This window comes from Trachypithecus francoisi, unplaced genomic scaffold (genome assembly GCF_009764315.1).
Source record: "Trachypithecus francoisi isolate TF-2019V2 unplaced genomic scaffold, Tfra_2.0 Lachesis_group7, whole genome shotgun sequence".
Lineage (NCBI taxonomy): Eukaryota > Metazoa > Chordata > Mammalia > Primates > Cercopithecidae > Trachypithecus > Trachypithecus francoisi.
Window position 1 is genome coordinate 42,167,860 of NW_022681472.1, and position 1,153,433 is coordinate 43,321,292.

General features: G+C 36.3%; 3 protein-coding genes, 1 long non-coding RNA gene and 2 pseudogenes across 5 annotated transcripts; 3 read left to right on the plus strand and 3 right to left on the minus strand.

The window, feature by feature from the left end:
- Positions 1-1,584: 1,584 nt before the first annotated feature.
- On the minus strand, positions 1,585-166,709 carry CNGB3 (cyclic nucleotide gated channel subunit beta 3). Of its 2 annotated transcripts, XM_033202770.1 has the most exons (18): positions 166,533-166,709; positions 162,684-162,765; positions 149,207-149,333; positions 100,528-100,682; positions 97,690-97,842; positions 96,599-96,807; positions 83,371-83,421; positions 76,804-76,890; positions 75,013-75,077; positions 74,150-74,272; positions 54,723-54,864; positions 50,542-50,701; positions 47,593-47,690; positions 32,139-32,222; positions 25,045-25,163; positions 6,530-6,676; positions 6,113-6,287; positions 1,585-3,773 (listed from the first exon to the last, which is right to left on the minus strand). In XM_033202770.1, the coding sequence occupies exons 1-18, from the start codon at positions 166,659-166,661 to the stop codon at positions 3,450-3,452; spliced, it is 2,430 nt and encodes an 809-aa protein (XP_033058661.1). In that variant the 5' UTR covers positions 166,662-166,709; the 3' UTR covers positions 1,585-3,449. The 2 variants fall into 2 exon arrangements, with proteins under 2 accessions (XP_033058661.1, XP_033058662.1); XM_033202771.1 differs by lacking the exons at positions 149,207-149,333; positions 162,684-162,765; positions 166,533-166,709 and having other exon boundaries at positions 2,022-3,773; positions 25,060-25,163; positions 100,528-100,675.
- On the minus strand, positions 86,731-89,651 carry LOC117079145 (annotated as a pseudogene).
- LOC117079147 lies at positions 152,827-163,039 on the plus strand. The gene is made up of 3 exons (XR_004435278.1): positions 152,827-152,927; positions 162,391-162,477; positions 162,671-163,039. It is a non-coding gene; the product is annotated as an uncharacterized LOC117079147 (long non-coding RNA).
- An 18,420-nt stretch (positions 166,710-185,129) lies between the features above and the next one.
- LOC117079176 (cleavage and polyadenylation specificity factor subunit 5-like) lies at positions 185,130-186,967 on the plus strand. The gene has a single exon (XM_033202850.1). It carries the CDS (start codon positions 185,243-185,245, stop codon positions 185,924-185,926), a length of 684 nt encoding a protein of 227 aa, XP_033058741.1. The 5' UTR covers positions 185,130-185,242; the 3' UTR covers positions 185,927-186,967.
- A 117,078-nt stretch (positions 186,968-304,045) lies between these two features.
- On the plus strand, positions 304,046-868,289 carry CNBD1 (cyclic nucleotide binding domain containing 1). The gene is made up of 11 exons (XM_033202693.1): positions 304,046-304,211; positions 326,024-326,093; positions 341,231-341,344; positions 372,335-372,493; positions 658,453-658,598; positions 683,674-683,867; positions 738,425-738,562; positions 740,268-740,400; positions 809,419-809,528; positions 811,393-811,543; positions 868,198-868,289. Exons 1-11 carry the CDS (start codon positions 304,124-304,126, stop codon positions 868,287-868,289), a joined length of 1,395 nt encoding a protein of 464 aa, XP_033058584.1. The 5' UTR covers positions 304,046-304,123.
- A 148,252-nt stretch (positions 868,290-1,016,541) lies between these two features.
- LOC117079055 lies at positions 1,016,542-1,017,260 on the minus strand (annotated as a pseudogene).
- Between the last annotated feature and the right edge of the window lie 136,173 nt (positions 1,017,261-1,153,433).

Consider the following 1,153,433-nt stretch of genomic DNA (forward strand, 5'->3'; position numbering starts at 1 on the left):
CTCTTATGGAAATCCTTAAGAATTTTCTGGCATATATACTCTGAAATGGTACTGCTGAGTTCTAAGGTGTGCTGCCAAAATTTTGCTAAGATTGCTAGAATAGTAGATCCAGTGTACATACTTGCCAGCACTTGGTACTATTATCTGCTTTCAAGTATTTTCCAGTTAGAGGGGTATAAGGTGGTATTCCATTTTTGTTCTGATTTGTATTTCTTTGAGCACAAGTGAAGTCAAGCACCTTTTCTCTGTCAATTACTTATTTGTTTTTCATCCATGAATTACTTACTCATATTCTCTCCCCCTTTAAAAAACTGGGCTTTTTGTCACTATGCAAAGAAAGCACAAGAGCTAGTCTTTGCTGTGTTATAATTTATAATTAAGCAGAAATAATTTACAATTAAGAGGAAATTAGAGGACATGTTGTACTATGTGGCACTTCCTGAAAGTACAAAAGATAATCCCTTGAGATAGAACCATCATAGGTTGATGTTTTTAGAGGCAGCTGGGAGAGAGAAAATGTGAGCAGAGTTGGAAGTATAGGACAGAGGTAAGTGATGGAGGAGAGACAAACTTCCAAAGTATGGCAGGCAGCAGGAACAAAGGCCAGAGGAAGAAGGGCAGGTTTGTTCCAGAAAAAGCAAGGAGACCCACTTAAGTGGAGGATATGGTTAGGGTAGTGGAAATTAAATTTGTATACATAGGATTTAACTGGTATGAGGACTAATAGGTTCCTGTAATGATAGGTTTTATGTGTCAACTTGACAGGGCCACAGGATGCCCAGATAGCTGGTAAAACATTATTTCTGGGTATGTTTGTGGATGAGATCAGCATTTGAATTGGTGGACAGAGTAAAGCAGGTTGCCCTCCCCAATGTAGGTGGGCATAGTCCAGTTTGTTGAGGCCCTGAATAGAACAAAAAGATGGAGGAAGGGGCAATTTGCTCTCTTGACCTGGTTGCTCCTGCTGGGACATTAGTCTTCTCCTGCCTCAAGCTGCAACTTTCGCCATTAGCTCTCCTAATTCTCAGTCCTTTGGATTCAGACTAGAGCTACACCACCAGCTCTCTTGGGTCTCCAGCTCACAGACTGCAGATGATGGAACATCTTCACAATTGTGTGAGCCAATTTCTAATAATAAATCATATATATGTAAAATATATAAATAAAAACATGATAATATCTCTATATGATATATATTAAAGTATATAATACATCACTCTATATATTTATAATATATAATATATATTTAAATGTATTTATTATAAAGAATTGGCTCATGAAATTATGAAGGAAAAGAAGTATCACGATCTACTGTCTACAAACTGGAGTCCCTGGAAAGCCAGTTGCATAATTTTAGTCTGAGTCTGAAGGCCTCAGAACCAGAAGAACCAGTGGTCTATGTTCCTGTCTGAATCGAATGGCCTGAGAGAGATATATATCCCCTATTTTTTTTCCCCCCCTCTGGAGAACTCTAATACAGCCACTGAGCAGGGAAGTAACATGGTCAAAAGTAGGGTTTTAGAAAGATTTTATTTTCCAATAGCAAAGGGACTGAGAGGGCAGACCAGTGACCAGAGAAGACTATAGGTAAAAAGTGAATGTTTATTTGCATTGAACAGAAAATATGTACTGGGTGTTAGCAATGGGATTGAAAAAGAAGGGATAATTAGAAAGATTTAAAAAGAAAAAGAATTTGATGGCACTATATCAACAATAAAAGAGTTATTGAATTTTCTAAGATTTTAGTCTGATGGATTGGAAATATATTGATATTATCTGAAACAGGATAGCTTGTGGGGGGAATCACTGCCAGGGGAAGAGCATAAATTGCAATGGTGTTATATTTTAATATCATTTGAATAAATTACAGGGTTTAAGGGGAAAGCATATTGCTCACAAGTTGAGGACTTTTGTCCTTTTCTTTTCCTATTATCAGACTCTTCAGCCCTATTCTACCTTTTCTTTCTGGGTTTTGAAAACATCCTTTTTGTACACAATCATTCTGCATACAAACTCCCATTTATCAAATAAATGCTATTTAACAATTTGTCCGTATTCCCTTAAATCCTGAAAAAAATCAACCATTCTTTAGTAAAACTTGTTATATTTTGTGATATTCAAACACTACATTCAAAAATGGTGACTCTATCAAATGATACAGTTTATTATAGTGATTGGTTTGTACATGATTTGTTAAATACATCTATGTTGTAGGCTTTTTGGCTAATATGATTTGTTAAAACCCTCTCAGCAAAGTGCTGTTACAATGACCATCTTTGGGGACTTGGAAATAGCCTCATTACACAGAACTTGATGTTATACACTAATGGCATTTATTAGAATGGAATTCTATATGTATTATTACTTCTGACATCAGCCTGGCCTTGTAGCCTCCTCACAGCATGCAACTTTGGTAATTATGCTAATGCTAGCTAATTCATGAGGACGACTTCCTAAAGTGCACTCAATTAACTTGGAGATTTTGTAAATAGCTGTACATGTAGGTTCCAGAAATTGTGGGGATATGTCAATCTGACATGTGTAGAGTCTGCCTTCCTAACTGCATCACTTTGTTTTACTAAAGCTTAATTTTAAACAGCAAGAAGTTCCAATCTGATATCTTTTCCAGCAAGTGCTTGAGGAAGATTCTGATAAGTGTCACTTTAGCCCGTATCCTCCAGTCCAAATCCCTTGAGCCAGATGAGTTAGGTAGATTGGTGTCTTTTAAGTTGGTTAGAAGAGAAAATATTGAAGTTTATTTCTTTAGCAAAGGGTACAATTTTTCCAATATGTTCCTGCAATGTGATTTTTGCCAGTTTGCTAATTCTGCCGACCAACGTTGCTCTTCAGGGGACTGTTCCAAAAATTAGACTTCTCATTCAGAAGGCTTCATGATCTCTGCTTCCCTTCAGTCCCAGCTGCTGGGGATTTTTTGATATTACAGTGACTCATCAACATCATTTGAATGAAAATAATCTGATTTTTGACCTATTACATTAAAGGCTTATACCCCTTACATATAAGAGGTGAAATTCATAAACCTAGAACAATTAGCCAGGCTTAAGAGTGCCATACAAGAAATTAAACACAATAAAAATTAAGAGAAAAGGTTAGTGAATCACATCACAGCCAAGAGCAAGCTAATAAAACTGGGAGGAAGAAACATTATCGGGAAAGAACCAAAGGAAAAGGAAACTTACTACATACAATTAGAAGATACAGCAGTTGCATAAAGTTAATGAAAACAGAGAATAGGGATGGCTTTTAATAATCTTCTTATTACCACTGCATGAAATCACACTCTCAGATAAGTTCTAGAAACTAAGCTAGGGATTTGCCTTTCATTTCTCAAGGGTCCCAACAGGTCATTTCCCCTCATTAATTTAAGTTACAATCCTAGGTACCATCTCTGGGAACTAGCTATATCACATCTAAAGATAATCAAACATTTATTGCTTAGCCTTTTCTTTAACTTCAATAGTAAGAACCTCTTCTCCACCCTCAGCAGAAGGAGCCATGCTGATGATGAGTGATTGGCGGGAAGTTCCTCTGGGTAAAACTGTCCTAACTGACTGGGGCTCTTCCTCCACTGCAATAGAACTTGCTATACATTCAGGTCTGTCCAGTGACTTCTCTTCTGGCTCTCTTCCTTTATCTTTATCTTCATTTTCTTTTTGTTTATCTTCACTTTCTTTTCCTTTATCTTCATTTTCTTTTTGCTTATCTTCATTTTCTTTTCCTTCTTCCTTTCCTCCTTCAGAATTTTCTTTTTTCTGGAAAGAGCAATTACAAGTAACTGGTGTTGAAATCATAATTAAAAACATTAGATTGGATTTTGATTAGCATGCAATGGCTAAGATCACCACCAAGACAGACTGTCTGAATTAAGTGAATCCAGGAATCATGTCTGCTTTGCTTCTGACTATCATTTGACTAAGTTTCTGGTGTGTTAGAGAATGGACCTGTTGCCTTTGACTCATGACGTTAGTCTGAATTGCATTTTTTTTTTTGTCTCTGCTAAGGAATTCTCTTCCTATTGGTCCTTATACTCTCTGAATTGTTAGACTCAGTGCTCAGGACTCTGTTTTTGCTTTTTAAATATTTACTTATTCTGTAGAGATAAAAGTTTAAATATTTATTTTTAATAAAATGTATTAACCACTACCATATAAAAGTACTGTAGAAAGTAGGGTTTCCTCTTGCCTAAGCTCATGGGAGAAACTCAGGGAGAAACTTATCCCTTTCCTAGTACAATCTTTTCCATTTGTCCCACAGGTCCTTGACCTGTCATGTTGGAACCTATTGTGTTAAGCACTAGCTATAGAAATTTCATAGCAAAAGGCACACTATGCTCTTTATTGGTAATGGTTGGTTGGGATCAATTTGAGAAAGGCTTGCCCAAGATATGAATGTGCACAGATAAAGTTGAGATTCTTAACACATTTACTTAATATATTTCTTTACTCCCATACATTTTTTAAGCAAATTACTATTTCTATGCCGATACAAATGAAGCATTTGATTTATACTGGATCCCTAATTTTCACCATAGTGTTTTATGTGTGGAAAAGGAAAAGGCAAGTTTTCATCTTTTGTATGTGACTGAGTTTATAATATGTGCTTTACTCATTTTCTGAAAGGTCCACAGCTACCCATTTTCTACAGTTTTAGAGATAACATAATGACTAGGTTCAGAAAACCTGAATCCCTGTTCTGTTTCTCAGTATCTGCTCTCATAGACTAATTATGAGAATCAAAGAAATACGGAAACCAAAAAAAAAAAAAAAGAACATTGAATATTTGTGAAAATGTTGATAAAATAGGTTATTTATTTATATATCCATATGTATGTCTGTATATATACAGTTGATTCTTATTATTCATGTAGTTTTGTTCTATAAAGTTTCAACAAACAGCAAGTTAGAAAGTACTGAACCATTGCTCCTGAGGGAAATAGAGCATTAGGTTCCTATGAGATATTATGATTCAAACCATAATATTTTTGTCAACTGATCAATATATAACTTTGTTTCATGTGTGTTTTTGTTTAGAGATACCCTGTTTAATTTGATCAATTGATTAATTTGAGGTATTATTGATTCATTATATTGAACTCATGGAAGCAACACTGTAATGCCTGAATGAAGTTTATCTAACACACATATTTTCTCTGGAAGGCACATCACAGCACTTTGGCACTTAGAAGCACTAGACAGTATTTCAGGACTATGCTTGGGGGCTATTTTAAACAGCAAATCACACACATGCAAAAAGCACAAAAATGTGGAAACCATGGCCCCAAAAGTGTCACTCTTTGTTGTTGTTTGTTTGTTTGTTTTTTTGTTTGTGTGTTGAGACAGATTCCTGCTCTGTCACCAAGACTGGAGTGCAGTGGTGTGATCTCGGCTCACTGCAACCTCTGCCTCCCAGGTTCAAGCGATTCTCTTGCCTCAGCCTCCCAAGTAGCTGGGACTACAGGTGCATGCCACCATGCCCGGCTAATTTTTTGTGTTTTCAGTAGAGACGGGGTTTCACCGTGTTAGCCAGAATGGTCTCGATCTCCTGATCTCGTGATTTGCCTGCCTTGGCCTCCCAAAGTGCTGGGATTACAGGCGTGAGCCACCACGCCCAGCCAAGGGTCACTCATTTATAGTATGAGAGCTGAAACAAGAAAGTAGAGTGCCTCTTTGTTGAACCTCAGCTGAAAATGTATGCATCAAGCAACTTAATTATTTTGCCACCCTGCACGTGTTCTTGTCCACAAATAACCACAAAAGCACCATAAGTATTGATTTTAAGTTACTAATAAATTATAGTAGGTAGATTCGCCAACATAGAATCTGCAAATAATCTATGAATAATGAGGGTATACTCTTTATAAATACATGTATATTAAGGCTGTTTATAAACATCCTGTGAGGGTTCAATGTGATGATATGTGGGAATTCAGCAGTTTAAATAATAATGTGCTATATATAAAGCAGGAATTATTAGTATTATATTAGTCCAAATCATTCCATTGCCTGAAATGGAATTAGAGTAGGCGTTTGTGTGGATATACTTAGACTGGAGCCTTCTCCATGACAGCCCTCCATTCACTCCACCTTATTACCTGAGCTGCTTGTTCTCGCTTCAATTTGAGTAGTGTTGCAAGACTTGCTTTTCCTGTGCCTCCTAGGAGAGTTTTAAACAGTTTGGGTGTCTCTTCTTTTGGTGGGAAGAGGAAGGCAAGATCTTTTCTTGGAGGGGTTGCTTCTGCCGTCTTAGCCTTCTGCTTTAAAAGCACTCTGGGGGTAGGAGAGAAAAGCTGTTTTAGGTAACTCTGTGAGAGTTCTGGCAAAATTTACCAGAAAAACTGCAATTTATCCTAACCTGTGTAGTTTCAATGGGTACCTACATTAATAGTTGTTTATTAAACCTATCTCACTGTGATCAAGTTTATCACAATCATAATACGGTTCTCCCTATCTCAGAGTTTACAAAGTAAAACCAACTTCATTCATCTCTAATGGGGTTTTAAAGGATGTACCTGGCTTTCTTCATGAGGATCCTTTCAGAATCTGGATAATGCACTAGAATTTCTTGGAGGGTCTTTTTGTCTAGCGTTAAAAGATTGGCAAACCCATGGGCCACCACATTGGCAGTTCGACGGTTTCCTCCTCCTGCTGCTAGAAGGCTGTAAGAGAGAAAAGCGAGTCTTTGCCACCAGTTTCACTTTTCCCCCACTGAAATCTCTTTTAAAAAATAGCAACTATTATAAGTATTTATACTGCTTCAGAAATCATTCCCTAGAAGTGAGGGTCCAGGTGACTCTGCGGAGAGTCTCAGGATGTGGGAATATAAATGGCTCAGTTTTGAACATATTTTTTCTCTAACTCTCACCTCTAAGTCCCACAAATCAAGGACTTGTGGCTGTCAGTATCCTCTCAGATCCTTCATCCCAGATTCCAGAAATGCAGAATCCTTTTTGACTGGGTATCCCTCATTTGCTCCTTCAGATACACTTTTCACCTCTCCCCAGGCTCATTTGTTTCCCAGGAAGCTGACCTCTGTAGGCTTGCCCTCTGACTTCATTTGAGCTCAGCCATTGGAAAAGACTAATAGGAACTCAGAAAGCAGGAAGAGAGTGGGTTCAGAGCATTTATCTCCCCTGTTATTTTCCTGTCGAACCTTAGGTTAGCAGTGGCTGCAGTTCTCTACCAAAATCTACAGCTCCTGACACATGGATGTTTTCTAGAAGTGCCATTCCCATCACTCTTGATGAGTTCTGGTAACTATACTCTCTTCTTTTCCTTTTCAGGCCTCACTGTAGTAACAGTTCCTTTACTGCTGCTAAATTTGAGATGCACTGCCACCTTTTGTTGGTGTAGTAGTCCATTTTCACTCTGCTGTAAAGACACTACCTGAGACTGGGTAATTTATAAACAAAAGATGTTTAATTAAGTCAATTCTGCATCACTGGGGAGGCCTCCGGAAACTTATGGTAATGGTGGAAGGCCAAGGGGAAGTAAGGCACATCTTACATGGCAGTAGGAGAGAGAGAGAGCAAGGAAGTGCCACACTTTAAAACCATCAACTCTCCTGGGAACTCATTCATTATCACGAGAATAGCATAGGGGAAACTGCCTTCATGATCCAGTCACCTCCCATCAGGTCCTTCCCTCAACACGTGGGGATTACAATTTGAGATGAGATTTGGGTGGGGACACAGAGCCAAATCATGTCAGTTGGGTGCGCTTAGACTTTTCCTCACTTCTGTCAGTAATCCCTTTATCAAAGTTTACTCAATTGCCTCACTTGAGTGTGTCTGTTTCCTACCTGGGCTCTGGCTAATATAGCTCTCAACATCAGATGTGAAAGCCAGCCCTTCATGATGCCCTGGTCACCTGAGGTGAATCCAATCTCATCTCCTACTGTACTCCAAAATCATCCTGTTTCTCAATGTCAGAAGCTGCTCTGTAATAGAGTCATTCACATACATCTCCCCACCTGGAATGCCAGGGAATTGTGGACTTTATGTCTTGGAAGGATAGAGAAGAGCATTTTGCACTTGAGAAATAAGCAACAAAGAGTGGGGGAATAAATGAACACAGAAATGAATAAGATAAGTGGATAAAAAGTCTATCATTACCAATGATCTGAGAAAGAAGGGTTGGTCTGTAAAAACAAACAAGAAAAACCACATTTCAAATGTGTAAAAAAGAAACCATATGTTCTGCATTAAGAGCATAACACAATAGACTGAACCCCTTGGAGTTAATCTGTTAGAAATTGAGAAAGAAGGATCACATTAACAAAAAGAGTCTCTACAGGTGGAGAAGACAGAGAAAACACTCTGACCTTTGGAAGCAATGAGATATGAGAAGCTGCATGTGCCCTGTGCCTGAAGATTTATGTTATACAGTATGAACAACTTCTGTTGTTGCAGAAAAGGGGGCATTCCAGTTGGCTGCTAATTGTTAAAAAACTAATGTAGGGTTTTAGCTCTGACAGGTTAAGAGCCTGGAAGTCATTACTCCTGTCCTTACAACAAGAAAAAGCTGCAAAATTGAAAAATTAAGGAGTTTTCTTAGATCCGTCAGAGAACTAAAGTCACGGGGCAAACTACCACTCCCAAACCGGGAGAGAGAGGTGAATCCATAAAACTACAGCCATATCTGCTTACTGCAACAGAAACCCCTGGAGTAGGAACTGGTAAGAATGCTTAAACATTACTTTTAATAAATTGTTGGAGGCTGAATGTGGACTAGCATGAGAGTGAGAAACTCTTGGGGGCCAGGGTTATAAAGTCACTCACACTTTGGTGGGATTTACCACCAGGAACCTCATCAGGTTCTTAGGATGAAGAGCCAACGAAGATCCCCTCTTGGCTCTGGCAGGCGTAGGGGAAGATGAATCATCGTGAAATATGCCCAGAGCATATTTGTTCTCCATACCGCAGGCCTACTATTTAGAGAAAAATACTTTACCAGAGCTTTGTGCCACGTGAGGGAAGAACAATTTTCCCAATGCAGCCCCTTTAAGCCTTCCTGTCTTATCTAAGGGAGATGGAAAGCTAAGAAACTTAGCTTTGCTGTGAATGTCACAGCATTGGGACATACAAAAAACTGAAAATCACAGAATTATAAATTGTTTCTCCTTCTCCATGCCTTACCCCCACACCAAGTATCCTATATAATACTAATGAATTACAGCTGAAACAGCGGCAAGATGCAAAACCTCTCTGAGAAGCCTCTCTTAGGCTGCCCTAAGCCCAGTCAACAGTGGAGACAAAGACAGGGAACTAGAAGGAATTTGAAGCCTCTGGCACCAACAGCTATAGCAAATGTTAAACACAGCCCGATTCCTAGCCAAATTCATATAAAATGTCACACTAGAGACCTGTTTACCTCAGTCCGTATTATTTGTTACATAATTTTTAGCTTTGAACCACAAAAAACAAAAAAATTATAAGGAATGCTAAAAGGGAAGAAAAAACAGTCCCAAGAAACAAGCATCAGAAATAGATTGAAATATGACACAGATACTGAAGTTATTAGACAGGAAATGTTTTAAGACTATGATTAATATGTAATCCCAGCACTTTGGGAGGCTGAGATGGGTGGATCACTTGAGCTCGGAGTTCAAGACCAGCCTGGGTTACATGCTCAAACCCCATCTCCACTAAAAATATAAAAACTTAGCCGGGCATAGTGGCATGCCTTGTGGTCCCAGCTACTTGTGAGGCTGAAGAGGGAGCATTGCTTGAGCTCAGGTGGTGAAGGTTGCATTGAGCCAAGATCGCACTGCTGCACTCCAGCCTGGGCAACAGAGTGAGACCCTATCTCAAAAAAAAAAAAAAAAATGGCCTAGAACTTTTCAAAATTAATGTCAGATACAAAACCATAGATCCAGGAAGTTAGGAGAACATTAAGCAAGATAAATACCAAAAGAAACAAAACAAATGAAAAACCCCCCAACTTCTGGGCATATCATATTCCAACTGCAAAAAACCAAAGACAAAACCTCGAAAGAATCCAGAGGGGGGAAGTACCTAAGATAGAGAGAAACAAGGATAAGAGTTGTAGCAGATTTTTAAATTAGAAGCCACACAAGAAAGACAGTGGAGTACGGTATTTAACGTGTTGCAAGAAAAACTACCAACTAGAATTCTACATTTAGGAAAATGACCCTTCAGAAGTAAAGGAGAAACAAAATCATTGTCAGAAAAACAAAAACAGAGGGAATCAATTGCCAGCGGCCTCGCCCTGTAAAAAATTTTTAGAGTTCTTCAGGGAGAAGGAAAATGACATAGATCAGAAACTCAGGTCTACACAAAGAAAGGAAGGACATTTAAAAAGGCATAAATGAAAGTAAAATATTTTGTCATTCTTTTTCCTTTTTTTTTTTGAGACGGAGTTTCGCTGTTGTCACCCAGGCTGGAGTGCAATGGTACAATCTCGACTCACTGCAACCTCTGCCTCCTGGGTTCAAGTGATTCTCCTGCTTCAGTCTCTTGAGTAGCTGGGATTACAGGTGTCCACCACCACGCCTGGCTAATTTTTGTATTTTTAGTAGAGATGGGGTTTCACCATGTTGGCCAGGCTGGTCTCAAACTCTTGACCTCAGGTGATCTGCCCGCCTCAGCTTTCCAAAGTTCTGGGACTACAGGCATGAGCCACCATGCTCAGCAATTTTTCTCATTCTTAATTGTTCTAAAAGACAACTGTTTAATAAAGTGGTAATGTGTTTGGTAATTATAACCTATGGATAAGTGAAATGAATGACAGCGAAGTCATAAGGGCTGAGAGGGAAGAACTGGAAACATTCTGTTGTAAGGCACCACATGTAAAGTGGCATAGTGTTATACGAAGGTAGGTTCAGATACGTTTAAAATGCATATTGAAAACTGTAGAGTAACCATTAAACTTTAAAAAACAAGTATAATTATTATGATAAGAAAGAAAAAAGAAATGGAATCATATAAAATGCCCAAAGCGAGAAAAGGAAGGAAAAAAGTGGGAGGAAACTGGTGTAAGGCCATTCATGGCTTCAAACTTGGCCACTTACCTGCACCTAGCATTAATGACAGGGTCCAGGGCTCTCCAGGCCACTTAAGAATGGACCTAGCCCTGGAAAGGTGACTCACGCATGTAATCTCAGCACTTTGGGAGGTTGAGGCGGGCAGATTGCTGGAGCCCAGGAGTTCAAGACTAGGCTGAGCAACATAGCAAAATCCCATCTCTACAAAAAATACAAAAATTAGCTGGGTGTTGTGGCACACGCCTGTAGTCTCAGCTACTTGGGAGACTGAGGTAGAAGGATCACTTGAGCCTGGGAGGTCGAGGCTGCAGCAAGCGCCATGGTCACACCAATACACTCCAGAATGGGTGACAGAGTGAGACCTTGTCTAAAAAAAAAAAAAAGGAATTCCTCCTCTAAGGCAGAAAGAATATATTTGGAATCTTTAAACATGTGCTCAATGATTTCACATTTCAAAGTTTTCCCTTTGTGGAAAACCACTAACTTTAGTCTTTTCCTAAGGTATTCTTAAGCTCTGCCTTTGTCAGAGAAGACAAGGGAAATAAATTTTACCCCATCTGTCTATGTATGTACATATCATTCTGTCTGTCATCTGCTGTCACAACCATATCTTCACTCATTCATCTAGTCAACTTTCTTCTGTCTACCTTCTTCCCTTTCTGTGAAATTGATGTTAATATTTGAAGGACAATGATTGGATGAGTCTATTTCATTCACATTCCCGTTGTCATGGACACAGGGTAATCCAGTAGTTATGCAAGGCTGGATGGGATTGGGGAGGTTAATTTGAACCTGAGAATATCTGTATATGCATGTTAGACTATGAGAACAGAACGGAAATAACATATTTAAATGTCAGGTTATTTTGAGATTTCTCAAGTTTTAATTAAACTTGCCTACAGGTTACACGTTTGGAGTGCTTGATGAGTTTTTAAACGGAAGAAATAGTCTGTCTGCCAGATGGATTTTGCCCAAACTCTTTCAGCAACGTTTAAAATAGCATCATTTTTTTTTTTTCATCTTGTCCACAAAATGCTTCTCCAGCATTCCAGCCATGGAAAGTTTCACTCATTAAATAACCTAAATATTCCCAGCCCCACATAGAGTTTCCGAAAGAGCCCATGCTGGAGGACAAAGAGTTGAGTTTGCTATTGTGTCCCTAGGTAAAAATAGAGTGAACAGAGCAATGGACCAGGAAACAAAGAAATGGTTCTAATCCTAGAGCCACCTCTATTTGCTGTGACCTTAGACAATAACTCAAAGACTTTTTTGATTTTCACTCTAATCATGTAAGTATTTATTAATACTTACAGTGAAGTAGAGAAAAAGGAGAATTATTAAAGCATGGTATGGTATTGTGGAAAGAATACATGCTTTGGAACTAGATAATCCTACCATCTATTGTGTTTCTGAATAAATTACTAATCTCTCCTGTAGGAAGCAAGGCCATATTTAGTACCTACTATAGATATCTGATTATCTTTAAGAAGAAATAGTACTAGTGTGCCAAAGTTGGGTACTAGTGTGCCAAAGTTGAGTGAATGAACAAAAGCAGATGTGAGAATGTCATGGAGAAATGTACTCAGGGACTATGTAGGATAACTTGTATATGCAAAACTCAGTAATGTGAGGAACAAGTATACACACACATACACACATACATTTTCCTTTTTTTTTTGAGACGGAGTTTCGCTGTTGTCACCCAGGCTGGAGTGCAATGGTACAATCTCGACTCACTGCAACCTCTGCCTTATGTGGCCATTTTCACATACATACAGCATATATAACAGGCATACATTTGTGTGTATGTGTGTATATATATTTATATATTTTTTCAGACAGAGCTAGAATATTAAGATAGTCCCTGGTCAGTCATCCATTCCAAGCTTTGTCCAGGGCTGCCACATGTAGGATTACAAATTGTGTGTTACATACAAAATGTAATGTGATTGGTGCCCTCTGGAGTTGTGCAGTGTACAACCTGCACAGCTCTTTTTAGTAGAGCTACTGTATCCAGAAAGTAGATTTCCTTGTGGATACACTCACAAGGAAAAGTAGAATACAAAAGAGCATAAATTGAATGTAGGAGCAAAAGAAAAACAAGAATGGGGACATAAAATGGAATTCATAAAAAAATGAACACTTTGGGCTTCAAATTTAGGTGTAATCCTTCTGTACCATAAAAATGGATCCAGTGTTGGTTTAAAGACAGGCAGAAATATCTCCTGAAGGGCTTAGTAAAGGGGCCATTCTGCAAAGTGGTAGAAAACTTCATATTCTTGCAATAGACACAACAATAAGCTTGCTAGGAGCATTTGTAATAGAGCCCCCAGTAAAGGCTATGAATCACTTTCAAGTAAAGTTCAGTAAGAGTAAGTTTATGGATGGAAGGAGATAGGTCAGTACAATGCATTCCAGATACCCAGCTCTTTCTTTGTTGCTCAGACGTGATCAATGGCATACATTTAGAATATTCAGAGAAACAATCTGTTTTAAACATCGTCTTTCTCAGCAAGGCTTTGATAAGTACTTTTTTGGATATATCCAAGATTGTATGGATGATTGTGCTTTGAAGGTCAATCATGCAAGGGAAGATAAAGAATTCACTGTATAAATTGAAAAGAAAATGAAAAAGATAAATTAGGAGTACATAGAAATAGCATACTCTATAATAGACTAGATACTCTGCCAACTTCTGGGGCTATAAAGATGACTAACACCTGCCCTCAAGCTGTTTGTAATCTAGGCTTGGGGTAAGTGTGTGTGTAGATAGTCAATTAGCAAATATTATTACTACTAAGAATATTGTAACAGTAACATTAATAGATAATATTATTGAGTGCTTACTATGAGTGAGATATTTTCCCAAGTTCCTTTTATGTTTTAATACATATAATACTTTTCAATCTTATAAGGTGGTCATGTATTAGTGTTTCTCCATTCTGAGTGATGAAGAAATGAAGTCTCAGTTGAGTAACTTGCCTGGAGATACATAGCTCATAAGTTGTGGCATATGGATGCAGACCTAGTCAGGCAGCCTTCTTAAGTAGATGCAATTTAGAATGATTAATGCTTTAATAATTGTAAGAAATGAAAATGTTTCCTAAAATAAAGAAGGTTCTGGTCTAAATACATTTTCTCATGCAGAATTATTTCCACCTATATATATAAAACTAACTCTACATGCTATCAATGGAAAGAACATCACATTCAATGCTGAGTAAGGGATTAAAACTCCAAATATTTGTTCTCATTAAGCAAATTTCCAACTGGGTTTTATTTGGGAAACATGAGGTTAGATAACCTGTGTAGCCTTTTTCTGAGCTATCCTTTTATCTTTGTCAACATTATTAGGAAACACTTTATTCCTTGACAACTTCAAAACTTGACTAAAAATAAATTCTAGCAAAACTTGTGACTGAGCAAATATCAGAGGATGTTCTAAGGCCACTTCTGCCTGGGCTTTTTGCTCTTTGCAGATACTTTGATATTCATAAAACTACTGAATGGCAAACACATGTTAGCCTAGATTTTTTTCTGTAAAACATTTTGAGGAATGTCTGCATACATAGATTTTTAACAAAATTAAGGGTTTAGATATTATAGATATAAAATGTTTAGCCCCTTCTCCCCCTAGCAGGTCTTGATTTCAGAATTGAATTGGCCTTACAGAAGTGGATGAGCGATGAAGAATCTGGGTACAACTTCTAAGGAAGGAAAGAGGAGAAAAAGGATAATGTGGATCCTTTATTCCATGCTCTGTTTATCTTCCTTCAAGTGCGGGGAAGAATACTTAGCTATGGTACTTTGGCTGGAAAATACTGCATCAAATAAGCATATCCTAATACAGTAGCCTAACTAAATATTTCTTTGGAGTAAAAACCGGGTAACTATGTCAAATATTTGTACAAAGTGTATAGTTTTAAAGTTTTTTTTTTTTTTTAAGTAAATCCCTTTATTTTCTTATGTAATGACCATATCACTTTGGTGAGGTAGGTTTTTTTGTTTGATTGTTTTGTTTTGTTTTCTCTCTCTCCTTCGAGGTCTTTGTTGCCACTAGGCACAAGTGGCCATGAGAGGTGGTGGCTATAAGGGATGAGTGGGGTTCCCCACTGTGGTAGACCCTGAAGGTGGCTGTGTATGCCCATGGCCAGACCTTGCTAGGCATGCTGAGGGCCAGGCCTGTGGTCCAGCAGTGGTGGGGGTGGCAGGAGGGTCACCAGCACAGGATGCCAGGGCAGTACTTATCAATGAGCCCCTGGTAGTAGGGCCACAGCTTGTCCATGTCTGGCAGGTCAGGGCAGTTGGTCAAATTGAACTCCTGCACTCAGGGCAGCATGGCCAGGTCCTGCTTGCTGCACCACTGTCAGTAGTCACCGCCTGTGTGCGAGGGGCAGAAGGAGTGGAATCGGATCTTGTAGGAAGCCTCCACTGGGAGCGAGAACTTGTTGAACATCATCAACCGGTATGTCATGCGCGTCCGTGTGGAGAGACCACCAAACAGGCTTTGTGTGAGCAACATGGCTGTTTATTTCACCTGGGTGCAGGCGGGCTGAGTCCGAAAAGAGAGTCAGCGAAGGGAGATAAGGGTGGGGCCGTTTTATAGGATTTGGGTAGGTAAAGGAAAATTACAGTGAAAGGTGGGTTGTTCTCTGGCGGGCAGTATTGAGAGTCACAAGGTGCTCAGTGGGGGAGCTTTTTGAGCCAGGATGAGCCAGGAAAAGGAATTTCACAAGATAATATCATTGCTTAAGGCAAGGACCGGCCATTTTCACTTCTTTTGTGGTGGAATGTCATCGGTTAAGGCGAGGCAGGGCATTTGCACTTCTTTTGTGATTCTTCAGTTACTTCAGGCCATCTGGGCATATACGTGCAAGTCACAGGGGATGCAATGGCTTGGCTTGGGCTCAGAGGCCTGACACGGTACAAATTCTCATTATGGCCCCAGGACATGAGGACCCTGCCGAGCCCACAGTGGGGCTAATACACGCCCAGTTTTGTGCTATATCGAGGATCCTGGAGGTCGGGATTGTCCTGGAAAGCGGAGTTACAAAACCACGGAGGCCTGGGGACGGAGGTCCCCCAGACACAGCCAGGACCTTCCCTAGGTCATAGAAGCCCAACAAGCTGGAATCAGTCCTTGCCTGGGTGAGCTTCTGGATGCCCTCCGCCATCTGGAAGGCTTGGAACGAGTTGGGGAAGTCTACACCTGGGTCCGATTCATCCACCAGCTCATGCAGCAGGTCCACAGCCTCCATAACCTTAATTTTCTTGTAGGAAAAGCCCCCAAACCAGGCGTGCTTGCTCCTGACGAAATCCACTATCTGGTACATGTACATGAGCTTGTAGGTGGTAAAGATGTGGTCCAGGAGGGGACCCAACACGTAGTTCTGGAAGCTGGCCTTGTCTTTGGCAGCCTCTGGGTCCACTTCAGGTAGGTAGACCAGGGAAGGGTCTGGGTCCACTGTCACCTTCACCCTGAGAGGGATACAAAGCGCAGGGGGGCAAGTGTGCACCTGCTGAGAGATGTCTGCGGGCCCAGCCTCCCACTTGCCCCTGGTTTTAAACAGCTTTTTTGTTTGTTTGTTTGTTTGTTTGTTTTGAGATGGAATCTCGCTCTGTTGCCAGTCTGGAGTGCAGTGGCACCATCTCAGCTCACTGCAACCTCGGACTCCCTGGTTTAAGGGATTCTCCTGCCTCAGCCTCCAGAGTAGCTGGGATTACCGGCACATGCCACCATACCCAGCTAATTTTTGTACTTTTTTTTTTTTTTTTTTTTTTTTTTTAGTAGAGACAGGCTTTCACCATGTTGGCCAGGATGGTCTCAGTTTCCTGACCTCATGATTCGCCCACTTCAGCCTCCCAAAGTGCTGGGATTACAAGCATGAGCCACCGCACCCGGCCAGTGAGGTGGGTTCTTAACCTATACTTACAGACATGGGAACTGAGTTCCAGAATCAGTTAAGTGAATTGTTCAAGAACAAATACTTAAGAATTTCATCACTGAAATTAAAATCTAAGACAAGACCTGACTTCAAGTCAAGAGGTCTTTTCTTTAACCATAACTAGTGATGCCAACAAAGTTATTGCTGTTGTTTTAATGATACAGATTTGCCCACAGACATTAGGAAAAATAAGGGAGGAACCCACGCAGGCTGGTGTGATAAGACATGTCAAGGTATGATTCTCAGAATCTTTACTTCCTCTCTGCTGTTCCAAATGGTGGCAAAAAACCTTGATTTAGCACTGGATAAAGTTACTTTAGGAGGAATCCTGAAGATATTTCAATGAATATTTAAGCAATGACACTGATTGTATATTTGTTCAGCGGGATATTGTGGGACTTAGATGAGGTATGCTTTTTATGCTAAGCAAAAAGATGCAATACAAAGAGACTATATTCAAAAGGATGTAGTGAAAATGTAAATGTGTATTCTTAACACAGGTAGTGCTCACAGGTTTGAGATAGGAAAAAAATGAAAATGAAGTTTTCTCTTTCAGTATTAATCAAGTCTTATCTCTGCTCATACTTTTAATCTCGTATTGCATCGACCATTTCTGCCTTTTAGGAAAGGGAAAAAAAGGAATAACTGAGTTATTCTGATGAAGAGTAAGAATATGGAATTAAAATAGTCCAAAGACCTAAACGTCTCCTCTGGTACCTCCGTTTTAATGAGTATTCAGCAGAAATAGACAATAATGGTTTAAAGGTTAAAAGGATTTTTAGATGATTTGTTGAAATTTTGGCCATTTCACATTGATGTAAAGTAAATATCAAAAAGAAATTCTCAGATAGGTGATTTGACTAATGTAATAGGTGAAAAGACAGAATTTAAATGTTTTGAATGAAAACCAGATATCTAAAACATACAAGAATATATCAGTGCCTGAATTCTACTCAATAACTTGTTATATATGATGAAAAAAGGATGGTGAACAATGAAAGAAATGCAGAAGGTAAATAATCATATTTATGAAAATAAATAGGCCCATAGGAAATTAATTCATTCAGCAAATATATATGGAGGAACTATTTATTTCCAGGCACTATTTAAAGAACTTTGAATTAAAATAACCTATTAAAATGCAACAGCAATGGGGATAATAAAGTCACATCAGTAATACTGAAGAACAATAGCTATACATTGTGCTTTGTAATGCAAATTGGTTCAATTTTTCTGGAAAATAATCTGCCCATATATTATAAGAGTTATAGAAATGCTTCTACATTTTGGCCTACTTATTCCTATTTTTGGGAATTAAACCTCAAATAAATAAAAGAAAACAAAGTAATTTTACAAAGATAAATATAGCAGTGTTATTCTTATAATGAAAACTGACAAAAAGAGCCCAAGGCTGAATACGCATATTCATGACAAAAATGAATGTGCATTTGTACATTCACAAAGATAGAAAGATAATTACACTCACTTATGTATTCAATAACTGTTTATTAGGCACTTATGTGGACCAGCCGCTGCCCTAAGGGCTAGGGATAGAGTATAGAACAAACCACACATGGTGTCTACCAGGATCCCTGGGGGCCTGTGTAAAGTGTCTTCATGCAAACTATAAAAATGTGGCTTTTCATGCACATGTATGTTTATTGTGGCTCTATTCACAATAGCAAAGACTTGGAACCAACCCAAATGTCCATCAATAATAGGCTGGATAAAGAAAATGTGGCACATATACACCATGGAATACTATGCAGCCATAAAAAAGATGAGTTCATGTCCTTTGCAGGGACATGGATGAAGCTGGAAATCATCATTCTCAGCAAATTATCACAAGGAGAGAAAACCAAACACTGCATGTTCTCACTCATAAGTGGGAGTTGAACAATGAGAACACATGGACACGGGGAGGGGAACATCACATACTGGGGCCTGTCAGGGGATGGGAATCTGGGGGAGGGATAGCATTAGGAGAAATACCTAATGTAAATGAGTTGATGGGTGCAACAAACCAAAATGGCACATGTATACCTATGTAACAAACCTGCACGTTGTGCACATGTACCCCAGAACATAAAGTATAATAAAAAACAATGTGGGTTTTCTGAGCATGTGCAGTCCTGTGCTTGGCTAGAAGAATGCCTCCTTTCACAAAGTGAGAGGTAACTGTGCATGAGAGGGAGCACAACAGCCAGGGCTCATGGCTCAGAAGTGGAGTGCGAACCAGGTTCCTGCCCTCCCAGTCCCTCAGTGGACATTCTGGTGCAGAGAACATTTTGCACAGCCATAGGTGGTAGTTCTGGTGCTTGCAATTTAGGAAAGAAGAAAAACATTGAAGAAATAAATGCACGAATGCATGTATAGTTACAAAGATAAGTGCTCCAAAAGAAAGGAACATCATTGGATGAAAGTGTATGGCAAGGAGACCTGGGAGGCCCCTATAGTGGGGAACTCAGGAAGGCCTGAAAGAAGCTGAGATCTTGGTAAAAGGGTGGGGAAAGCATCCAGGTAGATGTAATAGAATGTGCAAAAAACTCCTTGTGACTGGATAGAGTGTGGTGCATTCAAGGAATGGGAAGACAATGGGTGTTTGGATTAAAGAGAGTAAGGACAGCTAGGCGCAGTGGCTTGTACCTGAAATCCCAGCACTTTGGGAGGTTGAGGCAGGTGGATCACCTGAGGTCAGGAGTTCAAGACTAGCCTGGCCAACATGATGAAACCCTGTCTCTACAAAAATACAAAAATTAGCCACGCATGATGGCAAGACCTGTAATCGCAGTTACTTGGGAGACTGAGGTTGGAGAATTGCTTGAATACGGGAAGTAGAGGTTGCAGTGAGTTGAGATGTGCCACTGCCCCAGCCTGGGTGACAGAGTGAGACTCCATCTCAAATAAATAAAATAAAATGAAATAAAATAAAGAGAGCAAGGCAAGTCAGGTGCAACCTGAAGTAGAGAGGTAGGCAGGGGCTAGACTCTACAGGATCTCATAGATAAGGAAAATCACTTTGTTCTTATTCCTAAAGATGGCATGAAAACATTGAATGGTTTTAAGTGGGAGGGCAGTGACATGATCAGATCTGTGTTTCCAAAAGATCCCTCTGGCTGCAGAGTGGAGACTGATTATGGAGGATATGGTTATTGGATTTGAGTGACTTGAAGTAAGCCACTGCAGTTGTCCAGTGAGAGATGGATGAACTGAAGTAGTGGCAGTGGAGAATGTAAGACACAAATGATTTGAGACTTTCTTATATGGTATTGACAGGTGTTGGAGGTGGAGTGGCCATGTAGGGTGAAGTGGAGTGTCAAGCATGTTTTTGTTTATCTCCAGTAAAATTTTGAAAGTTAACAATTTAAATAATTTGGTATTGTATTCATTTCCTAGGGCTGCTATAACAAATTATCACAAAACAAGTGACCTACAACCACAAAAATTTATTATCTCACAGTTCTGGAGGCCAGAAGTCCAAAATCAAAATATCAGCAGGGCTGTATTTCCTCTAAAGACCCCAGTGAAAATCTTTTCTTGCCTCTTCCAGCTTGTAGTGTTGCCAGGCATTTCTTGGCTGTGGCTGCATTGCTCCAGTTTCTGCCCTCAGTCTTCACATGGCCTTCTCCTCTTATGTCTTTTATAAAGACACTTATAAAAAGTGTCCTTAGGAAAAAGAACCCTCTTTGTCATTAAACTCGGGGCCCTTCAAGATAATTCAGGATGAACTCATCTTGAGATCCTTAACTTAATTATATCTGCAAAGACCCTGACCCTTTTTTTCAAGTTGGGTCACATACACAAGTTCCTAGGATTAGGATGTCGACTTATCTTTGTGGGAGACGACATTCAACCCACTACAGGCATCATGTCAATTATCCTTTACATACCCCTCAGTAGGGGTTTCTAGGACTGACCTGTGTGCACACATCATTTAAGGACCACTGAAGTTTCAGCTTTTGGTTCCCAAATAACCTCTAGTAATTGCCAGATCCAAAAGATGCACTGGTCCTTGTGAAAACTTTGTCTCCCACAGCATCCTGTACACACTCTCTTCCTGGGACACAATCCATACATTTAATCACCGGGTATTGAAGTCTCCTCTAAAGCCCTTGAGGACAGCGATTGTTTCTTGTTCTCCTTTGCACCCTCATGACTGACACTGTGCCTGGCAAAGAAGGAATACATGGCCTTCTTTGAGTCACTTTCACACTATGCCATAAGGGGACCCAAATATAATTTTTTTTTGTTTCTATCAAATCACAGTTAAATAATTAATTAAAAATTGCTGAAGAGCTGCTGCAAATTATTTTTGAATGGAGGTAGGATATAAGTAAAAATCACCACTTAGTATATAGTGTTTATGTAGCTGCTGGTGATCTGAAGATAAATTCTAGTTTTTTGGGGTTTTTTTGCGACAGAGTCTCGCCCTGTTGCCCAGGCTGGAGTGCAGTGGTGCGATCTTGGCTCACTGCAAGCTCTGCCTCCTGGGTTCATGCTATTCTCCTGCCTCAGCCTCCCGAGTAGCTGGGACTACAGGCACCCGCCACCACGACTGGCTAATTTTTTTTTTTTTTTTTGTATTTTTAGTAGAGATGGGGTTTCACAGTGTTAGCCAGGACGGTCTCGATCTCCTGGCCTCATGATCCGACCACCTCGGCATCCCAAAGGGCTGGGATTACAGGTATGAGCCACTGTACCCGGCCTCTAGTTCTTATATTTCAGTAGCTCAGTCTGTTGGAGAGACCTGTCTGAACAAATTAATTATAAATCAGTAGTAATTACTGTAATAAAGGCATGAATGAAATGCTATGGAAGCATAGAATAAAGAGCAACTAGTTGTTTTAGGGGTTAAAGATAGCTTCAAAAAGGTGGCATTTTTTTTTTTTATACTTTAAGTTCTAGCGTACATGTGCATAACGTGCAGGTTTGTTACATATATATACTTGTGCCATGTTGGTGTGCTGCACCCATCAACTCGTCAGCACCCATCAAGTCATCATTTATATCATGTATAACTCCCCAATGCAATCCCTCCCCCCTCCCCCCTCCCCAAAGGTGGCATTTGAAGGACGAATGAAAAATTTCCTGGGGGAGGATATTCTGAAGAGAGATGAAACCAATAGAAAATCCTATTGAAATAATAATGGCAACACAAGAAATAAAAACTCAGATGTGTTTTAAGAAAAATGTCATTTTAACAGAAACAGAATGCAGACAGGAAGTGGTTAAATACATTCAGGGAATAAGACTTGGGACTAAATGCACGTATAAGGAAAATGATGGAGTCGGAATCACCACAAGGCCATCCCTCAGGAGACCCTGGGTCTCTCTTTTAGAAATGGGGTATCTGCACTCTTCAGATGCTAATTGGAAATGTGGTCTGGGTTTTCTCTGTGATAGGCTGTAAATCTATATTTTAGTCAGGATTTTGCTCTTTTGGATTAATATATAATGTCCTTGAAAGCCCTTAATTTTTTTCTTTATTTTTTTTCCTGAGGAAAAAGAACTCTTTTAAAGGCTACATGATAGTGCTGGATTTAGCTAATTTTAACAAAGGTCACAGCATTTTTGAGTAGTAAACACTATTACTAGATCTTTCCAGTATCTGGATGTTTGGCAGGCATGCCTCCAGCTCTGGAATAAATGACTAGAGCTTCAGGGGTGTATGACAGCTGTGGGCCTGTGAAGCCTGTGGGTATCTGGAAAGAGGCAGATGCATCCTGTTTTCCCATAACCACAGCCAAAAAGATAATCAAGGCAAAAAGCTCCCTTTTACTTGAATCAACCAAACTACTGAGCAGGTTGAAAGCTTGTCTATTCTACTGGCTTCAATTTGGCCTTAGAAACCAAATGGGTAATAGGAGATTTATTTGAGAAGCCGCTGTTAGAAATCTAGGATTACTTTCAGTTGCAACTCAGCTACACCTGGAATCAATTCCTAGGGTAGTTCTTCCTGTGATGATAATATCAGCAATTAACATACTTGTATTTATAAGGCTTATTCTTCAGGGAGTACTCAACCCTTGGGAAAGGTCAGCTAATTAATTTCTGCAGTGTTGCAGATTAAACTGTTGCATGTTTTATGACCTTGAAGATTACAGTGATTATTAAGTCACAAAATATTAAATCACTTTTGCAAGGACTCCCAGGAAGGAAATGATAGAAAACAGGCAAAGAACTCAGGTCTTGTACATTCTGAGAAGTGTTTCCACCACTGCCCAGGAGCAAGATCCTCAGAGGATCACCTTAACAATAATCAGTCATTAAACAAGGAGAAAAAATTAAAGAGAGAAGCCACATTTCCAACAGAGAAATGACATGCTTCAACATTCCAAAGAAACCCTAACAATGCTCCTATGAAGTCATCTAAAATTGTCCATATTTCTGGAACATGAAGATAACTTCTTAGCAGCTATGAAATTAGAGATTGGAAATTTCTTCTGTGATGTGGTATAAAGATCACTGGACCCCGATCCATGGAGACCCAGGTTTGAATGTTGTCCCTATAATTCATTGGCTATGGTGTCCTGGGCAAGGTATAGTACTTGGCATCTTGGGATAGATGAAATAAATATATTATGAAAATATGAAATATTTATTATGAAATAAATATATTAATAACTGCCTGACAGGGTACTCTTCTTTTCATCGTATAAGCCAGTATCCCAGTTCCAGACACCACCATCTTGCACTTGCGCCACCGCAGTTGACTTCTAATTGGTCTCTATTCATTCTCGCTCCTCTACTGTATCTTTTCCACATAGCTGTTGAAGTCGTCTTTTAAAATAAGAATTCAGAGTGTGTCATTCTTTTGCCTAAAACCCTCTACTGGCATTCATTCATATTTAGAAAAAGACATAAATTCCTATCGTGGCCTAAAAGACCATGTGTTATCTGGGCCTTGCTCACCTATTTGGCCTCATCTCCCCAGTGTTCTTATTCACTGTACTCCAGCCATATTCACCTTTCTGCCCGTTGACCAGACAAACTTGCTTTACCTCTAGGCCTTCAGTAATCAGAGAGGCTCTTCCCCCAATTCTGAATGGCTGATCCTTTACTCTTTCAAATCTCAGCTCAAATATTATCTCCCTAGAGAGGTCATTCCTGACCACTGCATCTAAGTAGTGTCCTGTTATGTTCTAACCATGTTTTCCTTCATAGCAGTTATTACAATGTGAATTCATCTTGTCTAGCTAATTATTTATTATCAGTTTTCCCCGACTGTACTGTAAGCTCTCTCAGGGGCCATATCTTTTCTAATAGTTTTTATATAGTTTATTCCTAGAGTTAAGAGCAATACCTGACAATCTAACATGTACTAGGCACTCAATGAATATTTTTTGGTTGAATAAATGTGATAATGCATATAGAAGTGTTTAGCCCACAAAATGCTTAAATTTGCTGTCTATATTTTTCCTCTTGGGGACTTTCTTTTTCTAGGATAAACTTTTCTGGGCCAATAAGAAACAATGGTAAAAATAGGTAATATTTATTGAGCTCTTAATAGATGCCAGGCAATGTTCTAAGTGCTTTTAATGAATTAACTCATTTACCAACACTTTAAGGTACGTTCTATTATTATCCTAATTATTAAGGTGAGGAAACTGAGGAACAGCGGGGACAAGTAACAGAGGAAAAAAGCCAGTAGTGGTGAAACTGGCGTTTAAAGTCAGGAAATTTGGTCCCACAGCTATGATCACATCACTAGCCTACTCAAGATCCCCTTGTTAGCAAGGCATTCAAGTCTTCCAACAATCTGGTAACAATGAACCCTCCAAACCTCTTCTCTCATTAACTAATTCATTTGCACATCCATTCAACATATACTGGGACCTGCTTTATGCCAGGCACTGCTCTAGGTCCTGGACTAAAGAGCTGAATGACCCAGTTCTTTTCCTCAGGTCTTTTTGGTGAAGGGATGAATAGAAATATGAAAATCCTTATTTTACCAATGCTATCAGCACAATCAAACCTTTTATAAATCTGAGCAGGAACTTTACTTATTTTACTACCTAAGACTTTTCTTTCATGACAAATGATGGGCTTCAATGTTTATGAAGTATCTTTCAGATACCTGATTTCTCCAAACACTGACCCAGCTTTCAGAGTAACCAGAACTTTAGTACCATCAGGGCCTCCGAGAACTTGGACTTCTCCATGTTTGATGATATACATTTCCTTGCCAATTTCTCCCTACATTTTAAATACAAAGAGGAAATGGGAGTTATTTTATCCTTGACAATTATGCTGTAAATTAAGAAATATAAACTCTTTTAGAGGAGTAAATATAAATGAAGGAAGCAAAGAATATTAGTGTGAAAGTAATTATCTTAAGACCTAAAGTATTTACAGACATTGGTTAGACATATGTGAAAGGAAATGATTAGGAAGATGATACTTCTCAACATGTGAGTACTGTGTGCCTCCCTTGGATACATGAAGGTATTTCAGTTAGCACATTGCTTTAGGAAGGACCCTGGGTAGAAGAAGTAATTGATTTTAAGCATGGTCAAGCCTTGCTTTGATGACCACCACTATGCTTGGAAGAAGTTGCTTGGTCTAGCCAAAGAGCATAGACTGCAGTCTTTCAAGGGTCAATTCTATTCTTCTACCCATGTCACTGAGGTCTGATTTGGGGAATTGGGGCATAGGAGATCTTTGAGTTATTATTGGTATTCCATGCTGAGATAAAGTATTAATGCAGCAGGTTGTTTTACTCAGTTCTTACCTATCTTTGGGGACCCTTGGGACCAGGGCAATGATATTTGTTCAAGCCCTAAGAATTAAACTCCTGGAATGTTCACATAGCCACTGGTTAATGGTGTTATTCTATATTCCTGAGCCAGTGTAGCAGGATGTACCAGGCTGTCAACACTATTTAATATAATCACAAAGATTTATGATGTGTACATCCCACATATTTTGAAGTCTGAATCATGTCTGGTCATGCAGCTATATGCCCCATTTAAGAACATTGAACCCAAGACTAACATGAGCTTCCCTGGGTGGAGATATTTTGCTCATGTTTCTGTGGTCCACTGGAGAGAAAAATGCATCCATGTGCCCCTCATAGAAATAGGACCTAGTAAACCTGTGTCTGATTTCTCTCATGTTTGCCCGTGTGTATCTTTTTCTTGCTATTCCTGCATTTTATTCTTTGCTATAATAAATCTCAAGCCATAAATATAACTTTATGTTGAATTGTATGAGTTCTTACAAGTAAATCACCAAACTAGTGGGTGGTTATGAGGCCCTTGGAACACATCTTCTCGCTCTAACTTCCAAAAAGAATAAACATCTTACAAGAGATCTAATGGCACTTAGGTCAAGAAAGGCTATTAAACTTTAAATAGACCAGATTGCATAACACTAGGCAAACTATTTGGATAGCCTACATGTCTGAATGAGTAGTGCCTTGACCACCTTTAGCTATATAAAAAAAAAATCATTAATAGATAAATTCACTTACTTGGCTTAGGAGGGGACTGGGTTATTTGAGTTAATCAAATATTTTCGTTAACCATACTTTGAAAGAATTAGAATACACTAAAATCAACTCGAGATTAAAAGATTTTTTAAATTTTTATTTAAAAAAGTATTTAGCCTACATCGTGCTTTGGAAGAAAAAAAATATTAACTGTAGTTTACTCCCCGAGATGGCTGAGAAAATGTCAACTTTGTTCCAGTGCTGAATGCAGGCTTGACATGTAGAAGGCACTCATTTATGAATAAGGAAAATATAACTTAGCTATTCTCTGGGAGCTTTTAAAGTCCTTCCATACCTAGGTTTATTTTCCTGAACATCAACTATTGTTGCTTTATAATTGCCGGGTTGTGTTTAAAGTTATCAGAATCCACCTTTTAGTTAACATCCAGGAAGCTGAAATTCTTATTTTATCTCCCCATTACTCTTATAAGGAAGGTAAAGTAAGTACTATTATTTCCTTTTTACAGAAATTAAAACAAAGGCACACATTGGCTTAGCCAATTAGCTAAAGTTGTATGACCCAGTAATTAGAAGCAAAGGAAGCCCAGAACCCACATCTCCTAACTGAGCAATGCAAGAAATATGTTTAAGTTTTGCATTGTGCAAAATATATTTTTAATTAAAATTTTTTGGTTGTTTCTGCTCTGAGACAGGGTCTTGCTCTGTTGCCCAGGCTAGAGTGCAGTGGCACAATATCAGTTCACTGCAACCTCTGCCTCCCACATTCAAGTGATCCTCCCACCTCAGCCTCCTGAGTAGCTGGGACCATGGGCATAAGCCACCATGCCTGGCTAATTTTTGTATTTTTTGTAGAGACAGGGTTTTGCCATGTTGTCCAGGCTTGTCTCAAACTCTTGGACTCATGTGATCCTGCTGCCTTGGCCTCCCAAAGTGTTGGAATTACAGGCGTGAGCCACCGCACCTCGCCTGTGCCAAATATTAAGCATATATTTATACTCAAAAACATATAAAAGTAGAAAGTCCAACATAAATGGATCTTATTTATTTACATATTATTAATGCTAATAACAATATCATGTCTTTGCACATTACTTTTTTTTTTTTTTTTTGAGACGGAGTCTCGCTCTGTCGCCCAGGCTGGAGTACAGTGGCCCGATCTCAGCTCACTGCAAGCTCCGCCTCCTGGGTTTATGCCATTCTCCTGCCTCAGCCTCCCGAGTAGCTGGGACTACAGGCGCCCGCCACCTCGCCCGGCTAGTTTTTTTTGTATGTTTTAGTAGAGACGGGGTTTCACCGTGTTATCCAGGATGGTCTCGATCTCCTGACTTTGTGATCCACCCATCTCGGCCTCCCAAAGTGCTGGGATTACAGGCTTGAGCCACCGCGCCCGGCCTGCACATTACTTTAAAAAATCATTACATTACCTGATATTTACATAGCTCCTTATTTTAATTCCTATATTTGTTCTAACAGAACATGCTACTTAATAATTGCAAAGCATTTCATGGATATTCATTCATCTAATTCTTGCAAAAATCCCAGTGAAGTCAAGTAGGAAAGGTATCATTACTCTTGTTTAAAAATTTGTAGTCGAGGTTTAAAAAATTAAGTGTCTTGAGCAAATGTATAAGGCTCACAGGTGACAGCACCAGAACTAGTGGCACCTATGTCATCTGACTCCATATAATACATGAAGACAGACCATATCTAATGGTGACTCCAGTATCGGGACTGATCTCTTAAAAACCAATGAAATAGCCATGAATAATTTAAAAAATAAGGCAAGATGTCTGAAAATTAGTTTTCCAAGAGGTACTTTAGGAAGTAATGATGAGGACGGGGTCATATTCCTTATTCTTTGCATGAAGTAATTCTCAAGGAACTGGAATGATTTTTCAAAGGCAGTTATTACAACTGACTGGAGGTAGAAGTACATAGTGAGTACTTAAACACAGTTCAGCTCTTTTAATTATTTTTTAATGCTCATTTCAATAATTTTCCAAGGAGATCTGGCATAATCAACGAACCAAACCTTCCACTATTTCTTGCATATTTCTAGGCTAATTTAAGCCCTTTCTGCAAGTTTAATTAGCATTCCAATTAAGTAGACATTCCTCAGAGAATAAGGGCTGACAGCATGTGCAAAATAAGATTGAACCAAGCTCTGGTTGTTAGTGTGTGGACTAATTTGGAGAAAGTATGAAAAAAACAGGAGCTTCATGTAGACTGAGGTAACCCCCGGAGAGAGTGCACTTCAAAATATCAGGGTTTCTGTGTAGGAAGCTATTTCTAAGGCTCATGAGGGCTTTGTGACACTCAAGGGCACCCCATCAGAAAAGAGTAGTGCTACTTAAAGTGTGGTTCCTGGGTCAGCAGCATCGGCATCACTATGAGCTTGTTTAGAGGTGCCAATTCTCAGTTTACTGAGAGCTCTCACTGCAGAAATATGAATCAGAATTTTTGGGAATGAGGTCCTAGAAATTGATGCTTTAACAAGAGCTCTAGGTGATTTCTGCCCTGCCCTAGAGCATCTGGAGAAAACTCCCACTCTTTCAAGCCGCCCAAGCTACCACTCAGTCAATTCCTGGGGATTAGGTAGGTCAGCAAACTTGGCCCCAAATGCTGTCATCTCTTAAATTATATAGATAACCTCAAATTGAACATATATTTTTCCTTCTCCTTGCCTTCAATATTTTGTGACAACGTTAAGCAAAACAAAGCTGAATTCAGCCGCCTGAAGTCCTGTCAGGTAACAGCCTTTCTTCTCTGTCAATATCTACTATCATGCAAATCCCTTCTTAAAGAAATGTGACTTGTCATTCTAATGTCTCCTCATTTCTACTTTCCACCTCCTTATTCCTTTTCCTGCCTCATTTGTCTCCACTGATGTTTTTGTTATTGAGTGATGAATGCGATGTGAAGAAGAAATTAGAAATGAGAAGGTTGCATCTACTCTGCATTTCATACTGTGTTAAACAAATTTGCACTGCTTAGGGGCACAGGTGCTAAAGTTTATGTGAGTTATCACAATTTTCTTTTTTTTTTTTTTTTTTTTTTTTTTGAGGCGGAGTCTTGCTCTGTCGCCCAGGCTGGAGTGCAGTGGCCAGATCTCAGCTCACTGCAAGCTCCGCCTCCCGGGTTCCCGCCATTCTCCTGCCTCAGCCTCCCAAGTAACTGGGACTACAGGCGCCCGCCACTCGCCCGGCTAGTTTTTTGTATTTTTAGTAGAGATGGGGTTTCACTGTGTTCGCCAGGATGGTCTTGATCTCCTGACCTTGTGATCCGCCCGTCTTGGCCTCCCAAAGTGCTGGGATTACAGGCTTGAGCCACCGCGCCCGGCCAACACAATTTTCAATCTCTGTTGCTACTGGCCCCAAATGAAAGGACATTTTTTGGTGCATTAAAGTCATGTCATTCCAGTACACCACTGTCCCCAAGGGGTTCTTGGACTGCACTGTGACTTGTATTTCCCATAATAATAATAATGATTTCATATCACCAATCTGCCTTCTTTTAACTTGGACTAATTTGTGTGGGATTGTATATTCTTGGTTCCCATTTTATCATAATCTCTCTTCCATTCCCCCCTTCTTCTCTGAAAGCTCCTTCTCAGTTGCCCTCTCTGACTCTTCTTCATTGATTTTTTCCACGAACACTGGAGCTCTTCAAAGTTAGAGCCAAGGCTCTCTTCTCTGACCTTTCCTTGAGCTTTTCTTGAAGTCTGTTTCCTTTATATTCCAGTTTCCAGTAACCCCCAGTTCCATCTTCTCTCATTAGACTGATTTTCACTGTGTACTTGGCATCTCCAAGTGATGCCTTGAAGTACCTCATACTCCATTTGACTTTGTCTGTTTCACCACAGCCCATCACTCACTTGCTTCTGTTCCTAGGATATGCCAAGCTCCATCTTGCCTCTTGGCTCATGGTTCCAAGTGTTCATTAAAAAAATGCCATCCTGTGCACTTCTTTTTTTGAAACTAAAGAACTATTTATCTTTAGATTTTTCAAGGGTCACTCCTGACAGCCTAATAACCTCCCCATCTCCCAACTCTGGATCTAAATTAAGTGTCGTTGCCACTACATACTCTTTTGGCAACTTCTATTTTCCCTTTATACAACTTAGCACATTTTGGAATTACGCATTGACTTAATTTCACTTGTTCATTGCTTGTCTCTCCCATGAAGCCAGTGGTTCTTAGTTTTGGCTGCATTTTAGAATCATATGGGAGCTTTTAAATAATACTGGTATATGGGCTCCATCTAGACCAAATCAATCACTGAGGGGTGGAGCCCAGACATCTTCATTCAGGTGATTCTGATGTGCACTGTGAATTGAATACCATGGCACTAGAAAGGTAGGACCCTAAAGGACAAGAACCATCTTTTTTTTTTTTTTTGCTCAGTGCCCAGCACTGTTTCTGGCTCATCGTATTGAGAAACATTTACTGAGTTTTATGGAATAAATCATTCTAAAATTGTTCTAACATTTGCCTTATTATAGTTCTCTGTACTCCCTTTGTAGACACAGTTCCTTCCTTTTTGCCTTAGCTCACACTTCTTTCCTCTACCCCGAACACCTATTTCCTCTTTCACTTGGTTTACTCCAATTTATTTTTCAAGACTTAGCTCAGACCTTTTCTTCTCTAGGAAATCTTACCAGTAACCAGGAAGGACAGGTGCCCCTTCTTTATGTCCTACAACAGCTTGTGCTTTCTTTGACCATAGCATTTAACACATTATTTTGAAATGATAAAAGTGCTTCTCATCTTTATTCACTTGTGAAATCACCGAGGTCTTGGATCATCTTGCATTTTTTTAAACTACTCATTTTTCTTTTTAAATTTTGATTATTGTGTTTATCTTTGATTTAGTTTCTCACTATATAAATCCCAGGGTCATAATTCCTTTTCTCTCCTTTCAAGTTAGTGATCAGAAATATGCAAAAACATTTATCTGAGGGGATGTTCATTTTATTTATGATAGCAGACATTTGAAAATTGATCCTGATACATCCCTAGACTGAAATATCATGCAGCTTTAAAAAATCATATTGTAGATTACTTAATACATAAAATGTTCATATGATATATTGTTACATGACAAAACATGTTTCAAAATGTATGTACAGTATGATGCCACTTTTATAGCACAAGCCCTATCCATTAGTCAATATAAAAAGATAGGCCAAAATATACAAAGAGTGGTTATTACTGGAGGGTAGAATTTATGTCCTTATGTTTTTATGTGTTTTCTATTTTAAAATAATGAACATGTATTATTTTGTAATCATAAAAAGCACAGTACAGGTTTTTAAAATGTGGCATTGATTATTCACTACTTGGGAGAGCAAAATGAAGGTAACTGATATTTTGCCGAAGACATAAAAAAGGCTGACCCACCTATCACTTCTAGAACTTTTTCCTCCACTTTAAATATTTGAGATTAATGAGCTGTGACAATTGATAATTAACATTTATACAAAACAGTTTTTCAGGCTACCCACACTTCTATCCTATAATATGAGTAATGAAATCCATATTGTCTTGTTCCTTTGTGAACTCTGAGGGCGCATTATTGCTGTACAGAGCTATACATCATAATTATTTCTATACTATGGAATTCACCCTGAACAAATTTTGTTTAAACAATGCTCTTGACTTATGTCTGAAATCCTCAAATTCATTTATTAGTTGTGCATTTGAAAAATAGCATGCACTCACCTTTTTGCAGACAAAGTCACCAGGCAAATAGAGAATGGATTTCAATCTTAGCAACATGTCATAAATCATCTGTGTATCACAACCCTATATAAAAAGAAAAATAATTCTTATGGAAACAACTAAAAGGCCAATATTCCAAATGAATTCAAAACTCAATGAAAATAGACAGTAATATATATTGTTTGCATTAACATAAAAATATTAACTGCCAATGTCATGACCCAAAATTTAGAAAAAAAATACCTATAGTATAATGGCAAGGATTTAGATCTTGCTCAGATAGACTTGGGTGTGAATCCTGTCTCTCCTACATATTGCTACATAACCTCTCATGCCTCAGTTTACTAACGTGTAAAATGGGGATAAAAATGGTACTTATAACAAAAACTTAATGTACTTAATGACAGCTATTAATGGTAATATACTAATAATAGATTGTTAGTATATTAGGACCAACATAGATCAAAATCTTTGCTAGATATTTTTCCTTCTTAAAACATACCATTGTTAGATATTATTATTATTATTTAACATTGCAGGCTTGTCTATCTTTCTTCTTCAACTCAATTATCTTCTTAAGGCAGGGAAAATGTACACAATAGATACAAAAGCAGTATCTGCTGAGTGAATGTTCGTTTTCACTTTAAAAGTGTAAGAAACACTATTTGTTTGGCTATAGGTCTATATTTGTCTTCTGTTTAAATAATTATATCTATAAGAGCTAAAGAAAAATCTTTAGGTGCTACAAAAACTCACATAGCAGTTTTGAATCTTTTGCTTTCAATAAATACATATTTTTTCATTTTCTTGCAGAGCTGCTAATATGTAACAGCTTTCCTCTTGTGGGTGGTCCTGTCCACCCCTTGAGGGAATCATGACTTTGCTGTGAACTAATTATAGAGTCAGTGGCAGAGAAAGGACAAGCTAAGGGTCTGCTCCCCATTTGTGGATCAGACAATCATTCCTTTAGCAATCACCAGTTTTCTGTAATAGCTTCGGTAACAGACACTTGACCTAGATCCATATGAAATTTAGACTTCAGGGTTGCTTGACTGATAAGGCAAGCTAATAATTTATGATTGAAGTATCTCCAAGTAGCCATTGGTGAGAGGCATTCAGATGAATGTGGTGTTAGAATTTTTAAAAATCACTTCAGAAAATAAAGCTTTTGGTTCTTTAGGACAGAAAAAAAGGCCAAGACCAGAAGATATATCTTCTTAATACAGTCTAATAAATACTGATGAGAAGCTGTTTTGAGCAAGGCTTTGTATGACAGCCTTAGAGGAATTAAAGATGGAAGAAAGTAACTCTAGTTGGGGTGATCTTGTAAGTAAGCAGAAAAGCTGTAATTGATGGTAGAAGATAATCACGTCATAAAACATTCCACAAATATACATAAAACTTGTAAGATAAACAGAGTTAATTTTGCTTGGGAGTAGGATGGGAGAGAGGGGAGGCACCAGAAAAGTGCTCATTTGGGTAATAAAATTTGAATCATTTGAGGATGAGGATGATTTGTATTTGTAAAGATGCACAATGGTCCTTTTAGGCAGAGGGAAATTTACCTTTTCTTTGCTTGTTATGTATTTGCTTTGCACAAAGTATATACATTTTATTTATATTTGTTTTAGTCCTAGTATGTCTGATAGGTTAGCATATTTGCTAAAGCAAATTATAAACATAACTTTTTTTTTTTTTCTAAAAGGCATGGTTCTTTTGTTTTCAGTAAAAATTAAATAAATGGCCCAAGTGCTTAATTTCTTTAAATGCTGTCATCATTTCGGAATAATTTCACTTCAGATATTGGTATGCTGATCCATTTAAAACTCACTTAGAAAAAAGACAAACAAACTTTGGATTGATTTTTGAATCTTCTCCACTAAAGAAAGTTTGTGTCTTTGATATGGTAAAGAAAATTCACTTGAAATATGCTTGGAAGTTCTTGAATATGTACGTGTCTGGAATACTTCTGCAATGAAGGTAACTCTCAGTCACTCATATCCGTGGAGAAGATTTATATTGTAAATAATCAGAAATAGAAGATCTCAAAAGATCCACTTATATTTGTTTTCATATAAATAATCTGAATTTTTGGCACTAATTTTTAAGGTTTTAATTATAATTTGTAAATCAAAAATGACATTTGTATTCCTTGAACAATTCCTATCAGAATGTATTTGATGAAAATTCCCAACTATATTAAGTTGTATTCATGGGAAATATTAATGATTTTAAATGCTGTTTTCCTGTGGCAGTAATTCTGATTTTATATATCTATAATATATATAAATTATGTATGTATATATTATGTACATATATAATGTAAAATATACATTATAAAAATATATAATTTAAATATAATCATATATAATACATATATTTAGATGTATAAAATTATATATAAATCAGAATTACTGCCACAGTAATCAGAATATAAGTATATATACACACACACACACAAATATGTGTGTGTATAGTAAATTCTTATAATTTTATGTTGCCTTGGTACCGATTTTGAATATAAGTTTAACTTTCTCATACTGGAAGCGGGATCAGTCACCCTTGATACGGTTTCCAGTTCTCTGCCTCTTTCCAGTTCCTCAATATGGTTGATCCAGACACCTGCTTTATACCACTGCCTCCTGGTGACCATCGTTCTATGGTACAGCTGGATGCAACTGACTAGAATTGCCCCACTGACCCTCAGAGCCCACATGGATGAGCAGATATTCCACAGTGACTACCTGTCAGTCACAGCAAGACCTCATGGAACTCATGTCTGCTGTAAACCAACCTATCAGAACTTCCCCTGGGAAACCTCCCTGGGTAACACCCTGGATCCCAAAAAGGCTTTGGCCCATTCTCTGTCTCTCCACTGGTTGAGCACGAGTGTTCCCCCTTCCCATTGGCCCTGTGAGGCATGCTGCCCTCTTCTCTCTGAGATCTGTAATTAATAAAAATGCTTCTATTATTTCGTGGGTTTTGTTGTGCTGCTTCCCCTGTGTCTCGCCTGACTGACATATCCAAACCTAACTTTTTTTCCAGTACAGGGTTTTCCTAGGGAGTGGCTATCTTATAGGAATAAACTGGACATGGATCAGACAAAAGCCACAAGAGCATCAGCCAATATAAATAAATTCCCTGTGAGAGAAATGTCTGTTCATGGTCAACCACCTAGGCATGAGGTCGTCGACTGGGATCAAGAAGTATCCCATGAAAGACACACTGTGAATAGCCACCACCCATCCTCTGGAGCCCCGTGAGGGCAAGGCTGGAGTGTATGGCCACTCTCCCGAGACAGACCCCAACCCCAAGACCAAATGAAAGGAAATATAACAGTGTGGCAGCACAGTCGGCCTCCGTATCCATGGACTCCACCTCCACGGATTCAAACAACTGTGGATGGAGACTATTCAGAAAACAAACAAACAAACAAACAAACAAAAAAAAACAAAATAGCAGTACCACAATAAAAAAATACAAACAAGAAATATGGTTTAACTATTATTTACATAGCATTTACATTGTATTTGGTACTATAAGTAATCTACAGATGAGTTAAAGTATACAGGAGGATGTGGGTAGGTTATTTGCAAATACTATGCCACAGATTTTGGTTTCCTTGGGGGTCCTGGAACCAATCCTCTGTGGATACCACGGGATAGACTGTATTGTTTTCAATACTGAAAAAATTGGAAACAACATACTGTCAACCTATGGGCAGATAAAATATTGAATATTTGTAGATTGGAATATCGTAAAATGGTTAAAATAAATTACAGATCGGCTGGGTGTGGTGGCTTACACCTGTAATCCCAGATTTTGGAGGCTGAGGAGGGCGGATTGCTTGAGCTCAGGAGTTTGAGACCAGCTTGGCCAACATGGTGAAACTCCATCTCTACTAAAAATACAAAAATCAGCTGGGCGTGGTGACAGGTGCCTGTAATCCCAGCTGCTTGAGAGGCTCAGGTGGGAAGATTGCTAGAACCTGGGAGGCGGAGTTGCAGTGAGCCGAGATTGTACCACTGCTCTCCAGCCTGGGTGACAGAGTAAGACCTTGTCTTAAAAAAATAAATTAATTAATTGGAAAAATAAAGATAAAAATAAAATAAACTATATCTATTTAAATATATGATTAAATTCAACCGATAGTGTAGTCTGAATATAGAATATATTCCGTATGATTCCAACTACAAAAATCTAAACACACTACTACCAGTTTATGTTTATATAGCTATAAAGTAAAATGATAAAGATGAGGAGTGGAGGGACATCCTCAGATGAGGGTCTTCATGGCCACCTCTAGGGAGGGAGGAAGGAGAATGGGTCTGGGGAGAAGAACTGATGAAACTTCAACTTTCATTTTTATTAATTTTAAATTTTAATAAAATGTCTCCCTTTGCGGAGAAATGTGTTCAGTCTTTTTTCCCCTTTTATTCTTTAGGTGGGCTCAGGGTCAGATAGCACTAGTGAAGGAAATCAGATCAATGGGAAGTGTGAGACCAACCTAGGAGATAAGCCCGAACCTAGATAAGCAAACAGTGAGCACTTTTCTCAGCAGGAATACACACAAGCACCTACATCCATAGCTTTCAGCTGACGGCTTGGATTTCCTCCGAGAAAAACATTTGAACCAATCTAAATATGACTTTTTATTAACATATTCGGATAGCACATGGATCAAGTCATGCAAACTGAATCTAGCAGCTGTATATAGTAAAAACTTAGAATTTAAGTTTCACCAATTAAGTGATTCTGTCCCTTAATGATTACTTTATGAAAAGACGCCACTAACTTTGGAGCAGCTTTTGTTTAGGACTAAATCCTTCTTATTTGGATTTAGGCCTAGTGAAATAAAGTTTGCATTATGATGTCATTATATTTTATAATGTGTTTGAGAACTATTATTATTCTCTTTTTTTCTCCAGAAAATGATTATTTTCTTGAGATATACATTGCTTCATTATTGTGTGATTAAATAGAATTACATCCTGAGGCAACTTTTTCTCTCAGTAACCCAGCTCCATTTTGTTTAGTTAGGAATTTTTCTGATGTATGAAAAGACAGGATTGCTTTGTAAATGTCTCTTTTTTCTATAAAGTGAGAGTACCTGAGAAAGTATCAACATTAGCATTATACTAGTATATAACATTTGTATTATGTTTTACTGTCGTATCTTTACTTGTTTAATTCTTCCAGACTCCCACTGATGCCTGGCATTAATGAATATATGGTCATCACTCCTGGTTTTCAGATAGGAACTGGAATCCCAGGAAGCCTGTTGACTTTCTCTAAGGTCACACATACGATAGGCATTGGAGGAAGAGTATCACCAGAGTGTGTTTTTATCTACACTTGGAGCAACTTGAGATCAAAGTATTTGTATTATTCACTCTTGTATTCTCAGTGTCTCACCAGGGTTTAGGGCATGTTGGATGCTAAATAAAAATGGGCTGACATATAGAATGAAGCTGTTAGAAATTATTCCATTTTGGACAATGAGAAATTCAGTGCTGCGTAGCTGTGTTACAGATTTGAATGAGGATATTGGAGATTTGAATGGAGTTGGGAGAAATGTTACTTTGATTCACAACAGAGCCATAGGTTAGATGGTGTTTCTCGTACCCAGGAAATTCCACTTTTTTTTTTTTTTTTTTTTTTTTTTTGAGACGGAGTCTCGCTCTGTCGCCCGGGCTGGAGTGCAGTGGCCGGATCTCAGCTCACTGCAAGCTCCGCCTCCCGGGTTTACGCCATTCTCCTGCCTCAGCCTTCCGAGTAGCTGGGACTACAGGCGCCCGCCACCTCGCCCGGCTAGCTTTTTGTGTTTTTTAGTAGAGACGGGGTTTCACTGTGTTAGCCAGGAGGGTCTCGAACTCCTGACCTCGTGATCCGCCCGTCTCGGCCTCCCAAAGTGCTGGGATTACAGGCTTGAGCCACCGCGCCCGGCTGAAATTCCACTTTTAATAATGGCAAACTCTGAATACAATTGTAAGGTTGGTAAAATTTTTCCTTGGAATGTGTACTCTCTTAGTCCTATAGAATTTCTCAATTTCTAGGCTCATTTCTGCTTTCTTTGAAACAGAACTTAAGATGTCATCACTATTTTATAACTCACTGTGAATTTAAGTCACTCTCAAGTATAAGTAATGGTCTTCAGGGCTTTTTCCATCTCAGCTTGTTTATTACAAAGGGACATGCTTTGTTCTATCTTAAACCCTTTTCTCATTAAACAAGTAAGTTATAGGTGATATGACTAGGGCAGGGAATTCTGAATTCAGTTCTTCATGCTATTGACTATGTGAGGCATGATACTGATTGGTAGCTGCTGGGACCAGCAAAGTCAAATGTGATAAAAAATTTGCAAAGTGCTGTGATGTCATAATTTATTAATATTTCTTAGACCTAAACTTACAGTCAATATTTGCAACACTAGTAAAAATCATCTCTGTCAAACTTTCCCTGAAAATTGGCAATAGTTCTAATTTTCTAGGAGTTTGGGTCAAAGTGGGTAGTCATGAGTTAGACAGAATCCTGAAGATGAATCTAATCCAGCAGTCCCCAGTCTTTTTGGCGCCAGGGACCAGTTTTGTGGAAGACAATTTTTTTCACTGATGGGCAGTTGGGGGGATGGTTTCAGGATGATTCAAGCACATTATATTTATTGTGCATTTTCTTTCTATTATTATTACTTTGTAATATGTAACAAAATAATTATATAACTCACCATAATGTAGAATCAGTGGGAGCCCTGAGCTTGTTTACTTGCAACTAGACAGTCCCATCTGGGGGTGATGGGAGACAGTGACAAATCATCAGGCATAAGATTCTCATAAGGCATATGCAACCTAGATCCCTCGCATACATAGTTCACAATAGGGTTCCCCTCCTATGAGAATCTACCGCCACTGCTGATCTGACAGGAGGCAGAGCTTGGGTGGTAATGCCAGCAATGAGCAGTGGTTGTAAATACAGATGAAGCTGCTCTCACTCACCCACCACTCACCTCCTTCTTTGCTGCCTGGTTCCCAACAGGCCACCAATTGGCACTTGTCTGTGACCCTGGGGTGGGCACGCCTGATCTAGTCCATTTTTCTATGATCAGGCAGGGCCACAGGAAGAATCTGATTTTACCTGTGTAGAAACTCCCACATGGTTGCATCAGTATTATTTCTCCATTCAATAATAACTATGGAATTTACTATGTGCCAGGTCCTGATATAAGTGCCTCATATATTTTGAGTCCCTTACAGCCAAGTATATTATCTCATTTATTTAATGTCTTCCCTCCCTATCGAAGGGCTCCAGAGGGCAGAAACAACATGGCTGCAGTAGCTGGGCAGTAGCCCTCCATGTCTGGCTCAGTGCTTTAGACAGAGCAACTGCTGAGGATGTATAGTTGAATGGAGTTCATTTAGATTATAAACTCACTATTCAAAACATTTTTTAAAAATCTCGCAACAATACTTTATTGCTGATACCATTGGGATAAAAATAAAGTTGGCAGAAAAGAAACAAATCTCACTGTAGTCTCACTCTCACGTTCTGATTTCAGGCCCTGTGGAGTATATATGTGATGACATATCAGATAAGTAGGATGCCACTGCTCAGGATCTGCATGTGAGTGTTAGGGAAAGCATGCTGCCATTCCGGTTCTATTCCTGGCTCAGTCTGTCACTCACACACAAAACACTTCCTTCTCATCCTTTCTTCCTTAGAAGTCACAGCCTTTGCAGGTTCTCTTTGTCGCATAATCGCAAACAATGAGTCAAAGATCCCAGTGAGGTGTCCTGTTGGGATGGGTTCTGCATAATTACCAGCGCAGCAAATAGACACATTGTGCCTTCCTTGTCAGACTGAAGGTACCTACATTCCAATTTTGGTATCTCTGGGTCCCCGCTTTCCTACTGACTGCGGGCTGTTTCTAAAGTATGCGATTCTAATGCCAGCCACTAGGTGGCGCAACAGAACTTACATTAAAGTTTCTCCCATTTCTGGTAACACAGTGGTAGAGGCAAAATGTGATTTTCCTAGCATTTAATTTGATAAAATATATTTAAAAATCGAGATCGAAATAATAAATCATCAGAAATGAGGGGAAATTGCCCAATCTCATAGAAATGAATCACTCCTTATTAGCTTAATACTTGTGCTTGGGCCTGGAATAACGTGAAATCTGCAAGGAAGAGGAACCATTTTTGTGAAAAATTAAAAAATATATATAATTTGACTATTCATCTCTAAGCTATTTCAAATCTCCGATCACCCATGTTGAAGCAGCAAATCTTACTAATTAACCACAATTTATTGAAGCAAAGTTTTAGTGAAAATCTGTGACTCTAATTCCACCTGCTTTGATTAAGAGGAGAAAAATCCTGCATGAGATTCAGAGGCTTTTCTTAGCAGGAAAGTAGAAAAGTGTGTGTGACTGTAGATATCTGATGTGCCAAGTCTTAGTCTGTGAATATTGCCAAAGGATTGCCTTGGTCTTGATCTTTTTTTTTTTTTTTTTTGAGACAGGGTCTTGCTCTGTTGCCCAGGCTGGAGTATAGCGGCACAATCATGGCTTACTGCAGCCTCAACCTCCTGGGCTCAGGTGATCCTCTTGCCTTGGCCTCCTGAGTAGTAGGGACTACAGGCACCTGGCTAAATTTTCTTTTTTTTTTTTTTTTTTTTTTTGAGACGGAGTCTCGCTCTGTCGCCCAGGCTGGAGTGCAGTGGCCGGATCTCAGCTCACTGCAAGCTCCGCCTCCCGGGTTTACGCCATTCTCCTGCCTCAGCCTCCCGAGTAGCTGGGACCACAGGCGCCCGCCACCTCGTCCGGCTAGTTTTTTGTATTTTTTTAGTAGAGACGGGGTTTCACCGTGTTAGCCAGGCTGGTCTTGATCTCCTGACCTCGTGATCTGCCTGTTTCGGCCTCCCAAAGTGCTGGGATTACAGGCTTGAGCCACCGCGCCCGGCCTAAATTTTCTATTATTTGTAAAGATGAGTTCTCACTATGTTGCCAGGCTGGTCTTGAACTCCTGGGCTCAGGCAATCCTCTTGCCTTGACCTCCCAAAGTGCTGGGATAACAGCCATGAGCTAGTGCACTGGAGCAGCTTGACTTTGGACTCTAGTGAAACTTTTCCAGTTCCTCCCCACCTTATCAGTTATCCAGATAGGGTTGGTAGAGAACTGAAGGTAAGAATGATAGAGTGGTGTAAAGAAAGCCGTGCTCAGACTGTCCCAATGCTTAGAGCTCAATGACCTCAGTCAGGTAAGTTGTTTGCTCTCTGTAAAATGGGATGTAACAAAGCTTTCATTGGAAGTGTATTCGTTTGTTAGGGCTGCCATAACACAGTTATACAGGGTGTGTGCTTTAAACAACACAAATTATTTTCTCACAGTTCTGGAGGCTAAACGCTTAAGATCAAGGCATCAGCAGGTCTGGTTTCTTCTGTGGCCTCTCTGCTTGGCTTGCAGATTGGCCACCTTCTCACTGTGTCCTTACATGGTTTTTCCTCTGTGCACTTGCACCTGTGGTGTCTATGTGTCCAAATTTCCTCTTCTTACAAGGACACAAAATTGAATTAGGACCCATCCTCCTAGCCTCATTTTAACTTCGGTGAACAGGTTAGTATTTTCCATGCCTAGGAGCTTTCGCCCAGGTGCTTCTAGTTTCTCACTCCACAGGCTCCTACACGTCCCACACCTGGGTCATTCCCTCCTTTGTGCACTCAGCTCCCTGGGTGCGTAGTGGCTTTCAGTGAAGATAGGAGACTGGTTCAGAAGCAGTGAAAGGATCAGTCAGGTATAAATTATGAGATGTAGGGTGGAGGATCACTATTCATCCTATTTCCTTGGTAAGAAAATAAATTTGTGTAAACTGCTAAGACTATCTCTATGAAAATAAATTTAGAAAGATTCCATACCTACGTATTTTCTACTTCACTTGGCTTTACAAAAAAAAAAAACCTTTTCATGTAACAGAAATATAAATGTAAATGGGTTCTTTCTGGAAAGAACTGTATCTTTAACAGAAATGTCAGGAAAGAATGAATCTAAGTTGTATACAACATTAGCAAGATGTGAAGATTTAACCTTTTTTCTCAATCAGATGTTGCTGATTTGGTGGAGTACCAAAAAGTACATATAGAAAGAAAAAAACTATGAGGCAAAAAACTGTTATCTTCCCAAACAGGAGATAATCCCATAAAAGTCATTGGTGTCTAATTTAAAGCATTTGTTTTCCTTTAGGAAAGACTTACTTACTGTCACTTATTCTCAATTAAGTTCGTCATTCAGGTATAAAGAGTTTTATAATATTTTAAAACACTGTTAAGATAATTTAGCTTAGTGGCTTTCATACATTTCTGACCATACCTATAATAAGACATATATTTTCATTGTGCCTAGTACACACATAAATATGTATATGTGATTTTAAAAATAAAACATACAAACTTTTATAATATCTACTCTTGTGTATGAGGCACTCTGCTATTTTCTTTTTAAAATTTTTTATTTAATTTCAATAGTTTTGGGGGGAACAGGTGGTTTTTGATTACATAGATAAGTTCTTTAGTGGTGATTTCTGAGATTTTGGTGCACCAATCACCCAAGCAGTGTACACTATACCCATTGTGTAGCCTTTTATCCTTCACCCCCCTTCCCACAGTTACCCTTGAGTCTCCAAAATCCATTATATTATTCTTATGCCCCTGCATCCTCATAGGTTAGCTCCCACTTATAAATAAGTATATACAATATTTGATTTTCTATTCCTGAGTTACTTCACTTAGAATAATGGTCTCCTTCCAGGCATGGTGGCTCATACCTGTAATCCTAGCACTTTGGGAGGCTGAGATGGGCAGATCATGAGGTCAAGAGATTAAGACCATCCTGGCCAACATGGTGAAATCCTATCTCTACTAAAAATACAAAAATTAGCTGGGCGTGGTGGCACACACCTGTAGTCCCAGCTACTCAAGAGGCTGAGGCAGGAGAATGACTTGAACCTGGGAGGCGGAGGTTGCAGTGAGCCAAGATTGTGCCACTGCACTACAGCCTGGGTGACAGAGCGAGACATTGTTTAAAAAACAAAAAACAATAAAAAAAGGAATAATGGCCTCCAACTCCATCCAAGTTGCTGCAAATGCCATTATTTTGTTCCTTTTTATGGCTGACTGGTGTTCCGTGGTATACGTGTGTGTATATACAAATACATCAATATGCAGTAGAGGTGTTTGCAACTTAGAAATGGAGTTTACAGTTGAGTGTTATTTTGCAGAACAATGTAGAGTAAGTCTCATTCCTTGTTCATATAACAGACTTTAGTATATGAAACTTCCGCTGTCCTTGAATTTATTTATTTTTCTCACAACTAAACATCCTCAGCATCTACTCATTTTCTTTTGGGGTCGTTCTTCTTTTTTTTTTTGAAAATGGAGTAATAATTTACGTAAAATGAAATGTACAGATCTTAAGGGACAGTTGGATCAATTTTGATAAATGTATACACTTATGTAACTTCCCTAGCAAGACAAAAAACATTTCCATCACCATACAAAGTTCCCTCATGCTTCTTCCTAATCAATCTCCTCATCTCCATTCACCACCAGAAGCATTCATTAATCTGACATCCACCATTACAGAATAATTTTATAAGATTACCCTTTTACTATCTTTGGTCCACAACTCAACCCCTCCTCTTAACCCCTTAGCTGGAACCTTCTTAAAACTGGTTATTTGCAATTTGATATGCTAATCCAAATGTAGTTTAAATGATTAAGAAACCGATATTACGTGAAAATGTACGGGAATCCCACATATGGTTCTACTGACTCATGTGGAGTTGGAGATCAAGTAAAACTTCTATCTAAAAAGAAGTGTTATAAACTATTACACTTTTGCATTTGTTATATATAGATCTCTCGTTCTCTCTACACATACACACACACACACATACACACACACCGACATACATACACACACACACACATATATATATATTTGAGTCAGAGTCTTGCTCTGTCACCCAGGCTGGGTATAGTGGTGCAATCCTGGCCTACTGTGGCCTCAAACTCCTGGGCTTAAGCAATCTTCCTGCCTCAGCCTCCCAAGTAGCTGGGACAAAAGGTGTGTACCAACATGCTCAGCTAAGTTTTTTTCTTTTTTAGAAATGGGGTCTTGCTATGTTGCCCAGGCTGATCTTGAGCTCTTGGGCTCGAGCTATCATCCTGCCTCTACCTCCCAAAGTCCTGGGATTACTGGCATAAGCCATGGTAGCTGGCCTGTAATATTTTCCTTTTGGACCTAAGTTTAGAATTTTACTTTTATGCTTGTTGATGTTAATCTTGTTTGCTTTGCTTGTTGTTTCAAAGTATTTAGTAATTTTAAATTTTGTAATTAATATATTTTATTCTATTCCTTCTTCCTTTGTGTTATCTGCCAATTTGAAAATCACATCTTTTATATGATCATCAAAATATTGATGGAAATCTAGCACAGGACATAGCTAAGAAAAGAGTCCTAGAATACTGACCTAACTCTAATAACTTACAAAGTCGTGGGTTAACCTTATGCTGGGGGTGACTATGCCTAACCATTCTACTCTACAGCTTCTGCTTCTTCATCTTGTTTCTAATATTATTGATTATATAATTTTAAGACATATCCTTCTGTTTGGATTATGTTTTTTCTTCTGTCCATACTTACATCTTAAGTGATCACATTGAGTCCCTTGGCTTGAAATACACCAATATGCTGACAGGTCCAAATGTATTGCTCCAGCTTGGGCCTCTCCCCCGAACTCAGATTTATAAACCAAACTGCCTACATGACATTTTCAACTGGAATCTAACAGTCACCTCATCCAACAAACACATCTGTTTTTGTGCTGATATTAAAAGTACACCACAGACTGGGTAATTTATAAATGACAGAAATGTATTTCTCACAGTTCTGAAGACCAAGAAGTCCAAGATTAAGGCATAAGCAGGTGTGGTCTCTGGTGAGCGCTGCTCTTTTTTCCAAGAGGATGCCTTGTTGCTGCATCCTCCAGATGGGAGGAACACTATGTCCTTACATAGTGGAAGACCAGGAGGGCAAGAGAGTTCTTCCTTCCCCTTGAGACTTTTTATAATGGTGCTAAACCCATTCATGAGGGTCGAACCCTCAAGACTCAATCACTTCCCAAAAGGCCACACGTCTTCATGTTGTTGCATTAGGGATTGAGTTTCCACATGATTTTTGGAGAGGATGCCGTTATCCAAACCATAGAAACATCCAAAAACAAAGAGTTGATTTCCAGCCCATCCAACCTACACTTACTTTAAAGTTTCCTATTTTGCAAATGATATCTTTGTTCTTCTTGTTCCTCAGATCTAAATCCTTGGAATCATTTTTGGTCCTTTTCTGTTTCTTACCCTCTTCATGTAATCAAACAGGAAAAACTATGGGATTTTTGGGTTTGAATACACCCAATATTTGGCCACTTCTCAAAAACTCTGCTTCAATAACCCTGGGTCTGGTCACCATCATCTCTTCCACAGATGGTTATAACTTCCATTTGGCCTCCCTGCCTTCCACATTTGCTTCCTAAGGCCTTTTCTCCACACAGCAGGAAAGATCGTGTTCAAACTGGTCTTGAATAGGTCATTTTCCGCTCAAGAGCCTCAGTGTCTTTGCAACTCAGAGTACAATTTAAAGGCTATAGATGGCTGGGCACAGTGGCTTATGCCTGTAATTCCAGCACTTTGGGAGGCTGAGTGGGGGCAGATCACTTGAAGTCAGAAGTTCAAGACCAGCCTGGCCAACATTGTGAAACCCCATCTCTACTAAAAGTAGAAAAATTAGTTGGGTGTGGTGGTCATGCCTGTAATCCCAGCTACTTGGGAGGCTGAAGCAGGAGAATCATTTGAACTCGGGAGGCAGAGGTTGCAGTGGGCTGGGATTGTGTCACTGTACTCCAGCCTGGACAACAGAGCAAGGATCTTTCTCTAAATAAATAAATAAATAAATAAAGTCTATAGATCCTCCAAGGCCCTCCATTAACTGCCACCTGCCTCAGCCTCCCTTTTTTTTTTCCATTCTTCCCTGACTGCTCTTGCTTCCACCACTGCCTTTGCTCCAGCCACTCTGGCTTCCTTGCAGTGTGTTTCCAGCTCAGGGCATCATGTCATTCACCTCCTATAATATTCCCTCCTGTCCTCATTCCTTTCTGTCCTCTTCCAATATCTGCATAGCTCACTCCCTTGCTTCTTGCAGTCCTCTGCTTGGGTGCTCAAATGCATTTAATCAGAGAGGCCTTTCCTGGCCAGTGCCACGCTCATCATCCTTTACCTGTGACATGGCTGGGATCTGTGTCTCCACCAAATCTTTTGTCGAATTGCAATCCCCAATGTTGGACGTGGAGCCTGGTGGGAGGTGATTAAATCACAGGGCAGATTTCCTATGAATGGTTTAGCACCATCCGCTTTGATACTGTCCTCATGATAGTGAGTGAGTTCTTATAATATCTGGTTGTTTCAGTGTGTGACACTGACTCCGCCTGCCTTGGTCCTGCTCCTGCTGTATAAGATGCCTGCCCCTGCTTTGCCTTTTGCCATGAGTAAAAGCTCTGTGAAGCCTCCCCAGAGGCAGATGCCACCATGCTTCCTGTACAGCCCGCAGAACCATGACCAAATAAACATCTTTTCTTTATAAATTACCCAGTCTCAGGTATTTTTTTTTAACAGCAATGCGAGAACAACCTATAAAACCTGCTTAACTTCGTTCAAGGCGTTATCACCTCCACACATGTTATATATTTATTTTTCATTCCCTTCTTCTGGAATTTAAGCTCTACTTGAGTAAGTATTTGTTTTCAACTGTTATATTCCCAGGGGCTAAAGTGGTGCCTGAAACATGGTGGGAACTTCATAAATACTTTTTGAATGAATTAATTGAATGGATAAGTTGGTGAATGCTATACCCAGAAGGAAATATTAGGTGAGAAAAATTTCCTGAAAGCTTCTAAATTAAAATTTGGCCATTTTAAGAGTCTAAATCCAAAGTATTTGTAATAGAAGACATGATTAGGTATGATTCTCCGATTTCAGGCCATTCCAGAGCTAATCTGGAGCCTGATTTGTTGTGCATTGCCAAGGCACATGTATAGATGGGAGGTGATACATGTACTAGCAAAGACATAGAGCCATAGAATTTAAATTATATTTAAATTAATGCAAGAAGAGTCTGAAGAGCTCTTCTTTTTTGACACCAATTAGAAGAGAAAGAGGCTTTTAAAGAATAAGCCGTCTGCTGAAGAGAGACCTGTAATTTATTTGACTCTTTAATTCCACATACATTCTCTAGGTTATTTTGACTTTGTTAAAACATAAGGCAAAAAAACCCATAAATGCTGTATAAATCAAGAGCTTAGATTCCACAGAAAAATAGATACAGTGTCTTTCTATTAATTGTAAAAGCACTTGCCTTGAACAAGTCGACTTTGCTGATGATGCTGAAGTTCACATCAATGGCGAGGGCTAACTGGACTGTAGTTGGCAGGGTCTTAAGCAAATCGGACTCATCTTTGTAAAGATAAACGCATCAAACCCCGATGCAGAATAATTAATGAAATAAGTTGCCAAGGTACAAGTAGAAAAATTTTAAAAATGAAACAAAATGCAAACACTTTTTATACATAATTACATGCATCAGATTCTATATTTTCATTACTTCTATTGGATCTCCATACCTATTACAATAACACTATTATGCTTATGCAAGAAAAGAAGTATTTTTAAGTCTGGATGACGTAGTGAATAATTCCTGAACATTATGCTTGCTGAAACTTTACATATGAAACATAATCATCATAGCACAAAGGCTAGTGAACAAGCTAGCATGGGCAAAGGATCTAGTTCTTGTTTTCTGATTCTATTGATTCCAGCCTTAGCATTCAAGGGATGGCAAATAATAATAAGCATCATGTGGCATTGGAGAGCTTACAGAGCTCTGTCACACCCATTATCTTATTTGACCCTTGTGACAACCCCAAGGGTAAGTGTTCTCATTCCTACTTTGCAGAAAGAAGAAAAACAAAAGAACTGAAGCCCCGAGAAGCTGTAAGTGACTTGCTCCATTGTGCATAATTAATAGGTGGCTCAGCTGGGATGAAATCTAAAGAAAAAATGTGCTAAGAGAGTAAATTCAAATTATTGTTATTTACTTGCTTATTATCGATGAAGAATGTGAATATATTACAGATTTTTCTACATGTGAATTAAATGATGGGCTTTCAGGCTGATAAAATATTCCATAAACAAAATTGCCTATTCTTTTTTTTCCCTTTTTTTAAAATCTTGTATTTGAAGTTCAGGGGTTCATGTGCAAGTTTGTTATATAGTTAAACTCGTGTCATGGAGATTTGTTGTACAGATTATTTCGTCACCCAGGTATTAAGCTTAGTACCTATTCATTGTTTTTCCTGATCCTTTCCCTCCACCCACCCTCCACCCTCCAGTAGGCCCAGGGTCTTTTTGTTCCCCTCCAGAAAATTCCCTATTCTTTACATTTAGAATGCCGAGAGTTTCTGAGAGTTGATTATTTTTTGATGTTTTCTTATATTACTTAGAAAAGAGAAGAATTGTTATAGTACATCCTTATTTTGATTCAAATATAGATTCTAAACATAAAAATCCTTCACATATAAACACAGTTTATTGTTTCCGAGGGCTGCCTCTAGTTACCTCCTAAGCCAAGGAGTTGAGTCATTATCTACCCTTGCTAAGGGGTGTGAGGGAAGAAGCCTGGCACCACTCCTTTTGTTGCTCTTTCTGCCCACTTCAGATGCCCTCAAGTAGCTGCAGATGTTCTGGAGAGAGGCATGTTGTTTTGGTCATTCAGGAAGAGATTCTAAACACGAGGCTGGAGTCTCCTAAGAGTGTTAGAAAGGTGAAGAAAAGATCCTACCATAATAACCAGCGGTTTCTGTCTACTCTTAGGAGCCTTTGTGATTTGAGAATTTCATTGTAATTTGCACTCTGGAGCATTTTTGGCTTCTTAGTGGCACTAATTCCTATTTTCATATGGTGAGAACAAACTAAAAGTTGAGTTTCATTATTGTCAACTAGCAGTGCATTATCCTAAACTTATTTTATATCCCTCAGTAACTATTATTTTTAGCTGCAGTAGTATAGTGGTGTAGTGGTAGACACCATTAATTATTTAGCATCTGGTGGAAGCAACTGTGTGCCCTGAGGCGGGATGGGAATGGCCTGAAAGGTTGCTGCTTTCCATTAGTACAGATGACCCTTGAACAACACGTGTTTGAACTACACAGGTCCACTAATACAAGGGTTTTCTTCCACCTCTGCTACACCTGAGAGCAAAGTCAACTCCTTTTTCTCCTTCTCCTCAGCCTACTCAACAGTGAAGATGAGGAGGATGAAGACCTTTATGATGATCTACTGCCACTAAATGACTAGTAAGTAGAGTTCTTTTCCTTATAATTTTCTTAATAACATTTTGTTTTCTCTAGTTTATTGTAGGAATATAGTATATAATACAGATAACATACAAAATGTGTGTTAATCGACTGTGTACATTATCAGTAAGTCTTCTAGTTAACAGTAGGCTATTAGTAGTTCAGTTTTGGGGGAGTCAAAAGTTATATGTGGATTTCTTTCTTTTATTTTGAGGCAGAGTCTGGCTCTGTTGCCTAGGCTGGAGGGTAGTGGTGCATCACCACACTCTGCTGATTTTTGTATTCTTAGTAGAGACAGAGTTTTGCCATGCCAGTCTGGTCTTGAACTCCTGATCTCAAGTGATCTCCCTGCCTTGGCCTCCCAAAACGCTGAGATTATAGGAGTGAGCCACCACACCTGACCTCAAAAGTTATATGTGGATTTCTGACTGTGGAGTGAGGGTTGGCATTGTTAACCCCCACTTGCACTGTGTTCTGGGTAAGAGAGTGATATTGCAGTAAGAGCAAGAGTTTGGAAGAGAAGAGATGCAGGTCTGAGTTCTAATTAGACCATGTGCTGGCTCTGTGTCTTTGGCTAAATTTCTCAGTTAGGAGCCTCCATTTTCTTCCCTTAAAAGGGATAGACAATGCCTAATTTTCCCACTTCCTTTTTTGTATTTGTGACTATATGAGACAATGTGTGTAATACCCAGCATCCAGAAGATGCTGATTAAAATTTAGCCTTTTCTCTTCCAAGGTTTCCAAAACCAGTAAGATATGGTTTTATATTTAAGGAAAAACAAAACAAAACAAAAAAACCAAAACAAAACCCTGTAGTATTAAACGAATGCTTTAAGGATCATTTAGTTGTTTTTCAACCTTTTGTTCAAATCCAGTTAGTCTCTGCTACCTTATAGAATTTTCATCATATGACAAGGTTAACAGGAATTTAATCAGTAATCTGCCATGCTTACCCAGCATTCGCTGAGAGTCCCATGTATATTCATACCAAGTCCGCACTCGCTTTTGCACAAGTTTAGGAATGGAGTAATTGTTCATGTAGGCAATGGTATCATCCATGCAGGCGCGGAAGTAGTTCTGATTGGCTGTAGCTGCCCCAATCACATCTCTCATCTAAAACCACAAATATGGTTACTCCACACCCAGCAGAGGAAATTAGTGCATAAAAGTCAGATTACATGTTTTCCACATGATATACTCCCTTCTAATGCCCTGATTACTTGATTTTATTCATTCATTCATTCATTCATTTTTATTTATTCTTGCCCAGACTTAACTTTTCAGCAGTGGATTACTTGACTTTAAATACACTGATATTGGGTCCTAATATCACCCACTTCCATAAAATATTGGGCAAATTATATTCTCTCTCTGATCCAATAAGGACAACAATAAGACCTGTAGAACAAACCAAGTGAGAATTCAGCCGTGTAATGCATAGGACTGCATATAATCTTCTCTGTAAACTTGTATTTCACTGCAGAAATGTTAGTGTACATTGAAAAAATTATATAGCTGTGCTTATGCAAGGAATGTGCAATAAAAGTTGAGCAATTGTCTGGCAGAATGGCTAGTCCATTTTGGTGAGTCTTACTTTGAATGCATCCTCCATAGATTATCCAGTGTGGCTGGCTATATAGACTCAATTCATCATGAAATTGCAACCTCTGTACTTCCCTTTGTGTTGTTTAGACAGATAAAATCAAATCTCATCATGCTTAAGGCATAGTATTCAGCAGAAGTTGAAATGTGCTGAAATTACTGTAGCATCATCTACTGCTGTGACAATTCTTAAGAAACTGTCAGGTTTTAGTTCTTGGATGTTTATAACTCACCCATAAAAACCCACTCTAGGTTAAAAGCTGATCTTTAAGGTCTCAGCACAAAAAAGATATATAGCTCGACTCTTCCTCTCACATAGAGGGAGGTGAGTGGCTGTAAATATGCTTTGACTGTGGGTTTATAATAGGGAGGAAAACCAGGGCCTCACTTTCACACTCCTAAGACTTTGCTCGTTCATTTTAGTAGCTGTTGAGCTTTTTCTGCTTATGGAAAAACGACTCATTCTTTGAAGTCTAGCTCAAATGATTCTTTTTAATTGTGATGCCCTCCTCAGTTTCCATTTTTAGAGTCAATAAACTTCTACAAATTAAAACTATCTGTTGAGGAGCTATGCAGCTAGTCCAACTGTATGTATCTTTTTCAGTCTCTTACTCCTCAGGGGCTCTTCCAAATATCCCTCAACAATCTCAATTCCTAGATCTCACTTTTCCATGCTGTTCTTGACTGATAACTTACGTTACCTAGTCACCTAAGGCTGGGGGACTTGGTATGTTAGGAGAGGGCTTGGAGATTTAATAGAGTGTTAAGTTGGGAAGCAAGGACTGTTAAAAGCATTATTGATTGCTGTTGAGGCTCCAAGAATTTGTAGTGACAGTAATTTGAATGGGTTGTGTGATATCCTTCAGCAATGTTGGGTTTTGTTGTTGTAGGAGTTGAGGAGGATGTATATTCTATGATGGATTCCAGGCTAGGGAAGTATGTGAGAGGATGAGAGGAAGAAAAATGTCCGTTTTTGTGAGTTGTGTCAGAAAATAGAATATTGTAGTTAAAATGTGATGATTAGCTGGGTGCAGTGGCTCATGTCTGTAATGTCAGCATTTTGAGAGATGAGGTGGGAGAATCACTTGAGGCCAGGAGATCAAGACCAGCCTGGGCAACATAGTGAGACTCTGTTTCTACAAAAAATAAATGAAGAAAAGAATTAGCCAGGCGTGATGCCATGCACCTGTAGTGCCAGATACCTGGGAGGCTGAGGTGAGAGGATTGCTTGAGCCCAGGATTTTGAGGCTACAGTGAGCTATGATTAAGCCACTACACCTTAGCCTGAGCAACAGAGCCAGACCCTCTCTCTTAAAGAAAAAAAAGTGACGATTAGCTCCAGGGTATAGTCTCTATGTGGGAATTTTGAGTGAGTGGAGGGTTTTGTTTTTGTTTTTTTGTCCCAGGCTTTTAAACTTTTATTTCTATCTGTTCCCTTGCTTAGCATCTTTTATTTACCATGAGAGTTCGAGGCACACATCTGTATCTCTAGCCTCAATCTTTCTCTTGTGCTCTACTACCATATTTTTAGTGACTTGGTATTCCTTCTCGTTCCTATTGGAACCTCAAATCCAATTTAAAAGCAGATGTGGTGTGGTGTATAAAACAGCGCTTCTCAAACATTCGTGTGTATATGAATCACTTGACGATTTTGTTAAAATGCAAGTTCTGACTCATTAGTCTCAGGTGGGGCCTGAACTCTGAATTTCTCAAGTGCTGCTGCTGCTGCTTGTCCAAAGATTACACTTTGAGTGGCAAGATAATTGAACTGGTGCTAGAAATAGTATTTTAGTCTTGATGTGAAAATCGCCTTGCACACAGTAAGTGCTCAATACATGTTAAATTTTACTGTTTTTATCAGTGTTGTTATATATAGTTCTACCATATGACCGTATGAACTACATGTATGAATCAGGGATGCCACTTAATCTCTCTTTTTTTTTTTTGAGACTGAGTCTTGCTCTGTTGCTCGGGCTGGAGTGCAGTGGCCGGATCTCAGCTCACTGCAAGCTCCGCCTCCCGGGTTTACGCCATTCTCCTGCCTCAGCTTCCCAAGTAGCTGGGACTACAGGCGCCCGCCACCTCGCCGGGCTAGTTTTCTGTATTTTGTAGTAGAGACGGGGTTTCACCGTGTTAGCCAGGATGGTCTCGATCTCCTGACCTCGTGATCCGCCCATCTCGGCCTCCCAAAGTGCTGGGATTACAGGCTTGAGCCACCGCGCCCGGCCACTTAATCTCTTTAAACTGTAGTTTTCTCATCTGTAAAACAGAGAAAACATTGACTGTGATATGACACCTTAACATTGATTTTATGAGAAATTTAAAAATAATGTGTTTTTTGCGATTTATATTCAAATGGATTTGAATTTAGAATCTCTCAAACCAGCTTCCTGTTTTAAACATTGTTAATATAATCTCCCCAGCCATGAAGATAATGATATTTTATACTTACAATTTTTAGCTCTTAGTGTTCATCTTCCTAAACCTAAATATTTTCTACATAGAGTTTCCTTTACTACCCCTCTCTGTATTCCATTAACATGTTAAGGCTGGAGCTGCCATATCCCTGTGTATCTGTATTAACCTGTTTTATTTTCTATGTTTTGATATGTTAATATCAGGGAACTTGCTGACCGAGGCCTTGCTTGTTTCTCCCAGGGTTAGGTAATTACTAGAGATGGTGGCCAAATCTCCTGAGAGTGTGTCTTCCATATGTAAACTAACTAATCTGGAACTCATATCCCAACTGCCTTCTGCATCAGATTCTTACATGGGCTCTTACATTCAGGCCACTATCCACCTGTCCTACAAAAAAATTAGCTGGGTGTAGTGGGGTGCAACTGTAGTTGCAGCTACTTGGGAGGCTCGGGTGGGTAGACCCCTTGAGCCCAGGAGGCTGAGGCTGTAGTGAGCCATGTTTGTGCCACTACTCCCCAGCTTGGGTGCAGAGCAAGACCCTGTCTCCAAAAAAAAAAGAAAAGAAAAAGAAAAAAAAAATGTGGGCTCTAGCCTTTGTCAGTGCCAACTATCTTCAATATAATTTATGTATTTAATTTCTTACTAGACTGACTTTTTTGAGAATAAGTACAAGGAGATGCTATAGTAAACATTTGTGAAAGAATAACTTATTAATTATTTTATATGGTATTTTGTAGCCTCTGGTTTAAATAACCTCTGAAGTCGATTATAACCCAGTGATTTTATAAAAATAGTTGAAATTTAAGTAAATAAAAGAGATTTTAATGGTTTTCATTGGGGTCCAAGTAAAAAGTTAACTTAGAAACAACTTTCTCTGAGAGTTCAAACTAATGCTCTTTGCTGACAGTCTTTTGATAGATTTAATGGCTTAAAAACGGAAAAGCACTGTTGATTTAATCACATCCTCCTTCAACTCATTAAAATAGAAGAAAGTTAGTTCAAAAAAAAAGAAGAACCAGACAGATTTTAATTTTTCCTCCATAAAGTTTATAAAGACTTCTTAGTCTTTCAAAAATGACAGCACTGTGTATTCAGTGATTCATACTCAACTTACCTGACCAATTAAACTGCTGAACACAAAAACCCCAGAAAAAAAATTCAAGAGTTGAAAAACAATTTCAAATAAAGTTTGTGGTTCTGGAAGGCCACCAATGGTAATTAAAGTTCGAACTGCCCAATAATAACATCTCAGATACCTGTGAAAACAGAAGATACACATTTTGCTTTTTTTCTGTATCACTGAAAGACCACTATTCTTGGGAGAATATAGTACTATTAAATTATAACAAATTTCCTACTAATCAAGATTTTCTTTCTATAGACAGCACTGGCAAACGCCATGTGTGCTAATCTAAACTTCTTAATAAACACTGTGAAATGATGAAACAATCCCAAGGAGGGTGTTTACTAGCTGTTACCAAAATTTGGTGGTTTAAATAACCACCATTTTTATTAGGCTTACAGTTTTATGGGTCAGAATTTTGTGCAAAGCCCAACAGAGATGACTCATTTACATTCCATGATGACTGGGCCCTCAGCTGGTATGACTTGAATGGCTGGAGATATCTGGAAAGATTCAATTGAGGTCAAATATCTGAAATTTTGATTCTGACAGTTGGCCAGGTTCCTCTGTTCCTTTCCACATTATGTCCTTTTGGAATGCCCAAGGTAGCTCCTTACCTCACATGTCTGAGCCTGAGCTGGGAAGACTGGAACAGTTGGGGGTGACTGGGTATCTTTTATCATTCAGCCTCTCAATGTGACTAGCTTGGGCTTCCTCACAGCATGGACGTCTGAAGGTAGACGGATTTTTACATGAGAGCCAGTTTCCCCCAGAGCAACGGCAGCCCAAGTGGTAGCTGCCAGGTTTCCTATAACTCAGAAGCCCTATATAGTCTTATAGTTGCCACATTATATTTGTCAGGCAAGTCACTAAGGCCAAACCAGGTTCAAGGGAAGAGACATTTGAATCCACCTCTCAATGAGAGAAGCAGCAAAAAATTTGAGGCTGTTTTTAAACTACCACGCTATTGATTTGTGGGAACATTTTAGAGATCAAATGTATTTATGCAGATGGGAGAACCTTCTATAGTTTAGATCCAATTGTTTTTATGAATGGAAAACAGAAGAGATGAATATCTCTTCTATTTTTCACCCACATATTATTATATTATTGAATATGTAAACCATGGCAGAGACAGAGGAGAGCTGAGATCCATCTTAATAGGGAAATTACTGTTGATTGTAATGGGCAACTGAACTAGAAATTTGGTATTGAAGAAAATCAAGTATGCTCAGAAATGTACTTGATAAAAATTCTGTACTTGAACAATTGCAAATGAAGAGGCTGGGGTCATTACAGACCAGATAGGAAGAGGACGAGAAAAGAATATGATAAAGATTAGTAAAGAATGTATAACGTTCACTTAGCTAGCCAGGGAGTCCTTAACCTACTATGGTTTGATTTTATGATGGCATAAAAGCAATATCCATTCAGTAGAAACCATACTTTGAATACTCATACAACCATTCTGTTTTTCACTTTTAGTATGGTGTTCAATAAATTATGAGATATTCAATAATTTATTAGAAACTAGGCTTTGTATTAGATGATTTTGCCAAACTGTAGACTAACGTAAGTGTTCTGAGCACATTTAAGTTAGGCTAGGCTAAGCTATGATGTTTGGTAGGTTAGGTGTATTAATTGCATTTTTGGCTTACAATATTTTCCCGATAGGCTTATTGTGATATAACCCCATCAGAAGTTGAAGACATCTGTATATATATTTCAGAATTCTTGGCAGCTAGACATACTATTTGGTAATTCTACATATCTCCTATGTGGTCTGTATCAGGCATTTCCAGTGAATCCGTTTAGGTCATTTATATAAAGAATGTCTCCAGGTTTTGTTATAGAGGGACATTTAGGTTTCGTGTGTTCCAACTAGCTATTTCAGCATCTTGTACAGACACAGAAAAGGTGTACTTTTCACAGAATCCTGCCCTAGTCAAGCTTTTATTTCTTATCTAGGTATGCCACATTAGCACTTTGGGTAACTGGGCATTAATCTTGGAACAACGGTGGTCTTTTCTTGTAAAAATACTTTGAGATTTTAAGATCTTCAAATAGTAAGAAGTTGAGGTTTACAAAGGAAGAAACAAATTGCAGTTGAAGTTAATATTCAAACAAAAACAGATCTAGAAAGAAATCACTCATTTTGAAATTCAATACCTTTTGAAGGACATAGGACTCTTTTTTTTTTTTTTTAACCTAGTTCCTTATTACAGGAACAGAAAAAATAATTAACTCTTTGGTAGTGCTTGAAAATCGCTATGCCAAGAGAATAAAAATGTTACCACTGTATAATTTTTTTCTAGCAGGCTTCCTTGGACTTACTAATATTATAGTGAACTTGATGTCAAAGAGAACCACCTTGAAGAAGTATGGAATTAATTTTATGGATTGCATTTTAACTTTTCAAATTCCAATTTATAATTTCCTATTACCTGATTTATTTTGGTCACAGGTTTTGGACCTGTGGGTCTCTTTAAATTAAGGAAATTTATTAAACCTGACATTACCCAAGAGTGAAGAGAAACAAGATTCTCTCCCAACATGGTCAATTCCATGATAAGTGTTGGGATTACTGTCCCTTCCAAAGTCACTCAAAAGTTTGTCCTACTTTAACAGGAACAAACATAAGAATTACTTTCTCCCATTTTCTTTTTTATGATGTTAAAAAATAACAATCAAGTGTGAAATTTTGGCATGGATTTTCCAAATCTCAAGGGTTTGGCTTGAACTAATTTTTTTGTATATTAAATAGTCTGCTATGTTAATTGGAAGTTTTCTGCCCTGATGCTTTGAGATTTATTTTAGGATTCTTTTCTCAGTTACATCTTACACCTAGACATGCATAACCAAAGGTAAGATTTGTAATTTAATTAGATGGCATCTTATTGATTTCCTAAGATTAGCTTAATTAGTCAAGTGCGTCAGTCTCTAATATGTACATCCCAGTCAGATAGATCTTTTCAAAGAGATTCTATCTGGCTGGATTAATACATGAACTATCTAACTATTAACTACATAATGCATCAACTATATAACACTGATATATATATATATATACATATACTTAGGCATATTTCAAGTTAAAGCAGTAAGGCAGAATTTGACATACAGCCATAAAAAATATTTAGTATGAAAATAGAAAGTCTTCCTATGTGAAACAAACATGACATGTAATTTCCCCCAATATTTTATTATGAAACACTTTAAACAAACAGAAAAATTAAAAGATTTTTACAGTGAACACTCATTTTACAGTCAACACTCATATGCCCACTACCTAGATTCTACCATTAACGTTTTACTATGCCTGCTTCGTCACATATTCTTCCACTTATTTATCAATAAAATCTTCTTATTTTTTGGATGTATTTCAAAATAATTTCTAGGCAGCCAGAAACTTTCTCCTAAAAACAGTACTTTAGAATAAATATGTTAACTTGAGTTCAGTATTTGTTTAGAGTTATGTTTTGTTTTGAATATACAGTTAAAGCACTAATGAGGCCGGGCATGGCGGCTCACGCCTTAATCCCAGCACTTTGGTAGGCTGAGGTGGGTGGATCACCTGAGCTTGGGAGTTCAAGACCAGTCTGGCCAACATGGTGAAACCCCGTATCTACTAAAAATACAAAAATTAGCTGGGTATGGTGGTGGGTGCCTGTAATCCCAGCTACTCAAGAGACTGAAGCAGGAGAATCACTTGAACCCAGGAGGCAGAGGTTGCAGTGAGTCGAGATTGTACCATTGCACTCCAGCCTGGGTGACAACAGCGAAACTCCATCTCAAAAAAAAAAAAAGGAAAAAGAATGACAAAATATTTTACTTTCATTTATGCCTTTTTAAATGTCCTTCCTTACTTTGTGTAGACCTGAGTTTCTGATCTATGTCATTTTCCTTCTCCCTGAAGAACTCTAAACATTTTCAAGGAAAAGATACATTAGGGATTGGGACCATGGATTTGTTCAAAAAATTTGTGCGCATTGGAAAATTTATGTCAGAAAATAAATAAAATTGGGATATATGTGGACAAAAGTACACTGGGAACATTTTTAAGTATCACATAACCATAGGTACTCACTTGTGTTCTCCTTTTGAACTAAACATTTGCATTCTTTGTCAGATCTTACAGTTTAAAGAAGGATGTCATTCGCTCAATATAAATAAAAATAAAAACTTCTATTGAAATGAATAGAAATTGCTGTTCTGATGAGAATTAATGGAATAATACTAAACTTGACTTATTTTAAATGTTCACAGTGTTCCATTTATGCCCCACAGTCTGCTGCGTAATTCTAACTAGGGCAAAATTTGCAAATCCAAAGGCCTAATAAGCAACCTTCAATTTATAGGTCACCAGGACCATCACAAGGGTTAAGTTAAAAAAATACTTTAGGTAATTATTGCAAAAACTTGGCTTACAAGATCAAAGGGTAATATGAAGCAATAGAAGGAAAAGTTCATGTTAAAAAAACTGTTAGGATAAGTATATGAATAACTGACATATGCAAATTATCTAAAAAGATAAGTAAAGAAACTACTTTTAAGAGCATTTTCATTGCAAAGGTGGCAACCTGTGTCCCTGACGGTTGGTAGTAGGATTGCTGGAGCTTTGGTTTTGAGTGAGAATGCTTCAGTCTAAATGAGCAGAGCAGACTTGATGGATTAATATTTACAGTCAGAGAATGTGAGTTGTGTGATAACAAGGCTGTGGAATTTATTGAAACTAGTTTTGGGCCTAGAAAATGATCACTTTTAGTAGTTTTTCTATGAGTGATTAAGAAAAATGGGCAGTTTCTAATCCTTGGGTGCAAGATTCTATTTGTACCCATGAAATCAAGCTTGTTATTTGAGTTATCAAATCTTTTATATGTTTATTGTTTTTGGTTACTTGACCTGTCAATAGTTATGTTTGGTGTCTCACACTTTGATGATATATTGGCCAATTTCTCCTCCTTCTATCAATTTTTGCTTTATGATTTTCTTTGAAGATTGTAAGTATTTTATTGGATGCATACACATTTAGAATTGGAACATCTTGATGGTAGTAAATAAAATTTATAGGAGGCCACTGGTTTGGACTAAACTCCTGCACTAGGCCAAACAGACCAAACCCAAATGGAATGACTCATGCTGAAGTTCTATGTCACCAAAGTGAAACTAAGTTGTTTATCTGCCATTCTAAGAAATCAGGAGAGAGAGAAAGAGAGATAGCTAAATCCCCAAACAAGCCAGTTTTATCCAGCTTGGTAAGGAAGTCCCCTCTACTTTAACCTTTACAAGGAAAGTAACTTTGAAATGACCAATCCATTTTTGTTCTGTTTCTGCTTTCTTCAGCCCCTTTCTGCCTATGAAGCCAACCTCTTTTGCTCAGCTCATCAGAACATTCATTCTATTTTATAGAATTGAGGTGTTGCCTGATTCTAGAATCGCAAATAAAAGCCAATTAATATAGTTAAAATAAATTTGTTGTAATTTTGTCTTTTGACAATCGTGAATCAAAATTTTATCATTAAATGGTGACCTTTTTCTCTAAAATGTCTTTTGCTTTAAAGCTTATTCTGACTAGTTTTAATTGACGATCTCTATTAGCATGTGAGTTTAGTTCACATTAATTTACTGCACATATTTGTCAGAGGTATTTGAACCAGAGTGACTCCATCTTGAAAAGGGGCTGGGTAAAATAAGGCTGTGACCTATTGGGCTCCCTTCCCAGGAGGTTAAGCATTCTAAGTCACAGGACGAAATAGGAGGTTGGCACAAGATACAGGTAACAGAGACCTTGCTGATAAATTAGGTTTCAATAAAGAAGCTGGCCCAAATCCACCACAACCAAGATGGCGATGAAAGTGAACTCTTGTCACCCTCATTGCTCATTATATGCTAATTATAATTCATTAGCATGCTAAAAGACACTCCCACCAGTACCATGACAGTTTGCAAATGCCATGGCAAAGTCCAGAAGTTTCCCTATATAGTCTGAAAAGGAGAAGAACCTTCAATTCTGGGAATTGCCTAGCCCTTTCCCTGAAAACTCATGAATAATCCACTTCTTGTTTAGCATATAATCAAGAAATAATTATGGGTGTTCTTAGTCAAGCAGTCCATGCCACTCCTCTGCCTATGCAGTAGTTATTTTTTTATTTCTTTACTTTCTTAATAAATTTGCTTTCACTTTATTCCATGGACTTGCCCCAAATTCTTTCTTGCACAAGGTCCAAGAACCCTCTCTTGGGGTCTGGATCAGGACCCCTTTCTGGTAATATACTGATCTATTTTAAATTGTCCTTATTATCTTATGTTGTGTCTTTTATTGTCCTGCCTTTCCTATACTTCTCCCCAAAACTGCCACTCCTCATCTTTATGTCTTTTTTTGGATTGGTTTGTTTAAATTTCCTTATTCTTTTTTTCCCCTTACTGATTTAGAAGTTATTCTCTCTATTTCTGTTCTTTAGTGGTTACTCACACTCATTTCCTACTGTACTCCAGGTTTGGTACATATATTTGTGTTTTGGCCTTTGGAGATACTTCTTACTTTCTAGGGAACACAGCAATCATTGAAAACTGTTGTAATTGTATTCATCTAGAAAATTATAATAAATAATTATAATAAGTAACAAAAAAATTACAACAAGTAATTTATCTTGTATTTTAGAGAGAGCATTTTGGCTATCTGGTTTATAATGTAGCTGGAATTAGAAATCTAAAACACTAGCACAGTTGAAGTTTCTTATGGGCTGAAGCTGAGATTTCTTTCTTCTTGTCACAATGCAGATTTGCCCATTCCTTTCTTTTTTCCTTACTCTCCCTCTCTCTGTCTGCCTTCATATACCTAATATATTTTCTTTTTTTTTTTTAACTCCAATTTACTTTTTTTATTTTTTTATTTTTTATTATTTATTTTTTTTTTATTATACTTTAAGTTCTAGAGTACGTGTGCATAATGTGCAGGTTTGTTACATATGTATACTTGTGCCATGTTGGTGTGCTGCACCCATCAACTCGTCAGCACCCATCAATTCGTCATTTATATCAGGTATAACTCCCAATACAATCCCTCCCCTCTCCCTCCTCCCCATGATAGGCCCCAGTGTGTGATGTTCCCCTTCCTGAGTCCAAGTGATGTCATTGTTCAGTTCCCACCTATGAGTGAGAACATGCGGTGTTTGGTTTTCTGTTCTTGTGATAGTTTGCTAAGAATGATGGTTTCCAGCTGCATCCATGTCCCTACAAAGGACGCAAACTCATCCTTTTTTATGGCTGCATAATATTCCATGGTATATATGTGCCACATTTTCTTAATCCAGTCTGTCACAGATGGACATTTGGGTTGATTTCAAGTCTTTGCTATTGTGAATAGTGCCGCAATAAACATACGTGTGCATGTGTCTTTATAGCAGCATGATTTCTAATCCTTTGGGTATATACCCAGTAATGGGATGGCTGGGTCATATGGTACATCTAGTTCTAGATCCTTGAGGAATTGCCATACTGTTTACCATAATGGTTGAACTAGTTTACAATCCCACCAACAGTGTAAAAGTGTTCCTATTTCTCCACATCCTCTCCAACACCTGTGGTTTCCTGACTTTTTAATGATTGCCATTCTAACTGGTGTGAGATGGTATCTCATTGTGGTTTTGATTTGCATTTCTCTGATGGCGAGTGATGATGAGCATTTTTTCATGTGTCTGTTGGCTGTATGAATGTCTTCTTTTGAGAAATGTCTGTTCATATCCTTTCCCCACTTTTTGATGGGGTTGTTTGTTTTTTTCTTGTAAATTTGTGTGAGTTCTTTGTAGGTTCTGGATATTAGCCCTTTGTCAGATGGGTAGATTGCAAAAATTTTCTCCCATTCTGTAGGTTGCCTGTTCACTCTGATGGTAGTTTCTTTTGCTGTGCAGAAGCTCTTTAGTTTAATTAGATCCCATTTGTCAATTTTGGCTTTTGCTGCTGTTGCTTTTGGTGTTTTAGACATGAAGTCCTTGCCCATGCCTATGTCCTGAATGGTACTACCTCGGTTTTCTTCTAGGGTTTTTATGGTATTAGGTCTGACATTTAAGTCTCTAATCCATCTTGAATTAATTGTCGTATAAGGAGTAAGGAAAGGATCCAGTTTCAGCTTTCTAGTTATGGCTAGCCAATTTTCCCAGCACCATTTATTAAATAGGGAATTCTTTCCCATTTCTTGTTTCTCTCAGGTTTGTCAAAGATCAGATGGCTGTAGATGTGTGGTATTATTTCTGAGGACTCTGTTCTGTTCCATTGGTCTATATCTGTTTTGTTAACAGTACCATGCTGTTTTGGTTACTGTAGCCTTGTAGTATAGTTTGAAGTCAGGTAACATGATGCCTCCAGCTTTGTCCTTTTGACTTAGGATTATCTTGGCAATGCGGGCTCTTTTTTGGTTCCATAAGAACTTTAAAGCAGTTTTTTCCAATCCTGTGAAGGAACTCATTGGTAGCTTGATGGGGATGGCATTGAATCTATAAATGACCTTGGGCAGTATGGCCATTTTCACGAATATTGATTCTTCCTATCCATGAGCATGGTATGTTCTTCCATTTGTTTGTGTCCTCTTTGATTTCACTGAGCAGTGGTTTGTAGTTCTCCTTGAAGAGGTCCTTTAAATCCCTTGTAAGTTGGATTCCTAGGTATTTTATTCTCTTTGAAGCAATTGTGAATGGAAGTTCATTCATGATTTGCCTCTCTGTGTGTCTGTTACTGGTGTATAAGAATGCTTGTGATTTTTGCACATTAATTTTGTATCCTGAGACTTTGCTGAAGTTGCTTATCAGCTTAAGGAGATTTTGGGCTGAGACAATGGGGTTTTCTAAATATACAATCATGTTATCTGCAAACAGGGACAATTTGACTTCTTCTTTTCCTAACTGGATACCCTTGATTTCTTTCTCTTGCCTGATTGCCCTAGCCAGAACGTCCAACGCTATGTTGAATAGGAGTGGTGAGAGAGGGCATCCCTGTCTTGTGCCAGTTTTCAAAGGGAATTTTTCCAGTTTTTGCCCATTCAGTATGATATTAGCTGTGGGTTTGTCATAAATAGCTCTTATTATTTTTAGGTACATTCCATCAATACCGAATTTATTGAGCGTTTTTAGCATGAAGGGCTGTTGAATTTTGTCAAAAGCTTTTTCTGCATCTATTGAGATAATCATGTGGTTCTTGTCTTTGGTTCTGTTTATATGCTGGATTACGTTTATTGATTTGCGAATGTTGAACCAGCCTTGCATCCCAGGGATGAAGCCCACTTGATCATGGTGGATAAGCTTTTTGATGTGCTGCTGAATCCGATTTGCCAGTATTTTATTGAGGATTTTTGCATCGATGTTCATCAGGGATATTGGTCTAAAATTTTGTTTTTTTGTTGTGTCTCTGCCAGGCTTTGGTATCAGGATGATGTTGGCCTCATAAAATGAGTTAGGGAGGATTCCCTCTTTTTCTGTTGATTGGAATAGTTTCAGAAGGAATGGTACCAGCTCCTCCTTGTACCTCTGGTAGAATTCAGTTGTGAATCCATCTGGTCCTGGACTTTTTTTGGTTGGTAGGTTATTAATTATTGCCTCAATTTCAGAGCCTGCTATTGGTCTATTCAGGGATTCAACTTCTTCCTGGTTTAGTCTTGGAAGAGTGTAAGTGTTCAGGAAATTATCCATTTCTTCTAGATTTTCTAGTTGATTTGCGTAGAGGTGTTTATAGTATTCTCTGATGGTAGTTTGTATTTCTGTGGGGTCAGTGGTGATATCCCCTTTATCATTTTTTATTGCATCTATTTGATTCTTCTCTATTTTCTTCTTTATTAGTCTTGCTAGTGGTCTGTCAATTTTGTTGATTTTTTCAAAAAACCAACTCCTGGATTCATTGATTTTTTGGAGGGTGTTCTGTGTCTCTATCTCCTTCAGTTCTTCTCTGATCTTAGGTATTTCTTGCCTTCTGCTAGCTTTTGAATGTGTTTGCTCTTGCTTCTCCAGTTCTTTTAATTGTGATGTTAGAGTGTCCATTTTAGATCTTTCCAGCTTTCTCTTGTGGGCATTTAGTGCTATAAATTTCCCTCTATACACTGCTTTAAATGTGTCCCAGAGATTCTGGTATGTTGTATCTTTGTTCTCACTGGTTTCAAAGAACATCTTTATTTCTGCCTTCATTTCGTTATGTACCCAGTATTCATTCAGGAGCAGGTTGTTCAGTTTCCATGGACTTGAGCGGTTTTGATTGAGTTTCTTAGTCCTGAGTTCTAGTTTGATTGCACTGTGGTCTGAGAGACAGTTTGTTATAATTTCTGTTCTTGTACATTTGCTGAGGAGTGCTTTACTTCCAATTTGTGGTCAATTTGGAATGAGTGCAATGTGGTGCTGAGAAGAATGTATATTCTGTTGATTTGGGGTGGAGAGTTCTATAGATGTCTATTAGGTCCGCTTGGTGCAGAGATGCGTTCAGTTCCTGAATATCCTTGTGAACTTTCTGTCTCGTTGATCTGTCTAATGTTGACAGTGGAGTGTTGAAGTCTCCCATCATTATTGTATGGGAATCTAAGTCTCTTTGTAAGTCTCTAAGGACTTGCTTTATGAATCTGGGTGCTCCTGTATTGGGTGCATATATATTTAGGATTGTTAGCTCTTCCTGTTGAATTGATCCCTTTACCATTATGTAATGGCCTTCTTTGTCTCTTTTGATCTTTGACGGTTTAAAGTCTATTTTATCAGAGACTAGGATTGCAACCTCTGCTTTTTTTTGTTCTCCATTTGCTTGGTAGATCTTCCTCCATCCCTTTATTTTGAGCCTATGTATGTCTCTGCATGTGAGATGGGTCTCCTGAATACAGCAGACTGATGGTTCTTGACTCTTTCTCCAGTTTGCCAGTCTGCGTCTTTTAATTGGAGCATTTAGTCTATTAACATTTAAGGTTAATATTGTTATGTGTGAACTTGATCCTGCCATTATGATATTAACTGGTTATTTTGCTCGTTAGTTGATGCAGTTTCTTCCTAGCCTCGATGGTCTTTACATTTTGGCATGTTTTTGCAATGGCTGGTACCGGTTGTTCCTTTCCATGTTTAGGGCTTCCTTCAGGGTCTCTTGTAAGGCACGCCTGGTGGTGACAAAATCTCTAAGCATTTGCTGATCTGTAAAGGATTTTATTTCTCCTTCACTGATGAAACTTAGTTTGGCTGGATATGAAATTCTGGGTTGAAAATTCTTTTCTTTAAGAATGTTGAATATTGACCCCCACTCTCTTCTGGCTTGTAGAGTTTCTTTTTTTTTTTTTCTGTTATTCAAAATATATTTACTCATTTTCTTTTTCTTTTTTTTTTTTATTATACTTTAAGTTCTAGGGTACATGTGCATAACGTTTATATCATGTATAACTCCCCAATGCAATCCCTCCCTCCTCCCCCCTCCCCCTGATAGGCCCCAGTGTGTGATGTTCCCCTTCCCGAGTCCAAGTGATGTCATTGTTCAGTTCCCACCTATGAGTGAGAACATGCGGTGTTTGGTTTTCTGTTCTTGTGATAGTTTGCTAAGAATGATGGTTTCCAGCTGCATCCATGTCCCTACAAAGGACGCAAACTCATCCTTTTTGATGGCTGCATAGTATTCCATGGTGTATATGTGCCACATTTTCTTAATCCAGTCTGTCACAGATGGACATTTGGGTTGATTCCAAGTCTTTGCTATTGTGAATAGTGCCGCAATAAACATACGTGTGCATGTGTCTTTATAGCAGCATGATTTCTAATCCTTTGGGTATATACCCCGTAGTGGGATGGCTGGGTCATATGGTACATCTAGTTCTAGATCCTTGAGGAATCGCCATACTGTTTTCCATAATGGTTGAACTAGTTTACAATCCCACCAACAGTGTAAAAGTGTTCCTATTTCTCCACATCCTCTCCAACATCTATTGTTTCCTGACTTCTTTTTTTTTTTTTTTTTTTTTTTGAGATGGAGTCTCGCTCTGTCACCCAGGCTGGAGTGCAGTGGCCAGATCTCAGCTCACTGCAAGCTCCGCCTCCCGGGTTCACGCCATTCTCCTGCCTCAGCCTCCTGAGTAGCTGGGATTACAGGCGCCGCCACCTCGCCCGGCTAGGTTTTTGTATTTTTAGTAGAGACGGGGTTTCACCGTGTTAGCCAGGATGGTCTCGATCTCCTGACCTCGTGATCCGCCCGTTTCGGCCTCCCAAAGTGCTGGGATTACAGGCTTGAGCCACCGCGCCCGGCCTGTTTCCTGACTTCTTAATGATTGCCATTCTAACTGGTGTGAGATGGTATCTCATTGTGGTTTTGATTTGCATTTCTCTTATGGCGAGTGATGACGAGCATTTTTTCATGTGTCTGTTGGCTGTATGGATGTCTTCTTTTGAGAAATGTCTGTTCATATCCTTTCCCCAATTTTTGATGGGGTTGTTTGTGTTTTTCTTGTATATTTGTTTGAGTTCTTTGTAGATTCTGGATATTAGCCCTTTGTCAGATGAGTAGGTTGCAAAAATTTTCTCCCATTCTGTAGGTTGCCTGTTCACTCTGATGGTAGTTTCTTTTGCTGTGCAAAAGCTCTTTAGTTTAATTAGATCCCATTTGTCAATTTTGGCTTTTGCTGCCATTGCTTTTGGTGTTTTAGACATGAAGTCCTTGCCCATGCCTATGTCCTGAATGGTACTACCTAGATTTTCTTCTAGGGTTTTTATGGTATTAGGTCTAACATTTAAGTCTCTAATCCATCTTGAATTAATTTTCGTATAAGGGGTAAGGAAAGGATCCAGTTTCAGCTTTCTACTTATGGCTAGCCAATTTTCCCAGCACCATTTATTAAATAGGGAATCCTTACCCCATTTCTTGTTTCTCTCAGGTTTGTCAAAGATCAGATGGCTGTAGATATGTGGTATTATTTCTGAGGACTCTGTTCTGTTCCATTGGTCTATATCTCTGTTGTGGTACCAGTACCATGCTGTTTTGGTTACTGTAGCCTTGTAGTATAGTTTGAAGTCAGGTAGCGTGACGCCTCCAGCTTTGTCCTTTTGACCTAGGATTGTCTTGGCAATGCGGGCTCTTTTTTGGTTCCATATGAACTTTAAAGCAGTTTTTTCCAATTCTGTGAAGAAAGTCATTGGTAGCTTGATGGGGATGGCATTGAATCTATAAATCACCTTGGGCAGTATGGCCATTTTCACGATATTGATTCTTCCTATCCATGAGCATGGTATGTTCTTCCATTTGTTTGTGTCCTCTTTGATTTCACTAAGCGGTGGTTTGTAGTTCTCCTTGAAGAGGTCCTTTACATCCCTTGTAAGCTGGATTCCTAGGTATTTTATTCTCTTTGAAGCAATTGTGAATGGAAGTTATTCCTGATTTGGCTCTCTGCTTGTCTGTTACTGGTGTATAAGAATGCTTGTGATTTTTGCACATTAATTTTGTATCCTGAGACTTTGCTGAAGTTGCTTATCAGCTTAAGCAGATTTTGGGCTGAGACAATGGGGTTTTCTAAATATACAATCATGTCATCTGCAAACAGGGACAATTTGACTTCTTCTTTTCCTAACTGGATACCCTTGATTTCTTTCTCTTGCCTGATTGCCCTAGCCAGAACTTCCAACACTATGTTGAATAGGAGTGGTGAGAGAGGGCATCCCTGTCTTGTGCCAGTTTTCAAAGGGAATTTTTCCAGTTTTTGCCCATTCAGTATGATATTAGCTGTGGGTTTGTCATAAATAGCTCTTATTATTTTGAGGTACGTTCCATCAATACCAAATTTATTGAGCGTTTTTAGCATAAAGGGCTCTTGAATTTTGTCAAAAGCCTTTTCTGCATCTATTGAGATAATCATGTGGTTCTTGTCTTTGGTTCTGTTTATATGCTGGATTACGTTTATTGATTTGCGAATGTTGAACCAGCCTTGCATCCCAGGGATGAAGCCCACTTGATCATGGTGGATAAGCCTTTTGATGTGCTGCTGAATCCGGTTTGCCAGTATTTTATTGAGAATTTTTGCATCGATATTCATCAGGGATATTGGTCTAAAATTTTGTTTTTTTGTTGTGTCTCTGCCAGGCTTTGGTATCAGGATGATGTTGGCCTCATAAAATGAGTTAGGGAGGATTCCCTCTTTTTCTATTGATTGGAATAGTTTCAGAAGGAATGGTACCAGCTCCTCCTTATACCTCTGGTAGAATTCAGCTGTGAATCCATCTGGTCCTGGACTTTTTTTCGTGGGTAGGCTATTAATTGTTGCCTCAATTTCAGAGCCTGTTATTGGTCTATTCAGGGATTCAACTTCTTCCTGGTTCAGTCTTGGGAGAGTGTAAGTGTCCAGGAAATTATCCATTTCTTCTAGATTTTCTAGTTGATTTGCGTAGAGGTGTTTATAGTATTCTCTGATGGTAGTTTGTATTTCTGTGGGGTCGGTGGTGATATCCCCTTTATCATTTTTTATTGCGTCTATTTGATTCCTCTCTCTTTTCTTCTTTATTAGTCTTGCTAGCGGTCTGTCAATTTTGTTGATCTTTTCAAAAAACCAACTCCTGGATTCATTGATTTTTTGGAGGGTTTTTTGTGATTCTATCTCCTTCAGTTCTGCTCTGATCTTAGTTATTTCTTGCCTTCTGCTAGCTTTTGAATGTGTTTGCTCTTGCCTCTCTAGTTCTTTTAATTGTGATGTTAAGTGTTAATTTTAGATCTTTCCTGCTTTCTCTTGTGGGCATTTAGTGCTATAAATTTCCCTCTACACACTGCTTTAAATGTGTCCCAGAGATTCTGGTATGTTGTATCTTTGTTCTCATTGGTTTCAAAGAACATCTTTATTTCTGCTTTCATTTCGTTATGTACCCAGTAGTCATTCAGGAGCAGGTTGTTCAGTTTCCATGTAGTTGAGCGGTTTTGATTGAGTTTCTTAGTCCTGAGTTCTAGTTTGATTGCACTGTGGTCTGAGAGACAGTTTGTTATAATTTCTGTTCTTGTACATTTGCTGAGGAGTGCTTTACTTCCAATTATGTGGTCAATTTTGGAATAAGTGCGATGTGGTGCTGAGAAGAATGTATATTCTGTTGATTTGGGGTGGAGAGTTCTATAGATGTCTATTAGGTCCGCTTGGTGCAGAGATGAGTTCAATTCCTGGATATCCTTGTGAACTTTCTGTCTCGTTGATCTGTCTAATGATGACAGTGGAGTGTTGAAATCTCCCATTATTATTGTATGGGAGTCTAAGTCTCTTTGTAGGTCTCTAAGGACTTGCTTTATGAATCTGGGTGCTCCTGTATTGGGTGCATAGATATTTAGGAGAGTTAGCTCTTCCTGTTGAATTGATCCCTTTACCATTATGTAATGGCCTTCTTTGTCTCTTTTGATCTTTGATGGTTTAAAGTCTGTTTTATCAGAGACTAGGATTGCAACCCCTGCTTTTTTTTGTTCTCCATTTGCTTGGTAGATCTTCCTCCATCCCTTTATTTTGAGCCTATGTATGTCTCTGCATGTGAGATGGGTCTCCTGAATACAGCAGACTGATGGGTCTTGACTCTTGATCCAGTTTGCCAGTCTGTGTCTTTTAATTGGAGCATTTAGTCCATTTACATTTAAGGTTAATATTGTTATGTGTGAACTTGATCCTGTCATTATGATATTAACTGGTTATTTTGCTCATTAGTTGATGCAGTTTCTTCCTAGCCTCGATGGTCTTTACATTTTGGCATGTTTTTGCAATGGCTGGTACCGGTTGTTCCTTTCCATGTTTAGGGCTTCCTTCAGGGTCTCTTGTAAGGCAGGCCTGGTGGTGACAAAATCTCTAAGCATTTGCTTATCTGTAAAGGATTTTATTTCTCCTTCACTGATGAAACTTAGTTTGGCTGGATATGAAATTCTGGGTTGAAAATTCTTTTCTTTAAGAACGTTGAATATTGGCCCCCACTCTCTTCTGGCTTGTAGAGTTTCTGCCGAGAGATCTGCTGTTAGTCTGATGGGCTTCCCTTTGTGGGTAACCCGACCTTTCTCTCTGGCTGCCCTTAAGATTTTTTCCTTCATTTCAACTTTGGTGAATCTGGCAATTATGTGTCTTGGAGTTGCTCTTCTGGAGGAGTATCTTTGTGGCGTTCTCTGTATTTCCTGAATTTGAATGTTGGCCTGCCCTACTAGGTTGGGGAAGTTCTCCTGGATGATATCCTGAAGAGTGTTTTCCAACTTGGTTCCATTTTCCCCCTCACTTTCAGGCACCCCAATCAGACGTAGATTTGGTCTTTTTACATAATCCCATACTTCTTGCAGGCTTTGTTCATTTCTTTTTCTTCTTTTTTCTTTTGGTTTCTCTTCTCGCTTCATTTCATTCATTTGATCCTCAATCGCTGATACTCTTTCTTCCAGTTGATTGAGTCGGTTACTGAAGCTTGTGCATTTGTCACGTATTTCTCGTGTCATGGTTTTCATCTCTGTCATTTCGTTTATGATCTTCTCTGCATTAATTAGTCTAGCTGTCGTTCTTCTACTCTTTTTTCAAGATTTTTAGTTTCTTTGCGCTGGCTACGTAATTCCTCCTTTAGCTCTGAGAAGTTTGATGGGCTGAAGCCTTCTTCTCTCATCTCGTCAAAGTCATTCTCTGACCAGCTTTGATCCGTTGCTGGCGATGGGCTGCGCTCCTTTGCAGGGGGAGATGCGCTCTTATTTTTTGAATTTCCAGCTTTTCTGCCCTGCTTCTTCCCCATCTTTGTGGTTTTATCTGTCTCTGGTCTTTGATGACGGTGATGTACTGATGGGGTTTTGGTGTAGATGTCCTTCCTGTTTGATAGTTTTCCGTCTGACAGTCAGAAGGACTGTCTGTTGGTCTGTTGGAGATTGCTTGAGGTCCACTCCAGACCCTGTTTGCCTGGGTATCAGCAGCAGAGGTTGCCGAAGATAGAATATTGCTGAACAGCGAGTGTACCTGTCTGATTCTTCCTTTGGAAGTTTCCTCTCAGGGATGACTCCACCCTGTGAGGTGTGGGGTGTCAGACTGCCCCTAGTGGGGGATGTCTCCCAGCTAGGCTACTCAGGGGTCAGGGACCCACCTGAGCAGGCAGTCTGTCCGTTCTCGGATCTCAACCTCCGCGTTGGGAGATCCACGGCTCTCCCCAACGCTGTGAGACAGAGTCGTTCGCCTCTGCACCGGCCCCCGCTGCTTTCCCTATTGGACCTCAGCTGTGGGCTGTCCCCAGAGGTGGAGTCTACAGAGACAGGCAGGTTTCCTTGAGCTGCTGTGAGCTCCACCCAGTTCGAGCTTCCCAGCGGCTTTGTTTACCTACTTAAGCCTCAGCAATGGCGGGCGCCCCTCCCCCAGCCTCGCTGCTGCCTTGCGGTTACATCGCAGACTGCTGTGCAAGCAATGAGGGAGGCTCCGTGGCCGTGGGACCCTCCTGGCCAGGTGTGGGTATAATCTCCTGGTGTGCCCGTTTGCTTAAAGCGCAGTATTGGGGTGGGAGTTACCCGATTTTCCAGGTGTTGTGTGTCTCAGTTCCCCTGGCTAGGAAAAAGGATTCCCTTCCCCCTTGTGCTTCCCAGGTGAGGCGATGCCTCGCCCTGCTTCAGCTCTCACTGGTCGGGCTGCAGCAGCTGACTAGCACCGATTGTCCGGCACTCCCTAGTGAGATGACCCCAGTACCTCAGTTGAAAATGCAGAAATCACCGGTCTTCTGTGTCACTCGTGCTGGGAGTTGGAGACTGGAGCTGTTCCTACTCGGCCATCTTGCTCCGCCCCCTATATTTTCTACTATTATATACTTAACACTGAGCTTAACACTGGGAACAAGATATAGTCCCTAGAAACTCCACAGAGAGGCATCTAGGTATAAAAAGAGAAACAGCTTCACTTTCTTGAAGGCATTCTTATGCAATCCTATATTATTTTGCTAATTTGAAAAAAACAGTTATCAGTCACAGTCATCTAATGATGTTGGATTATATACTCACTTTGAAGCAGTTTTAATATAGTTGGCATTTTAGTCAATTTTTATACAAATTAGTTGTTTATATCAAAGTAAATAATTCACATTCTAAAGGGAATTATTTATTTAGTACATTTTCTGGAAATAGAGTATCTGTAAATGTGTGTTTCCCAATCAGTGGTCCTTCTGACTTTAAATTCTTTAAAATTGGTTCTGGTTGTTATAATCCCTTATGCACATCCAACTCACTCTAGGTAGTGTGTAATTTTGTAAGTTATTTTCCCTCGCTTTGCTCTATCCTATAATTGCTCTCCATCCCAAGGCTGCAGTGAGTTGCCCTTCAAAGTAATGCTGGGATCTGCTTTTTTTCCAGTTTGGACATTGCCTTATTATATGTTCAATGTCATTTCACTGGAGCAGAAAGTTAGTGAAGTCAACTTTATGCCAGATCTTTGTATCTTACCAAAAGGAAATTTCACTATTAAATAACCCAGTTGCCATTCCCGAGTCCTGATTCTATTGCTCTAAATTTTTTCAGATGATCTTTTTTTTTATTTCTGAGACACTTGCATACCTAATTATCAAGTTTAATTTATGATCCTCGTTAGTCTGTAAGTGTTTAATTGAGTTAGTGGTTATAGCTGACTCATAAACCCATAAAACCCTTCACTGGTAAACTAATTAGCCACTGCACCTGCCCTCTAAATAATTAACATTGTTCATTACTAACAATCAGCATTGGAGTTATTAAAAGTTATCTTACTGCTCAGTTGTCTGATGTAGAGGCTTTCAAACTTTTTTGATCATGATCCAGAGTAAAAAATGCATTTCACAGGCCAACTCAGGATATAAACACACACACACACACACACACACACACACACACACTCCCTTACTATCAGACAGACTTTGATATTTTCTATTCTATTCTCTTTCACTTAAAAACGAACGGACTTACTAAAGAGGTTTTTCAGCTTAAAAATTTTTTTATTTGGACAAATTCATGGGGTACTGGTCCAATTTTGTTATGTGTATATAATGCATAGTGATCAAGTCAGGGTGTTTAGGTTGTTTATTAGCCAAATACAATACAGGGTCTGAAACTATAGTCACCCTACTCTGTTGCAAACATTGAATATATTCTTATTGTATATAAATCCACTTTTTATGTGCTCCTCTCCCCACCACCCACCCTTCCCAGTCTCTGTTATCTTTCCACTCTCTGTCTCTATGTGATCAAAATTTTTAGCTTCCACATATATGTGAGAACATTTGATATTTATCATTTCGGATCTGGCTTATTTCACTAAGATAATGACCTTCAGTCCCATCCATTTTGGTGCAAATGACTTGGTTTTATCCTTTTTCATGGCCAAATAATATTTACCAGTCATTGAATGAGTTATGACAGCTTCAAAAACACTGGCTCTCATAAATTCATACAATGAAACAGAATGTTAAAAATAATCAATAAAGGTTTCTTTCAACATTAGAACTTACTTGTTTCCTTCCCCATCATACACCCATCTAGTAGTGCCAATTCCTTCATAGTTTGAAGCCCAGTAATAAACACAGGCATTAATGTGCAGAATAAACAGCAAGTATCCGGTTGTTCGAATAACTCTGTCAGAGAGAATAGATAGAAAGTAAGAATTCATGTTGTTTCTGGAATACAGTCTATTTTAACATTTCCATTTCCTTAAAGTCTCCAGTGAACCCCTTGCTTTGGATTTGTGAACTGTTAACTCTCATTAGTACAGTATAAAGTGATGGTACCCTTGCATGTTTTCCAATGGTAATGTCTTGACTGGGATTGACAGAGTGTAGGGAAAAAACAAACAACAACAACAACAAACTTCCTCTTTTTTTACAGATGTTGTGAGTCAACTCGGGTCACCTCTTCAGTTTAAGTCCCATAAAATACACTATGCTGATTTACTAGGTATCTCTGAAAAGCTCATGAGATTTTACGCTAGGATGAATGGCGACTAGAGGTTTCAGTGCAAGTGAAATTTAGAACAACAAACGAATGAAATTCAGATTAGGAATGAATGATCACGAGAAAGGTTTAAAGTCAACTTGCAAAAGAGTATGTTTTTCTGTACTTGTTTTGACAGAAGCAGATAATAAGTCCTATTTTCTTAGTCTAGTACTATTCTAAAATCTGATGATTTTCATACTTTTATTTCACTTAAAATACCCATATCTGTTCTAGAACATAGTCCTATATTTTATGTAACCAAAGCTGAAATTATACCCTTTTTTTTTTTTGAAGAGGGAGGTCATATCCCTGCCAAATTCTGTCTAAAATGCTGCACCATTGCTTTTTCCCCTTCCCCCAAGTATACTGAGTTATACTTTACCTGTAAATATATGCTTTGTCCATTATAGACTCTAGGTGATGATTAAATTCAAAAAATGAAGTATACTGTATAGAAAAGCAAAAGAAATCCAAAAGCATGTTAGTCTTAAATATATATATTTAAATAAAACTATATGAAATAGATTTTATTCATTATTGAAAATAATTTTATTCATATGTCTTTAAAAAAAAAACAAAACAAGACTCTATTCAGTGGTATTTTCCTCTGGGCAGTACATTTTATAGCATGATATCATACTTCCAGAGCTTCTTGATTTATTTTATTGCTGCCCTCTAGTTATAGTCTTACTTTTAATGTTTGTTGAAAATGAAACTTAAAAAACATTTTTTTCCTTTTTCTTTTGTAAGCATGTAGTAGAACTCTATTTCCCAACAATTAAAGTCACACTCTCCAAAAACATACATAAAAGAGGAAAAGTGTAATGCGTTACAGTTATAAATAGATGTTAAGTCTTATTGCTCAACACTAGCATTATTTTTCAGTGAATTGCATTAAATGTGTATTTGTTTAAAGAAAATTTAAACTTCAGTAAGTATTAGCACTGGCTTTTCTTGACAGTATTCAAAGATACAATGAGTTTATGTGCATCTAATACAAGCAGAGTTACTATTTCCCTCAAGGCTTTTTCCTGCTTACTTCTACTTTTATCTCAACCTTTTCTGCCTGCATGCACTCCTACCCCCTACTTCCTGTTTTATTTCTATAGGCAGTAAAGTATGGAATCCAGAGCCAAATGCCAGTCCTATCTCTGCCACTTACTACTGTGTAACCATGGAAAAGTCTCTTGCTGTTTCTCTGCCTTGGTTTTCTCATCTGTAAAACAAGGTCAATAAGAAAAGATGCCCCCCAAAAGGGTTGTGTGCATATGTAAGTTAATACATTTAATATGCTTCAAATCATAGACTCTTACAGATAGGAGGGCCACAGAGATTACTTAGTTCAAAATTTTGCCCAACGTAGATATGACTGCAATAGAACATTTAGAATTAAAAATAGTGTAGGTAATAGTAATGACTATTTAACTAGAACTATACACAAAGGATTTGTTTTTCCAGAGTTCATAAGTAGGAAAAAACGTCTTCAAACACTCAGATTATGATAATTTATATGTGTGGTAATTTGTTTATTGTGCTCTTAATACAATTTTGCACAAAGGCATGATTTTAAATTTAGCTTAAGTGTTCACTAAAAAGAAAATGTATATTCATTTGTTTTCTCATTTATAATTTGGAGACATATAGATAATAAATATTTATCCTAGAGAATTGTGCATTAAGATGACACCCTTATAAATAAGTGAAATGAGTGGACTATGGGGCTTTGAAAAGAAGATTAATGTTAACTGTCAGGATCTCCTATATTTAAACATCTAATGGATAGAGAAGGCTTTTGGACATTTTAGGGTTACAGAGATGGGGAATGAAGAGTTGGCACTTTATAAGCTTTTATCATAATGTCAGATAAACTCCTAAATCTATAGAAACATGATTATTTCTGAAAATTGGTTATCTCCAAGCAGGTACCTTCTGAAATTTCCATGTGAGATATAAAATAAAAACCAGGAGCAACTTTCACCAGTAGACATTTTTTTCTTCCTTCACTAAAAAAAATTCATAGCATTGATGAGGGCAGAAAGATGGAGAAGAATTTGGGAAAAATCAAGAATATTGGTAATTTTAAGACACTTTAAATTGTTTCAAGATTTCCATTATAAGGAAATGGAAATATTTCCATTATAAGGGAAAAGACAATTAAATATAGTTATCTTACCTTTAACATCCTGTTTGCTCTAAATATTGGATTAAACCCAAAGAAGAGGTAGCAAACATCAAATGGTATTATTGATGCAACATCCAACTGTTGAAAGAACACATTCAAAAATATGTTGTGTTTACATGCCTTTCTGGGAATGGATGGATTTACATTGATGTCTATAAAAGTTGACCAGTCACAGTGCATTATTTGTTATTTAATCCAAAACTGCTTTCAATTAACTATGCATGGGGCTTTTTAAGGCATATTAGCACCATGAAAACTATTCTGTAGTCTCCTTCCACCGTATTTCATTTCCACCACCGTGCATCTGATCTCTCCTTAGGCACTGCATTTGCTGGGATTTTTATTGAGCTGTCACATATACAATGGGCATAGTTGCTAATGTTAAAATATGTTTGAATAGTGTTTTTAACATGGGGCTCTTGGACTAGAAATCAAGTCCATTCTTGATTTTATTTGAAAGCATTGAACTTTCATTGTAGTGATTTATTTTTATGTTTCAGCCAATTCTCCAGTGTTCAGAGTCAATTATATTGTGGTTCATTTAGGCTCTTCAATGCTTTCTACTCTTGTCTACTTTGAACCACTTTGCTACCAATAAACTGCTTTAAAGGTATCTATCAGAGCCTGTGCAGGCTGAGAGAGGAGAGAAAAGAAATCAATAATGATTGCAATTAATCAGCAGCTCTGATGGGAGGAGGTATTAAAAGTACTATTATAGCTAAGAAATTTTTTAAAATAGTCATGTGTTAAGATTATTTTGATTTTCTGTTAAACTGGTCATTATAATTATTTTATGTAAAATAATTATTCATTTTTAGTAAATTTTACATGGTCTTAATAGGGTATATTTAAAAACTTTAAGACATCTTAAGATAATTAAGAGCAGTTAAGAATGTACTGTAAGGCCACATGTATAAAATAGAGAGTTGAGGAAGTCCTAGACAGAGGGATCAAGCAAGAAAAAGAAATAAAGGGCATTCACATCAAAAAAGAGGAAATCAAACTATCACTATTTACTGATGATATGATCATATACCTAGAAAACCCTAAAGACATCTCCAAAAACTCCTAGATCTCATAAACAAGTTCAATAAAGTTTCAGATTATGAAATCAATGTACACAAACCAGTAACACTGCAATACAGATACAAAAATGACCAAGCTGAGAAGCAAATCAGGAACTCAATCCCTTTACAACTGTAAAACAACAACAACAACAGCAACAACAACAACAATAAATCCTAGGAATATACTTAACCAAGGAGGTGAAAGATCCCTGCGAAGAGAACTACAAGACACTGCTGAGAGAAATCATAGATGACACAAACAAACAGAAACACATCTGATGCTTATGGATTGGGAGAATCAATATTGTAAAAATGTCCAGGCCGGGCGTGGTGGCTCAAGCCTGTAATCCCAGCACTTTGGGAGGCCGAGACGGGCGGATCACGAGGTCAGGAGATCGAGGCCATCCTGGCTAACACGGTGAAACCCCGTCTCTACTAAAAATACAAAAAAAAAAAAAAAAGTCCATACTGCCAAAAGCAATCTACAGATTCAATGCAATTCCCATCAAAATACTAACATTATTTTTCACAGTATTAGAGAAAACAATTCTAAAATTCACATGAAACTAAAAAAGAGCCCTTACTGCCTAGGCAACCCTAAGCAAAAAGAACAAATCTGAAGGCATTACACTACCAAACTTCAAGTCTATAGTTAGCAAAACAGCATGGTACTGGTATAAAAGTAGGTACATAGACCAATGGAACAGAATACAGAACCCAGAAATAAAGCCAAATACTTATAGCCAACTGGTATTAAAGCACACAAAAACATAAATTGGGGAAAGGACATCTTTTTTTTTAAGTGGTGCTAGCAAAACTGGCAAGCCACATGTAGAAGAGTGAAACTAGATCCCTATCTCTCACTTTATACAGAAATCAACTCAAGATAAATCAAAGACTTAAATCTAAGATCTGAAACCATAAAAATTGTAGAAGATAACCTTGGAAAAATTCTTCTGGACATTGGCCTGGGCAAAGAATTTATGACTAAAGCCCCAAAAGCAAATGCAATGAAAATAAATAAATGGGACCTGATTAAAAACTTTTCTTCACATAAAAAGAAATAATCATCAGAATAAACAGACAACTCACAGAATGGGAGGAAATATTTGCAAACTATGCATCAGACAAAGGACTAGTATCCAGAATCTACAAGGAATTCAAATCAGCAAGAAAAAACAAATAATCTCATCAAAAAGCAGACAAATGCCATGAATAGACATTTTTCAAAAGAAGTTATACAAATAGCCAAAAAACATGAAAAAAATGCCACCCCCAATTGCATCATATCATCAAACCTCATTGATTTTATTTTACAGGTACTGATCTTTGTAACAAGTTAAGTGGTGTACAGAACAGTACTTAAAATAATGTGTTTAAAATTAAAAAGCAGGCACACTGTAGACCTGTCTAGTGCTACTATAAAACCTATAGTTTTTGGCTCGAATCATAGTGATTTTTTTACTTGCTTTCTATTCAGTTGCTCAACTCCCCTCTCAACTCCTCTGTGATGACGGTCATTAGTCATTAGCCATTTTAATATTAACACATTGGCACAGATTTGTGTAGATCTACCATTCGATCCAGCAATCCCACTACTGGGTATCTACCCAAAGGAAAAGGAGTCAGTACATGAAAAAGACACATGCATATATGGGTTTATTTCAGCCCAATTCATAACTGCAGAAAATATGGAACTAACTGATCTTTGTAACAAGATGTGTACAGAACAGTAATTAAAATAATGTATTAAAAATAAAAAAGCAGACACACTGTTGACCTGTCTAGTGACCTGTCTAGTCAATAAGGAAATAGAAATTAAAACCACAATGAGATACCACCTTATTCCTGAAAGAATGGCCATTATTAAAAAGTCAAAAAACAATAGATTTTGGCATGGATGTGGTAAAAGGGGAGTGCATATACACTGCTGGTGGGAATTTAAATTAGTAAAACTTCTATGGAAAACAGTATGGACATTCCTTAAACAACTAAAAGTAGATCTACCATTCGATCCAGCAATCCCACTACTGGGTATCTACCCAAAGGAAAAGGAGTCAGTATATGAATAAGATACATGCACATATAGGTTTATTTCAGCCCAATTCGTAATTGCAGAAATATGAAACTAACCTAAGTAGCCATTGAACAATGAGTGGATAAAGAAAATGTGGTATATGTACACCACGGAATAATATTTAGACATAGAAAGGAATCGATGTCTTTTGCAGCAACTTGGATGGAGCTGGAGGCCATTATTCTAAGTGAAGTAATTCAGGAATGGAAAACCCAACACTAAATGTTCTCACTTATAAGTGGGAGCTAAGCTCTGAGTATGCAAAGGCATACAGAGTGATATAATGGACTTTGAAGACCAGAAGTGGGGATGGACTTGGGGTGGGACAAAAAACCCTGCGTATTAGATACAATGTACACTACTCTGGTGATGGGTGCACTGAAATCTCATAATTTACCACTGTATAATTAATCCATGTAACCAAAAACCACTTGTACCCCAAAAGCATAGAGTTGAGATAATTAATTGCCTAACAATTTCAAAGCCTGCTGCTATTGAACAAGAATAGAACTTCTGGTTTGAATTAACCAGATTACCTATTATAAACAGATTACTTACTAAAAGTATTAGTTTAGAAATTACATCATATCCTCAAACCTCATTGATTTTACTGTATAAGTATCGATCTTTGTAACAAGTTAGGTGTACAGAACAGTAATTAAAATAATGTATTTAAAATAAAAAAGCAGGCACACGATTGACCTATGTATTGCTACCCTAAAACCTATAGTTTTTGGCTCAAATCATAACGATCTTTTTGCTTGCTTTCTATTCAATTGCTCAGCTCCCCTCTCAACTTCTCTCTGCAGACAGTCATTAATCATTAGCCATTTTAATATTAACACATTGGCACAGATTTGTGTAGCCAGAGATAATTTATTTCTCATTGAACTGTAGAAAATTGATTGAAGTATTGACTAACACTAAACACTGTGCAAGACAATTTGCAAAGCATGTTGGGGTTGAAATAGGAGTAATATATTGTTGCTATTCACAACAAGTTGACAAGCTAATAGTGGAATGACCAAGTTCAAAAATACAGTCATGTGTCACTTAACAACAGGGATATATTCTGAGAAATGCATTGTTAGGTGATTTCATCATGTGAATATCATAGTATGTACTTACAGAAACCTAGATGTATTATCTACTACACACGTAGGCGGTATGGTATAGACATATAAGCCTAGGCTTCTAGGCTACAAGCCTAGGAGCATGTTACTGTACAGCATGCTCTGTATATTACAGTATATTATTGTATGTTATTGTACAGCATGTTACTGTACTTAGTACTGTAGGGAATTATAACACAATGGTAAATATCTTTGTATCTAAACACATCTAAACATTGAAAAGGTACAGTTAAAAATGTGATATGAAAGATAAAAAATGGTACACCTGTATAGGATACTTACCATGAATGGAGCTTGCAGGACTGGAACTTGCTCTGACTGAGTCAATAAGTGAGTAGTGAGTGACTGAAGGCCTAGGACATTACTGTACACTACTGTAGACTTTATGAACACTGTAGACTTAGGCTACACTAAATTTGTTTAACAATTTTTTTCTTTAATAATAAAGTAACCCTAGCTCACTGAAACTGTTTTACTTTATAAGCTTTTGAATTTTTGAAAACTTTTTACTCTTTTGTAATAACACTTAACTTAAAACACTCATTGTACAGCTGTGTACAAAAGAATTTTCATTATATGTTTATTATATGTTTTTTTCTATTTTTAAATGTTTTTACTTTTACTTTTAAGCTTTTTTGTTAAAAACTAAGACCCAAGCACACAAATTAGCCTAGGCCTACGTAGAGTCAGGATCATCAGTATCACTGTCTTTCACATTCATATCTGGCCCCATTGGAAGGTCTTCAGGCTCCATAACATGGGTGGAGCTGTCATCTCCTATAATAACAATGCCTTCTTCTGGAATACCTCCTGAAAGACTTGCCTGAGTCTCTTTTACAATTAACTTTAAAAAAATTCATAGGAGTACAATCTAAAATAACAATAAAGAGTATAGTATAGTAAATACATAAGCTAGTAACTTAGTTGTTTATTACCATTATCCCCAATATTATGTACCATACATATTTGTATGTACTATATACCATACATATTTGTACCATACATATTTGTATGTACTTTATATGACTGGCAGCCAGTAGGTTTGTTTACACCAGCATCACTGCAAACAGGTGAATAACACATTGCACTGTAATGTTATGATGGCTATGATGTCACTAGGCAATAGGAATTTTTCACCTCCCTTATAATCTTATGGGACCATCACCATACACATGGTATGTCATTGACCAAAATGTCATTATGCTAACACAAATTAAATATGTAAATTAATTTAGCCCTTATTCAAACTCAGGAAAGTAAGAGTTTGGAATAAGCTTTATGGGATTACAAAAGTATTAATCCTCTTTGTAGAATTTATCAAAGCAGCATAGACATCTTTTATAAATATGCCTAAGTATGTGGCAATTTTTAATAAAGAAAATTAGTTGGAGATTTTTTAAAAAGCCAGTTGATCTCTACTAAAAAATACAAAAAACTAGCCGGGCGAGGTGGCGGGCGCCTGTAGTCCCAGCTACTCGGGAGGCTGAGGCAGGAGAATGGCGTAAACCTGGGAGGAGGAGCTTGCAGTGAGCTGAGATCAGGCCACTGCACTCCAGCCCGGGCGACAGAGCAAGACTCCGTCTCAAAAAAAAAAAAGCCAGTTGAAAGGGATGTTAATCATTGTAGATTTCCAACAGGGATAGTTTGAGACCTAAACCCAGATTTGTATTTTTAAACAAACTTTGAGGCCACCAAAGAATTGTCTTTGAAGTGGGGGGCTAGAGTTCACTCCGATTGGGTAAACCAAAATAACCCCTGACCTCTGCCTATTTCTCAGAGTTAGAGAGAACAAAGTACTTAGAAAACAATTATGAGCAATAAAACGTATGTTTTAGGAAAAGAAGGTTCCATGTTATCTAAACAATTGCCTCTCTTCTATTAATAATTTTTATTTTGAATATATGAGAACAAGAAAGAAGCAGGAGTAGAAACAATTTTGCAAACCTTTACAACATCATGCTACATGAATTGGGGGCTAGAATTTTGTAGACAGGGCAAAGTATACAACCCATATTCCTTTATTGATGTGTAAATTAGAAGTCAAATGTGGCCACTAACTTATTTTGGCCTGCTTAATAAGGACTTATATGTGGAATTACCCATTTGCACCTACAAGGAAATATATCAGGTAATTATTGAGAGGCAGAAACTTCAGGCTTATCTTTGTCTAATAAAACTTCCTATGTATAAACTTTGTTTATAGAAATCTATAGATGGGATTTAAAGTCAAAATGGTAAGAGATTACTTGAGCAATTTTGAAATTGTTTGTGAGTCACCTACCTGAAATTTTGTAGACGTCCTGTAGTTTTTCCTTAGCTCAATTGGGTCCACCTGAAACATATTTGTATTTTCATTAATTTTCACCAATTTCATCAATTATTTTTTTCTCACTTCTAAATTTATATTTACAACTATTTCTCTTGGCTGGTTCCTTCCAATCTCAGCCAATCAATATGGTCCATATTCTCAGGTTTTAAAACAAATCATGTTTGGTTTTAGTTTTCTTCTTCTTGCTCTATTGTTTGCCACAGTCAAGCTTCTCAAGAGAGTTGCCTACCTGCTTTACTCTATATCCTTCCCTCATGTTTATTCTTAACTCATGGCAATTTGGTGGTAATTTGGCTTCTTCCCACTTCTCTCACTTCTTCAAGGCTAACAGTACAAAACCACCAATGACCTAATGATGACACCCAGGGTATCCTTTATGGCACTTAGCATCCTGTTATGGCACTCATCATAATTTGAAATGACACATATATTGCTTGGCTCATTTATTTAAAATTAGTCTACTCCATTAAATGGTAATCTATCTGAGGACGGGTTTGATTTTGCTTAGCAACTATATTTAACTAGTGCCTAGAATATACTAAAAGCCCAGTGAATATTTATTAAATGAATGAATGAAGAAATGGAAAGATGAATAAAAACCTTTGAAGCATTAAAAAATTTTTTTGGACAATTTTTTTCCTTGAAACTTTTTCTTTTCAAAGAATCTGTAATGCCACTCTTAGTTTACTTTATTTCTTCACTTCCTACTTTTCAATGTTCTTCTTGGATTCTTGGGCTAGTCATTTAAAAGTCAACATTCCCCAGGATTTAGCTCTCTTCTCTTTTCTCTTCATACTTGCTTCCTGGGAAATCTCACCCACGTTTATAGTTTCAGAGATTACCGTGTGAGTTGATGCTACCAAATCTCTACTTCCACCTAATATCACTTTCTTGAGCTGTTGGGTAAACAACTGCCCATCGTCTTCTTCACTTAGCAGATCCACTGCACCAAACCTGAATTCATCATCATTCTACATTGCCCTTGAGCCAAACTGTGCTCTTCCTCCTGCTTCTGAGTATCCTATGAGCACCCTCATCTACACTGCTTAGTGGTCCTACACTGTGCGGTCTCCCCCAGTCCTCATACAACCAATAGCCAAGTTCTACTCATTCTTCTTCCGAAAGTTTTCTCATGTGCATTCTCTCCTTTCTGGCGCTATCTCTGACTTTAGTCTTGTTCCCCTGGAACAATTCTACAGTGGCAGCCAGATGATCTCTAAATCAGATCACTTAAAATCCTCGTTCATGTCAAATCCTGCAACTCCACACGATTAAAAAAAAAAAAAAATGAAAGCACCTTTTCAGGGTATACAAAGCTCTACTTTCTGTTTCCCACTCACTTCCTGGAGCATCCCAGAAACAGAACTAACCCACTCTGTTCAGCAGTTCCTCAAATGTATCATAGTAATGCCTTCGCCCATGCTGTCCCACAGCTCAGAACATGTTTTTCCTTTTTTCTTGTGGAGGACAAAGGTGCAGGTAACACCAACTCATCCATCAAGATTTGAACTAAGGGTCTTCTCTGTCAGACGGTTTTCTCTGAGCCTTATAGCACCCTGGCCAGGCCTTTTCATGACTCACAACATAAAATCCCACCATTTTTCTTTTGCTGGTCTGTCCTAGACATTCTGAGCTATGTAAGAGAGTAGGGTCCAATCTTTTTCCTCTATTTCCTCAGTTCCTAACACAGTGTCTAACATATAGTAGGTGTTCAATAAATGTGTGACAAGTGATAGATGACTGAATGGCATTTGTTAATATTCAGACCTAAAAGAATTAATGTGAATATTGGACTTATATGTTTCACTTATATGTAGTAATGGATTTTCTAAGGGCTCTTAATTAGTTGACCAAAGCATTATAACTTGGACACATGGAAGTAGCATCTTCTAACAATTATCATTCAGGCTGTCTGGAAGTTTTAAACTGCTGCTTGAGCAATGTTAAAGATTGGTTAGTCAACTCCCAAGTTACTCCCCACACTACTGACTTTTTTGGCTTTAATTTTTACTCAAATACACATACTAAATTTTACATAAATATATTAGAAAATATATGACATGCTCATTTAATGATTTTTACTGTGAAACAAAATGGTTTACATAGGTAGACATAGATACAGGTTCAAATAAATAGCCTTATAAATCATGTACCACAAGAGTAAAATCAGTCACTTCCTTCAAAGCTTATATGGGACAGCCAGATAGATATCAAGTGCCAGACAGTTAAGTTAAAATACTACTTCCACCCTGCATCCAGGAAGAATGTTCTTAGCACATTTGTCTGTTTACTTTCAAGGTTGTCAATGATTCTATGATTGAGTAAATGTAAATGCAACTAAAACTTGCTAGATTAAATTAAATGCCACGTAGTGATTTTAAATTCTATCTTCTTTAGAGCAGTAAATCAACTTGGCATCATTAGCCTTACGAGGATCAGCATGCTTACCGGTAACAATTAGGTACTTATTTTTAAAATGTCACCCCACTTAATTCTCTCTCCCTCTTTTAAGCCTCATCATTATGCCACAGACATTTCTTCAGGGGAGGCTTACTTTAGGAAGGATATGCTAATTGCACCTAAATCCTTTTCCAACGGGTACTTTTTGAAGATCTACTCAGGTGTTAGTATATTTACTCAATATTCACCTCTTCTTCCCCCACACCATGGCTAAATCCATTTATTCCAAAATAAAAAGCAAAATAAACAGAAGTTGCATCACCAGGGCACCATGACCCCATCCCTGCCTCCTTTCTCTGTCCCATGCTATCAATAAAGAAGTTTCTGAGCCCCAAATAATTATTAGAACCTCCTCCCCATGTGTCAGCTTCAACCTCCTCTATGTATGATACAGGGGGTGGCCCTACCCCTGGAATTACAAAATGTTGCACAGATACAATATGTCCACTGGGGAAGGGGAGTCACCCCCATCAGCCTGTTCTCTCACCTTTTCTACATTTAGCCCCATTGTCCTGCCTCAGCTGCCTCTCTAAATAAGAAGATGGGAGCCCCTGTGAGGGAAAAGCTGCTTTAGTGAGAGTAAGGCCATCAGGGAGGCCACCAGGCCTCCTCCAAATAAATCAACTCTATGAGCCTCTGGCTCTTAAATAACCACAATAATCATCCAGAAATTAAGGACTCAGCCCAGGCCAAGGTGGCAAAGGGTCTGCACTTGTTTGTCTCCCCATATCACACAGGGGTCTTACCTTGCTACTCTAATGATAATGGGGTGACTGGGAAGGGGTGGTAAGGACCTGATGGGGATGAACTTCTGGCCCCACTTCTCCAAGCTTTGCTGACAGTGGCCGGCTTTTAGATGACGGTGATCTTCACCTCATTTCTCATCAGCACAATAGAAAAATGGAATGCAGGGGTTACTGCCCAAGCCTGGGTGCTCCTGGGGGTTCTGCATCTCAGGAAGCAGCTGCATAACCTGCTGTGCAGTGGGATTATCATGGTGAGAACCCTCCCGGCCTTTCCTTGTGCAGGTTCCACACTGTGGACGAGGCTCATCTTGCAAAGACCACCCTGCTTGTTGGTAGTCCCAAGCTCCTGGGGGAGCTGGGGTGCCTGGAGCAGGCTCATCAGCAGGGTTCTGGGCAGCTGCCTGGAATTTGCCACGCCACTTGTTGTGGTTGCCCACAAGCCGCAACACCAGCTCCTGCAGCTCCAGCAGCTCCAGCAGCTCCAGCAGCTTCACTTTCATCTTCTTCTTGTCCTGGGCCAGCCTGCTCATGTATTCCTTCTGTCGCCACATCTTCAACACTGCCCTCTGGCTCTGGTACAGTGTGATGTACTTTCCTGCGGGAGGATAGTGTTCAGACACTGGGATCCCTCCGACCACAGTGTAGCTCTCCCTGCCATGTCCTGGCCTCCCGGTCACTGATGATGTCTGTCTCTCCAGACAGTTGGATGCAGTGACGTTCCAGCTTTCCCATCTGGTCCTTCAGGTCCACCTTCTCCTGCCTGAGCTCCATAAAGTGACTCTGAGGCTTTTCCATGGCCCCCTGGAGGGCCTGGTGGGCCTTCCCACATACAGAATTATCTCTAGTCCCTGGGGCTAGGGCTCCTGCCTCTGGCTCCTTCTGGACCAAGGCCACCAGATGAGCCAGACACTTACAGCTCACCCTTTGCTCCTTCAGCTGCCCACGTGGCTGTGCCTGCTCCTCTTCGGCTCTGGCTACAGCTGAGTGTAAAAATGCCACCATGGCCTCCCGACTCTCCAGGTCCTCCAGGATGCTCAGCATGAGTGGAGGCGTCTCCTCCTTACTGTCCAGTCCATCTCCTTCACCATGGAGAGCCATGAAGGTCAGCTGGGCCTGTAGCTGCTGCTTCTGCTGGCTGGTGGCTTCCAGGTGCTCCTGGGTCTCCTGCAACTCTTGGCAGGCCATCTCAGCCACCACTTTGCCCTGAGCTTCCTCCTGCTGCAGCTGGTCTATGAGCTGGGTCTGCAGCAGTAACTGCTTGTGGAGCTCCTTCTCAGAGGGCACCTGCTGAAAGGTGGCCACCTGCTGCTGATAGGCCGCCATGTACTGCTGCAGGTGACCCAGGTATTGATCTCACTACTGCTGCAGACTCTGAGCCTTTTGGCTCTTCAGCTCTACCATCTCCTTCAACTCACCCAGCTTCTCGCCCAGCTCCTTCTTGATATACTGCTCTGACTACAGTTTGCTGGTGATCTCCATGTTCTCATTTTTCAGCTTCATGAAGCTGCTCTGCAGCTCGGCCATCTGCTCCTTGAGCTCACCATTCTGGGAGGCTGCATGATTGATGGTGGTGAGGTCATTCTGCATGGTCTCCAAGGTTTGCCTGCCCACCTCTGCCTGCTCCTCCCAGAGCTCAGCCTTCTGCTCCAGCAGTCTCTCCTCCTGCTCTTGGTTCGGGCAACTCAAACCCTCATTATCTGGCACCTGGGCTTGGAGCTGTCCTGCCAGACCCTCCAGCTCCTCCTGCAGGTGCTCGGCCTCCACTTGTAGCTGCTGCTCCACCTCAGAGGGCCCTGCCGGGGGCTCCAGGAGCAGGGGTTCAGCCATCTGGTTCCTCAGTTCGGCCAAGCTTGTCTCTAGCTCCTGCACCCGAGTCATGCTGTGCCCCTTCTCCTCCCTCAACCTGTGCACCTGCTCTGACATCAGCTGCATCCTCTGCTACCACATGGTGCTCTCTCCTTTTAGATTTTCAGTATATTGATCTTTCTCTATCTGTAGCTGTTTCAACAACTCTGTAACCTGCCCCAGGTGTGCTTCCAGCTGTGCCTGATCCTCCATGGCCTGCTGTAACTGCTGGTTAGCATTAGAGGGTTCACACTGGCTTGAGGACTGTTGAAGCAGGAGCTTGGCCCTCTCCAGCTTCTTTTGCAGCTCCTCCAAGTTGAGCTGGATCCCTGACTTCTCTAATACTAGGACTCGAGTTTCTCTTCTAGTTCTGAGTTCTGCTGCTTCAGATCTTCATAAAACTTCAGCCTGAGGGCATCTCTCTTTTTGGTTAACTCTTTGTTGTACTTGTCCGTCGTCTTCTGCTGTGTAGAGACAGCAGAGAGAGCCCATGCCAACTCTCCCACATGCTGCCAGGAATACTGCAGGCCGCTGGCCAGATCCTTTGACTCTCCTTCAAACTACCTGGCAGCACGCTGAGTGTAATACAGGGCTGTCCATAACTCTCCTTTCTTGGACATGAGTATCCCTGTGGTCTGAATTTGAACCTGTAACTACTCCCTTTGGGCTCCCTGCTTTCAATTCCTTGCTTTCTTTTCTTCTTTCAGTTGATCCAGAATTTCTTGGTTCTGTTGTTTCTCCAGATCCTTCAGGTTAGCAGATGATGCAGGGCCCCCCCCATTGACAAAGGATGTAGACTCAGAGGTAAGACCATTGAGCTGTTGAGAGAGTTGCCCTGGGCTCCCAGTCAATGAGAAAGCCTTGGTTTCATCCATGAGATTGGGACCAATGTCAGCATCATGATTCTGAGGTGCCGCCATGCTAGTGCGACTGGCACCAGGGGAAGAGACACCACTAGCTAACATGGTGTCATGAGCAGACAGTTGTAGGGGAGAAACATGGTCTTTGGATGTATCATCAGGTGAATGGCAACCAACAGAAGTGGTTGTCTTAGGGTTGCTGCCATTTTTAATTTTCTCCTTTTTTTGCTCTTGTACCTACACCAGGGTATTTTCTATGCTGATATTCTCTCAATGTTTTCTTGGCCACAGCCAATTTGCTCTGTAGGGTTTCTTCCGACATCACAGGGCGGGGTGGGAGGTGGGGTTGGGGCCACATCAGCACGATCCTGGCAACCACTGCTAAACACATCCAGTCATCTACCAGGCAGATGTGCAACTGAGCCAGAGGAGAAGTAACCAGGGCCACACTAGAACGCAGAATGGGGCATGGCCTCAATACTCCAAGCCCATTGGTCGATGATAAAGATGAAAGGGAAAGGAAGCATGGCCAGGCGGCAGTGTGTCCAGAGGGACCATTTTTCTCATGCATCTGTACAATGGAATTATAGGATTGTTGGGCTCTTGCTAGATTATATTGATTCTTATTTGCTCCAAACTGCACTCTGGCTTTGCCTCTGACTAAGATGGCATTTATTTGCCTGATGACCAATTCTATTGTGTAGGCACAGCTACAGCCCTGTTTTGTGAGAAGTTCCATATACAGTGCTCCCCCACCCAATACATACCCTCCTGAGAGAACAGGTAATACCACTCGAACAAATGGAGGATCAAATGGAAAATTATCCTGCTACCCTCCAAAGTCTGTGAATTCCAATACTAAAAACTTGGCAATTCAGTTTAAGGTCCTCTTCACAAGGCCAGTTAGCTCAAGGCAAAAACATTCTTCCCAGGCCTCTTAAGAAATACTCCTACCCCAGAAAAGGCCCTTCTTTCTGGTATCAGGAGGCATGGTCCAGAAACACAAATCCAATAGAATTTCAGCCATTTACCTTTCAGATCGTCCCCTCCCTGAAGTCCTACTTTCTTGTTTTGTGTGTGTGTGTGTGTGTGTGTGTGTGTGTGTTGTGTTTTGTTTTCGGCTTTGGTGCTTCATTCGTTCCCCCATATGAACCAGTAGAAATGCAGCCATTAGCAACTTCGGTCAATATATAAGAGATTCATACTTTAGGAAGACAACCCAGTTGACAACCACAACAGTTTCTTAAAAGATATGTTAAACAAAATATATTCTATCTTCCTTTTTTCTTTTACGATCTGAAGATCATTGTGCAAAAGACTATCAGGGTCGACCTTCTGCAGTTTAACATGCCAGTCGTGTACTGTCATTTATGAGTTCCACTGAATAAATCCTTCCCAAGCAATATTGCTCATGCTTTTGTCAGAAGATAAAAATCATGTAAGAGTTAATTCTCTTTCAGGAAGAACACAAAAAGTTCCAGCAGACCTGTTTTATAACTCCGTGATCTGTATACATCCCTGAGCTCTTTCAAAAGTCTATCTGAAGCTTGCACTGACCCAAACACCACACCACATTTAAATGGTCTTGCCTTTGAGTCTTCCTAATTTTCTCTAATGTTGCCAAGTTTTCTTTTTCAGTTCCTTCATCCTCCGACTTTTTCCCACTAGTAAGTTCTTCTGCCTTCATCTTATAGTGATTTAGGTATTTTATATCTCCAACCATCTCTTCTTCTTCTGAAGTCACTTCTGTTTTCCCATTCTGACCCATGGGTAGTGGTTGATCTAGCATCTCAAACATCCAGGTGCTTAGGAAGGTTATATAATCTGCAGAGTTCACATATCAACTACTTCAATTACTGACAAAGGTAATTGTTGTTCTTAGTATCTTCTAGACATTCCAGAACTGATGTCAGATTTGGGTCATCAGAGTCCACAAACCGTATTGGTGAAAAAGATGGATAGGATTCTCAGAATCTCTAGGCACAAGAAGAGGCTCAACCCATCATGGTCTTGGCCTCGTGGTGGCTTGTCCACAGGAGATTCGGCAATGTGTAAATATTCAGGAGACTGGCCCAGGTGCAGGGCTGCGCGGGTGCGCTGCTGTCCCTGTCCCGCCGCCGCCAACTCAGTCCGCGAGGCTGAGCATAGGGTGCCACTGCAGCAATTTGTGAGTCTGCGCCAAGCCGCACACCGCGACCAGTATTCACTTCTTCTGAAAACAATTCATAGAAACTTCATAATTTTACACAGGACAGATGGAAGAAGTATTTTAAAATAATATTACCTGAAAGAGTTATAATGCAGATTAATTATTCAAGGAAATAAAATCCTTGAACTGAGATTACCATTCATTCACTCCTTCAAACATTTCTTGAGTGTACTCTAAGTTCCTAGGTTAGATAAAGAAGTGAATCGAATACTGTCCCTACTCTCAAGAAACTTATCCTCAGGTAAGAAAGAGAGATACATAGACAAATAGGAGACAAGAAGGAAAAGTAAAGTGTGTGGACATCAATTCATTTAATTCATTTAACAATCAACTGTGTATTTTCTACATGCCAGACCCCCAGTTAGGTGTCTTATTCAATCTTCGTAATAGATTTATGAGGTGGGTACTGAGATAGCCGGGTGGGAGGGGGTTGCTGCAGAAACTCCAACCAGCCTGCCCACTGACGTGGAGCCTTGGAAAGTTTGCTACATTTGCAGTAGGGAGGAGCCTAGCCCCTCCTCTTCCTGTGTGGAACCTGAAATTCCAACAGTGGGCAGGAAGCACTCTAGCAGGGGACTCTGGCCTTGTGGAGGATCCCTGTTCCCCCACTTTTTAAACCTTTTCACCTAATAAAACCCTGCTTCGCTCACCTTTCAAACCATCTCCGAGCCTACATTTTCATGGCCATGGGACAGACAAGGACCCTGTCTTTAACTGAACTAAGGAAAAGTCCTGCAACAGTACGGCTATTCCTATTTTGGGGGATGAAAAAGATTGTATTCAATGAAAGGGTAAGTTTACTTTCTTCAAGTTAATGCTATTAGCAAATTTTAGAAGTGAAATTTAACCCCGGACTGTTTCTTTCTACTACTTCATAATTAGTCTAATCAATATTTGATACAATTAAATAATAGAATTATGAGTAAAGTGTAGGAAACACAGAGAAGGGAGTGGTTTTCTTCAGATTGGTTTATAAAGAGCATTTGAGAGGTTTAAGTACCAAAAGCAGTTGATTATAAAGGAAGGCCTAATTGACATTGTAACTAGATGACAGCGAGGATTTCTGTGAATTTTGCAAAGGGTTGCGGATGTGTCTCTTATCTAAATAATCTTCACTGTCATTTCCAACTCAATTTCTGCTATCTCTAAAGGAAATTACATACAACAGACTTTTTGTTCGACTGCACTTCAAAATTCTGTTATCTTTGTAGCATCACTTTTAGGAGAAAGATTTTATAAATAAATGCTGTGAAAAACTTATAAGTCCTCCTGGTTTCTATTGTAGCTGTTAGCACCTCAATCTGTTGTCTGTTACTTGTTTGTTTTCCTTCAAGGCCTTGGGGAATTAATATTTCCATCCTCCAGTTATGGTGCATTTATTTAATAAATAAATTAAGTAGATGTATCTACCTAGCAACTGTAAGTATTTAATAAATGTTTCTTCAATGAATGAATGAATGAATGATTCAGTGGTGTATACTAATGGTAGCATAGATAGCTAAATATAGTGAGACCTTCAGGTTGGGTACTCAATGTGCATAGTCTTCTTACCAAAATGTAATCAAGTTTCAAATGCTGCAGCTACTTACTCTAAATTAAAGAAACCATTAATTTGGTTTCTTTAATTGAACAAACAAAGCAATTACTTCCTGCTCGGTATTTGTAGCTTATGATAATGCATTTTAAATAGAGCTCGTTGCGTGTGTTTTTTACTGGTTATTTTTCTTGGTTTTAACACTTCATTGTGTGCAAAGGCCTCTTAGAAAATTGAAAATAAAAGTCTCCCTTTACTGATTTTGTCATTTTCCATTGGTCAAATATTGATTTTCTCCCCCCTTGTGAGTCTAATGGAGGTTGAAATTAGTGTTCCGTTTTTTGTTGTTGTTTACTTCTTATTTGTACACTGTCATCACCATTCATCAAGCTGCCAGGTTGCTCTGGGGATGGTGCTGGTGAGTTAACTAATGTTCTAGAGTCCGCACAAGGAATATTTTGAATAGACTTTTGGTATAGCTTTGGCTTTTACCTTTACTATTTCTTTCTAGGAAAGATTTCAAATATAGAAAACACTTCTTAGAAAATGACAATTTTTTAAGGAAGAAAAAACATTCAAAACTATTCCTTTCAGCGCTTTGATAATTTAAGACCTTCTGAAGATCCAACAGAAAATATTAAGAAGATTAAGCAACCTAACTGTCTTCTTGAAAATTCTACATGAACCTAAGGTGCCATATAGGCAGTCAGTCTGCTCTCCCTATCGTGACATTGGAGGACATGTTCTGTGCAGTCCTTGCTGAGCCTTGGGAGGAGGATGGCACATTGCACAGTTGGAAAGGAAGCATCCTTCTTGTTAGCTGGGGAAGGGGCTTGGGCTAGTGGCTATAAGACTTGGATTTGTGCTTGTGAAAACACATTTGTCTGTTTCTCAGATTGATTGGATTGACAATAAACTTCCCTTAACACTGAGAGTAAATCCAGGAGAAGATAATTTATCCTAAGGGTAAGAATGCTAATTTCTTAGGAAGGGCACTGCATTTGATCATGAGAAATAGGATGTGATGAATTTGGCAGGTAAATAATAAAAAGATAGACCCATAGATGCCATATTCATTAAAAAACAAAACTCCGGTGGAGGTGTTCTATGTACTTGTGATATGCCCATATCTGTGAGGGGTGTGGCTACCTGTCTGTGGTTTGGCCATATTGATGGAGATGTGGATGGCTCATTTCTCTTTCATTCTCTTACCACACTGAATAATAGTATACTTTGCAATGGTAGAAATCTTCTGTGCTGTCCACTAGACATGTGGTTGTTGAGTTCTGGAAATATGAACAATGTGGCTGAGGAACCTGAATTTTTAATGTTATTTAATTGCAATTAATTCAAATTTAAATTTGAATGGACATATTTGTCTAGTGGTCATCATATTGGACAGTGCGGTGAATCCACATTAATTAAAATGGTCATGACCATACAATGGCCAAAAAACAAGTGAAAAAATGCTCCACATCACTAATCATCAGAGAAATGCAAATCAAAACCACAATGAGATACCATTTCATACAAGTTAGAATGGCTATTACTAAAAATTCAAAAAACAGCTGATGCTGGCAAAGGCTGCAGGGAGAAGGGAGCACTTATAAACTGTTGGTGGGAGGGTAAATTAGTTCAGCCACTGTGGAAATCAACTTGGAGATTTTTCAAAAAACTTAAAACAGAACTACCATTTGACCCAGCAATCTCATTACTGGGTATATATCCAAAAGAAGACAAATCTTTCTAACAAAAAGACACATGCACCTGCATGTTCATTGCAGCATTATTCGCAATAGCAAAGACATGAAATCATTCTAGGTACCCACTAACGGTGGACTGAATAAAGAGAATGTGGCACATATACACCATGGAACAAGATCATGTCCTTTACAAGAACGTGGATGCAGCTGGAGGCCCTTATCCTAAGCAAATTGATGCGGGAACAGAAAACCAAATACAGCATGTTTTCACTTATAAGTGAAACATTGGGGCCGGGCTCAGTGGCTCACGCCTGTAATCCCAGCGCTTTGGGAGGCTGAGGCGGGTGGATCACAAGGTCGGGAGATTGAGACCATGGTGAAACCCCGTCTCTACTAAAAATAGAAAAAATTAGCCTGGCGCGGTGGCGGGCGCCTGTAGTCCCAGCTATTCGGGAGGCTGAGGCAGGAGAATGGCGTGAACCTGGGAGGCGGAGCTTGCAGTGAGCTAAGATCGGGCCACAGCACTCCAGCCTGGGCGACAGAGCGAGACTCCGTCTCAAAAAAAAAAAAAAAAAAAGTGAAACATTGGGTACTTATGGACATAAAAATCCGAACAATAAAAACTGGGGATGACTAGTGGGAGCAGGACTGCAGGGAGGAAGCGGGGAAGGGTAGTAAACCTCATTATTGGGTACTATGTCCTGTACCTGGGTCAATCATACCCCAAACTTCAGCATCACCCAAGATACCCAGGTAACAAACCTGTATGTGTATCCGCTGAATCTAAAATAAAAATTGGAAAAAAAAAAAAGGGTCATAAAGCTTTGCTTTCTAAGTTAGGTTTTCCCGAAGTGTCCAGGCCTAAAACCCTGTGCTTGATTTATCTACTACATGCAGACGCTGCACTCAGTTCCAACTACACAATGATAGACAAGGCACAGTCTGTGTCCTAAAATCTTACAGCCTAGTACTTTCTCACAACACCAGACTGTCTCCTAAGAAGGCTGAGTAGGTTCTAATGAGTGAAATCATACCTATCTTATTTATTAAAATATTGAGGTGAATGGTAGACTGTAACGTGATAGAAAATAACTGCTTCACAGACTGTTTGAGGCTTGATTACCAGAGGAATATATATTAAATGGTTTCTTCTTTTGGCACTGATAATTGATCCATTTAAAAAACATTATTGAGGTAAAATATGTGTATAGTTTCAACATTTCAGACTTGGCACTCTCTTTATATGCTCAAGTATTGTCAAATTCTGAAAAACTTGCTGACCTGAACCTGCGTGATTGTAGAGGCAAGGCCTGGATTAGAATCCTGGCCCCTCTACTCTCTCGCTTTGGGCTTTAAGCAAATAACCTCTCTCCCTGAACCTCAGTTTCCTCATTTGTAAATAGGGCTGATTACATCTTTTTCATAGTGTCATTGAAAGGATTAAGTGAGGTATTATAAGTAAATTAACTAGAACAATAATGCTAGCTGACATTTAATACTCATTCACTATGCACCAGACACAGTCTAGGCACTTCACAGGCCTCAATTTATTTAATCTTTCAATCAATATTATGATGGTATTTTTGTTATTTTTACTTTAAATATGAGGAAATTAAGGTACAGGGAGACGCATGTTTTCCAGCACATTGTGAACACTCAATGGCTGTTTTGTAATTGTTTTCTTATTATTATTGCTCATGATTTCTTGCAGTTGTCCATGCAGATAGCCAGTCAAACATTACATAAAACAATGCTGTTATTTTTTGTAGCCCAATTAGATGTTATTCACGTTTCAGTTTCTGCCTTTTCCGAACTCCACTTACTATTATGTCTCCTCCTCTTATAAACTGGAGTCTGGGCTGGATAAATAGCATATCATAAAGGTAGATGATATCACATATGATGTCCACAATAAGCCAGTAGTGTATGTTGTCTGGGGTTTGATATGGGAAGACGAGGCGCAGTGGTATAAACCAGCAGTTCCAGTTATAGGCAAGGGTGACAATCAAGAGCCACAGGAGATAGAGTCGATCTGGAAAAACAGCAAGTGGAGCAATCCAAATGACATAGAACAAACACAGAAAGAATTCTCTTGCTTAGTCTGGGGAGGTTGGGACACTAACCTCTAGAGAGCGGTTTGCCATAGGAGGCTCTATTAAACATTCAACACAATTTTGCCTCTGCACTGTGAGGCACCAGGCTTTACAAGAGATGTTAAACGATCTTATCGCCTCTTCTGAAAGTGGACAGTTTCCTTCCAGTCTCCTGAAGAAGTGGCTACTCTGAGTCTGTCCACACAGGTAACTGTACTATTTGGATCAGGAAAGAATTTCACAAAAAGTCGGAAGGACTTTGCACCGACATCACTGCAGCCGCAGATCTTTAGTTCCTCAGTAGTTAAGTTGCAGGATTGATTGCCCAGGGCAGGTGGCAGAAAGGCCACATCCTGCCTGAAGGAGGATGGTACTGAATGGGAGGGCAGAGGGTCAGCCCATGAACGTAGTCCATGTCCCTTCACACATAGCCCTTCTCTGCCTATGGGAGGCCGCAGGAAAGGATTTGTTCAATTAGAATAATCAACAATGTGAAGCCATGGAAGAAGACTGATACTTCATAATGAATTGCAAGTGTGTCAGTGCACATATTGTGGAGTGCTTTGGGCCTTCTTTTCCGAGGTAATTAGGGGCAGGAGAGGATCTGGACTGCCTTTTAAATATAGGCAGGAATATTGTATTTCTTATCTTCACCAAAGATGGGCAAATGATCCTTTACAGGTTATATAACTTAAATTCTGCTTGCTAGTTAGATTGAGAATATGAGGTAAGGAAAATAGAAGCTATCTGTGACTTCGAGTCACAGGGTTTCTTGGTGATAGCCAGCCCTCCCACTACAATAGTTCACCCTTTGTTAATACCTGTGTATGAATCTATGCTGCTTGGAAGTTTAAGTTGCTTTAAGTACTCTGTTAAAAGCATCTTCTTGACTTTGAAACACAACAGCCTATAGTAATGTTCTTCTGTTGGCTTATCATCGCTTTCTTTTACTGGTGGTACAGCCGTGGGCTTTGCTTCATAGGAAAAAAAAAAAAAAGATGAAACATTTAAAGAGGTTAAGTTAGCTTAGTTAAAAACTTGAATTTCTTAACCAAACACCGCATGTTCTCACTCATAAGTGGGAGTTGAACAATAAGAACATATGGGCACAGGGAGAGGAACATCACACACTGGGGCCTATCGGGGATGGGGGACAAGGGGAGGGATAGCATTAGGAGAAATACCTAATGTAGACGATGGGTTGATGGGTGCAGCAAACCACCACAGCGCATGTGTACCTATGTAACATATATCCCAGAACTGAAAGTATAAAAAAACCCAAAAAACTTGAATGTCTTAAAGTCAGAACATTTAAGAATCTTCCTCTTTTGATACAGACAGATGAAACAAAACCTTCATGACATTTAAAATAGTGACATTTATTTCACTGTGTGTGGGTATAAAGAAAAAATATGTCAATGTAAAAAATTAAAGGAAACACAATTTTTAAAATAAATACATGTTTATAAATTTTTCCAAAATAAAAAAAGAACAGGAAAAACTACTAAATGATGACAAAATTCAGGATAATGATTACCTTGGCAAGGGGGCTTTGTCACCTGGGGAGACTGTAAGTTTTCTCTAGTGAGGGAAATGTCCTTTATCTTGGAGGGTGGTGATAGTGATGCAACAGGACTATTCATGTGTAAAAACTATCCAAGCATGGTGGCACAGGCCTGTAGTCCCAGCTCCTCTGAAGGCTGAGGCAAGAGGATCATTTGAGCCCAAGAGTTAGAGGTGGCAGTGAGTTGTGACTGTGCCACTACACTCCAGCCTGGGTGACAGAGCAAGACCCTGCCACTAAAAGAATAAAATAAGATTAAGTAAGTACATACAAATATTTTTTAAAAGTTTGTCTACACTGAAATATTTATGGATGAAATATAGTGTCTGGAATTTGCTTTAAAAATTCATTGTAACTCCAATGTTACAGGAAATAAATTTTTAAAAAATGAAAAAAGAATATGTTAAAATAATTGAGCTGTACACTTAATTGTGGATTTTACAGTTTGTAAACTATGTCTCAAATAAAAATGTAGAGTATAAAATAAAGGCATTCTGTAAAAAAGAAAACAAATCATGTTGTATATCCTAAAGTATACAATAAAAACAAAATAAAATAGTAACATTTATGAAAATATACAGGTAATGAAAACACTAGAATTTGGAAATATGTAGCAGGTTTAAAGCTCACAAATAAGGTGTCACAAAGGTGTTACAAATAGAATATTTTAAATACAAGCTTGATTTTCACATACTTTGGAGCATCAATAAAGTCAGAGATCAGAAACACTGCAAATGTACATCATTCTGCAGGTTTTAGTTTGGTGCTTCTTTACCCTCACACATATCACACACAATATTCTTTTCAATATATCTTTATAAAAGTATAATGACTATGATTTCTTTCAGCCTCTTCTGTTTAAAAAGAAACTGTTATACAATACACAGTTTATTTTGAAAACCCACATTCTCTTATACAGAACTATGAGGAAGCTCAACTCCATCCCATGTAATTATCAACTTGATTTGCATTTATATGTTAAACAACCAAGCTTTGTTCTATTCTTTTTCTGTATATATATATAAAAATATTTTACATAGATGTAATCATAGTATATATTATTTTTGTGTTCTACATATTGATTTTTTTTTTTTTTGGAGTCTTCCTCTGTCACCAGGCTGGAGTGCAGTGGTGCGATCTTGGCTCACTGCAACCTCTGCCTCCTGGGTTCAAGCAATTCCCCTGCCTCAGCCTCCCGAGTACCTCGGACTACAGGCACGCAACACTAAAATACAAAAATAATTTTTTGTATTTTAGTAGAGACGGGGTTCCACCATGTTGGCCAGGATGGTCTTGATCTCCTGACCTAGTAATCCACCCACCTCGGCATCCCAAAGTGCCAGGATTACAGGCGTGAGCCACTGTGCCTGCCTGATTAATTTTCATAAACACATTTTTGTAATTATTAGGGTGGTTGATAATAGTCCCTCCCTTTACATGATTGGTTTGTTGATGTCCTTTGCTCTGTTGGATACCCAGGTAATATTCCTGTATTTTTATAATATGTACTTTGCATAATATGAGTATTTTTAATATTACAATAAAATTTGCTATAGAAGATACTGTTTGTGTCCTACACATATACCCTGAGCCTGGAGATCACCTGTAGGAGGGTTCCCTATGTCTGTCGGAGGATTTCCTTGAGCAGGTTTACTTAAAGTGCTGGGGAGGTAACAGTATGAAGCTCCAGCACCAGATTCCTCCTCTTCCATTCAGATAATTTTCAAGTATGATCCACACAGCTTTTCAGCTGGATAAAGCCCCAATGGCACAGAAGGCCCTCACTATGTTGCCCAGGCTGGTTTCAAACTCCTAGGCTCAAGCAATCCTCCTGTCTTGGTCTCCCAAAGTGCTTGGATTATAGGTGTGAGCGCCACTGCATCTGGCCAGTGATCCTCTTACTAACCCATCTGTACATCTTAACTTTCTTCTCTGTCTCACCACTCGTACCTTCCTGGATCACTCTCAAAATATAAACTGTATGTAAATCATTTTCTCAGGATCTGCTTTTAGGAGATCCAAACTGAAACATCTGCAAAACACAGGTCCCCTCATCACTTCCTTCTTCCCAGTACTTGGAGGGAGCAATGCTTACCAGTTTGTGGGCTGGCTTCGGGTGAGGAGAGATCTCCCTCTACCAACTTTCTCTTGTAGAGGGCTGTTCTTTGACGCATTCTTTTCACCAGGTTGTGTAGCTGGGCATCAGCATACTCATTTATAACAGGAGCTGCAGGCGGTTTGTTTTGTGGGCTAAATGAGAAAAAAATGGCAATAGAGATGGGCCCACGAAGAGATAGATACAAGGGAAGGATTAAACCTTTTCACCTTCCTTATATATTCAAGATTATTAACTTCCCCTTCTTTTGCAATTGAATAGTACAATTCAAACATTAGGTTTAATGGAAATAGTGCTGGTGGAATACAGATGTTATTAAAAAAATTAGAATCCTCAAATAGCAAGTGATAACTCTTGACCATACTGGATCTTGATGACGGTGATTCTGTCATTACATTGTGTCGCTAGGACAAGTAAAGCTACAGATGGTGGGGCAGGCAGGTGCCTAAGATGGCCCCAAGATCCCCCCCTGCCCCTTGGTATATGTGCCTGCATAATCCCGGGGACAATAAATATGGTGGTTTTATTCCCATCAATAGTCCATGTTATATGGCACAGTTGATAAGGAGATTATGTAGGTAGGCCTGATCTAATCATACCAGGCCTTTTAAAGTAGACTTCCTCCCACTGCTGACACAGCAAGAAGGCAGATATGTGAAGCACAAGGGAGATTTTACTTGAGAGAAATCCTCCATGGCTGATGGTGTAGAAGAGGGTCACCTGGTTAGAATTTCATGAGGCCTCTAGGAGGTTGAGAGTGATTCCTGGCTAGCTGTTCATAAGAAAACAGGGACTTCAGAGGTACAACTGCAGGGAACTGATTTTGCTAATAACCTGAGTGAGCTTGGTTATTAGCTTGAGTAGATTCTTCACCAAAACCTCCCAATGAGAGCCTGGTCTGGCCTGGCCAACACTTTGATTTCAGCCTTGTGAGACCTGAAGCCAAGAACCCAGCTGAGCCCACCCAGACTTCTGATTCGGACCCATTTGCTAATGTGGGCTTTAATTTAATTTTATTTATTTGTTTTATCTTCAACTTTTATTTTTGGGTGTTGTTTTAAATCACTTAAGTATGTAGTAATTTGTTTTGTGGCAATAGAAAAATAATGTAGCTGCTGTGCTTCAATGAACTTCCTTTCGTTTTTTTTTTTTTTTTTTTTTTTTTTTGTTTGACTGAGTCTCACACTGTCACCCAGGCTAGAGTGCAGTGGTATGATCTTGGCTCACTGCAATCACTGCCTCCCAGGTTCAAGCAATTCTCATGCCTCAGCCTCCCAAGTAGCTAGGACTGCAGGTGTGTGCCACCATGCCCAGCTAATTTTTGTATTTTTAGTAGAGACTGGGTCTTACCATGTTGGCCAGGCTGGTCTCGAACTCCTGACCTCAGGTGATCCGCCCACCCTGGCCTCCCACAGTGCTGGGATTACAGGCGTGAGCCACTGTCCCCAACCAATGAACTTGCATTCTGAGGAAATGTACAAACAGTCCAGCATGGAGCGTAGAGTAGACATTAGGATACTTCATCAAGACCTGAGTTTCCTCACAGACTTTCCTCAGAGCTCTCACTATCTTCCTTCCAATGTCTGACATTGGGTCTACTTGAGCCCATGTAGGCTCCATCCATTCTTATCTCCTCATATCTGCCCCTCCTATCTCACCTCCAAGTGGCAGCCCATGGGGTTCACAGTGGATCTGGGTAACTTGTAGATTCCACTTAAGAAAATCTCAGTATGAGATTTTCCCCTCTCCATGTACTCCTTCCTCATGTGGCCCACAAATATATCACATCTATAACTGTTTATAGATTCCCAGACTATCAGTGTTTTTCTCTCTTCCCTTATTATCATAGTACAATTTATACTTCTTTCAAAGGTAAATGGTCCTGTCTCAGAATCAAGATCTCCACGTATGTCACATTAAGACATATAGAAGCCTATGTAAGGATAGTGGAGACCAAGAGGCAATGAAAATAGTTCAGATTCATCTTAAACGGTTCAGAAATAGGTGGACACTAGGTCTGTAAAGCCAGAATAACTTTTTTTCTGATTAAGACTTGTTGTCATAGATATAATTTCACTGATTCCTTCTTAAAATCTTGGTGTGCTTAGAAGTTTATTCATCCATCAACCAGTTATTGAGTTTCTACTTTATGTACTGCAAATAGAAATGCAAGTTAGACAGCGGCAGGTTCGATAGTTGTTCATAGTTTAATGGAGGAAACAAGGATGTCAATCCATAGCTAATGATAAAAAAGAAAAACATGTACAAAGTACTTTGTTCCACACTGAACTTAGCCTGGGGTGTCAAGGAGGGGCTTTGTAGAGGAAGTGCACTGTCTTAAGGGACTAGCATATCTTTGACAGATAAATGATAGACTAGTCTTTTAGGCATGGAGAGTGATATGTTCAAAGGCATAAAAGAACATGGCATGTTCAGCAAATTTTGGTGTGATTGGAACAGAGTATAAGTGTGTATAGTGGGCCAGGTGGCAGAGGGTGGCAGGAGTGATGGTGGTTGGGTCTGGAAAGGAAAGGTGAGTGAAGCCAGGTTATGATAGTCCCATGTGATCTTGTGAGGAGTTTAGACATTAAGCAGTGGGCAAAGAGACCCAATGCAGGGTATTAAGCAGACAAAAGGCCTGGGCAGACAGCACTGAACTTTGAAAAATTAGCAATAGTGAGAGGATAGGTTAATGAGCCACACATGGAGCTTTCGGATAATTCAAAGAAATCAAGAATGACTCGAGTTTCTATTACAAGAGACTAGACTCATGAAGATGACATCAATATAAATAGGAATTCAGGAAGCAGATGTTTGTATGTAGTAGCAGCATGAAAAAATTAGTTATTTTTTTGTGTATCTTCAGTTCGAGGTGTTTGTAGGACCTTGTATGATAAAACCTTGTTTGTAATATCCAGGAGACATTCAGAAATACAGTTCTGGCAATAAGAACTTGGTATTCATCAGTGAATATGGAATATTTGAAGTGATTTATGTGTATGACATCATCATAGACTGTAAGATTCTCAAAGCAAGGAACTATGTCTTTTCTTCATACTCCATAAGACCAGCACAAAGTAGGTTTTAAATAAATGCTTATTGAGTAAATATACCCACTACTTCTAACTGTTTGACCTTAGTTGATGTTCCTGAGTGCTTTAAAATATATGTAAAAAGCTAAGTTGAAGATTGGTGATTTATTAACTATAAAGTCAGATATTCAAACTGCCAAACTCCCTAATGTCCCAAGATCTGAGGAGAATATTTTTTCTTTCCCTGAATTATCTATAAGCCCTAATTGACCATATAATTGCCATTTAGTTATACTACTTTGTAGTGTGCAAACCCACCTCATGGTTAAATTGCTGAAATTCATGTGAAAAGAATGCAAGCATATCAAATACATATCTATATTTTAACTACTATGCGTTTTTGTCTTTATGTTAGCTGGAGCATTATGATGTCATTTTATTGCATCTTCTTGTCTTTCTCTAGCTTCTTTTCTAGGATGCTTGCCTTTCTCCTCTGCATATATACATATAGAAGCTATGAATGTATTTTTCTTTGGGTAATTTTATGATGGGACAGGAAAGGCAAATAGAAAGGAAGAAACATACATCATGAGATAAAATCCAAAAGAGATAAAAGAAAGAACCAGTGAATTTGCCTTATATAACTATGCTTCATGTGAGCTCTGTTTGCTATTTCTTATTTATATTACTAATTTTTATGTTTTGTAAAGCATTGTTTCTCATAATTCCATGATGAAAGTTTTGGTAAACAGTAAAAATATCCTACAATTTAACTGTGTGTGTGTGTGTGTGTGTGTGTGTGTGTGAGAGAGAGAGAGAGAGAGAGAGAGAGAGAGAGAGAGATAGGATCTTGCTCTGCCGCCCAGGCCTGAGTGCAGTGGTACAATCATAGATCACTGCAGCCTTGACTTCCCTGGACTCAAGCCATCCTCCCACCTCAGCCTCCTGGGTTGCTGGGACTACAGGTGCGCAACACTACACCTGGTTATTTATTTATTTATTTTTTTGAGACAGGGTCTTCCTCTGTCACCCAGACTGGAAAGCAGTGACACGATCTCGGCTCACTGAAACCTCCGCCTTCCAGGTTCAAGCAATTCTGCTGCCTCAGCCTCCCGAGTAGCTGGGGTTACAAGTGCATACCTGGCTAATTTTTGAATTTTTTGAAGTAGAGACAGGATTTCATCATGTTGGCTAGGCTGGTCTAGAACTCCTGACCTCACGTGATTCACCTACCTTGGCCTCCCAGAGTGCTGGCATTTCTTTTGTGTGTAAGTGTGTGTATTTTTTGTAGAAATGAGGTTTCACCAGGTTGCTCAAGCTGGTCTCAAACTCCTGGGTTCAAGCAATCTGCCTGCCTCAGCCTCCCAAAGTACTGGGATTACTGGTGTGAGCCACTGTCCCCGACCGATTCTACAAATTTTGATAAACATAGAAGGAAACTCATATTGGATAGTTGTTATTCTATTCTATTCTATTCTATAGATAGTGTCTCACTCTGTCACCATCATAGCTCACTGAGGCCATAAACTCCTGAGCTCAAGCAATCTTCCCACCTCAGCATCCTGAGTAGCTGGCAACAGATGTGTGCCATCATGCCTTACTCATTTATTTATTTTTTGTAGAGTTAGGGTCTTGCTTTGTTGTCCAGGCTGGTCTTTAAGCAGGAGCTCCTGGCTTGAAGTAGGTGCCTCAGCCTCCCACAGTACTGGGATTGCAGACGTGAGTCACCAAAGATGGTCAGTAACCATCTTTTATTGAGAAGAAAGAGACTAAAAATTTATTTATATCTCTCTATGAAAGAATAAAGGATTGGTTATTGTTTGAATAAAATTTGTGACATTTTTTGGTATAGGTACAAGGGAAGCTCATTTTTTAAAAAGCTGATGAAAAAGAAAAGAACTATAGCAGTTTCCTTATTTCTTTAAATTCAGTCAGAGGCACAGGCCAAAAAATTGTATAATTAACAATTAGGGTTACAGAAGTTTTTACCCTCCAGGGCAATGCTAGTAAGATTGGAATGGGTGAGGTGAGTTGAGTTTTTTATTTTTTGGGGTAAAGTGGTGGGGTCAGGGGGAAGTCCATTGTAAAAGGGAAGATACGAAAGGAAAACATGTAGTCTGCAGCTGTACTCAATATTATTAGTTTTAAGAAAGAGAACATTTATAAGATGTGGATCTTGAAATTGGTTCTTTTAAAACTGTCTGTGTTAGGACTCTAAGAAAGTTTTCACATGCATGCAGGGATAACATATTCTCTAGTTTAAGATTGCTGCTTTAGTATAACATGCAGAGATGACTAATTTTGATGGGCATGGTAACATGAGTGGGTGGTGATCAGCGGTGAGTTCACAGCAGAGGTGGTATCCTAGTTGAATCATGAAGGATGGACAGCACTTTGATAACATATAGGGAAGGTATTCAAGGCAAAGGAAACAGCTTTAGAAAAATGGTGTTCATTGCTGCCTAATAGAATACAATAAAGGTTCAAACATTTTAACATACTATCCCAAGTGACTTAAAATTTGGCTTGAATGGTCAGTTGAGATTGATGGGGAACCAAGGCAGAATTCTAAGCAGAAGAGGGACGTGTTAGCTATGCTTTGGAAAAATAATTGAAAAAAGAAAGAAGATAATTAGGTGCAGTAAGAAGAAAGTGTGACTTGAAGAACGGAGAGAGTCAACTTAAAATATGTGGGTTAATGTCAGAGTAGGGAATTCCATGTTTAGTCATTGTACTACATTGAATAATATTCTGCCAACATTCATGTTCACCTGGAACCTCAGAATGTGACCTTATTTTAAAATGGAGTCTTTATAGATATAACTATTTAAGTTAAGATGAAGCCATACTGGAATAGGGTGGGCCCTCAATCCAGTGACTGGAGTCTTTATAAGAAGCCTAAGTGCTGGAGTGGCCTATCAACTACAATCCAGTACCCTTACACTAATGGTGCCTTTCCTATTTTTGCATCTGCTCATGAATATAGTAATTTACATATAGTTAATTTATGTTTGCCAAGTCTCTTAGGTACACAGATGATGAATAAATCAAAACAGTATGAATTTTTTTAAAAAGCCTAGTTGAAGACAGAGAAGAGACACAAGGAGAATGCCATGTGACAACAGTGGCAGAAATTGGAGCACTATATCCCTAAGTCAGAAAACACAAAGGATTGCTGGTGATCACCGAAAGTTAGGAGAGAGAGCATGGAACGAATTCTCCCTCAGCTCTTTCAGAAGGACCAACCTTGAATTCAGGCTTCTGGCCTCCCTAACTGTGAGAAAATAAGTATCTGTTGTTTTAAGCCACGCAGTTTGTGGTAATTTGTTATGGCAGTCCTAGGAAACTAACAGAGTTAGCAAAGCAGATAATTATGATACCACACGGACAACTCATATGGAAGCATAAGTTGGAAGAGAAATAGCAATACATTCAGTTTAGCAGATATTAAACTTGAGTCGTAAGAATCAAGGTCTCTTTCAATACGTTTGGTACAGCAAGCAGTTGAGAATTTGGGTCTGGAAATTGAAAGGGAGGACTGAGTGGTAGATATTGAACTAGGCTGAAATCACCTGTCTAGAGGATATGGTGGGAATGATATAGTGGATGAGATTACCAGTAAAAGCCTGCATAGGACAAGAAAAAATTGGGAAGTCGCAACCTTGGAATTTACTGACATTTACAGCAAAGCGTAAGAAAAGGAACTGAGAAGTAGCAATTAGAGAGAGAGATCTAAAAGAGACAAATGTCACAAAAAATCAGGGAAGGTAAGAGTTTGAAAAAGGAGGTCAGTGGCATCTTATGCTGCACACAAAGTGAGTAGGATGGGGGCTAGAGGAGGGGGCAAGTAGGAGTTCACTGGTCATCTTTAAGAACATTGGTTAGGGAGATGTGTAATACCGTCACATTTTGTCATTTTATCCCCATTTGTCTTAACAAGTATTTTGTAAAAACAGGTATGTAGAATCTTGTGTTTGTTCTCTAAATAGTATTTTGAATTTCTATTCATTATTTTCTTTTGCAAACTTTGCTAGATTCCTTCCAATTCTTAATTAAGAATTAATTCAATTTTCAGTGACTTAACTCATTTCTCAAAAATCCTAGTTGGTTCAATTTTTTAAAACCTACTGTTTCTATCTTGTTGAATAACAGGCAGGAATTAGGCAAAGAGTATTGTATTCTAATTTGGGAAGTTTTTAGGGGAGAAATAAGCAGGTCCTTTTTCTTTTGCCATGTTTAGGTAATAATTAATGATAAATTCAGACAGCTGCCCTCAAAAGTTATATCTGAAAAAAATCCCACTTTAAATACATGAGTATTTTTGGTGGGAATACATTTCTGAGTGAAAGTAGCACAAAATTATGATTTTTGCTAAAGTATGTGGCAGTCTACCATAAAGCCTATACATTTTAGGCAAATTTGGGAAAGTATGGATATAACGCAACCGAGTCTTACTTCACTCCCTTTTCACATTCACCCCTAAATGCTGTGAAGATTTTGAGTTGTTTACCACTTTTCACTTGTGCATTATGGTATTGTTTGTACACATCAGTTTGTACATATGGTAATGTACATATGGATGTTGTGATGCACAGTTTCCTAACCTGACTTATTCATGATCTATGTAGAATATGCTGCAATGCATTTATGGTTCCAACACTTGTTTCCACACCCCCTGTTAGCAGTCTACTCTCTAGAGCATTTATTTTGTTAATCTGGAAGTGCTGGAGGTGTGTCTCTGTTGTTTATTTTTGTTACCAGTGAATCATATTCTTTTGGCCCAAAAATGTAATGGTACCTAACCCTGTTTGAAGTTAGACAACTATTTTAAGGCTAAAGTAACAACAACAACAAAAATTTCATACATTGTGAATTTATCTTATACACCCATATGTACACATACCTGCCTATATACACAAAAATCAACACACATAACAATGACAATCCTTCCAAAATCTAAATGCAATTGGAAAAAGAATGAATAAACATATCATCATAAACATAGTCATAATACTAATATATTTAATTTCAGTAAGGATTTAAAATTCTCCAATGGCTTCAGGTATTTTTTTGAGAGTAGGAAAGTAACAAGTAGGGTGACTATGTTTTTACCATTTTTTCTCATCGAGTAGCAGCCTGAAAGAGTCAAAGAATGTTTGACACAATGTTCCTGAAAATTGATGTCTTGGTGTCTTATGAGGTGCATTTTGAACATCTCATTAATTTATTTGACTAATATTTATTGTGCACTTACTTTGCACCAAGAAAGGTCATCATATTCTGTATTCACTTTGAAGATTTTTAGTTAACTTTCCTCTCTTTCATTTTACACACACTGTTACATTTATTGGTTTATTTATTAGTGTATACTCTTCCTTATTAGTTTGTTTATTGATGTTTTCCTTATTTAAAACCTGTTTCATTAGAATGTGTTGTGGGCTAAATTTTGTTCCCCCAAAATTCATATGTTGTAGTCCTAACCCCTAATGTGACTGAATTTGGAGATACAACCTGTGGGGAGGAATTAAGGTTACATGAAGTCATAAGGATAAGGCCCTAATCTGATAGGATTGATAGGATTGGTGTCATCTTTTTTCTTTTCTTTTCTTTTTTCTTTTCCTTTTTTTTTTTTTTTTTTTTTTTTTAGGTGGAGTCTTGCTCTGTCGCCCAGGCTGGAGTGCAGTGGCACAATCTAGGCCCACTGCAACCTTCGCCTCCTGGGTTCGAGCAATTCTCCTGTCTCAGCCTCTCAAGTAGCTGGGATTGGAGGTGCCTGCCACCACGCCTGGCTAATTTTTGTTTTTAGTACAGATGGAGTTTTGCCATGTTGGTCAGTCTGGTCTTGAACACCTGACCTCAGGTGATCCACCCACCTTGGCCTCCCAAATTGCTGGGATTACAGGCATGAGCCGTTGCCCCGGGCCAGGATTGGTGTCCTTATAAGAAAAGGAAAAGACACCAAAGAGCACTTTCTTTCATCTCATGCACAGTGGAAAGTCCATGTGAAAATACAGCAAGACGGCAGCCATCTACTAACCATCTACAAGGAAGAGAGGCGGCTTCACCAGAACTGAACCTGACAGCACCTTGATCTTGGACTCCTACTCTCCAAAACTGTGAGAAAATACATTTCTGTTTGTTAAGCCTTTGATATTTCAGTCTGTGGTATTTTATTACGGAAGCTCAAGTGGACTAACCTGGAATACATACATATCAAGAAAAAAGGGGTAAATCTATTTTAAGAAGCAGGTGAAAAATTAGATCAAGATATTAGGCCAAATGCCATAAATCCCAAGATGACAGAAAAAAATGTTGTGAAAACTCTACGGTGCTAGAAAGCAAGACATTGCCACCAGTAAGCCAGAAAATTTGAGACATTTCTGAAAGATAGAAAGCATATGGGTTCATATGTTAGCTCATTTAATGCTCACAGTTGTAAAGTGCTCAAAACAGCATTGATGTTAATGAAGAAAACCATCATTCAAAACAGTCACAGTAGATGTTCGTTGCAAAGTGAGAGGGTTCTGGGAGAGTTTTACCCTTTGAGGAAGTGAATACAAGGGGCCAGAAGGGGCCATAGTCAACCACTGGGGTGATTCCACAGCAATTGCATTCAGAGTAATGAAGTAGGTTGTTCTCCTTTTGACCAAACCTGCATTCAGTTAATAAGTGCAGAAGCATTTTCCTCTAAGCAGTGAGAGGGAATTTGGACTAGAGAAGCAGAGCTGTATCTTAGGAGGATGGCAACAATCAAAAGGAATGGGGGACTCTATGCCCAGACAGTGAGTTGGTCTTATACTACTCTTGACAGTGGTCTTCCCTCACAGTGTAGAAAGAATACGGTCAACTGAACATCATCTACAGCAATGGCATACCAAGTTGTGGGGTGACGAGGGGAGGTGGAGTGAGAGGAGGTTGTGGGACTCATCTTTCCCAGGTGTAGGCAATAAATGGGGGACATTGTCTGTAGGAAGTTTAAAAGAACTCCTAAAACACCTAAAAGTTGGTTTGATTTTTATTATTGCCATGTGCTAATAATTCTTAAAAACACTGATAAATGCTTCTACCCCCAAGGTAAACTGCTCCCACTGTTTGCTCTGTGTCCACTACAAATCTACACAAGTTATAGGGACAATTTTGAGTACAAAGATGATCACACAAACCCCAAATTACCAAGCGATTGCATGAAATCACTACTATGAGAAGCACTGAAGAAAACAAATAAAAAAACGCCCAGTATCTAAAGAAACAGAATAACAAAGCTGATGACATGTTTTAAAAGCTTGATATCTTCATAAAGGTAAGAAAAGATATCTATTATATGTTGATTGGGATAGTTTATTGCAAAAGGGAATAGATAAGAGACTTGAAGATAAAAAATTGGTTATCCAAAAAACAAACAACAACAACAACAACAACAAGAAAAAGATACGAGATTAGCTAAACTACAGAATGAACACAACAGAAGAGAGAATAAGTGAGTTGAAGAATATTCCCAGAGTGTAGAACAGGTGAGTTGAAGAATTTTCCCAGAGTGTAGAACAGGACAATGGGTGTAAAAGTATGCAAAGAAAATAAGACAGGACTGAAGTTACATCAGGTAAGAAAGGCATATGGAGAATAGATCTAGAAGTTACAACACCTGTATAAATTCCCAAAGGAGAGAATAGAGGAAAAAGAAGATAAATCAAAGAAATTGTAGAGAACATTATGCAGAGCTGAAGAAATGTACAAGTCTTCAGATGCCAAGAGGTCATGAGCAGTGAGTGAGATGAAAAAGAGAAAACTCAAACTTGGCACACTGTCAGAAATCTCAGAACACTAAAATTAAAAAGAAAAATTCTGAAAGCTTCCAGAGATGGAAAAAAAACAACAACCTTATAAAAACATTAAATTGGCTTCAGATTTCTCATTGACAACACTGAACACTAGAAGCGAATGGAGCAATATCTCAAAATTTCCCAGGGAGAATAAATTTTCTTTGAACTCCATGTTGCCAAACCCTAGATAAGATTATCTCTTTGCTTTGCTCAGGAAGACTTCACCTTCTCCCAAGCACAACTCTTCCTTGCTAAGAAAGCAGAAAATTCTATTTTTGTGTGAGTGGCTTATTCCTTTTGCACTAGGAATATCATGTAAAAGGTAAAAATGTTTAGAAAGAGAAAGCAAATGAAGAAGTTGAAATTTTTCTTAGTGTAGTATGTAGAGCTCTGTGAAAGTTTTATTGAGAAATTTAGTATAGGTCTTCAGGCTAAAGTAGATCTGCTGACCTTTTCCTGAATCTAAATTTTGGAACCACATAATGAAGAGAAATATGCTATTTCCACAGGTCAGACTGTGGGAGTACTTACCCACCTACCTATCTTGAGTGAGGACTTCCTCTAAGAAGTAATTCATGCCCAGATGGACTTACTGAATGGCAGAAGGAAACACCTAGAGAAAAATAAGTCCTGATTTCTTGCCTTTGAGGCGAAGCAATCCCAACCACTACTAAACAGTGGTGGATGAATATCTTGGCTTCTGACCAATTAGGTCAGCAACTTCTCCAGCTATGAGTAAATTGGGAATGAAATAGGGGATAGCAAGAGGCCAGTTTGACAGGGGGATTGTAGAGGTACTTCAACTCCCCAAAACAAATATCAGTGCTTCTGAGGTTGATTTGTCATTGCCTCGATAGCAGGATGTGTGGCTGGAGTCTGGAGATAAAAGCAGAAGTACATGATGCAGAGATTGTCTTCTTTCATTGCAATGCCAGGAGAGATGTGTGAAGAGCTCCTGGAAGGGAGGGATTCCATTCAAAACAATTCAATCATCTAAATGCAAACGGAGGACATTTGTAGAAACAGGGAAACCAAGAATGTCCGAGTCAATAACACAAAATCGCATGTGAGCCTTAGAGAAACCAGAATGAGCACAGACAGAAGGAAATCAGAGTAGGGAAGGGGGAAGAAGTCAGGGTGTCAATAAACAGAAATGAGGAGTAAGGTTCTGCTTCTGCACATTGGGATTCAGGACTGTAAGACAGAGGTCTAAACTCTGGTGACCTGTGTGTAGTTGAGGTCAGCTGTCAGAGCCCTGGAGCACCACGCTCCCAGTTTTTGACCATCTAGAAATTAGGAGGTTCAGTGCCCGACTGGGAAAATTCTTGGGTCGATTCTTCTTTAAGAGTGAGTGGGTAGTAAATGGTTTTCAGAATTATACTACCTTGACTGGAAAATATTTACACAGCTTCTTTCTCTGAAAGCGTAGAGAGAGACATCATTTTTATTTCAGGTAAAGAATTAACAGCACCTAATAAAGAAAGAATGGAGAATGAATATTCAGTTTGATGTTAAAATAAAGGAGAGTACACTGCATATATTTAAGAGATACTCTGAGTGCCAAATTAATGTCTGGTTCTTTTTTTTCTTCTTCTTCTTCTAAACAAAAAACCAGGAAGATACATTGAGTTGGTCTGAATGCACTAAAGAGCCAAACTAAGCATATCCAACCAGGTCCTGGATATGTGGGTGAAATTTAAATGTTTTTTGACCTTCAAACCACTAAATGAAAGATGATGGAAATGTCTATTAGAAGTAGATTAACAAAAAATAGTAAGGCAAAATTAAACGAATTGCTGATAACTGCTGAAACTCAGCAAGAGAACTGTACTGATAGTCTGACTCTATATTGAAACTTTCCTTGAGATGCAAACAAATGGTAATAACTTTTCTTCATTTTTTAGGAATTATATTTTCATGAAGACATTTATACTGACTAGGTCACTGTCATTTTCATGAAGACATTTATACTGACTAGGTCACTGTCATAAGTCTTGATTGGTGTCAGTTATCTGCTGCTGGGAATAGACCTGCAGGATATTCATGTACCATTAAAAAGCTACCAAGTGGGCCGGGCGCGGTGGCTCAAGCCTGTAATCTCAGCACTTTGGGAGGCCGAGACGGGCGGATCACGAGGTCAGGAGATCGAGACCATCCTGGCTAATACGGTGAAACCCCGTCTCTACTAAAAAAATACAAAAAACTAGCCGGGCGCGGTGGCGGGCGCCTGTAGTCCCAGCTACTCTGGAGGCTGAGGCAGGAGAATGGCGGGAACCCGGGAGGCGGAGCTTGCAGTGAGCTGAGATCTGGCCACTGCACTCCAGCCTGGGCGACAGAGCGAGACTCCGTCTCAAAAAAAAAAAAAAAAAAAAAAAAACAAAAAGCTACCAAGTGATTTTTGACAAAGATACAAAAGCAATTCAAAGGAGAAAAGATAGCCTTTTCAACAAATAGTGCTGAAGCAACTGGACCGCCAGAGGCAAGAAAAGTAAGCTGCAACCTAAGCCTACACCTTATACAAAAAATTAACTCAAAATGGATCGTGGACTTAAGTGGAGCACATAAAATTATATTTACGTTTTAGAAAACAATAGGGATAAGTTCTGGATCTATGACTGGCAAAGAGTTCTTAAATTGGACACTAAAAATACAGTCCATAAAAGCAAAAATCAATGAGATTGCACTTGGTCAAAATGGGAAACTTTTGCTTTGTGAAAGATATTGTTATGTTAAAAGCATGAAAAGGCAAGCTACAAGCTGCAGAGTGGGAGAAAATATTCACAGACTACCTATCTGACAAGGTCTAGTATCTAGAGTATAAAGAATTCTCAAAATTCAACAGTAAAATACCAAAACAATCTAGTTATGAAGTTGGTAAAAGACATGAACAGACATTTCACAGAAAATGATATTCAGATGGAAAAGAAGTACATGAAAAGGTGTCTTGCATCATTAGCTACTGGGGAATGCAAATTATAATCACAATGAGCTATAACTACACATCTACCAGAATGGCTAAAATGGCTAAAATAAAAAATAGTGACAACACCAAATGCTGGCAAGCCTGGGAAGAAACTGGATCAATCAAACACTGCTGCTTGGAATGTAAAATGGTACAGTCACTCTGGAAAACAGTTTGACAGTCTTATAAAGCTAAACATGCAATTATCATATGACCCCTATAATTATACTCCTGGGCATTTATCCTGGAGAAATACAAACTTTGTGTTTGCACAAAAGCTTGTGCACACATATTCGTAGATTTATTTGAAATAACCCCAAACTGGAAGTAACCTGGATGTCTTTCAATAAGTGAATGGTTAAAGTCTGGTACATTCATTTTTTTTTAGCCAAAAAAAAGGAATAAATTCTTGATACACACACAATTTGGAAAGATCTCTGGAGAATTATATTGATTAAAAGCCAGTCTCAAAATATTATATACTGTATGATTCAATATATAACATTCTTGAAATAACAAAATTGTAGAGATGGAGAATAGCAATTGTCAGGGATCAGGTTTGGGTGTGGTTATAACAGTGCAACATGAGGGATCTTTGTAGCATGGAATTTTGTGTTTTGACTGTGGTGGGGGGATACATGAGCTTGTACAAGTAATAAAATTGCACAAAACTAAATATGCCATACACAAACACACACGCATGGATGAGTGCAAGTAAAACTGGAGAAATATGAATAAGATCAGTGGATTATGATTGTCAATATCCTAGTTGTGAGATTATTGTACTATATCTTTGCAAGATGTTACCATTGGGGAAACTGGGTAAAGGGTATATGGGATATTTCTGTATTATTTCTTACAACTGCATGCAAATCTATCCCCAAATTAAATTTGTAATTTGTAGAAAAGGCCTCATTAACCCGAGGGCAGGCTGTTTGCTTAGTTATGCTGAGCATACTTAGGCAGAACCTGGAGTTCTATAACCTTGCCACTCAGAGTGGTCCACAGACCTGTCACACTAGCATCCCCTGAGAACTTGTCTGGGCCCCATCCTAGGCCTATTGAATCAGAATCTGCATTTTCACAAGCTCCTCAGTTAATTTATATGCACATCAAAGTTTGAGAAACATTGTTTCATAAGAGTAGTCTTGCCATTTTATATTGTAAAATGTTGGCAAGAGCCATACTTCCTCCCCCGAAAGCTTAAACATCCTTTCTCTTTTCTTGAGAGAAGGGTAAAAAGTCCTGAGTTTTCTGGAATGCTAGCTGTGTCCAGATCACTAATGATTCTCACAAAACTCAATGGCTTTGTTAGGTCCCTTTCAGATGAATGAACCAAAGCCCGGTCTATCTTACTGAAAAGTTATATGAGCAGATAGGTGATAGAAGGTATAAACAAATTATGACTGAGTTAACAGAAGAGAGAAGTGAAAATAATTAGAACTCAATGTTTATTGAGCTTTAAATAGTGAGTATTTTGATTTTAAGAGGCAGAACTAGTCTCATAATGAATATCTTCTCTTTAAAAAATGGAGAACATTTAGAATACATGGAATACAACTAAATAAGAATATAGTTATTAGGGTTTTATGTTAGCAGTATGTGCCAGACAATGAATTTGTTAGTATTTAAACCGAATGACACAAACTTAGTTTGCTTATATGTAAAGTAAAGCTAACATTTTACAGAGAAGAATAATGTATTAATAATAAACTATGGGAAAACACTTTGAATCTTCAAGAGGAAAATGTAGAAATGAAGAACACCATATGGTACTATAACATAAATTTCGAAGGCTATTCAGAGAGGCAGGCTACTCTCCTGATGAACATTGTCATCAAATTTTACAGTCCAAATTACTTACCCTGTCTTGTGCAAATAATTTGTATAGTCTGTCACACACTGTATTACACTGAATATTCAATTCAAATAGCCTAGTTTCTGAAGGGCATAACAGCACATAGCTGTAAAACTTACTCATAAATCATATGGGCATGGTTAATGGAGCTCACCGTTTGATCTATTTGTAGTCAGTACAGATCTTGGATGTGCATCATAGATTTTTATATAAATTGAGGACATCAACAGTCATATAAATTTGCATTTGCAACTTGATTTCTCTTAGTGAATGTGACAGAATCATCCCATTGGCTACAAGCAAACTGCAAAAGCAGTGTAAAAGATATTACATCCTTAAAATATTGCAGACACCCTACAGATCTGTTCTTTTTAATTTGATATTTGAGAAGAAGAGATAATTGTAAGCAAAAGTGTGTAAGAATCCTTTTGGAAACTGAAATCTGTACTTGGCTTTCTAGCAGTAACCTGAATACAGGGTGTTCTGCAATTGATAAGAGGCTGGGATTACTATGCTTCCTGCCGTGCTATCTGTGGTACTAGGTTCTTAAACTTTTTAATCAGGGGATAAGGTATTTGTTGTAAAGGCTTTAAGTGTGACTATGGTGACATTGGAAGTAAGAGATCACAGTACCACAGCTGGAGAAAGGTATATTGCTTTTATACTCATGAGCTAGATATTTGTATTTGCTTGTATGCAGGGAAAATTCAAGTTTTGTAGTGCCAGGAACTTACATAACTTTTATGTCTCTTTTAAAGAAAAAGAATAGAAAATTATAAATTCTAATTTCAATGTAGAATCTTCATTGAAAGAATCTGAAGCTTAAGCTTTATTAGCTTCATAGTAAAGTCATCTCTGAAGATGTTAAAGATTGTTCAAAACACCAGTGTTTTAAAACCTGCCATCCAGAGGTACCACTTCACACTCACTAGGATGGGCATAATAAGAAAAATAGACAAAAAGTGTTGGTGAGTTTGTGGAGTAACTGGAACCCTCATACCTTGTTGGGAATATGAGATGGTTCAGTCACTAAAGTATAAAAACCAGTTTGGCAGTTTCTCAAAAAATTAACCATAGAACATTCATAATAGCACTATTCACAGTAGCTGAAAGGTGGGTACCAGCCAAATGTCCATCATTAGATGTACATACAATATATACACAATGAAGCATTATTCAGCCAAAAGAGTGAAGTACTGATACATGCTATAACATGGATGAACCTCAAAAACGTTATGCTCAGTGAAAGAAGCTGGACACAAAAGGCCATATATGGTATGATTTCATTCATATGAATAACCAGACAAGTTCATAGAGACAAAACACAGATTGTTGAATACCAGGAACTGAGAAGAGCAGAGAATGGGAAAAAACTGTTTAATGGGTAAAAGATCTTACTTTAGAGTGATGGAAACTTTTTGGAACTAGACAGAGGTGGCGGTTGCACAACACTGTGAATGTACTAAATGCTGTTGTGAATGTATCAGTGCACTTTGGTTAATTGTGTGTTATATGAATTTCCCCTCAATCAATTACTTTGTAAAAGTCCACCACTGTTCATTCACTCAATAAACATTTATTGATGTATTAGGCCTTTGACTGGGAGCTAGAGATATAAAGACCTTGCCCCCAAGAATCATAGCACAGTATAGGATAACCTTGTAGTGTGCTGAGTTCCAAGTAAAGTGTTTATAGAGTGCCTATTATGAAATAGATATTCAAATATGTTAAGAAGATAAATCACATTACTTATTCTTAAATAATTTAATCTCAAAATGAAAAATACAATTACAGAATTGTGTGACATTCACAATGAGTAACAAAAAAGGAATTATCAGGCAACCTTCAAAAACCAAACAGGGCTTCAGATTATTGCAAAAGGTGGATGGGTTTAAGAAATGGAGGGAACTATGGGATGAAAATGAATAGAAGCATGAGGGTATGAAGGAGTTTGGATCTTATGGGAGCTAAGAGAGGACCAGGAGAGATATGTTTTGGGTGGTATTTGATTTCTTATTCTGTCAACTGGGAAGGTTTTTATTGTGAACCTGAACTAAGATGATACTCAATAAATTTTGTACGTTGATCCTTAATTTGTTCTCTAAAACTACATAGCACAAATCTAACCCCTCTTCCATAAAATGGACAAATATTACCTGAAGATCATCATCATTTCCTTCCCATCATGAGCCTTAATTTTTTTAGGATGCCATGTTACTGAGGATATTTGTATGTGTCATGATATTAAAACCCCTTCATTATCACTGTGGGTGCCTTTCCTGGAAGCACTTCTTTTGTCAGAGTCCCTTTCAAGATGCCAAGTAGCAAACAGAATACCACAGGCCTGCTTTATTTTATTTTATTTTTTTGAGACAGTTTCTTTCTGGAATTTATCAATTTCGTCTAGATTTTCCAATTTATTGGCATGTAGTTCCTCATAGTAGCCTTTAATGATCCTTTGAATTTCTGCAGTATCAGTCGTAATGCCTCCTTTTTCATGTCTCATTTTATTTATTTGGGTATTTCTTTTTTTCTTAGTCTTGCTAAAGGTTTGTTGATTTTGTTTATCTTTTTAAAAAAACCAACTTTTCATTTCATTGATCTTTTTTAAAGAAAAATTCGATCTCATTTATTTCTGCTCTGACTCATTATTTGTTTTCCTGTACTGATTTTGGGTTTTACTTTCTATTGCTTTTCTAGTTCTTTAATATAGTTGTTTACTTGAAGTTTTTCTACTTTTTTATGTAGATGCTTATTGCTATACACTTTCCTCTCAGTACTGATGATTTCACTATATGCCATGGGCCTTGGTATGTTGTGTTTCCATTATCATTTGCTTCAAGCAATATTTAAATTCTTTTCTTCTGTTTTTCATTAACCCATGGGTCATTCAGGAGCATTTTGTATAATTTCGATGTGTGTGTATAGTTTCCAAATTTCCTCTTGTTACTGATTGTCAGTTTTATTCCATTGTGGTCAGAGAAGATAACTGATAAAATTTCATTTTTTTTTTCAGTTTTTAAGGGCTTGTTTTGTGGCCTAACATATGGTCTACCCTTGAGAATGATCCATTTGCTGAGGAGAAGAATGTGTACTCTATAGCCATTGGATGAACTGTTCCATAAAAATTCATTAGTTCCATTTGGTCTGTGGTGCAGATTAAGTCCAATGTTTGTTGATTTTCTGTCTGGAAGATATATCCAAAGCTGAAAGTAGGGTGTTAAAGTCTCCAGGTATTACTGTATTGGGGCCTATCTTTCTCTTTAACTCTAATAATATTTGCTGTATATATCTGGGTGCTCCAGTGTTGTATGCATATATATATATATACACACACAAACCAATTTATATATATATATACACTTTTTTTTACTTTTTATTTTTATTATTTGTTTTCTAAATTTCTTTTTATTTTTTCTTTTTATTTTTTAATTATACTTTAAGTTCTAGGGTACATGTACACGATGTGCAGGATTGTTACATATGTATACACGTGCCATGTTGGTGTGCTGTACCCGTTAACTCGTCATTTACATTAGGTATATCTCCTGATGCTATCCCTCCCCACTACCCCCACCCCATGACAGGGCCCGGTGTGTGATGTTCCCCACCCTGTGTCCAAGTGTTCTCATTGTTCAATTCCCACCTATGAGTGAGAGCATGTGGTATTTGGTTTTCTGTCCTTGTGACAGTTTGCTCAGAATGATAATTTCCGGCTTCATCCATGTCCCTACAAAGGACACGAACTCATCCTTTTTTATGGCTGCATAGTATTCCATGGTGTATATGTGCTACATTTTCTTAATCCAGTCTATCATTGATGGACATTTGGGAACCTTTTATTTTCTAAGTGCTCAAAAATCACATTTAGTCATTGATTCTGATGTTCTGCCAAAGATTTGATAAAGCTGTGTGACCTATAGTTTCCGGATTCTATATCATAACTCTCTTTGAAAATGAATTCGTTTATTTGTATACAGCAGATTCAAGTTATTTGTAAATGAAGATTCTTCTAAATGTCATTTGTTATTTAGATATTCTTTGAAAACCGAATATAAGTATAATTTTCATCAGGGCCAAATAACAGATTTGAATCTACCTTTGTATGAACGTTATTATGACTTTATAGTCTAGGGTAATTAATTCTCTTTAATGAGTGGAATAAAGAGCACATTTCAAGCTTGTACTTGGTGGAGGCTTTAATTGGGGCAAGGACATTTTTATACAAAGAAAGAGAAAACAATCGCCTATGGAATTTGATTCCTTGCTCCATTCCCTTGCTAGCACCTCTCCACATGCTTGATGATATTTAAATTTCTTCATAGGGAAAAAGCTTTCATCCCACAATTAGAATCAGGCTTAACTTGCTTTTTGAAGAGGTAGTATGTAATTTGTGTTAAGATATAAATTACCAAGATTTTTATATTTTGAAACAGATTTAGATGATAGAGTGAGGTAGATGGTGGTGGTTAGTGGGAAGGGGTAGTTTGTTAGAGAGGGTATTAAGAGTTCGGATTTTCTTTTTTTTTTTTTTTGAGACGGAGTCTTGCTCTGTCGCCCGGGCTGGAGTGCAGTGGCCGGATCTCAGCTCACTGCAAGCTCCGCCTCCCGGGTTTACGCCGTTCTCCTGCCTCAGCCTCCGGAGTAGCTGGGACTACAGGCGCCCGCCACTTTGCCCGGCTAGTTTTTTGTATTTTTAGTAGAGACGGGGTTTCACCGTGTTAGCCAGGATGGTCTCGATCTCCTGACCTCGTGATCCGCCCGTCTCAGCCTCCCAAAGTGCTGGGATTACAGGCTTGAGCCACCGCGCCCGGCTGGGATTTTCAATGTGAGAGAGGTGAAGGTTTGAAAATAAGTAAGAAAAGCACTTAAAGGATGAAGTCAAGGGCCTCTGAGAGTAAGGATGATAGATTCTATTTCACGTTTAAGACAGGATCACCATAGACCAAAGCAAGTTTATAACTAAGGCAATGAAGATCATCTGTCTCCTCCCTTCCCCATTAATTGTGAACTTTAGTTTTATAAGCTCCTAAGAGGCAGAAAACAAGTCAGAGACCTGTCGTCTATTTGGGAGTATATGGCAAGTATTTATTGTCCTAGGTGCTGGGTTTATTTTTTTTTTCAGCTAATGACAGTTTTTTTACAATTATTAATCAATGATGGAGGAGGTGATCATTGGAATACACCTTTATATTTTGAAGGTTAGTAAAGTTATTCTCACAACTTGATTTTTCTTCTGAAAGCATATTTTCAAGATCCTTACAATTTTTTAAACCTCTTTTTTAAACTCCATCTATTGCATCTTAGTATCATATTGGAAATTATAACAGAATTTTAAAATCTTCATTATAATCTTATGTAATAATTAATAATTTAGATATAAATTAATTGGCCATAATTTTATAAGTAAACAATAAAATCAAGACTATTGAATGTTGGCCAGGTGCAGTGGCTCATTCCTGTAATCCCAGCACTTTGGGAGGCCAAGATGGAGGATTGCTTGAGGTGAAGAGTTTGAGACCAGCCTGGGCAACATAGCGAGACCCCATCTGTCTCTCTCTCAAAAATAATAAATAAATAAGACTATTGAATGTTAATATATTGCATATAAGTACCATTTCCAATGAGCCATGTATTGGTACTTATGGATTCTTGTTGAATATGATATATGATGATGGCTCATGACAATGTCCTGACATCCACAACAATCAATACAAGGAAAAACTGCTGAAAGCTTTCAAGTTTTTCATTGTCTGAAAACTGCAGTTAGTTTGGATAGAAATTTAATTGCCCACACTTTCAATCTCATTGTATTATATCCCTTTTGCTAAATGTATAGGGTTGTCCAAGTGTTTTATTTGAACAATGCTTATAATTTCCAATCTTTGCAGGTGGTGAATTCTTTAATCTTTCTTCTTAGCCTCCCTAAGAGGAGAGACAATTGCAACCTAAAATACAGTTTATTTCCTTTCCTACTTCTTTTCTCCTTCCCATCCTCCCCTCTTCTCCTCCCTGTGATCCAATCTTTCTTTCTTTCTTCTTTTGCTTTCAATTCAAATCAAGCCAAATAAAATGGCAAGACCCCCACAAAATTTTGTTTAACATGTTCAATTTCTTTTTGAGTAATACAAAGATACTAACTTGCTATAATTTTTTATTGCAACTTCAAAGAAATGAGACCTAAGCATTTCCAAAACTAATTACTGCAGATTAAGAGCAACATTGTATGAGATGCAATGTTTATTTTTAATTGATTTAATTCAGTTAACTAATACATACATCTGAAGCTCTTTATGCCTTTTTTCCTATTTGTCAGTGATAAACTTACTTCTCTCTGAGGCATTTGTGTGACATCTTAGGAATTACTAAAATATGTTGCCTGCCATTTTCAATTTTTTTAATACTAATAATCATTCAATTAAACGTATGAAAATTTACCACTAGGAAATTTCCATGAATGAATACTTTCAACTAGTTGTATTTAAGTGATAGTCATGGTAAAAATTCTGGAAATTTTTCTTAGAGTAAGACTTCTTTTTCTAATGTTATTTTCTATTTACAAAATGTCTCTTGGTTACAATTAACAAGATTAAATTGTTTAAATTCTACTTCCTTTCCTCTTCACATCTCCAATACCCTCAGGTTATGGTATGAATCAAAACCAGTGGACTGAACTCAAAGTAGATGGACTGGTAGACCAAGGGGAAGAAATTTTTTTTTTGAGACAGAGTCTTGCTCTGTCACACAGGCTGGAGTGCAGTGGCATGATCTTGGCTCACTGCAACCTCTATCTCCCGGATTCAAGTGATTCTCATGCCTCAGCCTTGTGAGTAGCTGGGATTATAGACTGTGCCACCACGCTTGACTAATTTTTGTGTTTTTAGTAGAGATGGAGTTTTGCCATGTTGGCCAGGCGGGTCTTGAGCTCCTGGCCTCAAATGATCTGCCAGCCTCAGCTTCCCTAAGTGCTGGGATAACAGGCGTGAGCCACTGTGCCCGGTGGGAAGGAATGTTTTTGAATCATTCTCAATCGTAATAGTTTCTGGATAATTATCATGGTCAATTTAGTTTAAAATATAAACAATATTGCAAATATTGAATCCCAGCTCCACTAAAATCCCTGCCTCCACAGCCTAGAATAAATGCTTTAAGTTTTTATACTTTGGGAAGGTATGCAAATGAACCTGTTATTTTCTATTTTAATAGCTATGATCTCATAATTCCTTCAATTAAAATTTATGCACACAGTACCTATCCCTCTCATCTTTTAGATTCAGCTGTTCCTTGGCTACAGAAAAATCTCTGGCAAGCCGAAGGGTAGAGAGTATGAACTGGAACTTCAAGTTTTTAAGTTTAAATTGGCAAAATATGTCAACATTGGTAATATTACAGAATGTATGGAATTTAATTTCTTTCTGTGTTGAAGTATTTCCTGAAATAAATATGGGGCTCTAACCCCAATAATAAGCCCTAAGTTTTGTGAAGTGGGGCACAGAAGACAAGCTTTGGAGGGCATCTCAGAAATCTTCTAATTCAATTGCACTTAAGAATCCTCTCTACATCATATCTAGATAAATAATTACTCAGTTTTTGAAGATAGGCTGTCTGTGGACTGCTTGAAGTAATTTAAAAGATTAGAAAAACAGATAACCGTGCAATAATGCATTGTTTATTATTTTTAAAATTCTTTCCCACTGAAAGCCCGAACAGTGCAATAATATATTTAAAACATAGCTCTCTTACCGGACAATCACTATAATACTATCTCATGGTAGATTATACTTTGTAAATAATTCAGTAGGTAACTACTGCGAAACGGTCACTTCCCCTGCAGTATTTTTATACTCATTTGTTATGAATTTTGCCATTTAGGACCTTAAAAATTAGTTTTTAATGGTCAAAAAATGAGTAGTTATTATTGGGGACTTAGAAAATACCAAAAAGGTGAAGGAAAAGAAAAATATGAGTTTTAAGTCTACTATTCAGGGGAAATTATTATTAAAATTTTGGTGCATATTCTTTAAGTCTTTGTTTTATGTATCAGTTTGAAAATATATATTTGAGATTAGTTGATATGGACAGCCCTGTATTCTTCTTTTTGTTACTAACAATCAAACATGTTTTTGTTAATATATTTTTTGTAAATATTTTAATGCTTGTGTAATAAACACCTTTAATATATGCTATAAAAAGTTCTTTGTCTTTTCCTCACATTATAGCACATTGGAAAGTAACTATTTTTAAGGCATTAAGAGGTAAACAGATGAAGCTGTTTGAGGCTAGATGCAACTGTCTTGTGGCACTGGCTGCACAGATAAATCTTGTTACCATTTTTGAGGGCTTGGAAGATCAATGAATCAGTAATCTGTTCTGCACCGTGGCAGAATCCACTAGGAGGACAATTCTTCTTAAAGCTATTCTGTATTGTTCTATCATTGGACATTTAAGCTGAATACACATTTTATATTATTATAGGTAATGAACATATTTTGTATTAATACAGATACTGCAACAAAGATGTTTTAATTATCATCTTTGACCATGAAGATTTTATACATTTGAGATTATTTCCCTGTAATAAATTACCCCAAAGAGTAGCATTGAATATTTTTGGATATAGATATTTATAAGAATCCTGATACCTGCTCATTGGTTTTCTGAAGAAGTATCATTAACATTTGAGAATGTTTATTTTATCTCCCCTTCTCTAGCATTGAGTAGTATTTTAAAAACATTTCTGCTAATTTGGTAGCCAAAAATTGGCATGTAATTTTAATGAGCATTTTCTAGGTTACTCTCAAGGTGAATGCTTTCACATTTACTTGTAAGTCACTTTTTTCTAACTTGTAAATTGTTGGTTTTGGAGTCATATTCTTTTTAAAAAATCTAATTGTGTAAGCTTTTAATGTATTATATATGTTAAATATTTTCTCTGTTTTTCATGTCTTGCTCTATTTTTTTAAAACAGGAGAGTTTTTATTTTGATGAAGTCTAATTTTTCATATTTGCCTTTGTCACTTCTTCCACCTTAGAAAGTTCTCCATATATTTGATGAAGATTAATTTTTATATAATTTTAAAAAATTGATTTTACTTTTAACTTCATCCATATGAAATCTGTTAGGCTTTTTGGCATGCCATAAGGAGCTAAATACAATTTTCTTTCTTTCACATACAGTTGTTTATCATCTAACACAATTTTAAAAATAATGTTTTATTTTCTTGTGATTTATAATGTCATCTTCATTTTTCTTTAGTACGTTGTGCTTTTTCTATTAATTAGATTCCTACTTAAAACAAGACTAATTAGTCTTTCACATATATCTAAATATTTATAACATGGAATTTGGAATTCTTTATTTATAGCTTTATTATAGGGACTCTTTTCCTTCCACTTACAGGCATGGTTAAAATGAAAAAAAGAGTTTGTGTATTGTGTTGGTAAAGAAAAATATAAGTGGAAGGAGGAGAGGAAAATAAGTGCTCTTTGATAATTTATTTTTCCCAGAATAGGAATTCACTGAGTGCACACGATTTAATTGTTTTTCTCATCATTTCCATCTACCCCTTAGCCATCATTATCCTTTGATCTTTTTTCAGCTTTGCAATTGTTCTGTGTGGCTGCATGATGTGTAGTGGACTGGCACTAGAGGGCAGTGTGAGTGCATGTTTATGGGTGGAAAACTCGGCACTGCTCAAATGCCGTTCTAAGCCGAGTTCAAGCTTTGTTGTAACTGATTGCTACTGTGCCTCTTCTTCTTAACTTAATCCATGCTTTGGTTCAGCAGCCTGTACAGTAGGAGCCAGTGCTGGGGAGACTATTGCTTGTTGCCAGAGAGCTTGTACAACCAAATAAAGCCTCATTCAGGTCTTATACTGTGAATTTATTCATTCAGTGATTTGTATTTTTCAACAAAGAATCAGTAGCTATGGTGTTATATCTGAGTGATTATAAGTCATTTTTACCTTTGTTTTGTGGTATTTTTCAAATTTCCTATTGTGGACGTGTAAATTACACTATGAGAAAGAATAAATATTATAAAAACTAATATTTCTTATTATTTCTAGCAGTCAAAATTTATTGCAAATTACAGTTGGTCCATAAATGATGTAGAGGTTAGGGGCACCTGACCTCCTGTGTAACTGAAAATTGCATATGACTTTTGACTCCCCCCAAACTTAACTACTGATAGCCTACTGTTGGTCAGAAGCCTTACTTGTTCCTATTGATGGGCACATATTTCATGTTATATGTATTACATACCGCATTCTTAAATAAAGCAAGCCAGAGAAGAGAAAATGTTATTAAAATCATAAAGAAGAGAACATATATTTACTATTCCCTAAGTGGAAGTGGATCATCAGAAAGGTCTACATCCTATTGTCCTCATGTTGAGTAGGCTGAGGAGGAGCAAGAAGAGGAGAGATCATGTTACTGTCTCACGGATGGCAGAGAAGGAAGAAAATCCAGGGATAAGTGTTACCACAGTTCAAATTCTTGTTGTTCTAGGGTCAATTGAATTAAAGATTGTGTTTATGATGGGAATAGAAGGAGAAGAAAAATTCATTAGGCTGTATTTTCCTATCCTGTTAACCAGGGATGATAAAAATATGGCTGTAATGGAAATGGAAAACCTTGTCGTTTTCCCCACTTCTCTTAAGGCAATGCTCTGAAGGACTTCTGCCCAGGCTTTGGGAGCTACATCAGGGACTTGGAGGTTTCTCTCTAACTGATTGGCACTTGGTCCACCAAGGGACGCTGAGACAATGTCAGGGAAACTATAGCAGTCATGTGTTTCAAGCTGGAACTCAAGAGTACAATTTCTCACTGATTAGTTTCATAGTTCTTTTCATACAGCACTGGTCTTAAATAAATTATAATCTAAATTGAATTCTTTAGGCTATTTTGTCATCTGACTGTCGATTTTAACATTGTTACAATGGAAAAATGCATTAGGAGTTTCAAACAACTAGTGACTTTTAAAATATCGTTTTTTTTTTTCTTTTTTTCGAAGTAACATCTGTATCATCAAATGACAGAATGGTAGAAGGTCTCTTTCATTCAGAGGTCACCAGCAACCCACAAACTAGAAATGTAGTATTAGAAGCTGTAGTTAAGGACTGATTGGCACTAAAAATTAGATTTAGAATTAATGTAAATTAGCATGTCTAAGCATTTAAAACTGACAGTCAATAAACTCCTCCCTACACCTCTCAAAATACATCTTGGGAGAAGCAAATTGCCTAGGAATTCTAATGAACTGCTGAAGTCCTTTGCCAATATTTCACTTTAAGTTGAATTCTCATATGTATTTCTGTTAGTGAGTAGGCAGCTTTCTTCTTTGGCCAATTAAACCTAAGGTCTTGGAAGTTTTCATTTTCATCATTTAAGTTTTGTTTGGTCCTTCACTGTGTTTACCAGTCCAAATTATGGACCAGTAAACTATTTAAATTCTCCAGAGCAAATAAACTTCAGGTGTGAGTAAAAACAAAAGGTGCTGGCAGACGACCCACCCACCCCCTCACCCACAAATGTCCATGCTCCCATTCCTAGAACCTGTGAATATGTTACATTACATGGCAAAAGGAATGTTGCAGGTTACAGAGTTTAAAATGGGAAGATTATCCTGGATTATCTGGGTGTAAGCCCCTAAAAACAGAAAATATTCTCTGGCTGCAAGCAGAAGAGATGCTGCAGACAAAACATTGTCACACCAAATACCAAAGACAGGCTGGATGTCAGAGACACGGCCGACATGAGCGCCGGGCGTTCAGAGAGGAGTTATAGCCTGAGTTACATCCTTCTGGGGTGGAGCTGCAGGTGGTTTACATATAGCAGCACAGGCTTTGGCCTTAGGTGGATAGTGAGACAGTAAGTTGCTGGGCTTTCTAAAGTTGTATTTGCACGAATGCATGGAGTTAGTTTAAATGATGTGGATTATAGTATGACACAGACTAGGAATAGTGGGTGATGCAGAACCAGATGCTCATTTGAAGAAATCAAGACAGAAATTTTTTCTGCTTCTGTTACACCTGGCTAACTTTTCACCTAGTCATTGATGAGGAAGACTTGTTAACTTCAGAACCTTCTTTACTGAGGCCCTACACTGACAGTGAGCTAAGCATGGTAATTTAATTGTCTTTTCTTATATAAATTACCTGTTAATAAACAAAACACAATTCATCTCATATTGTAGTTTATATCCTTTAGTGAATCTTTTAGAAATTGTATTTATAAAGTAGGGAGTGAAGTACTTTTCCAGGTCTCGTTAAAACCCAACGTGCTGATGTAAGAAGAATAGATTGATGACTGAGTAAAGACTGCTATACCTAAGGAGGCGAACTAGGCAAACAGCCCCTCTCTTCCCCTCAGATTAATGTCTGAACAAGACCTATTTAAGTCTACATGAACCATATGTTACATTTTCAGTTCCTTTCAAAACACATGTTGGTACAGTTTAAGCAAAACATTCATTACTTTAAAAAATACCCTCTGCTTCTAATTTTAAAAGCATGTGAGTAAATGCATTGCTCATTAGTGTGAGAAAAACACTGTATTGAGCTCCAAGTAGGTAAAAGTGCAACAGCCTTGAGAGCTCTTTCATGTGGCCACCAGTTGTATCTTAATCCTGGGGGAAGTAAAACCTTTCTCCAATTAGCTTTGCCCTGAATAGAAGGCTTGCTGTGTCCCTCAGCCTGGTACTTTTGTTACGTGGGCTGATGCCTACTGAAGTCCAGACTTAAACCATTGTTTTCCTTTCATTTGAGTCTTAAATCATGTCCTAGACTCTGGAGGTGAACACTTAGGGCAATCAATCCCTGATTACAGTGCTTTCTCCAAATCTGGTTATCATATGAGTCATTAGAATAATTGCAGTTGAAACCAACAATTGTAGACAGGAAGTCAAATGCATAACTTCTACTTCTTGTACTTGTGGAATCAGTTAAAGCTTGAGGGTTCAATTTTGTTCTTGACCTCAAATAGCTTAAAAGTACATTAAATTATGAATTTTCTACGAACCATTCAAAAAGACTTGGTGGTATTTTGTGATAAAATATTATAAAATCAGACATGAAGTTTGATCAAATAAATGTATTCATGGAAGAGGCTCAGAGTTACTTAAGAGATATTAACTTGATAATATTTTACATTTAATAATTTAAGAATAAAGTCACACATTTATGGGAAGAAACATTATCTTCCCTCCAAAGTTACAAGGCTCTCATCCATCCATCCGTTCATTCATACATTCATTCAGAATTTATTAATCATAGGCCTATTATATGCCAGAAAGTCTTTTAGGAATTGAGAATATAGAAATAAGCTTAACAAAGTCCTATCTTTATATTTGAAGATACCTTACTTTTTAGTAAAGAGAGACAGATAATATAAACTTTAAAAATATAGAATATGTCAGGTGATGATAAATGCTATGAAGAAAAACAAAGTAAGGAAGACAAAGAGTGAAAGATACTGGTGTATTCTACAGAGTGGTCAGAAAAGGCCTCTCCAGTAAAGTAACATTTGAGCAAAGACTTTGAAAGGAGTGAGGGTAGAATTATGCAGATATCTGGGGTGAGATTGTTCCAGAGTGGTTGGGTCAGAGTGAGAGAATGAGAGTGGTAGGAACTGAGGTTAAGGAGGCAGTAGGAGGTTACCAGGTTGAAGGCAGATAATATGGGGCTCTGTGGGCCATCATGAGGACTTCAGCTTTCACCTCGGCATGAGATAGGAAACCACTGAAGAATCTAGAGGAGAAAGGGATGATCTGCCCTTCAACAGGATCATCCAGGCTACTCTGGTGAATATAGAACATACGAGGACAAAGAGGGGAAGCTAGGTGACCAGTTAGAAGGCTACTGCAATAGCTATGTGAGAGAGAGTAGCAGTGGAGATCTGAGATATGGCAAAGTCTAGATATAACACAAAGGAATAGCCGACAGAATTTGCTTTTGGATTGGCTGTATTGTAGGAGAGAGAAAATAGGGTGGATTTTTGGGTTGAGAAAAGAGAAGAATGCAGATGCCCTGCATTGAGATGGGGAAAACTGCAGGAGGAGTGGGTTTGAAAGAGGTAAGGGAAATTAAGAGTTGGTTTTGGACACATGCATTTTGCCATGTCTGATTCCACCAAGAGGAAATTTTAACTTGGCAGTTGGTAATTTAACCCAGGGTTCTGGGCAGAAATACCAACTGAAGATATAAATTTGGGAACCATCAGGGTATCAATGTTGCTTACAGCCATGGGACTGAATAAAATCACTTACTAACAGAATCTAGGTAAAGAAGGGGTCTGAGGCTTATGCTTGTGCCCTTTCAAGTTTAGAGGTTGGGGAGGTGAGGAGGAGCCATTAACGAATGTTGAGGAAGTGTGGCCAGTGAGGGAGGGCAGCAGTCAAAGGAGTGGGCTCTGGGAAGCCGGATAAAGATAGAAAGGAGAGTGAGATCAACTTCGAATAGTTGCTGGTAGGTGGAATAAAGCAGAACTGAGCAATGGCCATCAGTATACACTTGATCTTAGCCAAAAGGCTGAGAAGCAGTAGTCATCAGAGTAGAGGGCATTATTGACCTTGGGAAAAGTGAACAGAAGCCAATAAAAGCTTTTTTCTTTACTTTCTTTCTTTCTTTTTTGTTTTTTTTTTTTTTTTTTTTTTTGAGACAGGGTCTCACTCCGTCACTCAGGCTGGAGTTCAGTGGCATGATCATGGCTCACTGCAGCCTCGACCTCCTGGGCTCAAGTGATCCTCTTGCCTCAGACCTCCTAGTAGTTGGGACTGCAGGCATGTGCTACCATGCCTGAATAATTTATTTATTTATTTTTGTAAAGATGGGATCTTGCCCTGATGCCCAGGCTAGTCTCAAATTCCTGGGCTTAAGTGATCCTCTTGCGTTGGCCAATAAATGCTTTTATAACAGTAGAAGCTGTGGAATGAAGGAATAAAATCCTGGCTGAAACAGATTCAGAAGAACATGGGCGTAGAGGAAGCAGAAAAAGTGAATATAGGTAACTGTTTCGAATAAATTTGCTGTAGTCGAGAATAGAGAAATAGGGTATGGCTGGTCACTCATGTGCAGCCCAGGGAGGCATTTTGTTGCTATTGTTTAAATGTGGAAAATGCTACAAGTTTACATGCTTATGGAAATGATCCAACAAAGAGAACAAGCTAGGTGTTGTGGGAGAGAAAGGATGCAATTGCCACAGTGGTGTCTATGACTAGGCTAGAGAGGATTAGCACACTAATAAAGGAGGTGGCTTAGATGCAAGTGTGTTAGGTTCATTCATTGTTACAGAAGTAGAAGTTGATAAAATGGGTACTGACACAGACACATGTTACATTTGCTGGTGGAAGCACATGGATTTTTTTCTTCTAATTGTACCTATTTTGTCAACTTGTCCCCTGGCTACAGTTTCCTCTAGCATAGAGTAACACAGTTGTTTCTCTATTGTCTGTCAATGTCTTACAATCCCCAGTGCTTGGCTGAGCTCAAACAGCCCTGTTTCTGTGAGCCTGCTGCCCACATAAAGGGCATTGATGAACAGTTGCAATATGAACAGCTGCAATGAAATGAATCATTAGGCTAGGTAGAAGCAATTTACCTAGCTGATTGCTGGCAGGAAAACGAGTTGCTGGACTGTTACTTGTCTCAGCAGAGTTAGGGTGAATATTTATTGGTATGGAATTATTAGACATTTAAGCTCTCAGTTTTATGTTTTACTGCATTGTACCACAAACTGTCCCGATACTGCGGGATGCTGGAAAAGTAACAACAGAAAGAATGAAAACATTACCTTTCATATAAAGGAAGAATGATCAAGCATTTTATGGCTAATGAAAACAGCCATATTTGAAAAAAAAATTCCTATATTTAAAACAAGAACAATATTTAAAGCTAAAACTATACTCATAAAATTTCCATCAGAAATTCAAAAAATTTGTATATGTTTTCACTTTGTGATTCCTCTTCTAGGAATCTAGTAGAATAAAGCACATAATGTTTTATTCACAATGTGATTACCTTCAACTGTATGTATTAAGTTCCAGACCCTGTGCTAAACAGTTGAGATAAAATGGTCAGTCCCTCTGGGAATTGCCTCACTCTGGCAAATGAGTTAACTCACATACCTTGGTTTGCTAACTCACAAGTCTCTTCCTTCCTTGTAAAGGAAGGAGACAGTATGGGGGTTTCTTGTAAACTGCCATTCTCTACCCTGGCCGCCACAGATTAGCTTACTTTTAGGTGGCTAGTACGTGGTTTTCTCAACTTATCTACATAGTATTTACGCTGCTTCTTGAAAATCTGTGCACTGTAAATCAATGTACTACTCTTGCTATTTCCCATGCCTGAAGTTATCTCCCACTAGGTGGAAATCTGTTTTCTTTTTCAAATGACTCAACTTTTTTGTCTGCTATTGCCACCAGGTAGGGAGATATCCCCCACTCTCCACCCCCATCGCTATTCTTTTCCTCTCACCTTGTTCTTGTCTCCTGCTAATTGCCAGTCCTAGGCAGAGCAATCACTTTCCTCCTCCCAAGAGGATGAAGATCTTAAGAAACACAGTAGTCATCTATTTATTCTCTCACCATGGGGAGCTTCCATTTTACCTGTTAACCAGCTCTTCCAGCCATCATCAACCAATTAACTTTCAAATAGAATCAACCAGACTTTTCTAATTGATTCATATTTGGACTACTATGAATGAATTAAAGAGGTTGGCTACAAAAACATTCTATTACCATGGAAGACTGCTTGTTAAATACTGTCAGACAGAAAAATACCTAAGATATAAACATCTACAAAAATTGCAGTATAAAACAAAACCCTAATAAAAGCAACACTTATAAAAATAAGCTGGAAGGAAATGCAATAAAGTTAATTAAAATATAAAAAGATTCTTCATCTAGTTTTGATTCTTTCTTCCATAACTGCTTTATATTGGAAACAACATTAATGAATGTTTTTCCTGTTGACCACATGCCAGATTTTATAATGAAATTACATGGTTTGACAGTGAACTTGTTTAGAACTTATCTATTCTTTCAAGGCAGAAATGGTAAACTGGTGACCTATAGCTGTGTTTTGTTGGATCTATCATTTGAAAGAATTTTAACTTATTTTGGTAGTATTGCAAAATATGTATTTCTAGATATTGGAGGTTTTTTGAATAAAGAAGATGATATGGTATCACTAGGCCCCATTTTCCATATGGCAACCCTCAGCTACATGGGTTCTTTGCAAAAGGAAGGACTTCTTGGTGCACTTAAGTTCACCTCTGCTTCTCTTTTCTACCTCCTGTCTCTTTTGTTATCAGGTTAACTCTGTTGTTTTAACATCCCCAATGTGCTTTATTCATGGATTTTTGCCTGCCTGCATCATAGAAATCTGAGATTGTTCACTCTTGTAATTTTCAAAAACTTTCAATCAACCAACCAATAAATCAGCACATGGGTCTCCTCACTTTGCTAAGAACACAAGAAGACCCATTTTTTTGAAAGTCTTAATTTAAGTGCCATAAAACAATACAGGAATTGTCAAATTTCCTTCTTTCTATGCCAAAAGAAAGGAAGGAGACTCAGGAGTTCTGTCAGCTCTGGTTTTCTATAGCAATAGGCAACCGAGCTGTCATCTCTCCATGATAAATAGTGAAGCAATTTTTTGATAGGACCACAAACTGCTTGTAGGCTGGTTCCTCTCTCAGGGCCACTATACACACTCATAAAATTTTTGTCTTTTGTCTGCTGACTCATGTCTAACCACCTACCTGTAAAACACGCTTGCTGTTTCTGATCCTGGCCTGCTTCATCTTGGTACATCTAGTTTTTGGCAGCATTATTAACGACTTTTAAGAATAGAAAGCACAGATGAAAGCTTTAGCAGGTAGTTCACCACTCTATAGATATATAAGACATGTAATACATAGTATATAAATATTATATATAATATACACTTATATATGTACTATGACTAATTACTTTTTTTGAGGTAAGGCCAGACTTTCAGATTGTACTTGTTTTGAGTACCAGGATCACTGTTTTACTTCTGGGATTACCTGATATATTGGTTACTTTAGGCTATTGGTTAAAGTATACTATGTTTCTGGTATTGAAGTTTGAAAAAAGAAAAATGAAATTGTGGTAGTAACATATGAAAGATATCAAGTTACTTAAATCGTTAACAATTTTAAAGTGCCTTAATAGCAAAACAAAATTTAAATATCTGTTATCAATCCCAAAATCAACTTATCAGTCATCGGAGAAAGTGGCAATGAGCATTTTCATATCTGGGTATTTTGCTGATTCTTTCTTTTTTATTTTGGTTGTGATTTGTTTTGTAGTGCAAAGTCTTTTTTATTTTTTAGGTAGTAAAGTTTATTAAGCTTTCTTTTAATTGCTTCTGAATTTTGAACTTTAGGACGTAATGTACATTTCCAGGCTGTATAAGAATTAGCATTTCCCCCCTAGTATTTGTATAGTTGTATTATTTTACATTTAAATCTCTGGTTCATTGAGAATATATTCTGGTGTGTGGCACAAGGGACAAACTCAAATTTAGATTTTTCCATATGACTACTTAGTTACTCCAGCACTACTTACTTAAATCCACCTTTTTCCTACAGATTTTAGACGTTAACCTTAATATACTATATTTTTTTATGTGCACTTAGATCTATTTCTGTATTTTCTATTCTGTTCTATGGTTTGAGTCATGTGCCAATATCACACTTTTTAAATTATAGAAGTTTAAATAGGTTGTAATATCTGGTAGGAGTAATACTACATCTATTAGTTTTATTTTTCAGGGTTTTCCTGGCTAACTTTTTTTTAGATGAGGTCTTGCTGTGTTGCGCAGGCTGGCCTTGAACTCCTCTGCTCAGGCAATTCTCCCTCTACAGACTCCCAAGTAGCTAGGATTACAGGCATGTGATACTGCACCTGTCTTTCTGGCTATTTTTGCTCATGTGTTTTTTTTTTTTTTCAAATGAACTTTATAACCAGCTTAACTAGTTTAAAAAAAGAAAAAAGAAAAAAGAAAAAAAAAAAAAGGAGAGAGGAAAACCCTCCTGAAACAGAAAGGCAAAAACAAACACCTGACAGTATATTTATTATTCCTCAAGTTTGATGTTCATTATTTTCGTTGTTGTATTTCCAGTTTCCCTTTGATTTATGCTTTGATCTCGGAGTTACTTAAAGGTGTTTTAAATTTTAACTAATGGAGATGTTTTCTAAATTTTAGTTTTAAAAAATTAACCTCTAACTTTATTGCATAGTGGTTAGAGAATATATTCAATATGATGGACAATCTTTAAAATTTGCTGAGACCTACTTTATGTTCTAGAAAAATAGTTCTCCAGCCTCGATTTACATTAGAATCACCTGTGAAGCTTTATGATCTGCTCATGCCTAGAACCCATTCCAGACCAATTAAATCAGTATTGCTGGGGATAGAACTCAAGCATTTGCACTTTTAAAGAGTTCCTAGGAGATTTTACAGTGCACTTTGGACATGGTATATAGTCAACTTTTATATATACTCCATGTAAACTTGAAACAACTGTTTTCTTTAGGAACTAGCTACTGTGATATTCAAATATACTGTATCCTAAATGAATTTTTAAATCCTTGATCCATTCATAAATGAAGATAAATATTTTAAAATCATCCACCCTAAGAGTGTGGAATTACCAATTTCATTTTGTAATTGACAGAATTGCATGCTCTCTCTGTCATCTCTGATCTTATAATATTAAAACCATAAAAGTTTAGTATTTGGAGGTTAAAAATTCTGTTTTAATCTCGTATTTTTCAAAGATATTTAACATGCATGTTTACTTAAGAAATTCTAAAATTAATCAATCTTAATTTTTTTGAATGTCAGTCACTCCTCTTTAGAAGAGATATTTTAATTCTTTCACACTTAAAAAAATATACTTCATTGTTTAGAGCAGCTTTAGGCTTACAGCAAAATTAAGTTGAAGGTATACAGATTTCTCACATACCTCTGACTCCACACTTGCATAAACTTCCCCATTGTCAACATCCCCCCAAGAGAGTGGTACATTTGTGACAATTGATAAACCTGTATTGACATATCATTATCACTCAAATTCCATAGTTTACATTACGGTCCACTCTTGGTGTTGAACATTCTATGAGTTAGGACAAATTTATAATGACATGTATCCATCATCACAGTGTCACACTGAGTTGTTTCACTGTGCTAAAATCCTCTATTTTTTGCCTGTCTTCCTAACCCCCCAGTCCCAGGCAACCACTGTTTTTTCTTCTTTTTTGTCTTCACAGTTTTGCCTTCTCCAGAATAGCTGTAATCATAGAGTATGTACAGTGTGTAGCCTTTTCAGATTGGCTTATTTTTCTTTTGAGATGGAGTCTCACTCTGTCACCCAGGCTGGAGTGCGGTGGTGCAATCTCAGCTCATTGCAACCTCTGCCTCCTGGGTTCAAGTGATTCTAGGATTTTAAATTATATTCACCCCAAATAATATTCTACATATAGTTTGCCATATTGCTAGAAATATGTTAGCAATAATGATTAAAAACGAATTGACAGGGATTGTGGGGAAGGTGGGAGATAGGAGGCAGGACAAGTTTGCAGCTCCTGCTAGGACGGACAGAACAACATGTGGAGACTCACATCGTGATCTTTTGCACCAAGAACTGCCACAGGAACATATCAGAAAAGCTGAGAGAATCCACAGACCTTTGAAGGACATCTCAGGGAGATGCCAAAAAACTGAGTCTGTTGCTTTCTCAACGAGGAGACTAGTGATCTGGGCAAGTTCTCAGTCCTGGTCACCGGCTGCCTGAAAATAGACTCAGTGCTATTGGTGGGGCACTGTGGGAGTGAGAACGGCCTTTAGGACTGCGGGCTGCGTGGGAGCAGGGTGAGGCCTGTGACTGCTTTCCCCCTCTTCCCTGGCAACATGTATGACTTAGCAGAGGCAGCCATAATCCCCCTGGGAATATAACTTCTTTGGCCTGGGAACTACACTCACATTCCCTACAACAGCCACAGCAAACCCCACCCGAGGTGAGTCTGAGCTCAGACACGCCTACCCCTACCCCACCTGGTGGTCTTTCTTTACCCACTCCGTTTACTGAAGACAAAAGACGTAATCTCTTGGGAGCTCTATGGCCCTGCCCACCACCTAAAAAACCTGAATACTTAACCAGGCAACCCTAGGGCAAGTTTACATCCTCCCCATACCCTATCGTACTGCAGCTGATGCGCTCTTGAAAGCACCATCTCCTGACTGGAGGCCAACCAACACAAAATTGGCACAACTGAAAAAAATACAACCAAGGACCCGCACAGAGTCCACTTCACTCCCCTGCTACCTCCACTGGAGCAGGTGCTGGTATCCATGGCTGAGAGACCTGAAGACGGATCACATCACAGGACTCTTTTCAGACACTCAGACACTCCCTAGTACCAGCCTGAAGCCCTGTAACTCCACTGGGTGGCCAGACCCAGAAGGGCAAAAACAATCATGGCAGTTCAGCTCTCAAGAAGCCCCATCCCTAGGGAAAGGGAGCAATCACCATGTCATGTGCGTACCCCATGGTACAAAATAATCTGGCAGCCCTTGGGTCCCAGATCTTCCATCTGAAATAGTCTACTCAAATGAGATGCAACCAGAAAAGATCACACCAGCTCACCAGGAATGGATCTAAACCAAGATGAAATCTGAATTGCCAGAAAAGAAATTAAGAAGGTTGATTATTAAGCTAATCAAGGAGGCACCAGAGAAAGGTGAAATCCAACTTAAAGAAATAACATGATATAGGATATAAAAGGAAAAATAATAGGTGAAATAGATAACATAAAGATAACATATATTTTAAAAAATCACAACTTCTGAAAATCCAGGACACACTTAGAGAAAAGCAAAATGCACTAGAAAGTCTCAGCAATAGAATCGAATAAGCAGGAGAAAGAGCTTCAGAGCTCAAAGACAAGGTTTTCAGATTAACCCTTCTGACAAAGGAAAAAATAATACAAAAATGGACACTGCCTCCAAGAAGTCTGAGACTATGTTAAGCATCCATACCAAAGAATAATTGGTGTTCCTGGGGAAGAAGAGAAATCTAAAAGCTTGGAGAACATATTTGAGGGAATAATTCAGGAAAACTTCCCTGGCCTTGCTAGAGATCTAGATGTCCAAATACAAGAAGGTCAAAGAACACCTGGGAAATTCATCGCAAAAAGATCATCCCCTAGCATATAGTCATCAGTTAATCTAAAGTCGAGATGAAGGAAAAAGTCTTAAGAGCTCTGAGGCAAAAACATCAAGTTACTTATAAAGGAAAACCTATTAGAGTAACAGTAGATTTCTCAGCAGGAACGCTTCAAGTTAGAAGGGATTGGAATCCAATTTTTAGCCTCCTTAAACAAAACAATTAGCAGCCAAAAATTTGTATTCAGTGAAACTAGGCATCGTGAAAGAAGGAAACAGGCAGTCTTTCCCAGACAAACAAATGCTGAGGGAATTTGCCACTACCAAGCCAGTACTAAAAGAACTGCTAAAAGGGGCTCTAAATCTTGAAATAAAACCTCAAAATACACCAAAATAGAACCTCCTGAAAGCATAAATCTCATAGGGTCTATATAACAATAACAATAAAAAAGCCAATGTATTCAGGCAACAAATAGCATGATGAATGGAATAGTACCTCACATCTCAATACTAACATTGAATGTAAATGGCCCAAATGCTCCACTTAAAATATACAGAATGGCAGAATGGATAAAAACTCACCAACAAAGTGTCTGGTATCTTGAGGAGGCTCACTTAACACATAGTGACTCACGTAAAGTTAAGGTAAAGGAATGAAAAAAGATATTCCAGCAAATGGACACCAAAAGTGAGCAGTAATAGCTATTCTTATATCAGACAAAACAAACGAAAGCAACAGCAGTTAAAAAAGACAAAGAGGGGCATTATATAATGGTAAAAGGACTAGTCCAAGAGGAGAATATCACAATCATAAATATATATGCACCTAACACTGGAGCTCCTACATTTATAAAAAAATTACTACTAGACCTAAGAAATGAGATAGACAGCAACACAATAATAGTGGGGGACTTTAGACTGGGCATGGTGGCTCATGCCTGTAATCCCAGCACTTTGAGAGGCCAAGGCAGGTGGATCACTTGAGGTCAGGAGTTTGAGACCAGCCTGGCCAATATAGTGAAACTTCATATCTACTAAAAAAACAAAAAATTAGCCAGGTATGGTGGCAGGTGCCTGTAATCCCAGCTGCTGTGGAGATTGAGGCTGGAGAATTTTTTGAACCCGGGAGGTGGAGGTTGCCATGAACCAAGATTGTGCAACTGTACTCCAGTTGCTCTGTCTCAAAAAAAAAAAAAAAAAAAAAAATGGTGGGGGACTTTAATACTCCACTGACAGAACTAGACAGGTCATCAAGACAGAAAACCAACAAAGAAGCAATGCAGTTAAACTATACCCTACAAGTGGACTTAATAGGTATTTATAGAACATTCTACTCAATAACTGCAGAATATACATTCTATTTATCAGCACCTGGAACATCCTTCAAGATAGACCATATGATAGACCACATAACAAGTCTCAGTAAGTTTAAGAAAATTGAAATTATATTAAGTACTTTCTCAAACCACAGTGGAATAAAATTGGAAATCAACTCCAAAAGGAATCCTTGAAACCATGCAAACACATGAAAGTTAAATAACCTGTTCCTGAATGATCATTGGGTCAACAATGAAATCATGATGAAAATTTAAAAAATTCTTTGAACGGAATGATAATAGTGACACAACCTATCAAAATCCCTGGGATAGGGCAAAAGTGTTGCAAAGAGGAACATTCATAGCATTAAAGGCATATATCAAAAAGTCAGAAAGAGAACAAAATGACAATCTAAGGCCACACCTCATGGACCTGGAGAAACAAGAAAAAACCAACCCCAAACCCAGCAAAAGAAAATAAATAGCCAAGATCAGAGCAGAACTAAATGAACTTGAAACAAACAAACAAACAAACAAACAAAATACAAAAGAGATGACACAAAAAGCTGGTTCTTTGAAAAGATAAATAAAATTGATAGAACATTAGTGAGATGAACCAAGAAAAGAAAAGAGAAGATTCAAATAAACTCAATTAGAAATAAAACAGGAGATATTACTACTGATACCACAGAAATACAAAAGGTTGTTCAAAGCTGCTATGAACACCTTTACACACATAAACTAGAAAACTTAGAGAAGATGGATAAATTCCTGGAAATATACAACCTGCCTAGATTAAACCAGGAAGAAATAGAAACTCCGAACAGACCAATAACAAGCAGTGAGATTGAAATGGTAATAAAAAAAATTGCCAACAAAAAAAGTCCAGGATCTGATGGATTTACAGCTGAACCCTATCAGACATTCAAAAAAGAGTTGGTACCAATCCTACTGATACTATTCTACAGGACAGAGAAAAAGGGAATTGTCCTTAAATCATTCTATGAAGCCAATAACACTCTAACACCCAAACCAGGGAAGGACATAACAACAACAACAAAAACTACAGATCAATATCCCTGATGAACACATATGCAAAAATCCTTAACAAAATACTAGCTAACAAAACCTAACAGCATATCAAAAAGATAATCCACCATGATCAAATGGGATTTATACCAGGGATGCAGGGATGATTTTTCATTCATAAGTCAATAAATGTGATACATCACACAACAGGATTGAAAACAAAATTACGTGATCATCTCAGTAGATGCAGAAAAACCATTTGACAAAATTCAGAATCGCTTTATGATTAAAACCCTCAGCAAAACTGGCATAGAAGGTATATACCTTAAGGTAATAAAAGCCATCTATGATAAACCCACAGCCAACATTATAATAAATGGGGAAAAGTTGAAAGCATTCCCCTTGAGAAGTGGAGCAAGATAAAAATGTCCACTTTCACCACTTCTATTTAACATAGTACTGAAAGTCCTAGCCAGAGCAATCAGACAAGAAAAAGAAATCAAGGGCTTCCAAATCAGTAACGAGGAAGTCAGACGGTCACTATTTGCTGATCATATAATCTTAGATGAAGAAAACCCTAAAGACTCACCCATAAAGCTCCTAGAACTGGAAAATGAATTAAGCAAAGTTTCAGGATACAAAATTAATGTGCACAAATCAGTAGCTATGCTATACACCAAGAGTGACCAGGCTGAGAATCAAATCAAGAACTCAATCCCCTTTACAGTAGCTGCAAAAAGTAAAATAAAATACTTAGGAATACACTTAATAAGGAGGTAAAATACCTCTACAGGGAAAACTATAAAACACTGCTGAAAGAAATCACAAACAACACAAACATGGAAACACATCCCATTGTGGAAATGACCACACTGCCAAAGGCAATCTACAAATTCAATGTGATTCCTGTCAAAAGTACCACCATCATTCTTCACAGAACTAGAAAAAACAATTCTGAAATTCATATGGAACCAAAAAAGAACCCGCATAGCAAAAGCAAGACTAAACAAAATAAACAAATCTGGAGGCATCACATTACCCAACTTCAAGCTATGCTATAAGGTCATAGTCACCAAAACAGCATGGTACTGGTATAAAAATAGGCGTATAGCGTATAGACCAATTGGACTGAATAAAGAACCCAGAAATGAAGTCAAATACTTACAGCCAACTGATCTTTGACAAACCAAACAAAAACGTAAAGTGGGGAAAGGACATCCTTTTCAACAAATGGTGCTGCGATAATTGGCAAGCCACATGTAGAAGAATGAAACTGGATCCTAGTCTCTCACCTTATACAAAGATCAACTCAAGATGGATCAAAGACTTAAATCTAAGACCTGAAACCATAAAAATTCTAGACGACAACATCAGAAAAACCCTTCTAGACACTGGCCTAGGAAAAGACTTCATGACCAAGAACCCAAAAGCAAATGCAACAAAACCAAAGATAAATAGGCGGGACTTATTAAACTAAAAAGCTTTTGCACAGCAAAATAAATAATCAGCATAGGTAACAGATAACCCACAGAGTAGGTGAAAATCTTCACAATCTATATATCTGACAAAGGACTAATATCCAGAATCTACAAGGAACTCAAGCAAATCAGCAAGAAAATCAAACAAACAAACAAAAAAAACCCTGAAACAATCCAATTAAAAAGTGGGCTAAGGACATGAATAGACAATTCTCAAAAGAAGATATACAAATGGCCAACAAGCATACGGAAAAATTCTCAACATCAGTAATTATCGGGGAAATGTAAATCAAAACCACAATGCAATACCACGTCACTCCTTCCATAATGGCCATCATCAAAAAATGAAAAAAAAAATAGATGTTGGCATGGGTGTGGTGAAAAAGGAACACTTACACTGTTGGTGGGAATGTAAACTAGTACAACCACTGTGGAAAACAGTTTGGAGATTCCTTAAAGAACTAAAAGTAGATCTACCATTTGATCCAACAATCCCATTACTAGGTATCTAACCAGAGGAAAATAAGTCATTATAGGAAAAAGTTACTTGCACATACATGTTTATAGTAGCACAGTTTGCTATTGCAAAAATATGGAACCAACCCAAATGCTCATCAATCAAGTGAATAAAGTGTGATATATATCACACTTTACATATATATATTCCATGGTATATATGTGTGTGTGTGTGTGTGTGTATATATACACACACACAAATTCAATGTGATCCCTGTCAAAATATATATATATATATATATATATATACACACACACACACACACACACACACTTACACTGTTGGTGGGAATGTAAACTAGTACAACCACTGTGGAAAACAGTTTGGAGATTCCTTGAAGAACTAAAAGTAGATCTATCATTTGATCCAGCAATCCCACTACTAGGTATCTACCCAGAGGTAGATAACTAGTGTGTATATATATATATATATATATATATATACACACACACACACATACCTACACACACACACACACACACACACACACATCGTGGAATACTACTCAGCCATGAAAAGGAACAAAATAATGGCATTTGCAGCAACGTGGATGGAATTGTAGAGTAAAATAATAATAATAATAATAATTTTTTGAGACAGAGTCTTGCTCTGTTGCCCAGGCTGAAGTGCAGTGGCATGATCTCGGCTCACTGCAACCTCCATCTCCTGAGTTCAAGTGATTCTCATGCCTCAGCCTCCTGAGTAGCTGGGATTAGAGATGCAAGCCACCAGCCCAGCTAATTTTTGTATTTTTAGTAGAGGTGGGGTTTCACCATGTTGGCCAGGTTGGTCTCAAACTACTGACTTCAAGTGACCCACCTGCCTTGGCCTCCCAAAGGCCAATCTCCACTGGGATTACAGGCGTGAGCCACCACACCTGGTCAGAATTGGAGACTATTATTCAAAGTGAAGTGACTCAGGAATGAAAAACCAAACATCGTACATTCTCACTTATAAGTGGGAGCTAAGTATTCTCATGCAGAAGCATAAGAATGATACAATGGACTTTGGGGAGTGTGGAAAAAGAGTGGGAAGGGGGTGAAGGATAAAAGTTTACACATTGGGTACAGTGTACACTGTTCAGAATGATCTCAGAAATCATCACTAAAGGACTTACTCATGTAACCAAACACCACCTGTTTTCCAAAAACCTATTGAAATAAAAAATAAATAAAAAATGACTTGATGATCTGTTGTTTAAAGTGTTTGCAATGTTTAATTATAAAAGTATTGCTTACTATAGAGGAAAATTTCAATATGGGGCTAAAAGTAATAGTGCATTATTTTTATTATGCATCCCACAAAACTGGCAAGTGTGTAGCTGGTTTCCTTTTTTTAAAAAACGCTTATAAATTATTGAAGTGTAGATTGCTTTTTATTTTTGTAAACTTGATAACTGACATTCCTTTTCTATTTCAACTATAAAGTCACATATGGATTTTTAAGCATCTTTACTGCAGTGATTCTTGCTTTTTCTAGCTACAAGACAATAAACGTCAGTGTTTATGAGTGGTGATAAGATTCTGAATTCTATTCTGCTCTCATTGTTCCTGCTGTGAAATGATTGCCTATTTTAAAACCACCCAAATAGAGACTGATTGCTATTATGAACAAAGAAGACTATTCATAGAAATAACCTTCCTTCTCAGTATTATGAGTAACACGGTGATAAAAAGTCATATACTATAGTGTAAAATCAGTCTTGCAGTACACCCTAGTCACAGGCACTGAACATTTCACTCACTTGCTTGTTCATCATTTAACCACTTAACCTATGAGCCATTCAACTCTGTCTCCTTTTTCAGACGTAGCGATTTGACATTTCCAGGCAAAACACATCTTCTTTTGCTTGCTATTCATTAGTGTCCATCAAAATATATTTTTAATATTAAAAAATAAGACTGGACTGAGATAAAGTGCCAGAAATAAGCTGTTTTTCTTGGTAATGGACAAATGGCATCAGTGGAACTTCACAGGGGTGAACCCTGTGTCTTTCAGAAGCTAAGTGTTTCATTTGACAAGATAATGAATTGTTTGCTTTTGGGGGTGAAGAGTGGGACCAATACAGTTTCAATTCCTTTGTGTACATAATGGAGATGGTGTGATGATTAATATTATGTGTCAACTTGACTGATCCACAATGTGCCCAGATATTTTGTCGAACATTATTCTGGGTGTGTCTTTGAGGATATTTTGGATGATATTAATATTTGAATCAGTAGACTGAGCAAAGCAGATTGGTTTCCCTCATTTGGGTAAACCTCATTCAGTTAGTTGGAAGCCTACATAGAGCAAAGAAGCTGACTCTCGTGAGAGAAAGAGGGCACTCCTGCCTGATTGTTTAAGCTTGGACATTGGTCTTTTTCTGACTTCAGACTCAAACTGAAACATTGTTTCTGTTTGGGTCTTATGTTTGCTGGCTTTTTGAACTGGAACTTATACCATTGGCTCTTCTGGTTCTCAGGCTTTCAGACTTGTACTAGAACTGTATCATTGGCTCTCCTGGGTCTCTAGCTTACTGACTGCATATCTTAGGGCTCTCAGCCTCCATAATCGTATGAGTCAGTTCCTTATAATAAATTTATTTCCCTATATATGCATACATCCTGTTGGTTCTATTTTTCTGGAGAAGCCTAACCGATACAGATGGTAATCTCTGTGTCTGCTCCTCTAGATGTTCACTTCTGCCCATCTTCCCAACAAGGCAGAAACTAAGGATGTAATCAATAATATCACACTGTACTTCTCACACACTGACACCAAAATCCACACTATGCCTTCTCCCCAGTACCTATTGATCAGTCCAGACATAATAATCCCTATTCAGCTCAAAGCTTATGTGAGAAGATAAAGTAATTGCACTTACAATAAGAAAACTTCTTTTAAAATTTCCAAATTTAAAAAATCGAGGTGAGAACTGGTCACTCACCCAGCATCTATATTGAGTTCCTGCAATCAATCAAATACTTAATTTTTTTCTAGGAGAAAGAGCTTTTCAAACCTGACCTTGCCCAAGGTTAAAGATGCTGATATTTAACAACTGAAAATATAAAGGTGATCTTTTACTCATCAAAAGCATTGTGAAGTAATAATTTCAATAATTATTTTATCATTGATATTTTATTATAATGTATAAAAACTCTGACTCTAAAAGTCTAGATATGGTAACTGTTGTTGCTCATGAGATCGGAACAGAAAACTTTGATCAGTTCTACATGGTATTGAACTTTAAGATTACCATTAATTTTTGTCAAAGGTGATACTGGAGCTTCTAATGCCCCTTTCAAGTTGTGCCTTCAGTGCAGCTGAAGGATTTCACCCAATCCTGAGAAAACATGTGAACAACCATCTAATGACAAAGCAGAACTTTAAGCTAACTTGGGTCTACTCAGTTTGTTAATACTTCTCAAACCACTTTGCTATCTATCTTGTAGCCAGGAAGACATTAAAAAGTGTTCTGACAAGATCATGTCCTTTGCAGCAACATGGATGGAGCTTGAGGCCATTATCCTAAGTGAACTAACACAGGTACAGAAAACCAGACACCACATGTTCTCACTTACAAATGCGAGCTAAACATTGAGCACACAAGGACACATTGAAGGAAACAATAGACACCAGAGCCTACTTGAGGATGGAGGGAGAGAGGAGGCTGAGGGTCAAAAACTACCTATTGCGTACTGTGCTTATTACCTGGCTGATGAAATAATATGTACATCAAACCCTTGCAACATGCAATTTATCTATAGAATCAACCTGCATGTGTACCCATGAAACTAAAGTAACACTTAAAAAAAAATCTTCTGGACTTAACAGTTTTGCTATCTCAGGATAGTGATACTGATGAAAAGCCATGTTAGATGAGAAGTAAGGAATTGAGAGCTTTACAGCCACATGTTTTTTCCTCATTATCTTTGCAATCTGCTACTGATTATTCTTGCTTTTATCGAGTATTCTGAGCAGAAAGGAATGGGAAGACTTTGAAAGCCATTTGTATCTTGCTATCTCCTCCTGAAGATGCTGTACAGTTTTGAAAATCTAGAAGTTCAAGCAAATCCAGTATGTTTGGATCAATCATTTCATTTGTTAAATATTTACTGAATATTTACCATATGCCAGACATCGATGTGGGTACTGGGGATACTAATCATCAACAAAAACAGACATGGCCCCTGCCATCATGAAGCACACAATTTAGAGAATGAGACTGATGGATTTTTCTGGCAGATAATCATATAAAATGCATCAGCAATAAATGCTGTGAAAGAGATCTTTTAGTAGGGGCACATGGCCTAGTTAGGAAGGCCAGGGAAAGCCTTACAAAGGAAGTAATGGTCATGCTGTTATCTGATGAATGAATAGAAGTTAATTAGGTGATCAGGGGAGGAAAGAATAGAACAAGCAGAGGAAGTAGTATGTGCAAAAGCCTGCGACAGGAGGGAACATGACAAATACAAGAGACTGAAATAGAACAGGTGCGACTGGAGCAGAGAGTTGGGGAGGTTGTGTGTTGGAAGAGGAGAAAGTAAAAATAGGTGAGAGACAGACCAGGCAGGGCCTTAGAGGTCATGTCAAGAAGTTTTGTGTTTTTGAGCTATGCTGATTGACCCCTGGGTAACTGAAAGGTTTCCACTTCTGCATTTCAGGAGAGTATAAAAAATACTAGGAAGGAATGAGGATTAAGAAGAATTTATCCCCCAAATTGTTAGTTATGGCTTCAACTTCAGTCCTTTGAAAATCTATCAATTGCCATGGGTTATTATAAAAAATAAACATATTGAAATTAATGCTAGAAAGGGAGATTCGTTTGGAAGGCTAGGAGTGTATTGGTATGAGGAAGGTAAAAGTTCTCCTTGGGAATTCAAATCTTTTGTGGTCTAATATTAGGAGAGCTGACTCTATTACTATAGGCAAATGAATTAACCTTTCAGTATCTTGGTTGCTTATCTGTTGAGTGAAGATAACGATGATCCACTAATAGGACTGAAAATCATCCTGTAAACAACAACAGTTATAGATAAAATATAAATAATTAGTTGTTCTGTTGTTAGATTCCAGTTCTTCCTTCAGAGTTTAAACATCTCTCTGCCAAAATACTATGTCAACTTTTATTTTTGTCAAATAACATTGTGTTTATGTGCACACGTGTGTATGCATGTTCGTGTGTGTGGTAGAGTGAGCTTGTGTTTATTTTCATATAGCCAAATCTGTGTTTATCGGAAAGGCATTCTCTCTTTCTGATGCCACGTGTTCATTCAGCAATTCCCTGGGGCCCAGATAATCAGGATGACTCCTACTGACAGCAGATGGTTTAACACCTTAGAGGCACTGCTGAGAGAGAAGGTGGGGTGGGGCGGAGTGGAATGGACGAATAGGTACTTTTAACTTCTTTGTAAGTGACGACTCTTTTTGTCTATTAAATAAGAAGAATATGCTTTTATTGTTTCATAAATAAATTGCAATTATATCAACTATAGTTAAGCCATTTAAACTGGATCAGCAGGTACATAATACCATGCCAAGGAGTGGCAAAATGAAGGACCTCCTTGTTGGGATTTATTGCAGATTTACTGATTCACATTTCAATTGTCATCTCTTTTGTAGTATTTCCAATAATCTTATGGGAAGTACTTGTAAAGCTATGTTCCTTCAGTGGCATAAAGATGTTCCAGTTCTGGCCGGGCGCGGTGGCTCAAGCCTGTAATCCCAGCACTTTGGGAGGCCGAGACGGGCGGATCACGAGGTCAGGAGATCGAGACCATCCTGGCTAATACGGTGAAACCCCGTCTCTACTAAAGAATACAAAAAACTAGCCGGGCGACGAGGCGGGCGCCTGTAGTCCCAGCTACTCGGGAGGCTGAGGCAGGAGAGTGGCGTAAACCTGGGAGGCGGAGCTTGCAGTGAGCTGAGAACCGGCCACTGCACTCCAGCCTGGGCGACAGAGCAAGACTCCGTCTCAGAAAAAAAAAAAAAAAAGATGTTTCAGTTCTGTAATTATTCCTAGTTAGCGTGTCACACTTTCTTTAGTGGATGAAAGGAAATAATAATTAATCTTTTGAAACTATAAAATATTCACAGAATTGGAACAGCTATTTGTTTGTGAGCTTGGAAAATTTTCATCATTTCTTTTTAAAATTCATGCCTAGTAAATATATAGGCTGTTTCCATAATGATACAATGACTCATATACGTAACAGCAATATTTTTGTTCTGATTTGGCCTATAGCCAAATGGCTGCCTAGAGATATTGGTTAGTGGCCATGCCTGGCCAGTGAGGTACGATGAACTGCACAGAACCAGTGTTTTAGTTCTGACACAGTTTTCTTGTGTTATGTGACTATTGAATTTTTTCTGCCCTTATATTCAACTAAAGGGGAGAGTGGATATTTGAGCTCTTTAGGGCAGGCTGAACAATGTCTCTAACATGTGTTGTGAGCTTTATTAAATGCTCACCTGTTTGGACCTTCTTTCTTGGGGTCCATTTTCTTCTGCTCTGGCACTATTCCGGTTGGTTCTGCTGCAGTCTGAGCGTCAGGGTTTGTGGTCAGATCTCCAGAGGAATTTTTCTTGGAGAGTTTGTCTATGAAAAAAACATTCACATAGATAGAAGAATGTACACCACTCTTGACCCAGTTATATTTGACAACATGAACTACAAAGATGTTGCTTGTGTTTTAGAATAGTCTTCTCAAGAACACCTCCCCTGGGATTTCTGCTAAACAAAGTAGGACTTTATGCAGGAAGAATTAACCCATAGACACCTTCAGGCCAATGAAAAAATATAGTTATGTGCTATTTAATGACAGAGATATATTCTGAAAAATGCATTGTTAGGTGACTTAGTCATTGTGCAAACATCGTAGAGTGTACTTATACAAATCCTGATGTTATAGCCTACCACACACCAAGGCTATACAGTATACCCTATTGATCCTAGGCTACAAACCTGTGTAGCATGTTAGTTTAATAAATACTGTAAACCATTCTAACGCAATGGTCAGTCTGTGTATGTAAACATAGAAAAGGTGTAGTTTGAAATATGTTATTATAATCTTATGAGACTATCCTCTTTTATGCAGTCCGCTATTGACTAAAGCATCTTTAGGTAGCACATGATTGTAATTGAAGTTGGTGTATTGTGTAATAAAGAGTTCATAAAATATATTTCTTTTTGATATTGGCAAAGCTGAGGATAATAATTCATTATTCAGAAGGCATTTCCAGTTTTGCTAAAGTATTCATAATTTTGGGGTGAAATTGATGCATCATAAAATTCAGAAAAGTAAAATAGGAAAAAATGTGATTGGCATTATTTAGCACTTGCATTCTACATTTTTATGAAATCAAATTTTTGTTTTTAGCTTGACCATCTTTAAGTTGTGAAATATTTTCTGAAGAAATGATACAAACTAATATGTACTAGCTTTATTTTCAGTACAGAAATTAATTTTTTCCCTTCAAGCCTACAAATACAATTTCTAATTAATATAGTTTAAATTGTAATTTACCCAGAGAATAATCAACTTACTGGTAAATATTTGGATTATAGAGAAGATTTTAATGAAAGCAAATTACTTAATATTAAAAGAAAATATAGAAGCAGAAAAGAAAAATAAGAACGAATACAATTTAATGGTAATTCATTATCCAGTTTCTAACTTATTTTTAATTGGATGTCTTGTGCTTAGGATATTAAAATGGAGGCCCAAATCATCATTCTTATTTTCTTGTAATATATGTAGTTTAAAGATTTAAGCAAACACAGTATTGAAAATTTGGATTTACAAAAGTGAGAAATCAGGGGATGATTGGTTTACACAATTTTTCACCATACCAATCCTTTAATATGAACATTTCTAAGATCCATCTAAAAATCTTTCAATGTACTGAACTTTCCAGGAACAAGTGTCAGGAATAAAAGAAATCATAAAATTGAATCACTCCTTAAAGTTTTTAAAAGTTTAAGACTAAGAAAGCTTAAATTCTCGATTTCCCAAGACACTTTTATTCATTATGCATCTATCTACTTTTATTTTGGAATTACAGTATTTTTGGCTAGAAGATAGAAAACACAGTACTAGCTATGTTTTTGTTATGTTTAAATGGAAAAAAACCCAATTCCCAATTTACTTGGGATACAAAGTTCTCAGTATAATCACATCCTTGAAGTCTGTGTGTAAAGATTATGTTTAGGTGAAATATTGAAACTTGTAGGATAGGGACCCTTCTGTACAGGCACATGTGGTACGCTAATGAGTTTATCAGTATCCAACAGATTTCAGAGTAAAAAAATAGCACTTTCAATATGTCATTTTGTACTAACAAGCTTTTGATAAAAATAAGAGAAGGATCTGTTTTCCTTATGTGTTTGGGTCAAGTCATGTTTTTCCATTTCTCTGTAGCCAATCAAAACAAAAATCATATAGATCAGATCTCTGACAAATTGCCATTTTGCATTGCTGTCTGTGAAAGTGGCAGCCTAATCCTTTTTTGTATCTACAAACACCTGGACAATTACTATATAATATTTAGAAGCAAAATTCTTAATTGCTGGCCATGGATGTCTAGTGCATTTTTGGTTTGAAGTCCTTGAAGCCATATGTTGTATATATCTTTTATTACATGGAGGGGATCTAGAGTTATCATGAGCTTCTCAAAGGAGTCTGGACCAAGAAAAATGTTATGGATCATTATGTTCACATATGTTTCTAGGAGCACTTACCCTAAAAGAAAATTAGGATTGATAAAGAACATGAACTATGAGTAAAAATCAGGAAAAAAATCCTAAATGTAAAACAAATAGAATCTGTACTGTAAAACATTTCTTAAAGGCTTTTATTGGCTATGGGTTTTTGTTTTTGTTTTTGTTTTGAGGCATGGTCTCACTCTGTCACCCAGGCTGGAGTGCAGTGGCATGATCACAGCTCATTGCAGCCTTGACCTCCTGGGCTCAAGTGATTCTCCCACCTCAGCCTCACAGATCGCTGAAACTACAGGCATGAACCATCACACACAGTTAATTTTTGTATTTTTTGTGGAAACGGGGTTTGGCCATGTTGTGCAGGCTGGTTTCAAACTCCTGGGCTCAAGAAATGTGCCTGTCTCAGCCTCTCAGAGTGCTGGGATTATTGAGCCACTGCACCTGGTGGGCTATTTCTTATAAAGCCACATGGATATAAGCTGCATCATTTATCTCCTCCATCTCTCACTCAAGCTACAGCGTATGTATTGCATTTTCAGTATTAACTTTTCTGCTACTACTAGTTAAATGACCAACTGTTCTGCAGTAGTTCTTTTTTGTCCATTCCTAATAATAATTTTTGTTTATCACCATAACATTCGGATAAAATTAATTCCAGGTAGATCTTAGCAACTTACCAGATCTTCTCTAGCTATTACCAAGCCTTTCTAAAATAACACTGCCCCTGTTTTGACAAGCCTGGGATATTTATAAATTAATTTCAGCCTAATTTGATTTGTGGATAAGCATTTAATTACAAAATAAATCCTCATTAATAGCTTATTGAAGAACATGAGAAACCAGTTATTTCCTATTCTTGGCTTCAAAGCACAACAACAACTTAAAAAACCCATGAGGACTTAAAACAAAAGAATGCCTGTCAACTATAGTTCAGTGTGGGTGTCTTTTTATCCATGCAACATGTTATTTGTTTGTGGAAACAGATGGTCAGAGTGTTTGCATCATCCTCATCATGAAAGAGAAATCTGAAATACAAGGCAAGTGTTGCTCTGGCATCTGGGTGAAGTGTTGTCAACTGCACATTGTGCTTCTTCCCAGCTTCACACATGGACAGCAGGAGTCCCGATTTCAATAGCTGCCCAAACGAATAGTGTAAGCCTTTCTGCCAGTGGTGCTCTTTGCACATTGTATAGCAATCGCCAGATCTCATCAGTACACTTGGTTAAATTCTGCCCTGGAATGTGTGCCTGTGGCAGATAGTGAAATCTGGAATCAAAGTGTTGTGATATGGTTGCCTTTATTGAATATGCAAAAATAAGTAGAGTTTGCTCTCCACACACCGGGCTGATTCCATCCTGAGCCTGGCAGCGTCTCACACTGAGCCTGTGTAATATACTTCCAGTATCCTTGGCCCCTTGTAGCAGCAAAACATGGAGACACGAGCAGGTGTGAAACATCTGCTTCTCTCTTCAGGTGAGGAAATAAGTGATATGGAAATCCATTAACCTTCCACATTTTATCAGTGACATTACATAAATGCTGGAAAGGAGGGATTCAAAGGAAGAACCTAATATGGGAATAAGATTGTAAATTAAAAAGACACTCAATTGGCTTGTTTTGGATGGATATAAAAAGCACAAGACTTGAAAATGCCTTCACTGGTTAGAATCTTTGGTGTGGGGGATGGTACTACTTTGGTCAAATTTCTAGTTCTTAAGACATCAAAGACATGTGGATTCTGTCTCAAAAATAAATCTTCTTTTATTAGGAGCCACCAGTACCTGAGTAACTGGATGTTAGATGCATTAATAAAGACTAAGTCTGGGTACTTCGATTAGATGCCTAAATGATACTATTATTTTCATCTAAATGAACATTTGGAGTTAAGGACTAACAGTTTTAAGAAGTGTATGATTAATGATTATTTTCCGGCACCCGAGGTTGTATTTTTGACTCAGCTTGTGGTTAATTTCAGAGTTGCTGGATTATCTAGTATACTTACAATAATTTTAACTATAATACTTTAATCACACTTGAAATTTTATTACATCTTTGTAGATTGTCAAACAACATGGAGGAAGTTGACAACATTACAGCAGTGCACATAAAATGGAATCTGAAAGAGTATTTTAAAACAGCATTCACAAGAACAGAAAAATGACACACTTTATATTAAAAACATGTAATCTGTAAAAAATCCAGAGAAGGACTCAGAAGGGATGAGAATTCTGGAAACCATCTCATATGAGAAATGGTTTGAGGAACTTAGGCTCTTTTAGTAAAGTATTTAAGATTAACTAGTGACATAATAGTTACTTCAAATTCATAGAAATGCTGTTACATAGAAAAGAAAATAGATTTATTTCATGTGGTCTAGAAGGCAGAAGAAGGACTTACCAATGAATTAACAAAACAAACATGCAAAACCCTCAAACATTCTAGCAACTTGTTTAACCACAAAATGCACTGCTTTGTGAGGCAGTGAATGCTCTGTTGGCTGGCGGTACTCAGGAGCCTCCAGCCAATCTAAGCCTGTGCTGAGGGAGGACAGGATCTTTGCATAGGGTCAAAGCTTAGGTGTCCTCTAGGCAGCCTTAAAGTCCTATAATGTCCTGAAGAGATCTTTGTATTGAGGAAGATTTTTGACTTTAGATACATCATCACAAGTAAAGAAATGTGCAAATCACCAAACGAAAAAGAACATGGATCCATCTAAGGTAGTTTTGTTACTGTGTCAGGATGTAGGAATCCAGTTCTCTCTCAATGTCATGCTAGGTTTCAGGGACTTTTCTAAAACTTAGATTAATTCATTTAGAAAATACATTTTATATATAGCTATTAAGGAATATGATGAGTTACCAGTGCTGGATACTGAACAGAGACCTGTAATCCCTACATAACTAATTCTCTATGTGACTCTGGATAAGTCTCTTTTTTATAACAGTTTCCTCATCCATAAAATGAAAAAGTACTTTTTGTACTGGGGATTTCTGTGAGGATTAGATAGAGACTCCACTTGAGAAAAATGCAATATAAACACAAAGTGTTCCATGAGCCAGACTGGAATAAATTGCTAAAAACAAAAACAAAAATGAAAAAGGTATATTAACTCTTTCATGTCTTCATAGCACTGACGCATGTGGGGCATGATGCAAGACCTTCCATTTACTTAACAGAGCCCGGGAACCAGAAAACCGTAATGCAATTTTCCATAAGTCAGCTATATTCTTTGGCAGAAAGAAGCCTAAAAGCACAGAGTTTAATTGAATTATGCAAATATATTTAAATCCTGCAAACTACAACATAAAAGGCATTTTAAAGGAAAAAAATCCATCCTATCCACATTGGTTAGGGTCTCTTAAGTTTTTAGCCTATAGAACATGTAATGACAGTAATTTTATCAGTCAGAACCTGTTCTCTATTCAATATTTAAAATGGTATGTTTTCTATGCCAAACTTCGCTCTTTTCAGCGAGGGAACTTTCTGCTGTATTACATGCAGGAATGGTTCCCCATCACACACATGCTGGGCACCTAATCTCAAGAGGGTGGCCTGTCCACAGCTGGCTGGCAACCTCGATGGTGGTCTGAAGGGCTCTGCTGAATGGGAAAATGGTTGTTATCTAAGTCAGTCAGACTACTCCCTTTGGAATTTGGACTGGAAAATGAGTAAATGGAAATGAGAGCAGTCCAGAGTAGATATGCAGAGAAAACAGCGGTCACAAGAAATGAAGCCATATTCACTGAGGGAAAAGGAGAAAATGTAATTAGCTCCTAGGCTGCCTCAGTCTGAAAGCCTCCCCTGAATGGTTTTTCAGCTCTAGTTATCCATAAGTTTTCTTACAATGAGCCCCTGCCACTGAAGGTGTCCTGATTATGTCTCTGTCTCTTGCCAAACCAGCAGTTAGGAATTTTCTTCATCATCTCAGACTAGAAAGCATGTAACATTTATCTTTTCTCTAGACTAAATTTTCAGAAATGTCATACCAACTTTATTCATTTCTCAATTCTTTTGTTTATCATCCTATCAGGTATCATTTTAAAAGAATATTTCTGATTGTTTGCTACACAAGACTATTTCTATTTGGATGAAGGAAACACATATGCTGGAGTCTTGTTTTTTAATTTCAGTTTTTATTTTAGATTCAGGGGATGCATGTGTGGGTTTGTTACATGGGTATACTGCATGATGCTGAGGTTTGGGATGTGAATGGTCCTGTCACACAGATAGTGAGCAGAGTACCCAACAGTTAACTTTAATTTTTTGGTTATTATTTTATTTTTTATATCTCCTCTAAGGTGAAATAGTTTTTCAACTCTTTCCCCCTCTCTCCCTCCTCCCTCCAGTAACCTGCAGAGTCGATTGTGCCCATCTTTATGTCCATGAGTATTCAGTGTTTAGCTCCCACTTATAAGTGAGAACATGTGGTGTTTGGCTTTCTGTTTTTGCGTCAATTTGCTTAGGATAATGGCCTCCATCTTCATCCATATTGCTGCAAAGGACATGATTTCATTCTTTTTTATGGCTGTGTGGTATTCCATGGTATATATGTGCCACTTTTTCTTTATCCAATTCACTGTTGATGGGCACTTAGGTTGATCTCATGTCTTTGCTATTGTGAATAGCACAGTGATAAACATACAAGAGTGCATGTGTCTTTTGAGTAGAACAATTTATTTTCTTTTGGATATATACCCAGTAATGGGATTGCTGGTGCAGAATGGTAGTTCTGTTTTAAGTTCTTTGAGAAATCTGCTTGAGTAGTTTTGATAAACAGTTGTATACATTTTTTAGGAGGGTGTCTGTATTCCCACCTTATCCTTTGGCTGGTGAATAGGACTGAAAGTTACAGGGAGTGGACTATAGAACTAAAATTAACCATAGTAGTACTTCTTATGCATGTCAATCAAACTCGTTGGTCTTATACGGCAAAGTCTTTACAGCTTTTTGTAAACTAAATTTCAGTAGATGGCCTAGTTATTTTTCTATTCCACATAGGACACATTAAATTGTATATGATAATTGTTAATACCAAGGACTGAAGGGTGGTTTCCTATTTCAACATCCACTACCTTTTCTGAAAAACTGGACTTTATTTTATATTTTTATTTATTTATGGTTTAAGAGACAGGGTTTCTTTCAGTCACTCAGGCTGGAGTGCAGTGGCGTGACTACAGCTCACTGTAACCGCAAACTCCTGGGCTCAAGTAATCCTCCCACCTCATTCTCCTGAGTAGCTGGGACTACAGGCATGTGCTACTATGCCCAGCTAATTAACACAATTTTAGGGGGTAGAGGTCAGGTCTCTCTATGTTGCCCAGGCTGGTCTCAAGAAATCCTCCTGTCTTGGGCTTCCAAAGCACTGGGATTATAGGCATGAGCCACCATGCCTGGCCAGCTTTATTTTTTTTTTTAGAGCAGTTTTAGCTCCAGAGCAGTTTTTAGCTTTAGATTGCTGCCCAAAGTGAGAGTTGGCTGCGATGCAGTCTAGGTCAGTTTGGAGAGATGATAGGGACCTGGGCAAGGCTGGGGACACCTCTGTAGATCCAGAATTGTGCTAGACTTAGAACCCAGGGGTCTTAGCTGTGGAAAGTTATTTGGCAAGCAGTTCCAGGGAGGCCACCCTACTTGTAATCTGTTTACAAAACAAAGACTGAGATGGAGATTATGAGTGAAGAGGAATGGAAAAGTAAGAGGATCACTAAAAGCATTGCCAGATTCAGAATTTTGTCTAGGGATTTCACTGTTCAAAAATGCAGACAACATTACATATCTACCACGTGGTTGGTTAGAGGTCACAGAATGGTCTTGTGGACTAAATTTCATAAGAATTCAGTTATATGTTCCCAGTGATTTAAGAAAGGGAATATTTAAACATCAAAAAATCAACATTTAAAAATTGAGATCTTTCGAATTAACATTTGTGTTTGTAGTTTGTCTTGACAAGGTGTAACACCTGGCAGAGCTTGACCTGCATCCCCGTGTGACAGTGACTAGCAGAGGTGAGTAGCCTCTGACCTCTTCAGACAGGGCATGAATGCTCCTCATTTATGCTATCTGGTTTCTATCAGGGTTGGGATTTACCAACCTCCGTGCTAAATGCTTTACATATATTAACTAATATAATTCTCACTCACAACCCAACACTGATAACAGTGTTGTCCTTATTTTATACATGAGCAAAATGACACTCAAAGATGTTAAATGCCTCAACTAAGGAGCTAGAAAGTAGCAGAGTTATGATTTGAATTCGAGGGTGTCAAATTCTCAAATGCTGTTTTTTAATTTTTTGTATAGTATACTGCCTTTACTATTAATTCACATGATTGTAGAAAAACTCAATTTCATTTTAAAAATGGTTGCTTTTTTTTTTTGTTTTTTTGTTTTTTGAGACCGAGTCTCACTCTGTCACTCAGGCTGAAATGCAGTGGCACAATCTCGGCTCACTGCAAGTTCTGCCTCCTGGGTTCACGCCATTCTCCTGCCTCAGCCTCCTGAGTAGCTGGGACTACAGGTCCCCACCACCACGCCCGGCTAATTTTTGTATTTTTAATAGAGATGGGATTTCACTGTGTTAGCCAGGAGAAAAATGGTTGCATTTTATATTTCAAGTTGGAATTATCTTAAAACAGTATGTATTATAGTTTTCCATTGCTGCTGTAATCAATCACCATAAAGTTAATGGTTTAAAACAACACAGTCAGTTGTCTTATAGTTCTGAAAGTCAGAAGTCTAAAACATGTCTGAAAGGCTGTGTTCCTCCTGGAAGCTTCAGGAGACAATCCTTTCCTTGTCTTTTCCAGCTTCTAAAGGTCATAGCATTCCTTGGGTCCTGGTCCCTTCCTCCACCTCCAGAGAGCATCAATCCACCTCTGCTTTCATTGTCCCATCTCCTGCCTTTGACTCTCCTGCTTCAACTCTTATAAGGAGCCCTTGATTACATTGGGGTTAGCTGAAAAATCTGGGATAATCTTCCTATTGCAAGATCCTTAGTAACATTAGCAATTTTCTTCAATGTAAGCTAACAAATTCATAGATTTTAGAGATTATGGTGTAGACGACTTTGGATAGCCTTCGATCGGCTTACCATACCATGCTAACAATGGGATCTCAACTTTGACCCATTTCTACACAAATAATATATCACCTAAAAGTACCATAAACCACTAGGTAAATTACTTACATATCCTCTACTGGTACCGAGACATTTATTTAAAGAAGCATTTAATGTAATATAAGTGAAGTAGATGCCTAAGGAAGATGATTATAATCAAAAGATGACCTTAGCAAGTTATCTTTATTTGAATCCAAAATATGTTGCATTCTTCATTTCCATGGCAGATATAAATTAAACCATGCTCTGCAGAAGATAAGAGTTCTATAATCAGAAATCAACATCTGCAGATTTTATGACATTGCACCTGCATGTTTTGAAGTGAACACAAAAATACCAAGCACATATCAGAGGCTATCTTTAAACACTAATAATTTTGCTTTTTCAAGACAAAATATCTTAAATATAACTGTTATTCCTATTAAAGTCTTTGGAGACGTGCTAAGTCTGCAGATTTAAATGAAACTACTTTTTCCTTCTACTCAAATAGCTCCTCTGTTAAATGAAACTTCCACAAAAGAGTTTTTATTACCAGCTATGAAAAATTTAAGCTTACAAATACACTTTGAAAAAAGTACAACAAAGATAAGAATAAACTTGTCTTTTCAAAGGTGTAATCCTTGATTTTATGCCAATTAAGGTTGTATTTTTCTGTGCAAAGAACTGTAGATTTAAACCATTATTATTACAAAGTAACTCAGAAAAAAAGAATCGTAGTTTGGATTATCAGAATGTTTCTCTCTTCCTTGGTACTTCCATTTGTTAATCACATTTTGGAGTATGCCTTCAAGATTGTTGTATAATCTACAAAAGGGTCTTCTTCTTTTAAACAAATTTGAAGATTCAATAATGGTCTTCAATTACCGATAAAAAAAAGGCAAGACCACATTTTTTACAATATCCTCTTGGTTTATGATTCTTACTATTTGTGGAAGTTTCATATATGTGAGTTTGGGTCAGACAGAGTTTTAGACTTATTAAGTGATTTCCTCTTTCAGTGACACATTATCCTAAATATTTTAAATCAGATAATCTAGCAGTTGAACAGTCTAGCTTTAGTCATCAGCTAGGAAGTATGATTATATTGCTTTCATGTTGAAAAATGTATTGTAGAACATTTGTTTGTTTCCCCCTTTCTCCTCGGATAAGTCAGTGCTGATTTTCTATTTGGAAGATACTGTTTTCTTATCTTTGTGGCAGAGATAAAAGTACAGAAGAAAGATAGTGGCAAAAACACCTGGTCTGTGCAAGAACATGTATTCCCTGCATTCTAATCTGCATAGTGAAAACACAGAGGTGTTTTTCAAAATAAGTAAATCAAGTCAAGAAAACTAAAGTGAATTTTCTTTCCCTTTTTAAAAAAAATTATCACTGTAAGGTAGAGAGTAGGCTGTAACAAGTATAAATATAAATTAATTTAAGAAAAAATCAATATCTTTATAATATCCTCCCAAGTGGACACATATTTCTTTCCAGTTATGTAAGTTTATTCTACATATCTCTGTAAAACTCAGTTATTTTCTTCATATAGGTTCTTTCCTTTTCTCCTAAATAGAAAAGTAAGTATGGGAGTGGGGCCATTTGTTTAGAGCAGTCCTTTTTTTTTTTTTTTTTTTTTTTCTTTATTACACAACAGGTTTAATGTAGCATTTCCAAATTAAAGTAAGATGGTACTGGAATTTCGTATTATTTAAAAATTGAAAATGTAACAAATCCTTTTAGTTTCAGGAGTACATGTGCAGGTTTATTTTTTTTTTATTTATTTAATTAATTTATTTTTTTGAGATGGAGTCTTGCTCTGTCACCCAGGCTGGAGAGCAGTGGCACCATCTCGGCTCACTGCAAGCTACACCTCACGGGTTCACACCATTCTTCTGCCTCAGCCTCCTGAGTAGCTGGGACTACAGGTGCCCGCCATCACGCCCAGCTAATTTTTTGTATTTTTAGTGGAGACAGGGTTTTACTACGTTAGCCAGGATGGTCTCGATCTCCTGACCTCGTGATCTGCCCACCCCGGCCTCCCAAAGTGCTGGGATTACAGGCGTGAGCCACGGCGCCCGGCCCATGTGAAGGTTTATTACATGGGTAAATTTTGTGTCACGGGGGTTTGGTATACAGATTATTTCATCATCCAGAGAATAAGCATGATACCCTATAGGTAGTTTTTCCATCCTTACCCTCCTCCAATCCTCCACCTTCAAGTAGATCCTGGTGTCTGCTCTTTCCATCTTTACATGTGTACTCAATGTTTAGCTCCCAAAAGCGAAAACATGAGGTATTTGGTTTTCTATTCCTGTGTTAGTTTGCTTAGAATAGTGGCCTCAGTACTTTGATTGTGGGGATATTCCTTGATAGCGATTTGTGTATTTGAAACATTTCTTGTGATTTGTTTTTTTTTTTATCATCTTGCTTGTAATTTTTGTGCATTTCTTATTTTTGTTCCTTAAAGATGAGACATTTGGGCTAGTAAAAGCTCAATTGTGCCTCAGTTCAGATATTTGTTTTAGTACAAATAGGAAGTCATTAACAATCATCATACACAGACTTTGTTGAACAGATGAAAAGCAAAACATTTATGCTAGCTTTACGGCAAAAATTTTATTTTTATTACTTAACAAAACATATTCTGTTCTAGTGATTTTCCTTCCATTTTGTATTTTTTTGTATTTTTCGGTTAGGGGGTAGTGTTCCTACTGGAAGTAGGAGAGAAGTAGGAGAGGTCTAGAAAGGGGGACTGGGAATATATCACATTAAGTTCTACAAAGTCAGGTGGAGGAATTTAGATTTTGTCTTGCAGGCAATATGCAAACACTTAAGCTTCTTGAGCAAAAGTTGAGATCAAAGTGGTGGTTAATGGAAAATAATATGCTAACAGTGTTTGGGCTGGGTAACAAGGGGAGAGATGGGTGAAATAGAGTTCTAAACAAAAGCAACCACTTAGCCTGGGGATAGTGCATACATGAGCTACTAATAAGGGCCCCAGCCAAGATGGTATTGCTGAGATTGGAAAGAAAGGAAGTGGGCCAGGCGCGGTGGCTCATGCCTGTAATCCTAGCACTTTGGGAGGCCAAGGCGGGAGGATCACGAGGTCAGGAGATCGAGACCATCCTGGCTAATGTGGTGAAACCCATCTCTACTAAAAATACAAAAAAAAAAAAAAAAAAAAAAAGCTGGATGTGGTGGCATGCATCTGTAGTCCCAGCTACTCGGGAGGCCCAGGCAGGAGAATGGCCTGAACCTGGAAGGCGGAGCTTGCAGTGAGCCAAGATTGCACCACTGCCCTCCAGCTTGGGCAACAGAGCGAGACCCCATCTCAAAAAAAAAAAAAAAAAGGAAGTGGGTTTCAGGGTCCTTATGAAAGGAGATTTGGTGACTAATTTTCTTTATAGGACATCCTAGATAAAGGAATAAAACCTGAGTGAGGTTTTGAGCTTAGGAGGCTGAAAGAATGATAGTACCAGGGGTAGAAGTAAATCAGGAGAGGGAGCGTATTTGTAAGAGAACATAAGGAATTTAGTTTTAGACATGTTTTCTTTGTGATGCAGCAGAAAATACTGTCGTGTACATCTAGTGGTGAGATGAAAAATATTGACAGTCTTAAAAAAGAAATTGACCTGATATGGATTTAGAAACAAGTGTGGTAGCCTTAGAAGTAAATGAGCCTTCTATTGGAGAGAGTTTAGCAGGAGGGAGCAGAGGTGTGAATGCTAAACCTTTAAATGTATTCAATCCACATTCATTTTAATGTCTTTATATTGCTTATCAGTGTCTGAAATTGCATCGTTCACAATGTGCTTACTTATCTGTGATGTGTTTCTTTAGACTACAAGCTCTATGTAACCTCAGACTCTGCCCGTGTTGCTCATCACTGCACCTCCAGCCCAGGGAACAGTGGCTGGCACATGTCAGGTAATGAAAATGCATCTGTTGCATGGACAAATGAGTTACTGAGTGAGAATATAAAGTTTTTGTAAATATTCAGATCTTCAAATAACCGCAGATAACCCTAGATAATTCACCTAGTCAAGGACAAATATTTCAACAGACAACACATTTCAGATAAATACGTATTTCACTTTTTTTTTTTTTTTTTTTTTTGCAGACTGCATTCTGACCTTGTATGTTGGTCTGTGGCTCTTCAGACGTGACTAGAGTCAAGTTGGTTTTGAGAGATTTCTCTTCACCTTTGTTTTGTTCCTTTGAGAAAAAACATAGAGATTGTATGTGAATTTACATGAAAATGAAGTTGAATGTAAAATGTAACACCATTTTCCACTCAATTGTTAATTGGATCATTAAAATCGACTGTTTATGATGCACTAATAATGATTCTTGCATTTAAAATGGGCATTCGTGGCCTACTATTGAATAATCAACCTCAGCCTCCACAGCTTGTTAGTCACAGGAGCCCTCTGGTTTTTTCAGGGTGGATTATGTGTTTCTCTTGCTCACGGTTCTTCAATTCTGGTCTTTACTTGCCACAGGCCTAGCATTGGTCTAGGTCTTTCATGGCAGAACTTAAAATAGTGGAGAGAAGGCAGTTTGGTCCCATTCACACAAAGCTCCCTTTCTTCTCTCCATGATTTCATGTGCTTCTACCTCATTATTTGTCTGATCATCTAAGCTTTCCTTTGAAATGCCATCATGTCACAATAGACATGGCTAGTGTGTGCCTCAGGATGTTCCTACGGGGGCAGAGTGAAACAAGATATGAGGTTAGAACATAAAGATTGACTCCTAAGCTATGTACAGTCTAGAAGCGGAAACAAACACACAAAAATGTTAAGTGCAAGAAAATGCAGGTGACGAATCAATGTCTGTAGAGGATAAGGATGGGGCATAAACAGGAAGTGGTCAATTCTACTGGAGTAGTAGGGAAAGAAAGGAAGCTATTCCAAAGATAGTGACTCTTGACTTTATAAAGATAAGATTTTTGTTTTCCACATGGAGAGGTCTTAGAAAACACTCCAGGCAGATGATGCAGGTTTAGCAAAAGCCAAAGCCATGACTGTACATAGGTGGGGGGAGAGACTACAGTGGGAGCAGTTGGATGGGACAAAGGGTGAGTAGATGAGGCTTGAGAGTAGGCAGGGAGCAGAAGGACACTGAGAGTCCTGTGTGCCTGCTATGGAGTTTTGACATTATTTATAAGCCCTGTATGTCATAGAAGCATTTTAAACTAAAAAAATGAATTAATTGGCAGATTTTCACTTAAGCCTCACAATAACGGTATACGTTAATATGGTATAATAATAGCGAGGCAGCTATTATTAATATTATTATGTTATTGAATATGAAATTGATTGAGTGGCCAGTTTATATGAACCTAGCTAGAAAAGTGTAAGTCCAGAACAATTTATAAAAGTGAAAAAGCCTTCTGACTTCAATCAAGTCTTTTTGCATCATTATGATGTTATTCATAAACATTTCCATCATAGTCTTTATGTGTGTACAGATGTAGATTTATGTGAACAGTGTCTTCTTCTGGGGTAAGAGAGAGTTTGGGTTAGACTGATTTGCAGTCCTTGAATTACTGTTTATTGATAGGTGGGAATTACCCATGACATTTTGGTTTGTAAATTCACTCTTTAAATGACTCCTTAAAAAAATATACATTGATATATTTATTCTTAGATATTTTCTTATAAGACTCTAATCATTTATTCATAGTTCAGAGGTTTATTGTTTAAATGCCATTTTGAAAGGTCAAATTCTGTGAAAGAAAACAGGATTTTAACTTTCTGTCATTTTTAACATTTAGCATATTTGAAATTGGAGATAAACTATTTTTTCCCATACCCACATGTTCTTGGAAAGAACAGATGCAAATAATTCCCCAGATATGACTTTTAAGATAAAAGGTGGCCAAGTGCCATGGCTCACACGTGTAATCTCAACACTTTGTGAGGCCAAGGTGGGCAGAATTCCTGATGTCGAGAGTTTGAGACCAACTTGGCCAACACGGTGAAACCCCATCTCTACTAAAAATACAAAAAATGAGCTGGGTGTGGTGGTATGCACCTGTAATCCCAGCCTCCGTAGGCTGAGGCAGGAGAATCATTTGAACCCAGGACACAGAGGTTGCAGTGAGTCAAGATCACACCACTGCACTCCAGCCTGGGCAACAGAATGAGACTCTGTCTCAAAAAAAAACCTAATATGATGCCAGTAGACTTCATGACTAATATCCACAAATTATGGCTGTTGGAATGGTGTGGGATATACCTAAGGGGTGCTCTACCTGTGCCTAATCTAAGTATTTCTCCAGTATTCCTGTTTTGAAAGGAAGGACAACTCTTTTAGAAGTTTCTGTGCTTTTTTCCCCTTCTCTCTAACATCCCTTTATCATGCAAGCAAAGTATCTTAAAAGTTGACTCAACTAATATCCCTCCTGGTTTGAAGCAGTATAGTCTAGTGATTTAGCTCTCAGGTGCTCAAGTTAGATAGGACTTGGTTCCAATCCAGGCTCTGCCATTTGCTAGCTATGTGTAAGGACCAAATTGTAATAGGACCTGTGACTGTCCTGAGGATTAAATACAGTAGCGCTAGAAAAGGGCTTAGCACCTTGCTTGGCACATAGTAATTGCTGTTAGCTACAATGTTCTCCAAGAGAATAATATATTAGCTATAGCTGCTTTTATGTGTTCCTTTGGAAAATAATCACAGTAGGCAAGGGTTAAAGATGAATGTAGTGACTTTCCCAGAGCAAAACACAGCAAGACTAGCTGAAGGGAAGTACCAGCTCAATATTTGTGACATAAAACGAGTTCTTCAACATATAAATAACTTTAGTATGACACAAGAATTTATTTTGACATAAGAATTAGAAAGAAGTCAAGGGCACTCTCACTAAGCAATCCTAACACAATCCTCCTCATCTCCTCTCTACTGCAAAGCAGTCAACATTAATCAGAAAAGGAAGGCGGGTTTTCCACTGCCAATGTGAAATAATCTCAGTGTTGTCTATCCTCTGGGCTCATTTAAACCCGAACCATTGGACCATGCTCCCCTAGTCCCTGAGGAGCACTCCTGCTTGTACTTGATGTCTCTCATCCAGCTCTTTCAGACAGGAAAATACTGCTCTAAAAATCTTCTGTAGCTCTTTTAGATAATTCTAGTGAGTAATTCATGAAAATTATTCTCTAGATAGTTCTAAGCAAATATTGCTCTTGTAATGATCACTTTGAACTTAAACCTGTCACAGAAACACAAATTCTTATTAATAATGACCACTTGCAAAGTACCTACCGTGTGCTTTATATATTACTGTCTCTAATTCTCATAACAAAGCAGAAATTATCATATATATTTTGCAGATAAATATATTTAGAACTTGTGAAAAGACTTGTTTAAAGTAAAGTTCCTCCACCTTGGCAGTATTAAAACTGTGTAGTGTATAATTCTAAGTTGTGGAGGGCTGTCCTGTACATGAAAGGATGTTTAGCAGCATCTGCAGACTTTACCCACTAGATGCCAGTAACATCCCCATCCCAGAGCTATGACAACTGAAAGTGTCCCCAGATTTGCCAAATGTCCTTTGAGTGGTAAAATCGTTTTCAAATGAGAGCCAACAGATTTCCTGTTGCTCTAGAGAATTTATTGTTAACGTGTGGTTTATGAAGACCAGGATACTTGATGTTCTTTGTTGAAACTCAATCAAGTAACCAATTTAATATTTGAGAAGTGATTTCATTTTGGATGATGGTAGAAGTGAAAATCAGCAATGAGAAGCCTTACTTGGCTTTTCCAAATTCTAGTATAGTCTCCTAAACATTTATTATTCTTTTTATGAACAAATACATACAGAATATATAAATTAATGAAGATAAGCCTGACACAGTACATCTACCAGATGGTGCCAGGTAAAACTACTAAGCAATCATGTATCGTAGCAGTGATTAAATGCTATTACCAGATAAGAAATGATGAAAATCAAGGCTCACATAGGAATGTAGAGAACATACCTGTGCTGTGGTTTGCTGAGACTGATTACTTGGATGAGAGTCTTGTTCATTCTGATGAGAACTTTGTTCATTCTCATTGTTCTCTCCTATAGGCTTTACCTTGTTGACTTTTGTCAGCGATTTAAACATCTTCTCTGAGGTGGTTCTGAAAACCCTCTGTATTTATGACTGTGCCTTAAGGTAGAGAAATGTACTTTGTTTTCCTTTTCTTTTTCTTTAGTAGACAAGCCAATTAGTTGTTTAATCAGGATTTTGTTCTGGTTAATTCCTACAGGCAACTCCTTAGCTAGTCAGGGCTTTGGCTTAAAAGCAGCAAATTACTTCTGCTTGGGTGATTTGCACTCTGTTTATGAACTTTAGAGAGTCAAAATGATCTTGTGAATAATTTAGAAGTAGTGGATTAAACACAGCTTCATAGCTGATTTGAATGATTTAACTGTGATCACACAACACATTGGTTTTTCTTTTTTTTTCCTTCTAATTACCCACTTACCTATCTTTATCTATCTAACTTTATGCAAAGTAATATGGAAATGATTTAAAAAAACACCCATGAGGGCTTATGATATGAAGCAAATCATTCACTCCTCAAAATCTCCTTCTCTGGTCCTTCAATGTTAGGTCACTATTTTTAAGTTCTCTTTCTCTGTTCTTCTGGTGGTTGATTTCCACATGGCTAAACAACAAAAAAAAATCTGCTTTTTCTACTCTCCCTCTGTGTGTGTGTGTGTATAAATTTGACCCCAAACCCGTGTGAGGTATAGGTACAAGACTAAGAATTGTTAAAGAGAACTTTTCTTCCCCTCTACCCAGAGCCCAAACTTTGTTGATGTTCTATGCTGTTGGATGATATTTTTAGTGCACCGAAGATGCACATTTTTCCAAAAGGGGTTCTGTTTTTGTTTTTGTTTTTAATGAGAGCACTTATCTTCTGCAGTTTCAAATTAAAACCAAAGCCTTTATGCAACAAGGCACATACCTACACCCAGGGCAGCCTAAGTCAACCCATCAAATACTTCTTGCCCTCTGTATTTTTGCAATCTGGAAATTTCCTTGAGAGGCTAGTTATGTATTTTAAGATACGTTTATTACAATTAATACAGAAAAAAACCTTTATGTATTTATGAAGAAAACATTTTAATTTAGATTTCATGTTACCAAAATTGCAGTTCCCTTATGGATTTTTAAAATAAATTAGAAGTTTTAATTTTAGATTCAACCATTTTATCAAAAATAAACTTACCTAATAAATAATGTAATTGAATACATGATTTGACTTATATGACCTGGAAACACAAAGCTATTTTTGTTAAAAAATGGTGGGGGGTGTTTTGGTTCCATTATTGCTTCAGAAATAATTCTGAATAGATTAGCAAATATGTGTAGGGCCATTTCAGGAACTTTTCAGATAATCTTGTAATCCTATAATTGATTACATTTTGAACCTCGGATATAAGCATAGAAGCTGAGCCAAAAGAAGGGAAGGTATTAACAGCCAGCCTGTGACTAATTTTTTCCCTTCCTAAGACCCACAGAGGAAAAAATGACCTCACCAAACTTTCTTATAAATCTCATAGTATTTATCAGTGGAAATATACCAGGGAGTCCCTATTTATGAAATTTTTTTTAGCAGGACATTTCTGGTCTGTCTAGATTGCTTGTTGTAAATAAGCCTGGAATTTAGCAGGCTGGCTGGAGAATGGAGAGAGAGGTGCCATGTAAGCTCTGTAAGAGAAGGTGGAACGAAGATGTCCCCAAACCAAACTGCCTTCCTTTTGTGAGAAATGTTTTTGCAGACAATTCTCAAAAATTACTTGTAAAATGCAAAACCAAAATGTGCCGACTGCAGGAGAAAATGGTCTGTTTTGGATGCTGTGTCTGATGATTTGGGGTTTTTCCCAAAATGAATGTTTTGTTTATTCCTGATGGTGGCTTGTATTAACAAAGTTTGGTACTAGGTAAGATCTGTGATTCTGGGTAGTCTCTTTTGACAATTTAACCCTTTATGTTTATCACAGGTCAGAATAAATGGAATAGAGAGATTTTTAAATAATTCAAGCACCTTTAAAATGATTTAAAATGCCTCCAACAACCTGATTTTTGACAATAGAGTGGCATTAACATGGCCATTAAAATTGTAAATGACTACTTTCATTTTGTCTAGATCAGAGGTCTCAAAGTTTGGAAAATGGACAACTAGAAAGAATTCTGGACTGAAGGACATGAATTTTGAATCATTCTTTTTCACTTTAGTAACTCTGTGGACTAAGGTAAATCTCTTGCCTTAATCTGGAAATAACTAGGTTGGGAAAAAATAATGTTTGTTTTCTTCTGATTTTAAAATCTGTGATTTGTGGTCTTCCACAGAAGAGCACTTCTAATCAGCAAGAAGACAAGGGAAGAAGGAGAGTTACTTATTCTGGGTGAAATGGCTTACTAGAATTTCACCAATAACAATTTAATTTTTTTTGTACCAAGTTGCCATATTGCTGAGGTAGTGTATGTCCAGCCATGTCCAGGTCTGTTTTCTCTATTGGAGCATAAGCTCCTGCAGGCAGACACTAAGCTTTGGCCACCTTCAGATTCCTATGCCCAGTTCAGTGCTTGACATAGTCTAGGTACTCTGTGAAAGTTTGTTGAAAAAATAACAAGAAGAAGATAGCATAGACTATCTCTTAGTTCTGGATTAATGGTAAAGAGATTCTTTGTGGTAGATGCAGTAGGTAAGAAAGAAGTGGAAAAAATCTTTCTGGAAGAATGCAAATGTTATAGCCTCGTTGTTTTTTATTAGTAGTCATTGCAGGCTGAGGTTGGGATAGGCTAAGAGAAGCATGCATAAAATAATGGTATGTTTTACAACAAATGGTGTCTTAGAGACCATAGATGGTATACAAATGGCACATAGGAATATAACATATAAAATATAAATCAGATGGTAATAAAGTTATGCTAAAACAAGAAGATTATCATCATTAGCAAACAGTTCCATGTTCTTGTTGTGACTAGTAATTTTATTTTCAGCAGAGCATTAGCCATCATATAGACATTGTTTTAATGTTATTGATTTTTAAGTTTTATGTTAAAATTTCAAATAAGTTTTAGCTTTATGGCTCTATAAAAATTATAAGCAAATGAAGATTATATCTAGTTTCAGGTTTGAACATATTTAAGAATTATTCTTATGAATTATTCACATAGGATCTGTAATAAAGTTTTCACTTACTAGGAGTCAGTTTTGGGAAATGCTATCTTTCTTTGAGGGAATCTTTAATGATGGAATTTCAGACATTCCCACTGTGGGTAATTTTGAAGGAGGAGGACTTTTTTCTGGTAATTCTCAAATGACAGTCTCCTCTGCTTCTGGACGGGTTCATGGGTTGAAGACTTGTTTTTATCTGGCAAATTACTGGAAACAAATTAAGGTTATAAAACCAACTAAGGTTATATTTTCCCCTATGCCTACTAGAAAGAAACATTGAGGCAATTTTCCAAGATCTTTCCGAATTAAGTTCAAATAGTCTGAATATTATTTCAATAAGGGAAGAGTAACCACTGAATATAAGGGGAATAGCTGGTTTACAGTAGATAACCTAAAACAGTAATTGAAGGGAAGCTCCCAGAAGTCTTCTCCCATCTCAGGTTCGGGGCTGTGTATTTTTAGGAGAAGATCATAACCTGGTAACAAACCTGAACACTGACCAAGTCCTGAAAAATTAACTACACTGAATATACTTAATAAGGAAGGAAACTGGTGAGTAAATTATGAGCTTTTTTAAAAAAAAATTATAAGACTTTAGAGAAAAAAGTTACTAGCAATGTTTGGTTACCTGCAAACAAGGTTTAGGTGCTCATCGGCAAAATGGAAGCTAGAATAACAAGCTAGATTACACAAGCCAATGAATAAGATGACAGATAAAAATTACCTACTATAAGTTAAATTCTCAACAAATCTTTGCCAATTAATTGAATAAAACAAATTGTGTTTTTGGAAGCACTAAAACTTAAAATACTTTGTATATTAAAGCATGTAATTTTATTGAGTGGTGAACATTTGGGTTCTTAGTGTGTGTTAGGTGCTTGGCTAGCTGCTGTGGGTTATACAGAGATGACCAAAATATGGCATCTGCCTGCACACACTCACCTTTTGAGACGGAAAGATGGGAGGTTTATAGACAATGGCAAGACAACTTCCATAATGGCAGTGTATGAGCCATGCTACCTAAGCAGAGAAGAGCAGGTGATCAAGTCTGCCTTTGTGTGAATGGACTGTGAAATGGAGAGTAGCTCCGCAGAGGACCTAATGCTCATGACAGGTTTCGAAAGATGAGAGCTATTCCAGGCAGATGTTGAAAGGTCCAGACATTAGAAACAACATCCAGTGAATTAAGGTATTATAATAGTTAGCAGTTTATGTGGCCAGCACAGTGCGCTTAATATAATAGATACATAACAAAGTGTTGTTAAACTACTGTTGAATATTAACAATAAACATGAAACATATACAATTTTCTTTATATATAGGATGTAGACCACATCAGTTTTGAAAAAGACTGATGGCACTGATTTTATGTTCTTTTAATTATTGTAGGATTAGCAAAACATTAACTTTGCATTCAAAAAATAAATATTCAAAGAACATTTCTGAATATATTTATTTTTCTTGAGTTGATGACATTGACTAATGCTCTTACGAAGTGGAATTATAGCAACTGATACTTAGAGGAAGTTTTCCCTCATAAAATATGTATGACATTATTTAGAAATATTTACCAGTGTGATTTTATGTGATGACAAATTTAGAGTATTTAGGATTTTTTTCAGTCATCTGCAGGTGTAATATGACTAGATGATGCAACTTAAAAATTTCTGAAACCAAAGTGGTTTTAAATATGGTATTGCAATAGGTAGAAATGTTGTTTCTTTGATTATAGTATTTGCATTGCTTTTAACTTATAATTAAAATTCACGAGCAGTGGTGAATGTAACAGATATTAAGGGTAAAAATGCCTTCAGGAAATTGTTAATAACTAGTAGCATCTGTGACTAATGAATGCTGTATTGGTTTAGTCTGTGACTAATAGAATAAATGTTTTGAAAAAAATCCTTATGTTAGTATTTTATAAACAGTAATCAGGCCATGACGAATTTGTTCTGTGAATATGGATGGGGTAACTATGAAGTTTCCTTATTCTTTTACATTTTTTTTTAACATAGTTGATTAGCCTGTTTCAGTACTTGGTTCCAATTATGGACTATCATTGCTTATTTATTTATTTTTTATTATTTAGTGAACTAACTGAAAGCACTTCAGCTAATTGAACATCATGATCTACTGTTATGTAAGGAGATTAATCGTGCCATTTGGAAAGAAGATTGTCTATATACAATTAGCTTTCTAGCTAAGCTGCTTTTAACTGCATTTTTTTTTCTGTATTCTAAATTTATCAATGATCTGAATCTAATGTTGTGGGAATTTTTGAGCTATACCAGAATATTCTTAGTTCTTCTAACAAAAAATACATCCATCTGTTATTGAAAGTGGTTGTTGGTTTATGAATAATAGCTGTTGGTTACTTCAGTAATAAAAGCCAATATATGTTTTAAATATGTTAATCCTTGACCCAACACAAAGATGTTATTCCTTTTTGACAATTTGAAATTTCAAATTTACCAATGGTAAAACTTTATTGGTGCCTTAAATTTGAGAGATGAATATAATATTTAGCAATTTAAAGATTTTGAGGGTGATTATTAGTTTTTTATTTAGAAGTCAGAATCTATTTTATCCTTGGGTTTCAGCCTTATGGTTCCTACTGGAAATTTAATTCAGAATGTCTTATAATCACTTTACAATCAACCTGTTTAAAAATAAATTTATCTTCCTTACTACCAATCTAGCAGCTTCTTCTGACTTTCTTTTTTGTTCATGACATGATCATTTGTTTAATTCTCTCCCTTACCTTTATTATATGAATTTGGTACTTGTTTCTTTGAGTCTTCCTTTACAAAACTTCAGCTCCTTATCCCTTCTTCTTTATACCCATTTTCACCACCATATTTAAACACCTAGAGAATGCTGCACTATTGTAATAACTTCTAGGTTGACCAGAGGAAGCCTGAGAAATGCATATGGAATCCAGATGGCTAGCCCATATGTGTGGGAAGAGGTAAAAGCCCATCCCTGAGAGGCATTGAGGAATCCAGCAGAGCACTTGTTTGAGCAATGTTGTCCATATTTTTCTGTAATGGGAGGAAGTCACTGGTTCCATTGAGTACAAGTTCTGAAATTGATGTATAAATGTCAGGTTGAACCTACTGATGCACTCGTTAGAAATTAAAAAAAAAAAAAAATGCAAGCATACCTCGGAGATACTTCAAGTTCAGTTCCAGACCACCACAATAAAGAAAACATGGCAAAAAAGTGAGTCACATGAATTTTTTAGTTCCAGTACATATCAAAGTTATGTTTACACTATACTATAGTCTAGTAAGTGTGCAATGGCATTATGTCTAAAGAAACCAATGTACCTATCTTAGTTAAAAAATACTTGGTTGACCCCGTCTCTACTAAAAATACAAAAAATTAGCTGGGTATGGTGGCATGCGCCTGCAGTCCCAGCTACTCGGGAGGCTGCGGCAGGAGAATCACTTGAACCTGGGAGGTGGAGGTTGTAGTGAGCAGAGATCGCGCCACCGCACTCCACCCTGGGGGACAGAACGAGACTCCGTCACAAAACAAAACAAAACAAAAAACAAAAACTGTTGATAAAAAATGATACCATTCACTGAGCCTTCTGCAAGTCATAATCTTTTTGCTGGTAGAGAGCAGCCTTAGTGTTCATGGCTGGGGACTGACTAGGGCAGCTGTTGCTGAAGGTTGGGGGACTGTGGCCATTTCTTAAAATAAGATAACAATGGAGTTCTCCTCATCAACTGACTCTTCCTTCCACAAAAGATTTTTCTGTAGCATGCAATGCTGTTTGATGGCATTTTACTTCATATTAGAACTTTTTTCAAAATTGGAGACAATCCTTTCACACCCTGCTGCTGCTTTATCAACTAAATTTGTATCATATTCTTAACCTTTTGTTGTCATTTCAACAATATCCACAGCATCTTCACGAGGAGTAGTTTCCATCTCAATTAACCATTATTATTATTATTATTATTTTCTCATCTAGAAGAAGCAACTCCTTATCTGTTCAAATGTTATCATGAGATTGCAGCAATTCAGTCACATCTTCAGGATCCACTTCTAAGTCTAGTTCTCTTATTAATTCCACCCCATCTGCTGTTATTTCCTCCACTGAGTCTTGAATTTCTTAGTCATCTGTGAGGGCTGTGATCAACTTCTTTCAAATTCCTATTATGTTGATATTTTGACCTCTCATGTTCTGATTAGCATTCAGAATGGTGAATCCTTTCCAGAAGATTTCCAATTTAGTTTGCTTAGATCCATCAGAGGAATCACTATCTATGGCAGCTATAGTCTTATAAATGTATTTCTTAAATAATGAGACTTGAATGTTGAAATTACGCCTTGATCTACGCATGGACTGCAGAATGACTGCTGTGTTAGCAGACGTGAAAACAATATTCATCTCCTTGTATAGCTCTATCAGAGCTCTTAAGCAACCAGGTGCATTGTCAATGAGCAGTAATATTTTGAAAGAGATCTTTTTTTTTTTTTTTTTTTTTTCTGATCAGTAGGTCTCAACGTAAGCTTCAAATATTCAGGTAACCATGCTGTAAACAGATGTGCTGTCATCCAGGCTTTGTTGTTCCATTTGTAGATCACAGGCATAGTAGATTTAACATCATTCTTAAGGGCCCTAGGAATTTTGGAGTGGTGAATGAGCACTGGTCTCAACATAGAGTTACCAGCAGCATTAGCCCTTAACAAGAGAGTCAGCCTGTTCTTTGAAACTTTGAAGCCAGGAGTTGATTTCTGCTCTTTATCTATGAAAGTCCTAGATGACATCTTCTTCCAGTAGAAGACTCTTTTGTCGTCACTGAAAATCTGTTGTTTAGTGTGGCCAATTTAATCAGTGATCTCAGCTAGATCTTCTGGATAACATGACGCAGCTTCTACATCAGCAGTTGCAGCTACACCTTGCATTTTTTGTGGTATGGAGATGGCTTTTTTCCCTTAAACCACATGAACCAAATTCTGTTAGCTTCAAACTTTTCTTCTGCAGCTTCCTCACCTCTTTCAGCCTTCATAGCATTGTGGAGAGTTAGGGCTTTAATCTGTATTAGACTTTGGTTTAAAGGAATACTGTGACTGGTTTGATATATTCAGACCACTGAAACTTTTTTCATATCAGGAGTAAGTCTGTTTTGCTTTCTTATCATTGTGTGTTCATTAGAGTGACACTTTTAATTTCCTTCCATAATTTTTCTTTTGCATTCAGAACTTGGCAAACTGATGCAAGACGCCTAGCTTTCCTCCTTTCTTGGCTTTTGATATGCTTTCCTTACAGAGCTTAATCATTTCTAGCTTTTGATTTTAAGTGAGAGACATGTGACTTTGCATTCATTTGAATATGTAGAGGCCATCACAGGGTTATTAATTCACCAATATTGTTGCATCTCAGGGAATAGGGAGGCGCAAGGAAAGGGAGAGAGATGGGAAATGGCAGTTTGGTGGAACAGTCAGAACACACACATTTAGCAATTAAGTTCGCCATCTTATATGGGCATAGTTTGTGGCAGCCTAAAATAATTAAATTAGTTACATCAAAGATTGCTTATCATGATTACCATCACAAATATAACAATGAAAGTTTGAAATATTGAGAGAATTACCAAAATGTGACACAGAGACACAAAGTTAGCACATACTGTTGGAAAAACAGTGCCCATAGACTTGCTCAACACATCTTCAATTTATACACGATGTCTGCGAAGCACAATAAAATGAAGTATGCCTATCCTTTGAAGTAGTTTAATATTTATGAGAAAGTTGCAAGAACACTACAATCAGTATCTGCTTCATCAGGATTTTCTAGTTTGATAACATTTTACATTTTACTGTATTTGTGCACTCCCTCTCACTCTCTTTTTATATACCAATTATCATCAATCTTTTCCTGAACCATCTGAGAGCAGGTTGCAAACATGATGTCCCATCACTCTTAAGTATTCCAGTGTGATATAATCATCATTCAACCCCGAAATCAGGAAATCAACATTGATATAACACTACCATGCAATCCACAGACTTTGTTTAGATTTTGCCAACTGTCTCAAAAATGTTCCCTTTTCCTTTCTGATCTAGGATCCAATCTAAGATCAGTTCTTCTGTTCCTTGGTATCCACAGGGGACTGGTTCCAGGACCCCTGCAGATACTAAAATCATGAATGCTCAAGCTTCTTACAAAACATGCTGTATTACTTGCGTATAACCTGTGTGCATTCTTCCACATACTTTAAATCATCTTTAGATTACTTATAATACCCGCTACAATGTAAATGCTATGTAAGTAGTTGTTATACTGCATTTAAAAATGTATTATTTTTATTGTTGTATTGTTATTTTTTATTTTTATTTTTTAGAATATTTTCAATCCGTGGTTGGTTGAATCTGCAGATACAGAACGCATGGATATAGAAGTATTGTATCGCAAATGAAATGGAGTACTGACTCTATTTTATTTGACTGCTATGCCTCTTTAGTGTCTTTCAATCTGGAATGGATCCTCTGTCTTTTCCTGTCTTTCATGACAGTTTTAAAAAGTACCAGCCTCTCTTTCTACAGGATGACATCATCTATTTTATATATTGTGTCAAAGTAATATTTCTAAAAAGGTGAATTACATTTTTGAAATAGTCTCAGGTAGGTCTCACACTGGCTCTCTAATACCTACAGTTTAATTTGGAGGCCAATAAGTTTCCAAACATTGCTTCTGTTACTCCTATGACATTTATTATGTATTGCTACATATTATTCTTGTGTTTATTTGTTGATTTATGGATGCATTTATTTAGTATTAAATGATTCAGTAAACATAATAATCAATTATGTTGAAGACCAGACACATTACATATGTTATTTCACTTAATACCTTCTCAGATTTTATTATTACCCTCAATATGCAGATATAAAAATTAAAACTTAAGGGAATTAAGTAATTTGCCCAAAGTTACACAACGAATAAACAGCAAAGCTGAAACTCTAATATCAAAGCTCTATTGCTTTTGAAAACCTATCTATTGAGCATCAGAGATATAAAAATTGAGACAACCTGATTTTCTTATTTTTAACTTTTAAAATATAATGGAATGTATAATAACTTTTCTCATGGGTTTTCTGTAAATACAGGGAGAAATCAGAATTATATAAAGAAATTTACAAATTTACTTTTTCTTTACTTCTCCAAATTGATTATGTTGGGTAATACTTTTCTTTTCTTTTTCTTTTTTCTTTTTTTTATTTTACTTTAAGTTCCAGGATACATGTGCAGAACACGTGCAGGTTTGTTACATACGTATACATGTGCCATGGTGGTTTGCTGCACCCATCGACCCTTCATCTAGGTTTTAAGCCTTGCATGCATTAGATATTTGTCCCGATACTCTCCCTCCCCTATTCCCCCACCCGCACAACAGGCCCTAGTGTGTGATGCTCCACTCCCTGTGTCCATGTGTTCTCATTGTTCATCTCCCACTTACGAAAGAGAATATGTGGTGTTTGGTTTTCTGTTCCTATGTTAGTTTGCTTAGGATGATGGTTTCCAGCTTCATCCATGTCCTTACAAAGGACATGAACTCATCTTTTTTTTATGGCTGCATAGTATTCCATGGAGACACCCTGTTTTTCAAGAGGTCACAGTTTAGCGGAGGATATAGGCATGCTGAACAACAATATAAGCATCAAGATGGAGGGAATATCATCCATCCATTTTCAGCCCTTGCAGTCAGTGCCTTTTAATATGTAGGCAAATGATATGTACTGTTAAATAAGTGTATTAATGAAAAGGAGTTTAAAAGCATTCTAATTAGTTACTTAATTATACCTAACATTTGTAAATGTGTTTTAATCTGAAGCATACTTTAATCTGAATATTCAGTGAAAATAGCCCCCCCTTGAAACTATGTATAATTCTAAAATAATTGACATTTTTCCTATTAGTTGTAGACTGAACCTACCTAAGGAGATAAATGCAGAGAATTTTGATGGTTATAGTAAATCTTTATAATAAATTTTTAAGTTAATCTTCTTGTGGGGCCTATAATACCTGAGCTCAATTACTGCAATTAATTTATAATATATTTTTTAAATTTATTCACCTCATACTTTTCATAGGGTATAACCAATTATGTAATTCAATTTATGCAACGTTTCTGTTGTGTCTATTTGTGATTTTACAGGATACTGGTAACTAAAGGGTTTATGACTATCAACTCGTTCATCCCTTGGTCTCTAGGTAATGTCCCAGGAAGAAACTTGTGTATGTTATTATGGAAATCTATAACAATGAGCTCACTTTCTCTTCTTAGCATTTTAATACTTAATATATTTTTTATTTGGATTAAAGTTGAAACATAATATGAGTCACTAGAAGGAGAAACTTGACCTAGCAGTGAAAATAGAGGACTTCATATTAGAGAATGTTTCATAAAGAGCCAGTTTAAGCATTAATTAACTGTAAATTTTGGCAACTCACAACTTATATAAACTGTAGTCTTTTCCCCTACATAAAAGAGATAGGCATGTCTCCTTTATAGTATACTCCCTCTGTAATTAAATCTCTTGACACTTAATAAAATGCTATGTTTGTGATACTGATCTACAACTTTGAAAATGCTTGATAATAGAATTTTAATCATAATTATGAATAATAGGTTAAAAACAAAAATTAGCACATATTGAACACCTTATAGCAGGAACACTAAAAATAAATTATTCTGGTCCATTTGCATGTATATAACTAACTGATTAACAAGAAGGTTGTCTTGTTAAACTTTGCTATGATACATCAGGATATTATTTTAACATCATTTTCATCAAGCATTTGCTTAGTATTTATTATAGAGGAGCTCAAGCTTATTCTACAAGCACATATTGAAACCACGAGATATCACTAACTACCCACCAGAATTGCTATACAAATGGGAATGTAAATCTTACAGCCACTTTCAGAGACTGGCAGTTTCTAATACAGTAAAACACACGGCTATTCTGTTGCTTAGCAATTCCACTCCTAGAAACCACCCAAGATAAATGAATGCTTAGGTCCACATAAAGATGTATGTTCAGAGTAGATTTTATAAATGATTAGTTCCAAAATGGAAATAATACAAATGTTCATCGTCATGAAAATAGTTAAAATTGTGGTCTATTTATACAAAGAAGTATCTTGAAACAATCAAAAGGAACAGACAACAGATACATGCAACAACAGGAATACATCTTTAAGACATTTTATTGTGAGAAAGAAGCCAGACACAAAATAATATACTCTTAATGATTTCATTTATGTGAAGTAAAATAATAGATAAAGCTCATCTTTGCTGATAAAAATGAGAACACAAGTTGCCTTTACATGATGGGATGAAGTTGAGGCTATGGGGGGAAAACTGAGCAGAAGGAAGCAGGAATGAACTTTCTGGGGTGGTGGAAATGTTCTATATCTTGATCTGAGTGATGATAAAATGGGTGTATTATGTTTGTCAAAATTCAGTGAAGTCTACACTTAAGATTTATGCATTTTGTTGCATATTAATTTTAATTCAATAAAGTACTGTGAGCACTAAAGTATTTATTTTAATTGCTTTCTACTGCTAGACATTATTCTGTGTCTGGATTAATCAGATAGAGTCCTGGACTTGAGAAGTTCACATCCCAGTGGAGGTGGGGAGTGAAAGAGTAAGTATAGATACATAATTATATTAAAACTATAAGAGAGATATGTATACTGCACATGGCTAGCACAAAATATGGCACAATTTATTTATTTGTTACATGGTGTTTCAGAAGGCTTCCAGAAGCTGATTCTTGAGTGCTGAGTAGAAACTTGGGTGGAAGTCTCATATTGACAAGGGAAGTAGAGAGAAACTCACTTGTATGGGTCTGTTGAGGGGAGCAGTGTAGGCAAGAAAAAGATGACTATAAATTGTAAGAGATTGAGTTGAATTTGCATAAATCTTAGTTTATCCTCCAGAATTTGTTTTTTTGTGGAGTAAATTTCGTTTGTTTTCTGTTTGGTCAAATTAAGGGAAACAGCTTAAATCTCTGAGTTGCTTATTTATTTCTTTATTTTAAAAATCACCTTAACACTTAGTACCTCAAAAGCACAATCATTTAATTTATCTAACAATTCTGTGGACCAGCTTGGCTAATCTCTGGGTTCTCTTGTGCATTCGTGGCCAGCAGGCAGGTCAGCTGGGACTGGCAGCTGGTTAGTTTAGGGCAACACTACTCACAGACGAGTAGTTGTCAGGCTTTGGACCTGGCTTCCTGATTCTCTTTCATGTGGCCTGGCACTCTCCAACTGGCTTGGGTTCTTTTACATGGTGGGCTCAGGGTATCACATACAGCAAGAAATCAAGCCTCTATATCCAAGTTCTTTTCATGTCTTTTACAGCACGTTTGTTAATATTCCATTTTGCCAAAGCAAGTCATATGCTCAAACCATGTTCAAAATTAGAAAGGTAGACTCTGTCTTTGGAGGGAAGGGAAACATTTAATAGAATTTTTTTGGTGACCTATATAAAAATTTCCATTGAAGGATTTACTTTATGTATTTACTTTCCTAAAAGTGTTATTTTTTTTCTGAAAACACTTTTTAATAGGAACTTCTAGGCAAGGTAATTTGTAAAGAGGTAGCTAAGTAATAGCATCAAACTGTGCTATAGAATTTGTAACGGTTTCAGCTTAAAAAAAGAGAAGACTAGCTGGATTGAGTAAGTTTTCAGAAAAATTTTGCAAACTGGAGATAAACCTATTTTGAGCATATTGGAAACTTTTTCCATTCTTATGTTAATTAAGGTTCTTTTTATTTCAGATAAGATAATCCCAGTTCAAACTAGATTAACCAAAAGGGGGAATGTATTAAAGGGATATAAGAGTGACTCATGGATCCCAGGGAGAGTGCTATCTTGCCGCTGGGTGACTTGAAGGCTTCTATCTTCTCTAATTCTCATCTGGTAAATTTTTCTTTCTTTTGCTTCTCAATCTACATGACAGAAATGGCTGCCAACAATACCTAGCAGATAGCATGCGTATAATTCAGATTCCTAGAGAGAGAAAAAATGTAACATGAAAACTATAAAATGATGTTACAAGATTATACCTGTAGCCCGTCAATTGGAGCTTTATTTTATTATAATTGAATCAATATTTGAAAAATTCTTTATACATAGTAAATAATACTGCATTTAATTTTAGCTATAAACCAAGAGCCAGAAATTTCTTTCTTTTTTTATCAGCATTTTATTATCATTACTATTATTATACTGTAAGTTCTAGGGTACGTGTGCACAACGTGCAGGTTTGTTACATATGTATACATGTGCCATGTTGATGTGCTGCACCCATTAACTTGTCATTTACATTAGGTGTATCTCCTAATGCTATCCCTCCCCCCCACAATAGAAATTTCAAACAATATGGAAATATAGATTGTAGATACTGAAAAGTCTCCAGGTTCTATCCTCTTCCCATTTCAATCATTTGGCACATATTTTCTCAATTCACATATATAATATGTTATATATGTTATACATGTTATATATATGTTATATATATGTAGTAGGAAGAGAGGGAAGAATAATGACAGCAATATTAAAAAGAAACATAAGAGCTATCATTGGACAAGGTTTGACAAATGTCTAGGAAATTTTTCTACATTAGCACTGATTTTTACAAAACAACAGTGAAGGCAGTTATTATTGTCTTTATTTTGCCTTTGAGGAAACAGACTAGGAGTGAGCGAATAACTTATTTAAAATCACAACAAAGGAAGAGAGCCAGGAACTGAAGTTAGGTCTGTCTGATTCAAAACTTGTGCCCTTTCCACAATGATAAGAGTAATAGTCATCACTAATGAACCCTTACTATGTATCCAAACTTTAAAAGATTTTTTTTTTTTTTTTACAAAAACTCAGTGAGGTAACAATAATCCTTCCTCTTTTAAAGAGGAGGTGAGGTTTGCTAATGACAGAGCCATGATTCATATCCAGGACTTTAAGTTTCCAAAGCTTCTGCTTTATTCTCTACATTCTTATACTGTAGTATTTTAGTAAAGTAGCATTCTGTATCTCAACACATTATTATGCATTGCATATTCTTTAAGAAATGGTTTGAATAGTCCTTTAGTGGGTTTCCACTCCCGTGCTCACTCTGATAGATGGATGGTGGTTAAGAAGGATTCTTGGGACAGCTCTGGTTCAGAGCAATGAGATGTGATAGACCAGTGACATCTGTCCTGTGTATGGAAGGAGAGGAGTTGTGGCCTCAGTCTCCAGATTTGCCATCCCTGCATGATTACCTTAAGGAGACATAAGATTACTAATTATTAATTAATTATACTTCTACAATGATTGTTTTTTATTCAAATGACCTAATAAAAGAACATTTAAAACTCTAGTTATAATAAAAGAAAGAATCATCTACAAAGACAAAGGAAGAGAGCCAGGATTTGAATTTAACCATATGATAATTCTCAGACAGAATTCCATATATAGCCATTTTTAATATTATATATACTAAAGACAAAAATTATTCAGTATAATTAGACCAACAGTTTTATTCACACAGCCTGCTTCATTTCATTGTAGTGTTATGCTTTATAGAAAGATAGAAAATTGTCACCTTCTGCTCTATTAATTTTCTGCCCCTCAGTCTGATTTTTGTGCTGCCAGATTATCTTAACTGTTTGTATGTCTTTAAGTTAGGAATTAATTTGTAGTTAAAAAACTAACTTTAGTCAGTATTTCAATTGGGTAGAATATTTGATCTTGTTTTAATTTGGTTTGATCTTGTTTTATTTTGGTACTTTGGCCTTGTGAGTGTAGATAGGTCTGGGAAATAGAAGGAAGTTGGCATGAATACATGAGAGGGATGACAGTCCAGTATTAAAGACCAGGTAATTGCCTTCACACGGTCCTCTCCTTGGTGTCTAGAGGGAATTGCTTTAGTTGTACTAGGAATTTCAATAATTGCTTCAAGCAAAACAAGGGGAAGTTAACCATGTTTTCCACTTGACTACTTTGTGCGAAATAACTGACACGGATTGCTAGAAAAAGTTTGATTTTAGGGGGAATAATTTAACGATTTAACTTTAGGGAAAAGCACAGGAAAGAGTTTGGGAATTAGAATGCGTAGGTTATGGTCCTAGTTCAATAAGTTAATGCCATTGATCTTTGTAAGTCATTTATATTTTCTTAGCCTCAATCTTTCCTTGTCTTCTTTAATGTAAACTGTAATATATATGTGTGTAATGTATTTAAATGAATAAAACAAATTTTCAACCTGACAAAAAGTTTAAAGATCTGAAACCACTAACAAGGTCAACAAATAAATGTCAACAGCACCCCAGAAGAACTTGCTCTTATTTGTCCCTTCCAGACAACCATTTACTCCCCCACCATTTCACCAGGAGTGACCACTGTCCTAACTTTTATCATAATCCCTGTCTGACTTTTCTTGGTAGTTTTACCACTCATACATGCATTTATAAATAAGAATTTTGCTGTGTTCGAACATTATGTAAATGGAATCATATGCACTATGATATTTATTTGTTGAATACAATTATATATATGTATATATGAGATCAATTTTGTTAATCATGTTGTTCAAGTCCCCAATATTCTTAGATTCGGTTATCCTGAGATTTGTTGGGTTTTGTAAATCTGTAACTTGGTGTCTGTGACAGACAGCCTCCAAATGGTTCCCAGTGATCCCTGCCTCTTGGAGTTCACACCTTTAGGCACTTGCCTCTGACATTTGCAAGGGCTGGTTGGGCAATCAATAGAATATGGCAGAATCACTTCTGAGATTAGGTCTTGGCTCCTCTGTTTATCTTACTCCTGCTCTCTTGGATCATTTTCTCTGGATAAGTTGGTTGCCATGTTGTGAGCAGCCCCCTTGAAAGGCCATGTGATGATGAATTGAAACCCCCTGTCAACAGCCATGCGAGTGACCTAGGAAGCAGATCCCGCAGCCCAGTCATGCTTCAGATGACTGCAGCCCCAGCCACTATCTTGCCTGAAACCTCATAACGGGCTCTGAGCTAAAACCACCGAGCTAAGTCACTTCTGGCTTCCTGATCTTATCTTTGTAAAATAGTAAATGTTCACTGTTTTAGTCACTATGTTTTGTTATGCAATAATGGATAACTCATACAGTATTTTTATAATTTCTGGAAAATTTCCAACCATATCAATTCTAGTATTGCCCCTGCTCTGTTCTGTTTTATTTTTGGTTCTTCTCATTTAAAAAAAAAAAAAAAAAAAAAAAATCTCGGCTGGGCGCAGTGGCTCATGCCTGTAATCCCAGCACTTTGGGCGACTGAGGCGGAGGAATAGCGAGGTCAGGAGATTGAGACCATCCTGGCTAACACAGTGAAACACTGTCTCTACTAAAAATACAAAAAAATTAGCCAGGCGTGGTGGCACATGCCTGTAGTCTCAGCTACTTGGGAGGCAGAGGCAGGAGAATCGCTTGAACCCAGGAGACAGAGGTTGCCATGAGCCGAGATCAAGCCACTGCACTCCAGCCTGGGTGACAGAGCGAGACTCCATTTAAAAAAAATAAATAAATAAAATAAAATAAAATTATAGGTTAGTTACTTTCCTTCTTTATTTTTCATTTTGTTTTGTCCCTTTGTGCTCTATTCTATTAGTTTGGTGCAAAACTAATTGCGATTTTTGCCATTATGTTTAATAGATAATTTCTTCTGACTTGCTGAACTTCATCAAATCTAAGACATCATTGAGTTTAAGAAAAATAAACTAAGGCAAAATGTTTTCTTATCACATTGATGTAAAATAAAATGTATACAATTTTAAAGATATTGAGATAAAAATAGTTTTAAAATCAATTAGTCTGTCATTCAGTTCATAAATTTCATCTCAGCTGTGTCTTCTCTGTTTTTAAACCAAGTGCAATTTTAGTTTTTAATTTTGTTTATTAAAAATTAATTTTAAAATACTAACTTTTAAAATTTAATATTATTAAAAGTTAATATTATTCTTTTTTTCAACTATCATTGGTCGCTTTTTACATTTCCCTTTTTCCTGGAGATTTCTTCAGTTTTATATTTTTTAAATGTTATAAGTGTAGTTGTTTTATAGTCTGTGTTGGAGTGTCCCCAAGACCACCTCCAGGTTCAGTGATTTGCTAGGAGTCACAGCATTCATTATACAGTCATACTCATGATTAAGACTTATTACAGTAAAAGAATACACCACAAAATCAGCAAAGGGGAAAAGGTACTTGAGTAGTCTGGAGGAAAACGAGAACAAGGTTCCAAGGGTTTTCTCCCAGTGGAGAAACATGGGACACATTTCTCATAGCAATGAGTCATGACCACACATATGAAGGTTGAATGTTACTAACGAAGGAAGTTCTTTAGAAACTCAGTGCTCTGTTAATGGCGGGCAGTAGCCGCTGAGGGGGTTGCAGATAACCGCTTCCCGCACTGGGAAAGTCTCCCCTGCCTCCCACTTTCTGCTCGCTGCCAGCGCCGGAGCTAGCCAGCATGTCTGTGGTACCGCCCAATCGCTGGCAGACCGGCTGGCCACGGGGGGTCACTCAGTTCGGCAACAAGTACATCCAGCAGACCAAGCCCCTCACCCTGGAGCGCACCATCAATCTATACCCTCTTACCAATTATGCTTTTGGTACAAAAGAGCCCCTCTATGAGAAGGACAGCTCTGTGGCAGCCAGATTTCAGCGCATGAGGGAAGAATTTGATAAAATTGGAATGAGGAGGACTGTAGAAGGGGTTCTGATTGTACATGAGCACCGGCTACCCCATGTGTTACCGCTACAGCTGGGAACAACTTTCTTCAAACTACCTGGTGGTGAACTTAACCCAGGAGAAGATGAAGTTGAAGGACTAAAACGCTTAATGACAGAGATACTGGGTCGTCAGGATGTAGTTTTGCAAGACTGGGTCATTGACGACTGCATTGGTAACTGGTGGAGACCAAATTTTGAACCTCCTCAGTATCCATATATTCCTGCACATATTACAAAACCTAAGGAACATAAGAAGTTGTTTCTGGTTCAGCTTCAAGAAAAAGCCTTGTTTGCAGTCCCTAAAAATTACAAGCTGGTAGCTGCACCATTGTTTGAATTGTATGACAATGCACCAGGATATGGACCCATCATTTCTAGTCTCCCTCAGCTGTTGAGCAGGTTCAATTTTATGTACAACTGAATTCCTGCGCAGTGGAGAAGTAAAAGAAGCCGCTTGTCTCTGTGAGCACAGCTATATACAGTGTAGAATAAATGTGGTAGAAAAGTTTTTTTGGTTTTATCTCTTTTGCGATCCCTAAATTGCCACCTACTTTCTTTTGTTTGAATAGTAAAATTAATATGAAGAACTAGATAGTGGTGTAAACAAATGTGATAATGTTTATTTACTTTTGGTTCTACTCATACTTTTTGTACAACATTAAAGAAAATTGACTTCTTTTTTTATTTTAATTTCTCATTAAACTTCTAAAATTCTTGTAGGTGAGGATCATTTTTCCCTCCACTTTAGGATGGTGAATGTTACAACACAGTGACAGGTTTAGGTCAGTCAAGTTTATTGAACCCTTGCTTTGATACCATTCTTGGGCACATACTCCAAGACTGTATTAGATTTTTATGAAGAGCTTCCATTACTTTTGAAAACTGTGTTTGTCTGATTGAGTCCAAGGTGCAACTCCTAAATGAATTGTGTTGCAGAGAACTCCCGATATAATCCACTGACCAGTACATTTTATAACCATCCAGGCCTTGGTTTGCAAGCAACAGACCTTAAACGTATAGGAAACTATTAAAATTGGCTTGATCAGCAATCATAGGGATTGGTATAAGAAGAGACTCATTTAGAGCTCAGAGTTTTCTTCACATAATGGGGGTATTAATTATTTGTGCTGTTGCAAAATTATGTGTCTTATTCTTAAAGCCGTGGTAAAAATAGTGATCTGTGAAGGAAATTTCTAAAATTGGACGTATTAGGTTTTGAACTCTGAGATTGCACAAATACTCAATTAACTTGAAGTTATATACATATAGAAGAAAATTTGGTTTTAGCAAATGACGGAGCCTTCGAAAATATTTTTGGAATAATGTGAATCAACCAAAAACTGGAGGCAAGGCAGAGGACAGGTTTTGTCAGGTTAAGAGAAAAATATGAAATTTTTAAAACTTTAAAAAGTACTGACAAATTCAGATCAAATTTGAGGGAATAAAAAATATTAGAGCAAAGGAAAAAAAAAAGAAACTCAGTGCTTAAGAGTTTAACTGGGTGTTATCATATGGGCAACCTCTGGCTGGCACATATATGACTCTCAGAAGGAGGACAGGAGTTCAGCATAAACCATACTGTTTGCACAAACAGTTTAGGTACAATGAGTTACTCTTACCAATGAGGGATGGTGGGAACCCTCCCAAAGTACAAGTTCCCATACACCAGCTAAGAGCTAGCCTTGTAAGTAGGCCTTTCAGAGAACAGCTGTAACTGTAATAGGTTTATCACTCCATGCACACAGCAAGTCAATATGCTGAGATTCCAGGTTGGAGCAGAGAAGCAGGTTTAATTGTAGGGTCACCAAATGAGGAGATGGGAGGAAACCATAAATCCATCTCCCCAAGGAATTTGAGGTTAGAGTTTTTAAGGACTTTGGAGTGAGTGGAAGTACAGAAACCACTGACTGATTAAAGAACGCAGGATGAAGACATGTGACAGGTGGGTGAAGAAGCTGTACTCTCATGCTGATCCTTCTGTGTAAGTTTTCTATCCTCCTGTGTAAGTTTTCAAACAGGATGCTGAAATTCAGGGTCTGAAAAACATCTTAAGCAATCCTTAAACAAAGGCCTTAATGATTCTAATATCAGAGGTCCTGTCTATAGGAACAATGGGAATGTAAACCAATTTTTAAACGTTCTTGTGACCCTAATGTCAGAAATTCTATATATAGGCACACACTGGGGATGCAATTGGTCAGAATCTAGTGTTAAGTGACTTTTAGCAGCAAAGAAGTCAGCCAAAGTGCAGCCTGATTAATGCTTAATCGTATCTATATTTCTGTCCAGAACCTGGCATACAATTCTTGTCAGTCTTGTGGGGATGGCTTCATAGCAGTCAGCCCTGTTATGTTAATTATTTTTGCATGTAGTCCATGTCTGAAGTCTGTGTAAGTCTGATTTTGTATGTTGTTTCTTAAATTTTATGCTAATCTTGTCCATACAATCTAGTTTTCTGGTTATCTGTGTGTTGCTCCTGGTTATCTGTATGCTGTTAATTGTATTTGAACAATAGTTTGAAGGAATAATTTTGAAGCTCAGAATAAAGTTATTTTCACTTAGAAGGAATTTGTTTTCACGTTACTTCTGTTTTGGATCATCTTAAACTAAGTTGAGAGCTTGAAAGTCTTTGGATAATTCTGGTGATTAGAAACTAAGCTGAAATCCTGGACAAGAGCAGCCTCACTTCTGGTTCATGCTTACACCCAGGGCAAATTCTTATTGTATCCCAGTTTATTGTGGCTCCTGCTTAACTAACGATCCTCTGTGGTCCCTGGGTTCATACCTTGAATCCCTACAGAAGTCATCCAAATGGAACTGCAAGTTTTCTTGGCTAGGTAAATGCCTCCAAGGCAAAAGGATCTTCTGAGCTTGTTTACTTCTCTGGATTCCCATTTTCTCTTCAGCTTTGGCCTGGCAATTTCCCACAGTTTGTCAGTTATTTTTCAACACTTCTAAGAAAGTACTTTTAATACTTTAATCAGCCGGATTTGGTAGGGTTTGCTTGCTTACCCTCATTGTTCTCTCCTACGAAATGGAAACAAGAATTTTTTTTTTTTTTTGAGACGGAGTCTCGCTCTGCTGCCTAGGCTGGAGTGCAGTGGCACACAGTCTCTGCTCACTGCAAGCTCCGCCTCCTGGGTTCACACCATTCTCCTGCCTCAGCCTCCCAAGTAGCTGGGACTGCAGGTGCCTGCCACCACACCCAGCTAATTTTTTGTATTTTTTTTAGTAGAGATGGGGTTTCACCATGTTAGCCAGGATGGTCTCGATCTCCTGACCTCGTGATCCACCCGCCTCAGCCTCCCAAAGTGCTGGGATTACAGGCGTGAGCCACCGTGCCTAGCCGGAAACAATAATATTAATGGCACTTTTGCAATGATGTAATGATAATGAGTTAACGTGATAACAAAAGAAAATATTTTACAGGCTCTTAAGCTAACTCTTACTAGTGTAGACAGCCTGTCAACTCCTCCCCTAACTGCATCACAGGGTATTTATTAACTTGGCTTCTGTTCAGATGCATAAAAAGATGTATAAGAAGTTTCTTTTTTCAAATGCATAAGGAGAGACTAGAATTGTGTTTAAGAGAGAGCTCTTCTGACTCCTCTCCTCCATGATAATAGAAGGACAAGAAAAAAGTGGGAATATGGGGGCAGATGTAGGAAAGTCTCCTGGTCTCGCCCTATGGAGTGAAAGTGATCATCTGTGGTTGACCAGGAGAAACAGAATCTGCTCTGTGCAAGAGGCTCTGTCTGACACTAGCATAAGAGCTATGCTGAAGCCCAGGGAACAGCATGCCTAACTCCATATGTGAATTTTCTTTCTTGAGAATCCAGAGTCCATTTGTATTGGAGGCATGGGCAGTGTAGTGGTTACCAATTGTAATGGTGGAAATTAGGTTTCTATAAGCACTTTTTGTAGGCAATATTTTTTATATGGACAAGGGAGACTCAGAGCATGGAGGGACTTACAAGAAGGAAGAAGGCAAATTACTTCTGCAGACAGTCTTGTGTATGATTTGGGGACAGTCAGAGATCAATGAAAGACACCTCAAGAGGGGCCGAGATCCTACTATAATACTAGAGGGGCCTTTTGAGTTTCCAAAGTTGAGATGATGATAATAATACCAAGTGTTTCCTTGGCACTGGCCAGATACTGCTGGCTGTTTCACCCCATTGTATGAGACAGGTGCTATTATTATTTTCGTTTTACAGATGAGGCATATCTGAGGCACAGAAAGGTTGAGTTGGGGACTGAAATGTGGCTCCAGGGTCTAAGCTTCTAACTGCCATGCTATGGTAAGTGAGATTAGTAAGTGCATATGAGGAACTCATGAGCCTCAAAGTCATTTTCAATGCAGCATTCCATGATGGCTTACATGCAGGTGTTGAGGTAGGCTCATCACTTTTACCCAAACTCAAAAATACTGAGTTTTTATTAAGAAAGAAGAAAGCATGAAAGATGGGCACCACCCTTCATAAATGGTCATTTAATTGGTTTGGGGTGCATCCCAGGAAATCTAATTTCAAAAGCTCCCTAGGTGATTCCAATGTGTAGTTAGTGTTAACAAACACTGTCGTAAGACTTTTTCTTTTTATATTAATTTAAATATCCCTTGAAAGATAAGAACAGTTGAAACCGCCTTTTAAAAATGATTACAGTAAGAAATCTGATATAGTTGGCTCCATCTTGCTTCTGACCTCCTTTGGTCATTCCTGGATGTAGTCCAAGCTAACTTTGGGAGGAATTTAGTTTATAGTTTAACTTTGAAGCAAGGATGATAATCGTCTCTCCCTAAAACTACTCCCCTCCTTATTCAGGGGCTGAAAATGCCTTTATAAAACTAATAAAAGGCCACAAGATTAGGATTATGGGAGGGGCCTGAGTTCTGCTAAAATGTGGGCATAGTTTTCATAATCCCTTTCTGCTCAGGAGTCATGCGGTCAGAGGTCACAATGTTTCTGACTTCCCCAATTGCTTCTGTAGATAACATCACATTGTGGAACCTAAGATTGTTCTTTTGAGATGTTTTTCAGACTGACCCCACTGGACTCATGACTCATGACTCAGCTGGTTCTGTGGCCCTACCCAGAGGTGGACTCAGCACACGAGGACCATTTTCCACACTCCTGTGATTTTATCCCCAACCATTCAGCAGTACCCTTTCCATAGCCCCTTGCCCAACAAGTTGTCCATAAAAACCCTAACCTCTGAGCCTTCAGGGAGATGGATTTGAGTAATAATTCCATCTCCTGCATGGCTGGCCTAGTATCAATTAAACTTTTTTCTTTACTGCAATAACATGGTCTCAGTGAACTGATTTTGTTCGTGCAGGAGGCAGGAAGAACCCCTTGGGTGATTACACAGTGGTTCTCAAAGTATGGACCTCTGACCAGCAGCATCAGCAGCATCTGGATACTTGCTAGAAATGCAAATTCTCTGGTCCTATCCCAGGCCTTCCAAGTTGGAAACTTTGAGACGGGGCCCCGCACTCTGTGTTTTAACAAGCCCTCTAGATAATTCTGATGCATGTTAAGGTTTGAGAACCACTGATTTTAGACAATTACCACAACTCACTTGTATATAAGAAAGTTTTATTTTGATGTCATTTTGTTTAATATCAGATTGCTAGCACAATTTACAGTTGCAAAGACATGGACCCACCCAAGTGCCCATCAACTGGAGAGTGGATAAAGAAAATGTGTTATATATGCAGCATGGAATACCACTCAGCTGTAAAAAATAGTTAAGTAATGTCTTTCGCAACAACTTGGATGGAGCTGGAGGCTATTATTCTAAGTGAGGTAACTCAGGAATGAAAAACCAAATACCATATGTTCTCACTTACAAGTGGGAGCTAAGCTACGAGTGCACAAAGGCATACAGAATGATAAAATGAACTTTGGAGACTCAGAAGTGGGGATGGTGGGAGACAGGTGAGGGATAAAAAACTACATATTGGGTACAACGTGCACTACTTGGTTGATGGGTGCACTAAAACCTCAGAATTCACCACTATATAATTCATTCATGTCATCGAAACTACTTGTACTCCAAAAACAATTGAAATAAAAATTAGCAGGGAAAACACACTCTGGGGCCTACTGGAGGGTGGAGAGTGGGAGGAGGGAGAGCATCGGGAAAAATAACTAATGGATACTAGGTGTAATACCTGGGTGATGAAATAATCTGTACAACAACCCCCCATGATACAAGTTTATCTACATAACAAACCTTCACATGTACCTTTGAACTTAAATAAAAGTTAAAAAAAAGAAAAAAAGATTTAAATATATATATATTAAAAAATAAAAAATGAAACAAAACAAAACCATATTAGATTGTCTAAATGGTTATTTTCCACCTTTGAAAACCAGTATTGGTGTGTTTATCTTTGGTATTTATTTCTTTATTTTACCCATCTAATTTGCCTCATTTTTAGTTAATTTCTCACTTTATCCCTGGTAAGTCCATACTGATGGATTTAGTCTAAATGAGATTGTGTAGTAAACTTTATGCTGCATTTTTGCTCTATGAGACTCAAATAGAAATTATGAATAATTTATCATCTACCAATGGACTGATAATATTTTGGTTAATAAGCCAGAAATGCAGGAAAACAGAGTAGCTTTTAATTAAGAAACTACATATGCCTCTGAGGAATAAATCAAGAGTTGGAAAGTGGTATATAAAACCTAGTCTGTAACTTTTCTGAATTTTTTTTGTTATGTGAATTGTAGTAATTGTTGCAGTTAGGGAGGTACACACTTGGGAAGCCAGCTGGTGACTTAGACAAGGTCAGAATTATTATTTGATAAGGTCATCACATTCCTGGATCTGGTTCTCAGCTCTCTAGGCCCAGAAATTAATTTTTCAAGCTTGCCTTGGGGTGACATCCTCTGGGCATTCTTACCAAACCAAATCCCTAAGAGGCTGATGTATTGTCCAGAGTTCTAATGTATTAACTTATCATTTTAAATATTTAACTTTCAGGGAGAGTAGAATGTGTGTATTGTGATACATGAATTCTCTTCCTTCTCAGTAAAATTACATAAAAAGACAAATTATAATCAGACGTTTTCTTGGTCAGCATGGAGTCAATCCAGGGAGAATGAATTGGATGATCAAATGTCTATTACATCCATCTTCACTTGGGGCACATTTGTAAGAGGGATTGGATACTTATTTCTGGGGTCGGGACATGTCCTTTCCTGGGCTGTCCTGGGTTCTTTCTTCTCAGAGACTCTTTACTCTCTTTCCTCTAGATCATTCCCTTTTCGTTAATATATTCTTTCTTTATAATGAAGACAATGCAATTTATCTGATTATATGTTCTAATAGTCCTTGTCTGTTGAGGCTGTGTCTTAATAAATACAATCCAAATATTACCAAACTCCCCAGTCAACAATTTATAGAATTTTTTTAGGGTAGATGATTTTGGTGGGATTTCTTTATTTTTTATAGAAAACCATTCTAAGTTGCTTCCTATTGATTTCCTATACTTTTATTTACTTTCAAAGTATAATTTGAATGCTGTGTGTGTGTATGTGTGTGTGTGTGTGTGTGTGTGTGTGTGTTGCCTGTAGGAGTGGAGGTAAGATGTTTGGCTGTCATTCTGATGTATTCTTTCAAATCTAGGACACCATTACTCATGAGAAAAAGTGTATTTTAGAACTAAGAAAAAAACCTCTTCTGGTTATGATACAATGCTTTAGTACTTGGACTCTTTATTTTACACTTATAGGAAGAGCACTTTTAGACTCTCTTGCACATAGATTTTTAAAAAATCGCATATCACTCCTCTTCATACTTAAAAAGGAAATAATAAGAAACATAAATTTATTGAAGTATTTCTTAAATGTCATTACGTACAGAATCCTATTCTTCTGAATCATTTCTCGACTTAGAGTTATTGACAGGCATGTTTTCAATACAATGTCACTATTAGTGCCATTAAAAGCATTTATGAAGCTGTGTTTATTTAGAAGTGCTCTATCACTGATAACCATTTTACAAATTTTGATGACAGTCCATTTCGATTTGACTACTCATTTTTTTTCCTCCATTGAAGCAAAGGTAGCTGAGCAGTAAGAACTTACCTTTAAAGTCATCAGGAAGTTTCTGACTAATGGTAGTCCTGTGTAAAATCTGAATTGATCACACCAGACAATCAGAGCTTTGAAATTTTTTTCCCATTTATTTTGAAAAAAATTGACAATTTATCTCACCCTTAGCTGCATTGCTTGATGTAGAGAAGTAATTCTTCAGTGCCTTAAAACATTGGCATGACCTGGGAGCCCATTAGAAATACAGAGTCTTTGGTTCCTCCTCAAATTTACTGAATCAGAATCTGCAAATTTAGCATGATCCCCAGGTGATTCAAGTTACAAAAGCATTACTGTGCATCACAGTTTTATCCACTTGTGGGATTTTTCCTTTACTAATTGCTATAATGTTCTTGGTTGCTCCTTTGCAGGAAAATTTGGATTTGTTGTTATTTCTCCAATAATTACTATTTAATCATTTCCAGCACCCTTCTATTTCTGTGTCTTTCTGCATACATAATTACTTGATTTTGATGAATCACCGTCTATTTTTTAAGACATTGTAAAAGATCGTTACATTCCTTATGCCAACAAGTGCACATAATTCAATTGAAGTGATATAATATAAACAGTATGAACAATAGCAGTTAGGATCCCTGTTAATAGTGACTGTAAAATGATGTGACTCAATTTTAAAGCTATTAAAATATAAACAAAATATGTATGCTTTAGAATTGATGAAATATATGCCAATCGTTTTGTTAAGTACTGGGCTGTTTCCTACTCTTTGCTTCAGCCCTTTTGTCCTGCAAGGAAGGAAATATCAGTAGGGTTGGGATTTTATTTCTAGCCCTAAGTTTAAGGAATGAGAGCTTTCAGGCTGCAGAGATGGAAATAGTGAACAGAGCTGGGAGAATCATGCAGGAGGGCAGACCAAGGCTGTGTCTGCAGAGTCAGTCATCCCCTTTTGTGAAAATATTTATTTCTTTGAGTGTTCATCCTCAACACAGCAATAACAGCTTTCCTGACTGTGTACAACAAATAGGTCTCCCTTCTCCAGAATCTACATGGCTCACTGAGTGGCCTTCTTAAATTGGATATGTGCATTACTACAAATTTAATCAGGTATAGCCAGTTGCACATCCCACAGAGTGGCTCAGGTGTAAGGACAGGGATAAAAATCTGGTCAAATTAACTTGGCTCGTGTAAAATAGAGATATATATTCACTTTAATCCAGAATTGCTGGATTGCTCACTCCATAATTCTTCCTTGGCATATTCTCAGATGGTTCAGGCCTGTTGTGTACTCAAAGCATTAAAAAGTTGGAATATTGAGCATAGAACAATCCAAGTTTATCCACAACAAAGCTTTCAGATCTTAAATGACTCCATATTTGATTTTCATAGAGTCATTTTTTTTTCTCTTTCCGTTACCAAACATCCTCTTTGGTGACTTACACTATTCAGAGCTTACACTATTTACTAGATTTAATTTTCCTAAATAGAATGTATGATCTTTATCAGAAGTACAAGTATATTCTTGGCTTTATGCCAGCATCATAGAATGGTCATTCAAATGAAAGAATAATGATTTGGAAAATTATGAGGACTCTATTTTGATATTATTTGCTTACTTTAATGAGTGTCTTCTTCTACTGTATTCACCTGGTTCTATTGAAAGATGTGTGTAAACTCTTTCTGTTGTACAATTACAAGGTTATAGGACACCAGACCATTCTACGATGCTGGCATAAAGCCAAGAATACACTTGTACTTCTGTTTCATCACTGTATTTTGAAACTAAATTAACATGTAAAAAACTTGATAGCTATTTACAAAATATAAAGTGGGTAGCTTTGCAATATGGCTTTTAAAATAAATATTTAAAGTGCATTCAAAAGCATGTTTAGTGCAGAAATATGTGAGAAGTATTAGAAATACAGGCAAGTAGAAAGGACTATAACTGATTCAAACTTCTACTGTTCAGAGAGAAGCATTGTGAAAACCAGTTTTCTTATCTTCTCGCTCTCTCTTCATATGGGTAGATATGAACATAAATATCTACTGATAAATACATATAATATTTAGAATTAACTGCACACACCGTACTGCTTTTTTATTTAATAATAACATATCATAAACCTGGTTTCATGTCAGTAAATATTATAACATTACTTCTAAGGTGGTATTCATGGGGTGGATTTAACATCGTTAATTAAGCAAATTCCTTAATGTTGGACAATGGAACATGAAGTGGACACTTACTAAAAGAGGTTCTGGTCACCTTGAACTTTGAGTATGAGGTTGTGCTTACATACACAAGTGATTAGAAAGTGCGAAGGAAAATAGGGTTCAGGAGTGAATTATATGTTGCATATATGCAAGATATGCAAGAAAATAAATTGTTCTCAACTTTAAAGTTAAGGAGTGGGGACAATATGCATATAAAATATAATAGGATAGAATTTTCTTTGTCATTCTTATGGATTTAAGGAAAACTCTGAGGACTCTTGTCACAGACTTGAAATTCTCATCTGTGCTTGGACAAGACTCTGAAACGTACCAACTGTGTATTTTCCTGCCTTTGGTAAATCTGGAGTTATTAACCAATTCTAAAGAACATTAGACTTAAAAAGACTATGTAAAGCCCAAAGAATAAAGGTAAAATTTTAAAAGTTGTTCAGCCTTGAAGCAGTATAATAATAGGTGATTGTCAACAAACAGTTCATACCATAGCAATTATGATGTGGCATAAGTAGATACTAAAATGCTTTTTGCTTCCTGGTGTCATAATGAAGTTTCATATTTACTAAAGGATAATATTTTTCTCTGAATAATTTCAACTTTTATTCAATATCCTACATATGCTATTTTAATAACACATTTTAAAATGATTGGATTTAAATATACTCTATAGTATTTCCTCACCTGAAGATGTACAGATGCTTCTTGAAAGCTCTTCATGATGCTTTCACACACACACATACACATACACACATATACATGCATGCTGTCTTATTTAATGTCATATATGACTACGCTTTTAGAAAGCTGTACTATTCCATTCAATTATTTCTCTTCCCCCCCCAACTTATGTACACATTCTTCAACTTGTTGCACTACTATAATTATAAACAAGACATAATTGTTTTCTTTCACGGCCTTATAATTTATGTCCTAGGGTTATACTCATGTAAACATAGAAAATACTAATAAAAAGGCAGTTTATATAAGGAAAAATTATTTAAAAGTACTCTGGGAATATTGGGGTGATAAGATAAATTTAGTTTCAATTAGCCAAAGTTTCTTGAAGAAATCAAGATTCAAACTATGTCTTAAAGGAAGAGCAGAACTTCAATAGGAAGAGAAGTATCAGGAGGAGAGGTCTTGTAAGTGCCCATGGCCACCCTCCTGTGACACTATCTTCTGTCTCCCTGATGCACTTATGGCCTCACTGGCAGTTCCATATAATCAGTTGACAAGGAAGAGGAGATGACTTGTTTACAGATGATTCTCTGTACGATATGCAGGCACCACCTGAAAGTGGACAGCTGCAGTACTATAGCCCTTCTCAGGGACAGCCCTGCAGGACAATGGTGAAGGGAAATCCTGTTACCTAGAGATTTTAGTTCCAGAAGAAGGAATACTTTCCCCCAGGAGTCACAATGATTCAGTTGAACTGGAAGTTAAGACTGGCACCCTGAGCTTTGGGCTTCTCATACCTCTGAATCAATAGACAAGGAAGGGAATTATGGTGTTTGCTGGGGTGCTAGATCCTGACCACCACAGTGGAGGTAAGGAAGAGTATGCCTGGCATACAGGATATCCTTTAGTGCATCTCTTAGTATTGCCTTAGTAACTAAAATTAAAGGAAAATTACAACAATCCAATCCAGGCAGGAGTGTGAATGGCCTTGAGGAATAACGTTTTGTGTCACCCCACCAGGTAAAAAACCATGATCATCTGAGGTGCTTGCTAAAGGCCAAGGGAAATCAGAATTAGTAGTAGAACAAGGTAGTGATAAATACCAGCTATGATCAGTTACAGAAAGGAGTACTGTAATCATTATGTGTATTTCCACTTTATTAAGTTATGAATTCATTTCTGAGTATATAGACCTAGATCAAGCATATGTCTTTGTATTCTTTCCTCTCTTATCCCCCATCATGTAATGTAAGATGTGTTGACTTTATAACAGTATTTAAATATTGCTAATTTTACATCATAGTGTCAAATTATGGGCTATCAGGAGGAGAGTAAATACCACTCAAAGCTTTTATCTCCTCTTCTGGGGAAGGGGTTAGTGTGTTTTTCATTATATGCAGGATATTTGTATTATGGTAGGTAGATTGTTACTGTCTTCATCTGAACATCAAGTATGGCTTAAAGAGCTGCGTATGGGCGCCAAGTTGACAGGCATGGATTTGTAATGGTTAATTTTATGTGTCAATTTGACTGGATTTAGGGATGTGCAGACAGCTGGTAAAACATTATTCCTGAGTGTGTTTGTGAGTATGTTTCTGGAGGAGATTGGCATTTGAATTAATAGACTGAGTAAAGAAGATACACTTTCACAATTTGATTGAGCATTATTTAATTGGTTGAGGGCCTGAATAAAACAAAAAGACAGAGGAACAGCAAATTTGCTCTCTCTGCTTGAGCTGGGTCATCCATCTTCCCCTTTTCTCAGACCTTAACATTACTGGTTCTCAGGCCTTTGAGCTGAGACCACGACACTACCTGCCCTCTTGGGTCTCAGGACTATGAGTTTGGACTAGAATGACATAACTGGCTTTCCTGGGCTTCCAGTTTGCAGACAGCAGATTGTGGGACTTCTCAGCCTATATAGCTGCATGAACCAATTCCTCATAAAAAACTCTTCTATGGGCCGTGGTGGCTCAAGCCTGTAATCCCAGCACTTTGGGAGGCCGAGACGGGCGGATCACGAGGTCAGGAGATCGAGACCATCCTGGCTAACACAGTGAAACCCTGTCTCTACTAAAAAATACAAAAAACTAGCCGGGCGAGGTGGCGGGCGCCTGTAGTCCCAGCTACTTGGAAGGCTGAGGCAGGAGAATGGCGTAAACCCGGGAGGCAGAGCTTGCAGTGAGCTGAGATCTGGCCACTGCACTCCAGCCTGGGCGACAGAGCAAGACTCGTCTCAAAAAAAAAAAAAAAAAAAAAAATCTCTTCTAGGTCTATAACCTATGGGATATATAATACCTATATCACATTGGTTCTGTTTCTCTGAAAAACTCTGACTAATACAATAGGATTAAGCATGAGGATTTTGGATTCAGACAAAACAGGCTCAAATTTACCTTTTCTCTGTTCTGACAATGGCCTAAAATCATACGCTCTTTAAATCTGTTTCTTCACATAAAGAACAGAAAAATACAGTGGATACTATCTAACTCATAGCCTTTTTGAGAAGATTAGTGGGACAACATTTGTACCAAAATAAACATTCAATCAATTTCAATGGTGACTTATCGAATCCAAGCTCTAGCACCTGAGACACAGGGCTGACACATAATAGTGGCTCAACAAGTATTTCTTAAATGAATGAGTTATGCTAGAAAGATGAGCTGGAGCAAAAAAATAGAGTTATACATAGGGTAAGCTAGGGGAATGGTGACAAAATTTGTATGACTGACCATAGGGAGAGCAGTGATGATGTGGATCAGGTGAGTTTTGTTTGTATGAATAGGTGGCCTTGAGGGAGGTAATGAGGGAATGGGCCAGGTCAATGTCAGTGGAGTCAGAAGGAATCAGATATGAGACTATGAAAACTATTTAAAGAAATTTATGATTGTTTGGATATGGTGTGAGAGAGAGGTATAAAATGACTCTGATATTCATATGAGAAAATTTCCAAAGGGTAGAGTTGATCCATTCTGTTTAGATATCACACATTTGACATCTTTTGGGGCAGCTTATTTACCGTAGAATAAAGGCACAAATGCTGAGATTGGAGGCAGAAACCTTAATGCTTCTTATTTCGCTCTTCCACTTAATGTATGTGCTACTTTAGGGAAGTTAATACACCTCTTTAAGCCTCATTTTCTCAATTTCTAAAATAGGAATGATTATTGTTATGAACTGAATATTTTCCTGTCTTAAAGTTTATATGTTGGAATCTAGCTCCCAATGTGATGGTATTTGAGGTGGGCCTTTGGGAGGTAACTAGGTAATGAGGATGGAGCCATACCACAAAAGGCATTAGTGCCCCTATAAGAAGGGGCCAAAGAGGTAGTAGCTCACTCTTTTTCTGACATGTGAGATCATAACAAAAAGTCATTCGTCTGCAACTCAGAAGAGGACCTTCTCCATAACTTGACCATGCTGGCACCCTGATCTCAGACTTCTGTCCTCCAGAATTGTGAGAAATATATTTCTGTTGTTTATAAGCCACCCAGCCTATGGTACTTTGTTGTAGAAGCCGAAACTGACGGAAACAATAGTATTCATAGTTTTTCTTTGTAAAGAATGAAATGTTATACAGAATTAATTGCTCTTGGTTGATTTTGGTCCAGATATTTTGAAACAAGGTAAAATAAGCGGCAGACTTTAGAATATTAGAGATAATTGATTTGGCCATAGGAATTGTTAGGAAAAAAATTTAGGTAGTTACAGCTACATTTAAGTGAAGTTGTAAACCAAATGATTAGGAGAATGTAAGCTCTGCTAGTGCAGGGCCTTTATTTTCTTTGCTGCGTGTTTCTAGTACCCAAAAGAGTGTTAAACACATACAGGTTGAGTATACCTATTCAAAATCCAAAACATTTTTTCAACCAAATTTTTTGAATTTATTATAATCTTGCTTCTCTACAACTAATGATTCTCATGGTTTGCAAACCATGTCTGCCTTTATTTACCTACACAAACACAGAATAGCATTTCCAATAGGGGAAGCTCACACAGAAAACAAAGTATAGAGTGTGTGACCTCAATAAGGCATTCGGGAAAGGTTTAAGCCTTCTTTCCCTCTGACTGGATTCCCTTAGGATGCTATCTGATGTTGATGTTGCATTCTTCTAAAAGCAGAATCAAATCTCCAATCAGGCTGTGTTCTCTGCCATGTGTCACTCTCATAATATCAGAAGAGAGTCTTCGATTCTTTATTGCTTGGGGAAACATTCTTTGAGGTAACTGCAGTTTGCCAACTTGCCATCTAGAAGTGTTTTGGATTATTTTCAGATTTTGGAATACATGCATTACATTTACCAGTTGAGTATCCCTACTTCAAAAATCTCCAATGAGTGTTTTCTTTGAATGTCATGTCAGTGTTGAAAAATCTTAAGATTTTGGAGCATTTCAGATTCTAGACATTTAGATTGGGGTGCTCAACCTTTAGGAGGCTCTCAATAAAGATTCATTGTAAGAATAAACAAACAATAGCCATGGAGCTGCAGTTCTGAGGAAGCCAGGAAAGAATACTTAGTTTGGATACTAAATAGAAGCTGGAGAGTGTAGTCAATAGAATTGGAGATAAAAACATTGGTGATGCTTAGATATATAAATTTTTTCAGACTAAGGTGGAGGAGAGCACAAGAAAGAAAAACAGCATAAATAAGAACTGACTACTCATGATTCAGGTTTGTAGGAAAATAAAGGTTAGAACTAGAAATATAAAGGGGGGATGCAGTTAATGTTGGCCCCGTGCCCTTCTCATCTGTACACATTGGATAATATCATCTATTCCAGACCTTTAAAGCACATCTATTGGAGCATGACTCTTGAATCTCATTCTAAATCTGAAATCTCTTTTAAGGTCTCAACCTATATAACCAATGACCTGTTACTAAATACCACCATTTGGATTCCACAAAAAAAAAACCCAGGCTCAAGTGTAAAAACCTGTACTTGTTTTCCTTCCCCAAATCACTCCTTATATATTTTCTATCCTTGTGACTGGCACCTTCATCTATCTACTATTCATGTCAGAAAATTAGCATTTCCTGCCACATTAAAAAATCCAACCATTCACTCAGGTTATAAAGGACAGAATCCCACTCAATGAATGTAGCTCTAAAATATATGGGGCTTAAGGATATAAAGAGAGATTTTTTACCCAAGCACAGAAAAATTAATGACAATTCCAATGTTTTCTTACAAATAAGATGTTTAGGAAAGGCCAGGTAGTACGCTAGATGAGATATTATAGATTTAACACTTTGAGATAAAAAAAACTCTGCTTATATTTGACATTATTATTTTCCCAGTGCTTAGCACAGTGCCTGGCATATAGGAAGGGCTCAATGAACTTAACTGGGACTCAGAAGATGCCTGGTGATCACAGAATGGGAGGAAAAGAAAATAGATAAGCTAATGAAACATGTACTAACAAGAGGAATTATCTTTAAAGAGCAAGGGGGCCCTATTGACCAAAATCTTAATATCCTGAAGACAGAGTTGGTATCTATATTAGTCTGTTCTCACACTGCTATAAAGAAGTATCTGAGACTGGGTAATCCATAAAGAAAAGAGGCTTAATTGGTTCACGATTATGCAGGTTGTACAGGAAGCATGGCTTCTGAGGCCTCAGGAAACTTAAAATCATGGCAAAAGGTAAAGGAGAAGCAGGCACGTCTTATATGGCTGGAGCAGGAAGAAGAGAGAGATATTAATATTACATTAATATTTGACTGTTCATGATAAGGTATGGGAGATATCTTGCATATTTTCAGACTCTGACTGGCGTATTCTCTGCCCAGAGGCAAGATCCACAGGAAGATACATTATACCATTTTTTTTTTGCCTTGTAAGAGGTAGTCACAGCAGTAGTACAAAGGAAGGTAGGTGATAGTGATTTATAGCTTTAAAAAATCTTATCAGAAAATGAGAAAGATTAAAAACAAACTGGCCACACATTCAATTTACAAAGTTAGGAATAGAGAATTGAACAGACCCAAATAAGCAGGCAAGAAATAAATAATAAAGGGCACAGATCTGTGAAATACAATACAAAATAATAGGGACATGTAACTAAACTCCAGACATATTCTTGAGATGATTAATGATATAATGAGATCTCTGACAAGACTGACAAACAGAAAAAAAGAAAAATGACATGCAAATAGGCAAAATAGAATGTAAAAAGAAAAATTATCATTCACAACAGATTAATAAATAATAGATTATTAAGATAATTATACTTTAATTAATTTAAAGTTTAGTATGAAACATATGTCTACTTGAAAAAACATAAAAGACCATAAAATTAAAGGAAATAAAAAATTAAAGACTAATAAATGTGTAAATAATTTGAAATCATGTTCAAAGGCTCCCTTTCTGGAACTTCTGGGCCAAAATTCTAGCAAAGTTTGAAGCTGTTATTCCAAACATAAAAATTCTTCTAGAAAATGAAAACTTAGCAAAATGTGCCAACGTATTTTATGTTGTTAGATTAAGCCTGATTTCAAACTAGATGGAGAGAGCACAAGAGAAAATGTCTACTTACAAACACAGATGTGAATCTCCTTAATAAAATATTAATCAACAGAATTCAAAAGTGTATCAAAAATAATACATCATGAGAAATAGTTTATCTATTACAGTAAATTGATACCAGTAGAATGGGGTGCGGCTGAAAAGATACCCGAAACTGTGGAAGTGACTTTGGAACTGGGTAACAGGCAGAGGTTGAAACAGTTTGGAGGGCTCAGAAAAAGACAGGAAAATGTGGAAAAGTTTGGAACTCCCTAGAGGCTTGTTGAATGGCTTTGACCAAAATGCTGATAATTATACCGACAATGAAATCCAGGCTGAGGTGGTCTCAGATGGAGATGAGGAACTTGTTGGGAACTGGAGCAAAGGTGACTCTTATTATGTTTTAGCAAAGAGACTGGCGACATTTTGCTCCTGCCCTAGAAATTTGTGGAACTTTGAACTTGAACGAGATGATGTAGGGTATCTAGTGGATAAAATTTCTAAGTAGCAAAGCATTCAAGAAGTGACTTGGGTGCTGTTAAAGTCATTCAGTTTCAAAAGGGAAATAGCACAAAAGCTTGGAAAATTTGCAGCCTGACAATGCAATAGAAAAGAAAATCCCATTTTCTGAGGAGAAATTCAAGATGGCTGCAGAAATTTGCATTAAGTAATGAGCTGAATGTTAATCACAAGACAATGAGGAAAATATCACCAGGGCATGTCAGAGACCTTTGCTGCAGCCCCTCCCATCACAGTCCCAGAGGCCTAGGAGGAAAAAGTGGTTTTGTGGGCTGGGCCCAGGGTCCCTGTGCTGTGTGCAGCCTAGGAACTTGGTGCCCTGAGTCCCAGTCGCTCCAGCCATGGCTGAAAGGGGCCAATGTAGAACTCGGGCCGTGGCTTAAGAGGATGCAACTCCCAAGCCTTGGCAACTTCCACTTGGTATTGAGCCCGCAAGTGCGCAAACGTCAATAATTGAGGTTTGGGAACCACTGCCTAGATTTCAGAGGATGGATGGAAATGCCTGGATGCCCAGGCAGAAGTTTGCTGTAGGAGCAGGGCCCTCATGGAGAACCTCTGCTAGGACAGTGCGGAAAGGGAAATGTGGGGTCAGAGCCCCCACACTGGGCCACTGCTTCTTTAGTGGAGCCATGATAAGAGGGCTACCATCCTCCAGACCCCAGAATGGTAGATCTACTGACAGCTTGTACTGTGCGCCTGGAAAAGCCACAGACACTCTGTGCCAACTGTGAAAGTAGCCAGGAGAGGGGCTATACCCTGCAAAGCCACAGGGGTGGAGCTTCCCAAGACTATGGGAACCTACCTCTTGCATCAGCATAACCTGGATGTGAGACATGGAGCCAAAGGAGATCATTTTGGAGCTTTAAGATTTGACTGGTCTACTGGGTTTCAGACTTGCATGGGGCCTGTAGCCCCTTTGTTTTGGCCAATTTCTCCCATTTGGAAGGGCTGTATTTATTCAACGCCTATACCCGCATTGCATCTAGGAAGTAACTAATTTGCTTTTGATTTTTAGGCTCATAGGTGGAAGGGACTTGCCTTGTCTCAGATGAAACTTTGGACTGTGGACTTTTGAGTTTATGCTGAAATGAGTTGAGAGTTTGGGGGACTGTTGGGAAGGTATGATTCATTTTGAAATGTGAAGATATGAGATTTGGGAGGGGCCAGGGGTGGAATGATATGGTTTGGCTCTGTGTCCCCACCAAAACCTTGTCTTGTAGCTCCCATAATTCCCACATGTTGTGGTAGAGACTTGGTGGCAGATGACTGAATTATGGGGGTGGGCCTTTCTCATGCTGATCTCATGATAGTGAATGGGTCTCATGAGATCTGATGGTTTTAAAACTAGGAGTTGCCTTGCACAAGCTCTCTCTTTGCCTGCTGCCATCCGCGTAAAACATGACTTGCTACTTCTTGCCTTCCACCATGATTGTGAGGCCTCCCAGCCATGTGGAACTGTAAGTCCGATACACCTCTTTCTTTTTTAATTTGCCCAATCTCAGGTGTGTCTTTATCAGCAGTGTGAAAATGGACTAATACAACAGGTATACTTAATGTAAAAGTGACATATTTTCTTCAAGATCAGAAATAAGACAAGAGTTTCCACTGTCAGTGTCCATGTTTTGCACAATACTGGCTGTTTTGGCAAATACCGTAAGTAAAGCAAAGAATAAAAGAGGTATAAGAATTAGTAGGAGAGAGAAGTATCTGTTATTTGCAGATATTGTGAATATCTACTACAGGCTGAGTACCTCTCATCCAAAGTGGTTGAGACTAGAAGTGTTTCAGATTTTTCTTTTTTTTGGAATATTTGCATATACCTAATAAGGTATCTTGGGGATGGGACCCCAAATCAAGACAAGACATTTATTTCATGTACACTTCATACACATAGCCTGAAGTTGATTTTATATAATATTTTAAATAACTTTGTGCACAGAAAGTTTTGACTGTGACCTCTCACATGAGGTCAGGTGTGGAATTTTCCACTTGTTATGTCATATTTGTGCTCAAAAGATTTTGGATTTGGGAGCATTTCAGATTTTGGATTTTTGGATTAGGGATTCTTAACCTGTATGTCAGTTTCCTAGGAATGACATAACAAATTCCACAAATTGAGTGACTTGAAACAATAGAAATTAATTCTGTCATATTTCATGAGACTGGAAGTCCAATGTCAAGGTGTCAGCGGGGTTCCTTCAGGAGGTTCTGAGGGGGAATCTATTCTGTGCCTCTTTCCTAGTATTGGTGGTTTCTGGGAATTCTTGACATTCTTGGCTTGTTGACACAACACTCCAGTCACCGTCTTCATTACCACGTGGCTGAATTCTTCATCCGTGTGTCTTTACATGGCCTTCTTATAAGGACACCAGTCACTGGATTTAAGGCCAGTCTTAATCCACTATGACCTCATTTTCACTAATTACATTGGCAAAGACCCCATTTCAAAAAACAATGACTGTCTTAAGGACAGGGTGATTATAAATTTTAGGGGGACACTATTCAACCCAGTACACCTATGTAGGAAAAAATATCCAACGGAATCAAGAGAAAAATTCATAATACATATGCAAAATTGCCAGACACAACATCAACGTTTAACAATCAATAACATTTCTACATACTATAACCATCTAGAAAATACAACCAGAAATAAAGTATTTACAATAACAAAATTCATAGAGTTTATAGGAATAAACATATTAAAAATATATAAAATATCTATAAAGAAAATTGAAAGCTATATTGAAGTCTATTTTAAAATTTGAATAAAATGAAAGAATAATAAATAAATAATAAATAAATTTGGATAAAAAGAAAGAATAAACCTCAATGGGATGGCTTAATATGATAAAGATTTATATGTACATTATCTTATTAATTATAAATTCTATGCAATTCCAATCAAAACTTATCTTTTATAAGGAGCATGATCAACTTATTCTAAAATTGATATGAAAGAATAGAGAGCAATAAATAGGAAAGATAATTTTGAAAGAGAGTAGTAGGAGAGAAAAAGCTGAATTTTTAGAAGGACACATGTAAATAAAAAGATAAGCATCAAACATATTAGAACAGATGCCTGTAGGAGGTGAGGGAAATGGGAATAGAGACCAAAGGTAATAAATCCACACAAAAAGGAAGGCCTTTGCTCTGACCAATGGTAGAGAGTATGAATGAACTGAAGCTTAAAATAAGTTGCTCAGCGAGCACAGAATCAGAAAAATGCCATTTCTTAAATGATTTCCATCTCAATAGATGGGATAGAACACTTAACAGCATTTCCAAATACTAGAGATCTGTGTGCCAGATCTCCATATCTCTACAATGTTATCTAACTATTGTCTATGTAGTTCAGCTTTTTAGTGCTGCCATTAACAAATGACCACAAACTTGGTGGCTTAAAACCACAATTTTTTTTTTCTCCCAGTCTGGAGGCCAAAAGCCTGAAATGAAAGTGAGGTCAGGGTTGGTTCTTTCTTAAGGCTCTGAGGGCAAAACCATTTTACACCTCTCCTAGCTTCTGGTGGGTGCCAGGAATCCTTTGTGTTTCTTGAGTAATAGACACATCACTCCAATCTCTGTCTCTATCTTCAAATTACCTTCTTACCCATGTTTCATCTATTCTAAGGACACTTGTCACTGGACTGAAGGTATATTCTAATTTAGGACAATGTCTTGAGATCTTTATAACTTAATTACATTTGCAAAGACCCAATTTCCAAGTAACTGGACCATCCCTAAATTGCAGTTAAACGTGACTTTTGTGGGAAGCAACCATTCAATTCATGGAACCATCTTTATACCTTATTTAAGCACTACATCATCCTTACATGTGGGATATTGTCTGCATTTTTTTTTTTTTTTTTTTTTTAATTGAGACGGAGTCTGGCTGTGTCGCACAGGCTGGAGTGCAGTGGCCGGATCTCAGCTCACTGCAAGCTCCGCCTCCCGGGTTTATGCCATTCTCCTGCCTCAGCCTACCAAGTAGCTGGGACTACAGGCGCCTGCCACCTCGCCTGACTAGTTTTTTGTATTTTTTAGTAGAGACGGGGTTTCACCGTGTTAGCCAGGATGGTCTCGATCTCCTGACCTCGTGATCCGTCCGTCTCGGCCTCCCAAAGTGCTAGGATTACAGGCTTGAACCACCGCGCCCGCCCCCCTCTGCATTTAATAGATAATTAATTCATGCCCAAGGAAATCTGTATCAGCTTGTTTGCGTTTCTTCCTCACTCCTCACTTAAATCTGATATGATTTCTGCTTCCTTTTTTTTACTGCAACTGTTAGTTATCTTGTCCAAGTAGACAAGATTAAAAGATTTTTTAAAGAATCTTAAAAAAGATTTAAATCTTAAGAAAAAATCTCAAAAGATTCTTAAAGTATCTTTACATTTAAAATCGAACAAGCATTAATAAATGCCAAAAGGAAAACATATATCACTGTCACTGATTATAATTTAATATAATTAGAAATTAATTTTAAGAAATTTAAACAAAAAATGCCGAACCATTTTGAAATTTGTAAAAGGTATACTCCTAAAGTAATCTTAAATGGAAGAGCTATGTAACAGCTATTGAATACAACTCCAAAAAAAGTTGACTCCAATAATATACACTCAAAGCTATATTCTTAGTAACATTCCTAGTAGAAAATAATTATAATTTTGAATGGAACAACAAGGAATGGAAGCATATGGAGAATTCAGCATCAGAAGATAGACAAATAAGACAAATCTCAATGAAGCAGAAACAAAATATAACAGATAAAAGTAATGAATTATATTTGTAAGTACTTTATTATTATCATGCTACTGATTTGTGTACATTGATTTTGTATCCTGAAACTTTATTGAATTTATTTATCAGATCTAGGTGCTTTTTAGGATCTTTATGGTTTTCTAGGTATATGATCATATCATTAGCAAACAGCAACAGTTTGACTTCCTCTCTTCCAATTTGGATGCGCTTTATTTCTTTCTCTTGCCTGATTGCTCTGGAAAGAGGAAAAAGATCTCTGTAAGAAAAACTACAAAACATTGCTGATTATAGATGACACAAACAAAGAGAAACAGCTACCATGCTCTGGATGGGTAGAATCAATATTGTGTAAATGACCATACTGCCAAAAGCAATCTACAGATTCAGTGCAATTCCAATCAAAATACTATCATCATTCTTCACAGAACTAAAAAAAAAAATCCTGAAATTCATATGGAACCAAAAAAGAGCCTGCATAGCCAAAGCAAGACTAAGCAAAAAGAACAAATCTGGAAGCATCACATTACCTGGCTTTGAACTATAAACTACAAGGCTATAGTTATCAAAATAGCATGGTACTGGTATAAAAATAGGCATGTAGACCAATGGAATTGAATAGAGAACCTAGAAATAAAGCCAAATACTTACAGCCAAGTGATCTTTGATGAAGCAAACAAAAACATAAAATGGGTAAAGGACACTCTATTCAACAAATGTTGCTGGGATAATTGCCAAGCTAGATGTAGAAGAATGAAACTGGAGCCCCATCTCTCACCTTATGTACGAATCAACTCAAGATGGATCAAAGATTTAAATCTAAGACCTGAAACCTAGAAGATAACGTCAGAAAAACTCTTCTAGACATAGGCTTAGGTAAAGATTTCATGACCAAGAACCCAAAAGAAATGCAACAAAACCAAAACTAAATAAATGGGACCTAATTAAACTAAAATGCTTCTGCTCAGCAAAAGAAATAATCAGCAGAATAAATAGGCAACCCACAGAGAAGGAGAAAATATGTGCAAACTATACATTAGACAAAGGACTAATATCCAGAATCTACAGGGAACACAAATCAGCAAGAAAAAAACAATCCCATCAAAAAGTGGGCAAAGGACATGAATAAACAATTCTAAAAAGAAGATAGACAAACAGGCAACAAACATATGAAAAAATGCTTAGCATAACTAATTATCAGGGAAATGCAAATTAAAACCACAATGTGGTACCACCTTACTCATGCAAGAATGGCCATTACTAAAAAGTCAAAAAACAACAGATGTTGGTGTGAATGTGGTGAAAAGGGAACACTTTTACACTGCTGGTGGGAATGTAAACCAGTGTAACCACTATGGAAAACAGTATGGAAGTTCCTTAAATAACTAAAAGTAGAACTACTATTTGAGCTAGCAATCCCACTACTGGGTATCTACCCAAAGGAAAATAATTCATTATATGGGCCAGACATGGTGGCTCACGCCTGTAATCCCAGCACTTTGGGAGGCTGAGGTGCGTAGATCATGAGGTCAGGAGTTCAAGACCAGCCTGGCCAACATTGTGAAACCCTGTCTCTACTGAAAAAAATACAAAAATTAGCTGGGCGTGATGGCAGGCACCTGTAATCTCCACTACTTGGGAGGCTGAGGCAGGAGAATCATTTGAACCTAGGTGGTAGAGGTTGCAGTGAGCCAAGATTGCTCCACTGCTCTCCAGCCTGGGTGACAGAGTGAGAATCCATATCAAAAAAAAAAAAAAAAAAGAATTCATTGTATGAAAAATACACATGTGCATGCATGTTTATAGCAGCACAACTGTCAACTGCAAAAATATGGAACCCACCTAAATGCCCATCAACCAATGAGTAGATAAAGAAAATATGCTATATACACATCATGGAATACTACTCAGCAACAAAATGGAACAAAATAATGGCATTTGCAGCAACTTGGATGGAGTTGGAGATTATTTTTTTGAGTGAAGTAACTCGGGAATGGAAAACCAAGTATCATACATTCTCACTTATAAGTGGGAGCTAAGCTGTGAGGATGCAAAGGCATAAGTGTGATATAATGGACTTTGGGGACTTGCAGGGAAGGATGGGAGTGGGTGAAGGATAAAAGACTACATATTGGGTATATTGTACACTGATCATATGACAAGTGCACCAAAATCTCAGAAATCACCACTAAAGAACTTATATATGTAACCAAAAGCCACCTGTTCCCCAAAAACTATTGAAATAAAAATTTAAAAAAATGAATTTAAAAATATCTGGCCAGGTGCAGAGGCTTATGCCTATAATCCCAGCACTTTGTGAGGCTGAGGCAGGCTCCCTTGAGCCCAGGCAACATAGTAAGACTCTGTCTCTATAAAATTTTTTTAAATGTTAAAAAGTCAATAACAATAGTAGTCTTTATAGACAAACCCAAGTGATTTCTGTCTTTATTTAAATTTTTTTTTTTTTTTTGAAATAGGGTCTCACTCTGTCACACAGGCTAGAGTGCTGTGGCATGATCATTACTCACTGCAGCCTCAACCTCCTGGGTTCAACCTATCCTCCCACTTCAGTTTCCAAAGTAGCTGGGACTATAGGCATGGGCCACCATGCTTGGCTAATTTAATTTAATTTAATTAATTTTTATTTTATTTTATTTTTGGTAGAGACACAGCCTCACTATGTTACACAGGCTGGTCTCTAACTCCCAGCTTCCTGTCGTGGACTCTCAAAGTGCTGAGATTACAGGTGTGAGCCACTGTGCCCAACCTGTTTATAAAAATTTATTCATGTCTTCTAACTTACCCTATTTGTTGGTGTACAACTGTTTATAGTAGTATCTTGTGATCCTTTTTTTATTGCTGTGGCATCAGTCTAATCTCTCTTCTTTCATTTCAGATTTTTGTTATTTGAATCTTTTCTCTCTTTTTCTTGGTTAATCTAGTAGGTGGTTTGTTAATTTGTTGATCTTTTAAAAATACCAACACTCAGTTTCACTGACTTTTTCTATTCTCTATTTTATTTATTTCTGCTTTGATCATTGCTATTTCCTTCCTTCCTTTAACCTTTGATTTAGCTTGTTCTATTTTTTTCTAGTTTCTTGAGGTGTAAATTAGGTTGTTTATTTGATATCATTTTTCTTTTTTAGTATAGGTATAATACTGCTATAAATTGTCTTTTTGTATTGCTTTTGCTGCATCCTACAAGTTTTAGTATGTTGTGTTTTCATTTTCATTTGTTTGAAATTATTTTCTAATTTTTCTTGTGACTTCTTTTTTGATTCATTGGTTGTTTAAAAGTGTGCTGACTTTCACATATTTTTGAATTTTCCAGTTTTCCTTTTGCTGTTGATTTATAATTTTATTCCATCGTACTTAGACAAGACACTTCATATGACTTTTAAAATTTGTTAAGACTTGTTTTGTGGCCCAACACATGAGCTATTCTGAAGAATTTTCCCTGTGTGCTTGAGAAGAATGTGTATTCTGCTGTTGTTGGGTGGAGTGTTCTGTATATTTTTGTTAGGTACATTTGGTGTATAATATTGTTCAAATCCTATGCTTCCTTATTGATCTCCTGTGTGGTTTATCTATCTATTGTTGAAAGTGAGGTTTTGAAACCTCTTACTATTATTGTGTTATTGCCTATTCCTTCCTTCACTTCTGTCAATGATACTTTATATCTTAGTGTGCTCTGTTATCACATGGATATATATTTATAATTATTGTATCTTCTGAGTGAATTGATTCTTTTGTCATTATATAATGTCCCTTTTTATGACAGTTTTGGACAGAAAGTCTATTTTGACTAATACAAATATGGCTGTTCTTGCTCTCTTTTGTTTACCATTTGCATGGAATATATATATTCATTCTTTTACTTTCGGCCTATGCATGTCCTTATAGCTGCAGTAAGTCTCTTGTAGACAACATATAGTTGGATCTTGTTTTTTTTAAATACATTTAGCCACTGTTTTGATTGGGGAGTTTAATCTATTACCACTTAAAGTAATTACTTTAGGAAAGACTTACTGATGTCATTTTATATTTTATTTATTTCTTGGTGTTATTTCACCCATTTTCCTTTCTTACTGTCTTTCTTTGTGTTTTACTGATTGTAGTAAATTGCATTGATTGCTTTCTCATTTTCTTTGGTGCATCTTGTATAGGTTTTTTTTTTGTGGTTAACACAAAGATTACATTAAAAAACTTAGTTATAACACTATAGTTTAAACTGATAAGTGAATTTCAACCTTATACAAAACTCTACTCCTTTACATCTTCCCTTCCCATTTTATGTTATTGCTGTCACAATTACATTTTAAACTATTTCATATCCATTAAAAACTTTATTCTTATACTTATTTTCATGCTTTGTCTTTTAAATTCTATACTAGAATTGAAAATGATTTATGCATCTATATTACAGTATTACAAGTTTCAGTATTTTTTTATGTTTACCTTTACCAAAGTACATTTTTGTATTTTTATATTTATCTTGTTTTGAAATGGAGTCTTGCTCTGTCACCCAGGCTGGAATGCAGTGGCACAATCTCAGCTCACTGCAAGCTCTGCCTCCCAGGTTCATGCCATTCTCCTGCCTCAGTCACCTGAGGAGATGGGACTGCAGGCGCCTACCATCACGCCTGGCTAATTTTTTGTATTTCTAGTAGAGATGGGGTTTTACCGTGTTAGCCAGGATGGTTTCGATCTCCTGACCTCATAATCTGCCCGCTTCGGCCTCCCAAAGTGCTTGGATTACAGGCATGAGCCACCGCACCCAGCCCAAAGTGTAGTATATTTTTAAATGTTTTTGTGTTGCTGTCTAGCATACTTTCACTTCAACTTGAAGGATTCCCTTTAGTAATTCCTTTAAGGCAGGTCTAGTGGTGATGAACTTCCTCAGCTTTTATTTATCTAGGAATGTCTTTATTTCTTTTTCATTTTTAGAAGATAGTTTTGCCAAATATTTTGCTCTTGATAGGCCTTTTTTTTTTTTTTTTTTTTTTTTTTTTTTAGCACTTGAGTATATAACCTCACTGCCTTCTGGCACATAATGTTTCTGCTGAGAAGTCTCATAAGATTATGGGCATCCTTTGGTACAGAATAAACCTCTTTTTATTATTTCTGCTCTCAATATTCTTTTTCTTTGACTTGTGAGACTTGTGACAGTTTGATTATAATGTGCCCTGGTGTGGGTCCCTTTCAGTTCATCTTACGTGGAATTTTTTAAGCATCTTGCATTTGAGTATCCATTTCCTTCTTCAGATTTGGGGACCTTTTGGCTATTACTTTTTCAAATATGCTTTCTGTTCTTTATTCTTCTTCCAGAACCCTCATAATGTGTATACCAGTCTGCTTGAGAGTGTCTCATAAGTTTCTTAGACTTTGTTCACTTTTTTCTTTCCTTTTTTCATGTTCTTCTGACTTGGTAATTTAAAATAAACTGTCTTCAGTTTTCTTGATTCTTTCTTCTGCTTGATCAAGTCTTCTATTAATCCCCTCTAGTGAATTTTTTAAATCAATTGTTGTTTTATTCATATCCAGAATTTTTATTTGGTTCTTTTTCTTCTTTTCTTTGTAGTTTCTATCTCTTTGTTGATGCTCTTTGTTATTTATGCATTGCTCTAGTGATTTTTGTTTAGTTGCTTATCTGTATTTTCTTATAGTGCACTGATCTTTGAGACAATTATTTTAAATTTTTTGGTGGTTCATAGATCTTTGTTTCTCTGGTGCTGGTTTCTTGAGATTTATTTTGTTTCTCTGATTGGGCAATGATTTCCTGTTTCTTTCTGAGCCTTGTTAATTTTTCATTGTGATATTTACATTTAAAAAATAGCCATGTCCTCCAGTCTTTATGAACTGGCTTTATACAGGGGAAGACCTTGGCCATTCAGCATGGCTAGAGATTCTGGGGGCCTCTCGATACTTTCATGAAGATGCTTCCTCTCTGGACTTGGGAAATAGGTAATTTCCCTATTAGAGAAGTTTTCTCAGTTCTTTTTCCAGAACTTGAGTCTCTTGCTTCCTCTGTTGTCTGTCTATGGTACTGTAACAAGCTGATGAGCTCTCTTTTGTTTTCTGAGGTTCTAGGCATCTAAAATATGCCAGTTCTGTAAGTAATCTGAATCAGTCAAGATAGAAACCAGTTTGTTGAACAGCCCTTCAGAAAGCTGGAACATTGAATACTTGTTCCACTCTTCTCTTTTGTTCGCAAGGGAGAAGCTACTAGCTGGCTAATTTCTCCTGATCTCAGTGAGCTGTTCCATCTTCTATCTGTGGCATTACAATTTCTCTGGTAGTGCCATAAGCTGCTGATTTCTGTATTGTTTTCAGCAGCCCCAGGCATCCCAAGTTATAACAATTCCTTGTAATTGCTGAGTCAGGCAAGACAGAAACCCCGCACCTCAAGCACCCCCTTGAAAATTAATTTCTGCTCTTCCTTCCTCTCTCAAGGAGAAGTTTCAAATTGGGATTTGATTCCCATTGCCCTGTGCTACCTTGGGGAAGGGGCTGGCATGGCTGAAATAAAATGACTCTTCTTACCCATGTTAATGCAGCTATTCTTGGCTTTGGGCTTGTCTGGGGTACTGTGACTTCCTAACTCGTTTCTGCAGTTCTCATAGAGGATTTTTGGAGCATACATTGTTGTTAATTTAGTGTCTGTACGAAGGAATGAGGGCTTGGGTTTCTTATTCTTTCACGTTACTCACTTTGTTCTTATATTTTTTTCAACTCAAATCTTAGTAGATATATTTGATTCTCTTTATGTTTCTTTTCTGAGATTCTCATTTCCTTTCTTGCTTGACACTACAAACTCCTAGGTGTCATACTTCTCTAAGAAATACTTGTTTCCCTTGTAGAATTCCCTTGATCTTTTAAAATCTTAACTGTTGGTATTGTCTAACTCTTTATACTCTCCTTCTTTTGGATTTGGACATTTATGCTTGAAATCTTAGTAGTTCAGCTAGATACAGAGATTTGATGGTTATAATTCTTCTCATAGGCTTTGTTCTTTCTTGCCATCATGACACAGTTTATTCTATCTCAGCCTGAAATGCGATTTCCCTTCAAGTCTCTCTACTTAGTGTTCCCTCTCTTCCCCACCATATGCACTTTTCCTTTTGCCACTAGCCAAATTCTTGGCTCAAAGTAGCATTTTACAAATATGAGTCAAACGAAGAAAGGAAAGAAAAACAAGGAAAAGAAAAGAGAGAAGAAAGAAAAGCAGAGAGCACAGATAGAAAATGGCAGAGTTCAAGTTTAAATCTAGCTCTTCCAAATACAAATATTGCTCTTTCCAATATGCTATTCGTTTCCTAGCCCAAATATGCCTCCCTGGGAAGTGGGTGTTACTTTTTATATTTCTAATATCTTTCAATGTATATAGTTCATTATTGACTTTAGTTTTGCAGGGAGACATTTTCTAACCTCATCCTGAAAGTCTGAGATTATATCTTACCTGAATTTTTAAAATCTTCTATCAACTAAATAAATTGAATGCCTCAAAAAATTTTGTTGACTATACCCCTTAATTATAGTAAACATTTCTTAGTAATCCTAGGCAGATCAGTTACCATATTGTGCATCAGTATAGTCAGTTAGTTCTTCTTTCTTTCATTAATTAATTCGTTCAGCTGATACTGTGTACTTTCTAAGTGATAGGGAGATAATGAACACTGAGTGTCACAGGAAATGAAACAGATCCAATGTCAACATTTAAGGACTTAAGATTGGAGTTTGGTGGAAAGTCAGGCAAGCCATTTTTAAAAATATGATATATTACCAGAGGGTAGTATCTGCTATGGAGCAAAAAGACTAGAACTTGGAAATAGAGTGTGAGGTTGGAAACAGGAGGCTGCTAACTGAGATGGGAAGGGCCGAAGACCTATCTGAAGCTAACATTTGAACGAGGGTTTGCGTGAAGAAAGGGAGGGAACTCTGTGGATTTCATCATGCAGGAGAAATAGTGAATGAAGTTCATTAGTATGCTTGGTATGCCTGAAGATCTGGAAGAGACCAGGGTGTCTTGAATGCAGTAAATAAAGGACAGTGGAAGTTGAGGGATAACCAAGAGCTGGAGCAAGCAGTAAATGGTAAGCCTCTTAAGGGCTTTGGATATTTCCAGCATATCAATTTTCCCTCCCTATTGGATGATTTTTATTGGCATACAAATATCTTCCTCTTGAACAAAGAAGCGAAACAAACAAATGACTTTCCATTGACCTCACAGTTTTCTTTCTACTTTTTTCTCATATTTTAGTTACCATTTAGTACAACATTTGTTTAATATACTTGCCACCATCTCCATTAATACGCCACAGGTCAAGCCACCATATGTCTTACCTAGTTGGACTACTACAATAGTTTCAGTCTGGTCTTCCTGACTCCATTCTTCCCAAAACATTGGCCTGAACCATCACCTTCTCCTATTCTCTACAAAGCAGCCAGATTAATCGTATGCATTTTCTAGTCCTGCTGTAACAAATCAACACAAACTTAGTAGCTTGAGACAATACAAGCTTATTGTCTTATAGTTCAATGTTTTAGAAGTCTAAGGTGGGTCTCACCAAGATGGTAAAAAGACTTTGTTCAATTTCTCTGCATTTTCCAGCTTCTAGAGCCCACCTGCATTCCTTGGGTCCTGGCCCCCTTTCTCCATCTTCAAGGCTACCAACGGTGAATGAAATCCTTCTCATGTCAAATTACTTTGACCTCCTTTTCTGCCTCCTTGCAGTTTCAGAGATCCTGTAATAACACTGGACATCCCTGGATAATCCAGGATAATCTCCCTATTTTGAAGTCATCTGATTAGCAGCTTTAATTCCTTTATACCATGTAAGATAATATATTCATAGGTTGTAGGAGTTAATGTGTGGACATCTTCAGAAGCAATATTCAGCCTACCACATTAATCATATTTATTTATTTTTTTGAGACAGGGTCTTGCTCTGTTGCCCAGGCTGGCATGCAGTGACATGATCTCAGTTTACTGCGGCCTCTATTTCCTGAGTTTAGGTTATCCTCCCACCTTTACCTCTCAAGTAGCTGGGACTACAGGTGCTACACCAGCATGCCCAGATAATTTTTGGGTTTTTTTGTTGAGACAGGTTTCACCATGTTGCTCAGTCTGGTGTCCAACTCCTGGATTTAAGTGATCCACCTGCCTTGTCCTCCTAACGTGTTAGGATTACAGGCATGAGCCACTGCACCTGGCCCACATTTAATTCTTTGAAATGTAAGATAGATCATAACACTTCCCTGCTCAAACCCCTGAGAACTTCGTATAAACTCATAAGTCTTACAATGGTTTCGAAGGTTCAACATGACCTGGCCTCCCTGGCTGCAGGGTGGGGACCAGGGTGAGGTGAAGGAGGTATGTAGGGCACAAATTTGCAGCCAGTTCCACAGATCACCTTATGTCAGACTGGACTTCTCACCTCATCTGCTGTGTCTTCCCTCGAGCTAACTCTACTCTATCCATAATGGCCAGTATGTTGCTCCTTGAGCAACTAAGCACACTCTTGCTTCAGTGCCTTTACATTGCTATTTCTTCAGAGCTCTGGGACATTCTGCTCCTAGGCATTGGGCATAGCTTAATTTCTCACTTCATTTAAATCTCTTGTCAAATGTCACCTTCTCCGAAAGGCCTTTTTTGACAATTCCATTTGAAGTACAGCCACATCACTTTCTAACCCCTTTCATTTTTTTTCCTTCTTAGTGCTTATCACCCTGGGTATCATATTATTCTTTATTTGTTTTTCATTTTTTCTACTAGAACAGAAGTGCCAGGAAGACAGTCTCTGCCCTACTTACTGTTTTAAAATTACCAGAGTCTGGGACAGTGTCTGGCATATAGAAGATGCTTACTAAATATTTGTTAAATGAAAACAAAGATATGGCAAATTTATTTCTGTGAATGACAATGGAAACATTCAAGTGCTTTCTTTGAGCCAGGCACTGTTCTAAAAACTCTAAGTATATTAACTGATTTTATCCTCTTGATATTTTCAGATGAGAAAACGGGTGTGGAAAGACCAAGTAACTTGACAAACTCACACAACTAGTAGTTACGGCCTTATCTGAATCTAGATAATGTGGCTCTAGCAGCCAATGCTTGTACATGTATATGTTCTGATTGTATTTTTACTCTTTATAATTACTGTAGGATGTTAAAAATGAATACGTACTGCAGTATACTATTACATTTTACAATTTGATGACTGCTCTAAACATGTTAACAACTTAATTACTTGAATAATCTTAAACATTATCGAAAGTTTTATTAGAAATTTCTGGGTAAAAGTATGGGAGAGGGAAAATTTACTAAGCATTTATTAATTTGTCTAGCTCAGGTTGTTAACACAGATTAAATATTGCTTTCATTCGGGTGCATTAATTGGAAACGTACTTTTAAACTGTCTATTCTTTTTTTCCTATAAGTTTAGAATTAGGGAATAGTAGGAACCACTCATGTAGATAAGCTGTGTAAGGTGGCACAGGTGGCAAACCAGGCAAGGGCTAATTTTATAAATCCTTAAAAATATGAAATAAAATTATTCTCAATAAGTAAGAGTGTTGAATTTAAAGAGATGTGTGCCAGATGGCCTGATGGAAATTCAGCACCATTTTCCCTCTCCTGTATTTTCTTGTGAATTTTTGGTAATAACATTTTCCCAAATCTGTGCCAGTAGGGTTCTGGATTAGATTCCACCTAGGGGAGGCTCTTGAGCAAGATTTGGAAGGCAGAAGAACACCAGAAGCCATGAATTCTCCTGCAGGCAGGTTCGTGGGTCTCAGCAAATGGGATATGTGACGTTCTGCCAGCAGCTTCCCAACATCCTCTGGTGCATCTCAAACTTGGAGGCTGCAGGCAGCTGAGCTCACTGGTGGTGGTGGTCTGTGAGCCTGTACCTCCTCATTTCCGGAAAATCAGTGGAGGCTTTTTCTGACTTTTGCTATCCTAAACCTGTAATGGATTTTGTAAACCTCTAACTTACTTTATTAAATTTAATTCTGCATGAACTACCTACAGTGGCTTCCGTTTTCATGACCTGAATGCTGATTGCAACACACACATTTTCTTAGGAAAAATATTTTATTTGACATGTGTTTTATAATTTTTCTTCCATCAAATATTAATTTTTTTTCAGAAAATGAGTGGAACCATTAGTGTCGATTATAGACTTAAAATATTCCACTGGGGCTGTCAAAACAGGTAAATCAAATCAGTTATTCAATAATTAATATTTATTATTAATATTTAAACTTGTTTAGTACTCTTAGCTTGTGAAATAAAGATGAGGGAGATTTCCTTAGCAGGTAAGCATTGGCAGATTTGCAACCCAAAGAAGTGGAAGGGCCTTTCAAGTACTCTTCAGAATTATTTGGATACAAATAATCTCTTCTTCAAACACAGATATCTGCTCTGTCTCCCAATTCTTCGGGCCACTCCTATTTTCTACCATGTTCTATGCTAGTCAACTAAGGATAGAACCATACAGACTCATCTTTGTATAGGGCTTCAGTTTACAAGGCGTGCTCACATTGCATCATTGGATCCCCACAAATTTAAGCTCAATTCCTGTGGGTTTCCACAATTTCCTGTGCTTTCCCTTATTATAGCACTTATGCATTACATTTAACAATTTCATGTCTCTTCTACTACCCCTAGATTTCACACTCTTTGAGACCAGGAATTGTGTCCTTTAAATCAATTTTCAGTTTTTTGTTGTTGGTATAGATCATGTCCTAATGATCATTGTTAGCCCTATCTTAGGGCCAAGCTCCTAGCAGATGGTCAGAAAGGATATATTTAATGGATGAATGTAAGTGGCTGAGACTGAGTTGTTGTGAAACATTTTGGATTCTGAAACCTATGACTTTTTAATGATGCCACTTTACTTCTCATTCAAAATACATTTATGATACCCAAAAGAATGGGTAAAATAATCGAAGAAAAAATAAACTCCATAACATATTTTATGTAAACTACTTGGCATAACCAATAAAAGCAGAGGGAGAAATCTGGTTTTATTATTGTTTTTAACATGTAGTAACCCTAGTATACCTTTTCTGCCACATGTTCCTTACCTCCCCAAGTATTCCATGCTATCCAATCACTTAATTATAGGCAAATGAGTAACAAAAATAATTCATGTTCTGTGCCTGGAAAACTTGACACAAGCTTTGTTTTAAATGGTTTGTCTGAAAAATTCAAGGAAGCATAGAAAAAGCGGTGGCAGATGGAGTGGTTTATTTTGAGTCGAATTTTAGGCAATCTTTGTGTTGATGAATAAGAGTTATTTATTCTGGAACACTACTATGTGAAAAGAGCCATACTAGTATTGAGGAGAGGAATATGCATTAGATATGGTTTTTATCCTCAAGGAGTGCACCCCCTTGTGGAATAGTCTGTTATTCAACAGGTACGAGAAGTTGTGAAAAGTGTTGAAGAGCGAACAAAGTAAATGATGGATTTTGATATTTAAAAATGCTCTTTATAATAAGATTGTTCTGGGAGAAATATCCCCTGGATGTCAGGCCAGCAGAGACAGAATCAAGGAATAGAAGGGAATGATGATCCTTTTACCAATCACCTGCTTCTAGGTATAAAGTGCAGTTTACTGTGAAGGTCATTGCCTTCAGAGTTAGGCATCAATTCTGAAAATTGAAGACTCAGAGGTGAAACGGTGAAGTGATAAACAAAAAGTCAGATATAAGTAGCAGAAAAAAGATTAAAATCCCAGTTTCCAGAGTCTCAGTTTAATGTCATTTCTGATACTTTGCACTCTTTGGACTTTTTTAGACTTCAGCCGTTAAGAATTTCAATTCCCACATCTATGTTTCCTCCAAGCAAGATTAGCAAGATTATTCCATGTACAGAGAAATTCATTACTAAGTCATCTGCCCAACTTCTTTTTAAGGTGAAGATAAATTAATGTACATCTTCCTGTCCTTCTTATTGCAGATAAGAATGAATGTATGTGAAAAGTATGTTTATTCATTTAAATGTTTAGTTTGTAGGGAGAGTGTCCAAGAATGGGTATTGGAGTGGGTGGGAAATGTGTTAAAATAAAGGTGACTTGGATTCAGGACTAAGATTCCTTCATGAATGCAAGGCAATTTGATATTTTTCTCTTATACTGAACTGAATTCATGCAGGTGTGTATGCTAATATTACATATTTTTGTTTATATATCTAAAGTATAGAAATTTTAAAAATTAGACATCTTAATTATACCAGTCAAATTTTTTTGCCTAATTTAAGCCAGTATATTTTTTTTCCAAAGCAGAGTGACTTTTTATTTTAGTAGACGTTTCTTACCAGATAAATCACACATTCATCAAGAATTGTTGTGATTGCCTCACAGAGATGAAAAAAAAAAAAAAAACTTGTCCTAAATTAAAATAAAATCCATCTACTTTAATTATAAAATGGGAATGATTACTACTATTTACTGATTACTTAAATATTCATGAGAAAGAGTCTCCAAATTTAGATGGCTGTATATTTAAAGATAAGGGTGTGCTCATATTTCTTATAAGGAGATAGAGTTAATTCTTATCCCCATGGTGGAGCTCCCAGAGAGCATGGCAGATGCCTTTGTTGATTTCTGTACATTTAAAAGGTAGTGAGTAGCAGTGAGGGAGTTTCTCTCTGAGTCAAATGAGTGAATCAGGATGATTTGCCTTGGATGCACAGAAATAATTTATTCTGTTACTCCTTTTCATCAGACATGACACCTCAAATATTGAATGTATGAATTCTGAAAATTGATATATCTACTTGGACTTTAAAAAATCTCCACATAGAGAAGAATTGAACACTGCCAGGCACCTGGGGGAAATTCTGGTATTACTTGGAAAATATTGGAAGGAAGGGCAGAAAGATCTCCTTCTACCTGACACACTATGGATGGCTTGTTCTTTTGATGCCTGAGTGTCAGAGCTGGAGTGAACTCTAAGGATAATCAAATCCAAGCCATAATTTTACTGATAATGAATTGAAGACTCAGAGAGGTGAAGTGGTGAAGTGATAAGCAAAAAGTCAGGCATAATTAGCAGAAATAAGATCAAAATCCAGGTGTCCAGAGTCCCAGTTTAATGTCATTTCTAATACTTTGCACTCTTTGGACCGTTTTCGACTTTAGGCATAATAATTTCAGCTTCCACATCTAGCTTTCCCCCAAGCAAGACGAGAAGATGTGTCTCTGCTCACAGAATCCCCTCCTATGACCTTTACCCTAGTCTACTTTCTGATCCTGTTGGCTTATTCCTCTTTCCCTTGGAAAAACAAAACAAAACAAAACAAAAATGCCCTGCCACCTCACTATCAATTTGCCTTAGAGATTGCCACTTAGTTTATTTACAAATAAGATGGGATGGGATGAGAGGGATGGAAAGCTGAAAAGGAGAGAAGGCCACTCATCCTCTTACTGACATGGATATTTTGTCATTTTTTAGTCAGTATTTTTTTTTTCTGCATATTGCTCTCACTTCTCCTAGGTTTTGTGCATTTGGAGGGCAATAGTGATGGCATTTTGTCTGTTTTCTGTTTATTTGGCAGAGCACCATGAATATACTAAGTTTCAATACATTTTGGGGTAGTTCCTTCAATTGAGGCAGCAGGCAGAAGATATAACACTGCTAAGACAAGCTCAGTATGATTCTGTGGTCTAACCAAGTCATAAAGCAAAGGACACATTTTCATTAGTCTACCTTCCAGCTGATAAAATCTGCTAACAAGACATGTGCCATCTCAGAAAATTATAGCATGTATGGTCCAAAATTTGATCAGGAACACAAAAAGATCACTCAACATATATTAAACAGAAAAGGACTCAATACAGGTAACTAGATGCTTTCAAAACCATTGGCAGGGTTAGAGGCATGAAAGAGAATGTGACCACTTACTCTCAAGTGTTCTAGTTTCCAGAAAGTCTCTGGAATCATAAGAAGCTATTGATTATGTTCTGAGCTGCCTCCACAATTGAGCTAGGTGATTCTTGAAAAACCACCCAGAGACCGATGCAAAATATCCCATTTGCTGAAGCCCACAAGTTTGTGGTTGTCTTTTCTAACAGAGAAACAACAATACAGTTTCTGTTTCTTTTGGCTCTCAAACTTCATGCAAGCGCTTCTGGCTGGCACATACTAACCTGGAACACTGATGATTAGAATTTTGAAAATGCTGCTTCCAGGCTTCTAGCGTCTAGAAATAGAGATGAGCATTGGGAAAGGTGGGTAGAAATGGTGTCATTTCTAAAGACAGTCCAATACATAAACATTTCTTCAGCTTTTAATTCTTTTGCTTTCACCAATTTTTTTATCTACTAATTAAAAAAAAACCTTCCATGTGTGTTACTTATTTATTCATCTGATGATTTCAGTATGTAACTGACATACACATGACATAGTTCTGTTTTTTTTTCAAGAAGAGTAGTTTGAGAAATTATTTATCAGAATACTGTATAAGAGTGAACATGGTATTTGAGTGATAGAACAAATTCTTCAAATAAAAAAATGTTATGACTATACTCTGACAAAAACTTACCTCAGGGATATATTTTGACTTGAGATAATTTTATTTTTAAAAGGAAAGTGTGAAGAATGCAAATCATTTTTTAAGCTATTGAATTTGCTTTGGGGAGAGACTGACTTTGGGGCCAGAGTTTTGGAATAACTTAGTAGTATGCTTATGGGTGTATGATCTTTCTTTGCCTATACCAATGATAATTATCTAAACATGATCCATACCTGAAACACTTAGTAATAAATAACTGCTGATACTTGAGGAAAAGTAAAGGTTCTTTTTTGTAGAAATAATACTATTTTTCACTCACTGATCATTACCTTCCTTTGCAAATATTTAGAAATTTACATATTTCAGTATTATCAACATATGAAAGTTAAACATGTTTTATTTCCTAGAGAATATATCATTTTGGACAGAGATAGTGGCTCATGTTTGTAGTCCCAGAACTTTCGGGAGGCTGAAGCAGAAGGATTGCTTGAGCCCAAGAGTTTGAGACTGGCCTGGGCAATGTAGTGAGATCTTGTCTCTACAAAAAATAAAAAATTATCCAGATATGGTGGCACATGCCTGTGGTTTCAGCTACTCAGGAGGCTGAGGTGGGTGGATCACATGAGCCTACGAGGTCTAAGATGCAGTGAGCCGTGATCGCACCATGCACTCCAGCCTGGGTAACAAAGCAAGACTATGTCTCAAAAAAATAAAAATAAAAATAAAAAGAAGACAGAATATACCATTTCATAATGGATTTAGGAAGAGAGTCACCAAGAAAGGTGAGACTACCTTTATGAATAACAATTATCTATAAATAGGGAGGGAAATAAAAAAATGATATCCTTCTATCATTTGTTATTCTCAGAAAAATTTTACATTTATAGGTGTGATAGGATAAAATTTATTGATATTTTACTGATCACAGTACGTCACATTGTCTGACCTCTAATTGTCAGTAACAGGTTAGGAAGATTGTATCTGTAAATACTGCATAGAAGGTCTAGATACAAGTTCAATAAATGGTGCTGGGATAACAGGCTAGCTGTATGTAGAAGATTGAAGCTGGACCCCTTCTTTATACCACATATAAAAATAATCTCAAGATGAATTAAAGACTTAAATGTAAAGCCCAAAACTATAAAAACCCCAGAAGACGACCTAGACAACACCATCCTAGACTTAGGAACAGGCAAAGATTTCATGACAAAGACGCCAACAGCAATCACAACAAATGCAAAAATTGACAAGTGGGATCTAATTAAACTTAAAAGCTTCTGCGCAGCAAGGGAAACTATCAACAGAGTAAACAGGCAACCTATAGAAAGGGAGAGAAAATTTTTGCAAACTATGCATCTGATAAGGAACTTACTAGAGAAAAACAAGGAACCTCATTAAAAAGTCGGAAAAGGACATGAACAGAGGCTTCTCAAAAGAAGACATTACATGGCCGGGTGCAGTGGCTCGCGCCTGTAATCTCAGCACTTTGGGAGGCCAAGCTGGAAGGATCACAAGGTCAAGAGATGGAGACAATCCTGGCCAACATGGTGAAACCCCATCTCTGCTAAAAATACAAAAATTAGCTGGGCGTGGTGGTGTGCTCCTGTAGTCCCAGCCACTCAGGAGGCTGAGGCAAGAGAATCACTTGAACCCGGGAGGCGAAAGTTGCAGTGAGCTGAGATTGCAGCACTGCACTGCAGCCTGGAAACAGAACCAAACTCCGTCTTAATAATAATAATAATAAAACATACATGTGACCAACAAGCATATGACAAAAAGCTCAATATCACTATCATCTTCAGAGAGAAGCAAATCAAAACGACAATGAGATGTCATCTCATATCAGCCAGGTTTGCAATTATTAAAAAGTAAAAAAAAAAAACAAAAAGTGATGCTAGCAAGGCTGCAGAGAAAAGGGAACACTTATGCACTGTGGTGGGAATGTAAATGAGTTCAGACATCGTGGAAAGCAGTATGGCGATTCCTCAAAGAGCTAAAAGCAAAACTATCATTGGACTCAGCAATCCCATTAGTGAGTACATACCCAGAGGAATACACATCATTCTACCATAAAGACACTTGCATGAAAATGTTCATTGCAGCACTGTTCACAATAGCAAAGACGTGGAATCAGCCTAAATGCTCATCAATGACAGATTGGATAAAGAAATATACACCATGTAATACCATGCAGCCATAGAAAAGAACAAGATTATATCTTTTGTGGGAGCATGGATGGAGCGGGAGGCTATTACCCTTAGCAAACTAACACAGGAACAGAAAACTAAATAATGCATGTTCTCACTTATAAGTGCGAGATAAATGATAAGAACTTATGAACCCAAAGAAGGAAACAACAGACACTGGAGTCTACTTGAGGGAGGAGTGTGGGAAGAGAGAGAGGATCAAAAAAGATAACTATTTGGTACTGGGCTTGATAGCTGAGTGATGAGACAATCTGTACAACAAACCCCCATGACACGAGTTTGCCTATATAAGAAACCTGCACATGTACCCCGAACCTAAAATAAAAGTTAAAAATTAAAAAAAAGTAAAAAGATAGCCTGTGATTATTTTAAAGATAGCAATAGTAAGTGGTACTATATAGAGGAAATATATTTAAAAGAGAATTTTCCTGGAAAGAGGCAAGAATTACCAAATGGTTATTGGAATTGGTAGTTGCAATTAGCATCGATTTCTTCATCAGATCAAAGTTTCAGTCAGTTTTCTTTTGTAAAAGGCAAAATCCCCAGTTTCATTATCTATACATTTGTAATAATAATAGCTCCACCTAACCTGTGGAGCTACTGTGAGGATTAAATGCATGTGAAGGAATGACACATAGTGAATAAAAGCCATCATGACAGACACAGAGAGAAACAAGAAGAAAGGAAAAAGTCTTATGTTTTAGTACTTTTGCTGACACTTTTTTTCCTGCTCTTTGAACAAGCAGCCCCAGATTTCCATTTTGCACTGAGACCCACCAGTCCCGCTTATACCCACTCTTTCTCTTCCATTGCCATTGCCACTCTCCCTACATCCAGGTCTTTGTAGCAGGTTTCCACCTGGCCTCTCTGCTACCATATTCTTCCCTATCTCCATGGTGTACGTCACTTGTCATTTGCCATTAATATAAGTGGATATTATTAATATAACTACTAATAGGACTTTCAATAATATAACAAAATAAGTAACATTAATAGTGTGAGTTGCCACAAATAAGTATGACTTATGTGAATGACCACTATAGCAAAAATAAGTTAAATATCATGATGCTGATATGTTAATGAAGGGTTTAGAATGAATTTCTGTGCGAATTTGTAAGTATATGTAATAATATATGAGTGAGGAGTATTCTGAATAAAAGTACTGATATTAAAAACATGACATGTGCCCTCAAAGTGCTTTGGATGTTGCTTGGTTGTTAGGCCTCTTAAATCAACATACAAACCAAGAAGATAACTTGAGGTCCAAGGAGAGCCAGTGCAATATGGTAAGAAACAGAGTTCAGGATAGGAAAGGTTAGTGCTTAAATCTTCTGCTCCACCAGTACCACATGATAACTTTGGAGGAATTGCTTAATCTCTGAATGTCAATTCTTTCTTAAATTTTTTTTCCAAAAAAAAAAACTTCCTAAAAATTCCTACCATCTCCCTCATAGAGCTATTTTAAGTGCTGTGTTAGATAACACATGCAAATTTACAAATATGTTGCCTGGGAAAGAGAAAATGCAATAAACTGTAGTTATTGCCACAGCAACAATGATGTAAAAAATAACTGGTAAAATTTTGACATTTTCCTGGACTTTGGGATATTAAACCATCCATATAAAATCATATTTTTAAAACAGCTAAGCAAAGAAAAGGTTTTTGCAAGACGATAGATCATCTTTACATGCAAGAAGGAATGTATGTCACATCTCTGGATTATGAACAAAGATCCTGGAAATGGAATTTGTTGAGAGCATGCTATTGAAACCATAAGTGGAATTTTCTTTCCTTTCCCTTTCTAAAATACCTAGTCATTTCAGTGAATCCACCAATCTGGACAACTTATGAATTGAATGTAGCAATGGGTATATATAAATGAGAAAGGGGTATATATAAGTTTACATGCGTGTTTGTGAGCAATAGTAGTTCTCCAATTGGCCCTTCCACCTTCCCCTGATGATTCTCCACTCTTCTCTGTCCCATCGGGGATGCCTGAATTCAGCTCCAAGTACCATATGCCTGAGCTTCTTTCCCTCTAGTTTTCATTTGGTTCAGTCAATGGTCTCCTGTGGCAGGAGGTGGAAGAGTGGGACAAGAGTGAGGTTGAAGTACTGATTTTCTCCCACCCTTCTCTTCCTACAGACACTCTCTTTGGTCCGTTTGGCTGTGGCTACTTTCCTTTACTTATGGACACAACTCCCATTAGCCCCATTCCTACTCTAACAGATATCACCAAGTTCAAATAGCACAGATTCTCATTTTGCCCCTTCAGGACTAAGGTGGTTAATGACTTTCTTCTGTTGCTGGTCCCTGGGTTCCCTATAATCTGCACTGGTAATTTGTCCCTTTGAAGACTATTTATACCCTAAATCTGTCATCTGTTTTCTACTAGGTCCCTAGCTGTTAAAGTGTTTGTGTGTGTTTATTTGCATGTATTTCAGAAGGAAAGAGAGGGGAAAAGGATGATGATTAACTTATCTGTAACCAGTTGAAGCCTGTGGCCTTTTGAGACTTTCATTAATCACTTCTTACCAATATGTCACATTGCAAAGGCTATCAGTAAAGAACAGAGAAGAAAGAAACAGAAATATAGAAAAGAGAAATCAAACAGAAAAAGGAAGAGAGAATGTCTTAAATTTTAATTAAATAAAAAAATAACACTCACTATTTGACTTTTTTTCTTGAGTTGCAGAAATTCTTTATATATGTTTCAGATATGTGCTGGATACAAAGTCTTGGTAAAATACATGTTATGTGAAGATTTTCTCCAAGTGTATAGTTTGTCTAGTCATTTACTATTTTGTTTTATTTTATTCTATTCAAGGGGTACATGTGCAGGTTTGTGACATGGGTATATTTTGTGATGCTGAGGTTTGGTCTTCTGATGATCCTATTATCCATGTAGTGAACATAGTACCTGATAGGTAGTTTTTCAATCCTTACCCCTGCCTTCTTCCCCACTTTTGGAATCCCCAGTGTTTATTATTCCCATCTTTGTGACCATGTGTTCCCAAAGTTTAGCTCCTACTTATAAATGAGAACATCTGATATTTAGTTGTCTGTTCCTGTGTTCACTTAGGATAATGGCCTCCAGCTGTATTTATGTTGTGCAAAGGACATTATTTCATATTTTTATGGCTGCGTAGCATTCCATGGCATATACGCACTACATTTCTTTTATCCAGTCCATTGTTGATGGTCACTTAGGTCCATATCTTTGCTATTGTGAATAGTGCTGTAATGAACATGGAGTACCTGTGTCTTTTTGAGAGAACAATTTATTTTCCTTTGGGTATATATCCAGTAATCGGATTGCTGGATCAAATGGTAATTCTATTTTTAGTTTTATGAGAACTCTCCGACGAACTGCTTTTCATAGGAGCTGAACTAATTTTTATTCCCACCAACAATGCGTAAGTGTTCCTTTTTCTCCATAACCTTGCTAACATCTGTTATTTTTTTGACAGATGTTAAAAAATAATAGCCATTCTGACTGATGTGAGATGATATCTCACTGCGGTTTTGATTTGCATCTCTCTGATGATTAATGATGCTGAGCATTTTTTCATGTTTGTTGACTGCTTGTATGCCTTCTTTTGAGAAGTGACATTTCATATTCTTTCCACAATTTTGATGGAGTTATTTGAAAAAAAATTACAATTCTAATAGTGAGATCATTAATAGTTAAAGCAACAATATAAAGATGTTAGATTGGAAAAACGCTAGGTCTGTTCATTGTTAGAGAAGTCTCAAGAAGAAGTTGTGAATTGTTATCTTTTTCAAGAGATTTTTCAGGAGCATACAGCATCTTTAAAAAAAAAGTTAATCTTTCCCATGCTTTCCAATCTTTCCATGATTGAAGAGTCATGAATGAGAACAGTAGTAATCTTTAGTCATTTAACTTCTGGAAACAGCAGGAAAAATCTGGATATAACTCTTCAGGTCGAGGTGGTCTCTATTTGTTTTGAAATACATTAACTGACATAACTGAGCTCAGATTAATAAGTGATTTCTAAATAGTAGAGGCTCCATTTGTTAGAGAATCATGGAAACAAAAATATCTTTAATACATTTCGCCTCTACCCTGCTGCCAGAGGCTGATTAGAAAAACCTAAATGATAATATAAATACAAATGAAGAAGTAAGCATACCTTGCCTATCCATATCACATCTCATGAGGGAAAATGTATATTCTGTGTAGGAATACTTTCTGAGAAGAACAGACTAAGAAAATTTATGTAAACAGAATCAGATTTTCCTTTCAGGACACTATAAAAGATGGTTGATTTACATAAAATATTTTTGGTCCAAAATAAAAAAGATATTTTAGAATACAGACTTAGAATATAGCAACAAATGCTATGCAGAGATTATTTTTCCTTAAGTCTAGATGTTTTGTATGGGTAAATGGGACTGTGGGTATGTAAGATCTTTCATTACCAAACTTCAAGTCTTTCTCTGCGCCAAGGAAATGATCCCTAGCCTTAAAATATTTCTGCTTGAAATGTTCATTTTAAGCGATATTTTCTAAGATGTGAACCCTACTTAGTCCTGAATAAGGCTATACAGTGACTACTGATTTGTTTTTGTTTCGTCTTTGATAAAGACTGTTTTAGAAAAGTGGAAAATATACCATTAAAAGGAGAGATAAATTTGTTACAAAAGATGCTTTGTTGCATACAATCAATCTCTCTCTCTCTCTCTCAAAATGAGTAGGAAGGTAAAATTTGGTTTCAAACACCTCTTTCTCTCCTTAATGGTCCACGACGATTTAGCCTCTAAATTTCTGTTGATCAAATTTTAGCTGTACCAAATTTTTTTGGAAATGGAGTCTTCAATATGGCACTTGATTAACTATTTTTCCCAATACTTTGTCTTTCAGTCTTGGTAGAGTTTGGAGGAGGACAGTTTACCAGTGTTGGAGTACCTTAGAATTTGGAAAGTCAACAGTCACCCTACCTACCTCCTTTATGATTTTATAGATTTCTACTGCAATGCTTTTGACTTTGATTTGTCTAAATTGAAAGCACTCATTTTAAAAAAAATATAAATTTTGCAGAGTAATTTTTATCATTCACTTGAATATTTTATTTGATCTTCTCTTTATTCAATTTATTAATACCTTACTTATACAGTATTATAGGGTGTTTTATGTTTCTTTCTGATTATTACAGTTTTTGAAGGCTTAGATTTCTGCTTGGTTATCTTTTGCTGATTAGAAGAATATTTACATATGAGATATTTTCATCATGTATTAATTGAACATTATGCGTTATGTATATTTTTAATATATTGAAAATTTCCATAATATAATAATATATACTTTGTATTATAATCCACTGAAAGTCAGAAAGAATTCTTATTTACCTCTAAATATACAATTTGTGCAAGTATATAGTTTTACCTACATGTTTAACAGATTTTTTTGGATGGTAATATTGTATCGTAATGTGGATATGAAAGTATATTTCTACAACTGAAAGGAACAAATTTGAAGACATTTTCTACAATGATTCAGTTAAAATTTACCTCTAGTTAGATTGTTTTAAAAAGTCTCTTGCATATTTCTTCAGTTTTGTCTGTGTAAACATAGCTTCAGTTTAAGAATTTGATTTTACTTTTCCTACACTTTTCATAATGTGTATAAAAGCAGCACTGCAAAGAAGTTACAAAAATATTTTCTTCTTACGAGCCTAATAAAAAAGTAGAAATAATCCCAAGAGTCTGATTTTCAGAGCCTGTGTTACAAGGTGTTTTTTCTTATTTGAACATAAATTAGATTGTATGTGTAAAATATTTTCTACACCTCTATTTCATTCCCCCCCTTTTTTTACCTTGAAAATGTTTGTTTTTACAGTTTCAGGTACTTTTAGCCTAGTTACCAAACGATATGAGATTTTCCTAAAATTTATTATATTTACAAAGTGCATATCTTGAAGACGTAGAAAACAGACCTTACAGGCACTTTAAAAAAGAGTTGCTTTATCACATCCTTTAAAGAAGAAACTTCTCATTTTTAAAAGATTGAGAACATAGCAAACTCTTGAAATATTTCAGTTTAATTATCTTATTTTTCATTTAATTCACATAAAATTATAATTCTAAAATATTTTAATATGATGTTCAGTTATATTTAACCATCTGTAGTATGTTTTAATTCATATTGGATAAATCATGTAACCTTAATTTTATTTATCTTATAACATTTTCATTAAAAATAACACTCATTAATTGTAGAAAACTTGAAAATAAAGGATACTGGGAAAAATCGATAAAAGGTTGATAACATTTAAAAGTGATTAATAAAGTGAACATTTATTTTAAAGAAAAATCTTTATGCAATGGATGATAGATGGATGCAGATCTAGGCTTTTTAAGATAAATGGACATGACCGAGTTAAGAACACAGGTGACCTTTTTGATTTTGCATTTTTCTAATGTGTCTTATAATGGCAGTTACACAAACTAAAATGTTTTAGCCTTGGTTTGATGCAACTATAATTAAGTAAACTTGATTTAAGAAAGCTTATATAATTAAAGAAAAGATCTTTTAAAAACCTTTATTGTGTTGGCAAAGAAATCATGGGCTTTACTGGTTCAACACCTTTGATATTCTAACTCAAGGAAAACTCTAAATTATATCATTTATAGACCATTATGCAAATGAAAGTAAATATTTTGTAGTAGGTTCTTAGAAAGCAGATGAGGACAAGTATTAAACAGAAAAATTAAAAAAAAACAAATCCATTCACTTATTTAATAAAGGAAAAAATAAGGCTTCTCTTATGTTGTAGATTTCGGTGGGTTTGTGCTCAAGTTTAAAGCTTCATTCAAAAACCAAAAAATGTCGAAGTCAATTCTGACATGATACATAAAAATAAGAATGGAACAATGGAAGACTGCTAGGAAGACTCCCATCTATTAACATTATAAGTTCTAATTTCTGTATATAAAAATGTGCACATAGCTAACAAGATGACTAATAACTAATTATTTTTAATTTGCTTATGAGGATTTGCTAGAAAAAAATTAAAGTTAAACTCCAACATAAGTTCAACAAATTTTCTCCATAACAAAGACAATGAACCAAAGAATAAAGCTGTGGTCAGTAACGTATTAATTAATGGAGTGATTGTTCAGTATGGTTGTAAATGTTCAATATGATACTAAAGACAAAATATGAAGGTACTATATTCTCTTAAAAACTCAAGAAAAGCTATATACACAGAAAGTAGTTACATCATTACTGGTGTTAATTTCCTCTTCAGTTGTCTTCACTAGAGAAGAAAGAAATAATATCTTGAGGAACAAAAAATAACAAGTTAAAAGAATGTCTTTGGTGATTCATAATTATGGTTATCTATAAGGAATGAATATTAAATTCTTAAAAAAATTAAAAATGAATCTTTAATAATTTCCAAATATATTTTGTTGGAACATTGGATGTTCCAACAATACTTTATGAATTTTCTGTACCAGTCTCATGACTACACTATGAAATGTAAAGCCAAAGAATTACACCATAATTGTGAACATTTTCAGTAACAGCCCATCTAAGATAAGAAATCCTAATGATTTTCTTCTTTTACCCTCTTTGATTAGTTTGGAGTTGGGGGAGAAAGTGGCTCTTTCTCATTGCCAATTTTAAAAAGTAAAATTCCCTATTTTGCCAATGGAGAACATTAATAATAATTGTGTGTTTTCTTATTTTTTTCTTTCACATAGTGGCTGTGATTTTTTTGTTTGCTTGTTTTGATCTGTTGGTGTACTTTCAAAAGATTGATTTTGGTCATTTGTTCTCCAGAGATTCAGGAGAGGCAAAATAATTCTTTAAAAATCTTCATAGGAAATCATATATGCATAAACTTTTGAAGTTGGATACAAACATATTACAAAGCTCGTCACCAAGTATTTAAGTCCTCTCCAAAAGTTTCCATTAACTCATATAGTTATTGAAAAATACTGATTAAGTATTTCAGATGACATAGGTGCTGATGAGTCAGTTAAGATACCATCCCTATTCTAAATGAGGAGTTTCCAGTCCAGTGGAAGGACAGATAGTTACTGCAAACGTAAAAATGTGCAAAAATGATTAGAATTAATTCCAGGGTATTATGATGGCATTAAGAAAATTACCTAATCCTGTTTGTCTGGTGATGGGAGGGCTTCTGCATTCAGTTTTCAATAGAAATATTTAAGGCTGTGAATCTTCCTCTCAGCATTGCTTTAGCTTTATTACATAATTTCTAAAGCAAGTTATTTTCCTTTTTATTTTCTAGATGGCTTGCAGTTTATTTTTTATGTACATTTTGACTCAACAGTTTTCAAGTGGTATGTTTTTCTTTTCTAGTTTTTTTTATTAATTTCTAGTTTTATTGTTTTGTGATAAAGCGTATATTGCCTTTACTATTTCTACTCTTCAGAATTTGAGCTTTTGCCTAATAAATGAACACATTTTAAAGCTATGTCATAGCTATGTAATAAGTAGGCATTGTCTCTCTTCATTATATAAAGGTTGAACACACAGGGATTCCATACTACATTTTTAACCATGTTTTTTAATATTCCTATTTTTTTTTATTATTATACTTTAAGTTCTAGGGTGCATGTGCATAACGGGCAGGTTTGTTACATATGTATACTTGTGCCACGTTGGTGTGCTGCACCCATCAACTCGTCAGCACCCACCAATTCGTCATTTATATCAGGTATAACTCCCAGTGCAATCCCTCCCCCTCCCCCGTCCCCATGATAGGCCCCAGTGTGTGATATTCCCCTTCCCAAGTCCAAGTGATCTCATTGTTCAGTTCCCACCTATGAGTGAGAACATGCGGTGTTTGGTTTTCTGTTCTTGTGATAGTTTGCTAAGAATGATGGTTTCCAGCTGCATCCATGTCCCTACAAAGGACGCAAACTTGTCCTTTTTTATGGCTGCATAGTATTCCATGGTGTATATGTGCCACATTTTCTTAATCCAGACTGTCACAGATGGACATTTGGGTTGATTCCAAGTCTTTGCTATTGTGAATAGTGCCGCAATAAACATACGTGTGCATGTGTCCTTATAGCAGCATGATTTATAATCCTTTGGGTATATACCCAGTAATGGGATGGCTGGGTCATATGGTACATCTAGTTCTAGATCCTTGAGGATTGCCATACTGTTTTCCATAATGGTTGAACTAGTTTACAATCCCACCAACAGTGTAAAAGTGTTCCTATTTCTCCACATCCTCTCCAGCACCTGTTGTTTCCTGACTTTTTAATGATTGCCATTCTAACTGGTGTGAGATGGTATCTCATTGTGGTTTTGATTTGCATTTCTCTGATGGCGAGTGATGATGAGCATTTTTTCATGTGTCTGTTGGCTGTATGAATGTCTTCTTTTGAGAAATGTCTGTTCATATCCTTTGCCCACTTTTTGATGGGGTTGTTTGTTTTTTTCTTGTAAATTTGTGTGAGTTCTTTGTAGGTTCTGGATATTAGCCCTTTGTCAGATGGTAGATTGCAAAAATTTTCTCCCATTCTGTAGGTTGCCTGTTCACTCTGATGGTAGTTTCTTTTGCTGTGCAGAAGCTCTTTAGTTTAATTAGATCCCATTTGTCAATTTTGGCTTTTGCTGCCGTTGCTTTAGGTGTTTTAGACATGAAGTCCTTGCCTATGCCTATGTCCTGAATGGTACTACCTAGGTTTTCTTCTAGGGTTTTTATGGTTTTAGGTCTAACATTTAAGTCTCTAATCCATCTTGAATAATTTCGTATAAGGAGTAAGGAAAGGATCCAGTTTCAGCTTTCTACTTATGGCTAGCCAATTTTCCCAGCACCATTTATTAAATAGGGAATCCTTTCCCATTTCTTGTTCCTCTCAGGTTTGTCAAAGATCAGATGGCTGTAGATGTGTGGTATTATTTCTGAGGACTCTGTTCTATTCCATTGGTCTATATCTCTGTTGTGGTACCAGTACCATGCTGTTTTGGTTACTGTAGCCTTCTAGTATAGTTTGAAGTCAGGTAGCGTGATGCCTCCAGCTTTGTTCTTTTGACTTAGGATTGTCTTGGCAATGCGGGCTCTTTTTTGCTTCCACATGAACTTTAAAGCTGTTTTTTCCAATTCTTTGAAGAAAGTCATTGGTAGCTTGATGGGGATGGCATTGAATCTATAAATTACCTTGGACAGTATGGCCATTTTCACGATATTGATTCTTCCTATCCATGAGCATGGTATGTTCTTCCATTTGTTTGTGTCCTCTTTGATTTCACTGAGCAGTGGTTTGTAGTTCTCCTTGAAGAGGTCCTTTACATCCCTTGTAAGCTGGATTCCTAGGTATTTTATTCTCTTTGAAGCAATTGTGAATGGAAGTTCATTCCTGATTTGGCTCTCTGCTGTCTGTTACTGGTGTATAAGAATGCTTGTGATTTTTGCACATTAATTTTGTATCCTGAGACTTTGCTGAAGTTGCTTATCAGCTTAAGGAGATTTTGGGCTGAGACAATGGGGTTTTCTAAATATACAATCATGTCATCTGCAAACAGGACAATTGGACTTCTTCTTTTCCTAACTGGATACCCTTGATTTCTTTCTCTTGCCTGGTTGCCCTAGCCAGAACTTCCAACACTATGTTGAATAGGAGTGGTGAGAGAGGGCATCCCTGTCTTGTGCCAGTTTTCAAAGGGAATTTTTCCAGTTTTTGCCCATTCAGTATGATATTAGCTGTGGGTTTGTCATAAATAGCTCTTATTATTTTGAGGTACATTCCATCAATACCGAATTTATTGAGCGTTTTTAGCATAAAGGGCTGTTGAATTTTGTCAAAAGCCTTTTCTGCATCTATTGAGATAATCATGTGGTTCTTGTCCTTGGTTCTGTTTATATGCTGGATTACGTTTATTGATTTGCGAATGTTGAACGAGCCTTGCATCCCAGGGACGAAGCCCACTTGATGGTGGATAGCTTTTTGATGTGCTGCTGAATCCGGTTTGCCAGTATTTTACTGAGGATTTTTGCATCGATGTTCATCAGGGATATTGGTCTAAAATTCTCTTTTTTGTGTTGTGTCTCTGCCAGGCTTTGGTATCAGGATGATGTTGGCCTCATAAAATGAGTTAGGGAGGATTCCCTCTTTTTCTATTGATTGGAATAGTTTCAGAAGGAATGGTACCAGCTCCTCCTTGTACCTCTGGTAGAATTCAGCTGTGAATCCATCTGGTCCTGGACTTTTTTTGGTGGGTAGGCTATTAATTATTGCCTCAATTTCAGAGCCTGCTATTGGTCTATTCAGGGATTCAACTTCTTCCTGGTTTAGTCTGGGAGAGTGTAAGTGTCCAGGAATTATCCATTTCTTCTAGATTTTCTAGTTGATTTGCGTAGAGGTGTTATAGTATTCTCTGATGGTAGTTTGTATTTCTGTGGGGTCGGTGGTGATATCCCCTTTATCATTTTTTATTGCGTCTATTGATTCTTCTCTCTTTTCTTCTTTATTAGTCTTGCTAGCGGTCTGTCGATTTTGTTGATCTTTTCAAAAAACCAACTCCTGGATTCATTGATTTTTTTGAGGGTTTTTTGTGTCTCTATCTCCTTCAGTTCTTCTCTGATCTTAGTTATTTCTTGCCTTCTGCTAGCTTTTGAATGTGTTTGCTCTTGCTTCTCCAGTTTCTTTTAATTGCGATGTTAGAGTGTCAATTTTGATCTTTCCTGCTTTCTCTTGTGGGCATTTAGTGCTATAAATTTCCCTCTACACACTGCTTTAAATGTGTCCCAGAGATTCTGGTATGTTGTATCTTTGTTCTCATTGGTTTCAAAGAACATCTTTATTTCTGCCTTCATTTCGTTATGTACCCAGTAGTCATTCAGGAGCAGGTTGTTCAGTTTCCATGTAGTTGAGCGGTTTTGATTGAGTTCTTAGTCCTGAGTTCTAGTTTGATTGCACTGTGGTCTGAGAGACACTTTGTTATAATTTCTGTTCTTGTACATTTGCTGAGGAGTGCTTTACTTCCAATTATGTGGTCAATTTTGGAATAAGTGCGATGTGGTGCTGAGAAGAATGTATATTCTGTTGATTTGGGGTGGAGAGTTCTATAGATGTCTGTGAGGTCCGCTTAGTGCAGAGATGAGTTCAATTCCTGGATATCCTTGTTAACTTTCTGTCTCGTTGATCTGTCTAATGTTGACAGTGGAGTGTTGAAGTCTCCCATTATTATTGTATGGGAGTCTAAGTCTCTTTGTAAGTCTCTAAGGACTTGCTTTATGATCTGGGTGCTCCTGTATTGGGTGCATATATATTTAGGATAGTTAGCTCTTCCTGTTGAATTGATCCCTTTGCCATTATGTAATGGCCTTCTTTGTCTCTTTTGATCTTTGATGGTTTAAAATCTCTTTTATCAGAGACTAGGTTTGCAACCCCTGCTTTTTTTTGTTCTCCATTTGCTTGGTAGATCTTCCTCCATCCCTTTATTTTGAGCCTATGTACGTCTCTGTATGTGAGATGGGTCTCCTGAATACAGCAGACTGATGGGTCTTGACTCTTTATCCAGTTTGCCAGTCTGTGTCTTTTAATTGGAGCATTTAGTCCATTTACATTTAAGGTTAATATTGTTATGTGTGCACTTGATCCTGCCTTTATGATGTTAACTGGTTATTTTGCTCATTAGTTGATGCAGTTAATTCCTAGCCTTGATGGTCTTTACATTTTGGCATGTTTTTGCAATGGCTGGTACCGGTTGTTCCTTTCCATGTTTAGGGCTTCCTTCAGGGTCTCTTGTAAGGCAGGCCTCGTGGTGACAAAATCTCTAAGCATTTGCTTATCTGTAAAGGATTTTATTTCTCCTTCACTGATGAAACTTAGTTTGGCTGGATATGAAATTCTGGGTTGAAAATTCTTTTCTTTAAGAATGTTGAATATTGGCCCCCACTCTCTTCTGGCTTGTAGAGTTTCTGCCGAGAGATCTGCTGTTAGTCTGATGGGCTTCCCTTTGTGGGTAACCCGACCTTTCTCTCTGGCTGCCCTTAAGATTCTTTCCTTCATTTCAACTTTGGTGAATCTGGCAATGATGTGTCTTGGAGTTGCTCTTCTCGAGGAGTATCTTTGTGGCATTCTCTGTATTTCCTGAATTTGAATGTTGGCCTGCCCTACTAGGTTGGGGAAGTTCTCCTGGATGATATCCTGAAGAGTGTTTTCCAACTTGGTTCCATTTTCCCCCTCACTTTCAGGCACCCCAATCAGACATAGATTATTTACATAATCCCATACTTCTTGCAGGCTTTGTTCATTTCTTTTTCTTCTTTTTTCTTTTGGTTTCTCTTCTCGCTTCATTTCATTCATTTGATCCTCAATCGCTGATACTCTTTCTTCCAGTTGATGGAGTCGGTTACTGAAGCTTGTGCATTTGTCACATATTTCTTGTGTCATGGTTTTCATCTCTGTCATTTCGTTTATGACCTTCTCTGCATTAATTATTCTAGCTGTCACTTCTTCCACTTTTTTTTCAAGATTTTTAGTTTCTTTGCGCTGGGTACGTAATTCCTCCTTTAGCTCTGAGAAGTTTGATGGACTGAAACCTTCTTCTCTCATCTCGTCAAAGTCATTCTCTGACCAGCTTTGATCCATTGCTGGCGATGAGCTGCGCTCTTTTGCAGGGGGAGATGCGCTCTTATTTTTTGAATTTCCAGCTTTTCTGCCCTGCTTTTTCCCCATCTTTGGGTTTTATCTGCCTCTGGTCTTTGATAATGGTGACGTACTGATGGGGTTTTGATATAGGTGTCCTTCCTGTTTGATAGTTTTCCTTCTAACAGTCAGGACCCTCAGCTGTAGGTCTGTTGGAGATTGCTTGAGGTCCACTCCAGACCCTGTTTGCCTGGGTATCAGCAGCAGAGGTTGCAGAAGATAGAATATTGCTGAACAGCGAGTGTACCTGTCTGATTCTTACTTTGGAAGCTTCCTCTCAGGGGTGCATTCCACCCTGTGAGGTGTGGGGTGTCAGACTGCCCCTAGTGGGGGATGTCTCCCAGTTCGGCTACTCAGGGATCAGGGACCCACTTGAGCAGGCAGTCTGTCCCTTCTCTGAGCTCATCCTCCGTGTTTGGAGATCCACTGCTCTCTTCAAAGCTGTCAGACAGACTTGTTTGCGTCTGCAGGTTTCTGCTGCTTTTGTTGTTGTTGTTGTTTAGCTGTGCCCTTTCCCCAGAGGTGGAGTCTACAGAGACAGGCAGGTTTCCTTGAGCTGCTGTGAGCTCCACCCAGTGGGAGCTTCCCAGGGGCTTTGTTTACCTACTTAAGCCTCAGCAATGGCAGGCGCCCCTCCCCCAGCCTCCCTGCTGCTGCCTTGTGGTTAGATCGCAGACTGCTGTGCTAGCTATGAGGGAGGCTCCGTGGGCGTGGGACCCTCCCGGCCAGGTGTGGGGTACAATCTCCTGGTGTGCCCGTTTGCTTAAAGCGCAGTATTGGGGTGGGAGTTACCTGATTTTCCAGGTGTTGTGTGTCTCAGTTCCCCTGGCTAGGAAAAGGGATTCCCTTCCCCCTTGTGCTTCCCAGGTGAGGCGATGCCTCGCCCTGCTTCAGCTCTCGCTGGTCGGGCTGCAGCAGCTGACCAGCACTGATTGTCCGGCACTTCCCAGTGAGATGACCCCAGTACCTCAGTTGAAAATGCAGAAATCACTGGTCTTCTGTGTCGCTCGTGCTGGGAGTTGGAGACTGGAGCTGTTGCCTATTCGGCCATCTTGCTCTGCCCTCTGAGGATTCCTATATTTTTACTTATTTTTGTCCACTTGATATATCAAGAATGAGAGAGGTAAATTCATATTCCTTACTAATGAGGCATTTGGCTATTTCTCTTTATGTATTTTATACTTATTGTGTGTATATTGTTGCTATGTTATTTAATAATAAATGTAATTCTGAGTTGTGGATTGTACACATTTTGTTATTGAACATACTTCTTTGGATAGTTTATGCTTTTTATGTTTGTGTTTCAAAGAAAAATGATCATGATAACTTTTCTTTTTGTTTTCATTTGCCTTGTATGTATTTGTTCATCTTTTTAATTTTTACCTCTCTGATTCATCTTAGGAGTCTTTGTGAACCAAACTAATAAGTCGTCTTAGCCACTGGTGTAAAAGATATATTTGGTGCTATGTATTTCATCATATTATTGTAATTAAAAAATATTTTTGTCTTTTTATTTTTGTAACTATTTTTATAATTCTTGCAGTATGGCTTGAATTTATTCTTTGCTGCTTTCTTGTTTTGTGTAATTTATAACTAATTTATAATAATTTATTTGTAATTATTGTAATTTTTCTCCTAATAATTACATTTCTAACTGTACACTTATATATGCAATTAGTTTGCTATTTCTTAGTAGTGTCTATTGACTCCTTTCTGTGATCAACAATAACATAATAATAAAACAATAAAATTATATTTCAACATTTTCCCACCTTAGCTCTTTCCTTTCTACATTGATTTTCAGTAATAATATTACTTTTCTTTGTTTTTATATTAGTATTCTTAATTATTTTCAAACTTCAGGTATAAGTACTGGGTTTATCTGTTTTAAATGACTCTGTCTTTCCCCACCCTAGCTACAAAAGACATGATAATCATCTTGATATTAGCTTGATTAGTTTAAGAAATGCCTAGGTGTTGGATGTATTATCTTTATTTTATTTCCCCTGGGACACCTTGTGTTGTGTGACTTCGTAGATTTAAACCTTTTTAAATTTTGGGATAATTTTCTTTTTTTTTTTTTTTTTTTTTTGAGGCGGAGTCTTGCTCTGTCGCCTGGACTGGATGGAGTGCAGTGGCCGGATCTCAGCTCACTGCAAGCTCCGCCTCCCGGGTTTACGCCATTCTCCTGCCTCAGCCTCCCGAGTAGCTGGGACTACAGGCGCCGCCACCTCGCCCGGCTAGTTTTTGTATTTTTTTTAGTAGAGACGGGGTTTCACCGTGTTAGCCAGGATGGTCTTGATCTCCTGACCTCGTGATCCGCCCATCTCGGCCTCCCAAAGTGCTGGGATTACAGGCTTGAGCCACCGCACCCGGCCTAAATTTTGGGATAATTTTCTTAAATACATTTAATTTTTGTTGTTGTTATGTTGAATTTCTTCTTCAATATACATTTCTTTTCCACATCAATTTTGTGTATATTGGGATAGCATTTCTCTTTCATGTGTTATGATTTTTCTGTCTAATCACTTAACTGTACTTACTTTCTCATTTCGCTTCCTTTTCCTGATCCTGTTTTCCACGTCCTTTAGTGTGTTTGTCGCAGCATTTAGTGCTTTTGTCTGCTTCGCACGTGGACCTCATTTCTATGATAGAATTGCCTTTTTCCCTTGCTAAGTTTTACCTTTTAGTGTTTTTTTCACAATTTGTCCCCAGAGTTTATTTCTCTGTTTTGAGTTTTTGTTTATTTTTATTTATTTATTTATTTTTGAGACAAAATCTTGCTCTGTCACCAGGCTAGAGTGCGGTGGCACGATTTTGGCTCACTGCAGCCTCCGCCTCCTGGGTTTGAGCGATTCTCCTGCCTCAGCCTCCTGTGTAGCTGGGATTACAGGCACCTGCCACCACACCTGGCTAATTTTTGTATTTTTAGTAGAGACAGAGTTTCACCATGTTGGCCAGGATGGTCTCAATCTCTTGACCTTGTGATCCACCCGCCTTGGCCTCCCAAAGTGCTGGGATTAAAAAGCGTGAGTCACCACATCTGGCCATGTTTTGATTTTTTTGGAGCTATTTATTTATTGCATTAAGAAATTCATAGTGAAACTTAGAATTTTCATTTTGTTCTCATCCATATTTTCTGGTACATTACTCATTTTTCTTGTTCTTTCAGTTTTTAAATTTTCTTTTGGTATGTTAGTAAAGATCTTGTACAAAGTCCTTGCATATGACTACTCATTTATTTATAGAGGTAGGTTCTACTTGGGCCACATATTTTCCAAGGGTTCATATGAGAGAGACCAAGGTAATCTTGTAGGCTGGTAGAGCTTCTCATTATAACATCACATGTGTGTGAGCAAGGTATTTTATGGTCGACTTCTTCCCAGTTATCTAAGATTGGCAGCTTCAGAGTGACTTATAATACAGTCTCTTTTCTTTCAACCTTTCTCAGCAGGTTTTTCAACCTTTCTTTTTCAGGCAGACTCTGCCTCCTGAAAATACAGTCTGCCTGTGCAGTTCCTCACTCATCTCTGCTTCCAGCCTCTCTTCAATGACAAACCATTTTGGAGACACTCCCACAGTATTCTATGTGCTCTGTTTTTGTAGCCCCCAGATTTCTCTTGCTTTCAGACAGAAGGAGTTGTCTTTCAAGATTATTTTTCCTCTTTGTTTTTGAGTAATTTCTGAGAAGAGAGGGGGTCAGCATCATTTTAAAATCAGAAGTCCCATGTTCACTGTGGACGTTCCTTATCTAAACCTCCTGCCTTACTTTTCGCAAATCTGATGCCATGATTACTTGTCCACACTTATTGATCCATCAATGTATGCAGAGTGTTGTATTGTGAAGCAGTTATTAGGTTGATGCATAAGTAAACGCTGTTTTTGCCATCACTTTTAATGGCAAAGCATAAACCTTTAGAGTGTTTACAATTGTGCCTGGAACATAGTAGATATTTGACAAATGTAGCTAGCATCATGATCATCGTCATCATCATTAACATCATCATTTCACTCTTGCTATGTGTGTTTGCTTCATTAATAATGAGTATAAATACTAATAGGAACCTCTGTGCACTGGGAAAGCTTTTGAAGAGAGTTAAATCGGGGGTGATCAAATTATAAATTCATCAAATTCTAAAAGGTTAACATTTATGAATCTTTTTAACACTATTTAAAGGCCCTCACAACTCCCGAAATAACAAGATCTATGCAGTGGTCTTTGTGCTTCAGTCTTAGTCTAGTTCTACCTGGGGCTTATATCTAACTGTCAATGCTTCCTTATTGTTTTCTGTTTTTCATTTTCATTTTGAGAAATCATAGGTACATGTGGAAATCTGAGGCCAATTGTGAGAGGTTACTGATTACTTTGATTACTTAATCAAAAGAGGAAAACAAATATGAAAGTGTGTTGCTTGGAAGAACTATTTTATAATTGCTACAGAAGTGAAGTCTAAAATTGTCATATTGCATTTTAAAATCTAATTCTTCCTCCTAATAACTTTAGTTTCTTTAAAATAGCTAACTCATAGGAATGGTGCAAGATATAATTGAGAGGTAATTAAAATCAAGTTTTAATGTAAGGTTTTGAAGAAATGATATTTAATACTGATTTGTTATAGAATATTCTGAGCATTTAAAAGATGCTTAAGAAAGCCAAATGTTTCAAATTTACCCTTGATTTTATAATGTTGAAATGGAATATATCAACAAAGAGGATTTTTAAGTAAGGAGTGACAGGGAAATTTCAAAAATAAAATGATTACTATAAAGACAATCATAGTAGATGAATATCCAAGCATTTTAGAGTAGAGGTTATATTATGTATTATTTTTGAAATGATTTTATTACACTTCTCCTTGTACAGGGATCATCAATATTTATTGTGAGTTCGGTAATCACATTACTTATTGAAGAAAGTCATGGATTAACTGACTCTTAAAGTTATAAAGATCCTTAAAATCATCCAGTACAATAATTCTCCTTACAATACTCCTAGCAGGCAGTAATTTAGCCTTTGTTTAAATTTTCATCTGCAAAGCAGACCAGTCTAATTTAAGGCATTTGTAATTGTTACAGAAATTCATTGGATTAAAGTTTGTGTCCCTATTACTTAAACCTTTGCAATCAATCTTTTCCTCTTCTGCCACATTAAGTACAGTCACTTTCCCACTGACACAAGAGACATTACTACGTAATGAACATGAATTCTGGGTCACTCAGTCCTGAATTAATACGTTCTATGTTCTGTTCGCTAGTGGCATAACGGTTCATTAATTTTTCTGTGTCATATGACTCTGTGGCTATCTTTGATTGGAGTATGTTGTTCTTATTATGCCACAGTGGAAACATGGCTATTTTTGCTCAGAGCTATGTGCAAAGTGGTGAGCATAGTACTTGGCAAAATGTAGGGTACTAATGTAATGTCTGTCCACAGTAGATGATCAATTGATTCATTATTAGTTCATGAGAATCATTTGAAGTTATTTGATGTACAACTTGACTTCAACCTGAAATCTTTATCTAGAAATATTTGCCATGATATGCAATACAGATGCATTATGAGACAACCTTATTTTTGCCACTTTCCTAACTTGTAATAACCATCTCCTTCTCTCTACCTTCTCAGATACTGTCTTTCTTCAAGGCCCAATTCAAATTCCATTATTTTCTCAGGCCTGTCTTTAGTGCTGTCATTCTTAGAGCTCTCCAAACTTTGATAGCACTTTTCTGGATTTGTTCTCTAATTCTTAATAAACTAGCTTTTTAAATTTAATATTCTAAGTGTATTTGTTTTCTTTCATCTTTCAAGTGAGAGATTTTGTGTGATATAGCATCTTAATCTTCAACACTGGAAGGTCCTGAAGTATCATCTTATTTATTAAAGAATATTTCAAGAATATTCAATTTAGTTTTCATTTAACTATGAGTAAAGATAGCAACACTAACCACATCTCACCTTAGCAGGCTCAAGCTTGGGCAGCTGAGCCCCTTCTGATGCCTGTGTAGACTTGTCTAGGTTTACAGAACAGTTGCACCTTTGGGCTTAACAGTTTTTTAGGGCATTGTGGAGGCTGCTCATATGGCGTGATTAGACCAGGATCAAATGAAGTCTTGTCATATACAGTGCCATGCTGATGGGCAGCCAGTAACTGAGGTGCTGCCTGGAGATGGAGTGAAGTCTTCTCCAGCACTGATGGTTGGATCACCTGGTTTTGATCCTGAGGGTGCAGGTGGCAGGACGTTTTGGGTGAGTGAATTCCCAACAGGCAATATGTAAGAACTGAGCAACTGAAATAGGGACTGTTTCTTGGCCCACAAACCAGACTCTTTCCTAGTAGTAGGTACTTTTCCTTTTTAGGCATCTTCTCTGGAGTGAATTCTGTGGTTTACATGGCTCCTTGTGGTGAATCCCAATACTTGCACTCTCCCTCCATTCCCATTCCCTGTCATCTCAATTTTTCTCTTCTTTTAGTATTTCCCCAGTAGATAATGAAGTCCCCAGTAATTATTAGCAAATGACAACTAGATATCAAGAAGGGCAAAATCTTCAACCTTATCAGGAGGTGAGGGGAAATAATTATGCTCTATTATTATAATGCAGTAGACAGAAGAACAACTAAAGCAATTAAGTTTTCATCTTACTGCAAACTGAATAAGATACCACCATATTTTTTATATGTTTATAAATTAAAAAAATAAATTCATGAGTGTTATATACTTGTTATCTAACTCCATGTATCTATGTATCTCTCTATCATCTACCTATGTATCTAAACTACTGTCTTTTAGTATCTATCCTCTGATCATGCATCATAAAAGTGTACCCTATGTATTTTTGGAATATAATTTTTAGATTATTTTCACTAGCATTATTAGCTTCTGCCTGTCAAGGAAACTGGGAATTTTGGCATAGAAAAATATCTTAGAAAGCACTTTATAACTGTTTTACATACATAATGCATATTAGTAACAACTGTTCCCAATGGCCATCCAGAATAATTTGGGTCGGTAATTTATAATTTTAATGAAACAGACATTATTTTTAAAGAATACAGTCTGTTTAGATATCCTTGAATCATCTTGATTTCCTAAGATTGTATATATGGGATTCAAACAATTTTTTGTTTGAGTTACTTATCTGGAGCATATCTTCAACTTGTAACTATCAGTTACTGAAGACAACACAAACCTTTGTGTTTTGACCTGGTTAATGGTGGTGGCCCCAGACTCACATCTTAAGAACCTGAGAAGATAAACTTTCTGTGATCAGGCCACAGCTTTCACACTTTCTCTGGCTTCAATAAACTATTTCTCTATGAACTTCTGGACATAAAAGAAGATACTATATATGATATGCATATATAATATTATATATTACTTGTATATATTATATATTACTTATATGATAATACTATTTATATGGTACTATTGTCTATATAATAGTACTAATATAGTATATAGTATACTAACTATATGCTAATGCTATTTATTATACAATTACATATTACATGATATATAATATTTTACATATTATATATTTACTTTGGAATTCAGTCATGGTTGATTAAAATTGTGTTATTTTATCTGAGATTTAGATTTCTATTTCTTTTTATATTTTCTTAAGGCTTTCATCAGTGAACATTTTAAAATAAAATTTGTATTCAAGCTTAAGCAAAGACTGATACATACTTTAAAAATTTAAATATTGGATTTGAATGATCTAACCTAATTTTTCCTTTTCCAGAAAGAGTTTATGTAAAAATATACCACATAGAATAACTTAAAAAAAAAAAGTGATACCTTATCTGAGCTCAAAGAATCTGTTTCTTTGCAAATGGATAAAGGATTTATTATGTAAGTTTGGTGGGTTTGGGGGCACAGAACTCAAAAAGTTTTTTTTTTTTTTTAAATATCAGAAGGCAATACTGTTTCTGAAAACTGTAGGAAAAGGATTTATAATGCCTTGCCAGAAAGCCTTTTCCCTGAATGTGCACTTATGTGCTTTGTTGTACAGCAAATCTCCAAGAGTGTCTCTTAATGCTCATTGACCAGTTCTCAACAGCTCAGGCATATTTATCATGTTTTTTGAGTAAAACCTTGATTTTATATCTAAAACCAAATATATGTCCTCATGATGACTTGCAGTGGCTTATCTGTAGTGATTGCAATTTTTCTTGTAAAAAATATCATTTTGGGCTGGGCGTGGTGCCTCATGTCTGTAATCCCAGCACTTCGGGAGGCCAAGGTGGGCTGATCACCTGAGATCAGGAGTTCGAGACCAGCCTGGCCAACACAGCAATACCCTATCTCTACTAAAAATACAAAAATTAGCTGGGTGTGGTGGTGGGTGCCTGTAATTTCAGCTACTCAGGAGGCTGAGGTAGGAGAATCGCCTGAAACCCGGGCAGCAGAGGTTGCAGTGAGCTGAGATAGCGCCAGTGCACTCCAGCCTGGGTGACAAAGCGAGACTCCATCTCAAACAAACAAACAAACAAACAAAAAACTTGTGAATCTTTAATATATTTATGCTACATGTTAGTTCTTGTTTTTGAAGTATAATGCACATTTGTGAGCAAATATATTTTAAAATGCCCTTAGAATGAATGGTAAGCTCATTCCCAAAATGCCTATTTGTAAGGTTTGATATAGTCTTTAAAATTTGTATCTATAGAAATGTGAGGATAAAAATATATTTTAATACTCTTTTCTTTATTTTTGACCTTTAAAAATTCTCAATGAATAAGCTGATGAGACATAAATTAAAGGTTTTGTTGGCATATAGCAATGAATGAGCAGATGTGTAACCTAAAATAGGGAGTGACATTGTTGGGTCCATTTAGTCACCATGGAAAAACAGATTTACATATTTAACTTCCCCAAATAGAACAAATTCCTTCTTCTCTTACTGTAACTTTTAATTATTAGATTCCAGCTCCATTTTCACTGACATTGGGCTCCGCTTAGGGCACTGTTCCTACAAATGCCTGAGAGGATTGGAAGCTTGGGAGTTATTATAGTCATTGATCAATGTAGTCAAGAGTTTTTCCATAAAAGAGCAGCTTTTGACCGGTTTCATTATTAAACTTCGTTTCTATGTAGGGGGCAATGCCTTAATCCTTTTCTTTCATTGTCACTTTGAAACACTCACACTGACTGAAAAAAATTTTTTGGAGTCCCTCCATGTTATAGAATTTATCTATATGGATAAGGATCAAGGAAGGGAATGATGGTATGGGGAAACCCCAAGTTGAAAAGGGTGATTTTCCTCCTTTTTATGGATTTCACAGGATGCAGGGGAGACAAGGCTAAATGAATAGTTGCCATGCACTGCAACTGATAAGTGCTATAATAATAACTGGCTACAAGTGACCTCTGCCTGAGGGAGAGAAGAGAGGATCCATAGGGGGAGTTTTTCCTGGAAAAGTTTTGTATTAATAGTAATTTAAAAGTGAGTCAAAAGCAAATTGAGTCCACGAGAGAAGACACAGAATCTTCTACATAATTTAACAAGAAATGTATTGGCAACAGTTACTAATAATAGGTGAAAAATAATAGATTGGGATATGATCTATTTCTCTTTTTTAAACTTTACAGTGTTTTACCCATTTAATATGGTGCTTGCCTATCCCTGTGTCTTGATTTCTGTTTGTTTTCTTTCTCTTATAGATCATAGCGCCTTGAAGACAGAGACTTTATGTTTCTAACTACCCATTCCAGCATCATCTAGTTCATTCCTATGCTGAACAGCCCCTAACACATTGTCGCAATAAATACTAACATTGTATGTGTGCAATGAAGTATTCTGTTGCTTAAAGCAAAACTTTAATATGGTCTTACAATAAGCCACTTGTAAGACCAGTTTTAAGTAATCACTGATACAAATGCTGCCACTGCCCCCAAAGAAACCTGAATAAAATTATGTTAGGCTGCACTAATTTCAGTGTCAAACCATTTAACTCTGCTGATAATCATTTTTTAAAAAGTCTTTTGATCTTTAAATTGAGAGAGTTGAATTAAATAATCTTTTAGATATCTTCTAGTTTAATATTCTATGATTCTAGTAAATATATTGTATTTCGCCGGGGGTGGTGGCTCATGCCTGTAATTCCAACATTTTTGGAGGCCGAGGTGGGCGGATCACTTGAGGTCAGGAGTTCAAGGCCAGCCTGGCCACCATGGTGAAACTCCGTCTCTACTAAAAATACAAAATTAGCTGGGCATGATTGTGGACGCCTGTAATCACAGCTACTAGGGAAAGTAAGGCAGGAGAATCACTTGAACTCTGGTGGCAGAGGTTGCAGTGAGCCGAGATTATGCCATTGCACTCCAGCCTGGGTGAGAGAGTGAAACTCCGTCTCAAAAAGCAAAAAAAAAGCCAAAACAAACAAACAAAAACAAAAAAACCTTCTATATCTATCTATCTATCTATCTATCTATCTATCTATCTATCTATTTATCTATCTATTTATCTATCTATCTCCATATATATATATATGGATCCATATGGGGAGATTTTCCTGGAAAAGTTTTGTATTAATAGTAACTTAAAAGTGAGACAAAAGCAAATTGCAAAAATTGAGTCAAAAGCAAAATAATATATATTATATATCGTATTTGCTTTGTGAAATTTAAATTATAGCTTAAAATATAATGTGAAAATAACATACAGATTTGTATTTTCTGGTGTTTATAAGAGAAGTGTGATTGAATCATCTTAGAAACTAATATCCAAGTCTTTGCTATTGTGAACAGTGCCGCGATAAACATACGTGTGCATGTGTCTTTATAGTAGAGTAATTTATAATCCTTTGGGTATATACCCAGTAGTGGGATGGCTGGGTCATATGGTACATCTAGTTCTAGATCCTTGAGGAATCGCCATACTGTTTTCCATAATGGTTGAACTAGTTTACAATCCCACTAACAGTGTAAAAGTGTTCCTATTTCTCCACATCCTCTCCAACACCTGTTGTTTCCTGACTTCTTAATGATTGCCATTCTAACTGGTGTGAGATGGTATCTCATTGTGGTTTTGATTTGCATTTCTCTGATGGCCAGTGATGATGAGCATTTTTTCATGTGTCTGTTGGCGGTATGGATGTCTTCTTTTGAGAAATGTCTGTTCATATCCTTTCCCCACTTTTTGATGGGGTTGTTTTTTTCTTGTATATTTGTTTGAGTTCTTTGTAGATTCTGGATATTAGCCCTTTGTCAGATGAGTAGGTTGCAAAAATTTTCTCCCATTCTGTAGGTTGCCTGTTCACTCTGATGGTAGTTTCTTTAGCTGTGCAAAAGCTCTTTAGTTTAATTAGATCCCATGTGTCAATTTTTGCTTTTGCTGCCGTTGCTTTTGGTGTTTTAGACATGAAGTCCTTGCCCATGCCTATGTCCTGAATGGTACTACCTAGATTTTCTTCTAGGTTTTTATGGTATTAGGTCTAACATTTAAGTCTCTAATCCATCTTGAATTAATTTTCGTATAAGGGGTAAGGAAAGGATCCAGTTTCAGCTTTCTACTTATGGCTAGCCAATTTTCCCAGCACCATTTATTAAATAGGGAATCCTTTCCCCATTTCTTGTTTTTCTCAGGTTTGTCAAAGATCAGATGGCTGTAGATGTGTGGTATTATTTCTGAGGACTCTGTTCTGTTCCATTGGTCTATATCTCTGTTGTGGTACCAGTACCATGCTGTTTTGGTTACTGTAGCCTTGTAGTATAGTTTGAAGTCAGGTAGCGTGACGCCTCCAGCTTTGTCCTTTTGACTTAGGATTGTCTTGGCAATGTGGGCTCTTTTTTGGTTCCATATGAACTTTAAAGCAGTTTTTTCCAATTCTGTGAAGAAAGTCATTGGTAGCTTGATGGGGATGGCATTGAATCTATAAATCACCTTGGGCAGTATGGCCATTTTCACGATATTGATTCTTCCTATCCATGAGCATGGTATGTTCTTCCATTTGTTTGTGTCCTCTTTGATTTCACTGAGCAGTGGTTTGTAGTTCTCCTTGAAGAGGTCCTTTACATCCCTTGTAAGCTGGATTCCTAGGTATTTTATTCTCTTTGAAGCAATTGTGAATGGAAGTTCATTCCTGATTTGGCTCTCTGCTTGTCTGTTACTGGTGTATAAGAATGCTTGTGATTTTTGCACATTAATTTTGTATCCTGAGACTTTGCTGAAGTTGCTTATCAGCTTAAGGAGATTTTGGGCTGAGACAATGGGGTTTTCTAAATATACAAACATGTCATCTGCAAACAGGGACAATTGGACTTCTTCTTTTCCTAACTGGATACCCTTGATTTCTTTCTCTTGCCTGATTGCCCTAGCCAGAACTTCTAACACTATGTTGAATAGGAGTGGTGAGAGAGGGCATCCCTGTCATGTCCATCTGTGACAGACTGGATTAAGAAAATGTGGCACATATACACCATGGAATACTATGCAGCCATCAAAAAGGATGAGTTTGCGTCCTTTGTAGGGACATGGATGCAGCTGGAAACCATCATTCTTAGCAAACTATCACAAGAACAGAAAACCAAACACCGCATGTTCTCATTCATAGGTGGGAACTGAACAATGAGATCACTTGGACTCGGGAAGGGGAACATCACACACTGGGGCCTATCATGGGGAGGGGGGAGGAGGGAGGGATTGCATTGGGGAGTTATACATGATATAAACGTCATGCACATGTACCCTAGAACTTAAAGTATAATAATAAAAAAAAAGAAACTAATATCTATAGTATTTTTATGAATTACTTTCACAAAAGTGACTTTATTTCTCATTGATGTAGACATTGTTATTAAGTGTGGCTTTATATGTTAAGTAACTCATACAAGCTTTCTCTGAGAAAGCAGACAGGTTTTTTTTGTCAAACCAATGCTGGTGCCTCAGATGACTAAACCCTAAAGATACTGTAAGTCTGCCCTTACTGTCACTGAAAGCTTTTGTTTTCCCTTCGACTTCTTTTTTCTCTTATCCAAAGTGAATATTCTGTTGTGAAGAATGTTGTAGCTCCCATGGTGATTTCTAAATGCAGTGTCTGCTGCACTGATGTGGCTGGATGCACACAGGATAGAGGATGCCATCAAGAGCTGATAAAACCCTTTCTAGAAATAGAGAAGAAATATTTATAAGCTTCTGGGGATATCATCAGGATATTCTTCTAGGGCAGGGAATTAGGTCATTGGTGAAGAACAGATTTTGCCAAGAAACAGTTTACTGCGGGGTGGGGCACTGATAACAATATTCTGAAAAATTATAAATTCTTTTCCCTAGAAAAGAACTGTATAGTTTAGCAGATTGCTGGAGCAGATGGAGATATGACATTCACTACTATAATTTACATTAACATGCTACAAGACAGATTTGCCTTAATCAAAAAAAGTCTAAACCACTTCAAAGATTCAGAAACAGCTTTTCATCAGTTCATTTCATCTCATTGAAACTTGATTTAATTTAGTCAATTTTGAAAAAAAAAAAAACACACTATAAATTTACACCAGGTACAATGATATACTGTAGCAAAATCCTTTGAAATGTTTCATCTTCTAAAAATTTAATTCATAAAAATGATGATGTCTTGTTGCCAAATGTGTCTGTTTATTTCATGATGATGTTGCCTGCTTACTGAAATAGAACAGTGAATGATGTATTGCATCTGCTTCAGGAAACAGTAACATTTAAACATCTGTCTAGTATTGTAACGTATGTTTATACTTGTACTAATTTTTAAATTTAATCCTGTGTCCTCATTTTAATGGAGTTAAAATGTTTGTTTTGTATATACTCCATCAATTAAACACAGAACTTTCTATGCTTGACTTTGATTATGTATGTCTCACCTCGAAAACCCAATCTAATTCAAGCAAATTATTTGGCCAGCATTAGTAGCCTGTTTAGACCCTAATTAGCTGTTCTATATAATTGTGTTTCTTATAATACATTCTCAATACATATTAGTTGATTTTAGTTTACTTCTTATTGATTAGGCATATCACCTAAAGTTTAGCTAAATGAAGTTTCTTGGGCTTTAGAGTTCATGATGGGCTAAGAATACATTTCTCAGTTTAAACTTAGAATATAGTACACACAATATTTGGGGGGTCTCAGAAATATGTAGCTGTTTCATAGTGTAGTTTTAATTGCTGTTTCACAATGACCTTAAATTAATTTGCACAATAATGAACTCTGGAATTTATTAAGTTGAAATATGAAAATCCATTTGCAGTAGTTTATTACTATCAAAAGAAAATGTATATCCAAAAATTACATGCACTTTTATTCTCTATTGCATACAAACTTATTTTTATTCAATCAGTTGAATCTTGTATATGCATTATCTTTTCTAAAACAAAGCAAGATTTGTGAACTTTACTGCAAACAATGACATGTGGTGAGTCAGAATAAGACTAAGTAAATTAGTGTGGCCAAGTCAATTTCACATATGGTCTGAGCTTTTATGAAGCTGTGTATAGCTCCAGGATAATATGTAAAAACTTCTAGCACTTTATGTAAGGAAGCTATTAATTATCACCAACCACAGGAAAATGTTTTCATGAAACAAAGAATTAACAAGATGACAAAACTCACAATTCTTTCAAGGAGTTGGATAGAAAATGAGGTATATTCTGGACAATCTTTAGGAGATAAAGAAACATGGTTTTTCTGCCTAGAGTCATGGAATATTTCTGCTTAAGAAGTCATATTTTAAATGAGTGAAAGAGAAAAATCCCTGAAATATCAATTAGGGTAGCAACATTACTTTTTATGGCATATGCTAATAAACTATTTTTAAGTGCATTTTTAAAGTATAACCAGGACATCAAGGATTGGAGTCAAACAAAAATCTGTTTTCTAAGCAGTGGAACCTAGAATATGATCAAAGAAAATATGGAAGGGGATTATTTGGGGCTTTATAAGGAAATATGGACCAGTGTAAGGATGATTAAAGAAAGCTGGAAGGCAGAATCCCCAATTAAATCCTTTAATTTAAAGCAGAAAGGTCTGAGTTAATGTTATAATGTGATTGTGGTGAGACCCCGCCACACAGACAGTGAATTAAGAAAGTCTAGAGAAAGGAGCAAAAACAATTTAGTGAATTTAGTGGTACAACCTGGTGCTTCCATTGGCTAATCCTCTCCCATTGCATTTATTAAGCACAACACAAATTGTAGCCATTATTATTGTTAAATAAAAATAAATAAAAATAACACTTCATATAGGGATTGTATGATGATTACAGATAAATGGGTTAAATTTTTGCACCATATGTAATGTGCGTCCATATGGGTGCATGGGGTGTATGTGGGAAACAGGTGGGTTGGAAAGAAAAAGGGGTGGAGGTTTGATATGGTTTGGCTGTGTCCCCACCCACATCTCATTAACAATTGTAATTGGACCTACGTGTGGAGGGAGGGGATTGGATTATGGGGCAGTTTCCTACATGCCGTTCTCGTAATATTAAGTTCTCACGAGATTTGATGGTTTCATAAGACGCCCTTTCTGTTTCGCTTCCTCCTCTCTCTCTTGCAACCTTCTGAAGAAGACGCTTGCTTCCCCTTCATCTCACACCATGATTGTAAGTTTCCTCAGGTCTCCCTAGCCATGTGAAACTGTGAGTCAATTAAACCTCTTAAACCTGATTTTATAAACTACCCAGTCTCTGGTATTTCTTTGTAGCAGTGTGAGAAAGGACTAATACAAGTTAAAGGGTGAGTACCCTGGGGCTCTATCTGCTATAATATTTGGGGTAAATGAGAGCTATGCTGGATGTTATATGATAATCATTCTCTTCCCAATGCACAATTCCTCTTTCTGTACAGAGCCAGAGACTGAAGATGCATTTATGCTGTTACCTCCTTATTGGCATCTCTGCAACTTCTCCATTTTTTCATTAACTCTGATGTCGGACATGATAAAAATTTTTTGTAAAATGCTTACCATTTCTTCTTCTATAGTCACTGTAATGTTTGGCTAAAGGTAGTTATTTTGTTATTCCCGGAAGAGTAATACATAACTCTAAACTGGGCATATGTCACTTAGCCAAGAATTGTTTCCAACTCACAACAAAATACAGACTGATTTAGGTATACTGTTTCTTTAAAGTGTTTGTCACAGCACATAGAATATCTAAATTGTTACTTATTTTATTGCATAAATATTCTGAATTTTTAGTTTTTGGTCTGAAATATTTGGTTTAGTCCTTCATTGTCGATTTCTCCTCCAAAGCCACTAATGCTAACATTACAATAGTAGGCTATCCAAATGGTGATGGTGATGTATTTATCTATCTACCTATCACCTACCTATCTAATACTTAATGTGAAGGAATCCACACAAATGTCACTATAAATTAATGCATGAGCTGTCCATGATAAAGAATAGTAATATTGATTAATAAGAAAGCAACAGTCAAACATCCTGCATTTAACTAGTTTGTAGCTTTGTGTTCTTGGGAAAATTGCTAACCCTTTGTGGGCTTTGGTTTTAAGAATCTAAGAAGGTACAAGATAGTAGAATTATGATGTTGTGGAAATGGGAAAAAGATGACTTAAGGAAGATTTGGTAAATTAGATTGACTATGATTTAAAGATGTTAGATAGGGAATAGTTCACGGGAGGTGTGTGTTTGTGTGTGTGTCTGTGTATTTCCATGTGAACATGGATAGGGTTGGGATGGAGAGAGGGCCCATGGGAGTGGACATAACTCTCTTCAAATATTTGAAAAACTGGTACCTGGATGAGGGATTAGATTGTTCTGTGTAGTAGGAAAAAACAACAGCAACTTTTCCCAGTAGGTAGAATTTACAGAGATAACTCTTTTGTTTTGTTGTTGTTCAATATAAACACTGACAGACTTATTGTTATCCTAGGATGGAATGTTCAAATATAAGCTGGCCAACCACTTGAGTCATTGATAGTGGGGCACTTGTGAGTGTGGACTTTCATTTAGACAGACATCAATTTGAATACTAGCTCTAATACTCACTAGTTTTGTGACTTTTGGCAAATTCTTTAGTAAGCTCTCAGGTTTATTTTCCAATTTTATTACATGGGGGATAACATATATTAACCACTGGACTTTTGTGAGATTTAAAAGAGGTAATTACTCAGCAAAGCAAGTACTCAATACGTTTTTATATTTAGGAATGAGCGACTTAAGGATGGCATGGGAGGGTGTTTGGATATCATGTAAATAAATAAGAATAAAACCCAAATATGGCCAATTTCATTACCCTAAGGACTCCTATCAATATGAAAAAAGTAATTTAATGCATATTGTTAGATAACTCAAACAATATGAAAAGATATAAAATAAAAAATAAGTTTCCCACCTCTTCGATTCTTTTGCCTATGGTACCCACTAACATGAATCCTCCCAGAAGACTTTTAGGTTTTGCATAGGAAGTTTAAGATGCTTTTAGATGCCTTTGGTTACAAGCAACAGAAAGCTCAGCTGAAACTGGCTTAAATAATAAAGAAACCTTACCAATGTTTAAACTAAAATATTTAGAAGAAGGAGACGTTGAAGGCAAGGGTTTAAAATTAGGGCCCTGGGTCTGAGCTTTTGGGGTTCTCAACTCTCTTCTTCACATGTTGGCCCTGTTTTGGCTTTGACTTCCCTTGTGGTTAAAAATTCAAACAACTGCAGCAGCTCAGAATTGTTCAGACAGAGAAAACACCTTTCACAGAGAACTCTGAGCAAAGTTGTAATATTCACCCTGATTGCTAGAGTCTGTTTTAGTTCAGATATCCCTACATGAACTAGTCTCTGTGACCAGGGAATTGGCATTGCTCATTGGATGACACTAAATTATCTATTGTACCCATGAAGTTGGCAGACAACGCAGCTTTTCCAGAACAACATGAGCCCCACATGAACTGGGGACATTTGGAAGGTGGAAAGTAGGATATTGAAGATGGTAAGGTGTTCTAGTTGTATATTACTGCATACAAAACCGCCCCAAATTTATGTGGTTGTAAACAACCACCACTTAATCAGCCTCACTGATTCTGTGTGTCAGGAATCTGGAAAAGTCACAGTGAGAATAGCTTTTCTTTCTAATGTCTGTGGTGTCATCTGGGAATATATAAAAGGCTGGGGGATGAAATCTTTCAAAGGTTTCTTCACTTAATGTTTCTGGAACCTGGGCTGGAGAGAAAGAATTACGAGGAACCAAGTAGAAGCTTTATGACCTTTTCTGACTGAGTCACACAAGTCACAGTCACTTCCATTGCATCATTGCAGTGACTTCTGTTGGTCACTAGCAAATCACTAAGGAGCTCAGATTTAAGGGGAAGGGGATTAGACTCCACTTCTTGATGAGAGATGGCAAGGTCACATGTCAGAAGAATAAGTAGGATGGAAGGTATCATGAAAACTTTAGAAAATAAATCTGCCACCAGAAACAACCAACTAATGAACATTACATGCATATGCTATTCTTTAAAAAGCTTACCAAAGCAACAATGCTGCACATTGTGCTTTTTTCCCTCTTAATGTTTAATCTTAGAAATTTCTCCCATATTTACTCTAGATCAACCTTATTCATTCTAATGACTTCGGGGCATTCTATTATATAAATCTATCTTTTTTTTTTTTTTTTTGAGACAGAGTCTCATTCTTTCACCCAGGCTGGAGTGCAATGGTGCAATCTCGGCTCACTTCAACCTCTGCCTCCCTGGTTCAAGCAATTCTTCAGCCCCAACCTCCCTAGTAGCTGGGATTACAGGCACATGTCACCCCTCCTGGCTAATTTTTGTACTTTTAATAGAGACAGGGTTTTGCTATGTTGGCCAGGCTTGTTTTGAACTCCTGACCTCAGGTCATCCACCTGCCTTGGCCTCCCAAAATGCTGGGATTACAGACATGAACCAAATCTATCTTTTTTTTTAAACTACTTTCACACTGATGAACGTTTAGATTATTGTAATATTTTGCTACTGGAAACAGTGCTGCGATGAAGATCCTTTCAGATATTTTTATACACTTCTGCAAAATTAACCTTAGGATAAATTCTTAGAAATGTAATTGTTGAGTCAAAGCATATGTGCTTTTAAATTTGTGATAGATATTGCCAAATTGCCTTTCCAAAGGCTGTGTTAATTTACATTTTCATCAACAGTGAATGAAAGTGCCTTGTCCACTTTGATCTGTGTTTGGTATCATTCAACTTTAACATTTTTACCAATCTTATAGATGGAAAATAGTATCTTATTGTTCTTTTGATTTAAATTTCTCTGTAGTCGAGTGAGGCTGAGAATTGTTCCCTGAGTTTATTGGCCTTTAAAGTTTTCTTTTTGTTGGGCAGTGGGGAGATGATTATCTGTTCATATTATATTTTCTTCTTATTAATGTAAGAACCTTTTTCAAAATAAAAAGAATTTAATCTTTGGTCTGTTGTATATTTCACAGTTTCATCCATTTTGTCGTCTGCTTAAGGTATTTATTTGCCATAAAATTCTTTTAATATCCTATAATTTAAGGGATTAATTTTATACATTTTAATATATGGGTTATGTTTTAGATGTTTGTCTTATTAAAATATATATATATATATATATATATATATATATACACACTCCCATTTCTTCTCTAGAACATTAATGACTTCATTTCTATGTTTAAATTTTGATATATCTACAATTTGTTTCTACTACTAATTCATTGATGAGGAAAACATAGCCCAGTGAAGATAATTGACTACCTTCAGTTACACAGTTAGTGAGTGGCAGAGCCAGAAGAGGAACCACACATATCTAGAGTCTAACAGAAAAGACAGAGTCCATTTTGGACAGTTTAAGTGGCAAAGGAATATATTAATGAAGCTTTCATAGCTCACAGAATCTCTAGAAGAGACATTGAGGTGCCATGGAAATCTGGTGGTCATGATTGCCCAACCGTACCTTGGGGCTTCTGTAATGATGACAACATTGCTATTGCTGCTCTTTGCAGGTGACAACCTGGGGCTGGACACCACAGGCTCTTTTACTAGTGCTCCTAGGAACCAAATGCTTTTGCTACATCACCATCCAGAAGATCTGTTCCCTAGAGTGCAGCCTCTGTCTTACCTTGCTTAATTGCAAATCTAACTCCATATGGTGCATTTGATTGGCAAAACCTAGGCCACATGGTAATACATTAGGTGCAAGAGAGCCTGAAAATGCAGAAAGTTGGACTTAAAATATGGGAAAATACCAACATGCAACAAGGGTGTTAAAAGATTTTTGGCTGTTGCCTCTAGGATGCAGATGAGACAAATAGTCCTCATGATAGACTTTTTGAGCTGAATAACTTGTCTGAGGTTATGATTTTAGAATTCAACATAAGGAGAGTTAATTCACATATGATTTAGTTGTTTTTACCCAAAGCTAAATATTTGAAACTTGGATCCAATTTAATACACCCTTGGTAAACATCTATTATGAAGCAAGTCCTGTGATGCTCTCCACATTCACTGGAGTTGAAAGAATTCTTTTAATCCTGTAACAAAATTTTCAAGTTATATAGTTTAGTATTCAGGGAGAAGATGAGAAAACACAATTATTCTTATTAGAAGCATCTAATTTTGTCAATTTCCTAATGGTCCTTTGAACCAAAGTATATTTACTTGCTGCCATAAAATGATTGAAAACAGCCATAAAGAGAGAAATTACACATATAAAATGAAATAGAAATGATGACTCTCTAAAAGCACGCTACCTGTATATTGAATTATTGAATGAAAAAATTACTGACAGTATATATAACACCTTTAAACTATACTTTGTAGAGCTTTGTAGAACTACTGAACATGAAATATTTTTGAGAATTTTTAGCTCACAGGTCTTGCTTCAGCCATTCAGTTGGCATATGAGGTTTTTAATCTTATATTTATTACTTTGATTACTTTCATTTGTTACTTTGAGTACTTTTCTGTAAACATGAACAGTTCTTAAAGGGCATCACATCCAGGTATATGGAAATAGAAATAGTCTTAATGCAACAAGAAGCTCTAGTCACCTTTGGCTTTCTTTAATCTTCATGAAAAGCTATTTCAGAATTGAATATCTTTTGATTAAAACGATTCTAATCAACTCTATTACCAACTCTAACATAGGAGTATTTCAAAGTAGGTGAAATAAAACAAAGTAAATCTTATCTCCTTAATTTCCAGTTGTATATATTTTTATGGGGAAAGTATGCAGATGTGGGTCTGTAATGATCAGATACACAGCTGGATATAGAGGAAGGGGAGGAGGAGAGGAAACAGAATTAAGTTACAACATGTGACTATAAAAATCACATTCTACTTTTAACATTAAATCATTATCTTAATAAGGATTCTGGCAGGGTTCAGCGACTCATGCCTACAATTCCAGGTCTTTGGGAGGCCAAAGTGGAAGGATTGCTTGAGGTCAGGAGTTTGAGACCAGCCTGGGCTACAAAGCGAGACCTTGTCTCTAAAAAATAATTTGAAAAATATTTTAAAGCTGTTAGAGTGTCCCAGGTAGGAAGTGGATGCCACACAAGCCAAGCAGGACTGTGTATTCATCCAGCCTTGTGAGTTACATTCCGGAGAGATGTGTCAGACAAAATGGTAACTAAGGGTCCAGAATTACTAGTAAGACTGCTGAAATGGTTTTGGACCTTGTCCATAGCACAATCATTGTGGTGGTATTCCCACATAATGGCCTGTGATGAAAGTATTCCAGACACTGAGAGCACCTATTTGAAATGACTAAGGTTGGGGAAAAGGGAAGAGTGAGTCTACATGCTCCAAATACATTAATCATTCAGAAGGATAGGCTAGAACTGGATAGTTCCAATTGCATTCCACTGCATAGCTCTCAGAAGAGTGATAACACATAGTTGTAGATAAAATGGACTGGTGCTTTTTGCATTCTAGATTCTGTGGCCCATTTTTAGGTCCATCTACTCATTCAGTCTTCATAGTGACCTTATGAGAATGGTGCTTTTATTATTCTTGTTAAAGAGATGGGGAAACACATTATTCAAGAGTTTAAAAACACATGATCTTAGTTCATTCCTTCTGCTGTGACAAAACACCACAGACTGGGTAATTTAGAAATACTAAATTTATTTCTCACAGTTCTGGATGCTGGGAAGTCCAAAATCAAGGTGCTGGCAGGTTGGGTGTCTGTTAAGGTCTAAGATGCTTATTATCTCTGCTTCCAAGATGGCACCTTAAATGCTGTGTCTTCATATGGCAGAAGGTCGAAAAGACCTTAGGGTGGCCGAGTGTGGTGGCTTACACCTGTAATCCCAGGACTCTGGGAGTCCGAGGCGGGCGGACCACAAGGTCAAGAGATCGAGACCATCCTTGCCAACATGGTGAAACCCTGTCTCTACTAAAAATACAAAAATTAGCTGGGTGTGGTGGCATGCACCTTTAGTCCCAGCTACTTGGGAGGCTGGGGCAGGAGAATTGCTTGAACCCGGGAGGTGGAGGTTGCAGTGAGCTGAGGTCGCACCACTGTACTCCAGCCTGGCAACAGAGGAGTGAGACTCTGTCTCAAAAAAAAAAAAAAACAAAAAAAAAAGGCTCCTTCAACCTATTTTACAAGGTTGCTATCCCTTTCATTAGGGCTCTGCTGGGATTTAAATCCAGCTTTATAAAACTGCAGAACCCTAGCTTCAAGATACTGAACTTCACTGCTCTTTCAAAAGCATCCTTTTATGTAATAAATATATCATTACTCTAAATCCCAAAAAGTAGGACAGAAAAAATAAATAAATAAATAAAGTACTTCCACTTGGAAAGCTAAAAACTCAGTCCCTGGAAAGAATAGACTACTCTAAATAAACTATCTTCGGTACTGAGTATTTATTCATTCATTCATTCATTTAATTAATATTTGCTAAACATATGCTATATGCCAGACCCTCTGCATAAATTTGATCATATTTTTTATGGCTTAAAAATCACTAGTGGCTCTTTTTATTATAAATATTAAGATCTAAAAGTCTTGGTTTTCATTGCAGGTTTATCTTTCTGTAACACTTTTCTCTTTTTTACCTTTTAAAACAACCAGTTCCTGGATATTACAGTTCCCATAACATTTAGTGCTCTTCCATTCCTCCACACATTTTCAGATTCAACTTCCTCTGCCCAGTCCCTTTTCTCAAAGAGATTATAGTCTAATAGACATAAAAACAAATAACTATGATTGAATGTCATAGATAACATAATGCAGGTCTAATCAGAGAAAAATGAAACCAAAAGTAAAAAGTAGTCATAAGTATCAGAATACGAGTAATAAGGGCTGGGGATGAGGTTGGCATTTCCTGAAAAGAAAATCTTCATGAGATAGAAGCTTGAAATGAGTCTTCAAAGGCAAATAGATCCTTCTCAGGAAGACTGACAGTAGAGAATGTGCGGAGACACTAAGTAGTGCTTCTGTGGGATATGGACAGGGCGAGGGACAAGGTCCTGGGCAGAGGAAGCTGGATCTGAAAATGTACAGAGGCATGGAAGATCACTCAATGTTATGGGAACTGTGAAATCAAGGAACTGGTCATTTTAAAAGGTTAAAACAACAACAACAACAACAACAACAACAAAAAAAAAAAAACAAGGAAAGACTGAAAGATAAACCTATAAAGGAAACCAAGAGTTTGGAGCTTAATCTGTATGATAAAAAGAGCCACTGCTGAGTTTTAAGCCATGAAAAAATATGATTAAATTTATCTTCCAGGAATATCACTGATATATGAAGGATGAATTTGGATTGTTGGAGAAGTAGTATGGAAATTTAGCCTAGAAAGGAGAGGACAGATGGGAGAAATATTCACTAAGCATAAAAATAAATGGACAAACTCACTCTCCCCATGCTCTTCCCTGCGAAACCAAACCAAACCAAACCAAAGCATGTGACTATTCCTTACCTAACTATAATTAATTAATGCAGCACGATGCCTGGCAAATAATATATGCTCAGTTTGGCTCAGAATTATGACCTTGGGGGTAATTTGAAGGAAAAAAATAATTGTTTGGTGGAATGAATTTTAAAATAATTTTGAGGCACAGTGAAAACCTTAACATATTATTCTGTACAATCTTTATTACTTATTCCTGAGAAGTATAGCATCAAGATGAAAGAGCACAAAATAACAAACAAATATATTATATTGTTTTTCCAAATGTCACTACAGGTGTCCAATAGGAAGAAATAGAAAGGAACTTAAAGTAATCAATTTGTGACTTTGCAAAAAAAATCCCTTTGAAAATAGCTTTTGAGTAAATAACCTTTTATAGCTAACCACTTTGGGAAATATTGTTTTCTATTACAAAATCACTTTTGGACCAGAGAGAAATAAAAGATTTAACCTATCTTAGAATCATAGTTGTAAGTCTTCACATGGTACTAGTTGTGTTCTCGAAATGTATCCCCCAGCTATATCGAAAATTGTATTTGTTTTAGAAGTGAAAAATGCTTCTGAATTACAATGGAAAATCTAATTCCAATTCTCACTTGTAAATGCCTGCATATCTGTTATTGTACTGTTGTTTATCAGTGAGAATGATATTGCATTGTGGGAAAATAGGTCAGGGTTTTTAGTGAGTACGTAACAACTACAAAAGAATAAAGTTTACTAATTGTTATCTACATTTAAGTTATGCTAGCAAATAATCATTGCTTGGAGTGAATACATGACTCCCTCTGGACTCAAAGGGTATAGCCTTTCAACAAGTAGGAACTTGAGCTCTTAGGTCTGCTTTCATATAATGCATAATGGAACCAAGAAGCAGCAGTAGTCCTGCCTCAGTCCTTCCTGAAATCACCTCAAAATTCTAACAATTCATGATTTGAAAATAATGGTCGGTTCAGGGTGTGACCTTTTCCCTATGTTGCAAGCAGATAAAAAAGTTCATTGTAAGAAATTAGACATATTTCCATAACAAAAAAAAAAAACATATTTATATAGTCACCTGACCAGGCTAAAGACATTTTCTTAGGGCTTATCAAGGTCGGGATTTTCTCTTGCTTTTCCTTTAGGACTTTATGTTAACAGATTGCATTTTGAATTTTCATTTTTAATCATTCTTTCTTACGTGACCTACAGATATACTCATGTTTTACCTATCTCAAATTTCCTTCCCCAAAGATTTTTCTTCTATTACCTCAGTTAATATTGCCCCCTCTCTCTTTTTTCCTTTATTGCCACAATTTTTCCCTCTGACTCCTTATTTCTGGGAGAAATAAGAGTTACCTGTCTTTGAAACATCAAAACAGAGTCATTTCAACTTCTTCACTTTCAAGATTTACTTCCAATGAGTCACATAGTTTATACATTTTTACGTATCAATTTTTTCATGCCTGTCCCCTTATTTTTAATCTTGCCGTCCAAGAGGCAACTTTCATAATGTCAGATCTGGATTATTGTAATTGTCTTCTAACTGGTTTCTTTTCAGAAACCTTTCCCTTTAATCCTTTCTAAACAGAGCTGCAGTAATAATCCTCCTAAAGGTCAGCTTTGAGAATGTAATCTCTATGTTAATAATGCTGCTACTCAACAACAAAATCTAATCAATTCTTATTTACTAAGCATTCACAACCCTTCAAATTCTGACCCAAACTACATGCACTGCTGTTTCTCCGACTTTTCTCCTTTCTACTCCTATGTGCTAGTTTTCTCATGTTATTCACTCCGTCCCACACCACAGGCTTTTCCATCTCTATGCTTTTCTGTATGTTCTTTTCTTTATCAGAAATCCCATCAACTCCAATCTTTGCCAGTAGAAATCTCATCTATTATTTAAGGCTCAAACTAAATCCCATCTTCTCTAAAATTCTTTCTTTAATTCCTTGATAAGTCACCTCTCCCTATGAAGTGAGTTTTTAAAGTGTTTTTTTTGTTTGCTTTTTGTAAAGACAAGGGTATCTGAACAAAAAATATCTTCTGGTTCAGTTATTTTCTTATGTATAAGTTCATTAACTCTTAATGTTAATGCTCATTAAAGTTCATTGATATTTATTTGTAGAGACAGGCTGATTGCATTTGGTTGGACTAAAAAATTTAGTTGCAAATGAAATTTTTTGGATATATTATAATCATTGATCTACTGATCTATTAATAAGGTCCTGACTTGTTTTCTTTATTACTCTTCATCCCCATTTCCTTTTGCCATTTTCCTCTTCTCCTGTAATGAGTGCAAAGTATATCTTTACTAATGTCTTCTTAGAAGATATGTACTGCTGCTCATGTGCAAATATATTTAATTTTAATAGATTTCTGCTCTACTTCTTTTCTTATGTTTTCATCTATATTGCTCTGTGAACATATAGTTCATTTGTTCTAACTAATTATTAGTACCCCATGCAGGGTTGCTTTTCAGTTGTTATGCATGTGTATGGTCATACAAGTTGCTCAACTGTATAACTGATTTCATATGGATTGGCAAATATCTCTGCTTAGGGTCTCCTAAAGCCTCCTCCAGGAGATCTCTGGATCTCTCCACAATCTAGCATCTACAGGGTTAACACTAAACCCTCCCCCACTTTTCTTTTTGGATGGGAAGGTGAAAGGTGTCCAGGCCCTTGCTTCAGTGCAAAGGCTGGTATTCATTTCGATTGCTTTGAGCATCATCCCTGACTGCTGTGAATCCACCACATTTTGATGATTTGTTCTTCTCGTGGCAGACAGCTAGATTGCCTCCAGCTGTATGCCACCTCAACCTTCTGCCACCACCAACTTTCTGCCTGATGAACATCTTTGTGCATATCCCTCTGGACATGTGTGAGAATTTGGGATATATCATTAGATACAGAATTTCTGGGTCATATATTATACTTATCCTTAATTTGATCAAATAATGTCAAGTACTTTGGAGGTATAAGGATGTAGGAACCCTATGTACTACTGATGGGGATGGAGATTAAAAGTTTATTTCTCTCTCAGCTAGCAATCTTGTAGCTCGGCTCCCCAAGGCTCTTCAGGAATACATTTTTATTTCATTTCAGTGCTCAGTCACCAACTAGGGACAGCGTAGTTGAAACAGGGTTGCTGACCCATCTGCATTCTCATGAGAATAAGGAAACGAAGGCAGCCCAGGAAAAGCAGCGCTCTTTTCAGCAGTGCAGTGGAGTTTTTACATACATTCATGCATTGCTTAATGACAGGAATAGGTTCTGAGAAATGTGTTGTTAGGCAATTTTGTCATTGTGCAAACATCATAGAGAGGACTTTCCTAAACCTATATGGTATAGCCTACCACACATCTAGCCCATGGCTCCTAGGCTACAAACCTGCACAGCATGCTACTGTACCTAATAATGTGGGCAATTGTAACACAATGGTAAGTATTTGTGTATCTAAGGACATCGAAACATAGAAAAGATATGGTTATAATAAAAATACAGGATAAATCATAAGAAAAAGGTACACCTGTAGATGGCACTTACCATGAAGGGAGCTTGCAGGACTGAAAGTTGCTCTGGTGAGTCAGTGAGTGAATGGTGAGTGAATGTGAAGCCCTAGGACATTACAGTATGCTACTGTAGACTATATAAATGCTGTACACTTAAGTTACACTTACTTATTAATTTTTTTCAATAATAAATTAACCTTCTCTTACTGTAACTTTACAAACTTTTGAATTTTTTTAACTTTTTCACTCTTTTGTAATAACCCCTAGCTTAAAAAACAAACACATCGTGTAGCTGTACAAAAGTATTTTTTCTTTCTATCCTTATTCTGTAAGCTTTTTTTCCTACTTAAACACTTTAAAATTTACCATTTGCTTTTTAAACTATTCATGAGAAACTAAGACACAAACACAGACATTAACCTAGGTCTCTGCAGGGCCAGGATCATCAGTGTCACTGTCTTCCAGCTCCATGTCTTATCCCACTGGAAGGTCTTCAGGGGCAATACCCATGGAACTGTCATCTCCTATTATAACAATGCCTTCTTCTAGAATGCCTCTTGAAGGAACTGCTTGAGGCTGTTTTACGGTTAACTCTTCTTTTAATAAGCAGTTTTACAGTTAATTCTTCTTTTAATAAGTAGAAGGAGTACACTCTGAAATAATAATATAGTACAGTAAATACACAAACCAGTAACATAGTCACTTATTATCATTACTCCATTTATTATATACTATACATGATTGTATGTGCTATATTTTTATATGACTGGCAGCACTGTAGGTTTGTTAACACAAACATTACCACAAACATGACAGTAATCCATTGCACTACAATATTATGATGGCTACAACACCACCAGGTGATAAAAATTCTTCACCTCCATTATAATCTTATGGGACCACCGTCGTATGTGTGGTCCCTCATTGCTCCAATTGTTTTGCAGCTCATGACTGTGTATTCTAATGGAAAGAACTTAGTCACATTGTCACAATTAACTGCAAAAGAGGATAAGAAATGTAGTCTCTAATTGTCTTGCCATGTGCCCAGCTAAAACTATACTATATTTAAAAAGGAAGTAGACTTTATATATTAATTAGAAATCTGCATGCCAATTTAAAAATTGAAGTTTCTCTTTCTTGCTGATTTTCAGAAGTTATTTATATATTAAGTGGGTGGATACTTTATAAGATAATGCTGAATGAGCTTTAGTTGTAGAAAGTTGGTAAGTCTCTTATGAAGAAATATAGTGCAGGAAAGAGCTAACTCAGCAGGCCAGAGTGGCTCACACCTTGCACATTCCCAAGAAAAGCTGGTTTCTAGGAAAAACCTTTGGTTAGCTCTAAGGAGATGAGTTCAGAGCCCTTGGAATAAACTGCTGGATATGAGTGTTTTTGTATTCCTGAGGCCTTGGGCCATGAGATACTAGTTTGATCAGATAATTTATGCAAAAATATGATTTATGGTGAACATTTGTGGTCACTCTGTTGGGTACTACAGTCTGAATAGCTGAGGTCAGTTATACAAGATTGCATGCCTGTGTTACTGACTCCCTCTAAAAATCCTGTACGCTGGCTGGGTGTAGTGGCTCACGTCTGTAATCCCAGCACTTTGGGAGGCTGAGGCGGGTGGATCACCTGAGGTCGGGAGTTCGAGACCAGCCTGACCAACATGGAGAAACCCCATCTTTACTAAAAATACAAAATCAGCTGGGAGTGATGGTGCATGCCTGTAATCCCAGCTACTCGGGAGGCTGAGGCAGTAGAATTGCTTGAACCCGGGAGGCAGAGGTTGTAGTGAGCCAAGATTGCGCCATTGCACTCCAGCTTGGGTAACAAGAGTGAAACTCTGTCTCAAAAAAAAAAAAAAAAAAATTACTGTACACGAAGACTTGAGTGAGCTTCCCTGATTGGAAGCAGTGAATACATGTTGTCACACATTGCTGCCAGGAGAATTAAATGCATCTGTCAACTTTACTGAGAGAAGACACTTGTAAGCTTGTGTTTTATTTCTCCTAGAGTTTGCTTCATAAGCCATTTTCTTTTGTTGATTTCAACTGATGTCCTTTTGCTGTAATAAAGAATAACTGAGTATGACATCCTTTCTGAATCTAGTGATCTTCCTACTGAATCATCAAGCCTGAGGGCCATATTGGGAACACCTGACACAGACCCAGATTTCATCCCCGAAATAAAAGAAGTTCAGTACTTTAAAATACTTACAACCAAATGCATAAATGTATATGTTTTCAGAAAAAAACTCCGCCCCCATCCTTTCAAAAAAGTTTCTGAGAATAAATTGGGTATCTGAGAAAGTTGCATTAAGTCTTTCAAGACACAAGAATACTCTGTAACTCAGTAAATCTGTCATTGAGTCACATTTAAAATATTTACAGCATTAAATATATCAATTGATCTTGTTTAGAGTCAAATTGGTCAAGATTCAGCAACTGAGGTTGTGGGAGTTGGGGGTGTACACTGTCAAGCACCACTTTGCCATACTTGATAAGGCCCACTGTTCCCTGCTTGAGAGAGCTGCCTCAAGGAAAGAATTGGAAAAATAACACCCTTTTACTATGACAAGTAGAGTTGGCATGGAAACATTGTTAAAATATGTTGGCATGGTAGCCATCCTCTTCATGGTCCTGAAGGACCAGAGGAGTAGGGTTTGACATTTTGGCACATTGCTTAGGAGGTTGTCAATCCCTGATTCAACTCAATACTTTTATTTTGGATTCTTATTTATTTTTCTATTTATATTATCCTGAAAAAATTCTGCTTATGGATATTACTCTAACTTGATCATCTAGTATAATCATTTTTCCATGAAAATTGCCTTAGAAGCCATTGAATTTATTTATATAGTGGTCATAAAAAGTTTTTCTCTTGAAATAATTCCCATTGGCCAAATAGTCTACTTTCTATTATCCATGTTTATGTTTACTCCATTAAAATGTACTCATTTTAATGATATCAGATATAAAGCACACTGCACAATTATTTTGTTTTTAACTTCCAGGTACCATTGACATTTTATTATTTAGGTAGCAGAAATAAAGCTGAATGCTTGGGTAAATAGAGGCCAGTACTAACAAACACTGTACACTCAGTTTATCATAACTATTATACATTTGGGAGGAATGGAGGGAAATAAAAACAGAATATAAGCTGCCTATTAACCTTCAAGATGATAATTTAATGATTTGTTAGCTGTTTAGTCTATTTTGGATTGAGCCACATAAAATTGCCATTTTTATAAGTAAAAAATGAGTGATTATTAGCAATTACAAACAGTTCAACCCAATATTTTTCTGATCCTTTTTAAAGTATAGTGGTACAGTGTGATTCTTAAGCAATTAATTCATCTGAATGACAGAAATTATATCTGAGTAATCTTTGATACCTATACTATGTCTTGAATATGGTGTTGTATATAATACATATTTGTAGAAAATATTTGTGATTTATCTGGCTGTCAAACATGAGTTTCCTTTTCTAATGGCACCCTGTCTTGTTTTGCAAAATCATCTCTCTCTCATCATGGTCAATCTTGATGGGAGATAATACTGGTGATGACTGCACACAATGAAGCTGAAGTATTGAGAATCTCCTTCTCCTTGTTAGTTAATGGGCCCATGACATAAGCCAGGTCAAATGAATGCCTGGAAAACTAAAAATCTTGATAATAATGTAGCAGTTGGAAGAGTGGTCAGGTTAGCAACAAAGTAATCACCAGACTGTTTTTATGCTCTGACTGAACCTTTGGTTTCTGCCTCTTGTTCCTCTGTAGCTCCTTGGTACCTGCACACTTCTCGGCATTCCTCTTGTTCCTCTGTAGCTCCTTGGTACCTGCACATGTCTAGCAATTCTGTGAGCTTTCTAATATACTTCCTATGAGTTACTTTTACTTTAAATTCGAATTTGTTTCAGTTGCATGTAGTAAACCATACTGATGGGACATTTATTGTTTTACTCATTGACTCATATGCATAAGTCGGAAATAAAAAATGCATAAATAAATAAATCACTATGAAATGCAAAGAAAATGCTGATTATCCAATAGCCCTCCCCAAATGCCAACTTTCCCTCTAAAGCAATCCTTACAGAAAAATCTCAGAGGAATAAGCTACTACTCAGTTATTTTGAAGAATATTTTTTCTTTAGAATGTTTGTGGTTCTTTTTTGCTATTTACTTCAGTAAGCTAAAAATCGACAAGAGATAGATTACAAATAATTCAAAACAGCTGAATGATTAATTTTATTCCTACTTCTTAACATTCAGTTAATCATTTATTAGACATTTATTGAGTACTTAATATGTACCCAGCATTATACTTTACCCTGTAGAAACAAGGTTAAATAAATAATAAATGATTATTACAGTGTACCTACACTAAGGAGAAATCAGTCTAGTCATAGAGAGAGAAATACATAGGAGGAAATAGAGTAAGTTCTGTCTTTGAATTTTGGCCAATGCAATGAGAGCCTAATGGAGGAAAACCTACATGTCTGTGAAAGAGGAAGTTACATATATCAAAGCAGAGAAAATGATACTTGGGTTCACTATTGAAAGAGAGGAAATTTTTACAAATGGGAGGAACAAAGGGCAAGAGGATAGAGTTGTTTAGTCATAAGGGTATGATAAAGTTGATTAGTCATAAGGTTTTGATAAAGTTGATTAGTCATTGCATATAATAGGTATATTATTGACACAAAATTTAGTGACAATACAGAAACTTTTAAATGGATAAGAAGATTGATAAGTTGTTCAGCTTACACGGACATTTTAAATTAACTATGATTTTTAAAGATTCTTACTCTCCCTTTTATTAATCCACTAATCAAATTGTGAATTTAAGTCAATACATTTCTTTGGCTATGTTATACAAGAACAATGCAAACATTCCTGTAATGAAAAGAAACCCTGCAAAGTAAATAAAACTCAGAAGCTTACTGAATCTGAAAATGGAATTATCTATTATGAACAGTACCAAATTTGAATATGACACATTACATTCCTTTTCTGTTTTTATCTGAGAAGACACCGTTCTTCCCATACTTCTATCCTTTAGGCTGGCTAAAATATCAATTTTACATGGTTTGTACATCTATTCCCAGCAAACTTGAGTCAAAGAGGAGTCTTAAAATGAAGTGTGGTTCATTTGCCTGAACTCAGACTTGAGTATATGCAATTCTCGAGCAAGAGGGAGGGCACTAGGAAACAATGATTGACAGATGTTGCTATGCTGTCATCATGATGCTTCTAATGATCCAATGCAGTATTTACTGAGCAATCAGAAATGTCTGTCTTTCCCCTTATTTAACGTACCTGGATCAAACATATATAAGGACTCTAATGTTATTTATTATTAACAGGTACAGTCTACACTCATTTACTTTACCCTGTTCCTTTCTGCCTTCTGTGATGTAAGAGTTTTGTCTAGCCAGAATCACTTATTAACTTCAGCCTTATTTAAACAGTTGCATAAAACACAAATTATATGAAGAGACTGTAAGACTTTTGTCAGTAAGAATGGAAAGCTTTAGTTACAATAACTATATTAAGTACAGCTGTTCACCTTGGAAAAGAGGAAATTAGATGAGGCAGTTGTGAGGACAGCTCATGCGAAAATGTCTCAGATAATTTTTATTTATACTCTAGTAATACCGGAGAGCTTGCCTCTTAATTATGGGATACATTGGAATAAATCCTCAGGCTTGAGCATTATGGTTACTGTTGGGATGCCAGTTGTCACCCCTACTCTTAAGAGTGTTGCAGATCCTGTGCAGAACATAGTTACTGAACTACAAACATCTAGCCATGAAGGAAGAGTGGGATGATTTAGTCCAACGGTCACGAGTTAAGGGAGAGAAAATCACATCAATGAATGGCCACCCTGTGATGCGTTTATTGTCCAAGAAAGAACTGAAGCTTTTTATTATACCAGTTGTATTCAGTTGAGTTTAGCACTAATTGTATTAGGCTGTCCCCTTGTTCAAATTATAGAAAAGGACTAGTGATTCTAGGAAAAGAGAGTTCTTAGTTTCTTAATGGGGGCAGAGGAGGAAAAAAGCACTGTGAGAAAGAAGTAGTCACAGTACGGTCTTTTTGGAACAAACCATCTAAAGGTATATTTCTTAGCTTCCACATTCACCTTCATGGGGGAGCTTCATGTCTGCAATATTTACCCAAGGTTGGTGTTTGGTGAGCATGCCCTAGTGAAAGGCAGTTAGAGTTTCAGTTACCCAGAGAACCAAATCTTGAGCAGAGACAATCTGGATCTATGTTTAGATAGATGCTGATAACCCAGCCAATAACAAGGACATTGGGGATTTCCAGAGAGAGTGGTATAGTCTAGACTTGATCACTTATTTGGGGAATAGGAGAGATATTGCAACCTTGCCATCTTCTAATAGGGATATCTCTTCCATTTCTTTTTCTTCTGGAGCCATGGAATATATTTTCACTGATCATCTTACAGGGTTAGGTAGAAAATCTCTAAAATAGATTTTCCAAACACTTCTCTGTGAAAACTTTCAATTTGTTCTGAAACTTAGACAACCTGTCTCAATTTGTTCTAAAGTTGTTAGTATCTTCCTTTTGAATGTAAAATCAAGACAAAACAAATCTAACATTTAGTTTTTTAAAATTTCTGGTTAACGCTAGCAAGACTAATAAAGAAGAAAAGAGAGAAGAATCAAATAGACGCAATAAAAAATGATAAAGGGGATATCACCACTGACCCCACAGAAATACAAACTACCATAAGAGAATATTATGAACACCTCTATGCAAATCAACTAGAAAATCTAGAAGAAATGGATAATTTCCTGGACACTTACACTCTCCCAAGACTAAACTAGGAAGAAGTTGAATCCCTGAATAGACCAATAGCAGGCTCTGAAATTGAGGCAATAATTAATAGCCTACCAACCAAAAAAAGTCCAGGACCAGATGGATTCACAGCTGAATTCTACCAGAGGTATAAGGAGGAGCTGGTACCATTCCTTCTGAAACTATTCCAATCAATAGAAAAAGAGGGAATCCTCCCTAACTCATTTTATGAGGCCAACATCATCCTGATACCAAAGTGTTTATAGTATTCTCTGATGGTAGTTTGTATTTCTGTGGGGTCGGTGGTGATATCCCCTTTATCATTTTTTATTGCGTCTATTTGACTCCTCTCTCTTTTCTTCTTTATTAGTCTTGCTAGCGGTCTGTCGATTTTGTTGATCTTTTCAAAAAACCAACTCCTGGATTCATTGATTTTTTGGAGGGTTTTTTTGTGTCTCTATCTCCTTCAGTTCTGCTCTGATCTTAGTTATTTCTTGCCTTCTGCTAGCTTTTGAATGTGTTTGCTCTTGCCTCTCTAGTTCTTTTAATTGTGATGTTAGAGTGTCAATTTTAGATCTTTCCAGCTTTCTCTTGTGGGCATTTAGTGCTATAAATTTCCCTCTACACACTGCTTTAAATGTGTCCCAGAGATTCTCCTATGTTGTATCTTTGTTCTCATTGGTTTCAAAGAACATCTTTATTTCTGCCTTCATTTCGTTATGTACCCAGTAGTCATTCAGGAGCAGGTTGTTCAGTTTCCATGTAGTTGAGCGGTTTTGGTTGAGTTTCTGAGTCCTGAGTTCTAGTTTGATTGCACTGTGGTCTGAGAAACAGTTTGTTATAATTTCTGTTGTTTGACATTTGCTGAGGAGTGCTTTACTTCCAATTATGTGGTCAATTTTGGAATAAGTGCGATGTGGTGTTGAGAAGAATGTATATTCTGTTGATTTGGGGTGGAGAGTTCTATAGATGTCTATTAGGTCTGCTTGATGCAGAGATGAGTTCAATTCCTGGATATCCTTGTTAACTTTCTGTCTCGTTGATCTGTCTAATGTTGACAGTGGAGTGTTGAAGTCTCCCATTATTATTGTATGGGAGTCTAAGTCTCTTTGTAAGTCTCTAAGGACTTGCTTTATGATCTGGGTGCTCCTGTATTGGGTGCATATATATTTAGGATAGTTAGCTCTTCCTGTTGAATTGATCCCTTTGCCATTATGTAATGGCCTTCTTTATCTCTTTTGATCTTTGATGGTTTAAAATCTCTTTTATCAGAGACTAGGTTTGCAACCCCTGCTTTTTTTTGTTCTCCATTTGCTTGGTAGATCTTCCTCCATCCCTTTATTTTGAGCCTATGTATGGCTCTGCATGTGAGATGGGTCTCCTGAATACAGCAGACTGATGGGTCTTGATTCTTTATCCAGTTTGCCAGTCTGTGTCTTTTAATTGGAGGATTTAGTGCATTTACATTTAAGGTTAATATTGTTATGTGTGCACTTGATCCTGCCTTTATGATGTTAACTGGTTATTTTGCTCGTTAGTTGATGCAGTTAATTCCTAGCCTTGATGGTCTTTACATTTTGGCATGTTTTTGCAATGGCTGGTACCGGTTGTTCCTTTCCATGTTTAGGGCTTCCTTCAGGGTCTCTTGTAAGGCAGGCCTGGTGGTGACAAAATCTCTAAGCATTTGCTTATCTGTAAAGGATTTTATTTCTCCTTCACTGATGAAACTTAGTTTGGCTGGATATGAAATTCTGGGTTGAAAATTCTTTTCTTTAAGAATGTTGAATATTGGCCCCCACTCTCTTCTGGCTTGTAGAGTTTCTGCCGAGAGATCTGCTGTTAGTCTGATGGGCTTCCCTTTGTGGGTAACCCGACCTTTCTCTCTGGCTGCCCTTAAGATTCTTTCCTTCATTTCAACTTTGGTGAATCTGGCAATGATGTGTCTTGGAGTTGCTCTTCTCGAGGAGTATCTTTGTGGCATTCTCTGTATTTCCTGAATTTGAATGTTGGCCTGCCCTACTAGGTTGGGGAAGTTCTCCTGGATGATATCCTGAAGAGTGTTTTCCAACTTGGTTCCATTTTCCCCCTCACTTTCAGGCACCCCAATCAGACATAGATTATTTACATAATCCCATACTTCTTGCAGGCTTTGTTCATTTCTTTTTCTTCTTTTTTCTTTTGGTTTCTCTTCTCGCTTCATTTCATTCATTTGATCCTCAATAGCTGATATTCTTTCTTCCAGTTGATCGAGTCGGTTACTGAAGCTTGTGCATTTGTCACGTATTTCTCGTGTGATGGTTTTCATCTCTGTCATTTCGTTTATGACCTTCTCTGCATTAATTATTCTAGCTCTCAATTCTTCCACTTTTTTTTCAAGATTTTTAGTTTCTTTGCACTGGGTACGTAATTCCTCCTTTAGCTCTGAGAAGTTTGATGGACTGAAGCCTTCTTCTCTCATCTCGTCAAAGTCATTCTCTGACCAGCTTTGATCCATTGCTGGCGATGAGCTGCGCTCCTTTGCAGGGGGAGATGCGCTCTTATTTTTTGAATTTCCAGCTTTTCTGCCCTGCTTTTTCCCCATCTTTGGGTTTTATCTGCCTCTGGTCTTTGATGATGGTGACGTACTGATGGGGTTTTGGTATAGGTGTTCTTCCTGTTTGATAGTTTTCCTTCTAACAGTCAGGACCCTCAGCTGTAGGTCTGTTGGAGATTGCTTGAGGTCCACTCCAGACCCTGTTTGCCTGGGTATCAGCAGCAGAGGTTGCAGAAGATAGAATATTGCTGAACAGCGAATGTACCTGTCTGATTCTTACTTTGGAAGCTTCCTCTCGGGGTGTACTCCACCCTGTGAGGTGTGGGGTGTCAGACTGCCCCTAGTGGGGGATGTCTCCCAGTTAGGCTACTCAGGGATCAGGGACCCACTTGAGCAGGCAGTCTGTCCGTTCTCAGATCTCAACCTCTGTGTTGGGAGATCCACTGCTCTCTTCAAAGCTGTCAGACAGAGTCGTTTGCGTCTGCAGAGGTTTCTGCTGCTTTTGTTGTTGTTGTTGTTAACTGTGCCCTGTCCCCAGAGGTGGAGTCTACAGAGACAGGCAGGTTTCCTTGAGCTGCTGTGAGCTCCACCCAGTTGGAGCTTCCCAGGGGCTTTGTTTACCTACTTAAGCCTCAGCAATGGCGGGCACCCCTCCCCCAGCCTGGCTGCTGCCTTGCGGTTAGATCACAGACTGCTGTGTTAGCAATGAGGGAGGCTCCGTGGGAGTGGGACCCTCCTGGCCAGGTGTGGGATATATTCTCCTGGTGTGCCCGTTTGCTTAAAGTGCAGTATCGGGGTGGGAGTCTCCCATTTTTCCAGGTGTTGTGTGTCTCAGTTCCCCCAGCTAGGAAAAGGGATTCCCTTCCCCCTTGCGCTTCCCAGGTGAGGCGATGCCTTGCCCTGCTTCAGCTCTCGCTGGTCGGGCTGCAGCAGCTGACCAGCACCGATTGTCCGGCACTTCCTAGTGAGATGACCCCAGTACCTCAGTTGAAAATGCAGAAGTCACCGGTCTTCTGTGTCGCTCGCGCTGGGAGTTGGAAACTGGAGCTGTTCCTATTCGGCCATCTTGCTCCGCCCCCTCTGATCCTCTTTAAAACACCTTTTCTCTTTGAATCTTTCAGCAAATGCTTATATTCATTTAACTTTCCGCTTTCTTTTGCTAGGCCATTCTTGTTTGTGCTTTGCATTATACTACATGTTGGTTGGAAGACATGGTCTCTGTTTGAGAAGAAGTTGCATCAGTTGAATGATGATTATAATTAACATTTACTTCAGAATGACTATGAAGATAGAATAGGTTAATGTTGGTGGAAGCACTATGTAAATTGTCAGGTGTTATATACAGATGGTTCCCAGTTTATGATGGCTTGACTTTACATGGGTTTGTTTGATCATAACCCCATTATAAGTAAAGGAACATCTGTGCATGTAAAACAGTACTGCTATATTATTGAATAAAGTCCTGTTGATGTGAACAATGATTTTTTGGATATAATTTCAAAAGTATAGGCAAAAAAAGTAAAAATAGACAAGTGGGATTACATTAAACTAAAAAGCTTCTGAGTAACATAGGAAACAATCAACAGGGCAAAAAGACAACCTATGAAGTGGGAGAGTATGTTTACAAACCATACATCTGATGAGGAGTTTATAGTCAAAATAAATAAGGAGCTCAGACATTTCAATAGTAAGAAACAAACAAACAAACAAACAAAAAACAATTAAAATATGGGCGGGATGGGCAGAGCAGGATAGCCAAATGGAAGACTCCACTGATCATCCCCCTTGAAGAAACACCAAATTTAACAACTATTTACATGTAAAAAATTACCATCATAAGAACCAAAACTCAGGTGAGCTCTCACAGTATCTGGTTTTAACTTCAGATTGTTGAAAAAGGCACTGAAGAATGTAGGAAAGACAGTCTTGAATCACAAATGTCATCTCTCTCCCATTCCTTGGCAGTGGATGTGTGGCATGGAGAGAGAATCGTGTTTCAGAGAAGGAGAGTGTGGCAATTGTGGGATGTTGCATTGAACTCAGTGCTGCCCAATCACAACAGAAAGTGAAACTGAGCTGAACTCAGTTGATGCATGTCCACAGAGGGCATATTTAAAACAGCCCTACCCAGAAGAGAATCCTCCATCCCAGTGGTCAGAATGTGAGTTCCAGCAAGCCTTGCCACTTCAAACTAAAGTACTCTGGCGCCATAAATAAACTTGAAAGGTAGTCTAGGACACAAGGCCTGCAACTCCTAGGTTAGTCCTAGTACTGAACTGGGCTCAGAGCCAGTGGACCTGGGAGTGTCACATGACCTACTGAGACACCAGCTAGGCTGGCTAAGGGAGTGCTTGCAACCCCCCCTTCCAGCCTCAGGCTGCACAGCTTGTGGTTCCAAAAGAGATCCCTTCTTCCGCTGAGCAGAGGAGAGGGAGAGTAAAGAGAACTTTGTCTTGCATCTTGGATACTGGCTCCACTAGAGTAGGATACGGCACCAGTCAGAGTTGTGAGGTCCCCTTCCCAGGTTCTAGTTCCAAGATGACATTTCTAGATACTCCCTGAGCCAGAAGAGAACCTGCTGCCTTAAAGGGAAGGACCTGCTCCTAGCAGGACTCAGCATCTGCTGACTAAAGAGCCCTTGGGCCCTCAATAACCAGCAGTGATACTGAAGTAGTACTCAGTGGACATTGTATGAGTCTCTGAGACTCACTGGCTTCAGGTGAGACTCAACTGTTGTGGCTATGAGGAGAGACTTCTTCTGCTTGAGTAAAGTAGAAGGAAAAGTAAAAGGGGATTTTTGTCTTGTACCTTATGCACCAGCTTGGTCACAGAGGTGTACAGTATTAAGCAGGCTCCTGGGGTCCCTAATTCTAGGCCTTGGCTTGTAGATGGCATTTCTGGACCTGCCCTGGGCCAGAGGGGAGCCTACTTCCCTGAAGAGTGAGTCCCAGTCAAGGCACCATTCATGATAATCAGACTGAAAAGCCATTAGGCCTTAAGTAAACTTTGACAGTAGCCTGGCAGTATGCCCTGTGGGCTTGTGGTGGCCATAGATGAGGCTCCTCTGCCTGTGGAAAGGGAAGGGAAAGACTGCATGCATCTTGTGGTTTGAATGCCAGCTCAGCTGCAGTTCAATATAGAACATGAGGTAGACTTTTAAGATTTCGACTCCAGTCTCTGGCTTCTTGAGGGCACATCTGGACCTACCCAGGGTGTGGGGGAACTTGGCTCCCTGAAAGGAAGGACACAAGCATGGCTGGCTTCACCATCTACTGATTGTAGAGACATAGTACCCTGAGCAAACATAGGCAGTAGCCCAAGTGGTGTTCACAACAGGCCTTGGGTGAGACTTAGTGCCATGCTGGCTCAGGTCTCACACAGTAAAGTCCCAGTGTTGATGACCACAAAGATACTTCTGTATCTCTCCCCAAGCTCCAGGCAGCTCAGCACAGAAAGAGAGACTCCATACATTTTGGAGAAAGTAAAACAAGAGAACAAGAGACTCCGACTGGTAATCCAGAGAATTCTTCCAGATATTATCCAAGACCACAAAGGTGGTACCTCTATGAATCTGCAAGAACCACAGCACTACTGGGCTTGGGGTGCCCCCATAAGGCATATATGGCTTAGATCACAATATTCAAGTCCTTTTTGAATACATGGAAATCCTTTTCAAGAAGGACAGGTATAAAGAAGCCCAGACTATGAAGACTACAATAAATACCTAATTCTTCAATGCCCAGACACAGATGAACATCCACAAGCATCAGGACCATCCGGGACTATATAACCTCACTCAATGAAGTAAATAAGCCACCAGAGGCCAATTCTAGAGAAAGAAATATGTGATACTTCCTATAAAGAATTCAAATAGCTCTGTTGAGGAAACTCAAAGAAATTGAAGATAACACAGAGAAGGATTTCAGAATTCTATCAAATAAATGTAGCAAAGAGATTGAAATAAGTAGAAATTCTTGAGTTGAAAAATGCAGTTGACATAATAAAGAATGCATCAAGAACTTTTTAATAGCAGAATGAATACGCAGAAGAAAGAATTTAGTGAGTTTGATGACAGACTATTTGAAAATATAGAGGAGACAAAAAGAAAAAAAAAACAATGAAGCACGCCTATAGAATCTAGAAATATTCTCAAAGGGTAAATCATTTTTTATTATTATACTTTAAGTTCTAGGGTACATGTGCACAATGTGCAGGTTTGATACATAGGTATACATGTGCCATGTTGGTTTGCTGCACCCATCAACTCATCATTTACATTAGGTATTTCTCCTAATGCTGTCCCTCTCCCAGCCCCCCACCCCATGACAGGCCCCTGTGTGTGATGTTCCCTGCCCTGTGTCCAAGTGTTCTCATTGTTCAATTCCCACCTATGAGTTGAGAACATGTGGTGTTTGGTTTTCTGTCCTTATGACAGTTTGCTGAGAATGATGGTTTCCAGCTTCATCCATGTCCCTGCAAAGGACATGAACTCATCCTCTTAAAGGATGAATCTAAGAGCTATTGGCCTTAAAGAGGAGATAGAGAAAGAGATAGGGGTAGGAACTTTATTCAAAGGTATAATAACAGATAGCTTCCTAAACTTAGGGAGGTATATCAATATCCAAGTTCAAGAGGTTATAGAACACCAGCAGATTTAACCCAAGGAAGACTACCTCAAGGCATTAAATAATCAAACTCCCAAAGGTCAAGGTTAAGGAAAGGATCTTAAAAGTAGCAGAGAAAAATAGATAACACACAGTGCAACCCCAATATGTCTGGCAGCAGAATTTTCAGTGGAAACCTTACAGGCTGGAAGAGTGTGGCATGACATATTGAAAGTGCTGAAGGGGAAAAAAAAAAAAAAAAAAAAAAACCCTTCACCCTAGAATAGTGTATCCAGTGAAAATATCCTTCAAATGTGAGAGAGAAATCAGACTTTCCCAGACAACGAAAAGCTGAGGGATTTCATCAATACCAGACCTATCCTACAAGGAATGCTAAAGGGAGCCATTCAATCTGAAAGAAAAGGATGTTAATGAGTGATAAATCATCTGAAGGCACAAAACTCACTGGTGATAGTGAGCACACAGAAAAACACAGGATATTGTATAATTGTAACTGTAGTGTGTAAACTCCTCTTAAGTAGAAAGACAAAAAGGTGAAGCAATCAAAACTAACTGCAGCAACTCTTCAATATATGTACAGTACAGTAAGATATAAATAGAAACAACAAAATGTTGAAAAGCTGGGGGACAAAGTTCAGATGTAGAGTTTTAATTAGTTTTCTTTTTGTTTGTTTATGCAAACAGTATTAAGCTGTTATCAGCCTAAAATAATGGGTTATAAGATAATAGCAAGTCTCATGAGAACCTTAAATCAAAAAGTATATAATGGATACACGAAAAATAAAAAGCAAGAAATTAAATTATACCACCAGGAATAAAGCACCTTCACTAAAAGGAAGACAGGAAGAAACAAAGGAAGAAAGAGAAGACCAGAAAACAAATAAGAAAATGGCAGGAGTAAGCTCTTACTTATCAATAATAACAATGTAGATTGACAAACTTCCCAATAAAAAGACATTGAGTAGCTGAACGAATTAGAAAACAAGGCCTGACAATCTGTTGCCTACAAGAAACACACTTCATCTCTAAAGTCACACACAGACTGAGAATAAAGGAATGGAAAAAGATATTCTAAGCAAATGAAAACCAAAAGGAGTAGCTATACTTATATCAGACGGAATAGATTTCAAAACAAAGAATTAGAAGAGATAAAGGCTGTTATATAATGATAAGCAGGTCAATTCAGCAAGAGAATATAATTGTCAATATACATGTACCCAACACTAGATGACCCAGATATATAAAGTAAATATTATTAGAGCTAAAGAGAAAGATAGGCTGTAATACAGTAACAGCTGGAGATTTCAACATCCCACTTTCAGCATTGGAAAGATCTTCCAGACAGAAAAATCAACAAAGAAACATCAGATTTAATTTACACTATAGATCAAATGGACCTAATAGATATTTACAGGACATTTCATCCAATGGCTGCAGAATACACAATCTTATCCTCAGCACATGGATTATTCTCAAGGACAGACTATATGTTACATTACAAACAAGCCTTAAAACATTCAAAACATTGAAATATTATCAAGTACCTTCTCTGTCCATAATGAAATACAACTGGAAATCAACAAGAGGAATTTCAATGAGAGGAATTTGGAAACAATAAAAACACATGGAAATTAAACAATATGCTCCAAGAATAACCAGTCAGTCAACGCAGAAATTAAGAAGGAAATTGAACAATTTCTTGAAATGAAAGATAATAGAAGCACAGCATACCAAATCCTGTGGGATACAGTGAAGGCAGTACTAAGAGGGAAGCTTATAGCTATAAGTGTCTACATCAAAAAAGAGGGAAAACTTCAAATAAACAACCTAATGATGCATCTTAAAGAACTAGAAAAGCAAGAGCAAACCAAACTCAAAATTAGAATAAAGATCAGAACAAAAATAAATGAATTTTAAATGAAGAAAACTATACCAAAGATCAATGAAACAAAAAGCTGGTTTTTTAGAAAGGTAAACAAAATTGATAAACCTTTAGCCAGACTAAGAAAGATAGAAGACCCAAATAAATAAAATCAGGGATGAAAAAGGAGACATTACAACTGATACTGCAGGCATTCAAAGGATCATTAGTAGCTACTGCGAGCAACTCTATGCCAATAAATTGAAAAATCTAAAAGAAATGGACAAATTCCTAGACACATGCAACCTAAGATTGTTTCATGAAGAAACCAAAAACCTGAATAGAACAGTAACAAGTAAAGAGATGGAAGCTGTAATAAAAAGTCTCCCAGCAAAGAAAAGCCTGGGAACCGATGGCTTCACTGCTGAATTTTACCAAACATTTAAAGAAGAACTAATACAAATCCTACTCAAAGTATTATGAAAAATAGAGGAGGAGGAAATACCTTCGAACTCATTCTTGAGGCCAGTATTCTCCTGATACCAAAATGAGGCAAAGACACATAAGAAGGAAGGAAGGAAGGAAGGAAGGAAGGAAGGAAGGAAGGCAGGCAGGCAGGCAGGCAGGCAGGCAGGAAGGAAGGAAAAGTGAAAGCAAGCAAGCTTAGGCTAATAATATCTGGGAGAGAGAGAGAGAGAGAAGAAAGAAAGAAGGAAGGAAGGAAGGAAAGGAAAGAAGGAAGGGAAGAAGGAAGGAAAAAGGAAAGAAAAGGAAGAAAAAGGAAGAGGAATAAGGGGAGGGAGGGAGGGCTAACATCTCTGATGAATATTTATTCAAAGATCTGGCTGAGTGCGTTGGCTCACGCCTGTAATCCCAGCACTTTGGGAGGCTGAGGTGGGAGGATCACCTGAGGTCAAGAGTTCAAGATTAGTCTGGCCAACATAGCAAAACCCCATCTCTACTAAAAATACAAAAATTAGCTGGGCTTGATGGTGGGCGCCTGTAATTCCAGCTACTCAGGAGGCTGAGGCAGGAAAATCGCTTGGCCCCAGGAAGTGGAGATTGCAGTGAGTTGAGATCACTGCCACTGTGCTCCAGCCTTGGTGACAAGAGCGAAACTCTGTCTCAAAAAAAAAATTGATGCACAGATCCCCAACAAAATACTATCAAATCACAATCAACTACAAGATAAAATCATGACCAAGTGAGATTTATCCCAAGGATACAAGAATGATTCCACATATGCAAATCAATCAATGTGATACATTATATCAAGAGAATAAAGGACAAAAACCACATGATCATTTCAATTGATGCTGTAAAAGCATTTGATAAAATTCAACATCCCTTCATAATAAAAACCCTGAAAAAACTAGGTCTACAAGGAATACACCTCAACATAATAAAAGGCATAAATGATAGAACTGCAGCTAATATACTGAATGGGGAAAAAAATGAAAGCCTTTCCTCTAAGATCTGGAACATGACAAGGATGCCCACTGTCAACGATGCTGTCATTCAAGGTAGTACTGGAGGTCCTAGCTAGAGCAATCAGACAAGAGAAAAGTATAAAGGGCATCCAAATTGGAAAGGAAGAAGTCAGATTATCCATGTTTGCAGATTATATGATCTTGTATTTGGAAAAAACCTAAAGACTCCACCAAAAAACGACTAGAACTGATAAATAAATTCATTAAAGTTATAGGATAGAAAATCAAGATACAAAAATCAGTATCATTTCTATTTGCCGATGGGGAACGATCTGAGTAGGTGGATTGGGGAGAGGCTGATAAAAGGATTCAAAATTTTAGTTAGAAGAAATACATTCAAGAAATCTATTATATAGCATAACTAGAGTTAATAATTATCTGTATATTTGAAAATTCCTAAGAGAGTAGATTTTGTCTTCTCACCGCAAATAAATGTAAGGTAGTACATAGGTTAACTAGTTTGATTCAGCCATTCTACGATGTATGCATATTTCAAAACATTTTGTACATCATAAATATAGATAATTTTTATTTTTCAATTAAATGAATACATAATAACAAAAAGCCAATTTTGAATAAAATTTTACAATTTTGAACCCTTGGGAGCAAAGTTATCTCTGGTCTGTAGATGCATTCTAGATGGGTTGATTTTTTTTTTTTTTTTTTTCATTTTAGAGACAGGGTCTCACTCTGTTACCCAGGCTGCAGTGAAGTGGTGCAATCATGGCTTACTGAAACCTCAAACTCCTGGGTTCAAGTGATGCTCCTGCCTCAGCCTCCTAAAGTGCTGGGATTAAAGGCATGAGCCACCATGCCTGGCCAAGGGAAAATATTTTTAAAGTGTCCATTATGTGTCATGCTTTGTTTTATGGACTAGAGACATAATAAGAAATAAGAAATACCTTCAAATAGTTTTAGGCAAGATGGTGTGGCCCTAACTGTCTATAACGTATTGGAAGTGATTCTCTTGTCCCATAGGAGTCCTCCACAGAGAGGGATCAGTTCAATTAGGGCCTCTGAAAATAGCGATCATAGTCTATTCTCATCATTTCAGAACAGATATTCTCCCAGAGACAAGCTAACATCCTACATTTTCCTGTGACCTTGTTTTGTACCTAACTTGGTTTTTGGGTAGCATTGAAATTGTTCTCCTGACTACAATACTAGCCCTTTCTCTATGCCTTGTCTGCTTTTGATTCTCTCTCATGTCAGTTGCATACTTTTGTCTGCTAATTATTTGGCTGTAATTAACAACTAAGTTATTTTTTCTGATTTATGCCACAACTGACTTTCACCACATGCCCCATCCCCATCATCCCAGAGACCTAACCTTGTTCCCAATCTTACAATAATGAGTGGATTGCAAATTCACTATCATTTTTTCCTTGGTAGTGCTTAGGTCAGCAGTTCAGTTCTTGACCCAAAGCATCAGATCACCCAAAGAACAATTGTAACTGTGGGGATAACACATACTCATGTATTTAGGTAGTGATGGTTCCTGGAATACTTAAGCACAATTTTATTTTCTTATTTCTTATTTTATTTCTTAAGAAATAAAATTGTGCTTTTATTTCTTAAGCACAATTTTATTTACTGTGTCATAAGGTTATAATTTAAATAGGTACAAATATTAACAGGTAGCCAGATTATATACAGAAAAGAGTGATATTACATCTTTTCTTTAATTACGTTATTCTGAAAGTTCAGATGCCTATTTGTGTTTTGTTATGTTTATATTCACTTATGAAAATAATCATATAGTAATTGGCATAAGAAATATATTTTTTAAGAAATACATTCTTTATCAAATTCTTTGAGGACATGCGTAACCAGCTCTGAATAATAGCATTTTTACCTGAAATTTATTCCAGCCTTCTACTCCTACAAGAAGAATGTTGCTTAGAATTGGAGGAAGGCTGATCTGTCTTCCAGGATCAGAATCATACATTGAAAACATAAAAGAAGAAAGAGACATATTTAAAGTGATGGGCATTGTTGATACACTTAGTTAATTAGAGCTATCATTCTTTTGGATACTTTCAGTCACTCCAACAGTAGTCATAGATACATCATAAAATCAAATATTTTCAATAGTCCATTACACAAATGATAGGGAGTATGTCAGTGTGTGAGTCGGCCTCATTTGGGCTGGCGTGTAACTACTACACAGAGAGCAGTGTGAACTTGGTTATAAGAAGTTCCTTCAGAAGTCTTGGGTTCCATTGGTGGAAACTAGTGCTAGTAAATAAATCTATTTGACTTGTTTTGAGTCCTTGTGGTGCAAACTCTTGTCTGGATACCCATTCCCTTATAGCCTGCTCATCCTGCAAGTTTCCATATCTTTCTACCTCAACCTGTGGAAAGAACTTGTGATGACTATTCTCCTCATTTAACAACTTGCCTGCTATAATGCTCCCTGGATTGTACTGAGAAAAATGAGACTTACTTATCGTATTTAATTTTTTTTCCATCTGTATAATTTCAATTCAAAATTAAGTACTTCTTAGGTACATCTTTGTTATGAAGATATTCCAGGGCTGAAGAGCGCTGCAATGCCCGTTAAATCAGTTTGTCCATAAGCAGTAATTCTAAAACCATTAAGTCTTATAATATAATCTCTTTTAATCTAAAATTATACATTGGTTGGATTCTCATTTGCCTCAAATATTTGTTCTCATGCTTTCAACCCATTCTGAACCTTGCTGTTACTGTAGTGAGTGTAATACTGACAATTCACTGAAAGTGTAAATGCTCTTGGGAAAGAAAAAATATACAATGGCTTCTTTTTGATAAGAGCTCAAATTCAATGGTCTAAGTTTATCGATAGTTTTTTGTTTTTTAACTCTCCATGAATAGACAGATATGGCTGGAACCTAACAGCAATTCCAGACAGTTTTGACAATTTACCAGAAGACTGTAGAATGACTTTGATGCTTTTGAAAATATAGCTAAGAACAGGTATCTCAACTGGGGTCATCATCAGTCAACTATTCAGTTTGACAGTCTTTTTCAATGTTTAGTCAAGACAGTATTGAACTAGTTTTTTTCTTTGAAAAATTTTTATGATATTTTCCCCAGAGCACCTGCTTTTAAAACTTAAAAATATATGTGGTATTCTAAATTTGGGGCTCAAAACATGTCTTAGATTTGATTTCAGTTCAATAAGTTTAATTTAATATGAAGTAAGTGAGTATAAAATTGAGAATCTGTTTAAGATTTTAAATGATTCATATAGTAATACATTCTTAGCAATGACTGGTGCTAATACAGGCTCACTTATTTTTTCTTTGCTATGTAGCTCTCTCAGAACACTTATAGCCATCCTCATCATGATCATCATCATCATCATCATCACACCCAAGAAACTTTAAGATCTAATTACATGCAGCTGTATGTAAAACTTTTAGAAGCAAGTGAGGTTAGACACAGTGGCTCATGCATGTAGTCCCAGCACTTTGGGAGGCTGGGACAGACGGATCACTTGAGGCAATTTCGAGACCAGCCTGGGCAACATGGTAAAACCCTATCTCTCCTAAAAACACAAAAATTAGCTGGGCATGGTGGTGTGTCCCTGTAGTCCCAGATACTCAGGAGGTTGAAGCACGAGAATCACTTGAACTCAGGAGGTGGAGGTTGCTGTGAGCCAAGATCACACCACTGCACTCCAGCCTGGGTGACAAGAGTGAGACTCTATATCCAAAAAAAAAAAAAAAAAAGCAAGTGATTTCTCGTTTTTTGAGCAGTTAACAATCTAAGGAAAACATTGGTGTAGGTTATTTTAATGCATCTGCATTGCAATAGGACAACAGTGATGGGTGCCAAGTGCCTTCCTCCATTTCATTATGAAGCCACAGCATGGCTAAGTGGAAGACAGCAAGTTTCAGTACACAATTCATTTTCATTGTTCAAGAAAGACGTGCATTCAAGTTTAAAGATAAATCTCATAACCTTAGTTACTCATTAAAATGGCATAACAGAATATTACTTACATCCTTTGAATTTGCTAAGAAGCACATCACGCAAAAGCAAATTGTGATGAAAATACATACAAAAATCATAGTTACTATCTTTGAAAAGATAGATTTCATCAAGTATGATAAAATACAGCAAGAGTTCTGGTGAGATTTTGGGATCCTTAGGAAAGCTTTCTTCTTAAACAACTAACCAACCATTTGGAATGATGATATGTCGTATCTCACACACATATATATGATATACATACATACATATATCCATATATAGTAGTCCCCCCTAATTCATGGAGTGTCGGGGGGGACTACTGTGTATGGATTCCAAGATCCCCAGTGGATCAAACCACTGGTAGTAACCAGTATATACTAAGTTTTTTCCTATACATACTTACTTATGATAAAGTTAAATTTATAAACTAGGTATAGTAAGAGATTAACAACAATAAGTAATACTTAAAACAATTATGCTATAATGCAAAGTTATGTCAATGTGGTCTCTCTCTCAAAGTATCTTATTATATAGTACTTTACCCTTCTTCTTTTTGTGACTGTCTATCTGATAACCAAGATGGCTACTAAATGACCATTGGGTAGGTAGTTTATACAGCAGAGATATGTTGGGCAAAGGGATGCTTCATGTCCCAGATGGAACGGAGTGGGACGATGTGAGATTTCATCACTCTATGCAGAAATACATACAATTTAAAATATATAAATTGTTTATTTTAGAATTCTGGAATTTTTCATTTAATATTTTCATACCACAGTTGCCCATGGATAAATGAAACCATGAAAAACGAAAGTACAGATAAGGGTGGACCACTCTGTGTGTGTATGTGTGTGTGTGTTTGTGTGTGTGTGTGTGTGTGTGTCACTGGACATAAGCTTCAGGAGGACAGTATGCCCTTGGCAAAGGCAGCATTTTTTGTCACTAGACTAAATCTGTTGCTGGAGCAACAGGTCTTCCCTTGAAGGAGGATTGCGTTTGTGCATCTTCATGTTCACAAATGTAATGCTAGTGAGACAATTTAGCTGATTATCTTTGGACAGTGCTGATTAGAAGAAACAAATGAGAAGGGAAGAGTTGCCACATTAACAATGCCATATCATCACTGACCAAAATTTTTTTTAAATACTAAAATCAGACAGAATTATCTCAAATTAAAGAATTAGTCCATTTGATAAATTCTGACAGCTGTATACACCTTAAGAGCTTCCTAAGGTACTATTGTAGCCCTGTAGTATAATGTTCTTAATAATCTTGAATCAACAAGTCAAAAACATCTATTCAGCAGTAACTCCCCTCAACTAATTGATTAATTAGGTAATATTTTAGAAAGAATTCCATTTAGAATTGTGAAATATTTAAAAATGTTTTGGGGATTTTAAATGTAAGTTAAATTATCTAGATAAGTTTCATATTGGGGTCTTTCTGTCTCCTTATGATACTATTTTCTGGACTAGGTGTCCCAGATTTGTGGTACACGGAATCAGTGGACAAACACAAAGTAGCCTGTCCTTAAGAAGGGAGCAAGAACCCATGGCTAGGGTAAGATTCCAGAGCTGAGCTACTTGTGAAAGTATCAAATTCAGACTGAGAGTCTAGTAAGGGGAAAAAATAGAGAAGGAGAGAGACAGCGATCACACAGAACTGATGAAGAAAGGGATGGGTGCTCCTAGGGGCCTTTGGTGCAGTTTGCATACCAAGCTTGCATAGAGTGTAGAATACATTAACAAGAGCTGGATTAAGAACATATTATAAATTATGCTATGAAATGAAGCAAAAGTAGTATATTAATGTTTTAGGGCTGCTATAACCAAGTACCAAAAGTCAGAGGGCTTAAAACAACAGATGTTGGCTGTTTTATAGTACTGGAGATTAGAAGTGTGAAATCAAGGTGTAGGCAGTGCCATGCTCTCTCTGAGAGAGTCTCTTTTTGCTTCTTCTGGCTTCTGGTGTTTGCTAGCAATCCTTGATGTATCTAGGCATATAGTTACATCACTCTAGCTGCATGGTTAATTTTCCCCATCTATCTTTTTTTTTTTTTTTTGAGACAGGGTCTCACTCTGTCATTCAGGCTGGAGTGCAGTGGTGTGATCATAACTTACTGCAGCCTCACACTCCTGGGCTGAAGTGAGGACTGCAGGTGTGCATTACCTTGCCTGGCTAATTTTTAAAAAACTGTAGAGATGAGGTCTTGCCCAGACTGATCTCAAACTCCTGGCCTCAGGCGATCCTGCCACGTTGGTCTCCCAAAGTGCTGGGATTATAGGCATGAGCCACCACACCTGGCCATACCTGTGTGTCTTCACATCATCTTTCTTCTGTGACTGTCTCTATATCTAAATTTCCCCTTTTTATAATGACACCAGTCATATTAGATTAGGGACCACATGACAGACCTCATTTTAACTTGAATATCTCGTTAAATGCCTTATTTACAAACAAGGAGGTCATATTCTGAAGTACCAGGGGTTAGGACTCAATAGGATTATCATCAGTCCTATGCCATATGCTTTAAATTTTGCACAGAATACTCTCAGATTTTGCCATTATGTTGTCTATCACTCTCAATTTTTGATACTAAACAAATATTTTAAAAAATATTTTAAATATTTTAAAATATTTTTATGACTCTTTTACTGAGAATTTGGAAGAAATATACAGGAGTTGGTATTCAGATACTATTTTGAATGGTGTTATTTTTCTATTTTCCTGAATGTGTCTTGGAGGGTGATTTGGTAGTTTCCCCTAATATGTTTAGGGAGTCTATTTAGAAAAAAAGTGGAAATTGGATAAGTTAAGAGATCAGCAATGGGATGATGAGATGGATTTGTATTGTGTTACCGTATAAGCTCAAATCCCTATAATAAATCTCTTATTCCATGTATCTCCTAGTGGTTTTGCTTCTCTGATCAAACCCTGACTAACGTGGATAGAGGAAGCAGCAGTTCAAGCTCTGAAAAACAGATAGATTTCTTTTTCAGAATCATGCACAATTTTGAAGGCCAATTTGATATATCACAGACAATAGATAAAGCATCGGAGCTGATGTGTTCCTAAGCTATGTTTCAGCCAGATTTCTCTGAGTAGCTCTTCCTCTATTTGACCTAATAAAGTCAGAGATTTGCTTCAACTAAGCCATTTGCCATTGCCTATAAATCTGTCCTATGTTTGTTGCAGATACCATCTAACAAAATGATTAACAAAAATATTCAGGCCGGGCGCGGTGGCTCACGCCTGTAATTCCAGCACTTTGGGAGTCCAAAGTGGGCGGATCACGAGGTCAGGAGATCGAGACCATCCTGGCTAACAAGGTGAAACCCCTGTCTCTTAAAGAATACCAAAAATTAGCCAGGTGTGGTGGCAGGTGCCTTTAGTCCCAGCTACTTGGGAGGCTGAGGCAGGAGAATGGCATGAACCCGGGAGGTGGAGGTTGCAGTGAGACGAGATCGCGCTACTGCACTCCAGCCTGGGTGATAGAGCAAGACTCTGTCTCAAAAAAAAAAAAAAAATTCAAATGATCATTAGTGATCTTTTACCACTGGTATGTGACCTATGGTTTACTAATACATAAACACACAGGCATTTTTTTTGTTCAAAGATGTTGCATCTAACAAGTACTAAAATAGAGTTTCAAATAACAGCAGTAAACAACAACAAAAAACCTGGAAAAGTATAACGTAACAGGCTTTTCTTCTGAACCATAAAAATGTAACTAGTAGTTCTCTGGTGAAAAAATACACTACAATAGATATTTACCTAAGTAACATTTTATGCCAAAACAGCACAACGATTTATAACATTATAGGCCATCTCTGAAGTTGTCACAGGACATCTCGTGCAGATAGTGTACCGTGTGGTACAAATTATAGTGATTTGTGGAAGTGTAGAGAAGAAGACTAGAGCAATAAAGAAAGAAGAATAGTGTTCTTCCTTGAATCATGGGGAAAAAGCACAGCTCAGCACTTGTCCCCAGGCAACTTTGAGTAACAGTACAGTGCACTGAAGTTCAGGTCTCTGAAATGTCGCATCTAAATGACAATGGATTACATTAGAAAAAAAAATCAAGATGACAAATGACTCATTTAATGTTGTGAATGGTATCTTCATAAAAGTCACTTATGGTGTAAACTGGGAAGCACTGCAAGTGGTTGGGTGAAGAGGGAAATAATATTCACTCATGAAATAAGTGAGGAAAAGGATACTAATCAAGAGGCAGAAAAAGGATTTGTGATCAGGGCTTCAATCATGACTCATACTAATTTACTATTTGACTTTCAGAAAATTGAACCTTGGTCGGATGAAGTAGTGAGTCCAATTCTGTTTGTTGCACAGGAGAAAATGAGAATTATATTCAGAAAACAGAAGGCACACAGTAGTTTCACCCAAAGAAGGAGAAAATGCCTTATGCCATTTCCAAGCTCTGCAAATGCTGCCACGTCTGTATCTTACTTCTCTGGCTACATGCTCCCACAAACTACAAAGTGAGGATCCACAAAGTGAGGATATGTAAGGAATGGGTAGGATTGTACAAAAAGATTACGTGTCATGCACACCTGTGTGATACTTTTAAGACACATCTTTAGGCAGTTGTGAATATAGTTAAGTGCATCTTTGAGAATGTCTATGTCATACTAAAGAAAATGCAAGAAAGGGAGAAATGAAAAGAAAGGGACATTAATTTTTGTCCTTGTATGGTTCACATCTTCCCAGTTATAAAGCAGATATTGTGCTTTTAAGTTTAAATGAATTTTAAGCACTTGCAGAGCAAAATGTTGTGAATTCAAAGTAACGTATCTGTGGAAATGTTGAAGGAGAAAATAGATTGTGAATCTAAAGAATGCATGCTAGTCAGTATTCACAGCATACAAGGGCAATCAGCTAATGTACTTCTTTGTAAGAACACATACTCACTTAAATAGGGGCTTCCTTCTAACAAGAGACAGTGACATTTAAAGTAGGTCTGAGAAAATAATTGTTGAACATGTTTTCCATTGCTTGAACTAACACTGAACCAACAAGCTGTGGAGTCAGCCCAAGTTTGAATGCTGAAACTGCATTTCAATGCAGCTGGAAGATCTGAGAAATTATTTTAACATCACCAAGACTTTATTTCCAAATTTATAAAATGGGAATAGTATCAATTTCTGCCTCATAGACTTTGTGAAGATTAAATTAAAAGATAATGCATGGAAATCACTTGGCTTGGCAATTAGGTTATAGTCTACAGATGTTATTGATCATTTGGTTATTACTCTTGTGAGAAGGAAAATTTGAAGAGAAATGCTATGAATGAGCTTTCTCTCAGCATATTCTTAAGGTTAATTTTGATCAAATATGCTCAAGGAACTTGGTTATAAGTAGAGCCCAAACGGGTTCGTGACTTTCTGAGTGAATTTTGAACACACATTAAAATACTAGGACACTTCAGAATCTAGTAAAATGCATGGCCTAATGTACCATCATGGTTAAAATTCTTGATAATATAAACATTTTGTACTCTTTATTTTGTTTAGGAAAAAGCCGATTTCAATAAGGAGACTCCATCTGTTTGTGAGTGTCTATAGAGGGAAAGAATTTTAAAAGTTGGGAAGAGAAGATATTTTAAAAGTTTTGTGATATATTGAATGGTTTCAAATAATTTTATCCAGAAACCAGCATGGGAACTGCTAATGCCATCAAATCTGACAAGAGTTTTTAATCTCAGTAGTTACCCCAGCTACATAATTGTTATAATGTTTGATTATTTCCTTGAACAGTAGATTTCATTTGGATGTTGTTTTCGTTTACAAACATCTACAGTTGATAACATCCTGAACATTTTGAACAGCCATCCTCTGGTATTAATATACTCTTCCTTTCCTGCTGAATACATTTCTCATAGAAAGAGCTTATCAAAAGTATTATTTTGATTCCGTTGGTTAAGACTACTTAGAGTCACTTGAGAAAGATAGTTTATTTGCATGTTGTAAGAAAGCATTTGGTATTATCACATCTTTTGGGAACTACCCTCAGTTTTAAAAAATCACATTGCATCTGGCTACATCTTCATGGCACTTTTTATATTAAAATGACACTCTTACTTATAAATGAGACTTCAAAATTCTGGGTACTTCCTAAAGGATATACACAGGGAAACCAATTGTTGGGATTCATAGGTAAAACACAGCTTAATTATTTTGAGGAAGGAGAGATGAGCAGATATCCTATTTCTTGTCCTTTCCTAATCTATTTTCGTGAACTCCCAAGAATCCCTTTTCACATCCTCTTTTGGTCCATTTGTTGCAGGTTAAAAGTAAGACCTTCTCTGCCCTTTATGATATTTTCAAGTTAATTACCTCCTTGTACCCCAATTTTCTTATCTATAAAATAGGAGTAATAAATTGTACCTGCTTTATAGGATTGTGAAGGCTAAATACGTGTGGAGTATCTGAATCAGAGCCTTGCAAAAATCTACCCAGTAAATATTGGCTGAATTCTTATCATCATTATCATTGTCATCTTTAGGGTCTCTGTTTTGGTTAGTGTACCTGCAGCTATTCCAACACAGAAGGCAGCACCTAAGGAATCTTGTAACTTGTTCTTCTCCCAGCCTCCACTGTTCATCAACTATTCCCTCTTGTTCTTTCCTATTACCCAGCCCTAGTTGAGACCATCATCATAACACCCTTGAACTATTCTAACAGCCCCTGGAAGGGTCCACTTTCTTTCTTCAATTTATGCTTCACCTTGTCCCAGAGTTCCAGCTCTGAAACACACTATATGATCCTTTCATAAGATCTGGGCAGGCACCACCTCACTGGTCATCTTCCTTTACATACGTATATAAATCTTTGCATAGTTTAGATAATTATTTCCCAATGGCTTAACCTTTAAAATACAGACAAATGAATGAATGCAGCTCTGATCCTCCACATGTATTCATTACTGGGGAGACCAGATCTCACCATCTTCTGAATGTTATTTTCATTCAGAGAATTTCTTTACTATAATGCAGGGCACACAGTGTCATTTTCAGCAACATGAGTGGAACATGAGGAACATCATCTCAGTGAAACAACTCAGAAAGACAAATACTGCATATTTTCACTTATAAATGGTAGCTAAATAATGTGTATACATGGACATAGAGTGCAAACTAATAGACACTGGATACTTGGAAGGGTGGAAGGGAAGTGGATGATGAGAAATTACTTAGTGAGTACGATGTTTATAATTCAGGTGATGGAAAATATATAATTAAGGTGACGGATATGCTAAAAGACCTGACTTCATACTATGCAAAACAATACATGTAACAATATTACACTAGTATTCCTTAAATTTGTACAAATAAAAATGAAGATGATTGCACATCTTTAAATCAAGGAACCAGTGTGACCAGGACAAACTTTGGTTCAAATTCTAGTTTTACTGCATTCCAACTCTATAGTTTTCATTTTCAGAGTCTCATTTTCCTCATCTGTAAAGTGGGATCATATTAGCTATCTTCTAAATTATTGTGAAAAGTATCTGAAAATTTGAAATTGCATAAGCCATTAGCAAATGCAAAAATGGATTGTTAAGCAGACAGTGTCTCAGAAAATATTGACAAAACTGCTAAACAAATTAGGAGAATTTGTAATGAGGATTTCTGTAATTTTGTAATAAGAACGAGGATTTTTCTAAGTATGCATTAGAAATCAGAAGGTATGAAAGGAAAAAGTTGATACATGTAACTACAAAATAATTTTTTAAATAACCACAAATAAAAAAGCCTAGATCCAGAGGTCAAATGCAGAACTTGGAAAAACTGTTAGCAACCTACAAAGGGTTCATTTCTTTACTGTGTCGAGGCTTGACAATCGGTAAGAAAAAACTAACAATTCAAGAAAAAGTGGGCAAAAGTTATGCATGATAGTAAACAGACAAAATAGAAATGGCTCTTAAACATTTAAGACATTCATTCTTACTCCTAACAAGATAAAATACAAATTAAAGTCACAAGTTGCTTGGTTGCAGTGGCTCATGCCTATAATCCCAACACTTTGGGAGGCTGAGGCTGGAGGATCACTTGAGCCTAGTTCGATACAAGCCTGGCCGACATGGAAAAACCCTATTTTTATAAAAAATAGAAAAATTAGCCAGGTGTGGTGGCATGCACCTGTAGTCTCAGCTACTCAGGAGGCTGAGGTAGGAGGATTGCTTAAGTCCAGGAGGTCGAGGCAGCCGTGATCGAGATCATGCCCCTGCACTCCAGCCTGGGCAACAGTTGGATCCTGCCTCCAAAAAAAAAAAAAAAAGGAATGTAAGTCACAAGTTGGATACCAAGGATTAATAAGGTGGCTATCGGTCTAGTGTTGAAGATGTAGATAAAAAGGCACTCTCACACAATTTAACCTTTGGGATAAATTGATACACCTTATAGAGAGAAATGTGGTAATATTGATCAAAATTTACAATGCACATTTACTTTGATCCAGCAATCTCACTGCTAGAAATATGACCTATAGATATATCTATACACATACAAAGTAAAATAAATACACAGATAAATATTAACTGTCACACTATTAACAATTTGTAAACAACTTGAATATCCATCACAATGGGATTGATACCTCATGATACAGATAAATGTAACTATTTTATAATAACACTTAACTAAGAAGAGCACAACGATGAGCATAATAGCACTTAACTAAGATGAGCACAAATAAGTATAATAGGACTTAACTAAGATGAGGCAGGCCTATACATACTGCTGTGAAACAACTGTTCAAGATATATTAACTGTGTGTGTGTGTGTGTGTGTGTGTGTGTGTGTGTGTGTGTATCAATGTGTGGAATTTGTAAAAAGAGAAGTATGCAGGTTTATGGTTCAATATGCATAGATTATATCTGAGGAATGAATTTATATAGCAGAATAATAAGAATATAAAGACTTTTTACTAGGTATAAATATCATTTTTAAACTCAGATTTGTATTATATGCATGTATTGCCTACTCAAAACATAAATAACAATAATTTAAAAGCAACTTAAATGTTACAAAAACTTGTCAACAGTCCATCTGAGGGCCGGGCGCGGTGGCTCAAGCCTGTAATCCCAGCACTTTGGGAGGCCGAGACGGGCGGATCACGAGGTCAGGAGATCGAGACCATCCTGGCTAACACGGTGAAACCCTGTCTCTACTAAAAAAAATACAAAAAATTAGCCGGGCGAGGTGGCGGGCGCCTGTATTCCCAGCAACTTGGGAGGCTGAGGCAGGAGAATGGCGTAAACCTGGGAGGCGGAGCTTGCAGTGAGCTGAGATCCAGCCACAGCACTCCAGCCTGGGCAGCAGAGCGAGACTCTGTCTCAACAAAACAAAACAAAACAAAACAAACAAAAAAACAGTCCATCTGAGGAAATGTGTATCCTGCTAGTACTTTTTGGTAAAGTTTGCTGATGTAATATGTCTGCTTGTGTCTTCTGGATACTTCACAGGATAATAACATACATGTCAAAATACTGTGGAGTCTGCTATGCTCAATTAATTGTATCACATCAGTTGTTGCTGAAACCCTTAGTCAAGAATATCTGATATATTTTCTATGTCCTGGTTATTATTTTTTTGTTCCTTTTTTCTAGTTTCTGAGTCATATGCTGAGCCACTTCAGTGTTCCAAGTGAATACTCATCTCGTTTTGGTGTACGCCAGTCCTCGTTGGACTGACTGCTTTCTTGTACCTTAGCTTGACATGCCATTGCAGAAAGAAAGGAAAGGAACTGTAATTCTTTATGGAATGTATATTATATGTCAAGCATTATATTAAATGTTTTGCATGTTTAATATAATGTAACGTTTATAATCATCATAATTAAGTAGTCACTTTGCTTATTTACAATTCTCTCAATTATCCTATGAAGTTACTCTCAGTCTTATAATTTTACAAACAAACAAACAAAAAAAAAAACAGGGCTTATTTAAATTAAATGACTTAACCAAGGGGTCACACCAAAGAGGTTTGGCTCAATATGGCTTCAAAGCCTGTCAGCTCTGTCCTGTACTGTGCTGTCTTAAGTACTGACATACTTGAAATTCCATTTTAAAAATACAGTGACTTTCTAGTATAATATTTCAGGCTTTTATCAAATATATTTTATATAGCTAATTCTATGTAAAATGTCATGGCTTTATAAAAAGCAAGGATATCAAAATATGTAATTTTCCTTGGATGTGAATATACTCTGAAATTATTCTTTCAAAATGCCTTCTGTGTGTGAATATCTTCTCCATTAACCTCAAAGTGACCAAAACCCTCTTGCTTTTGCTAGGACTTTTTGAAGCCAGTCTTAAAATGTTCTTGTACTCTCCCCAAAACTTAAATTTAACTAACACATAATTTTTACTGAAAAAAGTCTGTATTTTTAGAGTGATGGAGAGTGATTTTTTATATTGCAAAAATTGCTAAAAATCCTCTCTAAATAATTTCTATTTCTTCCCCTAAAAGCCTGTCTGTGATTACTGCCCACTTTTCCTCTCACTGTCTTCTCCTACTCCTCTTATTCTCTAGGCTGACCTGTCTTTTATATTATTTCTAAAAAGTATCTCAATTTGTCTACCCTACTTCACAAACTAAAACAGTAGTGTGTACAACTTCAGCAAACTAAAAGCCTCCATTTTATACATTTTTTTCTCCTGCAGACCCCAGAATGATCTAAATTTACCTTACTCCATATGTATTGATTATATTGTGAGATTGTTTTCTATTAATAGATTTCCACAGTTTTAGGATTCTAAAATATCTTTTGGGCTATGTGTCTTGAGAGCCTATCTGCCAGCGCTCAGGAGCAGTTTTGGACTTTTGCTTGTTGCCTCTTTGGACTTTGCCATTTAATTGTTACATGCATCAGCTACAGGGTTATAAAAGCACTGGAAATATGCTTAGTTAAAATTTATCCAATGAAATGACTTGGGTATAACATATGTTATACTTGCGTATCTTCAGTCCAACAGACATCGTTTTGGAAAATCTTTTGAGATCTCTTAATAAAATTATGCCAGTTATCTTAATTTGACTTATCTTTTCTAGTAAATAGAGTTAAAATATAATAACAGAATTAAACACTCAAAATCAAAATAGAGCATATTTGACATATTAAATATGTTAATAGTGTCTAGAAATGTTAATAGACACTAGAATAGTATCTAGAAATAGTGTCATGGTAAATTTGATTATTATTATTGGTTTTTGCAACACAGAATGAATACTTAAGGTACATCCTGAAAAATGAACCTGTAATATACTACTGCTGACTGTGTAGCAGGAATAAATGGAACCCATATTAAATAATGTACTTTTATTTATTTATTTATTTTTTTGAGATGGAGTCTCGCTCTGTCACCCAGGCTGGAGTGCAGTGGCCGGATCTCAGCTCACTGCAAGCTCCGCCTCCCGGGTTTACGCCATTCTCCTGCCTCAGCCTCCCGAGTAGCTGGGACTACAGGCGCCCGCCACCTCGCCCGGCTAGTTTTTGGTACTTTTTAGTAGAGACGGGGTGTCACCGTGTTAGCCAGGATGGTCTCTATCTCCTGACCTCGTGATCCGCCCGTCTCGGCCTCCCAAAGTGCTGGGATTACAGCCTTGAGCCACCGCACCCGGCCTTACTTTTAAAAAAGTATTTAAAATATTAAAAATATTTATGTTCTGGTTTCTCTTCAGAATGACTATATCTTTTTGCCTTTTACTAAAGTATTAAAAATATTTAATCCTTATGAATTTTTCAAAGTTTACTTCAGCAATAGTAATATTATTACTAATAAAAATGGAGTTATTACTGTAGGTACTGTGCTAGGACCTTTTTTCATTATTTTATTTAATATTCATAATATTTGTATGAGGTATTATCATATCATTATCCCTGCATAGATCAGGATATTGAGGCCAAGGCAGATTAAGTGACTTGTCCAAGATAATTTTGTAAGTAAGTGGTTGGGAAACAATTAGACTTTACTGTCCAGGCATTGGTAAACAATGTAATACAGCTATCTCTCAAAGACAAATTGTGTGATTATGTTATTATTCTTTGAATGAATTTCAAAAGAATTCAGAATACATTGAAAAGACTAACAAGAAACATTTAGGGGAGCTGAATTTGTGATTTGATGGATTTTCTCTGGACATATATCAGCAGATACTAGCAGATGCTCACCCACAATTATGAATATTACAGAGACTTAGATAAAATTCAGTAAGCTATTTTAGTTGTTTATTTTGCTATTTACTCCATAATGTTCTTGTTTACTTGCATTGTCACTTCTCATATTTTCTTTCTTTAAAATTGTTTTCAAGCAACGTCCAGGTTGATGTGAACTATGATATTATATGACTTTCAGTGTGTAAGGTTTATTACATATGAAATACAGAAAAGAGAAAGGGGAAATTATGGGAAGGAAGGAAAATAACTAGAAAATGAACAAAATCTGTGACAGACTGGATTAAGAAAATGTGGCACATATACACCATGGAATACTATGCAGCCATCAAAAAGGATGAGTTTGCGTCCTTTGTAGGGACATGGATGCAGCTGGAAACCATCATTCTTAGCAAAATATCACAAGAAGAGAAAACCAAACACCGCATGTTCTCACTCATAGGTGGGAACTGAACAATGAGATCACTTGGACTCGGGAAGGGGAACATCACACACTGGGGCCTATCATGGGGAGGGGGGAGGAGGGAGGGATTGCATTGGGGAGTTATACATGATATAACGTTATGCACATGTACCGTAGAACTTAAAGTATAATAAAAAAAAAAAAAAAAAAGAACTGCTCACTTGGAGTCAGAGAGGAAATTCGTCATCACAAATTTAGGACCTTAGAAAACTTCCTCTCCTAGGCCGGGCGCGGTGGCTCAAGCCTGTAATCCTAGCACTTTGGGAGGCCGAGACGGGCGGATCACGATGTCAGGAGATCGAGACCATCCTGACTAACACGGTGAAACCCCGTCTCTACTAAAAACTACAAAAAACTAGCCGGGCGAGGTGGCGGCGCCTGTAGTCCCAGCTACTCGGGAGGCTGAGGCAGGAGAATGGCGTGAACCCGGGAGGCGGAGCTTGCAGTGAGCTGAGATCCGGCCACAGCACTCCAGCCTGGGTGACAGCGCGAGACTCCGTCTCAAAAAAAAAAAAAAAAAAAAAAAAAAAAAAAAAAACTTCCTCTCCTACATTTGTTTGATTAGAACTGTGTGTCAGAGAAAAACAGCATTTTATATAGCCCCATCTGCTTAACATCCATGAAAAATTCACATCCTCAGTTCTTTGGGTTTTAAATGTGAGACTGGGAAGAGAATGGATCTAGAAAACCTGTGGAATGATGGCAGTAGGGATTACCAATGAGGGGACAGTTGGAATGGCAAGGAACCATTCTGAAGTGGGAGCTAGGCAGGTGGCTAGCGTGGAAAGAATACAAGATAAAGAAGAGTGACGAGGCTGGGTGCGGTGGCTCATGCCTTTAATCCCAGCATTTTGGGATGCCGAGGCAGGCAGATCACCAGAGGTTGGGAGTTCGAGATCAGCCTGGCTAACATGGTGAAACCCCATCTCCACTAAATATACAAAATTCGCTGGGCGTGGCGGCACCTGCCTGTAATCCCAGCTAACTTGGGAGGCTGAGGCAGGAAAATTGCTTGAACCTGGGAGATGGAGGTTGGAGTGAGCTGGGATTGAGCCACTGCACTCCAGCCTGGGTGACAGAGTGAGACCTGATCTCCAAAAAAAAAAAAAAAAAAGAATAGTGATGAGACTCAATGACAAAATTGAGTCTATGGTGAGTTTGGAGTTTGTAAAACTGGAAGTAGGAAAATATACTCAATTGAAAAGTTATACCAAAATAAATTTGTTGTGCAGATATAATTTAATAGAAACTATTGCAGAATGAATTTGTTACTTTTGTAACATAATTAATGTTTTCTATTCTAGTTATTAATGTTATCTAGATGAAGTTGCTCAAGAAATGGTTGGTTAACACTCTACTAGTCCAGCTTAGGTGTCAGAGAGCCACAGTCCTTTTGTATATATTTTTTTATTTTTTTTATTTTTTTTTGAGACGGAGTCTCGCTCTGTCGCCCAGGCTGGAGTGCAGTGGCCGGATCTCGGCTCACTGCAAGCTCCGCCTCCCAGGTTCACACCATTCTCCTACCTCAGCCTCCCGAGCAGCTGGGACTACAGGCGCCCACCACCACGCCTGGCTAGTTTTTTTTTTTGTATTTTTTAGTAGAGACGGGGTTTCACCATGTTAGCCAGGATGGTCTCGATCTCCTGACCTCGTGATCCACCCGTCTTGGCCTCCCAAAGTGCTGGGATTATAGGCTTGAGCCACCGCGCCCGGCCAGTCCTTTTGTATATTACCTGATGAAATGGGAGAGTTCCCTGATTCCCCTCACAGGATGTGTGACAGGATTGTGGTTTGCCTGCTTGACTGATAGTCGCTGCTGCTCAAACCCTGTGGGGAAGGGGAGCACACAGACGGACAGGTGCAGGAGTCCAAGTGGGCATGTGTTACAGTGTGCCCTTGTAGCCCTGCTCTCCACGGATGGCTTGATGTTAACAAGCTCAATGGACCCTCTGCCTTTTCACAAGGGTAGAGGGCCAATGTGACAGCTTTCTGTATCCTGAATTCTTGCCCAGCATCCCAGAAGTACTGGGTCACACATGGGCTTGAAGGAAGAACTCAGGGTTTTATTGAGTGGTGGAGGTGGCTCTCAGCAGGAGGGATGGGGAGCTGGAAAGGGGTTGGAGTGGGAAAATGATCTTCCCCTGGAGTTTGATCGTCCAGCAACTGAACTCCTCTCAGTGTTTGGATGTTCCTCCTCTTCTCACTTTCTCTGCCATGTCATTCTGCCGTTCACCTATTTGTCTCATCTCTTCGTCTGCTTCTGGAGCCTGGGATTCAGGCTTTATACGGGTACAGGATAGGGTGTATGGCGGGCAAAAGGCAACTTTTTAGGTGCAAAAACAGGAATGCCTGTCCCCATCTAAGGCTGCAGGTCTCCAGGCTTGAGGGTGGGGCCTTTACCAGGGAACTGCCCTCTTCTACCCAGTGTTTCCCTGTCTCCTGTCCATATCACTATAACAGTTATGAAACCAGGAACATATTTTTAAAGGCCTTGGAAGACAATACATAGCATCAAAAGATACATTAGTTAGGATTCTAAATCCTAGCCATTGTAATTATTCTTAATTATTGTGAAGTAGCAGAAAATAACAAAAAAAATACCACACTCTAGCAGAATATAGTTAAATGTAAGCAGGGGTGGGTTTATTGGTGTATGATAATTAGAAGGGATGGTTTACCCTATGTATGTAGCCATGAAGAACAGTATAAATATGCTATCCCTGTTACTGCTTGTACAAAAAGGGCCTGTGATACCCAGTGTAAACATTTGGTAGGTAGGAAAAGGGCTCTGGACTATGGAAGACCAAGGAAGTGAACACTTTCATTTCACTTAGACTCATGAGTGCTGTTGATTCTGCTGTATCGGCCTTGTCTGCTACAATTTCCTTCTTCATTAGTGCTACTCTCTATAGCTCATAAAGTCCTACTCATGATTTCCACTGGACTAAAATATAGCATAGTTCTTCCTGGTCTAGATTCTACTCTTGGAAATGCACAAACAATGGATAAGAACTGTGAACAAGAAGATTCCATAGGATTCAGCCTATCAGAGAGGACCTTGAAGTTCTGCTTTATGAGCCTGCAGGCAGAGTAATCATTTACCTCTCAAGCAGCCTCTGGTCCTCTGCCTTTGAGCCATCAAGATGCCTATGTCTTCTCTTCCAGCAGCTATTTTGTCTCATATGACAGCTATTAACAATGTGCCTCCTCCTCCACTTCACGGTATACCAAGTGAGTGGGAAATACTTTCGTGTTCTCATTCATCTACCATTGTTTTCAGTGGTTCTTACCCCAGATATGACAACTGGGGTTATTTCAGGGTTGATAGCGATATTGGCAATCTTATTGACAGTGCTGAGGAATGGAAAGAGCGTAGATGTGTAAATCCTGCTTGGTCTACTTGAAGTCATTTCAGTACTCTAGGTCTTAAGTACTTTTTCTTTGTAAAATGAGGGTCTTTATGAACTCTTAGAGCTTCAGATACATTGAAAGGTTTCTAAAGATGAAAGAAAACAAAGGCTCAGAGAGGCCACATGTTCCGCCAGCTATCATGTTCCTTTTTCTAGCAGATCTTCTACTCCCTACGAAGAGTTGGTCCTACTACCCTTAATGGGATAATTAATACTTAATATTCTCTAGGAGAATTCTCATTTCAATTTGGCAAGGAAAAAAGATAATTCCTACTATTCTGACTGTGAAATTTATTCCTATTTAACTTTTTAGTTTTCTAGTCTTTTACTTATAAGAATTAAGTATAGAACTAGATATTTCAAAGTTTATACAATTGACAGTATTTTCTCATTTTATGTAATTGGTCTAAACCTATAACATTTTCTTAAGATTGTAAACACTTCTTATGGCCATAGAATTTATAGATCTATTATTTGAACACCATCATTCTGACTTATGTATGAGTCCCCAGTGTTAGTTAAGATTTTTAAAAAATATCTGGATAACAGAGGTAATGCTTGTGACCCTTTTCAACTTCAATAAAGCATTAACTCTTATTTTGTTATTCATCAGGCAGATTTATAGTATTGATTTGAAGAAGCTAAGCCATGCATCCTTTTCCCTTCCTGTGAGAGTTAATTTCTCCAAATACATTTTTAAAAATTAATGTTCATAGTCTCCAGGTTAAAAGGTATCACAGGTGGCAGTTGATACTCCTTGAACAGGTACACTGATGTCTTGAATCATGTTAGATAAAATCCTTATGGTAAACAAAATTAATTCCATTTGTACATTTGTATTATCATGAAAACATTCTTGCATCTGGTCAAAGTTTTCTAGTTCTACTTGAGTGGAAATAAGAATTAAGTGCAATTTTGCTGAAGAAACACAGCTTCTACTATTCAGGTTTTATTTGTGAAAAAGAAAATAAAAGTCACCATAAAATAATATTTTTAAAAAGCCCAGGAAACTCAGTAGCTGGGAGTTAAAAGATCAAATTAATTTAGAATCAATGAGATGAGATTTGTGCTACCCTCTGTAGTGCCTCCCAAGGACACTTAACTTCTGTGAAGTGATTAAAAGATGAAAAATCAGCAGCAATTTAGATCTCAGAACTGAATAGAGCATAATGGAAAGCGGTGGAGCTCCCAGTGTTCTCTTTAGAGGCTCCCACTTGATGTTTCTATGTCTGAGACTTCTCTTTGAGGATGTGCCCTGCTTGCCTTAATAACTGTGTCTTTTTGCTAACTGTAGCAAGGCAACAATTTCCCTTAGCAAACACTGATTGTCTTGCTGCTGAAACAATGATCTCATGGAAGCCAATGTGTGGTGAATGCTTTCAATTTATGAAATTTATGAAATGACTGAACCTGCATTACAAAGGATATATAAATGAGTTTAAAAGGCAATGGGCATAAATAGGAATGCACATTTACATACCTAAAGAGAAAATTCAGCCATTATATACATCCTCGATACTTCGTATTTGTTGAGTTAGGTTGGATTTAGTGACTCATTCACCTTCTCTGTAAGTATTTATTTATTTATTTGTTTATTTTTATTTATTTATTTTTTGAGACAAAGTCTTGCGCTGTTGCCCAGGCTGGAGTGCACTGGTGCGATCTCCGTTTACCACAACGGAGGTTCAAGCAATTCTCCTGCCTCAACCTCCTGAGTAGTTGGGATTACAGGCATGCCTGGCTAATTTTTATATTTTTAGTAGAGATCGGGTTTCACTATGTTGGCCAGGCTGGTCTCGATCTCCTGACTTCGCGATCTGCCTGCCTCAGCCTCCCAAAATGCTGGGATTTACAGGCGTGAGCTACCGTGCCCCAGCTCCCTGTATTTATATGTGAATATTGTTAATTGACTGCTTTCTATAGTTAGTATGTAAACATTTAGCATGTTACGTTATTTCATGTATTTCTTACAATAATTCTGTGTCTTCGGTGGATAGAATAATGGTCCCAGTGATATCCATGCCTTAATTCACAAAACTTATGAATAGGTTATACTACATGTCAGGGGGAATTGAGGCTGCACATGCAATTAAAGCAGCTAATCGGCTCACCTTGAGATGGGAGAATATTCCGGATTGTCTAGGTGCCTGCCACAGTTGTGAGAGCCCTTATAAGCAAAAGAGGAAGGCAAGAGAGTCCCTCAGAATGATATGTGAGAAAGATGAGAAAGACTGGACTGGCCATTGCTGGCTTTGAAGATGGAGGGGGGACAAAAGCCAACGAATTCAGGCAGCCTCTAGAAGCGGGAAAAGCAAAGAAATGGATTCTTCCCTAGCGCCTCCAGAAGAATTGCAGTCCTGCTGATGTGATTTTAGCCCAGTGAAATCAGTTTCAGAGTTCTCACTTCCAGAACTGTTAGATAATACATTTTTATTGTTTTAAGCCACTAAGTCAGTGGCAATCTTTTGCAGCAGCAATAGAAAATTAATACGTGTTCCAGTTTACACTTAAGGATAATCAGGCTTAGGTTTCATACTAAGGTTCACACAGATATTAAGTAGCAGAGGCTCCTCATAGCGTCCTCCGTGTAAATGAACTCTCTCTACTCACAACAGCAAAGCTAGCAGCATTCTGGATTGCCCCTTACCTCCTGCCCTGAATTTCTTGCCCATTTGGCTTCTTAGATGCTATTAATGTATGGGAGGCAACACGTCACACATCTTCAAACACTCCTTCACTGCTATCTTGTTGACTCTGAAATTCAGACTTAGACACTTCAAGTCGTTAAGCTTCTTGAGCTAGTTTACTGCTTATGGTTCTTTCTTCTTTGAAACTTTCAAGTCTTCTCCTTTTCTGGTCTCTTTGACTTCTGTCTCAGGATTCTTCACAGTTTGCTAACCTCAGGGGAAGAATGAATGCTCTCAAAAGCAAAAGAGTTGTTCCACTTTTCATTCTGGATGAGATTTATTTTAAAAACATTATAGCTAGCAAACTGTACAATTTTACCACATAAGTGAAATGGCATCTGGTTTAAGTATACACATGACCCATTATTATTATAAGTTGTTTTCCTGAAGAGTCAGAAAAAAAGGAAAAAATAAGTCTTATAAGTCTTATATTAAAAAATTTTTTAATGGAAGGCAAGAAGCTGTTCTTCACTATTTGGTTTATGGTCCAGTTAATTTCCTTTGTTTGGGTAAATTTGCTGCTACTCTATTTTCTTCACACTAATTAGGCTTATTCTTCTGAGGAAGAATGGGTTTAAAAATATGCTTTCCATTTTGACTACTGGTTGACTTGAAAAAAAATGTTTGTGCTTTTCCAGTTCCAAAAGTGTTTTAAGTTCACCAGACATTTCTAGATACCTTTAATTTGTTCCAACATATGAGTTGGAGGAAAAAAAAAAAAAAAAAAAAAGCATTCAAGATAAGACCAGAGACACATCAAGAAATTTGGAAACAAGATAGTACTCTTAAGCGAATGTTTTTCTTTGCTCTTTTTCATTTTATGGCTTTACATTTACTGCAAATCTGAAAAGATTGTGTCATCATTCCTAAGAGTTCAAAGGCATTTTCTATAATTTGAGAGTTTTTCAGTTCTTTGGTAGCCAAGGATTAAAGGTATATATTTGGAAAAGTGAATATTGTACCATTTAAAAGTTTTAAACCATTCAAATCTTAGGAATGCAGGTAAGAAAAAAAGGAGGCTTGTCAGTGAAGAAGAAAAACAGGGAAGTGGATTGTGTAATGTATAAAGAAACCAAGTTTAAGAAAAAGAAAGAACTAAAATAAATAAGAATGAAAATTCCAAGAAGGAATAAAAGGTGGGAAAAAGGTTGAATGTGTCCATTTCTGTATCTGTATAATCAATGACAGTCGCAATGGGATGTGCCATCACAAAATTCAGAAGTATTGAAAAATTTTTTCCTTGCCTCAATTTTTTAGGATAAAAGCCAAATGTTTAATCCCAAGGAGAAAAGATGGATATTTTATTGTAAAGCAAACATTTAGTCTTTTTTTTCCTACTACTGTTATAACTATTTTGATGTACTTTGTGTCAAAACATTTCAAGTGGTCTTTAGAAATTAAGCTGTGAGAACTTAAATGTTAGCTTGATGGTACCTGGGAGTTCAGGCAGGAAACAGGAAATAGGGAAGTCAATTGCAATGCCTTGCAAATCACATCTCTCCACTAGATGTCAGGCTAGGTCTCCCCTGCGTCTCAGGCTACTACTCTATCAGTCTATTTCAGAAATTAGTCCTATTATTAGTTCCATGTTACCAATCCTTCAGCCAGCTGAAGATGCTGGTTCTGCAGCATCTTTCACGGAACTGATCTCTGGTCTTCCTTCCAACATATATTGTGAACTAGATTTACTTGTTTGATAGAATGATTAAACTTTTTGATCACTTTAACTCTCCATCCAAAAGCTGTCAGGGTCCTACTCTCCTATAAAACTTAGATTCCAATCTATTTTCCACAATCTGGCATTTATCTTTCATGATTAGGCTAAAATCTGTCTCTTGTGTTCTAGATCTTATTCTTCCATTGATGTAACTCTTCTCTACAGCTAAAACACTTTAATTGTTATTCCTTAAGCTTATCTGCCAATACTGATTAGAGGTATAGGATGATTTCAAAGGTTAAATTAAACATTCAGATGGACACACTTGGCACATATGTGGAGTAAAGTTACAGCCTTCCATAAGGACACTGTTAGGGTTTCCCCTTCTGTGGAAGAAGTCCCCAGATGCCTAGGCTGCAGCCCACACAGCCAGCCCTCTTTGGCTACTTACATAGAAGCTCAGGTTCAAGGCAGTGAGAGTCACATAGGGCAGATGCTGAATTGCCCTGGCTTAAAACCCTCATAAACCATCGTTTTTAATAAAAATTCCGAAGGCACTGCTTCCAACTTTCCTGTAAGAAAACTCTCAATTACAAGAGTTAAGGTACTCAAGGGTAGCTCATTTCAGTGACTGCTCATCAGGTATTCATACATCATCTGTAGTGCTTCCCAGTCCAAATGCAAGTCATCAATCCAAGATCATTGTTATCATAAGCAATGTTGCCTAGCAACACTGTTAACTGTACCTTAATCTGGCCTATAAGGAACAGAGCTGGAGAGTTCCCATGCTGATAGGAAAACCATTCCTTTAACTACACCATCATAATCTTCACCATACTGTCATGCCTTAGCTCATGTTTCCTGTGTTTGGGGTTCCCTTTGCTCTTCCTCTGTTTGTTCTTATTTCAGTTCTTCAGAGTTTTTGTAAATTACTTTAGTCTCCACAAAGACTCTCCTGACTTTTCCAGTATGAAGAAACTATATATACTATTTTAATATAATTGTATTTATTAATCACATTTTATATAATCACATTTGTATAATTTTTATGAGTCACTATAGAGCCAGAAGTAGGATTATTGGATCATGTGGTAATTCTATTTTTAATATTTTTGAGGAACTTTCATACTGCTTTCCAAAATGACTGTATTAATTTACATTCTCATCAACAGTATATCAGGGTTCCCTTTCCTCCACTTTCTAACACTTATCTTTCGTTTTTTTGATAGTAGCCATGTTAACAGGTGTGAGGTAGTATCTTGATGTGGATTTAATTTGTATTTCCCTGATGATTAGAGATATTGACCATTTTTTTGTTGGCCAGTCATAGGTCTTATTTTGAAACATGTCTGTTCAGGCCCTTTGCCCATTTTTCAAGTTGGACTATGTATTTTCTTGTTATTGAATTGTTTGAGTTGGATATTACCCCTTTATCATAGGTTAGTTTGCAAATATGTTCTCCATTCTGTGGGTTGTCTCTTCACTCTGTTAATTGGTTCCTTTTCTGTGCAGAAGCTTTGTAGAGTGACGTAGTCTCATTTATCTACATTGACTTTTGTTGCCTGTGCGTTTGAGAAAGCTGAGGCAGGAGGAACGCTTGCGCCCAGGAATTTGAGGTTTCAGTGGGCCATGATCATGCCACTGTACTCCAGCCTGAGCAACAGCACAAGACTCTGCTTTTTTTTTTTTGAGATGGAGTTTCGCTCTTGTTGCCAAGACTGGAGTGCAGTGGCGCGATCGCGATTCACTGTAACCTCTGCCTCCTAGGTTCAAGTGATTCACCTGCCTCAGCCTCCCAGGTAACTGGGATTACAGGTATGTACCACCATGCCTGGCTAATTTTGTATTTTTAGTAGAGATGGAGTTTCTCCATGTTGATCAGGCTGGTCTCAAACTCCAGTCTCAGGTGATCTGCCCACCTTGGCCTCCCAAATTGCTGGGATTACAGGTGTGAGCCACCACACCTGGCCAAGACCCTGTTTTTTTTCTTTTTAAAAAAGGATTAATTTGTGGAGAATTGACATATTTATAATATTCAGTCTTCCTACTCAATAACTGGTATCTTTACAATGCTCAGTCTGTCTCCTTCTCAGGCTCAATGGCTCACACCTGTAATTCCAGCACTTTGGGAGGCTGAGATGAGAGGATCCCTGGAGGCCAGGAGTTTGAGACTAGCCTTGGCAACATAGTGAGATCCTGTGTCTACCAAACAATAAATCCATAAATAAATACATCTTCCTGCTTCAAACTTATGTAAGTGTTCTTGTATGTCACTAAATAAAATTTATTCCTGGGTATTTTATCTTTTTTCTATTATGAATGATATCTTTTTCTAATTGTAAAGTCAGTATGTGAGAAATATTAAATTTAAATTTTTAAAATCTTTAGAAATAATCTTACAGATGTTGGAAGTTCAGATTGAAGGAACTTATTTTTCTAGAGCAATTTGACATTCCATCATCCCCATATTTTAGTGTGTATTGTTAACAAACATTGTTACATAATTACAATACAACTCTCAAGATCAGGAAAATTAACATTGATACATTACTGTAATCTAATCCTTGGACCCCATTCAAATTTGGTCAGTTGTTCTGATAATGGCCTTTCTAGTAAAACAATCCAATTCAAAATCTCATGTCTTTCTGGTCAATGTGTCTGTTTTATGCCAGTACCATACTATTTTGATAGCTTTATATTTTGAAATCAGACAGTATGATACTTTTAGCTTTGTTCTTTTTGCTTGAGATTGCTTTGACTCTTCAGGATCTTGCTGTCTTATCTCTTCAATTTCTTTCAGTCTGGAATAGTTTCTCAGTTTTCCTTGACTTTCATGACCTTAATAGTAGGAGACTACAAAGTAGTTATTTTATAGGATATCTTTCAATTTGGTTTGTTTGATATTTCCTCATGATTAGATTTGAGGTAGATATCTTTGTCAGAAATATCACGGGAGCGATTTCATGTTCTCCTTCCATCTTATCAGGGACCATATGATCTCAGTTTGTCCCACTCTTGATGATACTCACTTTAGTAATGATTAAGGTGATATATGGAGAACTTTCCAGCTGTAAATGTACTCTTTTCTCTTTTTAAATTAATATGTTTTGTGAAGATGTATTTTAAGGTGTATAAATATTCCATTTCTCATGAAATATTAAATTAACATTAAATAGATACATTGACCATTTTTTATTTGGGTTAAAAAATAAAAATTAGATATATGAACTCTGGGGTTTCTGTTTTATTCAAAGAGTTTTAAGGAGTTACTTTAATTATATATTTGGATCACATTGTTCACAGTTTAGACAGTGGGAGCCACTTTAAGTTGGTTTGAGCATTTCTTTGCTTCTGACACAGTGAGATTTTTCAAGCTCTTTTCATACTTTCTTCATCTGATCCCTGGAATCAGCCATTTTCCCTAAGATCCCTGTCTTATTTTAATGAAAATTTAAGATGTGGGTGCTCTGTGTGTCTTGATCTTAGGATACCGTTGCTCCCAGGCCCTCTCAGTGGACAGATCTAGGGAATACAAAGTCACATTTATATTTGTTTGTATATCAGTATATATATATATATATTTTAAAAATTATGAGTTTACACTGATTTCTTTAATCCTAATGCAGCACCACAGGCTCATTCTTATCTTCTCCCTTTCTGTATTTCTAACTCCCATCTCTGAAGTGATAAAGCTTTCTCCTATTAGCTTTATCATAATACCTTTGAGCAGTTTCCTTGTTTGTAATCTGTCTTCCATATTCACTGCCATCCATTCTGACATTTAGCTCTGGGACACTCCCTCTGCCTCACACCTCACAACTGCCGTCCTCACCTGGTTGTTCTGAGATTCTGCACAGGCCCACCTTAAAGTGGATGCCCTCCACACCCTGGTTTTGGATGCTGTGATACCTTACCTTTCACCTCACCTACTCCTGGCATAGATGTCTACCATCTGCTGCTGTCCCATTGGTCGTGGGACTCACTGTTCAAGGAAAAGGGCCAGCTGTTGAATTAGTTACTTCTGAAATAAGCCACTTCAGCAAGTACTCTAATGTGTTTCTGGTTTATGTATTTGTTTTTTATCTATATAATTATAATAATAGCAAAAAACATTTGTATCTTTCTTTCTAATTTCTGTATCTTATGCATTTCTTTTATTAAATTATGTCCTTTGGTACTTTCAGAAATTTGTAGCACTAGGGTATATCTTTATCTCGTTCCTGAATTTAATGCTATTGCTTCTGGTGTTTCAACATTAAACATGATTCTATCTTTTGGTTTGATCTACTTACCAACTTTAAAAAAATAAACTTTTTTCAACTTCAGCTGCTAAGAACTATGTTGAATTTTACTGAATACTTTTTCTGTATTTGGGGAGATTATAATTTTAAAAATTTCAACTTGTGGAAAATTATATTGCTATATTCACTAATTGAATTTTCTTTGATTACTTGCATAAATCTTACTTTGTTGTATGATCTTGGTTAATATGTTGCTGGGCACTATATCCTTATATATATATTTGGAAAATATTCATGTGTATTTGTGAGATTAATCTCTGGTTTCCTTTTTCATGTTTTGTCATATTTGCATCTAATTGTTTTGCTTGCTTCATCAAATAAATTTGAAAACTTTTCTATGTTCTGAAATAGTTAACAAGCAAAAGTATTGTCTCTTCCATGAAGATCTGATGGAATCCACTGTGATAATGCCTTGTTTGATGCCTCTGTATGTGTGTATGTGTGTGTGTGTCTGTTTGTGGTGGAGGAAAATTGCTTTGAGATTATTCCCAGCTTTTCAAGGCAATTAATTTACTTAGGCTTTTCTCTCTCTTCTAATGTCAAATATAAGATACATGTTCCTTAAAAAATCATTTTTGTTTAGTTTCAGTTTTTTTGACCTTACATCTTTGTGTAAAACATTATTTTTAAATTTCTTTTTAATGATATATATACTGTTAGTTAGTTCCCAATTTTCTTATGTTGGGTACTTATGCCATTCTTTTTTAGATATGCCTGTGATTTACTTTTTTCTTTCCAAAGAACCAGCTCTTGATTTTTACTTTTCTGTATTTTTTGTTTTATAAATTTATTAATTGCTTTTGTTTTCTCCTTTCCATTTTTCTTATGTATTTTAATTTTCTTGTATTAACTACTTGAGTTAAAAGCTAATTTTTTACTTTATTCTATCTTTCTTCTTATAATATCATTTTTTTCTTCAGAGAAATACTTTAACTATACTCTGTAGGTTCATGAAAGGATTCACTATTTTTACTTTATGTTTCATAGTTTTAGTTTTAATATCCTCTTTTGATTTAAGAATAAAATTTGGTACATGATTAATATATGTAAAATCTCCTACATCCTTAGCGATTCATTTTCTATTTGATTTTTGTTGGATGACTAACGGAAGTTATTGGGGTTTATTTTGCCTCCATTTATACCTTCAATTTTTGCTTTATGAATTTTGATGGTATGTAATTTGGAACAAAAATGTTTAGTAGTTTGATTCTCTACCTAAATCAAATCTCTGTTTCTTAATTTATCAACTTTAGACAATGCATATGTATAACCTAGTATGAAATGAGAAAAATTTCCCTCTTCACATATTGATTTTGTTACAACAAATATTTATGTCTTTGGTCGGTTATATTCATATCTTTAAATATTAAGCCTTTATTATTTTTAATATTTCTTAAACTGTAACTATTAATTATCTACTTTGTAAGGGAATATGTACAGATATATATTACATGTTCTCCTCTGCTGAAACTTCACATTTGTTACTCATTATTTATACTAGCTCCATTATAACCTATGAATAATTTATTTATGTTAATGTTTACAAAATTTGCCTACACTTTATTAGTATAGTTTGCATCCTATTTAAGTCTTAGTTGAATGGGTATGTGATTTCTTCACCCAGTGCTTACTAGGCTAAATTTGATATCCAAATAATATCTCTGAGGTTTCATATTTATTAGTTGGGGAACAATATTCATGGGTCATATTTTTTTCTTCCCTGAGGTTGCCCTACTCTTTGCCAGGACACTGCTGTGGAGAAGTCTGTGACCAAAGTTTTTCACACTTGTAGAAGGCTTCCTCTTTTGGCTTGCTGCTAAAATAATTATTTCTTTATCTTTGAAATATAGTAACAATTAGTTGCTAATCGAGTAACACCTAGAACATCTAGTCTTTTTTGTAAATCATGTATCATGATTTCTCTTTGCCTTTCTGGGTCATGGTATTATATTTAATTCCCCAGATTCAAGTGTTTATATAAGTATTCTTGCATTATATCTTTGAGCATTTTTTGTCTACTCTTACTTCTGTTTTCTTATTCAGAAATCATTTTTACATATAGTATCTGCTCCCTATTTTCATTTGTTATTTTCTCCTTTGTTTATACTTTTCCTATTTATTTGAGTGTATTAGCCTCTGTGTCTATGACTATATTTTCTTAAATCTTTGACATTTTTGCAGTTTCCAACGTGGATTTTATTTCTGCCGTAATTTTATGTTATCTTCCTCTTATTTCCTGAATATTGCCTGCCTGTAATTTCTTTCTGTTTTCTTATTTATGGTTAATGCCTTATAATTTTGTTTTTCTTTCATCAAAGCTGTGTGTGTGTGTGTGTGTGTGTGTGTGTGAGAGAGAGAGAGAGAGATGGAAAAGCACAGATTTTTACTTACTTCCTGGCATAATTATTATTCTGGTGCGTACTATTTGATTTTTATTTGCTATTATAAATTAATCATTTTTACCTTATCCCTTAGAGCATATTGTGCTTAGGTTCCAGGATTATTAAATAGTGGTTATTTTTTGAAGGTAGATTACTTGTTGGAAAATAAACGGTGGTGGAGAGTGCACTGGTTCAGCAGACAGATTGAATTTTCTTGTATGTTAATGTTGAACACTTTTCATCAACTCTGTTCTGTTCTCTTCACTAAACAACATGCCCCTAATTCGTGCTGTCATCATTTATATTCCAAAGGTTCTGTGTAGTTATTTGGCCATAATCTGTTTCTTTTCAGTGACTGAGATCAGCTGCTTCTATGTGGATTGCCAATTACATTGTCCTCTGTATTATCACAACAACTTTATTCTAAAAAATATGACTGTTATGTGGGACCTTTGTTTAACCCCGCCTTTCATGAATGTCATTGGTTCAAGGGTATCCCTTTAGTCTGTCCATGTCGGAACATCTTCCCATTTCCAGTAAGGTTTAATGACTGCATCCTTCAGAGCTGTATCAGCTTCCCCTGGAAAACTTCCCTTTTTCCTCAAACAAGAGAAGTATGCATTTTCTCTTGTACCTCTTTTACAGTTTATTGATGTTTCACTATTTGGTTGATATTCTTCAGAATTCATAGTTAGAAAATATGGTTAATCTTCAGTTTTACTGAAGACCAGGCTCCTTCCCCCTACTTCTATTTTTTACTCTTTATGTTATTTAGTGGGCTGTCTGTCATGATGAATAGATTTTTAATGCCAAAAAAGTGAGATTGACTTGATGTTCAATCTCATGTAGATTGTAGATGAAATAATGAAATATGATCTTCTGCAAGAAACAGGGTGGTTCTAGAGTTTTGAAAGTATTCTTTTAATAACATTTTTATTTCCACTTACCTGCCTTTGTTATTTTTCCTTGGTTTGATTTTCATTGCACGGAACTGACTCTCACCTGACAAATTAGAGTCACATTATTATTATTTATTCATTATAATTTACTAAATAGTATTTAAATCCAATCATTATGATAAGTTCTAGTGTTTTAGTTCAAGATGAATAGAAAATGGACCCTGTCTTCAGGGGATCGTCACAAATCTGAAGAAATATAGATATAAATTAAAAAGTCATAAAGAAAGATTTTCTTTTCATAAACTGCAACTATTCTTGTGGTGCTACAAGAGCACAATGGAAAATACATTTACCTTTTTCTATGGAAGATGGGTTTCAAAAATTGTCACTGGTTAACTTCTGAGGTGGATCTGAAAGTATGGATGAGTTTTTTAAGTTGAGTAATGATCCAAAGAGAATATAATATCAAAAGGACAAGATATGTTCATGGAGCACTCAGAACATGCGTTGTTGAAAGATGGCGAGAATGAGGCCGGACGCGGTGACTCACGCCTGTAATCCCAGCACTTTGGAAGGCCAAGGTGGGCGGATCACGAGGTCAGGAGATCGAGACCATCCTGGCTAACACGGAGAAACCCCATCTCTACTAAAAATACAAAAAATTAGCCAGGCATGGTGGCGGGTACCTGTACTCCCAGCTACTCGGGAGGCTGAGGCAGGAGAATGGCTTTAACCCAGGAGGCGGAGGTTGCAGTGAGCTGAGATTGTGCCACTGCACTCCAGCCTGGGTGACAGAGTGAGACTCCGAAAAAAAAAAAACAAAAAACAAACAAACAAAAAAAACGGAGAATTGGGGAGGAACTTAAAGGGTAGTCTTCAATGAGGTCACAGAAGTTAATTTAGGTACAATTATAAAAAACATGATTACATACAAAGGGATTTAAAGTAAGAAAGTTTAACAATCACATTAGAATTTTAGAAAGTACTGTGAGAGTAGCCTGGAGGATGTGTTGGGGAGGAAGAAGCTGAAGTCAGGGACATTAGTTAGGAGATTATTGCAGTATTACAGGTGAGATTCAAAGAGAACCTGAAATAAGATATTGAACTGTGGCAAGCATGTGAATAGTACTACTTCACAACGTACACATCACATGGCCCTACTTTGTGACTTCTGTTTAATGACAATCCTTATTGTCATTGGGATAAGACGAGATACACAGTCAGTCCTTTGTATCTGAGGTTTCCCTGTGCAGACTCAACTTGGGATCCAACATATTAGAAAAAAATAAAAAATAATACTACTACAATGAAAATAATATAAAATACAAAACAATGCAGTATAACACTATTTAAATAGGATTTATACTGTATTAGGTATTAAAAGTAATCTAGAGAAGATTTAAACTATATGGGAAGATGTGCATAGGTTATCTGAAAATATACCATTTTACATGAAAGACTTGAGCATTTATGGATTTTTGTGTTGGAGGGGTGAAAGAGGTGTCCTAGAACCAACACCCTATGGATATTGATGGACAACTGTATTTTGAAAATATTTAGGATATATTTAAAAAGAGGTAGAATTGACAGTCTTTGTAACACTTTGGTCCTGAAGAGGAAAGGGCAGAATAAGATCTCAAGATTGGTTATAGATACAACAACAACAAAAGAAAACCTCAGGTCAATAACCTTCATGAACGTCAATGAAAAAGTCCTCAACAAAATATCAGGAAACCAAATCCAGCAGCACATCAAAAGCTTATCCACCATGATCAAGTAGGCTTCATCTCTGGGATGCAAGGTTGGTTCAACATATGCAAATCAAGAAATATGATTCATCACATAAACAGAACTAAAGACAAAAATCACATGATTATCTCAATAGATGCAGAAAAGGCTTTTGATAAAATTCAACATTCCCTCATGTTAAAAACTCTCAATAAACTAGATATCGAAGGAACGTACCTCAAAATAATAAGAACTATATATGAAAAACCCACAGCCAACATCATACTGAATGGGCAAAAGCTGGCAGCATTCTTCCTGAATGTCAGCACAAGACAAGGATGCCATCTCTCACCACTCCTATTCAACACAGTTTTGGAAGTTCTGGCCAGGGCAATCAGGCAAGAGAAGGAAATAAAGGGTATTCAAATAGTAACAGAGGAAGTAAAACTATCCCCGTTTGCAGATGACATGATTCTATATCTAGAAAATCCCATTTTCTCAGTTTCAAAGCTTCTCAAGATGATAAGCAACTTCAGCAAAGTCTCAGGATACAGAATCAATGTGCAAAAATTGCTAGCATTCCTATAGGCCAACAACAGACAAGCAGAGAACCAAATCATGAGTGAATTCCCATTCATAATTGCCACAGAAAGAATAAAATAACTAGGAATACAGCTAACAAGGGAGGTGAAAAATCTCTACAATGAGAACTATAAATGACTGCTCAAATAAATCAGATATGACACAGACAAATGGAAAACCATTCCATGCTCATGGATAGGAAGGATCAATATCATTAAAATGGCCATCTGCCCAAAGCAATTTATAAATTCAATGCTATTGCCATTAAGCTGTCATTCACATTCTTCACAGTATTAGAAAAAACTATTTTAAAATTCATATGGAATCAAAAAGAGCCTCAATAGCCAGGCAATTTTAAGCAAAAAGAAAAAAGCTGGAGCCATCATGGTACATGACTTTAAACTACACCGCAGGGCTACAGTAACCAAAACAGCATGGTACCAGCATACGAACAGACACATAGACCAATGCAACAGAGTAGTGAACCCCAAAATCGGTCCACATATCTACAATTATCTGATCTTCAACAAACCTGGCAAAAATAGGTAATGGAGAAAAGATTCCCTATTCAATAAATGGTACTGGGAAAACTGGCTAACCATAAGCAGAAAATTGAAACTGGACCCCTTTTTTACACCATATTCAAAACTTAAGATGGGTTAAAGATTTAAATGTAAAACTCCAAACTATAAAAACCCTGGAAGACAACCTAGGCAATACCATTCAGAGGCGTGGACAAAGATTTCATGATGAAGATGCCAAAAGCAATTGCAACAAAAGCAAAATTGACAAATGAGATCCAATTAAACTAGAGTTTCTTCTCAGCAAAAGAAACTATCAGCAGGATAACCACACAACCTACAGAATGGAAAAAATTTTTGCAAATTATGCATCTGACATAGGTCTAAGATCTAGCATCTATAAAGAACTTAAAACAAATTTACAAGAAAACCCCATTAAAAGTGGGCAAAGGACATGAACAGGCATTTCTCAACAGAAGACATAAACGTGGTCAACAATCATATGGAAAAAAGCTCAACATCCCTGATCATTAGAGAAATGCAAATCAAACCACTAAGACACCATCTCACACCAGTCAGAATAGCTGTTATCAAAAAGTCAAAAAATTACAGATGCTAGTGAGATTGTGGAGAAAAAAGAACACTTACACCCTGTTGTTGGGACTGTAAATCAGTTCAACCACTGTGGAAGACAGTGTGGCAATTCTTCAAAGACCTAAACACAGAAATACCACTGAACCCAGCAATCCCATTACTGGGTATATACCCAAATGAATATAAATCGTTCTATTATAAAGACACATGCACACTTATGTTCACTGCAGCACTATTCGCAATAGCAAAGACATGGACTCAACCTAAACACCCACCAATGATAGACTGGATAAAGAAAATGTGGTACATAAACACCATACAATACTATGCAGCCATAAAAAAGAATAAGATATGTCCTTCGGAAGGACATGGATGGTGCTGGAGGCCATCTTCCTTAGCAAACAAACTCAAGAACAGAACACCAAATATCATGTGTTCTCACTTGTAAGTGGGAGCTAAGAGATGAGAACACATGGACACATAGAGGGGAACAACATACACTGAGGCCTACTAGAGGGTGGAAGGTGGGAGGAAGGAGAGAATCAGAAAAAAATAACTAATGGATACTAGGCTTAATACCTGGGTGATGAAATAATGCATACAACAAACCACCATGACACCCGTTTACCTATATAACAAACCTGCACACCCTGCACATTCCCTGGAACTTAAAAGTTAACAAAAAATAGATTGGTGACAAAGTTATTATAAGTGGTAGGGATTTTCTTAATCCAGACAAAATTCAGGCGAGGATCATGTTTTATGTGGCAAAATAAACATGGGAGAAATTTTGAGTGAAGTTTTGGTTATCTTGAGTTTGATTTTCCTGGGCAACATTCACGTGAATATTAGTGGAGCACTGGTTAGAGATCTGGTCTAGAGAGTTTGATTTGAGTGTCTTAAAATCAATGTGATCATTGAAGATATGAATGCAGATAAGATTATGCAAAAAGAGGATCTAAGCTGAGAAGAGAAGACAAGGGTAATGAGAATGGATTCTTGGCCAACATCAATGCTTGAGGGAAGAAGATAGCATTCAATGGAGCAGTCTAATAAGGGAAAAGCAAGAAAGGAGAGAATGGTGTTGTGTCTGGAATTTGTGGGTTCTTGGTCTCACTGACTTCAAGAATGAAGCCGCGGACTCTCGCGGTGAGCGTTACAGTTCTTAAAGATGGTGTGTCCGGAGTTTGTTTCTTCAGACGTTCAGATGTGTCTGGAGCATCTTCCTTCTGGTGGGTTCGTGGTCTCACTGTCAGGAGTGAAGCTGCAGACCTTCATGGTGAGTGTTACAGTTCTTAAAGGCAGCGTGTCTGGAGTTGTTCGTTCTTCCCAGTGGATTCGTGGTCTCATTGGCTTCAGGAATGAAGCCGCAGGCCTTAATGGTGAGTGTTACAGCTCATAAAGCCAGCGTGGACCCAAAGAGTGAGCAGCAGCAAGATTTATTGCAAAGAGCAAAAGAACAAAGCTTCCACAGTGTGGAAGGGGACCAGAGCCGGTTGCTGCTGGCTGACTTGGGCAACCTGCTTTCATTTTCTTATCTCACCCCATCCACATCCTGCTGATTGGTTCATTTTACAGAGAACTGATTGGTCCATTTTACAGAGAGCTGATTGATCCGTTTTGACAGAGTGCTGATTGGTGCATTTTCAATCCTTGAGCCGGACACAGAGTGCTAGACAGAAAAGTTCTCCAAGTCCCCACTAGGTTAGCTAGATACAGAGTACCAATTGGTGTATTTACAAACCTTGAGCTGGACACAGAGTACTGATTGGTGTATTTACAAACCTTGAGCTAGACAGAGAGTGCTGATTGGTCCGTTTACAATCCTTGCGCTAGACACAGAGTGCTAGATAGAAAAGTTCTCCAAGTCCCCACTAGGTTAGCTAGACACAGAGTACTGACTGGTGTATTTACAAACCCTGAGCTGGACACAGAGTACTGATTGGTGTATTTAAGATGCTCTAGCTAGACATAAAACTTCTCCTAGTCCCCACCAGATTAGCTAGATACAGAGTGCTGATTGGTGCACATACAATCTCGGGCTAGATATAAAAGTTCTCCAAGTTCCCATCCCGCTCAGGAGCCCAGCTGGCTTCACCTAGTGGATCCTGCACTGGGGCTGCAGGCGGAACTGCCGTCGCCAGTCAGAGTCGCGCCTGCACTCCTCAGCCCTTGGATGGTTGATGGGACCGGGTGCCACGGAGCAAGGGCGCCCCTGGGGGAGGCTGCCCCCTGCGGGGGCCCACCACAGTGGGGGAGCTCAGATATGGTGGGCTGCAGGTCCAGAGCCCTGTCCCGCGGGGAGGCAGCTAAGACCCGGCCAGAATTTGAGTGCAGCACCAGTCGGCCGGCACTGCTGGGGGACCCGGCACAACCTCCGCAGCTGCTGGCATGGGTGCTAAGCTCCCCACTACCCTGGGCCTGCTGGGCCGGCCGGCCGCCCCGTGTGTAGGGCCCGCGGAGGCCGCCCTCGCCTGCACTCGGACTGGCCTGTGAGCGCCGTGCAGGCGCAGCCCGGGTTCCCGCCGGCACCTCTCCCTCCACACCTCCCGGCAAGCAGAGTGGGCTGCTTGCCCTCCACACCTCCCGGCAAGCCCTAGTGGGCTGAAGGGCTCCTCAAGCGTCACCAGAGTGGACACCCAGGCCGAGGAGGCGCTGAGAATGAAGGCTGCTAGCACATTGTCACCTCTCAGTGTCACAAAAACCTAGTAAGAACCTTTAGTGTCAAACATCACACAGGGTAAGATGTAGACTGAAAAGAGGTTATTTGACTAGAATCTACAAGGTCTCTGATGATCTTAATGAAAGCAATTTCGAAAAATAATGAAGGCAGACGATTAATTATAGTAGATGGAGGAGTGAATTTGGGTTGGGGAAATAGAAAAGATAAATGTAGATTATTTTTTCCAAAAATGCTGCGTATAAAGAGAAGTTATTTTGATAATTTGTTGTAAAACATTGCCCCTTTCCCTTTTGTGTGTTCCCCACCACTCCCCTGCTGCCCCCATTTTCTCTTCTCGGGTAATGCAGTTCTATTTTAACATCTTAACCCACCCAATGAACAGGGATGATCTAGGCACACTTGGGAATTGTCCCTGTCAGTGTACCAGCGTTTATTAATAGAAGACTTTGATTCGGCATTATTCTTTGGCCGCTGAAGGTTTATTTATTAACCCTTTTTTGGGTGCCTCATTCGTATCTAATATTATGTTATTTTTAAAAAAGTTAGCTTTGAGATTTTTGAAAACAAAAACTAGTTGAAAAATGAGTAGATACACTATGAACCGTTAACATACGTATGTTTAGTGACCTCACTAGATAGGTTTAGACTTATTTTAAACATACTCCTTCCCGTAATTAAGTCACTAATCCAAGTATATATGAAGACTTAGGTATGCTTATTGTCTCTGAAGGATCCTTTTCTTTATTTTCTGCCATCCAGCTTCGTGTTCAGTACTTTGGTCCTATGCTAGAATTCACCTTCTGCTTATTATTGTGTAAGGGCTGCTATTCTTACTACAAAAAGTTTGTTGCCAGTATTTCTGTTGCTATGGCTGCTGAACTGCTGCTTGTGCTCTAAAAATCATATTAAGCAAGGTTCCATTTATCGTTGGATTAAGTATTAGAGTATGTATTCTAACTACTTTGAAGGCATTTTACGCTGTTTTCCCACTAACTCTGTTCTGACATTTCCACAGGATCAATGTGATATTTTTTTCTATGGCTATACTGTCCATCTCTTTCTTGCCTCCTAGCCACTCAGATAAGCCTGGTCTCTGAGTAAATTGTGGCTATGTATTTACAGAATTTCTAAGGCTTCACTTATTCTATTGCTTCCTCTCAGCTTTTTGTAAAGGGTAGTTATATACCTCTTAAAGGAAAACTTGTTGGGGAAAAATAGTTTAGTTACATTTAAAACAAAAACCATTTCTAACTTCCATCACATGCATACTTAATTTACTACATGCACACATATGAAGATATAGCTACCTTAAATAATCATTAACACATATAAATGATCACCAATATAACACTCACATAAGACATTACAATTTAGCTTTTCTATTCCAATAATATACAGTGGGCCTTATATCAATAAAGATAATTGGTTTTTTAATTGCACAGTGGGTTTCTAGTTAAAGATTAATATTCTAACCCTCTTTCAAATATACTCTAGTCTAAACCCTTGATTTTAACCCTATTATAGGGTTAAGTCTTCTCTGCTTCTGTCAAAAGCCAGGCTAAGGCAAATTCATCAGGGAAAAACAAGACTGGAAAACAAATGTAAACTTTGTACTCTTTGAACCTCTTTAAACTTTATCCCTGTATTAAATTTGATCGCAAGAAAAGCTCAACATCTGCTCTTTACAAAGTTACAATTTCATGGTGAAGCCTTTGGCTTTTTTTCTTTTTAATGAAACTGCTTTCAAAGGCAACATCCATTATGTTGCTCAACACCCTCCGCAGAAAAAGCCTTGCGACAAATACCTCTCAGAACTGAGGATCAGCAAAGAGATGTTTTGATGAATTAAAGTGTTCTTCTACTAGGCTGTGAGTGCTATCCAGCCCATTCTATTTTTGAGTTTACTTGGCTGTTCCAAGCCTACTATGAAGCCTTGACCTGTACTGCTATAGCTTTTCTCAGGCAATGTTACTGTTAGATAAAAAGCAAAGTAGTAGTTTAATCTTTCTATTCTTTGCTAGCAGTTCTTAATCTTATTTTTTCCATTCTATAATTCTTATTTTTTTGGTCACCTGCTTTAAATGAAGAATAAAGAATATTTACCTTTTTAAAGCCTCCCATTTGTAGTTAGAATTTCTCAAACCCTGACTTTTTTCCGAATGTCTGTGGCATCATCTCCCTTTCCTGTCCTGACACTATTCTTGAACACCATTAGAAAAATAGGCTAAAAGAATATTTCATAAAAGTTCCTTCCTAATGTGTATATATAAAAATCTATGATTAAGATTTTATGTATCAGAAATATTAGTAGACTAAAAGGTAGTTTAGATATATTTAAGCTGATAGCTTCGTTCATTTAAAATAAATTATTCCATATGATGCTAATACACAATTTGGTATTTTGTTTGTTTGTTTGTTTTTAAAGGCTTTACCTGAGTAATGTGGGTAAGAAAATGCCTAAATCATGTAATCAGTATTTCCAAGTTTATTAAATGATATGATTTATATGGATAGCAATCATTTGTCTGCTTAAATTTCCCTTATTTCAATTTCTAATTTAGAAAAGCAGTGTTTGTTATTGGTGATTAATAACCAATTTGTTATTGGTGATTAATTTAAAGGATCACAACATTTTTAAGCGAAGTCAAATTTTATGAGTCAGAAAACTAAAAGTTTTTAAAACAGATAAATGTGGATGTCAAATTCCAATTCTTCATAATTAGAATGCGGTCAATGAATGCATTTTTTAACGTTTGAGAAATGCATTAAACCACTGATTTTCTCAATAACTTTTCACTAAAGAAAGAAGTAATATGGCCTAAGTGAGTATTTATTATTGCTTTTTTTTTTTAATAACAGTTCTAACAGCACTCATTCTTCTGCAGTAACCAGAAGGCCTGTAATGTGACTGCCCATCATTGTAAAGATGCTATAATACTCAATACTCTATCTTCCTTTCCATCTAATTTGAAGGATGTCAGCCCGTCCTGGCACTGAAGAAGAATGACAATTAGTTTGCTTTTTGACTATGATTACTATCTTTCTGCTTTTAAAGACTCCTTTATGATTTACTTACGTTTGATCTTTAGAAGGAATTGCAAACAATCCAGACACTGGAAGGTGCTCTGAAGAGGGGGAACCAAAGATGGGGACCTGCATAGGACTGAATAGGCCGGCATATGTAGGACTGAATCAAAGGGCAAGAGTGAAAGTGAGAGACAAATTAAGAAAACTCTTACTCAAATTGTCATGTCTGAACTTCTGGAACCAGCTCACCTTCTAACAGTATTGGATAGGGCTTCTGCATGGCTTGCTTTAAGAGAAGTGGCATTATATGAACACAGACAAACTTCAGCATTTACTGGAAATAAAAAAAATGCCAGAACAGATTTGACATCAATAAAAAACATTAAATTCTTTCCTCACTTGAATCACCCTATTCAGTTCGACTTGTGTATCAAACAAAGACTGTTAATACCTCACTTCCATAGTCACTGAATTCTTTCACTATGATGAATGTTTGCAGTTAAACTCTATTTATATACTTGCTTAATAAGATTATGGAAAATTACTCAATTTTTTAATTGATTTTTTTTTCAGACTTGAAGAAGTCTAAGCACATTAATTATGGCCAGTTGAATGCATTGTGCCACATTAGAGGACAACACAGGTAAGCTATTCATGCATTTCTTTTTCTGTCATTCAAATGAATATGAGTATTTTTGTTTTAGGGATAAAGTATAGTAATAAACCATTGCTGGTTCTCACAGGTACCTGATTTATCACACAGATAAAAACAGTTGAAAACCTGGAGGCTATTTCTTCAGATTGAAGGGGCAGAATATATATGTCACACCTTAAGGAAACAATTTAGTGTGAAACAAACATAAGTCATCCCTAGCTGGCCCTTTCTAGTACTTAAAAAGCAGTCATAAGGGGAAAAGCCTTAAGTGGTTGAAAACACACATACTGAGTGAAATAAGTACCTGAGCAGTGAATAGGGAATGCCTCGTTGAAATATACTGGAACCAGAGAACTAGGAAATATCACTGTTCAAAGCTCAGGATTCCTAAGATGTGTGATACTTGAAGATTTAAAAGATCTATTTCCTTGACAACTCCTTTCTCCAAGTGGGGTTTTCGGAATTATACAACTGATTGTTTCCTTCCATATCCATCAGTGTCCACCCACCCTCTTATCTTACTTCACTCATCCTTCATGGGACTGCTGAGGAATGCCTTAGGTTTGCAGAGTTTTCTCTCTCTACTTTAAAACATCTCCAAGTCACATCCTTGTACTTTGCAATCCATTTCAAATTATTTTTATATTGTTGTATGTCTTCTCATTTCTTCTTTCTCAGAGAGAGAGAGAAGAAGGCATTCAACTTTGATATTGCTTGGATTTCTGTCAAGAGGGATCATTTTCCCCTGTGCATTGCTGCCTCCTCCTCACTCCCAGTGCCTTTTGACATGGAGTAAAGAATGAAGTCCACTCACTCCCGAGACCTATTGCCTGGTGTGAATCCTGTCTCAGCCTCTTACCCTCTGTGTGACTTTATACTGCTTACTACATTTCTCCGCCTTGGTTTTTTCATTTGTAAAATGGAGATAACAATAGTACTCACTTTAAAGGGTTACTAGGATGATTAATGAGCCTAATATATGTAAATAGTGTCTGGTACGTAGGGTTCCAAAAGTGTTAGTTTTTTTTTTATTATTGTTATTCAGAAAAGCTCATCCAATATTTTAAGTGTCCTGAAAAATGTTAACATCCAAGCTTTGAATCTATCTTATGTGTTGATCCCTTTTCTAATGCATGAGAAGCTAGTCAAGGCTTTTGGAACTAAATGGCCTTTTTGCTTTCATTTTCCTTTTGCTTTCTGGCCCAGACTCATTTCACTTTCAAAATACTTCTAGATTTTTTTCTCTTGGGGGATCATAATAAGAGAGATTGAATCATCTAGATCTAGTTCTGTCAAAGTATCCCCTCTACATAAATGTGATCAGCCTTCCTCTTCCTGGATTGAATCATTCCTCTTGGGCAGTGTCCTCTCATGAGACAGTTATCTCATTCAGGTCCAGTCTGGCTGTACTGCCTGACTCCCTCCAGTAAGTCTTATGTTTACTGTGTCTTCTGTTAGAAACCCAAATCCTGAAATTGTTGGATGTGTTCTTTTGGAGCACTGGTACACACTAGGGGCCTGGGGGAACAGGTTTTAAGGTATGTGCATATAGGTTTTGCATCATTCTGTTAGAAATACAATATATAGTTACAAATACAAAATCAGATATGAAGATGAATATTTACTTGGAATGAGAATAAAATTACAACAAATTAATAAAAGCTTGGAAGTCCGATCCTTTTCCTCCCTTGACATTTCTTTAGACAGTTTACCAGAAATACATTCACAGGATTTATTTAAAAACTTCAGAATTCAAGTGATTTCAACAAATTGAGAGGAAATTTAGGAAAAATGTATTTATCAATATTATTAGTTCTTCATGTATTATAGATGAAAAGTGACCAATAAATTACACTTTTACCCTATAATAAAAATAGGAAGGCTGAGAATTAAATGATTCAAGGTTTTACATTTTTGTACATGAAACTCACAAAAGGCATTAATTTTGATTCTAAAAAAGTTTCTTTTATTAGAATAAGGGCAGTAGGTTGGTATATTATCCTAGGATTTTTTTAATTGAAGATAAAATAAAAAATTAATAACAAAGGGAGGATGATGTCACTTCGGATTTTTTAATTTTTGAGTGCAAGATTTTTCATCCTAGTAGACTACAAGCTCCATGAAGGCAGATTTGTTTATTTATTTTAGTGCTTCCTACACCTTGACATATGGCATAGAGTTCAATGTTTTGTACTGGATTTTATTTTGATGTTCAGTAGAAATAAATATCTTCTGATGATTCAAAAAAATGTACAAGACTTTTCTGTGTTGATTATAAATAAGTTAGGATAGATTTGGACTTACAGTTTTTCTTTTTAGTATTGTCTAGAGAGCAGATTATTTTTAAATATTACTTTCAATCAAGAAATCTTAATTATATGCATATATGTGGTAAAATGTTTTCGTATATGTACACAATATGAAATAATTAAATCAAGATGATTAACATATCCATCACTTCTCTTACTTTTTTTGTGATGAGACATTTGAAATTTGCTCTCCTGGCTATTATATAAACAATATATTATTATTAACTGTAGTCACCCTGTTGTGCAATACATCTTAAAAACCTTTTACTCCTGTCTAATTGAATCTTTCATCAACATCTCCACATTCCTCCCCAGCAACCTAGCTCCTAGTAACCATCATTCTACTCTCTGCTTCCATGACTTTCATGTTTTCAGATTCCACCTCTATGTGAGATCATATGGTATATGTCTTTTGGTGCCTGCTTTATCTTACTTAGCATAATCTCCTTGATGTTATTCATGCTGTTGGAGAAGAATTTCCTTCTTTTTAAGACTGAACAGTATTCCACTGTGCATAAGTACTACATTTTTTTAAAGCCATTTGTTCATTGATGGACATTTAGGTTGATTTCACATTTTGGCTCTTGTGAAAAGTGCTGCAATAAACATGGGAATGTAGATATCTCTTCAACATATTGATTTCAGTTTCTTTGGATAGATACCCAGAAGTGAGGTTTCTGCATCATATGTTAATTCTATTTTTAGTCTTTCTGACGAAACTCCATACTGTTTTCCATAATGGCTGTACTAATTTACATTCCCACTAACAGTGTACCTGTATGAGGGTTCCTTTTTGTTCAGGTCCTCATCAGCACTTACCTTTCTTTTTGATAGCAGTAATTCTAACAGATATTAGGTAATATCTCACTGTGGCTTTAGTTTTCATTTCCCCATTGATTACTGCTATTGAGCATTTGTTATTTTTTTTCATGAACACATTTGCTATACATATGTCTTCTTTGGCAAAGTAGGTGTTCAAAAAAACTGTCCATTTTTAATCATTTCTTTTTCCTTGCCACTGAGTGGTTTGAGTTCCTTGTATATTTGGATATTAATTCCTTATTAGATATATAGTTTGCAAATATTTTTCCCATTCTGTAGGTTGTTTCTTCACTTCATTGATTGTTTCCTTGGTTGTGCAGAAGCTTTTAGTTTGATGTAATCTCATTTGATTGTTTTTGCTTTTGTTGCCTATGCTTTCAGATCATACTCAAGAAATCTTTGCTCAGACCAATGTCATGGAGATTTTCCCCTATGTTTTATCCTAGCAGTTCTATGTTTAAGTTTTAGATCTTTTGTATTTAATCCATTTTGAGTTTATTTTTGTATATGGTGAGAGGTAATTGTCTAATTTCATTCTCTGCTGTGGACATCCAGTGTTTTAAAGCACCACTTCTTAGAGAGACTGTCCTTTTTCCATTGTGTGTTCTTGGCAATTTTGTCAATAATCAATTTATTATAACTGTGTGTGTTTATTTCTGGGTTTTCTATCCTGTTCAATTGATCAATATGTCTGTTTTTATGCCAGCACCATACTCTTTTGATTATACTAGCTTTATAATATATTTTGAATTCAGGGAGTGAGATGCCTTTGGCTTTGCTCTTTTTGCTCGAGACTCTTTTTGCTCGAGACTCTTTGGTTGTTTGGGGTCTTTAGTGTTTCCATACAAATTTTAGAATTGTTTTTTCTATTTTTGTGAAGATGGCATTGGAACTGTGATACAGTTTGCCTTGAATCTGTACATCACTTTTGGTAGGATGGACATTTTAACCATATTAATTGTTCTAATCAGTGAACATGGATATCCTTCTATTTGTGTTTTCAATTTCTTTCATTAGTGTTTCAGTATACAGATCTTTAAACTTTTTTGGTTAAATTCACACTAAGTAGTCTACTTTGTTGTTGCTATCGTAAATAGAATTATTTTTCTAGGATTTTTTTGGGTGGTTTGTGTATAGAAGCATGACTAACTTTTGTACATTCATTTTGTATATCCTATAACTTTACTATATTTATTTATTCTAATAGCTTTTGGTGGAGTCTCTAGGCTTTCATACTTATAAGATCCATTTTGTCTGCAACTGGAGACAGTTTCCCTGCTTCCTTCCCCATTGGGCTGTATTTTTTTTTTTTCTTTCTTTTGCCTAATTGCTCTGGCTACGACTTTCAATATTATGTTGAAAAGAAGTAGTGAAAGTGGGCATACTTGTCTTGTTCTTGATCTTAGATGAAAAAATGTCAACTTTTCACCTTTGAGTAAAGTGTTAGCTGTTGGTTTATCATATATGGCCTTTATTGTGTTTATGTACATTCCTTCTATTGAGAGTTCTTATTATAAAAAAGGTCAAATACTTATAAAAGCTGTAACCCATGAATACTTGAATACTTATAAAAACTATCACCCATGAACAGCTTTTAGTCCAAAGTTCATTTATAAATTAACTGTCAAGCATTCAGAATTTTCCAAAGACACAATATTATAGAATCACAGAATTGTAGAACAGGAAGTCAACTCAATCCTCTAGTGGAAGCTCTTTAATCTAAATATGATTGTTAATCATTGTTCTTCAAAACAAAAAAGCTAACTGACAAAGTCATAGAGTACCCAATTTTCCCTAATTTGCTCAAAATATATCGAAATGTTATGCTTTTATAATAAAGAAGAAAATAACACTTTAAAATTTATAGTAATTAATGAAAAATTTAAAAATTAAGTAATTGTTTCTTTCTCACTATTTCAGTACCTTTAATTAGAAAAGTATTAAGAGTTTGATACAGATAATTATGATAATTTTAAGGAGGTTCCTGGAAAACCATAAGGCCTTTAGAGTATATTCATTATTAATTTTTGTTTCAAAATATCTTACTTTCCTCTTCTCTTTTTTCACTCACAGCATGTTGGTGAGAACCTTTCTTTTTCTTAATGAGAATGTTTTGATAATTCTGTTGGCTTTCCAGACATAATTAGACATGTATTTTTGTCTTCAAAAATAAAGAAATGAAGAAATAGGGGACTTTTATTTTTATGGATATGAAGTTTGAAAGAGAAAGGAAAGGGAGGAGAGCTTTAAAAAGATGGTTGACGTACACATAAAAGAAATGATCTGAGCTTTGAGCCATTAAACATTGCTTTGTCTGGAATGAAGCCATTTTTTATTTTGAGGTTTCCTCTGATGACCACTAGCTGGCACTGTCAATCCAGAACAGCCCTGTCTTTTGGGATGGCTGAAAATGTGGGCAGATATTGGTGGGATCTTACGTTTATTCAATAGGTTGTTAACATTTATTCAATAGGTTGTTAATTCAAGGCATGCCTATTAATAATATTTTACCTAACGTGTACACTCTTATAGCCAATTGTTTAGGCAAGGTTTTCTACCTAGGGCGGTACCTTCACTAGGGGGCATTTGAAATGTACACATATTTATAGTTATTACCGTGACTCAAAGGAAGTAGGGATTTTAAACCTTTAGTAATGTGCAGTAAAATCTTGCACATTGTCCCAACCAAAATGTCGATAGTTCTCCTTCTCCCATCTTCCCTTCCTCTTAAGGAACACTGGTCTAGATGATATTATCTTAAACTTTCTCAAATTAGAGGAGTTGCTATAGATAATTGCTAAGATTTCATTAACCTTCAGATTTCCCTAGATCTTGATTTCAGAAACAAACTCATTCTTTCCTGAAAACTCGCTTTCTTTCTCTATTTCTATACATATCACTACAGTTAGACTATAAATTCCTGGGGAAAAAAAGCAACACTATTTGTTTGGTGCACCTGAGAATTTTTACTGCTTATTTCAGTGCATGATACATAGTTGACATTCAAGAAATACTTGTGGAAGGCCTGCATTTACCCAGTAATTAAAGCATGAAAATCTTGCAGGCATGTTTTGTTACCTTTTCTCTTTATTTCTCCATGTGTTATAATTAGATTCTACTGTTCCATTGTATCTCTACTGTTTATCACTCATTTTTTAATGTACTACTCCACTCTAGCTTTTATTACCTGAATCCAGGACTACCAAACTTCTAAGTGGAATTACATTCTCAAATCTCTTCTCATCTTAATTCCACATTATGTACTACAACAAGTTAAATCTATTTTGTTCATATGTTTTAATAGATTAATTTTTGAATACTTTTGGCTTTACAGAAAATTTGAGTAGAAAGTATGACTTCCACATATACCTTGACCCCTCCTTCCTAGTTTCCCATATTATCAATATCTTGCAGAAGCATGGTATGTGTGTTGCAATTTTTAGCCAGTGTTGATATATTACTATTAACTAAAACCCATTTACATTAGGGATTACTGCTGGTGTTGAACATTGTAGGGCTTTTGGCAAGTATATAATGACGTGGGTCAACCATTCCATGTAATGATGTGTGTTCAACATCACGGAATAGTTTTACTACTCAAAATCTTCTGCTCCATCTCCTCTCCCTCCCTTCTCCCTACCCTCAACCCCTGACAACCACTGATTTTTTCCTCTGTCTCCACAATTTTGCCTTTTTTAGAATGTCATATAGTTGGAATAATACTGTATATATTATTTTCAGATTGCTTTCTGTCTTAGTCTGTTTTCTGTTGCTGTAAAAGAATATCAGAGATTGGATAATTTATAAAGAAAATAAATGTATTTCTCACACCTCTGGGGGCTGGGAAGTCAAAGGGCATGAGACTGGCATCTGGCAAGAGTCATCTTATGGTATAAGGGTGGAAGGCAAAAGCAAGCTTTTGAAAGTTAGAGAAGATAGAGAAAGACACCAAGGACTAGACTTGCTTTGTATCAACTCTCATGATAATTAACCTGCTAATGTGATAATGGCATTAATTCATGAGTCGTACCCTCATGATTCAGTCACCTTTATTAAGCCCCACCTTACAACACTGTGGCACTGGGGATTAAGTTTCAAAAGCGTGAATTTTGGGTGGCACATTTAAACCACAGCAGCTTCCTTCACTAAACAATATGTATTTAAGTTTTTTTCTCTGTGTGTGTGTGTGTGTGTGTGTGTATTTGGCTTGATAGCTCATTCCTTTTAATGCTGAATAATATTTATTGTATGGCTATACTAATCTACATATATTTGTGTTTCATGCTTAATTTTTATTTCATGAATTTATTCTATGGATCTACATATATATAGTGTGTGTGTGTGTGTGTATGTGTGTGTATTTGGCTTGATAGCTTATTCCTTTTATTGCTGAATAGTATTTATTGTATGGATATACCACTGAGTATACCACATATTGTATTCAAATACAATATGATATATCTTTTATATACAAAGACCACACACTTAAACATAAATCTATAAATTAAATATCTACTGTTTCACTGAAATGTATATAAAGACACGAAAAAGGCTAAAATGATATTCACTGATTTAATATGGGTTTTCTCTGGGGGTGGTGAAAAAGTTCAGTGTCAAGTGATGGTCACAATAGTGGTTAAAATAAAATTCAAAGTAACTTATGTTGTTTTCAATTTTACAAGAGATTTTTCTGTTCCATGTCTACTCTTTGAATTACTAATTTCAAAAGAAATGAATACACAGATTCAAGACTTACTATAAAGCTACAGCAATCAAGACAATGTGGTATTAGCAAAATAGACAAATGGATCAATGAAACAGAATACAGAGGTCATGAGTAGACCCACACAAATATGTCAACTGATCTTTAACAAAAGAGCAAGTCAATTCAATGGAGAAAGTATGGATTTTCAATAAATGATACTAAAACAACTGGATATCCATATCCAAAAAAAAAATTTATGTGTCTAGACAGAGACCTTACATTATTCACAAAATTAACTCAAAATGGATCATAGACGTAAATTTAAAATGTAAATGTATAAAACCATATAAGATAACAGAGGAAAAAATCTAGGTAACGTTGGGTTTGGTGATGACTTCTTAGGTAATACACCAAAAGCATGACTGATGAAAAATGAAATAATTAAGCTAAACTTCCTTAAAATTCAAATCTTCTCCGCTGCTGAAGACAGTTAGAATAAAAAAAAGGCAATGCAATTTACTTATGTAACAAACCTGCATGTGTACCCCTGAAACTGAAATAAAAGTGAAAAATAAAAAATAAAAAATCTGGTTTATATACCCAATGGACTACTATTCAGCCCTAAGGAAGAATGAGATCTTGCCATTTGCCACAACATAGATGAACCCAGAGGCCATTACGTTAAGTTAAATAAGCCAGACACAGAAAGTAAAATACTTCTTGATCTCACTTATATGTGAAATTAAAAAAAATTGCAAATACAGAGATAGATAACAGTGGTTACTAGGGGCAAGGGTGAAGGGAGGAAATGGGGAGATGTAGATCAGAGGACACAAAGTAGAATATATGTAGGATGAACAAGTGAAGAGATCTAATACACAATATGAGAACTATAGGCAATAACATTGCACTGTATTTGGGATTCATGCTAAATGAGTAGATTTGAGCTGTTCTTGCCACACACAAAAAAATGGGTAACTATATGAAATGATGGATATGTTAATTTGCTTCCCTATAGAAATCTTTTTATTATCTGTGTGTATTCTATAACATCATATTGTACACTTAAATTATACAGTAAAAATAAAATTTAAAGATACTAAAAATATATGTAATTTTCAATTTGAGATTTTCCACTTTGTTCTTCAAGTTTGATTGGCTATTCCTGATAGTCTCTTGTTATTAATCATCATTGTGATTCCCTCCTTTATTTTCATAAAAATCTTGTATATACCTCTTTTATATTTTATGTCTAACATAGGGTAATTTATAGACTTAGGGATATAAATCTGATATCGTTGCTGCTGGCTTGCACTTATGGCAGCTTGTCTTTCCAGGTGATCTTTCTGTGAAAGATTTGCTTATTAACATGTAGTAGTAACATGTGGCCTAAATTATGAAAAATTCTTCAACAGAAAATGTATATCTATCTCTTCCTAGACTCAGTGTGCACCATCAAGCTAAGCTACTCCATTCTCCTTCAAGAGTCCTTCCACAAAGATGGCTGGCCTCCCCTCCTTGTTCCTCAGTCATGGCTCAGTTCCTCCCACCCATGCTCCTTCGTATCAGTGACTGCCTTTAGAACATCGTACCCCTCCTCTCTGCCCATTGCTCACATCTCAAGTATCCACTCACTTTCCCCCTTCTTTTCTTGCAATGTGGTGGGTCTTGGAGACCTAGGTCACCTTTCATAAGACTAGCAATGCACCAGAAATTTGTTATGCAGGGTATGTGCAACAACAGGGCTCTTTAGAGAATCAAGACTGCCATGCTGCAAAAACCTTGAAGATTTTTTTTCTTCTTTTGCATTTTGGCATGTGTGCGTATAAGGTATGTTCTCAGGTGTGTTAGAAGGTGTGTTCTTCTAAGGTATAAGATAGGTTCTACCCTACCAGTATATGAGTGCCAGATATTTCCTTTTTAATAGTTCTGTTCTAATGATCAATGTTTTTCCTGAGTCTGTGTCTAGGTACTTTTTAATAAAGAAATCTTTCTCATAACTAGACTTTTCTAGTCTTAATAGCATTTAACATGACAAGCACTGCATTTATATGTATTGCTACAGGAAGATTTGATGGTGACTCACATTCTTGTCCTTTTTTCCATTAAAAGTGAGGTTTCTAGCCCTGTGATTTTAATAAAAATTTAAAAACTGTCTGATATCTAAATGCTGTACATTGTGTACCTGGATTTATATTAACAATTAACATTTTTATGTGCCTAATATACTATAAACAGTGGATTTGAAGTTTTACTTTTATCATTTCTAGCTACTATAAAAATCCTAAAGATAGGAAGTCCCTTTCTAAAGATAAAAAAATAAATGAAAGGTTTAAATACTTCACATAAGCTTACAGGACTTCAATTTTATGTGCAAATCATATATTGATTCTCAAAATAGGGAGAACTTTAGTTAGTTATTTCAGGGGAAGTAAACTTTCATGACTGATCAATATCTCTCTAAGAGGTTTACATTCAATCTTACAGTTAATTTTGTCAAGCAGATCTTTAAATTTTCTTTCAGTACTTTATGAAAATGAAAAGTTTGAGATTAATCTTAATGTTTAATTGCAATAGCATGTGGAACTTCTTTGAAGAAATATAATTTTGAAGGCATAAAGTTATTGGCTAATGAGCTTTGTCCATAAATAAGGCTAGAAACTCACATTTCCAAAAAAAATTTAAATAAGAACAGAAGACATTGAATAGCGTGAAACTTTGTAGTGGCCTAATGTTAAATACCCTGACATTTTTATGGAATGTTTATTTTTCAACTCATATGGTAATAAAAGAATGACATGCATTATGAAAATGTGTTTATATATGCAATATAGAATCAGCTTAATTCTTATCAAATGTACCTGCCTCCTTTATCAGGATATCACTTATATTGCTTTTAATTTTCATCAAGTACGTGTGTAGATGCTATGATATTTGTAAGACAAATTCAGGAGGAAACAATCTGTAAGTGATTGAATATATTCAACTTTTATGACTTGCCTTAGTTAACTTAAAATGAAAAATGTGAATTGCCTTAGGGCAAACACATAAATATAATTAATCAATAAGCATCTTATTAAAAGCTTATTATGTTTTCAGACCTGTGAGCAAAACTGAATGAGATGCAGAAGAAATATTGCATTAGGGCATTTCTGGCTGCTATAGATAAACACTAAATCTCAGTAGCTTTATATAATATAATTTTATTTATTTCCCACATAATGCTATAAAGGGGTGCTTTTCATTGACAGTTTGTTCTTTTAGTTTAGAAACTCAGGCCTCTACCAAACATTTGCTCTTCAGTCTTTATTGTGTGGCTTCCAAGGCCACCTTGTTCCTCTGCATCAAGCTGGAAGGGAAAAGGACCTTGAGAATCTTCTGTGGAAGCATCTTTTTTGGCGCATCCTTCTGCCTTCTCTTTTCTATTCCACTGGGTAGAACTCAGCCATGAGAACACCGAGTAGATTAGCCTAGAACAGGGGAAGGGTGATCACTTAAAGCCCTCGATAGTATTCCCTGACAGTACGACGTGTTCCTTCCTTCCTTCTCTACTAGATTGTGCCCATGATGAGAAATGGAAGACCCTTAATCTTAGAGCAAGATGATTGGAATGTGTTCACTCATTTTGCTACTTTATATAAGCATAGGCAGGTAATTTAAACTTTATGTGCATCATTTCCTTATCTGTAAAATGACAAACACATTTCTAAATAATAATACATCCAAATCTAATATAGTCAGTGATTTTATATCTACTTTAAAGGCTTCCGTATGCTCCTCCAAACTTTATCTTCTTTTTGGGCACAGGGCTAGACTACATTTACCAACCTCCCTTGTAGTTAGGGAGACTGCGTTTATCTTCAAATATAGTCACACTGGGTGTTAGAGCTTTAATATATGCCTTTTTGGGAGAGGGGGAACCATACAATCCATAGCAGTTATTAACATTTAAAAATAAGACATTTTTACATGAGAGTACAGATTTCTGACTTCTGTAGAAAACTACAAGATCTGAACACATTGAACTTCTATTAATACATGATAAAAATGGTCTTAAGGGCGAGGTCACAGGTCCCTCCATGAGGACATGGTCTTTTCAGGTTACCGCAGTTCCCACCTTATGATACTTGCTTGGATACGATAAGCATTTAATTTTGTAATCCCTGTATATAGAGAATCCTGAGAGTGCTCTAGAATTCTGCTGTGTAAACCTATATATTTTGAATGTATTTCCCTTTAATCTGCTTGAGGAAGTTGGAGTTATTTTCTTTTCTTTTTTTTTTTTTTGAGACGGAGTCTCGCTCTGCCGCCCAGGCTGGAGTGCAGTGGCCGGATCTCAGCTCACTGCAAGCTCCGCCTCCCGGGTTTATGCCATTCTCCTGCCTCAGCCTCCCGAGTAGCTGGGACTACAGGCGCCCGCCGCGTCGCCCGGCTAGTTTTTTGTATTTTTTTAGTAGAGACGGGGTTTCACCGTGTTAGCCAGGATGGTCTCGATCTCCTGACCTGGTGATCCGACCGTCTCGGCCTCCCAAAGTGCTGGGATTACAGGCTTGAGGTTATTTTCTTATTGATGAGTTCATTGCAGGTAAGCTTCAATGAAGTGGCAACTTCTTTGTCCATGGGTAGTATTTACTCATAGCCTGGTAAATCACGAAAAACATCTTCAGGACAGAATTGAAGGGTCAGATAGGTATTTAGGTCCATGATCTACTCTCCAACTCTACCATAATTCTAAACATTTCTTTGTCTCTGGCATGCTAATTATTTTATGTTTCCCCTCAGCTACTTCTATATTCCATATTTAGATACATTTATTTACAGATTTCACATGGTTTTAGACAATAATACTTTTCTACTGAACACACAGACATATGTTGTTGTTTCAACAAGAGATTCAGAAGTAGGAATATGTTCTACATTACATTTTTGGGACATAGAATATACATTATAGCATTACAGGTCATTTAGGGGCTCAGTCTGAAAATCATGTCATCTCCAGCTCTAGCATTTGACTCTTCCGTTTCAACCTTCCACGTATTTCACTTTTTGGACATACTACTTTTGGAGACCCAGATCCTAGACACTGAATCCATGTACGTTACCAACCACATCTTGGAAATTCTCAAGAATTAGGTGAAGGAGGCAGCTAACTAAGGTTATATACATAAAGTATGTAAGTGTAACTAAGGTTATACACATAAAAAATGACTTGGGTAAAAGTCTTAGTATTTGGGAATAAATTTTTTAGCCACTCCAAAGATGATATAACCAGATCACAGATTGGAATAGGATTCCAAGTTTTGTAGCATAGGCTGCATATGTCTACACTTTTTTTTTTTTGAGGCGGAGTCTCGCTTTGTCGCCCGAGCTGGAGTGCAGTAGCCAGATCTCAGCTCACTGCAAGCTCCGCCTCCTGGGTTTACGCCATTCTCCTGCCTCAGCCTCCTGAGTAGCTGGGACTACAGGCGCCCGCCAGCTCGCCCAGCTAGTTTTTTGTATTTTTTAGTAGAGACGGGGTTTCACCGTTTTAGCCAGGATGGTCTCGATCTCCTGACCTGGTGATCCGCCCGTCTCGGCCTCCCAAAGTGCTGGGATTACAGGCTTGAGCCACCGCGCCCGGCCCATATGTCTACACTTTTGTACTCTTTGAACCTCAGCATCTTTTTGGGAACAAAATGGATAGGAGTATCTAGTTAATATAGTCAAGTAAGATACATATACATTTCTTAGAAGAGTGCCTGGCACATAGCAAGAACTAACGTGTTTTATTAATTGGGGGGTAGAATATCCCAGAAGTTAAAATAATTGGTTTTGGAGTAAATTTAGTTTTCATTTGTATCCTGTATCCTCCACTTCTTAGTTATAGGAATTAGGCAAACTATTAAGGCTGCAGTTTGTTTTTGTGCAGAAGGGTCAATAAAGTAATTCAAATAAAACATATTGTCAGGTTATATAAATGTGCAATAATACAAAGCAATGTAAAAGATCTTAGTACAATGATTGAAATATAACAAGTATCCAGTGAAAAACAGGTAGATGTGTAAAATAGATGATTGTAGAATGTGAGTTCCAAACAAAAAAAAATTTTTTCTGGGAAGCCTCCAGTAAATCAGTGGTCAGATTTTAAAAAGGTTTAATGCTTGGTGAATGTATCTATACCCTGTGAGAAAATGAATAAAAATGCCTAATATAGAAAATCACATCATATTGTGTTGTTTGAATCAATTAAGTTACATTAAATAAGATTTTTAAAGTGTGTAGAATTTGTCTTGTGTAAAGCATCAATATGGTGTTTTAGGAACATATCCAGAGAAGAAAAAGCTGTTATAAATATTTTAGAATGTGTCGTTATTATTTACAATAAAAATGAAAAAGACTTTTAAAAAAAGCCTTCTCTTGAGGATTTTTATGTTCATTGTCATGCGGTAACTATTGCTAAGATGTCTGTCAATGTTAAATTTGAAGTATGAGAAGTTTTTATACTTATTGAAATAAGCTCTCAAGATGAATGTTTAGCATTTTTTAAAAAATTGACAAACTTTTCATGGTGTTGTCAATTTAAAATGGAATGTGGTGGATTTTCCAGAAACAAATATCATTACCTAACATTTAATGACAATTTGCTATTCTCTGGATCTTGCTTATTGGCATTTTTGGTATTTGCCATGGATCAAGCTGTAGCCGCATATAACAGTCATCCTGAGAAATATATTTAAAAAAGAGAAGCCCACCCAGGGCTCTACTGTTGGAGTTTATGATTATCAATAAATGGATCAGAAATTTTTACTTACAAAAAGCATCTTAGGTAATTTCAGTGATCTGAATTTGGAAAATGCTGATCTTTTGTTGTAACACATCTTTACTCTAGACCTAAAAAATACTGCGCGAGATTTTAATACAAGATGGCAAAGATTCAGATAAATATTCTCTCTAGTAATGTAGATGTAAACTATTTTAAATAATTTTAGGGGGATTTTAATTCTGTAGTACATTATATAAAACTTTAATCAATTATAGAAATATGAGTTTTAAAAAGACAACTTCAAAAATTAAATTTTTGACGTTGACATTATCATATATTATCATACATTTTGTATTTCTTAAAATGTTTCTCACTGAGATTTGGATATTTTTAAAGCACAAAATATTGATATTTTATATTTTTGTTTGTTGCTTCTTGGACTAAATATTCAGTATAGAATTGATATGTATATATTGAGTTAAAAATCTTTCTCTTGGAAGCTGTTATCCTATGACACTTACAATTTAATTTCTCTCTTCTTTTTAAGCCGGAGTATAAGCAATACCTTATCACCTCACAATACATTTATGAAGCAATATCCTAAAATATTCCTGCACCAAAAAACCAGACTTCCTAAACTTTTCAAACAGGAGGAACAAAGGTAATGATACCTTCTTTTGAAAGCAAGGTTGATGAGTGTGTATGAGTGTGCTTGTGCTCACATAAGTGGAACTCAAAACTGAAAATATTTGACCAGTTTCCAGCCCTCTACACTAGGGAGCAGCCAAGGAAACAGAAATTAGTTTGTAAGGGTAAAATCATTTTTTGTTCAGCAAAAATATGTGTCCACTGCTAAGGATCATATTTATTTAAACTTTTTGTCAAAGAATTGTTGCCTTTTACTAATGAATAGCAGTTTTTACGAAAGGGATTAAAATATTCTACAAGGTTTCATGAGAAACTTCCCAATGGAAAGGATTAGAGTGTTCGTGGGTGGAGGATATTCGGAGATGTGTCGTGTATCAAGGTATAAATGACAAAGTCGTGGGGCACTAAAAGGCATTTGTGAAGCCTTTTCTACTTGGCTCCTGCTTCTAGGTGGACCTGTATTTAGATGTGCTTTATGTATTTTTAAAGTCAAAGAATGAGATTACTTAAGGGTGTTGCAGAAGGTGTAACTGCCCTCTCAGTAAAGGATGAAGATAGATTTCCAGATCACATTGTGATGCAGCTCCTCTCAAATTGTCCCTGGGCCCAGTGGAACTGTAAGGTTCTTGTATCAGTGCAGTACCAGATCTAGAAAGGCATTCTCACTTCTCTTTGTTGTTCCTTAAGTATCTTACAGCAGATATGGAAACCTCCTACCCTATACTATCCAAGTAGAGTTGACCTCTTCACATCCTTGGCTACTCCGCTGCCATACTCCCTAATAACTTGTATTGCCATATCTGTAAGACTGTATTTTGCTTGTGTGTTTACTAGTCAATATTTTTATTTCTAATATTTAACAGAGGGACTGACCCATAATTGTGAGTAGTAGATATGTGTTGGCCCATGGGCAAACTGCTTACTGGCTGTGTAAGGGAGTTGATCAAGAATATGTTTTCATTTATTTATATCAACAATACAAATGTAAAAATTCAAACAAAATTATTGTAACAAATATGTTTCCAGGGGTTGGAAGATATCATCATGAGAGACATAGATCTATTTCATTATCCCATACCTTTCTTTTCTTTATAGCCATAGGGCAGTATTATGTAAAACATATCATATTAGTTGACTGGGAAAAATCTCTGGGAGATGGAGTTACTCTGCCTTTTCAAGAACAATTCTGTTAAATTAATAAAATCTTATAAAAACAGAAATTCAAATGTAACTTTTTCCAACACTGTATCTGTCACATAGATTAAACTACATCCCTAGATAGTAAGCCTGCCTGGAATGATCACACAATGCTTATACTGTGATTTATCAAATTAACATCACTCTAGAAATAGCTGATAAAAATATTTTGTACTTTTTGATTCCTAGTATACTCAATTTCTATTCTAATCTTGTTGATTAGAAAGAGACCTGTAAATGTAGCTCTGTCTATAGAATAAGGGACCAAGAGCTTTTATAGATAGCTGATATGTTCATCTTGCCCCCATATTTATTCATTAATCTACCAGCAGTGGTCTGCTTCTTTAGTTAAAACATTAAACTTTGAGAGGACTACAGGGAGGCACCCAGTGGCTGTCAACATACTTGGTAATGAAATACCATCTTCATATTTTTAAGAAAAGAGACAGACCCCAAATGTGTTTTAACAGTAAAAGTGTGGTTTAAATGTGAAAATAAAGAGTGGACTGCCAAATACACAAGAACTAGGAAGATACAGTATACTAATTAAGATTTGTTTAAGTGTCTGAAAAGCCAATAAAATTAGCTTAAGAATCAAGGGGAATTTTAAGAATCACACTTTAGAAATGTTTTGCTGTAGAGCTAACTTCACCATTAAATGATGACATCGGGACTCAGTTTTCTCTGTATCTCTGCGTCCTCTTTGCTGGGTTGGTTTCATCTTCACATATCATGTAATAGGTCTGGGAAGACCACATTCATTTATCTTATTATTCAGGTGAGAATGGAGGTGTTCTGAAACAGGCCCAGCAGGAGATTCATTGAAATCTCTAATTAAATTATATCATATCCCTGGATTGTCACTGTGCTGAATTTGCCAATCTTGAATTTCATGTCCACCTGAAGAGTGGGAAATATTGTTAACACTATATGAAGCACATGGGATAAGATTAGAAGAGAAAAAGTGGAAGCTCAGAAGAAAATTAGGGGCTGGGTGTGGTGGCTCACACTTGTAATCCCAGCACTTTGGTAGGCCAAGGCAGGCAGATCACCTGAGGTTGGGCGTTTGAGACCATCCTGGCCAACATGGTCAAACCCTGCCTCTGTTAAAATACAAAAAATTAGCCAGGCATAGTGGCGCACACCTGTAATCCCAGTTACTTGGGAGGCTGACGCAGGGGAATCGCTTGAACCTGGGGGGAGGAGGTTGCAGTGAGCCAAGATTGTACCACTGCACTCCAGCCTGGAGACAGAGCATGACTCTATAAAAAAACCAAATAAAAAACCCCCCAAAAACAAAACAAAACGAAACAAAAACACAACTTAAATTGAATTAAATAGAATATCCTAAAATATATTAAGAAAATTGTGAATTTTCTTCTAAGCTTAGTATACATGGGTCCCTCATTCAGTGTGATATATCTATAGATGCCCTGATGATGGAAACTGAGCTTAGGTAAATCCAAGAATCTTTTAAAGGAATAAAACTGATGAGGAAACTTGCAAGTTAGCAGACACTAAATACCTACACTGTCAACATTTACACTATTACAATTATTCATCAATAATATTTACCTATTATCATTGTCATATTTAACACTATAATTCATTTAACACAAATATTATGTGATAGCTACAACAGCAAATAAGGCACCTGCCTGGCTGTGGGTAGCTGGTGATGCCAGGTCATTTAGTAAATATTGAAGGAAGACAGCCATGTTCAAGGAGATTAGGAGAAATGCTACATAGAAACATTAAGTCCATGTGGAGCAAGGCACACAAATGAAAATAAGCAGAAGACCTGGCTGAGACATTGAGAAACAATTCTATTTGAACAAAACTTGAAGAATAGGATAAGAAGAGGAAGTACTGCTATTTTATTCATGGATTTATAAGAAGGTACATTTTTGGCATATTCACATATGTAGGAAATCAAATAGAGAGGAAGCTGTGTTATTTTAAAAAGAACACTCAGTTTTGACCCAAAAGACTTGGTTTTGTGTCTTTGTTTCACTCAACAGCAGAAACATGACTTTGAAGAAAGAAGTCTGTTAACTCACACTCAGTTTTTACTCAGAAAAGGAGAACAGACAATATTGATCCCCTACTTCAGAGTTATGCATTGAAAACACTTTTAAATTGTACTCGTTTTCATTATTATCATGCACTATTGATGGCAATGATGTTTTATTTACATTATACCATCTGTCAAGAAATCTACCGTTTTTCAAATAGATTAAACAACAGCAACAAAAAGATGGAAACTTCACTTTATGTAAAGTACCAGTATGTTTAAAGGGGGCTGTGAAATAAAATGATTTCCATATTCCAATGGCTAGATGAAATGAACAATGTTGCGATTATCATCCTAAGAATTCTTTTTTTTTTGAGAGGGAGTCTTGCCCTGTTGCCCAGGCAGGAGTGCAGTGGCCGGATCTCAGCTCACTGCAACTTCTGCCTCCCAGGTTCAAGTAATTCTCCAGCCTCAGTCTCCCAGGACTACAGGCTCCCACCACCACGCCCAGCTAATTTTTGTATTTTTAGTAGAGACGAGATTTCACCATGCTGGCCAGGACCGTCTGGATCTCTTGACCTCGTGATCCGCCCACCTTGGCCTCTCAAAGTGCTGGGATTACAGGCGTGAGCCACAGTGCAGGACCAATAATTCTTTTTGATGATACTGTACAATAATTGACTTACCTGTTCCCAATAAACATAATGGCCGTCTTTTTTAAACAATAACAACAACAAAATGTGAATTGCCATTTTGAGCCATCTTAACTCATTACAGAAAGATGGAGCATAATCTCAGATTTACATCTATATCTTATATTTAGAATACATAATTATAAATGTACTAATTTAAAAAAAATGCTAGGGAGTCCTTTTGCTTTCAACCTATTCTATGCTTATTTTAGAACTGTCTTTTTCACAAAAATTATAACTTTACTGTTTTGATATTTTCATTTACTTTTTAATGACAGTTTTGGAAGTATTGTAGAACTAGATGGTTTCCTGAGAACAGTGCCGTTAAAGTGAATTTAGTAAATAGTTTACATTTTTTAAATGTAATTGTAACTTTCTACACTTGAAAAATTCCTAAATAAATATTGCAGTGATTTTTACCCAGAATATGTAAACTACAGCTCAATCTGTTTGCCTTTGAACATTTACTCAAATTTATACTCTCCAAACTGTATTCTCAGTACTATGATGAGAAATATTTTTAAAATCTGAGAACCCTGGCTTAAGATAGAAAGTCATGATGTTTGTGATTTAAATACATAGAAGAGAAACATTCTGGCGTCAAGAAATCTTCCGATTTTGTGTTAAATTGGACAGTATAACCACCCTTTTCTATATTGACATTCAACTCTTTTATTAATTTATCCAATTATTTAGCAAGTAGCTATTATATAGCAGGCACTGTGCTAGTGTAGAGTAAGATGAATATGGTCCTTGCTCCTCTAGAGTTTATGAGTCAGATCTTCTCAAGGGAGATAGCCTTAAGCAATAATCCTACTAATAATTATTTAAGCACAATTTATCTTCATGAATTCATCTTTCAGTTTTTAGATTAGATCATGAATTAGTCCAGACTTTTAATTGTAATAGAAATTTTAAAAAGTTGCCTATTGATTCACCTAACCTACTGAAGGATGGGAAAAGCCAGCCTTAGAGAAAAGGGTTATAAGATCTGGAGTGCTTGTCAGACTCTCTACTTCTCATCCCTGCTCATATTTGTAGATTATCCCAATTCTCTCTTGGTGATTGTGACCTTTCTCTGTGTGGCGGGGAACATGGTTACCAGGAGCTTTGAACTTGTAACACCTCTAACACTGGAGAGAAAAAGGAATTTTTTTCAGCCAGAATAATCCTGAAAAAGAATTGAGATTGGCTGCCCAGTGGCATAGAACCTGTTAGCAAAAGAAATGGGGGAGGGGGAGCATCCTGCACAAAGAAGACAGCCACTGTAAACAGTGACTGCTTTCCTAGGTGTAAGATACATTAATACATAGAGTCACAGTGATTTAAAAAATTGCTACATTGTTTACTTCAATAAATTTAATATCTACCCTTTAAGCAATAAGAAAAGACATAGATTTTTAATCAATGTGTGTTTAGGTCAGTTTATGTCAGGAGTGAAAAAGAAATGAAGTGGTCTCATTGTCTGGGATAATACCCAAGGTTTGTTGTTCCACGGCCACAGAAAACTAGGACGTGGACACGAGAGAGTGAGGTTAAGAGCAGAGGTTTAATAGACAAAAGAAAGGGAAAAGTTCTCTCCTGCAGAGAGAAGGGGTCTCAAGTGGGTCTTCTGGTCCCCAGTAATGTGCAGGAGGTTTTATAGATGAGCTTGAGGAGGTGGTGGTTGATTTACATAGGCCACAAAAAATGGGTCAGACCAGGTATGCCATTTGCATAGCTCAAAGAACTGGTTAGGATTAGGTGTGTTGTTTGCATAGCCCAGGAAGAATCTGGCTACCTCACCCTAATCTTTTATTATGCAGAAGGGTTCTCTACCTCACCATGTTGCCTGCTTTTCTACTGTACATGTGGTGACAAAGAAAAGGGAAGATGGAGCCTCCATGTTGAACATACTTGGTTTCCAGGTAGCCCTTTTCTGTTGGCACAGCTGTTGGCATTCACCCTGCAAGCTTTTAGCTTGCTTATCTATGTTTGCAGCTGGATTTTTCAGGCTGCTCTTTGTTAGAAAAGAAATTATTTGGGGACTGCTTTTTGTTAAAAGGCGAGCCTTGCCGAGGACTCCTTCACCCTCACTATCTGCCTTAATAATTTATTTTTAGCTCCTATATCAAAAATTTAAGGAAATGTTTGTAATTGAGGAAACAAATAATAAGCATCCAAAGAATTATGGAAACCTTTGTTAAAAATATATTTATTCAAAATGTGACTTTTTATTGATACATAATAGATGTATGTATTTTTGGACATGTGATATTTTGATAAATTTATATTATGTATAATCATCAAATCATGGTAGTTGAAATATTTATTATCTTAAACATTTATCTATGCTGGGAACGTTTGAATTATTCTCTTCTAGCTATTTTGAAATATACAATAGATTATTGTTTACTGTAGTTGCAAAGAAAGAAGTGACATTATCCTTGTTCATAAATGACATGAGCTTGTATTTAGAAAACAAAGATTCCACCAAAAACTTTTAGAAATGATAAAATAATTCAGTAAATTGCAGGATACAACAGCAACATAAAAAATCAGTAGCATTTCTATATGCCAACAGCAAACAATCTGGAAAAGAAATCAAGAAAGCAATCCCATTTACAATATACACAAAAATTGTAAAATACTTACGAAAAAAATTTAACCAAAGAACTTAAAGGTCTCTACAAGGAAAACTGTAAATTTTAATGCTGATGAAAAAATTAAAGAGGACACAAAAAAAGTAAGAAGATATTCCATGCCCCGGACTGGAAGAATAATATTATTAAAATGTCAATATTATGCAAAATGTGACATTTTTACGGGGGTGGAAATTGAAGTATTTACAAAGAAGGCTGCTCACTTGTTATAATTTTATTTGACTTTTATAAAAATGTTACCAGATTTTGACCATTTTAGTTCTAGAAGGGGTTAGTCAGCACTAAAATATAAAAAAAATTTTAAAAATTCTGATTCACTTTAACAATGTATAGTATTTGTATTAGATTGATAGATATTAGGCAAAATGTTTATGAATGAGGGGTACATTTTTCTAGAAGGTGTAGAACAAAAATAATGTGGCAGAAGCTAAGGGGAAACCAATGATGCATTTGAATTATTAGCTATAATACTTCTTCCAATATGCAGTCATGCACTGCATGCATTTCAGTCAACAATGGATCACATATACCATGGTGGTCCCATAAAATTAAAATGAGACTGAAAAATTACCTATCACTCAGGGACTTCATAGCTGCCTGTAATGTCATACTTTAACATATTACTTATGCTTTTATGATGATGTTGATGTAAACAAATCTATTGTGCTACCAGTTATATAAAAACATAGCACATACAATTATGTATAGTACATAATACTTGATAATGATGATAAATGACTGTTATTGATTATGTATTTACTATAACTTTTATTGTGATTTTAGAGTGTATTTATTCTATTTATATATTAAAAAAAGGTTAATTGTAAAACAACCTCAGGCAGTCCCTTCAGGAGGGATTCCAGAAGAAGGCATTGTTATCATAGGAAATGACAGCTCCGTGTGTGTTATTGTCCCTGAAGACCTTCCAGGGGGACAAAGACATGGGTGTGGAAGACAGTGATATCGATGATCCTGACCCTATATAGGCCTAGGCTAATGTTTGTAATTGTGTATTTGTAACCAAAAAAAAAGTTTAAAAAGTAAAAATAAAATTAAAAATTGTAAAAATAGAAAAATGCTATAGGATAAAGATAGAAACAAAGAGTGTATTTTTGTACAGCTGTACAATGTGTTTGTGTTTTAAGCTAACTGTTGCTGCAAGAGTAAAGACATTAAAAACAATGAAAAATCTTATAAAGTCAAAATGTTACCATAATCAAAGGGTAATTTATTATTGAAGAAAGAAAAATATTTTACAAGTAAATTCAGTGTAGCCTAAGTATACAGTGTGTATAAAGTCTATATGTATGTACAATAATGTCCTACTCACTCACTGACTCACCCAAAGCAACTTCCAGTCCTGGAGGCTCCATTCAAGGGAAGTGCCCTCTACAGGTATACCATTTTACATCTTTAATCCTGTATTTTAATTTAACTCTACCTTTTTTGTGTTTGGATATGCTTACATACATAAATACTTACCATTGTATTACAATTTGCTTATAATATTTGGTACAGTAACGTGTTGTACAGGTTTGTAGCCTGGAAGTCATAGGCTATACCATATTAGCTTTGGTGTGTAGCAGGATATACCATTTATGTTTGGTTAAGCACACTCTATGATGTTTACCCAATGACAGAATTTCCAAATGATACATTTCTCAGAAAGTATCTCTATCATTAATCAACATATGACTGTATTCAGATTACTCAATTAATCAAAGTGAAAGTTAGCTAATTTTGAAGAAAATGTTAAACTAAAAGTCAGATATATAATATTAAGTGAAGAAGTTTCTTCTTGTAAAGAGTTCAAATGAATAAAAATGAAAAAAACTTGGATGATATCTAACTAATCTACACTTTCCTTAAGCTATATACTTCACAAAATCAATATTATTTTATCTAAAGTACACTCTCAGAAAAAAGAGCAGAATAGTTGATTCATATGAATTGAATGCTTGAGCAAATGTATCAAATGGAATAGTAAAGAAGAAAGATGCTTAACTCAAAATGGCACATGTCTAGTATAGAAAAAAGATTATAATTATAGCCATCCAATGGGTTCTTCTTGCCTGTTGCCCAGATAGAGCTGATTTATCAAGGCAGGGAAATTGCAGTAGAGAGTTTAATTCATGCAGAGCCACCCGAACAGGGAACTAGAGTTTTATTATTACTCAAATCAGTTTCTCAGAGAATTTGGGGGCTAGGGTTTCTCAAAGGTAGTTTGGGGGAAGGGTTATGGGTGGTTAGGAAATTAGTGCTTGCTACTTATTAATTGTGGGTGCAACCATAGGAATGTGGGAAATGGTCCTCCTGTGTGCTGAATGGCTTCTGGGTAGGGCCATAGGAGCAGTTGGTGGGTCCTGGTAGAGCCATAGTGTCATTAGACATGCAAAAAGCCTGAAAAGACATATCAAAAAGCCAATTTTAGATTCTACAATAGTGATGTTAACCTTCAGGTATAATTGGAGAAGCTGCATGTCTTGTGACCTCCAGCATAATGGCTGGCAATTGTTTATGTCTACACCTTAGCTGAATTCAGGCTCCTCTATCCTCCTAGGCTTGTGGTCTTCCATTAGCTTTACAAATGCAGTTGAGTTTTGGGGGAGGGCTATTATCATTTAAACTATAAGCTAAATATCTCCCAAAGGTAGCTTGTCCCATGCCCAGGGACAATTAAGGGCAGCTTGAAAGTCAAAGGCAAAATGAGGGTTGGCCAGATCAAACCTCCTTCATTGCCATAATTTTCTCATTGTTATAATTTTTGCAGTGGTGGTTTCATAATGATATATTCATATACAATTAACTTTCCAGACAAGATGTATAAGAACTCTTTGGAAATTCAGATGAGTACTAGAATCCAGCTAATAATTAAGAGTACATTAGAGTGAATGTGCATTGCCTTGACATATAGTGTCTATTTTGCCACTCACTAACTATATGACTTTGGAGAAGTCAGTCTATCTGGACATTAGTTACCTTGTATCTAAAATAAAATGCTCAGGTAGATGACAGTCAGTTCTCCTTTTAGCTCTATTAATCTAAGGTTCCATTTTCTAGTTGATGTTACAGATGTTATCTCCTGTAGGGAGATAAATATATGTAATGAAGATAATATTTTTGTATTAACTTTTGATATATATTCCCTTATGACTGTTTCCTTCCTTGTATCCCATGTGCCATCATGGTCTCAGAGAATAGAGCAGGAAAAATATTACTTTAAGTAAGAGGAAGATATAAAATGGAGGTGTTACTGGTGGCAAATTTGTCCAGGTCTGCAGCAACCTCAATGCTTGTCTCCTTAGGAGAGAGAATTTAACTAAGGGGCATAAGGCAGAAGGAGAGACTGAGGCAAGTTTTAGAGCGGGAGTGAAAGTTTATTAAAAAGTTTCAGAGCAGGAATGAAAAGACATAAAGTACACCTAGAAGAGGTCCAAGTGGGCAACAGGAGAGATCAAGTGTGCTGTTTGACCTTTGACTTGAGGTTTTATACGCTGGCATACTTCTGGGGTCTTGTATTCCTTCTCCCCTGGTTCTTCCCTTGGGGTGGGCTGTCTGCATCCACAGTGGCCTGCTGACACTTGAGAGGTGAGCATGAACAGTGTGTTTACTAGAGTTGTATGCATGCTCACTTGAGGTTTCCCTTACCAGTTGAATGTCCCTAGAAGGTCCTGTTAAACTCTGCCATTTTACCTCATAATGTGTATGTGTAAGTCCACATCACCTAATGACTGGAATCTTATTAGAAAACTGCTGATTACTAGTTTCAGGTGTTTTCTGTCATTTGGGAGCCTGCCTTTCTCTGGTGCTGGGCTGCGACCATTATTATGTTATTTTTTTTTTTTATATGGAGTCTCACTCTGTCACCCAAGCTGGAGTGCCGTGGTGCAAACTTGGCTCACTGCAACCTCTGCCTCCTGGGTTCAAGCCATTGTCCTGCCTCATCCTCCTGAGTAGCTGAGATTACAGGCACCCACCACCATGCCCAGCTAACTTTATTTATTTGTTTAGAGACAAGGTCTCACTCTGTCACCCAGGCTGGAGTGCAGTGGCACAATCTTGGCTCACTGCACCCTCCACCTCCTGGTTTGTAGCGATTCTCATGCCCCTACCTCTCAAGTAGCTGGGACTACAGGCAGGCACCACCATGCCCAGATGATTGTTTTTGTATTTTTAGTAGAGACAGGGTTTCACCATGTTGGCAAGACTGGTCTTGAACTCCTGACCTTAAGTGGTCCACCTGTCTCGGCCTCCAAAAATGCTGGGATTACAGGTGTGAGCTACCATGCCCAGCCCCAATTACAATTTTAGAGAGATAGTTAACAACTGCCTATCACCTGATAGTTACCTGACATTCTTGGGTTGGGGAGGGTCTCCTGCCCTGTTCATGCCTTACTAGCTACCTACTGCAACAGAGGCATATGGGAAAGAAGAGAGCTATAGAGATAAAGTGAGATAAACTAAAGAATTGCTTATCTTTATCCACTCCCGTCCTTGGTATGAATCTTTACAGTCAGGAGTGTAGAATATCTAGATAGTTGGGCCAGAGGTGGTGGCTCATGCCTGTAATCCTAGCACTTTGGGAGGCCAAGGGAGGCAGATCATGAGGTCAAGAGACCACGACCAGCCTGGCCAACATGGTGAAACCCCGTCTCTACTAAAAAAATATAAAAATTAGCTGGGCATGGTGGCACGCACCTGTAGTCCCAGCTACTCAGGAAGTTGATGCAGGAGGATCTCTTGAACCTGGGAGGTGGAGGTTGCAGTGAGCCAAGATCGTGCCACCGTACTTCAGCCTGGTGACAGAGCGAGACTCTGTTTCAAAAAAGAAAAGAAAAAAAGAAAGATTATCTAGATAGTTATTGAGGAAGCTGTATCTTCTAGGACAATGATAATCAGCTCGAACTATACATTAGTATCACCTTAAGAGTTTTGAAAAATACTAATGCCAGATATGTCCACTGACATTATATAAATTGGAGTCCCTGGCTTCAGGCTAGGACCTTAGTAATTAAAACATAACTTGTAGTTGATTTTTGAAAATTACTGCTGTACAGGAAGACCTAAATTGGGCTCAACAGAACATTCATCAGGAAGAGAGAATAGTACAGAACTGGTGGAGACAGATGTCTTGTGATCTACCTCAAGTTAGTGCCATTAGATCCCCATGGTCTGTGTCTAGCATGCAGGGAGGGGGTCCAGAATTTCCCATGAACACTGGTAAGAGTAGAATGACTTGCCAGTAGGACTGATGGGTGGTAGGACTCTGGGGAGGGGAAAACCAAGCTGCTGAGTCAGGAATCTGATGACACGAGGGGAAGATAGTTAAGAGTGGATGCAGAAGCAGAAAAAGCCAGTCATTCCTAAGTGGATACCAATCCAGAGCCAACCTGCCGGCCACTCTGCAACAGGAACATGATGATGATCAGCTGATAGCTTCCTCTCCCCAACCACAATCGTGTAAACAATCCAACCCACCCCCAACACACACCTAGCCCCAACGTTCTGAGTCTCCAGTGACTATTATTTCACTCTATGTTCATGTGAACGCATTATTTAGCTTCCACTTGCAGGAAATGTGGTATTTGATTTTCTGTTTCTGAAAATATCATTTTTTAAAAAAAAAAAAGAGAGAAAGGCAATTGGAATTTTAATTATGCCCCTATAAAATGAAATGTCATGAATCAACAAGACTGAAAAATAAACAATCCTCTCAGGCCCTCAGCAGTTAACCCTAACTGTAGAAGACAAAACGATGTAAACAAAGAAATACACACAGGATTCATTCACATTGGGATCCAGAAATATATATTGTGGATGATAGTGGCATACACACTCCTTATGGTGTTAAAAGGAAATCTTTAGACAAATTAAATATGTAACAGTTTATTTGAGCAAAGAATGATTCATGAATCAGGCAGTACTCAAAACTAGAAGAGGTTTGGAGAATTCCAACCAGCCATGTGAGCAGTGAGTTCATATAGGCCAAACAAGGGAGCAAAGTATAGAAATTACCCGACTGACCAGTAAGATATCTGCCTTATTTGCAAATGGTGTGATAAAACATCTGCTCTATTTGAGCAGGATTCAATCAGTTGACTACCTGTGATTGGCTGAAGCTTAGCTGTTTGTGATTGGCTAAAATCCAGCTATTTGTTACAAAACATATACTCCTGAGTTGGGTTTCTGTTTGTTTACATACTAAGTTAAGTTGTGGTTTGTTGATTAGGAACTCAAAGTACTGAGACAGCCTCAGGCTAGTGGCCTTCTGCTTGTTTAATTTAACAATGGGAATTTATTATTAAAAGGTAATTATTAACTGTTTACAGAGGTAGAATTACTAGGCAGTCAATGACAGAAAGCTGACTTTGCTGTCAAAGTGACTTTCAATAAACTTCAGATTAGTGTTTTTCAAACTTTAATATGTGCACAGATCTCTTGGGGAGGTTATTAAAATGCAGATTCCAATTCAGAGGGTCTTGAGTGTGGCCTGAGATTCTGTATTTCTAACAAGCTACCAGTTGATGCTAATGCTGCTAGTTCATGGACCACAATTTGAACAGCAAGCTTACTATTTCATGTGTTTCTTCTTCTTTGAGAAAGTGAAAAAAAGAATCCCTAAACTGTAACTTTTCTATTGGGAAAAGTTTCTACTGGGAGAATTTAGCCCACATTTTAAAGTATGAATTCATTCATCTAGGGGCTTATTTCAATTAGATAAACTACAATGCTGTGTATGGTCTTTGGTCATAATATACTTGATTTATTAAATTTAGCAACCAATCGCATGTTGCACTTAATGTGCACAGCATGCCTGTTTGGAATTTTTTGGGTGTATTTTAATTTAGGATCTTTTAATGAAGTCCAACCAGTATCTATTATCTTAAAAAGTTCCATTTTAATTAGGTACTAAATCAGATAAGAAAAAGAGAGAAAGAGGTAGCTTGCTAAGTTTAGGAGTTGCCAGGCTTATAACTTATCCAGGTAATGGTAGTATTTTGTAAAATCATTTTCTCTTAGTTTGTGTTATGTAACTTACAGTAATTTGGAAGGCAGCTATGGTCACCACTATACCACCAACACACAACTTAATAATTTGAACAGGGGAGAGCACAATAATTTTGGTTGGCACTAGCCCCAGGACTCCACTGGCTACTCTCTAATATGCCAAAGGCAGCCTGGCCCAAGGAGGTCTGTTGGGAATGTTTCTCATGGACTCAGAATGTTTCTCATGGTTGGTATACTCAGTCAGCCAAATTGCCAGTCACACCAAAAGCTGTCAAAGTATGTTTTATGCAAAGAATTGATACATAAGTTTGAATTTTAGATTCTAAAGAGGCTAGGATATCCCAGCTGCTTGAATTAAAGCATTTTACTGAGAATTTTACTTCTAAATCTAAAAGCAGTAAACATGTAGCTTTAATCTGGGTTAAAATGATGAAGGGCTTCTCTGTAATACTCATTTTTTTTTCCCAAACACATTTTAAGACAGTCATTGGTATAGTGTATGCATAGTCTAGATGGATTATAAATTCTCTCTAAATGTGTGAGAGCAGAAAATGTTCAAAAGTAAAGATGAATATTTGGAGATGAAGCAACTGAAAACCTAGAGCAAATGGATTCTGATAGACTTAAAAAAAGGTCTCTGCAAAATTGCATTTTGAACTTGTGAATTCCTTTTGAGTTTTTGAGTTTTTGGACTTAATTTCTTTCTCTAGCATAGCTGAAATTATCCATATGATACAGCTACGTCTAAGTGTACTTATTTCATGCTAGTGCAGATCTGGCCTCGGGTTAAATAATAAATGTTTGAACCATAGGCTATTTGAAAGTACATATTTAACATTAGAATAAATGAAATTATTCTTGTTACGACTATAAAACCCATATTTTCTCTGAGTTCCAAAATCTGTTGAATGAGGTACTCTTGTTTTTTTTTAAGTCAGTCCTATAGTTATTCTAGTGTACCAATTTATTATAAAAATAAAAATAAAACTTATACTATCTGAAAATAAACCTCACAATAATACTGTATTAGCCTGTTCTCACATTGCTAATAAAGACACAACTGAGACTAGGTAATTTTTAAAGCAAAGAGTTTCCATTGACTCACGGTTCCACATGGCTGAGGAGCCCTCATGATCATGGCAGATCAAGGGATGTCTTACATGGCAGGAGGCAAGAGAGAATGAGAGCAAAGTAAAAGGGGAAATGCCTTATAAAACCATCAGATCTCCTGACACTTATTCACTACCACAAGAACAGTATGGGGGAAACTACCCCCGTGATTCAATTATCTCCCACCAGGTCGCTCCTACAACACATGGGAATTATGGGAGCTACAATTCAAGATGAGATTTGAGTGAGGATTCAGCCAAACTATGTCAAATAACTTGTCATTTGTTTATTCAGTTAGACAATATATACTGAGCACCAACTGTGTGCTAAGTGCAAGTCAGAGAGGACTTCTGTGCTCAGAGCTTCGTGGTGCTGACAGGGTCTGAGTAAGAGGTGGTAAGTGCAGTGCAGGGGGTGTCAGAGGAAGGCTTCAGGGCAGGGGCGGTTGCATTGAGAGTGCTTACATTGAGGACAGATGGTGTACTGGAAGATCAGAGAAGCAGAGGAGGCTTTCTTGAGGAAGAAATGTTTAAGTTGAAGGATAAGAGTTGTCCAGAAGAAGAGAAAGATTATCTGAGGCAAAGAGAACCACATCTGATAATTCTTCACATTATTGATTATCTAAATGCTGTCGAAGCCATCTTAGCTGATACTCTAATTGCCCAAGTTGGTAGTTGTCACCAGAAACTTGTTGAGAAAATTTTTTTCAAAACCTTAAATGATCTCCCCCATGGGTGTCAAGATGGGAGTGATGGCTTGAGGTGGGAAAGGAGACAGAAAGGAAGAAAGGAAGAGAAAGAGAAGAAAGAGAAATAAAAAAGGCAAGGCAAGGGAGAAGTGGACATGCCAGGTCATAGGAGCAATAGTTGGAACTTTTGGAAGTTTTATGAAGGAAGGAAGAAGAAAGTTTATATTAATAGAAATCTAACATTGTCTCTGCCATGCTTTGGTCTTGTCCTTTGTACCCCAAATCAACCCCTCTACCATGACATAAAAGGAAAGCCTGGAAGGCTTGGGGAATTATTGTAGCCAAGTGATGACAATTTGTACAAATTGGCTACACGCATAAGATTTGCTTGCAGTAAAGTAAAAAGTTACAAGAAAGTTTCAAGTCTGCGTTAAAAAAAAAAATCCACTTATGATGATAACTGCCACTGAGTAATGGCAGATTATGCTAAAAGGAAGTTCCTTTTGTTTTATGCTTCCTTCCTGATTGCTTTGGTTTGAAGCATCTGGGTATAGGTGCTGAGAAGGGGTGAATTGCTCTGCCTGGTAGAGATGTTCTAATTTAGAGTTATAGAGCAACCAGGAGTGAAGAAATTCAGAGACAAAGGGGACAGGAAAGAAGCAAGAGGAGCCAGGAAATGATTGAAGGAAGGTGTGCACTAAATAAGGAGAAACTACAATGCTGGGGATGGGGGTGAGGACATTTAAGAAAAGAAATAACTATTAATGTATTTCAAGTAGATTGTCATATGTGATACTGTTACCAGAAGGAGGGCCTTGAGAGTGAGTTGTCCAGGTCCTTGGCGTTTTTAACAAAGAATTGGACAAAACACACAAATAAGATAACAAAGGAACAAAACACAGGAACAAATCAGGGATTTAATTGAGGAAAGAAAACACTCCACAGGGTGGGAGTGGGCCCGAGCAAGCGGCTTAAAGGCCCAGTTACAAAGTTTTCTAAGTTTTAAGTACTCCTTTTGAAGTCCCTATCAGTTACGCTTGTCTCAATGAAGGTCTTGGTCTGTGGCTAATTAAAGGCTGAGGTGAATTGGAGTCCTATGCAGATGAAGGGATGGTCCCCGCTTGGCCCACAGCCATTCCAGGGCACCTTCCCTTTCTATCTGAGACGTGGTGGAAGGGAGGGTTGTAGGGAAAGTAGCCTTTGATCCTTACTACTCGGGGAGATACCGTTTTTCCCTTTGGTTTAGCTTTTGGAAATTGGTGTTAATTGGTCTTAGGGGCCCCGCCCCTAGACCCAGGTGTTTTCCTTTTGACCCAGCTTTGGGAAATCAGCACAAATTGGATTCAGATTCCCTACCCCCAGCCTTTGGTGTTTTCTCTTTTAAGAAGTCAGCACAAATAGGCTGTAGATTCCCTGCCTCCAGACCCTGTTCTCCTGCCTCAATGCAACATCTCTTTAGGATATCCTCAGTATTTGGTAAGTTCTAATTTCAAGTGCTCTGCATGGTTGCTTTCATTTAGTTCAGTTTTGTTGAGAAAATGTTAGGAAAAATTGGATTCATTTCTGGGTAAATAAGCCATAGAATAAAGAGAGCATTTAAAGAAGAATTATAGAAGGAGAGGTGACATCCAAACAGAATCTTCTGGGGAACTGCTGAAATCTTAGGGAAAGCTTTACACTTTCATGGATTTCCATGGGACCGTATGAAGACCCTAAGGGACCAATGGGTCCCAGCTGGCATGACCATATGCAACGTAGGGAGAAAAGCCCAACTTTGATTTAAAAGGGGTATGTTCCATTCAATTCAATTCAAAAGGATATAGTTGAAAGTTTGGGGCATTTTTCAGGTTGTGTTACTATTGGTAGCAGGAAATGTACCTCCCTATGTCCTTAAATTGGAGTTTCTATTTTCCCAATTAGATGCCCCATTCATTACTTAGCACTATGGGACTAAAATCTGCTTGAGAAGATTCCAATGAAAGGAAAAAGAAATTCTGAAAATTCACAGGCCACATTTTCTGTTAAGTCTTGCTTGAGTGACCGTATACCTGAATGGCTAGAGTGAAATTTTCTCATTATTTCTCAGTGATTAGTAATAATTGTAGGTAGAGAGCATTTGAACCAAGACAAGTTGTCTACAGAATGTGAAAATGGGGTTGAAAAAGGAGCTAGATGAGAGTCATCAAGATGAGGGTGTAGGAACTCCACAAACAGCTAATTTAGGAATGCTAAACAAAATCAAAGATCCAGTAAAATTAGATAATGTAGATTTGTAATTATCCAGGTGTGTGACTAGTTCAGCAATGTTCTGTGGGTGGAAAAAGTAGAGTGGTTAAAGCGGAAAATGGAAATGATTCATACATGGGAGCTGAGACAGTGAAGACAATGTTGTTTTTGCCTGACTTAGGAGTTCAACAAATGTTTCTTGAATTGAATTATAAATAGAAGGAATTTAGGCTATGAGTGAAGATGGAACATGATATTTGATGATTATTTTATAAATGCATATTAATATATTGCTATATATTAAAGCTTATCTTAAGGTATCCCAACTTTTTAATTTGCTTCTTTAATTTGAGTTTGTACTTAGGAAGTAAATCTGTATAATAATCTCTGAATAAATTGATTTTCTTATATGTTTCTGTAGCTTCTATGTATTCTGGAAAATGTATTGCTACTTTAGCCTAAAGAATACATGTAAGTCCAAGTGTTGATTTTTAGCTGCATATTTTTCTATTGCATTTTTGGAAATGGAAAGAGAAGACCTTGAGTTTGGCACAGACATTACTTTAGTAGAAACCAGGGAAATATTGCTTACCTCTCGCTAACCTTAAAATATTCTTTCTTATATTATAAGAGATGACAGGATTCCAATATTGACTGTCAAGAGTTTATGATGGAACTTGCCTTGGACTCCTCAATTTTAACTTTGGATATGTTTGGCAACATGTGGAATGAAGTCAGCACTCTTGGTTAGCACAAGATAAAGCCTGGAATTTGCCAACTTATATCCTGGAGTGAGAATTTACCCATAGTTATTTCCCTCATTTGGTACTAGTGATAATTAAGCTAAGCTTAACAGATGGAGTTAACTTAGTGTACTTGGTGTACTGAATTTAATTAGTATTTTTATGAGTGAGGCTGACTTCAGTTTTTATTTTAAAAAATGATGGAAGAATCTTATAGCAAACATCTTAAGGAAGAGTCTGTATATTATTCTGGCTCTAATTACTACCTAGTAAAATATATATGGGCTCACCAAAAAGTGTGTGTGTGTGTGTCTGTGTGTGATGATAGGACTGGGGGTAAAGGCAGTAAAGAAAGATTTTGGGAACTGATAAAGGAAAAAAGTTTGTAAGCGCTATAATACAAGAATATATGCACTTTGGGAGGCCAAGGTGGGTGGATCACTTGAGGTCATGAGTTTGTGACCAGCCTTGCTAACATGGTGAAACACCATCTCTACTGAAAATATTAAAAAAAAAAAAAAAAAAAAAAAAAAAAAGAATTAGCCAGGTGTGGTAGAGGGTGCCTGTAATCCTGTGTCTAGAGTTGGTTCCTGCTGATAGGGTCGTAGTCTCGCTGACTTCAAGAATGGAGCTGCGGACCTTCAGGGTGAGTGTTACGGCTCTTAAAGATGGCATGGTAGTAAGGTTTATTGTGAAGAGTGAAAGGACAAAGCTTCCACAGGGTGGAAGGGAACCCGAGTGGGTTGCCACTGCTGGCTGGGGTGGCCAACTTTTATTCCCTTATTGTCCCCTCCCATGTTCCATTTCTGTCTTATTAGAGTGCACTTTTTTCATTCTTCCCCATGATTGGCTACTTTTAGAATCCTGCTGATTGGTGCGTTTCACAGTGCGCTCATTGGTGCATTTTACAATCCTTTTGTAAGACAGGAAAGTTAACCAAGTCGCCACTTGACCCAGGAAGTCCAGCTGGCCTCACCTCTCAATCTCCCCTCTAAACAGGATGCCAACTACTGTTGGGAACTGGGTGATGACTATTCTAGCTACTTCCTGCTGGATAGAGGTTAAGAAGGGACCCTGCAGTTGTAGTGTCCTCCAAAGGAGAACTCTCTAGGCCAAAGGGCCAGTGGGTTGGTCCAAGTATCCTCAGTGGAAGTTGTGAGTTGAGCTCATTTGGGGATCCACTTGTAAGACCATCTGTAGCTTGATGGCCTTGACCTGGAGGAAACAAATTTGACAAGGAGGTTAAAAATACAGGGCCTAAAGGTGAGTAATAGCAAGATGGCTGTCACGGGAGCTAGAAAGGGGAGAAGCCATGTCGCCCAACTCCAGAGGTTGCTATAAGAGTCTGAAAGGCATTGTCTGATTTCAGAAGCCTTTTCCTGTAAACATCAAGTGGTGTCTCATACTATCCCTGACTGGTTGGTGTAAAAACAACACTCTTTCCCTAAGAAGGTGCAGAGTACTCCCCTCTCAGCAGTGAGGAAGTCCAGGCCCCAGCAGTCTTGGAGAGTCACCGCTGGCAAACAGTCCACCTGGGATTGCAGAGTAAGGACAGACCCTGTCATTTCCCACAAACTGTCCGAGAAATCCTTTGAGAGTGTGTGGGTAGTAGGATAATGAAGTAGATAAACTGGCTATTCTGGCTCCTGTAGCAGTGGTCATTCATAACCCTATAAGAAGGGGTATTAGTTGTATGGCCCTTTGCTGATAGACTTGAGCTTTGAGCAGCACTGATAAGGTCTGATTTCCTAGGGCAATGTCAGTGTTGGGACTTAGGAAGACTAAGGTTCAGGTGCCTGTCCAGTTGGTGGGGAGGAAGATATAGACTGGCGTTCTACATAAGAAGAATATGCCTTGGCTGGGTAGACAGAACTGGTTGTGTATGTTAAAAAGTTGTGTGAGTTTGTTGTTTTCATTTTCCCATACTCCTAGAGTACTTGCCAAGGTAGCTTTAGTGAGCGATTGGAAAGGGGTGTTGGGAGCAAACTGAGTGGCTCCCTGTGTTCTATTTTCCCATTGGAGAAAAAACTATTTTGTATCTACTAGGAACCATTCAAGAGAGTAACTGAAAGAGGGGATAAGAAGGCATTCATTAGTGTTGGGGGCACTGCTGCAGGGGGTCCAGAGTTGAATGGTCATGCAGGGAGTATATTTGCCATTACAAAACCCAGACTGTTAAGCAGGGAGAAGGTGATGATTTTGGGGGGCCCTGAGAAGCAGACAAGTGGTTTGAATGGACCTGTTTAGGTGACTCAGAAGTTACTATGATCAGTTGGGGCTTGAAGTTGTAGGGTGTAATTACACTGATGGAATAGTAGGTGCCCCAGGGGCAGGCCTGATAACGGGTTGTGTTGGTTGCATAAAGGGGCTTGGAAAGTTAAGACAGTAAAAAAGGTTGATGTGATTAGGATTTTCATCCTGACAGGAGCTACATTATATATTCCCACTGCAAAGAGTATGGTTAGTATACTGCTTAATAATGTGATGAAACAGTAAAATGATTCCATTAAAGGGGCAAGGAGAGGTGTTAAAGATTAAATAAGTTTTCACTTATCTTTTTTAAGTAGGAAGGGGTTTTTCCTCAGGATCAGCCTTTTTAGTCTGGGATATTTCCTTCTGAAATAGGAGATGCAAGTCCTCCAATAATTCAAAGCTGGTATGGCTGATCTTGGGACTCCTGAGCTGACGGTCTCACAGGTTCCTCACGGGGTGTCCAAAGTTTAACTCTGGTATGGTGAATCCAAGATTCCACTCTTGCCACCTTAACTGCAGTGGGAGTAGAGAGGATTACTGAGTATGGTCCTTCCCACAAGTAATCCATAGATGGGGAAGTAGAGGGAAGGGACTTGACCAACACTAGATCTCCTTGTTGGAACAACTCTGTCCCCTTGTCTCTGACATTCTTCAGGTAGGTTTTTAAGGTTTTGTTAATATCTTGCCAAAGAAGTTATATCCTTGACCAAGTTGGCCTTTTCCTGATCAAGTAGGAAGTATTTGTGAGAAAAGATCGTCCATACAGCATTTCATTTGGACTGAGCCCCATTTTGTGAGGAGAATTTCGGATTCTCAACGAGGCCATGGGCAAGAGAGTAGGACATGGGAGATGAGTTTCTTGTCTTTTCGACCTTCCCTGAGGATTGTGGCCTCCAGGCACAGTGAAGGTTATATTGTATCCCTAGCACCCTGGAAATTCCCTGAGTTACCGTCTCAGACCATTGTCGCTTTGTAAGCTTTGAGGAAGCCTAAATCTAGGAATTATTTCATGAATTAGGACTTTAACCACTTCCTGAGCCTTCTCTGTTTGCAGGCTTCTATCCAATCTGTGAAGGTATCAACACAGACCAACAAGTATTGAAATTCCCTTGACTTAGGCATATGGGTGAAGTCTAACTGCCAGTCATCTCTAGGATAGTGCCTTATTTTTTGTTCCCCTAGAGGGGCTTTATGATGAACCAAGCAGTTATTCTCTCGGCACACATCACAGGCTTTGACTAATTGTCAGATGGTCTGTAGGAGATTTGGTCCTATAAATAGGGATTTGGCCATTTGATGAGTGTTCTCAATACCCATATGAAAGGTTTGGTGGAGGGTCTTAAGTATTTTCCACTGGCTGGCTTTGGGTATGAGTACCTTTTCCTCTTCTGTCGTTCACCACCCCGAGGGGAGAAAACTATGCTCCTGCGAAAGTCCCCATTCTGTTTCAGTCAGGGAATACTGGGGCTTAATCTCTTGGAGAGGGTTGTTCCATACCAAGGGTCCTTTCATAGGCATTTCTAATGGGAGGTTCTGCCTGGCAGCAATTGTGGTCTCAGTGTCTGCCCAATAGTTTTCTTCTGCCTTTCTCCTTCACCTTTTTGATGGCTCCGGCAGTGTAAGACTGCCACCTCTTTGGGTTTTTGCATTGCATGCCAATAACTCCATGATTTCTTTGTGGTATTTCATGGGGGTTCCCCCAGAGGTTAGGAACTCCCTTTCCACATTGCAGCATGGACATGTAGGATTATATTAGCATACTTGCTATCTGTATACACATTTATTCTTTTTTCCCTTCCCAGTTCTAAGGCTCAGGTAAGCACCACTAGTTCTGCTAACTGGGCACTGGTCCCTGGGGGAAGAGGCTTACTTTCAAGTACTGTTACATCACTAACTATGGCATAACCTGCCATTCATATCCCATTCTCCACAAATGAACTTCCATTGGTATATAGGTTAAGGTCAGGATTAGCTAAGGGGACTTCTAAGAGATTCTCTCAAGCAGCATAGGTCTTGGCAACAATTTGTTGGCAGTCATGCTCAGTTGGTTCCCCATCCTCTGGGAGAAAAATAGCAGGGTTGAGGGCTGCACACATGTGAATTTGAAGCACCGGTCCCTCAAGGAGTAGTGCCTGGTATCTAAGCAGGCAGTTGTCTGATAGCCATAAGTTTCCTTTGGCAACTAGTATGCCATTTACATCATGAGTAGTCTAAACGGTGAGATCCTTTCCTTGAATTCTTTTGATAGCCTTTGATACTAAGATGGCCACCACAGCAACTATCAGTAAACAGTGAGGCCAGCGGTTTGCTACTTTATCAGTTTCCTTACTTGGGTATGCAACTGGTTGTGGGGTTGTCACATGAGTCTGAGTAAGGACTCCAAGAGCTATTCCTGCTCTCTCTGTGACATATAAAGGGAAATTTTGTCCTCTGGGAAGGCTTAAGGCTGGAGCTTATACTAAGGCCTGCTTTAAGGTTTTGAAGGCTGTTTCTACCTCTGGTTCCCATTCTGCTAGATGAGTATTTGCCCCCTGGGTCTCCTTGATTAGAGTATAGAGTGGCCTGGCCATCTTGCTGTATCCAGGGATCCATAGTCGGCAAAAACCGGTGATCCCAAGGAACCCCCGCAACTGTTTTAATGTCTTAGGGCAAGGACAAGCCAGTATAGGCTGTATTTGTTCTTTGCTGAGGGCCCTGCTTCCTCTGGCTAAGATTAGGCCTAGATATTTGACTTGTTGTAGGCAGAGCTGGGCCTTCGATTTAGATGCCTTGTACCTTTTGATTAGCTAGAAAGGTTAAGAGATCTAGAGTAGCCTGCAGGGAGGAGGCTTCTGAACTGGTAGCCAAAAGTAATTCATCCACATACTGAAGGACCAGAATGCCTGGACTTGAGAAATGGCCTAGATCTTGAGCCAGTGCATGACCAAACAGATGAGGGCTATCCCTGAACCCCTGGGACAAGACCGTCCACGTAAGTTGGAACATGTGGTCTGTGGGATCCTCAAAGGCAAAGGGAAACTGGGGATCAGAGTGTATTCGCAGAAGAAAGCATCCTTGAGGTCCAGAACAGTGGACCGTTCTGCTTCCTCTGGTATTTGAGAGAGCAGGGTATAGGGGTTGGTTACATCTGGATATAGAGGAATTACTCCTCGTTGATGAGTCTAAGATTTTGCACTAGTCTCCACTGACCGTACAGTTTTTGTACTCCTAGAATTGGGGTGTTGCAGGGACTGCTGCATTTTCTTATTAACCTTAAACTTTTAAATGTCTAACAATATCCTGTAATCCTTTATGAGCTTCAGGCCTTAAGGGATATTGCCTTTGATAAGGAAAAGTGGTGGGGTCTTCTAGTCTGATTTGGACTGGGTGGGCATTTTTTGCCCTTCTGAATTGTCCTTCCAAGGCCTAGACTTCAGGATTGTTTCCTTCCTCAAGTAGGGGACAACAGATGGGTAACTTGTTCCCTACATTCATGTAGATAATAGCTCCAGGTTTGGCTAGTATGTCCCTCCCTAATAAGGGTGTGGGACTTTCAGGCATAACAAGAAAGGCATGTGAAAAGAGCAAAGTCTCCTTACAACTGAGGAGGTGGGAGAAATACCTGGTTACAGGCTGTCCCAGGATTCCTCGGATGGTAACTGACCTTGAGGACAGCTGTGCAGGGCAGGAGATTAATGTTGAGAAGGCTATGCCAGTGTCCTGGAAGAAGTCAATTTCCTGGCCCTCAATGGTTAAACTTACCCGGAGCTCAGTGAGGGTGATGACGTGAGTTGGCGCTTGCCCTGGGGACCCTCAGTCCTGTTGTTGGATCATCTGGTTGGGGGCTTCTGGCCCAGAGAACTTTTGTCCTTTTGGGCTGTGCACCTTCCAGTGATTGCCTCAGCAAGGTGGACATGGGCGAGGGGGTGGCTTGTTTCTCACTGCACAATTTTTTTTTAAAGTGTCCTTGCAAACCACACTGACAACAAGCTCTACTGGGTGATTGGCCTACTCTGTTTTCTGTCCTTTCTGAACCACCAAGGTTCGTTTGTCTGAGGGCCATGACCGAGGCTGTGGCCTTTCTCTTATCTCGTGTTTCCTTTTCAGCTTATTTCTTCCTCTTGGTCCCTATCATAGAACACCAAGGCTGCCAGGTTTAATAATGCCTCCAAATTTTGTTCAGGGCCCAGGGCTAGCTTTTGGAGCTTTCTCCTGATAGCTGCAGCTGATTGGGTAATAGACTTATCTTTTAGGATCAATTGACCCTCAAGGGAGTCGGGTGACATGGGAGTATATTTTCTGAAGGCCTCCCATAACTGCTTGAGGAAGGCAGTAGGATTTTCTTCCTTTCTCTGAGTTATGGTGGACATCATTGAATAATTCATGGGCTTTTTCCTAATTCTCCTTAGTCCTTCTAGAACACAGGTCAACAGATGTTTGAGACTCCAGTCCCCATGATCTGAGTCGAGGTCCCGGTGGGGATCCATACTGGGGACGGCTTGCTGACTGCTAGGGAATTTGTCCCTTTCTTCGGCTGTCATTCTATCATTTACTTGAGTAAGATACCAGGTATCTCCAAACTCTCGGGTTGTGGCTAAAGCCGCATTCTTTTCATTAAAGGCCAGGGTTTGATCTGATAATAGCATGACACTTCTCCAAGTGAGGTCGAAGGTTTGCCCTAGACCTTGTAGGACATCTATATACCTATCAGGATCATCTGAAAACTTCCCCAGGTCTACCTTGATCTGCTTTAAGTCAGAGAGGGAGAAAGGGACATGTACCCGGGTTGGGCCAAATTCCCCTTCCCCTGCAGCTTGAAGGGGACATAACTGATAGCCCGGGAGGGTTTGTGGTCCCTTGTAGATTTCTTTGCTTGTTTCCTTCTGGGTGGGGAAATTAGAGGAGGCTTATCACTAATAGGAAGGGGAGCTGTAGGGAGGCTAGGATATGATGGTAAGCTGACAGGTTCTCCTGTGGGACATAGATTGCAAGTTGTGCATAGTTGTGGATTACCCTTCAATGAAAGGAAAGCTTGGACATAAGGTATTTCACTCCATTTGCCTTCCCTCTTACAGAAAAGGTCAAGCTGCAGGATAGTATTGTAATTTATACTTCCCTCATGTGGCCATTTTGTCCCATCAGAGAGAGAATATTGGGGCCAGGCCATAGTGCAGAAAAAAATAAGCAGCTTCTTTTTCAGGGTTTGAGGGTCAAATTGGTTCCAATGGCTTCATTTCAAGGGAGAGCTTGTTGAGGCCTGAGTGTTTCCCATCTGAAAGAAAAAAACCACCCACGGTTTTAGTCTGTTTTATTTTTCCCCCACCCAATAACCTGCAATGGTCCCTGGACTCTGCTGTTTGGAATAGTTGCGCTCACCGAAGCAGCAGCGGAAACACTTGTTTTCCTCTTAGACCACAAAGAGGATGGAGGAAGGTCATATTGAGTGGCCCTTACTGACACATTCTTGAAAACCTGCACCCTTGCCTTTCCTCTTAGACTACAAAGAGAACGGAGAGAGGTCAGAGTGGAGGGCCATACCCTGAGGGAAGGATGGGATCTCCAGCGTTGGAAGAGTGATGCCTTTTGTCCTCACTTCTCATCATATGAATAGGAAGAACATCCCCCCCAATTTTGGAGTCTATAATTTCTGAGGCTCCTCATATCCTAGCTTCAGAAATAGCCTTTTACTCTTGGGCATATCTGTTGGAGAAGTCTTACTTATATAAGACTGGTAATAGTAGCCACGCTTGTATACAAAAAAAAAACCAAACAAACAACAAAAATCCGATTTCCTACAGACTAGAAAAACGAAAAAACAAAACACAGAAACTCCCCCCAAAGCCTTTGTGGTACATACCTATAATGAAATCTCATAAAGCAGTAAAATGAATGAATTAGTCATTGAATCTCATGTACACAATGTTGAATGCAACAAGAAAAGCAAGTTACAGAATCCATAAGAATAATTTCTTTTTATAAAGTTTAAAATATAAAAAATTAAAATGATTTTTTTAAATGAATACATATATCTTTGATAAATCTATAATGAAAACCAACAGAATACTAGAAACAAAATTCAGGATGGTGGTTACTTATCTCCTTTTCCATTTCTGACATAATTTATGTCTGCCTTTTCTGTTTTTGTTCTCGAAAATTTTTTTGCCAAGTTTATTAGACGTTATTTTTGCAAGTTTATTAGATTTCTAAATAAGTTTTGGTTGTATTGCTCTAACAGTTTTTCTCCTTTATTATATATTTCCTTATACTTATTTTGAGTATAACTTGCTCTTTCTTTTTCTCATTTTTTGAGGTCAAACCTTAGCTCGTGAATTATCAGTTTTTCTTTTTTAAAAAACATGCATTCGGGGTCTGAGCATAGTGACTCATGCCTGTAATCATAGCACTTTGGGAGGTTGAGGCAGGAGTGCATCACTTTGAGCTCAGGAGTTTGAGACCAGCCTGGCCAACATGGCAAAAACCATCTCTTAAAAAAAAGTAGCTGGGCACTGGTGGTTTGCACCTGTAGTACCAGCTACTTGGGAGGCTGAGGTGGGAGGATTGCATGAGCTGGGAGGCAGAGGTTGCAGTAAGCCGAGATCATGCCATTGCACTGCAGCCTGGGTGACAAAGATCCCTTCTCAAAAAAAAAAAAAAAAAAAAATTCATTTAAAGCAATGTATTTCTTTCTAATTTATTTTATGTGTGCCTCTTTTTTTTTTTTTTTTTTTTTTTTTTTTTTTTTTTTTTTTTTTTTTTTTTTGAGGCTGAGTCTTGCTCTGTCGCCCAGGCTGGAGTGCAGTGGCCAGATCTCAGCTCACGGCAAGCTCCGCCTCCGGGTTCCGCCATTCTCCTGCCTCAGCCTCCCGAGTAGCTGGACTACAGGCGCCCGCCACCTCGCCCGGCTAGTTTTTTGTATTTTTAGTAGAGACGGGGTTTCACTGTGTTCGCCAGAATGGTCTCGATCTCCTGACCTTGTGATCCGCCCGTCTCGGCCTCCCAAAGTGCTGGGATTACAGGCTTGAGCCACCGCGCCCGGCCATGCCTCTTTATTACTACCTGAAAAATCCTTAAGATAACCAACTGAAAAGGGAGAGTTCAGTAATGTAGCTGATTACTAAAGAAAAAGGGAAAAACAGTTTTACTCTACAACCACAGTGATCATTCAAATTATAAAATTTAAAACTCCTAATTACATTAGATACGGAAATATCACACATATACAAGTAATATGATAATACAAATGTTATGTATTTTGTAAAAATCTTATGGAACATGTAGAATTTGTTTGGAAAAAAAATATGTAGGGATTGAGGCCAGGCGTGGTGGCTCACACCTATAATCCCAGGACTTCGGGAGGCAGAGGCAGATGGATCATGAGGTCAGGAGAACGAAACTATCCTGGCTAACACCATGAGTCCTTGTCTCTACATAAAAATACAAAAAAGTTAGCCAGGTGTGGTGGTGGGCTCCTGTAGTCCCAGCTACTCAGGAGGATGAGGCAGGAGAATTATGTGAACCCAGGAAGTGGAGCTTGCAGTGAGCTGAGATTGCACCACCGCACTCCAGCCTGGGCAACAGGGCAAGACTCTGTCTCAGAAAAAAAAAAAAAAGACTATAGGGATTGAGAATAATATAAAGAAGTAGGTTACCAAATTAGACTTCTAAGAATCAGATTTTACCCAGTATCAAGCTTTATTAAAAATTCAAAGGTACAGGTAATTGTGAAAAGCAGAAGGATGAAAAAAGTCTTTCCAACTCTACTAGCTGTGAGAGTTTAGAAAATTTATATAAACTCTTTTAGTTACTGTTTCCTTATTTTATAAACTGAGGATAATATTGCCTACTCACATGGTGTATTGTGTATTCATCTGTTCTCACACTGCTAATAAAGACATACCTGAGACTGAATAATTTATAAAGGAAAGAGGTTTAGTTGACTAACAGTTCCACATGGCTGGGGTAGGCCTCACAATCATGGTAGAAGGTGGAGGAGGGGCAAAGTCACATCTTACATGGCAGCAGGCAAAGAGAGAGCTTGTGTAGGGAAACTTTCCTTTATAAAACCATCAGATCTCATGAGACTTACTATTGTGAGAACAGCATGGGAAAGACCTACCCCCATGATTCAATTAACTCCACTGGGTCCCTCCCACAGCATATGGGAATTAAGCAGCTACAATTCAAGATGGGATTTGGGTGGGGGACACAGCTAAACCATATCATTCTGACCCTGGCCCCTCCAAAATCTCATGTCCTCACATTTCAAAACTAATTGTGTCTTCCCAACAGTCCCCTAAAGTCTTAACTCATTTCAGCATTAACTCAAAAGTCCACAGTCCAAAGTGTTATCTGAGCCAAGGCAGGTCTCATCTGCCTATGAGACTCTGAAATCTAGGCAGAGGTTCCCAAACCTCAATTTTTGACTTCTGTGCACCTGCAGGCTCAACACCATGTGTAGACTTGTACCCTCTGAAGCAATGGCCTGACCTCTACGTTGGCCCCTTTTTAGCCATGGCTGGGACATGGGGCACCGAGTCCTGAGACTGTACAAAGCAGCAAGGCTCTGGGTGAGACCCATGAAACCATTTTTTCCTCCTAGGCCGTGTGGCTTGTGATGGTAGGGGCTGCCATGAAGGTCTCTGACATGGCCTGGAGACATTTTCCCCATTGTTTTGGAGATTACCATTTGGCTCCTTGTTACTTATGCAAATTTCTGCAACCAGCTTGAATTTCTCCTCAGAAAATAGATTTTTCTTTTCTACTCCATTGTCAGGCTGCAAATTTTCTGAACTTTTATGCTCTGCTTCCCTTTTAAACATAAGTTCCAATTCCAAACCATCTCTTTCTGAATACATAAAGCTGAATGCATTTTATAGCACCCAAGTCACCTCTTGAACACTTTGCAGCTTGGAAATTTCTTCTGCTAGATACACTAAATCATCTCCCTCAAGTTCAAAGTGCCACAGATCACTAGGGCAGGTGCAAAATGCTGCCAGTCTCTGCTAAAACATAGTAAGAGTCACCTTTATTTAAGTTTCCAACAAGTTCCTCATCTCCATCTGAGACCAACTCAGCCTGGACTTTTTTGCCGATATCTCTATAAGCATTTTGGTCAAAGCCATTCATCAAGTCTCTCGGAAGTTACAAAATTTCCCACATCTTCCTGTCTTCTTCTGAGCCTTCCAAACTGTTGCAATCTCTGCCTGTTGCCCAGTTCCAAAGTCACTTCCACACTTTACTGGTACCAATTTTCTGTATTCATCTGTTCTCACACGGCTAATAAAGACATACCCAACACTAGGTAATTTATCAAGGAAAGAGGTTTAATAGACTCACAGTGCGACTTGACTGGGGAGACCTCACAATCATGTCGGAAAGCAAATGAGGAGCAAAGTCATGTCTTACGTGGGAGCAGGCAAATAGAGAGCTTGTGTAGGAGAACTCTCCTTTATAAAACCATCAGATCTTGTGAGACATTCTTGCTATCATAAGAACAGCCCAGGAAAGATCTTCCCCCATGATTCCATTATCTCCCACTGGGTCCCTCCAGTGAGACATGGGAATTATGGGAGCTACAATTCAAGATGAGATTTGGGTGGGGACACAGCCAAATGGTATCACATGGTTAGTGTTAATGAGATGATGTGCACATAATGGTTAGCAGAGTAGCCAGCACATTTAAGAATGCAACAAGTTATATGTTAATGTGATAATTTACTATTGCTGTTATGATTCCACATAATATCTATTTAATTTTTAATCTTCCTATGTATATAATTAAAGGTCTGTTATCAAGATGTAATCCAGATTCATTTCTGCAACCTGCCTTACTATTTTTTTCTTAAAGATAGACAGCAGTGGTTGGATTTCTCACCCATAAGTTTTCAATGGCCTTTTAATAGAAATGCTTGATCCTAGAAATATGAATGGGAAACGGTCATTTATTTGTACATCTCTGAGGGACTTAGGTATTGAACATACCATAGCACAAGAGTAAGATATGGTGGCTATCTTCCAAGATGTTTATAGATTACCAGGGGTAAATAAAAGTTTAAATAATAAAATTATATCCTTGGTGCTAAAACAACACTGAAAAACAAGTGTGTGAGTATAAAGGATGTTAGCCATTGGCTTGAAATATTTTCCTAAATTACGTAAGCCTAATATATTATTAAAGGTGTTTCATTTGCTCAGAACAGTTATAATACATGTAATCAAATTCTATACATTGAAAATATTTCATATATTCTAAGTTCTACATTTAACAGAATGACATACATAACTGTGCTATCATGATTGAAACATTCTAATGCATTTGAAAAGAATATGTTCTTAAATTGACAAATTTTCTCAAAACAGTGCATTTATACTCCTGGTAATATAGTAAAAGTCCCTGTAAATAATTTTTGTGCAGTATACAACAGCATAAAATACTCTATTTTCTTGTTCAGGGAACTCAGTGAAGGCAAAGAGGAAAGTCAACATCAACAACCTGATGATTCTCACAATGTAGCTGTCTATGTTGAGAGAGCACATGGTGGCCATAATTTATATAGACCAAAAAGAGCCATAGAGAACTTTGAAGAATTCCTAGCTATCTTAAAGAAATTGTAAGTATTTAAATTATACTCCTTCTTTTAGTTGAGTAATTCTTTGGAATGTCTTTATTTTTTAAAATTTATTATTGTTGGATAAGTGTACTTTAGTTATGATATAGCACTTGTGGTTGATTCAGAAGAGATGGACACACTGGAGATTTTGTTTCTATATAAATACAATCTTCATGAATTCAGTCTTCATGGTGTGTCATGGATATAATGCTAAACCTGTGACCCATTATTTTAAAATTAAGCTGCAAGCATAATACATATTATTTACTGATATTTCAAAATTATGTTAAAGATGTCCTTAGCTTATGGTTATCTGAAGGTTTTTCACAGAATTTAAGCTGTCTTCCTTATCCAGGAGTCTTTAAATAAACTTACCACACATTCCTTTTTTTTTTTTTTTTTTTTGAGACTTAAGTCTTGCTCTTGTGCCCCAGGCTGGAGTGCAATGGCATGATCTCGGCTCACTGCAACCTCCGTCTCAATGGCATGATCTGGGCTTATTGCATCCTCCTGGGTTCAAGTGATTCTCCTGCCTCAGCTGGGATTACAGGCACTTGCCACCACACCTGGCTAATTTTTGTGTTTTTAGTAGAGATGGGGTTTCACCATGTTGGCCAGGCTGGTCTCGAACTCCTGACCTCAGGTGATCCTTGGCCTCCCGCGGCCTGGGATTATAGGTGTTAGCCACTGCACCTGTCCCCATTGCCTTTAATTTCCTAGAATACTTTGTGCTCTAATAGGGACACAACTGCCTAGAGAAGGAACGGTGGTTAGGAGAAGATTAAATCTGAGTGGAGGCTGATTACCAAAGATGGTATTGGATTTGTGAATAAAATTAAAGTTAAACGAGGACCATGAAAATTATAGAAGAAAATCTTTACCACCTGTCATAGGGGAGTAAAATTAAACTTGTAAGCTGAAAAAAAGAAATTCAACTAGAATATGTGATATTGGAGTTGAGATTGATAATAGGAACAAAATCAAAAGTGTCAAGACTAGAATTGTTTTCATAAAAAATTCAATAGCAGGGAATGAGTAATTAAAAATTTGACATTTATGTTCTGAAGAATGAACTTTTTCTTTGTTTAGATACACAAATACCATTATGGTATAACTGCCTACAGTATAGAGTGCAGTAACATGCTGTACAGGTTTGCAGCCTAGGAGCAACAGGCTAGACCAGCTGGCCTAGGTGTGTAGTTGACTACACTCTCTAGGTTTGTTTAAGTGTACTCTGTGATATTTACAGAATGACAAAGTCGCATGACAAATTTCTCAGAATGTGTCCCCGTTGTTAAGTGACACATGACTATGATTGCAAATTTGAGGAAATATGATCAGAGCTTCCAGGAAAGTTGAGAATGGTCAGATTTTTGATGCTCTTAACTTATAATAACAAAAAGGAAACAATGAATACTAGTCACGTTTCAGTAAAGCAGGTGCGAGGGAATTACGGAAGAAAATCTTAACCACCTGTCATAGAAGAATAAAATTAAACTTGTAAGCTGAAAAAATTAGAAAATTCAACTAGAATATGCACAGGAAATTTGTTAAAAATATTCTTTAACTGGTAGAAAATCACTAAAACACTGAAAGTGATTGAAGATATACTGTGCTACAATCACTTTAATTCCATTAAACTCTAATGTTGATTAATATTGCATTAGATTCCAAAATTTTAGTTTCCAGAAACCCATGAATCACTCTGATGATTTCAGATTGTGCTGGGCTATAAGAGTTTTAATGGCAGCTGTAATTCCTATCTTTTTTACTATAATGAGATAGCAGTTTCCAGATAACAAAGTTTCTGATCTGAGATGCAGGAGGTCAGTAACAGGGACTTCCAAGCAGCTATGATTCTGCACTGCAATGTCAAAATACCGGGAGGTAAATCCAGGTCAATGTCAGAATGGAAACTGCAAATGGGTAAGAAGCCTAGTACCTTCTTAACAGTGGACTACCGTGAAAAGCAGGAACCATGGTAGAAGGCTATCCGAGTACAGTGAAGAATAGACAAGTTACTTTGCTGCATTCTTTTGTGGACCTCCATGGATGCTATTTAATGGCCTGTTTCCAAATATCTAGGACAATAGATGTTGTATCAGTGTCAGTTTCCAGAACCCACTTCCTCACTCATGTGTGAGAAAATGGATAAGTAGAGAAGATCGTGAAGTATATACATCCCCATTTTCAGTGTCTCAGAATTGGGCAGCCAGGACTTTGACATGGCAAAACTCACTGCTGTGACAGCCACCAAATTACAGTGGGAGAGTAAATGAGAAGGAAACTCACTTTTATGAGATGTTTAATATTAACACAAAGCCTTAAGCTCTATATATAACATTTCTGATTTAATCCTCACATTGATGCTTTGAAGTAGCTATGACAAGCTATTAATAGTAAGTAAAAGGGCAATGTATGCACTAAATCCACAATTTATGTTCTATAGTACATGCCTTTTCTCTCCTCTTCTTGGGACACTATGTATTAGCTTCGTATTGTTCTGTAATTAATTAACATAAACTTAGTGGCTTACAAAAACATACATTTATTATCTTTCAGGGTGAGGTTTAGCTGGTCCTCTGCTCAGTGTCTCACAAATCTTCATCAGAGTGTCCACTGGGCTGTGACCATTTCTGGAGCATGGGATCCTCTTCCAAGCTCAAATGGTTGTTGGCAGGATTCAGCTCCTTGTGGTTGTAGGACTGACATTCCCACTTTCATGATGACATTCAGCAGGAGCCCCTCTTTGTACTAGATACTCCCTAGATCCTTGCCATGTGGCGCTGTCTCAAGCTCTCTCACAACACAAAATTTTCAAAGCTAGCAAGGGAGGGTCTCTGTTTTTCTCTCTGTTATTCTGCCTAGGTGAAGTATGATATAACCTAATCAAGGGCCTATATATCCCATCGCTTTTGCAGTATTCCCAAACCACAGATTCTGCCCCCACCCCCAACATTTAAGGAAAGGGGATTGGGTGTTCCCTTAGTCACATTTAGTAACATCATCAATCTATTTGTGACTCTGTTAATCACATTCACAATGGGGTTGTATGCTTTATAAACACAACACTAAAGTAATTCAATTAAAATCTATTTATTGATGGATAAGTTGTCAGGTCTGTAGCCTTTTATTTATCTCTGACTAATTCAACCATGATCAGATTGATGGGCTGCTTAAGTGATGTTATCTAATGAAATATTGAAAATGTTACCTTCTATACTTTAAAACTTTTCACTTTGTCATCCTGACTAAAATTAAAAAAAAAAAAAATTTGAGTCACAGTAGCTTTTTAAATAAATGCAGGCTGGGTGCGGTGGCTCACACCTGTAATCCCAGCACTTTGGGAGGCCAAGGTGGGTGAATCATGAGGTTAAGAGATGGAGACTATCCTGGCCAACCTGGTGAAACTCCATCTCTATTAAAAATACAAAAATTACCTGGGTGTGGTGGCATGTGCCTGTAGTCCCAGCTGCTTGGGAGGCTGAGGCAAGAGAATTGCTTGAACCTGGAAGGTGAGCCAAGATCGGGCCACTGCACTCCAGCCTGGTGACAGAGCAAGACTCCATCTCAAAAAAAAAAAAAAAAAAAAAAAAAAAAAAAGAAATGCAAATATGTCTGATAAGATTAAGATACTATTAATTATTAATAACTCAGTGTGGTATAGCTTAATCATGTTAATTACATCTTAACTTCCACTTCATGTCAGCAGCTCTGAGTAAATACTGATAGACGGGAAAAATAATAATTTTGAAACATTAAAGTCATGGTGGTGGTGCCACCATAAAGGAGAGATTTGAGCAACCAGATTGTTGAACAGTGAGAGGGAGAGAGGAGACAGAGTGAGAAAAAGAGAGTTGGGAGGCCCCTTTTTAAAATTTTGTATTTTAAGGCATATCAGATTGAATATAAGTTTATCATGTGTATTCATTAGGATTTTGGATCATAAGCAACAGAAACTGACTCTGATTCATTAAAACAATCACAACAAACAAAAAGGGAAGGGAGGATTGATGGAAGAATATCAGGTAGCTCTCAGAATGGAAGAACAACAATAAGATGCTGGAGATGATACAAACTCTAAGGCAACTCTGGAAGTCTCTTCAAGGTACAACACTGGAATCAATCAGCTGTAACTACTTGCATTTGGGAATCACTAGGCTCACAGCTTAATTTCAGGGATAGGGAGTCAGATTGTTGTAGTTTATGTTTGTACCCACCCTTAAATAAATACTGAGGGAGAAGTACACTTTGACAAGCAGTTTTACTGAGTTTACATGCAGTTGGCAAAGGGGCAGCATTTCAAAAGAGAAAGTATTTCAGAAGAAGAGGGAAATGATAATAAGTAAATAATATTAAAATCTAGGAGCTGAAACACAACTTAGAATTTTAGTTTCTAAATAATTTTGACTCATTTTAGTTTTCATCCATTAATTAATGAATCCAACATACACTTTTGAACTCTTCTATGTTTCTGTCAGTATTCCTGGTATTGGGACAATACCTTTGCCCTCATGGAGCTTACATTCTAATGTAAGAGATACTAAACACATATGTATTCTGTCAGTTAGTGATAAGTGCTAGCAAGAAAAGCTAATGCGGAATAAGGGGTTAGAGAATGATGGAAATGATCAGAGAAGTCAGATTTTATGAAACAGGAGAAAGAGAAGAGAGAGAGAGAGAGACAATTAAATACCTTGAAGAAGTGCGTTCTAGGGAAAGAAAACACAAGTGCAAGAGCCCAGGTATTGCAACATGGTCTGCAAATAGAAAAACAAATTAACAAAAACCACAATAATTAGCAAGAAGGTCATTGTTGTGAAAGTGCATGAGTCAGATGGGAGACCTGGTGGAAATAGGGCTTCAGAAGTAGCCAGGGACCAGATTATCATTTAGGGTCTCATGGGCCATGAAGGGATTTTAACCTTGGTATGATTGGCACATTATGATTTACATGGCAAAAGGTCATGTGTGGATGGTTGACTGTGGATGCCAAAAGGAGATTCAGGGTGACCTGTTAGAATGCTGTAAAATTTGTCTAGGTGCAAGATGAAAGTGGCCCATATTCTGTGTTAGGGATTTAGATTTGACATGATTTGATTTTCTCTCTCTAAGACATGAGCAGGGTTGAATAGATAATCCTTGAAGCAAATCAGGTTCATTGCTCAATTTAAGCACTAACATGATGGAGAATGCTGGGCAGATCATCTGATGCTCTCACATGTTGGTATTTGATTGCAGTGCCTATAACAACACTGGCTTTTAAAATGCAATTATAAAATACTATGGTAAAAATAATTAGTTTCTTTATAAATGACTAATTTCTGGGGAAAAAAGTTATGTTTGTGTGTATTTGTGGGAGTTGTGGAAAGGGTAGGAGAAGAGAGGGACTTATAAATGAGCTGTGAAATGCAGATTAAGATCCTCTGAGAAAACTTGGCCCGATTGTTTTTTCTTCTACTGTCTCCAGTTAATGATGTTTCCTTTGAGTGAGGGAATGAGGCAGCTGAAGATCATTATGTTTCAGTAGAGCAGTGATGCAAAGCCACTTCTCAGGAATGACTCAGAGGAATTACTCCCTGGAAGAACATCAGGATTTTTGCCTTTTAGATTCAGGCTGTTTAAAATCCAAATGCAATATGGTTCTTATGCTGTTGTCCTCTGGTGAAATGGCACATAAGATGAGGAATTGCAGTCTCAAACTATATTTAAGGGTTGCATGCTGATCAAAGAAAAACACTTTGTGGGGCTATTAATTTGTGAAAAATACAGTATTTTGGAGGAAAACTGCACTGCAATGGAGTGGAAGGGGGGTTCACATCTAGAAAAGAAAATTTCTCTTTGAAGTTAAAAGGTAACATAGGTTTATAAAGAATAGTGTGGATACTGAAAGTAATTTAGATTTCTGACACAAATGGTGATCATTTATGACAGAAGAATGGGAAATAATGGAAGAGAATTATTTGTGTTAAAATGAGTTAGCAAAGGACAGAAATTAAAAACTTATTGGCAGTAGATTGGTATTCTAAAAGCGTGTCACACTGAATCTTGTTTTGTCTGTGGCAGCTGGATTGAAAGTTACATTTGGGATGTACATGTTGCAAAATGCCTGGCCTGCAGGGTCAGAAAGAACTGTGTTCTCAACTGGACTCCTCTAATCATTAGTTGTATGATCTTGAGCAAATTTCTCCCTCCAAAAATTTAATGCACTAATCTATAAAATGGGCACTATTATTAATCTCATAGAGTCATCATTGTTGTGAAGCCTAAACACAGTTAGAATGTAAAGCCCCAAACATTACTTGGTCCGTTTTAGGCCCTGTGTGAATGTCAGTCTCCCCCCTCCCAAAGAATGTTACATATTGTGATTGCTTTTTAACAAAAGACTTGGCTATGTTCTTGCCATAGTTGAATTTTAAAGGGGTTCCTTGTGTCTCTGAATAATAATGTATTTCATTTTTAATTTCTTCAAGAAAGAATATTCAAATTTCTCCTACAACTTATGAATAAATAACAGATATTACTTATTTATCATATATTTGCATTCGTTTACAAAGTTGCTGGGAAAATTTTCATACAGGAGTTTAAGAAACTACTGTTTGATCATATATTAACTAGTATTCAAAAACAATTGTATCTTGATACCTTTGTTCTATTGTTTGGACATAAGCAAACATCTATTATAATATTTCTTATACAAAGTTATTTTTTCACTGTATAGATGTATTATTTCAGCATAGATATGACTATTAAAGCTGAGGCTTCTTGTTTTGGGTGACATAGTTTTGCATTTTATTTTTCCATAGAAATGTCTTAGTAAGTATTTAGTGTAAGTTCTTTCTTATTAATATTAGGTTTTTAAGTGTAACAGAAAGTGTTTGTCATGCACTGAGACATGAGAACCTTATGACTTTATTGGGAATTTTTATCATGTGTTGTATTATAGATTTAATAACACAATGGAACACAAAGTCTTTTAAGAATATTTCTGGTAACAATTATCTGTTGAACTATCACAAAAATCCATGATTTCACTAAAAGATTTAATGTCTGACTATACAAAAATATTACTTGCCTTCCTCATGCAGTTATTCTTATAGACTATTAAAATCATCTTCAATGTTAGTCCTACATTTATCAAAATGACTTAGTTTCACATACATGCCATTGTGCTTTATATGTATGAGTAGAATGCTTTTGTACTCGAGGAGTTACTTCATGGTATGAAGAACCATTTTAGAGAAACATAGATAATTAAGTTCAGGCTCAACTCATACAATATCTAGAAAATTATGGGAAGATTTGGTTGTTTCTAGCAGAGTGTGGGTCTGCATGGTCGCTGTTGTCAGTCAAAACCTGGGTCTATCTGTGGAGAAGTAATAAACTACTTGGCAGTCTTTAAAAACCTGGAACATAATTCTTATTTGTCTCTCCTCTTTCATCCATTGAACATTTAGTCTAAGAAAATGGTGGTTTAGTTGGTTTAATATTCAAAGGTGATATTATAATAGGCTTGGTTTGGCTAAAGAGATGAAAAATGTGGTCAGATGTCCTTAGTACGTTTGCAGTATCCATTTGTGGTTTTAAGGAGATGTGTGTGTGACTCTACCTATTTGATGGCTTATATAAAATTTGGTTTCCAAATGAGCCACTACATTGGGCTTGTTGTACAGCAAGGTCAATCAGTGTATGGTTAAATGTTCTTTCTTCTTCATTAGATATTTGTCAACTAGACTGATGTGAAATCTACATTGGACAAAAATTCTTCCCTGGAGCATTTCATGCTCAGTTTCATTTTTTTTTGTAATCTGATAATTATAACCATATTCTTGTTAAAAATTTCCAAACACTACTTTTCACTTTTTATTTTTTTATTTTTGTGGGTACATAGTAGATGTATATATTTATGGGGCACACAAGATGTTTTGATCCAGGCATGCTATGAATAATAATGACATCGTGGAGAATGGGGTGTTCGTGCCCTCAGGCATTTATCCTTTGTGTTACAAACATTCCAATTATACTATTTTATGTATTTTAAATGCACAATTAAATTATTGACTATAGTCCTCCTGTTGTGCTATCAAATAGTGGGTCTTATTTATTCTATTTTTTTGTTATCCTTTAGCCATCCCTACCTCCTCCCAACCACCCTACTACCCTTCCCAGCCTCTGGCAACCATACTTCTACACTCTATGTTCATGAGTTCAATTGTTTTGATTTTTATATCCCACACATAAGTGAGACCATGTGATGTTTGTCTTTCTCTGCCTGATTTCATTTAATATAATGACCTCCAGTTCCATATATGTTGTTGTAAATGACAGGAGCTCATTATTACGTATGGCTGACTGGTACTCCATTGTGTATATGTACCACGTTTTCTTTATCCATTCTTCTGTTGATGGACACTTAGGCTGCTTCCAAATCTTGGCTACTGTGAACATTGCTACAATAAATATGGGAGTAGAGATATCTCTTCAATACACTGATTTCTTTTCTTTTGGGTATATACACAGCAGTGTGATTGCTGGATAATATACCTCTAATTTTAGTTTTTTGAGGAACCTTAATATTGTTATTCACAGTTCTTGTATTAATTTATATTCCCACCAACAGTGTACAAGTGTTCCCTTTTCTCTGCATCCTCACCAGCATTTGTTATTGCCTGTCTTTTGGATATAAACCACTTAAACTAGGGTGAGATGATACCTTATTGTAGTTTTGATTTGCATTTCTCTGATGATCAGTGATGTTGAGCATCTTTTCATATGCCTATTTGCCATTTGTATGTCATTTTTTTGAGAAACATCTATTCAGATCTTTCGCCTGATTTTAAATCAGATTATTAAATTCTTTCTTACAGTTTTTTGAGCTTCTTATCTATTCTGGTTATTAATCCTTTGTCGGAGGGGTAGTTTGCAAATATTTTATCCCATTCTGTTGATTGTCTCTTCATTTTGTTGATTGTTTCCTTCACTGTGCATAAACTTTACAACTTGATGTGATCTCATTTCTCCATTTTTGCTTTGGTTGCCTGTGCTTGCGGGTTATTACTCAATAATTTTTTGTCCAAACCAATGTCCTAGAGATGTTTTCCAATGTTTCATAGTAATTTCATAGTTTGTGTTCTTAGATTTAAGACTTTAATCTATTTTTATTTGTTTTTTTATATGGGGAGAAATAGGGGTCTAGTCGTTCTGCATGTGAATATCCAGTTTTCCCAGCACATTTTGTTGCAGAGATTGTCCTTTCAGCAATGTATTTCTTGGTTCCTTTGTCAAAAATGAGCTCACTGTATATATATGGATTTATATGTGGGTTCTCTATTCTGTTCCATTGGTCTATGTTTCTGTTTTTATGCCAGTAACGTGCCATTTTGGTTACTATAGCTCTGTAGTATAATTTAAAGTCAAGTAATGTGATTCCTCTGGTTTTGTTCTTTTTGCTTAGGATAACTTTGGCTATGCTGGGTCTTTTGTGGTTCCATATACATTTTAGTATTATGTTTTCTATTTCTGTGAAGAATGCCATTGGAATTTTGATTGGGATTGCATTGAATCTGTAGATTGCTTTGGGTATTAAGGACATCTTAACAATGTTGATTCTGCTAATACATGAACATGGAATATCTTTCCATTTTTGGTGTCCTCTTCAATTTCTTTCATCAGTGTTATATAGTTTTCTTTTTAGATATATTTCACATATTAGTTAATTCCTAGGCATTTAATTGTACTTATGGCTATTGTAAATGGTATTAGTTTTTTGATTTCTCTTTCAAATTGTGGATTTTTGTATTTGGCTTTGTATCCTGCAATTTTGCTGAACTTGTTTATCAGTTCTAATCATTTTAGGGGGGAGTCTTCAGGTTTTTCCAAATATAAGATCATATTGTCTACAAATAAAAATAATTTGACTTTTTCATCTCCGAGTTTGATGCCCTTTATTTTTTTTCTTTTGTGTGATTGCTCTTGCTAGGACTTCCAGTACTATGTTGAGTAACAGTGGTGAAAGTGGAGATCTTTGTCATGTTTCAGATCTTAGAGAAAAAGCTTCAGTTTTTATCCCATTCAGTATGATTCCAGTGTGGGTCTTATATTATGTTGAGATATGTTTCTTTTACACCCAGTTTTTTGAAGGTTTTTATTACAAAGAGATGTTATATTTTATCAAATGCTTTTTTTTTTTTTTTTGCGATGGAGTCTCACTCTGTCACCCAGGCTGGAGTGCAGTGGTGTGATCTCAGCTCACTGAAACCTCTGTCTCCTGGGTTTAAGCAGTTCTGTGCCTCAGCCTCCTGAGTAGCTGAGATGTCATTGTTTCCTTGCGTGCCACCACGTCCTGCTAATTTTTGTATTTTTAGTAGAGACGTGTTTCACCATCTTGGCCAAACTGGTCTTGATCTCCTGACCTCATGATTCACCTTCCTCAGCCTCCCAAAGTGCTGAGATTACAGGCATGAGTCACCGCACCCAGCCTATCAACTGCTTTTTAGGTATCAATTAAAACAATTATGTGGTTTTTGCCCTTCATTCTGTTGATATGGTGTATCACATTGATTGATTTGCAAATGTTGAACTATCCTTGCATCCCTGAGATAAGTCTCACTTGGTCATGATGAATGATATTTTTAATGCATTGTTGTGTTTAGTTTGCTAGTGTTTTGTTGAGGATTTTTACAGCAATATTAATCAGTGACATTGGCTTGTAGTTTTCTTTCTTTTTCTTTTTTTTTTTTTTGAGATGGAGTCTCGCTTTGTCTCCCAGGCTAGAGTACAGTGGCTCGATCTCAGCTCACTGCAAGCTCCGCCCCCCAGGTTCATGCCATTCTCCTGCCTCAGCCTCCCTAGTAGCTGGGACTACAGGCACCTGCCACCTCGCCCGGCTAATTTTTTTTGTATTTTTTCAATAGAGACGGGATTTCACTGTGTTAGCCAGGAGAGTCTCGATCTCCTGACCTCGTGATCCACCTGCTTCGGCCTCCCAAAGTGCTGGGATTACAGGCATGAGCCACCACACCCGGCCAGTTTTCTTTTTTTTAATGTGTCTTTGGTTTTGGTGTCAGAGTACTACTGGCTTTGAGAATGAGTTTGAAAGTATGCCAGTGTCCCCTGTTTTTCAGAATAGTTTGAGTAGGATTGGTACTAGTGCTTCTTTAAATGTTTGATATAATTCAGCAGTGAAGTCTGTCCTGGGCTTTTCTTTCCTGGGTGACTTTTTATTACAGGTTCTATCTTTTTACTTATTATCGATCTGTTCAGTTTTTGGATTTCTTCCTGTTTCAATCTTGGTAAGTTTTATGTGTCTAGGAATGTGTTCATTTCTCCCAGATTTTCCGATGTATTTTATGTGTTAATTTATTCTGTGTTCATTTATTCTATATATTCCAAAGGATCATAGTAGCTACTAATAATCCTTTGAATTTCTGCATTATCAGATGCAATGTCCCCTATTTCATCTCTGATTAAACATTACTTTTCTACTGTTTGCTTTTGGATATCAGAAAGTTAATAACTTTACAGTAAATTCTTGCTTTTCAGTTTTCAGCACTTAGGATTCTTATTTGAAAGCAATAGAAGCTGATTCTTAAGCTAAAAGAAAAAATATTAAATTTCTTGTTATTTAGAATGATTTTCTTAAAACAGATTCACTATCAGGTAAAAGTACAGATAATGTAACTATTCCTGATCTTTTTAGCTTCATTCACTTTTGTCAAGAATATAATAGATAGGCAGGGCATGGTGGCTCACGCCTGTAATCCCAGCACTTTGGGAGGCTGAGGCAGGAAGATCACCTGAGGTTAGGAGTTTAAGACCAGCCTGGCCGACATAGTGAAACCCCATCTCTACTAAAATTAGCTGGGTGTGGTTGTGGGCACCTGCAATCCCAGCTATTCGGGAGGCTGAGGCAGGAGAATCACTTGAACCTGGGAGGAGGAGGTTGCAGTGAGCCAAGATCGTGCCACTGCACTCCAGCCTGGGTGACTGAGCGAGACTTTGTCACAAAAACAAAAAACAAAAAAACAGAAAACAAAAAACAAAACAAAAAAAATTGCCCCTAGCAGTAAATATTAGCTTTTAAATTATTTTTAATTTTATAGAATAACAAAAGACATTTTGTTAAACGTACAGTTATTTTAATTCGCCTTTCTTTGTTTCCTTGTTAAGCTAAATTTTCTTTAATCATTTACTAGCCATTTGTATTTATTCATGTTGGTGTTGTGAAAAAAAATAAATCTTGGAATTCCCAAATCACTACGACAAAGGAAAAATCAAGCTAGGAACTGCATAGGGCAAACCTGCCCCATTGTATTCCTAAAAAGATAGCTACTAAGATTAAAAAGCTGCATACCTCCCTCACAGTTGGTCCACAAAGAAATTCCTTGCAGACAAAGGACAAACAGAACTCAGGGAGAACCCTTTGCTCACTGAGATAAATGCGTATCTAATTGCTTCCTTTGGAAAGGAATCAGAAACTCAAAATATAACCGTTTGTCTTCTATCTACCTATGACCTAGAAGCCCCCCCCCACTTTGAGTTGTTCCACTTTTCTGCACCAAACCAATGTACATTTTTACACATATTGATGTCTCATATCTCCCTTTAGCATATAAAACCAAGCTGTTCCCTGACCACCTTGGGCACATGTTGTCAAGACTTCCTGAGACTGTGCCACAGGTGCATCCTTAACCTTGGCAAAATAAACTTTCTAAATTGACTGAGACCTGTCTCAGATATTTCAGGTTCACAGTGTGAATTATCTGATAATGGATTTTGCCCATATTTTCTACTGTGCTTTAATTATGTACTGCTGATATGAAGAGCTATCTATATTTTATATGGATATGACAGTATAGACATAATGCCATTTATGGAATGGAGAATAAAATTTTTTAGAAAAATATTGTACATAATATATTTATCCTATATATTTGCTGGTCATGTGAAAATTTAACAAACAACAAATGAAAAAGAAAGAATATATGTATGTGTGTACATATATGTCATATATAGCATATGCTATTAAATATATAAACATTTTTATTAAAGTATAATTTACATATAATAAAAATGTATATTTTAAACTATGCAATGTGATAACTTTTGACAAATGTATAAAGCTGTGATATAAACCATCACAATTTAGATAATGAACATATTCATTGCTCCCAAGAGTTTCCTTGCAACTTTTGTTGTTCTTTCCTCTTGTGTGTCCTTGTGCCCACCCTCTGTTCCAAGCAACCACTTATCTGCTTTCTGTCAGTAAGTTTATTTTACATTTTCGGGGGGGAGTTAAATAGCACTAACTAATACATGGAATTAAATAGTATTATTATTTTTTAGTCTAGCATTTTTCACTCAGCATAATTATTTGGAACTTGATGCATGTTGTTTTTCATAACAATAGTTATTCCTTTTTCTTTCTGAATAGCAATCCACTGTATGAATATATCATAGTTTATCTAAGTATATGTTGATGAACATTTGTGGCTACTATGAATGAGGCTGTCATGAACATTTATTTATAAGTCTTAGTGTGAGCATGTGCCTTCATTTCTCTTGAGTAAATACTTAGAAAAGAAACAACTTAATCATAGGGTAGGAACAATTTAATCATATGTTGAACTTCTTAAGTAACTGCCAAACTATTTTTCAAAATGGTCGTATCATTTGGTATAGATAATAATTGTCTATGAATGTCAAAATGTCCTATGGTAGTCACAGTGAAAAACACAATTGACAAATTTGGTCACCTCTGTGATTTACAATAACCGAACACAATAACCCTAATTATGATTGCTAACACAGTCTCAGACATCAGAACTCTGGAAATCCCACACAATTCTGGAACACATGTTAACATTTTTCGTTAAAAAATGGCCTGAAGATCAAACACTACCTTATTCCAACAATCCTATGCAGGCCGGGCACAGTGACTCACGCCTGTAATCCCAGCACTTTGGGAGGCCGAGGTGGGCAGATCGCCTCAGGTCTGGAGTTCAAGACTAGCCTGGCCAACATAGTGAGACCCCTGTCTCTACAAAAATATAAAAATTATCCAGGCATCATGTCGGGTGCCTGTATTCCCAGCTACTTGGGAGGTTGAGGCGGAAGAATCACTTCAACCCAGGAGGTGGAGGTTACAGTGAACCGACATCCTGCTACTACACTCCATCCTAGGCAACAGAGTGATACTCTGTCTCAGAAAAAAAAAGTCCTATGTAACTAAACATGGTAAATAATTCTGTTTATCACTCCTTTGGACACTCCAGGGGTTCTCTTTAGCATCAAAATGCTAGGGGTTAGGAAAGACAATTTTGAAGCTGTAAAGGCTCAAACACTTAATAGAATTTCAGGTTATTTTAAGTCATCCATTTAAATCATGACTCAAAGCGAAAAACATTGTTCACTAAGAGGGAGGACCTAGTCTTCCAAACAATCTGTCTCTTGTCCTTCCCTTCTTTGGTCAGTATTTTATTCACAAAGCAAACAAAAATCTTTCATTGCATGAAAATCTTGTTAAAGAGAAAGCAAAATTTCACCCTTGCATTAGTCTATTAATGTCAACCCCAATTCTTTAAAAAATAAAACCTTACAGATAAATCTATTTAATCTTAATCAGTTTGGCCATGAACTGAGAGTCTTATAAATCTTTTACAACACTTCATAAATTTTTGTTAAAGAGCATATTAGTGCCTCAGGAAAACCTTGTTGTGTTTTTATTTTAATGTTCAATTTACAGAAAAACCAAATAATACTCTTTTGAATTTAGTCAATATGTTCACAGATTTTCTCTTTAAAAGATTAATTTTTACAAACCTTCCATAACTTGTTTTAGCCATTAGCTTTATCTTATTTAATTTAAAATAATCCTTTAATCCTCTGAACTAGATGAAAATTTACATTCCCATGCGTTCTTATATTCTTTTACTAAAGATATATTTTACTCTCCTTACACACTTTGTATTTAAATCTATTTTCAGTCGACTCCACTACATGTTATAATGGTAGCTCTTAGCAATTTTTAATTTTGAAATACCTGGTAAGTTATTTTAGTTACATACCTAGGTGCAGATAAGGCCTAACTATTTCCAGTATAGCTAGGAGCATGGTATCTGTCCCCAGGCCTTACCAAAGTATAAAGCAGGAAAGTTGAACAATTTGCTTTTTTTCTTTTTTTTTTCTTTAATTATACGTTAAGTTCTATGGTACATGTGCCCAACGTGCAGGTTTGTTACATATGTATACATGTGCCACGTTGGTGTGCTGCACCCATTAACTCATCATTTACAGTAGGTATATCTCCTAATACTATCCCTCCCCACTTCCCCCAACCCACGACAGGTCCTGGTGTGTGATATTCCACACTGTGTCCAAGTGTTCTCATTGTCCAGTTTCCACCTATGAGTGAGAACATGCGATGTTTGGTTTTCTGTCCTTGCAATAGTTTGCTGAGAATGATGGTTTCCAGCTTCATCCATGTCACTACAAAGGACATGAACTCATCCTTTTTTATGGCTGCATAGTATTCCCTGGTGAATATGTGCCACATTTTCTTAATCCAGTCTATCATTGATGGACGTTTGGGTTGGTTCCAAGTCTTTGCTATTGTGAATATGGCTGCAATAAACATGTGTATGCGTGTCTTTATAGCAGCATGATTTATAATCCTTCAGGTATATACCCAGTAAAGTAATGGGATGACTGGGTCAAATGGTATTTCTAGTTCTAGATCTTTGAGGAATCACCACACTGTGTTCCACAATGGTAGAACTAGTTTACAGTCCCACCAACGGTGTAAAAGTTTTCCTATTTCTTCTCCACATCCTCTCCAGCACCTGTTGTTTCCTGACTTTTTAATGATTGTCATTCTAACTGGTGTGAGATGGTGTCTCATTGTGGTTTTGATTTGCATTTCTCTGATGGCCAGTGATGATGAGCATTCTTTCATGTGTCTGTTGGCTGCATAAATGTCTTCTTTTGAGAAGTGTCTGTTCATATCTTTGCCCACTTTTTGATAGGGTTGTTTGATTTTTTTCTTGTACATTTGTTTAAATTCCATGTAGATTCTGGATATTAGCCCTTTGTCAGATGGGTAGATTGTAAAAATATTCTCCCATTCTGTAGGTTGCCTGTTCACACTGATGGTAGTTTCTTTTGCTGTGCAGAAGCTCTTTAGTTTAATTAGATTTCATTTGTCAATTTTGGCTTTTGTTGGCATTGCTGTTGGCATTTTAGTCATGAAGTCCTTTCTTGTGCCTATGTCCTGAATGATATTGCCTAGGTTTTCTTCTAGGGTTTTTATGGTTTTAGGTCTAACATTTAAGTCTTTAATCCATCTTGAGTTAATATTCATATAAGGTGTAAGGAAAGGATCCAGTTTCAGCTTTCTACATATGGCTAGCCAGTTTTCCCAGCACCATTTATTAAAAAGGGAATCCTTTCCCTATTTCTTGTTTTTGTCAGGTTTGTCAAAGATCAGATGGTTGTAGATGTGTGCTATTATTTCTGAGGGCTCTATTCTGTTCCATTGGTCTATATCTCTGTTTTGGTACCAGTACCGTGCTGTTTTGGTTATGGTAGCCTTGTAGTACAGTTTGAAGTCAGGTAGCATGATGCCTCCAGATTTGTTCTTTTGGCTTAGGATTGTCTTGGCAATGCAGGCTCTTTTTTTGGTTTTATATGAACTTTAAAGTAGTTTTTTTCCAATTCTGTGAAGAAAGTCATTGGTAGCTTGATGGGGATGGCACTGAATCTATAAATTACCTTGGGCAGTATGGCCATTTTCATGATATTGATTCTTCCTATCCATGAGAATGGAATGTTCTTCCATTTGTTTGTATCCTCTTTTATTTCATTGAGCAGTGGTTTATAGTTCTCCTTGAAGAAGTCCTTCACATCCCTTGTAAGTTGTATTCCTAGGTATTTTATTCTCTTGGAAGCAATTGTGAATGCGAGTTCATTCATGATTTGGCTCTCTGTTTGTCTGTTATTAGTGTATAGGAATGCTTGTGATTTTTGCACATTGATTTTGTATCCTGAGACTTTGCTGAAGTTGCTTATCAGCTTAAGGAGATTTTGGGCTGAGATGATGGGGTTTTCTAAATATACAATCATGTCATCTGCAAACAGGGACAATTTGACTTCCTCTTTTCCTAATTGAATATCCTTTATTTCTTTCTCTTGCATGATTGCCCTAGCCAGAACTTCCAACACTTTGTTGAATAGGAGTGGTGAGAGAGGGCATCCCTGCCTTGTGCCAGTTTTCAAAGGGAATGCTTCCAGTTTTTGCCCATTCAGTATGATGTTGGCTGTAAGTTTGTCATAAATAACTCATTATTTTGAGATACATCCCATCAATACCTAGTTTATTGAGAGTTTTAGGATGAAGGGCTGTTGAATTTTGTCAAAGGCTTTTTCCGCATCTATTGAGATAATCATGTGGTTTTTGTCTTTGATTCTATTTATATGATGGATTATGTTTATTGATTTGTGTATGTTGAACTAGCCTTGCATCCCAGCGATGAAGCCCACTTGATCATGGTGGATCATGGTGGATCATGGTAGATAAGCTTGATCATGGTGGATAAGTTTTTTGATATTTTTGATATTTTGCTGGATTCTGTTTGCCACTATTTTATTGAAGATTTTTGCATCAATGTTCATCAGGGATATTGGTCTAAAATTCTCTTTTTTTGTTGTGTCTCTGCCAGACTTTGGTATCAGGATAATACTGTCCTCATAAAATGAGTTAGGGAGGGTTCCCTCTTTTTCTATTCATTGGGATAGTTTCAGAAGGAATGGGACCAGCTCCTCTTTGTACTTCTGGTAGAATTCGGCTGTGAATCTGTCTGGCCCTGGACTTTTTTTTGGTTGGTAGGCTATTAATTATTGCCTCAATTTCAGAGCCTGTTATTGGTCTATTCAGGGATTCAACTTCTTGCTGTTTTAGTCTTGGGATAGTCTATGTGTCCAGGAATTTATCCATTTCTTCTAGATTTTCTAGTTTATTTGCATAGAGGTGTCTATAGCATTCTCTGATGGTAGTTGTGTTTCTGTGGGGTCAGTGGTGACATCCCCTTTATCATTTTTTATTGCATCTATTTGATTCTTCTCTCTTTTCTTCTTTATTAGTCTTGTTAGCGGTCTATCAATTTTGTTGATCTTTTCAAAAAAACCAGCTCCTGGATTCACTGATTTTTTGAAGGGTTTTTTGTGTCTCTATCTCCTTCAGTTCTGCTCTGATCTTAGTTATTTCTTGCCTTCTGCTAGGTTTTGAATGTTTTTGCTGTTGCTTCTCTAGTTCATTTAATTGTGATGTTAGGGTGTCACTTTTAGATCTTTCCTGCTTTCTCTTGTGGGCATTTAGTGCTATAAATTTCCCTGTACACACTGCTTTAAATGTGTCCTAGAGATTCTGGTATGTTGCATCTTTGTTCTCATTAGTTTCAAAGAACGTCTTTATTTCTGCCTTCCTTTTGTTATGTACCCAGTCGTCATTCAGGAGCAGGTTGTTCAGTTTCCATGTAGTTGAACAATTTTGAGTGGGTTCCTTAATCCTGAGTTCTAATTTGATTGCACTGTGGTCTGAGAGACAGTTTGTTATAATTTCTGTTCTTGTACATTTGCTGAGGAGTGCTTTACTTCCAACTATGTGGCCAGTTCTGGAATAAGTCTGATGTGGTGCTGAGAAAAATGTATATTCTGTTGATTTGGCATGGAGAATTCCATAGATGTCTATTAGGTCCTCTTGGTGCAGAGCTGAGTTCAATTCCTGGATATCGTTGTTAACTTTCTGTCTGTTGCTCTGTCTAATGTTGACAGTGGGGTGTTAAAGTCTCCCATTATTATTGTGTGGGAGTCTAAGTCTCTTTGTAGGTCTCTAAGGACTTGTTTTATGAATTTGGGTTCTCCTGTATTGGGTGCATATATATTTAGGATAGTTAGCTCTTCTTGTTGAAGTGATACCTTTACCATTATGTAATGGCCTTCTTTGTCTCTTTTGATATTTGTTGGTTTAAAGTCTGTTTTATCAGAGACTAGGATTGCAATCCCTGCTTTTTTTTGTTCTCCATTTCCTTGGTAAATCTTCCTCCATCCATTTATTTTGAGCCTATGTGTGTCTCTGTACATGAGATGGGTCTTGACTCTTTATCCAATTTGCCAGTCTGTGTCTTTTAACTGGAGCATTTAGTCCATTTACATTTAAGATTAATATTGTTATGTATGAATTTGATCCTGTCATTATGATGTTAGCTGGTTATTTTGCTCGTTAGTTCATGCAGTTTCTTCCTAGCATCAATGAAATTTACAGTTCGGCATGTTTTTGCAGTGGCTGGTACTGGTTTTTCCTTTCCAAGTTTAGTTCTTCCTTCAGAAGCTCTTGTAAGGCAGGCCTGCTGGGACAAAATCTCTCAGCATTTGCTCATGTGTAAAAGATTTTATTTCTCCTTCACTTCTGAAGCATAGTTTGGCTGGATATGGAATTCTGGGCTGAAAATGCTTTTCTTTAAGAATGTTGAATATTGGTCTCCACTCTTTTCTGGTTTGTGCAGTTTCTGCCGAGAGATCCATTGTTAGTCTGACGGGCTCCCCTTTGTTGGTAACTCGACCTTTCTCTCTGGCTGCCCTTAACATTTTTTTCTTCATTTCAGCTTTGGTGAATCTGACAATAATGTGTCTTGGAGCTGCTCTTCTTGAGGAGTATCTTTGTGGTGTTCTCTGTATTTCCTGATTTTGAATGTTGGCCTGCCTTGCTAGGTTTGGGAAGTTCTCCTGGATAATATCCTTCAGAGTGTTTTCCAACTTGGCTCCATTCTCCTCGTTACTTTCACATACACCAATCAGATGTAGATTTGGTCTTTTCGCATAGTCCCATATTTCTTGGAGGCTTTATTCATTTCTTTTTACTCGTTTTTCTCTAAACTTCTCTTCTTGCTTCATTTCGTTCATTTGATCTTCAATCACTGATACCCTTTCTTCCACTTGATTGAATCAGCTGCTAAAGCTTGTACATGTGTCATGTAGTTCTCATGCCGTGGTTTTCAGCTCCATCAAGTCATTTAAGGTCTTCTCTATGCTGTTTATTCTCGTTAGCCATTCGTGTACTCTTTTTTCAAGGTTTTTACCTTCTTTGCGATGGGTTCGAACATCCTCCTTTAGCTCAGAGAAGTTTGTTACTGCCGATCCTCTGAAGCCGCCTTCTCTCAACTCGTCAAAGTCATTCTCCATCCAGCTTTATTCCGTTGTTGGCAAGGAAATGTGTTCCTTTGGAGGAGAAGATGCGCTCTGATTTTTAGAATTTTCAACTTTTCTGCTCTGGTTTCTCCCCATCTTTGTGGTTTCATCTACCTTTGGTGTTTGATGATGGTGACCTACGATGTGGCCAAATAGGAACAGCACCAGTCTACAGCTCCCAGCGTAACCGATGCACAAGACAGGTGATTTCTGCATTTCCAACTGAGGTACAGGGTTCATCTCACTGGGGCTTCCTGGACAGTGGGTGCAGCCCAGACAGTGTGAACCAAAGCAGGGCGCGGCATTGCCTCACCCGGGAAGCCCAAGGGGTTGGAGAATTCTCTTTCCTAGCCAAGGGAAGCCATGACAGAGGGTACCTGGAAAATTGGGACACTCACACCCTAATACTGAGCTTTTCCAATGGTCTTAGCAATCAGCACACCAGGAGGCTATATCCTGCACCTGGCTTAGAGGATCCCACGTCCACGGAGCCTTGCTCACTGCTAGCACAGCAGTCTGAGATGGAACTGTAAGGTGGCAGCAAGGCTCGGGGAGGGGCGTCCGCCATTGCTGAGGCTTGAGTAGCTAAACAAAGTGGCCGGGAAGCTGGAACTGGGTGGAGCCCACCACAGCTCAAGGAGGCCTGCCTGTGTCTGTAGACTCCACCACTCAGGGCAGGGCATGGCTGAACAAAAGGCAGCAGAAACTTCTGCAGACTTAAATGTCCCTGTCTGACAGCTTTGAACAGAGTAGTGGTTCTCCTAGCACAGAGTTGGAGATCTGAGAATGGACAGACTGCCTCCTCCAGTGGGCCGCTGACCCCTGATAGCCTAACTGGGAGACAACTCACAGTAGGGCCAACTGACACCTCATACAGTTGGGTGCCCCTCTGAGATGAAGCTTCCAGAGGAAGTATCAGGCAGCACCATTTTCCGTTCTGCAATATTTGCTGTTCTGCAGCCTCTGCTAGTGATAACTGGGCAAACAGGATCTGGAGTGGGCCTCCAGCAAACTCCAACAGACCTGCAGCTGAGGGTCCTGACTGTTAGAAGGAAAACTAACAGACAGAACAATTTTCAAAAGCCAAAGCAGTTTATGACCTTAAAGCCTTTAGTCAAGCTAGTTTCTGACTTGCATAATTTAGACCATGTCTATATTTTGAAGACATTTCTAGTTTTATTTTACCAATAATTTTTAAGCTAGCCTGTCTACATATAGCAATATATGTTGTTATAACATGACAGTAAGTGTACAAATAAACACATCTAGACATGTATACGTACACAAATGAAGATCCAATAGCTTGGGACCGTAGTCATAAGATAGCACTATAAGCTTACCAGTTTTACTTTGTTTGCCCCAATAGATAATCCAATGAAGACTGTCAAAGAAAATTTCAGGTAAAGCGGTTTCTATGACAGTTTGATTTTTAAAGGCCAAACTTCCCCAGACTCCAAAGAACACTGGGACCAAACAGCACCAAAGGAGAACATCACAAGTTAAAACAGGCCCCCTGCTTAGAACAGCAGCACAAAACCCTGGATACATGCAATGCAATCTTACTTTCCTATTCAACAGTAAAACTCCAGATTCCATACAATATTGGGGCCAAACAGTATTGTAACTGTGAGAGAAAATTCTAAGGAGGGTTTAGTACTAGACCCCAGAACCTCTGCCAAGGGCATCCCGTTTGGAGAGGTGGAGGTCCAGAGGATCCCCTGGGGTGTCCCCCTGTGGAATTCAACCTTAGAGTGTCAGATGTCTCTGACCTCAGGTAGGCACTGGTGCTGCTTTGTGTTTTCCCTCCAGAGGCAATGGCCTACTACGAGCTTTGTAAGGCCATACTTTCTCTTGCTTCCCATTCCACCAGAGTGATAGCCATAAACTAAAAGGCATTGCAGCTTTATTTTTGTTTCAAAATAGTTGATGTAAGCACTTGATTTTCTTTAAGCCAATCAGAGCTCTTTTATATAAACATCATACACATAACACATGTATAACTACACAGACAGAATGGAGATTCAGTAGTTGTAAGATTTTTCATGTGCCAATCTCCTATTTGCATTGCTGGCCCTGGGGTGGAGTACTTCAAGAACAAGGGCTAGGAAAACATGCAGTTTCTATGGCCTAATAAGTAGGAATAGCTGGAAGACAAAAACAGATTTTGAGAGGGATACATCCACCTCTAATCCCTGGTGCTCCATGAGGAAAACAGAGATTTTTTCAAAAATGAGTCAGTAGTGCCTCCTTTGTTTTCCCAAGAAGTCGCAGGACTTCAGGGGTTATTTTGGGGCCCTTCATGTGTGCAATAGGATTGGTAAGACAAAAATGGAGACCAGTTCAGTCGACTGATAAAACCTTTTTCCAGAAAAACAAGATCCATGATAAGAAAAGACGTAAAGGCCTTTTAAATATACCTATAGCTTGGATAACCATGGACATCTACTTTTAAATAAGCTAACTTTTAACTGTAGCACACCTTTTTAAAGTCATTTTAAATCTCTTATTTCTTAACTTTAGCCATGCCAAATAGCCATTTGAATTCTTGAAGGGGCAGAGAATACAGTGCTTTTTTATCCTTCCTGCTACCAGTTTGCACAAAAAAAGAGAAGCCAGAGGCTTGGCGCAGTGGCTCACACCTGTAATCCCCGCACTTTGGGAGGCTGAGGCGGGCAGATCACGAAGTCACGAGATGGAGACCATCCTGGCTAACACGGTGTAACCCCGTCTCTACTAAAAATACAAAAAAAAAAAAAAAAAAAAAAAAAAACTGGGCGTGGTGGCAGGCGCCTGCAGTCCCAGCTACTCAGGAGGTTGAGGCAGGAGAATGACATTAACCCAGGAGGCAGAGCTTGCAGTGAACTGAGATTGCACCACCGCACTCCAGCCTGGGCAACAGAGCAAGATTCTATCTCAAAAAAACAAAAAACAAACAAACAAAAAACAGAGAAGCCAGAAATCTGAGTGGCAAGAACCTTTGCCCTTTTGCCAGCATGTCAGGCTTCTGGGTTCCCTTCCCCTGAGACATGGACCCCTTTGACCCTGGAGTCTGTGAAGGGGAAAAAGCTATTTTCTTTCTTCAGAGCCTGAGGGTCAAACGAGTCCAGCGATTTAGGATTCACTTGAGGAGTGCAGGCTGGGAATGATTTGTTGGTTACCCATCTGGAAAGAGGGATAAAAGGCTTCCCTTTGTTCCTCTGTCTTCCTAGCAAATACTTGGAGTACATGACAGAGAGAAGAAAAGGCATCCCTGTTAATTCTTTTGACCTTATATCCCTGAGTTCAGGTGATCTGCACAGGTGCTGACCATGGGTGCAAGTGCAACCTTCACCCATGAAGTTGGAGGCATAGCTGACAGGCACTCACCTGAGCAGAGCCTAAGCCTCCCACTTTCAGTCACATTTGAGTTCCCTAAACCCTATCCATGCCATGAAGGTGAGCATGATCTTCCCATCCATGAAGCAGGAGGGCCTAATTGGCAGGAATTAGTCATGCTCACCTGCACTGTGCCCTTTGACTCCCACTGTCATCTGCCTCAGGTCTATTATTCCATTTCAGGGCTTCAAACTGAAGCTTTGGACAAAAAGGTGCCTCGGGGGTATATGAACCCATTAAATTAGTTCCAGATAGCCCTCACCAAATCGCAGCTAGTAAGTGGCCAGGGCTGCTCCACCATTGCCTCCCTATCACAAGCAGATGAAGCTGTGGGGCCAAGTACAAGGGAGAGAGAAAGGGAGTCCCAGTAAGTGGGGACCTGACCTAAGAAGGTGACAACTAAGAGGTTGGGTTTTTCCTGAGATGCCCTTCACGGTCATGCTAAGAGACAAGGCAGAGGTTGGAGAGGAAAACTTAAAGGTCCACTCAAGCCCAGGAGGAGATCCAACCTCCTTCCCTTGATCCCTAGAATCACCCGGGCTCCTGGATGGCAATGACAGTCTGAACCACCAGAGTCAGTGAAAGGAACCCTGGGACCAGTCAGTCTGGCTGCACCATTTGGGACATAGCAAGCTAGACCTTGCAACCCATGTCTCAGGGACAGTCTGCCTTCCAATGATGCACATTTGCAGCAGTCAACAGGTATATCATGAGGACTCTGGGGCTTGTGAGCCTGCAAGGTGGGTATTAGAGGTTCCGCCTTTTTCTTGTGTCTCCTTCCCTCTCTTGGGCCTCCTGATCCCTATTTTAAAAGGCCAAGGTGGCCATTTCAGGAGGTCCTCTAAAGTACTATCTGGTCCTATGGTCTGTTTCTGCAGTTTCCTCCTGCTATCAGGGGCAGCCTGAGTAATAAACTCATCCCCTAAAACCAGCTGTTCCTCTATTGAATCTGGAGATTCAGTGGTGTGTTTCACCAAGTCCCCTCTTAGATTTCCCAGGAAGTCAGTGGGACTCTCATCCAATCCCTGGTCTACCACTGCAATCAAGAGGTCTAGTCCCAGTCCCTTGCAAGCCATCCAATATGTAAGGCTTGCATCCAATATGTACATCCAATATGTAATAACCTGTAAGGGCTTCCTTTTCCATTCTCCCATTTCATCATTGGACTCTCATTTAGGGTCCTCCAATGGTACTGCTATTCTTCCAACTGGAAAAGGTTCCTCCCTTTCCCAGGTCCTATATAAGATGTAAAGCTCATTCTAAAAATTCTCTGCCACTTGCAGAGTGGCCTGCTTTTCAGCAGTGGTTTGGGTTTGATCCAAAAGTAACACGACATCCTTCCACGAGAGTTCATATACTTAGGTTAAGTTCTGGAAGGCCCATATATGCCTGTCAGGGCCATCTGAAAACCTGCTAGGATCCCTGTTAATTTGCTGTAAGCCCTGAAGATAAAGGGGCACCTGAATCTAAATGGGACCATATTTACTACATGTCTGTTGTAGGAGCAGGAGGGAGACTGGGACCTTCCTAAAATGACTTCTAGGATGAGGCAAGCTTGGAGGAGAACCTGGATAGGGAGGAGTGGAGGGAGTTGATTCCCCTGCTGGAGGTATCACTGGGGTTTGTTTCCCCAGTTCCCTGGGATTGACCCTTGCAGCCTCTCCTGAGATGGCCACTAGGAAGGCTGAATTGCAATCCTACAATGTTGGCAAAGGTCTGGGTTACCCTAGAAGGCAAAGAAGGCCTTCACATAAGGGACCTTGGACTATTTGCCCTCATGTTTATGAGAAAGCTTTCTTCTTGAGGCAATGCTTCTTTTCTGTGCCTCATGGTGCTTGGCCCTAAGTTGGCAACCAAATAAATTACAAGAACATTTTTATCACAAATTTACATATAGATATCAAGACATACTTTTCTTTGTGCTACTCTTAACCTTATATCTTATACTTTCAATGACTACGCCAAATGCTCATTCTACACAGTAGTATCTCTGTTTGGCAACATTCTTGACATTTTAATATTGTTTATAAAAGAAGAACCATGACGGCATGAAAGAAACAATGATAGGAAAGACTAAGGTCCTAGCATGGACACCCTAATGGGTAGTCAGGGACTGGAATTAGTCCAGGAAACTTTGGGTAACACAGAGGTGTAGCCTTAGTCAGATACCCTCAGTTGCTCCAGGACCTCTGTCCAGTCCCATGTGACTGCAAGATCTTCATGAAGTGAAACTGGGTTGGAACAAAACCAACATTCCCAACACCAGAGAATGATGGGGGATTGACAGTGTCCTCCCCAGCAAGCCTGTCCTCTTTGTCTTCAGTCTGGTAGCCATGTTAGTCATTTTTAACTGACTGAGAGTGTTTTTTCTTCATTTTGACTATTACGGAGTTTAGAGACTCCAAAAGAAAAGGACAGAAAGCAGATTCACTTTTACTCACCCTTCCTACAGATCCCAGATGAGCCCCCAAAATGTTATGAGATCTTTGGGGGGTTGATTTTCTGGCCAGAAACCTCTGTGGCTGTGGGTGGTTTTACCCAAGTTCTTGTCCTGTATGCAGGAAAAATGAGGTATGCAGACAAGTGAAGAGTGAACAAGATGAAGATGAGCTTTATTGAGTGTTATAACAACTCAGAGGAGACCCACAGTCGGTAGCTCCTCTCATAGGCAGGTCATCCATGGAGCCTTCAATTCTCAGCAGAGAGGAGGCCCTGGAGAGGGTGGCTCCTCTCTGCATCTGGTCATCCCATCATCTCCAGCTATCAGCAGAGAGGATACCCCCTCTACCTCCTCTCTGCTGCTGGTCCTCCTGTCCCCTCTCTGCCTTCCTTGTCCTCTGATTGTCTTCTGCCCTGCTCTAACTGAGCCCAGGGCTTTTATGGACCTCAGAGGGGAGGAAGTGCCTGTCAATTGGTCCATGGGTGGGTATGAGTGGGCCCAGAAGAGATATAATGAGTCCCCTCTCTGGTCAGCGGGATTGGCAACCTGGCCCCCAGCCTTTAGGACCTCCCTGGCTTGAAGGTGGGGATTCACTGGGAACCTGCCCCACTCTACCCAGGAATCAATCTGCCTCCTGGGGCCAGGCCATGAATTAATCAGCCTCCTGCTGTCAATCATGGCCTGGGGGCTCTTCCGCAACTCCCGTTCCAAGATTGGAGCAGGTGCCAGGAGTGGAGAGAGGCCAGGCAGCCAGAGCAGACACCCTTGAGTCTGTAGAAAAAGTGTGTGTGTGAGGTCCTTCCTGGGTCTCTCAAGGTTATAGGCTGCAGAGACACCCTGGTCCTGTGCATGGGAGGGTGGCTGAAGCAGCACCCAGGAAGGCAGATCCTGCCTGCTCCTGGCCCTACCCAAAGAGCACAGGAAGGCTCAGATACACAGCTGCAGTTTGGATGGCTGTAGCCCTGCCTGGGAGGGCCAGGCTCCTGCCTGCTTCACAGAGCAGGAGACTTGGGTCTGCAGCTGTGGTTTGGGTGCAACCGGGGAACTCCTGTCCCAACCCAGAAGGGGTAGGGCTCCCACTGGCTTCATGGAGTGTGCAGCCCCAGGTGAGCCTCCCTCTTGCAGCCAGTATGATGGCCTCTGCCATCAATATCTTCTATCTCAGAGATTCTTTCCTCAGTCGTCTACTAATGAGCCCATCAAAAGCATTCTTTATTTCTGTTAGTGTTTATTTCTAAAATTTTAAAATTCTTTCTCAGAATTTTTATCTCTTCTTGTATTTTCCATCTGTTCTTGCATGTTGTCTACTCTTTTTATTGAAGCTATTAGCATGTTAATCATAGTTTAAAAAAATTCCTGGTCTGATAATTCCAACATTCCTGTCATATCTGACTCTGATTCTGTTGCTTGTTCAGTTTTTTTAACCTGCAGTTTTGTTGTTATTATTTTTGCCTGCTAGTAGCTCTGTAATTTTTTGTTGAAAGGTAGGTATTGATATACTGAGTAAAAGAAACTGCAGTAAATAGGCCTTTGGTAATAGTGGTTAGGTGTAGGGAGAAAGAAAGTGGTTTACAGCCCTATGATTAAGTCTCAGTCTTTGGTGAGCTTGTGGGCCTGGACTGTGAATGTTACATGTGCTTCTGAATATTTTTTCCCCTCCCCTTAGGTGGGACAGAATGACTGGAGTGGGTTGAAGTTGAGCATTTGCCTTCCTCCTGGCAGGTTTGGCTCTGACAAAACCCTAGTCTGTTAGGCTTTTGTAAAATAGTTTATTTTGAGGACACACCTTGTTAAGAAAATCATATTGCTCTATCTTATTTCTTATTTCAAATCTTTTGTTTTGTTTTGTTTTGTTTTTTTACTGCTAACCCTGTTGGAAGCTTGAGACGATTTTTCTCCTGTCTTCATCATGAGGACCTCGTAAGTTGCTGCGGACAAATTCACAAAAGTGTGAATTGCCCCCACCCTTCCTCAAGCATGAGTGGGTCCTCTGGAGTTTCTAACATCTAAAGAAAGAGTAAACACAGAATAAAAATGTATTTTCTCTTTTAGAGACAAGACAATCAAAATCTGAATTTTACTTTGTAAATCAAAGAAAATGACTAAGGCAAGTCTCAATCATCGTAGGAGGTTTATTTGCCAAAGTTAAGGACATGCACCAGGGAGGCACGTCTATGCCTTTCTCCAAAGATGATTTTGACGGCTTCAATGTTTAAAGGAGAAGGGCAGATATTTGGGGAAGAGAAATATTTTTTACAAGATTCAGTAGATGAAAGGACAAAATGGTTGCATCGTTTTGAGTCTTTGATCAGCCTTTCACTTAATATACAGTTTTCCTGTGAGCGGGTGGTAGAGGAAATAGTCACTCATAATTTAATGTGGCTCAGCGAATCTGCATTTTTTGTAGGACAACATAGACAATAGGGCAGAGGAAGCAATCAGATATGCATTTATCTCAGGTAAGTGAAGGAATGACTTTGAGTTCTATCTTTTGTCCTGCACCTGTGAAGATAAGCTATCAATTTACATTGCTAAGGTGAAATTCAGCAGAACTCTTTGAGGGTGCAGATCTTGGCGCCCACAAGGAATTTTCTTGTGGGCAAATTGTGAGGGAAGTATGTAACTTTTCATTTTTTTAGCTATCTTATTTAGGAACAAAATGGGAGACAGGTTTGTGTGATCCAGTTCCCAGCTTGAATTTTCCCTTTGGTTTAAGTGAGTTTGGGGAAAATAAGATTTATTTTCCTTTCACAACTTACTGTTTTTTTTTTCTCTGCATTTTCTCATTTGCTTTTAAATGTTATGTTTGCTTTATGTTAACTGAATTTATTGAGTCTTACTGTGTTTTTAAAAAATCTAATTATAAAGCTCATTTAAAAACAACTTTTCCACAGGTAAATAATACGTTAAACAAATAAGAGCACAGATATTTTAATTGAAGAGATGGAATCTGTAAACTTTTCTATTCTGTTTTTTCCCCATTATTTGCAGTGTCTTTATAAACACTCCTTCAGAACCTTCTTTGAAAACCACTGCCACTGGCAAATCCATCAATACTTTTCTTTGGAATTTTGTCCCATGTTTTAATGTTTAGGAACTTTTACATAACAGTGAACTAATTGGTACTACTGATAAGCTTTTCCTTATACCTCTGAATGCTTGATACTTTGAGCCTATGAAATAAACTGAGAGTGGACAGATTACCAGTAGAAAAGGCATACATATTAATTATGAGCATACACATGGAGTCTCACAAACTATAAGGCTCAATATTATAGTATAATATTACATATTACAATATGTATTTTTGAGTTATTGTCTAATACAAATTAATAATGTGGAGTACAGTCATCTAACATTTTTCTCCTATTCAACTAAGGACTAGTGTTTTATATATATATAGAGTTTTATATATACACACACACATATATAGTGTTATATATGTATATGTAGTTATATATAGTTATATATGTATATATAGTTATATATAGTGTTTTATATATATACTGTGTGTGCACGTACATGTGTATAAATCCTGCAATCAATAGCACTAGTACTTTAAACAATCATTTTTAACTTAGATTTACTCCCATTTTAAACTTGCATTTCTTTTCATTTTTTTCTGCCTGAAATATATTAATGTTTTCATTATTGTGGTCTACTGATGGCAAATTCTTTCAGGTTTTATTCAGAAAATGCCTATTTCCTTTTCATTCTTGAAGAATGTTTTTGCTGAATATAGAATTCTAGATTGGCAGTCATTTTTATTTACAACTATATGGCTTTGTTTCAACTACAAACTCAGTTATCAGTCTTACTGTTATTCCATTGAAAATAATAAGACACTTTAACCTAGCTCATTTTTAACCCAGGTGTTTTGGAAAATTCTTAACCATTTACTTACTAAATATCCCTCTAATAAGCTATCTTAGCACTTCTAATTATGTTCTATGTGTCTTACTATTTTTTCTGTTCTTATGATTTTGTCTCATCATTCTTCAGTTTGTGTTTTCTTTTGTTCTAATTTCTTGTTCACCAATTCTTCATTTAGCTGAGACTTATCTGAGGTGTTAATCTCCTTCACAGAGTTCTTTTTTTCAATTTTTATTTTAGATTCAGGGGTACATGTGTAGGTTTGTTACATGGGTATATTGTGTAGTGCTGAGGTGTGAGGTATGAATGATCTGTCACCCAGTTTTACTAAGCATAATAATCAACAGGTTTTCAACCCTTCCCTTCTTCTCTCCCTCCCACCTCTAGTAGTCCACAGTGTCTATTGTTGCCATCTTTAAATTCCTACGTATGCAGTGTTTAGCGTCCACTTACAATTGAGAACATGCAGCATTTCATTTTCTGTTCCTGCCTTAATTCACTTAGAATTTATGACCTCCATCTGCATCCATGTTGCTGCAAAGGACATGATTTCATTCTTTTTTATGGCTGTGTGGCATTTCATTGTTTACACATACCACCTTTTCTTTATCCAATCCACCACTGAAGGGCACCTAGGTTGATTCTATGTCTTGGCTATTGTTGTGCACAGAATTATTAATTTCAGTTATACATTTATCATTTCTCAAGGCTTTCGATGGATTCTTTTTTACAGATTATAGTTCTTTGCCAAAAATCTTCATGTTATCTTTTACGTCCTTGGACATTTCAATTATAGTTATCAATTTGTGATGCAATTTTATCACATTTTAAACATATATTTTATTCTGTGTATTAATTTGTTTTCACACTGCTATAAAGAACTATCTGAGACTGGGCAATTTATAAAGAAAATAGGTTTAATTGTCTCACACTTCCACATGGCCGGGAGGCCTCGAGAAACTTATACTCATGGCAGAAGGCGAAGGGGAAGTAAGGCACATGTTACATGGCGGTGGGTAAGGGGCCAGGGAGTGGACTGCCAAACGTTTTTATGCCATCAGATCTTGTGAGAATTCACTCACTATTATGAGAAGAGTGTGGGGAAACCGTGCTCATTATTCAATTGCCTCCCACCAGGTACCTCAACACGTGGGGATTACAATTTGAGATGAGATTTGGGTGGAGATGCAAAGCCAAATCATATCATTCTGTTTCATTGAACTTTGTTTAGTCTTTTTTTTTTTTTTTTTTTTTTTTTTTTTTTTTTTTGAGACGGAGTCTCGCTCTGTCACCCAGGCTGGAGTGCAGTGGCCGATCTCAGCTCACTGAAAGCTCCGCCTCCCAGGTTTACGCCATTCTCCTGCCTCAGCCTCCCGAGCAGCTGGGACTACAGGCGCCCGCCACCTCGCCCGGCTAGTTTTTTGTATTTTTTAGTAGAGACGGGGTTTCACCGTGTTAGCCAGGATGGTCTCGATCTCCTGACCTCGTGATCCGCCCGTCTCGGCCTCCCAAAGTGCTGGGATTACAGGCTTGAGCCACCGCGCCCGGCCTAGTCTTATGCTGATTTAATATTGATCTAAAAATAGCTTTAGTTTTATGGTATGCTTTTTTTTGAGACAGGGTCTCTCGTTCTGTTGCCCAGGATGGAATGCAGTGGTGCAATCTCAGTTCACTGCAACCTCTGCCTCCTGGCTTCAAGCAATTCTTTGCCTCAGCCTTTCAAGTAACTGGGATTACAGGTGCCCAACACCATGCCTGGATAATTTTTGTATTTTTAGTAGAGATGGAGTTTCACCATCTTGGCCAGGCTGGTCTCGAACTCCTGACCTTGTGATCCACCCGCCTCGGCCTCCCAAAGTGCTGGGATTACAGGCTTGAACCACCGCGCCTGGCCCAAATAGAACATTTTTAAACATAATATTAAATATGACAAAAGTGAGCAGTTTTTAAATGTGTTTTGTTTTAATAGTATGCTTCTAGTGATTTACCATATTGTGTGATGTAGGCTCTTGGTTTAAGGGAAGAAAAATGTAAGAGTAGAAGCATACTTGTCAAAAAGTCTTCAGTTGAAAATCTAACTTGCAACTTTGTAGATATAGCATCATGAATAATTTATCTAACCTAGATTTATTCATTTTTGAAAAGGTGAAACATTTAGCTAGTTCTTAGGATGCTTATGAAACTTCAGGAGATAGTGCATATGAAGTACATAAATGCACAAAATTATGCACGTAATAGGTAAGATACACACACACATACACACACACACACACACACACACACACACACACACCCCTTCACCATTTTTCACTCTGCTTTATGCCTCAACCAGGTGACTTTTATAAACAGCATTAGCTGTACTTTCTGACCATCTAGTTTCTGGTTGGATTTATTAATACAATGGAAGACACCAGAACATATTAAAGGGTGAAAGGAGGGTGAGGTCTGAGTTATTATTCCCCGGTTCCTTTCTTGCCAGTTATACAAGGTTGGCTGTTACCCTATTGCAAATGCCATAGTAATCCCTCTTCTATAACTGTAGCTCTCTCAGGACATCAAGGACCCATCTTTTTCCTTGTACCTTCAGGCTTGCAGACAACTTCTTGCTGTCTCCTTATCGCCTGGTTGACTTCCCTCACCCCTGCCTATTTACTTTTTAAAATAAGTTCTTCATTAAAAATCCACTTAATTGTCCCTTCTGAGGGTGTAATCATCTTGTTTGATGAATCTATGAAAGCATATATAACATTTCCAAACAACCTAGAGTGCTAAACCAGATCCCTACTATTTGGCTCCTACCTACTCTAGAATTATATTCTAAACACCGGCTTTGACAAATCATCTGTAGTTTTCTGATTGGGCTGCTGTTTCGTGTGCCTGTGCTGATGCTCTTTCCTTTGCTTTGAATGTCTCTTCTATCCACTTTTCAATTTCTTCTCTGAAGCCTTTTCTGATACACTAGGTAAAAGTCTACAGTTATCTTTTAAACATCTATCTATACATGGAATTTTATATAGACTTCTATCATAGTAGTGCAGGAATTTATTTTGTTTGCATGATCAAAAGTTGTAATTTTGTTACTAAACTGGAATCTTTGTAAAGGATGGGGCCTTGTCTTTTTATCATTGTTTATACCATGGCTTACATATAATTCCTGGCACAATAGATACTGAAGAAATATTTACATAATAAATGAATCTAGCTATTATTATTAGGAGTTAGCTCATACAATTTATGTTAGAATTGAAATATTGTAAGAAAGGTTGTAAGGTTCATGATGCAGAAGTTGTGTTTAGTGTGAAAGTAGGCCTTATGTATTTTCAATGCTTTGACATGTTTTTGTAGGAATTTGACACATTGCTTTTGAACTACCAGGTGGAATTCCATAGAGCTTAAACCAGACAGGGATTAACAACAGTTTGAGCAGTCTGAGAGAGCTATTGACTGCTTTTCCAGTAGCACTGAAACGAGAAAAGGAGGGGGTAGAAGAAAATTCAATTATTGCACTATTTTAAAAGCTGTCTTCTCCTGATTTCTGAGAGTGACTTGATACCATTAAATTTTTATTTTCTCCAGTGCTCACCTAGAAAAGAGTAAGGCATTAATAAATATTTATTGACTATTGTACAAATAAAAACTTAATTCTCTAGGAGGACTTTTTTACAACGTACAATGAAAATGTACCCCAAACAGTTACTAAGAGGATGGGGAATGTTTTATCCTGTAATTATGATAAATGTTCAAAGACATAATTACAGTTTTATTTTATGGAAGAGGAAATAATTATGACAAATGTACATATGAATAAATATTCAACTTCATAAGTAGTCAAGGAAATACAAATTAAAACTATCATGAAATATGATTATATGCCCACCAAGTTGAAAAAATTCAAAAGTTGGAAAATACCAATTTTTGTTAAGGATATGGTGCTATGTGTGTTCTTACATGCTAATTTTGGGAGTATAAATCCATACAATTACTTTGAAAAACAACATTACCTAATATAGACAAACATTCCCATAGTTATAGTTCACTCCTAGGCATGTAGTACTACAGAGCAACTATGTATGTAGTTGCATATATGTGCTATACAATACTTGTGCATATATGTACCAAGAGAGACAAGATTATTCACAATAGCATTGTTTATGATAAATGGCTACTCACAATAGAATGGTTATAAATTGTAGCCTATCCACACAATAGAATGCTCTTATTATGGTGAATGTACTAAGACAACAATCCATGCCTATCATCATGGTTGAACCTCAGAATATTACATCTTAAATGTTAAAGGTGAGAAGCAAATTATGGTTAATAATATGCAACATTCCATTTGTATCAAATTTGAAAATAAGTAATACCAAATATGATATTATTTAGGAATATAAATACACATGATGAAATATAAAGAAAATCAAATTTCTTGGAAATGTTCTATTCTTAAGCTGGATAATGAATGTTTATGTTCAGTTTCTTTTTAGTTTATTATTTAAAATTTACATGTGCATTATGTTTTGTCCATATATTTTACATGTCATATAGGATTTTTAAAAATTATGTAAACCACCTTAAACTAAGTCTATTCCCATTTACAAATGCAAACACTAAAAATCCGTTAAAGGCAGGGCTAATATGTTTGGAAAAAAATCTATTGGGAAAACTCCTGTAGGCATAGATAAAATGAAAATATTCTCTGTGTTCAACAAAATTACTTTAGTGTATACAGCAGATTTTCTTGTTTACATTTTTAAAAGTATTTTATTTTTAATTGGCAAATAATAGTTGTATTTTGTATGGCTTATGGCATGATGTTTTGAAGCATGTATACATTGTGGAATGATTGAATTAGGCAAATTAATATATCTGTCATCTCACATACTTATCATTTCTTTGTGATGAAACATTTAAAACCACTCTTTTTAGCAATTTTAAAATGTAAAATACATTATTATTAACTATAGTCAACATGCTATGCAATAGCCCACCAGAACTTACTCTTCCTGTCTAATAAAATTTTGTACGCTTTGATCAATATCTCTTCTTTTCCTGTCTACCACTGTTTTCATCCCCTCCTTCAGCTTCCAGTGACCATCATTCTACTGTCTACTTATATGTTTGACTTTTTTAGATTTTGCATGTAAGTGAGATCATTGAGTATTTAACTTTTTGTGCCTGGTTTATTTCACTTAGAACAATGCACTCCAGATTCATCTATGTTGTTACAAACGATAGAATTTTCTTCCTTTTTAAAGCATAATAGTATTCCATTTTGTATATATACCACTTTAAAAATATTTGTTTATCCATTGATGAGCACTTTAGTTGTTTCTATATTTTGACTATCGTGAATAATGCTGCAACGAACATGGGAGTGCAGTTATCTCTTTGACGTGCTGTTTTCAATTCCTTTGGAGATACACTCAAAAGTGGGATTGCTGGATCAAATAATAATTCTATTTTTAGTTTTTTTGGAAAACCCTCATCTGTTTTTTTTTTTTTTCTTTCTTTTTTTGAGGCGGAGTCTCACTCTGCCGCCCAGGCTGGAGTGCTGTGGGCGGATCTCAGCTCACTGCAAGCTCTGCCTCCCGGGTTCACGCCATTCTCCTGCCTCAGCCTCCCGAGTAGCTGGGACTACAGGCGCCCGCCACCTCGCCCGGCTAATTTTTTTTGTATTTTTTAGTAGAGGCGGGGTTTCACCGTGTTAGCCAGGATGGTCTCGATCTCCTGACCTCGTGATCCGCCCGTCTCGGCCTCCCAAAGTGCTGGGATTACAGGCTTGAGCCACCGCGCCCGGCCTCATCTGTTTTATAAAATGACTGTCATAATATTACCACCAGCAGTGTAGAAGGAATTCTCTTTTTTCCCCGTTCTTACCGACACTTGGCTATCATTTTTCTTTTTGATAATAACCATTCTAACAGGTGTGAGGTGATACTTCATTGTGGTTTTAATTTGCATTTTTCTGATGATTAGGGATGCTGAACATTTTTTTCATACCTGTTGACCATGCATATTTTTTTGAAAAATGTCTAGTCCACTCCTTTGTCTGTTGTTTAAATGGGGATACTTGTTTTCTTATTGAGTAGTTTAAGTTTCTTATATATTTGAATATTAGCTCCTTATCTGATTTATGATTTGCAAATATTTTCTCTCAGTTTGTGGGTTGTCTATTGAGTTTTTTTTTTTTTTTTTTTTTTTCCTGTGGAGAAGCTTTTTAGTTTGACACAAGCTCATTTGTCTATTTTTGCTTTTGTTGTCTAGACTTTTTGGGTCACATTAAGGAAATCACTATCCAGACCAATGTTATGGAGCTTTTCCCCTATATTTTTTTCTTATAATTTTATATCTTAGTTCTTACTTTTCAGTCTTTAATCCACTATGAGTTCATTTTTGTATAAGGGACGAGATAAGGGTTCAATTTTATTATTCTACTATGAGGATATCCAGTTTTCTAAAGACCATTTATTAAAGAGACCTATGCTTCTCCAAGATTGCTTTGGCTGTTGGAGATCTTTTGTAATTCCATATAAATATTAGAATAGTTTTTTCTATCTCTGTGAAGAATGGCATTGGAATTTTGATAGGAATTGAATTTAATCACTAGATTGCTTTGGGTAGTAAGGATACTCTCACAATATTCTTTGCATTCATGAACATAGAATGTCTTTCCATTTATTTGTGTTTTCTTCATTTTCTTTCACCAATGTTCTATAGTTTTCAGTATATAGATCTTTCATATGCTTGGTTAAATTTACTTCCAAATATTTTGTTTTATTTTCTGATGCTTTTATAAATGCTATTGATTTCTTAAGTTCTTTTATAAAGAGTTTGTTGTTAGCAAATAGAAATGATACTGATTGCTTTATGTTGGTTTTGTGACCTACTAATTTACTAAATTTGCTTATGAGTTTTAACAACTTTTTTGTTGGAATCCTTAGGATTATCGATAAGATCATTCCATCAGCAAACAGAAACAATTTTACTTTTTCCTTTCCTATTTCGATGCCTTTCATTTCTTTCTCTTGCAAAATTGTGCTGGCTAGAATTTCCATTACTACGTTAAACAGAAGTGGTGAGAGTGGATATCCTTGTTTTATTCCTAATCTTAGGGGAAAAGTCTTCAACTGTTCACCCTTGAGAATAGTATTAGCTGTTGACTTGTCACCTATGGCCTTTATTTTGTTGGGGAACATTTCTTTAAAAATCCAACAAGTTCTTTGGGCTTCCTGGATCTGAATTTCTATTTCCTTCCCCAGGCTAGTGAAGTTTTCTGCCATTATTTCTTTCAATATAATTTTTGTGTCATCCAATCTTTCTTCTCATTCTGATACACTAATTATGCATATGTCATTCCACTTGGTGGTTTCCCATAAGTTTCTTTCCCGTTTTCACTCTTTTTATTCTTTTTCTCTTCTTTGCTCCGCATATTGGAAGATTTCCAGTGCCCTATCTTTGAATTGACTGATTATTTCTTCTGCAACTGACAAACTTTTAACTAGGTTAGCTAAGAAGCAAAATCAGAATCAAATAAGTAAAATCAGAAATCAAAGAGGAGACATTACAACTGATAACACAGAAGCCAAGAGAATTATGAGACTAGTATAAAATTATACAACAAAAAATTGGATAACCTAGAACAAAATTCACAAGATAAATTCCTGGAAAATATATAACCTATATAGACGGAATCATGAATAAATCAGAAAACTGAACAGACCAGTAATGAGTAAGCAGATTGAACCATGAATAAAAGGTCTCCTGTCAAAGAAAAACTTAGGACCAGATGGCTTCATGGCTGAATTCTATCAAACATTTGAAGACCTAATACCAATCATTCTCATACTCTTTCAAAAACTAAAAAGAAGTTAATACTTCCAAACCATTTTAAGAGATGAGTATTATCATGATACCAAATCCAGACAAAAACACAATAATAAAAGAAAGCTACAGGCAAATATCCCTGATGAATATAGATGCAAAAATACTCAACAATATACTAGTAAACTAAACTCAGCAGTACATTAAAGAGATAATTCACCATGGCCTCTTTATATTAAAGTAATCTGTACTGCTTATCAACAACATTTTAATGTCTATTTTCAAAAGATTGGAATGTACTGTATCGTTCTCCTTATTTTCTTGCCATTTGACCTATGCTTATCACTTATGTGCTTTTTCTTATAATTCAGTAAATAATTTATAGGAAAAAATTTACTTTTCACTTAAATCTACTTCAAACCATTAATCTTGTTTACAGAAAGCCAATTTCTATGTTGACTTTTACATGTCAATGTGGGTGAGCTTTCCATTGAGAAAACAACAACAATATTATTCAGAATAAGGAGCACTCTTTAATCTTACCCTCTAAAAACAAAGATAAAATGAGATAGATAATTTAGGCAGTCTGTTTGAAAAAAAATTTTTCTCTAATTTAAAGTTAAGATTGACCACAGCTTTTATGTGAAATTTGATTTATAAAATATTATGGATTTGATACTCCTAGTTTTTTTTACATTTGTAAAAGACATGCTATACATAAATATATATATTATATATTTATATATCTATATTTTGTTTGTTTGTTTGTTTGTTTTGAGGCGGAGTTTCACTCTTGTTATCCAGGCTGGAGTGTAGTGGCATGATCTCAGCTCACTGCAACCTTCGCCTCCCGGGTTCAAGCAATTCTCCTGCCTCAGCCTCCTGAGTAGCTGGGATAACGGGCATGGGCCACCGCGCCCAGCTAATTTTTGTATTTTTAGTAGAGATGGGGTTTCTCAATGTTGGTCAGGCTGGTCTCGATCTCCTGACCTCAGGTGACCCACCTGCCTCAGCCTCCCAGAGTGCTGGGATTACAGGCATGAACCACTGTCTCTGGCCGTACATGCTTTATATTTTAATAACTGATTATAATACACAATGTAGCAAATTAATGATTTTTTTCCTGGAAAATAGTATATGCCACAGTCTAGGCATATTTTGAAGTTGACTGTATACAGCTGAACATTCTAAGTAATGAGTTATGCAATGTAACTTTTCATTGTAGTAATGTTAAGATTATGTTGTAATGTTAAGATTATGACTTGTTAAGACTAGTAATGTTAAGATTATGGCTTCAAAAAATTTACATTTTGAGTCAATCAGGGAGTTAGTCACAAAATCAAATTTTTAAAAAAGGCTGTATTTTCCCTTTGTAGTCTCCATTTTCCTTATTAGTCACTGAAGAACAAGAGTATTTGTCTTCTTGTGTAGATTTATTATGGGCAATATATTTTTCCTTCTTTTAAATTAGAAAAGTCAGAATAAAGACTATAATAAATAACACTGAGGGCTGGGTGTGGTGGCTCGTGCTTGTTATCCTAGCTGTTTGGGAGGCCCAAGTGGGCAGATCACTTGAGCCCAAGTGTTTGAGACCAGCCTGGCAACATGGAGAGAAATCATCTCTACAAAAAAAATTTAGCCCGCCATGTTGGCACTCACCAGTAGTGCCAGCTAATTGAGAGGCTGAGGTGGGAGGATCACCTTAGCCTGGCAAAGTTGAGATTGTAGTGAGTTGTGATCTACTTCAGCCTAGGTGGCAGAGTAAGACCCCATCTCCGAAAAATAAAAAAATTAAAACTCACACTGAGTATGTAATTCCAAATGATTACTCCCCAAGAAATATTTCTGGACAAATAAATATTACAGACAAATTAGCTGTTCAGTATAAAAAACAGATTTTTATTTAGACATAATTTGTCCCCATATAAGAAGTCCCATAAAATATGTTCTTCTGCAAACATTATGTCAAACGCTACCTGTGATCTCAAAACATCAGCTTGACCACTTGCCTTTTGTTTCTCAGGTTAAATGCTGTTTTATGGAGAAATGGTGATATAAGAGCAATATGATAACATCGGAGATCCTTTCAATGTTGTTGAAAAATGTGACAATTTATGGTGCTTGACAGAAAAAAAATTTTAGATTGAATTACTTTACTTATAATAAATAATTGAACTTCTACAAATGCATATTAATCAGTTTTTGCTAATCTAAGTGATTTTGTTACTTTTAAGTTTTAAAAGGCAGATTTATCAACAGCTCTCAAATACTTGCTTTTTTCTGTTATGACTACTTTCTTTTGGTCATCTTCATGCATGCTTGAAGTTTTAGGATTCATAACATTTGGAAATGTATCACTTTAAAGAATGAGAGAAGTCACACCATGTACCATAATTCTTTTTGGTGCTTCAGTGACTAATATGGTGAGTGTTTCCCGGGCCTCCAAGGTGCTCATTTCCTTGACTGGGAGAAGTATTGCTTGCTGCTGGCTTTCAGCTACCAGCTGTGAGCAAGAGTACTATCCAGCGAAGCTTATTCCCTCTCTGGCATCTAATGACTGGGTCACAAGGTGAGTGGTATTTTATGCCATATTTACCGTATACATTTCTCCACTTCCTTAGTGAATATCTGGCTCACTGCTCTATATTTACACCTCAATGTGGCTTTATTTCTAGATGTTAAACATATTTCGAGAAAGCATACAAATACACAGTTTGGTAGAGTGTATTTTAGAGATAAAGTTTATTTTGATAGCTTTGAAAATGAGTTCACTAATATACTGTAGAATCATTAAGAGTCAAAGAGATTGCTTACATTTTTTTGGTTACACTTTGCTGTGTTTTAGGAAGCAAATTATTTGCTGTAGTGGTATTAAGGGATTTGCAAAAATCTCAGGATGTAGACTAATCATAAAAGCTGACATTTATTGAGCTTTACATTTATTGCATTTAATATTCATAATCATGTAATTAGGTAGACATTATTATTTTTCCCATTTTAACAGATGAGTAAACCAGAGTTTGCTAATATTTACTTGGGACTTAGATCTGGAGCACAAACTTAGGATATTCTGGTAGCAAACACTCTTCTCTCAACCACTGCTTCTTAAATAATAGTGATCTGCAGAACTTTAATACACATATGCCCATAACCTCCCACATACCCACACAAGGAGACAGACTTTCAGAGTGTGTGTACAAGAGGGGTGTGGTTATAGCAATTTGGTTGGAAAATGGGGCAAGCTTTGGAAGCTTTACAGAAAGTTAAGAAACATCAACATTCTATTTAAAAGTAGAGAATATTATTTGGATATGACACAGACTCTGGAAAGACTCTGGCATTATTCTGTGTGTGTGTGTGTGTGTGTGTGTGTGCATTGTGTACTCACACACATTCAAGAATGCCCAAATGATATGGCAGAGATTCCTAGTTACATGGGTTTTAGATACCACTGAACCTGTAACACCGTTATATTTTTCTCAGGAAGTCCTCTATGGCCTTCATTTGCTATATTTTCCCCAAATTTCTGGTTTTTCCCTCTTTCTAATTTCTAGAGTTTTAAGTTTCCTGTTTACCCTGTTCTCTTGGTAACATCACAATTCTCTTATTACCCAGATTCTGTTTTTTAACCTAAGATTTACTCAGCTATAATTTCTATAAAGTGAAATCCCCCTTTAAAGTGTCCAGTTTGATGGATTTGGGCAATGTATACAATTATATAACCATCATCACACTCAAGAGACAGAGTTTTATGCCCCTTTGCAGTACATCTTCTTGAAACCTTGGCCCTTTTTGTCATCAGAGTTTGACCTTCACTAGAATTTTATTTAAACAGAATCATATAGTCTGAAGTTTTATGTGCTTAACTTCATTTTAATTATAATATTTAAATTTATTCCTGTTGCATGCCTCAATATTTCATTCCTTTTTTTTTTTTTTTTTTTTTTTTGAGACGGACTCTGGCTCTGTCGCCCAGGCTGGAGTGCAGGGGCTGGATCTCAGCTCACTGAAAGCTCCGCCTCCCGGGTTTAGGCCATTCTCCTGCCTCAGCCTCCCGAGTAGCTGGGACTACAGGCACCCACCACTTCACCCGGCTAGTTTTTTGTATTTTTTTTTTTTAGTAGAGACAGGGTTTCACCGTGTTAGCCAGGATGGTCTCGATCTCCTGACCTCGTGATCCGCCCGTCTCGGCCTCCCAAAGTGCTGGGATTACAGGCTTGAGCCACCGCGCCCAGCCTATTTCATTCCTTTTTATTGCTTAGTAGCATTCCATAGTATGGATATGCTGTAATTTGTTCATCCATTAGACAAGTTATGGTCATTTGAATTGTTTCTAGTTTCTGACTATTGTGAATAATGATTTTATGAACATTCTTGTTTAATTTTATGTGGATGTCTGTTGTCTGTTCACAGTTCAACTCTGGGTTAACACACAGAAGTGGGATTGCTGGGTAATACTATGTTATGTTTTACTTAATAAGGAACTGACTTACCATTTTCTAAAGGAGGTGTACCAAGTTTCACTACTATTGGCAATGTATGAAAACTGCAGTTACTTCACATCCTCACCGAAACAGATTACCAGTCCATTAAATTTTACCCATTCCTGTGAATGGATATGTTATTTTACTACAGATTTAGTTTTCATTTCTTTAATAATTAATGATGTTCAACATGTTTTATGGGCTTATTTGCCACATATTTCTTTCGTGTGCATTAAAAACTTTTTTGTATATCTTCTTATTATTGACCTTTATGAATTGTTTTACGTACTCTGGAAACAAGCAATCATGCATTTTCTGCAAATATTTTCTATCAGTTTGTGGCTTGTCTTTTTATTTTCTTGTGTCTTTCGAAAAGCAAAAGGTTTTAATATGTCACAAAATTTTCTCTTATATTTTATTCTAGAGATTTTAGGGTTTTAGCTCTTCATGTAAGCCTGTGATCCATTTTAATTTGCTATTTAATTTTTGTGCATGGTGTGGATAAGTGTTGAGGTTCCTTTATTTCCATGCAAATAGGCAGTATGATTTGTTGCAAAGTCTATTTTTCCCATTGAATTATCTTTGTAAGTTTGTCAAAAATCGATTCATAAAAGAACTATGAGTCTATTTCTGAATTTTATTTTATGTAGATCCAAATGTTGATTCCTATGCCAATGTAACATTTTGTTATGATTACAGAGGCTTTTATTAAGCCTTAAAATTAGGGAGTGTGAGTTCTGCCACCTAACCTTCTTTTCAAAATTGTCTTGCCTTTTCTAAGTCCCTTCTGTCTATGTAAGTACTAGAATCATCTTGATGATTAGTACACAACAAGCCTGCTGAGGTTTTGATTGAGATTATGTAAAATTGGGATTAATTTTTGGAGAATTGACATTCTAACAAAACTAATCCATTGGCATATTATATTTCTCCATTTATTTAGATATTATTTAATTTTATGTTTTACAACTTTAAAAGTATGAGTTTCTTTAAAAAGTAATTTTGACATTTATTTTAGATTCAGGGAGCACATGTTCAGGTTTGTTACATGGGCATATTATATTGTGTGATGCTGAGTGATATGGTTTGGCTGTGTCTACACCCAAATCTCATCTTGAATTCCCACATGTTATGAGAGGGACTCCGTAGGGAGGTAATTGTATCATGGGAGCAGGCTTTTCCTATACTGTTCTCATGATAGTGCATAAGTCTCGCAAGATCTGATGGTTTTAAAAAGGGGAGTTTTCCTGCACAAGCTCTCTTCTCTTGTCTGCTGCCATGTCAGATGTACCTTTCACCTTCTGCCATGATTGAGGCCATGTGGAAATTTAAGTCCATTAAACCTCTTTGTTTTGTAAATTGCCCAGTCTTAGTTATGTCTTTATCAGCAGCATGATGCAGTAAATTGGTACCAGTAGAGTGGGGCACTACTGAAAAGATACCCAAAAAAGGGAAAGCAACTTTGAAACTGGGTAACAGGCAGAGTTGAAACAGTTTGGAGGACTCAGAATAAGACAGAAAAATGTGAGAAAGTTTGGAACTTCCTAAAGACTTGTAGAATGGCTTTTCCCAAAATGCTGATAGTGATATGGACAATAAAGTCCAGGCTAAGGTGGTCTTAGACAGAAATGAGGAACTTTTTGGAAACTAGAGCAAAGACAACTCTTGTTATGTTTTAACAAAGAGACTGGTGACATTTTGCCCCTGCCCTAGAGATCTGTGGAACTTTGAACTTGAGAGAGATGATTTTGGGTATCTGGCAGAAGAAATTTCTAAGCAGCAAAGCATTCAAGAGGTGAATTGGGTGCTGTTAAAAGCATTCAGTTTTATAAGGGAAGAAGAGCATAAAAGCTTGAAAAATTTGCAGCCTGACAATTTGATAGAAAAGAAAATCCCATTTTCTGAGGAGAAAATCAAGCCAGTTGCAGAAATGTGCATAGTAATGAGAGGCTTAACATTTGTTAATCACCAAAACAATGGGGAGAATGTTTCCAGGGCATGTCAGAGACTTGTGTGTCAGCCCCTCCCATCACAGGCCCAGAGGACTGAGAGAAAAACATGGTTTCATGGGCTGGGCCCAGGGTCCCTCTGCTGTGTTCAGTCTAGGGTCTTGGCTTCCTGCATCCCATCCTCTCCAGTCATGACTAAAAGTGGCAAACATAGAGCTTGGGCTGTAGCTTCAGAGGGTAAAAGCCCCAAGCCTTGGCAGCTTCCACGTGATGTTGAGCCTGTGAGTGCACAGAAGTCAAGAATCGAGGTTTGGAAACCTCTGCCTAGATTTCAGAGGATGTGTAGAAACATCTAGATGCCTAGACAGAAGTTTGCCACAGGGATGGGGCCCTTATGGAGAATCTGTGCTAGGAAAGTGGAAGGGAAATGTGGGGTTGTAGCTCCAACACAGAGTCCCTACTGGGGCACAACCTAGTGGAGCTGTGAGAAGAGGGCCACCATCCTGCAGGCCCCAGAATGGTAGATCCACCAACATCTTGCACTGTGTGTCTGGAAAAGCTGCAGACACTCAATGCCAGCCTGTGAAAGCATCTAGGAGGGGGATTATACCCTGCAAAGCCACAGAGATGGAGCTGCCCAAGGCTGTGGGAGCCCATCTCTTGCATCAGTGTGGCCTGTATGTGAGACATGGAGTCAAGGAAGATCATTTTAAAGCTTTAGGATTTGACTGCCCCACTGGACTTTGGACTTGCATGGGGCCTGCAGCAGCTTTATTTTGGCCAATTTCTCCTATTTGGAATGGGTGTATTTACCCAAGGCCCATACCCCCGTTGTATCTAGGAAGTAACTAACTAGATTTTGATTTTACAGGCTCACAGGCAGAAGGGACTTTCCTTGTCTCAGGTGAGACTTTGGACTGTGAACTTTTGAGTTAAAGGTGAAAGTAGTTAAGACTTTGGGGGACTGTTGGGAAGGCATGATTGATTTTGAAATCATTGGTGAGGACATGAGATTTGTTAGGGGTCAGGGGTGCAATGACATGGTTTGCCTGTGTCCCCATCCAAATCTCATATTGAATTCCCATATGTTTTGGGAGGGACCCACTGGGAAGTAATTGAATCATGGGGGCAGGTCTTTCCTGTGCTGTTCTTATGATAGTGAATAAGTCTCACAAGATCTGATAGTTTTACAAAGCGGATTTTCCCTTCCCAAGTTCTCTTGTCTGCTGCCAAGTGAGACATGGCTTTCACCTTCTGCCATGATTATGAGGCCTCCTCAGCCATGTGGAACTTTAAGTCCATTAAACCTTTCTTTTGTAAACTGCCCAGTCTTGGGTATGTCTTTGTTAGCAGTCTGAAAGCAGGCTAATACACTAAGGTTTGGGTTATTGATCTCATCACACAGGTAGTGAGCATATTACCCAATAGCCAGTTTTTCAACCTATGGTCCCTTCCCTTCCTCCTGCCTAGTAGTTGATAGTTGTTTTCATCTTTATGTCCATGTATACTCAGTGTGTAGTTTCCATTTATAAGTGAGAACATGCAGTATTTTATTTTCTGTTCTTGCATCAATTCACTTAGGATTATGGGCTCCAGCTACATCCACGTTGCTACAAATGACACGGTTTTATTGTTCCTTTATAGATGCATAGTATTCCATGGTGTGTGTGTGTACTACATTTCCTTTATCCAGTACACCATTGAATAACACTGCAATGAACGTGTAAGTGCATGTGTCCTTTTGGTAGAATAATTTGTTTTCTTTTGGGTATATACTCAGAAATGGGTTTGCTAGATTGAATGGTAGCTGTCTTTTAAGTTCTTTGAGATATCTCCAAACTGCATTCAACAGTGAGTGAACTGATTTGCATTCCCACCAACAATGGTTAAGCCTTCCCCTTTTTCCACAGCATCACCAGTATCTGTTATTTTGGTACTTTTATAATAGCCATTATGACTGGTGTAAGATATCACCTCATTGTTTTTTGTTTGTTTGTTTGTTTTTTCCTGAGATGGGAGTCTTGCTCTGTCGCCCAGGCTGGAGTGCTGTGGTGCAATATTGGCTCACTGCAACCTCTGCCTCCTGAGTTCAAGCAATTCTCCTGCCTCAGCCTCCCAAGTAGCTGGGATTACAGGTACACACCAACATGCCCAGCTAATTTTCCTATTTTTAGTAGAGACAGGGTTTCACCATGTTGGCCAGTCTGATCTCAAAGTCCTGACTTAGTGATCTGCCTGCCTCGACCTTCCAAAGTGCTGGGATTACAGGCATGATCCACCACACCCAGCCCTCACTGTGGTTTTGATTTGTATTTCTCTGATAATTTGTGATGACGAGCAGTTTTATATGTTTATTGGCCATTTGTATGTCTTCTTTTGAGAAGTATCTGTTCATGTCCTCTGCCCATTTTCTAATGGGGTTGTTTTTTTGCTTGTTGAATTGTTTTAAGTTCCTTATAGATTCTGAATATTAGAACTTTGATGGATGCATAGTTTGCAAATATTTTTTCCCATTCTCTAGGTTCTGTTTACTCTTTTAGTAGTTTCTTATACTGTGCAGAAGCTCTTTAATTAGGTCCCAGTTGAGAATTTTTGTTTTTGTCATAATTGCTTTTGGGGGGCTTATTCAAAAACTCTTTGCCAAAGCTAGTATCAAAAAGGGTATTTCCTAAATTTTCTGCTAGGATTTTTATAGTTTGAGGTATTACATTTAAATCTTTAATCCATCTTGAGTTTATTTTTGTATATGGTGATTGGTAAGGGTCCAACTTTGTTCTTCTTATGGATAGCGAGTTATTCCAGCACCATGTGTTGAATAGGATGTCCTTACCCATTGCTTGTTTTTGTCCACTCTGTTGAAGATCACATGGTTGTAGATGTACAACTATTTCTGAGTTCTCTATTCTGTTCCATTGGTTGATGTTTCTGTTTTTGTGTAGTACCATGCTGTTTTGATTATTTTAGCCTTATAGTATAGTTTGAAGTTGGGTAGTATGATACCTCCAGCTTTGTTCTTTTTGCTTAGGATTGCTTTGGTTATTCCACTTTATTTTTGATTGCATATAAATTCTAGAATAGTGTTTTTCTATTTCTATGAAAAATGACGTAGGTAGTTTGATAGGAATAGCATTGAATCTGTAAATTACTCTGGGTAGTGTGGCCATTTTAATAACATTGATTCTTCTAATGCATGAACATGGAATGTTTTTCCATTTATTTGCTTCACCTCTGATTTCTTTCATCAGTGTTTAGTTTTCCTTGTAGAGATCTTTTACATCCTTGGTTAGCTGCATTCCCACATATTTCATTTTCTTTGTGGTAACTGTAAATGAGATTGTGTTTTTTATTTTGACTCTCAGCTTGAACCTTATTGGACATAGAAATGCTACTAATTTTTGCAGATTGATTTTGTATACTGAGACTATTGAAGTTGTTTATCAGTTCTAGGGGCCTTTTGGTAGTCTTTAGCATTTTCTAGGTATAGAATCATAATGTCAATAAAGAGAGACAGTTAGGCTTCTTTTCCTATTTAGCTGCATATTATTTCTTTCTCTTGTCCAATTGCTTTGACTAGGACTTCCAGTACTATGTTGAATAGGAGTGGTGAGAGTGGGCTTCCTTGTCTTGTTCCAGTTCTCAAGAGAAATGGTTTCAGTTTTTGCCAGTTCTGTATGATGTTGGCTGTGGGTTTGTCATAGATGCCTCTTATATTTTGAAGTATGTGCCTTCAATTTCTCATCTGTTGAGAGTTTGTATCATAATCGAGAATTGAATTTTATCCAAAGATTTTCTGTGTCTATTGAGAATAATTCTTGCTTTTAATTCTGTTTATATTGTGAATCACATTTATTGATTTGTGTATGTTAAACCAGCACTGTATCCCAGAAATAAAGCCTTCTTACTTGATCATGGTGTATTAACTTTCTCATTTACTGCTGGATTTGGTTTGCTAATATTTTGTTCAGAATTTTTGTGTCCATGTTCATCAGAGATATTGACCTGAAGTTTCCATTTGTGTTGTCAGTCTTCCCAGTTTTGGTATCAGGCTGATGCTGGCTTCATATAATGAGCTAGGAAGGAACCTCTCTTCCATTTTTTGTAATAGTCTCAAGAGGATTGGTACCAGTTCTTCTTTGTACATCTGGTAGAATTTGGCTGTGAATCAATCTAGCCCATGGCATTTTTGGTTGAATTTTTTTTTTTTTATTATTACTGATTCAATTTTGAAATTCACTATTGGTCTACTTAGGTTTTCACTTTCTTCCTGATTCAATCTCCAGAGGTTGTATGTTTCCAGGAACTTATCTATTTCCACTAGGTTTTCTAATTCGTGTGTATTAAATTGATCATAATAGTCTCTGAGGATCTTTTGTGTTTTTTGGGATCAGTTATAATGTCACTTTTGTCATTTCTATTAAAAATTATTTTTATTTTTTGTGCGTACAGGGTGTATATATTTATGGGGTACATGAGATATTTTGATATAGGCACAAAATGCATAATAATCATATCAGAGGTATCCATCATGTGGGGAATGCATCACCTCAAGCATTTATTCTTTCTCTGTGTTACAGACAATCCATTCCAATTACACTGTTTTAATTATTTTAAAATGTACAATAACATTTTGTTGACTGTGGCCACCCTGTTGCACTATGAAATACTAAATCTTATTCATTCCATCTAACTATATTTTCGTATCCTTTAATCATCCCACATCCCCTCCCTTCCCAGCCTCTGATATTCATCATTCTGCTCTCTAACTCTGTGGATGCAATTGTCTTAATTTTTAGCTTCCACAAATAAGTGAGAACATGTGACATTTGTTTTTCTGTGCCTGGCTTATTTCACTGAATATAATGACTTCCAGTTCCATCCAAGTTGCAAATGACAGGATCTCATCCTTTTTTATGGTTGAATAGTACTCCATTGTGTCCAGGTATCACATTTTCTTTATTCATTTTTCTGTTGATGTATAATTAGGTTGCTTCAAAATCTTGACTATTGTGAACAGTGCTGCAATAAACATGAGATCACAGGGAATGATGGCTCATACCTGTAATCCCAGCACTTTGGGAGGCTGAGGTGGGTAGGATTGCTTGAACTAAGAATTTGAGACAAGCCCAGGCAACATAGTGAGATCGTGACTCTACTAAACATTAAAAAAATTAGCTAGGCATGGCGATGTGTGCCTGTAGTGCCAACTACTCAGGAAGCTGAAGTGAGATGATCACTTGAGACTGGGAGATCAAAGCTGCAGTGATCTCAGATCAAGGCTGCAGTGAACTGTGATCATGCCACTGCACTCCAGCCTGGGAGACAGAGCAAGACAGCATCTCAAAATAAATAAATGCATACATACATACATACATAGGTATGCAGATATCTCTTTGATAGACTGACTTCCTTTATTTTGGGTATATACCTAGGTGTGGGACTGCTAGAAATAGAATGGTGGTTTCTAGTTTTAGTTTTTATTTTATTTTATTTTTTAATTTTTTTCAGATGGAGTCTTGCTCTGTTACCCAGGCTGGAGTGCAGTGGCATGATATCAGCTCACTGCAACCTCTGCCTCCCAGGTTCAAGTGATTCTCCTGTCTCAGCTTCCCAAGTAGCTGGGATTACAGGCACATGCCACCATGGCCGGCTAATTTTTGTATTTTAGTACAGATGGAGTTTCACTGTGTTGTCCAGGCTGATCTCTAACTCCTGAGCTCAGGCAATCCACCCACCTCGGCCTCCCAAAGTGTTGGGAATATAGGCATGAGCCACCATACCTGGCTAGTTTTCGTTTTTATACTGTTCTTTATAGTGCTTGTACTAATTTACAATTCCCATCAACGGTGTATGAGGGTTCCTTTTCTCCACATCCTTGCCAGCATTCAGCATTTCTTATTGCCTGTCCTTTAGATAAAAGCCATTTTAGCTGGGATGATAGGATAGCTCATTGTAATTTTGATTTGCATTTCTCTGATGACCAATGATGTTGAGCATTTTTTCATACACCTGTTTGCCGTTTGTATGTCTTCTTATGATAAATATCTAATCCGATCTTTTGCTAGTCTTAAAATCAGATTATTAGGTTCTTTCCTATAGAATTGTTTGAGCTTCTTATATATTTTGGTTATTAATCCCATGTCAGATGGATAGTTTGCAAATATTTTATTCCATTCTGTGGGTTGTCTTTTCACTTTGCTGATTGTTTCCTTTGCTGTGCAGAAGCTTTATAACTTGACATTATTTCATTTGTCCATTTTGCTTCAGTTGCCTGTGTTTGTGGAATATTACTTAAGAAATCTTTGCCTAGACCAGTGTCCTAGATAGTTTTTCCAATGCTTTCCTGTAGTAGTTCCATGGTTTATGTTCTTAGATTTAAGTCTTTAATTCATTTTGATTTGGTTTTTGTTTATAGTGAGAAGAGTCAGTTTCATTCTTTTGCATATGGACACCCAATTTTCCCAGTACCTTTTATTGAAGAGAGTGTCCTTTCCCCAATGTATGTTTTTGGCATCTGTATCAAAAATGAGTTCAGTGTAGGTGTGTGGATTTGCTTCTCAGTTGTCTATTCTGTTCCATTGGTCTATGTGTCTGCTTTTATGCCAGTACCAGGCTGTTTTGGTTACTGTAGCTCTGTAGTATAATCTGAAGTCAGGTAATGTGATTCCTTCAGTTTTGTTCTTTTCACTCAGGATGTCTTTCACTATTCTGGGTCTCTTGTTGTTTCATATAAATTTTCTGATTGCTTCTTCTATTTTTGTGAATAATTCAATATGTGTTTTGATAGAAATCACATTGAATCTATAGATTGCTTTAGGTAGTATGACATTTTAACAATAATGGTTCTTCCAATCCATGAACATGGAATATCTTTTTCATTTTTGGTGTCCTCTTCAATTTCTTTTAACACTGTTTTATAGTTTTCATTTTAGAGCTCTTTCACTTCTTTGGTTAATTTCTAAGTATTTAGTTTTATGTGTGGCTCTTGTACTTCGGATTACTTTTTTGATTTCTTTTTCGGATTGTTTACTGTTGTTATGTAGAAATGCTACAAAATTTTGTTCATTTTGCATCCTGCAACTTTAACGAATTTATTAGTTCTAATAATTTGGGTGGGGGTAGTCTTTAGGTTTTTCCAAATATAAGATTATATCATCTGCAAACAATGATAATTTGACTTCTTCCTTTGCAAATTGGATGCCCTTTATTTCTTTCTCTTGTGTAATTGCTCTATTTAGGATTCCTTGTATTATGTTGAATGACAGTGGTGAAAGTGGGCATCCTTGCATATTCCAGATCTTAGAGGAAAGGATTTCAGTTTTTCCTGATTCAATATGATACCAGCTGTGTGTCTGTCATATATGGTTTTTATTTTTGTTATTTATGATTGTACTTATTCTGATATACTCTCTCTGACACACACTCTCTCTGTTTCTTTCTCTCTCTCTCTCTCTCTGTCTCTCTCTGTCTTTCTCTGTCTCTCTCTCTGTCTCTCTCGGTAATCTAGTTAGTGCTCTGCCAATCTTATTTATTCTGTTGAAGAACCACCCTTGGTTTCATTGATATTTGTGTGGAATTTTGTGTCTCAATATTGTTCAGTTCTTTTCCAATTTTAGTTATTTCTTTTCTTCTGCTAGCTTTGGAATTGTTCTGCTATTTTCCCACTCCAGTTCTTCTAGGTGCATAAAGTTAGATTGTTACTTTGAAATCTTTCTAACTTCTTGATGAAGGTGTTTAGTTCTGTAAACTTCTCTTAACACTGCTTGAGCTGCATCCCAAAGATTTGGTAAGTTGTGTCTCTACTTTCATTAGATTCAATGAATTTTTTTATTTCTGCCTTGGTTTTGTTGTTCAGCCAGAAGTTATTCAGGAGCAATTGTTCAAGTTCCATACATTTGTGTAGTTTTGAGAGATCTTCTTCATATTGATTCTATTTTTATTGCACTGTTGTTCAAGAGTGTGCTTAGTATGATTTCAATTTTCTTGAATTTATTGAGGCTTGCTTTATGACTGAGCATGGAGTTGATCTTAGAATATGTTCTGTGTGCAGATGAGAAGAATGTATATTATGTGATTGTTGGTGAATTATTCTGTAGATATCTATTTGGTCCAATTGATTGAGTGTAAATTTTAAGTTTAGATGTTCTTTGTTAGTTTTCTGCCTCTGTGTTCTGTGCAACAGTCAGTGGAGTGTTGAAGTCTCCCACTATTATTGTGTGGCTGCCTAAGTCTTTTCATAGGTCAAGTTATCCTTGTTTCATAAGCTTCATAAGCTCAAGCTATCCTTGACCTATGAAATTTATTTTATTACTCTGGGTGTTCCAATGTTGAGTGCATATATGTTTAGTACGGTTAAGTCTTTTTTCTTTTTTTAATTATACCCCTTATCGTTATGTAATGTCCTTTTTTGTCCTTTTAATTTTTGTTGGTTTAAGATCTGTTTTATCTGACATAATAATACCAACTCCTGCTATTTTTTTGTTTTTGCCTGTGGGTATCATTAAATATAACATGGGCCTTTTGAAGATAGCAAAAACAGTTGGGTCTTGTCTTTTTATCCAGGTTGCCACTCTGTCTTAAACGAAGCATTTAGACCATTTTCATTCATAGTATTGATATATGAAATGTTGAGCCTATCATCATGTTGTTGGTTGTTTTGTAAATTTGATTGTGTAGATTTTTTAAAGTGTCTGTGGCCTGTGCTTAAGTGTGTCCTTGTGGTAGCAAGTGTCATTCTTCTGAATCCATGCTTAACATTCCCTTAAGAGCTTCTCATGAGGCTAATCTAGTTGTTAGGAATTCTCTTAGACTTTGCTTGTTTGAGAAGGATTATCTCACCTTCACTTATGAAACTTACTTTGGCAGGATATGAAATTCCCATTTGGAATTTCTTTTCTTTAAGGATGCTGAAAATAGGGTCACAATTTCTGGCCTGTAAGGTCTGCTACTAGTCTGATTGGGTCCCCTTTGTATATGCCTTGACCCTTCTTTCTAGATGTGTTTAAGATTTTTATTTTCACATTTACTTTGGTGAATCTGAAAGGCACTATATGCCTTGGTGATAGTCATCTTATATAGTACCTACCAGAGGTTCTTTGTGTTTCTTGAATTTGCATGCCAACCTCTTTAGTGAGATTATGGAAATTTTCATGGACCATGTCTTCAAATATATTTTCCAAGTAGCTTATTCTCTCTCCTTCTCTCTTTGGAATGCCAATGAGTTGTATGTTTCGTTTCTTTATATAATCCAATATTTCTTGGATATTTTATTCATTTTTTAAAGTTCTTTTTTCTTTATTTTTGTCTGAGTGCACTGATTTGAAGAACCAGTCTTCAAGCTCTCAGATTTTTTTTTCAGCTTAGTCTATTTTTCTGTTAATGCTTTTGAATATATTATGAACATTTTTATTGAATTTTTTCAGTTCCAGAAGAGCAATTTGGTTCTTCCTTAAAATGGCTTTCTTTCATCTCTTTCATCTCATGGATTGTTTTACTAGAGTCCTTGGATTGGGTTTCAGCTTTCTCTTGAATCTCAGTGGGCTTCCTTATCTTCCTGATTCTGAATTCTATTTTTGTCATTTCAGTCATTTCAGTCTGGTTAAGAACAATTGCTGGGGAGCTAGTGAGCTGATTGGGAGATAAGGGGGCATTATAACTGTTTAAATTGCCAGAGTTCTTGTGCTGCTTATTTCTCATCTGAGAAGGCTGATGTTCTTTATTGTGGTGTAATTTGAGTAGGGTCAATTGGCTTCATTTCTGGATGCTTTCAGAGAGTCAAGGCTCCGTATAGAATCTTTATTTGTGGCTGGCTTCTAGCCTTTGGTATCACAGGGGTGTGTATTAAAAGAATATTTTTGGTGTTGCAGCTTGGGCTATGATCCAGTGGATGCTGTTTTGAGTAGTGACCAGCAGATAGGCTGTTACTCAGCCACACGGCTCTTGTGTATTTCCTTGCATTAACAGCCATGCTTTTTGGTGGAGGAAGAGAGAGAAGCCCTCATCACTATGTCTGCTCCTAGACCTTGAGGGATCCCTCTCTGATCACTGGTGCTGTACCTGTGCACTTCCTTTGTTAGGTGTCCTGGGCTACAGGACTCTATTGGGTAGAGGCCATGGAAGGGAGGTAGGCCACACCTTTTCCAGCCCAGCCCTGTAGAGGGAGGTCCATCCTGCTCCTGCACCAGTCCATGATCCTGCATGTTTCATCTCTCTCAGTACTCTGACAGTGGAGGCTCCTCCCCAACTCTGGTGCCAGCCACAGATCTTTGCTCAGCATTCCCAAGATGCCTGTCACAGCCCTGGGGCAATGGGATCAGGCCATAGCTCCATCCTTCAGACCCTTGGAGTTGAGCTGCAACTGTGCTGAGGAATCTGAAGTGCTCCTAGGTCGCTGGACAACTACTTATAGAAAGCAAATCACCCAGGCTAGGCAGCAAAGTCTGTAATGTGCACAAAAGACCCTAGTAGGGACTGGTGGGCAGGAGGGCCTACAGAACAGACGTGCCACGGTCCTTGGGTAAGCCAGTCCCACTGTCTCCTGGCTAGGTGGATAGCTGGGGCTAGAGCTAATTGGAGAGAGATGTGGAATCCTGGAGGACAGGGTGTCTATGGGCACAAAGGCCCCTGGCTCCGTCTGTCTCTGCCTATTCTCTGGGCAGATTAGCCTGCTATTTCAAATGTCCGTGAGGGACATTGGTTGCCTTGTAGCTAGCATCCCAGCCGTCCACAGCAAGAGTGGATTCTTTCTCTGTCCCTTGACCCACTCTTTTCCCAGGATCCATTCAGGCTGGAAACTAGCTCTAACATTTGAGTACCCCAGCAGGGTCCCCAACTTCCTTTCTTTTCAGCCTCAATGTGTGTGTCGCTTCTCCATCAACTCTCAGTGTTTTCTGTCTGAAGATCTGCTCAAAATAGGTTGGTTTTGTTGATATTTTGGTCACTCTCAGTGGGCGTGGCACTTCCTGGCTTTTGTTAAGTGCCATGAATAAAATAAGCCATATGCTTTGATAGAGAATAATAATAGGAGTAGAAGATATGGGTTGTGTGCTACGTATGGGTCAAGGAAGAGGCCTTTTTGGGGCTGTGATAATTAAGCTGAAATCTGAAGGGGGACAAAGAGCCCTCCTCATGAATAGATAAATGAAGGAACAGCTTGTATGAGGATCTTAAGATGAGGATGCTTTTAGAGGCATCAAATAACTGAGAAGAGGCTTATAAAGCTTGGTGGGGATGCAGGTGGAACAAAATAAGTTTGAAGAACTAGGCAGGATTTAGGTCAAGTAGGGATTTGTGGACAATTGTAGGAAACACAATTTCTGGCTTAATGGATCAGATAAGAATACATAAATAAATATTTATGAAACAAATGGGAAGTTCTACAATGGAGGCAGAAACCATGAACCAGGGGCAGGCATGCTTTTAATTTAAATGTTGAGATAGTAAATGTCTGTTGCAACTACTCAACTCTGCATGATACTGCAGAAACAGCCATAGTAAATAAACAAATGAGAGTGACTATGTTCCCAACAAACTAGTTACAAAAACAGTCAGCAGCTGGATTTGGCCTGTAGGCCATAGATTCCCAACCCCTGACATAAACCAAGAGTTCTTGCCTCTAATTCTGACTCAGCATAAAAATCACAGAGTTGGAAGTTCGGGTAGAGTTTTGAAGGGTAAGAAAGATTAAGGGGATTATATACCAGATAGAGCAAAGCACAAGGACATTAAAGGGAATATACTATTGCTGGGGTAGTAAAACGAGCATATTTGCACAGCATTGTGTGTATGGGTGGTGTGTGTGTGTGAGACAGAGACATACAGAGTCAAAAACACAATGGAATGATAAAAAATGAGACTGGCGAGGCTGGCGTTCTGAGAAACATGCAAAGGCATTGGACTTAACTGAAAAGCAGGTTCCTAAAGTATTTTATTACCATGCTTACATTTGCTTACATTTAAATGTTGAGTGATATTCATGTGAAAGATGAATTGAAATTGGACAAAAGTAGAAGTATTTTTCTTGTCAAAAATCCCCAATGGCTTTCTATTTCTTGCCATATTACTCTAAATCCCTATCAGTATTAACATCTGCTATAATTTCCACTTATACTCCCAGTCTAATTTTGTTTGCTCTCATTTTCCCAAGAGAGTAAGCCCCTTCCTGGCTGATTTCCACCTGGTAATTTGGCTTCTGTTATCTAAAGGGTCACCTTCCCTGTTTTTTATCTTATTTTTTTAAATAAATTCAGAAAGCATTTCTGGATGTTTCCTATGGCTATTTTTTCCCACTCTGGAAAAATTTTTGTTTTGTTGACCCACTTTTGTTGACTGTGACTCATGTTTTGGGCACCTTGCTATGCAAGGTCTTATTTATGCTTCTGTTGTATGTTTCATATGTCTCACCAGGATTGTAAACTTCTTGAGAAAAGAAATCATTGCTTCCTATAAAAAGGGCTTGTTTTAATGCTGAGAATGCTGAGAATTCTCAAAAACACATTTATTGATGTAAACATCAATAATGTTGAAAATTCTATCTGAGCACAAACTAATGCAAAACTAGTTTATAAACCTGATCAATGTTTTCATTAGGATTTCTAAAACATTCCTCACATTGCTATTTAATATTTATATATAAATTATTTGTACCTTACAACATTATAGCAGCAGACTGAATATTAAGTTTTACACTTTCTGTTCCAGTTTTTGAAATTAACATTTTTTTACCTTTGGGCAGAAAATGTTCTGTCTTAATAGTGATGAAGTTATAGTGGGAGAGGATATTAAACAATAGCAAGTGTCACAAAGTTGATACAATGAAAGCACAATGAGTTCAGAGTTTAAACAATTATGTATTTACTACTTTAGCCCATTTGGGCTGCTATAACAAAGTACTATAGATTGGGTTGCAGATAAACAATGAAAATGTATTTATTACTATAGTTCTGGAAGCTGGGAAGTCCAAGACTAAAGCACTCGCAGATTTGGTATCTGGTGAGGACCAGCTTTATAATTCATAGATGGTACCTTTTTGGTTGTGTCCTTACATGATAGAAAGGGCAAGACAGTTCTTCTATAAGGACATTAATCCCATTTATAAATACTCTGCCCTCTGACCTAATCATCTCTAGAAAGCCCTACCTTCTAATCCCGTCACCTTGAAGATTAGGTTTCAGATTATTAATCTGGAGTGAGTCACAAACATTCAGACCATAGCAAAATTTACAGCTGAGATATTTGTTCTAGGACCCTAAATTACTTGCTACCTTTAGAATGGAGTACATATTGTGTAATTAAGAGACATGAACAGTGTTGTTTCTTTTTACCTTTGTGGGGATTGCAATGCCATATTTAGAGAAGACAGATTTAAGCAGAAAATTATGAAGACTCCTTTCAGAACACTTAAAAAATTGCAGAAATACAAGTTGAACCTCTTGAGCATCATTGCTGTTTTCATCTTGCTCTTCAGTCCTCTAGGGTGTACACTAGGAGGAAGTTGTCTTCTATCATTGCCTTGGAAAGGTAATTAGATCACGATCAATTTGTCAGTATTCACAATCCTTTGGTTTGATATTTCAGACTTTTAGTCCTCCTTGAAAAGGATTAAGCCATTAGTCACCAATGGGTCCTCATTTATCTGAGAAATAGTGTTCACAGAAATATCACCTCTGAGACTGTTTACCTACTCAATATGAAATAGAGCCTGTAAAAGCGGGGAACATTCACTGACTCGATTACCTTTCCCAAGGCCCAATGTGGCAAGGCTTGCAAAAGCCACAGGAGACAGCAGATGTCTTCTGATACGGACTTTGTTGCAGTAGCCTTGAGGCTCCTAAGGAGTTACCACTAGGAGGATTAACAGTATTTTCCCAGCTTATTTGACTTCCTGAGTCACAAATTTCCTTCAGATCCAGGGGGGTGGCTGTTCTCTTAGTAGGGCCTAATATTTCTTGGTAGAAAGGTTATGCTTTCCTTACAGTATGAATTCTCCACTATAAGAAGCTCCCACTATGTGCAGCTCAGAGTAAACTGGGACAATATAGTTTAATGTTCCTTGTTAAACACATTTCTGTCCTTTAAGTGCTGAGAGCGAGCCCATAGTGTACTCGGGATTCCTTTCTTACATGCCCATGTTATAGCACAAAGGCAAATATATTTCATAAAATACTGGTCTGTTGCAGTTGATTCTTGTTACTTGCAACCATTCTGTTCTATAAAGTCATTGGTGATACTAACCATTGCCCCTAAGGAAAATACAGGGTTAGGTCCCTTGCAAACCTTTACTCACAATGTTCTCATAACTATATAACCAGTTTTGTGTGTATTTCTGTTCTATTTTATTTAACATATATATATATATGCTGATGTATTAACATTGAACTCACAGCTGGCAGCACCATAATTCATGCCTGAATTAAGTTTATGTAATGCACGTACTTTCTCCATAAGGCACATCACTGTCTTCTTGTGCTAGGGAACACTAGGTAGGACTTCAGCACTATGCTAGGGCCATTTTAACACAGTGAAATCACCAGCAAAAAGCACAAAAATGCAAAAAACATGGCAGCAAATAGACTATGAAAAAGACACTTGTTTATGAGAAATGAAGAAGTAGTCACAATGTTTTATTTTCAGCCTCAGTTGGGGTCCTGTGCATTGGGCAATTCAAAGTTTTTCCCTTCTACCTATGTCCACAAATCACTGTGAAAATACATTGTGTATTGATTATGAGGCTACAAATAAATTTTAGAAAATAGGTGAATTCATGAATACAGAATCTGAAAATAATGAGGATCAACTGTATATCACTGGCCCCATGTTTGATTTTAAATTTATAGCACTCTAAACCTTTTGAATGATTTGTAAATATGTGTTTTTAGAATTGCTCAACCCTGAAACGGATCAACCAGATCAACCAGTGGGTCTGTCCCATCTAGTTTTTATGCCCTTCCATCCACATTTTACAGCCACGCAGATTTACATCTACAAATGAGTCTTGCCTTATGCTGGACCCTCAAAGCATCCCACAATCCACCTCTGTGTAACTGTGTTTTATTGGAATCCGATTCAATGAATTCAATATAAAATGGGAAACAAATTCCTCATCCCAGTTTTGACCTTTATGCCCACTATCTATGTGGACTTTGGTCAATTTTAATCACAAGAGCCATCTGCTATCAATATTTAAATGTCCATGCCATTGATATCATCAACTTTCTGAACATTCTGAGTTAAAGTCAGCTTTTGGAAGAGTGACTGAAGGGCAGGGAAGGTTGACATTGACATTCAGGACTTATTTTTGCTTTGATTTTCCAGCCCTTTTGCCTCTTCTCTCTCACCCAATAGCTAAGGTTCTTCCCCTCTTGGGGTCCAGGAGGAGAGTAGATTAAGAGAAAAGGCAGCCTTGGGCAGGTAGGATCTAGTGACCTGGACTTGTCCTCTGGTTATGGCAGCTTCCTATGTTATTTGTTTTCTTCTAGGGCCTCTGTGGGTTTCTCAGATATTTCCCTACTGGGAACCTCCATGCACAGTTACAATAATGTGAGCAATGCATCTACTAGCTGCTGTTGTTGCTTTTAAACTTCAGTCAAATTTTCCTACCTTGCCCATCCATTCCAGACAGTTCTCTTGGCTCCTGGCTGATTTTGTCCTGAAAGAACACCCACTCTGTTGGGGCGGGGGGGGGTGTTATTTCAAAGGGCAGCTTACTTCCCAAAGCAGTTCAATCTCTTTCCTTCTGTCCTTCCCCTGGTTGAGAGCCCACCATTTTGCCTTTAGATTTCCTAAGGTTATAGCAGACACTAATCCCTTATTTCCTCAAACTTCAGAGGATACATACAAAACTCTAAAGTTTATCTTTTGAATTCCTTTTCACTTGGCTTGAGATAAAATTGGATATTTCTTTCCTTTTTCTGCAGGGAGGAGAAAGCTGAAAATACTTCAGTGATGCCTTCAAAGCATCAGTGTTATGCCTTTATTGATTACAGAGGGACATTGGCCCATGGGGCAAAACCAGGGGCCCAGTTGCTTAGCATGTTGTACCTGCATATTCTGCAACCTTGTTTTGCAATGTGGCAACCATTATTTTGCTGGCCTTAGACTGAATTTTATCAATATTCTTTTTTATTTTTGTTTCCTGGGAAAAGGACATGGGTTCTGTATTTATCGGATATTCTTTAAGTTCTTAATTTTTGATTTTCCATAAGTAAAGTAGTAAGGCATTGATATGGTTTGGCTCTGTGTCCCCACCCAAATCTTGTCTTGAATTGTAATCTAATAACCACCATGTGCTGAAATCACCTCCCACCAATCGCCAGGTGGATCATGGGGGCATTTTTTCCCCATGATGTTCTCATGATACTGAGTTTTTATGAGATCTGATGGTTTTATAAGGCAATTTTCCCTGTTCTTGTACACTGTTTGTAGCCTGCCACTGTGTAAGTTGTGCCTTTTCCCCTTCTGCTATGATTATGTTACTTGAGGCCTCCCAGCCATGTGGGACTGTGAATCAATTAAACCTATTTTCTTTATAAATTACCCAGTCTTGGGTATTACTTTATAGCAGTATGAGAACAGACTAATACAAGTATCGTCTCTGGAACCAGATAGCCTAGATGCAAATGAGACTTAGAGCAAATTATATAATCTCATTATACCTTAGTTTTCTCATATGTAAAGTTAAGTGAATAACAGAATCTCGCTTATATTATTGTTGTGAAGATAACACTTAAAAAATCACTTAGAATAGGTTTGGCCAATGATAGCATTAAATGTTAGATATTATGCCTGGGAATATATTCTGGTTGTTTGCATAATTGAATAGCATCTTAACTAGATCTGAGTTAATTCTTGGATCTCACTTTCATTCTTTTAGAACTTTTTAATATTGTTCCATCATCTTATGGCATTTATTGTTACATTATAGATTTGATGGCACCCTGACTATTTCTCTCCTTTGGGGGTAATTTGCTTTTGCTACCTATATACTTGAAGAATTTTTATCTTAGAAGTTTATCCATAAAATAGGTCTTAATATTGAGCATTTTAAAATCAAATTTTCCTGTTATCTGGTGTTTTTTTAATCTATTGTTTTCAGTCTTCATAATTAACTCTTCACTTTAGAAACATTTTTCTACATCTTATCTTTGAATATTTTTCCTCTTCCATTTATTGAATTATCCCATTGTGAACAAATAATTTTCATTATACTGAACAATCCTTGCTTTCTATTATTCTCTATCTTATGTCTTCATTCTTTTTCTTTTTCTCAAGGCTTTCATGTGTCATTATTCAATTTTTACTTATGTCTGTTCTGTTATTGCTTTTATTTTATTTATAGAGATGCTGATTTGGTGATTAATTTGTTTTCTTAGGTCTGCAGTGTCTCCATCTCATTCTCTTTTTTATGGAATCTGGTGTCTTAGGTTGTATTAAAGTGTAAGTTAATAAGTAGGACTCTTCTCCAGTTCTTGGTGTTATATGTTCTTCCTGGTTGAATTATTCATATTTATTTAAGTTTTACTTATGCTTTATTTTTTGGAAGAGGATATGTGCCTCTCCACTCTCTAGAAAAGATAACTAGATAACTTACTGTTTCTTTTCCTTTTGACCATATATGTGCATATCAGATAAGGTAGTGTATTTGTGTTCTAATGGAGCCTCTGTGACTTTTTTTGGTCTTTTTACACTGTATTTGAGGCCAGTTGTTCTTTCTAATGAGCTAAAGTTGAGTACATGGTTATTTAATTAATTCAATCATTCATTTATGTACTAATTCATTTTTTTTACTTTTACAATAGCCCTGGGATCATGAATAATTAAGGATGAACTCAACTGAGGGAATGCTCAGTTTTTTTCTTTGAATATTTCAATGTGTTTTACCTTCTGAGATTCTTTATTAATATCTTTAACTGGGGTGCATTTCAATTCAGTTGGGAGGGTATTTCCCATTGTGACATATCACAGGATTTTTCCCTCTCTGTATGTTTCAATCTAATGAGTATCAATGAAGTGTTCACTACTTTAGGAAGTCAGCTTGGTCTTTCATTTCTCTGTTTAAACTTACTGTTCTCAGTAGTGATTTCAAAATGTTCTTTCTTTAATTTTTTCATTTGTTGATACCACTCTTGGAGGCTGAAGTCAGAGGTAGGAACCTCCTATATGTGCCATTGTACTTTGCTATAGAAATGTTATTTACTTTAATGGAAATTCACATACAAATTGTTTAGGCCCCAAGTCCTTGACTCTTTTCTCTCATACCTTATATCTAACCTAATAGGAATCCAAGCTGGGAAGACCTTCAAAACAGTGTGCCCAGAATCTAATCCAGTCACTTCTATTTACCTCCACTGACAAAAATTTGGGCAGGGTCACCAGCGTCTCTCTCATAGTTCATTTTCATAGGCTCCTAATTGGTCCTGGCTTTTATTTTTTATCCTCTATAGATTGTTCTTAGCATAGTGGCCAAGGTGGTTTTTTACAACAATTAATCAGATTATATCTGTCTTCTGTTCCAAAGCCTAGGAGAATAAAAGCCAGAGTCCTTTTGATATCCCACAATGTGGTACATGTTTTTCCCTCCTACATGACTTCACACCTAATACTCTAGCAAATACCCAGCCCTTCATTCTGTTCCAGGTATGTGGTCTTCTTGCTGTTTCTCAAAAATGCAAAAGGTACCATCTCCTTTGCACTTATTCTTACTCATGCTGAAACCTTTTTTTTTTTTTTTATTCAGATATCCCATGCTAAGTCCTCAATAAAGGTTTTAATCAAACATCATCTTTTCAGTAAGGCCAATTAAACTTTCAACCTGTTCTTTCAACTCTGCCTTCTTCATCCCTCTTACCTTTATCATTTTTTTCTTTTTCCTTATCACTTATTAATAACATACTTATGTAATTTATTTGATTATGTTTCTTGTTTATCTGTCTCCTTTATCTAAAATGTAAATTCTGTGAGCTCAAGTCTCTATGTCTTTCTTGTTGACTGTTATATTTCTGGTGACTAGAAAAGTTTCTGGCATGTATTATTTGTGTAAAAAAAAATTTATTGACTATTTTAATTAGTCATTTCTTCCCTAGGAAAGATAAGAAAATTATACTCAAACACCTTTTCCCTTGAAGCAGTGACTACCAGTTCATGCCCATGAAACTTGGCAGAGGGCACAATTCTCTTTTTCTGATTTTTATTTTGAAAGAAGTCCAGATCTGTCGGAATGCTTGAAAATAAAAGAAATACTTTTACAGCAGAGATCTGAAAAACAATATTAAAAATCTCATTGATTAATATTATCTTTTGTAGATATGAAGGGATATATTAAAAAATATTTTGTGATTGTTCCATATTTTATGGTTCTTGGTATTTTAAAATATTTGTCTCACAGGTTTTAAAAAAGAATGATAATACATTGATTAAAAGGACAGAATGATTCCTGATTTTGCAATATCCTAAAATATCTAGATTATTAGAATATGTGATTACTTGTTATTTCATCATTATGATAATAAAGGGGAGACAGGGTAGCATGGAAAGAACAGTTTAGGACTTGGATAGGTCTTAGCAAAAAATGTCATCTGCTACTTAATCACTATGTGTGTTACCCTTGGCATGTTACTTAAATATTGTGAATTTTGTCAGTCCTTCTTTGTCAAGTAGGAGATAACAAAACTTTGTTAGTCAAATAGAAAAGGAGAAACCACTTTATGAAGAAAAGAGAAATCCCTTTATTTTTTTTTTTTTAAAGAGGGAGATTAACCTAGGGCATTGAGAACACAGGTACTAGAGGATATGAGACGACAAATAACAAAAAGTTAGCTAACCCAGAAATTACAATAAGAAAGACAAAGGGAGAAGAGGAAATAGCAGAGTCTGTGAACTAGGGTCACCTGCTGGCAGTGGGCTGGATCACACCAGACTAACTAGGAGACCAACCACTGCAGGAGATGGTGCCCAAGGAAAAGTGTGGGCAGAAATACTCTGGATTCTCCTTTCTCTTGTATTCTAGTCTCCTTCCAGGACCTTTGAAAGTCCAATCCTAGTCAGAAGTCTGCTGACAGCGAGAACCACAGGGGAAGAACAAGGAATGAATCTATTAACACACAGGTCAAGAATCAGCAAAAAAAAAAAGTTAATAATTAAATGTGACATACTATATATATGAAGTCTATTACTGTGCTTTTTACATAGTAAATGATCAATAAACTATTAGTGCAATGATTTATAAATTACTGGAGACCACATAATTTATAAACAAAAGAGGTTTATTTGGCTCACAGTTCTGTACAGAAAATAGTGCCAGCATCTGCTCAGCTTCTGGGGAGGCCTCAGGAAGCTTTTATTCATGGGGGATGCTGAAGTGGGAGCAGGCACTTCTCATGGTGAAGGCAGGAGTAATTTGCACTCATAGTTATAGTTTGTTGATCACCTACTGTGTGAAAACCACAGTAATGTGCATTGTCTTTTCCTTTGTGTTTGCATGCATCAATTTTAAACACAATTTTAAACTTTAAAAAAGTGTAACTTATTTATAAAATTTCTCATGTGTAAATATAAACATTTTATATTACTCCTTATTGCTACTCACACTCTTACTTTGTCCTAGTCAATTCTGTTTTTGCAAATTAGTATTTATCTAAAAACAAAACCCTGTAATTTTACTTTAAAATCACAGAGCACAAAAATCTAAGTGCTTATTTTACCAAATATAATTAAAGACAATACCAAGAACCAATCCATATACTCTACCAACAAAAGCACAGGATAGATATGCTATCTAGGAGTTGTTTCTGGCAGACAAATACCATGTGCTACATGAAGGGGTAAGAAGGAACCTGAAACTAAGACCATACCAGTTTTAATTCAAATAGTATAATGAATTGTCTTACATGTTATTTAAACAAGGCTGCTCTTTGTAATTCATACCACTCTCAAGACTGAGCCTTTTGAAATTCAAACCATTCATTGTTGAACTTTGATACTTTAAAATACAACTGAAGTTAAAAAAAAAAAATGGGGCCGGGCACGGTGGCTCAAGCCTGTAATCCCAGCACTTTGGGAGGCCGAGACGGGCGGATCACGAGGTCAGGAGATCAAGACCATCCTGGCTAACACGGTGAAACTCCGTCTCTACTAAAAAATACAAAAATCTAGCCGGGCGAGGTGGCGGGCGCCTGTAGTCCCAGCTACTCGGGAGGCTGAGGCAGGAGAATGGCGTAAACTCAGGAGGCGGAGCTTGCAGTGAGCTGAGATCCGGCCACTGCACTCCAGCCTGGGCGACAGAGCTGGACTCCGTCTCAAAAAAAAAAAAAAAAAAAAAAAAAAAAAAAAAAAAAAATGGGTGCTGATAAAATAAAAATCTGTTTTATTTGGGCAGGCATAACAAAAATTGTCTTGGATAATTCAAACCCAAGACATATTCCAAAATGCAATAGTTTGCTGCATGATTTAATTCATGTAATATGAGATACTTGTTGAAGATTTTTAAAAAAAATCGTTAAGTCTTAAATATTGAAAAAGAAAGCCTCAGGTCACCAAATCTATATTTTGTGATAAGGAGAAGCAAGATTTGAAATAATATAACTTAATATTTCTCCTAGTTAAAACACAGTAGAAATCATGGTTGATAGTGTATTGACTGCTATCACTCACATCAGAAATGAAACATAATTTGTTTCCATGTGTTTGTACTTCTGCTTGCCTATTTATTAAGAAATATATATATTTCTTTTGACTGAGGAATTCAGTAGAATTACCATGCCAAAAATTGTGCCAGACATGTTAAACAAGCAAGGAAGACTTTATTCAAGATTAGTGCAACAAGGGAAAGAAATTGAACTCAACTCTATTGAAACAAAAAGTGGGAGAGTTTTTAAGTTCTGGAGTGAGCTACTGGAAAAGGACTTAAAGATCATTAGGGAGGAGGGCCCATATGATTACGTTATCTGTGTTTGCTAATTGGTACTTATGAAAGAGCCTGGGCGATGAGGGGTCTCTATCTTTCCTGATGAATATAATTCAAAGGGATCACCCCCAGGTGTTTGAAAAATACATTTCTGGGTTATAAAACTGAAAGAGACTGGGAGACGGTTTGTATCTCAGGGGGCAGAGAAAGGATTTATGGTTGCAAGTTTTCTAGAGTAAACGCTGTAAGAAAAGGGAGGAAACCTGTCTAAAGTTCAGTCATGCTGAGGAACACTGAGGCCATCTTGGTCAACAGATTCTACAGGCGCCATTTTGGAGTTGAGATGTATGTTAAAGGCAAGATTGAGCAAGCATCTATTTTCCCTAAATTCTGTCTGGTTTCTGATTGACCATTTTTACTTTATCACTCTAAATCAGGGTGACAAATGTGTCTTCCTCTCCTAAGATCTCTCTCTTCTCTGTCCCTTCAGCCCTTACTTTAGTTCTAGGTGACCTTTATGGAGGGTGATAATATTTCCAAAACAGAAGGCATCACTTGTCCCATTTTCCTATAATTATAACAAGTATAAAATAAATTAACCAAGGAAAGGATGTGTTAGGCCATTTTTGCATTGCTATAAAGAAATTCCTGAGACTGGGTAATTTATAAAGAAAAGAGGTTTCGTTGGCTTCTAGTTCTGCAGGCTATACAGGAAACATAGTGCCAGCATCTGCTCAGCTTCTGGGGTGGCCTCAGGAAGCTTTTATTTATGGGGGAAAGTGAAGTGGGTGCAGACGCTCCTCATGGTTAAAGCAGGAGTAAGAGAGAGACTAGGGGGTAAGAGGTAGGTGCCACACATTTTTTAAAAAACAGATATCACAAGAATTCAGCAGTTATCATGAAGACAGCACCATACCAGGCCTCACTTCCGTCAGTAGAGATTACAATTCAACATGAGATTTGGGCAGGGACAGGTATTCAAACTATATCAGATGACAACTCCTCCTCTTTAATCTCCTCCTCTTCTTGCCTTGAATGTTTCTCTCTATAATGTAAGTTAATGTTTATCTAAGGTAAGATAAAGCTATTTAAACATGACTTTCTTATGTCAGTACCTAATTAAACATTGTACAATATATCTTCTTATTGGCCGGTTGCTGCGGCTCATGATTGTAATCCCAGCACTTTGGGAGGCCGAGGCAGGTGGATCACCTGAGGTCAGGAGTTCAAGACCAGCCTGACCAATGTGGCAAAACTCCATCCCTACTAAAAATACAAAAATTAGCTGGGTGTAGTAGTGGGCACTTGTAATCCTAGCTACTCGGGAGGCTGAGGCAGAAGAATCTCTTGAACCCAGGAGGCGGAGGTTGCAGTGAGCCAAGATCATGTCATTGCATTCCAGCCTGGGCGACAAGAGTGAAATTCCTTCTTGGGAAAAAAAAAAAAAAATTAAAACTTATTACTGATTTTCCTAAATGTATTTTCCCCATTTATTTTCATCTTTTCATACTGTAGAGAATGCCAAAATATTAATCTCATTGGAGATTTGATCCACAACAAACTGGAAGGTATTTACAGTACTTAAAAAATCCATAAGCTCAGGGCCAGGTGCGGTGGCTCAAGCCTGTAATTCCAGCACTTTGGGAGGCCGAGACGGGCAGATCACGAGGTCAGGAGATCGAGACCATCCTGGCTAACCTGGTGAAACCCTATCTCTACTAAAAAATACAAAAAAACTAGCCGGGCAGGGTGGCAGGCGCCTGTAGTCCCAGCTACTCCGGAGGCTGAGGCAGGAGAATGGCGTAAACCCGGGTGGCGGAGCTTGCAGTGAGCTGAGATCCGGCCACTGCACTCCAGCCTGGGTGACAGAGCGAGACTCCGTCTCAAAAAAAAAAAAAAAAAAAAAAAAAAAAAATCTATAAGCTCTTATTTTTATATTTTTTTAACTAGTCCATACTTTTGTATTATGTGATCCAATTTTCCATTGGTTTATATTTTATCTTTCAGATGTAAAAAGTATATTTTGAGCCCTCAGTGCTATGTTTTAGCAGTTGAAGTATGAACTTTGCCCTTTTTGAAATGGTAATTCTGTTTTTTTTTCCACTAAGTAAGTTTTCTTTGTTTCTTTTCTATGTTACTGATGGTATTTCATCACCTGAATAAATGCTTCCCATCTTGATTTTAATTTTCTTTAAAATTAAAATCAAGGTGAAATTAAGTCTCTTACTATACTTCAGTGGAATTAGGACATGTTTATTACAGACAAATGTATTTTAGATAACATTCTTAAAGTTTTCCTTAAAAATTTACAAAAGAATGTTTAGATTTCTATTGAGACATTTGTCATACTTTTTTTTTTACTAAATTTACTGTGTGTTTATTAAATTTTCAAACATCTAGATAAGATGTTGAGCAGATTTTTTTTCCTTTATAGGACATTGCTCACAAGATCATTAAATGACTCTAAAAACATAATTCATGTATGAGTAATTATAAATGATATTTGAGGTGAGGGATGAAAAAATAACTGGTCCTCACAAATTAATATTTTTATCTGCACACTCATTGTTTTCATACAGATTTTAAAATTACTCAGGTTTGACATTTTGCATTGAGGTTTTGGAATTTTATCTATACTGACTACTTCTATGAAATTGAGATATTTCTCTTACTAAATACTGGTTTGAAATCTATATCATTAATTTATTGTTTTTCAAATGCCAATTCATGGCTAATATAATGAGTGGCTATTAAGTCCAATATGTGCTCTGAGGTTCTCCCAGTTGTTTTTAATGTAATCTTTATCTGAATCTATTTACAATAGTTTCTAAGCGTATGCTTTAGTGTTCTCTAAGTTTGATGAGTTCCTTGTTATATGCTTAATTTAGGTTTAGAAACACTAAATATGGGAATCTGGAGGTGAATGTCACAGCACTGATTTTCTTAGATGTTGTACATGGTAATTACTGTTTTTAACTATAACCTTTGTGTTTTTTGGCCGAGGCAGGGGCGGGGTGGATGTTCTAATTCTACTGAAGTATAGTAAGTGACTTAGAAGTCTTTTCTGTAGAATTTATCCAGTAAAAGTTAGTTTTTGGATAGGCTGGGGTTTACTTTTAATGCATGTCTGAATGCTCAGTGTTGGTAAGTCAAATACATCCTTGCATCTAAGTCCCTGCTGAGTGAAAGGTTTTGCTACAGCTAAAAGTCTGAGAAGAAAAGCAGAAATCATCAGGGAGTTAGCTTTATGCATGAAAGACCCACAGGAAACAAAACTGAGTTGATGTTACCAACAGGAGCAATTAATAAAGAATGGTTTTGTGCCAGAATGTTCCTGTAAGCTTATTTGAGGAATCTGTATTTCTTTGCTTTACCAAACTACCTTTATTCATCTTCCTTATAAATAAAACTTCCTATTCATATTGCTAAAAAAATGGTTTGCTTGGATACAAAAAAGGAGTTTTTGCTCACATTTTGAATACACTTAGATACTTTCTTATTCAGTCTGATAATCTTTGTCTTTTCATTGTGACATTTATTCAGTTTATTATTTAATATAATTTAAGTTGAAATTTTCCATATAACTATTGTTTTTCTATTTGAACTAGCCATTATTGTTCTTTTTTACTTTACCATTTTCTTGGTTTCTTTCCTGATCATTTTCTGGCTAGCTACATATTTTTTTTATTTCCCCAGAAATTCCTACGTATCTCTTTAATTTACTAGAGTCTATGATAAATTAGTGCTTTTATATTTCTAGAAAATTATAATAAGCTTAAAATAATCTAATGTCATTCAGTTCTCTTTGCCTTCTGCTCTTTTTCTGTCATTTAATTTAATTCTACATATATTTTCATACTCCCAAAACATTGTTTTTTACTTTATTTTATTTTTATGTTTTTGAGACTGAATCTCATTCTGTCACTCAGGCCAGAGTACAGTAATGTGATCTCAGCTCACTGCAACCTCTGCCTCCTGGGTTCAAGGGATTCTGCTGCCTCAGCCTCCTGAGTAGCTGAGACTACAGGTATGTGCCACCACATCCGGCGAATTTTTTGTATTTTTAGTAGAGACAGGGTTTCACTGTATTAGCCAGGATGGTCTTGATCTCCTGACCTCGTGATCCGCCCACCTTGGCCTCCCAAAGTGTGCTGGGATTACAGGCGTGAGCCACCACACCTGGCCCCCCAAAACATTATTACTTTTATTTTATACAGTTGATATTCATTTAAATTCTCCTATACATTTACCCTTTCTGGTACTCTTCATTTCCTCCTGCATTTCTATGACATAATATGGGGTCAATTTTCTTCTGCAGGAAGAACTTTCAGTATTTCTTTATAGCTTACATCTTCTGGTGACAAATTCTCTTGGCTTTTGTTTATCTTAAGCATCTTCATTTTATCTTTATTTCTGGAGTATATTAGAGAATTCTAAGATGCAATAATTTTGTTAAGTTCATTAAAGATGTCAGCCTACCATCTTCAGGTAGCCTTTGCTGCTGCTTCTCTTTCTTCTCTTCCTCCTATTCCTCATCCTTCTTTTGTCTTCTTTTTTTGAAATGTCACCTAGGGCCGGGCGTGGTGGCTCAAGCCTGTAATCCCAGCACTTTGGGAGGCCGAGGCTCGGGGATCACGAGGTCAGGAGATCGAGACCATCCTGGCTAACACGGTGAAACCCCGTCTCTACTAAAAAAATACAAAAATCTAGCCGGGCGAGGTAGCGGGCGCCTGTAGTCCCAGCTACTCCTGAGGCTGAGGCAGGAGAATGGCATAAACCCGGGAGGCGGAGCTTGCAGTGAGCTGAGATCTGGCCACTGCACTCCAGCCCGGGCGACAGAGCGAGACTCCATCTCAAAAAAAAAAAAAAAAAGAAATGTCACCTAATAGTTTTATTTGTGTATTTGAAAGGAATATCCTCTCCTATCTCTGTGGCTACTTTTAGGTTTTTCTCCTTATCTTTAATTTTTGGAATTATTTTTTCCTAAAATTTGTTGTTTTTTGATACTTCAGGTTAATAAAATTCAACGAAGTTGCAGCTTGTGGTCTTTCATTAGTTCTGAGGAAGAAAATGAGACGTAGGCTGCTCTAATATTCTTCCTACCTTTTTCCCCCCACTTCTCTTAGTACTAGAAATGCATGAGTTAGATGTATAGACAATGGTTCATGCGTTCCTGACACAATTTTTTTTCTTATTCTTTCATCTCTCCAGCTTCAGTCTGACATTGATCTGTCTTCCAATTCTCTAATGCTCTGTTTTATATCTAATCTGTGGTTAAATCCATCTACTAGGTTCTTTTTTTCTGTGCTTGTATTTTTATTTCTAGAATTTACATTTTACTCTTTAAAAAAATGAACTCCAGGCCAGGCGCGGTGGCTCACGCCTGTAATGCCAGCACTTTGGGAGTTCCAGGTGGGTGGATCACCTGAAGTCAGGAGTTCGAGACTAGACTAGCCAACATGGTGAAATCCTATCTCTACTAAAAATACAAAAATCCAGGCATAGTGGTGCATGCCTGTTATCCCAGCTGCTTGGGAGGCTGAGGCAGGAGAATTGCTTGAACCCAGGAGGTAGAGGTTACAGTGAGCCATGATCACACCACTGTACTGCAGCCTGGGCAACAGAGCGAGACTCTGCTCAAAAACAAAAAACAAAAAACTCCCATTCTGTGATGAAATTCTCCATGTTTTCATTTGTTTTCTTGAACACTGAAAACATTATTTTTTTTTAATTGATGTCTGAAACTTCCAATGTCTGACTTCCTCATAGGTGTGTTTCCAGTCTGGGTTTTTTTCTTTATATTTGATGACTTGTTTTGTTCTCCTACTAGTATTTGTTTGTAAACTGGACATTGAGTGTGAAATGTTGTAGAGACTCTGGATGATGGTATCTTCTTTTGGAGAGGATTTAATTCTTTTCTGACAGAGAGAATAGAAATGTGTCATCTTGTTGCAATCATAGTTGGAGAATCTATGGCTCATTGAGTCTTTCTAGGGGCTTGCTCTGTTTGTTTTGTCTCTAAAGTAGTTTTGTAGGGTTTTCAGTTTAAAAACATGGATGTTTATTAGAGTCTTTTTTTTTTTTTTTTTTGCAGTCCCTAAATTCCAATATTTACTCTTACAGCAGTGTGCAACTAAAGAATTCTCTGCTTATATTGTATCCTCTTAGGTTTATTTTCTGCTTGACCCTTTGGCCTCTGCCCTTGTATATAGCTTATTAATCATCAAATGGGAATTGAGGGGAAAAGTGGCAAAGATAATTGGGGTTGCCTCTGTCAGTTTCCACTTGGCAGAATTTTGACCCATTGTCTATCTTGGTTGTGTTTGATACATTCAAAATATTGTCTTCTGTTTATTTGTTCTTGTTGAAAAATCATAAAACTTGGATAATTTTATTTTTTCTTCATTTGGAGGTAGGGATGTGGGGCTGTTACCTGAGACAAGTTACTTTATCATAACCAGGAGTGGAAGTACTTATTAAAATCTTCATCTAAACATTTTGTAAATAAAAATCTTTATAGATGAATTAAATCTTTATTTTATTCTCATTTGAATAATAAAAAGCATTTTAACTTAAGAAAAACATTATGTAGCAAGGACACATTTTCTTCTTTTCTATTTTAGGAGTTTTAAGATTAGATATTGTCAGTTTGTTCCAGTACACTAATTTATAAAACAAACGAGACTCATTTTGTTTTTATGGAAGAATAATTGAAACTCTGGATAAGATAAACAAAAATATTAGAAGAATAGCTCAGATAATTGACACTAAGAATAATTTTAGATGGAATAATTTGTGCTTGAAGGGGGAAAACAGATTAATTTGGAATTCAAGAGCTAAAGAACATCTGGGAACTTTGTTTTGTATTTATACAAAAGAATTTACATTATTCTACAGAACACAGAAATTCCTACTGTAAATAAAGTGATGAAGGTGAAATTCTCTAGGGGACATGTATCTCTGTTGTAGGACAAGTTCATTGTGGTCTGAATCTACAAGAGAGAAAGGACTAGAAAGTCACTAAATTAACTTTGAAAAATGGCTTCTTTAAGAGCAGATAAATGAGTAGGAAATTTTTGTCCATTTGATAGTAGAGGTCATTGGTTGCAGAAATGTTGGCAATTTTGTTGGTCGTTCTTGTGGTTGTTGACTTTTGTGGGAGCAGGGTTGTGACTAATACATATAACATGTTGAAGACTAAGGTCTGATTTTTTATCTTACCCAAATTCCTGCCTAAGTGGTCTAGGAAGTCATGCCTACAAACCACAAATTCTCATCAGATGGGTTTTATTTAACCCTATATATTGTGACTTACTTTTCAACCTAACTCTGGCATAACATTATGAGACAAGGAAAAAAATATTTAACCCAAAATATATTGCCTTACCATACCTTAACATTGCCCTGCAAAGTCTTTGGTGGGAAGAATCCACATTCTATAGAGAATCCCCTACCCCTTTTGTTTTCCTTCCTTCCTTCGCAGATCTAGGAGATAACCAACTAAGAGCCAGGAACCCTTTTAAGTCCTACAAAGAAATAATTTACAATCTGCTCTTTCTAAAGTCTGCTATCTAAGAACTTCCTCTGAACAATAAAACTTGATCTCCACAGTCCTTTACCTTTAATCTGAACATTCCTTTCTATCAATCCCAGGTCTTCAGACAACTTCAACCAATTATTAACCAGAAAATGTTCAAATTTACCTATAGCCTAGAAGCCCCCGCTTTGAGTTGTCTTGCCTTTCCAAACCAAACCAGTGTATTTCTTAAATGTATTTGATTGATGTCTCATGCATCCTAAAATACATAAAACCAAGGTGTACCCCAATCACCTTGGGCACATGTTCTCAGGACCTTCTGAGGGCTATGTCATAGGCCATGGTCACTCATATTTGGCTCAGAATAAATTCCTTCAAGTATTTTACAGAGTTTGACTATTTTTGTCACCAATATAAAGAGAGACTGGCGCCCAATATGGGGCCTCAGAAAAGACTCAAGACCCCAAAGGAGTTGCCTGAAAGTGGAGCTAAGGTACCAGCAGGGGCACATTGAAGCCTCACTGAATTCAATCTTCTCCTCCAGTAGAACTGGTAAGTCCTCCTGAGCCCAGGACCTCCCTTAGGTTAATCGTCCTTGAATTATTCTAAGCTGGTTTTTCCTAGGAAGTTGTTGTTAAAAGATCCTAATGCAAGTTTGGAGGTGCATTTCTAAAGGGTCTTCTCAATTGTTTTTCTCTCAGAATTAACTAAGAATAACGAGAAAACAAATAGAATGAGCCTCTTTTGAGCAATTCTCGAAAGGGGTTCTCAAAAGAGGTTTTATGGAACCTCTACTTGAACCTCTACTTTTTGTGCAGTTTAAGAATAAAAAGTCCTAGGGTTGACCTGCAAACGATAGAGTTTCTATTCTAAGTTCTCTTTCTCTTTTTTCTTTTCTGCTTGCTTTACATCTGCTGTTACTTTTCTATTGAGATAAAAAAAAAAAAAACTGCTGTTTGGATCTAACAGTTTTTTTTTTTTTTTTTTTTTTTTTGCTAGAAAAGTTATATTCATCTCATGGCTAAAGTACTAAAGTAAAGCTATAGGATGTTTGTGTTTGTATGTATATGCATGTGTATATTTAAAGGTTTTATAAATTCTATAACGTTATGTTTAATTGGCAGTTAAATGTTTTAATTTCCCTCTGGCACACCAAACTTTTCCTCCCTGTACCTTATAATGTAAATTTTGCTATCTAATCTTCACCTGAGTTATTTCCTTTAATATGCAAATTTAGGGCTATTTAGCTAACCACTGCCTAGGGTGATGCAACATATTACCAAAAATATAAAAGTCTAAAATAGAAAAAAAAAGGAAAACACAAGTCTTTTATAAATCTATAAAATACTTGTATCAGAATGCCTAAATACATCTACATATTAAGTATGTGTATACAATATTTTCACTACTAAAAATATATAGAGAGCTCTAATCCATTGGCTTAAAAATAGCACTCAAAATACTAAAAAACAAAAACAGAAGAGTAGTCAAATGCTTTTTCAAGTTCATGTGATTTAAGTAAAATCTTTACTAAATAAGCCAGCATTAAAATTATCAATATATAATATCAGCAATGTCTTTGGAATTGTTAGCAGTTTTTTTTTTTTTTTTTTTTTTGCATCTGTTGATCAAGTAGTTTCATGTTTATTCCTGTAGAATACTATAAGATTTGCCATAAGGGTTATTAACTATAAAACCCAGCCCAAGACAGAATGATCTTTGCTTGTATATGCTTATAAAATATTGTTGGCTTCAATGAAAACAGCTAAATACTGAATTATTGGTATAAATACCCTAAAAACTAACCATAAGCTTTATTACTAAAGTAAATATCTGAAATTCACTGCTATAAAAATGGTTTATAGAAAAATACCATAAATATTTGCTATCACAGTTTTTGTAAATAATCTAGATAAACTACAAGATTAATCGGGTAAGTGTAATGAAATAAATGCTTGTAAACCAACATCATAATTTAGGATCTAAGGTTATTATTTGATATAAGTATCTGGGTAATTTATAATTTAAAAATTATAGGAAAACATTTTTTAACATTCTTATTACAGGTAAAATATCTTTGTTTAATCCAGACCTTATTTAAGTGTTAGGTTTAAAACAAGGTAAAAAAAAAAATCAGTAAATAATAGATGTAAAGAAAACTAAAGATATAAAAAGCTATTTTTGGTAAAGAATGTAAAAATAAAAAATATTTTATATAAAAAAGAATCTCATATGGTGAATTTTTGCCCTAAAATAAAATAACTGTGTTTTTCAAAGAAGAAAGATATTTAGGGTAAAATGAAAAGTCTAACCATTGTGAATGATCTATGTACGTCATAATAAGGTTAGTAAAATGAATTTATAAGGGGGTTGTATAATTCAGTTGGCTATAATTAAAAAGAAATCATAATCTTTCTAGAAATGGGTATTTAATACTAAAAAACATACACTAATACAAAACTAAATAATTGGTTAAAACAAGATTTTATTACAAATACTGACTTTTTTTTTTTGAGACAGAGTCTTGCTCTGTTGCCCAGGCTTGGAGGCTGGAGTGCAATGGCACGATCTTGGCTCACTGCAAGCTCCACCTCCCAGGTTCATACCATTCTCTTGCATCAGCCTCCCAAGTAGCTGGGACTACAGGCACCTGCCACCACACCGAGCAAATTTTTTTCTATTTTTAGTAGAGACAGGGTTTCATCATGTTAGCCAAGATGGTCTCCATCTCCTGACCTCATGATCCACTGCCTCAGCCTCCCAAAGTGCTGGAATTACAGACATGAGCCACCATGCCCAGCCAAATATTGACTTATTTTTAATGCAAAAAGTTTTTAAGTTTTTAAATTCTATAATTTGTTTATTTGACATTCTTCAAATTGGTATCTTTAAAATACCACTCTTTCTCTTTTAAAAAGGCCTTAAATGATGACTTTTTCCTTCACCTTTTGTTGGCTCCTGTAACTTTTACTAATCTAAGTAAGGGAAAAAATTGTTTTTGAAAACAGACAAATATAGCATCTTTTAAACATGCTTTTTAGCTCACGCCTATAATCCCAGCACTTTGGGAGGCTGAGGCGGGTGGATCGCTTGAGGTCAGGAGTTTGCTGAGACCAGCCTAACCAACATAGTGAAACCCCATTTCTACTAAAAGTACAAAAATTAGCCTGATGTGGTGGCAGGCACCTATAATCCCAGCTACTTGGAAGGCTGAGGCAGGAGAATCGCTTGAACCCAGGAGGCAGAGGTTGCAGCAAGGTGAGATTGCACCACTGCACTTAGCCTGGGCAATAGAGTGAGACTCTGTGTCAAAAAAATATATATATATATTTTATTCTGTATAGCCGTTATACCTCTATTCTATCTTTATATGTGATGTGTCATGTGGAAGTAATATTTCACTTTCAAACTACATAAAATAGCTCTAATCGAATAACTTAAAAATGTAAGTGATTATCAGATTGGTAAAAGCTAGCTCAGAAGCCTTGTAATTTACATAACCTTAGTAGTCTTTAATAAAAATTAATTTGGTACATTTAATCTCAAAACTCTCTGACAATTTAAAATTCTTAAAGTCATGTTTAAACCCTCAGGATTTTTCCTACCACTGGAAATTTGGGTTACTAAAAAGTTAAAATAATAAAAGCATAAAATAAGGTTTTGTTAAAATTTTATAAAATAACAAGGATATCAATTTTCAATAAATGTAAGGTTTTCAGTTAAGAAACTGTTTAAAACTTGCTTTAAAATAAAGAAAATTATACAGATGAAATTAAAAAAAATATCTAGGGCAACAAAACCCTAAGTCCTATGGTTACCAAGAAAATAGTCGATATAGGGAAAGGGCAAAACCAAGTACCTATTTAAAAACCAAAGGGTGTAATGTTAAGGAATTGTTTCATTTTGTAGATTAGTATCATTCAGCTTCTTAAAAAAAAGAAAAAAAAAACCTTAGTGGTTATAGAAATAACTACTTTAAAAATAAACTTCTTAATTTTAAATGGTACAAAATATAAGCGCTTGTTTGAATTAATGCATGACCCACAGCTCATTACTGAACAATCACTGATGCACAGGGAGCTATTCCTAAAAAAGCAATCAGCCTAGTAGGCCAGATAATGCCATTATAAGGTCTGTTTGCCCTGAGAAGGGGACTGCCCAACTCTCCTTATAAAATACCAAGTAAAGTACCCCAGATGAAGCCATTAATATGTTCCATATGCAAGCCATGTTGGACTAGCTTTATGATAACTGGGATATCCTCCCACCTAATATGTCTATTACTCAGGTCATGGTAAATGTGGGGACTAAAGGGGCCCCTTTTACATAGGTACCCCTCCCACAGAATCATAGGTTTATTTAAGAAGCCTTATCAAATCTGCTATCCCTCATAGGTCATGCAGATGCAACCTCCTGCCGGGAATCCAGAACCTTTTCACCAGAAAAGGTAAAACGGTCTGGGGGTAAAACAGCTTTCTGGAACCAGAACACAAAAACATACAGGTTAATAGAATTATAAAATGTAAGCTGTTTAAACAAGCTTTATGTAAGCTAACCATAACCACTTTTACTTAAATGCCTCATAAAAATAGGTACTCTATCTAGCTGGGAATGTTTTCCCTTTCTAACACTATAAAACCAAAGACATGTAAATCTGCTCATATAAATTCTCCACTGCATAGCCTTTTGTGTGGAGCATTTATCGGGGCTAATGGCAAAAACTGTAAGTATTTTTCAGTAACAATGACTGAGCTAGAGAATTTCTACTTGATGGGGCATTTACTGCTTTGCTATGGAATATTAACTAAAGCTATCCCTATATTAATGGAAGTAATGTTTCTTAAAAAGTTCCATAATAAAATCAAAATGGTTTACATGAAATCTTGCTACCTAATAAGCAAAAAGCCTCTTTTCTAAAACTAATTGTAAGGAGTTGCTAAATTCCACAGTGCCTAATAGTTCTAGTGAGCTGTTTGGTCTGTAAATGGCATTTCCAAGGTAAACAAACATCTTGTTTCAAAAGCTGCTGCTCTGGTTAAAGAAGGATATATATGTGTGTGTGTGTGTGTGTGTGTATGTATATATATGTGTGTGTGGATATATATTTTTTTTTCTCTTTTACTTGGGGAAAGTATGTTTTTATAGGCAAATTTACCTAAGTCCTCCAGAATTCAGATTATGGTTTTATGGCAATATAGTTGTCTGCATAAGTTCAATAATAATTTTTTAAAAAACAAAGACACTGGTTATTTTACCAAGACTGAAACTAAAATAACTTATTTTTAGGTAAAGTTTGAGTAAAACCAACTTTAAAAAAATTCTGGCCGGGCACAGGGGCTCATGCCTATAATCTCAGCACTTTGGGAGACCGAGGCAGGCAGATCACCTGAGGTCAGGAGTTCGAGACCAGCCTGACCAACATGGAGAAACCCCATCTCTACTAAAAATACAAAATTAGCCCAGAGTGGTGGCACATGCCTATAATCCCAGCTACTCAGGAGGCTGAGGCGGGAGAATCTCTTGAACCCGGGAAGCAGAGGTTGCAGTGAGCCAAGATAGCACCATTGCACTCTAGCCTGGGCACCAAGAGCAAAACTTGTCTCAAAAAAAAAAAAAAATTCTATATTGCCAATCAATTAATTTCTTACTCCATTTTATGCAAATAATCAGGCAAACATAATAAGCCTAAAACTTACCTTGCACAAATTGGCCTTGCTATAATATTCTCTTTAATAAAAAAGGTGGTAAAAAAAATTGTTTCAAAGGCAAAGCATAACATTTAGTACTCGATTTCAATTGTTTCAAAGGCAAAGCATAACATTTAATACTGGATTTCAGCCCTGACTTTTTAAGTACAAATTAAGTCATTATTTCTTGGCTATAATAATCCTCTAAAAAGTACTAAATTATAATTTTTTTTCATATTTTTATTTGGTACCCTAAAGGAGTAGCTTCCTTTTTCTGGTCTAACAAACAAATTACTATTATGTCAAACTATAAATGTTATTTATGTCTTTTTGTTTTGCTTCCAAAAAAACCCAAAATCATGGTATTTTAAAGACCAGAGATATAAATCTCCCTCATTTGGCATCCCACTGGGCCCAGATCTGTTTCACTGCTAATGCTCTGCTGCTAAAACTATATAAGCTGCCTCCCTCTAGGCCCAGGGACTATGGTGGAAGAGGTAGGCATGTAAGATTGTAAGGGCCAGTTTTAAGGGATAAAATTAAAATAAAATCAAACCCTCTAAATCAAAAAGGGGGTAGAAAAAATGCCTAAACAGCTGGAAAACAATTTGGTTGCCTTCTAAACTATTATGTGTCACTTTTGCATCCACCCCAACCATAAAAATTTTCTGCTTACTATAAAATTAAAGGAAAATATTTACTAACAGGATAAAATACCTTGTAACAAAGTCTCCTGGGTATAATACCCCCAATTATGAGTTGTAAAAATAAATCTATCTATACATATTTAATTTTTCAGAACAATGCTTATGTTTGTATGGCTAATTGCTATAAGTCTCTAACAAAAACCAAGCTCACAAAAGCTCAACACATAAAAGTTAAAGTAAGTCTGTCTCATAGCTTTTCCTTTTGGTTTTTCTATCTACCTCTTTACTTAAAACAATCATTTAAAAAGTAACAGATGCCTGTCCACATCCGTTTTTATCTGGCCTAAAACAATTAATTGGCTGTAAGTCTTTTAACTCTTAAGGCCTCAGCTATAAGAAGTCCTTCCAAGAAAAAAATAACACTGTAGATTTATATAACTTTCCCTGTAACAAAACCTTTTCTCTCCCAAATACCAGTATATAGTGAATACAAATTTGGGGAGAAAAATAGATTTGTCTACTGTTAGTTAACACGTCTACAACAATTTAAACACCAAGAACCAGACATTTCTTGCATTTAATTTATACCCTCCTCAGGATCCTATATCTATAAAGATAAATTAGCCAGAAAAAGATTAAATTTGGCTGGGTGCAGTGGCTCACACTTGTAATCCCAGCACTTTGGGAGGCCAAGGTGGGTGGGCCACCTAACATCGGGAGTTCGAGACCAGCCTGGCCAGCATGATGAAACCCTGTCTCTACTAAAAATACAAAATTAGCCAGACGTGGTGGCCGGTGCCTGTAATCCCAGCTACTCTGGAAGTTGAAGCAGGAGAATCGCTTGAACCCAGGAGGCAGAGGTTGCAGTGAGCCAAGATTGTGCCACTGCACTCCAGTCTGGGCAATAGAGCGAGACTCCATCTCAAAAAAAACAAAAGATTAAATTTATTAAATTCTAATTTAATGTTGGTCCTACAATTCTCAAGTAAGATTTATCACAAGGTTCAAATAACCCTTAATAAGGAAGGGAAACATATTGTAAGTCTAATCAAAAGTCTAATCAAAAATATAATAATGCATATGGGTTTTTTTCTGGCTAATTAGTTTGTTTACTGCCCTCTATTTCTACTTGTAACCTTGGATGCCCAAACCTTCACTATCTTTATCATATTATTATTATATTAACATGAAATATTTTCTTATAAAAGTTGTGCCAAATATGCAGAAGAAAAGGCACAATTAAAGACTCGAATCATAATAGCTCAAAAAACAAACCCGAGGCCTAACTCCATCTCACCCCTTAAACAATTGGCTATTATATCAGGTCAAACCATGTCCTCCCCCATTATCCAAATCACTAATATTTAAAACTATTGCCACCAATCAGACTACACTGGGAATAGGCATTCCTAGTGCTGTGAAACCTCGCTAAATGACCAAATCAAACACCCCTAGGAATGAGCCTCTTAGTGCTGTGGGAACTGATGCTGTTTTGTTGACCTGTAGGTGCATTCTGTGGAATGCTTTTTGGCCAAGAGTGGGGACTAAGGACTAAGCTCTGATTTTTTTATCTTACCCAAATTCCTACCTAAGGGGTCTAGGGAGTCATGTCCTACAAACCATAAATTCTCATCAGATGGGTTTTATTTAACCCTATATATTGTGACTTACTTTTTAATTTAACTCTGGCATAACATGAGACAAGGAAAAAAAAGGTTTAACCCCAAAATATATTTCCTTGGCATACCTTAAAATTGCCCTGCAAAGTCTCTTGTGGGAAGAATCCACATTCTATAGAGAATCCTCTTGCCCCTTTGTTTTTTTTCCTTCCTTCCCAGATCCAGGAGATAATCAACTAAGATCCAGACAGGCTTTTAAGTCCAACAAAAAATCATTTACAACCTGCTCTCTCTAAAGTCTGCTCTCTAAAAAGCTTCCTCTTCACAATAAAACCTGGCCTCCACAATCCTGTATCTTTAACCTGAACATTCCTCTCTGTCAATCACAGGTCTTCAGACAACCTCAACCAATTGTCAACCAGAAAATGTTCACATTTTTCTATAGCCTGGAAGCTCTCGCTTTGAATTGTCCTGCCTTTCTAAACTTGTGTGTTTCTTAAATGTATTTGATTGATGTCTCATGCATCCTAAAATACATAAAACCAAACTGTACCCCAATCACCTCAGGCACATGTCTCAGAACCTCCTGAGGGCTGTGTCACTGGCCATGGTCACTCATATTTGGTTCAGAATAAATCTCTTCAAATATTTTAGAGTTTCACTCTTTTCATCAACAATGTTATTTATTTTTTTTATTCTGTCCAAGTACTTGTATAAATGTTTGTTCAGTAAATTTTCTTATTGTCTGGGAATACTTTTGTATCAATTGTATTATTATCCTATTATATTTCAGTGCATTGTTCTTATTATACAGATACAAGAAATGTGTATGAATAAGAAGATGTTATTTGGGAGCAATCTTTCTTCCCGATTTGAACTAATTTGAATTACCGACATACCTTTTAGTTATTTAGTATTCTGTTGGCTACATTTGCTTATCAAAGGTTAAAATTTAGATTTATTGATTTAAACCAGTAGTTCTCAGCTATTGACCAAGTGCCTCCAGGACACATTTCACAATAAGCGGAGACACTTTTCCTTGTTTGCACAAAGGAGAAGGTCCCATTGACACCTGTAGTGTAGAGGCCAGATGCTGTTTTGTACTTAAAAGCACACAGGGGAGCCCATTACAACAAAGCTTTATCCTGCTCAAAATATCAGTTATGTCAGGGTTGAGAACCTAATCTAAAGATAAAAAAAATGAATAAAAATGTAAAGAAAATACACATAAATGCATTGTTACTGAAATTAGTAAGCATTATGAGTATCTAATATTTACCAGATTTGTGCTTATTCAAAAGCAAATGTAGATCTATGTGAGAGATAAAACACACAAAAATACATTTTTAATAGATGACAGTCAGTATTTTTTTTATGAAGAATAATTTATATCAGAAATGACAGTAACAGGCAAGGAATTTGTGCATGTAAATGGCATACCCATGTCTGAACTTACAGATTAAGCATAAAATGCATCTCACGGAATGTCATGGCTGGAGATGGATAGAGGCCTGCATAATGGTTAGTAAAAGAATTTACTTAAACAGCAGTGAGTTAAATAAAACAAGTTTATTAGAAAGTACTTTGCAAGGAAGCAACCAGCAACACAGCGGAGAAGGGGATGTCTGCAAAGAGGCAGGGGCTGGAGGAAAGTTTTACAGGGTCATGGTGCTAGGACTACTTGCATGAAGTGAGGCATTTGGGAACAGGATATTGTGCCTCTTGGTTTTTTGTGGTTCGCTGTCTCAGAATAATTGTTCTCCCCGACCTGGAGTCCCTTCCTCTTTGTTGTTAACTTATCAGGACTCCACATGAAATATTTAGCAGTCATTAGTAATACAATTTACTGTGGAGAGCTGTGAAATGGGAAAGTTACATTTTTCTGTTGGTGAAAAGAGAAATAGGAGATTGCTTCAAAATGAGGTAGCCTACCATAAAGAAATGAAAATACTGGAAGCTTTATGCTTTCAAATGTGTGCTTGACACTTCAGATGACCTTGATTACATTTTGTTTACTCTGCCCTTAAATTTATTAAATCTACAAATTTCCAATTGAGTACGCATTTATACTCTAGCTTTTCTGTAACCACTAATTCTGAAGCCATGGTAATGAAATCATCTTTGTTAGAATTCTGTAGATTGTCAAATAAACTTCAGAAAAAGTGAGTTTAATTGCAAGTTGATTCTCAAATATCACCTGACAATGGTTGCTGGAAGCCTTTTAATATTTTATTAGATGGAGACAGTTTGAAACGTAAAGACAACTTGAACTTGCTTGCTTGAAGTCACAAAATTTGCATTCCAAATTTGAAAGAATGGAGGTAAGGAAGGAGGCAGTTTAGGAAGAGAATACTATCATGAACCTAGGTGCTTTCCAATATTTATTTAAACCTTACTGTAACTATTTTAAGTGGATATTATTATCATTATGTAAAAGGAAATGAGACTAATTATTCTCAGTGTCCTTCAGCTCCTAATTAAGGAGGTAGCTTGAATTCAGTTCCTTTGAAATAAAAGGTACTGGTCTTTCCTCATATGCTCCTTCTTTTTGACAGAATTTATACTAATGTTCATGACTTCATTGAATCTATTTTGCATGAGCGATTTTGCTGAAGGTAACAGATGAAAAATACACACACATTGCTGATGAGGGGCTCCTAAAGCAAACTTGATGATTGCAGAAGATGGAACACAATGACATGTTAAGAATAAACGTAGAATATTCCATTAAAATATACCTTTAAATTTGAAATATGTAAAATAATATCCTAGTGTAATTAGATAATTTAAAATCTTTATTTTTATTTTATTTACCTTGGTGAAGCTTTTGGAATCTGAAAAGTGTATCACATCCAAATAGTATTTTACATTTTGACTTTTTGCATTATTTCCTTATCTGTAGAGACACTCAATACTATTTTTTCCAAATGTATAATTGTGTCATGTATTTCTTTAGGTCAAATTTTAATTCAAGTATCAAATTATCACTTTAACCAACTCTTCCTTGTGTTCCTGGATACCCATCAGGCTTAATCACACTGAGTTAGAATCCCTAACCACTGTCTTAATGAGTGAACCTGCTTTGTTAGTGTGACTGGATGTCTTGGCTTGTCAGAAAACCTTGGCTTTTTCATTTTAAAAGTTTGTTCTGACTTCTTAGAAAGTGTTATTTGAGTTACGTGGTTTGATTGTTCATTAAAACAGTACTATAAATGCAGTTTAGCTTCAAATTATACATTTTCTTTGTGTTAAACACTAGAATACCTCTGCCTCATTTCGTATAAAAAGTGAGCTGAGCTATCCGGCCAGGCGAGGTGGCTCACGCCTGTAATCCCAACACATTGGGAGGCCAAGGCGGGCGGATCACAAGGTCTGGAGATTGAGACCATCCTGACTAACACAGTGAAACCCCCTCTCTACTAAAAATAGAAAAATTAGTCGGCCGTGGTGGCAGGCGCCTGTAATCCCAGATACTTAGGAGGCTGAGGCAGGAGAATGGCATGAACCCAGGAGGCGGTGCTTGCAGTGGGCCTAGATTGTGTCACTGCACTCCACCTGGGTGACAGAGCAAGACTCTGTCTCCAAAAAAAAAAAATAAATAAATAAAAAACTATCCAGGAATCATTACAGTATACAAAATATAGGGATTTTTAAAATTTATTTTATTTATTTATGTTTTGAGAGGGAGTCTCACTCTGTCTCCCAGGCTGGAGTGCAGTGGCATGATCTTGGCTCACTGCAACCTTTGCCTCCCAGGTTCAAGCAATTCTCATGCCTCAGCCTCCTGAGTAGCTGGGATTACAGGTGTGTGCCACCATGCCCAACTAATTTTTTATATTTTTGGTAGAGACTGGGTTTCACCATATTGGCCAGGGTGGTCTGGATGATGATTCACCCACCTTGGCCTCCCAAACTGCTAGGATTATAGTCATGAGCCACCATGCCCAGCCAGGAATAACTTTTTAGAGTAAAAAAAAGTAATTTATTATTTTTGGTTTTTGTAGAAGTAATAAGACATTTTGATACTTTAAAGTTCATGTATTTTCTGTGTTGTTTTAAAGACTTCTTCTCCTAGATAACAATGAGAGATAATTTTGTAACTTTGCTGATTCTGCATCAATTGCCATGGTTTTTGAATGGTGGCTTACTACCTAAGACTGTACAAATAAGAATAACCCCAAAAAACTGTTTTATGAGAATAAAGTTTTATGAAATCCAAGTTAAAGCATTTAAAAATGATAACTTTCCTGAGTGCATAGACAGTGACTGAGAAACACAAAGAGGCTAACATCTTTCTATGTATATTAAGCCAAATTGTTGGGTGAGATGAATGAAGTTCAGAATAAAGAAGATTGAGAGGTGAAGCCAGCTGGGCTTCTGGGTCGGTGGGGACTTGGAGAGCTTTTGTGTCTAGCTAAAGGCTTGTAAATGCACCAATCAGCATTCTGTGTTGAGCTAAAGGATTGTAAATGCACCAATCAGCACTCTGTAAAAATGCACCAATCAGCACTCTGTAAAATGGACCAGTCAACACTCTGAAAAATGGACTAATCAGCGCTCTGTAAACTGGACCAATCATCAGGATGTGGGTGGGGCCAAATAAGGAAATAAAAGCTGGCCACTCCCAGTCAGCAGTGGCAACCCACTTTGATCCCCTTTCCTGCTGTGGGAGCTTTCTTGTTTTGCATTTTGCAGTAAGTCTTGCTGCTCACTCATTGGTTCTGCATGACTTTTTTGAGCTGTAACACTCACTGCAAAGGTCTGTGGCTTCACTCCTGAAGTCAGTGAGAACACAAACCCACCAGAGGGAACTCTGGACACCATCTTTAAGAACTGTAATACTCGCCACTGCACTCCAGCCTGGGTGACAGAGCAAGACTCCGTCTCAAAAAACAAACAAACAAAAAACTGTAATACTCATTGCAAGGGTCCATAGCTTCATTCTTGAAGTCAGCGAGACAAAGAACCCACCAGAAGGAACCAATTCCATACACCAGATGAATTCATGGGGATGGAGGAAAGAAAAATAGTTAAACTCTGTGACCTCATGTTATAACTGATATGTGTTATTCTACAGGAAACATTTTCTACATTCTCTAAGAGGAATGCCATTATGGTTTAAAATAGATTTATGGGATGTTAACTTTTTTCTTCCAAGTCACCCTGTATTTAAGGTTAAATGTTTTGCTTGTCTTTTAAATTAGAAGAAATAAATGCCACAAAAGCATTCTTTTTAAAAGGGTCTTTTCAATAGCATACAAATCAAAGAGATCCACACATACTGTATAATGGGAGGACCAAATTCTGTCTTTATACTGATGACTACCTTATAATCAATAGAGCTAAAATGGTTATAACTGAAGAGTTTTTTCTTTTCTTCTCTCTCCCTTTCTCCCCCTTTCCTCCCTGCTCCTTGCTTCCTTCCCTTGTTGCTTCCTTCCCTTCTCCCTTCCTCCTCCTCTCCCTCCCTCCTTTCTTCCCTTTCTTTCCTATTGCTAAGAATACAAAGAACCCCTACTTGTTAACAGTTACTTTGAGGGAAAAATGTGCTATTTCTATTCTTAAAAAAAGTAGGTAAGCAAAATCTATTCTAAATTCTGCCTAATCTCCAGATTATTGGTTTATATTTCAAAATAAAATATGGGAATATTTCATGATTTTTTTCTTTTTAAAAAATAACCATTTTACTTTAGAATAAAAATTCAAACAAGATCCTTTCTCATAAAAAATTTTCTTTTCTTTATAACCTTCATTATCAAAAAGACATTTTCATTTTCATAACTTCCTTTAAATCTCTCTCCCCTACTTACTGGTTCCTCACTATCTTGTTTCATGAATAACCTTTTCAAGCTGATAATCTGAATTATACATAGGTATTTTCCCAAATAACTCAGGAAATTCAGCAAACAACATTAAATTAGTCTCATTTGTCAAAGAAGACACACAAACCAGGATCATTTCATTTTGGCTGGGTTTCTATGCCAAACCTTGATACCTCAAAATATCCAGCAGAGACAAACATAAAACCCAGACAAAAAAAGTATGCTGACAGTTCTGAAGAAGTTTCTATTTTTATTGTATCAATAATTTTAAAGCCAGCTTGTTTGTTAAAAATTTCCTTAAGTCACGTGAACGTCACAAATACTTTGGGCTTAACTTATGAGTGCTTTTTTTTTTTTATAAACCAATTTGGTAGACACATATATAACCTAATCAATGTACATACATAAATACTTCTAGACGTGTACATACACTTAAACAAAAATCCGATAGTTTTACCCCAGAACTCTAGCCATGTGATAGTAATACAAACTCACCAGTTTAGAGGCTACATTCTGTTTGCTCAAATAGGTAATGCAATGAAGACTGTGAACCAACATTTTGGGTAAAACAGTTCCCATGGCAGTTTGGTTTTTATTTTTATTTATTCAATTATTTTGAGATGGAGTCTTGCTCTGTCACCAGGCTGGAGTGCAGTGGCGTGATCTTGGCTCACTGCAACCACTGCCTCCTGGGTTCAAGCGATTTTCCTGCCTCAGCCTCCTGAGTAGCTGGGACTACAGGCAGGCTCCACCACGTCCAGTTTATACATATATATATAGAGAGAGAGAGAGAGAGAGAGAGAGAGAGAGAGAGACAGAAGGAGGGAGGGAGAAGGGAAGGAAGCAACAAGGGAAGGAAGAAAGGAGCCAGAAGGAAAGGGGGAGAAAGGGAGAGAGAAGAAAAGAAAATCTATTACCAAAACACCAGGAGTTCAGTATAGGTCCTGCTGCTCACCGCACAGAAGGTCAATCACTGAGACCACGAGTATTGGCAAGGAGAAAGGCTTTAATCAGGTGCTGCAGCTGCAAAGATAGGAGAACAGTCTCAAATCCATCTCCTAAGTGACTAAAAATAGGGGTTTATATAGCAAGTGAGAAATATAAATATAAGTATATATTAAGTAAAATATATAAATATATAAATATATGTGAATATATAAAAAAATATATAATCTACATAAAATATAAATACTATATATATATATATATATATATATATGAGATGGAGTCTCGCTCTGTTGCCCAGGCTGGAGTGCAGTGGTGTGATCTCGGCTCACTGTAAGCTCTGCCTCCTGGGTTCCCACCATTCTCCTGCCTCAGCCTCCTGAGTAGCTGGGACTATAGGTGCCCGCCACCTTGCCCGGCTAATTTTTTGTATTTTACTTTATTTTTTTTAGTAGAGATGGGGTTTCACCATATTCACCAGGTTGGTCTTGATCTCTTGACCTCATGATCCATCCACCTTGGCCTCCCAAAGTGCTGAGATTACAGACGTGGGCCACTGTGCCTGGCCTGAAAGTTTGATTTTTAAAGGCCAAACCTCCTCAGATTCCAAAGACCACTGGGTCCAAAAAGTACCACAGAAGAACATCACCTGGAATCTATTAACCAGGCCCAACCCTGTTTAGTATAGCAACATAAAAGCCTAAATACACAGGACTCCGTCCCACTTTCTCATTCCACAGCAATCTCCAGATTCCAAAGAATATTGGGACCAAACACTATTGCAAAGAACATCAGTTTACCAAATTCTAATTTCCCATGACTATGTCAAACATAAACAGTCATCAAAACATAATCCAACTGCTGCAGCAACAAACAAGCTCCAGGTGCATCCAAACTGAAACAGTCAGTATGCTTCCTCTATCAGTTGGGCTTGATCAACAGCAAACAAAAATTCCTTAGGAATTTCTCAATTGAGAGGAACCCATCCCAGTGTCTGGTATCCACAAAAGACATTTACTTCCCTGACACACACACACAACACACAATTACAAGCATGTCCTCAAGTGTAGCCAGGGTGCTTTCCTCTCTCAGTTAGGCTTGTTCAACTTGCAAATGGAAATTCCTTTAAAAAATTTCCCAAATTGAGAGGAGCAGATCCTGCTATCTGGGCCCACAAAGGACACACAGTTATCCAGATGCAGGTACCAAATTTTAAAGGCAGCTCTTCTGAGGCAATCAGGAATGTGGTTGGGGCCACATGCAATGGGGCCGGAGAGAGACAGAAACTTGCCTCCAGCCAAAATTGGGCAGGCATCTAGTTAGGAGGTCTTCTGAGACTCCCAGTCCATGGCAGCTGAACCATGAGCAATGCTTTTCAAGTCAGGGAATGAAATTTATTACCAAAACACCAGGAGTTCAGTATAGGTCCTGCTGCTCACTGCACAGAAGGCCAATCACTGAGACAACGAGTATTGGCAAGGAGAAAGGCTTTAATTAGGTGCTGCAGCTGCAAAGATTGGAGAACAGTCTCAAATCCATCTCCCTAAGTGACTAAAAATATGGGTTTATATAGCAAGTGAGAGATGTAACAATGTGTAAGAAAAAAGGAACTAGGGAGGACTAAGAAAGTAATTATGATAAATGGGGGGCCTGGTATCTCATTGTCTGGATGTGGTGATCTGATGAGTTTCAATTATTTGATACTTTTTTTTTTTGAAAAGCCAAGGGTTATTTCCTAAGGAAGGAACTCAGGTAAAACAAATGTAAGTTTCAAGCTTTAAGACCAAAAGGGTCAATTTCTGTTCATCTACAAAAACTATTTATAGGACCATTGACTTGGTTTCACCAATGTATTTTCTCTGCAACAAGATGTACAAGGGTTCCCTTTTCTCTACATTCTTTCTAACACTTGTTACATTTGAGTTTAATATTAGCCATCCTAACAAATGTGAGGTGATATCTCATTGCTTTGGATTGACACATTTAAAAAGGCTTTTAGCATTATTTAGACTTATATTTATTCTAACTTACTACATTAGCAAAACATTTAGTCTTCAACAGAAGGTGATTTGGGAGAAAAAAGGAATTCTTTGTCCCGAAATTGTTTTCTTGATAATGTGTTTCTACTCCAATTTCACAATCTCCCTCATTTTTTCTCTCCATTTGAAATCCGTGTATGTTCCAATTAAAAGTATTCTTTCAGACCGATATACATGAAAAGTGGAGCATAGTGCAGTATTATGTAGGAGAAGCCAAACAAGCAAACAAGTAAACAACAAAGGAATCACAGTCATGGTAATTTTCAACACTTAGTTGTAAGTAATATTTTTAAAGGCATGCTAATTTAGATACTGAATATAGAGTAAACCAAACTTATTCCAATTTTCATGTGGTTATCATTTTGTGTAGTTATGTCACATAGACACATTGGGAAATGGGGAGGTAAAGCAGTGTAGAAAAGACAAAATCCCTCATGTACTCTCACAGAAAGGTAATAAAATCTAAAATTGATAACTTGCAAGATAATAAATTATGTATATAATTTAGATAATTTCTGGTAATGCCAGAAACCAAAGCAGATAAAACAGTAAAAAGTGGTTGCCCTATATGAGAGAGACCAGAGGAGTGAGAAAGGGCCTCACACTGTTTTGCTGAAATACTTTAATACTATTTGAGGAAAAAATATGGATCACTGGGAGAAAAGATATTTATGGGAAATAATTTTTATGCTATTGTTCTACATCTTTATTTGTTAATTTTTTGGTGCAATTATCAATATTTATAAGCTTCTGAGGTTTTGCTTTTAATATGTATTTTTATTTTGAGGGATTAATTTCCTAAAATGCAAAGTCTAGACCCACGTTTTAAAAGCCAAATAGTTATAATCTATTGAAATATAAAGATCTCATCTATGACATGTCCACTATTCTGTGTGCCTATGACAGGCACATATATGTGTGTTCAGCATTTTATATAGTAATGAAGTCACAAATATAGTCAATTGAAAAAAATGAAATAAATTTAGATACTCTTTTTTAAAGTGAATTCTGTACTCTGTTCATTGAATTTAATACATCTGCTGAGTTTTCAAAATAATTGTAATCACACAACATAAATGATTAGTAAAGATAAACATTTCAAAAATTTTATTTTAAAATGCTTGATGGCACTAATTTTTTTTTTTTAAAGCAGCTTGGTAAATGTTTTATGGCCGCTGGATTTAATAGGAGTCACCATGGAAACTGTCTCACAATGCTTTGCAGTTGAATGAGATATAAAATATCCATTTAAAAACAAACACTTTGACAGCTGTAAGAATATTTACATTTTCTCAAATTATGATGTAATGGTATTGCTAGGGGAATGGGAGAAATAAGCATTAAAACAGAAGATATTCTTGGAATTCTTATGAACTACTCAGGAACTTTGGTTTATCTTTATAGATTTTCCTTCTTTTTGAAAGATAGTGAAAGATTAGGAAAAATCATAAAATTCAAGACATCCTGTCCAAGTATATAGAAATCACTTGCTACTTTTCACTCCTTTATCTCCATACTACATATCCTTTTGCTCTTTTTAAATCTTTTCTTCCTAATCTACCTGACACTTTATATCTTCTAAAATTTTTTTAAATTAAAAATAGTGTATTTTAATGCTCTTCAGGATTTTTTCGGAGATGCACTATCTTATTACTGTTCTTAATAAAAATTGACATGTTTGCTTCATTATCTGAAGCAGGATGTGCAGTGATTCAGCTTGAACTCAGGATAAGATGGAGGGAAACACAGCTCTAGCCATAACATCTGTGTTCAAGGTAGAAAGGGAAAGGGTGATGACAGCCATGCCTCCTCCTCTCCTTCCCCCTCCCCTCCCCTCTCCCCCCTCCTCACCCCCTCCTCCCTCTTCTCCCCCTCTTCTTCTCCCCTCCTTCTTTCTCCTTTTTTTGTAATCTGGAAAAAAAACATAATTTTTCCAGATGCCCTCTTGACCAAACAGATTTCTGATTATGTTCCACAGTTGGGTTTTATAGATGCTCCCAAATTAAAGAAGTTAAAAAAATTAAACATCCCCTTTTCAGCACCAATATATAATAAAAAATGGCAAGGGAATAGGGAGTTAGAAATGGCATTTCTATAGTCAATCCGAAGTGTCTTTCTCAGGGAATTAAGGATGGAAAAGTGGTGAAGGCAGTGTGTCTTAAGCACACATTGTAACATTTTCACAAAAAGCACTTAATTATTGCCTTAGAATATACCACATCATGGAAATGTTGCACATAACTGGTATATGCAACATTGCCTTCATAGTAAGGCAAGTAGAGCATCAGACTGAGCTTCAGAGATATCAGTGGAGTTGTTGCTACACTTCAGCCTGTTTATCATGCCTCCTTATCAGTAGGGCTCATTTTGATTAGTGGCTAGAACTGAGAAAGCCTATGCAAGCATTTTCCACTATTTTTCAGAATTATAATTTAATTCTGGATGATCTCATCCATTCCCACTGCTTTAAATTTAGCATCTGTATTCTGCAATTAAACCTGTTCCTTTTCTGGGGTTCTCTGTCTCAGTGAATGACAACATTCCTGCTCACTGGTCCCAGACAGAAAAGTTAATACACTCTTAAATCTCATTCCTCCATTAATATTGACATCCAGTTAGTCACTAAACCCTTCATGTTTTTATTATTTATTTATTTATTTATTTATTTTTGAGATGCAGTCTCGCTCTGTCACCCAGGCTGGAGTTCAGTGGCACCATCTTGGTTCACCGTAGCCTCCACCTCCCGGGTTCAAGCCATTCTCCAGACTTAGCCTCCTGAGTAGCTGGAATTACAGGCATGCACCACCACATCCAGCTAATTTTTGTATTTTTAATAGAGATAGAGTTTCATCATGTTGGCCAGACTGGTCTTGAACTCCTGAAGTAAGGTGATCCTCCCCCCTCAGCCTCCCGCAGTACTGGGATTATAGGCATAAGCCACAGTGCCTGGTCTAAATCCTTCCTTTAAATATTTCTAAACAAAATTTTTTTTCAACATTGTTTGAAGGCAACATCTTTCTCTTTGAAAGAAGGTTCTTAATGGCTGCATACATTTAATGGTATGGATCTTGCCTAATCTAATCAGTTTTTTAAAGTTTTGTTGGAATCCAAAATTATATGCCATTCACCCTTAAACAAAGTGGGGGGTAGGGGCATTGACCATCTGTGCACTTGAAAATCGGCATATAACTTTTAACTTCCCTCAAATTTAATTACTAAGAGCCTATTGTTGATCAGAAGCCTTACTAATTATATAAACAGTCAACAAACACATATTTTTATGTTACATGTGTTATATTCTAGATTCTTACCATAAAGTAAGCTAGAGAAAAGAAAATGCTATTAAGAAGATCATAAGGAAGAAAAAATATATTTACTATTAAGTGGAAGTGGATTATCATAAAAGTCTTCATTCCTACTGTTTTCACACTGAGTGTACTGAGGAAGAGGAGAAAGAGGAGGGGTTGCTTTTGCTGTCTCAGGGGTGGCACAGGCAGAAAAGGTGGAGGATGTGGAAGGGGAGGCAGAAGAGGCAGGAATGCTCTGTAACTTCACAGAAATACATTGTAATTTTTGTCTTCCTGTTTTCTCTAAAAATGTTTCTATATGGTACCAATTGTTCTTCCACCATTTGCTTTAGTTTCATTGCCCATATTGTAGAAAGATCAATGTCATAAAAGAGTAAAAATCAGTCTTGAGTAAATCAGAATCCTTCTGCCAGATTGTCTCACTGCTTCTTTTACATCTTCCTCATTGTCTGTCACTGATTTGGAAGCACTTATCTCCCTCTAGTCATCTTCCATTAATTCCTCTGGTGTGGTGTCTACTAGCTCTTGGTTTTCTTCAGGATTCATATCTTGAAACCCTTTATCCCACCCTCCTCTTTTCCATATCGACAATCTCTTTCACAATTTCCTTGATTGACTCTGTCATAAACCTGTGAACTCATGCACAACATCTGTACACAGTTTTTTCCAGCAGGAATTTATTGTTTCAGGCTTGATGGCCTTTGCAGCTTTTTATATAACAATGATGGCATCTTCAGTAGTGTAATTTCCCCAGACTTTCCAACATTCTTTACATCAGGGTTTTCTTTCACAGTATTGACAATTTCTTATGTAGAGTACCATGTGTAATAAGCCTTAAAGGTCCTGATGAACCCCTTGTTCTAAAGGCTGAATTAGAAACATTGTGTTTGGGGGAAGTAGACCACTTCAGTGCCTTTGGTATAGAACTCATGAAGTTCTGGGTCACCAAGGTCATTGTTCAATAAAAAAAGAGCTTTAAAAGGCAATTTCTTACTGACAAGGTAATTCTTGACAAGGTATTGATGAAATCAATCCAGAAAAAGTGTTCTTGTTGTCCAGGCCTTCTTTTTGTACAACCACAACTGGTAGCTGGTGTTTATCTTTTCCCATCAGGGATCAGAGATTAGCAGCTTTATAGATAAAGGCAATACTGATTATAAACCCAAATGCATTTGCACAAAACTGTAGAGTTAGCCTGCCCCTTTCTGCCTTAAATCATGCTGCTTGTTTATCTTCCTTACTAATAAATATCCTTTGTGACATTTTCTTCCAACACAGGGCACTTTTGTCTTAAAATCTTTTTCGGGTATATATATCATTTCTCCTCAATGCTTTTTTAAATGGCTTCTGGGAATTTGTCTGTTGTCTCTTGGTCAGCAGAAGCTGTTTCTCCTGTTATCTTGACTTTTTTAAGCCAAACCTCTTTCTAAAATATCAAACCATCCTTTGCTGGCATTACATTTATTAGTTTTTTCCTTCACCTTTCTTTTGCTTTAGGTTGTCATATAGTGACTTAGCTTTTTATTGAAGCATATTAGAGCCTATAGGTATACTTTTCTTATGGCTGTCCTGCATCCACAAAAAACAAAGCTGTGTTTTTAATATGTTATAAAAAGGTATTTTGTAAAAAGGGCAAGGTTTTCATGTTGTGTGGCTGCAGTGAGAGCTTCAGTAATTTTCTTTTTCCCATTTATTTATGTATTTATTTACAATGATCCTTATGCTGTATTTGCTGTATTCATTTATCTTGAAATGTCAGGCAACTGTAGTTATAGACTTCATTTTGATTACACATTGAGCAATTCTACTTTTTATTGTAATAATTTAACTTTTCTCTGCTTCTTGGGAGTGCTCCCAAAGTATCCTAATATCATTCAAGGTTTACAGTATTGCACTAAACATGAAAAATGTGCAAGAACTATGAGAGATCACTTTTTACTGCGATAAGCAGCCTACTGCAGGGAACTGCCCATGAGGAGATGGTTAGCATCACCTGGTGTTTTAAGCTAATATTGGCAACTCTTGAGCTCATCTCAACAGCAACAGGTGGCAGCTACACAATTATTACAGTAGCATGGTGTGTACTACAGTTAATTTTATACAGTTAAAATTTAATACTGAATCTTTATATTTATTTACATGTCTATTAACTGTGATGGTGCCATGTAGGTATGGTCTGTTCATGTATGTGAGTAAGTTTTGGTAAATTTCAACATTTTATAATTTGTGTATATTTTGTGGTAGTAAATAACAACATAGACTAGTATCTAATATCTACATATATTATTTGCATTCATGACATACTTAAACTTTCTTAAATTTTTTATGTTCCTAAGCTACATAGTTCAACTGCTTTTTGATTTATCACAAATCTCCAGATAAATTTAGTATATTTGTTTTTTAAAACTCATGTACAAGTGGATCTGCGCAGTTTAAATTCATGTTGTTCAAGGATTAACTGCATGCATATATACAGATTTGGATGTGACCTTTTAATTCAGATATGTACAATTCAAGTTCTTAGATGGTCAATGTACATCTCTGGATACTTTTTTTTTCTGGAATTTATGTGGATGGTTTATTTTTTATTTTTTTTACTTTTTTTGCTCTTGTGTTTACATTTGAACAACTTGACTGGAATAGAATTTGGGAGGGGAGTTGTCACAGTTTTTAACCAAATGTTCATTTTTTTATAGATAGTATTTTATTGTCTTTTGGCAAGTTATGTTTGAAACCAGACTAATTTTTTTAAAGTTTGTGCCATCTTTATTTCCTTAATTAAGTGAATTATTTAATGTTTATGTTTTTATTTTAAATGCAGGGGGTGCACATGCATGTTTGTTACATGGGTATATTGTGTAATAATGGAGATTGGGCTCCTAGTATAAATGTAACCCAAATATTAAACGTTGGATACAATGTTCAGTTGGATAGTTTTACATTTCCTTTCTCATTGGATACAGTGTTCAATATTAGATTGGATATTTTTGGAGTCCCCCATGATGTTAGCCTTATAAAATAAATTAGGAAGCTTTTAGTCATTTGTAATGCTTTAGAATAATTTAAATAACAAACTTTCTCAAATTTTATTACATATACTTTAATTTTTATTAAAGTATTCTTGTGCATAGCTTAAAATGAAAATAGTAGTACATGGTTCAAAGCAGATACAATCTTTTAATCATATTCCCAAGGGCAACTTCTCAGATGCCAACCCTTTTAATGCTGTCTTCTTTATATTCTGTGTTTCTACATAAAATACTTGAATGTGTTTGTGGCAGTTATGATGAGGTTTGGCTTTAATACAGATCACAAATGACAGTGGCTTATATAAAACAGAACTTTGCTTCTCTCTCATATAAATGTCTGGAGGGTAGATAGTCCAGGTAATGTATAGCAGCCTGGATCCACGGAGTTCTCCCTGGATGTTTCTATATTGTGGCTCATACAGAACATGTCCTTCATTGCTAATGTTACCTTATAGACCAAGTAGCTGCTTCAGCTCTAGATGTTGCATTCCAGCTAGCAGAAAGAAGAATGAGATAATTCCCTGACTGCATTTTAAGGAAGATGCTGGGAAACTAACATGTGACATATCTACTGACCAGAACTCAGTCATGTGACTGTAAATACCTAGGAGCAAGAGAAGTAGGGAAACGCAACCATGCACCTCCATAGCCCATTGCTGTGGAGAAGGGGAGATAGAGATTAGAGGGGAGGGAGTGGTTTTTCCATTTTTATTTCTTGATTTTTCTATTCTAGACATTTTCTGTTAACATGTTATGAAAATGTAGGATTGGGATCTCTTACATCCATTAAATCCCAAGTCTTGATCCTTCTCCTCACCATTTATGTTTCTTCCTTGTATTTTTAAAAATTAAATTATTTATTGTTCACTATTATTTTTACAGAGTAAAGATTGGTCACAGGTGTTCCATATAGTTTTACATTTCCTTTCTCATACAATTTTTGTTTTTCCTGGAGATAATAAAATACTTTTCATTTATTCACTTGTTTCTATATCTATCATTGATTTGTTTTTCAATTGTTAAATAAATTACAACTCTAATAATAAAGTCCAGTGTATCAGATAATATATCATTTTTTTTCCCTAGGAGCCACCTGGAGACCTCGGCCCTCTTGCTTTATTTTACGCTAGATGTTCTCTAGGCCTGTTACACAGCTGTCATCCTAAGATTTTATTTGCTTTCATCCTGTGAAGTCCCTTCCAGTTTTACTTGCGAAGGCAAACTTTTTCAGCAAATGCTGTTTCTTCTGGCTTCATTTACCTCTTAATATTGAGGGTAGCATTTCTCTATAAACTTCTAGGAATTTGTAAATTTTTTGAGACCTTGAATATAAAAATATGTCTTTATTTTACCTCTCACATTTAATTATTAGCTTGGCTGGTCATAGAATTCTAGAGTTCAAAATAATTTTATCTTGAAATTTTGTTTCCTTATTTTTTAGGTTTCAGTTTGCTTTTCTGGAGTTTGATGCCATTGTGATTGACAATTCTTTAAAAGTGACTATTTTTTAAAAAATAGTATTTATTCTGGAAGCTTTTAGGATTTATTTTCTAGAGTTCTGAAATTTTACAGTGATATACTTCTATATAAACTTTTCAATTCATTTTCTTGAACATTTGATTGTCTTCATCATTGTCTAAGTCATATCCATGGGTATAAAAACATTATTATGTTATTTCAATGATAATCACCTTGCTTTCCATTTTTCAGAAACTCATATTAATTACACATTAGCACTCTTCTTCTGGAACACATAATAGTTAAACATTGGCTCTCCTAAATTATCTGATTTTTTTCTTATATTTTCCAGTTTATCCTTTTTTGGTTTTCCTTTTTAGGAAGATAATTTTTTCAGCTTTGTCTTCCAACTCCTCTACTGAATTTATACTTCTTTTACCAAAATTTTAAGTTCCAATAAATTTTTGTTATTAAAGTATTTATTAGTGTCCTTTTTTTATTTTAAGAATTTAATATTTTGGTTTTTTGGGAGCTACTGATAATTAAAACTTTGTATCCTAACCCTTTATGTAACATTTCTGATTCTTCAAAAATTTTGTTTTGATGTTTGTGTTTTTGTTGCTTTCTTTCACAGTGGAAACTTTTCCAGACTGTATGCTGTCTTCATATTTAAGAGTGAGACAATAAAATGTTCATTCAAAATTGTGTTTTTAGGCCTCATATAGGATGAAATAAGTGGTTACTGAGGAATTTCAGTGTCTGTGTCATTTTCTAAAGCTTAGTATAAACTTTCAGTCTCCCATCTGATGGTGGAATGGGTCAAAGTCTCATAGCCAGCGTTCGTGGGGACTCATGATAGAGAGGTGAATGACGATCTCACAATTTGAATTACACTTAAATCTCTGTCTTCAGTAACATGCCTCACTTTGTCTTCTGCCGTCCATAGCCTCCACAAATTGTAAATATCTTAGTGTCATCTACTATTGAAAAGGAGGTAGCCATGTTGATATGTGGGTTTGGAGAGGGACTTTAGAGATCTAATATTTAGGCTCAAGTTAATCGATATCTTTTTTATTCAGCAGGCTGTAATCGCCTGATGGCTTCTTCCTGCCCTGCACAGACAAAGCCAAATCACTGAGTTTAATTGATGCAAGACTGGCTATATTATATGGGAGACAGAGTTATTACACAAATCAATTTTTCCAAAAATTCAGAGGCTAGGGTTTTTCAAGGATACTTTGGTGAGCAAAGCGATGATGACGTGGAAAAATGGTCCTCTTCTGGGTGGGGCCACAGGACAGTTGGTGGGTCTGGGTGGAGCCATCTCTCCAGACATGCAAAAACCTGCAAAAGACAGCTCAAGAGACCAATTTTAGGTTCTGCAATAGTGTTGTTATCTGCAGAAGTAATTGTCGGAGATACAAATCTTGCAACCTCCAGAATCGTGGCTGGTAATTGTATTCAGTCTCCTCACATCCTCCTAATGTATTGGCCATTCATTAGCTTTATAAAGGTAGTTTAGTTTTGAGGAAGGGCTATTATTATGTAAACTATAAACTAAATGTCTTCCCAAGTTAGCTTGGCCCAAGCCCTATAGTAATTAAGAAGAGTTTGGAGGTTAAAGGCAAGATGGGGGTTGGTCAGATCAGATCTCTTTCAGTATCATAATTTTCTCACTGTTGTAATTTTTTTAAAGGTGTTTTCAAGGCCACTCCACTTTCCGTTGTTGCCTTCAGTGATACCCATTGCTGCTTTCAGTGATACCCATTGTTGCCTCTGATTCTTAAGCTTCCCTGGCCCTTTGAGTTGCAAATCTTTTACTCTTGCAGGCTTCTTCCCCACTATAGGCCCTTAGCAGAACTCTGAAAGCTGAAGCATTCAATTATTATTATCCATCAAAAGATGGATAATGGATAATTACCCATTTTCCAAAACTATATTGACCTATTTTGTCTGCTATTAATGTCTCTTCTATTATCTCTGTGTGTTTGGCTTAATATATATTTAAATTTATTTGCCTTTTATTTTAGTAAATTTTGGGAGGAATGAAGATAACACATTTCTTCAACCTATGTTTAAACGGAAATTGATTATACCTTAAATATGCAAACTTTAATACTCTATGGTTTTTATGGGTATAAAATATTTTAGAATTTAGAAGTATATTTTCTATTCAAGTTTACTACCTCTTCCTGTATTTGCCTTCCTAATTTACTCAGTGGATCACATATTTATTCGATATGTTTCTACTCAAAAGTTTTGATCTTTTCCTTAGCTATCATTATAGCCTTTTTACATTACTGTTTCTGATGATATATTATTTCTCCATGGTTTTTTGGGGGGTTGGATTTACTAGAAATTTATCTATTTTTTTGTCCTTTTCTAAGAAACTGCTTTTTGGTTTTATTTCTCACTTCTAGTTTCTTTTGTTAGAAAAATGTACGTGTAGCCACCCAACAGTTCACCTTGCCAGCTGCTTAGATAGAGCCAATTTATTGAGATAGGGTAATTGCAATAGAGAATGAGTTATTCATGCCGGGCTGGCTGTGCTGGAGACCAGAGTTTTATGATTACTCAAATTAGTCTCCTGGAGAATTTGGGGACTGAGATTTTTAAGGACAATTTGGTGGATAGGGGCCAGTGAATTGGGAGTACTGACTGGTTGGGTTGGACATGACTCCCTATGGAGCTGGAGTCTCCATAGGATTGGAGATGATGGGTTGGGTTGGAGATAACTCCCTATGGATATCAATCCCTATGATTTCACAGGGAGTCAATGCTGTCTTCTTGCACTGAGTCAGTTCTTCAGTGGGGAGCCACAAGACCAGATGAGCCAGTTTACTGATCTGGGTGGTGACAGCTGATCCATCAAATGCATGGTCTGCAGAATATCTCAAACACTGATCTTTGGTTGCAAAATACCGATGTTATCTCCAGGAGCAATTTGGGGAAGGTCAAAATCTTGTAACCTCCAAATGCATGACTCCTAAACCATAATCTCTAATCTTGTGGGTAATTTGTTAGTTCTACAAAGGCAGTCTAGTCCCCAGGAAGAAGGGTGTTTGTTTGAGATAGACTTTTATTGTCTTTGTTTCAAACTGTAAACTAAGTTCCTGCCGTAGTTAATTTGGGCTATGCCCAGGCATGGACAAGGACAGCTTGGAGGTTAAAAGTAAGATGGAGTTGGTTAGGTCAGATTTCTTTCACTGTAATACTTTTTTCAGTTATAATTTTGCACTGGTGAATTAATATGTATTTACAAATGCATTTACTTTTTTTCTTTGTTGTAATGAATTCTTTTTTTTTTTTTTTTGAGATAGAGTCTTGCTCTGTTGCCCAGTCTGGAGTGCAGTGGCATGATCTTGGCTCACTGCAATCTCTGCCTCCCAGATTAATGCCATTCTCCTGCCTCAGCCTCCCGAGCAGCTGGGATTACAGGCGCCTGCCACCATGCCCGGCTAATTTGTTTGTATTTTTAGTATAGATGAGGTTTCACCATGTTATCCAGGATGGTCTCAATCTCCTGACCTCGTGATCCACCCTCCTCGGCCTCCCAAAGTGCTGGGATTACAGGTGTGAGCCACCGCATCCAGCCTGTAATGAATTCTTAACATGAATTTTCTTACGTTTATTTTGTGTGGTTTTTTTTTAATTATTGAGTTGAATATTTAATTTATTTTTAATATTTATTATTCAATAATAAATAATAAAACCTTTAAATTTTCTACTAGAATATGAATCAATAAGTGTTTCATTAGGAAGCATTCCTCCCATTATTAATTTATATATTGTATATCATTATACTTTCCAGTCAAAATAATTTATTGCCTCAGATTACAAAAGTAATGCAAACTTGTTTTTAAAATACTTAGAGAAATGATTATATTAGTTTGGTACAATAGTAATTGCAGTTTTTGCCATTTAAAAGTAATAGCAATAACTGCAATTACTTTTCACCGGCCTAATATATTTTTAGGGAGATTCCAAGCAATAAAAGGTATATAAATAGAAAATAGTGTAGCCTGAAGCTGTAAGAACTACTATGAAGCCAGATAAAGAAAGATAAAGGGTTAGGGAATGACAGGAGGGGTAGGGAAGATATATTTAGCTATGGTGTTCAGAAAAGACCCAGGTGTTTGAAAAGATAACTTATGGATATCCCTGAGCAATGTGAGCATTTGGGTGTAGGGGGTTGTGGGGCAGAACTAAGGGAATGGCCGGTGTCAAAGTCTCAGGCAGAAATTAGGTTATTTGCACAAAAGCAACCACATTGGTGTGAAATAAGTACAGTGAGGGAGGAGAAAAATGTTCTTAGATGAGCGACAAAAGATGATTGGGGGCAGATTATTTGACAATCCATAGAAAGCTGAACTTGAAAACCATCTATGGATATTGAGCAGGAGAGGGAATGCTCTGACCTAAGTATAGTAAGTGTTGTGTTTGTTACTAGAGATCATGCTGGAGGAATAAAGAAAGCAGGGACACCAGGTAGGAGAATATTCCAGTAATCTAGGAGAGTGACAACGGTGACTTTATCAAATTTGAACCTACACTAGAGATGGTGAGAAGTAGTCAGGTTTACCATCTGATTTGTAGGTAGAGAGGATTTGCTAATAAATTGAATTTGGGGCCTATGCGAAAGAGAGTTAAAGTTACTGCTCAACTTTTCGGCCTGTGCTATGGTGCTTTTGTTTACTAAGAGGAAGATGGGTTGGCCAAAGGAAGAGTTTTGAGTGTCAGATAAATCAATAAATCTGTCTTAGATACTAACTTTGAATTTGTCTGTTAAATATATCCCAGTGGAGAAATTGCTTTGACCGTGGAATATAAGCATCTGGAGCTCAGGTGAGGGCCTGAGGCAAAGATACAAGTGAGCCATCAGCCCAGGGATAGTGTTTAAAACCACAGTCTTGAATAGAACTCCCTGCAGATATTTTGTAGTGGTGTCTGCCTTTCTGTAGGTAAAAAAGGCAGAACCGGGCTAAGTAATAAACTATATACAGTGATGCTGTGAGTGTGAATTGATTGCCATTTGGGGATTGATAATTATATTTGGAAAGATGAAGTAGTTGGTTATTTCAACAAAAGTTAAATGATGGGGAAGAAATATTGACCAGAATAGATTAAAGAAAGACTGGACAATCATGAGCCAGCAAGACTCCTTTTGGAGAGTTTTCGGTGAAATAATACTTATAAATATTTTATGGTCAACAGAGTGTGTTGTATTCATCTGTTTTTAGAGCAAACAGTTGGAAGTAGATAATTGGTTATATGTTTTCACTAACAATTATGTGTTATAAATAATTATACAATAAACATGTAAATATATAAATTCAATAATATATAAAATAGAGTGGACTGGATTATTAATTTGCTTGTTATATTTTTATAAATTCCCCTAAATTTTATAGATATAATTTTAATCTTAGAAATTATATCTACATACAGAGATATAATACACATAAATATACCTATATACATATGTGCATGTGTGCTGTGTGTGTTATTGTGGGTGGAACTAGCTGGGGCTGATGTTATGGGCAATAAAGGAATTTGCCAAGATAACTGTAGGTAAGGAAAGGCAGATTTATTAGAAAAAGTATGAAGATATGTTGCAATGCTGCAACAGGCAGCACAGCAGAGAAAGGGCTGTCTACAGAAGCAGGGGCCGGTGGGAAATTGTACAGGGTCATGCTGGAGGGGGTTATGTATGGAACAGGTTATTGTGCCAGTGGAATGAGGTGGTTGTACCTGTAGGTTGTTTGCAATTAGCCTTCTCTCAGAGCAATTGTTCATTATTTTCCCCAACCTAGGACCCTCCCTGACCTGGGCTTCCTTCCTCATAGTTGCTTACTCATCAGGACTCCATGTGTGTATAACACATATCTATAAAGTCTGATATAATGAGAGAGATTAATTACAATTATTCACAATAATTTTGGTTATATTAATTTATCCTTATGTTTTGCTATATATATAGAATTCTCGATTCAACACATTTTGTCTGTAAACCATATACATGTTCCACTAATGTTTCCTAATTTTTGATATTTTAGTTCTGATATCAAATATCAGTCTCACTCCCTTTACTCAGTGACCTTTGGGCTCTGATATTAGGTCAGTCCCCTGGAACTCAGAGCTTCTCTGTTTCCCTCAGCAGGGTGGGAAACAGCTCTGCTACATGTTCATCACATAGGAGCTGTAGCTAACCAGCAGTATCCAAAGTCGGAAGACTCATCACTGTCTCTGCCCAATCATTCCTTAATCACCCAACCCAGTTGTCTGCATTCTTCCCTACTCTCTGCCAGTCCCCGGTTAATGTTCTCAGTCTCCCTCTTAGCTCTCTGATGTTTCTAAAAACTCCTTATCTCTTTTGCATAGCAGTAGCGAGAAATCTGGCATTTCAGTTCTTTGCTATTTCATCCCTGCCCTTGTCATATTTCCTCCCCATCCCACTGTCAGAAAGAAGTTGGTTTCAGACTTTCCCCTTCTACTCTGTGTTATTTTACTTGTACCTTGGACACAAAATTTATTACTTCAATGTCTTTGGTAGAAAAAGCCACACATGGTGAAATAATCTCTATGATCTGAGTAACATTATTTGTGTCCTTTATATGTTAATGCAAGGTAGATAGCTTTAGAAAGGACTTTAGTTTTATTTTCAAGACTTAATATTTCTTCAAAATTTTATTTTGATTTTCTACAGAAGCATATTTACATTGAATATTGAGCTTCAGGGTCACTCACTTGAATGGACCTAGATGGAGCTCTAACAATCTGTTCACATGATCGTATGTTTTTGTGTTTTTTTTTTTTTCAAAAGTGCATTATTTTTGTATTATTTTTATTAAAGAGAGATAATGTCATGTAAGTGTCAGATTCAACAAAATCTGGATATATCCTTGAATAACTTAAATGGTTGTTTTTTCCCTCCCTCCCTCCTTCTCTCCCTCCTTTCCTTCCTTCCTTCCTCCCTTCCTTTTGAAACAGTTTAGCGTCATTGGTCATGTTGTCTGGGGTGTTATCTGAGTTCACGGTCTCATGACTGAGAATATGAAGGAGCAAGGACACAGACACCAGAGTGAGGTTAGAGCAAAAGTTTAATAAGCGAAAGTAGAGAGCTCTCCACAGCAGGGGGTTCCTGGACAAGTTGACATTTTACAGTGGAATGCAAACTTTTATAAGAAACTCCTCTCATCTCTGTAGCTGTTTGAGTAACTTTTCTTATGTGAAAAGCTGTCTGTACAACTCTCCTCATCTTTACAGCTGTGGGATGTCTCTAGGTAAGCACAAGCATAACTTTTCTTGTTTATGTAATTGTGGGTTTGTTTTAGGTCAGTCCCCCTCCCCTTCCTTTGCAAGTTACTACAAAGCCTGCCATATTCATGTCTGAAAAAGGGAGGAACCTTTTTCCTGGGAGCCCACTAATCACAAAAAGAACAAAAGGCTCCTATGCTGGACCTTGCCTGCCTGGCCTACTTATCTGTACAGCTGCAGCCTGAGTTTTCTTCAGGCTGCTGTATTTTTGCCTGTAATTGTGATTTTTCAGAGCTGCTTCTCCGACTAGCCTTAGTTGTCTGCCTATCTGATTTTTCCTTTTCTTCTCCCTCATTAACCTCCTTTAGGAGAAGAGACCCTAACTGCTGTTAGGAAGGTTAGGCAGTGGTCTTTCTAGATTCTTCCTGATGGAGAGGGGTGTTGTGTCGAGAACACCAGCTAGGGTTTCTTCTGGGCTTAGTTCAAAGGTCCGTGGAAGAATGGCATGTCCATGTGGGTTCCATTTGCAGCACAACTTGGAGTTTACTAGCCTCTAGGTGAGAGGAAACAATTCGGTTTATAGCATTGAGTATACAGAGTCCAAACTTAACAGAAGACATACAAGAAAAAGGGGTCCCAGTAAAGGAGCCAACCAGGTCCAAAAAGAAGACTGGAATCTTTCAAGAAGGGATTGTAGCCACCTGGGACTGAAGCCTGCTCTTTCTCTTAATGTGTCAATGATTCTAATTTGATTCTTAAGCACCTGTAAGTTTTCTTCCAATTGGTGAGAAGTGTTGATCCAAAAGGAACATGCTTCATTTAAGAGTGCACAGGTTCCGGCCAGGCATGGTGGCTCACGCGCGTCATGAGGTCAGGAGATTGAGACCATTCTGGCCAACATGGTGAAACCCTGTCTCTACTGAAAATACAAAAAATTAGCCAGGTGTGGTGGTGCATGCCTGTAGTCCCAGCTATTCAGGAAGCTGAGGCAGGGGAATCACTTGAATCCGGGAGGTGGAGGTTGCGGTGAGCCAAGGTCATGCCACTGCACTTCAGCCCGGGTGACAGAACAAGATTCCCTCTCAAAAAAATAAATTAAATAAATAAATAAATAAAAATAAGTGCACAGATGCCCTCTTACTTTAGGCTGTAAAAACATCTAGGACTCATCTATTTTGCCTTAGCATTGCCACTGAGGCTACAGTGTTTATGGATTGTTGTTGTGCCTCTTTGGCTCCTACTGTTGCCTTCCACCCTTGTTGTATCATAATAGATATATTAAGTACTGATCTATCAAAAAGAGAAATACCAGCAAATCAAAAAAGGCCTTTGGCTATAGCATGTCCCATTCCTGTTTTTTCTAGTATAGTATATTTGTGTGCATGTCCTCCCCAGTCCTCTCTCAGTTAGAACTCCATATGATGGCATGGACATAATCGACCTATGTGTTTAGTGTGCCTGATACAGGGCACTTTCTAGAAAGGAGCGCAGATTGTGAATTCCACCAGATTATGTTGCCATGTCAGTGGAGTTTGAAAATAATAGGTCGAGGACCACAGCCACTATAGTGCATGTTCCCCTCCAATGCCTAGGGGGAATTAAGTGTAACCAGGAACTACAGAGAAAATAAATCCCTGTCCCTTGAAGGGAGGATTCTAGGTTGTGATGTATGAGAGATTCAACTTGTCTTTGCCTCGGCTTCATAAAGAGGTTCCCCTTATATCTAATGGAAGCATCTTCGATATAGAGATAAAAATGCAAAGTATAGTCATTTTAGGTGCCATTTGGGACTATACACACTAGGTGGGAAGGATCCCGTTGACAGATGGAACTTTGGAAGATAATATGTCCTGACCAGTATCTCAGTTGATTCTTACTGCAGGGGCTCTCAGTCCAGACATCTTCTTTTCACCCACAAATGTGTAGGTTATTCCTAGTATCAAATATCTTACAGGGGTCTGAGATTCCCTGAGATGGCATAGTTGGGAAGGACCATGTGTTATTTGTTATTCTGATGTAATACTGGTAGGAAGAGTTACCCAGGGGCCGCCACTCAAATTTAGAATTACAGTTAGGAGGTGTGGATGGGTTTTTTAAGTTTTTCAAACTTTTATCTCACATGTTAGATTAGCTTTCTCCTTTTCTTACCCTCCATACCTCCTCACTTTTAGAGATTGTAAGTGTAATGTTGTAATATTTGAGATTTCCCAGGTATAGAACTTTTCCTCTGCTTTCAAAGCAGAGGGAGGCATTTGCTATTATTCTATCAACTCTACCTAGTCTGAGAATGTGTCTTACCCTAGGGGGATGTGTCTTCCTGGGTAGAATTAAAAGTGCTCCCATATCAAGTTCCATTTATACCTGACAAGTTCTTGATGGTTAAGGGCAAAGCTATCAAAGGGAACCCCAGGACTATGAGTTAAGGATCATCAAGAAGCCTCCAAGTTTCAGTGTTATTAAACTGAGCAAATTGTTCAGGGAACACCCAGCAATTAGTCTTGCTGTATAGATGAGCAATGGCTGATACTGTTGGGGTCAAGGGCTAAGAAGCATTCCTGCCTCTAACAGTGAATGCTACTAAGCTTGACAGAAACAAATTTGTCTCTTATCTGTTACTGCCATCCCTGCAATGAGGATAATAACTAAGAAAAATATTACAGCAAGTGAGACTCTCTGTCTGGTATTCAACTCAGGAGGTGCCACAGTGTGTAACCCTGCTGCAAAAGCAAAGTAAGCAAGACAATTCCTGCAAGTATGGTGTAGTTAATGATTCCATCTGAATTTCTACCTGCCAAAATATTGGATTTTCCTCTGTGGGGTCTATGGAGTTATGAATTTGGTCCCATGGATAATCAAAGTCCCCCTATAAATTTGCATTAAAAGAAGTTGCAATACCTGACAGCAGATCTCAAAAGGAAAAGGGGAAATAACTGAAAGAATCTGGTAGGTTAAAGGTGGGATTGAGTTAGATATGCAGTCCTCACTCATTTACTTATCTTTTGTAATCTTCACTTTAAAGTCCGTGATTTCTTCATGTTGGTACCTGGGATGCTCTTCTGGGATGTCAGAGGCTGCTTTCTCTGCTTTCCAGGCTTTGACTTGAGTGTGATAAATCCAAGAGTTGATACCTGCAACCTTAACCTTTGAGAGGGTAGAGAAGAGGACAGTGTAAGGTCTTTGCAAATTGGGGTCTAGAGAAGGGGAAAGAGAGGGAAGAGCCTTCACCAACACGAAATCTTCTGGGTTAAATAAGTGTGGTTGTATTTCTTGGGGTTTGGCTTCCAATGGTTGTTTTCATTCCTATTGGAAGTGGGCAAGGGAGGTTATATATTTAGCTGATTCAGAAGTTTCCTTGTCGAATAGAAAATCATTGGTAAGAAAAGGTCAACCACGCATTATTTCAAAAGGGCTTAAACCCAATTTGGAGGCAGTGTTTCTCACCCATAGTAAAGTCATGGGAAGAAGTGTAACCTAAGGGAGGTGAGTTTCTTGAGATAGCTTCCTCAGGTACCTCTTAATGACATTTGTTTTTTCTACTTTTCATAAAGACTGTGGTCTCGTATTATATGCCCGGTGCTTTTGGGTAACAGACACATTAAATGAGGGGGCCATTGTCACTTTGGAGGTACTTGAGGAGTCCAAAGCAAGAAGTTATCTCATTAAATAGTACTCTTACCACCTGAGGGGACTTTTCTGTTTGACATGGAAATGCCTCCACCAGTTAGTCAAGGTATCTATCTATACTAAAAGATATGGAATGCCCCTTACTTTTGGCACATGGGTGAAGTCTATCCACTAGTCTTCTGCCAGATAACTTCCTATCCTTTGAATTTGGTGGGGAAGGAGCTGCCTGTTGAGGGGATTATTTTTAAGGCAAGTTTCACAAGCATTAACAAGCTGTTTGACCATTTTAGTAGGTTTTCCCCCAAAACAATCTTTGGATGCATAGATAAGTCTTATCCCTACGTAGGTGAAAGGTTTGGTGGAGGAGTTTAAGAACTTTTCACTGACTAGAGGCTTGCAAGTAGACTTTACTGTGCTCTGAGTGTAACCATCCCGGGGGCTGAAAAGTGTATCCTCGAGAGGTGGCTTATTCTATTTCTGCAGAAGAATACTGAGGTCTTACTTCTCTTATGGAGTCCTCCCAGATTAGAGGGGTCTCAAGTGTGTCATATCTCTTGGGTATTTTTGCTGCTGATTTGGCTGCTTGATCTGAAGTCTATTTCCCTCAGTTATGTCATCCATACCCTTTTCATGTACTCTGGAATGCATTACTGCCACTTTCTACAGAATGAACTCTGAGGATAAAGTCTACCTATTTCCTGATGGTATTTAATGGAAGATCTATTAGCAGTGAGGAAATGTCTTTCCTTCCAGATAGCAGCATGGACATGGAGAACTGGGAAAGCACGTTTAGAGCCAGTATAAATATTAACTGCCTTTCCTTTGCTTTATTTGAGCATCCTTGTGAGAGCAACTAGCTCAACTAGTTGAGCAATGATGCCCAATGAGGGACGTGTGCTCTCAATAATGACATTCAGGGTGACTACTGAATACCCTGCCTTCTGAGTTTCTTGTTCTACAAAGGAACTTCCATCTGTAAAGAGAGTCCAGTCTGGATTTTCTAGGGGAGTTTCTCTGAGATCCTCTCTGGCTGCATAGGTTTGTACCACTATATGTTCACAATCATGTTCAGGTTCTCTGATTTCCTCTGAGAGGAAAGCGCAGGGTTTAGGCAAGGGCAGGTTTTTAACTGAACCTCAGAGACCTCTAGCAGCAAGGCTTGATATTTGAGGAGGTGACTTTTTGTTAGCCAGAGACTCCCTTTAGAGGATAGCAGTCCTGCTGTATTATGTGGAGCATAAAGAGTTAAATTATTCTCCATGGTTAACTTGGTGGCCTCTGTTACCAGCAAAACCACTGTGGCAACTGCTCGAAGATAGGCTAGCCATCCTTTAGCCACCAAATCAAGCCCCTTGCTTAGGTAACTGACAGACTGCTGGGATAGACATTGGGCCTGAGTTAAAACTCCCAAGGCTATTTCTTTCTTTCTGAGACATAAAGATTGAATGTCTTTCCTACTGGAAGACTAAGGATCAGTGCTTTAAATAAGGCTTGCTTTAGCTGGTTAAAGGATTTTGGAGTCTCAGATTCCCAGAAAAGACAGTGAGTTTTAGCACTAGAGTGTCTTTCCTAAGGTGATATAAAGGGTGAACAATTTCACCATACCTGGGTATCCACAATCTACAGAGGCCTGTAGTGCCCAAAAATATGCTTAGCTATTTGAGAATTTGGGAAAGAATTGGGAAGGATGTAATGGGCTTAATCTTCTCTTTGCCCAATGTTCTGGTTCCCTCTAACAGGACTAAACCTAGGTATTTCACTGAGGTTTGACAAAGCTGAGCCTTAGATTTTCAAACCTAGCTATCTACTCTGTTAGCTAGGAAATTAAGAGGAGCTTCAGTGCCTTCCTGAGAAGTCTTCTCCGATGAAGTACAGTGGAGAATGCCATCAGGATTGTAAAATGTTAATGTGAGGATGAGATAACTAAGAGAGATCTCTCAAAACTCCTTCCCAAACAAGTGAGGGCTGTCCCAGAATCCTTGAGGCAGCACTGTCCAGGTTAGCTGGGTAGTCTGGCCAGAGGGATCTTTGAAGGCAAACAGGTATTGAGAGTCAGGGTGCAATTGAGTGCAGAAGAGGGCATTCTTTAGGTCTAAAACCATGAACCATTTAGTTCCCTCAGATATTTGGGTTAGCAGAGTATAGAGATTAAGAACCACTCAATTAATTGGGACCACAGCCTCATTAATGAGATGGAGGTCCTGAACTAGCTTACGTTCCCAATTGGGTTTCTGCACTCCTAATATTGGATGTTGCAGGGGCTGTTGCAGGGCCCAAGGAGGCCTTGTGCTTTTAAGTTATCAATAATGATGTTTGGTCCTTTTTTAGCTTATGACTGTAGGGGATATTGTTTCTGCTTCAGAAAAGAAGTGGCATCCTTAAGTTGAATCTAGACTGGTATAGTGATTGTTCAGCCAATCTTTCCCTGAATTGCCCATACCTCTAAGTTAATATTGGTTTCCACTAAGAGGAGATAAAGAGTTTGTTCTGAAGCCATTAGGATGGTGGCTCCCAGATGGGCTAGAATATCCCTGCCTAGCAAAAGAGTGAGACTTTCAAGCATAATTAAAAAGGCGTGGATAAAAGCAGTTTCCCCCAACTACAGCTGAGGGTCTGAGAAAAATTTCAAGTTAAGGGCTTTCCTGAGATGTCCATCACAGTCATGCTATGGGAGGAGAGAATGCCTGGATTGGAGAGGAGAACCAAAAGACTGGCTCCAGTGTCCAGAAGGAAGTCTACTTTCTTCCCTTCCACCTCCAGAACCACCTAGGATTCCTGGATAGTGAGGCCAATTTGAGCTTCTGGAGTCCAGGATATCTGCCAAGACCAGCTCAGTCAGGGAGACCCTAACCCAGCGTTGCTAGAGGAATTAAAGACACACACACAGAAATATAGAGGTGTGGAGTGGGAAATCAGGGGTCTCACAGCCTTCAGAGCTGAGAGCCTCAAACAGAGATTTACCCATGTACTTACTGACAGCAAGCCAGTGATAAGCATTGTTTGTATAGAACATAGATTAAAAGTATTCCTTACAGGAAACAAAGGGATGGGCCGAAATAAAGGGATGGGTTTGGCTAGTTATCTGCAGCAGGAGCATGTCCTTAAGGCACAGATCACTCATGCTATTGTTTGTGGTTTAAGAATGCCTTTAAGCAGTTTTCTGCCCTGGGTGGACCAGATGTTCCTTGCCCTCGTTCTGGTAAACACACAGCCTTCCAGTGTGGGCGTTATGGCCATCATGGACATGTCACAGTGCTACAGAGATTTTGTTTATGACCAGTTTTGGGGCCAGTTTATGGCCAGATTTTGGAGGCCCTGTTCCCAACAGATCTGAGCCCCAGGATCCATCAGTCCTGCTGGACCATCTGTGAGACTGGCCTTGGACCTGGTGACTTGTGCCTTCAGGGACAGTCCAATCTCCAGCGGTCCCCACCACAAACTAGATAGGGTCCAGGTGGCTTCCTTTTGTTGCCTGGGCACCCCCATTTGAAATGTCCCAGCTTACCACACTGGTAATAATTTGCAGGCGTACCGTGGGGATCCTGGAGTTTATAGACCTGTAAAGCGACTGCTAGTGCCTCTGTCCCTCTCTTATACTTCCTGTCTTTTTCTTGGGCCTCCTCCTGGTCCTTGTTGTAAAAGACCAAGGTGGCCATGCTCAGGAGATTTTCTGAGGTACTACTCAGTCCTATAGCCTGCTTCTGTAGCTTCCTTCTAATATCAGGGGTTGTCTGAGTAATAAACTTGTCTTTTAAGATTAGCTGTCCCTCAATTGAATCAGGAGATGGAGAGGTCTGTTTCAGTAAAGTGTACCTCATCCTTTCCATAAAGGCCAAGGAATTTTCATCTGTTTTTTGATCTATCATAGATAGCTTAGAGTAATTAAGAGGTTTGTCCCTGATCCTTTATAAGCATTCCAGTATGCACATTAGAAAGTGTTTTCTTTCCCACCCATGTATAGGATCACTAGGGTTCCAATTAGTCTTCTCAAGGGGTACTGCCTTACTCCCTATTGGAAATGGAGTTTCTTGTTCCTGTTCTTGTTCTCTAATCCCCTCTCCAGTTTCTTCCTTCTAAGTCATTTAGTTCCCCTTCTTGGATGAGGAGATTTTCTTTGGCTATAGGAGACATGTTTATCCCCAAACCTTTTACTGCCTGTAAGGTTACCTGTTTCTCCATAGCAGTCAGAGTTTGGGTTAGAAGAACATGACATCTCTCCATGTATGATCAAATACTTGGGTTACATTTTGGAAAGCCTCTATATATCTATCAGGGTCATCAGAGAACCTTCCCAGGTACCCTTTATTTGCCTCAGGTCTTGTAGTAAAAGGGAACTTGAACCCTAGTGGCATCACATCCACTGGTCATTTCTTGAAGGCATAATAGTGAAGACAAGGGAGTTGGAGGCTTTGGAGTGGATGGAGCTGGAGTGACTGATGGCGTGGCTGGAGGGGGCCCAAGATAAAGGGTTGGGGGTGAGAGGGGCTGAGGCACTCAGAAGTTTTCTTTGATGGTTTTCCAAAAATTTGTTTCTCTAATTTTGGAGAATCATCCTCTATGCGCCTGCCTGACATGACTGCTAAAAGAGCTGGATCAATTGTGCGATGCTTACAAAGATTTGGGTTGTGTCATAGGACAAAGAAAACTGGTACATAGGGAACCTCAAATCATTTGCCTTCCTGTCTGCAGACAAAATCTAATTGTTTGATAGTTTAAAATTAACACTTCCCTTAAGAGGCCAGGCTTGTATGCTCCGGAATTGGTAATAAGGCCACACTCTTGTACAAAAGAATATGTGTCACTTTTTCTTCAGGGTCTGCAGATCAAAGAAATCCCAGTGTCTCTGGCTGCACTTGAGAGGCATGTAGGCTGAGGATGGTTTTTTACCTATCTAGAAAGAGAAAAGAGAAGGCATCCCTTAGTCTCTTTCCTTTCTTTTGGAATGACTCAGTGTGGAGAAACAGACAGAAGCGGTGTCACTCCTCTCCTCTTCTCTCCTTTGTTATCTGGGTCTTGGTGACCTTTGTCGATGCTGCCCCTGAATGCAAGTGTGACCTTTACCCATGGATCGTGAGGAGCTAGTCAGCATGAATAGTCATGCTTATCTGCTGAAGTCCCTAGCTCTCTGCTGGTGCTTCCCCGTTAACTCCCTTGCATGACTGGTATGGATCCCAGGTCTCCCAGGTATATGGATCCTGGGAAAAAACTGTGTAATAGTTGTACTTGGGCAAAGCCCCCTAATGGAGGAATTGTTCTAGCTCTAAATACCTATATTCAGGTATTTTGGCCCAGACTAAAGTATTCATTCCTAGACAATGGGTCCAATTGACTTCCAAACATAAAACCCCTCTTTCTTTTAGATGCCATTGCAATTGGATGCAGAATGGATGCCTTAAAAGAATGTAGGAATTGAATGGCTATCTTCCTTCAGATGGAGACAGCATGGAGGCTAAAATCTGCCTTTCAAGGGCAGTTTCCTCCACACTGTCAAAGACAGAGTTTCTCCATTTACAGATAAGACGTGGAGCCTGATGTCTGATAGAAAAGTGCAGAGGAGAGAAGAGTTGGGATATTGTAGATTTTGGACAAAGGACCAGTAAGTCTCCACAGGGAAAAATCCCATCCAACTAGTTGGTGTGACAGAGATTGGAACTCTGACTTCAATTACTCTGCAGACAAAGGTTAGAAAGGGAAGTCTGGGGTGTCCCCACATCATGCCTCCCCATAAGAAAAAAATAGTCCATCTCATAGAGAGACTGTCTAGTTATGCTGCACAGTGCTGGCTTCTCACTTGGAAAAAGAGGCAGCTTGATCAATAATCCCCCCATCCAACCCCATTGAGTGGTATCATTGAGAGATAAATAGGACTTTAGATCCAAGTCTTGGAATCTCCCTGTTTCAAGAAAATCACAGAGACAGCAATTCCTTGAAATACATTCTTGATTACTAAGGCACCAGCTGACTTTACCCAACAGCATTATATGCCCAGATTGTAAAAACACTTGCAACACTGCATTCAAAGAAGGAATAGGAGACATGATAGCCACAAAACGAAAGGAAGAAAATGCAGCAGAAAAGTCTGGAAGTCCTGGTGCTGATACCAACAGGCTGCCAGGGACTGGAGTTAGTCCAAGAGTCTCCAGGTAACACCAAAGTGTAGCGTTGGCCAAAAACCTTTGGTTGCCCCAGGACCTCCTTCCAACCTCATGAGATGGCTAGATCCTCCACAAAAGAGAACTAGATTGGAACACAGCTAACATTCCCAACAACTAAGGGTGAGCAGGATTGATAAAGTCCTCTCAAGAAAGCCTGTCCCCTGAGTCTTGTAAGGCTGAATGCTACCCTATTGGCTTTTAACTGACTGTGGGCCCAGTGTGTTTTGTTCACTCTTGAGAGAACAAAACAGAATGAGAAACCTCAAAAATAAAAGTAAAGTGTTAAGAGTTTGCTCCGACTCACACTTTTGATGGATCCCAGGCAAGCTGACACTAATAAAATGTATAGGGTCACTGGTCACATTGTCTGGGATGTTATTCAAGCTCATGATCTCATGACTAAGAAAATTAAGAAGTGTAGACATGAACAACAGTGTGAGGTTAGAAGAAAAGTTTAATAAGTAAAAAAAGAAAGCTCTCCACAGCAGAGAGGGGTCCTGGATGGGTTGCTATTTTACAGTTGAATGCTAAAGTTTTTATAAGAAACTTCTCTTATCTCTGTTGCTGTTTGAGTAACTTCTCTCATCTGAAAAGCTGTCGGTACAACTCTCCCTATCTGTGAAGCTGTGGGACATTCCTAGGTATGCACAAAGCATAGTTTCTCTTGTTTGTATAATTGTGTGTTTGCTTTAGGTAAGTCCCTCCCTTCCCTCCCTGTGCAAGTTCCCATGCAACTCATCATGTTAATGTCTGAAAAGGGGAGGAAACATTTTCCTGGGAGCCCACTAATAACACAAAGAAAAAAAGGCTTCTATGCTGGGCCTTGCTTGCCTGGGCTGCTTATCTGTACAGCTGCAGTCTGAGTTTTCCTTAGGCTGCTCTATTTTTGCCTGTAGCTGTGATTTTTCAGGCAAGCTGCTTCTCGGAGGACTAGCCTTAGTTGTCTACCTAACTGTTTTTTTCTTTTCTCCTTCCTCACTTCCTTCCTTCCTTCTTCTTTCTTTTCTTCCTTCCTTTTCTCCTTCCTTCCTTCTATCCTACCTTTCTCTTTTACTCTCTACTTCCCTTTCTTTTCAGCCATCCATCCCTCCCTTCCTTCCCTCCCTTCCTTCCTTCCCTCCCTTCCTTCCTTCCCTCCCTCCCTCCCTCCCTCCCTCCCTCCCTCCTCCCTCCCTCCCTTCCTTCCTTCCTTCCTTCCTTCCTTCCTTCCTTCCTTCCTTCCTCCTGAAAACTTCAGGATAATAAAACAATAATGACAATGAGAACAACTATAGCTAATATTTTTGGAGCACTTACTAGGAGCCAGGAACTGCTAGTTTGCAAAAATTAATAATGAATGTAGTAAGTCCTACTATTATTCCCACTTTACAGATAAGGAGTCCTAGGCACAGAGAGGTCTAAGAGCTTGCCCAATAGGTCATAGAATAGGTAGATATAACAGAAGCATTGCTACCTATACAGAACCTTTGGGCAGTTTACATAAAAGCATTTCTACCTCTAAGTGCAGGAATGACAAAAGGCACTCCTTTCCATGGTCACATGGCCCCACATCAGGGCACACTGCTGGGCTGGGAGATCAGGAATGGCTGCCAGGCTCCTACTACACTTTTGTTCTGGTTCCATGGGGGCAACACACAGCTGTACAGCCTTACAGTCCCTAGACTTAAGTACAAGGAATATTAAAGGAAAATTATGGTTAATGTTAATAGCATTGACACTCATATTAAAAATGTTATCTTAGAAATTCATTAGTTCACTAAAGCTATTAGAATAAAACATTTCAGGAAGGTATAGATGATCAATATAAATACAGGTTATAAACCAACAGTATTTTAATATATGAGCAATAAATAATCACAAAATTTAATAAATACAAATCTATTTTTACTAGCCATTATCATCCAGAAATAGTCTTGACCAAAAAAGTCCCTCAACTAGAATATATGTGAACTATGTGAAGATAATTATAATATGTTAAAGAGGTAAAATTAGAATTTGATTATATTGACTGATTATATATTAATTCTAATTAGAAAGATTATATATTTTAGAGGTAGCATTTCTTTTTTCCAAATTAAAATATATAAAATTCAAACAGACTCACATCACAACTAGAAGACTTAATTTATAAAATAGCAAAAAAAAGTTTGCAAAAATATTTTAAAATTTTAAGACAAATATTTGGTAGGTGGAATTCTAAGATAGCCCTCATGATCTGTGCTTTGTGTTACATCTGTATATCTTCCTCCTTTTGTGTGTGGATGGAACCTGTGACTTGCTTCCAACCAAAAGAATATGGCAAAGGTGATGCAATGTTACTTCTATTATTATATTTTATAAGACTTAATCTTACCTGACTGGGGAGGAAGACCATCCACCTTGAAGTAGCAACCTGCCATGTTGTAGAAAGGGCCGTGTATTAGTTCATTTGCATGCTTCTATGAAGAAATACCTGAGACTTAGTAATTTAAAAAGGAAAGAGGTTTAATTGACTCAGTTCTACAGGGCTGGGGAGGCCTCAGGAAACTTACAATCACAGTGGAAAAGAAAGCAAACACGTTTTTCACATGGCAGCAGGAAGAAGAAATGCAGAATGAAGGCAGGAAAAGTCCCTTATATTAATAAAACCGTCAGATCTTGTAAGAACTCCATCACTATCATAAGAACAGCATGGGGGTCACCACCCCTGTGATTCAATTACTTCCCACTGGACCCCTCCCATGATATATGGAATTATAGGAACTACGATTCAAGATATTTCAGTGGGGACACAGCCAAACCATACCATTCCTCCCCTGGCCCCTCACAAATGTCGTGTCCTCACATTTCAAAACACAATCCTGGTCGGGTATGGTGGCTCATCCCTGTAATCCCAACACTTTGGGAGGCCAAGGTGGGTGGATCACTTGAAGTCAGAAGTTTGAGTCCAGCATGGCCAACATGGTGAAACCCTATCTCTACTAATAATATAAAAATTAGCTGGGTGTGGTAGTACATACCTGTAATCCCAGCTACTCTGGAGGCTGACACAGGAGATTCACTTAAACCTTGGAGGCAGAGGTTGCAGTGAGCCAAGATCATGTCACTTCACTCCAGCCTGGGCAACAGCATGAGACTCCATCTAAAAAACAAACAAACACACAAACACACACATAATCATGCTTTCCCAAAAGTACCCTTAATGTCTTAACTCATTCCAGCATTAACTCAAAAGTCCAAGTCCAAAGTCTCATTTAAGACAAAGCGAATCCCTTCTGCTTATGAGCCTGTAAAACCAAAATCAAATTAATTACTTCCTAGATACAAAGGGGATACAGGCATTGAGGAAATACACCCATTCCAAATGGGAGAAATTGACCAAAACAAAAAGGCTGCAGGCCCCATGCAAGTCCAGAATCCAATAGGACAGTCGTTAAACAATAAAGTTCCAAAATGATTTCCTTTGACTCCATGTGTCACAGCCAGGTCATGCTGAGGCAATAGGTGGGCTCCCATAGCCTTGGGTAGCTCCACCCCTGTTGCTTTGCAGGCTACAGTCCTTAGCCCCAGCTGCTTTCACAGCTTGTGTTGAGGGTCTTCAGCTTTTCCAGGCATACGGTGCAAGCTATCAGTGGATCTACCATTCGGCACTCTGGAGGACAGTGGCCCTCTTCTCACAGCTCCATTAGGCAGTGCTCCAGTTGGGACTCTGTGTGGGCATTCCAATTCCACATTTCCCTTCTGCACTGCCCCAGCAGAGGTTTTTCATGAGGGCTCCTCCCCTGCAGCAAACTTCTGCCTGTACCTCCAGGCATTTCCACACATCCTTTGAAATCTAGGAGGAGGTTCCCAAACCTCAATTCTTGTCTTCTGCACACCTACAGGACCAATACCACATGAATTCTTCCAAGACTGGGGACTTGCATTCTCTGAAGCAATATCCTGAACTGTACCTTGGTCCCTTTAGCCATGGCTAGAGTGGCTGATATGCACTCCCAAGGTTGCACACAGTAGGAGGGCCCTGGACCCAGCCCATGAAACCATTTTTCCTTCCTGGGTCTGTGATGGGAAGGACTTCTCTGTGAAGGGAAGGTCTCTGACATGCCCTGCAAACATTTTCCCTATTGTTTTGGAGATTAACATTTGACTTCTTGTTACTTGTGCAAATTTCTGCAACAGGCTTGAATTTCTCCCCAGAAAATGGGATTTTCTTTTCTATTACATCATCAGGCTGCAAATTTTTTGATACTTTTATGTTCTATCACCTCTTGAACACTTTACTGCTTACAAATTTCTTCCACCAGATATCCCAGAACATCTCTCTCAAGCTCAGTGTCTCTAAGGCAGGGGCAAAAAGCTGCTAGTCTCTTTGCTAAGCACAGCAAGAATCACCTTTGCTGTAGCTCCCAACAAGTTTCTCATCTCTATCTGAGACCACCAAAGCCTTGACCTTATTGTCCATATCACTGTCAGCAGTTTGGTCAAAGTCATTCAATAAGTCTCTAGGACATTCCAAACTTCCCCACATCTTCCTGTCTTCTGAGCTTTCAAAGTCCCTAGGAAGTTCCAAACATTCCAACATTTTCCTGTTTTCTTCTGAGCCCTCTAAACTATTTCAATCTCTGCCTGTTACCTATTTCCAAAGTTTCTTCCACATTTTCAAGCTCCTTGTATCAGCACCCTACTTCTGGTACAAATTTACTGTATTAGTTTGTTCTCATGCTATTATGAAGAAATATCTGAAATGGGGTAATTTATAAAGTAAAGAGGATAACTGGACTCAGTTCTGCAGAGCTGGGGAGGCCTCAGGAAACTTACAATCATGGTGGAAGGGGAAGCAAACATCCTTCTTCACATGGTGGCAGCAAGGAGAAGTGCAGAGTGAAGGAGGTGGGGGAAGCACCTTATAAAACCATCAGATCTTGTGATAACTCACTCATTTTCACAAGAATAACATGGAGGTAGCCACTCCCACGATTCAGTTATCTTCCATTGGGTGCCTCCCATAATATGTGGCAATCATGGGAACTACAATTCAAAATTAGATTTTGGTGGGAGCATAGCCAGACCATATCAGGCCACATGGCAGTGCACTGTTGGTGACCTCTAGGTTCTGAGGACAGCCTTTACCTGAGAGCCAGTGGGAAACTGGCTCAGTCAAGGGAAGGTACCCCTTGTTCTGACCCCTATGGCCTCATTAGTTTGGCAGCCTATGCTAACAAAGCTGAAAGCTGCTAAGAGGTCAGGACAATTCCCAGGCCTTAGAAGCCTGCCTTAGGGGAACACAGCATCTGGACCCTCTGCCCTGGGGTGACTCCTCCCAAGAACAGTTCCTGGGAAGTTGCCCAGCCCTTCACTGGCCACACAGATGCAAGAAAACAAATTTTGCTGACAACTTGAATGAATCTGGAAGTGTAGTCCTCCCTAGTTAAGCCTCCAGGTGAAAATGTAGCCCAGCTGACACTTTGATGTTAGCCTTGTGAAACCATGAGCAGAGGGTCCAGTTAAGCAATGCCTGGCCTCTTGATCTATAGGAACTGGGGCATAATAAATACGTTATTTTAAACTGCTAAGTTTGTGGCAATTCATTATGCATCAATAGAAAAAGAATACAGAAATTATAGAAACATTAAAGTCCTGTATTACAGCAACTCTTATTGAAAATAAAAGTATTGGTGCATGGACAGATAGATCAATGGAAGAGATAATTTCAACTTTAATCTTATTATAGGTGAGAACCTAATATATTACAAAACATCACAAATTACATTTAAGAATCTATTCATGCCTGGTGTACTATTTACTCCTTTTCTCCATTTGGGAATCACGGATACCTCACTGAAATAAATAACAGGCAGATTAGGTCCATTGTATTGTGAAAGATCAAATCACAGGAAAGCTAAAATAAAGCATTTTTCAAATCTTAGTCCATTCTAAGCTTGAGAATGATAAAAATAGGTCAGAGAGAAAAAGCGTACATGAATATTTAAAAACCGATCATCACAATTTTACAACTAAAATTTTTTAAAATTAAGAGAATGTTTTCATTAAATATGAAAAAGTTTAGTATATCTATTATGTAGGGAGCAAATCCAATATGTAAATGAAAGTGGGTGCAGAGCATAACTTACAAATGATAAAATGCAACTAGTAATTGTTATTTTTTTTAGCATTTTTGCTTATGGAGGAAGAAGCTGGTCACCAATAGATATTCCTTATTTTGGTCAAAGCCTGAGGAGTATGAGTAGTGGGCAACTCAGGGCTGCTGACCCTGAGAAAGTTAGGGTCTCTCTATCTCTTGACCCTGGCTCATCATAACAGTCCAGATTTCAATGGTAGTGAAAGTCAAATTCTTCTTTTAATATGAAATTCCTTTTCAAAAAGCCAAGTGCATGATTGTCAAGCTGGTAATCAAACTTTCTGTGGCTGTTTGCAATGAGCAATGTCCTTGCTTCTCTTGTATGATTGGAAAAAATTATTCTGCTCAACACTCACCAGTTGGTGCTGGCTTGCTTTGAACTATGTGTCATGCAAGTGACAAGCAGGATTCTGTGAGATAAGAAGTGACTAAATAGGATTAGTGTCCTTAATCAGGGCTAATCAATCATTTCAAGTGGAAAGTTTATTTGGAATTGGCTGACCTGAAGGGCATTGACAGCAGATTCCATAATAATACTGCAAATGGTTACATTTTTACAATGCTTTATGATCCCCTTAAGGAGCTAATTTATTTTTTTCCTTCTGAATTTTTCTAATCACAAAGATTCAATCCTCTGTCCCCACTGACTTCCCAGAATGGCTTTCATATTTATTTACATTCATGAAAAATGTGTGATTTGTTTTAATGGCACTTCTTTTACACCTTGAAATAATTACTTTGGTTGAGTTCACCATGTTTCATTATGTTGTGCTTGCCCCATTCTGAGATTTGTTTAAGAGTATAGGGTAAGTTGATGACATTTCAAATAACTTAATTTGTCTTTGTATACTGTATGTTCCAATCAAGGATATTTCAAAGAATATGAAAATTCTGTCAGAAAATATGTTATCAATATTAAGTGTAGAGGCACATTTTTCCCCCAATATTAATAATTATTTAAAAAAAGGATCTCTGGCTGAGGGTCACATGATTCTCCTAATAGCTTTCTCTGCAGGCATCTCCGTAATTATTGCACCCTGTGGTATGCCCTGTCAGTACAGCTAAGTATGACAGAGCAAATGAAGTGATCAGTGCTTTTCAAGATCTATTTTCAACTGAGAAATGAATGACTGCTGAGTGCAGATAGTTGTCCATTGGTGAGTATTCTCATTAGTGACATTAAGGCTGTGACACCAGTGAATGAAAAGTGAACTAAGGTTGTTGCTAGTCAGCAAGTCAGCTCCTGGAAAGTGAAATATTCTTTCAAAATTATTAGCCAACTGCTGAGGTCTGCAATGACAACTAGGGTTACTTTCAATTTCTATGTAGGTTTATATTTTATTGTTCAAGGTAAAGTTAATTTCGATGAATAATTCTTGACAGTGGCAGCTTCTTTCAGTACTGTCATTTTAGGCTTGAAAAAACAAAAGGACAAATCATACCTGAGTGTGTATGTGAATTTGTTATATGTTTTTATGTAAGTGAGCTTTGTCATCTTCCTAGGAGGTACCTACATTATTAAGAAAAAAATGGACATTTTTTTAACAGCTAATATTTTGATTGCTCACTGTAAACCATGCACTCCATTAAAATGCTTTGTATGGTCAGGTGTGATGGCTCACACCTGTAATTCCAGCACTTTGGGAGGCTGAGGCGGGTGGATCACCTGAGGTCAAGAGTTCAAGACCAGCCTGACCAACATGGAGAAACCCTGTCTCTACTGAAAATACAAATAATTAGCTGGGCATGGTGGCTCATGTTATACCTGTAATCCCAGCTACTTAGGAAGGCTGAGGCAGGAGAATCGCTTGAACTCGGGAGGCAGAGGTTGCGATGAGCCAAGATCACATCATTGCACTCCAGCCTGGGCCACGAGAGCGAAACTCTGTCTCAAAAAAATTAAAAGAATGCTTTGTACATTGTACTTTATTTTCTCCTTAAATTTAATAGGATTTAATGTGAGCCATGGGGCTTAGGTTAAAAGTATATTGAAATTCCACAATTCAAAATGGAGAAGATAGGTCTTTTTTTTTTTTTTTTTTTTTGAGGCGGAGTCTCGCTCTGTCGCCCGGGCTGGAGTGCAGTGGCCGGATCTCAGCTCACTGCAAGCTCCGCCTCCCGGGTTCACGCCATTCTCCTGCCTCAGCCTCCCAAGTAGCTGGGACTACAGGCGCCCGCCATCTCGCCCGGCTAGTTTTTTGTGTTTTTAGTAGAGACTGGGTTTCACTGTGTTAGCCAGGATGGTCTCGATCTCCTGACCTCGTGATCCACCCGTCTCGGCCTCCCAAAGTGCTGGGATTACAGGCTTGAGCCACCGCGCCCGGCCAAGAAGATAGGTCTTAATAGTAATACCTATTTAAAAAAAAAGTTAGGATTTTAGCTAAATATAATCATAGTACAAGCCATCTACTGGTGTGGTTGTCAAGAAAATTAACATATACCTGCATTATTAGTATAACAACTGAAAAATAAGAACTATAGTGCAGATCAGACCCCTTCAAAGCAAATATTCACTTTTGGTTGTGCATTTTTAATGGAAGACTGGTAAATTGGCCAACTATTGAGGTCTGCAGTGAAAACTACTATTGTAGCCCACTCGGATGAAAGTAACCATACAGTGAATACTCAAGAAACCCTATCATATGAGGAACAGTTCAAGTAACTTTGGAACTTAGCTACAGAAAACATATATAATTCCCAGGATAGTTATCTTCAAACACATTCACACCTGTTCAACACAGGGACTGTGTTCCTGGAAAGAGGAGTGTGGATTTAATCAGCATTATAAGAATTGGAACAGTATGGTCCATATGGATATCTATGGATATCCAATTGTCCCAGCACCACTTATTGAAAAGACCATGAATTTTTCAATGCTCTAAAGTAACAACTTTGCTCTAGATAAAGCAGCGATATATTCAAGTGTTTAGTTCTGGGCTCTATTTTCTTGCCTGGTCTAGTTGTGTAGTTTTATGCTGACATTGTATCACCTCAATTACTTAACTTTTTAATTAGGCTTGATAGCTGATAATACTGTGAAACCTTGTTCTTTGACTCTTGAGAGTCATAGCTGTTCTGGACCCTTGAATCACTGTATAAACGTTAGAATGAGATAATTTTTAGAGGGGAATATTTGGGATTTTAATCAGGGTTCTATTATCTATATATTGATTTGAGGAAAATTGACGTATTTTCAGTACTTAGTCTTCCAATCCAAGTTTGTTCATCCATTTATTTAAAACTTCAAAAACTTCTCTCAATACAGTTTATAATTTTCTGAAAGGGGGATGTACATATATCGTTTGTTGAATTATTTCTAGCAGTTTTATATTTTGATGCCATTATAAATGGTATCTTGACAAATTTTTATTTTTTATTTACTTATTGCTACTTTATAGAAATGCAATTGATTTTTGTATACTGACCTTATGTCTAACACTTTGCTAAACTCACTTGTTAAATAAAAATTTATCTGTCATTTTGTAGGTTTCTCTTACATACAATCATATTATCTGTGAAATGTTAAAAGCTGTATTCCTTCTTTCCAATCTTCATACCCCTTTTCCCCCAGCGTTGTTACTACACTGGCTTCTACCTTCAGTAAAATGTTACTCTTGGCAATCAGCAAAGAGTTGCAGTTCTCCCCACAACCTAAATCAACCTTTATTACAGACATTAGTCCACTGACATTTGCCAATATTGCTAACATATCTGATTTAAATAAATTACCTCACTTACTTTCTTTTTATATTTTGTGTATTAGCTTTTTCTTCCATCTTGTTATCTTTTGTATATTTTTATTATATGATTATCCAATTTTCAGCTAAAAAATTATAGAATATTTTACTATCATTTTGTTTGTTTCTGTAGAATTCTTCTCAATTTATCAAAGTATAATGCTAACTGATACTTTTATTTTCTTTCTGAGTAAGGAAGGGCCTTAGAACACATTAAAACGATTGTCATCTTTCTTGAATTACATGTTATTTTTCTATGTCTTTTAATTTTTTATATTTCAAAATGTAAAGGATGTTATTGTTTTATAAAGTCAGTATTACATTTTTTGTTGACCTTTGTGTCTATTCACCTCTTCAATTTTATTCGTCTGAAGGAGCACCTTTTTAATATTTCTCTTAACTCAGGTATTCTAGTAACAAACCTCTCTAGTTTTTGTTTGTCTGAAATGTTATTAGTTACTTTTACTTTTAAAGGATACTTTCTCTGGCTGTAGAATTCTAGATTGTGTCCTAGTGGAGGTTTCACATTATTTATCTTATTTTGAATTTAATTGGCTTTTAAGATCTGTGACTTATTGTCTTTCACCACTTTAGTGCAACAGGCATTAATTTAAAATTCGCTTCTGTTCCATTCACTCTCTTTTCTTCTTTTGGAATAAAATTACATGTATGTTAGACCTTCTCAACTTATCCCCTGTGTCTCTTATACTCTAGATGTTTCAACAATTGTCTCTCCATATTGCAATATGGCAATATTTTTAAAAATAAGTTTTGGCTCAGAAATTTTCCATCTATGTTTATTCTGTTGTTACTTCAATCTGTTTGGTTCTTAATTTGGTGGTGTCTTTCAATCTTGTAATTTCATCTCTTCCATATGTTTCTTATAGATTTTCTAGTTCCCTGCAGAAGCTCTAATTTTGTCTTTTATATCCTTGAAACATGGTAGGTATAGTTTATTTTACAGCATATGTCTGTTTAATATTTAGAATTCTTACGAATTTGTTTCTATTGTCTGTTTTTCTGTTGTTTTGTTTATAGTGTCTTTCTTCTCTTGGGCCTGATTATGTATTTATGTGACAAGTCACTGTATTTGAAAAATTCTGGAAATATTTTGATGGCGGTGATGTTATCTTTCTCCAGAGAGGATTTTCATTGCTTCTGATGGATTTCAAATAGCACCAGGAATTTGGATTTCTTAATACAGTTTAAGGAATTGATATTATCGGATGTTGGATGTAGTCCCTCTGTGGCATTATTTCTAGTTCACCCTTATTAGGAGAATGCAGTTTTTGAGGAACCAAACCAATTTGTGGAAATATTTACTAGGCACACTCTTAGCAGGCATGATTTCCAATCCTTGTTCTCCATTTTCCATTTAAAAACTTCAGAAACTGACAGATTTATAAGGGAAAGACAACTCTGAATACTGGGTTTACTTTTCTTCATGGCATTGTTAGCCCTCTAATGCCTTAATGTAAATATTTTTATCTTTTTTCCAAATCTTGAAGTTGTCCTCCAAATTTTCTACCAGTCTTAGGAGAAAACTGGGACTTGCCCAAAGACACACTCCTATAAATAGAGTTGGTGCTCGAGACCCATTTCACTGTAACTCTAAAGTCCATATTCTTAACCTATATGTGATTCTTTCCCACTCCACCATTGTTGATAAGTTTCAAAGAACAATGCACAATAATTTCTAGATGTCACCAGAGAAGTACAGATGGTTGGAGACTATGAACACCAATATTGTCTTGTAGCAACCTTTGACACTTAATAGTTGCCAGAGTTAGACTTCATTCTTTAATGTTTAGTGACCCAGTGTTGTCAGCATGACAGTGATTTAAATTCTCAGACATAGTCACAATACTAGGTTCATGAAAGGTAATATGCAAATCAGAATGCCCGTGTATTAATGTATAATTTAAAAAATTAAGCTATCCTGAACATAGGAAGGTTTATGTCAGACAACTAGTGATTTCTATTACTGTTGATAAGTGATTGAAAAAAAGATGAACGGGAATCAGAAGGTTGTATGTAATCAGAATTGTGAAATCAGAATAAGAATTATTCAGATGTTACATAGTTACACTACCCCAGTCTCCAGTCATGAGTTATGAGTTCTTAAATCCATGGACCAGACATCCTCTCCTCCACATGAGTGAGTGCTGCCACTTTATTAATTTTGAAGTTTCCCTTTTCAGTGTGCTAAGATAGCCAACCCCTTTTTAAATCAGTCTTGCCTCTATGAAGAAATATCCAGAACACTTTGGAGATTTGGATATTCTAAAACTTTTCAATTAAATAATCAATTACACTCTTGTTTTAGTTTTGGAATAGTCAATTATATTGATTGTGTGGGAAGACTTTTTTTAAACAATTATTCAGTGTGCATCTTTATATAATTCCAGATAGATGTTATACACATTGTTTTTGTCTGATATACTGAGAAAATCAAATATTTAGAATTTTCCAAATTCTGTAAAAATTGCTTCAATTAGAATATAACTTAATATTTTGAAAACTAATAGTTTCAAAAATTGTGATTAAGTCATATAGATGTATATCCTTGTGTAAGTTAAATTATTAAATATTTATTTTATTTTTACTTCCTATAATCTACTAATTATTACAATCACCAGTGTAATTACTTCTTTATATATTCAAGTTAGACATTTAGCCTTTCAGCATTTTGTTTGTAAAGAAGCAGCTTTGGAGTAGATGATATTGAAGATATGTTCCTGATCTAAAATTTCACAACTACTTCATTAATATAGATTAGGAAGAAAGTCATTCTACTGGCTGCATTTTAAATTTAGGTACAATGTGCATGTGTGCTGCCATCATTAGTTAGGGCTGGGTATAGAAGCATCACCTCTTCCATATCATGATGCACTTGAGAGTTAAGTTCAATTGTTTACAGATAGAATGTTAAATATGTCTACATCTGGTGCTTATCGATTAACAAAGTCTTTAAATATTGACAATTTGAGCATATTTTTTTTCCAGCAAATAAGCTTGGAAAAAAATTGGAGAAAGAATACAAAGATAAAGAACACACATTTTTCTCATGCCTTAAAAATGCAATTCCACCCTTATAATTGTGCAGTTATTATTGTGGGATTACTTATTCTCATTGCAGCCTTTTGACTTTGCTCTTGAAATTTTAAATCCCCTGTTGCTACCGGGAAGCATTTATTATATGCAAGTATAACATTTTTCCTTTGATTTTTGAAGACGTTGTTTATAAAAATTCATGAGATACAGTGTTTCTATACACATTTTAATATTTGAAAACTTTTTAATGAACCAAATAAGGAAGGTTTCAGGGCAAAAGCAAGTTATCTAGGTCATAAATATTTCAATCTTTTTTTCACAATTTTCCAGTGTAAGTATAGGCATTTCTTTTAGAGATTTTAGAACATTCTTTGTATTTTTCAGTCTTCACAAATTAAAATGACTGAACAATGGTAATCTGCTTTTACTCAGTACTTAATTTGTAATCTTATATTTTTAAAACGTGCCTCTTTAAAGTGTGATTGATCTCCATTAATGTATTATTTCTCTGTGTATTTTTTTCATGTTTCATAATATACTTAGTGTTTTCACCTGAGAAGACCAAAGACTATCCTTTGAGTTGCATGTGCCTCTCCAACAGGTGAAACTAGTTTGACCTAACAGTAGTTAGCACTTCAGTTTTTCTTTAAAATAATTATCTAAAACACAATAGTCAAGTAACTTATATTCTAAAGAGGCACACTTAATCTCCTTTACAACTCTAGCAAATCAGATTTTGAAAATGTGTTAATCATTCTGAGGTGTGGGCAAGTAATCATCTGTTCTTTCAGTATTTAATTGCTTTTTAAATTGCAACTGTGATTTTGACCTCCAATATAAAACAAGCATGACTTATTGGGTTACTCAGACAGCAGCAGAAGCGCTTGTAAATGAATGCTATCTTACTCCTCAAATTCTGACAAAGTGCTTAGTTAATTTACAAACCACTTGCACACAGACACCTAAACATGTGTTTTCAATGAATGGATCTAATAAAATTTTAGGTAATATATAATTACAGTGGTAAAAATACTATTTTGTTTTTTCATTTTGGAAGTTTTAAGGGGTAATGAAAGGAAATACCAATTGCTTTTCCACTTTAACCCAATTTAATCTTTACAACAAATCTTTGAGTTGGGTTTTATGTAAAGAAACAATACCAAAGCTCCAGGTGATTAGATAAATCACCAGTATGTCAATGTTTCTCAGTTTGTATGTGTTTAGGCCAAGATATGAGCCTGGGCCTGTCTTGTTAATCTTGCTTGTGTTTTGGTAAGCTAAGTTTAACTATTTTCTAGAAGCAAGGGATATATAATAAATAAGTACATCCATAAAATTAACAAATCAGAGGAAAGAGATAATTTGTCAGAATCTGTTTAGGATGTAACCTCTTTAGGTAAACATTATTAAAGTGCATTTGAAGAATCTACAGATAGAGTTGCTATTTTCTGTTTCCTTTCTCGACCAAGTCACCTGCTCTACATCATTCCTTTCTCCTAAAGCCTCTCTCAGCCAAGAGGGAAGGGCTCTGGAACTCTGTTGTGCCTTTGAAGGAGGTAAAGCCTCAGAGCTCTTAAGCTTATCCAAGACACTCACATATAGAAAGAAAAATAGCAAGTACCTTTTGGTACTTCAGTGCCTATGAATACAGCAAGTTCAGAAACTATCTTGAACAAAACTGCATGCTGCATGTGACACAGGAACTAATAGAGATATGGTTGAGGTGAGGAAAAGGGACAAGTCTTTGTTTCTATAAACTACACCTGTTAATTTGGTGCTACGATGAGGCCATTTTTTAGGATGAATAAACACATTTCTGCTTTGTAAATGTACCCGTTTATACATGTTTTTGTATTACTTGATAGCTTTGGTGGTGTTTCATCATTTATCTGTTGTTGTTACCCTGGCTGCTTCTGCTGTTGTTACTGTTTTGAAAAGTAATTTTAATAATTATGACCAGGAAATTTTGGCAATGCCTGTGTCGAGCAGTGACAGATATAGTCACAGCTATATAACTGCATTTTGATCAATGACAGGCTGCATATATGATAGTTGTCCCATAAGATTATAACACTGTATTTTTACTGCAAACTTTCCTATGTTTAGATATGTTTAGCTACACAAATACTAACCATTATATTACATTTGCCTACAGTATTTAGTACAGTAACATGATACACAGGTTTACAGCCCAGGAGCAATAGGCTATACCATATAGCCTAGGTGTATAGTAGGATATTCCATGTAGGTTGTGTAAGGATATTCTGTGATGTTCACACAATGACAAAATTGCCTAACAAGGAATTTCTCAGAAGCTATTTCCATCATTAAGCAATGCATAACTGTATAGTGAAGAGTGAAAATTTGGAATATAAAAATGTTAGGAATCTACTGGAGTTGCCATTCTTGCTCCACCTTGTCTTTTTCTTGTAAATCTTTAGTGCTTCTATAATTTAGCATTTTATATGTGGATAAATTTCATATGGGCATATAATACATTTACCTTTCTATAGTTTAATTTTTGATTTAATTTTGTACACTGTGCTCAAATGTTCCAAATTCCTTTGTTCATTAATCCAGTTACTCATTCAGAATAGCGTGGTACATACACAGCTATCCAAATCCTAGGAGAATTCCCATGTGGTTCTGTTCAGTTTTATTTTGGTTGAAGGCTGAGGTTTTCATCTGGTGTCTAAACGAATGAATAATGCTCCACTCTCATGTCAGAGAGTGTCAGATAGCTGGATAATCAAAGGTTTAATAAATGAGTGGGTATCCACATTTCTGGACATTTGGGCACAGTATCTCCTTTACTTAGTCCTGGTGAGGAAAGATCCATCTTCTGTTGTCACTTCATGGATCCTGCTCCGTTCACTTGTTCCTGTCTGGATGAATTGTCATTCTGTCACCTTCTCTTCCTTTTACAACTCTAGTCCTACCCTGCGTATATCTAAAATATTCTCTCTTGACTAGCATTAGTATTTTTGAGTCTTATTTTTGTGTGGGATGGGGAAGAGGAACAACCACCTTTGAAATTGTTGAAGGAAAAGGTGGAAGTAAGAGAAATAAATATAAAATATACTGATTGTTAATTGCAGATAAGATCCTACACATATTTATTCAACAAATATTTATCAAATGCCTATTACTACTAAAAAAATCTGTTTAAATGCTGAGAATGGCACACTTTTAAAAGAGACAAGCTCTCTGCTCTCTCAAAAATACTATATATGGCTTTGAGGGAAATTATGAGAAAAAGATACATTTTTTTTTCCTAATTTTAATGGGACATTATTATAGATTTTTAAGCCACGGAATTATATGGCTTATAGTATGTTTTTGGAGGATTAGTTTATGCTATGAGGAGCAGAAGTGATAGCTGGATTAGACTGGGAGGCATGATTAAGGGAAATACAATGAAAGATAATTACTTTGCTTTTCATATTTATTAACCCAAGCAGTAAATATTTATTAAGTAGCTACTATGTACCCCTAGGCACCAGCAGTAAATACTTATTTTAGTCGTGACCTCATTACCCAGAGCCTTGATGTTTTCACCATATTAATAATGAAGAGCACATCCCTATCTTTTATTATGATTCCAAGGTATTCGAGAATATTATATTAAATATGTGAAATGGGATAGGATAATGTTTACTGTTCTCATTTGAATATTGATTTTCTTCAATTGTTGATTAGTTAATTATTCTTTGGAAGACAAATTTAGGCTGATGATTAAAAAATGATTTTTTAAAAAAGGGAAAGAACTTCTGTGGAATGAAAGTGACTCTTTTCTGCAGTGGTTTTTGAACGAAAATACAGTAATCTGAATGTTTTAGTGAATGTTTAACCTATTTTATGTATTTTTTCATATTTTCATGGTTATTCAATGTATACATTTCTCAAGGTTTATAAAATGAAAACTCAATTTTTCACCACTTTCTAAGATTTTTAAATATTTATAGTATTTTAATTCACACACTACTGCAGACTGTAGTTCTGAATGTGGCAATAGAGCCTCAACTTTGTTCATTGCTGTGATTCAGACATTTCTGAGAATCCTTAACACACTCTTGAAAAGGCTCCATTCACTAGCAGACTTTGTTTGAGACACAGAGAAGTTTTCTGGTAAAAGTCAAACATACCCACACAAACACTAATTCTAAAAGTAGCGAGAATTAGGCAAGACAGCCTTAATATTGATTTCTGGTAATGGCAAAACGCATATTGTTCATTTGTGTTTTCTCATTCAGACCTTTAAAAACTCATGTAACAGATTTCAATGGAGGTGATTAGAGGTAGGGTGGTGGTAGTGGAGTGAATATATTAATCTTGAGTTCTAATTTGATTGCACTGTGGTCTGAGAGACTGTTATTATTTCAGTTCTTTTGCATTTGCTGAGGAGTGTTTTACTTCTGATTATGTGATTAATTTTAGAGTAAGTGTCATGTGGCGATAAGAACGTATATTCTGTTGTTTTGGGGTGGAGAGTTATGTAGATATGTATCAAGTCCACTTGAGCTAGAGCTGAGTTCAGGTCCTGAATATCTTTGCTAATTTTCTGTCTCAATGATCTGTCTAATATTGTCAGTGGGGTATTAAAATCTCCCACTATTATTGTGTAGGAGTCTATGTCTCTTTATAGGTCTCTAAGAACTTGCTTTATGAATCTGGGTGCTCCTATATTGGGGGCATATATATTTAGGATACTCAGTTCTTACTGTTGAATTGAAACTTTTACCATTATGTAATGCCATTCTTTGTCTTTTTTGACCTTTACTGGTTTAAAATCTGTTTTGTCAGAAATTAGGATTGCAACCCCTGCTTTTTTGTTTTCTACTTGCTTGTTAAATTTTCCTCCATTCCTTTATTTTGAGCCCATGTATGTCTTTGCATGTAAGATGCGTCTCTTGAAGACAGCATACTGATGTGTCTTGGGTCTTCATCCAGCTTGCCATTATGTTTCTTTTAACCAGTTAGCTTATTTACATGTAAAGTTAGTATTATTATGTGTGAATTTGATTGTATCATCATGATGCTAGCTGTTTATTTTGCAGACTTGTTTATGTGGTTGCTTCATAGTGTCACTGGTTTGTCTATTTCAGTGTGTTTTGTAGTGACTGGTAACAGTTTTTCCTTTCCACTTTTAGTGCTTCCTTTAGGAGCTCTTGCAAGGCAGGCCTGGTGGTAAAGGATTTCCTTAGCATTTGCTTGACTGAAAAGTATCTTATTTCTCCTTCACTTACGAAGCTTAGTTTGGCCGGATGTGAAATTTTGGATTGGAAATTCTTTTTTTAAGAATGTTGAATATTGGCTCCCAATCTCTTCTGGCTTGTAGGGTTTCTGCTGAGAAGTCTTCCGTTAGTCTGATGGCGTTCTATTTGTAGGTGATCTGGCCTTTGTTTTTGGTTGCCCTTAAGATTTTTTTTTCATTTGACCTTGGGGAACCTGATGATTATGTGTCTTGGGGTTGATTTTCTCGTGGAGGACCTTACTGGGATTCTCTGCATTTCCTGAATTTAAATGTTGGCCTATCGTTCTAGGTTGAGGAAGTTCTCCTGGATGATCTCCTATAGTATGTTTTCCAACTTGGTTCCACTCTCCCTGTCTCTTTCAGGCACCGCAATCACTCATAGGTTTGTTCTCTTTACCTAATTCCATATTTATCAGAGGTTTTGTTCTTTGCTTTCCATTCTTTTTTTGTTTTTTTTTTTCTGTTCTTGTCTGTGTCCTATTCCAGAAAGATAGTCTTCAAGTTCTGAGAGTCTTTTCTCTGCTTGTTCTATTCTGCTACTCATACTTGTGATTGAATTGTGAAGTTCTCAGGTCCATCAGGTCAGTTTTCTTCCTCTCTAAACTGGCTATTCTGGCTGTCAGCTCCTGTGTTTTTTTAATCATGATTCTTAGCTCCTTTGCATTGGGTTATAACATGCCACTTTAGCTCAACAAAATTTGTTATTACTCACCTTGTGAAGCTTACTTCTGTCAATTCAGCCATCTTAGTCTCAGTCCACTTCTGTGCCTTTGCTGGAGAGGTATTGTAGTCATCTGGAGGAGAAGAGGCATTCTGGCTTTTTGAGTTTTTACATTTTTACATTGATTCTTTATCATCTTTGTGAGCTTATCCACTTTTCATCTTTGAGGTTGCTGACATTTGAATAAGGTTTTCATGAGATCTTTGTTATTGATGTTGTGTTGTTGTAGTTTTCTGTTTGTTTTTCTTTTAACAGGCCATTGTTTCATAGGGCTGCTGTTCTTTGCTGCTGTTTCCACTCCAGACCCTAGTTGCCTTAGTTTTTCTCATACCTGGATGTATCACTAGAGAAGACTGCAAAGTAGGAAAGATAGCAGCCTGCTCCTTCCTCTGGAAGCTCTGTCCCAGTGGGGTACTGACATGTTGCCAGCCTGAACATGCCTATAGGAGGTGTCTGGAGGCCCCCGTTGAGAGGGCTCACCTAGTCAAGAGGAACAGGATCAGGGACCTTCCTAAAGAAGCAGTCTGGCTGCTTTTTGGTAGAGTAGGTGTGCTGCACTGGGTGGGGGGATTATTTGCTATTGATACATTTGGGCTCTCCAAAGCTGGCAGGCTAGAACAGCTGAGTTGACCAAACCATGGAGATGGTGGCTGCCCCTCCCCTCAGGAAATTCATCTCAGGGAGAGACCAGAGCTCTGTCTGTATAACCCTGAAGCCCCCACAGGGATGCCCCCTCCAGTGAGGGGGAATGAATCAGGGTCCCATTTAAAGAAGCAGTCTGGCTATGATCTAGCAAAGCAACAGTGCTGCATTGTAGGGTATCCTTCCTCATCTGGATCGTTTGGATGTTCCAAAGCTGGCAGGCTGGAATGATTGAGTTGACCAAACCACACAGATGGTGGATACTCCTTCCTCCTGGGAACTTGGTCCTACCTCAGGCAGACCCCAGTCTATTGCCATTGACTGGCTGGAATTCCAAGCCAGTGGGTCTTAACTTGTGGGGTGCTGTGGAACTGGGGCCTGCAGAATGATGCTGCTTGGCTCTCTGGATTCATCCCCATTCCTAGGAATATGTACAGACAGATCTCCCACTGTTTTGGGGATCCTGAGGCTGGAGTATGTAAAACTCCTGGATCTCTGTGTGTGCCTGAACAACTGCTCTGCTGAGACTCCACACAGCTCTATGTATTGAATCCAAGGCCCTGGTGGCATGGGCTCATGAGGGGATCTCCTGATCTATGGGTTGCAAAGATCGGTGGGAGAAATGTGGTTTCCTGGGCGAGGTCACACAATCACCTGCTGCTTCCCTTGGTTGGGAGTCGGGGCTCTTTTGGCTCTGTTCCACTCCTGGGTGGACTATCACCCCACCCTGCTTTTCTTCATTCTCTGTCGTTCAACTTGTTTGCCTAGTCAGTCCCAAGGTGAGAACCTGGTTATTTCAGGGCACTGAATTCAGTCACCTCTTTCATTCTTCTCCATGAGTGCCGCAGACTGAAGCTGCTTCTAATGAGTCATCTTGCAGAAGCCACTGGTTTCATCTCTTTAGCATTAGGGATTGAACTTCAGTATAATTTAGTGGTTACAAGCAGGGATCTTGGCTCCTTCAATTATTTAATCTGTCTTTTTGGAAAAAGCACATAGCTTCTGTCTGTTTTAGTTTGCTCATCCATATATGGGGTTAATACTACTTATCTCTTAGGCATATTATGAATATCAAATAAGTTATTGTTTGCAAAACTCCTGGAGCACTATGGCACTTAGTGAGCATATATGAAGTTAATCACTCATTTAAAAATATTTTTTCTATGAAAAGAAAAGTCTTTTATTTATATATCCTCAGTTACTAGTGAGGTAAAACATATATGATGCCCGTGCAGTTCTTTCTTAATTGCATGTATGAAACCAACCCAATAGTCCCATAGATAGTTTTTTTCTAAACAAAGAAATTGATCCTTCTGGTCTTAAACCTTGAAACTTACATTTGTTTTATCTGAGTTCTTTCCTTAGGAAACAACTTCAGGTCTTTCACCAATAAAAGTATTAAGAATTGAAACTCTACTGATTACCACACCCAGACAGTGAGATGCTGGACTCCTCATTCATCATGATTGCTTCTTTGCCCCTCCCTAGTTCCTATCTTTGGTTTTTCCACACATTGTTAAATTTCTTTCCCACTATATAAACCCCTAGCTTTAGTTAGTCAGAGAAGTTGATTTGAAATTGAGCCTCTATCTCCTTGACTGTAGCACCTGTTTAAAGCCTTCTTCCTTGGCAGTAATCATTGCGCCCCTGATTGGCTTTCCATGAGATGGGCAGCAGGACCTAGACTGAACCCCTGGTGTCTTGGTAAAATGTACATGGATATTTGGGGAATGTTTTCTTCTTTTTATTATTTTTTTAAAACAGCTCTCTGAGCTTTCTGTGAGGTGAGCAATGGGGTCTAGACTGAACCCCTGGGCTTTTGGTAAAATGTACATGGAAGTCTGGAAAATATTATTATCTTTTTATTTTTGTCTTTAATAGCTCTCTGAGGGACAGAGACTACTTTAGCCCTTGCATCTAACTTCTGTTTTCAAATTTCCATTGGCATACTAAAGAAAAATATTATACATATACTAGTTGTGTAAATCAGGATACATTGCATATGAAGCAATTTCAATATGTTTCTGAAAGAGTACAGATGGGATAAGAGTGAGGAAGGCAGAGATTTACCACCTATGTAAGAAAAGCTATAATATATACAGCATGAAGTGGGTGAGAACTACAGAGGAGGTTGAGTGATAAGGCAGGAAGTAGATTTTATTAAACTTCAGAGGAATGCCCTGATTTCTAGAGTCTACACAGGGTGGTGATACCGTAATGGTAATCACAACCTATATCTGAATGATACGGTAATAGGTCCTGATACAATATAGTCCTAGGATATGATCACTCTACAAATAGGACTTTTGACTGGTGCTATTGGTGGCCTATATTTTTTGTTACTGAAGTTATTTAGGTCTCCTAATTGCAATAAAATATTATATAGTATAATGGAACTCTTAAAATTTTATTTATTTATTTATTTTTTTATTTCGAGACAGAGTCTTGCACTGTTACCCAGGCTGGAGTGCAGTGGCACAATCTTGGCTCACTGCAGCCTCTGCCTCCCAGGTTCAAGCGATTCTCCTGCCTCAGCCTCCTGGGTAGCTGGGACTACAGGTGCACACCACCACATCTGGCTAATTTTTTGTATTTTTAGTAGAGATGGGGTTTCACCGTGTTAGCCAGGATAGTCTCGATCTCCTGACCTTGTGATTCACCTGCCTTAGCCTCCCAAAGTGCTGGGATTACAGGTGTGAGCCACTGCAGCCAGCCAGAACTATTACTTACATTAGTTAACCACTATCCTATTTAAACACAATAAAGCTCTCTGTGTCATATGTCAGGAAAATGTAACTGAGAGATTTGAGAAATTCAAAGGACAAGCATTCATGATAAATAATACAGAAATTATATGAATTGACTTCTTTGAGACAGTCTTGAATCATTGTACATGATTTAAATGAGGAATTAAACATTCTGAAATTTTTGGCTTTGTTGACATCAAAAAGCTATTTAATATTTGCTTGTTGAAAATACCACCAAAATAATCTGTTGACAAAGCAAATCAGAGTTTATTGCTTACCATGGAAAGGGAAACATTTACTTTGATAGAGTTTTAGTAGTGTTTCAGAAGAGGGAGGGCAAAGGATGGATATTTTTGAGGCCTTGAGGGACCTGGCTTAAAGAAGGTCTTTTCAATGTTGGAGCTTGCCTTATTCAGTTTGGGCTGCTATAACAAATTACCATAGATGGAGTGACTTAAACAACAAACTTGTATTTCTCACTGTTCTGGAGATTTAAAGCCCTAGGTCGGGCTGCCAGCAGGGTGGGATTCTTAGTGAGGATTCTCTTCCTGGTTTATGAATGGCTCTCTTCTTGCTGTGTCCTCACATGCCAGAAAGACCGCTAACTAGCTCTTAGGCCTCTTCTTAAAAGGACCCATTCATAAGGGCTTCAATTTAATGACTTAATCACCTCCCAAAGATCTCACTTCCAATGTGTACATTTTGGGAGAACACAAATATCTAGTCTATTGTAAGGGTTTATTATAATTGGGCAAGCTTCAGGATATAATATTTTAAAAGTGATAGACCCAGAGAGGCAATGATTTTGAGGCAAGAGTTCCTAAGTGAGCTTTGGCCAGTCCGTGAGACTAGTTGGGCGATCTAGTGTTTTTAGATGAGTACTTTCAAAAGGTTCGTGAAAGAATAAGTGAATATTTCTGCAATTTTAGTTTCCTGGGAAGTGGTTGCTGAAGTAATAAAATAATGTTAATGTCAGTGGAAAGCTGTATGAATGTTGCTAGTTTTATTTCTCAAAGCAGTATAGTTGTAGAAAAAATATCTATTCCAAACAGTGTAACAAGAACAAATGCCACAAATTTAACAGATCTAGGAGTCAATGTGGAGAACAGACTCTGGTTTTAATGTTTCCTCTACAAAAACAAATATGATTTGTTTGAGGGGAATCATTGCATTGGATCCATTACTTTCTTATCAAAGATACTCATATGCTTGAGTTTCTCCATTTATCAGGAGTTTGCTGTAGTTGGAAATAGAGGACGAAAAGGGATTGATAGAGTCTTGATGACTTTAGCTCTTTTGTTTAAGAGCATTGCAGGAAAAGAAAATTAGGGAGATCTTAGTATAAAAAAGAGCTGTAACTTTTTAAAAGCTATTCAGGCATGATTTAGAGTTAATACAGAATATAAATAAAGTGATATCCAATGACAGCCGTCAATTAATATCATCTATAGGTATATATAGTGTTTGTTCTCAGTAATTTATTAAGAATTATTTTTAATATCAACTTTATGCATAATTTATTTACAATAATTCCATCCAATTAAAGTGAATAAATTGATACAACACCACCGTTAGACAAAACTCTGTTGCTCCCAGAAAGTTTCATTATGCCCATAGGCAGTTTATCCCCCCACTTTTTTCTAGACCCAGGAAACTACCAATTTTTTTTTTGTTGTTGTTAGTATGGTTAGTTTCCAATTTTAAGACATTTTGTATAAATTGAGTCATACACAAGAATTTCACAGTGTCTAGTTTTTTTCACTCAGCCTGCTGATTTTAAGATCATCCAAGTTTTGTCGTAATCTGTTACTTTTTAATAATGAGTAGTTTTTTATTGTTATGATAATACCACATTTTGTTCATTCATTGTGCATTTGGTTTGATTTCAATTTTGGATAGTGAATAAAGGTGCTATGAAGATTTATGTAAATGTTTTCGTAGATCCATAGGGCTAGAATGACTAGATTGTATAGAAGGAGTAATTTTTATAAATATTTTAAGAAATAATCAAATTGTTTTCTAATGTGGCCATACCATTTTATGTTTCCATTATCAGTATATGAGAGTCTCAGTTACCTTCATATTTTCACCAACACTTAGTATTGTCAGTCTTTTTTAATATAGTATTCTAATAAATGTGCATCACTTTAAAAATTTAATTTGCAGTTCCCTGATAATCCTTGATATTGAGAATCTTTTCATGGACATATTGACATTTTTTTTTTGATTATTGATTTATCTTTTGTGTATCTGTACAAAACTTTGGCTCACTTTTTATATAGTTGTTTCTTATTGAGTTAGGAGGACTTCTTATTGAACACACATATTTTGTCTGACAAATGTATTGCAGATATTTTTCCAATTCTGTGGCTTGCATTTTAATTTTTTAAAAAAGGTCTTTTAAGCAGTGGGATACTTTTATTGTAATAAAGTTTAATTTTTCAGGGTTTTCTGTTATGCTTTGATATTTGTGTTGTAATTAAGAAATACTTGGCTAACAATAGATACAAAGATTTTTCTCATTTTTTCTTCAAGTTTTAAGTTTTAAATTTAGATTTCTGTTCCATTTTGGGTTAATTTTTGGATACAATATGAAGTCAATGTCAGTGTTCATTGTTTCCATATGGATATTCATTTGTTCAAAAATATTTTTTAAAAACTATTTTCCTTTCCCTATTAACTTTTCTTGTGATCCTTGTCAAAAATCAATTGAGCCCACATTTCAGGGTCTACTTCATTTATATGTGTATCTGTCCTTTCATGAATACTACATTGTCTTAATTGCTGTAGTTTTATAATAAGCCTGGCAATCAGATTTTTTTCTTTTACAAAATTACTTTGGATTTTCTAGGTCAGTATAATTTTTAAAAGTTGAATTTTAGGTCTAGGTATGGTGTCTCACGCCTGTAATCCCAGCACTTTGGGAGGCTAAGGCCGGTGGATCACAAGGTCAGGAGTTCGAGACCAGCTTGGCTAACATGGTGAAACCCTGTCTCTACTAATAATACAAAAATTAGCTGAGTGTAGTGGCCCACACCTGTAATCCCAGCTGAGGGATAGAGAAGCACTTGAACCTGGGAGGTGAAGGTTGCAGTGAGCCGAGATTGTGCTGTTGCACTCCAGCCTGGATGAAAGAGTGAAACTCCATCTCCAAAAAAAAAAAAAAAAAAAAAAAATTGATTTTTTACTTCCCTTTTTACTTTCCGCAAATGATTATTTAGGATTTGAATCATTTTTAGTTAACTATGTTGTAGACTTTGCCAGTGTTGTGAAATTGTTCTGTAGCCTTCTTTGTGGGAAGATTTTGAATTATAATTTATTTCTCTTAATAGATATTGGACTATATACTTCTCTGAGCTAAGTTAGTTTGAGTCTTTCATTAAGTTTGTCCATTTCACTAAATCTTCAAAATGTTTGTTGGTCAATGTTAATAATATTCACTTAATATTATTGTTAATATCTGTAGGATCTGTAGTGACTAATTTTTTTCTGTCATTCTTGATATCAGTAATTTGCATCTTTTTTCCACTTGTCATTGTGTCTAAAAGTTTGCCAGTTTTTAAATCTTTCACTCATTTTTTTTTTGCTTTCATATATTTTCTCTTTTCAATTATATTTATTTTCTTCTTTCTTCTTGTTTTGTGTTTAATTTTCTCTTCATTATCTTATTTCTTAAGGTGGAGGTTTACATTATTGATTTGAAACTTTTATTGTTTTCTAAAATAAACATTTAGTGTTCTAAATGTTTCTCTAAATACTTATTTAGCTTCATCCTATTGTTTTTGATATGTTGTGTTACCATTTTCAATTTTGCCATAATATTTTCTAATCTTTTCTTATTGATTCTTCTTGGCAAATAGGTCATTTAGGAGAGTTTAATTTTTACATATATGAGAATTTTCTGGCTATCTTTCTCTTATGTATTTCTAGTTGAATATCCTTGAGATAAGAGAAAATACTTCAAATGATGTGTTTTTCCAGAATTTTGTTTAGGCTTGTTTCATGCCTAAAATATAGATTATCTTAGTGAATGTACCATGTGCATTCGGAAAAAAAGTGCATTCTGCTGTTATTCGGTGGATTATTATTATTATTATTATTATTATTTTGAGATGGAGTCTTGCTCTGTCTCCAGGCTGGAGTGCAGTGGCACGACTTCGACTCACTTAGAACTTTGCCTCCCGGGTTCAAGCAATTCTCCTTCCTCAGCCTCCTGAGTAGCTGGGACTACAGGTGCATACCACCACATCCAGCTACTTTTTCTGTAGAGACGAGGTTTCACTATGTTGACCAGGATGGTCTCTATCTCTTGACCTTGTGATCCACCCACCTCAGCCTTCTAAAGTGCTGGAATTACAAGCATGAGCCACCACGCCTGGCCTGGGTGGACTATTTTATAAATGAAAATTAATTCAAATAGGCTGATAATGTTGTTCAGGTGTCAATTTAGTCTCTAATTTTCTGTCTATGCATTACTTAGATTATTGATAGAGGATTAATGTAGTTTGTTTATTCCTCCTTATAGTTCTATCAGTTTTTGCTTCATGCATTTTAAAACTCTGCTTTTAGATGAATATACACTTAACATAGCAGTGTCTTCTTGGTGAGTTGATTGTCAGGGCTCTGAGCCCAAGCTAAGCCCTCATAACCCTTGTGACGTGCACATATACATCCAGATGACCCGGAGCAACTGAAAAACCACAGAAGATGACATTCCACCATTATGTTTTGTTCCTGCCCCACCCCAACTAATCAATCAACCTTGTGACATTCCTCCCAGACAATGAGTCACATGATCTCCCCACTCTGCACCTTGTGACCCACAACCCTGCCCACAAGAGATAATCACCTTTAACTATAATTTTCTATTACCTACCCAAATCCTATAAAACTGCTCCACCCCATCTCCCTTTGCTGATTCTCTTTTCAGACTCAGCCCACTTGCACCCAAGTGAAATAAATAGCCTTGCTGCTCACATGAATGAAGCCTGTTGGTGGACTCTCTTCACATGGACGCACATGACATTGATCACTTTATAGTCATGTAATGTCCTTTATCTTGATAATATTCCTTGTTTTGTTGTCTACTTCACCTGCATTAACATCTACCCTAGCTTGCTTTTTATTAAGGTTTGAATGGTATAGTTTTCTTCTTTTCATTTTATTTTTAAGCTATTTGTGTCTTTATATTTAAGTGGGTTTCTCATACACTGCATACAACTGAGCTGTGTGTGTATGTCTGTGTGTGTTTTAATTCAATCAGATAATCTCTGTACTTTAATTTAGGTGTTTAGACCATATACATTTAATATATCACTGTGGTTGAATTTAAATCTACCATCTTTTTGGTTGTTTTCTAAATGTTCCATCTGTTTATTCTTTGGTTTTCTTTTTCTCAATTTAGGTCTTCTTTTGGACTGATTTTAAAATGATTCCATTTTAAATGATTCTATTGCCTCATTGGTTTATTAACTCTTTTAAAAAAATTTTTAGTGGCTACTTAGAATTGACCATATATGACTTTAATTTATTACACTCTACCTTTAAATAATATCACCTCACATGTTGTGTTTGAAAACTAAGCTCTGGCCGGGCGCGGTGGCTCAAACTTGTAATCCCAGCACTTTGGGAGGCCGAGACGGGTGGATCACGAGGTCAGGAGATGCAGACCATCCTGGCTAACACGGTGAAACCCCGTCTCTACTAAAAAAGTACAAAAAACTAGCCGGGCGTGGTGGCGGGTGCCTGTAGTCCCAGCTACTTGGGGGACTGAGGCAGGAGAATGGCGTAAACCCGGGAGGAGGAGCTTGCAGTGAGTTGAGATCCGGCCACTGCACTCCAGCCTGGGCGAAAGAGCGAGACTCCGTCTCAAAAAAAAAAAAAAAAAAAGAAAGCTAAGCTCTGATTTTTTCTTATCTTGCCCAAATTCCTATCTAACCCGTCTGGGGAGTCATGCCCTATAAACCCATAAATTCTCATCAGATGAGTTTTATTTAACCCTATGTATCATGGCTTACTTTCCAGTCTCACCCTAGCATAACATTATGTGACAAAGAAGAAAATCAAAATATTTTATTCCCAAACATGTTTCCTTGCCATATTTTAAAATGGCCCTACAAAGCCGTCCTTCGTGGGAAAAAATTTGCATCTGTATATAATCTCTATTAACATAACTACATCTTTTTCTTCCAGGCCCTCCTAATCCTGAAGAGATTAACTGAGAGTCTAGCACCTTTTATTTTTTTTTTTATTTATTTATTTATTTATTTATTTTTACATGTGCATAACGTTTATATCATGTATAACTCCCCAAAGCAATCCCTCCCTCCTCCCCCCTCCCCATGATAGGCCCCAGTGTGTGATGTTCCCCTTCCCGAGTCCAAGTGATCTCATTGTTCAGTTCCCACCTATGAGTGAGAACATGCGGTGTTTGGTTTTCTCTTCTTGTGATAGTTTGCTAAGAATGATGGTTTCCAGCTGCATCCATGTCCCTACAAAGGACGCAAACTCATCCTTTTTGATGGCTGCATAGTATTCCATGGTGTATATGTGCCACATTTTCTTAATCCAGTCTGTCACAGATGGACATTTGGGTTGATTCCAAGTCTTTGCTATTGTGAATAGTGCCGCAATAAACATACGTGTGCATGTGTCTTTGTAGTAGAGTAATTTATAATCCTTGGGTATATACCCAGTAGTGGGATGGCTGGGTCATATGGTACATCTAGTTCTAGATCCTTGAGGAATCGCCATACTGTTTTCCATAATGGTTGAACTAGTTTACAATCCCACCAACAGTGTAAAAGTGTTCCTATTTCTCCACATCCTCTCCAACATCTATTGTTTCCTGACTTCTTAATGATTGCCATTCTAACTGGTGTGAGATGGTATCTCATTGTGGTTTTGATTTGCATTTCTCTGATGGCCAGTGATGACGAGCATTTTTTCATGTGTCTGTTGGCTGTATGGATGTCTTCTTTTGAGAAATGTCTGTTCATATCCTTTCCCCACTTTTTGATGGGGTTGTTTGTTTTTTTCTTGTATATTTGTTTGAGTTCTTTGTAGATTCTGGATATTAGCCCTTTGTCAGATGAGTAGGTTGCAAAAATTTTCTCCCATTCTGTAGGTTGCCTGTTCACTCTGATGGTAGTTTCTTTTGCTGTGCAAAAGCTCTTTAGTTTAATGAGATCCCATTTGTCAATTTTGGCTTTTGCTGCCGTTGCTTTTGGTGTTTTAGACATGAAGTCCTTGCCCATGCCTATGTCCTGAATGGTACTACCTAGATTTTCTTCTAGGGTTTTTAAGGTATTAGGTCTAACATTTAAGTCTCTAATCCATCTTGAATTAATTTTCGTATAAGGGGTAAGGAAAGGATCCAGTTTCAGCTTTCTACTTGTGGCTAGCCAATTTTCCCAGCACCATTTATTAAATAGGGAATCCTTTCCCCATTTCTTGTTTTTGTCAGGTTTGTCAAAGATCAGATGGCTGTAGATGTGTGGTATTATTTCTGAGGACTCTGTTCTGTTCCACTGGTCTATTTCTCTGTTGTGGTACCAGTACCATGCTGTTTTGGTTACTGTAGCCTTGTAGTATAGTTTGAAGTCAGGTAGCGTGACGCCTCCAGCTTTGTCCTTTTGACCTAGGATTGTCTTGGCAATGCGGGCTCTTTTTTGGTTCCATATGAACTTTAAAGCAGTTTTTTCCAATTCTGTGAAGAAACTCATTGGTAGCTTGATGGGGATGGCATTGAATCTATAAATCACCTTGGGCAGTATGGCCATTTTCACGATATTGATTCTTCCTATCCATGAGCATGGTATGTTCTTCCATTTGTTTGTGTCCTCCTTGATTTCACTGAGCAGTGGTTTGTAGTTCTCCTTGAAGAGGTCCTTTACATCCCTTGTAAGCTGGATTCCTAGGTATTTTATTCTCTTTGAAGCAATTGTGAATGGAAGTTCATTCCTGATTTGGCTCTCTGCTTGTCTGTTATGGTGTATAAGAATGCTTGGGATTTTTGCACATTATTTTGTATCCTGAGACTTTGCTGAAGTTGCTTATCAGCTTAAGGAGATTTTGGGCTGAGACGATGGGGTTTTCTAAATATACAATCATGTCATCTGCAAACAGGGACAATTTGACTTCTTCTTTTCCTAACTGGATACCCTTGATTTCTTTCTCTTGCCTGATTGCCCTAGCCAGAACTTCCAACACTATGTTGAATAGGAGTGGTGAGAGAGGGCATCCCTGTCTTGTGCCAGTTTTCAAAGGGAATTTTTCCAGTTTTTGCCCATTCAGTATGATATTAGCTGTGGGTTTGTCGTAAATAGCTCTTATTATTTTGAGGTACGTTCCATCGATACCGAATTTATTGAGCGTTTTTAGCATAAAGGGCTGTTGAATTTTGTCAAAAGCCTTTTCTGCATCTATTGAGATAATCATGTGGTGCTTGTCTTTGGTTCTGTTTATATGCTGGATTACGTTTATTGATTTGCGAATGTTGAACCAGCCTTGCATCCCAGGGATGAAGCCCACTTGATCATGGTGGATAAGCTTTTTGATGTGCTGCTGAATCCGGTTTGCCAGTATTTTATTGAGAATTTTTGCATCGATGTTCATCAGGGATATTGGTCTAAAATTCTCTTTTTTTGTTGTGTCTCTGCCAGGCTTTGGTATCAGGATGATGTTGGCCTCATAAAATGAGTTAGGGAGGATTCCCTCTTTTTCTATTGATTGGAATAGTTTCAGAAGGAATGGTACCAGCTCCTCCTTGTACCTCTGGTAGAATTCAGCTGTGAATCCATCTGGTCCTGGACTTTTTTTGGGGGTAGGCTATTAATTGTTGCCTCAATTTCAGAGCCTGTATTGGTCTATTCAGGGATTCAACTTCTTCCTGGTTCAGTCTTGGGAGAGTGTAAGTGTCCAGGAAATTATCCATTTCTTCTAGATTTTCTAGTCGATTTGCGTAGAGGCATTTATAGTATTCTCTGATAGTTGTTTGTATTTCTGTGGGGTGGTGGTGATATCCCCTTTATCATTTTTTATTGCGTCTATTTGATTCCTCTCTCTTTTCTTCTTTATTAGTCTTGCTAGCGGTCTGTCAATTTTGTTGATCTTTTCAAAAAACCAACTCCTGGATTCATTGATTTTTTGGAGGGTTTTTTGTGACTCTATCTCCTTCAGTTCTGCTCTGATCTTAGTTATTTCTTGCCTTCTGCTAGCTTTTGAATGTGTTTGCTCTTGCCTCTCTAGTTCTTTTAATTGTGATGTTAAAGTGTCAATTTTAGATCTTTCCTGCTTTCTCTTGTGGGCATTTAGTGCTATAAATTCCCTCTACACACTGCTTTAAATGTGTCCCAGAGATTCTGGTATGTTGTATCTTTGTTCTCATTGGTTTCAAAGAACATCTTTATTCTGCTTTCATTTCGTTATGTACCCAGTAGTCATTCAGGAGCAGGTTGTTCAGTTTCCATGTAGTTGAGCGGTTTTGATTGAGTTTCTTAGTCCTGAGTTCTAGTTTGATTGCACTGTGGTCTGAGAGACAGTTTGTTATAATTTCTGTTCTTGTACATTTGCTGAGGAGTGCTTTACTTCCAATTATGTGGTCAATTTTGGAATAAGTGCGATGTGGTGCTGAGAAGAATGTATATTCTGTTGATTTGGGGTGGAGAGTTCTATAGATGTCTATTAGGTCCGCTTGGTGCAGAGATGAGTTCAATTCCTGGATATCCTTGTTAACTTTCTGTCTTGTTGATCTGTCTAATGTTGACAGTGGAGTGTTGAAATCTCCCATTATTATTGTATGGGAGTCTAAGTCTCTTTGTAGGTCTCTAAGGACTTGCTTTATGAATCTGGGTGCTCCTGTATTGGGTGCATAGATATTTAGGAGAGTTAGCTCTTCCTGTTGAATTGATCCCTTTACCATTATGTAATGGCCTTCTTTGTCTCTTTTGATCTTTGATGGTTTAAAGTCTGTTTTATCAGAGACTAGGATTGCAACCCCTGCTTTTTTTTGTTCTCCATTTGCTTGGTAGATCTTTCTCCATCCCTTTATTTTGAGCCTATGTATGTCTCTGCATGTGAGATGGGTCTCCTGAATACAGCAGACTGATGGGTCTTGACTCTTTATCCAGTTTGCCAGTCTGTGTCTTTTCATTGGAGCATTTAGTCCATTTACATTTAAGGTTAATATTGTTATGTGTGAACTTGATCCTGTCATTATGATATTAACTGGTTATTTTGCTCATTAGTTGATGCAGTTTCTTCCTAGCCTCAATGGTCTTTACATTTTGGCATGTTTTTGCAATGGCTGGTACCGGTTGTTCCTTTCCATGTTTAGGGCTTCCTTCAGGGTCTCTTGTGAGGCAGGCCTGGTGGTGACAAAATCTCTAAGCATTTGCTTATCTGTAAAGGATTTTATTTCTCCTTCACTGATGAAGCTTAGTTTGGCTGGATATGAAATTCTGGGTTGAAAATTCTTTTCTTTAAGAACATTGAATATTGGCCCCCACTCTCTTCTGGCTTGTAGAGTTTCTGCCGAGAGATCTGCTGTTAGTCTGATGGGCTTCCCTTTGTGGGTAACCCGACCTTTCTCTCTGGCTGCCCTTAAGATTTTTTCCTTCATTTCAACTTTGGTGAATCTGGCAATTATGTGTCTTGGAGTTGCTCTTCTGGAGGAGTATCTTTGTGTCGTTCTCTGTATTTCCTGAATTTGAATGTTGGCCTGCCCTACTAGGTTGGGGAAGTTCTCTTGGATGATATCCTGAAGAGTGTTTTCCAACTTGGTTCCATTTTCCCCCTCACTTTCAGGCACCCCAATCAGACGTAGATTTGGTCTTTTTACATAATCCCATACTTCTTGCAGGCTTTGTTCATTTCTTTTTCTTCTTTTTTCTTTTGGTTTTCTCTTCTCGCTTCATTTCATTCATTTGATCCTCAATCGCTGATACTCTTTCTTCCAGTTGATCGAGTCGGTTACTGAAGCTTGTGCATTTGTCACGTATTTCTCGTGTCATGGTTTTCATCTCTGTCATTTCGTTTATGATCTTCTCTGCATTAATTAGTCTAGCTGTCAATTCTTCCACTTTTTTTTCAAGATTTTTAGTTTCTTTGCGCTGGGTACGTAATTCCTCCTTTAGCTCTGAGAAGTTTGATGGACTGAAGCCTTCTTCTCTCATCTCGTCAAAGTCATTCTCTGACCAGCTTTGATCCGTTGCTGGCGATGGGCTGCGCTCCTTTGCAGGGGGAGATGCGCTCTTATTTTTTGAATTTCCAGCTTTTCTGCCCTGCTTTTTCCCCATCTTTGTGGTTTTATCTGTCTCTGGTCTTTGATGATGGTGACGTACTGATGGGGTTTTGGTATAGGTGTCCTTCCTGTTTGATAGTTTTCCGTCTGACAGTCAGAAGGACTGTCTGTTGGTCTGTTGGAGATTGCTTGAGGTCCACTCCAGACCCTGTTTGCCTGGGTATCAGCAGCAGAGGTTGCCAAAGATAGAATATTGCTGAGCAGCGAGTGTACCTGTCTGATTCTTCCTTTGGAAGTTTCCTCTCAGGGATGACTCCACCCTGTGAGGTGTGGGGTGTCAGACTGCCCCTAGTGGGGGATGTCTCCCAGTTAGGCTACTCAGGGGTCAGGGACCCACCTGAGCAGGCAGTCTGTCCGTTCTCGGATCTCAACCTCCGCGTTGGGAGATCCACGGCTCTCCCCAAAGCTGTCAGACAGAGTCGTTCGCCTCTGCACCGCCCCCGCTGCTTTCCCTATTGGACCTCAGCTGTGGGCTGTCCCCAGAGGTGGAGTCTACAGAGACAGGCAGGTTTCCTTGAGCTGCTGTGAGCTCCACCCAGTTCGAGCTTCCCAGCGGCTTTGTTTACCTACTTAAGCCTCAGCAATGGCGGGCGCCCCTCCCCCAGCCTCGCTGCTGCCTTGCGTATAGATCGCTGCAGACGGCTGTGTTAGCAGTGAGGGAGGCTCCGTGGGCGTGGGACCCTCCCGGCCAGGTGTGGGATATATTCTCCTGGTGTGCCTGTTTCCTTAAAGCGCAGTATTGGGGTGGGAGTTACGCGATTTTCCAGGTGTTATGTGTCTCAGTTCCCCTGGCTAGGAAAACGGATTTCCTTTCCCCTTGCGCTTCCAGGTGAGGCGATGCCTCGCCCTGCTTCAGCTCACGCTGGTCAGGCTGCAGCAGCTGACCAGCACCGATTGTCCGGCACTCCCTAGTGAGATGACCCCAGTACCTCAGTTGAAAATGCAGAAATCACCGGTCTTCTGTGTCGCTCGCGCTGGGAGTTGGAGACTGGAGCTGCTCCTATTCGGCCATCTTGGTCCGCCCTCGAGTCTAGCACCTTTTAAAGGTCTGAACAGGAAATATTTGTCATCTGTTATCTCTAAGGGCAGCCACTATAAGACTTCAAAAGAACCTTGGTCTCCACAATCTTTTATCTTAACAGGAATATTTCCTTTCTGTTGATCCCAGGTCTTTAGACAAACTCAACCAATTGTCAACCAAAAATTGTTTAAATTTAACTATAGTCTGGATGCCCCACCCCTTTCCCTTGCTTTGACTTCTGGACCAAACCAATGTATTTCTTGAATGTGTTTGATTGGTGTCTCATGCCACCCTAAAATGTATAAAACTAATGTGCACCCTGACCACCTTGGGCACATGTTCTCAGAACCTCCTGAAGGCTATGTCATGGCCCATCGTCATTCATATTTCGCTCAGAATGGATCTCTTCAAATATTTTACAGAATTTGACTCTTTTCATTGACATGTTAAAGGATTACAACAGTATATTTCCACTTATCTATAATTTATACCACTGTTTTAATGTTTCATTTTATATATGTTGTAAAACCCAAAATACTTTAATATTATTTTTGCTTTAAATAGTAGTGTCATATAAAGACATTTTTAAAAAGTTTTAAAATCTGTATCTTTATTATTTTTATCATTTGCAGAACTCTTCATTTCTTTAGATTCAGTTTCTGTCTGGTATTGTAATCCTTCTACTGGAAAAAATTGAGTTAATATTTCTTGTAGCACAGGCATGCTGACAATGGATTCTCTCAGCCTTTATCTGAGATTATGTTTAACCTTTGTTTCTTCTTTGCTTTGAGAGATGTTCTCACTAACAAAGAAATCTGGATCAACAGGTTTTTTTTCTTCTGCACTTGAAATATGTCATCCCATTGTGTTTTGATTTGCATAATTTTTGATGTAAAGATTACTGTATTATATGTAAAATATTCCTGTATTGTATGAAGTGGGTCATTTTTTTCTGTCTACTTTCAAGATTTTCACTTGTAAAACATTTTCTTTAGTCTTCATAGTCTTCATATGTTGTATTTAGTTTTCTTTTCTTTTCTTTTCTTTTTTTTAATGAGACAGAGTTTCACTCTTGTTGCCCAGGCTGGAGTGCAATGATGCAATCTCAGCTCACTGCAACCTCCACCTCCCAGGTTCAAGCAATTCTCCTACCTCATCCTCCCGAGTAGCTGGGGTTATAGGCATGCACCACCATGCCCAGCTAATTTTGTATTTTTAGTAGAGGTGGAGTTTCTTCATGTTAGTCAGGCTGGTCTCAAACTCCCAACCTCAGGTGATCCACCTGCCTCAGCCTCCCAAAGTGCTGGGATTATAGGTGTGAGTCACCGCGCTTGGCCATATTTAGGTTTCTTTTTAAACAATACTTATGTTGTTTGTTTTTTTCTAAGCCTTTTAAATTTGTACTTTTATTCCTTTATTTTTGAAGAATTCCAAGTCATTATCTTTTCAAGTATTTCTTCTGTCCCATTCTCTTTCTCTTCCCCTTTTCAGATTTCAATTACATGTATATTTGATGGTTGCAATTCATCCACAGATCCTGCATGCTGTTGATCCCTTCAAAGGCATTCTTCTTATCTGTTACCATGCCTTTTATTTCTATCATCACCGCATTAATTATATGGATCATATGTGGGCCTGGTTCTTCCTATTGCCTTGTCGCCTACTAGTGTGTTGTTTTTCCTTGCTTCTTTGTGTTTCTTAAATTTTGTACTTGATAAGCTGATGGTTATGTATAAGATAAGAGAGTAAATTATATTTGTGTCTAGAAGTGGGGTTAATTTCTCTCTTTGTTCAGCTTTTATCATGAGGAATTGAGCTATTATAGTCAGAAGTTGAGCTAGTTTGATTTATTTATTTTTATTCTTATGTTTACCCCAGTGCACTGCTGATTTTCAAATTCCTCTAGTGTTGTCTTTTACTTAGAGTGGCAGCTGAGTAGCAGGTTTTTCTCAATATTGATCTTAAAACCTCAACTTTAGGGTTTCTCCATGAGTCTGTGCCTGTGAGAGGTTCTTTTCTTTTCCCATGTTCTTGTACTTCCCTCAGCAGGAGACTTCTGTTACTTGCTTCCTGTTGCTTGCTAGCCTTGTGTTGGTGGGTGCAGGGTCATTCTCTGCTACCTTGGTTCAGCCTCAGTCTTAGGCAGGTCCCTGGGCTTCAGAGATGGTACTTTCTCAGTGATTCTGGCCCTAATCCAACTAGGGTGAGGTTTTATTTGTCTCCTTACCTTAGTTTGCAGTTGTAATGTGTCCCCACCTACATGCCTTTACCCTTGGTTGCTTAAGCTTTTGTTTCATAGTAGGGATAGGGCAAAGGGATCATGCTTTCCCTCAGTGTCTGTTTTTTCCCTTTTTCAGGACTTCTAATGAGGGAGTTTTGTAAATTTTCTGCAACGGATCTCTTCTAGGTTCCTGGTGAGATCCCTAGAGGAGGGTTTGTGAACTGGTGTGAATTCTTGAATCTGAAACTCTAAAGGGTTTTGTAATCTCATTCTAGCCCACACTCATCCCCTTTTAGAAATTCAATCATACTTTTTAGCTAGGTTTTTCTTACTGGGTTATAAAGCACCCAGTGCCTCTTCCTCCCATGCTCTGCCTCAGCTTATGCTCCTCTCTCCTTGGAGACACCTGACTTTTCTTAGATATCAGACAAGATTTTTGCTGAGTAACCCCAGTCCTCTGATTTATGCAAGAAGAGATATGCTTTTGAACACTAGCTTTTTCTGATTGTTAGAGGGTGGGAGAGGCATTCTTTCCAGATTTTTACTTGCTAAGCCAAATGCAAGTAAGATTTTGAGAAGTAGAAAAAGAAAGTATATTTGCAAAAGTCTACAGGCTCAGAAAAGACATTCTATTGTAATAAATATATGAAGATATTGCTAAAGCAATGATTACTGTGTTAAGATTTTCAGATGTTTTCCGTAGAGCAATGTGAATGTTATAAACCTGCTTTTAAAGGTCAAAGTACTATTTATTTTCAAAATGATAATTTTGTGAAAAATGAAAACTTTAGATTATGAGATTATTTACTGAAAATACAAATGATAAAATTGATTGTAATCGATAAAACAAAACAAATATTACAATGCTATATTTCTTATAGTAGGTATTTAATTTTTGAGTGATCCTTAAGGGATGGCTCGGTAGGTCCTTTACAAGTTCATTAATTATTGCCTTCATTTGAAAGCTTCAGTTGCACATAATGAAAAATCCAATTTAAACTACCTTAAATAGAAAAGTGAATGTGCTTTCTCATAAAGACAGAAACTAAAGACAGTAAGATTTTATGCAAAGATTGAACTAGAGGTTTATAATATTTAACAGGACTCCAGTGACATTCCTCTGAAACAGTCATTGTCCCCAAGAAGATGTAGTGTACTTCTTGGATTGATTTAAATTACAGGACTCTTTCTTGGAAGTGGCAGTTAATTCAACTTCCTGAGAATAAAACATATTGTAAATGATTATCAGGAATATGTGTGAGGCAAAAAGATATATATATATATATATATATATATGTATATATATATACATACATATAAAAGATGTTATATTCCCCAATATCTATTCTATGTATATATATATATTTATTTATTTATTGTCCAATAGGTATAAAGCACCAAATTAGACATATAGACATTTTGGGTGTTTGGAAGGGATGAAGATAAATCACTGTTTACTTTTAAAAACTAGAGCAAAATATTGAGAATGCATTTTGTTGAAGAAGGTTGTAAGAAAAAAGAATCAGAGATTCCTCTATTGGAGTACATTCTTGAGAGTCTCAGGATTTTACAGCTTGGAATTACCTGAGAGATCATTGAGTTTACCTTTCTCATTTTACAGATGAGGTAATGGAGACCACAGATGCTAAATGACTTGCAAAGGTCATGCAGTCAGCAGGTGGTGAATCCTAGGCAAGAACACATTTTTGGCTTTGAAACTGCAGCTCTTTCCATTACTCCATATTTATTTTGAAAGAGAGAAAGAAATTCTGATCACCTTATATGCACATTAAGTCATTTGTCACCATAGAATAGTCTTATTGCAGTAATACATTGATGGCAAAAGTTCTATCTTCCTTTACAAAGGCCTAGTTTGGATGTGTGTCTGCTTATGAATGTAACTTTAGATTAAAGGGCTTATTATTTTTTTCCCCTTTGTTTCAAAGACATTTTTCAAATGTTTTACCTTTGACACTGCCACCTACCCACACTTATGAATAATAAGTAATGTTAGAGGTTAATGCACTATTAATGATAGGTTGTTGTAACTCAATTGGCCCCTCTTGATAAGAAATGCTTAATAAAATGCTCTTTATATAGCAAAACTAAGTAGTCCTGGTTATAACCTGTGTGACTGAGGAAAATAGGATTTTATTTTGATATATCTGTATGGCATATCTGTCTTTCAGGATAATATAAAAAGAGAATGTATGACTTTTATAAATGATTCATGAGTTTACCACTTTTCATAGTTATTACTCTTTTAGTAGTGCTTGTTTTTAAATATCATGCCAAGTAATTTAACTTTTAATATTTTTAAATTGAACAATTTTAAAATCACAATGAAATTAGTTTATATGTTAATTATAGTAATAGCTATATTATGATAAAGATTATTAGGGAGAATCTAAATTTTGACAGTAGTTTTGCTAGTTTTCTGTTACTAAAAGATTTCATTAATCCTTCTTTTCTTTATAATAAAGGTAAAATTGTATTTTAAAAAGAATGGCCTAATAACTAAGTCTTTTTGAAAATATATCAAAATGCATAATGTAATATAGCAATAGAAATTGAGCACTATTATTGCTCTTGGAATTTTGGTGTGTGAAAGTACAATTGAAAGAGAATGTCTATCTTTAAAAAACTGACAATCTGTTAGAAGAAATATGGCATGAACATATAAGTAACTATATACAGACAAATGTGATACAGGCTGTGTGAGTAATACCCACTAACTTCAGAATACAAAGGAGAAGAGATGACTTTGACTAAGAAGATTTACGGGAAGCTTCATAAAGAATAAAATAGTTGTGCTATGCTTTACAAATGCTTACTTGATAAAAAAGAGAAACAAAAGATATAAAGGCAAGAAAGATCATAGCATTTCAGGGAAAGGCAGAAAATATCGTTTGGTGGAGAGATGGATCTATGAAGTGAAGTCAATGGAATAAGAGATTTAAAAAAAGGGTACTTTGACTAGGAATAGTGGACCGCAGACATGATTCTGTAGCTAATGGTGGTTACTAAAGTGTGAGCTTGAGAGCTCATAGTCATATAATCTAAATATACTTAAAGAATATTATTTTGCAACTAGATATAGGATGGACTTGAATATGTGTGTTAGTATAGAAGGGCATAGAAAAAAGTCTCATGATGTTATCACATATTCCAAGCAAGAGATGATAAATTTAGTTCTGGCACTAGAAAATGGAAAAGAGGTTAAATATAATTAGCATTATAGAAATTGACTTGGCAAGACATAGTGACTAACTAATGGTTTGTCTGGATTTGTTGGGGATTAAGAGACATATTTGAGAAAAGGTGTCAGTTACTTTAACGTTGGAAGAAGGAGGACTAAAGAAGATGTTGAGTTAGTGATTTCAAGACCCTTCTTTCAATAAAGAAATTTTATCTCAATTGTATAGAGTCATAGGGGTGAGACTATATTATAAAGAATTGAGGGGTAACTGAAAGGTGAGAAAATGGCTTTGGAATTATACTTTACTTTTTTTTCTCAAAGAATTTAATTTTTTATTTCCGTATAGGTTTTTATGCTGTTGGATTATTAGTATTGAAATACTACTTGTTCATACAAAATGTATTTTATTAGTAACATGTAGATATTTGATAATACAGCTAATAAATTCCTGAAAGATTAGACATTCAGATACCCAGCCTTAGCTTACATATGTGAATAGAGAATTCAGGTTGGACAATATTTCTATTTCTCCTATTTTATTGTATTTCCATGAATACAAAGGTAAAAAGAGTACACCTTTATACCATTTTTATTTTTACTTTGTATTTATTTATTTATTTTTTTGGAGACAGAGTCTCGCTCAGTCTCCCAGGCTGGAGTGCAGTGGCACCATCTCGGCTCACTGCAAGCTCCGCCTCCCAGATTCACGCCATTCTCCTGCCCTAGCCTCCCGAGTAGCTGGGACTACAGGCGCCTGCCACCATGCCCAGCTAATTTTTTGTATTTTTAGTAGAGATGGGGTTTACCATTTTTATTTTTAATCACATGGTTCTTCTGGCACACCCTTTCAAAGAATGTAATGTTTCTAAAATTTTTCACTTCATTGCTGTTTAATTAATATGCAGTTCATAAGTGAGGATAAATATACTAATTCACAAAAGATAAGTAAGCCAAACACTGTTTGTTCATTCCTTCTGGGCTATGATTTGAGAATGTGCAGGACAATACACGTTTTATAAAGATTCAAGTGAGATTATTTCCTTTGGTGATTCTCTAATATATCGTCTCTTAAGAATGCTAACTTGTTTTGAATTACTGTCTTATGTGGCAAAAATAACCTTCTAAGTTAAGAGTATATAATAATTGGTGACTTAATAGTACAGTGTTCACCAATATCCTATGAAGATGAGGAAGTGATTGGAAAGATATTAATCCATCTGGATATAGTTATTTTCAATATCTTACCGAATTAACAGCTGATGCATTTTTAATGGAACACATTTATATTTGGATGTAGTGGATGTAAATGTCTACAGCAGCATTCTTAACTTTCTGATCTTCAAAATTAATTTTAATAGAAGACTTGGTTTTTCTAAAAGCTATCTTCATTTGTCTGTAAAATCTATAGTGAATGAACTCGTGTAATAAATTTACTGATTGAATTTGATTAATTTATTTAATTTATCTCTTCAGAAATTTTCTTCTAAATCAGATAATTTAAACAATTAGATTGAGTTTGTTACATATTTTTTAAAATAGTTAAATGGAAACATCATAATATTATCAATTAGTTTAATATTTAAATGATAGCTTATGACACTTTAAACTTTTACTAGTACTGGAATTCTTTTTAAAAAGTTAGGCTGTGCACAGTGGCTCACACCTGTAATCCTAGTGCTTTGGGGCTTTGGGAGGCCAAGACAGGTGAATCACCTGAGGTCAAGAGTTCGAGACAAGCCTGGCCAACATGGTAAAACCTTATCTCTACGAAAAATATAAAAATTAGCCAGACATGGTGCCAGTCACCTTTAATCCCAGCTACTCAGGAGGCTGAAGCAGGAGAATCGCTTGAACCCAGGAGATAGAGGTTGCAGTAAGCTGAGGTAGCACCACTGCACTCCAGCCTGGGTGACAGAGTGAGACTCCATCTCAAAAAAAAAAAAAAAAAAAAAGTTAATCTAGCCTTACAGAGTCTTGTGAAACCTATCTGGCTTGTAATTACTTGGCAGATGTATTTTCTTTAAGCCAATATGCCCAGTCCTGTAGTTAATTTAGACATACACCTTATGGCCTAATTCTTACATAGGTTACAACAAATTCCTTTCCTTAGGACAATTCTATGAAGTCTTCTACCACTGTCATCTCTTTTTTTTTTTTTTTTTTTTTTTTTGAGACGGAGTCTCACTCTGTCGCCGGGGCTGGAGTGCAGTGGCCAGATCTCAGCTCACTGCAAGCTCCGCCTCCGGGGTTCACGCCATTCTTCTGCCTCAGCCTCCCGAGTAGCTGGGACTACAGGCGCCCGCCACCTCGCCCGGCTAGTTTTTTGTATTTTTTAGTAGAGACGGGGTTTCACAGTGTTAGCCAGGATGGTCTCCATCTCCTGACCTCGTGATCTGCCCGTCTCGGCCTCCCTTTTAATATGGCATAACTGCACACATCATGTAGCATCGCTATGGAAGAATATACTCAGGATGGTGAGAATCAGTCATCTAGTTGCTTCCATCTCTAACATCAACTCCAGAACATATGCTAAGCTCTTCTTGTGAATCCTTGTCATTTAACAGCCTGTGCTCATTTTATCTCAGGGAACTGGGCTTTTTAAGTTATCTTGACTCTTGAGTCTTTTTCTATAATCCATGTTCAATAGGTCAGCAAACAAATTCTCAGAATTCCATGGATCTTAAATGTCAACCAAGACAAAAAATAAAGGGAGTTCCATTTTCTCAGGGACTGGGTGACTAAATGTAAATGATCAGGAAATACAGTCTTGAGAGTTGTTTTACTGTTTACTCTCAGAATAGTTATGACTCCAGATCCTGTATCCTTCATGCATAAAGGAGGTAGAACAATTTTACATAAAATTCTTTTTTTTTCCATTAAAGGTGGCATTTTCTGTAAAAGCACACACACACACGTTCAGCAAGTATGAAATATATAGGACATATGTGTGTCTATAAGTGTACCTATAAATATGTGTAGGAAAAAGTCCCCCCAAAATGATAATGCTGGTAGAGGATTTATAGTTCATAAAGTGCTTTTCTAAATACTATGTTGTTATTATGCATTATATTAATTTAATTCTTACATATAACAAATGCAGATGGTTATGTTTATTTCATATTAATCGGAAGAAAAAACTATGACAAAGAAAATTTAAATATGCAGGAGCAAAGACATAGCAAGAGAAATAGTCAGGATAGTAATTTAGATCTACTGATTTCACCTCTAACTCTAGTCTGCCTTCTATCTGGGAAGAAAAACTTGACTATCTATTCCCAGTAATAGGGAAGTTCTTTCTTGTCCCATGTCTAGTTCAGTTTTAGTATTCATTTCTGTGATTACTTTATGGTTGCCGATTCCATTTACAGTAGGACATTGATGAACCCAGGGGATTCCATAATACAGGCTCAATGTGTGTGTGTGTGTGTGTGTGTGTGTGTGTGTTGTGTGTGTGTGTGTGTGTGTGTGTGTGTATGTATGTGTATATGTATAAATATACACACACACACATATATATACACACATATGTATTTCCCCTCTCCTGTCTATTTTGCTGTTCATTTTTATCTTTGCTGCTGGCTCCTCTTCCTGTATCTGAGTGCTAAATATTGGTACTTTTCAAAGCTAATGATTTTGCTTTTTTAAAAAAAATTCTCTTCAGTTTTTGCTAGGCCACCAATGATTTAGATAAGAATCTACATGTCATCACCTCACAGATTTGTAACGCCAGCTGGTACTTCTCTTCTGAATTCCAAATCCATCTATTAATTCTGAAATTGGATGTCTCACAGCCTCCCACATTCAACATCTCCAAAACTTAGCTCATGAACTCTCCAAAACCCCTTTGAATTTGAAATTGCTTCTTCCACAGTTGCAAAAGCCAGAAACCTGGGCGTTGCCACTATTTCCTCTCCTTTGATATCTGCTCCTTCCAATTTATCACTAAGTCTTTGGCTTTTTCCTCCTGGTTGTCTGTATGAGGGACTAAGGGATCTAATTAAACTAAAGAGCTTCTGCACAGCAAAAGAAACTACCATCAGAGTGAACAGGCAACCTACAGAATGGGAGAAAATTTTTGCAACCTACTCATCTGACAAAGGGCTAATATCCAGAATCTACAAAGAACTCAAACAAATATACAAGAAAAAAACAAACAACCCCATCAAAAAGTGGGCAAAGGATATGAACAGACATTTCTCAAAAGAAGACATTCATACAGCCAACAGACACATGAAAAAATGCTCATCATCACTGGCCAGCAGAGAAATGCAAATCAAAACCACAATGAGATACCATCTCACACCAGTTAGAATGGCAATCATTAAGAAGTCAGGAAACAACAGGTGTTGGAGAGGATGTGGAGAAATAGGAACACTTTTACACTGTTGGTGGGATTGTAAACTAGTTCAACCATTATGGAAAACAGTATGGCGATTCCTCAAGGATCTAGAACTAGATGTACCATATGACCCAGCCATCCCACTACTGGGTATATACCCAAAGGATTATAAATTATTCTCCTACAGAGACGCATGCACACGTATGTTTATTGCGGCACTATTCACAATAGCAAAGACTTGGAATCAACCCAAATGTCCATCTGTGACAGACTGGATTAGGATTTTTAATGTATGAATAAACACAATATTTTCTTCTCCCTCTGACTTCTAGAATAGATGTATGCTTATTTCTTTTGTGAACTCTTGGCAACTTATTTGCTGTGTAGAATTTAGGAAAATGTCTAATTCTTGCAGGAAATGCATTAAAGGATCCCTGAGTCTTTCCATTCGTGGGAAACTTGGGTTGTTGTTGGGAGCTAATTTTTCGGCCACCTTTGAGCAGCAACGGGGCAGATGAGAATGGAAATGCTGATGAACATTTCTTGCTAGGAGGCGATGAATAAGTAGCATGGCGTTGTGTGGTGGTTAGGGAGTGGGCCGTATGACTGTGAGAGAGCTGTGGGTTGAGAGGAAAATCTGGCTGCCAAAGTTGAAAGTTGAGTTGTAAGGCAGTTTACTGGCAGAATTTGTTCCTACCCAGAGTACCTCAATCTTTCTTTTCACTTGAGGCCTTCAGCTGATTGGATGAGGCCTACTCACATTATAGAGTATGATCTACTATTCTCAAAGTCTACTGATATAAAAGTTAATCATATCTAAGAAATACCTTCACAGTAACACTGAGACTGCCGTTTGACCCAATTACTGGTTACATAAAGTTAACCATGACGGACGGGATCTATTCTATTTTCACCTGATTCAGTTCCAGTAATTCTTTTTTTGTATCTTATATCCTAGAGATCTCTCAGGAATTTTTCCCTCAGCCTCAGATTTTCTCCCATACTTGTAATAAGAAACTTTTTCCATTTCCTTTGTCTCAGTTTGAATGTAGCTTTATCAAAGGAGCCTCTACTTTTCCAAGGATTAATTAGGTCAATTCCTCTGTTAGATGCTTCCATAGAACCCTCTGCTAATCATTTGTTTAAAATCTCTGTTCCTTTCTTTCTTTTTTCTTTTTTTGAGACGGAGTCTCACTCTGTCACCCAGGCTGGAGTGCAGTGACGCGATCTCGGCTCACTGCAAGCTCTACCTCCAAGGTTCATGCCATTTTCCTGCCTCAGCCTCCCGAGTAGCTGGGACTGCAGGCGCCCGCCACCATGCCCGCTAATTTTTTTTGTATTTTTAGTAGAGATGGGATTTCACTGTGTTAGCTGGGATGGTCTCGATCTCCTGACCTTGTGATCAGCCTGCCTCGGCCTCCCAAAGTGCTGAGATTACAGGTGTGAGCCACTGCGCCGGGCTAAATCTCTGTTCCTTTCTAGGAACAGAGAACACGACAGGCATGCAGTAACTATTAAAGTAATGGCTGGATGTACCTTAGAACACACTTAACCTGCACTGTTGGTTCCATAGCTTTCTGCTTTGCTGAGAGTGACATCTATGGCAGTTTTCTCTACCCTCCTCACCCCTTAATTACAATTTGAGAAGCTATGTTTGTGAATGGGGCAGGTCCACTGAATGACTATATTAGATGTTGAGATAAGCAAACAGACTAAAGGCTTAGGTTGCCCACAACCCTCACTATATCACTTTTTAGCTTTTTCTTCTCTCTTTCCCATAGCAGCTGGTACAGTTAGAAGGAAGAGAGGCTATGCCAGGTAGGAGGGGCCCAAGCTTGGCATAAATATTAGACATAAGCTCTTCCGTGAAGCTCTTCTCAGGCTTTAGAGCACGTGGTATTTTTAAATTTTTTTATTTTTGTGTTTTGTTTTTTTAACTCTTACTTTCTTTGATTTTTTTTCTTTAATCCTTTTTTTTTTTTTTTTTTCCTGTCCAGGTGCGTGTTGGTGTATGAGCTAAAAAATATCAAAAAGAAAGAAGGATTGCCGTATTGTCATGTTGGCAGATTTATTCATTTCATATTGACAATGCTAATTTGTTATACTTTTCAAACCCATCTTGTCCTCTGGGATGTTAGATGATCTGGTTCCATTGTTATCAGTATTAAATGCTTGCTCCTGTAAACTTTGTGGCATAGAGGCTGAGGGACCCCAATAATTTAATCCAGAAGTCAAATTATCAGGAGCCTTTGCCCAGTGGTGTTTCTGTTAAATTCACAAAAATAATTTATGGGCCAGGCGCAGTGGCTCACACCTGTAATCCCAGCATGTTGGGAGGCCAAGGCAGGAGGATCACCTGAGGTCAGGAGTTCAAGACCAGCCTGGCCAACATGGTGAAACCTCGTCTCTACTAAAAATACAAAAAATTAGCTTGGTGTGGTGGCAGGCTCCTGTAATCCCAGCTATTTGGGAGGCTGAGGCAGGAGAATACTTGAACTCGGGAGGCAGAGTTTGCAGTGAGCCGAGATTGCGCCATGGCACTCCAGCCTGAGCAACAAGAGTGAAACTGTTTCAAAAAAAAAAAAAAAAAGAAAAAGTAATAATTTATGCATTGTGAGGAGATGCCTATAACCTACTAAACATCATATTCACAATAGCATGGCCTCTTCACCTAAACCATGAAACCTTCAGATTAAACCAAGGTTAATTATGCTTTCCACCGTATCATGTTTCTACAAAGTATAAAATGCAAAGCAAAATAACCCAGAAGCTAGGAATGATAGTTATTTTTAATTCTCTTTTAGGACTAAGACATTGTTTAGTTTTGATTTGAATTCCTGGAAAACTTAGTGTTTCTTAAGATAATTCACTTGACAGCTTTTATTAAACTTACTAAATAGATTAGAAGATAAGTCTGTGCTTGTTTTAGACAGTTTCCTATTTGAGTATTGTCTTTTTTCTAATATTCCTTCACTCTGACTAGATTAGATGTCTCTCTTCTCTGCTATTATAACAATCAATAAATAGCTGGGTTTTTTTACTTATGATTTTTCCATGATATTTACTAGAGTATTTGTCTATGTCCTCTTTTAACTGCCTGTTGGCAATTGTCTGTTGCATCTTACTGAGTAACTAGGCCTATGGCAAACAATCAATTATTAGCATCTGAATGATTATATGTATATATATATCTGTTCATGTGTTTTTTTTTCTTTTTGCGACGGAGTGTCGCTCTGTCGCCCAGGCCGGAGTGCAGTGGCACGATCTCGGCTCACTGCAAGTTCTGCCTCCCGAGTTCACGCCATCTCCTGCCTCAGCCTCCTGAGTAGCTGGGACTACAAGCACGTGCCACTACGCCCAGCTGATTTTTTTTTTCTTTTTTTGTATTTTTAGTAGAGATGGGATTCTACCATGTTAGCCAGGATGGTCTTGATCTCCTGACTTCCTGATCTGCCCACCTCAGCCTCCCAAAGTGTTGGGATTACAGGTGTGAGTCACTGCACCCGGTCCTGTTCTTGTCTTTAAAATATCCTGTACTTCCTTCCTTAATTGAATGTAACCTCAGAGGATGTTAGGTAACATGTTAAGTAGCTGGGCATTCTCTGCTGCTGGAATCACCCTTATACTCTGAGGTAGTCAGGCCTTTCCATTTTCAGGGGCTATTTTGTGGGAAATGAAACACGGGAGCTGTATTAGCTTGGGTTGCCACAAATGCCATAGACTGGGCAACTTACCAGAAATTTATTTTTTTCACAATTCTGGAGACTGGAAGTTTAAGTTCAATGTGCCATCTGATTCGATGAAGGCCCTATTTGTGGCTTATAGCTGGCCTTCTCCCTATGTCATCACATAGGGGAGAGAGAAAGAAGAGTAGCTCTCTGGTGTCTTGTTTAATAATAACACTAATTTTATCAGATTAGCACTACCCCCAACCTTATGACCTAATTTAACCTTAATTGCCACATTACTCCAAATACACTCACATTGGTTGTTAAAAGTTTTGACTTGGCCGGGCGCGGTGGCTCAAGCCTGTAATCCCAGCACTTTGGAAGGCCGAGACAGGCGGATCACGAGGTCAGGAGGTCGAGACCATCCTGGCTAACACGGTGAAACCCCGTCTCTACTAAAAATACAAAAAAAAAAACTAGCCGGGCGAGGTGGTGGGCGCCTGTAGTCCCAGCTACTCGGGAGGCTGAGGCAGGAGAATGGCGTGAACCCGGGAGGCGGAGCTTGCAGTGAGCTGAGATCCGGCCACTGCACTCCAGTCTGGGCGACAGAGTGAGACTCCGTCTCAACAACAACAACAACAACAAAAAAAAAAAAAAAAAAAGTTTTGACCTGAATTTTAGGGTAAACAATTAGATCCATAGTGGGGGAATTGAAGAATTTTTGATGTAATTTCAATTTTTAATGCTGGAAAGCATGATTACATATGAAGCAAACTCAGCAAAATGGCCAATGCACACCAGGCCACTTTCCTTCCACACATTGCCTGCCTTTTAGCTGAGAAGAGGATAAGAAAAGCAAAATGGGTGTTTCATCCAGTTCTACAAGTTAGATGTTGAGTTTCAGAATACAAACCAGAAAATAGGTTCAGGGTGGGAGAAAAGTTCACAGAATGGAGATGAAAGGCTTTGCTGCTTCGGACTCTGCTCATTTTTTTTTCCTTTTTTACCGTTTCCTCTCCATACCTTTAGTCTGCAAAGCTCTACATGGTAATATTAGCAGATTAAAAGGAAATTTGAGAGAAGACAAGTTTAAATGCCAGAAAACAGTAAAGCACTGGATGAAGTGGAAATCAAAGCAAGCAAGAAGAGGAGGCTCAGGGTACACTTGGAAGCAGACACAACTTCCTTAACTACATAGCTTTCTCTTCGTTTGACATTTTTATTTCCAGAGTACTACTTGAACCTCAAAAGCTTGCTTTTTAGTGAGGAAAAAAAATTAAAAGCTTTATTCAACTTTTTAAGGTGGAGGAAAATGTTGAGTTCTCTGAGTATTTCCTTGTGCAATGAGCCTTGTGTATCTAACCACTTTGGTTTCCTGTTTTAATCTTGGCTTTGATATCACATGGTCCTTTTTACAAAATATATTTATATTGTTTAAAACTAATTTTTGAATTTTCATTTGGTTTCAAAAATGAATCGAAGGAGTGGAAAATTTTCTGCAATTTACAAAAGAAGAAACTGAGGTTCATAGTTTATGTAGTGTACATGAGATCACGTGTCTCCAAGTGGTTAAAGCCATGATTCATACCCAAGAGTGACTGACTCTAAAGACTGTGTTGTCTTTTCATACGAAATACTTCGATGTGTACCAAGAAAAACATTTATGTTTCTACACTTGACAAGCACAAGCCCTGTCTTTATAAACCATTAGAAATAATTATAGCCTTCACAGTGGGGCAGAAAGCAGTTTTCTGCTTTGATGTATGTCTTGTAGGGAAGAATAACATTTTAACTATGATTTTGACTTTGTTCTTCATTAGTCTACCTCATGTTGAGCATTTTGTCATACTGATTCCCTCTGAAGATTTTTAATGCAATGCATGCTGCCACAAATTTGATTAGAGTAACTGGCATTTGATTGTGCCTTGGCTCAAACTTTCCTCCTTAGTGCCCCAGGTGCTAGTTTTTCAGATTCCTACAGTAATCAGGAACTCAGGAGATTTGCACTCTTGACACCCTAACAGGTAAATTAACTTCATGATCTGTCAGATTCCACTGGAGTCATCATAATTCTGACTATTGTGACATACAATCCTTGTAATGTTTTTTAAGTGGTTTGAAGATGGATGGCACATAAATATGTATGTCTAAAGATGAGTATATCATTCTTATGCTTCCCTTTGCATATTGCAAAATGAAAAAACACTCATTTTGTCAAAAATTCTCAAGAATGATCAACAACTTATATTGAAACAATAGTGTAATATTCTACATAAATGTTACCTAAGAATTTCTAAAACAAAGTTACATAACTCATGAATATTTTACGTGGAAGGTTGGAATTTTACGTGGGATGCTGGAAAGACTTGGGGGCAAATACTGGCTTTTCCACATATTGTCTCTCTAGGCACAAGTAAGTCTGAGTTTACTCACTTTTAGAAAGTTTAGGATAAAGTTTTAGGGTTTATTTTTAACAAATATTAATAGACTGCTACCTATACCTGGCACTGTGCCAAATATTTTAAAAAAGGTAGTGAACAAAATAGAGAGGTAGCCCCACTATGATATGGCTTACAGTTGTAAGTTTTAGTTGAATAAACAAATAAATGTCACACACTGTGACAAGTTCTATGATGTGTAGTATGAGGTGTCCTGGACTCAAGTGAAATTAATCCCAGCTGGGGCTGAAACTTAAAACATGAGCATAAATTAGCTATGGAGGGAGAGAGAGTGTATTACCAAAGACATGAAGCTCTTTAGAGGTAGTAATAAGCAAGATTATGTGGAAATTAGAATACATATTAGGAATTTGCACTATATCCAAAGATCAAACAGAAGCCACATAGAGTTTGATTTATTCATTTATTAATTCAACAAATATTCATCAACAAATGTATTAGACACTATTTTTGTTTCTAGGAACACAGTAATAAAAAACCAAAACTCCTGGGTCAGGCACAGTGACTCATGCTTGTAATCCCAGCATTTTGGGAAGTTGAGGCAGGTGGATCATGAGTTCAGGAGTTTGAGACCAGACTGGCCAACGTGGTGAAACCCCATCTCTACTAAAAATACAAAAATTAGCTGGGCGTGGTGGCGGGTGCCTGTAATCCCAGCTACTCAGGAGGCTGAGGCAGGAGAATAGCTTGAATCTGGGAGGCAGAGGTTGCAGTGAGCTAAGATCATGCCATTGCACTCCAGCCTGGGACAGAGCAAGACTCCATCTCAAAAAACAAAACAAAACAAAACAAAAAACCCTCCAAATTTTGAACCTTATGCTTATATGCCAGTGTGAAAAGACAACCTCAATATAAAAAATACATGATTATATTTGAAGGAAGAATATCAGTGCTATTGTAGAAAATGTTGTTTTAAAAATGGAGAAAGGCTAGGGGTTTGTCCAGTTTAGAAAAAAAAAAAAAAAAAATCCAGAATGGCTGCAGCACAGTGAGCAGGTAGGAGAGTGATAGCAAAAGAGCCTGAGATGTCACCAGAGGCCTCTGTGGGACAGATCACTGTAAAGACTTATATTTTTACTGTAAGTGAAGTGGAAAGTCATTGAACAATTTTTGGCAGGTAAATAATATTATCTGATTTATACTTCAAAGGAATCACTTGGCTATTGATTTAGGAACAGTAGTAGGGTGGCAATGGTAGATGTTGAAAATCAATTAGAGGGCCGTTGTCAATGCTGAGATGAATGATGATGACCAGGATGAATTTGACTGCCTTCAAAGCAAGTAGTGGAAATATTCTTGGATATATTTTTAGGTTAAATCATTTAATTATTTCCTAACGTGTTGAATGTGAGTGACAAAATAGAACATTCAAGGAAGATATTCCCAATTTTTATTTATCTGAACAACTGGAAGTTTGAAATTCCCAATAAGATAAGAAAGAAAACAATTTAAACATGTTTGTGTGATATAAGGTTAAGAGTTCAGATTTTGACATAATCATATTTGAGATGTGTAACAGACACTCAAGTGGAGAATTTAAATAGGCAGTTGGGTAAAGTATTCGGAATTCAGAGAAAGTAGTTATACATTTGGAAATTTTTAAAGCAACTAGATTAGATGGCATTGCCAAGGATCATTCTGTGTCTATATGCTTGTGGATAGAGAATAGAAGTGGCAAACCCTATGTGTGCCAAACTCTTAATGTTAAGAAGTCTGCAGGAAGAGGAAGAGCCAGAAAAACCGCCTAAAAAGAAGTGTCCATTTAGGTAAGAGAATACCAGGAGAGGATATTTTCTTGGAAGGCAAGTGTGATCTTAAGCAGAGTGAATATCAAATTCTTCTGAAAATCTGGGTAACTAGAAGACTGAAAATTAATCACAGCGTCTAGAAATCTGGGGCCATTGGTGATGCTAACAAAAGAAGTTTCGGTGGAGTTAGGGAGATGGCTTCTGGTTCCAGAGCATTGTTGTCATGCTAGCTTATTTGTGGGTAACAAGAATAATATCTAGATAAAATATTTTACATATTCTAAAAGAAAATATTTCAAGAAACTGAATAATGACCAGAAACACGCCAAAACTAAAGGGCAATTAACCCTTGAAAAATGAAAGTATTTCAGATGAGGTGTGTGTGTGTTTGCTTGTGTGTGTATGTGTGTGTGTTGTCTCATAGTACTCCTCAATCTGAATGGGGATAACAGAAAGCCAAGGTTTTATTTGTTTGTTTGTTTTTGGAGATGGAGTCACACTCCATTGCCAGGGCTGGAGTGCAGTGGTGCAATCTTGGCTAACTGCAGCCTCCACCTCCCAAGTGCAAGCAATTCTGTCTCAGCCTTCTGAGTAGCTGGGATTACAGGGACTTGCTACCACGCCTGGCTAATTTCTGTATTTTCAACAGAGACAGGGTTTCACCATGTTGGCCAGGCTGGTCTTGAATTCTTGACCTCAAATGATCTGCCTGCCTTGGCTTCCCAACGTGCTGGGATTACAGGTGTGAGCCACCATGCCTGGCCAGAAAGCCAAATTTTAAAGCCTTATTTTATTAGAGGACTAAGTTCAGAGCTGACAGAGTGGCTGGAAAATTTAAATGGGAAATTTACAGAGGGAACAGTCTCTAAAATCTGCATAAAAACTACCAAAATCTTTGTCTTCCCATTGAACCACCCATTTAGGGAAGATCCCAGTTTTAGTAAAACAAGCATCCAGAAAGAGAAATAAATAAAACAAAACAAAACAAAACAAAACAAAACAAAAAACTTCAGTTCCTGGCCACTGCGGGAGAAAGATTTTAGTTTGAATCTAACTACCTGCTAGGCAAAATCTCAACACCTTTCAGATAAAAATTTACTAAATCCAGAGAATCTACAATATTTCGAACAAAATTTCAAGGATAGAATAAAGTTTATTAGGTGTAAAGTAGCTGAGAAAAGTTACTAAACAAAAATATCAGTCAGTAGAAACTCTAAGATGATCCAGATGTTGTAAGTAGTAGACAAGACCTTTTTATCAGGTATTATTAATATCTTCAAAAACTAAAAGAAAAACATAATTATAGTGAATGAACAGGTGGGAAATCTTACTTGAGAAAGTATAGGAAAGAACCAAATGGAAATTCTAGAATTAAAAACAAATATTATAGAGTAAAAACAGGCATTTCACAAATATAAAAAAGCCAATATCTGAGGAGGATACAACTATAAATATATATCTAATAATTATATACCTAATAACACAACTTGAAAATACATGAAGAAAAACTGACACAACTAAAAGGGAGAAATAGACAAAACCGTAATTGGAGACTTTACACATTTCTCAGTAAATTATGGAACAACTTGACAAAATGTCAATAATAATGTTGAAGACATGAATGGTTTTATCTACCACATTTATCATATTAACATTTATAGAACATGACAATTGCAGAATTGACAGTCTTTTAAAGTATATATAGAATTTTATAGACATAGAATGTGTGCTAGAATATTAAGAAATCTCAATAAAAATTCATGTTCCTTGTCCGTAATGAAATTAAATAAGAAATCAAGGTAATAATAGAAGAAGTATAAGGTAGTGCATTGAGGGGACAATTTGCTGTTATGATGCAGCTGGAAGGTGAAGTGGGGTCAGTAGATAGAATTTTTTATCTTGTCTTTTGAGACAGAGTCTTGCTCTGTCGCCCAGGCTGGAGTGCAGTAGTGCGATCTCGGCTCACTGCAACCTCCACCTCCTTGGTTCAAGTGATTCTCCTGCCTCAGCCTCCTGAGTAGCTGGAATTACAGGTGCCCGCCACCATACCCAGCTAATCTTTGTATTTTTAGTAGAGATGGGGTTTCACCATGTTAACCACGATGGTCTCAATCTCCTGACCTCGTGGTCTGCCCGCCTCAGCCTTCCAAAGTGCTGGGATTACAGGTGTGAGCCACTGCGCCCGGCCCAGAATTTTTTATGTTGATGGACATAATTGATTGGTGAGAGTAAACTTGGTGTAAGAAAGAGGAGACTTGGAGGTCTTTGAGTGGGCATGGGTATAGGAGCAGACATAGTTTACTTACAGTAACATGAGAAGGAAGGCAGTTTACATGTGTAAAGATACTGGAAGATAGATAGCATGGTGAGAATTTGTACAAATTCATATTTTATGTCTGCCAGATAAGTGATCCAACCATATTTGTGGTTTTAGAAGGCCATTGTAATGATAGTTTGGAGCAATTATTGTGTGGGCAAGATTGCAGGTAGCCATACCCATTAGGAGATGGCTATAAGCCAAGTAAGACAGGATGATGGCATGAAATAGGTAACAGTGTGTAAACAACTCTTACATTTGAAAGACATTTGGAATGTGGAGGCAACAGGACTTGTTTTTTTTGTTTGTTTTTGAGACAGAGTCTCACTCTCTTGCCCAGGCTGGCGCACAGTGGCGTGATCTCGGCTCACTATGAGCTCTGCCTCCTGGGTTCATGCCATTCTCTTGCCTCAGCCTCCCGAGTAGCTGGGACTACAGGCACCTGCCACCGCGCCCGGCTAATTTTTTTGTATTTTTAGTAGAGACGAGGTTTCACCGTATTAGCTAGGATGGTCTCAGTCTCCTGACCTCATGATCCGCCCGCCTCAGCCTCCCAAAGTGCTGGGATTACAGGCGTGAGCCACAGCACTGGGCCACAGGACTTGTTAAATGATAAAAGAGACAATATAGGGAGAGAGGGATTCAGAGGAACTGAAGAAAATTCCCAGAAGTTTGATTCAGGCAATTAGTTTTAAGGTGGTAGCATTTGCTAAGATAGAATGCTTAAGAAAGAGCAAAGTTGGAAAGAAGATGATGGGTTTAGTCTTGGAAGTGACTGGGTAAATAGATTTAAAGTTTCACCAATGGATCTGGGCTGAAGGTAGCATTTGCCAAACATCAGCATACAGATGATAATTGCCACTAGCTATGTGGTTGTTGAGACCTCCAAGAAAAGGTATTGTGCGTAGGATGGAAAGAAATGAAAAAAGAAGGGAATGGAAGGTCCACAAAAAGCCTTGATTTATTAAATAATTATTCTGGGCCATGCACTCTTTGAGAAATAGTTTTTGCATCTTAATAAACTTCATCCTCACAAAAATGCTATGAGTATCTTATTCCATTTTACAAGTCAGTAAACAGAGAAAGATGATTGTATTAGTCTGTTCTCATGGTGCTAATAAAGACATACCTGGTACTTGGTAATTTATAAGGAAAGGTTTAATATGACTCACAGTTCTGCAGGGATGGAGAGGCCTCAGAAAACTTACAATCATGGCAGAAGGGGAAGCAAATATGTCCTTCCTCACATGGCAGCAGCAAGGAAAAGTGCAGCGTGAAGTTGGAAAAGCCCCTTATCAACCCATCAGCTCTTGTTAGAACTAACATACTATCATGAGAATAGCATGGATGTAACCACCCCATGATTCAGTTACCTCCTGCTGGTTCCCACCCATAACACATGAGGATTATGGGAACTACAGTTCAAAATGAGTTTTGGGTGGGGACATGGCCAAACCGTAGCAATGATCTTTAAAAATGTAGACAAAATGGATCTGAAAGTAAAAGGAACATTACAAGAGTATGATGACCCTGAAGTCACAGAGAGTCTGAAGAAGGAGACCAGGTCCTCTGCTGAGAGTAAGAGGAAATTGCTGTGATACAAGAGTCAAGGGAAATGAGATTTTAAATGTGCACTTTAATTGCTATGGGTACTAGAAGTTGAGACAGATTGATGAGACATATTATAGGCCCTGTTTATTATAGAGACCATGATGGTCATGGTCAGCCATGATCGATGTTTTCCTAAGCATGTAACCAAATGAAAAAGACACAGTGGGAATATGGACTTTGGCAAAGAATTGGATGAGGTAATAAACTATGTTGAAAGGTAAAAACAGAAAAAGCTAATAAGAATATAAAAATGTTGTCACGGACTGGAGGTCCTAGCGAGATTAAAAGGCAAGTTTAATGGCAGTTGTTGAACAAAAGAGTCAAAATATTTGGAAGTTGGTATCTGAAGAAGGGTCTTTGCATTTAATATTTTAAAACTGGAGCACTTCTGAATGATGGCAAATTCCAAGAATGGCTATGAGAATACATGGAGGTAAAAGCAACAGGACATGGGGATATCAAAGACATGCACAGATAGTCTACTAAATTACTTGCCTCCAGGGATCAGAAATACCAGATTCTGGCAGGACTTGATATGGAGAGAAAACTGGGAGGAGGAGAAAAATATTCAGTGATTGAGGTGGAGGCAGAATAAGCTGGTTGATGAGACCGTTGAGGTGGAATAAAGATCTGTGACTCATTTCCAAAAAAAAGAGGCTTTTACGGGAAAGTAAAGGACTGATGATCTAGAAGTGTTAGTGTGGAGAGTACTAAGCCCACCTCCACACCTTGGTATCTGGTCCATAGTAAGAACTGAAGAAAATGGAACTATTGTTTCAGTCTGGTCTTTTCTTTGTATATATTTGTATGACTTTTCATTTATCTTGTTATAAATACAAACACTATTATGTGCCATAGAGTGAAACAGAATTTTCTCCCAAGGGAACTAATATATGCTTGATTTACAAAATAGAGATCATTATGAATTGTATGCCTTACTAAATAATTCTGTAATTATATGTTATGAAACAGCTTAAAGGTGTGATGCAAAGGAAAGAATTATCATCCAATAAATGTAGTTTAATAATTTTTATTTCACTGTATGAAATTTTATATAGTTTTTTTGTTAAAGATAGGTGAATGTAGGTTTTATTTGATTTTAAGTATCTAAACAGTTTTAATTATACAACAGAATGTCTCAGAAAACATGGCCGTTTTCAAATACTTTTGATGAGGAGATTTTGTTTTTAATTTAAAGGCAAATGCACAGGGTTTTGGCTATATCAAAATTGTGAAATACCAGTTAGCTTAGGATAACTTTATCTTCTTTGAAAATGATGAAAGTAATTAATATACTTCTTTTTAAAACCACATGTAATTTTTGAGAATAGATGACTATTTCAAATAGTCATGTGAAACTTCTCTTAAAATTAAAATAGATATTAGTGAAAGAGTCATAAATGCAGGCTTTCACTTTATTGGACAAAAAATATAGAAGACATGGAAATGAATTGGGATAATGGTATGATCTTAGGGTAGGTAGCAATGTTATAAATATGAAATTATCCCATATCTTTGTCCAAGCTTTGTAGCACTTTCTTCCATACCCTGGATGTCATACTTTTCCACCAGGGTCTTCACAGCTTTTTTAGCCCTTGATAAACCCTTCTCTTTGAAAGCAGGTGGTTGCCTCTCTGTCACCTGGAAAAGACATGGGCTTTCTCAGTCTGAAGATGCTGTTCACTGGGAAAAAAGCATGGCCTCCCACCTGACAAAGAGTGTGGCTGCTGTGCCTTCATTCTACAGATTATGTATTTAGACTAAACCTTTTTTGGGGATTGGATCTTGGACATTATAGATTAAGTTTCTTGGACTTATTTTAGGTGTCAGTTCTAACTCTAATGATGCTCAGGCCCAGTTTGCTTCCCATTTTTTCCTGACCCTGAGAGGAGGTCTCAGTATCTTCACGGCCGAGCAGTCATTGTCAGTGCACATTTTGTGATTTTTGTCATTTGGGGAATTTCTTTGCCACATAGTTACAGAATTTGATTTACCAGTTGGGACCACAGGCAAACCATATCTTTGATAACGCTGACCCTTGACAACTCATCATCCTACAAAATCAATTACAGGGACAACAGTGCTTACTCCAGTGTTCCCTTATCAAACTCTACATCAGAGTTAGCTCTGAGTGATTTCTACTTTTAGTATTGGAGATGAATATTAAATGTTTTTTGCTTTCTTTCCTTTCTCTTCCTCTTTCTTTTTTCTTTCTTCCTTTCCTTTTTTCTTTTCTTTTCTGTCTTTTCTTTCTTTGATAGTCTTCCTCTGTCACCCAGGCTGGAGTGCATTGGTGTCGTATCATCTCACTGCAACCTCTGCCTCCTGGGTTCAAGCGATTCTCATGTCTCAGTCACTGGAATAGCTGGTTACAGGCACCTGCCACCATGCCTGGCTAATTTTTGTATTTTTGTAGAGCTGGGATTTTGCCAAGTAGGCCAGGCTGGTCTGGAACTCCTGGCTTCAAGTGATCCACCTGCCTCAGCCTCCTCAAGTGCAGGAATTACAGGCATGAGCCACTGCACTCAGCCAATATTCGATGTTTCTATAGATAATTCAGTTACTTTATAATCAAATAATTTTTATTAATTTTTCTGATATTCTAGAGACATCTTGAACTTTTCACTATTTTAATTAAATTCTGTATCCATGTGCTTCTCTACCCTTTTTTAGTTCCCTCCTTCCTATCTTTGAGCTTCCATGATAAGGATTCAAACCACACTTAACTGTGTTTTCCCCAACCTCACTGGATGTTCTCCTCGTTTTCATTGTTGACTTTTATCCTAAACACATACTTTTAATATAGATTTTCTCCACTACTCCATCCTGGGCTGCTTCTGTTTGTTTGTTTCTTTGTTTGTTTATTTATTTATTTTGAGACCAGGTTTCTCTCTCTTGCCCAGGCTGGAGTGCAGTGGCGTGATCTCGGCTCACTGCAACCTCCGCCTTCTGAGTTCAAGCAATTCTCTGCCTCAGTCTCTGGAGTAGCTGGGATTACAGGCACCCACCACTGTGCCCGGCTAACTTTTTGTATTTTTAGTAGAGACGGGTTTCAACATCTTGGCCAGGTTGATCTTGAACTCCTGACCTCATGATCCACCTGCCTCGGCCTCCCAGAGTGCTGGGATTACAGACGTGAGCCACTGCGCCTGGCCTGTTTTAATGTTTTTAAATACTTTTCACTGATGTCCTAGGAGTAGCATGTCCAGATATAAACTCTTGGTTTTATTCCCCAAATCTAGATTGTGATTGTGCTTAGAGAGTAACACCTACCTACCAGAAGGCACATAATGTCTCTGCTGCCACCTCTCCTGTTTCCTTCCAACCTTTCACTTGCTCCATAGGTTCTATTAACATTAACCTTTGCTCATTTCTTGAACATAGGAAGCACCTTAATGCTTCAGGACACTGTCCATCCTGAACTCTTTGCTCACCATGCTCTTTCTTTAGGCCACATCTTAAATAAGACATCCTCAGAGAGCGTATTCCAACTACTCATCTACATTTATCAACTCACACACCCATTAGTCTCTATTTCAACACCCTGTGTTTGTTAACAGTACTAATGACTGTAGTTTGCAATTATTTTGTTTTATCTATGAGAATATAAGTTTCAGAAAGGTAGAATCACATTGCTCTAATATATCCTTGTATCCCTATTACCTAATTTAGTGCCTAGTGAATATACAATAAATATTTGAATGACTGCATCTTAAGGATTTTGTTGAAATCAATTGCTTTTAGTTGTCTATGTATACTGTGGCATTAGCCTCAGTGAAGTATCTGACCAATGGCACTAGTCTAGATTTAGAGCTGATCTCCTGGGAAGGCCCAAAACTCTGCCTGGCAACAGCATATTTCAACCTATACCCTGCAGCATACCCATAGGGCCTGATCCATTTGAATCCCCTTAAAGTCTGCCTGTCATCAATTCATTTTAAACTGCATGTGTATCTATCTCTTCAAATAGTATACTTACCTATCCCTCTATTTGTTTATTTGGAAATGAAATACAATCATAATCTTTATAATATTATGTAGTACTCATAAATAATTAGTTTCCTAATTGGCAGAGGGATTCTGCTTCTCTCCGTTAATGACATGATAGTTTTGAAAATAGATAGTTCCTGACAGCTGCATATCAAGAGTTTATTTGTGGCCGGGCGTGGTGGCTCAAGCCCGTAATCCCAGCACTTTGGGAGGCCGAGACAGGCGGATCACGAGGTCAGGAGATCGAGACCATCCTGGCTAACACAGTGAAACCCCGTCTCTACTAAAAAATACAAAAATCTAGCCGGGCGAGGTGGCGGGCGCCTGTAGTTCCAGCTACTCCGGAGGCTGAGGCAGGAGAATGGCGGGAACACGGGAGGTGGAGCTTGCAGTGAGCTGAGAACCGGCCACTGCACTCCAGCCTGGGCGACAGAGCGAGACTCCGTCTCAAAAAAAAAACAAAAACAAAACAAAACAAAAAAAAAAACAAGAGTTTATTTGTGGGTAAAGTGACATTACACTCATACTTTCCCATAAAAGTTATATAATATATGTGGTTATTAGGCTTCTCATTTAGTCCTCAAGCTTGTTCTTAAAGCCTATTGAATATTTTTAAAGTGAAATCCTAATGCTGCAATTTCAAACAAGATATTACCTATAATGTCTGGTATTCTATAAAAAATAGGGATCTGAAGTCAAATTTGGATGTACAACATATTACATTCGTTCCAGCAATCAGTAGATCTCAGACAGGTATATAACAGAATCATTCATGGAACTTTTAAAGTATACAAGTTACTAGGTCCAATGTGGGAGATTATAAATTAATGGGTCTGCATTATGACATGATATTTATGCATTGTTTAAAAGCTTCACAGGTAACTCTAATACACATATCTTAAGAACCAACATTCAGGGAATTTGCTCTTGAAATTTTCCAAATCCATGAATTAAAAGAAGGTGTGTTGGAGGAAGGGGTTAAGGCTTTTCACTACGTGAATGTCAAGGAAGCCCTAATTTAGGAAATGAGGTAGTTTTATTTTCCTGTCGTACATTACATATCTGGAATTTTCAGGTTACTTAACTTTTCTTTACCTGGAATCTATACCTATAGTCATGATAATAGTGGCTTTCTTGTTTGTAGGAGAATGCTTTATAACTCATCTTGGTTTATAATGAAGTGTTCTTCTTCTATTTCAGTTCCTTTAATCTCTTGGTCTATATTATGGCCAAAAAACTCTCATGGCCTCTCGTAGAACAAAATGTAGTCCTTTGTGAATAATAAAAACAGCATTTGGCAAAAGTTATTTATACAGCTGATAAAATGTTATTCTAATTTGCCCTTTACTTTGTTCTGCTTCTATACTATTGTTTTTAACTGACTGAGAAAATTAATATATTCTGTTTATCCAAATACATAATCAGAACTAGATTTAATTGCAGCAAAATTTGGAATATAGGAAAATATCAAAGAGGTTAAGGTGAATTTTGTGACATCTCACCTCCTGGAAATAATTTTATATTGTTTCTTATTGAGGGGAAAAAATAAAGGCTGAGATTAAACCCTAAGTGTATCCAGCCGGTAGGGGGCAGTTCTTCTAACTCATAGGACTATTTTGTCTTTAAATTTAGCACGTGGAGGGTCCTTTCCTTGACCTTTGACATCGGTATTTATGCACCAGATGGATAATATTTTTATGTGAGGCAGCTTTGGCACACTATATGGCTAAGACATAGAAATAATACATTATATTTATTAATACCTGATGGCATAAAAATAGTTACCATAATTCAACTCATATAACTATCATCATTATATAGAACTCTGTTAGTAACCTGGACTACTTGGAAAATTTAAAAGTCAGGGTTTTTTTTTTTTTTTCTTCTTCTTTCTTTCTTTCTTTTTTTAAATTTATTTATTTATTTATTTATTTATTTATTTATTTATTTATTTATTTTGAGGCAGAGTCTTGCTCTGTCACCCAGGCTGGAGTGCAGTGGTGTGATCTCAGCTCACTGCAAGCTCTGCCTCCCGGGTTCATGTCATTCTCCTGCCTCAGCCTCCTGAGTAGCTGGGACCACAGGCGTCCGCCACCACTCCTGGCTAATTTTTTGTATTTTTAGTAGAGACGGGGTTTCACCGTGTTAGCCAGGATAGTCTTGATCTCCTGACCTTGTGATCCATTCACCTCAGCCTCCCATAGTTCTGGGATTACAGGCGTGAGCCACCGCACCTGGCCAAGTCAGGGTTTTTTTCTACACAGAATCCTGAGTTACATAGGCTTGAAGATAATTGGTAATGGAAATAAACGAAAATATCACTGTCCTGCAATTTGTTTATAGTTTGCCTCTTCCCCAGGCCTTCTTTTTCCTGATATTCCAATTATGCTTCTTTCAGGCATCTGAGCAAACAGTCAAACCATTTGCCACTGCCAGTGAGTCTGTGCATATTCTTATCTTGGCCACTTTTCTTTCCATACACAATGAATGACCTGATGGACTGAAGCTCAGCCCATTGGGAGGATTATCCCTCACAATTGTCCTCAGGGGCACCGTGAGTGAGGCTATGATGCAGGAACGGTGCTTTCAAAAGGTGTATCATTTCTGCTACAAATGGCATGCACTTGCTTTATAATGCTAGGGTTCCTCCCTTTGAGTGTCCTACTGGGGCTTGGAAAGATTCCACACTGAATTATACATAAGTGACCTCTACACATTGAATCTGCTGGTGTGTGGCCTAAGCATGTTGGCAGCCTGGGCCTGCTACCCTACCCTTTCTTGCTCCGGACACTACCCAAAAATGAGCTTCTGTATCACCTAATGAATGGGTCAGAGCAATAATATATGCTGCCTCCAACATCTGAAGAGGCCTACAAGATGCTGAGCTTCTTTGTGATGGGTGGCACGGGTGTAATAGCTTGTCCTTTACATTGAAGGAGTTGTCTCAGCAAGCCCGAGGCCAGTGAACCTCTGAAAACTTTATGCATATGGCATATGACCAAGGGCATCCAGAGTACATGCCACTTCTGTTCATCAAGTATAATTTATAAAATATCATCAACATAATGGACTTATTTGATGTTCTTTGGAGTATTAAGGTCCTTTTAGACTATCTTGTGATAGAAGGTTAAACTGAGCCCTGGGGCAAATCAACAAATGTATTTATTATCCACCACATGTGAATGTAAACTGTTTTCGATTCCCCTTCCTAATAGATATGGAAAAGGATACATTTGTCAGATCAATAGCTTCATGTAACATACCGGAGATGATGGGAATCCATTCTAGTAAAGATACCACATCTGGTAGCTTCATGTAACATACTGGAGATGATGGAAATCCATGATAGTAAAGATCTGGTATGTCAGCTGCATTAGGGCTACCATGTAGTTGGGTTTTCAATGGCCCATTTTCACTTGCCATGACCTATCTGTGTTTTATATATATTTTTGCAGGTGACAGACTGGTAAAATAAATTGAGATATAATGAGGACTATCACTTCTGCACCTCAGAGGCTAAAACTAATCTCTGCAATTAATCCTAGGATTGTATACTTTTTTGATTTACTAACTTGGTCTATTTCAGGGACTTCCACTTGGCTTTTCTTGTAACAATAACCTTTATACCACTGGACAAAGAATCAATGTGAGGGTTCTGACAGCTGTTAAGTATGTCCATCCCATCTATACATTCAGGGACTGGGGAAATGACAACCGAGTAGGCCCATGTACCCAGCAGAACATTTAGAAAACCTCAGAATGGAGAAAAACCTAATGGAAAACCGTAGCCAGCACTCTGGTTATTATCTGATCTCATAATGTCATTATCTGCTCAAATCCTGTATCCTATCCACAACCTTTAAAATATGTAGGTATTCCCCTTTTCTCAGTGTGTACTTACCTTGTTGCACAGCCTCTTTGGAGATGGACTTGGGGGGTCACTTCTGTATATACCTACCAGGGAATTGCAGAGTTATTCCTCAAATAGATCTGACCTCTCTCAGTTGATGCAGCCTTGGTCTGAGAACTGGCTCAGGGTTGAGAACTGGGAAAGGGATTGACTTTCCATTGAGGAAGCTGGTCACCCTGTTGTTTATTTATTCGTGATCTCTTTGGGTTATATAGTAAGCAGTACTCTCGTTCAGTGCTCATGTATCCTCTCTCTAGGAACACCATAGTCTATGAGCATTTCCATGGATCCCTGTGGGTTAGGAACCCGAGCACGCTGCCATTAAGAACTTTGCGCTTGTTACAGTAATTACTCCCACCTTGCTGCTGACAGTTAAGTTCTGTCACATGTCTCTGATATTCGGGGAAGCCATTACCTCCATTACTACCAGGGAGCTCAGTTCTGCAACTTTATCTCCTACCTACAGAGCACATATAACTACAGAGTTTTCAAAAATATTGGTACCTCCATCACTAAGACCTCCCTTATTGTTGTGGTAAACAGATTGTAAACATATTGTCTCTTGGACACTCCTGCAGAACTCAGTCAGGTGGAGGGTCTTTCTTTCTCCTATAATGGATTGACTCTAGCACGTCCACTTCTCTGCACTTTTGATTCTTTCTTCCATCCCCTGCCTGCTCACTCTTGAATCTCTCCCATATTTAATGTGGGCCATTGTCTTCTCAGCTTCTTATGGAGCATCATTTTTAGTGCATCTCTAAGCATCATTACTAGGGCATTCAATTTTGAGTCATGGAATAGTGCCCTGTTTTTGCCAACATTTCACCTATCCAGTTCCCCTATATAATAAGACCTTGATTTTGTCATGTGAGCATTGTCTAGGCTGTGAATCCTGCCTTCTCTAATGTTCTGTAACTTTCACAATTAAGTCCTAGTCTTGGTCTTCAGCTTGATTAGCCCTTCAAGTGTGATAGATGAGGGTTTCTCTAAACCCTGAAAGAGAGGCCCTCTGATTTCCACACTTTGCTTCAAATGGTTGATTAGTGATTGATTGGAGCCTGTCGTTTCTCTCTCTAAAGTGTAAGTTGTTCTGAGGAATAGTCACTCAATTGCACACTAATTTTGCAGTTCCTATTTTTTTCCCCTTATCTTTCAAACACCAATGATAACACATACACTGGTGCATCTGTAACCTGTATCTTGTATCATCCATCACAAGTGAACATTTCAGCAATTGTCCTGCTGCATCATGCCAGGGACTATCACATGACACCTGTGTACAGTGGTAGGGACTTTATTGCATCTGGCTACTGAGAAATTCAGTTTTAGAATCCCATCCTTAAAGAGTCTACTTCCTAAGGTACTCCTGGCACTAGCTGTCTTATGTCAGGTTTCCTAGCACTGGGGCTTGATGAAGGGATTCCTTTGTGAGGCAGGGTTCTCAGAAAACAACCTGTAAAGAAGTAAGGGAAGATCAGGATGGGGGAAGAAGCTAGGAAATGATATGGCCTCAAGAGAAGTACAGTTCAACCTGATCCCATAGGGAGTTCTGAAGTATAAATTGCATTATAGAGACTCTCCTCTCCAGAAGCAAAAGGTCTGTGCATCAGTCAGTCATCAGTCAAGGGTAGCCCCCAGGTAGAGGGTGGATGCAGGATCACCTGGGCATCCCTGGGCAAGGGGCTAATGCCAGTCCAGGACAATTCTTCAGAGAAGAGTTGCAGTGTGAGCCAGTAGGTAGGGGATGCATAAGCAGCCGTTAAGGAGAATTGGATGGGGATACCTATAGCATCTGCTACACGTCACCTCATGTTAGAATACTGAAAAATAAAGTACTATTAATAGCTCAGCTTTTGGAGTTTTACAGACCTGCATTGATTTGGGTAAGATAATTAAACTTTCTGTTTCCTCTACTGTAAAATGGAAATTATAACAGTTTAAATTTAAAAGGGTTTAAGTGAGGATGAATTTGGGAAGTCTCCAGTAGAGTACTTGTTTTATAATAGGTGCTAAATTAATGTTATTATGTTGACAAAGAAAGTAGAACTTGGCTATGTACCAAGAAAATAATATGTATGTTTATCTAATTCTACTTAACACAGAAAGCTAATTGATATATTTTACTTACCTCAAAAAGAAATGATGGACTGGATGCAGTAGCTCACTCCTGTAATCCCAGCACTTTGGGAGGCCGAGGTGGGCGGATCACGAGGACAGGAGATTGAGACCATCCTGGCTAACACGGTGAAATCACATCTCTACTAAAAATACAAAAAATATTAGCCGGGCGTGGTGGCGGGCGCCTGTAGTGCCAGCTGCTCAGGAGGCTGAGGCAGGAGAAGGGCCTGAACCTGGGAGGTGGAGCTTGCAGTGAGCCGAGATTGCACCACTGTACTCCAACCCGGGAGACAGCGAGACTCTGCATCAAAAAAAAAAAAAAAGAAAGAAAGAAAGAAATAGAAATGATGGCACTATGCCTCTTAGTTCATTTGCAAAATAAGTTAATAAGTCATAATAATGCAGTATTAATCTCACATGTAAGAATAAAAGAGTATAATATTTAAGATAAAGAGGTATTATATATACATTAATCAATATGATTAATATTCAGAGAAAGTGAGCTTCTATTAGAATTTCCTTTCAACATACTACTCAGTAATTTTTGAAAAGGCTATATGTGCATTAAGTGAAATTGCTCACACACAAATTCTCTATACATTCCAATGATTCTCCTGCTCGGCTTTCCAGGTAGCTGGGTTTATAGGCATGTGCCACCACAACCGGTTACTTTTTGTATTTTTAGTAGAGATGGGGTTTTACCATGTTGGCCAGGTTGGTCTTGAACTCCTGACCTCAGGTGATCCATCCTCCTTGGCCTCCCACATTGCTGGGATTACAGGCATGAGCCACTGCTCCCAGCCACCAATGATTGACGTTTTTCTGTTGATTCTTATTTACCTAGTTCCTTTTAGTAGATGAAACTTTGCAAGTACTGTATCTGCTGTACTTGGGCTTCTTCATTTAATTCTGAGGGCGTTTGCATTTAGTGAATGACACTGATTTACTCAAGAGCTTTGGTATACCCTTTATAACTACTACTTGTGTCTCTTCAACACAGGAACATACATGTTCACATTCACCAGGGGAATGATTCCTATTGTTAACCACTTCCCTTTAGGAGGAGGTTGCCTTCTAGGTAAGCATATTGCTTTTATGCTTGTCAAATGTGAAATAAATATACAACCAACTCAATAGAATGTCCAGAGGCTAATATGGTACCACAGAACAAAGCAGTTATAAAGTTTAGCTGCAAAATGAGATTACTTTTGGAGAATATTGGTTCTTAATAGTAATTTTATCAACTTAACCTGCTTTACCAGAGATGATATGCGACAGCTAATATATTGAGCCATCAACAAACTGAATCTGTAAACATTTGCTTTGCAAAACCACATTCATCTCAGGCAAATAACCTTTTTATACTTAATTACTTTAGACAATAGCAACAATTTAAAAACTGAGATACATGCAGTACTTATCACAACAAAATCAGTATCTCTGTTTTTAAAACCATTTGGAATAGTGTGAATTTTTTGGGAATATATGTCTAAGCTTGTCTCCATTTGCTGTGTAGATTAAGGTATTTACCATATTTTATGTTAATATTAATCATTTTGCAATCATTTTCATTATGTTTGTCCTATAATTACATAAATAAGAATGAAAATGGGCAGATTTTCAAATTGCTCACTATTTATATTTTCATCCAAAAGAATAGTGCAATGTGGAGTCCATACCTGGTAGAGATGTGGAAATGTAGCTGGACACATTTATGGAGTGGCGATCAATGACAAGGCACAAGTGGAAAATAGTTCTTAAGGTTGAAGTTCCCACTAGAGAGTTTATGTTGTAGACACTCAGAATGTAGAGTCTAATAAAGACGGTATGATAAGAGCAGGTTTCACCTACTGAGTACTATCTTTTCTCACGTTTTTTGTACCTCGTATCTCTCATATCTCTAAAAGGTCAAAGATACTGCAAAAGCCCTCTGGAAGCTGCCTCTTCCTAAGTCTCCATATCCACACTGCTTTTGATTAATTGATCCCTTTACCTTCTCACTGTGCATCAGGCCTTCTGTCATTGTTTCCCTTTATATCCAGCTCATCATGACAAATACCTTCAATGCCAGTACAATCCTTAGATCATCCTAACCTGTGAAACTCAAACTCTGAGTGAATCCACCATCTCTTCTCTTGGAACACTCTCTTCACTTGCTTCTGTGCATTTTCCTAACTCACTGGCCATTTCTCAAATTTTAGCCTCTTAATGACTCTGTTTTTCCTCTATTAAACCTACAGATTTTGTCCTGGTCTCCTTCTCTTCTCTGTCTATCTGTCTATATTCCTTTGCTATTTTATTCTATTCTCATGTTTTTTTGTTTGTTTGTTTTTGTTGTTTAGAGACAGAGTCTTCCTTTGTCACCTAGGCTGGAGTGCAGGGGCATAAACATGGCTCACTGCAGCTTGACATCCTGGGTTCAAGTGATCTTTTCCGCTCATGCTCTCGACTAGCTGGGACTATAGTCATGCACCACCACACCTGGCTAATTTTTTTTTTTTTTAGTCTTTTTGGTAGAGATGGAGTCTTGCTGTGTTGCCCAGGCTGGTCTTGAACTCCTGGGCTCAAGTGATTCTCCTGCCTCAGCCTCCCATAGTGTTGGGATTACAGGCATAAGCCACTACACCTGGCGCTCATGTCTTATATAATCTTTTTTTTAAGGTTACCAGGGTTATGTATTTAATTGCTTTTTATTGTCACGTTGATTTGGATATCTCCCATATTTCAGAATTAACAGGTTCAATTTTATCCTCTGCCACCCAAATCTGTGTTCCTCATTTCCTCCCCACTTAGTCTTCCAGTTTCAGTAAATGACATTAATCTGAAGGCTTGAAATAGAAAACAAAGGACCATATTTGAGATTTACTTTTCTTCATGTCTAAGCTGGTTCAGCCTGAGGTCAACTGCATATGCCAGGAGAGTTCTACATTAACACTACTCAAAATAAGACCCTTTCAACATCTCCCACCTCAGAACAATACACACACATTCCCATTTACCTCTTCAGGGCCCCTATTTTCTTAACAGTTCTTATTAAGTCTATTATTATATTTCTTATTTACTTACTCTTTCTGTCTTTCTTACCAGAACTTTTGAGGGCAGTCAATCTCTCTTTTGGCTGTCTTCATCCCCTACCACAGTGTGTGGCACATAGAAATCACTAAATAAATAGCTTTGAATAAATGGCGAATTAACCATCTTATATCTACTTGGACATCATTTATAAGAACCAGTGGGGCTGGGCGTGGTGGCTCATGCCTGTAATCCCAGCACTTTGGGAAGCCAAGGCGGGTGGATCATGAGGTCGGGAGTTTGAGACCAGCCTGGCCAACATGGGGAAACCCCGTCTCTACTAAAAAATACAAAAAATTTGCTGGGTGTGGTGGCAGGTGCCTGTAGTCCCAGCTACTCGGGAAGCTGAGGCAGGAGAATGGCTTGAACCCAGGAGGCAGAGACTGCAGTGAGCCAAGACTGCGCCACTGTACTCCAGCCTGGGCAACAGAGCGAGACTCCGTCTCAAAAAAAAAAAAAAAAGATAAAAAGAACCAGTAGAATAACTGAGAACACATCAGATATGGATAATGAACCTAGGATAGTTGGACATGATGAGAGACACTTACTAGTTATTGACTACAAAAGAGTAGCCAAGAGAAACTGAGAACAGCATCAGTCTACAGACATCTTATTTCCAAAAAGACAAGCATGACTGATCAGTTTCCTCTTTTTATTTATGGCTGGTCTTTCATTATGTGCTTCACAAAGTACAGAGAAGAACATTGTTTTACTGGCAGAGTTAGAAAACAAGGAGTGAGAACTAAGATAAATTGCAAAGACTCAACTATTAGTGTAGACCTTGGACAGCTAGCTAAAAGAATACAGCCTGGTGAACTGGAGACAAAAGGTACTCCAAATATTTGGCTAAAATTTTTGCAAATATATTTGAGTTACTTAATTCATTTGAAGTATTTAAGTAAAATTATAAATCACATTCTATTTATTTAAAAATATTTATTGAGGACCTACCATATCATAGGAACTTAGGATATGTCATCAATGAACAAAACAAAGTTTTCTGCCCTAGTGGTATTTATATTCTGGGGTAAAGGCAATAATAAACCATAAAATGTGTTAGAATATGTTAAGCATAATTTAAAAAATAGAGCAGTACATCTGGGCACAGTTGCTCACACTTGTAATCCCAGCACTTTGGGAGGCTGAAGTGGGCGGATCATGAGGTCAGGAGATTGAGACCAGCCTGGGCAACATGGTGAAACCCCATCTCTACTAAAAATGCAAAAAATTAGCCAGGCATGGTGGCACGCACCTGTTGTCCCAGCTACTCAGGAGGCTGAGACAGGAGAATTGTTTGAACTCAGGAGGCAGAGGTTGCAGTGAGCCAAAATCACACAACTGCCCTCCAGCCTGGGTGACAGGGCGAGACTCTGTCTCAAAAAAAAAATAAAATTAAAAAAAATTAAAAATAGAGCAGTACAACGGTGTATGAGAATTCCACTGGTATTGCAGGTGGAGGTGCATGATTCATGTATGTAAATAGGAGGGTCCGGGTGAGTTTCACTGAGAAAATATTATTTGAGAAAATTTGAAGGAGTGAACTGTGCTGATACCTGAGAAATTAATCCACCTGCCAGAAGGCACCATCAGTACAGAAGTTCAAAGGCAAGAGCAGGTTTAGTCAGTTTCTAGCAAGAGCAAAGAGGGTACTAGGTAGCTGGAATAGAGTAAACAGCACATAGGATCATAGAGATCAGGTATAAGTACCTTGTTTTTTTATGCTGAGTGAAAGTACCTTGACATGATTTGGGATCAAATGAACATTTGTTATATATTCTCCTCTTAGTGGTTCCACTGGCTAATATTGGAAAGATCTCCTGTCACTTTTGCCTTCACATTTACACTTTATAATTTAACACACCTGGGAAAGGCACAATTGCATGCTTCATTAATTTCCTGACCTTCGTTTGGCAGAAGGCCCTACATATTTTTCTTTATACTTTCTTTTCATCGAAATGTCTTTGAAACTTTATTCAGAGAAATAGATAAAAGCCTCATGTATAGACTTATACACAGTTTCACTTTTATCTTTTACATCTGTACTTACACAATTATCCTTAAGCTCTATTATGCACTTTCATTTAACATGTATTCGGCACCTCCTGTGTGCCAAGTACTGTTAAATAGATGTGAGAGAACACAGGCATTTTTTGGTTCCACATGAATTTTAAGATGTTTTTTCTAATTTCATGAAAAATGACATTGGTATTTTGATAGAGATTGAATCAAATCTGTAGATTGCTTTGAGAAATATGGTCATATTAATTCTTCTGATCCATGAGCATGGTATGTTTTTTCATTTCTTTGTGTCATCTTCAATTTCTTTCATTGCTTTTCTGTAGTTTTTCTTGTAGAGATTTTTTACTCTTTGGGTTAAATTCATTCTTAGGGTTTGTTGTTGTTGTTGTTTTTGTTGTAGCTATTGTAAGTGAGATAGCTTCCTTCATTTTTTCTTGTCTAGATAATTATTGGTGTGTAGAAATGGTACTGCTTTTTGTACATTGATTTTGTATACTCCAACTTTAGTCAATTCACTTATCAAATCTAAGAGTTTTTTTGGTGGAGTCTTTGGATTTTGGTAGATATAAGGTCATATCATCAGGAAAGTGGGACAATTTGATGTCCTCTTCTCCAAATTGGATGCCTTTTATTTTTTTCTCTTGCCTGATTGCTCTTGCTAGGACTCCCAGAACTACGTCGAATAGGAATGGTGAAGGTGGATGTTGTTGTCTTGTTCCAGTTCTTAGAGGAAATAATTTCAGCCCTTCTCCATTAAGCTATAGGTTTGTCATATATGACCTTTATTATTTCAAGGTATGTTCCTTCTATGTCTAGTTTGTTGAGAATTTTTATAGTGAAGGGATGTTGAAATTTTTCAAATGCTTTTTCTGTATCTATTGAGATCATCATATGGTTTTTGTCCATTTTGTTGATGTGATATATTTATTTATTTGAATATGTTGAACTATCCTTGCATCACTGGCATAAATACCACCTGATCATGGTGTGTTATATTTTTGATGTGCTGTTAGTGGTTTGCTGGTATTTTGCTGAGAATGTTTGTGTTTAAGTTAATCAGGAATATTGGCCCATAATTTTCTTTTTTGTTGTTGTGTTCTCGTCTGAATTTGGTATCAGGATAATTCTGGCCTCATAGAATGAGTTAGGAAAAATTACCTCCTTTTTGATAATTTTATAATAGTTTCAGAAGAATTAGTATTAGTTCTTTGTATATTTGTTAGAATTTGTCTGTGATTCCATCTGGTTCTGGGCTTTTCTTTTTTGAGAGGCTATTACTGATTCAATCTTCTTACTCGTTATTGGTCTGTTCAGGTTTTCTATTACTTCCTGATTCATTCATGGTAGGCTGTGTGTTTCAAGGAATCTATCCATTTCCTCAAGGTTTTCCATTTTGTCAATGTGTAGTTGTTCATGACAATCTCTGATGATCTTTTGTATTTTTGTGGTATCAGTTGAAATGCCTCCTTTTTCCTTTCTGATATTGTTTATTTGCATCATCTCTCTTCAATCTTTGTTAGTCTAGCTAGTATTAATCAATGTGGTACATCTTGTTGAAGAAATAAATTTTATTTTCTTGAGTATTGACTTGTAGTCTATTTTGTTCAGTTTTGCTCTGATTTCCATTATTTCTTTCCTTCTGCTAATTTTGGGTTTGGTTTGTTCTTGCTTTTCTAGTTCCTTGTGGTGCAGTGTTAGATTGTTCGTTTGCCCCAATCTTTCTGCTTTTTGATATAGGTAATTATTTTTATAAACTTCCCGCTTAGCACTGTTTTTCTGTATCTTACAGGTTTTGTTGTGTTGTTTTCATTTTCATTTGTTTAAAGTAATTTCTTATGTTGAATAACATTTGATTATTAGGAATTTGTCTGTCTATGTTAATGAGAGCTATTAGTCTCTATTTTTGTTTTTGTTTTGTAGATATTTTGTAAGGTTTTAGCATCAGATTTGTGCTGGGTACATAAATGAGTTGGCAAGTGTTTCCTCTAATTTTCTGAAAGTGCTTGTATAAGATTTCTGTTCATTATTTCCCTTAAGTGTTGATAATATTTTACTATCTGGGCATGTACTTTCATTGTGGGGAGGTTTTGACATATAGAGTTATTCAGATTTTTTATTTTATTTATTTATGTATTTTTTTATATTGTAAATATTCTTTCTATATTATAATTGTCCCAAATGTTCAACAGTCATTCAAAGTCTATTTCCAGGAGCATAAAAAGACAAATTGCATTTGTTTTAAAATGCACTAATTAAAATACTTTGTTTTTCCTTAAAATTTTTTTTATTATTACTATTATTATTATACTTTAAGTTCTAGGGTACATGTGCATAATGTACAGGTTTGTTACATATGTATACTTGTGCCATGTTGGTGTGCTGCACCCATCAACTCGTCAGCACCCATCAACTCGTCATTTACATCAGGTATAACTCCCAATGCAATCCCTCCTCCCTCCCCCCTCCCCATGATAGGCCCCAGTGTGTGATGTTCCCTTTCCCGAGTCCAAGTGATCTCATTGTTCAGTTCCCACTTATGAGTGAGAATATGTGGTGTTTGGTTTTCTGATCTTGCCATAGTTTGCTGAGAATGATGGTTTCCAGCTGCATCCATGTCCCTACAAAGGACACAAACTCATCCTTTTTTATGGCTGCATAGTATTCCATGGTGTATATGTGCCACATTTTCTTAATCCAGTCTGTCACTGATGGACATTTGGGTTGATTCCAAGTCTTTGCTATTGTGAATAGTGCCTCAATAAACATACATGTGCATGTGTCTTTATAGCAGCATGATTTATAATCCTTTGGGTATATACCCAGTAATGGGATGGCTGGGTCATATGGTACTTCTAGTTCTAGATCCTTGAGGAGTCACCATACTGTTTTCCATAATGGTTGAACTACTTTACAATCCCACCAACAGTGTAAAAGTGTTCCTATTTCTCCACATCCTCTCCAGCACCTGTTGTTTCCTGACTTTTGAATGATTGCCATTCTAACTGGTGTGAGATGGTATCTCATTGTGGTTTTGATTTGCATTTCTCTGATGGCCAGTGATGATGAGCATTTTTTCATGTGTCTGTTGGCTGTATGAATGTCTTCTTTTGAGAAATGTCTGTTCATATCCTTTGCCCAGTTTTTGATGGGGTTGTTTGTTTTTTTCCTGTAAATTTGTTTGACTTCTTTGTAGGTTCTGGATATTAGCCCTTTGTCAGATGAGTAGGTTGCAAAAATTTTCTCCCATTCTGTAGGTTGCCTGTTCACTCTGATGGTAGTTTCTTTTGCTGTGCAGAAGCTCTTTAGTTTAATTAGATCCCATTTGTCAATTTTGGCTTTTGTTGTCGTTGCCTTTGGTGTTTTAGACATGAAGTCCTTGCTCATGCCTATGTCCTGAATGGTATTCCCTAGGTTTTCTTCTAGGGTTTTTATGGTATTAGGTCTAACATTTAAGTCTCTAATCCATCTGAATTAATTTTCGTATAAGGAGTAAGGAAAGGATCCAGTTTCAGCTTTCTACTTATGGCTAGCCAATTTTCCCAGCACCATTTATTAAATAGGGAATCCTTTCCCATTTCTTGTTCTTGTCAGGTTTGTCAAAGATCAGATGGCTGTAGATGTGTGTTTATTTTCTGAGGACTCTGTTCTGTTCCATTGGTCTATATCTCTGTTGTGGTACCAGTACTATGCTGTTTTGGTTACTGTAGCCTTGTAGTATAGTTTGAAGTCAGGTAGCGTGATGCCTCCAGCTTTGTCCTTTTGACTTAGGATTGTCTTGGCAATGCAGGCTATTTTTTGGTTCCATTTGAACTTTAAAGCAGTTTTTTCTAATTCTGGGAAGAAACTCATTGGTAGCTTGATGGGGATGACATTGAATCTATAAATTACCTTGAGCAGTATGGCCATTTTCACGATATTGATTCTTCCTATCCATGAGCATGATATGTTCTTCCATTTGTTTGTGTCCTCTTTTATTTCACTGAGCAGTGGTTTGTAATTCTCCTTGAAGAGGTCCTTTACATCCCTTGTAAGTTGGATTCCTAGGTATTTTATTCTCTTTGAAGCAATTGTTAATGGAAGTTCATTCATGATTTGGTTCTCTGTTTGTCTGTTACTGGTGTATAGGAATGCTTGTGATTTTTGCACATTGATTTTGTATCCTGAGACTTTGCTGAAGTTGCTTATCAGCTTAAGGAGATTTTGGGCTGAGACAATGGGGTTTTCTAAATATACAATCATGTCATCTGCAAACAGGGACAATTTGACTTCTTCTTTTCCTAACTGAATACCCTTGATTTCTTTCTCTTGCCTGATTGCCCTAGCCAGAACTTCCAAGACTATGTTGAATAGGAGTGGTGAGAGAGGGCATCCCTGTCTTGTGCCAGTTTTCAAAGGGAATGCTTCCAGTTTTTGCCCATTCAGTATGATATTGGCTGTGGGTTTGTCATAAATAGCTCTTATTATTTTGAGGTACGTTCCATCAATACCGAATTTATTGAGCGTTTTTAGCATGAAGGGCTGTTGAATTTTGTCAAAGGCCTTTTCTGAATCTATTGAGATAATCATGTGGTTTTTGTCTTTGGTTCTGTTTATATGCTGGATTATGTTTATTGATTTGTGTATGTTGAACGAGCCTTGCATCCCAGGGACGAAGCCCACTTGATCATGGTGGATAAGCTTTTTGATGTGCTGCTGGATCCAGTTTGCCAGTATTTTATTGAGGATTTTTCCATCGATGTTCTTCAGGGATATTGGTCTAAAATTCTCTTTTTTTTTGTTGTGTCTCTGCCAGGCTTTGGTATCCGGATGATGTTGTCCTCATAAAATGAGTTAAGGAGGATTCCCTCCTTTTCTATTGATTGGAATAGTTTCAGAAGGAATGGTACCAGCTCCTCCTTGTACCTCTGGTAGAATTCAGCTGTGAATCCATCTGGTCCTGGACTTTTTTTTGGTTGGTAGGGTATTAATTATTGCCTCAATTTCTGAGCCTGCTCTTAGTCTATTCAGGGATTCAGCTTCTTCCTGGTTTAGTCTTAGGAGAGTGTAAGTGTTCAGGAAATTATCCATTTCTTCTAGATTTTCTAGTTGATTTGCGTAGAGATGTTTATAATATTCTCTGATGGTAGTTTGTATTTCTTTGGGGTCGGTAGTGATATCCCCTTTATCATTTTTTTATTGCGTGTATTTGATTCTTCTTTCTTTTTTTCTTAATTAGTCTTGCTAGTGGTCTATCAATTTTGTTGATCTTTTCAAAAAAACAACTCCTGGATTCATTGATTTTTTGGAGGGCTTTTTGTTTCTCTATCTCCTTCAGTTCTGCTCTTAGTTATTTCTTGCCTTCTGCTAGCTTTTGAATGTGTTTGCTCTTGCTTCTCTAGTTCTTTTAATTGTGATGTTAGAGTGTCAATTTTAGATCTTTCCAGCTTTCTCTTGTGGGCATTTAGTGCTATAAATTTCTCTCTACACACTGCTTTAAATGTGTCCAGAGATTCTGGTACATTGTATCTTTGTTCTCATTGGTTTCAAATCTTTATTTCTGCCTTCATTTTGTTATGTACCCAGCAGTCACTCAGGAGCAGGTTTTTCAGTTTCCATGTAGTTGAGCGGTTTTCATTGAGTTTCTTAGTCCTGAATTCTAGTTTAATTGCACTGTGGTCTGAGAGACAGTTTGTTATAATTTCTGTTCTTGTACATTTGCTGAGGAGTGCTTTACTTCCAATTATGTGGTCAGTTTTGAAATAAATGCGATGTGGTGCTGAGAAGAATGTATATTCTGTTGATTTGGGGTGGAGAATTCTGTAGATGTCTCTTAGGTCTGCTTGCTGCAGAGATGAGTTCAATTCCTGGATATCCTTGTTGACTTTCTGTCTCGTTGATCTGTCTAATGTTGACAGTGCGGTGTTAAAGTCTGCCATTATTATTGTATGGGAGTCTGAGTCTCTTTGTAAGTTTCTAAGGACTTGCTTTATGAATCTGGGTGCTCCTGTATTGGGTGCATAGATATTTAGGAGAGTTAGCTCTTCCTGTTGAATTGATCCCTTTACCTTTATGTAATGCCTTCTTTGTCTCTTTTGAGTTTTGATGGTTTAAACTCTGTTTTTTCAGAGACTAGTATTGCAGTCCCTGCCTTTTTTTGTTCTCCATTGGCTTGGTAGATCTTCCTCCATCCCTTTATTTTGAACCTATGTATGTCTCTGCATATGAGATGGGTCTCCTGAATACAGCAAACTGATGGGTCTTGACTCTTTATCCAGTTTGCCAGTCTGTGTCTTTTATTTGGACCATTTAGTCCATTTACATTTAAGGTTAATATTGTTATGTTTGAACTTGGTCCTGCCATTATGATACTAACTGGTTATTTTGCTCGTTAGTTGATGCAGTTTCTTCCTAGCCTCAATGGTCTTTACATTTTGCAATGGCTGGTACCAGTTGTTCCTTTCTATGTTTAGTGCTTCCTTCAGGGCCTCTTGTAAGGCAGGCCTGGTGGTGACAAAATCTCTAAGCATTTGCTTATCTGTAAAGGATTTTATTTCTCCTTCACTGATGAAACTTAGTTTGGCTGGATATGAAATTCTGGGTTGAAAATTCTTTTCTTTAAGATTGTTGAGGCCGGGCGCGGTGGCTCAAGCCTGTAATCCCAGCACTTTGGGAGGCCGAGACGGGTGGATCGCGAGGTCAGGAGATCGAGACCATCCTGGCTAACACGGCGAAACCCCGTCTCTACTAAAATATACAAAAAACTAGCCGGGCGAGTTGGCGGGCGCCTGTAGTCCCAGCTACTTGGGAGGCTGAGGCAGGAGAATGGCGTAAACCCAGGAGGCGGAGCTTGCAGTGAGCTGAGATCCGGCCACTGCACTCCAGCCTGGGCGACAGAGCGAGACTCCGTCTCAAAAAAAAAAAAAAAAAAAAAAAGATTGTTGAATATTGGCCCCCACTCTCTTCTGGCTTGTAGAGTTTCTGCCGAGAGATCTGCTGTTGGTCTGATGGGCTTCCTTTGTGGGTAACCCAATCTTTCCCTCTGGCTGCCCTTAAGATATTTTCCTTCATTTCAACTTTGGTGAATCTGGCAATTATGTGTCTTGGAGTTGCTCTTCTCGAGGAGTATCTTTGTGGCATTCTCTGTATTTCCTGAATTTGAATGTTGGCCTGCCCTACTAGGTTGGGGAAGTTCTCCTGGATGATATCCTGAAGAGGGTTTTCCAACTTGGTTCCATTTTCCCCCTCACTTTCAGGCACCCCAATCAGACGTAGATTTGGTCTTTTTACATAATCCTATACTTCTTGCAGGCTTTGTTCATTTCTTTTTCTTCTTTTTTCTTTAGATTTCTCTTCTCACTTCATTCATTTGATCCTCAATCGCTGATACTCTTTCTTCTAGTTGATCGGGTTGGTTACGGAAGCTTGTGCCTTTGTCACGTATTTCTCATGTCATGGTTTTCATCTCTGTCAGTTCGTTTATGGCCTTCTCTGCATTAATTATTCTAGTTATCAATTCTTCCACTCTTTTTTCAAGATTTTTAGTTTCTTTGCGCTGTGTACGTAATTCCTCCTTTAGCTCTGAGAAGTTTGATGGACTGAAGACTTCTTCTCTCATCTCGTCAAAGTCATTCTCTGTCCAGCTTTGATCCATTTCTGGCGATGAGCTGTGTTCCTTTGCAAGGGGAGATGCACTCTTATTTTTGAATTTCCAGCTTTTCTGCCTTGCTTTTGCCCCATCTTTGTGGTTTTATCTGCCTCTGGTCTTTGATAATGGTGACGTACTGATGGGGTTTTGGTGTGGGTGTCCTTCCTGTTTTTTAGTTTTCCTTCTAACACTCAGGACCCTCAGCTGTAGGTCTGTTGGAGATTGCTTGAGGTCCACTCCAGACCCTGTTTGCCTGGGTATCAGCAGCAGAGGCTGCAGAAGATAGAATATTGCTGAACAGTGAGTGCACCTGTCTGATTCTTGCTTTGGAAGCTTCCTCTCAGGGGTGTACTCCACTGTGTGAGGTGTGGGGTGTCGGTCTGCCCCTAGTGGGGTATGTCTCCCAGTTAGTCTACTCAGGTGTCAGGGACCCACTTGAGTAGGCAGTCTGTCCATTCTCAGATCTCAACCTCCGTGTTGGGAGATCCACTGCTCTCTTCAAAGCTGTCAGACAGAGTCATTTGCGTCTGCAGAGATTTTTGCTGCTTTGTTGTTGTTGTTGTTGTTTAGCTGTGCCCTGTCCCCAGAGGTGGAGTCTACAGAGACAGGCAGGCCTCTTTGAGCTGCTGTGAGCTCCACCCAGTTGGAGCTTCCCAGCGGCTTTGTTTACTTACTTAATCCTCAGCAATGGCAGGCACTCCTCCTCCAGCCTCACTGCTGCCTTGCCATTAGATCACAGACTGCTGTGCTAGCAATGAGGGAGGCTCCGTGAGCTTGGGACCCTCCCGGCCAGGTGTGGGATATAATCTCCTGGTGTGCCTGGTTGCTAAGACCCTTGGTTAAGTGCAGTATTGGGGTGGCAGTTACCCGATTTTCCAGGTGTTGTTTGTCTCAGTTCCCCTGGCTAGGAAAAGGAATTACCTTTCCCCTTGCGCTTCCCAGGTGAGGCAATGCCTCGCCCTGCCTCAGCTCTGGCTGGTCGGGCTGCAGCAACTGACCTGCTCTGATTGTCCGGCACTCCCTAGTGTGATGAACCCAGTACCTCAGTTGACAATGCAGAAATCACCTGTCTTCTGTGTCGCTCGCGCTGGGAGCTGGAGACTGGAGCTGTTCCTATTTGGCCATCTTGCTCCGTCCACCAAAATCAGATTTTTTATTTAATTTAGTTTCAGGTTTTATTTTCTTTTAAATATTATAGTAATCTAACTGATTGTAAAAGGCTTAACAGTTAAAAGACCAAACTTGATAGGCTAAATATTAAAAACCCAAACTATAAGTTATTTCCATGAAATCAGTCAAATCATGAAATAAATTTTGTGTAAATACTAAGGAAATATATACCTCTATATAAATATTAGAAGAAATAAAATTAGACTACAAAATTGTATTAGGAATTAAGAGTGTATGGCATAAAATATATATTTATCATTAAAAATACTTTTATTATCATGTCATAATTTTATACATTTATGAAGTACAATGTGATGTTTTGATATATGTATGCAGTATAGGATAATTAGTTCAAGCCAATTTACATATTGATCAACTTGCAGACCTATCATTTTTTATGGGGCAATTAAATTTGAAATTTACTCTCTTAGTTATCTTGAAATATACATTATTATTGACTATTGTTACCCTGCTCTGCAGTATATCACAACCCCCCTGTACATATAAAACTTTGTGCTCTTTGATCAGCAGTTCCCCATTTGTTCCCTCCCTGTACCCTCAATCAGCCCTTGGTAACTACCATTCTATTCTCTACCTCTATGAGTTCAACTTTCTTAGATTTCACATATAAGTAAGATAATGTGGTATTTGTCTTTCTGTGCCTGGCATATTTCATTTATAATAATGTCTTCCAGATTAATTCATGTTGTCACAAATAACAGGGGGCCCCCACCCTTTTTAAGGCTATACAGTATTTTGTGTGTGTGTGTGTGTATATATATGACATATACTTTTTTGTCATATATATATGAAAATACATGTGACAGATATATATATTTATATATATAAATATATATATATTTGTCATATATATATGACAGATACTTTATCCTTTCATCTGCTGATGAATGCTTAGGTTCTTCCTATATCTTGGCTATTGTGAATCACTTTGCAATGAATATGGGAATGCAGGTATCTCTTTAATGTATTGATTTTGGTTCCTTTGGGTATATACTCAGAAGTAGAATTACTGGGTCATATGGTAGCCCTGTTTTTAGTTTTTTGGGGAAACTCCATACCATTTTTCATAACTTTTCTACTAATTTACATTCCCACCAACAATGTTCAAGAGTTGCCTTTTCTCTGTATTCTCATGAAACTTTATCTTTCATCTTATTGATAAAAGCCATTCTAAAGGTGTGAGATAATATTTCATTGCTTTTAATTTACATTTTTCTATAGTGATGATGAACATTTTTCCATGCATCTGGTGGACATTTGTATGTCTTCTTTGAGAAATTTCTGTATTCAGGAACTTTGCCCATTTTAAAATTGGCTTGTTTATTGATATTAAGTTGAGGTTATTACATACTTTGGATATCAACTTACAAGGTATATGGTTTATAAATATTTTCTCTAATTCTGTGAGTTGTCTCTTCAGCCTGTTATTTTTATTTTGTGCAGAATCTTTTTAGTTTGATGCCATCACTTTTGTCTATTTGTGCTTTCATTGCCTGTGTTTTCAGTCATATCCAGAAAAATTGTTGCCCAGACCAGTGTCGTTTAGCATTGCAGACTGATGTTGTTTAGCATTCCCCCATTTTATTCTAGTAGTTTTACAATTTCAGGACCTGTATTTAAGTCATTAATCTATTTTGAGTTGATTTTTGTATAAGAGGTGAGATAAAGATCCAATTTTATTCCTTTGCTTGTGGATATCCAGCTTTCCCAAGAGCATATACTGAAGACACTGTTTTCCCCCATTTTGTACTCTTGGCACCTTTGTTGAAAATCAGTTAACCATAGATGTGTGGGCTTATTTCTAGGCTCACAGTCCTATTTGATTGATGATGTATCTGTGTTATGCTGTTTTGATTACTATAGCTTTGTAATTTGTTTTCAAATCTAGTAATGTGATGTTTCTAGCTTTGTTCTTCTGGGTCAAGATTGCTTTGACTTCAGGATCTTTTGTGATTCCATACAAACTTTAGGATTGTATTTTCTATTTCTGTGAAGAAATACATTGGAATTTTCACAGAGAATGCAGTGAATTTGTAGATCACTTTGGGCAGTATGAACTTGAATTACACTTTAAACCAAATACAGCTAACACACATATAAGGAATATTCCACTCAACAGTAGCATATTATACTTTCTTCTCAAGTGCACACAGAACATTCTCCAGGCATATATATGTTAGATCACAGGACAAATTTTAACAAATTTAAAAAGATTTAAATTATGTCAAGTATCCCTGTGTGTGGCAATGGTATGAAACTAGAAATCAATGACAATAAAAATCCTGGAAAATACACAAATACGTGGTGCTCCTAAACAACCTGCATGTCATGCTCCTAAACAACCTGTATGTCACAGAAGTAATCAAAAAGGAAATAAATATCTTGAGACAAATGGAAACATAAACATAGCACACCCCAAAATTATGGAATGCAGCAAAAGCAGTCCTAATAAGGACATTTATAGCATTAAATGCTTATATCAAAAAAGGAAATATCTCAAATAAATAATGTTAAGCCTCAGGAAACTAGAAAAAGATGAAAAAACTAAGCCCATAATTAGCAAAAACAATTAAATACAAAAAAGGAAACAGTAAAAAACCAGAACAGATTTAAATGAAATAGAGACTAGGAAACAATAGAAAAATCAACAAGATGAAGAGTTGGTTTTTTGAAAAGATAAATAATATGGACTAATTGTTAGATTAAGTAGGGAAGAAAGATGACTCAAATAAATAAAATTAGAAATATAAGAGCACACATTATAACTGATACTACAGAAACATTTATGAGCAATCATATAATAACCAATTGGATAATCTAGAAGAAAATGAAAATTTCTAGACACATGGAACCTACCAAGACTGAATCCTGAAGAAATGGAAAATCTAAGAACAATATAAAATAAGATTGAATCAATAATAAGAAGTCTTCAATAAAAAAACAAACAAAAAACAAACAAAAAAAACCTTGACTGGATGGCTTCACTGCTAAATTCACTCAACATTCAAAGAAGATCTGATGCCAATTGTTGAACTTTTCCAAAAAAATGAAATGGAGGGAACACTTCTAAACTCTTTTTATAAGGCTGGAATTATGCTGACAACAAAGTCAGACAAGGATACTGCAAGAAAAATATTTACAGGTAATTACTTCTGATGAACACAGATGCAGATTTCTTCAAGAAAATATTAGCAAACTGAACTGAAACACATTACTTCAAAGACTCATTTCCAAGTGCACGCAGCACATTCTCCAGGCATATGTTAGGTCACAAATCTTAATACATTTAACAAGATTTAAATTATATCAAGTATCTCTATGTGTGGCAGTGGTATGAAACTAGAAATTGATAACAAGAAAAATCTTGGAAAATACATAAATATGTGGAAATTAATAATTACCACCATAAAGTGGTCTTTGTCATTGGAATACAAAGATGGCTCAACATATGCAAATCAGTCAGTGTGATACACAGCATTAATAAAATGAAAGATGAAAATTGTATGACCATTTAATCGTCATAGAAAAACCATTTGACAAAATTCAACATCATTTTATGGAAAAAGATTTCAACAGCTTAGATATAGAGGGAATGTACCTCAACACAATAAAGGCCATATATGACAAACTTGTAGCTAGCATCATTCTCAATGGTGAGAAGTTAAAAGCTTTTCCTTCAATGTCAGAAATAAGATAAGGATGCCCACTCTCACCACCTGTATTCATTATAGTACTGGAAGTCCTAGCCAGAGCAATTAGGAAATAGAAATACAGGCATTCTAGTAGGGAAGAAAGAAGTAAAATTGTCTGTATTTGTTGATGACATGATCTTATATATAGAAAATCCTAAAGATGCCACTAAAGAATCTGTTAGAATTAAAATTGAATTAAGTAAAGTTACAGGATACAATATTAATATACAAATTAATAGTATTTGTATATACTAATAACAAATTATCTGAAAAGGAAGTTAGGAAAACAGTTCCATTTACAATAGCAACAAAGATTAAATACTTAGTTCTAAATTCAGCAAAGAAAGTAAAAGTTCTGTACAACAAAAACGCTGATGAAAAAGTTAAAGACACAAATAAATGGAAAGATATCCTGTGTTCATGATATATAAAAATTAATATTGTGAAAATGTCTATACTACCCAAAGTGATTTATAAATTTGATGCAATCTCTATCAAAATGCCAATATCATTTTTCACAGTAATAAAAAAAATCAATCTTACATTTGTATGGAATCACAAAAGACCACAAATACCCAAAACAATCTTGAGTAAAAAGAACAAAGTGGAGGCATCACACTTCTTGATTTCAAACCATATTACAAAGAACTTATAATCAAAATAGCATGGCGCCTGCATATAAACAGGCATATCGACCAATAAAACAGTATCCAAAACCCATAAATACGCCCATGCATTTATAGTCAAAATATTTTTGTGTCAGTTTTGATGGCTACATTTTTCATTAATTTATCCATTCCATCTGAATGGTCAAACTCACTGCAAAAATGCTATTCATAAATTTCTTTTTTTAATTACTGAAGTCCCTCTTTTCTGATTATTAAAAATTTGTGTCATCTCTCATTCTTTCTTTTTAAAATAGCCTGTTGAGGTATAATAAGCAAACAATAGACTGTTCATATTAAAAATATATAGTTTAACAAGTGTCGAGATGTATGATAAATGAACACTACAATTCAGGTAATGAACATTCCCGTCACTTCCTAATTTCCTCATATCTCTTTTTAATCCCTCTGTCCTAACTGTCCCAATACCACTCCTTTTTCTGGACAAAGCTTAATCTCATTTCTGTTGCTATAGATCAGTTTCCATTTTCTAAAATTTATATAAAGGAATCATATATTATTATCTTTTGTTTGATTTCTTTTACTCAGCAAAATTATTATGAGATTTATATATATTGCTGAATGTATCAATTGTTCCTTCTTTTTTATTTCTGAGTAGTATTCTATTGTATGAATACACCATCATTTGTCTATCTAACGTATTGTGGGTGGGCATTTCAATAGTTTATGGTTTCTGGCTATCACACATAATGTGTTCTGAACATTCATGAACAAATCTATTTAAAGACATGTGCTTTCATTTCTCTAGAGTTAATACCTAGTAGTGGAATAGTTTCTCATATGACAAGTGTATGTTTAACTGTTTAAGAATTTGCCAAAGGGCTTTCCAAAGTGGTTGTACCACTTTGCATTCCCGAAGGCAGTATATAAAAGCTCTGGTTTCTTCACATCCTTAGTCGTTTTAAATATAGCCATTCTTGTGATATCCCTCTGTGGTTTGAATTTGTGTTTTCCTAGTGATTACTGGTGTTGAGCATCTTTCAATGTATTCATTTCCCATCTGAACCTTTCACTTGTACAGATCTTTGTCGGTTCAAATCTTATATTCATTTGTTTTCTAAACTGTTTTTTTTTATTACTGAGTTCTGAGAAATTTTTATGTATTATGGCTATATCTCCTTTATCAAATATGTGATTTGCAAATATTTTCTCCCAGTACGGCCTATATGTTCATTCTCTAAATACAATCATCTTTGAAGAATAGAAGTTTTACATTTTGATGAAGTTTAACAGTTTTTTCTATGGATTGTACATTTGCATTTTATCATAGCAATTTTTGCCTAACTCAAAGACACAAGGAATTTCTCCAATGTATTATTCTAGAAATTTTATAGTTTTAGGCATTCCAGTTAGGTTTAGAATCTATTTTGAGTTAATTTTTATATTGTGTGAGCTGTGGGTTGAAGTTTATTATTTTGTGTATGGATATCCAATGGTTCCAGCACTATTTGTTGAAAAACTATTCTTTTCTCTACTGAATTGCCTTTGCATCTTGTAGAAAATTTGTTGTTCATAAATGATTGAGTCAATTTTGCAGGTCTTGTTGTGAAGACAGGGTAATAGATGAGTGAACCAAATAGTGAAGCAAACTCATCTATTCCCCTGTCTTTACAATAAGACTACACTGGCTTGCTTACCATAGCTTTATAATAAATAAGTAATGTTTGTCCTCCAAAATTGCTCTTATTTTTCAAAATCATTTTAGATATTCTAGGTCCTTTGAATTTCCATATGTATGTTAGAATTAGGTTGTCAATTGCTAGAAATCCTGCTGGGATTTTTATTGGAGGTGCATTCAATTTGTAGATCAATTTTGGGAGAATTGAAATATTAATACTGTGGAGGTTTCCAACATATGAACACAATATAGCCCTCTATTTATTTTAGGTCCTCTCTAATTTCTGTCAGCAATGTTTTTAGTTTTTAATATTTAAGTCTTGTACCTCTTTTGTCAGATTTATCCATAAATATTTTATAAATTTTATACTACTTTAAATTGTATTAAAAAAATTCAGGGCCGGGCGCGGTGGCCCAAGCCTATAATCCCAGCACTTTGGGAGGCCGAGACGGGCGGATCACGAGGTCAGGAGATCGAGACCATCCTGGCTAACACAGTGAAACCCCGTCTCTACTAAAAATACAAAAAGCTAGCCGGGCGAGGTGGCGGGCGCCTGTAGTCCCAGCTACTCGGGAGGCTGAGGCAGAATGGCGTAAACCCGGGAGGCGGAGCTTGCAGTGAGCTGAGATCCGGCCACTGCACTCCAGCCCGGGCGACAGAGCAAGACTCTGTCTCAAAAAAAAAAAAAAGAAAAAAAAAATTTCATTATCTGGATGTTTGTTGTTAGAGTATAGAAATAAAATTGATTTATGTGTATTAATCTTGAATTCTGCAACCTTACCAAAATCACATATTAATTCCAGTGAATTTTTTTTGTAGGTTTCTTTGGATTTTCTCCATGGACAATTGTGTTGTCTGTGAATAAAGACAATTGTATTTCTTCATTACCATCTCTTTATCACTTTTTCTTGACTTTATGTCTTAGCTAGAACCTCCATTGCAATGTTTAATAAGAGTGATGAGAACACACATTTTTTTTCCTATTTCCTGATATTAAGGGAAAAGCATACAATCTTTTATCATTAAGTATTTCAGCTGTAGGTGATACAGACAGGAGGCAGAGAAATCCCACCCCGAGTCCTGGAAACCCACGGCCCTAAATGGGAACAGACATTTGTCTTTTCATGCCCCAAAGTTGCCTTTTGGCCTGCCATGTCCACCTATCCTGTACCCATATAAACCCCAAACCCCTGGCTCCAGGAGGAGACAAACAGAAGAGCAGAAGAATGGCAGAATGGTACGATAGAGAGAAGAGAAGGACCGTCCGAATGTCGAGAGGAGTTTGGCTGGGGATAGTCAGGGGAAGATAATGTTCCCACTCCATTAAATTTCCAGCTCCCTATCCATCCCGCTGAGAGCCACCTCCACCACTCAATAAAACCCCTGCGTTCATCCCTCAAGTACGTGTGCGACCTGATTCTTCCTGGAAGCCGAACAAGTACCTGGGTACCAAGAAGGCACTGAGCTGGTTAACACTTAAGCCATCCCGGATGGCAAGACTAAAACAGTGCACTGTAACACAGGCCCACTTGGGTTCTGGGAGTTGCAGACACCCAACCCTGGATGCTGCCATGGGGCCAGAGCTCAGGGGCACTCACCTTGGCTCCGGCACCTGTCCGATTACATGCTCCCTTTCCTGTAGGGGGTTTGAGCAGGGCATGGTGGCTGAGCAGATGAACCACACCCCTGTTGCAAGTTCTGTGAGGGACGTCAGGGAAGTCTCCTATTTCACAGGTTTTTCACATATCCCCTTTATCAAGTTAAGGTAGAATTTTCTTTTTTTGCTAGTTTGTTGAGAGTTTTGAACAGTAATGGATAATGGATTTGACAAATACCTTTTCTGTTTCTATGAAGATAATCATATAGTCTCTGTTCTTTAGTTTGTTAATATGGTGAATTACACAGATTGATTTTCAAATATTAAACCACTTTGTATCTTTGGGAAAAACCCCACTTGGTCACAGTATATTGTCATGTTATATATTGTTGGATTTGCTTTCCTAATATGGTGTTAAGAATTTTCTATGTTCAGCCAGGTGCCGTGGCTCATTCCTATAATCTTAACACTTTGGGAGGCTAAGGTGGGTGGATCATGAGGTCAGGAGACCGAGACCATCCTGGCCAAGATGGTGAAACCCCATCTCTACTAAAAAAAACAAAAAACAAAAAAATCAAAAATTAACCAGACTTGGTGGCGTGCACCTGTAGTCCCAGCTACTCAGGAGGCCGAAGCAGGAGAATTGCTTGAGCCTGGGATGCAGAGGTTGCAGTGAACCGAGATCATACCACTGCACTCCAGCCTGGGCCACAGAGCAAGACTCTGCCTCAAAAAAAAAAAAAAAAAAAAAAAGAATTTTGCTATCTTCAGAAGGATATTAATCTGTAATTTTCCTTTTTGGTAATATCTTTGTGGATGGTAACAGAATAATTCTGGCTTCATAGAATGTGTTGAAAATATTGGCCGGGCGCGGTGGCTCAAGCCTGTAATCCCAGCACTTTGGGAGGCCGAGACGGACGGATCACAAGGTCAGGAGATCAAGACCATCCTGGCTAACACGGTGAAACCCCATCTCTACTAAAAAATACAAAAAACTAGACGGGCGAGGTGGCGGGCGCCAGTAGTTCCAGCTAATGTAGTCCCAGCTACTCGGGAGGCTGAGGCAGGAGAATGGCGTAAACCTGGGAGGCGGAGCTTGCAGTGAGCTGAGATCCGGCCACTGCACTCCGGCCTGGGCGACAGAGCGAGACTCCGTCTCAAAAAAAAAAAAGGAAAGAAAATATTCCCTCCTTTTCAATTTCCTGAAATAATTTTAGTAAAATTAAAAATTAATACTACTTCTTACTAAAATGTTGGTAGTGTTTACCAGAAAGCAATGTGGGCCAAAAGTCGTCTTTGTGGGAAGATTTTTAACTACAAGTTACATTTCATCTGTGTATCTATGTGTAGCTATCTACCTATTTATCTATCTATCTGTTATCAATCATTATGCAGGTTATTGATTTTTTCTGGATTGAATTTTGGTACTTTGTGTCTTTTAAGAAGTTGTCTTTTTTGCTCAGTTGTCTTATTTGTTCTTGATCAGTCTGCTGAGAGGTTTATTTGTTGGTCTAAGACTCAACTTCTGGTTTTCTTAATTTTCTTTACAGGTTGTCTATTTTCTATTCTATTCGTTTTTCCTCTGATCATTTTTTTTTCCTTTTTGTTTTTCAAGATGGAACTTTAGGTCATTGGATTTATACTTTACTCTTTTAATGTAAGCATTTAAAGATATCTGTTTCTTTCTAAACACTGTTTTAGCTCTATCCATAATTTGGCTTATGTTGTTATTTTTATTCAGTCTCACATATTTAACATTTCTCTCTCTCTTTTTCTTATATATATTTTTTTGACCCATGGATATTTTGTGAAGGTGTGATTGTATTAGTCCATTCTCATGCTGCTGATAAAGACATACCCAAGACTGGGGACATTTAGAAAAGAAAGAGGTTTAATTGCCTACAGTTTCATGTGGTTGGGGAAGCCTCACACTCATGGTGGAAGGCAAGGAGGAGCAAGTCACGTCGTAAATGGATGATAGCAGGCGAAGACAGAGCTTGTGCAGGGGAGCTCCCCCTTATATAATCATCAGATCTCATGAGACCTATTTACTATCATGAGAACAGCAAAGGAAAGGCCTGCCCCCATGATTCAATTACCTCCCACCAGTTCCCTACCACAACACATGGGAATTCAAGATGAGATTTGGTGGGGACACAGCCAACCCATATCAGTGGTTTTTTAAAAATTGCTAAATATTTGATTTTTACCTTAGCTACATTATTATTCTTGATTTCTCAATAATCCCATTATGGTTAGAGTACATGTTTTGTGCAATTCCAGTATTTCAAAATATACTGAGACTTATTTTATAGTTCATTATACAGTGCATCTTGACAAATGTTCCATCTGCTCTTGAAAAGAATGTGTACTCTGGAGGATTTGAGTATAGTGTTGTATAATTTTCAGCCAAGTCATAGTGGATAATAATGTTATTTGGCTGTTCTTTGTTCTTTCTCATTTTTTTCTGGTTGTCTTTTAAAAAATTCCTGAGAGGCGGGTGTGGTGGTTCAGACCTATAATTCTAGCACTTTGGGAGGCCAAAGTAGGTGTACAGATTGAGCCCAGAAGGTCAAGACCAACTTGGGCAACATGGTGAGACACCATCTTTACAAAAAGTGCAACAGCAAAATGGCTGGGTATGGTGATACGCACCTGTGGTCCCAGCTACTTGGGAGGCTGAGGTGGGAGGATTGTTTGAGCCTGGGAGGCAGAGGTTGAAATGAGCCAGGATTGCCTTACTGCACTGTAGCCCAAGCTACAGAGCAAGACCTGTCTCAAAAAAAAAAAAAAAAAAAAAAAAAAAAATTCCTGAGAAAGGATAATTCAACTATCCAAATATGATTGTAAATTTGTCTAGCTCTCTTTTTATTAATTTTCTCAATTTCTTGTTTATGTATTTTGGGGCTCTGTGCATGTCTAGATTTTATGTCTTGTGAAATCACTATTTTATTATGAAATGTTCTTCCTTGCCTTGAAGTGGTTATATAATAAAAATATAACCACTCCAACCTTCTTAGCTGGTTTACATAATATATATCTGTCCATTCTTTTCCTTTTAATCTATCTGTATTTTAAAATTTAAAGTGTATCTCTTGCAGAATACTTATGTCTTGCTTTTCCAAATATTAAAAAAAAACCCTAATTGGAATCCTTAGTTCATTTGCATTCAATGAAATTTTCATATGCTTGGATTTTTGTCTACCACTTCACTACTTGTTTTATACTTTTACTATTTTTTTTAATTTCTCTGATATTTTGTTTTCTGACTTTTTGGGTTAATTGCATTTTTAAAAAATATTTTACTCTGATTTATCTATTCATTTAAAAATTATACTACTTTGGGACATTTAAAATGGTTGCTCCAAGGCATAAAATACACGTTTCGAACTTTTCACACTCCACTGGGAAATATAACACCCTTGCAATCATATAGGTCTTTTTTTCTCACTCTGCTTTGGCTATCATTGTCATATATAGTACATCTATGTGTGATATAATTGCATCTGTCAGATTTACATGTTTTTACTTTTCTCATTAAGCATTTAAAGCTATTTCCTTATAAACATTGCTGTAGCTGCGTTTCATTATTTATAATATGCTTTTTTTATAATTCAATATAAAACATTTTACATCTCTCTTGAGAGTTTCTTTGATTTGTACATCTTTTTGATCCATAGCTTTTTGTTTTTGTTTTAAAACATTGGAACACACACACACATACACACACACACTATAATTTTTGTTGTAAATAGTGATGTGATATCAAATTATCGAAAAAAATAGTTGTGTTTAACCACCTCAGCTCAACTTCTGATGCTCTTATTTTCTCTATAAGACCTGAGATTTCATTTGGTATCCCCTCTCTTCATTGAAAAAGACTTTCTTCATGATTTCTTATAGTGTTAGTCTGCTGAGGATGAATATTCTTAGTGGTAGTTTGTTTCAAGACTGACTTTGTTTCCCTTCATTCTTGTAGGATATTTTCACTGGATTTATAATTCTTAGTTCTCAGTTTTATGTTGTAGCACTTTAAATATTTGCTACAGTTTCTTCTGACCTTTATTTTTTGTTTGCCTTGTTTTTATATGTAGGTAATGTGTCTTGGCGCACTGCTTTTAGGATTTTTATGCCATTTTGGAAGTTCAGTGGTTTAACTCTGATATGCTTGGACATAATTTTTTTTTATTTACCCTGTGTGGGTCTTGCTGAGATTCTTAAAACTGTGAATTATGTCTTCCACAAAATTGTGGAAGTTTCTCACCAATATTTCTTATATATCAAGATATATATTTATGTATAATATATATTGTAATATATAAGATATATATCTAATAAATGATATATAGTTTAATTTTTATATTTGCATATTATGGAATTATATATAGATCAATTTGCATATATATATCCATATATATAGAGAGAGAGAGAGTTCCATTTCCTTTCTTCTCTCATTTTGGGACTCAAATTACATGCAAGATATGGTTTTGATAAAGTCCTACAAGTCACTCAGGTTCTATGAAATCATTCTCAATCTTTTTTCTGTTTTCTCTAAATTGAACAATATTTACTGAGCTCTCTTCAAGCCCACTGTTATTTTCTTCTGTAAATCTAATCGACTTCTAATCCCTAAAGGAAGTATATTTTTAAAAATGGTCTTATGCTTTTTAGTTCTATAATTTTTATTTGATTTTTATATTTTCCATTTTTCTGCTGAGATTCCTTTTTTCTTCATTAATTATAAACATGTTTTTAAATAATTTTTGACAATTGTCATACTCGCTACTTTAAAATTCCTTTCTGCCAGTTCCATCTTCTGTGACATCTTAGTATCAATGTACATTGTCTTTTCTCTTCTGTATGAGTCATTTTTTTCTGTCCCTCACATATCTAATAACTTTGATTTGTATCCTCAACATTGTGGCATCTCTGAAGTCATTTGTCTTTCTTTTTAAAACATTAAGCTTTGTTTTAAGCCGTCTGGACTCAAACTCTAAACTCCATGTTTCCTGCAGTAGCAGAAACTGAAAGCTTTGATTGGTGTTTTAGCCTTAGCTATGTGTATCGGTCAGTTTGAGCTGCTACAATAAATTACCATGAGGTAAGTATAATTATCCTCAATCATGGAAAAGTCAAAGCATGGACCACTCTCCCTGGGTTGTTCCTTTCACTCAAGTTTTCTCTTCCCTTCAGTCCCTTCTGTGGGTTCATGTTCATTTTCTACTAGATGGGGTGCTTGCACTGATTAATAGCCTGAAATATTTGCCTTCTTACTGATTGTTATAGAACCTCTTTTAAAGTTAAAAAAAGTGCATATTCCACAGAGGAGTGGATTTAATTTTTTTTTTTTTATGAATGAGCTATATAATTATGTTGATTCAGGCAATCAAAACTCATTGGACTTCAATTCTGATAATCAGGAAATGTTTGGTCTTGTATATTGAGAGAACGGGAAGCTATTTGTTGTGTGTAATGTAACCTTTTGACTTATATTTTCCCTGGAGGCTTTAATGGTAGAGCATTCAGAAGTATTTGGTTTAGTTCTTATCTCAAATATTCTATCTAATAAAACACTTCAGTTTCTGCTTTATAATTCCATTGGTTGGTGTTAAAATTGGCTTAGGAATACCAAACATTAGAGTGTTTGAATTTGAAATATATAAACATGTTATTGGAAAGAGTATATTTACTTTTAAATGTTTTCATAAAATGTATTAGAAAAGGGCTACTAACTGTGTAATTTAGTGTGAACTGTGTGACTAATTTGTTTAAAATGTAAATGCAAAGTATTTGAATGTAATTATTGACTGTCAAATTGATGATTACTGATTAATATTATTCATCAATGCTGCGATGGTTAACATGGATGCCAAATTAGTAATAAAATCAGGTAGCTGTGACTTTGGAAAGGGGATGAAATCAGTATAGATTCATGTTTTAGAAAAAAAAATTCCAATTTCATAAAATGTCATTAGCAACACAAAAGAGTAAATAGTGTACACCAATATATGTTCTTTCAGCTGCTTTGTTTCTTAATATAACTTTTATTGTTAAGTTCTGCATTTCTAATCTGACAGTATTTTTCAGGGAAAGAATTGAAAGGAAATTCTAAAAGAATTTCAGAAAACTTTTTTAATTGTTCAGAACTTATTGTAAATGCCTTTTAAAATTCAGATTCACCTTTGTTAATTAGATTCTGTGTGTGTGTGTGTGTGTGTGTGTGTGTGTGTGTGATGGAATCTCGCTCTGTCACCCAGTCGTCGCCCAGGCTGGAGTACAGTGGCGCTATCTTGGCTCACTGCAAGCTCTGCCTCCTGGGTTCATGCCATTCTCCTGCCTCAGACTCCCGAGTAGCTGGGACTACAGGCACCTACCACCACGCCCCGCTAACTTTTTTTGTATTTTGTTTTAGTAGAGACAGGGTTTCACCATGCTAGCCAGGATGATCTCCATCTCCTGACTTTGGTCTCCCAAAGTGCTGGGATTACAGGCGTGAGTCACCACGCCCGACCAGATTCTATTTTTAATCTTGAAAACAAACTTAAAAAGTTCTGCGCTATTGTTAACAGGAAATTCTGAGGCTTATAGTGTTTATTAATGTTCACACTTAGAGTTACATCATTAAAAATACTTGATTTATACCTTCCTAAATAATTTATTTTGATGTTTATTCCAATATGTAAATTTCCTATTTATAAAGAGAAACATAAAATTGAGTCTGATTTCCAGATCATTTTGGTTATTAAAACTACTCTTATACCACATGTAAATGGAAGTTACAGTATAAGGTACATAGTGAATAGGGCAATCACAAATATATTACTGTCTATTAGAACATTTGATAAAGATGGCAATGTGTATATATATAATATATATATGAGATATATAAAATCAAATATACTAAGATGGAAAAGCAAATGTATTTAACAAATCAAATATATGCCAATGATGTTCTATAAAATGACTCTCTAGTGAAAATCTTCAAAAAGAAATCTCAAAATAATCTTTTCCTTACTTTAGCAAATTTCATGTAGATGTTGCTTTAGCAAATTTCATGGTAGATATACTAAATAAGTATTAAACATGTGTTGCTAGTGTGTATTTTGATGATGCTCATCTTTGCCTAAAAGCAATACATTTAAGGAGAAAAATGTTTGTCATCCTAGATCCAAGGCGTCTAATATATATCATATATATATGCCATATGTAACACATATATTATATATAAAACATATATATGCAATATATATTATATATCCTATATATAATATGCATATAATATATATGCAATTTAAAATGATTAGCATCCTAAAACTATGATCCAGATCTGATCCAACATATATATATAATATAATGCATATAATATATATGCAATTTAAAATGATTAGCATCCTAAAACTATGATCCAGATCTGATCCAACATATATATATAATATAATGCATATAATATATATGCAATTTAAAATGATTAGCATCCTAAAACTATTTATGATCCAGATCTGATCCAACCTTTCAGTTAAAAGTTACATAATCTTACACCTCCTATTTAGTACTAATGCATTGTATAGCTACATGTTAGTGGATTAAGACAAGGAACACATAGCAAAGCAATTAACTAACAATCAATTAAAGTCAGTGGTATGTGTGGATAAAGTTGGGAAGTACCTGGATGGTTAGTTGTTCAAAACCTATAATAGAGTATAGACTGTTAGCTTCCAACATCTTGATGGCATAGGTTTTATCTCTCACTTAAAATCTAACTTTTTTGCTTGGAGAGGATAAAATAGTTGAGAAGGTAACAATTATTACCCAAAAATAAAATCTGAAGAAGCAACTCAAAAGCAATGGAAATATTCATAAGGGGGATACTTGATTCTTACTGAGTTATTGGTTCTCTGCTTTCCATGTCTGTCTAGGCCAGTACTTATTTTCATGGTTAATTTACATCTCTGACTTCATATTTTTAGAAGTAATGATAATTTAATTCCAAAGGTAAAATACTAGTATGAAATGTGGTATGATTACTTGAATAACACATTCAATTACTTTCAACATCTCAATTAATGTGGAAGATGCAGCTAGTTTTTTATGGGAAATTTGTAGGCTTAGAAAACTATAATTCATTATATTAATAGAATATATGAGCAAGAAGCATATATTTTTATTATTGATTTTTTTTACTTCCTTATTTAACAAGAAATATCAAATTAAAGCTTTATAGTGAATTGCAATGGGAAAGCATATGAATGGGAAAAGTTTGATTCAAAACAGTTATAAGGATGGGATATAGAAGGATCTCTGCTCCAGATAGAAGCTATGAAATAGTAAGAGGTAAAACTGCCTAGGACCTGTGTGTCTTCCATGAGGGAGTGGAATAAGAACTTTTCAGAGGTTCTGCCATAATTATGGTTCTACGCTAATGAACTGATTCTTCATTTTGTTCTTGAAGCCCTTGAGGAAAAAAAAAAAAAAGGAGAAACATCTCTATTATATTTCAAATTTAACCTCATTACAGAAAACCCCAAAATATCTAATTCAGATTATTTCCTAAAATATCAGTTCTTTTCCCCTGTAGTCACCAGATTGGTTAGTTGACCCAGAGAATGAGGAAAGGCACAAAAGGCCCTGTTTTTCTTGGTCTCTCACCAATCCAAGAACATAGAAGGAGCAGTTGTTTTTTCTTCCTATTTGTTCAATTTTTGAATCAACAACTTTCATTTAGAACTGGAGTTCCTACTATTATATGGAATATAGTGAAGGAGGTTACCAATCGAGTGCAGTACAATTTGAGAATTTTGATGCACAAGAATTCAGGAATGTGGCAGTCTAGTTGTGATCTAAACCCTCTCCCCAGATGCCTCATTCAGTGGGCAATGGTGACCATTCACTCTACTTCTGCTGAATGCCTGTCAAAGACCCTCGTCAGCAACCCAGAAGAAAAGGCAAATTCATTTATGGGTAACTGTGCTGTTTTCAAGCATCACTTCTTACCATCCCTGTGGTGCAGATAAACTTACTGCACAAATGCAATGGTCTTTATCTGCTCCTGCTGTTTAGTGGAAATAGCGTTTTCTCAATCTCTTCTGAGTTAACCACTGCTCCTCCTTTAACATTTAGCAAGATGGCACATCTTTCAGGAAATCTTCCCTGACTCCTTGATTTTGGTTAGGTGCTCCTGTCGGGTGTTCCCATGGAAACACTAACATAATATGTTTATAACTATCTGTTTTGGAGACTGTTCTCCAGTGAATTATAAATTGCATAAGGTCAGGGAATATGTCTTCACTTTTGGATTTCCATCGTCCAGGATTGATCCTGGGCAACAAAGGATTCACGATAAACCCTGGTGAATAAATCAACAAATGAATTCCAATAAATGATTTACTTAAGAGGCAAATTAGTGATGATATATTTTAGGAGGTTTTACTGAGTAAAAGAGATTGAGCTTTCCCATGAATGCATCATTTGAATAACAATTTTTAAATTAACAGGTTAGAGAAGAGGAGATAATTTAGCAGCTATTGATTGGCACAGTGTCCTCTTTTATCATAATTTTTCATTCAAATTCTTGTTCTTTTTGTGAAAGGATGATATTGTGAAGGTGTACACCCTTTATTTTTATAATCCCTGCAATTCCTTTATTTCTTAGTTCTTTTCAAACTAGGCCTTGGCTTTAAAGCCCTGCCATGGGAAAGGAAGGTGATAGCAGAAATTCAAAGTAAAACAGAAAAAGTCATAGGTTTTATTATTCGTATTACATCACAAAGATAGATAAACTCTCTCATAGGACTGGTTGAAGAAAAGATAACAACTAACTAGAGTAGGTGTTGTGAAAGAATCGTGTCTCAGGAAGGAATCTGTTTCTATTTCTATTACATTGAGTTCTAACTACACAAACAAATCTTCAGACTTATTTAGGGATCTGAGAGCAGGAAGAGAACCCAGGAAGCCAATGCAGCCCTCGTTTCATGTTTCCCTGTGCCATGTGAGCAAGGTTTGATAGCAGAGGAATACTGACTAATTGGCATGTATGGGCATAGAGAAGTTGGGAACAGCCACCTAGATTGCTGCTGCTTAGAGTGGTGTCAGGGAGCAGGTGAGGTTTTTAGCTGAGTTGGAGGGCTTGGCTTGAAGGTGTCTGGTAGTAGATAGAAGAGGCAGCCACAAATGATAGCACAACCAAGCTGAAGGACCAGAAGAAATGGGAAGAAAAGTTAATGCCGGCCAAGACTAGGGGTCAAAGGCCTCCTCCACAAGTTGCTGATGTTGTAAGACAGCCTCTCCTCTGTAGACAGTAAATGTCAAAGCTTCGCTTGAGAAAAGATCAAGGGAACTGTGCAGCTTTAACTTGTACCTCAACTGACTGTGATGAACAGAAATACTTGATGCTATCTACCTTTATTTAGAATGGGGGCTTGAATTACAGAATAATTTTCAGAGAGATCAAAAGTTACATTTGCAGTTCTGAGTTCTTGGTGTGACATTATCTTACTCATTATATTAGTTTCACCAAGATCCAGTTCTCTAAAATGAAAAGGAAAAAAAAATTGTAATAACTTCAAGATTGAGATCCATTAGTCTCACACAGAATAGTCCGTTAATGCTGACAAACATATTTTCCCATTTATTGCCAACGACATGTTATTTCAGCACTTTCTCTATACTGTCTATATTAAATTTCTGTGTCTGCCTCTCTTTCTCTCTCTCTCCCTTTTCCTCCCTCTCTCTCCTACTCACACACCCTATACAATATAGCTCACCTTACTGAAATAACAAATAATCTGAAGATGTTATGTATTCTATCAAATCCACAAAATAAGTTGCAGAGATAGGATATAGATTGAGGTCTGTCTCTCTTCAGAGATTTTGTAGTTTTCATTTATTATTGTGACCTGCAAGAATTGATACTTCCTCAAACATAACCTTGTAACTCTTTTCTTACTAATTGTTGGCAAATGATAAAACTTTGAGCTTGCAGATGACTATTCTACAAAATGTTGAATGGAAAAGCGCCTTGATGGCTTAAGTAATCTGTTAACAGTAAAAAGATTGATTTATTGTAATATTGTTATTTATTGAAGTTATGAGATGGCAGGAGAGAGTACAATAGGGTATTGAATTTTTATCTAGAGAAATAAGGTATTGTGTTTTAAATTTTTTAAGTTCAATTTTTAAAATTACAGTAATATATCAAGATTCATGTTAGAAGTATTAAAAATTCAAAGATTCAGCCATTTTAGTTGTCAAGATACCATAACATGTAGAATCACAAATTTTAAAAAGAAAAAGAGTTTGTCAAAAGATGAAATGGCAAGAAGCCCTAGAGTAAGTGTAACAGTATGACAGTATGTGTGGTGGTCATTATCACATTCCTCTGCAGGATGCCACACATCCCTGTGCTTTGTCTTCCTGTCATTAAATAATACAAAGTGACGTTTTTGGGTCTCCTAAATCTTTGTTTTCTTTAGCAAATATTCAGTTGTAAAAAAAGACCATAAAAGGAACATGTTTCCTAAAGTTTTTACTTCTGAACATTAATAAAATATTCTGTCAACATTGTTAATTATTTTTATTTTTAAACATCTAAAGGTTGTGTAGTTCACACATGGTATTTACTATTGGATTTTGTAGAATCAATTTGTTTAGTAGAAATACCCTTAGTTTGTAAACAACTCATCTAATTTTCATTTAACTATGTAACTATCACATAAAAATTGATTATTCTATTATAAAATCCTACTGTGACTGATTTCAACATTCTATATTTCCAGTGATATATAAATGATGGAGAAATCAATGCTGTTGTAACTAACTTAATGGAAGTATAAGAGTCGCATTTGATGTTGATTTCTGTGTTCCATGAAGAGGAAGAGACTGTGTAAATATATATGTTCTTACACTGTCAATACATATGTTGACAGAATATTATAAAATGTTAGTTCAATAACTGTGCAGACCTATATTCTAAATTATCAGCAAATCATAGCACACAGCCAGTTCTCCTAACTATAGTCCATGTCCATTTAAGACAGCTGGTTTTCCAGCCATTTTTAATATTTTCTGGGTTTAGAAGTTTTCCGAGTCCTCATAAGTACAGCTTATTTCAGTGGTTGATTTTTTATTGGTCTCTATGTATAATATTTTTAAATAACAATAACTCCAAAAGGTGAAGATATAAAAGATTTGTAATGATATTAAGCAAATGAAAAGCAGCAGATGTATTATTAACATAACATAGAAAATGGACAGGATCGATTAGAAAATGTCCTATAGGGAGCACTCATAAAAGTTTTCATCTGACCTTTTGTCCAATTATATTCTATATTCTGAAAGAATGGAAACAATCTCTTTTAAAATTTTATAGCACTCAGGGCCTATACTAAATCTTTCATATGTTTTCATATTATTCATGTGCATAAATTAAATTTATACTGTAATTATTTCTTTAAAATTGGGTAGACTCCTCCAGTGGCAGTGATTTTAGAAAGACTCCTTAACTGTGAAACAGAATTCATTGCATAAAATACACTGGAACATTCACATTCAGCTATTACACCACTAGTCTTTCACTTGAATGTGTCTATTTATTAATTTATTTGTCAAGAAATTTTTGAAATCGATTTGGTGAAAGTAGAGAAGAGAGAAAAAGGATAACAAATGAGGTTATCAGGGAATGTTACGAAAAGAAGGTTGTGTTTGAGAGAGGTGTGAAAATTTGGAAGAGTGATTATGGCAAATAAGAAAGAATGCTGCTTAGAGATGAGTAAAATTCTGTGAAGAAAAGTGAGGTTGGGAATAATCAGTAATGAAGCACTTTGCCACAGTTTTATGCATTTTTCCAAAAGCTTCAAGTACGATCAGATAACATGAACTGCAGGTTTTCCCACAGATAACCTGTGAACGGGAGGATTGGGGACCGTTTGGTTGAAATATTTAGTTATGAGATTTAAGGTGGGTATAGAATTACATGAAGACAGACTTGTTTTAACATTACAATATATAACTAAACTGTGGTGTAATTAGGCTAAATACATTTAGCTCTTCTCTTCATAAGTTTATGAAAATGTTTAGAAATAAAACATAAAACTTAAAAATTACATTAAATTCGTACTAAATCTTACATAGTGCCATATTTATCTACATATGCAAAAATGTACATTGTGTCTCTCTCCTACATTCATAATTATACAGAATTAATCAGTTTGTGATATCTTAGTTTTTGCTTCAGATCAATCATTAATTTTGAAGAACTTTAGATTAAAAATGAATAGGCTTCTGTAGATACACTAAAATGTCGGATTCTGGTGAACATTTTCACAATCTTGGCTGTTTGATCAATCAGGTTTTAACAAACCTGGAGTTTTTTTGTTGTGTTTATTGTTCATGAAATTTTCTTGTGTCTGTATATGCATTCATTCAACAAATGTTTATTGAGCTTCTGTTAGCAGGCGTAGTTCTGGACATCCTGAATATACTTGTGAACAAAACAAACCTAATATCTGTTCTCAATGTTAGAAGCTGATTCTAAATTAAGGGCTCTATAATTAATTAATCACTTACAAGTCAAACCATTTTAATTATTTGGGTATCTTGTTTATTGTAGTTAATAGCTGTTACTTGGCCTTTGCATCTGGGGTCATCCTAGCTCCACTAGAAACAGGCAACTTGATTGAATTACAGCATGTTCACCTGCTTTTGTAGCTATGGTATAGCTAACCTTTAATTCCTAACATCAAGTCTTCCTATTCTTTTCTCTACAATATGCCAACGGATGTCTGGAACCTCAATTCTTTGAAGTGGGCATGGCATTGGTTCTAAGTTTGGGGTAACTAACCCAGCATACCATTATGAATGTAGTGAGCTTTTCAAGCCTGCAGATTGTCTGCTAAGGGCACCTACATCAACATTTAGCTCACTCAAGTCCCCTCAAACTCAGTATGTACAAATATGCTCTAGTGTTTGTTACTAAATGTGCACACATTTCCATTTATATCAGTCTGATCAAAATAATTATATGTGGTTATTTTAAACATTATTTAAAGAATGTAAGGTAATCCTGAAAATGTCAAATGAGTATTACAATAACTTCAGAAGGCTATTGATTCTTTTTGATAAACATACTTATTTGTCTTATAAAATTTATATTTATTATCAAGGAATCAGAGTGCATTTAAGAAATAGATTTTTAATTATTGTACAAAGCAATTAAATATCCAAACCTATGTTGAATCAGGACTATGAGTGATCTTAGTATGTGAAATACTAATGTTTTCTGATGACCAGAACTACATCATCTCTACTGTGAGTTCACTATCTTGTTTGTTACATGGAGAATAAATTCTTTTATATGTAATTTTAAAAAAAAATTATTTTAAGACAAAACTTTAGTTTTATTTTTTGCAGTGCTGCAGAATCAATTCTCCTGATAAAATAACTGTTATAGGGTCCCTATGATGAAATAACACGCATCCTGGGTAAATTATGACAAATATAAAATTTATTGCACTTCAAGAATTGCTAAAATAAGTTAAATCTTAAAGGTGCCTAAAATAAAATGAAATGATAAAATAAAGCAGTTTGCCCTGAAGGAAAGTGTGTACTTCAGTGGCATGATGGAAAGATAAATCCATGGGAGTCCAGCAATATAGAGAAGCTGACATTGAAATTCCTACATTAAGCTTGGAACCTTGAAGGGACAAGAGTATTCTCCAGTTGATAAAACCTTCTAAAACCAGAAAAGGCAAATGCGAATTCAAATTCAAGAGAAAGCATCTTTCATTTAACTCCAAATCAATCTCACAGATTATATTTTAAAATTAGTTTACTTTAGGAAACAAAATTACTAAGCATGGCAGAGAATAAGTCACCATGGTTGAGATACAGGGAAATAACAATAGATTTATTTCCCCCAATGACTTCAGGTATTAAAATGATCAAATTTAAGATATAAATTACTTTGACTGAAGCATATAAAGGGATAAAAATAAAATGGAACTGATATAATTACAGGAAACAGTCAATAATGTCTTGGTAGGTTTAAAAACTATCCCAATAGAAATTTTAGATACAAAAAAAAAAAAAGTAATTGTAGAATCCCAGCACTTTGAGAGGCCAAGGCAGGCAGATCACCTGAGGTCAGGAGTTCAAGATCAGTCTGACTAACATGGAGAATCACCATCTCTACTAAAAATACAAAATTAGCTGGGCGTGATGGCACGCACCTGTAATCCCAGCTACTTGGGAGGCTGAGGAAGGAGGATCGCTTGAACCCAGGAGGCAGGGTTTGCAGTGAGCTGAGATGTGCCATTGCACTCTGGCCTGGGAAAGGAGAGCGAAAATCCATCTCAAAAAAAAAAAAAAAAAAAAAAAATACTTGAGTGAAAAAGATAGAAAAAGTTTAGTAGAGCGATAGGAAACTGGATGGATAGAGTTTCGGGAGCTAACCAGAATGTAATAAAAAATATAAAAGGATGTAGAATATAAAAGAGTAGTTAAGAAATATGTAGGCTAGGGAGCAAGATGGCCAATAGGAACAGCTCCAGTCTCCAGCTCCCGGCGCGAGCGACACAGAAGACCGATGATTTCTGCATTTTCAACTGAGGTACTGGAGTCATCTCACTGGGGAGTGCCGGACAATCGGTGCTGGTCAGCTGCTGCAGCCCGACCAGCGAGAGCTGAAGCAGGGCGAGGCATTGCCTCACCTGGGAAGCACAAGGGGGAAGGGAATCCCTTTTCCTAGCCAGGCGAATTGAGACACACAACACCCAGAAAATCGGGTAATTCCCACCCCAATACTGCGCTTTAAGCAAACGGGCACACCAGGAGATTATACCCACACCTGGCCGGGAGGGTCCCACGGCCACGGAGCCTCCCTCATTGCTAGCACAGCAGTCTGCGATCTAACCGCAAGGCAGCAGTGAGGGTGGGGGAGGGGCGCCCGCCATTGCTGAGGCTTAAGTAGGTAAACAAAGCCGCTGGGAAGCTCGAACTGGGTGGAGCTCACAGCAGCTCAAGGAAACCTGCCTGTCTCTGTAGACTCCACCTCTCGGGACAAGACACAGCTAAAAAACAACAGGGGAAGCAGCAGAGGCCTGTGCAGACCCGAACGACTCTTTCTGACAGCTTTGAAGAGAGCAGCGGATCTCCCAACACGGAGGTCGAGATCTGAGAACGGACAGACTGCCTGCTCAAGTGGGTCCCTGGCCCCTGAGTAGCCTAACTGGGAGACATCCCCTACTAGGGGCAGTCTGACACCCCACACCTCACAGGGTGGAGTACACCCCTGAGAGGAAGCTTCTAAAGTAAGAATCAGACAGGTACACTGGCTGTTCAGCAATATTCTATCTTCTGCAACCTCTGCTGCTGATACCCAGGCAAACAGGGTCTGGAGTGGACCTCAAGCAATCTCCAACAGACCTACAGCTAAGGGTCCTGACTATTAGAAAGAAAACTATCAAACAGGAAGGACACCTATACCAAAACCCCATCAGTACGTCACCATCATCAAAGACCAGAGACAGATAAAACCACAAAGATGGGGAAGAAGCAGGGCAGAAAAGCTGGAAATTCAAAAAATAAGAGTGCATCTCCCCCTGCAAAGGAATGCAGCTCATCGCCAGCAACGGATCAAAGCTGGTCAGAGAATGACTTTGACGAGATGAGAGAAGAAGGCTTTAGTCCATCAAACTTCTCAGAGCTAAGGAGGAATTACGTACCCAGCGCAAAGAAACTAAAAATCTTGAAAAAAGAGTGAAAGAATTGACAGCTAGAATAATTAATGCAGAGAAGGTCATAAATGAAATGACAGAGATGAAAACCATGACATGAGAAATACGTGACAAATGCACAAGCTTCAGTAACCGACTCGATCAACTGGAAGAAAGAGTATCAGCGATTGAGGATCAAATGAATGAAATGAAGCGAGAAGAGAAACCAAAAGAAAAAAGAAGAAAAAGAAATGAACAAAGCCTGGAAGAAGTATGGGATTATGTAAAAAGACCAAATCTACGTCTGATTGGGGTGCCTGAAAGTGAGGGGGAAAATGGAATCAAGTTGGAAAACACTCTTCAGGATATCATCCAGGAGAACTTCCCCAACCTAGTAGGGCAGGCCAACATTCAAATTCAGGAAATACAGAGAACACCACAAAGATACTCCTCCAGAAGAGCAACTCCAAGACACATAATTGCCAGATTCACCAAAGTTGAAATGAAGGAAACAATCTTAAGGGCAGCCAGAGAGAAAGGTTGGGTTACGCACAAAGGGAAGCCCATCAGACTAACAGCAGACCTCTCGGCAGAAACTCTACAAGCCAGAAGAGAGTGGGGGCCAATATTCAACATTCTTAAAGAAAAGAATTTTCAACCCAGAATTTCATATCCAACCAAACTAAGTTTCATAAGTGAAGGAGAAATAAAATCCTTTACAGATAAGCAAATGCTTAGAGATTTTTGTCACCACCAGGCCTGCCTTACAAGAGACCCTGAAGGAAGCCCTAAACATGGAAAGGAACAACCATTACCAGCCATTCAAAAACAGGCCAAAATGTAAAGACCATCGAGGCTAGGAAGAAACTGCATCAACTAATGAGCAAAATAACCAGTTAATATAATAATGGCAGGATCAAGTGCACACATAACAATATTAACCTTAAATGTAAATGGACTAAATGCTCCAATTAAAAGACACAGACTGGCAAACTGGATCAAGAGTCAAGACCCATCAGTCTGCTGTATTCAGGAGACCCATCTCACATGCAGAGACATACATAGGCTCAAAATAAAGGGATGGAGGAAGATCTACCAAGCAAATGGAGAACAAAAAAAAGCAGGGGTTGCAATCCTAGTCTCTGATAAAATAGACTTTAAACCATCAAAGATCAAAAGAGACAAAGAAGGCCATTACATAATGGTAAAGGGATCAATTCAACAGGAAGAGCTAACTATCCCAAATATATATGCACCCAATACAGGAGCACCCAAATTCATAAAGCAAGTCCTTAGAGACTTACAAAGAGACTTAGACTCCCATACAATAATAATGGGAGACTTCAACACTCCACTGTCAACATTAGACAGATCAACGAGACAGAAAGTTAACAAGGATATCCAGGAATTGAACTCATCTCTGCACCAAGCGGACCTAATAGACATCCACAGAACTCTCCACCCCAAATCAACAGAATATACATTCTTCTCAACACCACATCGCACTTATTCCAAAATTGACCACATAATTGGAAGTAAAGCACTCCTTAGCAAATGTAAAGTAACAGAAATTATAACAAACTGTCTCTCAGACCACAGTGCAATCAAACTAGAACTCAGGACTAAGAAACTCAATCAAAACCGCTCAACTACATGGAAACTGAACAACCTGCTCCTGAATGACTGCTGGGTACATAACAAAATGAAGGCAGAAATAAAGATGTTCTTTGAAACCAATGAGAACAAAGATACAACATATCAGAATCTCTGAGACACATTTAAAGCAGTGTGTAGAGGGAAATTTATAGCACTAAATGCCCACAAGAGAAAGCTGGAAGGATCTAAAATTGACACTCTAACATCACAATTAAAAGAACTGGAGAAACAAGAGCAAACACATTCAAAAGCTAGCAGAAGGCAAGAAATAACTAAGATCAGAGCAGAACTGAAGGAGATAGAAACACAAAAAACCTTCCAAAAAATCAATGAATCCGGGAGTTGGTTTTTTGAAAAAATCAACAAAATTGACAGACTACTAGCAAGACTATTAAAGAAGAAAAGAGAGAAGAATCAAATAGGCACAATAAAAAATGATAAAGGGGATATCACCACGGACCCCACAGAAATAGAAAGTACCGTCAGAGAATACTATAAACACCTCTACGCAAATCAACTAGAAAATCTAGATGAAATGGATAATTTCCTGGACACTTACACTCTTCCAAGACTAAATCAGGAAGAAGTTGCATCCCTGAATAGACCAATAGCAGGCTCTGAAATTAAGGCAATAATTAATAACCTACCAACCAAAAAATAGTCCAGGACCAGATGGATTCACAGCTGAATTCTACCAGAGGTACCAGGAGGAGCTGATACCATTCCTTCTGAAACTATTCCAATCAATTGAAAAAGAGGGAATCCTCCCTAACTCATTTTATGAGGCCAACATCATCCTGATACCAAAGCCTGGCAGAGACACAACAAAAAAAGAAAATTTTAGACCAATATCCCTGATGAACATCAATGCAAAAATCCTCAATAAAATACTGGCAAATCGCATTCAGCAGCACATCAAAAATCTTATCCACCATGATCAAGTGGGCTTCATCCTTGGGATGCAAGGCTGGTTCAACATTCACAAATCAATAAACGTAATCCAGCATATAAACAGAACCTAAGACAGGAACCACATGATTATCTCAATAGATGCAGAAAAGGCTTTTGACAAAATTCAACAGCCCTTCATGCTAAAAATGCTCAATAAATTCGGTATTGATGGAACGTACCTCAAAATAATAAGAGCTATTTATGACAAACCCACAGCCAATATCATACTGAACGGGCAAGAACTTGAAAAATTCCCTTTGAAAACTGGCATAAGACAGGGCTGCCCTCTCTCACCACTCCTATTCAACATAGTGTTGGAAGTTCTGGCTAGGGCAATCAGGCAAGAGAAAGAAATCAAGGGTATCCAGTTAGGAAAAGAAGAAGTCAAATTGTCCCTGTTTGCAGATGACATGATTGTATATTTAGAAAACCCCATTGTCTCAGCCCAAAATCTCCTTAAGCTGATAAGCAACTTCAGCAAAGTCTCAGGATACAAAATCAATGTGCAAAAATCACAAGCATTCTTATACACCAGTAACAGACAAACAGAGAGCCAAATCGTGAATGAACTTCCATTCACAATTGCTTCAAAGAGAATAAAATACCTAGGAATCCAAGTTACAAGGGATGTCAAGGACCTCTTCAAGGAGAACTGCAAACCACTGCTCAGTGAAATGAAAGACCATGCTCATGGATAGGAAGATGAATATCATGAAAATGGCCATACTGCCCAAGGTTATTTATAGATTCAATGCCATCCCCATCAAGCTACCAATGAGTGTCTTCACAGAACTGGAAAAAACGGCTTTAAAGTTCATATGGAACCAAAAAAGAGCCCGCATTGCCAAGACAATCCTAAGTCAAAAGAACAAAGCTGGAGGCATCACGCTACCTGACTTCAAACTATACTACAAGGCTACAGTAACCAAAACAGCATGGTACTGGTACCAAAACAGAGATATAGACCAATGGAACAGAACAGAGTCCTCAGAAATAATACCACACATCTACAGCCATCTGATCTTTGACAAACCTGAGAGGAACAAGAAATGGGGAAAGGATTCCCTATTTAATAAATGGTGCTGGGAAAATTGGCTAGCCATAAGTAGAAAGCTGAAACTGGATCCTTTCCTTACTCCTTATACGAAGATTAATTCAAGATGGATTAGAGACTTAAATGTTAGACCTAATACCATAAAAACCCTAGAAGAAAACCTAGGTAGTACCATTCAGGACATAGGCATGAGCAAGGACTTCATGTCTAATACACCAAAAGCAACGGCAGCAAAAGCCAAAATTGACAAATGGAATATGATTGAACTAAAGAGCTTCTGCACAGCAAAAGAAACTACCATCAGAGTGAACAGGCAACCTACAGAATGGGAGAAAATTTTTGCAATCTACTCATCTGACAAAGGGCTAATATCCAGAATCTACAAAGAACTCAAACAAATTTACAAGAAAAAAACAAACAACCCCATCAAAAAGTGGGCAAAGGATATGAACAGACATTTCTCAAAAGAAGACATTCATACAGCCAGCAGACACATGAAAAAATGCTCATCATCACTGGCCATCAGAGAAATGCAAATCAAAACCACAATGAGATACCATCTCACACCAATTAGAATGGCAATCATTAAAAAGTTAGGAAACAACAGGTGCTGGAGAGGATGTGGAGAAATAGGAACACTTTTACACTGTTGGTGGGATTGTAAACTAGTTCAACCATTATGGAAAACAGTATGGCAATTCCTCAAGGATCTAGAACTAGATGTACCATATGACCCAGCCATCCCACTACTGGGTATATACCCAAGGATTATAAATCATGCTGCTATAAAGACACATGCACGCGTATGTTTATTGCGGCACTATTCACAATAGCAAAGACTTGGAATCAACCCAAATGTCCATCTGTGACAGACTGGATTAAGAAAATGTGGCACATATACACCGTGGAATATTATGCAGCCATAAAAAAGGATGAGTTTGCGTCCTTTGTAGGGACATGGATGCAGCTGTAAACCATCATTCTTAGCAAACTATCACAAGAACTGAAAACCAAACACCGCATGTTCTCACTCATAGGTGGGAACTGAACAATGAGATCACTTGGACTCGGGAAAGGGAACATCACACACTGGGGCCTATCATGGGGAGGGGGCAGCGGGGAGGGATTGCATTGGGAGTTATACCTGATATAAATGACGAATTGATGGGTGCTGATGAGTTGATGGGTGCAGCACACCAACATGGCACAAGTATACATATGTAACAAATCTTCATGTTATGCACATGTACCCTAGAACTTAAAGTATAATAATAAAAAAAAAAAGAAATATGTATGCTTAAAGAACAGTAAAAATATCTAACTGGAATTCTAGAGGACAGAATAAAGAAAATGGTAGAATGGTAATATTTAAAAATATAATAGGTTATGATATTCCAGAAGTAACAAAAAATTTATAGCATACGCTATTAAGGTGTTGAAAGAAGTTTTTAATTAGGCGCTTTTTAGTGAGTTTGAAGAACAAACACAGAATGAAAATTGTCAAAGCAGCCAGTGAGAAAATACACATCAATTGCAAAAGAATGACCAACAGATTGGGAGTGGATAGCTCAAGAGTAAAATGAAAACCAAATAACAATAGATTAATGATCTTTCAAGTGTGAAGAAAAATTAATGTCAACTTTAGAATTTGTATCTGTCAAAAATATCTTCCCTGGATGAAGGCAAAATAAATATATTTTTAGATATGCAATATTTAACACATGTTCACCAAAGAAACTTTTTTTTTTTTTTGAGACGGAGTCTTGCTCTGTCACCCTGGCTGGAGTGCAGTGGCCGGATCTCAGCTCACTGCAAGCTCTGCCTCCCGCGTTCACGCCATTCTCCTGCCTCAGCCTCCCAAGTAGCTGGGACTACAGGCACCCGCCACCTCGCCCGGCTAGTTTTTTGTGTTTTTAGTAGAGACGGGGTTTCACCGTGTTAGCCAGGATGATCTCGATCTCCTGACCTCGTGATCCGCCCGTCTCGGCCACCCAAAGTGCTGGGATTACAGGCTTGAGCCACGGCACCCGGCCAGAAACTTTTAAAATACACATTTTGGGAAGAAATGAAATGACCCCAGATCCTAGGTTTGAGATATGAAACAAAAATCATAGGCAAATAACCTAGATAAAATAATGTAAATAAAATGCTGTTTGTATAAAGTAATAATGATAAGCACGAGAACAATTATTTTTAATTAAATACAAAAGGAAAGAGAATAATGAAAAACCATAGTATATTAGATGGGGTAGATTAGATTTCAAGTGTTGGAAAATCCTTTTACTATTTGTGAGAGGGTTTATAATACTTCTTTACTTTAAACGTGATAAACCAAAATATTAACATATCTGCAACAAGAAAGAACAGAACACTATAGAGAAGGGTTGAGGATTTCTGGGTTGTCGACCTTTGGGGATCTTTTTATCCCCATTTCGGTTCTTGGTGTACCAGACTTTCCCATGTAACAGTCCCAATTTATACTTAACTGGTGAGTTCAACAGAAGTTAACAATCTTCAGGATCATATTTTACTTTTTACTTTTGGTTACCTCAGCTATATTATCATTATTATAGAAAAATATTTGGTTGTATTTTATATCTCGGGATAAAAATTTAGAGATTTGGACTTATTTTCATTCCTTTTTTGCCTCTGCATTGGAAGGTGAAGTCCTGTCTCCAAATATTTTCGAATTCTTTTTCAAAATAAATGGTGTTTAGATTCTACATTGCTAAAACGTAATAGTGCCCAGTGTCCTCTGTTCCTTTTAGAGTTATATATTTTACAATTATAATTATATACTTTTCTTTCTTCCAAGTGAGATAAAATGTCTTGCTAGTGCTTACTCTCCTAAAATTCTAATATATTTGCATACAAATAATATTGTTTTAACCTTTGGAATTATTTTAAAAATATTAATCAAATTATCTATACTAGAACTGGTAACCCAGTTACATATTTATGTCTATACCTTTACTTTTTCAACTGCATAGTATGTGTTACGACACTTGTCTTGAGGACATGAATGAAATGGATATTTCTAAGTCGTTTCTCCAAAGTCTTTAGTCCTAAGTGTCAAATTATGCTCTCAACTTAATTTATTTTGTTTAGTAATTCATTGAGCCCTATGACTTTAAATATCATCTTTAAGCTGGTAAACATAAAAGGCTTAAACTTGAATTCTCCTCCCCTACCCATCCTGTAATCCTGACCTCTCCATTTGGTGAGCAGTGCTGAGCCATTATCCTACTTATTCCAGCCACAGTATAAGAGTTTTCCATGGTTCCTCTTTTTCTCTTACTCCTGTACACATTAGCAAGTCCTATTAAGTATGCATTCAAACAATGTCCTGAATGTTTTACTTTTTCCATCTTATTATGACTACCTTAGTGCAAAACACTATCATCTGTCACCTAGCTCACTGTAATAACCTCCTGCTGATTTCTCCACTTCTACTTAGGCTTTCCTCAATCATTTATTTTTTAACCAGGGTAGCTCTCTCTGTATATATATATGATTTAAAAATACATTAAAAACACAAATCAAATTATGTTTATTATCTGCTTTAAATATGCTATTGGCTTTCTATGATACTTAAAATAAAATTGGAATCAGTTGCTTGTCTGCAAAATCCTCCCTTCCATACCATTTCCTCCATCAACACCATGCCATCAGTCCTGGCTGTTCCTTCTTGAAATTCTCTCCCTCATCTTTTTAAGACTGACCTTCTTGTCATTAAGATCTCAGACTAACATAATTTATTAGAGGTTTTTCTGAGTACTAAAGTTACCTTGTTACTCTGTACCAAATGCCTTATTTTTTCTCTATGTGATATGTTATTAGTTATTTTTATCTCTGTATATCTCTCTATCATCTATGTAATACCCCCTAATTCCCAGAACATAACATCCATGAGAGCAGCAGCAACCTCATCACTACTTTTCACACAGGCCATTAGAATACTACCTGGGCCTTTGATGGTACTTATTAGATATCTGTTGTATACATGAAGGAGATACTTTTCTGCTGTTTTGAATTAATACTTTTTTTTATTTGTGTGGCAAATTTTGTTAATGTGATTGCTTATTGATAATGGCTAGTGGTCTTATCATCCAAGAATTTTTTTTTTTTTTTTTTTTTATCTGCTGTTAGTCTGATGGGCTTCCCTTTGTGGGCCAAGAATTTAAAATATATATTTCTGACTACATTTGTAAGTGTCTTATTCAATATTTAAATTAACTTAAACCTCCTTGAAATAATGCTCAGAGTAATTTCTACTAAATTGGTTGAACTTTGAGAGCTTCTAAAACCTGCACATGAATAGTGATTTATTTTTGTCTAGTCCAAAATTATTTGAATATGACATGATTTAGCCTATTTTTTATAACATCGGATGCTTTGTAACTTCAAGAATAATAAATGTTAATTTTGAGCACCCTAGCCGAAAAAAGGAAACTGTCAGCACTGATGTAATTTTTAGTGAATTCCCCTGCAATGAAGGACTGATTGGGTTGTGGTTTTAAAGTTACATTAATTCTGAGTTTCTAACTCTTTTACTTTCTATTTTTTGTGGAGTATTTCTTACAGGTTTTCATATCTTTAGTATAAATTATCTTTCTTTATGCAGAATACCTTTCTGAAAAGGGTCTCTTTAAAATTTCTAGGCAATATATTTTTCTTTTAGCATGTTAAATTAGGATTTTTTAAAAAAGTTTATGTGTTGAAGAAAATACCCTGTCAAATAGGAGATATTCATATATGTATTGCAATAGCAATCAGTTGAACTTTTGAATAAGTACTGTAGAAAAATATTTTATTAATCTGAATGGTGCTTTTACAAATTAAATTCATATAAATGATTCAGATTTTTTACCTTCAACCTTGTCAGGATTTAAAGTATTCTCTTTTTCTGTTTCCTTTTGGTCTTATTTTAGGTAGTAGTCTTTATAAAGGCATTTACATTTTTCAAAAACTTTCTTGCCTTAGAGATGGTGTGATTTGTCATTAAATTAATTGGAACTGCTGTATGTTGAACTTGATCGTAAACATGTATACAAAACTATACTTTTAAATTTGGTAATTTCCCATGGCAAATCCTATGAAGTAGATTTATTAATATTGTTGTCATTATTTATTTTACAGAACAGAGATTCAAATGGGTTAATGACTTTTCTAACAAGATATAACTATGAAGAGGCAAAATTAGATTTGAATTCAGGTTGTTCTGTGGCAGGGAAAGGGAATACTAATCTAGAAACAGGCATAGACTAACATGCTGTGATGTTTAATTTAACTATGGAACACAGAGCTCCTGTGGAGAGCATTGACAGGCAACCCACCAAGCTTTTGTGAGTCATGTGCTGCCAAAATTCCCCAGCCCTGAAGAAGAGGGATCTGGATCTGACTCAAAATAATATGGTAGAAGCCTTAGTCACATAGGCAATATTCAGACCTGAGGATAAAGGATTAAAAACAAATAAATTTGAGCCTATATTTTCAGAAGTCTCTGCCAGCTAGGTGATCCCACCCTGAAGTGGACTGTTAGGATATTACAGCTGCTACTACTCATAGGGGATTTGTTGCCAATGGGAAAAAACAAAAAACTCAGGCAATCTCACTATCTGATGAATCTATTCATTTCACTGCAAAAGGAATGAGGTCCCAGTGTTCTCACCATTCTCACCACAGTCATGAGAATTCCTATCACAGAGGTGGTGGTCTTTAGATTCTCTTACATGCTTTGAATCAGTAGAGCACACAGCCAGAATACCTATGCTGAGAAATCTAGAGGTTGAAATTTCTTTTTGTTCTTTCTATACAGGTAAGATATGTTATTTCTTTGTTATTACTACTAAATATATAGTGCATATTGATGGTGATCATGTTTAACATTGAGTCTGATGATTTCAGAAAGGAGAAAAAGAATACCTGGGTGGTCTGTCACTGTACAAGAGGAGAGATGGGCCTCCCCTGGATTGAGGATTATAGTAGGACTATTGGCAAGATTTTTTTGAAATGGCATTATGACATTTTTTTCGAGATGAAGGGTTGCATAGTTTTGTGTTGTCACTTGATTGGAAATGGTGAAGATGCATTTATAGTGAATCCAAACAGGAGGGTGATGTTAAATAAGGGGCATCCTTGGCTCTCTGTGCACAGGAAGAAATGTATATGTGTTGGAAATCCAAGGTAGAATATCCATCACAATGTCTGCCATTTTCACATGCTGTCCCCTATCCTGATTCAGTTGGTGGCTACAGATAAACAGGTTTAAATTTCATGTATCTTGACTCCCTTGAGCATATGTAATTGGACTTGGGGATAAGACCCTGCTCTAAGGTAGGCAGTTCATAGACTGACCTACGGAGCATGATGTGGACTCTTGTAAAGGGATATGATGTGTCTTTCTCTTAGCAACTCAAACTAGAAAAAAAAAAAAAGTTTAAATCAGGCTGTAATGGGAATAGAAGGTGAAATAATGGAGCAGATTTATGGAATAAGGATCAGTGGCCATTGGCCATCCCAAATCATGAGGAAATAGAAGATAATTAATAAGGAAAAATAATCAGGTAGAGGCCGGGCATAGTGGCTCACGCCTGTAATCCTAGCACTTTGGGAGGCCAAGGAGGGCAGATCACGAGGTCAGGAGATCAAGACCATCCTGGCTAACACAGTGAAACCCCGTCTCTACTAAAAATATACAAAAAATTAGCCGGGCGTGGTGGCTGGTGCCTGTAGTCCCAGCTACTTGGGAGACTGAGGCAGGAGAATGGCATGAACCGGGGAGGTGGAGCTTGCAGTGAGCCGAGATGGCTCCACTGCACTCCAGCCTGGGTGACAGAGTGAGACTCCATCTCAAAAAAAAAAAAAAAAAAAAAAAAAAAATCAGGTAAAAAAGGTAAAAACAGTTATGTCGAATGGAAAAGAACAAGGCAGGTATTTGGTTTACAAAGCCCATATGAATAGGAATAGAGAAACATTTAGTTACAAAAAATTACCATGAAATAGAGTGAAGGTCTATATGACTTTTCACTGCTATTGAAGTCTATAGAGTTCATTGAATCCTAAATAGTGTTTCAGTACCAGTTCCTGTGAAGCTAAACCATATTAGATTAATATTCTTTCTTTCTCTCTTTTTTTTTTTTTTTTTTTGAGACAGAGTCTTGCTATGTTGCCCAGGCTGGAGTGCAGTGGCGCGATCTCAGCTCACTGCAAGCTCTGCCTTCTGGGTTCACGCCATTCTCCCGCCTCAGCCTCCCGAGTACCCGGGACAACAGGCGCCCACCACCACGCCTGGCTAATTTTTTGTATTTTTAGTAGAGACGGGATTTCACCATGTTAGCCAGTATGGTCTCAGTCTCCTGACCTTGTGATCCGCCCGTCTGGGCCTCCCAAAGTGCTGGGATTACAGGCTTGAGCCACCGCGCCCGGCCTTTTTATTTCTTTTTGAATGAGTTAATATTCCTTTCCTCTCAAGAAAGAGAACTAAATCTGAATTGCTTAATGTAAACCCACAATTTATTTAAATATTTTGTCAAAGAAAAAGTGCATTGGATAGAATGAAATAGGCAAGGAAGGTTTTATTCAATTGTAGTAGAGGTCAAAATTATTGCAGTAAGGAAGATTGAACTCAACTCCCTTGAAACAAAAGGCAGGTGAGTTTTTAAGCTCTGGGCTGAGCTGATGGAAAAGTACAAGAGAATGTTGTGGGAAGGTTGTCAATGTGATTAGCCCATTGGTGTTTGCTAATTGATAGTTTTTAAAATTAGGCCCCTACTCTGAAACAGAGACTAGCAGATAGGGGCTCTATCTTTCTTGATGATTATATTTCAAAGAGATAGCTCTTGGGTGCTTGAGAAGGGCATTTCTGGGTTGTAAAATAGCAAAGAGATTGGGGAAATATTGCATCTCTAGAAGCAGAGAAAGAATTTACAGTTGTAAGTATTCTAAAGTAAATGCTTTAGGAAAAAGAAGGTCCGGGCCTATCTTCAGGAAGAAGCCTATGCAAAGTCTGGCTAAGCCGAGGTAACTTTAAGGTTAATGCTGTCTTGTTCAATTACCAGAGTAATTCACAGATCTAAACGGTGTTGCCAACCAAATTTCAGAATGGCAGGAAGCAGAAAAACTGTAGGTACCTTGGCAGCCAGAAGTGTGTATCTTTTCCCCAATACACAGTCATTGAGATGTTATAGTTTTCTGTCCTTTGAAAATTACCAGGAGCATCCTTTGACCCAGTTTAGATGGGGTGCACACATATTCATTCATTCATTTGACGGGTATCAAGTATCTACAATCTACCAGATGCTGTTTTAAGCACTAGGGATATGTTTGTCAGTGAACAAAATATTCAACATTCTCCACACTAATGAAACTCACATTTTAGTGGGAAAGCAACAAATAGTAACCAAAATAAGTAATACAAGTATGTAGTATGTAGATGGTGTTAAGTTTTGCAAGTAATACAAGTATATAGTATGTAGATGGTGTTAAGTTTTGCAAAGAAAATTAAAGCAAGGAAGGGGAATATACCATACCTACAACAGTTACAGTCCAATGTATGGAGCCCTAGCCACTCTGGGGCTGTTCCACGCACATTCTCTGGGCAATTACCAGGTATGAGACAACACTTACGACATGGGGAAATAACCAAATTGGTGTATGTTACACCCTTTTGACGTCTATTTCTATACTATACAGTCTCATTATTTACCATAAATTTGCAAATTTACTGTCTTAATTTAGGATATTTAAATGTATATTAAAATATTTTGAAAGGCTATATTACAAACTATTAGTATTGGTTTACTAATTTAGTATTAATTGGAAGGTTATGGGTCATATTTTGGTCTATACTTTTTCATATTTTGTACATTTTGATCAATGGGCATATTATTTTTACCTTGATAATTAGAAAATTTTTTATGCTTTAAAATTGTAGCTTCTTATAAAACTTATCATCATATTATGATAATAATCCTTTTTAGTACTAAGCACTTTCTTTTTTATCATTTTATTTAAACCCTCAAAAATGAGTCTAGGGAAGTTGAGACTAGAATATAAAAGACCTACTGTGCACATTAGAGTTTTGACAATAAGAGAAAATTGAAAGTGTTTAATGTGAAAATTGGCATCATAATATTTATTTTAAAAAAAGAAAAGAAAAAGAGTCTGTAAGTTACACCCAGGGTGAAATGATTTGGGGAGGACCTGGAGTTCACCACGGTGTTGATGGAGGGAGACATAAGTATAGTTACAGAGGGAAGGAATATTAGGACTTTGCTAAAGAGAAAGGCTAAGGAAACATTTTGGAAAGAGTGATAACCAATATTTCATTTAACTCACACTTTTGTAACAGGGGTGTCCAATCTTCTGGCTTCCATGGGCCACATTGGAAGAAGAATTGGCTTGGGCCACACATAAAATACATTAACAATAACGACAGTTGATGAACTAAAAAAAAAAAAAAAAAAAAAAAAACTCAAAAAAACTCATAACATTTTAAGAAAGTTTACAGATTTGTGTTGGGCCATAGTCAAAGTCGTCCTGGGCTGCATGTGGCCCACAGGCTGTGGGCTGGACAAGCTTGGTATAGAGCCAAACTTATATTCCTGAGTGATAAGGCTCCAGATTGAAAGCTCCCAAGCCCTCTTGATACTGAGCTGTCTATCATCCCCAAATTCCAAATGCCTATATGGATGAACTCCATCATGCGTTTCACATTTTTACAGTGAGATTTCTATTATTTTTATATATTTATTTTGCAAATTATAGTAAAAATTTATGAGTTTTAAAAACAAAAGAAATGATTGAGGCCGGGCGCGGTGGCTCAAGCCTGTAATCCCAGCACTTTGGGAGGCCGAGGCGGGCGGATCACGAGGTCAGGAGATCGAGACCCTCCTGGCTAACACGGTGAAACCCCGTCTCTACTAAAAATACAAAAAAACTAGCCGGGCGCGGTGGCGGGCGCCTGTAGTCCCAGCAGGAGGCTGAGGCGGGAGAATGGCGGGAACCTGGGAGGCGGAGCTTGCAGTGAGCCAAGATCGCGCCACTGCACTCCAGCCTGGGCGACACAGCGAGACTCCGTCTCAAAAAAAAAAAAAAAAAAAAAAAAAGAAATGATTGAAAAACCAAGGTCTGCAAGTTGATTGAAATAGTATACTTTTTTCTGTAGGGGAGCCATTGTAGTTTTAGGAAGTTGTGTTCTATTAGTTTCACCTCCATTAAGGCTTTTAACCCAGAAATATTCCTCTTTTTAAATAATATTGAAACAATTTCCAGTAAATAAACATTAGGTGCAAGGAAAATAATTAGTACGATTTCCTTCAAATTTGTTGAGAAAGGAGGCTCCATAGCCCTCCTTCTACAAATGATCAATTTGAAAAACAGTGGTAATGTGGCTGCATTCTCACATATGTCTTTTAATTGACTAGTTAGCTATTTACTTTTCTGTTTGTTGATGACTTTCCTAATTGAATAGAAAAGCTATAGTTACCCACCACAATATAAAATATTGAAAGGTGATGGAGAAAAAGCACTTTACTAGTCTCTTGGGAAAGAAAATTGCATATTGTATCTGTAATTGTTTTGCTCTCTGAAGAAATATATCAGACTGCCATTTCTACATTAATTTTCTGGATATCGTATGACCCATTATTTTAATGTCAACAGAAACAAGCTCTTGTAGAGTTTCTCTGCCTTTTCTATGCTCTAGTTAACCTGAAGGACCTTTAAGCTATAATTTGTAGAGAAAGACAACAGCATGACACAAATGAGTTAGAGATTGATTTGTAAGTCATGTAAGGCATGCAGAGTAACAAATCGTGGACCAGGGCAATGCAGATCAGAAAAGAAAAGAATAAAATCCACACTCATCACACTACCTCAAAATGGACATGTAATGGGATATTGATTTAATAAATGTCACGAAATTTCAAATAGACCAATACTTAAAGCCTGGATGAGAAACATAACGAATTGTTTATCCATTCAATGGCTACTTATTGCTCAACTATAATGGGGTCAGACACTGTGCTGTACAGTGGAGATACATGAGTGAGCAGAGTAGATGTGGCTTCTGCACTTACCTAGGATGGAAAATGAAATAATCAATGGTGATAACATTTGTAGACTATTCTTTGAGCTGTGCGAGAGCATCTAATTTCCTTTTGGGAGACCCTAGAACAAACTGCATGAAAAATATGTAAGGTGGTTAAGTAAGCAGAAGGTTTAGGGAGCATTAGAAAGAGGTAAAATTATATAGGAAGGCCAGAGAGACAAGTAGTAGCATGGAACTGAAGGAAGTTCAGGATGGCTAGAATATGGCAAGTGTTGAGACAAGAGTGGAGAGCCAGGCAGGTGGCAGGTGGCAGGTGGCAGGCGGCAGGCTTTGTACGACCTGTTAAATTACAACTGACACCCAAATGAGTCTAAGTGCATTCTTCTTTCTATGATTATTTATCAAATATCTACATTTTTTCAAGCTGTTTAAGATACAAAGATAAAAAAGAACGATTTTTTAACCTATAGCAACTCCAATTTGGTATAATAGAAAGTGAAATAAAAGGATGGCAGTAATACAGAATGAAAAGTGATATGAATGTACAAGCCAGAAGCTGCTAAAGAAACAGAAGAAGGAAAGTCAGGAGGAAGGTCTAGAGCCTGAGAAAGACTTCAAGGTGAATCTTGGGTTGAGTCTTAAAGGCCATCGGAGGCTGGTGAAGCTGAAGAGGGAAGGACAGTTAAGGCAGTAGTACCGACATGTCCAGTGGCTTAGAAGCACGCGGAAGATTTGTTCAGAACTGCAAGGGGAATACTTTTACTACAGTAGCATTTTTCAAAGTGTGCCTCAGTAAACAGTCTGCAATAGGATCTGGAGACTCTACGTACTTCTTGGAAAATTACTATGCCTATTAGCACTGTAAGGGATTTGAAAATACCCACAATGAGGAGTGATGTTTAACTTTATTTCATATGGTGTTTTTCAGAACAATTTGACCACAGAATTTCCTCTACTGTCTTCTTTTAGTTTAAAACCTGTTAATATCCATTAAACACACTTTGAAATTGCTATTAGAACCTAGAGTGGGTAGTGGAGGAGGTCAGGGGATGGGGCTACAGAAGGTCAAATCATGAAGACCTTGGTCTGCCAGGCAGATCGTTAGAGTAGAACACACCCATTTCCTTCCAGGTGAAAGGTACTCCATTGATGTGACACATCCAGCCTTACTCACTCCACACTAATGGGGTTGTGGGGGGTGACTCATATGAAAGGTAAATTTAGGAGAAGTTAAATGAGAGTATCATAGCTGTACCATTTCTCCTCTTGGAGTGTGCTACCAGCTGGGAGCACCTGCTCCAGATGGAAAGATTTGCTCTAGTTCAACACCACCTGGGTCTGGGAGGGCAATTTTCCTCTTTTGTGATTCAATATTAAGAGGTGCACTTGACTGCAAGAATAAACAATATTTCCAGCATAACTTCATTGTCAATAAGGGAGATGTCTTAGTTATCCATTCCTCATTCATTGTTTTATTTCTCTGTCTCTTCAAAATTTTTTATAGGCAAGGAGGTGATATGTGTTGACCTTCATGAGATCCAGATATTGAGGATTTTGTCTTTATCCTATAGATAATTGGGAACCACTAAAGTATTTTAACAGAAGAGTGACATTGCCAGATTTGCATTTGACAGCTTAGGTAGAAGTGTAGAAGATATATTGAAGGAGGAATAAACAGAGTCTGAGAAACCAATCTAAAAGGACAGCAGTAATCCAGACAAGAATTAATCAGATCTTGAGCTACACCAATGGCAGTAATTCACTGGAGAAGGGGATGAATATGGAATACATATTAGAGGTTGAATGAACAGAATTAGGAGACTGATTAGTTGTATGATATTTGAAAGAGACAGTCTAGGACAACTCTCAGATTTCTGAATAGAGCTGGTTTGCATTAATTTTGGTGGAAATGAAAAACTGCAGTTCTAGCAGACTAAGTGGGCATGCCTTAGGAATTCAACTGGTGATGTCTAGGTGTTCATTGTATATATTTGTCTGCATTCCAGAGACATTTATAGTCTAGAAATACAGACATGGCGGTTGTTCATTAATTCGTGGTACTTGAGGGACCTGATTGCGTGTGGAACAATAATACTACCCAGTATCAACACTGAATACTTATTACATGCCCACTATGTGCCAGCATTACATTAAACACTTTACTCACAAGGCGTCATTTAATTCTCATGAAAACTCTTTAAGGTGAGCACTATTACACTATTATCATCACTTTACAAATGAAACTTGGGAAAACAGAAGGACTAGAAATGACATCCTAGAAAAAGTAACATTTAAGGGCCAGTTGGAGGGAAGAAGTAAACAATGAGAAAAGAAAAAGTGGTTGAAGAGAAAAGAACTTTTAACACAAAGCATGGTGCTGAAATAAAAGAAAAACTGGTCAACAATTTCAAATACTTCCTAGAAGTGAAATAGGAGCTGAATAATTTCCACTTGATTTGGCAACTAGGAATCATATTTATTGTGTTCATAAACCTTCCCATTATATATATGTGTATGTACATATATATGCATACGTATATATAGTATATACGTGTATATGTATACAGGTACATATATATCATACATATATGTATATACGTGTATATACATTTTTATTATTATTTTTTTTGAGACAGAGTTTCACTCTGTCACCCAGGTTGGAGTGTGGTGCTGTGATCTCCACTCACTGCAACCTCTGCCTCCTGAGTTCAAATGATTCTTGTGCCTCGCCTTCCATGTAGCTGGAATTACAGTCACGTACCACCACACCAGGCTAAATTTTTTTATTTTTAGTAGAGACGGGTTTTGCCATGTTAGCCAGGCTGGTCTCAATCCCTGACCTCAAGTGATTCACCTTGGCCTCCCAAAGTGATGAATTTACAGGCATAAGCCACTGCACTTGGCCTCCCATGATATTTTAAAAATACTTGATAAAACACACTTGTATTCAGTAACATACACGGACGGTCTTTGTGATTTGCAATTAATTATTTTTTACAGGGGATGTATATTCAGAGAGTTTTGCTATGCAATGCTCCTTGACAAATTTAACTTTATTCAGGGTTGGGGGTTAAGCCTGCTATGGGAATAAAGAACAGAAAACCACAGGACTCTCATTCTCTTATTGTTTCTTCTATTAAGGGTCAAATTCAGGAGCATAGTGCACAATAGCAGTTATTCATCAGAAACTCAGTTCCCTGTTAGAATTCTACTCAGAAAGTAAGTAGAAAGAAAGGAGAATTCTATGTGCGTTTGGGGGAAGAGACATAGTCGATGACCTAGAATTTGATGAAAATCACCTACCTTAAAGTCAGATTGATTATTAAAGAAATTAACACCAATCAAAACTTCTAAGGCACAAAGCTAAATGAGCTTATGACCCTGTGTATAGGGGGAGTTATTAGGATGCTAAATCTTAGAACAAGTCTCTACATGCATGAGTTTTAATGAAGCAGATGTACAAGCAGATGAGCATTATTTTAAGAAGCAATCCTCTCCAAAAAACAAGATAATATTGTAGTTTCATCAGCAATTGTTTACATACCATTTGATTTCTAGATTTAAAGTTGATTAACAATGAACTGTCTTTTATAATCCACTTTTTTATCATTGGTCTGGCTGACTGAATAATTTATGCTACAAAGATTTTTATGTCTACTTCTAAAAATAGTAGAAAAATGATATTGTAACACAAATATGGAGCTTATGCAATGGGAAACAAGGAAGAGAAATCTTGAGTTAATGTAGAATTGCAGAATGTAGGCCAAAAGTAATAGGGATAAGGTGATCATCTTGATCAGGTTAAGACATATATAGCACCTTGCATTATGACTGTCCTGTTACTTGGAGTCATTGACAACTGACTATACATAGGGACACATTTGGTATTCTTTTGCATTCAGCAGAATGCAGCAGAGTAAGCTTGGCAGATATAAAAATCATTTATGTTCCTCCCTCTGGCCTTCTCCATCCCCTTTTGAAGTGCCTATACACAGGGGCTTTGCCTGGAGATTTCCCAGGGCTCCTCCTGCCAAACAAGCTCAGGCAGGAACAAGGGGTCTCAAAATCCTGAGGACTTGGTTGTGAATTTGGAGTCTGAATAATTTATCTGTTTTCATTCCTAGTACATTTGCCTTTTTTTTCTTTTATTGTTCAAAACAGTCTATTTAATTTCTGAAATGCAAAAGAATGTTTGGCATGAATAAATAGCTGTGATTTCTCTCTCTGATGTATCTTACAATGTTAGGGTATAGCAAAAATAACTCATATATTCTTGTCAGTAGCATGGGCTTTGGAGTCATGCTTACTAATTCTGGATCTACTGCTTATTGCTCATATGAGTATGAGCAAGTTACTGTACTACTGATTCTTTTTTTACTTTCTAAAATTAGGTTAACAATGTTTAGTATATTTTCATGAAAAATATAAGGAGTTATTGTGTACAAAGTGCATAAGACAGTGTCTAATCCTCAGAAGACACTCAATAGAGGGAGTCTGCTTTAGAGTTGAGCTGTCTTGAGTCCAACTACCTGGAATAAAGTCTGAACTCCATACCTAGCAGCTGTGACTTTTGCTAAGTTATATAATATCTCTCTGCCTCCATTTCCTTGTTTGCTAAGAAGGATTCATAATAGGGTCTACTGTGTAAGTTCATAAGAAGATTAGTGAGTTAATACATGAAGCTCTTAGAACAGTGCTAGACATAGTAAAATCTTCGATGGTTTTGGTGAAATTGATTATATAAAAATTACTATCAGTATGTAGTGCTGTCAAAGATATAATGGAAAACTATAATGAAAACTTGATTTCTATCCAAGGAAGCTTGTGCTAAACAGCAAATGTGTTCATTATTAAGAGTTCACTTTCCTTTCCTCATTACTTTTGAACTCTGTTCATTACATTTGAACTTTGTCTAGTGCTTTGAAACGTGAAGATCAACATAATTTTAATGATCTCATCAACTTTATGCAGTAGATCCTCCTCTGAGCCTGGGGGAGATGGGGGTTTAAATCCAGAGGCAGACATGTCTATGGTCTTACAGCAAAGAAATGGATGCTCTGATACTGTGTTTATGGACTTTTTATACTGAGACCACTGCTTAGTTTAATTAGTTCACAGTCCTACATAAAGAATGTGAGCATGCTATCCATCCAAGGGTTTATATAAACTACAAAGAGAACGAGCAAGAACTAAAACAGAACCATTTTTAATGCACACTTTTTATTGTTATGCAAGTGACATCATGCAGAAAATAACATATCTCATTTTCCAAGCAATTTAATGGTCTTCCAGTTATCATTTGGCAGATCAAGCTATAAATCTGTTTTTATACAATTTGAGGAAGGCTTATGGAATCCATTATTTATTTCATTTTTTGTAAGATCTAAGTAATATTTTTTGTAGTTAATGAGCTGCCAAACATTTAATTTTCTTAGTAAAATCTGAGTGTATCATTTTACTTGTTGAATTTTGATGGGTGCTTATTTGCATTAGATTATAAAAGGTTAATATTGAATTTCAAATCAGTGCAGAGTCAGTTTCTATTAGTACCTGCCATAATCCTTGCTAGTACATAATCCTTCAGGCTATATCTTATAAACACCAGTGGCCTTTCTTGATTTAAATGAAGCAGAGAAACATTGTTTTAGTTCAGCCCTAAAACTGAATCCCTCATATAATTTCTAGGAGTTTTCATGGGATATAAAAAGAGAATGGGGCTGATTCAGAGATTCTTCTTCTAGCTCTTATGGAAAGTAGAATTAAAACAATGAAGTTATAATTATGAAATACAACATTGTGCAATGGTGAGTAGAGCTCTTGCAATAGCTCCTTTGTCTTGGAGGGCTCTCCGTGCCTGGGGTGGGATAGGATGGGAGGGGAAGGCTCTTCCACTTGGATCTTTCTTCACCTTTGGGGCATGATAAATCCGTGTCCCACCTTTTAAGGTAGTGATGCTGGATGACCAGTATCTCATCTGCTATAGTTGGACTGCTGGTGTGGAAACTGCTCTTTTGGACTCAGTTTCTGATGTAATCTGATTATCACCTCTGCAGCCAACCTAAGGCAAAAGGTCTACCCCGGAAAGCCTCCTGGCTGTGTCAGGGCTGCCAGTTCTTGGGTCTGCATTTCTACTTCCAAAATTACTTGTGCACTTATTCCTAGTTGTTGGTAGCTGCTTCTCATCAGACCACTGCACTAGGTGTCATTTCAGCTAATGATGTAATAGCATTTATATTTAAAGGCGGTGGATATATTTTTAATATTTTGATAGATACATAGCTTTTTTTTTTTTTTTTTTGTCAAAAACAACTATACACACCAACCAATACAAACAATGGCAACAAGAGAGTGGTGCGGCTCTCCATTAGGATGAAGCCCCATATCTGATGTTTAAGTCCAGAAAATGTCATTCCTAGATATTCTATACACACACACACACACACACACACATACAGATGTGTTTTTGTATGAGTAGATTATCAAGTAAGCTATAATTTTTAAATATTTGGAAGATGATTATCATATTTTGAAGTGCTTTTCACTGTAAGTTACTTTTATGGAAATAATATTGTGAAAAAACTTACTTCTAAGTGCAACTTGTAAAAACAAATTCTTATGTATTTTAATTTTATTTTAAAAAACTATGTTTTTCTGAAATATGTTATAAAATATGTTAAAATATTATGTCTGTCACAGGTATAGATTATTAAAAAATGGAAAAAGCACAGAGCTTTTATCTGCTTTTTACAATACATTTTTCTTTGGCTGTAGCCAAAGAATATCATTTTATCATAAAACAAAGCCCATCAACACTGTGTAAAACTAGTACTGAAAAAGAAAAACCAGTATACAGATATCCTCTATTACTTCTTTTGTTTCAGAGTAGCACTTGACATAAAGGTCAACATTGACTAAGCCCTTGCATTATCAATATATTCTTCCAGGAGAATGTTGGCAATAACATAAAACAATAGGATGTTTTAAAATTATTAATAATTTTATGCTCTGTTTTAAAGATAGTCTTTGAGGAAGACTTTCTCTAAGGAAGTACCTTTTAAAGTCAAAATAAAAATCTGTGATGCTATCTGCATGGTAAAATCAAAAGACACTAAGCCTGAACAAATAAGGGGTAGGGGGAGGATTCTTGAAGTAAATGAAACTTCATTTATACTATTTTTTTTTAAGCAGAAAATACTATAACCAGACACAGTGCCCCATGCCAGTTACAAACTCCAGGATGTATTATAGTGGAGAACACTATTTGATGACTGGCAATGTAAAGGTGAAAATGGATTACACGTTTTGGAACTACAACGGGGTGTATTTTCTGTAACGCAAACATCTTGTGTTAAGGAATTGACTTAACTGTTCTAACAAAAAGATCTTAAACTGAAGTGACATCATCAGTGTTGTCTTCATTGTTGTCATCATCATCATCATCTAGATTTCATTTTTCACTTGTGTGACAGATTAGAGAAAAGAGGTTCGGGCTGGAGGGAGCCAATTCTTCATGAGGATATTCAAGGACTAAATTTGCTTCCATTATGTTGCTCTGTCATTTCCTGGGATATAATCCTGGGGTCAAGGGAGAATGACAGGTTATGGTCACATACATTTTCTAGCCTGCAAGCAAAAGAGAAAGAGTGGAAATGAAAGGAAAACAGTTTACCCTTTATGCGTATAATATGAAAGCTACCCACATCACCTTCATTTAGTGCTTTGGCAAGAACTTACAATCATAGATGCGACCAGCTGGAAGGGAAGCAGCTATGGCACAGCTAACACTTGTAGATAGCTCTACCACAAAAGTTATGAAAGGAAGACTGATACTTTGCAATCTGTTGCACACTTCTTAATAACAAAGCACGGTTGAAGAATATCAAAAAGGACTATCAAAATTATGAAATGTGGATAACCTGTTTAATAAAATAGAGAATATGGACAGCAAAATTATTAAACAGAACAACAATTAAGTGCACATAAAATCAGTCTAAAGCTTTAAAAATAGGAAAGATAGAGATCTTGAATTGTTAGAAATAATAAATTTGATGAGTTTTAGGTTGACTGAAGAATTCCCTGAGGATTTTAAACCAATTTCTACAGTACTCAGTATAACTTATTCAGACAATGTATTTTGTCAGATACGCCTTACAAAAGTAATTCAGCTTATATAAGCACATATCCACATCTAAGTACTGAAGAAAATAATGTCTTATTGTTAAAACAGAGTAAACATTTCACTAGTTTATTCAACATGGTAAAGCTCTTGAACAAACAAGGTCTTTCTAAAACACAATCTTAGATTCTTATTTTTTGCCTACTCCTTTTGCATGAATTAGAAATTTAAAATCAAGAGTAAAACTAAAGACAAAAATATGATGACAGTACGATTTCATTAGATTATGAAACAATTTCAAACTTAGGTCTTGGTGTGGGAAAATTACTCTGAACAGGGGCTCTTCATGGAGTCAGAGATACTGGGAGTGTTCAAACACATGCAAAGTCTTTCTAAAACACAATCTTAGATTCATATTTTTTGCCTACTACTCCTTTTGCATGAATTAGAAATTTAAAACCAAGAAAAAACTAAATCAAGAGAGCATAGAAGAATTTTTCTAAATTTGGATAATAATGCTTAGATATAATTAATACTCAGAATATGTTGAAACAGAAAATGATAAATGATTATAAATTGCAGCTAATGGTGTTTCACCATTTAATTATTCAATTTATTAAAGTTTTGTGATGATAAAATTGTATTTAATCACTAAGGTTATTTCCTTGCTACTGTCACCATTTTAAATATTTGAAAATGTCTGCTTTAAGTATCTGCTTAAGTTGGAGAAATATTAACTAGCATAAAGTTTACTTTTTAATTTTAAAATAATGCTGATGATAATTTTGTGGCAGTTGTTTTCCCTGTTGATCATAAATTGATAAAAGCAGAGAGATTTTGGATTTAATAAGAGACAGATGTTGTCTGAATCAATTTATGCTGCTATAACAAAATACCATAACTGGATAATTTGTAAAAAACAGAAATTAATTTTCCCACAGCTATGCAGGCTGGAAAGCCCAGATTAAGGTGCTGCCTGGTGAAGGCCTGATCTCTCTGCTCCCAAAATTGTGTGCCTTGATGCTGCTTCCTCTGGACAAGAGGAATGCTGTCTTCATGTAACAGAAGGCAGAAAGGCAAAAGGCAGGGAAGTGCTATGGTTTGAATGCATCCCCTCCAAAATTCAGGTGTTGCCAATGTGATGGTGATGAGAAGTGAGATCTTTAAGATGTAATTAGGTCCCAAGGACTCCTTCCCTCCTGAATTGGATTAGGTCCCCTTATAAAAAGACTTGATGGAAAGAGTTTGTCTCATTTTTTCTTTCTGCTTTCTGCACCACGTGGGGCCCAACATTCCTGTCCTCCAAAAGATGTAGCTTTCGAAGCACCATTTTGGGGGCAGAGAGAGCAGCCTTCGCCACACACCAAATTACGCAGTCTTAGGTATTAATTTTTTGTTATAGCAGCACAAATAAACGAAGACAGATGTTTTCTTGATTAGAAAGATGAAAAAGTAGATTGAACTAACAAATGTATAATATTTTGGTATTAATAACATCTCATTTCTGAGATAAGCTTTGTAACATAATTTGAAATCAGGAAGTGTGATGCCCCAGCTTTGTTTTTCTTGCTCAAGACTGCTTTGCCTATTCAGGATATTTTCTGCTTCCATATGAATTTTAGAATTGTTTTTTCCATTTCTGTAAAAAACAATACCATTAGAATTTTGATAGGGATTGCACTGAATCTGCAGATCACTTCAGGTCATATGAACAATTTAATATTAATTTCTTCAACCCATGAATACAAGGTATCTTTCCATTTATTTATGTCTTCTTCAATTTTCTAGTCAATGTATACAGTTTTCAGTGTACAAGCATCTCACCTCCTTGGTGAGATAAATTTAACCTCCTTGGTTAAATTTATTCGTAAGTATTTAAAATATTAAATATTTTTTGTTGCTGTCATGTATGACTTTTTTCTTAATTTCTTTTTTCATATATTTTGTTAGTGAATGAAAATGCATCTGATATTTGTAGATTGATTTTGTTTCCTGCAAATTTATTGCATTTGCTTATTAGTTCTAACAGTTTTTTTTGTTGGGGTCTTTACGGTTTTTTTAAAAATATAAGATTATGTCATCTGCAAAAAGATAATTTTGCTTTTTTATTTGGATGTCTTTAATTTATTTTTCTTGTATAATTGTTCTCGTTAAAACTTTTACTATTATGTTGAAGACAAGTGAGCATCCTTGTATTGTTTTTGATCTTAGAGGAAAATATTTCCACATTTTACTGCTGAGTCTAAAGTTAGCGGTGGGCTTGTGATATATGACCTCTGTTGTATTGAGATACTTTCCTTCTATACCTAATTTGTTGAGAATTTTTATTTTTGAAAGAATGCTTAGTTTTGTAAAATGCTTTTGCAGCATCTATTGAGATGATCATATTATTTTTATCCTTTATTCTGTTACTGTGGTATATTACATTATTGATTTGCATATATTGAATCATCTTTGCACCTCAGGGATAAATCCCAATTATGTTTTATGATCTTTTTAATGTGCTGTTGAATATGGTTTGTTGATATTTCATTGAGTTTTTTTTACATCCATGTTTATTAGGATAATGGCCTGTAATTTTATTTTTTTATAAAGTCTTTGTCTTTGCTATCAGGGTAATGCTGGCCTCCTCAAATAAATTTGGAAGTGTTCTCTCTTCTTCAGTTGTTTGAAAGCAGTTGGCAAAGATTGGTATTAATTTTTTTTAATGGTTGGCAAAATTCATCAGTGAAGTCATTTGATCCTAGGTGTTTTTTTCCTTTTTGTTTGGAGGTGTTTAATTACTGAGTCAATTTCTTTACTCATGGATTGATCTCCTTAGATTTTCTATTTCTACATGAATCAGTTCTGGTAAGTTCTACTTTCCTAGAAATATATTCATTCTTGTAGCTTGTACAATTTGTTGGTATATAATTGTTTACAGTAGTTTTTTATGATCATTTGTATTTCTGCGGTATCAGTTGTAATGTCTCCTCTTTAATTTATAATTTTATTTGAATCTTCTTTTTTTTTTCAGTCCAGCTAAGGTTTCATGAATTTTGTTTACCTTGTTAAAAAATCTCCTACTTTCATTGCTTTTTTCTGTTGTTTTGCTAGTCTCTGTGTCACTTACATATGCTCTAATATTTATTACTTTCTTCCTTCTGCTAACTTTGGGCTCAGTTTGTTTATTTCCACATTCCTTGAGGTAGGAAGGTAGTTTTTTTATTTGAGATCTTTTGTTTTTCTTAATGTATGCATTTACAGCTATGATTTTTTCTCTTGGAAATGCTTTTGCTGCATAAGTTTGATATTTTGTGTTTCCATTGTCATATGTCACAAGATTTTTTTTGACTTCTCTTTTGGTATTTTCTTTTACCCATTGGTTTTTCAGGAGTGTCCTGTTTATTTCCACATATTGTGAATTTTCCATTTTTTCCTATTTTCATACTATCATGACCTGAAAAGATACTTGATTAACTTCACTGTCCTTAAATTTGTTCATAATTGTTTGTGGCCTAACATATGATTTATTCTGAAAAATGCTCTATGTGCACTTAAGAAAAATTTGTATTCTGCTGCTATTAAATGGAATGTTCTGTGTATGTCTGTGACATCCATTTGGTCTGTAATGTTCAAATCTGCTGTTTCTTTGTTGATTTTCTGCCTGAAAGATCTATCTAATAGTGAAAGTGGGGTATTATAGTCCCCTACTGTTATTATATTGCTGTCTAATTCTTCTTTCAGTTGTTAATATTTGCTTTATATACTTAGGTGTTCTGATGTTGGGTGAATATATATTTATAATTATGTCTTCTTAATGGATCGACCCTTTTGTTATTATATAATGACCTTGCTTGTCTCTTGTAATAGTTTCTGACTTAAAATCTATCTTGTCTGATAGAAGTGCAGCCACCCTTGCTTTCTTTTGGTTAAGATTTGCATGGAGTAGGTTTTTCCATCCCTTCACTTTCAGCCTGCATGTGCTTAAAGCTAAGTGATTTTCTAGTAGGCACATATAGTTAGATCTCGTGTTTTATGCATTAGCTACTCTGTGTACCAAGACTCATTTATCATTCCTTCTTTTCCCTAGCACTCACAAAGAACAAGTCACTAAATTCTGTCTAACCTTTTTTATGTTTTTTTTTTTTTTTTGCATTACCACTTGGTTTTTATTTATGGACATTCACCTATTGTTTATTTGCTGTTATATATAAAGCATTATTATAAACAATTTTTTGTCTATGTTTTTATATCCTAAATATATCTCTCTAGAAGTAAAATTTCAAAGTCAGAGGATATGAACTTGTGGTGCAAAATACAGTTTCTCGGCATTGTGAAATTATAAAAATGAATATGACTTCTCTTCTGAGATCTACATTCATGTATTGAATTGTCATTTTGAAGGCCTTATAAAGGCATCTTCTACCATATCTGAAATAAAACTCTTGGTTTCCTCTGCCAATCTGTCCCATTCATAACGACTCTTAAACTGTTCCTTTTCCATTCCTCTCTCTCAATAAATGAGACTAGGAACTATCCAGGTAAGTGACAAACCTAAGCATCATACTTGATGCTCATACATTCTGTCCCTTTTACACCACTGTGTCAGTAACTCTTTCCAGCTCCATCTCCAGTACATATCTTGGATCTGTCTGCTTGGTTCCATCTTACTGATGTCGCTTGTCTCCAGGTCACCATAGCTTCTCACCTTGATACTTCAATAGCCTCCTTGGCAGGTTTGTATCTTCCACTACTTCTGCATGCCAGCCTAGTATTTACAAAGCTGCTGAAACGCTCTTTTCAAAACACAAGCTGATTTCATTTGTTGCCCCATTAATCTGTTTATTGACTTAGCATTGCTCTTCAAATAGAATCTAAACTCCTTAGCAATGTTACATATGGCCTGAAGGATCTGGCCCAGCTTAGTTTCTCAGTGTTCATTATTTCCGAAGTCCAGCCCTTCTCACAGTTCTCTGGCTATTTCACTTTCTTGTCAGTTCCTCTTTGTTCCTTGGGTTTTCTGATATTTGCACGTTTGTTTCTATTTGGACAGTTCTTTCCTAACTAGGCTTGTTACAAAATTTTATGAAGCCTCCTTTGCATACTTTTGTTTACCCTTGCATTTCTCTGAGAGAAGCCTGCTATGAACACCCTCTGTCAGGCATTCTGCAACTCCACCACAAACTCATAATTGTTCCATTTTCCAATATAGTGGGTAACTATATATTTAATTTTTTTCATTACAAAGGGAATTATATCCTATATACATTCTGTCATTTTGAACAGAGTTCTCAAAGTTATTGCTAAAGCTTAACCAACATGAATGTAGATAGCAATGTGACCATATAAAATATTTTACATTTTTGATTGTAGAAATAATATGCTTATTGCAAAAGGAAATCAAAAATACATGGAAATATTAGGATAAAGTAATATTTACCTTAAATCCCACAACTTTGATATTATAACCATTAACACTTTTGTGCCTACCCTTTCAATTTTTTTTTTTTTTTTTGAGACGGAGTCTTGCTCTGTCGCCCGGGCTGGAGTGCAGTGGCCGGATCTCAGCTCACTGCAAGCTCCGCCTCCCGGGTTTACGCCATTCTCCTGCCTCAGCCTCCCGAGTAGCTGGGACTACAGGAGCCCGCCAGCTCGCCTGGCTAGTTTTTTTGTATTTTTAGTAGAGACGGGGTTTCACCGTGTTAGCCAGGATGGTCTCAATCTCCTGACCTCGTGATCTGCCTGTCTCGGCCTCCCAAAGTCAAATTTTTATTTTTATATTCAATCAAGCACATTTATACTTACATAATTGAGGTTATAACAAACATTCTTTGTTTCTATAGACATTTCTTCGACAAATGTATATAATGTGCAGTGATCAAATCAGGGTAGTTAGTATATTGACCACCTCAAGCATTCATCATTTTTTGTGTCAGAAACATTCAAAATCTGCTTTCTAGCTATTTGAAATTACACAATAAATTGTTGTTATGATCATCCTTCAGTGCTATAGAACACTAGAACTTCTTTTTTTTTTTTTTCTGAGCTGGAGTCTCGCTCTGTCACCCAGGCTGGAGTGCACCAAATATCAAAATTTTAAATAGACAGAATTTTTATGACCTTGCATTTTTTTCAGTGGGTATTATTTCCTAGCATCCCATGCTTTCTGAACCACCTGGTGGTCTGGTTCTTGTGAGGTGGATTTATAAGAGTTGACAATGGTATGTGAACCAATTGGACAGTGCGGGGCTTTATATATACTCATGTTTTTTTTATTGTATAATTTTTATTAAAATGTTTTATTTTCCACTTGGATCAAAATATGGGAGGATATTTGGTAAGTAAGTATAGTCATGTGTCACTTAACAGGAATAATTCTGAGAAATGCATTATTAGGTGCATTTTTATTGTACCATTGTTGGCATTTATTGGCATTGTTATTGTACCAATGTCGCAGGGTGTACCTTACACAAACCTGATAATATAGCCTAATACATACCTAGGCTATATAACATAGCTATTGCTCCTAGATTTCAAATCTCTCCAGTATGTTACTATAGGTTATTGTAACACAATGGTAAGTATTTATGTATCTAAACATAGAAAAGATACAGTAAAATATGGTATTGTAAACTCATGGGGCCACTGCTATATGTATATCCCATCATTGACCAAAATATTGTTATGCAGTGCTTGTGCATGACTCTATGTGTATGCACAGTTTTATTTTTGTTTCAGGTTGCCGTATGGGTCCACACTGGCACTGCTATGGATCCACGTGGCACTGCTGTGTGAATAAATACATGAATGCATTTAAACATCCAGAAAGTATGATTGCATATCTATTTAAATTAGTTTTTTATTCTTATTTTATTGGTACATAGTAAAAATATGTATCTATGGGTTAAATGAGATATTTTGACACAGGCATGCAATGCATAATAATCACATCAGGGTAAATAACGTATCTATCACCTCAAGCATTTATCCTTTGTGTTACGAACAATCCAACATACTCTTTTAGTTATTTTTAAATGTACCATTAAATTATTTTTGACTATAGTCAGCCTGTTGTGTTATCAAATACTATGTCTTATTTATCCTTTCTATTTTTTTATACCCATTAACCATCCATACTTCCCCACCCCGGACTCCCTCTACTCCCCTTCCAGCCTTTGGTAACCATCCTTCCATTCTCTATCTCCATAAGTTCAATTGTTTTCATTTTTAGCTCGCACAAATAAGTGATAACATGCAGCTTGTCTTTCTGTGCCTCCCTTATTTCACTTAACATAATGACCTCTTGTTCCATCCATATTGTTGAAAATGGCAGGATCTCATTCTTTTTTTATGGATAAATAGTACTCCACTGTGTGTATGTGCCACATTTTTAAAATTCATCTGTTGATGGACACTTCGGTTGCTCCCTAATCTTGGCTATTGTAAATAGTACTGCAGTAAACATGGTCATGCAGATATCTCTTCAATATACTGATTTTCTTTCTTTTACATATACACCCAGGAGTAGGGTTGCTGGATTGTGTAGTACCACCCTTTTTAGCTTTTCGAAAAACCTCCAAACCGCTCTCCATGGTGGTTGTACTACTTTAAATTCCCATTAACAGCATACCAGGGTTCCCTTTTCTCCATGTCCTCACCAGCATTTCTTATTGCTTTTGGATAAAAGCCATTTTAACTGGGGTGAGGTGATATATCATTGTAGTTTTGATTTGCATTTCTCTGATGATCACTGATGTTGAAAGCTTTTTCATACACATTTTCCATTTGTATGTGTTCAGACGTTGAGAAATATCTTCAGATCTTTTGCCCATTTTTAATCAGATTATTAGGTTTTTACTTAAAGAGTTGTTTGAGCTTATATATTCTGGTTATTAATCCTCTACAGATATTTTCTCCCATTCTTTGGGTGGATACTTCTTTTTGTTGGTTGTTTCCTTTGCTTTGCAAAAGCTTTTTAACTTGACGTGATCCCATTTGTCCACTTTTGCTTTGGTTGACTGTCCTTGTGGGGTATTACTCAATAAATCTTTGTCCACCCTAACCTCCTTGAGATTTTTCACCAATGTTTTCTTGTAGTAGTTTCATACCTTGAGGTCTTAGAGTTAAGTCTTCAATCTATTTTGATTTTATTTTTGTATACAGTGAGATTTAGGAGTCTAGTTTCTTTCTTCTGCGTATGGATATCCACTTTTCCCAGCACCATTTATTGAAGAGACTGTCCTTTCCCTAATGTATGTTCTTGACACCTTTGTCAAATATGAGTTTACTGTAGATGCGTGGATTTCTTTTTGGGTTCTCTACTCTGTTACATTGGTCTCTGTGTCTGATTTTATGCCAGTACCATGCCATTTTGGTTACTATAACTCTGTAGTATAATTTGAAATCAGGTAATGTGATTTTTCCAGTTTTGTTCTTTTTGCTTAGGATAGCTTTGGCTATTGTAGGTTTTTTGTGGTTCCATATAAATTTTAGAATTGTTTTTCCTGTTTCTGTGAATAATGTCATTAGTATTTTGATAGGGAATGTATTGAGTTTGTAGATGTAGATTGCTTTGTGTATTTATGGATGTTTTAACAATTTTGATTCTTCTAATCCAACATGGAATATATTTCATGTTTTTGGTCTTCTTAAATTTATTTTATCAATGTTTTATAGTTTTTATTGTAGAGAACTTTCACTTCTTTAGTTAATTCCTACATATATTTTAACTTTATTTTTAGCTATTGTAAATATGATTACTTACTGGATTTCTTTTTCAGATTGTTCTCTGTTAGCATATAGAAATGCTACTGATTTGTATGTGTAGATTTTATAACCTGCAACTTTATTAAATTTGTTTATCAGTTCTAATAGTTTTTTGGCAGAGTCTTTATGTAAGATTATATATTCTAAATATAAGATTATATCATCTGCAAACAAAGATAATTTGACTTCTTCATTTTCAATTTGGATACCCTTAATAAACTTTCTCTGATCTGATTGCTCTAGCTAGGACTTCCACTACTATATTGAAAAACAGTGGTAAAAGTGGGGATTCTTGTTGTGTTCCCAATCTTGAAGGAAAGGCTTTCAGTTTTTCCCCATTCAGTATGATACTATCTGTGGGTCCGTCATACATGGCTTTCGTTATGTTGAGGCATGTTCCTTCTATACCTAGTTATTTTGTTTTTGTTATGTTGAGGCATGTTCTTTCTATACCCAGTTTCCTTGTATGCCCAGTTTTTTGAGTATACCTATCTTGAAGGGATGTTGAATTTTTTCAAATGCTTTTTCAGCATCGATTGAAATGATCATATGTTTTTTTCCCATCATTCTGTTGATATGATATATCACATTGGTTTATTTGCATATGTTCAACCATCCTTGCATCCCTGGATTAATACCACTTGGTCGTGATGAATGATCTTCTTAAGGTGTTGTTGAATTTGGTTTGCTAGTATGTACTTGAGAATTTTGCACCAATATTCATCAGAGATATTGGTCTGTAGGTTTTTATGTGTATGTGATGTGTCTTTGTCTGGTTTTGGTATCTGGGTGATCCTGGTTTCACAGAATGAGTTTAGAAGTGTTCCATCCTCCTCTATTTTTTGTAATAGTTTGAGTAGGATTGGTATTAGTGCTTCTTTAGTTGTTTAGTTTTATTAGAATTCAGCAGTGAAGATATCAGGTCTCAGGCTTTTCTTTTCTGGGAGACATTTTAACATGGCTTTGATTTCATTACTTGTTGTTTTGCACAGCTTTTGGATTTCTTCCTGGTTCAATCTTGGTAGGTCGTGTGTCTCTAGCAATTTTTCCATATCTTCTAGATTTTGCAATATGCTGGTGGCATATAGTTCCTCAGAGTAGCCACTACTGATGCTTTGAATTTCTGTGGTGTTGGTTGTAATATCTCCTTTTTCATCTTTGATTTTATTTGGGTCTTCTCTCTTTCTTCTTAGGCTGACCATTTTATCTTTTCAAAAAAAAACAACTTTTTGTTTATCTTTTGTATTGGTTCAATTTTATTTATCTCTGCTCCAATTTTTATTATTTTTTTTTTTATTAATTTTGGGTTTTGTTTGTTCTTGCTTTTCTAGTATTTTAAGATACATCATTAGGTTATTTATTTGAAGTTTTTTTTTTTTTTTTTTTTTTTTTTTTTGAGACAGAGTCTTGCTCTGTCGCCCAGGCTGGAGTGCAGTGGCATAATCTCAGCTCACTGCAACCTTCGCCTCCTGGGTTCAAGCAATTCTCTGCCTCAGCCTCCCAAGTAGCTGGGATTACAGGTGCCCGCCACCACGCCTGGCTAATTTTTGTATTTTTAGTAGAAACGGGGTTTCACCATCTTGGCCAGGCTGATCTTGAATTCCTGACCTCGTGATCCACCTGTTTTGGCCTCCCAAAGTGCTGGGATTACAGGCATGAGTCACTGTGCCCGGCCTGAAGATTTTCTTCATTTTTGACTTAACAGCTGTACACTTCCCTCTTGGTACTACTTTCAATGTATCCCAAAGGTTTTGTATGTTGTGTTTCCATTATCATTTGTTTCATGAAACTCTTCAATTTTCTTCTTAATTTCTTCAGTGATTCAATGGACATTAAGGAACATGTTGTTTAATTTCCATGTGTTTGTATAGTTTCCAAAATTCTTCTTGTTATTAATGTCTAGCTTTCTTTCATTGCGGTCAAAGAAGATGCTTGAAATTATTTCAATTTCTCTGAATGTTTTAAGACTGGTTTTGTGACCTACATATGGTGACACATCAAGAATGATCCATGTCTTGAGGTAAAGAATGTTTATTCTATAGCTATTGGATGAAATGCTCTGTAAATATCTACTGGGTCTATTTGGTCTATAAAGCAGATTAAATCCGATCTTTCTTTGTTGATTTTTTGTCTGGAAGATCAGTTCAGTGCTGAAAGTGGGGTGTTGAAGTCTCCAAGTATTGTTGCTTGAGGTCTCTCTCTTTAGCGCTAATAATATTTGCTTTATATATCTTGGTGCTCCAGTGTTAGGTGTATATATATTTACAATTATTATATAATCTTGCTGAACTCATCTGTTTATCATTATGTAATGATCTTCTTTTTCTCTTGTATTTTTTGTCTTGAAATTTATTTTGTCTCATATAAGTATAACTACTCCTGTTTTTTTTTTTTACATTTCCATTGGCATGGAATATCTTTTTCCATTCCTTTATTTTCAGTCTGTGTGTGTCTCTATAATTGAAGTGTGTTTCTTGTAGGCAACAGATTGGGCTTTTCTTTTTATTATCCATTCATACATTCTATGTATTTTTATTGCAGTGTGTAGTTCATTTACATTCAGTGTTATTATTGATAAGGAAGGATTTAATTCCTGCCATTTTATTATTTGTTTTCTGGTTATTTTGTGGACTCTCTTCCTTCTTTCTTTTCTCCCTTTTAGTGAAGGTGATTTTTCTCTGGTCATATGATTTAATTTTTTGCCTTATATTTTTGTGTATTTGTTGTATATTTTTTACTTGAGGTTACCATCAGGCTTGTAAATACTGCCTTCTAACCATTATTTTCAAGTGATAACATTGCTTAGATAAACATACAAATTAACTATGAAGCAAAACAAAAACTAAAAAAACACTACACTTATCTTTGTCTTCCCACTTTTTAACTTTTTGTTGTTTCTATTTCTATCTCATTGTACTATCTCTTTCTTGAGAAGTTGTTGTAGTTGTTTTTGATTGGTTCATCATTTGGTCTTACTACTTAAGATAAGAGGAGTTTACACCCCACAATTACCAATGTTATACTATTCTGTGTTTTTCTGTGTACTTACTATTGTCAGTGAGTTTTGTACCTTCAAAACTCATATTTCTCATTGTTCATTAACATTCTTTTCTTTCTGATTGAAGTACTCCCTTTAGCATTTCTTGTAGCATAGGTCTAGTGTTGATGAAATCTCTCAGCTTTTGTTTGCATGAGAAAGTCTTTATTTCTCTGTCATGTTTGAAGGATATTTTCGCTGAATATACTATACTAGGGTAAAAAGTTTTTTCCTTTGGTAGTTTCAATATGTCATAGCTGTTAGGTTTCCACTGAAATGTCTGCTGCCAGACCTATTGGAGCTCTATGATATGTTACTTTGTTTTCTCTTGTTGATTTTAGTATCCTTACTTTATCTTTGGGAGTTTGATTATTAAATGCCTTGAATTAATCTTTGGGTAAAATCTGCTTGGTGTTCTATAACTTTCTTTTTTTTTTTTTTTTTTTTTTTTTTTTTTTTTTTTTGAGACGGAGTCTCGCTCTGTCGCCCAGGCTGGAGTGCAGTGGCCGGATCTCAGCTCACTGCAAGCTCCGCCTCCCGGGTTCACGCCATTCTCCTGCCTCAGCCTCCCGAGTAGCTGGGACTACAGGCGCCCACCACCTCGCCCGGCTAGTTTTTTTGTATTTTTTAGTAGAGACGGGGTTTCACCGTGTTAGTCAGGATGGTCTCGATCTCCTGACCTCGTGATCTGCCCGTCTCGGCCTCCCAAAGTGCTGGGATTACAGGCTTGAGCCACCGCGCCCGGCCAGTTCTATAACTTTCTTGTACCTGGATATTGATAACTTTCTCGAGGTTTGGAAAGTTTCTGTTATTATTTCTTTGAGTAAGCTTTCTATCATTATCTCTCTCTACCTTCTCTTCAAGGCCAGTAACTGTTAGATTTGTTCTTTTGATTCTATCTTATAAATCTTGTAGGCGTGCTTCTTTCATTTTATTTATTTATTTATTATTATTATTATTATTGACAGAGTCTCACTCTGTCACCAGGCTGGAGTGCAGTGGCATGATCTTGGCTCACTGCAACCTCTGCCTCCCAGGTTCAAGAAATTTTCCTGCCTCAGCCTCCCGAGTAGCTGGGACTACAAGGTGCGCACCACCAGGCCCAGCTAATTTTTGTATTATTTAGTAGAGACAGGGTTTCACCATGCTGGCCCGGATGATCTTGATCTCTTGACCTTGTGATCTGCGTGCCTCAGCCTCCCAAAGTGTTGGGATTACAGGCATGAGCCACCGTGCCTGGCCTCTTTTTTATTCTTTTTTCTTTTGTCTCCTCTGTGTATTTTCAAATAGCCTATGCTCAAGCTCACTTTCTTCCTTTGGCTTGATCAATTCTGTTATTAATAGATTCTGATGAATTCTTCAGTATGCCAGTTGTATTGTTTAACTCTAAAATTTCTTTTTGATTCTCTTTAATTATTTCAATCTACTTTAAATTTATCTGATAGAATTCTGAATTCCTTCTCTGTGTTATCTTTAATTTCTTTAAGTTTCCTCAAATCAGCTATTTTGAATTCTTTGTCTAAAAGGTCACATATCTCTGTATTTCTGAGATTGGTCCCTGTTGCCTTTTTTAGTTCTGTCAGGTCATGTTACCCTGGATGGTCTTGATGCCTGTTGATGTTTGTTGGTGTCTGGGCATTGAAAAGTTGGGTATTTATTGTAGTCTTTGCAATCTGGGCTTTTTTTTTTTTTTTTTTAACTTGTCCTTATTGGGAAGCCTTTTCAGGTATTCAAAAGGACTTGGGTGTTGTGATCTAAACCATGTCTGCATTAGGGGGAACCCCAAGCCCAGTAATGCTGTGGTTCTTGCAGACTCATAAAGGTACTGCCTTGGTGGTCGTGGATAAGTTCTGGAAGAATTCTCTGGATTCCCAGGCAGAGACTCCTGTTCTCTTCCCTAATTTCTCCCAAATCAGTGAAGTCTTCCTCTCTGTGCTGAGCTGCCTGGTGCTGAGACTTGGGTGACACAAACAACCCTGTGGCCACTAACACTAGGATTGCACTGGGTCAGGCCTGAAGCCAGCACAGTACTAGGTCTCACTCAAGACCCTCTGTAAACACACCCTGGTTACTGCCTATGTTTGCTCAAGGCCCCATGTCTCTATAATCTCAGGTGGTGAAACCAACCAGGCTTGTTTCCTTCCCTTCAGAGTGTTGAGTTTCCTCAGGCCTTTGGCAGGTCCAGAGATGCCATCTAGGAGCTAGGTACTGGAGTTAAAAACCTTAAAAAACTACCTAGTGTTTGATTCTATGGTGGCTGAGCTTGCCTTCAAACTATAAGACACAATCCTTCCAACTTTTCCCTCTCCTTGCACACGCAGAAGAGCCTCACCCCCTAATCACCAGGACCACAGGTCCATGGGGAGTACATCTAGGCTACCACCAGTTCTCACATAGGGCCCAAGTGCTCTTTAATCAGCTTATGGTGAATGCTGCCAGGTCTGTGGCTCACCCTTCAGTGCAGTGGGCTTCCCTCTGTCTCAGGGCAGGTCAGGAAATGCTGTCTAAAAGCCAAGGCCTCGAATTGGGGACCACAAGTGCCTGCTTGGTGCTCTATCTCACTGTGGCCAAGCTGGTATCTAAGGTGCAAGCAAAGTCTCCTTTACTTTATCTTCTGCTTTTCTTAAGCAGAAGGAATCTGTCTTCAGAGTCACCACAGCTGGGAATATGCTGGGTCTCATCTGAAGCCAGCACATCTCAGAGTCTCACCTAAGACCCATGGTGTACTGCCCGGGTATTATTGCTGCAGTTATTAAGGGCCTAAGCTCTCTTCAGTCAGCACGTGATGAATCCTGCCAGGACTAGGTCATTCCCTTCAAGGCAAGAAGTTCCCTTCTGGCCCAGGGTTTGTCTAGAAATGTCATCCAAGAGCTAAGGTCTTGAATGGGAGCTTTGTAGCTCTGCCCCTGAGTGGCCATCAAGAATCAAGACAATAGTCTTTATTCTTCCTTCTCCTCTTCTCAGGCTGAAGGAAGGGGGCTCTTTTGGAGCCATTAGTTGTATTGCCTGGGGTTGGCCATTTCTGTGGTACAAGCACTCCTTTAGCGGCCTTCTGGGTGTCTCAGTTATTTCTTGCTCCCCCAAGACCACTGACTCCAAGCCAAGGTCAGTACTTGGAATTGCAGTCCTTGTGGCCTAGACTGTGTTTCAAGTTTATTTAGAGCCCCAGAGCATTTCAGTCTATGGGGGCCAGGCTTGCTGGAACTCAACTTCTGACTGCTGGGATGGGTGATTCTTCTCTGGCTAGGTCTGGTCTGAATGCTGCCCCCTCCACTCCATAGGTGGGGGTCAGCTGAGTTCAGCCTGGTTTTGTTTTCTGTGGTGATATGGCAGCACTGAGTTTAATGCAAGATCTCACAATCCCTGCACTGTACCTCTCCCAAGTGCAGTGATTTCTCCATGCCACGTGACTACTGCAGGGGCAGGGTGGGTGATGGGAGGGGGTGGCATTGGCAATTCAAGACTGTCTTTTCTACCCTCTTCTGTGCTTCTTTGAACAGTATGAAGTTCAAACCAGGTACTGTGAGTGCTCACCTGATTTTGGTTCTCTTGAAGGTGCTTTTTTGTGTAGATCGTTGTTGAGTTTGGTGCTCCTGCAGTGGGGATGATTGGTGGGGCCATCTTGCTCTGCTCATCTGTACATCTTTATTATAATGTTCTTTAGTATTTAATTATTCAAATAACCCAGTAAAAGCCTTAATTAAATCATATTTGCATTGAATGTCATCTGCCAAGGAATATGTCAGTTGTTAACTCAGAATGAAACTGATTTTTCATCATTCTTACTAGGGATATTTCCTCACTTTTCAGTTTTAAGTTGTTTTTTTTTTTTTTTTGAGATGGAGTTTCACTCTTGTTGCCCAGGCTGGAGTGCAATGGCATGATCTCAGCTCACTGCAACCTCTGCCTCCTGGGTTCAAGTGATTCTCCTGCCTCAGCCTCCCAAGTAGCTGGGATTATAGGCATGCCCCGCCACGCCCGGCTAATTTTGTTTTTCTTTCTTTTCTTTCTTTTTTTTTTTTTTTCTTCCATAGAGATGGGGTTTCTCCGTGTTGGCCAGGTTGGTCTCAAACTCCCAACCTCAGGTGATCCGCCTGCCTCAGTCTCTCAAAGCGCTGGGATTACAGGTGTGGGCCACCTTGCCTGGCCTTGTTAATATTTTTAACACAAAGGATACTTTTTGTTTATTCTTATTCTTTCTGGCTTCATATTTTATGAAAGTAAATCAAGATAACTATAAACAATAGTCATTTAAATAGAATATTTAGGCCGGGCGCGGTGGCTCAAGCCTGTAATCCCAGCACTTTGGGAGGCCGAGACAGGCGGATCACGAGGTCAGGAGATCGATACCATCCTGGCTAATATGGTGAAACCCCGTCTCTACTAAAAAATACAAAAAACTAGCCGGGCGACGAGGCGGGTGCCTGTAGTCCCAGCTACTCGGGAGGCTGAGACAGGAGAATGGCGTGAACCCGGGAGGCGGAGCTTGCAGTGAGCTGAGAGCCGGCCACTGCACTCCAGCCTGGGCAGCAGAGCAAGACTCTGTCTCAAAAAAAAAAAAAAAAAAAGAATACTTAAAAAATATATTACCTTTTGTAATCTTCCTTAGAGAGAATGACAGGATTAGGAAGAAAATGGTATCTAGAACCAGGTTTAACCCATGTCTGACACTCTCGGTACTATCTTGAAATCTGAGGCCCATGTTCTTTAACTAAATAATAAGAAAATACCGACTATATAGATTTACAGAGTTGTTACTAAGGTTAAATGAGGCAATACAAGTAAATTTGCACTGAAACATTTAAAGGTTATTCAAATGTTAATTATTTTTATTGTTTTATACATTCATTTTTTTCCCTTGGAGCAATAGAGAAAATTAAAGGGAGATAAAGTGGAAGAAAAATGTAAAAGGCAATATTTAGGGACTAATTGCAATTATGTAGCTAGTTTTGCCACTTCCCAAGAATGGACTCTTGCTATATCAATGATTTTATTCCTAAGAAATCTCATAATGTTGAAAACTAATTTACAAAATAATTGTTTCAATATGGAAAAAAAATTGAGAGATGGAGAATTTCATCCTCTAAGTAATGAAAGTATTTCTCTTCAGGAATTTTAATACTGAAGATTTTTTTTATTAGCACAATTGCATAGTTCTAAATTCTACACATTACTGAACAAATCCAGCATTGATAATGCATATCAGCATCTTCTCAAAAATGTATTTTATTTTCCTAAAACCACTGACACAGAGATTAGAACAGTGCTGCTTATGAATTCTTATCTTTTTCACACATTTTTATGATAAATAAAACACAGAGCACTCAAGATAAATTTTTATTTTTACCCAGAAGTTCTAACTTTTGTTTTAATTGCATTTTTATCAGTACTTATGAGATAAATGCAATTAATAGTTCTTATTAATTGATAATGTTATATTAAATATTTATTTTATTTTTTTTAAATGTAGAAGATTGCGTCAATTATAAAATAATCATAGTTTTCTAACATATCAGAAAGAAGAAAGCTATGAGGAGAATTTTAACAAATAGTAGGTTTGGCTTTGCCTGGCATGAGTGTGGGTAGTTGTGGAAAGGTACATAGAGAAGATATATAATGTAATATTGTATGAATAGACATTAAAGTACAATTTACTTGCTTTGAGCAAATTGTCATGAAGCTTAAAAGCAATGTGGAGGAACTTACTAGCAAGTGGAACTATCTTAAGAAAAAAGGTGAAATAATACTTCCTTCAATAAAAATTTATTGAGCACGTTCTAAATGCCAGACACTCTTCATAGTACAGAACTTAATACAGACCATCTTCATTCTGCGTATATTCTAGTGGGAGGTAACTGACAATAACAAAGAGGAAAATACATAATGTATTGGAATGTGATTAGTGTTATGAATGAGTTCAGGTATGAGTCTTGGTAAGAGTAGAGGTGGATAATTCAGTTGTATTTAGAAGTACTCTGAGAAAGTCTCAATGAGAAGTTGATATTTGAGCAGAAACATGAAGGAAGAGACGGGGCATGCAATGCAGATATCTGGAGAAGCAACATTTGAAGGAGATGAAATTGGAAATATGAAAATCCCAAGATGAGAGTTTGCTTGGTATATGTGAGGCACGGAAAGAAGGCCAACATGATGATTAAATGGAAATGGAAAAGTGAGAAAGCTTTAGTGAAGTCAGAGAAAGAGTTTGGCCCATTGTAAAACCTTGGGCATTTTTATTTGGAGTCGATGGAATCTAGCAACAAGCCTGACTTACATTGCCTGGCATAGTACAGTATTGAGCAAAGGTGTAAACAGGGGGAATATTTAAGAGAGTACTACATTAATACAGGTAAGCAGTGAGGATTGAACTAGGCTTGTAATAGTAGTAGGATGAAAAGTAGTCGTATTCCTTTGATGCTACCTTCAAAATATGTCCAGAATACACAGGGCTTTCATGGAACCCAAAGGCAGACTTTCACCTTGATGGCAATAGATACCTAGAACCAAGATCTTGAACATTTGTTCTACAGAAAAGTAACTGAATCCCTGAATAGTTTTTGTTTGTTTGTTGTTTGAGACGGCATCTCACTTTTGTTGCCCAGGCTGGAGTGCAATGGCGTGATCTTGGCTCACCACAACCTCTGCCTCCTGGGTTCGAGCAATTCTCCTGCCTCAGCCTCCCAAGTGGCAGCTGGGACTACAGGCGCACACCACAATGCCTAGCTAATTTTTGTATTTTTAGTACAGACAGGGTTTCACCATGTTGGCCAGGATAGTCTCGATCTCTTGACCTTGTGATCTACCTGCCTTGGCCTCCCCAAATAGTTTTTATAAAACAGAAGGATTTAAAGACTTCAGTTGAACAATTGAGTAAAAATATGCAGGAAACTGAAGAAATATTTTTTATCACATTTGGAGTTAATTGGAGATATAAGGTGTTCATAAAATAATGTACAGAATTTGCCTTAAAAACTGCAGTTTTAAAACATTAGATATTAGTATAAGTACTGTTTAAATATGATTATGACTTTAAAGAGAGAATTCTTTTGAAAACATTATTTAAAATGGCTTTTTCTCTCTTAAAGAAGAGTCTAAATGTAGATCTTTTACTCAATATAAATAAAAGGAAAACATGGTTATATGCCCTCTAAAAGAAGGAATTCAGAGTATTGACTGAAATTAAGGCTGTTGAAGCAGAAATAACTTGATAAAGGTTTATTGGAAGCCAAATGTAAGGATTGATCCAGGAAGGCATGGCAACAAATTTTGGCACAGCCCAGAGTTGGCTATAAGTTGGAAGGGTTTTATTAAATTTTTTTTTTTTTTTTTTTTTTTTTTTTTGAGGCGGAGTCTCGCTCTGTCGCCGGGACTGGAGTGCAGTGGCCAGATCTCAGCTCACTGCAAGCTCCGCCTCCCGGGTTCACACCATTCTCCTGCCTCAGCCTCCCGAGTAGCTGAGACTACAGGCGCCCGCCACCTCGCCCGGCTAGTTTTTGTATTTTTAGTAGAGACGGGGTTTCCCCGTGTTAGCCAGGATGGTCTCGATCTCCTGACCTCGTGATCCGCCCGTCTCGGCCTCCCAAAGTGCTGGGATTACAGGCTTGAGCCACCGCGCCTGGCCATAAGCCTAATATGTTAATGTGAGTTGCCTTGTATTATTTTCTTACCTATTATTTGCATACTCCAGTTTTAACTTTAGGTAAAAGAATATATCATGGCATTTCATGCTTTCACCTGTACAATGATTAAGATAAATACTTGGATGTGTCAAAAATTAACTCCAGAGGTGATATGAACCTGGAATTTACATAGTTTTATTATATATTAAAGAATATAGAATTTAAAACAATACCTATAATTTAGCCACATATTTGATAATGTAAAGATGAACCTGTACCAACTAAAACTTTGCATTGTTTAAGCAAAGAAACTTACCCCTTATTTCACCTGGACTGAAAAAAAGAAGGAAGGAATGGGAATGAGGGACGAGTGTGAGTTTGACTCTCAGGCAGTCCATATTTTATGTACTAGAGAATGGGGAAGGAAGTTAGGACGTAATTTTGCAGAATAGTGCACTTCAACTAGCAATATTGTTTGCAGCTCCACTCCTATTTTTTATTCATTTTATTTGCTATAAACAAGTATCGAGGCTCTTTGGGGTTCCACAAAGCAGATGGGCCACCACCTCTGCTGCAGCTGCCTCTCCTAATCCTGCTCTGGGCTTTGAATTTCTCCACTCTGCAATCTGTCTGAGATCTTCTATTCACTGTCATCTCCCAGAAATGTGATGCACATTCGTCAACTGATAACGTCCTCCCTTATCTCTTTGATGTTTCGTCATTATTTTTATATTTCTGTCATCATTTTAAAGAGTCGTTTTGAGAGGAGAGTGATTAACAGATCTATGTCTGCAGGTTGACTCAAAAGCATCTATTCCTTTTTAAAAATATGTTTTCTTAAGTTATCATGAATCTATAATAACTGCACATATATACAGTATACAACTTGATACATTTGACATGTGTACACATCTGTGAAACCGTAGTTAAAATTGAGATAGTATATAATATGCAAATAATACCTCCATCTCCTCACAAGGATTCCTTGTGCATCTCTACAATTTCAAAATTAATTTCTTTATTAGAAATAGAGCCCTGCAAATTATCGGTCTTCATGGGTGAGACTCAGAAGTTTGTCAATAATTATGTCTATTTCATCCAAGTTATTGAATTTATTGGTGTAAAGTTGTTCACAATATTCACTGGTTAATATTTTAATATCCAAATAGTCTATAAAGCTGTCACCTCTCTCACTCCTAATGTTAGTAATTCTGTGTTTACTACTATATTTCTTCTCGGTGTGGCTACAGGTTTTTCAAAATTATTGATCTTCAAAAAACCACCTTATGCTTTCATTATAATCTGTTGATTTTCTGAGGTTTTTTCCTTGATTTCCACTCTGATACTTAACATTCTGTTTATTCTGCCTAATTTAGATTTAATGTTTCTTCTTTTTCTAGGGTTACAGGTGAAAACTGAGGTCCTTGATTCTTAGAACTTTCTTCTTTCTAATATAGGCATTTTGTGGTATATTTTTCCTTTTCATATGTAAATTGGCTTACATGGTATTTATTTTTTCTCAACGTTTATTTCAGATTCAGGGGGTACACGTGCAGTTTTTTTCCATGGGTACATTGTGTGTTACTAGAGTTTGTTGTACACATGATTTTGTCACCCAGGTAGTGAGCATAGTATGCGCTAGGTAGTTTTTTGACCCTCACCCTGCTCCTGACATCTCACTTGAAGTACACTCCAGTGTCTATTTTTCCCATCTTTGTGTTCATGAGTACTCAATGTTTCGTTCCCATTTATAAGTGAGAATATGTGATATTTGGTTTTCTGATCCTATGTTAGTTCACTTAGGATAATGGCCTTTACCTATATCCATGTTGCTGCAAAGGACATGATCTCATTCTTTTTTGTGGCTGCATGGTATTCCATGGTGTATATATACCACATTTTCTTTATCCAGTTTACCATTGATGGATATTTAGGTTGATTCCACATCTTTGCTACTGTAAATAGCACTGTGATAGATAGATGTGTTCATGTCTTTATAGTAGAACTATTTATATTCCTTTGGGTATATATCTAATAATGGAATTACTGGATTGAATAATAATTCTGTTTTAGTTTCTTTGAGATATTGCCAAACCATTTTACACAATAGCTGAAATAATTATATTCCCACCAACAGTGTGCAAGAATTCCCTTTTCTCCACAACCTTGCTAGCATCTGTTATTTTTTGACTTTTTAATGATAGCCATACTGACTGATATGAGATGGTATCTCATGGTGGTTTTGATTTGTATTTCTCTAATGACTAGTGATGTTGAGCATTTTTTCATATGTTTGCTGCCTGCTGTGTGCCTTCTTTTGAGAAGTGTCTGTTCATGTCCTTTGCCCATTTTTAAATGACGTTGTTTGCTTTTGCTTGTTGAATTAAGTACCTAATAGTTTCTGGGTATTAGACCTTTGTCTGAAGTATAGGTTGCAAATATTTTCTCCCATTTAATAGGTTTTCTACCTATTCAGCTGATAATTTCTTTCTTTCTTTGTCCCGTGCAGAACCTCCTTAGTTTGATTAGGTCACGCTTGTGTATTTTTGTTTTGTTACAATTGCTTTTGGAGACTTTGTCATGAAATTTTTGCTAAGTCCTATGTTCAGAATGTCATTTCCTAGTTTTTTCTAGGGTTCTTATAATTTGGGATCTTACATTTGAGTCTTTAATTCATTTTGAGTTGATTTTTGAATATGGTGAAAGGACAGGGTCCAGTTTTAGTCTAACCTATATGGCTAGACTATTATCCCAGCACCATTTATTGAATAGTGAGTCTTTTCCCTACTGCTTATTTTTGTTGACTTTGTCAAAGAGCAGATGGTTGTAGGTATATAGCTTTATGTCTGGGCTTTCTAGTCTCTTTTATAGGTATATGTATCTGTTTTTGTATCAGTAACGTGCTATTTTGGTTGCTGTAGCCTTGTAGTATAGTTTGAAATCAGGTAGTGTGATACCTTCAGCTTTGTTTGTTTTTCTGTTTTTTTTTATTTTTTATTTTTTACTAATGATGACTATATTATTTTTCCACTTTTGTATTGTTTTACTGCTTTCCTTGGATTGAATTTCAGCCTCCTCTTGTATCTTGATGGATTTTTCTGCCATCCAGATTCTGAATACTATGTCTGTTGTTCCAGCCATTTCAGTCTGATTTAGGATCATTTCTGGAGAGCTAATGTGGTCATCTAGAGGTAAGAAGACACTGGCTTTTAGAGTTGCTAGAATTCTTGCACTAGCTCTTTTTCATCTGTGTGGACTGATAGTCCCTTAATCTTTGAAGTTGCTGTGCTTAGGTAGGACTTTTTGCTTTTGTATTCCATGATACCCTTGAGGGTTTGATTGTGGTATATGTTGGGTTTAGTTGATTGGTTTCATTTCTGGATGCTTTCAGGGGGCCAAAGCTCAGTTCAGCATTGCTGAGCTGTGTGCTCTAACCCTGGGAGCACTGGATCAGGCCTATCACTTTGTTCTCTGGCCCTTTGAGGTCAAACACCTGCTACACTAGAGAGCCTGGGGCGTTCCCATTTCACTGGCAACAACACTCCAATAAGGGCTGCCAGCAAAACGCTGCAGTAGAATGGCAGGGAGAGCCATACATGTGTGCACAGCAGCAGAGGTAATGGGTCTGTGCTCACCACTGTGGTGACAGGGGGCCACAGATGAGTGTGGCCAGTGGGGTGGCGACGGGGCTGCACACATGTGCTCACGGGCTGGCTGTTGGGGGTAGTGTGCACCAGTGGGAGAATGCTGCAGGAAGGTTTGTGCCAGCAGGGGTTCATCTGCAAAAGTGCTCTGATAGGAGTGTAATAGTCTGTGAGCAAAAGAGCTAGCACCATGGCTGACGGCCATCTTTTCAGTGGGGCAGCTGAGGCTGCATGGCAAATGGGTTTGGCCAGGCAGGACCTTGGGAGACACCAGCAGACAGAGGAACAATCAGATCAGACTGACCCCTTGGGAAAGACAGCCCTGCTCTCTCCAGGCCCAGCTGCTAATAAAGGCTAAAGCCACCTAGAGGAGGAGTATGACAAGCCTTAGAGGTGCACACCCATGACAGTGCTCCCCTGCAGCCTTTCCCATGCCAAACCCTCTGGGCTTCATGCAGACTGGAGTTCTATCTCTTCCATCTCTCCTGGCAGTTCTCTCTTCCAACTCAAATGTCCATGGGGGGGTCATGGGGTCACCTGCAGCTAGGATCCTGGAGGTCTACAGCTAGAGTGGATTGCTCCATGCTTATTTCACTCACCCCTTCCCTAGAAACCACTGGGGGCCAGGGATGAGTCTGGTGCTTGGCAACCTAACTTTCTCCCCTTTCAGCTTCTGGGTCTACATCCTCCCTATATCCACTCCCAACACCTTCTTTCTGAAGATCTGTTCAGAGTCTGCTGGTGTACTTAATGGTATGGTCTCTCTCAGTGGTAGAAGCTCTTCCCAGCTGCATCTATTAGCCATCTTGGCTATTTCCTTGTATATTTTCTTATAGCTACTATTTTAGTTGCATCTCCAAGTTTTAATATGTTGCATTTTCATTTTAATTTATTTTAAAGTATTCTACAATTATATTTTGAGTTTTTTATTTGACTTCTGCATTTTCTTAAATATGTTTTTTTTTAATATATTTGGGAATTTTTCGGAGAACTTTCTGTTATTGATTTCTAAATTAATTGTATTGTGGCCTAAGGATATACTTTGTATGATTTTTACAAATATACTGAGATTTGTTTTATGGTATATAATACAGTCTTGATAAATGTTCCACATACAATTGAAAATAATGTATATTCTGCTCTTTTTTGAGGTAATTGTTTTATAAACATCAATGAGGTTAAATTCAAGATTTCTATAACTTTACTGTTTTTCTATTTTTCTATCAATTCTTGAAATATGATGTTGAAATTTGACTACACTTGCATATTTTTTCTATTTCTCTCTGCAGTTCTATTAGTATTTACTTCTTTGTATGCCTAGTATTTTTTATTTGGTGCCAGTTATTTTAATTTTACCTTGGTGGCTGCTGAACATGTTTATATCATCATACATAGTTTGAACTTTGTTCCAAAATTAGTTAAGTTTATTGGAAACACATTGATACTTTAGAATCTTGCTTTTAGATATTGTTAGGCAGGATCAACACAGCATTTTGTCTATGGCACATTTTTTCCTAATGCGTAGGCAAAACTCTCATATGTGGTCTGTCCTATTTTCTGTGAATTACAAGGTTTCTACTCTGCTTTTTAGAAACAAGAACTATTCCCAGGCCTATGTAAGCTCCAGACATTGTTCCCTCTAATCTTTTTAGGTGCTTCATTTTCCGGTGCATGATAGTTTTTTCACATGTGAGCAGTGATAAATACTCATTAATAATTCAACAGATTCTTTTTGAAAATCTCTGTTGCTCTCTCTCCCTCTCTGCATTTTTCTCCTCTACAATAATTTTCTCTGGGAACTCTGACCCACGTAACTTCCTTTGACTGTCTCCTCGGATATGTCTCCTCAATTAAGGAAACTGTCTGGATTCCCTCATCTCATTCTCTATCATAGAAATTTTCTCTCTTCTGTATACTAGATAAATCATAAACTTTACCTTTATTTGTTCCTTGTTTCCAAGGTTTACTGTTTGTCTTTGCCTGATGTTCAATATCTGCAAAACAATTATTTTGCATATGTTGTCTCTTTTTTAGATGTTTCCAGCAGGTGTTTAAATTAGTACTTGTTTATCCATATTTAACAGAAACCTATGTCAAAATGTATTCATTCTGATTTTAATTTTTTTCTGTAGTAATTTGGATTTACTTATAATTAAATACCTATTTCATATTCTTACGTGGTATGTCTCACTTTCCATATCTAAAACTGAACTAAAGTTTTTCTTCTGCAGCCTTCCTCATCTCAATAAATTCTACATGACATTTATAATTTCATAAACCATAAACTGGCAGTCTTCAAAGATTTCTTCTCTCTTTAGCCAATCTAATCAAGTACCAAAAATATTTCTTGACCATCTCCTAAATTTACAACCATCATTCCAGTTTCATTTTCTGCCCTATTCCTAGTTATTATCCTTTTCCATATCTACTTCAGACTTCTCCAAAGTTAAAAGAAACAATAAACAAACAACAAAAATAAATGAGAGAATTCTTCTAAAGACAGTTGTATATACTGCTGAGAGAAACTAAGTATAGGCAGTTCTTTACATCTTATTTTAATCAGTGAACCACAATATAATGTGCCTACTTCTAATTTATTAAAAATTTAATTCCTATTTAAAATTTATTTTTGAATTTTTATTTTAACTTATTAATTTAAATAAAAATTCTCATTGTAAATTTATTATTAAATATATAGTGTAAGTAATTTTTAAAAAATAGTTTGAGTGACTTCTACCAACATATGCATATGGCAAGGTTGTTAAAATGGAAACAAGGAAACAAAAGTTATGGAGAAGAGGAAGGGAGATATACTAACCACCTTAGCTGACCTAGCTGATCTGTCTTAGCATTAAATTTAGCTTAGAGATTTTTGGGCATCTCAAAAGCAACAGAAATGGATTAATTATCATTGATTTGATAAATCTGTGCTTCAAGTGTCAATTTTTCCTGCCAAGAAGAAAATATTCAAGTACATAATTGACAATATTATGCAACATATTTGTTTTTCTCTTTTACTCAATATCTAAGGAATTTTCCCTATATTGCCATTTTAAAAATCAATCTTCAAAAAGGCAACATTTTTATATTAAGAAATAAAAGATTTATATAGAGATATCTCAATATATATCTGTACATATCTATCTATATACCAAATATTAAAACATCGCTATATAAATATTTAAATTATGTATGTATTATTCCTGTAACTACCTACGTATCTGATCCGTGTGATTTTTTTTGTCTTTGCTATGCAGATATTGTCCCATAAATGATGGAAGAGTAAGAGTTATTGAAGTTTATCTTTGTAAATTACCATGGTTCTAACTTTATATGAGGATAGAGCATATCTTAAAAGATATGCTAACGAGGGAATAATATATTTCTTATATCCTTCTCTTTTTTTTGGCTAGCATTTTGACAGTAACTAAATATAGGCACCAGTTTAAGACACCAAACATAACAGATTATTTTGGACTGGAAAAATTTCAAACCAGCATTACCAGTCAGCAATCCTGACAAAGCCCCTCAACTCATCATTGTTGGCAATAGCAATGACACCAGTGTTAACTCCTATGGAAGGACAAATTGCTTGCCTGACCTTGAATTGCACCGTCCTTGTCTTGACCCTTAATTTCACTAAATATATTGCAAACTAATGTGAATAACTTGATCTGGAATTGCTAATTACATAATTCATTGTAATATCTCTCTAACTGATCCCAGAACATTAGTTTTACAATACCCTAATCCATCCTTCTCTCCATAGCCAGTCTGAACTTTCAAAATGTAAATCTTCCCAGTTATTCCTCTTAATAAAGTCCTTGGATGACTTTACTTTTCCTTATGACAATGTCTAAAAGTCTTAACAAAGGTTATAATGCTTTCTGGGATTTCACCCTGCCTATCATTTTAGCTTCAATTTATGCCCAGTTTCCTCATTACTCTCTCTGCTCCAACCACACTGAAATTTCTTTTCCAAGTGTTTCTTGAATACTTGACTCTGCATGTTTGTACAAGGAATTTTTTATTCCTGAAACACTGATATATCCTCTCTTTCTCCACTGCCAACTTATTCTTCACATGTCGGTTTATACACCATGATCTCTGGGAAACATTTGCGAATGTCCCTGCTCCCCTAGACTAGGTTATGTCTCTCCACTACTTTCCGTGACACACAGTACTCTGCCTTTTATATCACTTTCACATGCATATGTTGTGTTTAATGTCTGACTTCCCTTTTGTATTTTAAGTTGTGTGAGGCAAGAACAAGATCTGTCTTTACTTTTGTTATATGCCAGTGTTTGGATTATTACCTGAAAATTAACCATTGCACAAAATTATTGGCTGAATAAATAAATGAAGGAGGCTGGGTGCAATGGCTCACACCAGTAATCCCAGCACTTTTGGAGGCCGAGGTGGGCGGATCACTTGAGGTCAGGAATTCGAGACCAGCCTGGCCACCATGGTGAAACCCCATCTCTACTAAAAATACAAAAATTAGATAGGCATGATGGCATGCGCCTGTAATCCCAGCTATTTTGGAGGCCGAGGTAAGAGAATCACTTAAACTCGGGAGGTGGAGGTTGCAGTGAGCTGAGATCATGCCACTGCACTCCAGCCTGGGCAACAGAGAGAATCCATCTCAAAAAAACAATAATGAATATAAATAAACAAACAAACAAACAAACAGTAAATGGTCTTTTTTGGTTGACTTAAAAAGTCTAACATGTAGGTAGAAGCTATTGCTTGACTTCTGAACCTGACATGTAGTTATTGTATACTTTTGAACACAAGAAAAAGAGAAATAGTGTGATTATACGAAGAATATTAAGATTTCCAACAGAATGGTGTTCATTTTTTTTCACAGAGAAATCCATCTCATCAATTTTTTGTGTGTGGTAGAAGCAATTTCTTCAAATGTCTAAGCACAAAAGATGTAGAAGACCTTCAACAACATTAGTTCAAAGCATCTGTGTATTTCAGTAATCTGTGATTATTGTGTTTATGGCTGCTATGTGTGTTCAGGAAGTGAGATTACGGCAACGTTTGAAGTGTTCTGAGAACTTATGCTCTCTTTTGTGTGACTATTGTTAGCCACTCAGATCGTCTGAACTGAGTTTGTGATGGATGCTAAGGAAGTGCTCTTTGATGAGGTACCTTGCCTGAGGATTTTCATAATTTTCAAGCTTGGCATTGGAACTATAAACATGTAGATAAAGTAAGCGTGTTTTATGACCCATCTCTCCTTTAAAGCATGTGCAGTTGGCAGACAAGCTTATTATTTACTTCAATTTTCTCCTGGTGAAATGAAAGGAAATATGCTACTGTAGTATCCTGGAAGGTATACCATGTCCCTTAATTCCTCTTTCTCAACAAGGAAAAGCCCAGCCATCCTCCCCAAACAAGAAAAGGAAGCATGTAAAAAAAATTAGTAATCTATTTTTCAATTGTAAGAGGTTTTTTAAGCTTGAAAAGAAGAGTTAAATTTGTTGGCATTAATCTTTCAATTTTCAATGGTGTATAGGAATAGCAGAGAGAACCAAAAGCGTGCTATGCCTCTGATGTGTGCACTCCGCAAATGACCAAACCCAATTTCTGGAAAAACTGTTAATGATTAGCATTTGTCATATGAATTTGGATGATCAAGTAAAATCAATTGTTATTCTGTTCATTCATCCTTGACTGATTAGGGAATTCAAATGGAAAGTCAGACAGAAGGTGATGTGCATATTAATGATTAATGATTCAAGAAATACTTCAAGTACACCCTATATTCTAGGAAAAGAATTTTACAGTAGTTTGCTTGAAAACATGCAGGAAAAAGGGATATATAGAAAAAAATGACATTTGAGGAGAAAGTCACATTTTTAACAGTTTTAAATAATTTTATAACAGCCACGGTGCTACTTCTGAAACTATTAACAAGGTCCATATCTATATGGTCTATATCTATATCTATAGATATAGATATGTGTATCTATATCTATAGATATAATAGAGTTTATTAAAGAGAATTAGCTTTCGTGATTATACAGCAAAGCCCTACCATATGCCATCTGTAAGCTGGGGAAAGAAAAAGCCAGTAGTGGCTCAGTCCAAGTCTGAAAGCCTCAAAACCAGGAAAGCCGACAGCGTAGACTTCAGTCTATAGCAGAAGGCCCAAGCGTCCCCAGGAAGATGCTGGTGCAAGTCCCAGAGTCCAAAGGCCAAAGACAAGGAATCTGAGGTTCAAGGGCAGAAGAAGTGGAAGGAAGCGTCAGGCATGGGAAGACAGAGAGAACTAGGGGAATCAGCAAGCAAACTTATCCCCATTCTTCCACCAGCTTTGTTCTAGCTGCACTGGCAGCAGATAGGATGGTGCCCACCCAAATTGAGGGTGGGTCTTCCTCTCCCATTCCACCAACTCAAATGTCAGTCTTCTCTGGTAACACCTTCACAGACACACCCAGAAACAATACGTTGCCAGCCATCTAGACATCCCTCGATGCAGTCAAGTTGACACCTAATATTAACCATCACACCTGCTAACTTTTTTCTTACAGTCAATTTTCATGGCACCTGGTGTTGGAGTTGGCTTGAGCATTTTAAGAATCCAGTTTAGTGAAAGTTAAGTTAGAGATACATTTCATTTGAGTCTAGTGGGATATAATTTTTGGTTCTTAGTCATTGATGTGCGTGCAATTATTGCTAGCTGTGCTAGTGTAGAAATGCCTGTCAAGAAACACCCTGACTGCCCACTGTGTGGACCCAGCAGCATCTTGACATGAAGCAACTGGGTTTATAAGCTACCTGGCACCAAAAGCATGTGGGCACAGAAGTGGCATATACTTTTAAAAGTGGAGAGAGAATCAAAATCTGTGGAAAACCTTTCTAAATGTCCTAGCCCATATATGAAAGAAATTCAGATAGAGATTTTCCTAAATTTTAAATTTTCCTATATAAAATTTAAAAATTTTATATAATATTACAATAATTGGTTGTGAAGCTAAAGGAAATATTTCTATGCTATTGAGAATAATTTTTAAAATTATATCAACCAAGCTAGAAGGAAGAGTCTATTCTATCAAAATGATAAAAAATTGTTGTCATACAAAAGTGTGAAAATATTTTTAAGTGTAATTTAAGAAGTAAGAAAAATAAGTAAAATGGAGTGACATAGACAACTAATTAATAAAATTCTATATTTTTTCTAGATTTGATGATGTTTTAAAATTATTCAGCTTTTCAAACTTTGTGATTTGTTGTACTTTCTTCCTTTTCTAAATAATTATTCACATTTGCACCAAATTTTTAATTTATAAATTTGTATTATTTTTAATTTATTGCATGTCAGATGCGATAAACCTGGAACATCTCCTGCCCTGATTCATTTAGCCCCAATAATTCAAAATAAGTGAAAATCACTATAATAAAAATTTGACTTAATGTAGGGGCTAAAGTGGATGGAAATCTAGGCTCTGGAATGAGACTCCCTGAGATAAAAATCCTTGCTTCCACAAGTTATTATTCATGTGACTTTGGGCAAGTTACTTAGCATATCTAAACCTCAGCTTTCTCACTTAAAAAGCGGGAGATTGGATTAGAAAGCGTAATTCCTTGATGCTCTTTATAACTGTGTGATAGTAACATGAAACATAGTGAGCAACCAACTAATTAAAATTAGTATGCATGTTGAAAACCTTGGATCCCCTATAATTTCACATCAGACCTATGAATTCCTAATTGTTCTTTCAGGTATGTGTAGGGTAAGAAGAGGTCTAGTGTGGCAACTGACCTACCTGTCCATTCTTTTAACTAGCATAGTGCCGCTTTTATTAACTTCATTTACACTCTAAGCGTTAGTTTGAACAAGGTGCTCTGTGTCTGTATATGTGTGTTCACGTGTGTAATTGAATACGACTGCTCTTGCCCAATCCTTCTATCACAGGAATCATGTGATAACATTAGTAAAAATATTACAAATGGAAAATAAGTGGTAATCTCTTATCTATTTGACTTCAATCTTATATGTAGGAAGGATATGTTTTTATTTAAAATAAAATGAAATAAACTAACCACAGAAAATTCTGTCTTCTAGATCAGAGATTAAGCATTCAATGAAAATAGAAAATTAATAAGAATTGATTGAGAGAAATATAAGCTTCCCCCAAATTCTCGGGGATATTAAAGGATTATCAAGTTTCCCATAGCATATGGGACTGAGCCTCATGTTAATATTTGGTTATTTATATTTGACCAATATTAAAAGAATGTATAAACTCAAAACAGCAGGAGGACTTGGATAAAGAGCTAACACTGACATTTTATGTATAGCTCCCCAAAGACTTGCTTTGTTGATTTAGTATTTTTAATTGTACTTTTTAATTAGAAAAAAATCACATTTTAATAATTTCTACTCATAATTGCCAGACAGAATAATCTTAATCCCTCTTTAATTTGACAGCTTTGCAAATACATGAATCAGTTCTATCCCCAAATAAATTCACTTCCATTTAAAAGTTGATTGTTTTATGACAGGACATAGGGATATTTTCTTTGATTCTTTCATATCATTGAGACGTAACAATAATCAGCATCTCTGAAATTTCCTTTCACTTTTAGAGATCACAAGCCTGGCAATTCTCCATGAATGAAGTCTTTTTTGTAATCAGAATATTGCTGTTTTATTAACTTTTTTCTTTTATATTTGTCTACAAAAGAACAGGGAAGTGTCTTAACAGAATTTCTAATACCTAGGTAGTCAGATATTCCTTCAAATTAAACAAATTTGATGTCTTAAAAGTAAGTGTAAGTAAATGAATAATAAAGAGAATGTTCAACTCCTTTGCTAAGCTATACCAGTGATTTAGAATAAGAGTTTAACGGATAAAATAAAATAAACAATAGTTACTATTTCATGTATATACTAGTAAAGGGGTCCCTAACCCTGGGCCATTGACTGATACGGTGTCTCCTAAGGAACAGGACCACACAGCAGGAGGTGAGTACCAGCAAGGGAGGGAAGCTGAGCTCCACCTCCTGTCAGATCAGTGCATTAGATTTTCATAGGAGCATGAACCTTATTGTGAACTGTTTACATAAGGGATCTAGGTTGTGCACTCCTTATGAGAATCTAATGATAAATGTAATGTGCTTGAATCATCCCCAAAAATGGTCTTCACTAAACCAGTTGCTGGTACCAAAAAGGTTGTGGAACCATGGCCTAGTGTACAGTTCTCTTGTTTTGAAAGAAAAAGAAACCAGGCAATAGAAATAAGTGGTATGATAAATTGACACTTGAAAAGCACATACTTAAGGGGAACAATGTTTAAGAAGGTAGTGAGTTTTGAATCATTAATACTCTTAAAACTAGTGTCTAAAGTGAACATTTTAATTATGGCGTTTTTCAATTGTAAAAATAGATCATTAAGAATTGCTTATAATCTTGCCCCTAGGATAGGTATTTTGGATATATTCTTAATTATGTAACCAAATGCCTAATAATGTGTCACCAATATTGTAAATTTCTGTTGCCACCTAAAATTCTGCATTATATGCCTGATTCTACAATAAGCTAACTAATATCCCCTTTGGAAAGTGTAAGGCTTTAACCATTTCTTTATTACTGAATACTTATTTTTAATGTTTAATATTTTGACTTAATGTTAATATGTGTGTCTTTCTACATAGAATATTTTGATTCCATTTTAAATGAGTAAATTTTATGTTTCCCCTCCTTATTCCATAGTTTATTAATTTATCCTGAGAGACTGGAGTTATTTTATTTACATTCAGGTTTTGTGTATGTGTGTTTTGTGTATATATGTATGTGTGTTCATTTGTAACATGGTTTGTTCTTCATGTAGTTTTTTTTGTTTGTTTGTTTGTTTGTTTTTTGAGACAGAGTCTCACCCTATCATCCAGGCTGGAGTGCAATAGCGTGATCTCGACTCACTGCAACCTCTGCCTCCTGGGTTCAAGCAATTCTTTTGTCTCAGCCTCCTGAGTAGCTGGGATTACAGGCGCCCACCACCCAGCCCAGCTAACTTTTTATATCTTTAGTAAAGACGGGGGTTTCACCATGTTGGCTGGGTTGGTTTCGAACTCCTGACCTCATGATCCATCCACCTCAGCATCCCAAAGTGCTGGGATTACAGGCGTGAGCCACCATGCCCAGCCCATTTAGTAATTTTTTAGTGTTTTAATTTCTTTGAGAAAATTGACTTTTTTTTTTTTTTTTCCTGAGATGGAGTCTCGCTCTGTCACACAGGCTGGAAGGCAGTGGCACAATCTTGGCTCTCTGCAACCTCTACCTCCCAGGTTCGAGTGATTCTTCTGCCTCAGCCTCCCAAATAATGGATTACAGGTACATGCCATCACATCTGGTTAATTTTAGTAGAGACACGGTTTCACCATGTTGGCCAGGCTGGTCTTGAACTCCTGACTTCAAGTGATCCACCCACCTTGGCCTCCCAAAGTGCTGGGATTACAGGTGTTAGTCACCATGCCCGGCCGAAAATTGACTTTTTGATCCTCAGTTTATATATTGCTTCTTTTTTTAAAATTTTTATTTTTGAGACAGAATCTTGCTCTGCTGCCCAGGCTAGAGCGCAATGGTGCAATCTTGGCTCACTGAGACCTCCGCCTCCTGGGTTCCAGCAATTCTCCTCTCTTAGCCTCCTGAGTAGCTGGGACTACAGGTATGCACCACCACACCTGCTAATTTTTGTATTTTTAGTGGTGACGGGGTTTCACCATGTTGGCCACACGGGTCTCGAACTCCTGACCTCAGGTGATCTACCTACTTCAGCCTCCCAAAATGCTGGGATTATAGGCACGAACTACCATGCCTGATTTAAATATTGCTTCTTATAGCATACTTCTTCACTGATTTCTTCCCTTGTATCTGAGTGTTCTGATTTACTGTTTTGTTTTGTTTTGTTTTGTCTTTTTGGCAAGCATCCTATCCAAGTTAATGGCTTTTTTTTATGTGTTCAGTAATATAAGTTGATTATGTTACTTCAGAATTTTGAGCATATTCAAATCAGTTATTCCTCTACCCACAGCCACAGGACAGAATCAATGCTTTTGAACACTTATACTCCCTCACAGGTAGAAAAATTTGGGGTGGAGTAACTCTGGAAGACTAAGAATCTTTACTAAGAGTTTAAGCCCTCTAAGAAAGGCCGTGTAAATCAGCTAGGAGGGGGACCTAAACTTTGTGTTAGTCTCAACATTTAAATTGAACAGAAATTGTTTATATCAGAAGATGTGGTATTTTTAAGAGACAAGTGCAAGGCTTTTTTGTTTTTGTTTTGGGTTACTCTTCAACTGAGCAGATTAGAGATTTTTAGAAAGATTAGATAAGTTGCAGACAAATGCAAAAGCTCCCTTTCCTTTGTATATCTGAGTAAATGTAATTAGTATTAGGGGTAATTAGTATTAGGGGTATAGAAACCTTAAAAGAGACCTAAGCAATTTTTCATGGCCTCACAGATGTTCACAAAAGTAGTCAAAGTCTGTTCTTATCAGCAAGAAGTGTGAAGAATTGCCTGAGAGTGAAAAGTCAACAGATTTGCAAGAGCTTTAGAACACCAAGGTCATAAGTACCTACAACTGGCAACACTGAGCAATTCAGTGGATGTCAGCATGGATGCGGAAGGCTATACATGATAATTACAGCTCAGCAGATGCCACCCCACATGGATACTAATGATCAGAAACCAGATACCTACTTGGTATGACTATAAGCCCCTAGGTTTGAGGTGATCACTGAGAGAGGAAGGAGAAGAAACAACAACGTGAAATTATTTTGTTTCCCGCTGAAATGCCTGAAATCTCTGAAATACAGTAAAATTTTGCTTTTGGCCCTCAGCTGGAATTGGACCTAGAAGTAGATAGAAAGGTGAATTATTGAAAAAATAAGGGAATCGTATTTTTTATACACCACTGTATGTGGTCTGATAACTAATAATGATAATTTTAATAACAACACAATTAAAGAGCTAATAATACTTTGGGGATTTCAGTTTATGAAACACCTCTCAATGTATGACTTTTTGTTAATCTAGTTTTATTCACTGAAGTATTTCCTATTAAGAGTATGCCAGGAAGCACTGGCAAGAAAGGAATGGGTACAATGTGTGTAAAAGGTGTTCCTGACAATTTAGAAGCCTAGAGGTTAAGAGAGACGTGAAGGCCAAATTTAGAGAAGTGAAAGCCAAATTTCATACCTGAATGTCTTTATTTATCCTCCCAAGGATGATACACACAGGGGTGTATGTTAGATTCAAGAGGTTTAATTTCAGAGTTGCAGAGTATGCTGCTGATCATTTGCCAGAGTGTAGCCTGGGAAAGCCTTAAGACCAGTGCTTGGCCGGGCGCGGTGGCTCAAGCCTGTAATCCCAGCACTTCGGGAGGCCGAGACGGGCGGATCACGAGGTCAGGAGATCGAGAGCATCCTGGCTAACACGGTGAAACCCCGTCTCTACTAAAAAAATACAAAAAACTAGCCGGGCGTGGTGGCGGGCGCCTGTAGTCCCAACTACTCGGGAGGCTGAGGCAGGAGAATGGCGTAAACCCGGGAGGCGGAGCTTGCAGTGAGCTGAGATCCCGCCACTGCACTCCAGCCTGGGCGACAGAGCGAGACTCCGTCTCAAAAAAAAAAAAAAAAGACCAGTGCAAAAATAGGTTAATACAAACAAGGAAGAAAGGTGGTACCAGGAGGTGAAATGGGTGTTTCTAGCACTTCTGTTTCTCCACGGCCCAAATCAAGTATTCTAAATACATTCTTGGATACTCATGTAGAAGGTCAGAAGGAAGGTGAAAAATAGAAATTGATCAGGAATGATATTTCCAGAAAAAGATTATAGTAGTTATATAAAATCATATTTTTTTATTTTTGAGTTAGAATATGTAAATTACAAGGACATTCATTCATCAAAATGATAAAGAGCTGTAACTTTTGAGTGACTTTAATCTTTTCTGTTAGTCAACAGTGTTTATCAAATATTTTTATTGTCCCTCCCCCAGGTTTCATGTGCATTCCCCTAACCCTTGTCATTAGGTGCTTGAGATACAGGTCGGCCTTCATCTGTGGGAGGAAATTGTAGGTATTGCTGTAGATTAGAGAGATTCAAGAGTCAATATTGAGTGTAGGACTTTGAGAATGGTGGAGTGAAAACCTCTGTGAAACTGTTCGTTTATGAAAGCAATGAAATGCTGGAAAAAACTGTCAAAATAAGCTTTTCAAAAACCTGGAAATTAGTCAAATGTTTGCAACAATATACATTTATTCAACAAAAATAGTAGAGCCTAGGTAAGAGAAGTAGAGTTTGTAGCATTTTTATATTAACTTGTTTTAATCTTCCTTTTTCCAATTATGTGATAGCCTTGAATCACAGCAGCTATGAAAACCAGCAGGCTTGCAGCCACTGGAGGAGACAGCTGGTGAGGAACTCCTCACAAAGCTCCGCTCCCAGAATATACCACAATGTGACTTGTCTACCAACTCCATGGAAAAACCCCATTCACAGGGCATTGTTGTTATTTGACCCTGGGAAGGAGGGAAGAGCTTATTTCCAGAGTTCCCATATTATATTATTCAAAATGTTTAGTTTTCAAAAAAATTATGAGACATGCAAAGAAACAGCAAAGGTATCCCATATACAGGAATGAAAAATGCAGTTAACAGCAAATGATATCCTGAAGGCATTCAAATGCTAAACTTAGCAGACAAAGATTTTAAATCAACTATTATGATTAGAATCAAGTAAATAAAGGAAACCAAGTCCAAAGAGTTCAGGAAAATCATGACAACATACAACTTTTGCCTATCAGCAAAAGTTTTTATAGAAATATTTGAAGCATTTACACAAATAGTTGAACAATTATTAGGTGACAAGTGAGATAAATTAGTAGATATTTCTGTGGGGATACACGGCAGGGAATATAGACTTTACAGAATCAGAGGAAACTATGACTGTATTAGGCCATTCTTGCGTTGCCATAAATAAATACCTGAGACTGGATAATTTATAAAGAAAAGGGGTTTAATTGGCTCACAGTTCTGCAGGCTTTACAGGAAGTCTGGTGCTGGCATCTGCTCAGCTGCTAGGGAAGCCTCAGAAAGGTTACAGTCATCGTGGAAGATGAAAGGTCAATAGGCATGTCACAGGGTGAAAGCAGGAGCAAACGAAAATGTAGTAGGGGGAGGTGCCACACACTCTTAAATGACCAGATCTCATGTGAACTCAGAAGGAAAGCTCACTTATCACTGAGAGCATGGCCCAAGCCATTTGTGAGGAATCCACTCCCAGGATCCAAACACCTCATGGGGATGACATTTCAACATGAGATTGGGGCAGGGACAAATATCCAAACTACATCAATGGCAATGGAGTCTCAACACATACAGAATGAGAGAAAGTACCACAAAATTAAAAAGCGACAAACAGAGATTCTGGAATTGAAAAGTAAGTAACTAAAACTTAAACAAACAAATAAAAATCTACTAGTGGAGTTCAACAACAGATTTGAGCTGCCAAAAGGAAGGTTCAGTAAGCTCGAAGATACATCTTCACTGATTATCTAGTCAGAGGAATAGAAAGAAAAATAATACAAAATGTGAATACAGCCTCAGAGACCTATGGGCTACCATCCACTGTACCAGCACAAAGATAATGGGAATCCCAGAAGAATAGGAGAGAAAAAGAGCAGAGACTATTTAAAGAAAGAACGGCTCAAAACCTCCCAACCTGAGGGAAAATGTTAATCTACTCACAGAAGAAGTCAACGAACTCTGAGTAGTAGAAACACAAAAAGCTCCACACCTAAAAACATCACAGTCAGTGTTCAAATTAGAAGAAACAAAATACTGAAAGCAGTGAGAGAAAATAACTTACGCTGTGAAATGAATGTTCACAAAAATGGAATGAATTTTCATAATGTATTTGAGGTGCTAAAAGAAATAAATGAAATAGAGAATAAAAAATGAATACGAAAAAACAATTAGTTCTTTAGAAAGATCAACAAAATAGAAAATGTTACCTAGGCTAACTAAGAAAAAAACAAAGAGAAGACTCAAATGACTAAAATTACTAATGAAAGAGAGGATATCTCTACTGATACTGCAGAAATAAAAAAGATGATACAGGAATCCTGTAATAAACTGTATGCTAACAATGATGTAACTTAGAATTAAAGGAAACATTTCCAGAAATAAACAAATCGCCAAAATTGATTCAAGAATAAAAATGAACTCCAAAGTCACCTATAACAAAGACTAAATTGCTAAGTAAAGAACACTTCTCACAAAGCAAATGCCAGTCCTAGATGGTTTCACTGGTAATTTCTGCCAAACTCTTAAGGAACTAAAAACAATTCTTCATAAAATCTTTCAAAAAATAGAAAAGGGAGAAACACATCCCAACTTGTTCTGTGAAGCTAGCCTGATACCAAAACCAAATAAAGCAATCACAAGAAAACAAAACTACAAACCAATGTCCCTTATAAATGTTGATGCAAATATTCTCAACAAAATAGTAGCAAACTAAATCCAGCAACATATAAAAAACATTCCATCAGGACCAAATTGCATTTATTCCAGTAATGCAAGGTCACTCTAACATCTAATAATCAATAAATGTAATATACCATATTATTAGAATTAAAAAAAACATGATTTTCTTTATTAACATGAAAAAATTGACAAAATCCAACACCCATTCATGATGAAAAAAGTACTCAACATAATAAGAACAGAAGAGAATTTCCTTAATCTAATAAACAGCATCAGTGGAAAACTCACAGCTAACCTGAAGAAAGACTGAATGATTTCACTCGAATATCAGGAAAAGACAAATATATCTACTCTGGCCACTTTTATATAACATAATAGTGAACATTCTAGTTAAGATAGTCATTCATGAGAAAGAAATAAAAGTCATCAGATTGGAAAAGAAAACTAAAACTATCTCTGTTTGCAAATGATATGATCTTGCATATAGAAAATCCAAAGGAATCTAGTGGATTCAATTTAAATAATAAACACATTCAGCAATGTTTCAGGATACAAGATCAATATACAAACACCAAATCTACACACCATCAATGAAAAATCCAAAAATGAAATGTAGAAAACAAAACCATTTAGAATACCCTCAAAGACCCAAAATACTTAGAAACGAATTTAAGAAAGAACGTGCAAGACTTGTACACTAATAAAACATTGTTGAAGGTAAAGATGGTCTAAGTAAATGAAAAGATATGTTCAGAGATTGAAAAACTTAATTTTTAAAAAAATTATTTATTTATTTTTTGAGATGGAGTCTCATTCTGTCACCCGGGCTGGAGTGCAGTGACGCAATGTCGACTCACAGCAACTTCTGTCTCTGGGGTTCAAGCCATTCTCCTGCCTCAGCCTCCTGAGTAGCTGGGTTTACAGGAGCCTGCCACCACACCTAGCTAGTTTTTGTATTTTTAATAGAGAAGGGGAAAAAACTTAATATTGGTAACAGATATCCAACATAGTTTGTTTGATAGAAGTTCAGCGTTTAAAATACAAAATATACCTCATCTTGAAAATGAAATAACAAATATATGTAGGCAAATGTATAGGCCAAGAGAACCTGGAACATGCAAACCAGTAGCTGACAATATAAAATTGACGGAAAAATTTCAAAAGGAATAAAGACAGACTTTATGTACTGGTAAAAGCAATGATTGTTTTCATCAAATAACATCAATTTAAAATATGTTAACACAGTGACTGAATTCTGGGGGCAACAGATAAATCCATAATTGCAGTATTGACCCAAATACCTCAGAAATATATAGACCAAATTGGTAGAAAACATACAATACAAGGAAAGATACAGAAGATTAGAATAATAACCAGTAATAAGTTATAATGTAGATCGTGGTTAAAAACATTTTCAGGAACTCAGAAGAGCTGGAGAGAGAGAATGTGGAACAGCAAGTATCAGAATAGCTGATAAAACAACAAGCCCAAATGCAAGTAATAGTCAAGTGTTTAATCACTAACTGTGAAGGAATAAGCAAGAATCTCAAACTGGAGGTAGCACTGACCTCATGTTAAATCCGCTGTGCCCTGTGAGCGTATGCACCAATTACGGGTCAGGTAGATTATTACTAACATAATGGCTATCTCACTGCTGAGGGAGCTCTGAGCAAAGACTTTTGCAGTTTTATAGACCTGGGGGTTGGGGTGAGGTCTGGGGAAAGGTTAGAAGTGGAAAATGCCTGAGTGCTGAATGAGTCCGAATGCAGAAAAGTGTCTTCAAGATCCTCCAACAAGGAGAATTCCAAATGGAGGGCCTGGACTAGGAATGCAGATGAGCATGAGAGCATGGCTGGCCAGGGAGCCGAGTTCTTGAATGCAACTCCCTTCAGAGATTGCAGTGCACTGGCCCTGTAGCCAGTCTGGTGTGGGGAGGGCTTTCCCTCAGGAGGCCTGCCAGCTAAAGTCTTTATAATGGCTTGTGGTTGTACCTGAAAAATCACAAAAAATTTTTGACCATGGGCTAAAACTCTCGAACATACAATTCAAGGCCAAACTGAACCCTGCCACTTAGTTCTGTCACTGACTAGATATGAGATCTTGAGCAAGTTATTTAACAATTCTATGCATGAGTTTTTCTATTTGTTGAATGGGAATATGCTTGGTAAAGGAAGTATACTGATATAATATATTTTATCTACAGAAAGAATATCAGACACATAGTGTTATACATTTGTTAGCACTTGTTTAGATGTATACATAGGCACAAACACACATGTATCCATGCATATATATATTATGAATATATCTGATGTACATATATACTATTATACATTTTTATTGTATATGTGTTTATATATATACACTCTTACACAAACAAATGATTTCTGTACCCAACAAATGCACATACACATTCTTTCAGATTTAAATGAAATATTTACAAAATTTGGCCATTTGATATGCTGCACTTCATCTCTGTGTCAGTTCACTTCCCATTGGCTAGAATTCAGTCACATGGTGACAACAGAATGATTTTGAAGTGCATTTTTGCTGTGTAACTAGAGATAGAAGGAACCAATTTTTGAACAGCTAGCATCTCTTCTGTAGTCTGCCTCTTTCTAGTTACCAACTACTATGCATACCCTTTTTCAACACATATATTAACTCTTTCACCAACAGAAAAAATAGAAAGTTTCACTAGTTACGCATTTCAAAGTCCAGAATTTTAGAGCACATACCCTCCTCCCCATCAAGAATGAGTATGTATATTTCTGGTCTGCTAACATAAACACCAGAAATATGGTTATTTGTTGCTATCCTCTTACAGGATACACAATAGCAGAGCCAGGAATAGGCTATTACAATGAAAACTCACACTAAGAAAAAAGGAAGAAATGGAAACATTATAGCCATTGATTCAGAGCAACATTGCTGTTTTGCTGGGCTAGTATTATAAAAACCTCCACCCTAGCAGTACTGGAAGTTTTAAAAATTAGATCTTAGATCTGTTTTTTGGGAGGAACACCTGGCTCCACTATCTGGGAGGTTTTCTCTTATCTTTTGACCTGGTGGACAAATGTAAGAACACTGGAGATTATGTTCCCTTTGAAGGGTGAGGAGTGTGGCACAATTTCTTGTGGCTTGAGAGTTCAATAAGCCAAAACTGTTTTTAGAGCATAATATTAGGTACTTCAGTGGTATAGATGCTTCAAAAACGTAATAGAATTTTTGTCTATTTGTTTTCAGTATCTTCAATGAGGCAGCAACCAAAGCCAAGGTTTTGTTGTAGACACTGTTTTTAAGTCGTTTATTATTTCTGTGCTTATTCCTTGTGCCCATCTCTCTCTTAATGGAGGCTACTTTAAGGCCTTCTAAAAAAGTAGGCTTGGATGGGGAGGCCAAACTTTTCATCAGACCTTTGCCATAGGGTTAAGCGCCTTTATTTACTGAGAAGACTTTCAAGTCCTTTCTTGCTACATGGGATGAGGAAGTACTGGGCTTTTTATAACCATGTCCCACTTTTCTAGAGCCTCTCTATTCCCTTTCTTTTATACTTGAAAACTTATCAACTTGAATCAGTTAATAATATATTGCTACAAACAAGCAGCACTAAGCAAACAAAACACAATAACGTTCTGGCTCTTTCCAGCTACTTTCTATGAAGTAGCAAGTTTTCTAGGCACTTGATCTGCCTTATAAATTATTGCAGGCAACTAATAAATGTATTACCACTAAAATAAACAAAAAAAGAAAACCTTCTATCTTTACAGCCTGTGATAGTATTTCCTTGCCACCTTCTGTTTGGCTGCTAAGTCAATGGCACATATTTTAGGTTTTGGTTATGATATCATGCCATTTCTAATATGAATTATTTGTTATTGCATCTGAAGAACAAATTTGTAAATGACGTTATGTAGGGAGCCAGTTTTCTCAAAACTATTTCTCAAGACTGTATAATAAGCTAGTATCTTTAAACTTTTTTTTTGCTACAACCCAAAACAAAAAACACAATTTATATCATTCAATAAACAGACACAGACATAAACCTGTATGCATACACATGGATACCAGATGGGCCAACACTATGTCATATCTAAACTGGGACTATCACTGTCAAACCCATATGTGTGGTAGGGGTATCTGAAATTCCCTTTATGATGCTAAATTGATTTTTCACATGAATTTTTAAAAATTTGCTTGAAAACTGCTGAGTATTTTGTATTTTGGTATTTTTAGTAGAGACAGGGCTTCACCATGTTGGCCAGGATGGTCTTGATCTCCTGACCTCTTGATCCACCTGCCTTGGCCTCCCAAAGTGCTGGGATTACAGGCGTGAGCCACTGCGCCCAGCTAACTGCTGAGTATTTTGAAATGGTATTTATGACAGCTAGGTTAGTCCTTTGAGACATTAGATTGATAGGAATTTTATATCCTGAGTTAGTGTTACATTTATTAAAGAGTTTTAATGATTAAAAATAAATAATAAATACCATGTATTATATGATAATCATATTTCATTTAAAAGTACATATGTATCTTTTCACTTACAATTTATCCCCTGTAGTGTTAAAGTATATTTCCATTTGATCTATAACAAATCAAATGGAATTAACAATAAACAGTGGAAACAACATTAATCTTTTTAATATCTGAAAGAGGTCTTTATTATTATTATAATAACTACTGATAAGAGATGCAACTTTACAATCGGAGTACTGAGTTTTCTTTTTAAAAATGATAAAGGCATTGTGTCATTTCCTAAAGTTTAAAGTATTGTGAAAGTGCATCTTAATGTTGGAAGGGTAACAAATCCTAAAGTTGATTAGTAAAACAAAATATAATAGCATCACAGTTCTTTTTTAAAAAAAACCCTAACTACAAAGAAAATACAAATTTGGAAACTTAAAAATTAAGGATCTGTTTATTTCTTTGCATTTATGCCATACTCTTTGAATTTATAATGTTTTTTTTTTTTTTTTTTTTTTCTTTTGAGGCCCATTCACAGGATGCCATATGAACATAAAACTGTGTGGAAGTTCCTGAAAACAATTCCAAATTTAACCTCTCAACTAAATGATAAGCATCTGAAAACACTTAGTAAGACCGTCTTTTCTGAAACCTGGTTGAAAGGCAGCACAGGTAATAGACTAATGTGGGAAAAATTTGGCGAGCTAAAATGCAGGCCACTAGTTTGAGTTCTTTATCATTATTATGCTTAAAATTTCACTTGACAATTTCAGTTGATGTGGTAAAAATATACTATTTGGATGTATTTCATTTGTAAGTTTATAAGTAGTGAAATGAATAACATCTCACATTTTAGTACTTAGAGTTTAAGATATACACTAGTGTGTCTCTGCCTGGAGCATGACTCAGAATTACTCGGTGATCACATTGAGACCCATATTGTTAGGTTTAAACATCAGAATTTCTGGTTCAGTAGGTAGAGGATGAGGCCTCAATTTCATCTATAATACCTCAGGTAATGCCACCAGTGCAAGGACCACACTTTTGGAACCAATATCTGAGATACACATTTAGTAACAATATAGTGTTGATTTTCATAGGTGAGACAGCAGACGGTCAACATGATTATTTGACTGAGTCAGGTACTAATCCAGATATAGAGAAAAAAGCCTCTCTGTATAGATTTTCATTTCCCAATTTTAGTTTTTGGTCCCTTCACAAAGGACTTAGTGGATATATTAATAGACTTGTTGTATTTTCATTATGGGGGTAGGCATATAATTTAATACATTCTTTGTGTCACAAGCATCCCTTTTTGTTCCTCAGAAAAACAAATGAAGGAAGATATTGCTATTATTATTCTCCACAGATGAGGACCCCTGAGGCACAACACAAATATCACACAGAATATTCTTGCTTAGAATCGAGTTTCAAACACACTTCAACCAATTCTAAACTTGTTCTCTGTGTATTATGTCACTGTTAGTACAAACTGGTTTATCAAGATCATGACATTTAAAACCTAACTGGAATTTTAAAGAATATATGCCTATTGAAATAATTTACATATTTCTCTCAATGATCTTCTCTCATAATTAGTTCTATTTAATCTGTGATCAAGCATTGAAAAATAAATCAAAGGAATTTTAAAGGGGATAAAATAATTTTGAAAGGGAATAAAGGACAAACATTCAACATCACTTTGCCATTAGATTGAGGATAGTAATTAAAAATTAGGCCGGGCGCGGTGGCTCAAGCCTGTAATCCCAGCACTTTGGGAGGCCGAGACGGGCGGATCACGAGGTCAGGAGATCGAGACCATCCTGGCTAACACGGTGAAACCCCGTCTTTACTAAAAAATACAAAAAACTAGTCGGGCGAGGTGGCGGGCGCCTGTAGTCCCAGCTACTCGGAGGCTGAAGCAGGAGAATGGCGTGAACCCGGGAGGCGGAGCTTGCAGTGAGCTGAGAACCGGCCACTGCACTCCAGCCTGGGCTACAGAGCGAGACTCCGTCTCAAAAAAAAAAAAAAAAAAAATTTGTTTTATAAATCGCTGAAAACATATTTATAATGGTAAAAAATATGGGAACAACCTAAATGTCCTTGAATAGAAGATTGGCTACACGTATTTTGATATATCTATTCTATAGAATTCTAAACAGTGATTGTAGTCCCAGCTACTCGGGAGGCTGAGGCGAGAGAATGGCGTGAACCCGGGAGGCGGAGCTTGCAGTGAGCTGAGATCCGGCCACTGCACTCCAGCCTGGGTGACAGAGCGAGACTCCGTCTCAAAAAAAAAAAAAAAAAAAAAAAAAAAAAAGAATGAGCTAGATTTATATATATTGTTATAGAAACATTAAAGACAGTAAATAGAGTAATTGCAAATTATATTAATAACACATTTATGAAAAAGTCTAAATTTATACACACACACACATACATACATATATCTTTTTAAACTATACAAGTGGGTCCAGAAGGACATTCCAAAAATACATATTTTTAAAAATTGTTGCCTTAGTAGAGGGGAGTGAAACTGAGGGGTGATAAAGGGCTAAAATTAACTTTCTCCTACATATATTTGAGTTCGTTTTATTCTCTCACAGTAAATGTTCATCTGTTAATATTTGTAATTATACATTTTTTTCAAACATTTTCTAAAATTAAAATTAGAAACAAACATTTAATTCTGATGGCACCTTAACTCAGGTGATTGATGATTAAAATATGAATTTTCAATCTTTCACAAGTGTCAGGCATTCCAACTTGCATTTCAATAGGGTGTACTTTCAACACTTAAGAATTAGGAGTCTCTGTGTTTACACCTACCTGTGTCAAAATCCCTCTCAAGTTTTTAAAGCATTTAGTTCCGACAGCTCAGATCTGTTTCACTACCAAAGAAGTCAACTCATTAAATATCTGACCTTTGCAGATTTCTTTGTTCATCCAATTTAATAAAAAGGCCCAACTAGGTGTCTGTCTCTCTCCTTTTTCTTTATTCATGTATGCGTTTCCCTCCCTCTGCTGTTATTTAAACTATTCCCTCTAGTAGCCCCTCATCACCAGACTGCTGACTTTCAATCTGCTACTGGGGCTTCCATTTCTCTGGTGCAATTCCACACAGCTGTTTGTACCTTCTGGTCTCTTTTCTGGCCACTAGTTCTTAAAGCCCCATTAAGAAAGCTTCCTAAACTTACCATTATTCACTAAACCTCTTGCTCATTCAGTTTTTATAAACAATCAAACAGTAATAGGAAAACAATATTATACTTCTAAGTAGTGAATAAAACACCTTATGTGTCTCTAAGTTAAAATGCTACAAAAATATGATTACTATATTATTATTTACTGACTATATTAATATTACTATATATGAGTACATATATTAAAATTACTGTATGTAATATATTTTACATTTAGTCATCTCTTCATATACATGTGTAGGTAGATATAGTTTACTGAAGTCAAATGGAAGAATTTTTCATTAGATTACATTTTTATGGCCTGAACTAGGGACATTTTTATGATTAATAACCTAAAGCTCATGAAAACTAAAAGAACTGCCTGTTTAGTTACAACCTGTAACAATATCCCAGATCAAATTTTTATTATCTAGCTTTATGTTAATATTAAAACACATTTCTATAAAATATGTTTTTCTCTTTTATATCTATGTCACCTTTACTGTTTTCTTTGTGTAGTCCTTTGTCTTACAGTATTATTTCTCTTCTATTTCTTTCATTTTATTTCATTCTGAACCCACTTTTGTGAGGTTGTATCTCAAAAACTCCATAAGTCCTCATTTTCATTAAATTTTATATTTATTTTTAATGCTGAAAATATTTTTATGTTACTAAACTTCTAACATTTCTTTAACCTGCATATGTTTTGTTTTCTGTTGTGGTTTATATTTTATTTAACAACTAAAAATATGGTAGCTAAATCTCATGAAATATGTAGTGGGCGTCTTTTCTAGACATAAATTAACCATAATTCAAATAATTTATTCTTATAATAAAAAAATAAAATCTTTAGCTGAGTTTAGTATAAATCTAGTCTTTATGTAGACTGATCAAGAGAAAAAGGAGATCCAAGAGAAACCCAGGAAAGGAAGGCTTCACTGCTGAATTTTACCAAACATTTTAAAAAGAATTATTTTTACATTCTTTTACATTTTACAATCAATTATTCTTACATTCTTCCAAAAATTGAATAGGAGGGTATACTCCCAGAATAATTTTATGAGGCCAGCATTACCCTGACACTAAAGGCAGACAAGATAAATGAATTCAGTAAAATTGCAGGATACAAAATCAACATACAAAAATAGTAGTGTTTCTCTACTAATAAAATATTTAAAGAGGAAAATAAGCAAACAATTCCATTTACCAATAACAACAAAAAATCTAACCAAGGAAGTGAAAGACCTGCAAACTGTAAAGTAGAAAATATTGATAAAAGAAATTCAGAAAAATAGTAATAAATAGAAAGCTGTGCTTTCTATGCTCATGGGTTGAAAAAATTAATATTGTTAAAATGCTCATGCTAGTCAAAGCGATCTATAGATTCAATGCATTCCCTATCAAAATTCCATGACATTTTTCACAGAAATAGAAAAACAATTCTTAAATTCATATGGAACCACAAAAGAACCCAAATGGCCAAAACAATTTTGAGCAAAAAGAACAAAGCTAGAGGCATCACACTCTCTGATTTCAAAATACATTGAAAAGTGATTATAATAAAAACACAAGGCAATGGCATAAAAACAAATATATTGATATGGTAAGGCTTTTTGTATCCCCATCCAAATCTTATCTGGAATTGTATTGCCCATAATCCCCCCAAAACCCACATGCTCAGGGAGAAACCAGGTGGAGGTAGCTGAATCATGAAGGCAGTCACCCCCATGCAGTTCTCATGATACTGAGTGAGTTCTCATAGGATCTGATGGTTTTGTAAGGCGCTGTTCCCACTTTGCTTGCTTTTTGACAAAGGTGCTAAAAACACTCAGTGGAGAAAGGACAGTCTCTTTAATAAATGGTGTTGGAGATAAATGGTGTTTGAATTTATAAGTGATGAGTTACAGTATCTGTAGAAGAAATTTCTAAGCAACAAAGTGATCAAGATATGGCCTGGCTATTTCTAACAACCTTGCTAGACTTCAGATTTGCTTGAGGCCTGTAGCCTCTTTCTTTTGGTCAATTTCTCCCTTTTGGAATGGGAATGTTTTTCCAATGCGTTTCTCCCATGCCTTTTCCCCCATTGTATCTTGGAAGTAAATAGTATGTTTTGATTTTATAGGCTCATAGGTGGGAGGAATATGGATTCAAACTCAGATAAGACCTTGGACTTGGGACTTTTGAGTTAATGCTGGAGCAAGTTAATACTTTTGGGAATTATTGAGATGGGATAATTGTATTTTGGAGTGTGAGAAGGATATGAGATTTGGGGGCCAGGGGCAGAATGATATAATTTGGACATCCCCTCCAAATCTCATGTTGAGATATAATTCCTAGTGTTGGAGATGTGGCCTGGTGCAAGGTTTCTGGTTCTTGGGGGTGGATCCCTTGTAACTTGGTACTGTCCTCATGATAGTGAGTGAATTCTCACAAGATCTGGTTGTTTAAATGTGTATGACACCCTCCCTTATTCTCTCTCCTGCTCCTTCTCTCTCCATGTGATGCGTCTGCCTCCATTTTACTTTCTACTATGAGTAAAAGCTCCTTGAGGCTTCCCCTGAAGCTGAGAAGATGCCAGCACCCACCATGCTCATGCAGCCTGCAGAGCCATGGCCAATTAAACATCTTTTCTTTACAAATGACCCAGTATCATGTGTTTCTTTATAGCAATGCATAAATGACCTAACACATGCTGTATTATAGAAACTCATAACTTAGATATAATGAACAAGTTCAGATACAAACTATCATAGTTGACTCAAAAGAAGGATAACTTGAAGGATAACTAAAATAATGTATTAAATTGGTAATTTAAAATATTCTCACAAAGAAAATCCCTGACCCACATGGATTCATAATGAAGTCTGTCAAGTATTTAAAGGAGAATTTATAGCACAAGTACTGAACAGTTAAGAATAAAAGTTAATTTATAAAAATGAAATTAAGAAATTCAATTCAATTTGCCAATAACATCAAAAATACAACTTGCTTAGGAATAAATTTTACAAATGAAGTGCAAGACTTGTACATTGGAAACTATAAAACATTGTTGAAATAAATTAGTAAATAAATAGAAAGTAATTCAATGTTCATAGATCTACATAATTAATATTGATAAGATAACAATACTATTTATATTGATCTATAGATTCAACACAATCCCTAACAAAATACCAATTGCCTCTTTTTGCAGAAATTAATAAACTGATCTTAAAATTCATATAGAAATTTAGGGGATGCAAAACAGTCAAAACTTTTTTGAAAACAAATGATAAAGTTGAAGGACTCACACTTCTCTATTTCAAAACTACTACAAACCTATAGTAACATAACAGTGTGATATTGGCATAGATATATATAGAGAGAGATAGATCAATGGAACAGACTGAGTCCAGAAATAATGTTTTAACGTGATAGTCTATTGGTTTTAGACAAAGTTGCCAAGACAATTCAGTGGTGGAAGGAAAACTCTTTTCAACAAATTATGCTTGGAGAACTAAGATGCTAGATAATGAAGGTAGACCATACACACTTATTTATTTACACCATACACAAATATTTACCAAATGTGAATTGAGGATATAAATGTAATAATTAAAAGTATAAAACTTTTAGAAGAAAACTTAAGAATCTTCATAACCACAGGTTAAACCATGCATTTTTACACATAACACTGACAGTACAAGACACAAAGAAAAAATTGAATAACTTGGACCTTATAAAAATTAAAATATTTTGAACTTCAAAGAATAGAATCAATAAGGTAAAAATGCAGCCCTTGAAATGGAACACAGTACTTGCAAATCATATATCTAGTAAGAATCTCATGTCCAGAATGTGAAGAACTTGTAAACCTCAATAACAAGAAGACAATTAACCGAATTTAAAAATGAGTATATTAGCTGAATAGACACATTTTCAGAGAAGATATAGCCAATAAGCACATGAAAATGTCCAATGTTATTGTCATTAAGCAATTCCAAATAAAAACCACAATGGCATACTACTCCATCCCCACTATCATGATTAAAATATAAAAGAAAGTATTAAGTGTTGATATGGATGTAGAGAAGTTGGAACTCATACATTTCTCTTGGGATTGTAAGATGAAGCCACTTTGTAAAACAGTTTGGCAGTTCCTCAAATATTAACCATAATGTTACATTTGCCCAGTGTATTAGTTTGTTCTCACATTGCTAATAAAGACATACCTGAGACTGGATAATTTATAAAAGAAAGAAGTTTAATGGACTCACAGTTCCACATGGTCAGGGAAGCCTCAAAATCATGGCGGCAGGTGAAGGGGAAGCAAGACACATGGTGGCAGACAAGAGAGAATGAGAGCCAAGTGAAAGGGGAAACCCCTTATGAAACCATCAGATCTCATGAGACTTATTCACTACCATGACAACAGTATGGAGGAAACCGCCCCATGATTCAATTATCTCACACTGGGTCCCTCCTACAACACATGGGAATTATGGGAGCTACAATTCAAGATGTGATTTAGGTGGGGACACAGGCAAACCATTTCACTTCTGGCCCCTCCCAAATCTCATGTCCTCACTTTTCAAAACCAATTATGTCTTCTCAACTATCTCCCAAAGTCTTAATTCATTTTAGCATTAACTCAAAAGTCCACAGTCCAAAGTCTAATCTGAGACAAGGCAAGTCCCATCCACCTGTGAGCCTGTAAAATCAAAAGCAAATTCCTTACTTACTAGATACAATTAGGGTACAGGCATTGGGTAAATACAGCTGTTCCAAGTGGGAGAAATTGGCCAAAACCAAGGGGCTAAAGCCCCATGCAAGTCCAAAATGCAGCTGGGCAGTCAAATCTTAAAGCTTCAAAATGATCTCCTTTAACTCCACGTCTCACATCCAGGTCACACTGATACGAGAGGTAGGTTCCCATATCTTGGGTGGCTCCACCCCTGTGGCTTTGCAGGATACAGCCTCACTCCCAGCTACTTTCATGGGCTAGTGCTGAGTGTCTGCAGTTGTTCTTTTCCATCACATCATCAGGCTGCAAATTTTTTGAATTGTTATGCTGTTTTCCTTTTAAAACTGAATGCTTTTAACAGTACCCAAGTCACCTCTTGAATGCCTTGCTGACACCCTAAATCATCTTCCTCAAGTTCAAAGTTCCACAGCCCTCTAGGGCAGGGGCAAAATGCTACCAGTCTCTTTGCTAAAATATAGCAACAGTCACCTTTTCTCCAGTTCCCAACAAGTTCTTTATCTCCATCTGAGACCACCTTAGCCTGGATTTTACTGTCCATATCACTCTCAGCATTTTGGTCAAAGCCATTCAACTAGTCTCTAGGAAGTTCCAAACTTTTCCACATTTTCCTATCTTCTTCTGAGCCCTCCAAACTGTTCCAACCTCTGCCTGTTACCCAGTTTCAAAATAGTTTCCACATTTTTGGGTATCTTTACAGCAGCACCTCACTCTACCGGTATCAATTTACCTTATTAGTCTGTTTTCAAGCTGCTAATAAAGACATGACTGAGACTGGGTAATTTATAAAAGAAAGAGATTTAATAAACTTACAGTTCCATGTGACTAGGGAGGCCTCACAATCATGGCAGAGGGCAAAGGGGAAGCAAGACACATCATACATGGCAGCGGGCAAGAGAGAATGAGAGCCAAGAGAAAGTGGAAACCCCTTCTAAAACCATCAGCTCTTGAGAGACTACCCCAAGAACAGTATGGGGGAAACTGCCCCCATGATTCAGTTGTCTCCCACCAGGTCCCTCCCACAACATGTGGGAATTATGGGAGCTACAATTTAAGATGAGATTTGGGTGAGGACAGAGTTAAACCATATTACCCCAGAATTCCACTCCTAAATACACACCTAAGAAATGAAAATATACATTAATGCAAAACTTATATACAAATGTTTATAGCAGTATTATTCACAGTTGCCATAATGTGGAAAAAGACCAAATTTCCATCAATGAGTGAAGGAACTTTTAAAAAGTATGTACATATCATTATAATAGAAAATTTTTTGGTGAAAAAGTGATGAAGTACTGATATATGCCACAATTTGTGTAAACCTTGAAACCATTATGATAAATAAAAGAAGCCAGTCACAAAAGGCCACATGTTTATGATTGCTTTTATATGAAATCTCCAGAATAGGCCAATTCATCTGGACATCAAGTAACATAATGGTTGCCACCTTTGGGACATGGGGTAAGGGACATTATTGCTGATGCATAAGAGTTTCTTTTGGGAATGATAAAAATATTCTAACAATAGATTGTGATGAGATTCAACATATCTTTACATATACTAAAAATCAACAGAATTGTGCATTTTAAAAGGGTGAATTTCATTGAATTGCATCTTAATAAGCCTTTTTAAAAATTGAGGTAAAATTCATATAATGTTAATGTTTTAGAGTGTACAATTCATTGACATTTAACACATTCAAAATATTTTGGAACCATCACAGCATCCAGTTCCCCCAAATTTCTACCATCCCAAAATGGAACCCATTGCCCATTAAGCAATCACTCACCATTCCCCTAGATCCTGGTAGCCACTAGCCTGTTCTTTGTTTCTATGGTTTTATTTATTCTGAACATTTTGTATGAATGGAATCATACCATATGTGACCTTTTGTGTTGAGTTCTTTCACTTAACACAGTGTTTTCATGGTTTATCTGCATTGCATTATGTACTTCATTGTACCTCATGAGCTGTTAATTGTTCCTGCAATAGCTGAAAATATTCTCTTATATAAGCTATTTTTAAAAATGCTTTCAAAAACTCAATTGGAGACCAATGGACACCACTAATGCAAGCCAGCTCCTAGAGATCTCTGTGACTGAAGTCAATTTCTTTTAATAAATTTGTTTAGTATGAAAAGAGAAATACAAAATATATTTAAAAATCCACTAGCAATGGGTTAGCTGAGACAAACCTTTTCATGAAATGATTTAAACAAAGTTAAATAAAATGAAAAATTAGCATATCAGAGACATCAGTATGCCACCGTTGAATATATCATACATGTACACTAAACAACTTCAGAAATATGATTTACCTGTGTTTTCCCACTCCCTTCAGAAAGCACCTTTGCATAATATACTGTGTGGAATTCTGTCATATGAGAAAGAAATTTATTTCTTATAGATTTTCTATAATCTCTTATATTAGAGTAACAGTATTTTATGATGTGTACATTTCTTTTACTACCATTAATCCTTCGATAGACAGTCCTCTCAGCTGTGCAGGACAGAGCTCACTGTCCCTTCTTATGTTTGAGGACTCTGAGTTTCAAAATCTTACTAGCTGTACACTAGTGAAGGGTAGAACCAAGCCTTTTGAGTCTGGGTCTTCTGAAGCCAACCTTTAGCTTTATTTTACCCTTTTCCATGAATTACATTTTTCAATGAATAAAATTAAACTACAATGTCAAGGAACCATGTTTATTAAACAGCCTTCACTAGAATAATATGTGACGTTAATTGATACAGGTTTTGATGGGTAATCTAAAATATCTTTGCGGAAATGCTGGCTTATGGCTATTGCTTTTATGATCTTTTCTACTGTGAGAACAGTCTTGCATGGTGATGCTAATTCTCTCCCTGTTATCTGTTATCAGTAGAATGGCTGTTGATGTAATATGTCCTTTTTATGGCACTGGCCTGAATTTAATGTTCAATGTAAATTTTAATCTTTTAAATATCTGCAAAATAGACTCTTTTTATAAAAGTGGCACCAATAGGTGAGCTGAGATCCGGCCACTGCACTCCAGCCTGGGCGACAGAGCGAGACTCCGTCTCAAAAAAAAAAAAAAAAAAAAAAAAAAAAAAAAAAAAAAAAAGTGGCACCAATAAGAGAGTTAAGATGATTTTTTAATGACAAAGGAAAATAATAAATATGTGTTTATTTTAAAACTTAAAATAGAGCATTGAAATATGTGATTATATGGCACATTATAAATAGACCAAAAGTCAAAAGAAGATGTAAAATAAACTTTTAATAAGATGTATTGGCTAAAAATCTTGTATTTTATGGGAAAATGAATCAAATTGTCACTCAGTTTTGTACCCATAAGGTGATACAGTTTTATCCCCATGAAATTGGAGATTTAGTAAAATTGATACATTTAGGATTAAAATGTGGTATGACTTAATATTAGAATCACAGCGAAGATTTCAGAAAAATATTTTGAGTTATTATGTACTTCAATCAAAATCTAAGGTAGACAACAAACATGGAAGAAATAAGATTGCATAAAATTTGTTGGTGTATTTTCAGGTAGATATTTTTTAACAAGTTTTTTTTTTTTTTTTTTTTTTAAGTAGCCACAGGGACTGTTAAATGTTAGTGTCTGAAGTAAGTTAAAATAACCTTTTCGGCCGGGCGCGGTGGCTCAAGCCTGTAATCCCAGCACTTTGGGAGGCCGAGGCGGGCGGATCACAAGGTCAGGAGATCGAGACCATCCTGGCTAACACGGTGAAACCCCGTCTCTACTAAAAAGTACAAAAAACGAGCCGGGCGAGGTGGCGGGCGCCTGTAGTCCCGGCTACTCGGGAGGCTGAGGCAGGAGAATGGCGTGAACCCGGGAGGTGGAGATTGCAGTGAGCTGAGATCCGGCCACTGCACTCCAGCTTGAGCGACAGAGCGAGACTCCGTCTCAAAAAAAAAAAAAAAAAAAAAAAAAAAAAAAAAAAAAAATAACCTTTTCACTGGAGAGAACCAAAGGTTTGACTTTAATAGTCAACAATTCACATTTATTATCAGAAAGAATGACTGAAGAAACCAACAATTTGAAACCTCATATTATTGTTTATGTAGATTATTATCAAGATTAACAGGCTTATACTAGAAATCTTGAAAAGCCAATTCATCTGGTTATCCAGGTATGTATTTTAAAATCAGTAAAATGTGGAGAAACCACCTGGACTTTATATGTCTTAAGAATTGATATTTAAAAACAAAAAATTAAAAGACCTCTCTGAGATTTTTGTTTGTTTTAGTAGAAGGGCTTTTCATAGCAAATTTTAAAAGCTTAATGGTATACAACTTGGAGTCAGAAAAAAACACCTTCTTTTGGTGTTGTAGGTGCTTCAATTTATTTTCAGAGGTAAAACATTCTTAGCTCTTCCACCTGAATACCTATGGCTGTAAGAACCGTAATACTTTTTTCAGGCATATGGGGACCTCTTCAACATCCCAAAGCTATTTGTTCCTCCCCGCTCCTAGCAGGGCTAACGCTAACACACACATGCTCTTGATCTGAAACATAACTTAATCTGCAGTGGTCAGACATAATAGTTACTCAAAAAATAGTTGATACGTGAATCTATGCATTAACTAGTATTGGAAGTAATTTCCAACAATGTAACCTTTAATACACAGTACTGATCTAAAGTTCGTTCAGGAGCAATATATTTATTGCTAGATGATAATCTGAAATAGATGTAGTTCATGCATTCTTCCAGATAAACTAATGATTCTCATTCAATTATAATGCTGAATTCTAAGGCCACATATCAAGGTGCCATTCTTTTGATCTTCCCATGTAAAAATGATTTTTAAATTCTTATAAATAGTCTATTATGCTTGGTAAAGTGTATTCTATTAATTAGTTTTGTGAAAATCTTAGTTACTTTTATATTAAATTGTAGACTTTTGGGAGAAATATATTCAATGTTATTGAGCCTTTTTGTAGTTACTAAATCCTGTGACTGATCATATTTCCTCCCTTTAAAAACTATTTGATTTAAAATATATATGACATTGTTTTGATATAAATTTTAAAACATTGAAATGTTTTAAAAGTAAGGAAAATGGAGCTGAAATTGTCCCCGTATCCAGTATTACCTCCTTGCAAATATATAGAATTTCACACAATATATTTTGTAATTTAATGTTATTTTTGTCTTCATCAGTTTTTCCTATAATATTTATCTTCATTATATTTCATTAACTTTTTAAACAATATTGTCTGTATTTTTGTATGCTCACAAAATAAATCCTTTTAGATGACAAATGAAATCCTTTACTGAAAAAATTCAAAGGCTTTGATTTTAATATGTATTATTATGCATGATAAGAAACTGTTTTCCTTCTCTGGAAATTTTTAATGTAAATGTAAAATATTTGAAGAAATTATAAAAAATAAATTAATCTGTATATATTTTTGAATCTGACTTCAAAATGATACACGAGGCTTAGACATACATGTGTCATTTGATAACTGTCTTAAGTAAATATAAATCAAAAAGCATTTTCATTATTACTTCAACTATAAAAGCACAAATTCAGTAAGTACTTCAAATCTTGGAAGAATAACTTGAAAACTACAATAAGTATTGTAAAAAGTGAGGATGAATGTGACTGAACTTGAAGAAACTGTGGGACATAAATGAAAACAGACTCTTATCAGCACATAGTTCCTCTACATGTGGATGTGATTACACAGAGATATGTAAAGTCTTAGTGATATCAGTATGGTCTTGAAATACTTAAATACCCTTCAAGACAAATTATACCTTCAACTTAACCACAAGTCAATGAATATATCCTATGATAGGATGTCTAAAGACCATGTATATGTATATATAGCCAGAATATATATGCATATATATAGCCAGAATACTCCTATAGTAACTCTTAAGTACACAGTGATGGTCAGCAAGTGATACAATACTAAATACTGACTTGGAGCTTAGCCAAACAGTTGGATGGACAAGTCATGAACAACTGAAATTCATAATTATATTAAATAAGAAACACAGTTTCTAAACTGTCCAATATTTATTATTCATGCTTACTGTTTGGAATCAGGCATAACTACATTAGTTTTGAACCAAACAATGTTAAAATAGTCACATGCTTATACAATTACTTACAGGAATAACAAGAGTTAACTATATTTTAGGTACCTTCACATACTTCTTTAATATTTTGACTAACTAGTATCTTAATAGATGTCCATTCACTAGGTCATATATTTTACAAGTCTAAAAAATTCATATGATTGTCCTAAAAAACAAGAGGCAATAAAAAGGTTTAATTATCATAAATTCCTATAAACTTTGGGAATAAACTTTTAAAGTTAAGCTCAACATTCACCTAATTGAACTGCTAATATTTCTGTAAACACCACTTTTTTTTTGGTCTTACAGATATGTTATACTTGATCAATCTTTTTAAAAAGGTAGTACATATTTTCCTATCATGAATACTGTGGTCCTGAATATATATTTACAGTAACTTTTACTTGTATTTTGGATTATTTATTTGTGACAGATTTCTAAAGTTAAAAGTAATGAATAAAAATGTGGGAATATTTTAATATCTCTTGATACTTGTCTACGAATGATAGGAAATGTATCATCCCACTGTTACATGAGAATGCCATTATTGCTGCATTATAAAGTTTAAGGCTTTGGTAATTCAAATGTTGAAAATCACCCTCTCCCCATATTTGAGAGTCACTGCTGGCTGTGACTGTCCCTGCCAAGCAGGCTGCCCCTTTTCTTTCTCTGTCCTTATTTTTGGTGTTTCCTGCCACTTTTCTGTTGCACTCCAGTGTTCTCTCTTGGATAATGTATTTGAGGTATGATTTTCTCATACATTATTTTTCTTCTTATAAGTGGATAAGGTGTCTATGAGATGCCTCTAGTCAGTCATTTTGAACCAGTCATACCTCATTTTAAAAATTAGTATTCCTTTTATTCTAATCGAACACTCTGTAATTGGTTATTTAAAAGATAATTCCACTTTTAAGTGCTCTTCTAAGTATGTCCTAGCCTGCTTTCAAGTGAATTCTTTAAAATACTTTTTCCTGTACTCTGCTTCTGACAAACCGGGTAATTCACTGTTCTTTATCAACCTTCCCAGCTTGACTGAAGACCATGAAGTACTCCATGTTACCTGCTTCTGTGTCTTGTTCATTTGATTTCCTATTATACAAATATTTTTCCTTCCATTATCTGTCAATCAAAATTGTATCCACATTTCAGGATCCATCATAAATGCTTCTTTTTCATGAAGTCATTCCATATCTTTCCCATCAGGCACAATTTATTTCTTCTTCAGACCTTCATATCATTTTAGGTACTCATTTAGGGATGTTTGCCTTGTGATGCTTCTTATAATTATATACTTTGTAATTTCCACAGTACCAGAAGAGTATTTGTTTTTATTTTGGAACAAAGAGTATCAATATTTGAAGGCAGTTTCAATAGAAGCTCTGAGCTCAAAATAGAATGAAATAAATTTCTTTACATCCCTTCCAGTTAGCTGTATAGTATTTACATATTTGCTTTTTTATTCTCAAAATAAATTTTCACTTTTATTTGCATATTGTCTTCTACAAGTTATTGCATTATTCTAAGCAAGATTATTAGACTTGTGTCTTCAAATAACTACTCCTGGTACCTTAGAAGAGGAAAAATTAGACCTATGTGAAATAATCCCATTTCCAAAGGTTCTTTAATATAATAAAATCTATGAAGAGGCCATGTATTTCTTTGTTATCTTATCTCTGCAACCATTTAGACCTTATAAAGAGATTCCATAAATTAATCCATCTGGCTTAAAATTTATATAACTTTCCTATATTTTTCCTAGGCTTCCATATAAAGGCCTAAGAAGAAAATTGACCATCAAAGAGTTTTATCTTATTCCTCAATAGACAGAATTCTAAGGGAAAAAAAAAAAGAGTTGATCTTCAAATACTTTATAAAATTCTTTGGAGAGAAATACTATAGGGGATCATTAATTAAGCTTTCATTTATTCGACGAGTGTTTTTGCTAAATGTCTAAAATTATCCAGGCTGTGTGATATGAGCTGGAGATACAGAGAGCAGTCAGAGTTTCTTCTCTCAAGAGGTTACAGTCTATTGACAAAGACTGAAAACAAAGAGTGCCATGGCAAAAATTTTGTGACGAAAGATAGCAGAGGAGGCCTGTTAATTAGGCTGGATGAGGGCAGGGCTGAGGTCAGAAAAGGCTTCCCTGGTAGATAGATAACACTTAAACTCAATTTTTTTTTTTTTTTTTTTTTTTTTCTTTTTTATTTTTTATTATACTTTAAGTTCTAGGGTACATGTGCATAACGTTTATATCATGTATAACTCCCCAATGCAATCCCTCCCTCCTCCCCCCTCCCCATGATAGGCCCCAGTGTGTGATGTTCCCCTTCCCGAGTCCAAGTGATCTCATGTTCAGTTCCCACCTATGAGTGAGAACATGCGGTGTTTGGTTTTCTCTTCTTGTGATAGTTTGCTAAGAATGATTGTTTCCAGCTGCATCCATGTCCCTACAAAGGATGCAAACTCATCCTTTTTGATGGCTGCATAGTATTCCATGGTGTATATGTGCCACATTGCAAGGCTGGTTCAACATTCGCAAATCAATAAACGTAATCCAGCATATAAACAGAACCAAAGACAAGAACCACATGATTATCTCAATAGATGCAGAAAAGGCTTTTGACAAAATTCAACAGCCCTTTATGCTAAAAACGCTCAATAAATTCGGTATTGATGGAACGTACCTCAAAATAATAAGAGCTATTTACGACAAACCCACAGCTAATATCATACTGAATGGGCAAAAACTGGAAAAATTCCCTTTGAAAACTGGCACAAGACAGGGATGCCCTCTCTCACCACTCCTATTCAACATAGTGTTGGAAGTTCTGGCTAGGGCAATCAGGCAAGAGAAAGAAATCAGGGTATCCAGTTAGGAAAAGAAGAAGTCAAATTGTCCCTGTTTGCAGATGACATGATTGTCTATTTAGAAAAACCCATCGTCTCAGCCCAAAATCTCCTTAAGCTGATAAGCAACTTCAGCAAAGTCTCAGGATACAAAATTAATGTGCAAAAATCACAAGCATTCTTATACACCAGTAACAGACAAGCAGAGAGCCAAGTCAGGAATGAACTTCCATTCACAATTGCTTCAAAGAGAATAAAATACCTAGGAATCCAGCTTACAGGGATGTAAAGGACCTCTTCAAGGAGAACTACAAACCACTGCTCAGTGAAATCAAAGAGGACACAAACAAATGGAAGAACATACCATGCTCATGGATAGGAAGAATCAATATCGTGAAAATGGCCATACTGCCCAAGGTGATTTATAGATTCAATGCCATCCCCATCAAGCTACCAATGAGTTTCTTCACAGAATTGGAAAAAACTGCTTTAAAGTTCATATGGAACCAAAAAAGAGCCCGCATTGCCAAGACACTTAAACTCAATTTTATAGGGCAAGGAGGGATTTGCCACTGACAATATGACCTTATTCATCCAATTAGAGCTCCTTGAAACTTTTAAGTCCTTCTAGAATGGCTGATTTTAGCTGAAGGTCTTTGTACCAGAGAGTGGGGAATCTTTAGCAAGATTCACAATCATGCTTGCTTTAATCAAACTTTGTAATTGACCTTTAACTTTTCAAAAAGTCACTATCAAAATGATTAAACTTTCCCTAGTATTTTTAATTCTTTTGTAATGCCTTTTGTTCATTAATAAAAGTATAGTTAAGAGCTATTTTCAAATCTGGGGTCCTGCACTAGGAGATTTCTCAAGTCCTTATGAGAACAGTTCTTTGACTTTTCATGTAATAGAAGCTAGGTATATAAATACTTTCCTGAAACTTATTCCTAACCAACTTGATTTTGATAAATTCCTTTACTTTTGCAGAGTCTGGGAATCATTATTTAATGGGCTGGAAATCAGTATTATTTCCTTATTGTCTGATTTTTCTTAAATGCTTGTATTTTTCTTAAAAAATACATGATATCATTTTATGCATTTTGAATATTTGAATAAGGAATCCATGCTTTGTTTCTTCTCACTGGTTAAAAATTTCAAATGCTTATATTTATCTTGCATTATTAACAAATGTCTTTTTTCTCACAGTTCCTACATTTAACACCAGTTTGTGCTCTGTTAGTAATATTTTAATTGTTCTTTGAGAACTTAACTAGATAGTAATCTTTTTTAGACAGTTTTTATAGTATTTAAATAATTTGTCTATAAATTTTTGGATTTATGTCAAATATTCTTTGAATTTTATTTTGAGAAACTTTTGTAAATTCAGTTTCTGCTAAATTTTATACTTTTCTCTGAACTCTTCATTTTAACTCCATTTATATTGTTAAATTTTTTGTTTGAATAAGGATCCTTTACCTTTTTTATTCTGCTCTAGTACATCTATACAGAAGTCACCCAAAATTTCATCTCACCCTGCATATATGTCTGAAATTTTTTTTAAAAAGTTTATTTTCAAATTTCTTCTAAAATAATTTTGATAGATTTATGAATACGCCAACTATGTTAATTTAAGGAAATAATTGAGGGTCAATTTCTGAACTCTGTTACAAATAATGTATTACTCCATTTTCACACTGCTATAAAGGAATACCTGAGACTAGGTAATTATTTATAAAGAAAAGAGGTTTTAATTGGCTCATGGTACCACAGTCTGTATAGGAGCCATGATGCTGGCATCTGCTCAACTTCCGGGGAGGCCTCAGGAAACTAACAATCATGGCAGAAGGTGAAATGGGAGCCAGCACTTCATATAGCTGAGAGCAGGAGGAACAGAGAGGGGAGGGAGATGCCACAGAGTTTTAAACAACGGGATTTCATGAGAAATCTATCACTAGAACTGCATTGAGAGGATAGTGCTAAACCATTCATGAACGATTCACCCCCATGATCCAGTCACTTCCCACCAAGGCCCCATCTCCAACATCGGGGATTACAATTCAATACGAGATTTGGGCAGGGACACAGATCCAAACCATATTGAATGGTAAGAATTCTTTTAATTCTCATTGAGGTTGTTTATAAGATCTACAAACTAACATACATTTGTACATATATATATATACGTTTTATATATACACTTAACTACATAAATATGCACAAGCAAATTACAAGCACAGAGCACTCCTATGTGTGTATGTTTGTATGTATGTGTGTATCCTTCAGATGTTAGAATACATTTGAAAACTTCCAGAAATTAACGTACTTTGTAACTTTTGATAAGTTACTTTATCATTCTGAGCCTTGGTTTCTTCATCTGTAATATGCACTAACAATGTATGATTTTCTGGGTTACTGGAAGAATTAGTGTTAGAACATGTAGCACAGTGCATGACAAACATTTCATGCTTGGTATGTGATATTTACTCTTCATGGCGTGTTTGGTACATATGAATAACAGGAATAGCTGTTTCTAGATTTAAGAAATCTAGATTAAAACGTTGCTTCTTAATGAGTCATTTATTTAGGAATAGCCCATCAACCCATTTGTCATTAAGATCTGAAAACATTAACCTCTATTTTGTGGAGAACATCTAGTGAAAGGTATACTTACAGTTCTAAGCAAGCACTGTTATTTTGCTTGATAATTAACAATGTCTTTTTTACAAGTCTATTTTAAAAGAGACTTATTTTTAACGTCTCAGGAAACTTACAATCATGGCAGAAGGCAAAATGGGAGCCAGTACTTCATATAGTTGAGAGCTGAAGGAAGAGAGAGTATGGGAGGGTGCCACATAAGTCATTCTCTTAGGAACAAGTAACTAATACTACCAAATCTCTTTCTAGACTTGTTTTTGTATTATAATGTTTATATCTTAAACATGCATTCATAAGCAGACATATATTTACTTTTATTTTAAACTTTTTAAATGAACATATATTACTTTATATTCTTTAACTGAAAATGATACATGCTAAATAACACATTGTAGTCTTATTTTATCATAATTGAAACAATATCCCTAAGCAATATATTTCAAGAATGAGACAGAGAGGGGAGGGGAGGGAAAGAGAGAGAGAATTCTATGTCAAATTACAAAGACTAGTATCATCATGTGGAACTGCCATTGGCTGTCTTCAAATACTGGCTTAACCACTATCGGCTCATCAAGCCTGGGAAGAATGTTTAATTTTTCACTGCTTTCAGTTTCCGCAGTTGTAAAGTTGAAGCAATTATAGTGCCTGATTCATAGGGTTATAATATGTTTAGTATAGTGTCTGGCATATAATAAAATGTTCAAAACCAAGAAAGAGTCAAACAATATTTGCTGTCATCTTGTGAACACTATTTTTTTTTCTCTAGTTTTTTTCTTCATTATATTTGCATAAGCTTCCATTTAATTGATATATCATAGCATCAGGACATTTAACCCTAAACACTTCAGAGTCTATCTAGGATTTAATATTTGTTTCTGATACTTGATTTTTTAAGGCAAAATTTATATACAGTGATGTGCACACATATATATGTATCTGTATATATATAGATATATATATATCTTAAATGTATCACTTGATGAGTTTAGACAAATACTGTATCCCAGATCCATAGCAAGCTATAGAACTTTACCATCACCCCAAAAGTTTTGTTTATACTTCTTCCCAGTCAGTCTCTTGTCTCTTGTCTATCCCATAGGGGCAATGGCTCTCTCTTTTTTTTTTTTTTTTTTTTTTTAACTCTCACTATGACTTAGATTCACATGAATAATTTAAAACTTTATAATGAAATCAGACAGCATGTACCCTTTTGTGAAAACTTTATTCCAATTAACATAATGCTTCTGAGATTTATCAATGTTGTATGAATCAATAGTTCATTCCTTTACATGGCTGAATGGTATTCCATTGCAGGGACATACCAGAGCTTCTTTACATATTTTCTTCCAGATGGACAGCTGAGCTTTTTATAGCATTCAACTATTATGATAAAGCTGCTAGTGACATCCTTGTACAAGTCCTTGTTGGATATCTACTTTTATTCCCCCTGAGCAAATACCTAAGAGCTGAATTACTGGGACATAGTTTAGAAGTATGTTTCATTAAAAAAAAAAACTGCCAGATATTTTTGCAGAGTAATTGTGTAATTTATACTCCCACCAACAATGTGTGAGAATTCTAGATGTCTCACATCCATGCCAATATCTGATTCTTTCAGTTTTTAAACTTTTGGTTATTGCAGTCTCCCTCTTCTGTTTCCAAATAAATGCACTTATTCAAAAATTCTGATTTGTATAAGTATGGGTGATTCTTATTTTTTATTGTGCCTTTTCAGTAAGTTTAATTTTGTAAAAGCATTTTTAGCAATAAATTCAGCATTTTACAAAATTAAAAAATCAATTTAGCTAAAAACAGTTATGTATGTACTTGTGCAAATCATTACAGTACTTGTAGCTTGCAATACAATTTCAGGGACTTCATTACATTGAAATGCAAATATACTGTATCCCAAACCAACTGGAGTAAAGATAATGGTTTCAGAGAAATGTGTTGGATGATGAAATAAATAATCTGAATTATGATGAAGAAACTACAAAAGAGATTCATGTGAGACATTTGAATATTTATGCTTTTCATATTAAACACAGTTTTTTTCTGAAGTGATATTATGTAATATGAGGTTTTTAACATTATTGTTAACTAATTTAATTATTATTATTAGATACAGTCTTTTCATCTACATCTTTAACATTTCACTAATTTAAATTGGCCAAAACTTTTAAGATAATCTTGCATTAGTAAAATTTGATTATGTATATTAGTTTTAAAATTCATTTAAACCCTTTAGTAGTAACTACAACAACATAAAATTATTACATTCAGTGAATAATTGACAAAATAACACATTTAAAATACATGTAGATAACTTAGCATGACAATCTTTGATCTGGACATTGATCCTAGGAATATATTACACAATGAATGCAACACGGGGACTAAAAATCAGTCCTCCTCCTGCCTCCTAGACTAGCACTTGATCCATTTATTATATAGGCATTCCTCAGAGAAATTTCAGGTTTAGTTCCAAAGCACTGCAACACAATGAATATCATGATAACGTGAATCACACACATTTTTTGGTTTCCCAGTGCATATAAAAGTTATGTTTGCATTATCATGTAGTCTCTTTAGCATGTGATTGCATTGTGTTTAAAAATATATATACCTTAATTTATAATACTTAATTGCTTAAAAAAATATTAATGACCATGTGAACCTTCAGTGAGTCCTAATCTTTTTCTGGTGGAGGGTTTTGCCTCAATGTTGATAGCTACTGGCTATTCAGGCTGGAGGTTGCTGAAGATTGGGGTAGCTGCAGCAATTTCTCTCTCTCTCTCTCTCCTCTCTCTCTCTCTCTCTCTCTCTCTCTCCCTCTCCCCCTCCCTCCCTCCCTCGATAGAGTCTTGTTGTTTTTGCCAAGGTTGAACTTGAACTCCTGGGCTCAAGTGATTCACCCACCTCAGTCTCCCAAGTAGCTGGGACTTCAGGCATGCAACACCATGCCCAGTTTGACTGTGGCAATGTCCTGAGAATATGGCAATGAAGTTTTCTGCATCAGTTGACTCTTCCTTTTACAAAAGATTTATCTGTAGCATGTAATGCTGTTTGATAGCATTTTACCCATAAAATACTTCAAAATTTGAGTCAATTCTCTCAAACCCTGCCCAACTGCTTTATCAACTAAGTTTATGTTACATTCTAAATCTTTTGAAATTCAGTATTTTAAAATTAGAAATCAGAAGTAGATTTCATCTAAAGAAACTGCTTTCTTTGTTCACCCATAAGAAGTAACTCCTTGTTTGGTTTAAGTTTTATCATGAGATTGCAGCAATTCAGTCACATCCGTAAGTAAGCTCCACTTTTAATTCTAGTCATCTTGCTGTTTCCACCACATCTGCAGTTTCCTCCTCCACCAAAGCCTTGGACCCGTCAAAATCATCCTTGAGGGTTTGAATCAACTTTTCCAAACTCTTGTTAGTGTTGATATTTTGACCCCTTCTCATGAATCACAAATGTTCTTAATGGCATCTAGAATAATGAATATTTTTCTGAAGGTTTTCAGTTTACTTTGCCTAGATCCACCAGAATAATTATGTCTATGGTAGCTATAGACTTATGAAATGTATTTCTTAAATAATAAAACTTAGAAGTTGAAATTACCTCTTGATTGATAGGTTGCAGAATGAATGTTGTGTTAGCAGGCAGGAAAACAATATTCAACTACTTACACAATTCCATCAGAGTTCTTGGGTAACCAGATGCACTGTCAATGAGCAGTAGTATTTTGAAAGGAGTCTTTTTCTGAGTAGTTGATCTCAACAGTGGGCTTCAAATATTTATTATAGAATGCTATAAAAAGATATGCTGTCATCCAGGCTTGGTTGTTCCATTTATAGAACACAGGCAGAGTAGATTTAGCGTAATTGTTAAGGGCCCTAGAATTTTTGGAATGGTAAATGAGTAGTGCCTTCAACTTAATGTCACCAGCTGCATGTCACAGTCAGCTGACCTATGTGTCACCATCACCAGCTGTATGTCATCATCAACCTCTCCTTTGAAACTTTGAAGCCAGGAATTGACTTCTTCTCTCTTTTAGCTATAAAGTACTAGATAGCATCTTCTTACAATAGAAGGCTGTTTCATCTACATTGAAAATCTGTTTAGTGTAGCCATCTTTATCAATGACCTCAGCTCGTCTTCTGGATAACTTGATTCGAGTTCTGCATCAGCACTTGCTGTTTCACCTTGCACTTCTGTGTTATACATATGGCTTCTGTCTTTAAACCTCATGAACCAAACTCTACCAGCTCTCAGCTTTTCGTCTGGAGCTTCCTCACCCTCTCTTAGCTTTCCTGAAATTGAATGGAAATAAGACCTTGCTCTGGATTAGGTTTGGTTTAAGAGAATGCCGTGGGTGGTTTCATCTATCCAAATCCCTTAAACTTTCTCAGTATTGCAGTGAGGCTGTTTTGCTTCCTTGTCATTCGTGTGTTCACTGTCATAGCACTTTTAAATTTCTACAAGAACTGTTCCTTTGCATTCACAGCTTGGCTTACTATGTAGTGTAAAAGGCCTAGTATTCAGCATATCTCATCTTCCAACAAGCCTCCCTTACTGAAGTTAATAATTTCTAGCTGTTGATTCAAAGTAAGAGACATATGACTCTTCCTTTCACTTGAACACTTAGAGGCCATTTTAGAGCTATTAATTGGCCTAATTTTAACATTGTTGTGTTTCAGGGAGTAGAAAGGCCTGAGGAGAGGGAGAGACATGGGGAAACAGCCATTGAATAGGGCAGTCCAAACATGCACAACATTTACCAATTAAGTTCATTGTCTTATATGTGCATAGTTTGCCGTGCCCAAAACAATTACATCAATGGTAACTTTAATGATCACTGATCACAGATCACCACAACAGATACAGTAACAATGAAAAAGTTTGAAATATTGTGAGAATTACCAAAATGTGACACGGAAACACAAAGTGATCACATGCTATTGGAAAAATGGTGCTGATAAACTTGCTAGATGCAAGGTTACACAAATCTTTGATATGTAAAAAAATGCCGTATCTGTGAAGCACTGAAAAGCAAAGCACAGTAAAACGAGATATGCTTGTATTGTGTTGCCTGGAAGGAGGTCTAGTTTAAGCTCAGACATCCAAGCAAGAATAACCTTTGCTTTAAAGAAGCATGTGAATCACTCTCCCATGGTCCCTGTGTATGAATTGTGACTAAGAAAGTCACACTAATTAGCACTCAGGTTAGAAAAAAAGCAGACATGGCAAGCATTTGATGACTTTTAAGACATTTTTAAAAAACGATTGTCCCCGAAAATGAAATTTGTAAAGTTTCTGTTTCTAGCAAGTTCATAAGCAAAGTATACGAAAATATCTCCTGACAGCACTTGAGTAATTTGCTTCAATCTTAGGAAGTAATGTAAATAAGAAAAGGAGAAAGACACCATCCTATTCTTACCCCCTTCCAGGCTTCAGAAGAACTGGAATTAATTTAAGGTACATTAGAAATATTCACAAATGAGTATGTCTTTCAGACCTACAGGCACACAGTTTAACTTTAGGAATTGGGGTTAGATGACAGATTTTAGAGATTTATGTTATGGAGCAGGACATCTTTGGGAAAAACTCTTCTTTCTAGTAATAATCAGCCACCTTCTCCAGACTCTCTCCATTATTAAGTTCTATAAGTGATTGTCATCATGTCCAGAGCAAAGATAAATGAATATTAAGGGTAGATATATATTGTTATTTATATAAAATAGGAAAAATGGCATTTTGTGTATTGGAGGGTCATAAACATTAAAAAACATTCAACGGCTTTTCTGGTCCCATTTTTCTCACAATGTCTCAAATCTATTAATATTTATATATTATGTTTTCTTCCCCTAGAACCTATCAGGCTTTTCTGGACCCATTTTTCTCACAGTGTCTCACCTCTATTAATAATTATATGTAATCATGTTTTATTCCCCTAGAACCCATCAGTTCTATGAGAGGATAGCAACTATATGTAATTGTCTGAAAAGAATAATCCAAATGTATAAACACGCTTTTGTTATTCTTGTTATTTGAGTAAACTATTTGAAAATGCCTATTACATTAAATTCATTGTTATATAATACACTGAAAGAAATATGTTGAAAGTACCATAAGTGCAATATATGTATTAGTCATATCAATATCAAGGAGCCTGAGCAATGGTATATATTTTTTGGCTTTGTTTTTTTCAGTGATTGCAAATGATGGATTTTATGTAATACTGAAAGGCCTAGCTCGACCTCAAACAAATGTGTATAAAAATCTGATTGAAGGAAGTGATTCACCAGTCTCATTCATACCTCAGAGTTTCCACAGCTTCATTTTGAGTGAAAAATTCAAAAACTCTACACTTGCTGAGATGTACCTACCTTCATATGACTCGATGGTAAGAGATGAGTATTTGCTTTTTCCACAAGTAACAAGATAACGTGCTTTTGCAAAACTTTATCTCTTCCAGACATTAAGATCCAGTATCTTTAGAGTCCTGAAATATTTAAGGTAATATAGCCTTTAAAATATAAATGATATTATTAATATTGACATTTGACTAAACATTTTTGATAAAGGATGACTTCAACAGCATCCTAACCACTGGCAAGGTTTGTATGGTGTATTTGATAACAGACAAGGTTGATGTGGCTGGATCCCTGAAAGAGGAATAATAGTAGTTTCAGATAAGGGAGAGAGAATAGGTGATTTGAGGAGAGAGAGACAGGAAGACTAATTGATTATGAAGGACCTTTAAATTATCAAGTCAAGAATGTGTGTTTATTATGTTTGTCACAAGAGCAATGCTACGATAGTCAAGTAGTTAATTTCATTACAATCAGAAATTCTTAATTGAGGAAAATCTTTTGCATCTATATAATATTTCAAGACTATCAGCTGGTCAAAAATGAAAAGTTCCGTATCTTTGTAAATCTCTGGATACTCCACATACGATAGAGGTCTGAATTGACTAGAATTGTGGCTGATTGTCAGTTCTCAATTTAGGGTGATCAAGATGTCCACAGTAGAAAAGAGTCAAATAACCAATTAAAACCAAACTATTTAGCATTATGGGGTACAATCAGAAAAATCCAGAACTAATATCACATTCAAGAGAAATAAGCATGGATCATACCCAGAAAGAAAGACAAGGATAAAAACAAACAAGCCTATAAAAGTATATTATTCATTTCACATGAATGAATGATGTTTCTTCTTATTAGGGATGGAAAAAAATGCATTTGCCATGTCAGTGGCCACATATAATGGACCTAATGCTATTTTAATCTGCTCTAGCAAATATACCACGTTTAGCACAACAGCTATAATTAGGGCTGTTTCCTGATTGAATTTCTAGTAGTTGAATTCAGTCTTCAAAGCCTTTTTTTTTTGGAATGTTCAAACTCATATATTAAATGGGGATATGATGGGAATCACCAGATCTGCATTCTGCTTTAGGTCTTTAAGAGCAGTACTAATTTCTGGCATTCCACGTGAGATGTGATATTGTTTTCAATTTCCTATCTTGACCAGAGTGGGGAAAAGGGTAGAGAGAAGTTTCAGAGGCTTCCACTTAATCTTTACTGTGATAGCTCTTACTGCACAGACCAAGAAACCAATGTGGAAACTCTACCTACTACCACATATCCATTTAAGTTATGCTTTTAGGGACCATGGATATTGCCCGTGGGGTAGGCTTATGGACCCAGTGAAGCCACTGGGAACCAGACCTGAACCAAAACTCTACTTTTTAGAAATTCTGCCTATTTATTCTCTGTAACAAGTGGCCATGATGACATTTCATGTATCAAGGCTTTATTGTCACTATCTCAAATTTTAGAGCTCCACTTCTCCATCTGGGCCCCAGCTTTAGAATAAAATAATTAAAAAAAAAAAATACTTGCCAAGGTTGAGACTGCTGTAGCAGAGCTCCAGAGAGCATAGATATGAAAATATTTCTATCTATGTGCATATCTATCTATCTCTCTATCATCTATGTATCTGTCTACCTACTCACCTACCAATTATCTATCTACCTACCTGTCTATTTATATTCCAAGTCAGATTCTCAGAGTTTTCTGCCCTCTAACTGTTGAAAATGAGATTTTCTTTATATGCAGTCAAAGAACTCTTGCTTTTATGCAGTCAAAGAACTCTTATATGCAGTCAAAGAACTCTTAGATAATTCATCTTAAATGGGTGATTAATTTTCCTCTTCCTTTTATTGTATTCCTTTAGTGCACTGAGAGTTCCAGGCAGCAATCATCATATGCCATGGTCCTTATCAATACTCATTCTACAATATCTCAAACATCTGAGATTGTACCTTCCAGTGCATTCCCTTCTACTAGTACTTAATGCCTGCTTAACATCATTAAAATTTTATCAGTGGTACTGATATAGCGTGTCAGAGACTAACAGTGCTCCAGTGACAGATTTGTATTGCTCCCTGCCTGGCAGGCAGTTAAGCTCTACAACATTTTTTCTTCTTTAGTAAAATATTTTGAAACAAATTAAAAGATAGAAATCAAGGCAGACAATTTTAACTTGCATCAACTCTGTGGTTTTTCTTGTTAAGTTTGCAGAAGGACAAGTGTATGATTATTGATAAATTTATTTCACATTGCTAAAACTTAAAATATCCTTGCTAACCCTGTCCCCTGTAGAAATTATGAGTTTAGCTGGTGTTATGAAACATGCTGATCTTTCCCTATTTTAAAAATTTCCCTTTTTGTGTATTTACTTAGCGGGCCTTTTTCAAATAAAAATATTACTATTTCCAAAGATTTGTGTCTAGGAGAGTTTTATAGTTTTGCACACATAAAGGGCTATATTTTTCTTTCTCCCTTTTTTTGGCTTTTTTTTTTTTAAAACCATAATTTGCTTTTTTATTGCATTGTAACAGAGAACCTAACAACTAAGAAGAAGAAAAAAGTTGTAACATTTTCATGCTTCAATTTCACCCTCCAACAGTTTGGTATACAAATGGGGATCATTTGAGTATAACAAACATAAAGTGAAAAACATCTAATCCAAGGATCAAATTTATTTCTGATGAGATAATGTATAGTTCTGAATAAAAATTGTTAAAGCTCCAAGCATCTGCTGTTCTTCCTCTTTACTACACACTGGACGAAAAATGAGTGTGGTATAAATGTACAGTGAAACAATTTTTTTGCTTTTCTCAACATAGATTTACACATTGAAGCTGAAAACTTTTTCATTAGAGTTAATTATGTAAGGAAAGAGATAAAAAATTACACATTTATTTACAAGATCACCAACTTAATGCTTCTAAGTAGCTTTAAAATCTTTCATTAATTTTATTTTTTTCTAATTAGTCTTACAACTTTTAAAATTTTAGTAATGAATACATTCACATTTCTTAGAGACATCTCAGCATAGATATAGTATGGTCTATGCCAAAACACACACACACATACACACACACATGCACTTCTATATTTTATATTTATATAATTCTATATTTAACATATATTGCTATCTGCAATAAAACATATTTTACTAAAATCTATTTTTGCTGTGATTAAATTCAGCAAAATTATAAAAGCAAATTATTAAGTTGAAGATTCTCAATAATTATTAAAATAACTTTCTAGTTTGTTAGTAGTAGTTTTCTTTGAAATACATTTGGAACTATGTGGAAAAAACTGATAAAAATATTTAATATATTCAGCAAGCAGGGCCCAGTAAGAGTAAAATTATAAAATAGTAATTTGGTTTTTTTTTTTTTACACCAAAGGTTTCAAACAAGTGGTATAGTATTACTCTTCCATGATACCTGGATCCTAGCACCTTAATCAGATCCTAGGTATTAATGAATAACCTCACTCTTTTTGGTCTTACAAATTCCAATCCTGTTTTTATATCAAATTTTCAAACTTTCATGTTTGATACTCAGCTTATGCCTTATTGTGCCATAGAATCCAGCAGCGGGAAGCATAATTTAAATTGGTCTATCCCCGCTTCTTACTTTGCATGCTGTTTACGCACTAGCTTGGTTTTCTGGTTCTTTCCAGTGAGGAAAGGAAGGAGGCTGGGAATTAAACGCAAAATGGTAACGGGACCTTCTGTGATTGCCTGTCCAAATGTAGGCTGGTTTTCTCAGGGTGTTACTCCTCCTGCAGTCCCCTGGAGTGGGTGTTGCCTCCCAGAGGGCTTTTTAATACCGCACCCTTGATCCTTGGCTTCAGGCAGTGACCCCTTGAATCTCTTTTTAGGGTCAATTCATCCCTCCAGGAGATTCTCCAGGGTTCTTCCCTTTTCATACAGTTTAGCTGGATACTTTTTGTGTGTCCCCCCAGTTAATGGGCTAGGGAAAGTTTCAAGTTTACTCCACTACATTTCTGTGTCCTCATTCTGAGCCCAGAGGTCACTGGGAATAGAGGAGAAAGAAAACTTCAGTACTCTAAAAATTGTCATGAAGCAGGTATCTTTCGATCTTTGCTGTCAACTTCCTGATCTCATTTCTCAAGAGGATCTGGAATTTACAGTTGAAGGAGTTTGTGCTCATTTGAGACACTACTTGAAATTATGGACTTTGAATCTTATACTTACAATAGCATTCAGCACAAAAATCTGTACATGGAAGTTTTTTTTTATTTTTTATTTTTATTTACTTATTTATTTTTCTGAGACGGACTCGCGCTCTGTTGCTCACGCTGGAGTGTAGTGGCACGATCTCAGCTCACTGCAAGCTCCGCCTCCCGGGTTCACGCCATTCTCCTGCCTCAGTCTCCCGAGTAGCGGGACTACAGGTCCTCCACTACGCCTGGCTAATTTTTTTGTATTTCTAGTAGAGACGGGGTTTCTCCCTGTTAACCAGGATGGTCTTGATCTCCTAACCTCGTGATCCGCCCTCCGCGGCCTCCCAAAGTGCTGGGATTACAGGCGGGAGCCACCGCGCCCGGCCCATGGAAGATTTTTGAATGGATAGCAATCAAAGTGTCTAGCAGGGTGTCTCATACTAACCCTGGAAAAATAATTACAGGCTCTCTACTTTGTTCTAGGAATGAGATTGCAAGGGCATGGAATACACAGTGATTCAATTCTTAGTTTTTGCCTATGTAAAAAAGTAGTTTAAGTAATAGCGTATCAATACCAGTGCATTAAAAAAACAAAATGATCTTTATTTGTGATCATTTTGGAAGCTATAATAATACCATTTATTTTCTTGGTAAGATAGGAAAAGGCAATGGTTCTACCTCTCTTTGCAATCGTGTAAGTTGGGGAACCAGAGATAATAAGCATATGTAGAGAATGTAAGTCAAAAATAAAATTCTAAGCCCCCAGCCAACTGAATAGACCCCTCATCTCAGCCAAGAACATTACAAAGTTAACCTGAAAAAGTAGTTGAGGACATAATTGCCAGGGGGGTCAGACATTCTTCATTATACCCTCTTGCTTTTGGTATTCAGGCACAACAGACCAGCATTAATGTTAAAACAGAGACCTTAAGACTGACAAAACACTCTTTGTAGCCGTAAAATACCACCATGACAGATGGCAGGCCCTGGAAGATATTGAAGTATTTTACCCCATAATATATTTCTCTGACATATTGTGAAATGGCCCTGCAAAGCTGTCTCCTGTGGGGAAAATCTACATTCTGTAGAAAATTGCCTTCCCTTTCCAGGTCTTTTTCCTGATACAAGAGAAAATTAGCTAAGAATCTGGCCCCTTTTTAAGTCTGATAAGAAACATTTACAATCTATTATGTCTGAAGCCTGCTACCTGGAGGCTTCACCTGCATAATAAGAACCTTGGTAGCTACAACCCTTTATATTAATGCAGATGCTTTATATTAACCCTTTATATTAATTAACCCTCTTCTATTGATTCAAGGTCTTTAAATAATAGCTTAACTCTTTCAACTGATTGCCACTCAGAATGTCTTTGAATCCACCTGTAACCTAGAAGGCCCCTCTTGGAGTTGTCCCACCTTTTCAGATAGAACCAATGTACATCTTACATGTACTGATTGAGGTTTTATGTCTCCTTAAAATGTGTAAAACCAAGCTGTAGTTCAACCACCTTGGGCACATGTTCTTAAGACCTCTTGGGACTTTGCCTTGTGCCACAGTCACTTATATTTGGCTCAGAATAAATCTCTTCAAATATCTCAGAGTTTAACTTTTTTCATAGACAATAATTTAATTGCTCATGGCATAAACTTAATTGTTGATATTTATATTAATTCTTAATGGGAATAAATCCCAACTCAAAAGTATTCTTTATTTTCTTGTATCAATTACTAGCTAGTGAGTCAATAACAAAAAAATTTGAAAAAGGACAGGGTGGAGGGAGGAAATGTGGTGAAATCAACCTTCTGCCAGTATGTATATTTCCTTAATTTACAGTAAAGATATTTTGAGCAAATTAATCACTAAACCATCAAATCCTAATTTTTCCATTTCCCAAATACAAAATATTTCTAACCTGTGTTATCAGCACAACCTGTATTATTCAAGCTGAGGATAATGGAGCCATGAGTATTTCATGCATACTGCCCAGTACATCTGAAGTTTTATCAGGTATCTAGAGAAAATTCAGAAGGCATTGATAAATGGTGCATCCAACTAAAAAAAGAATATCTCATTTCATAAAGCAGTTGAATAGCAATTCCATCTTCAGATCCTGGATAAAACTCAACTAATTATTTTCTTTTTTTTTTTTTTTCTTGAATGTCTATTTTTTATTTTTTATTTTTTTATTATACTTTAAGTTCTAGGGTACATGTGCATAACGTTTATATCATGTATAACTCCCCAATGCAATCCCTCACTCCTCCCCCCTCCCCCTGATAGGCCCCAGTGTGTGATGTTCCCCTTCCCGAGTCCAAGTGATCTCATTGTTCAGTTCCCACCTATGAGTGAGAACATGCGGTGTTTGGTTTTCTGTTCTTGTGATAGTTTGCTAAGAATGATGGTTTCCAGCTGCATCCATGTCCCTACAAGGACGCAAACTCATCCTTTTTGATGGCTGCATAGTATTCCATGGTGTATATGTGCCACATTTTCTTAATCCAGTCTGTCACAGATGGACATTTGGGTTGATTCCAAGTCTTTGCTATTGTGAATAGTGCCGCAATAAACATACGTGTGCATGTGTCTTTGTAGTAGAGTAATTTATAATCCTTTGGGTATATACCCAGTAGTGGGATGGCTGGGTCATATGGTCCATCTAGTTCTAGATCCTTGAGGAATCGCCATACTGTTTTCCATAATGGTTGAACTAGTTTACAATCCCACCAACAGTGTAAAAGTGTTCCTATTTCTCCACATCCTCTCCAACATCTATTGTTTCCTGACTTCTTAATGATTGCCATTCTAACTGGTGTGAGATGGTATCTCATTGTGGTTTTGATTTGCATTTCTCTGATGGCGAGTGATGACGAGCATTTTTTCATGTGTCTGTTGGCTGTATGGATGTCTTCTTTTGAGAAATGTCTGTTCATATCCTTTCCCCACTTTTTGATGGGGTTGTTTGTTTTTTTCTTGTATATTTGTTTGAGTTCTTTGTAGATTCTGGATATTCAACTAATTATTTTCAAACAAGAACATATTCCAATTAATTTTAAGTTCTGTGTCAAGCAGACTATTGGGATATCTTGGAAGAGTAAAGGCAAAGTCATGTTGGATAAGGACAAGGAATTTAAGATATTTAATTCTGCTGCCTCCAGATTTCTGATAATGGGTGCTGCCTGACCTTCTGTGTACACCATTCCCTATGGTCAGTGCTCCATATTCTTTTACTTGCCTCTTCATTATCCAGCATTCTTCACAGATTCATTCCCAGTGTGGTCTTACCTTGGTTCCCTACATCTTTTATTTATTCGTGGGCATTTTTTAAAATGGTGTTTTATAGATCATATTTTTAATATGCAACACAACGCCATTAAAAACCAAAATGAAAGGCAATTAGAAAAAGAAACTAAAGTTTTCAATTTAAGAAACACATATAAATTATTCATGATGCAAAACAGGAGTCACAATAAAGAATCAAAACTATTTCAATTAGCAAAAACATATAAATATCACATATCAAAACAAAAATACCATGAATCAAAACTTGTAACATATATATGCAGTGAAAAAAGATACAGAATGTGATTTGCTATTTAATATTGATCTACATGTGATCAGAGTATAAAGTTTATGTTTTGTTTTTTAATTTAAAAAAAATTTGTACAAATTTATGGGGAATATGAAACCCAAATATTTGAGGCAAGTCTCAGTTAATTTAGCAAGTTTATTTTGCCAAGGTTAAACATGCATGCCCATGACACAGCCTCAGAAGGTCCTGATGACATCTGCCCAAGGTGTTCAGGGCATAGATTGGTTTCATACATTTTAGGGAGAGATGAGACATCAATCAATATATGTAAGAAGTACATTGGTTCCATCCAGAAAGGTGGGGACAACCTGAAGTAGGGATGGGGCTTCCAGGTCAGGGGTAGGTGAGGGACAAATGGTTGCATCCTTTCAAGTTTCTGATAAACCTTTCCAAAGGAGGCAATCAGATATGCATCTATCTCAGTGAGCAGAAGGATGACTTTGAATACAATGGGAGGCAGGTTGGCCCTGACAAGTTGCCTGCTTGACTTTTTCCTTTAACTTAATAATTCTGGGGCCCCAAGACTTTCCTTTCACAGTCCCATGTGCAATTTTGTTGTAAGTATATAACTGATAGTGATCAAGTCAGGGTATTTAGGGTGCCTAGCTCCTGAGTGTAATACATTTTTGTTTAACAATATCACCCTCCTTGCTTATCAGACGTTGAATTTATTCCTTTTAACTGTGTTTTTATACCCTTTAACCCAATTCTCTTCATCTGCCCCTCCTCCACTTACTCATAGACATTTAAATGGTTCTTTGCTGCTTCTAGATGTCCCCGACTCATCTCCCAGCCCCTAGTGTTAAGATGACTTCCTTTAAGTTAGGGATCTTATTTTTCTCTAATGCGTAGTATAGTACCCTAGGAGCTTTTAAGGTGTTCAATAAGAATAAATTAAATTAAATCCAGTTAAATTTAATTAGACAGAGCCTTCAAAATGTCAAAGATGATCTGTGAAATGAGCTTTGATTCAACTAAATTGCAACTGATAGAGGATTTAATCTATATTGATTAAAGTTCAGTTATATTACATTTATTTTATTTAAATTGATGTTTAAAAATATATGATTATTTTATTCTTAAAATGTAAATGTTAGAATATTCAGATGTTCAAAACTAAAATGTCAATCAGGAAATATTTCTACTATAATAATGGCATTGGAACTTAACATCTAATTATCTCTCTGATCATTAAAATATTTAATACAGATAGCTTATAATATATTTATAACATGAAGATATTTCTTAATCATCCCAACATATAGTTGCCATAGTTGCCTTTTGTTTTCATCGAGAGTTAAAATGTGTGGTGTAACTAAAACATTAGATCATAGTAAATTTACTACTGTTTAAAAATAAATAAGAGAAAAAGTAAAATGTATACTTTGTATAAGATTTTTACAACTCTTCTATTATAAAAGCAATAAAAGGGTTATGTTTATTGGTACATATTAAGTCTGTTTACCAATGCTTTTTTAATAACATCATAAAATAAGAAGACTTCACATATAAACATTAACTCAGATATTTCATTTCAAATACATACACTTAAATAAAATTAAAGCTTTCATTTCTTTAATCTTCCCCCCATTTTTTTAATACAACTGTTTCTTATTTGACTACATTTATGAAGACATCAAAATGTAATCAGGCTTGCTGTTGTTTATCTCATTATATTAAGTATTGTATTCAAAGATTAAATAATTTCAACTTTATGTAAATTAAAAATAAGTGTTAAATTTGAAGGTAGGAAAATAAGTATAATTTCTGGTTTATGGATGTTTGCATGCCTTCTGTGAAATGCCTGATATTGTGTACTCATTTTACTTTTGTTTTCTTTGTCTTTTTACCTATTAATTTATAAGACTTTTGAGTATAGTAGTGATATAATTTTTTAATATGCATGTGTTACAAATATGATTTTTAAAATATATTGTTGATATTCTCACTTTATCATTCTTTTATTATTATGGATATATTAATTTTTTGTTGTTGTTATTAATGTTTGCTTTCCCATTATTGGCAGTATTTATGATAAGAAAACTAATAATAATTGAGTACTTACTATATGCCCATTTCATTTAAAGTACCACAGGTTCTTGGACTAATATCTCACATCCATTGGTTTATTTTGCTTTAGTGCCTATTTTATCTTCATAAAATTTTCCAGAACTACTGCTTTAAGCCCATTGTTTTCAGTTTTGTGTTTTGTTGTTTTTTTGTAATTGCCTTGGGATTCTTTGCTCCTCTAATTTTTAAATTTTTCTGACAAACACAAAATGATGAAAAGATGAGGCAAGCTTGATCTATAATTTTTACTCTGGCAAACCTGTTCTGTAATTTTTCCATTACTTCTGGAAAAAGCTTATTTATATTCATTTCCCATGTCAGAATTTCCATTATCTCTTTCTGTGATTAATTAGACTGGGAATGAGAAGCTTTTGGGTTTGCAAAACTCAAAATGGATGATGCCAGTAACAATCAGAATTGTTGACAGCAACATAAGCTTTGAGTATAGTCTGTAACTTTTAAATATAGATTTTATTTCTTTTTGAGACTGAAAATCATTTCATGAAAGTTGTTTGAGAATTTGGTCTTAATCTCTGTATCAGTTAAGAGAGGTTTGGTTTATGTTATCTAAATTATTACTAATGACTTAAACAATAAGAATATTTTTTATCTCATAGAAAGTCTTCGAGATAGATGACTTTAGGGATTAGTTAATTTAGAACCACAACAAAGTCACCTGGACACAGAGGCTCCCCTATCTTTCCATCCTTTCATTTTTAGAATGCTGAATTTCTTCCTCAGATTTGCACCTCAATTGTTAGCACTCTTCCAGGCATGGGAGAGCAGCACTCCCCAATCTTTTTGGTACCAGGGATCAGTTTTATAGAAGACAATTTTTCCACGGACTAGGGGTGGGGGATGGTTTCGGGATGATTCAAGAGCATTACACTTATTGTGAACCTTGTTTCTATTATTATTATATTGTAATATATAAATAAATAATTATACAACTTCTCATAATGTAGAATCTGTGGGAGCCCTGAGCTTGTTTTCCTGGAAGTAGACGGTCCTATCTGGGGGTAATTGGAGACAGTGACACCCGAATTATGTTGCTTATGTCCATTCTACTCCATAATCTTGTTTTGGTTACTGTCACTACAAAGAAAACCCTGCATCACAAAGATAAGATATTGGAAACAGGAGCAGGCTTTTCAGTGCTTTTGTGGCAGTCTCAGGATAATCTCCACCTTGACTTTAATCCAGAATATATGGAGATTTGAAGTTGTCTCAAACATACTTTTAAGGCCACCATCATTTGTGATCTCAAGCAGTTGATTCTCTTCTAGGACGGACAAAGTCCATTCATGTGACTTATTCTCAAATGAGTTGCAGATCCATTCCTTCCCAGTTCAGTGCTCTTTTCTAGTTTGGAAGTAATGGTGAAACTCTTTTGAAAGTTGAGAGAGGTCGTGATGGACCAGCTTGGAGTAAGAAGGCCCTGACTGAGTCTCTTTCAAAATCTCTACTAATGTTTGAAACATGTCAGAAATCCCAGTCTTCCCTCATTGCCCCATAATTCCAGTTTGGCTTTGAATGCAACTACTTTATCTGATAGCTTGAACACAGTTGTCAGTCTTCCCTGAAGTAACAGATTGAGTTCCTTGACCAGGTTGAATGTGTCACACAAGTAAGCAAGTTTTGTGATCCATTCTGCCTCACTGAAGTATGCTGCCAGGGGTGACTTTTTCTATAAGAAGTCTCTGGAGTGGCTCTCATAACTCAAAAACTCTAGCTAGTGATCTACCTTTAGACAGCCCTCTCATTTCTGAGTATAAGAGAAGACGTGTTTGCTCTGCATCCATCTCCTCATAGAGTTGCGCAAACAGATGTGAGTTAAGGGCGTTTAATGTGGTTGATAATTTTAATCACATCCTGCAAAATGTTGTTAAGTTCAGGTGACATTTTCAGTTGTTAAGTTCAGGTGACATGGCATTTTTCAGCTAGCCATCATTTCTCTATGGGTGATATGGTGCATAGACTCGTATTCAGAAGTGACCTCGTTGACCAGAGTGGTGAAACCAGAAAACTGTACAGTCATGGCAGCCACTTCATCCATGCATACTTACACAAAATGAACAATTTTCCTGATGTGTAATCATTCAAAGACTTGAATAGTTGTGCAGCTGTGGTGTTGTTGGTTGGCCAAAAAATTGCTCATAACATATTCTCATGTACATCCTCCTGAAAAATATATCACACAAAACCAAGAATTGTAGCCCTGTTGTCAACATTGGTAGACTCATCAATCTGGGTTGTGTACCATGGTGACTCATTAATCCTCTCTAACAATTGTGCTTCAATATCTTCTGCTATTTCATCAATTCATCTAGTTATAGTGCTAACTGAAAAGGGAACACATGTCACCTTTTAAACTGCAGCCTCTCCTAAGTGTTCACAATGAATGTTTTCAGTAGCAGGTAGGATCAACCTTCACCAGTAGTAAAACACTTCTTAGCATTAGCAATGCAGTTAGCCACTAAGAGTGATGCTGTCAGTGCAGACACATTTGTTAAAGTGGTGTCCTTCAATAATTGCTTCTATTCTTTGTGTTCACATTTTTTTCTTTTGAAAAACTGCATAGCTTGTCTTTTAATACAGGGTGCTTGATCCCATGTGGAGAAGCAGCTTTGAAGATTTCATGGCTTCGTTGAATAGCCTGTTGCCATGTATTATATAAAGAAGGACTGGAGTATGTGAATCACCTGTTGCAGTGAATCTGCAATTTAAATCAGACTCTTGGTATTTTCTTTTAAATACAACTTTCTTTTGTTGGCAGTCATAGAGTCTTCTGTTGGCCCCTCATTGGATCTTTATCCCTTTTCAAAGAAATATTCCAGTGAAATTTGGCTTTTACTCATTTTGGCTAGGGTTAGCTTGTGGACTTACCAAAACTGTGACTGAGATAAGTATACAGTGCAGGAAAGAGGGGTAAACAGAAGTGATAAATAAAATAATGAGTAGGCTTCGTGTGGACTAAAATAAGTGTCAGATTCTGACTTAAAGCCTGCCACCAGAAGCAACTATACAGTTGAAATATATCAACTCACTTACTACTATAATGCCTGCCACCAGGTCCAGCTTAATTGTCACTTGCCACTCACTGATAGGGTTTTGTTATGAGTCTGCAAGCAATTGATTTATTATGGTCTCTGTGCAGTCAAGCCTCTCTGCTAATGTTAATCTGTATTTGCAGCTGCTCCCCAGTACTAGCATCACTGCCTCAGCTCCAAGTCAGATCATCAAGCATTAGATTCTCATGAGGAGCACACAACCTAGATCCCTCCCATGCCCAGTTCACAATAGGGTTCATGCTCCTATGAGAATCTAATGACACTACTGATCTGACAGGAGGCAGACCTTGGAAGGTAACACAAGTGATGGGGAATGACTGTAAACATAGATGAAGCTTTTCCTGCTTGCCAATTAGTGTGTGGCCTGATTCTTAACAGGCTACAGACCAGTATAAATCTGTGACCCAGGAGTCATGGACCTCTAGGGTAGAGGATGTTTCTTCATTGTGTTTGTACCCCTTTATCTGTGAAGAAAACATTTTGACAAAATGCACAGAAGGCACAGACTCACATTTCCATCCCATTGGCCAGACTAGGTTATAGGTCTACCTTTCAATCCCAAATTGATAAAAGTGAATATAACCACCATTATCAGTTTAGAGCAGTTAATTAAGATTCAGTCCCAATAACTAGGTTCTTGATCTATGTGCACTTTGCAGCCTAATGCCTAACCAAATCAGACTTCTGTTAGCAAGCAAAACAAGAGTGAAGTGCTATTGACTAGATGAATATGTTTCTGATGCAAAATTCTCAGGAGTTAGTTTGACAGTATGCAAGATAACTTAATCATCCAGTAGATTAGAAAGGCTCATAAAAACAGGACCGTTGAACTTAATTATAAAACTTCAAACTATTAGAAGAAATCATTGGAGAAACTCTTTGGGACGTTGATCTGAGCAAAGATTTCTTGAGTAATACCCCAAAAGCATAGGCAACCAAAGCATAAATAGAGAAACGGGATCACATCTAGCTGAAAAGTTTCTGCCCAGCAAATGAAACAATCAACAAAGTGGATGGAAAACCCACCAAATGAGAGAAAATATTTGCAAACCACCCATTTTAAAAGGGATTAATAACTAGAATTTATAAGGAGCTCAAACAACTCAAAAATGAAATAATCTAATTACAAAATGGACAAAAGATCTGAATAGCCATTTCTCAGAACAAGGCATACTAATGGCCAACAGATATATGAAAGAATGCTCAACATAATTAATCATCAAAGAAATGCAAATCAAAACTGCAATGAGATATTATCTCATTCCAATTAAAATGGCTGTTATCCAAAACAGGTAATCACAAATGTTGGCCAGGATATGGAAAAAGGGGAACCCTTCTACACTGTTGGTTGGAATGCAAATTAGTATAGGCACTATGGAGAACAGTATGGGGATTCCTTAAAAATCTAAAAACAAAACTACCATATGATCCAGAAATCTCACTACAGAGTATATATCCAAAAGGAAGGAAATCAATATATCAAAGATATATCTGAACTCCCATGTTTATCACAGCACCATTCACAATAGCCAAGATATGGAAACAATATAAGTGTCCATAAACCAGTGAATGAATAAAGAAATGTGGTATATGTACATAGTGGGATATTATTTAGCCTTAAAAAGAATAAAATCCTATCATTTGCAACAACATAGATTGAACTGGAAGACATTATGTCGAGTGAAATAAGCCAGGCACAGAAAGAGAAATATTGCATGTTAGCACTCAAATGTGGGAGCTTAAGGACAAAACTGAACTCATGGACATAGAGAGTGGAATGATGTTTGTCAGAGGCAGAGTGTTGCAGAAGTCAGGGACCCCAAATAGAGGGACCAGCTGGAGCCATGGCAGAGGAACATAAATTTTGAAGATTTCATGGATATTTATCAGTTCCCAAATAATACTTTTATAATTTCTTATGCCTATCTTTAATCTCTTAATCCTGTTATCTTCATAAGCTGAGGATGTACTTCACCTCACGACCACTGTGATAATTGTGTTAACTATACAGATTGATTGTAAAACATGTGTGTTTGAATAATATGAAATCAGTGCACCTTGAAAAAGAACCGAATAACAGCAATTTTTAGGGTACAAGGGAAGACAACCATAAGGTCTGACTGCCTGCAGGGTTGGGCAAAAAGAGCCATATTTTTCTTCTTGCAGGGAACCTATAAATGGACGTGTAAGTAGGAGAGAGATTGCTAAATTCTTTTCCTAGCAAGGAATATTAATATTAATACCTTGGGAAAGGAATGCATTACTGGGGAGAGGTCTATAAATGGTCGCTCTGGGAATGTCTGTCTTATGTGGTTGAGATAAGGACTGAAATATGCCCCTGGTCTCCCGCAGTACCCTCAGGCTTACTAGGGTGGGGAAAATACTCCACCCTAGTAAATTTGTGATCAGACCTTGTATAAATTTGTAGTTCTCTGCTCTTGAACCCTGTTTTCTGTTGTTTAAGATGTTATCAAGACAACACATGCACCACTGAACACAGACCCTTATCAGTAGTTCTGCTTTTGCCCTTTGCCTTGTGATCTTTGTTGGACCTTTATCAGTAGTTCTGCTTTTGCCCTTTGTCCTGTTCCCTCAGAAGCATGTGATCTTTGCTCTGCTTTTTGCCCTTTGAAACATGTGATCTTTGTACCTACTCTCTGTTATTACACCCCCTCTCCTTTTGAAACCTTTAATAAAAAACTTTCTGGTTTGAGGTTCAGGTGGGCATCACAGTCCTACCGATATGTGATGCCACCCCCGGCAGCCCAGCTGTAAAATTCCTCTCTTTGTACTCTGTCTCTTTATTTCTCAGTTGTCCGCCACTTATGGAAAATAGAAACAGCCTACACTGAAATATTGGGAGTGAGTTTCCCTGATAGAAGAGAAAGGTAGCAGGAACTGGGGGATAAAGTAGGATGGCTAATGGGTACGAAATTACAATTGGATAGAGGAAGTAAGGTGTTGTATTTGGTAGCACAATAGGGTGACTATAATCAGTAATAGTTTATTGCATATTTCAGATAACCAAAATGATGGAATTGCAGCGTTCTTAACACAAAGAAATGATAAAAGCTTGAGGTGATAGATACCCCAAATACCCTTATTTGATCTCTGTACATTGTATTCCCCTATCGAAACATCACATGCACCCATAAATATATGTTACTGTTATGTACTCTTAATAATTAAAATATTAAAATTAGAAAAATAAATACATATAGAACCCTTGAGATCATTAGTAAAATTTCAGGGCCCTAGTTCTTGTGATGTTTTAGGGCCCTAGTTCTTCCTAATGTTCTGAATGTTGGGCATGACTGATATGTTAGTAATACAACAGTCTTTCTTAGAAATTGGATTGAGGCCTGGGTGCATTGACTCATGTCAGTAATATCAACACTTTGGGAGGCCAAGACAAGTGGATTGCCTCAGGTCAGGAGCTTGAGACCAGTCTAGTCAACAAAGTGAAACCCCGCCTCTACTAAAAATATAAAAAATTAGCTGGGTCTGGTGGCAGGCACCTGTAATCTTAGCTACTGGAGAGGTTGAGGCAGGAGAATCGCTTGAACCCAGGAGGCGGAGTTTGCAGTGAGCCAAGATTGCGCCATTGCACTCCAGCCAGGGCAACAAGAGCAAAACTCTGTCTCAAAAAAGAAAAAATAATTGGATTGACTACTTTTGTCCAGGTACCATTTAGGATTTATTCCTTCCAAATGTTGTGGTACCATTCAGAGTCACATGACCATAAATATATTTCATCACACTATTTTTCTAATTGTATTCTTTATTCATTTTAGGGCCATAATGGGAATAGGTAGTTTAGGTAGAACATTTCATTCTTCTTACACTGGCTGGGTCTCACACACTCATCTCTTATATGAAGAATTCTTCTGTATTTATCTTTTTTAAAAAAAAGTACATATATACTTCCAAGCAAACTTTCTTTGAAGAAAATATTTTTTTTTTCCTGACATGATGGATATAGGTAGATTTGAAACCCATCATTGTGGAATCCATCTTGATTACTGTATCTGATGGGCAGACTCATGTATTCCCACATAAATTGATAAGAATTTGAGTGTTTTTGAAGAAACAACAAACACATAAAAACATTTAAATTAGATTTAGTCTCTGGTGACCTTTCTGACATTCATTTTTATTTTTCCATTCTGTTATAATCAGAATTATATTCATTATTATGATAAATATGGTTTGACAGTGGTCCAAGATATACTAAATCTTTTCCATTTTTAGGTTACTTAAATGAGAAGCAAAGTGCACTTTCCCTTCATATCTAAGTATATAAAATTGTTGACTATTGAGTATCAAACAATGATAATTGACTTTCAATATTTTCTTATTGCAGTGAGAGTTTTAACATTCAAAATAAATTATGTTTTTATTTCAATAATTATTTTTGCATGAAGAAAGACAATTTCATATCTACACTCTGTAAACTTCTGTATAATCAGAGGAGCAATTAGTTATTTTACTTAGGGAATAAATTAATTAAAAGACATAATTTATTTTTCCACTGGTATTTTAGTATGGTTAACTTAACCTTAAGTAAGCACTTGAGCTTACTTAATTGGCTGCTGAGTACTGGAAAAGCAAAAATGAATGCAACCTTGTTCCTGTTTTCAAATTTAAAATCTAGTATGCATTGTTAGTAAAGCTCTGATAGATGTCACGGGGAATCCAAAACTCAGAGGGATTTTTTTCTTGCTTCTAAAGAGTTTACAGTCTAGTTGGGGGCTTAAAACATGAAAACATACACAGTAAGTAGCAAGATGAGTTAGTCTCAATTGAGGGATAGATGCTACAGGATGTCAGGTGTGGGATGAGCTGCGTGGCCAAATAATGCCTACTGAGAATGGGGAGCTTGTGATGCACAGTAAAGGAAAAGTAGGACTTGGCTAAGTAGAAAGGAGAAAGGGCACATACGTTTACTGCAAAGAATCACATTTTAAACAATGATTTAGAAATGAGCAAATGCCTGGTATGTGAAAAGTTTGGACAATTCAGTGGACAATGAATAATAGGCAGGTCCAGAGAGGAAGGAGAGAAGAGAAAGCAGAGGTCAGCCTAGGCCAGATTCCCAAGGGTAGTTTAAAAAATAAGCTAAACAGCTAAGCCAATGTAAAGTTTGAATATCTTCTCTTTTTCCCTTTACTCACTTATCAGGGCCACTCCCCACCATTCTCTGCCTTGCCCTTTACCCCAAGACTGGCCTGCAGGATTACATCTAAGGGCTCTTCTGCCTTCTGGCTTGCAGTTAGAGTCAGCCTTGGGAGAGAAGCAGCAGGAGACCAGAAAGAAGTAGCAGAGTGGAGATCATAGTGTTTCTTCCCTGGAATCCTCTGCAGAATTTCTGGCTAAATCTAAGGCTGAAGGTTGTAGCTCCTGTCAGATGGCCCTCTCCACACAGTCCTCTAAGTTGTCAGGTTCTAGAAAATACATCCACCTCTCATTATTTAGGCCTACAGGAGGTGCCTGTGCCCTTCCCTTAGCCCCAGGATATTCCATCTGATTTGCCTACATCCTTAATAGGTAGTTTCTTCATTTCATTCTCATGGTAAACAAGTGCCATGTGGTATCTCTTTTCTGGTAGGTTACTGACTGGTAGAGAGGGAAATAATGAAGGAATTGTTTTAAGAATGTTAATATTGTGGCAGAAATAGACAGATTGACAAATTAGAACTAGGGAGAAAATTAACAAACAGAAATGAGCATTTAAGGGCCAAATCAAGGTAAAGAAGGTACAATTGCCATTGAGAGATTAGTGACCAAAAGTGATGAACAACAAAAACAGCAACAAAACATTAAACATAAACTAAATAGTCATGAGGATATCAAGAATATGAGAATTGGATGGGAATTGGAATTTAGTTACATAAAAATATCAACAAGTAAAGGACGAAGTTTGAGTCACTAGTAAAATTCTAGTATCATACACAAAATAGAGGATAAAGATCTCTAAATTAGAGGAGAGAAACAGAATTTTAGATTACAAGTTTTAGATTACATTCCTATGTTCATGGAGGAATGTCCAGTAGAACTTTGAGATGTGACTGGCATTATAGAAATAGGTCAGAAATGGAGAACAGTTTAGGAATATTCCTAATAGTAGTGACACCATGTCATCAGAGTTGATGAGTTCTCAGGCAATGCAGCCAACTACAGTGAAGAACAGAGACCTTGGAAGAGACTCCCACTAAGCAAGCCTGAGAAGAAAAAGAGGGCAGTAAGAGAAACTGAGAAAAAATTCCAGAGAGATAGTTGAAAAAGGACTCATAGGGTAACGATTAATAAAGAGCCTATTTCAGTGCTGTGTAGATTATCATGTGGTTCAATTGAAGCATTTCTATTTGATTAATAGTCAATAATTTGTGATATAATTTTTGTCATGATAAATATTACAACATGATTAAAATAGGAAAAGGAATATTATTTCTTTGGATGTCCCAATACATCTAAATGGTGTCAACTGCTCTTCCCTCTCTGGGTTTTGGTTTCAGTGTAGAGGATTCACATCAACTAAATATTTTTCTCAGTATAGATGTGCATGTAGAGGGATGATGCTAATGACTTCACTGTAACAAAGATATAGATAATTTGGAACCCTTATTCTTTATTGTTTTTCAAGTTCTTCTGGGGAAATTAAGTCAGGTGGATTTCCAAGCATCACCTGTTCAAGCAATATGTGAAATGCAATAGCACCCAGATCCCCGTCCCATCCTTAACTGACACTGGACCTTTTAAAAGTATTTTTGAGCACTCCCTTTATTTAGCGTCAGGTCAGTTCCTTGCTTTTATTCTGTTTTGAGGCTACTGTAATAGAAAATGGGGCAAGAAGAATGTCATTGAAATATTTAGCTTGCTAAATTAAAAAGAAAGTAAAAGCAAAATGCTTTTTTTTTTTCTGGTTGTATTTCAGTGACTAGTTTTAAAGAAAAACTCTATTGCATTGATTTTTTATTTTTTATTATTTTTTTTTATTTTACTACCTGATGTTTAATGCATTCAGTATGGCCTATGTGCCAAAGAAGGGGTTTGATTATAGAATAAAATGATGTAATGATATTCTGTAGAGGACAAATCTGTCTACATGCAAAATTACTTAATGAAAAGTTACTTAAGACCCTTAGCGTTTCACTTGGATTATGTTATCTACCTCATGGATTTGCAAAAAAGTCGATAGAGACAACTTGTGGAAACTTGTGACATCAAGGGACAATTGGTGCTCAGGGAAGGGAGTGGCATGGAAGATTGAGAAAGAACCACAGGAAACAAGATGTAGACGGTCAGTAAATAAATTCTCTGCATGTAAAAGATGTACTGAGTAGTTATAATTTATACTTACTGTTAATAGCCTGATAAAATAATACCTGTGCCAGAAAGTAGAGCTACGGTATCAAAGGAGAAGAAAAGATTATAGTTTTCTGAGAAAAGAGATCAGAGAAATAACAATATAACAATTTAAATTAACCTATACCTGCCATTTAATATACAGATTTGATAATCTTAAATATTTGAAAAATCTATATAAATATGTTTTTAAAAAATAATACTAAAAATAAATATCTGTTGTTATAGTTTTTTAGCATTTAATAGTTATCTTTTCCTCAGTGATTCTGTATGTGACTCTAAGCACACACAGTTAGCAAAGGGCAGGAATTAAGTCAGCTGACAAATTAGAGCCAAACTGCCTGACTTCCAACATTGACCCTGCCACTTACCATCTGTGTGGCATTAAGAACGTGCCTTAGCCTTCTGGGTCTCGTTTTTCTCATTTTCTACAATGACTATTTTAACAAACGACTTCATAGGGTAATGATAATTCAGTGAGTCTTGAGCATGGCGCCTAATACATAGGAAGCATTTTATGCCTTAAATAAATAAAATAAGACAAAAAAGACTGATGTTGCAAGATTCATGTATATATAAAATACTCATATGATCTTTAGCTACAAATATATATATATATATATATATATATATTTTTTTTTTTTTTGAGACAGGGTCTCACTCTGTCAGCCAGGCTGGAGTGCAGTGGTGTGACCTCAGCTCACTGCAACCTCCACCTCCTGGGTTCAAGGGATTCTCCTGCCCCAGCCTCCCTAGTAGCTGGGATTACAGGCACACACCACCGTGCCCAGCAAAATTTTGTATTTTTAGTAGAGACGGGGTTTCACCATGTTGGCCAGGCTGGTCTTGAGCTCCTGGCCTCAGTGATCCACCTGCCTCAGCCTCCCAGAGTGCTGGTATTACAGGCGCGAGCCATTGTGCCCAGCCCAAAAATATACATTTAAATTAAGAGAACTGTACTCATATCAAGGTGAAAAAAATAAACAATTATTTGAACAGTTACATTATTTTTTAGAATGTATGTAAGTATTGAATCCAGGTGTCCTGGTTGGCTCTCCTATTGCCTAGCTATGGGAACCCGAGCAGTGAAGAGCTTCACTCAGTCCCAGGTTGCTGTGAAGACTGTTACAGATGAAGTGCTTGGCTGCAGAAGGTTTTCTGCAATTGCCAGTAGTTTATTTCTTCTTCAACAAATCCATCCCTCTCTGCCCTCTTGGGCCATGGGTTCTGAGTACCAAAATTCTCTCTCCCCATATCTAAAGATCAGTGATTTGGGGGAAATTTTTTTTTAAAATTTGATTCTGTACAGCTTTTTTTTCTTTGCTAGTGCCATAAATATTTAAAGATTTCTTCTGAAATTCTTTACAGCTTCTGAAAACACACGATAATAAATGCTTTGAAGGTAGCTTAATCTTTACTAGTGGTTCCTCTATCAACATACCTTTCACATTGTGTTGTTTTCCTTTGGAGTTGTTTGGTTTGTTCTACTTGTTCAGGCAACAAACAACCTCAATGTTTTATTCGAATGCACTCTGACATTTCAATTTGTCCCCAAGTTCTGTGTAGTAATGCTTTCTGACCATACCATTTCTTACTTTAGAAGCATTTGGAATTACACTACCAATTATTTGAGATATCTACTGATATACTATGTGAATATCTGTGTATAGATTTACTATATTTAGACACAGAGTATCTCTCTGAGTATAGATATTCTATGAATAGGTCTGTAGTCTGTATAGTTATTCAACAAAGACCAAATGCCTAGGCTTGACTATGAAAAAAGTTTCCTGGATTACTGAAGTGTTCCTTATGGATTAATTACTGCTAGTGAAGTGTTCCTTATGGATTAGTTACTGCTACAGGTTTGGAGTTAATCACAGGGGCCTATGCTTCTTCCTGACTTGTTGATGGCAGAAAATCTAAGTACATTTAGCAATAGTTCAAGAACTATGGTTTGTTCTGATAAAAGAAAAACTTCAGCTGAATTAAATTTAAAAGAGTTAAACTGAGTGATGAACCATTGATGAATCAGGCAGCCCCCAGAATCACAGCAGATTCACAGAGACTTCAGCGTAGCCACATGGTGACAGAAGACTTATAGACCATAAAAGGGAAGTGATGTACAGAAATCAGCAGTGAGGTACAGAAACAGCTGGATTGGTTACAGGTTGGCATTTGCCTTATTTGAACACAGTTTGAACACTTAGCAGTCTATGAGTGGTTAAAGTATGGCTGCTGGGATTGGCCAAGACTCAGTTATCATTATAAGCGCATACTACTATGTTAGGTTTTCAGTCCAGTCTGACCATTAAGCTAGGTTAAAGTTCATTCACAGGACCCAAATAGAGAAGTACAGAGTCCTTCTCAGGCCATATTTAGTCTGCTTTAACAATTCCCCTCTTTGGTCATTTTCTCAATTTTGAGAGCTTGACCCAAACTTTAGTCATTGACATCACTATCACCATCGTAAACATACTTATATGGTCTTGAAACCCACTGACAAACAGTAAAACAGTGGGTTTTGCAAGCAGGGAACAAGGACTGAGTAGAGGGTATCTCTTTATGCTAGATCATTCTGTTTACAGGAGAAAAAACCTGGCCTATTCTAGGATCTATGTGTTTCCTTAAAGTCTTAGTTTGATTATGTCACATTTAGTATGAGTGACTCCATTTTAATTTGGTTTGGTCTGTTGGGGCCTAGTGCATGAGCTCAGTCCAAAATAATGGTCTCCCATCATTTTGTTTAAAAAAAAAAAAATCCCCCTTTTGGCCAGGTTCTCACTTATTTGAGAGTGTGACCAAAACTTAGGGCCTTAGCACCACTCTCAGTTACCATCATTTTGGGTTTCCTTTTTCAGCACATTATCCATTGGTTATGGTGTCCTCATGGTTGCACATTTCTTTCAGCTTTTGTGATTCCAGTTGAAGAGAGACCATTTGACTTTCTAGAGATGGCTGCATGCAAACATTTAAAACCTATGAGAGAATACAGTGCACCAGGGAGACCATTATTATGACTCTTGGGAGGATAATACCAAGAGCGTGGAGTGTGCTCCTTATACAGGATTCCCATAAACCAAACCACCTAAAATTAAATAGATTAAAGAATGAGCTACATGAAGAGTCTACTTGCTTGACTAAGTGGTCTTTTCATTAATCCCCTACAACTAAAATTTTATAATCTACATTTGATGTATTTCTCCATAGACCACAAATGTCAGCAGCTGCACATATATTATGTATATTTGTGTTTAGACAATTGTATTATTTAGCATGACTTTCACAAATTTAAAGTCCATTATGTAACCATAGCCTTTACCGTAGAATCTGCCATGGAGCCTATCATGAAGGATACATTTCTAATTATTGCCTCTTTTCTTCTAAACAATGGAAACGAACCTAACAAAGATGTCCTTCTAGAAGAGTTAAGGCCTTCTGGCAATGTTCTCTTTAACCCATAATTTGGGTTAACAGGAGTTTTGACCGATTATGAGGCAATGTATGTACCATTAAAATTTCTCACTTACATTGGGCCTTCATGTTTTATCTATCAAAGTATAAGGTAATTAATGTATGAGATTGGCTGCAAAATCCTTCACAAATACAAGTATTCCCTATAAGTGCACATTTTCAACTCCTATTGTTCATAGAAGATAAACAAGAAAAAAAATATTCAAAGATAAGGGTCTCATGATAATAGAAGTCTTGATCCATGATCTTGGGAAAAGCTGTTCACATCAAGGATGCCATCTTTTCTTGGGAGAAACCTTCCTGGTTAGTTTAACCTTAAGGGTTCCAGTGGGTGTATAGTTCCAAGACTGTAAAGAGACCCTTGTCAGTTGTGAGATTGTAAACCCAAGGTTCAAGGTTCTAAAGTTTTGCTGTAGTGTGAATAGCAAGGACAGTCTTTCTATGATGTCCTCGTAAGATCCAATCTTTGGGTTCTAGATTGTGAAGGGGTTGTCCTCAGTGAACCATATAAAGCTTTCTTTACCTGGTGAAAATATATTGCAGCATAATAATCTACTGTTATAACATCAACCCTCTTGCATGGGAAAATTTTTATACAATCAGAAAACATTCATTGAAAATGACAATTGGGCTGGGCATCGTGGCTCATGCCTGTAATCCCAGCACTTTGGGAGACTGAGGTGGGTGGATCATCTGAGGTTAGGAGTTTGAGACCAGCCTGGCCAACATGGTGAAACCCGTCTCTACTGAAAATACAAATTAGCCAGTTGGTGGCGGGCACCTGTAATCCCAGCCACAGGGGAGGCTGATACAGGAGAATTTCATAAACCTTGGAGGCGGAGGTTTCAGGGAGCTGAGATTGTGAGATTGTGCCATTGCACTCCAACCTGGGCAAAAAGCACAAAACTCTATCTCAAAAAAAAAAGGAAATGACAATTGAACGAAATTTCTTTGTAAATGTTTAAGTGGCCCATCAGGTAGCCAAATGTACCTGAAGTATGGAATCAAACATTAGTTTTAAACTATTTCTGCAATTTATAAGTCACCTCATCAATATATTCAAATTGGATCATTTTATATTTTCCATGATAAGTCATGGAATACAGAACCTTTAATAGAAGCTTTAAGGACTCAGGAAGGACAAGGCAGCCATCATGGTTCTCCATGAGTCCATGCTTAACATTGGACTTATATCCTCTTGAATACCAGTTGATTCTCCAATTTAGGTGTACAGCACTGATAACTAAAGGGTTATCACAAGTAATTTGACTTAGACCGTGGAGTTCAAATTGTGTACCTAAACAATTTCAGTATCAGCTGGTTTAACATGAATTACTGGAAAAGCATTTTCTCTATATTAAATTATTTTTTGTTCTACTTGGGTTAGCAGTTTTATACAAAGAAATTTGGTTACTTCTGTGGTATACAATAACTTAACATAATAACCTTAATTATGATCGACAACATATACTCAGACATATTCAAATTTTAGAAATCTCATACAATTTTGAAACACATATTAATATCATTTGCTAAAATATAACCTGAAGTTTAAACATTATTTTCATTTTGACAGTGCTTCCCATGTAACTTAACATGTTAAAGAATTCTGTTTACCTGTCTTTTGGATGCTTTAAACGCCCTCTATAGCCTCCCAAAGTTAGAGATCAGAACAGATCATTTTGAAGCTTCAATTTGATTTTGGGAAGCCTATTAAATATATTAAATGTTTAAAACACTTGATATTATAAACTAGAATTCCAGGTCACCATAAGTCATTCATTTAGCCAAAATGATGATTCAAAAATTTTTTAAAAGGCAAAAACGTTTACTCATTGATAAAAGGAAAATTTAGGTTTCCAAAGAATCTGTCTTTTGTCTTCCCCAAATAAATTGTGTATGTAGTATATTTAAAAGGCAAACAAAATTTTTTCTTTTATTTATTTATTTATTTATTTTTAGATGGAGTCTTGCTCTCTTGCCCAGGCTGGAGTGCAGGAGCATGATCTCGACTCACCGCAACCACTGCAACTCCTAATCTCAAGTGATATGCCCTCCTCAGCCTCCCAAAGTGCTGGGATTACAGGCATGAACCACCATGCCAGGCCAACATTTTTCATTATCTTTTAATATTACATGAAAATTTTGTTCAAGAGAGAAAGCCAAATTTCACCCTTGCACTAGTGGACTATTAAGGTCAATCCCAATTTTTAATAAAACCTTATATACAAATCTATCCAATCTTAAATCAGTTTGACCATAAGGCAAGATTTTTATAAACCTTTTATAACCCTTTACAAATTTTTGTTAAAGAGAAAATTAGTGCTTTAAGAAAACCTTGTTGTGCTTTTATTTTGATGTTCAATTTACCAAAAAACAAATAATATCCTTTTAAACGTAGTGAATATTTTCACACATAGAGTTTTTTTATGAGGTTGATTTTTATATACCTTCCACAACATGTGTAAACATTTGGCTTTATTTAATTTAAAACAATCCTTTAACCTTCTAAACTAGGCTAAAATTTAAATTCCCATACCTTCTTATAATGTCTTACCAAAAACACATTTCATTCTCCTTACATCCCTTGTATGTAAAAGTATTTTTTCAGTAGTCTCAATTACATGTTATAGTGGTAATTTTTAACAATTTCACTTTTGGTACATAAATTTTCTTTCATAAAGCCTGTCATAACTTATGTAGGCTATCTATGACATCCTTGGACTTTCTGACTTGTCCTAAACATCCTTGTTTTTAAACAACCAGTCACTTTACTTTAGGACAAGAATTTACCATGAATTATACAAATTATCTTTTCTTTATAACTTTCTTTGCATAGCAAGGAAGCATGGCTAATTCCACATATCCCTAGGCCTTATTTAGAATTTAATGTTTCCAAAATAAGTTGAACAATTTTCAAAAGTCAAAGCAGTTTATGACCTTAAAGCACTTAGCAAACCTAATATCTGACCTGAATAAGTTAGATGAAATGTTTTTATTTTGCTAATACTCTTTAAAGCTGTTCTTATTTCCGAAAGATTACTAAAGTTATATGAACTAAAAGACATTACTGTTTTTATTTCACTTTCAAAATATTTAAGTGCTTATTTTTGTTTAAGCCAATCAGCACTTTTTAATATAAACATTACACACACAACACATATATAACTACACAGACAGAAAGAGAAGATTACTACAGTAGTTGTAAGATTTTTCATTTGCCTTTTTTTAGGTTTCTTAATTGGTTCTTGGCTTTGGGGTGGAGTCCTTGGAAGAACAGAGGCAGGAAAGGCTCTCTGGTGCCTCCTGTTTTTCCTAAGGAGTCCAGACTGTTAGAGTTTGAATAACTGCTTTTAATTAAGCTGAGTTTTAACTATAGGACTCTTTAATAAAGTCATTTTACAATTTAATATTACCTGACTTTAGATAGGCCAAATGGCTGATATTTCTCACTTTTGAACTTTACCAAAGGTAACCTTCCAGGTGCTCAGAGAAAGGAAAATTTAAGACAGTCCATGGAGAAGAAGAGAATTGACAAGGTTACACATACATCAAACCAGAAAAGACTCATTTCTTAAGCTGAGAATCAAACCTGGACTGCCACTGTGAAAGGGCAAAAATCTTAGCTACTGAGCTACAGCAGAGGCTGGTCTCCATTGCCATTGCCAGTAGCAGTCTATAGTAGTTAATTTTGAGATTGCAAAGGCTTTTAACTTCTCAAAATAATTCTTAGAGCTAATTATGACCTGAACCCTAAAATTCCTATACCCTGGAAGGCAGAGACCAAGAGAAAGCACCCCCATGTGGTTACAAGGTTAAGCTCTCAAATACATAAAACAAGATAGAGATCTCATCCAGTTTTTTTGTTTATTTCAGGGACCTGCAGCAAAGTTTGTTACTGACCATCTTGCTGGGTCATCTTGAGCCCCAAGCTTATGCGGGCCTAAGCCCATGTTTTATCCTAAGGAACTTTTCGACACAGAAAAACAAATTCATAGCACAAAATGCACCAGATTTACTATAGCTTAAGACTAGCCTCAGAATTCTTTTTTTGCATTAATCAAAACTTTACAGGGGAGATAAAGTGATTTTTACCATTCATTCAACTGGTTTGCACAGAGAGAGAAAAGCCAAAAAACTGACTGGTAAGAAACTCTTACCCTTCTGCCAGCACACCAGGTTTCTGGGTTTTCTTTCCTCGAGCAACCCTAGTGACAAAGCTTATCATACCATAGCCATGGAGGCCAACCCCAACACAGAAGAAAATCTTTTTCTTTTTTGTTCACTGTGTAGTTATTCATTTGGAACGTTCTACTGTAAGTTATCTTTAGTAAGATTTTGCCATTTCTGTAAGACTTTACTGCCTCCCAGGCCTAATGTATAAGTCAGAAGGAACTCAGTTTTCCAAAAATTAAGGATCCAATTTTTTTACCTAAAATTGGCTTTACTCTCAGGTTCTCTTGATTAACTTAGTCAATTAATTTTCCTACCTAAGCGTGTAAGAAAAATGACACAAAGGGATAGAACACGAAAATCTCTGTGAATTTTTTAAAGCCAAATTTTATAACCCCTGCAATGTTACTGCTTACTACCAGTCCCTTTCTGACCCAGTCAGATGTAAGAGGCCTCGAACTAAATTCAAGACAGTTAATTCCCAGATACAGTTTGTTCCCGAACCCATTCCTGTTTCTATCATGACTTGCACACCCAGTTTGGATCAGAAATTTGCTCAAAGAATCTCAGAGAGCTCAAAACACAAATCTGTGGAGCTCCAAAATCTGAAAGGGAGCTTACCCACGATCCCCCAGCTGCTCTGAGAGATCAGTGGACACAAACGGGCCCTGCAGGTACCTTCTGGTTCTGTGCTCCTGGGGATTGCTAGAAGCTCTACTTTGGATCTCACTTCTGACAACATCTGATAAAAGAAAAACTTCAGCTGAATTAAATTTAAAACAGTTTAATTGAGCAATGAACCATTCACGAATCAGGCAGCCCCAGAATCACAGTAGATTCACAGAGACTCCAGCACAGCCACATGGTGGAAAAAGTTTTATTTATACAAAAAAAAAAAAAAAAAACAACAAGGGAAATGACATACATAAATTGGCAGTGAGGTACAGAAACAGCTGGTTGGTTACAGGTTGGCATTTGCCTTATTTAAACAAAATTTGAACACTTAGCAGTCTATGGGTGATTAAAGTATGGTCGTTGGGATTGGCCAAGACTCAGTTATTATTACAGGCATCTACTTCTAAGTTAGGTTTTCAGTCTTGTCTGACTATTAAGCTAGGTTACAGTTCATCCACAGGGACTCAAATTTAGGAGTACAGAGTCCTTCTCGGGTCATATTTAGTTTGCTTTAACAGTTTCTAGTAAGTTCCTTATTAAAATGCAACATAGGCCAGGTGCAGTGGCTCACACCTATAATCCTAGCACTTTGGGAGGCTGAGGCAGGGAGATAGCTTGAGCTCAGAAGTTCAAGACTAGTCTTGCCAACATGGCAGAACTCTGTCTTTACACACACACACAAAATACAAAAATTAGCCCGACGTCATGGTGCATGCCTGTAGTCCCAGCTACTTTGAGGGCTGAGGCAGGAGGATCACTTGAACCCAGGAAGTTGGGGCTGCAGTGAGCCTGGATTATGCCACTGCACTACAGCCTTGGTGACAGACTGAGACCCTGTCTCAAACACACAAACAAAACAAAACAAAAAACACAATATAAGTAATGGCTGAACGTTATGTTTTTATTAGATGTCATAATATAAAAACTAGAAGCAGAATGTCAAAAACATAAGATTAAGTTTCAGGATAAGCTTTCCTCCTTTGGTAGAATTACTTTTTAATTACAGGTTTGTTTTTCTTTTCTGATGCGATGGTTAATTTTACCTATCAGTTTGACTGAACTAAGGGATGCAGAGATAGCTGGTGAATTGTTCTTTCTAGGTGTGTCTGTGAGGGTGATTTCAGAAGAGATTAGCATTTAAATAAATAGACTGAGTAAAGAAGATGGCCTTCACCAATGTGGGCAGCCAACATCCAATCTACTGATAATCTGAATAAAACAAAAAGACAGAGAAAGAAAAGGTAAATTTGCTCTCTCTGTTTGAGCTAAGACATACATCTCCCACACTTCAGACATCAGTGCTCCTGGTTCTGTTTCTCTGGGGGAACCCTGACTAATATACCTGCTTTGAAGAATTCCTAGTCTAAGGTAGGAATTATAAACTTTTAGCTTGGTTCTGCTACTTGAGATAAATTATTATGAAAATTTACCACTTAAGCATCCAGAAAATGTAAACACTTTAAAAGATCCTTATCTGTTCTATTAAGTGATTGTATTCTGGTATCTTCCTTATGATCAGTTCACTTTTATAGACAATTTGAACATCTAGTATGTGTTCATTCTTTGATTAATACAAAATAGTCTTGGAGATAATGATGATGGAGTTGGAATGGGTGAAAATGCATCTGATAGCTTCAGTTTAATGCTGTGCATAGAGTGACAAAAGTAACCACAGTTCATTGTGGGAGCAAGAAGTTGGAGTAGCAGACCCAGATTAGAGAGCTGGGGAGAGACTTCATAGGGTTAGTGCAGCTCCTTTTGTATGTGTTCCTTGTAAGATGTCACGTGGAAAGACTGATCAAAATCATGATGATATTATAATATAGCAGTTTCAACCTTGATGATCATTCTTCCAATTAAAAATAATATTTATATTTACTTTAGTGTCCTCGTCAACTATGATGACTACAATTTATTTCTCCTTATAAGCTTGTCATTTGTGTGAAAACCATGCATGTTTGTGTATAATAACACTGGCAATTGAAACATTTTTTCAATTTTTAAGCTTTTTTTCAGATAATTTTTAAAGGAATTGTTTTTGCCCATCTTTAGAAGTCACTATGCATAATTTGAACTGGGCAACATGTACAGCTAGTTGAATTCATTATTCAAAATCAGTACATGCTGGCTGACTTTGGTTCTTTTTTTAAATTTTTTTTCATGTTTTAATCAGATTGTTTTATTTTTATTGTTTGAGTTTCTCATATATTTTGGATATTAACCCCTCCCTCATTAGATGTATTAGTGTAAATTGCAAATATTTTCTCCCAATCTGTAGGTTGTCTCTTTTTTTTTTTTTTCCCCCACTGGTCCAGTATCTACGTTTTATTCATGGTAGAAACCCTCAAAAGACACCACTGCAGGTGTAATAGGCCAAATAACAAGACAAAGACAATGTGTGACAGGGCTCAGGACTCGCATATCTACAAAAATGGATTTAACATTCAGAGACCATTTCAGCCCTGTCTAACTTTCTAGCTCACAAGAGAAAATGCAGACTTCACTCTGCATGGACAAAAAAGATATCTTCAGGCAGAATGTGGAATTTAGGACTTCAGTCTTCTCTTCATGCTAAACCAATTGTAGAAACACACATCCGAAAATAAGTTAAAGTGATGATTACTGTCTTTCTTTTTTCCATTAAAAATCACTTTAAGATTTTCTTATCAACTTAATTATTTACACGCACATTGACTAAATCTCAACAAGCTCTTAAATGCTAGTTACCCTTTGCCCTCTCAGCACTAGCCTTCCCAGTGCCACGCATATGCCATTTGGCTTTGTGCTCTGTGACACCGCCATCTGGGTGTCTGGTCCAACAAGCGCCTTCTTGAAATCCTTACATTACTGCCTTCTTCCTGTGCCATGGGCTTCACCTCACCATATCTAATGGGAACTCTGGCCTGGACTCTAGGAAAGTCGTTCCAGATAGGCCTGGCGGGTCTCACTGCCCACTAACATGAGCTCCCCCTTCCTTGCTGGAAAGCCAGAATGCCGTGTCTTCCTGGCACGTCCACATCCTGCCAGCTCAGGAAACAAAACCCTTAGTCTAGCATGAGAAATCTGGTTTTCTCTCCATGGCCAGAAAACCTTTAGTTTAGTATCAGTAAAACCTACCCTTCTAAAACATGCTTACACTGAACATCAATAAACTCTTTGATAAAGAAGTCTTGTTATAACATGCAAAGCTGTAGGTAAAAAGAAATGAAAGTCCCCTGTCACCTTAGACCATATCAAGCCCTATCAGAAGGCCAAGAATTTAAGATATGTTGGATACATTTAAGCTTTATAGCAAATACCCTGTACAAGAACCTAAATTGAAGCTTTCAAAAATCTAGAAGGACAAATCTAAAAGGACAATCCATTTCATAATTTTTAGATATGACATGACATAAAACTACAATTATAAGAAATATACCTGAGATGCTTTCTGTTCAAAAAATTCAAAGATTCTTCATAACTGGGTAAATAACTGGGCCCTTTTCTGTTTTCAGACTCTCTCTGGATGGGCCACTGTTTCCTATGGTGTCAATTGCTTCACATATGGTGATGACTAACAAATCCTTGTCTCCAGCCCAGGTCTCGTTCCTGAGCTCTAAGCCTATATGGCTGCACTTTGTGTCCATGTGGGATCATCCTTCCCACTCCCATTCTGCCCCTCCTTTTCTATCTTATCTCATTAAATGTCCACACCACCCACCTGGCAGCACCTTCCTGACCTTCCCCTCTCCTCTTTTCTTACCTTTACCTTTTTTTTTTTTTTTTTTTTTACTGTTTATTTATTTATTTATTATTATTATTATTACTTTAAGTTCTAGGGTACATGTGCATAACGTGCAAGTTTGTTACATATGTATACTTGTGCCATGCTAGTGTGCTACACCCATCAACTTGTCAGCACCTATCAACTCGTTATTTACATCAAGTATAACTCCCAATGCAATCCCTCCCTCCTCCCCCCTTGCCATGATAGGCTCCGGTGTGTGATGTTCCCCTTCCCGAGTAGAAGTGATCCCATTGTTCAGTTCCCATCTATGAGTGAGAACATGCGGTGTTTAGTTTTCTGTTCTTGCGATAGTTTGCTGAGAATGATGGTTTCCAGCTGCATCCATGTCCCTACAAAGGACGCAAACTCATCCTTTTTGATGGCTGCATAGTATTCCATGGTGTATATGTGCCACATTTTCTTAATCCAGTCTGTCACTGATGGACATTTGGGTTGATTCCAAGTCTTTGCTATTGTGAATAGTGCTGCAATAAACATATGTGTGCATGTGTCTTTATAGCAGCATTATTTATAATCTTTTGGGTATATACCCAGTAATGGGATGGCTGGGTCATATGGTACTTCTAGTTCTAGATCCTTGAGGAATTGCCATACTGTTTTCTGTAATGGTTGAACTAGTTTACAATCCCACCAACAGTGTAAAAGTGTTCCTATTTCTCCACATCCTCTCCAGCACCTGTTGTTTCCTGACTTTTGAATGATTGCCATTCTAACTGGTGTGAGATGGTATCTCATTGTGGTTTTGATTTGCATTTCTCTGATGGCCAGTGATGATGAGCATTTTTTCGTGTGTCTGTTGGCTGTATGAATGTCTTCTTTTGAGAAATGTCTGTTCATATCCTTTGCCCACTTTTTGATGGAGTTGTTTGTTTTTTTTTCTTGTAAATTTGTTTGAGTTCTTTGTAGGTTCTGGATATTAGCCTTTTGTCAGATGAGTAGATTGTAAAAATTTTCTCCCATTCTGTAGGTTGCCTGTTCACTCTGATGGTAGTTTCTTTTGCTGTGCAGAAGCTCTTTAGTTTAATTAGATCCCATTTGTCAATTTTGGCTTTTGTTGCTGTTGCTTTTGGTGTTTTAGACATGAAGTCCTTGCCCATGCCTATCCTGAATGGTATTCCCTAGGTTTTCTTCTAGGTTTTTATGGTATTAGGTCTAACATCTAAGTCTCTAATCCATCTTGAATTATTTTCGTATAAGGAGTAAGGAAAGGATCCAGTTTCAGCTTTCTACTTATGGCTAGCCAATTTTCCCAGCACCATTTACTAAATAGGGAATCCTTTCCCCTTTTGTTGTTTTTGTCATTTGTCAAAGATCAGATGGCTGTAGATGTGTGGCATTATTTCTGAAGACTCTGTTCTGTTCCATTGGTCTATATCTCTGTTTTGGTACCAGTACCATGCTGTTTTGGTTACTGTAGCCTTGTAGTATAGTTTGAAGTCAGGTAGCGTGATGCCTCCAGCTTTGTTCTTTTGACTTAGGATTTTCTTGGCAATGTGAGCTCTTTTTTGGTTCCATATGAACTTTAAAGCCGTTTTTTTCCAATTCTGTGAAGAAAGTCATTGGTAGCTTGATGGGAATGGCATTGAATCTGTAAATTACCTTGGGCAGTATGGCCATTTTCATGATATTGATTCTTCCTATCCATGAGCATGGTATGCTCTTCCATTTGTTTGTGTCCTCTTTTATTTCACTGAGCAGTGGTTTTTAGTTCTCCTTAAGGAGGTCCTTTACATCCCTTGTAAGTTGGATTCCTAGGTATTTTATTCTCTTTGAAGCAATTGTGAATGGAAGTTCATTCATGATTTGGCTTTCAGTTTGTCTGTTACTGGTTTATAAGAATGCTTGTGACTTTTGCAAATTAATTTTATATCCTGGGACTTTGCTAAAGTTTCTTATCAGCTTAAGGAGATTTTGGGCTGAGGTAATGGGGTTTTCTAAATATACAGTCATGTCGTCTGCAAACAGGGACAATTTGACTTCTTCTTTTCCTAACTGAATACCCTTGATTTCGTTTTCTTGCCTGATTGCCCTAGCCAGAACTTCCAAGACTATGTTGAATAGGAGTGGTAAGAGAGGGCATCCCTGTCTTGTGCCAGTTTTCAAAGGGAATGCTTCCAATTTTTGCCCATTCAGTATGATATTGGCTGTGGGTTTGTCATAAATAGCTCTTATTATTTTGAAATATGTTTCATCAATACCGAATTTATTGAGCGTTTTTAGCATGAAGGGCTGTTGAATTTTGTCAAAGGCCTTTTCTGCATCTATTGAGATAATCATGTGGTTTTTGTCTTTGGTTCTGTTTATATGCTGGATTACGTTTATTGATTTGCGAATGTTGAACCAGCCTTGCATCCCAAGGATGAAGCCCACTTGATCATGGTGGATAAGCTTTTTGATGTGCTGCTAGATTCCGTTTGTCAGTATTTTATTGAGGATTTTTGCATCGATGTTCATCAGGGATATTGGTCTAAAATTCTCTTTTTTCATTGTGTCTCTGCCAGGCTTTGGTATCGAGATGATGTTGGCCTCATAAAATGAGTTAGGGAGGATTCCTTCTTTTTCTATTCACTGGAATAGTTTCAGAAGGAATGGTACCAGCTCCTCCTTGTACCTCTGGTAGAATTCAGCTGTGAATCCATCTGGTCTTGGACTTTTTTTGGTTGGTATGCTATTAATTGTTGCCTCAATTTCAGAGCCTGCTATTGGTCTATTCAGGGATTCAGCTTCTTCCTGGTTTAGTCTTGGGAGAGTGTAAGTGTCCAGGAAATTATCCATTTCTTCTAGATTTTTTAGTTTATTTGCTTAGAGGTGTTTATAGTATTCTCTGATGGTAGTTTGTATTTCTGTGGGGTCGGTGGTGATATCTCCTGTATCATTTTTTATTGTGTCTATTTGATTCTTCTCTCTTTTATTCTTTATTAGTCTTGCTCGCAGTCCATCAACTTTGCTGATTTTTTCAAAAAACCAACTCCTGGATTCATTGATTTTTTGGAGGGTTTTTTGTGTCTCTATCTCCTTCAGTTCTGCTCTGATCTTAGTTATTTCTTGCCTTCTGCTAGCTTTTGAATGTGTTAGCTCTTGCTTCTCTAGTTCCTTTAATTGTGATGTTAGAGTGTCCATTTAGATCTTTCCAGCTTTCTCTTGTGGGCATTTAGTGCTATAAATTTCCCTCTACACACTGCTTTAAATGTGTCCCAGAGATTCTGGTATGTTGTATCTTTGTTCTCATTGGTTTCAAAGAACATCTTTATTTCTGCCTTCATTTTGTTATGTACCCAGTAGTCATTCAGGAGCAAGTTATTCAGTTTCCATGTAGTTGAGCGGTTTTGATTGAGTTTCTTAGTCCTGGGTTCTAGTTTGATTGCACTGTGGTCTGAGAGACAGTTTGTTATAATTTCTGTTCTTGTACATTTGCTGAGGAGTGCTTTAATTCCAATTATGTGATCAATTTTGGAATAAGTGCGATGTGGTGCTGAGAAGAATGTATATTCTGTTGATTTGGGGCGGAGAGTTCTCTAGATGTCTATTAGGTCTGCTTGCTGCAGAGCTGAGTTTAATTCCTGGATATCCTTTTTAACTTTCTGTCTTGTTGATCTGTCTAATGTTGACAGTGGGGTTTTGAAGTCTCTCATTATTATTGTATGGGAGTCTAAGTCTCTTTGTAAGTCTCTAAGGACTTGCTTTATGAATCTGGGTGCTCCTGTATTGGGTGCATATACATTTAGAATAGTTAGCTTTTCTTGTTGAATAATCCATTTACCATTATGTAATGGCCTTCTTTGTCTCTTTTGATCTTTGATGGTTTAAAGTCTGTTTTATCAGAGACTAGGATTGCAACCCCTGCTTTTTTTTTGTTCTCCATTTGCTTGGTAGGTCTTCCTCCATCCCTTTATTTTGAGCCTATGTATGTCTCTGCATGTGAGATGGGTCTTCTGAATACAGCAAACTGATGGGTCCTGACTCTTTTTCCAGTTTGCCAGTCTGTGTGAGGTGACTAAGATGTTACTCAGCCAACACAGAAATAAATACACACAATCACAAGCAAAATTGTTTTCAGTAAACTTAGGTAAGTAATAATTTTTTTAAAGCATTTATATTATATTCACTTAGAGTAATGTGTCATCCAACAAACAAAGATCTGTTATTCTTCTATTATTAGTAGAGCAATAAACGAAAAATTATTTAGAGCAGGACCATGAAATTTTACCAAGGCAAACAAAATTCCTTACCTTTTGTACTTTACTCCTAAAAGAGCTTAATGGATAATATATTTTACTCATACTCAACATATAAATACAACAATCCTGGAAATGGAATTTCCAAGGCCAAAGAAAATTAAGTGTAAAACATTAGCAGGAAACAGAGACAATACAACAAGAGGAAATTAATCACATTTTAAAAATCTAATACTGTAATTTTTAAGGTACTTTACACTTCATAAATATGAAACCTTAGTGTACTCTTTTATACCATATATTACATAAAATACCACTGTTATTTTATGATAAGTGTTAAAAGGTATTTTTCACAGAAGATAATGGCATAATAATGTTATGCTTTTTAAAAATTAAATAAAAGGAATAATCTGGAGACTGGATCAAATGAATGAAGCTCTAGATTCAAGGGTGGCAGTTCTCATCTTTGAGCTAAATTTAGGCTACAGTCTCTTTTTCTTAATAACGTTTTTATGGAACAGAGCCACCCCCGTTTATTATACATCATTTATGACTGCTTTCTGCTAAAACTACAGAGTAGAGTAATTGTGACAGAAACTATATGGTCTGCAAAATTGAAAATATGTACTATATTGTCTAAAACAATAAAAGTTTGCCAATAACCTCTCTAAATGGAAACAACTGAGGAAATGAGTAAAATATTAGAAAACACACTTGTAAACACGTTGATTTGGCAATAAAACAAAAAATTCACAGAAACATAGGTAATAATCACTTGGATAATATCAATAATTAAAAGAGTCTATTTAAATAGCTATAGAAAAGATTGAGCACTTAAGAAAAATACAGTAAACCGTATGCCAATAGTTTTGGAAGAACATTATACATTTTCTTTGAAAGATATTACAGAAGGCTTAAATTTAGGTAAATTACATTCATGGACAGAAACATTCAATATCGTAAAAATCAGTGTCCCCTAATTATTTAAGCTTCATGCAATTCCAGTGAAAAAAAAATCCAAACAGACTCCTTGTGGAACTTGAAAAGGTAATTTTAAAAACTATACCAAAGAGTGAAAGGCTAAAAATCCACTAGATATTCCTAAAGAAGATACTTTGGGAAGAGGAACTTTTCCTATTAGGTGTGAAAACATAAAATAAAGCTACAATAATTAATATAGGGCACTAACAACTGACAAGTGAGCAGACTGACATCTAAGCAATTCCAAAAATGAGGTCCACATACAAAAAACTCTTTTTTTTTTTTTTTGAGATGGAGTTTCCCTCTTGTTACCCAAGTTGGAATGCAATGACGCAATCTCAGCTCACTGCAACCTCCACCTCCCGAGTTCAAGTCATTCTCCTGCCTCAGCCTCCTGAGTAGCTGGGATTTCAGGCATGCACCACCATACCAGCTAATTTGTATTTTTAGTAGAGACAGGGTTTCTCCATGTTGGTCAGACTGTTCTTGCCTCAGATGATCCACCCGCCTTGGCCTCCCAAAGTGCTGGGATTACAGGTGTGAGCCACCATGCCCGACCACAAAAGAACTCTTGATGTAAAACAATGAGGTGAAGAGCAGTGAGGAATGTGGCTTCATTCATTTGCATAAGGGCAGTTGGTTATTTATGTAGATAGAAAAGATAAAACTGCATGCCTATTTTACACCATTCATAAAACCTAATTTGGTATCACAAGCCTAATGGCAAAAGGAAAGAATTCGAATATAATAGGTGCTCTTTTCTTCATGGTATAACAGAAAAACACCTTTTAAATAAGAGACTTAAAGAAGGAAACTATGTTTGATACTTGTTTAAAATCAGCAGCCATTTGTTCATCCAGAGATATTCTAAGTAAATGAAAAGTCAAGGCACACACTGGGTGAAGATATTTGTAACATACAGAAATGGCAAAGGATTAATACCTGGAATGTGTAATGATCAACAAATCAAAAAGAACAATATGATGAAAATTACAAAATATATTAATGCATCAAAGAAATGTCTGTACTCCTATGCCTATTGCGTCTTGGCTACTATTCACAGTAGCCAAAATATAAACGCAACCTAAGTGTCCATCAATGGATGAATGAAGAAAGAAAATGTGGTACATATACACAATGGAATGTTAATCAGCCATAAAAAAATGAAATCGTGTCAACTACAACATTATGGTTGAAAATGGAGGTGATTGTGTAAAGTAAAGTAATCCAAGAACAGAAACACAAGTATCACATGTTCTTATTCACATGTGGGAGCTGAAAGAGTGAATCTCACAAAGATAAAATGTAGGCTGGTGGTTACCAGAGGCCAAGAAGGGTGGAGGTGATGTGTGGTGAAGAGAGGTTGATTAATGGGTACAAATACACACTTAGAAGAAATAAGACCTGGTGTTTGATCAGTAAGAAAATTATAGTTAACATTAAGAGATTGCACATTTCAAAATAGTTAGCAGGGAATAATTAGAATGATTCTAGATAAAAAATAAATATTTAAACTGATGGATATCCCAATTACTCTGATTTGATTATATAAATGTATGAAATCATCACATGTATCTGAAAAATATGTACATCTAATATGTATCAATAAATAAATAAATGTCACATTGAAAAATTTTAAATTATTTTCACATTGAAGTTAGGTTGACACAGTTATTTCAATTTATATCTCAGCTTATTCAACTGAATCTTCTTTATAAGACTATATTAAATTCAGAGTAAATGAAAATATGAGCAATTGAATTTAGTGTTATGTGGGAGAAATGTTTTCTTTTGAATAAGACAGGAGCAATGTTTCTAGTTTATTATTATAAGAAAAAGTCTGTGATATTAAGTTCCCAAAATGTATCATCTTTTATATAAAATTCAGATCATATCAGAGCAGTCAATTTATACATGGATAAAGCACATAACAAATGAATGATGGTAATCCATTAAGCCAAAGGGTTTTATAACTTCAATAGCTAGTGAACATGTGGTGAGCACTTGTGTATGAACACATATAAAGCACTCCATTAATTTTTTAATAAACCTTATGTGCTAACTTTAAAAAATTTATGATTATTTAAATTAGACACTAACAACTTCTTTAATTAACACTAAATTTCACATTATAACACAGGAATATTTTTAGCTCTTAGTGCTTGCTCTTCCAAAAATTGTTAATATGCTTATAGTTATATTTTTTACAGTGCAACATCCAAGTATGGAGGGATAATTCTACTAAATGGTATGCTGAAATAATTCTTTCTAGTGACTGAATGATGTTACTCTTATATATCAGACAGATAATTTCCCCTAATAATAGGAAAATTTTAAAATGTCAAATAACAGTAGTACTAAAAATCAGTTTCCTCATATATAACTAGTCAGCAATACTGAGAACCAATAATGTTTAGAAAATTAGGAAATACAGCTCAAATTATTTTATTATTAATTGGTTTAATTTTTAAAATATGTATCTGGTTGAATTAAGTATTCAATAATTCCTACTTACATTCATGAAAGTACTGAATCATGATGGGTGACTCTGTTGGAGTTTAGTTAATAACTAACTGGGCACATAGGAAAAAGAAAGATTGTGCCTCTTTAGGATAAAGTAAGAAGAAGCCCAAATCTACCTGAACAGAAAAGGGAGACTGTTGTTCCAGTCAATGCTGGAGATTTTGTTTCTCTGAAACAAATTCAAAATAACAACAAACCAATGCAAATGGGAGTATATGAGATCCACTTGAGATTCAGTTCATGGTTATCATCCAAGCTGTGCTCATGGACTAATAGGATGCAGTCTGGGCTGTTCAGGAGACTTTATGTTGTAAGTAATGTGACACTCATTCCAGTAACTTGTTTTCTATAAGTTCTCCAGTTACTTTACCATGAATATTGTTATTCTTTGCTGATCCACTCCTTTTCTTGCACTCTCATATTTTTATAAAGTAGTAAGTGTGTATCTCTTTTAAAAATTTTGAAATAATTTAATTGACAAATAAATTTTAAAAATGACACACACATATGACAAATAAAACCTACAAAGCAGGAATCAATGGTAAATACATTACTCTCATTGCTATCTAATATGTGTAAATAATATAGGCATTGGAAAGTCTGTTACTAATACATTGATATTAGTTGGCTTACTTATCACCTACAATTAATGTCTACATATCTATATGTAGAAATTCTTTTTCCTAGGATGTTACTAATGCCTTCCTTCTATTAAGATGCTGTAATCTTGATCCTTCTTTCAGGTTTTATTTTTTTTTTAAGGAGAAAATATCAAAATGAGAATCAGGCTCTTCAGAATATTGTTTCCTATTACAAGCAGTAATTTATGTAAAAATTTTTGGTTTACTTTACCAGAATTTCCACCTTTATAAGAAAAGACTTGGATGTCATGGTCTGATTTCTTGTTCCAAATAATTTTGTTACTCACTTCATAATGGGTTGATAAGGGCAAGCGAGAAAAAAAAAAGAGTCCAAACAACAAAAATGGAGAAACGGAAGTAGATCTTTTTTAAAAGAAGCTCAGTTGCTTCAATCTACTGAATGTCAGTCTGCTTTATACCATGGTGAAGTAGCTTGCATCAGACCGATCCCCTTGCTGAGAACAACTAAAAAAGCTGAATAACACCAAATTAATAACAGTTTGAAGGTTTTGGAGAGCAATCAAGGGAACCAAGATTAGAATGGCTATAATTCAAGAAAGAAAGGAAATATGTTATTCTGAGTCAGACATTTCCTGCTGCTTTTCCTTAGAGACATCCAACAACTTGCAGAGATCATAAGGATGAACAAATGAGCAGAAAATTGTGAATAGAACTTACAGGAACCTTAGAATGCCAGAGCACCATGAATCTGAGTTTAGTCTACCCAGGCAGTCAGGCCTTGAGGGGTCAGGATACTGAGAAAAGGGAACCAGAGAAAAGGGAGCTTGAATAATATTAATTTTTTTGGAAATACACATCTGGTTGAATTAACTATTCAATAATTCCTTCTTACATTTATGAAAATGCTGAATCATGATGAGTCATTTATATGTATACACATATGTATATTTATATGTATAGATGTATTATAAGGAATTAGCTCATGTAATTATGGAGGTTGGCAAGTCCAAAATCTGCAGAGGTGATGTCCAAGTTTCAGTATAATGGCTGAAAACTGCTATAGAGTCAAAAAGAGCTAATATCCCTGTTCTCAAGTTGTCAAGCAGGATAATTCTGTCTTATTTAGGGGAAGATCAGCCTTTTATTCTATACAGGCCTTTAATTTTTTGGATAAGACCCACCCACATTATGGAGGGCAATCTGATTTACTCAGTCTAGTATCTAAATGTTAATCTTTACCAATTTAAATCAGAACTCATCCAAAGACATCTCCAGAGAAATACCCGGAAATATGTTTGACCAAATATCTGGACACCCCATGATCCAGTCAAATTGAAACATAAAATGAGCCATCACAGAATTTGAGTAATATGTACCTACAAATTTAAGAAGTAGAACTTTCATCAGTCTCATGTATTTTATAGACAGAAATTAGGAGTCCTGGGTCTGTCAAGTATAAGAGGTTCTGAAAAATTTATCAGTCTATCAGTTGAAACCCAGAACCAAAACACTGTCCTAAAGACTGAAAACCAGTCTCAAAAGACCTCAATTATTGATTGGGGCCATTTAGTCTGCTCCTATACTAATTGACTGTGAGGAAAATAAAGCACCTCAGAGAAAGACGACATATCTAGAACAACCATGTGTTTTCATACACAATGTCCAACATTGACTAAAAAGTTACCAGGAATGTCGAAATACAAGAAAACATTTTTAACAAACAATAAAAAAATCAGTGGAAACACACACACAGGTAATTTAGATATTGGAGTTATTAGTTCATGATAACAATAATATTTTCAAAATCATATCTGACAATGAAATAAACTAGAATTGTGAGCAATAAATTAAAAAATGGAAGCTTCATAACAAAAATATAAAATGAAGTTAATAACTCAATAAATGTAGTTATTAGCAGATTAGACACTGCAGAAGAGAGTTACTGAAATGGAAAATTGATTAATAGAACATATCATAACTATGAAGAAGAAAAAAGATGAATGATAGAAAAGAATATAAGTTAGATATGAGAAATGAAAAATTCTGATAAGTATGCAATTAAAAGCCCAACAAAAGGATACATAAGAAATAGAGTAGAAACAATATTTAGTCCTGCCTGAAGCAATACTGATTGAAATTTTTTTCTAACTATGGAAAGACATCTAATAACAGATATAAGTTGCTGTATGAATTACAAGCGAGACAACCACAACTAGACTAATGTAAACCAAATATAGTTTAAAATCATAGTAGAAAAAAAAGAAACACACTCCAAGGTAAGTTTTAATGAGCTCTTAACAAATAATGAATGCCAGAGAACAGTAACATATATTTTTAAAGCATTCAGGAAAAAAATACCTTCCAACCTAGACTTTTATAACCAGTAAAACCATCTTTTTAAATGTAGGCAAGATAACGTTGTATTCAGACAAACAGTAAACAGAGATGTCATTGCAAGCAAAGTTACAGTAAAAGGAATGGCAAGGGGACAAACTTTGGCAAAAACAAAGTTATCCAAAATTGAAGTACAGAAATGTAGAAAGAACTGAAGAACAAAGAAACTTCTTGGTGAATATGTGGATCAATCTAAATATTAGCTGACTGTATAAATCAATATTATTCCTTGTGAAGTTTCTACACATATATAGAAATAAAATACATCAGAAGTAGCAATAACAGTAAGAGAATAGTGTAAAAGAATTTTTTCAATCCTTGTCTTTCTGAAAAGTGGAAAAGGTAATATAGCACTTCCTTCTTCTCTGTGGTTTCACTTTCCAGTTTCAGTATCCCAAGATCAACTTTGCTCTGAAAATTCAATTATTATGTTAATTTTTTTCTAAATTTATAATTTTTCTATTTAATTAATAGTTGTTTTTGTTAATATCTTATCGTGCCTAATTTCTAAAGTAAACTTTATCATATACACATATGTAAAGAAAAAAACACATAGGATTTGGTATTATCTGCAATTTCTGTATGCAATAACGGTCTGGAATGTATCTTCCATGCATAATGGGGGACACTGTTATTTAGGGTACACTTTAATAAGATAAGGATGCATTAGTAATAACTAGACTAATCAACAAAATGATAATAAAAGAATATATAATTTAAAAGAGAACATAAAATATAGAAAAAATATTTGATTAGTTCAAAATTTAGCAATAAGTAAGAAATGACACAAAAAAATAGAAAAATAGCAAATATTGAGATGACAGATTTAAAAGCAAATATACATTAAATGTAAACAAACTAAATACTTTCATTAAAAAACAAAGATTGTCATATTGCATAAAGCAATACCCTGTATGATTACCGACCTTATTGGAAGGATACAGAAAGTTGCAAAGTAAAATAACAGATAAAACAGATTATACTAACCAAAAGAAGGCCAAAGTAGCTGTACTATAGAAGGCAAAGTAGATTTTATTGCAAGAGCATCATTAAAAATAAAGATATTTCCTAATGAGTATGAAATGTATATGCACTAAAAATTATTACCTCAAAATATATAAGTAAATATGCTTACATTTTATATATAAAGATTTTATTTATATTTATATATACTATATAATGTATAAATACACATTTATAAATATATAATATATAACTAATTTATAAATATATAAGTATATCTGTGTAGTGAAACCACAGATAAAGAGGAAATGCTTTATATTACCTTTTCCACTTTTCAGAAAGGCAAGGATTGAAAAATATATATATATGTATATATATATGTATGAGGGACATAATAGGAAGCCATGATTAGCCAACTTTTAAAGAGAAATGTATTGGCTCCATTTGCAAACATTTGATTTGTAGGTTTTACTTAGAAAGTGCATATTCATATTATCCTAAAAGTTTTTTTTCTATAATTGAAAAAGTATTCCTCTTTGATTCAGCATACAGGTTTGGAATAAATTTATTCAGAAAATTTCTTTTTAAGCATACAAATCCATCCCTCAGCCAATAGAATGCATGAGGTCCCAATCAGATTGTCCTCACATCCAGTTAGTTCCTACTTTACCTTCCAGATATCAATATATAGTCCTATTATGGCCCACATTCTCCCTAAGTATGTGAAACATTATAAAATGCAATGTCTTTCTATTCTTATCATTCTTTGGTTTGGAGAATGCACTTTTTATAAAGGCCATTAGACTCTAAATCTTTGGAGAAAAATAATTTTTTTCAATCTGGAGCAGTGCTTATTACTCTTCTTTGGAGACTTAGACAACTTGGAGAATATAATTAAAGCCATAGAAACTCATTCAAGAAAAATTGATGTACAAATAATCACAAACTGTGGGATAATATATTAGAAGTTCAAAAAGAAGTTCATTTATCGACTAGATTATGAATGCCTGATCTTTGTGTGGTTTTTTTTTTTTTATCTGTTTCTTCAGCCCCTTAGGAAAGAAAAAACATGTTATGCAAAGTTTAGAGCAAGACCTTTCCTTGGTTTAAAAATAGTAGCTCTAATTTTACTTACAGATCTTATTTAATGTGTAAATGCCTGGAAGCTAAAAGCAATGGAAAAAAATAAGAACAAAAATTATATCTATGAAATACTTCTGTTTTTCAGGAAATTTTATTTTTATAAAATGCAGTTTAGAACAAATCTCAACATTACGACTTTATTCAAAAGAAAAATTAATAAATTTACCAATTCTTATTCAGAGGAAGATGTACAGGTTATGTATTATTATAGAAGTTAAAAAAAAAAGCATGAGAATACATACTTTCTCAATAAAGTTATCAATTTATTTTTCAGTAAAATAACATGAGCATTTACAAGTACAAGAAACTGTTCCTTCTGTGCAACTCGACCAACTATCCCCATCAGAATAGGATTCTCTATGTAGCCTTAAAAAATGATATTTTCAAAAAAGTTGAGAGAGACTGAGCTATAAAGTAAATAGCTTTACAGTGTTGTCTGATTTAAAAATTGCTATATTTATTAAAAATTCAGAAATACAGAATTAAAGTAGACCATGATTATTATCTGCAGTTTTCAGATATAACAACTGTAATCATCTGTTGTATATCATTTAGATATTTCATGTATATTTTTAAAGATATCAAAACAAATAACACATGTATGGAAGATAGCTCAGCATTCTGTTTCAAAGTCACATTTTAAATTTCTTTAATAAGTGTCTAAAATTTACAAATGTACTACATAGTTTTTATGGCCACTGAAACAAATACAAGGAAGTTGGAGGAAATTTTAATAAATATTCTGCCATTTCAGCTCCATCACTATCCCCTGGACATACGAATAATATCAGCCTGACAGGTACACTTGCACATCTTCCTCTGAATTGACGCTGGCATTTAAACAATTACATACACATATGGATTACTGTTTTTGTAACTGTTCATTTTGTAAAAAATGATTTTTAATATACTATCTATTATTTGTTTTTTTCCATCAGAATTCTTCCAGGCTAAGATATATAGACGTAACTAATTTTTATCAGTATATTAAAACTTAGACTTGGTTGAATTCCTTAAAATGTATTTATTTCTACAAGGTAGATTCTTAGGAGATGGGTTTCTGGGTAAGACATTGCATACGTTTTTTGGTTTATTGTAATAGATATTGCCAGATAATTTCTCATTTTTAAAGGTTTTTACAGTTTTCCGAGTTATAAATCAAAGTTACCTTCCTAAACCCATAGGTTAGAGAACTTTAATTTTTTCAATCTGGTGGGTAAAAACCATGTGGCATTATGACATTAATTACAATTTTCTGTCTCCTACTGAGATTGAGCAGGTTTCTTTTGTGTGTGAGTCATTTGGTTCATCTCTTCTGGAAATAGTTTTTCTTCTAAAAATATTGTTGCTATTTTTCAATAACTTTGTTTTGGTTATTTTCTCTTCTTTAAGTCAAATTATAGATACATATTAGATATTTGAGATATTATTCTTTATATTTGCCATTGTTATAGGAAATATCCCACACTTCATCACTTTATTTTTTTGTCATTGTACTTTTTTTAACTTGTATATAATTCAATTTGTAATTTGAAGGAAACCTATACAATATTTTTCTTTCCTAGCCCAAGAATATAAAGATTCTCAAATATTTTAATTCTAACTTTCTGCTTGTCTCTTCTGAGTTAGTATTTGAAAGCAGTTTAAATCTCTCTTATTTTAAAAGCATACCATATTAGTCATTTTAAAACTATTATATATCAATAATGCTATTTACATTTACCAATGTTTTTAGCTAATTATTTGCCCTCCATTTTGGATTCAGTATTGTTCTAGCTGAAATTCGTCTTGTAGTCATTTGTTTCATATAATGTCTAAAATTATTATCTTGTTTCTTTATTCTTACTCTAAATTGCTATTTCAAGTAAATAAAGAATTCTAGGTTGAAAGTTATTTTTTCCTGAGCACTTTAAGATAACCATATTTACAGAACAAAATTGAAAATTATAAATATCAATTCTTTTAATATTTGAAATTTTAAAATATAATCTTTGAAGAAAGTAGTGATTCTCCCAGTGAGGAGTTTGAGATCTGAGAACGGACAGACTGCCTGCTCAAGTTGGTCCCTGACTCCTGAGTAGCCTAACTGGGAGACATCCCCCACTAGGGGCAGACTGATACCACACACCTCACATGGCTGGGTGCACCTCTGAAATGAAGCTTCCAGAGGAACGATCAGACAGCAACATTTGCTGTTCAGCAATATTCACTCTTCTGCAGCCCCCACTGCTGATACCCAGGCAAACAGGGTCTGGAGTGGACCTCAAGCAAATTCCAACAGACCTGCAACTGAGGGTCCTGACTGTTAGAAGGAAAACTAACAAACAGAAAGGACATCCACACCAAAACCCCATCTGTACATCACCATCATCAAAGACCAAAGGTAGATAAAATCACAAAAACGGTGAAAAAGCAGTGCAAAAAGTTGGAAATTCTAAAAATCAGAGTGCCTCTCCCCATCCAAAGGAATGCAAATCCTTGCCAGCAAAGGAACAAAGCTGGATGGAGAATGACTATGATGAGTCGAGAGAAGAAGGCTTCAGACAATCAAACTTTTCCAAGCTAGAGGAGAAAGTACGAACCCAACGCAAAGAAGATAAAAACCTTGAAAAAAGATTTGACGAATGGCTAACTAGAATAACCAATGTAGAGAAATCCTTATAATGACCTGATAGAGATTAAAACCATGACAAGAGAACAATGTGAGAAATGCACAAGCTTCAGTAAGTGACTCAATCAACTGGAAGAAAGGGTATCAGTGATTGAAGATCCAATGAATGAAATGAAGCAAGAAGAGAAGCTTAGGGAACAAAGAGTAAAAAGAAATGAGCAAAGCCTCCAAGAAGGGGCTATATGAAAAGAGCAAATCTACATCTGATTGGTGTGCCTGAAAGTGATGGGGAGAATGGAACCAAGTTGGAAAACACTCTTCAGGATATTATCCAGGAGAACTTCCCCAACCTAGCAAGGCAGGCCAACATTCAAATTCAGGAAATACAGAGAATGCCACAAAGATACTCCTTGAGAAGAGCAACTCAAGACACATAATGGTCAGATTCACCAAAGCTGAAATGAAGGAAAAAATGTTATGGGCAGCCAGAGAGAAAGGTCGGGTTGCCCACAAAGGGAAACCCATCAGACTAACAGTGAATCTCTCAGCAGAAACTCTACAAACCAGAAGAGAGTGGGGGCCAATATTCAACATTTTTAAAGAAAAGAATTTTCAACCCAGAATTTTATATCCAGCCAAACTAAGTTTCATAAGTGAAGGAGAAATAAAATAATTTACAGACAAGCAAAAGTTGAGAGATTTTGTCACTACCAGGCCTTCCCTACAAGAGCTGCTGAAGGAATCCCTAAACGTGGAAAGGAACAACCAGTACCAGCCACTGCAAAAACATGACAAAATGTAAAGACCATCGATGCTAGGAAGTAACTGCATCGACTAACGAGCAAAATAACCAGCTAACCTCATAATGACAGGATTATATTCACACATAACAATATTAACCTTAAATGTAAATGTAAATGGGCTAAATTCTCCAATTAAAAGCCACAGACTGGCAAATTGGATAAAGAGTCAAGACCTATCAGTTTGCTATATTCAGGAGACCCATCTCACGTGCAGAGACACACATAGGCCCTAAATAAAGGGATGGAGGAAAACCTACCGAGTAAATGGAAAACAAAAAAGGCAGGGGTTGCAATCCTAGTCTCTGATAAAACAGACTTTAAACCAACAAAGATCAAAAGAGACAAAGAAGGCCATTACATAATGGTAAATGGATCAATTCAACAAGAAAAGCTATTCTAAATGTATATGCACCCAATACAGGAGCACCCAGATTCATAAAGCAAGTCCTTAGAGACTTACAAAGAGACTTAGACTCCCATACAATAATAATGGGAGACTCTAACACTGATCTGTCTAATGTTGACAGTTGGGAATTGAACTCAACTCTACACCAAGTGGACCTAATAGACATCTACAGAATTCTCCACCCCAAATCAACAGAATATACATTCTTCTCAGCACCACATCGCACTTATTCCAAAATTGATCACATAGTTGGAAGTAAAGCACCTCCTCAGCAAATGTAAAACAACAGAAATTATAACAAACTGTCTCTCAGACCATAGTGCAATCACATTAGAAGTCAGGATTAAGAAACTCATCAAAACCACTCAACTACATGGAAACTGAACAACGTGATCCTGAATGATGACTGGGTACATAACGAAATGAAGGCCAGAAATAAAGATGTTCTTCGAAACAATGAGAACAATGATACAACATACCAGAATCCCTGGGACACATTTAAAGCAGTGTGTAGAGGGAAATTTATAGCACTAAATGCCCACAAGAGAAAGTAGGAAAGATCTAAAAGTGACACCCTAACATCACAATTAAAGGAACTAGAGAAGCAACAGCAAACACATCCAAAAGCTAGCAGAAGGCAAGGAATAACTAAAATCATAGCAGAACAGAAGGAGATACAGACACACAAACCCTTCAAAAAATCAATGAATCCAGGAGTTGGTTTTTTGAAAAGATCAACAAAATTGATAGACCACTAGCAAGAATAACAAAAAAGAAAAGATGGAAGAATCAAATAGATGCAATAAAAAATTATAAAGGGGATATCACCACTGACCCCACAAAATACAAACTACCATCAGAGAATACTGTAAACATCTCTACGCAAATAAACTAGAAAACTTAGAAGAAATGGATAAATTCCTGGACACATACACTCTCCCAAGACTAAAACAGGAAGAAGTTGAATCCCTAAATAGACCAATAACAGGCTCTGAAATTGAGGCAATAATTAATAGCCTACCAACTAAAAAACTCCAGGACCAGACGAATTCACAGCCAAATTCTTCCAGAGGTACAAATAGGAACTGGTACCATACCTTCTGAAATTATTCCAATCAATATAAAAAGAGGGAATCCTTCCTAACTCATTTTATGAGGCCAACATCATCCTGATACCAAAACCTGGCAGAAACACAACAATAAGAGAATTTTAGACCAATTTCCCTGATGAACATTGATGCAAAAATTCTCAATAAAATATTGGCAAAACGAATCCAGCAGCACATCAAAAACTTATCCATCATGATCAAATGGGCTTCATCCCTGGGATTCAAGGCTGGTTCAACATACGCAAATCAATAAACGTAATCCAGCATATAAACAGAACCAAAGATGAAAACCACATGATTATCTCAATAGATGCAGAAAAGGCCTTTGACAAAATTCAACAGCCTTCATGCTAAAAACGCTCTATAAATTTGGTATTGATGGAACATATCTCAAAATAATAAGAGCTATTTATGACAAACCCACAGCCAATATCATACTGAATGGGCAAAAACTGGAAGCATTCCCCTTGAAAACTGGCACAAGAGAGGGATGCCCTCTCTCACCATTCCAATTCAACATAGTCTTGGAAGTTCTGGCTAGGGCAATCAGGCAAGAGAAAGAAATAAACGATATTCAATTAGGAAAAGAGGAAGTCAAATTGTCCCTGTTTACAGATGACATGGTTGTATGTATATTTAGAAAACCCCATTTTCTCAGCCCAAAATATGCTTAAGCTGATAAGCAACTTCAGCAAAGTCTCAAGATACAAAATCAATGTGCAAAAATCACAAGCATTCTTATATACCAATAACAGACAAACAGAGAGCCAAATCATGAGTGAAATCCCATTCACAATAGCTTCGAAGAGAATAAAATACCTAGGAATACAACTTACAAGGGATGTGAAGGACCTCTTCAAGGAGAACTGCAAACTACTGCTCAGTGAAATAAGAGGACAAAAACAAATGAAAGAACATTCCATGCTCATGGATATGCTACAAGGCTACGGTAACCAAAACAGCATGGTACTGGTACCAAAACAGAGACATAGACCAATGGAACAGAAGAGAGCCCTCAGTAATAATACCACACATCTACAGCCATCTGATCTGTGACAAACCCGCCAAACACAAGAAGTGGGGAAAGGATTCCCTATTTAATAGATGGTGCTGGGAAAACTGAGTAGCCATATGTAGTAAGCTGAAACTGGATCCCTTCCTTGCACCTTATACGAAAATTAATTCAAGATGGATTAGAGACTAAATGTTAGACCTAAAAGCATAAAAGCCCTAGAGGAAAACCTAGGCAATACCATTCAGGTCATAGGCATGGGCAAGGGCTTCATGACTGAACACCAAAAGCAATGGCAACAAAAGCCAAAATTGACAAATGGGATCTAATTAAACTGAAGAGCTTCTGCACAGCAAAAGAAACTACCATCAGAGTGAACAGGCAGTCTACAAAATGGGAGAAAATTTTTACAATCTACTCATCTTACAAAGGGCTAATATCCAGAATCTACAAAGAACTTAAACAAATTTACAAGAAAAAGACAACCCCATCAAAATGTGGGGAAAGGATATGTACAGACACTTCTCAAAAGAAGACATTTATGCAGCCAACAGACACATGAAAAATTTCTCATCATCACTGGCCATCAGAGAAATGCAAATCAAAACCACAATGAGATACCATCTCACACCAGTTAGAATGGCAATCATTCAAAAGTCAGGAAACAACAGGTGCTGGAGAGGATGTGGAGAAATAGGAACACTTTTCCACTGTTGGTGGGACTGTAAACTAGTTCAACCATTGTGGAAGTCTGTGTGGTGATTCCTCAAGGATCTAGAATTAGAAATACCATTTGACCCAGCCATCCCATTACTGGGTATATACCCAAAGGATTATAAATAATGCTGCTATAAAGACACATGCACATGTATGTTTATTTTGGCACTATTTACAATAACAAAGACTTGGAACCAACCCAAATATCCATCAATGACAGACTGGATTAAGAAAATGTGGCACATATACACCATGGAATACAATGCAGCCTTAAAAAAGGATAAGTTCATGTCCTTTGCAGGGACATGGATGCAGCTGAAAACCATCATTCTCAGCAAACTATAGCAAGAACAGAAAACTGAACACCACATGTTGTCACTCACAGGTGGGAATTGAACAATGAGAACGCTTGGACACAGAAAGGGGAACATCACACACTGGGGCCTGTTGTGGGGTTGGGGGAGCGGGGGGAGGGATAGCATTAGGAGATATACCTAATGTAATTGATGTGTTTATGGGTGCAGCACACCAACATGGCACAGGTATACATATGTAACAAATCTGCACGTTATTCACATGTACCCTAGAACTTAAAGTATAATAAAAAATAAAATAAAATAAAATATTGAAATCATAAACAAATTATAAGTATTAATACTTTAAAAAATAATTTGACTAAAATAAGTGGCTGTGTAAGGGGCATTGGAAGTTTTATAATTTCCTAATTATTAATATTAGGGACTCTGATGATATTTTTTAATTAATTGAGAAAGAAATCCTTAAGAATATTATTCAAAGTCATGGAATATTTTTGCTTTTTTAATAACTTATTAGATAATTCCAACCAATGCCCTAAAACAATAGATAAATTGAAAAATATGTAAGTGGACAATATCTGCTTGAGATTATTGAGAGCTAATGTGATTGTAACTAGGAGATCTAGCAGAGGAGAAAGATTAGGAGAGTATGCCAAATCCTGAGCAGGAATACAAAACCAAATTCATCTTTCAGTTTTGTGTGTTGCTTGCTTTGGACGACTCACTTATTCACTCAGCTCTGGAAAACTTTCAGCCATTATCACTTATGCATCACCGTTTTCCCATTCTTTTCAGTTTCTTCTAGAATTTCTATTAGATATATGCTAAATGGTCTCCATCTATCTTCTATAGCTATTACAACCCTCTTCTTATTTCCATTTCTTCTATATTTTATTCCAGATTATTTTCTTATATATTATCCATGTAATGAATTCTTTTGAAAATTATCTTTAATCTACAAATTTTTGTGACCATTATTTACAGAAGTTTTATTTTGTTCTTTTCCAAAATACCTCTTTTTGCTTCCATCATGTCATCTTCTGATTTTGATAGTTTACATAGTTTTAAATGTTTGTAGTTTCTTTTAGGTTGTTCAACTTTTTTCTCCTTCATGGACTTCCCTTTGTAGGGGTCTACTTATTTGTGTGGCTTGTAATTTTTTTATTATGATTTTGTCATCAGCAAGTGTTGCTCTCTGTGGGAGTTCCTTTCTCTTTGAATTTATACATAAGGCTAAGTTTGTATAATACCTTCCTGGATCCTAGGAGTTTTACTAGTTGTGTACCAGGCTTTTAATTCATTTTTCAGCTTTGGGTCTTCTATTGTGCATAATAGAATGTGTATGCTCTGTACTCATTAAAGTTGCAAACCTAGGTTCTTGATTTTCTAACAATTCTGTCCAGTTTCATGGCTAGATAGCTAGCTTTTATGTGGCTTTCATAAAGTACTGGATGTAGTTCTTCCTGTCCCCACTTCACAACTGGGGTAATCCTCCAAGTTCCTAGACTTTAGGCAAGGAGGCACAATTCCAGTCTCTCGCCTTTCATGGCTCTGAGTCCCATCTCCTGTTCCTACATGTACAACAAGCCTCAGAATTCAGTTCTTTGGGACCTTAATCTGGTTTGATAGAACTGTGACCCACTTTGGCCTCAGCTGTGACTGTTTGACATTTTAAATTTCCTCTATGTATTTGGACTTGCAGATTCAAGCTCAGATATGCATTTAGTTAAAAAGAAAAATAGTCTATGGTTTTGAAGTAGAAAAATGGAAGTTTTCCCATATCATCTTAGATAGGCATATTGACATGATGTTTTCCCTAAGAAGCTCCCCAGCCTCTCATAAAAATATGCTCCTTATCCTTCACATGCCCTCCACTCTTCCCGGGTAAATATAAATATAGGTTCTCTATGTAACTATATGTAATATCATTATAACCTAATAACTCATGACATGTATTCTAGTAGTAACATTTTTCCATGCCTAATATTTATCATTTACATATTAAATTAAGCAATTATCCATAAATATATATTAATGGTTTATATACTGTTTAACATTTTATTCACTTTTGTATATACCGAATACTACCAACATGTGATAATAAAACAAACAGAAGATCATATATGTAAGTGTACAATATTTCTTCATTCTTTCAACTACTATGTATTGAATGGCTGCTATATTCCAAGCGCGTAATAGGCACTTTAAATCACTGAATAAAACAGAAGATTTTTAATGTTATTTTATTCATGTCGGTGAAAAGAATGACCAGTTCTCTTGCGTTGGGAAGTGACATTGAGCAGAAGTAGTAGGAGCCATCCATGCAAAGACAGTTTAGAACCCCCTCTTTCATAGAATGAAAGCTTGACCTACAATCCAATCCTTCACTGGCATTTTTATGTTGGTGAGTGGTAATAAACATTAAATTGTCTCTGGTATTTTTACAGCTTAGCAAATGGAGTACCTTTGGAACTCTGGAAGTTATACCTCAGATTGAATTGGGAACACAGATGTTCTCGGTGGTGACAGAAGACGATTGTGAAATTCTTAAAATCCCAGCAAAGGGATATGCAAAGATAAAGGAGGTATGATGATATCTAATATTATATATAAACAGAAATTGGGCATAAATTCAAGCTGTATTTTGCTTCTGTAGACAAAGATATCCATATCTGTTTTATTTGTAACTTTAACTTAAGCTAGAGACATTTAAAAAGTGGTTTATTTGACAAAAATCACTTGAGTGCTGGTGATAGGTAAGGTGTAAACAAAGGTCTCAATGAATATATTTTAGGTAATTTTAGAATACCCTTTGGCTTTTCATTAATTTTAAACTCATTCATTCATTCATTCAACAAATATGTGTTTTGCATGTTCGCAACATGTCATATGCTAAGAATAAAGAATACTAGAATAATAAGACAGATAATAGTACTGCTGCTTTCCCAGTCTCTATAGTCTGCTTAAGGAGGAAAAATACTTGAATGTGATTGGCATGATATTTCATAAGTACAACAAACATCAAACTCAGAGCTGAATGAGTAAGTGATAACAACTTATTCTAATTCCTTAATTCTGCAGCTTTAAGATACTCATTTACTTAAAGTTTAATAATTTATTATCTTCTAATCAAATCCAAATTTTTTCTTGACTCCTATTTCTCCTCCTTTGGATAGCAGAGGAAGTTTGTATAAATAATGGGATTGAGGCTGGGGGCGGTGGCTCACGCCTGTAATCCCAGTACTTTGGGAGGCCAAGGCGGGTGGATCACCTGAGGTAAAGAGCTCGAGACCAGCCTGACCGACATGGAGAAACCCCATCTCTACTAAAAGGACAAAATTAGCTGGATGTGGTGGCACATCCCTGTAATCCCAGCACTTTAGGAGACTGAGGCAGGCAGATCACCCGAGGTAGGGAGTTGGAGACCAGCCTGACCAACATGGAGAAACCCTATCTCTACTAAAAATACAAAATTAGCCGGATGTGGTAGTGCATGCCTGTAATCCCAGCAACTGGGAAGGCTGAAGCAGGAGAATTGCTTGAATCCGGGAAGTGGAGTTTGCGGTGAGGCGAGATCGCACCATTCATTGCACTCCAGCCTGGGCAACAAGAGTGAAACTCCATCTCAAAAATAAATAAACAAAAAATAATGGGATTGAAAGGTTTCCATGATCCTGCTGTTTCATCTGTTTTTAAATGAGCTTAAGCCAGATGCAGGTCCTGCAGAAAGCCAGTATAAACCATGGTTCAGTGCTCCTGTGGAGTGGAGTTGAGAAGACAGCTATCTTCTTGGGTCTCCAGGGGTGGGGATTTCTTGTGATTTAGTGGTCACAGTGTCAGTAGTGCAAGTAATTCTCTCACAATTCAACATTATTCCAAATCCCTGATGTTCATTTGTTTTGATTTTCAGAGTGGCTGGCTTTAACAAAACATTCTGTATGTTTTGTTTTTATTTCCCAAATATCAGTACCAGTTACTTGATTTCATCAAACACAACTTTTCAGTTTAATCTTGACTGTGACAGCGTTTTAAAAAACTCCTAAAACATTTATAGAAGTATAATATATAATGAAAGGCGAGCAAATATAATTTTAGTAAGTAGATCTGAAGATTAACATTTTAATATGTCTATGTGGCCACAGAGTAATGCTCTGATAAAATTCAGAGTATCCTGTACTAACTTTTATTCATATGGCCTTTATTTTACTTCTCTCACTATTTATCTATTTGCTATTTCTTTGATTTTAAATGGCCTATTATTAAAAATTTGATAATGACATTCTATTTCAGGAAAAAATAAAAATTGAAAATATGCAAAAGTTGAAATTAATCCATATGTGTCCTTATTATGAGGAATGGCCTACTTTATCCATATATGAGCTAATTGCACTCCTTAAATGGAAAAAATTTCCTCCAGGTCATGGTGAGTTTAATGCGATTTTGGATCATTTTGTTTGCATTCTGTTATATTATTGGAATTGAAATTCCTCATAGTTGTAACATTTTATACAATATTTCTTCATATAAATATTCTCTAATTTATTTGAGAATAACATTTGAATTGGACATTTAGATTATTTCCTGCTTTTTATTAAAAGTGATACTGTTCTGGCTTGAAGAGTGGCCTCAGGACTAACCTTACTTTAACATCTCTCTCTACTCCCTATAACTGTTCCCCTCTTGCCCCACCCTGACGGTTACTATAAGGGCCAAACTGAAAAGGAGAAATACTAGAAGGTATAGCCACAAGAGAAAAGGGAAAAAACCATTTTTTTCTTTTCCTTTTTCCTGGGTAGATAACTATTTAAGCAGCAAGTTTGCTAATCTGTACTTGTGCTACACATATTAGCCATGGAAAAAAATAATTATGGAGAATGAGTGAGGCCTAGATAAGAGAAAGTAACAGTGAAGCACCTACATTTTCAATATTCAGCATAGCAAAAAGACACGGATTTCCTGGATTATGTGTACGCAAAAAATGTAGGTGGTATTGAGCCATTTTACATGATTTGTCCATCTATGAAAGCCAATTTAACAAGGGTTGCCAGCCCAAGAGGAACTGTGGTAGGATGGGCCAGAGCTTTAGGTCTCTTTTGGTAAGGAAACACAATTGCTTCATGGGAGACAGCCACAGATAACAGAGAGAGGATGGCAACCTCGCCTCTCTTTCCTCACAGCCAGTGAAGGAGCCAGAACTTACATTATAATGGAAGAGGAAATGTTTGAAAGAAATACTTCTACCCCAAGTCTGCAAAGCCACAATTATAGTGAGGGACATTTTTAATTTAAGTTTGAGATTAAAGTTCTAAAACAAATGAATCTAATTGGTAAATTCTGGACAGCAACTATTTTAATAATAAAAACATGGCAGAGTATTTATGAAATCTGGCTAAGGTATCCTTTGAAGGAAACACTGTAACATAGGAAAATGAGGTTCAGCATACCAGGAGTTCTTTTATTGAAAAAAAAGTAAATATCATTAGAGGAAGTTTATGCTTCAAAAAGCAGGGACACTCTAATAAACCACTTAAATTTGGTGAGAGTCTAAAACATTTCTCGTATTTGTTCCAAATTTCCTTCTACTGCTTGCATTTATATGTTATTTATCATGTTTTTGAGATGTAGCATTTAATCCATGTTCAGTCAAATAACTATTTTTGCTCATAAATTTGAATATTTGTAATATGATGTTTTTGTTTATATTTTTCCTGATTAGTTATAAATGGCATTTTTTAAACCAAAAGTACAAATGGAAGGCAAGTAGTAAACTGACTTGTAAAAAATCAGGAATTGAATATTTCTAAATTCCCCATGTTTATTACATAGAAACAGATGAGCATCTCAGAACCAGTTTGATACCTCGAGGTGCCAGTGATTCAAGTACCTGTGATAGTGATGTCTTTTTGTTCCTTCACTCATCCTTCACTGCTGTCTTTTGTTTTGGACAATATTTTCTAATGTAGCATATTAATTCTTTTAATATTTTTTCACCATATTTGTTATTTTTCATGGTTGCTTTATTTTTTACGGTTGTTTTGGATTTGTCACGGTTTTGTCACAGGTTTTCCACTTTGAATCAGAAATATCAAATTTTGATCCTTGCCTCTCTTCCAGGCTTTTAATAAAAATATAATATCCAATCCTTGCCAGTCTATCATTATATTAATATTTTTGAGTTGATTAAAAAGGAAGAAAGAGACCATCATAAAGGTATTTTAAATTAGGTGATCCAAAAGAATATGAAATTTGGAAAGGGGAGAATGATTATGTGTTTTAATATATTTGATTACTAATGATAATAATCTCTCTTTTGATCTAAAATATCAATCAAAAATACTAAAATTTTGCATCAAAGAGCTAAAAAGATACTGAGAAAGTTAACATACTCTTTCCTAGACTAATATTGAATTCAAGTTCTTTTTGGTAAGTATCTTGAAAAATAAATGGTGGTGTTTGTTAAACTACCGATTGCATTGGACAATCTGTGAGTCTATTGAATAAATCAAAATAACATTGTTTTCTCACCTATTCCCAAACATATAAATGTGTGGTACTTTCATAGTTTTAGAAAGTATTTATCTTCCTTAAAGAAGAATGACAGCTTCATCTGATAATCATCAAAGCCCTATGGGTTCTGAAAGACTGTAGTTTTTATAAATAAATATACCTATGTGAAGAATAAGTCCTGTCAAATTCATCTAATTTTCTTTTATGGTAGTGACAAACTTGATATATCAAAGAGAAGAATTGGATTATAATACTTCCTGACTGTTTACTCAAGGTTTAGTTTGAATTTTTATCAGAGAATGTAGAGAATGTAGCTCAAATTACACTTTTATTATCTGGGTTGAAAATTAGCAGTAGTATGATTTCCAAAGCATAATTATGTGTGTTTTGATCTTATTTTAAATATATATAGTGGATAGAGTTTCAGAGGGATTTAGTTAATTATTCAAAAGCTTGATAGAGTTTAGGATTAATCCTTGGCAATCAATGAAATAAGTAAAGCTTGTATCTGACTCTATTTGCTTTGTTAACTTCTTAAGTCTTCCTACTTTTGCTTCATATGCTAAGGGAACCTTATTATAGTGAATATGTATAGTGTTGCTTATCATTTGGGTGTGTCCAATTTATATCACATCAACTAAAGTCTTCCCAGTTGTTATTCTTTCAAGATGTGGCTGACTTGAAAGTGACAACCAGCTTAGGTCACTAATCAGCTCATTCCCATGTGTATCATGAATATAATAAAAAATGGTAAACTGACTTGGTAAACATTTAACTATTTATGCATATTTTGTTGTTTTCTTGCTAATGTCAGTATGCCCCCATCTTTCTCCAGGTAGGATTTGATATAGCAAACGTGATAATTGGAAAAACTAAAAAAATTACATCAACAAATTTAGTGCAGAAAGATAAAATATGTGAAAATCATAATAGTGACAATAATAATAGTCAAAATTATATCTAGTTATCTCAAACCAAAAGTGGAGTATTTCAGTCACAAAATACATAGGCTCTACATCCCATCAACCTTTTGACATCAGTCTCTTCCAATTCAATTTACTCTGCAGGGAATCAAAAGTCTTAGTCCCATGAGACTCTTGAGCATCCCAGAACTAGTTTGATACCTCGAGGTGCCAGTGATTCAAGTACCTGTGATGGTGATGCCTTTTTGTTCCTTCATTCATCCTTCACTGGTCTCTTTTGTCTTGGATAATATTTTCTAGTGTAGCATTCTTTTAATAATTTTTCACCATATTTGTTATTTTTTATGGTTGCTTTAGGGCTTACCATATACATTTCAATTTAACAGAATCTACTTCAGATTTTTACTGACTTTATTCCAGTTTTAAATATGACTCTTATATAGCTCTATTGCCATTTCCTCCTTTATATGTTATTGTTATTATACAGATTGCAGCTACATATGTTACAAATTCAACAATACATTATTATTTTAGATAAAGTTATGTCTCAAAAACAGAGAAAAAAGAGATCAAATATATATTTATAGTGTTCATTATATTAGACATCTTATTTACCATTTCTAGTCCTTTTTATTTGTTCCTGCGGACTCGAGTCGCCATCTGATATGCTTTCCTTAGTTCAGTATCAGTTTTCTCCCACCTGCTTTCTTATGCTGCTATTGGCAAATATATTATATTTCTATATGTTATATATCCAACAACATTATACACATATTATTTCACACAGTCACTCTTTATGAGTAAGAGAAGAATGGATAAGAAATATGTATTTCTCTTACCTTTTATAATTACACATTTACCTTTAGTGATACTTTTTGATTTTTCATGTGGATTCAAATTTTATTTGGGGATGCTTGTTTGCAGCCTGAAGAACTTTTTTTAGTATTTCTTTGAGGGAGTATATGCTAGTAACAAATACTGCCAGGTTTTCTTTTACTGAGAATTTCTTCATTTCTCCCTTACTTTTGAAAGACAGCTTTGCGGGGTATAGGATTTGAAGTTGAAATTGGGTTATTTTGTATATTTTAAAAATGCAATCATATTTTCTTCTGGCTTCTATTATTGTTTCTGATGAGAAGACAGCTGTTAATCTTTCTGGGATTCACTTATAAGTGACAAGACTTTTGCTTGCTGGTTTCAGTATTTTTTCCTTGTCTTTCACTTAAAGAAGTTTTACTATAATGTGTCTGTTTGCTTATTTTCTTACCTAATACTAGAATTTTCTGTCACATACCTTAAAGCCCTATTTGTTACTAATCTCTTCTGTTTCTGACTCCCTTTATCCGATATTGTTAGCTATGCAATCAGTTTTAAAGTTTTTCTTGTTATTCACCCGCTTAGAAATAGTTTAGGTCCTCTCATTGTTATTCAGGTAAAATGCAAAATCCTTAATATAGTTTGAAAGGCCATTTGTATCTAGGTCATACCTATATCTCAAAGTTTTAATTTTAATAATTCTTCTCCTTTTTTGTTCGTGTTTCTGCCAACCTGGACTTTTATTGGTTCTTCTATGTCACTATTGCCATTGAGGCCTTTTACATATGTTGTTCCTTCTTCCTGGAGAAGTTACTTACCCCTCATTCAGTACATTTACTATTGTTAAGATAATGTTTTCTGGACCAGTTGAGATTCTATTGCTCTTTCTTTGCTTGCAGAGATGCCTGTTTGTCTCTCTGAGGGTCAACAAACTTTTTCTGCTAAAGAGCAGATACTAAATATTAGCTTTATAGGTCATATAGTGCCTCTGTTACATATCCGCCCCCTTCTTCTTCTTTTTTTTTTTTGAGGCGGAGTGTCGCTGTGTCGTCCAGGCTGGAGTGCAGTGGCGCGATCTCGGCTCACTGCAAGCTCTGCCTCCCGGGTTTACGCCATTCTCCTGCCTCAGCCTCCCGAGTAGCTGGGACTACAGGCGCCCGCCACCTCGCCCGGCTAGTTTTTTGTGTGTTTTAGTAGAGACAGGGTTTCAGTGACCTCGTGATCCACCCTCCTCGGCCTCCCTCCCAAAGTGCTGGGATTACAGGCTTGAGCCACGGCGCCCGGCCAGCCCCTTCTTCTTTTTAAAGCCTATAACAATGTAAGAATCATCCTTAGTTGTAGTGTTATAAAAAAAAAAAAAAAAAAAAAATTATTTAATTTAAAAAAAGGGGCCTTGGGTCAGATTTGGTCCATGGTGTAAAGTTTTCTAACTCCTGTCCTATCTTATTTTGTTAATCACCTTTCTTTTTTTTTGGTGGGGGACAGGGATGGGGGACAAGGTCTTATTATATTGCCCAGGCTGGACTCAAACTCCTGGGCTCAAGTGATCATTCCACCTCAGCCGTTCGAGTAGCTGAGACTAAAGGCACATGCCACCATGCCTGGCTTTCCTTGTACTATCTTAACACTCATTATTCTATGTCATAATTAATAGTTTAAGGGTCAGTTTTTCCACTAGACTTAAAATTTCTTTGGAATGGGACCATCTTATTTTTTAGTACCCAACAAGTATCTAGAATTTGCAAGCCCTTGAAAATATTGTTGATGAGTGAACGAATATTTTGATGTCAGTGTTTACCCTTAGACCAAAGTTATGACTTTTTTTTTCCAAAAGAAAATTTGACTCTTTGCTGGTCAGTACATCTGAGTTGTATTAGCACTTAGCATTAATTTTCTCTGTTTGAGGAAAATGCTATCATTAATTCAAATTTAAAATATTTTAATACGTTTATTGATAAATCTGATTAAAACACAATGTGTTGCTTTGCTTTGCTATCATTGAGTAGACATTTTACAGAATTGTATCATTGCCATAAATCAACCATTAATAATGCTGAAAGGCTATACTGTCTTAAACTCACAATCCAGGAAGAATAAAGGCAATTTGGATTTAAGGTAAGGTTAAATAAGGAAAATATTAGCACGACATTAAGGACAACAATAGTTAAAGGAAGGCTTTCCTCTTCAGTGAATCACCAGGAGTAAAAGATTTGTAGAATCTATCAACTAATTTTCATTTTTGGTCATCATGTTTAATTCTCACTATGCATGCAGCAAGCTTTCTACTACATGGGGTATGAGAAATGGAATGATCACTGATAAATGTAATTGAAGTATAATCTCCCTCCTTCTTAAGTTTGTCATCATACATACTGTTCTTATTAATACAACCGTAAGAAAAAATTTTGGCGAATGATGAATACTGTAGATTATATGGTTCAATGCCCCTTCCAAACACTTCTAACCAACCTGTGAAAGCTAAAAACAACTAAAGACTACATGTTCTAGAATCCTTTGTGAAAGTTTTAATTTTGATTATGGCCTCCATTCTGCCCAGTGTGTATTTCTCTACAGTATTTGGAAGAAGTCAGGAGCCGCTCTCCTTGCAAGCATGGTGATGAGCATGGTGGTTCTAAAGTTCGTCCCCTGTATCACACGTGATGAGTGTCACACAGCAGCAGGAGTGAGGTTTCCTTTAGAAGGGCTCTGTGTTGTGAGTGGGCATTTATTTTCTTGCTCTATAGTATTGAATTCTAGTTTTATAGTCCTACTAGAGCTTCCTAACACCCTCTGATAAACCATTTTTTAATTGAGATTAGATAGCAAGAGTCTGCTGTCTGTACCTAGGAACAAAGGGCTGTGCACTGGGTGTTCATTCTACAAATGATCTCCTTTGTGAATAACTACGTTTTTCAAAAATTTTTCATTTGAAAAAATAATTTTTTTCATAAGAAATATGAAGTTTGTCTCTTCATATTCTTAACATCTGTGTACAGAACACCTTGCTAATTGCTTTTGTCGTGGCAATGAAAAGAAATACATTTTAAAATCACTTAAAGTCGTGCCGGACACAGTGACTCACACCCATAATCCCAGCACTTTGGGAGGCCAAGGCGGGTGGACCACCTGAGGTCAGGAGCTTGAGACCAGCCTGGACAACCTGGCGAAACCCCGTCTCTACTAAAAGTACAAAAATTAGCCTGGCCCTGTGGCAGGCGCCTGTAATCCCAGCTACTTAGGAGGCTGAGGCAGGAGAATCTCTTGAACCAGGAGGCAGAGATTGCAGTGAGCCGAGATCATGCTGCAGCACTCCAGCCTGGGTGACAGAGCAAGACTCCGTCTCAAAAATAAAATAAAATAAAATAAAATCACTTAAAGTTAAATGCTTGAGTAGCTACACTGTACTCCTTACTATGTAGGACAGTTTGAGCTTTCCTTTTTGATCTCAAAGATTTAATAATTAGAAAAATACAAAAAGTATGATTGTTAAACAAGTGAGATAGATCAAAATATCATGTCTTAAAATGATTTTCACTATCTCATGGACATATATATTATATAACATAATAAATATCACAGACACAGTGGAAACTGAATGGGAGAGAGGATATTTTGGATATGGTTGAACTGAAAGTAGGAGTGATAATGCTAGGCAGGAAAAATAGCATAAGCCAATATATGGTTTTTGCAGATCTTGCTTTAGAAAAGTTGATCAAACAGTCCAATTTAATCAGATGAATATTCATGAGCATTGGGAGATCAATAAGACTTTCTGTAGTCTCAGGCATTTTAAATACCATATTCATATTCTTGGGCTTTAACTTACAGATAATTTGACAACATTAAAGGTTTTGAATAACAGAAGAGACCTGAAAAAGTCAAAGTTTTAGGGGAATAGCAGAGCAATATGAGTGATAGTTGAAAGGAGAGAGGTACTAGAAAACCAGAACAATTAGGAGTCAATTTTGGTAGTACCAGAGGCAAAGAGATGAGAGGCAATGGAGATAAGAGACAGTAGTGACAGTAATAATGGAAATAAATTAATATGAGGAATATTTTCATTATTCAGGAGTATTATACAGAATAGATCTTTTCAAATACATTTCCTCTTCTTTGCAATGCTGACAGTCTATGCATGTTGAGGATGTTTTGTTTTTTCAGATCTCTACCAGAGTACTCTGTTGCTGCACAGATGCATATGTCTGTGGGTATCGGTTTAAACACACATCTGACACTGAGAAGTGATTCTCAAGCATGGGTTTAAATGAACCTGTGCTCTCACCCACCACCTACAGCATTAGAATACACATTTCCTGGTATTTCTCACTGTCTCCAAAGTCTTTTGTGAGTACAGGCCACTATTTATGAATGTTCAGAGGAGAGTTGCTTTTATTTTCCTACTCAAAGCCCAAGGATAAAGATAGTTTCCTGAATGACTCACTTCATGTGTGGAAAGATATTTTTATTCATGTTTTCATTGACAGTCTTAATTAACGTTATTTTCCCTTTACTCTTACTTTTATCATTAAAACTCAAGCACTTTGGCTATTGCCATTTTGCAAATGCTCCCAAGGCTTCTTATGAGCCTGTTTACCACTTCTTTCAGCTTTATCTGTAATATATATATTTTTTACTATGAAAGGATTTATGGTGATATTGATCATCTAAAGGTACAAATTCAGCATATATGGATATTTTTTGTTTTCTAAATAATATTTATCAAGATTACTTAAATATAATCCACTACCTCAAAATTGACTTTTCTGTTAGAATTTTTTTTTTTTAATTCAAGAACCTTCAATTTATTTTCCATGAAGCTTCTCTTTTAAATAACTGTTTTCTTATGATTTCATAGTATACCTTTTTTTTTCTCTCTTTTTTTTTAAAATTATACTTTAAGTTCTAGGGTACATGTGCATAACGTGCAGGTTTGTTACATATGTATACTTATGCCATGTTAGTGTGCTGCACCCATCAACTCGTCAGCACCCATCAATTCATCATTTATATCATGTATAACTCCCCAATGCAATCCCTCCCTCCTCCCCCCTCCCCATGATAGGCCCCAGTGTGTCATGTTCCCCTTCCCCAGTCCAAGTGATCTCATTGTTCAGTTCCCACCTATGAGTGAGAACATGCGGTGTTTGGTTTTCTGTTCTTGTGATAGTTTGCTAAGAATGATGGTTTCCAGCTGCATCCATGTCCCTACAAAGGACGCAAACTCATCCTTTTTGATGGCTGCATAGTATTCCATGGTGTATATATGCCACATTTTCTTAATCCAGTCTGTCAGAGATGGACATTTGGGTTGATTCCAAGTCTTTGCTATTGTGAATAGTGCCGCAATAAACATACATGTGCATGTGTCTTTGTGGTAGAGTAATTTATAATCCTTTGGGCATATACCCAGTAGTGAGATGGCTGGGTCATATGGTACATCTAGTTCTAGATCCTTGAGGAATCGCCATACTGTTTTCCATAATGGTTGAACTAGTTTACAATCCCACCAACAGTGTAAAAGTGTTCCTATTTCTCCACATCCTCTCCAACACCTGTTGTTTCCTGACTTCTTAATGATTGCCATTCTAACTGGTGTGAGATGGTATCTCATTGTGGTTTTGATTTGCATTTCTCTGATGGCGAGTGATGATGAGCATTTTTTCATGTGTCTGTTGGCTGTATGGATGTCTTCTTTTGAGAAATGTCTGTTCATATCCTTTCCCCACTTTTTGATGGGGTTGTTTGTTTTTTCTTGTATATTTGTTTGAGTTCTTTGTAGATTCTGGATATTAGCCCTTTGTCAGATGAGTAGGTTGCAAAAATTTTCTCCCATTCTGTAGGTTGCCTGTTCACTCTGATGGTAGTTTCTTTTGCTGTGCAAAAGCTCTTTAGTTTAATTAGATCCCATTTGTCAATTTTGGCTTTTGCTGCCGTTGCTTTTGGTGTTTTAGACATGAAGTCCTTGCCCATGCCTATGTCCTGAATGGTACTACCTAGATTTTCTTCTAGGTTTTTATGGTATTAGGTCTAACATTTAAGTCTCTAATCCATCTTGAATTAATCTTCGTATAAGGGGTAAGGAAAGGATCCAGTTTCAGCTTTCTACTTATGGCTAGCCAATTTTCCCAGCACCATTTATTAAATAGGGAATCCTTTCCCCATTTTTTGTTTCTCTCAGGTTTGTCAAAGATCAGATGGCTGTAGATGTGTGGTATTATTTCTGAGGACTCTGTTCTGTTCCATTGGTCTATATCTCTGTTGTGGTACCAGTACCATGCTGTTTTGGTTACTGTAGCCTTGTAGTATAGTTTGAAGTCAGGTAGCGTGACGCCTCCAGCTTTGTCCTTTTGACTTAGGATTGTCTTGGCAATGCGGGCTCTTTTTTGGTTCCATATGAACTTTAAAGCAGTTTTTTCCAATTCTGTGAAGAAAGTCATGGTAGCTTGATGGGGATGGCATTGAATCTATAAATCACCTTGGGCAGTATGGCCATTTTCACGATATTGATTCTTCCTATCCATGAGCATGGTATGTTCTTCCATTTGTTTGTGTCCTCTTTGATTTCACTGAGCAGTGGTTTGTAGTTCTCCTTGAAGAGGTCCTTTACATCTCTTGTAAGCTGGATTCCTAGGTATTTTATTCTCTTTGAAGCAATTGTGAATGGAAGTTCATTCCTGATTTGGCTCTCTGCTTGTCTGTTACTGGTGTATAAGAATGCTTGGGATTTTTGCACATTAATTTTGTATCCTGAGACTTTGCTGAAGTTGCTTATCAGCTTAAGGAGATTTTGGGCTGAGACAATGGGGTTTTCTAAATATACAATCATGTCATCTGCAAACAGGGACAATTGACTTCTTCTTTTCCTAACTGGATACCCTTGATTTCTTTCTCTTGCCTGATTGCCCTAGCCAGAACTTCCAACACTATGTTGAATAGGAGTGGTGAGAGAGGGCATCCCTGTCTTGTGCCAGTTTTCAAAGGGAATTTTTCCAGTTTTTGCCCATTCAGTATGATATTAGCTGTGGGTTTGTCATAAATAGCTCTTATTATTTTGAGGTATGTTCCATCAATACCGAATTTATTGAGCGTTTTTAGCATAAAGGGCTGTTGAATTTTGTCAAAAGCCTTTTCTGCATCTATTGAGATAATCATGTGGTTCTTGTCTTTGGTTCTGTTTATATGCTGGATTACGTTTATTGATTTGCAAATGTTGAACCAGCCTTGCATCCCAGGGATGAAGCCCACTTGATCATGGTGGATAAGCTTTTTGATGTGCTGCTGAATCCGGTTTGCCAGTATTTTATTGAGAATTTTTGCATCGATGTTCATCAGGGATATTGGTCTAAAATTTTCTTTTTTTGTTGTGTCTCTGCCAGGCTTTGGTATCAGGATGATGTTGGCCTCATAAAATGAGTTAGGGAGGATTCCCTCTTTTTCTATTGATTGGAATAGTTTCAGAAGGAATGGTACCAGCTCCTCCTTGTACCTCTGGTAGAATTCAGCTGTGAATCCATCTGGTCCTGGACTTTTTTTCGTGGGTAGGCTATTAATTGTTGCCTCAATTTCAGAGGCTACTATTGGTCTATTCAGGGATTCAAATTCTTCCTGGTTTAGTCTTGGGAGAGTGTAAGTGTCCAGGAAGTTATCCATTTCTTCTAGATTTTCTAGTTGATTTGCATAGAGGCATTTATAGTATTCTCTGATGGTTGTTTGTATTTCTGTGGGGTCAGTGGTGATATCCCCTTTATCATTTTTTATTGCGTCTATTTGATTCCTCTCTCTTTTCTTCTTTATTAGTCTTGCTAGCGGTCTGTCAATTTTGTTGATCTTTTCAAAAAACCAACTCCTGGATTCATTGATTTTTTGGAGGGTTTTTTGTGACTCTATCTCCTTCAGTTCTGCTCTGATCTTAGTTATTTCTTGCCTTCTGCTAGCTTTTGAATGTGTTTGCTATTGCCTCTGTAGTTCTTTTAATTGTGATGTTAGAGTGTCAATTTTAGATCTTTCCTGCTTTCTCTTGTGGACATTTAGTGCTATAAATTTCCCTCTACACACTGCTTTAAATGTGTCCCAGAGATTCTGGTATGTTGTATCTTTGTTCTCATTGGTTTCAAAGAACATCTTTATTTCTGCTTTCATTTCGTTATGTACCCAGTAGTCATTCAGGAGCAGGTTGTTCAGTTTCCATGTAGTTGAGCGGTTTGGATTGAGTTTCTGAGTCCTGAGTTCTAGTTTGATTGCACTGTGGTCTGAGAGACAGTTTGTTATAATTTCTGTTCTTTGACATTTGCTGAGGAGTGCTTTACTTCCAATTATGTGGTCAATTTTGGAATAAGTGCGATGTGGTGCCGAGAAGAATGTATATTCTGTTGATTTAGGGTGGAGAGTTCTATAGATGTCTATTAGGTCCGCTTGGTGCAGAGATGAGTTCAATTCCTGGATATCCTTGTTAACTTTCTGTCTCGTTGATCTGTCTAATGTTGACAGTGGAGTGTTGAAGTCTCCCATTATTATTGTATGGGAGTCTAAGTCTCTTTGTAGGTCTCTAAGGACTTGCTTTATGAATCTGGGTGCTCCTGTATTGGGTGCATATATATTTAGGAGAGTTAGCTGTTCCTGTTGAATTGATCCCTTTACCATTATGTAATGGCCTTCTTTGTCTCTTTTGATCTTTGATGGTTTAAAGTCTGTTTTATCAGAGACTAGGATTGCAACCCCTGCTTTTTTTTTGTTCTCCTTTTGCTTGGTAGATCTTCCTCCATCCCTTTATTTTGAGCCTATATATGTCTCTGCATGTGAGATGGGTCTCCTGAATACAGCAGACTGATGGGTCTTGACTCTTGATCCAGTTTGCCAGTCTGTGTCTTTTAATTGGAGCATTTAGTCCATTGACATTTAAGGTTAATATTGTTATGTGTGAACTTGATCCTGTCATTATGATATTAACTGGTTATTTTGCTCGTTAGTTGATGCACTTTCTTCCTATCCTCGATGGTCTTTACATTTTGGCATGTTTTTGCAATGGCTGGTACCGGTTGTTCCTTTCCATGTTTAGGGCTTCCTTCAGGATCTCTTGTAAGGCAGGCCTGGTAGTGACAAAATCTCTAAGCATTTGCTTATCTGTAAAGGATTTTATTTCTCCTTCACATATGAAACTTAGTTTGGCTGGATATGAAATTCTGGGTTGAAAATTCTTTTCTTTAAGAACGTTGAATATTGGCCCCCACTCTCTTCTGGCTTGTAGAGTTTCTGCCGAGAGATCTGCTGTTAGTCTGCTGGGCTTCCCTTTGTGGGTAACCCGACCTTTCTCTCTGGCTGCCCTTAAGATTTTTTCCTTCATTTCAACTTTGGTGAATCTGGCAATGATGTGTCTTGGAGTTGCTCTTCTGGAGGAGTATCTTTGTGGCGTTCTCTGTATTTCCTGAATTTGAATGTTGGCCTGCCCTACTAGGTTGGGGAAGTTCTCCTGGATGATATCCTGAAGAGTGTTTTCCAACTTGGTTCCATTTCCCCCCTCACTTTCAGGCACCCCAATCAGACGTAGATTTGGTCTTTTTACATAATCCTCTACTTCTTGCAGGCTTTGTTCATTTCTTTTTCTTCTTTTTTCTTTTGGTTTCTCTTCTCGCTTCATTTCATTCATTTGATCCTCAATCGCTGATACTCTTTCTTCCAGTTGATTGAGTCGGTTACTGAAGCTTGTGCATTTGTCACGTATTTCTCGTGTCATGGTTTTCATCTCTGTCATTTCGTTTATGATCTTCTCTGCATTAATTATTCTAGCTGTCAATTCTTCCACTCTTTTGTCAAGATTTTTAGTTTCTTTGCGCTGGGTACGTAATTCCTCCTTTAGCTCTGAGAGGTTTGATGGACTGAAGCCTTCTTCTCTCATCTCTTCAAAGTCATTCTCTGACCAGCTTTGATCCGTTGCTGGCGATGGGCTGCGCTCCTTTGCAGGGGGAGATGCGCTCTTATTTTTTGAATTTCCAGCTTTTCTGCCCTGCTTCTTCCCCATCTTTGTGGTTTTATCTGTCTCTGGTCTTTGATGATGGTGACGTACTGATGGGGTTTTGGTATAGGTGTCCTTCCTGTTTGATAGTTTTCCATCTGACAGTCAGAAGGACTGTCTGTTGGTCTGTTGGAGATTGCTTGAGGTCCACTCCAGACCCTGTTTGCCTGGGTATCAGCAGCAGAGGTTGCCGAAGATAGAATATTGCTGAACAGCGAGTGTACCTGTCTGATTCTTCCTTTGGAAGTTTCCTCTCAGGGGTGACTCCACCCTGTGAGGTGTGGGGTGTCAGACTGCCCCTAGTGGGGGATGTCTCCCAGCTAGGCTACTCAGGGGTCAGGGACCCATCTGGGCAGGCAGTCTGTCCGTTCTCGGATCTCAACCTCCGCGTTGGGAGATCCACGGCTCTCCCCAAAGCTGTCAGACAGAGTCGTTCGCGTCTGCACCGGCCCCCCCTGCTTCCCCTATTGGACTTCAGCTGTGGGCTGTCCCCAGAGGTGGAGTCTACAGAGACAGGCAGGCTTCCTTGAGCTGCTGTGAGCTCCACCCAGTTCGAGCTTCCCAGCGGCTTTGTTTACCTACTTAAGCCTCAGCAATGGCGGGCGCCCCTCCCCAGCCTCGCTGCTGCCTTGCGGATAGATCGCCGCTGACTGCTGTGTTAGCAATGAGGGAGGCTCCATGGGCGTGGGACCCTCTCGGCCAGGTGTGGGATATATTCCCCTGGTGTGCCTGTTTCCTTAAAGCGCAGTATTAGGGTCGGAGTTACCTGATTTTCCAGGTGTTGTGTGTCTCAGTTCCCCTGGCTAGGAAAACGGATTTCCTTCCCCCTTGCGCTTCCAGGTGAGGCGATGCCTCGCCCTGCTTCAGCTCTCACTGGTCAGGCTGCAGCAGCTGACCAGCACCAATTGTCCGGCACTCCCTAGTGAGATGACCCCAGTACCTCAGTTGAAAATGCAGAAATCACCGGTCTTCTGTGTCGCTCGCGCTGGGAGTTGGAGACCGGAGCTGTTCCTATTCGCCATCTTGCTCCGCCCCCCATAGTATACCTTTTTGGTAGAGTAATAATTGGTAATAGAAATGTGTAATGACTATATATAATGTAATAATTTCATTAACATTCTCTGGAAAGAGCTTCTACTATTATTACCATAGAAGCTTTAATAATTTACCTCAGAAGTATTATGTCTAGAAATATCATTAAAATATAATGTTATAGTACAACAATGTGCTACAGAATCACTGATTTTGTTTTCAATCAGTTTTGAATTTGGCAAAGATATTTATATCTATAGAATACTTCAAACATACTTTGTAGAAAGTATATAGTTTAATTTCTTACTCAGAATTTAGCCTTCTGATTTTATTAATAATACAATAAAGGTGAACAGTATATTAGTTATGTAAAGTAAAAAAGTACTGCTTATTTAAATAATTATCCAGCTGCTAGATAATAATTAAATTAAAATAAATTAAAAATTTATTTAATTAATTCAAATCCCTCAGAAGTAGATAAGATAAAATTAAACATATTTTAATAATGGAACACTCATCTATTCAAATTCCCCATGAGCAGATAGAGCTTTTCATCTGTAACCCAGGCAACTACTGAAGCTCTTTATAGAGCTCTTTTCTCTACCTCTTTCTACTTCCGGCAATTCAGCATTGCTTCTTTATTTTGTCATGACATAAACTATATTTCCTACTATTGCAATTAACTTTTAGTACTGTATCTTCTGACATTTAGAAGGAAAGCTGCATTTCTCTTTACCTAAAAAATAAAACTGCATAATTTCATTTTCTCACATTTGAAGTTAACTATTTAAAAACAAATTTGAAACATTTTCTCTAAGCAAAACAAATATGTGAACATTTAAATCTAGAGAAATACTAAATTAGAAATACCATTCATTTTAATAAAAGTAGTTTCTACTAAAATTTCCAAAATGGAACTTTTTAAAATGTAAACTCTTATGTTTCACTATGAATATTATTTATAAGCAAACTGTTAACAATGATTATTGCTGCTTGGTGCTATTGATTTCCTTTTTTCCTGCTTTCCTGTATATTCTAGACATTCTATAATAAGTATATATGTTTATAATGAAATAAATAAATAAGTACAATTATAATACAATTTGATTTCTAAAAGCCTAAAACAATCTTTTTAATAAAGAAGTAATTCGTATTGGATGTTGTGATCCACCATTCCTGTCTTCTGCCCACTGGAGTGCATTAGCATAAGTCCTTGCCGTCTTAGATTTGACCGTTTTTATGAACTTTGGCAATACAAGCGTTTGGGAATGCCTTCTGCATGGACAATTTCTTAAAATTTGGAGGGATAAAAATGAATAAAGATAGTGCCCCATATAATAGAAGTAGTCAGTTAGGTATGTAGAGGAGGGAGAAAGGGGGAAGAAGTGAAAATAGAAAAGAGGTTCTTATTTGCTTCCAAATTCTAAGGACAGGTCATTAGGGTGTAAAAGTAAATAAAGCTAAAAGGTTTCTTTGTGAATGGTGACATCCTGAGTATGTCTAACAAGAGGACATAAAGAAGCAGGATTGACTGTTGCAAAAGTAGTTAGTGTCTATATATATGTCTATATAATTTGGTGTATATATATGTCTATATAATTTGGTAATGCTGTCATGACCAGTGATCACTGAATTCATTTCCTTTGTATATCTGATGTCTATAAAAAGAGAAATAAGGCTTTAAATCATAAAACAGGCTACAATTCATAAAGTATCATAATGTAATAATATATGGTTTGAGGAAGTATCTTAGGCCGATAAGTACAGAAATATAATGCAAGCCACATATTTCATTTTAAATTTTCTAGCAGCTACATTTAAAAGGTAAAAAAGTAGGCTGGTGCAGTGGCTCACACCTGTAATCTCAGCACTTTGGGAGGCCAAGGTGGGCTGATCACGAAGTCAGGAGATCGAGACCATCCTGGCTAACATGGTGAAACCCTGTCTCTACTAAAAATACAAACAAACAAAAAAAATTAGCCAGGAGTGGTGGCGGCCACCTGTAGTCCCAACTACTTGGGAGGCTGAGGCAGGAGAATGGCCTGAACCCAGGAGGCAGAGCTTGCAGTGAGCTGAGATCATGCCACTGCACTCCAGCCCGGGTGACTGAGGGAGACTCTGTCTCAAAAAAAAAAAAAGTAAAAAATTAAATAATATATTTTATGTAACACATACACATATCTAATTTAATATGTGACCAACATAAAAATTACTAATTAGACACTTTATACCTTTTTCATATTTTGTTTTCATATTAAGTCTTCAAAACCCAGTGTTATTTTACACTTACAGTGTATCTCTATTTGACCCTGCCACATTTTAAATGCTGAATAGCTACATGTGGCTAGCAGCTACCATATGGATAGCATAGTCTTAGAATATACAATACTCTTTCTGAAACTATAAAACAGAAAAAAAGGCAAAAATATTGGCATAACAGATATATAGATATGAATTTTTAAATCTATTGTAAAGATTAACTATGATTTCTTTTTGAAAATCTTATAAATCATTTTAATAATAACTTCCTAAAAACTAACTAGATCTAAGGGAGTGAACCATGTCAATATAGGTTTTTTTCTTACTCTGATATTTGAATGTCCCTAATTTGTTTGTAATCACACATTTACGGATGCATTTGTGAGAATGTGGGGTGTGTGTGTGAAAATTATCTCAAGAAAATGAAAACATATTTACCTATAATATTTTAATTTTCATTTTAAAATAAACTATGTTGTACTAATAAATCTGTCAAGATACCAGGATTATGAATTAAATATCTTGGATCTTTATAGATGCTAATGGGCTTCTTCAAGTGATGTTTATATCTCTATATTCTATCTAGAATTCTATATTTTATCTAGAATTATATATTCTATATATTCTGTCTACATTATCTATATTAATAAGAGCCTTATTAATATAGACATTATTAACATATTAATAAGAGCTTTATTATTAATATAAATTTGTATGAGCTGAACTGTATTTTAAATACATCGGGAAACAATATTTACAGGCATCTTATAACAATTACTTGAGAAAGTAATTTTCAAATATTTTGTAAATCTGATTTTATTACTGTTATTGTAACTACATTGCTATATTTTTTATTATAAAGGTAATTTTATATTCCACAAAATTTTACCCCACTTGCAAATAGACTATGCATGTTTATACTTTAAAAATTATATAGATTCATGGTGTCATAAATTTGAAATCTATAGTATTCCCCTCCTCTCAAGAAAATAGTATTAACTGCTTAGGTTCCCAGGACAAGGCATAAGACCTTGTTAAATCATGGTACCTGTAAGCACAATGGAGGACTTAAAGTATCCTTTTCTGCTTCTGAAAATGAGGGGCTACTCCTCACCCCATGACCACTACACCTTGATCCATTGAACAACATAAATGGATATTCCTTTAGCTTCAAAAGTGCCTTGGTTTCTTTTCTCTTTTTCTTTTCTTTTCTTTTTTTTTCTTTTTGAGACAGAACCTCTCCTTGTCACCTGGACTGGAGTACAGTGACACAATCTTGGCTCACTGCAACTTTCCTCTCCAGGATTCAAGTGATTTTCCTGCTTCAGCCTCCTAAGTAGCCGGGATTATAGGTGCCTGCCATGAGGCCCAGCTAACTTTTTTTGTAGTTTTAGTAGAGATGGGGTTTCACCATGTTGGCCAGGCTGGTCTCGAACTCCTGACCTTGTGATTCACCCGCCTCGGCCTCCCAAAGTTCTGGGATTACAGATGTGAGCCATCATGCCTGGCCCAAATGTGCCTTGGTTTCTTTGCTTTGTCCAAAAGATTGGGTACAGGAAAAATCAGCCATTTATTGAACATCTACTCTGTGTCAGCTACTTTCTAGTTACTTTCACACACATTGTCTCATTTACTTCTCAAAACCGCTATCAGAAAAGTATATTTGCTTTATTAATAGAGAAACTCAATCTCAAACGTTTACCATTCAAAGGTTAGACTTTTGGTAAATGTCATGTTTGAAATCCAGAACTGATAAATGTGAAAATAAATCTTCTTTCTGTTACATTATGTGATTTCTTCAAGAGGTTTTCTAGTGTTTAGAAAAGTCTGAAGCAACTGCCTATGGGTTTGTAGAGATAAGAGTATCACGACTCCAGTCAGTACAAAAATCTGGGGTTTATTTATGCATTTGTAAACTCAAGCCAGTTCTCTATTCCACTTTTTCCAAATATTTGCTTTTGTGAGTCTCAGGATTAACCTTCCTTCCTCTCCTTCAACATTTTCTCCCCTGTCCTTTCTCCTGGCCATGTTTCTCTAGTCCCGATGGTCATGTTTGATCACAATACAGTTTGTAGATTTTCCTTCACTCTCTCTTTCAGAAAGAAATGCCAAAGTGGTGTTTTAAGAAGCTTTTATTGCTATAATAAACAGAAAGAAATAGCCATGTGGTTTAAAAGCGCCTCACAGCATTCCATCTTCTCCTACTGTTCACATAGACTTTCCTTAGTTTTCTTGTAAATGAAATACGTCTTTGGGAACTTGCAGTCCTGAATTAGATCCAAATGCATTTCCCAGAAAATCATAGATTAAATGGATTTTGGATTGTTAATTTGATAAGTTAATTGGGTTCCTCGTTTGTTGGAGAAGACCAGAATGAGGGCTGAAAACTCAGTCCAAATATGAGACAGAGTAAGCAATAGCTATGAAAATTGTCCCAGATCATTTGTCACCTGGGTGTATGTTAGAAAAAGGTACTACTTTCTTGTGGCAGATGTGACCCTATGCTAGGGAACACATAGTAGTAGGATCATCAGCTGGATTTCAGCCACACCACACCCTGCAGCCAGGTGTCCTTGTGCAGTGAACAACCAGCAAAACTATGTATATGCAGTGATCATCCATCTCCTTCCACATATAACATTCTGAAATCATATACTCGAGCTTGGATTATAAATAGGGCCAATGGCCTAGAAATGTGGAGAAAAAAATGAAAAATATAGTGAAAGGGAAACGTGAAGAGTTTTCTTAGCCCATGGGACACTTGGTTTAACCAGGCAAATGTTAATATGTGGAGAACATATGCAAATCAGTTATCCATGAGTCAGCATTACCTGCAGTTTAAAAAATGTAAATATGATATCAAAAATCAATATTACAGTTTTATGAATTATAAAGTATTTTAAAATATTTTCAAATTGATTTTATTAATGTTATTCTCAGAAATGGAAACTATTTTAACAAAATATTTATTTTGTGTACATATATATAGCCACAGAGATTAGACATGGACACAGCATGTTATAATGACAATGAATTATATCTCCATCAATGAGTATTTACAATATATAAAACCCCAAAACTCTAGAGAGTCACCGGAATGACTACCTGTTATTACTGAGTTTAAAATGCATATTGAAAAACTTAAAAAAATATATAAAGTTATGGAAACTAGACACATTAACTTCTAAGAAGCTAAAATTTTGTAGCTATACTGGTATGTTAGGGCCACTAGTTGGTCACTTAATTGATGGCATTAGAAAATCATATGACATATATAGCTTAAGCGTTTTATTTTAATTAAAAGTGTTTATCATGAAGTCAAACACAATGGATAGTGATCATAGTCTCAGCTGCTCAAGAGGCCAAGGTGGGAAGATTGTTAGATGTATGTGTGTGTGTGTGTGTGTGTGTGTGTATTATGTATTTACATGTTCATATTTCCATATATATATGTACACACACACACACACACATTCTATTTCCAATGTTTGGAGTGTGAAGTCCTCTTATTTTAGTATGGTTCCACTAATTGGAGATCTGAATTTTTTTGTGTCCTTATAATTTTAGCATCAATTCATTTAAAGAGGATCAACAAATAAAATCTTTTGTGAAGACTAAAAATTTCTTTTGTACGATGCAAAAGATGAAACAAAATGTTGGTTCTTTGAAAAAATAAATAAAATTGGTAGACCATTGGCATGATTAACCAAGAGAAGAAGAGAGAACATCCAAATAACCTTACTAAGAAACAAAACAGGAGATATTACAACTGACACCACTGAAATACAGAAGATCACTCAAGGCTACTGTGAGCACCTTTACATACATAAACTAGAAGACCTAGAAGAGATGGATAAATTCCTGGAAAAAATACAACCCTCCTAGCTTAAATCAGGAAGACTTAGATACTCTGAACAGACTAATAACAAGCAGCAAGATTGAAATGGTAATTTAAAAATTACCAACAAAAAAAGTCCAGGACCAGATGGATTCACAGCAGAATTCTACCAAACATTCAAAGAATTGGTACTAATCCTTTTGAAACTATTCCTCAAGATAGAGAAAGAAAGAACCCTCCTTAATTTATTTTGTGAAGCCAGCATCCCCCTAAACCAAAACCAGGAAAGAACATAACCAAAAAAGAAAACTACAGACCAATACCTTGATGAACACAGATGCTAAAATCCTTAATAAAATACTTGCTAACTAAATCCAACAACTTATCAAAAGTATAATCCACCATGATCACGTGGGTTTCATACCAGGGATGCAGGGATAGTTTAACAGATGTAAGTCAATAAATGTAATACACCACATAAACAGAATTAAAAACAAAAATCATATAATCATTTTAATAGATGCAGAAAAAGCATTCAACAAAATCCAGCATTGCTTCATGATTAAAACTCTCAGCAATATCAGCCTACAAGGGACAGATCTTAATGTAATAAAAGCCATGTATGACAAACCCACAGCCAACATAATACTGAATGGGAAAAAGTTGAAAACATTCCTTCTGAGAACTGGAACAAGACAAGGATGCCCACTCTCACCACTCCTCTTCAACATAGTACTGGAAATCCTAACCAGAGCAATCAAACAAGAGAAAGAAAAGGTATCCAAATTGGTAAAGAGGAAGTCAAACTGCCACTGTTTGCTGACGAGATAATTGTTTACCTTGCAAACCCTAAGGATTCCTCCAGTAAGCTCCTAGAACTGATATAGGAATTCATCAAAGTTTCTGGATACAAGATTGATGTGCACAAATCAGTAGCTCTTCTATACACCAACAATGAGTAAGTGAAGAGTCAAATCAAGAACTCAACCCCTTTTACAACAGCTGCAAAAAGAATACTTAGGAATATACCTAACCAAGGAGTTGAAAGACCTCTACAAGGAAAACTACAAAACACTGCTGAAAGAAATAATAGATGACATGAACAAATGGAAACAAATCCCATGCTCATGGATGGGTAGAAACAATATTGTGAAAATGACCATATTGCCAAAAACAATCTACAAATACAATGCATTTCCCATCAAAATACTACCATCATTCTTCAGATAATCAGAAAAAAACCCGTTCTAAAATTGATATGGAACCAAAAAAGAGCCCACATAGCCAAAGCAAGACTAAGCAAAAAGAACAAATCTGAGGCAGCACACTACCTGATTTCAAACTATATTATAAGGCCATAGTCACCAAAACAGCATGGTACTGGTATAAAAATAGGCACACAGATCAATGGAACAGAATAGATAACACAGAAATAAATCCAAGTGCTTACAGACAACTGATCTTCAAGAAAGCAAACCAAAACATAAAGTGGGGAAAGGAAACCCTCTTCAGCAAATGGTGCTGGGATAATTGGCAAGCCACATGTAGGAGAATGAAACTGGATCCTCATCTCTCACCTTATACACAAATCAACTCAAAATGAATTAAGGACTTAAACCAAAGACTTGAAACTATAAATATTCTAGATGATAACATTGGAAAGACCCTTTTAGACATTGGCTTAAACAAGGATTTCTTGACTGAGAATCCAAAAGCAAATGCAATAAACAAAGATAAATAGCTGGGACCTAATTAAACTAAAGAGCGTTTGCACAGAAAAAGGTACAGTCAGCAGAGTTAACAAACAACCCAGAGAGTGGGAGAAAAATCTTCACAATCTACCCATCTGACAAAGGACTAATATCCATAATCTACAACAAACTCAAATACAACAGTAAGAAAAAAACAATCTCATCAAAAAGTGGTCTAAGGGCATGAATAGACAATTCCCAAAAGAAGATATACAAATGTCCAACAAGCATGTGAAAAAATGCTCAACAACACTAATGATAAGGGAAATGCAAATCAAACCCTCAATGCAATACCACCTCACTCCTACAAGAATAGCCATAATCAAAAAATCAAAAAAACAGTAGATGGTGGTGTGGCTGCAGGGAACACTTCTACACTGCTGGTGGGAGTATAAACTAGTATAGCCGCCATGGAAAACAATGTAAAGTTTCCTTTAAGAACTAAATGTAGAACTACCATTTGATCCAGCAATACCACTACTGGGTATCTACTCAGAGAAAAGAAGTCATTATTCGAAAAAGATAGTTGCACACGCATGTTTGTAGCAGCATGATTCACAATTGCAAAATCGTGGAACCAACCCAAATGCCCATCAATCAATGAGTTGATAAAGTAACTGAGATAGATAGATAGATAGATAGATAGATCAATCCTCATCTCTCAGCTTATACACAAATCAACTCAAAATGGATTAAGGACTTAAACCTAAGACTTGAAACTATAAAAATTCTAGATGATAACATCGGAAATACCCTTCTAGACATTGGCTCAAACAAGGATTTCATGACTGAGAACCCAAAAGCAAATGCAATGAAAACAAAGATAAATAGCTGCTACCTAATTAAACTAAAGAGCTTTGGACAGCAAAAGGAACAGTCAGCAGAATAAACAGACAACCCACAGAGTGGAAGAAAAATCTTCATAATCTATGCATCTGACAATCTATGCATATATATATATATATATATATGATGGAATACTACACGGCCATTAAAAGGAATGAGTTAACAGCATTTGTAGTGACCTGGATGAGATTGAAGACTGTTATTCTAAGTGAGGTAACTCAGGATGGAAAACCAAACATCATATGTTCTCACTGATATGTTCTCACTGAAGGCTTCATGGATTCTAAACTAATATCTTTCCATTTTAAGTGATGGCAGTCAAACTCAATGAAGCAAGAGAAAATAACAATACAAAAATCATGTTTCATCCAGCTGGGAGTCAGACATTTCATAATCTTTAAAATATTCCTGCAGTTGTCAGAATTAGTTAATAGGACTGTCTCCTTTTGAGCTTGGATATGCTTTGTCTTTTTTGTGATTCTATTTCTTCTTTCTTGTTGATATATAATAATTGTACATATTTATGGGGCAAATGTGATATTTTGACTAAGCTATGAGGACACAAAGGCATAAGAATGATGCAATGAACTTTGGGGTCATGGGGGAAGAGTGGGAGTGGGATGAGGGATAGAAGACTACAAATATGGTTCAGTGTTTACTGCTTGGATCATGAGTGTACCAAAATCTCACAAATCACCACTAAAGAACTTAATCATATAACCAAATACCAACTGTACCCAAATAACTTACGGAAAATAAGATAAAAGTCAATTTACCCCGGGATATGGGGGAACAGAAAAAAATGTACTCAATAACTGTATCTGGAATATATAAATAACCTAACCTCAAAAATAAATAAAATGATAGGGAAAAATAAAATAAGATAAACATCAAAATTTGTTTTGTTTTTCCCAGACTCTTACCTACATCTAAATAGAAGATATTATTTTGCAAATCAGTGTTTAGGTCTTTCTAATAGATTCACCCTAGATTTCATAAAAACATGAGCTCTCTTGAACATAAAATAATTGTTGGTTTAACAGTTGGTTAAATATATACTTTTAATGCAAATGAAAATTGTATAAACAGAATTTGGAACAAACACAACTATTGTGAAGAATACAATTTAACTGGCATTAATTGAAGTACTTGAGGATATTAAAGTATAGTACACTAGCTGCAGGTATTTAATGGGACATAGGTATGGGTCATGCTTTGTAGAGTCAGGTTATTTGGTAGATTTGTAAAATGGAATCTGGTTAGGAAATTTTTGCTGAAAACTTAAGTGATCAGAACTTAGCAAGGGCCAGGTGCGGTGACTCATGCCTGTAATCCCAGCATGTAATCCCAGAAGGCTGAGGCAGGTGGATCAGCTGAGCCCAGGACTTCAAGACCAGCCTGGCCAACATGGCCAAGTCTCGTCTCTACTAAAAATACAACAATTAGCTGGGCATGGGGGCACATGCCTGTAATCCCAGCTACTTGGGAGGTTGAGGCAGGAGAATTGCTTGAACCTGGGAGGCGGAGGTTGCAGTGAGCCAAGATTGTGCCATTGCATTCCGGCCTGGGCAAAAGAATGAAGCTCCATCTCAAAAAAAAAGGAACTTAGCAAGGATATTGCAAGAAGGCTTCATGGATTCTAAACTAATATCTTTCCATTTTAAGTGATGGCAGTCAAACTCAATGAAGCAAGAGAAAATAACAATAAACAAAATAATTTATTGGTTTATACAACTAGGAAGTTCAGGCATTTATCTTTCACTCATGCCTGTATTCACAAGTTAAACTAATTTCAGTAGGATTGTATTTTCCAATCCTTTGTTCTTTTTTCACTTTGCATTATCTTCCTTCTCCAGGAAGTTTCCCCATGTTATGGTAAAAGTAGCTACATTGTCTTTACAACCAACAAGTGACATTGTCTTTATAGCCCTGTGAAAAAGTCCCTTTTCCTGATTGTTCTAGGAAAAATCTGTTATGACTTGCTGGAGTTGGGTCACATGCACACAATAAACAATTTACTTGGGCCAGGGAATGGAATTTGTTGTTCAGTTATTGCTTGGTAACAGACCTGCCCCTAGGAATTGGTGAAGTCCTTCTTGAAACCCTAGATTACCAAGGGGATGGGTGTGTCTCTTGCAATTTTTACAAAAAAAAAAAAATCATGTTTCATCCATCTGGGAGTCAGACATTTCATAATCTTTAAAATATTCCTGCAGTTGTCAGAATTAGTTAATAGGACTGTCTCCTTTTGAGCTTAGATATGCTTTGTCTTTTTTTGTGATTCTATTTCTTCTTTCTTGTTGATATATAATAATTGTACATATTTATGGGGCAAATGTGATATTTTGACAATGCATATAATGTGTCATGATCAAATCAGGGTATTTAAATATCCATAACCTCAAACATTTGTTATTTCTTTGTGTTAGAAACATTTCAAATCTCTTACAGCTATTTTGAAATATCCAGTATATTGTTGTTAACTATAGTCACCCTACTGTGATTTGGAACACTAGAATTTGTTCCTTTTATGTAATTATAATTTCGTACCCATTAACCAATCTCTCTTCAACCTCTCCCCAAGCTTTCCTAGCCTCTCATATTGATCATTCTACTCTGTACCTCCATGAGATCCACCTTTTTAGCTCCCACAAATGAGTGAGAACATGCAATATTTGTCTTTATGTGCCTGACTTATTTCATTTAATATAATGATCTCTAATTTTATCCACATTGCTGCATATGACAGCATTTAGTTAAATTTTATAGCTCAATAGTATTCTATTATGTATGCATACCACATTTTCTTTATCCATTCATTTCTTGATGGGCACTTACATTGATTCCAGAACTTGGCTATTGTGAATAGTGCTATCTTAAGCACTAGGGTGTAGGTATCCCTTCGAAATGCTCATTTTCTTTATTTTGGGTAAATAGTAGTGGGATTGCTGGATCATGTGATAGTTCTAATTTCAGTTTTGAGGAACCTCCCTATATTTTTAAATAATGGCTTTATTTATATTCCTACCAACAATGTATAAGACTTCCCCTTTTTCTGCATTCTCATCAATATTTGTTAATTATTGTCTTTTTGTAATAGCCATTAAAACTGGGATAATATAATCGATTTTCTCTTATTACCAAATAATCTCTGCTTCTCTCTGCCACTGTATCCCCAATTATACCTGTCATTTCTTGCATTTCTTGGTACCTAACATTTTAGCTGTCTTCTATTAGGGTCAGCATTTAAATTACAGATTTTCCTCCAAATTTCTCAGAGGCAGTAATGTTTCTAGTGCTATTGCTCTGTGTATTTCTATTTATAACTGCCTTCATATGATTTCAGGAAATATAATTCCCTGTGTGAATTTTCTAGAATTCCTAAATTGACTCCTGCTGAAGACTGTCATGATGAGAAAAGCTTTGTAGACTTCCATAAACAAAACTCATATCTGCATAATTATATCTGTATCTGTGTGTCTGTATCTATATCTTTATCACTTATACCTATGAATAACTATATCTACATATAAATCTGTATTTATGTCTACATATAATCAATCATCTCCTGGATAGAGTGATACCTGTAAGTCATCTCCATTTTTCAAAAGCAAGTCATGCTTATGTTACCCTCTTTCTTCTAAAAGTACCATATTGGAAGTCCTAGTCAGGGCAATCAGGCAAGAAATAAATAAATAAATAAAAGGTGTCCAAATAGGAAAGAAGTCATCAAACTGTTTCTCTTCATGGATGAAATAATTCTGTACCTAGAAACCCTTAACAACTTTGCCACAAGCCCCTGATAAACGACTTCAGTAGAGTTTCAAGATACAAAATCAGTGTACAAAAATCAGTAGCATTTCCATATACCAATAATGTTCAAGCTGAGAACCAAATCAAGAATGCAATCCCAGATAGATATGGTGACTCATGCCTATAATTCCAGCATTTTGGGAGGCCAAAGTGGGAGGATCACTTGAGCCCAGGAGTTTATGACAAGTCCTGGCAACATAGTGAGATTTCATCTCTACAAAAAAGCTTAAAAAGTTGGCTTGGTGTGATGGCACATGCTATAGTCCCAGCACTCAGGCAACTGAGGTGGGAAGCTCATTTGACCCCAGGAGGTAGAGGGCGCAGTGAGTTGTGATCATGCCACTGCACTCCAGCCTAGGTGATAGAGTACAACACTGTCAATAAAAAATGCAATCCCATTTACAATATCCACACCAAAAAAGAAATATGTAGGAAGACATCTAGCCAAGGAGGTGAAAGAAAGACATCTATACAGAAAACTAGAAAACACTACTTCAGAAAATCACAGATGACACAGACAAATGGAAAAACACTCCATCCTCATAGATTGGAAGAATCAATATTGTTAAAAATGGTCATATTGCCCAAAACAATCTTCAGTTTCAACATTATTTCTATCAAATGACCCATGTCACTTTTCCCAGAATTTGAAATAAGCGATTCTAAAATTTATAGGGAGCAAAAAAAAGGGGCCAAACAGCCAATGCAATTGTAAGCAAAAAGAACAAGGCCGGAGGCATCACACTGCCAGACGTCAAACTGTACTATTAAGGCTATAGAAAGCAAAACAGCATGGAACTGTAAAAAAACAGACACATGGACCAATGCAACAGAATAGAGAACCTAGAAAAGAAGCTGCACATCTGCAACTGTCAGTCTTTGACAAAGTTGACAAAAATAAGCAATGGTACTGAGATAGCTGGCTAGTCATAAGCAGACAAAACTGGACCCCTTCTTTTCACCATATATAAAAATTAAGTTGAGATGGAGAGAAGACTTAAGCCTAAGACCTCAAACTATAAGAACCCTAGGAGAAAACCTAGGAAACAACGTTCTGGATATTGGTCTTGGGAAAGAATTGATGGGTAAATCCTCAAAAGCAATTGCAACAAAAACAAAAATTGACAAGTGGGACCTAATTAAACTAAAAAGCTTCTGCACAACAAAAGAAACTATCAACAGAATAAGCAGACAACCTACAGAATGGGAGAAAATGTTCACAAACGATATATCCAACAAAGGTCTGATATCTAGAATCGATAAGAAAATTCAACAAGCAAAAAACAAAAAACTCACCTAAAAAGTAGACAAAAAACATAAACAGATGCTTCTTAAAGAAGACATAAATGAAGCCAACAAACATGTAAAAATGCTCAACATCACTAATTATCAGAGAAATGCAAATCAAAACAACTATGAGATACCATCTCCCACCAGTCAGAATGGCTGTTACTAAAAAGTCAAAAAACAACAGATGCTGGTGAGGCTTCAGAGAAAAGGAAATACCTGTCCACATTGGTGGGGATGTAAATTAGTTCAGCCACTGTGGAAAGCAGTTTGCAGAATTTTCAAAGAAAAAATGGAACTACTAATAAATCCAACAATCCCATTCTTGAGTATATATCTAAAGTAAAATAAATCTTTCTACCAAAAAGACTCATGCATTTGTATATTCATTGCGGTACTATTCACAATAGCAAAGACATGAAACCAACGTAGTTACCCATCAACAATGTATTCGATAAAGAAAATGTGACACATATATACCATGAAATAGTATGCAGCTATATAAAAGGACAAAATCATGTCCTTTGCAGCAATATGAATGCAGCAGGAGGCCATTACCCTATGCAAATTAACACAGGAACTGAAAACCAAATACTGCATGTACTTACTTATAAGTGGAAGCTAAACATTGGATACTCATGGACATAAAGGTGCCAACAGTAGACACTGGGGACTACCAGAGTGGGGAGGGAGAGAAGGGAACAAGGATTGAAAAACTAACTATTGGATAGTACGCTCATTACCTAGCTGACAGGATCAATTGTACCCCAAACCACAGCTTCATGCGATATACCTATGTAACAAACCTGCATATGTACCTCTGAATCTAAAATGAGAGTTGAAATTATGAAAAAGAAAATCTCTAATTTAGACATTTTTCCTCTGAAAGGTACAAATCGTAATTTTCCCAATAAAACATATATTCCCCTCCCGCCCAAAATAAAACTACTATATCAGTGTTTTGACATAAACTATTTTTAACAAAATGATTCCTTATTGCAAGGTTGCAATGCTTTCATTTTAACCATTTCTAACTATTGTGTGTGAGTTACATATGCACACATTCTCTGTTCTCTTGGGGCAATAGCTGCATGATTAGTTTGATCACTGAATATTGCCACTCTTGAATTTATGTCAGTGGCATTTCTATACATTTTGGATCCCAAACACATGTTAATTCAAGGCTTCTCAGGCTATGAGTTAATGATAAAAATGAGCTGATCTTCAGATCCTGTGAAATATAGTGGGATTTGACATTGCTTTTATAAAGAGAGAGCACTAAGACTCTGCTAGAGACAATCTATCTTTTCTGACTACAGCATTCTTATTTCCTATTTTAACTTTTTTGTAATAAACATATGAGTAATTAATTTTCCATAATGTCATATATTGATTTTTTTAGCTTTAATGAAAGTAGTGTTTGGGGGTGTTTTGTTGAAAAACAAATCTAGCATTTTGGAAGACTCAGAAATTTCAGCTAGGAATATTTCATAGAAGTTTTTTTCTAAAAACAAGACAAATATTGGGTCAGTAGAGGGCAGCCATGTCAAAGACCTGCATTTCTCTTTTGGTCTTCTTAGATTGCCAAACTTTACAGGAGTTTTTAGGAAGATAGAGTTATGAGGTTTGTATTTGCTCCCAGAAAAGTTGGGCATTTACATGCAGTTAGTATTCAATGATATATTGTTCTGCCTAAAATTTCTCAAACGACATACTTTAAGTGTTTTGAATTATTTTCATTATGTAATTTTGGCTGCTTTGTGAGGGTAGTAACGTTTTCTGATGTTATTTAACATTAATCCACTCTTCACTCAGAAAGATGGGCAAGGCTTTTTACTAAAATACCATATCCCCAACTTCTACTTTAGAAAGGACAAAGTGATAATGAACTTGAAAAGGTTTGATGCTTTTTGCACATACTACATTAATATTTATCCATTTGTGTTTGTTGGACAAATGTTGTTTTAGAAAATATTGCGGGGACTTATTTGGAGAAAATATTTGTCATAGAATGTAAAATGTAAATCAAATTTGAATTACTATCCAAGAAGAAATGACATGTGTCTGAATAATGTAATGAGAGTTATTCAAGTATTTTACACAGAACAATTTTATGTGCTTAAGCAGTTATACTCAAGAAGTACTGTGGTCTAATATTTATTCATGCCATTTCTCAAATATTTAAGATAGTTTCAAAGAGAAGAAATATAACATATGTTGCTTGAACAAATTCTTCAATAATGAAGGAGCTATCAGTAGTTTTTAATGCATGGAACTATAGAATATCACTTAGCAGACTGTCTCAGCCACTCATTCAGTGTCCTGAATAACAAGGGAAGTCTCAGAAGAAAGTGATGTTTTTTCTTCTTCTCAGGAAGATCAGCTATGTTACACTGTGTTCTTATGTTCACTTTACTAGATAGAAAAGTAACATGCAGCCTTTTACAATTACTTGTTCTTAAATAGAGAGATATAGAAAATAAGATTAAATGGTTATATATATTTAATATTTTTAACATTTTACCTACTCTTTTCACATAATGACAGTAGGGAAAACATGTCAGCAACAAAAATAATTTGAATAATAGTATACCAAGGCAAAAAATTGTGTTTACCCCCATTTGTACCTTTCATTTTCTAGTCCAAACTGTTTTTACTTTGTGTGTTCATCTTAGAAGACTGATCATAGCAGCCTCTTCTGGAATATTGGAGAGATCCTTCCTGAGTACCAAAGCACATGTAATAATAGCATGAATGTTTTAATATGCATAAGTTAGTTGATTTGATTACATTTTCAAGAAGTAGATGATACCAATGCATTTTTTTCTAATTCAGTATAATATGGGAGCTAAAACTGACAAAGATAATATTTAAAAAGATTATTTATGGATCTAAAATGTGAATATCAACATGAAAATCTTAAAAATTCTATTTGGAAATATAATCTAGCAGCACTTTAAAGAATAACACACGCAAAGTTCATTTATTCTAGGAATTCACTGAAACATCTCATTTTTTTTTAAAAAAGATATTACTATATTTCACTTAAATATAAGTCAAGGGAGGAAAATCATATCCTTATCTTTACAATAGCTAAAAAGGATTTGAGGACAGTTTCATCAATTTTTTGACACACATTCCTAATAATATAAAAATAGATGAAAACTTTCATGATATGATAAAATGATCTAAGAAGTCAGCTGCATTCTTATAGTAAACACCGAACCATTGCCATCAAAGTGATAAGCATGCTAACATTTTTAACCAAAATAATAAGTATGAAATTGTTAAAGGGGGATGCAGTATTACTATTTTTTCTCATGATATTATCAAATTTGAATATCTATGGAAAGCCAATGAGAAAATTATTTTTAAGAAATATAAAATTAAGTGAGGTAAAGTCTTGCAAGATGAATATGTACACATTTATTTTATAATAGCTGTTTGTCAAATTTAAAGGAAGAAGAGGTTACATATATGATAGTACCCCAAATACTAAATATCTAGAAAAAAGTTACCAAGAAATGTAAAGGTGCTATGTGAAACAAACAAGCAAAAAACTCTCAAATGATGTAAAATAAGCCAGCAATTCACACAGAACTTGTTCTTGGATAGGAATATGCTTTGATGCAAATATGTCTTTTATCAGTAAATTTGTTAGCCCAATGTAAACGTTAAAACATAGTAGTAGGATTTTTTGGTTGTTATATTGATTCTAATGTCTACTTGGAAAATTTAACAAGCAAAAGTACTTAGAGAATGCCTTTAAAGTACTGAAAGAATGGAACATAAATTAAATATTTTAGTGGACAGATTAATTGAAGGACTGAAGAAGAAAGAAAAAACATGAGAATTTGGCATAAAATAAAAGTATTATTTAAAGAGAGTAGGGAAAATAGTTTAACAAATATTTTGTTTTGGACAAATAGTGAATAGAAGTGAATACATTCCAGCTGGATCACAAAGCTCTATACAAGCTATGATAACATAGCTATAAAAAATTGATAGATTTATTTTCTTACCTCGGGTATCTTAGTTTGTTTGTGTTGCTAAAAAGGAATAATTTAGCTAGGTAATTTATTTTAAAAATAGAGATTTTTTTGGCTCAGGGTTCTGCAGGCCATACAAGAAGCATGGTGCAGGCATCTACTTGGCTTCTGGTGAGGACCTCAGGTTGTTTCCACTTATGACTGAAGGCAAAAGGGAACCAGAGATCACATGGTGAGAGACAAAGCCAAAGAGTAGGGAGGTGCCAGGCTCATGTGGAAAGTAACAGAGTGAGAACTCACGCCTTACCCCCAGGGATGGCATTAATCTATTCATGAGAGATCAGCCCTCATGACCCAAAAACTTCCCATTAGGCTCAACCTTCAACATTGGAGATCAAATTTCAACATGAGTTTTGGAGGGGTAAAATATCCACAGCATCTGGGAAGTGTACGTTGGTTAATGGTTTCAAAATATAGTTAGATGGAAGGAATATCTTAGCGTTTGATAGCACAGTAGCGTGATAATAATTTATAATTTACTGTATATTTTAAAGTAGGTAGAAGAGAAGATTTGGAATGTTCCAGTCACACACACAAAAATTAAATGTTTGGCCGGGCGCGGTGGCTCAAGCCTGTAATCCCAGCACTTTGGGAGGCCGAGATGGGCGGATCACGAGGTCAGGAGATCGAGACCATCCTGACTAACACGGTGAAACCCCGTCTCTACTAAAAAAATACAAAAATCTAGCCGGGTGAGGTGGCGGGCGCCTGTAGTCCCAGCTACTGCAGAGGCTGAGGCAGGAGAATGGCGTAAACCCGGGGGGCGGAGCTTGCAGTGAGCTGAGATCCGGCCACTGCACTCCAGCCTGGGCGACACAGCGAGACTCTGTCTCAAAAAAAAAAAAAAAAAAAAAAAATTAAATGTTTGAGGTGATGGATTTCCTAATTACCTCGATTTGATCATTACACAATTTATGCATGTATCATATCACATGATGTGCCCCATAAATATATACAATTATGTATTCATAAAAAATTTAAAAACCATAAAATAGGTAAAAAACATAAATTGAAATATTCATCTCAGAGTAATATACTTGGTCTTAGCCAAAAGGCTGAGAAGTGATTCACCTCAGAATAATAAAAAATTAGTATTCTACATGGCAAAAGGTTTAATAAAGTCATAACCTACAATAGCAAGCTGATAATATTGTTGCATACATAAGAAAGAAACTTTTTCTTTATATACAAATGACTCTTACTAACAAATAGTAAAATCTCAAGGAGGTGAAGAGAAATAGAGAATTAAGCGAATGAAAAGATGGTTTCTAAAAGGAGCAAAAATTCCTGCCTAAGTCATTTTAACTTATAATTTTGAAAATATTTAGTTACCATTTTTCACTTATCAAAATGGCAATTTTTTGTAATTTTATTAATGTATGAAATTTTCCTACAAGTTGGAAAACAAGAATCTTATGTAATTTAGGTAGCTGTGTCAATTGATGCAACATGTTTCAGGACTGAGTTAACCAAACCTATAAAAAGTAAAAATCTGAATACTAAAAAGTGTGTGTCTAAAAGTTTATACTACCAACATAACCACACTTGTTTTCCAAAGGTTCAAAGATAGAGGTACAATAATTTTTATTACACTTTTTTTTGTAGTAGGAAACAAGAGGCCATCAAGGAACGGGTTAAATAACTTATGAAACGTTCACACAGTGGGAGATTGTAGTCAATAAAGAAGAATGAGGAAGATCGTATGCAAATGTATAAGGATTTCCAATATATACTGAAAAATAAAAAAGTGTCAGAATATGTGTAGAGATTGATTTTAGTTGTGTTATCTACTGTGTATCTATTTATAACTCCTATTTATATACAAGTATTAATCTATATGAATTTGTTATATAAATGTTCGTTATATGATGGAATGCATTTTAGAATGTGACTTAAGAAGTCACAAGTACTTAAGTTTGAAATCTAGTTGTATTATGTCCTATTTGTGAGGCCTTAGATGAATTACATAACTTCTCTAGGCCTCATTTTTCTTCTTTGTAAAATGGGGATAATAATGGTACTTACCTCAGAAGGTTATTACAAGAAATTTGGGGGGGGGAGTGAACTGTCTAGCTTGAAAATATCAATTTTATTTATCTTCTCAAAGAAATAGCCTTGGTTTCATTAATTTTCTCCATTGATTTCTCTTTTCTCTTTCATTGATTTCTCCTGTTTTTTTATTATTTAAATTCCTCTGTTTGGGGTTTAATTCGCTCTTATAGTAGCTTAAGGAAGTAGCTCAAGTTGTTAATTTCAGACTTTTTAAAATTTTTTAATCTAGCCATTTAATGCTGTTCTCTCTAAGTACTGCTTTTGATGTATACACACATTTTGATATATTATCTTTTTGTTTTCATCTCACTCAAAATGCCTTCTAATTTTCCTGTAGATTTCTCCTTGGCCCATGGTTTACTTGACAATGTTAATTTTCAAGAAAATTTTTAAATTTTATTGTTATTTGAAAATATTTAGTTATCATTTTTTTGCTATGTTATACATTTTTTAAGTATTTTGTATTTTTACACATATTTTTTCATTTAATGGCTTTGAACTTAATGCCATTTTGGTGGAAGATCATGTTTTGTATTATTTGAATTGCCTTATTTCGACTTGTTTTATGGCTCAGAATAGGGTTTATGTTGATAAGTGTTCCATTACACTTATAAAAATGTGTATTCTGGTATTATTGGATGAGGTGTTAGTTTTTATCAAATACTGGGTGGAAAAATTTTGGAAATTACATCTTCAAATGCCTACTTCCTCTTTTCTGGGTAAGATTAGGCCCACTGAATTTGTCCCATGTTTCACTCTTTCTCTGTTCTAATATGTATATGTGCATGTGTATATGCTTGATTTTTTTTATTCTCTGTGTCTTATTTTAGGTGAATTTGTATTGGTATGTCTTAAAGGTCACCAATATTTTCTTCTGCAGTATCTACTATACATCAGAGCTATTATATTTTTTAATCAGACATTTTAGTTTCCATCTCTAGAAATTTAATTTGAATCTTTTTTATATTATGTTTTTACTTAAAATGCTATTTTTTCACTAACTTCATAAACATTATGGCCTATGTGTTCGGTAATGATTTTAATGCAATTGTCTTCTGATTCTAACATCTCTCTTATTTCTGGTTTTGTTTCAGTTAATTAATTTTTCTCTTTATTATGGGTTATATACCCATATTTCTTTGCATGCTTTGTAATTTTGCATTGGATTCCAAGCATTTAAATTTTACTTTGTTGGGTGCTGGATTAAATATGTGTAAGTTTTCTTGAGCTTTGTTCTGGGACACTGTTAAGTACTCAGCAACAATTTTATATGTTCTTGTCTTGCTTTTAATCTTTCTCAGGCAGGATCAGAACAGTGTTTAGTTTAGGTCTAATTTTCCCCACTACTGAGGAAAAACTGTTCTCCTAACTCTGTCGAATACACCATACGTTTTGAAGGAGCCCAGTGTGCACATCAGAGGTTGTTCCCTCTAATAATGCTGGATGACTATTCTCAGTTTTGGGTGCTTTCCTCACATGCAAGGATGCTCACTCAGTACAACTTCCCAGAAACGCTGGAGGCAGTCAGTAAAGGAATTAGATAGAATTAAAGAGAATGATACTGAAATAAAACCTGGAAGACTCTCAGAGGAAGGAAGGAGATGGGGAGAGGGGACACTGGAAAATTGCAATAAATATAGAAATTGACACGATTTCAAAAAGATATATTGTACCAGGCTGACGAGGCAGACCCCCAGTCAACTTTCAGAGAGAAGAAGGATATTCATGGTAAGTGATTTGAATCACACCTTAGTATACTCTTTCTTTGGAAGTAGCACCTTAACACTACATTTCATGTAAGACTGACAGCCAAACTTGTAAGAGTTTTGGGGAGCTAAGTCTCATCAGAGAAAAGAATGAGCATAATGAAATAAACTTGGAGCAAGAAATTTTTAAGCAACTAAAAGAACAGTAAATAAAATCATGGGTTCATTAAAATGAGATCCACATAATAGTGTGTGTTTAATGCAATACTAGTATAAATCAAGGAAGAAGAGGATATTAGGAGAGAGGTGGCCCCTCAATGCTGAGAGAACATGGAGGATATTGATTGATAATGTAGCACTTGATTTCCCATTTAGAATGAAGCTAGTTACCTTCACCAGAGAAGTTTCAGGAGGATAGTATTAGAGCAGGAAGCAAGGCAGGGGTAATAATTCAATGCTTGATGTGGAAGTAGAGCTGGCCAATATGGACGATAAAACTGGGGCCCAATAAAAGGCAATGAGCCTGATGTTCCCATAGGTATTTTTACATTGTTCTAAATGCCTTGCCTATAGCAGTAATAAAACCAACAGGTAATGAATACAGTTCTCTTCTCCTTTGACAATACTTGCAGAAATTTTACCTCACATAAGTGGAGTTTAGATGACTACTCATAGAATAACCTATATGAACTTTATTTGAAGAATAAAAAATGAGCAAGCAAAAAGTAATTTTACCTCATTGGAAAATTTCTACTATACAAAAAGGTTACAGGATAAAAGAACAAAACTATTAATAGAATTGTGTAGCGACAGGGGAAATATACTTTCTTTCACTAACTAAATGCAATGTTACAGAAAAGTAACATATTTTTACCTCAATTTAATTTTTTCCTCTTTAACATATGTTGATTGAAAAATAATAATGCTCTATGAGAATAAAATTAACAGTGAAAGTAGTAGGGTTTGAGTTAACCATTCAAAAAAAGAGTTTCCATATAGCTCATAAATGTTCATTTTATGCTTAGATAAGTGATAAAAGTAATGTGTATGAGCCTACATAATTTATTTGATACCCTTGCATTGGATTTTGTCTTAAGGTCTTGATCTCTTAACAACAAAATTTTATCTTTTCCCTTCTCTTTTTGAGAATGGCACTATTTTAAGATGATCTGAATTTCAAAAAGTGTGTCCCCTAGCTTGGAAACTTCTCAGAATAATGAATTCCAAAATCAAGTCCAGACTTCACACCATCTGAACAAAAATATATTGAGTGTCTGCTGTTTGCATTGCATGGCATTGTGATAGATGTTCTTTTAACTCCAAAAGAGAAAAAATTAAAAACTGACTTGAAATGAGTACCTTTTAACTCTCTTATACTAGCTTAACTTTTGATTGTTTGTCTTGTCAAGTTCACTATATTTCAGGCTTTGTTAAGGACATGATAGGAGGTGCAGCCTAGTCACTTAATTACATTAAGTGATTTACTTTTGTTTCTACAGTTTAGTTAAAAAGAACAATAAGATACAGTCTTTAAGCTTGAAAAATAACTTATATTTTCAGTACCTTTATAAAAATTGGCTGAAAACTTTACTGAGACTATCTTCAATGGTTTCTGGAAACACATTGTATGTGATCATAATTCTGGAGTTTCTGACAGAGGGAAATTATTTTGCCAAGAGTTAAAATTATGTGCCACTTCCCTTAGGTCAGTCATTGATTAACAGGATTTCTTGTAATTCAGTGGTCTTATTTTTCAAAAGAGAGAGAGAGTGTGTTTGTGTGTGTATGCGTGTGCGTGTGTGTGTGTGTGTGTGTGACTGAGGGTACATTTAGATGAAGAAGACATTAAAAATATAGTAACTGAAAGGTTACACCTTAAAACCTATGTGTTTATTTATTTTTCACCATGATAAAAAAACTTGAGATTTATCCTAACAAATTTTATGTGCACATTACAGTATTATTAACTGCAATCACAATGTTGTTCAGCATATCTCTCTAATACTTTCACCTTGCATAACTGAAACTTTATATTCATTGCACAGCAATTTCCCATTTCACCTTCCCCACAGCCCCTGGCAAACACCATTCTATTTTCTGCTATCAGTATGGTTACTTTAGGGACCTCATAGTAGTGAAATCATGCAGTATTTGTCCTTCTGTGACTGACTTATTTCATTTAGAATAATGTTCTCAAACTTCATCCATGTTGTAGAAAAAGAGAGTAATTCCTTCTTATTTATAGATGAATTACCACGTTTTATTTAGTTAGTTTTCAACACCTGGCCATTGTGAATAATGCTGCAACAGACAGAGTAGTGCAAATATATATTTTTTGAGATCCTGATTTCAATTCTTTTGAATAAATATCCAGAAGTAAGATTGCTGAATCACATGATAGTTCTATTTTTTTTTTGAAGAATCTTCATACTATTTTCCATAATAGCTGCAAAATTTCGCATTATCACCAACAGTATACAAGAGTTTCAGTTTCAACATGTCCTTACCGATTTGTAGTTTTCTGGTTTGCGTTTGTTTGCTTGTTTGTTTGTTTGGGGCCATCCCAACACCTGTAATGCAGTATCTCTTTGTGATTTTGATTTGTGTTTCTGTAATAATTAGTGATATTGAACATCTTTTCTTATACCTGTTCTACATTTGGATGTCTTTGGAGAAATAAATTCAAATCCCTTGCCCATTTTTTTAAAGGATTGTTTGATTTTTGCTATTGAGTTATAGATGTTCTTTATATATTTTGGATATTAACCCTTTATCAGGTATAAAGTTTGCAAATATTTTCTCTCATTCCATAGGCTGCCTTTTTCTCTGTTGATTATTTCCTTTACTACACAAAAACTTTTTAATTTGATATAATCTCATTTGTCTATTTTTGCTTTTTTGTTACCTGTGCTTTTGGTGTCATATCCAGGAAATCATTGCCAAGACCAATGTCATCGGGCTTTTTTCTTGTATTTTCTTCTAGGAGTTTTACAGTTTAAAGTTTTATGTTACTATCTTTAATCCATTTTTGAGTTGATTTTTGCATATTTTATAAGATAAGAGTCCATGTGATTTTCTTTGCATGTTGATATCCTGTTTTTCTTTTCTATTTTTTAAATTTTACTTTAATTTATGGGATACAGGTGCAGAAAATGCAGGTTTGTTCCATAGGTATGTATATACCATAGTGGTTTGCTGTGCCTATCAACCCGTCATCTATGTTTTAAGCCCCGCATGCATTAGGTGTTTGACCTGATGCTCTCCCTCCCCTTGCTTCCAAACCCCCGACAGGCCCTGGTGTGTGATGCTCTCTCCCTGTGTCCATGTGTTCTCATTGTCCGATATCCAGTTTTTCTAAAACCATTTACTGAAGAGGCTATCTTTCCCTCATTGTTTATTTTTGGCACCCTTGTCAAGATCAGTTGACAACATATGTGTGAATTTTTTCTGGGCTTTTTATTATGTTTAATATTTTAAATATAATTATTATGTTTAATATTTTAACTAATTATTTAATATTTAATACTTTATGTTTAATTTTTTAAATTATGTTTATTTTTTCATAATGTGTTATGTTTATTTTTTATTCTTCATTTTTTTTTCTGGATTTTTCATTATATTTAATTGGCCTTTGTGCTAGTAACATACTGCTTTGATTACTGTAGTTCTGCAATATGTTTTGAATCAGAAACTATGAGGCCTTGTTCTTCTTTATCAAGATTGTTTTGACTACTTGGAGTCCTTTGTGATTCCATATCAATTTTAGGATTATTTTGTCTATTTATCTATAAAATGCCATTGGGTTTTAAATACAAATTGCATCAAATCTTTAGATCACTTTGGGTCTTGTGGACATTTTAACAAGACTAAATCTTCTATTTCATAAACATAGTTTATCTTTTTATTTATTTATGCGCTCTTTAATTTTTTTTAACAATGTATTATGTTTTTCAGCATGCAAGCCTTTCACTTTCATGGTAACTTTATTCATAAATATTTACTTCTTTTTGATGCTACTGTAAGAATGTTTTCTTAATTCCCTTTATTAATTAATTAAAATCTTATCAATTATTTCTTGCATGGATCATGCTTTTGTTTTTGTATAGTCATTACCAAACCCAAGGCCATCTAGATTTTCTATCTTCTAGGAGTTATTCCTTCCTAGGAGTTTTGTAGTTTCCTCCTAAGAGTTTTATATATTTTTTATTTTAAATTTAGGTCTGTTATCTATTTTGATTTAATTTTTTTGAAAAGTGTATGGTCTTTGTCTAGATTTGTTCTTTTGCATGTGGATGTGCAGTTGCTCAGCACTCTTCTTTGGAAAGACTACCTACTGTATTGCCTTTGTTCCTTTTTCAAGGATCAGTTGACTATTTTTATGTGAGTTCATTTCTGGGCTCACATTGATCTATTTGTCTATACCTTTTTGTTACTATCACATTGTCTTGATTACTGCAGCTCTATCGTAACTCTTAAAGTTGGCTGTGTCAGTCCTTCAACTTTGTTCTTCAATATTATGTTGGCTATTCTAGGTATTTTACCTCTCCATGTACAGTTTTGAATTAGTTTTTCTATGTCTACAATGTAGCTTATGGGAATTTTAATTGATATTGCATATCATCTGTATATTATTTTGGGAGTCTAACATCTTAAAATATTGAAGCTTTGTATTCATGAAATGTAATATCTCTCCAGTTATTTAGTACTTCTTTGATATCTTTTATCAGAACTTTGTAGTTTTATTCATACAGAAATATATTTTGTTAGATTTGTAACTATTTCATTGGTGGGAAGTGCTAATTTATAATTAAATAATATGTTTTTAATTTGAAATTCCATTTGTTTGTTGCTAGTATATAGGAAAGAATTGACTTGTGTATATTAACCTTGTATCTGCAACCCTATGTATTATCCCTTATTAGTTCCAGGAGTTTTTTCTCTATGATTTTAGATTTTCTATGTAGATGATTATGTCATCAGCAAAGGCAGTTTTATTTATTACTTCCAAATCCATATATATTTTTCTCCTCTCTTGTTTTACTGTATTAGCTAGGACTTCCAGTATAATGTTAAAAAAGAGTACTGAGAGGAGATATCCTTACCTTGTTCTTTATTTTAGTAGAAATACTCCTAGTTTCTTACTATTAAATATTATTTTAACTGTTGGGTTTTTGTAGATATTCTGTATCAAGTTGAAGAAGGCCTACTGAGAGTTTTTAATGTAGGCTTTTAATCTAGTTTTTAATTTAGGTTGTCAAATTTGTGGGCATAATTATTCATAGTATCCCATTATTTATTTTTTTAATGTTCATAAGATCTGTAGTGATGTCCCCTATTTTATTTCCCATACTGGTAATTTGTGTTCCCTCTCTCTTTTTTTAGTTAGCCTGGCTAGAGGCTTATCAATTGTATTGATCTTTTTGGAAACCAGATTTTGGTTTTGTAGATTTTCCCTATTGATTTTCTGGTTTCAATTTTATTAATTTTGGCTCTGATTTTTACTAGTTCTTTTTTTTTTTTTTTTTTCTGAGATGGAGCTCACCTCCCGGGTTCACACCATTCTCCTGCCTCAGTCTCTTGAGTAGCTAGGACTACAGGCACCCACCACCATGCCCGGCTAATTTTTTTGTATTTTTAGTAAAGACAGGGTTTCACCATGTTAGCCAGGATGGTCTCGACCTCCTGACCTCGTGATCCACTTGCCTCAGCCTCCCAAAGTGCTCACAGGCGTGAGCCACCATGCCCCGTCTACTAGTTCCATTTTTTTAATGTTTACTTTGATTAATTTCTTCTTCCTTTCCTGATTTCTTATTGTGTTTCCCCTCTAAGCATGGATTTTGCTGCATCTCATAAATTTTGATAAGCTGTTTTCCTTTCAATTAGTTCAACATATTTGAAAATTTCTCTTGAGATTTTATCTTTGACCCATGTGTTGTTTAGCAGTGTGTTGTTTAAATGTCAAGATATTTTCAGTCGTTCTGGCTATCTCTTAGCTACAAAAGTCTAGATTAATTCCATTTTATTCGGAGAGAAGAAATTGTATGATTTCTTTTCTTTCACATTTTTAAGCTTCGTTTTATGGACCAAATGTGGTGTATATTTGTGAATGTTCTATGTTTGCATAAGAATATATATGCTGCTGTTAATGGATTAAGTCGTTCATAAATGTCAAGTGTACCAAATAATTGATGGTGTTGTTGACTTAAAATATGAATTAGAATTTAACTATGAAATACATATATATATAAAATGTACATAATAGATTTATATTAAACATAAATTAGGTTTCTCATAGACAACATATAGTTGGGTCTTGATTCTTTGATTCAGTCTGACAATGTCTGTCTTTTAATTGGTGCATTTAGATCATTGATATTCAAAGTGATTATTGATATAGTTGGGCTAATATTTACCATATTTGTTAGTTTTTTTTTATTCTTTATTTTTTTACTTTAAGTTTGAGGATACATGTGCAGAACATGCAGGTTTGTTACATAGGTATACATGTGTCACTGTGGTTTGCTGCACCTATCAACCTCTCATTTAGGTTTTAAGTCCTGCATGCATTAGCTATCTGTCCTGAGACTTTCCCACCCCTTGCACCCCACTGACAGGCCCAGGTGTGTGTTGTTCCCCTACCTATGTCCATGTGTTCTAATTGTTCAACTCCCACTTACGAGTGAGAATATGCAGTGTTTGGTTTTCTGTACTTGTGTGAATTTGCTGAGGATGATGTCTTCCAGTTTCATTGAAGTTCCTGCAAAGGACATGATCTCATTCCTTTCTGTAGCTGCATAGTATTCCATGGTGTATACATACCACATTTTCTTTATTCAGTCCATCATTGATGAGCATTTGGGTTGGTTCCATGTGTTTGCTATTGTGAATAGTGCTACATTAAACATGCATATGTGTGTATCTTTATAATAGAATAATTTATGTTCCCCTGGTTATATACCCAATAATGGGATTGCTGGGTCAAATGGTGTTTCTAGTTCTATATCCTTGAGGAATCACCACACTGTCTTCCACAATTGTTGAATTACTTTACATTCCTACCAACAATGTAAAAGCATTTCTCTTTCTCCACAGCCTCGCCAGTATCTGTTGTTTCTTGACTTTTTAATAATCACCATTCTGACTGGCATGAAATGGTATCTCATTGTAGTTTTGATTTGCATTTCTCTAATGATCAGTGATGTCGAACTTTTTTTCATATATCTGTTGGTAGCATAAATGTCTTCTTTCGAGAATTGTCTGTTCATATCATTTACCCACTTTTTGATGGGATTGCTTTATTCTTGTAAATTTGTTTAAATTCCCTGTAAATTCTGGATATCAGACATTTGTCAGATGGGTAGATTGCAAAAATGTTCTCCCATTCTGTAGGTTGCATGTTCACTCTGATTATAGTTTCTTTTGCTCTACAGAAGCTCTTTAGTTTAAGGCCAGGCATTGTGGCTCATCCTGTAATCCCAGTACTTTGGAAGTCTGAGGCAGGTGGATTGCTTGAAGTCAGGAGTTCAAGTTCAGCCCGGCCAATATGGTGAAACCCTGTCTGTACTAAAAATACAAAAATTAGCTGAGCATGGTTGTGGGCACCTGTCATCCACTTATTCAGGAGGCTGAGGCAGGATAATTCCTTGAACCCAGGAGGCAGAGGTTGCACCAAGATGAGATTGTGCCACTGCCCTCCAGCTGGGAGGACAAGGGAAACTCTGTCTAAAGGAAAAAAAAAAAAAAAGGAAACTCTTTAGTTTAATTAGATCTCATTTGTCAGTTTTAGCTTTTGTTGTAATTGCTTTTGGTAATTTCATAATAAAATATTTACCCTGCCTATTTCCTGAATGGTATTGCCTAGGTTTTCTTCTAGGGTTTTTATGGCTTGAAGTTTTACATTTTAAGTCTTTAATCCATCTTGAGTTAATTTTTGTATAAGGTGTAAGGAAGGGATCCAGTTTCAGTTTTCTGCATATGCCTAGCCAGTTTTCACAGCACTGTTTATTATAGGGAATCCTTTCTGCTTTGCTTGGTTTTATTAGGCTTGTTGAAGATCAGATGGTTGTAGATGTGTGGTCTTATTTCTGAGGTCTCTATTCTGTTTCATTGGTCTATATGTCTGTTTTGGTACATGCACCATGCTGTTTTGTTTACTGTAGATTTGTGGTGTAGTTCGACATCAGGGGATGCCTTCAGCTTTGTTCTTTTTGCTTAGGATTGTCTCTGCGATGAGGGCCCTTTTTTGGTTCCACTTGAATTTTAAAGTAGTTTTTTCTAATTATTGAAGAATGTAAATGGTACTTTGATGGGAATAATATTGAATGTATAAATTACTTTGGGCAGTATGGCCATTTTCATGATCTTGATTCTTCCCGTCCATGAGGATGGAATGTTTTTCCATTTGTTTGTGTCCTCTCTTATTTACCTGAGCAGTGGTTTGTGGTTCTCCTTGAAGAGGTCCTTCACATCCCTTGTTAGCTGTATTTCTAGATATTTTATTCTCTTCATAGCAATTGTGAGTGGAGTTCATTCATGATTTGGCTCTCTGCTTGTCGATTGTTGATGTATAGGAATGCTTGTCATTTTTGCACATCAATTTTTTTATCCTGAGACTTTGCTGAAGTTGCTTATCAACTTAAGGAGTTTTTGGGATGAGACGATGGGGTTTTTTCTAAATATACTATAATGTCATTTTACTTCATCTCTTTCTATTTGAATACCCTTTATTTCTTTCTCTTGCCTGATTACCGTGGCCAGAACTACCAATACCATGTTGAATAAGAGTGGTGAGAGAGGGCATCCTTGTCTTGTGCCAGTTTTCAATGGAAATACTACAAACTTTTGTCCATTCAGTATGATATTGGCTGTGGGTTTGTCATAAATAGCTCTTCTTATTTTAGGATATGTTCCATAAATAAATAGTTTATTGAGAGTTTTTAACTTGAAGGATGTTGAATTTTATTGAAGGATTTTTCTGCACCTATTGAGATAATCAAGTGGTTTTTGTCATTATTTATGTTTATGTGATGGATTTTGTTTATTGATTTGTTGAATTTTATCAAAGACCTTTTCTGCACCTATTGAGATAATCATGTAGTTTTTATCATTGGTTATGTTTATGTGATGGATTATGTTTATTGATGTTAAAGAAGCCTTGCATCTCAGGGATGAAGCCAACTTGATCATGGTGGATAAGCTTTTGATGTGCTTCTGAATTTGGTTTGCCAGCATTTTATTGAGGACTTTTGCATTGATGTTCATCAGGGATGTTGGTCTGAAGTTTTCTTTTTTTTGTTGTGTTCCTGCCAGGTTTTGGTATCAGGATGATCCTGGCCTCATAAAATGTGTTAGGGAGGTGTCCCTCCTTTTCAATTGTTTGGAATAGTTACTGAGAGAATGGTACCAGCTCCTCTTTCTACCTCTGGTTGAATTTGGCGGTGAATCTATCCGGTCCTTGGCTTTTTTTTTTTTTTTGGTTGGTGATCTATTTATTACTGCCTCAAATTCAGTAATAAATTAGGAAGGTGTATGTATCCAGGAATATATTAATTTCTTCTAGATTTTCTAGATTATTTGCATAGAGGTGTTTATACTATTCTCTGATGGTAGCTTGCATTTCTGTGGGGTCAGTGTTGATATCCCCTTTATCAGTTTTTATTGTGTCTATTTGATTCTTCTTTCTTTTCTTCTTTATTAGTCTAGCTAGCAGTCTATTTTCTAATTTTTTCAAAAAACCAGCTCCTGGATTCATTGATTTCTTTGAAGATTTTTCATGTCTCTATCTCCTTCAGTTTCACTCTGATCTCAGTGATTTCTTGTCTCCTGCTAGCTTTTGGATATGTTTGCTCTTGCTTCTCTAGTTCTTTTCATTATGATGTTAGGGTGTTGATTGGAAATATTTCCAGTTTTCCAATGTGGGCATTTAGTGCTATAAATTTTCCCCTTAATAGTACATTAGCTACATCTCAGAGATTCTGGTATGTTTTTCTTTCTTTTCATTGGTTTCAAAGAACTTCTTGATTTCTGCCTTAATTTTATTATTTACCCAGTAGTCATTCAGGAGCAGGTTGTTTAATTTCCATGTAGTTGTATGGTTTTGAGTGAGTTTCTTTTTTTTTTTTTTGAGATGGAGTCTTTTTCTGTTGCCAGGCTGGAGTGCAGTGCAGTGGCACAATATCGGATCACTGCAACCTCCGCCTCCTGGGTTCAAGTGATTCTTCTGCCTCAGAATCTCGAGTAGCTGGGACTACAGGTGCCCACCACCATGCCCAGCTATTGTTTTTGTATTTTTAGTAGAGAGGGGGTTTCACCATTTTGGCCAGGATGATCTTGGTCTCTTGACCTCGTGATCCACCCACCTTGGCCTCCCAAAGTGCTGGGATTACAGGCGTGAGCCACTGCACCTGGCCAAGTTTCTTGATCCTGAGTGCTAATTTGATTGCACTGTGGTATGAGAGACTGTTATTATTTCAGTTCAGCATTTGCTGAGGAGTGTTTTACTTCCAATTATGTGGTAGTTTTGAGAGTAAGTGCCATGTGGCACTGAGAAGAATGTATATTCTGTTGTTTTGAGATGGAGAATTCTGTTAGGTTCACTTGATACAGAGCTGAGTTTGAATCCTGATTATCCTTGTTAATTTTCTGTCTTGTTGATCTGTCTAATATTGACAGTGGGGTGTTCAAGTCTCCCACTATTATTGCATGGGAGACTAAGTCTCTTTGTAGTTCTCTAAGAACTTGTTTTATGAATCTGGGTGCTCCTGTATTGGGTGTATATATATTTAGAATACTTAGCTCTTCTTGTTGAATTGATCCCTTTACCATTATGTAATGCCCTTCTTTGTCTTTTTTTATCTTTATTGATTAAAAGTATGTTTTATCAGAGACTAGGATTGCCACCTTTGCTTTTTTCTGCTTTCCATTTGTTTGGTAAATTTTCCTCCATCCCTTTATTTTTAGCCTATGTGTGTCTTTGCACGTAAGAGGGGTCTCTTGAATACAGCACACCAATGGGTCTTAACTCTTTATCCAGTTTGTCAGTCTGTGTCTTTTAATTGGGGCATTTAGCTTATTTACATTTAAGGTTAGTATTGTTATGTGTGAATTTGATCCTGTCATCATGATGCTGGCTGATTATATTGCACACTAGTTGATGCAGTTTGTTCATAGTGTCATTGATCTTTATATTTTTTGTGTGTTTTGCAGTGACTAGTACTGGTTTTTCCTTTCCATATTTAGTGCTTCCTTCAGGATCTCTTGCAAGGCAGGTCTGGTGGTGATGAATTCCCTCAGCATTTGCTTGTTTGAAAAGGATTTCATTTCTCTTTTGCTTCTGAAGTTTAGTTTGATTGGATATGAAATTCTGGGTTGAAAATTCTTTTCTTTAAGAATGTTGAATATTAGCCCCACTCTCTTCTGACTTGTAGGGTTTTTGCTGATAAATCCACTATTAGTCTGATGGCTTTCCCTTTGTAGGTGACCTGACCTTTCTCTCTGGCTACCCTTAACATTTTTTCATTCATTTCAACCTTGGAGAATCTGATGATTATGTGTCTTGGGATTGATCTTCTCCTGGAGTATCTTAGTGGGATTCTGTTTATTTCCTGAATTTGAATGTTGGTTTGTCTTCCTGGATTGGGGGAAGTTCTCCTGGATAATATCCCAAAGTGTACTTTACAACTTGGTTCCATTCACCCTGTCCCTTTCAGGTACTCCAATCAGTTATAGGTGTTCAGTCTTTTGACATAGTCTCATGTTTCTCAGAGGTGTTGTTCATTTCTTTTTCCCATTTTTTTCTCTAATCTTGTCTGCCTGCCTTATTTCAGAAAGATGGTCTTATGTCTCTGATATAATTTCTTCCGATTGATTGATTTGGCTATTGATCCTTGTGTATGCTTCACGAAGTTCTTGTGCTGTGGTTTTCAGCTCCATCAGGTCATTTATGTTTCTCTCTAAACTGGTAATTCCAGTTAGCAGCTCCTCTAACGTTTTGTCAAGGTTCTCAGCTTTTTTGCATAGGGTTAGAACATGCTCCTTTACCTCAGTGAAGTTTGTTTTTACCCACCTTCTGAAACCTACTTCTATCAATTCAGCCATCTCATCCTCTGTCCAGTTCTACACCCTTGCTTGAGAGGTGTTATGATCATTTAAAGGAGAAGAGCCACTCTGGTCTTTTGGATTTTCAGCATTTTTCATTGATTCTTTCTCATCTTTATGAGATTGTCTAGTTTTAATTTTTGAAGCTACTGACCCTTGGATGAGGTGTTTTTGGTGACTTTTTTGTTGATGCTATTGTCATTGCTTTCTGATTGATTGTTTTTCTTTCAATAGTCAGGTCCCTATTCTGTAGGGCTGCTGCAGTTTGCTGGGGGTTCACTTCAGGCCCTATTCATCTGGTTTACTCCCACACCTGGAGATGTCACTCAGGGAGGCTGGAGAACAGCAAAGATGGGTGCCTGCTCCTTCCTCTGGGATCTCTGACCTTGAAGGGCACCGACCTGATGCTAGTAGGAATGCTTCTACTTAGGATGTCTGACAATCCCTGTTGTGGGATCTCACCCAGCTTGGTGGCATGGGAAGCAAGACCCATTTAACGAGGCACTTTGACTGTCACTTGGTGGAGGGCGTTTGCTGTGCTGGGGGAAACACAGTCATCTGGGCTCCCTGGAATTATCAGAGCTAGAAGGAGGAAAGATTAAGTCTGCTGGTTTGTGGGGACTTCTGCTACCCCTCCAACTAGGGCCTCAGGCCCAGGGACATCAGAGGTCTGTCCCTCAGCTTCTGGCTGGAGTTGGAGTTCCTGCGGGGAGGCCCTGCAGCCACAGTGTTGGCTGCCACCCCTCCCCAAAGGAACTCAGATGGCTTAGACTGCAGGCAGCTTCAGCAGTAGTAACGGCCATTCCCTCTCCCTGGCTTAGGTTGATTCTAGCTGAGTGGCTTTTGAGAATCTATGTGGCTCCATGTTTGTGACTCAAGGCCCCAGGAGTGTTGGCTCCTGAATGTGATCTTCCAATCTGTGGGTTGCACACTTTTGTGGAAAAACCACAGTTTTCCAGGTTGGGCAGCACACTCACTCACTGCCTCCCTTGGCTGGGGGTGGGGGCTCCCCTGCCCCGTGTGGCTTTCAGGTGGGCCGCTGCACCACAGTGCTCTTTCTTCCTCCTCCTGGGTCATGCCAGCCACCTAGTCAGTTCTAATGCCAGAACCTGCATTAGGTGCAGGATTTGCGTGCTGCTTTGTATCTTTCTGATGGGAGTCTTTGATTGTTGCTGCTTCTAGTCAGTCATCTTGGCCCCACCCCCCAAATATTTGTTAGTTTTTTATCTGTCACCCTTGTTTTTCTATTTTTGTCTTCCACACTGTCTTTGACTTTCCTAATTTTATTATTTTATATGATTTTATTTTTTATGTCCTCACTGAACATATCAGGTGTACTTAAAAGAAATTGGAGGTTGCCTTAAAGTTTGCGATATACACTTAAACCTAATCTGATTCTAATTTTAAATAACACTACCACTTGACAAGAAGTGGGAATACCTTCCATTAACCTTATAAGAACAAAATAATCTATTTATTCCCTCTCTTCCTTTACATCATTGCCATAGCTAATTTTGCTTATACATAAGCATAAATATCTGTTTTCTGATGCTCTTCCTTTCATTATGTAGATATGAGTTTCTGTTTTATATCTTTTCTCTAAACATTTCTTTTAATATTTCTTGCAAGGCAGGTCTTCTGGCAACAAATTCTCTCATTTGTTGAAAAATTAATTGTTTCTTCTTTACTTTTGAACGATAATTTTTCAGGTTACAGAATTCAAGGTTGGTGGGTTTTTTGTTGTTGTTTTGTTTTGTTTTACAACATGTTAAATATTTTACTCCAACCTCTTCTTGTTTGCGTGATTTCTGAGAAGTCAGATGTAATTCTCCTCTGTAGGTGTGGTATTTTTTATTCTCTGCTCTCTTTTATATTTTTCTTTGATTTTTTTTTCTAGTTTAAAAAGTATATAGCTAGATATGTTTTGTTGTGGTTTGGTGGGTTGGGTTGTCATTTTTGTAGCTATCTTGTTTGGTGTTTTTTGAGCTTCCTGGATCTGTGGTTTGATCTTTGACATTCATTTGGAGAAATTTTCAGTCATGTTAATATGTCTTGTAATTTTTCTTCATAGCCTGACATGATGTACTGGATAGAAGACACTAGTATAAATAGACTTTTAGTAATGTGGTGATAAGGTGTGTAGGTGAGGGAAAGTGCTCTTAATCCTATACTTAGACCTCAGTGTTTTAATAATCCCATGTCTCTGAACTGTGAACTTCACATATGCTTCACAGTTTTCTCTTCCTTTAGGTGGGACCAGATGCCTAAAATGGGCTATAGTTTGGTATTTCCTTTCCTCCAAGTGAGAAGCTAGAGTTAGAGTTGAATATTTTTCTTCCCTCAGGTCAAGCAGATTAGACTTCGATTAAACCATTTCTCTTGAGAGAAGATCTTGTTAAGGAGAATTAAATGCTCTGAAGTATTTCAGATTGTTCTTCCCCTCCCCTCACTGGAAGAACCAAGTGATTACTATCTGATATTTACTATAAGTACATGGTAAAACTCCAGGATGTACAACCTCATAAAAATGTGAGCATCATAGTGATGGGGTGTCCCTGGAGTTTTTATGTCTCAGACTGGCCCACACCAAGCTCCAATAATTTGTCAGTTACAATTCAGATTTCCCTATCCTCACATAGTTTCCCATGGAAATTTCAGCTTATGGGTTTCTGCTCTGTTAAGTTTTGATTCTTCATTTTGTCTATCAATCTCTCCAATTTCTCGGGCAATGATTTGCTCTATGACCTCACTTCTTTAAAGGATGTATGGAGAGTTGCCAATATTTCAGTTTGTCCAGCATTTTGCTTGCTATTAAGATAAAGTGTTGACTTCCAAGCTTCTTATATACTGGGTCAGAAACCATCAATCTCATTTTGTTAATTTTTTTAAAGTGATGTGCTTTGATTTCTTTCTAGTTCTTTTTTCTGTATTTTTAATATATATTTCTTTTTTCCCTTTGGTTACTGTGGTGCTTATATAAAACACCTTATAGTTATAACTGTCTGTTTAAAACTGACAACAAATTAAGTGCCGTTACATACAATGAGTCTACACTTTTACTCCTCTCCCTTCTCACATTTTATGTTACTGATACTGTTTATTTATTAACATGTTTATATAATTATAATTTTTATTCATTTTGCTTTTAACTTCTTTATCAAAATTAATAGTGATTTATGCATCAGTGTTATAGTATTACAGTATTCTATTTTTGTCTTTATATTAATCTTGTGACTTTTATAATTTCATATGCTTTCATGTTGTGGTTTAGCATCTTTTCAATTTAATTTGAAGGACTCCCTTTAGCATTTTTTTGCCTAAGGCAGGTCTAGTTGTAATGAACTCACTCAGCTTTGTCTGGAAACATCCCTCTCTGTTTCATTTTTGAAGGATAGTTTTGCTGCATCTAATAATCTTTGTTGACAGCACTTTTCTTTCAACACTGAATATATTATATCTTCTTTTGACCTTCAATGTTTCTGCTGAGAAATCTGCTGATGGTCGTATGGAAGTTTCCTAGTATGTGATAATTCACATTTCTCTTGCTACTTTCAAAATTAACTCTGTCTTTGACTTTTGACAATTTACCTATCAAAATCAAATTGTCTTTGATTCTGTATCTGTCTGGGTGTGGACTTCTTTTGATTTATTTTATTTGGGAGGCATTGGGCTTCCTGAATCTAGATGTCCACTTCTTTCCTCAGGTTCAGAAAGTTTTCAACCTTTATGTCTTTAGATAAACTTTCTGTTTCTCTCTCTCTCTTCTCCTTCCAGAACTCTCATAATGCAAATGTTGATCACCTTGATGACATCCATAAATCATTTTATTTTTCTTTACTCTTTTACTCTTTTTCTGTGTTTTTTTGTTTGTTTTGTTTTGTTTTGTTTTCTATTGCTTTTCTTTCCTTTTGCTTATTATTAAGCTATTCTGTCAGGACAATTTCCAAATAACTATCTTCAAGTTCACTGATTACTTTGCTTGATAAAGTCTGCAGTTAATCCCTCTAGTGAATTTTTAATTCAGTTATTCTATTCCTGAGTTATAACATTTGATTATTTTTTATGTTTTCTCTTTATCAAAATTTGTATTTTGTTCACATATTGTTTTTCTTAAGTTGCTTATGATTATTTTGAATTTTTTGTTGGGTAATTCCTATACCTCCATTTCTTTAGCCTCAGTTTCTGAAGTTTTATTTATTAATTTATATTGTGATTCATTGGTTTCCCTTTTTTTTCATGTTTCTTATAAATATATGTTAGTGTCTGCATATTTGAAAATATAATTATCTCTCTCTTTAATTTTTCATATCTCTCTCTTTAATTTTTCTCTTTAATTTTACATATGTTCATATGGGAAAGGACTTTTCATCATTTAGCCTGGCAAGAGATTCTTTGGGCTTCTCAAGCCTTTTCTGTAGATGTGTCTTCTTGGACTTGTGCTTGTAAATTTCTAATTCGAGATATTTTCTATTTTTGTTTTTTTCTCTTAGGCACTCATAATCTCTTGCTCTCCCTAGTGTCTGCATGTTGTCTCACTGGTCCTCTGGAGAAACAGAATGCTTCCCAGCTCTTTTTTTCTCAGTGACACCCAGATATCTAGAGTATGCTGGATCTCAACAGTGCTCTGAGAGAGATAAGACCATGTCTGTTCTTCTGGCAGCTCCTATTTTCTTTAAAAGTGTGAACATTGAATGTATGTTCCAGTCTTTTTTTCCATCCCTAGGGAGAAATTGGTTGCTGGGAGTTTTCTCTTAATTACATAGGGCTGTGCTCGGTGTAGAAACACTATGGCAAGAAGGTAGGGTAAACTCTTCTAACAGTCTTCTGCTATGGTTTGAATCTTTGCATCCTACAAAACTCATGTTAAAATTTTATTGCCATTGTAATAGTATTAAGAGGTTGAACCTTTAAGAAGTAATTGAATCAAGGGGGCTCCAACCTCTTGGATGCGATTGGTGCAGTTATAAAAGGGCAAGTTCAATCCCTCTTGTTCTCTTCCTTTTGCTCTAATCTCTTGTGAAGAAAAGTGTTTCCTGTCCTCTGGAGGATGTAGCAACAAGACATAATCTTGGAAGTAGAGAGCAAGCCCTTACCAGACAAAATAGCTTCTGGTGCATTGATATTGGTCTTATCAGTTTCCAGAATTGTGAAAAAAATATGTATCTGCTCTTTGTCAATTAGCCAGTCTTAGATATTCTATTATAGCAGCATGAAACAGACTAAGACAGAATCCATGTGGTGGTTTCATGCTCACCCAGGTACAGAAGCTTCTTAATTGGTTTATGGGTTTCTTACAAAGAAAACTCATCTGGGCTGGGTGTGGTGACTCACGCGTCTAATCTCAGCATTTTGGGAGACCGAGGCAGGCAGATCACAAAGTCAGGAGATCCAGACCATCCTGGCTAATGCAGTGAAACCCTGTCTCTTCTAAAAATACAAAAAATTAGCCTGGAGTGGTGGTGGGTGCCTGTAGTCCCAGCTACTCAGGAGGCTGAGGCAGGAGAATGTCCAGAACCCAGGAGGCAGAGCTTGCAGTGAGCTGAGATCACGCCACTGCACTCCAGCCTAGGCAACAGAGTGAGACTCTATCTCAAAAAAAAAAAAAAAAAAGAAAGAAAGAAAAAAGAAAGCTTATCTGTGTACTCTTTTTGAATTAGTGTCTCCATGGGAAGAGTAAGAGTCTGGGGCTTCCTATTCCACTGTCTTGTTCACAACCAATTTATTTGTATTCTTTAATTTGAATATATTTCTCTCAGATACTACATTATGAATCAGTTATTTTAAAATTGTTTTAGAAAATGTAATTATGTTATTCAATTATGAAAATAATGTAAATTTTATGTATACATTTGAGAAAAACAGAAGATTATAAAACATATGTAACTTATACTCTTGTCAACATCTCCTGTCAACCTTTCCTATGTGTTGTTTAGGTTTTCAATTAAGAAGCAGAGAGCTTTTGTACATTTTAACAAAACTGAATACTATAAAGTTACTGGAACACGTTTTCATTGCACATTGAAAAGTGAGCATATTTCTATCAGTAATTGTTTTAAAAACTATTAATTTATTGGCAGTATAATATATTCTATGGGCTTTCATAATTTAATAATTTACATTTTGATTACCATTTACATTTCCTAAAATGTCTGAAATACAGTTTTGCATATTTAATATATAAATATGTAGATATTTACCTGATTTTTTTCTTAAGAAAATTTTGTAGAATTAATGGTATTTCCTCAATGTGTATAAATATATCATTCCTGACACATATTATAAATTACTTCTGGGATGGTTCCAAGATGGCCAAATAGGAACAGCTCCAGTCTACAGCTCCCAGCGTGAGTGACACAGAAGACAGGTGATTTCTGCGTTTACAACTGAGGTACCAGGTTCATCTCACTGGGGCTTGTCTGACTGTGTGCAGGATAGTGGGTGCAGCGCGCTAAGCAGGAGCTGAAGCACGGCGAAGCATTGCTGCACCCAGGAAGCAAAAGGGGTCAGGGAATTCCCTTTCCTAGCCAAGGGAAGCTGTGACAGACGGCACCTGGAAAATCAGATCACTCTGACCCTAATACTGTGCTTTTCCAAGGATCTTAGCAAACGGCATACCAGGAGATTATATCCCGTGCCTGTCTTGGAGGGTCCCACGCCTGTGGAGCCTCCATCATTGCTAGCACAGCAATCTGAGATCGAACTGCAAGGCAGCAGCGAGGCTGAGGAAGGGGTGCCCACCATTACTGAGGCTTGAGTAGGTAAACAAAGCAGCTGGGAAGCTCAAACTGGGTGGAGCCCACTGCAGTTCAAGGAGGCCTGCCTGCCTCTGTAGACTCCACCTCTGGGGGCAGGGCATAGCCAAACAAAAGGCAGCAGAAACCTCTGCAGACTTAAATGTACCTGTCTGACAGCTTTGAAGAGTAGTGGTTCTCCCAGGACGGAGTTTGAGATCTGAGAACAAACAGAGTGCCTCCTCAAATGGACCCCTGACCACTGAGTAGCCTAATTAGGAGACACCCTCCAGTAGGGGCAGACTGACACGTCACATGGCCGGGTACCCCTCTGAGATGAAACTTCCAGAGGAACGATCAGGCAGCAACATTTGCTGTTCAGCAATATTCATTGTTCTGCAGCCTCCGTTGCTGATATCCGGGCAAACAGGGTCTGGAGTGGACCTCCAGCAAACTCCAACCATCCTGTAGCTGAGGGTCCTGACTATTAGAGGGAAAACTAACAAACAGAAAAGACATCCACACCAAAAGCCCATCTGTATGTGACCATCATCAAAGATCTAAGGTAGATAAAACCACAAAGATGGGGAAAAAACAGCAGAAAAGCTGAAAATTCTAAATATCAGAGTGCCTCTCCCCCTCCAAAGGAATGCAGCTCCTCGCCAGCAATGGGACAAAGTTGGACAGAGAATGACTTTGGCGAGTTGAGAGTAGAAGGCTTCAAATGATCAAACTATGCCAAGCTAAAGGAAGAAGTTCGAACCCATCATAAAGAAGCTAAAAACCTTGAAAAAAGATTAAACAAATGACTAACTAGAATGACCAGGGTAGAGAAGTCCTTAAATGACCTGAGGGAGCTGAAAACCATGGTACAAGAACTACGTGACAAACGCACAAGCTTCAGTAGCTGATTAGAATAACTGGAAGAAAGGGTATCAGTGGTTGAAGATCAAATGAATGAAATGAAGCGAGAAGAGAAGTTTAGAGAAAAAAGTGTAAAGAGAAAAAAGTGTAAAAAGAAAAAAACAAAGCCAACAGGAAACATGGGACTATGTGAAAAGACCAAATCTACATCTAATTGGTGTCCCTGAAAGTGACAGGGAGAATGGAACCAAGTTGGAAAACACTCTGCAGGATACTGTCCAGGAGAAGTTCCCTAACCTAGCAAGGCAGGCCAACATTCAAATTCAGGAAATATAGAGAACGCCACAAAGATACTCCTCAAGAAGAACAACTCCAAGACACATAATTGTTAGATTCACCAAAGTTGAAATGAAGAAAAAAATGTTAAGGGCAACCAGAGAGAAAGGTTGGGTTGCCCACAAAGGGAAGTGCATCAGATTAACAGTGGATCTCTTGGCAGAAACTTACAAGCCAAAAGAGAGTGGGGACCAATATTCAACATTCTAAAAGAAAAGAATTTTCAACCCAGAATTTTATATCCAGCCAAACTGAGCTTCATAAGTGAAGGAGAAATAAAATCCTTTACAGACAAGTAAATGCTGAGAGATTTTGTCACCACCAGGCCTGACGTACAAGAGCTCCTGAAGGAAGCACTAAGCATGGAAAGGAACAACCAGTACCAGCCACTGCAAAAACATGTTAAATTGTAAAGATCATTGATGCTAGGAAGAAACTGCACTAACTAATGAGCAAAATAACCAATTAATATCATAATGACAGGATCAAAATCACACATAACAATATAAACCTTAAATGTAAATGGGCTAAATGCTCCAATTAAAAGACACAGACTGGCAAATTGGATAAAGAGTCAAGACCCATCACTCTATTGTATACAGCAGACCCATCTCAAGTGCAGAGACACACATAAGCTCAAAATAAAGGGACAGAGGAAGATCTGCCAAGCAAATGGAAAACAAAAAAAGCAGGGATTGCAATCCTAGTCTCTGATAAAACAGACTTTAAACCAACAAATATCAAAAGAGACAAAGAAGGCCATTACATAATGGTAAAGGAATCAATTCCACAAGAAGAGCTAACTATCCTAAATATATATGCAGCCAACACAGGAGCACCCAAATTCATAAAGCAAGTCCTTAGAGACCTACAGAGAGACTTAGACTGCCAAACAATAATAATGGGATATTTTAACACCCCACTGTCAACATAAGTTGGATCAATGAGACAGAGAGTTAAAAAGGATATCCAGGAATTGAAATCAGCTCTGCACCAAGCAGACCTAATAGACATCTACAGAACTCTCCACCCCAAATCAACAGAATATACATTCTTCTTAGCACCACATCACACTTATTCCAAAATTGACCACATAGTTGGAAGGAAAGCACTCCTCAGCAAATGTACAAGAACAGAAATTATAACAAACTGTCTCTCAGACCAACGTGCAATCACATTAGAACTCAGGATTAAGAAACTCACTCAAAACGGCTCAACTACATGGAGACTGAACAACCTGCTCCTGAAGGACTACTGGGTACATAACAAAATGAAGGCAGAAATAAAGATGTTCTTCGAAACCAATGAGAACAAAGACACAACATACCAGAATCTCCAGGACATATTTAAAGCAGTGCATAGAGGGAAATTTGTAGCACTGAATACCTACAAGAGAAAGCAGGAAAGATCTAAAATTGACACCCTAACATCACAATTAAAAGAACTAGAGAAACAAGAGTAAACACTTTCAAAAGCTAGCAGAAAGCAAGAAATAACTAAGATCAGAGCAGAACTGAAGGAGATAGAGACACAAAACGCCCTTCAAAAACTCAGTGAATCCAGGAGCTGGTTTTTTGAAATGATCAGCAAAATTGATAGACTGCTAGCAAGACTAATAAAGAAATAAAGAGAGAAGAATCAAATAGATGCAATAAAAAAAGATAAAGATATCACCATTGGTCCCACAGAAATGGAAGCTACCATCGAAAAATACTATCAACAGCTCTACGCAAATAAACTGGAAAATCTAGAAGCAATGGAAAAATTCCTGGACACATACAGCCTCCCAAGACTAAACCAGGAAGAAGTTGAATCTCTGAATAGACCAATAACAGGCTCTGAAATTGAGGCAATTATTAATAGCTTACAACCAAAAAAAGTCCAGGATCAGATGGATTCACCGCCATATTCTACCAGAGGTACAAGGAGGATCTGGTTCCATTCCTTCTGAAACTATTCCAATCAGTAGAAAAAGAGCGAATCCTTCCTAACTCATTTTATGAGCATCATCCTGATACCAAAGCCTGGAAGAGACACAACAAAAAAAGAGAATTTTAGACCAATATCCCTGATGAACATCGATGCAAAAATCCTCAATAAAATACTGACAAACGGAATCTAGCAGCACATTAAAAAGCTTATCTTCAATGATCAAGTGGGCTTCATCTCTGGGATGCAAGGCTGTTTCAACATATGGAAATGAATAAATATAATCCAGCATATAAACAGAACCAAAGAAAAAAACCACATGATGATCTCAATAGATGCAGAAAAGGCCTTTGACAAAATTCAACAGCCCTTCATGCTAAAAACTCTTAAAAGTTAGGTATTGATGAGACATATCTCAAAATAATAAGTGCTATTGATAACAAACCCGCAGCCAATATCATACTGAATGGAAAAACTGAAAGCATTCCCCTTGAAAACTGGCACAAGGCAGGGATGCCCTCTCTCACCACTCCTATTCAACATAGTGTTGGAAGTTCCGACCAGGGCAATCAGGCAGGAGAAAGAAATGAAGGTATTCAGTTAGGAAAAGAGTAAGTCAAATCTTCCCTGTTTGCACATGACATGATTGTATATTTAGAAAACCCTATTGTCTCAGCGCCAAATCTCCTTAAGCTGGTAAGCAACTTCAGCAAAGTCTCAGGATACAAAATCAATGTGCAAAAATCACAAGCATTCTTATATACTAAAACAGACAAACAGAGAGCCAAATCATGATTGAACTCCCATTCACAATTGCTTCAAAGAGAATAAAATACCTAGGAATACAACTTACAAGGGATGTGAAGGACATCTTCAAGGAGAACTACAAACCACTGCTCAATGAAATAAAAGAGGACACAAACAAATGGAAGAACATTCCATGCTCATGGATAGGAAGAATCAATATTGTGAAAATGGCCATACTGCGCAAGGTAATTTACAGATTCAATGCCATCCCCATCAAGCAATCAATGACTTTCTTCACAGAATTGGAAAAAACTACTTTATAGTTCATATAGAACCAAAAGAGAGCCCACATTGCCAAGTCAATCCTAAGCCAAAAGAACAAATCTGCAGGCATCACCCTACCTGACTTCAAACTATACTACAAGGCTATAGTAACCAAAACAGCATGGTACTGGTACCAAAACAGAGATATAGACTGGTGGAACAGAAGAGAGCCCTCAGAAATAATACCACACATCTACAACCATCTGATCTTTGACAAACCTGAGAAAAACAGGAAATGGGGCAATGATTCCCTTTTTAATAAATGGTGCTGGGAAAACTGACTAGCCATATGTAGAAAGCTGAAACTGGATCCCTTCCTTACACTTTATACAAAAATTATTTCTAGATGGATTAAAGACTTAAATGTTAGACCTAAAACCATAAAAACCCTAGAAGAAAACCTAGGCAACACCTTTCAGGACATAGGCATGGTCAAGGTCTTCATGTCTAAAGCACCAAATCAATGGCAACAAAAACCAAAATTGACAAATGAGATCTAATTAAACTGAAGAGCTTCTGCACAGCAAAAGAAACTACCATCAGAGTGAACAGGCAACCTACAGAATGGGAGAAAATTTTTGCAATCTACTCATCTGACAAAGGGCTAATACCCAGAATCTACAAAGAACTCAAAAAATTTACAAGATAAAAACAACCCCGTCAAAAAGTGGGCAAAGGATATGAACAGACACTTCTCAAAAGAAGACATTTATGCAGCCAACAGACACATGAAAAAATGCTCATCATCACTGGCCATCAGAGAAATGCAAATCAAAACCACAGTGAGATACCATCTCACACCAGTCAGAATGGCAACCATTAAAAAGTCAGGAAACAACAGGTGCTGGAGAGGATGTGGAGAAATAGGAACACTTTTCCACTGTTGGTGGGACTGTAAACTAGTTCAACCATTGTGGAAGACTGTGTGGCGATTCTTCAAGGATCTAGAACTAGAAATACCATATGACCCAGTCATCCCATTACTGGGTATATACCCAAAGGATTATAAATAATGCTGCTATAAAGACACATGCACACGTATGTTTATTGCAGCACTATTCACAATAGCAAAGACTGGGAACCAACCCAAATGTCCATCAGTGACAGACTGGGTTAAGAAAATGTGGCACATATACATCATGGAATACTATACAGTCATAAAAAAGGATGAGTTCATGTCCTTTGTAGGGACATGGATGAAGGTGGAAACCATCATTCTCAGAAAACTACTGCAAGGACAAAAAACCAAACATTGCGTGTTGTCACTCATAGGTGGGAACTGAACAATGAGAACACTTGGGCACAGGAAGGGGAACATCACACACCAGGGCCTGTTGTGTAGTGCGGAGAGGGGAGGGGGATAGCATTAGGAGATATACCTAATGTAAATGACGAGTTAATGGGTGCAGCACACCAGCATGGCACATGTATACGTATGTAACAAACCTGCACTTTGTCCACATGTAGCCTAGAACTTTAAGTATAATAAAAAAAATACAATCAACAAAATAAGTAAATAAATTACTTCCTATAAAGGCTCTAACAACTTTTTCATGCTCTTTGCTTAGGTTTTGATTTGAGTGCTAGATATTCAATATTCTAATGTATAGAGTAGTATGCAGTTTGTAACAGAAGAAGTGTCACAAATCAGTGGGAAAAGGCTAGTAATTTTTAAAATAAAATGTGTTAGAAAATTATCTATAGAAACAGGGAAAATAATCAAGTTATTTAACCCAATATAATGTTGTCAAAAATTATTTCAAATGAACTAGTTATTAATGAAATATCAAAAAGAAGAAAATATGGGTAAGAAATTTTTACTGAGTTGTTCTATGTACAAAATAATGAGATTAAGGGGAAAATAATAGTTTCAGAATAATCAAAAATACTATTACAAGAGAGATGTATTAAGAAGTTTACAAAGCCTAATAAGAAAAACATGAACATTTCAATTTTAAAATAGAAATGGGTTTTATCATTTCATTTTGAGATTTTGAAAAATAGTTTTTTAAAAATTTCACTTGTTTTTACTGTCACTATTGTATACAAAAATGAAGGTTGGATCACGAGTATCTGTATGAAATATGATTTTACATATAGTGATGCAATTCATTTGAGTTTAACCAAGGTGTAATAAAATAAATCTCTTTACTACAAATGGTTTCCCTGCCCCTGTATAGACTACTTTAATATAAACCAAGCAGAATATGTCTTGAATCTAAATTAATTATTGTGAAATTAATTAGGTAAGTCATTATTTCACATAACGAAAAAATAATCATATTGTACACTTGGTACAAATGAGTAAATATATTGTATAGTACCATCCATGTACTTCCTCTGACCAGTTCAATTAATAGTGGTTATTCATTTCTGAAACAATGCTGCTTAAATAATTAAACTGAAATTACTATAGATAGTTAGGCAGTGTTAGGATGAGGTAACTAATCAGTGTATAATATTTAAATGGATAGTTACCCTGATTAACTAGAATGTATGACCAAATATGATTACCAAAACTGAAAACTTAGAAACTTCTTTTTTTGACATAAATATGAAAATATTTTCCTTCTCTTGATTTTGTACTAGTTGTAATGCACTGGGCCTTACACATTAAGTTAGATTATCTCTTTTGATACTCTAACAAACCCTGTGACACAAACTCATTTAACTACTTCAGCTAAAATAGAATTTTGATTCAGAATGTCAGGCTGAACATACTCACTTTCCCTAACACACAATATCTTATTGAAATGAAGTATATACACTTATCTATTTAAGTACATCATTCCATGGGTATTTAGATTCAACATAGTGCTAGAAAAACTGAAGGGTTATATTAGTGAATCAGGCATATTTTTGGAACTTGGTAATCATACAATTCTTACGTTATTTGAAACATTTCCCTTTTAATGTTTCTATTTGCTTAGCATCTAATCAGTCATTTGGTACTGCCATCTAAATTCTTTTTTAATGCTCTACCCCTTCTGCATAGCCAGAAGTCCCGCACGTATCTGTCACTTGACTTCATTTATTTTGACTGTGGTACCCAATGTAAATGACTTTGGGTCAAATGTCAGTCTTTTCCTCAAAACCTTCCCTCTGACTACATCAACAAGAATCAGTTTTCATTTCAGGTAATCAATAAGTCATAATTTATATAATCAACAGTAATTGTTCAAAATAATGAGAAATATTATTTAAATAGTATCAGAATTTTAGAGATTCGAAACTGAACTAAGCAAGAAAAGTAATGAAAGTACAAGCCCGTTATGAAGCAAACATAAAAAAGACTTACAAATAAAAATTAAATTGGAATATCAAAAACATACAATTCCACCAAAACTAGTTGTGATTTCAACAGAGTATCAATAAAAATCTTGATGAGTATACCCAGAGTAATTAAGTCTCTGGACTACTGAAAATAAAAAGTGGTTAAGGAATATTTCTACCTTGCATAAAGAGGTGACTATTTAATTTCTAAATTTTGATTAAAATAAACTGATATTCAAATGCATAGTGCTTTGAAATGGAAATGTATTGGTTGTGTTACAGTTTCATGGCCCCGATTATAATATAAAAAGTCATGTTGGCCAGGCGCGGTGGCTCAAGCCTGTAATCCCAGCACTTTGGGAGGCCGAGACGGGCGGATCACGAGGTCAGGAGATCGAGACCATCCTGGCTAACACGGTGAAACCCCGTCTCTACTAAAAATACAAAAACTAGCCGGGCGAGGTGGCGGGCGCCTGTAGTCCCAGCTACTCGGGAGGCTGAGGCAGGAGAATGGCGTAAACCCGGGAGGCGGAGCTTGCAGTGAGCTGAGATCTGGCCACTGCACTCCAGTCCGGACGACAGAGCAAGACTCCGCCTCAAAAAAAAAAAAAAAAAAAGTCATGTTATGCTTAATTTTCTTTTTTTTTTTTCCTTCTTTTATTTGTGGGAGCATGGAGTTTCACTCTTGTTGCCCAGGCTGGAGTGCAATGGCGAGATCTCGGCTCACCGCAACCTCTGCCTCCTGGTTTAAGTGATTCTCCTGACTGAGCCTCTCAAGTAGCTAGGATTACAGGTGTGAGCCACCAGGCTTGGAAAAATTTGTATTTTTAGTAGAGATGGTGTTTCTCCATATTGGCTAGTCTTGAACTCCCGACCTCCAGGTGATCCGTCCGCCCAGCCTCCCAAAGTGCTGAGATTACAGGCGTGAGTCACCGCGTCCGCCGTTATGCTTGATTTTCTTCGTAACATTTGAGAATCTAGGTTTGATATTTCTGTTTAATATTTAATTCATTTAATAATATTTTTATTAATTATATTTTTTCTAAAATTCCTATACGGTTATTTTTTGTAATCCAGTTGGCCAATTATGAGTCTCTTTTTCTTCCATAAGTATAGTCTTATATTTGCTATTTGATCATTGTGATGTCTTTATATATGTGTATATTCACTACACATAGAAAGTATACATATATACACACACAAACATGTATAATAGTATGTCTGCATATATGTGTGTGTATATATATGTAGACATGTTTTTAAGAGTATAGTGACTATTTGTTGATGTACTAGTATATTTGCTATACAGCATCTATTTCATTGAGAGTTTATATTCCCTAAAATAGCATCTTATATATAGAGATTCTTTAAAGCTTGGGATAAGGTTAATTCATTCAGAAAGAATTTATTTTCCTTTATTCCAAGCATTTAGAGTCACTAAAACCCAGTATGGTTTGAAAATAAATGTTTAATTAAAGGATTTTATTGCCTCACAGGTGGTGTGGATTCTAGCCCCAATATCATGAGTGAGAATTACAGAGACTTGTTACCTTTTTCTTCTTTCATTTAATTCAGAGCCAGGACCAAGAGAGGAAAATATCTCCAGGAGCTCTTTTTCTGAGGTGGGCTTTTTCTAGTTCACCCACTGAGAGTATTGCTCTTTGGGAGTTTACGTAGGAGGATTTCCACATTTAATCTTTCACACATACTTTGCCATTGCCTCCAGGGCTTTCTTACCCACCCCCAGACAGATCTAACTGTACACTTTCTTTTTATTCATGTTTTTTGATAAATTCTGTTGCTGTTCTGCCACCTCATATAGTTATAATATATTATTCAGAAGTTTTAGTAGGGCTACTTAAGGAAGGATTTCAGAAATATCTAAACCATCATATTCTGAGCTTTCTCTTATGCTCAAGAAAACCTTTGTTTAATATGGATATTCTTGAGAATATGCATTCATCCAACAAATATTTGTTGAGTGACTGTATGTAGATACATGAGTGAACAAAAGATAAATATTCTTGCCTTGATGGAGCTTGCATCCCAATGGATAGAAAATATAATATACAATAAGTGCAATAAACAAATCAATAACTTAGATGGCAACACAAACCTTGGAGATAGCTACAGAGAAGGATGAAAAAGCTAGAAGGAGCAGATTAAACCATAGCATAGAGTAGTCACGGTGATCTCATTAGGATTGTGAGATTTGGGCAAAGATTTAAAGTTGGTAAGAAAGATGAGATAAATGTATGGTTTCCTTGGTTATTGGGCTGGACATCAAATCTGGATAATCTCTTCTTCCTTGATCTGTGGATGGCTCCATAGCCCTAGCATTTGTCCTATGTTGCCTGCTGAGAAGGGGAGGATGGGGTAAATGTGGGAGCAATAGATAGTAAGAGGGGATCTCTAACACCAAATATTGCCCTTCTTCATCTTCCCTGTTTTTCAGTGAGTAACCATATTCTGACAATTTCCATGACTAATTCTATAAATATGTTATTTTAGTAAGTTCTTTGGAAGTCTCTGAGGCATATTCAAAATTTAATTTTTTAATTAATATTTCTCTAGATTTCCTCAGATTTGTCTATAACTATTTTCCAATCACACATTTGTAACATTAGATAAATGTACATTTATTTTTTCTTATGCCAAGTGACAAGTACTTAATATACAAAGGATATTTTATGTATAGTATTCATTCTTTAGGGGAACAACCTCTTTAAATGTGCAATAGAATTCAGAAGGCATTGTATAATTGGAAATTAATCAAACTTTATTCTTCTCAGATGCCCTTATATTTAAGAATTTGCTTTACAGGGCTATAAATGCTATCTATATTTATCTGCGAATAAATATACATTTTTACTAATAAAGAGATGGTGTTTAATATTGGGTAAAGTATTGATGTTTACACGGTATTCGCACTGGTATGAACCATTACAGAGATAGTGAATGTAAAGCCCTTTCTAACCAAGTTCTTTCTTAACATTTTTAAAGCAAACTATATATATTTGGAAGGAGAATATATTCAGATAAAATTCTGAAAAGGGAAAATAAAATTCAAAGATAAAATTAATTGGTACTATTATTTTATATTTCTCTTCCTCTAGTAGTCTATCTTTGGAAGGAGAAGCATCCACTCAGCTAATGGATGTCATGCTCAAAGCTGCCTCACCTTTGTCCATCCTGAGATATATTCCTGTTCCAAACCTGTTTTGGTATGTTAGGCTAGTAGACTGAGGTCTATCTTAAAATAAGAGACCGTCCTTTAATAACCTCTCTAATCGTTAGTTTCTATTTAAACTGAGACCTTCACTATCTCAGTGCTGATGCTAATAGCCAGTAGGGAATTATTCTTCTTTTCATAACTTCTTCTGGCTGACTTTAGAATTAGAATAAAATGGTTTTATTAGACTTGGGACTATTTCTGGGCATATGATAAACAACAGAAAGAAAAGGAACAATGCCTGATGTTTAATTTCTGTGAATCCTTCTGATGTTCTTCTTTTCATTTGCCTTAAGATAAAATCAAGTTTATTCTTTTCATAATGATCTAATGCTTTCAGGTCTTTCGTGTCTGAGTCTTGATAGGGGTCTTTAAAATATTACTTTTAACTACAAATTCCACTACATTTTGTAAACATAAATGAATATGACCTTGAGATAATAATAAATAAAATTTGGTCTGTGTAGTTCATGATTAAATCTTTTCATTTAAAAATGTGTTATAATTCTGCAGATCATCATATGTTATTTGTCATTTTCTATATAAGGGAGGAGGAAAGGGCATGCAAACAACATTTATCTTGACAACATAAGTTCTTCAAAATGGAAAACATGATCAGAGGCTGAATGAGTAAAATTAGGAACAACAATGAAGGTGGCGAGTAATTGCATGATTCTGTTTCTAGTCCAAAATAGTAATATTAATATTTAAATGTTCTTATTTAAGTGTGAAGATGCAATTTTTTTTTTTTTTTTTTTTTTGAGGCAGAGCTCACTGCAACCTCTGCCTCCTGGGTTCAAGCTATTCTGGGTTCAAGCTATTCTGCCCCAGCCTTCCGATTAGCTGGGATTGCAGGTGCCCACCATCAAGTCCAACTAGTTTTTGTATTTTTAGTAGAGACGGGGTTTCGCCATGTTGGCCAGGTGGTCTCAAACTCCTGACCTCAGGTGATCCGCCTGCCTCGGCCTCCCAAAGTGCTGGGATTACAGGTGTGAACCACCACGCCTGACCAGAAGATACAATTTTTATATGTATTTAAATTCAAACTCTTTACCTAGATCAGAAAGGTTTGCTTTATTGTCTTCATTGAGATGAACATTTGCTTTGATTATCATAAAGACCACAGACAATGATTCAAGTAGCCAATTCCCCCTCTAGGGAATGAGACTGCGTCATAGATTTTGCAACAATGGTTTGGCTTTTCCAATTTTGGCTTGACTTCAACACAAAGAAAAATTCCTGGGGCCTTCTTCCTCTTTGTTGTTATATATACGTCTCTGTGATCTACAAAGGGTTTGACTTTCAAGAATTAGAGTAGTACAGGTCTGATAGTTAAAAATAATGGATTTCTTTAGTACACGTTTAAGTGCATTATTTCCTTATCTATAACAATTACTAGGAGCTTCTATGCCTTTCTTTATATCCTTGAGGATTGACTAAAAGAAGTTACATAGTTTCTGCTATCATATGTTTTGATAGAGGAGTTCCTCTTACTTTTAAGAGAAAAATCTGTGAGAAAATGTTTCACATAATTCTACACATATGTTATACTTTTACATTGTAAGATAATTTTAATATCATTTTCTGCTGTAAAAAAAGAAGAGTTACCATAACTTTTTATTTAAACAAAATGAATGATTGACGACAGTAGAATAACCTTTAAATTTTTCACTATAAACTTTGAAGTAGCTATGACATGAGGAGGAAAAGATAGGCTATCCTCATAATTATACCAGCAAAATTATTGAATCCCACTTCATTTATCTTGAAGTACTTTTTACATTGTATGTTGATGTTTATTTTTTGCTAGTGGTAAATTATATTTAACAATTGTTACTGTGTTCTTACTTTAGCCATAATTTTTAAAGAATTATGCTATGCTCTAGTTTATTATTTTGGTAACATCAGTAATTTTTATTATGTTGATATATGCTCTTTTATGCTAGAAAACAAACAGTAATGCCTTCAAGTGATCAAAAAACTTGTTTTTAATAGTTTATATACTTTATAAAATTATGAGAAAGTTATATATGTGTCTTTATATTTAGGTTACTAGTGCTGTGTTTAAAGTTTTCAGAATTAAACATTGATATGTTTCAGAATTCATAAAATAGAAAATAATTTGAAATACTAATTTTAATTTATATATTGCCAATTGATTTAACTATTTACATCATGTTGATAATTTAAAATGTTATGTAGATCAAGGGATTTTTATTTTAATACATTGATAGTTACAAATTTATAATAGAGTTCACCTTCAAATGTATCTTGGCCTTAGAATGACTTTACAAGTTTGAAAGACTAATGATAGTAACATTGATTTATTGTAATAACATGATATTGTGTTGTACTATGTACCAGGCAACATGCTAAACACTTTATATGCCCCATATGGTTTATATAAGGCTTAAAGTAAGGACTCTTAATTAATTTTTCCATTTTAAAGATGAAAAATTTGAAGCTCAGAGGGATTATGCCATTTATCTAGTGACATAGAAAGTAGTGGACTAGGTTCAAAGTAGGCCAGTGTGTCCTCAAAGCCCTTGCTTTTAACTCCTACTGTAATCAGTAGAGTGTTGGTACAGCCCAAGATACAGGTTCTGGAGAACCAGTTTTCAAATATTTATCAATATTGTGAGTTTGTTATTAAACTGTCAGAAATTTGAAATGACCCATGGTGGAAATATTTAAACCTTGGAACTCAGCAAATGCTACAGATCAAGGTTTCTTCCATATTCCCCTTTCCCTCCTGCCTCATTCAGTATGCTAGTATATCAGTGCCTTTACTGCCAAAGTCTTGTCAGTGTTTGCAATGTTACATGTATTATGTTAAAGATATAAATAATGGGTGTGATTTTTAAAATATTGTGTTAAGTACTGTCTATAAACTGGAATCTATTATGAAACTTACCATTAATAGTTATTGAATTAAATTACATTAACTTTTGTTGATAAAATATCTAAAACAATTTATTGAAGACAAGAATGTGTGAAATGAACTATCTCTCTTCTTTTCAGTGATAGTGGAAAGTGGAAATATAATTTCTTTTGTGGGTTATATTAATTCTGGATGTTGTAACATTTATAGAAGTATTATAGGATTTGTGAAACTACAATCAAATAAAGTGGTAAGTTTTCAACTTATGTATTCTTTTTAATCAATTAATCTACTCTAAAGAATAAAGAGTGTTGGACACCTTTTCATGTACTTATTAGACATGTATTTGTATTAGTTTGTGAAATTTCTATGCAATTTTTTGAAATTGTTTACTTTTGGTTTATTTAGTCTTCAGATGTAAGAATATAAGTTGTAAGATATATTGATTTGTAAGATATACAAAGGATCAATGAACACAGTAAAATATGCTTTACATTCTTATTCATCAGAGAAATGCAAATTAAAACCACAGCCAAGTACTAGAACAAACATATCAGATTAGCTAAGATGCACTTAATCATTTGACCTAATCCCACTCTAGATAGTTGCTCCAGAAAAGTGAAAACATATGTCTACACAAAGACTTACATGAATTCTAGGGCTGGGCATAGTGGCTCACACCTGTAATCCCAGCACTTTGGGAGGCCGAGGTGGGCGGATCAAGAGGTCAAGACATTGAGATCATCCTGGCCAACATGGTAAAACCCCATCTTTACTAAAAAATGCAAAAATTATCTGGGCATGGTGATGCATGTCTGTAGTCCCAGCTACTCGGAAGGCTGAGGCAGGAGAATCACTTGAACCTGGGAGGCGGAGGTTGCAGTGAGCTGAGATTGTGCCACTACACTCCAGCCTGGCAACAGAGCAAGACTGTGTCTCAAAACAACAACAACAACAACAACAACAACAAAATGTATGAATTCTTACAAACTAAAAACTGGAAGTAATCTACATGTCTACTGACAGTTGAATGAATAGAGGTGTTACAGTATATTTATACTATAAAATGCCACATAGCAGTAAAAATAATCATGGATACTTGTAAGAAACTCAAAGATATTACGTTGGGCCAAAATGCCCAACTTGAATGAGCACATTCTGTATAATTTCATTTTTATGAAGTTCTAGAAGAGGCACAGATATGTGATGTGTGATAGAAAAGTTAGAACTAATCATTAGTTGGTCAGGGAGTCTTCAGTGGAATTCAATTATGCTATGTAAACTAACTTGAATTCTGCTGCACTAGTCATATTCAGTGTAAAGATTTGCCATGTATATAGGTGCAAATATTCAAGTTATATTGGATTTGACTCCAGGATACTTAGTAAAGGCTTTTGCCTCTTCCAAGTTCTTGTCACTCTTCTACCTGAGGACTACATTCTCTTTTATACATCTTAGTGGTCATCAACTCCTAGCAAATCTCCCGGCAAAGGAAATTTGAGGTCTCAACATTTTCTCCAGAACCATTCATATTGAACATCCTGTAGGCTCTTCTCCACAAGGTCTCTTATTTGAATCAAAATTCTAGTTTCCTGAGTCAAACTCATTTTCCATGTTTCTTTTGTACTTAAACAGAAAAGACAGGGAATAATCCCTCCTTTTTCACTTAATACCATCAGTTCTGGCCCTGGCATTTTCTGCCTATTTTACTTCTCCCCTGTGGGTTCAACAAGAGTGCCTTGTGACTAGGGCTGATGTAACAAATGGTAGTTAACAAAACATCTTAAACTATGAAACATCTTAAATGAAACTATCACAAAATGATATCCTAGATCCTTGAAAAGTTGAATTAGTTCATTATTTCATAAGCATCTTTGTGGATTCTAAATGACAATGCTTTCAATTACCTTAGATATGCCTATGTTATCTATGAATTTACTATTTCTCTAATATAATTGAAACACCTATGTAAGTCAATTTTTCTCTAATTTGAATACAGTTGCTAATTTATTTTAAATATCATATTGTTAAATGGTTTATGAGTGAGTTTCTGATAAAAAACAATACTGATTCATTGTATGATTAAACATCAATAATATATATTTTTTTAACAGAAAAGATCTCAAAAACTTGTTTATATGGGTCAACTTAAGGAGAAGGAGTCCTTTGGTGAGATTAGCGTCCTTCTACAAGTTCCTTTCACATGCACAGTCATTACTGAAAAAGAGGTTGAGATGGCAATCATTGAAGATAAGGACCTATTTGGTAAATGCATAAATTTCTTTTAACTGTTATACCATTTTATTGGATGAGTTTTTTTAAAAGAGTAGAGATATTTCACAGACAAATTGGGATACTCAAGTCAGTGTGTGTTTGTATGTTATGTATAAAGACAACATACAATAGCTATACTATAATATATTCTGAATTAATTGTGCTGGTGTTAGAATATATTAGCAATATTTCAAAAGACTTTGTTTTGAAATTACTAAAATCTCTCTGCCAATTAACAGGTTATCATTAATAGCAATGCTCCCTTTTCTGGGACATCTTCTGGCTTTCATCTCTAAGGTTATTGCTTTTGTGTTTTTGGTTCAGGTCAAGTCTATAACATCCTCAATGTTTAATTAAGATCAAGCATATATGAAAATCTAAGACTGTTAGTGTATAAGACTTTATCTAAAATTTTAGAGCTCTAGTAATAATAACAATAATAATGAAGCCACCTGTGTTCAGCCCTCCAAATACTATAAATACTCAAATTGGAAATGCAATTGAGTATGAAGGAGAAATGAATAGAAGCTAATAAGTTATAACATAATAGGATATTAAAGAAAATTGTAGGTATGTACAATAAAACTGGGAATAAAGGATGAAGAAGAGAAATTTGTAGACATTACCATGGGTGGGAGATATGCTTCAACAAGCTAAATTGAAAGATGTTCATGATAAATGATATAAGATTTGACTGAATACTGTTATCCTGAATTTCAATTATTTTTTATGCCTCTGATATGATTTGGATGTTTGTCCTTTCCAAATTTCATGTTGAAACGTCATCCTCAATATTGGAGCTGCAGCCTAATGGGAAGTTTTTGTGTCACGGGGATGGATCCCTTATGAATGGCTTAATGTCCTCCCTGGGTAATGAGTGAGTTCTCACTCTATTAGTTCATGAAAGAGCTGCCTCTTTAAAATAATCTGGCATCTTTCTCTTGCTCATTCTCTCACTGTGTGACACACCTGCCCCTCTTCCATCTTCCACCATGAATAAAACCTTCCTGAGTCCTCACCAGAAGCCAAGCAGATGTTGCTGCCATGCTTGTAGACCCTGTCAAATTGTGAGCCAAATAAACTTATTTTCTTTATAAATTACCAGACTCAGGTGTTCATTAACGATGACACAAAACTGACTAATACACACATGGGACACTGCTATAAAGATACATGGAAATGGGAAGCAGCTTTGGAACTCGGTAGCAAGCAGAGATTAGAAGAGTTTGAAAGTCTCAGAAGAAGACAGCAGATGAACGAAAGTTTAAAACTTCTTAGGACTTGCTAAATGGTTGTGAACAAAATGCTGATAGAAATATGGATGGTGAAGGCCAGGCTTATGAGGCCTTAGATGGAAATGAGGAATCTATTGGAAAATGGAATAAAGTGTATCCTTGTTATGCCCTAGCAAAAATCTTGGCTACATTGTGTCCATGCCCTAAAGATTTGTGGAAGGTTAAACTTAAGAGTGGTGACCTAGGGTATCTGGTGGAAGAAATATCTAAGCAGCAAAACATTCAAGAAGTAGTGTGGCTGCATCCAACAACCTGCAATTATATACGAGCATAAAAGATGACTTAACATTGGAACTTATAATTAAAAAGGAAGCAGAGCATAAAAATTGAAAAATTCACACCCTAGCTACATGGAAGAGGAGGAAAGTGCATTTTCTAGAGAGGAATTTAAATGCACTGTGGAGCAGCAACTTGCTGGAGAGATTAGCTTGACTAAAAGGGAGACAAGTGCCAATAGTCAAGATAATGGGAGAAAGTCCTCAAAGGCATTTCAGAAATCTTGAAGACAGCTCCTCCCATCACAGGCCCAGATGCCTAGTAGGAAAGAATGGTTTGGGAAGCCAGGCCGAGGATACTGCTGCCCTATGCCACCTCAGGATACTGCTCTCAGAAGTCAAGCAGATCCAGCCTGGGCTCAAAGAGCCCTAGATACAGCATGGGCTACTGCTCCAGAGAGTGTAAACTGTAATCCTTTTGTGGCTTCCACATGGAGTTGGGTCTGCAGGTATACAAAATGCAAGAGTGAAGGACGCTTGCTATATTCTACCTAGATTACAGAGAATGTATCAGAAAGCATAGGTACCCAGAGAGAACGTCCCTCCTGGGGCAGAGGCCTCACAGAGAGCCTCTAGAAGAGTAGTGCCAAAAGGAAATTTGGGATTGGAGCTACCACACAAAGTCCCCTAGTGAGCTGTAAGCAGTGGGCTGCCACCCTCCAGACCTGAGAATGGTAGAGCCATGGGCAGCTTGCACTGTGAGCCTGGAAAAGCTACAGGCATTTAACTCCAACCCATGAAAGAAGCCACGTGGGCTGCATCCAGCAAAGCTGCAGGGGTGGAGCTGCCCAAGGCCCTGGGAACCCACCCCTTGCACCAGTGTACCCAGAATTAGAGTCAACAGAGATGATTTGGGGGGTTTAAAATTTTAATACCTGCTTTTCTGGGTTTCAGACATGCATGGGGAATGTTCCCTCTATCTTTTGTCTTATTTCTGTCTTGGAATAGGAATGTTTACCTGATTCCTTTAGCACCATTGTATCTTGGAAATTAGTAACTTGTTTTTGGTCTTATAGGCTAATAGGTGGAAAGAATGTGTCTTGAGTCTCACTTAGAATTTTGAACTTTAGACTTTTGAGCTAATGCTAGAATGAGTTAAGATCAGGGGATTGTTGGGAAGGGGTGATTTTATATTGCAATGTGAGAAGAACATGAGATATTGGAGGCCAGAAACAGAATGATATAGTTTAGATGTCTGTCCCCTCCAAATCTCAGGTTGAAGGGTGATCCTCAGTGTTAGAGGTGGGGACTGGTGAGGGGTGTTTGTGTTATTGGAGCAGACCCCTAATAAAGGGCTTAGCATCATCTTCATGGTAAAGAGTGAATTGTTGCTCTGTGAGTTCACATGAGAGCTGGTTGTTTAAAGAGGCCTAGCAGCTCCTTTTCTCTCTCTTGCTCCCTCTCTTGCTATGTGACATGCCTGCTCCTTCTCTGCCTTCCACCCCGAACAAGATTCCTGAGGCCTCATCAGTAGCCAAGAAGATACTGGTGCCATGCTTATATAACTTGCAGAACTATCAGCCAAATAAACCTCTTTCCTTGGGTATTCCATTATAGCAATGCAAATGGAATACCTTGGGTATTCCTTTATAGCAATACAAAACTTACTAATACAGTCTCTTACAGAATGTGTTACCAATACTTGCATGACACTAACTCAAAATGAAAAAAAAAATAATTCAAATTCATATATCTAATTTTAAAAGTTGTAAATCTGAAATGGCATTTGTTAATTTTATTTTCTTCTGTGACATTCAAATACAACCTCCCTCAAGATAAACATTGCTTAAAAATAATTACTAACCATCAATTAAAATTATAATATTCTCACTTAATATAAGCTGTTTTTCTTTTTCTATATTAATGATGTTAACTGCAAGGCAAATACACTGTGGACTCTTATGTAAATCAATATTTCACATATTGTATTATTCAAATTTCTTCAGAAAAACAGAACCAATGGGATACATATAAATATACAAGAGGAGATATATTATGGGGATTGGGTAATATGATTGTAGAGGACACAAAGTCCCATGATATGCTTTCAGCAAGCTGGAGAATCAGGAAAGTCAGTGGTATAATTTGGGTTGTGTCTGAAAGTCTGAGAACCAGGGGAACTGAGGGTGTAACTCTCAGTGTGAGGCTAAAGCCTTGAAAACTGGAGAGGGCAGACAGGAGGCAGTTGTATTAAGTCCTGGAGTCTGAAGGCCAGAGAACCAGGAATGCTAGTATTCAAGAACTGGAGAAGATGGCCATCTTAGCTCAAGAAAAGATAGACAGAATTCCTCTGCCTTTTTAAACTGTTCAGGCCCGCAATGGATTAGGTGTTGTCTGTCTGCACTGGTATTGGTGGATTTTCCTTACTTCGTCTCTACTTATTCAAATGCTAATCTCTCTAAAAAACACCCTCAAAGACACATTTGGAAATGTTTTACCAGCTATCTGGGCATCCCTTAGCCCAGTCAAGGTGGCACATAAAATTAATTGTCACATACAAAAGTGTTTCAGTCACTTAATGGAATCTCCTTTGTCATCTGGCAGCCTAACATTCAAATACTTGGCATTGTATGGAATTTAGTAATGTTTGTGTGTGTACTATTTATATTTTAAATTCATTCCATAGTCTGTTCATTTGAGAGTGATGTTCTAAAGCTGCTGACATGGTGTGTGCCTAATTAAACATTCTCTAAATAGAAATGTGCTTGAGGGCAGGGCGCGGTGGCTCACGCCTGTAATCCCAGCACTTTGGGAGGCCGAGGCGGGCGGATCACCAGGTCAGGAGATCGAGACCACAGTGAAACCCCGTCTCTACTAAAAATACAAAAAATTAGCCAGGTGCGGTGGTGGGCGCCTGTAGTCCCAGCTACTCAGGAGGCTGAGGCAGGAGAATGGCGTGAACCCGGGAGGTGGAGCTTGCGGTGAGCTGAGATCTGGCCACTGCACTCCAGCCTGGGCGACAGAGCGAGACTCTGTCTCAAAAAAAAAAAAAAAAAAAAAAAAAAAGAAATGTGCTTGAGGACTAGATTTTGGTTGTCTTTTCAAAATTTACAAGGCAATAAAATACTGTGTTTATTTCAAAAAGCATTTTATTTCTACATTCTAATATTTCATATTTTATTTCAAGATAGTTAAAGGTATGCTTTAAAGGCTGGATAATTCTAATGAAAAATTAATGGTTGATTTTGCTGAAATAATTTTCACACATGAAAAACAATGATATTAATATGCATTTAATCTGCTTAATCCTGTCTGCATCTGCTTTGTTTATTTTTTGACATATAGATCCACCTCTATGAAATAACATAGGATAGGACTCAAGAGAAAGTAAAATGAGTCTTAAAAATATCAAGTTGAAGACAAATGAAAATGCTGTGCTAGAAAACTCAGCATGAGCAAACTCCATGTTATGTCATCTTGCTATCAAGTGTTATTATTAGATGTTATATTACGTAGGTGTTAGGAATAATCTAAATTTGAGAAGGTTCACTAAAAATAAACAAAAATAAATAGAATCATTATGTTCCAATAGAATCCTCCATTATAAGTTGGTTATGTTGCCTTCGCCTTCTAATTTTTCAAGAATTATTAATTATAGCAATGTGTTTAGAACTATAAAGGTATTGCTGTCCATTGGGTTTCCGTACTGAAAAAATAAAGTAATGCTTATCTTTCTCTAGGTATATGGGTCATACTGTCTATTTGATCTCATATAAATCATGTAAAGATCCAGTTCCCCTAAAATGAATCAACAATATTTGGTAAATACCCAAAGGGAACAATTCGCTCACTGTACCTGTACTTCAGGATAGGTAGAATAGAATCTAGAGAATATTAAAGACTTCATAAATGTTAAATGCTCTACCAAGGAATTACATATGCAACTGTCTATATATAAAATACAGTAAGATGTATGCAGTGGTTAGTTTTGTAATATTTACAAGGACTTGTGGAGTGATTTATTTGTTCATTTTGGTGGTTAACTTTTGGAAGTTAGGAAATATCTTTTTTAATCTATATGCATACTTCTCAGACATTGCCTTGAACATCTAAATAAGAATGAGAATAGCATTATTAAGCTTAAGAAAATATAAATTTCCTCTGTTTTTCACATGCTACTGAGAATGTAGTTTTTATTTGGTTGTTATTTTTATAAAGTTAATATATCTTTGTCCAGATGCAGAGCTTATTACTCAGTCATTCAAGGTAAAGATAATTGCAAGGCAATATAACTATTTTAATTTTACTGATGTCTGAAATTCTCATTCCACCATTAAAACAAATGTACTACTTTTGTAATGAGAAAGAATTGCTTTTTATCTACAAAATGAATTACTGCTTTTTTTTATTATATCTCATTCAACAACTTATGATTGAAAAATACGGGATAGGTAGTGTACTTAACTTGCCGTACCCAAAAGGAAAATTTCAATTCCAAGGTGTTATTGGTATAAACTATCTGAAAGTTTCTGCTTGTTTTTAAAAAAGAAGAATGCCCAAAGACTATCTCTCATAATGGTTAATACAAAGCATAGGAGGTCAGATTTTTTACTGCAGATATATCTGTTAAGCATTTCAGGGGCAATAAATATATTCATATTCAAAAACTTCTTCCCAACACATCAGTATTTCACCTTAATGACGAGAAAAGTTATAGCTAAGATTCTCCTTGTTAAATTAACAAAGCTAATCAAAAGGATTTAAGCTCTTGAACATTTTCCCACAGGGAATATGCTACTCTTTCCCCTTTTGCGTTTTTGCATTGTGATTTAAAATTTTGATATATGCAATTCCAAGTTCAAAATAAGATGGGACACTTATTTTTAAATCAGATAAAAATACTTAAAAGTATCTACTCCTCTTATACTTTTATTAATTACTAATACATGTTAAATTTTAAAAATGCAAGTTACAAATTTGAGTGAAATGTTTTTTTAGGAAAAAAATATTTTATTTGCAAAGCAGGACAAAATGTTAATATCTTTAATCATACTTGAGGTCTTAGAAATCAGTAACAAGGAGACTAACGTTACAAGGGAAGTGAAAATAAAATCAGAGGAAAATGAAATAATGCAAATGACTTACAAGGCTATGTGAAGATAATATAGCTTACCATTAATAGGTGAAAAAGCAATTTTGCTATATATTATATTATCAATGCTTACAAATGTTGATATCTAATGTTTGTATAGTTTTAGGAAGTGGGAAATCCTCAAATACTGGGAAAATTTACTCCAAATGCTCCAAAATTCTCATTCACTACATAGGAAATCTTTAGCTAATATGTCATCCCCCAAGAAACTACTTATGTATCAACTGATTTATAAAGTAATAGATGGCAGGGGGGTAGAGTTAGAAAGAAAAAAGGGCACTTAAGTAAAAATACAAGATTTCACAAAATTCTGTGTTCCTTGAATTCTTGAAAAAGAACATTCTTTAAATGAATCAGTTTTATATTTACCCTGTGATAAGTGAACATTATAAATGTATGCACTTCATACTTGTGGAAGCACTGAGATGAAACCCTTTTAATTCCACTATCCTGGCTTCTTTGTTTAAGAATGTCTGTCATGGCCGGGTGCGGTGGCTCAAGCCTGTAATCCCAGCACTTTGGGAGGCCGAGACGGGCGGATCACGAGGTCAGGAGATCGAGACCATCCTGGCTAACACAATGAAACCCCCGTCTCTACAAAAAAATACAAAAAAAACTAGCCGGGCGTGGTGGCGGGCGCCTGTAGTCCCAGCTACTCGGGAGGCTGAGGCAGGAGAATGGCATAAACCCAGGAGGCGGAGCTTGCAGTGAGCTGAGATCTGGCCACTGCACTCCAGCCTGGGCAACAGAGCGAGACTCCGTCTCAAAAAAAAAACCAAAAAAAACCAAAAAAAAAGAATGTCATTCCATCTCCTGAGGTTGATTCCAGTGACAACCATGAAAACAATTACATGCTTACTTAAAATCCACTTCAATGACACTCTTTAAGTTACTTTTTAAAAATGAGCTTTCTCAGTCAAGTTTTTCTGATCTGCAAGGAATGTTCACTGCAATGCATGTGAGGAGTCTCCACACATCATGAAGACCATATTTTGGTTTTGGTGAAGATGATGGTAGAAACAGTGGCACAGGCTCCCTCTTTCAGTCATTATAATCATATTGCCAAGGGACTGAAGAATGCTTGAATGAGAATACTGCAAGAGGTCATTCAGTGATAATGAGGTTTTACAATACCAGATGTGTTTATCCAAGTTCAGGAGGAAGTGTTAGCTATTGTACACACTGCCCCTTGTTCATCCGACAGACAGTCCAAGGCAACTTGATTATCTACAAAAAAAATTTAGCAAGGGAGTTTAGAAAAGTTTGTTGGGCACCTATAGCCTTTCCAGTAAACTTAGCTATAGTAGCTAATGCTTGAGATAGAGTTTTAATCATAACCTTATTTCCATTTGTGCCAAACCAATAAAGTTACATTCTACCAAAGATGCCCATTTAGAGGAATTTACACCATTTTGTCTACTCCATGGTAAGTCATGGACTGCAGTTTTTAGTAATGGAATCTTTAAGGACTCAGAAAAGACCAGGCAGCCGTCCAAACCCTCTGTGAGTCCATGCCTAACATTAAGTTTATATCCTTTTAGATACCAATTTTGTTTTTCCACGTCAGATACACATAACATTGCTTATTAAATAGGTTATTATAGGTGATTTGACTTGCATCAATCTTATGGAGTTCATTCAAATTGCATGTTCTAACATTTTTTTTTTTATTATACTTTAAGTTCTGGGGTACATATACAGAACATGCACATTTGTTACATACATAGACACGTCCCATGGTGGTGTGCTGCACCCATCAACCCATCATCTATATTAGGTATTTCTCCTAATGCTATCCCTCCTCTATCTCCCAACCCCCCAACAGGCCCTGGTGTGTGATGTGCCCCTCCCTGTGTCCATGTGTTCTCATTGTTCAACTCCCACTTCTGAGTGAGAACATGAAGTGTCTGGTTTTCTGTTCTTGTGTTAGTTTGCTGAGAATGATGGTTTCCAGCGTCATCCATGTCCCTGCAAAGGACATGAACTCATCGTTTTTATGGCCACATAGTATTCCATGGTGTATATGTGCCACATTTTCTTTATCAAGTCTGTCAATTGGGTTGGTTCCCAGTCTTTGCTATTGTGAACAGTGCCACAATAAACATACACATGCATGTGTCTTTATAGTAGAATGATTTATCATCCTTTGGGTATATACCCAGTAATGGGATTGCTGGGTCAAATGGTATTTTTGGTTATAGATCCTTGAGGAATTGCCACACTGTCTTCCATAATGGTTGAACTAATTTACACTCCCACCTACAGTGTAAAAGTGTTCGTATTTCTCCAGATCCTCTCCAGCATCTGTTACTTCCTAACTTTTTAATGATCGCCATTCTAACTGGTTTAGAATTGTGGTTTTGATTTGCATTTCTCTAATGACCAGTGATGATGAAATTTTTTTCATATGTTTGTTGGCTGCATAAATGTCTTCTTTTGTGAAGTGTCTGTTCATACTTTTCACCCACTTTTTGAAGGGTTTTTTTTTTCTTGTGAATTTGTTTAAGTTCCTTGTGGATTCTGTATATTAGCCCTTTGTCAGATGGATAGATTGCAAAAATTTTCTCCCATTCTGTAGGTTGCCTGTTCACTCTGATGATAGTTTGTTTTGCTATTCAGAATCTCTTTAGTTTTAATTAGATCCCATTTGTCAATTTTGGCTTTTGTTGCCATTGCTTTTCATGTTTTATTCATGAAGTCTTTGCCCATGCCTATGTCCTGAATGGTATTGCCTAGGAAATTTGGGGTTTGTGTTTTTTTTTTTTTTTAAACAAAGGAGAAGTTTTAGACAAATCTTTGACAACCATTTGCTGGCTCAAATGTTTTTGTTGTTTTCTAAGCTCTTTCTCAACATATTGTTTTATTCCATTAGTTATTTTATAGATGTATTAGACTCTTTTGTTACTGAGAAAACTAGCTAAACATTTTGAATGTCTTACTGACATTTAAAATTAATTTTTACTTGGAGAGATTATCTCATAAAATATTGTATATCACATATATTTATAAGTATCTATATGTGTGTGTTATATATATGTATATACACACACACCTAATGTGTGGAAAAGATAACGTTACTCAGAATATAATGTTGACCTTGATATTTAGCCTGATAGTATGTATTGACCACTCATAAACTTTGTAAAGTTTTTGTTTGTTTTGTAAGAAGAAGTTAATGTTTTTGCTGGAGTTAGGCTTTTAGATAATTTTTTTCTCTAACAAAGGTATTAAACTGTTTTTCTTTTTAATTCTGTTAAATCAAATTGGTCTTTTTATTTTCATTTTTTAAATATTTTAGCTTTTATGTTGAGGGGTACATATGCAAGTTTGTTTTATAGGTAAACAAATGACTCAGGTGTTTGGTGTACAGATTATTTTGTCACCTAGGTATCAAGCCTAGTTCCCATTAGTTATTTTTCCTGATCCTCTCTCCCTTCTCACCCTCCTCCTCTCTGATGGGTCCCAGTGTGTGTTGTTCTCCCTTATGTGTTCATATGTTCTCATCATTTAGCTCCCACTTACAAGTGAAAACATGCTGTATTTGGTTTTCTGTTCCTGCATTAGTTTGTAAGGATAATGTCCTCCAGTTCCATCCACATTCCTGCAAAGGACATGATCTCATTCTTTTTTATGGCTGCATAGTATTCCATGGTGTACATGTATCACATTTTCTTTATCCAGTCTATTGTTGATGGGCATTTAGGTTGATTCCATGCCTTTGCTACTATGAACAGTGCTACAATGAACATCGTTGTACATGTGTCTGTATAATAGAACTACTTATATTCTTCTTGGTATATACCCAGTGGTGAGATTACTGGATCAAATGGTAGTTCTTGTTTTAGGTCTTTGAGGTATTGCCACACTGCTTTCTATAATGGTTGAACCTAATTTATACTCACACCAACAGTGTGTAAGTGTTCCTTTTTCTCCACAACCTCACCAGCATCTGTTATTTTTTTTACTTTTTAGTAATTCAGTCAAAATGGCTATTCTGACTGGTGTGAGATGACATCTTATTGAGGTTTTGATTTTCTTTTCTCTAATTATTAGTGATATTGTGCTTTTTATCATATGCTTGTTGACCGTGTGTATGTTAAAGTGTCTGTTCATGTCTTTTGCTCGGTTTTTAATGGTGTTGTTTGTTTTTTGCTTGTACATTTGTTTAAGTTACTTATAGATTCTAGGTATTAGACCTTTGTCAGATGTGTAGTTAAACCATTTTAACTTGTAGATGGCAGAGTTGATTTTAGCCCATAAAAAAATCAGTAAAATGTTGAATATCATGTTTTCATTTTCAGATTTGCTATAGTTGAAACCACTTGTTCCACTGTCAAATGTGATCCTTTGTGAATTTTATATTCATTGATTCAAAGGTTCTATGTTTACATTGCCATGCCATGTCTAACAATAAGGTCCACTTGTAAGTAGGTTTATTTGTTATTGGTAACAATAATCTCACACAATTTTGATGTATTTAGGTTAAAAATTTAAATATGGTAACTTTGTTTTCCTGTTGTAGACTTTTAAATTAACATTAATATGGCTTTGTGCATGCCTCTATTAAAATATAACCAGAAGCAATTATTAGATTTCCAATAAATAACTGGTTTACTGAACAATTACAACTCACAGGAAGCATTTACAAAGGAATTTTATAATGTCTCCCACATTCTTTATTATTTGTTCAGTTGGAGAAGTTCTTTTCCTGCCCTTTGAAAACTCAATGTAATGATTTTATGATCACTCTTAAGTCATAAAATGCCCTATAAATCATTTTTAGTTGCCAAATATTCTCAGTTGGGATAATAATAAATCTAGCCTGGTAAGAAGCCAGTATCCAGACTTCATTGTAGGTTGATAGGCCAGCTATATGTGTGTATTAATTTCCTTTTGCTACATAACAAATTACCATAAATTTAGCAGCTTTAAACAATACTCATTTATCATCTCACAGTTTTGTAGGTCAGATGTCTGGGCTGGTTCAACTGGGTTCTATTCTTAGAGTTTCACATGGCTAAAATCAAAGTGTTGGCCAAGCTGTGATCTAATTTTAGGGCTGTGGAGAAGAGTTCACCTCCAAGTCCATTCAAATTGATAGATTTCATTTCCTTGCAGCTGCAGAACTGAAACCCCTGTTTTCTTGCTGGTTGTTACTTGAGGATCACTCTCAGCCGTCAGAGGCTGCTCCATCCATCTGGCCCTGTCCATCTCAGCAATGAAGAATTCCTTCTGTTGACCCTCTCTCTCATTTTGAATCTTTCTCTTCCCTGCCAGCTGAAGAAAACTCTTTGTGTTTAAAGAATTCGTATGATTGGGCTAGGCCCACCCAGATAACCTGCCCATTGTAAGGTTAACTGGTTAGAATCCTTAATTGCATCTGCAAAATCCCTGTACTATATAATATAACATAATCACAGGAATAACACCATGGGCTGAAGGTCATGGGGGCCACTTTAGAACTCTGCTACCACAGTGCTGGATGTCAGCACTATGGGTAAGGAGAGCATGACAGGTATCTCTGCTTTCCACTGCCATCCCTAAGCTTTCTGTTTATGGTTCTGATTTCTCTGCTATGAGGCAGCATGGGATACTGGGGAGAAGAGGATGGCAAACAAATAAGAAAGGAAGGGAAAATGTTCTTAATCGTTACTGTTATAAACTGTTTTTCACTGTGTTTGACAGTTGTTTCAAGCTAAGCTTTTTTAGTGAGCACCTTCAAAGAGTTTTGGATATCCCTTAATGTTGGGGAATATTTGCCTGTAATTCCTTAATAAGGTAGTACATTTTCCTCCCTGGGAATCCAGAGATAATTTCAGATTTCCTCTGCTGAGGGTACTTTACTCTCAGCCTCCTCTCTCACTAATAGAATACCAGTGGGACTTTATCCTGGCTGTCTTTTCCACATGAGATTATTTGTGGCCTACATTGGAAAGTCTACATAGAAAGACACTCCTGTATTCTTTGTCCTGACAAACTTTGAGAGGACAGTCCAATTGCTGGGCAGCCACTTATGTAGCTTGTTTGTCAACTGTCAACTAGCTTGTCTCTTACCTTTACAAGGTCTAGTCAGACAATAGTGTACTCTACCGTGGTTTTTAACTTCTCAGAATGTATATAAAGCTCTTCAGGTGGGCTTTTTGAAGATCTCCTCTTTCAGTTGAGGTGATGAACAGATATTTCTCATTATATCCCCTTGCAGATGGTGAGGCTTAAAACAGAACTCTTCAGAGAAATCTGCTTCAAAAATCTTCTATTAATCTCTATTCTCAATATTTTTATACCTTCAATGTGCATTTCTGCTTCTCCACATCTATTAAAAAATATTGGTACCCTGTTATGAGATGTACTGCCTTGGATTCTGAGCTGATTCTCCCACTTTTTAATTACCTTGGAGTATTTACTGTGTTCCACACATTATTCTACATACTTTATATGTTTTATCTAATCAAATGTTCACAACAACCCATTGAGAAATGTGCATTTAATGGCCCTACTTTGTAGATCAGGAGAATAAAATATAGAAAGGTTAAGTGATATCAATGCTGTCTCTCCAAAGGTCATGAGGGATACTTCTATGGTTGACTGAATTGGGTTTGTTACTCACTGGGATGAGAGAGAACATACACTATGGGGAACCATAGATTGTCTCAGCAAAAGGACATTAAAAGAATATGTTGGCCGGGCGTGGTGGCTCACACCTATAATCCCAGCACTTTGGAAGGCAGAGGCAGGCAGATCACGAGGTCAGGAGTTTGATTGCCAACATGGTGAAACCCCATCTCAACTAAAAAGACAAAAATTAGCTGGGCATGGTGGCATACAGCTATAGTCCCAGCTACTCAGGAGGCTGAGGCAGGAGAATCACTTGAACCCAGGAGGCAGAGGTTGCAGTGAGCCTAGATTACACCATTGCACTCTAGCCTGGGTGATAGAGTGAGACTCCATCTAAAAAAAAAAAAAAAAAAAAAGCATGTTATAGAATCTGGGTTTTAGTTGGGTGACTTGGGTAATAGTTTAAGAAAGTAGAAATTTGTTCTCGATTGAATGCTGTCAAAAAGCAATATAGCTCAATAAATCTTAAGTTTTAGAAGGGCAGACTAGAGTGAAGATAAGTATGTAGTTAATAAAGAAGTAGATTGGGCATGGCAGCTCATACCTGTAATTCCAGCATTTTAGGAGGCCTAGGTGAGAGGATTGTTTGAGGCCAGGAGATGGAGAACAGACTAGGCACATAGTGAGACCCTGTCTCTACTAAAAATAGTAAAAAGTTAGCTGGGCATGTTGCCTCACACCTGCAGTCCTAGCTACTTGGTGGACTAAGGCAGGAGGATCCCTTGAGCCAGGAGTTTGAGGCTGCACTGAGCTATGATTCAGCCACTTCACTACAGCTTGGGTGACAGAACATAAACCTATCTCAGAAAGAGAGGGAGACAGAGACAGAGAGAGAGAGAGAGAGATAGCACCTCCTTATATTAGCCAAAAGATGGATATTTGGTATTTTTGTAGGTGTCAAGCTGACCTTACTTTTGTCTATACTTAGACAAAATTATGAAATGACTTGCTTGTCTCATTTTATGCTTATGGACAACATATCAGAGGGTTACATTCTGTGCAAATCTGCCATAGGAGAATTATGTGGCCAACTGAACATGCCAGGCCAGCTTCCAAATGACAGATTTGGCTTCCCTCCCCTCCCTCTTTTCCTTCTCATGACTTGCTTAATATTACAGAGCTATTAAGAGTTGCAACCAGGAATCAAACCCTAACACTCTGTCTCCAGGATCCATATTACAATGACTATACTTTACTAACAGTTTAGCTAATAACTCAATCATCTTTCTAATCCATTATCCTTAGGTAGTTATTTTATTCCATATATTTTAGCCATAATTGTATAAATTTTGGCTAGATTTTTGGCTAAATAATATTTAATAATGGCTTTCAATGTTCACATGTATTTAGGAAGGAATCATACTTTTCTTTGACTAGGATTCATTACATTGATATAGCTAAGAATCCTTGAACTCAAGTGTAAGATTTGGTTTCCTAGGTCAATTCTACGATTCCCCACTTGCTGTTTGAGTCACTATGTTCTTTCTTGTGATTGAAAAGAGTTACAATATATGGTTATACTGTGTTTTATACTTACCTATGTAATTACCTCTGCTCATGCTCTTTATTTTTCATGTGGAACTGAATTACCACATACTGTCCTTCCTTTTCAGTCTGAAGATCTTATTTCTTGTACAGCAACTCTGCAGGTGACAAGTTCTCTCAGTCTTTCTTTATCTGGAAACTTCTTTATTTCTTTTTCATGTTTGAAGATTAGTTTTGTTAGATTTAGAATTCTTGGCTGATAGTCTTTTTCTTTCAGCACTTTGAGCATGTTATTCCTCCTCCTTCTGGCCACTATAGTTTCTAACGAGAAGTTGCTGTTAATACCATTGACTATCATTTGTGGATGATTTGTCACTTTTCTTTATTATTATTATTATTATTATTATTATTATACTTTAAGTTCTAGGGTACATGTGCATAACGTGCAGGTTTGTTACATATGATTTGTCACTTTTCTAGTGCTGCTTTCAAGATTTTGTTTTTGTTTCTTGACAATTTGTGATGGGTCCTGTTGTAGATATCTTTTAGTTTATCCTACTTGTAGTTTTTCTGAGGTTCTTAAATGTATATGCTGATGTTTCCCATTAAATTCTAGTTTTCTATCATTATTTCTGGTTCCTCACTGGATAAATAGTAAATACTTTATAACTTTATAGTATTTGTTCACAATCCACTGATTTCCAAATTTCTTCATAAACTCTGGGTTGATTTTCTGTTTTAGAGTCACCATAAACACTGTCTTCAAGATTGAGTTCTTAGAAGATTATGATAGGTAGAAAAGAATCTATGCTGTTATAAACAATGATGACACTGAAAATCAGTCAATCTAGTTATAGCTTTTTTGTTACATAGTACTTTATTTGTCCACAGATAAGTGGCCTTTTTTCTGATGCTCTTACCTATCAATGATTATTAAAATTCTCAAACTTTTATGTGGCAAAGTTGTTAATAATTTAGGTTCAATCACCTCATATATGGCAAATTTTCACTAGATATCTAGAACAAATTTATTTCTGTATGTAAACTATGCTTCCTTTTTATAGATGGTATAAGCCATGGTATTTTCCACTTTTTTTGGGTCCCAGGATGAGCAATGTCAACTTTGCGTATAACTGTGGTAGTAGCTTCCTTTACCTGAGTAAACTCATGTGATTATTTTCTTCCTTTTTCTGCCTACCTTACATTTCTGTTACTTTCATTAGTTTTAATTAATACTTAAGTAATATTGTTTATTACAGTAGTTAGATTATAACTTTTTATTCTACATACTTTATATGTACTTTTAAAAATTACGACTGTATCAAGTATTTGGTTGGATGAATTCTTCCAGTAATAAATAAAGGCTGAGCTTACATATTTTTAAATTGGAAGTTGTGGGTTTAATTATTGGCTCATATTTTTCTCTCAAGAAAAAAAGCAAATGTTATTGAAAAGTGGACTTTTCTGAAAATGATGATTAATGACCAAACGATACTTCAACTGACCCAGAATTATAGAGGTATTAGTTTAGTGGTGATGCCACTGATCACTTAGGTAATATTGAAATGTATTGTTGACCCTAACTGCAAGTAACATGTTTTGGAGTGCTGCTAGGCAGAATTTTTTTAAGGCATTATCGCAAGCCCTTGATGCATCCCTCACTTACCTAAACATGAAACATTGTGAGACCAATAATTAGTTCAGTTTTAATTCTTAACATTCACAGATTTTGATTTTCCACTCTTGTAATTACGATGCCTTAAATGTAATTGGTTTTTCAGCAAGGACTTTAGATGACAGCTATATAAAGTTATAGGTTGTGTATCTTTACTTAGCAAATACTTTGTATGCTCCAAAATTCTAATTATCTGTAGATGAAAGAAAATTACAATAAATGTTAGCTTATAGGAAATTGTCAATTCGGGCCAGAAAGCCTAACTGGTTTAGCAAACAATATTAGTCAGATATCAAATTCAAAACAACCAAATGTTATATGAAAAAAAATGTGTGTTTTTAGGATAAGTTTATATAAAATGTCAGGCCAACTTTCTGTGTAAACCTTAAACTTCAATATTTTTAGATAGAACCCAAGTCTATGCCTGTACAAATATAATTTTATAAACTTGTTATCACATATTTCCTGATGAATTTTAATATTTGTATTGCAAAACGTTGCTTAATTGTAAGAAGCTACAACAGTTTGCATCTGATGAATTCCGTGTTACAGCTACTGGTAATTCCAACTAGGCTTTTATAGTATATATATTTCTCTCTTTTGGTTGATTATATTATTTGGCAAAACTAATCCCCTAAAAATTTCCTTACAAAATAATTCATAAAAAAAGAAAATCAGAATGTAGGCAATAATGTGCCCCATCAACATATACATGACAGCTACTTCCAATATGAAGCATAACCACTGGAATATAATCATAATGGTGAATATTTACTGTGCACTTCATCTGTCTGTTACTGTGCAATAGTGTTTTTCTTGGGTACTTCTGATATCAAATCCTGGTGGATTGCTAAATTTTGATTTTTACTCAATTTTTAGGATGGCTGTAATAAGATAAAATGTGTTTCCTAAGAAATTTGATAAAATTTACAGAGTTATGCACAAATGATAAAAAAATACCGCATTTAAGATACAATTCCTTAAACCAAGATCCTAATAAAGACAACTTTAGTATAACAAACTATTACTGAAGATTTTCATTTTCATTGCCACTCTTTACATACTCAAAAGGGTTCTAGACTGGTATACCTTGTATGGAAGAGATTAGAGACTGAACAACTCCCACTTTTGACTTCATCAGTTCTGTACTGGCACGTAAAACTTCCCAGCCTCTCTTGCAGTTAGATTGGAGCCATGTAACTGGCTCTGGTTAACAGCATAAAGGGAACATATTATTGCCTGGCCATGAAATATATGATTTTTCTATGATCTCACTCACTGTCTGGAAATGAAGTACTCCAAAATAGCAGAATCATATGATGATGACAACCTAGACCTTGGAATTCTTTTCTTGGATTGAATTGCTCAGAAAAATAGCTTAGCTGGAAACATCTGTATTGGACTTTGTGTATGTGACAAATAAACATTTGTTGAATTAAGCAACCAAGATTTTAGTTTGTTATAGCAACTACCAAGTGCTACACTGAGTCATACAACTGGCACAAATGCAAGGTTTTCTGAGGAGTTCTCAAAAAAAAGTAATGATTTCTGGATTAGAACATAAAATAAATATGCTTTTTTTGATTATTCTTTTGTCCTTAACATTTAGAAACCTTCCACTCAAAAATAATTATGCAGTACATTTAGAAATGAAAATATATGTGTATAAAGAAGGTATACACTATTGCATCTAAGTTTTAATATGGTTTTTGAATAGTATTATAAGGACATATGTACATGAATTCAGCTCTTAGCTTTTTAATTAATGCACTTTCACAATCCTCTGACAACATTGTTTTTAAAAACAGCTGATAGTTTAGTTACAAATTTCCAGGAACTTAACAAATGTCATAGGGTAAGCTGTGTGCTGTCTGTTAACACAGAGGGAGGTAAGTAGATTTTAGCACATTTCAAAGATAAAGCAAAAAGTTAGACAAACCGATAATCAAAATTAACTTTTGTAAACTATATTAGATAAATGCCCACCAAGAGTTAATAGAACAAGGCTTAGAAATATCTGTAGATAAACCTATCAGTGAATTTACTGAGAAAGTTTACAATGACCATCTTTTCCAAAAGCATAGCATTCCTTGTAAGTTTTTATATATAGTTTAAGTATCACACAGATTCTATTTTCTTAGGCTATCATAGGAACTGAATCAAGGTTATTAGATTGGAATATTGGTGTAGAAACCATTCCAAAGCTTCAAAGAAATGAATGAAATTCATTATGTCTTGCAAGACAAAACTTTCATCTATTATTTTTAAAATGTCTGCATAAATGAAATCCTCAAAAATTACTTATAGTTACCTTATATGAGAAGTAAAATTTGAGTTGAAGTTTTCAATTTCTCTTGCAAAGGAACACTGAATTCTGTTGCTAAATACTTTCCTGATATGCTTTTGGAAAATATATTCAAGATCCTATGTCTGTATTTTTTCAGGCCTTGGATTTACTCAGACTATGTTGATAAAAGAGAAATAGATTTCTTGCAGGAAGAATTGTACTTTCTGTGATAAAAATTTAATAGGCTAATATTTAATTATATTGATTAGCAAATTTAAAAATTATGCAATATGAAGGATTATAGCATCAAATAAAAGCAGAGATGAACTTTTCAGTTCAAAGATTCAGCAGTGTGTTCTATCACTTACTGTAGATTGTGACTATAAAGGAAATATAGTTTAGATGAGCTCTCAGTTCACATTGCTTCAGTGCATTACCATGGGCTGGGTGGCTTAAACAACAAACATTTATTTTCCCATAGTTTTGGAGGGTAAGAAGTCCAAGATCAAGTCCTTGTCTGATCTGGTGTCTAGTGAGGGTACATCCCTGGTTTGCAAAAATAGCGGTCTTCTCCTTGTATTCTCACATGGCTGAGAATAGAGAGCAAGCTCTTACAAGGGTACTAATTTGTGAGAGCTCGATCCTCAGCACCTAATTACTTGCCAAAAGAAACCTACTAATACCATCACATTGGAGGTTAGGATTTCAACCTATGAATTTTTGAGGGACACAATCATTCAGCCCATGACACATACTAACTTTTTGGACAGTAAAAAGTGGCCTAAAAATAATTATCTTCAAAAAATATCCTGACAGATGTGAAACCACATAGTAACATGCTTGGAACACATTTGGACATATGTATTCATAGAGTTCTATATTTGGGTACTTTCATAGAAATCTTTAATTTAATAGCTAAAGTAGTGATTATTTACTATATTAAAGTGTTTTTCTGCATCATTTCATTTCATCTTAATGAAAATTTTAGTTGTTTATTAAACCCATTTAATAGATAAGGCAACAAAAGCTTATAAAGCATAAGTAACTTGCACAAATACATAGAAATTTGTAAGTGTTGGAGCCAGAATTCAGACCCAATTCTGTCCAAATCCCATGATCTTACTCAAGCTTCTTATTTTGTAGATTAAAAATCAGAACCTTAGAAAGAAGAAATAATTTACTTGAGGACACATGTCTTTTTTTTTTTTTTTTTTTTTTTGAGGCGGAGTCTTGCTCTGTCGCCCGGACTGGAGTGCAGTGGCCGGATCTCAGTTCACTGCAAGCTCCGCCTCCTGGGTTTACGCCATTCTCCTGCCTCAGCCTCCCGAGTAGCTGGGACTACAGGCGCCCGCCACCTCGCCCGGCTAGTTTTTTTTTTTTGTATTTTTAGTAGAGACGGGGTTTCACCGTGTTAGCCAGGATGGTCTCGATCTCCTGACCTCGTGATCCGCCCATCTCGGCCTCCCAAAGTGCTGGGATTACAGGCTTGAGCCACCGCGCCCGGCCGAGGACACATGTCTAACCACTATTAGAGCACATCTTGGAACCCAACTATTCTGGCTCATATGCAATACTAAGTGTTGATATTTGTATGTTTAATTTACGTAAAAATATCCATGAGAAATAGATCTTGATGACTAGAGAACTGCATTCATTTTTGATGAAAAAATGAAAGGGAAACATTAGTAAATAATATAATGGTCATAAAAGTGCAAATTAAATTAATAATGAAACATTATTGCACTACCAGAATACCAGCAACTTTTTTTAAAAAAGCACATTTATACTATTTGTAAAATTACATTGATTGAATCTGTTTTATGTATAAACAATGAAATAATTTTCTAAAAAACAAAATAAGGAAGGTGAAGTAGAATTATAGAAACACGGGTGTAATACATTATCTAGAGCTTAGTAGCAAATCCTCAGAAAAAATCTGAGTAAAAGGAAAATACACAAAAAATACTTAATTGTGACCAAATGATTTACCAGAAACAAATTAGAAACATCTACTAAGTGGTAAAATCTAGATTAGGACAAAAATGTCTGACCTCATCCACTGGTACCACTTGGGAGATTTTAGGTAATGCAAGACAATAATATAAACTAGTAAGGATAAACTTAGAAAAAGGAACCAAATATCTGTGTTTTCTTATTATAATTACATACACAAACAAGAATATTTATATAATTACTAGCTAAATGATTAATATAATTTAATAACTTGTACTAATATTTTAATATTAAAATGTCAAATGTCAAGATAGAAATGCAAAATGTAATAGCTTCTCTAGTTAAATAGTATTACAGCTAGAAAAGTATATCTAAATACAGTTAGAAATGTATATAGAAATAGTATATACAGTTAGAAATGGAAATGATAATAGTTGAAAATAAGAGTGTTCATGGCACCTTTGTTGAATATCAGTTGGTCATATATACATGGATTTATTTCTGTATTTTGTATTGTGTTCTATTACTCTATATGATTGCCTTTATGCAATACCATACTGTTTTGATTACTGTAACTTTGTAAGGTATTTTGAAAGCAGATGGTATGATGTTTCCAACTTCATCCTTCTTTCTCCAGATTGATTTGGTTATTTGTAATCTTTTATGGTTCCATATGAAATATAAAATTGTTTTGTCTATTTCTGCAAAAAAAACCTTTAGGATTTTAATAGAAATTTTATTGAATCTATAGGTCTCATTGGGTAATAGGGACATTTTTATAATATTGTCTTCCAATCTGTGAACATGAGATGTCTTTTCATTTGTTTGTGTTCTTTAATTTCTTTATTTGGTGTTTTGTAGTTTTCAGTAAACAAGTCTTTTACCTTCTTAGCTATGTTTATTCTAAGTATTTTTTTTTTTTAGTGCTGTTGTAAATGGAGTTGTTTTACTAATTTAATCTCTACAAAAATAGCATTGAAAAATTGGATATCCACATTCAAGAATAAAATTGGACCCTTATCTTGCACTGTACTTAATAATCAACTAAAAATGGACTAAAGACATAAATGCAAGAATTGTAATGTAAAACTCTTAGAAGAATACATACAGGAAAATATTTTCACATTTGTCTTGGCAATGACTTCATGGATGTGACACCAAAAGCACAGGCAACAAAAACAAAAATAAACCAGTGGGACTACATCAAACTAGAAAACGTTTGCACAGCAAAGGAACCAATCACCAGTGCAAAGGCAACCTATAGAATGGGAGAAAATATTGGAAACTGTGCATCTGATAAAGGGTTAATCTCCAAAATATATAAGACAATATTCCAATTCAATAGCTAAAAATAATAACGCAATTTAAAAATAGGATAAAGACTTGAATATACATTTCTCTAAAAAAGACATACAAATGGCCAACACGTGCATTTGTAAAATGTCCAATGCCACTAATCATCAGGAAAATGCAAATCAAAACCACAATGAAATATTACCTCATACCTATTAGCATTGCTTATATTTAAAAAACACCAAAGAAAAGTGTTGACAAGGATGTGGAGAAACTGGACTTTTTGCAGCCTGTTGTTGGGAGCACAAATTGGTGTAGCCACTATGGAAAACAGTATGGATGTCCCTTAAACAATTAACAGTAGACCATTTGATCTAGCGTCCCACTTCTAGATAGTTTCTAAAGGAATTTAAATTGGGATCTCAAAGAGATATTAGCTGTACCATGTTAATTGCAGCATTATGCATAATAGCTAATATCTGGGAAATTATTTACAGATAAATGAATTAAAATATGTACATAAAATGGAATGCTGTTCAGCCTTAAAAAGGAAATTCTGCAATGTGTAATAGGATACATGAGCCTTAGAACATTATGCTACATGAAATAAGCCTGTCACAGAATACCCAAACCTGACCACTCATACGAGGTATCTAAAATGGTGAAATTTATAGAATTCAAAAGTGGAATGGTGGTTACAAGGGGTTGAGGCATGGGAAAAGGGAACCTACTAATCCGTAGGCATAAAGTTTCAGTTATACAAGATGAATAAGTTCTATAGATCTGCTGTACAACATTCTACCTATAGTCATCAATATTGTATTGTATACTTAAAAATTTGTGTTGAGGGTACATCTCATGTTACGTGTTTTTACCATGATAATATACTATTTTAAAAAATAAGTAGAAGAGTCACTCAACCACAGTCAGTCTATATTAAAACAACTATAAAAATTGTATTAAATAATATAAAACAAATAAATATAGACATATAATTTATCCTTTGATTAACAAAATGTCACCTTTTCCAAAATGTTCGTGGAATTTAATACAGCTCTATTCAGCATTTTGGCACTTCCTATGGACTTCCAGCTAACTGGTTAGATACAAAATAGGTAAGATGATTTTGCATTCATATGAAACAATGAATACCAACAATTTAGAAAAAATAATTACCAATTTAAAATATCAGCAAGAACCATAATATTACTACAAAAAACATAATTTGATTAGAAGAAAGGATCAAATCAACCCATATAATTATAGGATTTTTCATGTGGACAAATGATCACTCTTAAATGTCATTAGAGGGGGTGTAAAGTGTTACATTCTTTCTAGAATAAGCTCTGACAATATTATTTTTTATTTTAAAGCATAACCCCTCTGACTCAGCAATGTAATTTTAGGGTTCTATTCTGTAGGAAAATAATTACCAAAAAATGAGTATTTCATAACTTCTTTTCCTTGCCTTTTGAAGTGGCCTAGATCTAGAAACAACCTCAGTGAACATCAGTTAAGGAAGTATTGATTAAGTCGTGAATAATTGCGTTCTGGAAAACTATCAAACTACCAGCAATGAGTTTGGTCTATTGTGACTACATATCCTGGATTCCCTGGGAAAGTCCCAGTTTAGAATTTCCTTTCAAACACAGTTTTTATTAGCAATCTTTCTTGGTTTGGATACTAAAATATAGTTATCATTGTTAGATTCACCTCTGTTGATACGAAGGTTTTTTTCCAAGTGTTTTCATATATATATAAAGTAGTTGTAAACAAAAAATTAAAAGTTATATGTAAATGTTTATATGAGCAAGCACAAAAGGGTGGAAACATACTCCTCAGGTTGTCATTTTTGATTGTCAGGGTTTGGATTGAGGACCATATATGTCTTTGGGATTTAAAAATAATCTGTAAAGAATATGTAAAGAGCAAAAAGATATTGAATAGCTGTCTTGGTTCTAAATTTATCTGAGACCTTCAAAGACCTTGTGCTTTTTTCATCTTTTAAAAATATTCCATTTTGTAATAAAGTCTTCATTTCCTTGATGTAATTATATTATGGAGAATATCAGTTAATTTAAAAAATAACAATGGAAATGCTACTAATTTCAGAATGTATAACGCATGCTTCACATTGTAACATAGTTTCAGCGTATCTTTTCATTAGACCCATCATCTTATACCTGTTGCCATGCCCATTTGATAGTCCTTAGTAAGGGGAAAAACCATACATTTATTCCATACCTACCATGTGTCTGACACAGTATTAGGTGCTCTAAAAATGTTTATTATTTTACAGATAAAGTACTAAGGCTTTACGCAGTTTAATTTTTCTATCATTCCCACATGGAGGAAATATAGAGTCAATGTTAAAATTGAGGTCTGTCTGCTTTCCAATCATGTCCACTTTAACATACTGCTGCCCATGCATTTACATATCTGTTAGTTTTCATTCTTATACTATTAATGTGTTTCTTTCTACTAGCATTGAAAGCTTTCCCCCACAGGAATTGTTTTCATTGGAGTGGCATTTCTCAAGTAAAAAATGAACCTGTGTTTAGAATTATTTCACCTTTCTCAACACTGCCAAATGCACAAGAAACTATACATAGCACCAAGTTGTATTAGCTTTGTTTTAAGGAAACACAACCTAATGTTAGAAAAGATAAATGACTTGTCCAGCGGAACGTTCCACATCACGCAGAGTTAAAAATAGAATTGTGAACAAGTTAAATCCTTTTTGGCTTTTTAGTTTAAAATGCTATTTATAAGATGTCAGTGATTATCTGATTTTAGATCATGGCTATCTAAATTTTATTGCTTGCCAGGACTGGTAACGATTACAAGACATTAGTATTTTTGACTTGTTGAAAATAAGATTTTAAAAAGGGTCATTCAATTAAGAATGAGTTATGTTAGTCTGCCTCCAAAATCATTTGGCATGTCCTTTATAGTACACATACTGATTGAATAATATGAAATATTGAACATAAAAGGACAAGAAAAGTTTTAATTATGTGTTATTTGCATGTACCATTATCTAACAGATAATTTGGCTAAATTTGACCATTTTATCTGTAGCCATTAGATATTTTAAGATATATACTTAATCTTTTAACAGACATTTATTGAATATTTCATATGTGACAGGCACTCTTCTAAGAACTGAGAATAAAATACTGAACATAACCAAATTCTTGTTTTCATGAAACTTACATTATATTGGGAGAAGATTATACTTAGAAAATATATATAATATTATATGGTATATGTGATACATTAGGCAGTGGTAAGTGCTCTGAAGAAAAAGATCAGAAATTAAAGTTGATGGAGAAATGATCTTTTAAATTAGGGGATCAAGGCAGATCTCAGTTTGAATGTTCACTTTATATTTCCTCCATGTAGGAATGATAGAAAAATTAAACTGTACAAAACCTTAATTATTTATCTCTGAAGGACTAACAAACACTGTTAGAGTACTTAACATTGTATCAGACACATGGTAGGTATTAAGTAAATGTATGGTTTTTTCCACTTACTAAGGACTATCAAATGGGCATGCCTCTAGGTATAAGATCATGGGTCCAATAATATGACATTATACCTGAGACCTGAAGGAAGTTAAAGGTCTATAGATAGAACAATATAGGTAGAGTGAACAAAGAGAGTATAACATTATCTGAAGTGGATCATGCATGGGATGATTGATGATAAGTTAGGTGTAGTTGAAATGAGTGAGTGAAAGGGGCCATTGTAAAAGATGGAATCAGAATAATAGCAGGGGAAAAGTAAATGTGAGACCATAGAACCTTGGTAAGGACTTTAGATTTAATCCTGAATGAAACAGAAAGACATTGGAGATTTGTAAGCAGAGGAGTGAGATGATGAGATGATTTGACTTAAGTTTTCAAATAATCACTTGGGTTCTATATGCAAAAGAGATTTGGGGGACAAGGACTGAAGTGAGATCATTTGGGAGGGCATTAAAAAGTCCATGTAAAAGATAATGATGGCAGATCCCAAATTGACCCACAGATTCAATGCAGTCCCTATAAAAACCCCAGCTTGATTATTTTCAGAAAGCCACAGGCTAATCCTAAAATTCGTATGGAAACACAAGAGTTTCAAAGTTGCCAGAATAATCTTGAAAGAAAACAAAGCAGACAGACCTACATTTCCCAATTTTAAAACTTACTACAAAGGTGTATGGTATTGGCAAAAAAAGGGTAGACATATGTAACAATGGAATATAATTGAATGTCCAGCAATAAAACCTTATTTTTATGGCTAGTTGATTTTTTTTGACATGTTGCTGAGATAATTCAATGGGGGAAAGAATAATCTTTTCAACAAACGATGCTGGGATAATGGGATAATGGAAGACTGAAGTTGGATCCACACTTTGCACAAAAGTTAACTCTAAATGGGTCATAGAGATTATAGACTTAACTGTAAGAACTAAAACTGTATAACTCTTAGAAGAAAATTTAGAAGTAAATCTTCGTGACCTTGGGTGAAGCAAACCCTTTTCAGACAGAAAAGCCCAACCAAAAAATGAAACGAAATAAAATAATTTGGCCTCCATAAAGATCAAAAACTTTTGTGCTGCAAATGGCACTGTCAAGAAAGTGATGTGAATCCACAGAATATAAGAAAATTGCAGATAATTTCTTTGACAACGACTTTATACCCAGCATGTAAAAAGAACCACAACTGTGTAATTAAAAATTAATGAAGGGCTGGAATAGGCCTTTCTCCAAAGAAGAATGGCTGATAAGCACAGAAAAAGGTACTCACTATCACTAGTTATTAGGAAGATGAAAATCAGAATAGCAGTGAGATAAGATTTCATACCTACTATGGTGAAAAAAATATAAAATATAGACGATAATAAGTGTTATCAAAGATGTGAAAAAAATGGTGTTCTCATACATAGCTTATGGAAATGTGAAGTGGTACAGCCACTTTGAAAACAACGTGACAGTTGCCCAATAAGTTCAACATGTATTTACTATATTACTGAGAATTTCTACTCCTAGGTCTATATCCAAGACAAATGAAAATATATGTACATGCAAAATCTTGTACATGAATTAAAGTTTGTACGAGCATTATTCATAATAGCCAAAAGGCAGAAACAACTAAAAAGTTCATTAACCAATGAAGGGATAAATTAAAGTGGTATATACATATTCTTGAATATTCAGCAATAAAAAGGAATGAAATTCTGATACATGAAATAACCTAGATAACCTTGAAAACTTTTTCCTCAGTGAAAGAAGCTAGAAACAAAAGATCACATATTGTATGATTTCACTGATATGAAATGCACAGAATAGGCAAATCTGTAGCAGAAAGTAGATTAGTGGTTGCTAGGCATGAGGAAGAGGGAGGAGAGGAATGAAGAGTGACCAGTAAATTGTATGTGTTTCTTTTGGGGGTGACAAAAACATTCCAAATTAGATTCCAGTGATGATTGCCCAACTCTGTGAATATAATGAAAAACAATAAATTGTTCACTTCCAAATGGGTAAACAGTGTTGTACGTGAATTATATCCCAATAAAGCAGTTAATATTTTTTTCTAAGAGATGATGATATCTGGGACTAGCTTGGGAATATTGAAGGTGATGGGAAGTCTGATTCTAGATGCATCAGGGTAAACCATGACATGGCTAGCGTTTAACTATTTTTTATTTATAAAAAGAGAATTTCAAGTGGTTCCACTTAACATTTTGAAGATTTATTTAGAGGTTTTTGATGTTAGGACTGTGTGATGACTCCTAAGGCTTAGGACAGAGGAATTATAAATATGAGCATGTCATTTACTGGAATCTAAAAGATTGAAAGTGGAGTAATTTGTGACTGGAATCAAGAGATTATTTTTAGGCATGTTAGCACTACAGAGAGTAGAATATTACTAAGTGGATGTTCCAGTAAGCAGGGACACAACAGTCCCCTATTTAGGAGAAAGCGAGAGAAATAGTTTGCTCTGACTGGACTAATACATAGGTCATACTGTGACTAGGTAATGTTTCTTGCTCTTTTGGTAATATTCTTCCTCCAGAAACAGTCCATCTGTGCTGCCAAGTAGATAAGATGTGACCAAGTCATCTTAATTCCTTACTAGAGAAATAAAGATCAGGATTTGAAAGTAGACATATGCCCTAAATTATTATTAGTCATTGTATTTTATTCAACACGAGTATACTTTTTTTATAAGGCACCTAGTCTGTAATCAGGAGTAGGCTTTGGGAATTGCAAAACAACTATAAACCATGGTTGATTTCCCCAAAGAAATTGTGGTTTGGGCAGAATAATAGTCTGGCTTACACAAAAAAAGTCAGTGACAACCAAATGACAGAAATATAAAAGTACTAAGGGACCAATATAGGATGTGCAATAGACTAGTGAGAGTTAAATGCCAAGATGAGTGGTTAAAATCTTAAGAACTATGCCTGAGAAGAGAGAGAGAAAAACACCCTGAACAGTCACAGTCAGAGAATGTTCATGAAATGAGACTTCTTCTAGGCTTCAAAACAGAGCAGATTTGAATATATAAATGGAAGAGAGACAGATAATCAAAACTGGAGAAAACAAATGTGAATATTAGTGAAAAGACTGAATTGCACATTGGCTATTTAGAAAATAGTGAATTAAAAAAACACTATCCAAAGGCCGGTATCCAGGGAGCACAATATGTAATACACTTACTTGAGTAAATGACCAGTCTGAATGGAGAAGAGAGTCCAATCATCAACTTCTAGTTTAAAAATAAAATAATAGTAACAATAATTTATAAGGTACATGCTTATTTTTAAGGAAATTTTTTGATAGGGCATAACAATCATTCACACTGAATATTTTATGAGCATGCTATACTACAGACTATTTAAAATCAGATTGCCTTAAAGCATTACAAACTGCTTAGTGAAATAAAATAAGAAGATTCCTGACACTACAAAGCATTGCTAAATATCAAGTAATTGGCTTCAGTTCTTATCATAATACATGTATAGATGAGGGGACTGGGGAATAAAAAGAGGCAGGATAGTTCAACTTGACATATATTCAGGTCTATCTGCAATTTAAATTCAGAAATTTGAATCCCAAACATGAACCATCTTATCCTGACACTTTTCTATTTTTATCTTGTTTGTCACGGTTTGGTTTGTCACGATTTGCATTCTCCCCTTATTCTCTCTCTCTGCCTTCCTCAAATATACCACACACAACCCTGCCCTCACATAAAAGAATAAGTGGTGAGAAAAGTTAGCACAATTATTGCTGTTCTTTTATCTGCTTTTAACTGTACAGTCAATGCCTTGATGATAAACATCTACCTTCTTCATAGATGTGTGTTTTGTTTTCAGAATAGTTGAGATTGTAAAATACCTGTGTTTTATTTTTCTAGTTAGAGGGCAATTATCCATACATAAAATAAAACATAAATTCTTATTTTTTAACAAATCGTTTTAAGTTTAAGATAATTAAACTCATCCATTTGGTTAAGTTTTAGAAATTTTTAAATTTTATGGCTCTTTTTCTGCTGGTTTTTAAAAGAAAATGGGTATTTTACACTATCTTTCACTAAAGTCTCTGTTATTTTTATTACTACCAAAATAAAGCAAAGCAAGGTGAGACATTATTTCCATTTAAGTAAAGTCTCTAAAGCACCAAATTAAGTAATTGAATTAAAGTAAAATGATATTGTTTTAACATTGTGTCCCCACTTTGCCTGCTAAGCATAGATTGACAGCTCAAAAGCACTTTGCTTAATGTTTTTTTACTCAAAATACAATAACATAAAATTAAATATATGCTTTGAACTAGGCAAATATGACTATAGAGTCCTTTTAACATGATAATAAGTAATCTTAGGTGAGCACCATTCTGCTCTCTACTTTCATTAGTACAACTTTTGCATTATATATTTTAAAGTTGCAAAAGCAAGTAATCATAGATGAATTGAAATGTTAGGCAGATACATAGCTGCTTGTATGCTTGTGATATTGGCACAGTATATATATATTTGCCAGTAGTGGAAATAATAGTCTTGCTGCTACTCTGGAGAAGAGGAAAGGGAACAATATTTGAGGAATATGCCATATGTAATATAATGTATTGAGATGTTCATTTAAGAAATATGTATTCATTTTCTAATATGTGCCAAGTAATGTGAAAATGCTATAATAAAGGTTTTATAAAGTATTTCTGAGTATAATAGAAGTATAAAAATATTAAAAGTATTACTATCTTTAAAACAGTGGTACTTTGTGTTAACTCTTCTGAGAATATTAGGAAGGCTAATGATCATTCTCTCTAAAAGCAGTAGAGGGGGTGGTATCATAGGCATAAGAACACAGTATTTCCCATGCATTTTAGAAGTTCATAGAGGTTAATGCAACACAGAAGATATGGTTTGGTTGTATCCCCACCCAAATCTCATCTTGAATTATAGTTCCTCTAATCCCCACGTGTCATGAGAGGGACCGGGTGAGAGATAATTGAATCATGGGGTGGTTACCTTCATACTGTCCTCATTATAGTGAGTGAGTTCTCACAGGATCTGATGGTTTTATAAGGGACTTTCCACCTCCTTCGCTCAGCACCTCTCCTTATTGCCACCATGTGAAGAAGGACATGTTTACTTCCCCTTCTGCCATAATTTTAAGTTTCCTGAGGTCTCCCCAGCCCTGAAGAACTGTGAGTCAATTAAGCCTCATTCTTTTATAAATTACTCAGGCTCGGGTATGTCTTTATGAGCAGAATGAGAAATGACTAATACAACAGATAAAGATACCACTGTCTAATGAATGACTATGTATAGAAGAGGAAATATTTGAGGGGCTTTGAATATAGCCCTTTAATGTGTTTTCCTCAATCTCATTCCTTCCTTAGGACCATTTTGACATATGAGATACAACAGTCTTCTTCAGTTCTTTGTGGGTGTTTTTCTATAGTTTCATATAACAATCTATGCAGTTACAGCAATTAACTTTTTCCCAAACACCTTATCATTTGTTATTTAGGACTATAGAATTGCCCTCAAATCATTCTCACTTAAAATGTTACCTCTTTTCACTGCAATATACATGCCTAACTTAGAATCAGCTGCTTTTGCTGATGGTTCCTTAAACATGTGTTATTTATAATACCATGTATGCCTGTGTTCCTTACTTCATTGTTAAGTCTTCCATGGCATAGATATTTACCAGGAATAAGAGGAATTGACTTTTATATTTGTGTTTATATATCATTTTAATTTACATTTTCTTATTATTGTTGAATATCTCATATATTTATTTGATATTTTCATTTCCAGTTCTACTATGACCTATTACAGCTCTTATCTATTTGTTTTCATTTATTTGTCCATTTTTAATCAATTCATATTAATTTTATCATGTCAGTTGTATTAAAAGTTTTCCTTTTATATATATTGGAAATAATTTCTTCAGCCCATCTATTGTCTGTTTTGTAATATTTTCAAATACCACCCCCTCGTTTAAAGTATTTAGAGCTATCATTCCCCTTCCCTCCTTATGACTTCTTGGTTTTCTTTATAATGTGTTATAGTTTGTTTTCTTTTTTTTCAAGTAGTTATTTAAATCATCTGAAACTTCTCTTCATATAATTCATGGATTAATCCCTCCCTCAACAAATCATGTATAACTAATTTCCCAAATATTATGTATTTTAAAATCTATTATTTAACCTTTGGTTTTAGATGCAAGCTTTTAAAATATAATTTTTGGTCTGTCTCTAGACTCTTGATTATTTGACTGTTGCTCATTTTACCGTGCCAGCTTTGTATTTGTTAGAGCCACTCTTGCCTTATTTTTTATTTTCCATATATTTTGGGTTATTTTATGCCCTATTTCTTTCAGAGCTGCAAAGTTTATTTATACTGGAATTAGGCAAGTGATCATATTATTTATACTATTAGGAGAAACGAACAGCCTCCCATGACTGGAAATGTTTGCATCACTTGTTCAGAATACCCACTTTCCTAGTTAGTGTGCTTCATCCATCATCTTGAGCCAGTCCTCTAATAAGGCAATATTGATAAAACAAATTATCATTTGTTTTGTAAGAGTGAAATCAGTGCAAGACATGGTATTCAAGCATGTTTTGCCTAAGTGCTGGCAAATATTGATGAAATATAACTTTGCCACAAAACTAAATTTACCTCTACTAATGCCAGATAGTTCATGACAAGAAACAGATATTATATCTTCCTTGGAGAGTGCTAGAAATACAGCGAAATATATATTTTTTTAATTTACAGTATTCAGAATTCAGATAGATTATCTTCCTTTTAGTGCAGGATAAAATAACCACATATATGCAATTGTGGTCATGGCTTTAATTTTGCTGTTATCACAAATTGATTATTAAGTTATTATCATCTGATATAGTCTGGCTCTTGTTCCCACCCAAATCTTATTTTTTAGCTCCCATAATTCCCTTGTGTTGTGGGAGGGACCCAGTGGGAGATGACTGAATCATGGGGGTTGGTCTTTCCCATGCTGTTCTCATGATAGTGAATGGGTCTCACAAGATCTGACGCTTTCAAAAACGAGAGTTTCTCTGCACAAACTCTCTCTTTGCCTGCTGCCATCCACATAAGATGTGACTTGCTCCTCCTTGCCTTCTGCCATGATTATGAGGCCTCGCCAGCCATGTGGAACCGTAAGTCCAACTACGGTTCTTGAAAAGAAAAGAAAGAAAACTTCTTTCTTTTGTAAATTGCTGAGTCTCTGGTATATCTTTGTCAGTGAAAATGGACTAATACATCATCACTTTTCTGTAAATATTTAGATATCAGCATATTTAAAATATGGGCTGGTTTATACCGGTGTTATCAGCAAACACTACATTTTTGCAAGGATTCTCACGTTATATTAATGGATTTGAAATATTTTCTTATTTTCTTATAAATCTATTTTCTGGAGATATTTAAGCATTCATGTATAGATTTTGGTAAGCTTTAAAAATTAGACATTTTTCCATTTCTGGAACCATCCAATTTTATTCCTATTTGTTGCCAAATACAGGACCCTCTTTTTCAGAGAAAATGGACTTCCAGAGAAAATAGAAATTCTGTAGTTCTACATGAGCCTATTTGTGGACCAGTTTGTTGATATGTACTAAAAAATATAATAAACATTTTTAGTATGTGCCTGTTTGAGTGGCATATGTTTAACCTGCATAAAAATATGCATTCTGATGATCCCTCTCAATTTTTCCAAATGCTTTTCAGCGTATTTTCACTCTCAGTTGCCTCCATTTCCACAAAACCTTGGATTGCTTTACATAATCCTTCTTTGAAAAACCTGATTCATCCTCCTTTTATTATATTCCATGCATGCCTTTCATCACCCCAAGTCTCAGGGAGGCCTATATGGTTGGATATAATTCCTCTGTCTTAGAAGTTTACATTCACCATGTCTCCTATGCTCAGTACATTAGGAAGTAAACATATTTTGCCTTAAGGCTTCTACATGCCATTTTTAAAGTTTCTCCTATGACTTAATGGGCTTTAACTCTATTGATAATATTCTTTTCAGACCAAGGAAGGCAGTAAATCTAAAACAACTATCAGACCCACCTATTCTCCTGTGAAGAAAATTATCCCGTTAGTGGGATACTTTTTCTACTTGTCAGAGAGATTGTTATTCTTCACTGCTTAATTCTTTATTTGAATCAAGGAGATCCCCTCCCTACCCTACCCAACTTCTAGAAATTAAAGATACAAAAAGAAAACTATTTATTTCATTTATTGATTTCATTATAATGGAACAGTATATTTCTGTTTTATTTTCATGTCTTAATTTCAGGTACTCCACTAGTTTAAACTGAGATGATTCAATAGCTGATGGTTATTTTTGTTACTATTGATTTTTTTCTTTTATGTTTAAATATGAAACATGGAACTCAATAAGTAAGAATTTTAAAACAGCTGCCAAATGTGTGCTTGTCCTGAGGATACCCAGTCGTGGCAGGGTCAGCCTTGGACGCTGTGCATGTGCACAATAGGACTGATTTAGAGTCACTAGGATCCTTCCTGAGTCCTTTCTCTGTTCTCCCCAACACCACCCACCTCTTCATTTGTGAACATTATGAAGGAAATCACTTAATTGGTGGTAAACTTGTCTGAAATAAATCAAAACAATTTTAAGGGCTTTGCCTCTGGAATGAGACTGCTAGATTTCAAATCCTGGGCCAGCACTCACAGTCTGAGTTATCCTGGATAATTTATGAACCTAATATAAAGCCCCTAATGCCAAAAGTTAAATCAAATGAGAGCAGGAGTGTTATTCAAAATATTTTTCCCTTGGTAAAGCCTAAGCTCTGATCCATTCAAAGGAATGCTTTTCAGAACAGGATCCTAAGGATCCCTGACCAGTGAACCATCATGTATTTAGCAGTGGGGCGTTATGGGATCTGGAGCAGCTTAGGCGCTGGTAGGATAGTTATGGTGCTTGGACAGTGATTATTTAACTCAACTGGTGAAAAACTATTTCAATGTTTTAACTGGTACAGCTGAAGTAGAGTAACCCAGAACCATCACTGCAATTAATTATTTACAGCAGATCTTTCCCAGACACATTTTTTTTTTTCCCTAAGGAAAAAGAAGAGCAATGACATCAGAAAATGTTAAAGGCAGGACATAACCAGGACCACTGGAAAGGGAAACAAGAATTGAAATCCCCCAAATACATGTTGCCTAATTCACAGATAATCAGTGGTCATGGCACCAGCAATATCACATTCCATAGGTTGTTCCAGGGGCAAGATCCTTCTTGAGGCTTGCCTTCTTTTGTGCCTGTCTGACAGCGACTCCCCAGGATTCTCATAGATTTTGTGAACTACCAATTATCCATCTACTAAAAACCTTTTCTACCTAAGTTAACCAGATTTATGGTTGGTGCAAAGGTAATTGCATTTTTCCATTACTTTTAATGGCAATAACTTTTGCACCAAACTAATAATTTTTCTGATTTACAACTGAGAGGATTGTTTAAAAATCTCGTACCAGGACTGGATTTCTGGTGTTGATACACCTTAATGTGTAGAATTGAATTCCTGAAAGACTACCATTCTTGGATAGAAAACTGAAAAGAAAAAAATCAGTATTTGGTTAAATTATGACATTCTACATTTGAAATAAGAGCAGTATCTTAAAGAACTTGTTAGAAAAATATCAGCATGTGGCAGTGTGTTGATTAATTCTAATGGCCGTCAATAAAATTTTTCAAGATAGACCCAAGTTCAGGACACAAGGAACCAACAAAAGGATGGTTTTAATAATAGATGACATTTCTCCCTGTCACTGCTATCCAAATAGACTACAAGATTGATAATTTGATTGTTTGCATTGTGGAAAATAGTCTGTAATACACATTTAAGATCTGATATTCTGGGGTGGAAACATAGAAGAATTCTCAAAGGAAAAATTACTTATCCTCTGAGATAAGTAAAAGATAAATCTAAACTCTTAAACCACTTGCAATACCTCTTGTTAATACAGTGATTTCAACTTTGGTTGCTTATTGCTTTTTAAAGAATAATTATGCTTTGTTGCCAGCCCCTGAAATTCTTATTTAATTAATTTATTTCAGAAAGTGGATTAGACATTGTTTCTTAAAAACGTCTCTAAGTAATTTTTGAGAAATGATTTCTACTGAAGAAGTCTCTGGGATTCGGGCTAAAGGACAGAATCATATTCCAGGTTTTAATTTATCTCAGTTTAAAGCCATCGCTTTGTAAACTAGAGAGTGATTAGTGTACAAAAGCTTGCTGTGAGGCAACAGAAATTCCTACACTTCAAAGCTACATATAAATATAATCTTTGGATGGATTTCTAGCCAACCAAATAAACCCAAAGTAAATATATTGGAAGCCTATTGAAGTTTTTAAGATAACCACATTGAAATGAATAAATCTAAATCTCACAGACTAGAACCTGAGATATTTAATTCCTAAGGCAATCTCCAATTCCCTAAATTTACCTCAAAATCAAAGAGATTGCTAACACTTTGATTCCTTTGGGAGGGGAAAGTATCATAATGCCCCTCCCAGATACGACCACAAAGGAAAATGGACCAAAGTTAGCCACAGATGCTAGAAGCTTGGACTGCTCTATTGGGTGACCAAGAAACCCCCTTCAGTGCTGAGAGAGACTTTTCACTGTGCCTTTGGATCCAACAGGATATGTGTTCTGTACTACTGAACATTATGCATTGTTTCTCATTCTTGTTTTTTATTTATGTTGTTTTTTGTTGTTGTTGACCCTTTTACCAATGATGCATATTTCGGTCAGAGGTTGCTGGGCCATGAGGATCTGCATCCATGCTTAACAGAATGTGAAAACAATATCTACCTAACCTTTGAGGTAGATGCAAATCTCAATTAGTTTTATTTGTTAAGATGTTAATGATTTTCATAGAGGAATGGATTTAAAAAAATTTTAAACAAGTAAAGCTATGCATAAATATTGAGTTCCTGATATCAATTATGCTTTTCCACATTAAGGAACACCAATATCATTTGATAATTAAACACAGAGTAACAGGTAGGCCTGAATGATGTAAGGGCCCTGTCTTCCTAGTGAACAATTGACTTAGAAGAGGACATGTGACCTAATTCTGACTAAATAATTTCAAGGAAAGTATATTAGTTCATTTTCATACTGTTATGAAGAAATATCCAAGACCTGGTAATTGATAAAGAAAAAGAGATATAAAGTACTTACAGTTCCACATGGCTAGGCAGACTTCACAATCATGATGGAAGGTGAAGGAGGAACAAAAGCACATCTTAAATGGTGGCAGGCAAGAGAGCATGTGCAGGGAACTGCCCTTTATAAAACCATCAGATCTCATGAGATATTTCCACTATCATGAGAATAACACAGGAAAAACCCACCTCCGTGATTCAATTACCTCTCACTGGGTCCCTGCTAGAACATGTGGGGATTATGGGATCTAAAATTCAAGATGAGATTTGGGTGGGTACACAGTCAAACCATATCAGAAGGTTTGCATGAGCGTTTCAGGAAGCATTCTTTTTCACTCTCACAAAAGAGCAGTCATGAGCAATCAACTTAAGAAAGTGCTCTGCCTCTGGATTAATGTACATAAATTAATTTCCTATTATTTAAAGCATAAATATTCATAATTTAGGTTAGACAATTTGGGCTTGGCATTTTTGAATAGGTTTTCTTTTAACTGTAGCTGAGATGGACATAAGGACCGAGCATGAGCAAAGGAACAGAAGCAAAATATCAATTGTGTGGGAGTCCAAACTTTTTTCATTGTTTCTTCTTATAGTCTCTGATATGTATTATATCATGGTGCATTAAACTGGAAAAGCTGGCCAGGGCCTAATCTCAGGGGATTTTTTATGCCATGTTAAGGAGTTGTAATCATCCAGTTGGAAATCTAGTGCCATTAAAGTGTTTTAGGGAAGTGAAATGGAAAGACTGGTACTCAGATATATGTGGAGTAGAACAAAAGGTGAAAATGAGAGCAGAAAATGGAATGGAAGCAAAGCCGTCTAATGAAGCCTATTGCAATAGTTAAATGTAGTTTGGGGAATAAATACTGAAGAATGGAGCTATTGCTGTACAAGCACACAAGCATACTTGGTGATATAATGTTTATATCATGCAATTGTGTTGTCTCTCCAAGGAAAGTATTTATTTATACATTTTATCAAATTCAATTAAGGAGGAATTCACATTGACTAGTTAAATTGAATTTATTGCTTTCTTAATAAATGACTTTTCAGGTTTCCTCATAAAGATGCTTTAAAATGATAGAATTAGAAGCACTAACATAGAAAATAAAAAAAATTGATTTAACTTTTTAAAACATCACTACAGCTGATGTTTTGTCAATGTGCCCTTCAAAAATATAGTTTGAGATCCATTATTAAACACTTCTGCTGGTGAGCAAGGGGTTAGGCTGTACATCTTGTTTGCATCAGCAGTTAGTTTCATCTATTTTGGGGTACAGCATCAAGCACTACAGGGAATGGCAAGAGCATTCTCCTGAAATATATGGCACTTGCTGTAGATAGACCGAAAATGGAATATGGTCAAATAGAGAGAAGAGTTACCTCCACTTATTACTTAGTTACCCTGGTTTCAATTACCCTAGTTTCGGTTTCCACGCACTACTGCATCCCTTAACTATTTGTTCATTATCATCATAGAAGAATTAAGACAGTTGATGAACCAGATACATTTAGGTTTTCTTTGAGATTTTCTGAATGTAGCTTTACTTCTCTCACGCTGGGTTTTCTCATATACAAAATGTAGCTTAATTATCTGTATTCTTATTCTTGCACAAGGTAGGCACTCATTAAAGGGAAGTAGCTTTTTTAAAAAAATTACCATTATTATTATATTTATATTTACATCAACAATTACTACTACTACCGAGAGCTAGAGATCAGGTATTTTCTAAGCAAATCAGTAAACGACCAAAATTTCAAGATTGTTTCTTATATGCTTCAACACAAATAATTTGAGTTTTAGCAATTCTTTTGGATTCCTGGATACATTTCACATAAGGAAAAATTATGATCAGGGTACCAGACTCAATCTATGAAAGCCACTCTCCCCCGTGATGTGATTTACTTACAAATAGTGCTATCTGAGCAGTAAATAACCATGATTTATTGGTAAGATGTTTCTTTTAATTTACACGCGGGCACTATTAGAGAGAGGTTTGCTGCATGCATCCTGGTGAGGAATCCAGCGGAGAACTATCTGACAAAAGGCCAGATTCAGGAAAGGTATTAGATCAAGAGGGAAGAAGGAGACAGCAGGGGAGCAACTCAGATGGGAGGTTTTATGTCAGCAAGTATAAGAGATCCAATATGGGCAGTGGCAGGGGTAGGGAAGCAGGGGTTTGTTCAAAAGTTGGAACAGCTTGTTTATGGCTCATACAATATTGAATTAGTAGTTTTATGATATCCAACAAACTAACAATTCCAAAAGTGATTGGTCATCACTTTTCATCATTGCCATGTTACCTCGGTTGGTGAAATTGTTACGTACATTTAAGTGGCAATATCCTGCCCTTTTTCTTATTCTTGACAAGATTTGATACTGAGTTTCGTTTTCCGAACTTTCCCTCTAATTTTCACAGAACAAGACTTATGGTGTTGAAATCTTTCGCAAGGATTGGTTATTTTCTTGCTGCAAATTCCTAGAATTAATTAATACAACTAATACTGATCAAATTAGTGCTAAATTTCTTGCATATAGAAGTGGTTCTTCTTGTTGGTTTATGTCCTGTTTGGAAAAATGGATCTGTAGTACCCACAATATATACATCTGTGTTTAAATTTGGGTTTAGCTGCTCGTATATTTGATTGAAAGTGGAAATCCTCATGTCCTCTTCCCAGTATGTAAGAATATTAGCAAATAACTATCATTTAATTTACTATCCAGATCCTCTGTTACTAGTCTAGTCAGTCATCCTTCTTATTTAATGTTTTTTCTGTAGGCAACAATGTTTCTGCAAAACTTTCTGAAAAGTGATGGAGCTACATTTTAAAATGGCATCTTTGCTTCTGTATATGTATTTCTCTATATGTACGTACCTAGGCCTCCACCAACTCACTTTTGGCAATTGCTTTGATTATAACCGGATTGAGTTTTAACTGGGAAGCAGCAAGAAATATTTTTGAGTCATAAAACTGCTGTCTTACATATCAGTACTGAGTTGAAGAAAAAATAAATCGTTTTCATTAATTTGGAAAGAAAATAAATGATTCTGTTGAAAGTTGTACTTGCAGGACTTAATATACTCAACCATTGTTACAAAGAGGTGAGGGAATAGATGTAATAAAATAAATTTAGGCTTTGGACTGAGAGATTTGAATGTAACTCCAATCTCAAGCACTTAGAAGTTATATAATTTTTTAAGGCCAGTACTTAATTTATATACTTTTTAAAATCAATGATATGGTAAACTTTAATATTCCATCCTGTGGATTAGAAATAATGCATGTAAAGTGTTTGGCAAATAGTGGCATTATTATAGTAAGTATTGTTTACAAACAGATAATTAAGTGAGAAAATAATGCTCCTTAGAGAGTAATATTCCTAAGAGAAACACTACTATAAGATTATGTAATGCAAGCATATTCTTTGATTTTGTTACAAAATTACATGTTTACAGCATATACTTAGCAATAATTCGTAAGTGGTTTATTATTGCCTAAGACAAGGTTACCACTTTTCTTAATCTTTGAGTTTTTGAAGTATTCAGATGAGTAAAAGACTACAAGCGTGATGGTCTGCAAGAGTAACACATGGAAGGAATAAAGTATGCTATAGGCATTATCATATTATGTGCTCTTGAAAATTCCTTCCGTAGGATATGAGCATTTCTTTGACATGAAATGTGACTAACAATGCCAATAGCACAAGGAAAGCCTATATTCAGTATTCTGTGGCTAATACACCCTGGTCACTATTTTAGAGATTCTGAAACCAGCACAGATTCTATTGTGAGCCACATAAGAAATATTAGAATTATTGATATCTATTTCACCAGTTAAAAATTTAGCTCTGTCAAACAGTAAACATCTGTTATCTGATAACACTTAAATAGTATTCAGGGAGATTGATCATCCAGTGACAAGTTGAAATCCCTGCACTTTTGCATCTTATTCTCAATATATTTCTCTGTGGATATTGAAGCAGAGCCTGTTTTTAAAGATTTATCAACCTAAAACATTATGTTGATTGCTTATATCATTTGAAATATGTATTTTCTTAATTAGATAATCATACAAACAAAAGGAAATTTAAAAGATCATTAGTTTAGTGATCTATATCCAAATAAATCATCTAAGCCATTGATTCCAATCTTTGTTCATGTATGGGGAAACTTTTTTAAAGTGAAAATCGTTCATAAACATCTGTAGTATGATATTATTTTTGGTAACTATTGATTGACAAAATATATAATAGAAAAAAGCTACTATAAATTTAAACATTTTAAGTAAGTTTACATTAATCACAGTAAATTCTCAATGCATTAAAAAATAACATGAATTAGAGGTAATACTCAGTTTACATTTTTTTTTTTTTTTTTTTTTTTGAGGTGGAATCTGGCTCTGTCACCTAGGCTGGAGTGCAGTGGTGCGATCTCAGCTTACTGCAACTTTTGCCTCCCGGGTTCAAGTGATTCTCCCGCGTCAGCCTCCCAAGTAGCTGGGACTATAGGCACACGCCACCATGCCCAGCTAATTTTCGTATTTTTGTAGAGATGGGGTTTCGCCATGTTAGTCAGGCTGGTCTCAAACTGCTGACCTCGTGATCTGCCCGCCTTGGCCTCCCAAAGTGCTGGGATTACAGGGGTGAGCCACCGTGCCCTCAGTTTACATGTTAATTCACATGCCACAGGTAATAATATCTCCATGACTGCCCATAGCCCACAGCCCCAGATTGAGAACTAGGGTATAAACCAGACTTTTAAAATGAGTATCAGTAGAGTTTGAATAATCTTGTCATTTCAAAGTATTTTGTAATTTACTCTGGAGGAAGTTATCCTTTATAGTTCTAATTATAAAATCAATGAATAACATTTTTTTCTCATAATAAACTTTGTTTTTACCCGAAGGCTATCATACATACATACATACAAAAGTACACAGCTCATAAATAAATTTTAATAAAATGAACCCATCTGTTAATCACCATACTGATCACAAATTAGCAACACCCTAGAAGCCCTTCCTTAACCTCTTTCAGTTACTTAATTACTACACCTATCTGTATCTTCAAAGTTAATCACCTTTCTCACTGGTAATATTATGAGTAAGTTTTACTTGTTTCAAAATTAATATAAGAAACACAGTATATCATTTAGTATATGACCTCCTTTGTCCACTTTTGTGTTTTCAAGATTCATTCATGTTGCTATGTCAGTAGTCAGTACTTAGTTTATTATTGTATAATACACTTTTGTATGAATATACTATACTTTATGATATTGATGGATATTGGTTGTTTCTAGTTTGTGGCTATTATGAATAAATACTGTGATGAACATTCTTGCATTCTAGTTAATGCTTTTATTGCATATATTTCAAGTAGGTCTGTATCTCAGAATGGAATTTCTAGATTACAGTTATTATATATGTTCAGCTTTAGTATATACTGAGAAACAATTTTTCAAATTGATTTGTATGGACTTTCACTTCAACCGTCTATAAAAATTCCTGTTGCTTTCAATCCTTGTCAACTATTGCTTTTTTCCTTTTTCTTTTATTTTAGTAATTTGGATAAGTAGATAACACTATCTCACAGTTTCAATTTGTATTACCTTGCAGAATAATAAGGCTAAACAATTTTAAAATACATGTATTTGTAATATGGATATCCTCTTGAATAAGGGCCTACTTAAGTTATTTGCTCATTTGAATAATGACTGCTTTCTATTTTTTGTTGATTTGAAGATCTTTAATTATTTATACACACGAGTTAGATTGAGCAAATATTCTCTCCCTTTTGAATTGGCTTTTCAGTTGTCTTCATGTTGTCATTAGGTGAGATATTTTTAATTTTAATACAGTCCAACTTACAACTATTTTTGTTTTGTGAATAACATCTGTTTTGTCCCTTTAGAAATTTCTGTTCACTCCATCGTTTTCAAGATAACTTTCTGTATTATCTTCTAGATATTTCTTCTTCATTGATTATCTTTCCCCTTTAGTTCCATAATCTGCCTTAACATTACTTTCTATAGTTTGAATTCTTGGTAATTACCTCCTCAAACATTGCTTCTGCTTCATTATCTCCTTTCTTCATGGGACTATGCTTCTATGTTTGTCAGACCTTTTCTTACATTGTTTTCTCAGTGTTTTTCAACCTATTTTCTTCCTATGCTTCAAACTGAGCATTTTCTCATGTGCTATCTCCATTTCACCTTCTTGTTAATCCCACCTATCAAGTTCTTCATTTCTGTTGCTTTATTTTTAGATACATGTATGTGTGTGTGTGTGAGGATAGATAGATAGATAATATTTAATTTTTTAAACTAACAAGTGAAATAACAGAATTCCAACTCACATTACTTAAACTTGATATTCTATTTAATTGAGTCATCTTTATGAATTATTTTCAAGGACTTTGGGCTGTTTTCTCTTTGCATCTCTCAGTATTAATGATAGTGTAGGCATACCTGTACTCATTCCTCCTTTTATTGTGCTTCACCATATCATGTTTCACAGATGTTACATTTTTAAAACAGATTAGAGGTTGGTGACAGCCCTGCATCAAGGAAGTCTATCAGTGCAAGTTTTCCAAAGTATGTGCTAATTTTGTGTAACTGTGTCACATTTTAGTAATTCTCTCAATAGCACAAACTTCTCATTATTATTACATCTTTTATTGTGATCTGGGATTAGTGATCTTTGATGTTACTATTGTAATTGTTTTGGGGTGCAATGACTTGCATCCATATAAGACTGCAAACCTGATCAATAAATGTATGTGTTTTGACTCCTTCACAATTTGTCATTCCCCCATCTCCATCTCTCTCTCCTCAGACTTACCTGTACCCTAAGGCCCAAGAAAATTCAAATTAGGCCAAATAATAACCATACAGTGGCCTCTAAGTGTTCAAGTGAAAGGAAGGGTTGCATTTCTTTTACTTTAAATCAAAATGTAGAAATGATTAAGCTTAATGAGGAAGGCATGTCGAAAGCTGAGAAAGGCTGGAAGTTTTTAGCTAAATAGTAGCCATGTTTTGAATGCAAAGGAAAAGTTCTTGAAGAAAATTAAAAAGTTTTACTCCGGTAAACATGCAAATGATAAGAAAGCAACAGTCTTACTGCTGATACAGAGAAAGCTTTAATGGTCTGAATAGAAGATCAAATCAGCCACAACATTCCCTTAAGTCACAGCATCTAGAGCAAGGTCCTAACTGTTCAATTCTATAAAGGCTGAAAGAGGTGAGGAAGCTGCAGAAATTTGAAAGCCAACAGAGGTTTGTTCATGAGGTTTAAGGAAAGAAGTCATCTTCATAACATAAAAATGTAAGGTGAAGCAGCAAGAGCTGATGTAGAAACTCCTGCAAATTATCCAGGAGATATAACTAAGATCTTTGATTAAAATGGTTACAATAAACAATAGACAAAACAGTCCAATTTTGGAACCATATGCCATCTTCAACTTTCATAGCAGGTGAAGAGAAGTCAATGCCTGGTTTCAAAACTTCAAATAATAGGCTGACTCTCCTGTTAGGGCCTAATAAAGCTGATGACTTCAAGTTGAAGCCAATCCTCATTTGCCATTCTGAAAACCCAGGGGCTTAAGAATTAAGCTAAGGAATTAAGTTGTCTGGGCGTGGTGGCTCACACCTGTAATCCTAGTACTTAGGGAGACTGAAGCAGGAGGATTGCCAGAGCTCAGGAGTTTGAGACCAGCCTGCACAACACAGTGAAACTCCGTCTCTACTAAAATAAAAAAACTTAGCTGGGTGTGGTAGTATGCACCTGTAGTCCCAGCTACTCAGGAGGCTGAGGTAGGAGAATCATTTGAACCCAGGAGAGGGAGGTTGCAGTAAGCTGATATCATGCCACCACACTCCAGCCTGGGTGACGGAGTGAGACACTGTCTCAAAAAAAAAAAAAAAAAAATTAAAAAAAAAATTAAGTTAAATTTACTCTTCTTGTACTACATAAATGGAACATAAAAGTCTGGATGATAGCCCATCTGTTTACAGCATGGTTCACTGAATATTTTAAGCCCAGAATTGAGATCTACTGCTCAGAAGAAAAGATTCATTTAAAATGCACATAGTCAACCAAGAGCGCTGATGGAGATCTACATGCCTGCTACCACAACGTTTATTCTACAGCCCAAGGATCAAAAAGTAATTTTGACTTTCAAGTCATATTATTTAAAAAATACATTTCATTATGCTATAGCTTCCATAGATAGTGATTTCTCTGATGGTTCTGGGCAAAGCAAATGAAAATCTTCTGTAAAGAATTTACTATTCTAGATGCTGTTAAGAATGTGGTGATTCGTGGGAGGAGGCCGATATGTCAACATTAACAGGAGTAACTAAATTGCTGCAATCTCATAATAAAATTTGAATACATGAGGTAATGCTTATAAATAAGCAAAGAAAGTGGTTTCTTGAGATATATCAACTCCTAGTGAAGATGATGTGAACATTGTTGAAATCACAATGAAAAATTTAGAATATTACATGAACTTAGTGAAGCAATGACAGGATTTGAGAGGATTGACTGCAGTTTTAAAAGAAGTTCTACTGTGGGTAAAATGCCAGGAAAGAGCATTTCTGCTACTGAGGAATCTTTTGTGAAAGGAAGAGTCAACCGATGAGCAAATTTCATTGTTTCATTGTCGTGTTGTGAGAAACTGCCACAGCCACCCCAACTATTAGCAACTACCACCCTGATCAATCTGCAGCTGTCCACATCAAGAAAAGACCCTCCATCTGCAAAAAGATTATGACTCACTGAAATCTCAGATGATTGTTAAGCTTTTTTTAAGCAAGAAAGTATTTTTAAATTGGTGTATGTACCTTTTTTTAGACATACTACTATTGCACTTAATAGACTATACACTACAATATGGTTTAAACATAACTTTTATATGCTCTGGGAAACCAAAATTTGTGTGGCTCACTTTATTATGATAGTTGGTGGTCTGGAACAAAACCTGCAATAACTCTGGAAATACAGGTATGCTTGCATTTTTCATATTTTATTTCGTTATTGCTTTACTTACTTGTCTCTACCAATAGAGTGTATAGCCATCCAAGGTCAGAGGCTATGCTTTATTTATCCTCATTTCTGGCATATAGTTGAGGCTAAACACATTTACAGAGTGAATAAACAACAGAATTTCTTACAACCCTATGTTTAACTTGTGATTCAATACGAAATTCCACTTTTTTCCTTTCTATAGCTTTGTCCAAGCATTTCACAGGCAGGATTAGCCTAGCTGTATCATACACACACACACACACACACACACAGAGTTAATATGTTAATATATAGTTAATATATAGTTTATAGTTTATCGATATACAGTTAATAATGTCACTTATTAAAATTAAATGTACTGAAGTTTTATGTATATCCATTTATTGACAGTTTTTTAGCCTTTCCTGACACAAGACATGCGTTGAGATTTTTTAGATTTTTTTTTACATCCATTACTATAATAATTGTATTACACCCATTGATGTTTTCTAAATTTTCACCACCAAGTTATGTACTGAAAGGGTTCCTGTAAGTTAGTTGTGTTTTTTCATTAGGGCAACAATAATAGCGATATGATAAATGCCATCTTAGTGACATTCTAATATCATTTTTCAATAATAACATAATGAGTGACCACGAAGGGCATAGAAACCTAAACAATATTATTGTTTAAACCTGAGCAATTTTTTAAAAATAGTTTTGCTTGTATAGGAGAAGTGTTTGACATAACTTTTTTTGTTGTTCTTATAATTACAACTGAATGAAATTTTCTGGGGATTCCCTTGACATTCATTAGTACTTCTGGGGCACAAATACCCTTTTATGATAATCAGGAATTACTTAGTATCTTAGATTTATAATGCTAAAATGTTTAAAAAAAATTAAGGAACCTGAGTTTTTTTCATTTTTGACTTCAAATTAAAATGCTGTTCTCCTTCATTTTGTCTACTTAAGGCAAACTTGGAAAATGCTGTTCGTTTATATATAATCTCCATCATCATCTAACATCCAAATCCTTGATATATCATGTGTTTTGGTATGTGTGTTCCTTCTAAATATTGAAACTAAGATGAAATGACATCTGTATTCAAAGCAAAATATAAAATTAACAAAAACACATCAGTAATACTATGTCAATATATCACTTCTGGTTACTCAATATGGCCAGGATTTGCTTCTCAAATGTCAGAAGAAAAGAAATGTGCCTATCATGCGCAAGTGATTTTATTAAAACATGCCTATGTGTTCATGCTTTGAAAGACATTCACCCACATGGTCCCTGTTCAAATAATTACTTCCCGAGTGCACATGAGGCTAGACTCCACCAAGAAAAATCACCAAGAGAAATAGGAACTTCAGTATGCTAATAGACACCATGTTTTCACATTTGTGTTTCTTGTGTTAAGCAAAGAGTGACTGAGACAGTTGTCTGAATTGATAGACATTTATTTAGCCAAAGTTTGAGGACTCATCCAGGAAAAACACAGTCACAGGAGCATCTGTGACATGTGCTTTTCCGAAGAAGATTTAGGGGAACTTCAGTATTTAAAAGGGAAACAAGAAGAAGAGGAGAAAAGAGGGAGGTAGGTTAGGCAGTGACGCAAATTGTTACATTTTTGTGAGGTTCTTAGATAACGTAAAAATGCAAAAAGAAGGAATAGAGAAAAAGTCAATTATGAATTTGTCTCAGGTAGGTGGAGGAATGATTTCTGGTCCTGTCCTTGCCCTGTACCTGTGAAGATAAGCTAGTAATGGTGAGATACAACAGAACTCGGGTTTATGTCTAGTTTATAGGAGGGGTATGTATTCTAAAAGATTTAGGGGCTCACAAGGGGTTCTCAATTATTCCTAGTGAATGATTTGTGAGAGAGACTATGTAGGGAGATATGTGGCCTTATATCCTCGTGGGAACCTGGCTTGTAGATGAGGCTATGACACAGGGTTGTGAAATTACAGCTATCTGGGAACAAAAGGAAGACAGTATTGTGTGACTCATTTTCCAAGCTTAACGTTCCCTTTTATATGGTGAGTTTTGAGGCCCCAAGGTTCTATTTTTTTTACACTCACTTATAAATTTCTATAGCTGTGTTTTAAAATGATTCAAGTCTTCATCCACTTAAAAGATTAACTTTTAACACCTAGTGTCATTTTGTTTCGGGTATTTACCTTGGTAGATTTTATACTATGATTCAATTAAAACCCTTCAATTATTGGTGAGCCCAAACAGCTTAGCCACTGAAAGCACAAATGCTTAAGATATTATTATATTTGCCAAGTGGTCAGAATTCTTCTTTTTTGTTTGTTTGGTTTTGTTTTTGCTGTTCTGTCTTAATGCATCTACAATGTACACACTTAGAAATTAATATGTACTGTGGTGGAAGGTTAAGAAAGTAGGGGTTGGTTGGTATATGCTAATACTACAACTTATATAATGTAACTTATATAATAATAATATATCTTCTTGTACTATTACCACAACTGTTCATTAATTAAACATACTCATTATCATTGTTATGCATTTTTTCTTTATAATTTTAGCTTGTTTCAAAATTACTAGTGTGACTTGAAAACTAAAGTAAAAAATGTGTTATTTAAAAAGTATTTTTTTACAATTTAGTACACATTATTTTTATCTTATTTTGCAAGCTGCTTGAGGTGTGTTTTTTGAATGGAGAATCCATCATATGGTAAACACAGAGCTTCACAGGCAGAATTTCCTTAAATGACTTATAGGTCTGACCTGGAACTGTTAGTCCCCTTCGCCCTCAGAGAAGTGGGTGGCTGGATGCTGCAGATATGTTTCTTCTGGCAGCAAGATAGACAAAATGAAGAGGGACCTGCTCAGTGCCATTTCTGCAGATGGCAAGAAATGTGAGCAATAGCTGGAACTCATTGCTATATTACAAGGATCTGAGTGTAGCCTCAAAGGTGCTCTCCCACATGGACATTGATTTCCACAGTCTGCACCTGCTTTGGTGTATGTGGCATTAGTTTTCCCTGTAGTCGTTGTTCTCTCCAGGAGCACTAAAGGAATTCTGCGAGAATATCAATTACTGGTACCCATACTCAGACTGTCTAATTCAGTAAGTCTAGGTTGAGTTCCAAGAATTTGTATTATTAACAGAGTCCTAAGGTACTGCTGCTGCTGGTCTGAGCACTTTAAAACCACTGCCTCACAGAATGTTTTGAGGTCATAGGTTATTTCTGAAGATTGTCATAAATTGCTCTGTGTTAGGCTCCTGAAATGTTATGTACTGATGAAATTTCAAGTGTCCCTATCAAAGGAACACTCTCACAACACATATATGCATCCTTGCAATACTTTGAGCCTCACCATGACACTACAGTATTGTTTACTCTTCTCTGTGTTGAATGACTAGTTGTGATTCCTGAAACTTTCCCTAGAAATCTAACTACACACTGGCTAAGCTTTCTTCTTGTCTTTCTATTTACTTCTTTTCAAGACAGCATTAATGAGCACTCTAGATTCCTGTCCAAACTTCAAGAAATGAGAATTGTTTCCTTTCATAAAGAACTATATTATTTAGATAAACCTCCTGCTTAAAAAGCTGTAAAAAACTAATAAATTACAGAACGGAATAATAAAAAGATACAAGATAAGACAAATAGGGAAAATAGAAGTATATAACCTAAAGTGGAAACATTGAAACCAAATAAGAATCAAAACAAATTTCAACTATATATCATATGAACAGTGACAAAAAAAATTACGTCCACACACACATACAAACCCAAAAATAGATTTCAAGGGGGAAAAAAGCTTTACTATAAATAAGTTGGAACACTTTCTCAATATAACAATGTTCTCAGAATTACATAACAATTTCATATTTGTATATTTTAAACAATATGTCTTCAAACCACATAAAGGGAAATTTGACCAAAAAACCCACAATTCTAATCAGGAATGTAATAAACCTCTTGCAATATATAATAGAATAAGAAGATAAAAATAAGTAGGAAGCTACCATCCCCAAAAGTGACAAAAAACCTTCAAACATTCTATTTTCTATGAAAGTGTGGTAAGAACCAATGTTTTCAGTTATTTGCAAATTAACCAAGGCTTGCAGCAATCTGGAGAGCATTTATCAAGAAAAATGGATGAATATCAGTGAGACCAATGAACTTTGTGGCATTTTAGCTTGTCCTATAACCACATTCCCTATCCAGCTCTGGGGAAGCCTTGGAAAGCAACAGCCCCCAGTAATGGAGAAAACTAGAAGTATGACAGTCACTGGAGAGACGAGAATAGGGTTGGGGACCCTTCAATGCCTCACTCCAAAACAAGCATCCTTCTCTGACATGTCTGGTCATTCTCTGGAAGGCTCAACTTGAAAGGTTGTTGTTATATGACTCAGTCCACCCGGTACAAAGCCTTTTTCCCAGGGGTGTTTGTTGAAAACAGTAAGAGGCAATTGTTTACACTGGGAGCTCCTGAAGGCTGTGGATACAAATTGAGGTAGATAATAGGCTAACCAAAAAAGTGAACATTTTCCAATGCATTCTATGAGTATTACCAAAAACAGATGAAGATGTCACAAGATAAGAAAACTACAGATCAACATTTTATAAATACAGATGTAAAAATTCTCAACAAACTTAATTCTGCACCATGTAAAAAGGATTATAAACCATGTCCATATAGAATTTAAGCCAGAAATGCAGTCTGTATCTGAAATTCAACATAATACATGAATGTAATATCAACTATTATTTCATTGTAATATGAATCATTGTAATACACTATACTCATGGGATATAGAACAAAACCCACTGTGTTAGTCAGTTCTCATGCTTCTAATAAAGATGTATCCAAGACATAATTTATAAAGAAAAAGAGGTTTAATGGACTCACAGTTCCACATGGCTAGGGAGGTCTCATAATCATGGTGGAAGGTGAAGGAAGAGCAAAGGCACATCTTACATAGCTGCAGGCAAGAGTGAATGTGGAGGGTAACTCCCCTTCAGAAAACCATCAGATCTCATGAGGCGCATTCAGTATCACAAGAACAGCATGAGAAAAGCCATCCTGCACTAGGTCCCTCTCATGACATGTAGGGATTATGGGAGCTACAATTCAAGATGTAATTTGGGTGGGGACACAGCCAAACCATATTACCCACATGATCTCTTTGATGATAGAAAGTGCTGAACTGGCAATAAAAGGGAATTTCCTCAACCTGGTAAAAATCACCTCCTGGGAAATTCAGCAAGTAAATGGAAGAAAAGATATCCAGATTGGAATAGAAGTAACATTACCTCTCACCTCTCTTTGCTGATGATATAATTGTGTTTATAGAAAAATCCTAAAAAATTTACACACACACACAAAGCCAGCTAATAAGTTTGGCAATATTGCAGTATTCATGATCAATATATAATAATTGTATTTCTATACACTAGCAAAGAACAGTCTAAAAATGAAATTAATAAAATTAATTTCATTTATGATAGTATCAAAATGACAATATACTTAGAAATATATTAAAAAATAAACGTTTAACTTGGATATGGAAAACTACAGAATATTATTGAAATAAATTAGAGAAAACCTAAATAAATAGAAAGACATTGTGTGTTTATGGATTGGAAGATTTACTATTGTTAAGATGGCAATATTCCCTAACTTGATCTACAGATTTGCCATAATTCCTATTAAAATTCCTGCTCTCCTTTTTTGCAGAAATTGATAAACTGATCTTAAAATCAATATGGAAATACTAAGGACCCAGAATAGTCAACCATCTTGCAAAAGAATATGAAACTAAGAGCACGCACACTTTTAGGGTGTGAGTTTGCGTTAGTCAAATTTGTGTGGTGCTGGTATAAGGATAGACATATACACTAATAGAATATAACTGAGAATCCAGAAATAAACCCACACATTTATGGTCAATTGATTTTCAACAAGAACACCAAGACAATTTCAACAAATGGTGCTGAGACAACCGAATATTTACATGCAAAAAATGAATTAGGACCCCAATCTTATACCATGGAAAAAATTAAATGCATCAAAACTCTAAATTTAACAAGTCTATAAAACTCTTAGAAGGAAGCACAGATGTAAATGTTTATAACCTTGCACTAGGCAATGGTTTCCAGGATATAACACTTAAAGCACAAGCAACCAAAGAAATATTAGATAAACTGGACTTTATGCAAATTAAAAACTTTTATGTTTCAAAGGACACTATCAAGAAAGTGAAAAGACAACCTACAAAATAGGAAAAAATACTCACAATTGACATATATGATTAGGATCTAGTTTCTAGAATATACTCAAAACTATTATACTTCAACAATAAAACAAAAATACCTTATTTAAAAATAGGCAAATGATTTAAATACAAAGTTCTTCAAATTGGGAGAAAAGCAAATCATAAAACATTTCGATACGACTTTACATCCAATAGGATATCAAAATATAAAATACAGACAGTAATAAAAGTTGTGCATATGTGAAGAAATTGAAACCCTTATGCATAGCTGATGAAAATGTAAAATGATACAGCTGTTTTGGAAAACACTTTGGCAGTCCTCAAAAAGCAAACCATTGACTTTTTATATGACCCAGCAATTCCACTTCTATGTATACACCAAAGAGAATTGAAAACATATGTTTGCACAAAAACTTTTACATGAATATTCATAGTAGCATTATTCATAACAGTGCCAAAGTATAAACAACCTGAATGTTCACCAACTGATGAATGAATAAAGAAAATATGACATGTCCATATTATATGTATATATATAATTATTCATTCATAAAAATTAATGAAGTACTTATTTATGCTACAAACCATAGATGAATCTTAAAATAACAAAGTCAGACACAAAAAGCTACATGTTACATGACTGCATTTATATAACATGTCTAGAATAAGCAAATCGTAAACACAGAAAGATTAGTGTTTGCTAGGATCTAAAGAGAAATAGGGATGGAAAGTGAATGATAATAGATACAGTATTTATCTTCAGTATGAAAATGGTCTGGAATTAGATATGGTTTCACAGTTGTATGAATACACTGAAAACCACTAAATGGTACTTTTTAAAGGGGTGAATTTTATTGTGTGTATAACTTTTTTTTTTTTTTTTTTTTTTGAGACGGGAGTCTCGCTCTGTCACCCAGGCTGGAGTGCAGTGGCCGGATCTCAGCTCACTGCAAGCTCCGCCTCCCGGGTTCACGCCATTCTCCTGCCTCAGCCTCCCGAGTAGCTGGGACTACAGGCGCCCGCCACCTCGCCCACCTAGTTTTTTGTATTTTTTAGTAGAGACGGGGTTTCACCGTGTTAGCCAGGATGGTCTCGATATCCTGACCTCGTGATCCGCCCATCTCGGCCTCCCATATTGTGTGTATATCTTAATAAACAATAAGAATGCATAAGATTTGGACATGTCCATGTTATTACATATTTACAGAAATTGACCCTATGCCATACAACTCATTCCAAAAAATTTCAAAGGATATAGTCATTCAGAATGTGTTGTATAGACCAACAGTGGAGATCATCAGCAAAATCACAAGATAGCTCTGAAAAGAGTAGTGAAATTGATACAGTAATCCCAGGAAATCTTCACAATATGAAATAGACTATGCGACTAAGTTTGTCTATTGAATAGACTGAATATGTAAATTTAAAATATTCCCACAAATGCCCATTCACTTTAAAAGTATGAATTCCTGTGAATTCTATGAAAAATTTAAGGAAGACATGTCAACCCTACACAAACACTTCTAAAGGACAAGGGAGAAAATGGTCCTAAATTATTTAATTCACCCAATGATAAACTTTATATTGAAACCTGATAAGGGCTTTACAAAATAAGAAATTATTGGCCAACCTCATTAATAAAATATATATTATATATATTTTATTATATGTAATATAGCAATATGTAAGTATATTGAATCCAGAAATATATAGAAAACACTATACATCATGACCAAGTTTGATTTATTACAAAAGGTAAGATTCATTTAACAATAACAAAGTGTTACTATATTTTACCATGTTTACAGAATAAATGATAGACATCATTTGGTCATCACTTTTCAGACTCTTAGTTTTAAATTTTTTTGCTCAATGAACTCAGATACAGTGTTATTTCTATCACTATCATTGAGGTTTCACAGCTTTCTGTAAGTACTGTAATGAAAATATGTCAACTCTTGAGGGCATTCTTCTTTAGGAAAACCTGATAACAGCAGGATCTTTTAAATTACATCCTGTAGATCAATTTGACATTAGTTTTTCAGCTGTCCCTCCTGAGGTCTCTCTGAAGGTACAAAGAAAAGGAAACAATCATTCTTTTATGACTGTCATAATTGCTGAAATGGAATCACATGGTATTTCTGCACCCTCTTTGCGAAAGTATGCCTCTTTATTTGTTGAAATGTTGTGAGAAAAAAAGAGAAAAGTTTTATTATGTGTCAAAGTTTGCTGATAATCGGAGATGACATCTTCCCACTTTGGATTCCTGTCTCTTACAGTTATTTGAGATAGAGAGAGACAACCCCATTTCAAATAAAATCTACCTACTTAATGACCACTCTCTTTCATGCTGCTATTATGCTTTTGCTATTTAAATATAATGTTATAATAATGCTTTAGGCACAACTAATTCCTAATTTTGTTTTACCTACATATTACTTTCCCTGCTATAAATTGTTTGCTTGATTTTCTAAATTATTAAATGCAACATCATGATCTGAGTAAGGTAAGGTTGGTATAAAAACTTAAATAATAATGCTAACATTTATTATGAAGAAATGATGTTCCTGTAGTTTCACATCCATAAAATTGAGAGAAATTTTGCACAATTCTGGGTTGTGCCCTATGTCAATTAAAAACAATACCAGAAACTTATAATGAGGTAATTATCCGCTTTTACTTTTTTATCAAGCTAGGCAGAACTTAGCTAAAATCCTAGCAATGCCAATTGCTTACTTTTCCTGAGACATCAATTTCTCGTTTGTAAAATTGTGGCAAGGCTACCTATCTGGTAGCAATTTCTGTGAGGACTGCATGAAATAATGGCAATTGCAGATTCTGTGGTCTGGCACCTAGCACTTAGTATGGATAATCAAATTTGAGTTTCCTTGGCTCACTTCTTGTACCAAAAAAATTCATTTATGTATCCCATTGACAGACCCAAAGGGTACAGTTCCTTAATTGATTTAATTTGACCAGGGATATACCCTTAATCTAATATAAACAAATTTATAGATGTGGATAAACCAATCATCCTTTCTCAATAAATAATATAAACTTTGTCAACTAATGGAGCCAACTATTAGCTTCTTGAATAAAATCATGTAAACTTGGGCTTAGGGCTCCCATGTTTACTAGGTGTTATACAAGATGAGATTATGGAAGCATTGAGCAGATAATGAAAGGGAAAACAAAGTCAACAGCATGACAAGGACTTCACAGTTCCCCCTGTAAAGAGCGAACACCCTTCGTTCCTGATATATGTGGTTTCAGACTCAATTCCCATTACGCCATACCCTGAGAGTCTACTACCTTATTTTGTATGTCCTTTGGAACATACATCTTTTGTATGTTAGTTGGCTTGAATGTATTCTACTCATTACCATCAAATGAGTTTGGACTACAAAATTGTTCCACTGCTTTCAAAGTTACGTCACTTAGAGCAGCATATATTAGTTTTCAAAATATTAAGTTGCACCATGGCTTTTTATGAATATTGATTATTCAGTAGACTGTATAAGATTGGCTAATAGGTTTACCGATATGTAGTCTGGCTTAAAACTACATCTTTACCTTAAAAGTGTTAATGCTTTCATCTATGTCTTGAATATTGAAGAAAAAAATGTAATATGAAGATTACATAAGCCTAGGGAAGAAAAATGACCAAAACATTTGCCCAACTGTTTGAATGAGTTGTGCACAAAACACTATGGTCCTAAATTGTGTTACATGTTAATATTTATGTTTATATATATAATTTAAAATGTTTTCATCACAAGTAAAATGTGAAGTAAAGAATAAGGTTATTTTTGATTTCATGTAAGAATAAACAAACTTCATTATGTCAGCAAAGATTTTGGCTCTTTCTGTATTTTCGCTCGTCTGTCTTCAGTGTGTTGGCTGTAGTCCTTGGTCCTGTTTTTCATGCTTTCAAGATGCTGCTGCATGCTTTAAAATTTAACACAACCTTGTCCAAAACATAAAGGGCAGTTGGTCATCCTAGGTTGTTTTTGTCTCCTGGATCACTGACCTTCCCCAAAGCACCCCCCCAGCATACTTCCTCCTAAATCCTATTGGTTTGATTTGGGTAGGGTAGCCAGATATACTCTACTGTGCAAGCAGAATTATGAATGCTTCCTTTTTATTCTCAAACATGCCCATACTTCAATAAGAAATTATCCACCTGCTCTTGGTTTGGGTAACATGCCTATATCTTAGGAGCATAAGATCCCCCTGCAAAAAAAGCCCTCCCCCCAAAAAAAAACCCTCAAAAAAACAAAAACAAAAAACCTCAGATATCTAGTGTTTCAGCCTCTGTCATGGAAAGTGAATTTGCCAGCGGATAAATGAATGGCTTTGAGGTAGACAACCACTAATGTCTGCCACATGTTAGGTACTAAACAATTTCCAATTTCTGAATATAAAGTGGGACATTGTGTAAATTAGTCTAAATTATTGATGCTAAAATTTTATGGGATGATCTGGTTGTCTGTGAATGTGAACTTAGAAGTACTAATGAATAAATTTAATTATTAGGGGAAATTTAATTTTGTCTACTATTTTGAAATATTGATAAAAATAGGATTAGCAGTTGCTCTTTTTATTTATAAAAATTATCTTTTGATGGTATTCTAAGTGTTTTCTTTTGTTTTCATCTAGAATTAGACCCAGTGACCAAGCAACTTATGCTCCAAACAGCGAAACCAACTTTTGGCCATCTGACAGATGTAAGTAAAATGTTCAAGTTATAATAAATGTAATTCATAGTAATTAAATGCAAACATTTATTGTTTTTTCATATCTAGTAGCCTTCCTATTAAGATAAGTGTAATGTTATCTGCTCTAGAGAATAATGACATAAGACATTTGTAAAAGTTCTTATAATGAACCATCCACCTACTTATGTGTTTTAATTTTACTCTAAGGTACTATTTTTGGTAAAATATTTATAACATCCTTAAAAAACTTTCAGTCTGTCTCAACAAAATTATTCTTGTAATAATCCTTACCTCAAAGAGTTTTACATTTTTAGAGTGGAATATAAACATTAAAATAGATATTTCAAAGGTCAGGGGTCACTGTTTTTTTTTTTTAGTTTTGTGTCCATTTTATATGAATAAAATATTACTTGTAGTTTGAACAAATACATCTCATGCCAATCTCTATAAAATTAATATTAGAATATGCCCATAGAATGCATAAAGAACCACTATGCATTAGTTCATTCTAGAATATTTAATAACCTATACAAGAAATGTGATTAAAACTTCGAACAAGTTGTTAGTATAATGAATATGAACAACATTCAAGACAATAGCTTCTGTAAGAGTCTGGAGAAGTCCAGATGGCCTTCGTGAAAAGACTGCAAAACCCAAATGACCTCAGCTCTCACGGCCACATATATAGAGTGGGTGTCTGTAAAAGGTGGCAGACTGTGATGTGTGATACAAGGATGTTAAAAGAAGCCAAAGGGAGAAGGAAATGGATTGGCAGTTTACCCAAGTAGGATCTGGGAGGAACAGAAATACCTAAAGGAGTTTTTAAAAGATTAAATTGTTTATAGTGTGGTGCTAAATGTCTCTGTCTCCTAACAAAATCCTTAGTGAAATCCATCTGACTCATTCTGATGTTTTCAGTGTTTCCTTATGGTTGAATTTGAACACATGCTGTGTCTTCCTTTTTGACTAAAGTGTGATGAGAACAGTAGTTCCCCCAAAGAGGGCATATTGGGGTTAAAAATTGAGAGCTCATCTGCTATTTGTGAATTAGGGTACAACTTTCAGTTGTCTATGGATTAAATCATCTTGATGAAAGTGCAATGAGTGTTTCCTTGCCATGGTTACCAAATGACTCAAATGATGGTAGTTGGTGTGTGACCTCAAGGAGAAGGACGTTATGAGGTGAGCATTTGCTAGTTTATACCAACAAAAATTGCATATTCCCTGAATTTAAGTTCTAACTACTGACTCTGCTGATACAAGTGGAGCTTTGCCTGAATCAGCTGAGTGGGACAAGTTTGGAGTTGAGGGAAGATACTTTCTTTGTAGCTAAGCCATCAGACTGGGATAGGAAACAATAGTCCAAAAAGTACGTAGAAAAGAGTCCCCTCAATTCCTTAGTTGGGACAGGAGCTTAAATCTTTGTAAATCTTGGATGTTGTCTTCCCCTTAAGATTTTTTTTGTTTTTGTTTTTTTTTCTCTGGTGGGGAGGAAAGGAGAGGAAAACATCTTTTTCTGTAGGAAATATAGCAGTGATAGATGTTACTCAGCAGGATTAGTGGGGATAGGAAATGCTGGAAAGGACTGACTAACTGGCCAGAACTGCCACCCTCCTAAGAAACCTCGATTATGCCTTCCAGGGATCCAAGCATAGTGAGGAGTGTGATGTATCAGGATAGCAGATATTTGAAAGGCAGTAGAAAAAGCAAAATGAAGCAAGGAGAAACTCCTAGGTTGGAAGTGTGTCTAGAGATATGTAGAAGAAAATAGACATTTCTAATTCTAATTAAATTCTTTTAAGCAGTTTGAAGTGTCAGTTTTGCAGTAAACCTTCTGTCTTCCTTCGAAGACTTCAATTGCTCACTAATGATTTTGATGTAAATAGATTTATTTTTAAATTCTGAGTAGAAAAATGTGGCAACTGAAGTTTTCAGTTTCGTGGAGGCAAGAACAGATGCCACATATTAAGCCAGCCACATCTGTTAAACCATGTAGCACAGGAAAAATAAAAGGAAACTTACTTTATTCTGGCAATATGTTAGTGATTGTTCAAGTGTTCAATTTTAATTGTGCATTTGTCACTATGTTGTTTTGTGACAGTTCTCAGGCTACTTTGAACTTTGCTTTTTTTCTCAGCAGGAGCATCTATTTCAGTACTTTACACAAGCTAGCATTATTTTAACTAATTCCAGCAGGGTCAAAATTAAATGAGTAGGTTATTTATCTCTATAAAACACCCACCTGCATATGTTATGCACTTGCTTCATACTGATCAGCATTTTTCCATAGACACGATGATATGGTTTGGCTGTGTCCCCACCCAAATTTCATCCTCAATTCCCACATGTTGTGGGAGAGACTTGGTGGGAGGTAATTATTCAATTACCATGGAGGCAGATCTTTCCCTTGCTGTTCTTGTGATAGCTAATAAGTCTCACAAGATCTGATGGTTTTAAAAAAGGGAGTTTTCCTGCACAAGCTCTCTTCTCTTGTCTGCTGCCATGTGAAACGTGCCTTTCACCTTCTGCCATGATTGTGAGGCCTCCCCACCCACATGGAACTGTGAGTCTAATAAACCTCTTTCTTTTGTATATTGCCCAGTCTTGGGTATATCTTTGTCAGCAGCATGAAAACAGACTAATATACGTGGAATTATTTTGACTAGTTTATTAAATGGGGAGTTTCAGACATAGCTCAGTTTTGCCTGAATAATGATTGGATGATTAAACAAAGTCAAATTTTTATGTATGGTGCCACAAAGAGAACCTTTACCAATAGGACCTCACTCCTGCCCACTTGTTCAAATAATATTTAATTCTCCTGTGTTTACTTCTAAAAACATCATTATGTAAATTACAATTAACTTACAATTAATCTGGAATTGACAATTGTCTATAGAGTGAATTTAAGTTGAAGGGTTTTATTATCCATATGAATATTCAGTTTTCTCAGTCACATGTGTAAAAAAGACCATTATCTACTCACTAAACTACATTGTCACCATTGTTATAAATTAGGTGACTATGTATATATGTTATTATATTCTATATTTTACAAAATAATTGCATTTGTCTATCCCATCTCAATGCCACAGTTATTTAATTTGGGGGTTTTTATATAAATTTTGATATATTTAGTGGAGTAAATCCTCCTACTTTGTTCTTTCTCATGGCTGTCTTATCAATTCCCCTCTCTTTTGGATTTACATTTAAGTTTTGGAAACAAATTGGCTTGTCAATATCCACAAAAATAACCTACTGTAATTTTAAGGTTTTATTTTTATCTTTGCTTTTCACTGGTTTTACTTTGGTGTGCTTACACATGGTTTTGGTTTTATTCCTACTTCTTCTGTTTAGGTTTTACAGGTTTTACAGCTTTTTTGAATGTATGCATTTGTCTTTCATTAGCTTGAGAAAATTTTCAGCCAGAATTTTATGAAATAATTTTCTGCTTCATTCTTTTTTCTCTCCTTTTGGGGCTCCATTTAAACATACATGAGAAATTTTGCCTGTATGTGTCTTTCCTCCTACGTATTTTTTGGGTATTTCTTAATCTTTTAATCTCTATTTCAGTTCTCATATTTTAATTGCTCTTCCTTCCTGTTTATTAATTCTATTGTCTGCTCTTTTTAATTTGGGGTTGATTTATCTATTGAATTATTCATTTCCAATTATATAGATCCCAATTATCAGGTGATATTCTATATTTTTTATCCTTTTAGTCCAACTTTTCTACTATTTCTTGAACATGTCAAAGTTATTTTAAACTTCTTGTCTACTAACATTAATATCTGAATCTTTGGCGCATCAAGATATCTAATTGTATTTTTTTTCCTGGTTCTCTGTCACATAGTCTTGCTCTTTTTTTTTTTTTTTTTTTTTTTTTTGAGACGGAGTCTCGCTCTGTAGCCCAGGCTGGAGTGCAGTGGCGCGATCTTGGCTCACTGCAAGCTCCGCCTCCCGGGTTCCTACCATTCTCCTGCCTCAGCCTCCCGAGTAGCTGGGACTACAGGCGCCCGCCATCTCGCCCGGCTAGTTTTTTGTATTTTTTAGTAGAGGCGGGGTTTCACCTTGTAGACCAGGATGGTCTCAATCTACTGACCTCGTGATCCACCCGTCTCGGCCTCCCAAAGTGCTGGGATTAGTCTTGCTCTTCTTATACTCGGTAATTTTCAGTTGAATGCTGGATGTTTTGTACAAAAATTTTATAGACTTCAAATAATAACTTCTTCATGATAGGATTATTAATTTCTTTGTAGGCAATTGGAATGGGGGATTGATCACTTTAAGCAATCAGAGAAAACTGAGCCCACATCCCAAGAGTGGCAAGCTTCAGTCTACTTCTTCATCCCTGTTACTCTTCAGGGTTTTCAATGGGATTGGAAAATATCACTTGGGCCTCACCCCTGTCAAGTCCTAAACTCTAATTTTGTTTCTTTGATGATGAAATCTCAGCATTTTTCCAACAGCTTTTGGCTTAGCTTTTGAGCCTCTTGCCCTGCGCAGACATCTTGATGGAATAATCATGTGTTTGAGTCCCTTAAAGTCCCTTAAAGTCTCTAATTTTGTCACTGTAGACACGCGAGACTACCCAAAGCTCAGCTGGTTTCTCTGTTCTCCAGCAATGTACCTCCTCTGCCGAGGCAAATTCCTTGAGCAGCATCAGTAACAGACCCCAAAATAGTAGTCAGTTCCACGTTGATACTTCAACTTCTGTAGATTACCATGCCTTTATGACTTCATTAAATTAGCACATCTCTGAAGACTTTAAGGACATAATTTTTCCCCCAGCTCAGCAGGAGCATAATTGTGCTCAGCAGGAGCAATGGTCTATCACAAACTAACCTACTCTGTACAGAAGCAGAAATTCTGAATATATTTTACTGAAAAAGATCAAGTGAAACCTGATCTCTAGGTTAGTTTTAATATTCTCTTTGGTCCTACCACTTCATTATGGATTTTTGTCTGAAGGATGTGCCTAATTCAAAGTACATTTTGAAGAAAATGGTTGACCTTGTTTTTCCCCAAAAATGATCCAAGACTACCTATTAGCTCACCAGTATCTGAAACACTGAAATAGAATCTCCTCTGCACCCACATGTCTTTCACCACAGGAATAATTTTATGTAAGACAATTAGTTTAACTATCCTGTCTTTTAAACTTGTATATTCTAAGATTTTGCCAGGGGCAAGAAGTGGCAAAACTGTTTTCTCTCAATTGATACTTTGTAGAATAAATTGAGTTATTTCAAGGAAGGTAATTGGTGCCCATGATTTGGTAAATAAATGAGGTTCAGGGAAAGCAACAGAAATAACATAGATATAAGAGTAATTATTGACAGAATGTGGAAAAAAAAGTTATAGAGAGATTAAAGACCACACGTTGAATTAGGGATGACTCACTAAGTGGAAAAAAGGAGCAGAGTGAATAAGAAAAAAGCATTTAAAACATAGTAAGTCAAGTTTAATATAATTGTCTACCAAAATAATAATGAATTTTACCCTAGGCATAGAATAAAACTTATTGGAAGAATAGTAATTTTAAAAGTGTGAAAAGATAGTTGGGACACTTTGTAGCTGGTGAAAAGTCATTCTGTGATTACTCTTGAACTAAATCAGATTTGTAATAGAGCAGAACAATTTGATTTAGTTTTTAAAGATAAATGTCAAAAAGTTTACCCTAGTTATTTAAGAGATATGTAGTAAATCGGAAGGCAGATGGAAAATTAAGAAGTTTCTTCTTATTCGGGCCTTTCCTAGTCCTGAGGTTCATCTGCCAGTGAATATGTTGCTTGCTGAAATTTTCTGAAAAGTCTCCATTAAAACATATGTGTTGCATACAAAAAAAGGAATGATTAAATTCTCTCTGAAAAAGTCTGTTTATGATAACTGTTCCAATGTCTCCCATTTCACTTGACAGAAGTCAGGAGCACAGCAATAGTGAAGAGGGCAACACACAGCTAGGAGAACACATGCAGCCTGGAGACTGTGCTCTTGGCATTTCCTGCTTACTTGAGTTGTTGACATTTAAAGACAGAAAAGAACATGGGATAGCAAAACGGAAGAAGCTTGTAGGCGTTATGTTTCTTCACCCCACAATGCCTGTGGTATGTGTATTTTTTCCAGCTTCTTTTTTGGCACACGATGGGTGACAAGTTACAGAGCAGACTGAACTTTCGAAATAAAGAAAGGGATTATTTTTGTTTTCTCATTTTTTTTTCCTATTTAGCTTATTCAAAACAAATACATGAGTCTCAACATGTAATACATGACAGACTCCCCTCTGGGGCTTTCTGAGGTTATGTTTCTTTCTCCCATGACCCTCTGCAGTTTCTAACCCAGGATATTTCAAATGGATGTCAGACACTTACATTTTTAAAAATTTCCTAAGAGATTATGCGAAAACTCCTTTCAAACTTGGGAACATTTTCCTGGCATAAATTCTAAACTTAAATAAATAAATAATCTCTTGTTGTTTGATCCTGATTAAAAGCCAAACAAATTTTTAAGACCCTTAGACAAATCCAAGTTGCCTGTTTAAGTCTGTATACTTTTCTTATCGTAGCCCTTATCTTTCAAAAGATGAAGATAATCCTATTTTAGTTCCACTAGCTCTTAAAACAGTTGGTTTTGTACTGGATAAGAAAAAATAAAAGAGTAATGTTAGAAAAAGTCAGGAAGGATAACCCAGAAATAACTGTCACTTATTTTCACTCGGTTAAGAATCGGTGGTTGAAAAGTTTTGAAAACATGCCATTTAGCCCTTTGCTTAGATGTAAAACTTTTAAAACTCTCCTTTAAAAAAACCCTTTTAAAATGTACATATTATGGAAAATATACAAAAATAAAGATGAATATAATAAATGACTAAATTTTTGTTTAAAGTGATATTGTATCTCCTTTTATCGAGGTATCCATATCAACACATGAGCACACATGCATGCAGACACAACAGCCTCTAAGACAACGTGAAAATATGCACACCACAGTGTATTGCTTGGTGAAGCCATGTTATCTGATGGCTCTGTCCATCCATATTAGATTGCTTTGGCTTTTGCTGAATTTGTTCTATGTGATAGCACAGCCTAATGTGAGGACATTATTACCAGAAATGTCAGAGCTCTTCTGACAGTACTATAAGGATGTAGGTGCAGATGAAATTTCCAATATTCTTTTTATTAAGAAATATGGGACATGTTTTTCTGATTATAGTGCCAGGAATAGGTCTTCTCCTGAATGACTACTTTGTTTTTATTTCAAGGATACTATGACCCATTAAATGTATCACTGATCCTTCTAGATCAATCCTACTAGAAAGCTTTGGCCTAAATTTGTGACCCATCTCCATCAGATGTACAGGAACACTTGTAATGTGCTCAGTGTACTCATCTCACTTCTGACATCAGCTAATTTTCCTATCCTCATTCTCCTTCTGTCCCAATTTTTTTCAGTCAGCATATATTTTATTTTGAAATTATATATATATGTAATGTGTTGCTATATATATATACACACATATATGTATATATACAATAAGAAGCTCTTTAAAGATACATCTTTTAACACAAACAATAAATAAACTGAATCCAGATTTATTACCTAGTGCCAACTATCTAATTTAAATCATTTTAATTTTAATCAATTTAACCAAAATGATATAATTTTGTGATAATATTCTTTTGATTACTCGTGTGTTGTTTAATTTATGGTTTCTATAATAAATAAAGAAATATAAAAATAAGATTATTACCAGATAATTTTAGAAACAGTATTTTTTTTTGTTCATTTGCTTAATAATAATGTGTAATAAAGGAGAATGGACTGAAAAAATAATTATACTATTAATATAATTCAGAAAATATTTTAATTAAGTAGATAAAACAGACTGTTATTTTTAGATATCTTTTAAATAATCTCAATAGACCAGCACTTAATTTTTTAATATAGTCAATTTATTCTATTACATTTCCAGTCATAAACATTATAATTACAGTAGATTGTTCAAACTGTATGATACATGATTTTTAAATTGCAAACTGAAATTTTCTTCAAGAGAAATGTAGATAAAAGCTAGAAACAGAGAGGAATTTTGTAAAACTCTAGCATGACTGTGTTACTTTATATTTCTACCATATCAATTATAAAGTTTAAATGAAAAACAAATACTAAGTTCCATTTGAAAAGTACTCTGATTCTAATTTGAACAAATCTCTTTTAAAAGTATTCTTGATTTAATATTCTTTTCATGCATAATTATTGTGAGAAATTCTTTTAATTACAGTTTTCCAGAAGACAAAACAATCTAAAGCAAATTTCCAGAATGTGGCAATGATTTGTGCTTTTAAAAACAGGTTTTCAAGACATGTCCCTTATTGGAACAATTATTTTTGCATAAATAATTTAAAAACAATAAAGAGATTCTCTATTGTTTTAACAGAAGTTGTAGTTTTGAAAAAAAACAAGGCAGCTATGCTTTTGAATTTACAATGAAATTATCATTTTTGCCATTTACTTGTGTATGTAGGATACAATATATTATTACTCATGAAATGCACAAAGTACAGATAGTGAACACAAATTGGTGAATTTATGCCTGTTATTTGATGTATAATTAATGTTGTTAGGCTTTTCTTATTGTAAATTTATAAGAAATACTGATAAATGTATTTACCCATAAATAAATCATGTACATCTGATAAAATCTGTATTTAACAAAATGACAGAGGAGTTTACCAAAGCTATACTACTTACCTGTGTTGACAACCCCCAAGAGCTAATGACCCAAAAGTTTCCATCGTAATTGTCTAAACTCTATTTAGTAAGAAATTCAAGTCACCATATGAAATATTTATGTTTTATTCCATAGACAAAAATTGACAGTCTAATATAGGACAGATTCTGTTGTTAGTCACACTGACTTAATTCAGTGCTTATCACTTCCACATATGTAGTGACTTTCTAATGGCCATGAATTTATTCTCAGGACCAAAGGCTGCAATTCTAAGGAAAAATATAATTTCCTACTTTAGAATTAGATTTTTTTTTCATATCTTAGAAGATTAATGTTCTTCACATTTAAAAATCCAAAGTCACTTATTCATGTTTTTTTCCACATACTTTCACATAGTGATAAATATTTAGCTATGTTTAGATCCGTCTTTAAACTAAAATGATTCAGGATTTAATTGCATAAGAACTCTACGTATATGTATATGAGAGAGAAAAAAAGTGAGAATGGAAAAGACAGGAAGTAAAGAGAGTTTGAGCGATGGGCTGGTAGACATAGAAATTTGCAAAATTGAACTTACAACAATGATATACATTAACTGAATAGCAATTACAGTAATCCTGGAAATTTGTAACATAAAAATCAAAATACCAATGTGATATGACCAGTGTTTGTGGCATTCCATTCTTAAAATATACTTGTAAACTTTTAGATTAAATTATCATATGCATATAATAAAATCATACAGTTCTTAAGTGTACTGGACAATGAATTTGTATTAAGTGGCAGCACTCACGTAACCACTTCAAAGTTCCTAATATAGAATACAACTAGCACTCAAAAAAACCTCCTTCATTTCTACTCCCAATCATTGATCTTCCCCAAAGGTAACAATTTGTCTAATTTTCTGATAAGATTAGTTTTACCTGTTCTTGAACTTTATATAAATGGAACTACATACTGTGCATTATTGTGCCATTGGCTTTGCCTTGCTAGTGCTATGTCTTTGTAATCTATCAGTCAACACTGATGTGTATAGCAGCTGTTAGTTCTTTTACACTGACAAATTATAATTCATGATGTAAACATGCTACTATTTCATGGTACAATTATATACAATTGATTCCACCATTTATAAGCAGTTTTTTTTTTTTTTTTAAGTTTTTAGTTATTAAGAATACTGCTGTGAATCCTAGTTCCAGGAAAGAACTACCTGGACTCTTCCCTAACTCTCTGTCTAAATGCAGCTATAGAGTCTGAACAGAAAGCATATGACAACTATTGACCATTCTGAAAAGTAAACAATGACGTTTAAATTGGGGAAGAAGATCAGAATTCAAAATTATAGGGCCGGGCTTGGTGGCTCAAGCCTGTAATCCCAGCACTTTGGGAGGCCGAGATGGGCGGATCACGAGGTCAGGAGATCGAGACCATCCTGGCTAACATGGTGAAACCCCAACTCTACTAAAAAAATACAAAAAACTAGCCGGGCGAGGTGGCGGGCGCCTGTAGTCCCAGCTACTCAGGAGGCTGAGGCAGGAGAATGGCGTAAACCTGGGAGGCGGAGCTTGCAGTGAGCTGAGATCCGGCCACTGCACTCCAGCCTGGGCGACAGAGCGAGACTCCCTCTCAAAAAAAAAAAAAAAGAATTCAAAATTATACCAAACTGGCATGAGTTTACCATTTTTCTCCTTTGTTATTCATGTTGCTTGGCCCAGTAGGTGAGCACAGCCTCAGAATTACAAAGCAGAGTGAGGTAACTAATGCCTAAACTTTCTGGCCAAAGACATGGGAAGAAGAACCACAGGGAACTGGAAAATAACAGAGAGATAAATGAAAGCACTCACAAAAGTGACCCCAAAAATTTGAGAATTCCTAAGCGCACACTAGAGCCACACATGCAAAGATTTGTTCTTCATAGGCATTAAAAAAGACTGAAGCTGAGTCAGCAGATAGACCACCACCCTTGCTGGCCACTGGATTGCCACACATCAAGGAGCACTTCAAAGACTGAAAACTGAACAGACTATGAACCATAGCCTACACAGGGCGTGTTGGAACTTGCAACCTAAATCTAACCAGGCTATTGCCTGTTTAAACACAATGTCATCATTCTCAAAGGGATTGAAATAAGACCTATATATTACAATTATATAAAATACAGAATAAATTTTACTATAAAATATAAAATTAACTACACATATCCAAAATAAAATATATGTATATGGGTATATGTGTGTATGTGTTTATATAAATGTGTGTGTATTTGTGTTGGTGAATATAATCATGCCTTATTTGGATATGGAAAATGACATATTTATTCATTCTTTTTATCCCTTATGTTTTAGAATATATTTTTCTGACTCATTACACTGGTTTGTACATCCAAACACACCGGTGATAAATGAATGAAGTGGCGACAAAAGAGTTTCAATATTTCACTATGTTTGCTACATGTTTGTATGTATGTACCCTGTCAGATCAAGAGAATTCTCTAAATTTTTGGTTTGCAGGGGGCTTTTATTAAATGAATGTTAAATTATACAAACTGTTCTGCATTTATTATTCTGAAAGAATAATAAAATTTACCTTTGTTATTTTAAAATAAGATTCTGATGCCTTTTCACATGTTAAAGTAACATTAGCTTATGTAATAAAATCAATTTGGTATTGTTTTATTATAAATCTGAGTTGGATATAATAATTCCTTATTTAAAATTTTGGGATCTAAATAAGTGTGATGGCCATGTAATTTTTCTTTCCTTAAATTTTTTCAAATTTTTATTTTTAGAGATAGGGTCTCACTGTCACCCAGGCTAAAGTACAGTGGTATAATCACAGCTCACTACAGACTCAAACTTCTGTACTCAAGCAATCCTTCTGCCTCAGCATCCTGAGCAGCTAGGACTACTAGTGTGTACCACTATGACTGGCTAATTTTATTTTTGTTGAGACGAGGGTCTTGCTATATTGCCCAGGCTAGCCTCTGACTCCTGGACTCAAGCCTCTGACTCCTAGCCTCTGACTCCTGGATAACTGCTAGTGGTACACACTAGCAGTTATCCTTTCTTGGCTTCCTAAAGTGCTGGTATTTCAGGTAGGAGCCAGCATGCCCGGCCTCTTTCTTTTAACATATTTGTCCATTTTGTACAAATGTTATGCTGGGTTTTTAAAATATTTTCAGAAGCTTTTAAACAATTCTATGAAAGAGTTTATTCTAAAATGACATTATTTCTTTTTTAGATTTTTATAAAATTTAATTGAGTAGCCAAGTGGGCCCTGGGTCATAGATTAAATCCTTTAATATAAAGTTATTTATATTTTAAAATGTCTTTTAATGTTGCTTCTAGTAAATTGTATTTTTCAAGAAATCTGTCCATTTACTTTCATTATTTTGTGCCTTCTATACTGTAGTTGAGAAGACACTGTAAGTCTTGTTCCTTTATGAAGATAATGTTTATTCTTTAACTATTTGTAAATATTTTATTTATTTTTATTGATTTATTATAGTTGTACATATTTTGGGAGTACACATGATATTTTGGTACCTGTTTACAATGAGTAATGATAAAATCAGGTAATTTGGAGTATTCATTACCCTAAATGTTTATCTTTTCTTTGTGTTGGCAATATTGCAATTTTTCTCTTCTAGTTATTTTGAAACCCACAATCTATTAGTCACTATTATTTCTCTACCCTACTACCAAATACTGGAACTCACAGCTTCTATTTATCTGTATTTTTCTACCCATTAACCAACTTCTGTTTATCCCTTTCTTTTCACTTCCCTTCCCAGCCTCGGTTAGTCACCTTTCTACTCTCTACCACCATGAGATCCACTGTTTTAGCTCCCACACATGAGAGAAAACATATCATATTTGTCTTTCTGTTTCTGGCTTATTTAACATAAAGGAACCTCCCCTTCCATCCAGGTTGCTGCAAATGACAGGATTTAATTTTGTATGATGGAATAATATTCCATTGGGTGAATATAGCACATTTTTAAAATCCATTCATCTGCTGATGGACACAAGTTGCTTACATATGTTGTATTATAAATAGTGCTGCAGGAAACATGGGAGTTCAGATAGTTCTTCAAAAAATATATTTTTTTCTTTTGGATATATACTCATCAGTGGAATGGCTGGATTACATGGTAGATACACTTTCAGATTTTTTAGGAGCTTCCATAATATTTTCCCGTAGTGTCTGTACTAATTTACATTTCTACCGACAGTGTACTAGCATTCTCCTCTCTCTCCATCCTCTTCAACACTTGTTATCTTCACTGATAAATGTCATTCTACCAAATGTGAGGTGATATCACATTGTTGTTTTGATTTGCATTTCCCTGATTACTGATGTTAAGTGTTTTTTTTTTTTTTTCATATATTTGTTGGCTGTTTGTATGTCTTTGCTTGATAAATATCTATTAATTTCCTTTTACCATTTTAAAACGTGATTATTTATTTATTTATTTATTTGCTGTTGGGTTGTTTGAGTTCCTTGTATATTCTGGATATTAGTCCCTTATTGGATGAATGGTTTACAAATATTGTCTCCCATTCTGTAAGCTGTCTCTTCACTGTATTGACCATTTTCTTTGTTAGGCAGAGGATTTTTAGCTTGATATAATCAAATTTCTCTATTTCTGCTTCTGTTGCCTATACTTTTGAAGTCTTACCCGAAAAAGTTTTGCCCAGATCAGTGTCCTGTACTGTTTCCCCAGTGTTTTCTTTTCATATTTCAGGCCATACATTTAAGTCTTCAATCCATTTTTTAGTTGGTTTTTATACATGATGAAAGATTGGGCACTAGTTTTATTCTTGTGCATATGAATATTCAGTTTTCCAAGCACTATTATTAGAGTCTGTCATTTCCCCAATGTATGCTCTTGGTGTCTTTGTCAACAATGAATTGGCTGTTAGTGCATGGGTGTGTTTCTGAGTTCTTTATTCTGTTCCATTGATCTATGTGTCTGTTTTTAATGACAGTATCATGCTGTTTTGGTTATAAAAGCTTTGTAGTATAATTTGTAGTATAATCAGGTAATGTGATACCTCTAGCTTTGCTCTATATGTTCAAGGTTGCTTTAGCAATTTGGGGTTGTCTGTGCTTCCATATGAATTTAAGGATTGCTTTTTCTGTCTCTGTGAAGAATGGTTCTTGGTATTTTGATAGGAATTGCATTGAATCTCACTTTAGGTAGTATAGACATTTTTACAATATTCTTACAATCTATAAGCATGGGATATCTTTCATTTCTTTGTGTCCTCTTTAATTGCTTTCATCAGTGTTTTATTGTTTTCCTTGTAGAGATCTTTTACTTTTTTGGTTAAATCTATTTCTAGGTAGGGCTTTTTGTAGTTATGGTAAATGGTGTTTTTTTCCGATAAATTTTTCAGATTGATTGCTGTTAGTGTATCTAAACACTACTGATTTTTGCATGTTTATTTTGTATTCTGTAAATTCACTTAATTCATTTATTCCTTCTAACAGTTTTCTGTGGAGTAATTAGGTTTTTCTAAATATAAAATTATGTCACCTCCAAACAAGGATAATTTGACTTCTTCCTTTACAATATGGATGCCCTTTTTTTCTCATACCTAATTGCTCTGGCTAGGGTTCCCGTACTAGGTTGAATAGAAGTGGTGAAAATGGATGTTCTTGTCTTGTTCCAGAGTTTAGTGGAAAGGCTTTCATTTTTTCCCCATTCAGTGTGATATTAGCTGTGAGTTTGTCATATATGGCCTTTATTGTGTTGAGGTATGTTCTTCTATACTTAATTTGTTAAGAGTTTTTGTCATAAAGGAATGTTGAATTTTTTTTTCGTTTCTTTTTCAGCATCTATTAAAATGATCACATGGTTATAGTTCTTGATTCCTTTGATGTGATATATCTTGTTTATTAATTTGCATATGTTAAATCATTTTGCATCTCTGGATGAATCCACTTGATCATGGTGAATGACGTTTTTAATATGTGTTCAATTCAGTCTTCTAGTATTTTGTTGAGGATTTTTGCATCTATGTTCATCAAGGATATTGGCCAGCAGTCTTCTGTTTTTAAATGTCCTTATCTGGTTTTGGTATCAGTGCAATGCTATGTTAGTAGTATAAATTAGGAAGAATTTCCTCCTTTTAAATTTTTTGATATAGTTTGTATAGAATTGGTGTTATTTCTTCTTTAAATGCTTGGTAGAATTCAGCAGTGAAGCCATCAAGTCCTCAGCTTTTCTTTGATGGGAGACTTATTACTACTCCAATTTGGGTTCTCATCATTTTTCTGTTCAGATTTTCTATTTCTTTATGGTTCAATTTTGGTAGATTTTAGTCTTAGGTTTTCAAACTATTATGTATCCAGATGTGAATTTCTTTAGATATCTATCTATCTATCTATCTATCTATCTATCTATCTATCATCAGTCTTTGTTTATCCATAGATGTATCTATCTAGAGATAGATCTTTATTAAGGTTAAGAGAGATTTTTGAACCCATAACTTAATATTCTTGTTAGTTTTGGGAAATCTCTACCAATAATTCTTCAAATACTTCTTCGGCTTTAGTATTTTTCTTTTCTATTCCTGGGACTTTGATGTCAAGTACATTAGGCCTATTTAATATGTTTCTATAATGTATATCCTCTTTTGTGTATTTTTTATGCTAGTTTTTCTATCTGTGGTAACTTAGATGTTTTCTGTGTGATACATCTTCCAGTTTACTAATCTATACTTTTTCTAATTTTCTTTTGAATTTATATATTTATTTCTATGATATTTATTTGTATAATTCCAGTTTTCTGGTGTATTCATTATACTTTTATCTATTAATATCATAGTTCTTTAAAAATTCATTTTAATACCATTATCTGGACCTTCCAGTGGGCCCTATGTATGCAATGTATACTTATAGGGGATAAAGAGAGAGTTGAAGACAGAAGAGGAAATAAAAGATGATGATGTGGTGATGCAAGCAGAGGGAGAAAAGGCAACGTGATGTGGGGCCACAAACTAAGGAAATAGTAGAGCTTCCAGAATCTGGAAAAAGTAAGTACATGGATGCGCTCCTAGAGCCTCTGGAGAGAGTACATCCCTACTGACAACATGATTTCAGTCCAATGAAACTTATTTTAAGAGAATAATTTACCAGTAAGTTGGTGGTTATTTGTTACAGCAATAATAGGAAATTAATATGGATACATTTAGATGAATGTTGGACTTTGTATATAAAATACTTACAAAACTTCTGAATAATGTTATTTTGTTTCAGAGAGAGTATCATCTTTTTTTTTCTAGTTGGCAGAAAAGTGAAGGGAAGATTACCTTGATTTAATCAAGACTATCTATTTTCAGATTCCCCTCTTCTAGTATGTAGCTCTCTAGTGTCTCGTTAAAAGCCAGGGGTTTTAACAAGGACATCTTCTCCTTCTTGGCACTATCAATTTATGAAACAGAGTTTGAAAATGCTCTTGACATCAGGGATGAAATTATTAAAGTAATGGTCCTTTTCTTCAAGGGACTCGAAATTAGACACAGACTCTAACACACCTGTGATCCAATAGCAAAAACTGTTCAGTTTTATGGCAGTTTGGGAGACAGTTTGAAGTCCCTCACATCCCCGTGTTTTCAGTCTTTTCTCCAGATTCTGAAATTTAAAAATATTTATATTCTCAGACTCTTTTGCTGGTAGTGATGATCATGTGGCCTAGTTCCAACCAATGAAGTATTTAAAGGTATTATCTGTAGAGGGCTTGACTTTTACAGAAATAGACAATATCTCGGTAGAAAAAGGTTTTTGGCTCTTCCCATTCTTTCTGCTAGAACACAGGCTGTAACCATATTGTCACCATGTAGCACAAAAAGAGATGTTGTACCATAAAGACAGCAAGAGCCCATTTCTTAACTACATTGATGAACTGGACCAGTTACCTACAGACTTTATATACATATATTGAATGAACCTTGAATTTCTTTAAGCCATGAACGTGTAAGGCTTCAATGCATTCTTTCCCAGAACAGGGGGCTAAGAGGAAGGAACAACTAGTTTTAGTGATGGAAATTATAAGGAAGTGTAGAGGGAGTGAATCTACATGAAAAATGTAGTATATTATCTAAGTATAGAAGAATAAGCAGGCCTTTTTATATGGTGATGGTAGGAAGTGGGGTGGTAATCTAAATTTGGAGCACCACATTGAAGCATTAACTTAGTAACGAAAACACAAGGTTGAAATGGAGAAAATGTGATAGATTTATATGAGACAGGAGGCTGGGAATTTATCTGGTGTCACATTTTGCAAGAGGCTTGATTTTTATTCATCAGAATCTCCTCCTAGCATCACTAGAATGCCATAGGGATTTTTCAGTAGGAATTTATATAGTCCATGTTTCACCCAAATAACTTGTGAAAATAGATTGGTGGTGCGAGTATAGGAAGGTTTGATGCTGGTGACTTATGCCAGGTACGCTTAGTTCAGTGGCTTCAGAACTTGTATATTGAAATGATGTAACATAAATGTAACTCTTCAGTAATATAATTTTAATATATTCTATAAACCTCCATATGGCATGAGCCTTTGATATTTTTAGAGGGATATCTATATCTATGTACAAGCACAGAGGGTAAAATCAACAAGAGTCCTCCTGTTTAGAGTCTCAAGGCCTTTAGTCAGTTACACTATTTTATTTTTCTCTTGACCTTATAGAACTCCAGTTCATTGAACTTCTGGGCACAAAACTAGAGACATCTGTTCTGTTGAACTTTTCACAATTGATATGTTAATTAAAAATGACTTTTGGCTTTTAACATTGTTTATTTTTCATAATATATATACCCTATGGCATTTTACAATGGGTGTTGTCTTATAAATATCAAATATAAATAAACAAAGCAAGCAATTCATTATTACTTCCCGACTAAAATTTGTACATGATGTAACTCTAAGCTTTTTCTTTCACCTCTATCTGGCCAGAATATTCTGGGATTTCCTCCAGAATAAAGATCAGCTCAGTGGGATTCATGCATCTGTCACATCTGGACTATATCAATGCAGCCTACTCAGTGTGCACAAAGGCCATGTGAAGGTTGTAGATTGCATAAAGTGTGACAGCCTGCCTATATTTTGCAGCCCAAAGCACAAGCATATTATCCAATTTCCTACTTTCGAATGCAGGATTCTTTTTATTACACCAACACCAACCACAAAACAATCAGGACAAATTTAGGCCAAGCTAGAAACCATTCAACAACCCTGTGGAAGGCAGGAGAAAGTAGACACCTAGTCCTTCCTTTGGAATCATGGCTTTTAAACAAAGATGATACATAGCTTGTGAGAAAAAATAGTAGCGCTGTACATAATAATAGAATAACATTGCAGAACAACAAAAACTGCAATGAACTTGCCTGAGTATGTGGATGACCTGCTCGGAGGTTTTCCTCTATTTTTTTTCATATCTAGACTCTGAAAGGGGCTATCCCGTTCTAAAAGTACTGAAGTTGGAGAAAGGGAGATCTGAGAAATAGTTGCTGTATATATAATAGAATATTGGAAAAATGAGGGTTGGTTATATTTTATAGACATAGATAGATATAGATGTAGATACAGATACATAGCGTGTTCCTAAAGAGCCACTTTTCAGACCTCAAGATTAAACATGATGCTTTGTATTTCAAGATAGACACATATATACTACAGACTGCCTGATGATATGTATTTATAGATAACATTGTATATCAAGCAAAAATAATAAAATTTAACATTATTAGAGGAACCAAAATGATGTTTTATGCATAATTTGTCATAATTCTAACAATAAAAGAAAGCAAATCTGAATTTACTGAATCATTTAATTCTCACCATAATAGCAAAACTACTGAATTACAAAAATAACTTGTTACAAAATAAATGATACTTATGAGATTTAATTATTCTAAATTTAATAAAACATAATAAAAGGATATTCGTAAAAAGGTTAGAGTTTAGAAAAGATGAATATCAAGCAAATCTGACAAGTTACTGTTTCATAAATGTTAGATTAAAATGTCAAAAGTAGCCATTTATGTGTCTAAGATTTTATCTGCAGTCTTTAACAGACTTTTATAGAACACTTACATTTAGAAAAGCTTTTTTTAAATTCTTAGGAATACGAGAATTAAAAATAAATAAGAAAATCCCATTGCTTTAGCGGATTTCATAATCTATTTGAGGATAAAGTTATGTAATACCTTAATGGAGATAAAATTTGGGCCACACTGATGTATACTTTAGTTGTTTTCTTACGTGTGGGAGTAATGTTCTTTATCATCCACAAAACTGCTAGAAAGTGTACTACACGGTTTACATCTATTTTTTTTTGACTCCATGACGATCCTATGAAATAAACAGAGAATTATGATTCCCATTTTGAAGATGATGAAACTGAGACTCAGAAAGATGAAGGATTTATCCAAAGCTGCACAGCTGACAGGGCTGGAAATGACACTTAAAGCCATGCTTGTCTGTCTGATTTTAGACACAATGCTTTTAACCTCTACTAATTATTCTCTGTACTGTTTCCAGAGAAAACTGTCTAAATAAACACCTCTGATTATGACACATTATATGTTTTACATTTTTTCCAGTGACTGCTCTTTGCTTATAGAACCAAAACTAAATTTCTTAACATGGTATAAAAACAGATAAGCTCCTGCCCATTTATCTTGACCCTTATCTCTCTTTACTGAGCACTTTGAAACTCTTTTATCCTACCACACTGAATTCCTTTTAGTTGTAAGTGTGCTGACTTGTGTATTTGTGTCTGTACTTATGCTGCTTGCTCTGTCTTCAATATCCTTTTTTTTCTTTTTCTGTTTTTTTTTTTTTTCTTTTTGAAAAAAAATCTTGCTCTTTCATCCAGACTGGAGTGCAGTGGCATGATCTTCGCTCACTCCAGCCTCCTCTCCCCAGGCTCAAGTGATTTTTCCCACCTCGGCCTCCCAACTAGTTAGGATGAAAGTTGTGCACCCCCATGCCCTGCTAAATATGTTTTTGTATTTTTATAAAGATGGGGTTTCATCACCTTGCCCATGCTGGTTTCAAATTCTTGGGCTCAAGCAATTCACCCACCTCATCCTCCCAAAGTGCTGGGACCATCAGCCGCTGCCCTTGGCCATGAATATTCTTTTTTAATTTCATAACTTGTGAGACAGACTTATCCTTCAGAATAAGCTCCAGTGTCACTTTCATTCGTGAGACTTTACTGATCCTTGAAGTTACTGACCACTGATATCCTTCTCCATTTGCTTCTACATCATCTACATCATATGATGCAAATATTTATTGGGATGTTTTAATTTGTATATTTTCCCCTACAATCACCAGACTTTAAACTCTCTGAGAGGATGGTTTTACATGTTTAGTTATGTTACTCTTGTATATGGCACATAATAAAATACATAGTAAACGTTTCTAAATGAATAAATTAATGATTTACTTTATAGATGAAAAAAATTATTACCTATGGGTCTGGGTTACATATAGTGAGATATATAAGAGAAGCTCATATTGCTTACACAGTACATTCAATACATGATTATAGATGATTTAGAAAGTCTTATATAGACTTGCATATTATTAAATGCCTATCACGTTTAAAACACATTCATTCATATCCATCGCTCATATGTGAAAGTCCAAGTGACTTAGTTACTAAAAGCCCCTGCCAATTTCTCCAGCATTTTCTCCTGCTATTTATTCTTTATGTTTGTATTAGTCTGTTTTCACACTGATATAAAGAAATGCCCAAGACTGGGTAATCTTTAAAGGAAAGAGATTTAATTGACTCACAGTTCCACATGGCTGGGGAGGCCTCAGGAAACTTACAATCGTGGCGGAAAGTGAAGCAAACGTGTTCTTCACAAAGCAGCAGGAGAGAGAAGTGCAGAGAAAAGGGGGAAAGAGCCCTTTATAAAACCATCAGAGCTCATGAGAACTCACTCACTATCATGAGAGCAGCATGGGAGAACTGCCCCATGATCCAACTACCTCCTACAAGGTCCCTCCCCTAACACATGGGACTTACCATTCAGATTACAATTCAAGATGAGATTTAGGTGGGGACACAGAGCCAGACCATATCAATGCTCTACTCATGCTAAATTGCTTGAAATTTCCTAAATACACCATCTTATCTCACACGTCTGTGCCTTGCGTATGTTGCATTCTCTCATCAGCCTAAGTTCACCTTTGAAATCCTGCTTATGTGAAACTTTCTCTCTGAAGTCTTTCTTTTCCAATGTCCTCAGCACCCTTTGCTCCATGACAGCCACTTGCTGTGAAGGTTTTGCTGTCTCTTACCTGTTATATTCTGCTTTTGTCCCTGACATATAATTTAAATTTATGTATAACTTGTATGTAACCATTTCTTTCTACTAAAATATAAGCTGCTTGGAGAAATGTCTTAAGACATTGGTCTGGGCAATGGATTTTCGGGCAAGACCTCAAAAGCACAGGCAACAAAAGCAAAAATAGACCAATAGGATGACTTCAAACTAAAAAGCTTCTGGACAGCAAAGAAAATACTCAATAGAGTGAAGAGACAACCTATAATATGGGAGAAATTATTAGCAAGCTACTCAACAGGGAATTAATAATCAGAATATATAAGGAACTCAAATAACTCCATGGCAACAAAACAAAACAAAACAAATAATTAAAAAACCGCAGATGATCTGAATGGATATTTCATGAAAGAAGACATACGAATGGCTAACAAGTACATGAAAAAATTCTCACCATCACTAATAATCAGGGAAATGTAATCACAATGAGGCATCGTCTTCTATTTGGTAGGTTAGCCTTTATCAAAAAGTCAAAGGAGGCTGAGCACAGTGACACACAACTGTAGCCTCATGACTTGGGAGACTGAGGCAGGAGGATGATGTGAGCCCAGGAGTTCGAGTCCAGCGGGGCTAACATGAGACACCATTTCTTAATTCAAAAATGTCAGACGATAACTAGTGTTGGAGAGGATGCAGAGAAAGGGGAATGCTAATATACTGTTAATGGAAATATAAATTAGTACAACCACTATGGAAAACAGTGGTTTCATCACTGTTTAGTAGTGGTTGTACTACTTAAAAAAAAAAAAATTAAAAATAGATCCACTATGTAATCCAGCAATCTCACTACTGGATGTATAATCAAAGGAAAGGGACTCAGTATGTCAAACATATACCTGGGCTGCCATGTTTATAGCAGCAATATTCATAATAGCCATGATATGGAAGCAAACTAAGTGTGTATTAGTGGATGAATGGATAAAGAAACTATTATATATAAAATGTTATTCCTTTTTATGTCTGAATAATATTCTATTGTATATTATTCAGACATAAAAAGGAATACAATCCTGTCATTTGCAGCAACATAGATGGAACTGGAGGTCATTATGTTAAGTGAAATAAGCCTGGCATAAAAAGACAAATATTCGCTATTTTCATTCATGTGTCGGAGCTAAAATAGTTGCACTCGTGGAGCTAGAAAGTAGAATAGTGGTTACCGAAGGGTGGGAAGGGTGGAGGGAGAATGAACAGAGGTTGGTTAATGGTATAAAAATACACTTAGATAGAAGGAATAAGTTCTAGTGTTTCATAGCACAGTAGGGTGACAACAGTTAAGAATAGTTTATTGAATATTTCAAAATACCTAGGAGAGAAGATTTAGAATGTTCCCAACACAAAGAAATTATAAGTATAATCATTGAAATTGTGGCTTTGAAATATTTAAATTAAGAAATTATTGATAAAAGGGAGTCAAGATTGAAGAAATTACTAGTAGGTAATGGATGTCCCAATTGCCCTGATTGGATCATTACACATTGTATGCATGTATTAAAATACTACATGTACCCCATAAATATGAACAATTCTTACACATCAATAAAATTTTTTAAAAATGAAGAAACATAAGCTGCTTAAGTACAGGAAAAGCATCTTCCTCTTTATATCTCTAACTTCTACTAATGTGTTAGCATGAGGTAAATGTAAAAGTCAACCTGGTACACCTGTCGTATTTTGTAAGTAAGGATAATTACTATAAATTTAAGACTGTTATTTTAACATAAAAACTAAGTTGATTTCATTTAGAATTATCGAAGTACAAACCAGCAACATTTCTTCTAGTAATGCATTTGTGTATCAGTTATGCATTAAACAATTAAACCTCATCGCTACTAAAAAGACAAAAATTAGCTGTGCATGGTGGCACATGCCTGTAGTCTCAGCCACTTGGGAGGCTGAGGCAGGAGAGGTTGCAGTGAGAGGAGAGGTTGCAGTGAGCCAAGATTGTGCCACTGCACTCCAGCCTGGAGACAGAGCAAGATTCTGTCTCAAATAAAAATAAAATAAAATAAAAAGTGCACAATCTGAGGATACATATTCTCAGAACAATTAGCATTGAGTTGGTTTGGTTTCTTGTCTTTTCCAAGAAAATCACATAATTCGCTCAAGAAATCTTTTTGGTGTCCTTATGAGCAATTTATTTGACAGTATGTCTTTAGGAAACTATATTTTCATTATTAAACTTTCAAGTTGCATGTTCCTAGAACTTGTCAATGTCTTTCAATTGGTTCTTATAAAGTGGAAGTGGGACTGGAAGGTGTTAGAAGGTAGGAATTTTTATTTTAATTTCATATATTTTTATATTTTTGAAACCATTATAATAATATATACTTTTATTATTTTAGTAAATATAGAAAATAAATAGTATATCTGACTGAACATGGTTCAATAGCTGTTTTCAAAGTGAATCCCTTAAAAACTATTTTGTTATAAAAAATATGTTTTGACATAATTTGGTGTTGAAAAAAGTTTTCTTTATAGATTGTCCTTAATACTCTTGTCTATCGAGGTACAGTAACCTTTTCCAAAATCATGACTTTTATGTTTCAATGATAAAATACACAGACACAACTTAATTGAAATCTAGGGCCCTCCTGGCTCCCTAATATTTCCCCTCCAGCGCAAAATAAAGTAAAATATTTCTACTAGAAACATCTGTGTACAGAAATCACAATAAGCATATTGTTCAATGGTTCAGACATATATTTCTTTTTCCACATTCACAATGAATTTGGAAATATTAACAGATATTATCTGAATAAAATACATTACTGTTTTGCCTACCATTTCATGTATGGTTCTTATTTAAGTTATGTGGAAAATTAGTACAGGAATACTAGTAATTTCTTCAATCCTGACTCTATTTTATCAGTAATTTCTTAATTTAAATGTTTCAAAGCCACATTTCCAATGATTGATGATTATTTATTTGTTTATTTATTATTAATAAATAATATTTATTTTTAGCCTTGAATTTCTTTCTTATACCTCTATTTTTTAGTTCTTTCAATGTTCTATTTTCTCACTGATTTTTTTAATGATTTTCTTTTTTTACAGTTTTTATGTGCCTAAATTTTTTATTTTCAATTTATAATGCCGTTAAGTTGGGTAAATAGCCTTCAATGTTATATTAATGCGTCATTGCTCATTGTTACAGATAAATGATCTGAAGCCAGACTGATTTTATTTCTTGTATTTTATTTGTCTATTTTCTGGTTTTTTCTGTCCTTTATTCTTGAGGTAATTGGTTTAACAAAATAAATATATATATTTGAGATGGAGTTTCGCTCTTGTTGCCCAGACTGGAGCAGAATGGAACGATCTTGGCTCACTGCAACCTCCACCTCCCGGGTTCAAGCAACTCTCCTGCCTCAGCCTCCCGAGTAGCTAGGATTACACCATGCCCAACTAATTGTTTGTATTTTTAGTAGAGACGGATTTTCTCCATGTTGATCAGGCATTGTGGGTTCTTTGATGATAAAAGTTGAACTGTTTTTTCTCATCACTAAGATGTGTTCCAAATCCATAGTTCCACAGTTCCATCCTAAGTTTCAAAGCTTAGGAACATTTCTTTGGTGCCTGTGATTAATTCATTTATTTAACAAGTAAGTTCCTACTGTGTTCCAGTCAATGCTCTGATTACAGAGAACACAGTAGGTAGCAAAACAGAGGAAGTGCCTGCAGTCTGGTGAAGGAAACTGACAATAAACACTTAACTAAATGGTTTGGTTATTTATGCATTTACCATTGTGGTGATAAATATAGTGCAGACGCAGGATGGAGTGCCCAGCACGGGAGGGTGTTAGTTTATAAAATGTAGGTGGGGAAGGCCTTATGTATATGCTGACATTGAACAGAATCCTGAAGGAATTGAGTGAATGAGCCAAACATTTTAGGGAAAAGTGTTTCAGAACGAGGAAACAGCCACATGCAAAGATTCACCTTTTATGTGACTTGAGAACATGTTAAACAAGTTTAAAGAAGAGAATAAGCCAGTGTGGCTGGCATAGAATGAGCGTAGATTAAAACGGAAGGAGATTAATTCAGAAAGGTAGTGGTGGCATGTGAAAACTTAGTAGTCATACTTTAACGGCTCTAATCTCTCTGTTATCTCTGGCACATGTGAAATGAATCTTGAAAATCCTTGATTTACTCTTCACATTTCTAACTTTACTCTCATTCTTTTCATTTTGTTTTCTTTGCACTTTTCAATGTGTTGAGGTAAAACTTCAGTTCAATCTTACAGTTTACCAGGGTGAATCATCAATAATATCAATTTTACTAATCATCCAGTGTATAACATTGAAAATTTACCTAGTTGTGTTTTTAATATCTAAGAATAATATGTCTTGATGTATTATCTATCATGCTCATGAATTTTTTATTTTTTTATTTTTTGGTTCCTGAATTTATATCCATCATTGTAGATAAGACTCTAGCTTGGTAGCTGAAGTGCTTATTTTCAACTCAACGTTAACTTTGTAGAAAATCAAGAAATGCCAATTCTGCTTATGGGAGCCTTAGCCCTGCTGCCATGTATAAAAAGTGGGTGGCAGGGGATTTTGCAGAGTCTACCCTTGTCATATAGCCTGGTTCTTGAGATTTCTGGGAGACATTTATGCAGAGTGGTGGTGACATGGTGGTTTAAGTTCTGATATGCTACACTGTGTCTCTGACACAAAACCTATTCTGGGCTTATTCTGAATTAAAACTCATTTATCATTCCAATTGTGAAATTATTTAACTTTATTCTGAAGATTCATACTGAAGTCAGCACTTGGAGCATGAAGAAATATTTGCAGATGCCACCTAATATATTCATTAACTAGCTGATCTCCCAAGCAAATATTTCTTCTCTAGGAAAAGTATTATTTTTCCTGTCTAAAATTACAAAATGAAATTATCATTATCTTTATCAGATTTCATGTGTTTTCTGTCTTACACAACATCTTACTGGTCTGTTCTCCCCTCCTTACCAACATGCTATCATTTTGATCTTTTTTTTTTTTTTTTTTTTTTTTTTTTTTTTTTTTTTTTTTTTTGAGACGGAGTCTTGCTCTGTCGCCCGGCCTGGAGTGCAGTGGCCGGATCTCAGCTCACTGCAAGCTCCGCCTCCCGGGTTTACGGCATTCTCCTGCCTCAGCCTCCCGAGTAGCTGGGACTACAGGCGCCCGCCACCTCGCCCGGCTAGTTTTTTTTTTTTGTATTTTTAGTAGAGACGGGGTTTCACCATGTTAGCCAGGATGGTCTCGATCTCCTGACCTCGTGATCCGCCCGTCTCAGCCTCCCAAAGTGCTGGGATTACAGGCTTGAGCCACCGCCATTTTGATCTTATATTAGTAAGTTTTCTTCCATTTCAATGAAGTATGGTCATTGTGTTCTGCTAGCCATGTCAAATTGGAGGTATCTGAATGAATGTTTTCCCTACCTAAGAATTATGAACCCTCTCCAGCTTGGGGTTCATGAACAATGGATGTCAAGGACTAATTAAGCAGGAACACTTACATACTTGAGGAAGCTTTCCTCTGGATATGGTTCTGAGTGGAAATGTACACTTGGCATTTCTTTAAGAGTAAGTAGGTGTATCAATTTAAATAGCAAAGGTTGACATCTAACTTTTTCTTTGTTCTTCACAGGTACTCACTTTTCCCATTTTCATTCAGAGTTTCTAATATTAAATAAGCAAATCAATTTATTATTTTTTTCACAGCAACAAAACATTGGTTAAACATGTTAGTCTGAATACTGATGGAATTTAATACTAGGTTTTGCAAATACATAAAATGATTTACTTAAAATGGTATTTTTTTGAAACTACAAGAATATTTTCCAAAGTTTATTCCACATCATCAAATGATAAGTAGGTACAGTTTTCAGAGAAGCAAAGTTCTTGGACCATAGAACTTAGAGAATTTTATCTATTACTTTCACTATCTTTACTGTAAAAAATAAGTTTAAAATAATTTACTGCACATAAAATGCTTAGTAATCCAAATCCTAATAACTCTATGTCATATATATATGTGTACATGTATATATTACTGAGAAATTGAGGTTGCCAAATTCCATGAGATAACAATGTCATCATTCTTTCAAAAAATATATATAAGGCCGGGGGCGGTGGCTTAAGCCTGTAATCCCAGCACTTTGGGAGGCCGAGACGGGCGGATCGCGAGGTCAGGAGATCGAGACCATCCTGGCTAACACGGTGAAACCCCGTCTCTACTAAAAAATACAAAAAACTAGCCAGGCGAGGTGGCGGGCGCCTGTAGTCCCAGCTACTTGGGAGGCTGAGGCAGGAGAATGGCGTAAACCCGGGAGGCGGAGCTTGCAGTGAGCTGAGATCAGGCCACTGCACTCCAGCCCGGGCGACAGAGCGAGACTCCGTCTCAAAAAAAAAAAAAAAAAAAAAAAAAAAATATATATATATATATATATATATATATATAATGAATATGAACAAAATATATGTTTATTCAGAATTCTATGAGAGAGCTGAGGTTCACAGATTTCAGTATTGTTGTATGTTATTTTTACTGCATTATTTCTATGTTAAACATGATATCATAAATGCCAAGTAGGTAGTTTCTCATTCCACGTGTGTTTTTCTGGTTAGAAATAGCACAGGCATTTTAGAGGGATGAACCAGTAATTTAATTGGAAATATCAGAGTATTGATTGAAACATAGAAGAATGCTCAGAATAGAGAAAATAAGATGGATTACATTATATCCAACATTCATATTTTAAAATCTCTCATGCAGAAAGTATCAATGTATTCATTTTCCTAGATCACAGAATAAGGACTAATGGTTAAAAGTTCTGTGATGTTTGATTTCAAGTAACTATAGACAGCATTTTATAGAACCTATCTATCCAGGACTGGCCCATGCTCATCTGTGAAGTAGTAATACCCTATCCTTTGGAAGTGGTCAAGCAGGCACTGGAATGCCATGTGTCAGGACTATTATAGAGGGAATTCAAATACTGTAGTGCTACAGTAAGTTGTATCTAAGATTTGGTTTCAAATATTCTATTTTCCTACTTTTTTCTTCTGTACAAATACTGGGGTCAAAAGTCATGTTTCTTTGTTTCAGATTAGAGTAATTATTTTAAAGGCTACTTGATGTTTTGCTTTTGCTGAACAAAAGATTTTACTGTATTTTTTTAAGTAACTTCTCTCTTTTTTGTCTCTGTGTCTCTGCCTTTTTGTCTTATTCATTAATTATACTCTAAATGAGATTCTTTATAAAATCAAAGAAATAGTATAATACAATTTTATTATTATTTATGACTTTTTAATCTGTCAGATAATGCAACAGCTTTGTTGGAACATGAATGCTGTGTTTAGATGATCAGAATCTATCCTTTTGTTATTATATTTCACTCAACAATTACTGTATATTTTAAAAAGTGTATATGCAATTACTATTTTATTTATTTTCCTCCAGGTGCCTCATATTTTTCAGAGACCATATTTTGTGATAGACTTGGAATCATAGGTGATGATTGGACTACTTTAAATAGGAATAAAATTATTTAACATTTGCTACCTAAGAGTAGAATCAATACTTCAGTTCTAGATTATTTTATAGGTCCTCTATTTATAACTGTACTAAAATTAGATGATTTTAGTACAGTTATAAATTAAGGCTATTTAAATAAGAATTGGAGAAAAAGCATTTTGTGTGAAAATGCCTTATGTAAAGAACTTCATATAACAAAATTTGAACAAAGCTTTTACAACATGTCATCTGCCAAAAAAAGACATTTGTTACTTTAAAATATCAATGTTGATTAGAATTTCTCCATTTTTTAATGCCTTTTTGTTTTTGTTTTGTAAAAACAACCCATTGTTTAACATGAACTTGGCAAAAATTTATTTATCTCTACTTTTATATGATCAACCGTAAACTATTATTGCAGTTAACAGAGACATGGAAACAACACTGTGATACAAACTAGCTACTTGCTCATCTAAATCTTTTTCCTTTTCTTCTGAACAAACTGCTTATTTCATTTTCTGGATTTCCTTGTGGTTTTCACATTCCTTACTTATGATCATTCATTCTGCTTCTTCCTTTGTTTAAGACTGGAGGCAGAGGATCCGGAGGAGGCCTCTGAAATAAAGGAGATATTAGACAAAAAGAGCCTGGATCCATGAATGGCAATTTAAAAAAGAGGTCCTTAAATAACTGTTCAAAGCAGGAATATCCCTGCCAACCTACAATGGTCTGACATTAGCAAGAAATAAACATTACTGGAGTTTGTTTTGTTACTGATCTTAGCCCATTATTTCTAATAGACGTCGTATATTTTTATTGAACTGTATGGGAAAACATCATCAGTAGTCAACATTAAAACATGAAATACCTACTTTTAGTGTAATTGATCTGGTTTTAAACAAGATACTTGTCTTTAGCTCACCTGAGAATTTCTCATAGATAAAGAAACACATTTATCCTTTTTTGGTATCTGACATATAATGGGATATAAATAATTCCTTTAATTAAATTATTAAGTACAGCTACTGAAGCCCAAGAATCAATCAAATGACAATTAAAATTAGCAGACAGATGCAAAAAGGCAGTGGATTATCAACCTCAGAAACTCCTCTGGCTCAACTACATTTGAAATAGGCAACAAGGAAATGATGGTAAAATAATAATCACAAAAATGTATCTCATTGTATCAGTTATAAAAGGTAACATGCTCTGTAGTCTGGAGAGATGGCAACAGGAATCACACCTGATGACTCTACTAGTGGGTAACGTGCACGAACTAGACAGGTAATACTTAATAATTTCCGTATTATACTAACTGTTAAGAAAGATTTGCTTCTTAAATTTGAATTCCTATTATAGTTGTTGCAAATAATTTGACACTAGGCTTTATGTATTTTCTTGATGTATAAATTAAGAAAAGAATAGAAGAGAAAAGAATTGTGAGCAGAGTGAAAGAGGGAGAGAGAGTAATGAACACAGGAGCAATTTAAAAAGAAGAAACACTGTAATCCCAGCACTTTGGGAGGCCGAGGTGGGTGTATCACGAGGTCAGGAGATTGAGACCATCCTGGCCAACATGGTGAAACTGCACCTCCACTAAAAAAACAAAAATTAGCGGGGCTTGGTGGCATGTGCCTGTAGTCCCAGCTACTCAGGAGACTGAGGCAGGAGAATTGCTTGAACCCCAGAGGCAGAGGTTGCAGTGAGCCGAGATCACACCTCTGCACTCCAGCCTGGGTGACAGAGCAAGACTCTGTCTCAAAAAAAGAAGAAGAAGAAGAAGAAGGAGGAAGAGAAGGAGGAGCAGGAGAGGAAAAAGATGAAGAGAGAAATAGAGAAATTTAGGAATTGTAGTTTAAAAAACTTTCTAAATTAATGCTTGTTATATTTATTATAATAATTATTATGAAATACATATAATGTTTAATTTCAAATGTGGAAAAAAATGAAAAACAATTATGTTTTATCCCAAATAGGTTCTCAGCAGAACAGATTGTCGTGTTGAGCAGATATGACATAATTCCTTCTAAATTGTGTAAGATTGCTGTAGATGGAAAATAGACCTTTTCTTCAAGTTTTGAGGGATAAAATGTGCTTTATCATTGAGCTGGCAAACAACTAATTTACTTGTGTCCAAGCTTTTCTAATGATTCAGTATATATCTTTACATCTATCAAAATTTGCCTCGTTTTATATTTATAAAACAAAAATATTTTCTCCACTGGAAATAAAATGTAAGAAATGACAAAATAAGCGAGTCATCAAAACAATATAGAGCCATCGCAAATATACATAAAAATTATTTCTCTAAGTCAATCCCATTTAAATTGTTTGCATGTATTAACAAAGGAATTGGAATTATTAGATAAGTGCCATAATGTAAGACCTGAAACGTAAATAGCTCTCATATATATATATATATATATATATGAATAAAACAACAGCAACAAAAAAAGTGTAGGAGTGCTTCCCCTTTGGTTTCCTACCTTATCTTCCTTCGCTGTGTGATTCAGTCTTAAGGTCATGAGGGGAGAGAGTTTGCAAGCAAGGAAGGGTGCCTTGGTGGACTTCAGGACAGGATGTGGAGGCCCATGCACGACGAGGTGGCATCACCTGGGAAGGCTTCTTGGCACAAGTGTTGGCAGAGTGGCAGCCAGAGACCAGGAGTATCCGAGCATGCGCAGAGTAAGGGAGATGGGTCTGCCGGGCAGGGAGCGGGATTGGGCAGGGAAGTGGAGGGGCTGGTACTGGGTGTTCAAGCCCAGCAGTTTGAGGTGATTGCAGCGCAAAAAAGGCAGAAAACTTGTCCATGCACGAGCGTGCAGAAGTTCTGCGCAGTTATGGAGCCTGAGTAGTGTTAAGCAGGGCGTCTGCATAGCTACAGGGTGGGGAAGTGCAACTCCTGGGAATGGGGCTTATGCAGGATATCAAACCTGATGGAGTAAGAAGGTTGTCTGAAGGGGATCGCCAGGAGTGGGTTGTAAATATTCAAACTTGGTAGGGACGGTGACTCCATAGTGTGGTTTAAGCACAATGTGGATGTCCAAGCTTGAGTTTGTTTAGGAGGGACTCTGCATAGGGAAGGAGCAGTAACAGTGATAGCAAATTGGTTACATCCAGGAAGATTAATCAAATAACTGAATATATTAGAAATAACTTGAGCCAGGCCACTCATTATTAGAAAAATGAGTTATATAGAAAAGAATAAAAGTAAGGCAGTAAAAAAAAAAAAAAAAGCCAGAATGAACCCTGTAGTAATGCATTGGAATTATCAATATTACTGGACATGTGTGGACATGCTGTGTACTCTTTCAACCCACTGAGAGGACTTCGGGGTCAGTGGCCCCCCACAGCAGTGAGCACACCTAGTAAGCCACCTCTTGGATTCTGAATAACATTCTCTACTGTGAAGAACTGGGGTTTCCCGAAGTAATGGCTGATTCAAGTTCTGGGGCAGGGAAAATAAAACATGAAGTATTTTCATGTTCGAAAAAGTAAGGAAATGCTCAGCAAACGATAGAAATATATCAACAGGACACAGAAACAAGCTGGAAGGTTTTACTCTAGGCACCTCTAGTTGAACACCAAAATAAATAATAATTTTGAATTATAATCCTTTGGATAAAATTAAAACTCATCATTCCAAACTCATAAATAAATGAATGAATAAATGGAACATTTGAAGACAAATGGGATATTTACGTAATTTCAAAGTAACTCCCCATGAACTATGTGCTCATTTCAAGGAGATGAAAGCAACATTATGGTGGAGAAGCCTGGCAGAAACCTTCTTAACCAATTTATCAAAGCTAACATCACTAAGAATGGGATAAATCAAAATTCCATAACTCTTGATACTATGCAATGAGAACTCAGAATCAAAGCATTTCAGTTATATTTCTGTCAAAGATGTGTAACCCAAATCTGATGATCAGGAAATATCTAACCATCCTAAATTAAAGAATATTCTACAAAATAACCGTGCTATAATTCTCAAAAACATCAAACTCATGAAAGTCAAGGAAGGACTGTATAGAATAGTTCCAGATTAAAGGAATTATAGAGACATGAGAGCAAGATGCAGCACTTGATTCTGAATTGGATCCTTTACTTATAAATGACAATACTGGGACAACTGGCAAAATTCAGTTGGGATCTAAGAATTAAATGATATCAGTTAATTTTCTGATTTTGACAGTTGTGCTCGGTGTATGTAGGAGAATGTCACTTATTGGAAATACTAAAGCATTTGGGAATGATGAGGTATCATGTGAGAAACTTACCCTCAAATGTTTCAAAAAAAATGTTCTGTTAGCACATCTTTTCAGTGAATTTGAGATAATTGGAAAGAAAAAATACCTAGAAGTTTCAGTAGATATATAATAGAAAGTTAAGAAATTAATCAATAGAATAATTAATGTTAATAATATGACAAAAAATTGTGAGGTGGGTAGAAAAGGAGAAGTGGGGAGTATGTAAATGTCTTCAATTCTAATCTATTGTAGGGTGAGTCAGTAGAAATATGTATAAATTTGGTATTTCAAAACACAGATTCTTAATCCCTATGGAAGGCATTATGGTAATATCTATGAACACTAAACAGGAGCATATCTGTTGGCACATCTCCAAATTCTGGAATTTTCATTTTTGGGAATTCACCCCCACACTGGAACACATATGAAATGATGTGTGTTATATGTTTCTCATTGCAGCAGGATTTGTATGAGTAGCGGATTTTTAACTGTCCAAATGTCCATCAACAAAGTCTGATTAAATAAACTATAATATCTCCATTCAAGGATTGATATGAAGAGATTACCTAGATATTACTGTTAAGTGAAAAGTCAAGAAGCAAAGCAGTACACATAATATGCAATTGTTAGTGGAATGGCACTGATGAGAATGAGAATGTATATTTGTATTTGTCTATGCATGCATAAAGACATTTGGAAAATAAATTCTATAAATTCAACAAGAAATAAGAATAGCAATTAACTTGGAGATATAGAAATGAACTAAAATAGGGTTGAAAGACCAAAGAGAAGAGATTTTTACCGATTACCTCATAATACATTTCAGTTTTTAAACCATGTGGACAAGTAATCCATGAAAAAATAAATTGAAAAATTGTACAGAAAAATATAGCCTAACAGAATAAGTAAAGTCTAAAAGCTATATGTGGTCAGGAGACTAATGATCCCCCAAAATGTTTTTGCCTTGATCCCCAGAATCTGTGGATTTGTTATCTAATATGGTAAAGGGGATTTTGCAGATGTGATTTGGGTTATGGACTTTGATATGGGGAGGTATCCAGGTGGGCCCATATGGGTCCCTAAAAGTAGAGAACATTTTCTGTCTGTGGTCAGAAAGAGATGGATCTATGGAATAAACATCAGGCTTTTGGCCGGGCGCGGTGGCTCAAGCCTGTAATCCCAGCACTTTGGGAGGCCGAGGCGGGCGGATCGCGAGGTCAGGAGATCGAGACCATCCTGGCTAACATGGTGAAACCCCGTCTCTACTAAAAAAATACAAAACAATAGCCAGGTGAGGTGGCGGGCGCCTGTAGTCCCAGCTTCTCGGGAGGCTGAGGCAGGAGAATGGCGTAAACCCAGGAGGCCGAGCTTGCAGTGAGCTGAGATCCGGCCACTGCACTCCAGCCTGGGCGACAGAGCAAGACTCCGTCTCAAAAAAAAAAAAAAAAAAAAAAAAAAAATCAGGCTTTGAAGATGGAGAAAGGGAGCCACAGCTAATGAATGTGAGTGACCCCTAGAAAATGAAAAAATCAGGGAAAAAAATTCTTCCTTCTAGCCTCCAGTAAGGAATGCAGCCTTGCCCACACCTTGATTTTAGCTCAGTGAGACTTGTGTTGAACTTCTAACCTACAGAACAACAGGGTAATATATTTATAAGGAAGGAGTTCAATCTCACTTTTCTGCATATGGCTAGCCAGTTTTCCCAACACCATTTATTAAATAGGGAATCATTTCCCCGTTGCTTGTTTTCATCAGGTTTGTCAAAGATCAGGTGGCATTATTTCTGAGGCCTCTATTCTGTTCCATTGGTCTATACATCTGTTTTGGTACCAGTATCATGCTGTTTTGGTTACTATAGCCTTGTATTATAGTTTGAGGTCAGGTAGTGTGATGCATCCAGCTTTGTTCTTTTTGCTTGGGATTGTCTTGGCTATATGGACTCTTTTATGGTTCCATATGAAATTTAAAGTAATTTTTTTTCTAATTCTGTGAAGAAAGTCAATGTTAACTTGATGGGGATAGCATTTAACCTATAAATTACTGGTCATTTTTACGATATTGATTCTTCCTGTCCGTGAGCATGGAGTGATTTTCCATTTGTTTGTGTCCTGGGTCCTCTCTTATTTCCTTGAGCAGTAGTTTGTAGTTCTCCTTGAAGAGGTCCTTCACATCCCTTGTAAGTTGGATTCCTAGATATTTTATTCTCTTTGAAGCAATTGTGAATAGGAGTTCACTCATGATTTGACTCTCTGTTTGGCCATTATTTGTGTGTAGGAATGTTTGTGATTTTTGCACATTGATTTTGTATCCTAATACTTTGCTGAAGTTGCTTATTAGCTTAAGGAGATTTTGGGCTGAGATGATGGGGTTTTCTAAATATAGAATCATGTCATCTAAAAACAGAGACAATTTGACTTCCTCTCTTCCTATTTGAATACCCTTTATTTCTTTCTCTTGCCTGATTGCCCTGGCCAGAACTTTCAATACTATGTTGAATAGGAGAGGTGAGAAAGGACATCCTTGTCTTGTGGCGGTTGTCAAAGGGAATGCTTCCAGCTTTTGTCTATTCAGTATGATATTGGCTGTGGGTTTGTCATAAATAGCTCTTATTATTTTGAGATACATTCCATCAATACCGAGTTTATTAAGAGTTTTTAGCACGAAGGGGTGTTGAATTTTATCGAAGGTCTCTTCTGCATCTTTTGAGATCATCGTGTGGTTTTTGTCATTGGTTCTGTTTATGTGATGGATTCCATTTATTGATTTGCATATGTTGAACCAGCATTGCATCCCAGGGATGAAGTCGACTTGATTGTGATGGATAAGCTTTTTGATGTTCTGCTGGATTTGGTTTGCCAGTATTTTATTGAGGATTTTTGCATCGATGTTCATCAGGGATATTGGCTTGAAATTTTCTTTTTTTGTTGTGTCTCTGCCAGGTTTTGGTATCAGGATGATGCTGACCTCATAAAATGAGTTAGGGAGGATCCCCTCTTTTTCTGTTGTTTGGAATAGTTTTAGAAGGAATAGTACCTGCTCCTCTTTGTACTTTGGAAGTATTCGGCTGTGAATTCATCTGATTCTGGGCTTTTTATGGATGGTAGGCTATTAATTACTGCCTCAATATCAGAACTATTATTATAACTGTTATTAGTCTATTCAGGGTTTCGACTTCTTCCTGATTTAGTCTTGGGAGGGTGTATGTTTCCAGGAATTTATCCATTTCTTCTGGATTTTTTAGTTTATTTGCTTAGAGGTGTTTATAGTATTCTTTGATGGTAGTTTGTATTTCTTGGGATCAGTGGTGATATCCCCTTTATCATTTTTATTGTGACTATTTGATTCTACTCTCTTTTCTTCTTTGTTAGTCTGGCTAGCAGTCTATCTATTTTGTTAATCTTTACAAAAACCAACTCCTAGATTCATTGATTTTTTTGAAGGGTTTTTCATGTCTGTCTCTCCTTCAGTTCTGCCCTGATCTTAGTTACTTCTTGCCTTCTGCTAGCTTTTGAATTTGTTTGCTCTTGTTTCTCTAGTTCTTTTAATAGTGATGTTAGTGTATCAATTTTAGATCTTTCCCACATTCTCATGTGGGTATTTTAGTGCTATAAATTTCCCTCTAAACACTGCTTTAGTTATTTCCCAGAGATTCTGGTACATTATGTCTTTGTTCTCATGGTTTCAATTTTAGTATATGTGCTGCTGAAGCGAGCATGTTCTCATTGGGGTCAAAGAACTTATTTATTTCTGCCTTAATGTCTTTATTTACCCAGTAGTCATTCAGAAGCAGGTTGTTCAGGTTCTATGTAGCTGTGCAGTTTTGAGTGAATTTCTTAATCCTGCGTTCTCATTTGATTGCACTGTGGTCTGAGAGACTGTTTGTTATGATTTCTGTTATTTTGCATTTTCTGAGGAGTGTTTTACTTCCAGTTATGTGGTCAATTTTAGAATAAATGCAATGTGGTTCTGAGAAGAATGTATATTCTGTTGATTGGGGTGGAGAGTTCTGTAGAGGTCAGTTAGGTCTGCTGTATTGGTTGCATAGTTAGCTCTTCTGTTGCATTGATCGCTTTATTATTATGTAATGTCCTTCTTTGTCTTTTTTGATCTTTGCTTGTTTAAAGTCTGTTTTATCAGAGACTAGGATTGCAACCCCTGCTTTCTTTTTTTCTTTCTTTTCTTTTCTTTTTCTTCTTCTTCTTCTTTTTTTTTTTCTTTCCATTTGCTTGGTAAATATTCCTCCATCCCTTTATTTTGAGCCTATGTGTGTCTTTGCATGTGAGATGGGTCTCCTGAATACAGCACACCACAGCCAAAAAACATATGAAAAAATTTCATCATCGTTGGTCAATAGAGAAATGCAAATCAAAACCACAATGAGATACCATCTCACACTGGTTAGAATGATGATCATTAAAAAGTCAAGAAGCAACAGATGCTGGAGAGGATGTGGAGAAATAGGAACGCCTTTACACTGGGGAGTGTAAATTAGTTCAACCATTGTGGAAGACAGTGTGGCAATTCTTCAAGGATATAGAATCAGAAATACCATTTGACCCAGCAATCCCATTATTGGGTATATGCCTAAAGGATTATAAATCATTCTACCATAAAGACTTATGCACACGTATGTTTATTGCAGCACTGTTCACAATACCAAAGACTTGGAACCAATCCAAACGCTCATCAATGATAAACTGGACAAAGAAAATGTGGCATATATACACCACGGAATACTATGCAGACATAAAAAGGATGAGTTAATATCTTTTCCAGGGACGTGGATGAAGCTGGAAACCATCATTCTCAGCAAAATAACACAGGAACAAAAAACCAAACACCGCATATTCTCACTCATAAGTGGGAGTTGAACAATGAGAACACATGGACACAGGGAGGGGCACATCACACACCAGGGCCTGTCTGGGGTTGGAGGGCTAGGGGAGGGATAGCATTAGGAGAAATACCTAATGTAGATGATGGGTTGATGGGTGCAGCAAACCACTATGGCATGTGTATACCTATGTAACAAACCTGCACATTCTGCCCATGTATCCCAGAATTTAAAGTATAATGAAAAAACGTTATATTAAAAAAAGAGCTAATTACACCCAAAACCAGACGAATACAAAATCCTAAGTGATACTACATCTATTATAGAAATTAAACTTGTAATAATAATAATAATAAACTTTCCCACAACGTAAACTACAGGCCCAGATGTCTTCAATAATGAATTTCATTTCAAAGAAGACATAATATCAGTAATGTACACTCTTTCAGAAAATATAGTGTATGGGGATATATCACATACTTTATGAAGTTAGCATTACCCTTATTCATGCCTAACAATAGCATTAAAAGAAAAGAAAATTAGAAATGTCCCTCTTGAAGACACATGAAAACATTGAACAAGGTATTAGCAAGTCAAATCTAGCCATGTATAAAAAGGATGATATATAATTAACATGTGTCATTTTATCAGAAGTACAAGATTGTTGTAACATTTAAAACAATCAATATAATTCACTACACTAAAAGAATACAAGAGAAAAACATATGAACATCTCAGTAGATACAAGAAAAATTAAGCAATCTTTAGACAAAAAACTCTCAGGAAACTCAGAAGTGAAAGGAACTTTTCAATCCAATAAATGTTAGTAGAAACTTTAACCTAACATTACACTTAATGTTGAAACTCATTTCACCTAAGAGAAGGCAAGACTGTTACCATTTCTATTCAACATTGCACTGGAAGCCAATACAGCACAAAAAGACAAGAAAAAAATAAATTTGAAACATAAAGTTGGGAAAGGAAGAAGTAAAACTGCCTGTTTCCAGACAACACAATTGTATATGTAGAATACCATACTCAAATGATACTATGACATCCATATACAAAAAGCAGTTGTATTTTGATGTAATAACAAAGAACAATTGGGAAAAAATAAGATAACATTTAGAGTAGTATCAGAAAACATAAAACATTTAGGATTAAATCTAAAACAATATGTGCAAAACTTCACAATAAATATAAAGAAAAGATATATAATTGCTACACTGACAACTAGAAAACATTACTACATGAACTTAAAGGCATTGAAGTAAATGAAAAATATACCATGTTCATAGATTAACAGACTTAATATGTTTAAGATGTTCATTCTCCCAAGTTTATTTATAAACACAAAGGAATCGCTCTCTATGTTTATTTTGAAGAAACCATCAAGCTTTTCTAAAATTCAAAGGAAAAGACAAAGGATGTATGATAATCAAATAAATATTGAAAAAGAACAAAACTGGAGGAATCGCCCTTGATTTCAAGACTTACAATAAAGTTGCAATGATCAACAAAATTTCATATTGACATACACAGAGACAAGTAAAATAATGGAACAAATATAGTACAACACTAGACTCACTTGTGTTCTTTATTTATTTATTTATTTATTTTTATTATACTTTAAGTTCTAGGGTACATGTGCATAACGTGCAGGTTTGTTACATATGTATACTTGTGCCATGTTGGTGTGCTGCACCCATCAACTCGTCAGCACCCATCAATTCATCATTTATATCATGTATAACTCCCAATGCAATCCCTCCCCCCTCCCCCCACCCCCATGATAGGCCCCAGTGTGTGATGTTCCCCTTCCCGAGTCCAAGTGATCTCATTGTTCAATTCCCACCTATGAGTGAGAACATGCGGTGTTTGGTTTTCTCTTCTTGTGATAGTTTGCTAAGAATGATGGTTTCCAGCTGCATCCATGTCCCTACAAAGGACGCAAACTCGTCCTTTTTTATGGCTGCATAGTATTCCATGGTGTATATGTGCCACATTTTCTTAATCCAGTCTGTCACAGATGGACATTTGGGTTGATTCCAAGTCTTTGCTATTGTGAATAGTGCCACAATAAACATACGTGTGCATGTGTCTTTGTAGTAGAATAATTTATAATCCTTTGGGTATATACCCAGTAGTGGGATGGCTGGGTCATATGGTCCATCTAGTTCTAGATCCTTGAGGAATTGCCATACTGTTTTCCATAATGGTTGAACTAGTTTACAATCCCACCAACAGTGTAAAAGTGTTCCTATTTCTCCACATCCTCTCCAACACCTGTTGTTTCCTGACTTTTTAATGATTGCCCTTCTAACTGGTGTGAGATGGTATCTCATTGTGGTTTTGATTTGCATTTCTCTGATGGCGAGTGATGATGAGCATTTTTTCATGTGTCTGTTGGCTGTATGGATGTCTTCTTTTGAGAAATGTCTGTTCATATCCTTTGCCCACTTTTTGATGGGGTTGTTTGTTTTTTTCTTGTATATTTGTTTGAGTTCTTTGTAGATGCTGGATATTAGCCCTTTGTCAGATGAGTAGATTGCAAAAATTTTCTCCCATTCTGTAGGTTGCCTGTTCACTCTGATGGTAGTTTCTTTTGCTGTGCAGAAGCTCTTTAGTTTAATTAGATCCCATTTGTCAATTTTGCCTTTTGCTGCCGTTGCTTTTGGTGTTTTAGACATGAAGTCCTTGCCCATGCCTATGTCCTGAATGGTACTACCTAGATGTTCTTCTAGGGTTTTTATGGTATTAGGTCTAACATTTAAGTCTGTAATCCATCTTGAATTAATCTTCGTATAAGGAGTAAGGAAAGGATCCAGTTTCAGCTTTCTACTTATGGCTAGCCAATTTTTCCAGCACCATTTATTAAATAGGGAATCCTTTCCCCATTTCTTGTTTCTCTCAGGTTTGTCAAAGATCAGATGGCTGTAGATGTGTGGTATTATTTCTGAGGACTCTGTTCTGTTCCATTGGTCTATATCTCTGTTTTGGTACCAGTACCATGCTGTTTTGGTTACTGTAGCCTTGTAGTGTAGTTTGAAGTCAGGTAGCGTGATGCCTCCAGCTTTGTCCTTTTGACTTAAGATTGTCTTTCCAATGTGGGCTCTTTTTTGGTTCCGTATGAACTTTAAAGCAGTTTTTTCCAATTCTGTGAAGAAACTCATTGGTAGCGTGATGGGGATGGCATTGAATCTATAAATAACCTTGGGCAGTATGGCCATTTTCACGATATTGATTCTTCCTATCCATGAACATGGTATGTTCTTCCATTTGTTTGTGTCCTCTTTTATTTCACTGAGCAGTGGTTTGTAGTTCTCCTTGAAGAGGTCCTTGACATCCCTTGTAAGTTGGATTCCTAGGTATTTTATTCTCTTTGAAGCAATTGTGAATGGAAGTTCATTCATGATTTGGCTCTCTGTTTGTCTGTTATTGGTGTATAAGAATGCTTGTGATTTTTGCACATTAATTTTGTATCCTGGGACTTTGCTAAAGTTGCTTATCAGCTTAAGGAGATTTTGGGCTGAGACAATGGGGTTTTCTAAATATACAATCATGTCATCTGCAAACAGGGACAATTGGACTTCTTCTTTTCCTAACTGAATACCCTTGATTTCTTTCTCTTGCCTGATTGCCCTAGCCAGAACTTCCAACACTACGTTGAATAGGAGTGGTGAGAGAGGGCATCCCTGTCTTGTGCCAGTTTTCAAAGGGAATTTTTCCAGTTTTTGCCCATTCAGTATGATATTGGCTGTGGGTTTGTCATAAAGAGCTCTTATTATTTTGAGGTACGTTCCATCAATACCGAATTTATTGAGCGTTTGTTGCATGAAGGGCTGTTGAATTTTGTCAAAAGCCTTTTCTGCATCTATTGAGATAATCATGTGGTTCTTGTCTTTGGTTCTGTTTATATGCTGGATTACGTTTATTGATTTGCGAATGTTGAACCAGCCTTGCATCCCAGGGATGAAGCCCACTTGATCATGGTGGATAAGCTTTTTGATGTGCTGCTGAATCCGGTTTGCCAGTATTTTATTGAGAATTTTTGCATCGATGTTCATCAGGGATATTGGTCTAAAATTCTCTTTTTTTTGTTGTGTCTCTGCCAGGCTTTGGTATCAGGATGATGTTGGCCTCATAAAATGAGTTAGGGAGGATTCCTTCTTTTTCAATTGATTGGAATAGTTTCAGAAGGAATGGTACCAGCTCCTCCTTGTACCTCTGGTAGAATTCAGCTGTGAATCCATCTGGTTGTGGACTTTTTTTGGTGGGTAGGCTATTAATTGTTGCCTCAATTTCAGAGCCTGCTATTGGTCTATTCAGGGATTCAACTTCTTCCTGGTTTAGTCCTGGGAGAGTGTAAGTGTCCAGGAAATTATCCATTTCTTCTAGATTTTCTAGTTGATTTGCGTAGAGGTGTTTATAGTATTCTCTGATGGTAGTTTGTATTTCTGTGGGGTCGGTGGTGGTATCCCCTTTATCATTTTTTATTGCGTCTATTTGATTCCTCTCTCTTTTCTTCTTTATTAGCCTTGCTAGCGGTCTGTCAATTTTGTTGATCTTTTCAAAAAACCAACTCCTGGATTCATTGATTTTTTGGAGGGTTTTTTGTGTCTCTAGCTCCTTCAGTTCTGCTCTGATCTTAGTTATTTCTCACCTTCTGCTAGCTTTTGAATGTGTTTGCTCTTGCCTCTCTAGTTCTTTTAATTGTGATGTTAGAGTGTCCATTTTAGATCTTTCCAGCTTTCTCTTGTGGGCATTTAGTGCTATAAATTTCCCTCTACACACTGCTTTAAATGTGTCCCAGAGATTCTGGTATGTTGTATCTTTGTTCTCATTGATTTCAAAGAACATCTTTATTTCTGCTTTCATTTCGTTATGTACCCAGTAGTCATTCCGGAGCAGGTTGTTCAGTTTCCATGTAGTTGAGCAGTTTTGATTGAGTTTCTTAGTCCTGAGTTCTAGTTTGATTGCACTGTGGTCTGAGAGACAGTTTGTTATAATTTCTGTTCTTTGACATTTGCTGAGGAGTGCTTCACTTCCAATTATGTGGTCAATTTTGGAGTAAGTGTGATGTGGTGCTGAGAAGAATGTATATTCTGTTGATTTGGGGTGGAGAGTTCTATAGATGTCTATTAGGTCCGCTTGGTGCAGAGATGAGTTCAATTCCTGGATATCCTTGTGAACTTTCTGTCTCGTAGATCTGTCTAATGTTGACAGTGGAGTGTTGAAGTCTCCCATTATTATTGTATGGGAGTCTAAGTCTCTTTGTAAGTCTCTAAGGACTTGCTTTATGAATCTGGGTGCTCCTGTATTGGGTGCATATATATTTGGGATAGTTAGCTCTTCCTGTTGAATTGATCCCTTTACCATTATGTAATGGCCTTCTTTGTCTCTTTTGATCTTTGATGGTTTAAAATCTGTTTTATCAGAGACTAGGATTGCAACCCCTGCTTTTTTTTGTTCTCCATTTGCTTGGTAGATCTTCCTCCATCCCTTTATTTTGAGCCAATGTATGTCTCTGCATGTGAGATGGGTCTCCTGAATACAGCAGACTGATGGGTCTTGACTCTTTATCCAGTTTGCCAGTCTGTGTCTTTTAATTGGAGCATTTAGTCCATTTACATTTAAGGTTCATATTGTTATGTGTGCACTTGATCCTGCCATTATGATATTAACTGGTTATTTTGCTCGTTAGTTGATGTAGTTTCTTCCTATCCTCGATGGTCTTTACATTTTGGCATGTTTTTGCAATGGCTGGTACCGGTTGTTCCTTTCCATGTTTAGAGCTTCCTTCAGGGTCTCTTGTAAGGCAGGCCTGGTGGTGACAAAATCTCTAAGCATTTGCTGATCTGTAAAGGATTTTATTTCTCCTTCACTGATGAAACTTAGTTTGGCTGGATATGAAATTCTGGGTTGAAAATTCTTTTCTTTAAGAATGTTGAATATTGGCCCCCACTCTCTTCTGGCTTGTAGAGTTTCTGCCGAGAGATCTGTTGTTAGTCTGATGGGCTTCCCTTTGTGGGTAACCCGACCTTTCTCTCTGGCTGCCCTTAAGATTTTTTCCTTCATTTCAACTTTGGTGAATCTGGCAATTATGTGTCTTGGAGTACTCTTCTCAAGGAGTATCTTTGTGGTGTTCTCTGTATTTCCTGAATTTGGATGTTAGCCTGCCCTACTAGGTTGGGGAAGTTCTCCTGGATGATATCCTGAAGAGTGTTTTCCAACTTGGTTCCATTTTCCCCCTCACTTTCAGGCACCCCAATCAGACGTAGATTTGGTCTTTTTACATAATCCCCTACTTCTTGCAGGCTTTGTTCATTTCTTTTTCTTCTTTTTTCTTTTGGTTTCTCTTCTCGCTTCATTTCATTCATTTGATCCTCAATCGCTGATACTCTTTCTTCCAGTTGATCGAGTCGGTTACTGAAGCTTGTGCATTTCTCACGTATTTCTCGTGTCATGGTTTTCATCTCTGTCATTTCATTTATGACCTTCACTGCATTAATTATTCTAGCTGTCAATTCTTCCACTCTTTTTTCAAGACTTTTAGTTTCTTTGCGCTGTGTACGTAATTCCTCCTTTAGCTCTGAGAAGTTTGGTGGACTGAAGCCTTCTTCTCTCATCTCATCAAAGTCATTCTCTGACCAGCTTTGATCCGTTGCTGGCGATGGGCTGCGCTCCTTTGCGCAGGGGGAGATGCAGTCTTATTTTTTGAATTTCCAGCTTTTCTGCCCTGCTTTTTCCCCATCTTTGTGGTTTTATCTGTCTCTGGTCTTTGATGATGGTGATGTACTGATGGGGGTTTGGTATAGGTGTCCTTCCTGTTTGATAGTTTTCCTTCTGACCGTCAGGATCCTCAGCTGTAGGTCTGTTGGAGATTGCTTGAGGTGCACTCCAGACCCTGTTTTCCTGGGTATCAGCAGCAGAGGTTGCAGAAGATAGAATATTGCTGAACAGCGAGTGTACCTGTCTGATTCTTACTTTGGAAGCTTCCTCTCAGGGGTGTACTCCACCCTGTGAGGTGTGGGGTGTCAGACTGCCCCTAGTGGGGGATGTCTCCCAGTTAGGCTACTCAGGGGTCAGGGACCCACTTGAGCAGGCAGTCTGTCCCTTCTCAGATCTCAACCTCCGTGTTGGGAGATCTACTGCTCTCTGCAAAGCTGTCAGACAGAGTCGTTTGCGTCTGCAGAGGTTCTGCTGCTTTTTTGTTGTTGTTATTTATCTGTGCCCTGTCCCCAGAGGTGGAGTCTACAGAGACAGGCAGGTTTCCTTGAGCTGCTGTGAGCTCCACCCAGTTCAAGCTTCCCAGCGTCTTTGTTTACCTACTTAAGCCTCAGCAATGGCGGGCACCCCTCCCCCAGCCTGGCTGCTGCCTTGCGGTTAGATCGCAGACTGCTGTGTTAGCAATGAGGGAGGCTCCGTGGGCGTGGGACCCTCCCGGCCAGGTGTTGGATATATTCTCCTGGTGTGCCCGTTTGCTTAAAGCGCAGTATTGGGGTGGGAGTTACCCGATTTTCCAGGTGTTGTGTGTCTCAGTTCCCCTGGCTAGGAAAAGGGATTCCCTTCCCCCTTGCGCTTCCCAGGTGAGGTGATGCCTCGCCCTGCTTCAGCTCTCACTGGTGGGGCTGCAGTAGCTGACTAGCACCAATTGTCTGGCACTCCCCAGTGAGATGACCCCAGTACCTCAGTTGAAAATGCAGAAATCACCGGTCTTCTGTGTCACTCGTGCTGGGAGTTGGAGACTGGAACTGTTCCTATGCGGCCATCTTGCTCCGCCCTCACTTGTGTTCTTAATAGGTTTTTTACAAAACTCCAGTCAATTCAAAGAGAACAGGATAATCTTTATAACAAAATATTTCTGTGGGAAATAAATGGACTTAAACCTCTATCTTTATAAAAAGGAAGAAAAATTCAAGACAGATCAAACATTTAAGCATAAATCCCAGAAACTTAAAGATTCTAGAACAAAACATAGGAGAATATATTTATGAATTTTGTGTGGGGAAATATGTCTTTGGCAAGGCAAAAAAAGTCACTGATATAAAATGTTCTTAACTTATAATGTGGGCTTCATCAATATCTACTCATAAGAAGATAGGATTAATATAATCAACAGAAAGGTCTTAGACTTAGAAAATATTCACAGTACATAAATATGAATAAGGATGTGTATGCAGAATGTATAAAGTACTACTATGCACCAACAGTAGTAAGAAAAATACCCAATTATAAAATGGGTAAAACACCTGACTGACACTTTGCAGAAGATATGGAAATGTCCAGTAAACACATAAAGTAGTGTTCAACAACATTAATTATTAGGGAAATTTGATTTAAAATCACAGGTAGATATTATTTCATATTTTCCAGTATGGCTAAAATTTAAATATGATAGAAGTAAGATACAAATAAATATTTTTGCATGGGAAAAAATGAACAATAATCATTAGCTTCACTTTATGAAAAAAAGAATAATATAATAGTAATTCAAGACAGATCAAACACATTACACATAAAGTGCAGACCCATAAATATTCCAGAACTAAACATAGACAATTATAACTTTGGTGTCGTAAGTTGGCATGTGACAGGGTGAGGTGATGAGCAATTGGATCTACTCTACATTGCTGATGTTAGTGTAAAATTACACACCTTTGGAGAAATCTTTGACTATTTCCTTTGAAGTTAGACTTACATCTACCCTATGGCTCAGCATCTCCATTCCTAAGTATTTAACAGAAGTGTCAAAAAGAAACACAAAATATTTTTACAAGAATGTTCATAACAGTCTAAGTCTTAATAATAGAACAATTGAAAAACAGAAATATTCATCAACAGAAAAATGAATCAACAAAGTAAAGTTTATGAGGATACTGGAATACTACTCATTTGTAAAAAGGAACAAGCTGTTACATGTAAGAACATGGAAAAATCTTAGAGACATTATTCAAAGTACTGTGGCACTGATTGGTAAGGAATGACCTCCCACGAACTCCCAAAATAAAGTAATAGTAAAAGGGAGGAGGAAATAATGACTGTTTATATCTTCTTCCAATTAACCAACAAGTAATTTGTTGAGTATCTACCACCTCCTCTATTCTAGGCACTGGAAATAGAATCATAAATCAGATGACTCATTGCCTTCACAAAGCTTCTAGTGGGGAGAAAAATAGATAGTTCAATTCAGAGATTCTGCCTGAATTGAACAAGAGAAGTCTACACGGAGAAGATGGCATTTGAGTAGGTTCAAAGTGAATAATGGTGGAAGCCACTTGGAATTTAAGGAAAATAGATAAATTTAAGAATTTATTTTGATAGTGCAGAAAAATTATTGTTGTATATTATAGTTCTTTGCTTATTTTGTTCTTTTATGTAGACATAATACAAAAATAAGAAAACTGTCGTCTAAAATTTCTAATAGATCATTACACTTTGTTGAAAAAATAGATTTGGCACATGAAAGACATTGGAATGTGGGAGGATCTCATTATCTAATACATGAATGAAATTCTATTCCTACAAAACCAAGTGATGGTGCTTGGAAATCCTCCATGCACTGGTCAGCATTTCTCACACATGTGAGTGGAGCTAGGATTTCCACTCCCTGCATATGTTTAGTGTGTCACCCTGGACATCTGCTAATGTTGAACATCTGTTTTTTGTTTTCATTGAAAGATGTTTAATTTGGAGTGCCAAAAAGAGATGGGGTCATTAGTTATTCTACAATGTGAAGCTATCCAGTAAATTGTCCTTGTTTGAGGAATAATAATGTCAAAAAAGCTAATTAATCCTAAAGTTTCCTTCACATTGAGAATTATTACAGACATAATTTTAAAAGAAAATGCCAACCTATGATGAGTCTCTGAGAAAAAACAAAAGTGATTTCATTCAGTATGTATCATACAGGAATTACTGTAAACTGGTATTTTTCAAACACTAAAAAACATGTAAGTTGTGAACATAGGCAGATACTTATGTGTCTGTAGAATTAGCTAATATTTAAATTATGGTTAGTGTTGCTTGAATTCATTCATATTTTCTTGAAATGAATAGTCCATGTTGCTTACCCTCTATTAATTTATTTATTTGATTTTTAAAAAATTAACTGTGACAAGTTATTGTCATGTTGAGCTGAAAACTTACCATGTTAAGTGACAGACCATATTCCAGAAGAGAAATAAGCTGTTGTACATTGTATGCCTTTTATATTTGTATTATATGTGACAGTGTATGAAACCAGATTCACTATCATTTGACTTATTTTGATCATCAATAGGCCATAAGTTACTATTGCAGGATTTTATATGAATAGTTGGAATGTTAAGTAGTGTACTCCTTTTTCTGCTTAAGAAATCTGTTTTTATATTTATATATTTAATTGAGTCCTTCTAAAATATGTAAAATGTAGTAGAAGCATAATCACATCCTTCTAAAATGTAAAAATGTCCTTTTTCGTTTGAGAACTAAAGCTCTGTGTTAGATCATTGGTAAGAAATTTGTGGGTTTGAAATTTTTGTATGCATAGTATATAAACATTTATTCAACTTATGTGTAGATTTATATTCACTCATGTTTGCAATTTGAATTTTAAAACAGCAAAACAAAAAGGATGATATACACATAAGAAATGGAATAATGATCTTAGTGTCACATAGCAGTATAGAGACCATGTTGGTCAAATCTTTAATTTTAAACTGGGGAACAAATCTTAAAAAATCTCACCCCTCTGTTTTTTACTTGTTTCCATTTTATAAAATGGTAGTGTTATTAAGATGCAAGAATGCCTGGGAAGACTTGTATGTACTTGGAGTGGGGAGGGTATGGGTGTGTCTTGCTTTACATAAACATAGCTAAATTCTTTATATATGATGATTTGTCATTATAAGTACCAATACAACTATTTTTTTGTCCTGTTTTTCTGAAAGTCTCACTTTATTCTTTACATTTTTGGATTGTTCCAGTAAGTTATCCTATTTCTTTTTACCATGTGCCTATTCAGTGCCTCTGCTGTTATTTTCCAGCTGTCCACAATTAAACTTGTCAAGGTTTGCTTTGATTATAAATTTAGTGGAAGAAACCATGGTACAGAATACTAAATAATTGGAAAAAGGGCTCATTTATTCAATCTAATCTTGTGTTCCTTTGTAGGAGGATGTCAAAAATGAATATTTGAAAAAGGAACAACAAAAAGAATGGAAAGATTTCAAGGTATAATAATATATACCAACAAAATAAATAGGATCATTAATTATTCTTATAACAGAATATATTAAATTAGTGATAAATATAAATATTAAGGAAATTAAACTTTTATAATGAATGAATGTTAAAGAAAATATTTCTACTGAAAACATATTATTTAGTCCTTTATATCTGAAAAGAGCATGTAAAATAAATTTGTAGTAAGTCCACATTTTTTCCTCCAAATTTAAAGGGAAGAAAATGCATTAAGTACCTACAATATGCTAAGCGGTTTATGTATGTTGTCTCATTCAGCGCCTCTAACTACAGTTGTTGCTTTTATTATTTTATGGAAGAGGCCGCTAAGGACTGGAGAAATTAAGGAACTTGTCTGAGTAACACTAGTAGTTACTAAAACTGCCAGTAATCTGACTCAGGTTAGCCCAATTGAAAGTATGAGCTCTTCACAATTTTATAGTGCTTACTGCTATAGAATGCAGTTGGCAAGCGAAAATAATAAACTGTTTTGTAATGTGCCTGTCAAGGGAAAAAAATAGTGACTATGGTGATTTTAATACTGATACGGGATTAATCCACATTTTTTGCACTTTGAAAATTTGACTACCAGAATCATCATCACCACTGTCATTATGTCTCATGTCTTCATTGCTTATCCAACACCTTCTGTAAGATACACACGGTGGGTGGAACTCTTTAAAGATCTCAGTTAAGTACATCTTTGAATATATTGAGAAACAAAATAAAGACAACTTGGAGACTTTTAGGCAGCTATACAGTCTCTCATGTAGTAGAAAATACAAACGGAATACAACATAAAGAGCTAAGATAATATATTGTCTTTTAAAGAAGCAGCTTCTCTTTTATTTGTTTGGCTAACACAGTAGCTTGATATGCTATGAGATACCACACTATCAACAGAAATTAAAAATGGCAGGCAGAAATTTTAAGTAGGGCATTCTTTTAAACAAATATACTGCAGTGGACTCCTCAAATAAATAGAAGGGTAATCGTTTTTCAAACAGCTCCACCTTGGGCTCTGAGCCTGAAACACCATAGGTAAGTGCTGCACATCTTCAATGTGGCTTTAAGCTTCTTCCTCTCTTTGTGTCAAGGGCGTGCAGAAAAGTGTAGGGACACTCAGCAACTTAGTAAGAAAAAGTGGGGCAGGGAAACTTTCCAAATATTTGTTTCTGCTAAGAGGCAGACAATGAAGCAAAAAGTGGGATGAATTCCCACGTTAAAACACTGCCTTACATAACCATCTGCAATGATGCAATCTTTGGCAGAAGGGCAGTTTGCTCTTGCCTTGACAAATTTCTAATTTTCTGTTCCTGGTAAGCTAATTCTTATGAGTTTGCACATATTATTGTCAGTCTAGAGGACCTATTTAGTTCCCATCAGGGATCTGCATTTTTCCAAATATATTAATTTACTAAAATATGAAGCCTAAGCCTATTGTTGAAATATACACATATTGTTCCTTTTACATTGTAGTTCCTCCTAAAATAAAATGTCATTTCTTTACTCCTGTATGTCGTATTAAATAAAGAAAACATTTTATACTTTCCTATTTTTCTTAAGAAAACATACCAATTTCCTTTTTTGAATTACATGCAGTTTGGTAATTAATTTTGCCCCTAACAACATCTCCTGCCCTACTCAATTTCTTTCAGTTCCCTAAAAGGACATTCTCTCTCTTGTCTGAAACACCTTTCTTGAACTGATTTGTAACTGCTAATTGTCGTTTTCACTAATAGACTGTAATTTCAGTAGGTGACAGATAGTGACAGGCGCATTCCCTGCCACATAATAAGAACTTAATTTTTATGCTGAGTAAATGAATGAATGACATGCCTATCATCTGTAGATGCTATTACTTCCGAAGTGGCACACAAAAAAATGGGCAATAACTCTGTTGCTGTCACCACCAATCTATATGGAAGTAAGTTCCCTAGCAAGTCTGGGAGCTCAAGGTTCTTCCTTTATTCAAGCAGTTGTTTCTTTATTGATACCCTGCTGTCAGTCACAGTGTCACCATATATTTAGAAAGGGATTCAGTGATCTCCTAACTGGATATATCAGGATCTCAGATTTATTAAAGTTATTGTGAAAGCAATTTATGAAGAGTGATTTGCAGAGATTTGTCTGAAGATTGTTGCTCTTATCCCAAGTCCTAAAATCTGGATGATTTACCCACTGTGTAAATTCACCTGAAACAGGAATTCTTGTTAAAGATGTCTTGTTACCTGGTATTTGATGATTGCTTCTTGTGGGATATCCGTTCTAGCACAGGGATTTATCATGGAAGTCAACCTTGATTTTTTTTCTTCTTATAGTGTATCCATCAGGGAATATTGGAAAACCTAGGCATTTAGAAAAACATTTTTATGAGAGTAACTCCATCAGATTTCATAGTCTGTGGACATTACATTCCACTAACAAGAATAGATTATGAGCTTTCATGTTCATGTTTTCTAGTCTACTGGCCTTAAGCAGTATAAATATTCTATAACCATTTTTCTTATTGGTTCATAAAAACTGAGAAGCTGAGAACCAAAATTGTAACTAAGAAAAAATTGAAAAGAATATGGTAAAATACATAGTTGTGCACAGTGGTGTGTTAATCAATGTTTACAAAACTGTTTCCCTTTATTCCCCCAAAACTCTTGATTTGTAGCGTTTTCCAGTTTTCATGTTGTAAATAATCCCATTATAGGCACTTACATGCAGGTGGGAAGAGATGCAAGGAGTCAGCCCTAACGGTACTGTGAGCCCACTCCAATCCACCAGGGCTTCCTGTGAGATTGTGCACCTGTGGTGGGGGTGGAGTTAGGAGAGGTGGGGTATCCACTTAGACCTACTGTGGAAGATTAAGTAAAAGGTAGAAATTTGGAGAAAAAATAGCATTAATGAAATTAGTATTACTAACAACAATATCTTCTGTATTGCTAACAGCAACACAAACATATCTTGGATTTGCCAATATAATCTTTCTATATTTTCTTGCTGGTTCTCCTAAATTAACTTTTCCAGTGAACAGTATTTGATGCCTATGCTTCTTGTTTATTTTTTCATTTAGGCAATATATACCATGCAGTCTTGCCACCCGATGTCCCTCCATTCGTGTCTGTAAGAGTTGACTCTTTGGCTCTTCTGAGCAAGTTTGAACTCTTCAATGAACCATTCAGGTTTTTGCACCTAATTTTCCCAAAGTTTTGCCTTTATGACCATCCTATTATGTTTAGTTTTCTCTTTTTTTGAGATGGAGTCTCGCTCTGTCACCAGGCTGGAGTACAGTGGCGCGATCTCAGCTCACTGCATCCTCCGCCTCCCAGCTTCAAACGATTCTCCTGCCTCAGCCTCCCAAGTAGAGTAGGTGGGATTACAGGCACGCGCCACCACACCCAGCTAATTTTGGTACTTTTAGTAGAGACAAGTTTCACCATGTTGGCCAGGCTAGTCTCGAACTCCTGACCTTGTAATCCACCCGCCTTGACCCTCCCAAAGTGCTGGGATTACAGGCGTGAGCCACCCACACCCAGCCTTGAGTTTAGTTTTCTTACTCTTCCAGCACAAATTCTATTTTGAGTCTGTTATTTGTAGTTTCCTTGACTTCTCTGAACCAATTTCAGTCTTTCTTCAGCCAATTCCAGTCTTCTTTCAAGCTACAACATCCTCCATATTTTATAAAATGTTCCCTGATTGCCCCTCACTAACACTAATAGTCCTCTCTTAGTGAACAAATATAGTCTATAATATACAATTAGGCACTTGGTTATGTATTGAACTAATATTGACTAATGTTTTATATAGATGCCTCCCATTATCTTTTAAAATATATTTTAAGGTACTTGTGAACAGAGACCATAGAATATCAAATAACCATGAACACACAGGGAAACCTAATAACGACTCAACGTTAACTTAACTATAGAGCTGGAAAACAATTACTTTGAGGAATAAATTGTTTAATGCTTTTATCACGTTTTGGTTTCATAACCTGAAAATAGTTGAGTCATTTTAGCAGGCTGAACGACAATTGATAGGATGATAACAGTAACATCTATCTATTTTACTCATTTGTATTCAGAATAAGTTTTTTGTTTGTTTTTTTGTTAATCTAATCATCTTTGAATGAAATATTAAAGTAGTATGAATCAGAGTAGAATTGTGAGTCAGAGAATAAATCATTTTAGCATTAAGAAACTAAAGCATATAAAACCACTAGAAAAAAATGAGCATGAAATTACTTTTCAAAACATCTGAAGTAATCACTCTGCTTTAGCTTACAAACTGTATTCAGAAATTTTTATTGTAAATATTCAATAGGTTGCAGAAATAAAAGTACAAATCACGGACTCAGCTCTGGTACTTAGCTATGAATTTCTCATGCACTAAAAGGTTTTGTGAATTTAGGAAAAGGAGTCCAGTGAGAAAAATTGGTAGTCTAATTTTTAGTGGGCATACTAAATGGTTAATCGTGTCTGTTGCAGTTTATTAGGCTTATTTTAACCAATATTGATACTTCTTTTCAAGAAGAGACAGCATGGTCACAATTTATTACACATCTCCAATCTGTGCTACAAAAGCACAACTCAAGTAACCTCACAAAAATACCCTCAGAACCAGATGGTGGAGCACCCCAGAGTCCAAGCTCCTTGGGAGGCTGAGACAGGAGGATCACATGACCAGGATTCAAGACTAATGAGCTGTGAGCATGCCACTGCACTCCAGCCTAGGTGACAGAGTAGACTCCATCTCTGTAAAATAAATAAATAACTAAATAATAATCACAGAGATAACAAAACACTTTCTATTCATTTATGTTATAGCCTATGGTTAATTATTTCTTGTCCATAACTCCAGAGCAAAAATCACATATTATGATGGAAAAAATGTTAATAAATATAAAATACCCAAATTCCCTAGTTGCACATTTTTTATTAGCACATTTGTATTAACATTCATACCAGTTCTTTGGCCCTAATATCATACCTCTTCTATATTCTTTCAAGTGTTAGAAAAAAATGAAATTAAACATCTTTTAGCCTTCCTTTTCTGGGCTATATTGCAGTAGTTCCTTCAGTTAACCTTATAAATTCTATTTTCCTTTTCTTTAATTATGTTGTTGCTGTCTTCTGAACCCTTGATGATTAGCTTGAGACCACTAAATTAAATTTTACTTGTTATGGCTAAGTCTCTATGTATCAAGTTATTACATTAATTGACCTGATGCCTCAGGCTAGTCTTCATGACTGAAATGAAATATATTACTGTACAGTGAAAATTTTGTTTTGCTTATTGTACCAACTATTGGTTGATCTTTTTATCATAAAATTTACATTTGCTTATTCTTCCCATTGAGAATATTATGAAAAGAAATATTCATCATTAATTCCTTAAGCTATATCTATAACTTTTAAATGAAGAATTGATGCTTTTTTTTTTCATTCCTCTCATCTTTTTGTGAACATTGTCTCAGGGCCAGACTTGGCCTTCAGTTTGTCTCTTCCTCTGAACATTAGGAATTTAGGCTCCTTGAAGAGAAGGTATCTTGTTTATAGAGGCATGTACGGTATAAAAAACAGAAATGATACATAGGCAGGCCTTCAGTAAACATGAGTTAAATGATGAAAATGAATAAATCCTCGGATAATTCAAAATACGTAGAAAATAGAAAAGTCCATGGGTGGGGCTAGGGGTGTAGCAAACAGAGATTTGGCCAAGGACACAAAGTAGCAGATATGTAGAATGAACAAGTCTAGAAAGCTAATGTATAAACAGGAGAACTATAGGCAATAAAATTGGGAGATACTTGAGATTTTTGTTAAATAGTGGACTTTAGCTGCTCTTGTCACAAAAATAAAAGTAACTATGTGATATGACAGATATTTTAATTTGCTTCCATATAGTAACCATTTTATTGTCTATATGTATTTTATAACATCATGTTGATAAACCTTAAATATACACAACAACATTTATTAAAAAACAGATGAGTCATTATTTCCTGAAATATAAAAAGAAGAAAAACTTTCATACAATTTACTGGTATTTTTTGAGCACTACTGTGTGTCTGGCTAAGTAATCAGCAGTAAATAAAAATGAAACAGTTCCTGTTTATATAGATTTTCAGGATCTATCTAATGGGGAATATAAAAATTACAAAAATTATATATCCCCAAATAAGTGTATATATAGCATTGTGAGATGTGCTCTAAAGGGTGCTGTAAAGGAAAAGAACTAGGAATATGAGGCAAAATAATGGGTTCATCTGACAGGTTTTCCTTTGAATTATCTGAGTTTCCTTCACTATCTTAAGAATAAACCTATAATCAATGGCTATTTTAAAATAACTTATTTTTTTGATTCCATTTGCTTAACACGTCTGATAATCCTTTTTCCCCTCTTTTCTTTCATATGTGTGAATGGACGTATATATCAGACCCACTGAATTATTTGTAGAGCTATTTGGGCATATAAGCTCTATACAGACACAGATAATTCTAAATGCTCACATTTACCACTTTTCTATCAGATTAAAATGTCTTTCAATTCAATACTATATTTAAGATATGCCTACTAAGAGCAAACTATATATGAGGTGTTTTATTTTTGTAGCTTTATTGCTTCTTGTTTTATACCGCAACACTTCTTAAATGTGGACGTTTCTATTGTGTAGCTTTTTCTTTCAGAGCTTAGAATTTTTTAGATTTTAATATATGATGTGGAAGTTGTAGAGTGGTAACATTATATAATCAAGGAACTGCATTGTACGGAGAGCATTTATAATTCCCTTATTTTTCTGTTTGTGAAAGAAACTTTAATGTTGATGTTGTGCATTATGAATAGTACTGTCTTATCTTGAATATATATAGTTCTGTGATTCTACCTTCAATGTAAAACCCCAAACAACTTCCATGATTCCTAATATAAGGATGTAAGTATTTCCTCAGTTCAACTGTAATTCAAGAGTTATTTAACACAGTGTTTAATGATATAATACATCTGTCTGCATTGTACATAGGCCAATTCATTATATGCAAAGGGCTTGTTTCGGTTTATCACTGGTAGGAGGATGAAAAATTCAGGGATATAAATCAGGGCACTGAGGAACAGCTTAATCAGTGATAGTTAGAAAGTCACTTCATATGAAATGGAGAGTGCATTATTACCACAAATATTGAGGAGAGAAGCCAGGATATTAAGCCCCAGTGGAAGAAAAGGCTTAAAGGCCTTGTAAGGAGACAATGCTCTAGGGTTTATTGTTTGTCTGGTTGAATATTTTGAACTTAGAAAACCAAGTCTGACATATATATGAAGGAAAAAATGACAAATGGTTTTATATAGCATGATTCAGCATGGAAAAGGCTAAGCCAGGCCACAAATGAAATATTTTGACAGGCACAAATTGCAATTTAGAAGTCACCACGTACACCCCAAGCAAAGGGTGGCAACGCTGTTTGGCCCCTGAGACTCAGTGTAACTTCTTACATATCAAAACAGGCAGGTGGGTTTACAAAACAGCAATCACAGAGTAGGCTCATCAACAAGAAAAAGGCTTTCTGATCTCATCCTCATGGTGGGACGAGATACCTATGTAGCCAATAAAAGTCATTGCAGCAGGGGGCTACGTCTGCTGGGTAATCTTTAAATTTCCAATGAGTTTATCTGTATATGCAAGAAAGTTATAAGAAGGATTCACAAATACCTATTAAAATATATATTGTTATGGGCATATAGGTAGAGACACATCTATAGCTATAACAATATTATGCACACATTTAGAGTACTTTATTTTTTTCCTGAGTACTATGCATTTATTGATACATTTGCCTTATATATTTTAAAGACAAAAAACATAAACTGAGATTGCAAATACGCTGTTTATTTCCAGAATAAGAAAATCATTTGCAATCTGATGAGCACTGCCTTTTACCATCTTTGAGCAGCCAAACCCAACAACTGCCTTGCTCTCTAGCCCTTACCATTACTGGCCTGCAGGTGAAACTCGTCCTCAGGGCTGGACTACTTTTCTGATGCTGAGCTTTCCTGTTCTTCAACTTCTGCTTTTGATAAAAGCCATAATCATCTGGGAAATATGAATGCAGTTTCTGGAGAGAGCTGAGCCCTTCTGAGGATGAACTGCCTGGTGGGCCAAGTTTTGTCATAAGAAACTCACAGGCAATTCACACTGGAATAAGTGTCTAAGGGTGTGGGAACATGTGGACAGATTTTTCACCCTTTGTGTTTAACTTGGCAGTCTTTGTCCTCACCACTCACTATATTGTTTTATAACAATGACATCTTCTTATAGGATTCACATGACTAGGTTTTTAATAGAAAAACCTGCTGGTTTTCACAAGATTTGGAAAAGAGAAGATGGATAGGGAGGCTGTTATAAAGCTTTTGTCCATTTTCAAACCAAGCAATAAATCTAAAAAGCTCTGTGTCCAATGTAAACCACAAATGAAGAAGTGCTGAAAAGTGTTCAAATTAATTTTCCAGTGCAATGGAAAAAAATACAAGTGCTATAATATCAGCTTCTGCAGTTTCCCTGTCTGCTCCCCAGGCCATTTCTCTTTCTCTCCCTCTCTGTCTCTCTCAAAAGATATGCTTTAATTTGCTGTTCACTAAGCTCATTAATTCTAATTCCTTTCTTAACTTTGTTGGCAAACAAACATAGTCATATTGTCTAGCTAAAGAAAGAAACTGAATACAACTGAGAGTGAATGAGGTCCTGATACACGCTCTAACATGGATCAACCATCAAGACATTATGCTAAGTGAGATAAGTCAGAAACAAAAGGACAAATACGTACGATTCCACTTATATGAAGTATTTGGAAGAGTCAAATCTTTCTCAGATTCACAGAGACAGGAGGAAAAATGGTGGTTACTTGTGATTGAGGGGAGAGCAGAATGAGGAAGTATTATTTAGTGGATAGAGAGTTTCAGATTGGAACTATGACAAGTTTGGAGGTAGACTGTGGTGACAGTTACCCCACAATGTTGATACCACTGAACTCCACGCTTAAAAACAATGAAAATGGTAAACTTTATGTTATGTATATTTTACCACATTGAGAGAAAGAAAGAGAATGGATGGTGGTATAAGACAAGTTAATATGTTTCGGACCATTTTCTAGCACCTTATTTTTGGGAGAAGAATAATTTTCTTTTAATTTTTCCATTTTCTCTGTCTTCAATAATTAAAATTTACTGGTGTAAACAGAATAAGTAGTAAAATGCTATAATTCCAAGTCTGACATAACACCAGCAACAAATCAGTAAAACTTAACTCTGACTATCCTTAAGACTTAATCTTTTTTTAAAAAAGTGTATCTGACAAAATAAATTAGTAAGCATAAAAAGAATAAACTGAATACCACATCCAATTTTCCAACTCCCAAAAGCATTGTCTTTATAATGGGACTTTAGTGGGAGAATATTTACAATCAATTCAGGGAAGGAGAGGATATAGGAAAGCATGTATGTAGTTGGTGGAAGATGAAGACAAAGAAGGTTATCTCAAGAGCTTCTCATAAAATTTCAAGAGGAATTGAGATCTCATATATTCCACAAGAGAGAGGCCCTGTGCCAGCTCCCTCATAGTACCCACTGAGGTAGCACACTTCTGAGAAAATTACTTCGTGGTACACCTGGAGAGGGTGGACTGCAGACAATGATATCTTATGAGGGATAACCACCCACAGTTAAGAGATGAGTGGTCTCAAAGCAAAGCATTTCATTGACCATGCAGAGAAACCAGGCATGCCTTCTCAAAGGCTTAAATTGCATCAGGCTCATAACATTGACACTATTGTGAATAGAATGTTAGTGATATTTAAGAGTGACTAAATTCAATTTCCTGTAAGTCCAGAGAGTGAATTTTTGGAGTAGATTAAATTTAATTGAGAAAAATAAAAGTAATGTTACCTTTTTGTATTCAATAGTAGGGTAAATTCTGGAACCACTGAATAAGTTTACTTTCCCTGAAACACTGTTATTGTGCTATCTATATCTTATCAATGGTGTCTAACTTTAAAAAATAGATTAATTTTATTAAGAAATGGGAGGTATAAAATTTACAGAATATCATTTTAATTTGACTATGAAGTCAGAATTATGTTTTGTGCTAAAGTACAGTAACTTCTATCAAACTAGTGTTCTTATTTTATTGTTATTTTTCTTCTGTCCTTTTACCTGGCTTTACTGGTCTTCCTTATTTTTATTGTTTCTTTTACTGTATGTTATTGCCAATCATTTTTGCAAGTATAGCAATATAAATAAAAGATATAGAAATATAAATGAGTTTGACATTAATTCTCCAAAAAACCTGTTATTTCTATTGATAACTGCTTCTGAATCTGTGATTTATATTCTCCATATTGATATATTTGTCTGACATTCTGCTATCCTTTTGGTCAACACAGTTCTTCCTGTTTTCAGTCATTATTATTAGATTATAAGTTTTGTGGACTTTTTGAGCTATTTACTTAAACAGGATCATGCTATAGTTAGAGCTTCTGATTTTATGGGAACATGAAAAGAAGACTCAATCGGATTCAAATATGGGCTTCACAACACTGTTGAGCTGTATGACTCAACAGGCTACTTAACACTGTTTTCATAGGTTCCGTATGTTCAGGTTTCAAGAAACCACTATATCTGTATGATATCATATATCTCTTTATTGTAAATCTATATATTAAGACTGCTTGTCACTTTCAATGTTTACAGAAAAGCAATGTAAATGTATCCTAAACTATTTGGATTACCACTTTTAAGTATCCACTTACTGCAGAGAGTCATTGTCTCTGTTTTTAAATAGTACTGTTTTAATTACTTAAGTTTTATGGGGAAAAAGTTAAGAAATTTCATATGTAACTTTCTCCTTTGGACCAATTGGATGGAAAAACACTCCAATGGTAGGATGTTAAGTCCAAAAAATAGTGTATCAATCCTTCAAAAGGAGAAATGTGGTATAATAAGTAAATTAACATACTGCGTGCAACAGTGTAAGCTTACTGAACTAGAAGCAATAATAAACACAAAACTGTGCTCTAATAATAGGTACCATATTCATTATGAGGCTGGATACAGTGTCAGCTTAACTATATTATCCCTTAATTAAATTCATATTAACATGAATATAATTGATTTCATAGTTGTTGATGGGGCATTCGTTGCAAAACATTTCTGTTCCAAAAATTAAAATCTAATTTTATATATGTTACATATTACATATGTATTAATTATATATACATATATTTGACATTGTAATTATTATTATCCCAGGAGTCAGCTAGAGTTTTTTTTTAAATTAAAAGCTGCCTTAGCGTCCTCATCTAAAAATCAGTCAGACACTCCCCATATTTCAGGGTGGTTATGAGGGTTAAATGAGACAGTAGGCAACCAACACAAATTCATTTCTTCTGCTTATTTATAAATGTGTTTTACTCCCTATGGCTTTTATTTTATTATCTGTTTTTACAAATAAAGTAAATATGAACAAAATCAAGTATAGAACAAGGTATGTTTTAAAAATATTAATGTAATTCTTCAGATTAAGCTACATTTTGCAATAGTACAAATGATTGCCAAAGCCTCAGTTACTTTCAACAACAAAGATTCACTTCTCATTCACTTGTCACTTGCACGATGGTTGACTGCATCATACTTGGATGCAGAGTATTACATTAATGGGGAGAAAAGACAGACAGTGCAGGAAAGACTTGATGGCTGCTTCGTATAAATGGCACACCACATGTCTCCTCTCATTGTATCGACCAAAGCAAGTTGCGCAGCTACCCTTGGCATCAGTGTTGCAGAGAAGTCCAAGCCTCTTCTATGCAGGGGCACCATAGAGATGTACCCATATGGCAGTCCCAAAGAGAAGGCATCAAACATTAAATTGATTATGCCAGCTAGTCCAGTAATTGAAAGAATTTATTATCTTGGCAAAATATAAAAATAAGGCAAATAATTTCTTGTTATCTGTTCAGTATCAATAACAGGAAGATAAACCAAATACCACATGTAGAGTTTAAGGATCTCAGAAAAAAAGCATGTTTATTAACATAAAATTATATTCATATTTCCCCATATATTTGTTTTTAAAACTTAAAAATTAGCCTTATACAGAAATAATTTATAGATATAAACATTGAAATAGTTTCTTAAATAAAAAATTATATAAAAATTATATTTTCTATATATTTTGCTAAGGTGAAAATTCTATCCTTAGAAGTTCTGTGAATTTTTGTCTTTTTTTTCCTATTTCTTTATATATAGATTTCAAGCTAATAATGCTATTATAAGCCTTAAAGTTTTAGGGTGATAGGATTAATTATTTTTAACAATCTTTTTTTCCTAGGATAAGACTGTGAAAAACTCCTTGTATTATAATGGAATTATTCCAGGCTTTGGAAAATGGGACCATTACTGGACCAGCATTCCTAGGAACCTCAAGGACACCTTAGTCAATTATTAAAAATACCAGCTCGTAAAAAGCTGGGGATTTCAGCATGCATTATTGAATCTTTTTAGTTTTTTATTTGAAATTACTATAACCGTCTACCAAATTGCCTTAACCTTTGTTTTTTCCTGTATATTAACTTCCTACTAATTTATTTATATAGATTAATTTTACGTATATTTTAGACAACTACATTTTTCTTCTATTCATTTTTCAAGTTCCTTTATTAAGGCCTTGTATCATAAAAGGAGATAAAAATATCTTCAATAACAACAAGTTTTAAAGGGCCAAAGATTTTTAAGTAAAATGATTTCTGATGCGTAAATCCTAACTAGAGATATTTTTTTTTTTTTTTTTTTTTTTTTTTTGAGACGGAGTCTCGCTCTGTCGCCCGGGCTGGAATGCAGTGGCCGGATCTCAGCTCACTGCAAGCTCCGCCTCCCGGGTTTACGCCATTCTCCCACCTCAGCCTCCCGAGTAGCTGGGACTATAGGCGCCCGCCACCTCGCCCGGCTAGTTTTTGTATTTTTTTTTTAGTAGAGACGGGGTTTCACCGTGTTAGCCAGGATGGTCTCGAGAGATATTAAAATAAAATAACATTCTTTGGCTTATTAGAGGAAGTATAAAATTGAAACATTTTTGTTTCAATTTTTGTTTCAAACTATTTTTAGTTTGTTTTTGCTTTTCAAAACTATGAAACAAAACAGGTTTTCTTATGTTAGACTTGTTCACAAAGCAAAATTTATTTGCCATGCACTTCACACTATCTATAAGCAGGGAGAATGTCTACCTATTATACTACCCCAAAAAAGTGTTATTTCATGAATTCAAACTTACTCATGATTCTAACTTAGACTATTTTAAAATTAATGCTACTATAACTCTCCAATCATTATCATCACCATTTTGATACATTTTCTTTGATGTCATGAGTCCTTCCAATTCCTATAACATGTCCTTCTATTAAAGGGCCTATAATATCTCATATTGTTTAACCATTTGATGTTCAAAATTATTATTTCTGGTTATACTTGATTTAATGCTTCACAGTAATAACTTATCCATACACTCCCTGAAAAACTTCTAATATAAGAATAAATAATGATCGAGATGGTAGAGATGAAAACATCAATAGAAACATAAAAATCTAATTTGGTTCATCATCCCTTGCTAGAGGCAGGAAATTTTTCTAATTTCTCAATTTAATTAGGGTGGGTTTCAAACTGAGTTTCACGCTACATGCTTTCTATATAATAAAACATTTTAATAACACCATTTGACCATTTCAACTATCTTCAAATACAAAGTTGTTTCAAATTCTTTTAACACTTGTAACCCAAACAAATATAATTTGATCTAAAAATCATACTAAGTTAGGCCACATAGAACTTTCATAAGCAGTATAAACACGTATGAAAGTGACACATGATTGTCAGCAATTGCTACACCAGAGGCTACTTGTCAGGAAATTTTAAAAGATTATGTGGTAAGTGGTGAGATCAAGACCAGCTTCATGGTTATGATACCATGTTCAATAGCACAGGGTTTTGTGCTTGGAAAACTTCATGCTAGGTTGAATGATTTTCTGTCACCACCTTGAAATTCTGAATTTATTAGTAATGTCACCCCCCACATTTTCTTTTCTTTTTTTTTTTTTGGCTTTTGAGATGGAGTTTCGCTCTGTCGCCCAGGCTGGAGGGCAGTGACACAATGTTGGCTCACTGCAAGCTCCGCCTCAGCCTCCTGAGTAGCTGGGACTACAGGCGCCCGCCACCATGCCCGGCTAATTTTCTCTATTTTTTGGTGGAGACAGGGTTTCACCATGTTAGCCAGGATGGTATCGATCTCCTGACCTCGTGATCCACCTGCCTCGGCCTCCCAAAGTGCTAGGATTACAGGCATGAGCCACCGCGCCTGGTCCACATTTTCATATATAATTTTCATTGCTCTGGGAAAATTATATAGCTTGTCCTGAGTGAGACCTACATCATGGTTAGCCATATATGCCATATTGGGGTCTGGGGTTTTGTCCTGTGAGGCCTACATGTCACAGAGTCACAGAATGGTTTTAGACAGGCAAATGATGCCATTATATTTATGTTTTCAGAAGATCACAAGAGTAGAGACACTAGAAGCAAGAACACAGTAAGAAAACCATACCAATCACCCAAGTGAGATAAAATGAGAGCTTGAACTAAGCCATGCTAGTGCAGTTAGATAAGTAAATGCAGATTTGGAGATATTTAGAAGAAAACCTTGAAAGGGCTTGGGCCAGTCATAGGTAGAGAGGAAGCAAGAGGATTCAATTGTTTCTACTGAGTTGCTTTCACATATATTGACCATTTAACCACTTACAATGAGAAAATCTGATTAGTTCAAAATATCCTTAGCTCTTCTGATAATATGTGTCAAACCTCTCTCTAACTCTGTTCATCCATATGTAATTCTGACAAAGGACACTCCAAAATGTGGAGAACTATGGAAACCAGATCTATTTGGAATCTTGCAGGAATTCAAATTTCATCCAGTTGCAGATTTTAATTGTTTTCAAATAAGTTAGAGCGGGAGCTCCAGATGGAACTGGAGATAGAAACCAAAAATTGTGTTATTTATAAATAACATGTGTGTGTGTACAGCTAGAGAGGCAGATAGATAGGTTTCTGGGAATTTTGTTTTTACATTTCTTGTTAAAGCAAAGAGTATTCTTCTGTCAAAGTCAAATACACAATCCACTTTTGTTCTGCAACCCAATCACACTAACTTAGCCAAATATTTTCTTTCCTTGGTTATTCTCTCTTCTCTGTTATTAATGTCTTCCTCCATACTAGATAATCTACATCAGCATACAAACTTTCAGCACTCTGAGTCTTCTGATCTACAGCCGTAAAAACCCCCAAATCCCTCTTTGCCAATCATAAACCCTCAGCTAACTTCACTGTTCATAGAATCCTCTCCTTTAGCACTGTCTCCATTCCCCTGTCTCCCATTCACACATACATATTATGAAATATTCAAATACATGAATGCAGGAGAAAATAATGATATAAAGGAAATTCATATGCTTGTACTCCAATTTAAGAAAGAAACCTTTGTAAGCCCTCTTCCAAACAGAATTGAAATCAGTAATTAATTAGCTAATGCAAAATGTTAGCTAAATTAAAAATTATGGAAAATTATATGTACATATACCTTAAACATGATAATCTTAAAACATATAATGCATGTTAATTTGCCAGATGTTAATGTGTCAGATGAGTCCCACAATTGGGAAAATTGACATTCTGTGTCTTCTTTCTGGAGTGAACTACAATCAGAAGCACTGTGCACAATGTCCAAGGCTTTTTTAAAAACTCAAGTAGAATAAGAACTTAAAGAAATTTTCAATGTGATCTAAAAGCAGAAAGCATCTTTATTTTTAAAGTTTTTTTTCATCTAAATCATCTAAATGTATTATCTGGTTTAAGCAACAATATTTTAGAATATCACAATTCTTTTTTGTAAAAATATCAAAGGTATTCAGCAAAATTTCCAAGTAAATAGCCTTCTCTTTATTGATAATATTAATTTATTTATTAAGTATTCAAATTACTTATTTGTGAATGTATTACATGCATTACAAAGTTTGCTCTTTTGTTCTGCAACCTAATCACGCTAATTTAGCCGAATATTTTCTTTCCTTGGTTATTCTCTGCTTTCTTTGTTATTAATATCTTCCTCTATACTAGATAATGTACATCAGCATACAATCAGCTAATGCAAAAAGTTAAATTAAAAAATTATGGGAAATTATATATACATGTATCTTAAACATTATAGTCTTAAAACATATAATGCATATTAATTTGTCAGATGTTAATGTATCAGATTGGGAACTTGACATTGTGTGTGTTCTTCTGGCATGAATTGCAATCAAAAGCACTGTGTACAACATTTAAGGTTTTTTCAAAATCAAATTTAAAAAGTCTACTTGATTTTTCTAATGAGTGTAATGGGAGCCTTCTATCTATATACACTTTAGTTTGCTTTGGTTTATTAAATTGATTTAATCTAGTCATAGTATTAATTACTATGTTTTACATAGGATGTGGAGAACATTGGTTAATTTGGTTAATATATTATCAGTGATCGGTTAAGAAAGTCTTTGCTATAGTAATAATTAACATAAATAAGCACTTATGAGCCTTCAAATGGATCAGCTCATTTCATTCTCTCAACAACCTCATACAGTAAGTTCCATTATTATTCCCTACTTTATAGATAAGGAAATGGAGACACACATAAGTTAGTATTTTAGTAAATGTTAAAATTCTTTTTTGTTGCTCAATTTGTTTCTCAATTTGTTGTTAACAGGAAGCATAAGGAAAAGGCTAGGCCATAGTAAACCAACCAATTGATGTTTACTTTGCCAAGGCCTCAGTATGTCCCTACGTGAAAATAAAGCAAAGTTTTTGGGTATATTGTGTGATCTTATTCATTATGGTAACCAAGGAATTTTCTTAGTGGTTACTGGAAGTTCATATGATCCTTCATCACCATCTCCAAGCTTAGATTTGTTTTTCGTCTGAAAATACAGTAAAAATGGAGACTTTTACTAGCATTCTACTGCTTTTCTGTTTTAATTTCTTTTACGACATGCTGTTTCATACCTTCCTTTTATAAATAATGCAGCCCTTGGTACAGTTCTTTTAAATCTTTCATGCTTACAAAACCGTAAAAATATATCAGATCATGTACAAATTGCTGCTGAAGGTGCTTTTCAAGCTCTTGTATTATAAATGAAATAAGATACAGGAGTTGATGCCTGTTCACATAAATAGAGAATATTGACAGTATAAAGTGGTTTGAATTACCATGAAATTATAGAATTATAAGATAAAAGATATATAAGGGCCTTGAGAAATTTTCTGTTCAAGCTGCCTGCCTTTAGGCAGGTAAACATCTGAAATACTTTGTGAAAATATGTTCTTAGTTTCTTTATGAATATCTTCAAGCAGAAAAACTCCAGAACCCACCAGAGTGCCCCATTTGAATGATTTTTGGCTTAAAAATGGGGGGAAACCCCTTTACTTATGTACAACCTCCATTGCTCTTCATTTCTTATTTATTATTGTTACACTTTAAGTTCTGGGATACATGTGCAGAACATGCAGGTTTGTTACATAGGTATACATAAGCCATGGTGGTTTCCTGCACCTGTCAACCTGTCACCTACATTAGGTATTTCTCCTAATGCTATCCCTCCTCTAGCCTCCCACCCCCTAACAGGCCCCATTGTGTGATGTTCCCCTCCCTGTGTCCACGTGTTCTCATTTTCAGCTCCCACTTATGAGTGAGATTGCTTTTCATTTCTATTAAACTATTATTCCTTCTCTTTTCCTGTCCTCTTTTCATCTTTCTTTTTAGGAACTCATTGGTCTTTCTCTTTATATTTTTTTAGGATATCATTTTTTAAAACTTATTTCTTGTGTCTGTCTATAAGTTTTTAGATAGTTTTAAAACTAGAATAATCAAAATAGAAAATTTTACAAATCAGTTATTATGGAATAATGTCACACAGTAATGTTGAGCTTAATCATTGTGGTTTCTGGTGATTTTTAACAAAATATAATTGAATTTCACTTTCTTTCATGTATTCTCTCCCATTTTCTTCTGAACTTAGTTTTTCTACTATATTACCTATAATTTTAGGATCTCTTATTCAGAGATCAGGGAGGCGTTTTTTTTTCTTTGACCTGGCTTTAATTAATGTTTTCCTTTCATAAAGGTCAACAATAATAGAAATAATTTCATTATTTTTTTCAACAATTCAGTTTTAGTTTGTACTCATGGTAACACTGATTGTAATAACAGAGCTTCCCCCGAGAGCTTCAGTCCTTAGAGGAGTGTATAAAAGAGGTTTGCCATGGTAAATCCTTGCTCTTATTTTTTCTTTCTCTCTTGTATTATTCACTCTGGAGAGCTAGATGTTATGTTGTAAGCAGCCCTTTGGAGAGTCCTGGGGCCTCTGGGCAACAGCCACGAAGGAACTAAAAGCCTAGCAACAACCAAGTGAGTGATCTGCCAAGTGCACTTTCCAGCCTCCATTGAGCCTTGAGACAGTGGCAGCCCTGGCAGACAACTTGACAGCAACCTCATGAGAGACCTTGAGCTAGAACCACCTAAGCCACTCCCAATTTCTTACCCTAGGAAGTGTTGAAACAGTATATGTTTGTTGTTTTGAGACACTAATTGTGGGGGGTAATTTGTTACAAGGCAATGATACCTAATACAGAGGTAGTTAATTCTATTTGTTTTTATATAAGCCTTTTGTTTTTTGTTTCTTTTTAAAAATATCATAAACATGTGAAAGTATCATAGCTAATAGTATAAGCACTTTATAATATACTTCTATTACCTGAAAATGAACCCCCATTTTTCTCTACAGGATTTGTGACTAAAAAAAAAAAAAAAAAAAACAGTACTTTTATATGTTCAATTTCCATTCTTGTTTCCAGGAACACCGTATGTATAAATTCAAAAACCACATGCAGCCCAGATGAATTAGGGCAGTGTCAAAGAGTTGCATAGAAGCAAGGAAAATAATTTACAGAACAATAATTATGGAAGATATTTAATCAGTAGGTTAACTGAGATACAGGTAGTCACTTCTAGAAATGCTGACAAAATAAGATTCCAATAGAAGAGCTATAAAACAGAATTCTTTTTTTTCAATATTCTTAATTCAACAAATATTTGCTTAATGCCTATAAAGATGCCAGATAGTTATCTAGGATGTAGAAATAGAAGACCAAAAAACAAATTTCCTCTCTGGAATTTATATTATACTACCTCTGAAAGAAAATATATAAGATGGTAAAAATGATGGACTGTAGGCTTGGAGTACATGAATTTGGGATTTACTGTTAGTATGGTAGGAAATCACTAGAAGGCTTTGAATAAGAGGTTTTCATCAACATTATTTATATGTATGTATTTATATTTATTGATACATTGTTTTATACAATTTCTAAAAGCTCAATGTTTTTACTTACTTTTTAAATACTCTTTTTTTAGAGAAGTTTTGGGTTCACAGCAAAATTGACAGAAAGGTATGAAATGTTTCCATCTATCTCTTGCTCCTACACATGTATAGCCTCCCACTTTATGAACATCCTCCATCAGAGTGGTGCATTTGATACAAGTGAACAACTACATTGACAAATCATTTTCACTCAAAGCCTATAGTTTAGCATTAAGGTTTATTCTTGGTGGTGTAGCTTCTACGGGTTTGGACAAATGTATAATGGCATGAATCTACCATTATAATGTCATATAGACTATTTCCACTACCCTGAAAACCTACTGTGATTTGCCTTTTCATACCCCCTTTTCCCATAATCCCTGGCAATCATTGACCTTTTACCGTCTCTATAGCTTTGCCTTTGCTAGAATGTCACATAGTTAAAATCATACCATATTTATCTTTTCTTCACTTAGTGAAAGGCATTTAAATTTCCTTTATTCCTTTTCCTGACTTGATAAATTCTTTTTTTTTTTTTTAGTATTTCATTGTTTAGATATAACAGTTTACATATCCATTTACCTTGAGAAGGACATTTTGATGGCTTCCAAGATTTAGTAATTAGAAATAAAGCTGCTATAAATATCTGTGTGCAAGTTTTTATATGGATATAAGTTTACAAGACTTTTGGGTAAATACCAAATCATAACTACTGGATCATATGGCAAGAATGTTTAATTGTATAAGAAAACGCCAAACAATCTTTCAAAGAAGTGATTTTACCATTTTGTACTTCTACCAGCAATGAATGAGGGTTTCTGCTGCTCCACATCCTTGCCAGCATTTGGTCTTTTCAGTATTCGGAATTTTCAGCATGCTAAGTGTTATATAATAATATTTCAGTGTTGTTTTAGTTTGCATTTATCTGATGAACTATGATGTGGAGCAGGTTTTATATGCTTCCTTTCCATCTATATATCTTTTGTGGCAAGGCATTAGTGAAGGACTTTAGCCCATTTTTTAAGTTGGGTTGTTTATTTTCTTACTGTTGAGCTTTGAGCTTTAAGGCTTATTTGTAGATTTTGGATACTAGTCCTTTATCAGATACATCTTTTTCAAATTTTCTCCAGTCTGTTATGTCTTGACAATGTCTTTCACAGAGCAGAACTTTTTCATTTTAAAGAAGTACAACTTATTCTTTCTTTCATGGATCATGCCTTTTAACTGATAATTAGAAAGTCATCACCAAACTCAAGGTCATCTAGATTTCTTTCTATGTTGCATTCTAAGAGTATTATAGTTTTTATTTTATATTTTGGTTTGTAGTACATTTTGAGTTAATACTTGTTAATAAGTTTGAAAGATATGTCAATTTTTTTTTTTGGTATGTGGGTGTCCAATTTTCCCAGCACAATTTGTTGAAAAGATTACCTTTTCTCAATTGCATTTTCTTTGCTCTTTTGTCAAAGATCAGTTGACTGTATTTATATGAGTCTATTTCTGGGCTATTTCTTCTGTCCCGTTGATATATCATCTTTCTTTATTTCTTTTCTTTTTTTTTTTTTTTTTTTTTTGAGATGCAGTTTCACTCTTGTTGCCCAGGCTGGAGTGCAGTGGCACGATCTTGACTCACTGCAACCTCCATCTCCCAGGTTCAAACAATTCTCCTGCGTCAGCCTCCCAAGTAGCTGGGATTACAGGTGCATGCCACCACCCCCAGCTAATTTTTGTATTTTTAGTAGAGACGGAGTTTTGCCATGTTGACCAGGCTGGTCTCAAACTCCTGACCTCAGGTGAACTGCCTGCCTCAGCTTCCCAAAGTGCTGGAATTAGAGGCGTGGGCCGCCACACCCTGCCATGTCGTCTATTCTTTTGCCAGTACCACACTGTCTTGATTACCGTAGCTTTATAGTAAGTCTTGAAGTCAGTAGATTCAGTCCTCCAACTTTTTTCTTCTCCAGCTTTGTGTTGGCTGTTGTACATTTAGACTCTATATAAACTTCAGAATCAGTTTGTCAATATCCATAAAACAACTTGCTGGGATATTCATTGTGATTGCATTGAATCCATAATTCAATTTGCAAAGAATGAATAGTTTGATACCATTGAGTCTTTCTATCCATAAACATAGAATATCTCTTCATTTATTTAATTCAACTTTGATTTTTTAAATCAGAGTTTTGTAGTTTTCCTCAAATAGATTATATACATATATATGTATGTGTGTGTATATATGTGTGTGTATGTGTGTGTGTATATATATATATAGAGAGAGAGAGAGAGAGGCAGAGACAGAGAGAGAGAGAGAGAGAGAGAGAGCGAGAAAGACAGAGAGAGTTAGATTTATCCTAGGAATTTGTTTTGTGGGAGATGCTAATACAGATGGTATTGAGTTTTTAATTTCAAATTCCTCTTGTTCATTGCTGGCATGTACAAAATTGATTGTGTATTATTATCCTTGTATCCTGCAACCTTGTTATAGTAGCTTATTAGTTTTAGGATGTTCTTGTTGATTCTTTCAGATTTTCTTCACAGACTATCACATCACTGTGAACAAAGGCAGTTTTATTTCTTCCTTCAAATAAGTATGCTTTTTTCTTGCTCAGTAAAATGTGGGGGAAAAAGTGGTGAGAGAGGGCACTCTTGCCTTGTTCACAATCTTAGTGCAAAAGATTCTAGCTTCTCCCTATTATGTTAGCTATAAGTTTTTAAAATATGTTCTTTATCAAGTTGAGGAAGATTCTCCCTATTCCTAGTTTCCTGAGCATTTTTATGATAAATTGATATTGCATTTTGTCAGACACTGTTTCTGCATCTATTGATATGATCATATGATTTTTCTTCTTTATTCCATTGATGAGATGGGTTGCATCAATTGATTTCTGAATGCTGACTCGTCATTGCACACCTGGTCATGCAATGATAATAAATACCACTCAGTCATGGTGTATAATTCTTTTTATGCATTGTTGGATTTGATGTGTTAGCATTTTGTTCAGAACTATTGCATGTAATCAATTTATATTTTTAAGGTATTTTTGGAGAAAAGCTATAGAAAGAATTAAAGCAAGGCAGTCATAAAGGAAGTAGTTTCAATGATCAAGGTGAGATGATATTGACCTAACTAGGGTTTTTTTTTTTTTTTTTTTTTTTCGTTTTTGTTTTTGGTTTTGTTTTTGTTTGAGACGGAGTCTGGCTCTGTCACCCAGGCTGGAGTGCAGTGGCAGGATCTCAGCTCACTGCAAGCTCCGCCTCCCGGGTTCACACCATTCTCCTGCCTCAGCCTCCGAGTAGCTGGGACTACAGGCGCCGGTCACCTCGCCCGGCTAGTTTTTTGTATTTTTTTAGTAGAGATGGGGTTTCACCGTGTTAGCCAGGATGGTCTCCATCTCCTGACCTCGTGATCCGCCCGTCTCGGCCTCCCAAAGTGCTGGGATTACAGGCTTGAGCCACCGCGCCCGGCCTCTAGGGTTTTTGGGTGGAGCTGGTGATAATTAATTAGATTAAGGATGCATTTTGATGATAGAGCTGATAGAATTTGAGGGTGGATAGATTGTGAAGTTTGAGGGAATTAAAGAAGACAAGAAGGACTCCCTAGCAAAGATTGCTCAGGATTTGGTGAGATTCAAAGCTTAAATAGTTTCAATGGCCCTCTTAACTAAATAATACAACATTACAAATTAAACTAGACCCTTATTATTGGAATGAGGTTTTGCAAACATAAGATCTTGAAACTTAGATTTCATTGGTTTCACAGTAAAACTGTTTCTTTTAAGGTTTGGAATGAATAAGAGTGAATGGGGATGTAGTTTTCTGATGTATGAAAAACTGAGAGAATAAGGAGATGTGGGTGGGAAATCAGCAGTTCTGATTATGATATATTAAATTCAAGATGCCTATCTTGAGGTAGGTATCAGTTTTACTGTTGGAAATAGATATAAGATGGGGAGAGACATTTGAAGGTCATTAGTTTGCAACTGCTTTTTAAATGCATGCAACTTGTGATTACTTAAGAAGAATGGAGATAGAGAGAAGATTAGGACTGTGAATGGAGCCCTGTGGAATCTGAATAGAAATAGGTAATCGGAGGAGGAGCCATCCAGTGAACTGGAAAGGAAGATTCATTGAAGAAAGAGGAAAAGAGGACAGTGAACCGTCTACTCTGGTAGCCAAATGAAAATAAATCGGACAGGGAAGGATTTTCTTTCACTTATGTCAACACTACTATTAACAAACTAACAAAAAAATAAAATTCATTTAAATGATTTTTCCTTGTTTTTTTTTTTTTTTTTTTTTTTTTTCCGCTTGAAAAAAATGCAGGTGTGTACTGGAAGACTCAACACATTGTACATAAACTTACGTTTTTTAAGGAGTTTTACATTCAGTACTGACACTTCTCTCCTGTCTTCTTGTCCCACTTCTTTTATCTCTAAATCTAGTTTGTTTTCTTATCACAATGAATGGCCTCTATTCTGTCACTCGAGTATACAAAAATATTCTATTTGTGAAGATTTTCAGGAAGAGTTATTTTCATTTCATTCACCTTTGTATTTCTATTTTTATGACATCAAACACCAGAGTTTGAAAAGCCTATGTAATTCTTTTCCCTCTTTGACATCCTTTTAACATTCTTATTTTTCAGAGTTTCTCATGATTCAAAACTTGTTCTCTCTGTTTCTTAATCCCATAAAATTCTTTCTTGGTACTTTTCCTATATCCATTAAATTTATTTATTTAAGAATCTTACTCTTCCTGAAAATTTCCCAAATAGAATAATTTTGCATACTCAACTGACAGAATATAGTCCATTCATTGAGAAAAGAAAACAAACTAAATTTAGAGATGAAATGGGTAAAATTCTTTTATTTCCTCGAATATATGATTATAGAAACAAATGAAGAGCTTAATTTATACTTATTTTGGATTTTTAACTATTCTGTAGTTTTGTGCCTGTTTTTTAACTATTTGTGGTAAGTGGCTTTTCTGATTATGAAATATTTACACAGATGAAGTATAGTAGTATTCTTTGAACTTAGGAGAGTGAAGTAACTTCTTAGGAAACCTTTGAAGTACATTATCAAATCTTTAACCCAGCAAGGAAGTAAATTGATAGTCAATTTTCAGCAACATATTGAAGTAGGCAATCAAAATTTGAGGGCCTTAAAGTTGTTCTTTGAAGTCTAAGTAGATTACAGGAAGCAAATAAAGATCAGAAGATCTCTGTCCATCTTAAAACAGCCTACAAATAGGCTCAACTTCAGAAGTGCTACTCTGAATACCTGCCTCTTAAGTTCTAGTTCAGTTTCTTAAATATTCCCTCTATTTTCAGCTATATGTTCCTTTACATTTTGCCATTTTTCAATATCTGTATTTACCCTAATATGGTATTTTAGCTTCAACGTTCCTGGCTTGGCAGAGTGAAAGCATGAGCTTCTATTTCCTTGCCCTCTCCTCAGACAGCTGCAAGAGGTCATTGTTCTCAGGAATTAGGTGACATTCAGGGGCTTCTAAAAGTTCCTGCCAATGAAGGGCTGTAGATAAATGTACTGCATAAGATGTGTTACATGGGAAACAGCATATGCAGTCTATGTTTCCAAATATTAAGAAGCAGCATCTTGTTCAACAAATATGAGCCACCCATTAGGCTGAGCTGAAACACTCTCTCAGGAAAAGTAGACCTAAGTTACAATAAAAGTTATTTTTATCAAAACACAAAGTTATTTGTCTATTTATCTTTATGAACTTTGAATTTTAACTGTTCTTAGGATGCCCATCTATGAATTTACTGGAGCATCACATTGAAAAGATTAAAATCTGCACTTGGTAAACTAATTAAAAGGAAGCTGTTACTGAAAGTGATATTGCTCAATTAGACATCACTCTAACTCTGCCAATGAATTAAATACCACTCTTACTTCTGTTTTACATTTTTTGTTGTTGTTTGCGCCTCCTTCCTGATAAATATTTTCTTGTTGTTTGCCCCCCCTCATAAATATTTCCTCATAGTTATTACACAAATGCCTAAACACAATGAATTCAAAGCTAATTTCAAAATTTTCTTCTGGAAATTTTTTCTTCATCAGCCATTCAAATGGACTATCTTAGAAGAACTGCCTCATTTTGTTGATGTGGTTCCCATGTTAAAAATTCCAGAAAAAAGAAAACCACTATGTCAAATTTAAATCAGACTTACCTGGGCCCAACGAAATGTGACCAAAACATGGACTATGAAAACATGATACCGCCTACAAATGTGGAATAGGAAGAATAGTAACAAATGCTCTTCCTGGGAATGGAGAGTAGTATCAGGATGATAAGTCAGTTCATGCTGTCTACTACTAGAGTCCTGATAAAGGTAATTCCGCAAAGATGAGGAAGAAAGGAAGAGAAGCGAGTTTAAGACCCAATGGGAGAATGGCAGGAATACAACTGTGCTTCATGAGCAACCAGCATCCAAAACACAAATGCAATAGGGCTCTCCATATCCCTATTTCATCTCTTTTTCTCTTTGTATTGAAATCATCCTGTGAAAGCTTTCTGTGGCAGATTGTATTTTTCAAAGGTAACCATATCGATATAACTTTCAACCCACATGGTCTTATAATGTGAAGTTGAGACTCCTCCATCAAAAGGTCCTTTGCAGCTGCTTTGACCAATAGAATGCAGCAAACGTGACACTCCGTTATTACAGAGGGTAGGTCATAAGTGATCATAAGACTTTCATGTGCGGCCGGGCGCGGTGGCTCAAGCCTGTAATCCCAGCACTTTGGGAGGCCAAGACGGGTGGATCACGAGGTCAGGAGATCGAGACCATCCTGGCTAACATGGTGAAACCCCGTCTCTACTAAAAATACAAAAAACTAGCCGGGCGACGTGGCGGGCGCCTGTAGTCCCAGCTACTCGGGAGGCTGAGGCAGGAGAATGGCGTGAACCCGGGAGGCGGAGCTTGCAGTGAGCCGAGATCCGGCCACTGCACTCCAGCCTGGGCGGCAGAGCGAGACTCCGTCTCAAAAAAAAAAAAAAAAAAAAAAAGACTTTCATGTGCTATTCTCTCTTTCTCTTTCTTTTGTTTTTTCTCTTTCTCTTTCTTTCTCATCATGTACCTTAGGAACTCTGAGCCAACATGTAAAAAGTCTTGCTACCCTGAAACTGCAATGCTTGAAACATTTGGCATGCTAGAGAGAGATCCAAGGATATCCAGCTGTTCAAATCTTCACAGACCAGGCCCCAGATATGTACATGATAAATCTTAAAAATGCACCTAGCCGTGGTGAAAATTGTACTCCACCTCATGAAAGATCCTGAGGCATCACTTTGTTTTTTCACTTACTTGGAAGTGAAGCAGGTTCCAATCATTGCCAGTTGCTGCTTCTTGTGAAGCACCTCATTGCCTCCCTCTTATATATCATCTATTAAGGTACCAAGCGATATTCATTCTTCTCCTATTGAGGCAGGTATACAGGGTAGTGAGAATGCCTTAGAATTTGAGCAATACAAAATTCTTCTTTAACAAGCGTGGCGATTATCTGGAAATGCAACTCTATTGAAAGCTTACTAGGTTGTTGAATTAATTTTCTTTGGATAATTAAAATCAGAAATTACATTCATATATAAATTTGGATTCTGTTCCTCTTCTGGCATTGAGCAAGAAGGATGGAAGTTCTATTTATTTTTTAATACTCTAGATTAAAAATAGTTTATTTTATCTTGGAATATTGAAAAATTAGATACTTCAATATAAAATAGAGCTGATTTTTCATGGAAGTCTGCCCATGACTATAACCAGGTAGGAGTGCAAAGTTGAGGTGCTTAGTTGGAATATGAAAAACAGAAGACATCCTCAATTCCTCTGACTTTTTCAAGACAGTCACATTGCATTTTCTAATGTGGCATAGTTCAACAAACTTACCTTTCATAACTCAGCAAACATTATTTCTTTCGACCTTCAACAGTCATGGATTCCCAGCCATAGACAGATCTCTCAACAAAGGTATATGCCTCTGAAGCTGCTCTTTTCTGTCTTCTTTCATATGGGTTAGCTTATGTCATTTTTTATTATTTTGTTGAACTCCATTAAAAGTCACACAAAGTAGCCATTTGGCATATAGCTTCAATCTCAGTGTGTGTGATATATATCAAAAATGCCCAGTTTACCAACTGTTTTACTTGCACAACATGAAATACTATGTTCTACCCACAAAAATAAGGGTAAATATTTATAATGATAACTTAGCTAACATTTAGACTGCCAGTCTTGATACTGAATTATATATTTATATACATATGAACATATATTTAAAGCACTCAGCTGTATATATTAAGTATACATAACATTGTTTCAAGTAATTTAGTTTCTCTTATATCTATGGGACATAGGAACTATTACTACGCCAATTTACAAGGAAGGGGACTTAGGCTTATCCAAAACTAGTGTGGCCAACCATCTTGGTTTGTGCAGGACTGAGGAGTTTCCCTGTACAGGAGACTTTCAGTGCTAAAACTGAGACCTTCCTGGGCAACCTGGGATGATTTGTTGCTATATTTTCAGTAAAACAGAGTTAAGCCCAGATTTACTGAATGCAAAGGCCAAGAATAAGACTACTACCCTATTTCTTATGGGATAGAAGGTATTCACTCCTTTCCACTTATACTGACTTAATCATTTCCATAATCTTGAGCCTCTCACTTGAAATGTTCTAATTCTAGAAATCAATTTCTTTTTCAGTCAGGATTTGCTTTTGCCAGTAATCAAAACTCAACATTAGCTAGTGTAATTCAAAGAGAAAGTTTTAAGAAAGCAATAAACAGCACTAAAGGCTAAAAAAGGATAATATCTAAGATTAATTTTTAAGTAGTTTTAACAAACAGTTTTATAACCTTCTTGATTCAATATTTTTTCTAAAGTAAAAAGTTCAAATCTCCACATTAGTAATGATTAAATCTGCACCCCCCCCTTGCTTAACATTTTTCAGTTTCTCTAAGAAGTACTTTAAATCTCCCAATTATTTTTCATCCAAGCTCAGAATCCTATTCTGAGATTTTCTACTTTGCCTTGAAATGTCACAGTTGCCTCTATGTTTCTGTAGAGAACAGATGGGGGTGGGGCTAGGTACTACTAGATACTCCAATTCAAGCCTTAACAGATTGATAACTGAAGCTTGGAGAGAAGTTGGAAAGGGGAATTATAAAACAAGACAATTAGATCTCAGACATAATTTCTCTTAAAATCTATAGGACAAGTCTAGTTCAATAGAGTTCCCAACTATCTATCAAACTTTGCCTTCGGATACTGAGCCCTGCTCCCTCTCAGTTCAGAACCTTTCCCTCACCTTGCCCCTTCCCTGAGACCAGGTTGCCAAATACCAGGTAAAGCTAGGAATCAGTTATCACCTTAACAGTGACACACCCAGGAGAAATACCCCTTTATTGTTATGGTTACTTGATGGTTACTATGTTACTTATGGTTATATAGTTATATAGTTACTTATGGTTACTAGAATTATCAGCTTGACCTTCACATATACAAAAAAGTTCAATGATGTATTTTTCAAATTAAGATCAATCGTCACTCAAAGTTAAACTCTGCTTCTCACCATTAGGAAAAACTGCTACAAGGAGCATGTATATATAATTTACATGTTGTATGTATATATATACATATGAAACATTTATATTTCATATATTAAATATAAATTAATATATATTTTACTATGTACATCTATAATATACATATACAATATATTCCTATATATTATATATTATATATATATATATATTTTTTAATTCCTGTAACAGGAAGAAGATAAATTGCTGTGATTTCAGTGAAAGCATCTGGAGAAATTAAAAAAAAAAAAAACTAATTGCATTATATTTCCAGGAAGTTTGACTTAGAAAATACATAGATTTAGCATCAGTTCTTAGGGAAAGGTTTTTATTCAAGGCTATTTTGTTGTTTTTGTTGTTGTTGTTGTTGCTGCTGCTGCTGCTGCTGCTTTGCTTTGAGGATATGAGAAACTTGAAAATATTACTTAGATTAAAGGAAGACAGTAGTATTAGACAGTAAAAGAAAGAAAGAAGGGCTTTTTGAGAGACAGGACTCACTATTTCTATTTAGAAGTCACTAGTTAGCTTTCTTTTAAATGTAACAGTTCCAGGATAGGAGCAGAGAAAAGAAAATTTGATTATTTAGACTACAGAATTTATAGAGTATATTCAGCACAATTATATAGGAATTAAGGGGATTTGGAAGTGAATAAATAATTATAGGCTCACCTAAAAGGTACAAGTAGAATAAAAAATAAAGCAAGGCCAACTAAGGAACTCCTAAGCTGAAAGAAAATGAAGAATAGTGAGAACTGAAATTTTGATGTAGTCAAAGAGTATATCTAATGAGAATAAGAAAAATCAAAAGACCTTGAAGAAGAATAGACAATCAACAGATAATGTAATATCCAAGTTTAAGATTCAGAAGTTAGGACCCCTAAGAATCAAAGATTAAATTTTATTTATGTATTATATTTTATTCACATGTCTATAAGTACTAGAAGAGTGATGTGATCAATGCATGTTTATTGAATGAAAGTAATTCAATTTATTAGATTATGAAAGTATAATAAGATTTCATTTTTGGGCATAGAATAAAATTTTGGAATGCTGCTTTGGGGACCTTTTAATAGCAAGAAACTCTAAAATTATATTAATCCTACTCGAATCAAATGTTTTCCACAGATGGTATAGTTTTACAAATTAAAAAATAAAATAAAATAACAACTGCACAAGGTAAAATTTACTGTGACAGAAAATAAGGACCCTGGGTTTGATATCACTCTGGAGTAAGAACCCCATCAAAATTCATGTCTACCTTCTCAATATAGAGTATGTAGGCCATAAATTTCAGCAGTTTATAAAGTTTATTTTCAGGAATGAATGTCAGTTTTAAATCAATTGTTTTTTTACTTTTAATAATCACTGGACTGACTAAAAATATTCTCCCTTGAGATTATGGATTTTAATGTAATAATTTGAATAGGCAAATACAATTAAGTATTTTATTAGGATGTTTTGACCTGCAAGTAAGAAAAACCTCCTACTAAACTGTTTATTAATAATGATATTTATTTTCTCACATAGCAGTAAATCCTTGGGTAGAAAAGCTCCCAGAGTTTATAAATTCAATGGCCCCAAAACATACTATCTGTCCTTTCTACCATTCTCAGCAGATCAACTCTGTCTTCAAAGGCTAAATTCCTTTAACATATTTTTCCTCCTGTTAGGCCTGCCAGGTTTTGTCCCCTGGATAAGGAAATGTGACTAGCCCCTCATGAAATGTAAGTTCATATGGAAAAAGGTATTCACTTTGTGTTCGTGTCCTTCCCTCATCTTACAGTTTGGATTGAATAAATTATATATATTATATATATATATATAATTATAAAATTTGCAATTAAATTATAATTATAGTTAAAATCAATTATTTTATATAATTATATTTATAGATCTCTTTTTTCTCAGGTTCTTATAAAATAATTGAATCACACTAATTTAGTTGATCCATTTTTTCCTAAATATTCTCAGCCAAGAACATATATTTTATTCTCAAATAAATTTGGAAAACAAACACTGCACAGAGCACCCCATTTTTAGATGTTTTTAATTTCTTAGAGAAATTGAGGACTCTGTGGAGCTGTGGTTAACAATCATCTGTTGCAAAAATTCCCTATTAACTAATATTAAAAAAAGCATATTCCTTGGAACACACCGTGGCTAGTTTAGCTCATTCCTAATATTCATTCACTGAACTTTTATATATTTGTTTAATTTCTTTCATTATGTCTTTGTAACTGAAACAGTATTCAGTTAGAAAAATTGGTCAAGTGATCTCAATTTTGCACCAAAAGTATTGATTAATTACTTCTAACTTCAGAAATAAAGGGCATTTTTAGGCAAACTAAAATAATTTATTGGAAAATGATAGGTTTTTAAACTTACATAACTGGTTTGTAATAGTTACCAGACAAAGAAATAACAATGTGGAGCAATCTTTTTTTTTTTTTATTAAACTTAAAACATATGCCGAAAACAGCCGGGATTTGCTTTCTAGTGCTCTCTCAAAACAAATCTGCTTTCTCTTGGATGTATAAGCCAACAGAATGAAATGCTTTTCTTGGTCGAAAGCCTTATGTAATATTTCAAATTTATCCTCTGTTATACACTAAGCCATGTTACAACACAACTGCCCTCTTTTATTCAAAGTCTAGATCCTAGAGTTCTTACTCAGGGAACAAGCCTTAAAACAACCTCCGACAGCTCCAACAGGCCTTTGATTGCAGATGAATTTAGACTTCTTTGACTTTTTAAGACTGAACTTGATGTTGCATTGTATAAAAGTTGTGAATACCAGCTTATTTCTCTGCTTCCTGTCTGCGGTAATTACGCACAAAATGAAACAGCTAAACAAACTTCCTTATGAGTGTTACTTGTGGAATGACGCAGGACAGAAAGAGAGAGAGAGTGAGTGAGTGTGTGTGTGTGTGTGTGTGTGTGTGTGTGTGTGTCTTTACACATAGCCTCCAATCTAGGTCCTATTCCTTGGTCTTTCTCCATAATTAAAATAGAAAAGGGTAGGAAAAAATGATAGAAAATCAGTCTGTTGCAATGACTGGTTGGTCAATCCATTGACATCTGTCTTCCATTGTCATCCAGGTCATCTCTATCCTTCTGACAACCAGCAATATACTGTAAGGTTGTGCCTGCTAACTTCCCAATTTTTACAAAGTAATATGCATTTTTAATTTCTCTGATTTAGACCTTTCATATTTCGGCATAGTATCAGGTAGGGTTCCTTCACAATTGAACATAATTCATTTTTGTTAATTTTAAAGGAGCTAAAACGCTTCTAAATAATTAGATATAGTGTTTGTGCAAAGTATATGTTAGTTTTAGAAAACAACTAATTAGTGTACTCATGTGCACAATGTAGCTTTTTACATTTAGTTTTTATAAATTGGAATATGTGTTGGAATTATGACATCAATAATTTTCTTTTTTTGAGGAAAAATCCACTAAGAATTAACATAGTTGTAGAGCTACTGGGGAAGGCATACAGCATACATAATTTAAGAAACGGAGGAAATTTGAAAAGTTTTCATAAACAATCCTAATAACTCAGAGACCTCAAACTGTATAAAGCTTTTAAATATTAGAGAGTGGATGGTTAATTTTATGATATACTTGCCAACATTCTAGTTTGTATAGGCTTAGTATAATTTAAATATGGTTTTTTCCTACTGTTTATTTACTATTTCTAGAGCAACATAAAACTAAGTTTTGTTCCCTAGGAATTTACTGGTTTTCTTACCCTACGAAATGGATAACTGAATAATCTGCCAAACTCTTTCGTTTCAAAGCAGCTTGTTCTGCTGCAAAACACTTCAGTGCCTCCTCCCCGTCCATGTCATCATTTTAAAAATTTATTTTATATATACTATGTGTATTTCCCACAGTCATCTTAATAATTATATCAGTGACTATATATATATTGTTTTACATAATTTTACCTGCTAAAAGATAAAGGCTTTAATTTGGTCCTAGATATTTAATAGTCCTTTTATATGCTGCATCTATTCTTCTGACTAGAAGGAAAGCAAATACCAAAGGCATGTATTTCTGCTGGCCAGATGTTAGGATGTGGTGAAGATAGCTTGTTAGTGGTAAGGATTTTCATTATTTTTTCGTTCAGACTTTGGCTCATCCAGGTACTGGAAGTGCTAACATACACACACACACACACACACACACACACACACACGTACAGCCTAATTCCTGATGTTTTTTGTTCATATGTGAATGCTATTTCTGTTAGACAGTGGTTCTCAAAGTGCAGCACTATAAACATCAATATAATATGGAATTTGCTAAAATACAAAGTCTGAGGTAGCACCTCAAACCTACTAAATCAGTGAACTGGGAGTGGGGCCCAAATATATATATATATATTTTAGAGAGCCCTTTAGGTGATCCTGATGCACAATCAAGATTGAGAAACACAATTGTAATAGATTTTTTTTAAATTCTGGGTTTAAAAATATTTATTGTAAATCTTACTGCAAAAGATGTTCCAAGGGGATACAGTGTCACAAAACTAAATTGATAGGTGGCTTTGTCATAGAAAATACTCTATTACCACCACTGAAATTCCCCAGAAGACAGGAGGAGTATCTATTATTTCAGATATTTTATTTAGAGTTCTGAACTGATTCATTGAAATAGACTTTTTGAGGTTTTGGGTCCATTATAAGTAAAAGAATTATGATAATAAATGATTAACTTGTAATTTTTAGATATTTCAAAATGCAGATTGCACTTTTCATGCATTCTGCTCATCAATGTTCCCCAAAGCGATAGAGATTAAAAAAGCATTACTAGTTTCAGGCATCCTTATACATTTTCACATTAGAATTTATTAGCTACAAAATGTTTTGGTTCTAAAATATATTTCATATCAAAAAGAACATGGGAGCTAAATTCTCTACACAGATTTTTCAAAAACTTGTTTCTTTCCTTCTAGATATATCATGTATACACCACAGTCTACATGAGCAAACAGTCTTTTGCTCTTAAACCATTTGTGTCCTTTTTGGGGAAATCAGCTGTTGAAAAATGGATTTTCAATATATTAAGATTATTCCATGTGGATTTTTAATCTTATTAGGCAATGAACTGCCAGATTGAGCTGTACCTTTCTCTAGCTATCTCATTTAATTCTCCAGGAACAGATATAGGAAATCATTGATGTAAATCTGTATCTAAAAATTGACATCACAGGGTAGTAATGTTTTTACTCATATACCACTACAAGTTTTTAGTGATCAGTGATTAATGTAAATTAATTTAATGCATATTCTTGCCCCAAACATTAAACAAACGTTCAAATAATATTTCATGTTTGATAAAAAGAGCTACAAATCTTGAACCTAAAGTTGACATAACATATACTGCCAGGATTGTTGTGAAGGTTGGTTGAGAACACAGCATTCAGTCAATATGGCTTATATAAGTATATTAAAAAAGCTTGAGTAGATCACATAATTTTTATATAATAAAATATTGATAAGTAGAAGTATGCAAATGAAAAAATAATGGGATAATCTGGTAAATGTGTCAAAAACATAGCCATCAATAAATAATATATCTGAGAAGGGCAAAAGATACAAGGCTGAATGTGTAGAATTAGAGAAGGAAGTCAATGAAGTTTGGAGGGGAAAACCCAAAAATAAATATGAAAAATATAAATTAAAGGAATAAAATATAGGTTTGAATAACTATAGATTAATCAATATCAATTTATATTAGTAAGTGCTTTAAAAGCATTTGATGAATGATGCATGGTTAACAAGATACAAGATTCTATTGATGTTACGTCTCAATGGAAAAAGGAAACCACTAAGGGCAACTCAAAGTATTTACTGTTTGAGGATGAAAGGCTCTCCCAGCCCTCTGTTGTTTGTAGGTCTCTATTTTTAAGCCTCTCCCTTATGTTCTTAAAATTTTCAGGTTGATGTATTTCCTTCTTTTTCCTCCTTTTGGATTTTTTTAAAGTAAATGAAACAATCCCACAGAGCCAACTTTAAAAACAAGAGACTTATTAGGATGATCAAAATAGAATATCACAGTATCAAATATACAGTGTACTAGTTAAAATCATAGTATTCTAGTTATTCCTGTCTATTTTTCTGAATATCTATTTTTCATTACTTTTGAATACTAAGGTCTGCATTTGTCTCATTATCCCTGTTGTGGTCAATCAATTGAAAATGAGACACCATGTGTCTTTTGGTTGAAGAACAACTGGATTTCAGTTCTCTTCATAGTTGATTCAGAAAGTATTTTTATGAATTCTACATTTCAGCAGCATTGCTTTGAGCAAAATTCGGCCTACCATTCATGCACTAGGTGATTTGAGCATGTCATAAAGATGTTCTGATGACTAACAAATAACGTATGATGGTTAATTGTATGTGTCAACTTGACTGGATCATAGGGTACCCAGTTATCTAACTTAACCATTATTTCTGGGTCTGTCTGTGAGAGTGTTTCCAGAAGAGATTCATGCTTGAACTGAAGGACTGAGTACAGAGGATTGCCCTTCTCAATGTGGGTAGGCATTATTCAAATTGGTTGAGAACCTGAATAGAACAAAAAAGTATAAAATAGAACAAAACAACCTGACTGCCTGACCGAAGACATCAATCTTCTTCTGGCCTTGGTGTTCTTGGTTCTCAAGCATTCAGACTCAGAATGGAAAGTACATCATCAGTCTTCCAGCTCTTAGGCCTTCAAACTACACCATAAGCTTTCTGAAGTCTCCAGTTTGCAGATGGTAAAATGTGGGACTTCTCCACCAACAAAACTGCTTGAGCCAATACCTTATAAAAACATCTAGACACACACGCAAACACACACACACACACCCTGTGGGTTCTGTTTCTCTCAAGAATCCTGACTAATATACAAGGAGTAGAAAGTAAAGTCATCTTTCCTGACTACAAAACAGGCATCAACTAATATTATTGGCTGCCTGATCTTAATCTATAACACGTAGTCCTGGGAATGTCCAGTGAGCAGAGAAACTATGGGAAAATGGTTGCTTGTATTGAATCTTAGGTCTGCCTCTTTGCCTTTTGTAGATAGCATAAGAGCAATGTTTGTTCTGGGGCATCTAAATATTTTCTTATTAGAATGGCCTACATATTAAGTAAGGGAAAGGCCATTGCTGGCAAGATCTCCAAGACAAAGTCCAAAGGGGAGGCAGGGGTGGTATGAGGAAGCTGAAGTGAGGAAGAGGGAAAATGAGCAGAAGTAAGCTTGGAAGTAATACTTTTTTACCATTAAAGAAGACCTTGGATTAATTAATTTTTTGTTTAATTTTATCCGTTTTAATTTTATGAAGGAGAAGAATAGAAACAATTGTAAAAAAGGCTTTAAATCCTTCATAGCCTTTAAAATGGGTGGGGAAACAATGCATAACTGAGGAAAAATGCCTTCTGTAACTTATGTACAGTGCTGAGCAAGTTATTTAATTTCTCTAATCCTTCATTTATTCTATTATAAAATAGAGAAAACAATGTATTTGGCTTTATAGGATTGTTGTGGGATCAAATAATATACAAAGAACTTAAATACATTCTAATGTTAGCTAATTAATTTACTCACATGTTCACTTTTTATTCAGCACATATAATGGCATGCTCTACTGATACACCAAGTCCTGTTAGGCCTAGGACAGGTTTTCCAGAAAACAGACTCAGATAAGAATTTGCATGCAGGAAGTTTAATTGGAAGTGTACTTAAGTATTAAGCTACATGGGAGTGAAGAAGTAGAATTGGACTGTGGGAGCCAAATATATTGCCTGCCTAAATATTACATGTATGTAACAGGATCATGTAATTGATTTGATAATTATAGTTAATTTCCTCATTAAGATAGTGACTCCGTTTCTTTCCTGCTGGTCTCTTAACACAAGGACGCTGAAGTGAGCAGTGGCAGCCATAGCTTGAAGTTTAGTAAGATTCTTGCTGTGCTCCCTAATGGAAGTGTTCTGCTTCTAAGGATCAGGAACTCTACACCAAAATAGCTCTGAGGTGCAGGAAAGGAAGGTGTAGGAAAGGAAACACAAGTTTCCTAATTGGGTCACTGTGAGTCATTAAGTGGTGCCATTCCTAATTCTAACCCTTAGTTGCCAGCAATATGTATTCCACCCACAGGAACAACACACAAAATAATATCTATCAATTTACAATTCATATTATTTCCTAGAGAATGGTGTCCCATCCGTATAGGATGTCATCTCCAAGCTGAAGTCCAAGCTGAGCCTGCAAATGACTGTTCCATTTATCTATCAGGCAGGCAGTTTCTGAACTGAAGGGTCGCAATGGAATTGGAGATTCTTTTGGCCATATGTCCACAGTAGCATCTCTGTTGTTTTAAAGTGAGGCTCCTGGTCTCTTCTGATATTGGATGACACATTTTGTCAGATCAAGGAAGCTGAGATATTGCATGCAGAAAAAGCAAAAAGTTATTTGAAAAATATATTTGATTCCACTCAAGATGCACTTCTGCCTCTTCCAGGGAGAAAGGGACCCAGTGTAAGGAACCAAATACTGTCTTACAGGGATAGGGCCAAATTAGGGACTCAGCACAGAGGTTTTTTTAACTGACAGTTGGACTTTAAGCTTTGGGAGCCTTGGGAAGCAGGAACTTATAAAGATGTCCCCCAAAATAGCTTCCATCCTTGCCACTTTAGCTACTCTATTAATCGGACTGTTTGCCACACTGCAGCTAGCTCATGTCAACTAGCAAAGTCATTCTCTCTACTTGGTTTTTCAGTGCCTCTCCATGGAGTAATCTCACACTTCATAACCAAACCCATACATTCATCTAGACATTCCTACTCTGGTCTTTGACTCTAATCTCACAACATTTTTCCTTCCAGGCCAGTGAACAACCAGTCAAGCCATTTGCTCTTGTTCATGAAATTATACATTCTTATTTCAAGCCAATTATCTTTCATACCAAATAACTGATGTGATGTGCTTTATGAAGGTCTGCCCGTTGAGAAGATTTCCCTTCTATCTTTAAGCTCTTCCTGTGGAGAGCTTAAAGATACCCACTATCTTTAAGCTCTTCCTGTGGAGCTCAAGTGAAACAGCAGTTGGTTTTTGGCCTGAAGACGTATACCATATTGAACCTTTGTGAACCAAGATTTGTATTTGTATTTTCTGTTGGCTGATCATAAAAAATCCCCCATGCAACTATAGGTGTAAGTTGAGTGAAAGATGCTGGTACGATAGTAGTAGATGACATTAGAATCCAGTCCACCTCTTCATGTAATTTACTTGTGCTATGACCCTGCTCATGTCAAGTAATATATGTACCAATTCAATTTTAAATATGTTGCTGCAGGGCTTGCCTAACCTCGTGACTTAATGGTTCTGACAGAACCTAGCACGTGATTGGCACATGATGGCCTGAGGTTACAAGAGCTCTTTCTATGAGATCCAGTAGCATTCTAGAACCAGTTCCTCATTGCCTTCCTGATTTAAACTCAGATGGGTTGTCCTTATTGTGTATCACTGAATTTTGCATTTGGATTTGTGAAAATTGGCCGGCAATTTTGTTTTCTATTTTAATTGCTACGTGGTGATATCTAACTTTAATTTTAAAAGAATTCTAAAGACATCCTTAGAATTTAATTCTAAAAGAATTCTAAAGACATCCTTAGAATTTAATTCTAAAAGAATTCTAAAGACATCCTTAGAATTTAATTCTAAAGACATCCTTAGAATTTAATTCTAAAAGAATTCTAAAGAAATCTTTAGAATTTCATTCTGAAAGAATTAAAGTTAGATATCACCATGTAAGCCATTAAAATGTCCAATTTATATTTCCCAATTTTTGCAGTCCTTGAAACTAGTTTTCAAAATCGTGGTCAATGTTCTGAAGTGATTCAAAATCAACCATTGAACTATTTGCTTGTAAAGCACTATAATATATAAATACAAGCTATTTTTAATTTGTCTAATTAAAATTATGGTGCCCATCTCTCCCATTTAATTACCAATTTGTTTATTATTCATGTAAATTAATTTCAAATAGTTAACTGTTGTTAATAGGCAACATACTTCTCTTTGCTAGTCACATTAATTGTAATTTGTCTTGAGTTGTAATTCATTTGCCACTCATATTACAAGTTTTATATCTATAGTCTTTCTGAGTATGTTTTCAGTGCTTCAAAAGACTTCTCTTATTTGTTCTATCAAACTTTAGTAACTGAATACATAGATGTTTAAGGGATACTTTTAGGTCCAGGTTTGCTTTTATGAATCAGAGCTCTCCCTATACTATTATTGTTGTATGTCACTGAGCTTTCAAAAATATGAATAGGACATAACATAACTTCATCTCTTTAATAGCCTTTGTTAAGCCTTTGCAAGACATTCTGACCAATATGTACACATAAAAGGAAATGGATAAATTGAGTAATTCTACTAGTAAATTTGCTGTACAGTAAACAGAAACCCAATAGAAGTTTTCTTACTTACTTTTCCTGAGTAAACCACCCACTGGTTGTATGTTGTACATGGGGAAGACATTTTTGAATAAATGACTTCTTAACTTCAGTAAGTCAAAATTCATTTATAAACTTTTATTTTGAAAAAAAAAAGTTCTTATTTTATACTTTTCTGTATATGTGTTATACTTTGATAAAAATTTTGTTTAACTCAAATAGAGTAAGGGTAATTCTAGAAAAAATATTTAATTCTGACTTGAAAATATAACTCTGCTTTGGAAAATTTGAGTTCTAGTCACAAAATAGCTGATGGAAGAGGGAGCTTGTGATATGGTTTGGCTCTGTGCCCCCACCCAAATCTCATCTGGAATTTTAATTCTCACATGTCAAGGGACGGAAGTGATTAGATTATAGATGTTGTTTCCCCCATGCTGTTCTCATGAGAGTGAGTGAATTCTCACAAGACTTGATGGTTTTATAAATAGTTTTTCTAGCGCTCTCTCACACACTCTCTCTGGTCTGCCACTATGTAATACATGCCTGCTTCCCCTTCTATCATGATTATAAGTTTGCTAAGGCCTTCTAGCCATATGGAACTGTGAGTCAATTAAACCACCTTTATTTGTAAATTACCCAATGATAGCATCTTTATAGCAGTGTAAGAACACACTAATACAGTAAACTGGTACTGCAGAGAGTGTAGTACTGCTATAAAGATATCCAAAAATGTGGAAGCAACTTTAGAACTGGGTAACAAGCAGAGGTTGGAAGAATTTGTCAGGCTTAGAATAAGGCAGGAAGATGTGGGAAAGTTTGGACCTTACTAGAGACTTGCTGAATGGTTTTGACCAAAATGCTGATAATGATGTGGACAATGAAGTCCAGGCTGAGGTGGTCTCAGATGGAGATGAGGAACTTCTTGGGAAATGGAGCAAAAATGACTCTTGCTATGCTTTAGCAAAGCGACTAGCAGCATTTTGCCCCTACCATAGAGATCTGTGGAATTTTGAACTTGAGAGAGATGATCTGAAATTGGAACTTATGTTTAAAAGGGGAGCAGAACATAAAAGTTTGGAAAATTTGCAGCCTGATGATGCAATAGAAAAGAAGCATCAATTTTCTGGGGTGAAATTCAAGCCAGCTGTGAAAATTTGCATAAGTAATGAGGAGCCAAATGTTAATTACTGTGACAATGGGAAAAATGTCTCCAGGGCATGTCAGAGGTCTTCATGGCAGCCCCTCTCATCACAGGCCCTAGGGCCTAGGAGGGAAAAATGATTTAATGTGCCAGGCCCAGGGCCCCCCTGCTCTGTGCAGCCTTGAGACTTGGTGCTCTGTGTCCCAGCTGCTTCAGTTCCAACCTTGACTTAAAGGGGCCAAGGTACAGCTCTGGCTGCTGCTTCAGAGGGTGCAAGCCCCAAGCCTTGGTGGCTTCCACATGCTGTTGGCCCTGCAGGTGCACAGAAGTCAATAACTGAAGTTTGGGAACCTCTGCCTAGATTTCAGAGGATGTATGGAAATACATGGATATCCAGGCAGAAGTCTGCTTCAGGGATGGAGTCCTCCTGGAGAATCTATGCTAGGGCAGTGTGGAAGGGAAATGTGGAGTTGGAGCACCCACACAGAGTCCCCACTGGAGCACAGCCTAGTGGAGCTGTGACAAGAGAGTCACAGTCCTCTAGACCCCAGAATGGTAGATCCACCAGCAGCTTACACCATGCACCTGGAAAAGCCACAGGCACTTGATGACAGCCCGCAAAGGAGCTGTCCAAGGCCATGAAGCCCACTCCTTGTGTTAGCATGCCCTGGATGTGAGACATGGAGTTAAAGGAGATCATTTTGGAGCTTTAAGATTTAATGACTGCCCTGTTGTATTTTGGACTTACATGCGGCCTGTAGCCTCTTTGTTTTGGCCAGTTTCTCCCACTTGAAATGGGAACATTGACCCCAGTGCCTGTACCCCATTGTATCTTGGAAGTAACTAACTTGCTTTTTGGTTTTATAGGCTCGTAGGCAGAAGGAACTTGACTTATCTCAGAAGAGACTTTGGACTTTGACTTTTAAGTTAATTCTGGAATGAGTTAGGAGTTTGGTGGATTGTTGGGAAGCCATAACTGGTTATAAAATGGTTATAAATTGGTTATAAAATGTATAAAGGACATGAGATTTGGGAGAGGTTAGGGCAGATGATATGGTTTGGCTCTGTGTCCCCACCCAAATCTCATTGCAAATTGTAATCTCCACATGTCAAGAGAGGGAACTGTAATCCCCACATGTCTAGGGAGGGAAGTGATTGGATTATGGGGACAGTCCCACCATGCCGTTCTCATGATACTGAGTGAATTCTCAGGGGATCTAATGGTTTTATAAAAGGTAGCTTTTCTGCACTCTCACATATGCTCCATCTGGCCTGTTGCTTTTATTGGTGGAAGAGATTCAAGTTACATCAAGGTACAGGTGGAAAATTCATATATATCTGCAGCAACTTTAGTTCTTGCCTTCTCAGAAGAAAGTATTCGACCGAGGGACATAAAGCAGAAAAAGAGACTGAGGCACGTTTCAGAGCAGGAGTGGAAGTTTATTTAAAAGAGTTTATAACAGGAAAGAAACGAATGAACCCTTGGAAGAGATCCAAGTGGGCACCTGAAGGTCAAAGAGAGAAAAAGCAGGACCTTTAACCTTGAACCTGGGATGTTACAGGCTTGCCTCATTCCCATGATTCTTCCTTTAGGGTGTGCTTTCAGCATGCCTGGTGCCCTTCTTATCTTTGGGAATTGAGCACATGCAGTGTGCTTAGGGAGTTGTATGCATGCCTGTCTGAGGCTTTCTTCCTTTTCTGGTGGAGTGTACCCAGAAGATCATACTTTGCCATTTTTGTCTCTTCAAGTTCATGCACAGGAAGTTGCTTCTCCTTGGGGCCTGCCTTCAATTAACATCTTGATGTTAACATTTGTAGATCATCAGGAAATGACTTCTCCCTGGCACTGGCTGCCAATTTTTCACTTTTAGAGAGGCAATGCGATAATTGCCAAACCATCGCCTGACATTTCTAGTGAGTGGTGAGCAGAGCCCTCTCCTGTACTATTCATACCTAACTACCTGAATAACTGGCATGTAAGGTGTGCCTGCTTCCCCCTTCTGCCATGATTGTAAGTTTGCTGAGGCCTCCCAGCATGTGGAACCATGAGACAATTAAACCTTCTTTGTTTATAAATTCCCAGTCTCAAGCATTATCTTTATAGCAGAGTGAGAATGGACTAATACAGCTTGTTTTCCAAATACAGACGTGTTGGTTTAGCACAAATCTTGTATTGTCTAAAATATTACCATTAAACAATATTGTTTCACAAAACCAAATTTCACCAAAGCATTCTAATCAGGTAAAAATTGTATGATTAAAAACAGATATTGCCTGTTACTTGATATTTTCCAGTGAATTTTAGCCCTTTTTTTAAAGAAGAAAATTCATTTAAGAAGTCAAGTTCTTGCCGGGCACAGTGGCTCAAGCCTGTAATCCCAGCACTTTGAGAGGCCGAGACGGGCGGATCACGAGGTCAGGAGATCGAGACTATCCTGGCTAACACGGTGAAACCCCGTCTCTACTAAAAAATACAAAAAACTAGCCGGGCGAGGTGGCGGGCACCTGTAGTCCCAGCTACTCGGGAGGCTGAGACAGGAGAATGGCGGGAACCCAGGAGGCAGAGCTTGCAGTGAGCTGAGATCCGGCCACTGCACTCCAGCCTAGACAACAGAGCAAGACTCCGTCTCAAAAAAAAAAAAAAAAAAGAAGTCAAGTTCTATCCATTTAGAAGTTTGAATGTTTCCATTTGTGCTTCTGAATTCTGTAGGATTCAGTAGTTTCTATAGAATTCTTCTTTCTCCTTTATCCCCATTGCTATCGCATTAGCTCATTTCTCTCCAGTGTCTCTAGTAATTGTTCGTAAGATTCTTACCTTCACTTTATGTCTCTTGCAATCCAGCCTTCAGTTTTGTTTTAGGTCTTCTAGTTGTCTGTTTTTTGGACACAAGTCTGATTTTATGATGTAAATAAGTCTTCCATTTATTTACCACATAAGATAAAGCCAAAATTCATTTATGGGTTTACATGTTCTTTGCAATGTAATCCCAATTTTTATCTTTCCCGTAACTCCACTTCTCTCCCTGCACTACCTACACCATAGACTTAGACTACAATCAAGGAAAACTTACAGTATTAATTTGAATACCAAATAAGATATTCATTTTGAATACCTTGTGCTCATTTACACCTACACACATACATAAAAAACTCTGTATTTCACCTTGAATTCGTTTTTTCTTTTTTCTGATGTATAAGGTACTATAAAACCTATCTCAAATGTGATCTCTTTGTTTAATTTTTCTCTGGCTAAACCAAGCAAAAATGAATACTTTCTCTTGCTTTCTTCCCGTTGTATCCTGCTCATGTCTATTACATTCCATCAACATGTTTTCACTGTTTCTGCATCATTTTTTTCTCTTCTATCATATGACCTTTCAAGGACTATAACCAGAAATATTTTATCTCTACATGTGCAGTGATCAACTCATGGTAAACCGTAAAACAAGGGATTGTGTAACTGTTGTATCATTCATGTCAGTTTCCAGTAAGCAGTTCAGCAATGTAAAATTCAAGATTTCAAATATATATATATATATATATATATATATATATATATATAATTTGTTTTCTTTGTGTTCAGCTGAAAAGACATTTCTCTACCCAGAGCTTACACAATACAGATTTCTGATACTAGCCCTCTGTATTGCTACTAGGTGACAAACAATACATATCCTAAAATTGCTCCTAAATCAAGATCTGACTCTGATTTCTGAGTAAACATATTCTTCCTGTCAAATACTATGCGGTTAGTTACTCTAAAAATGAGCTTTGCTTTACTTTTCTTATTGATGAAATTGTCTTTCATTCAGGTTAAACATTTTGAATAGGAATAGCAGTTTTTGGTATATTTTTCACAGCACTGTGATACATATTCCTACAACAATAAACACTCACTTCTTACCTCTGTCTTCCCACTCATTATCACTGCAAATCATAACACTTTAAATGATTAGCTACCTTATATTTTTGCTAAGACAATTTTCATAAATATTATGATTTTAAACTTCTTTCATTAAGAGTGAAAGTTTAAAATCTCAAACTTTAGATGTCTAATTCTTCACAGAATGTTTACATCAAAATTATGTCATAACACCTCTTGACTGTATCAAAATTAACACAAACCATCAGTGAATTTAGACTCACAAATGGCTTTGAGTGGAAGATATTTCTAATTTAAGCTTTCTTTCAATAAATGTATCTATTTCTTGCCATGCTTCTTTGTTATTAAAATTGCACTTCTTTTTTTTTTTTTTTTTAACATTGTGGAAGAGTTTTTATTCTTTGCACATTAACATTTCAAAAAAAATTAAACAAAATTTGGAGCAATTAAATATGGATATATAGTTTTCCTTTTTATTTTTATTTTATTTATTATTATTATTATTTTTTTTTTATACTTTAAGTTCTAGGGTACATGTGCATAACGTGAAGGTTTGTTACATATGTATACTTGTGCCATGTTGGTGTGCTGCATCCATCAACTCGTCAGCACCCATCAATTCGTCATTTATATCAGGTATAACTCCCAATGCAATCCCTCCCCCCTCCCCCCTCCCCATGATAGGCCCCGATGTGTGATGATCCCCTTCCCCAGTCCAAGTGATCTCATTGTTCAGTTCCCACCTATAAGTGAGAACATGCGGTGTTTGGTTTTCTGTTCTTGTGATAGTTTGCTAAGAATGATGGTTTCCAGCTGCATCCATGTCCCTACAAAGGACGCAAACTCATCCTTTTTTATGGCTGCATAATATTCCATGGTGTATATGTGCCACATTTTCTTAATCCAGACTGTCACAGATAGACATTTGGGTTGATTCCAAGTCTTTGCTATTGTGAATAGTGCCGCAATAAACATATGTGTGCATGTGTCTTTATAGCAGCATGATTTATAATCCTTTGGGTATATACCCAGTAGTGGGATGGCTGGGTCATACGGTACATCTAGTTCTAGATCCTTGAGGAATTGCCATATTGTTTTCCATAATGGTTGAACTAGTTTACAATCCCACCAACAGTGTAAAAGTGTTCCTATTTCTCCACATCCTCTCCAGCACCTGTTGTTTCCTGACTTTTGAATGATTGCCATTCTAACTGGTGTGAGATGGTATCTCATTGTGGTTTTGATTTGCATTTCTCTGATGGCCAGTGATGATGAGCATTTTTTCATGTGTCTGTTGGCTGTATGAATGTCATCTTTTGAGAAAAGTCTGTTCATATCCTTTGCCCACTTTTTGATGGGGTTGTTTGTTTTTTTCTTGTAAATTTGTTTGAGTTATTTGTAGATTCTGGATATTAGCCCTTTGTCAGATGAGTAGATTGCAAAAATTTTCTCCCATTCTGTAGGTTGCCTGTTCACTCTGATGGTAGTTTCTTTTGCTGTGCAGAAGCTCTTTAGTTTAATTAGATCCCATGTGTCAATTTTTGCTTTTGCTGCCGTTGCTTTTGGTGTTTTAGACATGAAGTCCTTGCCCATGCCTATGTCCTGAATGGTACTACCTAGGTTTTCTTCTAGGGTTTTTATGGTATTAGGTCTAACATTTAAGTCTCTAATCCATCTTGAATTAATCTTCGTATAAGGAGTAAGGAAAGGATCCAGTTTCAGCTTTCTACTTATGGCTTGCCAATTTTCCCAGCACCATTTATTAAATAGGGAATCCTTTCCCCATTTCTTGTTTCTCTCAGGTTTGTCAAAGATCAGATGGCTGTAGATGTGTGGTATAAAATTGCACTTCTAATCCAAGCACATGATGTTTGATGATATTTTGATAATATCTGAACAAACCATATAAATTCATGCTATGAATCAAACCAATTTAATCATAACTTCCAGTTATTGTGACATCTATTTTTAGTTTGAAAAGGATTCATGGCTTTTGTAACAGAAGGTTTAAAAAATTCCCAGTGCTTTTAGACGTTTAAGACTTGCTGAAAGACTTTCAAGGCCGAATATGCATTTAGTTACCTAATGGACCTTTTACTTTTATTTATTCTCTCAACATAGATTTAGTAGCAACTATGTGTTAGGAACTTAGTATGATGAGGCCAGCAAAGCATATGCGGTACCTGACCCAGTCTAAAAGGTAGCTGTAGACATTACACGAGAAAATATATAATTACAAATTTTAATTTGGCATCAATAGCCAACATGGAACACCTTGGAAAACACTAGAGATGGTTTCCACATTCAAAATTAATTTTACAGCAATAGTAAATTTTGAAGACATTCTACCATGTGAGGATTTTGTTTTGAAATTACATCAGATTATGAACATAGGTAAATTTTCCATGTATCCTGCGTAATATCAAACTGTTTTTTTTTTTTTTTTTTTTTTTTTGAGACAGAGTCTCGCTCTGTTGCCCGGGCTGGAGTGCTGTGGCTGGATCTCAGCTGACTGCAAGCTCTGCCTCCCGGGTCTATGCCATTCTCCTGCCTCAGCCTCTCGAGTAGCTGGGACTACAGGCACCCGCCACCTCACCCGGCTGGTTTTCTGTATTTTTTAGTAGAGACAGGGTTTCACCATGTTAGCCAGGATGGTCTCGAACTCCTGACCTCGTGATCCGCCCATCTCGGCCTCCCAAAGTGCTGGGATTACAGGCTTGAGCCACCGCGCCCGGCCCAAACTGATTATTATATAAGATAAAATCAAGTTATTTTTATAATTCAAGAAACTTTCCAGATGTCATTATCTGAATTTATTTAATTTTAAGGAATTTATTATTTTACAGAGTTTTAGGTTCACAGCAAAATTAGAAGATACAGAGATTTCCAATATGCCCCTGTGACCACACATGCATAGCCTCCCCCCATTATCAATATTTCCCACCGGAGTGGCATATTTGTTACAACTGATGAACATGCATTGGCAGATTATTATCACCCAAAGTCCACAGTTTATATTAGACTTCACTCTTAGTGCTGCACATTCCATGGGTTTGGACAAATGTATAATAACATGTATTCACCACTGTAGTATTATACAGAGTATTTCACTGCACTAAAAGTCTCTCCCTCTCCTTAACCCCTGGCAACCACTGATTCCTTTCCTACAGTTTTGTCTTTTCCAAAATTTCGTATAACTGGAATCATACAGTATGATCAATGTAACAGTAACATCATACTGTATGATTCCAATTATATAAAATTCTAGAAAAGACAAAATTATACAGTATGGTATATAATTATATAGTATGATATATGATGTATGATGTAGTCTTTTAAGATTGTCTTATTTAACTTAGTAAAATGCATTTAAATTTCCTCCATATCTTTTACATGGCTTGATAGTTGCTTTTTTTTAAGCACTGGATAATATTCTATTATATATCAGTTTATTTATCAGTTTACTTACTGAAGGACATCTTGGTTTCTTGCAAGTTTTGTCAATCATGAATAAAGCTGTTATAAACATCCATGTGCAGATTTTTGTGCGGAGAAAACTTTTCAACTCCTTTGGGTAGATACCAAGGAACTCAACTGCTGGAATGTACAGTAAGAGTATGTTTAGTTCTGTAAAAATCAAATGATCTTCCAAAGTGGCTATGCCATTTGCATTCTCACCGGCAATAAATTAGAGTCTTGATTGCTCCAAACTGTTGAAAGCATTTGGTATTGTCAGTATTCTGAATTGAACCATTTGAATTGAAGTGTAGTGGTATGTCACTGTTGTAACTTAGGCATAGGCCCAAGAACATTTTGCATTTCCCTTATGGCATATAATGCAGAGCATCTTTTCATATGTTTATTTGTCATCAGTATCTCTTCTGTATATCTGAAGTGCCTGTTAAGGTCTTCACCCCATTTTTTATCAGGTTTTTTTTTTTTTTCTCATTATTGTTGAGCTTTGAGAGTTCTCTACAGACTTTGGGTACAAGTCCCTTATTACATTATGTCTTTTGCAAATATGTTCTCCTAGTCTGTAGCTCATTTTCCTATTCCCTTGACAATGTCTTTCACAGAGTAGAAAATTTTAACTCTAACAAAGTATAGCTTATCAATTCTTTCTTTTATGAATCATCATTTTGTTGTCGTACCTAAAAAGTCATCACCAAATCCAAGTCATCTAAATTTTCTCCTATGTTTTCTTCTATGAGTTTTATAGTTTTACATTTTACATCTAGGTGTGTGATCCATTTTGAGTTAATCTTTGTGAAGGGTGTGTAGTCTGGGTCTACCTTCATTTTTTTTTTTTTTTCTGGCATGTGAAGTCCAATGGTTCCAGCAACATCTGTTGAAGAGACTATCTTTTCCACATTGTATTTCCTTTGCTCCTTTGTTGAAGATCAGTTGACTACACTTACATGGGTCCATTTGTGTGCTCTCTGTAGTTTTCCATTGAACTATTTGTCTACTCTTTCATTAATACACTGTGTTGATTACTATATACATAGTAAAAACTAAATAAATGATAGATATTTCTTGTTCATGTATAGGAAAGCTCAATATTTTCAAGGTACTAGTTCTTTCCATCGATGCTTGCAATCCTAATCAAAATCCCAGCAATTTACTTTGTAGAAATCAACAAACTGAGTCCAAAGTTTATACGGAGAAGCAAAAGACCCAGAATAGTAAACTCGACATTGAGTGGTAAGAACAAAGTTGGAGGACTGATACTTCTTGACTTCAAGACTTACTATGTTTTTCTTAATAATTTCTTTCAAATTTTTTTACTACTTAGTTGCCATGGACCTGAGCTATAGGGAATGACTTTAATACTGTTCCTTCAAAAGAGCCACTAATAATGGTCTACTCTAGAGATCAGGTTCATTCAATTAATGCGCACGTACTGAGTGGTTTCTATGTGCTAAGCAGTGGAAAGCATCTCTGGAAAACTTTTAACAGTTCCTGGAATTTTATAACTGCATAGGCATAAGAACATTTTAAGTGGTATTTATGAGGACATTAGGGAATCCCCTAATGATTCTCAGAATTAAATAGAGTACAGCACAAGAGGGTTTGTGTGATCTAAAACTCTAGGTGAGTGCCAGAATAAATATTCGTTGTAATTATACTGGTGAGATGTTGATCTAGAATCAGTATTTATGAAAACAAAAAAGAAAGGATAGAATGAGAAGGACACTTTGATGTAAGAAATTAGAAATCATTAAGACTAATTATAGCAAGAATATAAATAAATAATAATGTTGTGAATTCAAGGAGAAACAATAAAAATCACAATGAGAAAACACAATGGAAACCGTGAGATATACAATGGCCCCACATTTCGATTGCATTTTATTTTATTTAACATATAATCCTCTTGAAGACATAGTTCAGATTTTCTTTGTTCTGTGTCAAATTGTGAGTTGAAATTCTAACACATTTTTAAAAGGAAGAGAACACTTCCTTTGTATACATTCATGTATATAGAAATGATTCTCAGAAACAATGCATTTCCAGACAATGCTCAGTGCCCAGAAGAGAAAAGACTTAGTGGTTTGAAAACAGCTGGTTATATTTATCAAGCCTGGAGTTCCTCTTGTGTGGTGACTTTGCCTGAATTTTCAGTTATGTAGTTAGCTAATAATATTAAAACACAATATAATGGAAAAACCAAAAAATGTTCAATTCTATAGCCAACAAATGCTATATTTGTGCCAAAAGATACGGATTTTTTTCACATCATACATTATAAAACTATGATATCATTTAAAATAAATAGTGTGAAATAAAATGAAACAACTATTAGCATATCTTGCTGACACCAGAAATTATTGTTATTAAAGGCAGCTTGTTCTTAAAAGAAGAATAAATTACCCATTATTTTTAATCACTAATATTAAGTCACAGAGAAAAACAAATTGCTTTTCTCTCTACACATGCATTTCCCATTACAATCATGGAGCATACATTTTATTCACTGGCAATTTGATTGCATTCAGTGCTCACAAAGTGGCTTAGAATAATTTTTGAGCTATTTCCAACAAAACGAATGTGTTTCAAAGTGAATGCATGTGATGAATAGTCATCTTGGAGTATATAAGCAGGAGAGACAAGAAGAGGTCGATTATGCAATGCTAGTCTTTATTTTAATCAATAAATTTGATTTCATAAAAGTTATACTCTAAGAAGTCAAATGTTAATGCAGAATTGATGACTCACACCCACTTTTTATCTTCCAACATTCAAACGTTGTGCAAGGGTGTCCTGGACATTCTTTGTTGGCACTTACAACCTTTACAACCCATCAGTGATTTCCTCAGTATTAGGGGCTGAATGTCTGTAACACCAGGGTTGCACATGCAGTTTTGGTCACACCGATGAGATACATTCACAGGAGTTTGTGGAAGGCTGAAAAAATAGTCTTTTAAGGCAATAGGCTGACTGTGGAAAATCTTTGAAGCATCAAATCTCTGATTCTTTTGCAGTCAACCTGAAGCTGGTGACAGACCTAACTTTTATAATGTGGATTTCTCCAGCCTTTACATGCATTTTGTAAATGTCTAATTCCTTGCATTTTATTCTCTTCCTGTGGAAAAATCGGAGACAATTTCTGTAACACATATCAAAGCCTGAGTCATAATATGATACTGTGTGGAGCCGATATTTTACACAAAATTTATAAGAAGTCATTGTAATGTTGAAAGTAACAAATCCTTTGATCTGGAGTATGAGATACATTTATGAAGTAAGGTTCAGTTGAAAGTTGAAAATCCACAAATAATTTCTAACATATTAAAAATGTTTAAATAATTTTGACAAATTTTGACTTGAAATTGTAATATATTTTTAAATGTATCTATTTTCATATGGAAAAGTCACCATTACTGTAGATAATATGCTCTCAATTGGGAGACATATCTTAAGCTGCTTATTATAAATTATTTTTTATTTTTTAATAAATTAAAACTAAAATACATGTTATTATTAAAGCATCTTATGCTTTCTTAATTTTATCTGTTTTGTTCTTAATTAGGTGACTGAAAGCAAACAATTGTTGTATATTCAGTAATAGTGAATTCACTAATGTATTGAGCACATTGATATCTTTACTATTTTGTGTTATTCATCTTTATTCCTATGAGGCATTTGCCATAAAGGCTATTTTCTCTTATATTAAGATAGCTGTGCAGCTTTTTCTTTTTATTAACAGGTGATTGATAAATATCATTGAAATATGATTTTATACTTCAGGTTAAAACAAGAAATATTGGGCAGTTTAGCTCCATTTATTCCCATCCTAACTTGTGTTATTGTTCTGTATTATTTTAATTCTATTTTTCCTCCACATTATTAGTTTTACATGGTAAGTGTTCTTTAAATTGTGCCTACATATTTACACTTTTATTCCTAGTAATTCCTACTTGCAGCCCAGGCATTCTGTTCTGAATCGCTTTCCTTTTTCCTAAAGGCATTCCTCAGAATTACTTTTAATGAGGTTCTCCTGGTGACAAAATGTATGTTTTTGTTTGACTGAAAACATTTTTATTTTGCCTCACCTTTTGAGGGACAATTTTGTTGACTATAAAACTCTAAATTGGTAGGGTTGTTTTTTTTTTTTTTTTTTTTTTTTTTTAGCATATTGAACTCTAAACTGTAAACTATTGAACTCCGATTTCCTGTATTCCTCCTCAGTCCTCCCTCACTGTGAGAAAATCAGTTACCACTTTTACTACCACATATTTGAAAGGAAGGTATCTTTTTCCTCAGAGTTCTTTTGAGATTTTTCTGTTTGTATTTTTCTTTCTGGGGTTCTTACATAGAATGTTTGGTTTTGATTTCTTCTTCTATATCTGGTCTTGAATGTATGGAATGGTATCTTTCATCAATTCAGGAAAATTCTCAGCCACTATCTTGTCAAATATTTCCTCTGTACCACTAATCACTTTCCTTCATCTGGAACATCAGCTAAGCATATATTAAATCATTTTGTTCTATTTTGTCTAAAATGCTTACTGTTTTTCATTTTTTCTTATTCTAAATCCTGGATTATTTTTTCTTTTTCCATAATTTATTAATTTAATTTTGTATATTAAAGTTACATCTCATTCTTTCTAAAGTTTGCTGTGCCTCTTTTTAAGTTTCTATATCCTGTTGATATTTGAGAATGTGAATGTATCAACTAATGCTTCAAACATATTAAACAAAATTATTTGATAGTCTGTGACTGATGATCCCCATACATAAAGCCTTTGCTGCTCTGTTTATGCTGTCTGTGGTTTCCACTAGTTATAACCTATTCTGTGTTTCTTTGTTGTTCCGATTACCTTCACCAGGCATTGTCATGCAAGATTGGCTTTAAAATTAATTTGACACCTGAGATAAAATCCTTTCTCAGGAAAGGATTTGTATTACCTTCTTCCAGAACAACTTTAAAACATGGAAGACCTAGGGGTTTCAGACCATGTGAAAACTGATCCATTTCTCATTCATCCTTATCCTCGGGGTGTAGGATTTTGGATATAGCTTTTATGGAAGGACCTCCTGCTATACTCCTTAGCTTTTGTGAACATTTCGTTTTGATTTCTTGATCCCTCTCACTTCAGGACATTATAAAAATAAAAATTCAAGTTTTCCAGACTAGCAAATAGGTTATAAGAAGAGTGAATTTTTTACCTCATTTATATCTTTAGATTCCCATTTCTACCTCAGGATTGGTTTGGTACTTTCTTATAACAGTCTTGTCAGCATTTAGAGGCTTTTAAGGACTCAGAAAGAGAAATCATCCGTACTTTTGTTTTTCTCCTGATTGTTGACTAATCTCCAATTTTAAGATACAGAAATCCCCCAATTAATTATTTTTAATTAACAGTTTAATTCTGAGGTAAGATCTATGGAAATTGTTACAATCAAAATAACACTCTTTGTGTAGGAATTATGAATGTATGCATGTGCTTTGTAATAGTTGTCTATATTTAGACTGTCTATCTGATGACTGATTTTACAGTGGAGAAAATTCTTTGTCTTATGTATTTTATACTTATCTTTTTAATGATACTCTTCATTCACTAATTTAAGTAATTACTTGCATGAAATACAAAGCACTATAGCCCTGTTGGCAGGACTTAAGTCTTATTCTTATACATAATATAGCATAGTGGCTAAGTGCACAACCCTGGAACTAGAACCCTTGAATTCCGACTCTTCCGCTAGCTGCACTGTGACCATTACAACTGTCTGGGACACTGTTTTCTCAGTTGTAAAATGAGGATACTATTTATCCTATAGTTTGAAGACTAATTGAGCTAACATAAATGAAGCAATGAAAAATTGCCTGTCACATAATAAATATTAATCATTATTTTAAATACCTGCCCCAGTTACAAGTACTGTACTTTTGGCAAAGTCGTCAATAAGTACTTGATTGGTGATATAACAGCCATAGTTATCCTCAGACTGACAAATAATTGTGCAATGGTACCCCATATGTACTTTCTGAGTAATACAAATTCATCCCTGCAAATTATAACAGTTCCCAAAGGCTAGTGTTAAAAGCCATGAATTTCATTTTTAAAGTTAACAAGCGAGTAAACAAGTTAGAATTTGAGTCACAGTTTAAGAACGTAGTAAAGCCAGTGACATAGCTATAAGTTTTCTTTAAATTACTGATGCATATAATAGATGTCATGCTTTTGGACTGCATTTTAAAAAGCTCATTATAATGTCTCTCACCTGCCTTTTGTGTGTTATGAAAAAAATTCACACAGTGCCAGAAAATCTGTTATATTTAGGATTGTGCAGAAAGTATGACTTCACACAGCTAAAGTCCACATCTGATAAGTAAAATTAATTTCAGGCAACATCATCCAAAAACGTTTAAGTGGTCATTTTGTAATTTCCTTAACCTAGTATGGATATGTCTCAGAGAACACAAAGAGAAGGCCTTTATCAGCACAGTTTGTCAGTACTCACCCATAGTCATCTGTTTCATCCCAAGCCCAAGCTGTTGTTTTCTCAAGTTATATATATTTTTTCAAATATGAAAGTTTAAATAAAAGTACATAAAAGAAAATAATCATCATTCATGAACAAGGTCCCAGATAGAAATCTCATCATTGTTTACTTTTTTGCAGAGAGAGACACCATAAGGAGGCAAAGAAAGATATTTTGGCCCATTTTCTTTCTGTTATATAATAATATTCTAAACTGATAACACATTTTAACTTTGGATGCAGTTTTTAATTCCACTTAATATTACATTCCTAAGGAAGGAATGCATAAATTACATTTCTCAAAAATATTTTAATGTGGAACTTCTTTGTCCCAATATAATCTTGCTTAAACACTTATTAGGAAACTCCCATATAGAGGTTCACTATTATTTGTTTAAAACAGACATTCACTTTTATGGTAAAGTTATATTCTCATTCCCATTTTTTCTGAGGTTTTCTAAAGGTTTGGTCATATGGTATGATTATTATATGGATTGCCTTATTTGACCTGCTGCCGTTATACATTTGGCTAATAGATTACTTATTTTACATCTTCATTGGGTTGGTTTTGGGTCAATTTGTCTTTTGTCATGGTAAATTATCTTAATATTCTGATAAATTTAATGTAATGTATATTCTTAAGGAAAAATGGTCAATATATTTAATTGGGGACTGATTTTAATATTTTGATATCAAGAGACTTATTAGAAAATGTATATGGACATTTAAAAATTGTATCTGCGGCTGGGCACGGTGGCTCACACCTGTAATCACAGCACTTTGGGAGGCCAAGGCGGGTGGATCACGAGGTCAGGAGATCGAGACCATCCTGGCTAATAAGGTGAAACCCCATCTCTACTAAAAATACAAAAAATTAGCCGGGCGTGGTGGCGGGCACCTGTAGTCCTAGCTACTTGGGAGGCTGAGGCAGGAGAATGGCGTGAACCCGGGAGGCACAGCTTGCAGTGAGCCAAGATCGTGCCACTGCACTCCAGCCTGGGCAACAGAGCAAGACTCTGTCTCAATAAAAATAAATAAATAAATAATAAAAATTGTATCTGCATTCTGAATTGTATCCAAGGTTTTTAGTAGTTTCTTACAAAAGTGATTTTCAAGCTATCAGATCTGCTGTATATGAATGGAGGCAGAATAATTTTTATTTTTCTGTGACAAGTGAGAAAATCTGAAATCAACTATTGAGTATTCACTGTGGAAATTATGACTCATCAGTTTCTACATGTTCTCATTTTATATTAGTAGTTTTAAGTAAAATAGGTATTGTTGAGAACTGTGAAAGGTCTGAGGTTTTGCCCTGTTCATAAGCTAAAAAGTTAATGTCTGAAAGAGTTAGTAAGCTTAAAAGGTAAGTTTCATAGAAGCTGGAAGAAGACATAAGACACCTGGGTCAGAGACACAGAATTATGCTACTCATGACATAGCAGGCAGCATGAGCTCATGTCTTCATTCATTTCCCCTTGCTCTTAAAATCCCATAGGAAGAACATAGAATAGCCCGGGTAGGTGTACACATTCAGTGGGTTAATGTCATGGCTGATTAAACCTAGAGCTTAGAAAACATCAGGCTATTAAATAGCTTCTTACAAACCTGCCCCATCTTTGCCTCAAAGGGTGACATTATCTTTACTTTTCTGGACAGCAAACAAATCTACCTTCTACCTCAGAGGGAGACACTGTCTTTATCTTCATATTGTTCACTATTTAAAATATCCTTGAAAAGCTGTCAGTTCTGTGAGTCAGAGCATCTCAAAAGATGCTCAGAGGATGGACAGAAACACCTGGGGCAAATTGTCTCTCAACAGTTGAGGGATCACCTTTTTACCCTAATATATTTGAAAACCGTTTCTGCAGTATGTAATCTACCCTTTATTTGTGTTATATCCCATTTTTATAATTAGAATGTTTTCCTTATTCCTTTCTATTTTTGTGATTACATCCAATTTAATTGTGCTTATTTGTACAAAGAGCATAATCCTGGATGTAAATGCTCTTCATGCTACTGTCATATGTGTGTGTATTCTCTGTGCATGAAACAGTTCTTCCTGCTTTTTAAAAAATACAGTTTTACCTCTAAAATATTTTGGTTTTTTCTTAAGACATCTACAATTAATGACAATTAATGATGATTGAGTTTTCCTATATTATTAACTGATAGAAAAATTTGTGACCCACTGAGAATGAAAGGGAGGCCTTTGAATAGTGCTTCTTTAGATGTGTGTACAACTTTACTTCAGCCTTCACTTTGATGTCCTTTTCCTTTCTCCCCAACATGGTTGAATATAAATAAATTAATAGACACTGATAGCTTGTGCACTACGGCCAGATAGTGTACTACAATAGAAATACTCCAAGCACTGAGCTAAGCAGTGAGGATAGAATGATAAACCAGAAAATCAGGTGATTTGCCCTTGAAAAGTGTGTACAATGGTACATTGCCTCCATAACATTTTCTACAATTGTAATTTTGCAATATTCTGTGTGAACATTATTTATTACTTATTTTTTAGTATCTTTCTTCCTCACTGGACTGTAAGCTCCATGATAGCTTTAACTATACTGTTCGTTAATAATATTTGTCTACCCACACTTTGCCACACTGTCATTCTCCAACCCTATACAAGCATACTCTGGAGATATTGCAGGTTTGGTTCTAAAATACTGCACTAAAGTGAGTCACACAATGTTTTTGGTTACCCCGTGCATATAAAAATTATGTTTACACTGTACCATAGTCTATGAAGTGTGTAATAGCATTATGTCTAAAAAATGCTCATGGTTTAATTAAAAGTATTTTATTGCAAAAAAATGCTGACACAGAGACACAAAGTGAACATGTTATTGAAAAATTTGTACTGATAGATGCTAGGTACAGTGTTACTCACAAACCTTCAATTACTAAAAACTATAATACCTACCAAGTGCAATAAAGCAAAGCTCAATAAACTGAGATATCCTTGTAACTCATCAGAAAGTAGATATCTTTCTCACTGTTTTAAAATGTTTAATTATCTTACATATTTTAAATATTTAAAATGAGATGGCCTTGTTGCCTTAGTTTTGTACCATAAATTTAATGTTGCATCTAATTTATCTGGCAAGATTTTTCCATTTTTCCAAAAAGGAAGTCTTGAAGGACTTCTATCAGATTTCTCTGAGGCTGAATCAGATGTCAAAACAAATTATTACAAATATAAATATACAGCTAATCAACATTCAGTAGTTTTCCAAGACTAAGTTAAGTGCCTTTTCTTTTTCTTCATCTCAATACACTTGGATTATTTCTAAGAGATCTCTATTTAGCATTTATTACATGTTAACCAGAATTATGTTTTTCTAAAAAGTTATATCACTTGCATGTTTTAAAAACCTTGACTCCCTTTTCACTATAATCTATTAAATTACAAGCATGGAGTTCAAGGCTTTTCATATTAAACATCGTAAAATGTCCTGGACTTGAGACAAACTACCACAACAACTAAACATGTGTCCTATACCCTAGCCAACAAAGGTCACCTTGACTTTTTAAACCTTATTTAATGCTTCCATATCTTTAGCTAGCCCTATATATCAGCCTTAATAAAATATTTAAAAGTTAAAATAGATGACTGATGGGGAATGGAAAGGAACAAAAATAGTATAATTACAAATTGAAGAGAACAGATAGATTGAGTATAAAGAAGAATTAAAGGAATATACATCTATAGTCTTTGTAAATAAGTTGGGATAAAATAAATAAAGTAGAGAATTGAATTCATAGGAACAGGAAATTCCCCAAAATACTGAGCTTCCAGAACTGTTCCAAAACAAAAGAACTAAAGCAATAACAAGAAAGAAGGGCTAAAACCATCTAAGTAACAATTACAGAGTTTTAAAAGATGTTATTCCCAAGAACAATTATGAAAACAGTAATTTGAAATTGGGCACAAAGCCATGAGTCTACAAGCAAGAGTCTGTTAGGTCATTAGAAGAAATCACTATCAATTTACAGGATTGCTACTGTATAAGTTATAATTTTTGGAAAATGCTATAGTAATATTTTTGCCTTAAAAGGAGAAAAAAGTTGGTGCCCGGTTGTGGTTGTCTACGTATAGATAATAACTCTAAGCAATTTAACTCAGCAAATGCTAGTTCAAATCAAAAGAATATGATTATAATGTGATCAAAATATACTTGTTTGAAATGCTTTCAGCCACAGTATATTTTTTGAATAATTATAACATTAAAGAATTAAAGTAGGGACAATGAACCTTACATTATCTTCAGTTCATTTACCTTGGATAATATCCCAAATGTGTTTTGTTTAATTTATTTAATTTTAGTAATTAAAATTATAGCTATCTTTTTTAAAAGATAAATAAGGTGTGATGGCAAGGATATAAAGGGTATTCACTGCGTGAAGCAATGAGTTTGCTAAGGATTGGCTAAAATGTTAATTTTAATGATGATCTTCATTAAATATTTGGAAAGGAAAATGATTGAAAGATGGATGTGTTACAAATTTAGAGTATGTTTCAAAAAGCAGTCAGATTAAAATAGGATCACATCTCATTAAGTTTTCTGTAGCTAGACGCTAGAGCCTAAACACAGATTCTGTCAATTAATAAGTGATTAGTAACACCCAGATGAATGATGACTGAGTATATAGAACTCAGATTCATACTCAAGATGTATAAGCTATTTGTTGGAGTTTGTTCATTGAGTGTTATCTTTGTGTAATAAATTAGTTAATGGCTGGTAATAACTGTTGTTGTTTATGTGCATATTTTGGCAATTAACTAGAAATAGGATTTACAATGATTTGCAAAGGAGAAAACAGGGAGTTTTGCAGAAGGAGATAGTCACAGAGATTTCTGCTGTAAACCTTCATTACTACATACCGTAATATAACATCCACCCCACCCTATGATGTTACACTGTATGTAATTACCTAAGGCTTTATGTCATTTACAAACCAGGAGTAAAATTAACATTCAGAATTTTAGTAACCTGTGCCTGCACACATTAATATATATTATATATTTAAATATTATGTATATTTAAATAATCTTTTGTTATCGTTTGTAAAATATTGCCTGATTTTGATTAAAAAGACAGAGCATTGTCTTCAATTTCATCTTTGTAGAAACACTGAATTAGAGATTTTCAATAAATTGGGATATTAAATTCCTTTGATAGAGCAAACATTGCACAAAAAATTTTACATTTTACTGGAGTCTTATTCTTTGCAGACCCTCCAATATTTCTGTTTAAACAGATGTACCACAGATGTGGAAACATCTGGCAGGTCAACACTACTCTGCCATGACTATACTCAGGTTAGGATTGTGCATTTTTTGACATCTAATTGTTAAGCAAGGATCCATGCATGGAAGAAGGCATTGCTTCAAATGACATATTTCTACTTGCTTCTCCTTTCTAAAAAGTATTTTCACATGTGCTCACTGGAAATATATTTTGAGTCCACAGTTACTTTGTGTGTGTTTTAGAAATGGCTATATGATTTTTTAAGTGTTTGGTTTTTGTTTTGTTTTGTTTTGTTTTGTTTTGTTTTTTAAGTAATCACCTACTCAAGTGTAAGGAACAGGTTGAATTAAAATCAATAATGTATAGGTTTCAGTCACTTTCATTTTTTTTCTTGTCCTAAGAGTTTTGCAGGTCCATTCAAATTACAAGAAAATTATTTCAGTTGTACACATTAAATATACCAAGTCATCAAGTTCTTGGATCTTATTTCTTCACTTAAGTTTCATATGTCTCAGAGAAGAATGAAGTTTTTTTCAACATTATATATAACCATAGAAGAGCCTTCAACTGGCTTCTTTCTGTCATTAGCATAAATGTATAGGACAAGATATACATATAATATATGCTGTGAATGAGTATATTTGTGGTGTTTGTAATTTTAGTTAATGTTTTTGTAAAGGAAGGGATAGAATACTGGAAAATTAAAAAAGTATAGATTTTGTAATTATATTTTACCTTATACATTTATGAACATAACATTAGAGATGCGCAATTTTACTTTAAAGCAGCTCTCCCACTTTTTATGAAGCAAGAAACATTAATGAGACAAAGGAAATATTTTACAAAGCTCAGTCTGATATCTGTAACATTTACCCAAATCAGAGCAAATTAGTAAGATTTATAGCATTGTACAGAGAGTGTTAGAAAGCCCTGAGGGAAAAAGCAGATTGTACCATTTCACTCAGTGCTGAGAATTTGGGTGATATGTAGTGACAATAAGAGACTTCTCACTCCTAAAGAGACTGAGGCTGTGTGACCCCAGGGATCATTGTGCACTGTGGGAAGCTGTAAAGCCCATCTAATATTTACCAAGATGTGCATTGTAATTAAAACAATCTGAAATCATACACCGCACACACAACCTCAGCCTGGATAGAATAGCGAGCCGAGGAAATGTAATGATAAGCTAGGTTCTTATGCTACATTTCTCAGCCCCATTTCTTCAGTTTCATCAGCTATTTGTTTATATTTTCTAGCCACTTTAGCATTAACCGCTGAATTAGATTGATTTTCAAATGTATCATGAAATACCCACGTTTTCGAGTTTCTGTTTGTTTGTTTGCTTGCTCTCCTTTAAAACATGCAGTTTTCCTGAAAAGTCAACTTTTGTTTGTGTTTAAAATAATCCACACATCTAAATTTTAATCAGGTTTCAGTAATATTAAATATTAACTCTGGCTCAGAAATGTATGGCTACTCCCCCAACTTCTGCTTGGAATCAACAAATGTGAACTGTGGGTTTCCACTATATTACCGCAGGACAAAAGCACCCCAAATTTTCCATTACAACTGTTAGTTGAAAAGAGGTTTTTTTCACAAAAAGATTTTTACAATGTTGCACTAAAGAGGTCTAGAAACTCACAAAATGGTCTGCATGGCAATCAGCCCACAATGGGTTTCTAATTCCGTCACCGTAGAGGCCAAGGCTACTTCCAAGTTTCCAGCAAGGATCTTTGCAATGTGCTTTTTCCTGTGACAGCTGTTAATTGCCATAATGTCTACAATAGCAGATGCTGGGAGTACTCCAGATGTCTTAACACAGTGGTAGGTCCATTTCTAGCAATATCCATGGAGAGAGCTAAAGGCTGACCGAATATCTATAGGAATTTCTTAATCTCTAGTGTGTTGTCGATGTTTATGGTTCTAGGTGGGGCATCTGGCTGCTACCAAATGTGTATTTTTCACCTCTGGGTTTAAGTATCAGGCTCTATTTAAATTTTTCTATTCTCATTAATTCTGTCTTTATATCTCTGTCTCAGGTCTTACTCAAATTCTCTCCTCTCTCTCTCTCTCTCTCTCTCTCTCTCTCCCCCCCTCCCCCCACAAAATTTACTGAGCATTTTTTTCTCCAGGTGCACTTAACTCATTCCTGTTTATCTCAGAAAATAACAGAGTTTCCATCCTGTGTCCCTGTCTATATGCCAAAAATGCTCTGGACTGACGCAATCCAACATGGGCATGTTTAAAAAAATATATTAGGCCATATGGAAAGATGTCTTGTTGAAATACTGAAGCAATTTACTGTTTAAAGAGTAGTTTTCCTTTGGACCTATTTGATTTTGACTGTAAGCTTTGTGCGCAGAAATGTTCCTTTGGTCATTCTTTCCTCAAAAGTTATGAGAGAGGGATGAAGAAAAGACCACTTTAACCGGATTGTTGAATTCGAAAACAGCCAAGGAAGATAATTAGTAAAAGATGCTGCAGAAAACATCATAAATTTTGATATTGGGCTGGTTACAAACTTTTTTGAGGGTGTGGGGAGTGGAGGTCTCCCGTTTTTATGAAAGAAAGGAGATTCTTAAATGTTCTGTTTGTACTTTCTTCCCATCCTAATATTTACTAATATATGGTCCAATTTTTTTTTTTTTTTTTTTTTTTTGAGACGGAGTCTTGCTCTGTCGCCCAGGCTGGAGTGCGGTGGCCGGATCTCAGCTCACTGCAAGCTCCGCCTCCCGGGTTTACGCCATTCTCCTGCCTCAGCCTCCCGAGTAGCTGGGACTACAGGCACTCGCCACCTCGCCCGGCTAGTTTTTTTGTATTTTTTTAGTAGAGACGGGGTTTCACCGTGTTAGCCAGGATGGTCTCGATCTCCTGACCTCGTGATCCGCCCGTCTCGGCCTCCCAAAGTGCTTTTGAGCTCTCTGGATTTCTACAACTCTCATGTACATGCCTGCCTTGACATTTGATGTCACATTTCATTGATGTTTAGAAGTCATTCTTAATTTATCGAACTCTCTTGCCTTCAACCATATCAGAAGATGAAAGAAAAAAAAAATATGGTAAAAAGAGAAGTGTTGACTCATTATTCTCCTTTCCAAAGTGAAAATAATGAAGAACAAGGAGTATACCTTTTGATTTGTTTGTGTGTGTGTGTGTGTGTGTGTGTGTGGACCTGTAATACTGTCTTAATTTCTTGAGGGCAGAAAAGCAACTATTTGGAAATAAGCAAATTGATTTTGGCAACCAAATCTAATTAAAACAACTGTAGAAAAGAAAACCCTTAATAGACTTAAAGTAAGATCAATAACAATAGATTCTACTAATTTATGTTTATTTTGTTTAATATTAACATGCAAATTAGTGAATGGGTAACATCATTTACTTCATGAAACCTATTTTATTTTGGATTTGGAGATACAGTTCAGATTCTTCCCTGCTGTGCTCATTTGTACACTACTAATCCAGATTTTTCAATTCAGAATAGCTCTAGAATGACGTCTCAGCCACTATTTAATCATTAAGATTTTTAAAAATTTGTATTCTAAGCAAATCATCAATAAAAGGTTTTACTTCCTAAATGTTCTTTTTCTACCACTTATTTTGATACTAGCATTGGCCTTATGAATAGTATATCTGTCTATAGGTAACCTAGGAATATAATTAAACTGTCAGGTTATGACATTTGAGATAAATGTGTATTCAAATAAAAACCACAATTATTATTTAAAGACATTTAAGATGGGAGTTGGACTAGTTGACCAGACATTGGAGAAATGTTTTATATCAGAATGATCAGGACCCCCGTTTTTTTGTTGTTTGCTTTTTTGGAAAGACACCTGCGCCAACCCTAGGACTCCTATTCAGAATACAATAAGGAACTTCGAATTTAAACAAGCTTTCCAAATGGTTCTTTGGCACTGCTCATGCAGTGAGCAGCCAGTGATCTAACTGGCCTACCCTTTTTTGGGTCCAGGATAGGAATGCTCAAATTGCCAAAAGGTATCCAGTGGGTCCCATAATGAAAGCTTCTGGCTTCCCTACCATTGTCAGCTACCTTTGCCTTCCCTCCTCTTCAAATAAGAAAATAGTCCAAAGGTGGTGAACTCACCCCAGCCTTCCCTTCCCTAATTGTAGTAATAATCTGAGACACTACTTGAATATTCAGCAAGAGCTGTATCACATGGTGAATGTGCTACTAACAACTTCCAAGGTGCCAGCTAACATGGAAATTCAGAAAGGAAAATCAGAACGAACTTCCAGCCTCCCACAGCAGGTATAAAATTGTAGACCTGATTTTCTACCACTATAATTTATTAAAGTTTTACATAGTTTAGCTAATATAAGGGGTACACTCTAGTAATGTGGATCCTTAATACTTAAGGTTTATCAACTGAGTAACATAAATTAAGGTTTGGACTTATTTAAGTGCAAGGTCTGAGATCCTAATTTTTAAATAAATATGACTTACAACTTACATTCCTAACACATTTCATAGTGAAGGTTCTATTACTTTACTCTAATTAGATCTTGAGAGAACAAACACTAGAGTCATAAAGATAAATAATTGGTATTAATTTTAAGTTGAAGTTCTTTTGCATTAACTGAGTGAATATTTCTTGACCGTTATAATACTCCATTAAAATTCTAGGCCCTTCAGTTCTGTTGGTTGTCAATTTTTGAGTAAGGTTTATGTTTTCTGATTATTCTTGCTCCTGATGTATGACAAGATTTGATTTAATGTTTAACTTTTTTAGTTTGGAAGGCCAGTAGAATTATATGAAAGTGCTCTCTCTGTCTTTAATGTATAATTATTTGTATTTCTGCTTATCTTGAGACTTTTTTATTGTGTGATTTTTTTACGATTTTTAAAAACTTTTATTATACAAACATAAAAAGTAGTGAGAATCATTACCTGTATCTATATCTATATTTTGAGACAGGATCTTGCTGTCACCAAGGCTGGGGTGCAGTGGCACTATCATAGCTCACTGCAAACTTGACCTCCAGGGCTCAAGTAATTCTCTCACCTCAGCCTCTGGAAAAGCTGGAACTACAGGTGTGCACCACTACGCCCAGCTAATTTTTGTATTTCTAAAGAGATGGGGTCTCACTGTGTTGCCCAGGCTGGTATATTTTCTAATCTAATGAGGAGCTCAACCTTTTACCTGCTTTCTACCACATTCCTTTCTCCACTTTCTAAGAGCAGGAATTCTAACACAGGTTAAGGACAAGATGAAATACTGGAAAATGGAATGAGATCATGGCTCAAACAAAGATGGAGAATTAGTGGGAAGAGAGAAAGGTTAAAAGTCATTTTCCATATGGATCCTTTTGTTGGATCTCTTTCAAACTGATTTTTTTTTTTCTCTCCTTTGGGTCATATGCTACTATGGACACTACATGACATGACGTGTATATATTCAACAATATCTCTTCAAAGAAAGATGGGCTTTGATATTTATCTATATTATCTGAATTAGTTTTTTACAAAACCCTGTTTGGAATGGGGTTTATTCCATATTTCAATTAATTTATCATAATTTGTATTTAATAATCCAAAATGAGTTGTATTATAGCTGTTGCTTTGCAGATCCTGTTGATACCCACCCCTGCAATACAACAGGAAAAAAGTTAATTGAAAGAGGGGGATTTAGTGTAGCAGGCACCAGTAGGAACAACAGTTGGAGATTTCTCTTCAATGTTAAAATAGCTGGTCAATGGAAGGACTAGACATTTAACGTGGAATATAGGAGCTGAAAAAGACTTTAGAAATTATCTGGTTCAGCGTTTTGACTTTATAAAGTATTATCTGCAAATAGTAGGTAATTTTCTTTAAACCTAGATCAGATAATTGCTTTCTGCAAACAATTTCATTTCTAATGCTGGAGTTCATTGAATAGAATGGATGGTCTGGTTTAGCATTAACATTTCATCTGCTAAGTTAACAAGTTCTTTATCCGAGGAAACGCAAGTTTCTTCATTTCTAAAATAGGGACTAAAACAATTCTTACTTTGTAGATTTGACCTTAAGATTATTTAAGATAAGATGTGTAAAGAATTAGAAAGTGCAGTACATGATAAAACTCAATATGGGTTGATTGTAATTATTAATTAGAATGTTTATCCTAATTATTGTACTTTGAAATAATTGTTTTTAATTTAATTTAGGTTTAGTTTACATACTAATATTACATAAACAATAATGTAATGTTTATAAATGTCAATGTTATTATAGTTTAATTAACAAAATTCTCTAGCGCTTACACTGGCAGAAGATCTAAGGTAGATATGCACAATAGTGAAGAGATGGAGAATTATTTTCATTCTGTTTATTTCAAAGAAAGAACCCTCTTTATCTGTTATATTTTAAAAATGTATATTTATTTTAAATGAGAAATTTTGTTTCTATATTTGATTTTAATAAAAATCGAATCACTGTCAAACTGCATTGATCATTACAAGCTATCATCTTTGCAGTGAATTTTTCATAAATTGCTTTATCTTAATGGAGCTTTTTCAGCTCTTCAATGTACTTTCAAGTTTTGGAGTGTTGTTTTAAGCAATTTGGTAGTATGCTAATTATATTTAAGCCATTTTTCAAATTAAAAACAAAACAAGAAAAACATTGTTTTCCAAATCTGTACTTTTTCCATTTCTGTATTAAACACAGATAATACTAGTACTCTAAATGTAATTTAATATACATTATTCAGTAGCTTGTTTATGAGGATCTACATTTTTACCTTTAAAGTACATTTACTTTGTTTTTAAATCATTTTTATGTAGAAATAGTTGAGTTACTTTGATCCTAACACTGTCTTAAAATTGACCCTGTAATAAATACACTGTCTGAAATATCTAATCTGTTTCTACATTTTAGATAATTTCAATTTTAAAAATTTGGAGGAAGTTTTCATAGTATGTTAATGAGCCTATATATCATTTTCAATTCATTTTATCTCATTCATTCTGCTGCACACAGATAATAAACCTCCCTGTCTTTCTACCAGGCTGTTTTCTGCTATTTCCACCTCTTTGGAGATTATGATACTGAGTACAATGAAATAAATTATGTTACTAGTATGTTAAATACTTCATTACACCTTAACTGTTTTATATCAATTGACATTTTGGTGAATTTCATAAGATATACTTCCTTAGAAATTATATTTTATTGATGTTCAAAATAATTCAAATTTAATGGTTTCTGTTAATTCAATAAAGATTCATTTTCTTGGCACACAGTTATTCTCTGTATAGTGTTTATAAAGAATTAAATAATTCTGACTAAAGGGCATCTTCAAATGAATAGTTTTGGTAAATGAAGAAACATTTTTCAGTCACTAAATTTTATAATAAAAAATAGGTTAAAACTAAAATATGGTCTACATTAAAACTAAACCTTAGTTTTGTTTTCTGAATTCAGGCAGGTTTTACAAGGATAGACTTAAGGGACTCATTAATACTTAAGGACTGAACAGCATTCTCAATGATCCACTTTGGTTCAAGTCATTATTTCAGAACTAACCTTCTGTGGCCTAAGAGGCCAAGGACCATGTGAATATGAGTGGAGTTGCAGTTCACTGAATAGGGGTGGTGATGTTTCCAAAGAAGGGGTCAGTGTTAAACAAAAATAAATTGGGATCTATTGCAGTTCTTGGTTGACTGCCCAGCCAGCACATGCATTCACACCATCCCCACCACACACATACGTACAAAGTATCCATAACATTGACAAAAAATTATTGCATGACATGATACAATGTGCATCATTTCCCTGAAAAGAGACAATTCAAATTCAGTTCAGACTTGAATATCCACAGGCCAGTGATCTGATAGCTCACACATTCTGACATTTATTTTGCTTTATTTTGTTTTGTTGTTGGCTGTTAAATCTTGAGCCCTGCTTGTGTTATAGCTCTTTCAGTCCCACCATTTGATCCTGAGTTCTTGTCCCATGTCCAGGAAGTATGCAGACAATCGGAGGGTGAGCAAGATAGACACTAGCTTCATTGAGCAACAGAACAGCTCTCTGGAGACCCAAAGTGGGTAGCTCCTTTCTGCAGCCAGGTCATCCCAATGAGTATCCAGCTCTCAGCAGAGAAGAGACCTGCAGTGGGTAACTCCTTCCGCAGGCAGATCATCCTGACAAGTTGAAGAGAATGGAAGTGGATTACTCCTTCCCACAGTTGGTAGTCCTACTATCCAAGTCTGGCTGAGTTGGGGATTTTATGAGCTCAGAAGGGAGGAAATGCATGCTGATTGTTTCATGGGCGGCCATGGCCAGGCCCAGAAAAGCTCCATAAGTTCCCAGTGGGTCACACCCAGAACTGGCAGCCCAATCCCCAGGCTTCAGGCCATCCCTGGCTTAAAGGTAAGGCTTCACCCGGGACTGGCCCCTTTCTACCTAGGAGCCTGTTTACCTCCTGCCACCGACAACATATGATTCATGGCACCCAGGCTGTTCCTGCCAAGGGGTACCTGCAGGCCCACACAAAGTCACCCTCAGCCCCACCCTGGTCTCCCTCCTTGTCAGTGCCCAAAGTCTGAAGGGGGCCAAGGCAGCAGAGAGCTGGTGTGTCACTGCTGCCCTGAATGCAAATGCACTTACACTTGGCTGGGTCATGACAAGCCTGGAACTGACTACAACTTTGCTCCCAGGTGCCAGGAGTGGAGAGTGGCCAGGGAGCAAGAGCAGGCACTTCTGAGCCTTCGGGGACAGAGGGGGCTTCCCAGGTACCTGAGAGAGCCGGGATGCTTGGGTCCAGAGCCAGGGCTAGGTTGCTGCAGCGGCACTTGGGAGCATGGGGCTCCCACCCCGTTAACTTGGTAGGGGACATGGTTCCTGACTGTTCTTGGCACCTACCAGCTCTGTGGAAGGCACAGCCCCAGCCATGCCTCCCCATCTGCAGCTGGCATCCCTGCGGTGGCTGCTCCAGACAGGCCACCTCCGCTATCAATAACACCATAACAATGGCTATTTTCATACCTCAAGTGATTATTTAATTTCATTTTTTTAACCACTTCTTGAGTTCTATTTTGGCATGTGGGGCTATTTAGAGTGCGTGAGAAAAGTTAACTCCCTTTAACTAAAATGAATATAGCACTTGATCCATGTATGAATTCCATCTGTAATCATAACTGCAAAGAAAATTAGAGTACAGATAATTACTTGAATAATCTAAAATTACATTTTTATATTCAGTGTCTAGATAATTGATTAAAAAATTTTGAACTTCAACTACATCAAAAACTAACTCCTTATTTGGAGTTTTTAAATATGACCTTTGCATCTGAGACACTTTATATTTTTATTCTTTTTTTGAATGTCATCTTTTATAAGCTTTCTGTCTTTTGTGCTTTGAAATTTTAAAATGAGTATATAAAAATAAGTCTATTTGTTTTAAGGAACTTCAGATTTTTAAATGCATTTACTTTTTCTTTTCTTAGACTTTCTGCAATCATTTTTAGTCCCTACTCTGACATTTTTTTGAAGTTTCTCTTTTTCAAGTATCTCATATTTACCCTGATGAGGCAGAAGAATAGTCAAAGAAAATTACCCATAAAGGAGCTTTAACAAAAAGAGAAAGAAACCAAAACCCAAGGAGAAAATAAGGCTTACATCAAGACTCAATCTCTATGGATCGGTCAACAAAGATGAGAAATCCGAAAGACTATGAATATTTGTTTTTTGGGCATATTTTAAAATCTCATTTTAAGTACTCATTAGTACCAAATGATGAAAGGGAAATGACTTTGAAATATATTCCTTTCAACAAAAGGAAAGGTGGGGAACATACATTTCTTTGAGGACAAGAGGATTCCATTTTGCAGGGGTGTAAGTAACTTCCATTTCAGCTTCTGGGTCTGACACCAACTTCCCTCCACTGACACTAAATAGTGAAGGTGATAGCAACAGGCAATACTGAAAATATATCTGCTTCAAAATGCTCTTTTCTTCAAATAAATGGCACAAAGAGGCAATGGAAACTGGTGAGTGTTTGAATCACCTCTGCACTTCTCAGAGGACCATTTTGTTACAGTGGCAGGACTACTGCTAATGCCTCAAAGCTCTCAGGAAATAAGTCTTCATATTGGCTAAGCATGCAAAATTCCAAGGGTAGTTTTATTAACTCACATGAGTAGGTGTAAGGCATCATTTTTTCCTGTAGCTCTTTACTTAGTGAAAACAGTTAAAACCATTGTTTGAGTAATGAACAAAATCTCTCCTTAGCAACAGTATAGTTTTCATTTATTTTTTCTTAATAGAAATCAAATGGTGTCCTACTTTTAATAATATGGGTTTTTTTTTTTCTTCTTCTTCTGTTTTCTTTTTAGTCTGGCTAGACTAGAAAATGTTGGTTCACTATTGAGATTTATAAGAAACTAATTATCTTTTTTCCTGCATTAGCATATCAAGAATTACAATATAACTGTAATAGGTTTCCAAATATTGTTACCCCAGTAAATTGGGTAATGCCTTATATAAATACTTCAATTTCCCATGACAAAAATTCCAGAACCTAAACTAAATAAGAAAACATTACTACTAGTATTAATGACCCCTAAATTACAGCTTTATATTTTTATTTATCCCTTTTGTGTTTTGTTTTGACTGTGTTTCAGTGTTCTTTTAGGGAGCAGATTTCTATCAATAAAGCACTGATGGTATTTGCTTTAGTTGTATGGTTCTCTAATGGGCTGTTGTCCATTTATTGCTTTTAGTGAGAAACTATAAAAGGTGGATAAACTGCAATAACACAAACTTGAAATATGTAAGTATCCCATAAAATTACAAACATAAACACACTGATTATGAAAAATGTAAGCTATCACATGAGGCATAATCTATTATTTCTGAGGTCATTCAATCATTTTGCATTGTATCAGACATCAAGATTTTTATTAATGGAAAAGTTCTTAAAATTGATAGCTTTCTACTTGCTTCATAAAAATTTTAGAAAACAAACTTGCATTTAATTTTAATAATGGAAACACCTTTATTCAGTTAATATAATATCAATCTTCTACAAGTTTATAGGGTGAGGCCACTATTAATGTTTTAGGTAGCATTAAAAGGAGTAATAAAAGTATTTGACAAGAGATGAAATTTTAAGATTTAGGTTGGGCCAAAGTGAATCAAGATAAATGCTAATGTTTAACCATATTTTGAACAGCCTGCAAGATGACAAAATATCACAAAATCTGTAACTGCAATAGAAGATCTGTAAATTTCAGATGGAAGTTACTATTATTTACAATTAAGTTTTCCAAAGCCTATTTCTTGTAGGATGTAGATGTAGGAATATATAAATCTAAGTAAATAGATGAATTAGAAAACCTTTTTAAATACATTTAAGAAGTATTATTTTATCAACATCACAATTTGCCTATCAGTCATTTCCCATTTCAACTCCCTCTTGTCATGCAGGCCAAGTTTCATGGGAATTGGCAGATTCCAAATCCAGAGGATAGATCTAATCCTTCTAGGCCATTCACGGAAATTCCATTTCCTCACATGTGTCTGATTTAGGGTTAAACATGAACTCCAACTGTGGTCAGTGAGATGAGATGAGAATTCTCCTTGGAGTCTTTGAAGGCATGTTTCTTTTTTCTTTTTTTTCCAAGAGACTAAAAGAAGTCAAACTCTCTTTCTCCTTTGGAGGTTGCTGTCCTGGGAAATGATACCTTGAAGTACTGCAGCTATTTTGTAACTCTTAGAAGAATAAATATCCAAGGCAGATATTTGACAATAAGGATGGAAGGGTAGACAGAGGGGGAAAAAATTGGGATTCTTGATGGGATCAATAAACTTCAGATAACACCAGGAATAGAGCCTCCCTTACTTCTGACCTTTTTCTTTAGTGACGAAAATAATGATGATGGTAGTGATGATGTTCTCATTTTTCCAAGACAGTTTTAATTAAGTTTTCTGTTTTTTAATGTCAAAATATTCCTAAAAGACAATATTCTATATGCACCAACAAACTTATTTTCATTAACATGAAACCAAATTAAACAGGCTAAGAGCTCACAAAGTAAAAGGAAAATAAAAGATACTCAAACATTCACTCATGATTGTTTGTTGACACTATAAATAACCCAACATTCAAACATACTCCCATCTCATACACACAACCCCGAAAGAAAAAAAGTCTAATTTTAGAATCTTCCCAAAAGCATTTAGTAATGCCAAATAATCAGTTACTTGGATGGCTTTGACATAGCAGCATTTGTATTAATGTTTTGGTATTATGTAGACAAAACAATCAGCTGATTGATTTTACTTTTTCACCAAGTGTTTTGGCATAATGAGGAATTATCTATGATAATTATGAAGTTGGTGTTGGGACCAGAATTTCAGTCTCAGTACCCAGTAGAAAACATTGATTGGGCTTATGTACTATATCTCATGTACTCCATTAAGTGCTAAAATCAGAGAAGTGATTAAAACACAGCCCCAACCCTAACAACCCAATGCACAATTAAAAGTGTCAACACCAAGAAATTATCAAGTCTTTCTCCAAGATATGAAAAAAAGGACATGAAGTAAATATCATGCACCTACTTCAAATATAACCTGTGTTTATAGAAAAACAATCAAAGTGGAAAAAGATTGTTTAATACAAGCAAATTATTGAATTAGATTTTCATGGCTATTATATTAGATTAAAAAGATCTATGAAGCAAAATTATATAATTCACTATGAAGTACATTTAGAACACAAATTATTTGAGGATGTAGTAGAAATCAATCAACAGTGTTCTACTGTGAATGATGTGGTTCATAGTGAATTATATAATTTTGCTTCATAGATCTTTTTAATCTAATACAATAGCCATGAAAATCTAATTCAATAATTTGCTTGTATTAAAAAGCGCACTGTCAAAAAAGCTTATATTTTAACATTATCCTATAACATATGAGGATCCATTCTGGCTCACATGCTTTTAGTTAAGAAAGCATGAAATGTGTTTTCAAATGATGTGTCTATAGTGTGTTGGAGTTAGAAGTGTCAGGCTATTTATTGTTGTGCTGTGCTGGAATTTGAAAGGGACAGCTGATAGAGATGTAATTAAATCTGGCCTGTTAAGTAATCTTATGAATTATTAAAATCCAGATCCTATTATTCCTTCTTAAATTGTTCTTTTAAACTTCTTGTTGACACATGTGCCATCCCGCTCAAATGTTATGCAATTACCCTTTATATGGTCAAAGAAGCACCTAAAAGGTCCATCTGGAAAGCTGAGATAAGGCCCTATGGTTCAGCTTAAATAGTTGTTGAACTGAGACATGAAGATCGGGTTGCGGAGGAAGCCATTACCTTGGGGCTTTCTGAGTAGCTAAAAGAGATTTATTCTAGTACACTCTACATCAATTCTTGGACGCCTTTCTGTATTTTTATAAAGGTGAAGCTTTTATAAAGCTTCATTTTCATGTAACTTCAAAGTGTTTACTTGTCTTAATATGAAATACTGGATTGAAAATTGAATACAATTTTGCAGAAGGAAATATATATATGCTTATATATATTATATGTGTTTATATATATAAAATACATACACACAACTATCATCTATCTGTCATTTATCTATACTTCTTGAAAAATGACTTAACAACCTGTGAATTTCATTAAAATAGGATGAGTAGAAATGATTTCTTTAATTCAAGCAGTCTCATACTTGAGGGTTATTCTGAAGTAAAGTTTATTTTATATATTTATTTGTTCTGAATTTTCTGGGAAAATCTCTGTATCTCCAGAGGAGAGAAAAATTTGTTTAATCAATGCTGATTTTAAAAATAATCATACAAATATTGCATGCTTTTACTCATACATAGGAGCTAGAATATTTGAACAGGCCTAGTGCAGTATTGCATACCTGTAGTTCCAGATACTCAGGAGGTTGAGGTGGGAGGATTGCTTGTGCCCAGGAGTTTGAGGATACAATGAGCTATTATTATGTCACTGCACTTAAACTGGTGTGAAGGCACGATACCATGTCTCAAAACAATTATTTTCCTTTGAACACATGGAGGTAGAGAATGGAAAAATAGAAAACAGATTGGGAAAAGTAAGTGGAGGAGAGATGGGAGAATGAACAGAAGTGGGTTAAAGGGTACACACATACAGTAAAATAGAAGAAATAAATTCAATTGGATAGCAGAGTGGGATGACCATACTTTAACAAATGTATTATACTTGAGTGATGGACAACCTAAGTATCCTGACTTGATCTACACATTACATACATGTAAAAAAATTCTTATGTAACTCAGACATTTGCACAAATAAAAAGTCATAAATATTTCATCAAAGGAATTTGCTAGGTGAATGCTATGTTTGGGCTTTCATAGAACCACTGGCCCATTATTTATTTCATAATTTTGACCTATCCTTATATCTATGACATTGAATGTTTTCAAAGATAAGTTAAACATTGGCTTGTGACCTGCTTACACAGAGACAGTTATGCAAACACCTTCACTCATGCTGGATTCTTAGATGCTGACAATAGATCCTCCGCCAAGGATGAGGTGGGAGATTGACAGTGCCACTGTATGAATATAGCAGCAGTTTATGAAAGTAAATTTGCTCTGAAAACAGTCTCCCATCAAAATAATTAATACATTAATTAAAAACAATTTTCATTTTATTTAAGTACGGATAGTAGCAGAAACATTTCTAGGTATTCCAGAGTATATGCAGATATAGGCTAATACTCATCACTATGCCTGCAGCTGGATCTAAGCACTAAAAGATCATCGATGGTTTATATGATCAGTGAAAGCAGGAAATACATTTACACTGTCACCTAGGCACAGATCTCACAAACAAATATAAATATAATAGAGTGGATTAATTTTTAAAGTAAAAAACTGAATTTACACAGGTATTTATACTACTAGGCTAGAAGTCTTCAGGAATATACTACTAAATTTTCATCAATGCGTCCTTTTTTTTTTTTCTTTTTTTTTATTGAGATGGACTCTGACTCTGTCACCCAAGCTGGAGTGCAGTGGCACAATCTTGGCTCACTGCCAGCTCCGCCTCCTGGGTTCGTGCCATTCTCCTGCCTCAGTCTCCTGAGTAGCTGAGACTACAGGCACCCACCACCACGCCTGGCTACTTTTTTTGTATTTTGTTTATTAGAGATGGGTTTTCACAGTGTTAGCCGGGATGGTCTCGATCTCCTGACCTCGTGATCCACCCACCTCAGCCTCCCAAAGTGCTGCAATTACAGTCATGAGCCACCGCACCCGGCCAATGTGTAGCATTTTTTTATGACAACATCTGTCACATGGAACATTCTTTTAGTGAGTTATGCACTGCAATGGAAAGCAAGATTAAAATTTTCCACTATGTGTACATATATATGTGTGTGTGTATATATATGTTATATATACATTATATATATATATATATAAACACACACTAACACACACATATATTAAACATTTGCTATATGGTGCAAGACACTGAGCTAAGCATTGTCATGTATTATCCAATTTAATATTAACAAAAATGTCTAGGATATATATTATTACTATTTTTTAAATTTTTGTATTTCAAAAACTTTAGGATACAAGTGGTTTTTGGTTACATAGATGAATTGTGTAGTAGTAAAGTCTTGGATTTTAGTGTACCTTTCACACAAGTAGTGTAACTGTACCCCAATGGGTAATTTTTTATTTCTCATTCCTCTCCTTCCCATCCCCCTTCTGAGTCTCTATCATCCATTATTCCACTCTGTATGCCTTTACACACCAACAGCTTACGCCTCCACTTGTAAGTGCAAACATGTGATGTTTAGTTTTCCATTCCAGAGTGATTTCACTTAGAATAACAGCCTCCAGTTGCATCCAAGTTGCTGTAAAATATATGATATAATTCCTTTTTATGGCTGAGTAAAATATATTATTTCATTCTTTTTTATGGCTGAGTAGTATTTTATGGTATACATATACCACATTTTCTTTATGCACTCCTCAGTTAATGGTCAGTTAGTGTGGTTCCATATCTTTGCAATTATGAATTGTGCTGCAATAAGCATAGGCATAAAGGTGTGTTTTTGATATGATAATTTTTTTTTCCTTTGGGTTGATACCAGTAGGATTGCTGGACCAAATGGTAGATCTATTTTTAGTTCTTTGAGAAATCTCTATACTGTTTTCCACAGAGGTTGTACTAATTTACATTCCCACCAGCAGTGTATAAACATTCCCTTTTCACCACATCCATGCCAACATCTATTGATTTTTGACTTTTTAAAAATGGCCAGTCTGGGCTGGGCACAGTGGCTCACAGCTGTAATCCCAGCACTTTGGGTGGCCGAGGCAGGCAGATCACCTGAGGTCACGAGTTTGAGACCAGCCTGGCCAACATGGTGAAACCCCCGTCTCTACTAAAAATATAGAAATTAACTGGGCGTGGTGACACTCACCTGTAATCCCAGCTACTAGGGAGGCTGAAGCTGGAGGATTACTTGAACCCAGGAGGCAGAGGTTGCACAGAGCCAAGATTGTGCCACTTCACTCCAGTCTGGGCAACAGTGTGAGAATCCATCTCAAAAAAAAAAAAAAGGCCATTCTGACTTGGATAAGGTGGTATCTCATGATGGTTTTAATTTGCATTTCTCTAATGATGAGTGGTGTTGAGCATTTTTTCATGTATTTGCTGACCTATATGTCTATTCATGTCATTTGCCCACCTTTTAGTGAGATTGTTTGTTTTTTCTTGCTGATTTGTTTGAGGTCCTTGTGGATTTTGGATATCAGTCCTTCGTCAGATGCATAGTTTGTAAATATTCTCTCATTCTGTAGCTTGTCTGTGTGCTGTCATGATTATTTCTTTTCCTGTTCAGAAGCATTTGGTTTAATTAGGTCTTATTTATTTATTTTTATTTTTCTTACATTTGCTTTGGGGATCTTTATCATAAATACTTTACTTAGGCCAATGCGCGAAAGAATTTTTTTCTAAATTATCTCCTAGAATTCTTATGATTTAAGGTTTTAGACTTAAGTCTTTATTGCATTTTGAGTTAATTTTTGTGTATGGTGAGAGAGATGTATCCAGTTTCATTTCTCTGCATGTAGCTATCCAATTTTCTCAACACGATTTATTGAATAGGGTGTCCCTTCCCCAATTTATGTTTTTGTTTGTTTTGTCAAAGATCAGTTGGTTGTAAGTATATGGCTTTATTTCTGGGTGCTCTATTATATTCCATTGGTCTATGTGTCTACTTTTATGCCAGTAACATGCTGTTTTGTTTACTGTAGTCTCATAGTATAAGCAAAATTGGGTAAAGTAATGCCTCCAGGTTTGTTCTTTTTGCTTAGGATTGCTTTGGTTATTCAGGCTCTTTTGGAGTTCCATGTGAATTTTAGGAATGTTTTGGCTAATTCCATGGAGAATAGCATTGGTATTTTCATAGGAATTGCATTTAATCTGTAGATTGCTTTGGGCTATATGATCATTTTCACAATATTGATTCTTCCAATCAATGAACATAGGATGTATCTCCATTTGTCTGTGTCATCTACAATTTATTTCAGGAGTATTTTGTAGTTTTCCTTGTAGGGATCTTTCACTTCCTTGGTTAAGTATATTTCTAAGTACTTTATTATTATTATTATTTTTATAGCTGTTTAAAAAAAGATATTGAGTTCTTGATTGGATTCTTAGATGGGTCATTGTTGGTACATAGCAGTGCTACTGATTTCTGTACCTTAATTTTGTAACCTAAGACTACTAAATGCATGAATCAAATCTAGAAGCCTTTTGGAAGAGACTTTGGGGTTTTCTAGGTATAAGATTATATCAAAGACAAACAGAGATAGTTTCACTTCCTCTTTTTCAATTTGGATGCTCTGGATTTCTTTCTCTTGCCTGATTGCTCTGGCTAGGATTTCCTGATATTATCATTTTTTCAGATGAGAAATCTGGAGTCTAGATAGTTTTTAGTAGTTTCTTTTCCTGTTTTTTGTTGTTTTTTTGAGACAGAGTCTCACTGTGTTGCCTAGGCTGGAGTGCAGCTCACTGCAACCTCCACCTCCTGGGTTCAAACAATTCTCCTGCCTCAGCCTCCTAAGTAGCTGGGACTACAGGCACACACACCCAGCTAATTTTTGTATTTTTAGTAGAGACAGGGTTTCACCATATTGACCAGACTTGTCTTGAACTCCTGACCTCATGAACCACCCATCTTGGCCTCCCAAAGTGTTGGGATTACATGCGTAAGCCACCGCATCAAGCCTTAAGTAGTTTTTACCTTACACAGCTAGTAAGTTATGAGATTATAACTCCAGGCCTACCATTAGAGAATGTTGTGTGTTTGCTGGAATATGTGAAAATTTTATTTTCTGAGTACATGTGAGGTCAATGATAAAAGACAATCATGTGATTATGTGATAATTGTTAATAAAGCTGTAGACATTTGATAACAAAGTATTTGTGATTATAATTATTATTTACTTATTTTTTTCAGTATTTTAATTTTTTAAATTGTGCTGCCACAATTTCAAAACTAAGGTGGTCTCTCTTAGTTCTACTATCTTATATCAGTACTTAGAAGATCCATGCTTACTTATTTTAAATTCCTGTGTGTAACTAGTCCTCATTAACATAGTATTCTCCTCACTTGTCATTCAAGTAGAAAGTCAAGCAACCTTGGTCAGGGAAAGCAAACGCTTGTTAAGTCCAACTGTCTTTATGTAGTTGAAATCATGCTGGAATAGGTCAAGTTTGAAATAGAAATTCTCAGCGTCGTATTCACTACCCAAACTGTCTCTTTTGCACCCTCATATACCATCTTTTTTGAGAGGAAACCGAAGATTTGTGACTCAAAGACTGATGAAAGTATAATGGCCACAAAATTTGGTCTTTAAGATACAGACAGAAAGAAAGGAAGGAAGAAAATGAGGAAGAACAAAGGAAGAAAGGAAAGAAAAGAGGAAAGAAGAAGGAAGGAAGAGACGAGACTTCACACAGTATTATTTTGAGTGAGTTTTCTAATAGTAAATAAGATGTGCCTTTTGAATGAACAGACTTAGATTTTGTGGGGCCTGAAAGTCATAAAGTGTGGGTCATTTAAAAGAAAGCATGTACGGATTAAAGAATAGCTTTCCCACTGCCGCTTGAGCACAACTTGGCATGAGAGATTACTAATACAAAATGGCCTGTCACTAGGAGTTGGGCACTTCTGAGTAAAGCGCCCTGACATTTAAGTTCCTAAAGCTTCAGCTGAGTCTGTCTCTGACTGAGGGTTAAATCCTGCCTTGAGTTTATTTAATCTCTTCTTCAAGCAAAGGAGAGAGGAAATTGAGGCCTGGAAAAGTCGAATAATTTGCCCAAATGTATACAGTTATGAAGGGATGGAGCTAAGATGCCAACTTGTGTCCTTTAGACTCTAGCACCAAGGTGTTCAGCTCCTCTAGGTTCTGTCTGAAGATTTCATTACTGTTTGCAAAGGAATGTTATACACTCAGCAAGGAAAGAAAAATTACACCTGGTTAACACTGGAACTTTTAAGAAATCTTAAAAATTGATGGACCAGAAATGGTCCAGATGATAATAACATAATATGATGAATGAAGAAAATTTCTTGTTGAGGAGAAACTAAAATCTCAGTATTTATAATTATATTCATCATTCAATGTGAAAGGATAAGAAGAACTCATAAATAGCTTGAGCTTTTAAATGAAAGGATTTGGTTAATAGGGAACTATTCACACAACTGTAGATAAGTAGAACAAAGGGGAAAGTCTTGATGCCTTGAAGAGATGAGTCCAGAACAAGGAAAATAAGTGCCCCTTTACTCTTTGAAGTAGTGGGAGGTAAAATAATGCAATATGTTATCCTTAGAAAGAGGTTTTTAAAATGTTTTCATTGGAGGTTTAGGAATTTCAAGACATTCCTGGACACTGCCTCCCCACCTTAGACACATCTCCACCTATATCATATATTCTAGACAGAAAATTTTAAAAGGAAATATAGAAGTAAAAGCAGATTATGTTTATAGAGCAGCCCCAGGAATTGTGTCCTACAGGTACAAGTAAGGAAAAATAATAACAGTCTGGTGCTAGGGATTTATTGATACATGTGGAACTAACTAAAATCAAATCAACAAAGGTTTTTCTTACACAAATAAATCCCCTGCCTGGGTACATATGTAATGGACTCATGGTGCTCTTAGAAAATCTATCTTCAAATCAATCAGAATCAACAATAGTTCATGAGTCAGAAACTCTATGATGAGACACATGTTTTGAGTTTAGAATTTAGATGATTGGAAAAATTTTAGAAATTGTTATTTTTCTAATACCTTATCAAGTTTGAAAGACATGTTCCAACACTCGGTGTTCTGGATCAACTGCAATAATTCAAATGAATGTCATTATTTCATTCTTTCAAACAAATCTGGAAGTTATATTTTGTGAATAAAGAATAAGACAATTTTTGTTTGTCCTTCAGTTTGCTCTGGGCTAACATTAGAGAAAGAGACATTAAGTTGTCACTGGTCATAATAAAAACAGAAATGCTAGTACAGAGGATGGATGTAATGCAAGCTCAAAAAATGTTAACCAAACAAGTAAGTGTATGGGTGAATTGAATAAATCCTACAAATAGAAAAAAAGTATGGATCCTGCCTTGAAATTATCTGTGAACTTTTAGCAACTATGCCATGCATCGCTTCATCAACCCTAATTCTTGACCTACGAACTTTCTATTATGAGACGTGGAGTGGTTTTTAGGCTGCTTTGAAGAAGCCTAGGGCTCCTGAGAAAATTTTTAAGGGATTTCATATACAATTATTCTGAATGAAGATTTAAACTTTCCAAGGAATTCATAATTGTTTTTTAATGTTTTATATTTTTGTTATTCTAAATAAAATTTCAACATAAAATGTTTCTAATGTTTTTAAAAATGACAATCACCACAAGATCCTTGAATACATGAAACTGCTTGAGTGTCTTTTTAAGGGGTCACAGAAGGAGTTTGCAAGGAGAATAAAAGTAAGATGTTAACAAGTAGGAGCTTAACTAGTTTAACCAACACAAGTGCTAAGGAGATCTCATTTATCTTCATTTTTATTGAACTTTTATTTTAAATTCAAGGGTACACAGGACTGAAGCATGTTGGAACTGCAAGGATTTACAATGATAATATAGGTTACCTCCGATTAAGTGTATTCAACAGTTTGATCATGATGCAGCTCAGTTTTCTATGAACACCCTGTAAGCATGGCAACACAGAATGCTGACAATACCTTCTTAACAATTGCAAATTGAAGAAGATTATGAAGGAAAATAGTACTTTGAGAACTCCAAACGCTCCATTATCTCCCAAAATATCCTGGTCATTGAGTTAAACTGCATGTTTTTATCTCTTGCAATCATTTGTTTGATAATTGCCATGGTCCTTAATATTCTCAAAAATTATTCATCCATAACCCAATTTCCTGAGCCTTTGACTATAAAAGATCCTGACACAGAATTAGGCACAGGACAACTGCTATACCAGAACCAAAACATTGTATTTAGTTAACGCCAAATACTGATTCCAAAATCAGAAAGTTTTCCTGAGAAATTGAAAGCTAAAATCAGGAAATTGCATAATTTTGATGACTCTGTAAGCTTGTTAACACTCTGATTTTTTTATGTTATGAAAAATTAAAAATATGAATTTTCATTACATTGGGAGGAAGGGGAAAGAAATCTTCCCTTTCTTTGTTCTTTAACTTTTGTTTTAATTTCAGAGATACATGTGCAGTTTTGTTACATAGGTAAACTTGTATTTTGGGAGTTTGTTGTACAGATTATTTCATCACCCAGGTATTAAGCCTAATACCCATTAGTTATTTTTCCAGATCCTCTTTCTCCTCTGACACTCTACCCTCAAGTAGGCCTCAGTGTGTGTTGTTCCCCTCTATGTGTCCATGTGTTCTCATAATTTAGCTCCCACTTATCAGTGAGAACATGAGGTATTTGATTTTCTGTGCCTGTGTTAATTTGCTAAGAATAATGGCCTCCAGCTTCATCCATGTCCCTGCAAAGGACATGATCTTGTTCTTTTTTATGTTTGCATAGTATTCTGTGGTGTAAATATACCACATTTTCTTTATACAGTCTATCATTGATGAGCATTTAGGTTGATTCCATGTCTTTGCTATTTTGAATAGTGTTGTAATGAATGTACACGTGTATGTGTCTTTACAAGAGAATGATTTACATTCCTTTGGGTATATACCCAGTAATGGGATTTCTGGGTCAAATGGTATTTCTATCTTTAGGTCTTTGAGGAATCACCATACAGTCTTTCACAATGGCTGAACTAATTTACACTCCCACAAACAGAGTATAAGTGTTGCTTTTTCTCCTCAATCTGGCCAGCATCTGTTATTTTGTGACTTTTTATAATAGGCAGTCTAACTGGTGTGAGATGGTATCTCATTGTGGTTTTGATTTGCATTTCTCTAATGATCAGTGACGTTGAGCTTTTTTTCATATGATTGTTGTTTGCCTGCATGTCTTCTTTTGAGAAGTGTCTGTTCATGTCCTTTGCCCACTTTTTAAGGATTTTTTTTCTTGTAAATTTCTTTAAATTCCCTATGGATGCTGAATATTAGACCTTTGTCATATGCATAATTTGAAAAAATTTTCTCCCATTCTGTCAGTTATCTGTTCACACCTTTGTTATTTCCTATACTGTGAAGAAGTTCTTTAGCTTGATTAGATCCCATTTGTCAATTTTTGCTTTTGTTGCAGTTGCTTTTGGTGTCTTTGTCATAAAATCTTCACCAATTCCTATGTCCAGAATGGTATTGCCTGGGTAGAAGACCTTATTTTTATGCAAGACTGGAAGGCCTGAAGACTTTAGATTGGCAAAAAAAAAAAAAAAAAAAAAAAAACATTTTGTTTTATCTTCCAAATTCATGGATTTTGAGTGCTATACAATGATGTTCTGAAGCCTGAAGTAGTAACTAAAGAGTATTGGGATGGGTTTGAGTATGATGTGTCCAATCAAACTAGAATAACTATTTCTGAAGAGAGAGAGAAAGGGAGACAGAGACAGTCACGGAGACACAGAGAGAAAGAAAGAAAGAAAGAAAGAGATAAAGATACTAAAGGTTTCATATTATGACTCTATTATCGTAACCACGTGTGAACATAAATTGCCTTTTGAATAGTGAGGGGCCTGCCGAGAATTAGGTTGAGGAGTGAGAGGCATTTTTCCCCCACACATGCCATGGTTCTGATAACATTCAGCTTTTAGTAAAGCAAGACAAATTAATTCACATTATGAGTAAATCCTCTGTAGAATTTTTGTTTCAAAAAATGTAATCATATTTTCATTTTTATAGAAAACAATGCTAGTTAATGCCTTGTGGATTCCATGAGACTATAGGCAGAATACTGTGAAGAACACTATAATAACTTGTAATTTAAGATTTATTGGGCACAGAAAATATGTTTCACACTGCCAACTGGCAGAATTAGATGAACCTTTTGCTTAGAGGGGTTACAAAATAAGAGCAGTGCACATTGTTAGAGAAAGGACCTAAATGTTCATAGCTTAGTACATTAATTGTCCAAGTGGAAAATAGCTCACATTATTCCTTGAGTTCTGTGTTTTAAATTAAAAAAAAATCTATTATGAATGTTATGTTAATCTTAGCAACAGCACATGTTAGATAATTATGAAATAAGACTTACATTAGTTAAGAATTGACAAACTGCCTCAGATAAGTAGTAGTAACTATTCAGTAAACACTGATTAAATACATGTTTAAATTAAATAATACAATTTTGATTACTTATTTTTGCTTAGCATTCTACTTAGACAGTTAATCTACCACACAAAATTTCAAAATTAAAAATGACCCAATTTACATAATTGTCTTATTGACTGCCCCCTAGTGATTGTAAAACAAAACTTAATTATCTTATTAAGAGAAAGATAACCCCACCTTTTAACTAAAGTTATCGTTTTTTTCATCGGGGTTATTTTGTAACCCTTCTAAGCACATTTTGCTGAAATGTACAAAAGTTTTCTGGCCAATACTTCTATGTGGAGAATATACTGCATACAATATGAGTGTGTACAGAAAGTGAAGGTAGAGAATATGTGAGCAATTAATGAAAGTGAATGGCTATTTAAATTCCATTTTAAATACAAAGTTTATTAAGAAAATACTATAAACTGAGAATCATATTACACACTGAGGATCCAAGCTGTCGTGAAATACAAATCAATGGCAGTAAAACAGTGAGCAAACTAAGTCGCTCTGGAAAGAGGATACTTAAGCTCTCCAAAAATTATGGTTTTGAGGTTAGAGGATGTGAGAAAGAGATAAGATTACTCACCTCCCCCGATACTAGTATAAAAATTAATAATTTTTAAAAAAGATTTACTTTATAATTATGTATACTTTCACTAATCTGTATGAAGACTTCTAGCTTTATTGTTTGTTTATTGTCAGAATTCTTTCCAACATTGTAAAATATTTAAAACAAAAAGAAAAATGGAAAGAACTTTATAAATACCTTATACCCACCACCTGGATTCTATGTGACTTACTTTATCTTATACCTATCAAAGTATTCATTTTTCTATACATTTACTCATCAGCTTTTAAAAATGCAGTTGAAAGTAAATTGAAAACAACACTACAGTTTCTCATAAATACTTAACATTTATGTCATTAAATAGACACTTCATTTGTTCGTAGTATTTTTATGCAAAGCAAAATAGATTGAAATGCATGGGTACGTATTTTCTGAGTTTAGCCAATCTTTCTGAAGATAGAGAACATCAAGATCACCTCCAAAAATGTTCCCTTCCTTTCCCCATAAATTCCTACACTCATACTCAGAGAAAATGGATGGTTCTGATTTTTTTCCAGCATAGATTAGTATTGCCTGTTTTAGCTTATCATTAAAACTGAATTACAGATATAAATTTTTTGGATGTATGGCATGATTCCCTAAAGGTAATACTGTCAAGACTCATTAATGTCATTGCTCGTATCAGTAGGTACTACCTTTTCTTATTGCTAAGAAACTTTTCCAGCCAGCGCGGTGGCTCAAGCTTGTAATCCCAGCACTTTGGGAGGCCGAGTCAGGTGGATGATGAGATCGGGAGATCAAGACCATCCTGGCCAACATAGCAAAACCCCGTTTTTACTAAAATACAAAAAATTAGCTGGGTGTGGTGGTATGTGCCTGTAGTCCCAGCTACTGGGAAAGTGAGGCAGGGGAATCACTTGAACCAGGAGGCAGAGATCGCAGTAAGCTGAGATCACACCACTGCACTCCAACCCGGCAACAGAGAGAGACTCCGTCTCAAACAAAACAAAACAAAATTTTCCATTTTATGAGTATACCAAAGCTAGTTGTGATGTTGACAGACAAATGTCTGTGGGTCTCTTGGATTTCTGCACAAATACAGCAAGTGAGGCATTAACTGCTCTTTGATCTAGGCTATTTTTACAAGATGTTTGTATAGCACACAGCCTTGGAACATAGAGATAATATTTTTCTCCAGAGCAAAGAGCAAGCTTACTGTCAATTATAAAAGATCCAAGTTCCCTAAGCTCAGGGTTCCTATCCCATATGCAACTCATTGTCTGTGCACGTATCATTTAGTCCTGTTCACATCACCTTCTGAGAAGCCATGGGAAAATGTTGCCACTCCAGGTACTGCGATTGCTGTGAGTAAAAACACATTATTGTTCTATGACCCAGAGTCTACTATCTCCTACCAGCATCCATGAACTACTTTGTTATTTGTAAGTAAAGTAAGATCTCAGACCTTTCAAAGATTTTGACAAGCGGTAGACTTTGATATTCCCACCAAAAATATATGAGAGCTCTAGTTATGCCACAAGCTGGCCAATATTCAATGTTTTCAGTTTTTAGATTTTATCTATCCTAATAAGTATTTGGTGGTATTTGACTTTGATTTCCATTTGTATTCATTCAATAAATGATGAGGATAAAGACTTTAGGAATTTTTTGGGCATTCATAAATTTTAATAAAGCTTCTGTCCAGGTATTTTGCCCATCTTTTATTGTTTTATTTTTATTTATGAAAAACAAAAAATGAAGTATAGGTATAGACATAGATTGTGGATGTATGTTTTGTTCAATATATGTTTTGTTGATTTGTTTTCTACAAATTGTGCCTTGCCTATTCACTTTCTTAAGGGTATATTTTGATCAACAAAAGGTATTAATTTTGATATTTAGTGTATCTTTTTTCTTTATAAACTATATTAAGAAAAAAGAAACTTCTGCCTGCCACCAGTACACAAAATAACCTCCGGTTCTTGCATTTAAAAGATGCTATCTATTTAATTGAAACTTTTACTTTGAGATAATTGAAAATTCACATGCCCTTGTAAGAAATAAAACAGTGTGACCCCCTGTACCCTTTACCTAGTTTTCCTCAATGATAACATTTTGCAATACTATAGTAAAATATCACAACCGGGACATTGATAATGGCACAGTCAAGATACAAAACGTTTCCATCATCACAAGGATTCCTTAGGTTGCTCTTTTATAGTCGTCCTCACCTCTCTCCCACCTCCATTCCTTCCGAAACCCCAGACAACCAGTAATCTATTTTCCATTTTTATAACTTTGCATTTTAAAGAGTATCATATAAATGAAATCATAGAGTAAGCAACCTTTTGGGATTGGCTTTTTCAACTTATGCAATTCTCTGGAGATTCCTGGGTGTGTTGTTTGTTCTTTCTTATTGCAGAGTAGTATTTCATGATATGGTAGGACCATATCTGTTTAACCATTCACTCTGAAAAACATCTGGGTTGTTGCCAGTTTTAGACATGACTAGTAAATCTACAAGTTTTTGTGAGGATATAAGTTTTTATTTCCCTGGGTTACATACCCTAGAGTATAATTGTTGAGTCATATAGTAGTTGCATGTTGAGTTTTCTTTAAGAAACAAGCAAACTACTTTTCCAGAATGGCTGGACCATTTCGCATTCCCACCAACAATGCATGAGTGGTCCAGTTTCTCTACATCTTCTCCGGCGTTTGCGTTGTTGCTATTTAAAAAAAAAAAAAAAAAAAAAATTACTCATTCTGAATGCTGTGCAAGTTTTCTTTCTAAAAGGTAATTTGATTTTTTACACTACTCAATTCTGTTGACATGTGCTGTTTTTAATTGTATCGTCTATACTTGGGGTATATAACATGAGGTTTTGATATATATAGTGAAATAATTACTACAGTCAAGCAAATTAACATTTATTTATCATAGTTACCTATTTTATGGTAAAAGCCCCTAAAATCTACTTTCTTGGCAAATTTTCGTTAAGCAGTATTGTTAACTACAGTCCTCAGAGTCCACAAATTGCATATTTGTACCCTTTGACCTTTATCACCCCATTTCCTTCCCCTCCTTGTGCCTAGTAACCAAAATTCTACTCTCTGTTTCTATGTATTTGACTTTTTAAATATACTTTCAGCCATGAGCTTGAGTATGTGTCAGTTTTGTCATATTAACATGATATGTGGGAGAATTCAAAAAAAGAGAAAGTTATATGAAAAATTAAAATCCATCATAAAACTTAAACTTCCCAAGTGTTCTCCATTTTTCCTCTGTAGCATTTTCAGTTTGTAATTATATATTTATTACATGACTGTGTGAAATTAGGTCATTTATTTTCTTCCCTTTTATACTGAACTTCCCCAGTAGAGAGCAAGAATCCTGGTTCCTGCCTTGTGCCCTGCTGTATGGCTTGTGTCTAGTATGTAAGAACACCTGATAGAAATTAATAAACAATTACTGAATGTTAATATGCTTCCTAAATATGTTCATTTCTTGAATATAAAATTATTCCATAGATTATCTTAAGTAGTCGTTATGTAAATAATTGTTTAAAAACTGTGTCAGTGAGCATTATATAATGTTTAAACTTTGCAAAGTGCATTAGCTTAATTCATTTTTATTACATATACAACAATTGGAAAGGCCTGAGTTAACTCCTACTAGTTTTTACCTATCAGAGAAAATTCTATTCTTATTCAAAGTGGGGCTTTTTCCTTTAAAACATTTTCTAAATTTTAAAACTTAAAAAATCTGACCTCCAATACAAATAAAAAGTTCTTTTCATAATTATATGCAATAGCTCTGATAGAAACATATAGGACTTGTTCAATATTCTTTGCTTCAGACACATTACACATGAAGCTTCCCAAGAGAGAACTTAAATTTTTTCTTAAAATTCCCCAATAGAAAAGATGGAGCTATCTTTGTTTTACTCTCCCGTCTTAATATATGATCCGTGGTACATACTTGATTTTGTCAGTTCCCTGTTTACATTTTCTTGCCCTATTGCACTGCAGCTCTTGCCAGCATGCATATATTTTGCCTGAGAGCTATCCTGGCCGGCAATGTCTTCTTGCCATCTATATTGCAGTCTAGAAGTGCCAGAGAATGAATGCCTCTCCAAGTGTAGATCTCTAACAAAGACTAACAGCAGTTGATTTAGGAACATCACAGTTCCCTTATGTCTTCATTGGGATAACTCTGAAGCATGTGCCCTATCCTGACTTCCAGAGTTCTTCCAGTGGTGTTGAGCTCTACTAACCAACCATACCACTTGCTTTAAAGTGAATGCTTTGTTAGCTGCCTTCATTCCGCAATCCTCTGCTGCTGTTTTTGAGAATCACACCCAAAATAAATTGTATCTTAATCTTTGTCTCAGCCTGTTTTGGAGGAACACAAACTAACATACAAATTCACATTTGAAGAAATAAAACTGAATTGGAGTTATTACTTTCACTCCAAATATCCCTAATTCTGAGGAGTGTAATGCAGTGACTTTAATAAGGGAGCCAGTACAAATAGAAAACAGTTGTTTCCATCCCCTTCCCTGCTATCCTATTAAAACCACTTTGTCAATTCATCCCTCTCTCTGCATTAAAGCTTATGAGATTCCCATATCTTTTCTCTTCACCTTGACGTTTAATAGTTTCATATTCAACTATTAAAGGCTACAATTTTTGTAGCCCCACATAGAGGCTGATCAGTCTCAGAAATCTGCACTGGAGAAAGAGGTAGGGTTTCTTTCTTTCCTATTTATCTACTTTACTCATCTTCTGTTCCTCCCACTCTTCCACTCTCTCTGCTGTCTCCAACTCTTCAAGGTTGAAACAGGGAAAGAGAAAAAAGAATCAAATGGGATGTTAGTCTGGAATGTTATAATCTGAAATGGTGTAACTGACGCCACAGGACCAATTCTTCCGCTCCTTGGAGTACGATGGGCTCCTCAGAAATCCAACTGCACCTCCTGCTTCAGACCTTACTCAGCAGTCTTGCCTATGGTGATAATACAGTCTCCCAGTGCCAGTTTAAAAGTTTTGCTCATTCCATCCTTTGCCTTTCCTTCTGCATCCGACAGTACAGACCAGCCTCTTTCAACCAGGTTCATCTTTCCTCACCAGGAAGCCCTTTGGGGTGTGATCATTTTCCAAACAATCGAAGGCCAGATAGCTTCTAGAGTTCCAAGAGACCTCTGGAAATAGTACCCTTGGTTTGGGATGAGCAGAAATAGAATTCACTTTCATCAAAAGCCTCTTGGCTCTTCTTTCTATAAGGTCCACTACAGGCAGCTCAGCCTATTGGCATGGGACTTTTTTGTTTTTTGGAGAGAGTCTCGCTCTGTCGCCCAGGTTGGAGTGCAGTGGAGCAATCTCGGATCACTGCAAGCTCCGCCTCCTGGATTCACGCCATTCTCCTGCCTCAGCTTCCCAAGTAGCTCGAACTACAGGCACCGCCATCAAGCCTGGCTAATTTTTCGTATTTTTTTTTTAGTAGAGACGGGGTTTCACGGTGTTAGCCAGGATGGTCTCTGTCTCCTGACCTCGTGACCCTCCTGCCTCGGCCTCCCAAAGTGCTGGGATTACAGGCATGAGCCACCGCACCCCACTGGCATCGGACTTCTACAAGTGCAAGTCAACACAAAATCCTATGCCCCTGACTGTAGGGAGGGCAAATTCTCTGAAGTTCTCTGCCCACCGGCTTGCTCCAGGTTAGTCTTCTTGTTGGCAGGAAGCACACCCACACTCTGTCAGAAAATTTTTATAGCCTCCTAACTTGGCTCAAGGTATGGAGAAGAAAGGAGAAATCTACAGCTTTTCTCACAGAAACCCATCCTCATGGTCCTTCCATTATTGCTCTTCTTTTTTCTCCTAGTATTGGCTTGAGGCAGGTCATAGACAAATGCTTATCTGTCTTTTGGGGCAATCCCTTAGCATGTTCTGCACAGCTGGCCTGGCAACTCGCTTTCAAATTAATGGGTATTTAACATCCTCTCTTTGATCTCTGTAGCTCCAGGTGAAATTCCGAGACAGCAGGAAGAGTTCTACTTTGACATTCTGCAACAATTCGAATTCACATACTAAATTTAAAAAAAAAAATTTTTTTATTTATTAGGTTTTACTACATTCCAAACTTTGGGCTATATCTTGACCGACCATACGTTATCAAGTTAGAATTGTCTTTTAAAATACATCATCAGATAACTTTTTATCATTGACACAAGTTAGGAACTCAGTTTACATGTATTTTACATGAAACTATTATTTTTTTAAGCATTGGGACCAACCTATAAGAATATACTGGTAAAGTATGTCTAAGGAAATGCCTGGGCATTTTCTGATTTTTTTTTTTTTTTTTTTTTTTTGAGACGGAGTCTCGCTCCGTCGCCCAGGCTGGAGTGCAGTGGCCGGATCCCAGCTCACTGCAAGCTCCGCCTCCCGGGTTCTCGCCATTCTCCTGCCTCAGCCTCCCGAGTAGCTGGGACTACAGGCGCCCGCCACCTCGCCCGGCTAGTTTTTGGTATTTTTTAGTAGAGACGGGGTTTCACCGTGTTAGCCAGGATGGTCTCGATCTCCTGACCTCGTGATCCGCCCGTCTCGGCCTCCCAAAGTGCTGGGATTACAGGCTTGAGCCACCGCGCCCGGCGATTTTTTTTTTTTTAAAGTTAGAAATGTCTTATTACAAAATATATTGTGAGTCCTAAAATGACAAAAAGAAATATTCATGTCATATTCTGAAACTCACATTACTCACATTAGATTTATAAATTCAACACTAAATATCATTTTAAGCCTTCCACTACTTTTATATATTTTCTACTTTTAATTAGGAATAAATATTAAAGGCATACACAATTTATTTTTAGATATAAAATTGGCTAGATCAGACTATGGCAGCTGTATTTTAAGAAATCTTCAAAGGGCTAATATTCTCGGAGCTAATTTTGCATTAGACCGATTAGTAACACCTGTTAATTGATTTGGCAGCTATTTAATAATTACTCCAAAAACTGGATAAAAACTGTGGGCTAGCTCACTGCTAGTTTACTTTGTGGTTTCCAGTATCAATAATACATCTTCAAAAATGTTCACATTTTGTTTAAAGCTGAAAGATTGATCTGACTTGTGGTTGCAAAGATACTGAATCCAGAGGTATAGTGTTTATGTGCTGATATTAAGAATAATGATTTTTATAGAAACTCATAAATAAAGATACATGCATTGTCTCTTTTTCTCTTATCTCAAGTTGTGAAGCAAAGCCCTTCTTAAATCAGAAGGCTATTTAGGACATTCATCTTACTGAAAGTCAAAATGATTATTTGCCCATGTGGGATATTGCTTTCTGATAAATAAACACGGGCTTCAGAGATTTATAGAATTTGATATGGCTCTTGGTAGTGTAATTTTTCCCCATTTCTCTTTAAATTTATAATTCCTTGAGATGTTAAAAAATCATCAATTAATTTTAACTAGTCATTTGCAGTAATATGGGAATCTATGGCATTTTTCTATAGTAAAGGCTAAAATTGGCCTTTCAATTGTAGATGTTAAATAGTCCTTTAAAATTTCATATTTATGTATTATTATTTTAGTCAATAAAAATGGTTAAATGAATTTGCTTGAAAATAAATTTTATGTATTCTCTGTCAGTGGCTTTTCTGTGTTTACAAATAGAGAGTTGCCTTTTCTCAAAGTCAGGTGGTATACTGAACCTGAATTCTAAGAGTCACGCTGTGTTCTTTCTCACTTCTATCATCAGCAGTAAGAATCTGCAATTAGAACTTATCTGACCATCTGGGTAGCGGATGAGGCACACAAACACTTCTGATTGCTCTTAACTACATTATCAACTTTGCATGATATCAGCAACATTATTTTGTTTCTAGCAAAACCTTACAAAAATAAGTGAAATAGCTTACATTATTATTGTCTCACATTTAAGGTGTTCTAGCATTCTCAGGCCAATACATAATGAGCAAGAAGAGAAAATGAAAAATCAGTGGTATGGTTTGCTGTGTACCCATCCAAATTTCATCTTGAACTGTAGTTCCCATAGTCCGCACATGTTGTCGGAGGGATCCAGTGGGAGATAATTGAATCATGGGGGCAGTTACCCCCATGGTGTTCTCATGATAGTGAGTTCTCAGAACATCTGATGGTTTCATAAGGGGTTTTTGCCACTTTGCTTGGTACTTCTTCCTGTCGCATATGAAGAATGTGCCTTGCTTCCTCTTTGCCTTCTGCCATGATTGTAAGTTTCTTGAGGCCTCCCCAGGCCTGGGGAACTGTGAGTCAATTAAATATCTTTCCTTTATAATTTACCCATTCTCAGGTATCTATTTATTAGGAGGGTGAGAACAGACTAATACAGTAAATTGGCACTGGGTAGTACAGTGCTGCTTTAAAGATACCCAAAAATGTGGAAGTAACTTTAGAACTGGGTAACAGGCAGAGAGGTTGGAACAGTTTGGAGGGCTTAGAGGAAGACAGGAAGATGTGGGGACATTTGGAACTTCCTAAACTTGTTTAACAGCTTTGACCAAAATGCTGATAGTGATGTGGACAATGAAGTCCAGGCTGAGGTGGTCTAAGATGTACATGAGGAACTTCTTGGAAGCGAGCAAAGATGACTTTTGTTATGCTTTACCAAAGAGACTGGTGGCATTTTACCTTGCCCTAGAGATCTGTGGAATTTTGAACTTGAGAGAGGTAATTTAGTGTATCTGGCAGAAGAAATTTCTAAGTGGCAAATCATTCAAGAGGAAACAGAGCATAAAAGTTGGGAAAATTTGCAGCCTGATGATGCAATAGAAAAGAAAAACCTATTATTTGGGGAGAAATTCAAGCCCACTGCAGAAACTTGCATAAGTAATGAGGAGTCAAATGTTAATCACCAAGATAATGGAAAAAATGTATCTGGACATGTCTGAGACCTCTGCGGCAACCCCTCCCCTTATAGGCCTAGAGACCTAGGAGGAAAAAATGGTTTTGTGCATCAAGTGCAGGGCCTTGCTGTTTTGTGCCCTGCATCTCAGCTGTGGCTAAAAAGGGCCAACATACAGCTCAGGCTGTTGCTTCAGAGGGTGCAAGTCCCAAACCTTGGTGGCTTGCATGTGGTGTTGGGCCCGAGGGTACACAGAGGTCAAGAATTGAGATTTGGGAACCTCTGTCTAGATTTCAGAGGATGTATGGAAATGCATGGATGTCCAGGCAGAAGTGTGTGCTGAAGTGGAGCCCTCATGGAGAATCTCTGCTAGATCAATACAGAAAGGAAATGTGGGATCAGAACCCCCACACTGGGTCCCCACTGAGGTACTGAATAATGAAGCTGTGAGGAGAGAGCCACCATGCTCCAGGCCTCAGAATGGTAGATCCACCAACAGTTTGCACCATGCACCTGTAAAAGCCACAGACTCAATGCCAGTCTGTGACACCAGCCAGGAGAGGGTATGTACCCTGCAAAAGCACAGGGGTGGAGCTGCTCAAAACCATAGGAATACCTCTTGCATCAGCCTCACCTGGATGTGAGACATGGAGTCAAAGGGGATCATTCTGGAACTTTAAGGTTTAATGACTGCACTGTTGGATTTTAGACTTGCATGGTACCTGTAGCCCCTTTGTTTTGGCCAATTACTCCCATTTGGAATGGGTATCTTTGCCCAGTGCCTGTACCCCCATTGTATGTAGGAAGTGACTAACTTGCTTTTCATTTTATAGGCTCATAGGTGGAAGGGACTTGTCTTGTCTCAGATGTATCTTTGGACTTGGACTTTTGGGTTAATGCTGAAATGAGTTAAGGCTTTGAGGGACTGCTAGAAGGGCATGATTGTGTTTTGAAATGTGAGGACATGAGATTTGGGAGGGGCTGGGGAAGAATGATTTGGTTTTCCTGTGTCCCCACCCAAATCTCATCTTGAATGGTAGTTCACATAATCCGTATGTGTTGGGGTGAGGGCTGGTGAGAGGTAATTGAATCATGGGGCAGTTATCCTCATGCTGTTCTTGTGACAGTGAGTTCTCACAAGATCTGATGGTTTCATAAGGGGCTTTCCCCCTTTGCTCAGCAATTCTCTTTCTTGCCTCCTTGTGAAGAAGGTGCTTTTCATCCCTTTTGCCTCCTGCCATGATTGTAAGCTTCCTGAGGACTCCCTACCCATGCTGAAATGTGAGTCAATTAAACCTCTTTTCTTTATATGTTACTCAGTCTCAGATATGTCTTTATTAGCAGCATGAGAACAGACTAATACAATCAGTAAGTGAAAATGGAAAATCAACAAGGTTTCTCTGCAGGGACTGAAAAAGGAGGATCAGTTTAGCCTTTGGTAGCCTGGGTCTGAGCAGCATGGCAAGAGAAGGAGGAGGAGTATGAAGAGTAGCATATGATGTTAGGCATCTACTTCACTGTCTTTTTAAAAAATTAAGTAAAAATTTAAAAGAAGACTTCAGTAAGGCTTATATTAATTTTTTAAGACTTTTGTCATTACAAAAATTTTTTTTATGAGGCAATGTCTTACTATGTTGCCTAGACTAGTCTCAAACTCCTGGGCTCAAGCAATCCTTCTGTCTCAGCCTTCCAAAGTGCTGGGATTACAGACATGATCTACCATGCCCAGTGAAGATTTTTGTAATATAATTGATATTTTATTTGGATGTGTCAGGCATTAGTGACAGTCAAACCATGTGCAGGATACATATTAAATTCTAACAGAATTAAAGTTTCTGCTCTTATTTTCTAGTATACAGCTTAAAGAACTATCAGAAGGGGCCAAGCCCATTTTTGTCTTACCTATAATTAACATTTTGTTGATGTTTGTAAAGGTGCCATTCAAGGAAAGTTGCTTGCCTACTTGGCTTCTTCATATTTGGGGTTCATGTTTACAGTTATTTCTCATCACACACTCACACTGGATTTTGTGCTATTTTGTTTAGTAACATATATTTACTTTCTATTTGGCAATACAGAGTACCATAAATTTACTGGCTTAACCTCGCCATCCCCCACAATCCACACACAAATTTATTATCTTACAGTATTAGAGGTCAGAAGTTCAACAGAGATCTTGCCAGGCTAAAATCAAGTTATTTGCTGGGCAGAGTTCCTTTCAGGAGGCTCTAAGGGAAAGTTTTTTTCTTTCCTTTTCCAGCTTCTACAGAGCCCTTATTTCTTGGCTCATGGCCTTTCCTTCATATGCAAAGCCAGCAATGTTTGGCTAAGTCATTAAGTCACATCTCCCTGAACTACTCTTCTGCCCTCCTCTTTTTCCACTTTTAAATTTATGTGATCATATTGGACCCACCTGGTAATTCAGTGTAATCTGCCCATCTCAAGTCGAGCCCATTAGAAACGTTTATTGCATGTGCAATCTTAATTTTCTTTTGCCATGTAGGGTAACATAATTCACAGGTTCTGGGGATTAGAGTGTGGATACCTTTGGAAGGTCATTATTCTGCCTACCAACTCCTATACCTGCCAACCAATTAGGTTTAGCTGTGAATAATAAAGACTAAAAATAATAATGACTTAAATAAAACAAGTTTATTTTTCTATCACATAAATGTCCTGATACAATGATTAGCATGTTTGTATTATAGATGTTGGAACTAACACTAATAACTTCAATGAATCATATGAATTATGGATATTATTAAAATATGAGTTTATTTTCATTTTAGCACCAGTGCAAAATTCTAAAATAGGTTTATTTTATGTATATATGAAGTTATTACAACCAGTCATTTTTATTAAGTTTGTAAAAAAAAAAAAAAAAAACCCAGTAACAACAAAAAACTGAGTTCCAAAGGGAGACAGGAAGAGCAAAAGCAAAGATCACTTTTCAATCATTTGCATGAACATCACATAGCAACTTGCAGTGATACCAATGACAAAAACGTGTTTATTAGGAGGTTTAAAAAAGGTAATGAGATTTCTTGGCTATTTAAAATGTTTATGAGAAACTGAAGCCCTGAAAATACCTTAGTGGACAGGAACAATAAGCTAATTATTGGAAGGTGACATTTAATAGGGATAATGTGATTTTAAAAATATGAAGGGACAGTATAAGGACATAGTATTTTAATAGAAACATCTATTTAATTTTCTTAAGCTGGTAGGAAACACAGGATGTGATAGTAATGTAATAGCCAGATGCTAATTACAACCTAATTTTAATGAATAGCATCATATAGAGAATATTCCTTAAAAAATGTGGGGAGTGTGGCACTCTGGGCTGTTCCTTCTATACCTGAATATAAAATACAATTCTGGAGGCAGTTACAAGAAGGGCACATTTAAGCTGAAACATTTCCAGAAGAGAATAAACCTGAGAATGAAAAGTCTGACACTGTGCCAGTTCTGAAATCAGAACTGTGTGTCTTGTGGAGATAAACATATAGGGAATGTGATAGCCGTCTTAAAATATCTACAGAATATCAGATAAAGAACATTTAGACCTGATCCATGTAGTCTCAAGGGACAGTTCTCAGACCAAAGTGAAAATTTTTGGTTCAATTTAAACTCAATACTTTTCTAATAACTAGAGATTTGAGGAAGTAGAATAGACTACATCAATGGGAAGTGGATGATCCATCACAAGATTGTCCCTGCACAAACTAAGAATTTATTTCCAGAAACACTTTCAGAGAAGACTTAGGGCTAATCCTCAGATGTCCTCTAAGCTTCCTTGACCAATCCCTCCTATATTAGTACTGAGTAAAGCACGAATGCTACACTAACATATGGCATTCTTATTCTTTCTTTTTCTTTTTGATATTCTATTTCTTAGAGTTTGTAACATTATTTTAACTAGTATACTAGAAATAGAATTTTGCACATTTTATTTAGCCAATAAAACTGAAGTATATTTTGTTTATTACTGGTGTTAGGGCGTATGGTAAAGAACATATAGCATTGAACTCAGGACTTCAAATACAATTCTGTAAGCATAACAAGAATTATCTTCACAGTTATCTGAAGGATTTCCTTCTTTATCTGATATGAGAGTAACTAAGACTGACAATTCGGATAACCCATGGACACACCCAAAATTATGGGAAAAATGAAGCCCTAAAACTTAGGAATACATTTTGGGACCAGTAGGATAGGGGTTTTATCTATTTTGTTTGAGTAGGTACAGCTATAAAACACTAGCTTATATTAGGTCAATGCTTCCACCAAGAAAACAATTTGAAATCTAGAAAACATGCATACAACCCTCACAACATCACAACCAACAACAACAAACAACATATAAGCTGTTTTAAGGCAGTGAAAAGAAACAATGGTATTTAAGTGGCCAGGACCCCAGGAAGAAGGGAAATACATCATGGCAAGTCCCAAATTGTCTGACACTTTCCCATCCAAGCATTTTCAACCAAGCGGAAAAACAGCGGCTCAGTGATTTCTGCAGTCTCATAAGGCTGAGTAGGCAAAAATTGAAGTTTAGGGTTACCAAGGCAGCCATCACATTAAAAGTCAAGATCCAACAGAGAGTAATCTGTAGAAGTAGAAGTCTGATATTTTGTGCATTTTGTTTCCCCTCAAAGCATTCTGCTGATCCCTAAAGTGTGCACCAGATGTTAAAAACTTAAGCAGAAATTGATGTATAAAAGTCTAAAAAATAAATCAGGGACTTCAGTAGTCCCAAATGGATGAAGAGACAAAAATTGGAGCTTATTGCCTTTCAAAGAAAATAGGCACTGGTAATCAAACCTAGACTTTCAATTGATTGGTACTCTAAGGACCACACTCTGTAAGTAAGAACAAACAAAAATAGAGAAGCCTTAAAAAATAAACGACAACCAAACTGAAGCATAGTCTTTAATCAACTCAATCTCTGACTGAATTAAGGTGATTTTTTTAAATCAATGTAACTGTTTTCCAAAGAAACCTAAATCTCCTCTAAATAAGATTGGCATCATTCAAAGGCTAAATTGCTTTTTTTTAATGCACAATGTCTGAAATTTTATTTTAAAACACACAAGCTGTGCTAAGAGAGAAGACCAAATAGATGAAAATCAAGATGAAAAAAACCAAAAAACGTAAAACCAAAATCGATCTACAGGCTATTCAGATACTAGCATATTAGACTCTATGCAAATGTGATATCAATATATTAATGGATAAAATGATAAAGGTACAGTGAAAAGTATGATTCAAGCATTATAAAAATAGAAGACAAGGTGGAAAGTTATACCTGAAAAGTATAATCCACAAAGAAGAATTAAATAGGAATATTAGAACTGAAAAACATCATAAATGAAGTTAAGAAATCAATAAAATGTTTAACAGCATTCTAATTAGATAGCAGTTGGAAAAATCCAAACTAAATCAGGGGGAGTAAAAGAGGTACAAATACAGAACTGTGCATCAGAACCAAGTAAAACAAAATTATTTTTACCATGTGTGTAATTTGTATTCAGAAAAATCAAAACAATATTTGAAAATATAGTGACCACAACTTTTCCAAGCTAAAAAACATTAAGCCACAGATGAAAGAAGCTCTATGTCCTGCATAAAAAGATAAATAAAATTAAAATCACACATAGTAATATCATTCAAAAGCTTCTGAAAGATCAACAATTGGAAGGAAGAAAGAAAATAAAGATAAGAAAGGAAAGGGTCACATTCTATAAGTAAGAACAAACAAAAATAGAGAAGCCTTAAAAAATCAACAACAACAGAACTGAAGCACAGTCTCTAATCAACTCAATCTCTGACTGGATTAAGGTGATTTTACCTTCAAAGGAGAAATAACACTGACAGTGGACTTTTAAACAAAAATGACTGTGGCCAGAAGAAAATGGAATGATATATCTAAAGAGGTGAAGACAAATAAAATAACCCAGAAAAAAATACTTGTCATAAGAAAAGCTAAATAAAGACATTTTCAAGTGAATAAAAACTGTGCTAATTCATGTGAAACTTGTGAGGTTCAGGTAAAATAATGTCTACAGGAAATTTTATACCTTAAATGCATATGTTAGAAAGTAAGAACAATTTTTTAAATCTCTATTTTTACACTTGTTTATGTATTTCTAGAAGTTTTTATTCACAGAACAAATGACACCTTCATATGACAAGGCACTGCCAGCCTAATTGCTGTATTTCTGATCACTAACAAAGTCCTCTCTTGTTAGATGGATATCCCTTTGGGAAACTACTAAAAATGTGGGCTCAATTGCTGAATTGTCTTTGGAGTAGATTAAATTTGTTACAACTGTATTGTGATGTGCTTTACTGATGTATTAGCTGGAGTGTGTGCACTGGGAGGAATCTGTATTCTAATATAGCTTCTTTGTGGCCTGTGGCTTGGGTCATAAGTTGAAGATGGTGGCTGACATGGCTCGGTGGACAGATAGGTTGCTTCAGCATCTTCATTTTCTACAATATTGTTGTCTTCTTCAATTCCAACAGATACTAGTTGAGGCAGCTCCCTATTCTTTAAACCAATATGAGTATATTTTGCCTTTCACCTTACATACTTTCTGTGTTTCACATTTTCATCAATGAGTTGTCCAAATATTATTATGACATCTATTTAAAACTGTGGCATATAACAGGGGCTTGATCATCTTGTGAAATCACCCAGCATGATCTTCATTGTCTGAATATAAAAACATTTTCTAAGTACAATTCTCCAAATGGGCAGGACCAAGTATTTTCTTGCCTAATAGCTTCATTATCACCCAGCTGTTTCATAAGCATTTCTAACTGATCCTTTAGCTTTGATAAAAATGTACAACACTCAGGAGTTTTACTATCAGTCTTCATTTTGGTTTGCATTGCATAGAAATAACAGCAAGAGAGCACCACAGGGTCCTGTTTGTCATGCTCCTGAGCTGTTCTCATATGATGCTGTATGCTCTTAAACTGGGGAGGAAGTGGGGAAAGTAGAGCAATCATGAAGATCTCTATTCCAGAAGTTACCATTTCCTCTGCAGATCACATTTTTATGAATAAAAATAAAAATAAGTTATTGGAATGAATAAGTGATATAGCAAAGATTCTGAATTCAGCCAATATAAAGATCCATTTTACTTTTATATACTGACAGTTAGAAAATGTGATTAAGAAAAGATACCTTTACTATGACATGATACATGAAATTTAAGATATGTAGTCCAAAAATTACAAAATGTTTTGGAAACATTAGAAATAAATGTAAGACCTTAAACTATATTATCAACATGGATGGAAAATAATATATTAAAGGCATTACTTTTCCTCAAATTGTTCTATTGATCAATGGAAATCATAGGGGCAATTTGATAGGTTGATCCTACAATGCATATGGAAGTGAATGCTCTAAGAGTAGCCAAGATGATTTGAAGACAAAGAATCAGATTAGAAACACTGCACATCTAAACATCAAGAAGTGCCAGTGACTGATACAAGTTGATATTATGAAAAGATACACAAATACACGAATGGAGGTGACTAGAGCAATAGTTGACAAACCATGACCTGTGATCTGGATTCTGCTTTTGTAAATAAAGTTTTATTGGAATGGAACTATAACCATTCATTGACATATTGTCTGTGGTTGCTTTTTCATTACAATGGATAAGTTGAGTAGTTGTGACAGAGAACATATCATGCACACTGCTTGAAATATTTAATATATGTTCCTTCAGAAAGTTTGCCTGCCATGGGCTAGAGAGTTTAAAAACATACTTGAGTACATGTTACCACTTGGCCTATGACAAACGTAACACTGCCTGTGAGGAAAGTAAGATCTTTTCAATAAATTGTACCAGGTCAGACAGAAATGCTTAGAGAAAATGTAACTCTTGACTCACTCTTCACATCACATTCAAAAACTAATTCCAAGATTAGTTCAGATACAAATGTAAAAGGTCAAATTTATGTAATAAATTTATAAATTAATGAGATCAGAATATATTTACAACCTTGTGGTAAACAAAGAGTTCTTAAAAAAGGAAACACTGAGAAGGAGCTAAGAGTTTCTCTAAAGCAATAGTAGGCATCATTTTCAGACAAAAAAGACACTGGATTGTCTTTCAAACAACCTTGCGCCTGATCTGCCTGAAAACTGATAGCATTTAGAACAACTTTTAAATGTGAATGAATAAGATATCCTCTTCCCTTCCATATCCCCTCCCCTTCCATTGTACTCAAAAGGTATAAGTTCAGGAAGGATGAAAAGGGCTCCTAATCACTATTATCAGTGATAAAAAATTTGTTCAATAATATGCCTGAGTTATACTATCTTGGGTGTTCTTTATTATAGACTATATATCCTGAGCGAAGAAAAGACTGGAAATAATTTTGGCAAATCACTTGAAAGAATACATATTTCATTTCACTCCAAACAAGAGAGCCCATTTGGGGTATTTAATGGAACTGTTTACAGCCTACCTGAAAATCTTAAATTTGATTTTCAGCATCCCCATTTAGTTTTATCACACCATTTGCACTGCCTACTAATTCTGAGCTGTGTGGAAGATTGTGTAAAATCCCAGTTTGTCCCTCCCTGTTGGTAACACCTTTATTCAACTATTTTAAAGCTGAGTAGCAAGTGCTGGTATTTTTTACATCACATAGAGCCAGTCTTTTCTGAAGGCAGGTGGAAAACCATTTAAATGATATGAATATAGGGATTATTAGAAGGCTACCTAAAACAAATCTTTAAACTTCTATCAGGTGTCAGCAAACTGTTTTCTGTAAACAGCCAGATAGTAAATATTTTAGGCTTTGCAGGCCGTATAATATTTGTAGCAGCCATTCAACAATGCTGTGTTCATGTAAAAGCAGCCACAGTAGTCATAAGTAAACAAATGGGCATTACCATGTTCCTTTATTCACAAATGTGGGTGTCTGGCATATTTTGGGCAGTGGTCCATATTTGCCCAATGCCTTTACTAGGTCAATCCTGAAATTCTATCCTTCCCTTATTTTAAGATAGTGACTCTTCTTATAATATAAGGGAAACTATATACTACCAACTAACATGTACAATTTTGTAGAAATTATCTTTCAAATACAAAATGGGTTTCAAAAAGAACAAAAGTAAAAAGCACTGAGAGACCTAGGCATAAATGAAGCCAATGCCAATATTTAGCACAAATTATTAGGAAAATGTATTTTTAAAAATATTGACCACGAACAGAAGGCAAACCTTAGTGAAGTAAGAGTTTTTCTGGCGTCCATGTCAACTCATTCATTAAGTCACTTACTATTCAACAAAACATTATTGACCACTTACTATGTCAAGGGACACTTTATGCTAGGTGCTAAGGATAGGGCACTAAATACATGTCAGCCATGATCCAGGCCTTAACAAAGTTTTCAGTCTAGTAGGAAATACAGACACCAGGTAGCTAATTAAAAGTGTAATTAAAGCTGCCCAAGAGAAGTAGAAATACTGTAAAAGCATATGATAGAAAATCTTATATAGAAGGCAGGAATAGGATGGGGTGGAGGTGCTGAGAAAATATTTCTGAGTGAGTAATGCTTAAGCCATAATATTAAGTCAGATTTGGCCAGGAGTGGACTGAGGTTGAGAGGGGTAAGAGTTTTCAGGGCTTCAGTCTTGGATTTGCTGTCCATACTCTAAGGTCATACCTTTCACATTTGTATTTAATTATGACACTGAGGATAACCTTATTTCACTTAGTAAAACAGAACAAGTATTTTCTGACTGTGGCTACTAGGTGAGCATCTCAGATGCCTTAGAACAGAAATAAGGATTTATCCAACCTCCTTGGATGAGTTCTCCTGCGCTCTTGGCCAAAATTTAACCTTGCTTCATCTTTGACCTGCATCTATTTATCAAATATAATTATTTCACTGATATTAAATCAAAGACCATGAAAAAATTTTAGCCAGGAAAAATTTTATATTTAGAGATGAACAACCATTTGACGAAAGAGAGAGAGAGAGCAGAGCGGAGGGAGGGTGGGAGGAAGAAAAGAAGGAAGAAATAAGAAAACAAATGGTCTTGGTATAGAGAGATCCTGACAAGTGACTAATAGCAGAAAAATATCTTCAAGTTTATTTCTAAAGAGGTTTAAACTGAAAATGCCACCCAAAAGGCATTGGAGAATTGTTTTGTGAGTAAATGTCATATCTGTAAGAAAAAAAAAAAAAGACTAATAGACTCTCTGAACTGTAACAGCTTGACGCAGTAAAATATACAGTCAATTTTTATAAGACTTATTCATAGTGCAATGGGTAAAGCTTTTGTCACTAAACCAAAGTGTCCCTGATAAAAATTGTACTTGTTTTTTATGTTACAATATTTAATACTCTGTACACTGTGAGTGATACACCACAGGTTTACAAGACTTGGGTCAAGAGAACCGGTACAACCCTGAGGCTTACTTTATGATCCTATCTGACATTTTCATTGAAGAGCTATGTCTGCAACTTCAGCAAACTGTGTAACATAAAAGAACAGATACATTCATACAATTGTCATCTCTTTAATCCCACATCTTTATGACTGTGAGGGTCACAGAGGACCAGTGGTCCTAAGGTACCAGATATGATATCAAACCTCTTGGAAAACAGTCTCCTGGAGGAATTTCCACCTTTCCGATCCAGTAGACTGGACCCTAATACATCAGGGCAATTATTTTCTAAATAGAATATTAGTGCATCACTCGTAGGGGAAAATCATTGATGAGATAATTAATGTAGTTTTGATATCATAAGTAAGAAATGTACATTGAAGAACTGTTTATTTGTAGAAGCCAAGACACTGAGGTGAGTATTTCATATTAAGTTATTCTTGTGCATGGACCACACAAACGGCAATAAGCACTCAGAGAGATGGTTGACTCCTATTTCTCGGATGTCAGCTCAGTGGTCACTTACGTAGAGGAGCATTTTCTCACCTTTCAAACAAATGTGAATCTCCCACTTAAAACTTATCAAGCTTAAGGTCCTTCTCCATTCTGTAGTATTTATTATGTCAGGATCTTACTAGTATTTGAATGGTTATTTGGTGAATATCAGTGTTCCACAAAATAACATCAGTGATATAAGCATGGGCATAATATGTAGTTTTGTCCACCTTTGTGTTCAAAAACATTGTCTACAATAGTACATGATGGATATAGGAAACTATTTTTATTGAATGAATGAGTCAATGAATGGGAAATAATAATATAATAGCTGATAGATTTATAGAGGGCAAAACACATATAGATTTAATTTGTTTTAATTTGGGAAGCGGAGTCAGAATAATCATGTTAATAAAATTATATCCACAATCAGCTTGACTAAATTCAGTTAATTCAAAATACTGGAAACTAAATCTTTGCTTAGGAATTTTCTGGTAAAATGCAATACTCCATAAGCAAAGATACTACATTAAGTAATTAATCCTACAACTGAGTTTGCTAGCTTCAGTCCCTTTCTGGATCTGTCAATGAGTGGAAAAAGTTTCACAGATCCTCTTTATCAGATTAGTCCTTAGGGCCCAGTAAATAAAGAGAGTGAGTAAATAAGGCACTGAGGTAGGGACAGACGAAGGAAGATAATTTAGAGCTATAACGGTGTGGTGGTTTAGAGCTTGAGTTCTAGCATCAGATTGTCTGGATTCATAAACCTCTCTGCAATGAACATCAGCTGTCTGTCTTATGCAACTTATTTAATCTCATTGGGGCTTCACTTTCCCCATCTCTAAAGTGGGCATGTTAATGTGCTTTGCACCATTAGGCAATTTAGAGTATTAATTACGGTAACGTGTGTAACGTACTTAGAAGGCTTAGAAGAGTGTCAGTCACATTGTGTATGCACTATGCAAGGGTTAACCCTTAATATTCTCCCCTCTTTGAAAATTTGGTATACTTCAGGCCTATAGTCATGCTGTCACTGCCCTTTTCGGAACAAAAGCCCTTTAGAACTTGACAATCTTAGAAAGAATTGAAAGTTGTGGTTCAACATTTAGAAAATACTGCAATAAGCAAGTTTTTTCACATAGATCCTGTTGAGTTTTAAGCATCTGCATTTTTTTGTGGTAAACACTACAAATTGTTAGGATGAATAGCAAAAGAAAGAAAGTTCTTATAATTAAAATATTTCTTGGCACACCATCTATTTCTACATTCCAAGTTCTCTATGTCTATATTTGTAATTTACAGATGATGAGAAAACAACGAGCATTACTTTTTAAAATATACATACTATACATATATATGTGTATGTGTGTATATATATGTGTGTGTGTGTGTATATATGTATATATATTTATATGAAGATGGGGTCCTCTTAGGAGGCCTTATCTGTCTCATCACTCCTCAGGGGGTCAGGATGACCACTAGGTGGCACTCAGATTTCAAATTGCAATGCAAATTAGATAAGGTATCTAATTTCCACAAATGTTTATTGTCCCCAAAACTTTGCTATACTGCAGAATAACTCTTTCTGCCCCTTTAGCTGTCTAAATGTATGGAGGTTCCACAAGATAAAGTTGAATCTTCACTGTGCAATCGAATTAATGCTCTCCATTTCAATTACAGGTTCAATAATATATACATATAGATTCTATTGCAACACAAATACACATAATTATTTCATTCTTATTCTATAGCCAAAATGCTTTAAGTTAAGAAAGCCCCTTCAAGATATTTCAAAGATATAAGCCTTAATATCAGTGCTTCAGTACTGAAACTGTAGGAAAATGTCAATTAGATTATGCATTGAAAAGTCATTTTTAAAACTTTCTGCATTTGTGTCCTGTTTTCCACATACATGGATTTGTAACATTAATGCAAGTTTTAAACATCGAACAATGCTTACTATAATTTTCTAAAATATATGTTACCTCTCTAAAACTGTCTTATTGAAAAACTAAGCCTGATATAAAAGAAATATGGATCCATGAATAAGAAAGAGATTGTGGAATCATAAAGCAAATACATTGGATTTTCTGTCTAAGGATTGAACAAATTTGAAGAAATTGAAAAGGAATTTTCAAATGTCAGAAAATGCCAGTATATTAAAAATTTTAAGCAAGCCATAAGCATTAAAATGGATGCTTCAATCTCAATAAATCCTCCATACCAAACCACAATGCATATAAGATTCAAGATTTCAACTTCTTGAAATTGAGGTGCATTTGAAATGAGATAACTGTATTTGTAGTTTATTTATTGTCTTCAAACTTTATTAAGAACTTACTCTGTGGTAATCCCTGTTCTGTACACTGGAGATACAAAGGTTAAAATAAGGTCACAGAACACAGGTAACTTAGCTTATTTTGGGTTCCATGGACACTTGTCAAGTAAAGACTTAAAATAATTTTTAAAAATAATAAGTGATATAAGAAAACCAACAAACCAGTCACAGGAGAGACTTTGAAAGGCTTATTTTAGGTTAAAGTATGCATGTCAAAGAGGAAAAGATCATATCAAGTTTTGTAGGGAATAGTCACCCAGCAGAAAAAAAACCATCCAGTGCAAAGGCCTTGGTGAAGTGTATCAGGGTAAAATTTATTAAGGAAACTCTGGAAGAAAAGTACACTTGAGGGAAAATCAAGACACTGATTTTGGTCATGTTACATTTCAAATCCCTATTAGACCTCCAAATGGAGTTGTCAAATAGTTGGGTGTGAAGCTGTAGGGAAAAATTGAGAGTAGAGATTTGCAAAAGTTTAGAATGGAGATTTGTAAAGGGAAATTACCAGTTGAAAGAAAAAAAGATAAAACTTTAGGAGCAATCTTGTGATCATGCCAACATTTGCTGCTTGGACAGATGATAAGAACTCCGTAAAAGGAATTTGTGAATATATATCGGATTGAAATGTACATGGGATTTGTTTTAATCATATAAGACACATAGACACAGAAACGACTGTCATGAAGAAAGAGGTTTTTGTACTCACAGATCCCTAGAAACATGAGGCATAGCCTGCGATGCTGGGCCACACACCAGGGTTGGTCAGAAGGCAAAAGGAGTAGAAGAAAACATAGGCAAACATCTTTGTACGTTTTTAACAGGAAGAAATGGGCAAAGCAGGGTAAACAGGTATAAAATTGGTAAGTCTGAAAATTTTTTGTGAGCACAGGATTGTCCCTAGTTGTCTGGTACTTGACCCTAAGTGATTAGGGAAGGGGAATATAAATCTGAAATGTTAGAGCCCCGTGGGAACCCAATAAAGGAGGTGGTTGTGGTTTGGGGCTTTGGATTCTAAGAATTTGCTAATCCTGGTAGGGGCAGTCTCTCCCAGATCAGCAAAGGTCAACAATGTCAAAGTATCAGGAAAAACAAAAAACAAAAAAACGGACAGTAGAAAACATGATTAATACATATCGGTTATAAAGTTAGAAGAAAATAAATAAAGTATGATTTTACAGCAAACAAGATAAGAAAGTTATAAAAAAGAAGAAATGGTTCCCCATGTCAAAAATGGCTTTGAGTAGTGAAAGTTGAGAGGAGGAGAGGGGCCGGCCACTGACATTGACAACACAAATGTCCCAGTGACCTTCGAGAAAATTTTAAAGGAGTTGTAAGACTGAAGCCTATCAAAATGAGTTGAGAACCCAAGGGGCTAGGGAGTGGTGGCGAATAATTTGAGACAGAATTTTGGTAAGTGGAGAACAAAGAAATGGTGTATAAGATCACTTAGTTTTACTTTACTGTTTAGGCTTCAAATTTTGCCTGGTGACTTCCATTTCAGAGACCCTTGGTTTTGCCAAAAGAATGCTGAATGCTAAACCCACACCCAGCCCTCTTTGCTCTCTCAGCTCCCAGAACACTGAGAGTCAGAGTCATACGTACAGTTGAGGTAATATATTACAATCTTCTAGCCCAATAAAGATATTGGCATTTGGGGTTTCCAACAAATGACCCTCTCAGATGATGTTCCAGTAAAGGGTAAGTTGACAAGTCACACAGCACATCCACAGCTTCCAAACAGGATTTGGTTCTCCACCTTTATGAGTACACGGCCAAGTACTACCTGTCATCAAAGAAACAATATTATCATAGTTAAGACGGTAGATTTTAGATCTAGACTGCCTGGATTGAAATCACAGCTTTAGGCTGGGCGCTGTGGCTGACGCCTATAATCCCAGCACTTTGGGAGGCCAAGGCAGGCGGATCACGAGGTCAGGAAATAGAGACCATCCTGGCTAACACAGTAACCCCATCTCTATTTAAAAAAAAAAAAAAAAAATTACCTGGGTGTGGTAGCGGGCACCTGTAGTCTCAGCTACTCGGGAGGCTGAGGCAGGAGAATGGCATGAACCTGGGAGAAAGAGCTTGCAGTGAGCCGAGATTTGCCACTGCACTCCAGTCTGGGCGAGAGAGCGAGACTCTGTCTCATAAAAGAAAAAAGAAGAAGAAAAAAAAAGAAATCACAGCTTTACAACTTACTATATGGGTACCTTAGGCAAGTTAATCTGTTTACACCTAATTGTTCTCATCTCTAAAATAAAGACAATAAAACTTCCTACCTCATAAAGTTGTGTGAAGTTATTGAGCAAATAGAAAAGAAGTTCTTGGTAAGCCTTAGGTCAACATCAACAATTAATATTGTTACTGTTTTATTAGTAAGATAGGAAGGAAACAGAAAGAAATAGAAGAAATTTAGGAAAAAAATGAGAAAAAATAAAAGACATGCTGAAAGAGAAAATTTTGAAAACAAGGAGGGAAGGAAATCATCAATGAAAACTATGACAGTTGTCAGAATCAAAATGGAGTCACTAGTGTTAAAACAACAACAACAAAACCTTGACAAATAGAGCCAGGGAAAGCTATGAAGAGAAGATTATTATGCTAGCTTGCCTGATAAGAAAAACGATCACAAACTGCATGGCAAATACTACAGCCTTGCACAAAGGCCATCACAATGTTACACAAATATACTTCTGCAAGGACATTTATCTACCCAGCAACTGCCTGTCCAAACTCAGACTGCCATCACCTTTATTATTGATTTTTGAAAATTGAATAACTGAGACCTGGAGCAAGATGGAGGAATAGAAGACTCCACCAATTATCACCCGACAAGGACACCAATTTAACAACTATCTACACACTAAAAAGCATCTTCCAATGAAGCTCCAGGTGGCTCAGAGCAAAGAGAGAGAGAGAGACTTTGTTTGGGAGAAAGTAAGGAAAGAGAACAACAGTCTCTGCCTGGTAATCCAGATAACTTTTCCAAGGCTTGTTCAAGACCATCAAAGCAGTACCTCTATGAGTCTGCAAGAACCACAACGATACTAGGCTTGTGGTTCCCCCTAAAGCAGATACAGCTTATCTCACAACACCCAAGTCCTTTAGAATACTGGAAAGCCTTCCTATGAAGGATGGGTACAAACAAGCACCTTTGTTATTGATTTTTATAACCAAGGATAATTACTGCAAAACTATTATCCTCATTTTTTTCTTTAAAAATTTTTTGTCTTCCTTTCTCTGGATGAGTACTTGCATAGTTTGCTATAGCATATATATTCCAATTGCAATGCTCTATTCCCAAATAAGTATCTTTTTCTTTCAGACAACCTCTTGTGTTATTCAGGTTGACAGAACATACCAAATAATTTCCTAGATACAGAGGGCTTGAATTTCCAGAAGAAAAAAAATCTGAGTTCCCAGCACAGAGGACAAAATAGACTCACACATTATAGTATTTTAGCAGAAGAATTTTCATATACACATGAAAAACTAAATTTTAAAGTGTACATTTTATAAAGGAAACTTCACAAATGAGAGAGGACTTTAAGCAAAAGAAGCAGTAGCTTCATACCAAGGCTGTAGTGAGTACCAATAGTTAGTAGGGGGCAAATGAAGGTGGACCCCAGATTTTTACACTTATTGTTTATTCCAGAAGGAGGGGGCTCACCTTGAATTCTTGCTTTTACAAGCAAGATAGTGATGACCAGGATGTAAGTTTACAGGTGAAGAAGTATGTGCAAAAAGTACAAAAGGGAGGGCACTGATAAAATTTAACCGTGAGAAAAATCTGCAGATGGACAAGCAACTTTTTATGTACACTTACCATAAACAGATATTTTTGTCGAGCAGAGTGCTACTAAGGGTTCTCCAGAGTAGTGGGGACAAGGAGCAATAGCCACTTTCCAGGCACATCACATGTGCTCCACAACCCGTCCCACTCCTTTGCACTCATTTACAGGTTACTCACTTTTTCTTCATGGGCATCTGAGATTGTGATTCCTGCTAAACACATACATGTGCTGTGAAACACAAAGGGTTGTCTTTTAGAACCTAGTCTCATACTCAAGTTCCATGAGCCCAGGGAGTATGAGAAACTTTGGAGTGACTCCTAGATTTCATTCTGAGACTCCTGGTCTTTCTTTTCCCTCTTCTTATAGACCACAGTGGAAAAATCATTAGATAAGAAAACTAACATTTTTTATTATCCTCCTAGAAACAAGAAACTAAATTATTTATATGTACAGTCACAAAATTTCGGTTGACTTGAATTAGACTAAAATTGCATTTGCAACTAAAGTAGCAAAGATTTAGTTGAAAGTTGAGCAGAGTGTTAGTTGCAAAGACTGAGAAGGTACCAGTATCAAAGAAATGGGAAATCTTTTGAGACATAAGCCTACCTAGTCAACTGAGAACTCACATAAATTCTTTGTGGGCAATGACTAGACATGATTTTTGAAGCTAGTATGGAGCTGGATGCAGTTTATGTTCAAAGAATGCTTGTTTAATGAGTAACATTTTGAAACATCTCTTTAAATAATTTGTAGGGTTTTTTTGTTTGTTTGTTTTGTTCCATCTTGTTTGCTTAAATTGTTTATCTGTTTGTATTACAGAGACAAAAAAAGAGCCTTTTTGTGATCCACTGAATCCCTGAGAGGAAAAATTATCCATATTCAGACACTTAAGAGAAAAGAGGAGAATAAATACTAGCTTGTTATATATGACCCTATCCAGGAAGCATGCTAACACTCTAAGTTTCGCACTTAATTTTGCTGCAGATCAGACAGCCACATAATTCTCCCAATCTAAGATATTTCCAAATCAGACAGTACAATGTACATGTTCTTTTCCAATACCATTATGCACCACAGGGACAGAAGAATACATTGCGGGGCCATTAAACTTAAATTAAAATTACACCTCAGAGTAAAATTTTGCACTAATGTACATTACGCTACTTTAGGCTGGCTTCCTTTCTTCATTGAGCTAAACATGCACTTGGTTTCATGCTGAAATCTTCTGAGGGGAAAAAAACAAATCACAGCATTCCCATTTTCATCTACTTTGTACAGGATAATAGCCTTGGGATAGAAACATTTTGTGAAGGTACCCCCTGGGTCTCCTGACCCTGCCCCAACTGTTCAGGCTCTAAGAGGCAAGAAAAGGATTTATAATCTTCCGTTTAGTCCTTCCTATAAAGGAAAAATTATAATGTGATATATTTGAAAAATGTTTTCTCCCATGATGTCTAATTACAAAGAGGGCTACATTGCTGTAAACTTTAAAAAGTTTTATGGAAGTATGTGGATTATTTAAAGTTTCTAAACATATGTTCTAGATTTTCTTTCTGTGTGATTCAAACTGGAAGCTTGTATGCTTAGTTTCTTTTGAGCCATATTTTATAATGAGATTTAAAATGGTGGCTGCAATGTATATAGAACTGCCATATATATATTTACCTGCATAAATAGTATGAATAATTAATATTCCATATGTTTTGGAGGATTCAGTCCTTACCTACAGTTATCTAGCATTTCTTCCTCATTTGTCTTTTGTCGACATATGTACATGGAATTAATAATTTTGCCAGCACAATTTAATGTGACTTCATTTCACAGGAAGTAGACTGTCCATTTGCATGTAGCTTCTTTTTTTTTTTTTTTTTTGAGACGGAGTCTCGCTCTGTCGCCCAGGCTGGAGTGCAGTGGCTGGATCTCAGCTCACTGCAAGCTCCGCCTCCGGGTTTACGCCATTCTCCTGCCTCAGCCTCCGGAGTAGCTGGGACTACAGGCGCCCGCCACCTTGCCCGGCTAGTTTTTTTTTTTTTTTTTTGTATTTTTTTTTTAGTAGAGATGGAGTTTCACTGTGTTAGCCAGGATGGTCTCGATCTCCTGAGCTCGTGATCCGCCCGTCTCAGCCTCCCAACGTGCTGAGATTACAGGCTTGAGCCACGGCGCCCGGCCACATGTAGCTTCTTATTTTCAAATAAATGTTCTATTGTTCTAGACAAAAATGATCTGAAATAATTTTAGAATTTAACTAAACTTTTCTATAAAAATGATTAAAATCGGACTTTGTCAGTTCCTCAGCTAAAATCATCACTGAAAAATTTACTTGTATTAAGAGAACTGAAATGATGACTGCTTTCTTACAAAAATTTTTTCATGTTTTTCTCTCCTCAGTTAGCTTCTATAAAATTAACTCTATGTGATGAACTGAAAGTGAGAAATAATCAGAATCAATGTTCTTTTGTCTAATAGAAGTATCCAAAATCACAATGCTATATTCAAAAAAAAAAAAGTGTTCAACACATGTATAACTTTTTGTGAGATAGTAATTTTAAAAAGTGAGCATCCAACCATGACTTTCTCCTTACTGCAATTGGTTTTCCACGCTGCCTGCAGAACTAATTTTTAAAAGATGAATATAATATGTCATCCCTCTGCTTTATGACATCAGTGTAGCCTCAGATTTTACATTGTGGTAAGACAACATTATGGCAAGCCTCAGGGTTTATCAGAAAAGTTTTTGTGCCTCACTTCCTGTGACTAGATAGGCTTGAAATCATGGACAAGATATTATCCAATGAGGACACTTTCGAGAGAGAAAGAGGAAATAGTTAATCCCCATACTGGAACAACAGGCATAAAGTGGAAATGTTTGTTGAAAGTTTACTAGTCCATTAAATAAAAAATTATGAAAAGCAGAAGCTTCTTATTACTCATTTAGTTTTCAACTAATTGTATATACATATGCTCAAAATGAATTTGTGACTATTTACTCTCTTTGAACCACTCCGCTAGGAGGTGAGACTACAAAGATAAATCGTTTTCAATCCCTGCCTTTGAAAGGCAAGGACAAGTATTCGTATACTTGCTGCATTAATGCAATGGGCCACTCACTTTCTTGATACAACTCTCTCAGGAAGCACCATCACTTTTCCACTCTGTCTAGCTGCCTTCCTCCTTCTCTGGTCTTGCTAAATGATTAGCCTATGTCTGCAGTTTATTTTAAGAATACTCTCACATAGTAGGTGTTAAAAATAAGTTTCATTTTAGACATGGAATAAAATTAAGAAAACACATTCAATTATATTTTGTAAGACAATAGGTAGAATGAAATCACATATGAATATTCCCTGAGGCACAGAGAATTAGAAAATATTAAAAGAAGTATTTTCTCTTATTTAAACTTGATGCAAGAAATGGGCATCTTATCAAAACTCATCATATGTGGAATGCTTATAATTCATTTTCAATAATTTTTAAGGAATTTATATAAAAGTAATGTGGTGTTACAGTTGTAAGAAAAACATTATATTATGTACACAAAGAGTATTATAATTTTTTGCCTTACTTCCACCCAACGTGTTTTTACATATTTATTTTTACCTAATTACAGTTATAATTTTATAAAGCATTTACTGTGTAATTTTTTAAAAAATCTTTCCTTATATCATAACAGACATTTATTTTTCTACATACTGGTTTATTACCACAGTGCTTTCATTTTATTCCAGATAGTCAATATGCTTTATGTTATGTTTTATATAGTTATTTCTCTCTTTTAGGTCACCTAAATAATTTCTATTTTGCTTTCATGTTATAAACATCAATATGGTGAACTTCTCAATCACGATTATATATTAACATTTTGGATGAGTTCCTTATGACAGCATAAGTTATTATTAACCTTTAGAGTTCTAAACTTTTTTCCCAAAATGATGACACTAAGTTTCATAGTGCTAAGCAATGCATAGAACACCAGTTTCAATAGCTCAAGTCATAGACATATTATTTTATAATTTTTCTAGTATCATGGGGATAATGGCACTATATTACTTTACCTTCATTTAATGTTTTCTGTAATGAAATATTTTTCCATACTTTTGGTCCTTTGAATTTTCTCTTTTGAGATTCCTTAATAAATGTTCTTGATTTAAAATAAGTCAAGTATAATTTCCCTGTTATCTTTTTCATTTACTGGACAGGGAGATATCACTAAAGTTGATCAGGGAATATAAAACATTTTTAAGATGATTATTAATTTATTACAATGTGAAAGTATATGTATATTTTTCACTAATAGTGTGAAAACATTCAATATTTCCCTGAAGATTTTTTTATGAGTAAGTTGATTTTTTTCCCACTTCCCAGTAGTAAGATAATACCACTTGTGAGAAAGTTGATTTTTAAATAATTAATTTTGCATTTAACTGTTTATTGGGTCTTTTAAAGAAGTTGACTAAAAAGATGTTATTTCATATAGGTGGGTCTTACTGAAAAGGTAAATGACCAGGAGGCCTCTTCCAATAGAGAACTTGGAAAAATTCTGGTTTGGTTGAAGGGTAACACAGGTCTATGGGACACACTGCTAAAAGCTCTCCTATGGTAGGAAAATGAGTACCAATAGTGGGAGAGAAATAAAAAAAGGCCTACTAAATTTCTGTATAACAGGCTGCACTAGCATTTTGATTTGAAATATTACAAAACCATGACTTCATATTATAAAGCTAACGTGTGCCATTCTGACCTGTCTTTGCCTATCTGGCCTACAGTCATCTAAATTCAGATAATTAACAGCAGCTACCTTAAGGAACACACTGCTATCAGTTTTCTCACCCATTAAACAAGCAGTCTAGTAGTGGAGTAAGCATTGTTACCAATGTGATAAATGACTTTGTTAAGTTTTGCAGTGGTGCTGGTGAGTTTGTCTTGCCATATAATGCTCAGGGAGACTGACAGGAAGTGAAGTGACATAGCTGTCAGATGGTGAGTGTACGAGTTTCCTCATGGCATACAGAAGGTTCAGTTACTTACTTTTTTCTATTTTAGAACAGATATAAAATAATATTTATGAAATATTTGTTTCATTTGTATAAAACAGCATCACTTATCACCTGTGTGCCAACCATCCAGTTTAAAACACTGAGCAATGTCATTATTATTTTTAAAGACTATTTTTTATTGCAGTTTTAGGTTCACATCAAAATTGAAAGGAAGATACACAAATTTATCATTTATACTCTGCCCCCACATATGAATACCTCTCCCATTATAAATATCGTCCACCAGTGTGGCACATTTGTAACAACTGATGTACCTACATTTACACAAAAATATCACACAAAGCCCGTATTTTACGTTATGGTTCATTCTTGGTGTTGTGTGTTCTGTGGGCTTGAATGAATGTATAATGACACATATCTACCATTTAACTATCATATGGACTATTATCACTACTCTATAAATCTTCTGTTCTTTGCCTATTCATCCCTCCCTTCCACTCTGACCCCCAGCAACCACTGATCTTTTTTCTACCACTATAGTTTTATCTTTTCCAGAATATCATATAGTTGTAATCACACAGCCTTTTCAGACTGACTTCTTTCATTTTATAACATGCATTTAAGTTTCCTCCTCTTTTCATGGTTTCATAGCTTATTTCTTTTTAGCACTGAATAATACAAGGGAATTTCTAAAAGTTTGTTGCAAAATTAAATTATAAGTTTTTTGAAAAGTAAAAACTTTAATTCTCACCATAAGCTCCATCATGTTAATCTCTAAAGAACTGAGAGTCCTAGCAGTTAACCATGTTAATGGAGTCCTTTTTACATTATTAAAGGAAGAAATATGAGGGCACTTTAAAGATTTTTGTTTAAGATTAGGAAACAAAAAGAAGTCAGAAGGAGTCAAATAAGGACTGTAAGGTAAATTCCTAATGATTTCCCATAGAAACTCTTGTAAAATTGTCCTTGCTTGATGGGAATAATGAGTGGGAAGGTTGTAGTGAAGAAGAACTTTCTGCTGAAGATTTTCAGGGTTTTTTCTGCTAAAGCTTTGGCTTTCTCAAAACACTCTCATAATAACAAGATGTTACCATTCTTTGGCATCCTAGAAAGTCATCAAGCAAAACTCCTTGAACATCCCCAAATACTGTTGCCATGACCTTTGCTCTTTACTGGTCAGCTTTTGCTTTGACTGGACCACTTCCACCTCTTGGTAGCCATTGCTTTGATTACATTGTGTCTTCAAGATTGCACAAGTAAAGCCATGTTTCATCTCCTATTACAACTCTTTGAAGAAATACTTCAGGATCTTGATCCCACTAGTTTAATATTTCCATTGAAAGCTCTGCTCTTGTTTGCAACTGATCTGCATACAATGGTTTTGGCACCTATCAAGTGAAATTTGATCAACTTTTTCAGTCACAATTGGGTAAGCTGGACCAATTGAGATGTCTATGGTGTTGGCTATTGTTTCTGCTATTAGTCATTGGTCCTCTTTAATTATAGCATAAACAGGATGAATTTTTTTCCTTACAAATTGATGTGGATGGTCTGCTGCTGCAGGCTTCATTCTTACCATTACCTTGTCCCTTCTTAAAGCAAGTTATCCATTTGTAAACCATTGATTTCTTTGGGGTATTGTCTCAACTTTTTGTAAAGCATCAATGATTTCAACATTCTTCCACCCAAGCTTCATCATAAACTTGATGTTCGTTCTTGCTTCAATTTTAGCAGAATTCATGTTGCTATGGTATGAGCTCTTTTCAAACTGTATTAACATTCTTAGTGCCTCAAACTAAATCCTATTCGGACATATTATAACAAATCACTATAAGTTTATTTAGGTGTAAAAAATTAAAATCCATTCAACGTTTTTTGTAACATTCATTTTCCTTAAACTTTTTGAATTCTCCAGATGTGCCAAATTTATTTATTCATTCACTTACTGAAGGACATCTTTGTTGCTTCTAAGTTTTGGAAATTAAGAATAAAGCTGCTATAAGCATCTATGTGCAGGTGTATGTGTACACGTAAGTTTTAAACTCCTTTGGGCTGAAGGAGTATGATTGCTAGATCATTATGAGAATATATTTAGTTTTGTAAGAATCGGCCAAAGTGTCTTCCAAAGTGTCTGCACCATTCTGCATTCTCACCAGCAATAAATGAGAGTTCCTGTTGCTCCACAGCCTCACCAGCATTTGGTGTTGTCAGTGTTCTGGATTTTGGCCCTTCTAATAGGTGTATAGTGGTATCTCATTTGTTGTTTATACTATTATTTTTGAAGTTCTCATTTGGCCTTTCCTGTTCTAACTCTTCCTCTCCCTGCCTTTTTCAAGATAAGCAAAATTCTGCAATCAAATGCTCTATCACTGAACTGTATCCCCACACCAAACTTCCATATTTTACATTTATCATACTTGTGTTTTTCTTAAAAGTTTTATCATGTATGTTTCTATTACTAAGCAATACATTGTTAGTTTTGCTTGCTGTTTTCAAACTTTCAACATGAAATATTTGATACAGGAAAAACCATATTTATTCATTTACACATTATACATGCATTTTCCATTACAGTGGAAAAACACCAGTGAACCTACCACTTAACAGCAAAATTAGAATATCTTCAAAATCCTTGCCTTTCTACCTGTATGCTCTTTATGCCACCCTCCTAATTTTCCTTTATCAAGATAACAACTAGCCTAAATTTTGCACTCATTAGATTTGTTCTTTAGTTTCTATTTGTTTGTTTGTTTTGGAGACAGACTCGCTCTGTTGCCCAGGTTGAAATGCAATGGCGCAATCATGGCTCACTGCAACCTCCGCCTCCCGGGTTCAAGTGTTTCTGGTGCCTCAGCCTCCCGAGTAGCTGGGATTACAGGTGTGTGCCACCACGTCAGCTAATTTTTGTATTTTTAATAGCGAGAGGGTTTCACCATGTTGGTCAGGCCGGTCTCAAACTCCTGACCTCAGGTGATCCGTCTGCCTTGGCCTCCCAAAGTGCTGGAATTACAGGCATCAACCACTGTGCCCAGCTAGGTTTGTCTTTTAGTTTTATGACATATAAATGTGTATGTATATCAGTATGTGCCTTATTGTGTCCAGGACATTGTGTAGTTTTGCTTACTAGTGGTATGAAATAATGTTTGATTGTTTGTAATCTTATGCAACTTGCTTTTTCCATTCCCTATTATTGTTCTAAGATTCATCCATGTTATTTACAAGGGAAGTTAATCATTTTCACTAGTTTAATATCCTACTGGGTAATTATACTATAAACAAATATATATTTGTAATATAGAAATATGGAAATATGTGACATATAATATATAAAATATTATATTATAAATTATTTTATAGTATATAGTAACTGTCCCAGGATATGACACAAAGGATATCACAAATAGCAGACACACTTTATTTCTGGGTAAAACTTGCTGTGTACCACTAACTGAACACTTCCCTAGCTGAGAGGGACTGGGCAGTATGGAAACATATACTCTACTTTTCTTAGACTAGCACTGGACTAAATGATCTTTCCTGGTACACCATTTGTGGGCTCTACTGTCTTTCCATTTAACTTCATTTTTAACCTTTTATTTTTCAATTGTGTTGAAAAAATATATATCTATATACAGCTTATTATTTACAGTGAAAATCTATGTAATCATCACCCAGGTCAATCAATAGAATAATGTCTCCATCTTATAATCCCTCTTTGTTTCTTAGCAATCATACTTCCAATTGCACTAATATACAAAATTAATCACTATTCTAGCTTTTATGATAGTCACTTCCTTGATTTTGTTTAACATGTAACCACTTAAACATGCATAGCAAAAATTTGGATAGGTTTGCTGTAAATGTGCTCATAGTTTATGTCTGGATTTTTCACTCAAAACTACTTTTGCAAGTTTCACCCACATTGCTGCATGTAGCTATAATTTATATACGTGCATTGCTTAATAGTATTCCCAAAGGTCAGGAAGATATTATTTAATATTATCTTCTTGTCACTTTATAATTTTACTTTTTGCACTTGGATTCTGGAATGTACTTGTAATGAATATTTGTGCATGTTGTGAGATAAGAGTCAAAATCATTTTTTTTTTCATGTTTTATACCATATAGGTATTCCCATTGTATATTCAATATGGCAACACCATTTATTGAAAGGATTTTTGTTTTCTTTTGGGACAGGGTCTCACTCTGTCACCCAGACTTGAGTGCAGTGGCAAAATTTCGGCTCACTACAGCCCCAACCTGCCAGGTTCAAGCAATCTGCCCACGTCAGCCTCCAGAATAGCTGGGTCTACAGGCCCACACCACCACACTTGGCTAATTTTTGTATTGTTTTGTAGAGACGTGGTTTCACCATGTTGCCCAGGCTGGTCTAAAACTCCTGAGCTCAAGTGATCCACCTACCTCAGCCTCCCAAACTCCTGGGATTACAGGCATGAGCCACTTCACCATCCCTAAAAAGATTTTTCTTTCCTTATTGTTCTGGAGAGCTACTTTTGTCATAAATCAAGTGCTCCTATATGCTTGGTTAGGTAGGAATCTCTACTGTGTTCCATTTACTTATTTATTCATCCTTGCACACATGCTACACAACTGCTTACAGATTTTTGTTGTATATACATCTAAATGCATGTGTATATATGTAGGTGTATATTGTTTTTCCAGTTCAGGAAATACTTTTGTTCTTCTTTTCTTACTTCTTTTGTTAATAGGATTTGACCTTTATCCTCCACCATTTTCTCTTCCACCTAAATCTTGGATTTCTCTACAATGCTATGAATAATCTATTTAAAAGGCCAGTCAGTATTGTCAGGGGAATTCTTTCTCAGAGAGGCATTAACACCAGAGTGAAGTACTACTTTTGACCAGCAACTTCTGGATAAGGTGTTTTGGAAGACTAAGCTGTACATTTATAATAAGGGCAGTTTTCTTTGGTAGCTGGAATGACAATTAATTTATATTAACACTATTCAAAAATATTACCACCTCCTAAATTAATTAGGAATGTCCCTTTAAGATCAGTTACATCTGCAGATACCTCTTATGGTTCTTGGAGGGGTAAAGTTGTCCAGGAAGCCATCATTAATTCATTCACCTGAGAGGTACTGGATGTCTCTTCACTTTGTAGCATTTCTTTGGTTCTTTAACTATTCTTTTGTTTCTAAATATAAAGTATGTGCTGGAATACATATTTAGCTATGTGAGGAAGAACAAAAGCAAAAGAATGAAGTATTGCCTCCAAAATTTTGGCTAATGAAGTCTGATAAGAGTCATTTGAGATCATTTTCATTTTCACAATGAAATCTATCTTTAATTATAATGAAATAAAAGTTAGAGTATTCTGTGCTATAAAATGTTCACAATAGCTAACAACTCTTCCATGATCATATTGTTTTCCTGACTCAGTGTTTGCAAAATCCTACAGTTATGTTTAGCATATACTGATCTATGATATACCTAGCCTCTATCCTTAGCAGGGAGGAAATCTCCTTCTGGATTAGAACCCTGCCCCAACAACAACAACTGAAAAAAGCAGGGTGTATTCCTAAATTTGCTCTTGCCAGTCTCATCTCTGGCAGCATGTAATTGAACCAACTTTCACTTCAGTGAAGACATTGGACTCAGCTGCCTACCTGCAAAGGACATCAACACTATGGAGATGTTCTTTCCTTTGATCTTGTTCTCTGCTGATGACATCAGGCTTAGCAACATTCCTGTGTGTCTAGAATATCTATTCTCCCTTTGCTCCAAGGGTAAGTCCATGAACAACCACTGTCTCACAAAGTGAGGTTTTTCTTGTTGCTATATTTGTTAATCAAAGAAGACTAAAACCACCCCTTAAGTAGGTCTTGTTTCTTCCAAGTACAAATCTACTGTTTGGGCAGTATTCAGAAGAAAATGAAGACATAAAAATCTACCATCAAACCAGATGCCCAAAATATTATTTTTTGGTTTGGTTTATTTTATTTTATTTTATTTATTTATTTTTTTATGAAGGGGTCTCATGTCTGTTATCCAGGTTGGAGTGCAATGGTGCGATCTCCGCTCACTGCAACCTCCGCCTCTGGGGCTCAAGCAATCCTCCCACCTCAGCCTCCCAAGTGACTGGGACCACAGGTGTGTGCCACCATGCCCGAAAGATTTTTTGCATTTCTTGTAAAGATGGGATTTCACCATGTTTCCCAGGCTGGTCTCAAACTCTTGATCTCAAGTGATCTACCCGCTTTGGCCTCCCAAAGTGCTGGGATGACAGATGTGAGCCACCGTACCCAGTCCAAAATATCTCATATTTCAAGGCATCAGGGTCCATTAATCTGAGCTAAGACTTATTTTTGGAAGATATTGCTCCAGGGGTAGAATATACCAGATATCATTGCCTTGTTGTTCCACCAGTTTAACAATATGCTCGATGGTTTGACTCTTGGTCAAGGATTCATATTTTGTATTATAGTGAAATAAAATAATCGAAGCACTCCAAACTCTTTGCATTTTTGTACAACAATATATTTGTCCATAATTTTGACCTTGACATTCAGTGCTGATATAGGAGTAAATTTTACCTTTTTAGACAATTTTTTGACTGTGGTTTTAGTATCCATCATGTTTATAAGCCACTACTGACTGGTACAAATAATCTCTCTTCTTAGCCCTCCCATCATAGGGATAGTTATGTACTGATTTTTTCTGCTTCAACAAATTCTCTGCAGCTGAAAGCATCTTTAAAACCACAACAGTTCCCTCTTCAAATTTGGTCTTAAAGCTCATAACCTGAAACATTCGTGAAAATTCTGTCTTCATCCACTAAGCCATCAATTGACAGGTTTTTGAGAAGCCACACTGTTATCTTCCACAACATGAGCTGGGACTGTGTGAATCAATTCTTTCCCTTTTGTCATGGTTATACAATTTGCAGGTAAAAGAGGGGAGATTTTATCAGGAATCATAGGATGAGTACAAGTACCATTTTCAAAACTACGCCTGAAAATGCTGAAATAATTTCAAATGTTTCCAAATTAGAGGTGACAGATTTTACTTTATCTGCAGCAAGTACTAGATGTAGATGTCTCCAAAATTGAAATACTTCACAACAGCATACTTTGATTCTGGAATACAGTAAACAGCATGATAAATGGAATTGTCCAGGGCTGTGTGGTAAAGACTAAAAATACTAACAGAAGAAGAATCGTCTTTAAGAGGTTTCCACGCAGAAGAAATCATCGAGAGAGATAAATTTACATATATAGAATGACTGACTGATTTTAAATTCAAATCCTGCTTTAGCCAATGCAGTCCTTGATGAGGGCAATCAAAACACAGGTTTGTATGATCAATAAGGCAAGTCATTATAACATTTGATGGGAAATTATCAATATTTGGCTTCACATTTTCCATCATAGTATAGGAGCAATTATTCCATTCCTCCATTATTCTCCAATGAATAAAGGTTGATTCTGCTTCTCAATGGCTGTTTTAGCAAATGAACTGACTTTTCTCCCTAACTTCCACAGCTGAAAGATTCTGAGCTTTTTCATAAAGTTCTGATAATACTTTTTGCTTGTTTTGTTTTTTATTTTTCAATGAATAACTCCATAACAACCCCAGCCTGGCATAAAATGTATTTTAGAACTTTTCATCACCTGCTGTTGGTTGGTTATATCTTTCAAAATGTTATGTTAGGCATATTTAATAGGAGGCCTATCGCTTATAGAATATCTATCATGAAGATTAAACTCTGTCTTTCTCTTCATCATTACTAAGGTTCTGCAGAGCCACGTTTTTAGAGGGTGCTTCAATTATATTTTCAGCCAATAAACCCCACTGGATCTTAATCTCCATGTGGGGCTGCTGGTGGCCCAAAAACTTCTTGAAGAAGCTAGTCTGTGGCTCCGTGTCCGCATATTTGTCACTATTCAGGTTCAGCAGCTGGTTCCTAGCCCTGGTGACTGAACTCAGCAGAAGCCTCACCATCATGCCTTGCCATCCTGGGTGACCGGGAAGGTGAGGCGGCTCTCACAGATTGCAGGCAGCAGCTGGTCATCGATGGGACAGCTCCAAGGCATGGCTGAGTGCCCTCAATCTCAACTCAATCACTTGGTCCTCAGCTCCTGCCCTGTCCCTGGGGAGCTGGGACCCCAGAGGATCTCCACAAGCCCTGCCTAGAGTGCATACACTCACACAAGGGATAGAAGGAACTTCCAGTGAATTTTCCATTTCAGATATTTTATTTTTCCTCACTAAAAAATCCTATAGATTATGTTTATAGCTTTCTTTTTAAGAACTATTTTGTTAATTTTTTTCTAGGGTTTTATGTATAGTTCTAATAGCTATTTTAAATGTTTGCTCTTAACATCATCTCTTTTATTGTGGTGTTTCCATCAATTACTGGTTGCTTCAATATAGATGGAAATGAAAATGCATGTCTTATGCATTTAAATTTTAGTTTCAACAATTACACTTTTCATACCATTAAATTCTATTTATTTCTTTTAAATATGTGTCTTTCCTATTATTGTTTCCTGTCATGTTTTATGTCTTTTAAAAATGATTATTTTATACAATGTAAATAACTAAATAACTCTACTTATTAGTTTTACTTTTTTTGTTTCTGCTATTGTGCTCACATTGGCTTGTTTCTCCTATGCTTTTTTTTTTTTTTAAATGAATCAACTCAGTACCAAAAATGGTAAGTTGAGCTTAGCTAAAGTAATTCATACAATACTCTAAGTCAATCTGATATTTCCAAAATGGGTTTACTAACTTATTAATTCAAACTCGTGTTTAAATATTACATAACTAATTTGCTTGTTTAATATTAGGATAAGGAATATTATTTTTCAGAGGTAGAAGGAGGTAAAAGAAAGCTTTAAAAAATCTTCTTTTGAGAGTTAATTTGGTCAAATGCAGACATGGTACCTTTTAAAAATAGGTTATCTTTGGTATCTTCTGTTTCTTTCTCCCCTCATCTACTTTCTCCTCACCACTTACATAATATTACCATATCTACAATGTAGCTCTTAGTAGACTATCATCCCAATGTTATAGTATGATTTTCATCCATAACAAAGGTATAGTGCTTTGCAATTTTAAATATGCATTCATATACATTATCTTTTAAAAAATCTCATTATAACTTATTAAAACAAAAATTATTAATTCAGTATTGAAAATGATAAAACTCAGTTTAAGAGAAGTAAAATGACTTATTCATGGTCACACTCTGAGGAACCCTTAGGACTTAGGACTTAAATTAACGTTCTTTAACCTCCAGTTCCATGTACAATAACTTGATATTTCATGTTGGAAAACTTATCTATCACTTATACATCAGATATCATCTAGTTTCAATTCTAAGACCAGTCATAAATATTTTAATCTTTGATAGTATTAATGAGAGATTAAAGTAAAATAGATCATACAAATAATAATCTTAAATGAACCTTTACTTAATAAATATTATGTCCCTACTATGTGTAAGACACTGTACTGGATGATACAAAATATATGTAATAAAGACATACATGTCAAATCAGCAAGAATTAATTTCTTAACTCTAGTCCAGATAAGTAGTGAATAATTCCTTCTCTTTTGAGCAATATCTGATGGAATCCTATACTATAATCAAACTCAGAGAAAACAAACTGCGGATTACAATGGCAGTCAGTTGACTGTGAAGTACTCTTCTAGTTAGTAAACTCACCGTAAGCCTTACTCACCATATGCTTTACTGTGGTCCAGAAACCATACTTACCATAATTAGTATCTATATTAAAAACCAAGTCAATATTGTATAGTTCTTGAGCACAGAGTGACAAGAGACTGGATAACTTTGTGTAACTATATAAGGACATGCAAGTTAATAATGTACTAGCTTAGCTAAATAATTTTATGCCAAATTGTATTTTAGTTACATCTACAAAGCACAGTTTTCAGAGATTAGACTCGAGGATAAACAATGAAACAACACTTCTAAATATTAAATATTTTCATGTTCCAAATACTGTGGAACAATTAGTATTGTTTTCCCTCATTTCCTGTATACAAAATTTTCAAATTTATTTATTGTTGATACAACTACAACTTTGTGTATATCTCTCTCACTGGATTTATCACATTATATTATGCTTGTTTATGTGCCTTCTTTCCCCACTACAAAGACTGTCATATTAATCTTTGTATTTATAGTGGTTATCACAGGCCCAAGCACACAGCTGACATTCAATATTCTTGAATAAATGATAACTAAATGAGTAAAGAAAGAAAGCCATAAATGTTTCCCAAATATTATAGAATACAAAAATGAAGCAAACTAAATTTGTAATTAAGGTGATATATATTTTGGGGGGTTCTGTATCTCTTTTATTCCTAAATTATTAAACTGTTCCCTAAATCCCTCTCCACACACACACACACACACACACACGCATACACAGGCAAGTACATACATATACTCAGTAAAATCAAGATTAGAAACAGCAGAAACATTGATTTTAAAACTATCTCTAAATTATCTTAAAAATAAAAAAGAAAACATTTTTAAAATAAAATTTATTGATCTCTTCTAATTAGAAATGCAGTATATACAGGTTGTAGGAATCTCATATGTCTCAGAGACCTAATAATGGTAGACATTTTGGTATATTTTCTCTTTTTTTCTATCTGTAGGACATTTTAAGAGAAATTATTAAGAGAGGCTAGCAATGGGTTCATCATATGATTGAACATGTTCTTGAATGAGCTTGAAGTGGATATCATTAAGCTAATATTCTTGCAACAGAAAATTATATTTCATGATACAAGAAAATCAGTACAGTGATGCCATTTATAAAGTTATAATGAATTAATATTAACCTCACCTGTGTCCTGCACATCAATTATCAATAATCATACCAGCAATGATCTTGTGTGTAGCTCGTAACATACTAGTGAAATTGGCAAAAGCAGGCTTTTATATTGAGTGACTCCGCACCAACCTTTCTGTATGGTGGTACCCTGACAATGATGTAGCCATGTCTATAAACTGCCATTATATAATGATGAGAGCACATCCTTACTGATTGATTGATTGATTGATTGATTGAGATGGAGTCTCGCTGTCTCGCCAGGCTGGAATGCAGTGGTGCAATCTCAGCTTACTGCAACCTCTGCCTCCCGGGTTCAAGCGATTCTCCTGCTTCAGCCTCCCGAGTAGCTGGGACTACAGGCACACGCCACCATGCTCAGCTAATTTTTGTATTTTTAGTAGAGACGGGGTTTCACCATGTTGGCTAAGATGGTCTCTATCTCCTGACTTTGTGATCCACCCACCTTGGCCTCCCAGAGTGCTGGGATTACAGGCCTGAGCCACCGCACCGGCCTAAGAGCACATCCTTATAAACAGAAAAAGTTTCAAGACTTTTCAATGGCTCTTTTGGCACACAGCAGTCAATAAATTAAGTTGAACTCAATCCTTATAAATAGCATTTACAGTAGCCAATAATGACACAGTGAAAGTTGGCATGATCCTATGTGCCTAGAGTTCAAATCAGTGATTGGTGGGGCTTCAGGAAAGATGACAGCATGAGTTAACTTTTATGAATTTCCTTTTCACTCTACATGAAAATGAATTGTGGTATGATACTTTGACTTTAAAGAATATCAGCAAAATATGTACAGTTTTGCTAAGGTGAGAGGAGGTTTTATCAGCTAACAAAGAATTGCCCACATCATCAGTCTTATGAGTTGTAAGTATACAATATTGTATTTCCTCTGACATCCCCTGAGCTGCTGAGATGACACCTGGTGAGCATAAACAGCCTAAAGCAGGAGTGGGGAGCATATCTCCGGGGGTGGTGGTTGGGGGTGCCGGGCATATGTTCTTAAAACAACAACAACAAAATCCAATAATGCTATTTAGTAAAACAAATAAACAAAAAATAAGAGCTATACTACAAAACTTGCCTAGTTGAATGATTAATTTCTCATTTTTAATTGCTGTGGATTTGATTTGTGAGTTTCTCAGTAGAGCTGTTATAAGAATCATAGGCTGTAGTATTTGACTTTAGTTTTATTTTTCTTTTACTATAACGTTTTCCATCCCAAAGCAGTAAAAACGGTATGCCCTTGTTTACCTCTGTCACAGACAGGAAGAAGAGACTGGAAACACAAAGAAGAGTCTTAGTTCCTCTTTGTAGCTATGGAATAATGTGATTATTTAAAAAGCCACATCATAGATTTTTAACCTCATTTTATCCACATTTAAAATTCTTATTGATTTCAAAAAATAATCTGAAAAATTTTAAACCAATTAACTGGAGCAGAGCTCTCCGATAACAATAGAGTGTCTTTATCACTCCTTTGACTTTCATGGTCAATTGTAGGAAATCCAACTATAAATCACCTTTGCTATTCCTCTCTTTTATAGTTGGCAACCCTCATGACTTCCATTGATATTATATGGCGTTTTCCAAATTTGTTTCCTGAGAAAAACAGTTCCTTGAAATGTTAATAAATACTTGTTTCCTGTTTTTTCTTTCTTTCATTTCTATGATTAAGTTTAGAAAACATTAAGCTATACAAAATGAATGATGCTTCTTCACTGAAAGACTTTTTATAGCCTTTAGATGCTTTGCAAGCCTCCAGGAGGTTGATAGAGCATGCACTATTTCCTAAAATAATGTGATTAAGAACTCATTTTTTTGTTTGGACAGAAGTCTGGGTGATTAGGTAAGGGACAGTATCTCAGGGGACAATGGTATCACGGAATTTTACTTTGAAAAAAAAACTTATCTGGGAATCAAATAATATACCTAGAAGAATCATATTATGAATAGTTACATTTTTACTTGGATTTAATGGTCAAAATATTTAAAAGTATCTCAAGAACAAAGAACATTTTTTGGATAAATATGACTGTGGAATGTTCCCTTGATTATTTTGCGATATTTTGGAAATGTATAAAAGGTTCTTATATTTCTTAATGTTGGAAAATGGCTTCCAGTATTTCTAATAATCACAAAGTCATGTAGTCTATGTATCCTTTCCTCTGAAATTACAAAAGTCTTCAATTGCAGGTGAAGTCAGTAAACACATCAATCTATATCAGTGCATTTAAATGTTTTATTTTAATTTTTTGGCAAGTGAAAGTGCATATATCCATGCAGAGTTTAATGGTATATACCTAGTAAATAAGAACACATTATAAAATTTTAAATATACATATCTAGGACAGTTATTCTGCATGACAGCAGAGAAATGTCAAAGTAGTAAGAGTGCTAGAATTCAATCAGCTGTAATAAAAGCTCAAGAACAGGAAATAGTTGTATTTAATAATTGCACTAATTTTACTTAATTTACCTTTCATACTAGTCAAAACTGTGTCATTGCAAATGTCCATGAATAGACAGTTTATTTTGATTTTCTTCTTTTATTTTATTCTGATAGGATAAAAGTGGTGGTATAAGTTAAAAAATATATGACAAGATAATATATGTAACAAACTATTGAACAGTTAACTTCAGTAAAATGACAGAGACATATGACTGTGACACAAAGTTATTGTTTTACATACTCAAAATATATAATTGTACAATTTCTAAAAAATTAACTGAGGCCTAATTACTATGCTACTTTATCTTCTTTCTACCACATTTAATTCATGTTCCTTTGCAGACCCGTGGTATTGTAGGAAATGTCTTTGTTCAGATTGGTCTAAAGATAATGACAATTATACTACCCACACCGTAAAACTATAATTTCTAAGTTATCATTTCCTGGCAAGAAGACCCTTTTTAGGAACGAGGATTTGTTGTTGTTGTTGTTGTTGTTTTCATTTTTCTTTTTTAAAATCAGCCACGTACTGTATTTATTGTGAAAGCAAGTCTCTTCTTTTTGATTAGTTAACATTTTGGAATTCTAATTAAGTGCTCAAGGTAAATAAAGGGACAAGTTCTTCTAGAAAATAATAATAAAAAAATCATAAGAAAATATCTGTATCACTTAAAAGAGAGAAGGGGAGAAATGTAGTGTTGAATCCACTTCAAAAATCATTCTGACAAAATGACCTTTAAATAATCTACCGGTTTAAAATTGATCTCTTTTGTTCAGGAGGCCCCAGGGGCTCTCCTTGATAAGATTCCACTTCAAAGCATGCAGCTTAAATTGCAAACAAAGGAAACTTGTACTTCTTTAGCTTACTGTGCAAGCTCGTTTTAAAATGTCCTGATCTGTATTGAACTTTACTAAAGTTCTGCTCTGGTTACATCCAGCACAGCAGTCAACACATCAAGATTCATAAAAGAATGAACTACTAAAAACTTAATATCAAAAACATTGCAGGCAGTCAAAGTAGAACAGTAATTAATACATGTCTTGCCCATCAAATAGGTATAAATAGTATATCAAAGCTTATATTGTTTGAATACAAGTGAAATTTGGTTGCACTGGGGAAAGATCCTGGGTGTCTGTCAGAGAACATGCAATTACAAAAAAAAAATTAAAGGTTTCCCAAACTTATATGTAGAATCATTTAAGAGTCACCCAAAATACTTACCCACTCTGATCTTGAATGAAGGTGATTTATTTTTCACTGCTCTTAATTTTTGCTAAATTATATTGATTGCTCTCAACAATGCACCTAAGATGTTGTACTTTGGGGAAAAAAATGACATTTTCTTGATTTAATCTCAGAAACAAGGGCATTTGGATTTTAACAAAATGTCCTCGTTTCAACAGTATTTGCCAACCCCAAAGTCAACCATGCTAAAACAACAAGCTGTTACAAATAATCGCAATGGCGCAGAGTACATTTATTTCTCTTTCAGTACAATTCTCTTTCAGTAAACAACTCTAACAAACAAACAACTATCTTTGATAGTAACATAAAACTTATATAACTTAGCTTAGGCAAATTGTCTGTATATCTTCTACAGTTTCTATAAAAGGTGTAAGTAAAGATTTACAGTCATTCTTATTGAGTTGCTAAGTTGCCAAGACCTGACATGTATTTTCATAAAAGTTTCTTTTTTGTTGTCAAGAAGTTAGTCAAACCATTAGCTTCCAAAATTCTGAAAAGAAATAAAAGCTATCATATGTACAAGTGTTAAAACATATTTTCAACATGTGAGCAATAAAGTGAGTATGAAAACACCAGCTGGTCCTGTGTTCAGTGGCACTTCAATATATCATTTCACCCTGAATTCGTTAGGTAATAAGGAAGTTATGATTTTTTTTTTCCAGAATAGAGTCAAGTTATTGCTATTAGACTTTAACTCTAGACCCTGAATTTCTAAAAATAAAATCAAACATTCAAACTATTGGTACATTTAAATACTATTTCTACAAATATTATACAGATTTCACAGAAAACAAATATAATGTTTTTATACATTTTATTAGTTTATTTTTGCAGAGACACAGTCTCACTATGTTGCCCAGGCTAGTTTCAAACTCCTGGCCTCAAGTGATCCTCCTGACTCAGCCTCCAAAAGTGCCGGGATTACAGGCAAGAGTCACCATCCCTGGCCTTATGCCTTTTATTAGTCTATATACTTGCATAAAAAACTTATAACTCATGAAGTCTTTATTCTTTTTTTTTTTTTTTTTTTTGAGACGGAGTCTCGCTCTGTAGCCCAGGCTGGAGTGCAGTGGCCGGATCTCAGCTCACTGCAAGCTCCGCCTCCCGGGTTTACGCCATTCTCCTGCCTCAGCCTCCCAAGTAGCTGGGACTACAGGCGCCCGCCAACTCGCTCGGCTAGTTTTTTGTATTTTTTTAGTAGAGACGGGGTTTCGCCGTGTTAGCTAGGTTGGTCTCGATCTCCTGACCTCGCGATCCACCCGTCTCGGCCTCCCAAAGTGCTGGGATTACAGGCTTGAGCCACCGCGCCCGGCCGAAGTCTTTATTCTTAAAGATTTCTTTTTCAGAAATTTTAAAAATCTAATATTTCTGCAGTTAGTTTGGCTTTAAGGATAGTGAGTGTACATAAATACAAAGATTGTTAGAAATAGGAATGAACTATTATTATAACCCTCTGGTACCTTAGTTTTCCTTTAGGTGAGGCCCCTGTATTGCAAGGTTAGACATGTAACCCTAGCCTGGCCAATCAACTTTAACTATTCTTGTTGCAACATAGATGGTCAAAAACTGGATATATGGCACACATTAGTTTAAAACACACAATCCCTACACTTTTTCTACAACTGTTGGGAAAGAGACTCTCTCCTCTAGGGTCACAAAGGAGGCTAGCTGATTATAAATCCATTTTTGCGGCACTATAAAGGAATACTTGAGGCTGGGTAGTTTATAAAGAAAACAGGTTTAATTGGCCTACCGTTCTGAAGGCTGTACAGAAGCACAGCACTAGCATCTGATTGGCTTCCAGCGAGGCCTCAGGGAGCTTTTACTCAGGCAGAAGGTGAAGCTGGAGCAGGTACATCACATGGCAAGAGCAGGGGTGAGAGATAGAGGGGAGAGATGCCACACTCCTTAAACAACCAGATCTCCTGTGACCTCTGAGCAAGAATTCATTCATTATCAGGAGGATAGCACAAAGCCATTCATAAGGAACCCACCCCCCATGACCCAAACACCTCCCACCAGGTGCCACCTTTAACATTGGGGATTACATTTCAGCGTGAGATTTGGAGGGAACAGACATCCAAACTATATCACTGATGTAATAATAGATGACAACAAGAGAGAAAAAGTTGGTCTACTTTATATAGAGTTTCCAGCAGTTTCTTCTCAAGAGTATGATGTTATAGTGAAGACCAGAATAGAAAAACTAGCCAGGAAATTTCTGAGAAAATAAAAAAGTAAGTGAAATATTTTAAATTCAATTACAATGGAAAGATGTACTATTTGGCATGAATAAGAAAATAACTTTGAGGAATTATCTTGTATGTGTCAATCAGCAAATCATCTCTAAATTTCAATCAATATTAAATTCTGATTTTGGTTGTAAGAATTGCAAAACAAATTGGAGATTTCATAATTTACTTTGTCTATTCCATTCTTGGAATATTAGGATATTCTAAGATTAGGTTGAAGGGAGAAGAATTTATTACCTTTGCCATCAAATCAATGCAGTTACTTTTGGCAAGTTGTGTATCATTGATGCCAGCAAGAAACGAATTTTAAATTTTCCTGACCAATAACCCTTAAAGAAATTTAAGGTATTTGTCAGTTTCTCCCTGCAGGAAAATTAACCAGACTTTATAATTCTCATCATTTTCGTGAAGAGATATTGTCTTCAGCACTGAAAATTCTAATGTATCTCCTCTTCATTCTTTAAGATTACAGCATGGACAAAAAGAAATAACAGATTTCATTTGTCTCTATGATGAGTATAGACATTTGTTTGTAAGTACACCTCACTTTTTCAGCTGAAAGTGATGAGTAAATCAAATAATGAGTGATGACTTCCCTCTTACTACTTTTTTTTCCTTAATAAAAACAACAAGAAACAAGACAGGGTTACGGGAAAGTAGGGGATTTTCATTGTTCACTCAGAATACTTAAAAGAATTACCGTTGGGGAAATCAGTTTAATTTCTGTCTAAAGAGAGGACATCAAGTTCTGTTTTCTTTTCTGTAACTGTGCAACTGAGGTAAAAATGGCAATGCAAGGCCCTCATAATCATGAAGTCTCTTTCAGTAATAAGCGAAGTCTTTGTATAAGTGCATATAGAAAAACGAATGAGTCACTATGGCATACTAGAATGAATGTTTTTACCAAATGCAGTATTAAGCATCTCAAATTCTACCTCTATGTACAGAGTAGAAATTAGTAGATTTTTGTTCTAGCTAACATTTTGTTTGGCAAGAAAACAGTTCCAACATTTCATGAATTTCGGAAGCCTTTGAAATTTTACAGCTTAGGAATTATACCTTGATGACATTGGCATGCATATAATGAAAAAAAATTGAAGAACTCTCTGCCTTGAAAGACGTTACTAATTTCATCCAACTGCATGATGAAAGTAAATGAATTAACTGCCAATTCTCATTGCCTTTTTCACAATTCTAGAAAAACATCACGATAATTTTACCTTACCAAAAATTGTACAGTATCATATTTTCCTCAATATTTTCTCAAAATATAATAATAGTTAACAATACAGTTTTCAAAAAAAATATTTTTCATAAATTAAATTTCAGAGTAATGGAAATAGAAATTAAATAGTTCCCCTAAGACATTTGTATACAGTTGTAAGATTATACCACATTATATTGCATTTATTTCCAAAATTATATTCTATAGATTATATATATAGCCTTTGTATTAACTATACAAATAACACTATGTAACAATTTCAAGTGACTGGCACTAAGGTAAGTACTAGACTCAGAGCACAAAATAGATAAAAATTTTAGTTAGGGAGGTAGAGGAAAGTGAAATTGTAGATGACTAGCATTGCATACATGGGATAAAATAACACTCAAACAGAAGAACTCGTAATATCTAAAACTCATACATTCATTTTCTAAGGTAGGAAATCATGGCTCAAATTCCACAAGTCATAGCACATTTTGATTCTATTTTCTAATTTCTTTTTAACCTCATCTCTTAAAAGGGAAAAAATAATAGAAACTGTTCAAAGAAATTTCCTTGAGTCTTTTCTTTCTATTTGGAGACTTTTCATCTGCACTGAAAATGCTAATGTGTTTCATTTAGAGATCATCTCTCACTCCATTGAAAACGAATATGTTTCCAGCAATGCAGAGAAGAAAACTCAGCGTTGAGTTTCATAGTCCTTCCCTATGTCACTATTCACAGGAGGGGTGAAAAGAGCAGTTGTATTGTACTGAGGAGAGAATGATCACATTTTGTTGCATATTCAAATAGACTTGCTATATTTGGTCCAAAGGCTCAAATATTAATTACCCCGAAATGGAATTCAAGGTCCCTGCTGATTTTTCAAAATGTGTGTTTCAAAAATTCACTTTAAAGTACACAAAAAATTAATACCACTTTCAAATATAGCTTTCTCTAGGGAAGAGCTGTAACCATGACTCCTACGGAATAAATACCCTCAACTTAACTGGTCATTAGATGTCACTCCTCTTTCAAATGGATAGAGCTGAAAGAGGGTTTCTGTTTTTCTTGGCAGCAAAACCAAAATCCATCCAACAAGAAATAAAAAGACGTTCAAATGGGAACTACAGATGTGTGAACCATTTGAAAGAATAACTTGCACTGAGTTAAGTGAAAATTATGAAAGTCTTTTGAACTAGACTCGGAACCATTTTTAAAGTTTATATCACATTGGAAGTATCTTATATTTATATTTTACCAAATAGTTGTATATTGCCCTTAGTGGTAGCTTTTTGGTTTTCATGAATAAATTTAGCTCCTGTGAAACTGCCAGAAAGTCACTCCTGGAGATGAAAGTCTACTTAAACTATTCAAAACACAAACAATAACATGAAAAAACTTCCTCATTCTGTCCTGCTCTTATTTTTTTTAATTCTCAGTTTAGAGAGAATCACCAAAAGAATTAAGAATAACAGCATCCTTACTCACTTGGAATGAGCAAGAAAATTCACTGGTCTAGTAAAAAAAGATACCGATACCTTTGCTAGGCATGTCAGTATTCCAAATTCTTTCTAATGACTCTATTTCTCTCTCTCTCTCTCTTTTTTTTTTTTTAACTCCCAGTGTGAGTCCTAATTTGGCCTTTGGACACAATTGAACAGTTACCATTCAAAACAGTCAATCAAATAAGCAAGTTAGGGAAACCTATGAAGTCAACATGCTTTCTCCATATGTGTTTTGCGGTAATTATGTGTTGTAAAAATTAGTAGAACAGGTACAGGTCAGCACTATAATACAGTAATGACTGCTTTGTTAAGACAAATCAGTGACATCAGGAAAGAAAAAAGATTAATTTTTTGTTTGTTTTAGATGTGGTATAACACACTAGTTAATAAGTAAATAAAACTGCCACTGTTTCTTTTGTTCTTGATGCTTGTAATCTTTTTAGGTTTATCGTGTTATGGGTTATGCTTCACTCTGAGTATTCTCTTCATTGACTAGATCCGATATATTTCAGTTTACATAAGTTAAAAAAAAAACAAGTCATGTTATTAATTTGAAAAATCTAGGCTTTCCTCAAATAAAAATATATTTGCCATAGTATAATATAAATATTGTATTATACTCCTAAAAATGAGTAAATGGCAGTGAAAAGTTTCTAGCTCAAATATATTACAACTATTTTTAAAAGATTGCTTTATATGCAGATTGAAAGATCATCAGAAACTGAAAAGTGGCATTCTAATAGACAAGCATAACATTTTCAAACAGGTCTTAAATTATATGTTTGTTTTGTATGTGCTTTCATCTTTAATCCAGGAAAATTGTTCTGTGTTTCTAATTTATATTGCTTAGCAGTAGGAAACTTAAAAAAAAAATCATAGGTTCAGTAGGCAAAGAGCAATAAGTACCCTAGCTTAAAATGAGGATCATTCAGTCACTATAGGTTTGAATATGTTTTTGAAGCTCATACACTTTTTTACAACCCAGTATGTATGGCATTACATTTGGGGCTTCATGCATTTTAAAATACTTATGTTAAGATTAATGTCACAATAGTAATTTTAAGAAAAAATTACCAATAAAATCTCCCAGTGGGGAAAATATAATCTGTCATCTCATTCTTTCTTATAATGAGGATTCAATATAAAACAGAGTGGAAGGGATTTTAGTCTACCAGAGTTTTCAGTCACTTATTTACCTGGTGTTTATCATAGCTGCATAGGTGCTTACTTCTCTTTTATATGGGGTAAAGAAGCATTTTTCACCTTCCTTGGGAAAGTAGAAAAAGGGTTTGGAGATTCACACTGACTATTTCTTAAAGGCCACCAAGTGTTAGGTGCACTTTGCTGCACTCTGCATGATTTGTTAGGTTTTGTTTCACCTACTACTTTGCTGTTTCATTTGCCAGGCAAAAGGAAGAAATTCCTTTTGGAATTTCTGCCTTAATTCTTGGTGCTCAATTTTCATTTATTTGAGAATTTATCAAGTTTTTTGTTTTTGAAACATTTTAACTCAAGCAAAACCAGAAGACCATTGATTTATTAGTCATATGAAAAAAAGAAGGTAAAAACTCTAAAGGTAGGGCTTTTGAAAAAAATCTACCAATAGAAGCAATGATAACAATAGATATCCTGACGGTAGCTAACATTTAATTAAAATGTATTATATACTTGGCAATTTATGAATGCTCTGTTTAATTTTCCCAACCAAATTATGAGAACAATTTCCTTCAGAAAACTGGGGCATTGAAAGGCTAAATGGGTCCAGTTGCAGTGGCTCATGCTTGTAATCCCAACACTTTGAGAGGTTGAGGCAGGGGGATCACTTGACCTCAGCAGTTTGAGACCAACCTGGCCATCATAGTGGGACCCATCTCTACAAAAAATTTAGATTTTCTAAAATTGACCAGGCATGGTGGCACACAACTGTAATCCCAGTTATTCAAGAGGCTGTGGCAGGAGGATTGCTTAGGCCAGAGAGGTCAAAGCTTCATTGAGCTGTGATCATGCCACTGCACTCTAACCTGGTCTCAAAAAACAACACACAAAAAAAGAAATTTAAAAAAAACGCTGAACAGTTTATCCACAGTCACCATTAAATACTTTTTATATACAAAAAAATGGCCTTAGATGCAAAGAATATTAAGGTGGAATTTTTATATCTGTAGTTCAATATTAGACAGATATGATACGTACAGCACTGTTTTAGACACAGGAACTTATAGAAATTCCTTATATTACAAAAAATGCACAATCAGGTAGTGAGAGTACGTATATAATGAGATAGAGTCCAATGGGCAAAAATGCAGGGATATATACAGCAAGTAAACATGGTCAGGTAGAACTTATATATGAACAACATTAAGAATATTGGCTCTAATAATTAAAGAGAACATTCTAGGTATCATTATTGTATGTGGGAGAGAGTAAAAAGGAGCAATCAGTGTTTGTGAGAAAGATAGTGAGGTCCACGTTTATTTGCTGGCGGTTGGTCAGAGTTGATCTCAGCTCTAAGTGGCTACTATCAAGTCTTTGCCACAAGGCTTCCTCCATCTTCAATGCTAGCAATGGAGAGTATCTCTCACATCGGATCACTCTCAGGATTCAAATATATCTGACTTCAGGAAGAGCCCAGATCTTTTCTAAAGCTGGCCTGATTAGGTCAAGTCCTTTAAGAAGGAGGATCATCAACTGTGCCTTATAAGATAAACCAATCATGGAGTAAAATATTCACAGTCCTCAGGTTACATAGAGTGTGTATATCCCCAGGGGCTGGGGATCTTGGACATTGTTGTGGAGTGTATGTTTGCGGCCCCCAAAATTCATATGTTGAAACCCTAATCCCCAGTGGGATGGTATTAGGAGGTGGACCCTTTGGGAAGTAATTACGTCATAAAGGTGGAGCCCTCATGATGGGATTTGTGCTCTTATAAGAAGAGACAAAAAATAGTTTCCTCTCTCTTTACCCTTCACCATCAGAGGATGCAGCAAGAAGACAAAAATCTACGAGCTAAGAAGACAGCCCTCACCAGAACCTGACCATGCTGGCAACTTGATTTCAGACTTCCCAGCCTCCAGAACTGTGAGGAAAAAAAAAAAAAAAATCTGTTGTTTAGGCCATCCACTTTATGGTCATTTGTTATAGCAGCTGAAAACAGGGATCATTTTAAAACTCTGCCTACCACAAAGACCACTCTATAAATAATGGGTGTTGACCTTTACGTACCTGTATATCTATGTGAACTTTCAGTAAATAGACATGTCTCATTAGCTAATTTTTTTTTTTTTTTTCTTTGAGATGGAGTTTCGCTCTTGTTGCCCAGGCTGGAGTGCAATGGCACGGTCTTGGCTCACTGCAACCTCCACCTCCCGGGCTCAAGCAATTCTCCTGCCCCAGTTTCCCGAGTAGCTGGGATTACGGGCATGCACCACCATGCCCGGCTAATTTTTGTATTTTTAGTAAAGACGGAGTTTCACCATGTTGGTCAGGCTGGTCTTAAACTCCTGACCTCAGGTGATCCACCCATCTCAGCTTCCCAAAGTTCTGGGATTACAGGCGTGAGCCACTTCACCTGGCCGCTACATTTTAGAAAATATAACACCTTACTTTTTAAAAGCTGTAGACATAGTTGCTAGTTCAGTATTAATGCCAATGTAGTATATTCACTTTTTAAGTTAGTGTTTTTCATAAGGAATTCTCAGTTCTATGGCATGGCCATTCCCTGAGGATAATTCTTTAAAAAATAGATAAAATAAAATGGATGCAGATATAGACATTTATTCAACCTAGGAGCAGGCCTAATGGACACGTGGTCCTTCTGTCCATAACCAGCTATAAAAAGGATTCTAGGAAGCTTTCATCCTCCAAATACTCTTTACTATTTGACCAAATATACCCTGCATTGCTGTCCACTGTCAATATCAGTTACATTATTGTTTAAAAAGGAATTTGCCATGGAAACTTTAAGTCAAATAATAACCAGATTATAATAATAACAGAATGTTACCTGACAGGTAAATATGTGTAAAGCCTGGTCTTGTCCTGGGTAAATAACATTAAAGTAAAAAGTTCTTTGTAAAGACAGTGCATGAGAGGAAATAAGTAACATCCCAAAATTCCAGTGAACACATATTTTTAAAAAGGTGGTATGTGTTGGACAACCATTAAAAACAAATAGATCAAATGATAAGGAATCATGGAATAACCAGTCAGTTTAATGCAGATTCCTCATCTCTCTCAACCCAAATGAGCAACTGATCGTCTCCTGACTCTTCTTCACCTATGTTGTCAAAAGTGTAATATCCTGAGATGATTTTGTTCCAAATCGCATATGGAGAACAGCAGCAGAGGAAATCACTGATCAAGCCGGTGGCCTCTGACTGAAGGTCAATACTGCCATGACGGCTACGTTATGACCATCCGCCCAAGGACTCTTGTCAATGCAACTTTGCTTCTGGTGATTAAGAAAATCACTCTCCCCATTCGCCTACCCTAATTAGTTTACTTTGGAAACTAATACAAATAGTAGCGCACAAACATAGGCATTCTACTGATGCTTTGATTTTTTATTGATTTTTATTTTGACCTATGTGAGTTGATTCACATTTTATTTCCAGCAAAATTTTCCATGTGATATAAAAGCAAAACTTTGGAGGTTTAAGAGCTTTTTTAAAAAAAAAAAAAAAAAAATAGAAACAGGGTCTCTCTCTCTGTCACCTAAGCTGAGCTCACTGTAGCCCCCAACTTCTGGCCTCAAGCAATCCTCCTGCCTCAGCCCATCCATAATAGCCTTTTGTATAAATAAGTTGATTTCTAAATGTTCCTACAATGAGAATTTTGAGTCTGCACATAAGTGCAAAGTCAGCTTACCTCCTTCCAACTACCTATATTTGTTTGGTATGTTTTCATAACAAATTAAACTTAAACACAGTTAAGTGACACAAAATTTATTTCCCATTACATTTTGTAAATGTAGCTGATGCAGAGCTATAAGACTGATTTTTGTACATTAATTTGATATCTAGCTATATTGCTATATAATTATGTTGATTCTATTAATTAGAGGATTCTTCAGGTTTTCTATGTACAATCTGTAATAATTGCATTTTTCTTCTTTACAAATTAATATTTTAATTTTAATTTTATTATTTATTAGTATTTGGTGTGACATGGTGACTTGGGGTTTCATTTCAACGTACAATGGAAGTGATGATAATGAGAATTTTGTGTTATTTCCTAATATTAAAGAAACGCATTTAAAATTGTTTGCCAAAAATTATGTTTTACAAGAATTTAATAGACATTCATTATTAAGATAAGAATATCTCCCTCCTTTTCTTTTCTTTTTTTTTTTGAGACGAAGTCTGGCTCTGTCACCCAGGCTGGAGTGCTGTGGCCGGATCTCAGCTCACTGCAAGCTCCGCCTCCCGGGTTCACGCCATTCTCCTGCCTCAGCCTCCCAGGTAGCTGGGACTACAGGCGCCGCCACCTCGCCCGGCTAGTTTTTTGTAGTTTTTAGTAGAGACGGGGTTTCACCGTGTTAGCCAGGATGGTCTCGATCTCCTGACCTCGCGATCCGCCCGTCTCGGCTTCCCAAAGTGCTAGGATTACAGGCTTGAGCCACAGCGCCCGGCCATCTCCCTCCTTTTCTAACTTGCTAAGAATTATATTATAAAGGTTGCTGCATTTTATATTTAAAAAATTCTGCATCTACAAAGAAGAGTGCACGTGTTTCCCCTTTTAATATGTTCCTATGATTTAGTACACTTACTTTTTCTCTAATATTAACCTTCTGAGATATATCCAAGTTGGACATAATGTCTTTTATTTTTCTTTTGGTAATCTTAATAATTCTGGTTTGACTCTTTTTTTTTTGTTTTTCCTTTCCTCTATTGACTTTGATATCAGCTTTGGTAAAATTCTTCCGCTCTCACAGACGTGTTGAGGAACAGTCACCATTTTTGTATTCTCTGAAAAGGAGTTTGTAGAAGATTGGAGTATGTTTTCCCGTAAAACATTAGTAGAATTCATTTATAAAACCAGCTGGACCTGTCACTTTCTTTGTGGGGAGATTTTTACCTACACAACTACTTTCATGGTCATAGAATGTTTAAACAATTTCTCTATTTCTTTTTTAACCTGTTTTGTTAAAATGCATTGTACTAGGGGTTTAGCAGTTCTATTAATTTTAAAAATCTATTGCAAATATTTTATTGCATTATTCTGTCTTTAATATTTCAGTGTCATTTATACTTGTAAATAATCCCAGTTTTCATTTATAGTGTTTACTTTTGCCTTTTCTCTTTTTATGATCACTGTTTGCCTACTTTAAAGATCTTTTCAAAATATAAACATTTGCTTTTTAAAATTCTTTCTAGTGTGTCTTTGTTTTCTGCAATGTTCATTTTTGTATTCATTTTATTGTCTTTATACTTCTTATTTAATTCATTTTTATTTTTAAATTTCTGGATATAGATTTGTGGCTCATTAATTTTTTCCTGCCATTTTTTCTGATATATATGTATGTAAGCTATGATTTCTTTCTGATGTATTCTTCCTGATCACTCCTTTATACAGTTCTCACTCGGTCCTCGGTGCTATCATCATATGTAATCAGTGCCCTTAGAAAATTTATATGAACTTGTATTTTCTTGATATGTCTGCCCTTTTATTGAACTATGAATTTTTTAATAAGAGTCATACCTAGTTCAACTATGTACTCCTTATGCTTATGCAATTCTTGGAATATGCGAATATTCACTGACTGTTTAATAAATTAATTAACAAAATGAGTATTTATTTATTTATTTATTTATTTATTTTTTTTTTTTTTGAGGCGGAGTCTCGCTCTGTCACCCAGGCTGGAGTGCAGTGGCCGGATCTCAGCTCACTGCAAGCTCCGCCTCCCGGGTTTACGCCATTCTCCTGCCTCAGCCTCCCGAGTAGCTGGGACTACAGGCGCCCGCCACCTCGCCCGGCTAGTTTTTGTATTTTTAGTAGAGACGGGGGAGTATTTATAAGTCAAGGAATTTAAGCTGTTTGGACATTGCAGTATTAACACTGAAATTAAAAGTGGATTAATAAGATATAGAAAAAATACCTTAAAATTAAGCCTTTGATGTAGCAACTTGATACATGGCAAATCAGGTAGTACAGAGCAATGAGGAAGGAAGAACTTGTATGTACAGTAGTGTTGGAAAATCTGGATAATAAAAGTAGGAAGACACTTACATTACACTCTAACAGACACAAATCTTTCAGTAGATTTCAGACCTAACTATAAAGGTAAGAGAAAACAATATGAGAGAATGCCTTAATGAAAGAAAATATAGGAAAATACCTTCATGGTAGAGAAATCATCAAAATTTCAGAAACAAAAACCATGAGGTGAAAATGTGGTGGATTAAGTTATGTCAAATTTAAGACTTTTTTGACAGAGATAAGGATTGCTATCCTACATAACTATAAAAAAATGTTTAGCCTCTCATGTAGCTAGATTGGGAAACTATGTCATTCTGGCCAGTGAACTACAAGCAAAAATAATAGAGTTACTTCTCATCAAAGATACTTAGGTAAGATTCTAAAGTCAAACCATGCCCTTTATTTTCCCTTCCTCTGAAACAGCAAAAGCCATATTTAGATGGTAGATTCAACAGAAGGAAGACTTTCAGATCCTTAAGTCCCCATTCTGAAGAGATTGTTCTGGAGACCGACCAGAATTGCAAAAAACATGGGTCACTTGTTACTGCAGCATAACTTGTTCCATCCTGACTATTACACATATCAATAAAAGATACTCATATGTAACCAAAGGCTAGAAAAAGATGACCTCATGTCTAAAACCAAAATAACTAAATAAACAATAACTGAAAAAAAAAATGAACTCCTACAAATCAACAAGAAAAATAAGGGAAAACTAATAAAAACTATGGGCAAATGACAGGAATGTGTAATTCAAAACAGAGGATCACCAAATGATTAATATTTGGTACTCTAATCCTATAGGAAGTTTGTCAGTGTAAATTTTGGAAATAAGAATGCTAAAAATAGAAAAATACCATATGTTGGTAAGAATTTGAAAATATTGAATGTCAAATATACTTCTATTGAGAGTTAAAGTTATTATTGCCCTTCTAAAAAGTGCTCTTGCAGAACTCAGTAAAACTATGTATATAACTTTGGACTCAGAAATTCCACTGCTAGGGATATATGCACACTCAATTCCATACGATAATTGCTTCTCATTTATTTATAGTGGATATCCACTCTAATTGAAACATAATTAAAATGTAGTGGACTAAATTATAGAATATTGTGCAGCAATTAGATGCTATACATATATATGTAGATGTATATATATAAATATAAACACACACTAACATAGATTATAAAAACAGTATTGTGTGAAAAAAGAGAAAAAATGATTTATGTGTACAAAGATGAATAACATTTATGGAAATAAAAAATATATACACACAATACAAAACAATGTTTTATACCAAAGCACCTGAGAATTTAAAGACATAGCAGACACAATAGAGTGATACCCATGAGACAGCGAGCAAAGGAAATATGACATCACATGGGAATGAAGGAGAAGGAAATGAAAAAAAGAGGAACTTCTAGATATAGGTAACTATGATAATGTAGTATTAATTGGAATGTATGTTTAACTCAACAGGCTACATGTGAGGTCAAAGAAGAAACTAAATAAAATGATAAAATATTGAGAAAACAAGAGTACTAAGAGGCTGCTGGGTGCGGTGGCTCATGCCTGTAATCCCAGCTTTGAGAGGCTGAGGTGGGCAGATCATGAGGTCAGGAGTTCGAGACAGGCCTGGCCAACATGGTGAAACCCTGTCACTATTAAAAACGTAAAAATTAGCTAGTCATGGTGGCAGGCACCTGTGATCCCAGCTACTTGGGAGGCTGAGGCAGGAGAATGGCTTGAACCTGGGAGGTGGAGGTTGCAGTGAGCCACGATTGTACCACTGTACTCCAGCCTGGGTGACAGAGTGAGACTCCATCTCAAAAAAAAAAAAAAAAGTCAAGAAATTCCCAACTGTGGTCTTCATTTGCTTCTGATTTTTAGGCTTATGGAAATAATATAAAAAAGGAGCTCCTTAAAACAAAAGGGAAGATGATAAACAAACAAAAAACTTTATTTGACCCGAATTTTTATTTTAATATTGGAAGCAACAAAGAAAGTCACTTTTTATGCTCTGCAATTCTATGTTCGATATCTTTATTGAATTACACTCCTACATTATTAAAAGTCATAAACAAATATTTCCGTATCTTAAAATTTTTCTCTTTATTCTTGTATAATCAAAAAGTAATGGGAGGTAAAAATGTTTTTTTATTGCACTACAAGGTAGGTGTATTAAATACAGCTTTGTTTGGTGGGGCTCATTTGTAGTAGATTTTCCCTTCCTAAATATGTTTATTAAAATGAAAGTGAAATAATAAGCAAATTCTAGTGTGTCATCTAGGCAAAATAAACTAGCTTGCCTGGTGACACAAAGAAATACTAGGCAGTATGTGGTTATAATTTTGCACCAATATTCAGATAAATAATCACTGCAGGAAGCACAGCTGGGGTTGGCATTCAAATTCATAAATCTTCAGATTTTCTAATGGTATCTAATAATTCAAATTCTTAAATAGATTGTGTACTAAGTGAAAATAATGAGACAAGGCCATATTTTCTAACTTCTTATGGATATAAGTTTGCTTGTCTGTTGCAGTAAATTTGCGCCAATTTTTTGGACAATACACTGTGTGATTTGTGACAATGGCCACTAACAAAAACTTTTATTCTAAAGAGTTTGCTAATTTTCAAAAGGGCTTTTTGAACATGAAACTCTATACCACTATTTCTTTTCAGCTTTGTGTCAAGAAAAGGTCACTTTATGGGGGTTATTGTTGATGATATGTTAACATTCACAGGAAAGAGACTATGGTTATTTTAGGATCAAGATGACAGTTATATGAAATGATAATGTAGCTATATTGGGAAATGTAATTAAACTGCCTCTGTGTGTTGAATGATAATTGCAATGAGACTGCTCAGTGAAAATCTGATGATGAGACATGAAGAAATTCAAAGCCCTACTGACTCCTATCTTATTTAGAAGTACAAAATTCCACCCAGATTGGTGAAAAGCATTTGCTTCTATGTAAGTGTTAAGGGAACAACCAGCTAAAAATGGTTCTTTTCTCTTAAGTCAGCAAACTGTACTTTTGACAATTGCCTTTCCCCAAACTACAGAAGTCATTCTCCTTGTACAGTTTTGAGCAAACAGCACTTCAACCTTCTGCCCATATATCTCTCAATTGTTAGGCACAATACAGGAAACAAGAACCTTGCTGGTAAGTGCTGCTCCAAGAGGGGCTTAGCCTGATTCCAGCAGACTCTCAAGGCCATTTATAAAGTCCAGGTGGCCCTGCAATCAGAAGAGCCTCAAAAAGTACTGCTCTTGCCATGAGATTTGTTTCCATTGACTTAGAGATACTACAATTTACTTCAGTGGGTTTTCTAGAGTTGAGCTACCCTTGCATTCCTGGAAGAAACCAACTTGTAAACTGCATATTATCCAGTTGGTTACGTACATTTTAAAATAATGTGTTACTTTTAATTGAATGCATACCACATGTAATAGGACTATGGTTTATTTTCAAGCTTACTTTCTTGAATAACTATTTTTATTCTCATAAACCAAAAATTTTTGCAAGCAGCTTTAAAAAATCGTCATTGCATCAAAGTGGATGGTTTTGCTATGAAGTTTTGGGTGTTATCAGTTTATTCTACATGTTTGTTTATTACTTTGGTAGTTTGGTTCTGGTTCTTTCTCAATTCTCATAATCTATAAGTTGGATCATCTCTCTTCTCTCCACAGTTACCATCTTCTTTCTGATCATTTTGTCCTGTGTGTTTTTTCTCTTTTACTCTTAAAGGGATTCTCTATTCCCCAATATCACTGATATAATTGTATACGGTATAATGATATGCTTTCTCTTCTTGGTACCTCTAAAGCACATTTTAATTTGCTGTTGTTGGCTGGTGGCTCACGCCTGTAATCCCAGCACTTTGGGAAGCTGAGGCGGCAGATCACCTGATGTTGGGAGTTTGAGACTAGCCTGGCCAACATGATGAAACCCCGCCTCTACTAAAAATACAAAAATTAGCTGGGTGTAGTGGCATACACCAGTAATCCCAACTACTCGGGAGGATGAGGCAAGAGAATTGCTTGAACCCGGGAGTCAGAAGTGCCCTGAGTGGGGATCATGCCACTGCACTCCAGACTGGGCAACAGATCGACACTTCATCTCAAAAAAAAAAAAAAAAAAAAATTAAAAAATTTGCTATTGTGCTTTTAGTTACTGTTACTCTTACTATCTCTGTTAACTTTTTAAAATTTTATTCTGTATCTCAAAAAGACAGCTCTATTTTCATATTGTTTTTCTTTATTATGTAATATTTATTGAAGACATGTGCATATGTATTTAAAACATTGTTTTGTTTTTGTAGAAAGCCTTTTACATACTTACAATTTATTCTGCACCTATGTTAAAGTCAGTCACTTACACTTTGTTGTGGTTGCCACCTAAATAGTTTTTCTCCATTTTATTCATCCTTGAAAGAATGACCACCTATACATGTCCAATTTTTGTCAATGAGTGTGAATCATCTCTTTGATCTATATCACAATCAAACTGGATGCTGCCCTGAGATACCCTTACACATACTTTTGTTCTATAATACATCTGTTAATGTGGCTCTCCTGGTCTGGACAGATATTTCCTTCTGCTGCCATTTCTAAGTCTTCAGAGTTTAAATATGTTTCTCCATAGTTAATGTGGAGTTAAGTTATAGCTCCTCTCTAGAAATAGTGCATTACATAATGTAATTCCCAGATTATACAACTCCTGCAACTCTTTCTGTAAGTCTTACTTGGTCTCACATCCTGGATATTCCAGCTACATTTATTTTTACCCATGGGCATATTCCTGAATTTTTAGGAAGGGACTTCAGAGTTTTTTTCTTTTAATTTAATATTTTATCAGTGGAGATTTTTAATAGAATGAAATATTTAATTTTTAAAATGATGCCGGTTCCTTCATAGTCTCTGAAACTAAAGACAGAGGCCACTTTATCAACTGAGGCCTGGTATCATAAAATGTGACAGACAAATTTCTATAAGCTAAAATTGGAATTCATTCATCCTTGAAGTTTCTCAAAGTCATTCTTTGATTTTTAAACAATGAATAGTTCTTTGTCTAAGCAAAACAGCATTATTAAATTACCTTCAGTAATTGAAAAGGAAGAATACTAGAGTTGCAGGAAGTCCAAAGTAAAATAAAATCATATGAAGTAAACCAAACTTATCTTATAAATACCATATGTGTGGACTCTTTAGACAATGACTTTTGCTGGTTTTATATGAAAGTAACAGAACAGCAGTTTGTATCATTGTCTTAAGCAGAAAAAGTCTGTAACAATTTGCAGAATTAGACAATACTTTTATTTCAATAAGGTACTCCCCCTTTTTGTATTTTAGTAACAACACAGTTTGAATAATAAGGGAGCTGGCTAAGGTTTTTGTTGTTGTTATGTTGTTTGAAAGCCGTTGAAGATCCTGTCAGCCGAACTTGGAATGTGGTCCTTGGTATACCACAGAGCCAACCAACAGCAGCAAGCAGCAGTGAATGTGAGACACAGTAACAAGTTCTCTTTTTTTCTTCCCTGTGTAAGTTAACAAATCATTGTTGTCTCCAGTATACAAAACCTCATCACGGACAGTCTAGAGGTAAAATGTATTTCACATTTTGAAAAGGACCAACCCTAAGGCAGTTGGTAAAGTTAAAAAAACTGTCTCTAAAGTCCTTCATTGACTTTCTGAGTTCTTATTTTACTTCAGCCATAGTCCAGAGACTCAGTGCTTTAAGATGGACACTTCTCCAATTCTTTCTGCCAGATGAGAATATATAAAAATTAAGTCAAAATTGATGTTAGAGTGAATTGATTCAATGATAATTTTCCACATTCCCCACAGTCATTCTCTAGGAGTCTTGGTAAAACTTACACATGTCATACAAGAGGGAGCAGGGAATACAAGAGATGTGAGTTAAGATTTTACCTTTCATTTTTATTGGGGAAGATTTACAAATTACTTAAATGTATTCATATTCTCAATATCTTAATTGAAGAATTTCTGTCTTTATTATGAAAATTAAGCAATAAAACAACATAGGGGAAAGTATTTGCCAGTTAATAGGCACTAAAATCATTTATTTATTTTAAAATGATTTGTGATTTTAGAACTAGAAATCCTGGATAAGAGAATATTTGCGGTAAGTAGGTAATTATATAATCTGCTTATGTACAGAGGCATCCACACTTTTAAAGATTAGGAATCTTAAGCAATTATTTTAGGGAAAAGCTTTTCTCTACTCTCTTGCTAGTACCAAAAAAAAAAAAATCTATCATCTTAGGAAGCATTTGGGAAGCAGATTCTTCTCTCTTCACTTCATTAACTCTTCCTCATGGAAATAAGTGACATGTATTTGCAGAAATTGAAAGAATGCAATTCTTTCAATATGTACACATAGCTCAGCCTCTTCTGCATTTCTTTCTGGCCTAGCCTGCCTGTAATCCAGGTTTAACTGCTGTTTTCATGTGGAAATATTCCTGGATCAGCGTTTAGCACCTGATTGCTAAGAAGCTGACCTAACAGCCATCTCTCTTTATTTCTTCTCTTGAAGCTTAATAAATGTGCGAGGGTCATTCCTCTTGGAGGTGACTAGGGATGCATCTGTCCGGCAAATGCAGTTTCTTCATGGAAACATCTCATGGCTAGACTCAAGGAGAAGTATTTCATCAGAGGACTACATTTTAACTTACTCCTTTTTTTTTTTTTTTTTTAGACAGGGTCCCCACTCTGTTGCCCAGACTGGAGTTCAGTGAGGAGATCTTAGCTCACTGCAACCTCTGCCTTCCCAGCTCAAGCAATTCTCCTACCTCAGCCTCCTGAGTAGCTGGGACTGCAGGAGCAACACCATGCTGGGCTATTTGTGTGTGTGTGTGTGTGTGTGTACATACACACATATATTTATATATGTATGTATATATGTATATGTACACACACATACATATGTACAGGGAAATATATACATATTTCCTTTTTCTTTTATTTCTTTCATTTTTTGGGGGGAGGACGAAGTCCAGCTCTGTCATCCAGACTGAAGTGCAGTGGCCCGATCTCGGCTCACTGCAAGCTCCACCTCCAAGGTTCTCCAAGTAATTCTCCTGCCTCAGTCCCCTGAGTAGCTGGGACTACAGGCACACACTACCACCATGACCAGCTAATTTTTGTATTTTTAGTAGAGACAGGGTTTCACCATGTTGGCCAGGCTGGTCTCGAACTCCTGACCTCTAGTGATCAGCCTGCCTCGGCCTTCCAAAGTGCTGGAATTACAGGTGTGAGCCACTGCACCCCGCCTACTTTTCCATATTTCATAGAGATGGGGTTTCACCACGTTGCGCAGGCTGGTCTCCAACTCCTGGGCTCAAAGGATTCCTCCTCCTCCGCATCCCAAAGTGCTGAGATTACAGGTGTGAGCTACCCGCCAGGCCCATTTTAACTTTACTGTTGAATCGCCATCTGACTAGTTTCTATAATCTGAATAGGTTTTGAGCACATAGAGAGAAAGGGAGGCTATGATTGGTAAATGAAAACACGTTGTTCATGTCGGGAAAGAAACAATTTTTTCTAAGGGTAACTCATCCAACTGGTACTATTTTATGGGCTTTTTACATCCAAGATGGATATTAAAAGGTCAAGCAATTCTTTTGGAGTCATGTTTCATCAATCCATGATTATAGAGAAGATATATCCAAGCCCAGATATCACATAGCTTTGTGGTTTTCTCACTTTCTATGTCCTCTGAATGCATTCCAAAGAGCCAAGTGATTGTGATGGAGATATCTAGAGCTCACAAGCACATGGGCAAATGAGTGCATTCCAATTTTCTGAGTTTGAGAATGTATTTTGATCAAATGAGTTACAAATGGCATCATTATATTGGAAAGATAAGAATTTCTTGGCCGGGCACTGTGGCTCACATCTGTAATCCCAGCACTTTGAGAGGCCGAGGCGAGTGGATCACAAGGTCAGGAGTTCGAGACCAGCCTGACCAACATGGTGAAACCCCGTCTCTACTAAAAATACAAAAAATTAGCCTGGCATGGTGGTGCATGCCTGTAATCCCAGCTACTCAGGAGGCTGAGGCAGGAGAATCTCTTTAACCTAAGACGTGGGGATTGCAGTGAGCAGAAATTATGCCACTGCACTCCAGCCTGGGTGACAGAGTGAGATTCTGTCTTAAAAAAAAAAAAATAAAAAATAAAAAATAAAAAAAAGAATTTCTTGGGAATAGTTTTAATTTAAAAAATGTAAAAAATGAAGAAACAAAAATTTAATAAAGAAAACAAAATTTATCAGTTTAGTAGGTATGATGTCATTTTTTCTTAATCAATTAGATATTTATAGTAAAACAATGACATTGCAAGTTCTTCAGGAGTAGATGCTGGATTTTACTACATGAGTAGTTTTAAAATATTTTAGCTGCAAAGTGTTTTTTTAAAAAAAATATATTACATGTCATGGATAATCTATACAAACCAATGAGAAAGTGGCTAACTAAGGCTAGGTAGTTTGTGGTGTTACGCTATTAGATCACCTTAGGGCCCATGAGTTCCTTCTATGACACATACTTCCAACATTCCATATAGCATAGTAGAAAATGGCAGTCGTGGATGGTACAGCAGGAAAAAACACACATAATTATACATTCTACCTATTTTGGATCTTATTTTCTCAGATCATCATTTTCCTCTTCAAACATCAGGACAATTATAAACAATTAAAAACAACAAGACCCATAATGTACCAAGCACTAGACCTTATACACTTTATACTTCTGATACAAAATCTGTAAAGTAATAATGTAACCTTTATTAATTATTATTATTAATGGGAAAATGAGTTCACTGCAAATTTTATACAAGCCTGAATTCACAAATCATTGCCATAAGTGTACATTTTTTGATCTATATTACATTTTATGTAGTGGGATAATTTTAAAATTATAAATATTTTTAAAAGTCAAATAATTCTTCAGCATATCCTCCCTAAACATAACATCAATAATGCTTATATTGCTACATTACTACATTTTGATTTTTCAATGCTGAGCATTTTATACCCCAAGTGTCCTCAAACATTTTCATCTCAGGACCCCTTTGCATTTTAAAAATTAAGAAGGACCTCCAAATAACTTTTCTTTAAATGGGTTATATATATTTATTTTTTTTCTAGATACCAAATGCTATTGTTTATTAAGTATCTGCAATGTGCTGGAATACTATGTCCATATGTTTACATGTATCATATTTACATTAGATATTATCTCTAAACCTCACAACAACCCTTCAAGACAGGTAATATCAAGTCTATATTTCAAATGGGAAATGAGCTCAGAGAGGACAAATAACTTGCTCAGGTTTCTCAGTTTCCATGGAAGTGGCACAGCTAGAATCTGAACACTGCTTGTGACTACTTGGTCAATAGAAGAGAGGAGTATATGTATATGTATATATTCACCATACTACAAATTAAAACTTAAAAATTTTACAAGTTATTTATTAAATTTTAGTGTAATAATAATGTATGCAAATTACACAAATAACATCTTTCTATGAAAAATAACAGCATTTTCTGAAACAAAATTCTTTAGTAAGTCCTGGCTAACACGGTGAAACCCCATCTCTACTAAAAAAATACAAAAAGCTAGGCGGGCGCCTGTAGTCCCAGCTACTCAGGAGGCTGAGGCAGCATAAACCTGGGAGGCGGAGCTTGCAGTGAGCTGAGATCCGGCCACTGCACTCCAGCCCGGGCGACAGGGCGAGTCTCCGTCTCAAAAAAAAAAAAAAAAAAAAAAAAAAAATCTTTAGTAAGAAGAGTGGCTTGCTTTATATTTTTGCAAATATCTTTAATGCCCACTTAATAGAGAATAACTGGACTCTCACATCTACTTCTATATTGTCTGTCACAAAACATTGTTTTGGTTGAAGTATATGCAGAAAATCCAGCTTCACATCGCATAGACTTGAGAAAGAAATTCTATCAAACAATTGTGGATATTTTTATTTGATATTAAATAAAAACTAGACAACACCACTTTCTTAACATTTAGCTGCAATGTAAAATCTGAAACTACATTAATAAACTCTTACATTAAAATCCGTTGGTCTCTCTTGTACCTTGAGGATCTTTTACCCAAGTATAGATGAGTTGATAACATGCATACATTGAACATTTGGAAAACATTGGCTATGATGCAGGTCATCCAGTGTTGACACACTCCATTTTTAATATCAAAAATTCATGTTCATTAGTACCACCAGGGACCACATGTGAAAAGTCTTTAAGTATTTGGAGGTTGTCAAGTCATTAAAAAATGTTGCAAAAATTCTCATCTTTATTTGAAAATTCAAATTTTATCACTGACAATAAATACTGTCTATTGAAGTAACAGGCTCACTTTATTTTTGAGAAAATATGTATCAAATGTCCAAATATGAATACTCATATTTGTACAGCAGTTTTTCTCTTTAATAAAAACAGCATTCCATGTAAAATCTTTAGATCACAACTCAATTACATAAATACACTTTTTCAAAACAACCATTGCATTCAGTGTCTGGGGGAAGTGTTGTATATGGACTTACCATTTCATCACACAGAATATTTTAAAAATGTGTACCCAATGGTTACAAGGTAATAAAATTAATATTTTTACCTCATCAAGTAAATTCTTCAGTAATACTTTAAAAAATTCTTCGAAGTATACAATGACAAGGACATCTTGGAGTCGTCTGCTTTCTTTTGTTGATGCACTGTTGATCAGTAGTTTTAACACCGCTGTGTAATGAAACAGGCAAATAACACTAAGCATTATTCTAAAAATAGTTTTGAGTCCATAGACCACCTAAGAATGTGTTTAGGATTCCCCAGGGGTCTGTGGACCAAACTCAGAGAATTATCACTCTATTCTTCTATTAAGGAGAAACACCTAGATCTGTTTTATATGCCGATATATGCACAACTCTGCCTGTAACTTTCACTTTTCATTTCCCCTATCCTCCAGAAACAAAGTATGAATATTAAAATTGTTGCTTTCACAGGAATTAAAACTTATTTAGTTTTCTTGCACTTTTTGTACAGTTTTCATGAACTATTAGCTGTACACTTTGTGTCAAATATGTAGATCTTGCTATATTCGAACATAATAGGAATTGTATCAGGTTCATCTTTCAGGAAGTCTCTGTAGAACTTCCTGGCCTGCTCTAAATTTTATCTGTTAAATCCTAGACTTCCCATAGAATTTGTCACCCTCTAATTGCCATTTGTCATAATCTTGAGACTAACCTTCCCCATTCTCTTCTTGGTCTTTCTATTTTCTATGTCCTACAGCTCTTTCTTAGATCACGCCTTTATTTTAATGGAGTCACCTGTTCCAATCACTTCCAAAGAATAGAATCATGCGATATAAATGTCTTAGACCTTGCTAGTCTACAAATTCTGAGGTACATTCACAGTCAAATGTTAGTTTTCCTGGATATGGAATCCTAGATTGAAAATATCTGCCCTCAGGATCTAGAAAGCATTTCTCTGCCACCACCTACTTCTCAGACTTGGGTTGACAAACTCTGGTGCCATTTTCATTCTTGGTTCTTTTCTCTCTGAACCATGTTTAAATTTTTATTTCATTTGCTCCAACAATGAGAAGTATTACGATAATGTGTCTTGGTGAAAGTCTTCTATTTTCTATTTTGTTGAGAACTCAGTAGGTGTTTGGTCCTGTTAGATATGAGTTCTAAATTTCTCTTCAAAGAATCAATATGTCAGTATGTTCAATTCTTTGCCTTCTACTTTTAAACTTAATTGTAAAGCAACCCTTTTCGATCACCTGCTCCACCCTGATTCATTCTAATTTCCTGCTCTGCTCTAACCATTTTTGCCGCCAAACCACTCACCCCATCAATCTCTTTAAATTAGCCAATCGGAATTAATTTAGCCTGTGCAGTCTAACCCTAGCCAACAGGGAAATGGCACAGCAGCAGGGGCCACGGGCGTCAGGAATAAGAACCACTTCCCCTCCCTTGTCCAGGGTTACACTCACCATTAGTCTGTGAAGGTGCACCCTTCTGCAGAAGTAACTTGCCTTGCTGAGAAGAAAAAAAGGAAATTTGATATTTAAAAGTTATTTCTTTTGTGGCACCAAAACTTTATAACAGTCCCAGGAAATATTCTTGAATCACATTGTCACTAATGTGTTCGACTCCATTTTCTCCATTTGATCGTCTTGAAACTAGTAGGATTTTGATACTGAACAACATGGACTAGTCCTGTAATGTTGCTATATTTTTCTTTCTGATCTATTCATATTTTTCTTTTTCATTTTGTTCTCCTTTTGCTTAATTTTGCTCAAATTTGACTTCAACACTTCTATTAGTATTTTTGTGTCTAGTAGCATGATTTTCATATCCAAGTGCTCTTCTGAATTCTTTATAAATTCTCATTTTAAATACAATGATCTATTTAAAAGTATCCTCCTCTTATCATATGAAAACAAATTCTGCCTTACTGCTCAGGATATTCTTTAATTTTATAAATTATCCTTTCATATTACTTCCTCCAAGTAGCTGGGTTTTTGTTTTTGTTTTAGCTTTCTGTCTCTGTATTTTATTAGATATTATCTATACTCACTTTCTTATTATATCAGGGGCTACAAAATTATTAGTAGCTCTTTGTGTGTGAGAGGGCCTCATTGGCTATGACCTTTAGAGTAAGATAACTTAGTTAAGTCATTTTTTAAAATTTGGAACTGATATTGTGAGTATCTTTAGTTCCCATGTTTTGGGCTTGTCAGATATCCCAGAGATGTCTTCTCCAATTTTCTGACTGCAGGGTAAAATTTTGGCTGATAGTAATCTTTGAACCAGATGCAGTAAGAAAGATAAAGATTTCAGTGTTTAATGTGTAAAGTCACTTAATGTCACTATTTTCAGCATAATACATCCAGCCTCAACTGTACTTGCTATCCTTCAATGAATAGATTTTTCTCTTTGACAATGTCCTGAGAATTACCTGCATGCTGCATTCCTGGAGAGGTTGAAATAGGCCACCCATCCAGATGTACAGAATGTAAGGGAACACAGGAAATACAACTGCTGCCAGGTTGGTGGGCCTTTGGTATCAACTCGCTTTTTAGTTTACTACAACTGTTTTTGGTTTATAGCTTTGAAAATCTGATGAGTTACTCATCCTTCATTGATCTGTTTTCCATCTTCTAAAAGTGGATTGCTACTATCAGATTTTTCTCTTCATCATTAAGGTTTTATATATTTTGTAAAAAAATTATCTTATAAGGGCTTCTTGTGGGATTGGAGGTCAATGTTTGCATTAAAACTGCCATTTTATACAGTAGCCAGCTAATTCAGCCTTACGTGCAAATGATTTTTGAATACATAAACTTTTATTATAACATACATATAGATAAGTGCATAAGCCATAAGTATACATGACTATAACCAGAAAAAGAGCCTGACCATTATTCAGTTACCAGTAGCCTGCTTCACATCCTGAGCCCAAAGGTAAGTATTATTTTGATATCTATCACCACAAATTATTTATTTAGTTATATTGACTATTTTTGAACTTTATATAAATGGATTAAAACAGTGTGTACTCTACGCCGCCCTTTTTATTCAAATTTATTTTTGTGGAAATCTTTCATACTGTAGGATATAACAATATTTGCACACTTTCATTGCTGTGTATAGTTTTCCATTTATAAACCTAATAATGGGACTTTTACTTGTTTCCAGTTGTGGAGTAATATACATAATGCTGCTATTAAAATTCTTGCCCATGACTTTTGTCATACATGAAATTAAATTTCTTTGGATATATATCCAGAAGTGAAATATCTTCCTCATAGGTGATGTGCATTTTAAACAAAACTCTACAATCTCAAACATTTGGAACTTTTAAAATTATTGAAATATTAAGTAAAGAATTCCAAAAGTCCTCATGGAGTAATTCATCATTTCTTACACAAGGAAAATAGAGTACTTTTGTTTGATTTTATATAGAGAAATTTTTAATACACAAGGTTTCCAAATAAAGTTACAGTGGGATGGGTAGGAGTTAAGAAATAAAAAGTAGCATTCATATGTCACTAATATGAAATGCAAATAAATTAGCATTGGAAAGTTCCTCTGAAAGATGAACAAATACTAATCATATTCCAGGATATTGACTGGAATATATTTAGCATCAGGAAACACAAGCAGTTCAAATGTTTCATAAGCTCAGGGTCTATTCCTAATAAACCAAATTCAAAGTGTAAGGAGCATAGACTCTCTTTCCAATCTTGCTCATATGCAGTCTTTTGATGCATGGTAACTTCTGCAATTTAGGGTCACAGCCTACCACTCTAATTTTGCTTCCTTTGCCACTGTTCCTTCTGCTTATATTCTGCACCCCCCAAAAAAGTTATTATCACAGTATCATCAAAACTTTCACTCTCATTTTTTACAAGTTTTATTACTCAATATCTAGGAGGAGGATATTGTATTCCAGAATACTATATCTAAATTGATAATTAAAGAAAAGAATTTAAATTTCCACATTGTCCATAAATTTTTATCACTTTGATTTGTGTTAAAAGTATGCCTCCTCTAATTTGTCCCATTCTCTTATTAGCTAAAATTTACATTTCTCATGCATCTTGTTTTTCTCTTACAAGAAGGCCACTCATTTTCTCAATTTTTCCATCATCATAATGTTCAGAAGGTTCTAACATTTCTCAGGTTCCACACCATCTTCCAACTATCACTCCTCCCATGAAACTCCAAGCACACCACCTTCTTATCCTTGTCACAATTACCCATTAATTTTAGAGTCATAAGATGCTATTTTGAAAAGACTATTGCACCTGACTCACTTTCTTCTCACCTTCATATTCTACCATCATGAGTATACTAATATGCATCATTATCACCAACATACATCATCTAAAGTTAAGTTCCTGTAATGTAATGTTTGTTTTAATTCAACCACCTTTCTACTTTGGTATAATTTTTATATGACCACAAACTAAACTTGATGCCTTTTCCCCCATGATATCTCCCACATATTGATATGTGAAATTTCTCTTTTCACATCCTTCTTTTACCACTATTTCAATCATTCCACTGAATTCACACTTCAACTACAGGAAATCTATTCATTTGTTAAATCTTCATAAGTATCATGGTCTTCCAGTTCCTTCAGAGCTTTTTCAGTTCCTTTATTTTTTTCAGATAGTTCAGCTCTACTTTCACTCAAACCTCATATCCCCACAACCTTCCACTATACTTGATCTTGATTCCCAACCATGGTTCAAACCAATGGTCTATTTGTATTATCTGAATAAAACCATATAATCTGGAAAAACCAATAATTCCCAACTTCAAATAGACTCTCAACTGTTGCTTGATGGTTTTTGCACAAATTTCTAGTTGTTTAACTTTTCTGTTTTCTTTTGTGGCTAGTCTTAACCACTTCCTTTCACTCAGCCAAACCAAACTAAACTAAACAAACAACATAAACTATCCCGTTAAAAAAATGAATACTTGAAATATGCTCAAATATAACCACAAGGCCACATTTCCTGGCATCTTTCCTATAGTCTCCATCTCAAGCCAAGGTAATCTTGCCCACTTGTGTCACTGCCAAGAAACCCTTCCATTCTTCTCTGAACTTGCAGCCTTATTATCTTCTCCCTTATTCACCTTCATCATTTTTTTCCTGTCAATCATCCTAGAAATATGTGAAGCATCCCCCATTCAAAATAAAATATTAATATTTAAAATTCTCCCTTAAAGAGGGAGTAACTTTACAACTGAGAAACGTATAAACCTTACTTCAGTTAGGTGACCAAGGTCAGCACCAACAGTCATAAATCATGCTGATGGTATGTAACTTTGATATGATATAGTGAAATACCACTTTACTTCTTTAGTCTTCCTTCCCCAAGCCCATGCCTTTTTAAACTATGAGGAATGGTGCTCTCCTAAACTGGCAAGGTAAACCAAAACAAGGAAAGTCTGAAAAGTTGTCACAGTCAAGAGCAGCTAAAGAGACATAATGACTAAATATAAATTGGTGTCCTGGATGGAATCTTGGACCAGAAAGGGGGCATTAGGCAAAAATTAAGATAATCTGAATAAACTATGGTCTTTAGTTAATAATAATGTCTCAGTATAGGTAACATATATACCATAAAAAGTAAGATCTTAATAATAGGTTAAACTGTGTGTATGGGGGGAGCAAGACATGGGAACTCTCTTTACTATCTGCTCAATTTTTTTGTAAATCCAAAATTATTCTAAAAATTAAACTCTTTTAAGAAAAGTAAAACAATAAAGGTAGGTCAAGAGTTAGATGGACAGGAAACAGTTACCTGTATTAATAAAGCTTATATTTATATTAACAATTGAAGCTTAAGTCTATGACTATAATCTATTTTCTGATTCTAAACTCCAGAATTTGTCAGAATAATGAACAAAGTACAGCTTAAAATGGAAAAAGCTAGGCTTCTCCTTGTTAAGATATTTCTTTAAAACTTACAAGTGTGGGGGACAATGCTGAGCAGACCAGAGCTGCATATTCTGGGCAGTCAGTTCTCAAGAGATAGGAAAGAGGAAACAGATCTTATCTGCAAATGCTAATTTTTAGCCCCCAAAATGCCATTGGAATTTTTTGGGAGAGGATAGTGTGTGTGTATAGCTAATCAAGGCCTCTTGACACACACAAAAAAAACAGCAGAATGGGATTTCCCTCCGAGAGAGAAGACTAATTCCAAGAAAAATTCTCATAACATTTCCCAGTTACAAAAAAAAAAAAAAGAAAAAGAAAGAAAGAAAGAAAAAGAAAAATCCCCCCTGAGGTTTCCTGATGTGAGTTCAGCTAATAGAATCTGAACAAGTCTAGGAGAGCATCCCCATGGAGGGGGAACCAGCGCGAGGTATCAGAACCCAAGTGTGATGAGGAGAGTATTCACACAGACAAAGGGGTAGCAGTAGCAATGGAAAACTGGTAACATGTTAGGGGTATTTGACTTAAAAAAGTAACTATATAAAAGATAATAAGAGCCATATATCTTACTATCTTACTGCAAGAGAAGAGTAACACAAAGTAGGACCATCAAACTGTAGTGGATAGTTGACAATGGAAATATCTATGTGAAGTGAACTTATAGTTTTCATCATGTTTACAGACAACACATAAATACATACATTGAGCATAACTAGGTACCAAATTTTAGCTTATAAATACAATTTTGCATTAAAAGCAACTGAGACTCTTTGAAGAGATGACTACTTTGAGGTCAGCAGGAGGCAAAGTACAATGAGTCTGCAATATCTCGCACCACTAAGTGGAGACATTATCAAGAATGATGAGGAGATGGGAAAAGGGTACAGGTGCCAGAATGAAGAGGATCTCACTCCCCATTTCTGGAACTAGTTGAGCGTCAAAATAAACAATAGAAGTAGTAAATTATAACTCATCAAAGAAGAAGAATTTGTAGAGATATAAATCAATTCATTAATTGCAAGTTTAATGATGAATACAGTTTTATATAGATTCAAAATATCTTCCTACAAAAATGTTATGCATATAAAGAAAAAATACCTCCATATCATAGATGTAGACAATACCACTTGAATCTAGTCATCAAAGTGGACATCATAAATAATGGGAAAAATTACAAGCATGCCCACCTAATAGAATGAGAATACGGCATAACGTCTATTCTACCAAAGATGTAGCACTTGACCCTAACCATGGGAAAACTGAGAGACATACTACAGAATATTTTAACTGTAATCTTCAATAAAGAAAAGATAATAAAATCAAGGAACGACTGAGAAACCGTTTCAGAGTGAATGAAAGCAAAGATTTCTGAAAACTAAAAGGATTGCATGATTTCAAACTGAATATTTTTGCTATATTGAAGGTTATTGTGACATTTCATAAAAGTTAAGTGAGATTAGAGTTAAATGGCAATCGTGTCAATATTAATTATGTGGTTTGATGGTTAAATTGTTACCATAAAGGAGAATGTTCTTGTTTGTAAGAAAAACCTACTAAGGAATTCAGAGGTGATGTGGCATCAGGTTGACAATCTACTTTCAAACAGTTCAGAAAAATAAGTGTTTTGCATTGTACTCACAAGTTTCCTTTAAGTCTGAGATTGTCTAGAAAATTTACCCCCGAAGAATCTGCCTCATTCTCAGGTAAATAGTTCATTTTAATCTTATGGTTGTTAAACTTCTTAGAAGATGTGTCTCTTCCACATCCCCATTTTTATCAACTGTAGCTTGAAATTCTTCCAACACTAATCTAACAAATTACTGTTATCTTAGAAGTAACTGGTGGCATTCCTTTTTATTTTTTAAACAATTTATTTTCCTAAATCTAAAATAATATATATTCATTAAAGATAATTTGCCATTTATAGGAAAAAAGAAAAGTGAAAAAAAAAACTGTATTCTCATCATCAAGGGATGACTATAACTAAAATTTGGGCCTTTTACCTTCTGATCATTTTATTTTGCAGAAATATACTTGCCCTCAATCATCCTTTCCAATCATAGATATATTTCTGAAGTGGGTTTATGAGCATGGTCTCCAATTGCACTCTTTTCATTAATTCATGGCCTTAATTTATCTTGTTTTATTATCTATCATTTTGTCAAAACGGCCTTTATCAACGTCCTCAACAATATTTACATAACCAAATTCATTGAATAGTTGTCATGTCTTCTAATATTTTAATTTGACCAATATTTACACAGTTGAAAATTAACCCTTCCTTGAAATAACTTGAAATTACACCTTGCTTGGAGTGAAGTCACTCCTGTTTTTCTTTTTTGTTAACTGGCTGCTCCTTAGTTGCCCTTTCCCAGGTGCTTTTGTTGGTTAATCCGCTTATTAAATTTACAAAAGAGCCCACTATCATTTGAAATTTAATTTTATTGAAATTGTAAACCAATTTGGAGAAAATTAATGTTTTAACAATATTAGATTTTCTGATCAAAGACAACATGTAATGTCATTTATTAAGGTCTTTAACTGCAACGTTTTGCAGATTTCAGTTTTGAATTTTCTAGGATTACACAGTTTGGGATGATATTATAAATGTTATTAGTTTATTAATTTCAATATTCAGTCATTTGGTTTTAGTGTTTTGGAAATGCCAAACATCTTTATTGTCCTTGTATTCAATGAACTTAGTAACACCCTTACCCTATTTAGTAGCTATTTGTGTATTTGTTTATTTTTTATGTTTACAATCATGTCATCTGTGAATAGTGTTTTTCTTTTTTCTTTCTTATCCACATGATTTTCTTTATTTTTCTTGTTATATATTAGTGTCTAGGTTCTGCTGTATAATGAAAATGTTTAGAGTATGTATTCTTTTTTTTGTAGTGGCAACTCATGTTTATTCATATAACTGATAATTCCTAAAATATCAGAAGGGAATAGTAAACAGAAAATATATCAATCCATGAAGAATCAAAAGAAGAAAGGAAAAAAAAGATGACAGAAATAAGCCTAACTATATCTGTAATCCCAACTAAAGTGAATAAAATTTTCCATTATATTATCAGACTGAATTTTAAAAATCCAGTTACTATATTATATATATGTATTTTATTATACTTTTATTATACTTTATGTTCTAGGGTACATGTGCACAATGTGCAGGTTTGTTACATATGTACACATGTGCCATGTCGGTGTGCTGCACCCATTAGCTTGTCATTTACATTACATATATCTCCTAATGCTATCCCTCCCCCCACCCCACAACAAGCCCCGTTGTGTGATGTTCCCTTTCCTGTGTACAAGTGTTCTCATGGTTCAATTCCCACCTACGAGTGAGAACATGCGGTGTTTGTTTTTTTGTGCTTGCAATAGTTTGCTGAGAATGATGGTTTCCAGCTGCATTCATGTCCCTACAAAGGACATGAACTCATCATTTTTGATGGCTACATAGTATTCCATGGTGTATATGTGCCACATTTTCTTAATCCAGTCTATCATTGATGGACATTTTCGTTGGTTCCAAGTCTTTGCTATTGCGGATAGTGCCGCAATAAACATACGTGTGCATGTGTCTTTATACCAGCATGATTTATAATCCTTTGGATAAACACCCAGTAATGGCATGGCTGGGTCAAATGGTATTTCTAGTTCTAGATCCTTGAGGAATCGCCCCGCTGTCTTGCACAATGGTTGAACTAGTTTACACTCCCACCAACAGTGTAAAAGTGTTCCTATTTCTCCACATCCTCTCCAGCACCTGTTGTTTCCTGATTTTTTAATGATTGTCATTCTAACTGGTGTGAGATGGTACCTCATTGTGGTTTTGATTTGCATTTCTCTGATGGCGAGTGATAATGAGCATTTTTTCATGTGTCTGTTGGCTGCATAAATGTCTTCTTTTGAGAAGTGTCTGTTCATATCCTTTGCCCACTTTTTGATGGGTTTGTTTGTTTTTTTCTTGTAAATTTGTTTGAGTTCTTTGTAGGTTCTGTATATTAGCCCTTTGCCAGATGAGTAGATAGCAAAATTTTCTCCCACTCTGTAGATTGCCTGTTCACTCTGATGGTAGTTTCTTTTGCTGTGCAGAAGCTCTTTGGTGTTATTAGATCCTATTTGTCAATTTTGGCTTCTGTTGCCATTGCTTTTGGTGTTTTAGACATGAAGTCCTTGTCTATGCCTATGTCCTGAATGGTATTGCCTAGGTTTTCTTCTAGGGTTTCAATGGTTTTAGGTCTAACATTTAAGTCTCTAATCCATCTTGAATTAATTTTTGTATAAGGTGTAAGGAAGGGATCGAGTTTCAGCTTTCTACTTATGGCTAGCCAATTTTCCCAGCACCATTTATTAAATAGGGAATCCTTTCCCCATTTCTTGTTTTTGTCAGTTTTGTCAAAGATCAGATGACTGTAGATGTGTGGTATTATTTCTGAGGGCTCTGTTCTGTTCCATTGGTCTATATCTCTGTTTTGGTACCAGTACCATGCTGTTTTGCTAACTGTAGCCTTGCAGTATAGTTTGAGGTCAGTAGCTTGATGCCTCCAGCTTTGTTCTTTTGGCTTAGGATTGTCTTGGCAATGCGGGCCCTTTTTTGGCTCCATATGAACTTTAAAGTAGTTTTTTCCAATTCTGTGAAGAAAGTCATTGGTAGCTTAATGGGTATGGCATTGACTCTATAAATTACCTTGGGCAGTAAGGTCATTTTCACAATGTTGATTCTTCCTATCCATGAGAATGGAATGTTCTTCCATTTTTTTGTGTCCTCTTTTATTTCACTGAGCAGTGGTTTTTAGTTCTCCTTGAAGAGGTCCTTCACATCCCTTGCAAGTTGGATTCCTAGGTGTTTTATTCTCTTTGAAGCAATTGTGAGTGGAAGTTCACTCATGATTTGGCTCTCTGTTTGTCTGTTATTGGTGTATAAGAATGCTTGTGATTTTTGCACACTGATTTTGTATCTCGAGACTTTGCTGAAGTTGCTTATCAGCTTAAGGAGATTTGGGGCTGAGACAATGGGTTTTCTAAACATACAATCATGTCATGTGCAAACAGGGACAATATGACTTCCTCTTTTCCTAATTGAATATCATTTATTTCTTTCTCCTGCCTGATTGCCCTGGCCAGAACTTCCAACACTATGTTGAATAGGAGTGGTGAGAGAGGGCATCCCTGTCTTGTGCCAGTTTTCAAAGGGAATGCTTCCAGTTTTTTCCCATTCAGTAAGATATTGGCTGTGGGTTTGTCATTAATAGCTGTTATTATTTGGAGATATGTTCCATCAATAACGAATTTGTTGAGAGTTTTTAGCATGAAGGGCTGTTGAATTTTGTCAAAGGCCTTTTCTGCATCTATTGAGATAATCATGTGGTTTTTGTCTTTGGTTCTGTTTATATGCTGGATTGTGTTTATTGATTTGCATATATTGAACCAGCCTTGCATCCCAAGGATGAAGCCCACTTGATCATGGTGGATAAGCTTTTTGATGTGCTGCTGGATTCAGTTTGCCAGTATTTTATTGAGGATTTTTGCATCTATGTTCATCAGGGATTTTAGTCTAAAATTCTCTTTTTTTTGTTGTGTCTCTGCCTCAGCAAATGTAAAAGAACAGAAATTATAACAAACTGTCTCTCAGACCATAGTGCAATCAAACTAGAACTCAGGATTAAGAAACTCACTCAAAATTGCTCAACTACATGGAAACCGAACAATATGCTCCTGAATGACTACTGGGTACATAACGAAATGAAGGCAGAAATAAAGATGTTCTTTGAAACCAATGAGAACAAAGATACACCATACTAGAATCTCTGGGACACATTTAAAGTAGTGTGTAGAGGGAAATTTATAGCACTAAATGCCCACAAGAGAAAGCAGGAAAGATCTAAAATTGACACCCTAACATCACAATTAAAAGAATTAGAGAAGCAAGAGCAAACACATTCAAAAGCTAGCAGAAGACAAGAAACAACGAGGATCAGAGCAGAACTGAAGGAGATCCAGACACAAAAAACCCTTCAAATAATCAATGAATCCAGGAGCTAATTTTTCCAACAAAACTGATAGACCACTGGCAAGACTAATAAAGAAGAAAAGAGAGAAGAATCAAATAGACGCAATAAAAAAAATGACAAAGGGGATATTACCGCTTACCCCACAGAAATACAAACTACCATCAAAGAATGCTATAAACACCTCTACGCAAATAAACTAGAAAACCTAGAAGAAATGGATAAATTCCTGGACACATACACTCTCTCAAGACTAAACCAGGAAGAAATTGAATCCCTGAATAGACCAATAACAGGCTCTGAAATTGAGGCAGTAATTAATAGCCTATCAACCAAAAAAAGTCCAGGACCAGATACATTCACAGCTGAATTCTACCAGAGGGACAAGGAGGAGCTGGTACCATTCTTTCTGCAACTATTCCAATCAGCAGAAAAAGAGGGAATCCTCCCTAACTCATTTTACGAGGCCAACATCATTCCGATAGAGTATGTATTCTTGTCTTGTTTGCAATCTTAGGGGAAAAGATCTCAGTCTTTTAGCATTAAGTATGATTTCAATATAAGCCTTACTTACTTGATGGTTAAAAGAATTGGTAACTTTCCTTCCATTCCTACTTGGCTGAGTGATTTTATCATAAGTGTCGAATTTTTGACACTTTTTAGACCATAAGATTTTGTTCTCTTTTATTTTGACTAAATGGTAAAGTATAATGATTTACTCCTAAATATTAATCCAATATTTCATTCCATGGGGTTGAGGTGGCAGTGTGGGGGGCAGGGGAGTGAAGACATTTGTTCATGATATCTTATATATTGCTATATTTGATTTATGATTATTTTAATGATTTTTACAGCTATATTCATGAGGGATACTGTTTCTGTCTGGTTTAAAGTTCAAGATTATTCTTGTTTCATACACTGAGTAATGGGGTATTTTAATCTTTTCTATTTTTTTGAAAGATTTTATGTTAACTTTGCCATTTTTTTATTGACTATTTTATAGCATTCACCAGTGGAGACCAGTTGGCCTGAGATTTTCTTTAATAATAGGCTTTTAATTAAATATATATATATATATAATTTTTTTTTTTTTTTTTTTTTTGAGATGGAGTCTCGCTCTGTCGCCCGGGCTGGAGTGCAGTGACCGGATCTCAGCTCACTGCAAGCTCCGCCTCCCGGGTTTACGCCATTCTCCTGCCTCAGCCTCCCGAGTAGCTGGGACTACAGGCGCCCGCCACCTCGCCCAGCTAGTTTTTTGTATTTTTTAGTAGAGACGGGGTTTCACTGTATTAGCCAGGATGGTCTCGATCTCCTGACCTCGTGATCCGCCCGTCTCGGCCTCCCAAAGTGCTGGGACTACAGGCTTGAGCCACCGCGCCCGGCTTAAGTTTATATTTTTAAAACAGATATAAGGATTTTTAAATTTTACTTCTTGATTCAATTTTGGTAAATTGTATCTTTCAAAAAAAGCTCTATTTTGTCTTGGTGTTAGACTTATTGATGTAAAGTCATTGAATGATTCCTTACTGTCATTAACATCTATAGAATTTATAACATCATCTCCCTTTCATCCTGATATTGGTCATTTGTCTCTTCTGTTTTACTTAATCGGTTAGATGGAGATATTTACAAATAACTAGGTTTTGCCTTCAAAGATTTTTTAAAATTATTTGTTTTTCTTGCACTGCTTTCTGTCTGTTATTATAATTTCCTTCTTTCTACTTATTTTGGGCTTAATTTAGTCTTCATTAATTAGCTTCTTGTGGTGTAAATTTAAGTCATTTGCTTTTGACATTTCCTGATTTTTAAAATAAGCAATAAATTATAAATTTATTTCTAACTGCTGTTTAAGATGCACTACACATTTTTCACGTGTGGTTGTTTCATTTTTCACTAGTTTCAGAATACTTTGAAATGCTTGTGTTGTTTTTTTCTCTCCATGGATTATTTTGAATTGTACTGTTTAATTTCCAAAAATTTGTGATTTTTTTCAGTTAACCCTGTTATTGATTTGTAGTTATAGTAAAAGAACATACTCTATATGATTTTAACTCTATTAAATTATTAACTGCATATCCCAGTTTGCGTTGGCCAGAATTCTAGATCACTTTAAAAAATGACATACTCTGCTGTTGTTGAGTGGGTATATTATATTCTGATTACTTATTTATCAATAACTGAGAGATGAGTATCTAAATCTCCAATTATAATTGTAAACTGATCAGTTTCTCCTGTTAGTTCTGTCCATTTTACTTAACATATTTTAAGCTCTATTGTTAGTTGCATCCTTATTTATAGCTTCTTAATAAATGCAACCCAGCTCTTTGAATTATCCCTATATATGCTGGTAATATTTCTTTTAATCTTATATTTATGTGGTCATTGCAGCTTTATTATTCTTAGTGTTTGCATAGTACACTTTTTATTCATCTTTTATTGTGAATCCATCTGTGCATTTATATATAAGTAGGTTTATTGTGACACCATATAGCTGGATCTCACTTTTAAAGATTTAGTCTGCCAAGATTAGCCTTCAGATTGGTGTTTTTAGACCACTGACATTTAATGAAAATTTGACAAGATTTAGTTAAAATATACCTGTAATTTATTTTTTCCATATATTATTTCTGTATTTTTTTCTTTTTTTCTTTCCTTCTTTTAGAAGGAAATTTGAATCGCTTTTTTTTGTTTTTATTATAAGTGCTTCATTTAATGCCACTATTGGTTTATTAACTATACTTCTTTAATTATCTTAGTAGTCATCGTATGGTTTAAAATATGTATGTTTAGAACAAAAATGAAAATGTTACAGAACACTGATAGATTCTGGATATATTTTGAAAGTAAAGAGATGATGATCTCCTAATGAATTGGATATTGTGTGTTAAAGCAATGGAGAAGACAAAGCTGATTCCAAAGTTCTTTGTGTGAGGATAGAGTTTTCAAATGAATGAAAAGGATAAACGTATAGTAGGTTTGGGTTTGGATGTAGAAACCAGGAATTCTCTCAGTTTTTGATATATTGTTTAAAAGAGACATCCAAGTGAAGAAATTAAGTGCTCAAATATTAAGTTAAAGGTTTGGGAGACATATCTAATCTGAATTTGGGTATTATAACATAAGAGTGTTATTTAAAGTCAGAAGACTAAATGAAGTTATCAAGATTGTGAGTGTAGGTAGACAAGAAAAGATGAAGAAGGACTAAGCTGAAGGACTCAAGTATGCATTAAACTTAAGAGAGGTAAGAAGAAACTAGTAAAGAAGACTGAGAAGAAAGAAGAAAGTAACAGTGAGAAAAAGGAAAAGAGAATGTGTTGCCCTAGAAAGTATTATCTCCTTTCATTGCAGGTTTCTCCTACATGCAATGAAACTCTGCATTTATGTCCCACATTAATCAGATAGAAAGTTATATCTGATCTACCAGTAAATATTTCTGAATGATACCTCATTTCCACTGCCTTGCTTAAAATTTCCTTTGCGTGTCACTTGCAGCTCCTGAGGAGTCCCCCCTTGGCCTACATGTTCCCAGTCTCTTATGTTATCTGTCATCCATACTGTAGCCACAGTAGCAAGCAGTTTAAAGAAAAAAAAATGCAATCAACTGTTTACAAGTCTTTGGAGTGTCTTATTATCCAAAAGATAAATTTCTAAGTCCTTAGTATGATTTTCAAGTTCCCTCACAACCTCCTAGTTATCTCAAAAATCTCAACTCCGTCACTTCATCTATATCCCAACAGTATAGCCATACCATGTATTTATCATATTTATCAATACTTCTGCCTGGAGCAATTGTTTTCACACAGTCAATCTGCATTTATTCTCTCTAGTCCAATCCAACTGATATGTCTACTAGAAAGTTTTTCTTATTATCCCTAGGCAAAGATTCCCAAGAATTTTATTCATAACTCCATTACAAGATAGCTATGGGTTAAATTGTGTCCTCCTTCAAAAAAAAAAAAAAAGTACATTGAAATCCTAACTTTCGTTACATCAGATTTTGAACTCATTTGAACTTTTTGAACTTATTTGGAGGCAAAGTCAGCAAAGAGGTCATCAAGTCAAAATGAGGTCATTAGGATGGGCCCTAATACAATATAATTTGGAGATAGACACACTCAGGTAGATACCATGTGAAATGAAGATAGAGATTGGAATGATGCCTCTGCGTGGAACATTAAAGATTGCCAGCAAACCACCAGAAACCAGGCAAGAGGCTTAGAGTATCTTTTCTCTCATAGCCCTCAAAAGGGACTAACTCTGCCAACACCTTGATTTTAAACTTCTAACCTCTCGAATGTGAGACAATATATTCTGGTGTTTAAGCCATACAGTCTGTGGTGTTTTGTTACAGTAACCCTAGCAAATTAATACAAGAATATAAATCCACTTTTAGTTGTTTTTGTACCTATTTCAATGTGTACTAACAGAATAATTTTTTCATCACTGATCCACCAGCATTTGGTGAATATAGTAGTTTTTAAAACGGGTATCTATCTACCTTAATAATACAAAAGTATTTGTGTGTATAAACACAGAGTCCTAAAGATATTTCTACTGGTCTTCGATGAAATGAAATACATTCTTAGAAAAATACAATTCATTATACTTGTGGGTATTATATGATTCTGTTATGTTTTAAATATGAAAACTTCATTTTGCAGTTAGTTTAACCATTTCCTGCAGAGACTTCATCTTTAATAGCAATGTTCTCCTCCGATTCAGGTACCATGTATATCTAAATTAGCCTTTCAGCTACCTAACAAAGGAAAAGACTATAAGCTCTTCTGAAAACATTAAGTAAGAAAACTATAAAGTAACCTAACAAAGGGACTAGGAAGTAGAGTTTAAAAAAATCAACTAGCAAAACAGTGTACTTTAAATATCAAGAAGACTACAACAAATAAACACGATTAACATAAAATCCCAAGGCCTCAATGCTTCAGTTTTATTAACCAGCAAGTAGAGAGGTGAGATATAGACAAGGGAAGGCAGAGCCTGGTCTGAATCCTACTCAGTTCTGTTCTTCCGACATACAGACCTCCTAGACAGAAATAAAGTTAAAAGGCCTCGTTTTTGACTGGAAGAAGTTGAAAGAAATCTCCAGTATGTGACGATTTCCCTATTTCATTGTCAACCAAATACTTTCAGAAAAAATTCCAGTATCTAATATGTACCAAACACTTTCTAGACACTAGGAAAGTACCCAAGCCTCATGTAGCTTTTATTCTCACGGGGGAAATGTACAAACAAGTTCCGTAAGTTAAAGACATAGTAAATTTTCTCCTTTGCTACATGCAATGGAGAAAAATAAAACTGGGTTGTCAGATACAGAATACGCTGGGAATGAATGATTGAATTTGTAGGTAAGGTAACCAGAGAGAAGACTTCAGTAAGATTATATTTGTGTAGAGACATAAAAGACTTGAAAAACAGAGCCATGTTTAATCCCTCTAGGAGAAGAACATTCCAGCTACAAGGGAAAATAAGTGCAACAGTGAGAGAAGGCTTCACCTTGCATGACTAAGGAAGGATAGGAGACCATGAGAGAATGGGTAAGGTCAGAGAGGCAATGGGAGAAAAATAAATTACGTAGACCTTGAAGCCATTGACTTCTTGCTGTTGGTATTGAAAATAAATTGAAATAGGTCAAGGATGGATATAGGCAGGTAAGTTTAGAGTACTGCAATAATGCAGGTAAAAGACAATGATGATAAATATTTTCCAGTACTTTTCCTGCAAGAACAATGAAGTGTGACACATGGATTGAGTTTAAACTGTATCTGGGAGCAGGCAAGAACTCACTGGTAATTTTTATCCTATTTGCAAGGTCAAGAACAAAAGTACAAGTTGATCACAATAATTTTTAGCTGCTGTTTTCAGGGATAATTCACTTGAGATTTGAGAGCCACTTGGAGCTGAATATGGTGCTCCACAGACTTATAAACTGGTAAGACCACACGGGTCCTTAGAATACATTTTGGCCTAGGCTCCATAGGCAATTCTCTACTCAAGGAGTTTAGACAATTTATTTTCCTCTTTGTGTTTTGTGGTTCCATTTTGTATTTGCCTTAGCAAAAAGACTATTTATAAAATATGGAACTGAATAGATTATATTAAAGAATTATCATTGATAGAAGAAACTTCTGAGTGACTTCTTATATTGTTTCATTTGGCCAGTAGCAATTTTTTATAAAACCTATAACATCTTTCTTAATTAATAAATTTTCTGAACATTACTATGAAAAATAAGTAAGAAAATACTATGTACTTATAATCTTTTCAAAATTCCAATTAGTCATGTAAATATAGTGTCTTTTTTTATTTGATCTACATTTATCTCTTATTTGACCTTAGAAATTTAAGAATGTTCTATTATCTCTTGAATTTTTTTCCTGAAATGTCATGTCTTCCTATACTATCACATTCTATAATGTCTACCTTTATATAGGCTCAAACACTATTCCTGACACATTTCTGTTTTCAAAGAGAGAAAGTTAATACAGTTTTATGACTGCACCTTTAAATTCTGAGGTCTGCTTTTCTATAGGAAATATTTCACTAATTTATACTAACCCTAAATTTATGCAAAAATATAAACCTGTTGTATTTTTTTCCCTTCCTATTCCCATTCATCAGTCACCTCAAAAGCCTTTTTTATATATAAATCTCATTACCACTTGAGTAGATTCTTATTTTCCACAAAAGAAAATAAACTCAAGGTACAAGCAAAGAAGAGCCTAGGATAGTGGTTCATGACAGAACAAAGCTGCTAATAACACCCTCAGTGTTACTGCTGAAGCAGCATTCTTTGAATGTTGGAGATGTCTGGGAATGCAGGATTACATACCGTGAAGGTTCTTTGGTCAGCATAGTGAATGCAGTGGTTCTGCACTGATTAATGCATTATTTGCCATGTCATACTCCATTGCTTATCACAAAATGTGCACTTCTTGGTGCTGGTAAACATGTTGCATGTCCTATAGAAATTTTTGCTACATGGAAATGGATAAAAATACTAGCTAACATTTATTGAGAAATAAATATGTGCTAACACAAACCTGATTTTGCCATTCCTCTGCTTCAGGTACTGCATCATTTTGAGATTGTCAAAAATGCTACAAAGTTCTGCCTAATTTGACCCTTACTATATTCTCCAACATTAATTCTCTTTCCAATACCCTTGTTCTCTATGCACCAAGGCCACCTCTCAGTTGTTTAGCCATCTCATTCCATCTGGTCTGACAAGACTTGCCTATGCTGTTCCCAGCACTACAGTTTATAGCAGTGCTTGTTTTCCCCCAAATCATACAGTTAGTAATGAAATATTTGACCCCAGGTCTGTGTGATTCCAAATATCCACCTTTCAAACACACACAAAAGTAGATAAGTAGTGAAAGCCATAGAAATGAGTATGTGATAAAATATACATGAATTCGGTCTTCTAGAATCCTTAGAAAAAAGATGCCTGACCTCTTCTTTACATATTGATGCTATTGCTTCGAGTACTGATACAACTAGCCCACAAGTCAACAACGTGAAAATTATCATCAAGACATTATCAACTTTAGACTAAAAAGAACTAGGATGAATAAAATAATAAATTTCCTTAAATGGACTCTTAAACAATTTCTCATTATACCTAATTAACTTTTAGAAGCTATTAATTGACTGATCAATGAAAACCAATTGTTCTCACTTACCAGTGAAAATTCTTTGACAGATTACTTAATTTAATTCTTTAATGAAATAGTTTTGTTATATGCCTAACAGTATTGGCAAGTCATCATTTCTTCCAGGAATTCCTTTGGCTCTCCATTGTCGTTAAAATCTAACTTAAACTACTTTTCATTCAGTATACTTCAGTGATTTCTACATTTTTAACTAATTCTTATTGGCTGATTTTTTACCTTTTTTGTTGCCAGAGTCTATGTCTATAGGATATGAAAAAATCAGTCCCAATAAATGTGTTATTTATCATCATTCAGGCAGAAAATAATAGTACCCCTGAATACATTTTTTTTCTGCTGATATTAGTGTATTTGTGATAAAACAACCTAAAGCTCATCCTGTTCATTTATAGGTCGCCCACTTTATGTCAAGCTCTTTATCCAACCAGACTTCTTCTCAGTGTCTAGTCTTCAGAACCTAAATATGGTGTCCCACATGTCGAATGAGTTATTTTTCTCGTTAATACTGTGACCTACATTATCCATAGTCCTGTTACTAAAATTCCACTTCTTTTACCAGATCGCCTGTCAATTATAGGATTGAAATATTTTCCACATCAAATACATCACTTAAAGTAAGATAAAGTAAATAAATGCAGAACTTCTTAAAAATATATCAGTGTACCTAATATTCTGTAACTGTTGATTCCTAGGGAATTACTTTCTCAGTAAAACTAAATGAATTAAATCCAGACTTGTACTCTGTGTCTATACCCTGAGGTTACAAATATCTTTGAAATATCTAAGCAGAATATAATTAGAAAGGCAGACTTCTTCTCTCCCCAAAATGTTCCAGCTTCAATACAAGCATCTCTGACTAATTTCTCAATGTCTACCTCTGCTACCCTTCACCTTCCAAATTAGAGTAATCATTTTGAAACACAAATGTGAACAACTTCTGATCTCTTCACTCTTCTCACCTTCAAAATATTAGAATAGTTTATCATTGTTTTTAGCTGAAACCCAGTGTATTTCACATCTCACACCATACTCTCTCATGCACTCTCTGGCATCTATCACACAGGCCTTTACTTTCTGAACATCAGTAACTCCCTGCCAGGGGGACATTGTACGTGATGTGTCCCCCTCCTGGGAAGTTTTTCTCTTACCACTAACTCTTTTGAAAGAGCACCTTATTCTTTTAGATCTAGTTCAAACTTCAGGGTTATATTTTTAAATATATTTATTTGAACTAGGTATTCAAATACCTAAATTTGAAAATATAAGTTTTTTACCCCATTACATGCTCTTACATGATCTCAAAGCACTGTGTCTATTTTCTCCCACAGAGATAAGCATCCATAATTAATTCTCACTAATTAATTCCCTAAAATCAAGAAATATCTGTGGCTAATGAATAAATGGATGAATTAATTAATGGATAAATTTGGTTGTAATGACATTTCTATCAAGAGAAAGTGAACCACTGATCAGTGGTAGTCACAATAGATAACAGATATGAGAAAAAGAAAAAGATAGGACGTGGAAACGCCATACTACAATACTCCATTTTTTCCACTTTGGATACTTACCTATCTCTTTTTGGTAACTAAGATATGCTCTCAATAGCCAGAGCATAGCAAAGAGAATCCATTTCGCTCCAATGCTTATGATTATGACTAAGATTATAAATTATATGCTTTTTTTTTTTTTTTTGAGACGGAGTCTCGCTGTGTCGCCCAGGCTGGAGTGCAGTGGCCGGATCTCAGCTCACTGCAAGCTCCGCCTCCCGGGTTTACGCCATTCTCTCGCCTCAGCCTCCCGAGTAGCTGGGACTACAGGCGCCCGCCACCTCGCCCGGCTAATTTTTTGTATATTTTAGTAGAGACGGGGTTTCACCGTGTTAGCCAGGATGGTCTCGATCTCCTGACCTCGTGATCCGCCCGTCTCGGCCTCCCATTATATGCTTTTAAGATTGCCTTCATGGCCGGGCGCGGTGGCTCAAGCCTGTAATCCCAGCACTTTGGGAGGCCGAGACGGGCGGATCACAAGGTCAGGAGATCGAGACCATCCTGGCTAACACGGTGAAACCCCGTCTCTACTAAAAAATACAAAAAACTAGCCGGGCGATGTGGCGGGCGCCTGTAGTCCCAGCTACTCGGAGGCTGAGGCAGGAGAATGGCGTAAACCCGGGAGGCGGAGCTTGCAGTGAGCTGAGATCCGGCCACTGCACTCCAGCCCGAGCGACAGAGCGAGACTCCGCCTCAAAAAAAAAAAAAAAAAAAAAAAAAAAAAGATTGCCTTCATTCATGCAGTGTATAGTGAGAATTTAATTTGTAGCAAATATCTGACAGTGGATGGGAAGAAAACTGGCTTTACGCACAAGAAGCTGCATGCTATAATAAAAAGAATTATAGAGTATGAAGCAAGGCCAACCTAAATTTGAATCTCTGACTTCCAGGTTGGAAATACATAAAGTCTTAGTTGAGAAACCTTTAATGAGTCATGTCACCTGTTTTATTTCTATTAAATAAGGATAATATCTATCTGCCAAAGTTTTTGTAAAGTAACAACAACAAAAAATAACTTTTGAGGCAATTAAAGACTTTCCAGTCATGCAAGATACTTGCAGCTGTTTCTGTTATGGGCTATAGATGTTAATTATGGTATGATTTTGATAATGATGATCGTATTAGAGCAGAGCTGGGTGAAACAGAATCATCTTATCTATAGAATAAGAATATTTCAAGTTTTTATGTTACAAAAAATAAACGAGTCATAATTTTTTAAACAAATTATTGTTTTAAAATTTTCTCCTTGGATTTACTTCTTTATAACCATCATGGTTGATTAGTATAACAGATAAAGATTTCCATTTCTTTTATCCTACAAAGACATTTTTTCTAGATTATGCAATTATTGCAATCTCATCAGTTTTCTGATTATCCAGGAAAAACAAGTGATCAATACTGAGTAGCCTGAAGAAAACCAATTGAGGTAATTTAAATCAATATGTTTAACTTGCAATCATTTACACTACACATTTGCAAAAACACAAAGCTTTGTTCACTGAAGCTTCATTTAGAGTCAGCAGAAATTTTGTCTAGGGATTCTATACTCGTATTTCATTTTAAATTGGTAAAACAGAAGCTTAAATGATTTTTTGTATCTACAATGAATAATTTGTTCCACTTTCAGTTGCAAATGCATTAAAATACTTCTTTGAACATGATGGCAAATATTCATATATTAAGAGAATTCTAAACTTGTGAACATTAGGATTAGATGACATTGTCCTTGAAGATAATAGAGCAACTGGGTATTTTTTATATTTATATTTTTAATTTGAAGTTGGGTAAATATTATTTTTCACTTCAGTAATTCTTTTCTGAAAGTCTGATAACCCCTTATTGATGGAAAAGATTAGTGGTTAACAGTGTCAAAACCAATATAATAATATAGAAAAATTTAGGTGAAAATAATCTTTATAAACTCTAATTCAGCAAAGATTTCCCAATTAAAGAGAATGCGAGGGGATCTTTTGAAAATTTTCCCCAAATCAGCTCTGAGGCCAAAAAGAAATTCTCTTATTTCTTATATGTCATAATACTCTCATATATTTATACAGCACATTAGATATAGAATGCTTTTACATATGTTACATAATTTGATCTCTATGATGACCCTGTGAGGCAATTAAAAGAGGCTATTATTACCTCAAAGTGGTCAAGTACAATTTTAAAATTGCTCACCTGGTAAGTGGCAGAAACTCTTCTCACTTTTTTTTCTTTTTTTTTTTTTACAGTTAATTCAGTGATCTTTCTACAATACTACAAGTCATTTTTTTCCTCCATTGGCATTTTTATATATATGCAAATTGAAGAAGAAAGATAAGCACAGCATTTTTATGTGAGAAAAAATACTGTGAAAAGTGACTTCAAAATGATCATTAAGGAGACACAGGGAAATATGCTAAAAAATGCAAATGTAATTTAAGCATATGGCCCCAAAACAAATGCAAACCTGTAATATATGCAGTCTGATGATACTACCAAAATATTACACAAAGTGCTTCAGAAAACCAGCATGCCAATCATAAATCTCATAATTAATAATAAATCCCTTAATTCAAGTTTCTCATCATCACTGTTAAGCAAGAAAAAAACTGCAGTGGATATAAATAGCCAATCTTGGGGCACAGTAGACCCAGTATTGGTGACAGCGTGGCATTCAATTATTTTTCACAACCTGCATATTTCAGTTGGCTGACATCAAGTAATCATTTGAGTTGATTAAGAAGCCGGCAATGAGTTAGCGTGAGACACAATTTTGCTTATCTGATTGGGCCCATTCTGGTAGTAAGATGCCTATGCATGGCAATAAATGGAGGGGCCCTTTAATTCTCATCTTTAGAAAGATAACAAGCCGATTTGCTGAAAATGACTAAATCTAACTTCTTTGGTAAAAAAAAAAAAAAAAAATACAAATACAAATAACTTGAGCAACACTATATACAACTCAAATATATTTTTCAATGTTTCTAATTTTCTTTTTTTTCTCTTTTTTTTATTTTTTATTTTTATTTTTTATTTTTTATTTTTTATTATACTTTAAGTTCTAGGGTACATGTGCATGACGTTTATATCATGTATAACTCCCCAATGCAATCCCTCCCTCCTCCCCCCTCCCCATGATAGGCCCCAGTGTGTGATGTTCCCCTTCCCGAGTCCAAGTGATCTCATTGTTCAGTTCCCACCTATGAGTGAGAACATGCGGTGTTTGGTTTTCTCTTCTTGTGATAGTTTGCTAAGAATGATGGTTTCCAGCTGCATCCATGTCCCTACAAAGGACGCAAACTCATCCTTTTTTATGGCTGCATAGTATTCCATGGTGTATATGTGCCACATTTTCTTAATCCAGTCTGTCACTGATGGACATTTGGGTTGATTCCAAGTCTTTGCTATTGTGAATAGTGCCGCAATAAACATACATGTGCATGTGTCTTTATAGTAGAGTAATTTATAATCCTTTGGGTATATACCCAGTAGTGGGATGGCTGGGTCATATGGTACATCTAGTTCTAGATCCTTGAGGAATCGCCATACTGTTTTCCATAATGGTTGAACTAGTTTACAATCCCACCAACAGTGTAAAAGTGTTCCTATTTCTCCACATCCTCTCCAACACCTGTTGTTTCCTGACTTCTTAATGATTGCCATTCTAACTGGTGTGAGATGGTATCTCATTGTGGTTTTGATTTGCATTTCTCTGATGGCGAGTGATGATGAGCATTTTTTCATGTGTCTGTTGGCTGTATGGATGTCTTCTTTTGAGAAATGTCTGTTCATCCTTTCCCCACTTTTTGATGGGGTTGTTTGTTTTTTTCTTGTATATTTGTTTGAGTTCTTTGTAGATTCTGGATATTAGCCCTTTGTCAGATGAGTAGGTTGCAAAAATTTTCTCCCATTCTGTAGGTTGCCTGTTCACTCTGATGGTAGTTTCTTTAGCTGTGCAAAAGCTCTTTAGTTTAATTAGATCCCATGTGTCAATTTTTGCTTTTGCTGCCGTTGCTTTTGGAGTTTTAGACATGAAGTCCTTGCCCATGCCTATGTCCTGAATGGTACTACCTAGATTTTCTTCTAGGGTTTTTATGGTATTAGGTCTAACATTTAAGTCTCTAATCCATCTTGAATTAATTTTCGTATAAGGGGTAAGGAAAGGATCCAGTTTCAGCTTTCTACTTATGGCTAGCCAATTTTCCCAGCACCATTTATTAAATAGGGAATCCTTTCCCCATTTCTTGTTTCTCTCAGGTTTGTCAAAGATCAGATGGCTGTAGATGTGTGGTATTATTTCTGAGGACTCTGTTCTGTTCCATTGGTCTATATCTCTGTTGTGGTACCAGTACCATGCTGTTTTGGTTACTGTAGCCTTGTAGTATAGTTTGAAGTCAGGTAGCGTGACGCCTCCAGCTTTGTCCTTTTGACTTAGGATTGTCTTGGCAATGCGGGCTCTTTTTTGGTTCCATATGAACTTTAAAGCCGTTTTTTCCAATTCTGTGAAGAAAGTCATTGGTAGCTTGATGGGGATGGCATTGAATCTATAAATAACCTTGGGCAGTATGGCCATTTTCACGATATTGATTCTTCCTATCCATGAGCATGGTATGTTCTTCCATTTGTTTGTGTCCTCTTTGATTTCACTGAGCAGTGGTTTGTAGTTCTCCTTGAAGAGGTCCTTTACATCCCTTGTAAGCTGGATTCCTAGGTATTTTATTCTCTTTGAAGCAATTGTGAATGGAAGTTCATTCCTGATTTGGCTCTCTGCTTGTCTGTTACTGGTGTATAAGAATGCTTGTGATTTTTGCACATTATTTTGTATCCTGAGACTTTGCTGAAGTTGCTTATCAGCTTAAGGAGATTTTGGGCTGAGACAATGGGTTTTTCTAAATATACAATCATGTCATCTGCAAACAGGGACAATTTGACTTCTTCTTTTCCTAACTGGATACCCTTGATTTCTTTCTCTTGCCTGATTGCCCTAGCCAGAACTTCCAACACTATGTTGAATAGGAGTGGTGAGAGAGGGCATCCCTGTCTTGTGCCAGTTTTCAAAGGGAATTTTTCCAGTTTTTGCCCATTCAGTATGATATTAGCTGTGGGTTTGTCATAAATAGCTCTTATTATTTTGAGGTACGTTCCATCAATACCAAATTTATTGAGCGTTTTTAGCATAAAGGGCTGTTGAATTTTGTCAAAAGCCTTTTCTGCATCTATTGAGATAATCATGTGGTTCTTGTCTTTGGTTCTGTTTATATGCTGGATTACGTTTATTGATTTGCGAATGTTGAACCAGCCTTGCATCCCAGGGATGAAGCCCACTTGATCATGGTGGATAAGCTTTTTGATGTGCTGCTGAATCCGGTTTGCCAGTATTTTATTGAGGATTTTTGCATCGATGTTCATCAGGGATATTGGTCTAAAATTCTCTTTTTTTGTTGTGTCTCTGCCAGGCTTTGGTATCAGGATGATGTTGGCCTCATAAAAAGAGTTAGGGAGGATTCCCTCTTTTTCTATTGATTGAAATAGTTTCAGAAGGAATGGTACCAGCTCCTCCTTGTACCTCTGGTAGAATTCAGCTGTGAATCCATCTGGTCCTGGACTTTTTTTGGTGGGTAGGCTATTAATTGTTGCCTCAATTTCAGAGCCTGCTATTGGTCTATTCAGGGATTCAACTTCTTCCTGGTTTAGTCTTGGGAGAGTGTAAGTGTCCAGGAAATTATCCATTTCTTCTAGATTTTCTAGTTGATTTGCGTAGAGGCATTTATAGTATTCTCTGATGGTTGTTTGTATTTCTGTGGGGTCGGTGGTGATATCCCCTTTATCATTTTTTATTGCGTCTATTTGATTCCTCTCTCTTTTCTTCTTTATTAGTCTAGCTAGCGTCTGTCAATTTTGTTGATCTTTTCAAAAAACCAACTCCTGGATTCATTGATTTTTTGGAGGGTTTTTTGTGTCTCTATCTCCTTCAGTTCTGCTCTGATCTTAGTTATTTCTTGCCTTCTGCTAGCTTTTGAATGTGTTTGCTCTTGCCTCTCTAGTTCTTTTAATTGTGATGTTAGAGTGTCAATTTTAGATCTCTCCTGCTTTCTCTTGTGGGCATTTAGTGCTATAAATTTCCCTCTACACACTGCTTTAAATGTGTCCCAGAGATTCTGGTATGTTGTATCTTTGTTCTCATTGGTTTCAAAGAACATCTTTATTTCTGCTTTCATTTCGTTATGTACCCAGTAGTCATTCAGGAGCAGGTTGTTCAGTTTCCATGTAGTTGAGCGGTTTTGATTGAGTTTCTTAGTCCTGAGTTCTAGTTTGATTGCACTGTGGTCTGAGAGACAGTTTGTTATAATTTCTGTTCTTGTACATTTGCTGAGGAGTGCTTTACTTCCAATTATGTGGTCAATTTTGGAATAAGTGCGATGTGGTGCTGAGAAGAATGTATATTCTGTTGATTTGGGGTGGAGAGTTCTATAGATGTCTATTAGGTCCGCTTGGTGCAGAGATGAGTTCAATTCCTGGATATCCTTGTTAACTTTCTGTCTCGTTGATCTGTCTAATGTTGACAGTGGAGTGTTGAAGTCTCCCATTATTATTGTATGGGAGTCTAAGTCTCTTTGTAGGTCTCTAAGGACTTGCTTTATGAATCTGGGTGCTCCTGTATTGGGTGCATATATATTTAGGAGAGTTAGCTCTTCCTGTTGAATTGATCCCTTTACCATTATGTAATGGCCTTCTTTGTCTCTTTTGATCTTTGATGGTTTAAAGTCTGTTTTATCAGAGACTAGGATTGCAACCCCTGCTTTTTTTTGTTCTCCATTTGCTTGGTAGATCTTCCTCCATCCCTTTATTTTGAGCCTATGTATGTCTCTGCATGTGAGATGGGTCTCCTGAATACAGCAGACTGATGGGTCTTGACTCTTGATCCAGTTTGCCAGTCTGTGTCTTTTAATTGGAGCATTTAGTCCATTTACATTTAAGGTTAATATTGTTATGTGTGAACTTGATCCTGTCATTATGATATTAACTGGTTATTTTGCTCGTTAGTTGATGCAGTTTCTTCCTAGCCTCGATGGTCTTTACATTTTGGCATGTTTTTGCAATGGCTGGTACCGCTTGTTCCTTTCCATGTTTAGGGCTTCCTTCAGGGTCTCTTGTAAGGCAGGCCTGGTGGTGACAAAATCTCTAAGCATTTGCTTATCTGTAAAGGATTTTATTTCTCCTTCACTGATGAAGCTTAGTTTGGCTGGATATGAAATTCTGGGTTGAAAATTCTTTTCTTTAAGAACGTTGAATATTGGCCCCCACTCTCTTCTGGCTTGTAGAGTTTCTGCCGAGAGGTCTGCTGTTATTCTGATGGGCTTCCCTTTGTGGGTAACCCGACCTTTCTCTCTGGCTGCCCTTAAGATTTTTTCCTTCATTTCAACTTTGGTGAATCTGGCAATTATGTGTCTTGGAGTTGCTCTTCTGGAGGAGTATCTTTGTGGCGTTCTCTGTATTTCCTGATTTGAATGTTGGCCTGCCCTACTAGGTTGGGGAAGTTCTCCTGGATGATATCCTGAAGAGTGTTTTCCAACTTGGTTCCATTTTCCCCCTCACTTTCAGGCACCCCAATCAGACGTAGATTTGGTCTTTTTACATAATCCCATACTTCTTGCAGGCTTTGTTCATTTCTTTTTCTTCTTTTTTCTTTTGGTTTTCTCTTCTCGCTTCATTTCATTCATTTGATCCTCAATCGCTGATACTCTTTCTTCCAGTTGATCGAGTCGGTTACTGAAGCTTGTGCATTTGTCACGTATTTCTCGTGTCATGGTTTTCATCTCTGTCATTTCGTTTATGATCTTCTCTGCATTAATTATTCTAGCTGTCAATTCTTCCACTTTTTTTTCAAGATTTTTAGTTTCTTTGCGCTGGGTACGTAATTCCTCCTTTAGCTCTGAGAGTTTGATGGACTGAAGCCTTCTTCTCTCATCTCGTCAAAGTCATTCTCTGACCAGCTTTGATCCGTTGCTGGCGATGGGCTGCGCTCCTTTGCAGGGGGAGATGCGCTCTTATTTTTTGAATTTCCAGCTTTTCTGCCCTGCTTCTTCCCCATCTTTGTGGTTTTATCTGTCTCTGGTCTTTGATGATGGTGACGTACTGATGGGGTTTTGGTATAGGTGTCCTTCCTGTTTGATAGTTTTCTGTCTGACAGTCAGAAGGACTGTCTGTTGGTCTGTTGGAGATTGCTTGAGGTCCACTCCAGACCCTGTTTGCCTGGGTATCAGCAGCAGAGGTTGCCGAAGATAGAATATTGCTGAACAGCGAGTGTACCTGTCTGATTCTTTCTTTGGAAGTTTCCTCTCAGGGGTGACTCCACCCTGTGAGGTGTGGGGTGTCAGACTGCCCCTAGTGGGGGATGTCTCCCAGCTAGGCTACTCAGGGGTCAGGGACCCACCTGAGCAGGCAGTCTGTCCGTTCTCAGATCTCAACCTCCGCGTTAGGAGATCCACGGCTCTCCCCAAAGCTGTCAGACAGAGTCGTTCGCGTCTGCACCGGCCCCCGCTCTTTCCCCTATTGGACTGCAGCTGTGTGCTGTCCGCAGAGGTAGAGTCTACAGAGACAGGCAGGCTTCCTTGAGCTGCTGTGAGCTCCACCCAGTTCGAGCTTCCCAGCGGCTTTGTTTACCTACTTAAGCCTCAGCAATGGCGGGCGCCCCTCCCCCAGCCTCGCTGCTGCCTTGCGGATAGATCGCCGCAGACGGCTGTGTTAGCAGTGAGGGAGGCTCCGTGGGCGTGGGACCCTCCCTGTCAGGTGTGGGATATATTCTCCTGGTGTGCCTGTTTCCTTAAAGCGCAGTATTGGGGTGGGAGTTACCCGATTTTCCAGGTGTTGTGTGTCTCAGTTCCCCTGGCTAGGAAAAGGGATTCCCTTCCCCCTTGCGCTTCCAGGTGAGGCGATGCCTCGCCCTGCTTCACCTCACGCTGGTCAGGCTGCAGCAGCTGACCAGCCCCGATTGTCTGGCACTCCCTAGAGAGATGACCCCAGTACCTCAGTTGAAAACGCAGAAATCACCGGTCTTCTGTGTCGCTCGCGCTGGGAGTTGGAGACTGGAGCTGTTCCTATTCGGCCATCTTGCTCCGCCCTCTTGAGATGGAGTCTTGCTCTGCCCAATGTTTCTAATTTTCAATTCCCTTTCTCTCTGTATTGAAGATAACCATCGATTATTATGATTAATGGAATTATTCCTGTAGAAATTTGAGTTGGGACTTCTTATGCCCTAGATTGTTCTACACTAGTTGTTAATCTTCATTGTGTCCCACAAACTTTTATGACAGTCTTCGATGGAACGTTGCTTCTTCGTTTTAGGGTTCTTATTTTTATTTACAGATGATAACCTTTCAATGCTCAGTTTGTCTTAACAGTGACCTAATTAAAAGTTTAATTCCTGGAAATTCATGCATCAAAATGGTGGCAACCAGTCTTATTACTTAATCTGGTGACAACTTTTATTAGTTGACTTAGGCACGCACATCCATTCTTCTGTTCCTCAGCATATTGCCCTGCTGATAGTATCTCTAACCATTCTTACTTAGCAGTAATAATAGGAAGCTGGTGGAGTATTTCTTTGGTTTCCAGAGGAGGCTGGTGTGTGTATGAGTCCCTGAACTGAGAGAGGAAGGTACACACTCAATGTAGGTGGGCTCCATCCAATCAGATGAGGACCCAAATGGAACTAAAAGGCAAACAAAAAGTGAATTAGTGTGCTCTCTCTCGATCACTCTCTCTGTTCTCTCTCTCTCTCTCTCTCTTTCGTCTCCTGCCAGAGCAGAGACATCCTGTTTTTTCAGTCACCAGTCTCCCAAATTCTCCAGTTTATAGATGGCCTGTCATGGAGCGCCTCAGCCTCCATAATTGTATGAGCCAATTCCCCTAATAAATTCTGTCTCTCGGCTGGGCACAGTGACTCATGCCTGTAATGCCACCACTTTGAGAGGCTGAGGCGGGCGGATCACCTGAAGTTGGGAGTTCAAGACCAGCCTGAAAACATGGAGAAACCCCATCTCTACTAAAAATACAAAACTAAGTGGGCATGGTAGCCCATGCCTGTAATCCCTGCTACTCAGGAGGCTGAGGCAAGAGAATCTCTTGAACTCGGGCGGCAGAGGTTGTGGTGAGCCAAGATCATGCCATTTCACTCCAGCCTAGGCAATAAGAGCAAAACTCTATCACAAAAAAAAAAAAAAAAAAAAAAAAAAAAAAATTCTCTCTCTCTCTCTCGATATATGTGATATATTCTGATATATGGGTGCTAACAAAAGACACAAGGTTCTTGAGCCATTGACAAAAATGGTTAGCTCAAGGAGCAATGGAAGTAGCAAGAGTATCAGTATCTTCTCATGCCAGTTTCTCAAGCCACGATTTCTACATGGTCACCTAGAGAGGGCAAGGTGACACATGTTAAAGGAGAAAAACCCTTATCTTAGGGTATCCCAACATTTTATAGCAGGCAGTAAGCAAGTCATTCTTGGTTCCAGAGGGGAATTATCTGTACCTTCTATGGCTGTCAACAAATCAGCTCTTTGCTCCAGAGGGAAGCACTATCTTATTTTCCAATGCTGTTCACTATGAAAACATCCTTAGAAAGAGAGTCAGGAATAACAGGTGTCAGTGCCTCTGCTCACAACAGAAGCAAAAATGTTAAATATTTGTGTAAAATATCCATTTCCCAATAATATCCACCTCTCATTTTTACATCATCTTCTATATACCATCCTAGCTTCCTATTCCATCAGGCACTTGATTAATATGACTGATAGAGTTTAAGATCAAATTTGTGCATTTTTTTCATGTAACTTTTAATTAAAGATGTGATCAATAGGACTCCAAGCAACAGGATGAGGTCAACCTGCAGCAGTGGCATCGAGTATGCCCCTAGCATTCCATACTCAACCAGGTGAACAAATTTCATAAACCATCAGGGCCTATTTAGGAAGCCAGATTGCTTTCTCCTAAAGTTGCTATATTTACTTTTTCACTTTTCCTGAGGCATTAATCCAAGGACAGCAGTTTATATTAGTAATTACACTGACTCTGCCTGGGCATGCAAGAATGCCTAGGGAAATTTTATCATCCATAAAGCATTCTAGGACAGTAAGTTGACACTGACTTGAATGTCTTTCATGGCCAAGGTGGTATCACTTCAACTAAAGTCAGAGACAAATTTTATATCATCATTTCTAATTGGATGACTGCCATTATTGGCATGACTTCTCTAATAGATATCAAGTTAGTTATCTGTCTGAAAGCTTCTGTGGGTAATCAAGTGTAGCTTCATTTTGGAGAGACCTCTGTCGTCATCTGAAGGTTCCATAATCTACTGATATTTCTTTAACATATTAAAGTCTTTTGTAACCTCACTAATGTATACATCACCATGATTTGGGAAGGAAGTCAAGTCAATGTCTGACTTCTGCATAAGAAGTGCAGTATTAGGGCTATACGTGATGTCCTTAGAAATAAAGGTACTTTTACAATTATTAGAACCTCAAGTGTGACCTATGTCAATAGGGGACTCAGGTTGACAGTACCTTTATTATGGTCTCCCAGTCAGCTGGTAGATCTTAGAGTTCCATTTATGTTCAAGTAATTCCAACTAAATCTTGTTTTGGATGGAATTTCCTAGGCAGAACCAGTCTACCTTTTTTGTTGTTGTCCATGCCACCATCCAGGAAACATTTGCTCACCCAAGGAATGAATAAGCAACCATTATGGGAACGGGGTTTGGAAAGCTATCTGAAGATACTGACAATTGTTATTACATGGAAGACAGAAGAGGCCATACTCTTCAGTTTCTGATAGCCCTTTAGGTAAGATTAGAGAGAGTGATAATCAAATTACTATCAGAGCTGTCTGACAGAAGATGAGAGCAGTCATCTAAATTATGGTACTTGATTCAGCAGTTTAGGGGAGCCACATCAGAGTGTTTTCCTTAACGAGAAAGTCTTCAGGGGTGTTTCTGAGAGACAAGGATCATTAATGTCCCTCCCATCATCATACCTTCTGAGGTCTAAGGTTCTTCCTCCTCAAGTACCATCATGATGTTTTTCTCCTCTGTCTCCCCCTAAAATTGTTATGACTCATTCCAACATCTATAACTTAATGTTTTCTTCAAAATTCTCTTACTTGAACTCAGAATTTTGTTCAGAAATGTCATGTAGAAAAAGGACAAAGTTTATATAAAACTTACAGAGACACATTATGCCCACCACTTTGGCCTGCACAAATCACTATTGGGAGACTTGGTGTGCAGTATACTCAACAAACGGATCATTATCATGATCTAGAACCATGTCAGTTTAAAAAGAAAATCCAGGTGGTTGAACCAGAATTACTATGAATACCCTAGGTTTGTTTTGGCTGTACTCAGTCTAGTAATCAGACTGGCCTAGAGCTGCCATTAGGGGAAAAACTATTACTCCCAGAAATTTGATCTAGAATCTCCAAAATTTTAAATAGGCCTATGAAACACTTCACCTGCTTCTGAGGACAGTTGTATTCAATGAAAAATTAAAAGTACCTTACTAAAGTATGTGGACCAGAAAGAGGTAAGGAAAATAGATTTAAATTTTATCTTTTATCATCTTTTATTTTTGAATAAAGTTTTTCAACACTAGATGAATCCCAATGCCTATGGATGGTAGGAGGCATGAAAGGTCAATCAAATACTTTGACTATCAACTTATTGTTGAATATCTTTTGCAATAAATAGCACATGACTGTCAGAATACAAATAATTTAGAAAGCCAAAAACATGACATAGGTTAGTTTCAAAGGCCACAATGTAGTTTAGGAGTTGGCTTGTATGACTGGAACAGTAAATTATAACCTGAAAGTTGACAGTGGAAAGGTATCATCAGTAGCATTGAGAGGGTGTCAAAGATCTCAAGCGGTCAATACGCCAGGAGTGGGCAGAGACCATGAGCCATGCAATGTGACTTCCCTCACAGTGAGAACGAATGCTCAGTTTCTGTTAGGAGATACAAGTCTGGCATACAGTGGTCTCCTCTACCTCAAAAACGTTGAGTCTTTTATTGAAGAAGGTCTTTCCAGCCTATGATGGAGCATGTGTTGCCAAGTGCAAGATGATGACGAATTCAGGAAGCAATGGTGGCAATCTTAGTGAGGCAGGCTCATTGAGCAATTTAACTTTAGTCGGGCTCATCAGAGAATGAGCCATTACTGTGGGCGTCTAGATGAATGATTCAAATGGTTTGATTAGTTTCCACTATTTGTTCCCACAGTTTGCAGACCAAAGAAAAGTATCTTTAATCTGCTAGTCTTTCATTATCCAAGTGGCAGACCAAACAGTGAGGCCATTGGCAAGAGTTCAAAGGTCATTACAAATGTAATAAGGTTCTCCAAGAAGGGTGCTGACCAGAGCTGTAAGAACAGTTGAGGTCCACCCACTGAGTGGAACAACCATGTTCAATTTTGGTTCAGCCTAGCTGGCACTAAGGATGACAGGGTACACCAAGCCAGTTTATACTCCAGTTTCAACGTAGCCAAACTATCAGTGAAATCAGCCCAAGTATTCATGAAATCTCTGTGAATCAAAAAATGAACTTACAAGTATGCTTGTTCAAATCCTTATGTTGTTCATGGACTACCAATGAATAACAAAAAGGTGTTTTGAAAGTACTAATATAAAATATACCTTCTCTTCAGAGTCTTATTTCAACAACACTAAAATTCTACCATGTTTTTTCTCTTTGTTTAATCTGAAAATAATTCTACGTGAATGTAAATATAAAAACTGGTTCTAAAATGTAAAATGCTACACAAACTAAACATTGATGGAAGGCACATTATTGAGGGAGGCATTTTAATGAAGTAGAAAAAACATAGACTTCACAACTTAAAGTTCACGTTAAATCTCTACAAGTTAGAAAATAGAGGTCTTGGGAATATTATGCAATTTAAATTTCTTACCTTAAAAAATGAGTTTAACAACTATTTAACTAATTACAATTGACAAGTGTACTGAATCAACACATGTAACACACCCAGAAGAGAATCTTGAAGACAGTAGTAACATATTAATTTCTTCTTCATTCTATGTTGATATCATGCCAACAGAATACCTCATCCATCCTCATAGATAGAATAACATTTTTCTTCTCCAAATAATTCTCTGAGAAGCCCATGTAGGTTCCTGGGGTTTTACCATCTCCCCAGGAAGTGTTGGCCTCAAAATATTTCCTAGAACAACAATCAAAGCTTTCAAACTCCACTATCAAAAGAAAGAAAGGGTCTTTCCTGGAGATGAACCTAGGTTCAACTACGACAGCAAATAATTACAACGCATTATGATATCTTACATTTTCACAAATCTTCATAAATCATTTCTCATACTCAAAAAACACAGAAATCCTTGGAGAATACAATATGGCAGAGAACATACATTTGAAGTGGAAGAAGTGTTTTAAAGTAAGTCATATTTATTTATTTTCTGAATTTACAAATTACATTGTCTATGTGTCCACACCAAAAAGGAAATAAAACATGCCCTCTTCTTAAAATAAGAGCTTTATTGAAAATGTAGTCTTCCCGAATATCTCAGAATAACCCAGGCCTCTTTGAGAGAGCTTTCTGTGAAGGGGTCAAGGAGAGATTCTATTGGCCAATAGGATGCAATTATAAAAAACAAGGGCATCATATACTGAGAACTAAATTAAGTGATTAATTTAACATGTACTAACCAAAGTAGCATTTTATATCTGTTTTAGATATAATTTTGTATATGTTTATTTTGAAAATAATTTCACAGAATACTTGCTCAGTTTGGCTAGATTTTGGAGTTGCATTCTTGCTTAAGTGGCCCAATGAATCCATTCAATTTATCCCAAAAGCTGGTTTAACCCCATTTTATATTCTCTCGTATTGGCTGGTTCATTTGTCTGGATATAAATCTCAGTTCAAAAATATTTCTGCTGAATCAGCATCACCACTTCCTGCATCTAGCCATGACGCCAATTTCAGCAGAGGTTTGAAATTAGGCAAGATAATGAAATGGACTGACAATGTGGCCCAGACCCTAATTTATAGTCTTGTTTAAAATTAAGGCTAACTTTGTCCTTGGCCCTGAGACCAGAGAAACATGGCATGTTTAGACCTATCATTAGGCCAGCCAAAATAATGTAGCAACTATATTTGTCCTTGGTATCATTTATTTTCTTTCCTTCTCCTTACTGTCTCTGCTTTGAAAAATCCTAGTTATGGTCTCCCTGTCCACGTGTCAAATCCACGTGGGGTGCACCTCCCCATGCTGCCACTCGAACACTGCCTCTGCCCTGAGCTTGTCTTCTCCTCCCACCTCTCACAAAGATATATTTTTCCAAAGAAAATTGCTTTAATGCATTTTTTAAAATTTCTGCTTTCCATCTATTATGGCTCTCAATAAACAGATGCTGGGATGTAGTCTGATGTGCAAGATGTGGGATTAGCCCTTAAGAAAAGAAGGGGCAGGAAGTAGGATTAGGCAGAAAAAGAAGTTGAATTGCAAAAAAAAAAACAAAGAAAAAAAAAGGCCTGAAACACCCTTGGCCAATCCAGCAGGAAACTCTGAAGCAAATCCTGTTCATCAGAGCTGTACTACATTGGACCTAAATGACCAGATCCTTATATCTCCTGTTGCTCAGTTGCCACATGATGGCTCCCCTCGGTGTTGTGAACTCTGGGACAGCTACTCTCAGAACTGTCAGCTGGAAGCAATGTGCTGACTGCATTTTCCACAGCTGGGCAGAAATTCTTCTTTGAGGGTGGATCTAGACGGAGCATCTCTGCGTCATTCTGACTCATATGATCAAGTAGATCATACCACAGTCCTGAGTGTTAATAATCTAATTCAATGCTTTCTCAAATATATTCCCTTGAATAGATGTTAGGAGGCATTCTGAGGAAAAAATATTTTGTGCCCAAGGAATTTTATGAAACACTGTCTCACACGAAGTTAACGGGGTTCCTTTGCTGCAGGAGTTATCCTTGTTAATTTTAAAATATTAGCTACTATATAGTGAGACACCAAGAGAAAAGCTACAGTGGACCTTCCCCAAATATATTTATATGCAGAAGCCTTAATTTTCTCCTAAAATAAATTTAATATCTTTTAAAACACTAATAACCTACACTGCACAACTTTAGGAAATTTTCTTATGGGACACAGGTTACAAAAAATATAAAATTCATATTTCTCAGGAGACTTCTGAAAATAGAAGTCTTCCTTTTTTCGAGACATGGTCTCACCCTGTTGCCCAGGCTAGAGTGAAATAGCACTTCAAGTGATCCTCCCGCCTGGGCCTCCCAAAGGGCTGGAATTGCAGGCATAAACCACTGTACCCAGCCTGAAAACAGAAAGTATTAACACAGGAAGATTATTTACGTAAATACTGTGAATGTAAGTGCCACAAAGGCAAGTGTTAAAAGTGATCCTTAAGGATATAGTCTTTTTGAAGCCATTGAAAGAAGGCTGCTGTCTGCTCTATTTACAGAAAAACAAACAAGGATGAAATGAGATTCTTGCTCCAGGAAAACAGAGTAAAGTTAATACATCAGGAAAATCTAATCAATGTCTTTTGTGCTTTAGCCTTTTCCTTCAAAGAAAGTGGTCATTATACCAAAAAGTTTAGCAGAAACACCACAAATAGAAAATTGGAATACCAGGACAGGTGAGACTATATTTACTAAATCTACTAATTATTGTTAGCACAGTGAAAATTGCTGATAAATCAAAATTTTGTCAGTAAATGTTGAAGAAGAGAGGAACATTTCATTTTAGAAATCACAAATTTGTAAGCAATCTGTTGAGAGAAAAATCTGTAATACCATATCAAATAGATGGTTTGTAAACATTAAAAACATTAAAATTCTGCCACTTATTGGTCATGACAAAATAACTTGATTTTATTTTTAAATTATTATTGTATTGGCAGATTAATATAATATAAGCATTGCTAAAGTTCTGTTGAACACAAGCTATTCTAGACGGTTTATGATCTTCTAGTGAATTATATGATAAAATATTGACTGGTATTAATGTTATTTTATGGATTCCTCTCTGGTAAAATAGTTTCCTAAAGAATATTGATAATTTGTTGATATTTACTTAAAGGAAATGCTATATTTATATGCCACTGAACTCTGCCATGATTTTGTTTTTATCAACTTTATCTTTCCTGTTTGGTATTTCTATCAGCAACATAAATGAAAATATAGATATCAGGCTTATCATATTCTCAAGCAACACAAAATTACATGTAAGATCTTATGCACTGGTATTCAAAATCCAAATTAGAAAAGATTACTGTAGCTAAAAGTATCGCCTCAAACTGAGTTCAATTTCACAGGAACATATGTTAATCTATTTATTGGTCCAATAAATCCTGGCACAAGCATATGCTAGATATGGTCAGACACTGATAAAATGTATAGGACAAAGATTTAGAAATTTTAGTAGGTTATAATTGTAATATGTTTTAATGCTGTAAAGATGCTGTTTAAAAGCATAATGTTAGATAGAAATAATATACTTTTTCTGTTCAGTGATTAAAATCAGACATATTTTACTTTGCCTTAGAAGTCCCACATCTGTAGTATATTCAGTCTTGGATGTGATATTTTAATAAGGGGTCGACAAACTACAAATCTTTGAGGTATAGAAACCAGGGTGTAATGGTGCGACATCAAAAAATGTTTGAAGGAACTGTTTATTTTCGCTTGGGAAGGCCAGACTAAAACATTAATATTGGTATTGGATAGGCTGTCATAAGTAAAAGAGAATAAACTTGTACTGTGATGCTTCTGAGTAAAAGATAAAGAAGGTGTTTGTATGCTTGTATATTAGTCTCCCAGGGCTGCCATAACAAATTATTGCAAGCTGAATGACTTAAAGCAGCAGAAATTTATTCTCTTACTGTTCTGGATGTTGGAAGTTCAAAACTGAGGTGTGAGCAAGCCATGCTCCCTCTGAAGGCTCTGGAGAAGAATGCTTCCTTGACTCTTCCTAGTTTTTGTAGTTGCCAGAAATCTTTGGCGTTCATTGGCTTGCAGTTGCATCTCTCTGATCTCTGCCTCTGTTGTCACATGGCATTCCCCTCTCTGTGTCTTCACATGGCCTTCTTATAAGGACATGAATCACTGGATTTAGGACCCATCCTAATCCAGTATGACCTCATTTTAACTAGTTACATTTGCAACCCTTGTAAACACAACTCTTGTTGTCTACAGTGATGATGGAGCACCTTATGCAACAGTGAGCTTCCAGTCATGGAGTCAGTTCAAACATAAGATGAAATTCCTAAAAGCGTCTCTAGCATGTAGGGCTGAATAACTGAACTTGACATTATGGGAGAAGTAGAACTATGTTAGGTCTTTTATGGGGCTAGAGAAGTAGATTTCACCTTTCAAATATTCAGCTGAGATTCTATGATATGTAAAGATGGTAAGATGGGCAAGTGAAATATAAAAAGTAAAAGTTTAGTTATTTGGTTCTTTGTAAGAAAATTTACTGTAAAAATCATATAGACTTCTTGGGGATACTGTGACAGACAGCCTCTAGGGTCATCACTATTTTCTCCACCCATACATTTATGGTTTATGTAATTTCCTCCTTTTAAGCATGGGTAGAAATGGTGACTTGCACCTAACCCATAAAAGGTGACAGAGGTGAAGGGATTTTTCAGGTTAATACTCCATTATTACTCCATTTCAGTTGATTTTCACTTAATCCTGAATGAGTATGAGTTAATCAGATGAATGGCTGTAAAAGGAATTGGGCCTTTGGACACCTTGGTTTCAGACTTCTAGCCTCCAGAATTGTAAGAAAATACATTTCTGTTGTTTTAAGATACCCGGTTTATGGTAATTTATTCCAGCAATCACAAGAAACACACAAGATGGATTTTGCCAACCACTCAATGAGTTTGGAATAAGGTTTTTCCCTAGTGGAGTATCCAGGAGAAAACCCCAGCCTGGCTCACATTTTGAGTGTAGCCTGTGGGATCCTGAGCAGAGGACCCAACTGAGCTATACCCAGACTTCTGACTATGAAAATTGTGAGGAAATAAATGTTTGTTTTAAGCCTCTGTTTGTGATAATTTTCTAAAGAGCCATTGGAAAATAATTCAAATGTGATTTGTAGTTTTGTCACATATCTATGATGATTTCTTGGAATCCAGTGGTAATAAAAGAGTTAATTGAGGCTTCCACCTCTGCCAGCTCCCAATACTATGAAAAGCACATATCTTGTCCTTTGCAGGGACGTGAATAGAGGTGGAAGCCATTATCCTCAGTGAACTAAAACAGGAACAGAAAACCAAACACCTCATGTTCTCACTTATAAGCAGGAGCTGAACAATGAGAACACATAGACAGAGGGAGGGGAACAACACACACTGGTGCCTGTCAGTGGGTCGTGGGGAGGGAGAGCATCAGGATAAACAGCTAATGCATGCAGTGCTTAATTCCTATGTGATGGGCTAATAGGTGTAGCAAACCACCATGGCACATGTTTACTTATGTAACAAACCTACACATCCTGCACATGTATCCCCAAACTTAAAATTAAATTAAATTACATTTTAACAAAAAGAAAGGCACATATCTAGCAACTGTTTTAAGGCTAATTGACCAATCATAATATATAGAATAGAGTCACATATATGACCTTTTGTCTAATTAGTGCGAAGCTCTAACAAGGTACAAAATGTACGGTCAACTTCCCTTATCCACAGTGGATGTGTTCCAAGATCCCAATTGGATGCCTAAAATAATGGATAATACTAAATCCTACATATACTGTTTTTTCCTATACATACATACATACCTATGTTAAAATTTAATTTATAAACAAGGCACAGTAAAAGATTAATAACAAATAAAATAAAACAATGATAGCAATATGTTGTAATAAAAGTTACATGAGTATGAATATCCTCCATCTCTGCCTCAAAATATCTTATTGTACTATACCACAGGTAACTAAAACCAAAGAAAGCAAAACCATAGATAAGGGGAACCACCGTAATTAAATTACTATGGCTTTACTGTATATTAAATGGGGAAGTATGGTTTCTTATACTTTGCTCTCCTAACAGAAAGATGACTTTAATAAAGTTGCCACAGTTGACTTTTAAATTTTTTGAAATATACCATAATTGACCATGTTTTTCTAATACATCTCAAAAATATTGAAGGACCCCCAAAATTTAATGGGAATGACCAAAGACTCATCAGTAAGGGACACTTTATTTTTTAGTACATGTTACTTTTTAAAGATTCTTATCCAAATCACTAAGTAGAGAGAGAAAATCATAGAAGACGAAATGATAGTAGTAACTAAGGTTTACAACCATTTTCTCTTCTCTTTGTTTGTGTTTTTGTTTTTCAATTTAATATTGACAGTTTCCAGATTTGCTGGTGGTGGCTGTTATCTTATTTTCAAAATTATTTCACTGAGATATTTGTGAATTTTTGACAATGAAACTGCAAGCTACTAGAATATAGCTTAGTGTCACTTAACTGCATTTTCCTGAACTCTGAATTACTATTAAGATTAGGGAAAAAAGGTTGACAGCACTTTCAGTGAAGTCCACCTCAGTGCAGTCAGTATTCACTGAGGGCCCAGCAAGAGCAGTGAACTGTCATTAACATAATTTAGTCACAGAGTCTTTGTGGAGAATTGATAATTCCAAAAGCAAAGAAATGAAAAAATTAAATCTTCACAATGCCTTTTTATACTTTTAAAAAATGCTTTGATCTCAGACTTTCATTAAGCCCTTAATCAAACGTGTTTCCGTATTTCTGACCAGAAATCCAACTTATTTCACTAGTTGTCATTTCAAGGTGACTTCAGTCTGTGTAGTTGCTGCATACCTACACCTCTCACATTTCAATACAGCCCTCTGCAGGGCTCAGGTTAAGTTTAGATAAGCAGTGACTTCAGAAGAAAATGAAGTCATTGGCAGAAAAATGTTCCCAACACAATTGAGTGTATGTATTCCTCAAAGATATTGACTCCCTTTCATCAAATATCAAGACTACCCACAAATATATTTGAAGAAATTCACTAAGACTTGATAGGACTTTTACCTAATACAGTTGAATAATTCTGGGGGATATAACTTATAGGCAGAAGGATAAGGAGAATGGAAAGTAATTTATGAATAAATTCCACCCAGCCAGGAATATATTAATAAAATAAATAAATTAATAAAAGAAACATGTCCTAGCTAGGGAATTCTTTGGGATCCAAGAAACCACCAAAGTCATCAATGCTTAAAAGCTGACTTATTTGTCTAAGAAGTCATCTGAAACCCAAACAGTTCACTTTGATTACAGATTTTTCTGGATTAATCTTACTTTGCCATTCTGATACATCCCTTTTGTGCTACTTTGAGGAATATTTAGTTTCCAGAGGGTGTTAAACACTGTAGCAAGGTTTTAAAATACATTTCACAAATATTCCTTTAACTAACAGAGAACACTTGTCTTAGGGGAAAAAAAAAAGACCAAAGATGTACTTAAAACATATCTTTTAACATCTGAAAGATGAACAAGGCAAAAAGAATGTAAATATATTAATTACAGTCTAATTTAGTAAAAAGTAAAAGATCTCACAAATTCTGGGATCTTTGTTTTGATCACTGACTTATCCTCAGTACCTAAAGCAGTGATGGGCATTTTGTAAACAATAAGTATTTGTTTCATAACTGAATAAAGCCATCAGGTGACATTTTATTTTAACACTAAGATTTTTTATGCATGTTCAAAGTTAGAGGTAAGCTATCTGCTGTAGTAAGATTTAAATATTAGAATAGCTGACCATTTGACTAACAAATATTTAAGTATTAAATGAGTAGTTCACCAAAATATTATTTAAGGTAGTTTTAGACAACTGTGGGAGGCTTCAACTTTTAAATGCTATGCCTCCAGCATTGACTTAGATGCTGACAGTTGTTATTATACAGGAGAGGTAGAGAACCGTGACTTCCCTGTGTGGACAACATGTTAAGGGAAAGAAACAGATAGTTTAAGCCCTCTGAGTAAGACAGCATTGAATCTAAAACTTTAGGCACAAGAAAGAGAAAAAGACAGGGGACAGGGGATGTGGGGTAGGGGAGAGTTGCTGAGACAACATGGTATAAGGAAAAGTATGCAGTTTCTGATCCATACAGGTTTAAGTTCATTCTGACATATTCAATTATTTTCTGTAGCCTAGAGGAAACTACATTTTTTCCAGTTTACTTACCTGTATGATGGGAATCATAATTAGTAATATCTTAGAAGGTACTAACATGCATTAAATGGGATAATCTACATAAAGCACTTCAAAGAGTCCCAGCTACAGAGTATAATCTGTAAATATTAGCATTCCATATCAGCATTGTAATATGCTTGATTAGAGTAATGGTATATGCATACTGCTTTCAGCTTTCATACCAAAATAGCAGAAGGTTGAGTGGTTTCCATGACCATCTTTGAAAATTCTTTTCTCTCTTGGTTTTGGGAAAGCCTTCTCTTGATGAACTGATGGAATAAATCTCTCTTAAATATTACATATTATGATTTTAATATATTGACCATAATTATGGGTCAATGTTTCAGTAACTTGTTTTGTTGAATTGAAATAATAATGGAATTTATAGAAATTACAGACTACACAGGATGGAACTTTTGGTCAAAGTCAAAACTTTAAATGGATAACTTCATTCTCTTCTTCCCCACTATACCCATTTAATGTTTTTTATTTTCCTTTGTGCTACTGTGAATATTGAGAGATAAGCCTTTTCGTGTGTTGCATCATCCAAGCATATAAAATTGGTTTTCCCCAAATATTTGACGTTCTACAAAATTCACATTAGCATTTTATATAGTACTTTCCTTTTAATTAAACACCCAAGCATATGCTGTGGAAAATTTATTTCACATGTAAATGATTCATTTGTACTCAACTAAATTGTCATTTAGTATAATTTTGATATTCAAAAACTTTCTTTAATTTTATGGTGACTTTTATTTTTAAATAAGTTGTTTCTTTTGTTAGCCAGAAATTAATCTGAATCCTCAAGGTTCAATTTCAGATGTAAATGTCAAATCCCAATGTTTGACATCAACCTTTCAAATTTCTTCCCTCAGTCTCTACCTGCTTAAAACATTTATACTACATAATATCAGATTCCATACCAATCAAGACTATTGGACCCAAATTATTAAAGAATATACTCAACAAAGGTTGCTTGTGATGCTAGCATATTATGTTATAATAACAGCCATGGTACTCCATTGCTTTTTACCTTGACCAGTCTGAAACACATCTTGTATATCTTATGTCTCCATCAAACACACACACACACACACACACACACACACACATACAACACACTGACAAATAACCAAAATATATTTATAAGGAAATGATTCCTAAAGTTATCATAGGCAAATGTTCCCTGATTTTTTTTTTCTTTTCTGCTTTATCTATTTTATTTTACTTCTTTCCCTTCTGTTTTATGTAAAATATAATGCTTGTTGAGAATCACCAAGTTGGGTACAAGATCTACTCATTGGTCACAATAGGCATTTTAAAGTGAATGAAAAGAGAGACCAATACCAGACCCTTGCTTAACACATATTGCTAAGCAGCAAGCAATCCAGTTCTTTCCATGCAGACAGCTGCTGTTCCAGAAACAGGAAAGCCTCCTTCAGAACAATGGCACTCAACAGCATGTTAGAATGTCTGTGGCTACCAGTGGCACATTTCTGTCCTAAAGACCAGACTGTCTTAGAACTCTGCACTCTTCCACCTGGAAGTAAGGATAGTTCTAGTTTATGCCTGCTGTCCCAAGGTTCTATCCAGTTTAGCCCTTGTTCCATATTTTTCATTTCAAATATTTATAATTAGTAGGCATTTTATGTTATTATTATTAGTTGCAATAGAGTGGTCTGTGATGAATAATACAAAGAATAAGATTCTCCAATAAGACTCACATCAATCTGAAATTTTTATATAGCATACAGATATTCACAATTTTAAGGATACAAGCAATGGCAAATCAGTGGCACAGCAGGAATGGTCCAGGCCCTCCAAGGCAACTTCCCAGGTCCTTTCTTGCTATATAGGAGAATGCACTCTGGGGTCAAATATGCAGTCAGTCTCTAAGTGATATGTAAAGTCGTATCACGCAGAAGGAGCCATTTTGGTCAGGAAACACCTTCCATTCGTCCTTATATAATTACATATCTTCTGTAACATTTCTCAGGAAGTCATATCCCATAAATCAATAGTTTCCAGGTTTGCTTACTATAAGCAATTCTAGATAGATAAGACACATCCTGCTAAAAGCATTCCAAAGATAAGGACTTTCCAGCCAAAAACATTATTTTGTTTGCCAGTAGGACTACATTACCATGTTTACAGGGAAATGGTTCAGGGTCAACCTCTTTCTCTCTTGGGAATGACTGCCCCTGCTGAAGAGAAAATACAGATTGTAGACCAAAATATTAACCATTTACTTCCCAGATGTCCCTGTTGGGCTTCCATTTTTTATATCCAGTTTCCTCCAGAGTCTTGTCTAATGACCTGTGAGATGTGTACGTGGTAACAGAGCTCTCAGTTTAAGACTATGTTAAATAGGAAAGCCTGCAAAAAAATAAGTGGGCTCTCTTTTCTTGATGTTTTCTAGGTTTAGCATTACTAATACTTCTCTTTCAAGAATGGCTGATAAAGTGCTCTGCAACCGAAAAGGCTAGGAAAAGCTGAAACCTTCTGGTCTTCAGGAGGGGTGGAAAAGTGTTCAATACTGCTACCCCTTCTAGCTATTTGGTGTACTTGTGCTATGGCCCATGCCAACTCTGTGATATGCACAAAACTGCCATATGTCTTGTTTGTGGTGTCAGCGGGAAATGTGTCACATTATAAGGAATAAATGCTGAGCAGACCTGCTTTAGATTGTATACAACACAAACTGTACATCTTGCTGCAGATGGTTGGTCATGTATTCCATGGTCACAATCTAAAATTTATTTCATTTTTCACTAACATTTATTTTGGAATTAATTTTTGATGCCACTAGGAGCCTAAAAAGTATGTATTTAATTTTTAACAAACATAAACTTTTTACTTCTGAAGAAAATTGATACATAATTTGCCTCAATTTTTTGTCATCATTTAATACACTTAACATGCACTAAAAGATAGGGGGTTGGAGTGGCAGGACATAGTGACATCACAGAACATATGAAGACAAGATATTTTGAGAGGATTATATTTTAAGGTGAGAATTTAAGTACTGCTGAAGAATTCATATTTAATAATACTCTGTGAAGCAGAACTTTTCATTTAGATCAAATGATAGCTTTTTAAATTAATTTTGCTCATTTACTTATGCATGCACAAATTATTAAGCAATTGCTATTAATGTGATGGCTTCATTAGCAAAAAAATGAACAAAAACATTTAGATGATACAAATTTTATAATACTTTCAATAGATGTTTCAAATAGAAAATCTAATTCCAAAAATTGGCATTTTTTCATTCAATTAATTAAATAAACCTTTTAGAATTTCATTTTGTTTAAAGTAAACGTCTAATATTATTGTAAATATGTTTCTGTAATAGTTACAAAGTTTGTCATTGAAGATAAAATTATTTTTCAATGATAATATAAAAATAAAACTTGGTAAATTCAGCTTCATTTGTAAAGAATATTATTAATAAATGATATGTACATGAAGGTCCTAATTACATGTTAAAAATCTGTAATATTCCACCAATATAAATAGAAACCATGGTATCAAAATTGAGCATATTTTTTATCTATATACTCACAGTAACTAAACTACAGAACTAAACTACAAAATGAAGCTGATACTGAATACAAAAAAAATCAGAAAGAGTATTCTGCTAGAATTTTCTCTCTGCAGTTTTGTCAACAATTAGAACACACACATAGCTGAGCCTTTGAGATGTTATAAGTCAAAAGTCCCCTATGCATTATTAAATTTTTTATGAGTCTTCTAAATTTTAGTTGCATTTGTTCAAATTAAGTTGGAAATTTGTAATCAAACTATCTGTGAAGAGGGTGGCAAAACTTTTAAAACATTCCATTTTTGAAGATTTGAGCAAACTTTCTTGAAAACAGATTTGAAAATAGACTTTTAGAAAACTTTTTCAAAAATATTAAAATTCCAGATTTATCAAGAAGAAAGCAAGAAATTTCATAAATTGAATACGTTCTGAAATAGTATAAATTAATCATGAAATTCTTTTTTTTTTTTTTTTTTTTTTTTTGAGACAGAGTCTCGCTCTGTCGCCCAGGCTGGAGTGCAGTGGCCGGATCTCAGCTCACTGCAAGCTCCGCCTCCCGGGTTTATGCCATTCTCCTGCCTCAGCCTCCCGAGTAGCTGGGACTACAGGCGCCCGCCGCTTCGCCCGGCTATTTTGTATTTTTTAGTAGAGACGGGGTTTCACCATGTTAGCCAGGATGGTCTTGATCTCCTGACCTCGTGATCCGCCCGTCTCGGCCTCCCAAAGTGCTGGGATTACAGGCTTGAGCCACCGCGCCCGGCCGATCATGAAATTCTATAATCACTTTGGAATAGTTTGATTCTTAGGAAGAAAATTTGGGGCAACACCTATTTTTAAATGTATAAATTGATCATCTATACTAAAAATGTGTAAAATTGACGAAATCTGTAATTTTTCAGCATATACTTTTGACAAAACATTCAAGAGAGTCACAAATAGAGAAAGCATATATAATGATTTTTTTCAAAACCGGTCAAAAACAAGTACTGAAAATGGTGACAAAAAGAGTACCTAGAAAAACATTTAATCTAATATTCAATACGTTCAATATAAAACAAAACTACAATTGAGATATGTTATATTTGGCAGAATTTGTTGAGTTGATAAGGTACCTATGAAGAATTATTTTCTCAATTAGAAATGTTATAGTTTACAAGACAGGATCAACTGAAAATTCAATAATTTCAAATATATTTATCATTTTGGCAATTTTATTAAAATACTAAAAAATCATGAGGCCAAATTGAAAAAAAAATATTTATTATAGAAAACAATTAAATTAGAGAAAAATACAACCAAGCAGTTGATCAAATAATATGAATATGTTTGAAAAATAAGTATTCTACTTGTGTTAATTTTTTTGCTGTTTTTATTTTTTATTTTTATTTTTTTATACTAGAGTTCTAGGGAACTTATACTAAGTTCTAGGGTACATATGCACAACGTGCAGGTATATTACATATGTATATATGTGCCATGTTGGTGTGCTGCACCCATTAACTCGTCATTTACATTAGGTATATCTCCTAATGCTATCCGTCCTCCCTCCCCCCACCCCACAACAGGCCCCGGTGTGTTATGTTCCCTGCCCTGTGTCCAAGTGTTCTCATTGTTCTATTCCCACCTATGAGTGAGAACATGCAGTGTTTGGTTTTTTGTCCTTGCGATACTTTGCTGCATCCATGTCCCTACAAAGGACATGAACTCATCCTTTTTTTGGCTACATAGTATTCCATGGTGTATATGGGCCACATTTTCTTAATCCAGTCTATCATTGATGGACATTTGGGTTGGTTCCAAGTCTTTGCTATTGTGAATAGTGCTGCAATAAACATACGCGTTCATGTGTCTTTATAGCAACATGATTTATAATCCTTTGGATATATACCCAGTAATGGGATGTCTGGGTCAAATGGTATTTGTAGTTCTAGATCCTTGAGGAATTGCCACACTGTCTTCCACAATGGTTGAACTAGTTTACAGTCCCACCAACAGTGTAAAAGTGTTCCTATTTCTCCATATCCTCTCCAGCACCTGCTGTTTCCTGACATTTAAATGATTGCCATTCTTTTTTTTTTTTTTTTTTTTTTTTGAGACAGAGTCTCGCTCTGTCGCCCAGGCTGGAGTGCAGTGGCCGGATCTCAGCTCACTGCAAGCTCCGCCTCCCGGGTTTACGCCATTCTCCTGCCTCAGCCTCCTGAGTAGCTGGGACTACAGGCGCCCGCCACCTCGCCCGGCTAGATTTTTGTATTTTTTAGTAGAGGCGGGGTTTCACCGTGTTAGCCAGGATGGTCTTCATCTCCTGACCACGTGATCCGCCCCTCTCGGCCTCCCAAAGTGCTGGGATTACAGGCTTGAGCCACCGCGCCCGGCCGATTGCCATTCTAACTGGTGTGAGATAGTACCTCATTGTGGTTTTGATTTGCATTCCTCTAATGGGTAGTGATGATGAGCATTCTTTCATGTGTCTGTTGGCTGCAAAAATGTCTTCTTTTGAGAAGTGTCTGTTCATATCCTTTGCCCACTTTTTGATGGGGTTGTTTTTTTTTTTTTTTTTTTGTAAATTTGTTTGAGTTCTTTGTAGGTTCTGTATATTAGCCCTTTGTCAGATGAGTAGATTGCAAAAATCTTTGTAGATTCTGGAAATTAGCTCTTTGTCAGATGAGAAGTGTCTGTTCATATCCTTTGCCCACTTTTTGACGGGGTTGTTTGATTTTATTTTCTAGTAAATTTGTTTAACTTCTTTGTAGATTCTGGATATTAGCCCTTTGTTAGATGGGTAGATAGCAAACATTTTCTCCCATTCTGTAGGTTGCCTGTTCGCTCAAGGTAGTTTGTTTTCTTGCGCAGAAGCTCTTCAGGTTAATTAGGTCCCATTTGTCAATTTTGGCTTTTGTTGCCATTGCTTCTGGTGTTTTAGTCATGAAGTCCTTGCCCATCCATGCCTATGGCCCGAAAGGTATTGCCTAGGTTTTCTTCTAGGGTTTTTACGGTTTTAGGTCTAACATTTAAGTCTCTGATCCATCTTGAATTAATTTTTGTATAAGGTGTAAGGAAGGGATCCAGTTTCAGCTTTCTACTTATGGCTAGCCACTTTTCCCAGCACCATTTATTAAACAGGGAATCCTTTCCCCATTTCTTGTTTTTTCAGGTTTATCAAAGATCAGATGGTTGTAGATGTGTGGTATTATTTCTGAGGGCTCTGTTCTGTTCCATTGTTCTATATCTCTGTTTTGGTACCAGTACCATGATGTTTTGGTTACTGTAGCCTTGTAGTATAGTTTGAAGTCAGCTAGCGTGATGTCCAGCTTTGTTCTTTTGGCTTAGGATTGTCTTGGCAATGTGGGCTCTCTTTTTGTTCCATATGAACTTTAAAGTAGTTTTTTCCAATTCTGTGAAGAAAGTCATTGGTACCTTGATGGAGATGGCACTGAATCTATAAATTACCTTGGCCAGTAAGGCCATTTTCATGATATTGATTCTTCCTATCCATGAGCATGGAATGTTCTTCAATTTGTTTGTGTCCTCTTTTATTTCGTTGAGCAGTGGTTTGTAGTTCTCCTTGAAAAGGTCCTTCACATCCCTTGTAAGTTGGATTCCTAGGTATTTTGTTCTCTTTGAAGCAATTGTGAATGGGATTTCACTCATGATTTAGCACTCTGTTTGTCTGTTATTGGAGTATAGGAATGCTTGTGATTTTGGCACATTGATTTTGTATCCTGAAACTTTGCTGAAGTTGCTTATCAGCTTAAGGAGATTTGGGGCTGAGACAATGGGGTTTTCTAAATATACAATCATGTCATTTGCAAACAGGGACAACTTGACTTCCTGTTTTCCTAATTGAATACCCTTTATTTCTTTCTCCTGCCTGATTGCCCTGGCCAGAACTTCCATCACTATGTTGAATAGGAGTGGTGAGAGAGGGTATCCCTGTCTTCTCCCAGTTTTCAAAGGGAATGCTTCCAGTTTTTGCCCATTCAATATGATATTGACTGTGGGTTTGTCATAAATAGTTCTTACTATTTTGAGATATGTCCCATCAGTACCTAATTTATTGAGAGTTTTTAGCATGAAGCACTGTTGAATTATGTCAAAGGCCTTTTCTGTATCTATTGAGATAATCATGTGGTTTTTGTCTTTGGTTCTATTTATATGCTGGATTGCATTCATTGATTTGTGTATGTTGAACCAGCCTTGCATCCCAGGGTTGAAGCCCACTTGATCACGGTGGATAAGCTTTTTGATGTGCTGCTGGATTCGGGTTGTCAGTATTTTTTTGAGGATTTTTGCATCGATGTTCATCAGGGATATTGGTCTAAAATTCTCTCTTTTTTTTGTGTCTCTGCAGGCTTTGGTATCAGGATGATGCTGGCCTCATAAAATGAGTTAGTGAGGATTCCCTCTTTTTCTATTGATTGGAATAGTTTCAGAAGGAATGGTACTAACTCCTCCTTGTACCTCTGGTAGAATTCAGCTGTGAATCCATCTGGTCCTGGACTATTTTTGGTTGGTAGGCTATTAACTATTGCCTCAATTTCAGAGCCTGTTATTGGTCTATTCAGGGATTCAACTTCTTGTTGGTTTAGTCTTGGGAAGGTGTATGTGTCCAATAATTTATCCATTTCTTCTAGATTTTCTAATTCATCTGCATAGAGATGTTTATAGTATTCTTTGATGATAGTTTGTATTTCTGTGGGATCAGTGGTGGTATCCCCTTTATCACTTTTTATTGAGTCAATTTGATTCTTCTCTCTTTTCTTCTGTATTAGTCTTGCTAGCAGTCTATCAATTTTTTTGATCTTTTCAAAAAACCAGCTCCTAGACTCATTGATTTTTTGAAGGGATTTTTGTGTCTCTATCTCCTTCAGTTCTGCTCTGATCCTAGTTATTTCTTGCCTTCTGCTAGCTTTTGAATGTGTTTGCTCTTGCTTCTCTAGTTCTTTTAATTGTGATGTTAGGGTGTCACTTTTGGATCTTTTCTGCTTTCTCTTGTGGGCATTTAGTGCTGTAAATTTCCCTCTACACACTGCTTTAAATTTGTCCTAGAGATTCTAGTATGTTGTGTCTTTGTTCTTACTGGTTTCAAAGAACATCTTTATTTCTGCCTTCATTTCTTTATGAACCCAGTAGTCATTCAGGAGCATGTTGTTCAGTTTCCATGTAGTTGAGCAGTTTTGAGTGAGTTTCTTAATCCTGAGTTCTAGTGTGATTGCACTATGGTCTGAGAGACAGTTTGTTATAATATCTGTTATTTTACATTTGCTGAGGAGTGGTTTACTTCAAACTATGTGGTCAATTTTGGAATAAGTACAATGTGGTGCTAAGAAGAATGTATATTCTGTTGATTTGGGGTGGAGAGTTCTGTAGATGTCTATTAGGTCCTCTTGGTGCAGAGCTGAGTTCAATTCATGGGTATCCTTTTTAACTTTGTGTCTCGTTGATCTGTCTAATGTTGACAGTGGGGTGTTAAACTCTCCCATTAATATTGTGTGGGAGTGTAAGTCTCTTTGTAGGTCTCTAAGGACTTGCTTTATGAATCTGGCTGCTCCTGTATTGGGTGCATATATATTTAGGATAGTTAGCTCTTCTCGTTGAATCAATCCCTTTACCATTATGTAATGGCCTTCTTTGTCTCTTTTGATCTTTGTTGGTTTCAAGTCTGTTTCATCAGAGACTAGGATTGCAACCCCTGACTTTTTTTGGTTTCTATTTGCTTGGTATTATTTTGAGCCTATGTGTGTCTCTGCACCTGATATGGGTCTCCTGAATACAGCACACTGATCGGTCTCAACTCTTTATCCAACTTGCCCATCTGTGTCTTTTAATTGGAGCATTTAGCCCATTTACATTTAAGGTTAATATTATTATGTGTGAATTTGATCCTGCCATTATGACGTTCACTGGTTATTTTGTTCATTAGTTGAGGCAATTTCTTCCTAGCATCGACTGTCTCTACGATTTGGCATGTTTCAAAGAGGACCTGTTGCACTATTATTCAAAAATTTGTTTACACATTTTCTCTACTCTTACTTCTTTGGTTTATTTTATCTAAGTTCTCTGCTGGTAATAAGAGTCATCCTGAAGAAAGATACAAAGTCTATAAGAGAACTAAATTTTCGCAAAGTTTATAAAAGGTAGCCACATGTGCAGCAGGTTAATATTATAGTGTAAATTCCTTTTAAGATATTGATAGGAAAAATGTGATCTCTTACACATTATTTGGATAGAGTATTTAATACTAACACACTATAAGCTTTCTCCTAATAACAGAAAAAAGTATAAGAAAGTAAAATTCAATTTCTGAATTTGACCAACTTGTAAAAATTATGTAATGTTTCCTGTATGTGCATATCTAATGCTCTAAAGCCACTTCAACTTTATAAAATATAATTTCCCTATTAATAATAATTCCATTTCTTCCTATGTGTATTGGATTATCATCCTGGTTTCTCTTTTCAAATGTAAATGCTTCAAAAGTCATAAAATATTAATTTTATTTATTATTCATTTATTCATTCATTCACTTTGCAGATAAAGCAATACAGATACAAAGGAAACAATGAAGTTTTAGATTGCTATATGATGAGGGAGATAGACACTTTCTTAAATTCAATATTATCTGTTGTATGTGAGATAGGTAACAAGTACCTTGGGATGACAGCAGAAGGAGCATAGTCTTCCTTTATAAGTTAGTGCTAATTAAATATGTGGGTTTTAGTGAAAGATCCCAGTCCAAAAAAGAAAACAAAATTATGAAAATGGTTGGCTGGTGTATCTGAGAAAACTATGCCTTCAGTACTTCTACCAGTGAATCAATTGAGAGAAATGATAGACAGTTCCAAACTTTTGCATCTCAGAACTCTTCATACTTTTAAACGTATTGACCCCAAAGAGCTTTTGTTGCTTGGATTGTTTCCAGTGATGCACTGGCTCCAGCTCACAGTGGCACTCAAGAGTTGATTTTCTGAAACTTTTTCAAACTCTGTTCACTGGCATCATATAGGCTGCTTGAAATTGACCATTGTGGGAGTATTTAGGGAAAATCAGTGCACACTACGGATCAGGTTTTTTTAAAAACTATTTTTTGGCCTGGATATTCTGTTTTTAGGCAATTAAAACACAACAGTAGTTATATTTGTTGATATTTAATGTATTAGAAATTAATACAAAACATTTTAAACACAGGAATACAAAGACACCTATTCCATTAGCCATCAGGAAAAAGATATCATTATGTGTAATGTAACCTCTAAAAACTTCACTATACACTCCCACATATGATAGTACAAAAGGCCAATAACAAGTTAATATTATAGACTATAGACTCTCTTTTGTCAACAGCTACTTTTGCCTTTGCCCGCTGAAGTTCCCACAATTTGTTCCAATTTTATAAGCATGGCTTGGGCATTATTTATTCCTGTGCCCCTCTCATTGGTCTGAGGTCTCTACACTTCAATCTTCTTAAAGACTTCTTCTTCCATGCATGTTAACTAATACAAATAAAATTTGTGGAGTACTGTCCTCCAGTGTCATCAGATGGGTACAGACATTTCCAAATTTATTTCATGATAATCTAGTATTTCTATAACATTATTTACAGTTTCTTCAAAATAAAATTAATTATGAAAATTAGATGAGACAATACATGTGGGGAGAAAAAAACCTCTAATAATGCCTGAAAGAGAATAGGTTTCTAGCAAGTTAATTCTTTCAGTACTCAAATAACCAAATGCAATTTGCCAAGCTTACAGCTAGGATCTGGGGCTACACAAATAAAGTATGCAGAGTCCCATGGGTGTGGTGGCTCACACCTGTAATCCCAGCAATTTGGGAGGCTGAGGCGGGTGGAACACAAGGTCAGGAGTTTGAGATCAGCCTGGCCAACATGGTGAAACGCCATCGCAACCAAAAATATAAAATATTAGTTGGATGTGGTGGTACACACCTTAATCCCAGCTACTCGGGAGGCTGAGGCAGGAGAATTACTTGAATCTGGAAGGCAGAGGGTACAGTGAGCCGAGATCACACCACTGCACTCCAGCCTGGGCAACACAGCCAGACTCCATCTCAAAAAAAAAAAAAATAATAAATAATAATAAAAAAGCATACAGAGCACCTGTCTTCAAGAAAATAGGAAGGGAAGGTAGGCGTCTGATTAAGTAATACAGAAAATTGTTGCAGATCATTTCAGTTCGGTTTTCCTGGTTTCTTGCATTCTCAAATATCCAAATTCAAACTGCCTTAACAATAATATATAATGTTAGTTCACATAATTAAAAGTCTAGAGGCACAGTAGCATTCAGGATTTCTGTCCCAAATTGAACTTCTGTCCAATTTCTTTGTTATTCTCTTACTTCTGACTTCTCTTGTGTGGCTGCTTTGTCTTCAGATCATTGCCATCAGCAATCCTTTTTCACATTCAGTGAGATAGGGAACCCAGGTCGTCATGCTTCTTCCTTGAAAATAAGACAATTTATTTCTAAGCAGTCCCCAGGGAAATCTTTACTCAGTTTCAAAAGTCCCAAAATTCTTAGGCCAGTCTTTCCCTGGAAAAAAGAGAAAGACTTTTATTTGGTGGCTTAGACCAGTCAGGAGCCTCTCATTAATCTGTATCAATTCCCTTAATCACATTACTGCTGCACAAAGAGGAGAATTTGGAGGTCCACTCATAGGTGCTATAATGGAACCTTCCACTGGGTATAAGAGGAGCACAAAAAAGGGAATGCTAGTAGTGGTGTCCCTTGTCAATGAAAATAACTAATCCTTTAAGGAGAAGTTTGAAGTGGATTAGGAAGGCGTGGGGATGTAAGTATGTGCCAGTCAGACAAGGTAGGAAAAGGGACTTCAAGGATTATGGCAAGTAATGCAGGCAAACTTCACACTGTGTTTGTAGATTTGCAAGTGGTCTGCAATATAGTACATGGTGGCATTTTTCACAGGCATCATAACAATTGAGGAGCCAGCAGTTTGACTGGATTAAATCATGAAGAGCCAGAGTTTGACTCTGGTCTGCAGAGTCATGGAGGATTTTCAGAGGAATAGTAAGCACATTCATATTTTATATTCATTTCTGGTGGCTCCATGGAGAACGCATTAGAGGTTGCTATGGGTATGGATGTTTGTGTGTCCCTTCAAATTGATATGTTGAAACTTAATCACTAATGAGATGGCATTAGGAGGTGGGGCCTTTAGGAAGTGATTAGGTCATGAGAGTAGCGCCCTCATTAATGGAATCGATACCCTTATATAAGAGATCCCAGGGACCTTATTTGCCCTTCCCACTATGTATGGACACAATGCAAGGTGCCACCTGTGAATCAGAGAGTAGGTCCTCACCAGACACCAAATCTGCTGGCACCTTGATTTTGAACTTCCTAGCCTCCAAACTGTGAAAAGTAAATTTTGTATCAAGTGCAATAAAATAAGTAAGAGTTAATAAAGTTCTGAACCAAGGCAACAGGTGCAGGGATAAAGATGCTCATAGGGCAGAACGTCAGGACATGGCAGCCTATATGATGTAGGAGGTAAGAGAAGAAAAGATCAAAGAAACCTGGAGATAAGGAGTGACATTATTCAATAGCATTTTGGGATCTGGAGACAAAAAGAGATTTAAGAGACCCTTAAATTTAAGATTTAAGAGTATCTTAAAAAAGAGCAGGTGGAGTTTGGAGTGGCTGCTGCACATTTGGTAGAGCTAACCAGAAGGCCACTGAATTTAAGCATTTGAAAGTGAGAGGAAGGGGTCTGGGATGTACCTGAGCCATTTGTCTATAGGTATTAGTTAATGGTATTAAGGACAGATTGTTTAAAAATGCTGACAAGTAAAGAGTGGAGAAAAGGAGAGGGGTCTGCTAAGAAAACTGGGAAGTGTTTTCAGAGATATAAATACAAGTAATAAAAGTAAAAGTGACCAACATTAATGTGGTTGTTAATGAAATTTCCATCGATATTTTCTTAATTGTATACATCAGATAATTCAAGCTCAGAGGAAGATTATGCAAGCTCTCCCACTGTTAAACAATTCACTAGGGTAGTTTAGCATTTTTAAAAAATAAGTTAAATGTGTTATGTCTGTTTTAGAAGGTTATATGAATCAATGTAACTAGTTTTTGTATTGTATCCTACACAATGAAGAGCACAAAACTAATTATTGTTTCATTTACTTTGCAGTCCTTTAAGTACACAAGGCAAGAGATGGGTAAAACCATCAGAATGGCGGGGTGTGGTGGCTCATGCCTGTAATCCCAGTACTTTAGGAGGCCTAGACAGGCAGAGTATGAGGTCAAGAGATCAAGACCATCCTGGCCAACATGTTGAAACCCCATCTCTACTAAAGTACAAAAAATTAGCCAGGTGTGGTGGCACACGCCTGTAGACCCAGCTACTCGGGGAGCTGAGGGAGGAGAATTGCTTGAACCTGGGAGGTGGAGGTTGCACTGAGCCAAGATTGCACCACTGCAATCCAGCCTAGCAACAGAATGAGACTCTGTCTCAAAAAAAAAAAAAAAAAAATCAGAACTCAGAAAACCTAGATACTTTAGTTCTTATAAAATTGTCAGAAGGTACTCTTTGAACTCACTTGTTGGACAATACACTCTAACTTCTAGGGGAAAACTGAATCTTTCTAGTTCCACTATTCCTCTACCTTTAAGGAGAAGATTTTTTTTTTTACTACAGGACTATGCTGATTGGAAAAAGAATTTTAATGGCAATTTAAAAAGGGGACTACAAATGGAATGCGTCTTTGACAATTGTCTCCTCTGTGGTGGTGTGTTCTCTTTGTTCTTCATGAATCTTTCTTTGCAGTGTGTTCTTTTTCTGCCATTGTGTCTGGTGAAGTTAGAGCAAGTTATATCACAAGTAGAACTAGTTGTGTTGTGTAGAGGAAGGGAGGTTGGTTGTGAGATATTTTAACTATTTTTCTTTAAGCTTTCTTATCCTGTGCTATCTTTGTTTTGTTCACTTTATTTTATCTTATTATATTTTGTAGTATTAACTGAAGTTTCTCACATATTACCTTTGACGTTCTGCAACATGACGAAGACATTCAGTGCTTACCACTTCAAGTAACATACAATGCAAAGGAGAAATGAATCAATAATTGTCATGTTGAGTTTCAAAAAGCTATACTTCAAAACAGTGGGCAGAATTTGGGGATGAAGAGCAGAAAAACTCCTGCTTCCTTCCGAAGGATCTTTGATAAGAAGCTCTGTGCTCTGTCTTCTTCAAAGAATGAAATCCTGGGGGTAAGGAGCAGACAAAAATAAAACCCTAAAAACCTTAGGAAGAGTGAGGCAAACTTGTGCACACATCTCTTACCTGTTCAGGGCCTGAAGGAAGAATATAAAGGAGAAGTGATTCATCATGACATCTACCTAGATAAGGACAGAGACACAGCTCTGTCCCATGGCCTCCTCTGCCCCATGTGGCCCCTCTTCCCCGTGTGTCCTGTGTTGTAGAAACAATAGAAGGACACAAATGAAGGGCATGGAAGAGGTGAGAGGTTTTGGACATTAGCACCCAGCTTCCTTCATGCAAGTGCTGCAGTAGAACAAGAGCGGGATACCCCCCATGTACACTAAAGTGGCAGGAAGTGGCAACTGAGAATAAATCCATGGATCTAAAAGTCCTACGCAGTTAGCCATGACCAGAGAGAATCAGCCAGACACTAGGCTCAATCTATAAAGGTATATTATGATCTTAAGGATAAATTACCTCATTTCATGACTGGCATTACATAAGTTAATTGGAAATTTATTTTTTTTTCCTTTGAACAAATTTCATTATTTATTTTATTTTATTTTCCATAGGTTATTGGGGAACAGGTGAAGTTTGGTAACTTACATGAGTAAATTCTTCAGTGGTGACTTGTGAGATTTTGGTGCACCCATCACCTGAGCAGTATTTACTGTACCCTACTTGTAGTCTTTTATCCCTTACCCCCTTTGCACCCTTTCCCCTGCATTCACAAAGTCCATTGTGTCATTCTTATGCCTTTGCATCCTCATAGCTTAGCTCCCACTTATAAGTGAGAACATACAATGTTTGGTTTTCCATTCCTGAGTTACTTCACTTAGAATAATAGTCTCCAATCTCATCCAGGTGCCATTAATTCATTCCTTTTTATGACTGTTTTATATATAAAACAATTTCTTTACTCATTCATTGATTGATGGGCATTTGGGTTGGTTCCACGTTTTTGCATTTGCGAATTGTGCTGCTATAAACATGCGTGTGCAAGTATCTTTTTCATATAATGACTTCTTTTTTTCTTGGTAGATACCCAGTAGTGGGACTGCTGGATCAAATGGTAGTTCTACTTCTAGTTAGCAGAGGGGGAAGGGGGAGGATGAGTGTATTTATCAGATTCTTTGGACCTTTAGATGCTACCTAGGTGATACAAAACTGTCAGTAAGATTGGGTTTTCAACATCCAGGAAAATAGGGGCACAAGATCAAATGTAAGTTCAGGTATAGTAAAATACATTTATGATTTCTTCATGATTGAGTTTATAAACTGAATTTCACACCAGCTGCTGCTTTTGCCTTTCACAATTAGAGGATTAAAGTCCTGAAGGCAACACTAAATTAGGAGACAAGAAGCATTAGGTTGAGTCCTCCCTCTAATTTCAGTCAGACATGGAAGAGACAAAAGGTATCTTCACTGCACACACAGAGACCAGCTTGTCTCATCAGGCAGAAGTCCTTGCAGAAACAGGGTTGTTCATGTGTCATCCTCAGAACCCAGTTGGGAATAGATGGCTTGTGGGACATTAGGAATTCCTGACTCTGAGTATGGCTCATCACCAGGGAGGGAACTGATATTACACACTGAAATGGAATACAATCTACTTGGTCCAACAGTCACTTTGTATCTTATAAAGGGTAAATAAAAAATTCTTTTTAAAAGCAATAGGTAAATACCATCCTAGGTGCCAGTGTCAGCAATGTCTGTACTCTTGTTAACACCAAAACACTTGACAAAAACCGAAAGATAGATAAGGTTGTCAAAAATTTATTTACATGTCTATATTGGCACCAGCTTCTTATGAGGTGTGTTTCTATGTATAAGTTTATTGCAAATATGTGTGTGAACATGTCAATATGTGTGATCTTAATGTAGAAAAATATAATACATAATGCAAATTTTGAGTGTGAAATTGTCATTCAGTATATAAAATTATTGATAATTTAGGATCATGTTGCAAAAAGATGAAAGATTTCAAGTCAAAATCCACTAATTATAATTTAACTCACTGAGAATGTAGTGCATTAAAGATAACTTCTGAATTACAGTAATTTTAGTGACAAATGCTGGCCCAAAACTATTTTTTACATATACTTTTGCCACAGACAAAGATTAAATATCCTATGATATTCCTCTTGAACTATCAAAATGTTTCTAACTATATTCACCTGAGGATTTGAAATTGTATTCTTGATTTGAGGTTTTCCATATCTGCTTGTCCCTTACAAATGGAGCTCAGGATGAAGAGCAGTAAAAAGGGAAACAGAATGCAATATAAAACTAAGAAAGCATCCCAAATAACAGGGCCAACAGTAATCTAGTATAGCTTGGTGGAGTCCTGACCATATACGGCCCTTTCAATTTAGTTCAAATAATATTTGACTAATACATTCGGGGGACATGGTTTAGCGGAGGCAAAAAGATAAATAGATATTATCTCTACCTAAAAACAATTTATAGGTAGTAGTGGTAACAAGTGCACAAACTCCCACATACTAGAGCAAGGGCCAATATTGAGATGTGCTTAAAACTCTATAGGAGCCCTGTAGAATATACTATATCTTCTCCTAAATCAGCAATCCCTAACCTTTTCCACAGATGGGGGTTGAGGGATGGTCTGGGGATGAAACTGTTCCACCTCAGAATATTAAGCATTAGTTAGATTCTCATAAGGAGCATGCAACCTAGATCCCTTGCGTGCATAGTTCACAATAGGGTTCCTGCTCCTTTGAGAATCTAGAGCCTCAGGTGAACTGATAGGAGGCAGAGCTCAGGCTATAATGTTCACTCACCCATTGCTCACCTCCTGTTGTGCAGCCCAGTTCCTAACTGGCCACAGATCAGTACCAGTCCATGGCCCAGGGGTTGAGGACCCCTGTCTTAAATCATGTCCTGAAACTCTCCAGGCAAGTATGCCTCAGCATGGGTGTCCTCCTGGATTGGTTCCATCACCCTATGCCCCACTGCCCTTCCCTGTTCCTACTCTCATGATCCAGCTAGTCATCTGTTATAGATAAATGCTTATGTCTTCCCAAAATTCATATGTTGAAGCCCTAACCCTAAGGTAATGGTATTTGGAGGTGGAAACTTGTGAGGTAATTAGAGTTTGATGACATCATGAGGATGGGGCACTCATGATGGGATTAGTACCTTTATAAGACTGGAATACTTGAATACTCTCTCTTTCCCTTTCTCTCCCTCTCTGTCTGTCTGTCTCTGTCTTGCTCTCTCCATGCTTGCAGAAAGAAGAGGTCATGTGAGTATAGCAAGAAGGTGGCCATCTGCAACCCAAGGAGAGAACTCTCTTTAGAAACCAACTTTCAGACTTAGAACAGACTTCCAGTTGAGATTAGGGTGTCAGCACCCTGGTTGTTTAAGTCACCCAATCTGTAGTATTTTGTAATGGCAGCTCAAGCTAACACATGATCCAGGCACATTTGGGTACCTCACCTTGTCCTCTTTCTCTCAGATTTCCAAGCATCCTTGAAATTTATGAATGCTTTAAACAGTTGACATTTCAAACTTTCTCTCAACATTCAACTTTTCTCAAACTGATATTTGCATCATATTAGCTGTATAACCTAGTTGTGGTTCAAAAGCCTTTTACCTGATGCCAGGGAAGTACTTAATGTTAATTCTGGTATAGGATACATACTTGCCCTGTGGGTATGCCCTAGATGCAGAACTAATTTTTCCAAGAGAAAATCCTAGTTTGAGGACCACTCTCCAGAAGACGTTGAACAGCCACCGTTCCCTTCCATGAAAAATGTAAAGTAAGCTAAGCCCAGGAGTTCTCTGTCAAGTTATCAGGACATTTTGGGAAAAATTTAAATCTGTGGAAAGGAGTGTTAGGTTGTAACTTACTTTCCATGATCCTCCTCTTTGAGAAATCCTATTTGGGTCAATTCCTTGGCTGACTTACATAGACTGTGTGTGAGTCAGTCTGCTGTTGGCAGGTATTTCTCCCACCCACACCACATGGAATGGCTCAATCTCTATTGACTCAACAGTATTTTGTTCCTTTGTTTGTTTTCTAGAAATTTATTGGCAATATTGAATGGTACTAACTTGTAAAGAAATATTCCTAACTCCAGTATGGAGGGGTTACTATGTCAAATAATGGTGCCTAGCTTGCACTAACATTTACAAGTTAATAGCATTCTGGACAAGCATCCATGTATTACAGAGGTGAGCATGTATCATCTCCTAAGGGAGATTTAGTGTTTGTTTTATTTGGCTCCCCACCAAATGCAAGTGCCATAGATGGTCTTTACCACCCTTCTCTACCACCACCACCAGCCCACTTGTTATTCAGAGCCCACCCTCTTGTCTTTGTAAAAGACATTGTGTATATGAAGTAAGAAAAGCAGGGACTGATGAAAGTCTCAGGTTAGTCAAGGGACAAAGCACTCGTTTATGACCAAATGAAATAGTGACTGCCACCCAAGCCTTCCCATAAAAGTCCCACTAATCTCTATGCTTATATGATCACCCATTTTCTCATCTCCCCTCCCAATTCTGCTCAGAGGAATGTTTTCTAGGCTGGTGGGTTTCTTTCATTTCTGCCTATTCCTATTATTCCCCTTCACCACAAAATACGGAATAGCCTGGTTTCTTAAATGGGGTGTGTATATGGAGGGAAGAAGCAAAGCAAGCAAGAGAGAGGTAAAAGTGTACCACCTGGACAAAAATGTACACATGATTTTATATTTTTATGTCATTATGCTAGACTTAAGAAAAGGAAGAAATGATGCTCCAGAGAAACAAGACAATGGGATAAAAGGCATCTTGGAACAGAAGGCCTGTTCTATTCAGAGTTCTATAATATGTATCACTTTGAGTATTTTAGGTTAGGGCAAAATATTTGGATTTTATTCTAAGAATATCAGGATACCAGTAAGGTGTTTCAAGTAGACAAGCGATTTATATTCTAGAAATATCACTCTGGCTGCTGAATTGAGAAGAGATTTTAGAAATTACGGGTGGAGGCAGGGTAGGAGGCTATTGCAATAGCCTGCGTCACAGATGATGGTGCTTGTGTTTGCACGGTAACAATGGATATTAAGATATAGAGTCACATTTGAGCTGCATATTGATAACAGAATCTAAAAGGGCTTGCCTGATGAACTGGATATGAGCTATAAGGAAAAGTCAGGAAGGTAGACGAATTCCTAAATATACACGTCTTTTTCTGAGGAACAGGATGGAATATGGAAACGAGGTTACATGGGAGAAAGCAGATTGGGTGTTGGAAATCATGTGTTCCATTTTGGAAATATAATATTTGAGATTCACTTCAACATCCAAACTAAGACGTTGAGCTAAAAAGGCCAATATTCAAGCATAAGATACAAATATGAGGTACATTGGCAGATAGATACTATTTGATGTCATAAAACTCAGTGAATCACCTAACGAGAAAATATAAATATAGAAAATAAGAGGACTAAGAACAAAGCCCTGGGAAATGCCAAATTTAAAGTTCAGATAGAAAAGTAGCCAGTGAAAGCACTAGCAAAGTGGAAAGCAGACCAGGTGAGCCTAGAAATGAAATTAAACATTTCAAGAAGTAAAGGATGGTCAAACTGTCAAAACTGCAGAAAGGTCAGGTAGGAAGAGGACAAGTGATTGGCAATTCCTTTTGGCAAGATGTGGGCCATTTGTGAGAACTTTCAGTGGGAGCAGAGGGAAGAACAGCCTGATTTAAATAGGTCCAGAAAAAAACGAGATGTGAAGAAATGTGGAAAGGCAATTCCTTTAAGGAGTTTCTCTGAAGGGGAACAGAGAAATGGAGCAGTAATTATAATAAAATGTGAGGTCAAGGGAAGGTTTAGTGTTTTGAAATTTTAAAGATGAACAATGTTAAGGAAGAATTTTATGGTGATGAGAATGATCTGATATACGGAGAAATTGCTGTGGCAAGAGAGCAAAATGTGTTACTCTTTTCAGTTTCTAAACAGTAGACTTCTGAAACAAATTAATTCAGGCATTTGAAATAAAATATTTTGGAGAATAAAATTTTTAGATGTCCCTTAGTGAATGTTCTTGGTGTTTAACAAGAGTCTTCATTACATTCTGGCTAAGTATTAATTCATATGATATTTTACAACATTTTATAACTGAGAGATGTGATGGAAGGAGAAGACCTAAGGGTACACTTGGTACTCTATATATTGCTTGATCAATTCTTTAAAAATCAAATCTTATAAAGAGCCTCTAAGCTAATAAAAGATTACAACCATTTCAGAAAGGTGAGGTTAATTTAATGTCTATTGCCTTAAAAGAAATGTAGATGATGAGAGTATTTGAAAATTCACAAAAATGAATGCCACAAAATCGGATAGTGAAATATGAAAATCTTACTATTGACTAAGGTAAGACTAAGACCTTGGGAAGTAAGAAAAACTTTCCTCAGATGGCAGACTATTAGTGTGTGGAACAGGCTACTGAAGAAACCAATAAAATCCTTAACTATGAACACAATGAAAATGATTTAAGCTTTTTGACTATAGAGTTTACAGCTTTTAAACATTGGCTGTGTAAGTGGAGAGACCATTAACCACCATATGGGCTCTTTCTTTGACAAAGCATCATTTTAGCAGAGTGGAGGGTGAAAGGGAATCAAGATTTTTATTTTAAATCCAAATTGCTTTATATTTTCAAATATGTAATTAAAATATTAAACAAGTAAAATCTATCATTGTAATAATCAAGATAATAGTAGAAGCAAGTTAGCCTGGAGAACTTTTATAGTATCTTGGATTAGTAAAACAATACTTGTCTATGGTTATCAAGGCCAAGGAAGAAAAAAATAGTCAGAGTTATTCCTGAGACTGAAGCATTGTGGAGCTGCAAGGATTTACAATCATAATATAGATTAGCTCCAATGAAGTGTATTCAACAATTTGATCATGACGCCCTGTTTTCTATGAACACCTGTAAGCATGACAACACAGAATGCTGACAATACCTTCTTCTGCATTTGCAAACTGAAGAAGCTCATGAAGGAAAATATTTCAGTACTTCAAAAACCCCAAACACTCCATTATCTCCAAAAATATTTAAGTCATTGAGTTAAACTACATTTCTTTACCTCTTGCAATCATTTGGTGGATAAATGTCATGGTCCTTAATACACTCCAGAATTATTCCTCCATAACTCCATTTCCTGACCCTTTGCATATAAAAGTTTCTGACACAGCATTAGCACAGGACCATGGGTATACCAGAACCAAAACATCTTGTGTTTACTTAACGGCACATATTGATTCCAAAATCCGAAATTTTTCCTCATGAATTGAAAGCTAAAATCAAGAGACTGCATAATTTTGATGACTCTGTAGGCTTGTTAATACTCTGATTTTTTTTATGCTATGAAAAATGTTAAACATACTAATTTTCATTACATGGGGAGGAAGGGGAAAGAAATCTCCCCTTGCTTTTCTTTCTTTTATTTTTGACTTCTATTAAGTTCAGAAGTACAAGTGCAGGTTTGTTACATAGGTTAACTTGTGTCATGGAAGTCTGTTATACAGATCATTTCATCACCCAGTTATTAAGCCTAGTACCCATTAGTTATCTTTCCTGATTCTCTTCCTCCTCCTACACTCCACCCTCAGGTGGGTACCAGTGTGTGTTGTTCCCTTCTATGTGTCCATGTGTTCTCATCATTTAGCTCCCACTTTTAAGTGAGAATATATACTGTATTTGCTTTTCTGTTTCTATGTTAGTTTGCTACAGATAATGGCCTCCAGCTAAACCCATGTTCCCGCAAAGGACATGATCTTGTTCTTTTTTATGACTGCATAGTATTCCATGGTCTATATGTACCATATTTGCTCTATCCAGTCTATTATTGATGGGCATTTAGGTTGATGCCATGTCTTTGCTATGTGAATGCTATAATGAAAATATGTATGCATGTGTCTTTATGATAGAATGATTTATATTCCTTTGGGTATATACCCAGTAATGGGATTGTTGGGTGAAATGGTATCTCTGCCTTTAGGTCTCTGAGGAATTTTCACACCATCTTTCACAATCGCTGAACTAATTTACATTCCCACCAACAGTGAATAATTGTTCCTTTTTCTCCATAACCTCACCAGCATCTTTCATTTTTTGACTTAAGTGAAATAGAATTACCAGCCTTAAGAAAGGGCTTATAACCCAGTTTCTAAAGAGTTCATCTGATTTAAACACAGACCACAATCTCACTTACAATGGTCAATATCTCCAAAAAGGAAGTGGACAAGAAGTGGGCAGGATCAGATTGCTAGGAAATATTCAAGATCTATCAAGGCCTGTAAAAAGCAAAGTGAAAAGAATCTGTGTAACTTAAATGTCCACACAAGAGAAATAGTGCAATAGTAAACTTTCCAGTACAACAGTTTTTTATTGCAAATCAGCTCACATGCCCTGATATACCTGAGATGAGCAGTTTAATTAATTAAGGCTGAAGTTGCATTGGTTCAAATGTATTATTTTTCCACTTAGGGTTTTGTCCCATAAATAATGACAATTGAACAGAAAATATTCAAATCGAAGTGAACATAACAAGTCATGAATGTGCAATATGTCCCTAGATGCCCATTAACCTCCAATCTTCTGGGTTCAATTCAGTCAGGTGCTCTGTCCAGGGAATTTTTATTATATGGTGTTTTGCAATTTGGAAGATTTTTTTTTTCTCTGTTTCTGTAACTCAGCAGCTTCAACTCTTCCTTACCCTTCTTTCCAATGAGCTACTGTCACTTTTTTTTCAAGACACAGTCCTGACTTTATTGTTATAATTATCTACTTTTAAGAAATTAAAAATGTCTTAACTGTGCTAGTATTTTTATTGGGGTTAGTATTATGTTCATTGGGGCTCTGGTTACAACACTCCATAGGTTCTGAGTTGTCTGTTCTTAACTATTTTTTTACCTCAAGTTTTATCATTTTTAGTATGCAATTTTGTAGCACACAAGGTTTTAACGAAAGTATATATTGCAACAAAGTGAAAATGCCTATATAATTGAAGCTCATAAGCTGAAACATGGTAGAGCCCAAAAAGTGAAAATGCCAGAGAGAGAGAGAGAAAAAAAGGTACTGTTTTCCTTTAACACTCCCTCCTCTCTGAGTTTATTTCTCCTGTCTAGAACACAGACAATGTTCTGGAACTCCTAGATTTCCATGACCCTCTGATAGGTCTTTGATTTTCTTTTTTTTTTTTTTTCCTGATGTGTGTGTGTGTGTGGTGTGTGTGTGTGTGTGTGTGTGTGTGTGTGTGTGAGAGAGAGAGAGAGAGAGAGAGAGAGAGAGAGAGAGAGAGAGAGAGAGAGAGAGAGAGAGAGAGAATGGTGTTTGAAAGAACCAGGGGATAAAATAGAAGATGGCATTAGATAGCCCTTGCTATTTTATCCAACCACACTCTGTTTGGTCAACATTTAAAGGCTGCAAATATTCACAAAGGAACTAAGGTTGTGAAAACTGGGAAATAAGACCACATTTAGACATTAAAATGTAGTCTCATATTCAACACACTTTTCACCAGACGTAAGTGAATCATGACAATTTATTTTTATAAATATGTTTGTATATACTTTTTAACAAGATAAACATGCTGTTCAATGACACAAGAACCAAGAAAGGCGCTTTGTCTCATATGGTTACAACCGTTAACTGTTCTTTTCCCCACCTTTCTCGTCTAATTATGTGACTGCCATTAACATTGACATCATATAATAGGCATCTTCATACTGTCTGCGTCACACAGAAAACTTTGAACTATTTCAGAGTAGAACGTCTTATATATCTCTGTAACACAATCTTGATATCTCTAATACAATGCTGACACAAATGTTTGTTAAATGAATCAATAATATGAATAAATAAACATGCAAATATTTTTGATGCAATTACTGATCATTTTCCAATCTGTCAAGAGCTAGTATCTTACATATTGGGATCTAATATACTGCCCTCGAAGGACATCCACATCCCATAGTACTTCATGATGACCTCTATTCCAGTGCTTACTATGGTTTGTATTATACTGCCTGTTTCTCTGCATATGTCCATTATCACGACTAGATGGGGAGCTTCCAAACATACTCTCACGTGCCTTCTAGAAATCATCATAATGTTTTATACTTAGATGTTCAATAAATATTCTCTGAACTTAGTGTCTTAATGGTATTAGAGGCAATAATTTATTTTAAAATTTATCAGAAATGAAAATGTCATTAACTTTAAATCTAGAAATCATTTTTGAATATTTGTAGTGACTTCTAGATAAATGATTATTCTGGTAAGGAATTTTAATGGGCAAAATAAACTTTAAAGCATTTTTTAAATGCTTTAAATCATAAAGTACTCATTAATTTATATTATTAGTCATCATTTATAAAACTAATGCCTAATTTTAATTTTTCATAATTAAGAAACGCAGCAATACTTTTCTTAAGACAGCCTTTTAAGGTCTTCTTAAAATATGAGAAATAAGATGTCAGACACGTCATTTTTATAGTATCTAAATTCTCAGAGATTATAATTAGTTAATCTTGCTTGGGAAAAAGGTATCTAATGGAAATATAGAGATGAGGAGCAATTTCTGCACAGAATAATAATGTTTATTCCATGCATTCTGAGATGCTGTGATTCAACATGATGCATTGTTTGTGTTGGTTTTCCCGTTGTGCTCCTGTCTTTTCTTCTCTCTTCATTCCTGTAATTACGTGCTTCAGTGATTTATGATGGCAGTATCAAATCATAGATTCTGAAGCAATAAAAGTACCGCATTAGAAAGTTCTACTAATCTCCAACATCCTCTGGCAATGGATAAGTGACATTGTTGAAAAAAAGAGAAAGCTTTTCAACAGCTCTCTCAAAGCAAATGACTAAGCAACTGACACATTCTATGTCCTGGAAAAAAATAGACCCTAACATTAAAATGACGTTTTGCAGCATATTGACAAATTTGAAGCCAGTCTTTCCGTTTCCTGTGAGATTCATTTGCTAAAATGCTTTCACTCTGTTGAAACAAACCAAATAGAAGACTCCACAAAGAAATATGTTGAGCTTCTGGCCATCTGTGGGATGCAAACAAATGTGATCATCCATTTTGTTACCACGTAAGCGTCAATTTCATTTAAGACTGTTACTGATGGCATTAGTCAACTTAGAGATTGGCCAGTTTAGAGAGTCAAATATATAAAATAGAAACACCATTCAGGTGAGATATTGGTCTTATATTGAAGAGACAATCTGGTGTGAAAAGTGAATAATACATAGGTCTCAATCACCACCATGCATTAGAATCAACTGGGGAAATTTTTAAGAAAATATATATTCCCGAACTACACTCCTATGATTCCATTTCAATTGGCTGAACCTGCGACACAGGCATGCATACCTTCTAAAATGTGTCGCAGGGTTTTGGAAGTATAGCCAGAACTGAGAATCAGTCCAACAGTGTAATTGAAAGAAATGTGTACAGGGACCTGAGTCACAAAAACTGAGTTCAGTAGCCATTTCAGATTTTCACTAGTTAGAACTTTGAGAAAAGTTTTATAATTAATATATTTTAATAAAGTTTTTAATAAAAGACTTTTAAGATTTCTAAGAACAGTAATGACCCTATTGCTGTACTGTAACATTAAACAAACTACCTTAACACTGCAAAGATGCTTATGAGTCAATAAAATTTGCTGTTATTAATGGCCCATCCATGTATTTGCAACTTCAAATGTAAATGCTATCTATATCTTTAACAGAGCAAACTGCTTCTGAGATTATTTAAGAAAGCACCATAAAGACCTATGCCACAATATTTAAATGTCAACTCAGAGGGGGTAAATGTTGAGGAAATCCTTGTTGGATGGCCGTCATTAGGTTTTTAGTGATTAAACAATCTTATTTAGTGTGTATTCTGAAAAATACTATGTCACTTTTCTGCAGAAGCTAACTAGGAATAAATTAACTCTTAATACTAAATATAACTGAATGCTTGTGGGAAAAAATAAATTTCTGAACCTGATCACCACATTAATCATATACAATGATATTTTAACTTTTGTTTAACATAAAAACTATAGGAGAATGCAATGAAACACTGCTTCTCAAATGTGTTACAGATACTTTATTAGCTGTAATAATTATACTCCACCAGGAATCTGGAACTCTGATAAATAAGGGATTGTAGAAAATATAAGAGAAGTAACTCCAGCAGCAGCCATTATTCAGAACCAAAGTCAGCCAGGGTTATCGGGAGGAAAAGTGTGTTAAAACTTAATTTTGGCCAATAATACCAATATATGGCCATCATTGATGCTCTTAGTCAATCAATTACTATTGGAGGATCCAGAAATCAACACCATTGGTTGAACTGTTGGTTCATAATATCTTTACAACTGGAATTTTCTAGAGCATTACTACCCTACTTTAAAATGCTAATATCACCTACTGTGTACCCACAAACATTAATTTTTTTAAGATGCCATTATCAAATGAAAATGAATACTCAAAAAGCCTTCAGAAAAACTATGCATAGATTCTGTATATCAAGAGTGAGCTTTTAAAAAAGAAAATGAACTTTTAAAGTTTTACGGGTTATTGCATCAATTTCATAGGGATCCAATTCTATAGGTATGTTGAGGCACACACTAACTCTAAAATATAAATAAGCTTCAAGCCACCTAGGGTTGCACAACTTGTATCCATTGCTTTTTCAACAACAAAAAAGGCAATCATTTGCAAAGCAATTTTGTCACCTACTAGATACAAATGTTCCATAAATTTAGATTTACCAGGGTGACTATGTAATGGGAAAAACCAAGCCATTATTGGAAGTTTATGTTACTTCCAATTCTGTACTGATGCACTTCAATGAATATAAGCCACTTTTTATTATTCAAATAGTTTATTTAAGTTATTGGATCTATTTAAAAATATAATTCTGAGAGACATTGAAAATCCAGTCTTTTTTTACTACAGAAAGACATAAAGAACTATCCACAAAGAGGCTATAAACAGAATAGAATGGAAGAAATGCTATTAAAGAAAAAAACAGAAATTTCTAGACCTACCAAACACTGGTTTGTGCTTTCATGGATTATACTTATTTCTGGTCTTCTTTCCTTAAAGTAGACCTTCTAATTTTAATTACATGTTAGAATTATCTGGAAATTGTTTTAAATTAAAATTTCCTTCTACTTTTAATTACATGTTAGAATTATCTGGGAATTTTTTTAAGTAACAATTTCTAAGCCTTACCCTCAGAGATTCAGACTTAATTAGTCTAGGGTGGGCATTGGCATACATAAAAAGTGTCCCAGGAGATTGTACTGTGAGGTTAAGCTTAGAGACTATTGACTTATAGTACTGTGTATCATTTACAGTATTTTCTACAAATCTGAAAGAGCAATATTAACCCAATAACCCAAGTGACCTGCAATAAAAATATTAAACAGGCCATCAAATGCTGTAAGATGTTTTGGTATAAGAGCTCCTTGATCTATTTTGTTAAGACTCATTAAATCCTACAATTATCCACACGGCAAGGTAGGTTGCTGATTTAATGCCACATCTGTGGTCTCCATGAGGTCCCATCTAATCAAGAGACTTTCAGACGATACATATGTAGCAGGGAGGAAGGAAATTTAATTGTAAGAAGATACCACCTGACTTATACATGACACATCAAGCCTTTTCCTCTAGAAAAAAAAACAAGGAATCTGAGGAACTCAAATCATGTCCATCTTATGTAACAGGATATGACTAAAGAGTATTCAAATTTTTAAATCAAAGTTTTGTGAAAATGTCACAGATTTGTACTATTCTCTATTACTGGCCTAAGATTAAGTCTCATTAGATAACAAGAAAGCTCTACGTAATATCTTGAAAGTGCTATTGTTCAACATCACTGGGATGTTTTGAGTTCTGTTTCTTCCTTTTGCTTCTTCACTCTATCTTACTTGTAGGTACATGATGCCTACAAAATGATGAAGGAGGAAGGGAGGATGAGAAGAAGGATGGGAAAGATAAGGCAAAGGACCACACTGTTGTTCCAAAATAGTTTCATAGCAACCACAAAGCTGAAGGATTTCTTTTCTGTTTTTGTTTTTGTTTGTTTGGGGCTAAAAACAAAATAACAACATCACAGGGGAAGGTAGTTTCCTACATGGTAAGTTTGGTCAACATGAAATTCTAAAGTACTTTGCAAATGTAAATAAGGAAGTTTCTTTAGTGGTATTTGAGATGTATAAAGCACCCCTATCAATCATTGCCCAAATTATTTTTTTCAGTCATGTTAAGAATTACATCAACTTATCACTTCCCCTCTCCTTTTCAAACCCCCTTCTCTCCAGCTAGAATCTTGATCTTGTGCCAAGAAAGAGAACTAGTTTTTTTTTTTTTTTTTTTTTTTTGAGACGGAGTCTTGCTCTGTTGCCCAGGTTGGAGTGCAGTGGCGCGATCTCGGCTCACTGCAACCTGCGCCCTTCCAGGTTTAAGCAATTCTCTGCCTCAGCCTCCAGAGTAGCTGGGATTACAGGAGCATGACACCACACCCGGCTAATTGTTTTTTATATTTTTAGTAGAGACGAGGTTTCACCATCTTGGCCAGGCTGGTCTTGAACTCCTGACCTCGTGATCCACCCGCCTCAGCCTCCCAAAGTGCTAGGATTACAGGCATGAGTCACCGCACCCAGCCGAGCTAGTTTTAATTAACACTACCTATCCACTCCCCTTTTCCACCCACCAACATGTTTATAAATGGAGGATCAATCACAATGTCAAGATAGCATTTACTCTTGGTTATTCCTTGAGTTTCTGCTTGACATAGACTAGGTAGATCCTCTCCAAGGGTCCACAACTTGCTTAAAATTCTGAAATGCAAGACTTCTTCCAATTACTAATCTGTGAAGCCACAAAAACTACTATTCTCAGGCCTTTAAATGTGTTATTGTTATTGTCATTGTAAGAAAGAATGGTTAAAATATAATTGGATCCAAATGTAGGGTTAAATTTTTAACTTATTTAACCTAAGATTTGTTGTAGGGGTTCAGTCAGGATGGTGGGGAAAATTATAAAATAAAACACAAACCTTCTTGGAAAGCCAAAAGGTTTTTGCAAAAACCTCAAGATAGAGTTATGAAGGCAGTCTAATCCTCTTTGAGCTATAGCAAGGGTAATTAACATGGGAACCTAGCGGAGTCTATCTAAACAGCTTGTTTATTCCTGTGGTCCTAAGACTAACCTTTGCCTATCTGCGGGTACATGATGGCTCTCTTGGAGGGGAGGAGGGAGAGTGGAGGAAGGTGACCAGGTTGATTACCCTCTAATGGTGTTGACTCAAAGCTTTTGCCATTTAATGTGTGCCGAATAAATGCCAGGAGAGCCAGCGAGTGGAGGCTCCTTACAGCACACTCCTAGGAGTCTGTAAGCGTCCGGACTCTCAGCTGGACTGACAAGCATAGTATCTGCGTCAGTGTACATTACTCATCCGTCGTTGGGTCAGGGTCTGCAGGATGGAACCCCACAATTTGTGTTAGTAGGACTTATAAAGTAACTTCAAATAATCCAGGCTAGTCAAATTTTCATGCTAAATATCTCTGTATTATTTTTAAATATTGGCTAAAAATTAAACAGATAGGGTTTCAGAACACTGAAAATATTCCAGTTTCTCAAACCCACCAAAACAAACAATGTCCAGGATGATTCTTTCTGGATTTAGTTTTCCAGAATTATATATTTATAATTTTACAATGAGCAGATCTTCTAAAGACGGTGGTTGTGACACAGTAGAAACTTGATGGATTAAATACAGAGAAGAAGAAATTTACATTCACGTGATGTTCAGACAGGGGAACTGTGGATGTCAATAAACTAACATTTGGTTTTAACACTGGTAAATGAAGGGGAAAAAACCAAGCAGTTAATATGCCTTTTTATTTTTATTTTTATTTTTATTTATTTATTTTTTTTGAGACGGACTCTCGCTCTGTTGTCCAGGCTGGAGTGCAGTGGCCGGATCTCAGTTCACTGCAAGCTCCGCCTCCCGGGTTTACGCCATTCTCCTGCCTCAGCCTCCTGAGTAGCTGGGACTACAGGCGCCCGCCACGTCGCCCGGCTAGTTTTTTTTTTGTATTTTTTTTTTTAGTAGAGACAGGTTTTCACCTGATTAGCCAGGATGGTCTCGATCTCTTGACCTCATGATCCGCCCGTCTCGGCCTCCCAAAGTGCTGGGATTACAGGCTTGAGCCACCGCGCCTGGCCGCCTTTTTATCTTAACTGCACTATTGAGCCAAAAAAAAAAAAAAAAGGAAAGTTTCACAGAAGTATGATAGTTAACAAATGAAAAGCTGATCAAATATAATCATTTTGCTATAATGGATTTAAGCAAATGATTACAAGCAGTGAACTAATGGATTTAAACATTGAATATCACTAAAAGAGAAGCAGCCAGACACTTACAGTCCTCTGGTTGGAAGAATATATCATCTGTAATGCAGTCTTACCAAAACGTCAAACCTAAAGTGAGAGTTTCAGTACTCAATATAGGAAATACAGAACAATAAGGAAGGCTATGTTAAATGGTGGTAAAATCAGCAATCCCAAACTGGGAGGAAATTTACAGAATAAATAATATGTTTTATTTAACAAATATATTAGGAGAAAAGTGAAAGTCAGTAAATACATAGGATAAAAAACATAGGCGGGGCGTGGTGGCTCACAGCTGTAATTCCAGCATTTTGGAAGGCTGAGGCAGGAGAATCACTTGAAGCCAGGACTTCAAGACCAGCCTGGCCAACATGGCGAAAACCCATCTCTACTAAAAATATAAAAAAATTAGCTGGGCATGATGGTGCATGCCGGTAGTCCCAGCTACTTGGGAGGCTGAGGTGGGAGAATCACTTGAATCTGTGAGGCAGAGGTTGCAGTGAGCTGAGATCATCATGCCACTGCACCCAGCCTGGGCAACAGAGCAAGACCCTGTCTTGAAAAACAAAACAATACAATACAAAAGGACACAGTTACAAGTTGTAATGTGTAGCTCTCATTTGGATTTTGATTCAAACAAACTGCAATAAATTAATTTAATTAAGTACAATTATAAGGCATTTAGAAATTTCAAGACTGACTTGATAGTTGAGAATGTTAAGGAAATATTGCTAATTTTTAAAGATGTGATAATTTCACAGTGGTTATTTGTAAAAGAAAAAGAGGCCTTATTTTTAGAAATATATATTGACAAAAAAGATGCAATGATCACATGTCTGAAATTCACTTCAAATTAATATGAGTTAGGTAAGTAGGTAGAATGCAAATTAAAAATGATTAGTCTTCTTTGTCTTTAACCTATTGTTAGACACTTACGGTGATTCCATGTCTTGTCTATTATGCATAGTACCGGAATGAACATGGGGTTGCAGACATCTTTTCAATATACTGATTTGCTTTCTTTTGGATAAATATCTAGCAGTGAAATTGCTGGCTCATATGGTAGTTCTATTTTTAGTTTTTTGAAGAACCTGCACGGTTTTTGTTTTCCATAGTGGATGTACTAATTCACATTCCCACCAACAGTGTACAAACATTCCTTTTTCTCTACATCCTCATCAGCGTGTATTCCTTTTCGTCTTTTTGATAAAAACCATTTTAATTAGGGTGAGATGATATCTCACTGTGGTTTTGATTTGCAGTTTCTTATCATTAATGATCTTGAGGATATAAACAATGGAATATTATTCAGCCATAAAAAATGAGATTCTGTCACTGGCAACAACAGGAACAAAAAGCAGAAGTGACTATGTTAAGTGAAGTAAGCCATGCATAGAAAGATGTCATCTGTTCTCACACATATGTGGGAACTAAAAATATTGATCTCATGAAGATAGAGTAAAATTATGGTTACCAGAAGCAGGGAAAGGTAGTAAGGAAGGTTTGGTTAGTGGGTACAATTATACAGTTAGATAGAAAGAATACAATCTGGTGTTTGATAGCACAATAGGGTGACTATAGTTAACAATAATTTGGGAGACAGAGCAAGATGATTGAAAAGAAGCCTACACTGATTGTCCTCTCTGCAGGAACACAATAATGAACAACTATACACACACAAAAAGCACCACATAAAACAAAAATATCAGATGAATGATTACAATACCTGGTTTAACTTCATATCTTGGAAAGAGGCTCTGAAGAGCATAGGAAAGATAGCCTTGAATCACTAATGCCATCCAATGCCCATCCCCTGGGCAGTGCCTTTGTGGCAGGAAGAAAGAATCTTTGCCCTTGGGGATGGGAGAGTGCAGAAATTGTGGAACTTTGTTGGAACTCAGTGCTATCCTGTCACAGCAGAAAGCAACACAAGGCAGAACTCAGCCAGCACCCACAGAAGGAGCATTTAGACAAGCCCTAGTCAGAAGGGAATCACCCATCCAAGTGGTTGGAACCTGAGTTCTGGCAAGCATTGTCACTGTGGGCTAAAGTGCTCTGGTGTTCTGAATAAATCTGAAAGGCAGTCTAGGCCACAAGTACTGCAATTTCTTGGCAGCTCCTGGTGCAGTGCTGAGCTCAGAACCAGGGACTTGGTGGTCATATGACCCAGTGAGATGCCAGCCAGGGAAACCAAGGAAGTGTGTGCATCACCTTTCCCCAAACCAAGGCAGGAAATGTTGCAGCTTTGAAAGAGACTCCTTCCTGGCCAGGTGCGGTGGCTCAAGCCTGTAATCCCAGCACTTTGGAAGGCTGAGGCAGGCAGATCACGAGATCAGGAGATCGAGACCATCCTGGCTAAAACGATGAAACTCCGTCTCTACTGAAAATACTAAAAAAAAAAAAAAAAAAAAAAAGATTTAGCCAGGTGTGGTGGTGTGCACTTGTAGTCCCAGCTACTTGGGAGGCTGAGGTAGGAGAATTGCTTGAACCCGGGAGGTGAAGGTTGCAGTGAGCTGAGATCCTGCCACTGCACTCCAGCCTGGGTGACAGAGAAATACTTCATCTCAAAAAAGAAAAAGAAATAGACTCCTTCCTTCCACTTGAGAAGAAGGCAAAAAGAGTAAAGAGGACTTTGTCTTGCAACTTGGATACAGCTCAGTCACAGTAGTATAGTGTACTGGGTAGAATACTGAGGTCCCATTCCTGGTCCTAGCTCCCAAATGGCACATCCTGGGCCAGAAGGGAACTTGCTGCCTTGAAGGAAAAGACCAACTCTGCAGGATTCATCATCTGCTGACTAAAGGGCCCTTGGGCCTTGAATAGTCAGCAAGGATAGCCAGGCAGTACTCTCTGTGGGCCTTGGGGGAAACTCCGAGATGTGCTGGCTTCAGGTGCAACTCAGCACATTCCCAGCTGTGCTGGCTATTGAGAGAAAATACTTCTATTTGAGAAAAGGAGATGGAAGAGTAAGGGAACTTTGTCTTGCAGCTTAGGTACCAGCTCGACCACAGTTGAGTAGAGCACCAAGCAGGCTCTTAGGGTCTCCAGTGTTATGCTTTGGTTCTTGCATGGCATTTCTGGACCTGTTTTTGGCCAGAGAGAAGCCCAGTGCCCTGCAGGGAGAGTATCCGGCCAGGCAGCATTTACCACAAGCTGACTGAAGAGCCCTTGGACCTTGAGTGAACATCAGTGGTAGCCTGATAGTACTCACCATGGTTCCCGTGCAGTAGTGGCCATGGAAAAAGACTACTCAGCTTGTGGAAAGATGAGGGAAGAGTGGAAAGGGCTTTGTCTTGTGGCTTGGGTGCCAGCCAGCTCCAGGCCTGTGATGGGAGGGACTGCTGTGAAGACTTCTGACATGCCCTGGAGAATAAATGTATTCATTATTCATATTTAAACCAGGTTGTGTTTTTTGTTCAAAGCATGGGAGAAGAGTAAAGTAAACATAACTTGGAAAAGGAGAGGTTTAAAAAGAGGCATTCAGTGAAAGTTTGTTTTTAAAAAAACCCAGATAGATACAAAAATAAGCTAAAGCATAAAGAGATGGCTTCTTTGAAAATAGTTGGGAAACAAACAAGTGTAAATGGTTTAAATTATTCTTTAAAGAAATATTTTTGGAGGTTAAAAGCAATTATCTAAATATTTATTGCTTTGAGGAACACACTTAATATAACTAATACATAACATTTTCATTTATTTGTTTTGCTTTCATATTTTGTGTTAAACACTAGAAAAAAGATAGCATTGAATATATTAATGTCAGTAAAAAGAGTGCAATAGAAAAATAATACTAAACTGGGTCAAGAAATCATTTTATAATTTTATTAGCTGGATGACATACTCAAATGGGCCTATCTGAAGAAAAATAACGAAAAAAACTTATTTAAAAGGCAGTGAGCAGGAATAAGGGAACCAAACAACAAAGCTGGTGAAGCCTCCAGGGACTAGCCAATGAAGGAAATTACCACCACTCTTAGTCCTAAAGAACAGTTGGTATTACAGAACCTTCTCAAACCAGAAAGAATTTCAGCCATTGCCTTCATCTGAGCTAGGCAGGAAGGTAGCAGGAGGAATAAATATTTGCATTCACTCTCCTCCTACCTCGGACTCTTTGTAAGTGCCTTTCATTGGCCAAAACCAAAGGTCAGAGGCAAGATTGTAGAGAAGAATCTCTGAAGCGCTCAGAACACAGCGAGGGGAGAAAAATATAAAGCGACAGATGCAGGGGCTGGGGAATAGAGAGGTGGAACTTTCATTTCTTTATGTTATTCAACATCCCATCTAGCACTGTATGTGTGTGTTTGTGTGTGTGTGTGTGTGTATGCACTTGTGCATGTATGTGTATACAACCTCCTTTCCTAACTTTTGGAAAACATAAGGAACCATCAGATAATGTATTGTGGCAGTGAGATTTCTGTCCCCAACTCAGGGAAAATGTGAAGTGCTGTCAGACAATGTATCATGGCATTGTAATCTCAATTCAGCCATGTTCTTGCTGGAACAGAAACTGTAATGTTAGCTATTATCAGTAGATTTCTACTATGTAATTAACACAGTGAAATAACATAAAACAGAGTTGCCACAGTTTTGACATCTGTAGATGATCATGAGGGATAACTGAAATCACAGTATGTTTTTACTACCATAGATTCCATATTTTCCTTCTTCCAGCAAGCATCTCAGCTGGGTGTTTTTTCATTGCTGTTTAAACTGATAGGTGAATCAAATCTTTATTCCCCCATAGAATCATCCAAGACTTGTTGTCCATTCTTTATCATATTGCTGTAGATTCCAATTAACTATTACTACTGAAAGTGGAACTAGTAAGAAACAATCCAGTAAAATCTTTGTGTTCCCCACTGAGAAACAGCAATCTGATTTCTTCAAGCAAGTTGGAATCAATCACTTTCCAGTATAGTTCCTTATATTTTCCTGCTGGCTCTTTGGTAGGAAGAATCCAATGGGGTCAAAAGTAAGCTCAATTTCTAATTAAATGAAAATCTTATTCTGTTCACTAGCAGAAGTGTACTTTTCTCGACACCATGGCATCCAAATGTATATGGCTTTTGGCCAAGGAGATGGGAAGTAAAAATTGTGCTAATGAGTTGTTTTATATAATAATGGAGGTTCACTCACACCTCCTCCCCTTGATTTTCAGAACCTCATATTTTGGTCTTTAGAAAAACAACACTGTATATTGGTTTAAATATAATATTTTCAAGCATGGGTCATATTTGTCAGGAAAACAAATAACCACATAGGATGTATTTCCTCTACAGTGAGAACAGACAAGGCAAGCCCATAAATGGTCATGCTGATAGAAGCAATGCAGGCAGAGATGGAAGCTTTATTTTGAAATATGCATCTATTCTTATAAGGACAATTTTCTGCCTCTCATCAATCTGCCATTAGGTGACTCATTGGTCCCTGCCTGGAGAGTGATGATTGGATGCCCCATTGACATTTTCAATTGGCAGGTTTAACACTCAGCGGTAACAGCCATGTTTATATAGAAAGGGCATAACAAGGAAGTCAGGAGTGCTCAGGGGCAGAAGATAAATATCCTGCCCTCTGATCTCCTGTTATTGGCCAAAGTCAACTAGAATCTAGAGAATACAGGAACTTAAATTATATAGTCAGCAATGGTCAACCCTCCAGGGCAAAGGAAGGGCCTGGAGATAGGAAAACAAATAGAAAACATTTTACAATATTCAAATAACATTATAATTGTTTCCATATCAACTGTATGATTGCCATAAGCTTTTATATTATGAATCAGAACATATAAGCATAAGCATTAAAATATGAAAACATAGGATAGATTCTTTCAGGCCTCTTCTCTATTCTCCATATATGCATAATAAATCCGATAGAAAATATTGCAAATATTCATTCTTGCTACCTTTGGATGGTGTGATTATGAGTGACATTTTTCTAGGACATTGATTTATTTCTATTAGTTTTGCTGATTTTATATGATTACTCATGCTCAAGAAGTCTTGATGTTGCTTTGTTTTGTTTTAAATAATTTTAGATCATGTCATGACATTGCTTCCATTCCAAGTTCAGATTTCTCACTTGAGAAAAAATATGTTTTTAGGTTGAGCATATATAATCTGTACTGCATATATTTCATAATCTCTCTCACCATTTCAATGCCAGTTTGAAAGCTGTAGTGAAAATCTGGGGCTCTTTTCACTGATGATGCCACGAAGTTCAACTTCCTGTACTTGATCTACACTGTGGTGGTAACATGGTTTGGCTCAGTGTCCCCACTCAAATCTCATATTGAATTGTAATCCCCATAATCCCCACAGGGGATGGCAGGACCTAGTGGGAGGTGACTGGATCATGAGCATGGTTCCCCCATGCTGCTCTCGTCATAGTGAGTTCTCTAGAGATCTGATGGCTTTATAAGGGGCTCTTCCCCCTTCGCCTGGTGCCATGTAAGATGTGCCTTTGCTTCTCTCTTGCCTTCTGCCATGATTGTAAGAGATAAATCTCTTTGGAAGTTTTCCAAACAATCCCAATATTTCTCACTTTACAGATAAGGAAACAAGTTCAGGAAATCTTGATAATGTGTCAAGTTTCCCATCTAGTAAGTGACAAATATACCTGACTCCCAAGCTTACAATGTTTCTTATGACCCATGTGGCCTTTGGACATACAACATTTCTCTCTTCCTTTTTTTAACAAAGAAGGGAAGACACAAATAATATATAAACTGCCGCATAATATGAATACCATATAAATGCATAAAGTTTGAAAATATAAACTGAATATTTTCTTTCTCTGTATCCTCATGGAGTTTTTGAAAATCTTCTCAGAAACAAAGCTATTTACTCATCAATGTATTGGTCCACAAATATTCTATCTTAAAATCAAATCCTAACAAGAATTTATTTTCATCATTGATATTTGTTTATACTTAGCAGTCAACAAGGTAACTCATGAGTGAATATCAGTTTACAAATCTTCACTTTAAAATGACCATTTTATGAATTATCATTGGTTTTGTAAAAGTTACTGACTTTAAGAGGATAATGCTGTGACAATGATGGAAAAACTATTTTTGACTCATGTTGTATTTTAGCAGTTTAGATAAAAATAAAATAAATCATTTTTAGATGCAGTCCTCCTATACTTGGAAAAGCATAAATTTGAATAAGTATATAAAATTGAAGGCATAAGTGTTTCAGTTTGGGTTTCCCAGAAAGCAAATTCTAAGCTAAAAAATAATATATAAGAAGTATTCTAGTCTTCTTTGGATCAAAACCTGCTGTAGGAATAAAAGGAAAAGGATTGGCTAGAGGGAGAAATGAACCTCTGCTGACCCCATGGGGAGCTCTGAAGTTAGGATGGCTGTTTAGAGTCACACCCTTTTGCTGTGATGGGGCTGGGCTTTTATACTCCCAGGGCAAACATTCATCAGGTGAGACGCATTCAGAAGACAGTCTTGTCTTTGGAAAAGGCAGCTCTTTTTAGCTGAAACAATTCCCAAAGAGGAGTGAATACTAAAGAGCTGGAAGCATAAATCCTTCAGTCTTGACGGATGAATCCGAGCAGCATGGCACAGCAGTCACAGCAGTCCACCTGGTGTGCTATCTAGATCCACCTGCTTCCAGTGAATTCTGGGAAAAGCACCATATAATGTCATAGACTTAAAGAGTGCAAACTGCATTCTGGGAGATGGTGCCTCATACTTTAAAATATCATCCTTAAGATACAGACAGGTGGGCCGGGTGCAGTGGCTCATGCCTGTAATCCCAGCACTTTGGGAGGCTGAGGCAGGCGGATCATGAGGTCAAGAGATCGAGACCATCCTGGTCAACATGGTGAAACCCCATCTCTACTAAAAATACAAAAATTAGCTGGGCATGGTAGTACACACCTGTAGTCCCAGATACTCAGGAGGCTGAGGCAGGAAAATCACTTGAACCTGGGAGGCTAAGGTTGCAGTGAGCCCGAATTACACCACTGCACTCCACCCTTGTGACAGAGTGAGACTCTGTCTCAAAAAAACAAAAGAAGGTATAGACAGGTGCCCTTAAGCAAAAATCCTACAATTCTATCAGACTCTCGGCTTCTATTAAGTGTTATACAAGATAATGGATCCCATGGTCTTGTGTCCACGACTGTATTTTTTTTTTTTTTTGGCTGTAAAGTAGGTCTTTCGGTTCAAGGTCATTTTATGTAGGATGCCATGTTAGTGACTCAAAACTTCTACAAGATCTTGGACAGTGGTGTTATTTGATACCCCGTGACCAAGGAGGGCAAGCCTGTAGTGAGAAGTATCAATTTCCAACAAAATGAATCACTGCACCCCCAGTATGAAAAAAGTCTAAGGTAGTCAACTTGCACCAAGTAGTTTATTGTTCTCCTTCAGGGATGAGCCTACATCAGGGACTCTGGCATTTGTTTCTGATGTTAACAAGTATAATATGAAGCACCAGCAGTAGCTAAATCAGTCTTAATGAGTGAGAGTCTGTGTTGCTGGTCCCGTATAGAGTGTCCATCCCAACCACTATGACTACTCTACTGAAGAGCTGTATCAATAACACAAAGAAGAGAACAATAAACATTGGGGCCTTCTAGAGGGTGGACGGTGGAAGGAGAGTGAGGATCAGAAAACCATCTATCAGGTACTATGCTTATTACCTGGATGACTAAATTGTCTGTACACCAAACTTCCATGACACACAATGTACCCATGTAACAAACCTGCACATGTATCCCCTGAACCTAAAATAAGAATTGGAAAGGAAAAAAAAAAAAGTGTTGCACCAATACTTAAGTGACTTTTAAGGAAGACTATTGATATCAATTGTTTGACTCATTCTAATATTGATACTCACTAAAAACAATTAGGGCTACCTGGCTTATAATATTTGAGACCCATCACATGGCCTCCTGTTTTGCGATCCTATAATCCTCATTGCTGTTAGTTAAGTCCAGATCTTTAGTAGGATCACCTAGAACAAATCCTAGGCAAAAGAAATCCAACAAAAGAAAGTAGTACTGCTTTCATTGTATTGTTTTGGTAAATGTAATGTCCTATGCAATGTCTCATGAAGCATAGTCATGTGGTAGGTTTTCTCACCTTGTCTGTAATAGAAATCCAATGAATTCTGGGAAAAGCACCATATAATGTCACAGGCTTAGAGTGCAAACTGCATCCTGAGA

Excerpts from the sequence above, each read along its gene's own strand:
- CNGB3 (XM_033202770.1), bottom strand. The coding sequence starts at position 166,661 with ATGTTTAAATCGCTGACAAAAGTCAACAAGGTAAAGCCTATAGGAGAG. Across the intron at positions 25,164-32,138 it reads GTGACTTTGTCTGCAAAAAG|GGAGAAATTGGCAAGGAAAT; the intron begins GTGAGTGCATGC and ends TTTAAAATGTAG. Across the intron at positions 6,288-6,529 it reads ATCCTCATGAAGAAAGCCAG|AGTGCTTTTAAAGCAGAAGG; the intron begins GTACATCCTTTA and ends TCCTACCCCCAG.
- LOC117079176 (XM_033202850.1), top strand. The coding sequence starts at position 185,243 with ATGTCTGTGGTACCGCCCAATCGCTGGCAGACCGGCTGGCCACGGGGG.
- CNBD1 (XM_033202693.1), top strand. The coding sequence starts at position 304,124 with ATGCCTATGTCTTCTCTTCCAGCAGCTATTTTGTCTCATATGACAGCT. Across the intron at positions 658,599-683,673 it reads CTGGTTGAAAGGCAGCACAG|TGATTGCAAATGATGGATTT; the intron begins GTAATAGACTAA and ends TGTTTTTTTCAG. Across the intron at positions 683,868-738,424 it reads TACCTTCATATGACTCGATG|CTTAGCAAATGGAGTACCTT; the intron begins GTAAGAGATGAG and ends GTATTTTTACAG.